An 858,865-nucleotide genomic window follows, 5' to 3' on the forward strand; every position below is an offset into this window, starting at 1 on the left:
GCTGCTAATGCAAGGCACAGGAGGCTGGTGGTTATCAGTGCTGCCAAGCAAGGATGGCAGATACAACCTGTCTCCATTCTCCCTTATCACCCCTTATACTTTACAAGGACTTTGTGGAATATAGGATTGTGATGTTTTAATGCTCCAGTGTAGGAAGATATTGAAATGGACTTCCTTCTGTCTTGGGTGAGGCTCCACAATGTGACTGACCTGAACACTCTCCCCATGTTAAAGGGCAGTGCTGCACAGCCCAGGCAGGAGGATGTGTGTCGGCACTGGGAAACCAGTTCTGCCTGTTCTCACCTTCAAACTACTTGGGAGAAGGCAGGTTCATTAGGATGTTGAGGAGACACTTAATGAGCACCTCCTTACAAAGAATTCTCAGAGTAGTCAAGGGGTCATGACTTTTCCCCACTTGTTTCCACTCTGTGGGGACTGAAGGGGCGAGACGGTGCTGGCCAGTTCTCCATAGCAGGCCATACCCAGAACTTGGTGGGGCAAGGATGCATACGTATTTGCAGAGGGCCAAGAGGCCAGACTATGAGCAGAGGAGCCAAACCAGGTCATCTTGGGAGGGACCCTGCTGGAGAAGACATCTGCAGGTCTAGAGGACCCTACCAGGGTCTGTCAGGGCGACCTAAGCAGCCAGCGGACAGAGGCACTGCCCTGTCAAGCGAGCTGTGGGAGAAAGATCTCCAGTGACCTCAGGTCCTCTAGAGAAGCAACAAATCACCCTTCAGCAGAAAAACACAGCATTTAAAATCTGGGGCAATCAGAGAGCACCAACACCAGATGACAACTTTACCAATCAAGGAAGATTTTTCCTCAAAATCCCAGAGCAGCATATAAAGGTAGGGGATCAAGGAAATGGGAGAAGCTAAACTTGTTGCCGCCTCCACATCTCCCCCATGGAAGTTCTCCAGGCCTGAAGTAGGCTCTATTTTGGAGGGTAGACAAGTGAGTTTTCCATGAGTTTTAGCATTTCAATATTACAATCTTCTGGAGCTTATATTAATCAAAAGTGACCAGACAGGCTTTGGGACCCAAGAAAATGTCATCGAGGGACAGTAAAGAACAGGTGGAAAGGAGACATTTGAAATGAGTAGGGGAGAGACTGTAGTTACGTTTTGCTTGCACCATAGTGAGTCCAGCTTGCTCAACAAACTGGCCACATCTGTTGACTTCTACTCTGAGAGATTGAGACACAGGCACAATTTGCATATGCTTTTTTACTGTGGTAAAATATACATAACATAAAATTTACCATCTTAACCATTTTAAGTGTACAATTCAGTGACAGTAAGTACATTCACAGTGTTGTGCGCCCATCGCCACTATCCATCTCCAGAACTTTTGCATCACCCCAGCTGAAGCTCTGTACCCATTAACCACAAACTCCCCGTTCTTCCCTCCCCCCAGCTCCTGGTAAGGGCTATTCTACTTTCTATCTCCATGAGTTTGCTTATTCTAGGTCCCTCCTATAACTGGGATCATATAATATTTGTCCTTTTGTGTCTGGCTTATTTCACTTAGCATAATGTTTTCAAGGCTCAGCCATGTTGTAGCGTGTATCAGTCCTTCATTCCTTTCTATGACTGAAGAACATTCTGCTGTATGTGTACAAAACATTTTGCTCATCCATTTATCTGTGGACGGACATTTGGGTTATTCCCACCTTTTGGTTATTATAAATAACGCTGCTCTGAACATTGGTGTACAAATACCTGTTCCAGTTCCTGTTTTCAATTCCTTTGAGTATATACCTAAGAGCAGAATTACTGGGTCAAATGATAATTCTGTGTTTAACTTTTTGAGGAACTGCCAAACTGTTTCCATAGTGGCTGCGCCATTTTACATTCCTGCCAGCAGTACACCAGGGTTCTAATTTCTCCAGATTCTTGCCAACACTTATTTTTCATTTTTTGTTTCTGTTTTTATCTTTTGATAATCCTGGTAGGTATGAAGTGGTATTTCATTGTGGTTTTGATTCGCATTTCCCTAATGACTAATGATGTTGGGCATCTTTTCATTTGCTTATTGGCCATTTGTGTATCTTTGTAGAAATGTCTATTCAAGTCCTTTGCCCATTTTTGAATTGGGTTGTTTGGGTTTTTTTGTTGTTATTGTTGAGTTGTAGTAGTTCTTTATATATTTTGGATATTAGTCCTTTATCAGATACACGGTTTGCAAATATTTTCATTTATTCTATGTGTTGTCTTTCACTTTTCATTCTCATGAAAGTGTCCTTTGATCCACAAAAATTTTTAATTTAATTTTGATGAAGTCCAATTTATCCATTTTTATTTATTATTATTTTTTTTTTGAGGAAGATTAGCCCTGAGCTAACTGCTGCCAGTCCTCCACTTTTTGCTGAGGAAGACTGGCCCTGAGCTAACATCCATGCCCATCTTCCTCTGCTTTATAGTGGGACGCCTGCCACAGCATGGCATGCCAAGCGGTGCCATGTCTGCACCCAGGATCCGAACCGGTGAACCCCGGGCCACTGAGAAACGGAATGTGCGTACTTAACTGCTACGCCACCGGGCCAGCCCCTATCCGTTTTCATTTTTATTGTCTATGCCTTTGGTGTCATATCTAAGAAATCACTACCAAATTCAGGGTCATGAAGATTTTCCCCTATGTTTTCTTCTAAGAGTTCTATAGTTTTAGTGCTTAAGTTTAGCTCTGATTTTTTTTTTTTTAAAGATTGGCACCTGAGCTAACAATTGTTGCCAATCTTCTTTTTTTTCCTGCTTTTTCTCCCCAAATCTCCCGGCCACATTGTTGTATATTTTAGTTGTGAGTTCTTCCAGTTGTGGTATGTGGGACACCTCCTCAGCGATGAGCGATGCCATGTCCGTGCCAAGGATCCGAACTGGTGAAACCCTGGGCCACCAAAGAAGAGCGGGTGAACTTAACCACTCTGCCACAGGGCCAGTCCCAAACTTTGATCTTTTTTGCATTAATTTTTCTATAAGGTGTAAAAATAAGAGTCCAATCTTGTTCTTCTGCATGTGGAATTCCAGTTTTCCCAGCTCCATTTGTTGAAAAGACTGTCCTTTCCCCATTGAATGGTTTTGGCACTCTTGTTGAAAATCAACTGACCATCTGTGTGACGGTTTGTATCTTGACTCTGTCTTCTATTCCATTGGTCTATGTGTCTATCCTTATGCCAAGACTGCATTTCCTGTTTAAGTTGTGATATGTTGCTATCATCCTATCATTACGTAATTCTGAAGATGAACAGAAACACACATTATTGGGAAAATAAATCATATTGTGGTATCAGTGCCTGTTTCTGTCAAGTATAATAAATATCCTTAACAGTTCATAGTATTGTAAAAATAACTCTATCAAAATTCTTAAAAATTTGCTCAAAGCCTCTTATTCCTTTATTTCCTTACTGTTAGGATTCCTCTCGCATAGGTGTTGCGCTGGGCTTTACTCTGATAGAGGAAAAGCCAAAGGTCTTTTGCTAAAATAGCCAAGCTTCTGCATGATCTGGCCAGTCACTGCTCACCCATCTCTCTGCCCTCACTTCTTCATTCTCATTCTGCTCCAGTGATATTGGTACAACCACCCCAGGACATGTGTCCTATGCCTGCAGTCCTCGGTGATGCTGTCCATGACCACCGTGTACAAAATAGCATCCTCTGCCTTCCCTCCCGCACACCCTTTCTCTGCCTGATCCTTCTTTATGGCACTTATCAGCAACTGACACCCTCTGCTTGTACTTATTTATCATCTGCTCTCCCAAAACCACTAGAATTTGAGCTTTATGAGGGCAGGGACTCAGCCCCAAGAGAGAAAGAATGAATGAATACTTCAGAAAAAACATCAGTGATTCCTTCTTTATTCATTCATTCAACCAATATTTATTGAGCATTTACTGTATACTAGGCACTATCTGAAAACACGGTGGACATTAAACATACAGAACTTGTTAAATGGTTGCATAAATCTAAAATATATAATTAAATGAGTTTTTTAAAGGAGTGGGTAGGTTAGTCTCAGAGATGTCAAGTCCAGATTGGAAGCGTGAAAGACAAACCAAGGTTTTGAGGGCAGAGCACTCTGCCCTTCGGCTATTGCTCAATGCACCAGGGCGGAGAGCTGACCCCGCCCTGCCTACCAGATTCTGTCTCCAGGGAAATCTGGAAGAGGGATTCATTGCAGCGACTCATTCTTTACTGGTGTTTTGAACAGAGGTGGGAGGGGTAAACAGTTGCCCTTCCACAAACACCGGCCACCAGTACCCAGGACAGCCTGCAGGTCTGGCTCAGGTCCTCCTGTGGGGCCTTTTTAGGGACTTTTCAGGGACAGAGGGACAGAGCCCTGGCAGAGCGTGATCACGTTCACAATCTATATTTGGCTTGTACTATATATTCATTGCTACTGGGGAAACGGCCACGTGGCAAATGTGTGCTGTTCTAAATAAAGCACCCACGTCTCTATACCTGCTAGATTTAGGTTGAAGCTTGAAGGCACGGCTTGGACAGTCACTGCCAGCGAAGGGCTTGGCGTACCTCAGTAACAGGATACTCCTACCACTTAGAGCGGGACAGAGGACACTATTGGCAGGCCTTGGGGTCCAGCCCGGGGCTTACATTAAGCGTGCGAGATGAGGGTGGCGCTGTAGGCTAGCAGAGGGTTGTTACAGCTTCCCGGTAAGGGGAGAAGCCTAGGGCGGGAGTCCCTCACCCAACCCTCCAGCCAGCACAGGGCAGGCGCAGGCGCTCAGGCTCCTTCAGGAGGGAGCGAAGGCTTAAGTGAGCCTTACCCTCCCGGCTCGCCCCAACGCGCGTGCACGCTCGCGGGCACTCGATGGGGCAGCGGTAGGGGGACCTGGCGAGCTGTTGGGGGAGGCAGTAGCACCGCCAGGGGTTGGGTTGGGGGAGCGGCGGGAGCGCGCACACCGGGAGGGTCGGGCAGCGCGGGCGCCCCGGGAGTCAGGGGCAGCGAGGAGGCGGGGCGGGCGGCGGGGCGGGGAGGCGGGGAGGCGGGGCGGGCGGGCGGCGCGAGGAGGCGGGGCGGGCGGGCGGCGCGAGGAGGCGGGGCGGCGGGCGGCGGGCGGCGGGGAGGCGGGGCGGGCGGCGCAGGCCCGCGCGCACAATGGCCCGAGCGGGCGGCCGAGCCCGCGCCCCACCCAGTGCAGAGCGCGTCGCGGGCCGGGCGGGTGGCTGAGCGCCTGGCCGGGCCATGTACGCGGGGAACCGCAGCGGCGGCCAGGGCTCCTGGGAGGGCGGCGCGGCGGCGGGCGCTGAGGGCCCGGGGCCGGCGGGGCCGCTGAGCCCCGCGCCGCTCTTCAGCCCGGGCACCTACGAGCGCCTGGCGCTGCTGCTCGGCTGCCTCGGGCTGCTGGGCGTGGGCAACAACCTGCTGGTGCTCGTCCTCTACTCCAAGTTCCCGCGGCTCCGCACGCCCACCCACCTCCTGCTGGTCAACATCAGCCTCAGCGACCTGCTGGTGGCCCTCTTCGGGGTCACCTTTACCTTCGTGTCCTGCCTGCGGAACGGCTGGGTGTGGGACGCCGTGGGCTGCGCGTGGGACGGCTTTAGCAGCAGCCTCTGCGGTGAGTCGGGCCTCCTGCGCTCCTCTGCACACTCCGGGCCCTGCCTCGCCCGCGCCCTCCCGCCTCCTGGCCGCGCTCCCCGGCTCCCGGCTGGACGCGACCCCCAGCTTCCCCCCCGGCCGCGCCCCTCTGCTCCCCACCTGGCCGCGCCCCCCTGCTCCCCGCCGGGCCGCGCCCCCTGCTTCCCCCCGGCCGCGCCCCCCTCCCTGCTCCGGCCGCCTCCCTGCAGCTCCTCACCCCGCCGACCCTAACGCAGCCGGGCTGCATCCCAGCTCCCCTTTTAGCTCCAGCTCATCTCCTGTCTCTGTGTTCACCTCCTCATAGAATTCAACAGGGCACGAAACGTCTTTTACACTTTGTGGGAAGAAACGAGGGACCCTAGAGTCAAGAGATTCAAGAAAAAGTGATTAACTCGCGAAAGTTGGAGAGGGTGATGAGAAGAGATTTAATTCATATACTATTTCTTTCCTAAAATGAAACATAGAAACCTAACAGAGTAGCAATGTGTAATTTTTTTTAAAAAAATGTTGCTCATTAGCTGTTGTAAACCTTTGCATGCTTCCCGGGAAGTGAGATCTTTTCATTCAGGTCCTCAGAATGCAAATTGGCATGAGCCCCATAAACTATTTTTACTATATTTTCCTCCCTGTAGGTTCCAGCACACCAAAATCTAAGGTGAGGTTGTACATGGCTCAGGGAATCCCAACTCAGATGAACAAATAATTACCTGTGCAGCCAGAAGGTTTCACTAAAGTAGAACTGGATTGTTAATTGAAGAGTTATTGAAACGATACTGTTAATCCTTAGGGGACATTTAAGTCTCGCTGAGCCTTGACATTTTGAAGGATGATCCACCCAGCGTATCATCGAAGTTGTGGTTTTCTCAGCGTGGAGAAGAAATTATCTTTTTGTGTGTGCTCCAGAAATTTCATTTGTACAAAGATTTGAAACTTAGGAGGGGTCTGTAAGTGTATGTAGTGGGGATATAGATACCTGTGTGATTACACTCTTCATATTAGCTTAAAATACCTGGTCAGGCATTTTTTTAGGCAGGGCTAAGCTTTAAAGAGGTGATTCAAGCTCAAGCTTAAAGTGTCGTCATTAACGCTCCCTAAAATGGGTGGGAGGGGTTTGGTACAGGCAGGAAAGTTCTTATTTAGGAGAAGTGCTCTTTCTGTGCTGGGAAATTCTGTTTCTGTCCCGACCTTATGCCCTGGAGTTTGAAAACAAGGGTATATTGAGTTCTTTATTAGTACCGGGTTCACCCTCTTCCTCATGGCTTCCCTCTGTGCCCCCACCCTGCTGTGTCTGTCTGCTGTCACTTCCATCCTTTTTCCCTCCTTCGTCATCCCTGCTCGGCTCCAGTCCCCGTCAGAGGGGTTTTCTAAGACTGCCGGAAACGTTCACCACACAGTATTTTGCCTGATGACTGCTCTGTTTCTCTGGACATTTACTTAGTGCTTTCAACCATGACTTTATCCCTGCCTTTCAATTAGGGGTGGAAACTCTGGAGTAAGCGATTGAGAGACTTGTTTAAGCCCTGGGAGACAAGTCAATTGCGGGCTATGATGGAGCTTAAAAATTCTTAGCAAAGATTAAGAATTTTTTCGCCTGGGGTAAATCCCAAGGATTGTGCTTCCAGGTAGGAGTTAGAGATGAAAAGGAGGGGCTTCCCCCTTTGTTACCCCTGAGCAGGAACGAACCAACCATGGAGTATTGAAGGGGAGGAAATAACAAAATGCCAGAAGTGGCTGCTTGCTCCAGAGGCTTCTGGAGAGGCTGCCCTGTCAGGTGGAAAGACTGCTGGCCTGATGGCATGAGAGTGGGTCCTACTCTCAATTCTCTGGCTAACCCATCTTGTGGACTTTCTCAGTCGCTTAACCTCTCCAGCCATCAGTTTCCCTATCTCTTTTATGGGGTAGTGGAGCTAAATGTTCTTTAATTTTGTCTTGTCCTGCTTGCTATGAAGTATTTTGAGGACTTCTTTGATATCTGTAGTTAGAAGGTGCCTGGTTTTAGCACTTAGGCTTGTATCCTCTCCTCTTACTCCCACCTTCAGCTCTGTTCCCTTCTAAGCCAGGAATAAGCACATCCTATGGTTACGCTTCTTCATATACTCCCATGGGTTCCATCCTCTGCAACCCTACTGTAAGAAGGCAGAATAAGCCATTCAGACACTTACATATATATATGAGTAGGCCAGGCAGCCGCTTCATCCTGTGCTCAATTCTTGATTTCTCAGGGAATGCTGAAAACAAGGACTCCCTGATATCCTGGAGGCAGAGGCTTTGACTAGATAGAACTATTAAGATTGTCATTTCACTTAAATTGACCAGTCAGTTCAGTGAACTAGTCAATTTACTCTTGAATGGCTTGTTTTACAAATGTCCAAGATAATTGATCATCTTAGCCTAGGTGGGCCTGGTTTATACTGATCTCGATTTTGGTAAGTTTGATGGTTAGGGAAATCAGAGCTCAGAGAACTCGCACCCTTCCTGCGCAATGAGGAATGACAGAACGGCCCCCTAGCAGATGCTGTGTGGAGCACTTTAGCCTAAAGACTTCCAGCTGAGTGTGCCTTTTCCCCCTTAGCTTTTCTATCTCTGGCCACACCCAGTGCCACACCAATGTTCTGCACATGGAATATAGCCAGCGTTAGGCCCAAGGTTAACAGGAGAGCCTTTCTTCACTACTGCCTCCTACCCCTGCAAAAACAAGAATAGACAACATGTTAAGCTTGGCAGAGGGTGTTGAGATAGACTTTTCTCTTGGGAGACAGAGATTCAAGGTCATAGAGCCAGAGTCCGGCAAAATGCAAGCCATGCCATTCAAATGTTAGAAGTAGGTGTTATTATATTAAGATATTTTAACATATGAACCCGGGAATTTTCCTTTTTAACTTACACCTAAAAATATACATGTGCATATGTATTTTCGTACAAAGATTTGTTATAAATACATTTTCCCTTCAGTAGACCTATTTTTTCATGCACTTAAGTATTTTAAAATGACAGTTGTTTTACTGAATTAATCCTTTTGTAATGATCTGACTGGTTAATTCAGTTGAAATAGTCTCATGTTGATACCGTGAGATCCTAAGGGTGGGTGGGACATGGGAAAGTCAGCTGTCCTAGGATCACCCACAGACTGTATTGGCCACAGAAATATTCCTATTCATGATATTGTGCACATAGTATGTAGTCTGTTTCCATAAACACAGGGGAGCCACACATTTCTTATAGGCTAAGCTCACAGCGCGGTATAATTTCATTCAAATATTAATTTTCTTAAAAGCAAAAGTTAGAGAATTGTATTATGTTCATTCTTCTTTATTTTTGTGGAACGTTATTTCCATTCTTCATGATTGAACTGCCTGATTTGGAGGAGTATATCTCTATTGTTCATTTTCAAGAAATCAGACAACAGGTGAGAGAGCACTGAATAACTTGCTTTGGTAGAGGCTTCTGTCCTGCTAACGAGCCAGGCTCCAGTGGATTGTGATTGCTGTTGCATGAAATTACTTTTCTCCTAAATCGTTTACAATTGTATTCTTTCTTGAATTTTCTTCTTTCAGAGGAGAGTTCCAGTCAGAAATGCATGTGTGATGCATTTTGACATTTACTGCTAAGGTGAAATGCAGAAATGAAAACAACACATCCATTTTAGTATTCTCAGATGTGATTAGATGTACTTTGTCGTGTTTTTATGCTACTGACCTATAAGAAAAAAATATTAAAAAAGGGTAAGAATTAAACAGCTAGGACCTGCAATCTTGATACTTCTGGGATGAACTGGAACATCACAAGGAGAGGTTTCATTACAGCATATTCACACCTCATCTGAGCCCTCAGCTGAGATTCATACACATTTCCTTCATTGGCAGCTGTCACCAGATGCTCTACCTCCCAGGATGGCGGACAGTCTCCCGACAGAGTTTGATGTGATTGTAATAGGGACAGGTTTGCCTGAATCCATCCTTGCAGCTGCATGTTCAAGAAGTGGTCAGAGGGTTTTGCATCTTGATTCAAGAAGTTACTATGGAGGAAACTGGGCTAGTTTCAGCTTTTCAGCATTGCTGTCCTGGTTGGAGTGTCAGCAAAACAGTGACCCTGGGGAAGAAGGTTCTGCTGCGTGGCAGGACCTGATCCATGAAACAGAAGAAGCCATCACCCTTTGCAGCAAGGACAAAACCATTCAGCACACAGAAGTGTTCTGTTATGCCAGTCAGGATGTGGATGACAATACTGAAGAGACTGATGCCCTACAGAGAACTCCTTCCTGGGTAGCACCCACTCCCCTCACCAACCCTCTGGTTCCAGCATGCTTGTCTGAAGAAACACCCTCTTTGTGCGTTACAAGGCATGAGATGCCTGCCAAAGACACTCCAGAAAACGATGGAGAGATTTCGCCAGAAGTCACAGATGTAGAGGAAACCCTGGCGAAAGAAAATAATCGTGGAGATAAAACTTGTACACACGCAGTTTCAGATGGAGCTAAAGATGAAAACAAACCTATAGTGGAAGATAGCACTGATCAACCAAAGAGAAATAGGATTACTTACTCTCAAATAGTTAAAGAAGGCAGGAGGTTTAATATTGATTTGGTATCAAAGCTACTATATTCTCAAGGATTGCTAATTGACCTTTTAATCAAATCAAATGTTAGTCGTTATGCAGAATTTAAAAATGTCACTAGGATTCTTGCATTTCGGGAAGGAAAAGTAGAACAGGTGCCTTGTTCCAGAGCAGATGTCTTTAACAGCAAAGCACTCACCATGGTTGAAAAGAGGATGCTAATGAAATTTCTTACATTTTGTTTAGACTATGAACAACATCCTGAGGAATACCAAGCTTTCATGCAATGCTCTTTTTCAGAGTACTTAAAAACTAAAAAATTAACCCCCAACCTCCAACATTTTGTACTGCACTCAATTGCAATGACAGAGTCGTCTTGCACTACAATAGATGGCCTTAAAGCAACAAAAAACTTCCTTCAGTGTCTTGGCCGATTTGGCAACACCCCCTTTTTATTCCCCTTGTATGGCCAAGGAGAAGTTCCCCAGTGTTTCTGCAGGATGTGTGCAGTTTTTGGTGGAATCTATTGTCTTCGCCATAAAATACAATGCCTTGTAGTTGACAAAGAATCCGGAAGATGTCAAGCAATCATAGATCACTTTGGCCAAAGAATAAATGCTAAATATTTTATTGTGGAGGACAGTTACCTTTCTGAGGACACGTGCTCAAATGTGCAGTATAAACAGATCTCCAGGGCAGTGCTCATTACGGATCAGTCTGTACTAAAGACAGATTCAGATCAGCAGATTTCCATTTTGATAGTGCCTCCGGCGGAACCAGGAATGTGTGCTGTTCGGGTCACTGAACTATGTTCTTCAACGATGACATGCATGAAAGACACTTATCTGGTACATCTGACCTGTTCGTCCTCTAAAACAGCAAGAGAAGACTTAGAATCAGTGGTGAGGAAATTATTCATTCCATATGCTGAAACAGAAACAGACAGGGAAGGACTTAGAAAGCCAAGACTCTTGTGGGCTCTTTATTTTAATATGAGGGATTCCTCAGAAATCAGCAGAAGCTCCTATAATGGCTTACCTTCCAATGTTTATGTCTGCTCTGGGCCTGACTGTGGACTAGGAAATGAGCACGCAGTCAGGCAAGCTCAAACGCTTTTCCAGGAGATCTTTCCAACTGAAGAATTCTGCCCTCCACCTCCTAATCCAGAAGACATTATCTTTGACGGTGATGACAAGCAGCCAGAGGTTCCTGGAACCACTAATAGAATAATTGCCAAACTAGAATCTTCTGAGGATTGCAAAAACCTAGAAAACCATGAGAACCACCTTCAAAATTAGAAAAAAGCAAACTGGAAAAGTTACTTTGGGCTTTCACCATGGCATCAGAATATGAGTATTAGAAGTGGTTATGTGATGAATGCTATGCAAATATTGTCCTTAATTGTCTTTGAGACATTCAGTCATTGGATGCTTTGTTAACCTATTGGTCACTGATTTATTGGTTTTTGGACTTCTTTCTGTTTCAGAATGGGCTCCATGATTCAGCCTCTTAAACAGGACTAGCTTTATTTTAGGGCTGGGTATATGTGTGAGGGTTCCATGTTAGCAGCTCTGCTTAAAGGAAGGTAATATTGCATCTGCTAATGGTCTTCTGATTTAATTATTGTCTACAGTAACAATAATATCTAAGGAGTATTTTAATTACTTTTGCAGCTCTTAGAATTGCTACCACCTCCGAATGGTGACACACACACAGAGTAAATTATGTGGGTCTTTTGTATATAATATAAACGTATAGACATGGTGGGAGCAACAGCAGCTGACTCAAGTGTCAGTACAATAAAGTGCACTTGTCTGGAATTGTTGAAAGATTAGCTTTGCCTGATCCTTTATTTGTGAAGGTCTGATGTTCACAGTACATCTTGCAGCTTCATTCTCCTGCTTGATGCTTGTAACCCATGAGCAGTGCCGCCACCACAGTCTTCTGCATTCCAGAGTCCGAGAGTTCACTCAGTAGTTAAAGAGCTCATTCTTGGGAAGCTCATTCCGAAGATCTAGGGGATAAGATTAGTTCTGGTTTAATACTTCAGAAAATTTCTGCAGAGCCCTGCTCTGGCGCCTAAAAGAAAAGAACTTAACGTGTAACTCAGGCCAAAAGAAAAATTAAAATTGCCGCCGGAAAAGGGCCTTCAGAATGGCAGTTCTGCAATTCCTAAGGAGGAACTGAGGGAGGCATTTCCCACCCAGGCCTTCTTTCCCCAGGTTTCTCCTGAGGGTGAAGTAGTCCACCTTGTTGGCCAGATCTGCCCCTCCAGTTAGCAACACTCATGCAGCCGATAGGGGGGCCTCAGAGGATTTGCCATGTCCAGGTGACTGCCTTCATGATCACTTGGCCTCTTGGCTGGAATCTAGAGGATAGAAACATTTTTTGTTCCCAGAACCACTAGAAGTTGTAAAGCTGGTTGTACTGCAGTGGTGAAAGCCTGTGGAGCTGCCGGGAGAGGTAAACTTCCTTCCCTTTTGGTGCCGTTTCCACCCCTGAGATGGAGAATGATAATCCTATTGGAAGAGAGCCCTTCAATGGCAGTTTTTGTTCTGGAATAGAGCATTTACTGTGTAAATTACTCATTACAGTTTTTCTCAACAACCCCTCGAGGCAGATATTGTTGAATACATTTTCACAGAGGAAATAAAGAATTGATAATGTGCTCAGAGTCTGGTATGTGGAAGAGCTAAGACTGGAATCCAGACTTGCGTGATTTCAAAATCTTTCCACTAAGAAACTGTTAGAAGAGTGCAGGTTCTGGAGGAGAAGGAGAGGCGCCCGGGGAATCAGTGTAGTGCTGCTGGTGAAGCAAAGTGGACAGACGTTGGTCTTTCAGCGTACTGAATCAGAGAAGTGTGAAGACTGAGATTAACTAAAAAGATAGTTTAGGGCTGTTGATCTCACTGAAGCAGAATTTGGCTAAGTTTTAACAAAATAATGCTTTTTAATAATCTGTCTTTTGATCTGAACATCTCATAAAGGGATAGAGATGTTACTAGGCCAGAATATGCTCTGAATGGTCTTTTGTGCTCTTCTGTATGTGAGGAAAATGAAACAAGAAAGATTGAAGTAATTCACAGCTTACCAAAAGTAGAGAAGTCTTGAGTTTGTATTAATATTTATATACATTTTTTGCATTATAGCAAAGTAGTAGTATTGGGTGGATCCTAAGATTTAAACCTATCAAAACAACTGAAATGCCTGAAATAGATCTAAAAAATAGTAATTAAAATGGAAAAGAATTTAAGATGAGGGCTGGCCCGGTGGCGTAGTGGTTACGTTCGTATGCTGTGTTTCCACAGCTGGGGGTTCGCAGGTTAGGATCCTGGGTGCAGACCTAGCACCGCTTGTCAAGCCACGCTGTGGCGGCATCCCACATAAAAGAGAGGAAGACTGGCATGGATGTTAGTTCAGTGACAATCTTCCTCAAGCAAAAAGAGGAAGATTGGCAACAGATGTTAGCTCAGGGCCAATCTTCCTCACAAAAGAAATAAAAAGAAAAAGAATTTAAGATGATAAGTAAAATGGAAGTGAAGGTAATCCAGACCTATTGAAAACAATTTCAATTTCAGTATCATGAATATTCTTATTCATAAAAACTAGAGAAAAGGAACAATGAGAAATTGCAAAAGATGGTAGAGCCAAACATGATGGAAACAGGAGAAGAGTGTTAGAGCAGTCCAAAATAAGGGTGGTTTTAAAAACTAACAAAATGAATATATTACTTTCTTACTTGAATGCAAAACAGCAGATTGGAAATGAGAAAAGTTATAACCAATAAAAAGCATTAAAAAAATTAGGGGATGTTATAGACTAGTATAGTTTTCTGATGAGTTGGAATTGTACCCTCATTGGTGAACTTTTTCAAATGAATAATATCTATGTCAAAGAATAATATCTGTTTATTTATCATGAAGGATGACATGCTAATATTCGCATTTTGAGGCAAATAATGGCCTAGATATTAGAAGTCAAGCGTTTTGAAAAGGGTCTCATTCTGATCAGATGCAAAACTCAAAATAGAATATTAGAAAATACACAACATATAATAATAATTATTTCCTATGACTCAGGATTATGAAACTGGTGTTCAGCAGTATAACTATTAAATCAACATCAACAGAACAAAAAAGTAAAAATCCCAAGTATTAACTAAATATGACTTAAAAATCTCAGTAAAATTCATTATGCATCTTTGATTTAATTATCTCTGTAATGATTTTGTTGATTTCTCATAGTGTGATAGTTACTGAAAACATTGTTCCTATTGGAAAAACGTATAAGAAACATTTCTCAAGCAGAAATTGAACAATCTTGGCACCACTATTATTTATATATAATTGAAGAAGTTTGTCATTGTAATAAAACTTTAATGAGCATTCACAAAATGAGAAAGGTAAGGAAAGAAAGCAGCACAAATATTTTCTATTAACGTGGCTCTATAACTAGCGAAACCCATGGTGTGTAAGCATACTGACTGTGAAAGACTAATTCAGAAAGTTGCAGGATATAAAAATTTTAAAAGTTAATCTCATTTTCAGGTCCCAGCAGTGACAAACTACAATTTAAAAAATATATATTAATATATACGAGCCAAAGTTATACAACTATATTGAGATAAATTAAGTAAGATGCTGATGTAGAAGCAGGCTGAAGGAACTACAACCTAGTGTAATGGAAAAGAAGTAAATAAGGAGTCTGAAAACCAAAATTTTATAGTCTTGACTTCATCTAAGGAGTTAGATCTACTTTACATATGATAACACAGTTCATTCCAGATGAACTAAAATGTTAAGTATAAAGAGGAAAATAAAAAGACTACAATTCTCATCCCAATAATGGTACAAAGGAAACTTTATGGCAATGAAAAACATTATTGACAAAGGTAGATATCAACTAAAATAAAAATGGAAAGTATGTACTAAATAGGAAGAAGACAAAAGAAGCAGAAGAGATGGCGTAAAAAAAAGCTACTTGCATTACACATGGATAAAATGCTTAATATTTTGTAAAAAGTACATGCAAATTCATAAACCTTTCTGCTCTTTACTAGGCAAATTTATAAAAGGATTGACTACAAATGAGAAGGTACAAATAGAAGTCAATTCTTAGAATGATATTCAGATTTCCTAATATGAAAAATGCAAAGTGAACAACTTTGACCTTGTTCATGCTATTATATTAGCAAAAGATTTTTAAATCACGTGTCCTCATAGTAGCAATGTTATATTAGTAGTTTTGTAAAGAACTATTTAGACGAATATAATAGGAACTCTCTAACCAATCTATCTTTTGATAGATCTAACTCACTTTGAGTACCATATGCCCAGGGAAGTATTTAAGAGAAAAAAAAGCTACTTGTACAAATATATTTCTAGTAATTCCATTCATTTGAGTTAAAAAAGCCCAATAATAAGGAAATGGATCAGTAAATTTTGATGTATTGCTATTGCTATCATAGACTTATTTACTCATGAATGTGGATATATGTCAAATCGTATGGAAAAAATGTTTAAATGAGACTCAAAAGTGTTAGAACACATTATTGTATTTACTGATTATATTTGTGTAAAAATTTAGGTCTCTACATTGAAAAGAATCAGAAGAAAACATAATTAATTGGAGTTTCACATTAAGGAGTTCTTTAATTTTTTCTGTAAAATACTGATGTGTGCAATAAAAAAATAAAAGATTAATTGGTAAAATGTTTTACTAAGTTGATGAGAAAATTGTTGATTTCTTGGAAACTTGTAAAATTCTCCTTTAAATGGAAAAATATATATGTTTTTAGATGTTGAGTCAAAAGATAATCTCCAGAAACACGGACAGACAGTTTTACAGCTCTTGGTGGAAAAGAATTCTTGGTCAAGATGGACTTTGTATCTTATCTCGGTTGCCCAGTATTAAGAAATACGAAGGTGTACTGTGACAATAGTTTTTTTTTTTAAGTGGAAACCTCAGAGCCAGAGGTGGAAATCATAGAAGTAGTATTAACGCGTTCCAGGACATCAGCATGAAGACGTTTCATACTAATTAAAGTATGGCCCCTAATCCAAGAACACACTTCATTTGGGAGTCTTGGAGCCTAGGAAAAGGAAGGATGGATTTGGATTCGCACAAGTGGCGATCGAGTTCTTATCCTTGTAACCGACAGCCACATGTATTCCCATGTCAACAGCAGGGGACACAGTCCCTCCAGCTTTCTGTAAGGCGCGAACAAAGAGGCTGAGTGATTCCCGTGAAAGAATTTGACCCTGACGTGAGTGTTAGGACCGCAGATCTGTAGAGCATTTGTAGGAAGGCCGCTTTTCCCCTGACAACTCCCTGTTCTCGTGTGAACCTCAGGACCACCGTGTAAGGTAAGAAAGGACAGGTATTTGTCTCCATTTTACAGATAAGACTTGGAGGACTTGAGTGACTTGCCTGGACTCTCGCCTAGTAAGTATTCAGATCTTAACTAAAATTGAAATGTAGCTGTTCTGCTTTGCCTCCATCTTAAGAGAGTTATTTATTGCACATGAGTGCATAACACATAAATCACTGTTTTAAAAGTGGTGGCTTCTGGAATTTTAGAATACATTTATTTTTCAACAAATAAACAAAAATCATCCTATAAATTAAAATCTGCGTAGTTAAAGTGGTAACCTCTGGGGTTGGAAGAGGGAGAAGAGAGTTGATTATTTAAGCTCACACCTGAAGTCAGAACAAACTTTCTTTATCCTGGTCTTTATGTCAAGAGCTTCATTTTTTTATATACATTATCTTTATTGGTTCCTGCTGATGTCCTATAATTTTGACATTTGCTTGTTGCTAAAAATATGTTTAACGCTTAATACACTCTGAGCAACTAATATGAGTAAAGGGATACACATTCTCAGAGGAAAAGGAGTGACTTTGGATTCAGAGGTGCAGGATTGACAAAGTCCCTGTTTTTACTTCAGTCAGAAGAAATCCATTTTATAGTTTTAAAGAAAGAGGAATCCTTGGGGACGTTAGTGCAATGGGATTTATGCCAGTTCTTTTTGTTATAGGTCGTGTAGTTAGAGCCCTTAAGCACCCCATTTCTGTTTGTTTGAGACTTTTATTTGTTCCTTTATTTATTCATCCCTTATATCCAAAAATCAGAACAGAAATATTACTAATCCAGTATGGGGAAGTATTATTTTTTACATCATCGTACATTAATATATGTGTAAGTTCAATTTATAGTTAAAAGTTCTTGTGCCGATGTCAGTATTTTTATTGTCCATTATAAAGAAGAAATTTTGGGGATCGTACTGCCGAGGAAGAGCAGGAAATCTTGTTTTTAGGCAATTAATTAGGTTAATTTCCTAATATGATTTCTGTGAAGGATTATAGAGAAACGAGCTGCGTGTCCTGTTCCTCTAACAGGCCCGATTTATGATGACATAACATTATCTGTAATGCCCTCTGTTGTTGAAACGTAAATACCAACCAGGTGTTTATTAAAAAGAAAAAGCAAAGGATGAGAACTGCTCTGGAAATGGTTTGTCATGAGACTGTAATCTCCTTTAAAACAGTCTCCGTGTGCTGTCCCTCTGTGCTCCCCACGGCGTCCTGCACTGCACAGGCTCCAGAAAGAAATGTGCTGTTTGAAAGCCCGAGATCTGCTCTTCGGCAGGAACCACTGCCTCCATCCGTGCCCAGCGCTCCCCGCTTCCCGCCCCTCTCTGGTCCACATTGCTTCCTTCTGAAGGTTTATGGCAAACTCCAAAACAAAATTCAGAGAATTAGGGAATATTTCTCATGCTGCCCCAATGGTCGGATACAGTTTAGAGATTTTATGGGGTTTTTTAAATCATTCATCTCATCCAGAAATAGAGTAAACTGCAAAGCAGTTATAGAAATGAAAGGATGATGTCTTTTTTGTTTTTGTGTTTTTTGTAATGTTCCCTTATTACCTTTTTAGATGATGTCTTTCTATACGTTGCAAATAACTGCCTCAAAATTAATGTAAAAATATTCTAACTTTCTATTTGGAGGCGTGCTGTTCACTTGACACACTATGGGCAAATTAGTCCAATTACATGTATATAATAATATCTTGTGAGTTTCAGCAAAGCCAATACAAGAGTAAACAAGCCGTCTTTAATTGAATTGTAGACACATTTACACTCACTGATGGGTCCCCAAGCGATGAGATAGTGCAACAGCTTGACATTTTTGTAGATGGGGTTAACTATAGACAATACCTAATTGTGATGAAATGAGTCAGTATTCTTAATGCAGAGAAGAGCCTGAGCTAGGTTACCGTGCACCGTGAAACATAGGGTCCAACGCAGTGCGACATTTACTGAGCACTGTGCCCGGTTTCTGTCTAGACCAGAAACACAGAGAATAGCCATAACTAACTGAGCTCTTACTGTGTGCCAAGCTCTGCTCTAAGTGCTTGCTGTGTTTATCTTATTTAATTCTCCTAACAGCCCAGTTGGGTAGGTGCGCTTATCATCCCCATTTTGCAGATGGGGAAACAGGCACTGCAAAGACAGAGAGCTTGAGTGAGAGATCACAGTTGGGAAGTGGTGGACCTGGCTTCAAACCCGGGCAGTGTGACTCTGTAAATAACCCACAGGCAGGGACTGCAATGTGATGTGGTCTTCAGAGAGCTGTCAGATTAAGTCCAGGAACTGTTCTCATTTCTTTATATATATTTCTCAATTTTTAAAATAACTCTGTGAGGTAGGTGTTAATGTTCCCATGTATAGATGAGAAATATGGCTCAGTAATGCTGAAAGTTACAGAATTGGTAAGTAGTGGAACTCCCAGTCCATTGGGGCTGACATTGATGCACAATTAGCCACTGTATTAATCAGGCTGTGATCATTTCTATGATCTAGGTATAGATTAATGGATGCACAATGAAATTATTGTAAGTCTGACTAGGGAAATCTGGGAAGGCTTCATGAAAGAAAAGGCTGGGCTCTGAAGGTTGAGAAGGATTTTTGTAGGCTGGTATGAAGAACAGCATTCCATGCAGGGAGAGCTGCAAAAACGAAGGCATGGGGACATTGAGGACGGTGCATGGCTAGAGTGTGGTGTGCACTGAGCTGGTGTGGAGAGGTGGGTTGGGTGCCACAGGTCCAGAGCATCAGCGGTCTTGACCATGCCAACTCTCGGTGGTCTTGAATGCTAGGGCACTTTTATTCAGTGGATAATGAGGAGCTGTTGAAGGCTTATGTTTACAAAGTTTAGTGTGGAGGGAGGCTAGAAAGAAGGAGCAGAGATCGGGTGCAGATGAATGGTAAGGAGGGAAAATATGATAAGACCTGGGTAGGGCAGGGTGATGGGAATGCAACAGGCAGAGAAAAATTTGGAAATATAAACATAGACCTGGAAATGACTATGTTATGGATAAAATAGAGAAAAGAATTGAAAATGATTAAAATTTCAGCTTTGGTACTTGAATCAGTGTAATCCATTTAACCGAGATTGGGAACAGGTTTTGGGGAAAAGCAAATGGGTTTGGTTTTGTCATATAAGGTAACCAGGAGGTGGTTCTAGAAGGTCTTGGAGGGCTTTGTATGCTAAGGAGTTTTGACTTTGTCTTAGTGGAGCAACACTTAATGTTATTAAACAAGGAAATAGGTTGCACTTGGGTATATAACTGGCGTCTGTATAGAGGATGAATCCAAGGGAGGCAAGGATGTAGAAAGGAGACCAGAAAAGAGGCTATTACAATAGTTTGGTGAGAGGTAATGAGGGTCTGAACTGGGGCCTTAGTAGGACAGATTTGAGAACTCCGGAGGAGATTAAATCAACATGACTCAGTGACTGATTGGGTGTGAGTGCTGCAGGAAAGGAAGAGAAATCAGAAGACAATTGAGAAAGAGCTGGCAGATATGGACCTGTTGGGAATGCAAACATGTGCCCTGCTGGGTTTGACGTAGTGGGTCCTGCCCCTGGATTATTCCTGGACTTGGAAAATTCCTTTTCTAGGATTCCTTGGTATACACTCTTTCTTTTCTCCTGGGCTTGTTAAGCCTCAAGGATATGAGTCAGAAGCTGACAGTACCTTGATTACCAGTGTGTCTGAGACTTACGCCAATAGAGAACACCCAAGCCAATGATGGGAGGAGAGACAGCCCTGCTGACGCTCTTTCAGACCCCTCACTTATGTGGCTCACAGTATATTTCTGTTGGACACTGTGCTGGAAGCCAGTGCCGCTTTGGACTTGCCGGTTACATAAAATAATCCATTTCCTTTCTCCATAAAGAAAAAAGCTGGTGTAGAAATAGGAGACGAGGTAGGAGAGACGTTATAGGTCCAAGGGGAATTTCAAAAAGAGCCTGGCCTGAAGTGTTGATATTGCAAAGAGGTTAGGTAAACTAATGTCTTAGGAATTGATTGATTTATCGATTGATGAAATTCTAGAGCAGAAATTCCAGAGGGCGACTGTAATTCCTACTGGGTAGGTGGTAAGTTGTCATGCATTGTTACATAAATAAGGGAGTAAAACAAGTATGTGGTGATGTGGTGGTGGCGATTTAATTTATCTTCTGGTGAGTATTTTGGCAAGTTGTATTGAAAGCGTCAAAATTTTGTACAACCTTCCTGTCTAACAATTATATTGTCAAGAATTTATCCTAAGGAGGTAATCATGGACGTATGTAAACAGATAGCTCATGGATTACAGTGTTTGTGGCTAACACTTATTAGGTGTGTACCATATGCCAGGTGCTGTCACAACTGCTTTATGCACATTAATTTACTCTTAATCTTCATCACAACTCTGTGAGGTAGTTAGATACTAGTCGGCCCATTTTACAGTTAAGAAAATTAAAGCACCAAAGGATTAGCTTGTTGAAGGTCACATAAAAAGTGGAGGTTACGGAACTGAACCTAGTGCCCTTGATGGCTAGGCACACTGTCTCTCCTCATGGCACTGTTAGAATGTGAGAAATCAAAAGGAATCCACAGACCTGCAGTGTGCCATCTGAGAGCACCTCTTCCAGAAATCAGCATTCCACCAAGCAGCCATCAGGACCCAGACCCTGGAAACACTCTTTGCCTCCTCCTGTCCCCTCAAAAGATAATCAGAGCAAATCCCATCCCACCTCACATCCCTGCCGGGGTCAATTGTTGCCGAAAGGGAAGTCGTCGCCAGTCAGCCGTGACAGACCACCTCTCCACGGTTGAGTCTATCTCTTGATCTGGTCCCGTCCTGAACTCCCCCAGTGTGTGCTCAGAGCCTCCCTCCATCTCCAACTTCTTCTCTGAACAGTTCCTCTACTTCCTCACTTTTCCTTAGTAAGTAAAAGTACTTACTGGCTCTCCCCAAGGACCCTGATTTCCCACCTCCAAGCAGAAGCTGATTTCCCCCTAATGCCCTGTTAGGATTTTGTTAGATTAACGTTTGTTAAGTGGAGCACAGAGTGCTGGATGCTGAATCCCAATTTACCAACAGATCACAAAAGAAGTTGAAATAGAGTCTATTACTCACAGATTCTGGAGGAAGTACCTGGCATGCCTCGAGGGGTCACACGGGGAGGTCAAGGGAGAGTACAGACAGAGAGAGGCAGGATCTAGGACACATGGCTTTATTAGGGTCCACAATTGGAGTGCTTTGGGGTTCCTGGGCTGAGGCTGATTGGTCAATTCAAACCCAAAGAGCGGGGCTTGGTACACTACCTATGGGGCGCAAGGGGAAGGCCCTGGGAGGCAGGGCAGCTGTGGACACGAGGGCTGTTGTGGAAGTCACATCAGGAACATACATTTGCCGTGACTCGAGGCTGCTGGCTAGGGTGTGCGCTTGCATGGGGTCTGGTGTCAGTTTAAGGTCCTGCAGGCTGCTGGGCCAAACTAAATGGATGCCGAGGCAGCAATACTGTGGAGTAGCTCAGCTAAACTGTCAGCACACCTGTACACAGCCAGGAGGTTGAGTAGGTTGCCCACTGAGTATCACTGCTGCTTCTCATTCTCCTAGGAGACCCTTAGCTCCGCAAGGCTCGCCCGCAGCGAAGATGCGAAATTGAACTCACATCCCACAGATGGGCGGGGAATGGAGTGCTTCCTTGGCCATTGCTGCTCTCATCCAGTCTGCTCTCTCCCTCCCGGATAATTCCCGTCAGTGTGCAGTCTAGCCAACACTCCCAAATGTCCCTTGACTTGTGACCACCCTTTCTAGTCTACATTGAGATGTAAGCGTGAAATACACACCATACTTTGAAGATTTAGTATGAGAAAAAGTGTGTAAAATATCTCAATAATTTTATGTTGATTCCAAATTGAGATGATAGTATTTTAAATATATTGGGTTAGATAAAATGTTATTAAAGTCAATTTTATCTGTTTCTTTTTACTTTTTAAAATGTAGTTACTAGAAAAATTTAGCTAACACAAGTGGCTCATATCCTCTCTCTGCTGGCCCGGACTGCTCTAGGGTGTAAGTAAATCTGGAATTGGTGGCTGTGGTGTATGTCGGGTGAATCTTCAAATGGATGTCTTTCAGTATCCTCAGTGCCTCTCCTTTGTATAAGGCGCTCGCGGTTCCCGGTCCTTGTCATCTTCCTCTCTCGGAGTTCCCAAGAGAGCTTTGGTCTATATGTCTCGTTTGGCATTTCAAATACAAATTTTGTATTTCAGCTTGTCTTTCTCTGTTGCCTTTTCCCCTTTGCATCAAGGACCATCTCCTACAACTTTCCTGCCCCACCACTAAGCTCAGGGCATATGTGTTGGAGCCACTTGACCACGTAAGGAAGATTTAGACACTCCTGGCGTGATGACTGCCGGCTCCTAAGCTATGATTTCTTCTGGAACAATTTTGTCTTATTTACCTTGAGTATACCTTCGGTTTCTTATGCATCCAGGCTTCACTCTGCTCTCCACAATACGAGGAAATTCCAGAGGAAGTCACATTAGCCTTCACTCTCCCTTTTCTTGGTGAAATGGCTGATGTCTCCCAGCAAGGCTTCTCATGTACTACTGGGTTCTGCAGTCTCCGCAATGGGCTAGGCCAGGGCGAGCTTCACATGTACAAGGCCGTTTTGTTAGATTTATAAAAGCTCCTTTTCAAATGATACCACCTTCAGCCATCTCCTGATATGTTGCACCTGGTTCTATAAAACATGGCGTTATGATGGCTTATTGGAATATAAGAAGCAACAATTGAAAAATACAAGGGAATAGGTAGAGAGGAATAAAAGCTAGAGATGAGTACAATATTATGAAAATTAGACCTGTCCATATAAACTAGACAAGGTCCCCCTTCCTCAGAGCTGGAGCTTGGTGTGTGACACAGCGTTTGGCGTCCCTGAGGAGCTCTGTTTTGTGAAATGCTAACTCAAATGAATGGTTCTGTCCAGGTCCTCTCCTGAGGGGACAATATACAAACCCCTAATGTGTGGCCCCTGAGCAGCAGGCAGGGAGAAAGGCAAGCAAGTTTTAGAGCCCAGAATGACGCTACTGGAAAGTTTTCCTGAAAGTTTTCAAACGCCAAGAGATGTGGGAGTGTTGAGATAGAAGATGTCTAAGGAACAAAAGAGTGCAAACAAAAGGCACAGGAGCCCCAGCTTGCTGGGTGTGTGCTGTTTCCTGGCCTGGGGTGGACCTATTAGAGCTGAGAAAACAGAGAACTGGTCTCTGCTGTGGGCTTGAGGTCTCTCTCTTTCTTCTCTGTTTCTAAAGATGTAGAAGAATTCTTAGACAGGATGAAGGATGCCAAAGAGTAATAAGTGAATCAAAAGGCAGGTAAGCAAAATAGTGTAAAGAAAGAGGAAAACCTTGAACTCTGAAACTAAGATATATAGAAATTCTTTTCTCATGAAAGAGAATCATTCCATGGAATACAGAGGTCTGTAATTTATTTCGCATCCTGTGCTCCTGCCTGGACACACAGACACAGCTGGTGATGCTGGTGCTCTGCTGGAGGCTGGAGAGCTTGATGGAAACACTTCAGGGGCTGGTACAGGCGTGGGCGGCCTGAGGGGTCCGTGTCAGAGGGATGAAAGGGCCGTCTCTCCAGGCTGACTGCCATGGACGCAGGGGCCAGCGTCAGAAGAGATCCGCACTGCATCTCCTGGGGTAGACTAAACTGAAGGATTCAGAGACATCCCAGTTTCTTGTGTTCTCCATTGGTGACTGCGTCTGTGGAGGAAAACCTGGGAAGTGAGCAAACAGTCACAGAGAGATGATATTAAAGGAGATTTGGGTTTAATCTAGACGGACCATTCGTTCTGAAAGTCAGAATCTTCAGGGAAATCTCTTAAACAAACAGATCCTCAGGCTCCGCCCCAGAGCTGCTGAAGCAGAATCTTCAATGGGAGAGCCTTGTAGTCGGCATTTTATACAATAGCCCCAGGAGATATATTTGTAGCTGTTTCAAGAGCTGGCATTTGGAATCACTATTCCTACCAGGGAAGAGAGACTTGCTGCTCAGATCCAGCGGGTTTTAAACTGAACATCAAGGGTGAGAGTCAAATCTATATGAAGCCCAGTTTGGGAATCTGGGAGAGAAGCTCGAGACAGTGGCATACAAATTGGTCTGGAAGTCCATCCTGCTCTGACACCTGCTGGCTTTGCTTTGTGGCCTTGGGCAAAATACTTTCTATTTGTAAAGCTTCCTTCCCCACCTCCAGCTTTCCTCCAGCTCTCCTCCGTTTGGCATTCTCAGCTCAGTATGACTAAGACTTTCAAGGAAATGATCTTTTCTTGCCTATCCAAACTGTCCCGCCCTAGTCACCAGAATGGGCGCTACTTTACGTGCTACCACGTCACCAACATATATTTTAAACCTGAAGCATTTTGTCCTAGGATTGCCCTGCCCAGGATGTAGCAAGTATGTTTTTCTTTAACGCATTCTGATGAGCTTATCTTCTTTCCCATTCTCTTTTTGTGGCCCTGAGGTATCTCGTATCACATTTTTTAATTGACTGGGTGCTTACACACACACAGAATTACAGCTGAGTGTACTGTACTCCTTGAGAGAAAAGTGGCACGGGCCCTCTTGCTGTATTTCACTTCTCTCCCCTGAGTCAGCAGCGTGGTATAGAAGGTAATTTAAAATGGGACCAGTGTGTTACCGGCTGCTGTAAAGCCAAAACCCTGAGCTCCTTTGAGAGCTTGCTAAATTATAAATGACTAAATTAAAATCTAATTTGGTACCTCCGAGGTTCCCTTGCGTTTCTAATTTGCTCTTCCGGGCTAGCTCAGATTTTCTTCACTTGGTGCCAGGTTGGAAATCCAGGAAGGAACACTTAGAAACTAGAATTGTCATCGCAGGTGTGGGGTCACATGGCTATCCCATAATTTATTCATGTGTTGGATTTTTTCATAGAATTAAAAAGTCCTCAAGCTTCTTCATTGATCCCAACCAACTCAGTTCATCAGATCTTCCCAGGGGGCGTTCAGATAGAGGCTGGACTAGCAGAGAGAAGATGTGAGTGGCCCTCCAATCATGAACCTCGGCCCCTTTCCGCACACTCTTATTAGATGGGCACAGTGCGCCTCTCCTGCCTCACGTGTCTGTGAAGAGCTGACGAGAAAAGCACAGGGGGCAGCATTTTGAAAATTCTGAAATACCACTTGAAATAAGGTATTCTGACTTCTTATTGTGAGTGGAGAACAAGGGGTGACAAATTAATAGGAATACCATTTGACTTCATATTATCCATAAAAATGAATGTTTTATAGGGTCTTATTAATCATCAAAAATTATCATGTGATGACTGTCAAATAGTGTTTTGAGTTGAAAAAGGGACACCTTAGGAAAAAGGGCGGGAAATTGGCTTGTTTTATGTTCTCCTAACCTGTATGTATTGCTACTTTCCATTAGGAACGTTTTTCCTTTTCAGTGAAGTCAGACTGTGACTGTTTCTAGGCATCATTTTGCCTTAGTGTTTGGTTAATTACAAGGATGACCAAGTTTACTCCAGGATTTTTACTCTTTATTTGAGAAGAAATATGGTCATGTGCAAATAACTTTTATCATCAGCAAATATATAAAAACCCCTCGCTAACTATTCCAGGTGCAAGGAGGATGCCAAGATACAAAAGACATGGGCCCTATCTCTTAGGTGTTTATAATTTAATTGGGGACATAAGACATGAGTAATAGAATTGCGTCCAAATATAGGAAGTAGTAAACAGTGGCTATGATGGTTTAGTCTGTGTGTGTTGTCTGAGCAGCGTGTGGCATGCTCTAAGGAAGTTGGAAATGGTGAAAGAGAAAGTTAACTAGGCAGTGGAAGTAATATGCAGAGTTCATTGAAAGCAGACATGGTAATAAGCAAAGGGAGCTTTGCAGGTCATTATGCTGGAGAGGACCTCATGAAAGTAATAAGATGATTATCTTACCACAAGTGTCCCCCACCCCAAGTAATGCCTAAGGCAAAGCATGTGGACTTAAGATTTATTGGGAAGTATATTCCCAGGGAATCAGGAGTGAGAGAGTAGAGGAAGAGGCAGGGAAGAAAGGAAGTCAAATATGAGATGATGCGCCACTGAGCTGGCCAGAGCTTCACAAAACACAGCCAATTGCTCTATTCCTGCCGGACATCTTCAGAGAGGCTGTGTGAAACTAGTGTATCTTGAAACACCCCGTGGAGAGGGAGGGGAGTGCAAGCAGTTTAATCTCTGTTTCCTTCCTGCCTCCTGACTCACATTGATCCAAGTCTGTGCTACGAGGTGTTAATGTCCCCTTGCTCCTGGGTTGGGTCAGCCAGGTCCAGGCAGCAGCTAGGAGGCCAGAGCCTCCAGGGGTCCAGTCCAGTGAGGGCGAAGGTGCAGGCTGGTACTGTGAGAAGGTCTGTGGTGGTTACAGCGGCAGCAGCTGGAGCTTTGTGGCTATAGTCATGGAACCGCCATTGCTGGAAGCAAGGCAAATGGTCCAGGCCCACGGTTGGGAGGCGAGGCTTGTGGGCTGGGCCGAGAAGATCTAGGAAGGCACCTAAACTGAGTCCAGTCTCAAAAAGGTATTTGGTGCACAAGAGGATGGCAGAGGCCAGACAATGAAAAAATCAATGAGGGGTAGGTCAGGGCAATCGTCTGTGGGATGTGAGCCTGCGCTAGAATAATGGGAGTGGTGTGAAGCACAGAGATGAATTTAGAAATATTTGAAGAGAAAAGCCTTCTGCTGGCTTTAAATGAAAATGCATAACGGAGAGAGAGGAGAGGGGAAATTAAAGTAAACATGTTCCTAAAGTGGATCCGGGTGGAGGTCCTGCTGGAAGAGCGTCTCTGGCGCAGTTTTCTGGAGTCCACTGCAGTGAATGATCAGAAGATCTAGAGTGCTGTGTTCAGAAATGGTTTTGATTAAGTGGTGAAAACGCAGTCTGTGCCTCCCATTTTTCCTGTATGAGCACAGATGAAGTAGGATTAGAATTTACCATATCTCAGTTCCTGGTAAGCGCTTCCATATGGCCGTTTTCCAGAATTTGGTCCCACTGTGCTTATGTTTGTCACTCTTCGGTCCTTAAGTAATGCCACAGAGAAGTTATTTTGTATTCATACTGTCCTTTCACCCCAGACCTGTGGACTCTAGTCACTGTGGATATTTCTTGGGCCCCTTAGTGTAATAATTATCCGTATTTTCCCCATTGTTAACTATCCTGTTCCATATCCTCCCCTGACAAGCAGGCACGTGAGTGTGGAGTGAGTTCCAAGGAGACCCTGTCCCGAGATACGACACTGCTTTCCCCTGGTTATGCTACATGGAGTTAAGCAACTATCAAGAGAAAAACAAAAACAAACCCTAAATCAGAGGGAAGGCAACAGTCTAAAATTGGGTTATCTGTCCAAAGGGGGCTGTGAAAAAACAAGGAGCCCAGTCTGAAGCCAGAGTAGTCAGAGACCAAGGGACGCTGATATTGGAAGAATCAAAGGTGACAGAGGGGAGATGACTGGAGTGACTTCCCAGCTACTGTGCAGATGCCCAAGGTCACCTTGGAGGAGGGGATGCACAGAGCAGAGTCTCCTGTATCTTACCAACGGCATCAACAACAGTTTGCCCCTGCCTCCCCTCTACAAAGTCACTAGATTTAATGGGGAAAAAATACACTCCCTTTTTGACATATATGAAATACCATGAGATGACGGTACGGACATCTTAAACTGTGAGAAGCTAGCCCACAGACCACATCCTGAGGACCGCCATGTTGACTCCCTCTCTTCCGGGGATTCATTGGCATTTTTGTTAAGGGAGCTCCCAGTTCTTAATGCACAACAGCACTTGATGGCTACATTTCCACATGGCCATAAAAAATAAATCTCTGTTTAAGATGCTTACCTAAAATCATAATTTTTTAATCCACGGAGAGAGTTTTCATGCTGTACTGGGTTTCCTGTGGAACTGAGTCTAGGTATACTAAACATGAAAAATATTAAATTTGTTTTTAGAGCAAATAATTGAAAAATGGTATTTGATAAAAGGAGATAAGCAGATATGAAGGAAGGGATCACTAACTAGAACTAATTTCCTGCCTAATAACCATCTGGTAAATGCCTAAAATATGTATACTAAAAACCAACCACCATTTTGATGTTTGAGAGAACTGCTCTTACTCATCAAATGGAAATTGCTCATTCCGGTAGCTGGGAATATTATCCAAATGAAGATGGTCATTTCTAATTTCCTTTAAAAGTCTCCATCTTGAAAAAAAGTTGAGTATACCCACTTAGTTTGGAGATTTTACTGTATGGTCTGTAAGGTTTTGCCTGCCATGGGCTGGGTTATACAGTTGCCTCATTTTATAGATAGAGAATTTGAAACACAGACCATTGAGTGATTTGTTAAAAATCGCCTAGAGAATCACAGCGAAGCTCATTATCCCCTAATGACCTTCCCTCTCAAAACTATTTCTCTTCCATATGCTTTCCAGCTCAGTGCAGCACAATCCATTCATTCCCCAAGCCAGTAACCCAAGATTCCCTTTGATTCTTCTTCATTCATTTCCACATCCAGCAAAGATTCACGTCCCTGAAATTTACTGCACCGTCCTCATCTCGCTTTCCCCACTGTCTCTGCATTAGTTCTGTTCCTCATTACTCTAATTGCATTTCTCCAGTAGCTTTGTCAGTTACCAGACTTGTCCCTCCCCACAATCCTTTTTCCATAATGCAGCCAGAGAGAGCTTTCCATAAGGAAAACCTGCAAAAGCAAAACCAAAAGAAAAGAAAGAAAATTCTCTAGAATTGTACAGCGATACAAGAGAACAAAAACATGTTAATGGTTCCTCAGAGCTCTGGGAATACATTCCAGACTCCTCGCCTGGCATGTAAGGGTCTCCTGGGAGAACCCTAGTCTTCTGTCTTTTTAGAACTCGGCGTCTATCATATTGAATTATTTGCAAGAACCCAAACGGTGCAAGCTCTGTTGGGTCTCCATGTGTTCACATAATCTGTTCCCTCTTCCTGGGATAGCAGTGACAGTCTTTTCCCCCAGCCCCTCCTTATTTGCCTGGTTAAAACGTACTTAATGTTCACTCACTCAGGTGGCGCTTGCTTCCCAGAGAACGCCTGCTTCTGAATTGGATTTCCTCTTCCTTTCAGACTTGGAGTTTCTCCTTATACCCCCCTCTCTGGAGTGTGAGCTCCTTGAAGGCAGGGACCATGTCATATTAACTGTTTTATCTGACACATAGGGATGAACAGATCTGGGCTGTGGTCCGAGCTATACCTGTTCTAAGCCCTTATTCTATTTAGTGTAAACTTGCTTACCCAGAGTCTAGACCATTGAACTATAAATAAGCTATTCAATGCGGACACCTAGTGGCCAAAGGGGGAAAATGGCTTTCTTCAGTATTTGTACTTGTTATATATATAGACTCCCATATTTAAACTCCAGAGTCCTACCCACTCTTGTGCCGTTTGCCAACTTTCCACCCCCTAAAGCAGTTTGCTCCCAGACAATCAACTATTCAATAATAATAATGGCTTATATATTACCATTTTACTAAATACACTCATATTCTCATTTAATACACCCCCCCCCCCCCCCCCCCCCCGCCACACACACATACACACAGAATGAGACAGCATTTTGGTACAGTTATTCCTATTTTATTGGTGAGCAAGTTGAGGTTCAGAGATGTTAATTAATTTTCCAAGAGTCATGGTAATTATGTATAGAAATTGAAACTGAATCCAGGACTTTGGCCTCAAAAACATTCTTCTATTAGAGAACTTATCACATTGTTTCATAATTATTTACCTCTCTGTTTATTATAATTCATCTTTATTCTTCAATGCCTGGTATATTGTATGTGCATGATATATGCTTCTTGGTAAATGTTGTAAATAAATGCATAATCATGTTATGTCACGAACAACTGTACTTGATTCAGATTAAGGCATGGAGTTAACGCTTGCACATCTCTTTCACTTCCATGCTTTTGTCGACACAGTATCCTTGGCCTTGCAATATCCTTACTCTTGTCAACTTGATAACTCCCTCCCATTCATCAATTCAAATATTGCTTTCTCTTAAACCTGCCCTTGGGATTTCCCTGGGGAGAGGTGTGTCCATCCTTTATTGCATTCTCTAGCTCCCCAGACACAGCTCTGTTTTAGCACTTATCACACTCCTGTAATTATTTGTTTACATGTTACATGTCTCCTCCTCCAGGCTGTGAGGTCTTAGCCAGCATTTCAGGCAGAGGGAACCGCAGTATGAAAGCAGCCAGCTTTGAATGTGGCTGGCAGTTTGAGGCCTGGTGTCTGACCCTAATGTAAGCAGTGCAACAAGATTAAGCAGTCTGCATAGTATGCCGTTGAGATTAGATTTCACCGACTGCTGTCTTCAAATTGGAGCATGCATACTGCTAGGGTACGTAACCTCTTTCTAATGCCTACGCAAGGACAATTTTACAAGAATCAATTTCTAAATCCTCAACTTCCGTTTGTATTCCTTCCTGGAAATCAGCTACCTGCTATCCGGCACTTCCTCAGGCACCGTTCTCCCACTACCCAGCAAGGCAAACCCCTCCCCTGCCCAGATACATTCTTACTGCGGAGAGTCACCGTGCGGGGAGACGGGAGAGACTCCAGGACGGCCCAGAAAGGGGCAGTAGAAAGTAGTGGTGAAGATCTCGAGGAAGCGAGGGACCACTCAGCTGGTTTCCAATTATTCACTTTTCATAAAATTGACTTCTGAGGGGCCGGCCCCGTGGCCGCGTGGTTGAGTTCGCGCGCTCCGCTTTGGCAGCCCAGGGTTTCACTGGTTTGGATCCTGGGCGCGGACATGGCACCGCTCGTCAGGCTATACTGAGGCGGCGTCCCACATGACACAACCAGAGACACTCACAACTAGGATATACAACTATGTACCGGGGGGCTTTGGGGAGAAGCAAAAAAAAAAATGACTGGCAACAGATGTTAGCACAGGTGCCAATCTTTACAGAAAAAAAAATTGAGTTGTTGGTAGATCATTAAAAATGAATTTTGGCAATAAATGCTCTGTGATTTTTGGCATATTTGGAAGAGTTCAAGTAACTGAATTCAGAAGGAATGTTCTTAAAATCAATAAGTATTGACTACAACAAAACTCCTTCCACTGCCGTCTGGATTCATATGTGATCCAGAAATCTCTCTTTAACTTTAAAACAGGAAACATAGGAGGAGAATTTATCCTGCCTCATGCTAGCATTGAAAATAGGAACCCATGGATAGATAGATTCTTCACAGAGAAGGAAGGCTGTACTGATCACTTTAAGAGATTTATATCTAATTAAATTTTTTATTTTTAATATTTAACAAAATATTTTGGTCAATTGTGTACTAGTAGAAATTGTGTTGATAAGTCAATCCAAAAGTCAATTTGTTAACCTTAGAGCCTTCCTGTCCAGGAAATTTAAAATTTTCAATTTCTAAATGCATTTCTGTTGCAGAAAAGAATAAGGCAAATAATTTAAAATCTTTCAGCCATACCAGTATACTACACTGGAATAAAATTTTTAGGGGGAAAGTGGAATGGAATGTAATTTTAAGTGACTGATCATTGCTATGTAGCTCTCCCTATATATCCGTGTTTGTATAGATATATATGTGTTTGTGTGTATATATACACAAAGATATAGACATAGATATGTATATGGAACCACTAACATGTTTATGAATCACTGGAAATATTTAAAAGAGTAAGGTAATAGTTTTATTTTAAAATGTTTATATTTACCTTACACAACTCCTTAAAGTGACAAAAATGCAGATGTAGCTTTTTAAATATATGAGAGTGCATGCAGTTTTCCAGAATTCTATTGGGGAAAACCCTGGAAAAACTATTGCCGATCCCTGCTGTGGCCCACGGCTGCCCCAAAAGGCGCGGTGGGATCCGCACCGGCCCTGATGGAGCCGCCCTTTCCCCTCCCCGCACGTCTGCGGTCTAAAGCCCTCTGGCAAGAATTCGAGGAGGATCACTTTGCCTTTGTAGAAGTTCTGCCAGCCAGAAATGCCCGCCCTGATCCTTTCTGTTCCTCGTTCCTTGACACCTTTTCCGTCTTTTAAGACCCAGCTTGTTTCACCTCTTCATGAAACCATCCTCCAACACCATCTGCTGGGATTTTGCTTTTTCTGGTTTTTTGTTGCACCGTAAACTTAACATATGATTTCCTGTCATCTTACATTGCCCTGGAATGTTGTGTATAGTTGGTCTTGGCTTTATAAGAAGACACACTATTGTAGTCCCTCGAGGGTAGGGACCACATGTCTCTGGTTTCTCCTATAAGACCTCAGCACAGCGAGAGGCACTTAATCCATACATGGTCAGTCTGCAGCTTTGCAGGGAGAGTGGGGACATCGCGCTTCCCCTAGTAGGATTTGTGGGGAGGAGAAGTCGCCCTGCAGCGCCAACAGGTGGTATAAGGCAAAATCATGGGTTTTGGAGCCAGTCGTGGGTTCTCAGCACTGTCTCCACCACCTACTGGTTCCTTAGCCCTTCTGAGCCACAGACTTCTTTTTCCGAAAAGAGGGACACCATCTGTGGAGTGATTATCATGGGGCCTGACACTCAATCAGTCAAAATGTACGGGTAAAGTAGTTGTAAGACAGTCCCTTCATTCTTGTCTTCCTGGCGTTTGTCCCAGGAATCAATTAGAACACAGCAAATAATTTTGACTCAGGACTAAAATTCATTAGTAAGTAAAGTGTTATTGAGAAAGAAAAAAAGGCTAATATATAGTTTGTAAGAAAGGGATGTAGTTTAGATCCATTCAAATGTGTCCCCTGGAGGATAAGTCGGTCTGACTGAGCCTGCTCTCTCTGTCCTCATGCAGTCAGAGGGCCAAGAAATGCAGTTTGCTGTCCCCGGGTCTGTACTAACTGGTTGTGGTACTTTGTACTGGCAGCTGAATTCAGGGCCTGAGGCTCCTCGTGCTTGCTAAGACACAGGCATGGTCAAAAACTATATTAGACTTTTAGAATCTCTTTCCTCTTTCACCTAAATAACAAGAAGGAAAAATGCACTGAGCTCCACACCCTGACGTGTCACAAAGCTGGGGTTTCATAGTTCAGCCCTGAGCGCAGGGGGGATTCTCCTGACACCCTGTCAACCCCACCACATCTCCTCACACTCTCACACCTTGCAGCCTGTTTCTCTCCATCTCTGATGCTCGCTCTGCTTCATGGCACTTCCCTAACTGCCTTGCTTGATGTTTTTATTACTGTCTCTCCACCTGCTGGTCCGTAAGTTCCACAAGGCACTTGTTTCGCTCACCTCCTTGTACCTGTTTTCTAGCACACGATTGAGATGTGTGGGTAAGCAAAAGTAGTTCATGAAGAATGGCTGGGTAAATATGTAAACGAGGGTTGGCCTTAACCAGCTTGTTGCTTTAGCCAGAAGAACTCATTTGCGGATCTACAACATAGTGCAATTATTTGCAGCAAGTTTTCTTGCCCATGTAGGACTAAATCAGATTTAAGGTAAATTAACTAAAAGTTGAAGCCCAAGCTACATTTTAACATTTCAAGGCAACTGTATAATTAAATACTTTATGTTTAATAAGAAAGTTTGTAAACTGAATAAAACCAAGAGTATTTCATTAGAGTCAACTTATTTTGTCACTATCTTTAGGTTTTTAGATTTTCTTCAAGGAATGTAATCGGTTAAAGAGAAGATAATATCGCTCCTTAGGTAAAAATTTAATAAAGTGAAAATAGGTTCTTAGTTCTAAAGACAGCACACCTAGCTTGCTATTTTCCTTGTCTCCTGAATTACTCAATATAATCTGCATTTAAGTCCATTGTTTGCTGTTCTATCACTGCTTTCTGAAATAGTTCCTTCTACCGTGCTCCAAAACCCAATCTTCCTCCAGTCACTTACGTATTTACTAAACGTTCACTCATTTATTCAACAAACATTTACTGAATGCCGCGTGATCCGACGCTGAGAATGATACCCGCTCCAGAAACCTGTCACGGTGTAAATGAATTTAGCTGTGTTCTGCCACTTGCTTTCTGTATCTAGGACCTCTTCATTTCACGCTTTTATAATTATAGTCAGAAAATGTTATAATGGGAGGGGATTTTCAGTTTTATGAAAACAAAACCTAAAGTCTGAAGTGATTGTTTGAGTTGCTGAAGTCACAGAGCTGACGCGTGGAGAGCTGGGACTCAGTCCAGGCCTCCTGAAAACCTGCCCTCCACACCCCGAACTCCTCACAAAACCAGTCTGCCTTCCATTCTCCATAGAGCCACTTTGTCTACACCTCTCTCAATCCACTCATTCAACAAATATTTATTCCAGTATGTTCTAGGGAGCTATTTCGTTTTCTTCCTCATATCTGCTCACACACCTTGTGAGTTTTATCTGTGTTAATGTGATCACTTTCTCCTCATCCTCAGTTTAGAAATGTCCCAGTTATTCTTGACCCCTCTCTCTCCCTCCATCTTCATGTTCGCTTAGCTGACAGACTCTATTGATGTTAATTGCTAAATGTCCCTGGAATCCAGGCTTTGCTGTTCATACCCCTCATATCTTGCCTGGATGATTGCAGTAGCCTGCAAGCTGGGCTCTGTGCACTGGACTGTGTTTCGAGTTCTATACTACTGCTAGAATGAGTGTGTTTTCAGAGGAAAAAAGGAAGGAGGGAAAGGAGGTACTGCTGTCGCATTAATACTTAAAAAGCATGACACGGTAACAGATTTATAATTTACTATTTTATACAGGAGAAGCTTTTAAAAACAAAAAAGAGACAAATAAAAAACCTTAGCAAAAATTTAAAAACCTTTCTCAGTATCGCCTCATCTGCTCTTTCTAAACTTCTCTCTCCTTCACATCCTCTGAGTCCTGGCATCTCTGAATCCCCTCCTCATTTTTAGACCCTTTAATGGCCCCCTTGCTCCAGTACGCAGTTCTGGGTCCCCATCGTCTTTGAAGTTCTGGTGTTGGCACAGTGCCTGCCACAGGGTAGGTACTCAATAGGAGCTTGTTGAGTGAATAAATCCGTCTCTGGGGAAAGGCGGAGAAATGAATGAATAATCTTGTTAAAGTGTACTCGTTGTGGACTAGAGGCATAAGTGAAGACTGTAGGTGCGTGGAAGCCTTTGCTCCCTCGGCAGCAGTCCTTGCATGTAGACAGTGTCCCCTGCTAGCAGGTAGGGTAGGGCAGCCTCTGCATAGCTTACTGTAACTTTGAGCAGTTCACACTGGTGGAACCCACTCTGACTTAATCTCTAACGGCTGCATCACACACAGCTGAGAGAAGGCAAAACCAAAAGAGACACTCACTTGGCGACTCGCCAACTTGCTCCAGAGTGTCTTTGGCAGAAAATTTAAGGCAATAGCTGCATCGCTGGGGCGAGGCTGGGTTTAGGGCTTTTATTTTTGTGCTGCTGTAATCCACATGCTATTTTCTAGTCTCCATTTTCTTGTGAGGGTAAATGTTTCCAGCCGATTTCCTGGGGACTGCGAGGTGTTATTCCTCCCGGGTATTTCAGCCTTTAGAACTGTCGTGGTGCAGAGGCTCTGTAGGTACCTCCAGTGGAGAAAGCGTGGCCTCTGTTGTGTGTGTCTGCCCTGCACCATGCTGTGCTGTCCACCTTCTCTTCCTGCAGGCATTGTTTCCATAACCACCCTGACTGTGCTGGCCTACGAGCGTTATATCCGCGTGGTCCACGCCAGAGTGATCAATTTCTCCTGGGCCTGGAGGGCTCTTACCTACATCTGGCTGTACTCCCTGGCATGGTCAGGAGCACCTCTCCTGGGCTGGAACAGGTACATCCTGGACATACATGGACTGGGCTGCGCCGTGGACTGGAAATCCAAGGATGCCAACGATTCCACCTTTGTGCTCTTCTTATTTCTTGGCTGCCTGGTGGTGCCCATGGGCGTCATAGCCCATTGCTATGGCCATATCCTGTATTCCATTCGAATGGTGAGTTGAAGACTACAAATGCCCCACTCCAAACCATGGCCATGGCAGACAATTTTGTGGGGAAGAGAATGAAACCCTTCCTTCCTGATCAGTAGTTGCCCACAGCAGGAGCAGCTCTAGGGAGCTTCCCGTTTGAGGGGATTTTGCACTATGAGTCATTGTCTGAAAAGTTCAATGAGGAATAACATTTACTCTCTCTACACCGCTCTCTAACCAGAAAAAGGAAGGAAAGGGGTTTTGGACAGACAAGGTCAACAACCACCAAACCCTTACATTCTTCAGCATTCTTAGAATTGAAGAACTCTAACGAAGGGGATTCCACACTTCCCGTGATTTTATTCACTGAAAGGTCACAGAAACCTCTAGAAAACAGTACAGGTATTTTGTCTGGAAATCACTCAGGAGTCATAAAGGACAAGAAGTGACCACAAGCAGGTTTCCCAGCGGGTGCTAGCAAGGAGGACGTGTGCAGTAACAAGGCTGGGGCACAGGCCTCATCCCAGCCTCTAACTTCATCCGTGGATGTTTCCCGTCCTCCCTCGCTGCTTCTTCCTGCTCAGTTATCTTCTTCATCAAAACCCTCCAGTCTCGTGCTCTCTCTGCCAAACCCCTCTAGCTTTCGCCTCTTTCTTTTTTTAACCAAACTTAGCCATGCGCGTCACTTGAAGTCATGATTATTGCCCTCGACTTCCACGTTCCACCTTTCTTCATACACATCTATTTTGTAAAAAAGAAAAAATTCCCATATCAACCCAACTGTCTATCTTCTCCATGCCTGTAGTCTGACCACAAAGAGGAGCTGGAGAAAACCCACACTGGGTTCCCAGTGTCCATATTCAGGTGTCCTCGGTCGTGTCTAGCAATCTTTGGATCTCTAGATGTTGCACTCTCTCTACGCAATTGCTGCTACAGACCCTCCATTCTCATTTTAAATTCTTTCCCTACTAGCCCCCTCATTCTTATCAAATAATCATGCTTATTTTTTTGGCAAAATAAAGCCGTTATGGAGAAATTCCTCAAATCCCTGCCCCCGTTTATGCAAGCCTCCGTGTTCACACTCCTCCTTCGACCTCTTTCTTCAGTTACAGGGTAATGGGAGAGATCTCTCGGGACCAAGCTGATCCTAGATTCTGGTTTTCCCCCCAACCTCATTCTCTGCCCCAGGGACCTCTCTCAAGTAATAATCTTCTCTTTCACTTATATGTTCAATCTCTCCCTTACTACTCGCTCTTTCCTCTGAATATATAACCATGCTAATTTAATTCAAAAGCAAAATCTACTCTCAACTCCCTCTAATTATCATTTTGTTTCTCTCCTTGTCACTGCCAACTCACAGAATCCTTAGTGGCTTTCGTGCTGCATCATCACTCATTAAGCATTCGTTTGACCAGTATTTACTGAGTATCTAGAATGTACCTGTTACTTACTGTTATGGACTGAATGTTTTTGTCCTCCCAAAATTCATATGTGGAAGCCTACATGCCCAACTGATGGTATTGGAGGTGGGCCTTTAGGAGGTAATAGGGTTCTATGATGTCATGAGAGTGGGCCTTCATGATGGGACCAGTGCCCTGATGAGAAGAGGCAGGGAGGCTGGAGTGCGCTCTTTCTTTCCCTCTCTCTCCACCATGTGAGAACGCAGAGGAGAAGGCAGTCATCTCCAAGCCGAGCTTGTTGGCACCTTGATCTTAGACTTCCCAGCCTCCAGATCCGTGAGAAGTAAATTTCTGTTGTGTGAGCCACTCAGTCTATGGTATTTTATTATGGAAGCCCAAGCTGACTGAGACGTTTACTAGGCTCTGAGGATCTAACAATGTATCAGATAGAGCCCCTGCCTCAAAGAGTGTAGTTTAGTGAGTTCACCTAGCATTTACCCTCAACTCATTGCAAATTGGCACCCCTTTCCTCTACCACACTCTCACGGAGACAGCCCTCATTAAGGTCATTGATGACCTCCCAAATGTTAGATCCAATGGACACATTTCTGTTTCCTTTTTTTTTATTTGTGACATTTGAGACTTGTGATGCTGTTGACACCTTCCACTTTAACTGTGATTTTCTCCTCCTGTTGTTTCTAGGACCCCATTCTCTCATATCTTTACTGCTAACTCTCTGGCCCCATATTCTTAAGTCTTTCAAGGGCTTCTTTGCCTCGGGCCTCGCCAGCATTCTCTGTTTAGCTTTCATCTCATACTGCACACTAACCTTGGGCCATCTCACATACCGCCAGGATCTCTCCTTCTAACAATAGCTTGGTGACTTTGAAATCTCTATTTCTGATCAGGTTGTTCTTCTGACCTCTGTCAGATCTTCACAGTCAATTGGCTATTGAACACCTCCACTTTTGGTCCACAGACTTGTCAAATTCAGCATGTGTGAAGATGAATTGGTCATCTTTCTCCCCAAATCTGCTACTCCTCCATTCCCATTCTCAGTAAGTGTTCCTCATTCCTAGCTATCTAAGCCAGAAATCAGGCAGTAATCTTTGACTATTCCTTATTCATGTCTTCCCCTGCATCCAACCAATTATCAATTTTTATCTATTTGACCTCGAATATTTTTCCTTATATCCTTTTTTTCCTCTCCCACTGCCACAGACTCAATTCAAAAAGACTTTAGTTTTTCTTCCTGTATTCTTATTTTCCTCTAATCCCTTTTTTCCATACTGCCACCAGAATAAGTGTTCTCAAAGGCAAATTTTCTCATGTCCCTGCTCAGCTTAAAATCTTTTAGGGGTTCCATTGCCTTCAAGATTAAAAATAGAGGCCAGCCTGGTGGTGCAGCGGTTAAGTTCGCACATTCTGCTTCTCAGCGGCCTGGGGTTCGCTGGTTCAAATCCCGGGTGCGGACATGGCACCACTTGGCACGCCATGCTGTGGTAGGCACCCCACATATAAAGCAGAGGAAGATGGGTACGGATGTTAGCTCAGGGCCAGGCTTCCTCAGCAAAAAAGAGAAGGACTGGCAGTAGTTAGCTCAGGGCTAATCTTCCTCAAAAATAAATAAATAAATAAATAAATAAATAAATAAATAAAGCCCCTGAGTGTGACTACCAGGTCCTGTATGGCCATCTCTTATCTGCCTGTCCAGTCTCATTTCTTGACACACCCTCCCTCTTGCCACCTGAGGATCCAGCCAGCTTCAGTATTTCTTGTTCCCGGAGCTTGGCATGTGTTCTTTACTTCTTTGCCTTAACACACTTCCTTTGGAACATTCTGTCTCTGCTCCTTACTTGGCTAGCTCCAACTCACCTCAGAAGGCTGAGCTCAGGATCTTCTTGCTCTTAGCCTGTGTATCCCAAAGCTCTCCCTGGTCACCTCCCTCATGGCATGTGTCACCTGTAAAGCAGAATGTTTGTGTGCACGTCCCCCTCATGAAATAGTGAATTCTTCAAGAGAGAGACCCCATCTTATTTATTTTTTCACTTACAGCTGGAACAGTACCTGCATGCAATAGGTGATCAGAGACTATTTTTGGAAGGAGTTACAGGCAGAGGGCGCAGGAAGGGGAAGTGGTGGAAGCACAAAGAGACTTGACTTTAGACTGCGCAGTAACCTCAACACAGAACTTGGTGCCAGCATTTGCCTCTGTTTTCTTCTCCAGAGGGGTGACCCCCAGCAGCAGTGGACACATAGCTACTCACCTGAGAATGAGGACTCAGTGATGTCTTTGAAAATCTACAGGTGTCTGGATCAATGAGCACTGAGCATCTGCGTTTCTATGGGCAGAGAACACTTAGAGGGAATTCTGGAAAATTTGTCTGAAGCAGTTCATGCTGTAGGACAGATTGAACCGGGATGAGCTTTTGCTTCATTCTTAGCAATTTTGAAAAATATCCTCAAATGAATAAAGATGGGGGAGACATGGAGGAGAGCTCTCTGTTTGGAAAACATTGACTGAGCTGAGTGAAGGAATAGAGAATGATGAAACAAAGAGGCCAAAGAGAGATAAATGAAAAATAACCATGGAAACTTCACATTTACAAACCCAAAAAGTCTGAAACGTTAGTCAGGATCTTCTCCTTATACCAAAGAGGAACTGGGAAAATATAGGCCAATATTTTCATAAATTAACTTCTGTAGCATGCATGTAATCCCAAGATGATAAATGAGTGCTCCGCTTTGATAAATGGCAAGAGAGGATGGGGATTGGCTTGCCCATAAAATGGTACCAGTAAAACTGTTGGGCCCCAGATAGTGGGGCCCTGGGGGACAGATCATTGAAATGTGGTTCTATTACTAGTTGATTGGAACTCTGAGGAGTCAAAAATCGTGATTCCTAATATCCTGTAGTATCATAAAAATACATATGCATAAGATATGTTTGTTAGTTTCAAATATAATTCAAATATAAATATTTAATTTCAAAAACAATTCCACAAAGTCTTGTGTGGAACTGGGACCCAACTTCTCTTAACTCTAGTAGGTTATCCGTTTTAACCTCCTTTAATCTTGACTCTCAGAGAAGGCAACTGAATTGCTCAGCGTCACCCAGGGAGCAGAAGTGGTGAATCTGGGATATAACGCCCGATCTTCTAATTCCAAATCTGGAGCTTTTCCTAGAACTCCACAACCTTCTGAAAAACTCTAAGGAAAACCTCCCACCCCCTAAAAAATGCTGTTCTGAAAATAGAATAATATTTTATCACATTACATAAAATAGTTTCTTTTAAAATAGATAGTAATAGTACCAGACATTTAACACTCACTCTCACACACACACATTCTTTCCACTCTAAGAAAAATTAGCCATTTTAATTATCCACGTCTTCTTCTATTCTTTGTCAATATGAATGTGCAATTCTAATAAGAACATAGTTTCTTAAATATAATTTTAGATAATAATTTAGATGTATCAGTTCAAATTTACTTTCAAATACTATAAACACCTGTTCTAACTGATTTACATGGAAGTTTTTTTCCTTAATTTTTATGATAATGCTAGAAATAGAAGGAACACTTAGAGTTTGTTGAAATGCAATAAATTTTGCAGGTTAAAATGATAGACTAAGTCAAAACAGTATGCCAGATTGCTTTTTTTTTTTTATCAGTATGTAAACCATTTGTATTTTTGTAGCAAAATTAGCTTCTTAGGATGGTCAGAAATAGCCCTTTAATTTAAGAACGTACTTTTGGTGTACAGGAATGTTCTCCCCCTCACCTAAATAGCACATTTATAGCAATAATAGGAGGAACTTCTAAAGGAGCTTTTATCTGAGAAACTCGAAGAACTTTCAGGCTGTAGGCCGTTAGTCTTCAATACCTTTAATGGGGACAAACCAGGAGTGGGTATGCTGACTTTAGAGGAATGGGGCTCCCTGGGTTTTACCAAGTGCTCTCTCCTGCCACTGAGGAAACCACCTGGGAACAAAGGCCTCCTCCCGTCCCACGTTCCAGTCGTCAGCTGTGAGTTGGAAGTCTCAGCAGTCTCCAGTAAGAATTCGTTTGGGAATTAAGTTCTCATCGAGACTGGCTGTAGACTTACCCATGCAGAACTCCTGACATCACAGGTTTGCTGCCTGGTTTGAGAATTTGAGGATTATGCTCTGGATAAATGAGTTTCCAGAATCATGGAGAAATTGCTTCCAATTTATCATGACTCTTTCAACCGTCTCTTAGCAACTTGAAGATCAAGGCAAAATAATACATGGTATTGTTCTCTAAATAAATTAGAAAACATTAAAACCCCTTAAAGGATCTAAGAGGCTATGTGGCTCAATGTACTACATCAGAGATGAGGAGGCTGAGACCCAGAGGGGTTAAGGTCTGGGCCCGGCTGTAGGGCCTGCATCAGAAGTCAGGCCCCCAAGGTCCTATTCAGTTCTCTTTCTGTTAAGGTGGGGCTTCTGTTAATGTTGTCTGAATATCTATCAGAAAAACAACAAAGACAGTGGCTCTTTCATTTTCAACCCTTTCCTTTCATTGTCTTTTCTGTAGCTTCGTTGTGTTGAAGATCTTCAGACAATTCAAGTGATGAAGATTTTAAGATATGAAAAGAAACTGGCCAAAATGTGCTTTTTTATGATATTCACCTTCCTGATCTTTTGGATGCCTTACATTGTGATCTGTTTCTTGGTGGCTAATGGTTATGGACACCTGGTCACTCCAACAGTATCTATTGTTTCATATCTCTTTGCTAAATCAAGCACTATATATAATCCGATTATTTATATCTTCACGATCAGAAAGGTAAGCTTTGTAATTAACTAATTGTTTTCACCATGTGGGTAGGATTGTTTGAAAATATAATACTTTTATACAGATTATTCAGAGCAGCTTCAATGATAAAAACCTAAATCAAGAATTTTACAGGAAAGTAAAGGGTTCAGGAAGAAATATAGGATATTCCAAAAGAAAATAATAACAATTCTAAGATTTGCCAATGGAAATTTACACTTGTTAGGTATAATTCTATTAAAATTAATATTTAATTCATCAGAAAACATTTTACATCTAGTAATACTAACAGCCACAATCAAAGTTAATAATTCATGTAAAATTCTTCACTGTACTTTGCAGGTTACACCCTTTATCTTTACAAAACATCATGAAATAGGCACTAATATTATTCCTTATTTTATTTATGGATTTTGAAACAGGTTCAGAGGTTAAATAAATCGTCTGATACAGGAGTTTTTGGTTCCTGAATTTGAACCTGGTTTGCTTGACTCTCAAGAGTCCATGCTCAAAAATCCTCACTTGCGGTTATGGGTTCTGTTAGTCATTGGTTGGGGTGTTATTCACACACCACGGCCAATGTGTAGCTAAAATTAACTTGGCTCAAGAAACTTCCTCTAGATCTGCTGGGAAGCTTATTATCTGTTTCTGTAGTAGGAAGGTTTTGACTTGATGGTTGTCACTCATGCCTACAAGAGCCCTCATTATGACTGATATGAAGCAGAGCCTCTAATTTACAAAGTTTAAAGATCAGAGAATTTAAAAGTTATGAATAATGGTTCATTATGATATTGGAATTTTAAAGTAAGTCATATTAGTTACAGGCAAAATAACCACTCTGACTGCTGAAGCGTTTGGAAGAAGAGGGCACTTTTTAACCTCCCAATGTTCAGTGCTAAATCTCCTCTTTCTTCTTATGCCTTTCCTTTCTCCTGAATGTTGTTGGTTTACCTTCTCCATGAGCTTACTCTTATATGCCTTCAATTTCCTTTCACTGATGGCCTTTCTCTCCCTTTCATGTTGACTCCCATTTGTCTATTTCCTTGAACCCAGAGATGTTTAACTTGGAATCCTTAGACTCTGAGAATCACTTGAATTGGCCTCAGGAGAGCCATTGGAACTCCTGAAATTGTTTATAAATCTTTATTATTATTATCATTATTGGTTGAGGAAGATTAGCCTTGAGCTAACATCTGCTGCCAATCCTCTTTTTGCTGAGGAAGATTGGCCCTCAGCTAACATCCGTGCCCATCTTCCTCTACTTTATATGTGGAATGCCTGCCACAGCATGGCTTGCCAAGCAGTGCATAGGTCTGCACCCCTGGATCAGAACCTGTGAACCCTGGGCTGCTGAAGTGGGACTTGCGAACTTCACCGCTGCACCATGAAGCCAGCTCCTATAAAACTTCTTGAGAATATGCACATGTGAATTTTTCCAGTGAGATGGTGGATTCTAGCTTTAATTTTCTGAAGGAGTATAAGATCTCCATATTTTAAGGATTGCCACCTCAACAGGCAAATAAGTACATTTTAAATATAATAACTAACAATTATTTTTTGTGTCCTTTCTCTGGGCCAATGGGCTATAAACCAGTGTTTTTAAAACTTAAATGTGCATACATTGCAACTGTAGATCTTGTTAAAAAAAAGTGTGTATTTCTGACTCAGCATGGTCTGGGTGCCCAAGATTCTGCATTTCTAATGTAGTCTAAAAAACATAATAAACAAACAAGTAAAACAGTGGTCCTTACCCTCAATGAGTTTACCATTTATAGGAGAAAACATTTGTTGACATACATACTGTATTTAATCCTTAGAATAATGAATCTTTAGCACTTGACATACGAAACAATAGTTTGGTGAATAAATGAAGTCTCACACAAATATTTTTAAATGTGAGTATAAACTAAATGCTAACTCGTATATAAATGGAGTTCAAAGAAGACAGAAATCAACGTAGCTATTTATTATATTTTTCATTGACATTTCCTGATCTGGGAAAGCCCATGTATTACCATTTTATTTCTCTCTAAACAAAGGGAATAAAAATTAAATTAAGTAACTTTGTATTTATGTTTTATTGGTTATGATAGACTAACTATTGTAACAAAAAACCCTAACATTTCAATGGATTAACAAGAAAGAGTTTATTCCTCATTGAGATCAGAGTCCACGGTCCAGGGTATTTGGTGGAGATGGGATCTGCTCCATGCAGTCACGTAGGAATCTAGGTTTCTTCCATGCTGTGATGTTACCATCTTCAGACCTTGACCTCCAAGGTTCTAGTAGAAGGAGAAGAGCACAGAGGAGCCCCTGAAAGGGGGCAGAGAAATATGGTTCAGTGTTGTACCCGGGACACAGAGATGAGTCATGGGTGCTGGTGAACACTAGCACTCTCTGCTGTAGTCTTTTTTTCTCCAATTGATTCATAATCTTGATGGAAAAAAAAAAAATTCTTCACCTAATTAAGGGAACATAAGTGAGTTCACTAGGCTGTAAACTATGCCAGGAAGGGCCTGTCTGTCTTTGCTGCCCACAATATCCCCAGATTGTAGCACAGTGGCTGTCACCAGTAGGAGCTCACTGAATATTTGTGAATATCCCTCAGAGACATAGATCTAGCTGCCCTCCTAAAAGGTGCGCACAACTTGAATCTATGGAGATTATGAAGTATTGAAATATTCCTATGTGGTCTGGTTAAGAAGAATTATAAGAAATAAAAGACATGAAAGAAACTCCAGGGTTGCTTAGCTAGATCTGAGCATTACTACCTTAACCAACACCGACATAAGCTGACAAATTTTTTTTAAAACCCCAATTAAATTCAACTAATTTTCTTGAATGTTAATCCAGATTAAGGGCCAAACTTCTACTTAATATTCAACTTTATTCTCTCTCTGCCCAGTTTCGAAGATCCCTTTCGCAGCTCCTCTGTTTCCGACTGCTGAGATGCCAGCGGCCTGCTAAAGACCAACCACCAGTTGGCAGTGAAATGCAGATCAGACCCATTGTGATGTCACAGAAAGACGGGGACAGGCCAAAGAAAAAAGTGACTTTCAACTCTTCTTCCATCATTTTTATCATCACCAGTGATGAATCACTATCAGTCCACGACAGTGACAAAATCAATGGGTCAAAGGTTGAAGTAATACAAGTTCGTCCTTTATAGGAATGGCTAATAATAATGAAAGACGGGGCCTTATGTCGGACACCGCTTTTAGATTTCCATTACAAGGACTATTTGGGAGTCACTCCCCATCTATGTAATATCAACAGAACTTTGGTGGCCCAGCAGGAAATCCGAACTGCCCGTGTGCTCTCTGGCTTCCAGTAGCAATCGAGCAAGACAAATTCTTTTAATTCAATGGGTGCTTTACATAATGACAAACCAGTTGTGGCACAAGATGGATGTCTGGCACCATCAATTTCTAACATGTTGGAAATTTTCATTTCAAATATAGTTTTTAAATGACCATATTTCCCAAGGCACATAATACATTTGTCTCAGATATTTAGGTGTAAAAATAACTTTGTCTCGCACACAGGTGTGAAATAGCTAGAAAATCTTGAATTTCCCGTAGTGTTGGGTCCTATTTAGTGTCACGTCAAATGTTTGGCCAATCACATTTATGAAAGAGACAATTCTAGGATGAAAAAGAAAATCTCCTAACTTTACCTGGAACAAAAGACTGTTGCTGTATGTGTAGTATGATAAAGAGGAATTTCGGATGAATGTGCTGCTGAGCAAGCTCTAGAAGACACTACTGAAAGTATCACAGCAAAGAAAATAGGATGGTGAATTTCAAGGTAAAATCGTGGTGTATAGGTAATCATACATTAGTAGAGGATGTACACGGAGAAGATGGTGTTGGTGACAGATAGGCATATATTTCATTTTAAACAGGACCATGGCAGGGTTACCCTCTCCTTTGAATAATTTCCCACAATTTAGCCAAGCGTTCTGCATTTAGAAAAGGAGTTTCAAGCAAAAAACCAAACAAACCTACATTTGAAGGGAGATGAAAGTAAGTGTAGAACTGTAGTCATAAAATGTGATATTTAATCTTCTTTGCTCTTCAGTCAGTTCATTGGGTGATTAATGGTCAGTGTTAGTGAAGAGGCCATTTTTCCATGAGTCGTTGTTTAGACTAAACATGGATTATCAGAGCTCAAGGATTTCTTTGACAATATGGAAAAGAAACACTGAATCATTTCATTTTATTGCCTAATTTTTATTTCTTAGGTGACTGTCCTACTGGTCTTCATAATTAATCATGTTTGAAAGACTTCTACATGATTTAGTCGGCCCATTGAAGAAGGAAGAGTGAAAGAAAACATTTTCACTACATGAACTTTTAAAACTCAAGTTTATTGCTGGCTCTGCCACAGCCTGTAGCTCAAGCATAAGTCGGTAAATTGCTTCTGAGAGTCTGAAATGGAATGAAATATGACTTCATAGTTCTGCAAAGACTGTCTCCCCTTGTTTCCTCTCCACTCTCTTGTTTAAGTAGATATTTAATTTATCACTAAAACCCTCCCTATCCTTCACTTAGTATGGCATTAATAGCCTGTTTTCAATCTTCAGAAGGTAATACTGGCATTTGAAGACTGGGAAATAAAATCCATTCATTTTGTACTCTCTAGAGCACCCGAATTCCTCATTTACATTTCTAGTTTTATCAGGTGAATCTGAGCCCTGTGCTTAGGTCAGTTCCATCCAGGTGATGAAAGTGTGGTTTACATATTAGGCAAATTGTAATTTTTAGTCCAGGGTGTTGAGTCAATCCTTTCGTGACCTCTATTGTTTCCTTTAAAGAAAAATTGTGATCAGTGTCTTCTTTGAGGCTTCTGGGGCCTTACTTTTTGAGAAGTGAAAGACATCTTGGTCATTACACTGTTACTATATTTAGAATGACCGGGCTTCAGCATAGTGATGTGGGGAAGTTGCGTGTTGCAACTTAAAGTGGTGGGTGGGTTTTTTCCCCAATAATTGCAATGAACACACAGAGAAATTCTACATTGAATTTAATTATAAGCTGACAAATATCTTCCATTAGTGAATTAAATATGGTGATGGAAACATGGTTTTGATCCTTAGTTTTGATTACAGAGAAATCAAGTATTTGCTACTTCAAAACCTTTATATCACCTGCTATTGACTTCATCCTGTATTCTGGAAGTAAGTGACCCAGTCCCATGGTCTTCTCAAGTAGTCCAGGGTTCTCGGTGACATGCAGCGCGTAAGTAGGTAGGTACTGCTGATGGCTATCAGTGTTCCGAAGAAAAAGAGTCCTTTGTTTATCACCTGCAAAGACAGCAAGAACTCTCGTTTTATTTGTCCAGAGATTGAAGTCTTGAAACAGACTTCATTCTTCAAAGACGTTGTAAGCAAGTTCCTCTTTCTTCTTTGACCTGAAACAGCAATGTAATTGCATGACCATTAGGTCATGTACTGCAGTGTTGGCGCTTCCCTCCTCTCTCTCTTCCCAGAAACAGCTGAATGTGTGTTCTATGTAAGGAATTCTTAGCAGTCAGCCTTTGTACAGCCGTAAAAAACCAACATACAACCCCCCCCCCCGCCACAGTTTAGAAAAAAGAGCCATGAACTCTGTCTTAGAAGAGTCCTGTGCTAAAGCCACAGCCAGTTCAGTCTCTGCTGCAACCCTATGCAAAGTCCCCATGAGAAGAGTGATGGGCCTGGTGATCTCTGTGACTCAGATGACATACACACCCAAAGACTTTAAACATGGCATCTTCACCACCTGCAGTATATCAACAACATGAGGTGAGGCTCATTCTAGCCTGGATTAGGTGCCCTCCTGTATCATCGTGGCCTCTTTCTGTCACTGAACTTACTGCCTGCATTCGAACTGCCTGTCACTGTCTGTTTCCCCTGCCAGGCTTTTAGCTACTTGAGGTCAGGGACCCTATTTTATTCATCTTTGTATGAATAAGTCTAGATTCCTTCCAATCCATTGTCCACACAGCAAAGTAATCTTTCCAAAATCCGCACCTGAGTCTATTAGCCTCCCTCAGTCTCCCTGTTTCCCTCAAGGTAATATTAAACATCTTTAAGGCCCTGCTTACCATTCCAGCTCCACCTGTGGCCGTTCTCACATGGACCTGTTGCCTTCCAGCTCCATCAGAATACTCGCCATTCCCAGTCTGGACATGGGAGAGGTTTCTTCAGCCTCCCCTGTCCTGGCCCACCCCCGTTCTCTCCAGGGCAGTGTGTGCCTCTCCACTGCAATTGTCCATCTCCCCCACTAGTCTCTGAGCTGTGTGAAGGTCAGGGACTGCTTCTTATTCATCATCATGTCCAGCTCAGTGTCTACACACTACATAAAACTATTTGTTGAATGAATGAAGTCGTAAAAACTCCAAAGTCGAAAATCAGGAATCTCAATGTCCACTTACTGTCATCTCTGGGTCAGCTGCCCAAAATAACTGTGGCATGGCATTACATTGTGTTTTAAAAGTGATTGAATTCTGTCTAGTTTTACAAACTAAACCCGTAAGAGTATTGCGTGGGGCAAAAGTCATCATTAAATAAAAGTAAAAAGTCACATTGCTGAAATAAAAAGTTTAGAAATACTACCATCAATTTCTTTTTTCAATTTCTTCCCTTCAAAAGCTCTCTCTCTCTCCCTCTGCCTCTTATTTGTAATTTTGTTTGTCAGGCACTCTGCCTTCTACCCACCCAAGGCATTTTTTATTTGCAGGCAAACATTTGGTGTCAATCCCATCATGTCTGTGTTTGCCTGAGGTAAACATGACCATAACAATATAAGCTTCAAGACATCAGATTAAAAATAAAAGTGTAATCTGTTCCAACCTTTTTTTGCCAATGCCAGCGCAACACAGCCTCATGGTATCTTATTCTGGAAAAGGTGACCTGTAAGGAAATTTGAAAAGTGTTCTTTAGTGACTAAACATAAGATTAAAGTGAAGAAAAGTCTTACATCTATGTCTTACCATGGTATAGAGAGGAATAAACGTTGATGGCATAATGGCATGAAGAAATCTCTCAATATTCTTTTGGAAGATGAACCACCTTGAGTTGACATGTGCTCGCATCTGCAAAAAGGTAAGAGTCTTATAGAATACCTTGAACAAAGTACCTTTATTTCTTTACTATAACTTATTATTGTTCTTCATTCCCATTCATTACAAGGCCAGACACAAAGTAGTCACATAAATTCTTATTTCCTTAGCAGTCATTCCCAGTCCTTTTTAGTAAATGTCAATGGTATAGGACATTACCTTGAAAAGAAAGAATAACCGTACAAAACCTGTTAGAGAATTCTGTTTTGCTCAGGCAGAGGGTTTGTTTAGCTGGATCTGCAGGCAGTCTGTGAGCTCAAATATTTGACTAATTGCTGTTGCTTCCTGGTTGTGTTTATCGCAAGGAGGAATCTGTTTAAAGCTGTGTTTTTCTTGACCTACTTCATATTCAGGACAAATATTGTGTTGTAGCTATATTATTTTTAAAGACACAGGCAAGGTACATCAATGAAGGCTTTTCAGTATCTTATAGAACTTTCTTCACCACCTATGAAAAAATCTGCTCAAGTTGAAGTCCATTTTATTTTTTCTGTCTTCAGGAGAGATGGAAAATAGCTACACTCCTTTCTTTAAATTTATCTTGTAGGAAGAGGGTGTCAAGATGGCAGTGTAGGTGGCTTCTGAACTCACCTCCTCCCACAAACACAAAGTTATAACTATTTTTGGAAAAATTACCCCTAAGAGATAACTGAAAACTGGATTAAAAGAACCCCCACAATAAAGGACAGTCTTGACTGAGGTGGAAGAGGCAGAAATTCCTGTCTGGAGAGAAAAAAGCCACCTTCGCAAGCCATGGAGCTTCACAGCTGCCTGGCCAAGAGCTACCCTAAGGTACCCAGCCTTACCTGGAGGAGTGGGGGACCTGAGCAGGGGAGTGTTGCCACTATAAGCATTCTTCGGACTCAGCACAACTGAGACAAGTCTCATAATAGCTGGCTTTGCTTGGTTTTAACTACAGCAGGGAATACACCCAGAAAAGATATGGGACATAAGCAGAAAAAAGCCAGCTCTTAGAGGGCCTACATATAAATTCACCCATTTTGAAGAGCAACCTAAAATCACCAGAAAGAAAGGCGCACAGTCCTTTGGTGAACAGAGACACACCTGGTAGGCTCTGGGTGCATCTTGGTGAGAGGTGAGACCTCTCCAGGGACTGAGACATTGGTGGCAGCCATTATTGTGACCTAGTACAGGTGTGCTGACTCAGACAGTGACAGATGCCATTGGAAGTCTTCCCCTGGCCTGTTAGCCAAGGGTCTGCCCCATCTGCTAGACCACCAATTTAATTCAGCTCAGCCAAGGCAGGCAGCCCTCCCAAGGGACTGGCCCCACCAAACAGAAAGCCACTGAGCAACTCTTTGGCCTGCATAGACTGGGTGACTGGATCCTCTGCAGGCAGGTGAGTGGGTCCCCCTCTGTGGGGCAGGGTGTGTGTGAGGAGTGGGTGGAGAGTGTGGGACATTGGTGTAGTGTGTGTGGGCCTCTGCAGTGGGGCAACTGGGTCCACTCCAGCAGATCAGGAAGTGTACGTGGGCCAGGACTGTGGTGACAGTGGGTGTGGACCTGTGAGCTGTGGGGCTTATCAGTGGCAGAGGCCTGTGCTTTTCAAACAGCCACATAGGGGATTAGCCTCACCTTCCAAAGCCTGAAATAATTGGGTATGCCTGTCCCAGGGGCCAGCCCCACTCAACTGAAATCCTGAGAGAACTGACAACAGCCTTGCAGGCCAGAGGCCTACAGCAATTTTAAGCCCCTGAACTTAGCAACCAGCCATACTGGGGACCTACTCACTTAACAGAAAAAGTTCAACAGGAATGTGCTACTAGACCTTGCAGCCAACTGTGCAGGGGCTCCCCAAACCTGACAAACTGACTGAAGGGTCCATAGCAGCTGAGCACTATAAACAGCTGGCCAGGGAGGGAAAGCCTAGACTTCCTGGGAACCTGCAGCAAGAGCAACCCTGCCACAACAGAAGGACACATGTAGCCCACAAAGGGGTCACTCCTGGAATGCTTGGAACTGGTGATGAGAAGGAAGCACACTGCTGGGCCTCATAAGGCATCTTTTACATGAGGATATCTATCCAAGATTGGGAGATGTAGCTCACCTACCTATCACATAGATATAAGCACAGAGAAAGAGGCAAAATGAGGAGGCAAAAGAATATGTTCCAAGCAAGGGAACAAGACAAAACCCTAGAAAAAGAACTAAATGAAACAGAAATAAACAAGCTAGCTGGCAAGGAGTTCAAGCAAAAAGTCATAAGGATGCTCACCAATCTTGGGAGATGAATGGATGAACACAGTGAGAATGTCAACAGAGAATTGGAAAATATAAAAAAGAACCAATCAGAAATGAAGAATACAATACTGGAAATGAAACATTCACTAGAGGGACTTGATAGCAGATAGATGATACAGAAGAACGGATCAGTGAACTGGGTAAAAGACTAGAGGAAATCACCCAAGCTGAACAGATAAAAGAAAAAAGAATTTAAAAGAATGAGGACCATCTAAGGGACCTCTGGGACAACATCAAGCACACTAACATCTGTATTATAGATGTCCCAGAAGGAGAAGAGAGAGACAAAGGGGAAGAGATTCTATCTGAAGAAATGATAGCTGAAAACTTTCCTAACCTAAGCAAGGAAACAGACATCCAAGAATAGGAAGCACAGAGAGCACCAAACAAGATAAACCCAAAGAGGCCCACACCAAGACACATTGTAATTAAAATGCCCAAAATTAAAGAGAGAATCCTAAAAGCTACAAGAGAAAGGCAACAAGTAACACACTAGGGAAACCCCATAAGGCTATCAGCTGGCTTCTCAGCAGAAACCTTACAACCTAAAGGAGTAGCATGATATATTTAAAGTTCTGAAATGAAAAAACCTATAGCCAAGAATACTCTACCTAGCAAGGCTACCATTCAGAATGGAAGAGAGAGTTTCCTAGATAAGAAAAAATTAAAGGAGTTTATCACCTAGAAACCAGTTTTACAAGAAATGCTAAAGGGACTTCTTTAAGTGGGAAAAAGACCACAAATAGGAATAAGAAAATTACCAAAAAGAAAGAAAGAAAAGCAATAAAATCACTGGTAAAAGCAAAAATACAGTAAAGGTAGCAGATCCACCACCTATGAAGATACTGTGAAGGTCAAAAGACAAAAGTACTAAAATTACCTATTTCAATGATAAGAGGGTAATGGAAAGACACACACACAAAATAAGAGGTTAGATATGATATCAAAAACATAAAATGTGGGAGGTGAGGAGTAAAAGAGTAGAGCTTTTAGAAAGAGGTCAAACTAAAGAGACCATAAACTCAATATAGATTGCTATATATGTAATTATTATGTATGAACCTCACAGTAATCACAACCCAGAAACCTATAATAAATACACAAAAAATTAAGAGAAAGGAACACGAACATAATATTAAGGAAAGCCATCAAACCACAAGGGAAGAGAGCAAGAGAAGAAGAAAGGAACAGAGGAAACCTACTGAAACACCCAGGAAAAAAGTAACAATATGGCAATAAGTACATATTTATCAATAGCTACTTTAAATGTCAACAGAATACATGCTCCATTCAAAAGGCATAGGGTGGCCAATTGGATAAAAAAACACGACCTATATATATGTTGCATACAAGAGACACACTTTAGACCTAAAGACACTCACAAACTGAAAGTGAAGGGATGGAAAAAGATACTCCATGCAAATGGCAAAGGAAAGAAAGCTGGGATAGCAATACTTATATCAGACAAAATAGACTTTAAAACAAAAACTGTAACAAGAGACAAAGAAGGGCACTACATAATGATAAAGGGAACAATCCAACAAGAGGATATAACACTTGTAGATACCTATGCACCCAAGATAGGAGCATCTAAATATATAAAGCAATTATTAACAGACACAGAAGGGAAACAGTAACACAATAGTAGTAGAGGTCTTTAACACTCCACTTACACCAATGGATAGATCATCCAAACAGAAGATCAATAAGTAAACATTGGCCTTAAATGATGCATTAGAACAGACAGATGGACTTAGTAGATACATATAGAACATTCTATCCAAAAACCACAGAATATACATTCTTTTCAAATGCACGTGGAACATTCTCCAGGATTGATCACATATTAGGCCATAAAACAAGTCTCAATAAATTTAAGAAGATTGAAATAATACCAAGCATCTTTTCTGACCAGAAAAGTATGAAACTAGAAATCAACTACAGGAAGAAAATTAGAAAAGCCACAAATATGTGTAGATTAAACAAAATGCTGCTGAACAACAAGTGCATCAAGGAAGAAATCAAAGTAGAAATAAAAAAATATCCGGAGACAAATGAAAATGAAAGTAGGACATGCAAAATCTATGGGATACAGCAAAAATGGTTCTAAGAGGGATGTTTGTAGCAATTCAGACCTACCTCAACAAACAAGAAAAATCCCAAATAAACAATCTAACAGTGCACCTAAAGGAACTGGAAAAAGAAGAACAAACAAAGCCCAAAATCAGTGGAAGGAAGGAAATAATAAAAATTGGAGCAGAAATAAATGAAATAGAGACTGAAAAAAACAATAGAAAAAAATCAATGAAACCAAGAGCTGGTTCTCTGAAAGATAAATAAAATTGACAAACTTTTAGCTAGACTCACCAAGAAAAAAACAGAAAAGGCTCAAATAAATAAAATCAGAGATGAAAGAAGAGAAATTACAACGGGCACTTCCAAAATACAAAAGATTATAAGAGAAAACTACGAAAAGCTATATGCCAACAAATTGGATAATCTAGAAGGGATAAATTCTTAGAATCATACAACATTCCAAAACTGAATCAAGAAGAAGTAGAGAATTCAAATAGACCAATCACCAGTAAGGAGATCACAGTAATCAAAAACCTCCCAAAAAATAAAAGTGCAGGACCAGATGGCTTCCCTGGTGAATTCTACCAAACATTCAAAGAAGGCTTAATACCTATCCTTTTCAAACTCTTCCAAAAAATTGAAGAGGATGGGAAGCTTCCTAACTCATTCTACAAAGCCAACATTACCCTGATACCAAACCAGAAAAGGACAACACAAAAAAAGGCAATTAGGCCAATATCACTGATGAACATCGATGCAAAAATCCTCAACAAAATACTGGCAAATTGAATACAACAATACATTTAAAAGATCATACACCATGATCAAGTAGGATTTATTCCAGGGATGCAGGGATGGTTAAACATTGGCAAATAAATAAACATGATACACCACATCAACAAAATGAAGACTAAAAATCACATGATCATCTCAATAGATGCAGGGAATGCATTTGACAAGATACAGCATCCATTTATGATAAAAACTCTCAATAAAGTGGATATGAAAGGAAAGTACCTTAACATAATAAAGGCCATATATGACAAACCCACAGCTAATATCATTCTCAATGGAGAAAAGCTGAAAGATATCCCCCTAAGAACAGGAACCAGACAAAGATGCCCACTTTCACCACTCTTATTTAACATAGTATTGGAAGTCTTAGCCAGAGAAATCAGGCAAGAAAACAAAATAAAAGGGATCCAAATGGAAAAAGAAGAAGTGAAACTGTCACTATTTGCAGATGACATGATTTTATACATAAAAAGCCCTAAAGAATCCACTAAAAAATTTTAGGAATAATAAATGAATATGGTAAAGTTGCAGGATACAAAAATCGGTTGTTTTTCTATACACTAACAGCGAAGTAGCAGAAAGAGAAATTAAGAATACAATCCCATTTACAATTGCAACAAAAAGAATAAAATACCTAGGAATAAACGTGACCAAAGAAGTGAAAGATCTGTACGCTGAAAACTATAAAACATCATTGAAAGAAATTGAAGAAGATACGAAGAAATGGAAAGATATTCCATGCTCTTTGATTGGAAGAATTAACATAGTTAGAGTGTCCATACTTCCAAAAGCAATCTATAGATTCAATGCAATCCCTATCAAAGTTCCAACAACATTTTTTCACAGAAATAGAACAAAGAATCCTAAAGTTTATATGGAACAACAAAAGACCCCAAATAGCCAAAGGATTCCTGAGAAAAAAGAACAAAGCTGGAGGTATGACACTCCCTGATTTCAAAATATACTACAAAGCTATAGTAACCAAAATGGCATGGTACTGGCACAAAAACAGACACACAGATCAATGGAAGAGAATCGAGAGCCCAGAAATAAACCCACACATCTATGGACAGCTAATTTTCCACAAGGGAGCCAAGAACATACAATGGAGAAAAGAAAGTCTCTTCGATAAATGGTGTTGGCAAAGCTGGACAGCCACATGCAAAAGAATGAAACTAGACCATTATATTACACCATACACAAAGATTAATTCAAAATGGATTAAAGACTTGAATGTAAGACCTGGAACCATTAAACTTCTAGAAGAAAACATAGGCAGCATGCTCTTCAACATTGGTCTTAACAGCATATTTTCGAGTAGCATGTCTGACCAGGCAAGGGAGACAATAGAAAAAATAAACAAATGGGACTACATCAAACTGAAAATCTTCTTCACAGCAAAGGAAACCATTAACAAAATGAAAAGACAGCCTAACAACTGGGAGAAGATATTTGCAAACCATATATCTGATAAGGGGTTAATATCCAAAATATATAAAGCACTCATACATCTCAACAACAATAAAACTAACAACCCAATTAAAAAATGGGCAAAAGATCTGAACAGATATTTTTCCAAAGAAGATACACAGATGACCAACAGGCAAATGAAAAGATGTTCAGCATCACTAACTTCAGGGAAATGCAAATCACATCTGCAATGAGATATCACCTCACTCTTATCAGAATGGCTATAATTAACAAGACGGGAAACAACAAGTGTTGGAGAGGATGTGGAGAGAAGGGAACCCTCGTACACTGCTGGTGGGAGTACAAGCTGATGGAGCCACTATGGAAAACAGTATGGAGTATCCTCAGAAAATTAAGAATAGATCTACCATATGATCCAGCTGTTCCGCTGCTGGGTATGTATCCAAAGAACATGAAAACGTGAATGCGTAAAGATATATGCACATTATTCACAATAGCCAAGACTTGGAAGCAACCTAGGTGCTCATCAAGGGATGAATGGATAAAGAAGATGTGGTATATGTACACAATGGAATACTACTCAGCCATAAGAAATTATTAACATAGCTGGAACTTGAGGGCGTTATGCTAAGTGAAATAAGTCAGAGGAAGAAAGTCAAATACTGTATGATTTCACTCATAAGTAGAAGATAAAAACAATGACAAACAAACACGTAGAAAGAGAGATTGGATTAGTGGTTACCAGAGGAAAAGTGGGGAGGGAGGAGGGCAAAAGGGATGATTAGACACATATGTGGTGATGGATTTTAATTAGTCTTTGGCTGGTGAACATGATGTAATCTACACAGAAATCAAAATATATAACGATGTACACCTGATGTTTATATAACATTATAAACCCCTGTTACGCAATTAAAAAAGAACTTAAAAAGTTTATCTTGTAAATTTTTTAATTTGAGTATTTAAAAACTGTAACCTTAACCATTTACCGTGAGCTCTTCATGTGACTGGCTCAAAATGGAATTGTGTTTTTCTTCTGAGCATTAATCTTCTGACCATCAATTTCTTTGGTATTACATATTTTTTTCAGTGTTTAAGGCCCCAAAGATAGTCAATGGTGCTCTAAGTCTGCAGCTTATAATGTTAAGAATGGAAAGGTCATTAACGTTTCTTAGATTTCCAAATATGTCAACAAATATCAAAGTTGTATTTTCATTAAAATAGCATATTACCTGCTGTACTAAGTATCTAAGGTTTGAACCTGTGAATTATCAGAGATTGAAACCAGACGTTGTGTCATCTTTGTTTCCTCCTAAATGTCCCTGAAATGTGGATAGAGATGATGTGTGTGCACCATTGTCACCGTCCACATAGTCACAGTCTACCCACGTGTAAGGAATACTGTATGTGGGTGTTCTTTTTGTACCTACTTATGCAGCATGCATGAGATGGGGCTGGAGCAAAGAAAAATTAAAGAACGTTTGTTAGAATATCAGTCAAGGATCTCATGGAATAAGCCAAACTCCTCACTCACCTCTATGTAATTGTACATGGATAGGTCCGAAATTGCATGGTCATCTGGAATTCTAAATCTTGAGAATTCAGGAAGACACATACCTAGGATGTATTATTTAAATTTAAACCAAGTTAAATAACACATCATTTCCAGAACAGTTTATAAAAAGGTGCTGGACTCTACATGGGCCAAATTAAATGGTGTAGTCTCTACCAATGTTCTCTAACCTTTTAAAACTAGGGGTAACCAGGCTGGATGACCAAAAATCTGTGAACACTGAGCAATAACGCATAGGCATTTCCTGTTATGATTAAATAAAACTTATGATCAAGTTAATATTATATGCATTTGTTGATTAGTAAATCAATATTTTCCTTATTTCCAAATGGAAAGCAGTTCCTATAAATCACTGTAAATGATCCCCGGTCCTGCTTATAATTTGTGAGTCTCCTTTTTATCCCCCTTCCCCAGCGCATGCACATTTGTTTCATTGCACCTAAGACATCTTATTAGCTTAAACATCAGCTCCCCCCGTTATTCTGTGAGTTCCCAGAGGCATGCCCCATGTTTTACTCATGTTTGAAATCCTAACCTGGTATATAGTAAATACTGAATAAATATTTGATAAATTAATGACTAATATCACTTTCACATGGCCAAGCAACTGTAGTCATTATGCTGCCATCTCTCAAGTCAGGGAACCTGGCTGCAAGTCTCAACTTCACCACTTCCTGACTACGTGACCCTGGGCAGGTTATTGAACCATTGCTAAGCTTAAATTTCCTCAGTTGTAAAATAGGGACAAAAATAGTAGCTATGCCCCATATTTTTGATGAGGAGCAAGTGAAAAAATACATGAAAAAATAGTATGATACCCAACACATGAAATGATCAGTGATGGTAGTTATTTATGTCATAATTATTATTGTTTTATCTTTGCTCTCTAGTAACCAAAACTAGTATGACAGAATGTTCTGATAATGAACCCTCCATCAGTCTCCATCACCGTTATCACATGCAGGCCAATCACAGAGGGCCAAGAAGGGAGCAGCAAAACGCCTCTGGATCTGAGCATCTGAGTGAGATGACAGGGAAGGAAAGGAAGACAACTGGAAGAAACTTGCCCTGGACCCTGTGACCTCTGCAGATCCAGGCACCGCGGTGTCCAGTGACTTCCTCTAACACCATAGCAAATGTTCAGTGTGAACTTTGCACCAGGCTTTTTTAAAAAAGCTCCACACGAGTCATTGTATTTAATCTTCACAGCCTTCTGAAGTCGGTGTTATTTATCACGCACTTTATAAATGGAAAATAACCCAAAACCTGAGACTTTAAAAAGAGGAAGTGACTTGCTCAAGGTCACACAACTAATAAGTTGGTGAGTCGGGACTGGAGTCTGGGTGTAGGTTTAAAGCCAGTTCTGAGTCTCTCCTTTCCCGGAAGTAGGTTTAACCTCAGAGGCAGCCTCGGGGAGCAGTCACGGTGACCTGGTTCTCAGGCCATTGTTTGCCATTTCTTTTACAGATGAAAATTGAGTACACTTAATTGCATTTAATTTTAGAATTACACATAGATATTTCAAACTTCAATATTTATAAAACTAATATATTGGCAGAATCAATTTTAATCAAAAGGCGAAAAATGGAAGCATCTTTTGATAAGAAGGATGCAACTTTTGATAAGGCAAAGAGCAAAAAAGCACTGGCGCTCCTAAAGGTGTTTCTGAGGGCCTGCCGGATGGGGTGCAGGCAGGGTGATGCCTAGGTTGAAAGGGAGAGAAACAAACATGTCTTGGCCAAACTTTGGTCCTTGGGACTTTCATCTTTGTGTGGATCACTGCGTAGACCTCTGTGTACAAACCTTGAAAGAAACCGGGTTTCCCTCTCTGAGCTCTCCTTGTCTGATATGGGCAACAACAGTGGCACAGGCTGTTCAGTGAGAAATTTATAATCCTGGGCAGGAAACAAGCATCGTGGGTTTGTGGTCACCCAGGATCAGACATAGGCCTACGATTAATCAGCAGCTGCTCCATGTTCATTTGAGAAATTGTACTTACTAAGGTCATTATTGAATTTATCCATTAACTCATCAAATACCAAGCAGTCTTCAAAGCCCTGCAATGTGAAAAAAGGGGGAAAAAAATAAACTGCAAATAATAAAATCTCAGCAACTTTGAGCAGATCTTCTATTGGTGAGTATAATTTATAGGATATTTACCTCAAAGCACACACCAGCCAAGTAGTCACACTGGGCATTGAATTATGATTATAAAAGACTGTGTCCCGGATGATTTTGTCTCTGCCCAATTTCCATATGTATTGATTATAATGATTTGGATTTTGATCAAAATTTTAAATGACCGTTGTAATTTTGATGCGTTCCATTGCTTCTTCAAGAAGCCAGGATAATTATGTTGTTCTCCTATGAACAACATAGTAGAATTATTTTGGAATTATATTTTGGAATTATATTTAAACTGTTCCGGTCTTTAAGATTCACCTTTAGAGCTATCTAATGACTGGATAGAACTCTCATATTAATTTAGTTCCTATAAGCCAAAATTAAAGCAAATTTCCAATATGAAGAAGTCCATACAATGAGTAGGGTACTATTCTAAATGCAGTCGGGGAGAAGGAAATCAGCGCGAGTTTTCCTGCTCTTTAGGAATTCAAACTATAATTTTAAAGACAGTATAAAAATACATAAAAGTTAAAAGGTAAGATATTTTTCACATCAATTATAGAGATTACACCTGAAAAAAATAAATTTATTTGTCAATTATATATGACTGTTCATACTAGAGAAATTTAGAGAGGAGAGATACCATATAGGGCTGAGATAATAGCACTTTTAAATCCTTATTTAATGAATTCATTTAGTCCCCGAGAATCTCTATGAGGTAAGCACTGTTAAAATCCAAGTTTTGTAGGTAAGGAAGTAAAGACGAGTTAAATTAGTTGTGCGAGAAAATATTTTAACAAATCCTGTACCAGGGTTTAAACCTGGGCCTTCCCACGTCAGAGGCCAGGCACTCCCCGGCCATGCTAAAACTGATGTGTCCTTATGTTTTCACAAAACAAAATGTTTACCACTGCTTTGTAGAAAATGTAATTGATCAGATTCACAAGCTATTTATACTTGGAATATATCCCAATCACCAAAACAACAGGTGACTAATGACCATAAAGCTATCAGTTAGCAAACAAATGCACATGAAATAATTGCCTGTCTAGACAATTATTTTAGGACCCCTTGAAATTAATGTTTAATGTTTGAACACTATTTCTTTTCTGAAGTATTTTTCTAACTAACATGGTAAAATTTCCATGAAAGCGGTAGGATTCGATGTCTAATCTGTTTTCATAGATTAAGTTAGCCCTGTCAATTGTGTTTTCCTTTCCTCTGTGAAAGAAAAACGGAGGAAAAAAACAGATAATTTGGGATCTTTTTCTTTCTTTGATACTAATATATACACTCATGCATAAACTCTAGAAAAAATCTATTTAGAAAATTGTCTGGAATTGCCGATAGCCTAGTTTTCAAATTTCAAGCTATCGTTACATTTTCTAACTGAACAGAATACTATCTTATGCTTTCTACTTTTTTCTACATTAAATTACTAGATCAAGTAATCTAAGACTTGACCATAGTTAGTGATCCATTTAGTTCAACAGTTGGTATGATTGTTAAATTGATCGTTTTCTCAGAGATTATGTGGGGATAGTTTTAGACATGTTTTTTATTTAAGACTTTTTAGTTGAGACTGACCCAGAAGAAGTTCAGGGCCTTAGCTGAACAAGAACTTACCGCATTCATTCCTTGCCCGAAGAAGGGCACGATGGCGTGGGCCGCATCTCCCAGCAGCACACAGTGTGATTTAAAGTGGAAAGAAGAGCACTTGACAGATATCATGGGCTGGGCGGGCAGCAGAAAGAAATCTTGTGTCAGGGCTCGCCTTCAGAAGAAAATAATCAGAATGGGAAGACATTAAATTGGGTATTAAGTACTGCACAATTCTTTCAGATTTGCTGACTTTATTACCATAGAATCTTATTGACAAACACACCAGAATGCCAGGAAGAAAACAGGAAAGGGAGAAACTGAAGATCTTCCAGCCCCCCAAGTCCATGTTCTAAATACCTTCTTGGTTTACAACAATGCTAATCACATCCAAAAAAGAACAAGTTTGCCTACCTTTGAATAACTTGAACTACATCTGTGCTATATGTCATGAAAATTCCATTATCACGGGCATGGGTCATGCAACTTTCAAATACATTGGTGTGTTTTGGGTTTTCATGGAAAAATCGAGGTGCTATTGTGCCTTTGATTACACCAGAACAAATCACAATTAAAATGAATGTGAATTTCTATGTATTTGGAAATGGATAATCGTGTTCAAGCTAGTGTTTGTCAGGCATCTATGGAGGTTTTACGGAAACTATAAGTAGAGAAACAGTATCTACACTCAAGGATATTAAATCTTCCTGGAGAGGCAAGAAATAGCCACAGAACAAGTTTTTAAAGTACGTAAGGGCTACATTTTGGTGTGCAGAGATTTCCCTTCCAGGTGGCGGAGGGAGAGATCAGTGCAGACAATGGAATTAGTCTGCAGGAAAGGATGAGAACCGACAATTTTTCAAAGAACGGCAATGGGCTGGCAGTGGGCCCTCCCTTTTACATAATGAGCTCATTTAGTTTTCACAACTGCCCTAAAAGGGAGGTATCATGATGCCCATTTTAAAGATGAAAAATCTGAGACTTAAGGAAGTAAGGGGCAGAAGCAACAGTAAAATTTTCTTTTTTCTGCAGCATTGTGCTGCCTCTGTAAAGACGTTGTTGGAGGTAGAAAGTGAAGTGGATTCCAGAAGGAAAGGACAGTGGGAGCAGAGGCACTGAATGAGACCACAGGACAAGCCCCATACGGAGGGTGGTGCTGACATGGCCAGAGGAGCCGTGGGTCATAAACCAGACACCTAATACAATTAGCTATCAGTCTGGGGGAACTTTACATGTGCCAGACCCTGTGCTGAATGATTTATAGGCACAATCCCCTTTAGTCCTCACAACAACCCTTTGGGGCAGGAACTATTATTTATTGCCATTTTACTATGAGCAATCTGAGCTGTAGGAAAGCTGACACAGCTAGGAAGTGGCGGACCTGAGACTTGAGGCTGCCGGCTGTATGTGCTGTGCCAGGGGTTTGTGTATCCACCAGCAGGAGGAAGCAGAGCCAGGCTCTGTGGCACACCAAGCCCCGAGGGGCCCGAGAGCCTGCACTGAATACCTATAGGCCTGGAGACATGGGTGACTTGTCTTCCTAGGGAAACTGGCCATGGCCTGGGGATTTCCACAGTTCCTGGTCACAGCACATCTGCTTAGACTTTTGCTAATATAGGCTTCCTCTGCAGGTCACTGCAAGATCTGTCACGTTTACCGGAAACTGAAATAAGGTGCATACCCTTTATTTGAATTTTGAATAGCTCAAACCAGTGAAGCAAAAGGCACAAGTGCACATCTTGAAACTTACTCTCCAATTAGAGGGATGGAATCCGGAAAGTACTTCTGGAAGAAATCCAGCACATCACTACTAGTTAGGAGCTTTTCGAACTCTTCAAAGGGCATGAATAAAGTGCACGTGAAAGATTTGTTCTATGGGAGGAAGAAGGACAGCGTGAGAGAGTGGGGGTCAGGCATGGCGGCACTAAGATGGATCCCGGGCTTGCAGTGTTCCTTCTGTGAGGCCAAGGGGCCTCTGGGAGGAAGGTCCAAGCAGACAGGAAAGGCACCCTCACTTTCTTCCCTCTCTCCCAAAGAAAAGTTCTGCCAAGTCCCAGGGGCGCTCCCTGGGCACTCCCTGGTACACCGTCACCTTCAGCCACACTACACTCCTCAGATTTCTAATAGGTTGGCTGGATTGAATTTCTCCTCTCTTTTATTCTCTATTGTTCCTTTTAAGATGGTATTTAGAGGCATTGGACCTCAGGACTGCTAGCAAGAGAAAGAAAAAGACCAACTGGCAAAACAGATAGCTGTATTTATACAGCAAAAGAGTCTCTAGGGTCTCACAAGAGAACAGCCGTGCTGTTTTGTGATGATGTATGTGCCAATGTCCCTTAGACCTCAAAGACTGGAAGTGCCGCCTATTATAGATCCTCAATCTCTTTGGCTTTATTTGGAGACCATTTCCTCCTACACTGTCTGGGGGGAGATGACAGTCAGGCACCACCCCCATAAACTTCCAACAGTCGTTCCTGTATGTTAAATCTCCCCACGGGAAAGCCTTGGCATTCCTTCAGGCTATTCCTCACTAATCCCAAAGTTCTAAAGTTACAATCACGAACTAGACTAAACAATGACATTAGGTATACACATACTAAGTACAAAAGTGAGTAAGAAAAAACATTAATTATAGATGCAAAATTACAGTTGATACGAAATTCTATACTACCGTGTTAGGAAGTGCAATCATCATAAAGGTATTTCTAGGCCAGATATGCAGGTAATTAGGTTCCATGGCATACTGTAAGAAAAAAAAGTATATATATGTTGGGTTAGTGTATTACTACAGCACGTCTATCAAACCGACTCCGCTTATGTTATAATTGTTTCCACAGCAATCGAAATCAGTCTCATATGCACAGATATGCACATCTATAGCTCCATAAAGCAGATGTTGTCTTAGAAAAGACTGTATTCTGTCTGTATAAACTCAACCTTAGGTGTGTTTTTGATACCAAATATAATTCAAGATTTGAGAACATGCTATGAGAAGATGTTCCGCCTCTCCTTTCTCTATTTCCATGCACACACACACACATACATGGATATAAATATATAAAATATATACACACATGTAAACTATGCATGTGTGTGCTTATATATATATGTGTGTATATAGTATTTTCATACTTTATTTTTCACCTTATTTGGGGACTTATTTATATGAACAGAAAGGTCCTAAGTTTAAATTTCATGGGTAAAACACAATTTTACACGCAAGCCTCTTGTCAATTGTTTCCCACAACACAAATGGTAGAGAGAAGTCTTCTCTCTTAGTGACTCCACTACAAGGCAATGGCATCCCGAGGAAGTATTGATCACTTGGGCAGATCGATTGACCCAAATCGGTTGACCCAAACCCTTGAGGTTCCCAGGGGTTTTATATATATAAGAATATGCAATTGATTTTCCAACTATTTCAAGTTTATATTTTTGAGGAAGATTGGCCCTGAGCTAACATCTGTTGCCAATCTTCCTCTTTTTGCTTGAGGAAGATTGTCACTGAGCTAGCATCTGTGCCAATCATCGTCTATTTTATGTGGGATGCCAGCACAGTGTGGCTTGACCAGCGGTGCTAGGTCCATGCCCGGGATCTGAATCTACATATCCCAGGCCCCTAAAGCAGAGCATGTGAACTTAACCACTATGCCACCAGGCCAGCCCCAAGTTTGTATTACTTTTTACAAATGGTTAGAGAACACCTACCACATATATGTCTTACATGGTAAGAAGAACACAGAAAGCACAGCACAGTCTCCTTACCCACATTTTCACACCGTTATAGCTATTTGTGTCTTAGGAGAAAAGACTTTTCCTTCCTGACGTTTTGATCCCCAGAGCCCCAGAGAAAGTCCAGTACAAAGACATAGAAATGAAAAAGCGCATAACTCTTTGACCTGAAAGATCTTACCATGCAGTTGAATAGGCAGGATGCATAGATATGAAAAGCCAATAACTCCTCTTTAACAACAATTCAGGAGGTAGAGAGACAATAAGTGATTTGGTGCCAAATTAGGAGTATAGGAAATAAAAGCCGGGCAGGTAAGAAATCTGTGGGGCTGGAGTGGTTAAAGCAAGGGACTCGTAGATTAGATGAGAAATGAAGGACAGTGGCTCATGGGTAGGGGTAAACTTGCTCAGAAAGTGGGGGCAGCATAAATGAGCACCATATTTTAGATGGGAGTAAAGAGACCAGCCTGGGTGAGGCCAATGTCCTTGCTTTTCCCTCTTGCTATCTTTTCATCACTTCTACAATCTTTTAGAGCTCTAAAAGATAAGGAGGAGTGGAGAGATGACAGCTCACCAATTTATCATCTACTGTAATAGTAAAGGTTGAAACTGCTGATTAAAAACTATTTGGAAGATAGTGTATACCTACTGTCTTCACCGTTGGCATAGATAAGGGTTTACGCATTGTTTTGACATAGCAAACATGATGCCAAAAACGTTTTGGTGTTCATACCCTCCTCATGACCCTAGGAAACAACACTTTGTATTTTTAGCTTCTTTATTACGGAGTCACGCTCCCAACAGATATCTTTATCCAACAGCTGTCCCAAGGTCAGGGTCGTTGTAACGCCCATTAGTCCTCTCACCACAAGTCCCTCCAAATATAAAGTTTAAGCACAGTTTACTTGTTGTGCAAAAGCAACTTTAGGATGAGCCTCCCATACAATTCCCCAAAGCACCCTCTACTATCCACCCAATCCTGTCGCTCACCCCATCTCTCACCCACACTCCAATCATCAAAGATGGAGTGACGGCTCTGTTACATTAAAGAGAAAGAGAGGGAGGGAGAGCGGGAGGGAGGGAAGGGAGAAGAAGGGAGGGAAAGAGGGAGGGGAGAGGAGAGGAAGGGAAGCTAAAGGAGGGAGGGAGGGGAGAGAAAGGGAAGAAGGGAGGAAGGAAGGGAGGAAGGAAGGGAAGGAAATTTTCCTAGGATTGTTTTTGGGCCATGCCAGAATATTTCCATGTCTGGGTCACATTGCTGTGTCAGAACAGTGTTTCTTAAAAAAGTAGAGACTTCTCGTAATCCGCTAATCATTACTATTAAATAGGAATACCTAGAAAATAAGTGGCTGTCTTAAATCTACATTAGGAGGCATGATTCCGCTCAAGTCTGGGACAATTTTTCAATAGAATTGTGTAATCCAGAATTATCAGATACTGGGCCAAGAGAACAGAACCCACCTGAAAACGTAAACTCAGCACGGAAGAATTAGTGAATACACTTCTGACCAGGAAGAAGAAATAGAAAGACAATGGAATGTTAAAATACATATTTGACTGGCTCATACAGGTTGGGATGTAATACCACTATCCCAATTTGATGAGCTACTTTATAGCAATCTGAATTTCAGTTAGATAGATTAAAGCAGTACCTTATAAATGGATGTTTGCTATCAAGTCAAGCGTTTAACTAATGCTGTCTGCTTATTCTTACTTATAAGCAAACATCCTTATTCCTTCTGTTGGTATTTTAATTTTCCTTAGTAAGTTCCTCCATTTCTTTGCTTATGATAATATCAAATATGTATACCATGTATTTCCCTCAGGCCACATATGGTTTAACGTGGGAACCAGGGAATGAGAAAAACTCAACGGAAATTCTTCAACAACTTGTTGTTCACTTTATTTAATAACTATTATTTGATTTAATCATGAATATAAGAACTCTTGATTGTCAGTCCACAGAACTGATTTCCAAACCATTTTTAACTCCCAGGAGAAAATAGAAAAATGTCAAAATCCCCCGTGTGTTTCCAGTAGAGCAGTTGGAATTCCTGTCTTTCTTTCCTACTCAGGAAAGCATATTAAAAGGTAAGGGAGGGGCTGGCCCAGTGGCATAGTGGTTAAGTTCGCACTCTCACTTCAGCAGCCCAGGGTTTGTAGGTTTGGATCCCAGGCACAGACCTACACACTGCTGATCAAGCCATGCTGTGGCAGCATCCTACATACAAAGTAGCGGAAGATGGGCACAGATGTAAGCTCGGTGACAATCTGCCTCAAGCAAAAAGAGGAAGATTGACAACAGATGTTAGCTCAGGGCCAATGTTCCTCACCAGAATAAAAAAAAAGAAAAAGGTAAAGTGTGAAAGGCATATTACCCCCAATTTACTATGAATTATGAAGTACTCATGGTAGAAGTCACAACTGACTGAGACAGGCTACTGAGAACAAGCACCCTAGAGTATGCTTCTGCTCTAGTGTGGGGGTGGGTTGTGGAAAGGGGAAGAGAAAGAGAAAGGACTTACGCCCCCATCCTTAGGTGGAATAGTCAACTCCATGTACCCATGAGGAATGTATTGCTGACTATAATCAAAGCGGGGTTTCTTCATGAGGTGAGCTCTGACAGTTGAATAGGCTCCATCACACCCTACAATGAGGTCATAGGTGACATCTTTGGGAACTTTGTCAGATCTGAAAAATATAATGAACCATCAAAAAAAAGTCTAGTGGTGAAAATGGTGATATACCTCCACTTGATATAAAAAGTAGCAACTCAATCTACACTCACTTTTCCAACAGATGGCTTTGAGTTGATAGCTGTAAAGTGAAGATGACACTCATCCCAGTTGTGGGTTTGCTTACGAGGATGAGAATAACACACAACCACACTGATTAACGAGGACGTGCCAGGCCACAGAAGCGGAACTAAGAGCTGAGTTCCCCGCACAAGGGAAGAGAATCTTGAAAGAAGGCAAAGTGTTGGAAGTGGAGGGAATGTGTGAACAACCACAGGGATGTGACCAAGATTATCTAGGAGCAACCTAGTTGGTTCAAGCAAAGGGGCTCGCAAGATAAACTTAAGAAAAGACTGCAAAATAGGGAGGGAATTGAGGGAGGAGAAAAGGAGAATTTTGAATGTTAAGACAAAGGTTTAAATATATTATTCTGGCAAAAGGGATAAAGTAATTTTTTCCATTGGGGGGATGGTGTATGGAGAGTGGTAAGTGGATGAATTGAAGTGGAGGCAGAACGCAGAACGGAGGGGGAACAAGGTGACTGCATAGCCTACATGTGCGGGGATGAGAGCCCAGGGGCTGTCGTGCTCAGGAAGAAGGAAGCATTGGCTCCGAGGCCCGCAGGAAGTAAGAAAGACTGGGGAGTGTGCATAGATTCAGTGGGAGAAAATAGGGAAGGGAGCTCATCAAGAATGACTAATTATTTGGAAAACCCTAGGGAGCTCAGGAGTGGGACGTGCTTGGAGAGAAATAGATGATCAAGGTTTCAGACGTGTTTGAGATCACGGCAAGATGTACCTGTGAAAGTGCGTAATGGGAAATGAACATTGATTAGGACTGAAATAAGAACTGAGAATGAAGATACGTCGAGGCCTGGACCGAAGAGGTTCATTTTAGAGATGGGAATCACAAGTGGCGGTTGAATGGACTGAACCCATGACATGTCCCGAGCGTGGGACATGAGGCTTGGAACTTGAGAGGAAATAGAGTCAGCCAAGGAGAGGCAAACAAATAGCATCTAGAAAGCGGACAGAGGAAGCAGGGCCATGGAGGGTCCTCTGTTTCACTGGAGGAGACGGTTTGAAGCAGTGTGGTTGCCAGGAGGGCGACCTTCGGAGGGTGAGCGACATGAGGATTGAGAAGAATCGGGGGTGTTGGGATTCAGAAGGCATCGAGGGCCTATTTTCAATACAAAATTCTTTGAATCTAGCAACCGTTTGAATTACCCTTTCAGTAACCATTTAACTCTTTCAAAAGCGCCAAAGAGCAAAGTTTACACATAAAATTCCCCACTCCGCCCCTTCACCTCTGAAGTCAAAAGGCTGGTGGGTGGTTACCCAAGCACGGTGAGCCGCCCTTCCTCGGGGTTACACTTCAACATCCGGTGGCCAAAGTGCACCTTTGCGTTGGGGTATTTCTCAACCTCTGAGGAAACAAAGAAAGGCAACAAATAGAAATGAAATTCCAGCTCTTATTTCACTTAAACTGGAGTATTAGTTGTTTTCTGAGAACACTATGATTTTCTTAACATTCTAAAAATGAGTTAGTGAAAACGGTAAAATTTCACAACTATTTGGCAAATGTTCCAGGGTAATTTGATAGTAAGACAGTTGAATGAAAATCAGCTATTCTCGTCTCAAAAAAAAAGAATCCGACCAATTCTTATGCAAATTCTTACATCACTATCATTGTTAGCACCTGGGAAAGAAGCAGGCCTCACCTATTTTAAAAGCTGCCTCCAATTTAAGACTTCATTTGCGATTGGAAATATTCAGCCAAATTTCTTTTCTCATACTCTCCCTGACTCTAGATCTCTTTTTAGTAAGCCTTCTAGACTTCTGATTCAAGTTGTCACAAATATAGATTACTGAGACTAATTCTTTTTATAATCAAGCACTGGAACACAAAAAAATTGAGTAAGAAGATTTGAAACTTTTCAATAAATAGAATCAGATTATTTTAGTGCTTTTCTGTTCTGCTTGCTAGCAATCTATAGAATTTAGTGAATTTCATTTTCTGAACTATTATTCTTGTTCTTGTCAGAGTAGTAAAATATGATTTTTGTCTCTATTCATTCTCACAGATAGGTCTATAATCACAGGCTATTTATGCTTTTTAAAGGTACAAATCAGAATGTACGTGTTAGACCCGGAACAGACTTCAGAGATGATCTCATCTTCTGAATGGAGTAACAAGATCCTGGGAGAAAAGGTAAAATGCCTGGGATCACAGAGAGTAAAACATTAGGGAAAAACAAGCCGGAGGTTCTGACTTCCAACTCAGTACTTCTGTCTGTACGTCTCTCTCCTTTCCATCTCAGGTTTTGTCATCTTTTGTTCTGTTTTGCTTGAGTTTGATTTGGGGTTTGAAGATTTTAAGGTTCTTGGATATGAGATTGGAAGTTTTAGAAAACTGAAATCCAAGAGGCCCCAAACCAAAGACTTATCTATGTATAAGAAATCTTTTGGCCAATAGATGGGTAAGGCAGATTAATAGAGTAAAGGCCCTGAGAAGTACTGTAAGAAAAGACTTGAAATTTGTTTGATGCAGGACTTAACCGAACTTGCTTGAACCACGTATCCTTTTTCTGTTTGTTTTGCTTAACAATTATTAACATCCCACAGAACAGTGAACCATGAAACAATCCTACGTGAAATGCTGACGCAGCGGAATGATTTAGTGATAACGTTTCAGAGGGGGGGCTGCTCAGTTAGAGGGAATGAGCTTTCACAATTGGTTGAATGTGTGAATGCGCAGCCCACACATTTGGTGCTGTGTAAAGGAATAAAGAACCTTACATGCCAAACAAAGTTGAGGAGTCAAGAGATCTAGCATTCATTTTATTAACTAGCATTTATTAACATTAATGCTAATCAAGAGATCTAGCATTCATTTTATTAACATTTTATTAGCATTCATTTTATTTTATTCATAGCATTTATGCAGTTGCATGCTGCACAGCACATTCCTCATGAAAAATAGTTAGGGGAGCTTGTGATCTGTACACCAAGATTGGATCTCCCTCATGTCTTAGCTCCTTAGTATTCGCAGATGTTTCATATATAATATTGGAGGCAATGACTGTAGTAGTTAAAAGCATGGACTTCGGAATAACGGACTCAAGTTCAATCCAGGTTCTACACTTATTAACAGTGTGAGCTATGACACTGGGAAGTTCCTAGGCCTCCTTTACCATCTGTACAACTGAGATGAAAATAATTCCACCTCATGTAGTTGTTGGGAGGGTTACACAAACAGATGTATGTAAAGGACTTCACATAGTGCCTGGTGCCTCAGTGAATGCTCACTTTTACTTTTATCTTAATAAATTCAGAGGATGCTGAAAAGGGATTGTCCTAGGTCAGCTATACTACTTACTTATTTATTTTTTTATTTTTATTTTTTTGAGGAAGATTAGCCCTGAGGTAACATCTGCTGCCAATCCTCCTCTTTTTTGCTGAGGAAGGCTGGCCCTGAGCTAACATCCGTGCCCATCTTCCTCTGCTTTATATGTGGGTTGCCTACCACAGCATGGCTTGCCAAGCAGCACGATGTCCGCACCTGGGATCCGAACTGGCGAAGCCTGGGCCGCCGAAGCGGAAGGTGCGAACTTAATCACTGTGCCACCGGGCCGGCCCCTATACTACTTTTCTTAAAAAGCTGTTTTGTGGCTTATTTATTTTCTTAAGATTGTGAATATATGTAGCGACCTAGCCCCACCCCACCCATCTACCCATCCAAAAGGCAGTCTCACAAATGCAAGCAAAGAAATGGATCTAAGAAGAAGACTAAGCCCTGTTTCCTAAGTCCCTGGGGAATCAACTAGAGTGAGCTTCCCCATCACTCCTTCTCCCCATTCAATTCAGTTCAATTCAACAGATGTACTGCAGACTCGCTCTGGGGAGCGGACTGTGCAGTAACTCAGAAAAGCCACGTGGGAACTCTGCTCTCCAAAGATCAGAGACTGCGGGGCTGCGACAAGAGGGACTGATTCAAAAGATAGTAGAAATACCCAAGCAGCATGCTCTGCAGGGAGTGAATCTGTTTAGTACAAACGCTGAAGAGGAGGAAAAAACATTATGATCAAGGGCAACATGGGAAGTGATTGGATTAATTATGCAAGCTCCAGGCTTAATTAGCAATCCAGCGGCTTTTCCATTAATGGGTAGACCTTTTCAGCAATTCAGATTAGAAATGTGAGAGTTCTATTTCACACCTTCCTCTTTTTCAACTTCCTACACCCTCTGTCTATTTGGTCTCCTGCAAACGTCATGAATCTATACCGTCTCCTCCAACCACGTTGCCACAGCTTGAGTCCAGGGCATCGTTTTATACCCAGGGCTTATCCTAACCTCTGAAGACTGGGGGCCTCTATCTGCCTCTACACTGCCGCTTCTCATCTTTCTGAAATGCAAATCTAATCGCGTGTCACTTTGCAAATCATTCGTGTATATCTGCTGTTCCACTAGACTTGCGTTCTTCATCAGGGAGTGAACACTCGTTCATTCCAGTGCCTAGAAGACTATAGGAATTCAATACATGTTGAACAAGTGATTTTTATTTAGATCATTGATAAGGTGAGAAAGAGCCACCGGAGGATGTATCAAGAAGGACTTTGCTTTGTACGTTGTCTTACTCTTAATAACCCATAAAAAGAAATAGAAAACAAATCTCAGTGAGTCCGGTGACAAGATTAGTCCCATGTGCTTTACTCAGAGTGACAACTGGGGAATAAAACAGTGGACTTACCAGTCAACAGATCCTTGTTCAGGTTTTCTCTGCTTATAGAAAGAATGTACTGCAAGAAAAACACAGTAGACACTGTTTGTTTCTGGAGAATGGACAAATTGATTCTATGCTATTCACTCAACAAGAGGAACTATTTATTCTTCAGCAGAGGTTGGAAACTTTAGTTTTGTGAGCATTTAGCTAAGCAGGCTTTTTTTTTAAACAAACACTTTAACCAAATACATGCTTAAGTTTGAACTTAGATTTTTTTTCAAAGTTTGATATTATAAAAATCAAACTCTCTTGTGTAGCAAAAGTATTATTTTCACTGAAATACTGTTGTTTTAACAACAAATTGTAAAACTCATATTTTCATCTTAGGTCTCCAAATTGAGCTGAAGGTGAAAAAACTTCAGAAATGACAGCATTGCTAGAATAAATGTGCTATTTCCCAAGCAGACTCCTTGGAGGCTGTCATTTCGGTGTGAAAGGTGGTGTGTGCGTGTGCGTGTGCGTGTGTGTGTGTGTGTGTGTGGTTGAGGCGAGGAGGAGGATGGGTTGGGAGGAGTAGGATACAGGCTTGCTGGGACACGTGTGGCTGTTTCTGACGTCACAGGACAGTTCAGCAGGGCCAACTGTTTGTGATGTATAGCAGGCACAGGCCCTTGGGCCCACAATATTTTTCAGGGTCCCTGAAAATGTTTTAATTTTAGTTTATTTTTAAACCAGAAGAAAAAAGTAATGGATGTATAGAAATGAATACAGCCTGGATTATATTAATCTTTATACCAGTGCGCTCATAAAATCTAATTTTTAATTTTTCTTGTGGCACAGAGAGGGGGCCCACAAAGGCAAAAGGGCCTCCCCAGGGCCCGTGAATGTCATAACGCAGCCCTGCAGTTCACCACGAGGCTATTGGTTTAAAAATTCAAAGCACGTAATTTTCCAAATTACGGGACATCACGATATTTAACACAAATATGCTAATTTATGAATCTTCACCTCATCCAAATGCAGACATTTAAAATTAACAGCTAAATCTATACTTGGCGTGAAAATAACTTGGTCATGCTACAGAGGCAATGACTGAGGAGGAGCTTCCTGTGTCTTTGTTATAAATTAAAATGAACAGGGACCTCCTAATTCTCTGTTCCAAGTTCTGTTTTCTGGTCTTCTATGTCATTAATCACTGCACTTCAAAGGAAACCACACTTGTTATTCAAAGTACACGAGGAAACATTCACATTACGAAGGCTCATTTGCATGGGGAAAATTTTCCTTCCGTATCAGTTATCATCCGATGACTGATGATAACTGATCACTGATGATAACTGATCATCAGTTCCATATTAGTTGGCATCTGTCTCATCTAGGAGCTGAGAGATGCATCGGCCCTGCGGGAGGGCCAGGAGCACCCCTGGGTGGGCCCCCCATGTGTATGGGTGGCATTGTATCAGAACCGAAATTTAGAGTCACTCCCATCAAGTGGCACTTCCCCAGTACCTACCCTAAGGCTGCTCTTATGAAGAATAAATATGAATAAAAGGATCAGAGCTATAAAGTGACCCTCAACAACCAAAAATAATAACAAAACCTAAAGGACGTTGGATAATCTCCTTTGGAGATTTGTAAGACAATAGTTGAAGTGCTGACTTTTTCACATATATTAGAAAAAAATGCTTACATTCTATATCCCGAATGCCTTCAAAAGAGAATGCTTCCTAGTAAGGGCTGCCATTTCTCCATTTTGGACATAGGAAGTCAGGAGTAAAAATCGGGGAGCTCTGACCCGCTGTGTATATTTGAGGCCATTTCGATAGTTCCCAGTGCAATTTGGGAGAGAGATGGAAAGAACCAGCAAGACAGGGAAGTGTCTGGACACTGCAAGGGAGAAAAGGCAGAGAAACAACAGCTGGAGGAGAGAGGCCTCAGAGAAGGGATTCAGAAAGGATTTTGGAGGTCAAATTGTGCCCATGAGGGATTTCTAAGTTGTTTGCTGTGCAGTGCTCAATGCAGGCCCTCCATGACCCCCACGTCTTCAGCATAGTCATGTGTCTTTTGAGTGAGCATTGTTTGTGGAAAGTGGTGAAAGGGGTGAACTTCGCGTCTGGACCATCATGGTACACAGCCAGTGCCAGGTGAGAGGGGATGGACACCAAGAGGCAGTGGAAGCCAAGAGAGGAGGCTGCCTGGGGACTTGCAGAAATGAGCCCTGGGCTCATGGGGAGGGCTTTGCACTTCCGTAGGCTGTGGAACTGAGTGATTCAAAACAATTTTATGTGGTTCTTAAAGGACGAGGAGGCCCCCATATCTGACTCAGATATAAAAGTAGCGATGCAAACCAAAGAAAGAGGGGTGGCTGTAAATTTAGCATTAACTCAGTTCTTCAGAATTGAGAAATGGCAGGTTTGGTGGGGAGGGATCTTTTCCTCCCTGTTCTAGTGTATCAAAGGCCCCAAATGGGAATTCCCACCAACGCTTTCACCCTCTTGGGGAATCATTGCTGAAGAAGCTGCTTCTCTCTTCAGTGGTTGGGGTAAGGAAGCCGATTTTAGTCTCAAGTCCAAGTCACTCTCCTCATCCAGCTTTCCTGATATTTTGAACCGTATCTTACCCCTCGGTCTATTTATGCTTCACTGGTTCAATTTCTGTGGAGGGATGGGTTCGATGAATTGGCCTTTCTCAGCACATTCCACGTTAATCCAAGAGAAAGGTGAGGTGATTATTACGAGTCACTCTCAGTTTAGAAAAAGAAATAGTGTATCGGGGCAGCGCTGCCCTGCGCTCCTGTGAGGGCCTCCTACACCGCACTCCACTGGCCGTCGTCTGTGAGCAAGCCTGCCCTGTTTCTCCCTTCATGTTGACCTCACGTAATCGTGCAACCTGTTTCTTCCTCTGTAAAGCGAGATGATTGGATTCGATGAATCTCAGGTTGCTAATGGCTGTAAGATCCTGTTATGTGAACCTGCATTTACAAGTTTGCTCATCCAATACACACTTGCAGCTCGAAAATTTACATTTTGTTAGAAATCTGGTGTCACTCAACTTTCCTCCATAAACAGATCCTTATTTGATCGGGACAATGCTATTTCACTGCCAATTGAAGAATTATGCAACATGTCTGTCTTACAACTCTTTCTCTGTGAAGTCTTCTCTGAAAACTAACCTAAACTAAAACTAAAGCTTTCGTCCCTGGCTGAACCACACAGCTGAGCGCTCCTGCCATCACTCAGCTGAGTTCTTGTCACAGGGAACTCAATTACTGTCTGCCTTTACCAGGTTATAAGCTCCTCTCCCCACGGTCAGCAACTGGCCCAGGGCGTGACACCTAGGAGGACAATTGCTATTTATGGAAAAGATACATTTAGTACGCACAGCTTATACTTTACTGGCACTTGTAAATCTCACGAGCTTGTCTATTAAGCACTTGTCCATTAAGAAGAGGCGATTCTTTTCTTTCCTATAGCACCAAGCAATTTGGGGCTAATTAAACGGGACATACTAATTATCTGAAAAATTTTTCTGCCTACAGATGATCAGTGGACTTTCTTCCTCTTCTTTTCTCTGCCAGGCTCATGCATTCAAACTCTGTACCTATGTTTTTATAATGTCAAAATAAGCAGATTATTATTTCTAAAAAGTCATTAAACAGAAAATTTTGATCCTTCCCCACCACCTCTCCCCCAAAGCCCTTAGTTGTTGGAATGTTTTACTTTTCAGCCCCTTTTGTTTTTATTTTTAAAGATTGGCACCTGAGCTAACAACTATTGCCAATCTTCTTTTTTTTTCTTTCTGCTTTTTCTCCCCAAACCCCCCCAGCATATAGTTGTATATTTTAGTTGTGGGTCCTTCTAGTTGTAGTACTTGGGACGCCGCCTCAAATGTGGCCTGATGAGTGGTGCCATGTCCTCACCCAGGATCCGAACCAGAGAAACCCTGGGCCGCCGTAGCGGAGTGCGCGAACTTAACCACTCGGCCACGGGGCCCCTTTTTAAACAAATTTTAATTGTGGTAAAATACACTTAGTATAAAATTTACCATTTTAACCGTTTTTAAATATACAGTTCAGTGGCAGTAAGTATATTTCCAATGTTGAGCTGCCATTGCCACCATCCATCCACAGAACTCTTCATTTTGTAAAACTGAAACTCTGCCCCCATTAAACAGCAACTCCCAGCCTCCATGTCCTCCAGCTCCTGACAACCACCCTTCTCCTTTCCACCTCTATGAATTTCACTACTCTAGGTGCCTCATCCGAGTGTAATTATACAGGATTTCTGCTTTAGTGACTGGCTTATTTCACTTAGTATGAAGTCCTCAAGGTTCATCCATGTTGTGGCCTGTGTCAGAATTCCCTTCCTTCTGAAGGCTGAGTAGTATTCCATTTTATGCTGTGTATGTATAGATATACTATACTTCTCCCGTGTGTCTCTTTTGTTCTCAGACTACTACCACACCCGCAACAGTTCTGACCCCGGATGTGTGGGGGTTTTCCCCCACCAAGCAATTCTCTACAACACCAGCTAGGGGTCCTACAATTCAACTCAATTCTGACACTATCTACCCAGAGATAGTGACAGATCCTACAGGTTAAGGGCTCAGTCCCACAAGACTGCCTCACTGCCACCACATCAGATGCCAGTTGCAAGTCCAGTTTGTCACCTATGCTTCTGACTGATCAGCTATAAACTGGACCCACTCTTTGCATTTGATTAATTTGCTAGAAGGGCTCACAGAAGTCAGGAAAACAGTTCACTTTTATCAGTTTATTATAAAGGCTATGATAAAAGGTACAGGTGAACATCGAGATGGAAGAGATGTATAGGGCAAGGCATGTGGGAAGGGGTGCGGAGATGCCGAGCTCTCTCCAGGGCACCTCTCTCCCAGCACCTGCACATGGTCACCAACCTGGAAGTTCTCTGAATCCCATACTTTTGGGATTTTTATGGAGACTTCCTCACAGAGGTGTGATTGATCATTAACTCCATTTCCAGGCCCTCTCTCCTCTCTGCAGAATGGGAGGTGGAGCTGAAACTCCCAAGCTTCTAATGATAGCTTGGTCTTTCTGGTGACCAGCCCCCATTCAGGAGCCCCTCAAGAGTCACCTCATTAGAACAAAACACACTGCTATCACCCAGGAAATTACAAAGGATTTAGGAACTCTGTGTTAGGAACCAGGGTCAAAGACCAAATTTCAGAACAAAAGATTCTCCTACTGCTCTTATCACTCAGGAAATTACAAGGGTTTTAGGAACTCTGTGCCAGGAACCAGGAGCAGAGACCAATATATTTATTTTATATTATCTCAAATATGTATATACCACATTTTGTTTATCCATTCATCCATCCATGGACACTTGGATAGCTTTCATCTTTTGCCTATTGTGAGTAATGCTGCTATGAACGTGGGTGTTCAAATATCTCTTTGAGACCCTGTTTTCAGTTCTTTTGGATATATGCTCAGAAGTGGAAATGCTGGATCACATGGTAATTCTATTTGTAAGCTTTTGACGAACCGCCACATTCTTTTCCACAGTGGCTGCATCATATTCCCACCAAAAGTGCACAAGGGTTCCGATTTCTCCACATCCTCTCCAACACGTTATTTTCTGTTTTTGTTTTTGTTTCTGATAGTAGCCATCCTTGTGGAAATGAGGCTCTTCAGCCGCTTTTATGGTCACAAGATCCACAAAGACCTTGTTCCCAGGAGCATATGGGATTTATCTCTTGTTACCCAAAGTGTGGTCCATGGACCAGCAGCGTGGACACCGCCTGGGTGTGTTAGGATGCAGAACCTCAGCCTCCACCCCAGCCCTTTAGAGTCAGACCGCATTTTGACAAGATACCAGGTGAGTCTGAGAAGCACTGTTCTGCCTGCAATGGAGCTCTGCGGAAGGTCAGAGACTCAGAAGCACGGGAACCTCACTTGGGTTCTGCACTTTATAAAATGAATCATTGTTGCACAAAGCATGCTGGAGTTTTTCTCTCATTGATAGATGTTTGGTACATGCATTCTCTCCCAAAGAAACAAACTTAGAAGGTGTAACCAGATAAAAGTACACACTGTGCCCAACTCTGCACATTACTACGTAAAAGATAAGAAGAAAAACACAAAACAGAATAGTGGATTTTCTTTTATAAACTCCACATCACCATCTGACCTCTTGTTTTAGGAATTATACAATACTGAAAGCATTTCTGATTCATTCTATAAGTTCTATTATAATTAAATTTGGGGCAAGAGAGTCCGGGAAGGCAACGACATCGGGTAACCCTTTAGAGTTGTACTCCCATGTTCTGCTTGACAATGAGTACATGGTACTCTTCTCTATGGAACTGAAAGGAGATGGGAAGGAAATGCGTGAGCAAGGCATAGAGGCAAAAGCAGCCTAAAATGATGGCAATAATCATGAACACTTATCCAGTGTTTATTAGCAACTCGACCCTATTTTAAGCATCTCCTATGAATTAATATGTTAACTAGTATACGTTCCTGAATTCCAGACTGAGGCAGGCAATGTCAAAGATAAGATTAGAGAGGAAAGGAGGCACTGACAAGCAAGTGCCAAGTTCCAGACGTCAGACTCCACTATAACCAATCCCATAGCTCCAGGGCAAACCTACCTGGGACTTTGTTCCATAGGGAATGGCAGACTTTTTTCCTGAAAGAGAGTGAATCATTCTTGCCCTCATGGGAACACCTCGGGATACAATCTGAAATAAACCAGAAAGATTGATTTCAACTTCTACATCATGGCATCATGCAAATAAGATAGATATTGACTTTAAAGTGTGATTTTTTCAAAAAATTTAAAAATAATGTAAAGGACATGAAAATACAGTATGGTGAAAACCTTATTAATGAAAATTGTGTTCCTGTAAATTTTAGTTTTTGCATTTTTTTAGTCTTTAGATTTGGGAATTGACTTAAAGTGTATCTGGTCTAAATCAAATATTACAACTGAGGAAAGTGGTTCACTGTCAGAGAGCTTAAGTGGTTTTCTCATGACCACAAAAGAGAGAGATGCATGAGGAGTAAAGTCAGGACTGCTGAAACCCAGTGCAAAGTGTTTCCCTCCACACACAGCTCCAGGAAAGCTGTGGAAATGCAGTGGCATGTACATTGACTTATATTCTCATTTCAAAGATACGTGGTCAGCAAAAGTACTCTCAAGAAAAATGTACTATTTCTGTTTACATTTCCAAGCTACATCATACACAGTGAGTTCAGCAACACTGAGCCCACATGAGGAAAATCTACTCCAGGCCCACAATCCTTATCCAAACTCTTGGGGCCCGTTGGTTTCACAATTCAGAAGTTTTCAAATTTTAGGTAGGTCGTGTAGTGCATATGTGGATATCACGTAGCACCCAGTGGAGTCTGGGGCACCATCCCATAACCAAACACAATATTTCTGTAGCAAAAGATATTCACACCACGTGAGATTTTCTTTAAAAGGTCATAAAAATCCATGCATCAGGTCAAGTTTGCTACTGATTGGGTGATGAAAAAGCTTTCTATTTCCAGGGCTTTTTGGAGTATGGAATTATGGACGAGAGATTATGGACCCGTATAGTCAAAGCAACGGGGTCTGCCTGCCTCCTCTCATCCTGATGCCGGCCCGGATCACACGTTCTGTACGTAGAGCCCTACCGTCCTGTTGGGATCCCAGGGTCATCAAGTGGGCTTTCAGCACCTCCGCCCCACGTCATGTGCCATGCTCCCCCAGGGGCCTCAAGCGTCAAACATTCACCCTCTTGCCAAATTTAGAAGTTTGAAACCTTTGTAAAATGAATTTTCCTGCATAGGTTCTTGGCATTACACGGTGCCAGGATGAAATCAAGACCATGCAATTGTTGACAGACAGCAGGCATTACCTTCCATAAGGAAAATGCATTAACAAGGTACCTGGTCTTCTAGGCCAATGGCTTTCAAGGCTTGTCGTCCTCTGTAAGAAAGGGCCAAGTTAATGCTTCTTCCGCGCGCAAATTCAGCCACTCGGATATCTAAGACGTTGGAAGGAGAGTGCATGTTACACGTTGGTATATGTTAGGACACTATGAGCATGTAGCAACTGGTGCAATCAGGCCCAAATTAAAAGACCTTGTTAACTCTTTTAAAGAAAACATTAAGAGTAGTAAATTTGTATTAAATTAAATTTAGATAATTAAGGTTTTTAGAAAAATATAACAATTCCACTTTTTTGAAAAAATTATTTTTAAAATCTAAAGAGAAAGAATTCAAAGAATGAGAAACACATCTCACCATTTTCAGTATCGTCTTACCTTCCCTAGCTTCATATACATCAACTTGGAAATTCCTCTTTGCAAGGAAGCATGCATTTAATGATCCAACCTAGGAATCAAAGCAAGTGTTTTCATATTTTTATCTGATTCTACAATGTAGGGAATTTTTACTGGAAAAATGCTACATTGTATGTAGGTGTACTATTCCTAACCTCGGTTATCACCTTGACTCAGTCACTACTGGAAAGCACCATTTGCAAAAATAATGGGATTAACTCAAGATTAAGTGGTATAATTTTAGAGGTAGTTTGGGGTTTTTTCCTTGTTTTTCTTTTTTTTATGGTGAGATAAAACTTTCATACAGAAAGACCATAAAACATTTAGTTTATAGCATAATTAGAAGCAAATACTCGGATAACCACCACTAGGGTCAAAAAGTAGAGCACTGCCAACCTCCAGAACATTTGACCCCCACGTTGGGTCAAAAAGTAAAGATCCCCCTTGCCTCCTCCCCAATACAGTGCCCAACCTTTCACCTAGAGGTAAACGTCACTCTGACTTTCATGATAACCCATCCTTGCTTCTTTATAGTTTCCCCACTTAGGAATATATCCCTAAGGAATATAGTTTCATTTGGCCTGCTTTTGATCACATAATTAGAATCACCCTTGTGTATTTTTTTACATCTTGCTTCTTTAACTCAACACCATGCTTATGAGATTCATCCATATGTTTGCACGTAAACAGCAGGTCATCCATTCTCGTTACAGTATGATTCTTCATCATATGAAATCTTACAGATTACTTAGCTATTCTACTGTTGAAAGGCATTTGAGCTGTATCTGGTCTGAGAATATTATTTTTTTCCAGTTTTATTGATATAGAATTTACATATAATTTTGTAAAATTTAAGGAATATAACGTAATGATTTGATATATGTATGTATTGTGAAATGATGGTCTGGAAATATTATTAACAATATTGCAAAGAACATTTTTGTACATGTATCCTGGTATATATGTGTATGATTTTCTCTAGGGTTTTATACTTGGAAGTGGAATGCCTGGTTAAGGTGTACGTATCTTCACCTTTAGTATGCCAAACTGTTCCACAATTTTGTCTTAATGTGTTTTCCCACCAGCAGCTTCTGGGAGTTCATCTTTGTCAGCACTTGGTGTTCGCAAACTTTAAACACAATGGCTGGAGAGCAACATGGGAGGACTGTGGTTTTAATTTGCATATGACTGATTGCTGAACAGGTTGAACACTTTTCATATATTGATTGGATATTTGGATCTCCTCTTTTGTAAACTGCCTGTTTAAGTCTCTTGCCCGTTTTCTATTGGGTTGGCTGTCTCTTTTTCTATGGGTTGTTTGAGTTATTCATAGTCTGAGAGATCTTTCTGTCCAAAATAATTCTGGGTCCAAGAAAACATGAAAGAAGGGGATTAATTTAACCGTGAGGGATGTGGCAGACTGTATTTTTTAAAGATGGCCACGACAATCTTTCCCATTCTCTTCCACAATGTGACCTTGACACTCCTTCATCCAGAGATGGAGTTTATTTCTCCACTTCCTTGAATCCAGGAGGGCCTGTAGAAGCCTTTGTCAATAAAACGCAGTAGAAGTGACACTTGAGCTGTTTCCAGGCATAGCCCTCAGCTAGCCAGCCTGGATCCTTCTGCTTCCTGCCTTTTCATGTAAGAAGAACAGCTATCTGGAGGCTGCCATGTGTGAGAAGCCCAAACCCTGTGGACAGGCTGTGCCATTGCTCCAGTCAAGAGACTCAGCTGAGCTCTTCACCCCCCCAGTAGCCAGCACCAGCTGTCAGCTATGCGAGCGCACCATCTTGGATGCCCAGCCTGGTCAAGCTTTCAGATATCTGCAGCCCCACCCCCATAACAGACCATCACCCACAGAACTGTGCCACACAGTAACAGAGGGTTGTTTTAGGCCATTAAGTTTGGGGTGGTTTGTTACCCAGCAATGGATAAACTGGAACAAAGGGATTGACAGAAACTTCATGGAGAAGATGACTCATGAGTTGAGCTCTGAAGGATGAGACTATTGTGACATGCAGAGAAGAAGCAAGTTGATAAAGAATACGAATCTCTTTGGAAATCTAAAAACAACTTTCAAGAGACGGAAAAATTGTTGGTTGAAAAATATGTATTGATTTCTAAGTATTACAAGATTCCTTGCTAGGCGTTAAGGTTGATCCAAAGATAATAAACAATGGCGGCCTTCAGGGAGTTCACAGTCTGGTCTGGATCTTCATTTTTTCTCAAATATTATTCATATATTTATTTAACACATATCTATGGATTTTTTTTCTATGTGCTAGCTCTGTGCTAGGTGCTGGGGTACAACAGAGAGCAAGACACACTCACAGGGCCCCCTCCACGGTGCCCGTGTGGGCAGCCAGGCCCCAGAGGTGTGGGTTTGCCACCTTGGAGCATCTCAGGATGTTTAGGGGCCTTGTGTGGAGCTTAGAGGAATTTGGGGGGCCTTCACGGCTCCACTGCCCAGCCCACACACCTGGGAGCTTGCTGACCCCCTGGGAACGGCAGACTTCCTGCAGAGCAAGAGCCAGGCTTCCAGTGGCCTCACAGTGGGAGTGAGGGGTGCACCCCTCTCGAAGGAAAAACGTCCCTCAGGCCCCAGCGCTGGCTTGCATTTTTTTATTGTAATGTTGCTTAAGTATGTGCAAACTTGCAACTAGACATAAGCTTCTTATGTTTGTAGTTCTCACACAATTGTGAAGCTAAAACAGATGTCAGGTTAACTGTAACCAAAAAGGGGAAGATACACACAGACCTCTCCAGGAGATTACAATCCTTTATACCACAGGGTGAGAAACAGTATGATGGGAAGCACAGCTATGAGAGTGTCGGGGAAGGACCCTTAACGCACGGCAGGGTGTGCAGTGAGATAGGATATGCCTTCTTGGAACAAAATGAAATCTAAGCTGAGCCTGAAAGAAGGAGTGGGAGTCAGCCAAACAAGGGTGCATGGGTCAGGGGCAAGAGGGTTCTAAGTAGAAGGAGCACATGATAAAGGTGAAAAATAACTACTAGAAAGAATGAAACAGAGACATCTGATTAAAGAAACAATAATGATAATGTACAATACCGATGAAGTGGTTTTTATGTGCTTTCACTGCTCTAACTCATTTAATCTTCACTGTGGCCCTATGTAATAGGTACCGTTATTATCCTGTTCAGGGAAGGAAATTGAAGCACAGAGAAGTTAAGTGGCTCCCCTAAGGTAACACAGCTGGTAAGTGCTGGAGTTGGTGTTGAGACTCAAATGTTTCAATCTGGTTCCTGAAAATGAGCTCTCAATCGATAAAACAGAAGTGTGGTTCAACGGCATTGAAGATAGAGTTGAGGATGGAGACAGTGAATTTATAGAGGCACCAGGATGTGAAGTTTATTACATCTTTTCTTGCAGCATCGAACAGCCTGGATTTCTATGGAGAGGAAGCTGATGGAATCAAGCAGAGTGGGATTTGGCCATATGGGCGGAATGGGAAGCAAAGGCATTGAAGAGATTTGTTGAATGAATGAATAGTCAGTAATAACTAAGTTGAAGAGGCTGGAAGGAAGACAGCGGCGGGCTGATGAACAGAAAGAAGTAGGAGGTTCCTGTGAAGAACAAATGTAGCAGAAACAACTGAATGAGAGAGCTAGAAAGTTAGGAGGTTTGTAATCAGAGTCCTAGGTCTGATGCTATTATCTGAGACGGGGCAGCCCCGTGGGATGACAAGGTCCAGATCCAGGATGAGGTCATGGGACTTGGAGGCTGAAGTACAGTGGAGGTGGAAGAGATTGGAAGCACGGAGTTCAAGGAAGTGAGGGGCTAGTCAGGGGGAGGGGCCAACAATGAGAACTTTGATAGGCACGCAGGGTGATGGCAGGGCTGGGGTATAGAAAAAAGACTGTAAGTGCCGAAGTCTTCGATACTGGAGGAAGTGGCCCAGAGGTTGATTGATGACAACAGTGAGGAGGACAGAAGGTGGTATAAGTAGGTGACACAGCCTCAGAGGGTTTGCACAAAACAATGGAGACTTACAGGGCTGGGACTTGCCGTGTGGAGTGGGATACCACGGTAGCCTCCAGTCTTAAGATACTTGAGCTGAGGGAGAAGGCTGCATGGCAGTTGTTGTCCTCAGGGCTCAGTGAAGGCCAGGCATTTGAGAGGGGATTCAACGAGTCAAGTGAAAACACGAAATTTTGCTTACTGAAGAACTGGGATCCAAAGGACCCTGTGGAGGGCTTTGGAAGGGAAGGTGGCAACGAGCAGCTGAGTTGGGAGAGATGAATCTCAGAGCGGGATGAGGATACATCTGGGAGAGGATGCTGGGCTGGAGGAGCTCTGAGATATGGGGGTTACGGAGAGGGCCTTGCACCTGGTCAGTGTTTAGGGGCCTGTGAGTCAGGCCAGGTGCAGGCACCAGGGGACCCCAGTCCTCTTCTACTATTTACTCCACATGAGTTTTTACTCCTTTGCCCCAAGGCACCTTAGCATCTCAGCGCGTATATATCCTGTTTGTAAATAATCCTGTTGTTCAAAGCTTGCATTACCTAACTTTCCTCTTATTACTCAATTTCTGTAGGCCACTGGTGGTTATTTTAAAAACTTGGTCCCTATTTAAACCATTAAGTGTGTGGAAAGTTTTCAAATTTATTTTTTGCGAAGCAGTTCACATATTTAATATTCTGGAAGGCCAACCAAAAAATCCATGGTCAATTGTTTCGTTAAAACAAATATGCCAGGGTAGGGGGGTGGGGAGTCAGGAAATAGGTGCAGCACAGAAGATTTTTAGAGCAGTGAAAATATTCTGTATGATACTAGAATGGTCGATACATGTTGTTATACATTTGTGCAAACCCGTAGAATGTACAACACCAAGAGCGAACCCTAATGTAAACTATGGACTCTGGGTGATGATGTGTCAATGTAGGATCATCGATTGTAACAAATGTACCACTCTCATGGGTGAGGTTGATAATGGGGCTAGGGGTATATGGGAAATCTGTGTATCTTCCCCTCAATTTTGCTGTGAAACTTAAACTGCTCTAAAAAAATAAACTCATAATAAACCAACCAACCAACCAACCACTTTGTCCTGTGGAGTCACTACTGAAATTGTGAGCACGTCAGTTGTTATCACGTGGTGTGTCTGAAGAGATCATTGCCAATTGCTTCCTTCTTAATCCCTAGTCTGAAGTGCCTCGTCTTCTATGGTACTCGTACCATCACTTTCTCACAGGGATGAAGCTGTCTCAGCTAACAGTGTCCCTGGGTACCTGGCAGAGACAACTGGGCCTTGACATCTTTTTCACACTTTCTTCGCTCTCTTCCAGCAGGACCCTGGCCTCTTCGAGGTGTCACTAGTGTCAGCTCCTTTGATTTCGCCAGAGGTGACTTCCTTCTGTTAAACATCTTCTTAAATCTCTTTCCTCTTTCCTCACTTTCTTCCAACGTATTAAAAGTTGTGCGTCTATCTTCCTTTCACTTATGTGTGACAGAATATCTAGTAAGGGTTGTGGAAGTGACAAGTTTGTATCAAGGAAAGGAAAAACTAAGCTTCCAGTGAAGTTCATGCAATAAAATACATTTCTTCCAAAGACTGAATTGCTCTATAGCATTTAGAAGAGAAAAAACAGGAAGGGGTTAAAGGTTAAATAGAGTAAGTTTCACTGCAGGGAAAGGGAAAGGTTTGGGAAACTCCTCTTTCTCTCATAGTGTTATAATCACAACTGCCTCTTTCATGGTGGTGGAAAGCGCCATGGGGGTTGGATCTTGACCGACCGGGTCTCCAACAGGTCAGGGAAGCTGGAACGACGCTGGAGGAAGTCACTCAGAAATGGGCCTTTCATATTGGGAGAACGGGCTAGGTAGAAAGACAAGTAGGACACACAAGCTGCGATCTAAACCACAAATCATCAGAGAAAACCTGACGGCAGGAAATGATCTAAGAGTAGAGAGACTGGGATTCAGAAGCAAGAAATCCATTCATCCACTTCCTGGGAAGTTGGCTATGGGGGAGTAAAGGAGCCATAACAAACAAGGGTCTGAGTGACGGTGTTCAGAACGGGCTCCATTCCCAGCCAATGGTGGGCCAGTGGTCTACTTTCACGGGTTTGTTATTTTCCTTTTCTTTGACTAAAATTGATTCCAGGCTCTGAGGAGAGGAGGCTGACTTGGGTGGAGATTCTGTTTCAGGCCTTTCTAAGCTTGGCAGGTGTTGATCCCTACCTGTCCAGCACTTGTGTGTTTGCCAATCGAGTGTGTGTAAACGGTTCCTCACAGGGGAGGAGACAAGAAGGATTCTCAGGTGGATGGACACAACAGAATTAAGTACAATCTTGGTTCATGAAAATATCAAGTGCTAGAGAGGATGAAGGCAAACAGGATCTCCCATGCTTGCAATATCTTGTCAAATTGAATGTTCATTTACATATTTGACCAACCTCTTCAAGGCCAACAGATACACCAGAAGACATGTGCCAGAATGTTCAGAGCAGTACTTTTCATAACTAAAACAGATAAACAAAAATACTGGAAACAGCCCAAATAGCCTTCACAGAGGAATGGACAAATAAATTATGGTATATTCACACAATGCAATGCAACAATATGACTATATTAGTAATACTATAAGTGAAAAGAATAAATCCCAGATGATTTCATAGTGCATGATACTCATAAAATGAAGACAACTAAAACTCAATTATGTAGATACATAACTTTAGGAGTGTGTATGTATTACTTACGTGTGTATAGATATGATAAATATATATCATATATACAGAAAACATTTATATGTGTATATACAGCAAAGGAAGGATAAACACAAGATTTGGGGCAATGCTTGATCAGATTGGGGAGAAGGCCAGAGGTTGATATGAGTCATTGGCAATGTATTAATTCTGGTGTCGAGTGGTGAGTTCAAAGATACAGCTGCTGCTTATTATTATTAATAAACAAACAAGCCAAAAGGTAAATAAAAATGACTTCTCCAAGCCCAGTCATAGTGATGTGTCCTGAAACAAAGATTATGATAATTCCAATTCTGGTAACTGAAGTTCAAATAAACTAAAAGAAAAATGCATATTGGTAGACGTTACAGAAGTTGAGCTAGAAGGACTAGTAATGGGGCTCATAAACTACTTTTAGACTCAAACTTTATTTCCCCTTCTCATTTCTGTAAAATGTGCTTAATCGGGAATAACTGTCAGTGCCTTCTGTAGCTGTTAGGCGGGCAAAAAGGCTACTAGAGGGAAAGATATAAATGGAAAGGAAGACGTGTGTACTCCATTCTGGGCCCACCACAAACTCTCGGTTGAGACACAGCTGGTTCCTGAGCGCGAATAGAGAGGAGAGTGGGGCTCGGGGAGAAGACATGGGGCAGGTGAGGCAGCTGGGAGCCGTCAACAGTTTGAGTGCTGCTGGCTCTTGGAGTTAAGCCTTGGAGAACAGGACGGTTCTGTTAAGGACATGGACAATTATGAAAAGTCTTTCCTTATCTTTGTCTCGAAGCATGGAAAGTCCACAAGAGTGCTATTCTGATTGTAATTTGTAAATTAAATGTTTTATTAACAACTGGTCTAGCCCATTTGTGCGTAAGCAGAGCCCGGAGGAGACTCCTTGATTACGTAATGATGGGTTTACCCAGTTTATTGTTCCGTTTCCCCACCGTCTTTTTGTCCCCTTTTACTTCCTCTTTTCAGTCATGTGCTTTGACCCCACCCTGGCCCTTCATGTTGATGCCTAAGTTACCAATTAAAAAGGTCATTTGAGAATCTCTGTTATGCAAACACTGTGGTATACTTCTCAGGTGTTGAGTGGGTGTGATTTTATGGAATAGGATTAACTAAATTTCTGGTAATTCCCGTGTGACCTCTCCAGAAACGATTGTTCAGGTGTCCAATGATCATGAGGAAACCATACCTTTTGATTTATAAATGCTGACCCTGAGAAGAAGGGGCATGATTGTTATAAAAATTTCATGCATTTTATGCCTCTTTGTTTTAACGTTTGAAATTAATCTGATAATGTTAAGCGTGTGTCAACTACTTTTGACTTAAGGAAGCAGATAAAACTCTCCCTCAGAATCATAGGCGTATCTGAGTTTGTCACCAAAAACAAATTTTTTTTTTTCTGCTGAGGAAGATTAGTCCTGAGCTAACATTTGTGCCAATCTTCCTCTACTTTATATGTGGGTTGCTGGCACAGTGTGGCTGATGAGTAGTGTAGGTCCACGCCCGGGATCCAAATCCACGAACCCGGACTGCTAAAGCATTCGAACATAACCACCAAACACTCTTTTCAAAAGCCTATTTGTATCTCCTACTCATGGAACTAGAGTTTGGTGTCTCAAGACTTTGATCTTTGAGCATATCAATGTGATGAGAAGAACCAGATTGTTAACTGCACTTACTATGAAATAAGCACATAAAAATGTCTTCCTACTTTGTAACTATTACATCTGCTAGAATTGCATCCTTTATGCCAAATATTGTTTTATTATTTGATCCTTACCCTGACTCTCTGACCTGTATCATCTGAATTTGGCCTCTAAGAACAAGCAGTAGTCTTGATATTCCCTCCTTTGATGACGATGAGGTGAACACCTCATACACACTTTCACTTTCGTGGGGGCTCTTAGACAAGCTTGTTCATGACTTTTTCCCCAACCTAGATCCTTTTCCTGAGCACCAGCTCCGGCTAATGAACCTCTCTACCCCGGTGCCTTAGAGGCGTCACCATCTCAGCATACCTCAGATTCAGCTACTTCCCATCCCTGAACCTTCAGAATATTCTCTTCCTGCTGTATTCCGTATCTCAGGGAATGTCAACTCTGCCCGCTAGTTCACCCAACCAGGATACCTCGGAGAACATTTAAAGCCCCTCTCTACCTACCAATAAACATTTGTTTAGGCAAAAAGTCCCACTGATGGCTCCTTTTGAATCTCTCTCAAAATAGATCTCCTACCGATACCCTCCCGGCTCCCTACACGGGGCGGGGCCCTCATTACCCTCAGCTGGGCCACTGAAAGTTTGCCTAGAACCCTCCGCCCCAGTCTCTACTCCTCACAGAGCTGGATAGCCGCTAAACCAGAAACTGGATGATGCTTTTTCTGTCTTAAAATCCTTTCTTAGCTCCTCCTAAGTCTTCAGAAAAAGTTCCAAATTTTTGACATGACATAAAAGACTCTTACATGTGACTCCAGTTTCTCTCTAGCTTATTTTTTGCTATTCCCACGCACTATCTGTAAGAGGCATACCAAAGTTACTGTATATTTCCTGAAAATACCATGCATTTTTATACTTAGATGCTTTTGAATATAACGTTCCCTTTGACCGAAACATTCTTTCCTGCTTTAAATGTCTGGAAAAAGCTTAGCCTTCCTTTAAGACTCATGTCTTCAGCGCACTTCTTCCTGGATACCTCTCCTCCTCTGAAAGGCTTATTCATCTTTTCTTCTATAATTCCACTGATGTCTATATGTATAAGTATTTTAACTGTCTCTCGCAATAAATTGAATTATTTATTTGCATTCCTTTCTGACTTCCTCATCAGACTGTGACTGCCCAGGGAATAATGATATTTATATGGCTTGTATTTTATCAATCTTTCTATTTCAGATACTTAGTAAGAGCTCCATGTTTTTTAATAAAAAATTAGAAAATACATGATAACGTGATAAAGAGGAAGGAAAAAAGTAATCTCTCACAATTTAACCAGCAGGGAGAACCAGTGTTAACATTTTCTATGCATATAAAACACATGGCATTTCTTTTGAAAACGTTAGCAGGCTGTGCATTTTATGATTTCCTTTAAAAAATGAATAGTATATTGTGAATATAATTCTATGTCAGAAAATATTTTAAATCAAAAGATTTAGTAATTGCATTACATTTTGTTGTCTGCAATGCCCTTATATTTGGACATTCAAATTATTTTACTTTTTAGGATTATAAATTATATATATATAAATTATATATTATCAAATTATATAATATAATTATCTATTAATATTATAAATTAGATATTGTAAATTAAATATATATATTTTAGGATTATAAATTACATATATATTTATACACATATAAATTATATAGTATGCCATACACTCCTTTCTTTTGATTAAATCCCAGTAATGAAACACTCACCGAAGGGCAAGTTTTAGTAAAAGGAGCAAAACCTGCAGAAACTTCTGAGATCCCCACCCTCTTGTCTACCTGCCACCTTGGCCTTAGTGTCAGGAAGAATGGGGTAAAATAAGAGGATAGTGAGAAAGGAGACGGAAAAGAGAAAAGAGAAAGCAGAGTCTGAAACGACCTGGGGAGAGGATGGTGACAGCGTGGGGTGTAGGAGGAGGCAGCCTGATCTTCGCTGGTTTTGTTTTTGGAATAGCTGCAGAGTGCGTGAAAGAGACTGAGAGTGCGTGGGGCAAGATTATTTTCAGAAGGTTTCGTTGCAGGTTTTGAATACAGTTCAGATTTGGTGTTTTTGAGAAACCACATTGAAGATTCTAATTGGTTTTAATCTCTCTCGGGTAGAAGGACAATTGTTTCTCTAAAGTCGATGCCTAGCCGAGGCTGACTTCGACAGAGAGAGAGCTGAAGCAGCTTTCTTCAATCTGCCCAGATTTTTAAGACTATTAATATATATATTTTCAAATTGGCTTCCGGAAAAATGTACCAACTTAGATTATCATCAGCAGTGTAGGAGTGTGTTCTTTTCTCTTTGAGTGTACAGCTAGATAAACAGGTGGGTGGATGGATGTGTACGGACAAATAGAAAAACAGTTTGAGTATTTTGGGACAAATGAGAAGGAAAGAAAAACACAATCTTTGCAGGCAGTTCACAGAGCTTCGAGCTGTCTAAAGTTGCAGGCTCCATCCCAGATCCTGCTCCCCAGGTAGCAAATGAAGTCAGCTCTGAGGGATGAGTTCTCCGTGTCGTGTAGTGAGAGCAGGATTCATGAGGCTTTAGAAGTCCACCAGGGTAGCAAAAAAAGGTGTGAAATGTTAGTCAAGCATGATAGAAAAATATAGGTACAGAAGCGAGGCAGCTGAAAGGAAGCTTATTTGATGAGAAGAATTGGGGCACAAACAAACCGTAAAAGAGACTACGGAAAGCTAACACAGTGAGGTCACAACTTGCCCCCGGCCATTAAGCAAATTCAGGGTGACTTCTACAGCCACGATGAAATCACTCCACTTCTGTTTGTAGAAGGGACTAGATATTGGGGCAGAAATGAGGGGTTTTCATACATAAATTTCAATAGCTGGGGAGTAGAAAACAACAGTGGAGTGAATAGAGTTTTGTTTAATTTAATAGTAATAAAATAAGAATAAAGGTAAGCAATAGTAAATAAGTCCTTTATGTGGTTTACTTATTAATATTTGCATAAAATGAAAAGCATACATTTGAACCAAGTTATATCTAGACCTTGACTCAAGATTGTCAAACATTTGATTGTTTATATGTGTCTAGGATATTGACTTTGGAGAAAGTGAAAATTCTGAGTGACATTTGATTTCTACTTTTATAAAGACTAGATTGAGGGGGCTGGCCCCGTGGCCGAGTGGTTAAGTTCGCGCACTCCGCAGCAGGCGGCCCAGTATTTCGTTAGTTCGAATCCTGGGCGCTGACATGGCACTGCTCATCAGACCACGCTGAGGCAGCGTCCCACATGCCACAACTAGAAGAACCCACAACGAAGAATACACAACTATGTACCGGGGGGCTTTGGGGAGAAAAAGGAAAAAATAAAATCTTTAAAAAAATAAAAAAATAAAAAAAAAATAAAGACTAGATTGAGAACAAAGTCAGAGATCTGCGAATGAGGAAGTGTGAAAAAGCAGCAGCAGAGTTTCAGAGTTAAAAGACATAGCGACCTAGATTTAGCCCAAGATGAAGAAAGCGAGAGGCAGGGAGAGGAAGATTTCCTGAGCCTCTAGCTGACGGCAGACGCTCCGACGCGAGGGCTCCTCACCGTCTAGAGCTGACTCTGTGCCACTAAGCTGAGTGCAGTGAGTGGCGAAGTGCAAAGAGCCTAAGGAGACAGGGCAGGGACACCATCTAGGGCCACTTTGACATCAAGACCATTTCGAGCTTATAAATCCCTGGCAGAATCTAACATCACAGCTGTGAGATGCAGGCTCACAAAGGCCAGGTCGAGCTGCTTCGAAGGCAGTTTCATCAGCAGAGGCCACTAACTTGACTTGAATACCAGGGGTAGGGCACCATTATGGACAGCAAGTCAGAAAACGCACGAGTCTCCTCACCCTGATGGTTTGCAAGCTTTTACCGTCTAATCACCTATTAATGGAGAATTTTGCTTGGTCAAACGTAGGGAGAATGGATCACAAAACACTGGTTAGTGGAGCTGCTTGTCAGCGGGGGAGACAGAAGAAATGCTTCGATGACACCCTAAATGCGTCTTCAGGGCGTGTGCTAGATCAGAGCAGCAGCAGGAGGCAGCTAGGCCTGCAATCCTTCCTAATCGTTTCAGCCAGAGCTCTAGGCTTCAACCAAAAAATGGGGTCTTAAGTAGCTCTAACTGTCGCGGAAAGAGTGCCCCTTGGCTCTGATCATTTCCGTCCTATCTGTAAACACTGAAAAGAGTCTTTAGAAGCAGAATTTCTGAATACCGAGGACCTGACTATGTCCTTAAGGATCCATGTACAGGTTAGACAGCCTTTTGTCTGACTTCTCTGGCTGGTCGCTTTGTAAAGAAAAGAAGCGTATCATGTAACACAAAGGGAGGTGGCTTATGTTGGTGGCAGTTTTTTCCCCTAGGTTAATTTGTTAGAATTGGAAAGCTACGCCTGTAGAAATCCTTCCAGCCTGAAAAGTAAAGATCGTTTTTCAAATCCTGTTTCAAGTTAGTCCTTCAAAAGATTACATTCACTATGACACCATTCTAGTGAAAAACATTGTCTTTCTTTTAATTGTCTGTAACTTCTAAGAGCATGATTCCATCGACTTTGTTTCTGAAAGCAAACTCAAGTACATAAACTGTTTTAGTGTGTTTGAGAGCAGAAGGCGCTGGGTAACCTTTATAAAAAAGAAGGGAGCAGGACCCAGAGATAAAACCATCTTTAGACTCATGAAGTTAAAAATCTTCTATGGGCAATAAACTACGCTTGTCAACTTTAATAGGATGCAGCCTGTCATAAAGGCAAACAAAACTGTGTGGGCGTTTTCCGGGGGGAGAGGTCTTCCCAGGTGGATCCTCCAGCTTCTAGGAGGGGATCCCAGTGGTGGCGGGTGGCGGGGCGGGGGGGGGGGGGGGGGGGGGGGTGGGGGGCGGTATCTGGGAATAGTGTTTCACACAAGAAGGAAATATTAAACTTAATACTGTGATTTTTCTAAATATTCAGATTAACGTTTCTGAAATACTGTTTGAACATCTTTTTCCACTTTTCAATAGTTAAACTTTCACCAGTTTATGATCATGGTTTACAGTGTCTTTCACCCTTGGTTTCTCAGTAAGAGTTCCTTGTTGATTCCTTCTCACCCCTTTGACTTGACACGTCTTTTTTTTTTAAAGATTGGCACCTGAGCTAACCACTGTTGCCAATCTTCTTTTTTTTTTTTCCTCCTTTTTCTCCCCAAATCCCCCCAGTACTTAGTTGTATATTTTAGTTGTGGGCCCTTCTAGTTGTGGCATGTGGGACGCTGCCTCAGCGTGGCCTGATGAGCGGTGCCATGTGCGCACCCAGGATCCGAACCGGCGAAACCCTGGGCTGCTGAAGCGGAGCGTGCAAACTTAACCACTTGGCCATGAGGCCGGCCCCTGATGTGTCTTCAAAGAACAGAAATCAATTGGTTTAACACGGGATCAGCCAATCACAACATTAGAGCAAGGACACATTCTTAGTGTGACTTTTCCCTGGGCAGGGCTACCACTGGAAAGAAGGGAAGTTCACTGTATTCTTTGACTTCCGAGTAAAGGTTCTCAGTTCTGTTGCAGTTTTCTCCTAGGGGCCGAGAAGAGCCTTTAAGGTGTTGGCCAATGTACTGTCCAGGACCCGGCCCACAGGGAGGGAGAGAACGGGAAAGGAGAACAGAAACACAAGGAAGAAGATGGGTGAGGAAACAACGCTGTCCTTTATATGTTCAACTTAACCTCCTTCAATTGCTTTGTTTAATCCATGCTTTTTTTCTATAAAAGCCTCAATATTTAAGCTTTCATCTGTTAGGAAATTTCCTTCACCTTCATATCCTTAAGAAGAGTTTTTCCATTACTCTCATTTATTCATCCATCCAATACTAACTAAATAATAACATTAAGCAATGTCAGGCATAGTTCCAACTGCTAGAATACATTGGTAAATATGAGTTTATATCCTGGTTGGATATAAAAAACCAAAAACTAATAAAGTGTGTAATTTCAGATACTCTTAGATAATATAAAAAACATAAAACAGGGAAAGGGTGAGGCCAGACAGGCTCAGTTCCCACAAGAGCCTTTTGCGAAGAGTTTGGAATTTATTTATTTTTATTTTTATTTATTTTTTTGAAAGGAAGCTTGGCCCTGAACCAACATCTGTTGCCAATCTTCCTCTTTTGGCTTGAGGAAGATTGTCCCTGAGCTAACACCTGTGCCAATCTTCCTCTATTTTATACGTGGCATGCCGCCACAGCATGGCTTGATGAGCAGTGTGTGTGGGTCGGCACACGGGTCCGAACCTGTGAGCCCCAAGCTGCCGAAGTGGAGTGTGGACTTAACCACTATGCCACTGGACTGGGCCCTGGATTTTATTTTATTTGCACGAGAAACCATTGGAAAGTTTTAAGCAAAGAGTGATAATTATCAGAAGTATGTTTTAAAAGGATGATTCTGGCTGCTTTGTGGAGAATGGACTGTCCTTGGACAGGAGCAGAAGCTGGGAGTCCTCTTAGGAGGTGGATGCAGGAGTATGAATGAGGGATGGTGGTGGCCTGGACATGATGCTAGCCATGGCCAGAATTGAAATCTATTTTGGATCTAGAGCCGCTAAGCTTCCTGGTGGAGTAAAAGAGGACTGGAGGTTTGCATGAAATGAAAGATGGAACCGCACATGATGCCTAGGCACGGGCCTGAGCAATAAGGTGGAGAGCACTCCTAGGCAGAGGAATTTTAGTTGCTTCTTGATGCATGTGTGTTGATTTATGTCTCCTATATTCCAGCAAATGTAAGTGTGCCCCGATAATGGAGTGGTTACATGATAAAGAGTTAAGCGTTCTTCGGGGAGAAATCCGTGGATGACACCACATTTTTATGCCTTCCAAAATCATATATCCCATCACATATTTGTTATCTCCCCTTGGATTTCGAAGAGACGTCACTGCTGTCACCCTAATCCAAGTCTCGGACAAACACAACAGCCTCCCAACTGGCCTATCCTGTCTTCTTACAGCTTCCCAGTCTTTCTCCACAGAGCGGCCTGAGGAATCTGTGGAAATCACAACTGACTTCCCTGCCTAAAATCCTCCAACGGCTTTCCATTGCGCTTAGAATAAAGTCCAGTCTTCTTGCCTGGCCCCTCAAGATCTTAGCAGATCTGGCTATCTCAGTCCCTCCAGCCTCATTCTGTCTGCCTTTCTGTCTGCGCCTTGAACGTGTCCAATTCTCTATCGCCTCAGGGTTTCTCTTCTTGCCGTTCCTTCTGCCTGAAATGCTCTCCGTAGCTCTTCACATAGCTGCTTCCTTCTCATTATTCAGGTCTCTGGCCATATGTCCCCTCCTCAGAGAGGCTGTCCCCAACGACACTCTAAACAGATACCCAGAAGACACTCTCTATAGCATTGCTCTGTTTGCATTTCTTTCCCGTACTTATCACTCACCAAAACGACTTGTTTTCTTCTCCATTGCCTTTCTCCTCCTTCTGCTTACCACTGTATCCCTGATACCCCAAACAATGTTGAGACATAGCAGGCACTCAAGAAGATTTTGTTGAATACGTGAATTCCCATTTTATGCAAAATTTTTATAGGCAAGAATTGGACTTAAGCCCGGGATGAAAAAATGACAACATATGTCACATAGATTGACCAATAAAGCATGTGGTAACATTCCTCTGCATTTTGAAATTTAGCACCAGAAGTGTTAGAGGAACTGTCGTAGCACTTTGGGGAAAAGACAGTAAAGAAGGCAGAACAAAAGACAAAGTTAGTATATACTATATAACAATATGTGTGATATAAAATACACCAATCTCTATACAGCCTATGACAGTGGCCCATATTAGGGCCTCAATGAAGTTTTGTTGAGTAAACGAACGAATGACTATGAGCTAAAAGCCTGCAAATGACTAGACCAAAGGTGAAAACAAAATGATTAAACTTTAACTAATGGGGATTTTTATCTTTTGAAATAGGAATTTTGCTGAGTGGGGAAAAAAGACCATTGACTTGAAGGAGCCCAGCGTTGAACAGAACCAGCTTTGGTGGGATAGCAGTGGAAGCAAGGAGAAACCCCCTCGCACATCCTGCTGGGTGTGGGGCGAGTCCTGGCCTGCCCGCCTCACCCGCTCAGGGAGAGCCCAGCACTTCAATCTTAGGTGTTTCATCGGTCAGCCAAATAAGTCAGGCGACAGACAAGGTATTATTCCCAAACATTTAAATAACTAGTGAACATCAACATGACAATTTTGCATTAGTTTCATGTTTCTTGATCCTTTTATCCTTATTAGACAGTATCAACTGAGTTATCAACCAAACTGGGGCAAACGTTTTGATTAAAATGACTATTTAGAATAACATGCTTCTAAAAACACAGCCAATTTGGAGATAAATCAAACTCAATGGTCTTTCTCTTCTGTTTTTAAGAAATGCTAAACCAGAATGACGAGGGAAAACAGACACCTTTGTATTTAATGGAAATAAAATACCTTTCCTAGAAAAGAGGAAGTTAAAACTAATACCACACTTAGAACAGGTATACTTAAATATCGGAAAAGTTTTCACAAGAAAATGAACAATCCGTCCAAGTGATTAATAAGAATTATTAAGAGTAATGGTAATTAATATAATACCAGCAGGAATAATATATCCAGATAGATTCTTACCAAGCCACCACCAATGACTGCTATCTTTTTCCTTTGACTGTCAGATGAATCCATAACTGCCGACGGGTTTTCCCTAATCATTGTGGCTTCCGTCCCTGAGCAAGCTGTGTCTTCCCCGCCCTGAACTCCGTCTTTATACCTCCCGAAGCCCTGCATTGCGAGTCAGCAGCAGTGTTTGTCAGGGCCAATTTCCCTCTGACTGAGGGGATAGTATTTAACCCATTGGTAGCCCAAAGTACAATCAGCTCAGCTTTATGAAAGAAGGGAATTCGTTGCAATAACCAAATTTTGAAAAACCCAGCTGAGTGAAGACACTCACTCTCTAATGTGTAAGACACCAAACTTTTTAAAGCCCAGTCTGGCGACTTCTTTTTCTACAGTATGTATTCTTAGTTTCATTTTCATTCATGATTAACCATCAATGAAACCTCCCCTGTCTGAAGTCCCAAAAGGTCTTCTGCTTCTCTTAGAGAGTAAGACGGCTCAGTTTCACAGCTGATCCCTGGTTTATGCTTGTGATTAAGACCAGTCAGGAGTTTTGCCTCACGAGTCCTGATAGATGGTCTCTAACAGACTACTTGGGAAAATTTTTTGCCTAGTCTTAATGTTCTCCTGAACGAGATTTTGAATTGTGTAACTGACCACCTTCCTTCTTGTTGTTTTTGCATTGGCTGCTGGAAACCTTAGGATCTAATTTGTGTGTTACCGTTAGGGAGGAGTGTTAATACTATGCTTCTTATAAACTCACCCTTGGATTCATATGATCTCTCCACTTCTTCGTCTTCTTTTGCCCCATTTTAAATGTCTATTATTTATTTCTTGTGGGTATTGGTGAATGGAAATTTCTTTTCTGGAACATGATGTGGTGTAAAATAAAGTAAGAACGTAAATGATGACCTTCTTCACTTCCAGGGAGAATTCAGAGCAGTTTTTCCCTGGTAACGAGCTAGAGTTAAACGTCACTCAGTAGTGACCCCTTGTGGATAAATATGGTTAGAGTTGCTGGAAAACTTTTCTATTATTAGGTATTTTTATTTATTTATTTTGAATACACTCACATGGTATGAAATTCAAAAGACATAAAAAGGTACACAGTGAATAGTCATTCTTCTTCTAACCCTGTCCCTTGGCCACTTATTTCTCCTGCCCAGACGCAACCAGTGTTTTGGTGTCTGGGTTACCCTATTCTTCAAGTGTCAATCTCTTTCTCTCGCTCACCCTCCCTCGCTTCCTTTCCATAAATAGTAGCAAATTTTCCACACTTTTCCAGACACTGTTATTTCATTTTACAACTTATAGCTCTAGAATTCTTCAATAGCAATATATGAAGAGCTCTCTTATTTGTTTTTTAAAATTATAGACTATAACATCTCCAAAAATAAAATAATAAAATGCAAGTGTACAGTCCAATAACGTACTCTAAAACAAGCCTCCATGTAACCACCACTCAGGCCCAGAAAAAGAAGATTGCCAGAATCCCAGAAGTCTACACGTGTCCCTTGCCTGTTACCTCTCCTTTGTAGAAGTAACCGTCATCCTGACCTTATCACTTCCTTGCTTTTATTTATAATTTTACTGCCATACATGCATCTGTAAAATTATTTAGTTTTGCCTCTTTTTGAACTTTCACTGTAAATGAATTCATATATTTTTTTTCTTTGCAACTTGCTTCTTGTTCTCAACGTCATGCCTCTTAATATCCATCTGTGTTGTTGCAGGTAGATCTGGTTCTCTCATTTCCATTGTTGTGTATTATTTATCCGTTCCATTGTTGAAGCTCATTTGGGTGCTTCCAATTTTTTAATATTGTGAATAATGCTGCTGCCATGAACAATCTTGTGTATCCAATGTGCACAGATGTATGAGTATCTCTAGGATTTCCATGCCGTCTATGAATATTTTTAACCTTCCTAAATAAATCAAAGTTATATTTCAAAGTATTGTACTTTTACTTGACATAGTGTATAGAAGTTTCTCTTCTGCCACATTCTCATTAACATGTGCATTGTTGGAATTTCTAGATTTTGCAGGTCTGAGGGGTGTGTACTATATCTTATTGTCATTTTAAGCATTCTTTGATCATTAATGAAGTTAAGCCCCTCTTCACCTGTTCATTGACAATTTGCTATTCTTTTGTGTAGCGCTTATTTTCCTTTCGGATAGTCTTTTTTTTTCAACAAACAATGGATATGAGTTTTGTTCTTTATATATGTTGCAAATAACTTCTGCCACGCTTGGCTTGCATTTTTGTTTTCTTAGTGGTGTCTTTTGATGAACAGATATTCTTAATTTTAACATATTCAAATTTATCAACCTTTCCTTGGTGATAGGCGCTTTTCATGTCATGTTTTACACATTTTTTTCATAGTCGTGAAGTCATGAAGATGTTCTCCATGTTGTCTTCCAAAAGATTTATAATTCACTTTTCACTTTTAGGTCTATAATGAACATGGAGTTAATTTTTATGCAAGTTGTGGTATAGGAGCCCAAAGGAAATTTCATTTTCTTTTCCAAATGAATACCCAATTTTCCCCAGTATTACGAAGCAAAAAGACTTTCCTTTTCCCACTTACTGCCTTTGTCTCGGGTCCAGTGTTCAGATATGTGGGGGTCTGGTTCTACATTTCTATTCTATCTCATTCCATCTGTTCCTCACTTGCCTATACCAGTGCCAATTCCATAGACAAGAACCATAACTTTAAAAGAAAACTTAATATCTTGAGTAATTCCGCCTGCTTTGTCCTTCTTCAATAGTTATCTTGACTATTCTTAGTTCTTTGCATTTCCATCCAAGTTTTAGAAAGAGGTTGTTAATTCTGCCAAGAAAAACCCCCAAAACCTTGTTGGGTCTTTTTGTTGAGATTGCTTTGAAAGCATGACATATTTAGAATGTTGAGTTTTTCCATCATAGATGTGGTTTCTCTCCCCACTTGTTTAGGTCTTGTCCAAGGTTCCTCAAAGTTTTATATTTTCCCTTCTTGAAGTCTGCCCCTCTTTTGTTGGATTTAATTCTAGGTAATTAATATTTTTTATTTTAATGCAAATGATATCTTTAATTTTATTGTCTGCTGTTGATGGTATGTAGAAATATAACTAATTTTTGTTTGTTGAGTTTGTATCCAGCAATGTTGTAAAACGGTCATTAATTCTAATAATTTGTCTGTAGATTCTTTTGGGTTTTTCACCACAACCATGATGATAGTTTCTTTCTTTCTTTCCTGTTGATTGACTGAATGATTGCCTTACTGTGCTGGCTAGCACCTCCAGTAGGGTGTGGAATGGAAATATATTTCTTAAGTTCCAAATAGATGCAACTTCCTATTTCTCTTATTGGTATTGATTTCTAGAAAAATTTTGTTGTGGTCAGAGAATATGCTCTATAGATCTTCAAACATTTGAAATTGGCTGAGACTTGCTTTATGGCCAGCAAAAGGTAAATTTGTGTAAATGCTTTGCATGTGCCTGAAAAAAAGGTGTATTTGCAGCTATTGTGTGCATTTTCCCATATATATCCATTAGGTCAAATATCTTAATCATGTGTTCCAAACGTTTGCATTCTTACTGACTTTCAGTCTGCTTGTTTATCAATTACCGAAAGAAGAGTGTTTCAAAATCTCACACTGTGATTGGTATTTGTCTGTTTCGTCAGAGTTTGTCTCCATATGGAGCAATCCACATTTAAATTGGCCACAGTTATGGTGAAATAAAGCTCATGATTATGAAGCAACTTTATTTCAAAAAACAATTTTTGCCTTAAAGTTTGTCTGGTATTAATATTTGCTTTCTATATTTGGTTAGCATTTACATACTATATCTTTTCCAACCTTTTGATTTCAACTGTCTCGTACTTTCATGTTCTAAATGTGGCCTTTGTAAATAACATTTAGTTGAATCTACAATCGAAAATCTATCGAATCTACAATCTTTATCTTTCAACTTGAGTCTTTGGTGTACAACTCTCTACTTAATAGCTGGAAACTTACCCTTTCTCTTCTACTCAAAGAAGCACATCTGATTGTATATTATTATCTGAGTAACATTGCATCTAATTTAATTATTTAAAAAATAATTTTAAAATATTGATACTTTAACTCTTATGTATGACATTGTTGACCCACCTCACAAATGATGTAGTTAAAATAATGTTTTATGACATTGACATTGACTATGAGGATGCTGATAACTGCTGTTCTATGATATTTCTAGATTTATGAGGTGAGTCAAATAACTTTCTAGTTATACGCCAAAAAAACATGTATCAAGCAAGTAGATGAGATAAAAGAGATTAATAATGGTCATGTGGTTCTATGCAGCCTGTAAACAATGTGCCGACAGACTGGTAAGTACTGATTATTATTACTTTGGTAGTAAGTTCCAGCTCTTTTCTCAGTTCACTCTTAGTAGAATACATAAAATTATTTTATACTATTATCTCCTAGGAATTTCCCCACTCCCTGTAACAGGGAGAGTAAGTATTCACGACTGTTTCTTAAGTGACAATTTTCAAGTCTCATCTTGCCTTTTTTTTGGATAATCAAAATCTGAATGAAACTGAAATTTATAAACAGCTACATTTTATAACAACACCTGAATGATGTGGATTTGATGTTCTTTGTGTTATAAGAGGAAGGAAGAGAGAATTAACTTTTCGTGTGAGGTTGGGCAGGAGAAGACAGATCTGGGTAGAATGACATAATTGATGAGTTTCAGAAATTGAAGGACAGCATGAGGGCCCTGGGTGCCTGCTAAGAGAAAGGCCATCAAAAGCTTGAACAAAGTTTAATGACTAAAATGTAGTTTTAACTACAATTTGGACCATGGCTACTTATCCCTCTGTTCTTCCTAAAGTCAAGTAGAAAGAATTATCTTGGAGGGGCCTCAGGAAAATTCAAGATCACATCTTCTTTCCCTGGAGGACTTCTATGAGGGAGAGAAGAAGTTATTAAATTGGTTTTCCCCCATCCTCTGAGCCTGAAGAACTTGAGGCTGTGGGACAAGTTAGGGATCTTTGGGGTAACTTGGATCAGTTCATGCTCACTGGGATGCAGTTCTTTGTTAATCCCCAAAACAGGCCCTTTTCCAACAGAATGACTCCAAGAGGAGCATACTTTATAGTATGATTTATTTTACAGAAGAACCTGAATATTTCTACTTTTCTCTACCTATGTTTATAAATTTGACAAATCAGCATTATTGGGAGTAATAAAAGTTTATAAAAAATTAAAATTTAGTGGAAATTAATACAATATTTGCTCTGTTGTTTTCTAATTCTCATACTGTTGAAGTTGACAGACTATTGTCTCACTTTTTTTTCGAGGAATCAGCTTGCTCAGTAATTGTTTACTCATTTCACCAGGCCCTTTGCATGTGCAGCACCATGCCTGGAATGCTGTCCTCTTAGCTTTGCATGACTGGCTTTCAGCTCAAATACAATATCCTGAGTTTGATCACTCTTTCTAAAAGATGTACTCACTCCATCATTCTCTAACGTCTTCCTGTTTATTTCTTTTATTGCATTTACTATTATATGAAACCTGGTTTATTTATCTACTTAATTGATTAGCAAATAAATATTAGTGAAAGTGAAGAGGGAGGAAAGTAGATGGATTCAAGATATAATTTTGAGGTAAAATAGCCAGGATTTTTTGGTAAATTGAACATAGTGTATGCATATTGACAAATAAAAATGGCAAGCAATAGGATATATTGGAGTATATGAGGAAGCCATTTGGTATAAACCTAATTCGGCCTGACTTTGTTTTTTCCAAAAGGGCCTGACTGTGGCTATTGAGCACGCATTGCATATCTGCTTAGACATTTCCTATGGCCAGAACAAAGGCCCTTGAGATAAAGGTGCAACTTCCCCCTACATTAGCATTTTTCCTTAGGCTAGGAACTGATTGCTGCACTCACCTTTGACCACCCAGCTCACCTGTGAACACTCAGCTGGAGACAGCAGACTGCCACCCTGCTGTGTTCACTGAGACAGAAGACCTACCTGCTGTTTCCATCAATCGTTGTGCCGACAGAGCAGTCTCGCGACTATTGTAAAAGGGACATTTCAATCCTATGTGAAACTCCTCTCTGGGGGTATATAACCAGTCTGTGCACCCCACTTCTTTGGTACCCTTTCTTCCTTTGGGAAGAAAGGCCCCGGATTATAATCCTCAGATTTAAGCTCAGAATAAACTCACCCAAATTTTCATTTATAGATTGGTTATGGATTATTTTCGTCGACAATATGTTGGGGAACAGGGGCAGAGTTCTGGAATCAAGGACGACTTTCAGGTTTCCAGCTTGAATAACTGGCGGTACCATTTACTGAGTGTAAAAGAATGGGGGGCGGGATTTAGACTTACCCTCTGGGGTATATTAAGTTTGAGATGTGAGTATTCAGTTAGATAACTAAATGGAGATATTAAGTATATGGTTGCATATACGAATCTGGAACACAGTGGAGGAGTCAAGGCCAGAAAAATAAGTTTAGAGTCACCAGTACATCAGCATAAAGATGGTGTTGGAAGCTATATGAATGGGTAACTCACCTAGTGAAAGAGGACTGATTGAGAAAATGGTTAGGAAAGAGAAGAGCATGTGTATTTCAATACCATAAAATTATTTAAATGCACAAAGCAACAGTACATATTTTATAAGAATACATATGAACAAAATAATACAAAATAAACACATTATAACAGTTTCCTAGGGGTCTGAAAGGAGAAAAAGGTTTTCTTGGAGAATGAAGAGAGACTTGGTTAGCTTTCTTGTTGTTAATTTTAGGTTTTTTTTGAAGTTATTGTACATGCACATAGTTTTAAGAATCAAAAAGTTGTATAAGACATTCAACATAAACAATAATTGTCTGTCTCCTTCTCTGCCATTTGTCCCTGCCCAGAACCATCACTTGCAACTCCAAGGGATGTATGCCCATAATCTCTAAATAACATGCCAATATTATTACTTCTTTTGTGTGTGATTTTATGTCATGACTTCCCACCACTGAAGATGAGGATTAATGTTTTTTCATCTCCCCATTCTTTTAGTATCATTACATCACAATTTCGCTTAGATCAAAATTCAATATTTGATTTATTATAACTGTGGCCATTCAAATTTACTAATGATTCTTTTTCCTGCAAAATACAACTATTTTTATTTTTCAATTTAATAACTGTCATTTTTTTCCATTGCGGAATTTTCTAAGACATCAAAAATTCAATCTGCAAACTCTCTCCCAATCATCTAAATCTCTTATGAATACATTCAAGGATTTAGAAATTTTATATTGTTGAATATAGCTCCTAGAAGCTCTGATTGGCTTCACTCTGGGATAGTTGCTGTCTAAGTACAAGCTGTCATACCCTCATCTGGGGAATTTTCAACGTCTAGCTCCTGTTGTTGGAGACCCCATTTTCTGAAGCCCACGTCTTCCTCTGTTTTGGTTTACTCCCTAGTTTTGATGCAGTACTTTCTCTAGGGGTTTTTTGAAAAAGGGTAGATGGGAAGTAAGTTTTTCAAGATCTTGCCCATGTGAAAATATTTTTATCGTATCTTCACATTTGATTTGACTGGGTGTCAGTCAATATATATTCTATATAAATTCAATATATATTCTGTATAGATATAGAATATTAAATAATACATATAGATATATAACATAGTAAATATAATGTAGTATAATAAATATGGAATAAGTTGGAAATAATTTTCCTTGGGCAATTTGAAGACATCAGTCAATTGTCCTCTAGCTTCCAGTGTTGCTGTTGAGAAGTCATAAAAATTCCCAATCTTTTGTTTGTGACTGTTTTTGTTCTGGAAGCTCTTCCCTTTGATCCTAGATTTCTATTTCTTGATGACATGACTTGTGCTGGCCTCTGTTGCCCATTTTTCTGGCCCACTTTGTGGGCTTTGTTAGATTAATTAAACAAGGAGGCCATCAGGCTGAGGCTCTAAAGCTTTCCTGGTCTAGTAAGCAAATCAAAACCTAAGCTGTCAATGCCTCAAGGTTAAGAAAGCGAAATCCAAGGACAACCAATCACAATCAGCCAATGAGGCTTTAAGCTCCAGCCAATCAAATGATTTCCTTTATTAGCTTCTGCACCTTCTCTAAGTGTCTTTCCCCTGGCTCCTTTCCGTGGAGCCCTCCTAACCACTTCCAGTTTGGCACTGCCTGATTCGAATTGAGTTTTGCTCAAATGAACTCATAAAATTTGTAAGATGTCTCAGTTTATCTTTTCAACAGTTTTTACTCTGAAAACCCATATGTGTTAATTCTAAGACATTTTCTTGAATTTATTTGTTTAGTGGTTTTTTCCACTTTGTCTTCCAACATTACCCAGATATTGGACATACTGGACTGTTTCTCTAATTTTTCCAACTTATCTCTCCTATTTTCCTTCTCTTTGAACATTTGCTCTACTCTCTGGGAGATCTGTACAGCCGTATCTTCCAAACATTCTAAGTTTCCTCTAAGAAACCTCCAGTAATCTCCCAGGCTGGGAGATATCCTAAATTCAAATCTTCAAAATCTTTATTTAGAATAATGAGAATATTTTGACTGATAAGAATTGGAACTTACTATCAATTTTGTCAACAACGTGTTGGGATTTAGACCAGAAGGAAGAGAAAACCATTGCATTGTTCATTTGGCCCTCAAGGCAGGACATCCGGTCCCATAACTAGAACAGAAAGCAAAGTAAAAGACAAACATGAACCAAACAAACAAACAAACGTCAAAAGAAGAAAGAGGTCAATATTGTCATCAGACAAAGTTCAAGGCAAAAACCCACAGACCTCTAAGCAAAATAAAAACATTATTTTACATAGATAAAAGGTTACATCCTTAAATGAAGGTGTATAGTGTCAACCATTAATTTAAAAGCATTTACATTACATTTTCACTATTAAGTAATGTTAAAAAATGATTAAAGAAGACAATTTAGGTGATACATAGAAACTTTATTTAACACTTCATCGGGTGGATAGTCTCCTTTCAGAGAATTACAAGGTGGGGCAGAAAGCAGGCAGCTTTTATAGGATAAAGAACAAGACAGAGAAAAAGAGAAAGTATCTGATTGGCTGGGGCCATGTGGTCACCTTGTTGGGGGTGAGAAGGCCCAGAGTTGGCCTGGCATTTGGAGCCTGGCTGATTGGCTACACTGTGTCTCTGGTCAAGCGGGGCATTCACGGGGACATGAAGTGATCTGAGTTTCCGTTTACTGACGGAGCACCCGGGGCAGGAGCTGCTCCATCTTGGGCCTAGAAATTAATTTCAACAGTAATTACTTCATTATTAAGGTATTTATCTTACATTTTCACTATTAAGTAATGAAACTAAATTAACTAAGCAAACGTTTCTGAAATTTCAATCGTTTGTATAGCACCTGCACAATCTACTTAATGTTTTGTTTCAAATCGATGTACACTTTATTTAAATAAAAATGGAACTTTATATTGTTGCTGCAGATGGAAAATGTTTTACTGATAAGTAGAAGGGAAACATACAAATAAATACTAAATTGTAGCTGCATTCTACACTGGTAGAAAAACTTTAGTCAAAGGCTTTCCTTCTCTTTTGGCAAGAGGCTATTAGCAAGTGTTAGACACATGTAAAATATACACTCGCACCAAAAAAGACTTTCCTACTAAATGGGAAGGGCTGGAAGAGAATTGAAAATGGGATAATGGTCAATATCATTTAATGTTGCATTCCGGGCCACCTACAATTGTCTGGGTACCAATATTGAGTTACATTGGTTACATCGTCCTGATTTCAAGTCATCAGGAAGTTGGGGGAAAAAAAAGAAATACAAAATAAACGAAGAGAAAATAGGAAGAAATTAATGATCACAAAGCACGTTCAGTAAAACAGAAAAAAGGAGTTGATATATGGAGCCATAATTTGATTTCTAGAAAATATACATTGTCGTGGGAAGATGTGAGATGAACTGGGCTCCTCCCCTGACAAACTCCTAGTAATGGCTTCGTCTTCTCTACTTTAAGAAATAACCTCACTAGAAGTCAGAGGAAATCAAAAAGGCGATAAAGGTAAGTCTGAGAAGGCTAGAGCAACCAGTTGTAACTTTTTAAAAATTACTGTTATGAGTTCTGTAAAACCAGTGTGCAATATTCCCAGGGATGAAGAGGAAGAGCAAAGAAGCAGAGCTGGCTCATTGGTTTGGAGACATAGAAAGAAGTCAGCTAGATGGGTGGCCCAGGAGAGGCAGACAGTAAACTGGGTACCAGTAAACAGGGACTTACACACACAACTCGTTATACAAAGAGTGCCTGTCAAGTGCTCTTCACCTTACCAAAGTAGACAGAGACTTTGAATAGAAATGAAAATGAAGAATAAAATGGAGAGGGCTCCTCTCTTTGTGACACAGTATGACCAGAGCCACATCAGCAACCTTGAGTCCAGCCTGAAACTAACCCTAAGAAAGTCCCTTGAGAGTGGCACTCAAAGTCAGCTGAAATTCTGAAAATGGGGTATAATGTTATGCATGTTGAGCAAAAGATTTAATTTATAAGTTTTACAGCATTTACTATTTCTGTTGCAGAAAGCCAAAAACGAATACTAAAGAAAAGAAAAAGCTATAAAAATGTGGGAAAGCAAGAACTTTTAAACATATATTGAACGATTATTTGTAACTATATTCATATAAGTTATCTCTACTTTTTACAAGTTTCAGTGAGCAATGCTGTCCAGTTAGGAGCAAATGAAAACTTTTCATATGAAAGACAAGTATAAAAGTTATATTTCTATGTTACATTCAGTACACGAATATGTCTAAATTTGAAAGTAATTTTTTCATGAAGAAAAGATATTTTAATATAATTAATGTTTTAAGTATAATTAATAGTACATGGCATTTTAATATTTTATCTGGGTTATCCTGTTTCCCTTTGCTATTGATTGGTTTGGAGGCATCATATAATGCGAAATTTGGATCAATGAGACTTGAAGAGAGTTTTGCTAAGGGTTTCTGGGAAAGTTCTTTCTCATTTTTCTGGGAGAATTTCTGCAGAGAACCCTCTTTCTCTTTCATTGAAAGTTATTACATGCAGATGCGAGCTCTGGCATTGCTGCACCCATCTTGTCACACCTGAAGATGAAACCTACACAAAGAAAAGGGTAGAACCAAGAGAACAGAAGAGAAATAAAACTAGAACAATCAGATTGTCTCGTTTGGAACCTAGCCCATCTGTGGATTTCCAGTCACGTGAGTCTATCTGGGCCTGATATCCAAGACGGCTCACTCACATGGCTGAGAATCCATGCTGGGTGTCAGCTGGGAGCTCGGCTAGGGCTGTTGACTGGAATAGATACATGTGGCCTCTCCAGCACGACTGTCTCAGGGTGGTTGAACTTTTTACGTGGTGGCTGGCTTATCAGAGAGCAGGGTCCCAAGAAAAGCATGGGGAAGTGGCATGGTCTTTTCTGAGCTAGCTTCAGCAGTCACTCTTCCCAGATTCTATTGATTATTAATGAAGCGTAAGGCCAGCCCAAATCGAAGGGGGAGGACATTTAGACTCACCTGTGGCAAAGTCACACTGTGGAAGAGCATATGGGATGGGAGATATGTTGTCACCCTATGGAGAATAAATTTTGCCACAACTCATTTATTTAATTTTTAAAAATTACTTTTTACTGTACTGTCTCACATGTGGAATCTAAAAAAATCCAAACTCATATAAAAAGAGATCAGACATGTGACTACCAGAGGTGGAAGAGGGTTGAGAGGGGGAATTGGAGGGAGGTGGCCAAAAGGCGCACATTTTCAGTTATAAGATAAACAAGTACTAGGGATGGAACGTACAACATGATGACTATAGTTAACACTGTTTTATGATACACAGGAAATTTATTAAGAGAGTAGATCCTAAAAGTTCTCATCACAAGGAGAAAAATTTTTTTCTTTTCTTCTTTCTTTTCTTTCTATTGTATCTATAGGAGACAATGGATATTAGCGGAACCTACTGCAATAATCATTTCCCAATATATGTAAATCAAGTCAGCATGCTGTATACCTTAAACTTGCACAGTGATGTCTATCAATTATTTCTCAGTAAAACCGGAAAAATATTTTTAATCACTCTGCAGTGCCAGGAACCATTTCCTGGGAAATATTAATAATGATACAGAAAATGAATGCCACAATTGCCTTCAAAATACTTAAGATCCTGGGCTAGCTGGATGCCCTTGGGCATCAATTTCTAAACAGGAATAATGATAGGGCCTACCTTGTAGGGTTGTTTTGAGTATCAAAAGAATTAATACATGTAAAGTGCTTAGAAAAATGTCTGGATCATAACATGTATCAATAGGTGATATTAAAAAGGATGAAAATAGACCATTTATAAAGTCTATCAATTTGAATTTTAAAAGGTTAAACTGTGTGGTGGAAACAGAAGATACATTTAAAAGGAAACAAAATTGTCTAAAATAAAATGAGAAACATACATCAGGCCAAGACAACCAATACTGGCATAGAAATATCAATAACAGAAAAAGTTTAAAATAACAAGGAACAATAGGAGTGAAGAGGGATGTTACCCAATGAAGAGAGAGAAACCATCTACAAAGAAATTACAAACTTACGTTCATTGAAGCATTGTGTGTAATAGCAAAAAATACCCTTCATTAGGAAACTGGGTAAGTAAAATGTTTTATATTCATGTGATGGAATACTGTTAAGTTAAAAAGATTATATCAGACCTCAAAATATATAGTTATTGAACAGTAAAACTTTAAATTTTTAAAACCATTGTTTGCACACTAACATGCAAAGCGAAAAATACGCAGATGAGCTGAAAGGAGACATAGCAAAATTATGATAGTTGCTGGGAAGATTGGGAAGAAAATGCCACTCTATTATTAGTAATTTGTTATTTCTTTTATTTCATGAAGAGTATCAAGCAAATACTTCAAAATGTTAGCATTTCCTAGGAAATGACTAGGTAATTGCTACCTAGTTGGTTAAAATGTTAGCATTTCCTAGGTAATTGTTAGTAAACATTTGTTTCTGTAGTTTTCTTTCAAACCAAAGACAATGCTAACAATACTATCTTCACGTTAAGCTTTGTTTAATGTTAGTGTTGTCTGCCTTTTAGTGGTGGAAAGAGCAAACATGGGATAGGTGGCTGATTGTTTTCTAAAACCACTGCATTATCTTTCTATTCTGAATTTTTTTCATTTATTCTGACCTTCTAATTTCCAGATAATCCTTGGTTTCACTTTTTCATCAAATATTTTAGTAATTTATGAATCATCAGTTGACAGAGGGAGGAGATACTGAGATATAAAGAATTCAGGTGGGTTTCCTGAAGTGTTTTGATTGTAGTTCAACTAAGATGCTTTCATTTAAATTTTCATAAATTTCATTTAAATTTTCATACTTTAAATATATATGAGCCAAATTCATAAGCCACAAAATAACAAAAATGGTGTTACCAAGAGGTCTCACAGAGACCAACTCTTAAAAGCTTGGCTTTGCCGGTCCTCGACTTTTGACTTCTGGACATCATCTAGGGGTTCTCTTTCTTGAGCAACTGTCATCTGGTGCCAACCAACAGAAAGGAGAAGAAACGAGAAGAGACAAAATTGCGGCTCACGTGCAATTTTGTCTCAGCTCCTGCTTTTCGGTCATCACCTATTACATTAAAACAATATACTTTTAATTTGAAAATGTATATCTTATCAACGCAAAAAACTTGTAAAACAAATGCAAATAGTAAAAATTCCCAAATCGCCTATAATTATGGACATCTTCCACACTACATTTTAAAAGAGCGTTCTGAGAGTACACATTAAGGAGAGAAAGGAAATTGTAGAGATCTCAAAATGACAAGTTAAAAGAAATGAGTAATTATCTTTAAGTGTTGACATTTGGATAATTATTTCATTCTCTATACTTTGCTGTGCTTTTCAAAATTTCCATCCTGAAACTGTAATCTGGAATAAGGAAAAAAGTTCCAACAGAAAGAACACGTAATGAGCGGTTACATGATAAATAAATGCATAAATAAATATTTCTTCCTAGGCTACTCCACCAAGCAAACAGCAACTGACGATCCATTAGCTAGTACCCTCCCTCTCTGGCATCGCCTTTCCCATAACCCCCTTCTCTAGTTTCCCATGAATCCGAGGGCTTCAAATGTCTGTTCTACAACAAGGCAGTTAAGCCCGCCCCCTCACTCTTTACTGGCCATTCACGATTGGTCCCGCCTCGTCCGCTCGGTTCGAGGCCGTTGATTGGATAAGAGCGGAGCCCGGTGGGCGGGGCGGGTTCTGACAGCCGGCGCGGAGGCGTGGCCACAGCGCCCGGGGACTCTGCCCTGACTCTCGCGGCACCATGTACCGCGCGCTCCGGCTCGTCGCGCGCCCACGGCGCCTCTTCCGGGCTCCGGGCGCAGCCTCGGCTCCGGACTCCTGTGGCGCGGCGGCCCTCCCCTGCCGGCCCCCTAGCGCCGCGCGAATGGTGAGCGCGGGCCCCGTCCCGGCCTCCGCGCGGTGACCTTCAGCCCTCCGGCGCGCCGGCTGAGTGCCCGCGGGCTGGCGGGAGGGCTTCCTCCAGCGCCGCCCCCCCCGCGCCGCGCCCGGCCGGCGAGGGGCTCCCGGCGCCCCCAGCGCGCGGGGGAGGAACCTCCACCCCGGGGCCGGCGGCTGGGGGTCTGCGGGCGCCCCTGGGCCCGGCCCAGCCCGGTCGCGCCCCTGCCCGCGCCGAGGCCCCGTCGGGGGCGGGCCCGCCTGCCCCGCGTCCCCCGCTCCTCGTGGCAGGGCCTCGGCGGCCCGGCGCTGGTCCCGCCGCCTGTGCGCTGTGGCTTCCCGGGCTCCCTGTGCAGAGCTGTCGGGTCCAGGTGGGGCTGAGGGGTCGTACGAACGTCGCATTTACTTCTCGTGCAGCTGCCCGTGTAGTTGTTAGGCTGAGCGCGGTCCGCCCGCTTCCCTTTGTAAACTCCGAGAGTTTGTGCACGTGGGCGGAGTGCGCTGCGCGTGTCGGCGGAGGCGGGCAGGACCCGCCTGTGGCTGAACGAGCGCGATCGTTCGGAAAGGCAGCCCGGGAGCTGGAAGGTCCGAGGCCGTGTCCCTGCCGCTGCCCTGAGTGTGCATTGTGCTCGCCGGGGTGCCTCCTCCGGCACAACCGGCTATGACAAGCATCGCGTGCCGGGGTGCAGGTGTACGTGGTCAGGAGAGGTTTGGGAGAGGAATGATCTATTCGGAAGAGTGGCAGTGCTGCCCTGTTCGCTGTGCTGTCGTGGGAGCTCTCAATCAAAGAAAGGAGATCCTCTTCTCCAACTCAAGAGTTGGACTTTGGCGAGTGGTCTCTGCGCCTCAGTTTCTGCCTGTAAAATGAAAATAATTACAGCTACTCAGCAAGCTTGTCCGTGTGAAAGGACTTTGACCGAGCTTGGCAGGCAGTGAGTGATCATTAAAAATGCTTATATCTAGGATATTTCAAAGCCCCACGATGTTTTCTGGACTGTAAACTTTAAAATAATTTGATGGCCTCACTATACCTGAAACTACAAAATCTAGAGTTCTTTACATTCCTGGAACTTCTTGCTCGAATAATTTTAGTGCATTTTAGAGCCTTTCAAAATTTTATTTATTTTTTACTTATTTAGTGTATTGTAAAAGGGAATAGGACACTGGAGAACTGAACATATTGCCTATAAATGTCAAAAAATAGCACTGCCTTTTAGTGTTGTAATGTTAGCTAGCATCAGATGAGGCTAATTTTTTCCCCTGTAGTTCTTTTTTTTTTTTTTTTCTTTTTCTCCCCAAAGCCCCGCGGTACATAGTTGTATATTCTTAGTTGTGGGTCCTTGTAGTTGTGGCATGTGGGATGCAGCCTCAGCATGGTTTGATGAGCAGTGCCCTGTCGGCGCCCAGGATTCGAACCAACGAAACACTGGGCTGCCTGCAGCACAGCGCGCTAACTTAACCACTTCCCCACAGGGCCAGCACCTCCCCTATAATTCTTAATACACCTTTTGCCCTCTGTTCTCAGCCCCAAAATCTGTGTTGATTTTGTTGAGATTTTCTTGTTGCTAGTGTTGAGAAATTCACATAACCCAAATGCCCTAAGTTACCTTTTATCGGAAAGAACACATAAAAGTTTGTCCAATAGGAAATTAACGTATTTATTGAATACCTGCTATATATTGGCCCTATAAATAAGACAGTTGCTATGCACATAGAGTTTAGAGACTACCGGTGGAGGTTAAATAAACAAAGAAATCAGGCACAGTTAATTCACTGTGACAGATGCTACTCAGGAGAGAAAGTACCGTGCGATTGAACCTATGTAACAGCCCAGCTGGGACGTTGGCCTGGCAGCCTGGTGGAGGAGAAGCCCTATATGTTTTTAAAGTCTGTTTTCTTTATTTCTTTAATGATCTTCAGAATGGCCATGAAGTCTGGAAACAGAGATAGTATCGTCTTCTGTATGGCAGTGTAATATCAATAAACCATTTGTTGTGCATTTGCCAATATTTCAAGACTTGGTGGTCCCCCTGTATTTTAAGACCAGACAGACTTTTTCAGAAAGAAACTGAAAACACAAACGCAATGAAGTCAAATTTTGGATTTTTATCCCTTGAGGTCGTCTTTTTGCCTAAGAAGTGGTTTGAATTTTCTTGAACACTGAAATACTCTTTAACCCACCTTAGACTGAGAATCTGAAAGGCGTTTGACCTCTTCTTTAGGAGGTGCCATGGTTTAGTTACTGGTTGTCTTACACGTGCACATGCATGGGGACATTTTATAGGCCCGAGGCCTGTATTTTTGGGCTGACCTTTCTGGTTTAGGCTGGCATGCAGATTTTGAGACGGCCTCATCAGTTCCTGAGGTTAGTAGGTGCTAACAGTCCTTGGTATTTCTAGAGCCTAATAGCAATCACACGCAGCGAACACTGGACACATCACCTATTTGTGCTTCTCCAGGAGGGGAAGTGACTGTGAACACGCATCTCGCGGGCACCGTGGGGAAATTGCGCCTTTGTGCCTGCCCGAGCCTGGCTGGTTAAACTCTTCAAACCATGACGTTAATCCCTGAGAGGACAAACCAAGCTTCGCCCAGAAATTCTGCTCTCTGAATTATGGGATATGAAGACATTGTTTTCAAAAAGACTTTTTTTGTAACAATGGATATATTATATGAATTAAAAACTTGTTTATATTTAAGAGATGCCATTCGTCACTGAATTTTTCATCAAAAGCACTAATTTTCTCATTCCTTTAGGTCAGCAGCCTCCTCTTCTTGCTCATGCCACTGGGAGGAGAGAATCTGGATGATAATGTGGGAAGGTTTTGAAAACCACACCAGTGTTGTTGAAACCTCAGGTGGACTCATTAGTGACTGCTGAAATAATGAAGTGTATAGTAACCAGCATTTTTGTTATTATTTTTGATAGAATAGCATAGAATAGAAAATATGAGTGTGTGACATACACTGATGAAATTTTGTTTCAGTCTCGTGTGTCACGTGTGCACGTGTCACAATTGCCGCCGTATAAAGGTTTGTCTTCTGTGGTCACTGTAAAGAGAGTTTGAAGAGGTTTGGCAACATCATCTGGTTCATTGTTCTCTGTCCATTTTATATATGTTCTTACGTAGCAGGTGCCAACCCTGCATAGGCATAGCCTCCTCTGACAGGTCGTTTTTCTCATTCCTGGTGCCTTCCAGAGTGTTTTACAGCACTTCTCCAGCTTCTCTTCTCTGAATTTGTACACCCTGTCTCTTTCCTGGGGTTAAATAAATAGATAACTTTTTGGCGTTTTGGAATAGTTTATTATTAGCTAAGCTGATGCAAACAGTGTTTGTTGTTTCGAAGTTGCGATGTTTATTTTTATTATAAGGACAAGAAATATGTATATATATTTTGTGTGTGTGTGTGTGAGAGGAAGATTAGCCCTGAGCTAACATCTGTTGCCAATCATCCTCTTTTTGCTTGGGGAAGATTGTCCCTGAGCTAGCATCTCTGCCAGTCTTCGTTGTTTTGTATGTGGGATGCCACCGCAGCGTGGCTTGGTGAGTGGTGTGTAGGTCCACATGTGGGATCCAAACCTTTGAACCCCAGGCCACTGAAGTGGAGCACGCGAACTTAACCACTATGCCACCAGGCCAGCCCAGGAAGTGTATTTTTTGAAGTGTTTGCTGAGATTATATTTCAGCCGCAATTGACTTCTGCACTTTTTAAAAGATCAGTGTTGAGATCGTAGAATTTGATTGAGGCTGTTGTTTCCTTTAAGATTTAAGCAAAAGAACATAGCTGAATTTATTCATCTAGATCTTTCCAAGTAACTTTGAATGGATCTGAGTTTTATCATAGCAACCTGTTACTTAGAGGACAAAGTTATTGCTGTTTTATGATGAAAATTTAATAATTTTGAACACAAAAAATGGTGATATAAATTTAAGGAATTGAACTTGATTTCACAAATGACCAAATGGAAACCAGTCTCCCTTCTTTGGAGCCGGCATCTTGTTGCTGTCTCATAGCAAGGTGATGGAGAGCAAGAACTAGCTCGTGTGTGCAGTACCGCTGCTGTCATTGCTAATCTTATGGAAACAGAGGATATTTTAGCATGCGAGGATATTTACTTAGGATACCCAAGACAAGATCGTATTGCACAGTATTTTTATTGTGTAACCCAGCTCTGTTAGAGAAAAATATAACTGCATGTCTTCAGCTGCTTTTATTCTGCAGGGTAGGGGTACAAGGCTGCCCACTCACGGGCTTATAGTGGGCCAGTCTGGAGTCCCTCCCTCCATTTCTTGGCTTATGGAAGTACTGATAAAAAGGAAACCAGATGCTTTTGGAATCCCTCAGTCTGGGGTTTGAATGTATCAGCCTTCCGCCTTGCTGTCTGGGTGATCTGCTGAGATTATGTAGTCTCTCCAAGCCTCCATGTCTCCTTTAAGGTGGGGGTACTAACAGTAAAATCTCCTAGGGTAGTTGTGAAAGTCGAATAAGGTACTTCTTGAAAAGTGCTGACTGCATAGCACAGTGAATGTGAGAGTGTGATTATTTTTATTTGTTGTTTCTCCTGATGGCTAGGCCAGTCCCCTGCAGACTTCCAGTCGTAGAAAAGAAATGCACCTCGTTGGTCCTACTCCTGTATTTGTCCATGGATACAGTGGTATTTTTCTTTTCATGCAGTCTGAAAGGTTTTATAGCATATAAAGGGTTTTGTAAATCTTTCTAGTCCGAGGGGATGCCTAGAAATTAAATTTTTCCTTGTCAGGACTGTTTACTAAGACAAAATTACTTGTCTAGGGATTTTTAAATTTTTTGAGTCATCTGACCATGTTTATTTTATCATTAATGCAAGATGAACATTAATTAAAGCTCTGAGTCTCTGAAGTCTCCTTAATATAAAGTATCATCTGTAAATTCCGTATTTCTATTGTTTTACTATAAATTTTTTACAGTTTTATAAAATATTTGTTGAGCAGTTACTAATTTTTTTATTAATGTAAGTTGATGTACTTGGTAGCATCCTAGGTTCGCCATAAAAGGTATGTGGGTCGTGGGTTCTTATTCTGGATGGTGGATTGGCTTCGAGATGTAAGCTCCCTAAGACCACATGTAGGACTTTGTATACATGTAAGTATGTTCCTTTTGGTAGAGAGAGGATCCCTAGCTAGCCCCGTGTTCACACAGGTTCCATCCCCCTGGGAAGGGTAGGGACCGCCCCAGCCCATCTGCCCTTCTGGACGTCTCCTTTACTGTACGAGTGAGAAGAGCTGACTGGCTGCAGGTGGCGCGGCTCCTGAGCGCTGGGCTGTCCGACTGCAGGGCCTGGACTGTGGTTCTGCGCGCAGCTTGCTCTCAGGCAGAGTATTCGGAGACCACGTGACGCTGTGTTTGAATATGTAATATATACAAATTGTAAGTTACCATTCTTAGACCGTTTTCTAAAGTTCCCAGAATATAAGCATTAACCTGAGTACATTGAATTGGCCAAAACTTGACCAGAAATAGGCGTACTCTTGAATTGGAAAAGATTACTATTAATACTTCAAAGGCTTTCTTCGTATTTATCATCTGTGTAGTATGTGAATTCTTCGGTCTGTCTTTAATGTCTATATTAATAAATTTGTGTGACACAAATTTCTCAAGAAAAGAGCTGGAGCTGGGGAGTAGAATGAGAATCAGAATGAGATTGATTTATTCATTTATTTTTTGCACCGAGGAAGGTTGGCCCTGAGCTAACATCCTTTGCCAGTCCTCCTCTTTTTTTGCTCAAGGAAGATTAGCCCTGAGCTAACGTCTGTACCCATCTTCCTCTGCTTTATATGTGGGACATCACCACAGCGTGGCCAGTGAGTGGAGTAGGTCCATGCCTGGGATCCGAATGCACGAATCCGGGCCGCTGACGTGGGGTGTATGGAACTTTAACCACTTGGCCGTGGGGCCAGGCCCCAAATGGGATTTTTTGTCTTTAGGGGTTCTTATTAAGGTTTCTTTTCCCTTACAGCTGATGGGATGTTGTTGATTTTGATACTTAGTTTCATTTCAAGCTATAACAGTGTCTTATCTTTATCTTTAGGCATCTCAAAATTCCTTTCGGATCGAATATGATACCTTTGGTGAACTGAAGGTCCCGAATGATAAGTATTATGGTGCCCAGACCGTGAGATCCACCATGAACTTTAAGATTGGAGGTGTGACAGAGCGCATGCCCGTAAGTGGCTTTTATGGAAATGTTGGCTGACTTTGGGTGAACTAGGCTTTATTCACAGGAGTCACTTTACTTTATAAATAAATATTTTACAGTTAAAATGTAAAGTTATTGGAGAATTGGCATTGTGAGTAATAAGATGTTCCTCTTTCATTAAAATGTCAAAGAACTTTTTGAAGTTTAGTATACTGTTATTTTGAGCTGTGGCTTTGAGTATTTTGGATTTTTATTTGATAGAACTAAATGATTGGTCTTTTCATTCTTGCCGGGATTTTTCAGATTTTTACTAGGATTTTACAGTTTGTAAGCATTTTTAATTTCAATATTTAATTTTATTTTTTTACTGATTTAAAACTGATTTTTAAAAAAACTGATTTAAAAGAAAATAGGTTTTCCTCTTACTATGCTTGGTTTCAGTTTCAGAAAAGTATAGACAAATGCATAAAAATATTATTTTTCACCATGTCTGGGATATAATATATTAGTATTTGTTCAATGCACATGAATGATTTAATGATTAGAAAACTTTCTACCATATTTTATTAAATCTAAGGTGGCATCAATTGGAAGATGCACCAATATGTACCACTAAGAAAGGAAAAGGCTGCCAATTAAAGTTGTGACATGTCATTGATTGTAGGATGCATCTGATTTCAGAGATGTTGAAGTGTGAAAAGAGTTGATGAAATACATGTCCTATGGGAGCCCAACTGGAGCGTGAAAAATAGTTACTGCCGGAGTGCAGGATAGGCTAGTAAGCCTAGAAGTAGCTGGACTTCACCCAGGGAGCTATTAACAGTTGTCGTCTCAGTATACTTCGTGTCTTAGAATAATTTTAACGTCCGTATTTTAGCTCATTCCTAAGCCTTCAAGACTGAATCATGACAGGTTCATATAGTTCTGTAACAGGCAGCTGAATCTTCTTGAAGAAAATCTCTCTGTTATTGCTCCCTACAGCAAGCTGGGTGGGGAGGTAAACATAGACCAGACTACATGGTTGGGAGACAAAGGGTAGCAGTTGATCCTAAAATATTCTCATCTTGTTCAGCCCCTGGGATTAGAGAGGTCAGTCCTGACCAATATTGATAGGAGTCAGCGTGGCTCCTGTTTGGATTGTCCTGCTTCAGCCAGCAAGGTGTGTGGTCCTGGGGTGCAGGATTGCTGCTCCTGCTCCAGAGACAGGGCAGCTGTTTGGATCACACATCTGTGAAAGATGGACGCATGGGCTATCAATTTTGTCAACGTGCATCCATCTGGATTAATTTCCTGACCTTTGTTACATATAAAGCAGACTGAAGTGCCGTGAACTGAGTAGTGTAATTAACCCAACCCTTTGTACCTGAGGCCCAAAGGAAAACAAGACCAAAACAGACTATGAGCTTCTGATGTGAGGAAATTCAGAATAATGAAACCCTTCTTTCCTCCCCAGGGACGCATTTTACCATTTTATTTTAATAGTATTCAGTGAGTCTCTCTGCTGTGACCCGTTTTCATGTTTGTGAGTCCACAAACACTGGGATCAGTCACTCCATTCCCGTGGGCGTTTGCTGATGACTTGGGTGGTGGTTTAACCCACACTCAGGCTTCCTGTAGACTTTTGAATTCCCATGTGTTTTCATGTTTAAAATTTTAAGTTTCTAATCCTATGTGCCATTTGTCTCCATTCCTTTGGGTAAAAAACTTATAAATGTTTTAATTTTAGTTTCTTAAAATTCAAAATAGGGGGCCAGACCTGTGGCGTAGTGGTTAAGTTCAGCACACTCCACTTCGGCAGCCTGGGTTTGCAGGTTCGGATCCCGGGTGCAGACCGCACCACTCATCAGCCATGCTGTGATGGCAACCCACGTACAAACATAGAGGCAGATTAGCACAGATGTTAGCTCAGGGCTAATCTTACTCAGAAAAAATAAATACATAAAAATGTTCTGGTTTTATTTCCTTTTCTGTGTGCCTGTCAGTTTATCCTCTCTTTCACCCAGGTTTGATGTGTCTTATTCCTTACTTCTCTGTGTTTTTCCACTTGGATTCGCTCTGAGGACTGTAGCCTTAATAAATTCATCGCTCTTCCTCACCCTTCCTTTCTCCCGCCTGCCCTTTCCCCATTCAAACCAGGAGTGGGCTCTGTACCACAGTCTGTCTTATTAATTTTGATGAGAACACATAATTTACCTATCTTAAAATCAGGTAAAATTCATCAAAAGTAACTCAGTTTATCCCTTTAAATTTGGTGAGGTGATTTGGAGTGGAAAGTGAAGAGATCTGCAGACTAAATGGGTGTGAAATATGGTTATATATATCAGAAGCAAGCATCTTTCAGTCTGTAGAACTCTGGGTTTAAAAATAATTCTTCTGAGAGCAATTGCCACTGATTTATTGAGTGTAAGGCTTCACTGACTAACTAGAATATCATACTTTTTGGCTTTGAGATGAGCTATACCTATTCAGTAACTGGTTATTTTATATAAATTGGCAGTTAAATATGTTATTTTTATCTCATTTATTTATTTATTTATTGAGGTATAATTGAAATATGACATTATGTTAGTTACAGGAGTACAACATAATAATTCGATATTTGTATACACCATGGAATGATCACCACAATAAGTCTAGTTAACATCTGTCACCATACACAGCTATGAAAAGTTTTTTCTTGTGATGAGGATTTTTTGTTCTATTCCCTTAGCAACTTTTAAATATGCAGTGTAGTATTATTAGCTGTATATGTAGTCACCACGCTATACATTACATCCGCATGACTTACTTTGTAACTGGAAGTTTGTGCCTTTTGACTGCCTTCACCATTTCACGCACCCCTCCGCCCCCTGCTCCTGGCAACCACCAGTCTGTTCTCTATATCTATATCTATGACCTTGATTTTTTGTTTGTTTGTTTTGTTATTTTGATTCCACATATAGGTGAGATCATACAGTATTTGTCTTTCTCTGTCTCTGACTGACTTTGTTTAGCATGATCCTCTCAAAGTCCATCCACGTTGTTGCAAATGACAAGATTTCATTCTTCTTTATGGCTGAGTAGTGTTCCATTGTGTGTGTATGTGTATATATATGTATATACACGCCACATCTTCTTTGTCCATCAGTGAACACTTAGGTTGTTTCCATATCTTGGCTATTGCAAGTAATGCGGCAGTGAACGTAGGGGTGCTTATATCTATTTGAATTAGTGTTTTCATTTTCTTCAGATAGATACTTAGAAGGGGAATTGTTGGATCACATAGTAGTTTTATTTTTAATTTTTCAGGGAACTTTCATACCGTTTTCCATAGTGGCTGCACCAATTTACTTTCCCACCAGCAGTGCACAAGGGTTCCCTTTTCTCCACATCCTCACCAAAACTTGTGTTTCTTGTCTTTTTGATAATAGCCATTCTCACTGATGTGAGGTGATATCTCATTGTGGTTTTGATTTGCGTTTCCTTGATGATTAGTGATGTTGAACACCGTTTCATGTACTTTCAGACATTTGTATGTCTTCTTTGGAAAAATGTCTCTTCCTGTCTTTTGCCCTTTTTTTTGGTTTGTTTGAGGAAGATTAGCCCTGAGATAACATTTGCCACCAATACTCCTCTTTTTGCTGAGGAAGACTGGCCCTGAGCTAACATCCCTACCCATCTTCCTCTACTTTATATGTGTGATGCCTACCACAGCATGGCTTGACAAGCAGTGCGTGGGTCTGCGCCCGGGATCTGAACCAGTGAACCCTGGGCTGCCAAAGCAGAACGTGCAAACTTTACCACTGTGCCACTGGGCTGGCCCTCTTTTGCTCATTTTTTAATTGGATTGAATGGGGTTTTTTGTTGTTGTTATTGAGTTGTATAAGTTCTGCATTTGTTTGGATGTTAACCCCTTATCAGATATATGATTTGCAAATATTTTTCCTATTCAGTAGGTTGACTTTTCGTTTTGTTGATGACTTCCTTTGCTGAGCAGAAGCTTTTTAGTTTGATGTAGTCCCACTTGTTGATCTTTTGCTTTTGTTGCCTTTGCTTTTGGAGTCAGATCCAAAAAATCATTGCCAAGGCCAGTGTCAAGAAGCTTACCACCTGTGTTTTCTTCTAGGAGTTTTATGGTTTCAGGTCTTACAATCAAGTCTTTAATCCATTTTGAGTTAATTTTTGGGTAAGATAGTAGTTTAGTTTCATTCTTTTGAGTGTGGCTGTCTAGTTTTCCCAACACCATTTTGTTACATTTATTTGCTTTTTTGTTTTTAAGAGAAAAAGGAAAACTTATAATGTAGCGTGGGATTCAGTGAGGGAAAATAATGGTGCTTGCTGGTGAAATGATTGAGTACCATTTGTTTTTACATATATGAAATGAACACATACATTGTAATGTGTTATAAAATAGGATGAATGATACGTTGTATATGTGTGAATATGTGTGTATATATATGTATATGTGTTGTGAGGCATACACACATCTATTTGAACAGTCAATGTATTTGCTTTTATTTGGTTCCCTAAACAAATAGATACATGATGATTCTTAGTTTATTATATACCTAACTGTAATCTTTTTCTATATCCTAAACATTCGAGTCATAGTATTACTTAAGTTATTGTTTTGCGTACAGTTTTTGCACCTGCATAAAATAGAAATCTTAAACTTTCATTCTTAACTGACGTTGCAAATTTGAGGTTTTTTTTGATCAATTTTAGATTCCAGTTATTAAAGCTTTTGGCATCCTGAAGCGAGCGGCTGCTGAAGTAAACCAGGATTATGGTCTTGATCCAAAGATTGCTAATGCAATAATGAAGGCAGCAGATGAGGTAGGAGGTGATAACTGTGTTTACTTAATGGCGTCAGACCCATATCATCCACCAGATGATGATAAGCTTTGGCAGGAGGAAAGGGGCACTGTGAATTCTTGAGTTAGTGAATTTCAAGGTAGTGTGGGAGCATTATTGTTTGGTGAGGGTGTTAATATGGTGCTTAAAATACTGTATTGTGGCAGAATTTCTGGATGATATTATACCTTTTCTTTTTAATTCTCTTGACTTTTTCTTTTAATTTGAATAGTTAAAAATTTTTGAAGAGATGCTGTTTAAACATGTATTTGATTTCTTATTTTATGTATAAATGATTCCTTTTAAAACTAGTCGATTATTTGATAATACGTATGGAGAATGTAATGTCACTAATCTTAAGAAGGCAATGAGAGATAACAGTTTAAAAACTCTATACATAATGTTCATTGCAGTACTGTTTATAATAATAAGAAATTAGACAGTATCCATCCCTAACAGCTGATTAGATAAGTTATAATGTGCAGTCATAGAAAATTAGTTTTTTAAAGAATATCATATAACAGAGCCTACCATATGAGAAGTAGGGGGAAAGGTAGCAAAATGTATGTATTTTATGATCCTAATTTTGTTTAGCAAAAATGAACAGAAAACATGCGTTTTTCCGTATATGCATATACACTCCCGTTGCTTGGAGTGGAGACTGGAGGGAGATGCCAAAAGGCTGGGAGTCATTATGTGAGGGGTAGAACTATGATGACTACTATACTGATCACCCATTATTTTTATGTAACTAGGAAAAGGAAAAAGTTTTACTTTAAAGTGAACCAATTGTTTAAGTTAATAGATTTCTAAAGTGCATGCTAATATTTTTAAGCTAAAATTATTCCAGAAAATGAAGTTAAGCACTGACTCTCTTAGAAAGCTTACAATTCAGAAACTAACACATTAACTTAAAGTATACAAATATGAGAAAAATAGGGACAAATCTGGACCGTGTTTGTCTCTATACTTGGCAGTTGCTGCTCACCGGACATATGTGCGATGAAGTAGCTATTAGTGAGCTCACTCTCTCAAGTCAGTAGTTCATTATCGTGCTGACTCTGGCTCTAACATCTGCTGGATATTCCTGCTGAGCACCAAGAGGAAATGTATCTAACACATTAACACATTTGCCAGCCTTAACAGGGGCCCTGTCTGGGGCTTATTAGAGGAAGCAGTTGGAGAAATAGAAGAGAGATGGTTTTGAGTCAGGTTTCTTTTGGAATCGGTGAAGTTGCTGTGCCATGAACAGCAGATGATCTTTCCCCCTTTAAAGTAGCCGTGGTTGGAGTGAGCGGTGCTGCAGTTTACACGTGATAGCCAGCCACGAACTCTGGCACCATCAGTACATCGTTTAGCATATGAAAAAGGGGAACATCTTTAAACTGGTACTGTAAGTGGTGCCAGCTTAATCATAGTTGATTAAAATAGCTAAGTGGATATTGAATATTTCTTCTTTTCAAAAATTCATTTTTTATCATTTTGTTCTACAGGTAGCTGAAGGTAAATTAAATGAGCATTTTCCTCTCGTGGTGTGGCAGACTGGATCAGGAACGCAGACAAATATGAATGTAAATGAAGTCATTAGCAATAGAGCAATTGAAATGCTAGGAGGTGAACTTGGCAGCAAGAAGCCCGTGCACCCCAATGATCATGTTAATAAAAGCCAGGTCAGTATATGGTCTCTTCTTTTCTTTGTTATAAATTGAAAAGAATTCCTGAGATTTTTCTTGTAAAACAAGCGTTAGCTTTTTGACAAGGGGGGTTCATTATGCTTATATTCTTTAATGAAAAAGGCTTCTTATATCTTCTTATTTCTTTTAGGAATCTTGGGTCTATGTCTTAAACTTCATAAAGATCACTTTTAGGGAAAAAAATCACTTTTAGGACACCTAAATTTAGTATATATTATAATTTTATTGTTTGGTTTATTTTTTAAGAACTATTTTGAAATAGTTTTAGGTTTGTAAAAGAATTGAAAGACACTTCGAAGAGTCCCTGTATACCCTTCACCAGCTTCCTTTAACGTTAGACGTTTTACATGCCCCTGGCGCATTTATCACACTGAGAAATTAGCATTGGTGCACACTCTTAACTAAACAGACTGTGTTAGGATTCCCTTAGTTTTCTGCCACTGTCCTTTTTCTCTTCTAGGATTCAGGTCAGGCCACACACTGCGTTTAGTCCTCGCATCCCCCCAGCCTCCTTCCATCTGTGGCAATTTGTCGTCACTGTTGAACGTAGTGGTTAGGTATTTTGTAGAATGTCCTTCCGTTTGGGTTTGTCTGATCTTTTCTCGTAATTGGCCTGAGACTGGATTTTTGGGAAGACTGTTAAAGAAGGGGGGGCCCTTCTCATTGCATCATTTGGGGGGTCATGACAGCAGCATGCCCTGGTGCTGGTGATGTTAGCCTGAATCACTGGGTTAAGATGGCGTCTGCCAGGTTCCTCCACCTTCCGTCCTCTCTTGGTTAGAAGTGAGTCACTGAGTCGGTCCTGTGCTCTGCGCAGTACACTTGGCTTCACTTCCTAAAGGGAGGAGTGTCAAGAAATTTTGTATGTGTTAAAATCACCACAGAATCAACAGAGAACTTCGAGGCTGTGCAGGTATCCTCTTTCTCCTTAAACTCTGGCCCACGCATTTCAGCACCCTCGGTGGATCTTGCCTGCAGCCCTTACTGCCGTGGGGTTTAGTGGTGGTTTTCTCTTCCCCTCCTCCCTGTACAGTCATTAACTGACATTTTTCTGTAAAGAAGATGTCCTCTTCTCTCTCCCCCCATATTTATTTATTTGTTCAGTCGTTGTGCGTATCAGTATGGATTCATGGACATTTTTTCTTAGGGTTATAATCCAGTACTTTTCTTATTTATATTGTTGCTCAACTTGTTCTGGCTTCGGGAGTCCTCTCCGTTGGCTCCTGGGTCCTTTGGACATCCTTTTTTTTTTAAAGCGCCTACTTACTTTCTTGCACTGTGAGATGCTCCGGGATCCTCATCTTCTTTTTTTCCTGCCCTAGCCCTTGTAAGCACCCATTTTTCCCAGGAGCTTTTAGAGGACCTTCCATTTTATTGGAAAATAATATTTAGAAACCAAGATCTGGATACTAGGTATAATCTAATATATCTTAATTATTAAGGGGGAGGGTTTTTTTCACTGTATAAAGGATTTTCATTGTATAAAGGATTTTTCAAATTCAGTGCTTGCCTTTAAATACGAATTTATCTTTTCTACATGCTAAGTCTGAAATCCGCGTCAGAGTAGTCCAGTGTGTATGGTCAGGTGGACAGATGAGGTGGTATTATAGGTGGAGCAACGTTGGCTGTATGCTGATAGTCATTTGAATTTAGGTGATAGGTACCATGAGTGTTCTTATACCATTCATCCTACTTTTGTAAGTAGTTTGATATTTTCCATAATAAAAAGTTACAAAAAATGAATCTGTCTTTTTGAATAGCATCGTAAGTTAGAAGTATAGGGGTATAGCTGAGGAAAGAGCACAGTTAGATGACCTGGTCAGGTCCCACTTCTGCCAGTCCTAAATATTTTGGCAAGTCACATAATGTCTTTGACGGCTTGCCTTTCCTACTTTTAAAGTGGTTTACCTGCCTCACACAATTTTCCTCAAGTATAATAAATGAAAAAAATGTTTGATTTTTTTTTTAAAGATTGGCACCTGAGCTAACAAGTGTTTGCCAATCTTCTTTTTTCCCCTTCTTCTCCCCAAAGCCCCCCAGTACATAGTTGTGTATTCTAGTTGCGAGTGCCTCTGGTGGTGCTCTGTGGGACATCGCCTCAGCATGGCCCAATGAGCGGTGCCATGTCTGCGCCCAGGATCTGAACCAGCAAAACCCTGGGCCACCAAAGCAGAGCATGCGAACTTAACCACTTGGCCACAGGGCCGGCCCCTGAAGAAATGTCTCTGAGAGGCTGTATGCACTGTATAACTATAAGATACTTTATTATTGCTGTTCTTATACGCACTTGTTAACTGGACTTCTTTGTATCTTGCTGTCATTTATTAGCAGGCAGATATAATAGTAATATATAGTACATTCATTGTAGGTAATACAGTCCTAAATACATTCCATAAAGGAAATGAGGTTGCTTCTCATTTGATCCTAAGTGACCTGTGACTTACCACATGTAAAAGTAATTGAGTACTAAATACCGTGAGTTTAGTGAGCTTTTTTAATTGGGGCGTTCAAGTTTGTTTTTTGTTGCCTCTGATTTAATGTCTTATCTTTCTTTTGAAAATTTTCCAACAGAGCTCAAATGACACTTTCCCCACAGCAATGCACATTGCTGCTGCAATAGAAGTTCATGAAGTGCTGCTCCCAGGACTGCAGAAGCTACACGATGCCCTCGATGCCAAGTCCAAAGAGTTTGCCCAGATCATCAAAATTGGGCGCACTCACACACAGGATGCTGTTCCGCTGACGCTTGGGCAGGTATAGCAGTGTGGTTGGATTTGATTCAGTTTAGGGCTTGGTATACATGGCTAACATAGTACCCTCCAGATCACACTGGTTTGAAAGGCCAAGTGTATGACAATTCAGTTCAGTGACGGACATTGTTCTGCATTAACCAGTAGATAGTTTTGATTGACGGCCGCTTAGGGGAGGAGCAGAATGTACTGGTTATGAGCCAGACTCCAAGTCAGTCTGCTTGGGTTCAAATCTGAGCTTTGCTGCGAATAAGCTATTGAACCTTAGGAAAATTGTTTAGTGTTTCCATGCTTCAGTTTGCTGAGCTGTAAAATGTGGAAAGTAATGTCTCTTTCATAGGATAGATTCATATACAGTGATTCACGTCGAGTGCTTAGAACTGTTCCTGACATACAGTAAGTACACTTGGTGTTCACTGTCATTGTCTTCAGCAGTGATAATATGTTAGTTTCTTCCATCTCGCTCTGAATTAATAGGCTCTTTAAAAGTTAAAGTCATTAAACGCGGCGTATCTTACTCTTTAAAATTGTTTTAGTCATGTGTGAAAAAGGTGTTATTCTCTTCTCCAAAATAGCAGAAAGCATTTTTATGTTTTTTTTATCAGTACCTTAAAGACCGTCTAATGACATGCAAAGGAAATGTAAGGCAATACAAGGAGCGGGTTTTGTTTTAGTAAACTCTTTGGTTTGGAAGGTAGGACATCTACAAATTATAGATCAAGAGATGGTTATATATGCAGGTCAAATGATGGTGATCAGATAATGGTTTTGTAGAAATTGAGGTGAGGGTGAGAGTTTGGCTGCTTCTTTCTTGGGAGGAGTCCATTTGTAGTTTTGTTCAGATGATAGCAGACATTGGCAAAAGCTTGATCATTTAGCTTAATTTTATCATGGAAGGGATGAGGAAAACTCGATTAGTTGGAATACAGATGAGATGACTAAATTGAGCTCACTAAATTAAGTTGCCTCAAAAGTCTGTGTCTTATTTTTATTAGTACCATGTGTAATTGCTAAGGAGATACAGCATATATCTTTGAAACTTTTGAGTATCCCCCTGGTTTCTAATTTTTTCCTTTTTTGTGTGTGTCACGTGTTGGAAAACCACTGTGCTGAAGTCCATTTGGGCCATGACTCAGCCTCCTGTGTAAAATCATCATTTTACCTATTATGACAGAAAGTTATATTTTTCTGTTTGACTTGGTCTTCTCAGAAGCATTTATACTTGCTTTTCTTGGAATTGTCTTCTGAGTTTGTGCAGTCTTTTTACCCCAATAAAAATATATTTCTTAAGTAATCCAGCCTGGTATATATATGAGTGGTATTAGATCAGATGGTTCGGATCTACTTGAAAGGAGTTATAACTTCTAATATGTTTTCTTTAGAGCAGTATGAAATCCTAATACTAATCAAAAGTATTCATGGTTTTTCAGTGTGTTTAGGCAGGGAAAAAAGATAGGTTTAGTATAACCATTTATCCTGGCTTGCCCAGTCAAGTTCCAATTTATACCTTTTGTCTGTTAATCCTTTTTTTAATTTAATTTTTATTGAGTTAATGATAGGTTACAATCTTGTGAAATTTCAGTTGTACATTGTTTGTCAGTCGTGTTGCAGGTGCACCCCTTCACCCTTTCTGCCCACCCCCCACCTCACCTTTCCCCCGGTAGCCACTAATTTGTTCTCTTTGTCTGCAGTTTTAAATTCCTCATCGGAGTGGAGTTATACAGAGATTGTCCTTCTCTATCTGGCTTATTTCACTTAGCATAATTCCCTCAGGGTCCATCCATGTTGTTGCAAATCGGATGATTTTGTTCTTTGTTATGGCTGAGTAGTATTCCATTGTGTATATATATACCACATCTTCTTTATCCAGTCATCAGTTGATGGGCACTTAGGTTGCTTCCACATATTGTAAATAATGCTGCAGTGAACACTGGGGTGCATGGGACTTTTGGAATTGCTGATTTCAGGTTCTTTGGATAGATACCCAGTAGTGGGATAGCTGGATCGTATGGTAGTTCTATTTTTAATTTTTTTGAGGAATCTCCATACTGTTTTCCATAGTGGCTGCACCAGTTTGCATTCCCACCAGCAGTGTATGAGGGTTCCTTTTTCTCCACAACCTCTCCAACATTTGTTACTATTTGTTTTGGTTATTTTTATCATTCTAATGGGTGTAAGGTGATATCTTAGTGTAGTTTTGATTTGCATTTCCCTGATGATCAGCGATGATGAACATCTTTTCATGTGCCTGTTGGCCACCCAAATATCTTCTTTGGACAAATGTCTGTTCATGTCTCCTGCCCATTTTTTTTTTTATTTTTTTTATTGAGTTATTGATAGGTTACAATCTTGTGAAATTTCAGTTGTACATTAATGTTTGTCAGTCATGTTGTAGGTGCACCACTTCACCCTTTGTGCCCACCCCCCACCCCACCTTTCCCCTGGTATCCACTAAACTGTTCTTAGTCCATAATTTTAAATTCCTCATATGAGTGGAGTCATACACAGATTATCTTTCTCTCGCTGGCTTATTTCACTTAACATAATTCCCTCAAGGTCCATCCATGTTATTGCAAATGGAATGATTTTGTTCTCTTTTGCAGCTGAGTAGTATTCCATTGTATATATGTACCACATCTTCTTTATCCATTCGTCTGTTGCTGGACACTTAGGTTGCTTCCACGTCTTGGCTATTGTAAACAGTGCTACAATAAACATTGGGGTGCACAGGACTTTTGGGATTGCTGACTTCAAGCTCTTTGGATAAATACCCAGTAGTGGGATGGCTGGATCGTATGGTAGTTCTATTTTTAATTTTTTGAGGAATCTCCATACTGTTTTCCATAGTGGCTGCACCAGTTTGCATTCCCACCAGCAGTGTATGAGGGTTCCTTTTTCTCTGCAACCTCTCCAGCATTTGTTGCTATTAGTTTTAGATATTTTTGTCATTCTAACGGGTGTAAGGTGATATCTTAGTGTAGTTTTGATTTGCATTTCCCTGATGATCAGCGATGATGAGCATCTTTTCATGTGCCTATTGGCCATCAGTATATCTTCTTTGGAGAAATGTCTGTTCATGTCTCCAGCCCATTTTTTGATCGGGTTGTTTGACTTTTTGTTGTTGAGTTGTGTGAGTTCTTTATATATTATGGATATTAAGCCTTTGTCAGATGTATGACTTGCAAATATTTTTTCCCAGTTAGTGGGTTGTTTTTTTGTTTCAATCCTGTTTTCATTTGCCTTGAAGAAGCTCTTTAGTCTGATGAGGTCCCATTTGTTTATTCTTTCTATTGTTTCCCTTGTCTGAGAAGACATGGTGTCTGAAAAGATCCTTTTAATACTGATGTCAAAGAGTGTAGTGCCTATGTTTTTTTCTAGAAGCCTTATGGTTTCAGGTCTCAGCTTTAGGTCTTTGATCCAATTTGAGTTTATTTTGGTGAATGGTGAAAAAGAATGGTCAATTTTCATTCTTTTACATGTGGCTTTCCAGTTTTCCCAGCACCATTTGTTGAAGAGACTTTCTTTTCTCCATTGTATGCCCTCAGCTCCTTTGTCAAAGATTAGCTGTCCATAGATGTGTGGTTTTATTTCTGGGCTTTCAATTCTGTTCCATTGATCTGCGCACCTGTTTTTATACCAGTCCCATGCTGTTTTGATTACTGTAGCTTTGTAGTATGTTTTGAAGTCAGGGATTGTGATGCCTCCAGCTTTGTTCTTTTTTCTCAGGATTGCTTTAGCAATTCGGGGTCTTTTGTTGCCCCATATGAATTTTAGGATTCTTTGTTCTATTTCTGTAAAGAATGTCATTGGGATTCTGATTGGGATTGCGTTGAATCTGTAGATTGCTTTAGGTAGAATGGACTTTTTTTAACTATGTTTATTCTTCCAATCCATGTACATGGAATGTCTTTCCATCTCTTTATGTCGTCGTCTATTTCTTTCAGAAAAGTCTTGTAGTTTTCGTTGTATAAGTCTTTCACTTCCTTAGTGAAATTCACCCCGAGGTATTTTATTCTTTTTGTAGCGATTGTGAATGGTATTGTGTTCTTGAGTTCTTTTTCTGTTAGTTCATTATTAGAGTATAGAAATGCTACTGATTTGTGTAAATTGATTTTATACCCTGCAACTTTGCTGTAGTTGTTGATTACTTCTAAAAGTTTTCCAATGGATTCTTTGGAGTTTTCTATATATAAGATCATGTTGTCTGCAAACAGTGAGAGTTTCACTTCTTCCCTCCCTATGTGATTCCTTTCATTCCTTTCTCTGGCCTAATTTCTTGGCCCAAACCTCCAGTACTATGTTAAATAAGAGTGGTGATAGAGGGCATCCTTGTCTCGTTCCTCTTTTCAGGGGGATGTCACTCAGTTTTTGCCCGTTGAGTATGATGTTGGCTGTGGGTTTGTCATACATGGCCTTCATTATGTTGAGGTAGTTCCCTTCTATCCCCATATTGTTCAGAGTTTTTATCATAAATGGCTGTTGGATCTTGTCAAATAGTTATCTGCAACTATTGAGATGATCATGTTGTTTTTATTCCTCAATTTGTTGATGTGGTGTATCACGTTGCTTGATTCGCGGATGTTGAACCATCCCTGTGTCCCTGATATGAATCCGACCTGATCATGATGTATGATCCTTTTGATGAATTGCTGGATTCGGGTTGCCAAAATTTTGTTGAGAGTTTTTGCATCTATGTTCATCAGTGATATTGGCCTGTAATTCTCCTTTTTTGTGCTATCTTTGTCAGGCTTTGGTATCAGCGTGATGTTGGCCTCATTGAATGTGTTAGGAAGTGTTCCATCCTCCCTAATTTTTTGGAATAGCTTGAAAAGGATAGCTATTAAATCCTCTCTGAAAGTTTGGTAGAATTCCCCAGGAAAGCCATCTGGTCCTGGGGTTTTATTCTTTGGGATGCTTTTGATTGCTGTTTCAATCTCTTTCCTTGTGATTGGTCTGTTCAAATTGCTTCTTCTTGACTAAGCTTTGGGAGATTGTAGGAATCCAAGAATTTATCCATTTCCTCTAGGATATCCATTTTGTTGGCATATAGTTTTTCATAGTATTCTTTCATAATCCATTGTATTTTTGTGGAGTCTGTTATTTCTCCTCTTTCATTTCTGATTCTGTTAATTTGAGCTTTCTCTCTTTTTTTCTTTGGCTAGGGGTTTATCAATTTTATCTATCTTCTCAAAGAATCAGCTCTTTGTTTCATTGATCCTTTCCACTGCCTTTTTTGTTTCAATGGCATTTATTTCTGCTGATTTTTATTATTTCTTTCCTTCTGCTGACTTTGGGCTTTGTTTGTGCTTTCTCTAATTCAGTTAGGTGTAGTTTAAGATTGCTGATTTGGGATTTTTTTTGTTTGTTAAGATGTGTCTGTATTGTGATGAATTTTCCTCTTAATACAGCTTTTGCTGCATCCCGTATGAGTTGGTATGGCATGTTTTCATTTTCATTTGTATCCAGGTATTTTTTGATTTCTTCTTTTATTTCTTCAATGATCCATTGCTTGTTCAATAGCATATTGTTTAGTCTCCACATCCTTGTGCCTTTCTCAGCTTTTTTCTTGCAATTAATTTCTAGCTTCATAGCATTATGATTGGAGAAGATGCTTGTTATTTTTTCAATTTTTTAAAATTTGTAGAGGCTTGCCTGGTTTCCCAACATATGGTCTATCCTTGAGAATGTTCCATGCATGCTTGAGAAGAATGTGTATTCTGCTGTTTTTGGATGGAGTGTTCTATATATGTCTATTGAGTCCAACTGTTTTAGCTTTTCGTTTAGCTCCACTGTTTCCTTGTTGATTTTCTGTCTGGATGATCTGTCCATTGATGTGAGTAGGGTATTGAGGTCCCTTACTATTATTGTGTTATTTTTGTTATCTTCTTTTAGGTTTGTTAGTAGTTGCTTTATGAACTTCGGTGCTCCTGTGTCTGGTGCGTAGATATTTATAAGCGTTATGTCTTCTTGATGAAGTGTCCCTTTGATTACTATATATTGGCCCTCTGTGTCTCTCTTCACCTGCCTTATCTTGAAATCTCTTTTCCCTGATATAAGTATTGTGACACCTGCTTTCTTTTGTTTGCTTTTAGCTTGGAGTATTGTCTTCCACCCCTTCCCTCTGAGCCTGTGTTTGTCCTTGGAGGTGAGGTGTGTTTCCTGGAGGCAACAAATTGTTGGATCTTATTCTTTAATCCATTTTGCCTGTCTGTCTTTTTTTTTTTTGAAGATTTTATTTTATTTTTTTTCATTTCTCTCCCCAAAGCCCCCCAGTACATAGTTGTAAATTCTACGTTGTTGGTCCTTCTAGTTGTGGCATGTGGGATGCTGCCTCAGCGTGGCTTGACGAGCAGTACCATGTCCGCACCCAGGATTCGAACCAACGAAACACTGGGCCGCCTGCAGCGGAGTGCACGAACTCAACCACTTGGCCACGGGGCCAGCCCCGCCTCTCTGTGTCTTTTTATTGGAGAGTTCAGTCTGTTTACATTGAGGGTGATTATTGATGCATGAGGGCTTAATGCCATCATTCTGTTGCTCATTTTCTGATTTTCCTGTGTTTCCTTTGTTTCCCGTCCTGTGTGTTTTAGCCTACCCATTGACTCCTGAATTTTCTTACGCTGGGTTTCTTAGCTTTTTCCTTATTTATGTTTTGTGTCTCTGTTCTGTTTTTTAGTTTAATGGCTACTGTGCAGTTTGTATTCAGAATCTCGTGCATAACCTAGTCCATTTTCTGGTGGTCTCTTACTTCCTTAGCCTAAACTGATTCAGTCCCTTTCCTTCTCCCCTCCTAAATTATTATTTTCATCTGTTATTCCAACTTGTGTTGTGAGTTTGTGGTGAGAGTGATAAGATTGTCTTTGCTTTGGTGATTTCCTTCCCTTTATCCTAATGCTATAGTTGAATATTTGCTATCCTATTCTGGTTCTATCTATTTGTCCCCTTACTCTGTGTTTTGTGACCCCTTTCTGCCTTTTTTTCTTTTTTCAGGTATGAGGACCTTCTTGAGGATTTCTTGTAGCGGGAGTCTCGTGGCTAAAAAGTCCCTTAGCCTTTGTTTGTCTGGAAAAGATTTAATTTCTCCCTCATATCTGAAGGATATTTTTTCTGGATAGAGTATTCTTGGCATAAGATTTTTATCCTTTAAAGTTTTGAATATGTCACTCCAATCTCTCCTAGCTTGTAAGTTTTCTGTAGAGAAATCTGCTGAAAGTCTGATAGGGGTTCCGTTGTAGGTTATTTTCTTCTGCCTTGCTGCCCTGAGTATTCTTTCTTTGTCATTCATTTTTGCCATTTTTACTGCTATATGCCTTGCAGTAGGTCTTTTTACGTTGACAAATCTAGGAGATCTGAAAGCTTCCTCCACACACACTTCTTCCTCAATCCCTAGATTTGGAAAGTTGTCTGCTATTGTGTTCTTGAGCACACTTTCTGCTCCATTTTCCTTTTCCACGCCCTCAGGAACACCGATGTTTCCTAAATTGCATTTTCTCATTGAGTCGTCTATTTCTCTAAGGTTTTCTTCCGTTTTTTTAATTCTTAGTTCTCTTTCTTCCTCTGTCTGGAGCCATTCAACCTCCCTATCTTTGATTATGCTAATTTGCTCCTCTTGCTGTCTACATGGGCATTCAGGGAGTCCGTGCTCTGTTTTATCTGATCCACTGTATTTTTCATCTCTGGTATTTCTGATTGATTCTTCTTTATAGTTTCAGTCTCTTTTGTGAAGTAACTCCAGAACTCGTTGACTTGTTTCTCTATATTTCCCTTTACCTCATTGAGTTTTTTGATGATGGCTATTCTGAATTCCTTGTCACTTAGTTTACCTATTTCCAAGTCCTCAGGACGTAATTCTGTGTTTTTATTGTTTTCCTTTTGGTCTGGAGCTTTTATAAATTGCTGGATAGTAGAGGAGAGGTTTTTGCGCATAATGCTATTATTCAATTGCAGTTACATCCTGTCGCCACTAGATGGGGGTCGAGAGCAGCACATTCTCAGCCGTCTGCCTTAAGCCCAATGGCGGTGTGCAGTGTGGGTTGGGGGAGGAGGGGCACTTTCTATCATGCCCCAACCTGGATTCGGATCAGCTCTCGCTCTCTGGTTTCCTGGGGCCCTGGCTTGATGGGGTCCCCGCATGTGAAAGCTTTCCCCCATTAGAGAGTTTCCACTGCATGGGCGGTGGGAGTCATAGATGATACCCTGGACTGTGGCCCCTACCCTGCTGCTTCCCTCACCCACAGCAGCGATCCCAGTCTCTAGGGGAGGGAGTGAAGTTCTCTCTTACCCAGTTCCAGCTCCTCTGAGGGCAGCTCCAGCCTCTCTGCCCTCCGTCATTTGGCTGCTGTGGGTCTCTGATGATTTCTGTGCTATTAGGATGTTTTTGGTTGGAATGCAGTTGCTCCTTTTGGTTGTAATTTGGAGGGGAGAGAGTGCCAGGGGAGCTCACTCCGCCATGTTGCTGATGTCACTCCTGTCTATTAATTCTTAATAGGGCCCTTGCTATGTTCAAAACATATATTCTGTGGTTACCTTATTTAAAGTTCATCATATGTTGGGAAGCAGTATGATGTTAATAACAGAATTAAAATGTGTCTTGAAGCTGTGGTCTTCTACGCTGCTAGCTTCTTGTGCTGTTCAGTGACTCATTTAACTTCTTGAGTCCTTGTAAAATGTCCTCATGTTCCCTGTCAGGTTTTTAAACTGAAATTGTATGGAGAATATTTCTGTGTTTGTGTTTTTCTTGGGAAGATTCAGTTATTTTTCTTTCTCAAAGTTGTCTGGGATACACCAGAAAATAAGAAATCACTTGCAATTAAACCAATAATTTAATCTAGTAAAGTTGTTCTTTTTTAAAGTGTGTTTCCTATGTTGTTTTTCTTTGCTTTCCATTAAAAGACTAGATAGTAAACAGGCTGCATGTTATCATCAATGGCCTTGTCCCATCTTATAAGTTTATAAATCCTCATTCTTCCCTTTGCTCATTCTACTTTGCTTATCGTATGAATTAGAATAGTATAAATAACACTTGAATAGCTTATAATTTAGTACCTGAAACATATTTTTAAAAACTTCTGTCAATGCGTTTAGTAAGCCATTGGGAAATTATATATTCTCACCTTGATTTCCTTCTCTTTTCAGGAATTTAGCGGTTATGTTCAACAAGTGAAGTATGCAACGACGAGAATACAAGCTGCCATGCCGAGAATCTATGAGCTCGCAGCTGGAGGCACTGCTGTCGGTACTGGTTTGAATACTAGAATTGGCTTTGCAGAAAAGGTTGCTGCCAAAGTGGCTGCACTCACAGGTCAGTGATAATGTGAACTATTACTCGTTTTCGTTATACTAGTCCATATAGTTTCTAGGTATTTCTGCTTTGAGTTCTTGTGAATTTAAAGTTAAAAGTAATATTTTCCCATCAAACATGTTTTGCTTCTATTTCAGAAGTTGTAATTTTTATCCTTGTGTTTTTTAAAAGTTTTCCATCTGTGAGTTCATGTAGCCTGTGTTTAAAATCACCAAATGCTAGCTTTGTTTATTATCTGGTACTATTCAGTTGTTTTCTCTTTTTCTCTCTGATGCTCCTTTTCAAAGCAGGCAGAATCAACTGATGGTTGGGAAATTCTTTTGAGTGATAAATATGTTACAGATACTGACAGACTTAATTTCTTTTTTTACTGTGGCATGCTGAGATATTTCTTTGAGTTAGTGACCTTTTTGAATCCTGTCTTTCCCTTAGTAGAATACATGCTCTCGATCATGATAACTATTATCAGAGACAAGTTATCTTCAGAAAACTCTTATTAAGGTGCAGATATTAGCAAAGGATGATTGGAGAGATAATTATACAGTGCTCCTTACTGCTTACTAGCAGCGATTTGTTTTTTGATCAAATTTTAATCGAGAAGAACTGTATTATAGGATTTAGAATATGTGGATCTTTAAAATTTTGAACATGGGAGAGGTTGGCTGAGAATGTCCGACTCATTTTGGCTCTTACACTCTCGGAATCTTGTGGGCCCCCGGCCAGAGGAGAGAGTGGAACAGCCTAAGATGAGGGAAAAGTTGCGCTGGGAAAGGAGTGTGGGGTAAAGCGGAGTGATTTACCTGGTCTTCATCTTCACTCGGGAGCCGTCTGGTGTCATACACGTGTGTTTGCAGGCAGCTACTGTTTTTTTCTTTCAACATATTTATGGTACTTAGTTTTGCATCCTTTATATGTGCTAGTATCTATCACCAGATTCTTTGTGCTCCTTGAGGACTTCTTAAAGAAATGTAGACAAAGCTTGAGTCCTACACATTTTTCCTGAAGTAAAATTTTTATTTTGTTCTGTTTTTGCTTTTCATATACTGGAACTTTCTTTTTAACTCGTTGATACTAGGAAAACATGTACTTTTACCTATTAACTCCTGTAAGTTATCTTTTTTCCCAGGCTTGCCCTTCGTCACAGCTCCGAATAAATTTGAAGCTCTGGCTGCTCATGATGCTTTGGTTGAACTCAGTGGAGCCATGAACACTACCGCTTGCAGTCTGATGAAGATAGCAAATGATATTCGATTTCTGGGTTCTGGTCCTCGCTCCGGTCTGGGAGAACTGATCTTGCCTGAAAATGAACCAGGAAGCAGTATTATGCCAGGTAATCACACAGCTGGTCAATGTGAGAACAGGAGGCTGACTAGAACCCAGGCATTCTCACTGATGGAGCATGTCTCCTTTTGTTTAACGTGCTCCAGAGATGATGGGGACAGGTGCAGCACATGGATTCCAGAATGTCTTTGTGGGCCCCTTTTCATTAGAACTTCTAGGAATATCACCCACTAATATAGGATAAAAGAATTTTAGTTAGCAGCATGTGTTTTAATTTCCACATTAGGAAATATGGAATAGTTCTGCCTTTCACAATCAAAAGCAAAAAGAGTTCTAGAACAGGCCATTAAAATGATTGCATAAAATGCAGCGGTTAAGCGTGCACATTTCGCTTTGGCGGCCTGGGGTTTGCTGGTTCAGATCCCAGGTGCGGACATGGCACCACCTGGCAAGCCATCCTGTGGCAGGCATCCCACATATAAAGTAGGGGAAGATGGGCACGGATGTTAGCTCAGGGCCAGTCTTCTTCAGAAAAAAGAGGAAGATTAGCAGCTGTTAGCTCAGGGCTAATGTTCCTCGGGATGGGGAAACAGATCAGTATGGCTGAGGCCAGCCTGATGGTATAGTGGTAAAGTTCGTGCTCTGCCTTTGGCAGCCCCGGGATTCACCAGTTCAGATCCTGGGCATGGCCCTAGCATTGCTCATCAAGCCATGCTGTGGCAGGTGTCCTACATATAAAATAGAAGAGGAAGATGGGCACAGATGTTAACTCAGGGCCAATCTTCCACAGCAGAAAGAGGAGGATTGGCAGCAGATGTTAGCTCAGGGCTAATCTTCCCCCCCAAAAAAACGAGTTATACCAAATGCCTCTTATTTCATTTTTTGCTTTGAGTTTTGGCCTGTGAGATGGGGGAAATGACACGGACATTTGATGTCTGGATCCTAGCAAGTCATTTACAGACTCACACGATGTTCACTGAATCCAGTGGAGAAGTGTGAGCAGTGCTGTCAGATGAATGTGGCTGGGTGAACAGTGCCGTTCAAGGAGTGACTAAGGTGGTGACTTCAGACGGGAGCCTATCTTGGTCCAAGCTGAAGGGCTCTGTCCCTTCACCATGTTACTGCTGACTGAGGCTAAGGGCAGAGAATGCGTGCTGATCATACTGGTGGATGACGAAGCTGAGAAGACAGAATCGAGATTCATGAAGCCCTCTCTAGGTTGGACTGAAACTAACGAGGTGACTTCCAATGGTGAAAGAGAAAGATCTGACTGTAGATTCTTTTAAATCCGCGTGTGTGTAGAATAAGAAGAGATCTGTTTTAAAGTACTTCATGTTGAAAAATGACGTGATTTTAGTTGATTGCAAATTCAGAGTGATTGCCTGGAGAAGAGAAATGCAGCGTCACAGATAAGGAAATAATCTTCTCAGTGTGTTGCCTTGTGCTGACAGAGAATCTGGGATGTTTGGTTCCAACTTGAGCTTGTCGGAGGAGTGTTCCCAGGGTGCTGGGTTCTGGAGACTCATGATGAATAGAATTCCAGCTTCGTGTCAGCCCCCCTGAGAAGCCTTGCAGGCGTCAGTGGGTGCCTCTTGTGAGTGCTCCCATGGCCACCTGCACGGCTCTGTGTTGACTGCTTGTCCGTTGTGATTGAGCAGCTCTCCTCAGCTTCCAGGTTCTGCGAGGGCAGGGTCTGCATCTTCCTCACTCAACGTTGTATATTCAGTGCCTGGCTCCATAGGTATTTCTAGAATTAGTGAAAGCCATGAAGGTGGAGAGCACTGTGTTTAATGTGTAGCTGTACTCATTAGCCGTTGGATGATTCAGTTTGTGGCTCCTCGTCCCGCTTCCCTTGGTTGGCTGGTTTTGTTAATCAGCACTGGTGGCTCGGCCTTGCTTTATTATGTCTTACTTTATTTAATGGGGTTAGCTTTCCATCCTTTCTTGATTATTTGGCGTAAAACCTAATCTTACCTGATCCTTGAAGCCATGAGTGTTTGATGTGGGATCTTTCCCTGTTGGTTTTCTTGAAGGCAAGGTGAACCCTACCCAGTGTGAAGCCATGACCATGGTTGCAGCCCAAGTCATGGGGAACCACGTCGCTGTTACCGTTGGAGGCAGCAATGGACATTTTGAGTTGAATGTTTTCAAGCCAATGATGGTAAGCTTTAAGTTTGATTTTTAATTGTTTTTGACTGAAGGCTAATTGTCTTGGTTTTTGTCTTTCATAGAGGTTTCTAGAGATTCCGCATTGGGTACTTGAGTGACACATAAGTAGCAAGTGGAGGTCAAGCATATATTAATGTTAGAGGATTATCTTGGATATTTAATTAGGTGACTTTTAGCTGAAGTAATTTGGTAGTTTCCTTTCTTTTATTAGGAAGAAAAATTCTGGAAGTAGAGCCTGGGTTCCTTCCTTGTCCCTCGCCGCTGAGGATGCCAGTGGCTAGAAATAAGTTCAAGTCTCCTCAGTTTAAAACAATAAGCCCTCCCTCAACCCCGTCCCCTTGTGCTGCTGCCACCTTCTTCCCTCCAGCGGCAGACTTCGCGCAAGAATAGCCCAGATGCGCTTTCCCTCGCGCAGCAGTCTCTCCTCCGCTCACGCTTGAGTCGCTCTCGCAGTGCTTGTGACCTCCTCTGTCCAGCAGACCTGCCGTGGCTCTACCAACGTCTGACCTGACGCTGCTCCGGAGATGCTCTCCGTCCTCGGTTTCCTCCGCACTTTCTCTGCAGTTCTCGTCTCTCCCCGTCTCAGGGTTTTCATTGGTTTCACCTCATCTGCATACCTGGAAAACGTTATTGTGTCCTCTAAAACTGTTCTTGTTCCTTCACCTTTGTGAAGATGGACCAGGATGGCGTCATCTTTCATCCAGGGTTCCCAGCTTCAGAAAGTGGAGCTGACGGCATTTGGAGTCCTTGATTTGTGTGAAGTGTTGTATCTGAAATATGCTGGAGGCTTACTTCCAGTTTGTATCTGGTATAAAGTCTGATTTTAATTTGATAAGAACACTCAAATGACAGATGTTAAGTGTGTTCATTCAGTGTATTCGTCAAATATTTATTGAGCGCTAGTCTGTATCAGACACTGTACTGAGTGCTGATGATAGAACAATAAACAGGACAGACTTTTTGCCCTCCTGGAATGTACATTGTAGTGGAAAACAGAAGACAGACCAAAGCAGAGCTCAGACCCGTAAGACACTTTCAGGTCAGATTCCAGACAGAGAACACCAGCTGCCTGGCAAATAACGGTGCATAACAAATGTCTTCGTGATCTTTTTTTTTTAAAAACAAAAATCTGTTTTTTGTCTTTAATACAAAATACATCAAGATAATCACTTTGCCTTATGATAAAGTCATTAGCATCAAATTAAACCTTGAAGTTCTGTCCCTTCTACTAGAGTCCATTGTTGGGAGTATAGTTTTCAGACCCTGGAGTTTTAGACCAAAAGAGATTAGGTTGTGGATATATCTTTATACATAGTGGAAATGTTACCAAAAGGAAAAAAAATGTTGGAGTAAACTAGTTGATTTCACACTGGTTTTAAATATTGTTATTTTAAAGTGACCGTGGCTAAAACGGTGGTGATCGTTAAGAGCTGGGAGCTCGGCCTTCGCTGATGGCCTTGCGCACACGGGGCTTTCTGACCTCTGCGTCTTTGCTTCCCTTCCTCTGCACGGAGGATTCCTTTTCCATCTCCGGCTGTTGAAGTCCTCTCCAGCAAATGGAACTTCACCAGTGCACCCACCTGGAGTTAATTTCTCTGTCTCTGTGCTCTCTAACATTTCGGACCTGTGTTTTATAACACCACAGGCCGTATTGTGTTTTAGTTATTTATATTTATGGCTTTTCACCTCTTAGATTTCTGTGTCCTCAGATGTTCATAATTTCTTTTCATGCTTGTTTTCTTGGGTATGGTGCCTTACAAGTTGTGGGAATACTGTGTGTTTATCAAGTTATATGTTCATTGATGAACAGCAAATAATATAAGTTATCGAACACAAAAAAATGTTAGGCTTAATAATTCTCTTTGTCTCTGCCATAGATTAAAAATGTGTTACACTCAGCCAGACTGCTGGGGGATGCGGCAGTTTCCTTCACAGAAAACTGCGTGGTGGGAATCCAGGCCAACACGGAGAGGATCAGCAAGCTCATGAGCGAATCCCTGATGTTGGTGACAGCTCTTAATCCTCATATAGGTAAGGGTTTTTAGGAATAATAGTTATTTTGAATACAAAATAAAACTGAAAAACATTTGAGGCTACTGGGTCAGTGTTTGTGAACAACAGATTCCTTTTGGACACTGTTTCAGTAAAACCTGTTTAAAATATTTGAAATTGTGTTAAAAGAGTATATATGTATAACTTTTATGGTGTCATAGTTCTTTCAAAAGATTGATTATGTTTCATTTTATAAGAAATGTGGTAAATTCAGAAGTAGTAGTTCAAATTTATTTTAATTTTAATGGAATCCAGATGCTTCGTATTCAGGGAGATACTTGGGAAAGGTCCTCCCGTTGGTCATGTCACTAGGGGGCACTGGGTGGTTAGCAGTGGGAATGAATTCACTTTCTGCCTTATCCAGATGCTCTGCTGCGCTTTGTTTCTGTTGTTTCATTCAATTCAGAAATGGAAAGTTACCAATTAAAACAAAGGAAAAAGTGTTAAATATTCATTGCTTGTAGAGAAAGGGGGGCAATGCAAATATTTTATCTAAAACCATGGCTTTTGTATTGCAAGCCTTTTCTAGAATTGTAAATATTTCATTATGTAAATTCAAACGTATCGACTTGGATTGTAGACGGGCCCTAGTGGCTATTAAGTACACTGTTTGGAGGCGTTCGCTGCATTATGTTATGCTGGTCAGCAGCCTTTTCCCACCGTCTCCTCTCCTTACTGCTCAGTCGAGGCTGTGAACATGCTCTTCGATTTTCTACGCTAGAACAAGGCATGGTGCAGCCATTTGGCATGATTTGGTGACTGCTTTAAAACGTTCTTGCTTCTGTAATCCTGAACTTTCAAGCAGATTTTATGTTCTTGGCTTCACATCTGCTTCAATTTCAGTTTCATGAAGTTGAAGCTCATTTGACCCCTTCAGGTGGCTCTGAGCCCAGTGTGACACCTGCTTTTTGGTGTAGTATTGAGATTGGTCATGGTATTTTGATCCTTTTAAAATTATTGTACGTCAGCATTCAGCTGGAGGAACCCAAAACCTCGTGTGACGGATGTTTCATCACATCTGTACTTCAGAACTTGTTGCCAAAACATTTAGATTAGAGGTGCTCCTGAAACTGAGGGATTGATAAGTCTTATCAATTGAACGTGAGGTAAAGGCCCTGCAGGGACAAGCGGGCACATGGCACCTTACAGTGACGGCAGGAGCCTCGCAACGCCACAGCCGGGGCCCTGTTTGTGCTCGTGTGTAACCGGCTGATTGGTCATTGGAGAAGAGAACTGAAGGTGGTCAGCATAATGCTCAGACTTCCCTGTCATCTTTAACAAAAAATGACGGAATATCTAATATTGACCCCAAAGGTTTAATGTGAGAATTCTTTCTCAAAGTTACTCTGATCGGTAAGTGCCCTTTTCAGCATGTTTGGAATTCACAAATTCAGTTAAGTAATGAAAGTGACTATGCCCGTAATTTGTTTCGTGGGTGGTTGATAACTGCATTCTGACACATGGTGTCTTGCTTGGTTGATGATCACAGTGCCTCAGCTGGCTTCTTCCCTCTCATCACAGTCTTCTGATCTTAGGGTGTTTTTTTCTTCCTCCTTCATTGGTTTCATTTTCACTTTTTCTGTTCTTTCTTTTGCCTTCTGACATATATTTTTTTTGATTGCTGAAGTATAGTTGACATGCAATATTTTATTAGTTTCAAGTGTACAACATAGTGATTCAGTATTTACATACGTTACAGAGTGATCCCCCTGGTAAGACTGGTAGCCATCTGTCATCATACAAAGTTATTACAATATTGTTGACTGTATTCCCCATGTTGTGCGTTACATCCCCACGACTCACTGACTGAGGACTGGACGTTCGTACCTCTTAATCCCCTTCACCTATCTCACCCTTCCCCGCAACCCCCTCCCCTCTGGCAACCCCCCATTTGTTCTCTGTATGGATGAGTCTGTTTCTGTTTTGTTTTGTTTATTCACTAGATTTCACTAGATTTCATACAATATTATTCTTTGTATGTCTGAGTTTTTTCACTTAGCATAATGCCCTCTAGATCCATCCATGTTGTCACAAATGGCAAGCTTTCATTCTTTTTTATGGCTGAGTAATATTCCTTGTTTATGTCTATACACCACATCTTCTTTATCCATTCATCTATTGATGGACACTTAGGTTGCAACATCACTAATCATCAGGAAATGCAAATCAAAACCACAATGAGACATCACCTTACACCTGTTAGAATGGCTGTCATCAAAAAGACAAGAAATAAGAAGTGTTGGCGCAGATGTGGAGAAAAGAATGCACTGTTGTGGGAGTGTAAATTGGTGTAGCCACTGTGGAAAACAGTATGGAGTTTCCTTGAGGAATGAAAAATAGAACTAGCCGTATGATCCAGTGATTCCACTCTGACTTTTTTTTAAATTACATTAAATCAAGACAACTTGCAGAACTTCCCTGCCCCTTTATTAATTCTAAAAGCAGGTAACTCCAAAGTAAATGGTACAGCTGTGATCTGGTGGACAAGGATGTCTTTATGCTAAAACTTCCCCGCCTGTATCCTTGTGTGTCTGGGAAGAGCAGGGTGTGCAGTGCTGAGCAGGGAGGAGCTGTCAGCAGCGGCTCTGGAGGTGGCTCCCCCCAGCGCCCCGCCGACCCCCTCTCGGGAGAAGGCTGCCGTCCTCCTTGGTCCTTGGCACGCAGTGCCGGTTTTCCGTAGTGCTGCAGCGTTGAGCTTCTTAGTGCTTTGTTAGAAAGAGAATTGGTTCTGGTTAAACATGTTGTCTGAAACAACACTTATTTATATTACTCAGATGTATATTTTTATGTCTTGCTGCTGTAGTGTTTTCGTTTTATTTCCCCTGTGAAAATATCTGAGTGAGTAGGCAATTTCTGTTTGGAAATGAGTCTTTTGTAGAAAGTGAGGTATGTTTAAGTCTTTATTACTTAAGAAAAGTAAAGGATTTATTCTATATAAGAAATGACAACTATCAAGATAATCACTGTTAAATATTTTTAAGATTAAAAAATGTTACTTAAGAGTATCAATATCAATACCTTTTGCTTTAGAAAACCAAATTTCACTCCTAACGCCTAATTGCCTCTTGATTTTTTCTTCAGGGTATGACAAGGCAGCAAAGATTGCTAAGACGGCACACAAGAATGGGTCAACCTTAAAGGCAACTGCCGTGGAGCTTGGCTATCTCACGGCGGAGCAGTTTGATGAGTGGGTAAAGCCCAAGGACATGCTGGGTCCACAGTGATGTCAGTGAATTTGTAATAAAAATAATGTATGAGATAAAAAATGAAACAGACTCCTTACAGTTCTTAAACAATCATGGATTAGTTTGAAAGGGAACTACTGTTGAACTTGACTGTCTCCAGCAGAGCAGTTTTGTCCGTGTATAAAACCCAGGATGCGCTAGATGCCCAGGGAATTTAAAAAGTGTACAATGAAATAATTAAATTGTATAGAATCAAAAAGAAAATGGACTCATTTTCTTTTATGCTAATTGACTTGTATTACACTTGACTCTCTGGTTTTTGTGTACATCACTTCATATGTTTTATAAAAGAGCCAGATCAATTTTTCAAGAGTTTTTAATTTTTTTGGTCGGTAGTGTTTTAAAAAATTTCCCTGTAGTAAAAAAGTATTTATCTCATTCCCACATCATGTCATCAGATATGTTTTACTTTCCTAAAGTAAGCTGAGCAAGCACTCACCCTTCTGAGTGGGGATGTCAATGTGCGCACGCATATACATGTACATATATCCAGTAGGAAATAGGGTAGGTGAAAAAATTAGGACCGATATATTCTATGTGCTGATTACACACATACCTCCTGACCTTATTCCACTTATCGTAGAAAGGCTGGAAAGACTTTGGGTTGGTTAAGAATATAGGACGTGGATTGGAAAGGACCAGGGGAGCCTGAAGCTTGGAGAGAAAGGAAGGGTGTTGTGAAAGTGAGCCTTGCTCAGCATCTCTGTGTGCGCCAGTGCCAGGGCTTTTCAGCGGGAATTCATTCTGCTCAACCTCAGGGCATTTGAATCGCAGTTCTGGGGATATCCAACCTAGGTTGATCCAAACCAAGCTAAGGTAGAACCAGCTTCGACTGTGTAAGGAGTTGGGACGATGTGGTTTGTTCTTTTTCCCCCTTCCACATATACAATAAATAACAGAACCATGGAGAGATTCCTACTGCTGAAGCATCTCCTCTAGGAGTAGTGCCCTACAAGTTTGTTTAAAAAAATGGGATGCTTACCCCTGATATTTACTCTTGGAAGATGTCGCATTGACACCAACTCCTTGTGGTCTTTGGAAGGTAGCAAGCATATATAGCATTTAACAGCATAGTTAAAACAAAAGTTTTAGAAACATTGCGCTGAAAGATGAAATTATTCTTATAACTAACCTCTTAAGCTTAAATGGGCACTCTTTTTTACTTACAAAGAGTTTCGAACATTTTTGGGGTAATTGTGCAGCCTGTAGGATCTCATCTGTAGACCTCGCAATATTGCTTTTGCTAGTGTTTTTCCTGTGGTGGTGATGGGGTGTATGTGCGATTTGTTTTACCAGAAAGCATGCTTTCCCTTAGCCTATTTTGTTTAAAAAAAGATTTTTATTGGGAGAAATCATAAAATCAGATTGGTTGGCACTGCCAGGAACACAACCACCGACTGGGCCACTTCAGTAGTTCTGGAGCTTGATGACGCTGGATGTTTTGCCTTAGCAGGCAGCCTCAGCCTGAACAGGCTGTCATTGGAGGGCTCAATGGGAGACGCCACCGCTTAGGTGATAAAGATAGCAGCAGATGAAGTTCGCGCCTGCACCGGTCTCTGCGCAGCTGTCGACTGCGTCCTGGCGTGCTAAAAGCCGTCAGTGAGTCCTTGGAGCTGACAGTTGTCTGATGTTGGTGAAGTAAACGGCGCTTTACGATGTCATCCTAAATAAGGGTTTGAGAATTTCCCATTGGAGGGTTGTCCTGAAAGTCAGCTTCCATGTTTTTACACTGGGGGCATTTTGGTCTCCCAGGGGCCATTTGACAATGTCTAGAGACAGTTTTGATTATGACAATTGGGGAAGGGGTGCTATTAGCATCTAGTGGGTGGAGGCCAGAGATGTTGCTAAGCATCCTGTAATGCACAGGACAGCCCCCACAACAAAGAATTTTCCAGCCCAGGATGTCAATAGTGCCGAGATTGAGAAACTTAAACCCAGAAAGTGTTATCTCTGGAGATGCTCACCATTTAGTTAGGCTCCTACCTGCTTGTATGCATGTGTGTCGTGGAGTTGCAGTGACTTTATTGATTGAAACCACAAGGTGTCTTAGATGTGAGCATGAACAGAGAAGTTTTAATGAAACATTGATTGATCACAGTGCTCATACCTTGGAATGACCTGTTCTCAGCAATATATCCAAAGATTCGTGCTGGATAAACATGAAGAGAGTCAAGGATTTGGAAAAACATCAGGTAAATATGTTTAAGATGGACACAAAAACAATCCTTCAGTCCCTGTGAGCAAACATGTAGAAGGACAAGAGGCTTTCTTGAGCCAACACACTTCAGAGGAAGAAAGTTATGGGACTTAGGAACTCATGTAAGTCTGAAACTACCCTCAGCTTGACACACAGAAGCGGCAGGGAAATTCATAGAAAGCCACAGGTCAAATTTACTCATTTAACTGTCTAGTTTGGTTGATGGAAAAAATATCTATTTATAAAAATTATGAGAATATTTCATACTCAAACATTTTAAAGATCATGCTGTTGAATATGGCAATGCCATACCTTTCTCTTCACTGTCCTTTTGGTCTGTAACTACAGCAGCAAGAAATCTGGAAGAGACAAGTTTAATGTTTTCCAAAAATAAGGATAAGATTAAAACTGGTAAACTAAAGCGAATTACAGTCATGTGTCACTTAACGACAGGGATACATTCTGAGAAATGAGTTATTAGATGATTTTGTCGTGCAAACATCAGAGTGTGTGCTTACACAGACCTAGATGGCATAGCCTACTGCACGCCTAGGCTGTATGTTATTACTCTGATGGGACCACTGTCATATGTGGTTTGTCATTGAAGGAAACTTCGTTACACAGCACATGACTAGTCTGGGTTTTTTTTAAAGCACATTCATTTAAATTGGCCATTTAGCAACTGGCTTTTGAGCAACTGACCTGGAGCTGCTACTACCTGCCATCTGGGTGAGGAGAAAGAAGCTGCTGATTATTGTCCCCTGTTTGTGATGTCAGGAAGCAGAGCATTGAGATCACAAAACACCAGTGTGGAGCCAGGCATCTGAGGCCACTGTGTGGGTATCTTCTGATGGTCCTGGAGACGCCTGCTGACACTTCACTCTGCTCTTTGGGGCTTTCCCCAGAAGACTGTGGGATGGACCCCAGCCTAGGGGATGCTAAGATGAATACCAAAAGAGCTCATTTCATTCATCTGCCGTGTTAGCATCAAACATCTACTCAAGCCTTGAAACCTGAGAAGGAGAAGCCCTCTGTCCCTAGGATTAAGGGATAGGGGAATGAAATAGATTTCCTGTATCAAACATTACACTCTAGTAGATGAGCCTCCTCTTTAAGAAGCTGTCTTCAAGTGTGCTTAATTTTGCCTCAATCGGGTAAAAGAATTGAGTTCTTGAGAGCTACATGTTTTCATCAGTAACTCAGGGCTATCCATCATGTCAAGACACTTAAACAGAGGTGAGATTTGAAGCTGTGAAAGAGAATGACCAAGGAAGAGGCAGAAGGAAAATGAGAGGTAACCACTGAAGGAGATAGACGTGGTCATGGAGGTTCAATTGGAGCGGCTCATGCTCTAGACACAAAGGGCGGAGAGGGAGAAGCTGGTAGATCCGGTGAGTTCAATTCTGCCCCTGCTGCCTACTAGTTACGTTTCTGGCCACTGCTGTATGTCTAAACTCAATTCCTTATCCTTAAAGTAGAGCAACTGATACATATTTCAGACTTATATTCCAAATTCACATGTATATATGAAGTACCCAGCACAGCGCCTGCCTCAGTTAGCTGTCTCAGTTTCATTCCCTGAAGAGAATGGGCAAAAAGGCCAAATGCTGAACAGATTTTAAAACGATGAGACTCAGGTAAATTGGATTAGGCTGTTCTTTCCTTCAAGTTTCTTGAAGGAAATCTCATCTGTGTGATTTATCATCCCAAACTGGAACACTTTGTAGAATGAAAGACGGTGCTAAAATAGTTAAAATTGTTTGATTTTTGAAATGTTTATTGACCAAAAAATTGTTTTTATTATATTGTTGGACCTACAAGTAGTGCTACTCAAAAGCTAATTTCAAAAATGGAATCTTCTCTGGGGCCAGCTCAGTGGCGTAATGGTTAATTTCATGCGCTCCACTTTGGCGGCCCAGGGTTTTTGCTGGTTCTGGTCTGGGTATGGACCTAGCACCACTCGTCAAGCCATGCTGTGGCAGCGTCCCACGTAAAATAGAGGAAGACTGGCACAGATGTTAGCTCAGTGACAGTCTTCCTCAAGCAAAAAGAGGAGAGTTGGCAACAGATGTTAGCTCAGGGCCAATCTTCCTCTCACACACACACACACACAGAAGTTTCTCCAAAATAATGAAATCTTAAGTATGTCTGTGTACATTAAAAAGGAAAATTTTTAAAACTGATTGAACATAAATATTAACAGAAGCAGAATAATTACTTTTGGGACATGTTCAGATAATTTGTTCAGTTTCTTATTATTATCTATCCGTAATAAAGTGTCACTTGTATTTTTCTAAAGAATGTATTTTTTTTTTCAACAGGATCTTGTTTTCAATTTTTCCATGAAGTTGCCTGTAATCTTCTTTAAAATTGCATTTATGGTTAGTAAATGTGAAATTTTGACATTTTCAGTTGACGCGCTGTAGACTACAGTTGTGTGTTGCTTAGTGACGGGCTACATTCTGAGAAAAGCTTCATTAGGCAATTTCATCATTGTGTGAATATCATACGTTGTACTTAGACAAACCTAGATGGTATAGCATACTACACGTCTGGCTAGATGATGGTAATCTTACAGAACCCCTGTCATACTTGCGTCTGTTGTTAACTAAAATGTTGCTCTGCAGTGCATGACTGGGTAATATTTTTAGTTGAGCGATTAGTCTCTACAGCTGCTGGTGTATTTCATGAGCTCAGAGCAAATTCTGCTAAATGAAAGATGCTTTCAATGCTATTTTTTTTTGTATTGACGTATGTAAATATTTTAACCCAATAGTCTCTCTCTTTTGCCTCCATTCAGGCTAACTTCATTTGACAAATATTTTTGAAAAACAAAACTTGTCAACTTGGTTGTTTTTATTCATGATTTGTTTCCATATTTAAATGCTGCAAAATAATAGGATTTCTCAATTCATTTTCTTCCAAAGCAGACTTTAAATTTGCTAAAATTTAAGTAGGAATTTCACCGAAGCATTTTTTCTCCAAAGTTGAGATACTCCAGGTTAAATCATGCGTAATTTGAGCTGTCATCATTTAATTTGCTTAGTTCTCCTGTTTTCTTGGGACAGATTTCAGTGTCTGCAAGCTTTGTTTTCAATCCTTGCAATTCAGATGAAAAAGCTAAAGTCTTGAAGTCGTTGGTGCTCTATTCATCAAATACCTGATTGAAGATTTCCACCTGTACTAGTTTCCTGTGGCTGCTGTAACAAATTACTGCACATTTGGTGGCTTAAAACACAGAATTTATTCTCCTGCAGTTCTGGAGGCCAGAAGTCTGAAATCTGTTTCACTGGGCCGAAGTCAAGTGTCCACAGGGCCATGCCCCTCTGCCATGCCCCTCTGGAGACTAGGGCAGAATCTTTTCTCGCTCTTTCAGCTTCTGGTGGTTGCCAGCAACCCTTGGCCTCTGGCTGCATCACTCTCATCTCTAATCCCATGGTCACAATGCCTCTTCCTCTTCTGCCTGTGTCAAATTTCCCTCTGCCTCTCTTAGAAGAACAAAGATACACGTGACTGCATTTAGGACCCAACTGGATAATCCAGGACAAGCTGGCCAAAACAAGATCCTCAATTTAAACAGATCTGCAAAGTCCTTTGTTGCTGTATAAAGTAACGTTCACAAGTTCTAGGCATTAGGACCTAGATATCTTTGGCAGCCAGTAGTGAGCCTACTACACAAGATAATAGTGAACAAAATGCAATGAAAATTTCGAAGATGTGTTCACGAAAAGTTCAATTCCACTGTAGGACACAGAGGATGATGTATGGAGTAATTCTTTAAAAGCTTGAGCAAATGTGTGTGCCAACTTTTTTTCAATGTGATAATCACAAAATTTTTTTTTCTGTTACCCTGATGTTGTATATAAAAATAAGCATTTTGACAAGGACATCTATTTCAATTGAGAAAATAGCACGGCTTGTTTGAATTGTGTCTGGGTCACAACCGGTTTCAAGTATACTTTTCCTTCACAGGCTTCTTAATTTAGTGAAAATAAGAACCACAACACTGTGTTCCACCAAAATAGGTATCCATATTACTTCAAGATCAAATAATTTTATCTTCAATGGTGGACTTTTCAGTAGCATTTACAATTGTATTGGTGATTCTCTTTTACCTCCAAATCTCAACAAAAGGAACTTCCAATTATTATTGGAAACTGATTTTCTATTTGAAACATCTTGATGACTGATACAAAGATTTCACTCTTCTTCTGTTAATGAATCCAACATTGTGGCTTCACTTTTTTTTAAAGACCACTTTTTTAGAGCAGTTTTAGGTTCACAGGAAAACTGAGTGGGAGTTACAGAAATTTCCCATATATCCCCTGCCCCCCCACTCCCCCACTCTCCCCCATTATAACATCCCCACCAAATGGTACATTTGTTACATTCGATGATCCTACACTGACACATCATCATCACTCAGAGGCCGTAGTTTACACTAGGGTTCACTCTTGGTGGTGTACCTTCTACGAGTTTAGAAAAATGTATAATGACACCTGTTGTAGCTTCACTTTTTGTACATACTCAAGAAAACTTGCAAGCAGAAACAATGAAATTCTTTTAGTAGAGTAGGCATTGAACCGAAATTAAAAAGTCATGCTTCACAGAGGGATATGGAAATGCAGATGCACTTTCTGTAGCTGCATATTTCAACCTGTCATCTTCCAGCACTGTCTCTTAAAGTAACTGTTCGTTTTTGAAATAGATGCTGAAGCTTCTCCAGCAGATTTGTGCCTTCTGTTTTCACATAGTCAGTGATATCCCCAGTGGGTACGTGAAATGTGAACAAATATTTTCAGCAAGTTGCATGTTCATCCTTTAACTTCCTTGATAAATGAAAGTCAGTACTTAATTTTTTATTAAAAATGCATGTTTTGGGGGGCTGGCCCAGTGGTGTAGTGGTTAAGTTCGCGCTTTCTGCTTCGTCAGGCTGTGGTTCGCCGGTTCGGATCCCAGGGGCAGAAATACGCACTGCTTATCAAGCCATGCTGGGGCAGGCGTCCCACATATTGAAAAACAGAGGATGGGCATGGATGTTCACTCAGGGCCAATCTTCCAAATCTTCACTGCATGCTCTACAGCAAGGCGACTTGGTCTCCATTTCTTAGCCCTTTACGTATGCCTGGATTAGGTTCCTATGGCAGCAGTAACAAAGTACCACAAATTGAGTGGCTTAAGACCACACAAAGTTATCCTTCCCCAAGTCTGGAAGTCAGGAGTCCCAAATCAGTGTCACTTGTCCTTCCGGAGGCTCTCGGAGGGAATCCGTGGCCCTGAGCAGATCCTACAAGGTTAGGATCTTGCTAGCCTCTGGACATCACATTTTCATCCACTAATCAACCTGTAACCTTTTGTGTGTGTTTCTGTTTAAAAACACCTTGTTTAATATATGTTGTCGATTCATTGACTTTGAACTCAGCCAAAAGCAGTATGCTCACCCCTGAACAAAGCTTGTCCAGCACGTGGACTTTGGCAGAACTTTCTTGTGCTGAGGAACAGCAGGCCGCGCTGCAGCCCTGTATTCCGGGGCCGTTTAAACAGCGAAGTCACCAACAATAGGCACAAAAATAAGACAAATGTGGCACTACCTATACCGTGGAAAGGCCGCTTGTTTACAGAATGAGAGCTGAAACAGGAAGGCAGAGCTCACCTTGTTTGACCTCAGCAGGGAACGTGCCTCAAGCAACCCAAGATTTTCACCTTTGTGCCATATCCACACACGGGGTCGGGGGAAGCACCAGGAAGCGTTGATTTTGGGATTACAAATACATTTTAGCCAGTACGTGAATGAGCAAATACAGAATCTGCAAATAACGAGGACTGGCTGTATTACAAAACTCTTTTCCAACAAGTACAGATTAATGCTCCTAGTAGCAATTGCATGAGGATACTTTCAGCAAACAGCATTGTTTCAAAAACTTGCTGAACTAACAGGTTTCTTTTTTAAAGTTACCTCATTGTTTTAGTTTGAATTTCTCTGATTGCTACTGTACTATTTTTTTGTGCATTTATTAATCTGTTTTTCCATAAATTTTTTGTTTCTGAACTTTGTTCATTTTTCTATCGGAGTTTAGTGTTTTCCCATCAATTTGAATGAGCTTTGTATATGTCAAATTTATTTACCCTTTGACATATTTTATGTAAATATTTTTTCCCAGTTTTTTGTTTGCATTGTAGCTAGGTTGCAGAATGTAGGAATTTTTCATTTTTTATGGAGTTGTCAAATCTATCAGCTTTTCCCTTAGGCTCTTTCAAGTATTTGGAAACAAAGGAAAAAGGCAGGGCTATCGTCAGAGACAAAGCGAGTCCAGGGAAGTTTCATTCGTTTATTTTCATTTCCTCCTCTCTCCTGCCCTTCTTCCCTCCCTCTCTTTTTCCCTCCCTCCCCCTCATTCATTCCTTCTTCCTTCCTCCCTTTCTTTCTCCCTCCTTCCTTCCCTTCTTTTTTAAGATGTTAGAACTTGAACATTTTATTGACAGAGAAATAGATTTGAAAAGAGACCACAGATACAAGAGAAAGGGTGCTGGAGGGAGTAACGTCCCAGAAGAAGCAAGAATGAATGTCATGCAGAGTTTAGATTTGGCAAGAAATAGGGCACATTGTATTTTAAGCTGAGGGTGCTGAAGTGAGGAGCAGTGAAGTGACCTACGGAGAGGGGTCTTACCTGTTCTGGAGTTTCTGTTCCTCAGAGAGCCTGGAGCACGCGGTTGATGGGCGCTCAACTGTCAGGAGTTGAAGATTGGAGTGTATAGTGTGTAACCAAAGACTCTATTGTCAGACCACATTTTTCTTTTAATTTCAGCTTATTGAGGTATAACACATTTTTTGGAATACAATGAGCTTTTTCTTTCTTTGAGTTCTACGCCTTACCAAGTACATATTTGAAAGAATATTTTGCTGATTTAAACAGTACAACAGATCCAACGTCTTTAGGTCATCGAAATGAAGAGCCTTGATCTCAATTGCTATCCTCTAAAATTTTTTGCAGAAACCAAGAATGAAAGGAAAAGGCTGCTATTTAGGCTGTGCCTACTCAGTAGCAGAAAGTCAGCTGCCTTCCCAGTCAGAGACTCGCTTACAGGACTTTAATTTTGTATCGCAGACTGAAGTGCTGAGAAAACCACCACCCAGAATTCTGTGGATCAAGCCAGATTGATGTATCCCATCAACCAGATTCTATCCCGTGTACAGGGAGGATGGAAAAGGCTTCTTTAAAGGGAACTTGTGTGTTCTTGCGATCATCAAACCCACCAGCAAGGAGGATGGAAATAGTCACTTTCTCACAACAGTAGCTACAGATGTGTTAATTCTAGTTAAAGCCATTCCAAACACATTCCACGATTTTTACAAGGTGAGAAGTGCTTTATAAGCAAGTAATTCAGTAGAAAATTGTTTCTTTGTTTTTTTAATCATTGATGCATTAATCAAGAAAATTACCGATAGAATTGATGAACTCTTGATTTTGGATTAGGTAACTATATAAGGTTCTGTTTTATATAAGAGTAGACACAAAATAAAAATACAGGTTTAGATTTACACTCTGTAGTCTTCTTTTTTGGGGGGATATTTAAACTGACCACTTTTTATACCAATATAATCTTAAATGAAATAGGATAAACTTTCATTCTACTGGGATGAGATTATGATAAACTAAATTCTAATTTTAATCATCTTTCAGTCAAGTTTATACTTATAATTATTTTGATTCAATTTAGTTAGCATATTTTTTGGCATCCTTTTTTATTAAAGCCCAAGAATAATTCTTCAGGGACTGAATTACAGTATACCTTGCCAAAATGTGGCTTTTGATTACAATATTTATCTTGTATATCAAATTACAGATATATTTGAACAAAAAGCAACTGAAATAGTGTGTAACAGTGATTCTCACCCTGGCAGGTGGGGAGAGGGGCAGCACATTGGAATCTCTTTGGAAACTTTTAAAATATATCAATGTCTGACTCCATCCTTCTTGAGTTAAATCAGAATTTCTGAGGGAAGGACCAGGCAGTGGCATTTTTTTGTAAAAAGCTTCCCAAGTGACTTTTATGTGTAGCCAGGACTGGAGACAACCCATCTGTGTAATGCAATGGTAATTTTTCAATACATGAATGAGTAATTCACTACATTCTAGACAGAATGATAATCATTTTTAATACGTCTAAATTTCTAGTACATTGCATTTTTCTTGTTATGAAGCTGTCTAGATCATCTGGACAAGATTCCACATTATCAGTCACTTCTGTTCTTTTAAATTCTCTAGTTATTTCTTTTGTATTTCCTTGAAGTCTTAAAGGACTTTGATTATTAAGGGAGAAAATTTTGTTGCCGTTTTCTCTTCTTAGTGATCAAACACTTTCCAAAGGCAATTTTTCTGTATTACTTACAACCTTGTGATGAGAATAGTAAGATCCCAGTTTCTGGGAATTTTGTGATATTTTCCCCAAATAAAAAGCCCACCCCCCACATACACTTAACACTATTGTCTTTGAGTATTCTGATTGTAACTTTAGCAATGTTTGACTTCATACTTTCATAATTGTTACATGTAATTTTATTGATATTGACTATCCTTTCAACACTCCCCAATCATAAATGAACATGTATTCCAGAAAATCATCCTAATTTTATAGGCACAAAAACTAAGCCACAGTAAATATATCATGTAATATTTCCTCATTCTATATAACTCTCCCTGTCACAGGATCATAGTAGTTAAACCTGAGCTGAAAACCAGGGTATTTGTGTCTAGGTTGCTTTGGTTAAATCATGGAACTTTTCTATTTCTCAATTTTTTGAACTGAAAAATTGATCAAAGTCTTCCTCTCATCTAACTTCAGTCCATTTTTCCAGCTATTTTACCAGCATCCTAGTGTTTGCCTCACTGACCATCACTATTTTTATTAAGCTTTTTATTTTGAACTGTTTTATTTTTTATTTTTTTACTTTTTTTTAAGATTGGCACCTGAACTAACAACTGTTGCCAATCTTTTTTTTTTTTTTGCCCCTGCTTTTTTACTCCCCATGTCCCCCCAGTATATAGTTGTATACTTTAGTTGTAGGTCCTTCTAGTTGTGGAATGTGGGACGCCGCCTCACTGTGGCCTGATGAGTGGTGCTGTGTGCGCGCCCAGGATGTGGGCCAGGGAAACCCTGGGCCGCAGAAGTGGAGCATGCGAACTTAACCACTCGGCCATGGGGCCGGCTCCCTATTTTGAACTATTTTAGACACAGAAAAGTTGGGAAAATAGTACAAAAATTTCATTATATCTCTTACCCTGCTTCCCCTAATGTTAACATCTTATATAACCATGGTACGATGATCAAGAACAGGAAGTTAACATTGGTACAATATTACTAACTAAAGTCTTTTTCTCAAATCTCAAATCTCACTGTTTTGTCCACTATTATCCTTCAGCTGTTTCAGGATCCTATCTGACGTCCCAAATTGCATTTAGTTGTCAACTCTCTCTAGTCTCTTCTAGTCTGTAACAGCTTCTCAATTCTTCCTTAGCTTTTATGACCTTGATATTCTTACAGAGTATTGATCAGTTATTGTACAGGGTGTTCCTCGATTGGATTCTTCTGATATTTTTTCATGGTTGGAATGAAGTTATGCATTTTTGGAATGAACAGCACAGAAATGAGCTGGAGTTCTTTTCGGTGCGCCAGGATGGTTCATGCTGTCTTTATCTTATTAGCAATGATGTTCACCTTGGTCATTTGGTTAAGTTGGAGCCTGCCAGGTTTCTCTGCTGTGAACTTACTCTTTCTCCCCTTGTAGTTAGGACGTATCTTGGGGAGATATGTTGAAACTCTGCAAATCTTATTCTCAAACTTTCACTCACTAATTTTTCCCTCCATGGTGGGTTTTATCTGCAACAGTTATTATCGTGGTATTTGCTTAATGGTGATTCTCTATTTTTTCTTCCCTAATACATTAATATACACATATTTCCTCATACATACGTATATTAATTGGAATTCTACTGTAAAGAAAAGTTGTTTCTTTCCCCCCATTTATTTGGTTATTTTATTATTTATTTATAACAGTATGGAATTATGAATATTTGTTTTATTCTATGTGTTGAAATCCCTAATATTTATTTTGTGACTCGGTTTGGTCTAAATTTGGCCATTCGGTTTGGTCCTTGTGTTTTTATGAGACGCTCCCATTTTTTGGGGGGTGTTTCCTTACTTTTCTGGCACCTCAAGATGTTCTTCATTTTCTACCACATGATCTTCAAATATTTCTATGATGAGCTAAGGCCGATCCTATGAGGGCAAAGTGTTAACTCTGAAGTGGGAAATTGATGAGTTAACGTGGCTGCTAATTATCTTCTCCGTGAATTAGTTCACTTCTATGTTACAACCAACACAATTGTAACGTGAGAATTGCCTGCACCTCAGTGAAGCCAGAGTCACATAATACTGGTGGGTAGACGAATATTGTCAAATGCCACCCATAAATGAAAAATAACAACTGGAATCACATCTAGCTTATGGGATTGTGTGTATGGTGTATGTGCTTCCAAATGAACCCAAGAATACTTCAGATTATTATAGGGGGTTCAAGGGATTTGTGGGTTGGTCAAGGAAAGACATGACCACAAGGTGGCGGTAGCACACACAAGCTTTGTTGGGTCACTAACAGATTGGCAGGAGCAGGACGTCGCTCACAATGTGAGGCCTTCCAGAGGCTAAGGTTCAGGGGGCCACCATCCAGAAGGGGAGGAGGGCAAGGGAACTCCCAGGGGAGAGGGGACTCGGAGAGGGGCTTATGTGTCCAGGTGAAGCCACTCGGCAGCACAGCAGGAATCTGTGTCAGAGAGCTCCAAAGGGCAGCAGCAGCTTCAGCTCTTCATCTCATCTAGTGCTGGCAGATGTTGAGCACAGTTTCACAGCGTACACAGACAGGCAAGCTCTAAATGGCTAAAAACTGCTTTTTTGGACTATGTTTAAAGCAATTTTATGGGTAAAAATTTGAGTTTGGTGCTGACAGGCTTTTGAACCAACAGGTGTTTGCCTGTAGTGAAGAAAAAAACAACCCACGGACCAACACATGAAGCCATCTTTGGTTCATTTATGTAATGAACAGAAAGTAGTTCTGTGCTCTCCTCATGCTACATGAACTCTCAGAGTGACTAACACAATGAACGATTGTTGAGGGTGAGCTGGAGGGATAAGCAACTTGTCAATAGCTGACATAAGATGAGTAATGGATGACAGATTTGTGCCTAGAGATAAAGTACCAGACAGAAAAAGACCAGTTGGAATCAATCCCCAATGCCATACTGACACTTTAGGGGAAGACAGGAATAGAGTGAGTTAATACTTATAAAAAAATTAATGAGATGAAAGACCATGAGGGTGCTATGTGGATGACTCTAGCCAGCATATTTTATGCAATAAGAATGATATGCTTTTAGCATGGGGCTACTGCAATAGTAACAGTTTAAACTGGGAGAAAATGGTGTACATCCAATGAGAAGCTGAAGATGGCATGCAATTCGTGTATGTTTCCGAGGGCGCCTTGGGGAGAATCTGAAATGAAACGTGGTGGAGTGGACAGAGCTGGACTTGGAGGCCAAAGTCTTCAGATCCTGACACTGCGGCTTGCTTGTCCCGTGACCCTAAGTAGAGGACTTAACTTTGTAAAGCCAGTTTCCTTTGCAAAATGGGAGTAGAACTTTCTGACTCATAAGTTGTTGTTTGTGCTGAAATAAGTCCCAGAAAGGAATTACTACCAAGGATGACCTTCTAAAAATTGTCCGTGGTTCATGTGGTGACAGAGTAGGTGGTCACCCTACCTGACGTGATTCAAAAGGCAGGGAACAGTCACTCTACAACGCTGAGCTGAAGACTTACTACGTTATAATGCTCCATGAAGACAGGGACCATGTGTAGTTTTTCTACCTCTGGATATTCAACATCTTACACAGTACCTGGCACATAGCAAGTAATTCATAAATATTTGTTGATCAAATATAGTATTTGAACCACCTTTTTTGAGAAAACCTTGATTCTAGGCAACAGTCCCTGATAAATGCAAACATCTCTATTAAATCATTAATGTGTTGGCTTATAGTAATCAGTCAAATTAGCTTCAGCCACATAGCAGTACCCTATGGGAATGGGACATAGTTTTGATGGAAGGAGGTCAAGAGCATGGGATGCTGCCAACTAAGGGAGGCAGGGCTAAGGTGTTGGGGCAGATAGTTGCTGAGCAGCCAGTAGGGAGCAGAGGAGGATAAATGCATTGGAAGAGGAACGCTTGGAAGGTTTATGAAAACAGCCACTTAAAGCAAATGTGGACCATTTCTCAGGGATGAATTCTGTGCCTATGCAGCTTTTAATGTGTTTGAGTCTCTATCTTACTGGGGACACGATATTATGGAGTTAATCGTATCTTGAGCATGGTTAGTATTTCCTAGAGGTGCAATCAGAAAGGAATAGACATCCATTTTTGCAGATCCCACAACCCAGTTATCTCTGAAGTGTAGAACTCTGAAGGCCAATATGCACAGAGAGAAGCACAGGAAAAGGACAGAGGAGTGGGCGGAGGGGAAGAGAAGTGACAGACACATGGGTTGAATGAAGAAAGTGGGGAGCAGGGAAAAATGAGGAATAGAAAGGAAAAAATGGCATGCTACCAGGCCTGAGAGCTGCATGCCGTTTGTTTCCCAAGCTGCATTTGGGAGCCTCATGCCACACCTCACTTTCCTGGCAAAGGCCCGAGGCCTCAGATAACGGTTTTTCTATCATTCCCAGCCACAATCGCCACTCAGACTGCCTTTGAAAGGTACTCATCTGCTTCTCCAATGTTTTTCCTACAGAAAGAAGTCGTTAGAATCTGAATACTATTGTGTGTCTCCACCACCAAAAAGAACATTTATCAAGAGTAATTAGGCAAATTGAGGGTATGAACCCCAGAAGAAACAATGTATTTTGACAAGAAAAATTGGTTGGCAAATGTTAAGGTTTTTATGAGTAATCAAGATGATTCTTTAAGTAATTATAATTTGTTCTATACCCTGTCATGGTTGTTTTGATTTGTGGCTTTTATCAGTGAATAAAGTTATTTAGTTTTCCTTATTTTTAGGAAGACTCACAGTATTGAAATACGTCAAATGCCAATGATGTTAGATTTCTTGAATATTTTCCCTTTTTTAGTGCCTGATGAGTCATTGGACTATCATTCCATCCCAGGAACATTACGGTGACACCAGTCTTAGTCACGAAACCATTGCTGTGCCAGGGGGCGGGGAGCAGGATATGGGAAGAAGTCTACACAATGAGAAGAATCTGGTTTAATCTTAAAGTTGGAATTATTACCTACATTTTTAAAGCAAATTTATTTTAAGGTAGATTTCCAAATCTCCAATTGCTCAGCTGCCCTATTATCATTCTGTGCCCAGAGGCACAAAGTCTTGGGTTTCGGGGATATGCAATTTGGAGGCTATAGCTTCACAATTCAATATTCTTTTCAGCAGCATGAGGAATGGGGTTTGGAGGATTACCCTACAGGAAGGTTCAGTGTAGTCATTGAAAGTAAGCTTCATGTCACCACAGAAGCATAAGGCTGGAGCACATCTAAAGGCGAGCAGGTTCAACCTCTCACTGAAATATAAAGCTCGTAGTAACGAGGCTCTTAGAAACTTTCCCACGGAGGAGACAAACACCAAATGGTTGTTGATTAGTAAAGTATTTGGGTTAGTAAAGCATTGCATACTATTGAAAAATCTAAACAGAAAAGCTGTTTTCAAACATGATAAATAGGTCAAAGAGTTCTTCTGTAAGAAGTAAGACAGCTTCCCTTGTCATGATATAATGCATCAAAATACAACAAAATATTGGGACTTTGGCTTTTCAGTGGGAAAATGAATTACAAGTGGAAAATCTAGCAGTACTGACTTTGGTTTTCGCTCCTTGTCAGAACTGGGTGCTCAAGGATTTGATAATGGCCCAGGAAGTTGACTTGAGTGGTAAATGCTATAAACATGTCTCTTTTATTAATAAACAAGTTAGAACTCAAAGAAACTGGTGAGGAGTATCTATGCTTTTTAACAAGCATTCTTTCAACAAAAAGTGTTCAACACATACTGTATCTTTGGCTCTTCTTTAGGGCTAAGGTTTAGAAGATAATTAAGACAGTCTTAACCTAAAGGATAGAGGATTGCTCAGGGCATCTTGGGAGACAAACATAGTGATGGGAAAATCTCTCTAGCAAATAGCATGTCACACATGTAGCATGAGGGCAGAGGGGAGCAGCGGAGACAACTGCTGTTGGCTCAGGGCCAGGCCCTGCCACCATATTTTTGAACTTCACTTAAAAAAAAAGATCAGTGAACTCTAATGTAAACTATAGACTTTCAGTGATAATTATATGTTAATTTACATAATTATATGTGTAGAGTCACCGTTATAAAAATGTCCCACTCTACTGGGGGCTGTTAGTAATGGGGGAGGCTATGCATGAGTGAGGACAGGCCACATATGGGAAATCTCTGTACCTCAAAAATCTTATTTGCTGTGAATCGAAAACTACTCTAAATAAAGGCTATTAAAAAAGATTAAATAATAAAATATCTACTATAATTTCGGTTCTTTTACTTCCTCTCATATACCTAAATCATAATTTATTAATTAAAAGCTATTATTATTATCTCAAACAGAATTACTAACATATACATATATTTGACAGGTAACATTTTGATTCATGGACACTTGAAGCAGCCTGAGAAATAAATCCTATGCCTTTAGTTTCTCCCCTCATCCCTGACCTCTGTCTGCATCCGCAGGTGGTGATGGGAAGGAGGTGTGTCCCTTATGGCTTCACTTTTCTCCATGAAGTAGAAGGTTCTCTATCCCATTCTCATGGCTATAGATTGGTCAGGTCAGATGTCTACATGGACATTATTTTGAGCTTTGAAATAATCTTATTTTAGGTATTATTTTGTTGCAACATCTCAGTTTTAAGTGGATTGAGAAGTATGGCCTCTGTGTTTCCCTAGGTGTTCCTATTTCATTGTAATTAGCTAATGCTTTGAATTACTAAACAGCTTTAGAAACAAAGTAAATTCTCATAGAAGCTCTATAAAAAATAGTTCCATTTTACATAAATCGCATATACAGAGATTGAAAAAGACCCCCAAACAAGGAGATCTAGAAGAAACTGGCCATTTAATCTAGTTAAACAATTAGTCAGTTCTGGCAATCAGTTTTAATCGTTTTTCAAGAAATTGACTGCAGCTGCCAATTGCTTTGGCCTTTTTATAGCTGTAACATGATGATAAGATAAGGCTTTCTACCTGATTATCTGTATGCTTTTCTCTAAATTCTTTCCTTTTTTTGTCTGTAAATTGATTATTTAATGAGCAAATATTATTTTACTTGGTTCTGACTATTAATTGTCAATTTTTTACTATTAATCAAAGTTAGAAGGAGGAAAATTATTCTTTGACTGGTTAGTGATTTAACGTTATAAGAAGTTTTCTGGTGCTCAGAAAAATCTTATCTAAACCAACATCTTTTACAATGGAGAAAACTGAAATTCATTTTCCTATTCAGATGTTACTTTCATTTTTATTGTTGATGCAAATTTCTGGTTCTGATGAAAATTATTTACATTTTTTTGGCATTTATCTAAATTATTTTATTTGGAAGTTGTTTAAACTTTTATTTTGAAAAATTATAAAAGTAAAATATACAAAGAACTCAAATCTTTTCCTTTGTTGTGAGGAAGATTGTCCCTGAGCTAACATCTGTGCCAGTCTTCCTCTATTTTATGTGGGATGCCGCCACATTGTGGTTTGATGAGTGGTGCTAGGTCCATGCCTTGGATCCGAAACTGTGAACCCAGAGCCAGCGAAGCAGAACACGCAAAGTTAACCACTACACCAAAGGCCAGCCCCTAGAACTCTTAAAATTTAACAATAAACAAACAACCTAGTTAAAAGGTGGGCAAAAGATCTGAGCAGACACCTCAATGAGGAAGATAAACAGATGGCAAATAAGTGTGTGAAAATATGCTCAACATCACACATCAGCAACATTAAGGAATTGCAGTTAAAACAATGAGGTACTACCTTTCAGAATGGCGGAAATCCAAAACTCAGACAACACCGAATGCTGGTGAGGACGTGGAGCAACAGGAACTCTCATTCGTTGCTGGTGGGAATGCAAAATGGTACAGCCACTTTGAAAGACAGTTTGGCAGCTTCTTACAAAACTAAACATACTCCTATAATCAGATTCAGCAGTTTCACTCTTTGGTGTTTATACAAATGAGTCAAAAACTATGTCCACATAAAAACCTGCACACAAAGTTTATAGCAGCTTTCCTCATAATTTTCCAAAATTAGGAACAATCAAGATGTCCTTCAGTAGGTGAATGGATAAACAAACTGTGGTACATCCAGACACTGGAATATTGTCCAGCAATAAAAGGAAATGAACTCTCAAGCCATGAACAGACATGGAAGAAACTTAAATGCACATTGTGTGAAAGATGCTACGTGAAAATGAAAGAAGCCAGTCTGAAAAGGCCACATACTGTATGAATCCAACTCTACAACATTCTGGAAAAGACACAACTATGGAGACAGTAAAACAATTAGTGGTTACCAGGGACTCGGAGAGAGGGAGGGAGGAAGGAGTAGGTGGAGTGGAGGCATTTTTAGAGCAGTGGAATTATTCTGTTTGATACTGTAATGGTGCGTGCATGACATAATGAATTTGTCAAAACCCACAGACTGTAAAACACAAAGAATGAACCCTTATGCAAACTGTGGACTTTAGTTAATAATAATGTATCAATATTGGTGCATCAGTTATAACAAATGCCCGACACCAATGCCTAATGTTAATAATAGGAGAAGCTGCAGGCAGAAGAGAGGGGGTGTAGGACAACTCTGTATGTTTTGCTCAATCTTTCCTATAAACCTAAAACTTCTGTAAAAAAGTCTATTAATTAAAAAAATTTAAATACGCAAAAAAGTACAGAGTAGAAATGGATTATATGAATGAAGTTTCACAAAGCAAATACTACAGAATCAACAACTATAGAATAAGCGTACCATAAAAGACGCCATAGTCTGAACAACTAACTGAAGTAGATGGTCAAGGGGCTGGCCTGGTGGCACCGTGGTTAAATTCCCACGTCCTGCTTTGGCTGCCTGGGGTTCGCTGGTTCGGATCCTGGGTGCAGACCTATGCACCACTTGTCCAGCCATGCTGTGGCAGGTGTCCCACATATAAAGTAGAGGAAGATGGGCACAGATGTTAGTTCAGGGTCAGTCTTCCTCAGCGGAAAAAGAAAAAAGAAGAGGAGGATTGGTAGCAGATGTTAGTTCAGGGCTAATCTTCCTCAAAAAAATAAAATAAAGTAGATGGTCAAAGCTATTGGGCGTGGCACTGTGTTTGGTTTTTGCCTGAGAGCAAGAATGGGATATCCTACCTGGGTGAGCTTCCAACTTATTTTGGAAGACTGGGGATTTCTATTACTGTATTTTATCAATTCTAAGATACTTTTCAAAATATACATCAGCATCTCAAACATTGGGTGTCTTAAAATTAATGGCATTTTATGATTGGCAACCTTTATCTTTCTTAATGGTACAGAAAATTGATGTTATCTTGAAATTCAGTAAAATATAGTAGCTGCTTCTTTGTAGTCTCTTACGAGAGGACTTTCTCCCCCAACTTAGAAAGAACTGCTCAAGGCTCTAGGAGACCAGGGGCCTGGTTTTGGCTCTGTCATTAACTAGGTGTCGATTTGGGCCACGTCCATTAATTTTTCTAATCCCTGCTTTCATCTTCTGTAAATTGCTAGAAGTTAAAACATCTTTGAGGTTCTGGCTAGCTCAACAGTTGCATCTAGGCCACCTGGCAGAATAGGGCAGTGAAGGTGTCAGAGTAACACAAATGAAATTGAATTGCTCTCTCTTTTCTCCTTGTGAAGCACCTGGGCTGTTTCCAGACAGAAAGTGCAGCTCAGTAACTGTAAGCAAGAAGTGTCCCAGCCCAGCTTAGGGAGGAAACAGCCGCAGAAGGGCAGGACTCTGATCTGTGACCACACATTTTGTATATTTGGCGCCACCTTAGACTTTCACAGGAATAGAAATGAAAGACTTTGTTTTCAAAAATAAAATGTTTCAGATTTTCCTCTGAATTATACTTGGAAGTAAGGGGAAATTAGCTAAATCTTCAAGACAGCCTCCAACTCTCCATCTGCCTGCTTACCCTGAACCTTCCCAACCCCTTCTGCCCTCCTGCCCCACCACCAGGCCACGGGTCCCCACACTCCTTCTCCAGGCCTCTCCGCAGGCTCCAGTCTCTGCACTCAGCCTACACGCTGCCAACTGCCCTCACCACCTAAAGCCACCTTGGAGATAGAACTCCATCCTTCTGAGAGTCCCCAGCAAGTCTGTGAATAATGCTGCAAATGTCTAGCTATGATCACACACCAGGCAGCCTCCTTCAGGGCCAGTTATGAAACCTTGGATTTTATGTTTTCTATAGTTGTGATTTGCGAGCAAATTAACAAACCCAGAAAGGCTGCTAATCTTCCCGACCTGCCCGTTTGAGCGTGCTGTTAATAACATAATTATTTTATTTGTTAATGATAATCATGTCTTTTGTTATGGTAATGAACTATTGTTCTTTCAAATTAACACCACAAAGGCATTAGTCTGGCCTCTAGTCTTGCCTAAATCTATTAATTAAATGACCAGAGATATCTATGTAAATCAACCACTTCACCCACCAGTGAAACCCAACAGCCGTCCACAGGACACAGGACTGTTGATGATTTCCTTGAGAATCTGTCTCCTGGCAGTTCTGGCCAGAAACGAAGATGAGTAATGCAATGAATAGGCTTCAGAAGGGGAAATTTAGGACAATTTAAATTAAATCATTTCTGTTTTGCTGAATTGCCCATGAATGGTGTGATAGAAAAATTAACACATGATTTTAAGTACTAGGGACATGAAAGCCTACCATTTGCTTTTTGTTTTTTTAAAGATTGGGACCTGAGCTAATATCTATTGCCAATCTTCTTCTTTTTTTTTTTCAAATTCTTCTTCTCCCCAAAGCCCCCCAGTACATAGTTGTATATTCCAGTTGTAGGTCCTTCTGGCTTGCTATGTGAGATGCTGCCTCAGCATGGCTTGATGAGCAGTGCCATGTCCGCTCCCAGGATCTGGACCGTGAAATCCTGGGCCACCGAAGCAGAGAGTACGAAGTTAACCACTCAGCCACGTGTCGGCCCCACAGTTTGCTTTCTCATCAGAACTTGAGGATAGATTTACAGATTTTCCTTCTTTTTCAGCTTGTTACTGATACTGACTTAACACAAGGTTGACATAAGGGAAGCCATATTGTAGAAAAGAAACTATATTATAACTTTGAATAACCTCTGATTAACTAGACCAGACATGCTCTGTATTTTATGGCCCCTCCCAGCTGCTATAGCCTCTCTCAGTTCTTTTGAGTTCTTTAGGAATGTGATGCCCCCAGGCAGAGAGTCTAAGCTGGTAGCCATTATCAGTGACACTGAAAGATCAGGGTATAGCGCATTGCTCTGGTCTCTGATGCATATCCAGTAAAACACAAGACTATCAGGAACTAAGACCAAATGTCTGCCACCACCTGGAGACCAGCCCCCTATATAACTGGCCTGTAGTCTTTGCTCTGTAAGATGGTTCTTTTGGACATGAGTCAGCCATCTTCCCCATTGCTAGCAAGCTGTAATTAAAGGTCCTTTCTCTCCTACCACCTTGCCTCCTGACTATTGGCACATCTTGTGGCCAGCAGACAACCCCACCTTAGGCAGTGACAAATTTGGTGACCCAGATGGGACTTTAAGTCCTTCTCATGGCCAGTTGACCTTGGATGGGCAACCCGTCTGGTAAGTCCCTAGTGGCTGCTGAATCTCTCTTTATCTCGGTGAATTACCCTTCCTGCTTTCCCAAACTGCCGACTGCCTCCTAGCACTGATTGTGGTAGGGAGAGAAATGGCTACATCTGTTGAGTCAACAGACTCGATCTGGAATAGGATAAGTTGCCTCAAGGATGCTCAAGAACTCTCTTCCCCTCCATCTGCAGTCCTTCCTCTTATGGCAGTGCCATCTGCAGTCCAATAGGACCAAATGGGTGTATACTCAGAGTGAGAACAGTTTTGGGACTTTTTACCCTAAATCTGGGAAGTAGTTCACTGGTGTCTGGTTTTTCTGTCCTTGTCTGTGTTGGTAAATAGCTTAAAATTGGCTATTTGGGGACTGAGTTTCTCAGTGATCATAATAAATTCTCTTTAGAAAGTACCTTGTTTGTTATGGCCACCTTGGGAAATGCCCCGTAAAATGGGGATAACTGTAAACAGCTGTCAAGATAACCTGGAATAATTTAAAATTATGTTTGCCACTTTGGGCTCCTTTTGAGCTTTCAAGTGAGAAACAAATCTTTAGCTTCCACCTTCCACCCCTGGGAGCTCTCCTCTGATTTCCAGGTCTGATCACCCCAGTGACCCCAAGTGGGGTGCCCTCTATTGGTGGTTCTGGTTTCTGGTTTCTGTTAATCTGTTTGGGCACCTGGAATGATTCCAAGTTGGCCCCTGGGTCAGTCGTTTGACTGATAGGGCTGTAGTTTCTGGTTTGGGAATGTCCACGCTACACCCCTGGGAGCTCTCTTCTGGTTTGTGGCACCAGGAGTGATTCCAGGTTGGTTCCCGGGTCACTTATTTGACTGACAATCTGGAACCCTGTTTTGACTCCTGTCAAGAACCTGCTGAGTATTTTAGGTGCCTACTGAGTCAGCGATGGGGAAAGGAGACCTGTGATTTATTCTGTAAACTGTCCTTTTGGGGTTGTGTGCCCTGGCATGGGAACTGTTGTTTGTGTGACCCTTATCTTGATAACCTTTGAGAAGAGGCTGTGAAGGCAAGGCCTGATCACCTCTTTCCCTTCGTTGTCTGTCTCATTTGTCACCTCCTCTGTTGTCACCAAGTTAAGGTTAAGTTTGGGCTGGACTGGAGCAGAACCTGGACCTTCTGTGAAATAGGAGACTTGAAAACCTTTTGCCAGGGACTTAACTCTCAATACTGGCACTGGGAGCCCTGGCCCCTGGGCCACTACAAACCTTTGCTTCTTGCCTCCGTGGGTTGTCTTCTGCTGGCTCAGGGACTAAGTGCCTGGGGTGCAGGGGATTTGACTAAATCTTATAGCTATTTTGACTCCTGCAGTTGGTTCTGCACCCTTTTCCAGGCCTGCTGATCATTGGACACCAGCATTACCACCATAGGGAATGCCCCAAGCATCCCTGGAGACTCATCACTTGGGTGCATTTTAACTAATTGGAAACACTTTCAATTGGATGGGTTGAGTCCCAGAAACTCCATCTTGGAGAAAACTTGAGTGGTTTCTCTATGCTTTATGATGTAAATTTTCTGCTCCCATCTTTTCTAGGACCTAAGAGCCATTGTTTGGAATGCAAATGTTTCTCATAAACTAGTGAGTTTTGCATTGTGACTGATTCATAAAAATTTAATGGAAGTGATAAGATCTCTGTGTCTACCTGTATGTGTCTATATGTATTTCTTGTAAATGTGAGGCATTTTTCTACTTCTGGAGGATACGGCCAAAATTAAGAACTCTATTGAAATTTGCATAATTAAGTGCTTACATAAATTCTAAATCTAATAGAAATTAACCCAAATGTCTTTCAAGTTAACACGATATAAATTAATCTTTTGTAAATGAAAGCCTGTCTAAGTTTGTTCGTTTGATTGAAATAAGCATGTCCTAATGGTTGTTAGTGTTGGGATAAGATGCAGACATGGAGCCTGGATTAACTAGTCAAATAAGCTCATGTTATCCCTGTTACAAATTCATCAGTAAAATAATAGCTTTAAATAATAGCGAATTTTGTCTGTTTCATGAAGTTTTGTGGGTAATCTGAACATACTTTTGGAAACAAATGATTTAGATAGATGAAAATGGATAAGAGTTTTTGGGTATAATAATTACACTTTATGGTCTGTATTCTTGAAAAAACAACCTCCAATGTCTTTTGATAACTTAAAACTTTAGAGTTTTGCTAAACTAAGTTAAATGATAAAAATTTATTGAGTATCTAGGTCATTTCCACATAAGACAAAATACTGAAACATTATTACCAATCATATCTAAGTTTATCTACTCTTGGCTTCTTATTACAGAGAAACTAAAAAGTTTGGGGGGCTGGCCATGTGGCCAAGTGATTAAGCTTGCATGCTCCACTTCAGCAGCCCAGGGTTTCACCGGTTCAGATCCTGGGTGCAGACATGGCATTGCTCATCAAGGCCATGCTGAGATGTCAGCCCACATAGCACAACCAGGGGGACCTTCAACTAAAATATACAACTGTGTACTGGGGGGCTTTGAGGAGGAGGAGGAGGAGGAGGAGGAGGAGGAGAAGAAGAAGAAGAAGAAGAAGAAGAAGAAGAAGAAGAAGAAGAAGAAGAAGAAGAAGAAGAAGAAGAAGGAGAAAAGAAGACTGGCAACAGATGTTAGCTCAGGAGCCAATCTTTAAAAAAGAAAAAGTGCTTGTGTCTATTAGTAAACATGCCTTGTGTTTTATTAGTATGAGGCAACATGTTTCTAGAAATTATGAAAAGTGTTTAGAATGCTGATATAAAAGATAACTCATAATTGCTTACTTTTTAGTTTTTATAGGTTCTGTAAGGGTTAAAATTTTTAATTAATATATGTAATTAAAGCTACTAAAATTAATAAGGAAAATATCTTTGTATTCAAAGAAAGTAAGAATATATGTTTTCAGTAAAGAAGGTACATGGAAAGGAAATATTCTTGTTTGTTTTCTTAAAAAAAGATAAATTTGTTCTAAAGTACTAGGAAAGAAAAAGGAAAAAAACTCGGGACAAATTCTGAATGTAAAAGGTAAGTGAAAAGTTTGTGAAAGTAAAACCTTAAGGAGTTTTATGCATGGTCACGTTGGCTAAGATTAAATTAAATCTAGTTAAGTAAATGAGTTTTAATGTCAAAAGTAAGCTGATGCAAAATTAGAATTTGGTCTTCTTTCTCTTAAAGGGATAATTTTCTTGAACTTTTGGACTGCTCTTGATAAACAGTCTATAAAAGGTTTACCTTTTATCTTCTACCTAAAAGACGGAAAAACCATGTTTTGTTAAAATAATTTCCTATGTTCAAAAAGATCGAGGCCTCTCTATTCAGTTTTTAAAACTATTTGGCTTTCTCTGTTTGCCTTCAAGATCTCTGGTTGTCACTATGGTTCAATGGATAGGTGAGCATTGTTTCAAGGGGACCTATGTTATTGTCTTGGTGAATGTTATTGATAGAGGTGTTTCAAAATTGTATAACATTACTAAAATTCTGATCTGTCCTGGTTATCAGTCATAATCCTGCTTATTATTTTAAAGTGTTGTATGTCACAAAATTCCCAAATTTCTTTGTCAGTTGCCATTTTGAAGTCTTTTGTCATTTACAGACAGTTATCGTTTTACTCTGATACTTTTGCAAAATATGTTTCATCTTCAGAGAAATTCATGGAAAGGACTCTGACACTCTAGAATACAGGTTTCTAATAAACTTTCAGATTTTAAAACTGATCTGAGTAAGAGATTATAGAACTCTAATGGAGAAACTGATGACTTCATGAAACTGTTAACAGAAAATTAACATCAAGAAGCAATTACACAGGACTGAATTAACTGATGAGGATGATTATAACTTTTATGATTTTTGTTTGAAGTATTGCTGATTTTTTTAATGTTTTGCTTTTTTCAGATTTAAGGAAATCTTTTTCTCTTTTCTCTCAAGCTAATTATGACTTATAAAAATTTGGTAAATTATACCTTTGTAAGCAGAATTGAAACATTTATTTTTTCTCCCTACCTGATCCCTCCAGAATTTGGAAACTCTTAGTGAGTATTGTTATTTTCATGGCAATATAGTTATTTGCATAAGTTCAGTAAGAATCTGTTCTCCTTATAATAGGACACAATAATTGGGAACATTGGTTATAATACCGAGGTTTTGACTAGAATGTTATATTTGAGAGAAACATACAGACTCAGATATGACAAGACACCTTTTGAGGAATAAAAGTTGACTTTCTGGAATAAAGCCACTTGGAAATATTGGCCTGGTACCTTGCTTATAGAGTTCCCAGCTACCTTACTGGGTGAGTAAAGAAAGCCACTCCTCTGGCAGGTGTAAGGAACCTCCAGGATCTGTAGGTATTGCAGAAGGAGTCTGACAAGTCCTTGGCTTGGCTTCTTTGGCCTCAAGAGGCCTTTAAAGTTCAATCTGAGATTCCTTATAAAAGGTTCCAGAAAAGCAGATTTAAATGAGCCTATATGATCAATAGCTATTCTTGCTGCAGTTATGTAAATAATTGGATCAAGTTTTATTGAAACTAGACTTACTTTGCAAACCAATTAGTCTTAATTTGGCTATCTTTTATAAAAAAATGAGGTTGATTTTAGAGAGGAAAATTGTGTTTCAGCAGAAGCTATAGCACACATTCATGGATAAGAGTCTAGTTCTGTTAACTGCCTTTGAAGTTTTTGCTATATCTGTTAACTTGACAGGATCCTGAATTCTTCTAGTCTCCTGAAATATCTGGCTACAAATCTCCAAACTAACATTTACAGTTTTTTCCATGACTTTCCTTTGGAATCACTGAGAACTGAACCTGCCCTTTTTCCTGAAGCCTTGCAAACTGAAGCTGGTGGACTTGATACAAACCTAAGAGAGATTCATGTCTGGTGCTATGTAAGTCACTCAGAAAGATACTTGAATACCTGATGACATCATCAGAGACATTTCAAACTGCAAAAGATGCTTTGACTTTGACAGCTAGAAGTCTTTTTGACTGGCTGGCCCCTGGACTCAGAGAGTGGTTTATAATTTGCTCCCACCATTAACCTTGTTTTTATTTTTGTCTCTCCGGAAATACTTCTTATTAAATACCTGGTTACTTGCTTACACTTGCCTAAGTTTGGGAGCCCACCTGCATCACCATCTTACTAAAAGACTGGCTTAATGAGATGGAACAACTTATGCCCCTCATCAACAGGATAACCCTCAAGATTTTGGGATTAACAACAAAAGGGGGGACCTGATATTGGATCAACACAAGGTTGACATGAGGGAGGCCTTATTGCAGAAAAGAAACCATCTTACCACTTTGAATAACCTCTGATTAACTAACCCAACAATGCTCTGTAGATTTTATGGCCCCTCCCACCTGCTATAAGTCAATAACTTTGTTCTTTTGAGTTTCTTAGGAATGTGATGACCCCCAGGCAGAGAGTCCATGCTGGTAGCCATCATTGGTGACAACTGAAAGATCATGGTATAAGGCATTGCTCTGGTCTCTGATGCATATCCAGTAAAAGAAAAGACTATCAGGAAATAAGACAAGATGTCTGCCCACACCCAGAGACCAGATGGAGGCCTCACCTAGAGACCAACCCCCTATATAACTGGCCTGTAGTCTTTGTTCTGTAAGACTGTTCTTTCAGATGTTAGTAGGCCATCTTCCCTTTGCTAGCAAGCTGTAATAAATGGTCCTTTCTCTCCTACCCCCTTGCCTCTCAACTATTGGCCTATCTTGCAGTGGGAAGACGGCCCCCCTTGGGAGGTAAAATTATTATTTATTATTTTTATAAATCTCATGCTTCTTGGTGTCTTGGTTTTTGGAGGATAATAGATATTGAGGAAAGCCATTATTTCTACTTTCAGATCCCCCACTCTCCCAGTCCTTCCCAGTTTGAACTGAATAAGAAAATGATCACTTACTTTTCTATAATTTCCCTTCCTTCTTCTCCATCCTCTGGTCCATATGAATAATTACTCCCTTAGATTTGAATAATTATAGAGAGTGTAAAACATATGTCATCATATTTATGAGTTTGCAACCAAAATTGATTCAATAACAACATTCAATAAATAAGTTGAGCACCAACTAGTAAGCTGGTTACCAGAAGTGTGTCCCAGATTTTTTTGTAACGTGCTTGCTAGTGAGGAAAATACAAAGAAATTACTTATGAGCAAGATAGTGGCAGGAGGGAAAGGCATTTTTATTCCTGCTCCCAAATTCCTATTTAAATGATCAGTAAACTATACAAATATATATATATATATTGTGTGTATGTGTGAAGAAGATTGGCCCTGAGCTAACATCTGTGCCAATGTTTCTCTACTTTGTATAGGGGACACTGCCACAGCATGGCTTGATAAGTGCTGCATAGGCCCAAGCCCAGGATCCAAACCCACAAATCATGGGCCACTGAAGCGGAGTGTGTGAACTTAACCACTGAGCCGGCCCAACAAATATATTTTTTAAATAGCTAAAAACTTGAGATGAATATCATCCACACACTATAAATCTTGGTTTGGAGGAAAGCTACTATGGTTGTCTATTTTTGAAATATCAGAGTTGGAGGAAGTGAATAAGAGACCCTAGAAGAGTTCCTCTGACAAGCTACAAAGTTCAAGAAATGGAGGCAAAAATAGGCTCTGGAACTTTAACTCCCTCTCGTCTTTTCCTACCAGTAGAATATGGATTCCGCTAGTAAACTCGTAGGTCCCCATGTTCATTCTTATTTCAGTCCAGAAAGTGGAGAACTAGACGCAGCTAAAATTTGCTCCTCACACTCGCAAGACTATGAGGAGAAAAATGGCAGGGGACTTCTCTCCAGTGAGCTGACAATATTGGTGGCACAGAGGAGTGTTCATTAAGTGAAAAATCTATGATTTATGTTCCCTCTTTATGCCCCAGGCTGTTAGATCATGAAAACGCTTTGTATCTGTAGACTTTTTTTAAAAAGCTGTGGCCTAGAACCAAAAATACTCATCCTAATTCTTGCTCGACTCAAAACCTCCCTGTGAGATGAATACACTAAAACATTGTAGGATCCATAAAAACATACTGCAGTTCACATAAAATGGACCACTCAAAAATAATTAGGTCTATTGCTTTCTTCTGAAATAGATTTTCTGCCTGATTGAGAAGGAAATTCTAACTCCTAACAAAACTGTGAGTCCGTTTCATATATGATTTTATGATAAGTATTTATGAAGTAAAGATAATTTTAGGACAGGAAGGATTATATGGAGATGAAAAATATAAATATTAAAAACCAAAAAGTGGTTTGGTGAAGACATAGAGAAAGTAAAAGTTACTAACTAGTAACTGTAAATAATCGAGGGGAGAAATTGAGGTAGTCTTTCAATCCTGATGTGAGATTTAGAAAAACTACAGAACACTGAGGGAAAGTAGTTTTCCAAACACAGTTCACATAGCAGAATATGAAAACGCAAGAAGAGTATGGATATCTTAAAAAAAAGAAAGAAAGCAAAAAGTATAATAATTGATATAAGGCAAAAGCATAATTAGCATGTCAGTAGACAGATTGAGTAGATAAAGCTAAATGAGTTTATTTAGCTTAAATACACTAAATAATTAAATAGTTGAAAATTCAACTTGTCAATTACCTAAATATACATTATATATTAATATGTATATATCAACATATATATAATAAGAATATAGTATATATCAATATGTATATATTGATAAATATAAAAATGTGTATATATCTATATGTGTTGATATGTACATATTTGTTTAATAGATGGATACAAGGAGGAGTACATTTAAGAGAAAAGACTAGGAGTAGAATACAAAGCAGCATAGCTTTCCCTCTTTGAATAGAAAACAAATCTGGACTTAGGTGAGGGGAAACGGTGTTCCTAAGGACCATTGCGATATAGATCAGGGAGCCATTGCAACAGAGGGGGTGCTCCTACCATCACATCTGCAAGTGTCTCTGGGGTCAGGCGGCAAAGAGCTTTTCTTTTACGGAGGGAGTAACGAAGTCTAGAGAACCGTGGGAGTGAACAGACAGTTTCAACAGGAAAGGGCCATTAAAGGGAGGATGCTCTGATTTCAGGGCTCTTAAGTTTGCTTAGGGGTGAGCCAAAGTTCAGAGGCCGGTGGGGAAGGAGAGAAGCCTGATACAGTTTAATCAAGTTAGTGGGCGATTTTCCAGCTTGGTCATGGGCACCAGTGGCTCAGCTAATCATTTATGAGACAACGGCTGGGAATTTGGAGGGTCTGTGCCTGGCCTTGTCTTAGGTACACAAGGAGGTCATCCACGAGTCATCTCTGGGTCATATGGGGCAGGGGAGTTCTCTGCAGCCAGCCACTTTCCAGAGCACACAGGGGTGGGGCTACTATTTCCCATGAGCTCAGGGCTCAGGTAAAGTTCCACAGTGTTGGCCCACAGGGGTTTGGTCACAGTGAGGCTGTACACCCACTTCATGACTGGAATGAGAGCTGTAGGACCATCACTGAGCTGGCTGCATCTTCCACAACGGGGTGCCATTAACAGGCTGAAGGAGAGGACATTCCCTAACATCTACTCATCTGTCTCTTCGACGTCCACAGTGAGTCCCAGCAGGTCTCTGTCTGCCCTCGGGCTCACACGCTCTCCACTCCCACTTTGCCACCTTTCCTCTGGGTCATTGAAAGAGGGATTAAAGGTGATTCAACGGAGGAAGTCAGAATACATATTTCTTATTTTATTCATTGCTCTGCTCACCAGTGTGATGCGATATTACTAGAGCTAAACCGAGGATGATCTCAGTTATAAATCATTTACTTCCCCAAAAGAAAGTTGGAATTAAGTTGGTTATGTTTTCTTCCGTTTAAATAGCTTGCTCAGGGAGCCAGTCCTATTCCCTAAACCTAGTTTGGCACCAACTTCCAGGATTCTGTAGATCTTATTAAATACATAAATCTTTTGTTTTCTAAAGCACTGCTTTATATGAACAAACCACCTCAATTTCTTACCCTAAAATTTGAAGGGTAAGAACTTTGGGGAATACTACAAATATATTGGTCTTAGCTAGAAAATGCTCACATTTGAAGCGTGGATGTAGCAGAATGGCTTTAGGGGGACCACACCCCGCCCTCCAGGGAACGTCCAGGTTCTCTGTACGGAGGAAAATCTCAGAGTACTAGCCCTCTGAGCAACCTCCCCAGGCCTGCCTATGATAACTCTAGGATATGAAGGAAAGCCAGGTGGCTCTCATCCTCTGGCAATTGAAAGGAACTGTGCACGTCTTTCAACAACCAGTAAAAAACAGAGCCTTACAGTTGTCTGGAATTTATACTTTACAAGCTGCTTTTAAATATACCATGTCATTAAATTTCACAACAATTTGGCAAGAAAGAAATTATCATCTCCATTTTCCTGATGAGTAATGAGTTATTATCTATTTCACACTTCTTTCTTGCCAGGCGCCATGCTAAGCGCTCACTTAATCCTCACAACCATCTTTTGACGTCCATGCTATTATTTTTCCACCACAGGCATTAAAAACATACACAAAAATAGAAATTTAAAGAGAGAATACACTAAAAGTAAATGCAAATAGAAATTCCGATAGTTTCTCCTCACACACTAATAGAAGACCTTGCATATCACATGAACTTAAACTTCATCAGTCCACTCTTTGAGGTGATTACCCTGTACGGACTGTGGGCATGAGGAAACCAAGCCCGTTGTGTCTTGGTGACTTACCCATGATCACACAATCAAGACAAGACTCAGTGGAATCTCCAGCTCTCATCTTCCAACTCCAGGTCCTTTCCCATTCCATCCCACTGCCTCTTGGCCTGCCTCTGACCACCACATTCTTGTCGTGCGATGGCTGGAAGCCTACAGTCCCCAGCATGGACATAAAGACCTGCTCGTCACAGAGCAGCATCCTCCTAGGCTCTGTGAAGAGTAAGAGACGTTAGTTCTCTAGCTATTGCAATTGTTTGAATGAGTCAGGCCAACGTCCTCTTTAAGCCCAGATCCTCTTGACGGAGAACATCTCCTGCTTTCACTGGATAATTGCTAACCTCTCTCCACTATGGATGCCGCAGGGGGCTGCGTGTCTAGCACAGTTCTACATAGACTGATTTATTTTGGAGGTCGAGTTCGTATTTGACTCTATCTTAGTTGGGGGCTGAGCACTCCCAAATTTAGTATTCATCATTTTACTTGAGGTTTTTTTTTTCTCCGATGATTCTGTGAGTTTACATGAATAAGAGCAAGGCAGACTGTTTCTCTAGGCATTTACACATTCAGAACAAGGCAGCTGTGCTTAACACTGCAGGCATCCTGAGCACCCAGACTTCCTGTAGCCGGAGCCCTCAGTGCACGGTGGCCGAGGGGAGGCGCCCCTGGGTGTGAGATGAGACGGAGTTGGAAGTTGGTGGTGTTTCTTTCCCGTAAGGGAGGATGAGCCTGAACAAGCTGTGTCTCATCACCAAGTATCCTCAACAAGAGTCCCTCAGGGGCTGCTGCCCTAGCACATGAGCTGTGATTTGCATCCTGAAGGCCAGGACTCTGGAAAGCCACCGAGGGGAGCAAGGGCTTTATAGAGCTTCTCATTCCGAGGACTCCAAACCTTTACCTTTGAGAGTCATTTAAAAACTTCCCACTCTAGACACTCACTTTCACCAAATAAAATACAAGACGGATAATAACGGAAGTAATATTGTCATTTCCTACTTTTCATTTGCTTCAAAGAGCAGTTTATCAAGGACATGAAGTCGGTGCTGCAAATTTGACTTGATTTGGTCTCACTTATTCAACAGAAGTGTGTTACGTTCCCGCCACAGGCCACGTATGATGCTGTGTGCTGGAGGGTCAAACATCAAACAGACAAGGTCTTTGTGCTTCAGGAGCTCACGGTCTGGGAAAGGAGAGAGGCGTGCCCATGGTCAGCTCATTACAATATGTCCCAGGATTGTTTCCCAGGATGTGTGGAAGTTCATACGAAGCACAGCGTTTGTTCAACTCCCTTTATCTCACCCATTTCTATGACGCTGAGACTTTAGTGGGCTAGATGCTTCATACCAGAGTGAGAATAAATTCCTGTGGGTGCTCTGCGATAGACTGGGGTCTCTGGGTAACCAGATGAGTCCCTCTCCATGTGGCAGCACTGCCCTCCTGCAGAGCTTTATGAGTGCATCACTGATGAACGATGAGTCTTCACAGATCGTTCTTCAGTGATGGGTCCCTTAGTCTAATAGCAACGACCGCGACTAGATCCCTCACATGGCTCCTTCAAGTGCTCTCCCAGGGGAGCTAGAGAGGAGACCCTAAAGAGCTGGCCCCCCTCCAAAGCCCAGAGGGGAATTTTCATATTTATTCCTGTAGAGCGTCTGACCCCAGCCATCCACAGTGCTTTCTTCCTCACTGACCCTTGGGAAATGTGATTTGCCATGTTTTAGCCCATCCTGTGGGCCTAACTCTCACCAGAGAAATAATAAACAAAACCGTGTGGTCCTCTGACCACCTATCTAAACCAGCACCCAGCCTCCCGCACTTTACTCCTGCTTCAGCTGTGCCCCTGATGTATGATGTCTTTATAGGCTTCTGCGTTCGTGGTCTGCCTCCCCGTCTAGGATGTAACTGCCTCAACAGAAGGGCCCTGGTCTGGCTTGTCCACTGTTGTGTCCCCAGTTCACAGAACACTTCTTGCTCCAAAAACTGTCCACTAGTTGAATGACTGAGCAAAGGAGTGAACAAACAGATGACTACCTTGCACATAGGCTAATTCTATTAGATTCTTACCAAGGAGGAGCTGTGATATTTAAGAAAACCAAAGACTGCCTTTCACAAACCAGAGCACCTATATCTGTGAGCCTTCATTCACTTGAGGACATTAATTTGCACACCCACAAAACCATGTAGACTCTTTCTAGAGTTGTCGGAGTGACTGTGAATTCATAGAATTCATAGAATGATCTTTACGAGTTCTAGATGTCAAGGCTTCCCAAGGGGAGGCAATTTTATCCAGATGATGGGGTGTTCCAGCCACTGGGGTCCCAGGTTTTGCTGACAGCCCCTCAGGAAAAAGTCTATCGTGCTTTAAGCATTCATTTTTAAGCCAAGAAATAAAGAGTCCCTCATGCTACTTCAAGTAGTGGTATATGTGTGGAGGAGGGAGTGGCGGATGTTGTAATAACATATATAATGAGGAACTTAGAAAAATGTGGAAAATCAGGCCTTAGGAAAGTGGTGGTTCTGGATGGAAAATAACTACAACAGCAAAAAATGGTGGATTTACTCAGGTAGTCTAGCTACATGCTCTACATCTGTTTCTTTCTCTTATCTCCCCTCTCAATGATAGATATCAATAGACATGTGGATATTGAGATAGATGTCTTCTGTCTACCTCACAGCATCTGCTTACTCGTTTCTGGTGCCACATCACTTCAGCTCATGCTGGTCCATCACAGCTGCCAGCTTCTCTCTACATTAGGATCTTTGTAAGGACACATACAAATTAAAATACGAGGCTTAATTTTTCTTGTTGAAAATAAGGAAAGACATATTCCTCCCCTCCTTTTTCTTTGAGCGTTTACTTGAGAAAACTTCCAATTATAAGTACTTTCTCTTCTTTGAAATGTATGTAAATCTTTTGCTGACTAGATAGGGCTTATGTCAGCTTTATGACTAGGAATGTCTTTCTCAAGGACCAAGGAGCCATCTCTTTGGCATGTGAACATCAGAGGAGCGAGTGCCCCTCTCTCCCAGTTTCTGCATGGGAGAAGCTTAACTTCAGTGGGTTCCTTGCTCCAAGTTTCACAACTACCTCCTGGCATAAAGCTTTGAGAAGCTTGTTTTTTCTTTGGATAAAGCCAATTAGCTAACAGACCGTCACTCCAAGTGCCAGGCAAAGATAGGATGAACTATGAGTGGCAACTGGTGCTGTCAACTCTTCATACTGAGGACTAGTTATTGTTTACTTTGAGAATGTGCATGTAACAGGCTGTATCTACTTGGCTACATGAAACTGCGATTTCCTTCTGTTTTGGCAATCTCTGAGCGGATTACCTATCATGCGCGTCACATTCCAGTTTCCTGCTTATTCAACAGCAAAAGTGTCTTTGTTCTCTACTAACTTTGTGAAGAGAACTTCCGGGTTGGGATAAGATTTTGTTTTTACTTATATTTCCCCAGCACCTTTCCCTTTTGTCTCCTATGACTGTCTGCCTGATTTTCCTTTTTCTCGTTCAAATTCATTGGAGAAAGACTAACATTGCTCAGCTCTCCTTTTGGAACAAGGTGGTCAGCCTACGAACTGGCTGCCAGTGGGTGAAGTGCCCGCCCTGGTTCAATCTGTGAGTGGGGTGAGGCTGGATCTTCTGTCCTATGCATTGCACTGAGCTCTGCTCTGTGGGGGGACTGTGCTTGTGGTGGCTTCTCCTTGTGGCTGCGGCCAAGCAAATATTTCTGACATGTGCATAAGCCTACTGGCTTACCACTTGAGACTCTCAAACTGGCAATTACAATTTAAACCTTCCACAAGCTACTCAGCTCCTCACAGAGAAGGAAATCCAGCTCGGGGAGCTGAATACAAGCCTATTTGGGCAAATTATTCAGGGAGAACATTGTTCCGGTGATGACAGTTGGATTTTCATAGGAAAGGGGAATGTTGAATATAATATTCACAGGGAAAGAAAAGATGTAGATAAAGGTAGATAAAATAATTAAAAGTGGGAGGAAACACCAACTACAAGATGAAGACAAAACAGGAGGACATGAGATCCAGAAGAGAAATGAGCAAAAGCAGAAGAAGGCGAGGTTCCTAACTTTTAGATGATGCGATGGGAGGAAGGAGCCATCGTCAGGGTCAGTCACCTGCAGGGATTTTAAGTACTATGGGTACTTAGTACACACATATTGTAAGAGTTTAAGTAGGATCACACTTCTTTAGCAGGAAATCTGGCCATTCTTTCCTTTGATGGCACTGATTCAGGGTTGTTCAACTCCACTGCACAGCTATGACCACTGGGCTCTGTGAAATCTCCCTCTCCAGAGAGACCTCATGCAGTTTCATAAAATTACTTTTGTCTTCAGGATGGAGGTTTATTGGTTCTCTCCACAGCAGGGAAATCATCACTTTTGGACTATGGAGTCTTGATTACCCCTTTCCAAATGAGTTTTTTCTTCCTCTGTTGGAACTTTTAATCAGTACAGTTTGCCAGGCATAAGGCAGTACATCCAGAAAGTGGAACGCCTCCAGGCTCTGCAGACAGCCGTTTCCCAGAGGGCACATCATTTCTTACTTCATCTCTGTAAATGAAAATGGTGGAGAAAGGAAACACATATTGAGACTTACTGTTCCTGGCCCCACGTGAGGCGCTCCATGTGAAATACTTCACTGTATACTGACAATGTGCTTATGATGTAGATTCCATTTTACAAAGGTTGTTTGACCCCCAAAGAGACTGATTAATTTGCTCAAAGGCTACACTATTGAAGTGCTGAGACGTGGGTTTGAGTCCATCTCTGACTCCAAATGTTTGCTCTTTGTGCTTAGCTGGTTAGTACTAATTAGCCTCTGATTAGGTCTGGGATGAAAATCAGGCTGAAATGACACTAAGTTCATGAGATTAATGCAGTTGAGCCACCCCTTTGCCGTGTCCATGGGGTGATAAAAATCTTACAAAGCCCCTCCCCTACCTAGTATGAGCCCCTCAGCTCTAATTTTGCTCCCGTATCAGAGACACAAAGAACGAAACTTCTCAGGATGCGTCTCCTCTCTAATGCAATATTTTCCCCTTTCTTTCTCATTCTCTCTCTCTTTTTCCCTCTGTAGACTTTTCTACCATTAAAGCACATTAGTGAGATTTATTGCCCTAGCGAAAGGTGGCCGGTCAACCCGAGGCCACAGGGCGGAGAGAAGACGGTGACTGGGGATGCTCCTCACAGAGCAGGGGAAAAAGAGAGTCAGGGGAGATGACCCAAGGATTAGGATGGTACTTGCATCCCTTAGCAACCCAGAACCTTCAGCCCTCGGGAATTATACCCCCGACTGGGGACAGCAGGAGCCAGAGAGATGGAACAGAGGCTCCTCTGCCCACGCTGAGGGTTTTCCATCAACTCCCATGTGCTTTCACACCTATGGGGAAGGATGGGGAAGAAAAGACATTTTGGAAGAAAGAAACATTGTGGAGAGGGAATTGAACTTTAAGTTGTTAGATACGAAATAGTTTTTACCATAAAAATTAAAGTTACCTTATCTTGGCAAGTTCCAGGCTTCCTCACCATCTGCCATCTGTAGGGGCAGGGCCTCCAGATTAGGAGGAGAGAAATTAGAGAAAGTGGAAACGTCTGCATTTGTAGCACATCCCTGGTTTGTAGTGTATTAATTTTGGACAATTCTATGCTTCCATAACTCATTCTTTGGAATGTTAGTAATGGCTCCTCTCAGAATATGAAGAGATTATCTGGGAGGCGTCACACGGCAAGCCATGCTGAGCAGCAACACCACGGCATGAATTAGGGTGTTGCAGCTCATCTCAAGGACCTGAAGAGGCCTACACGGACCCAACAGAGACTGACGTGATGGGACCATGATCTGTGGGGTAAATCCCTGATGAGAGTGCAGGCCCAGGAAAGACCCTAGTGTCTGGAAACCTGATTCAAAGGCTAAAAAATGAATGTCTGGGCATAGAGTGCTTGGGTAACGCTGGATAGTGCACATGGAAAGTCGGGCCAGGGGTGGAGTCAGGGGCATTGGCAAGACAGTCTTCTCCTTAGCTCAGCATGGAGTAGTGAAAGAGCGTGGGCTCTGGATCCTACTGGCCACTTGCTCCTTGGTGCCTTTGGACCCACTCATCTGTGTACAGGGAGAGCATTGATTCAGGAGATTTCTGGTGTTGTGAGGATTAAATGAGAGAATGTGTGTCAAATGCCCAACATGACCTGTCACACAAGTGGTAGCTGTTGATTTTAAAGTCTGAAAGCAAGGGCCACACTAATTTGCTCCGAAAGTTTCCCCAGGAGGATGGCAAGTAAGAAGTGACAGGAAATGAATAATATGCTCTGTGACATGGTAGCCCAGGAGCATGTGGCACGTTTGGGTAGTTTATACATCTCTTTATGAGAGTACTGAGTACAAAATGGCAGCCCTGTGTAAGTAGCTCCTTTAGGTGACTTAGTGGCCTAAAAAAGCAAACAAAAACACCACCACCTGTCCCCTAAAATAATTCCCTGGACCTCATTTTCTTTTGGACTAGTTAGCTTATACCTTTCTGTGAGGATGGTTTGATTTGTGGCTCTTTCAGCTGGCTTAACTATGGCTCTGCCACTCTGTCCCACCTACTGAGTTAGAGTAAAGAGCTCTTCAAGAGTCAGCTGAGGGAATCTGTCTTGGGGTTCAGGAGGTGCTGGCAGTACTAATGGGAGTAAACAGGGATGACACTCTTTTTCTGAGGATGTGGTGTACTCTCCTATCAGGACCCTTTGGGCCACTAGTTCTTATTTCCTGTTTAAAAGCAGAAGGCATTGGGAACCAAATAGACCAGACTGGGAGTGGAGAGCTCTGAGTCTATGGCGAGGGCCGTTGGGGATTCTTCTCGTGTGTATTAACTCAAATACTCCGGGCTCTCCTTGTATTTACACTTGCGCCTGTCCTTCTCAGCACCTGACTTAGGTGAAGTTTTAGCACTTGTCCATCATGACTGCCCACCTCTTGCGCCCACCCCCTGCCCCAATCTAATCCTCAAAGCAGTCAGGGTATGTATGCTTTATTGAAATTCAAAGGAGGAAATTGAAGAAGGTCATTGTGCAAAATATTCCACTTCTGGTCTTTATCTAAAGTTTCTCTCCCTTGGCGTTGGCCACATCTCTCTCTTTTGATCTCCCTCTCCTTATCATAAATTCCCCACTTAGTCACTCTAGACTATCAATTCCACACAGTTTTTAAAAAAATTTTTTTTAATTGAAGTAACATTGGTTTATAACATATAAATTTCAGGTGTACATGATTATATTTCGACTTCTGTATACACTGCATCGTGTTCACCACCAAAAGTCTAGTTTCCATCTGACGCCATACATATGTTCCCCTTGACCCCTTTCAACTTCCTCCTTCCTCCCTTCCCCTCTGGTGACCACCAATCTAATCTCCATATCTATGTGTTTGTTGTTGTTGTTGTTTTAATTCCATATATGAGTGAAATACGCAGTATTTGGCTTTCTCTGTCTGACTTACTTCACTTAGCATAATACCTTTAAGGTCCATCCATGCTGTTGCAAATGGCTAGATTTCATATTTTTTATGGCTGAGTAGTATTCCATTGTTTCTCTACACCACACATTCTTTATCCATTCATCCATTGATGGACACTTAGGTTGTTTCCAAGTCCTGGCTATTGTGAATAATACTACAATGAACATAGGAGTGCATGTATCTTTTCAAATTACTGTTTTCATGTCCTTTGGATAAATACCCAGCAGTGGAATAGCTGGATCATATGGTAGCTCTATTCTTAATTTTTTGAGGAATCTCCAGACTGTTTTCCATAATGACTGCACCAGTTTACATTCCACCAGGAGTGGCTGAGGGTTTCCTTGTCTCCACACGCTCTCCAATACCTGTTATTTCTTGTCTTTTTAATAATAGCCATCCTGATGGGCATGAGGTGATATCTCATTGTGGTTTTGATTTGCATTTCCCTAATTATGAGTAATGTTGAAGGTCTTTTCATCTGCCTGTTGGCCATCTGTACTTCTTCTTTGCCTCTGCCCATTTTCCAAATGGGTTGTTCATTTCTTTGTTGTTGAGATGTATGAGTTCTTTACACATTTTAGATATTAATCCTTCATCAGATATATGATTTGCAAATATCTTCTCCCAATTGCTGGGTTGTCTTTTCATTTTGTTGATGGTTTCTTTTGCCATTCAGAAGATTTTTAGTTTGATATAGTTCCATTTGTGTATTTTTCCTTTGTTTCCCTTGCCTGAAGAGACATATTCAAAAAGAAGGTGGAGGCATCACACTCCCTGATTTCGAAATATACCACAAAGCTATAGTAACCAAAACAGCATGGTACTGGCACAATAACAGATACATGGATCAATGGAGCAGAACTGAGAGCCCAGAAATAAATCCACACATCTATGGACAGCTAATTTTTGACAAAGGAGTCAAGAGCATACAATGGAGAAAAGAAAGTCTCTTCAATAAATGGTGTTGGGAAAACCGGACAGCCACATGCAAAAGAATGAAAATAGACCATTACCTTACACCATGTGCAAAAATCAACTCAAAATTATCAAAGACTTGAATGTAAGACCTGAAACCATAAAATTCCTAGAAGAAAACACAGGGAGTAAACCCTTGACATCGTTCCACACACTTTTTTTCTCTCTTCTACTTTATATTCTCCCCCGCAAACTTCTGTTTCCATATACAAAAGAACGCCTGTAGCACACCTTAGCTTACACTATCAAGTGTGTTTTCTAATTTATATTTATAACATTAATCTAAGCTAAACTTTTAGTAATAAATCATTATTAAATTTAAAAGGAGAAAACAGGCAGCTATGAGAAAAATCCAAACCAATATAAAAGACTGGAAAAGTCTATTGTCTAGATTAGAAAAATATTTGCAAAAATAAAAGCTATTCTGAGTAGGAAACGCAGTTCTATATAAGGACCACTTCTCAGTCAGGGGTCGGATTTGAAGGTTTCCAGGGCTGGGTCTTGGGATGAAAAACCCAGGCAAAGGCATGCACGCATTGTAAGTTCTGGGAGCATCTTAGTCAGCTCAGGCTGCTATAACAAAATATTACAAATCAGGTGGCTTATAAAGAACAGAAATTTGTTTCTTGTGGTCTGGGAGTCTGAGATCAGGGTGCCAGCATGGCCAGGCTCTGGTGAGAGCCCTCTTCTGGGCTGCAGACTGCTCACTGCTCCTCACAAGCATCCTCCCATGGCAGAGCACGGAAAGAGGAAGCAAGTCTTATAAGGGCGCTAATCCCATTCATGAGCATTCCACCCTCACGATCTCATCTAATCCTAATTATCTCCCACAGGCCCCGCGTCCTAACACCATCACATTGTGGAGAGGATTTCAACATATGAATTTGGTGGGCACACAAACATTCAATCCACACCAAGGAGGACTGAGATGCTAACAGGGCACATTTGCACACTTGTACAGAACATCATCTTCAACCCACAAGCTTGGAGTTGGCAGCCTCACCTGGAAATGCCTAACAGCTTTATCTACTCCTTGAATCTGAATTGGCCATGAGACTTCCTTTGTTTAACGGGATACTAGCAAACATGACACTGTTGGGGAAGTGGGAGAAACCCCCTTCCCCCCTTTTCCTTAAGGTTCTTCTGGCTGGTCAAATAATTAGAGGCAGGTTAGGAGGAGAAAATCAAACAAAGTTTAATGGCATATATACATGGGAGAAACCCAGGAGAAGCTAAGTAACTCAGCCATTTGGAGGCCTTTGGGGATAGCGATTTGGGGCTTCAAAGGGGAGGAAGACAATTTACATAGAGATGGAATGCAAATGTTTGCTAAACAGGTTTTGCTGGGCCAGAAAGTGGGTTTGTTGGTGTCTTTCTATCACACCTATTTTCCATCATACTCTAGCTATCACATGGTATGAGCTCCTTCCTGGCACAGACCTTCTATGTCAAATTCTTTTAGGCAGTTTGTGGGGGGAAGGTTGGATCCTCTTCCTGAGTCTTCTGAGCCTTTATTGTCTTCAGCTCGAAATAATCCACATACCAGAGTGGCGCATCTTGAGGCCGCCTGCCCTGAACCCCATCAACACAAAGCCTTGAAAAGTACATGCACATTGGGTTCGTTTGCTATTCTTGGATCCTGGGGTTTCTATGTGAGTGAGTCCAGGCTAACCCACTGGGCGATGAGAGGCATAAGCCCCAGTTACTCCCATTGTCCCCAGAAGCAAAGCTGTCTAGCTAACCCTAATGTGCCTTGGACACATGAGTGATCCCAGTTGAGACCAGCAGAAGAACCCAAATTGCTGACCATAGAATCGTGAGCTAAATAACTGTTTATTGTTTCAAACCACTACATTTTGTTTGTTATATAGCAAATGCTAAGTGATACAGCATCATAAAATGTGATGGCTCATAGTCATTCATATAGTTTTTGCTGTTTTAGGCTCAAATTGCTGCCATACAAATGGATACAGTATGATATATGCATATAAAAATATAAGTACATAAATATACATGTATATTACAAAAATGTCATTTTTAATCAATGTGCTTCCTTGAAATTTAATTTCCAAGTAAATGTTGCAATTATCACTAATCTACATTCTGGGTAAGCAATTTAAATGGTAGAACAAAGGAAATGAGTCTTCCGTTGATTGAGTGCCTTCTGAGTGTCGGGAGCATCCACGTGTGCCATCTCACTCACCCTCACAGTGACCGGTTAGTGTGCTGCTTCCATTTTTATAAGAGAAAACATTAACACTTGGATAGAGTGTAACTTGCCCAGGGTGATTTGGTCAGTAGGTAGATTTGAAGATTAGTTTTCCTAATTTGAAAGATGCTGTAATCAATCAGATAACTCCTGCAAGCTTGGGAATTTTCTGGAAGCGGTTATTTGGAAAGGCAGGCCTCCTCGTTGCACTGTGTGTCTTTCATAACAGTGAGGTAAAGCTGCGTGAATATGGGGCTCCCGTCTGATACCCCTTCACTCTGGGCCTCCCTGGCTTCCATGGAGCTTCAGGCCTGCAAGAAGTTTTCAAGCAATTGTCATTTCCATGTTTCGGTTTAGAAGAGCATTTCCCAGTTTTCAGGGTAGGAGACGTAGCTCTAAAGTTTCGAATACGCCCTTCCAGTCATCTACCGTCTAAAATATCTCTTCAATCACAATCTATATTTTATATTCAATGCAAATATTTATCATGCACCTCTATGTGCCAGTCTTTGTCCTAGGCTCTGGAGAGTCGAGCAAGAGGAAAATCTAGTCCATCCTCTCAAGAAGCTCAAATTTCAACGAAGGAAAAAGTACACACATAATTATAGAACAATCTAGTAAATGAAATACGGGAGTGTTAAAAGAAGCGCTTAAGCTAGTCTGCGAGTGGACAGGTGGAATGGTCAGGAAAAGTTTCCTGGAGGAGGTAACGCCTAAGCTCAGTCTCGGCGGCGCTCGCCTGGCTGGGGGGGATTAGTTAGGGGACAGTAACTGCTGTAATGAATAAACCCTCAAATTTCAGTGGCCTAACATAAGAAAAGTGTATTTCTTGCTCACATTACAGTCCAATACAAGTATTCTTATGGTGGGATGGGTCTCAGTCCCTGCAGTCATTCGAGGATCAAGGATGACAGAGGCTCTGACATCTTCAACACGCAGCCTCTGATGGCTCATAGAAGTCCAGAAGGGAAAAAAGACAGGGTGAGAACGCACATCTGCGCTTAGCTGCTTCAACATGCATCTCTTCTAGAAATACCGTGTCGGTGAGACCAGCCGCACAGCCTGACAATGAGGGCAGGGCTTCTGTTTTCCTAACTGCTGTGCTCCCTGCACCAGGAGCAGTCTCTCACACACATACGTGCACAAATACCTGGTGATTTATTTGTAATTGAATGAATCTCTGTACTATCAGCACAGCCTTTTCAGCACTCAGTGCCGTTCAATACGTATTTGTAGAAATAAAATGTAGCTTTCCATCCTCCCCTTTCCCTCCATTAAACGTAGTACAAATGCAGTGAAAAACCCAGGACATCAGAATATATGGACTTCTTAGTCATGAAGCTAAGAGCTATGACAGATTGGAAACATTCTATGCAATATTTGTTTGTTGGGCACCAAAGGGGAACTATAGCTCTATGGTCAGACTCTTCCAGCCGGAGAGTCCTTTTCTCCTGCCCTCCCTCCCCGCTTTCTTCCATCTCTTCAGGCGTGAGTGTAATCCATACTGCTGCTGTCCCACACGTTTGGGCAATACAGAGGTTGATTAGACACTCTTTTGCACTATACAAGAAGTCCAGACACACCACCAAAAACAAGATACAAGGCAAACACTGGCAAGCACCACATTAGAGCCAAAGATAGAACCGCTCCCTTGCTGTTCTGTGGAGCTGATGAGGGGCTGGATTTAGAACACCTCCCAAATCAGCTTAGCCTTTTCCACCTCTGGAATCTCTGATACACCTCCCATTCAGGTGCCATCCCCGACTTCCTAGTTCTAGTGAGAGGAAAGTGGCAGGAAAGGTGACTGGGTGAAAGTCTTCTACTCGTAAAGCCATCATTTTCATGTTACACATCTCATGCCCCCCAAGAGGCCGTTCTTATCATCCCTATGTGCCTGAAAGTGGTTCTTCCCGTGCAGCTGAGTTTGAAGAACACCTTCACCGGCAGGAGGTAGTGATATTTTTATGCAATCAGAAGAACAGGCTTAAACAAACACTGCTTCCCGGTGAGACACTCATCAGTCAGCATATGGAGTGAAAAAGCTCCATGTTCTCAAGAATCTTGTGTTAAATGGACCGTGAAGTTCTTCAGTACCTTGAGAAATATACTGAACTTGCAGCCCTAGGGATTCACACTCTATTCTAACATTACAGGACCTGCTGATGGTTCCCAGCAAGGTTAATGCTAAGTTAACGTCATTGGAGGAAGAACCAGAAGATTCCCATCACATTTCTTTTTTATGAAGACAATTCCAGGAACAAGGCAATAAGGACAAAAAACATTGTGTTTTACTGAGATATCAGCTGAATGGTTGTCTACATTTTCAATTTCAAAGAAAGTCAGGAAGAACATGGTTCTCAGTTCTGGTCATATCGACAAGATCTGCATTGTGAGCATTTCAACAGGGATTTCCTATTTCCCAACTGATGACCCTACCATCTCTAGTTCCTTTCTATTTTTCCAACTGGGTGTTTGACTTCTATTTTTATGATTTTTGTCTTAACAACTATGTGAGCCAAATTATTGGTGTCAATCACAAAATGTCGTCTAAGTGGAGTTTATTTTATTTGATGTTTATGAGGAAGAAAAATAGTACTCTGGGTGGAAAGAAATGTATCTAGCTCCCTGAAAACTGATGCCTAATAACCTGAAATGGTCAGTTTAGAGATAATGGGCAAACTGCGATCACTCTGTCAAGAAAACCAACCTGTCTTCTACCCACCGATCAGGCGAAGGCAGTAAGAGCTGTTCATTCCTTGAATCTTTGACTCTCATTACTCTTAGATCATTCCTCCTTGAACTTGTTTTCAGGTTATAATCAAACTCAGGATTCCTTTGAAGGGCTTAGAAATGTCCTTAATGAATGGTCTAAAAAGGATATATTTTATTAGGATTCGAAAGTGAAGCTATATTTTAGGAACGAATGTGAATAATGTCAAACATCGAAAATCATATGCGTCTTTTATTAGAATAACAACTTTCAAAGTTATGTGATGATTAGGAGACCTTAACCTGGATTTCCATTCTGCCACTTACTATCTCACCTTGGGTGTCTTGTTTAACTGTTCTGAGTTTCATTCAGTTGTTGATGTTTAAAATGAAGATAATAATGCTTCCTCATCTGACTTCAAAGCTTTTTTAATAAGAAATAAAGAATGTAAAAATGCCACTTAAGGTATAAAAAGCTATAAACTGTTATTAATGTAATCCAACAAATAGGCTACACGTATTTTTGCTCATGTGTGTATCTTACAGTGATAAGTCCTCTCTGCTTTACATAAAAAAATACCTAAGAACAGATAAAATGAACCCAAATACCTTTTTGTTCCTATTATTTTTAGCTCTGGAAGTGTGTTGAGATGGAGGAAAACTGCCTTAAAGCTTGTTAGACTTCAACAACTGCTTGCTGTGTTAAGGGCACTTGGGATACAACTTAATGATATTTCTAGAGACTGGATGTTTTTTTTAATTCCGCATGTAAGTATTTGTCTTTCTCTACCTGGCTTATTTTATTTAGCATAATGCTCTCCAGATTCATCCATGTTGTTGCAAATGATAGGATTTCCTTCTTTTTCATGGCTGAATAATATTCCAGTGTGTGTGTATGTGTGTGTGTGCATGTGCACACACATGTGTGTATGGACCACATTTTCTTTATCTCTTTAACCATGGAAGGACATTTAGGTTGTTTCCATATCTTGGCTATTATGAATAATGCTGCAATGAACATGGGTGTGTAGATACCTCTTCAAGATACTGATTTCAATTCTTTCAGATATGTACACACAAGCAGGATTGCTGGGTCATATGGTAGTTTAATTTTTAATTTTTTGAGCAATCCCTATACTGCTTTCCATAATAGTGATGTAGGTCACAGGGCACAAATTTTAAGTCATATGAATAAGTTCTGAAGATCTAATGTACAGCATGGTGACTCTAGTTAATAATATGGTATTGTATACTTGAAAGTTGCTGAGAGTAGATATTAAGCAATCTCAATACAAGAAAAATAAAGAGCTAACTATGGGAGGTGATGGATGTGTTAATTAACTTGATCTTGGTAAACATTTGACAGTATACATGTATATCAAATCATCATGTTATACACTTTAAATATATACAATTATATTTGTCAATTATTCCTCAATAAAATTATTAAAAAATACCACTAGACAAAGGAAATGATAATCCCCAGATACTAGAGATTTGGAGAAAATGTCTTGCCTCTTCATTAAAGTCTCAGACAAAATTTTCATAGACTTATATGGTCAGGGGATACAGATCCTTGGCTCTACCTATCTTTAAAGTTGTGAGGGTAAATAAATGTCTTTCACTAAAGAGAGTATTTAGTTTTCTTCAGTAAATTGTTGCAGTATTTTAAAGTTAACTTCTAGATCCCTACATGAGACCAATGCAACTGACTTTCTAAAAAATGAGAAGAGTGGACTTTGGTGTATGGTATTCTAAATGATGGATTTCACTCAGTTTTAGTCACTGAGGTGACTGGTTTTTGGGGCATCAGATATGGAACTTCAGTCAGAATATGAATTTGCTTGATCAAAGGTCAGGCTCTTGATAGGATTGGATAAACAAAAGAAGATCCCTTTAAAAGAAAATGTTTAATCCCAATGCAGTTCTACAACTGCACATTTCCTCTGCTGTGAAAGTGAGAGGTGAGAGACTATAGCAACGAATGCTGAAACAGGAAAAACCTTTGGTGTATGTTAGGTTGGAGTTAGTCTTGAGTTATATTTTGACACTTTAGGAGGATGTGATAGTGAGCATCTCCAGCGGCTTCTCTCATTTTGGAGCCAAGCGCCTCATCAGTCACTGCTAACGTATGAATGACAGCTAATGATTAATTTCCTATACAGTAGACATATCTTGATTGATACTGGAAGAAAATATTCTCTAAACATTTTGGGAAGGAGTTGGTGCATTGTATTTGTTTTTAACCCCTGTCAAATTGCCAATAAACAACAACGCAATGTCATGAAACAGACATCTGCATGGCAGTTCTCCTTTTTAATGCAACAAAAGCTTTTACTAGAACATTGAAAATATTTCACTTCATCCTTGCAAAAACTCTGTGAGGTTGGTACTTTTGTTAGCTCCCAAAATCTCACTGAAAAATGAGAAAACTGAGCACAGAAATTGCAAGAGAACATTCAAAGCATTATTGTTGTATATTTGTGAGGGAAAGTTAACAGAGGTAACCAAGTATATGCAAATAGTAAGCCGACTCTGTCTGGATGCAAGTACAAGTACAAGCTTCAAAAGTCAGTTTGGAAACTATAGTGGGTTGAATGGTGTCCCTCCAAAATCCATGTCCACTCACAACTCAGAATATGACCATATTTGGAAATAAGCTCTTTGAGATGTAATTAGTTAAGGATCTTGAGATGGAATCAACCTGGAATTAGAGCATTCACCAAATCCAATGACTTGTGTGCTTAAGAGGAGAGGAGAGGACACAGAGAGAAACACATAGAGAAGACGGACATATGAAGATGGAGGCAGAGATGGGAATTATGCTACCACAAGCCAAGGAACACTTTTAGCCATGAGAAGCTGAAAGAGACAAGAAACAGTACTTCCCCAGAGGCTTTAGAGGGAGTGCAGCCCTGCTGTCACCTTGATTTCGGATTTCTAGCCTCCAGAAGTATGCAAGAATACATTTCTGTGATTTTTTTTCTGTTTTTTTTCTCCCCAAATCCCTCCAGTACATAGTCTTATATTTTGGTTGTGTGTCCTTCTAGTTGCATTTTTTTTTCATTTTTGTGATTTTTAAGCCACTATGTTTATGCTAATTTGTTATGGCAGACCTAGGAGACTAATCCAGGAACCTAGGGGCAGGACTGACAGTATAACAGAGTGAAAAATTTGACAATCCTTTTCCTAAAAAGCAGTGAGTAAAAAGCCAATTTTATGGCTCTGGAAATCAATAAAGTCATAAACTTTGAGAAACAGTTATTCATGAAAAACCACTCAACTTTGGGTAAGAATGATCTGAGGTATTCTTGCCTGGAAGTGCTCCCATCCTCTTGCCAGCTTGTGATTCAACAGACAATGTGGGATGATAGAAGAAAGAATAAGTGAATTTGAAATGGATCAATAGAAATCACCAATCTGAAAAAGCAGAGAAAAAAAAATCATGAAAAATCTGAATAGATCTTCCAGAGACTTGTGGGACAAACTTGAGGTCCCAATATATGCATAATGGGAGTTTCAGAAGGTAGTAAGAGAGAGGAGGGGGCAGAAAAAAAAAGACATTTGAAGGAATAGTGGCTGAAAAATTCCCATATTTGGTGAAAAATATTGATTTACAGATCCGAGAAGTTTGACAGACTCCAGATAGGATAAACACAAAAAGAGCTGCAACTGGAAAATCACAGTCAAACTGTTGAAAGATAAGAGAAAGAGAAAATCTTGAACACAGCAGGACAAAACTGACCCGTCATACACAGGGGAGCAGCAAGGCAATCAGCAGCTACTTTGCTTGTCATTTAGAAAAGAGGAGCCCAGAAGGCAATGAAATGAAACCTTCAAAGTGTGGAAAGAAAAAAACGTCAATCAAGAATTCTCTATCCAACAAAACTATCTTTCAAAAATAAAGGGGAATAAAGAAATATGGAGATAAATAAAGACTGAGAAAAGTTGCTGCTTGCAGACAATCCATACAAGAAATTCTAAAGGATGTCATCTAGGCAAAGAAAGGGAAATGACATCAGATAGTAACTTAAATCACACCAAGAAGTGAAGAGCACTGGAAAGAGTAAATGTGTGGGTAAATATAAAATACCATATAAATGTGTGTTTTTTCTTTTTTGCTTCTAACTTCTTTAAAAAATGTAAGATTGCATAAAACAATAATTATAACAGTGTATTGTTGCATTTATAATATACAAATATATAATTATGACAATAATAGTACAACAGAGAGAAAGAATAGAGCTATATTGGAGACAAGTTCTTATATTTTACCAAAATTGTTGATATTAATCTGAAATAGACTAGTAATTTAAAATGTATATTATAATAGTAAAATAACTAAAGAGGATTTAAGTGATATACTAAAAATATTTATTTAACAAAAATGGTAGGCAGTAAAAGAGGAACAGAGGAACAAGAAAACAGGAGCCGAATAGAAAGCAAGTATAAAATGGCAGATGCAAATACCATTTTACTACATTATATTATGCGTGATTACATTAAATGTGAACTAATGAAACACTCCAATCAAAAGGCATTAAGTGTCTTACATTAAATTACATGAAATGTGAATGAACTAAACTTAAAAGGCAGATATTGTCAGATTGGATCTAAAAAATAAAAACAAGATCCAGCTATATGTTGTTTACATAAATTCAAAGACACACATAAGATGAAAGTAACAGATAAAAAGATATAACATGCAAATAGTAACCATAACAGAGTTGGAATGGCTATATTAATATATACTAGATTAGTATAGATATCACTGACTTTAAGAGAAGACATATTACTAAGACAAAGAGCGACATTTATAATGATAAAGGGGTCAAATCATCAAGAAGATATAAGAACTAAAACTGTATATGCAATTAACAATAGAATTCCAAAATCCATGAAGCAAAAATTTACGGAATTAAGAGGGGAAGTAGACAATTCAACAATAATAGCTGGAGACTTCAATAACTCACTCTCAATAATTGATAGCAACAATACGGAAAGTTAGCAAGAATTTATAAGAATTGAACAAAACTATCAACAACTTGCACTAATCAATATTTATAGAATGCACTGCTGAACAATAGAAGAATACACAAACTTTTCAGGAGTACATGGAGCATCCTTCAGAATAGATGATGTGCCAGGTCATAGAACGAGGTTCAATAGAATTAAAAGGATTGGAATATACAAATTATGAGTAAATTAGAAATTAACAATAGAATGAAACTTGGGAAATCCTCAGATATTTGGATATTACAAAACCACATTTTTAAATACCCAAGTAACACATTTGGTCAAAGAAGAATTCACAAAGAGAACTAGAAAATATTTAAATTAAATGTAAACAAAAACAATAGATATGAAATTTTATGAGTGACTGTAAAATGATAACAACTGCTCTGGAAAACAGCTTTGCCATTTCTTAAAAAGTTAATGTATTCTTCTGATATGACCCAGTAATTCAATTCTAGATGTCTAGAAGAGAAACAAAAGCATACACGCACAGATGCAGAGAAAGCATTCGACAAGAACAACATCCATTTATGATAAAAACTCTGAATAAAACGAGTATACTAGGAAAGTACCTCAACATAATAAAGGCCATATATGACAAACCCACAGCTAATATCATTCTCAATGGAGAAAAACTGAAAGATATCCCTCTAAGAACAGGAACCAGACAAGGATGCCCACTTTCACCACTCTTATTTAACACAGTATTGGAAGTCTTAGCCAGAGAAATCAGGCAAGAGAACAAAATAAAAGGGATCCAAATTGGAAAGGAAGAAGTGAAACTGTCACTATTTGCAGATGAAATGATTTTATATATAGAAAACCCTAAAAAATCCACCAAAAACCTGTTAGAAATAAAAATGGATAAAGTAAAGTTGTAGGATACAAAATCAGCATACAAAAATCAGTTGCATTTCTATACATTAACAATGAAATAGCAGAAAGAGAAATTAAGAATACAGTCCCATTTACAATTGCATAAAAAGAATAAAATACCTAGGAATAGGTTTAACCAAAGAGGTGAAAGACATACACTGCACACTATAAAACATTGTTGAAAGAAACTGAAGAAGACACAAGGAAATGGAAAGATATTCTGTGCTCTTAGATTGCAAGAATTAACATTGTTAAATGTCCATACTTCCTAAAGCAATCTACAGATTCAATACAATCCCTATCAAAGTTCCAACAAGATTTTTCACAGAAATAAAGCAAAGAATCCTAAAATTCATATGGAACAATAAAAAACCCCTAATAACTAAAGAAATCCTGAGAAAAAAGAACAAAGCTGGAGGTATCACACTCCCCGATTTCAAAATATACTACACAGCTACAGTAATCAAAACAGCATGGTACTGGCACAAAAACAGACACACAGATCAATGGAACAGAATTGAGAGCCTGGAAATAAAACCACACATCTACGGACAGCTAATTTTCAACAAGGGAGCCAAGAACATACAATGGAGAAAGGAAAGCCTCCTCAATAAATGGTGTTTGGAAAACTGGATAGCCACATGCAAAAGAATGAAAGTAGACCATTATCTTACACCATGCACAAAAATCAACTCAAAATGGATTAAAGATTTGAATATAAGACCTGAACCCTTGAAACTTCTAGAAGAAAACATAGGCAGTACCTCTTCAACTTCAGTCTTAGCAGCATATTTTCAAATACCCTGTCTGACTGGGCAAGAGAAACAATAGAAAAAGAAATTGGACTACATCAAACTAAAAACCTTCTGCACAGCAAAGGAAACCATCCGCAAAATGAAAAGACTACCTAACAATTGGGAGAAGGTATTTTCCAACCATATATCTGATAAGGGGTTAACGTGCAAAATATATAAAGAAGTCATACATCTCAACAACAAAAAAACTAAAAACCCAGTTAAAAAATGGGCAGCAGATCTGAACAGACATTTATTCAAGAAAGATATATAGATGGCCACAGGCACGTGAAAAGATGTTCAACATCACTAATTATTGGGGAAATGCAAATCAAAACGACAATGAGATACCACCTGATGTCCATCAGAATGGCTATAATTAACAAGAGAGGAAATAACAAGTGTTGGAGAGGATATGGAGAGAAGGGAACCCTCGTACACTGCTGGTGGGAATGTAAACTGGAGCAGTCACCATGGAAAACAGCATGGAGATTCCTCAAAATATTAATAACAGAACTACCATATGATCCAGCTATTTCATTGCTGGGTATTTATCCAAAGAACATGAAAACATGAATGCATAAAGATATATGCACCCCTATGTTCACTGCAGCATTATTCACAATAGCCAATATTTGGAAGCAACCTAGGTGCCCATTGAGGGATGAATGGATAAAGAAGATGTGGTATATATACACCATGGAATGTTACTCAGACATATAAAAAGGATGAAATATTGCCATTTGTGGCAACATGGGTGGACCTTGAGGATATTATGCTAAGCAAAAGAAGTCAGAGGGAGAAAGTCAAATACCCTATGATCTCACTCATAAATAGAAGATAAAACCAACAGCAAACAAACACATAGAGACAGATTGGAGACAGACTGGATTGGTGGTTACCAGAGGAGAAAGTGGAAGGGAAGAGGGTGAAAGGAGTGATTAGGGGGCTGGCCCAGTGGTGTAGTAGTTACGTTTGTGGTCTCCACTTTGGGGACCCAGGGTTCACCAGTTCAGATCCCGGGTACGGATGTCTGCACCACTCATCAAAGCACACTGTGGCAGCGTCCCACATAGAAGAACCAGAAGGCCTTACAACTAGATACACAACTATGTACTATGGCTTTGAGGAGGAAAAAAAGAGGAAGATTGGCAATAGATGTTAGCTCAGGGCCAATCTTCCTCATCAAAATGCATAACTTTAAAAAAAGAAAAGAAAAAAAGGGGTGATTAGCCGTAACTCCTCAGACGAGGGAAACAATAGAAAGAGTAATCAAATGAGACTTCATCAGACTAAAGAGCTTCTTCAAGGCAAGGGAAAACAGGATTGAAACAAAAAAACAACACACTGGTTTGGAAAAAATATTTAAAATTTATTTATCTGATAAAGGGTTAATCTCCATTATATATAAAGAACTGACACGACTCAACAACAAAAAATCAAAAAACCCGATCAAAAAATGGGCAGGGGACATGAACAGACATTTCTCCAAAGAAGATATATGGATGGCCAATAGACACATGAAAAGATGCTCATCATCGCTAACCATCAGGGAAATGCAAATCAAAACTACACTAAGATATCACCTTACACCTGTTAGAATGGCAAAAATATCCAAAACAAAAAGTGACAAATGTTGGAGAGGTTGTGGAGAAAAAGGAACACTCATACACTGTTGGTGGGAATGCAAACTGGTGCAGCCACTATGGAAAACAGTATGGAGATTTCTCAAAAACTTAAAAATAGAAATACCATATGACCCAGCCATCCCACTACTGGGTATCTATCCAAAGAACTTGAAATCAGCAATTCCAAAAGTCCCATGCACCCCTATGTTCATAGCACCATTATTTACAATAGACAAGACATGGAAGCAACCTAAGTGCCCATCAACTGATGATTGGATAAAGAAGATATGGCATATATATATACAATGGAATACTACTCAGTCATAAAAAAGGATAAAATCGTCCCATTCACAACAACAAGGATGGACCTTGAGGGAATTATGTTAAGTGAAATAAGCCCGATAGAGAAAGACGAACTCTGTATGACTCCACTCATAGGTGGAAGTCAAACATGTAGACAAAGAGAACTGATTGGTGGTTACCAGGGGAAAGGGGGGGTGGAGGGAGGGCACAAAGGGTGCAGTGGTGTACCCACAACATGACTAACAATAATGTACAACTGAAATTTCACAAGATTGTAAACTATCACAATCTTAATAAAAAGTTAAAAAAAAAAAAGGGGGTGATTAGGCACATGTGTATGGTGATAGACTGTAATTAGTCTTTGGGTGGTGAACATGATGTAATCTACCCAGAAATGGAAATATAATAATGTACCCTCAAAATGTATATAATGTTATGAACCAATGTCACCGCAAACAAAAGAAAATAAATTAAATAAAAAAAATAAATCACAAAGAGAATCTCAAGCAGTAGGAAATTCCCATATACCCTCTTACCCCTTCCCTCACCCTAGTTTCCCTGTTACTAACATAGTGCATTGGCAGGGGACCTTTGTTAAAATTGATGAACCAACATTGATACGGTATTTTTAACTAAAGCCCATAGTTTACATCTTGGTGGCGCACATTCTGTGAGTTTTGACAAATGTATAATGACGTGTATCCACCATTGGAGTATCATACAGAATAGTTTCAATGTCCTAAAAATCTCCTGTGCTCCACCCAGTCATCGTCTCTCCTTCTCCTCAAACCCCGGCAACCTCTGATCTTTTTACTGTCTCCATAGTTTTGCTTTTTCCAGAATGTCATATAGTTGGAATCGTACAGTATCTAGCCTTTTCAGATTGGCTTCTTTTTCTTAGTAATATGCATTTAAGTTTCCTCCATGCCTTTTCATGGCTTGATAGCTCATTGCTTTTTATCACTGAATACTATTCCGTTGTCTGGATGTGCCATAGTTTATTTATCCATCTAGTGTCCTATTAAAGGATATCTTGGTTGCTTCCAAGTTTTGGCATTTATGAATAAAACTGCCATGAACATTGACGTGCAGTTTTTTGTGTGGACACAAGGTTTCAGATAATTTGTATAAACACCTAGGAGAGCAACTGTTGGATTGTATAGTAAAAGTAAGCTTAGTTTTCTAAGAAACTGCCAAACTGTCTTCCAAAAGTGCCTGTACCACGACTGAGAGTTCCTGTTGCCCCACATCCTCACCAGAGTTTGGTGTGTCAGTGTTTTGGATTTTGGCCATTCTAATAGGTGTGTAGTGGTATCTCATTGTTGTTTTAATTTGCAAATCCCTAATGACATATGACGTGGAATAAACGTAGAGGTAAGATAAGCATCTTTTCGTATGTTTATTTGCCATCTCTGTATCTTATTTCTTGAGGTGTCCAGATCTTTTGCTTATTTTTTAATTGGTTGGTTTGTTTTCTTATTGTTGAGTTTTGAGAGTTATTTGTATATTTTGAATACTTCTCCTTTATCAGATATGTGTTTGCGAATATTTTCTCCCAGTGTGTGGCTGGTTTCATTCTCCGAACAGTGTTTGCAGGGCAGAAGTTTTTAATTTCAACGAAATCCAACTTACAAATGTTTTTAATGGATCATACTTTTGGTGTTTTATCTAAAAAGTCATTGTCAAACCCAAATTCACCTAGATTTTTCTCCTATGTTATCTTCTAGGAGTTTTATCATTTTTACATGTGTGTTTTATATTTAAGTCTATGATCTATTTTGAGTTAGTTTTTGTGAAAGGCATAAGGTCTGTGTCTACACTCTTTTTTTTGCGTGCAGATATCCAGCCCTTCTAGGAGATAGAGCACTTTTCTAGGACTCTGGGAGACAAGTGGGGAGATGCTGACCTAATCTTGCGTTGTAATTGTACCAGTCAAGAAACTGAAATCCAGAGAAGTGAATTGATTTTCTCAAAGTCACACAATTTAATACTAGCTAAGTTAAGACTAAACACTGATTTACAAAACAGAATTTCTGTTTGAATTTCCAGTGGGAGCTGTCTTTTCATGACCATGTGTTTACATCTATTACCTGGTGCCTTTCAAGTTGGAAGGTTTTACATATAGATTAAATAATCAGATGGTTGTTTGATGAAACAGAGCAAATGTTTCATCTAGATGGTCATGTAAACTGGATATTTTTTTCCTATTTTACTCTGTAGTCTAATTTTTTAGGGACATAAATTCTCATATCTCTCAGAGATGGTGTCTTTTTTCTTTAGTCAGAATATATACACACATGTAATTAAAGAAAATTTAAAAGCATATGTAAAGACTGTGTGTGTAAATCTATATATTCTTTAATTTTCTCTGGCTTTGATTATATATACCACAACTCTTACATACTGTTACTACTTGAAGCATAACGTTATGAATAGGTTTATAGTTTATCTTACATTAGTCACTTTTAAGGCTGATAAACTGAACATCCAGTTCCATGCCTTTTCATCGAACTCTTTGACAGGCTCTGTCAGAGGGGTGATTTCAGAACCACCTGGGCTTTGTTGGGCTTTTTGATGAATGTTTCAGAGATTTTCCCACGCCCCGGCTGAGCTCTTGAAAGCTTTCATAGTCTTATCTCTGTGTTTGGTTACCACTACAGGGAGTTACTCTGTTTAATTTATGTTGACTTTCCTGACATTGTACCCAAATTCTAGAAGTTAAGACTGTTCAGGGACCGAAGATCCCTAGGGACTGTTAAGAGGAAGAAATCCATCTTCCTTTGGCTCTAACCATCGCCCCAAAATAAATATCTTAATAAGGTCTGTGAGAGCAATATATCAATGTCCCCTTATCAGTGATCCTATCTTCATGGGAAGCAGAGAATGCAAAACATTCTGAAACCATTCCTCATGCTCTTTGTTCCTTCTGAGAATTCCAAAGATGCAAAGCTGGAATTATGACTGGCTACTTCAATTGAGTGAATTCCTCTTGGACGGGAGGAATTCTCCCACGTCATCTCTAAACAAAGTAAATCAGTTTTATAGAGTGACACCTTGTTGCTACTCCGAACATAGCATTGAATTACCGTCTCTGCTGGACATCACTGGAGGCGGCTAATTACTTTTTCCAAAACTTAATTATCTTCCCACATTGCGAAGTATTTTACTTTAGCAATTAGATGTTTTGAATGGTGGGGGCAAAAACTCCTTTGCCTGTAAGAAACCTCTATTATCTATAAATAAAACATGGGGAAAAAGACATCTAGAATAGAGGATTTTTAAGTTTATACCGTTGACAATAATAAAAGTTCAGTGAAAAGGAACAAAAAACACCACATTTAAAAACAATGACATGACTACCTGCTTCAACCAATCAGGAACTGGAGTGGGGAAAAGAGAGAATGTAGTGAGCATCAAGAGAAAACCCCGCACAGAGTTCATGTTCAATCAAAATTTGTTAAATTGGATTGACGTGAGTTACTTCACAGTTGCATTATCCGATGAGACACTTGAGGACTGACACCCTGTTTAAAAGAGGTAGGTGTAGTTTAGACACCAGGAGAGCGGAAAACCATGCTTATGTTTTATTATCTTTATTTTAATATTGACTTTTGTTTTAACATTGACTTTTAAAATACTCTTATAAAAATATTCTACCATACATTAAAGTAGAAGAAAGAGTGTAATGAACCGCCATGACGAATCAGCCAGCTTCAGCAATTATAAACACATAATAAATCTCGCTTCATCTCTACTTCCCCACCCGCTACCCCTTGCTACTTATTATTTTTCACAGCTTTATTGGGGTATAATTTACATAGCATAAAATTCACCCATTGTGCTGCACTACAATGATTTTTAGTACATTTATAAAGTCGTGCACCATCACACAAATCTAGTTTTGGAACACTTCTATCACCTCCCAAAAGTTTCCTTGTGTTCATTTGGAGTCAGTCTACCTGGCAACCCCAGACTCAGGCAACCACTGGTCTGCTTTCAGTCTCCATAGAGTTGCCTTTTCTGGACATTTTATGTAAATGGAATCATAGAATATGTAGTATTTTGCATCTGGCTTCTATCACTTAGCACGATGCTTTTAAGCATCATCCATTTTATAGCATGAATCAGGAGTTCGTTCTTCTCATTGCCAAATAATCTTCCATTGCAGGGAAATATTACATTTTGTTCATCTATTTACCCATTAATGTACATTGGATTTGTTTCCAGTTTGGGGCTAGTGTGAATAATGTCTCCTATAAAAATCTACGTGCAGATCTTTTTGTGGGTGTATGCTTTTTTAAAATTGAGGTAACATTATATAAATTTCAGATGTACATCATTATATTTTGATTTCTGTGTAGACTACATCATGTTCACCTTCCATCACCATACACGTGTAACCAGTTACCCATTTCACCTTCCTCACTCCCCACTTCCTCTCTGGTAACCACCAATCTAATCTCTCTATCTATTTGTTCATAGTTGTCGGTTTTTTATCTTCAACGTATGAGTAAAATCACTCAGTATTTGGCTTTCTCAGTCTGACACTTTGCTTAGCATATTACCCTCAACGTCCATCCATTTTCTAGCAAATAGCTAGATTTCATCTTTTTTATGGCTGAGTAGTATTCCATTGTGTTGGCCATCTATATATCTTCTTTGGAAAAATATCTGTTGAGATCTCTTGCTCATTTCTTTTTCTGAAGATTGCCACCTGAGTTAGCAACTGTTGCCAATCTTTTTCTTTCTTTCTTTCTTTCTTTCTTTCTTTTTCTTTCTTTCTTTCTTTCTTTCTTTCTTTCCCTCTCTCTCTCCCTTTCTTTCTTTCTTTCTTTCTTTCTTTCTTTCTTTCTTTCTTTCTTTCTTTCTTTCTTTCTTTCTTTCTTTCTTTCTTTCTTTCTTTCTTTCTTTCTTTCTTTCTTTCTTTCTTTCTTTCTTTCTCTCTCTCTCTCTCTCTCTCTCTCCCTCCCTCTCTCTTTCTTTCTTTCTTTCTCTCTCTCTCTTTCTTTCTTTCTCTCTCTCTCTCTCTCCCTCCCTCCCTCCCTCCCTCTCTTTCTTTCTTTCTTTCTTTCTTTCTTTCTTCCCAAAGTCCCTCAGTACATAGTTGTATATTGTAGTTGCAAATCTTTCTTGTTGTGCTATGTGGGATGCTGCCACAATGTGGCCTGATGAGCAGTGCCATGTCCATGCCCAGGATACGAACCCATGAAACTCTGGGCCACCAAGGTGGAACCCAACCATTCGGCCATGGGGCTGGCCCCCCTTACTCATTTTTTTGGGGGGGTTGTTTGTTTTTTTGCTGTTGAAATGTATGAATTCTTTATATATTTTGCATGTTAACCCCTTATCAGATATATGGTTGGCAAATATCTTCTCCCAATTGTTAGGTAGTCTTTTCATTTTGGGGATGGTTTCCTTTGCTGTGCAGAAGGTTTTTAGTTTGATGTAGTCCCATTTCTTTCTTTTTCTATTGTTTCTCTTGCCCAGTCAGCTGATAGCCTTATGGGGTTTCCTTTGTATGTAACTTGTTGCCTTTCTCTTAAAGTTTTTAAGATTCTCTCTTTATCTTTAATTCTTGACATTTTAGTTATAAAGTGTCTTGGTGTGGGCCTCTTTGGGTTCATCTTCTTTGGTGCTCTCTGTGCTTCCTCTAGCTGGATGTCTATTTTCTTCCTTAGGTTAGGAAAGTTTTCAGCTATTACTTCTTCAAATGGATTCTCTTCCCCTTGTCTCTCTCTTCTCCTTCTGGGACACCTATAACACAGATGTTAGTGCACTTGATGTTGTCCTGGAGGTCTCTTAGACTGTCCTCATTCTTTTTAATTCTTTCATCTGTTCAGCTTGGGTGATTTCCTCTAGTCTTTTGTTCTGCTTACTGATCCATTCTTCTGTATCATCTACTTTGCTACTGAGTCCCTCTAATGAATTTTTCATTTCCATTATTGTGTTCTTCATTTCTGATTGGTTCTTTTTTATATTTTCCAATTCTTTGTTGAACTTCTCTCTGAGTTCATCCATTCTTCTCCCAAGAGCAGTGAACATCCTTATGACTATTAGTTTATACTCTTTGTCATATGGATTGTTTATCTCTGTTTCATTTAGTTCTTTCTCTGGGGTTTGCCCTGTTCCCTCACTTGGAATGTATTCCTTTGTCTCCTCTTTTTGCCTCTTTTTCTGTGCTTATATCTGTGTATTAGGTAGGTCAGCTATGTTCCCTGATCTTGGAGAGGTGGCCTCATGTAAGAGGTGCCTTATGAGGCCCGGCAGTGTTCTTCCTTCTTGCCACCCTATTTGTGATTCATGTAGAATTTTAGGTGTGAAAGACTGGGAAGTTGTATGTTAAAAAAGTATATTTAACATTATTTATCTCAGTATTTCCTAAACTTATATGACCATGAATTTTTTCCCCCAAGGGAAAATTATTAACATCATGAGGAACTAATGCTTCACGGAACATTCTTTGGGGATTACTGACTTTGATGACCACTAAGATTCTTTCTAAGACTGAAAATCTGAATTTGCCTGCTTTGTGAATTTCTTTTGTAGACATCAATCATCCCCAGATGACTCTATAAAATCAAGTTTCTGACCCTGGTAAGTGAAAGCCAGACTCTAGGCCACCATAGCTCCAGGAGAGGATGTGGGTGCCTTATGAGCCCGCCTTTTCAGCTCTCTACTGGCACCTGGTTTTATTACCTCTAGTAGCAGCAAGTTCATTATTTTGTTAATGCATTTTATAGAATTTAACTGGTCAGCTACTTATTAAATAGAAAAGATGTCACATTCATATTGATAGCTAAGATCAAGAATATCAGTAGCAAGCAACACATTACACTGATTTTATTGAGAGGTTTTCTCAGTCACTCCTAATGTGGAAGTTGACATGAGAAAGCAGAAGCTGGAAGTGGTGTCTGCATCGGTGGTGTGGAGCATAGCTGTTCCTCTCGAGGACGTTTACTCAGTAAATAGTTGTTACTGATGCTGCTGATTGTTCACTGTGCTCGTGAGCCTTGCTTAAAATTTACTCTGTTTTTTTTTTAAAGCATAATTTCACTTCTGGCTTCAGAGTATCAAGTAATACTCCCTCTGATTTGAGGAAGAGAAATGACATTCCCCATTCCTGCCTCTTTTTCCAGTTTCCCTAAGTTGAAAGACTTCATTAGAAATGTCAGGACAGTATCGGTAAAGAAAAAAGTCCCTAGACTGTCAGAGAAGGGACTGGCATGGTCCTGGGGCTTGCTGTTCATTACATGTGGGATTTTCTAACAGACTTTGGCTGCCTCACTTCCAGGAGTACCTTATTCGTGCAGTCCTCTCAATCCAGCTTCAGGACATGGCCACTCTCAATGACTGTCACTGAGCCCATTTTCCTTGTAGCCACTTTCAACCGTCTTATTCTTGATGTGTCTGTCCATTTAATTGTTTGATTTGGCATTTGGCCTCTGACTCTGGGTTCAGGCTGTTCTTTCTATGATGAAACGTTTGGTCAGGTTTCTATGGCTCTGACCAGCCAGCACTTTCCACCATCACCTTGTCCATGCTTGGCCTCTAATTCCTTCCACCACAGTCATGGGTAAGGTGTGCTCTTGAGTCTGTCCTCATCCTCAGTACCCCCATTGGCCAGGCCCTCGAGTGAAGAAGGGCTAGAAAAGATTCAGTGTGTGGCTCTTCACTTTTCACCCAAGCTCCTGCACAGTTTCCTGTGTGGAGAGGTTTGGGGACACTGGATCTCTGCAAGTGCCCTCGACTTTCTTTTTTGCCTCCTACCATGGGGGACCTGCTGAGTGACTAGAGGAAGAGAAAGTGGAGAGACTCATGTTTATCATGTGCCTACTGCACCAGGAACTGTGCTAGTTGCTCACTGAATATCTACATTGCTGCCACTTCAGGAAGGCGATAAACTAAAGCTCACAGAAATTTACTTAAGTTTTCCATAGCTAGTAAGGGACGGGACTCTGATTTGAACATAGTTATAGGTGATTCTTAAGTGTGTTTCTTTCCTCAGTGACCCACTTGAACATCTATTTATGGACGTATGGCCCAAAGTCTAGAGAATCAGATATAATTAAATTTGAGTTTTACATTATTTTTCCTATCCCACTTAATAAATTATAATGAATATTGAACACATTCTTTCATTCATTCAATAATTATTTATTGGATGACTTCTAACTATATGTCAGGCACCATTCTAAGCATTTGAGATACATCAATGAAAAACAATGGCAAAAATCCCTGCTCTTGTACAGTTCACATTCTAGTGGGTGAGGGATAGAAAATAAGCAATAAACACAATAATAAGTAAGTAAATTGTATAGTATATTCAAAGGTGATAAATCAATTGGAGAAAAGAAATAAGGCAAGATAAGGGGATCAGTACTGATTGTGGGGCGGGGGGTGGTTACATTTTAAAATGGAGTGGTGATTGAGATGATGTTGTTTGAGCAAAAACTTGAAGGAGTCAAGAGAGCAGCTGGCTGGTGGGAGACCTTCCAAGGATGCTGGATGCAGCGCAGTGAGCAGCGTCAGGGAGAGGGAGAGGGGGCGGGGGGAAAAGGGAGTAGTACAGAGATCTAGGCACACGAAGGCACTTTTCTGAAGTAGAGAGGCATTGAGAATGTTTGAGCAAGAGTGATTGACTTCAGTTTAAAAGGCTGCTTTGTCGAGAATAGACTGAGGTGGTTTGAACATCTAATCTATCATGGTGCCTTCACCATATCTCACTTAGGTTAAGGTTAGATCTGATTTAACAAAATCAAAACCATGGCAAGAGCTCATTATACCAAGACTGGCCACTGAGAAGAGCTGGCTGTTCAGCCTAGAATTGGCATAGTGATGAGACGTAAGAGACACGGGGCGGAGAAGTAATTCCAAAAGGGAAGTGTAGCCTTTGCTTTAGGAATCTCGATTTATAACCTCAGCCTTATTCCCAAGTTTTTTTTTCTTTGAAGTGCATTTTTCTTTTCTCGATTTTGTTGCAGGATTTCAGTTTATGCAATTGAATTTGCCCTAAAAGATTCCATTTTCAGTGACACATTAAACTTGAAATTTCAACGTAAGTGACAAAAAGGGACTTTGGGCCTAATTCAGATCTTTTTGAGATTTTTTGAGCATATGCCAGCAGTTACATGAAATTCTTTTAACACCTGCTGATTGATTCTCTTGTATTCACTGCTTTCTTTCGTTTTTTGCCTATCTCGTTTTACTTTAAAGAATCCAAGACAAGATGCATAGGATGGCTTTCCAAATAAATGCAAGAATCTTCTCTATTGTCCACTTTTGTTTATCCCAGTTCTCTCTCTTTCAACTTAGAATTTAGAATGTGAAATGAGAGATGTTCCTATTCTCAAATAACCATATGCATTGCTTTGATACTCTTTCCCTCTCATCTAAAACGTGAATCATATTTATATATATTACACGCAAGTTAAAAATACATTTACCGAGCACCCTTTAAATTCAAAGCGCCAGGCTTGGAATTGAGGCATGAGCATGGGCTGGCCTACCCTCTGAGCTCAAGGAGCTCAAAGCTGGCAGCTATCACTCCAGTGGGAACTTTGGTATGCTACCATTGTTAAGAGCATTCTCCAAAATTTTAGTCTGCATGGCCATGCAGAATTAATTGATTCTGACTCAGGCATTGAATAACTCTCCCACCCACACTGGTATTAAGGAATGGGCCAGACAAGACGCTGGAAATGCCCGCCAACCACATTATAGCCTGGAGTCACCTTGCACTTCGGTGACTTCCTCTGCTCATTCTGACCTTGTACAATCACTGTTGGGATTCAGATTTGCAGGAGTGTCGTATATATTTGAAAGATTTATAAATAAACTCAGTACATACAGATGGAGATTTAAACAATAATAAGTAAATTACTGATTAATCATTTTACCAAAAGACTCATAATCGATTTCTTTAAGAGGCAGGATCCTCTTACGCATTTGAAAATATGATCCCATCCATTAAATATTTACAAGTGACATATTATTCTTTAGGGAGCAAGTATTATATGGAGAGAGGTCTAGTTGTAGCTGGCCTGCAGTAATAACTCCTGGAACTGGGGCTTCTATGAAGATACAAATCTGTATCGTGGAAACTGAAGGCAGTTCATTACACCACAGGGAGGGAGGGAAGAATTCATTCTGCCATTTCCTCGAGGGCACATGGGGAAGGAGAAAAAGGAGCTATACTTTTTCACTTCCCTCCTACCAAAGGGGCAGCTTTTAGATGATACTGTAATCTTTAAATGTCTTCTCTATTTTCTATGATTGTGTTAATGTTTGTGTTTGTGTGCATGTGTATATATACGTATATGTGTATTTTATATAAAATATGTTTTTGGTAAATATGACTATCTAGTATATACTATCTTCTAGCTCTCTATTCTATCTATATGTCACCTATCTATCTATCTATCTATCTACCTATCTATCCAGCATAAAAACTCTGTTTGAGATAGCTACATTTACATGAAAATCTCTCCATTTGTAGTTGTAGCCTAGTCTGGAATCTAGAGTCATAATGCATAAAAATCACTCCAAAAGTGAGAGATGATTATGAGTCTTTTCCTCTTTTTAATACATCACATTTGAGGCCACTTCAACCAATCAAATGGCAAAACAGCCATTGCAACATTAGAGGCTGTGGGGAATAACCACCTCCCTCCAACACATGCACACACGTGCGCACACACACACACACACCCCATGCCCTTGCCTTCCTAGAGTTTATCATCTGCTGAAGAGAGAAACCAACATCTGATCTGATCACTCAACAGAGCTGGGTCAGGTAGATCAGTTTCTGCCCAGGCAGCAGAGGACCAGGCCAGGCAGGTGAGTAGGTGCCTAGAAGACTTGGCAAGTCCTTTCCATGCAAGCTGAGCAGCACACTCCCAAACTAATTTGATCAGTAGCATAAAATATGGACATTTCTCTCTCTTTTTTAGGTTTTCACTTCATTCTAAGGACAACAACCCCCCTAGCTCTCCTCTGAAAGAGCTGTGGGCAGGCCCAGGTGTCTCAGGGCCGGTGACCCTCGGGTCTGGCTCTTTAGCACACTGGGCTCCAGGCAACAGCTGAATGTCCTTCCCCGAGGACCACTAACCCCCCTGCCAGGATGCCCAGGTTGTGCGAGGCCGTGAAGTGCCCACAATGTATCAATTTAATTTATCCAATGTGTACCATGCACCACCTTTGATCCAAGAGAGTTGTAAGAGAGAAGCAATGACAAAAATTCAAACCAAGAGAGTATCCCATTTCCAAAGGGAGCAGCATGGCTATTTGAGAGAACCCTGTCTCTCAGGCCCCCAAAGAGGGCATTGCTGGATGGGCCCCCAAGGGCAAGGAGAGTGAAAAAACTTCCAGAATTTATCTGTAAGATGTCTGTAAACAGCCTCAGGCAGACATCTCTTTCAGGTGCCCCGGCACCATTCAAGGCCCTGAAGCCGTGGTCTGTGGCGATCTAGCGGCCTGAAGAAGCGGTTGGCAGCGATACCCGCGCTTGGCTCAGGGAGGAAGCATATGGCTCGGGAAAGCTTGAGTCATTATTTTCTGATAACGTTTACATCCTGAGCTGTCTACTCAGATCAAAAATACCATGTGTTCTGCAGCGGTGCTGCGTGTGACGGTGGCTCAGCGCTGGGGTGCTGGCTCCATTCCGTGGACGCGAAGGACTCACCTTTTTCCCACAATGTAACCCCTGTGTCACGTCGCGCCAACCTGCATTGCAGTTTTCCTTTTGGCCCTCTGTGATGCAGTTTTATCCTAAACACAGAGTAAATTATTAAAATGATTAGATGATAAAAAGTGCCAGCTTTTGCATCGCGCCATCAGGGTTCAAATCCCAGCTCTACTACTTAGCAAAGGGGTGCACCTGAGCAGGTCGTCTGGGCTCTGAGCCTCAGTTTACTCATCTGTAAAATGGGCCTAATAACATACCGCCCATTGCATAAGGTTATGGTGAGGAATAAACTAGATAATGTACTTAAGCCACTCTTCCGGGAAATTGGCACGATGAAAGTGCAAGAAACACTAGTTATGCCCAGTGCCAAATCTGTCTCTGAAGTCCTTCCTATGAGCTGGCCCGTAGGCAGCTGTGTTCCTGCTGGGTTACTCAGTGGCTGCAGGAATGCATTCTGCCTGATATGAAATTGTCTAACTGGAAAGGATGCTGCACCTAAGATTCTAGACGTGGGACTGGGCTGAGTGAAGGAGGTGGGGCTTTGGACAGTGGGCCCTCAGATATTTCAGGCTGCAAATCTGGTGGCCCTTATCAAGTGGTGGCAAAACATTTGGTCAGATGGTCACCTGCTGTTCTTTGGGATACAGACCGCGTGTGAAAAATTCAGATCACTGGCATGTGGGTACGGATCCTTTTTTTCTGAGGAGAGGTCTGTACTCACACTAGAGTTAGCCGATCTGTAAGCAGAGATGGGAGAGTTATTCTACACCCGTGGCCTGCATTTTGAATTGGCTGAAAGTCCTACATTTTTGATACATGCAGAATTTTAAAAATAAATGGTTTCTTACCAAGCTGAGACACGCTTGGAGAATGGTGCAGGCTGCAGACTCAGGAGGTCAGTTTGTTAGTGCTGTCTGGTGGATTCCAACTCCTAGCACTCCTGTGGACAGCAGAGCAGAAATCCTGCCTGGTCATTTTGCACCATCCTTTCCCCTTCTAGGGCTGTATCAGACAATGCTTCACTGCTATTCACTGGGCTTTTATGGCCAAATTTTTCTGAAGTGGGAGGCCAGGTCCTCCTTCCTACTCTGTCTTAGTCTGGAAGCTCCACTGAAACCTGTCTGCCATGGGTGACCCTGCTGTGTTTGAAATTCCAGTGGCACAGCTTTAAGCATCACAGCAATGTGCAGCGGCTACTATATGACAACCGACAGAGGGTGGTGTGGTTCACTGACTGGGATTTGAACCTGGGAGAGGCAGAGAGAGCCAAATTTTAACCACTAGACCACCAAATAGATCGGTACCTTAGGACTTTCTCACTCACAGGCTCTTAAGAATTCTTCAGACAAATGCCAGTCAACTAAGAGAATATTACACTTGGTATCTCCCCACTAATGCCTATTATTTTAAATGACCTCAAGGCACTGGCCATTAAGCTATGAAATAGAGAACTGGAAAAAGTCCAGAGATCAGTAGGTAAGGAAAAGGAATCTTCAGGCTAAACACCAGGTCTAGATGAAATATTTGCCTGTGATTATTCACACCTGAAATTAACTGAGAAGAGAAAGTAGATTCTGTCTAAATTTTTGAGGGGACTATATTGCCACAGACCAATAAGAGGCTGCAATTGTTAACCTCTGAGTCTATTTCTGTACCCCAAATTCAAACCAATAGGAGTGAGCCAAAAAAAAAATCTGTGACCCCAAAGGGAAGTCATCCTCCACAACGCCCGCTTTACATGTGGTCTTGGATGACAACGGTCAAGAAAGGGTCTGCTGGGGAGCAGAACTGAGCATGCTGGGTTGGGAACCCATGAAGGAACCCAATGATAGAATCGGAAGTTCTGAGCTTTTCTGCCCAGCAGTGTTTGGGATTTACTCTCGTTCCATCTTTGCTGTGTGCTTTCCATTGTTCTGTTTTCCAAATGTGAGTTAGTATTGCCCTTAAGTTGCTCCATTTTTGTCATTAAACATTGAGTGTTCGGGGAAGACAGCTTGCTTTCAGTTTATAGGTCACCAGACTATGCGAAGCCCATCTAGGTCTGACGGGAGAGTTTCACCCAGAGCTCTGAAGAGCTGAAGGATACAAATCAATCAGGCTTTGGGGTTGTTGCTTTTGGGGAGCAGAGCTAAGCATGTTCTAGCTTGGAGAGAAGCGTGTGTGAACATTGGGCAACCAACAGGAGTCGACGGTGACAGATAGAGCTAATTGTCTCCCAGATAGCCACTCCTTTTTATTTTCTAAAGGAACTCTAATTTTGTTTGAAGTGGCAAATAAACAATCCCACTTCCCACTCACCCATCTGCCAACCGCCTCTCACTTACCTATCACCTCCCCAGACTTCCTTGCAGCCAGGAATGGCCATGTGGCCCACTCTGACCAATGAGATGCAAGTAGAAATCTATGGGCTAGGCCTCCAGGGGTTTTGTTTCTGTGATTAAAAAGGATAGAACCATTTAGCATTTGCTGTTTGCCCCTCATCTTTCCTCTCTTCTTTTAATTTTGGTCACAATTAAGACTCAATGCCTGGAGGTAGAGTCATCATCTTGAGATTGTTAAGATGGAAGCCACATGCTAAGGATAGAGGAGCAGGTAGCCAGAAGGAACCTGGTTCCTGAGGACTTCCTTGAGCGGTTGCACCAGCTTTGAACTGTCAACTTCTAGATTCCTCCTTATGTAAAAAAAAAATCCTTACACATTGAATTCCCTGAAGTTGAGTTTTTGAGTAAATACATGATGATGCCTAAGTAAGTTGAGAAGGCAGAAGAATGTGACTGTGCCGGGGCCAAAGGGACAGATAAGCCTAAGGAGCGGGAACAGCTCTCTCTTCAGTGAAAGACCCTTGGGGCAGACGAGGACCTGTGTCAAGCAAGATATCCTCTGCCTTGGCTCAGGCACACTCTAGCAAGCTTCGCTTAGTACAGGTGGGGCTCAGGGCTGGAAGAATCAGCAGGATCGTCGTCTCCCCGTCTTCTTGACGTCCGTGTAGAGGCCTGTTCCGGGGATATGCAGCTGGTGGTATCATGGGTCTTCTGCTCTTCTGTTTTAATGCAACAAACATGAGAAGTCATTCAGGGTTTAGGTTTTGCACTAGCTGTTCAGGGGCGTTGTCTGGGTGTGCCACTTTCTGGCACCTGGTAAACCTGAGACAAGCTGGGGTTTGGGAGGCAGAGGGAACCACCATTCAGGCATCCCAAATCACCCTCACTTCACCCTGCTTGACTCTCAGTTTGGGAAGACATTTATTTGCCTTTCATACATGTTTTTTATCTACTAATTGCATGAGATGTGATATTAGGAATAGTTTCTTTGTCTAATGAAGATGTAACTGAATGCTAGTCAGAGATTACATCTGAATTCTAGATTATTTCTGAATTCTAGAAAAGCAAACACATCTTAGTTACCCGTATAAACATCTGAATCATTTCATTAGTCTCTCTGATTTTCCCTGGTTTCTGTTCTTTCATTTTAAGAAATTACAAAGGAAAAAGCCCTCTAAGATGAAATAGTCATCTAAGCTCCGAGTAGACCTCAATTTGGAAGGGCTGAAATCGAAAACACTGGTAATGGATGTGCTCAGATCTGGCAGAATAAAGTTCTCCCTCCCGGCGTGAATGAAAGCAATCATAATCTTGGAGCTGCCTGGCGGCACAGAGGTTAAGTTTGCACTTTCCACTTCAGTGACCTGGGGTTCGCCGGTTCGGATCCCGGGTGTGGACCTGTGCACCGCTTGGCAAGCCATGCTGTGGCAGGCATCCCACATCAACTAGAGGACGATGGGCACGGATGTTAGCTCATACTCAGTCTTCCTCAGCAAAAAGAGCAGAATTGGTGGCAGATGTTAGCTCAGGGCTAATCTTCCTCAAAAAAAAAAAAAAAAAAAGATCATAATCTTTAAGGAGCATATACTAGATTTTGTAATTCTCCATCACCCTTTAATCTACTGATAACGAAAAGAAGAAATGATGTAAGACACAAAAAAGGAAAATCTGTCCATCCCTGCTACGTCTCCCACTGCCTCCCTCGCTGCGAGCTTTAACAGAGATTAGAAGGCCATGCTGGTTTGCAGCCTATACCTACCTCACAGACCAGCTCCGTTCAGCCTAGCGTTTTAAAAGATTTTCTAAATACTTGTTGTTAAGCCAATGGGTGAGAGACTGTTAGGAAGAGGTCTATGCTAAAGACATTAGGTTTCTTTATATTGTTGCCCCAAGAATAATCTCATTCTGGGGAAACCTCAAGAGCATCTTGATGAGGAGTTGTTGAGTGGGTCTTCTTTTAGAGATTGGGCTCGTGTTAGATAATTTTGAGGAGGAATCGGGAAGCAGAGACCAGTTCTGGATTTCAGGCTATCAAGAAGCTAGGACAATTCAGACATTGGCATCTTAATAATCTGTATTTAGGAGGCGGGAGCATTCTAGCGGGTCTGGAGGTCTAACTGCCAAAGAAGCCCTGTCTACTCACAGATAGGCGATGTCAGGCAGAAGAGGGGATGGTTAGTCATCTTTGTGTCATGGAGTGGCCTTATCTACGTCTTGCTTTAAGCATTAGGATCTTTTGAGAATATTGTGGTCTGGTTGTCACTAGGGCCATTTTTCACTTTCTCATTATCAAGATTTGAAAATTAAGATTTTCGCCTAAATCTGATGTTGTCTTCTTTTGGAAAAATTTGAAATATTGGCAATACTGGTCTTTTATTAGATGACACTAATTGACTATCTCATCTCCAGGTTGCCACAGGCCCCTCCCACTTATTATTATTATTTTCAATATTTTTTAAATTGAGGTAACATTGATCTATGACATTATATAATTTCAGGTGTACACCATTCTATTTTGGTTTCTGTGTAGACTACATCATGTTCACCACCCAAAAACTATTTATTATTTGATTCCAGACATACTTTGTTCTTTTATGTTACTGTCCTGGCCTTTAAAGACGTATGCGTCTTAAACCTCTGGTCTAGATAATTAGCTGAACAGAGTTTTACAATGGCCTAGATCTTTCTAATTATTGAAAATGTTTAATTCTTAAAATTCCTTCGCAGTTTTTGAAATGGAAGTGTGACCATCACTTAATTAAATCACCATGCACTAAATTTTCATCTATCTCACTTTTAGGGAAACCAAGTAAAAACCTTAAAGTATCATATGTTATATTTCAACTGATTGATCAGTCTCTGGTTCAGCTGCTTTACACTGAATTTAAAGGATAGTAAGCTAGAATACCCCTTGGCTCTTTCTAGCTAAATCCCAAAAGATGCCCATAACTTGTCTATCGGTAGGACTCTTTAGTACAAGTGACAGAAGAGTCTCATTCACACTGGCTTAAACAAAAAGAATTTATTTACTCACATAGCTAAAAAGACAAGAGGAAAATTTGTCTGTCCAGCTTGACCCAGGCATGTAAATGCAGTCATCTCTGCAAACAGTCTTTGCATTTCTCATCTGATCTCCTTTGTGTTGGTTTCATTCTCAAGCTCTGCATAGAGATGGCAAATATACATTAAACTATGCAAACATACTTTAATGTTTGAGTGTCTCCTCTTTTTGAAGCTGCACATTCATTTTTTTTAAAGTTTTTAATTCAGTTCGTCCATCTCACCCCTTCTGTGAATGAATCAATAAAAAATAAAAAATCAGCAACGGTTGCTATATGTCAAACACTGCTGAGTGAGAGGAATGCAAAAGCAAACACAACGCGTTCTCTTCCTTCAAAGAGCTCATAGTTCGTTAGGGCATTCAGACAGATAAACAAATAATTACAATCTAATGGGATGAACACTATTTCAGCTGTATGTGCATGGTGCTAGGAGAGCACAGCTATCAGAGCTAACTCTGCCTGAAGTGGGGAGGAGGGGAGGCAGAGAAGGTTGCCTCCAATGAATACTCACGAGCATCGACCATGTTCCAGATGCTATGCTGAAGGGTGGGTTTCAACGGCGACATAAAAGCCCTCTTAGACCTGACCATCCTTGAAAGAAGAGGAGTATTTTGCCAGATGGAAGGTTTTTAGTGACATTCCTAGCAGTGGAATAATAGTCTGTGCTAAGATATGGGGATATGACTTGTTCGGAGAACTCCAGGAAGTTCAATATGCCTGGGACAGGGGCAGGAGGTGGAAATAAAGAGACAGGAAGAGATCAAGTCATGAAAAGCCCTGAATGAATGAGTTGTGTATTATAAGAGATAAGGAGCATTTGAAGTGCTTTAATTAGGGGAGTAGTGTAACCAAATTCTTATTTTAGGAAGATAATTCCAGAATTGATGTGGACATGGATTAGAGAAAGCTGAGATAGGAGGAAGGAGACTGCTATCTATGTTAATTTTTGAGTTGAGAGTTTGGACTAAGGCATGAGCAGTGGAGGGAAATTTCAAGAGATATTCTGGAAGTAGAATTAGGGAGATTTTGTGTCTAAATATGGGAGGAGTTTCCACCAAGGCTGAAGATGATTCTTGGTCTTGGGCCTTGGGTGTCTGGATGATTAGTGGTGCCATTAATAAAGGCAAGGGCAAACAGGAGCAGAAGATGATTGGTGGATGGTGTGAGGCGGGGAAAGTAATTAATTCCATTTTGGAGATATCAAATTTGAAGTAGTGGCCAGATATTATACATGCCAGAAAGCAGTCGGATGCGTGGGTCTGGAACTCAGGAAACTGGAACTAGGATATAGATATTTATTTATAACATATCAACACAGAGATTGCGGAGAGGAATAAGTAAGGATTCCTGAGGGAGAGTGTTTAGAAATTTCAGAGGGAGGCGAGGATGGTGCCTGGGGTGCACCAATATTTTGAATGCAGTTGGGCAAAGAGAACCTATGGAGGAGAGTAACAGGTAAGAAGAGTGTGATTTTTTAAAAAACAAGGAAAGGAATGGTTTCAGAAAGAAGAGTGTGGATAGTAATGCCAACTGTTGCAGAGAAGTGATGGAAAATCAAAACAAGCAGTTTTCAGATTGGGCAACTTGATGACTGTAATAGTTCTGGACACAGCTGAGGAGGTAAATTTAAAGAGACAGGAGGGCTGAGAAATGAATGAGAGATGAAGAGATAGTGGATGTAGGTTGCTTCTTCCGGAAGCTTGGCTATTAAGGAAAAAAGGGTGATAGGTAGAGGAACTCTCAGGGCAGGATGCTAACTTTTGGTTTATTTATTTGCTTTGTTGTTTATTTTATTCCAGATGGGGAAGAACTGACTGTGTTTATATACAGAGAAGGTACAACCACGGAGAGTGAGTTCCTAATGGCTGTGAGAGCATTCATGGAGCACGAACAAACTGGAGACAGACAATGAAATTTAAAGAACAGCCAGAGAGAATAGCTCGCCAGATCCCGAGCCTTTCTGCGCATTAGGTGAACCTGGGGAACTTCAACAACATGCCAACGCTGAGACCCTATTCTGACCAGTTAAGTCAGAATTTAACGGGGTGGGCCCATGAGTATTTTTTAAAAGCTTTCCAGATAACTTCAACATATAGTCAGCACTCCCTAAAACAAACAAGACACATCCGGTCTTGTTGGAGACGTTAAAGGGTGAGGAATATTCCCAAGGCTAGACCAGCACAAAGAGAGCTGGGGAGGGTCCTCCCCTGGTCCTGGGCATTCGTCAGGACTTCATTTTCATATTTCTTTCGGTCCTCTGACAAGTTACAGAAGGAAGATACGGAGGCCATGAAAGGGGTCCAGAGGAGCACAAAAAGATGACAAAGCTTGACGTATTTGTCATCTAGGGCCCAGGCTTTCAAAGACTTGCATTACTTTTGCCAGAAGAAACGGCTGAAAAGGAGCCTAATTGCAGTTGTTGATGGGACTTTGTTCAAGGAGCTGGGACATCTGTTCATCATACTCACCGAGGCCAGGACAAAGGGGAAGTGACTTACAATTCAACAAGACGCCAACTAAATACTAAGAAAAACTCTCTGGTCATATATATGGGTTTTGAGATGATGGAAAACATGTTCAAAGAAGAAATTTTCTTTAGAAAATGTAGACAATATAGACATAGACGTAGAAGAAATGAATTCTGGGGATCGATTTGATCCTTGGGACAACTTTCCTACTGAAGATAGCTCATGAGCTTCCTATCATTTCTGTGAGGAAAAAGTAAGACAGAACTCTGTCTTCAACAACATTCATACACACGTGCGCGCACACGCACACACACACGAGCATGCATATGGAGAAAGGAAGCTAAACTCAAAACCAAAAGACCAATATTTAGGATTTTTATCAGTTATGAGTATGTTTGTCTATAGATAGCAGAAAGTGTGACTTCAGTGACTTAACAATAGGAGTTTTTCACATGATAAGACCATGAACGCAGCTGTTAGTGTTGGTTCGATGAATTGATCGTGGCGGGGCCAGAAACCTCATGGTTGGTTGGACTGCCCTTTGTTATTTCACCCCACCTCATTGCCTTGTGTTGCAGGATGGGCACTCCACTTCTGGGACCAGCACATGCTCCAGGCTGGGAGAAGAGGGAAAGGTAAGGGACTGTGTGGGCTGCAACTTGTCTATTTTACCGGGAAAGCAAAAGCTGCCTGAAATCTCCCTCAGTGACTTCTGCTAAGGACTCCCTGATGGAGATGGCTAGCTGTCAGCCGACATTCATTCTCCCATCTTCCTCTATAATGGAACCCAATTTCGTTAGGGGTGTCTCTGTGCTCAGCTAAAAGACTACATTTCCCACTTTTCCTTTCAGCTAGGGGTTGTCAACAAGAGGGCAGGGAAGCTGGGTGCTTTCAGGAAAGCTCCTTAGGAGCTGGTTGGCACATGGCTTTCTTGGGTCCCTTTTTACCCCCCCTTTCAGCCCCCCAAGTCCTGCCTGCGATGTGGCATCATGGCTGGGGCCCCAGCAGACTTCCTCACTCAGTCACAGGCAGTGGTGAACTACCAGAGTGGTCCCCTTCACCTTCTGGCAGAACACAGAGAAGAAGGGATGGTTCTTGCTGGCAGCCGCATCCCACATTACTCCAAAGTTCACTGTTATGCCTAACACCTACCAAATTGAGAAACAAATTCCCCAGCTTTGAGAAGAGTTAATCCAGGCAAAGTTATTTTCTGACAACCCCATTCTCAGTTTTGCCAAAGACCAGGGGAAAAACAATGGATTCTAAGGGAAGGAAGATACATGGAGGAAAATTTTTGGATTTATCCTTTTTTATAGATATCAGTTTATTAGAGTCCGAAACTTGTGAGCTTGAATTCACCTGAGAGAAATGAAGTGGTTAATTTTGCATAGTGTACATACTGTGATTGGGGTTGGGGCACACCATTCTCGTCTTTCTGAGAGAGTAGCGTTGGAGGCATTGCTCTGTTTACGCAAAATCGAGCAATTTGCCAGGGTGACGCCAAGTGACCAGCGCTGAGGTGCTTGTATTTACTGATCAGCGTGCTCCATACGTCTTCATTTCAATTTCCTTTTGGAAGCCCCTCGCTCTGGACAGAGTGCTAACCTGAGAGTGGGCTCTGCCCAGTGGCCTGCATCGTTTCTTTCGGAGGTCTCTCAGTCACATGTCTCGTGGCTGCTGTCACTCCTCTTTCTATGATATTGTCAAACATGTGAGACCCACGTCCCGTGGAACAGTTTTGCCTCATCCCCACTTTTGTCTCAGCTGGGGAACCGCTCAGCCCCTTCTGTGGATGTTTTGCAGCTTTGGAGCCCAGCGAGGATCCAGTTTTCTGCCACGTTGCCCCAATAGCCCAGGCTCTAAGTACGTTTCCTTCTGCTCCACCCTTCTCTGCAGGCCTGGGATACAGCTCTGCTGCTGCTTTTCTTTCCAGAACCACTCAACTGGGTTTACACTGCGTTTGTCCATCCTTTTCTTTCTCTAAAACTCACAGGCCCCTCTTAGTAGACACAGCACCTGAGTGCCCCTGAGATGCCTGCCCTGAAGGCCACTCAGTTATCTTGGAAGTATTTAAAAAGCTTTCAGCCCTTGGACAAACGACATGCATCCACCACTTGTTCCTTGACAGAATGAAATTTGGGCAGTGGATCTGGCACTCTCCATCTGGGCTTGGCATTAATAATTTAGGGGTCCATCCTCCCTAGGGTCTTGCGCGTGCCTGCAGTGATGCAGCTCCGGGTAGGCGGCCCCAAAGTGTGCCAAAGCAGCATGTTAATTATTTTGAATTAAAGTTACTTGAGAAACAATTGGTGCAAGAGGACACTCTGACTGTCCTCTCTGTTCCCCTTGAAAGCAAGAAATACATCTCAGCTGTGCAAGGCGCCCTCCTAGCACCTGGAAGTAGAGAGGCATCGTTATCACCAGAGAGAGCGAGTTCAGGCCCAGAAGGCTGTGTGAACAAACTCAGCCTCATTCATTCAATAATTAGTACCCAAGCCTAAGTTGGCCTGGTCGATTCTTCATAAATTTATTGTTTCTTTGTCTAAAAGGTATAAAAGCTGCTACTATGGTCACTTCTTTAGGTCTCGTATCTATGGGACCTCCGTACGCATGAAATTAAACTTTGTTTTTCTCCTGTTCATCTATTTTATGTTAGTTTGACTACTAGACCAGCCAAAGAACCTGGAAGGGTGGAAGGAAGATTTTTCTGCTTCAGCAGCAGCTGCCTTGAAATTTAAAAGCAAAAATTACTTTTTGTGCCCATCAATGCCTGAAAGGCCTGCATGTGGAGAGATTCTCTTTGTCCTAAAGTTGAACCCTGACCTCAGCTACAACTGCTTAGGACAGTTCTCTCTCTAGTTCACGGTCAAGCTGTGGTGACCAGCACACTGCTCTTTGCTGAGGTTTTTGCCCCTCTCCAAGGCTCTAGCTGTGCAGCTTTGTCTCTACAGAAACAGCAGCTCACTGTGGGCGAAGTTGCGGTAAGCTCATGTGACCCACGAGGGGGAAAAATCCCAGAAGGCTGGCCTCGAGGTTAAAGCCACATACCTCAGTCACAAGAGCTCAAAGCTAAACAAACGCACGGTTGTAAGGAACAGCCACACGGCTCTGGATGGCCTCTCTACGGTGCCAGGGTCAAAGCTGTGTGCTCACTGAAGTCCACGCTGAAGTTCCCGTGCCCTGGAGGCAGCTAAAATCTCACCACATGTCATCTGGGTCTACTTCCCAGTTTTCTGGCCCAACACAATAGATGTTGCACATGGTATTTTCCCCCATCCAAATATTGAACCAATTGAGGAAAAGGAAGAAAATCAGGCATGCTCTAGACTGAATGTTTTTGTCTCCCCCAAATTCTGATGTTGAAACCTAATTCCCAGTATGATGGTATGAGAAGACAGGGCCTTTAGGAGGTGAGTAGGTCACAAGGGTGGAGCCCTCATGAATGGGATTGCTGCCAGAGAGATCCTCCCCCCTCCCACCATGTGAAGACACACGTCTGTGAATCAGGAAGCAGCTCTCACCAGACACTGAATTCTGCTCACACCTCCATCTTGGAGTTCCCAGCCTTCAGAGCTGTGAGAAATAACTTTCTGCTGTTCATAAGCCACCTGGAGTATGAAGTTCTCTTCTAGCGGCCCAACCTGATAAGACAGGGGCTATAGGAAACACGCAGCTGTTTTGTTATGGACGAAGCCATCATTTAGAAGACAGCAGGCATCTGCAGCACATGTTCTCTATTACACGTAAGCTGTGCTGGTTCACTGCAGTCCCCGTCCTCGAACCTGAAAGCTCCATCACCATATGGCAGGGAGAAGAGCATATTCCTGGGGTCTGCAGGCGGCCAGACCCAAAGAAAAAGAAAAAGGAAGGGTCTGGCACACATGCCAGCTTTATCTACCGAACTCACCACTTCAATTACTTCTCCTTTTCTGGGAGGAAAGAGTGTTACACCAAGGAAACCCCTTCCACAGGGAAGGAAAGAATAGGCTCAGAGAGATTAAGTAATGTGTCGAAGATCACAGCATTACGTGGTATTAATACTAGAATTTGAACCTGGCTGAACAACTCCGGAGCTCTGCAGCCTGGTGCCTCCAGAGGCGGCCACCACTTCCTCATCAGTGCACCTCTGTCCCTGCACACACCGCTCTGTAGTTGTTCACAACAGGGCTGACCTGCCTGCTTGGCACAGACTGTGACTTTACCGTCTTGGAATCTCCATGTCCTGGTAGAGTTCATGACGCATAGTAGGAATTCAATACATTTGTTGAGCTCAACTGCACGGAACTGCTGTCTTTAGAAGGAACTCATTATTGTTCCTGTTATGATTACAATTACTGCAAAACAAATTGTCCTCCAAAATAGGCTCTTAAAACAACCATTTTATTTTCCTTATGATGTTATGGGTCAAGCATGCTAGAAGAGTTTGGCTGGGCTGTTCTTACTTGAGGTCTCTTGTGCAGTTGTAGCGAGATGTTGGCTACAGTCATCTGAGGACTTGACTGGGCTGACCATCCAAGCTGGTTCTGTCGGGTGTCTGGCAGTGATGCTGGCTATTGGATGGATGGGAGCTCAGCTGGGACTGTCAACTGGACTGCCTCCTCTCCAGTCTGGTGCTCTCAGGGTAGTCAGACGTCATCCATGGCAGCTGACTTCTTCCAACCAAGCATCCCAAGAGAACCAGGTGGAAACTGTGCGGCCTTTTCTGACCTAGCCCTGGAAGTCACACAACTTGGGAAGTCACTTCTGCAGCTTTTAATTGGTACAACTTAGTTACTAAGTCCAGCCCAGATTCAAGGTGAGGAGAGAAAGACCCTACCTCTTGATGGGAGGAACGTCAATGAATTTGTGGACAAATTTTGAAATTGCCACCTAACCTTTTCCGTTCAATTTCATGCCCCCCCCCCTTCTCTCCTCATCGGCAATTTGTAATTTATCTTCCTTGTACTCCATTCTTGCTTAATGGTAAATTAACCAATTTTTAACTAATTCATTGAACTCTGACAAAAATATTGTTTCTCTGAAAAAAATTTTCATTTTAAAGAGGGCTTTCAGAATTGAGAATAATAGCTTGAATAGCCTGATTTTCAAGAACAATGCTTTGTGAAGAATATGTTTTTGAGAAAACAAGGCTTTCAGCGGGTCTGAAATCACACAACATCTGTAACTAACCACATATAGGTGGATTAAATTGTGGGGATTATGTCTTAGGTACACAGATTTATATAAGGTCCCAGACCATCAAGCACAATTCATCTGTTGCCAGACCTAATGGAGATAAAACCTATCAGTTATTTTAGTATAGTGACTGCCCACCTAGGAAGGTAGTAATTATCTGAAAGAGCATGTGACATTCTCACAGACACATTTTAACTTGAAGAATATGCACAGTGTAGTATTCTTCAGAAGAAAAAACTATAGGGAGGGGTCGCTGTAGGCTGTCATGATGTCCTAAGTCCCTGTACGTAATGGCTCATTTAGGTCGTCTGGTGATCAGGAACAGAGTGGCCTAAAATTGAGATCATATTCAGTGAGGGAGGCAGATGATATTTTGGAGAGTGGAAAAAGCAATTTATATTTCAATAAAGAAAGGTGTCTGTAGGTTTTCCATGGGGCAATGTAACAGATTAAATATCTTAAAAAAAAATCTCCTGATAGAAACCCAACAAAAGTCTATAAAACATCTGTTTGGAGGATACATTTTTTATTGAAATATAATATACATACAGAAAAGTACACAGATCATAAATCTAAAGCTCTAAAACTTTTATGGTTGGTATATTAAATATAATACCAATGAGATCAAGAACATCACCAGTATCCCAGAACCCTGTCTTGTGCCTCTTTCGAGCTATTATTCCCTCCAAATTTCACTACTGTTCTGATTTCTGGAATAGTAGGTTTGTTTTATCTTTGTTAGAACTCCACATACTAAGAATGTTATGGTATGAGCACCACTGTGTCTGGCTTCTTTGGTCCATCGTTCTTTGTGATATTTATCCATGTTGTTAAGTATAACAGTTTATTTTCATTGATGTGTAATATTGTAATGAATGAGTAGGCACCCAATTATTTATTCCTGTTACTGTTGATGAGTATTTGGATTGTTTTCATTTTAGGGCAGTGGCTTTCAACTGGGGGTGATTTTACTCCCCAGGGCACATTTGACAATGTCTGGAAACGTTTTTGGTTGTTATGATGGGGATGGAGGGGTTGCTACTGGAATATAGTGTGTAGAGTCCAGGGATGCTGCTAACCATCCTCCAAAGCACAGAAAAGTCCTCCACAATAAGTAATTACCCAATCCAATATGTCAATGTGCTGAGATCAGGAAACCCCGGTTTAGGATGATCACAGCAAAGCAACTATGAGCTCTGTTGTGTGTGTCTTTTGGTGAATATGCATATGCATTTCTCTCGGGTAAATACTTAGAAATGGAATTCCTGGGTAACAGAGCAGGCGTATGTTCAGCTTTAGAATATATGACCAAACATCTTTCCAAAGGATTTTACCGATTTCCATTCCCACCACTGGTTCGGGAGAGCCCCCGTTGCTCCAAATCCATGCCAACATGGTTTTTTCAGCCTTTTAATTTTGGTTATTCTGGGGGTTGTGTAGTCATATCTCTTTGTGCTTTTAATTTCCATTTCTATGGTGACTAACGATTATGAACACTTTGTCATATGTTTATTGGCCATTTAAATATCTCCTTCTGTTCAAGCATCTTGCCCAATTTTCTGTAGGGTTGTTTGATGTTTGCTTACTCATTTGTAGGAGTTCTTGATACATTCTGTGTATGCATTCAGACCTGGGACTTCTATCTCGATGCCACAATGTGTCCATACATATGCAGCCTGGAAGTGCAGGGAGTTACCACCTTTTAGGGTAACATTTTGACCCCTGGGAGACACGAGTTGATGGATTAATGTTTTCCCTCTTTATCTCACACTGGTCAAACATCCTGAAAGCATGCTATCTGTTTGCTCAGCCAGTCCCATGGAATTGAGCAACCAGTTGCCCAGATCAGAGGCCAACTCAATAATTTATCCTTAAACTCCAAAATCAAAATCACTCTTCCAAGACTTTCTTAGAGCTGTTTCCCCAAGAACTCAACTTATCCCTTTTTTTATTTGCTCTAAATATCATACAGTATTATTTTAATGAACAGCCCACATTTATTCACCTCTAACCCCTGCACATAAATAGGTAAATTTGGGTGTGCATTTGCTATATTGACACCACTGCTAATCCCTTTATATGCATATTAGCACATCCTCACATGCCCATTAATAATTACCCTCATTAGCTCCATTTTACAGATGATGAGATTGCACATAGCAGTTTAGCAATTTCCTCAAGATTGTGTAGCTAATATGTGCTGAAACACAAAATCAAACCTAGATCTTTTTGGTTCAAAAATCTGTTTGATGAATTGCAGTGTTCCACTGCTTCACTTTGATTGTAGTTCTGAATCCAAACCTGAGAAATTTGCTGGTGATATCACGTGACACAATTTCAACTGTATGGAGATGGCCACCGTGCTTCCTCTCAGTCTTTCATATTGATGATGACGAGGAGGAGGAAGGGGAGGATAAAGATGAGGATGATGACAATGAATCATCTAGTCTGGCTTCCCTTATGAAATAAAAAGTAGGGAAATCTCTGGGGGAAAATGTCATTCACCTCAAGAGGAACAGATGGTTCTAGCTTATAAGGCACTAGGCAAACACAACTAGGAAACCAGGGCCTGCTCCTAAGCATACAGTGGGCTAATAAAAGAAAACAAACATTTAGTAACCAACGTTGAATGAGATAACAAGAAAAAGAACTGCAGCCATAATAATAGGGCTTTGGGCAAACCAGGGCGAGTGTGAAGGGAATCCTACCCATATAACTGTGTGGATAGCTTCCCAATTGCCCATCCGGAGAAGATTTAATCTCCATTTTATTACTGGTGCCTCACTGAAGGCAGAGATTGGAGTGAAAGGACCACAAGCTTTGGGGCTGCACACACTTAGGTTTAATACCAGACTTTGCCACTACTGGCTGTATGTGTTTGGGGAAGTTGCTTGATCTCTCAGGCTCAATTTTCTTTCTCATCTGTAAAATGAGAATGATAGGAGCCTGCCTTTCTGGGATTGGGGGAAGGTAGGTGTCTGGGATTGGCTCCTTGGCAAACATGATGAAATGGTAATTTGCATGCAATAGTTTTATTGGGCTGTTCTCAGCATCACCACCTGATGGGGAGGGAAGGAAGCAAGTTAGGGCTGAGCGAGAAGCTGACCTGCTATGCAGTTGCAACGGAAACCTCAGCTGATCCTGTAGGAGCTCTGGAGCCAGGATGACCCTCCATAGTTGTCCTGCCCAAGGGAAAGGGCCAGGCCTTTATATCCCTTCTCCATGGACCAGGTATTGGATGTGGGATGTTTCCAGGGATGGTGTGTGACCTTGGGCTAGGTGGCTCTCTTTAGCTTAAGCAGATTCCCCTAGAGCTAATACTCCCAGGGCTGGGAGAATGAGTGCTTCCATTGTGAAGGGGGACTTGGGGAGCAGCCGACAGTATCCACTAGAGTAGGTACAACCACAATTCCATGATTCAGTAGATGCCTCCTCACCTTGAGTCCCCTTCCCAGAGTCTCACTGTGCTTTCCCTTAAGACACTGTAATCAGATATCAAGCTGCCACAGTTGGGGTCCATTCTAGGGTTCGTCTGTCTTCCTGGTACTCATCCAAGTTTCCTTTCCTGACAGTCATTTCCTAAGGTTACAGCATGCCTTTCAGGCAAAACCCAGCCACTTGTAGGGGAGGAAGACATTTCCTCTACCTTCTCTGGGTTTGTCCAGCTGGAGAACGAATTAAATTCACATGAGACAGAATAGCAGGAGAAAATTAAACAAAACTTTATGAGGACCATGGCCTAGGACCTTTCTTCCTGAAGGAAGAAAGGGCACCAAAGAAGTGGGGTGCACAGAGTGGTTTTATATCCCCAAACAGGATGTTTCACATATGATTGAAATGTCCCTCCCACAATAGTCACAAGATTGCCCTGTGGGCACAGCGCTTGATGGACACAGTAGGTAGTGGGTCTGCTATCTCGGAGGGCGTAGCAGGAGGCAAGTCTATTGTCTCAAGCTGGGTGGTCACAGGTGAGCGCAGCAATCAGTTCCTAGCCTAAGGAAAGATGCTTAATCCTTAAGGAAATGCCAACGTTGGGAGGGGGACGGCAGTTGGACCTTTATCTCAAGGGCCTTTGTTCTTGCCATAGTAAATGTTTTAAAGCAGATATACAATGTGTGCTCAATGGCCACAGTAAGGCCCTTTGGGAAAAAATAGCAAAGTCAGGCTGAATTAGGTTTACAACCAAATGGCTTCCTCATGTACTCCAATATATCCTATTGCTTGCCATTTCTATTTGTCAATGTATACCTGGGAGCTGCTCAGGCAAGCTGAGCAACTCGCCAAAATGGCTGAAACCCCCACAGCTGAAACAGCATATCCAGCTGAAGACAAAGGAGGATGTTGGGGGTGGGGGGAGTCAGTTACAGGAGGTTACCAGACAGGCACAATAAACAAATGCAGATTTAAGTCCTTGCCTTCCCCATTGATTAAGAGTTTCTAGAGATAAGGTCATCTCCCCTTCTTCCTGGTAGAGAGGGAGATATCTTTACAGATGGAGAGTTCCTTTACAACGTAAATGTCTCTTACAAAGGTTAAGTAAATTCTGCTTTTCAGTTGCTTTCCTGTCTGCAAAGGAATCAGCCACAAATAATCATCATGCCAAAGAGACATATCTTGGGGTGGCCAGTTCCAGGCCCCCACACACTCAATCCACAGAATACCTTTGAGAGTTTCTTGAGAGCCCCAGCTTTTCAAGTCCAGGTCTTGGAACTGTTCACCGTGAGGGTATTTGCTCATTTCTGCTCATCTATGCTTTAGTCCAGATACTAGAACTTAATCTCCAAGTGTGAATCTGGCACCAGTCAGACAGTCAATAAAAACTGCCAATAGCCAGACAGATCAGGTAGGGTCAACAAAACAAGCCTCACTGAAAGTATGTGCCTTTTCCTACAACTCAGTCAGAAGAATGAGTGACCTGGTTGGGAATAACTAGCTAGCTGGCAGGTGGCACTCCCCACACAGCCTTGTGGATGACTGAGTTTTATTCTGTATACCATGTGAACGCTTCCAAAGCATTGGTGGCTGGCTTTGGTTATGGTAGCTAATATTTATTGAGCCCTAGTTATGGGTCACATACTGGCCTAAGTGCTCCATGTAGATTATCTCAATTTATCTCCACTGCCACCCTGTGAGGCTCCCATGAAGAGGGGAAGATTGTTTTCTCCAGTAACTGAGGAAACCGAGGCTTAGAAAGAATTTACTTGTGTAGGGTCAATGTGATTTGAATCTAGACAGTCTGACTCCTAATATCTATGTAGGAATTATGACCTATGGCATTGGGAGAGGTGCATGATCCACTATCTGCTCCCTCAGGTCCATAAGTGACCCCTTTTGTCAAGGAGGAGCATGTGGTATGTAGCGGGTTGAATAGTGTCCCCACCAAAATTCATGTCTGCCAGAAACTTCAGAATGTGATATTTGGAAATAGGGTCTTTGTGAATATAATTAGTTAAGGATCTCAAGATGAAATAACCCTGAATTTAAGGTGGCCCCAAATCCAATGACTAGTGTCACTAGAAAATGAGTAGAGGACACAGAGAGACACACAGAAGGAAAGTCCATGTGAAGAGAGAGGCAGAGATTGAGCTGATGTCGCCACAAGCCAAGGAATGCCTGAGGCCACCAGAAGCTGGAGGAGGCAAGAAAGGATGCTTCCCGAAAGTCTTCAGAGAATGGGTGGCTCTGCTGACACTTTGTTTCAGACGTCTAGGCTCCAGAACTACATGAGAATAAGTTTCTGTGGTTGTAAGCTAGCAAATTTTTGTCATTTATCATGGCAGCCCTAGGAAAGTGATACATGGTGTAATAGAAACAGGGCCAAACTGGGAACCATCGGCCCCCATGTCTCGTTCTTCTACAAAATGAGGAGTTTGGTCTAAACGACCCCTAGGCTCCCCTCCATCTTTGTCAGTGTATGATCCTGCCCGTCCCCAACATGATCCCTGTGTCAGCCATTTTATGTCCCATTTATTAGATCCTGCACCTAGGCACAGTTACTCAGCTCCTTCAATATGCCTTTTTAAATGACTTTTCTCCTACAAATCTCTTAAATGAAATGCAATATAAAATGATTTCAATTTAAAAAATACTCTTCATTTGTTCTTTCCATCTCTTACCTGCTAAGCGAGGCACTTACAGCACAAAAGTTGATACAAGCATTCGGATTTGCCTGAATTTGCCACTTTTCAATGGGCTATGTCAGTGAGGTCAAAGCCTGAGAGAGAACGTGATTCTCAGAAATAAACAATCACATTAATAACCTAAAAAAAGCTAAAGGCTATGAAATCTAGGACTTTTTACAGTACAGTTAATGCCCACTTGAATGGTCTTCCTTAAACTTTTGCGAGACAAGACTGTGACCAACATCTCCTCATTATCGAGGCAGCCAAACTAAAACAATATAAAAGTAGCTGTCTACCCCTTAAACACTTGGCTTCTCAGTGATCCCACAGCTAGATCTAGACATGGACCAGGATCCCTCACTTTGGAGTCCTGTTTGCGTGCCCATGGCTGAATAGTAAAACAGGAAATTGAAGTAAAGAAAGGTTAATTAACTTGCCCAAGGCCACCCAGCCAACAAGTAAAGGAACTACATTCAGACTTCCCTCAGTCTGACTCCAGAGTGTGCTCTCAATTTTCACCCTCCTTCTACCGCTTCCCCATACTGTGATTGGATAAACGGATTAGATGGAAGCAAGAATGAAGACACTGAGACCAGCTAAGAGACTGCTGTAATTTTGCAGTAAAGAAATGGCACACGCTTGAATTAAGGTAGGAGTTTTTGTACTGTAGAGAGGGTGGGTTGCAATATTAAGGAGTAGAAGTTCAATAGATATGGGGGTTGATTTGCAGGAGAGAGAGGCTTGTGGTATACGAGGTTTGTATCTTGGTAAGTGAGTAAATGGTGTTGGTATTCACTTAGGTAGGAGGCACAGGAGGATAAGAAATAAGCTTGAGTACAGATCACTCCAGTTGTATCTCGATTCCTGTGGAGAAGTTCAGTAGATAGTCGTCTAAATGATATGGATATTAGTACCAATTTTTACATCTTCCCAGATTTGCTTGGCCTCTCCTGCTTCCCAAGCACTTGGCCACTTGCTTAATGGGAAACCCAGACTGCTGCCACCTTGATCGTCAGCACTGCTGGTTGTCTCAATCACCGCTGAGGACCAGGCTCTGGCAGCCTCCATTGTCCTCAGCACAGTGGGAGTCACTACAGATTTGGCCTCCAAACTCGGCCTGCCTGGATCTAGAGGTGCGAGCTTCCTCCACTTCTGGACTCAGTGCTACTCTGGGAAGTTGGCTTCCACAACAGCTTCTCATAACCTGGCAGTACAGGGGAGGAAACTTCCCAAGAGGTGAAATTTGACTAAGAGGCAAAGATGAAGAGAGCCAGCAGACACATTATTTTTCCTTCTTCCCCATGACTGACTGTTCCTCAGCACAATATTTCCAACATCTTCTCTGAAGACATGTTATGTGAACAAGCAAAAGAGCAGTGCGTTCGTGGAGGCCGTGTCAACTTGGCTACGTACCTCTTTGGATTTCTTTCCCCCTCATTCGTGATTTCCTGGATTGTGCCTCCTACCTGAATAATGCATTAGCTCATAAGCTTTGCCTTTAGCTCTGTTTTTCAGGGAGTTTGGGTTGTAACAATTGGTACAAGGAGTGTTTCTGGAAAGCAGACACTCAGCATGGGGTTTTGACATGGTTTTCCCACCTTCCTGAAGTTGATAAGAAGCCTGTTGTTAGAGTAAGTGTGATGGCAAAACCCCTCTGGCAATTTAAGCATAACAAATACTAAAGCTTTCACACGCATTTTATTGGGACAAGGTGCAGGTGGAACGGAAGGAGACAAGAGATCAAGTAGGTGCTGCACTAGATAGAGATGGGGCAAGAATAATTGTAAGAGTTGTGGTATGTGGTGAATACTTTTGAAAGCACTGAAGATCTTGCAAAAGATATAAACAACAAGTCCAGGATGGTTAATCGCCAACCTAAGAAGTACTCTGAGTGTTAGGGATCCTTTGTGGCAGCTTAAAAGGAGAATACGGTCATCTGCAGCCTCAGAGCATGCTCTTCTGAAACGTCAGGTTGGAGGCTGATTGTAAGTGTGACTGAGTTGCAGAGGAGGCTGACGCATGGCCTTGACAAGCTTCCTATGTCAAGGTCAGGACACTCACAGGGAAACAGTAGACCTTGAGCTCTGGATGGAGACACTTGGGTGGACCAACCTGAGCATCTTATACTTATAAACTCCCCTAAACCCTTCTGGCAGGTACAGCATCCTTCTTTCCCTTGCCAAAGATGAGTAAGTTTCCTTGTTTGGAAACTGTACAAACCTCATCTCAGTGAGGTGACTTGCAATATAATGTTAGGTCTCAAGTTCCACCCTCTCAACTCCTAATTGGCTTCAGGCCAATACACAGGATCAGACCTCAGCACAGCCTGACCAGGGAAGCACAACCTCTATTTCCAGAAAAACAGCCAAAACTTGTCAAAGGAATTGTAGGGCGTGACTAATATGTACCAGTAGGAAATGGGGGAATATTTGTGAAGGGGATTTTTAGGGTATACAGTGGGGTGGTGAGAAAGCTGGAGCAGGATGAATAAGGAAGAATTTATTGACATGGGGGAACTCACTCATGACTTGGGATTTAGTGTTCTGCCCTGGAATGACATGTGTGCTAAGTGTGGGATATACACTACATGAAAATTCATTTGGCTGGCGTTTTGGTAAAGTTAAGCAAGAACTCCTGCATAAAGTTGGTTGTTATATTTTTTTGGGATGACTCCTTGAAGCCTAGACAAGACAATGGCCTAGAGCAAATGAAATAGAGATGCCGGAATCCCCTTGGCCTAAGATTGAGGAAGGTGTCAGAAAGCTCAGGAATGTAGAGTGTGAGGATGAATTTATATGTAAAATCCAAAACCCATCACTTAGCAGTGTTTCCAAGAGGTGGTCAGAGGATGGTCATTTCATCAAGGCAATTGAGACTGCATTGTGAAGGAGGGGAAGAACCAGAAGCTTTGAGAAGCTTGGTGGCATTGTCTTCTGTAGGCCAGAGGTGATAGTGAGAGATGTTTCTATGGAACGGGGCTCCCTTTTATCAATGGGAATGAGGGGGTCCTGGAAAGTGAGAGGCCGGGTGTGGCATTTAACTCTGAGAAGCCAAGTAGAGATATGTGTTAGTTATATATTGCTAAATGCATTTATTCATTTTAACAGTTTGCAGATTCTTTTGTGTTTTTACATATATAATCATGTCATCTGTGCATAATGAGTCCTATTCCTTCCTTTCCTGTTCTTATTATTTTATTTCCTTTTGTTGCCTTATTGCTTTGGCTTGAATCTTTCTTGCAATGCTATCATCTTTGTCTCATTCTCAATCTCAGGGGAAAATATTTCAATGTTTCATAATTAGGTATGATGTTTGCTGTTGATTTTTTCATAGATATCTTTGTCTGGGTTAAGGAAATTCCTTTGTCTTCTTAGTTTGCTAAGAGCTCTCCTTATTGTCATCACCATTATTAGTAATGGGTGTTAAATTTTTGATCATTTTTCTGAATTTACCAAGATGATTTTTGTTCTTTCTGTTAATGTGGTGAATTATCTTGATTGTTCCTTAAATGTTAAAACATTCTTACATTCCTGGAATAAACTTAATATTTTTGTGACGTATTTTTGTTTTTTTATCACAGGGCCTTATTTACCTTTTTGGTTTAAGATTTGCCATCTATCTATGAGAAGCATTGATCTTAACTTGCCTTTCTAGTAATGTCTTTGTCAGATTTCAGTATTTTGTTAATGCTGGCCTCAAAACAAATTGGTAAATTTTTCCTCTTTTCTAAAATCTGCAAGAGTTTATGTGAGATTGATATAATTTCTTCTTTAAGTGTTTGAAACAATTCATCAATGAGACCATCTGGATCTGGACATTTCTTCAGGACAAAAATTTTAATAATGAGTACAATTTTGGTAATAGTTTTATGGCTAAGTTGTTTTTCCAAGAGATATTTCTAATTCCTAGTCAAATGTATTTGCATTAAGTTGTTAATAATATATTATTGACTACTTTTTATTTTCTGTGGGTCTGTAGTGATGTCTCCTTTTTCATTCCTGATATTGGTAATTTATGCTTTCGTTCTTTTTCTTTTTTGATCAGTCTTGCTAGAGGCTCTTCAGTTTCATTATTCATTTTGTTGACTTTGATTTCAAATTTTTAACTTTTTATGTTGTAGGTTTAATTTCATTTAATTGATTTTGGCTCATATTTATTTTCTCTGATTGGTTGTTATTTTTCTATTTATTGTGATCAAATGTTAGCTGAATTTCTGCCTTTCTTCTTTACTAATATATGCATTTAAATCTATAAACTATCCTTTCCCAGGCACTATTCCTACTTTATCTTGCATTTTTGCATGATATATTTTTATTGAAATTAAATTAAAAATGTCTTCTGACATTCATTTAAATTTCTTTTTTGCATTATACGTTATTTAGAAGCTTATTGATTAACATTCTTAACATTTGGAAATTTTCTGGTTGCCTTTTTGTTGGTGACTTTCAGCATAATTTCTCTACAGTTAAAGAATGTACTCAATTATTTCAATTATTTGACTGTACTGAGGCTTACTTTCTGATACAGCATATGAAGAGTTTGGTAAATGCTTGTGTGCATTCTGAAATTCTTGAACATAGTATTATCTGTATATGAAATATGTAATGTTCACATTTTCTAGATCGTTACTATTATTTTCTCTCTTAGTTCTAGCAGCTATTGAGAGAGGTGTGTTAAAATCCCCCGATTTGGCTGAGGATTTATAAACGTATATTAATCTTCCTGTCCTCTAATGTCTTTATCTGGTTTTAGTATTGGGGTAATGCTGGCCTTATAGAACAAGTTAGATGTATTCCCTCCGTTTCTGCTTTTTTGGAAGAGATTGATATTATTTCTTCTTTAAATGTTTGATAGACTTCACCAGTGAAGTCATCTGGGCCCACTGCTTCCTGTTTTGGAGGATTATTAACTGTTTATTCAATTTTGTCAATAGACACAAACTTATTCAGATTATCTATTTCTTCTTGTGTGAGTTTTGGTAGATTGTGTCTTTCAATGAATTGGTCCATTTCTTTAAGTTAGTAAATTTGGGGCGTACACTTGTTCATAATACTTGCTTAATTATCCTTTTTTCCTTTTAATGCCTCTGGTGTCAGTAGTGATGGTGTCTCTTTCATTTCTGATATTAGTAATTTGTATCCCCTCTGTTTTCTTGATTATTCTGGCTAAAGGTTTATCAATTTTATTGATCTTTTCAAAGAACCAGCTTTTGGTTTTGTTGATTTTTCTCTATTAATTTCTTGTTTTCAATTTCATTGATTTCTGCTCTAATTTTCATTATTTCTTTTCTTCTCCTTACTTTGAATTTAATTTGCTCTTGTTTTGTTTGAGTAATGGATTTTAGATCTTTTTTTCCTGGTGTATGCATTCAATATTATAAATTCTCTGTAAGCACTGCTTTTGTGGCATTCCGCAAATTTGGATAAGTTGTATTTTCACTTTCAATTACTTCAAAATACTTTTTAATTTCTCTTGAAACTTATTCTTTGACCATGAGTTATTTAGAAGTGTGTTATTTAATCTCCAAATATTTTGATATTTTCTAGCTTTCTTTCTGTCATTGATTTTCTATTTTATTCCATTGTAGCCTGAAAGCGTGCTTTGTATGATTTCTATTCTTTTAAATTTGTTAAGGTATGTTTTGTGGTCCAGGTTGTGGTCTATCTTGGTGAATGTTTCATATGAGCTCGAAAGAATGTGTATTTTACTGTTGTTGGAGGGCATATTCTATAAATGTCAATCAGATCCAGTTGATTGATGGTACTATTTGGTTCAACTATATCCTTACTAATTATTTTCCTGCTGTATCTGTTAATTACTGATAGAGGGGTGTTGAAATCTCCAACTGCTATAGTGGATTATTCTATTTCTCCTCGCAGTTCTATCAGTGTTTGTCTCATATTTTGATACTCTTGTGCTAGCTGCATACATATTAAGGATAGTTATATCTTCTTGGAAAATTGACCCTTTTGTCATTATGTAATGTCCTCTTAATCTATGATAATTTTCCTTGCTCTGATATCTCTTGTCTGAAATTAACATAGTGATTCTAGTTTTTTTTTTAAGGTATGCATTTTTTAGTGAGGAAGATTGGCCCTGAGCTAAGCTCTGTTGCCAATCTTCCTCTTTTTTTTTCTCCCCACAGCCCCAGTACATAGTTGTATATTCTGGTTGTAAATCATTCTAGTTCTTCTATGTGGGGTGCTGCCTCAGCATGGCTTGATGAGTGGTGTGTAGGTGTGCACCCAGGATCCGAACCAGCAAACCCTGGACCACCACACCGGAGCATGTGAACTTAACCACCCTGCCATGGGGCCAGCCCCTTAGTTTTCTTCTGATTAGTGTTAGCATAACAATAAACATCAACAGTATCTTTCTCCATCCCTTTATTTTTAATTTATTTATGTTTTTTTAATTTAAAGTTGTATTTTTATAGAAAATGTATAGTTAGGTATTGTTTTTTTAATCCCCTGTGATAGTCTTTTAATTGGTGTATTTAGACAAGTTATATTTATAGTGATGATTTATATAGATTAATATCCACCACCTTTGTAACTGTTTCCTCTTCATTGCCCTTGTCTTTGTCCCTTTTATTTGTCTTCCACTTTTCTGACTTCTCAGGTTTTAATTGAGCATTTTATAGGATTCCATTTTCTCTCCTCTCTTAGCATATCAATTGTAATTCTTCTAAAAACTTTTTAAGTGGTTGGCCTAGAGTTTGCAAAACATGTTTACGACTATCTCAGTCCACTTTCAAATAATGCCACACTGCTTATGGGCAGTGCAGGTAACATAACAGAATATTCCCAATCTCTCCCTCTCATCCTTTATAACACTACTGTCATACATTTCATTTATCTATAAGCTATAATCATCATTGTTGCTATTATTTTTTGAACAAACTGTTACCTGTTAGATTAGTTAAGAATAAGAAAACAAAAGATTTTATTTTGTTTTGATTTACTCCTTCTCTAACACTCCTCATGTAAATCTGAGCTTCTGATTTATATCATTTTCCTTCTTGCTGAAGAACATTTTTTAGCATTTCTTACAAGCCAGATTTATTGATGGTAAATTCTCTCAATTATTATTTACCTTAGAAAGTATTCCTCTGCACATTTGAAGAATAATTTTGCTGCATACAGAATTCTAGGTTGGTTTTTTTTTCTTTCAACTGTTGTTGTTTGCATGGTTTCTAAAAAGAAGTCCAAAATAATTATCTTATTTATTTATTAATTTTTATATTACTATTTATCATGAAATGTCTATCTTTATCTCTAGTAATGCCTTTTGTTTAAAGTGTACATTTTTGGAATTAATATGGCTCTTCCATCTTTTATTGGGTTGCTGGTATATACTTTTCCACTCCTCTATTTTCAAGCTTTTATGAATTTACATTTAAGGTGTGTCTCATCTAAGTAGATACAGTTAAGCTATTTTCTTTTAAATTCAGTTAGATAACCATAGTCTTGGTATTTAGTCCATTTATGTTTTCCTGTTACTGATGTATATAGATTTATTTTTAACTTTAAACTATTTTTTCCTGTCTGTGGTACCTTTGTTTTTACTCCTTTCTTGTTTCCTTTATTATTAACTAATTAAAACATTAATACCTCATAAAATATTTTTCTTATTCCATTTATCTCTCTATTAACTTGATATAAATCCATTTGTTTGCTATTTTTTTAGTGGTTACCCCAGAGATTGCACCATGTACCCTTGACATTATAATTCAATAAAAATGATTATTTTTACCACTTACCCAACAATGTTAGAACTTTAGAACACTTTAGCTCCATTTCATTCCCTCTCAACGTTTCGTTACTCTTGGCACATATTTCAACTCTACATCTATTTTAGATCTCACAAAATATTGATTTTTATCAGCCAGTACTTATTTATTTTTTACAAACATATTTGCCCTTTCTAGTGCTCTTCATTTCTTTTTTCATTTCCACCTTTCCCGGCAATAAAGTCTTTGGTGGGTTTTTTTTGTTGTGTGTAAATGTATTTAAAACATTTTTTTAATGGATGCTTTCACTGGCTATAGAATTCTAAGTTGACAGAATTTTTAGCGCTTTAAAAATAGCATTCTGCTATCTTCTGGCTTCCATCATTTCTGTTGAGAATTAAGTTGCCATTTTAAAGTAACATGGAACTTTTCTTTTGCTGATTTTAAAGTTTTCCTTTGGTTCTGAAAGGCTTTACTATTGCGTGCTTACATATCTTACTTGATTTATTTAATTTGGCTTATGGTTTGCAGTACTGCTGCTAAATCCTTTCCCTTCTCTCTGGAGTGCTTCTGTTAACATTTCTTGCAAGGCAGGTCTACTGGTATGAAATTTTCCCAATCATTGTTTATCTGGGAAAGTATTTTCTTTTCTATTTTGAAGGATAATTTTGCTAGATCTGAATTGTGGGTTGTTGCTTGACCTGTGGTTTGATGTCTTTGATTAATTGTGGAAAATTCTCATACCTATATTTCTCTAAACATTGCTTCTCCTCCTTTCCTTCTTTTATCTGTACATTACAATGCTGCACTTTACCCCACAATATTCTGTTCTTTTCTATTTCCTATTCATTTTTAATCTCATTGCTTTGGTTTGATTATTTTCTGTTTACGTGTCTTCCTGTTCATTAATTCTGTCTTCCTCTTTGTCAAAAATGCTGCTAACATGCTCATTTGATTCTTAATTTCAGTTGTTATATTTTTCTGTTATAGAATTTCAATTTTTAAACAAATTACAACTCTCCAGTGAAGGTCTTCATCTTTTAATCTATTTTCTCCACCTTTGCCTTTATATTTTTGAGCATGCTAATCATAGTTACTTTGAAATCCTTAATTGCCAATTTACTATCTTGGTCACCTTTGGATCTGTTTATTGTCTTTTCCCCATCTTGGCTTACAGTTCTATGTTTTTGTGTCTTGGCATGCTTAGTGATTTTTTAATTGAAAAGTAGACATTGTATATAAAAAATTATAGGGGTTTCAGTTCATATTTCTCCAGAGACGTACTGTACCTTTTCCTCTGCTGGGCATATGGAGAAGGAACTGATAACTTTACTCCAGAGACTGTGCTGAGTCAAGGCTATGTTTTATTTTTGGAAAAGCTCTGCCTACCTCTGGTTCATGCCAAATCCTAGGACGTAGATTTTCAGTGCTTTCTTTCGATAGCCTGGTGTGTTCTCTGAGGGCCTTCTCCTTAACAAATCCTCAACTCTCATTCTTATATAACTATTGCAATGAGACTGCAAAAAGCACTGTTCTGAAATTCAGGGGACTTCTTCTCAGGTTTATAGCCTCCCAATACGTTCAGCTTCAAAATAAGCAGATTCCCAGAGGGGAAAATGGGTCTCCACCAGATTCAGTTTCCACTGTTCCCCACTCACTGAAATGTTGCCTCCTCAAGTTTCCAATCTGTCTCTCTAGTCCTGTGAGACTTATACAGTCTCTTCTGGTTTCTGTTCTCCAGCTGTGGCCCCCTGCCTGGGAAAAGTTCAAATTATCAGCCTCTTGGCTTATAACTAGAATTGACAAATGCCCTCATTGACAAAGTAGCTGCCTAACATCAGATTACCTTTCTGCAGTTTTTCACTCTCCAGAATCTTGGCTCCTTTAATCCTTTCTCCTATGGCAACTGTATGATGCTGTTAAACAAATATTTTAAAATTTTTATTGGATTTTTCTAGTCATTCTCATAGGTATTATGGGTCTGCTGCAAGCTACTCTATCCTACCTGGCAACAGAAATCCGAGTTTCTCTTACTTGAAGTGGAAAATGTTGATCTGGGATGTCTTTAAGAAAATCTCTGTTTTTCCTAAGGGTCTAGAAAGCAAGGAGATATTTCAACTGTGCGTGAATGTTGAAATAGTTGACTTAAAAAGAAAGAAAAGTGATCCCAGATTCTAAGTCCAGGGAAAAGTGTCAGGAATGCAAAGAGAATAAAATACATAAAACATGGGACAGATATTAAAATAACTTAAAATTTTATCATTCTAAATGAATGACATTAGACTGCAGAAGGTATAAGACCCCCATTCTTTTTGCTTGTTTCATTAACTACCTTTGAAATGTAGAAATAATTGTTGTTTGAATATCTATAGAGCTGCTTGCTCTAGATCTAGGATGGGTACCACAAGATAACATGTAAAGGATCAACCACCCGATCGTACTGAATTCTTTGGGACTCTGGAGGTAGCAGTAGGACGTGACTTCAGAGAAGTGGCAAGAGCCAAGCCGGAAAAGCCTTCTGTTGTAGGGCTCACTGAGGTTCCCTCTTTCTCCATAGGTAACTCCTCTGATGGGGATTTATCTTAGAAAGATATTTTATGGTGAGCAATGCAAGGAAAAACTCTGCAATGGTGAAATTTCTAGTACTTTGCAGTTCTTCAAATTTCTCTAAGTATATATTTAGCTAGCTCTGCTCATCGGTTTTGAAAATTTGTGTTTGTGGTTACACATGGGGAGATTTGGGTCTACTTCACTGCCTTGCAAGCCACCTAGTTTCACTTGCCCTGGGTAGAAAGAAGTGAATTTATTGCCCCTTGCTTCTTTTCCACTCCCATGCCACCTTTTTAACCAATGGAAACATTCTTGCCTGGCTTCTTTTATAAGCAGAAAGTGTAGTTCTAGGGAGCTGAAACAGCTCTCGGCTTGAGGTTAATGTCTGATTGTGCTACTATTGCCTTGAGAAAAAGAATTTGTGGCGTTTGAGTTATCGGAGTCTACGAGTAAATGAGAGAGCTGCTGGAGAGCGAGGAAAAACTCAGCATGACCGAGGGCCGTTTGTGGATTTTAACTTTTCTTGTTGCTGAATGTCTAAAGCTGAAAGTTACTTAGAAACAACCTGCATGTATAGAATTCATTACCAGCTGTTAACGTAGAGTATCAAATACGTAATTTCCATTGGTTTTGTTGATGATTTTGTGGTAATTAGTTTCTAAGAAATTTGAAGGGAAAAAAGTGACACAAACCATTTCTACTCTAAGGAAAATAACTCGACATTCTCATCCTGTGAAAGTAGGTTAGTGAAATCATCTTCCTACAGCTAGACAACAGGATAAATGTTTTAATGTTTTTGCAGATTGGCATAAGCTCTACATACCTTAGTAAAAAATGGATTTTATGGCAATTTTTTTCAATCATTTAGTCATCAATAGAATTTTTTTTAAAAACCTGGCTGATTACTGTCTTAGAGATCATCTAAAACTCCTGTTCATTTAACAAATGAAGATACTAGTCCCAAAGCAGTTAAATGGCTTACCAAAACATACACAGCTGGCTTGTGGAGAGGTTGGAAATAAAAGAGAGCTGTCTCAGGAGCTTCCTACCCCGTCACCTGGCCTGGGCCACCGTGCCTTAGGTAGCTGTGTAAGGCTCCACCTCTTACACTAACCACCTGTTTTTTCTTGATGTTAGCTACTTGGAATAATTCTGCCACGCGCCGTGGGTAACTAAAATTGATTGTACCGATTTTATTTAGAAGAATTGCTGAAAACACTCTTTAGTGTAATATTCTGAATATATAATTGACTCTCACAGTTTACAATTAGAGATAGATACACTGCTATACTGTAGAAATCCTCCATGCCCCTCAGCCACCCAATTCACCTCTCCATGGTCAATCTCTGTTGTTAGATTCTTGTGTAGCCTTGCAAAGATATTTTCCATATATTCAGGGAAACACACTTTGTGTGTCCGTGTATATATAAACTTTTTTGTTAGCAGTTTTACAGTGACAATTAGCAACTCAAAAATATCAATGGCTTGTACCAAGGAACTTTTGCTCATGAGTCTGTGGGTTAGCTGTAGCTTGGCTGGTGTTTTGCCAGGTCTGCTCCACGTGTCTCTCACTCTGTGCCCCAAGCTGAGGGAGTAGCAGCTATTTGGGCTTCCTCTTCTCATGACAGATGGCAGGAGCTCCAGAGAGCCTGGCTAAAACATGTGACGCCTCTGAATCTTTTGCTTGCAAATGCACTCTTTCAGTTCTATTCGTACGCCGCTGGTTAAAGCAAGCCACATGTCTCAGTCCAGAGTCCCCAGTGTTGGGAAGCATATTTTTCCCACAGAGTGGTAGGAGGAATGAATATTTAATGACTAATGATGCTAATTATTAACCTAATATGGGCTTACGTGCTATATACACTGTATTTTTAGTTATTACATCTAGGAGAGATTTTCATATTCGTACATAAACGTTTTTCCCCCATTTCTTAATACCTACACAGTATTCCATTTTACGGACATCTGTAATTTAATTAAGCAGTTCTCTACTGATGGACATTTTGATTATTTCCATCATTTCGCTGTTACAAACATTACAGCAATGAGTAATCTCAGAGATACATCATTTTGCGTATGTGCAAGTTCTATCTTTAAGGTAAATTCCTTGAAATTGAATTTTTGGGCCCAAATTCAGATATTTAATTTGGTAAATATTGTAAATTTCCCCTCCATAGACATTGTATCCATGCACATACCCACTAGCAAGATGCGAAAGGACCTGTTTCCCCACGTTTTTACCGTCTCACTGTGTTACCAAGCTTTTGAATCTTTTTCAATCTGGTGGAAAGTAACAACTCAGTGTTTTGTTGTTGTTGTTGCTTTGTTTTAATAACAGCTATATTGTGCTATAATTCGCATACCATAAAATTCACCATTTTAAAGTATATAATTCAGTGGGTTTTAATATATTCACAGAGTTGTGCAAACATCTCTTCAATGTAATTTTAGAACATTTTTGTCATCCCAAAAAGAAACCCTGTACCCATCCATATCTGTCATTCCTCACTCTCCCTGTCCCTAGGCCTTGGCAACCACTAAACTACTTTTTGTCTCTATGGATTTGCCTATTCTGGACATTCCATATAAATGAAATCAGATAATGAGGGCCCTTTTGTGACTAGGTTTTTGTATTTAGCATATTGCTTTCAAGGTTCACCCAATGAATCTTGGCATAGTATGTATCAGTACTTTATTCCTTTTTATTACGCAGTAATTTTCTGTTATATGCATATACCACATTTTGTTTATCCATTCATCAGCTGATGGAAATTCGGGTTGTTTTTGCTTTTTCGCTACTATGAATAATGCTACTAAGAACATTTGTATACAAATTTTTTGTGAACATATGCTTTCATTTTTCTTGGCTAAATATCTAGGTGTAGAATTTCTGGGTCATATGATAATTCTACGTTTAAGAATTCAAAGAACTGCCAAACTGTTTTCCAAAGGGGACACACAATTTTACAATCCCTCAACAATATATGAAAGTTCACATTTCTTCACACCTTCACCAGCACTTGTTATTGTCTTTTTTATTTCAGATGTGCTAGTGGATGTGAAGTTGTATCTCCTTGTGGTTTTGATTTGCATTTCCCTAATGCTTGTGATGTTGAACATCTTTCCATGTGGTTATTGGCCACTGGGATATCTTCTTTGGCAAAATCTTTTATTGTTAAATTGCAAGAGTTGTTTTATATATTCTGGATAACAGATATATAATATGGAAATATTTTCTTCCAGTCTGTGGCTTATCTTGTCACTTTCTTGATGGTGTCCTTTGAAGCAAAAAGGTTTTTATATTCCATGAAACCTAATATATCTATTTTTTCTTTTATTTCTTGTGTTTTTGCAGTCATATTTGAAATTGTACCCTAACCCAAGGTCATGAAAATTTACTTTTAAGTTTTTTCTTAGAGTTTTACATTTAGGTCTATGATCCGTTTTGAGTTACTTTTTTGTAAATGGTGTGAGTAGAGATCCAACTTCATTCTTTTGTGTGTGGGTTCTAGTTGTCTAGCACCATTTGTTGAAGAAGCTGTTCTTTCCCCATTGAATGGTCTTGACATCCTTGTCAAAAGTCAATTGGCCATAGATGTGTGGGCTTTATTTTGGACTCTCAATTCTATTTCTTCGATCTATGTATCTATCCCCATGTCAGTAACACATTGTCTTAATTTCTATACCTTTGTAGTAATTTTGAGATAGAGAAGTATAAGTCCTTCAACTTTATTATCCTTTTTCAAGATTGCTTTGAATATTCTGGGCTCCTTGAATTTCAATATGAGTTTTAGGATCAGCTTATGAATTTCCCCAAAAGGCAGATGAGATTTTGATAGGGATTGCATTGAACCCATTGTGAATGTAGTTTTAAATTGCATTTATCTTAGGAATTAGGAGGGCATATTTTTCACATTCTTAAGCCCATTTGTATTTCTTTTTCTGAACTGAGAGCTTATATCTTTGTCTCTTTGCTTGTTGGGTGTTAGTTCCAGTTCTGTTTTTTTAACACTCAAATTATGTTTGAAAACAAGACTAGAAGGATGGGCATATTTCATAGCTACACTGAATATAGACTCATATATACTCTTCTCCATGCTCCCCTCAAAAGGAGTGGGCGCACTGGTATTGTGGTACAGGATGTTTCTGATTAAAACAACTAGACACACATTTAAATTAACGAGAAAAAAACCTCTTCTTTTTTCCCTGTCCTCAGAAGACAAAATGTTATTAATTATAACTTTCATGGATTGAAAAATGTTCCAAAATAACTTTCATCAAAATAACCAGACAACTCATACTTGGAAGAAAGTCATTTCACAAGACACATCAATTTATTCTTAATGTGTATTTTTCTATCAGTTTCTTTTTCTTCAGATGTTTTATTTCTCTGTTCTCTATGCAGATGATTTGCACAATTCTTGCCCTCTCTCTATTTTGAAGGAATTTCCCCTTGGTTTTTGTGTATATGATATCTCTCTTCCTTTTCCCGTACTCAGTATGGGCTAACAATTATTTATGCTTCTCTTGTATTTTCCAGTTTTCTAACTATAATTTATAGGTCTTAAATTTCGCCCAATCATGCTTCCTGGAAGAAAAAGCCTTAGGTATATAACTACATCTTGGTTAGAGAAACAAATAGGTCCCAGATGTGCCAGGACCAGATAATCAAGTGTCATCGTGAGGCCACAACGATAGAGGAGAGGGAGCATCACCCTCCACACTGGTCGAGGTCAGTGGTCAGTGGTTTTGCTGTTCTCTCAGCTATGCTAGAAATGAGATGATAAGCACAAACCTTTGAGAGCTTTTGCTTCAAATATGAAGACCTCTTGTTCTATTTCCCTGGAGTGTTGCAAGGGTGCGTTTTCATTCACTCCAAACCAGCTCTCATGCCAATGGGCATTAATCAATTCTAGATCACTGAAAGGCTCTGCAGATTACTAAATGGCTCTGACCACCCTTCATAATGCATTAGAGAAATGAATAAGGCAGCAGCATTAGAACATAATTAAATTCAGCTCTTGAGCAAGGTAAGAGGAATACGCATTTTAAGCGAGTTTTCTTTAAGAACCCACTGCTGTCTGTCTTCAAATTTGTTCTTGGGAGCAGCTAATGTTCTCCATCTGTCCAGTCTCTTTCACCTCTTTATTTTAAGTTGTCCTTTATGGTATCCCATCCTTATTTTTGGTAACAGACACAGCTTTTCTAAATACTGACCTATAGGCCCCTGGAGACATGGCATAGAAAGAAAAATATGTTAGAGCGTTTGAATGTGGTTAAGCTGGCATTTCCACTGAAGAATGATATGAATGGAGTTCTGCTTGTATTTATTTAACACCTTTCTCCTAAGTAAGTCAAAGAACTTTGTAAATGCGGCTGTGGATCATCTTTGCGTTGCTTGGAAGTCGTGCCAAACTCAGAAGACTTTTCATGGCACTAGTATTAGCAGAGAGCACTGGTATTTGCCATTTCTCATTAACCATGTTCTGCAGACCTTTTCAATTTAGTTGTTTCAAAGGACAAGATTTTCTTCAGATATGGCTAAAGCTATTTTATCAGGAAGTTGAGTAAAGAAAAGGACTAACCTCTATATAGGTCCTCTTCTGTGCCAGAAGCCATGCTAAATGACCACGACGTTATCATATTTGATCCCACAGCAGTCTCATGAGGTAGGTTTTATTATCTTTATGTATTTCAGATGAGGAAACTAAGGATTCTAACACAGGCAGAAGAGGGTTCTGCGTCCTGGTCTAACTCCAAAGCCTGAACTTCTTTCTGACTCATTCTCCCTCCCTCGTGGAGGCTGCACAAGGGACCTGCACTCAGAATACAAAGGAAGCGGACTCAGGCTTCCCCAGCCTGAGAACCTCTAGTGTCTCCTGCTCTGTATAATCACATGTCTATTATATTCCAAAGTGTGTGTGTTTCTCTATAAGGTTTTAGAAATGTTTTTCAATTCCTTGTCCTTTTCTAGGACAGGGGCTATGTCTCACCCTCCTAGCCAAGTTCCTCTAAAAATAGGCCTTTTTTCAGAAGAAGCTAAGCGTGACAGAAGCTCCTCTTACAACTCAGCTTTATCAAGGATGGCTTATGGATGGCATTTCTGGGTCGTGTCACTCTTTACCAACAGATTCAAGACTAGAATGTTCACTTGTGGAGAGGATATGCTTTCTGCTGCTACGTAAGCATGGCCAAAAAATGGGAGGAAAAGGAATATGGAAGTAGCTTAGACCAAAATAGAAAAAATAAAAGAGCTAAGTGTACCTGGAAACTGATGACCATATCATGTCAGCTCCATTGATGGTGCTAAGGCTGACCCATGAGACCTGTCAGAGCTGAAAGGAAGTGAAAAGATCATCTAGCCTAATCTACCCATTTTTCAGGTGGAAAAATTGAGCCCCACGGAGATTAAGTGATTTTCCCGAAGTTACACAATTCAAGTCTCCTAACCCTAATCCAGTGCCCCTTCCATAACACGACAATTAATTCAAGGCTGTGAAATAATAGACAACTTATAATTTTTCTATATTCAATCTGATATATGAGACATTTTGTATACACTACATTTAATTTACTAACTTGGACTTTTCTTGAGTAAGAAATAAACATTTCTTATTGTAAAGCACTGAGATTTTGGGGTTTGTCTATTGTCACAGCATAGCCTGCCTGTCCTGAATGATGTATACATCTATTCAGATGGTCATCCATATTTTTTCTCCCTTAATGTATTTATTAGTATGTTACATTAAAATATTTTCTGATGTTGAGTTGTGCTTGCATTCTTGAGGTAACCCCTAAATCATGATGTGGGTATATAGACACGATGTATTTGACGTATACTTCATTTAATAAACTATTATTTTATCTATTTTTTGACTGTAGAATCACGAGTGAGGTTGGTCTATCATGTACTTTTCTTGTCTTACCCTTGTCCAGTTTTGATATTAGGTTATACTGGATTCACACATTGGCTGACTTTTCCTCTTTTTCTATCCCCTGAAACAGTTTGTTTAAGATAGAGATGATTATTCCTTGAGTTTTGAGCAAAGGAGAATGTAGTATAAGATGAACTTGGAGAGGTGAAGAGGAGCCAAATGATTTAAAGTCTTATAGGCCATAGTAAGAATTAGGATTTTATTCTAAGGGAATTGGGAAGTTACTGAAAGATTTAAGCTGCTGAACATCATCATGATGTGTTACATACTTAAAATATATCACTCTGGCTGTTATCTGGAGAATATGTTAAGGTGGTTAAGAATGGAAACAGAAAGACTAGTTAGGGGGCTACTTAAGAAGTCTATGTAGGAGATGACAGTGGCTGACTAGGAGGTGGCAGACGAGGTGGGAGAATTGAGTTATCTTGATATGACATTTGTTTGGATACATATTGTTAATGGATTGTATAAAGGAACGAGGAAAAGGGAGGGATTACAGCTTACTCAAATGATTCCTAGATTTTTGCTTGTGTAATGGGGAAAACAATGTCTTACATGTATGGGAAATTCTGGAAAAGGAGTAATTTGTGATGTAGATTGCAAAGCTAGGAGTTCTGTCTTGGACCAGTTTAAATAGAAATGGCTATTAAGTGTCCCAGTGAAGATGGAAATTAAACAGTTGGAAATGTGAGTTTAGAGCTCTGGGGGAAAAATCAGGACTAGTGATATAAATTGGGGTGTCTTCAACACATCAATGGTGTTTAAAGCCATTGGACTGGATGAGAGCACCAGAAGGCAGAGAGAGCATTTTGGGCAGGCAACAAAGCTGAGCTGGGAAGAGGAAACTTCCAGGGCTCTCTAGGATTCCTATTTTGGGTCTGGATGATTCTCTTTCTACTTGGGCTGTGGCATTCATTCAGAAACTTGTCAGGCATGATGTAGGTGCTTAATGAACAAAGGACTGAACAATGCAGAAAAAGTACTGTTATTTCCAGTATAGATGCTTGGACATCCACAGGAGTTCTTGCAGGTGGCTTCCTTGGCCTCCCTCCACTTTCAGTGGCTCAGTGGGGAACTTTGGGTCCTCTCTCAAGGATCTCCTGGCATATGTGTTCTGCTTTAGGTCAGAGTAGAATTGTGTCAGTTGGTTTTGGGAGTCCACCTTATGCTTTTTTAGAATGAGAAATTGGGTATTTCGACGGTTGAATTGAATCTGGTACATATTGTGTATGGGATCCAGGAGCGAGGGAGAACCTTAAGCCAGGATCAGTCCGAAACCCTGGAATATCACATCCCTCACACAGGGCGGGGGTTGCTCTTCAGTAACAGAATTCTTTCTGCTGACCCTTCAAGTGTTTTCACCTCTTTCTCAACACACAGAGCTCAAGGCATCTGAACAAAAACGAAATGAAAAACTTTTTTGCCACTCAAGGAATAGATAGATGCTGGATTTAAGAGCTACAGTGTTTGGAGAGCTCAGTGACATGTATTTAACAGCCCAAAGGACCAAATGAGACGGCTCTGGTCCCTGACCCGCTTCTCAGGGAGTGTTTGGCTCTTGGGGGGCCAAAGGGTACACTGAGAAACTTGAAAAAACCTTGTTTTCCAAATATCTAGTTAATGGGCTCTACTAGTCAAAGGTAATCAACACTGATTTTCATACCTTGAAAAATTATCTCTGGAATAACCCATGATAAGAAAAAAATAATTCTTTCTAGGATTCTAATATTTAAGGAGAATTAGAAAACACCACCCTATGTCAGGTAGATTGAAAGCCACAGAGAAGGTGGTTAAAGTACCGTGAGAGAAAAATCTACACAGCATAGACAGGAACTTCATTCAGCTCATTCCTGTAGATTCCTTTATAATCTTTAAATTACAGGTTATTCTTATAATATTCAACTTACAATATTCACAGTATGGACATGGCTAACTGACTTAGTTCCTAAATATTTTCTATAAATTACAGAAGTGTATTAAGTAATTTAAGTAAACCTTTCAGTTTCTTCATCTTTTTTTCCTTTTGCTATTTCTTATTAAAAGCAAGTTGGGTTTGTAGAGCTTCAGTAGAGCCAATGCTTGGTTAGTTGGAAGAAATAGGAAACAGTTATAAGTAGAGATGACGGAGAAACAAAGCAAAGGAGAATAAGAGAATTACAAGTGAGATCTTGACATGGGCTGAGCAGGTGTCCTTTGACCCCACACGTGACAAAATTAGCATCTTCTGAGGAACTACAAGCTGTTGACTGGCAGATACCTTTAAGACAACCATGTGGTGAAGACCAATCTCATGACAATAGATAACAAATGTTTCTGGGGTGCAGCTTCTCTCACAGTCACACTTCAGCAACAGCCACCTCACCCTCTTTATATCCACTCAACCTTCAAAGCTGAGTAAGTGCCCTCTTCTGCATGAGGTCTTCCCTGGCACGGCTGAAGCCCGGCATGTACTCTACGAGTGAACTTGTCAATGGTATCATTCATCTGTCATTTTTAGTATTTCACATCAATCTTGTCTCAATTTAGATTAAAACCATTTGAAGTCCTCATAGGAAAATGGCAGCATTCAGTTTTCACTCCGGTGTCATCTCATGTTGTAGGCAGACAATGTGGATCAGAAGTAACTGCTGTGGTCACCTAGGCCAGCCTCCTCAACGTAACAATCATCTCTCTAAGGACCTTCCAGACCAGGGTGATTCCGCATGCCCTCCGACACCTCCAGGGACGTGTGACTCACCTCCTCATTGAGCCTTCAGTGTTAGAAACCACTTCCTCGTATTGGGCTGAAATCTATCTGCCTGAAACTTCTACCTATTAAATTTAAATTTGTCCTCTGGGGCTTGAAAGAATATGTTTGATTCTTTTTCCACATGAGAGCCCTTTAATGTTTTAAGATAATTATCACAAATCACCCAAGCCCTTTTTTCCCATGGACAAAATATCTCTATTTCTTCCAGTCATTGGAGTGGCTTCCAGCACTTTCACCATCCTTGCTGCTTTCTTCCAGATTCACTCAGTCACTCCTTCAAAGAATACCTATTGCCCTCAGGCTATGTGCCTGGTTAGCCTAGGCACTAGGTATACAATAGGGTGCAATGAGTAGTGAAAATAGGACAAATTCTCTGTGCTCATGAATCTTAAATCGCAGAGGTGGAGGCAGAGCAGAAAGGAAGGTCAACTCTGGAGGTCTGTGTTCTTGGTATGTGGCATCCAAAACATTCTAGATGTGTCTGCACAGAGCAGTGCTATGACGGGTCCAGTTTCTAACACCTTCATTCATTTGGCCTATACTTCTCTATCACTGTATTTCTAGCAATGCAGTTTGAGATTACATTATCTTTTTTTTTGGCAAAGTTGCTATTTTTCGACAATATTGAGTTTACTTCCAACTACAGACAAAACAAACACAAACAAAGTTGCTGTTTCATTTGAACTGCTGCTCGGTCGTATCTTGTCCATCCTGTACTTAGTGTTAATCCAAATCTCTCCCATCTAGGCAGAAGGCTTAACGTTTATTCTTGCTGAATTTTGTTTTACTTGGTTTAGTCCATCTTTTCAGCCTGTCTTGATCTCCTTGGACCCCACTGCCACTATTCAGTGCATTAGCTATTTCTTATAGCTTTGTGCCATTTATAAATTTGCTAAGTGGACTGGACTGTTTACGTCATTACTTGAGTCACTGTGCACAAGCACAGTAAGAAGAGGAAAATTCTAAGGTCAGAAATTGAGTCTTCCCCATGAAGTCCTTCTTTCTGGCGTGTCCTGGTCAATTAACCAGTGCTCTTTTTGCTGACCTTATTCAGCTTGTTATAAATCCAATGACCTTATTACTCAAGCTTCTATTTTACTGTCACGTTTACAAAGCTATCACAAAATAAACTGTCAAGTGCCTTGCTGCATAATATACTGTCTTTCTATAGACCTCATTTGCCAGTCTAAAGACCATGCTTACAGAGGAAATGAGGCTAGTCTGCATGACATGTGGTTGGTGCACTCTCATTGGCTTTTTGCAATCACTTCTTTTCTCTTTAAGGGTTCAAAACTCATCCACTTTCTGATTGCTTAAAGCCGAATTGTCCCAGCATGGGCTGTAGGTTCTTCACAATCTGGCCCCAATATATATACCAGCTTCGTCTCCATCAAAGTCCCTCCCTCTCTTTGAAATCAGCCATACCAAATTTTTTCCTGTTCATAAAACATTCGTCTTTACTGATGTTTCTGTAATTCAGCACATGTTATTCCACCCACCTAAAATGCTGCTGTGTTATTCCTCCTTTTTGTCCAACTGGAAGATTCCTGATCAACTTTAAATACCTTGATAAAATGTCCTTGACTCTTTGTGCTTGCCTTACACTTTGTACGCAAATTCACTGAACACGATGAACTACAGTGATATACCATCTGTCTTCTTCCGGACTCTGTTTTGGGAAAGGTGTATTTATCATCAGAGACGAGTGTGATGCCTGGTATGTTGTAGGAACTCAATAAACATCTGCTGAATTCTATCATAGAACTTCCCTATGGACAGGCTCTGGGTACCAATCCAGTTTGTGCATCCATCTTCTCCCTTATTTCAGGAAAATTGGCCCTATGTTGCTATCTTCTTTTTTTCTGCCATGCTTTAAAAGTTCCTGAGAATTTCATTTCCAAATTCTCTCAGTGCCAACGGCTGGAACTGCTCTGACTCTGGAGAGAAACTCTTTGAAACAATCCAGCGCCGTTTTATTATTTCTTCCCTTATCTTGAGTCTGAGTTGCCCCTTAGAGACTGGGTTTAAGTCGCGAATCTAACTCTGCTGAGCTGCGTGACCTTGAGAAAGCATGTTCACTTCATGGAAGCCCAGTTTCTTCATTTGTTATTTGAAGGTTATCCCTTCCGTTTTTATTATTTTATTATTCTATTCGTGTTATCTATAATTTCCAATTTGAAGACTGTTCTTGGCTAAGAATTTGGATACCTAATAGAGGAGAAGTTGCTCTGTGTTTTCCTACCTTCTTGGATCATGACCCCATTGATCCCCATCAGTTGCCGGAGCTCTGGTCCCATGCATCCTGACACCAGCCCGGCTGCCTGCCGGGAGCTCCAGCTACGTCCTGCTCACCCTCGTGCAGGGGCACCACCCTTCCCCTCTCATAATGCCGTTCTGATACTGTCACCTGGCTTTCACCACATTCTAGACACCATACGCTGCCTGTTGGGTGGACTGTTTTTAATTAATGAAACTACAGTCGCCCCTGGTGTCTCCTCAGCAGAAATGATGGTCCATTTCTGGTCATTGCTTCTCCTGATATGGTCAACATGACTGCTACCAGACTGTCGTTCCAAACACTTCATTTGCCTTGGAATAAAAAGATTTGCACAGCAGAGCAATACAAAGCAGATAATACGAGTTTTGTTTTATAGTTAAGGAAACTGAGGCTTGGAATCATCAAGTCACTTGCCCACTGTTACCTAGATTTTATGCAGTGAAGTCACGGCAAAACTCAGGATGCCTTCTCTAGTCCTGTCCCACCATTCCAAGAGGGCAGGAACACAGTCTCAGCACTTTCTGCATTCCTTCCCAAGCATTACACAGCACCTCATGCACAATACATGCCAATTAATTGAAAAGTGTATAACCTTTAAAAATTGTGCCATTTTGGAAGTAATCTAAATCAGAATTTAAACGTTTCAACAGGAAAGAGAGAGGAATAAACTCCTGATAAGGACAGATTTTAGTTTTTACTTTTTTTTTCTTTACTAGCCCTAACATTGGTCTGGGAGTTCTAACTAGGAAAATCGCCATAACATGGACAAAAGGATGGTAAAAGTGGGGAATAGTTCATTAATAAGGGTATTGTGCTATAAATAATTGAGGGTTGACTACAAAGAAGAAGGTGTTTCTTACAAACCTGTCATTTGGGGTAAGATTTCTTAACCCATTTTGCTATTTGCACCTTGCTTCTATCAATCTCAAATCAATTATCCCATAAAGTGCCAATGTAGTATTGTGAACAGTATATCCCTCTAATGTGTTCTTGTCTTCGTACTTGCCCCTGTGTCACTTACAATTCTTTCACACAATAAAAGCCTCAAATTAATAAAGTGCTTTCTCCTAGAAATTCAAAGTGCTTTCCCCACATTACCATTTAATTAATTCTCAATGCACGCCTCTGTGCAGTGGGCGTGTGGTGGGGAAAGGAATTGTTCCTCCTTTTTATGACACATAGGAAACAGGCTCGAAGAGCAGATCATTTCCATTCACGGTGGAACTGGATCATAAGTCAGTTTCATTCAAAGCTGTTGGCTAGGTTCTTCTAGGCCACCCAGACTTTCAAACAGAGTCACGTTCATAGATTTATTCATGCGATAAATCAGCAAATAATTATTGGGTGCCAGCAGTATGTCAGATCTTGTTCTAGATGCTGGGGATACAACAGTGAAGAGGACAGGAAAAATCCCTGACCTCACAGAACTTAAATTCTTCCAGGGAGAGATGGACAACAAACTTAGTCAATAAGTACATTGTATGGTGTGTTAGAAGGTGATAAATGCTCTGAAAAGGAAACAAATCAGTGCAAGAAGGAAGGGGAGTGCTGGGAGGGTATGTGATTTTAAGTGAGGTATAGAGAGGAGGCTTCACTGAGAGGGTGCCATTTGAATAAAGAATTGAAGAAAGAAAAGGAAGACTATCTGAGGGAAGAGTACTCAAGGCAGAACAGCCAGTGCAAATATCCTGTGGTGGGCAGCACACCTGGAGCGTTTAAAGAACCAAGACAGCCAGAGTTGCTGGAACAAAGTGAAGAAGAAGAGTAGCCCAAATTGAGCCAAAGAGGTAACGTGGTGTCAGATCAGATGGTGTCAGGCTGAGGTCATTGGGGTGTGCCCAAATCCAACACAACAGATGTCCTCACACAAAGGGGAAATTTGCACACAGAGAGAAACACAGAAGACAGTATGAAGAGACTCAGAGAAATGCCATGTGCAAGCCAAGGAGAGAGGCCTGGAGCAGCGCCTTCCTTCAGAGCCCATGGAAGGAGCCGGCCTCCCACACCTTCATTTTGGACTCCAGCCTCCAGAACTCTGAGAAAATAAATCTCTGTTTGTGACACTTTATTATAACACGAAACTAATGCAATGATTTCCAATATCTCAAAAATATAAATCAAAGCCTGTTCCAAGATGAGACTGAAGCTAAGAATAAAAACAACAAGAAAAACCTTAAATATCATTGTTTTGGGTGGAAGCATATTTATTTGGTGAAGTAACAAGGCTTTTAACTGCTACTCAGCATTCTATCTGGCCTGGAAAATAGGTGCATTATTGCATTTTACAACTTAATTTCTTTGACAAAAATATCACAAAATGTAGGGTCCACAAGGAAAGTGATAAAAAATGATTTCAAATGATGGTAGCTGAAAAGCACATATTTACATGGTTTTGGAAAGAAAGAAACTGAAAAACATCCCACAATATCCACGTTGTTTTGCTGTTTATAACATGAAGGGCCATGACGTAGGAGGGAGATACCAAAGCAAACAGACCAAAATCTTATGTTCTAAGATCCAGACGGATTTTGAGAGATGACCTCGTCTAATTCCCTCATTTTATATGTGGAAAATGTGAGTCGCGGAAACGTTAAGATGATGGACAGAATTTTGTTTCCAACATACAGTAACAGAAATTACGAGTTGGCTAATGAGGCTTAACAACAGCAAGAGAAGAAATGGTCAAATATGCACTTCCTTGAATCTTCCTCCTCGATAGCTGCCGGGCAGCAATAAGTAGCCATAAGCAATCTTGAGTCGAAGCTGCCCGGAGAGAAAGGTGTGAGTGAGGCCTGTTGAGGGATGACAGGTGGGATGGGAGACGAGCCAGAGGACAGCATGGGATGCATCTCGGCGGGGGCCTCTGGATTTTTTTAAACGTGTAGTGTTGCTGGGAGGCATACTTGCACATTCTTTTCATAGGGGTTTGGAGTCACACCGAGGTGTGTTCCAGCCTCTCAGAGTTAGAAGGAATACGATCATGGTCAAGTTTCCTAAGTTGAACATTGGTTTCGTTACACAGCTTGTAGATCAAATTTTGTCAGAAATGGTGAGATGATTTTTAATGTGTTTAGAGGTAGCAGGAATCCAGTAAATGGTGATCTTATCACTAGTAATATTCCTAATTGGTTTTGGAATTTCTTGCCTTCGTCCCTTACTAGAAACTCTTTCCCTCAGCATCTCCACATAGAGATGTCCTTGGAGAGTCCTTGAATAGCTCAGCTTGAATGTCAACCGCTTCCCTTCCGTCAGCTCACAACTTTCTATCATTCAGTTTCGCACTTTCTTGCAGTTATTGGTTTCAAGGTTTTATCTCTCTCACTTGGATTTCTTGTGGAATAGTGACAAGCACCAAGAAGACTTGGATTTGAGCCCTGCCAGCCACTCCATCAGGGAAGAAGAACCACTATGAGCACGATGGAATAAGGGGTTATTACAGGAACAAGAGCTCACCCAATTGTGGGGGAAGCTGGGGAAGTTATTTTCCAGAAGGGAGAATTGGAAGATCTGATTACAGTCAATACCAGACACCCTGAGGCCTTGTGTGGGTGGGCAAGTTGAAGCTTAAGGAGGATCTGGGAAGGCAGGCACAGCCAGGTGCTGGAGGGGACCACGGTGGGGAGCTGATAGAAAGTCAAGGGGAAGCTGCGATTTATGCAAGGCCACTGCTTCTTCAGGTCCACATTCAGGCTCTTGTGATGACTGTTGGGCTACTGTTGCCCAGCAGCGCTGGGAATTCGGAAGATCTAGATGAGAAGTTGGGGAGAGCAACGGCATGCTAGAACCCTCCAGGACTCTGCGTGTGTCACCACATCAAACTACAAAGATCTTCAGAGAGGAATAGGTGCTCTCTCATTCTGTTTTCCCAGTCTTGCACAAATTCCTCCTTTGACTAACTCTACTCACCTGCATGCAGGGAAAGGAATCCTGGGAAATGTAGTTCCAGATGATCAAGCCGACACAGAACAAACTTATTGGCTATATGCGTTATATCAGGCAGTTTACTTAACCTTTTTAATACTCTCCTTCGCTATTGGTATATCAACGTAAAAGAGAACAATTGTAACTACTTCGGCAGGATTTTCATAAGAATTAAATAAGATGATAAGGTAAACAATGTATTCCTAAATATAAAAATTACTTATCAGATTGTTGTTTTGAGATACATCAATTCATTTACTGAACGTGCATTTACTGTGGGCCGGGAACAGTCCTATGCCCGGGACCCAGAGCAGCGAGCTAAGCAGACACCATGCCCGTTACCATGAAGTTGAATCAGACACCAATGAGATGGTCAAGTAGAGACGTTAGGGAGGGAGTTGACAGACTGAATTTCAGGGGATGGGTCTAGATTAAAGGTACACATGTGGGAGTTGTTAGTATCTAGGTAGTCTTTAAAGGTATGATGCTGAATTCGCTCACCTAGGGAGTACAGGTAAACAGAGAGGAGAAGAGGCTGAAAGATTGAGAGCTGTGGTACTCCAACATTTAGGGGTGAAAAAGAGGAAACAGCAATGACGCTGAGAAACAGCACCAGTTATGTAGAGGAGAAACAATAGTGGTGCTTTGATAGCCAAATGTAGACAGTTTTTGAGAAGGTGAGAGGAAGCAACTTTAACTTCTGCTGAGAAGTCAACTCATACAATAATTGAGAAATGAACGCTGGTTTAGCCGCACTGAGGTCATCGCCAGAGTGGAAGGGGTTCAGGAAAGAATGAGAGGAGAGCAAGTGTTTGCTGTAAAAGGAAGCAGAAAAGCAGGGCGGTAATAAGTGGGAAGTGTGACAAGGGATATTTTATGTACATATATATCTATACAGAGACATAGATATTATATTCATATGATGGATGGGTGGATGGGACCCCATGCAGTCTGGGTATATTTTATACCCCATGCATAAAATATATAAAATTGGCTTTATTCTATCTGTTAGTTTGCTTATTGATGGGAAACATCCATCAGCGTTGAGTGTGGGTAGGGCCCCCTCCGGGGATAGAACCATTATCTAGAGATGCAAAGGAGAAAGTCTGCTTCCTTCAGGCAGTTAAGAGGAAAATGGTCAAAGTGAGGGAGCATGCCCAGTTATTCTTTCCAAATTTGTTAGTCCAGTTCATGCCAACTTCCCAGGAGTAGATAGAGCAAACAGGAAGACAGAGGGGCTGAAGGGAGAGAGAGAGGCTTCAGCTAGAGCAAGAAGGTTAAGGAAATAGAAAAAATGTTAAAAAATGGCAATTTTGCCGGAAAAGACCATAATTTCCAGAGCACACAATGGAAAGATTTTGGGAGTTGGGAAGAGTGGCAGATGGGTGAGTATAGGGTGTATGGAAAGTAGTTTGGGATAGTAATCTCTGCCCTGTACAGAGGACGGGTTGGATAAACATTTGTTCCTTGAGTGAAACCCGACAAGGCCTGGGTGGGGCTGGGGAAATGCATTGGTCCGCGTGGCCCCCTGTTTGGCTGGAAGAGCTGTTATGACCAGGAGGAGGTTCTGCTGTATTTAGACCTAGGGGATTAAGAACAGGCTGGCTTGATTATCTTCTGTCTCTCTCTCTCCCACACCTGGCCCAGCTGGGGAAGGACAACTACTTGAGATATTTATAGCTTCCCAACTCAGCTCCCCCAAACCAGAGACAAGTGCCTTTACTATAATCGGGGCAAAAGTGATTTATCTCCTTCATGTCATTCTAATCCTTAAGGAAGAATTAGTGACAGCAACCTGAAGAATGATTCTGGGGGATCAGCACCCCAGGCTGTCTTTGAAAATTGCTAGAGGATGAGAGTGGTGGGTGAGAGGAAAGTTCCTCTGAGCACCATCTGTCAAAGGGAGAAACCAGGCACTGGGGATGGTCCTTCAATTTCACAGGTGACAAGATTTTCATCTCGAGTTGGCAGCCTCCAAATCATTTCCCATTTCTCCAACTTAGGAGGGAGCTGCGAAAGCCGCAGGCAAATTTGCTGAATGACTCATTTGGTCCTGGCCATTTCCTTCACTCTTAGGATGTTGTTATTCAGGCATAACAGTAATCATCTGCTTCCCTGGTCCTGTCAGCGGAGTCCTCAGGCACGTGATGAAACCTGCCGGCTGCACGGGGCTCCATCCATCCATCCATCCATCCATCCATCGCCCTTCCTGCCTTCCCAGCTTACACTCAGCTTTAAGCTCGAATCTCCAGGCCTTCCCTGGCGCGTACACCCGGGCGGGCGGGCGGGGTGTGAGAGCGCAGACTGACCGCGCCAGGGCAGGACTGTCGCCTTCCGAGGGGCGAGAGGGCGGGGAGGCCGGGGAGGCCCAGGCAGTCTGGCCGCGCCGAGCCGAGCCCATCCGAGCCAGCACCTTTGGACGCATGGGTCCCACGTGACTGTCCCCTCCTCCCTCCTCCCAGTCGCGCGCACGGGCCGGGCGTCTCGGCTCCCGCGCGCGCTCGGTTGGTCCCAGTGCCCGGGAGGAGCAGCGGAGGAGGGAGCGAGCCAGCGAGGCGGCCCGGGGAGCGCGCGAGCGGCGGGCTGCCGGAGCCGCCTGTGCACGGCGGCGGCGAGGGTGGCTGTCGCCTGAGCAGCAGGAGCCGGGCCGGCGCGGATTCCGCACCCGCCGAGTGTGATGAAGCTGCCCTGCCTCGCTGCTCCGCTTGCCGCCAGCTGACACCGCCTGCTCCCAGCCCGCCCGCCGAGGGAGGCGCCGCGGGGCCGTGACCTTGGCCCAGGAGGTAAATCGGGGAGGTGGAAGGGCAGGAGGCAGCGCCGCCCCGAGCCCTGCGGCCCCCGCCCCGCACCCAGCCCGCGCCGAGCCTGCGCGGCCGCCCCGGGAGCCCCGCGCCCCGCGCGCTCGCCGCGGTCCACGGTGCTGAAACTGCCGCCCGGCTCCGGCGGCGCCGCGGCGCGGGGCGCGCTCGCCTGCCATTTGCCGCTGCCGTGAGAGCCGAGCAAGGGGAGCTGAGGCTTGCTTGCTTGCTCCTCTTTGGCTGCTCCCTCTGAGGCTTCTGCAGTTAGGTTGCTACCCATGGTGGCCCAGGTAATCGCCCGAGGTTGACCTCGCAACAGTTCTTGTTGCTGGGACCTATTCTGGTGCCTGCTTGCAAAGACTGGGAAGGATTACATCCTGACTTCCGAAGCGGAGTGGGGTGAGAGGAGAGGAAGCAGTGGCTGACAGAGCAGGCAGGTGAAAGTAGGCGAAGCTACCCTGGCTGTGTGGGGGAGATCCAGAGGGATGCAGAGGAACACACGTGCTGGAGAAGGCGCAGGAATGGGCCTCTCTGAGCGCCTGCATGGGGCAGCTAGACAGACACCTGGGAGAAAGTGTGCCGCCACAGAGGGTTGTCTTTCCGCCCTGCTGGGAAAACCTCATCAAGTGGAGGTGCGAGTATTGGAGAGAAAACTCTGTAGTGTGGAAATGGGAACCGTGGGTTTTTTAGGTGAGCATCAAACACTTTCAAAAATGAGTATCCAGAAAATCAAATCATTTAAAACCATAGCCAAATAACTATTTTAACTAAATATTATCATTTCTTACAATTCCCCTGGGGTACGGTCAGTGTAAATTCAGTTGTCTTTAAAAAAAAATCTATCCCAGTGCCGTTTCCTCCGGCCAGCCCCGGCCTGTGAGGGTGCTCTGTGGCGGGCGGGGTGTGTGGATGGTGAGGTGAGGAGGAATCCAGAGCCTCAACCCCTGTAGCACTACCCTAGGACCTCACTGAAACCTCTCTAACCCTTTGCAGGGTAGACTCATTCCTGTATCTGGGAGCTGAGCAAGTGTGGGGTGACATGGCCCAGGGGAATAATTATGGGCAGACCAGCAACGGGGTGGCAGATGAATCGCCCAACATGCTGGTGTACAGAAAGGTAAGAATTTCTTCACTTTCTTGGAAAAAGGGAAACTTCTGGCTTCCTTGATGGTTTTTCCCCCAGATCGGAGTATATATCAAGTCTGTGGCTTTGTAGATTTCCCAGATCACCGGTGACTGCATGCTATACTTGAAGATGACCTGACATTCTGAAGTGGTGTACATGTGTACAGACACAGTGTGGTCAGTGAGGCTGGTCGTACTCTGTCCTCACACCACCTCTGCCGAGTTTACACAAATTAATCTGTGGGCAGAAATAACAGCAAGTTTGGGCATCCCACATATTTCATTTGTGATCCATAATTACATAGCATCCATAATAATCTTTAGAAGCTTTTTCTTATACTCTCCCTAAGCATTTAGGTTATAATGATTATATAAATGTATAACGTTTTAAAATCAAAATGAACCACTTTGCAGCTCTGCAGCCAGGGTGAATGTGTCTGTGACTGGATGAGTGGTTTAATGATTTTACTCCTAACTAAACAATTCTAGTTTTTTTTTTTTTTTGGTCTTAGCCTAAATTATTTTTTACTTGGTGTCATTTTTATGATTTTGCTCTTGGGTATTTATGTTCTGGTGCCATATGCTCATTAAATGAATTTCTATATTCCAGAGTATCTTTTTTTTCTTTGGCCACAACCAATCTGACAGCTTTATGCATTATATGACAATGCTATCAGCAACAAACTTCTAGACATCGAGCTACCGTAATAAAGATGTATTCGAATATTATGGGCGATTCAGAGAGGTTGCTTAGGTAACTTCACTCTGGTTGTGATCAACAAGCTTACTGAATTTAAGGAAGCAGCATTCTTGATTTAACTTCTGTACCAATCGTTTCTATTGCATTTTTTTAAAGCGTATTAGCTGTAGTACTTATTGAGCAAGATTTCTTTAGGAAATGATACCTTGAACCTAAGAAAATTGTTAAAGGTTTCGATTAGCATGAGTTCAATGAAGAGTGCAGGATGAGTTTGCATTTGTTCATTCAGCTAGAGGATCAGCACCAGTTACGAATAAAAATGAAAAGCTATGTGCTACCTTGACCTGGACTAAATCAAAACTTTCCTTCTGTGTGGCCCAGGATCATTAAAAAGTGATCAATGTGTGTGCGGGGGAAGATGGTTATTGCTTTAATGTGAAGATGCATGGACATCACAGTGCCAGCTGTCTTTTCTCCAGCCTTCCACACAGTACTATACCATGTACCTGTGAATGCAGTTTTACATGTCTGGGACAACACAGTATGCTAGGAAGGAAAAATTGGAGAATAGTTACCTATTTTAGTCTTAACGCATCCCAACTGGGTAAATGAGGAAAAGAATCCACTTGAGCCTAAATTATTAGTATTGTATTCCTACATTGATTGAAATAACTGAATATTTGCCCATTCTATATAAAGTCAGTTTTGAGAAGAATTTTTTAGGGACATTATGTGTTTTTAAGTTATAATGTCTTTTATTATTTGGTATGACTTTGACTATTGAAATACGAAAGATGTGAGAGTTGTAAATTCTATCTTATAGGTGTATGCAATGTGGAGAATTGGACTTTGGGTGTAAAATTATGGTAGTTAGCTATTTTTGTTAGGTCAAATGCTATATGTTCTCTCTGTTTCACTATAAAAGATTAAGGGCTGAATTGATCAGACATCTACCAGTTATCTTGATTAGAAATAAACTTAACATAGCATTAATCCGTGTGTCTCATTTAGTCAATCATCATGAGAATACATGAAAAATGAAGCTAGGAGTTTTAGAAATAGGTACTAGATTGTTTAGTGTACCTGAGATCCGTATTGCTAACTTTGAATTTACTCTGTAACTTACTGCATAGCATCAAATTACCATTAGTGTTGCTTGTAACTTAACAGACTACAATGACCAAGAGAGAATAGAATGCCTCACTCTTCTAAGCGTTATTACTTTGTGGCTTAAGCTGGAACTGCTTGTGCCACTTATTCTGCCCTCCTTTATTAGCTCTTTGTTTAGGATTAATGACGCATAAAATTTATTTCTAGAAAAGATTTCCCTGATAAGTTGCTATTGGAAAAAATAACTCAGTTCAGCAAATTTTACTCATAATGCGTAACTATGGATTGCCTGTCTATTTTTTTATTCTATGAGCATATATTTTTTGTTTCTGCTTATGATGTAAATAATGATATATAAATGAATACCAGATAATTTGTGTAAAGAAAGACAGTGTCCTTGGTTATCATTTGCTAGTTAGCAAGTCAAATGGTCCATGTCTGTGTGCCTGACATGCAATATGACATCATGGATTTCATGTGACCGTTTTGCCTCTGTTTCTTGTATCTTACATGGGCTTGACATTTAATATTGTCTCAGTAGAGGCCCAATTTTAATGTGAAGAACAGCAAAGTAGTTGGAGAGGATATGGTTCAAATAGATGTATGTGTTAGGATATTTCCACTGCTTCACTTGCTTAAAAGAATAAGCACGATGCTACAAATGCTTAGTAATCATGAAGTCAGTCAAAGGTTTAGAAAGAACTTCAGTCCCACAGTACATTGCCCAATAACATCAGAGAGCGTGGATAGAGAAATTGCTGTTTCATTGATTCATGCCCATTTCCGCTTCCCTTTCACTGTTGAAACACAGTTCTTGTGAGCGGGTTCTGAAGCAGAAATGTTGATGGTGTTGTCACCATTTTCCCTCCCCCGCAAGGCATCTCTTGCTTACTGCAGGATTCTGGTGACTTACACACACCACAGTAGGGATGTTCTGTGTCCCTTTATCTTGTAAGCTGTGAGGGACACCTAGGAATGTTCCTGTGAGGGGTAGGAAGCAGTGAGTGGTTATTAAAGTGGAATACACAGAAAAGAGCTGGGATGTGTGAATTTCTTGTGTCCGTTAGATGTCTCTCTCCATTATAATTGTCCTCATACGGACTACAGGAGTTCTTCCAAATAATGAGAAAGTTCAAGAGATTTTCTTTCCATGGAGAATTCCATAGTGATGCTGTGGAAGAAATGTACAATGAGTGAAACTATGATCTTCCAGGCCAGTGAATGCGCCACAATGAAGGCTACAGGCTGTTAGTAACGCCGCCTCACCATCAGGATTGGTACCCGCAAGTCAGTCTCGGATGTTTGCCAGCAGCTTCTTGGATTAATATGAGGAAGCTCTATAGGTTTAATTTGATGTCAGAGGTATATTTTAAAAATCCGTATGGCCAAAATATTTCCCTTACTGATTTTTTGATTTATAATGGTGCTTTTTTTTTCGTAAGTTAGAGTGATAATGTCATTTTACATATTTGAGAGCATCTTATTTAAAAGCACATAAAATGTGAGGCTTGACCACTTTTATTCCTGGGGCCTCCTAGGCTCCCTTCAGACAGGCCATAACTAGAATGGGATTAGAAGTATTTGATTTCCTTGAAAAGAGACCTATCTGGCTGCAACTCATCTTGGATTCGGACTAGCTTCTTGAAACATTTGTAGAGGTGACAGCTTAGAACTCAGTTTTGTTTTTTCTTAACGGGACTCAAGCATTACTCCACCTCTTGGTCTGCTTTGAGCAGAACTCTCACTTCTGTGGCAGCACTGGCTGTAAGGACGGCTGAGCTGGGGCCCAGGGTACAGGGAGATGTTCCAAATTTGGTGTCTGGCCAGCACACTGCCCACTAGACAGTATACATCACTTTTTGTCCAGCAGCTGACATTCCCACATTTGAAAAACAAAATATCTAGGGCAGCTTGGGGCCAATATTTCAAATTGGCTGGAATGCTGGCTTCTCACTAGCAAGAATGCTCAAAATGACCAATAATTTCTCATATTATTGCAGCAACCGTTTATGCTCCTGCTGTCAGAAAAGCAAACGAAAATGTTTTCCTCATTCACTATCTTAGTGGAATAGCAAACCTGTGCAGCTCACTATGCCTCTCCGTCCCCCTCCCTTCCCCTCCCCCCTCACCCATTCTCTCCTCAACTTCCATCTAGTCACTCTCCTTCCATTTGTTTCTTCCTTTTTGTTTTTTTCTTTTCAAAACAGACCTAAGGGTAAAGATATAATTTTCCCTAAGATGCTACTCATTTTAGTTGTAAAAGAGAAAATGATGTCTTTTGTAGAAGAGAGCAGATATCAGCCTCGTTTGAGTGTCTGTGATGCACAGCATTTGTGCCGTATCAAAGTTGTAAACTTGGTATCCTATGTGCCATGGGGTCCAATATGTTGCTACATATGTGGTGGTGGCAAAAAAGTTAGTCTTTTTAAGGATAAGATTGCTCCATTCTTGAAGAGCAAGATGGACCACTGGCCTTTCTTACGTGAAGGCGCAGTGGGAGCTGTCCTCTCAGTAGGAAGATCACCCATGCTGATTGGCTTGACCTCCACGTTGCCTTTTACAGCCATTTCTGAAGCCAGTGTGTCCTGTGAGGGCTCACATGTGTGCAAGACAGACGAGTGACTGGTTTCTTCTTTGGAAGAGACCAAGCCACAGACATTACTATTCTCTTAGTGGTGAGTTAGCTGACGTTTTCTGCATTAACTGACTCAGTGCATCTGTGTCTTCAGGATTGTCCCGTTCAGTCAACCTTGAGGGTGTCAATACTCCTCCTCCTGGAATGCCATTATGAACAGTAACCTTTGATATTTTTTAACCTTAGTTACCTTGATCTCTCTGGGTTTAGGGTGCTATTACCTGTTCGTAGAGTGAAGGATGAGGTGATAACAAGAGAAAGACCCATTAGAAAAGGAAAGAATGTTTGCAAATAGGTAACCACAAAAGGCACAGAGCTTTCAGCCCTCTGATTTCTAAGTGAGGGGCTCAGATGGGAGGCAGGTATCAGGAGAACTGTCTTGCCATTTCTGGAAAATTCCAAAATGGAATGTCTCCTGGAAATTAGATTACTTGGAAGCACCTTTCTGGACTGAGGGATGTTGTCTACTATAAATATGAATTTAATCTGTCTGAATCAAATGCAGCCCTGTTTGCAGTGACACAAATTCTGACATGTGCCCTGAGACAGGAAAGGACTGTCATCCATGATCTTCCTACTGAGAAGTAGACAGAGACATTTTATGAGTAATAATTTAATGATGAATTTTGGATAATAGTTATCTTGAGTTCAGAGCAGGAAAGCCTTCCGTGGTTGAGCTTTTTCCTCACCAATTGTTGCTTGTCAGTGCTATCTGGTGGGATTAAGATAAGGATTTGTGGGCTGTTATTTCCTTCATTTCCCACCTCCAGCTTCCCCGAATCTAATGGATCAGAGGAAAGTACAAAGGCAGAACAGAGAAGCTGTCTAGGGTTTAATGCCTTCTGATAGCCTTTGTGGTTCTCCTGAGTGGTGGGAAGCAGGGTATTTTTAGGTGATGTGGGTGATGGAATGTGATCACTGCAGAGAAAATGGAAACATTTTGGATTTGGACAGTTTAGTGACTTAAAAAATGTTGTCTCCTTGAAAACAGAATTGCAGAAAACGAGCAACACAAATCCGCGGCCTTTGCTCCCCCTTTCATCTCAGTGAAGAGGAGGCGTTTGAATGTCAGGGTGACAGAGACTTCTGTCTTACAAAATATCAATCTAATTATAAAATAATCGTAAATGATAAAGTGAGTACCCAGTTCCTTAGGAACAAAGGCCCGCTTCTCTCTGCCATTTGCCTAAGGCAATATAAAAATTTAACTTACCCTCTTTTTAATTCCCTTTGTCTTGAGTCTAATTCAATTAACAAAGGTCCCAAGATGTTGGAACTCTAATAGGCAATCATGAACTTGATTCAGTTCCATTAAAATTGCCACCTGATCTAGGCTGGGAAATATTTTAACTGAGGGGTCCATCCAGAGAGATAAGTTGTTATTCTGTCTTCTGGAAAAATCTATAGGAAAATGGCAGCTTTGTGACATTAGCTGGGTTCTTAAAAATAAGCCTTAGAGCCTTCTTATTTTATGTCCTTTCTGATGATTAGTAAGTGAGTCCGTGTGTTGAAGTGGGCGAAGCATGTGCCCGCAGTTGGGCAGTCTTGGTTTTAAATCTTGGCCCTGCCACTGTTTACCTGTGTGGCCGTGGATTAGTGACCTAACCCTTTTCCGTACCTATAAAATGAAAAATAAAAATGTTTCCTTCATGGAGCTTTTTGATGATAAAAAGAGATAGCCTAGCGAAAGTGTCTTTATAGAACCTAACATATGTTAGATCCTCAATAAATACTATAACGATTACTATTACTTTGCTATTAATTTAATGAAAATTATTAAACACCTTGTATGTGCCACGGAATCTAATATATTGCTATATTTTTTGAAATAGGAAAAAGGTGAACATTTTCCCCACTTTCAGTCGTATCTTCCTTGAAGTTAAGAAGGCAGATTCTGTAGGATATCACTTTTATGGTAATATGGTAATAAATATGGTAATTTTATGGTAATATCATTTTAATGGCATCCATGGCGCATCCCAGGATGTCTATTCACCCACTGTAATAGATTACTAGCTTCTTTTTTCCCTTCAACTGTAGTTTAGCTCTTGGAGCCCCAGGAATGATGATTGGGAACTTAGTCTGACCTACTCTGATAGTAGTTCTGTTCTTGATTTTATCCCAGCTGGAAGTTCTAGGCCGATGAAAATCCAGAATGTGATGCTCTGTGGCAACACTGTCTGACAGAGCTCTCATGATGGAAATGTTCTATTGGTGTACTGTCCAATATGGCAGCCACTAGCCACATGGAGCAACTGAAGACTTGAAATGCGGCTAGTGTTCCAAGGACTAGAACTTTAAGTTATATTTGATTTTAATTAATTTAAATTTAAATAGTCCCCTGTGGCTAGTGGGTATTGTATTTGACAGCACAGGGATCATGGAATACAAACCTTTGGAAATAGATAAAAGAAATGAAAGAATATGCTATTATTAGCTTGACACTTGACGCACAGTGCTTGCAACAAAGTACCATAACAGATCAACAAAGTTGCTCACAGCAAATCAACAAATGAATTTTTAAAAGAAAGGTTTTAAAGGAAGACCATGGCCTGATAAGGAGATGGTAGATATTATGACAAATGACATCAACTGTCTACTCAGTTTATGGGTTTTTTTTTTTTTTTTTAAATTCTATGGAAACTATCCATAGGCAAGAGGATGGTGCTGCTAAGGTCAGATGACAGAGGTCGTTTTTCAGGAAGAGTAAAGCCTGCAGCTACCATGAATGCACCAGGAAGGGCACTTGCACGGCCTCAGATGATTGGCTGAAGCTGAAAATGTTTCAACAAATCTCTATCTTGTGGCATCTCAGAGATGCATCATAGCCATTCCAATTCCCAACAAGACTGAAGAAAAACTAGAAGCTTCTGAGTAAAAGAGTATTTTTTTTTTTTGAGGAAGATTAGCCCTGAGCTAACATCTGCTGCCAATAATTAGGGAGACGTTGTCTCATTGTTTACCAAAACCAGTTGCTCCCACTGGTAGCTCTGCTGGCTCTTTCGCTCTGATGAGCTACAAGGTTCGTGCAGAAGCAGCTCTCAGGGAAGAGGCGTTACAGGTACAGCCCGCAGTGAACGCACTGTGTTCTATTTTGTCCTTCCTTGCCTTGGCTAACATCGATTCCCGGGGCCTTTCTCAGGGTCTTCTAAGCTCCCTTCTTCATCCTGATTAGAAGGGAGGAGAGGGGCCCGCAGGAGGGCACAGCGGTTAAGTGCGCATGTTACGCTTTGGCGGCCCGGGGTTCACCGGTTTGGATCCCTGGTGTGCACATGGCACCACCTGGCAAGCCATGCTGTGACAGGCGTCCCACATATGAAGTAGAGGAAGATGGGCATGGATGTTTGCTTAGGGCCAATCTTCCTCAGCAAAAAAAGAGGAGGATTGGCAGCAGATCCTAGCTCAGGGCTAATCTTCCTCAAAAAAAAAAAAAAAAAAAAAGGAAAAAAGAGAGTTTTAAAGTGATTGGAATCCTTGTTGAGAATTAAAGTTGGAGTATAAAGGAATCTGATGTTTTTAAGCTCTCTTCTGTCTTACATCTCAGGATGTTGAAAGGAAGGCAGAGAGCCCATGCGGAAATAATAGCGATGGAGGTGCAGCCTCAGAGTCGGAAGGGCTTGGTGTGGATTCCTACTCCACCCCTGGCCAGCTGTGTGAGCTTGGGCAAGTTTCTTAACTTCTCTGTTTCATTTTCCTCATAAGATTAACAGAGACTACAGAGTTATTGAGAAGATGAAATGAAATACAAGTGAAAATGTCTGACTCAGAGTGATTGACAAATAATACTATGGACTCTTTTTGGGAATTGTGGAAATTACTGGAACTTCTTGCAAGAAGAAACTTTGCGGGGCTGGCCCCGTGGCCGAGTGGTTAAGTTCGCGCACTCCGCTGCAGGCGGCCCAGTGTTTCGTTAGTTCGAATCCTGGGCACGGACATGGCACTGCTCATCAGACCATGCTGAGGCAGCGTCCCACATGCCACAACTAGAAGAACCCACAACGAAGAATACACAACTATGTACCGGGGGGCTTTGGGGAGAAAAAAGGAAAAAATAAAATCTTAAAAAGAAAAAAAGAAGAAGAAGAAACTTTGCAAAACGCTTCCTGTCAAGTCTTGCCCTACTTGCTGAGTGTCTCTATGACTGTAGGTCATTCAGAAGCCCAGTTGACATGATTTCCCCTGTTTGGTCATTGCTGGAAGATGTCAGGAACAGTATAAATCTACATGACCTTCCTTGGCCACATAAAGCTTTTGAATGTCAGGCAAACTGGCTCATTAGAAAGTTTTCTCTAGTACAGAAATCCATGGAAAATTTTCACCCTTAATATTTAAGATGACGTAGACCAAAGCATTTTGAAGAAAATTAAGTACCACATAGAGAGAACACGTTATTACCGAAATTTTTCTTGCTGAACGTTCCTAGATGCATTTCCTCTGGAAATTAATGCCATTTGTCACTTGCTTTAAGTTTTATACTTAGTATTTTGTGTTCTGATTTGTGGTTTATTGTTAATTGGAATAGCCGCCATTTATTAAGTGTTAGATTGTGTCAGTTCCTTTACGTGTATTACCTCTTTTCCTTAAAATAATGTTGCATGTTTGTTATTAGTATCCTACTTTTCTAATAAAGCTGAAACCCATAACTGCAGACTGAGTGACCGCCCAAGATCACACAAGGATTAGTGGCAGAGCTGGTGAGCTCCTTGGTGGTGGAGACGTCTATCTGTCACTACTGTGTTCCCAGCACCTAGATAAATGGCACGTAGTAGGTGTCCCTGAATAGTGCTTGCATAAATGCATAACTGAATGAATGAGCAAATGAATGAATCCTTGGTCCAAAGACCCTAATCTTGCCTCTTCAGTGTGCTGCTTCCAGTTAAATCAGTGAATGGTCGGGCCACTCAGAATTTAGTTCCACTCACTACATCCACACTGAGCCTTGGCTGTGGTCGATCACTGTAGTGAGCACTGGGAATTGGGCTGTGGGATAAGACAGACAGGATCTGAGCCCACACTGAGCTTATTGTGCAGTGGTGAAGACAGATGTCAGGCAACTTATCACGGAGTGATTGATTAATGCCATGAAAAGGGAAGAACTGAGTGACATGAAAACTTATTTATTTTGGGGTCATCTGGTTTCTATAATAAATATTGTGTTGATCTACGTCTTCTATCAGTTGTGAGTGCCTAGCAAGGTGCCCAAGGTCTTATGGTCTCTGACACTTAGTAAGTGCTCAATAAATGAACTAAAATGAGCTAAGCAAATGTTGAAAATTCTCAGGGCCTTTCTGAGACAGATGAGGCAAAGGTGTTGATCTTATCCCTTAGAAACCCAGATGTCTCCTTCTGTAGGCTCACAATCAGGCTGACAACTGATTGTGACAACTCAGTGTGTCAGTTCTGACAACTCAGGATGGATGAGGCTGTCCTTAGCTAGCAGGAAAGGGGAACGACATACTCCTGTAGTTAGAGAACTGTCTTTGTTAAGCTTAAGGCTTTGCAGTCAGACTCCTGGGTTAAAACTGACTTAGTCCTTGTGAACTTGAATCAAATCACTTTGCCTCTTTGAGTCTCAGTTTCCTCATCTGGACAATGGGGATAAGAATAATAATAGGTTATTATGAGGATTACATAGTGCAGGTAAAGCCTGGATAAGTCGGAAACATTCAGTATATGTTAACTATTGTCTATAAAATCTCAGAAAAAAGGAAGTGGATTTTCCTATCAATGGAAGAGATGACATCTAAGGAGCACTTCCCTTTAGCAATTTTCTTTTTTACGCATTTTAGAACTTGCTGGGATGGCCAAGTGGTATGTTCTGGCCAATGGGATGTAAACGGAAGAGGTGTGTATAGTATCTAGGAAGGGCCCTTAAAGAAAGGAGACACACTTTCCTTTTTTCCTTTTTCTCATTCTTGCTGGCTGGAATGCAGTCGTCTTGGCCAGGAGGTGGAAGCTGAGAGTTGTTGGTGGCGACAAGAGAGAACAAACCCGGGTCCCTGGTGATTGTAGAGTCAGCCTACAAACCTGAGCTGCCTACATCAACTTTTATGTCAGAGAATAATTAACTTATGTCTTCTTTTCCTATTTGTTTTAAAGATTTTACTTTTGTAGAGAAGTGGTAGGTTTACAACAAAATTGAGAGGAAGGTACAGAGATCTCCCATATAGTACCCCCTACTCCTACCTGGCTTCTCCCACTATCAACATTACTCATCGAAGTGGTACATTTTTTTTTTTTTAGGAATATTAGCCCTGAGCTAACTACTGCCAGTCCTCCTCTTTTTTGCTGAGGAAGCCTGGCCCTGAGCTAACATTGTGCCCATCTTCCTCTACTTTATATGTGGGACGCCTACCACAGCATGGCGTGCCAAGTGGTGTCATGTCGGCACCCGGGATCCGAACCAGCAAACCCCAGGCCGCTGAGAAGCGGAACGTGCGAACTTAACCGCTGCGCCACCGGGCCGGCCCCCATTTTTTTTTTTTTTTTTTTTTAATCAAGGTTGAACCTACACTGACACATCGTAATCACTCAAGTCCATAGTTTACCTTCAGATTCACTCGTGATGTTGTACGTTCTATGTATAAGTATATAATAACATGTATCCGTCATTATAATATCATACAGAGTATTTTTACTGCCTTACTCATGTCTTCTTTAAGATACTGTAATTTGGGTTTTCTGTCACAACCAAACTGATCTAACCAATTCGACAACTATGTCCAGTGCCTTTTATTTTTCGTCTTTAAGATAGTAAAAGGACCCGTTTTATTTGAAATATGTTTCTTGTTTTATTTTAAAAATAACGTATTTACTGGCTAGAAATAAATCTAGCTTCTTTTCAACAACTTAATTTAGAAATTTTGATGTAGATTAATTATGCATATGGTTTAATTTAATTTAGCAAATATTTATTGAACACTTCTTATGTGCAAAGTAATCTACTAGAAGTGTTGGGGGATAGAGAATCAGTGATGACAACAGTATGTTCTTTATCAGAGCACTTGGCAATCCCAAGACTGGAGGAGCCACAGGTTTACACACACCATCTCCTAAAATTGATGGCGCGGTTATGCAATTTTGAAAAATTCCTGTTTTCCTATAAGGAAAGGTTATTTGCCCATATTAAAAAATAAATTCAAATAAAAGCCATCTGATTAATTTTACTGCCAATTAAATGTGCTAGGGGTAAGAGGGGAAACTTGAAAAAATTATTTGAACTTATTTTTTTACCCTAGAAATTGGTTGCTCGTGCGATCGGCTCTGTAGCGGAAGCTGCTCTTCTTGCAGCGTCTTCGCTGTCTTGGAAGTCTAGCTGATTTAAGAATGAATCGTTTTACATAACAAAACAAGTGCTGCGTAAAGTTGTGGAGGTCGGCCAGTCCTGCCTGGATTCACTTGAACACTGGATTTGAGCCTTATTTTATGTTTAGAAGCGTTGTGTTGATTGTATTTATGTAAAGTAGTATGAACTGCTCCCCTCGGTAGCATCTTTGGTGGAAATTGTGCATTCTTAACCATGGAGATGAGGTGTTGACTTGAATTTTAACAAAGAGAGTCAAACAAGTGCCATGAAAACAATTTATTTAAACCATTTATTCCATCAATCTGCGATGCCTCAGCATATCAAAGATATCCACCCAACAAAGCAAAATATGGGCATTTCTGCTGTAGCAGAGTACATTCCCTTAAAAAAAACCCCACACTCTGCAAAATCACACACTAAAAATAACTGGCATTTTGAGGGAAATAGCATTGGAATACATCACTCAAAACGTTTTAACCACTCAAAACATTTAATGTTATAATTAAGCATTAACCAAAACAATAGCGATCTTATTAAAAGTACAAGCACAGCTATAAAAACATGCTAACTTTCCTATAAATAAAGAAATAACAGAGTCATACAAGACTGTCTCTTTGAAAAGTAGAGAAGAAGGTAGCATGATGGAGGAACGTTTAAGGAAGTATTGGGGTCTGCCGAATTATGAAAATGGGACAGAGGGACATGAATGCCAGAATTCGCAGGAAGAGGAGCAGTAGCAGGCTTAGCAGGAAGTGGTTTTGGCTCCTTCTCTAGTGTTTGCTTGTTGTTTTTTACAGATATCTGACAGAAATGTGCACTAAGCTCTTTTGAAACCTAGCGTTTAGCCAGATTGAGCCAAGAGAAAGAAGGGGCTGCGTGAGCAATGTTAGGTTCCTGCATCCTTGCTGCACCCGCCTGCATGTGGGTGCTTTGTGTCTGGCTGCTGGGTTGTGGCGGCACAAAATATAACGTGCTAAGAAAAGCTGTACATGAAGTTGTGCAAATTCCATGTTGGACTGATAGGATTCCCTGATTTACCAAATGTGACTGAGCTAGTTCTTGTTGCAGAAATACGCTCTACATAAAATATACGTGCATCAAATAACCAAGAAACTTCTCACTCTTGAACTGGGGAGGCCTGAGAGTCAGGCTGAGAAACAAAACAAGTGTGTTTGGACAAAGGAAGGTACAAGGAAAGGAGGCAGAGGAAAGGAACAACGGAGAAGAGGAAGGCAGAAACGGGGAGGCGGATGTTTTGAGAACCCGCCATATGCCAAGCTTGATTTTGTTTCATTTTCATAACAGTCCTATGCGATGAGTACAGGACCCCCATTCTCCAAATGAGGAAGATGAGGCCCAGAGAGGGTGAGGATTTTGCCCAAGATCACACAGATGGAAAATGGTGGTGTCAGGATTTGAAATTATGTCTGTGTAACTCCAAATCCCATGTTTTCCGAACTGTATCAGGTGACTTCCCTACTAGATTGGAATATGGACTCTAAGCCCATGTATTGAAGGCAGTGGGCTACCTGCTGTGGATTTGTGAACTTGAGAGAATCTTTAAAGCTCCCTGAGCCTCTTTTTCCTTACATGTAGAGGTGCTGGGAATAGCCACTTCAGAGGACTATCGTCACAATTATATATGATAACACATGTGGAAGCGCCTTGCAAATATTAAAACATTATACAACAATAAGGCGTTTTGTTTTCCCTCCACAAAGTTTCCAGCTCTTTACATTAAAATGATTGTGAACACGAACGGTTTTCGGAGTACAGGCTTAATAGTTTATATAGTCACAAGTGAATAAAGAGAAAGAGGAGGGTTCTGGGATGAGACAAAGCTGTTCGGTTCCAAAGAAAAATGCACCTGCATGTTAAGAAACCTGAAGGAGGACGCATTGACTCCAGCTGCAGACTGAGGAAAATTATCTGCAAAACCAAACGGGTGGCGTGTCATTGAGTCCTGTCTAGAGGGTTTGGCAGGAGCGATGTTGTTGTTTGGATTCCTGTATTTAGAGATCATCTCTCCCCTTGCTCCCACTTCTCTCCCCATCCTCCAGGTACAGACATTGTGTGACTAAAGGTTTGAAGCACGACACGGAATGCGTGGTGGGGGCAGGCTCTGTCATTATATTTCATAGAGAGTCCCATGGCCTTAGAGGCGGGGCTCAGGAAGGCAGAGTGCTTAGGGCAGTCTTGGGATGGCTCAGGCGAGGTGTGCCATGGAGCATGTCCTTTCTTAGCTCTGCTCAGACGAGTGGCCCTAGAGCTCACCTGATGCGCCCTCAAAGTGTTTTGGTCTCTCTCCTCCTCAGATCATTCGAGCAGTGCCGGGACAACCCTCGAAAAACTGGTCTGTGTTAAGGATCTTGTGCTAGTGTTGATCTAAAAAACATTCTTTTTAAAAATTTTGGGTGCTAAAATAAGTGTAAAGAAGAAATAAAATCACTTATAATCCCACTGCTCTAAGATAACAACTATAAAATATCTGAGTAGTTCTATTAGCTATATGTGTGTGAGCGTGTAAATTTATACAAATATAAATATTGGAGTGGCGCGCTGGGGCCAGGTTAGGCAGGCTCGCCTGTCTCTCCACAAGTCCACCCACGTTCAGTGGGGCCTGTTGGCAGATTGAAGCCGGCCGAGGTAGGAGCATTTACACCATGGGAATTGGCGAATGCTGTAAATCAGGGCTCCTTCTCCCGCTTCCCCCTCCTTAAATGTTTACCAGCACATCAATCTGTGTGTGTATGTGTGTGTGTGTGCTTATCTTTCTTTAATCTCTTGAGCTTTTTAAGAACAGGGTCTGTGTCCAATTTCCCTTTTTGTCTTTATAGAAGTGAACACATCACTTGGCAGATTTTTAGTGGATATTTAATAAATGTCTGACAGATTAAGGACCGTATGAAGGAAGGAAGGGTTAGAATTGTGGTTAAAATTTTTACAACAAATTCAATACGTTTGTTGACTAATATTTTATTAATAAGTAGTTCTGCAAATCATGACAAAAATGGCAGTTTTGCAGTTTGCTGTGTAACTTGTTGGATTTATAGTGACAGCGTTTGCTCTGATCCCAGGAGCGTTAAATGGCCATTTGAGCCTCCACACAGTAGAAAATGCATTGGACTAATCTGAAGTCTCTGGTCCTCACCTTGCTCATCGTTAGTAGCTGGTTGGCTTGGACATTCTGTCTGGGTCTTAATTCCTCTATTTGTGAAAGATGCGTGTGTCCATGAGTGTGGGAGGGGTAGAGTTGACAGATGCCATGCAGGCGACTTCCAAGCAATGCTGTTTTCAAAATATGATTCAGGGTACCAGAATAACTTCCCCCTCTCCCCTAGGAACCTGAGAGATGTAATTCACCTCCCAAGGTTGCAGACCTCGCCCCTAGCCCGCAGCGCCCCCCAACCTTGCAAGTGGGCTCAGTCTTTAGTTTCTCGCTGTTTAATTTTATTTGGTTTGGCCCTACTTGTTAGTGTGGAGATTGGAATAATCAATGTGCATGAAATTAATTGCCCCATGGATATATTTTTGATTGTTTGAAACGTTAGACTGGCAGAGCCCAGCGCCCCTGCCTGCTGATTTTTAATGACTCCTAACATGTCATAATTTAATAGCACTTGTGGAAAATAGATGTTTGATTTCTTTTATATTTGCTTATATTAAAGAGTCTTCGTGTAACCCAACTGTTGACTCTTGCAGTGATTTTGTAACTAGACCTACTGGTAGGGCCTCTTGTCAAGACATGTCCTTTTTTACTGCAATTTCGTCTTTTATAAAAATACAGAATGGTCATAGTATTCAAAGGAAAATGAAATATCCATGGACTTTCTTTTGCTACTTTAAAAAGTACGGTGTGGAGGAGAATTTCGTCAGTTGGGAGGGTCCTGCTGTTCGGGAGGAATGCTCAGCTTGCCCCTCCCCCGCCCTATTGCCCTGCAATGTACAAAAGCGCTTTCTAACTTTCGCTGGCGTCCAGGCATAGGGGGAGCCCCTGGAGGACAGGAGGCTGCCTCTCCGGGACGTGCACCAGGTCAGTGGGACTGACCATTTGGGTGGCGCGGGAGTGTTACGGAGATCATTAAAGCATTACACGGTCTCCAATGATCTTTATGACCCAGCCAACCCCATGACTGAGGATGAATCCTGCTCTTTCAACCTTCGCCCTTGTGATTCATGGAAACTTTCATCGCTCTTTAAAGGCAAAAGATGTCCATCTCAGTCAACCATTATCTTCATAATGTCAGTCGGGAAGCTGAGAATTTCCAAAAGCTTTTGCTTTTCTCACCCATCATCTGCTTATTCTAGATAGAGATTTGATCTCTGCTTTACTTTTTTTTGTTGTTTATGGAGGGAAGTAAAACACTTTCAATAGTGTATATGTATAATGAATTTCACCAATATCAGATTTCTGAGTGAGTTCTTTTGTGATTATGGCTTTTGTTTTGCTTACTAGTTGTAGAACCAAGGCGCTGGCCTCGTGGCATAGTGGTTAATTTTGCGTGCTTGCTTCTGCGGCCTGGGGTTCACCAGTTCAGATCTCAGGTGCGGACCTACACACTGTTTATCAAGCCATGCTGTTGCAGACATCCCACATGTAAAGTAGAGGAGGATGGGCACAGATGTTAGCTCAGGGCCAGTCTTCCTCAGCAAAAAGAGGAGGATTGACAGTGGATGTTAGCTCAGGGCTAATCTTCCTCAAAAAAAAAAAAAAATTGTAGAACAAAGCAACGTTCATAAAACTGTAATATTGTAATTGCTATTTATGTAGAACTTTCACAGAAATGTATTAAAATGGAGAAACCAAGGACTAATTTTTCTACTGAAGAGATGAAAAAACTAAGATGCAAAATAAGTGGAGAATTTTTGTATTAGTAAATCTAAAACTCAAAATGGCCTTTTAATAATCTTGCTAATAGATCATACCACCTATGTAAATAGTTTTGATATTCTTAGAAAATATAAGAAAATACAGCATATTCCTTTAAATCATTGTTAAGTTATTGAGATTTAAGGAGTCAAATCATGACTACTAGGCGTAGTAAAGGGTTACCATAGCCTAACATTTCAGCAGTATTTCAAACTTACAAAGTGCTTTTACAGATATTGTTTCTTTGTAGTCCTCGCAGTTATCCTGTGGGCATCATTTTCTTTATTGTATGTGGTAGATGAGAAACCTCACTCTCAGACTTAGCCAAGATGATAGATATGGGGACGCAAATCCAGGTTTTCTAACTCGCAAAGTATTTCTCATTCTCCCAACCCGAGTCTCTTATCCCTCTCCCATCTGGCTGTCATTTTGAATATATTTGTTGTAATGGACTCAAAGTAAGATCAGAATGATCTAGACAAGATACATCCAGTCACCACTAGAGTACCCATGGCAAATTTTCACATGGGAAGAAACAGATTTTGTGAAGTTACTCTCACCTCAGTAACCTCATCTCACCCACTGAATGTTTTCCTGTTAAATCCAGTAGCCTGGCAGCCTTCCAGAGGTGAGTGGTGGAGACAGCCAAGGGACACAAATGACAATATTATAGTAGTTGATGCCCTTAAGGAGTGCATGTGTCTACCTCTCTGTTGATCCTCTTTGGAGGTTCTTTCCAAACTATAGCTCCTGAATTTCCTCTCTACGAAAGACTCTTGACAGCATACGAAAACCTTCTATTTGTCTTCCTTCCCCCCACCAGGAGGGGGTGAGTTGACACAGACTGGAGGGTGCAACTCCAACATCCTTGTTTACTATTTTGGAATAAAACTCTCCATCCCTTGCTGGAGGTGGTGAAAACAAAGACTGGTGGGGAAATGGGTCTGTCGACAGCATTCCTGTAATGGCAGACACGCTCCTATATGGTTAAAGTTGACATTTTCATTTTTTTTCCCTTTCTCCTGTTATTGTCAATTTGCGGGGAGGATTCAGAGGCTTTATTTTTTTTGGCATTCCAACTAAACTCGCCACTAAGTTCAAGCTGCCAAGAAGTTTCTGCTTCTGGTTTGCTTACCGTTGTGCAAATAGAAGACATACACCACAATCAAGTTTCCAATGCAGTTTGCACCATCAGTTAGGTTTTCTCTCAAAGGGAAATGTTTCATTGTTTTACATACTTCCTAGGCAAGTGTGAAGAGGCTGTGGAAGTTGTCTGATTCACTCCTGCCTCCACTGCCAGTGCCAGAATTTTCTCCCCTCTGTGTGACCTCTCTTAATAGAAAGGAGTCCACATCCTCAGGAGGAGGTGATGGTCAGACACCTCAAACTACTGCAAATTAGTTCCCTACATTAATATAAATCTATGTTTCTGGCACTCTTTCTCATAGTTATAATTTACATTTCTGGTTTTACATAAGGTATCTAACCTCTCTTTCACGCAAGAGTACTTCATCTATACAGGCATGTCCGTCATGGCTTCCCCAAGCCTTCTCTTTTCCAGGGTTAATGTTTCTGTGCGTTTAACCATGTCTCTTGTGATGTGGTTTGCAGATCCATTCCCTCCGTATTGGCCGTCTCTGGATAGACTCTAACTGGCTGATGCTCATCTTAACTCTAGTCCTGTGCTTCCAATGTTTATGACTATGCCTCATATGGTTACTTTTTAAAACTACATGGTACTCTTTGGAGTAAATATTTAAAAGTCAGTCCTATAAAAAGGTAAGGACTGGAGTGGAGGCTGAGGGCACAGTGAGTGGGAGGGAGATTCAGTGTGAAAGTAACACCAGAGCAATGTTAGAAGCTAAACTGTTTTAACATTCCTGGGCCAACAGAATTCCTCCGCCATCTGCTGAACTCCCCAGCATTTTATTGATGTCTCTCTTATGACGCTGATCATTTTTCATCTCTGCATTACCATAACTCTTTGTGCTGTGAATGAATGAATAATCCCCAGGACTCCCTAACTTGGGATATCTGAGTTTAAGCTATATTGCTCGTTTTGCTTCTCTGTAAAACACTGCTGGTCAAACTTCTAGCTGGCTAATAAAACTACCCCAAGCTCGACCCAGGAGTAGTTGTTTACTTACATCTCTCCTGTTAGGAAGCCTGTAGTTAGGTGAAACTAGTAAGTAAATGCAGAAATAAAATAGCAAAAACAATCGCTAGTTTCCAGGTCTAAACTTAGTCTCATAGTATATAAAAGTGAGTAATAGTAATAATAGTGATATTAATAAAATCAATAACAAGAACATAACAGTTAGAATGTACTGTTCCCTTACTATATGTGGGGCCTTGTGCTCAGCACCTTATATGTGCTATATAACTTAATCCTTACACTCGTTGCAGATTTGAAGGTAAGGAGTGTGCCAGGGCTAAACAGCATGTGGCAGAGCCAGGTTCAGAGCTAATTTTTTTTCCAGCTCGTTCTCTCAACCATTATATTATAAGGCAATAAATTCAATAGGTTCTCAATAAAGTCTCATTGGAATTCTTTTTCCCTGAAAAGGAAGCTAAGAGGTCTTGCCATCTTAGTGATGACTTTCAGTTCAATAAACAAGAACACGATGGGTGAGTGAATGTTCCACCTATGATAGTACCTCTTTCTTAAAGTAGACCCTTTCTCTCATTTTTGATAGAGAGGATCTGAAGCTGACAGCAAAATCGTATGCATATTTGAAATGCCTCTTTATTTGGTTTTTGACATCTGCTGGAGCAAATAATTAAAATAAAAAAGAAGGAAAAAACCACTAAAGAAAAATACACATTTCATATAGGAATTATGAAAAAGCCAAACTGAACAGTCAGAGATGAACTGATGGACTAATAAAAAAGTTTGCTGCATGGAAATAGAAACAGGGTGTTATTTTGCTTTGTTGTGTGGAAGAATATGCCTTTCAATTCTATAAGCAAATTCACCCCCAAGGGTGGCTTGACTAGTAGAGAGTACAATGGAACTCTTACCATGCATTTTCGGGACGTTATAGTTGGTTATTGCATGAATGTTTTCAGCAGCTTTTTGTTTTATCAAACCTTTATGCTGCAGGTCCTTCTTTAAGTTCTACTTTGGTGATTGATTATTTAAGCTCAAACGCTGGCTTTATGTTTAAATCAGTTTAATTGTGTTTTATTAAATTCAACTCAGCTCTCCACCATGTTGATTTTTTTTACCTGAGATTACATGGTATATCCCTTTTACTCTCAGATGCATGACAATGTGCCACTGAAAGCTGATTACATCAGAGGACAGAGCCCTGGGGCCTCGCTTTAGTTAGAAACTTGTCACCAAGTTTTCATTGACTTATTTTCCAGCGTTTTCTGGTGTGCAGCTGTAAAATCTAATTTTTAAACATCATGTGTCTTTTGTATCTACATATCCACCAGGAGCACACAAGAAACTTTGTCAAATGTCTTCCAGTTCACTTACATTCCCAGAGCTAAAGAACATTGTCTTTTTATCTAGTACCAAGGACAGCACCACATTGTCTCGCAATTAAGGACCCATGGGGACCTACTCCTTAAGTGGTTATTGATGATTTTTAGCTACCTTATGCTCATCATGGAACACCATTAAAGAGAACACATGGTATTCTGACATCACCAAACCCTGTGTGGAAGATGAGCTCTTCATTGTCTTATCACAGCCATTAAGTCACCCATGAACTAGCTGTAGGATGATGCTGGAAGGAAACCGGTCTGTCACCATTGGTGATGGGCACCCTGTCTGTGAAGACCTCCAAGCAGCTGTAACTGGGTTCTCAAGCATTTAGATATTTAAAACCCCTCATGCAATCAAGTGCACTTTGCATATTTGCATAGCTTCTGATCTTCATTGACAGAATGCTTTTTGTCTCTCTTAAACATGCTTTTCTCTCTTTTTTGATGATTACCTTTGTATCCTGTCAAGGTATATTTGGAAATGATTCTGTAATTCCCTTGAAATCTATTGATTGCATTTGTAACTCACTAGTGGACTGTGGGTATGGAAGATTTTGGTGTGGATACAGGTTTCAGTCAAACCCCTGAGAACATTAGGGGATAAACGGCAGCCTGAAAGTTGGCCAGTGAAGAAGGACAGCCTGGTGGCTAGTGGCGTTTTACAGAAAGGTGTTTTATTAAACGGAAGTGTACCAAGTACATAACAAAAGTGGTTCCTTTTATCTCTTTACGCTGTCCATGAGGGAAATGAGAGAAAGTATTGAAGATAAACGGTAATGATTTCTATTTCATATTTGTTGTTGATTTTTAGATGCAAGTCTGTGCATACGTTTTTCTGGAAGAAGAAAAAAAATCTGTATATCCCTGGTAGACAAGTTTCCTGAGCATCAACTGTGTTTCCAAGGCATTTCCACAAAGAAATTACTCCACTGGAGATGTATTTTCAGGCAGTTAACAAAAGATAAGATAGCTCTTTCTGAAATGTTCATATGGAGACCAAAGATTTAATAAACTGAGTGTTACAAGAAGACAGCATAAGATATTAAAGTAAGCATATCAGGCATTAGCAAGCCTAGGAGATGAACACGATTGCTGGGGCGCTCAGCTATCAGAGATCAGGACAGATGGCCGTGATACAAGTTGGTTATGGGGCATATGAAAATTGGAGGTAAGAGCAGGTGAAAGGTTCAAAATTCAGACCGATTAAACTAATCTGTGTTAAAAATTAAGTTAAACTACTAGCCAACAGTGTGTGGTCATTTGCGCTCAAACTGGCACAAGAACTTGGTTTGAAAACTATCAGGACAGATATTAATACCAGATTAGATGTGGATCCGGGCCTGTAGCTTCTGATAGTTAAGCAGCTTCACCCTGGCTTGGAGTTGGTGAGTGAGTTGTGGTCTTTTCCAAAGCCTAGATGGTCAAAAAGCTGTGGGGAGCAATGGACCAGGTAGTTCAAAAGTTTTACTTTACATATGAGGAGATGAAACTTTCTAGAAGCTAAGTGATTTGTCCAAGGTTGCTAGCTAGTTGCCAAGCTGACTCTGAATACAACCACCTACCATGTATCAAAATATGTTACCATGAATAGATTGCTGTGAAAAACTGGGTGGTTTTTTTTTGTTTTTGCTGAGGAAGATTTGCCCCAAAGTTAACATCCATTGCCAATCTTCCTCTTTTTGCTTGAGGAAGATTTGCCCTGAACCGACATCTGTGCCAATCTTCCTCTGTTTTGTATGTGGGTCAGTGCCACAGCATGGCCACTGCTGAGAGGTGTAGGTTTGTGGCCAGGAACCGAACCCGAGCCGCCAAAGCCGAGCATGCTGAACTTAACCACTAGGCCACAGGGCCGGCCCGTGGGCTATTTTTTTTTAACAGCTCATAAGTGGATCCATCTTTAGCCAAACAAACACTCAAGATTTTTTTGTGACAGTCCTGACTTTATAAAAATTTTCAAAAAAGCCATTAAATGTGATACCAAACTTAACCTAGTATGCACACAAATTGTCATCTTTTAAACAAACTCCCAAGTTCAAATATAATTTTTCAAGTCATATGTCCTTATTTTTACTTAGAAAAATATGATCTCTTTAGTTTTACAGTGCTCTAATGTGATGGTTGAACCCGAAGAAAACTTTTTCCATCAAAAACCTGAGTTATGAAAATAATTATTTCTTTGGGAAAAATGTTATTAAAGGGTTTCAGATCTCTAATTACAGAGTTATTTTTCCTGAGGAAGTTCAATAAAAAGAACTGTAAAAATATCTATAAGTGTATAGCCATAAAAGCAAAACACATCCAAGCAAATTTCTTCTTGGTTAGTTCTAACTTTTGCTCAAGAGTAATGGCCTTTCTTTTCTTTCCACCACCAGCACTGTGATCAGCATAGCATTCTTGCACATTCTTGTTACGTCTACACTGAATGGCACAGCCTCTGGGACAGATGTAATGTGAAGATCCAGTTCTTGGTTCTGCTAGTTCAGTCATTACAATAACAACTCGCATAATGGAACTTGTGTAGCAATTGATGTCCATATACTTGGTTCAATTATGAAAACTTATGCTAATAGTGCTTTCTTCTTGCTCATTGTGTGTTATTGAATAAGGAATCCCATAAAATATATTTTTGCTGTTTGGGCTGTTTTGTTCATCTTTAACATTCTAATACAATTATACCCATACCAAGCAGATTAAGTCTTATGAAACTTATTTACGATACCTTATGTCCTATAATCAGTTGCCTTTTCCTTCAATACTGGGATGTTCAGAGGTCATGTCTGTGCTTTTCCTTGAGCAGAGTGTAAGGGAAGACGAGCAGGTGTTATAATTACCTAACTATACTGATGGCTGATCCTACTTTTTCTACTGTTAGTTTTGCTTCCCTGGGATTTTGAAATTCTGGAAATTTAATATATCTTTGTAATTGACCTTATATATATATTTTAAAAATAAAACATGACCTAATAATAATTTAGATAAACTTCAAATACATGTTTAAAGAACAATATGAAGTACACACAATAAATATATGCAAAATCTGGTAGGGCAGTTGTGGGCGGACCTACTGATGCCATTGGTTTGCAACCTCGGTGGTTCCCTGGGTGAAGTCTTAAAGTGGCCCCCATACGCGGAGAGCAGAGAGAAACTGAAGACCGCTTCAGGTTGGTAGGTGACGATTTTAATAAGCAAAGGAACTTACTTATGAGGCTTGTCTTGTGTGGCTGCAAGATGAGTATATTTCCACACCTGCCCGCTAGAATCTTAGAAGTTTATGTAGAGGCCTTAACTGGATTCAGTCATGTATGCTGAATACAACATACAGTCAGCCCTCCATATCTGCAGGATCCCACCAGTGGTGGATCGAAAGGCCTATAATGGTTGCATCTGTATTGAATGTGCACAGGCTTTTTCTCTTGTCATTATTCCCTACACAATACAGTATAACAACTATTTACATAACATTTACATTGTATTAGGCATTATAAGTAATCTAGAGATGATTTAAAGTATATGGTAGGGTGTGCATAATTTATATGCAAATACTATGCCATTTTATATAGGAACTTGAGCATCTGCAGATTTTGGTATCCGCAGGGAGTCCTGGACCCAATCCCCCTGCAGATACCGAGGGATGAATGTACTGCTCTCTCAAGGCTGCGTCCTTGAGAACGTCTCCCGCTGTGGGAACAGTGGGCGGAACATATATTCCAAGGACAGGAGAAGGGATAAGGAGACTCTGATTGCCCAGGTCCAGTTCGTGGGTCAGCTGGTGGTCACATCCTCTCAATAACCTTCTCCAAAAGATACATGAAGAAACACTCTCGTAGAGAAATGAAGAAAGAAGGTGATAGCTTGAGGAGTCTGAACATTTAGTAAGTTGATGTGAAAATCAGGAAGAGGCCACATATGCCCAGGAGGCAGCATGTCGCTTCTCCAATACTTTCTGGAGGGTCCTGAGAGGAAGTTAGACTAAGTGGGGTTTCTTCACTCCTAGCTCTGGAGTTGATGTAATGACACAACTGGGGGCCGAGGAGGAGGCGGCTGAGGGATTTCTTCTTCCCCTCAGTCTTTTCCAATTAGCAGCGATGCTGGAAGATGAGGTTCCTGGAGACACCTCTGTCTAGGAAGGAATCCTAAGGGGGGAAACTGAAGTCACCAGAGCTTCGAGCAGTTTTATGATTTTCCTGAGGAACCCAGCAGGCTTGCAGAAGCTGATGTTTGCTGGCAGAGATGGTACAGGGTTACTTTGTTGTCACGCTGTCCTTTAGTTTATTTAACAGTGCAGCCTGCAGGGTAGGTGATACTGGGGACGTAGTGAAAAATGAGTAAAAACGTAATGGTTGTTCCAAGTCATCCTGTTTGCCTGGAGAAGTGAGAAAAATTACATTTTCTTCTAATCACCTTACAGATATTCTCTGTGTGTGTCTCAATACTTGATGCTGACTTCAGAAAAAAAAATGAAAATAGCTTGTGAGCAGAATGTTGTCTTACAACACAAGAGGCACATGCACAAAGTGTCAGATCTAAAATCCATACAAGACGCCTTGGAGGCTGCCAACTGTCCCCAAAGAAAGGTTGCCAGTGACCCGGGTGGAGGGAGAACCTCTTGCCGACAGGCGTACGTTGTTATTTTCCTATAGTAATGAAGTGAATGTCGACAAAGGTTTATTTGGAATCAGGTTCAAGTGCGTGCGCCTGTGTCTGGCAGTGGGTTACGTGCACAGGGAAGGTGTCTTGAAGCTCTTCAGATCCTCTTAATTTTCTCCTGCTTCCAACTCTCATATTAACGATATAAATACCCCTTGACTGTCCTATGGTCGTTTCATAATTTTGTGTTTCCAGCTTTGTGCGAGTAACGGTGAGAAATGGACTTTAATCAGCAAAACAGTGCTTATTGCATGACCTTCCCCCAGTTTTATTGAGATGTAGTTGACATATAACGTTGTGTAAGTTTAGCATAATGATCTGATCGGTGTATATTGTGAAATGATTACCACAATAAATTTAGTTAATTCATCACTTCATATAGTTATACATTCTTTTCCTTGTGATGAGAACTGTTAAGGTCTACTCTCTTACCAGCTTTCAAATATATGATACAGTGTGGTTTACTATAATCGCCATGCTGTAGGTCACATCCCCAGAAATTACTTATAACTAAAAGTTTGTTCCTTTTGACCCCCTTCAATCCATTCTTCTACTCGCTACCCCCTGCCCCTGACAACCACAAGTCTGCTCTCTGTTTCTATGCATTTGGTTGTTTTAGGTTCCACATATAAGTGAGGTCATACAGTATTTGTCTTGCTCTGTCTGATGCGTTTCACCCAGCACAATGCCCTCGAGGTACATCTATGTCATCCCAAATGGCAGGACTTTCCTCCCTCTTTGACGGAACAGTATTCCACCACATACACACACCACATCCTCTCCATCCATCTGTCTGCTGACAGACACCCAGGCTGCCTCCGTGTCATGGTTACCATAGACAACACCGCAGTGAACATGGAGGTGCAGATAGCCCCTCAGGACAGTAAGCTTGTTTCTTTCAGACACATATTCAGAAATGGAGGCGCTGGACCACATGGCAGCTCCATCCCTGATTCTGTGAGGAACCCCCATACTGTTTTCCATAGTGGCTGCACCAACCCGCATTTCCAACAGTGCACAAGAACCCCTCTCCCTGATAGCACCTGCTGTTTCCCATGCCTCTGATGACGGCCATGGCAACAGGTGTGAGATGGCACCGCACTGTAGTCCTGATCTGCAACTCCCTAATAACCAGCCGAGCACCCTTCCATGCACCTGCAGGCCACCTGAATACCTTCTCTGGAAAAATGTCCATTCAGTATTGTGTGACTTCTGTGTAGTTGGTAGGTGCAAGGAGCCCCTGCTAGTTTGGATGACACTGTCACTCCCCAAGAATCAATTGCAAGGAGCTTCATTGCCCCCTCACATCTAGTTTCACTTTGTTGCACTCAAGGGCAACAGGAAGGCCTGGCGTTGTAGTGAGAAGAAATGACAAACTTGTTAGGAAAGTTTGTCATGTTGAAATAGAGAAAATCTTTCTTGTGTAAATGATCTTTTTTCTTAATTACTAGAATCTCTGCTGATAGGGATGTGTGGACATTAAAATATGTAACGCAGAATGGTTTCAAATATGTTTACCAGTATTTTTTCCACATCAGAGTTACCTTGTTTATGAATTTTGCAATCTTTTTTTAATTCCTCTTCATTTAAAATGTAGCTATAGCTTTTTAAGAAAACATAGAGCCATAGCTTTATCAAAGAATGTGATATGTTATAGTAGAAATAGAGATTGCTCTGTTAGGACAGAAAAGAAGATTATGAATTCTGAATATAAGGATAAGATATATTTCATAAAGAAAGAGCAATGAGCTGAGCCTTGTGAAATAGGTCAGATTTGACCTAGATGTATAAGTTAGGGGAGGCTTCTAGGTAGGGAAAAATAGCCAGGGAAATGAACAGATATGGGACAGGGCTGCAGAACAGATATGGGAAAGTTGGTGGGCAGCAGTAGGGGAGGATGGTGGAGGGTCGTAGTGATCATCATAACAGAGTTTAGCCTTTACTCGGCAGACCATGATGCTCTACAGAAGAGTTCTAACTGGAGACACTGAATGAGGAGGATGCTCTGAAGCAATGCAAAGGCTGCATATGTGAGAAAGCGGAGGTTCAATGACAAGGCCCTCATAAGATCCCCTGAGGGTAATGAGTGCACGAGTTATACCATTTGCAGAGAAAATGGAGCAAAGGGCGTGGATTATAGATGAGATCTAGAATCAATGGGTGGTGATAGAAAGACAAATGAAGAGTCTAGATTGTAAGGAAAAAGTGTTCTGGGTTTCTGCTTCCATATCTACTCTTCTCCATCCCAAATTATCTCCAAGACAATATATCCTATGTTTAAAATATTAACCATAATAGTTTACCTATTTTAAGTGAACAAGCTAGTGACAAGTAGCTAGAGAGTTTAAATTTAAAGCTGATTTATTTCTCTATTGTGCCATTGTGCCAGTGTGAAAAAAAAATCATCATAATTGTTGTTGTCGCTGTCATCATCATCGTCACGATTGTGGTCATCCTCTGACAATGCTGAAGGCTATCTGTGCTAACCGCTGTGCATTCATCATCACCCTTATTGCTCCTAGGAACCTTTCGAGGCACTGTTACTGTGCCCATTTTACACATGAGATCTGTGAGACTTAGAGAGATTGAACAGCTTGCCAAAGGCCACGTAGGTGTAAACAGCACGGGTGGGCTTTGGGCTCAGGCAGCTTGGGCTTTGAAGTCACACCGTTTGCTGTGTCTCTTTGCTACAGGGGTCTATCAAGAACATGTTAAATTCTATTATAATGAACTTCCGAAATCTGTCCAAATGATCTGGGCATATGATGAGTCTGTTGTGTTGGAGCTTGGGCTGTGTTTCAGGACAGTTGTAGCCGCACGGGTTGACTGGAATCAGGCTGCGGATGCGGTGACCTTGGACAGCTCTCAGGCCTGCTCTCTGTTGTCCACTGCTCCTGTCCGGCATCCTCATTTGCCTTTTTTTCCTGCTGACGGGCTTCCCCCTGTGCTTCACCTTTTGCGCTCCCTCATTACATTAAATTACGCTGGCTCACTCTCCTGAGTTTCTAATTCCAGATTTTTGAGATTGGAATCTGATTGCCTAGTTTATCTTCTAATAGTTGGGCATAGGTTTGTTACTGCCTAGTCTGTGCGTTGGCTGTCCTTGAGAGAGGGCCCACTTTTTATTCCTGAACTGGACCTCGGGGGAAGAAAACTGTGGCACTAAAGCTGCTCCCCGAGGCCTGCCCCTTGAGCGAGGCGGGTGCGCGGGGCAGGCGTTGACAGGTCTCTCTCTGGTCAGAGGAAGTAGACGGTGTGTCTTGTAAATGCATCATTATTTAAATGAGAGAAATTGTCACAACGTCTACTGGTATTTAAAACACTGTGTATTAGCCAGAACTTAGTGTATTCATTGGCACTTAATATAACCACAGAAACATACTATCAAGAAATTTTATATTGTCACAGAATCAGATGCTTCACTTTTTGTCTCTTTTTGTTTCCAAATGAAAATATCAGAGCAGTTTTGGGAGTTTGTAGTGTCTGAGAATAAATATGCTATTTAAATGATTAAATCAAATAATTAAAATCCCTTGGTTTTTATTTTCTACCTTGACAAGACTTACATATCTGTATCTTGCTGTCAGAAAAATTTAGAGACCATCTTATTTCCCAGCCCCACCAAATTGATTTCTGTCCTCCAGAGTATTCTAAGACTATAGCATGAAAATTCAAGGTCTGAGAAATATTTGTGTTTCTATTTTTATTTGTCCCTCTTATGGGAATTCATGAATTGTGATATCTTTATCTTACATTTTATAGAATATTTTGCTAGGAAAAGGTGAGACTATTGACAGTATGACCATATATCACTGATTCCTAGCTATTTTACCATCTAACAGCCTAGCATCTCCAATAGTAGTCATGTTGGTATTTATCATTTAATGTCATCGGGGCCTTGAAGTTTTCTGAGATTGGAACTTAAACTAACTGAGGGGTTTAACTTAGCATTGAGGCTCAGATCGACCATAAAGGGCAGTGCTTGCAGCTGATAATTAAATTCAGGGTGGCAGATAATAAACTGTTTAACTTGAATTTATACAGACTATTCAAGCATCACAATTTTTTTTATCTTTCTTCATATGAGAAATAAACAAGTGGTGGACAAGTCGCTATCTATATTCACTAAGGACTTCTGATGTCAGTTATAGGGTGAATACAGAGTCCACCAAAATCTTACAAGATCTGAACCTATCAAATAATGGTAGTGGATATGTGCGATTATGTGGAGAAATAGAATAATCCTGGAATGTCTTCTGAATAATTATTTCAAAAGATTCAGTCACTTACTTATAGTTCTGCAACTGCACACCTACTAGGTGCTAACTGCTGTGGGAGGCTATAAAAATAAGTAAGATATGGTAGAGATGGCAAAAGCAATATAAACCAGAAAAGTGAGAGTGTAGAGGAGAGAGACATTACCCTCAGATGGTGTAATCTGGGCAGGCTCCATAGAGGAGGGTTTTGAATAGGTGAAAGGGGAGGAAGGTTAGTCCAGTTGAGAAAACAGTGAGAAACCGGACATGGAAGTGGGAGAGTTCTGCGAAGGCTCAGAGGACAACACAGGTCTTTCAAGGATGGAGTATAGCTTTTGCCATACTCCACTAGACATGTGGCTAATCAGTGAAGGAGGGGGATGGGGGCCAGCTTGTAAAGAGCTCGAATTCCAGACCAGGGACTTGGACTTTATTCCACAAATAATGAGCAAGGATTATACACTTTCAATCAAACATTTTTGAGCTATGTTTTAAGAAGTCTAATATGGTTACTATGTGTGAAAAATACTAGAGAAGCTAATTTGGGATTATGGTTATTAGTTCTAGGTACACTTTAGTCTTTAAAGTTGGTAGTAAGTATATGAAATATGTGGTAACTGATGGACAGAACGGAAGCAACCGCAACTTCCTATCTTCATGTTCTGTACAAATGAAATATTCTATGGTTTGAAGTAAGAATTTTAGGAAGAAAAGTTAGAAAGGGTCTGAAGTGGAAGTGGTTAAAAATCTAGCTTGTGTTCTGAATCGAGATGAAGACCTTTCCTTATGCCTTTGGAAAGTGAATCTGCCGTGTTCACCCACCTTCACGTTTGTGGAATGACGTGGAGGCAGAGTAGCTGGCTGCGGTGGAAGGGAGACCGGGTTCAAATCCCCTTGGGGAATCTGAGTTGCTTAGAAGCAGAAAGATGTGGAGACAAAATGATTATGCATGCTTACTGGTTTTTAACATAAAGACAGCTTCATTTCTTTGGGAGATAGGGCGATAATGTTCAAAATTGAGATGGCAAAAAGTGACTTTATTATTCTGCAGCAAAAAATCAAATTTTTTCCATGTTGTACATCCATGGAATGTAGATACGAAATATTGATTAAAAGAAAAAAACATACAAGAACACATCAAAATATTACCGTTAATGGTATCTGTTAAATGTTGGTATTAAAAAATACCAAAATATTAACGGCAGTAGTGTGTCTCAGATTGGAGAGATTATAAGTAGTGTTTCATTTTATTTTTTCTGTGGTGTCCAAGTAACCATAGTGATTACTCTTGGGCTTGAGAAAGAAAGTTTTATTTTTAGTAAGACTAAATGGAAAGAAAAAGAGAGAACATCACATCTCACCTAACTTATTAAATGTTTTTAAGAAATATTTTATAATTTAACTCCTATTTTTAAAAGTTTCTAAGTGTCCGAAGAAGCTAACTCTTCTCCTAGCCTTTTTCCCAGCTTCACTGAACTACTTCTAGTTCACTGAAGCATCACGCTGACTCTGATTCTGCCCTTGGAGATGCTGTTCCTGACGGCTTAAATACCCTTCCCCATGTTCTTCAAGCAACTAACTCCTAGCTTTCCTTCAATACTCGGCACCACTTTCTCTAGGAAGCCTTTCCAGGCTCCCCAGTGCAATACAAATGTTCATCCTTTGGACAGAGCCCTCTCTGCATTCATCAACAGTGAGCACTTCTCACACTGTAACAACTGCAGAAAGTGTGTTATTCCCAAGTGACTCAGCGTAGCCTCTACTTTATAAAGAGATGAAGGAATGGACAGGCAACTTTGACATTTTCATAATACTAACAAATGGTTGATCTTTGTTCATTCTCTTACTTAAGCGATTAGCTGTTTGACTAGAGTGGTTAAACCAAGCAGGTAATTTAATTAGTCATATTTATTCCATAAACATTCATTGATGGCATTGTAAGTGCCAGGTTCTGTGTTAGGCACTGGAATACAGAAGGGAGAGGCAGTGCTGTCATGTCTACATGGATTTCATGTTGCAGCTCAGGGCATCCACTTAATCATTTGAACAGTCTGATGAATCATTTGAAAAATCACAGATGACCCAAATGTCTTACTTGCGTACTTTATGGATCACTGCCCTTCATTTGATCATCTATTTCTACCTTCTGTGTTAAAAAAAAAGTTAAATGCCATGCACTTTTAAGGGATTAAGCCTATGCTGCCTTTTGTAAATGAAGCAGAGAATTGAGGAACTTTATAGTGATGAAAAAATAATGCAAATGTTGGTTATTTCTGCGTATAAAACAAACTCACATGTTGAAAGTCATCGAGATTGAAGCACTTGTAGGCTGCAAGTGCATACATGCAGCATAGAGTATTTTAAAATGCTATCAAATATAAGATCTGACTTTTTAAAGTGGAAAGCTCTTTGATGTCCTCCGCTTGATACATTTCAACCAAGTTTTCTTTTATGTTTAATGTGAAATGTTATAGGTGTGTAAAATTTTATTATTTAAAACTGAGATAGTTCCATTAGTGTTTGATGTTTGGATTCCAGTAGCACCTTAATAATTTTAACCTGTTTTCTATATACATGCCTTTATTTGCTGTTTTCTGTCAGAATGGTTACTTTTTGATTATAAACTTCTGGGTGACAAGAGATATGTCTGTAATACATAGACACATGTATTATACAAGGAATAAACATTGAACTTGAACTCTCAGTGGGGAAGGTGAAGTGAGTCAGAAGCATCAAGATGGCAAGAGATGGTCTTCGTGTGGAATGCACAAGAAAGGATTTAGTTTATGTAGAGAATCTCAGAAGAACTGGGGTGGAATATCATTCACTGTTTAGTGCCAAATGCTATCTTCTGCTTTGGGAAAAGAGATGATGATATTATTGTCCTTGGAAGGTATATTCAGAACCTAAAAATATAGCCAACAAGAGCAACTGATGAGTGGCAAAGAAGCAGAAGTCTGAAACCTTGATAATCTAAGGAGATACATCTATAATGTCAACATCTGAGATGTTTATTCCGTGATGTTTTATAAGGGGTACCTAGTTTGGTATGCGGATAGCCACAGATGGTCTCTCCTCCTTAAATCCATCATTAGACTCCTGGGCGTGTGGTCCTTAGTGTGGAGGGTTTCTGGGTGAGATCTTTAAGAAGCCCGGCTCCGGGTCCAGGGTTTGATTCAGCTGAAGGATTGATACCAGCTTCCCTGAAGCACATTGAGACCCAAGAAAAGACAAATGCAGAAAGTAAGAGGCCTGTCTTTCGCCACTTTTGGCTCCAGGTCATCCTAACAAGTTGCTTACTGGAGGCCAAGTGCAGTGGTGTTCTGGAGCTGACCTGTGCTGTTTTACAAGAGCCAATTGTTAAATTCTCAGGAAGTCTCTGTTTTGGTTGTCAAAGACAAACATTATTAAGTGTTAAATAATATAAACTTACAATTCAATCAATTATATTAAAAGGAGGTAAAAAATACACAAAATTCATCACTTAATTATTTTACTCTTATCTGTGCTCTTAAGGTTACTTCCATCTTGTAAGTAAACTGCTCGTCTCTTCCCAACTCTGCGTTCCATATCATACATTGGAAGCTTGAAATCAGCCACATTGGGAATATTTACACGACGGAAATCAGCAAACAGTCCAAGTCAGTGCTTGCTTGATTGTTTTATTGACTCTCTGGACTTCAGAAAGTGGTGGATGAAACATTAACAATGCAGATATAAACTTAAAAGTTCATTGTGTCTGTAACTGTTGTGAAAAGCAAAAACAAAAAAAAGGAGGAAATGTTCTCCCGATATTTGAAAATTGTCACCTGAGTCAACAGAAGGAAATTGTTCACATTATTGATAAACAAGTAAAGTTTTGACACTCATCTTCATTGTCTTACTTGTTAACATGAACAAAAATGTCAACCAGTGTTCATGCTGCATACTAAATTTTAACCTTGTTGGGGAAGGAGTTATGGACTGGGGTGCAGCTGCATTGTCAGATCGTGGTCGAATTGAAAACATAGCTGGCTGTGGATGCAAGAGTCACGCAGAGACCAATGAAAGCATCCTGTGATAATCATTTGGCTATATGGAATTTATAGTATGGATTGTATATGTTATTCTGGGTAAATTGTATGCTACCCATTCTTTATATTAGTGTAATTTATAATAAAATTATGTTTATTGAACATAAATTTTTATGTTTATACCCACATACTTTTTTTTGGAGGGCGAGTTGTTAACCATTTGTTAGCACACCACTCCCAAACTGGAAGTCAACGGCAACGTCACCTACTTCTTAACTTTAGAAATTTGTGGCTGTTTATGACATTGTGATTACGAGGCTGTGGAAAAGCCCCTTCTTCTCCTCCCTCTTGATGATTAGACATTTATTTCTTGGACTTAAGGCTTCTTGCCTGTCTAAAATGTTAACATTCCTGAGAGAAGTGACACATTATTCCTTATTAGGCATTTTCATCGTGATATGCTTGAATTTGTTATATTGCTTCATTAATTAGGGAGCCAGAGATATTATGGATATTGAAAGAGCTCAGAATGGGGAGTCAGAGATTAAGGATGAATTTTACCCACTTCATTATTTTGTCTGAGGCCAGCAAGGAATTGAGAATTAAAATTATTTATGAATACTTGTCACAGGAGAGTTTCATGTCCCTTGTGAGACAGTGGTCTTAAATAATTTGTCTGGTTTATTTATCAGGGTCTTTTCTGGTCAAGTATTTGTGTGTGACATCCCACAGCTCAGGAGCAGGAGCGTCAATAAGGTGGGAATTGTTGGTGTTGTTGGAAATGTATTTTAGCTGAAATTATCAAAAAGAAATTATATAAGAGAATATATTTACATCTTTTGTACCAAGAGAAAGTGATGCTTTGTTGCTTATTAATTTTTTTAACGATTAAGCTTTTAAATTTATTTTTCTCCTATTCTGAGATTTCAAGGCAATAAGGGATGGATACTTTCAGACATCAGACAGTTAACAGGAGAACTTTGCTGGAAGAAATACAGGACTCGAGAGGACCACTTTAAGTTAATTTTCTTTTAAAGGATATAAAGTCAAAACATTAAAATTCCCCTGGTAAATGAATAAAGTGGTTGATTGTAGGAATGACCACAATTCAATTTAAAATAATTCAGTGTGAGGCTTCTCTTGTTATTCTTGGGTTGGACTTTGGCTACTATTAAGTGGATCTTGATTTCTGGCATCCCTCCACTTTTGAGCCCCAAAGCTGTTCCTGCCATCACCTGCATCTCACAGAATGGTACCAGCACTCATTCCATTGTTTAAATAAAAAATATTGAAGCTATTCTTGATTCTATCCTTTTTCTAACCCTATATTCAATCCATCAACAAGTTCCCCTGGCTCTACATTTAAAATATATCATAACTCCATCCACATTAAACCATTTCTGCGGGTACCGCTATCATCTCTTTCACAGACTATTTCCCATTTATTCTCCATCCTACAGCCAAGATGACCTGCTAAATATTTCATTGAGATTATGTCGCAGCGTCCTCAAAACCCTCAGTGCACTCTAGGTCCTTGCCATCCTCTGAAGCTCTCTGGGGCCTGGGCCTGGCCATTTCGTGACTGCTTCTCTTACCAAGTCTCCTCCAGGGGTCTCTCTCTGGCCCTTTGCTACAGCGGCACTGGTCTCTGGATGGGGTGAGAATGCACCAAGCTCATCCCACCTCAAGTGATTCGCACCTGCTGTTCTGTCTGAAATTCTCTTTTTCCAGATGTTCACATGACTCACGTTCGTCTCAGCTCAAATATCAACTTTCCTGAGCCCTCTGTTCAAGACAGCCAGCTCCCCTGCTCCCCACATTACTTTCTCTGATTTCGCCCAGCTTTATTCTTCTCCGCAGTAATCATTGTTTGATATGATATTACATATGGTTTTTAGTGTTTATTGTCTGCTTCTCAATGCAGACTTCCCTGACCACCCAATTTAATAATGCTCCACCCATCCCCTTCCCTGATATTCCTAATTCCCATTACCATCTACTCTACTCCTGTTCAGAGCATTCCTCACCTTCTAACATTGTGTGTAATTCATACATTATGCTTTTGTTCCTAGTCTTTCCCTCACTAGAATGTAGGCTCCTTGAGGGCAGGCGTCTTTGTTTTCCTCACTGTTGCATCCCTAGGGCCTAGAATAGTGCCTGACACACGGCAGGCGCTCAATAAATAGTTACTGAAGGAATCAGGGTCAGGACTGAAAATTTGTTGAGTGATTGGAGAAAGAAAGGAAAAGCTCCTTATGGGTAGTAATCTAGTAATCTTAATTCCCTAATTAAACATCCTTTGTGAGGCTCAGAGTTAATGTTAAGGAAGTCCTGGTTGTGGTGAAGTTCACTCTTGAAACCTTTAACTTTTTGAAGTGTCACATGTTCCTCTGTTTGCTGCTGAGGAGAGAGAGGCTCAGGGCACCGCCCTGTTGTGCTGCTGTGTATGTACTCCTGTTAAGCAGCAGGTCAAAGAGAGTCAGCTGATTTTCTGTTCATCATTTTGGGATTTTATGTACCATTTTGGGGACACATTCCATGATGCACAGTTCTGCTATAACACTCATCTGAAATCACAAATTTGTTCCAACACAATTGATATATTAGGGAACAATTTGCATCTAATGTAAATTTCACATTACTTTATGTATGATTTCGTTTGTGAATGAATGAAGAAAACTGCACCCAGCTGAACTGAGCCATATAGAAATACATAAAATGCACATTTCTCAGGCATCTACCAACTGCCTCACAGTGCAGGCCAGTGCTGTGAGCCACACCCACCTCCATGTGGTGTTCTGACTTTCCAGTGTTGGACAATCCTCTTTCCACCACTTCATAATAACTCACAAGTCTTGCCACGCCCACTTCCACTAGCCAAAGTCAGGTCTCTTTCAAGATGGAGATTATGTGTTATCTTGGTAATATATAAATACTGTAGCATTTATGTATTTCTTAACCAATTAGTGTGTGAAAAACTGTACTACCATTTTTATTAGGTTTGTATCTTTGTTTTCCACATGTCACAGATGAAGTTTTTGAGCGTTGTGCCCCTAACTACATTTTACCCCCAATAAGCTCCGTGACTTTTATTGCACAATTTTGTATAGTGCATGATTTTTAGGAAGACCTAAGTTGCATTATAGCAAAACTAGCTATGTTCTCAAAAGGAACCAGCAAAATGTCTAATAATAATAAGCCCTTATAATTGTGTTATGCTTTACAATATATAGTTCGCATTTTTGTCATCTCATTTTTCACTTTCATGACGATTCTTTGAGGAAGATATTTTATAAGTAAAGAATCAAAACATGAGAGAGGATGAGAACCTTGTCAAGGGTCAAAAATTAGCCAATGTCAGAACTATGGTTAAACCCTCACCTCTGTCTCCAAGTGTCTCCACTTCACTGACTCCAAGGACGGAGAGGAGAGGATGCTGGCTCTTTTCTTTGGTGACTGTCTTGCAGATACACATTCCATATCTCTCTGTGGGAAAAATATTTCTGAAAGATAAATGAACACTTTTGAGAAGTGAATTTAAAAAAGCAACACAAGAACATTAAACTAAGGATTTTAAAATCGCAGGTAACAACAGATTCAACAGGAAAGAGCAATTCTGAGCTGGGTGAGGGAAGCATTTAAAGGTTAAGGAAGGATGATTCACTCATCCGTCACTCTCATAAGCTCCTTTTCATGGATAGTCATTGGCCCCCTGGGAATTTTATGGTGCCTTGATTTTGTCCTGGATTTTGGTAACCATCTGTAACCTTCTTGTCTGTAGTGGAAGATATATTGGCAAAAAGAACACACTCTTGTCTTCCCCTGTTGTATGTCTCTCTCTCTCTTTCATCATACATACATATACACACACACACACACACACGTACACACATGCATACACATACACATGTCACTTCTTCATCCAGGTCTTAATTTACACTGTTGCCTAAGATAAATACATTTAATGGAAAATGGTTGACTTGATGAAACTAGAAAATGGGTTTGCTACCAGGAATCAATTTCTCAAATTCTTGAATTTTTTCATAAAGAGAAGAATGACTGCAGGCATTGGTTTCTTGTTCTCCTTAAAACGAAAGTCAATCCTTTGACAGAAAAAAAAATCTACCTTTTAGGCATCAAAAGAAGCAAATATGTTGTCTACTTTGGCAATATGCCTTATTAACTCATAATGGAATTACTCACAGGCAGCGTTAATGACACTTGGGCTGATGCATCTCTTATTTTGCTCTGGAATGCTTAACATATTTTTGTGAGTAACATCGACTATGGTGTTACAACCCCACTCACTACAGTTATTAAAGATATTTATGCCAGTGTGACAAATGGGTTCTTTTAAATTAAATTAATAAGAATCTGTGTGGTGAGCTGTTATACTGAGGCAGTCATGGTGATTGTGAATCTGTGCTATTCCAATTCCCACATTAAGTGCAATGTTGTTATCTGAAATTAATTCTAACATTTGCATTTTGCTTTGCCTCCTATGCCAGAGAATCAAATGTCACAATCTGCATCCTTTTCCTAAAGTTCCAGTGAACCAGTACTCCTTTATAGGAAGAGGCACTGTGAAGTGTAACATTATAGCACAGTGTTCCTCAGATCTTTGGTATTATACTGACTTTACTACATATAGCATTCTAGTAATGCTTTAAGGGATGAGTTTATTGTTCAAATCCTTCATATCCAGTGGCAACTGTCAGATGCCTACAATTTTAATGTCAGACACTGTAGCACTTAAATAATTTCTTTTACTAATGAACGTTCTTTACAGCAGCCTAAAACATGACCAAGGCAATTGGATGATGTCTGTTCCTTATAGACTCCTTGGGTTGTTTATTTTTGTCATTTTCTATCGAGTGCTTACATACCTTGAATACTACGGGAGAGGTTATTGAAAGACAAGCAAATGAAATAAAATGAGCAGTTTTTGAGCTCCTTTTTTGTCCATGGACTCACTCATTAACGCCACTCCAACGGAGGTGATGGCCGTCCTCAATTTAGACAGGATGATGGAGAGTGAAAGGACAAAGGAGATCGGCCATATAGGAACCAGTCCATGCAATTTAAATAACTTCAAACACCTTTTTAAGCCTAAAAATCTACATTAGCTGGCTTTCCCCTAATAAATCTTCCTTTATTTCCCTTGCCGACTATTTTTCTCTGTGCATTAAGCTCAGAGGACCCACACCCAGTGGACTCATTGTAAGTGTTTGTGGTGTGAACCAGCAGCAGGCCTGCAAAGCATGCTGTAAAACACATAGTTTGCTCTGTCACCTTGCCGGGGAAACGCAAAAGTGTGATACTTTATCCAGGCACTTAATCCGCATCAGTGTAAAAACATAAAGCTGCTTTGTTTTTGCCCTCACATTAGAATATGGCTGAGTTTTAAGCTGATATTTTGGTGGTCCTATTTTAAATAGCAAAATGGGATCACAGCTACTTCTATCCTCAAGGGACCTTAAGGGGTTTGATTGGGAGGCCAGACTGGTCTTGCTTCTCCATTCTGGTCACTGTGCTCTGGGCTGCAGGCTAAAGAAAGCACTCAATGCCTCCCCACCCTTTCTCCTCATCTCCCTAGCAACTGCAGCAGCACTGTTTCTAAGTGGCATCATTGCCTGAAACAGCTCTTGAAAAAGAATGAAGATCATTGTGTCCAAAGTTATTTCTAATTTCCCCTAGGTAAGGATGTGTGCATCCATATGCACATTTAAGCATAAAATTGTAAGAATGAAATCAGTTGTCAGGATGAGGCGAAAAGCTGACTATCAACATATAGATGAAATCCTCATTGGACACGTTTTCTTATTGCCTCCTGTATCTGTACCCTGAGGCTAAGGGAAGATCAAGGACACCTGGTGAATGCTATGGAGCTTTAGATCAGCCACTCCTCTGGGAAGACATCCCATTCATTCATTCAAAAATTCAAAAATATTGACTGAGCATCTATGTGTGTCAGACACCGGGGTGCTGGGAGACACAGCAGAGACACAAAATAAATAAGGCTCCTGCTCATATGGAATTTCTATTCCTGTGTAGAGACATTCATGTCTTGATATGAGTCATGAATGGGGCCTAGCCAAAGGCCTGCCATATAACGGGTGATCAATGACTTCCATCCTCTTCTTATCTTCGTCTTGCTTAGATTTTAATTTCCTAAAGGACGCCTATGTTTTTCAGTTGGTTTGAGTGAATAACTAAAGCTCTTTTAGCAGTTTGTTGAGATCTACTGGTGAGTTGATAGAAATGTGTTTGAAAGGCCTTTGCTCAATGGGAAGTACCAAGATAATTGATGCACTCAAAACAGCTTGAAGTTCATTTTTATATAATATGCATTTGCTATTTATCTCCCTTGGCAGTTGGTTACACTGAATTTCCATTAGAATCTTCTTCAGTGTGGCATTATTAATAGGTCAATGAATTTAGTAACTTTTCCTCTAACCACTTTTAAATTCATTAGGATGGAGCACTTTCAGTGCCCACTCGTAGTATCTTGGGTGTTCTCAGGATCCCCTCTATAATGACTTATTCAGTAAATTGCAAATAGAGATTGGACAGGAGCAAGAGCATTTTCTATGGTCACATTTATAACAAAGCTGAAAAAATAATATCTAAACCACGAGAAACACAATAGAAGCTTTCAATAAAAATCTATTCAAGCAAAACACACTCAACAGGTGAACAAATACTGATTTGCCTGCCAAGGGCTTTGATTTCACTTTTACAGCCTTTCTCCCTTACAACCCATCTCATTATCTTGTTTAGCGTGCTTTTCAAGGAAACACTGGGACAAGTAGTCATAGAACATCTGTTTTGCCTGTTAACCTCTTCTGTTCCAAACCAAGTGTCTAGATGTGTGTGTATGTGTGTGTGTGTATGAGACAGAGATAAAGAGAGAGAGAGAGAGAGGGAGAGAGAGAGAATAGGATCTCTTCTTGTAGTTACTTGGAGAATATATTAATTTATCTTCTCTTTATTGTGATCTGACCTCCATGCTCCAAGACCCATAAGCCATTTCCAACCTCATTACCACTGGTTAGTTACAGGGACCCTGGGGGAAGTCGCTTCACTTCTCTATATCTGTCTCCTTCTACAAAAAAAGAGGGTGGGGAGAGTGAAGTTTGTCAGAAGGCCTTTGAAGTCTGTCCAGTCATAGGATTATTTTATTCGTCTTATTAATGCCTCAGGGGAAAATGTCGACCCTGGGTTCTCACACACATCCTCTAATGTCCTGACACGCGCACCAGCAACAGTGGCCGTATCTGAGCTGTGAGAGCATGGTGACTGAGAGGTGGAACTTAGTCTAGAAATTTGAGACTGAAAATGATGTGGGGTAGGCATCAGTTTTATATTAATGCCTATTTCTCCAGTTACATTTTTTAAATTAATAAATTAGAGAAAACAAGTCAGTGGGGTTAGAAATGCTGGAAAGAATATATACATTCAAAAATTATTTTATTAAAACCTGGAAAAGGAAATTAGCAAGTGAAAACAGTTAAAAACTCCTTGAAGACTCTACCAGAGAAAACATGAAATATTTTCAGAGAAATTAGGCAATTGTACCACTCATAAGCCATAACGTCTGAAAAATTTAAAATCTTTACGTAATATACCAGATGAAATTTATTGTAAAATTTGTTTATTGTAAAATTTGTTGTTAGGTAAAGGAACAACTCTTTTTTTTGACAGGTCAAGAGCATTACAACAGAGTATAATTACTACAATTATTCATTGTGTGTTAATTCATGCCAGACCTAAATATAGGTAATAATAAAGAGTGTTGATAACACTGTGCAGTTAAGTAAGTAAATCTTTGACACCACATTCCCAAGACCTCCTCAAACCTCACATATTTGCAAATACATGATTTTCTTAGACTTCTTAACTTTTTCTTTATTTTCAAGCTGGCATCATAGCTATCTTTAATGCTTTAATGTTTGCTAGTATCTTTCTTTCAAAAGTAAACAACCATATTTTTAAGCTAACTGCACATTTAGTGGTAAGTGTACAACCCAGAGCTTTGTTAATATGGGAAACCTGGCCGGTCAGCTCTTCTCTGTTTCCACATACTCCCCTCCTGGCCCCACCTCACCCTTCTGCTGAGTAATTTGCTTTTATACCCAGCTTGAAGCACCCAGAATTCAAATTCCTGACTCAGGCATGTTACAAACTTTTAACCATCAGGCACCTCCTGGACCACTTTCATGTAGCTAAAACCACAACTCCAAACCATGGAGAACTCTTGTTGGATGTACTTCCAGACAGATCCAGGCTCTGATGCTTCTCGCCACTCCCAGGGTCACATCTCTCCTCACCGTGGCTGTGGCTCGGCTGGGTAGCGAAACACCTAACTCATTCTCTGCTTCCACACTTGCCTCTACAATCATTTCCCTGCACAGCAATCAGAGTGATCCTGTTAAAATGTAAATTCTCCAAATAGTGGATGAATCAAAATTTCTCCTACGGATGTATTCCAAATAATAAATGAAGGATAAGTGATAGAATGCAAAATGTTATTATTTCGAAATGATCGTCAATAGGCTGTTACCACCACAAAATAAAACTTAACCTGCATTACTGTTCTTCCTGATGAAAGTGCTCTTCCTCCGTCTATGAAGGAGTTTTGTCCCCAAAATGGACCCTGAATTTGAGCAAGCCACTTGATCTAGGAGACAGAGGAATGTGTTAAGTGAAACCAGGGTCATGCAATCAGCAAAATCCAGACTGATGGGAACTCTACAGGACAAACAACCCAGCTTCTTCAATAATGACAAAAAAAAATGCAAGAAATAAAAGAGAGATGTTGGCGACTCTATAAATTAAAAGAGACTTGAGATATCAACAATCACAGAGTGTAGATCTTATTTTGATACCTATTCACACACATAAACTAAAAAAATTATAAATTTACCAAGGAACTATGACCGTGGACTGGACATCTAATGATATTAATAAAGCATTGATAATTTTTCAAGTGTGAGTCGGAGGTGTGATGGCAAATATTAACCAGTTGGATCTCCAGACATAAAAACCCTGCTCTTGGTGTTGTTGGTTTCCATGGTGTGTATGCCCTCTCACCCCATGGCCAATTTCAAGCTACTAACTTGCAGTCTGGGATCCTTCAGTGGAAAGAGATGCACATACTGCTGCTTATGGGCCGAGCCAATACCAGCTGCTCTAGTCCACCCTGGGGGTGCTAAGTATATTGCAGTGGTGTTGAAGAAAAGAATGCTCATATTTTGGAGATCCCTGCTAAAGTTCTTATGGTTGAAATGACATGATGTCTGAGATTTTCTTCAAAATGATCTGGGGTGAAGGTGGGGCAGGGAGTATAAATGAAACAGTATTTTAGACTGACTCGTAGATATACCGGGGTTTCTTATACATTTTTCTCTATTTTGCAAATGTTTTAAATTTTCTAAAATAGAAAAGATTTTGAAAAGTAGCTCAACTGAAAACCCTCCAGGGGCTTCCTGTCTGAGTCGAAGCCAAAGTCCTGACTATAAGGCCTACAGCCGAGCCTCTCCCTTCACTCTGCTCCACTCACTCTGGCCTCCTTGCTGGTCTTTCAACATGCCAGGCCTGCTCCTCCTTGGGGCCTTTGTACTGGCTGCTGTGTCTGCTCAGAGTACTTTCCTCCAGGTGTCCACAGAGCTCACTTTCTCATTTCCTTCAAGCCTTTGCTTGGATGCCATTTTCCTAATAAGGACCCCATTTAAAGTTCCCTTCTACCCACAGCCCCAGCCCAGTACTCCTGATTTCTAGTACTTATCATCTTCTAACATTAGAATGTTGCTTACATATATAAGTCAATGTGAACTTTAAATGTTTAAGTACTTAGAACAGCACCTGGAATGTAGTGGTTACTCAAAACAATTTTTTATTGAGTGAATGAATGGATGGAGGTGACATCTGTGAATGTCACAGAATTTTTCTTCTCCTTTGCTTGACACTTCTGATGTATTACTAGCACTGACTACAATATTTAAAGTATATTTTTGGAAGATTAAGCAGCTGAAAACACTTTTTGATATTGATAAAAATAGTGCAAACTGTGTTATAGTCTCTTCAAAATGTCAATATAAGCTTGTTTCTATGCCAAAAATGCAGAGGTAGAAACCTTATAAGAGACTATAATATAATATCCTAAGTATCTTAAAAATTAAATCAATAAGCTGTAAGAGTTAAAAAATGACAGTTTGGTTAGTTTACTTCCAAAACATCTTGGTCATTATTTTAAGGAATTGACAGTTTTTAGTTAGGATGCTGATTCTTTTAGATTCTAGCATATTTGCTTAAATGAGAATGCCCCTCCAATCCTGCCATTATCCTGCAGCACGTACTTAGGTAACTTAACATGCTATTTTCTCTCTGAGTTCATCTGGGCAGGTTAACCTTCACACTCCATAACCATCATCCCTAAATAGTCAGGGGAACACCCCATGAGAACTTCAAGGAAGAATAAATCTCCTTACTTTTTGGACTTTCAAGCCAACATTGATAATTCTAAGTGAACTTCCTCATGCCTAAAGCAGAGAATTTGAGAACCTGTTTGATGTTTTTTTCATACACGTAATTGGGGTGCATGTGCCTAAATGCTGTATTAAATCGTCCAGTCCTTGCATTACTTTTCATTTTGGCACAGCTTTCTTGGCTCCAGCAAACGAAATTAGCTATTTCAGTGACCTAGGCATAGGGTAGAATGTGAGAACGATAGTTGGTTCTTTGCTTAAATCACAGCCAATTGATCCCTGAAGGGCTTGTTTTCATTCTGTTGCACAGCATTCAATGGGACACTCAGCCCTGGCATATGAAGTGAGTGAGAGGAAAGGCTTAGAACATGAGCATGTGAAAAGATGCTCAACATCTTATATCATCAAGGCGCTGCAAATTCAAACAGTGAGATACCACTACACACCGATTAGAATGACCAGAATCCAAAACACGGACAACAATAAATGGTGGTGGGGACGCGGAGCAACAGGAATGCTCACTCATTGCTGACAGGAATGGAAAATGGTACAGCCGCCTTGGAAGACAGTTTGGCAGTTTCTTACAAAACTAAACACACTCTTACCATGTGTTCCCGCAATCATGATCCTTATTTTTACCCAAATGAGCTGAAAACTTCTGTCCACACCAAAACTTGTGCACAGATATTTATAGAAGCTTTATTCATAATTGCCAAAACTTGGAAGCAACCATGGTGTCCTTCCGTAGGTGAGTGGATAAATAAACTGTGGTATATCCAGACAATGGAATATTATTCAGCACTAAAAAGAAATGAAATAAGTGAAACTAATGAAACTAAATGAAAAGATATGGAAGAACCTTAAATGCATATTGCTAAGTGAAAGAAGTGAATCTGAAAAGGCTAGATACTGTATGGTTCCAATTATATGACATTCTGGAAAAGGCAAAACTACGGAGACAGTAAAAAGATCAGAGGTTGCCAGGGGTTAGCAGGGAGGAAGGGATGAACAGACAGAGCACAGAGGATTTCTAGAGCAATGAAACTACTCTGAATGATACTATAATAGTGGATGCATGCTGTTATATATTTGTCCAAACCCATAGAACATATAAGACCAAGAGTGAACCCCTAATATAAACTATGGGCTTTGGGTGATAATGATGTGTCGATGTAGGTTCAACAGTTGTAACAAATGTACCACTCTGGCGGGGGATGGATAATGGGGTAGACTGTGTGTGTGTGTTGGGGGGGAGGGGCAGAGGGATATGGCAACTCTGTATTTTCAGCTCAGTTTTGCTATGAACCTAAAACTGCTGTAAAAAATAAAGTCTATTAAAAAAAGAAAGAGAAGCCTAATAAAACTGGGAAGAGAGTACCTAGGTGATGCCTTAATGTGACTAGTTCAGGAATCAAATGAAAGTCTCCATCAGGCTAATACGTCATTGTACCACGTTGATATACATTGATTTGCAAATATGAGCATAAATAGATGTCAGGAATGAATGTTGAAGCTGTATTTTGAAATTTAGCTTGCATTAGATCTCATAGTCTTTTCTGTTTCATGCAAAAGATGCTGGATGTGCAGTGATACTCACTTCAAATCATTTCTGAAATATTCCAGTTGCCATAGCAGCCAAAGCTGATGATGGAATTTATATACAAAGCTCTCAGAAAAGAGATTTGCCAAAAAAGTCTTTGGAGTTGCTCAAGATAGTTGGCTTTTTCATAGCTCACCTTCCAAACATTTCTTTGCAAAAAGTTCGCTGCATTTATTCCAGCAACTAAGATAGCATTTTTTGAGCTAAAAATGTATACATGTCATCTAAGTGACATACTTGACAGGGTCAGTGTGGTAACTGGACAGAATAATTGAAAAATTGAAACACTGACTTTCTTGAAAAATATGGAGACTATCAACAAGCCTAGGAGTATCAGAGGCTAGAAAGGGGAGCTCAAGAATCTTCAGAACTGTATTAGCTCAGGTTAGTTAGCCCTTCCGTCTCTTTAAACATATTATTATTTCTTGGGGACTGATCCTATGTTTAAGCTTGTATGCAATAGAATTAAAATGAAAGTGAAGTGGGAAGTGATCATCATGTCTGCAGAGATCACTGTACCAGGACTGGACTCCCCCGGTCATGCAATTTTGCAGCATTTTGTTCTTTATCTACTGAGTTATGTGATGGCAAATATGCCCCCAGACTTGGGCACAGCTCAGTAGACCTTATTACATTTGTTTTTGTATTTCTTTTCTAGAAGATCATCCTAAGGTCGCCAAGAATATTGTTAGAGGAATCAAAACAATGGACACTAGACTCTTTCTCCATGACTGTGTGATCTCCTTGGAAGATTAGATGATGAGAGTCCTGGAGACTTTGAATGAACTTGACCTTTACTGCTACTGCTACTGCCACTTACCGTGGTTTCCCTGTTGACTGGTGCTGCCTAAGTGTTTGCTTAATGTTTACCACGCATAGAAAGGAATAAGCCTTGTTTGGGGAGAATTCTTTGTGAGATGCTTCTTCTGGTCTACTCTCTGTAGGCTCCAGAATTTTCTCTAAAGCTGGGTCTTGATTTCCACTTAGGCTAAGCATCTCTTTAATAATACATGAGGGTATAGATGACTGTGCTGAGTGCTGTGAAGGAACGGTAGAAGGTGCCATCAGTAAATGTATGGAAAAATCTGATTTAGTTGGAGACTTGAGATAGAGAAGGTCTCCTTGAAGTGGTGACATTTAAGCTGGAACCAAAAGAATGAATAAGTGTCAATCAGTCAAACTTTACTTGGATTAACTGACCTTATTTTAACTTTTCAAACATAATGCAAACTCCCTTATCAAGATCTTCACACAGGCTGCCTCACATTGGCTTGAGATGCCGGTCCTCTCCTAGTTTGTAATTAATACTTTTTGTGATTATGTATTTCATATCAGTCTTCCCTAGTAATCCACTATCAGGGGGATAGATTTTTTTTTTCTTTCTCATTTGGATTTAAGGAATTTTGAGTTATTTTGTGATTTCTTTTCTATGTCCCAGTTGTTGCTGTCCAACCAACTTCTCCTTTGAGGGGAGCAAATTAATGTACTGGTAGCAGATCCAATGGGAGATGAATGAGTCTTAACTTGAAAATTTTTCTACGCTGCTTGAGTTTGCTTTAATAAATGATTTTGGTGGTTTTCTGATTGACCTTTTTCAAAAAGTCTTATTATATTGCTTTGCCATTTATAGCAATAGCACACCTGTGTTTCAATATTTCATTCAGGTCTAGTAATTAAACTTTGCAATGTGTTAGAGTTCTTCCCTGACCATTTCATTGGACCCCTTCAGACTGAAGTAGATGCCACTTCAAGGCACTTTAATTTTACTTTCTTTGACATTGTTCCTTAGAAAAGGATTTCCATTACCTTGTACACTTATCTCTCAGGATTAGGACACTTTTAATAACTCTTTAAATCAGCCCAGATTGATGAGGGACTTGAGGATTTATGAAGTCAAAAGCTAATCTGTGTTTCAGAACTGTAATTATTTCCATATCAAGAATTCAGCCATACATTTTATAAACCTCGAAGAAGCTCAAGCTCTGTCGTTTAGTTCTTCCTGATACTGGCCAGTTATACTGTTGGAATTTTACCTGGTGGTGTGATGCCCCTGGTGACAGAGTTACTATTATTTGCTAATAAATTCCTAAATTTCTGAAACGAGGTTTCTAGGATCACAGTTTGTTATTGATTTCTCTCCCAGTAGTGCTGAATAATCAAAGCCACGTTTAAGCTCACATATGAAGAGAGCTGATTGATGAGATATTCCTGTACCTCAGTACAACTCATGTCTTCTCCCTACATTGGGAGGGTATTCTTGTTGTATCCTCTCTGAATGTAATCTGTTCACCTTAATCTCATTCTAAAATGGTGCTGCTATCCTTCTGAGGACGCATTCTCGTAATTTATCTGTCCTTTCCATCCCTCCTTCTACAAATTAATTCCATAAGCATCTATTGAGTGCGTTTTATGGGCCAGACACTGATCTAGGTTCTGGGGATACAGCAGTCAATTAAAGACACAAAAACCACTTTCCTGATGAAGTTCACATTCTAAAGGGATGAGACAATGGATAGGAGAAAAAAGACTACAGCTCGTTAGTTGGTGATGAATGCCATAGGAGAAAATAAAAGAAATAGAGTGTTGGTGGGCAAATTGAAATTTTAAATCAGGTGGCCAGAGAAGCTGAGAAATTAGCCTTTGAGTAAAGATGTAAAGGAAACGAGAAGGCACTATCATGGAGAAGAGGCCAAGCAGAAGGAGCAGAAAGAGGAAAAAGCCTAGAGGAGAGAAGATGCCTAGCACGGTCAGGACACAACCAGTAGACCAGAGGGGCTGGAGTAGAAGGACCAAGAGGGAGAGGAAAAGAGGATAAGGTCAAATATGCAACAGGGGGACAGGGCGTGCAGGGCTGTGTGGGCTGCCTCAAGGACATTTTGGCCTTTACTGTGAGGGAGATGGAAAGCTCCTGGAGTTTTGAGGAGAGGCGTGATCTGACTTGATTTACACACAGACAGATTTACTCTGGCTGTTGTGTGGAAAATAGACTGAAAGGGATACAGTTGTAAGCAGGGAGACCAGTTAGAAGGTTGTTAATAATCCACGCAGGAGATGGTGGCGCTTTGGATCAGAGGGGTGGCCATGGAGGTGGTGAGAAAGAGAAGGATTCTGGGTATATTTGTAAGGCAAATCTCATAGAATTGGTTGATAGATTGGATGTGGGATATGAAAGAAAGCAACATCGAGGATGACCCAAGGTATTTTGGCCCAAGAACTGGAAATATAAAGTTCTTATTAAGAGAGATGGGGAAGGCCGGAGGAGGGCAGGTTTGGTAGAAGATCGAGGTTTGAGACAAGGCTTCTTTGTTCCTCCCTTTGTCAATAACCAAGGCTGTTCTCAGGCATTCCTTGAAACACACACACACGCGTGCACACACACACACTCACACGCTCACATTCCCCACTGAAGGGAGCTGGCAGGTTCCCAGCAGCCAGAGTTTCATTCAGCCCTGAACAAAAGGGCTGGAGGAGGGGAGAGGATATGTGTAGAAACAGCGTCACCTTCTTAACATTTGAATTTTGGACAGAGTTCTGAAGGACCAGGGACTTGAAGAAAAATATAAATTATATCACAATTCGCATTTACCTTTGAAGTAATAGAATCTCATAAGGAATGAAATAAAGAACTTTGGTTGCAGCTGTTCTGATGTGTTGTATGTGTTTCCCTCTTTAATGTCAGTGTTGAGATCTCAAGCTACAAGCCATCGCTCTGTGGTTTTCTATTTCTTTATTCCCTTATGCCATCCCTAACCTCCTGGCCTCGCCTGCCTGGTTTGATGTGTTGCTTTTGTAGAGGGCTTCCTTTTCAGAAGGGTTTCACAATGAGATCAGGCTTCATTGGAAAGGACTTCATTGAGATATGGGCTCATAGGCTATTTGAATTATCGCAGAGAAAGAATGTGCTGCAACATTTTCAAGCTGTAAATGGAATACAGCTTCAAGGTTCAGAACTCTCAGCAGCATCAGCATGTTAGTGGTTTGGTAAACTCCATTTTATCTGGTTATGTTTACTTGTTTTATATTATAAAGTCAAATGTGTTATTACTTTGAAAGAGGCTCAGCTAAAAAAAACGTCAATTTAAGGAAAAATTAAGTAAATAATAGCACAAGTGGGTCACAGTTTTAGCAAAAATTGTGAAGGTTGGGACGTAAATATAAGTTTGAGAAACACATTTCTCCCTTAACCGTCTAGTTGATACCTGGAAATATTCTTCCACATGTCTGCTCAAGGGTCGTCCAGTCTATCCTGGTGTGTGTTGAGGACTGGAGATTTCGCAAGCAGCAATGGCACATTCTGACAATTGGGGTTTATGAGAGTCCTCCACTGCAGTAACGGCACATTTCTGAGGAATCTGTCTAATAACTGGAAGAAACATAATACCTGGATCTTGACCTCACAATTACCTTGGACTGCTTCTCAAGCAGTTTTTGTTTGTAGTTTTAATATTATTATTAACACTAATTAGATACGTAGCATAGACTCAAATAATTTGTAAATATTATCTACTTCAGCGCATAGAAATGAATAAAAGGAGAATCAATGTATGTGAAAAAAAGAATAAACCAAACAGCGATTCTTGTCCTCATCCCAAGATGGCTCTTGGGGGCAAGGCGAGACATGAGCAAGACCCAGAGGCTTGCTTTCGCAGTGATATTTTAGGTGTAAAATATTTCTTTTTTAATATTAACAAAAAGTCAGTTTAGTGAAAGAATTGCTAAAACTGTGACCAAAAAACTACTAATTAAAACAACCAGTCGGACTTGATAAATATATATTTTTAGTCCAGGAAGCTAGAAATTAATTTGTCTCTTTTGCCTGCTACCTAACTGCATGACAGATTTCATCATTCCAGTAATTATAGAAACTACCCTAAATCAGGCAGTGCTTACAGAGACCTGCAACCAGGCTGAGTGCCACACGGCAATGTCTGAAGGAACAGTGCAGGCCACGGGCTGAGGTGTGGTTAGCAACGGGCAGAGTTAAAGTACTCAGTTGTTCTGTTGGTTACTGTGGCGACGGCCTCAGTCTGGTAGCACTCTGGAGATGAAATCTCCAACTCACTGGGATGAGGCCGAAACAAAGGGATGCTTAGGCTGTGGGACTCCAGGTGTGTTTTTAACCTGGCAGTTCCTGCAGAGAGATGTTTGTTTTATTATGTAAGATAAGTCGATTTTATTTTTCAGCTTAGAAAGTGTTTATATCACTTGACCTCCTAATCGCCATTTTCAGCAGCCGTTTCTCAGTGTTAGCCTCTTTGAATTGCGTCCACCGTTTTCCCTCAATGGGAAAACTTACCTTTTTTTTTTTTTTTTTTAACATAGAACAAGTTTTAAATCATGAAGTAAACTTCTCACAGAAATTTTGGAAGATAATAGAAAAATATTTGGAAGGTACTAAAATTCTTGTGTAATCACATTACTCAGATGTAAGAATCATTATATCATTTAAGTTTATTTTCATTGATATATATGTACCACACATGCAAAGTTTTGTCATATTGATAAATGCTGTAGCTACAGGTTTTATGTCAGCTCTTTTCACTTAATATTACATTGTAAGCATTTCTGATGCATTAGATATTACATGAGAACGTGTGTTAAGGTTTGAAAAATATTATATCATATGGATATACTGTAATTTATTCAAAATCTTCTGGTTTGTGTAGTAAATAATTTTAAAGAGGTATATTTTTTCCTCTGAACTTTTAGGATGAATATTCCTATACTGTTTTCAGGACGCATGGTTTCCCTCCTTCCTCCCTCCCTCCCTTCTTTCTGTTGCCTCTTTGTTTTCCTTGGGGTCAGAGGTGTTGGACGTAGATTCGGTGCTCAGCCATAGCAGCATGGATGACTTGTCCGTGGCTCCGCCCATTCTCGGCTTGAGTGCTGATAGTGCCTTTTCGGACCCACAGCCTGGCCCGGCGTTGCTGTGAGCAGCTGCTCGACCTATGTGCTGCACTGTTCTGTCGGATTAATAGGGTCCCCTTCTGTCCCCACTGTTTGTCTCTCTGGTGGACTAAGTGGACGAAGTACATGAACGCTCAGAGCCCCAGTGTCTCCTTGCTGCCAGGGCTCTCCTCCAGACCCCACTACACAAGCTGCCTGATCGCAGTTTGCTTTTTGGAATTATACCCCTTTCCAGGGAGTACTTTATTTCCTATATGACCCCCTTTACATCCTCCCTTTTTGTTTTTAGGAGTCCGTTTCTGTAGAAAGCTGTGGAAAGAATAACGTGGATTAAAATAGAGGCCAAGGAACACTTTTTCTTGATGGTTGCGCTACAGACGGAGAGCTCCTAGTGCTTTGGTTGGGACTTTAGGAATTCTCGGGGCCAGAAGGAGAATGAGGCCTGCCCAACCTTCCCTTAGTTTGGCAGCACTGCTCCATTTTAGGCAGTAAACTGTGTTCTGCCCAGTGGTGATCCTCAGTTCAGCTCCACAAGTTGGTGACTGGTAGAAATTCCTCCAGGGTTCTTTACCAGAGGGCTGTCTGTCTTAGCATCTATCTTTTTCTGTGTTAACGTGTTTATTTCAGTTGTGAGGCTTACTCAGGCACTCTAAACCTCGCATAAAGAAGGTCCCCACCAATTCTATGAGGCCCATCTGATGTGGACTCTTCACGAAGCTCATCCTGAGGTCAAGAGATCTTCTTTCTCCCTTGTGCTCTCAGAGCACTTGGGTTTACTGTGCTCTCAAAGTGTTTGGCCTAACCCTTGTACACTTTTTCCTTTACCAGTCAAAGTTCCTTAAGCACAGGGCAGGGCCTTGTTAGCCTTGCCATTTTGTTCACTAGGCGTCTGGTAAGGAGGTGTGGAGAGTGGAAACCAAACAGGAGTGTTCGCTCTGCACTAGGTCACATGCACGATCCTCTGCGCCATTTTATGCCACCATTATATTCTGGCTAATTGCATGCATGCAGATCCCCTTTTAAGTTCTAATGTCGCATTAAAAAGTAGCATTTGCATCTACAGGTGCTTGTAAATGACAAGCTCATAAGTCATCTAGCCAGTCCTTGGGGTGTCTGCTGTCACCCCCACTGACAACTGAGAAAACTGAGCTTTGGAGAGTTCATGTAATTTATCCAGACTCACACAGCTAGAAAGTGACAAGATGGGTATGCGACTCGAGATCAAACCAATTGTAAAGCCTCTTTGCCACCCTCTCACACTCCCTCCTTTCTGTAAGTTTATGCTGAGGTGTTTAATTAACATGCAATTGAGTACAGTGTTTATTATCCTAGGAGAGTTTATTCTCTTTTTAAATCAATCAAGCAGCCTAACTTGGAATGAAAATAGACCAAAATTCCCTTCCTACTTAGCATAAATGAAACGAATGCTTTTTATTTTGCGCTCTGAGATAATGGGATGATGAGAGATATTTGGATCTCATATAACCATGCAAATATCCTAAGTCAGTGCTTTATTTTGGTAAGCTTTTGTCGGAGAAGTTATTCATATATCTTAAAAATTCAATCTGTTGGCTGCTGGACCATGTCTGAGGGAAATTTACACACGGCCTTTGGAATGCCACTTCATTTTCCAATCATCTGAATCACACATTTGGCATCAGCTGCTGCTGTTTTTCCTGTTGATCATCTTGCTGAAAGCAGTGCTGGGTGAGACATTATTACGTGTGCGGTCCCTCAAATACAGACTTCTCGTTTACAAACACCTGTTCCCATGAACCTTACTTTCTAGTCTGGTATTCGAGTTTAAATGGAGATTTGCACACATGTATGCAACTAACTAGAATATGAAAATACTGAGATAGAAAATGCAGTGCTGCTTCGGGCTTTCTGTGGGTTCTAATGATGTCTCCGCTGGTGAAGTAAGACATTTCATGACAGAGGATTCCCGCTTAGCTAGAATAAGTGATGGTGCTAGGACCTTCCTCTTCTAATGTGAGCGCACTGGGCAGCGCTGTGCAGAGTGCCGCTCTGCTCAACCTCCCCTCCATCGCTCCTCCCTGCACTGAGGTAGCAGCAGGCACAGTCATGCCTCCACCCAGCCCCGCTCCTGCCATTCCCCACCTCCCCGAAGCAGATTGTTTGCGAGTCTGATCTCTTGTATGCCTGAGAAAGTGAGCCAACGAAGCATCCTCAATGCTCAGGAACCCAGGTGTTTTCTAAATGTACTTTGCGGTTACTCCGTAAGTATTTGTTCAATCAATGAGTGAGTTAGCTGTGCCCTTTCATTAAGCATTTATTTAACAACTACTATGTTATAGAATCTGGACCTATAAAATTGAGTGAGAAAACTTCCTCGAGCTGCATAGAATCTAACTGCTGGGGAGGGTTGGTAAATTCATTAGTTGTTACTATTCAAAATGGTGAGTATTATGATAGAAGCGTGGACATGCTAGCAAGGGAATGTAGAGAGAGGACAACTAAATCAACCTTGTAGATAAGAGTGTTTCCTGATACTGGACAATCAGACTCAATTTTGAAATACAAGTGGGCATTTGCTAGGCAGAAAAGGTCCACAGGGCAGAAAGAGGGAAAAACTTATGCTAAGAAAAGTGCAGAGTTCAGGAAAGGAAAATGTGTGTAAGGACCTACAATTAGTTTGAATTGACTGGTAAAGAAGAAGAGTTAGATGCTAAGGCTTGATAGAGAGACCGGAGCCAGACCATGAAGGGCTTATGTGCTAAGCTTCCCTGGAAAAGCTGACTTGCATTGTCCCAGTTATGGGGGCTGCTCTGAGATCAGCACCCCTCACTAGAGGGAAGAATTGGTGTCATGACCTACTTTATGTGTTAAGCCTTGTACTGCCAAAACAGCAACAAAGAATGCTCTGGGCACTTGCAGAAGCTGAATGGACTTATACAGTTCATAAGCAGGCAGGTTGCTTTGGTTTTGGTTTTTGCTGGTGTCTAGAGTCGGAAGAATGTAGTCACTGGGAGGCATCTTCATGGTGGTGGCAATTGTGCTTATTTCTTGCTGGGTAGCTGGAAGGTGGGGATGGAGAGGCTCCTGAGGCCAGAACCTCTAATCAAGTGTGGAACAGGTTCCAGAGGTTGGGGAGGAGTCCTAACCTGCAAGTCCTCAACTTTTTGACCAGAGGCTTTGGGCAGAGCACAATGAAAAGAATTTTCAGAAGTGGATTTATTCCTTTCCAAGATTTTACAGTTGTGAGGAGCCCTCAGTTTGAAAACGGGGATAGACCTTTTGACTTCTCTTACTCTTTGCTTGCTGACAGATAACCTTGAGCTCCACAGCAAAGCAGCTGCTCCTCTAGGGTGTCTGGAGATCAGAGAGAACGTTCCCTTCCTTTGTATCACTGCCGCGCATGCGCTTCGGCACGTTCATCACAGATTCAGACAGTCGGGAGGAGGAGCCACAGAACACTTCATGATGCTCACGTCTTCCAGAAACCCTTCTCTGAGGAAACGTCGCAGGCATACTGGTCTCCTCAGCTGCTCAGTGATGAGGGAGACTGATCTAGACCCATGAGACCCGGAGTCAAATCCTGAATCCTATCATCTCTGGCCATGCGGTCTCAGGCAACTTGCTTCACCTCGTAGTCCAGTTTTCACATGTGTAAAATGGAGACACTACCTACTTCATGGGTCACAAAATATCAAGGGCTTGGCCACATAATACATATGTTCTTTGATGTTCATTTTTTTCCCATTGCCAAAACTTCACAATTTCTGTGTTGTGGAAACTTTCCTTATTTCTCATAAGTTTCTGCATCAAATAAAACAAATTGATTGCAACTAGGTGGCCCCAATTTTCTAGAAGAGTTCCACTTCAAATAATTTGTGCTGTCAGATATTTTGGTATTTTCAATCAGGTAATATGGCCACCAGAGATGTCCAAGCCCGACAGTTATTTCCTTTAGAATGGGGCAGGAACCTGATTCCTGGCAATGCATATGATGTTTATACAGGAGAAGTCTATCTGTCAAGCGTATACAGTAGGTTTCTATGGAAAGGTGGATAACCAGAAGGATCTTCCTTTGCCTACAATCATTACATGAGGCAGAACATTTCTTGGGTTATAAAACAATAAAATTGGGAAAACTAGAGCCAGGGACTCGCAGGTCATACACTGTACTGGTGACCTCATTGCCACGTATCCTTTGTGCCCTGAGAGATCCTTTACGTTAATGGGCAGAGACCACTCCTTTGGTGCTAAGACCGCTGGACACATCATGACTTTTCTCAGCATTGATCAGTTTAGAATAATTTTGCGATGTCTACATGTGTCAGGGTCCAGTGACTTTTAAAAATACTGTAGTTATCTGTACTTTGATCTTTTTTCTTTTCTTTTTTTTTGAAGAAGATTAGCCCTGAGCTAACTGCTGCCAATCCTCCTCTTTTTGCTGAGGAAGACTGGCCCTGAGCTCACATCCATGCCCATCTTCCTTTACTTTATATGCGGGACGCCTGCCACAGCATGGCGTGCCAAGCAGTGCCATGTCCACACCTGGGATCCGAACCGGCGATCCCCAGGCCGCCAAAGCAGGACCTGTGAACTTAACCGCTGAGCCACCAGGCCGGCCCCTGTACTTTCATCTTTAAGGCCAGCTTATTTCATCCTGATGTACCCAAATCTATACTGTGCAGGCTTTCACAAAAGTGTGTTCGGATGGTTGGACTCTTTGTAGGGAGTCGGCACTGAAATCTCCATGCCCCTTGTTGATGGTGATAGGTGTTGTAGGTCACCAAACAAAATAAGAGGGCTGCAAGGGGCATGTTTATGGGACTGTGAAGTCACTTCAGTGATGTTGCTCTACCTTGAGCAATGTGGCACAGCTAGAGACTTCTGGAGAATTACAATAGTCAGGCTGGCAGCAGCAAGCCACAGGGGGCTGGCTCTTATTCAGGAAGCTGGACAGACTTCAGAGAAAGATCCAAGTTTGGGCTAGATGGAGACAAGGAGAAGCTCAGATGTTGTTTCAGACTGACTCATGGTGAGGTAGATTTGATGTAATCTCTTTGTGCCTGAACAAGCAGATCGTCTGTGCAATAAGGCTTGCTGATGGAGTGACACCAGTGTCCACCCAGCCCCCTTTTCTTATTACAAGGAGACTTCTTCCTGGTGGTGCTTCTGAGTTAGGCTTGGATGGAAGGAAAGGAAGTGACTCGCGTATGAAATAATAAGAAACAATTTCATACTTCTTTATTAGAGCTGAAGAAGGGAGTCAGTGTGATATTGTAGAAAGCGGGCTGAGTGGAGAGTCTGGGTTCTAGTCTTGGTTTCACCACTAAGAAGTGGTATGACACTCTCCAAGTCACTTGGCTACCTTGTCACCTGTAGAGAACTCACTAGAAAACTCAACATGGTAATGACTTCAGTCTTCCCCAAATTGGTATATAGGTTTAACACAGTTTCTATCAAAATCCCAGCAAGAGTTTTTGTAGATATAGGCAAGAATACTCTAAGATTTATAATGAAAGGCAGAGGAACCAGAATAGCTAAAACAATTTGAGAAAAGAAGAATAAACTTGGAAGAATCAGTCTTCTCAATTTCAAGACATCATTTAACTGCAGTAATCGAGACCGTATGGTATTGGCAGGAGGATGTATGCATAGATCTCTGGAACAGAATACGGTAACCAGAAATGGACCCACCCTAATATGACCAACTTAATCTTTTATTCTTATTAAGGTCCTATTGGTTTATAGCATTCTGTTATTTCAGATGTACATTATTATATATCAGTTTCTGTATAGACTGCATCGTGCTCACCACCAATAATCTAGTTGTTATATGTCACCATACACACATGCCTCTTTACCCTTTTCTCCTACCTCATGACCCTCTTTCCCTCTGGTAACCACTAATCTGTGCTCTTTATCCATCTGTTTGTTTATCTTCCACATATGAGTAAAATCATATGGTGTTTGTCTTTCTCTGTCTGGTTTATTTCACTTAACATAATACCTTCAAAGTTTACCCATGTTGTTACAAATGGGACAATTTTGTGGGTTTTTTGTGTCTGAGTAGTATTCCTTTTTATATACTAACCACATCTTCTTTATCCATTCATGGTTGATGGCCACTTGTGTTGCTTCCACATCTTTGCTATTGTGAATAATGCTGCAATGAACATAGCGGTGCATAAGTCTCTTTGAATTGTTGATTTCAAGTTCTTTGGATAGATACCCAGATAGCAGGATCATACAATATTTCTACTTTTAATTTTCTGAGAAATCTCCATACTGTTTTCCATAGTGGCTGCACCAGTTTGCACTCCCACCAGCAATGTATGAGGGTTCCTTTTTCTCCACATCCTCTCCAACATTTGTTACTTTTTGTCTTAATTATAGCCATTCTGACAGGTGTGAGGTGATATCTTGTTGTAGTTTTGATTTGCATTTCCCTAATAACTACTGGCCTTGAATATCTTTTCATTTGCCTGTTGGTCATCCATATATCTTCTTTGGAAAAATGTCTGTTCATATCCTCTGCCCATTTTTTGATCAGGTTGTTCATTTTTTTGTTGTTGAGTTGTATGAGTTCCTTATGTATTTTGGAAATTAATTCCTTGTTGGATATATGATTTACAAATATCTTCTCCCAGTTGGTGGGTGGTCTTTTTGTTTTGCTCATGATTTCCCTTGCCTTGCAGAAGCTTTTAAATCTGATGTAGTCCCATTTGTTTATTTTTTTCTTTTGTTTCCCTTGACCAGGTAGACATGGTATTCAAAAAGATGCTGCTGAGACCGATGTCAAAGAGTGTACTGCCTATATTTTCTTCCAGGAGTTTTATGGTTTCAGGTCTTACATTCAAGTCTTTAATCCATTTTGAGTTAATTTTTGGGTATGGTGTAAGATAATGATCTACTTTCATTCTTTTGCATGTGGCTGTCCAGTTTGCCCAACATCACTTATTGAAGAGACTTTCCTTTCTCCTTTGTTTGTTCTTGGCTCCTTTGTTGCAAATTAGCTGTCCACAGATGTGTGGGTTTATTTCTGGGCTTTCATTCTGTTCCATTGATCTGTGTGTCTGTTTTTGTACCAGTACCTTGCTGTTTTGATTACCATAGCTTTGTAGTATATTTTCAAGTCAGGGATTCTGATGTCTCCAGCTTTGTTTTTTCCCTCAGGATTGCTTTGGCTACTTGGGGTCTCATGTTGTTTCATGTAAATTTTAGGATTCTTTGTTCTATGTCCACCATTGGAATTCTGATTGAGATTGCCTTGAATCTGTAGATTGCTCTAGGTGATATGAACATTTTAACTATGTTTATTCTTCCAATCCATGAATATGGAATATCTTTTCATTTTTTAATGTCTTGTTTGATTTCTTTCAATAAAGTCTTATAGTTTTCAGGGTATAGGTCTTTTGCCTCCTTGGCTAAGTTTATTCCTTGATATTTTATTCTTTTTGTTGTGATTGTAAATGGGATTGTATTCTTGACTTCTCTTTCTGCTATTTCGTTATTAGTGTATAGAAATGGAACTGATTTTTGTAAGTTGATTTTGTACCCTACAACTTTACTGTAGTTGTTGATTATTTCTAATAGTTTTCTGGTGGATTCTTTGGAGCGTTCTGTGTATAGAATCATGTCAACCAAAACCAGCAAGAGTTTTATTTCTTCCTTTCCAATTTTGATACCTTTTATTTCTTTTTCTTGCCTAGTTACTCTGGCCAAAACCTCCAATACTATGTTGAATAGGAGTGGTGAGAGTGGGCAGCCTTGTCTTGTTCCTGTACACTGCTAATGTGTTGCTGTATTCAATTTGCCAATATTTTGTTGAAGATTTTTGCATCTCTGTTCATCAGTGATATTGGTCTGTAATTTTCCTTCTTTGTGTTGTCCTTGTCTGGTTTTGGTATCAGGGTAATGTTGACCTCATAGAATGAGTTAGAAAGCATTCCATCTTCTTCAGTTTTTTGGAGTAGTTTGAGAAGGGTAGGTATTAAAATCTTTGAATGTTTGGTGGAATTCTCCTGAGAAACCATTTGGTCCTAGACTTTTGTTTTTTGGGAGGTTTTTTTACTGTTTCAATCTCTTTTCCTGTGATTGGTCTATTCAGATTCTCTATTTCTTCTTGACTCCGTTTTGGGAGGTTGTATGAATCTAAGAATTTATCCATTTCTTCTAGGCTATTCAGTGTGTTGGTATATAGTTTTTCATAGTATTCTCTTATATTTCTTTGTGGTATCCATTCTAATTTCTCCTCTCTCATTTTTAATTTTATTTATTTGAGCCTTCTCTCTTTTTTAATTAGTAAGTCCGGCTAAGGGTTTGTCAATTTTATTTAGCTTCTCAAAAGACCAGCTCTTAGTTTCATTGATCCTTTCTATTGATTTTTTAGTCTTTATTTCATTATTTCTGTTCTAATTTTTATTTCCCTCCTTCTGCGGACTGTGGGCTTTGTCTGTTCTTCTTTTTCTAGTTCTGTTAAATGTAGTTTAAGATTACTTACTTGAGATTTTTATTGTTTGTTGACATAGGCCTGTATTGCTATAAATTTTTCTCTTAGTACCACTTTTGCTGCATCCCCTAAGAATTTGTATTTGTGTTTTCATTTTCATGGTCTCCAGGTTTGTGTGTGTGTGTGTGTGTGTGTGTGTGTGTGAGGAAGACTGGCCCTGAGCTAACATCTGTGCCAGTCTTCCTCTATTTTGTATGTGGGATGCTGCTACAGCATGGCTTGATAAGCAGTGTGTAGGTCCACACCCAGAGTCTGAACCCATGAACTCCAGTCACCTGAAGTGGAGCACGCAAACTTCACTACACCACCAGGCCAGCCCCATCTCCAGGTATTTTTTAATTTCTCCTTTGATTTCTTCATTGAGCCAACGGTTCTTCAGTAGTATGTTTTGTAGTCTCCACATATTTGTGACTTTCCTAGCCTTTTTCTTGTAGTTGATTTCTAGTCTCATAGCATTATGGTTGGAAAAGATGCTTAATGTGATTTTAATCTTCTTGAATTTATTGAGGCTTGCCTTGTTTCCCAACGTATGGTCTATTTTTGAGAATGTCCCATGTTCACTTGAGAAAAATGTGTATTCTGTTGTTTTTTGGATGGAATGTTTTATACATATGTATTAAGTCCATCTGGTCTAGCATTTCATTTAAGGCCTCTGTTTCCTTGTTGAATTTCTGTCTGGATGATCTATCCATTGATGTAAGTGGGGTGTTGAGGTCCCTTACTATTTGTTTCTGTTAATTTCTCACTTTAGGTCTGTTAATAGTTGCTTTAAATACTTTAGTGCTCCTCTGTTAGGTTTATGTATAACACAAGTGTTATGTCCTCTTGGTGGAGAGCCCCTTTTATCACTATATACTGATCCTCTTTGATTTGCATTGTATTTTTTATCTTGAAGTCTACTTTGTCTGTTGTAAGTATGGAAAAACCTACTTTCTTTTGTTTGCCATTTGCTTGAAGTATCATCTTCCATCCCTTCACTTTGAGCCTGTGCTTGTCTTTAGAGCTGAGATGTGTTTCTTGGAAGCAGCAATTGTTGGGTCTTGTTTTTTAATTTATCCTGCCACTCTGTCTTTTGGTTGAAGAATTCAATCCATCTACATTTAGAGTGATTATTGGTATATGAGTGCTCAATAGTGCCATTTAATCTCTTGTTTTCTGGTTGTTCTATATTTCCATTGTTTCTTTTCCTTTATATTTCTGACTGCCATTTCAGTTTGGTGTGATGGTTTTCAGTGTTCTGTAATGGTTTTCTCTTTATTTATGATTTGTGGCTCTGCTCTTATTGTTGGTTTATTGGTTACCATGAGGTTTGTATAAAAGATCTCACAGATGATATAATCCCTTTTCTGATATTCTCTTATCTCCATCAGCCTAAGTAGGTTCTATCCCTTTCCTCTTCCTCTTATGAGTTATTGTTGTCACAAGTTGTTCTTTTTTGTGTTGTCAGTCCGTGACTGAATTGAAGTGTTTCATAGTTATTTTTTGATGGTTTCCTTCCATTTATCTTTTATGTTATAATTAAGTTTTTGCTAACGTGTTCTGATAGCTTGAAGTTTTTGATTCTATTTATCTGTTTATCTGCTTGCTCAAGGTTTTGTAAACCTTTCTTCTTAGTTTCAAATGAGAGGGCTCCTTTCAATATATCTTGTAAAGCAGGTGGTAAACTCTTTCAGCTTTTGTTTATCTGGGAAAGTTTTAATTTCTCCATTGTATCTGAAGACTAGTTTTGTTGGATAGAGTACTCTTGGCTGAAAGTTTTTTGTCTTTCAGTATTTTGAATATATCATTTCATTTCTCCTAGCCAGCCTGTAAGGTTTCTGCTGAGAAATCCACTGAAAGCCTGCTGGGGGTTCCTTTGTTGATTATTTTCTTCTGCCTTGCTGCCCTTAATATTTTTTCTTTGTCATCAACTTTTGCCAGTTTTAGTAGTATATGCCTTGGAGAAAGTCACTTTGCATTGACGTAATTAGGAGTTCTGTTGGCTTCCGGTACTTGTAAGTCCAATTCTTTCTCCAGGTTTGGGAAGTTCCCAGCTATTATTTCTTTAAACAAGTTCTCTGCTCATTTTTCCCCCTGGAATACCTATAATCCTTATATGGCTTTTCCTAATTGAGTCAGACTTTTCTCGAAGGATTTCTTCATTTTTAAAAAATCTTAGTTCTCTCTCTTCCTCTACTTGATGCATTTCTATGTTTCTATCCTCTAAATCACTAATTCTGTCCTGCATAATATAAGCTCTGTTTATTATGGTTTCTAGATGATTTTTTATCTCATTGTGTTCTTCATATCCAGAATTTCTGTTTGGTCTTTTTTTAGCGCTTCAATCTCCTTGATGAAGCATTACTTCTGCTCATTAATTTTATTCCTGAGCTCATTGAACTGCATTTCTGAGTTTTCTTGAAACTTGTTGAGTTTCTTTATGGCAACTATTTTGAATTCTCTGTCATTTAATTTCTAAATTTCTGTGACTTCAGAATTGTTTTCTAGAGACTTGTCATTTTCCCTCTGCTCTGAAGTGTTACTGTAGTTTTTCATAGTGTTTGATGAATTGATCCTTTGCTGGCCCATTTGTGGTAGTATCAGGTCACTGATTCCACCTGCCACTGCTGGGGGTGGACAGGAGCTGTTGTTTCTGATGCTGCCCCATCTGCTTGAAGTTGTTCTGGTAGAGCTGCTCTGTTGGTGGGTCACAAATTCTTGTGCAGATAGGGCCTCTATGCTCTGCTGGTGGGTCACTTTCATGTGAGTGGGGCTGCTGCACTCAGCAGGGGACGGGACGAGCTATTGCTCTAGAGGGGAGGGGAGGGGCACTTTCTTTTACACACAGACCAGCTGTGCAGTTGCCGGAAGCTCAGCTGAGCTGCTGTGCTTGGTGGGCAGAGCTCCCTAGTAGGGGCTGAGCTGCCATCACTAAGCATGGTGCTTTCACATGGACGGGGCTGCCACAGCACAATGGGCACTCCCATGGCCAGGCTAACACTCCAAAAGCATTCATGTGCAGGCTGAGCTTCCTCTGCCTCCTCTTAAAGTCATCCAGCTGCTGCGTGAGGAACCGTGACCTGGATTGCTGCCATTGGGGAGAGCAAAGTTTCCATTCACTTAGTTCTACTGCTTCCTGAGGATCCTGTCCACCCACCTTCAGGTATATGGCTCCATGGATCTCTCAGGCATCCTGTTGTGCTGTATATGGAATCTTCTATTGGTTAGTGAATGTCTGTTAAGTTGTAGGTTAGAGGGGAGAGACAAAGGGACCAACTCACTCTGCTGTGATGGTAACATCACTAACCATGAGCAACTGATTTTTGACAAAGTTGCAGAAGCAATTTGATGGAAGAAAGATAACATTTTCAACAAATGGTGATCAGGCAGTTGGACACTCATTGGGAAAAATGAACCACATCCTCTTGTGAGTCTCACATCTTATACAAAAGTTAACTGAAAGTGGATAATTAAGAAAAACATAGGAGAAAGCCTTTGGGATATATAGTTAGGGAAAGAGTTTCAATGTTTGATATCAAAAGCCCAATCCATAAAAGGAAAAACAATAAAATGAACTTCATCAAAATTGGAAATGTTTGCTCTCTGAAATACCCTGTTAAGAGGGTGAAAAGACAAGTGTTGGACTGGGAAAGAATATTTACAAACCACATGTTCAACAAAGGACTAGTATCTAGAATATAAAAGAGCTCTTAAGACTCAACTGTAAGAAACCTAACAATGCAGTTAAAAAATGGCAATAAAGGGGCCATCCCTCTGGCACAGTGGTTAAAGTTCAGCGTGCTCCATGTCAGTGACGTGGAGTTTGCAGGATTGGATCCCAGGCATGGAGATACACTACTCATCAGCCATGCTGTGATGGTGACCCACATACAAAATAGAGGAAGATTGGAACAGATGTTAGCTCAGAGCTAAACTTCCCCAAGCGAAAAAAGAGGAGGATTGGCAACAGATGTTAGCTCAGGGCCAGTCTTTCTCAGCAACAACAACAAAAAAGAAAAAACAAAATGACAAAAGAACAAAGAGACATTTCACCAAAGAGGACAGATGACAAATAAATGTATGAAAAATACATTCAAGATCATTAGCTATTAGGAAAATGAGATTTAAAACCAACAATAATAAATAACCATATAGCTATCAGAATGTCTAAAATAAAAAATAGCAACAACAGCAAATACTGAGGAAAATGCAAAGAAACTACATCCCTCATACATCGCTGGTGGGAATGTAAAGTGGTGTAGACCCTCTGGAAAGTAGTTTGGCAGGTACTTAAAAAGAAAACTTGCAACTCTCATTCTCCTTTCCCAGCATTTGCACTCCTGGACATTCATCCCAGAGAACTTAAGACTTATGTTCACACAAAAACTCATACAAATGCTTGAAGCAGCTTTGTTGGCAATAGCCCTGTGTTCATTTGCTAGGGCTGTTGTAACAAAGTACGAAGACTGAGTGGCCTAAACAAGTGGTAGTGATTGCCTCACAGTTCTGAAGACTGGAAGTCTGAGATCAAGGTATTGGCAGGCTTGGTTCTTTATGAGGGCTCTGAGGGAGAATCTGTTCCATGCTTCTCTCCTCACTTCGGATGGTTTTCTGGCAATCACTGGTGTTCCTAGGCTCATTGCTGCTTCACCCTGATCTCTGCCTTCATGATCACATAGAGTTATTCTTGTGTTTGTGCCTGTGTACAAATTTCCTCCTTTTATACAGTCACAAGTCACATTGGATTAGGGGCCCACCCTACCCCAATATGGCCTCATCTCAACTGATTATATCTGCAACAACCTTATTTCCAAATAAGATCAGATTTTGAGGTCCTGGGGGTTAAGATCTCAACATATGAATTTTGGGAACACAATTCAACCAATACATGTCCCAAACTGGAAACTACCCAGATGTCCTTTAACTGATGAATAGTTAAACTGTCATATATTATACCACAAAATACAACTCAGCACTGAAAATGGGACCAAGAAACAACCTGGATGAATATCTAGAAAATTATGCTGAGTGAAGAAAGCCCATCCCCAAAGTTTACTTATGGTATAGCTCCATTTGGTGTAATTCCATTCCTGAAATGACACAATGACAGAAATGGATACTGACGAGTGGTTGCAGAAGTGATGCAGGACGTAGAGTAGAGGGAGGTGGGTGTGACTACAGAAGGACAGCAGGAGAGATCCCTGTAGTAGGGAAGGGTTCTGTGCTTTGGCTGTACCAATGTCAACATTGTCACAACACTGGTTGTGATATCGTACTATATTTTTGCAAGATGTTTCTGTTGAGAGAGATTGTCTAAAGGATTCAAAAGTTCACTCTGTATTATTTCTTACAACTACATATCAATCCACAATTATCTCAAAATGAAATTGTAATACCAAAAATACCTAAGACATAAGTACATGGTACAGAGCTAAGTGCTCGGTAAATGAGCACTGTACTCTGTAATGGGTAAATGAGCATTTACTCTGTAAATGGGTAAATTAGCATGAAGTGCTCAGTTAGTTATTGTTATCTTTGATAAAAGACTGTTTTTTCCCTGTAACTTCAGTACTGAGTGTGTCTACACATAATACATTTGGCTTTTTACCTTCTCTCAATAAACAAACATAGAAATAGTAAGAAAATCAATAGGAACCAACACCCATTCTTTGTGGTGATTGAGCTCCACCCTTTCTCTTGATCCCCAAATGGAGCTTTCTGAGTTTTCTTAGATGTTAAAGGAAGTAACAAGTTCATCCTAATTCTCTTTCATGTTCTCTAGTGTATTTCTGTGCTCAGTTATATTATACAGAGGTTCTGAGATCTCACTGTCTTCCGTATTGTCCACAATTTTCCATGCACCTCATTGGGGAAGGAATTACCTAGAGTGTGCACCAATCTTGTTCCACTATAGGGAAGATGTATATGTTGGTGGATGCCCCCCGGTCGATAGTTGTGGGTACACGTTCCTTTTATGGTGGAATAAAGAGAGTACTGCTCCCACTTTTTCTCAGAAAATAAGAAGATTGGAAACAGGAAACATAAGATCCATTTTCAATGAAATTAGAAGGCTTCTCCCACTCCAAACCACAATGTATGAGGAAGGATGGACAAGTGCGTTAAAATTCTAGGAGAGGTATGCAGAGACATTGACTCATGATGTTCAAAGCGACAGTTTATAGACAAAGCCAACAGAGCACAAATCTTCAAAGTAGGTGGCACAACTTGAGGGGAAAAACAATCATCCACTATTGCCAATAGTAATGAGATGTGTGGGCTGGTGGGGGAAGATGAGTAGTGGGTGTGGGAGAATGAGAAATGACACAGATGTGCTATTGTTATGAATAGGGAGGGTAGGGGAGGCCGTGCACCGTGGGTAGCCTGCAGCTGCTAGAAGAACCCTCACCCAGCCCTGTGTCACAGAGAACCTCTGCAACAACTTGCCAATGCCTGCTCCAGGAAGGAGTCACATCAAAGACAAGTGACAAATTATGGGCAGGGTGGGGGGAGGGTAAGGAGAAGAACCAAGAATGGGTTCTGTACAAAAGTAATGTAGAAAAGATTAGAAAAGAAACAAATACAATTGGCAGATGGAGAATGTGCATCTAAAAAATCTTCCCTAAACAGAATGATATTAGTATTTGTAACACAAAATTTTAGGGTTTGGCCTGATGGTGTAGTAGTTAAGTTTGCATGGTCCACTTTGGCGGCCTGGGATTCGTGGGTTTGGATCCTGGCCGTGGACCTACATACTGCTCATCAAGCCATGCTGTGGTGGCATCCCACATACAAAATAGAGGAAGATTGGCACAGATGTTAGTTCAGGGTCAATCTTCTTCACCAAAAAAAAAAAAAAAAGAAAAGAAAAAGATTAAAGAAAGCAATAACTTCCATAAAATAAAAACTTATACCATGTATATAAGGGGTCATGGAAGGTGTGGTGAGGCAATGGAAGAAGGTGAAATATGAGCTAGTCAAGGTCAGGAATGAAGTGAGAGAAAAATAAAATCATCAAATATGAGGTCCTGCTTGGAAGCAGCACAAAAGAAATTAGAGTTTATTGAAAATATGGTAGGAGAAATGGGAAGTATTAGTCAAACGATGCAAAGTTTCGGTTATACAAGAAGAGTAAGTCCTAGAGATCTCCTGTACAGCATTGTGCCTATAGTCAACACTACTGTATTGTTTACTTAAAATTTTGCTGAGATGGTATCTCTTAAGCGTTTTTATCATAGAAAATAATATTAAATAAACAGAGCAGTAGGAAACTTTTGGAGGTGGTGGATATGTTTATGGGCATAGATTGTGGTGATGGCTTTATGAGTGTATACTTATCTCCAAACTCTCAAGTTGTATACATTAAATGTATACAGTTTTTTGTATGGTAATCATACCTCAATAAACTGGTTTTAAAAAATATGGACAGCTAATCTTTGACAAGGAGCCAAGAACATACAATGGAGAAAAGAAAGTCTCTTCAATAAATGGTGTTGGGAATACTGGGCAGCCACATGCAAAAGAAGGAAAGTAGACCCTTATCTTACACTGTATAAAAAAATTAACTCAAAATGGATTAAAGACATGAATGTAAGACCTGAAACCATAAAACTCCCAGAAGAAAATACAGGCAGTACGCTCTTTGATATTGATCTCAGCAGTATCTTTTCAATTACCATGTCTACTCAGGCAAGGGAAACAAAAGAAAAAATAAACAAATGAGATTACATCAGACTACAAAGCTGCTGCAAGACAAAGGAAATCATGAACGAAACGAAAAGACAGCCCACCAACTGGGAAAAAATATTTGCAAATCATATATCCAACAAGGGATTAATTTACAAAATGTATAAAGAACTCATACAACTCAACAACAAAAAAATGAACAATCTGATCAAAAAATGGGCAGAGGATATGAACAGACATTTTTCCAAAGAAGATATGTGGATGACCAACAGGCAAATGAAAAGATGTTCAAGGCCAGTAATTATTAGGGAAATGCAAATCAAAACTACATGAGATATCACCTCACACCTGTCAGAATGGCTATAATTAACAGAACAAGAAATTACAAATGTTGGAGAGGATGTGGAGAAAAAGGAACCCTCATACATTGCTGGTGGGAGTGCAAACTGGTGCAGCCACTATGGAAAACAGTATGGAGATTTCTCAAAAAATTAAAAATAGAAATATCATGTGATCCAGCTATCCCACCACTGGATTTATCCAAAGAACATAAAATCAACAATTCAAAGAGATTTATGCATCCCTGTGTTCATCACAGCATTATTCACAATAGCGAAGATTTGGAAGCAAACCAAGTGCCCATCAATGGATGAATAGATAAAGACGTGGTATATACATCCAATGGAATACTGCTCAGTTGTAAAGAGACAAAATTGTGCTACTTATGACAACATGGATGGACTTTGAGGGTATTATACTAAGTGAAATAAGTCAGACAGAGAAAGACAAACACTGTATGATTCCACTTATGTGTGGAAGGGAAACTAACACATAGATAAGGAGAACAGATTAGTGGTTACCAGGGGGGTGGTGGGAGGAGGGCAAAAGTGGTAAAGGGGTGCATGTCTGTGGTGATGGATAAACGCTGGACTATTGGGGCTGAGCATGGTGCAGTCTAAACAGAAACTGATATACAATAATGTAGTCCTGAAATTACACAGTAAGTCAATATGATCTCAATAAAAAGAAACATAAATCAAATCAATCACTTCCCAGTGTAAAAAAAAATATAGTTAGAAATATGACGGCATTGAGAAAAGCAAGCAGAGTGAAGACGACACGAGCAAAGGTTAAAATGATTTTTAAAAACGATAAATATGGAAGACAAAGTGAATCAACATACACGTATTTTCTCTTTCCAAAGAAGAGAATCAAATAAGAAAATGGAAAAACAAGTCTAAAGACAGAGTTCAAGAAAATTTTTCATAACCAAAAGAAGCCTTGAACCCAGGATTCAAATGCCAAGAAATGTTGACACATAATAATCAAAATAGATAAATATCCCAGTAAATATACTACACCTCTTTGGGCATAACAAGATGGAAAAGCTCTGCCCAGACTTAGACCTTTCCACAAAGTTATCTAGAGAAAAAATGGAAGGAATTGGAGCAATACTCTATACCCCTTGCCAACTGCAGCAGTATTTTTAATAGAAAAAGAATAAAAACAACCTAAATGTCTATCAGTAGGGAATTATTTAAATAAGTTATAAGATTAAATTATAGCATATGCATACAATGGAAGATCATATAGCTGTTGAAAGAATACAGCAATTCTAACAGTAACGATATGGAATGGTTTCCAAGATACATTTCAAGTAAAAAAACACACTGACATGCTACTTTGTATGTGTATTTTAGGCTATATTTTTAAAAACTGATTATAGAGATTGTCACTGGGCAGAGGTAGGAGGATTACCTCTCTCTCTGTCTCTCTTTTACTCTCTCTTTTTACTATGTGCACATAACTCACTATTAAGATAAAGAACTAAAAAGAAAACCAATGGACTTGTTTCTTCAAAATATCTTCTCTACTAGAGCCTGAAAATTTACCGTTAGAGTCACCTCTTCAATTCTATTCACTGGCTTCCATTTTAGAATGCAAATATTCATCGGCCAGATAGCAAATTGTGAGTCCCTACAATTCTTTTGTTTTTTGTCAAAATACGTCTATCAGAGAAGATGCTCAATAAACTATGATTGTCTGGACATTCACTTTAAAATGAAGCAAGAAAAGAAGATGATTAAGATGATTCGTATTGTTGCTTGAGTACGCAAATCTTACCAGATTGTCAGCATTGCTCCTTAAACCTGTTTAGCCAAATGAAACAGGGAACTGAGAACTGGAAACAAAATTAGCACTTCCAAGTCATTTCTTACTCTGCTTTAAAAACTGTATTTTCCCTCTATGGCCAGAAAGATAGATCTGTGCCTGTGAATAGAATCATATTAACCTTTCAGGCTTTATCAAGAGCTAAATGTACTAATAGCAAGAGTTGACCCAAGTTAATTGTGTTTGGGTTAAACTATTTATAGAATATTTTTGAGGTCCCAAGAATCTTCTGTGCTCTAGTCCATTCTGAGCTGATCTTAAAGTCACTTAATCATTTCCAAGTTCTTTAGCACAAATCTGACTGTAACTTCTGTGTTCCCACTGCTAAAACAAGAGTTATGACAGAAAAAAGGCTTTAAATGGGGGAGGATGATAAATATAATTGGATCCCCTCAGTATCTTACATACAACCACGTCACTATTTCTCAGCCATTAGGTCATGATTCAAACCACACAAGCCTATAAACGGCACCTACCTAGATTCATTAAAAGCTTCAAATGATCGTCTCCATTTGGACAATTGGTACCTCTACTAAATGAACAGGTCTTTCTTTTACTGATTTGATTTTGTTTCCTATTGTAACTCTTTGAGAAGTGTGCATATAAGTGACAGTTAGAGCCGAATGAAAAGTAGCAGCTAAAATGGCATCTGGAATGGCAGTGCTTGGGGCAAGTGTGCATGCTTGATTCTCTCCCAGGTGTTGTCAGGTAGGACTCTGTGAGATCATGGGAAGAGGTTCCCTGACAAGCTTCTGTGTACAAATTCCCTGCCTGCTCTTAACTCTGTTTTTCCATCCCAGCCCATTAGTAAAGATCTACCAGCTGATCTTAATTGCTACAGGGAGAGAAAGATGCTCTCAAGGGTGGTCAATGTTTCCTACCACAAAGGGTTTTAAAGAATCAAGTCAACATCTTAAACTACCATAGGATGCAAATAGGAAGCCAGCATACTCCCGAGGCTACCAAGTCCAAGAATGTCTAAACAAGTAACCTGTGAGGAGTGTGTAATGACATTTTTTTAACAGAAGCCAATGATTCATTGAACAAACTGTTCCTACTAAATGTTACCTTTCCTTAGATTGAGAAAATATTTTTCTTGGCTCATAATTGGAATTAGCAGATACTGAGCAATGTCTTGTCGGTCCTTGGTCAAAGTACTATTGCTAGAGTGTGGCTGTTAATGTATGGCTGTGGCCACATGTGAAATGTCTTCCTAATAATCCACTCTGTTCCCCTAACTAGAGTTGAATGGATGTCAGCTATATTCAGTCTCTATGGTCTGAAAAATTGTCCTACTGAGCCAGCCCTGGCTTGCCAATGGTATTTGATGCCTCTAAGGACACACATAGTTCACTGGCTGTTCTGACCCTGCTTCTGGTTTCTGTTGGTAAAACCGAGTAGCTATCCAGATAATATAGGAGCATGTCCCCTCTGCCAAAGTTAACTTGAATCATCCATCCATCCTGTGTAAGGAAATGTCTTCCTAATGCTCAGTTTGTCATATAATCTGGAAGCACATGTTTAGAAGGGGCATGATATAGATAATTCAGTATAATTCCTCAGCTTAATATGAACTAGAGGAAACCTAAGCTTGCAATTTTCTGTAGTCAATCGTGAGACTGGGAGGAAATACTAAATGTAACCACTGGCCATTTCCGCAGGCACTAATGAAGTTTCACTAGTAATATAATTGTATTCATTTTAAACCTGGAAAAGTCATGAGTAATAAACCAGTTCAAACTTTCCATTAAAAAAATTTCTAACTTAATTTCTATGTTTTCCACTTAAATCACTAGAGTTTTCTTTTCCTTTCTCAGTAAATGTTGTAATAATATCTGTAGATTACTTTGATTTTCTTCATATGCAAAAATCTATACAGATATCCATGTTACAAAATCATAATAAATAATATTAGTTCTGAGTACAAAGTTGCCTTAAAATGGCAGCATTACTGAAAATGATTTAACTAGTTCTATGTGTAGTCTTTGCATCTTCAACAAATCCAGGGCAAGTTTAGTTTAATCAATCTTTGTCCAGTTAGGTGTCTGGTTAATACAAGCAATTTGGTGTCTAATACCACCCATCTCTTTTTACGCATTTAACAGAAAATTATTTAGCAGCTACCAATAGCAGCACCAGTCCACATGCTGAAAATATAAAGATGAACGAGACATGATGGGTGCCTCCCCTTCTGGATAGATGTAGGGAGTTACAAGAGACTATTACTCCCATTCCAATCTTTTTTTTTTTTTTAAAGATTGGCACTTGAGTTAACATCTGTTGCCAATCATCTTTTTTTCCCCTCTTCTTCTTCTCCCCAAGGCCCCCCAGTACATAGTTGTATTTTTTTAGTTGTGGGTTCTTCCAGTTTTGGCATGTGGGATGCTGCCTCAGCATAGCCTGATGAGTGATGCCATGTCTGAGCCCAGGATCTGAGTGGGTGAAACCCTGGGCTGCTGAAGCAGAGCATATGAACTTAACCACCCAGCCACGGGGCTGGCCCCACTCCCATTCTAATCTTCACATCAAGCCAGATACTCTACAGCACTATAACCTTTCAAACCCACCAGAGCTGAGTATGCAAAGAAAACCAGATTAACTAAATTCCAGAAAGTGACAAGCCATTTCCATGAGAGAAGAGACTCACTATTGTTTTCATTCTGAGTGAACAGTAGCAGAGGAAAAATCTACCATGGACAAAAGGATGAAGAAAAGCCAACCCACTTTTGGACGGTTGCATGTGAGCTGGCGTGAAGGATTAGAATCCCAATGAGCTCCAGACCCAGTAAATCTGCACCCATCCACCAACTCCTTTCCTGGGACCCTCACCAAATGCAGAGAGGTACAATGCTAAATGATGGAGTCAGAACAGGTTTGCTGAACTAATTTACTGCTGAGATATGAGAGGCTTTTCTTAAATACAAGGTAGAAGGCCACTGAAGGCTTAGGAGTAGGACAGGAGAAATGAGACCAATCTCTGTCAGTCTGTTACACCTTCATCAAGTACACTACACAGCCCTCTGAAGGCTAGGAGTGAGGCAGGAAAGCTGGGAGTAATCCCACTAGAGTAATCAGGAACTTCACAAAATGTCCTGTACAGGCCTTCCCAAGGCTGGGGGTCAGGCAGTAATGCTAAGAGATATCTTGTGGAGCACAAAGCCAGAAGTGGGACTGGGGGAAACAAGAGAACTCCCTAGAGACTGAAAAAAAAGCTGAAAGATGGGCTGAAAAGTAGAGAGTTCTCAGAGCTTGGAAATTTGGTGGCTGGGCTATAAAGCAGAATAGTATGTCCAGAGATTTGCCAAGGGTCAGGTGCCAAGTCTTACTGAAGAGAAAGTCCTGATCATTTCACTGAACTTTTGAAGCCAGTAGTTAACTGAATCTAACCAAAGCTGGACTAAGCTCAGACTCATCTCAACTACAGATTAGCCTAACTCAGCCCTGACAGAAGAAGGAGTGTATCCTTTTCTCGGAATTACTATTATTGACTTTAGTCTCTAGCATTATTTTACCTACAATGTCTGAACCACAATAGAATTCATGAATTGCGCAAAGAAACAAGGAATATGACACAAAGTTGAGAGAGAAAATAGTCAATAAAAGCAGACCAAGGGATGGACTGGATCATAGAATTATTGGATGTACTTTAAACAGCCTGTGAAACATACATTAAAAGATCAGTGGAAAAGTGGGCAATAAATCAAACATATGGGAAATCTCGGTAGAGAGATAGAAACTATAAAAGAAAAACCAAATGACTATGCTAGAAATGAAAACTACAAAATCAAAAATAAAGAATTTATTTGATGAACTTAATAACAGACATGACACAGCAAAGGAAAGGATCAGTAAACTTAGTGAACACGTGAATGAATGACCCAAATTGTAAAGTAAAGAGAAAAAGAGTGAAAAAATGAAACAGGCTACTTGAAACCTGGGGAATATGTCAAGTGGTCTAATCATAGGTAATTAGAACCCATGGAAGGAGAGGAGAGAGAAAGAAATATCTGAAGAGAGAGTGGCTGGGAATTTTTCAAAATTGTCTAAAGACCTCAACTTTGGAAAGAGAGCTAGAGAAAGGCTGGATATGGATGCAGTTACAAACTTCTTTTCAGATTGTGTGTTGAAGGAATGCTTAAGTGAGATCCCATAATTTGAGTGGAAATAGTAAGCCACAGTAAAATATAGCTGAGAGCATTCTGGGGTGAAGAAACAAGTACAAAAGCCCTAAATTGGTGATAATCCTGGTATGTTTGAGGACAGCAGAGGCCAGTGAGGGGGAAGCTGTTGGAAATAATTTGTAGAGGTCAGCAAGAGTGAGACCATGTGTGACCTTGTGATGGGGCAGGCCCCTGCGAGAAGTAGTGGGCAAATTCTGCTATGGGAAGATGTTGGAGAGTCTTAATGCATTTAGTGGGAACAGTTTGGACTATGGGAACACCAAGACAGATTTTCACATCTGATTGCCTTTTTCCCCCTTTTGAGACCTAAAAATATTAATTCAGGAAAGATTCTTTACTGGTCTCTCTAGTCAAGCACATCAGGAAACTCTGAGGTCATCCTTGAGTGAGGGTCATAATACTTTTAAAGGTCATAAAATCTGTTTACAATTTTGGACTTTTATATTCACATTATAAAAGAGACATTTTAGCCAGGTAAGTTCCCTCCAGGATGAAGTACACAGGTTCACTTTCCACATAGGTCAGAAGTAAGATGATGAATTTCAGCCGTTGCAGTGATATTTACAATAGGAGCCATGCAGAAGTCAAAAGGGACGTCACGTGTCTGGGCAGGGAGTTTTATTTCCATGAATGTTACTTCACAGTCATTCTGGAGGTCAGGTCTTCTGAATTTCTCATGGCCCAGGGCAATAACCTGCCCTAAAGAGAAAAAAGCAGACTCACTAAGCTCCAGTTTGTGCTTGTTTTCTTTAAACTAAGACAGTACTTTATCTCTGTCTATTTATAAATACACTTTCTAAGGCCATCGGGGTGGAGAAAATTGTTCTGTTTTTGAGTAAACCATGGCAATATGGCTTAAATTTTGTTTGGTAAAAAAGAAGTTTAAGTGGGTTTAGGATGAAGTTTTATCCTTGTAGGATTTGCAATGCACAAACCAAAATGACTCCAAGATTGTTAAAAGAGGAGCATTTCGGTACCCCGAGATAAATGGAAGGAATGCGTTTCTGCTGTTCCATGTGTCCAATTTAAAATACGGTGCTGGTCAGGCTAAGGGCAGGGTCTTGCTTGCACTATAGACTGTTCTTAGCTCCACTGTACGCTGCCCACGGAAGTGGAGGAGTTTGGTGGAACTGGCCCCGTGGGAGAGGGAGTGCCAGGGTGAAGCTGGCATGGTGGGAATGGTCAGCAAGACCGGGGAAGGGATTCATCAGTGGAGGTGGTGGAGTCAGGTGGAGCTGGCACAGCAGGCCTTCCAGAGCGGGGAGGCTTAATCCAGTTTTGAAGGGAGCAAGATGAATTAACTAAGATTTCGTAATACTCAGGGTTCCTGAGTTTATTTTAAAAAACATATATTTGCTCCTGTGTGCTATCCAGCTCATTTCACTTGCTGATAAATGCCCTGCCAAAAGGAGTGACATTCAGAAAGAATGAGCTATATTTAGCTCAGCTTCATAATGCCCTAAGTTTGCCAACCAATTTCGAGTCCACAGTCCTAAACGGCTAGAATGATGCATTCACTCCAGTATTGTTCCGGCAATAGTGTGAAATTCCACTGGAAAATGTGTAGATTAAGTTTTGAAAACCTGACAGGCCAATCAGGATCCTTAGGATACACCTAGATGGCGGAAATGTATTTATGGTTCAGAGTAGCAGATGTCCCTCTTGTCATCAGAATCATTTTTCTTTCTCAATGGCTTCCCCTTTCAATTTTTCTTTCTTTTTCGATCTTTCTGACTCAATCTTTTCTCTTCCCTTTTCCTTGCTTTCTAAATCTGACCAGAGGCATACGGACAGCCAAGCTGAATGCATGTTCCTGGCAATTATTCTTGGTAAAAGCTTCAGAAAATTATGTGATGATTGTATTTCCACTCTTACCGTCTAGTAGCATCCATCATGATAAAAATACATGATTCAACAGGAGGGTGCCCTGGAATGGATCGTGTGGTTGAACCCAGTCCTGTTTGAGGTTTATTTTTACTTGCCAGTGTCCTCAGACATTGTTGTCTGTGTCCACCAGGAGGTGTCTACCCACACAGCCACAAAATGCAGCCTTGCACTCGGATGTCACCTCCACCGTCCTCCTTCAGTGTTCAGCTAAGGCTTTTAGGCTGATTACAAAAGAGATTTACTGAAAAAAGAGCCCCAAGATCCTGTCAACTTTTCCATTTTCCATAAACTCTTAAAACTAATCTCCTGGGAACATGAGAGAGTTGATTTGAGTTAGGAAAAAAAAGCCAGGGAAGATCAGTATCCCTCTATATAATTAGTCAGAATCTCTAGAATAACTACTGAAGAAATTCCTTATATATTTATGTAAACAAACAAAGAATCAAATTTGTAAAATAACGGTACAGGTTCCTACTTGCACATGGAGCATTGAACACGTGGTTCATCTCAGCTCCCTGCCATGTAAATGCCAGTAAAAGGCGTGAAAGGCAAGTTCCATAGCGAAGAGAAGAGGAGTCAGGAGTGGACTGGCGGTGCCCACACGGGTTGGAATATGAAAGGACTGGAGGAGTGGAGATGATTTAGCAGAGAGAGAGCTGTGACTTTTGCCCGCAGGTATCAGCGAGCAACACTCTAAAGGTTCCCAGATGGGCACACAGTTGGAGGCTCCGGGTACCACAGACTGAAGGATAAAGCATGAGACAAGATTACAGGAAAACCTACACATGTAGCAGTTAGACTTCCACTCTTCCTCCCAAACCCCATAGCTCCAGGCAGCCATCCCTACGCTTGCTTCCTTAGGAGCCTAGAACTCTTTGGAGAAATAGAACTGGAGAAACTCTAGCCTCAGGAGCCCAGGCACAATGTAGGGCCACGGACTACATGGACTTCAAGCGTGGACTATTTTACCCACCCCACCAAAGCCAGCCCTGCTGGTCTAGAGGTTAAGATTCAGTATTCTCCCTGCCATGCTGGGTTCATTTCTCAACCAAGGAACCACACCATCCTCTGTTGGTTGTCATACTGTGGGTCTGCGTGTTGCTGTGATGCTGAAAACTATGCCACAGGTATTTCAAATACCACCGGGATCACCCATGGTAAACAGTGGAGATTCAGTGGAGATTCCAGACTAAGACAGACTAGGAAGAAGGATCTGGCCACCCACTTCCAAAACATTTGGCCATGAAAACCCTGTGAATGGCAGTAGAGCATTGTCTGATAGGCAGGAGGGGAGAGGATGGCACAAAAAGACTGGGCAGGGTTCTAGACACAGGATCACTGGGAGTCAGAATCCACTCGACAGCACTGACTACAACCCCAGAGGATATTTGTCAATGTGTGGAGATTTTTTTTCTTTAAAGATTTTATTTTTTTCCTTTTTCTCCCCAAAGCCCCCTGGTACATAGTTGTGTATTCTTAGTTATGGGTCCTTTTAGTTGTAGCATGTGGGATGCTGCCTCAGCATGTCTTGATGAGCGATGCCATGTCCGGGCCTAAAATACCAACCGACGAAACACTGGGCCTCCTGCAGCGGAGCGCGTGAACTTAACTACTCGGCCAGGGGGCTGGCCCCTGTGTGGAGACGTTTTTAGTTGTTATAACTTGAGGATGTTTCTGGTGTTTAGTGAGAGATCTGCTAAATGTCCTACAATGCACAGGATGTCCTCCTGTAGCAAAGGGTTGTCCAGCCCTAGAGCTAGATGTCACTAGGGCCCAGGCTGAGGAACCCTGCCCAGAGGCGAGGAGAGGCACAGGGCTGAAGCCGGGAATGAAGCTGGAGTCTGCCTGTTGAAGGGTGGAGGCCCAGCCCCCCTGTGCTGCCCCTGCAAGGACAAACGGATGGCGACTAGCCGCTCAGGTGATTCTTTTCCACATGAGAGAAGAAAAGGCCTCCGGACTGACTTTGGGGGCGTCCAGTAAAAACGCCTCTTGCTGCCCCGTCATCCCACACGGAGGCCCACCAGCTGGCCACACCAACCCCACACACAAAGGTTCATCAGCTTTTAACATCTTAGTTTTAAATAAGAATGACAGGGAGGAATTTCAGAAGTGTTTCAGAATCAGACATTTTAGAACACCTTCTAAAAAGAAAGGCACACACTTGAACTGAAATTAAAATTTTTAAAAGTGTAAAGAGAAGAAACCTAAAAAGTGTAGAAAAAATAACACTTGGAAAAATCTCATAATATCCTCAGAGAGAGAATAGAAGACACGATATATTCTAAACTCAAAAGAGGAATCCGAGAACAGGAAAGAGTTTTTTGAAATTAAAAATATGTGGCGCTAAAAAAAAAGTAGAAGAGTTAAATGATAAAGTTGAAGAACTCTCTTAGAAAGTAAAACAAGAGGCAAAGCAATTGACAATGGGAGAGGAAAGATGCAGAAACAGTGTTCTAAAGTGTGACTACTGGTTCACTAGAGAAAGAAGGAAGAAAATAGGGCAAAGAAAGGAGTGAGAACAGTAATGTGAGAATAATTCCCCAAACCGAGGAATATGAGTCTGCAGAGGGAAAGACCCACCCAGTAGCCAGCACCAAAAATTGAAAGAGAAAAATCAAGTCAAATCATCGTGAATTTCTAGAACACCAAAGAGAAAAAGTAGTTCCAACAAAGGGCTAGGACTAGGAATCGGATCAGGCTTCTTAGTGGCAGCCTGATCTGCTCAAAGCGAATGGAAAATCCGAGTCTTGAAGAACAATGGCCGGTCAGGGTCGTCTAACTAGGCAGATCCTCCAGGAAAGGTGGGGAAGGAGTAAAGACATTTTCAGACAGGCAGGAGCCCCCACATCTCCCTTCTATGCATCCTTTTTTGAGGAAGACACTGGGAAAAGGGAGAAAGGGAGAGAGATGGATGGGGGATCCTGAAAGCAAGGTCCCCACATCAGGGAGTGTCTGCTGTGCAGGTGGCCCGGTGAACACCCGGGCCAGCCTGGAGACAAAAGCAGAGGCTCCAAGGCAGAGATCTCCAGGGGAAGAAAAATAAAACAGAATGGCTTCCTGATTTGCTGGATTAATGGAGCACAGGTTTTAACTCAGGCTGGCTCAGATTTGATTCTTGAAACCAGGGCACACATATAGAGCAAAGGTCTGAATTACAGGACTGTTCTTGTTAAGTACAATCCCAGAACCAGGATCTGAGGAGGGTTAGGGAAAGCAAGGAAGAGAATTTGTCTTGGTTTTGTTGTCACATTTTATATCCAAAGGGCGTGCTTATATGCCTTAAATAAAACTGTATTCTTTGATGGTCCCTGAAGTTTCTGTCCATGCTTGGAAAATATTAGGTGTGCCATAAATAAATGTTAGTTGAACGAATGAATGAATGCATCAAGCATGGACTTTTGTCCTACAGAGTGTGGAAGAATACTGTACAGAAGCCCTTAATAAAAATATTCAGGGAAGATAACACACAGGTGAAATAAGCCTGAGCTGAATGAGAAAGCTCAAGAAATAAAGGAGTGTTCAACAGTGACTGGGAACTGGATAGAGTTTTTAAATCAAAGGAAAAGGAATGGAGAGATTTAGCCAGTTATGGAGCCAAGATAATCCTGATAAAAGCCACTTTCAAAAGTCGGATAACGGAGTCAGCACGTGATCTTGACAACACCCAACTCCCCAGTCCTAGGGGTTTGGCTAACAGAGTTAATGAGGCACTTCCAATTATTCTGAAAATCATGGAGACCCGGCATGAAACCAGAGTCAGGCAAGGAAGCTGCAAAATAGTTTTTAAAATAGGTGAATAAGTCTTGAAAGTTTGGTGTTAATCCTCAGAACAATAACATGATCAAAATGAGATAAGGGCAGAAGAGCAGCAAACGGCTCTTGAATCTCAAAGAGAGAATTCTGGATTTCGTCATGGCACACAATTTCCCTTGAGCTCTCCACACGCTTCCTCTGCAGATCAACGACGTTCCAGCCCCTGGAAGCCAGGCTGTCTCATACGTTGACAGGCAGGGAGGAAGCAGAGGGAGGGGAACATAAATTGCTCTAGTCTCCTACTCAGGTAACTCGGGATCAAGGTGACCTGGATGCTAATGTTCAATCTGAGTAATCAAGGTGCTGTTTTTTTCTTGAAACTGTATCCATCCCACTAACTCACTTACATTTTCTTCCCCTCTGCCTCAGTCCTGGTCTTACACCTGGTCCACATCCTTTCTTTCTTTTGCTGGTCCAACCCATACAAACCCCTCTGGGAGCCCCGTCCACAACTCCCACCCTCTGATCCTGACTTGGTACCCCAAGAATAGATGCTGTCATAGCACTGCCTCTGGATACACCTCCCATGGCTGTTCTCTATCTGCCAATGGAAAACCTCTATGCATCTTCTTGGCCTCTGTTGCCTTCCTGGATGCCCTATGCCTCACTACCTTCTGGATACTCAGAATCAACTGTATGCTTTAACTTTGCCCATGAACAGGCCTATTTTGTTTGCTGTCTCTTTGCCCCATTGGTGAGAGAGGGATTCCCATCCTTGGATTTTGGGATGGCAAAACACATGGTACCTGACCCTGGACAGATGAGATCAAACTAGTTTATCAAGTACGCACACACCGCCTGGGGGAGGAGAACACTGCACCACAGAGAGCCATGTGGAGGCTGCACTACCCTCATTTGAAACCACAGATGCAGCATTTATTTGAATCCCTGATGTGAGGTCCCATGACTTCTGACTTGTTCCTGCAGCATTTTCCGTGGATATTAGACCATCCAGACCCCTTTCCCTCTTTCTCACCCCCAGAGTTTGCAATGTCAGGATTTGCAATGATTTGGGAAATGTAAGCTCCATGGCAGGCTTTTGGGGCTCTTTTATTCTCTGCTGAATGCTCAGCACCTTGGCACATACCAGGCAGCCTGTGAATGTCTGCTGAATAATGAAAGAATTAATGAGTGGTTTCTACACAAGTCCTTCTGCTTCCAGAAGTTAACTCCTGGACTACGGATGTCGAGCCCACCTACTTCAGATCATATGGTCTCTTCTGTCCATTGTGTACTTGAAAGAATGGGCAGATGAAGAGTGGTACTCTACTGTATGTTCTGACAAAATAGGACAGAGAGGTGGCAGGGACTAGCTCTGGTGGTTTTACCCAGTTGGCTATACCCATAATTTCAGTGCAAATACTGAATTCTGTTTGGTCACTACGTGATTCCCAGACACAGGGCTGCTGACTCAAAGCAGAGTGGAGGAGTTGCAGGAAGTGTGCACATTCTAAGATGCTGATATTTTAAATAAATGAGATAAAGACTGTGATACATTGGTTTTCTTCATGAAATGTGAATAGAAATACCAAAAACAGAGGCCGCCTGGAGTCACAACTGTCTTGAAGAAGTGCAGCATCTCTGTTTAGGGACAAAGACAGACTCAGAGAGGTATCATTTGGGAGTAACTCACCCACAAATATTAAACAATATGATTTTATAATCACATTGTTACTAAGCATCGTAACAATGTAAAATATGGCCACAATGCTGAACTATTGATTTAGAGGTTAAGCACATTTTCTGTTTTGCTTAGTGGTATTTGTTTCAAAGCACACACAGGAATCTCTGTTTGCACAGGGCTGTGCATTAAGGACAGGTAAAGCGACCTCTCTCATGAGGCCTATTGCTAGTGCCCATGAACTTTTGGCAGCCCTTTTGTTGAAAGGTATTGCTGCCCTGGGTATGACGTTGTCAAGATAAAATATCCACTTATTTGATTGACAGTGAGATACTTTGCAATTTCCATCCAGGAGCCATAGAACGCCTGAGTCCCCAACAGCTGAAAAGGGACGCTAAATATTTTAAGAATTATAACAATAGGACATTAGTCATAGGCACACACATCTCTCCTGTCGCCTCTGAAGTACTTGGTACCCATCCAGAGAGGCTCCTTTCCTCTCTGTTGCCAGGCACAGGGTGAGTTACCCAGACACTGCAAGGGGGAATGAAGAATGGGATTGGGCGGAGGGCTCCGACCTTGCAGATGAGGGTCTGGAATTCAGACTTTGAGGATATGTGAAATGTGCCCTAACGTTGATAATTTTATTTCACTTGAGAATCCCTTTTCCACCTGTTCTTTGGAAATAACTGCTATTTTCCCTGGCCAAAACACACAGCATATATGCAATACATGTTTATTATTTTCATTTCAATCAGAAAATTACTCTCATTCATCCACTTGCAAACACACCATAAAGAATCAGGGAAAATAGCGTTTTTGATTTCTTGCTTTCCTAACCATCATAATTTTCTACGGATCTAGTATAACTAAGCGGATATTTTTTTCTCCTTGGTTACAATTAACATCATGGCTACTGGTCCTTATTTAGCATCTGTCTTCCAGGTATAAAGAAGTAGAATAGAATTCTAGAGCTGGAAAAGATTTTAGTGACTATCTCAATTATTGCCCTCATTTTTGAGAGAAGTAACCTGAAACTCATGCAGAATTGACGCTAGAACGTAAGGTTTTTAGTCCCAGTTTTATGCACCTTGAGGCTGCTGCTTATGTGGCATGACTTGAGGAGTGCCAGGAGGGTACCCTTTCCCCAAGACCTACTCCATTGCCTTGCCGTTATCCAAGACAGCATCAAGCTTTTGAGGCTTGAAGAATTCTCCTGTTGAAACATGAATGTCTTGGGGAGGATTCCCAACTTAGACCTGTTTTAGCCAACTCCTTAGATATATGCCAGAACTGCACAGGGAATCAGCAGAAGGAGACAGGGATAGGTCTGATTTTAGAGGACAAGGAGAAGTGGGATGGAAGAAATGGGTGTTAGAGTGGCTTGTTATTGACTGTCACAGTTGTCTTTACTTTTCACAATAACGTTGTCTACATATAAGGTAGATGTTATTGTCCCCATATTAGAGGTGAGGAGCCCAGGATTCACAGAGGTTAAGTGCTTTACCCAAGGTCTACAGAGATGGAGCACAACCCACAAATCCGTGCAAGATAAACTGCATCACACTTTACACTTTTGCCTTATAGGAACCTGAACTGAATATCTTGAAATTTCATGCACAGATGCTTGGGTTGGCTGCCCTGTGATAAAGCAGGAGTGCCACTTTAAAAAGAGGTATGGCTTTTTTAGGTAATAGCAGGTGATTGATACCCCCAACCTACGTGGACAGAAACAGATTACGTTTGATGATGACTCCACCATGGAGGCAGTATTTAGAGCTGCCTTGTCTGTGCCCAGCAGAAGCCAGAAGCAGGGAAACAGAAGTAATGGGTCTTTACCCTCCGCTCACCTACTGTGTACTGGTGAGTTTCCTACAAAAAACAATAGAGTGATAGGACAGCTATGTGCCTTAGCCTGTGAGTGTTGGAGGGGCTCAAAGAAGAGCGAGACCCATAGGGCCCTGGTGGTTAGTGAGCTCCGGGGTGAAAATGGAGTTTTCAGTGGACTGAGCGGTGGGTGGGTATAGCACAAATCCCGTGTGGATGGGAGACAGTGTCGTGTAGCTGAAAGAGCTTAGGCAGTCAGATGACTTGCATTTATTCTGGTCTTCACTAGTCAACAAACTGGTTTGGGCTCATGAACCATTATTTTAATCTCTAGATGAAGCCCTAAAATGAGGGAATTAAGATTATATGATCTCTAAGGTCTCTTCCAGTGCTAACGCTTTACAAATTTAAACTGTGCCAATTAAGTGGAGTGATGTCCGTTGAGGCTGGGGCACTATGGCATGAAGTGCAATGATGCAGATATGTGAGGATCAAACAAGGACCCAGTGTCCTGCCACTTTGTCCTGGACCCTTTCACTCTTGGGCATCAGAAGCAATTGTTGTTGCTATTAGCTTAGTATTTTAGTGGCATATACTTTGTTCCTGACTTTATTCTTTGTGGTTTCTTTTTAGTCCTTATACTTACCATACCTTCGCATGCCAGCCCAGCAAGTCCATTACCTGGTGAACTCCTTGAAAACAAGGCCGTGTCTAAGTAACACTTCCCTGGCACAGCATAGTTGCTGGTCAATCACTATTTGCCAGCTAGAATTAAACAGAATATTTAAAGTGCTTTTCAACTTTCTGTAATATGAGCGAAGTTGCAGTAGCTCTTAGAATTGATGCTAGAAGCTGAAAGGAGGGAGAGTGGGTAAAAAAGGAAATGGTCTGGATTCTGGGGACCAAACAAAAAGAAAAACAGGAATTGAGCTCCTTCCTCTGTCTCTGTGATTTCCTACTGTGTAACAGGGTCCCCTCCTGCAATTGACGTTGCCTGCAGTCTTGGAGAAACATTATTTCTATTTAGACGTGGAAATAAAAGAATGATAGTGTAGATTTAGACTAATTGTCTGTTTTCTTTGAGTTCTATAGGAGAGCACCATGGAAATGTGAATTACTATGTTACTAGACAAAGTTCATTGGTATAGAAAATTTTCCTTCCATCTTGCCTCTCGTAGATCAGTTGAGTAGTACCCCAGTGAATTTTCTTTTGCTAAAATTCAGGCTTCAGTGATGTTCACAGAGTTTTAATGAGAACCTCTGGAGGGTCATCTGTTCCTCGTTAGCACTGTAAGTGGTCTGACTTGCGCGACCTTGGTCCTTGCTAATGTAGGCGTGGATGGAGAAGGACCTAAAGAGTGTCACATTCATGATTTCCTCATTTTATCTGCTTAACTGTTTCTTAAAAGACAAGGCACACGTGCAAGATTACTGAAGGCCTGCTGTAGCTCTCACTAAATATTTAAGTAAATTAATTGCCTTAGGAAAGGTCACAAAAAGCTTTAAACATTGTAAATGATGAGATTCAATGAAACTAAATTCTGCTTCTAAAATTCTTCTGTTACTTCTTATGTCTGAAACAAGGAAGACCTTTAGAATGATTTTCTCATTTCCCTCCCACCCACATTCCCTGTCAATTTGTTTTATCTACTTTGTGTCTAAGACTTTCCTTTCATTTTCAAATGGGAAATGGCATTACTGAGATTATTAAAGTGCTACAATTAATTCCACTTCCACAAGAAAAAGAAAGTCTTTCCAGCTTCCATAAGTCAAAATGAATGGGATGAAATGAAAAAGAGAAATAAACCTCTTGCCAACCCAGTATAGAAGAATTATCAAAGATAGTCTCATTAGATAGTCAGTAGAATTTTCTTTCATTGTATCTGAGGTTTTCAGGAGATCTAAATTTTTAGGAGGTTGGGATCTATGTCGTTAATATGTTATTAAAGTCCTTCTACCTGCATGGCATTATAGATTATTAATTTTCAATGACAGTAAAGGAACTGGGTCCTCTCTACTTATTTAGTAGTTGGTCTAGTAGAGTAAACACTAATTCTGTTCTAACAAACGCTCTCTGCGTGAAATCTGGCGAGGCATTCCAGTTCTCGGCACTTGTGGTTCCTTATCTGTGAGCCAAGGCACAAGAACTTTTTTTTTCTTTCCTTTGTGTGTGTCTGCAAGGGGAATAAGAGAATGAGGGGTGGGGAAAAAGAAGGGGAGGAAAGAGTCCCCTTCCTGTTGGCCTACTGAATTAAAAATTGATGGTTTACTCACACTTTGGACAGACTTTAATTCCCCAGAGGGAAATGTGTTATTTCCCTTAAATTAGATTATAAGAATTTTGAAAACAGCAACTTGTACCTTCCAATATTACCTAAGAGTGTACAGGGAAGCCTCAAAAATTGCAAATTTTTATTTAATAGATTTATGCATTTTTGGCATAATCTCAGTTGGTTATTTTCATTTGTTTGGAAAGTGTTCTAAAGTTTTCATCAGAAGGCAGTAGTCTTAGAACAGTAATGTATACATATGTTATTCTAGTAGAGGTTTAAAAATAATTGGGGTCTTGGCCTATGTGGTCTGAATGTTTGTGTCTCCCCAAAATTCGTATGTTGAAATCCTAACCCCCAGGGTGATGGTATTGGGAGGTGGGGCTTTGGGGAGGTAATTAGGTCTTGAGAGTGGAGCCTTCATGACTGGGATTAATGCCAATGAGAGACAAGAGAGCTTGCTCTTACTCTGCCCTGCCCCGTGTGAAGATACAACAAGAAGATGCCCATTTGCAAAATGGGAAGCACGGTTTCATCAGACACTGGATCTGCCAGCATCTTGTCTCAGATATTATGGAAGTCATCTTCCATAACTGTGAGAAATAAGTTTCTGTCATTTAAGCCATCCAGTCTATGGGTATTTTTGTTATAGCAGCCCAAACTGACTAAGACTGTCCTCTGAGAGAATACAGTGCAAATTGGAAATAAGTGACCAGCAAGAGTCCTTCACAGCGTCAGTCCTCAACAACTGGCCACTGTGTGTTTCAGCAGATCCCAGTTGTTTGACACTTCTCTGTGCAGGTGGGATTTTTGAAATCATACCAGGTATCGAACAAACATTTTGTTCAGAGCATAAAACCATTTTTAATAATGTCTATGTTTTTGGAGAATGAATATAAATGTTTGCAAACACCCAGAGTCCCTCTAGAGATTTATACATTTTAAAATCTTAACACCTTGATTTCCTAAATCATCCTACATGAATCCCATGGTCTGCTGGCCCAGACTTCCTGCAATGATTTTGTTTGTTTTCTGGGGCCATAGGGTTCCCAACTGGGGAAGATCTTCAAAGATCTTTAGACTTTACCTGATCCGTGTCTACTTGGATTATTGCTTCCAACCTCTCCTCTTTTTGCTTTCTGTTGCTGTTCAGGGATGTAGTCTATTTCTTTCTCCACCTCTGCTATCTCAAAGTTTCAAGAGATGTAAGGTAGATTATTTTTGTGAAAACATTTTGGAGTCCCAGTCAGAATTCCTGGTTTCTTTCAGTGATGGAATTAGCCAAGGACTGTTTTGCAAATGTGTTTACGTCATCAACACACACTTGAAAGCTTTAGTGAAGGTGGAGAACACCTTCCTTCCAGTCAGACTCAAACTCAGAGCCCCTCCCACCCACGTCCATCTGAAGGAGAAAGCGCATCACAGATGCCTCAGGAATCAAGCCCCATCCACGCACGTTTGGACAATGGGCCCCCTAAATGCTGTTGGTAATTTCTCTTTACCTCCCTCACCCAGTTTAAACATAGGGCTTATTGTCATTTTTGTTCTTCCCTCAAGTTCAGAGCCTGCTCATTTTTCTGTCTGTTCTTAGAATGCCTTCCGTGTTGGTGTTTCCTGTCACAGGCAGGTGAGTCCTGGAATTCTGTTTGGTTCAGGTTGGACGACACTGTGTACAAGTCATGGGCATTACTGACCGCACCTGTCGATGACACAGTGGAAGGATTTTGGCTGGGGATTAATGCCAGTTTCTCTCTTCTAAACCTGTTTTCAGGAGTGAATCAACAGAGACATATTCTTATTCCCAGGCTAAGCTCAAAATACATTTATTTGTACCTCATAAAATTGGACACGACTGATTCAGAACTGTTGATATTCTGCTTGCTGTGTTCCACGTTGATCATCCAGATGAACGGAAAACAATAGTGACTGACTAATAATTGTGTAAACAGAATCAGAGAAGGTATTGTTCACTTATTTAGAAGAATAGAGAACTTTGGGAGACTAGTTCCTAAGAGTATATATCCTCAGGGTTAGAAAAGATCTCAACAGTCATCTTCTGTCCTCCATGAAGCCTGCTTTCTCCGTCTTTAAAAGGAATGAAGCCGGGATAGTCGAACAGGATGATCCACCAGCTCTGAAATTCTTTGGTGCCGTATTGTGGGTGTTTTACTGAAGAAGTGGCGAGTTTTAGGATCAGTCTCAGGACTAAATGGAATATTTCTTGGAGAATACCAGAAATATTGGCTTCTAGTACTATCTGGGTAGTAAAATGCCAGACAATATAGGTTTTAGCATATCATTATTGGCTCGCAATTTATTCAGTTATTATTCTGAGAATATTCTGAGATTAGTCAATATTGTTCTGAGAATAGTCAGCATCTTGTAATTAATTTATAAGAGTTGTACCACTAAACCCTCAAAACCTAGCTTCCTATGGACTTAATGTTTGTGTTCCCCTAATTCATGTGTTGAAGCTCTAACCCCCAGTGTGATGGTATTTGGAGGTGGAGCCTTTTGGAGATAATTGGGTTTGGATGAAGTCATGAGAGTGGAAGCCTCACGATGGAATTGGTGTCCTTATCAGGGGGTGAATAGACCCAAATTCTTGCTCTTTCTCCACCTTTTGAGGGCACAACAAGAAGGCTGTCTGCAAACTAGGAAGAATGCCTTCATCAGACCTTGACCATGCTGGGAAACCCAGATTTCCCAGCCACCAGAACAGTGGGAAATAAATTTTTGTTGTCTAAGCCACCCAGTCTATGATATTCTGTTAAAAGCAGCCCAGAAGGACTAAGATCCATCTCAAGAAAATCTCTCCCTCTCTTTGGATTCCATTGTCTACAAACAGGATCTTATTATCATCTCTTTGAACTACTCCCGTGTCCTTACCCCTTAGAGCACAGCGTTAGCATTCATTTCTTAATGGTGTCCATCAACCATTGAAACCAACGGCCTTGGCTTAGTTCTCTTCTTCTCAATTTCTTTACCACGTGGGACCTTGTTATTCCTGTTCCTGGAATTGTGGTTTCTCAGGTCTATCTCTGACTGCTTCTTTTCTGTCTCTTTGATAGAAAGAAGAGTTGCCTTCTCTACTTTTAGCCTCTAAATCATTGGTTTTCTCCTGGGGAAGAGGGAGACCACAGAATGAGAGGCCCTGGGGGAGCCTTCCAACATCCACATGCCTCATATTGTTCTCATCCTCATGTACCAACAATCAGAACTGTAGGGGGAGAGAAATGTGTTCTGTGGCCCATGTATACAGCTGGCACAATGGTAAGCATAAAGTCATGAAGTAGTAATTCTATCAATAGATCAAAGAATAGGTAGATACTGATTTGAGGCTCAGACTAGGAAGAAAATAAATAACCACTGTAGAATTCTGTCTCAAGATCTTATTTTAGAGTTCATAGGTCAAAGTAGAAAGGTACAAATAAAGAATCAATTACAAAATTTTAGAAGAAAAAGAACTGTAAGTACTTGTTATGGATTGAATGTTTGTGTCCCCAAAATTCATATGTTGAAATCTTAACCCCAATGCGATGGTATTGGGAGGTGGAGCCTTTAGGAGGTAATTAGGTCATGAGGGTGGAGCCCTCATGAATGGAATTAGTGCCCTTATAAAAGAGACCCCAGAGAGCTCCCCTCTAGGATGCAGGGTGGAGACGGCCATCTATAAACCAGGATGAGGGCTCTCGTGAGACATTGAATATGCCAGTGCCTTGTATTGGACTTCCGGACTCCAGAACTATGAGAAATAAATTTCCATTGTTTGTAAGCTACCAAGTCTTGGAAATCCATTGTAGTAGCCCAAACAAACTAAGACATTGCTTTTGGCCTATTTCACTAGTGTAAGATTTAATTTACCATTATTTCCCCCTCCAACAAAATTGTTTGCTTTTTCCTTTAAAAAATGAATTTTTATTAAATATGAAATAGAAAAGGATAGTTTAAATATATGAATGCTGTATAGAATAACATTTCAATAAACACCTACGTACTTGCCATCAAAATTAAGAAAAAAGACTTTGAAGCTCTCCCAAGCTTATCACTTTCACCCTCCGCTGAGAAGTTACCCTTAGCTTGAATTTTGTATTTATCATTCTCTAGCACTTCTTTACAGTTTTACCATATATATTTGCATTCTGAAACAATGTCGTTGGCTTTGCATATCTCAGTCTAGTATTAATAGAATTATACTCTATATATTCTTTTTAAAAAATTTAACCAGTGTGTTTGAGTCAATTTATTGTTAACTGCCATGTAATATCCCAAAATTTATTGTACAAAGACACCACCATATGTTTATTCTCTCAAAAGGTGAAGAAAATTTTCCAGTATCTTTCTGTTACAAGCAGTGGTACTCAGAGCATCCTTGCATATGTCTCCTGGTGCACTTGTTCAAGACTTTCTAAGATATAACCCTCGGAAGATGCTGCTGAGTCACAAGTTATGCATATGTTCAGAAGATACAATATTATTGGTAGTCGGTTTTCCCCGAATGATCTATAATTTAATGCAATCTCAATCAAAATCCCAGCAAGGTTTTTAGGTAGAAACTGACAAATTGATCCTAAAATTTATATGGAAATGTAAAAGGTCGAGAATTGCTGAAACAACTGGGAAAAGGAGGGCAAAGTGGAAGAATTTACACTACTGATTTCAAGACGTATTATAAAGTAAGCAAAACAGTGTTCTATTGGTATAAAGATAAGCAATTAAATCAATGGAACAGAGTAGGAGTCTAGAAATAGAACACACACATATGGTCAAGGATTTTTTTCACAAAAATACTAGGGAAATTCAATAGATAAAGAATAATCTTTTCAACAAATTATGCTGTAACAGTTAGATGGACATATCTAAAAAATGAACCTTGACTCTTACCTTGAACCATGAACAAAAATTGACTTGAAATGAATCATATACTAAAAAATCAAAACCTGAAATTTCTTTAAGAAAATCTTAGTGTTTGCAGATTGGACCAAGTTTTCTTATGTGAAATATAAAAAGCACAAAGCATAAAATAAAAAAGTCAGTAAGGTAGACTTCGTAAAAGTTAAAAACGTTTGCTCTGTGAAAAGGAAGAAAAGACAAGCTACAGAGTGGAGAAAATCTTTTCAAAACACATGTCCAACAAAGTATTTGTACCTAGACTACATAAAGAACTCTTACAACTCAACACAATGCAATTAAAAATAGAGCAAAATGTTTGTCCTGCTTTAGCAGGCCAATTTTAATATCCCTGAAAGAAAAAGTGCTTATAAATCAATAAGAAAAACGATTACCATGATAGAAAAATGTGGATAGTATGTCAATAGGCAGTTAAGAACAGCAATAAAAATAGAAATAGGCAAAACATTAATATATTTAACCCCATTAATAATAAAAGATGCAAAATAAAAGCAGCTCAATATTTTTCATCAACATGTTTTCAAAAATTGCGGACCTGGCAATCTCACTTTGAAAATAATTAGCATGTCTTTTAAAATATATTTACCATAACATTGTTTATATTAGTAAAATTTTAAAAACAACTTCAGTGTCCATTAACCGAGGAGTAGTTAGGTAAATTATGATATATGCATAGTGTGGAATACGTAGTCATAAAAAATTTTGATTGACCAGTTTCTTCCATTTTCATCCATCTGTCCATCCATCTATCCATTTATGTGTGTGTGTGTGTGTGTGTGTGTGTATGTAACTAGGTGAAGCTACTCCTGACTTAAATGTTAGATGGTCTGAGGCAGGAAATGAGAATTTTCAGTGAAGAGAAAAAGTGTTGCTTGAGGTGGTGGGGGGTTTAGGAGAGAGGGATGGGTCTAGGAAAAGCTGAGAAAATGTTCCTGGACAAGTGGCAATGATGAGATGGTGGCTCTAAGTCATGAGAGAATGTTTGGTAGAGCCCAAGGAAGACTATACTCCCTGTGGTAATATCTGTATCTACCCTATGAACTTACTGAGCCTCCTTCCAATGATATTCTCTCCCAAGAAAGAACCTGGGGAGAGATGAAAGCTTTTATGAAGGATGAGACTTAGATTCAGAGTGAATACCTAACTTCAATATTAAAAGAAATGCAATGTCTTTTCATTCCCTAAATGGCTAAAGTAAAACCTACCTGTTACATCAGTGTCTGCATCTATGAAGAGATGTCTTGAGTACAGTCACTTGAAGGTTCACGGTGGTCATCTCTGGGTAGTGAGATTTCTAGTGACTCTAATTTTCTTCTTTTAATTCTTTTATATTGTTTGATCTTTCTCAACAACCAAGTATTATTTTTACAAAGTCCAAAAGATTATTTTAATACAATGTGATTAAATTTCACACGATTATTTCATTAGGGAAATGAAACTGACTAGTTTTATTTATGTTTAATCAGTTATTCAACATTGAAAATGTTCCAGTATCTATGGATGCTCTTGCACAAACCTCTTGGAATAATCTAAAACATTGAACTCTGTTAAGGAAATTCCTCTTTCTTTCACTTGGGAATGTTACTTTGAAGATAACTTGTGGATTTTCAAGAGTCTTTCTTTTGCCTTCATGCTTTTTCTATTCAGTTTTCACCTCCCTATGAATGATCATAATTAAATTCAGCAGAGTTACCAGGATTTCTGAAAATGGTGTGTGTTTTATCAAATCCCTCTTATGAGCTCAGAGATTAGAGCAGAGATGACAAACAATAGTTTCTAATCTACTTAGAAATTGTCTTGAAATAACTTTTGTAGTAGAATCCATTTAATAACACAGACTGGCAAACGATTTCAAGTACTTTCCAGTTGTCAACAAATGGGGTATAGGAGAAACATACCTCAACATAATAAAGGCCATATATAACAAGTCCACAGTTAACTTCATACTCAGTGGTGAAAACTTGAAAGCTGTTCTCTAAGATCAGGGACAAGACAAGAATGCCTACTCTCACCACTCTTATGCAACATATTACTGAAAGTCTTAGCCAGACCAATCAGGCAAGAAACAGAAATAAAAAGCATCCAAATCAGAAAGGAAGAAGTAAAATTATCTCTGTTTGCAGATGATATGATCTTAAGCACTCTACTAAGAAACTATTAAAACTAATAAACAATGGGGCTGGCCCCGTGGCTGAGTGGTTAAGTTCGTGCACTCTGCTGCAGGCAGCCCAGTGTTTCGTTGGTTTGAATCCTGGGCGTGGACAGGGCACTGCTCATCAAACCATGCTGAGGCAGCATCCCACATGCCACAACTAGAAGGACCCACAATGAAGAAAATACAGCTATGTACCAGGGGGCTTTGGGGATAAAAAGGAAAAAAATAAAATCTTAAAAAAAAAAAACCCTAATAAACAAAATTAGTAAAGTTGCAGGATAAAAAAATCAACATATGAAAATCATTTGCATTTCTATATACTAATAAAAAACTACTTGTAAAAGAAATAAAGGGAACAATCCATTTACAATAGCATCAAAAGGAATAAAATCCTTAGGAACAATTTTAATCAAGGAAGTGAAAGATCTGTAACTGAAAATTATATGATGTTGATTAAAGAAATGGAAGCAGACACAAACAAATAGAAAGCTATCTTGTGTTCATGGATCAGAAGAATTAATATTGTTAAAAATTCATACTATCCAAAGTCATCTATAGATCAAATGCAATGTCTCTCAAGATTCCAATGGCATTTTTTAGAGAAATAGAAAAACAATCTTTAAATTTGTATGGACCACAAAAGATGCTAAATAGCCAAAGAAATAGTGAGAAAGAAGAATAGAGCTGGAGGCATCACACTTCCTGATTTCAAACTATACTACAAAGCTTTAATAATCAAAACAGGATGGGACTGGTATAAAAACAGACACATGGGCCAACAGAACAGAATTGAGAGCCCAGAAATAAACTTATGCACATATGATTAACTAATGTTTAACAAGGGAGCCAAGAATATTCCATGAGAAGACAGTCTCTTCATAAATGGTGCTGGGGATTAGTAACATGCAAAAGAGTTAAACTAGACGCTTTTCTTACACCACTCACATAAATAAATCAAAATGGATTAAAAACTTAAATGTAAGACTGGAAACCATAAAACTCCTAGAAGAAAGCATAGGGATAAGTCTCCTTGACATTGGTCTTGGCAATGATTTTTTGGATATGACACCAAAAGCAAATGCAACAAAAGCAAAAGTAAACAAATGAGACTACATGAAGCTGAAAAGCTTCTGCACAGCAAAAGAAACAATCAACAGAATGAAAAGTCAACCCATGGAATGGGAGAAAATATTTGGAAACTATATATCTGATAAGGTGTTAATATCCAAAATACATAACTCATACAACTCAATAGCAAAACAACACACAATCCAATTTAAAAATGAGCAGAGGAACTGAATAAACATCTTTTTAAAGAAGACATACAAATGGTCAACAGGCACGTGAAGAAATGATCAACATCACTAATCGCCAGGGAAATCCAAATCAAACCACAATGAGATATCACCTCACACCTTTTAGAATGACTGTTATAAAAAAGACAAGGGGTAAACGTGGGTGAGGATGTGGAGAAAAGGGAACCCTTATGCAGTGTTGGCGGGAATGTACAGTGGTGCAGCCAGTATGGAAAAAAGTTTGGAGATCCCTCATAAAATTAAAAATAGAACTACTATATGATCCAGCAATTCCACTTCTGGGTATATGTCCAAAGGAAGAAAGATTAGGGCCTTGAAGAGATATCTGCACTCTCATGTTCATTGCCACATTATTCACAATAGCCAAGATATTGAAACAACCTAAGTGTCCATATGCAGATCAATGGATAAAGAAGATGTGATATATATTTGTACAATGAAGTATCATTCAGCCATGAGAAGGAAGGGAATCTGCCATTTGTGACAACATGGATGAACCTGGAGGGCATTATGCTAAGTGAAAGAAGTGAGACAGAGAAAGACAAATCACTGTATGGTCTCTCTTATATGTGAAATCCAGAAAAGCTGAACTCATAGAAACAGAGCAGAATGCTGGTTGCCAAGGGCTGAAGCATGCGGGAAGTGGGGAAATGTTCATCACAAGGGTTAAAACTTCTAGTTATAAAGTGAATAAGTTCTGGGGAATCCAATGTACAGCATGGTGACTACAGTTAACAGTACTTTATTATGTACTTGAAAGTTGCTAAGAGAATAGATCTTAAATGTTTTCACCACAAATTGTGTGTCAACCAGGAGGATATTTTATAGATTCTCAGATATGATATTGATTATGGCTGTTTCTCAGCAGGCCATAACTACTGATTGTTACCAAAAAAAAGAGATGAAGATGTTCAAAACAAACAAAAGAAGTAATTATGTGTGGAGATGGAGGTGTTCACTAACCCTATTGTGGCAATCATTTCACAATATATACATGTGTCAAATCATCACACTGTACACCTTAAAATTACACTATGTTATATGTCAATTATATCATAACAAAGCTTTAAAAAAGGCAATGGAGGAGATAGGAATACATTTTTTAAAATAGCACTTAAGCCAAAAGAGTAGAAATGAGAGGCAAAGCAATAAAGGTCAGAGGGACCAAATAGAAAAAAACAACAAGTTGGTAAACTGAAACACAATCATATCATTATTTACAATAAATGTAAATGGGTTAACTACTTTATCTAAAAGGCAGAGATTGTTTGACTATTAAAAAAATCAGAACTCAACCATATAATGTCTACAGACCTATACTTTAAATATAGAGACACACACCAATTGAAAGTAAATGGGTAGAAAAATATATATCATTGTATAAGTATAAGAAAGCTTTGTTGGCTATATAAATATCAAAGTAGATTTTAAGACAAGAAGTATTACCAGAGATAAACAAGGTAAAAGAGAGATAAAAAGGTTAATTCATAAAGAATTCATAACAATACTAAGTTTTTATGCACCTAATAACATAACTTAAATATACATAAATTAGAAATTGTAAGAAATAAAGAAATAAAGAGGGAAATATATTTGGACATTTTAACATTCCTCTATCAGTAATTGATAGAACAAGTAGATGGAAAATAAGTGAGGATCCAGAAGCCTTGATCAATACTGTTTATCATCTTGACCATATTGACAGTTATACAATAATAATCCAACGGATGCAGAATACACATTCAAGTGTACCTGGAACATTTATTTTAAAAAGCCAATATATTGGGTGTAAAATTACTCTATTGATACAAGACATTAATTGTTTTTTTTATCTCTTCCCAAAGGTTTTAAAATTATTTTCCTGTTAATCTTTCTAAAAGTAATTAGAGGTCTAGCATCACTATCCCTATTTTTTTTGTTGGGAAGAGGAACTTCCCTGGGCTACTTTAGTTAAATCTAGTGTGATTCTCATTCTTGGTCACCACACATACCACTTACATGATTGCATCGTATAAAGAAAGCTATTACAAAGACTTACCCTCTTGGCCTCCTTGGCTGGCTGTTCCGGGCACTGCCGGTAAAGAGCAACAGCATCTGGCCGTCTCTTTCAACCAAATGATTTAAGCACGTGGAACCCTTTCTTCCTACTGTTACAACTCCATATAAAAGCAGTTACCTCATAATACTAATAGCAATGGAATTCATGATATACAAATTCGAGACGTATGATTCGGTAGTGCTTTAAAATGAACTGAGCTGTTTGAATTAAAAGGTTTAATTCAAGGATATCTTCAGCCTTTTATTCAGAAACAATTATTGAATCTTTCTTTACTTAGTAGGTCCTTGTTTTGAAAGAGACCTACAATGCCTTCTACCAGGCTAGAAAAGGATACAGTAAAATGTTCCAGGTGTGTCTCATTTTGTAGATGAAATGAGGACATATTCTTGTTTAAAGACCGAATGTACAATACCTCCTGCCTCACTCCTGCTTGAGTGCAGTAATTCTAGTCTTTGGCCAAGTTCTCTTCTCATATTTCTGGGAGTCCTGAGGGGATGGTTACTATTAAATGAATTCCTTCTGGTTGCAGCTATGTTCCTCAGCCAGCCAGCCGTCTCTGTTCTGCCTGGGTGCCGTTGCTGGCTTCCTTCTATGTCCCCACTTCCTGGAAATGGCTTGCTTTGGGCCACTGCGGCTCTCCCCTGAGATGCTTCATCCAAGCACAGGCACTTAATTTCATAAGGTTTATAATATGTTTAGGAATATAGCAGGAGAACAGACCAACAAAGAGAACTTTTTATAATGGCTACTAGATAAGGCTGCTGTTAAAGGAGACGCATCCAAACCTCTCAGATTCTAGCCTATACCACGTTGCAGAAGCCAGTTTACCTGCCCCTAACAGACTGCTCACATGCAGATATGACTCACTCAGAATCCAGAGCCATGCCTCTTCCACGTCTCTGAACAAGAGGAATATTTGTTTTCTCATCTCCATTTCTCCTAGTTTAACACATGCCTTCCTAAATCTTGTATTGGTCTGGAATGAATCTCTCCATTGGAACATGGACAGTGAAAATATCTACTTCCTTCAGAAAAAATTTCACTTTCTATTTCCAAAGGGACATTGTCTGGTCTGGGATTAAAATCACAGTCATGTTAGACCACAATAGTGAAGCACCAGTATATTTCTCTGAGTTATTGTTTAGAAATACACAAGTGGAAAAATGTAGGTAAATTTAATAAAGCTGGGTTCCATTCCTTTTTATAGTCCTGTCTCACTTTCAAACAGATTCTGTGGCCCAGACATACTTCCTGCTAATTTTTGTGATATCAATTCCTGATCTCCTCTGTGATAGCCCACTGATCTTCATCCATAAGCCATTACCAAAGACACTCACAGATTTTTAAAGAAAATAATAATATACCATTTTATAGGTCAGTCTAAATCCATATTTGGGAAAAAAATTTTGCTCTAAAGGAAATAATCTGCAGACATTCAACTCTGCCTGCCACAAAGAAGATCTTTTTTTTTTTTTTTTTGGTGATGAAGACTGTCCCTGAGCTAACATCTTTGCCCATCTTCCTCTATTTTGTATATGGGACACCAGCACAGCATGACTTGATGGGCAGTGTGTAGGTCTGGGCCCAGATCCAAACCCCTGAACCCCAGGCCACCGAAGCAGAGCACATGAACTTAACCACTACACCACCAGGCCAGCTCCCCACAAAAGGAGATCTTCTACATCATTATGCCTTATTATTTTTGGTTTCTAACACTTCTGCATCCAGAAAAATCTTTGTTCTACTTTTGCATATCTCATAGTCCTTCTGAAAGAGTGTTCTCTGAGTAATGAGATGGGCTGCTTCCAAGGCGTGATCAAGTCTTCACTTCTTGTGACAGAAAATGCTTCTGCTGGAGGCTCCAGTATCAGAGTGTTTTCAGGTTCTTGCCTTCCCAATAAAAAGAAGTGACTGGGGGCTGGGCCCCTGGCTGAGTGGTTAAGGTTGCGCTCCACTTCTGTAGCCCAGGGTTTCACAGGTTTGGGTCCTGGGCACGGACATGGCACCATTCATCATCAGGTCATGCTGAGGTGGCGTCCCACATAGCACAACAAGAGGGACCTACAACTAGAATATACAACTATGGACTGGGGGGCTTTGGGGAGAAGAAGAAGAAGAAGAAAAAGAAAAAAAGAAGATTGGCAACATATGTTAGCTCAGGGCTAATCTTAAAAAAAGGAAAGAGGTGTGTGTCTTCATTTAATTCTACTTGCATCTTTGGTAGACATCTGGAACATAAGGTGGCCCAACAGAACTCTTAATTCCCTTCCCTCCTCCAATTTTCTCTTATCCCTCTGTACCCTTCTCATTAAAGGGCAGCCCCAACAATTTGGTTGCTCAAGTAGAAACCTGGGTGTCTGCATTGATTCATCCCTTTTTCTCACTACTCCCAGTCTCTCTTCCTTCCAATCCATTAACTATAGTCTTGTTGGCACCACATAAAATGTATTCCAAATCCATCCATTTGTCTCCCCTCTAGCCAAGTGACCCTGAGATCATTATAGTAACCCTCTGACTGGTGTCTCTGCTTCCATTCTTGTATTTGCTAGAAGCCCAAGGCAGCTTTTTAAAGGGAAAACCAAATCCTGTCTCTCCCCTGATAAATCCTCAGCGACAGTTTCCCACTGCACTTGGAATAACATTCAGACTCCTTCCCGGGGCTTATGAAGTCCATGCGACGAGGTGAGAATCCTTGATTCCTGGTGCCTTATTGGCTAGGAAGGGAGAGGGAGTGTCAAGATGAAGCTATATTAGTGACATGTCCAACATAATTCAGGTGACACTCATCAACTCTGCTTCTTCAGTTCAAATGCCAGGTTTCTGGTTAAATCACTTTCTCTAGGATGAAGAGAGAAATCAAGACTGGGTTGGGACATGGAAGTGAAAGAAGAATAAACAAAAGTCACAAAGGACAATGAAGGAGTAGCAAAAGATATTACAAATGTTTAAAGAAGAAATGTGAAAAACGCACCGCTACTTGTGAGAAAGCAAAATAGATTAGATTCACCCTCGGTGGCTGCAGGCTTCAGAGACGAGGACAGTAGGGGTCCTTTGACGTGCGTGAACCTGTGCACACCAGCCCCAGTGTCTGGGTGGTCGGAGTAGAGTCGGGAGTGCAGGGACCTGATGTGGCCCATGCATGCCTGAAATGTGAGAGTTCTTTGAGATCACCAAATTCCCGCTGTTACTTTTCCAAGTGTGGCTCAGCTCTGGTTGCTATTCCATGAGGTTGCAAATCACCCCCAGGAGCAGAGGGTGAAGGTCAAAGCAGCTCCCTTTGAAAGGACATGTGCTGTCCCAGCTCTGTGACAGTTAAGCCCATGGAATGTTGAGATAAAAGTAGAAAACAGCTCTGAAGAAGCCATGCCTCAAGAATTACGGAGCCAAATTTATTCACTAAGGCATTGCTAATAGCATGTGTAGAAAAATAAAACAACTCTTACTTAGGATCAGAAGGCCGGATGTGGGGAAGGGGGTCAGAGCAGGACTGTTTCCTGTCCTTGGATCGTCAAGGGGAAAGTTTCTTCTCTGTGCCGGGGCCCCAGGCCTCTGGCCTCCTCCCTGACTGGAGAGAAGCAGGGGGTCTTCCTGCAGAGGGTCTGCAGGAAGCAACAGACTGTCCTAGTGAATCAGGAGTCTGCAGGGGGAGCCGAGGCTGTCCTCTTAATTAGCTCGGACCTCCTGAGGGGGCGAAGGCACTGCCTGTGATGAAGATGAAGAAGCGGTGGCATCTGTTGGAAGGAGCCCAAGGACATTTCGATGTCAGGTTTCCTGAAGCCCAGGAGGCCGGCGCGAGTCCTCAGAGAATGCTTCATAGGAGCTGAAACAGCCCAGGGAGCGGGCGGGGCTTTGGTCCTTTATCACTGCCCCCAAACGATCGCATTTCTCCATATTTTTCATGCTATAATTTAAAATTATAAGGTTATTAAAACATTATAATGTAATGCTTTAATGATATAATTAATATTCTGTTTTAATTTCACTATATTTTAGTGTTATAGTTAATCCCTAATTGTATATATAAAATTCCTAACTACATATAACAGTAATGTATATAGAATATGTTATATATAACCACATATTTATAATTATTAACTATTAATATGTAGCTCTATATATTATACATACTTATTTGTATTTACATATACATATATAAATAAAGCACACATCTCGCACCCCCATGTTTCTACAAGATCTCTTCTTTTACATGGTCACTACCTTAGAAGCAGCAACCTCGTTTGAATCTAATAGGTGTCCTTCTCTTATAAGCAATGTTTACACACACACACACACACACACATATTTACATGTGTAATATTTGTGACCATGTTTAAAGAATGAACTCTCTAGGTCCATCGCGCTCATCTCTTTATTACTGAGTCCGATACTGGTGGGAATCGCATCAGCCTGGCCTGGGCATCACGTCTAGCTGGTGGCAGGTGTCTAACCTGCAGAATCAGCTTGCAGAATTATTAAGAGCAGCACATATCACGCCTCTCATTCTGCCGGTGTCCACCCAGGTACCCATCTGTGTCAGTGGCCAGTAGATGACGCAACCATTTTGCCATGCAGCCTTTTCCTCCTGCAACACTTCCATTTCAGTTTTCCCTTGACCATCTGTCCAGATCTGAATAAGCCATCTCACCCTTCCGGGCCTTGTGCTCATCCTCTGTGAAATGATGAGATTGGATGATTTGACCTCCTAGAACTCTTGAGATGCTGAGGGTCTCTGTTTCTTTAATGTTCGTCTGACTCCTCAAGTCATGGGGCCCCTGCTCATTGTCTGTTTACTTTCTTTGTGCTGCTTCTGTTTTAGCTTGAACAAGTGACCCAGTGGGCTTCACTTCTGCCACATGTGTGTTAAATTGCAGACAATGTAGTAATTGATGACATGCTAGTTCTTTGCACACTGTCACATTTTCTATCTTCTCTGATACAGGCACAACGGATGGAGGTGTAAGATATACGGTACTTATTTACAGATGGCTGGCCCCACTTCCAGGATTTCTGATTCAGAAATATTCTCATATTCAAAATATCAGAAGACTTGATATTTTGCATTTCCTACAAGTTCCCCTTGTTGATATGTCTGATACTCCCTGAAAATGACCAATTTAGACTGAGAATAGGGGCACTTTGTCCCTGGCAAGAGGCGTGGCCAGTAAAAGTTGACGGAGAAACACAACACTGGCATATTTGGCGTATTACAGAGAGTTCATTTGTCTGGAGTGTAAGTCAAAAGATGTGTAAGTAACAAGAAAAGAGTCAGGTTATGGAGGCCTATAAGAAAAGATACTAACAAGTTTGGGCTTTATCCTGAAAGGCTGTTGGGAGAAGATAGTGAAGGGTTTTAGATGGAGGAGGGACATGGTTAGATCTGTAATTTACAAAGATCATTCTGCCTGCTGGGAGGAGAACATCCTGGATGGAGTCCGCAGCAGAAGCAAGGAGGCTGATCAGCTGATGCTGTCATCTCAATCAGAACAAGAGAGGCTAACGACATGGAACCAGTAAAGTAGTGATGAAGATTACGCGTGAGAGAGATCCAAGAGCTACATGGAGACTTAGTGGTCAATTAAATATGGAAGGCAGGGTAAAAAATGTTTTATAACAAATCTCAAAAAACTCATCAGGCTCTTTAGTGTCTCATTATCTCTTTATCTTTCCATCTTTAATATTTCTAGACATTATACATATATTCACTTCATGAAATTCTTAATTTTCTTTTCTCGTACTGTTTCTACCTGGACCGTTCAATAGATTTAGTGGAGTGGGTTAAAGAGAGGGTTAGTAAAGTTGCCATAAGGGAAACAGTATTTATTAAAATTTGTGGGGGGCAATGTATAGCTGTTGTTGAGGTCTGTGTTGATGGCAAAAAATAGCCGGTCCCAAAGTCGCTGGTCCCAAATGGTGTGTTGAAAGCAAAGCCATGGGTATCCACAAAAACCTGCACAAGAGCATATTATCTTCAGGCAGAAGTTGTAGCCACTACTGCTTCCTTTTCCTCCTTATTGTCCTCCTCAGATCTCTAAATGTGCATGTGCACATGCACACACGTGCGCACACACACACAGTGTAACAGATTGTTTAGGTTGGCTGGCCCCAGGGTGCTCTATCTCCTGGCTCCCATCCCCGTGTCCTACATTTCTGTCACAACACTTTCCATACTGCACTGTCGTTTTCTCTGTGTGCACGTGAGGACCGCGAGGGAAGGAACTCTTAATGAGAGAGGAAGCGAATTATCACTCAGCTACCAAGCCAGTCCAGGGATTATCTTGGTGGATGAAGTTTGAGGCTCGGCAGAGAGAATGTTTATTTCAGGATATCTGCAAGGCCCTTGATACATCAGGTCTTGCCCAAGCTGGTGGGAATTCTCAGAGGACCCAAGAAAAGTTTCTTTCTCTGAGGGCTCTAGAACAGAGTAAAAAGCTACGTTGACATCTTTCCTGGCTGAAATTGTGCTTGAATACTGATGTCTGTGGGTTTTATTCTGTACTATTCTTTACTCAGAGAAAATATTTAGAAACATTATGTAAACCAGATCCAAGAGGAGCTGCTCTGGTTGCCTGGCCATGCCCCCCTTTGCCTCTCCTGGTGGAACCTCCATCCATATGGAAGAGAGCATTTCTTAATGTTAAACAAAATGTTTTAAGTCTCTCAGTAAAGCTTTCTTAATTTATCTTCTGTATACTCACTCCTGCCAAGAAGGCTTGATGGAATCTCAGTTTCTCTGGTTTATATTAGGCAAATATAAGTATATAAAATATGCTTCTGATAATAGAGATTCTGAAATAGAGATTCTGATGGTGGCTCGTAAGGAAACACCACCCCCGTGGGTGGAGTTTGAAATGTGCTGATGCGTGGCCATGTGCCCCAGGCCCTCAGCCAGGCAGAACTGGGGTCCCTTGGCCTGTTTTGTGTCCTTCTCTTAATAGTCTGGGCAAGGGTGCGTATGAGCTGAGATTCTAAAGTTTACTTTTTTCCCAAATTATACTCTCTGAATATAAATTATTTTTAATTAAATATTCTGACATGAGAGTAAGAATTCTGTGATCCAGAAGTAATGCTAGCTCTTGAATGTTTTAGGAATGTAGCACAAGTCTCTGTTTCAATTCTGTTGTCCTTATAGTTGGGTTATTGGCTAACTTTTTTTTCATATTTCTTTTCTTTCCTTTCCTTTCTGGTTTGCACAATCAACTTTGACCCAGCGCTTTTCTGTGTACTTAAATCACTTTCTCAAGAGACCATTGACAAGTGCTTGATGTACGTTTTTCTTGGCTTGCTTTCCACGGGAAAGGATATATAATGAATGAAAATGGGCAAGGCGGAGGTTTTGGGAAGAAAGAAGAGAATTTTTCTTTGTAGCATTTGTGAGGCATGGATTTTGCTCCTGGAATTTATATATATTGAAGATTGAAGCTTTTTTGTTTGTTGTTTGTTTAGATCCTAGAATTATGTTGATCCCTTGATCTATGAAAGTTTCTTTTCTGTGGGTTGTTTGCTCAGCTCGCTGTTCAAGTTTTAACCTGTGTGGCTGCAAATTCAGATTAAACTCATATTGCTTCTTTAGTGACTGTAACTTGAGCATAAAAAATAATGCTGGAAACTTCCACTTAAGTTTTCATAGTCCTAGATTCTTCATATTCTGTCAAATCAAATCGTGCTCCACACACGTTTGACTTAGCTTGTGGCTTAGTGACAGATAATGCTCACAATTTAATAAGACAGGAGGCTTCCCTTGTCTGTAGCCAAGGTGTTTATAAACTAGAATTATAAAATCAAATACGGAAGTCCTTACTTAGGGTCAAAGGATGAGGTGTTAACAAGAGAAATTAGCGTCTGTGGGAGGTTTAACTGTGTTGTTTGATATCTGTAAATTTGCTTCCTGGCTAACTCTGCACACTCAGGAAAAATAAAAGCCTTGGTTCGTGAAATTGCATATTATATAATATAATGTTCCTGAATGTGTTTCACTTTTCATTAGTTTCCAGATGAAAAGACAAGGTCACTGGGTCTTTCTAAGTATTTAAATGCGTACATTCATGCACTAGCCAATTTCCTTTCTGGTAGTCATGTATTCAGTTGTTCGACTATGTTTCTAAAATGTCAGCAATATAGAATGTGTATATATTAGGAACATTTGTTGTTTTGGGCTGTTCTGCCTCCTTTTCCACTCTCTCACAGCATCTCAGTGGGAAGGCAAGTCAAAGTGCTTGGCTCCATACTGATAAAGCTGGAGGGTCCCAGAGGCTCCTCCCGCTGGATTTGTTCCTCTACCTGTCCCATTGCCCCTCGGAGGCAGGCAGAAAAATCCAAAATTGGCCAGTCAGACTCTTCGTCCATGGACTTAAAATCCTGAGGGATCTACCAGTTGGGATGCTTTGTGGCTGAAAGCAAGAGATTAGCCAGCTTGTTGTGGTTTAAGCAATAAATATATGATCCCACGTAATAAGAGACCCGGAGGGAGACAGTCCAGCGGGAGAGGGCTCCTCGGCTCAGTAATACCACAGACGACTCAGGCGCCTTACTGCTTTCCCATCAACCGTCCTCCAGGGCTGGCTTTTTGTTCTCTGCTTTGTCATCTCATGGTCCCTAACTGCAGGCTGTATATATTTACACAGGCACATGGAAGCATATAAAAACGGAAAATGAGGGGGGCCAGTAAGCCAGGAAACTCTCTCTCTCTCTCAGAAGACAAACACTTCCCAGAGCGTCTTCAAGAGACTTCCTCTCATGTCTCATTTTCTTACCCGAGTTAAGGGAAACGGGGAAAATGGATACCTGGCATTCTCAGTCACGATCCCGGGAAGCAGATTCAGTCAACAAGGAAGAAAGGGGGAGGGGAAGGGCCAGTAAGGGCAAAAATAATATCTTTCACAGTCAGAATGCAAAAAGAACAGTAAATATTGCTGGAGTTTATTCATTCATTCCGTTGGCCACATCGACACGAGCCCTGTGGCTGATATTGCCATGGAAACCTTACAGAGCTGCCTGCTTCCTGTCGGTTCCAAGTCTTTGATTTTGCAAATTCCCAGATTTAAAAAATATTTCCCTTTTTGCTTAGGCTGGTCAGTTTGTTCTTTCCAGCCAAAGCAACCCTAACGGATTCAGAGAATACCAAGTTGGAAGTCAGATTATCTGGGTTGTGACATCAGCTCCTCCATTCGGTGTTTGTGTGACCTGGAATTAGTCAAACTATCTCTCTGAACCTCAGCTTTTCATCTATGGAATCAAATTGTTTAAAGACTTGCATGCTATTGTCGCTAACAGTTCTGATTTTGTGAGATCTATTATTATATTAAATTACAGGCCTTCTGTCTCTTGAGTATCCATGGAATCATTGAATAAATTTGCTTTATTTCTGCTACATCAAAAAAACAAACAGCTTATTGGTATCATGATACATAAATTTGAGTAGAAATTACATTTAAAAATCTGAGAGGCTTCTGAAGGCCAAATTGTCTACCTAAAATGTTATGATTTGAGTACCCCGGAAACAGACTTGGTGACTGTGTGGTGCTGCATGGAATTAGAAGTTGATATCCCACAAAGTGTTATTTTCCACTTTTGTTATTCCCTTGCAGCACATCAGCAAACGTCAGTTATGCACCTACAGGGTACAGGCGCTATACCAGTTACTGAGGGTGCAATAAGGTGTGGTGTATCTGTTTGGACTAAGTTTGGCGATAAGTAACAGAGACCCAGAGAAACAACCGCTTAGATCAGGAGAATTGTATGTCTTTCTCATGGAAGGTCCAGATGGAGGCAATCCAGGGTGGTATATGGAGACCCAGGCTTTTCCCATATTATTGCCTTGCTGAGTGTGGGCCTTCCATTCCCAGGGTAACCTCATGGTCAGGATGACTGCTCCAGGATAGCTCCAGCTATCAGGTCTGCTTCTGGCTAGCAGGAAGGAGAAAGAGATAAAGAAGGGAAAGACTAGAAGGAAAGGAGTAAGAATGCACACTGGCTGCGTTCTAGGCAAGACCTCCGGAGGCTGCCTCTGTGAACTGCTGCTCTCTGGCCCCAACATAGTGACACTGCTACCCCTAACCGCAAGGGGGCTGGGAGAGATGGGCTTTAGTTTGTTGCTAAGTGCCTGGTGGAAGCTCAGGGATTCCATTTCTTTGGAAGGAGTTGGTGAATATTGATGAACAACTAGCAGACTTTGCCATACATGGTGACTCAGTTTCTCAAGATGCACATATAAGTTTTTAGTTAAAATGTAATAGAGAAAAAACAATAATAGATCTCTACTTTTAGAATGTTGGGAGCACATAAGGAACTCCGTGTGTGTGTGTGTGTGTGTGTGTGTGTGTGTGTGCATGCACTTCACAGTGAAAGGCGAGTGGTAGGGCAGGTAGAGAGAAATCAGGAAAGGTTTCTAGGACAGGGTAATGCATAAAGTAGACTTGAGATATTAGTTAAATTTAAGCAAGAAACATCATAGGGTTGCAAGATACTACCAAAAGTTCTGTGCTAAGGGAACAAAAACTCTGAGTTATGAATGATGGGAAATGATGTTAAAGAAGCAGGCAGAGATTGTGTCATGGAAATATTTTCATGCCATCATATGAATTCTATAAAAAGATTGTAAGATTTTTATTTCATAAAAACCAGTGGTCTACAAAACTAATTGTATTTCTGTACTAGCAATGAGCAATTCAACAATGAAAATAAGAACATGATTTCATTCACAATAGTGTCTAAAAGCCCAAAACACTTAGGGGTACATGTAATAAGGGAAGTGTAAAATGCGTACATTGAAAACTACGAAACGTGGGTGAAAGAAATTAAAGAAGATCTAAATAAATGGAGAGAAATGACATGTTTATGCATTGGAAGACTCAATATAGTCAGAATGGTAATTCTCCAATTTATCTATGGATTCAACACAATCTCTACTGAAGTCCCCACAGGATTATTTTTTCTTTTAGAAATTGGCAAGCTAAGCCTGAAATGTATATAGAAATGTAAAGGACCCAGAATATCCAAAGCGATTTTGAAAAAGAAGAAGAAAGAGGACTTACACTACTCAATTCAAAAGTTACTATGAACTTATGTTAATTAGTCAGTAGGGTATTGGTTTAAGAATAGACATATAGATGAATGGGAGAAAATTAAGAGACCCCAAAATAGGGGCTGTTCTGGTGGTGTAGTGGTTAACTTCGCTCACTCCACATAGGGCGCCCAGAGTTTGTGGGTTTGGATTCCAGGCGTGGACCCACACACCACTCATCAAGCCATACTGTGGTAGCATCCCACATACAAAATAGAAGAAGATTGGCACAGGTCTTAGCTCAGGGCCAATCTTCCTCACAAAAAAAAAAAAAAATCAAAAAGAAACCCTTATATTTATGGTCAGTTGATTTTTCAACAGAAATGTCAAGATGATTAAATGGTGATAAGGATAATTTTGTTTTAAACAAATAGTACCAGTCTTAGGTATCTGTATGTGGGGGCCAGCCCAGTGGCACAGTGGTTAAGTTTGCATGTTCTGTTTCAGCATCCCGGGGTTCGCCTGTTCAGATCCTGGGTGCAGACCATGCGCCTCTTGTCAAACCCTGCTGTGGAAGGCATCCCACATATAAAGTAGAGGAAGATGGGCACGGATGTTAGCTCAGAGCCAGTCTTCCTCAGCAAAAAGAGGAGGATTGGTGGCAGATGTTAGCTCAGGGCTAATCTTCCTCAAAAATAAAAAAAGAAAGATATCCACATGTAAAGCAGTGAATTTCAATCTTTACCTTACATCATACATAAAATTAACATAAAATGGATCATAGACCTAAACATAAGTGCTAAAATTATAAAACTTCTAAAAGAAAATGTTAGAAAATCTTTTTCTTTTTTTTAAAGATTTGCACCTGAGCTAACAACTGTTGCCAATCTTCTTTTTTTTTTTCTGCTTTTTCTCCCCAAATCCCCCCAATACACAGTTGTATATTTTAGTTGTGGGTCCTTCTAGTCGTGGCACGTGGGACTTGTCATCAGGAGAGGGCCAGGGTCATGTTTATCTCTGAGATCTAGAACAATGGCAATTTTGTGAAGGGTGGATTTGATGAGGATTTGACTGCAAGGCAGAGACATGTTAGGAGCTCATTGCGCTTGTTCAGGGAAAAAATGACAAGGATCCAAATTGGAGGAAGCTAAAGTGCCTGTTTCCTTATCTATAAAATGAAGATAATAGACCCATTTCACTACACCTTACTTCCTAGAGTTGCTGTTAAGATTAAATGAGTTTATACGTATATCTTGAGGCTTAAATGAGTTTCCATATGTAATGTGCTTAGAACAGCTCCTGGCACATAGTATTACATAGTATTTGTAATGATATGAGGATGATGATGTTGTTGATTAGCAGTAGCCTGGGAAATATGTAAGGATCAGAAATGTAGGTTCGAATGATCAGGTGAAAGTGCTAATGCGGGCTCCACAAGATAGAAGGGGCCTTCCATAGGACAAGGGATCAAGATGACAAGGAGAGAAGTGGGCAGGCAGAAGGGTGGGACCGAGCACACCTCACCCTCTGTGACAGGAGGGATGCTCGTGTGGATGTGGTGGTAGGTGTGCTTGTAGGTGGGCAGGAGGCAGTAGTCTAGGGTGGAAACAGGCACTTTAGCTGTCCGCACATTGAGCCTGGTCACCTGGCTGTGCTCTAGGAAGAGAAAGCAAGTTTGTCTGCAGAGAGGGACGTGGCAGTGGACATGGAGAAGCAACTTACTGCTGAATGAATTCTTATGTCCTCATCTTTTCAAATTTTACCTCTGATCTTTCATACTTGTACTCGTCCTTAGTACCCTCTCCTGTTTCCTTGTGGCTAGTCTAGAAGTCACAGCTCTGTAAATTCTCTATACCTTTGTCTTTTTCCTTAGGTCAAACTTTCTCAAGTTGTCTTTGATGAAACTAAATCTGAAATGGCTCCTATTTTATTAATTTTTTCATAAAATAAACTGTATGACTGAGCAAGAAGATGACATAAATACCCCTTGAGGCCAGCCAGGGAAGACTCTGCCAGGATTTTTGCATTTTACAAAGCGAAAGAGCATCTATTTATTCATCCCTTTCAAGGACTTAAAACACAACAGGCTATTTGATGAAAATTAATAGTACCTCCTTTAGGTCTAATAAAATATTCATCTATTACCATAATATCTTTATAGATATGAAGGCATAGATAGTCTTCTTCTTAATGATTTTCTAGAACTCCAGTAGTAGAATCACATTTTGCTTCATACTGACTCTGGGCGATAGTTGGGGACAGGAACTGATGAGGGCAAAACCCGGCAGAGGATTGTTTGATACAGCATGGGAAGGGGAGAGGATGGCCCAGAAAGACTGGGTGGGGTTCTGCTCTGCTGCCCGCATGGTCTCTAGGGGTTGGAATCTACTCAATAGCACTAAGGAAAAGTGATTTGACTAACCAGGTACCCTGAGGGGATCTTCCACTGGGCTTGTAACTCTTTGTTAGCTTTACTTTATTTAATGTGGTGGCAGATCGGGTTTTCTGAGATGTTCCCTGTGATAGCTCCCATTCCACATGGTCTTCTACAATGTGACCTTGCCATTCCCCCATCAAGACGTGAAGTCTAATTTGCCTCTGCTTGAGTCTGGGCTGCTTTATGACTTGCTAGTAGCCAAGTGAATGTGGTGGAAGTGACACTGAGTGACTTCTCAGGCCATGTCAGGAAGGCCATGGAGCTCCTGCCTGGTTCTCTTGGGATACTTGCTCTGGAGAAGCCGTCTGCCATGGAAGCAGTCTGACTACCCTGAGACTGCCATACCAGAAAGGCCACATGTTGATGCTCCAGTCAGTGGTCCCAGGGAGCCTAGCCTTCCCTTCATCTCTGCCAGGATGCCAACCATTTTAGAAGTGATTCCCCCCGAGCCATTTGAGTCTTTCCACCTAAGTCCCCAGACATCACGGAGCAGGGGAAAAAAACAACCAAAACACCCCACTGTGTCCTGTCTAAATTTCTGACTCACAAAACCGTGAGCATAATAAAGTAGGAGAAAATATAAATCAAAGCCACTGGGCTTGGAGGGGTTTGTTACACAGAAATAAATTACTGGAACAAATGTTATTTTCTTTTCTCTAAAGGTGATTATGGGCATTGAGCCTATTGAACAGATGAGAAACCCAAGGCGCAAAGAGATTAAGCCAATTAGATCATAGAATCGTAAACAGAATTATACAATTATAGCAATCAAATGATCATCTAAAGTTCATTTGAGGACACTGAGACCCAGAGGAAAATGACTTGGATCAAGATACACAGTTAAAGGCAGACCCAGGAAAAGAATTAGATTTCCTGAAGATTCCTAGAATCCAGAGCTCTTTCCAAAATATTTGACAGAGCAGAAAATAGGAAAAAGATCACAGGTTTGGGAATTATATCCTTCGGTAAGTTTACTTAGTACCTCAGTGTCCTTGTTTTTAAAATAGGAAGAGTACAGAGAAAGGACAATAGTAGAAAAAACATTGTGATCTGAATGAGGTCTTTAATAGAATTGACATTAGTTAATGTTAATTTCCTGGGTTTGATCATTCGGCTATAATTATATAAGATGCTGATATTAAGGGAAGCTGTGTGAACTTTCTGCACTCTTTTTGCAATTTTTCTGTAAGTCTAAAATTGAATATAAATAAAAAGTTAAAAAAACAAATAAAAGGAAACCAATACCTACTTAGTAAGGTTTTTTAAGGCAGTGTTTGGAAAATGCCATGCTTGGTAATCAGAAAGACTTCAAATGCAATTTCCCTTTGCTACCCCCACCTCCACTTGCTGATAAAGGCAGAACAGATGGTCTTCTGACTCCTAGTTCAGACCTTGCTGCCCGAGGCAGTGTCCTCACATACTGTATCTATAGTCAAGCACACGGCAGCCAGAACCTTTAACTTAGGGAGCAGATGACAGGAAACTTCCCACAGTAGTGAAATCTCTAAACCTCTTCTCTGACCTTTGAATTCCTGGCAGCCACAAGCTGTGTTCTAGCCAAGAGTCCTCATGCAGGCAGCTTCCACATCTACTCACCCTCCCTGAGAGGTGAGGCGTCCTCCGCATTATAGTCATCAGATGCCATCTGTCTGTGGCCGTGAGCGAGCTGAAAGCTCTCAGAAACTGCCTTCCTAAGCTAATTGCACTGCTCTAAATACTTGAAGAGACAGAAATGGTGTTGCACCCAAGATGATTTAATAAAATATTTAAAGAGCTTTATTCTAACAGTGTAGCGGGCCACTTCCTTCTTCCCTCCTCCTCAGGGAAACATGCATCCTATCAGTGTATCATCAGGATTGAACCTGACTAGTCCGGGAACCCTGCCACATCATCATGGGGAGAGAGAATGGGAAATTTCTGGGAACTCATTGGAATCATTTTAAAATAGTTTTGCAAATGCAAATCTTCAAATCCTGGGAACATTCATAAAACTTATCTATGAAGATAAAAATACTGAACACGTAGAATAGTAATGGACTTGGCCTCCTACCTGAAATCATGGAAATTGTTTCAAAATATATGGTTGTGGATCTATAACAAGAAACAGACAACCGCAATGGTTCAGTGTGAAGGGCTGTTGCTCCATAGTCGGAAATTTCGGCTACAAGGCGATTAGTTTTCATCAGTTCACAATACCAGTAATCTCCATCCGTCCGTATTCAAGGTTCTTTCTATGGTTCTGTACTGGCTCTCTCATAGTAGGCTGACTTTCTACCTGAAGCCTTTGCCTTATCATCTTGGAAATTCCTGCTGGATGTGAGTCTATGCAGTGAGAAAACACATCTAATTTGGGGGCACATAAATTCATTTTTCTGGAAACAATACAAAGTTTGACTCTTACAATTCTGTATTCTGAATGAGCAATGATATTGACCCCAAGGCCTGTACACTGCCTGAGCATTCCCTGAATAATGAAGTAAAATTAAATTATGTTTAATAAAGCCCTAGAGTCAAATATGGTTTGTTTTATTCTGATTCCTTGAAAAGTGGTTGTCCTTGGGTTTCTCTGGAAATCTGTCCTTCAGAATCATACCTAACTAGAATTCACTGTTCTCCAACCGTACTAGATAAAGTAAAGTAGCTCATTATACAAACATTGTCTATCCTCACCTATTTTCACTCCTTTATATTCTGGGAGAAATTCTCTCTCTCTTATCTTTCTTTCTTCAATCACTTCATTGTTTATGCAATTAGATCACATCTTAGTATCTCCCTAAGATGTCAAATAACTCCGAGAAGCTATAGTTCCTAGTCTACACTACAAACAGTCCCCTGAGCAGGTGTGAGGAATTCAGGGCAAATGGCTGCGATGGCCCCTATTAGGTCCCCAGTAGGCTCCCTATTCTCTCATTGCACATGTGCACATGGATAGATCCCTCTACGTGGGTTTTATTTTGCTGTGGAGGATCCTGCCTTAGCAAACTTTTCCCCAGCTGACATAAGTGAATTTTAACAGCCGTGGAACTCCTCCCCAGAGCCGATCTTTATATTGTCAGCTCCTAGTCGTTCCTGCACTCAGATCCCAGTCTGCCTTCTGAAAGCAAAAGCCACTCACGTTCTTATGCATTTGAAGGGCCACATAAGTAACAGAAAAAGATCGTGATGATTTCTGATGAGGTCACCTGGGCAAATAAAAGCTATTTTCAACTGCAGTGTGGTTTCTAAAACTTTCCAAACCTCAGAATTTAAAGAAGTAAGACAAAAGAAAACAAAAACTACATGCAGAATAAATTGTGAATGTAAAGAGTCTGAAAAAATAGTGATTTGCTATTCCTATCAAGGGCAATGATGGCTTTCGCTCATCAGTTACTGCTTTTCCTTCAGGGTTCAGCTCAAATGTCACCTCCTCATAGAAGTAACTAGGTCAAATTTCCCTACTACATAAATTCCTGGTACCTTCTTCTTCTTGATAACACTTGTCACAATTGTAATGGAATAATTCACTGTTGATAGTGACAGTATGAAGCTTATTGTTTCATATATTTGGGAGGAGCATTTAATATTCTTGCAAAACATTTTATTTGCATCTCTCACCTGGAGGATAAAATGGATTTCTTTGTTCTCTCTTCCTTTTTCTGAGGGAACTTCTTTATTTGGCTAACGCCATTCTCTTCTTTTACAAATGAGCACATTAGGGAATTTTAAAGGACTTGGGGTGCTCTCTCTCTCTCTCTCTCTCTCTCTCTTGCCTCCATGAATCCGGCTTTGAAATCTAGCCTTGGACCTCACCTGTGGGTGAAACAGCGCCCTCTTGATCACGTCCAACTTTCTACTGGCTCCCAGCCCCAGCTTTGAGTGCTGTTGCAAATGTTTAGTACCAATGGATCAACTTTTCCTTACTCTCACCACCACTAAATGGCACTCTTTTCTCAGTGGCAGCAAAACAGAGCCAACTTAACATGGAAACTGCAATCGGGAAGTTGGCATACAACTCCTGTTTATATCCAGCTCAGGCTGGACTGTTACCACTATTGAGAGTTGTACCTAACAAGTCGGAAATAACTGAGCTCAAGAAAGTATTCGTACTTTCACCTTCTCTGTCAACATGAACTTTAAGATGCTAAATAAGTCGTATGCTCAACGAGAAGCTTGGTGGAAATATCATCGTCACTCAAAGGCCTGTAATCTCTCTCTAAAAGGCACATCAAACATTTTACATTGAAAGCCTGCCCATCCATTTATTCATTCATTCACTCACTCATCCAGCTAATATTTGTGGAGCGGATGCTATGTGGCTGGTGCTGGGGACACAACTGTGAACATAAGAGGCACCTTCCCTGCCCTCAGGTGTCCTGTCCCATTTTATGAGAGAGGAAGCTGAGCATAGAATTTGAAGATTTGCTAAAGTTCCTACGCTATCAGCAGTGAAGTCAGGTATACGACATCTTAAGAAGTTGGTATATTTGTTTCATGTGTGTTTTTTGGAGAATTGTGTGAACTATTAGGTAATTTAAGCCTGATTCTTTTACTTTTCCCTGAATTATAAGGGCCTATCTAAAATGTATTTTTCTCAAATTGCACATCCTCCTCAGTTCTCTGCTATGCTCTGAGTGCAGGACCACCAACTTTTTGTGGCGTAGGCTGTTTCCACATAAACTTTGGTTGACAACATCTTATGCTGCAGTCACTCTGCTGTACACTGTGAGGGGCCCAAGGGTGTAGTGGCCTGTTTGGAAAAGCTTGTCATAGGCACAGACTCAAGAAACTAAATGGAATAATTGACTGTGGTAGGTGCTTAAGAGAAGCGACACGGGCCTCCCTTCTATCTCAGTGAGTATTTTATCCACTGAATGTATTTTGTGGTGTTTCTATTCAAATGAGGTGAATATTTCAGTCAGCCTTATAAGAAGTCTTCATAAGCTATAACTGACCAAATCATTGCTGCGAATTATCTCTAACTTTAGTGATGGTAAGAAAGAGACTGCATATCGTTCTAGATGGCTTTGGAAGCCATATACCATTACAAACATAGAGTGTGTTTTGTTAACCAGTCATTAGGCCAAGGCCTTTCACAAAACATCTTTTCTTGGGAATCCAAGATATGTAAAGATAGAATCTTAGGACTGGAATGGATCTTACTTACCTCCTATCTTATTCTCATCTGGTGCGGAGTCCTAATTCCAGTATCTATTTGAACATTTCAGTGGATGGGACCTCATAAATGTGGTAATAGAAACAAAAATACTCAGCATTTTATAAGTTTTTACAAAACATATTTTCTCATTAAATTCACCCAGCAATCCTGTTTGTTCTTTTAAGAATAGCTCTAATTATTGAAAAGTCTTCTTTCTATTAATAGCATCTTCTTGGATAATCTTCTTAGTACTATTCATAACAACAACAGTAATAGTATAGCTCAAGAACTCTGATTTGCAGCAAGCATATCACATTGTGAAACCCTCTTGGTTTCTCTTGCACATTACCTTTCAAGCCTGGTCTCTGCCATCCTATAGACCAATGGCTCTCCAACTTACCTGCATAATAGTATCATCATCTGGAGAGCATTTGGAAATTCCAGTGTCCAGGCTGTACTTCAGAAACCAATTAAATAATACTTTCTGGGAATAAAGACCAAGCATCAGTATTTTTTAAAGCTTTAAGATTATGTTCATATACAGCTAACTCTAAGAACCACTGCTGTAGAAACTTTAGTGAATAACGGGAGATCAAGTGCTATCTAATTCAATATTTGCTCTATTAGCTAGATCAAGTAACACTAATAGCTGTAACAAACTTACCAAGCTCAGTAGCTTAACACCATGAAAGTTAATTTCTCACTAGGCTATGTCCTATGTGAATGTTTCTAGATGGCAGGAGGACTTTTGACACAGGAAGCCAAGCTCCTTTTACTTTATGTCTCTGTTCGCTTCTAATTGTAGGAGTTCTTCCTAAAAAAGTCATTATATTAGTCAGACCTCTCCGGAGAAGCAACCAAAGGGATGCACACAGACATACACACACGTACACATATGTATATATACATAAACACATATGTGTATTTATTAAAAGATTTATTTTGAGGAATTGGCTCACACAATTATGAAGGCTGTCAAGTCTAAAATCTTCTGAGTGGGCCACCAGGCTGGAGACCCAGAGCCAAGCCAATGTTGCAGTTCAGGTCTGAGGGCCATCTGCTGCAGAGTTCTCTCTTGCTTGGCAGTGGGGAAGGTGGGGTGGTGAGGTGCCACTCTTTTGTTCTACTCAAACCTTCAACTGATTTGATAAGGCCTATCCACATTATGGAGGGTAATCTGCTTTGCTCAGTCTGCACCAATTTAAATTTAAATTTCTTCCAGAACATCCTTACAGAAACATCCAGAATAATGTTTGACCAAATGTCTGGGCACCGTGGCCCAGCCAAGTTGACACATAAAATTAACCGTCACAGCCATGCATGCATGAGTAGTTTTCATTAGCCAGGCCTGGGTGTGGCATTTCTACATCTGCTCATATGCCAGTGACTAGAACTCCATCTCATCACTCTAGCCAAGGACAAGGAGGCTGGGAAATACAGTTCAGGTGTGTGCTCAGGAAGAGGGGAAATGGGTGAGCAACTAGCCGGTCCATGCCACATCTGCATTTACAAGACAGAGGAATAAATTTTAGTTCCTGTTAACTAACAGAGGGTCATATTCTTGTTTCTTCCTCTTTAACTGAAGTGCAGAACGTCATCTTTGTCTCTATAATGTTTTTTAGCTTTGCTCCATTTCTCCTTTATATTTCAATAGAACCTTAATCCTTAATGTACCTGTGAAGAGTATTAACAATATTAGTAACATTAACAATCACACTGCCACTACAGGGAGAGCACACCTGCCCCCAGATTGGAACGGGTCTCTGACAGTCCAGAAGTGTTCATCGGAAACTCGAACTCCCCCACCTGATTAGAACATCTCTCCCCAGCATTTTCTTTTCTTTGGACCTAACTTGAGAGGCATTTGCCCCATTTCCTACTTTAAAAGAAAAAGGAGGAGGGAGGGAGGGTGAGAGGAAAGAAAAATAGTTTTCTCTCAGGTGTAGACTTGACTTTTAAAGGTTCTTAATCCTAGCTACACATTAGAAATACCTGGGGAGTTTTAAGAACGTTCTGTGTCTGTACCCTATCTGCAGACATTTTAATTTAATGGGTCTGCAGTATGGCTCAGGCACTGGTATTTTTAAAAAGATCCCTAGGTGGATGTGACCGGGGATAAGAATTACATCTTTAGGGCAAAAGTTATTTCTTTTCAAAATTCCTTTTATTGGCAAGGTTAAAATCTGGAATTGCAAATTTGGATATTTATTTAAATATCAAATACTATAAAGTTATATATATACAACAGTCCTTTCAAGTAGGCAACAGAACAAAATGAAGCAGACCATATAGTAATCAGGTGCAAAAAGAATTAGATGACAGAAGCTCTGAAATAGATATTTACTTCTTATTTACAAATCAAGTTAGAGATCAGCAAGTATTCTTGGTATAGAATTTAAAGGCTTCCTATGACAATCACATACAACAGATAAAAAATGTGCATTGTCCTATGAATGGTGATTTAGAATCAAGGTGATTTCATGAGGAAGCACAAAGCAAGCCACCTCCTTCCTTTGTTGGCGTGAGCATTCCAACCACTGGCTTTGAAATTCAACTAAGCCAAGAATGAAAAATCAAGGAGGTTTTTGATATAATTTTTATTTTTATTCAGCTTTGAAAATAGAAGTATAATATGAATGAAGATATGTATGTACTGGGAAAAGGGTGAACAAAACAATCCTTTCCCCTTCAGCATGAAAATTTGGCCTTTGTTTATCTTCCTAGCTCCATTTCCCTGGAAACATATAAAGATGAGTTGGGTCACCTTTGTCACAAGACAGCGTTGTAAAATTGACCCCTGATTGGTGCTGCACCTGGACTGGGAGACCTGTAAATGCCTGATAGGAAACCATAATTTTGGTCCCAGATTGTGATTTGAGTAACCAGCATGTCCCTTTTGGGGTTCCTGGAAGTTGCATCTGTGAAGTTATTTACAAAGATGTGAGGCATGTGTTTTCTAAGCCAAGATGCCTCTCACATCTGCCTGATGTGAATCTCGCAGCTCCTGACAACTAGGGGAACTATGACAAGGACTCCCCAGGTAGAGGCACACTTGATGCTTTCCTCCTGGCAAGTTTTATCTCCTGTCCTATAGCTTCTTAGTCAGTGGTTCTCAAAATGTGGTTCCCCAAGTTTAGCATCATCATCATCCCTGGGAGACTTGTTAAAAATTCAAATTCGGGGACCTCACCTCTGGACTACTGAATCAGAAACCCAGGTGGAAGGGAAGGAATGGAGAGCAGCAATCCGTGGCTTACCAATCCCTCCAGGTGATTCTGATACATGCTCAAGTTTGAGAACCATGGCTCCCAGTGAACCTGATGACAAGTGTAGCCTATGGTAGTCTTACGAGTCTGAGTGTTTGTTGAACCTACAACAGTGATCTTCTACTGATGGGTGTTGTGTGTTAACTAGACTCAAAGATTTCTCAGGGAAATGCACTTGTCTTCCTAATGGGTTTGAAATGGTTCCACCATTGACTGAGGGCTTAGTTTGGCGTGTATTTTATGTATCGTGTTATGAGATAAAATTCCTACTTGTGGTGACATTCATTGAGACTCAGTTTGACCTATTAAATTCCATTTCCCATAAAGAAAATCTTCTCATCTGGACAAGGGGTAGGGAGGGAAGGCGAAAAAAGAAATTTGAGACTCTTGCGCCAGAAACACACTCGTGCCCTTCCTTGTTACATTCTATCAGGATTTGAGGGTGAGGAAGAGCATAATTCAAGGACACACACACACACACACACACAAATGTATGTATTTAACCAAGTATTTAATTCTCATATTCATCTTTCCTTTCATTAATACCTCAACAGATAGAAGGGAACACTCAGCTGAACGGTTAGCTTTGCTCTTTTGAGTTTTGGAACTTGCACAATTGATTGCAAACCATCCGAAAGCTTACCCTGCAGTAGAGCATTCTTTATTACCATTTTCAGTATTATCCTCTTGTGTCAAGTTGCAATAGCCTTGAATGGTCTGATCTGAAATGGCTCCAGTTTGAGAGGAATATAATTAGCCCAGGCTTAACACATATGTAGTTAAATGAATAATTGGTGCCAATTGTGTGATTGGAAAGTCCTTTAAGTTTAATTGGAACCTTGAGTTGTGCCAGTGAACCACTTGGAAAGGTAAAAGGGAAATTTTTAAAGTGCAGTTAAGAGGCTTTTGCTGGCACAGAGGATTTTCAGTCTCAGTGGGGTCTCTTGCTGATTCCGTTATGGATTGTTTGGAATCATTTGGGTTTTAACTGAAGGGAAGTTTTGTCAGTGCAGTGAACTGGCATGATAGAGTTGCAATACAAATCTGCCTTTGGATCTTCACTTCCTATATTCCACAGGACTCATAGTTTCATGTGACTCCAACTGTCCTAGTCCACTCTGACCCCCATGACAAAATACCACAGACTTGGTGGCTTAAACAACAGACATTCATTTTCTCACAGTTCTGGAGGCTAGAAGTCCAGGATCAAGGTCCCAGCAAATTCAGTTTCTGGGGAGGACTCCCTTCCTGGCCTGTAGATGGCCGCCTTCTGTGTCCTCACATGGCCTTTCCTTGGCATGTGATCGCGGATGGGAGAGAGAGAGCTTTTTGATGTCTCTTCTTTCAAGGATGCCAATCCTGCCAAATCAGAGTCCCACCTTTATGACCTCATTTAACCTTAATTACTTCCTTACAGGCCCCATTTCCAAATACAGCTACCCCGGGAGCTAGGACTTCAATATATGAATTTGAGGCAGATGCAAACATTCGGTCTATAACAACAACTCAACTAAAAATGTCTTAAGGGCAATTAAAATGTTCAAATAACTGAAAGTTCAGATATATCTATCACATATAGATACCAACTGATATGGAAGATATAACAATGGTTATGACTAACTATACTGATGTGTTTTGGTGAATACAAGCCATAAGTAAGGTATCTCCATGAAGGTGTTTACAATCCAATCTGGGAGACAGTCCACTCAACGGAAATTCAAAGCCACCCAATTTTCTGGAAAAAAAAGGAGAAGCTAGTGCCGAAATCATGATCACTGAAGTAACTGTGTTAATTACTAGCTCTGTGAATTTATACAAGTTACCTAAAATTTCTGGGCCTTAGTTTCCTCATTTATAAAATAAAAATAATAGAATCCACTTCCTAGGGCTGTTATGAGAATTAAGGAAGTTAATATAAGTTTAAAATTTATAAAAGAAACTGGGTACAGAGTAAATACTGACTATTATTATTTGGAGAGATGGATGTGTGGCCTGTTTTTATCTATTTATTTTAAAATAATTTTGCTCAACATAATATAACACATGTTTAAAAGCTCAACTGTTGGAGATGCTCTGTTCTTTCTTGGTAATGGCAGAAGAACTTGTATAAAACCTTCATGCTGATAACAATGATCTGGAAAAAAATTTAAAAAATTCTCAAGCCACTGGAAAGCAACCAAGGCAGACAGAAGTGAGAGAGCATCCTACCCTTACAACAGGAGAACCACACTGGCAAAGATTCACATCTGTAAGTCTTCTCCCCCAAGAGTGCTTCCCAAATCATCTCTCATGGGTGGCCAGAACTGAGGCAGAAAGTTGAAGTCCTATTAGCCTGAGGAGTCACAAAAATGAAAAGAGTTTGGAATAGCTGGAGCAGCTGGAAATTGAGGGAAGAAATACCAGAAAAGAGGCACAGAAGGAAGAGCTGCAAAATTTGATGTCAACTCTCCCCAAATCCTTGCTTGACCCCTGAACTGCACATGTGTTGCACACGTGCTGGGAAAGTCTCCAAAGAGCCCAGGGAGAGAACAGCAGCTGGAGGCTGAACGAGCTGAGCAGAGCTTTCAGCTGCTTCCTGTTGCTAAGAGAGAGAGTTTGAAATTTGAGTCCCGTCAAGTAAGAGAACGTTGGTAAAATGTTGGCCTTTTCATTGAAAATCTATAAGGGCCACCCCTTAGGAATAAGTACTATGCATCCAGACTGAGATGTTTGCCCTAAGGCTAAGGACATAAGCAAAATAGGTGTATCCTCATGAAACATGAAATCAAATCTCACCGGGGCCAAGGTGATTCACCAGTAATTTAACTGCCTGCTAGTACAAAACACAATACTCTTGAAAGGAAGACAGTGGATTCTAAAATTTTACAATGAAACACCCACAATATCACTATACAATAAAATATTACTAGACATAGTCCGGAAAAATAATAAAAATAGACCCACAAATAATACTGATATTGGAATTAGCAGACAAGTACTTTAAATTAACTATCGAAAATAGAGAGTCTACAGGAAAAGAGAGATATAATCATAAAGAAATGGAAATTTGAGGAAAAATAAGAAAAATGAAAAGAAAAACCCCAAATAGAAATCCGAGAACTGAAAAATACGAAAGCTAAATAAAAAAATTCATAGGATGAGATTGACAGTAGACGAGACACAACAGAAGAAGCAATGTATTTGGTGACAAATGATAGAAATCATCTAAAATGAGGCACAAAGAGAAAAATGATTTTTAAAAATGAACAAATTCTCAATGATTTGAGAGACAATATCAAGTCATCTAACACACTTTTAACTGTAGCCCATGACAGAGAGAAGAGAGCAAATGAAGAAGAAAAGATAGTTGAAGAAACTTTGGCTGAAAATTTTTCAAATTTTGTCAAAAACAGTAATCCACAGATCCAAGAATCTCAGTCAATGAACATGAAGAAAACCACACGTGGGCACATCTGCTGAAGTCCGGAGGTCAAAAGAAAATCTTCAAGTCAGCCAGAGTAGCAAGAAACATTAAAAAGAGGATAAGAATGATAAGAATTTTTTAAAGATAGCTGATATGCCATCGGAAACAATTAAGGCCAGGCAGAAATGGAATATCTTTCAAGTGCTAGAAAACAGACTTGCCAATCTAAATTCTATATTTAACAAAATCATATTTTTAAAAATGAAGCCACATTAAAGACATTTTCAGATAAATACAAACTGAGAGAATCTGCTGCTGGCAAGTCTACAGTACTAGATATGCTGAAATAGAGTTCTTCAGGCTGAAGGGAAATGATACCAAGTGGAAACAGATCTACAGGAAAGAAACAAAAGAAAAGAGCATTGCTGATAAGTAGATAAATATAATGACTATTTTCGTTTCTTTTTAAAATTATTTGAAGTCCACTGAGTGTTTACGCTAGATTAACGACGGTGTATTGTGGAGTTTATGGTATGGGTAAGTATATTATAAACAATAGGAAAGGGATTGGGAGGTCTCTAAATGGAATTATATTGTTGAGAGGTCCTTACATTATGTATCAAGTGGTATAATATTAATTCATGGTAAACTACGATAAGTCACGCATGCGTCTCCCAATCGACTATGGCAGCAACTGGAAGACTGGCGCGAAGAGGAGTACCAAAAACCGCAGCAGCAGTGTAGAGCTTGACTGTGGGCGGGGCGGTGGGTGTTGACTCCTTCTTACACAGCCTTCAACTGCGTTTTCCTGTTTCTGAGCTGATGGCTAAATTTCACCTCCTGTCGTACACATGGTTCATTTTCACATGTTCCAACAGCCTGGATCAGATAACTTGATTTGCATTCAGGATTCGTTCTGATTTGTATGCGATGAACACAAAGTAATGATTGGAGCAGAAGGCTTTCAGTGCTTTGCCACTGCAAATGAGATTTACAGTCGGTAATGAAACTGCAGCATCTGATGCCCAAGGACATGCTTGTAAACAAGACATTATCTATCAATGAGTCCTCATCCTTCCATTTTAATAAATAAATAACACAGCACCCCAAATGTGTTCCAAATCAGTGACATCAGTGCAGAGCCATAGCATTTGTCTGAAGGTTATTCTCCTGTATATTTCACCAGCAGGCTGGCAATAATTGAAAGTAATTAGGAAAGGAAAACTGGTAACACTCATTAATGCAAGGATCAGCCCATTTTCTCAGTGACTGATTTAAGGGGCTTTGGGAAAAGGTGAAAAGAGTTACCAAATAAATGGAGCTGTGACCCATGGAGCAGTAGGAGGGGGCGTTGATTATGAAAGGGACATCTGTGACCTGGAACACAAAGCCAGTCCTGCAACAGCATCTGCTTATGTTCCAGGGCAAGTCATTGGTTAGACGGAATGTAGAGACCACACTGCTGATGAGCTGTGGACCCTGGGCGGGTTGCCAACACTCTGGAGGCCTCCATTTCTTGAGTTGAAATGAGAGGCTGGGTCTGATCTGAATGATATCCGAGGTCCATAAGACTCTGATCCAGGGCTGCAGTCAGATGCAGCCGGGCCCCTCTTCCTGCGCAGTCAACCAGGAGCTTCCTCCACTGAGCCCACCTTTTCTTCAAACTGGCCCCCGACTCCAGTAGCTTCAGACTCAGCTTCTATCCTCACTGGCAGGACCAGTTACATTATTTGTGAGTAGTCAAAATAAAAATGCAAGACCCCTTCTTCAAATCCTAATTAGAATTTCAAGACGGAGTCAGCAGGGCATTAAACCAAGCACAAGACCCTTCTGGCATGGAGCCCTGTGTGAATGCCAAGGTCACGTGTCCATGAAGCCATCCTTGTTCCCTGGCTTTAGAAATGAACACTTGAGGGATACAGATGATCCCAAATGACAAATATTACATATTTTATGTTGAAATATTTATAAACCATATTTGTACATACTTGGTCTCCTCATAGTACAGATTTGATATCTGACATGTTAGAGAAATGATGATAAAGATTAACTGTAATTTTTATTGATTGAGTTAACTTAATTACTAGTAATGATATTGATTTTTTAATAGACTTTATTTTTTTGAGTTTTAGATACCTAGCAAAATTGAGTGGAAGTACAGAGATTTCTCATATACTCCCACCCCACATATGCAGAACCTTCTCCATCATGATCATCCGCCACCAGAGTGATACTTTGTTACAGCTGATGATGCACAATTATCACCCAAAGTCCATAGTTTACATTAGGGTTCACTCTCGGTGTTGCATATTCTATGAGTGTAGGCAAGTTTATATGACATGTATCCACCATTACGGTATCACACAGAGTTGTTTCGCTGCCCTAAAAACCCTCGGCGCTTTACATATTTGGCCTTCTCTTTCCCCTAATCCCTGGCAAGCACTGATCTCTGTATTGTCTCCATAGTTTTGCCTTTTCCAGAAGGTCATATAGTTGGAATCATACAGTATATAGCTCTTTCAGACTGACTTCTTTCAATTAATAATATGCATTTAAGTCTCCTCCATGTCGTGGCTTGATAACTCTTTTCTTTTTAGAACTAAATAATAGTCCATGGTCTGGATATACCACAGTTTATTTATCCAGTCACCTACTGAAAGATATCTTGGTTGCTTCCAAGTTTCCACAATTATGAATAAAGCTGCTATACACATCGGGGTGCAGGTTTTTGTGTGGACATAAGTTTTCAACTCCTTTGAATAAATACCAAAGAGCATGATTGCTGGATTACATGGTAAGAGTATGTTTAAGAAACTACCAAATTATCTACCAAGGTGGTTGTACGTTTTTCATTCCCATGAGCAATGAATGAGAGTCCCTTTGCTCCACATCCTTGCCAGCATTTGGCTGGGACTTCCAGCACTTTGTTGAATAAAGTGGAAAGTGTGGGCATCCTTGTCTTGTTCATTATCTTAGAGAAAAAATTTCAGGTTTTCACCATTGAGTATGATGTTAGCTGTGGGCTGGTCGTACATAGCCTTTATTATGTTGATGTGCATTCCTTCTACACCCACTTTATTGAGAGTTTCTATCATAAATGGATGTTGAGTTTTGTCAAATGTTTTGTCCAGTCTATGGTTGATCTTTTCATTCTCAGGACAGTATCTTTTGCAGACCAGAAATTTTTAACTTTAATGAAGTCCAGCTTATCAAGTCTTTCTTCCATGGACTGTGTCTTTGGTGTTACATCTAAAATGTCATTGCTAGACTGAAGGTCATCTAGATTTCCTCCTATGTTATCTTCTAGGACATTTTTTTTTTTTTTTTTGGTGAGGAAGATTATTCTTGAGCTAACATCCGTGCCAATCTTCCTCTATTTTGTATGTGGAATGCCGCCACAGCATGGCTTGATGAGCAGCATGCAGATCTGTGCCCAGGATCCAAACCTGTGAACCCTGGCCACTGAATTGGAGTGGGTGAACTTAACCACTACAATACCAGGCCAGCCCTTCTTCTAGGACTTTTGCAGTGATATTAATTTTTTTATACTTGTATAACTTGTCACCATACACAGAATGCTTTTCACCTAACACATTATATTGGATTTTTAGAATCTTGTGAAAAATACAACTATTTTCCAGATTAAGAAACTGAGGCACTGAGACAGAACAATGATTTGAACCCATTTTTATTTTTTACTCTTTGTCCAGTATGCTTTCTGTGAGACTACTATGCCCCATGACATCACCTCCCCGAACTAAGGCTAAGGGAACATAAGGACACTTCCATTTAGAAAGTTCAAATTGCTCTAGATGCAATTCCCGTGGAAGACCAATTTGCCTATTTTGCATAAACAGGACTGGTACAGCAGCTAGAAGCTAGCCTCCCTTCAACAAACCTTTATGAGTCCACCAACCACATGCTAGACTAGCATTGGTTGTGAGGTCTTTTGTGATTTCTCCTTTTGTTGAGTACAGAGGAGATCTACCCATGAATGACTTTGGTCCCCACTGCTTTGTGTTTTGTGGAAATTGATAAAAGAAACCTTAACTAAGTTGGAGTGAGGAAGGCCTGTGTGGGGAGCTCTCATGCTCTGTCACACATAGTCAGTTACACCAAACAGGAAGAGATGGACGCTTCTATCTTAGACAGGAAGTAAGACTACTTTACTACTAAAGGAAGACTTCTCTCCCTACACGGCAACAGCCCAGCCAATGAGAAATGCCACAGTTCAGCCAATGAGAAACGCCAGAGCTCAGCCAATGAGAATCACCACAGCCCAGCCAATGAGAAGCTGTTATTGCCCTGAACTGTTACTTTCCCCCAATGAATTTTTGTTTAGAACAACCCCTCCCTACACCCCTTTTTCTCTATAAAAGCAGCTCCTCTCCTTTCTGTTCTGGACTTGCCTATGGTTTAACATAGCATGCACATCCAGAGTTGCAATTCTTTTGGCTATTCCTGAATAAACTAATTTTGAGATAAAGTAACATGCAAATTTGCTTTGTAAGTTGACATATTCTTGTTACTTGAGCCAGAGTGATGAGGTCTTTAGTTATGAAGTTCAGGTGCTTCTAAACCTCACAATGAAGTTGCTATTTCAAGAATGAGATGGCATGGTTCCCAAATAACATTGAAACTATTGTCAGCCTGGTACTATACTATACCTATCTTTGATTTCATGGTGGGGTTAGGTGGGTAGAGGAGGATAGCCTCGTGGATTAATGCACAGGGTCCAGAGTTCAAATTCCAGCACCATCACTTACTAACCATGTAGTTGGGCAAGTTACTCAACCTCTCTGTCACTTTAAAATATTGAGAAATGTTTGTACCAACTAAAAGGGATTATTGTGCTGACTAACAGAAATATAAACCACACAGTTTGCTCCCTAAAAATTAGATTATAATAGTTAATTATTTTAGGAGGTAGGGTGAAGAGTTAATAGAAAAATGTTGTGAGTGATTTTCTTAGCAGCTTGGTGGTGTACCCCAGGAATGGGGAATGAACTAAGGCAAACAGTAGTCAAATCGAGGATATAGTGAGATGGCAACAATGGAAGGAAAAACAGAATTTAGGGAAAAATGACAATAAAAAGGGAACCAACCACAAACAACAAGCAAACAGAAGCAAAAAGCCAAATCAAACCAAAAAATACCTGAACTACACTTCAGAAAAGTAAAATTAGCCAAATCAGATTATACAGGAAAATGAAAAGTACCATCTTTAATTCAATTTATTTATTCATGCAGAACATGCATTATACTGAAAAGCAATTTAAAACAAATACAAAATGGGTTTAGAAATTACTGAAAACAAATAAGGTTAATGTGATTCGTGGGCAAGTTCAAATTCAGGTGGTTATAGTTTTGCCTTATGTCAATGCACTCTTGAAATATCTATTAATAGCATGTTCCAAAATAATAGGTGACAGTTATTTTAAAATTGTTATTTTTAATCAGGGGGAAATAAACTGTAAGCTTATAAATAAGGCATGAACCCTGCCTCTGGGTAGCTGGCATATAAGAGTCAATAACGGTTTATTGAATTTAATTGAAACACGTGGAGGTACAGGTAGAGACCTTCTCAGAGGACTTTTAGTTTGGTTAACAGGATTTAGTTTAGCTTTGAATTTGCTTATGTTGATCTGTTACCAAAATAGTGCATGCAGTTTATTCCTTTTAGAATCACAGAGTAAATATCCTTGGCAATCACTTGGACTCTTGTCATCTGGTGTCCACTGCTTGTACATCCTCAGCGAAGCATGATTCTCATCTTACGAAGCAGTTCCACTGGAAAGCTTTTTATTGAGCCCATAGTTATTCTCGTTTACATCTAATCCTTGCTCTTTATAATCTGGGAAAGTTGGAGTAAATATTCTGTGGAATGTGCTTGCTGTTAGTCCCATGACCAACCTCTGAGGCAGCACAGCACGACTCTTGGGGGCAGCCCCAAGTGGTTGAGGACCTCTTGCAAGCTGTCATGTTCCTCCTTCCTTCTATGATTTGGTATGAATTCACCAGTACTTTCTGCTTACTATTCCTTTTTTAAATGGTAGTATTACTCATCACTCTATCCTCTCTCCTGGAGGCTCCATTTTGCCTAGAACAGAATACAACAGTTTAAGTGCAGTCTGATGTGGCCAAACCAGAGAAGCGTTATTAATTCTCTTGGTCTGGGCACTATAACACTTAAGATCAGATTAATATTTTTGACAATCGTGTTATATTATTGATCAATTTTAAGTTATTTTATATCTTTGTGCCTTAGCTTTCTTATCTGTAGAATGGGGATGCCAATAATTTACTTCAAGGGTTTTGTACAGATTGAATGAGTTAATAATACATTTAACATAATGAGAGTAATGCCTAGTACATGGTAAATCCTCAATATACGTTAGCTACTGTATTATTATCATTATCATTATTACTCTTATTAATGGTCAATTAAAACTCCTAAGCCTTAATTGCATTGATGTTCAATCACATTCTCCCCATCCATTTTTGTGAGGTTTTTGTTTTTATCTTTAGAGTAAGTTTTGAGTTTACTAACGATCATCTTGTTAAAATTCCATTATGTCACATTATCTGGATCAAGATGCTCTTATCGAATTCATGCTGTGTTCCTCGAGGCTGTGTGTTATTTCACATAGGGTAAGTGTGTCATCTGTGTGCCCTGGGCTATCAAGTCACTGTTAAAAGTGTCGGATTGTACAGCATCTCTCAGAGCGCCCTGCAGTGGACCACTAGGGAAAGTGGTCCAGGCCGACACTGATTTAATAATTAGTTTTCTTTGAGGATAGATGCTCAGCCAGTAAAAAGACCAGCAGAATTTATTATCATTCAGCCTATATTCCTTGAGAAGTAGACTCTGCATCCAGAGACACAGCTGAGTTGTGATGAAGACAGACTCCCTGTCTTCAAAGGAGCCCTGAGCCCCCTGAGTGCTCACAGAGTCCCAACTGTTGCTCCGGAATCTCTTCGGCAATCTTTTCAGTACCTGATAATGTAGTTGAAACAGTCAAGAGTCATCTTCCTTTGCCTGAATAAGCTCTCTGTTAACTGTGGTTTTTAATCTCTCAAGCTTTCCTCCCCTCGTTTGCCAGACCACATGGGTAGACTGGAAAGAATAAGGGTATTGGTTGGACACACAGCTCCTGCAGTGTTGTGAGGATGCTTGGGATCTTGTTTGTGATTCTGGCATGGGGCTGGGAAAGGACAGATGGGACTAGGGAAACTATAATATATTTTTCACCTGGGATGTTCCTCTCCTTCATGGCAGAGTAAACTGCACAGGGACAGGGCCAACAGGGAAGAGCTGAGGATTAAAATTAGACCAGCTCATCGAGGTGCTCATTGTCACTGAGGTGGCAAATCTGAGGCAGGTGTTGGGAGGAAATTCAATCTGTTGGGAGAAACACACACACACACACACACAGCATAGCAGACGGAATCAGCATCCTTCTGTCTTCTACCAACCGAATCCTGGTGTGAGTCTGGAAATGCCTCCTGCTTTGTGGACACCACTAAGCCTGTCATAGTAATCTCGTTCTGGTGATCAGTGATTGGCTCAGACACAGCTGTGAGATCCACGTGTGGGGCAAAGGCCCAATCAGAAAGGATTGTGTCCTAAGCCAACTGCAAGAATTACTACTATTTTTATTTTAGAAAAAAACCCAAAAACAAAACAGAAAGCAAAGGTACCAGGATTTCTACTCAAAACCTCCAAACAAGTAAAGCAGGAAGAAGCAGTCTGCCCTTTAATCTTGAGCACTGGGCCATTATTTTTTTCCCAGTGGTAGCAATTCAGGGAACCTTCCATTTGAGCATAGTTATGTAGTGTCTGTTTGTGTTGAACATCTAAGAGACTAAGACGTAAAAACACTGTAAAACATTTTCCTTGAACATTGCTCTTGATTATTTTGGTGGGTTTGCTTAATGAACTCTTTGGAACAAGTTCCTCATAACTCATTTTGCTATTACTTTTTAAATTTCATTCCCAGCAATTATCACAGCCTGAAATTTTCTTGCTTGTTTATTTGCTTGTTTGCTCTCTGTCTCCTCCAGCTAAATGTGGACTGCATGAAGACAGTGGCCTTGTCTGTCTCATATTCCAATGCTTGTAATATGTAGGTGCTTAATAAATATTCATTGCATGAACAATCAGATTTTTCAGCCATGTCTATGACATCAACGTGTAAACTATACCCATATATTTTTAACTGCATGCTCCGTTCCCAGCACAGTTGGTGAAAACAAATACATGTCTTAATCATTAGAAAGGAAAAACCAAAAATAAAGGAAGAAAGAAAGACAGGGAGAGGAGAGAAGGAAGGAAGGACAGAGGGAGGAAGGGAGACTAGAAGGAAGGGAGGAAACAGTCTTAGCTCCGGCTCCTGGTACAGAATTTCAATCCTGTGGTACAGAATACCATAGACAGTGGCCAAAACAGCAGAAGTTTATTTCTCACAGTTCTGAAGGCCGGGAAGTCCAAGATCAAGTTCCAGCCAATTTGTTTCCTGGTGAGGCCTCTCTTCCTGGCTCACAAACAACTGCCTTCTCACTATGTTCTCACATCGGCTTCCCTTGGTGTTTGCATGTGGAGAGAGCTCTCTCTCTCTCTTCCTTTTCTTCTAAGGTCACTAATCCCATCATAGGGCCTCATCCTCATGACCTCATCTAACCTTAATTGCTTCTCAAAGGTCTCATCTCCAAGGACTGTCACAATGAGGGTTAAGCCTTCAACATATGAATTTGGGGAGGGGTCACACAAACATTTAGTCCATAACCGAAAGAAGGAACAAAAAGAAAAGAAAAGAGGGGAAGGAAGGAAGGAAGGAGGGAAGAAAAAAGGAAGGAAGTAGGTAATTTGAGACAGAGTTAAATGCTGTGGGGAGAATTAAGATTGAGTCATGTAATGTGACTGGAGAATTATGTGAAATGGGTGACATTTAAGTAAAGATTGACGTGCAGAAGTGAGCGAGAAGAGAGTTCCAAGTAGAGTGACAGGTAGTCCAAAGGTCCAGAGGAGGGAAATGGCTCGGTGTATTTGAAGAACCAAAGGCCAGTGGGATGAGTGTGGTGGGTGAAAAAGATGGTGATGAGGAGTCAGGTTGGGCTCGTAGACGGACTTCCATGAAGCACGGGTTTGTAAGTCAAGGTAAGAAGTTTCTAATTTATGCTGAGAGTATGAGAAGCCAATGAGAAGTCTTTAGAAGAGGAGTGAAACCATGAGTTTAGGTTTTTAGAAGTTCACTCTTCGGATTGTAACCGGGTCAGAGTGGCAGCGGCAGGAGACCAGTTAAGAAGCTTTTGCACTACTTCACGCCAGAGTAATGGGGCGGGCACCAGGGTGGTTGTAGTGATGCTGGGAAGAAATAGATGTATTCCAGGCATGTTTTGGAGGGTGAGTCAACTGAATTTGCTAATGGATTAGACATGGGGGCATGAATGTAAAAAAGGGACATTACTGCCTAGAGTTTTGGCTGGAGCAACCAGATTCAAAACTGTGAGAAGTCAGCTGTGTTGATAAATCCTCCACGGTTCCATTCATCCAGGCTGTGAATTATCAAGCCCCTTCACCTCTATTTCCTATTACTGGTACCTTATAATACTTTTATTTTAGGAGCTTCTTCAGAGTTAGAGTCAGGGAAATATTCAAGATAAGAGATTCTATAAATACTAATTGTTTTTTCCCTGTTAGCTAATTAGTTCATAAATTAGCAGAAAAGCTCAAAAATAATGACTGAAATGAATTTAGGGGCCTATCTGTGGATTTTATTACTGATTCTTGAATTTCATGACCACAGGTAAAAAGAGATGAATCTATTAATAAATAATTTTACTTTTGTGTACCTATGTGTATATATACTACTCTATACTATAGTATTATATTATATATATATACTATTATATTATATCTATACTATACTATTCTATTATATATATATATATATATGTAATTTTAAACTCAACAGTTCTGAGTGCAAGATGTTCAAATATGAAATTTTAGTGTAAGGCATTTTAAAGCCCTCAAATAGGGTATTTTGTTATTGATACAGTTTAACTATATTATCTATTTTATGGCTCATGTAATTATTGCTCTATAAAATGCCAATGTAAAACATTAGTGGATACTCCAGAGTTTTCCACCATTAACATTTCTTTTAATATATTCATTCTTTGCTTGGAGGGGATAGGAAGACGAAAAAAAAGACAAATCTAAAAGGCAGTTGAGACAATAGCCTCCTCTCTTTTGTTGATAAATGTAGCTGACTTTTAAAGAGAGCTCTCTAAATTGGATTCTTTTGTTTTTAAACATTTCTATTCTAAATTGGCAGGCACCACAATTATTAGCTTTTCAGAGAGAAAGAAAAAGAATGCTATAGTTACCTTAATTTTACTTTTTTGCCAAATGAATTTCTCCTTTATTCCTTAAGAAAAGTGTACAATATCCACCTCGCATTTGCGATACGCGCTATAGACTTTAAGAACTTGCTCATCACGTCTCACCGCTCCCAACCTCTCCCCATGGCCTATGGGATAGAATACTCCAGAGCTTGGCAGGCAAACGCAACAGTTGGACCTTTTGATGTCTAAGTTTCTCTTCCTCTGGGATCCTTTTCATTTCAACCAATTTATCCTCTTCATTGTGTATTGACCTTGATTCTTGAGCTCCCTTCTCTGTGTTGTTTCTAAGACAATCTCACCACATGAGTTCTATTCCTCCCCGTCCACGCATGTCTAAGGTTTTCCCATCATTTCAGCTTCACTCTTTCTAAAGTTTTTCTTGAACCCTGGTCTACTGAACTTTCCCCTTTAACTGCTATAATATTTACTTTTGGTAAATTTTTACCCCTTTCACCCAATTTTAATACCCTTATTTATTAAAAAAAATAAAATAACTTGTACCAAGCATCAGTAAGGAAAGAAATAGTAGCTTAATGGGAATACAGCGCATTCTTTTGGTCATATTTGACATTTAGTCTCTATGTCTAGATTGCCAGCCATTTGAAAGGGCAACAGCAGTTCCTATTAGGTTTGATCCTCAGGTTATGGCTTTAGGAAGATAAATTCTGTTTTCGAACAATGGCCTCATCTGGACTGCATGTGTTATATCCTTCAGTTGCCAACAGGAGAAATATCAAAGGAATTGTAAATTCCATGAGGCTTAGGACTGTTTTTATCCTGCCACTGATGTATCTTTATTATTTAGAAATATACCTGCCGTGAATGAGTGAACAAATAAAAACAGAGGGAATTTGTTATATTTTAACAGAAAAAATAAAATTGAGAGAGTTACTGTACTTGTTTAGTGATTATTCTGTATGTGTCAATCAAGAGACTGGGATTATATCAAGATTTCAAGCTGTAGAACGTTCCTTTGATTGGTTTAAGCAGAAACAAATGTGTTGGAAAAGACATTGTTTGGGGCATCCAGTGCTCACAGAATCAAGGGGAAACTGGAGGACCCAGCTTGTAACGAAGCAGAAACCACAGGACTTCTAGATGGTCATGGCAGCTAAACATGCAGATCCCTTCTGGAGAGAGGAGAATGGCACAGAATGGAAACATGGCTTGAGTTTGAATGAGAAAAATCAGAGGTAAAAGAGAAAGGATCTGCCAACAGCAAGATTGCTTGCTAAATGTTCAGAACAAAGCTTCTCAGGATGGATCCCTCTCTTTGCTAGCTTCCTTCTATTTTTGGTGCTATAGCTCAAGTTAGCTGTCCTCATTCTTACAGAGAGACCTATTTTCTTATTACGAGAAAGGGAAAATATATTAAAAAGTATGTTTGCCTCATAAGTGCGCTACTTCTAGACTAATAAACTATGCCAACTGTTGTTATTTTATTGTTGTTGTTTTCTGTGTTTGTGAGTTCCTCAGGGGCAGACGTACTTCTTTTATCATTAATATCTATCCTAAGAACTGCGTACTAGATATTTATGAATGAATCTTGATAATGTATCCATTCACCTACTCTACATTTACGAGTCAAATTGTTATGGAAAAAACCCAACTAGGTGGTGTGTGTGTGTGTGTGTGTGTGTGTGTTTAAGAGTTGAGAGAGTGGATCAAAATGAATAATTCACATTCTTAGCTCTCTAACAGCTTTCGGTCTTCTCAGGGAAATATGTTTGAACAACCAATTTTAGAAATTTTTCTGCAAAGTATAAAGAAAACTGAGTTTGGAGTCACAAAGTCCTGAATTCTGACTCTGACTCCTTCATTTGTTCTGTCTGCTGCAGTAAGATTTGGGGTGAATCATTCAATCCTAATAATCCCAAGTTTCTTACCTCTAAAATATAGGCTTGCTATGAGGATTAAACGAATTATAGTGTGTAAAGTGCCTAATAGAGTGCCTGGTACAAAGTAGACACAAAGTAGTTTTACTTTTTGAGTTCTAATGTATGTATTTTTTTAATGCTGTGGGTTCTGAAATGAAGGAGTGATTTATTCTGTCTGTGAGAATCAGGAAAGGGATGTCAGCTTGCCCTGAAGGATACACACTGTTTTAGTGAGTAGAGAAGAGGCAGAAAATTAGAAACAGAAGATTGTATTATCAAAGTGCAGGAGCAATGAATGCTCTAGGCTTGAAGGCAGCTTGTGTGGAGCTGTTTTGTGGTGGACAATTTTGGAAAGGAACTGGGTTGTCAGGCTAAGGAGTTTGGTCTTTATTCTGCCTCTTACGTAAGATGACTGAAGCAGGTGACTGTCGCGATCTGACGTACATTTAGGAAAATAAATCCATTAGCGAATGGGAGGTGGATTCCGGAAGTGAGATGAATGACTAGCAGACCAGTCAGGAAACTCTTGGAATACAGCGGGCAGAAGATGAAGAACTGAATTAAAGAAATGGGGGAGGCAGGGAGGGAAAGGGTCTTTCAAAGGATGCTCTGGTTGTAGAATGAACAAGAGTTGGCAAGTAAACCAGGGAAAATAGATCATTCCAAGATTTCTTACCTGAGTTACAAAGTGGCAATCAAAATAAAGAATATTAAAAGGGGAGGAGGTTTTGGGAGGAAAGATGAGTTCCTTTATTCATGGATTAAGTTTGACTTGTCAATAAGACTTGAAATGGAAATATCCAACAGGCAGTTGAAAATCTTGGACTAGAAATGGAGAGAAAAGTCAGGGTTGAGATGTGCACTTGAGAGTCATGGCATTAAAATGAGCAGATGAAATTGACCAGGGAAGGAGAACTGAAAGAGAAAGTGCAAAGTGAGGAGAGTTGAGGTCAAGATGGAAGCTTAGGCAATGCCTGCATTCAAAGTGTGGGCAGAAACCAAGCAATGATCCAGAGTGATTTAAAATTCATGTAGGTTCAGGGTCGTGGAAACCAAAGGAGAGGTAGAGTTACAAACAAGGATTTGGTTGTCTCCAGCATGGCCCTGGAACTGTGCTATGACACAGTAGGGGATATGTGGCTCTCAGTCTCCACATGAGGAGAATGATGACAGAAAGCATGTAAGGAAGGGCCTCAAGTCAAACAGTGCAACCCTATTACAGCCAAGGTTAGAATCTGGTTGCTTGACTCCAACTCAAGTTTGTCAATCTGAAAGATTTTCCAAATGATGAAGTCATGGAAAGAGCTCAATCTGGATGTTGCTTACACGGATGTGTTTAGTTTGTGAAAACCCGTTGAGCTGGACATTTAAAACATACATATTTTCCTGCTCATATGCATCAATATAAAGCTTTTTTTTTTTTTAATCAGGGGAAGGAGTAATAAAGAACACCTTGTGGAAAGGGTAGTATCTGAGTAACTCATTAACGTGAGCCTCATTAAGTTTTTGTTATTTTTAGTTCCAAAAGGACATTGTGGTGGTAGAATGAATAAGACTTGGCAAGTAAGCCAGGGAGAATTGATCATTGCAAGATTTCTTACCTGAGTCATGAAGCAGTGATCAAAATAAAGAATATAAAAAAGAGAGAAGGTTTTCGAGAAAGTTTCTTGAAATGATTTGTTCTAGATTTGGGGTATAATTTATCCACACAGGAGATTGACTTCAGTGGTTCCTTTAAGAGAAGGAACCAAGGCTTCGGAGTTGGTGCTACGAATCTCAATAAATCCCAAAGAATCCATCTAATATTTATTTAACACTTACATGCTAAGGATTTTTACATTATATAGTTTTATTCAGTCTTCATGAAATGAGAAGACACCTTTCTGTCAGCACCTTTTGCAGAATAAAGAAATGGAAGCTACATGACCTGGCCAAGGTCACACAGCTAAAGCTTGAATCCTGACCTATTCCATGTGATAGCAATGCTTTTCCTCAACTGAGGTTCAGAACCCAGTTCTGACATTGACTAGTTGTCAGTAAAAGATAGCATGGCTTTGTTTATTGTGGGTGCTTGAGGACTGGGAATCATCAAGAGAAATATAGCAGACATCTGCTGTTGATTTCATCTCCAGCATACTTTCTCTTTTCTTCTGGAAACAACACCCTATTTTCTTTCGGGAAAGTAGCCCTCTATCATTCCACTTGGTTCTTGTGGGGTTGCCAGTTATCCCCACTTGAGGTATTTAAATGTAATATTTTCATTATTATTTCATTCAAACTGTTTCATAATCTCCTTGTGATTTCTTTTTTGGCTTATGAGTTATTAAAAAGTACAGTCTGTTTTCCAAATCCATGGTGTTTTTTAGTTATTTTTCTTACCCATTTCTAGCTTAATTCTCCTAGGGTCAGAAAATATACTCCATAATTTCAAAACTTTGAAATGATATATGACCTATTATATGTTTAATTTTGGTAAATTATGTACTTGGAAAGAATGTTACTATATAGTTATTGACTGCAATGTTCTATAGATGTCAACTAGATCAAATTTGTAATCATATTTTTTGTTATCTTTTCCCTCTTCACTGATTCTTTTTTGTCTGCCTGGTCTATCAGTCACTGAGACATAGATATTGAAATATCTCACTATAATAGTGAATTTATACCTATTTCCTTTTACTTTTGACAATTTTTAAATATATTTTGAGGCTGTTTATTAACTTTTCACACATTTTAAAATATTTTATTTATTTTTCTTTTGCTAAGGAAGATGTGCCTGAGCTAACATCTGTTCCAGTCTTCCTCTGTTTTGTATGTGAGCCACCACCACAGCACAGCCACTGATAGATGAGTGGTGTAGGTCCGTGCCTGGGAAACTGAAGCCAGGCCACAGAAGTGGAGCACACTGAACTTAACCACTAGGCAACCAGGGCTGGCCCTTAAAATATTTTATCTTCCCTGTGGATTGACTCTTTTATTATTGTGAAAAGCTGTCTTTATCTCTATTGATCGTTCTTGCATCTAGTCTACTGTGAGATTAATATACTTACTTTGTGAGTGTTTTAACATATGTATTTCCTACTACTACTATCAGCCTTTGTGTAGTCTAATATTTAAGGTGAGTCTCTTGTAAGCAGCATATGATTGTTTTTGAATATAGCCTGAAAGTTTTTGTTACTTGAGTATTTAGTCCACTTACATTTGATTTTATCATCGACACATTTGGTTTAAAACATTTTGTTTTCTAGTTAGCCCACTGTCCCATAGTTTTCCTCTCTTTTCTTGCATTCCTTTAGATGGATTCAGTATTATTTATTTTCCCATTTCTCCCCTATTTTAGCTGGTTAGACACACGTTGTTTTACCATTGAATTATTAGTTACCCTAGTTTATAAAATACATCTTTGAATTATTCGAGTCTAATATAACTTATTATTTTTACCACTATCAACTCAACACAAGAGCTATAGTACACTTTAATTCCACTTGCCCACATTCTGATTTATGTTCTCCTGTATTGTAATTTTCTGCATATTTTTCCCTCCACAAGTTGTTATTGGCATAATAACACAAGTATAATTGTTAACACAAGTATTATTGTTTTACACAGTCAATATTCATTTAGATTTATCTGCGTATTTATCTTTTTCATTACTTGCCATTCCTTTCTGCATATCCAAGCTGCCATCTCATATAATTTTTCTTCTTCTTGAAGAACACTCTTTAGTATTTTCTCCAATGTTCATCTGTTTATGGTACATTCAGTTTTTTTATTTGTGTAAAAATGCCTTTATTTTGTCACTTTTTTGACATATCTTTCCAATGAATACTTTACTACAGGTTAGCAGCTTTTTCCAGCCCCTAGTCTTTTAAGGATATCTTCCTATTGTCTTCTGACTTCCATTGTCTCCATTAAGAAGTCAGCTCTCAGCTGTCAGTCTTATTGTCTCCCTAGCCCCCCTACCTCATTGAAGTTAAGATATTTTTTCATCCATCTTCTTTTAAGATTTTATCTTGACTTTGGTCTTCAGCAATTTTACTGTAATGTACCTAGTTGTGTGGTTTCACTTGTATTGATTCTTCTTAAGGTTCACAGCATTTCTTCAGTTAGTGGCTTATTGTATTTGATTGATTTTGGATATTCTTAGTTATTATCTTTTCAAATATTGCTTGGCCCCATTTTCTTTTCCATTCTTCTACTGGGATTTCAATCCTATGTATATTGATTTTTTTCATTGTGCATGTCCCATAAATTTTGCATGCTCTTTTCTTTTCTATCATTTTTCCCCCTTTTTGTCTGAATAGTTACTTTTGACTCATCTTCCAATTCATTGATTTTTTTCTTCAGTTGTGTATGTCATACTGTTATTTCCATCCATAAGTTCTTAATTTCAGTTCTAGAATTTACATTCTCTTTGTTTTCAAAGTTTTTAGCTCTTTGTTGAATTTTATCACATTATTTAATCTTTTAAATATTTTAATCACAGATATTTTGATAAATACAATAACTGAATTTCTCATGGGTCTTTTTGCATTGTCTGTTTATTCCCCTCTTGTTATTTGGTCGAATCTTTTTAAGATGCTGGTTATTTTTTACTGAGTGTCATATATTATAGATGAAAATGTATAAGATATGTTGAGGCTTAAATGAATGTTCTTTTTCTGGGTAGGAGTTAGATTTGCTGCTGGCAAGCAACTTGGTGAGATGCCAATCACCTTAATTCTTTAAGGCATTGAGCTGACCTAGAGTTTTTCTTAGATTCTGATGAGGGCTGGTCTGTTTTCTATTTACACTTACTCCCAGACTGCAGCCCTCTTCAGCCCCTAATGTCATCCTACATCTTTACCCAAGGCTCTTCATCCCTGGAAGGCTTGGAACTCCCATTTTTGTTGCCCTCCCCTGTGCAGCTTTTGAATACTCCATTCAAGCTCTAAGCTTTTCAGTGGCTGTTTTAGGGGTAAACTTCTCTTGGCTTCCCTTCTCTCGGGTTCTAGGTCTTACAGCTCCTCTTTATCTCGATGAGTCTCTGATAACTTCAAACATATGGGTTTTATACGTTTTGTTCAGCTTTTAAAGTTTTTTTCATCAGGAAATTGATGAGAAACAAAGTGATCGCTATTGCCAGAAACAAAAGTCTGTTTCATTTTTAAAGAGCAAAAACCTTTCTTTGAAATTTGGTTAGATTACCCACTTTCCGAAAGCCAATGGTTTCATTATAATGAAATCATTGACAATACTGGCTACAAGGACACAAAAACTGGAAATCCCATTAGCTAATTTTCAGGATCCAGGATGTCAGGAGTTATCATTGTAGGAGACCTGACTAAATACGGCAGGAGCCAAGCCCTTGTGCCAACACAGAAAGAAGTTAGAGAGAGTCTGAGACTCAGGTCCACAGGTAACCCAGGACCATCCTCTGATGCAGCAAGCAATAAATGAGGTTCTAAGGGAAGCTTAAGAGGTTAGCATTCTTGTCTTAGCCATCTGATTATGGGATTAAAGAGGATGAATTATTTCTCAATTGATACTCTTCCAGCCTCAGTCATAATTGGTTTAAAAACTGACTTAAGTCTGATCTTGTAGATGGTAGATTTGGCTATAAGGAACAAGGGAGCCATAGAAAAAGAAAAACTTATGGTTCCCAATACAAACACAAAATACAAACATTTTGTGTCATGTTTAAATTACATGTTTAAATCCTCCTAGCAATGTGGCCCATTCCATGCATTTATTGGAACCTGCTTATTATTATAGTTTTCTTTTTGCAAGTTCTATTGTATTCTGAGAGAGATTATGCTTTCGTACCATAATTTTCTCCATTGTGTTTATCATGAGAGTACCTAAAAAGTAAGTGTTCAACATATTTGTCAAGTCAATATATGTGTGTGTGATGTTTTTTGATATCTCTAGTGGCTAAATTGATGTTGAATTCAGCCCTGGAATATATCTGAACTGTTGATTCTTTTGGGTCCTGCACTTGCCGTGAGAGGGAGGCAGAAGTGAAGTGAGGAGTGGGATACAGAAACTCATCCTCATTTTCTCATCTTTTCTATTTTTTTCCTTTCCTCACCTGAGCTCTCTTCTGATGGGCCATAGCAGATTGGGCCACCAAGGGGGAAAGAGTTAGTTTCATAGGTAAAGACTGATGTTTTGATCAGACTATCTAATGCACTGTAAGTTTTTCTCTGTCAATTTATTTAAAACCAAACCCTGGATTACTTCTGTTTCCAGGAGGTGGAGTAGGTGTGCTCTTCCCTACTGATCCCACTAAGTACAACGAAAAAGTCTGAATATTACATATAAAGCACACTTAAGAAGACTCTGAAAGATGAGGAAAAGAAGCAGACTGGTGGGTTCTTTGGGACCTGAGACTCAGCATGGTGGTGAGCTTAGGAGCTGGCATCCTGGATATGCCCACAGACACAGACCACAACACAAAACAAACAAAACCCAAAAACAAAACAAACAAAACATAAGAAAAGCCTACTTTCTGTAGACAAAGGACAGGAAAAAGTAGCCACACAAGACAGAAAACATGTAGAACATGAGCTGTCTACTCCAGCCAAACACCCCAGGAAACCGGGGCCCCACCCCTACCCATGTCAGCAAAAGCTGGGTGGGGAACCTAGACATTCACTCTTATGAGGCTGTAATGAGGTGAGCAAACACCCACACCAGTGTGGTGACAGAGAAGGCAAGTTGGGAGCCTGAATTTATGTCCCTGTTCTGTTTGGTAGTGAAGCACCCCTCCCCACCATATGAACAACTCCACACACATAAATCTGGCAACTTAGATGCAATGGTCCAATTCCCCACAAAAACTGCCACAACTCACCCAATATGAAATAGATGATTTGAACAGCACTATAACTATTAAGGAACTTAAATTTATAATTAAAAACTCCCAATAAAGAAATCTCTGTGGCCAGATGATTTCACTGGAGAATTCCACCCAACATTTAAAGAAGAATTAACACCAATTCTATACAATCTGTTCTAGAAAGCAGAATAGGAAACATTTCCCAATTAATTTTATAAAGTTAGTATTACCTTGATTCCAAAACCAGACAAAGGCAATACAAAAAGAAAAAAAAAGAAACAACTGAAACTACAGACCAATATACTGCATGAATATAGATGAAAATGCCCTTAATAAAATATTTAGCAAATGTAATTCAACAATATCTATAAACTTATACACCATGATCAAGTGGAATTTATTACAAGAATGCAGTCTTCAATATTTGAAAATCAATCAATGTATTCCACCATATAACAGGCTAAAAGAGAATAATCACATGATTATATCAATTGATTCAGAAAAGAAGATTTAAAAAATTGAATACCCATTCATGATAAAAATTCTCATAAAATAGCAATAGAGGGGAATTTCCTCAACCTGATAAAAAACATCTACTAAAAAAAAAATCTGTGCAATTGACATTATACTTAATGATAAAGACAGAATACTTTTTCCTTACAGTTAGAAAGAAGATGAGGACGCTCGTTCTCATCACCTTCATTCAACACATGCCTGATGTTCTTACAAAAACAATAAGCCATCAGAGGAAATAAAAGATATACAGACCAAGAAGGAAGAAATAAAACTGCCACTATTTTCAGATGGAATGACTATCCACATAGAAAATCCTGATGAATCTACAAAGAAATTGCTAGAACAATTAGTGAGTTCAGCAAGGTCATAAGCTATAAGAAGAACATAAAAAAACCTATTGCATATCTGTATCATAGTAATGAACACAAAATTAAAAAGATAATGACATTTACAATCACTCAAAATGAAAAACATAAAGAATTAGGTGTAAATTATAAAAAAAAAAAATGTACAGGACTTATATGCTAAAAGCCACACAATGCTGATCAAAGAAATCAGAGAAAATCTAAAAAATGGAGAGAGATAACTTTTTTTCTTAAAATAACAGAAATTTATTCTCTCACAGTTCTGGATGCTAGAATCTGAAATCAAGGCGTCAATGGGATTGATTCCTTTTTGGAGGTCCTGAGGGAGAGTCTGTTCCTGGCCATCTTCCTAACTCCCGGTCCTGACCAGCAGCAGTCCTTGGCTGGTAGACTTATCACTTTAGTCTATACCTGTGTTGTCACATGGAGTTCTCCCTGCGTGTCTCTGTTTTGTGTGTCTGTCTCCAAATTGTCTCTATTTTATGAAGACATCTGACTAGTCATTGGATTGGGAACCCCCCTCTCTAATCCAGATATCCCAAATAAGTCACATTCATAAGTTCCAAGGTTAGGACTTCAACGTATCTTTTTGAGGGACGCAATTCAGTCTATGACAATTTGCCTTATTTTTAATTATCTTTTCATGGATTGGAAGGCTCAACATGATAAAGATGTCAATTCCTTACAAACTGACATACAGATCTAACACAATTTCTAGCCAAATTCCAAAAAGATTTTTGTAGATATAGAGAAGATTATTCTAAAATTCATATGGGACTCAAAGGAACTAGAATAGCTAAAACAATTTGAAAAAGAAGAATTAAGTGGGAAGAATCAGTCTACCTGATTTTAAGACTTAACGTATTTCTACAGTATCAAGACTGTGTGGAATTAACAGTGTGATACACACACAGATCAATGGAATAGAATAGGAGAACTGGAAATATACCCATACAGATATGACCAGTGGATTTTTGACGAAGCTTTGAAAGCAAGTCAGTGGAGAAAAGATACTCTTTTCAGTAGGTGCTGCTGGAGCAATTGGATATGCATATGCCAAAAAATGAACCCCAACCAAAGTCTCACAGCTTACACAAACTCAAATATATTAACTCAAAATGGATCATGAACTTAAATATAAAATTTAAAAGTATACTTTTTTTAAAAAAAGAGAATAAAATCTTCTATCTTGACCAAGGCAAAGAACTCTGAGACTTGATACCAAAAGCATGATTTATACAAGAAAAAGTTAATAAGTTGGACTTCATCAAAATTAAAAAGTTCTATGAAAGACCCTTTTAAAAGGATGAAAAGACAAGCTACAGACTGGGAGAAAATAATTGCAAACCACATATCAGGCAATGGCCTAGTATCTAGACTATATAAAGAACTTCCAAAGTTCAACAGTGAAAAAAAGCAAACAATACAATTAGAACGTGGCAAAGATATGAAGAGACATTTTACCAAAGACGTAAAGATGGCAAATAAACACATGAAAATATGTTCGACATTATTATCCAGTAGGGAGATACAAATTAAAACCACAAGGCTATGCCACTACATACCTGTCAGAATGGTAAAATAAAAAATAGTGACGACACCAATTGCTGGTGAGAATGTGGAGGAACTGGAACACTCGTGTATTGTCTGTGGTAGTGTAAAATGGGTTAGCCATTTTGAAAGCAGTTTGGCAGTTTCTTAAAAACTAAACGTGCAACCACCATATCACCCAATACTTGTACTCCTGGACATTTTATTCCAGAGAAATGATAACTTACGTTCACACAAAAAACTATACACGAATATTGTAGAAGCTTGGATTGTAGTGACCTACACGGGAAAGAAATCAGATGTCTTTTAATGGGCAGTTGGTTGACAAACTGTGGAATATCCACACCACGGAATACTACTCAGCAATAAAATGAAACAAATGACTGATACATGCTACAACCTGTATGACTTTTCGGAGGGTTATGCTGAGAGGAAAAAACCAATTCCAAAAGGTTATATACTATATGACTGCATTTACATAATATTCTTGAAATGACAAAATTATAGAGATGAAGAACAGATCAGCGGTTGCCAGGAGTCAAGGAGGGGATGTGGTGGGAGGGGAAGTGAGTGTGGCTATAAAGAGACAACATCAAGGATCCTCGTGGTGATGGCAATGCTCTGTCTCTTGACTGTATCAATGTCAGCATCCTGGTGATGAGGTTCTACTGTAGTTTTGCAAGATATTTCCACTGAGTAAAGGGCACGTGGGATCTTTGGGTATCATTTCTTACAGCTGCATATGAATCTACAATTATCTCAAAATAAACATTCTAATTAAAATGTAATAAGGAAAAAATTGAACCCATGAATACCTTGACTGAGACAACCCCTTGCTGATCAATTCCCTTGATTTCATATGATTTCTGCTTCGTTATCACAGACCATTTCTTGTTCTTCATGCATGTTATTGTAACCTCCTCAGAAAGACCGTGGACCACTTGAGCATGGAGAGTCTGTCTTTTATATGCCTTTTTTCCACATCCTGCACACTTCTTGGCAATATACTGAGCACGTGGATACGGCCTTCAACATTTTGGTGGTTGGGTAAATAACTGAAACAGAGCGCGTAATCACAAAACCCTGTTACTACATGGAATTGGAAATGTAAAATGAAGAATAGGAGGGTATTTGTTTTGTTTCTTGACCCTGAAGAAGACATAAGAGATAGATAAGGATTAGAATTTGTATAGCACGTACATTTTGTATTTTTTTGGTTGATAGTCTGAATTTTTGCTGAATTTCTAAACATTTGAAGTATTTTTAATTTTCTCATATACTTTTATAACATTTCTTTGAGGTAATAATAGGAAGGGATTTTTTTTTTCAAGGTGGAGGATTTTTACTGTTAATTACCACAGGCCGTAGATGGGTGGAAACAAAGACCAAAAAATGAGGAAGTTACAAAGCTGACCAAGTTTTCATATTAGTGAGCCCTTCTAGTTAATAGGAAGGGATTTTTATTACTTTTTTTTTCTAAATAAGTAAACAAATTTATGGAGGGGTTAATTTACTACCCAACGTCACATAATAACGTTGTCAGAGTGTTGATGTCTGTCAATGTCAGTCCTAGGGTTCATCCTGTTTTTCAAGACCAACGTTATTCTTATTGTTTCTGTCACTGATTTATAATCTTAAACATGGTTTCTTTGGAAAAAAAAGATCATGGTTTTAATAAAGCTGTGATCATTAGATTCCTTAAATAAAATTCCATGAATTAAAAGCTGAAAATCATATTTTTTATTACCATGTTATAATGCTCTGCTATAAAGAAAAACATCGTTATTCTTGAAGTTCCCTTTTAATTCGTGTACACATTTCAAGTTCATTAAAATTAAATACTTTTTTCAGAAAACGTATTCAACTATTAAAAAGTGATTGGTTATATAAATAATTGACATATTCACCTGTGAATAGCTTCATGCATAATTGTTTAAGGCCTGACTGTGTTTTTGTGAGTGTGAAATGAAAGGACTATAAATGGAAGTCTGATGAAAATCTAACTCTACTTTTATTTTTAGATAATGTTGCAATGCAATCAGTGCAGTAGATCTTTGTTAGTTGGTATCCTGGGATCTAACACTAAATTCAGTAATGGATTTAAACTAAACTTACCCTTTTCCAGATGAAGGGAAACAGATACTTATAGGTGAAGATAGCTATCAGGGAGTAACTCTTGCTTTCCTTTTTTTACAAACAAGGCAAGATAGATAAATGGCAGTTAATGTTAACTTCTTTATAAAGGCGTTCTCCATCTCTGAAATGGGGGAACCACCATGAACCACCACGAAAGACATGATCTTTGGCATTCCACCTTTACTGAGCAGTTCTACATATAGAACTGAGGCTGAAAAGAGCCTTCAGTCATTCAAAGCAGTTGAAATGCTCTCTCTAAAGATCCTCTCTCCCCTGAAATGACAATATTTTACTGGTATTTAGTGATTTTTTTTCCTCCTGAAAGTGATACTTGAGAAAAAATATAGTCTCTAATTTTGAGTTTGAATCTTAGCTCCTTCACTTGCTAGCAATATAGCTTTGGACAACTCATTTGTCACTCCAAACTTAGCTATTATCTACCTCCCAGGATTGTCAGGAGAATGACATGAGGTGATAGTACTGTGTCTGATTTCCAGTACAATCTCCATAGATGTTGAACCTAGATCAAGATCTTATGTTATACCACAAACTCTCCCATTTCTTCTTTCTTTATTTTTTCCTTCTTCACTCCTTCATAAGATCTACCTTCCATTTTTTCTTCATTAAAAAAAATAACAGTCACAGAGACTTATACTGAGCTCTTTCCTCTGTATTATAACCTTTCTACTTGAAACACAACTTTGTCACAATTTTCTCATCTCTAAACGAGGTAACTGTTCTCCTTCAGCATTCTGGAGAAGTCTGTGGGATTTGATATTAAAGCAGCTTAAGTTTTTATGAGGCTAATATGAGTGATTCATGGTACTTGGCAAATGGTGTTGATACAAAACATCAAAAGATCCATCATCCATTCACATTGCTGTTTCATGCAGCGTGGAGTTCATTGTCACAGTGATATGCTGATGCTAGACAAGAAGCATGATTAGGAAACAGAATTTGAGGGAAAGGAACTTTAAGAAGACCCAGAACAATCAGCTAAAAATGCTAGGAAAAACCGTCTTAGATGATGGATCTTGTGATTTTTGCATCAGTTGATAAATTGGATTTAATCAAAATTAAGTATTTTCCATTTCAAAAGAAATCATTAAGAAAATTAAAAGATAAGCTGCAGACAGAGAGAAAATGCATGCAAAACATTATATCCGATAAAGGACTTGTATCTAGAATATATAAAAAAACTCCTACAACTTAATAAATAAAAGGAAAAAGAACCCAACAAAATGGGGAAAAGTTGAGTAGACATTTCCACAAAGAAGATGTACAAATAGCAAAGAAGCCCCTGAAAAGATGTTTAACATTATTAGTCATTAGGGAGATGTAATTAAAAGTACAATGAGATGCCACTATAGGCACACTAGAATGGCTATAAACAAAAACAACGACAATAGAAAATGCTGATGAGAACGTGGAGAAACTGTAACTTTCCTTCTTTGCTGGTGGAAGTCTAAAATATATAGACACTTTGGAAAACAGTTTGACAATTTCTTAGAAAAGTTCATCATAACTAACCATATGGTGCAGCAATTTTACTCCTAGGTATCGACCAAAGAGAAAAGAAATGAATAAAATATATCTACACCAAGATTATACATGAATATTCATAGCAGCATTATTCATAACAGCCAAAACTTGGAAAAAAATTGAATGTCTGTCAGCTGGTGAATGGATAAACAAAATATGGTATATTGATGCAATAGAATGCTATTTAATAAAAAGAAAAAGAGAAAGGATTCAATCTACTGATACATGTTACAACTGGATGAACCTTAGAAAAATTATGCATTTGAAGGAAGGCAAACATAGCAGATCATATTTTGTATGATTTCATCCATCTGAAATATCTAGAAAAGGCAAATATATAGGCACAGAAATCACACCAGCAGTTGCCTGGGACTCCGTGGGGGTGGGGAGTTGCGATCTCTTGCAAGCAAGAACAAGAAAATCCTTTGGGATGATGGAAATACTCTAAAACTGCATTGTGGTGATGGTTGCAAACTCTATCTATTTTCCTAAAATAATTAAATTGTACACCTGCATGGAGTGAATTTTAAATTATACTGCAAGGAAACAAAATTTTTTAAAAGTATGTTGTCAAATTTTTTTTTGGTTAATCTTAATGGAATCTGCCTGAAGTGCACGTGGTTATTTTTTGTTAATTACCTTCCCTTTCCCTTACAGAGTAGAATTGCATAACATCTACACGTAACTTATGACTGACTTTGGAACCTGACCCTTGCTAAGATGCAACGCCACCATTTTATTTAATCTCAAATCAACAGACAAATCACAAAACATGCATTAAGGTCATAGAGATTGTTCTATTCATTTTTTTTACAAAAAGAAAAATTCATTTTTTTGCATTACACTTCTATGTGTTTTGTGAAACACATGCTGGTTATGTAACCACCACTGCTATCAAGACATAGAACTGTTCTGTCACCCCCCAGATTCCCTCATACTATCCTGTGATAGTCAGTACTTCTCCCTGCTTCCAGCCCCTGGAAATCTTTTATCTGTTTTCTGTCCTGATATTTTTGCCTTTTCCAGAGTGTCTTGTAGATGGAGTCGTGTACTATGAAGCCTTTTGAATCTGGCTTCTTACACTTAATATAACACATCTGAAATTCATCCATGGCATTGCATGATCAGTATTCTACCCATTTTTGTTGCTGAGTCATATTCTATTTTGTGTATGTACCACTATTTGTTAATCTACTCACCAGATGAAGAGTATTTGGGTTATTTCCAGACTTTTGAAATTATGAATAAATTCTCTATAAACTTTCATGAACAGGTTTTTGGGTGAGGATAAAATTTTTTGAGTAGGTAGTTGTTTAATATCTAGATCATAACATTTGCTTATTATCCTCTAAATCTTTGTAGGGTCTATAATGATGCTCCCTTTTTCATCCCTGATGTCGGTAATTTGCATCTTTTCTCCTTTTCTCTTGATCAAAATGGCTGCAGGCTTATCAATTTTACTGATTTTTTTTTCAAGAACCAACCTTTGATTTTCTGTTTTGATTTCCTGCTTTCAATTTCATTGATTTCTTCTCTTAACTGTTATTTCCTTCCTTCTGTTTGTTTTGGGTTTAATTTGCTCTTCTTTCCCTAATTTTTTGAGATGTAAACTTAGATATTCTTTTTTAATTTAGGTGTTTAATGCTATTAATTTTACTCTAAGTAGTTTCTTGGATGCTTCCCACAATGTTTGATATGTTGTGTTTTCATTTTAATTTAATTCAAAATACTTTCTAATTTTCTTTGTGACTTCTTTTTTGGTTCATGGTTATTTAGAAGCTTGTTTTTAAATTTCAAAACATTTGGGGCTTTTCCAGTTATCTTTCAGTTATTGAGCTTGCATTTAATTCTATTATGGTCAGAGATTTTTATTGCTTTAATTTTTATGGTTTATTAAGTTTTGTTTTATGACTCAGAATATGGTCCAGCTTGGTGAATGTCCAAAATGCACTTGAAAAAATGTGTATTCTGCTTTTATTGGGTGGAATGTTCTATAAATATCAGTTAGATGATTTTGATTGGTACTGTTGGTACTGTTGGTTGGTATCCTTACTTATTTTCTATTTGTTCTATTGGTTAAAAAGAGAGAAGTATTGAAATCTCCAACTATAATTGTGAATTTTTCTATTACTCCTTTCAGTTCTATCTGTTTTTGCTTAATGAATTCTGAAGCTCTGTTTTTAGGTGATCATAGAAATTTCATATTAAAAGAGAATGGAATAAATCCTTCAGACGGGTAGAAACAATAGAATTCTCTATTTATTATTCAAGATGTTACTTTGAAAGCAGAATTGTCTTCATGTATAGACCATGTAGGCATAGTTTCTTTTGTTCTGTCCTTTAGCTAACTTGTTGGATCTCAGACTTTAAAGTTAAAAATTCTATAGGCTGTGTACTCAAATCCATGTTTACTTCATGGATGATTTCAAGAATGCATAAAGATAAATTTAACTCTATCTGATTTTTTTCTTATTTACTTACTTTAGAGCCCAACCTCCTACAAAAATCTACCTTCACAATATTTTCTTTCTTTTTTATTCCACTCAGGAATATCCAAATCAAAGGTTGCTTTCTCAACCTAGCTTCTGTGAACTACCTTTTTCCTTAGTAGATTTATCTGAGTTTCTGTAGCTCTTCAGTCATGTCTCTCTATCATGGCACCTGAAATTCTATTATATTTGATATATTTATGAGCTTCTCTCCAGGAATAACTTAACCATCTGTTTCCCCATTGCTTGTTATAGCAAGCTGACATGTGGTTAGGTCCTGAGGGGTTGTTTTAAAATAAATATGTGAACAAATGAGTATAATTTTTTTGCTATCTTCAACAAAGTGACTAGATAATTTATGTTTTTCTTGGCTCTTGACCTCATTTAATAATTATGGAATGATGATACCTAGCAGAATACTTCACTCAATACATTTGTTGCTGATTAATTATCCAGAGTTGTTTATGATCTTTGAGTGCACAAATAATCCAGTCAGCTACTAAGTGATGTCCACTATTCCTTCACCTTTCCTAACATAGCCCCCTTTCTCTGTTGATTGATGCAAAGTTGTGGGGAGCTGCCTCATCCTTACTTGGAGTATCCACAGGTGAGCTGCTCTCAGTGGGTAGCTCTCTACACCCACCATCTTCCTCTCTGTCCATCTGCTTCTACCAGGTGACACCATCACTTTTTATAGCTACTGCTGTCTCTTTCTGGAAAATGATGCCACCAAGGTGCTTTGGTCTGAAGATGCCTAAGGGATGTCAAGTTCTCTAATGTCTTTTGTGCGCCAAGGCCATACAAAAGGAGGGAGAATGCTCCTCTCTCATTAGTGTTCCACTTTCCACATGGTTCCCATGTGGTTCTCAAATGTTTTCCTATGTTTGCCTACATACAACTTTTTCTTCATACTCCCTTCCTAGAATTCGGGAAGACTGGGTTGGAGGACAGACTTGAACTCAGAGAATCATTCCTCTTCCCTACATTTTAAGCTTTGACTTGACCCAGCTTGACTCCTTCCTCCTTGAGAGTGATTTTTTCCCCAGGAGACTTTTCAATACCATATTTAGATAAACTTCTTGACTGCCTGACCCACCAATCTGCCAGACATACCCAAACTGCTGAATTCCAGGGGTCATCACAGCTGTGATAAATGGAGCATGATTTATTGTACTTCGGGTATCTACAGGGCCTGTTGAGTTTTGCTGTGTTCAGAAAGAAGCTTGTTCATAAGACCCGGAAAAACTAAGGCTCAAAAGTGGGACGTGAACTCAGTTTTCAGAACAGAGGCACAATATCAAGGTCAAAATAGCAGCAAGTGTAGCCCTATGCTGACACGCGAGAATGTGAGCTATCATTTAGAAAGCATTCATATCCATTCTAACACTGATGTAGCACCTATTATGTGCTGGGAGTTGTGTGTGCTAAATACTTTGTATGCATCATTTCATCCGATTCTCTCAACTGCCCTGTGAGGTGCATATTGTTTCCATTTTTAGGATTGAAGGAACTTCTCATCAGTCACAGCTGTGACAAATGAAATATGATTCAATGTTCTTTGGGTTTCTGTGTGGACTACTTAGTTATTTACAAAGGATGGGTCAGGCCAGAAAGGTCTTAATCCTGTCTGCTGAGATGGAGCAGACAGTAGCTGAGCTGAGCCTGTTGCAGATGCTGCTGATGGGAACCCAATTCAGGAAAATCAAGTCAAGGTCCAACAATCATGGGGCTGAAGGAGAGTGAGAATTTCCAACCCTGCTTTTCTTACATCACAATGCTATTGGTTGTGATGCTGTAATAGACTGATCCTTTCTGGTCTGTTACAATGTAGAGCATTATTTGCTCCCCCACTGTATGGTTTCAGAAGAAAACTCTCAGAATTCTTATGCTCCCTTCCTATCATTCTTCCGTATTCTCCTGTAACATCTTGCCACCATCAGGATGGCTTCTTCTAGCAGTTCTGACTTTTCATAGCAATCAGCAGCTTTTGATCTGCTGTAGGCTAAGAAACAAGATCACAGTAACAGTTGGCATTTATTGAACCTCGACTATCTGGTAGGCTCTGTGCTAATAAGTCCTTTACTTGTTTTATCTCATTTAATTCTTACTGCTCTATAGTAGAGGTCTTATTCTTTGTTTGTTTTAAATAGACTTTATTTTTAGAGGAGTTTTAGAGTCACAGCAAAATTTAGAGGAAGATACAGAGATTTCCCATATACCCTCTGCCCCGACACATGCATAGACTCCTCCATTATCAACATCCCCCACCAAAGTGGTGCATTTGTTACAGTTGATGAACCTATACTGACACATCATTATCACCCAAAGCCCATAGTTTACATTAGAGTTCACTCCTGGTGTTTGTCCATTCTGTGGGTTTGGACAAATGTATAATGACATGTGTCCACCATTATAGTATCATATAGAGTAGTTTCACTGTTCTAAAAAATCCTCTGTGCTTTGCCTATTCATCTCTCTCCCTACTGGCCCCTGAAACTCGTAATCTTTTCCCTGTCTCCATAGTTTTGCCTTTTCCAGACTGTCATAGAGGTGGAATCATACAGTATGTAACCTTTTCAGATTGGCTTCTTTCACTCAGGGATATGTATTTAAGGATCCAGAGGTACTGTGCTTCCCGATTTATAGATGGAAACATACAGTCTGAGAAAGCTGAATGTGTTGCCTAGGATCACACAAATAGAAAGTGGCTGGTGTATCTGACTCCAGAGCTGGAGAGAGCTCTTGGCTACCCCTCTCCCTGTGCCCCCTTTGGAATGCTGAATGTGGAAAGGACACACATCAAGTTGGTAGGAGAGTCAGGAGCCTCCAAGCCCTTTGACTCCTGATCTGCCCTTTCTACAAGGCCATCCTGCTTCTCAAATGAGGTGTTACTATAATAGAGGAGTAACTATGGGAATAGAAACCTTATTCTCTACTTGGAAACATTGTCCCACATACAAGCTGTTCCCTAGAGATCTGTTTCTCAGCGTTATGCTTCCTTGTGGTTGCCGTGCAACAAGAAATGGGTGTCAAGGTGGGTTTCTAATGTATGATGCTCTGGGATTGATAATATTTATTTTAAGAGAGAACAAAACACACACACACATACACTTTATGCTACTGGGCTTATCTTTCACTTTCTGTGTTTACCAAAAATTCCACTAAAGATTCTTATCTACCTTATCTCTGAACCACACGAAATGATGGATGACTGTTAATTATATAGGACCTCATAAAATTGTGTTATTTTCTTATTATTGCAATGTTAGATTGTTATTTAACATTTCATATTATGAAAGGCATCTACCCAACTAGAGTTTAGGAATCCCAAAGGGCAAAGAATGTATCTTATATTCCTTCGTATTCCCCCTAGTGCCTATCAGTGTGCCTCACATGAGTATGATCTACTATATATTTGCCAATTAGCCTATCACTAAGATAGAATTGTACTAATAACACACCGTATTAGCAGAAACTCTTGACAGACTACTTCTTGGAAGTAAAAAGACTTCAAGTCTTCCAAGACTTGATGGAGAATTGGACTGACATATTTTTTAGATTGACTGCAAATCTTTAGACTTTCTCTAATTACTGTGTTGAGAGAAACTGTAGGTCACATGTTGTCCATCTGAATCATTGTGGTAGTGGATCATATGCTCATGGAGATTTAATGTACAGTAAAAAATATGAATAATGAAAGGCCTGTGGAGATAGACTGAGATTTACCTGTCTATGAGACTTGACGAAGTTGTGGCTGCCTTGTTCCAGAATGTCAAATGGCAGTGCTAATCACCTTTCACTTGCCCTAATTTGGTGCTGCAATGCATCATAACATTAATTGATTGATGATTAAGTCATCCCATCCACCAAAGTTTCTGAAAGTCTACAGAATGCTAGACATTGTTTAGATTCCAGGACTTTGTCTTTGAACATATCAGGCACGTTCCCACCTGCATGGAACTTCAGTTCAGTAGGAATGCAGCCAGTGAAGCACCCCGATGGAAGGTAATTAGCTCATCTTTAGGCTGAGCTACAATAGAGGAGGCACATTTACAATTCTATCCAGTGAGCTCTGAAGGGAGATAGCACAGTTTGGCTGTATATCAAGCTTACAGAACAATCTATAGCTGATACACCAGTTATAAATGGAAATGGTAATTAATAAAAAGTTTCTATGAATCTAAACATCTAGTGTGAATAAATGGATTAAATTTTAACTGGATCCTGGTATTATATCAGTAATACCTGAGATGTAGTCTTTAGAAACTATATCACAACAAAGGAATATGCTATAATGGGGGAGTTTGAACTACTTTTATCTTATGCAACATATCAGCCACATTATACGCTGTTGACCACATCCTCCTTCATGAAACACTTTCTTTCCTTGGCTTCTGTTCCTTATCCCCTTTCGCTTTGCCTGCTACATCATGGCCCTGGCTGGCTCTTCACCTTCTATGAGCCTCCAAGCCCTCCCAGGGTTTGGTCTTGGGCTCTTCTTCTCTCTTGTCTTCTCTGTGCTTAGTCTCTCCTTAAGTGGTCACAGCTACTTCCATGACTTTAAATGCATCTAAATGCTGATGATTCCAAATTTATCTCTCTTAACTCTCAACTTTCTCCTAGACTCTTGACTTACATACCCAACTACCTGTTTCACAGCTCCATCTTATTACCACGAGGCATGTCAAATGCAATGCAACTAAATTGAGCCTCTGGCTTTCCCCTGACCCTTCACGTCCTCCTCAGTCTCCCCAGTCTCACTAAATGACACTTCATGCACTCGACTGCTTAGGCTTAAGAATAAGACCTAGCAGTCAGCTTTGATTACTCTCTTTCCTTCCATCCCCATCCCCTTTCCAGAGAAGCAGGAAGTCTTGTTGGCTCTATCTCCAAAAGATATCTTTTTTTTTTTTTTAAGATTGGCACCTGAGCTAACATCCTTTGCCAATCTTCTTTTTTTTTCTCTCTCTCTCCCCAAAGCCCCCCCAGTACATAGTTGTATATTCTAGTTGTAGGTCCTTCTAGTTCTGCTATGTGGGATGCTTGCTTGATGAATGGTGCTAGGTCCACACCCAGGATCCAAACCAGTGAAACTCCGGGCCGCCGAAGTGGAGTGTGCAAACTTAACCACTCTGCCATGGGGCAGCCCCAAAATGTATCTTGCATCTGTTCACTCCTCTGCCTCCCCACTGCCACCCTCAGTCCAAGCCAACTTTATTTTTCACCTGAATTTTTGCAGTAGCCTCTAAACTATTCTCTCTGTCTCTCTGTTTGCTTGCCTGCCATCCGTTCTGCATCAGTATTCAGAGTGCTGTTTTAATAACTTTGATACCATTAATCACATCAAGACATTCCCTTGTTTAAAACTCTCCAGTGGCTTCATACATTTACAATAAAACCCAAGTTCATAAATAGGGCCACCGATGGTCTGGCCAGAATGAAACTCCCCAACCCCATTTTCCATTGTGTTCCCCATCCCTGTCTATGCTTCGGGCTCACTGGCATTCTTTGTTTTCCTTGAACATGCCAAACACATTTATATTTGTTCCTGCTTCTGCGTTGAATGTCCTTGCCTGGCCTTTTGACTTCCTGTCCTCCGCTGTCTGCTTACAGACAGACCTTTTTTGCCCAGCCCTATGAAGTATCCTTCCACGTGGTTGCTTCATGACATGATTTGATTTTATTTCTTTCACAGCCTGCTTCATTATCTCTTCATTGACTGTTACATGAGTCTTTCTTCCTGCACTAGACTGGAAGCTCCTTGAGGCCACGTGCTTGTCCAGGTTGGTCACTGTTCTCTTCCCAGTCAGTAAGAGCACACATTAAGCAGACAGAAAACACTCTTTGCACAAATCACTTAGCTCCATGCGTGGTCTCAGCAGTCCTTTTCAGTTTGGTGAAATGGTGACATGTCAGCTATACTCATCACCATTTTAGAACTTGAAAGGCAGAGCCGTGTAGAGTGCTTTTGCTAGAGAATGCCTCATGCTCAATCTCAGTATTTCTTAGAGGAGAGAATCAGCACGATATGCTACCAGAGGAGCCTGCCATGGGACTTCCCTCTTCTGGTCTTCCCTCAAGTCATAAGGCTTCAAAGTAGAGTCTCTTTTATTTCCGAAAAGTTAATATTATGGTTAGCCATATTCAAGGCCCACAATACCCTACAATGGGGAGACCGCACAGTGTGTGAGCTTTGCCTACCCTAAATGTAGCTCCTTTGTGTCTTTATATAAAACGTAAGCCCCACTTCTCTTTTTCCTGTCCCATTGATTGAGCACAAATCTCAGACCCTCACTTACTACTCCTGGGTTTTGGGTCCTCAGCCAGTTAGAAATGTTCATCTGACTCTTCTATGTGACTAATGTTAGTCCGGAGGTGCTGGAGGGTGACATGAGCACTTGAAACATACTGATTCAGAAATTAAGCACTTTTTCCTCCATCCTTGAGATGAGTTTGTAAATAAGTAAACAAACTAATAACTATGGTTTTGAAATAGTGTCCTGGGCAGCTTTGGTCTTTCCAAAGCTCAGCTCTGATACCACCTATCCCCTGATGAAAACTTTCAAGCCTTTCTATCGCTTCCGTATCCTATCTTAGGATCATATTCAAGAGCTCCTGATTTCAGCCCAGGACCCTCCTTCACAACTTATCTTCTGTCTCTTTACCTCAAAGGAAGGCAGAATAACAAAGGGGAGCTGAAGTCAGGCTGCCTGGGGGTCTGCCTCAGCTCTGTCACTTTGTAGACACCTTGGCCAGTTAACTGCCATGAGTCTAAGGTGCTGTGTGTAAAGCGGCTATAGTGAGAGTTCTTGCCTCATACTGATAGTACCTTCTTCATAGCACAGACTAAATACGATACTGGCAGTAAGTCACTTACGATAATTCCTGGTAAAGAATCACTGCTCTTTTTTTTTTCTTTTTGAGGAAGAATCACTCCTCTTTAAAAGCTGCTTGTTCTTACTCATCCACTATTCTTCTTAGCTAAATGGGTCTGTGAACTTGATCCATATATTCCTATTTCAATATGTTTATTTAGGGTTGTTCTTTTTCCCTGCAATGTCTTTTCTTTCTTCCTCAACTATTGCTCCCATCACTAAATAAAATCCAGCCTCCTTAGGCATCTGATTTTTCCATATTTAACTTTTATGGACAGCCCTGGCCCCTTTCCGTCCTTTGTCATGGAGTTCTGCCACCACATGGCTTGGCACACTCCGTTCTTTGGATTCTCATATTTCTCTACTGCCCTCTTATGGCATTCACCACATTCTGGCCAGCGTTCTAGAATTGATGCCCTTTCCTTCCTAGTCTGCCTGCACCTTGAGGTCTGTGAAAACTCATAAGCCTTGGCCCAAAGCCTGGTCTTCCCTCTGCAGAGGTTGACCTCTTCTACCTGAGTGGAGGCCTAGGCAGCTGTGCAGGGAGCAGGGACTGAGGAAGCTGACACACTCAGAGAGCCTGTGAGTACCCCCCAAACTGGTGATGACTGAAGTGACTCTGCTGTCACCACGGACTCATCTCCCACTCTTCTCTTCTCTAGTTTGCTTTTAGTGGTGGTAGAAAAATGCTAGAGAATCTTACAAGCTGTTAATGTGTAACAGGAGGCAAGAATGCCTTCTTTTTCTCATGTACCTTCCTTCTGCTATTTTCTGTGAATTGGAGTCTAGAAACATATGGGAGACATTTTCCCTTTCAAACACGCTCAAGAAGACTCCAGAATTTCCTTCTCAGTGTTCACGTGACCACAAGGCCACCCCTGCGAGGTGCGCTCTTCCTATTGACCACAAAGGAATGGAGGAGATGGAAGGAGCTGCCCCAGTATAACTACTTTCTTGCTTACTTTTTGAAGGTAGTTCACGATTGTGATGTGTTCAAGCTTTGGATCCAACACTAACTAGCTGTTTTCTGATGTGTAAAGTGGGAATTAGTAATAACCCCCTCAATAGAGTTTTAAAGATTAATCAAAATACTTCATACAAAGCTCTCGGCCTAGTGCCTCGTGAAGAGGATGGGTGAGTAGAGATCTTAGAAATAAAAATGTCCCTTGGGTGTGCCATGCAGTACACTGAGTTCTCATCAGTATTAATGGCTCATTCTAATTCTGTGCAGCTGAAAAAGTCAATTTCTTACCTGGCATTGGGAACAGGAGAATAAGCCTCTGACAAATTTGCACTTTGGCCCAAATAAAGATTTGCTATCCTAAAGCTGCTTCTTTCTGACTCTGATTACAACACATAGCAACTGCTTTTATGCAGCGCAGTTGAAGTGATGGAACACTTCTATATCAGATTTTCAATTTTCTCAACATGGTACCGCAGGCAATGCCCCAAGATCACCATCTTATCTAAAAATTGGGTCCTGTCTTGTTAATTTCTTAAGATCATTAAAAATGTTGGTCGAAGGGCTGGCACCATGGCCAAGCAGTTAAGTTTGTGCACTCTGCTTTGGCGGCCAGGGCTTTACTGGTTCCAATCCTGGGCATGGCCCTACACACTGCTCATAAAGCCATGCTGTGGCAGCATCCCACATAGAAGAACTGGAATGACTTGCAACTAGGATATACAACTATGAGCTGAGGTGACGGGGAGAGAAAAAAAAAACATTGGGCAAGTCCACAACATATTCATGAACAAGGGTTGTGAGCTCATATTCTTCCTTGCTTTCCCTTCAGCAGACCGTGAGGTGGGTAGCAAGTGCTATAACTCCTAGTGAACATCTGAAGTCAATGCACTTGAGAATAATTTGCATCCTTAAATGGTCAAGCTCCCTGTATACTGTGGGTGTTTGGTTAAAATGACTCAGAAACATGAGCAGTATTTTCTCACTCATCCTTCCTCCAGGATAAATATGAGTAGGTGTTGGGGCTGAGTGTGTTCGGGGAGGATGGGAACGTGGACCCCTGTGGCCTGGTACTGCCTCACAGCTGTATGTCTTCCTACAAAACTACCGGGTTCTCCAATGTGACTGGTGGGAGAGCAGTGGTGGTGGTGGTGGTGGAGAAGGGGTGTCTGGGAAACAAAAATTGGTAATTTTCAGATTACCATAAAAGTAACTAATCTAAAGCCAAATAACTACTTTCCTCTCAGAACAATCAACCATACTTTCTATATGCATTGAAATAAAAAAATTACTACTAAATTCCTAAAATATGATTGTAAACCTGTGATGTATGATCTTCATAACAACCCTATAACCTAGGTGAGGAAGGCATCTGTATTAATTTGTACAGAAAAGGAAAGGAAGAGTCAGGCAATCAAAGTATCAATTCACTGGAAGATGTGAGCTAGAGAGAGGCCAGAATATGGAGTCCAAAGGCGGTGGTTCAAGTCTCACACTTGCCCCATGTGAATGGTGACTTTTCCAAGGGCTATAAAACCTCTGAGCCTCAGCTTATGCATCTGAAGGATGAAGATAGTAATAGTCATCATGTATGATTTACTACAAGGACCAAAAACTGGAAGCTGTATTTAAGATACTCAGATGGTCTCATGGTCTCTAAGGAAAAACTTTCCAACAGCCTATTTATGTGTTCCTTTCCACAACCGAATAGTCATGCCAAGCAAATTCCTTGGCTTCCTTTTATTGCAAAAATTTGACAGGAAGAAGGCCTGAGTGCTACGTGTATCCTTAACATGGCTAGTCTTTTACGTTCTTTAAAGGAGTATTGCAAATTTTGAAAAAAAAATTGCTCAGTTACGGGTAAAAAATCTCCACTATTTATGCATTCTCTGAACTTTGAAAATGAAATGTCCTTCCCTGCTGGTTCTGTCCTTTTCCACTTGACTGAAACAGGTGACTGATTTCTCCAGGTCTGAAGATGGCAAGGATTTAAAGTTCTCAAAGTCACCAGCGAATTAACTGATGTCAAAATCAAAGCTGAGTTTAGACACACAACCAGACTTGCTGTGTCCTTGAGTTGTCAGTTCAAAACCCAGCTAATTCTGTCTAACGTGAGTCCGACTTGCTGTCCACATAGAATTAAACTTGGGTAACACCTTACTTTTGGTCAGTGAGTTAAAAAAAGGTAAAAATTTCTATAACCATATCCTGTTCTTTGCTCTCCTCTCCTTGTTAAGTATTGGATTTTAACATACTATTTTTCCTGTGAATGAATGTAATCATTTCAAATTCTGAATATAATACCTCTCTTTTTCTTTTGCCATTTTAATCCTTTTATTTTGTATTTTTCTTATCAGAGCCAGTATGTTCATTTATCCAAAAGCATAACAGTGATGCCAGGAAGGACCCTGGAAACTAGACTGCTATGTAAACTGTGCTTTTTTTTTTTTATAACTTGGCAGAATCAGAAAACAGAAGACAGGGGCCGGCCCAGTGGTGTGGTGGTTAGGTTCACACATTCTGCTTTGGCGGCAGAGTTACGCACCATGTGTCAAGCCATGCTGTGGCAGGCATCCCACATATAAAGTAGAAGAAGATGGGCATGGATGTTAGCTCAGGGCCAGTCTTACTCAAAAAAAAAAAAAGAAAGAAAACAGAAGACAAAACCAAGTATCTTGACAGCACAGACATGATTGTATAAACAATGGAACAATGGAAAAGCAGCGTCTAGTACCGCTGAGTCCTGGTAGAGAAACCCTAGCTTGCTAAGGGCTCATCTGAGCATAAACAGTTCTGTTAGCCTTTCTGTCCCATAATTTTCTATTCATTAAATTGTGAAGGCAATGCACCTTTTTCTGGGTTGTTAACTGGGATATTTTAAGAGCACAGACTCTAAATCACATAATATCACAAGAAAAGCATTGAAAAAGAAACATAGTCAGTCCATTTGTCTGCAGATACATCAGCTTTGACAGATTTATTTTTTTTCACCTACTGAGCTTAGTGATTCATAAACATGACAAAGTTGTTTAGATTAGCTACTTATCTGATGAGCGTATAGAGAAAGCTGGAACCCTTCCATTTCATGCACCTTTGTCCATCATGGATTTGGTGTAAAATAATCAATTTCTCAAAATACCCAAGTTATTCCTGTGTGTAACTCAATGACAGGTATTATAAAGTGATTTCAAAACCTCTAGAACTCACTACCCTAAAACCCAACTCCAGGGGATTTTTGGATCATGTTATACTATGATTGTAGATGTACATTCATATTGAAACTTTCTGACATTTTATTTCATGAAACTGTGGCTCTTATTAATGCAATAAATATTTGTTGAGTGAATGACTAGATGGATAAATGAAAGAACAATTGCAGGAACTAAAAGAACTGAGGCGTTGAGTGACTAAGATATGTAATTATGTCTCAGTGGGGATAATGTCTGACATAGGGGATTATGGTGAGAAATGAGAAAAAAGCTTTGGAAACCACTAGTAACTCTATTGAAATGTAATGTGATGCTTTATTTAGTACGGTAATATTTGATTTTTCCAATATTTTGAGAAAATGACATGTTTGATGAATGAAATCTCGAGGCATTCACCTATTTAGGTAGCATTAAAAATAACTAATTTGACAGAAATGTTTCTAAAATATGGCACATGTTTCTTTCCTTTATTAAATAGAACATAATGAGCATAATTTAACCTCACTTTGGTGACTCATGGTTATTATTACAAAGTGGGCTGCACAGCAATAACTTTTTCATGGTTATTAAAGTTCGTGGAACTGATGGCTCCTACATTCAACGGCCCCAGAGTGCAGTGCTTGCGTAATTATATTATTCCTACCCCCGTCACCTCCCTCTACCCTAAGAAGATGACGTAATTGCTTCTAATCTTTAGTTCTCTGTACTCCTGGATGAGAGCAGATCTACAGGAGGAAACAGGTATCCAAGCCTGTTACAGTAATATGGGTTTACCTCAAATGCAAAGTAAATAATTTTCACTCCTGGAACTGGAGCGGTTCTGTCTGTGCTACAACAGTAGAGCGAAACCTTCCTCACAGCACAGGCAAAGCCACTTCCTGCTGTCCTCCCTGACCTTCACCTGCCCTTTGCACCGTGGCCCATATTTGTAATTGCATAGTCTCTCCGCCAGCCTACCTCTTCCTTGATGACACGGCAAACTTGGGCAGAAATCGTAAACTTTGTACATCCCACCACTGTGCCCTGCATACACAGTAAGTTCATAGTAAGTGTTGGCAGAAATAAATGCATAAGAGATCTGCAGACTCCCTGTCTCTGTCTCTCTCTCCAAGTAGGGCTGATGGGTATCTTCTCAGATGGTTGCAAAGTTGTCTAGAATTGAAACCTACTAAAGGATAATTGTTTCTGCTTAGGGTATTCAGAGATGGCTCATTCAGGTTTCACTTCTAAAATGACATTTTTTAAGAGTTATCCATTTGATAAATAAAAAGAGAGGAAAAGGAGAAAGGAATATAAATGAAAGTTAAGTTTATTCATCATTTCAAATCTTTGGAAATAAATTGAAAGCAAAAGCCTGAGTGGTTAATTACTAGACATCACACCCAAATTTGCTTCTGTTTAATAGGTAAATTCCTCGTTTACTAACTGATCAAATCATCTTGCATTAGCTATCAGTGGAGTATATATACTGGGCTCCAAGTAACAATATGTTGTTTTCAGTTAGTGCCTAAAGAAACACACAAACATACACACATAGATGTATTGTCACACTCATGTACACATTCAGATGAAAAAAGTCTCTTGATTTTCTTAAGGAGGGTAAGCTTAAGGAGCATATACATATGTACACATATATGGTTTTTATATATATTTATATATGAACATGTATAACATATATATTGCATATGTGTGGACATACCTACAGTTTACGGTCACCACAGAGCAAATCACCACAAACTTCCTCGTGACTTAACACCTGTTTATTGCCTCAGTTTCTGCGGGTCAGAAGGTCAGGAGTCTGGGGACAGCTTAACTGGGTCCTCTGCTCAGGAGCTCACAAGGCTGAGCTCTTATCTGGAAGCTTGACTGGGGCAGGCTCTGCTTCCAGGCTCCCTCAGTTATTGGCACAATCCGTTTCCTTTCGGCTGTAGGACTCATGGTGGTTTTCTTCTTCCAAGCCAGCAACAGAGAGAGAGCATTGCTGCTGCAAGCCTCTGACCTCTAGATGCCTTTAAAGGGGTCTGATTAGGTCAGGCCTACAGTGGATTATCTCCCTCTGTATTAACGTCGTTCACTGCGTCAGCAAAATCCCTCAACCTTTGTGCTGCGACATAAGCATGCAAGGGATGGCCCATCACATTTGCCGTATTCTCTCAGGTGGAAGGAGGTCTCAGGTCTAGCCCTCATTCCAAGGGAGGGGATTGCACAAAGATATTGATGCTAGGGGTGGTAATCATGGAGCCACCCTAGAGTGTGTCTACCATATATATATTCTCTAGAGAAATTTTAGTCCTTTGGTGAATTTTATGGAAATTATCACTTGTATTATCCATAAGTCACAGGCAATATTTTATTTTCCCTTTCCTTTACTCTCCTCATCCAATTCATCAAAAGTACTGGATTTTATCTCTAAAATATATCATAAATTTGTCCTCTTTTCTCCACCTTCATCCACACCCTCTTTGTGCAGGCTACTGTCTCCCCCAAGGACTGTGTCCCCATCTTGCTTTCGCATCATTCCTCTTAGAGTTGAACATATAATGTGAAGTAGATCCTGCTGTAACCCATGCTTGAAACCCTCTTATGTGTTGTTAGCGCATTTAGAGTAAAATCTAAACTTATAAAATGGCCAAAAGTTTAGTTGGCTAGTATTAGCATATCTGCAAATCATAGAAACTCCAAGCTAACTCTGACCACGAGGGTCGTCTGCAGCTCTCCAGATGTGCTGCCATCTCTCCGTACTCAGAGTCATTGCCGTATGCTGCTTCTCCTTGAAATGTTTTCCCTACTCATCCTCTTTTTCTTCCCCTCTCCTTCAGTGACTAACTCCACCTCATTCTTCAGTTCCTGAGTTCAAATGTCACTTATTAAGAGAGGTTTTTCTGGCCCTTATGTAGTAAATAAGTCTCCCCTCCCCCCCCTTTTTTTTGAGGAAGATTAGCCCCAAGCTAACTACTGCCAGTCCTCCTCTTTTTGCTGAGGAAGACTGGCCCTGAGCTAACATCCATGCCCATCTTCCTCTACTTTATACGTGGGATGCCTACCGTAGCATGGCTTTTGCCAAGCAGTGCCATGTCCTCACCCGGGATCCGAACCAGCGAACCCTGGGCCACCGAGAAGCGGAACGTGTGCACTTAACCGCTGCGCCACCAGGCCGCCCCCCCCCCCCATTTTTATTCTCTATTTTGGCTTCCTGTTTTCTCATAATGTTTACTCAGTGGATTATTTTAAATTTGCTTTCTGTGGTGGGTTGCGTCCCCCTCTCAATTCGTGTCTACCCAGAACCTCAGGCTATGACCTTATTTTGGAAATAGGATCTTTGCAGATGTAATTACAGTCATGGGCCACATAAGACATTTTGGTAAACAACAGATCACATATACCACATGGTCCCTTAAGATTAGCACAACATAGCCTAGGTGTGTAGTAGACTACACCATCTAGGTTTGTGTACGTGCGTTCTGTGATGTTCACACAACAACAAAATTGCCTAATGCCACGTTTCTCAGAACATATCCCTGTCCTTAAGCGAAGCATGGAGACATGTAGCTAAGGATCTTGAGATAGAATCACCCTGAATTTCGGGCAGGCCCAAGAGCTAGTTACTGGTGTCCTCACAAGAAGAGGAGAGGACACAGAGACACATAGGGAAGAAGACCATGTGAGGATGGAGGCAGAAGTGGGGCCATGCTGCCGTAAGCCAAGGAATGGCAAAACCCACTAGGAGCTAGAACACACAGAGAAGGATTTTCCCCAGGGCCTTTGAAGAGAGCATGGCCCTGTCAACACCTTGATCTCAGCTCTCTGGACTCTGGACTGCGAGAGAATAAACTTGTGTTGTTTTAAGCTACCAAATTTGTAGTAATTTCTTACAACAGCCCTAGGAAACTCATATACTTTCCTTCTTATTATTTATTTTTTTTCTGACTATTTTCTAAAATGTTGCTTGTCAAATATGAGGCTGCCTCAGCGTCTCTGTGAAGGCTTGGTGAACCGATTGCTGGGCTCCACCTCCACGGCTTCAAATTCAGTAGGTCTGAGGACCTAAGGTGGGGCCTACGAATTTGCCTTCCTAACAATTTCTCAGCTGACACTCGTGCTTCTGGATTGGGGAGTCAAACTTTGAGAACTGTTGATCTCAGGGTTAAGTTTTTGAGGGTTGGGACCAGATTTATCTTTTTCAACATTGTATGCTGAACCCCTGGTATGGAGTCTGACACATGGTGTGCATCATTAAATACTTGTTGAGTAAAATATTAAATTGGTAGATTAAGAAAATCATATTTGTGTATGTTACTCATCCAATGTATTCTACTTCTAGAATGAGTGCTGATTAAAAATATAAACTGCTATGCCCAAGAATCAAGTCGTATACAAATTTAGTACTTACTTCCCGCTGTGGTGTTAATAGCTGGGTCTCCTAGCTCTTTACCAATATAAGTCCATCAAATGATGAGAATTCAGGGGCCAGCCTCATGGCAGATTGGTTAAGTTCACACGCTCTGCTTCAGTGGCCCAGGGTTCATGGGTTCGGATCCTGTGCATGGACCTACGTACTTCTCATTAAGTCATGATGAGATGGCATCCCATGTACAAAATAGCGGAAGATTGGCCTAGATGTTAGCTTAGCAACAAACTTCCTCAAGCAAAAAAAAAAAAAGATGAGAATTCACAGACAGGAGTGAGCCCTTTACACAGAGGCAGCTACGATTGGAATGGAACAGGAATTTGATGATGTGATTGCTTGTGAACGGCATAGTTCAGTATTATGGTTATGCTCATGGTCATTTGAGTTAGATGGTCCCAGCGATCCTCAGATTATGTTAGACTTTACTGGCAACTCTGAGAATAGTCTTTACATTCAGACTACTGAGAAAAAAAAAGTTTTCTCAGTATTAGAATTGATTGATTTCAAGTACATATTAGTATACGCCCATTGCGAGCTGGTGGCCTATGGGCAAAATCTGCCCAGTGGCTGTGTTTGTTTGGCTTGCACAGTATTTCTTAAATGTGGAGAACCTCACATACATGTGCAGGCATCTGACTTCTTGAGAAGGGCGCTTAGCAGTGGCCTGGCAGATCTAATTTGCAGCTGCCCCGTTTAGGTGGGCCAAGGGCTTCTCAGACCGGCAGTCACCTCATACCTGGCTTTCATTCATTTACGTTACTTGCTTGGCCCTCCTGTAAACGCCTGAGTTTTTGTACTGTCACGCTGCCTGACAAACGTTAGTGAACATGTGCTGTGTATGAGGCACTGGAATGGGATATGAAGAGATGAGTAAGACAGCCGGAGCCCTCCAAGCGCACACGGTCTATTGGGAGAGACAGGCAAGGAAGCAAATAATTATAATGGTAAAAGCGCTACAATGGAGGTTTGCATAAAGTATTATAGCAGCTACTGCTAATTACTGCAAGGAATTAAGAGAGAAAAGAAACAAAAGGATCCAAAGGTTTTTCTGTTGTGTCTCAGATGAAATGCCATAGCTGTGGGGTAGGATTAAAAAAAATGCAGAATGATTCTCAGCAAAGCGCGTGCTTTCCGCTGGCCTTATCCTTCACTTGCCTCCCTTTTTGTATGTAACTGTTTTGTTTATTGAAAACATTTAGTTTGTGCTCCTCTTATCTTTGCCACCGAGGATAGCACTATGATAACAAGGCTATTGATTTTGCTCTTTTCTTTCTTCATGCTGTCAAGCACATGATAAAGTATTTCATTTCAGATTGCCGCTTTTTCAGTGTCACCAGAAACCAATGATAGTAAAAATAATCAAATAAACAAAGCACAGCAGCCACCACCACCAATGTGCTTTGCATTTGGTTAACACTGTTTGGGTCTAAGCTGACTCCAGCCTCTTCATCAACAACTTGTTTTACTTCTCATCGGAATCATCATTTTTAACCTGAATGTATGAAGCCTGATAGTTGCCTGGGTAATTATGACAGAGTACTATTTTATGTAGGATTTGGCATAGAAACACTTACAGAAATGCCTCTCTGTAATCTGTGATGGCATTCATGCTCCTTTCTGTGTGTGACCTCTGCCAAAAGGAATTTTCATGACCTGTCAGGAACATGCACCTGCTTATCTGTGTTAATTACTGATAGGAGAAGAACGAAGCACCAGGACCATCTAGAGAGGAGAGGTTCTCAGGTTTAAAGTCTACGGAGTTTTGTACATGAGACTATCTTGAACATTATAGTGGGGTCCACCAACAAAGAATTTTCAGAAAGATTCAAGAAAGATATTAAGTGTAATTACTGGGTCCAGAAATTTCAAGGTGATCTTAAAGTGACTATCGGTGCCAACCTTATGACTTGGTGGGAGTCTCACTTCTTGACTCCGTGTGCCCCATACCCTCTACTCCAATGCCTCTCTCTACTCTCTCTTTGCTTCCTGCGGTTCTACTCAGTATTTCTACTCTCTTCTGGTGTATTCTCCTGGTCAAGGATGCTTACGTTATCTTTGCTTTATGTCTTTTTTTCTCTATAATAGTAAACATTTTTGTGTCTTATGTAAGAAATTGGTGATAAGAATTAATCTGATAAAGTCTAGAAAAGAATTAAAGGTATATTATTATTGGGTCATTGCAACCAAATAAAGACCATCCTTAAAATTTCACAGAAGTGTGGCAAATATTTCTTGAAAGTCAAGCTTTTGAAACATGAAGAGCACCAAGCATTATTTTGTGCTTAATATGTTCAGAGCAGCGTGAATTCATTTGGTGTGAAATATTTCTTTAAAAGTTAGCATCATGTGGTATGTCTGGCTGCGCTGAGAACTTGGGGCTTATTAATGTGGTAAGGAAATCCTATAGAGAGTGTTGTTAAAAGCCCTGCTGTGTTTTTCATTCTTTTCCCTTTCCTGGTCCTGGCCTCCCGGGGCCGCACATAGGAAGGATTGTTATGACCAGAATTGTCCACCATGTTTAAATTTCCAACAGAGCCAGTATTCTTTGACTTTCTGCTGGCCAGTCTACATGTTACTTATACCTGACGGAAATGGCATTTCGTTTCAAGAGTGGTAAGCCTCAGGCAAAAGTCTGGAAAGACGATAGGAAAGCAGTTGGTGAAAATCGTAGACCTTCAAGATAACAATTCTAGTGTGTTGGGGTAAAAGTTCCAATTTGATTTGATTTGGCCTTAGGAGTTTTGAATAGGAGGCACAAGAGAAGCTCTTGGGGTTGCCAGGGCCTGCCTTTATCCCGTTCAGAAGAAGTCCCTGAGCAAGATTTCAGGGAGGTCAGCCACCGTGCTCCCGGGGCTGGCCTGGCCCTGCAGACTCAGGGACTGATTTGGTTAGTATGACAGAGAATCAACTCAGCACTCAGCATGCAAATACATGTCATCCCAGCTCATAAAACTGTACATGGGCAGAGCGGGATTTGTTAATTTGTGGCAGAAATTGGCAAGAGTGGGCAAACTTGTGTCCAACCCAATACTCTCTACAGACAAAATAGATAAGAAGCCAAATTACGAGTAGAAAGCTGGTTGGTGACCACATATCTGAAAAGAGACGTGTAATGCAGTTATCTCCACAAAGCTACGTTTGGCCCAGGGACTGAATGGGTTGAAGAGTTGGAAAGTCACTACCAGGGCTTGCTTTAGGCCCCTTTTTTCCTGGCTTCCTCTGAATAAGCCCCTATTTCTCCAAAGGCAGTGTTACACCACAAGTGGTTGTGCTTTCCTGGTCAAGGAGCTGGTCTCTGTTTAAGGAGATGTTGCATATGTCTGTTCCAATCATATAGTTTCATAGTGGTAGATCCCAAGTCAACCTAACTCCTATGTTTTACAAGTTTTTGGAATGTAGCATGGTCATTTCCAACATGCCAACTCCAGGTCTGAATTCTAAACATAGGAGAGGTTTTAACAAAGGCAGTAATTATCAAAGGACTGGGGATTGGTTTAAAAGCAGTTTCAGATTGCCCTAATTCAAACAACTGCTCTGCTATTTACTGGCTGTGTAAACTTGGCAAAGAAGGTTGAGGGGCTGGCCCCGTGGCCGAGTGGTTAAGTTCGCGCGCTCCACCGCAGGCGGCCAGTGTTTTGTTGGTTCGAATCCTGGGCGTGGACATGGCACTGCTCATCAAACCACGCTGAGGCAGCATCCCACATGCCACAGCTAGGAGGACCCACAATGAAGAATATACAACTATGTGCCGGGAGGCTTTGGGGAGAAAAAGGAAAAAAAATTAAAAAATCTTTAAAAAAAAAAAGAAGGTTGAAACTTTAATTCTCAGTTTCCCCATCTGCAAAATAGAATAATAATAATTCATGCTAGTAGGATAGTTATGATTAAATGAGATGATATACACAAAATGTCAAGCAAATTTCCTGGCATTTATTGAAATAAGCGTTAAGTTGAACATTAGTTATTATTTTAATAGTATTATAGACCATGCTATTTATGTAAACATTTTTAATCATGTCTTAAAAACACCATTCAGGTGAGGTGGGCTGGGCAGACCTGAATGGAGATTTTGGTTGTGTCAGTGCCATGAGCTTCCTGCGTCAGTAGCAGAACATTCAGGATCCTTCTGACTGCTACTTATGGATACATGGATAGCTATGGTCCCTTCTCATGGCTAAGTCCTATCAAAAATCATATTTCAGTTATTCTGATACATCTGCATATGCAGAGATAACAGAACTCCTCTTGAAAGAGGGTGTTTTATTTAATGAAGATTTCTTAATCATTTCTACAGATTGTTTAAGTGTCATTAATTCATGTCTAACCAAATTCAAAATGTGTCATTCACCATATTCCTTCTGATTTCAAAGCAGCAAAATGTGTCAAACCTTATGAGTCCACTTTGAAAAGTCCTGCTGTGGAAAGAAAGGCCTGGATGGTTTGATAGAGTCAGGAAAAGAGAAATCAAATTTCAGTCAATAAACTGGAACTGCACAATAAAATATACAACTCTTTCATAATCCCAGGACAGTTTAGATATCAAATTGACTAATTACCATTTTAATTTTGAATTGATTTGTTGCTATTATGAAATAGCTCTTATTTTATAGATATACTTGATAATATACTTGACACCATGTATAAAGAGTCAGTGTGTTGGATTTAGTGAGCATGAAAGTTTTAACAGTTCTCTGAATTCAAACGCCTGTTCCCCATCCCAATTCTTGATTGCTACTCCCTTCACCTGTTCCACCTACCATTCGGGTGATGAGTCACTCACTCTCCCTTGCTTGGAAGATGAGCAGAGTAATGTCTATCATTTAACGTCTGACATGAATTTTATAAAGAAGGTGAGATCTTACCCAGAGCTCTTCGGACTGTTCAGAAAAGTATTTTGTCACTCTCGAGGGCTGAGTCACGGTCTGCATCCCAAGATGATAAGGCAAGGATGATGACACATTGCTTTTCCAAAGTCCCTTCCAGGACAATGCCTAGCCCCAAATGTTTCCAGATTGAAATCATGCATCTGGCAGGTTATAAAAGGAAGAGCTAAAATAGGAATCTCAGATTCATCAGACTTAATGATAACATGAAGTTCTAAGTGTTCTATCGGCAGTGTGACAAAATGGCCCCAGGAAAAGATTTTCTTCCTGCCGTATTGACTTTACCTTTTCCAGAGGAGCCCATTTTTCACCTGCTGTGCTTTTGACCCAGAACACCTTCTCCCCTTCCCATCCTTCATCCATCTGGCTGCATGCTGCCTGTCCTGCACACACCTAACTCCATATCACCTTCTCTTAAAGATGACTTCTACTCTGGCCTACTTCCTGTCTGACTTAACTGTCTTTCTTCTGTGTTTTTCTTCTTTGATTTATAAGGCTTTGCTCATACCTCAATGATCCTATTAACCAAGCAGAAATATCTCATTTTCTTGTCGATTTTTGAGTGTATAGTAGATGCCTAATGTTCCTTCAATAAGGAATAAATGAATGAATGGATAGAAGGAATGTTTCTTTCTGCCTGGGGCAGTTGGAAAGTCCCTACATTTGGATTGTTCTAGAAGGATGGGATTATGTTCATCAATAAGGGAAGAAAGAAAAGGGGATTTGGGGTAGAAAGAATAGTGCATGCAAAGATATGGAGTTAGTGAAGATACATGGCGAGTCGGGGGAGCAGTTACTGTTTCGGTGTATAGGGAGGCAAGTGGGCGAGATAGGTGCAGTTGGGTGGGTAACAGAACATCCTGCTGGACAGGTCAGGTGAGATGACATCAGGAAAGGCTTCTGGGCTGGAATAAGCAGAAAAGAAAGCATTGTGACTTCTCAGATAAGCAACTGAGGGAATAAAAATGGATTATGTGTTCACAAACAATGTAAAAAATAAAAAATATTATCATCCCTTTGTGAACTCTGACTCCATAAAGTTCAATATACTTTGAACGATAAGAATAAGCATAAGCCCCTGGGTGCCCTTTTGAGAAATACCACATAAATAAGTTAATGGACGGAGAGACAGACAGATGGCTTCCTGGTTATATTTGTCACAAAACTGATTTTTATGATTTGCAGTGCATATGGAAACCCCAGACATTTTTATATTTAATTGACCTTTAATGTGGCCTTTGGGATCGAATCTCATTTCTAATCTTCTGATATTTTTGACCATATAATTTCAGGCATCTGAAGAGTAAGTGCTACTGTGTTGAAGCCACTGACTCCTGGGGATGAATTCTAATTCTGGAACTGTTAGAGAGAAGACCAGGGGAAACATTTTCTACCCTAGTTTGGAGACAGATCTCAAATACTCTTTACTCGAGAATGGGTGTCATCGTTGCTGGCACTGTTCCCTACTGCTTGCACGTTAGAAGATGCATCTGTTCATATGTCTATTCAACATTAAAATGGCTCTCATTTATTTGACAAGTATTATTTTCCCAGCTCCATACTTAATGCAGATATTTTGACCTAAAAAGGTGTGAAGAAAGACAGACTTTAGGTTTGAGTCTGAACTTTGGTCTATAAATCTTTGTGCACTTCTGTGGCTGGTGCTTAGCGTTTTATGAGAGGTTAGGTACTTAGAGACCTAGGTATAAGTAGCAAGAATATCTATGCGAATACCCAAATTAGGGCATTCACCAATAAGCAGATGTATGATATTTTGCCCATGGAACCCTAAATCATGTAGCTCAGGAGTCGGTAAATTTTTCTGTAAAGGGACGGAGAGTAGACTCGTTTGGCTTTGTGGGCCATACGATATCTGTCACTACTCCTCCCCTCTGCCATTGTAGGGCAAAAGTGGCCGTAGACAATATGTAAGTGCATGAGCTTGGCTGTGTGCAAATAAAACTTTATTTCTGGATACTGAAATTTAAATTTCACATAATTTTCACATAGCATGAAGTATTATGCTTTTTATTCTTTTGAACCATTAGAAAACCTAAACCACATCCTTAGCTCATAAGCAATACAAAACCAGCCAGCAGGCCAGATGCAGTCCACGAGGCAGTGTTTGCTGATCCCAGACAAAGACGATCGTCTCTGCATCTAGCATGGCCGTCTGGATCCACCTAATGGATCGACCTCCAAGCTGCGTGGGTAAGAAGTATCCCTTCCTTGGAAAACAGTGTTTACGTAGGTATTGATGAGGATGATTCTTACACCTGCTACTAGCCACATTTTATAGGTTTTCCATGTGGAGCCAACCAAGGAACATGCTGTGAGTCGCGGGGGAAGGCAGTGTGGGAAGTTCCCTCGCCTACCTCCAAAGCTTTCCTAGCCTCAACTCCTCTCCCCCTGCACAGACTCATGTTAGAGCATGAGACTTTTCAGGAGCTGATGCCAGCCAGAGCTCCTGGAGTTAGGCGGAAGCAACAGAAAGGGATGTTCAGCAGGAGCAGAGTGGCGCTTGTTTCCAGGTTCCCTTTTGGCTGTCTTTCCGTTTTCCTCCAAGAACTTCCAGTAGCATAGGGATTCAAGCTGCACTGCTGGAAGTGCTGGTCCTAATGGCTGAGTCACTGACAGCATGCTTACCCACAGTAAGGATTTTAAAATATATATGTACACTTGCACATGTGTATGTATAGATGTATATATGCATGCATGTGCAGGAAGCAGAGTGTAGTCAGAGTTTGGAATATGAGATGCTAGTTGAAAAGTATCCTTGGGACCATTATCTGGAAGCGTGGAGAAGGAAGCAGGAGGGCGGAGAGGGAGAATTGGGGCTGCACTGCAGGCCCAATGACAGAGACCTAATGTGGAGCTCTGGAATTAGAAGGGCCTTCAGAGTTGTCCCAAGTTGGGCCAAGAAGGGCAGGTCTTTATGCTCTCACATTGATTGTGTCATTAGATTGTGAGCCACCCAGGAAGGGTTATGACTTTGAGTGGAGAAGTTCTCTGCTGCTTGGGCAATCCATGAAGTGAGTGACAGCTGAAGCCTGTCTACTGACTGCTCTCTCAGACTAAGCCACAAGTCCTTCAATGAAGGGATCTATCCATCTATTCATCTATCTGTCTGTCTATGCATCCATCCATCCATCCATCCATCCATCCATCCAAGGATCAATCAATCTAGAGTGGGTGTGTGTAAATTTAGAAATTCTAGTATTATAGATCCTAGGATAGTGCCTAGCACTTGAAATAATTTGCTGGAAGGATTAATTATGATTGATGTCTGACTAGGCATCATAATCCCCATAATTTTATTTAGTCATATAGGAAAGACTAGGAAGTAATTGAGGCTTAGAGAAGAGGAGGGAACTCAAAAGAAGGATTTCTGATTCTCAGTCTGTAATCCATTTGGCTTTTTCTAAAAACCAGACAATACCTAAATATTACATTTGAAGAATCACTCTACATGAAACAGTGTTCAGCTGTAAGATGAAGTACCTTCATTTGTGGTTTTTAAATAGTTTTTAAAATAGAAGTCTATTGGAAATCTCATTTTGAGACAGAAGAAACAATTTTACTTTCAATATACTTATTTTAAGCAATCTTACTTTAAAAGTACTTGATTTGGGTTTGGCTTTCTTAGCTGACTGGGCAACACAGGCCATTTGCAATTTTTTTCTTCAAATGAACATTAATTTTGGGCAATGTGCTTCTCTGGGCTTTCTGACAGTTCTCAAATTTCTTGGCCTCTCATTGGGCCCTGAAAAAGACAAAAATGCCATATTTCTTTCTTCTTTCTAACAAATTAATCTATGCAAATCTCCATTTTTATTGTTTGAGGGCACATAATCAAAATGATTGTATTGCAACATCAGCTGGTTAAAAGTATTTATTTTGTGTTCACTACTAAGCATGAAATTTGTCTTTTGGCAGTTTATCTTGAGATTAATGACTTTGTGATAAAGTTATTTTTATTGCCTTTATTTTTATTTTTTCCCTATATAAACTACACTCTTTTCTTCAAAAAATATGACTGTTTGGACAATTTATATTTATTTTCGCTAGTTGCTATCATTGCTGACTAATCTCCCCTAGGAATGACGATTATTAGATGCCCTCGTGTCCCATGGGTCTCTGCCATCACTGAGTGAAATCAGTTCAGTGACCCTGAATTGTCTGTCATTTCTCTCTCCTTGCCATCCAACATGTTTCCAGGCTCTGCCGGCTTGACCTCAATATGATGAGTTTTCAGATTTTGGCACCTGCAATAACTGCCTAAGGCTAGGTTCTAATTATCTTGCACCTGAGTTTTGTGTGTGTGTGTGTGTGAGGAACATTGTCCCTGAGCTAACGTCTCTGCCCATCTTCCTCTATTTTGTATGTGGGACGCCGTCACAGCCTGGCTTGATGAGCAGTGGGAGGTCCGTGCCAGAATCAAACCTGTGAACCCCAGGCTGCCAAAGCAGAGTGCGTACCACGCCATCTGGCTGGCCCAGCACCTGAGATATTTTAATGGCCCCTGGTCAGTTTTCCTGGGTGTTGGTGGTGACACCCTACACTCAGCAGCGGATTCATTTTCAAGATATTCTAATCACTTCCCTTCTCTGGGTGCTGCCCTGGCTGTCGCAGGCCTTGAGAAAAGGTCCCGCTCCTGTGGTGGCTGCCTGCTACCACTTCCCTCTGAGCTCGCCCCTTCTCTTCCACTTGGCATGCTGGCCTCCTAGGGAGCCAAACTGGTTTTCCCTTGGGGTCTGTCCAGCTGTCTCAGGTGCTGCTCTCCCCACATCTCCCCGGGCTCTTTCCCTCCCTGCACTGAAGACCCTGCTCCAATACCCTACCCTCTTCACAGACCCGGCTTCCCTTGCCACCTGTCCAAATTAGCCAGCCCCACCTTCTCCATCCGCTCACCCTCCTTCATGTTGATGCATGTATTCACTAGTGTCGAAAAATATATTCTGGACTTATCACTTGCTAGTTGTCTGTCTTCCCCATTACAGGGCCTGTGTCTGTCTCCTTTGCTGTTTATCCTGCGTCCCTAGACGAGGGCAAAGGTTTACACTGACCCTCTGAGGAATGATACGTTTTAATGAAATTACATATTTTATCATGCATGAGAAAGCCCTTTAGAGAATTAGGAATATATACAGATCAGAATGTCTGCCCCTGGTTTTGTGCAGCAGTATGCACTCTGGAATACTTCCCACCGTCCTCGCTCCAAACCATGTTTCTTCCTTCCTGCCAAGGTCAGCTTAAGACTGGGCTTCTCCATTAGACCAGTCTGTTGCTGTAATTGAGGAAGCCAAGAAGCAGTGCCCACTTCCCTGCCTGGGTCTGGGACAAATGGAGACACAAGACAGAGCAGAAAGGTCAAGGAGATCAAATGACCATTGTTATTGCTGATAAAGGCTACAGTGGGGGATGGGCTTTAGATCTACAGGCAAATGTGCCACCCAGTGCTGAGCACCCAAAGGAGACACACCTGTGTGGCCATGGGCAGCACTAGGCTGAGCCAGGCCCCTCCTCTGCTGCAGAAAGCTTCCCCGGGAGGCGCAGTGAATATTCCTTTGAATGCATTTTTCCCTTTAAGTCCTTTGTGAAACTAGCCACTTTTTTTTTCAAATCTTCTGATCTTATATATGTAACTTGTATAGCTTTCTTCTTCACCACGTTGTACCGTCCCTCATTATGCATGTTGTAAGGTGTTGCACAGTAAACATTCAGTGATTATTTTTAAAGTGGATTGAGCTGAGTTGCATAGACTTGAAGGCAGTGAGCTGGGTCTCCTGGTACCTGCGGGAGTGTATGCCCTTGCGGTTGTCAACACTTCTGACACTAGTCTACAACACATGCCACCACTCTCACTTATCAGCCTGATGAAATGCATTAACTAGTAAACGCAACTGGTTAATTGGTTATATTTCCCCCTATTCATTTTCAACTGGTAATGAAAAGTTATTGGAGATTTACACAAAAACCCAAAGCTGGATTTTGTTCATACATAAGATGCTTGGCAGAAGCGGCACATCTCTCCCACTCACAACTCATTGGCTGTAATATCTTACAATGTGTATTATTTAAAATGGAGCCACATGGCTCCACTCAACACAGGGGTCCAGCTCACGTCCTCCTAACATTTCCCCAGAGTGGAGAGCCAGACATCCTCGGTGAGGAGCGTTAGAGACTATGTCCACATTCCTGGCTACACTGAGTCAGAGAGACTAAAGCACATTATATTGTGGCTAAAAGCATGTGGAGTATTCAACAGGCTTAATGAAAGAGCTGCATTCAATGCCAAAAAATAGCTATTGGTGAAGTTCTTAGTATTTCTGAATAACTTGAAAGAGCCTCTGCTGGAGTACCACTGCTCTATCTTCAGTGAATAATAACATTTTCAACAGTGAGACAAAAAGACACTACCTTGAACCTGTATTTTCCTGTTTTTAAATAACACAAATTATGTAATCTTATGATAAGATGTTTCACTGATATTTTTAAACTAGGAGGTTTTTTTGTTCCAGAATTAGAGTTAAAATCATCAGGAAATGTATCAAACATGCAGGGACTGGTACCCAGCTCTTCATTTCCCTTTCTCTTGAGGACTTTGGCCTGTCCTAAAATCCCCTTTTCTTGACTCTCAGTGAGTTAGAGACATTAGCACCTTCCTTCCTCATTTTCCATTAAGTCACTTTCCAGATTTCTCATTGGAATCAATGAGAATGCTAATTATAGGGCCAAACATTAGGTTATAAAGGCACATAAGAAGCAAGTAAATGGAATGTTCTGGAATAGCTTCATTGATGAAGTGAATGTACCATTGGCATAGTTTACAAAGATGGCTCAGTCCACAGCCCAAGGCAGAGGAAAAGTTTTTAGAGACAACACATGGCATCAAGAGTTTGTATTCTATTTGCAATGCCTATAGATGTCAATATGAAAACGTGTTTCTCCCTCTGAGATAAAGTTCATTAATATTAATTTAAGAGGAATTCTACTTGATATTTTTCTGGTTCTTCTAATGAAGGTATTGTATTATAGTGTATCTTCTCGCTAACTAGAATAGCAAGCCAATGAAAATAGAGTAATCCCATTGGATGTACCTCGAGAGTTTTGGCAGCCTGGAGTCCATCCTAAATGAGGTCCTAGTCCACCATCCCTCTGTTCACTCGACATCTCCCATCTGCAGTGTCATTGACTTTGCTTATATATATTGATATGTATGTAATTCAAGGACAAGGGAGGGGGGCCTCTTTTTAACATGTGAGCGTGTACCCTTGGTCTGTGCTTTCCCCATGTGCAGGAAGGGGAGTAGAGTGATTTAGAAGACATGCCCATTATTTCCTCACCCACTGTCAATCTCTACTGAACAGAAGCAGATATCCATACCAGCCTCTTTGTTCATCCCTAAAAACATTTATTGCTTTTACACTATGGGTATGATTAACTCAGAGTTAACAACCGCTGCTCGTTAATAGGATATGGTCTGGCCGTTCTGTCTGTCTACAGAACTCACTCTGGAGAACAGGACCATGTCAGTGTAGTATACGTGGGATGACATGACAAAACAGCAAGTCCTGTCAGAAGTTGTAGTGAAAAAAAGAAAAGGCTCACATTATCTACTTATGAAGTTAATTGGTTACATTTTCCACTTTTCACTTGGTTGTTCGCTGTATCTATAGCCAAAGTAAGCATTTGAAGAGTACTTTCTGCTTTTTGTTCAATTATAACCATTGATATTTGTGCTCGATGGGACATTAAAGATCCTCTAATCCAGCGATGCCCTGTTGGAGCATGAAGGCCATGTAAAATGTCAAAATTGTTGTGACTGTACTTTTTGTATGAGCAACAAAAGCAAAAATAAACAAGTGGGATTATATCTAACTGGAAAGCTTCTGCACAGTAAGGGAAATAATCAACAGAATGAAAAAGCAACCTACAGAAGGGCAGAAAATATTTACAAACTATAGATCTGATAAAGGGTTAATATCTAATATATATAAGAAACTCCTACAACTCAATAGTGACACAAAATTAGATTAAAAAATGGGCAAAGGAAGTAAATAATCATTTCTGCAAAGAATGGCTCCAAAGGATGGCAATTTTTTAAAAAAAGGTATAAACAAAGTGTTGGCGAGGATGTGGAGAAAAGGGAACCCTTGTGCACAGTTGGCAGGAATGTAAATTGGTGCAGCCACTATGGCAAACAGCATGGCGGTTTCTCAAAGAACTAAAATTAGAACTACTCTATGATCCAGCAATCCCACTACTGCTAGGTATTTATCCAAAGGAATTGGAATCAGGATCTCAGAGAGATCTCTGCACCCCCGTGTTCACTGCAGCACTATTCACAACAGCCAAGACATGGAAGCAACCTAAGTGTCCATGGACAGATGAATGGATAAAGAAGATGTGATATATGTACAATGAGATATTATTCATCCTTAAAGAAGAAGGAAATCCTGCCATTTGTGGCAACATGGATGAAGCTCGAGGGCGTTAAGCTAAGTGAATTAAGCCTGACTCAGAGGATAAATGCTACATGATACCACCTATGTGAGGAAGCTAAAGTGGTCAGACTCACAGAAGCAGAGAGTAAACTGCTGGTTGCCGGGGGCTGGAGGGAGGTGGAAATGGGGAGGTATTGGTCAAAGGGTACAAAGCTTCAGTTACGCAAGATGAACAAGTCCTAGAGAGATCTAGTGAACAGCACAGAGCCTATAGTTAATGAAACGTCATTGTACACTTAAAAATTTGCTAGAAGAGTAGATCTTAAGTGTCAAAAAGTAGATCTTAAGCAAAGTCAATCGAAAATTTGAGATAACTGTATAGTCCAAGTAAAGTTGTCCTGTCACCAGGCCATGTATAGTTACAGCCTTTGAGGCTTAACATACTTACTGCAAAACAGTAGTCACTCAATTAATATTTGTTGAATGAACAAATGAATGATAAGACGAAAGTAAAGAAGGAGTCAGAAAACAGCAGATATTTTCAGTCCCTATATGGTATTGTGTTGATTGATTACATATATAACTTATTCTAGAAAGGATATTTAATCTGCCAAAAAAAGCAGTTAATCAAAATTCTGTTACTGTGGGGACTGATTCTCAAAATGATTTAAAACTGTATTTTACTAGTACCCTGTATAGAAATTACATGTTGAAACTGTGTGATTTACTGGTAGCATTGACACTATTGTCTGAATCATTTGTGTCTATCTTTACCCAATATTTTTCTGTTTTTCCTTAATCGTAAAATATGGAGAAGGGAAAACTTATTATATTTTACAGATGGTAGACGATCAAAACAGAGAAAGGTGAGTGACTTACCCAAGGTCGTATAACAAGTACATTCATCCAAAACTGAGAAAATCATCCTACTTATAGGTTAAGGTCTGCTTAGCTCAGCGAACAGTAGTAACGGTGGTCTAATCTTACAACAGGTTGAAATTAGCTTAGATCACGCAGTTTGGGCATATAAAGAATGATCACATTGGATACAAATGAGCGGGGAGGAAAAGAACTGGGGACACAGAATTCCTCTGCATTATTCATTGCCTCTCCAGAGTTTCATAATAATCCCTGGACCTTTCTCTGCCTAGCCAAAGAGCAATTTCCTTCTGGAGGATGCCCTTGATGGAAAATGGAGTCTTCTGTGTATGTGTCATTAGTTCCATGTGGCAGGCTGGAGGAGGTGACTGTCAACACCAGGGAGGCTTTGTATGAAATAAATGTGCAAGCAGCATGGCAAAACTTAGCCACCAGGAAGCAGAAGAAAATAAGCATTACCTTCTTGGGAAAGGCAATGAGTGACCTCTGTGGAGAAAGAAGAGAATTTATTTTCTTGCCTTGGCATATAATGTATGTTGGGAGTCTTGTCCCTAAATTATTTAAGGTCAGAGGTCAGCTATTGTGACAGGATCCTGTTTTCCAGATGTTTCTCTGGATTCTGACATTTTACCCAGTGACGATAAGGGAGCAATTGTGTAAGTATTCTGCTCCCACATCAGCAGCTTCCAGAAGCCCTTCAGCCCAGGGCATGCTTGTTTCCCTTCCGCAGCTTCCGCCCCCACCCCGACACAGCACAGCTGTGGTTACCTCTCTATCTTCAGCCATCAGATAAAAACGGGTTATCCTTTCCAAACTGGGACTTTTCCCTTTCAAGGAGAACTTCAATGAGAAAGATCTTGTAACTTGTATCTTCCTCAAAACAGAGAGGACTATCAGGAAATACGCAAGGTAGGAAAACACTCAAGGAAAATGCAAATTTCGCTTTAAGATCGCCATTAGAACTGCTAATTAAACTGTGGAATCACAGAGTTTTAAAAGAGCAGAGAACCTGAAGCTATCTGATCCAAGCTTGAACCCAAAGTGGAACCCGTGTCAGAAATTCCGCGTGCGCACGTCCAGTGGAGGCAGGCATGCTTCCTCTGAGGTCAGCGCACCCCCTTTCTATGGAGCTCTAATTGCTGTGAGCTTCTACCTGTCTGGAGTGCGTAGGTGTATAAAACATTTTATAAATGGCACCAAAGCCTGAGGTGGGAGAACAGGAGCAGAAAGGAAGGAAGGCAAATACCCTCTCCGTCCCATGTGCTGCCAACCCCTCCTGACTCACGTCAGCTGGCCCTCAGGGAGACTAAGATTTCAGAGAAGAAAAGGAGGCAAGAGGGACAGGGCAAGAGGAGAAATGGTCATAATCCTCCTCGTGCTCTCCCCTAGTTCCAGGGCTCCTGGCCCCACAGGCGGCTTTGGGGTTGGCCGGCTGGATGTCAGCGCTGCACTGCAGGCTTATTGCTGCTATGAGGGATGGCAGATTTCAAGCACCAAGTTTAGCACCCCTCCGCTGGGATCTTGCAAATACAGCCAGATAAACAGCACTTATCAGGGAAGGCCCAGGACAGCACAATGGCAGAGATGATTAGGTTTCTGCTGAGGGGTGCCAGCTCTGTGAAAGCAGTCGCCCAAAGGGTTAATACCCTCCTCAGTGTGGATCAGTGAAATACTGCATTTATGGCTTCTCAAAAAAGTGAGGTTTTATGTAGGTTCACAAAGCTATCTCCTTGATTAATCCTCTGTGCCTCAGTAAGTCGTAATAGTGTCTAGAAGTTCTCACCAATAGGCCTTTTGCCAAACATTGCTGTGAAATTGATAAGAGGGTGTTGTGTGCTGTGTGCATGTGCTCATGTGCATATGTGTGTAGGAGAGGGTTGGTATAAAGACTAGAGAAATTGTATATGTACCGGCACACGGATGCCAGTTTGAATGAGAATTTGAATCTTTTAACAGCAAGTACTGTGTTCCACCTTCCAGAAGCAGTCCATTTGAAAAATGTTTCCATTTTTCTCTACATTGTAAGAACAAACTTGGAAAGTCAGTAAAATCTGAACATCACAGTATTTCAGCTGAATAAGTGATTTTATTCCGTGGAAGATGCACCCCTCCCTTGCTTGCCTTTAAGGTTCCATGGAGAACTGCCTGTGTGGGTGCAGTGGTTCTCACTTCTAGAGGGCAGAGCCATCTCCTTGAGGGCTGGCAAAAATGCAGATTTCCAGTCTTGCCCCGAGATTTCAACTCAGTGAGTCTCGGGAGGCTGGGGGCCTGATTTTCAATAGAGCTTTTGAAGTGTTTACTGCACTGGGGATTCTCAGCCACTCATCCAGGGCTCGGCTAGTAGGCAGATTTGTACAGCCTCATAGCTGCTCCTTCCTGGGCTGCCCCTCCTGGCGGCTTTGGTTGGGGCTCTTCTCCTCTCTTGCCCTAACTCTCCATCGGTGGAGAAGTTCCGCAATCAACAATCTGTCATTCCAGTTTGGGTAGAGAACATCTGCTGTAGACGCACACTGGCTCTCAAGGAAATTACACTCCTTTGGGTTAGAGAGAGCTGTTCACGTGGCCTGAGGGAAACTGAAGAAGTGTAGCTTTCCCAATGTTATGCTGTTCAGGGTGGAGGTGGTGAGATTGTCTTCTACTGCAAGTGACTTCAAAGCAAGGTAGGGAGTGACTCGTCCTCAGGAGAAGCCCCAAATGCTCTGAGATCAGAGGAGAATAGACACTGATGGGTAACTTCTGTCAAATATGCCTGAATCAACTACTTTAAGATAATTATTAGTATTATCCTTTTGTTTATGTGCGTATAAGAGCTGGTCTTGGATTTTAAAAAGTAGTTTTGCTTATCTTCGTGACAAAGGAAGGAAAATACACACTTGAAAGGGGGGTATTTGAAGAGAGCAAACGATGTTCTGTCTAGAGGGTGGGCAGGTTAAGGAACCATCAGGGAGTGGAGAAGAATAAGGGACCAGTAACATAAGAAGCTCTTGCCATCCGTGGGGCTGAAGGCGCAAGAGGAGGGAAGTCTTGGTGGAAGCTGTCAAGAGTGGCCAGCCACAGGAAGGGGCCTGCCTGGCGGGACTGTTGTTAGGGAGAGGAAGGCAGCAGCTGCTGCCAAACTGTAGCCCCCAGGGAGGGGGCAGAGGGGAAATGTTCTCCAATCCTGTTTAGCAGCACACAAGGAACTTGTGGGAGGCCAGCCTCCAGAGCACAGAGCAGGGCAGATGTGGAGGGCCGGAATATCTGGCAGGGTCTCTGTCTGCAGGGTTGTTCACATAAGGAACAGCACTCAGGAACAGGATGGTTATTGGATACGATTCTCTGAAAAAAACTACTCAGGCTGGCACCAAGACCGTGACTGTGAATATTAGACGAGGCGAAACTCTTAAGATAAGGAGAGTTTCTTCTAAGTTGGGAATTTATAATGACAAGAAAAGATTAGTTGAGAATAGTCAAGTGAATGTATTTTGAAGTGAACACGTTGTTAGAAAGCATGGCATAAGCACATGAAAAGATGCTGAACATCAATAGTCATTAGGGAAATGCAAATCCAAACCACAATGAGATACAGCTACACACCCAGTTCAGTGGCTGTCATCAACAAGACAGACGATAACAAATGCTGGCCGGGATGTGGAGAAATGGGAGCCTTACACTTGCTGATGGGAAGGTAAAATGGTACAGCCACTTTGGGAAACAGTCTGACAGTCTCTTAAAAAGCTAAACATAAGCTTACCATCTGACCCAGCAATTCCACTCCTAGATATCCACTATCTACCCAAGAGAAATAAAACATATGTCCATCTAAAGAGTTGCACATTAATGTTGATTGCAGCATTATTCATAATAGCGACAAAGTGGAAACAACCCAAATGTTCATCACAACAGGTGAATGGATAAACAAAATGTGGTAGATTCATACAATGGCATGCTATCTGGAAAAAATAAAGAAAGAAAGGAAGGAGGGAGGGAAAGAAGGATGGAAGGAAGGAAAGAAGGACACAAGCTGCTGTGTGAAACAACATGGCTGAACCTAAAAAACGTTATGCTAAGTAAAAGAAGTCAGACACATATAGTATGACTCCATTTATATGAAATGTTCAGAAAGGGCAAATCTATACGGAGACAGAATTTTGGAGCATTTTTAATCTTTGATGATATTTTACTCCTCTTTGCTGCTGAAGTTGAGTGTCATTGATGATCTTGGATCGTGTGTTACAGGACAAGGCCTGGAGTTGGTACTTTGCTTAAAGTCAAGTACATTTAGCCCTCCACTGGATTATGAAGATTTGTGATTTTTTGGAAAAGCATATTATGGAGGGAAAACTCCACAAAGCTGTTTAAGAGAAATGGAAATAACCCCCAAACCTTTTAAAGAAATGTAAGAGAAATATTTAAGAGGAGGACTTCAAGCAGTTAAGTGCGAATATGAGTTGTTTTTTGGAGATGACTTTTTAAAATGCGGGATATGAACAATAAGCAAGAAAGGTGAAATAAAGAAGAGGCAGAGCCGGTGAAATTATGTTAATTATCAGATTCTAAGCATCTGTGACTCTGCTATCACTGGATCAAGACAATACACGGGTGCTTTTAATAACCAGATTCTGTGGAAGCCAGGTGTGTCTGCCTTGGGGCTCTCCTTCGCGGTGGCGCGCTGTGTGCGTGCTGGCCTCATGGAGACACATGGCGTGTTCGGTTCCAGTTGCTCAAGTATGCTCAGCCCGTTCTGTCTTCCTAAATCTCTCTCCTCCCTCTCTTCCTTCTACTCTCTCTCTACCTCCTTTCTTATGCCTTCCTCATGCTTTCAATTGACTGTGACATCACCCTTTTTGGACACGTGTATCATTTTTTATCTGTGTTATAACCTTTGGCTCTTGATTATATCCAATTTAGGGCTCAGTTATGTTTTATTGTTTTGTTCTCTAATTGCTCTGTGTTGATTCGTACCATCTTTTCAAATGGCAGCATTCAAGTTCCTCTAGGGTAGTGGATAAACCCATTTATTTGCGGCCCCATGGAAACAATGACATGCTGGTAAACCAGCTCTCTGGAGAAAAAGGCCCTGATTTGTAGCCTTTGCCAATTTGTGCGGTATAAATACTCCTGCCTCGGCCAATTTCAGGCTATCGATTGTTTAGCAGCCTCTTACACGAGTCCTGAAAATTTAGCCATCAGCTCTTAGAAGCAGGCGTGTGCCGACTCCAGCTCACACTGCCACCAGTGTGGAGCCTAATGACGGCCCGCAGCCCGCTTGGACAGTCTGAGTCAGCCTGCGATGGACGTTCTGGCAGCTGAAGTTTTAGAATCTTACAATGAAGATGAAATTTGGGAGCGCAAAGTCGTAAAGACCACTTTATAGGCCTTTGTATATTCCCATTCCCTGAGACAACAGTAAAGGAAACACAATAAATGAAGACACCAAGAACACTCTACATATATTAAATAGGCTCAGTGTTTTAGATTCACCTATAATTCATTAGTTATTTATTTACTGCAGACTCTGTGCCACTCTGACTTAGGCCCTAGAAATGTGAAGGGCACATTACTCCCAAGGAGCTCGCAGTAGGAAAGAGAGAGAAGTAAAAAGAAATGACAATAAAACCCAGTCTCTGCTGGTGGAACATCTATCCCAGACTCTGGAGGAGATGGGCCTAGGATAAGGAAAAGCTTCCGGAAGGGACGATGCCGGAATGGAGCCCTCGGGACCACATATCCTTGAGAAACTGTCCTCCTCAGCTAAACTGGCCAAGAAATTAAATATAATAGACATTGTTGGAAGAATTAGGTTTATAGTAGAATTTTACATTTGTTTTAATGGACATCAAGATGGTCCAGGAAACCAACAGATTAACTGAAGGCTCGTCTTCATGGCTACCGTGGGGCCCTCCAGCTCTAACATATGGAATATTACTCATATTTCATGCAAAGAGAAGAGAAAGTAGTCTAGATGCCAGCACATTGTGAAAACTGGGTAAGAAAAGCATGATTCCCATTTGTAGGGTTTTAACAAGTGCATTTGCAAATGCAGCCCCCAAACCAATTAAAAGTGAAAACAAGGTGGAAACAAAAAGACATATTTCCGTTCTTTAAAAATAGAGAGTGTAGCCATTTCAGGTAATCAGGAGGTTTTGTTCCTTTTTCGCCCCAGCTTTCCCAGTTGCTGCCTAACAGCCTTTGTGACCAAGCTCATCTCCAGATGTCCAGTGCACCCCATGGGCACTCACTGTGAAGTCGACTGGTGGCTCTGAGACAGGACGTGCTCTGGGGTGACACGCGTCTTTATGCTCTGATCATCTCCACTCACCGCTAAAGCACCAGAACGGGCTTCACAAGGGGCTCTCCAAGGAAAGCCTCCACCACAAGCACCTGTGGAGATGTGGGGCTCCGTGTTGAACAAGGAGGAGAGCTGGTCCCCCCTCATACTTGCTCAGTCAGATTCTCTGGGAGTACAGCCTTGAAGCCTATATTTTCATCAAGTTCCTGAAGTGATTGTATCCACACCTTTTAGAGCTTAGCACAGTGTCCGACCCTGCAAACCATCAACAATTTGTTTAACTGGACAAAACTTCTTTATCCTTCCTCCACCATCAACCCTCAACCACTCGGAATTGCCTGGGCAGTGAAAGGATTTGGAGGACCTGATACACCTTGTTTGGCAGATTTTATTTCTCTTCTACAAGACTCATATATTATGTTCATAACTCTATTTCTCTGTCTTTTCTCGTCCACAGTCAGTAAAGTTTCTTAGTTTTCAAATACATCTTTTTTAAAAAATAAATTTTCAACATTATCATGAGAAAACCAATGCATACATGTAATTTTATTAAAAAGCCAGTGGAAGGGGCCAGCCCGGTGGCACAGCGGTTAAGTTTGCACGTTCTGCTTCTTGGTGGCCTGGGGTTCGCCGGTTTAGATCCCGGGTGCAGACATGGCACCGCTTGGCACGCCATGCTGTGGTAGGCATCCCACGTATAAAGTGGAGGAAGATGGGCACGGACGTTAGCTCAGGGCCAGTCTTCCTCAGCGAAAAGAGGAGGACTGGCAGTAGTTAGCTCAGGGCTAATCTTCCTCAAAAAAAAAAAAAAAAAAAAAAAAGCCAGCTGAAGCAGAATGGCACGCGTGGATGTTTACCACTGTGCAGTCTCCTTCCGTGGTGATGACAACTCCCCCCTGTCCTCTTAGCGGTTTTCTGGGACCCTGCTTCTTGTCCAGGGAGGGGTGCTTATGAATTCCATAGACCATTGAGGAGCAATGGGGTGTCCACAGTGGGCATTGCATACGGAATATGCAGGTGGTCACATCTGTGACCCCAAATCCCCACTTAAACTGCAGTGGTCAGTCGGCAGGTGTCGGCTCAGCTTCCAGGCAGCTCCCACGGTGGCTCCTGGGAATTGATCAGTGGGATTGTGTGACCGCCTCCCAAGAATTACTCAGCAGTCCACAAGAGTCTTGGCCACACTTGGGAGTCCTGGGGCATAGGTTTCCTCCTCCCTAGGTGAACCCAGGGCCATTCATCTCTCAAAGGAGTGTTGCAAAAAATGGAGAGAGACATCCCAGAAATGGTGGGGATAGAGTAACCCTCCCTCCCTTTTCCAGTTCTGGTGACTCTCTCCTCCGGGCATCACGCTTCAACTCTCTCTCATTCACTTCCCAGCAGTCCCTCCCCTCTCTGGGAAAATTTAGGACGCTCTCTGCTCTAAGCCTTTATAAACATGACGATGACTTCTGCTTCTGAGGAGTAGGTGTGGGGATGAGTGAGGGTGAGGGCCAGCCCACCATCTAACTTCTAAACTGCTCTGTTAACATATCCCTTTGTCCCTATCCCAGAACATCTGTAGAGATACCTTCAACATCCTTCTTTCCCAGCTCTGGTCAATTCCCCTCGGAAATAAATAACCCTTTTGTTTTTCCCTAACACACCTCCACCTCCCCACTACACAGACACACACACACACACACACACTATCCTTTCAGAACTGTTTTCCTATTAATAAGAGAATAAAAGGAGGAGATCATTATCAGGGTTCCCACGTAGATCCTGTTGGTGATCTAGAAGGAGGAAAAGAGCTTTTGTGGTGAAACCAATCATAAAAGCATGATTCATGTAGAAGACCCTTGAACTAGCCAGAAATTCCATTTAGAGTCCACCCCTCCCCCCCCAATTCAATCTGCATTTTCTCGGATTTTTACTCAGAGAAAAACATACACATTTTTCTAACCTTTTATTTCGAAAATTTCTAACATTCAGAAAAGTTGGGAGAATAATCCAGCAAACATCCACCTGCTGTCTAGAGTCAGCATTTGTTAGGGTTCTGCATGTCAGTTTCCTCGGCTCTGGAACAAATCACCACGTCCTAGCAGCGTAAAGCACACCCCTTTGTGAACGCAGTTCTCTGAGTCAGAGGTCCAGGTGGGCTCCGCTGGGTGCTTCGCTCAGGGCCTCTCAAGGCCGATCAAGGTGTTGCTGGGCTGGACTCTCATCGGCAGACTTTGGGGAAGAATTTGCTTCCAAGCTCCTTCAGGTTGCAGGCGGAATTCAGGTGCTCGTGGTCGGAGCGCTGAGGTCCCTGTGTCCCGGCCCTCGGGGTGTGACTCTCAGCATTTCGAGACTGTGTACTTTTCACCCTGGGCCCTCTCGTAGGCCCCCGCATAATATCACTGCCGTTAGCAGGATCCTCAAGTCAAATCCCTTCACCTTCAAATTTCTGACTTCCTTTCCTGTAACCAGTGGACGAAAACTCTGCTTTTAAAGGCTGGAGTGACTACGTAGATAACTTCCTCTCTAGAGGTCACTGATTATTGGCCTTACTTACATCTGCAGACATCCGTTTGTCCTGTGACCCTGACAGAGTGAAGGAGGAGTTCAGGGGAGTTAGCTCATGATGACCGAGGAACACAACTATTAATTTATTTAACGTAAAGAATCTTAAACTTAAACCTAAATGGTTACATGTGGCTAGCGGCTACTGTATTGGATACTGTGGGACGAGATGCTTGATTTGATTCAAGATAAACGTTTTTGGCAAGAATATTTCATAGATTATTTCGGGGCCTCTTACTGCTTCGCTTTCCTTGCCTGCTTCTCATTCCTCTTCTCTCTCTCTTACTGTCAACTCATGGAAGCTTTTTCAAGCTAGTTTGAGTTCTTTGATAGAGTTTGATTTATATTAGTTTTTGGCCAACAAATCGTCCCAAGCTCACTTGTCCAGACCTGGACTTGGAGTCTACTCGTCCTTTATCTGGTAGAGAGTGTGTTCACAAACCAGGACCAGGGACCTAAATGTGCTCATTGCTACTATGTCAATGTTTCTATGCCTTTTCGATAGAAAGAAACATTAGGGGAAAGTATGCGTATATTCTTTAGTTCACACTGGTTTTTTTCCAATTCAAATTTAATGCGACAAAAATACTGAATGGGAGAAAATAAATATTATGAGTGTTCTCGTCTTGCTTTCTGCTCTTTTCTACTTGTATCTCCTTCCCTTTAGAGTAACCATCGTGGCTGCTAATGTCAACACATCTACTTAGATTCTCTGTTGTAGAATATGTACCAAACAGTCTCAAAATTAGAATACCAACATTACCATGAACAATAAACCCACTAATAAAATGGAGGATATGTTTTCATACATTATTTTGCCCTAAGACATATATCACTAAAACTGGATGCATAACTATATTCAAAATTTATTTGAAATAGTTCTTTGTTCTATGTGGTTATCAATTTGAAATATAGTCACTGATTTATTTCCATTTATATTCAATTTGATGTAAAAGTAAAGGGTTTTCTTTTTTATTTAATTAGTACTATCATGTCTATAATTTTTACTCTTTCCTAATGTAAATAAACAATACTTCAGATTGTATTACAATTTTTACAACGTATTGCATTTCTAATGTATTATAATATAATTACAGTATTACACTATGTTCTTCAGAGTTTTTCTATAGAAATTCATTTTTATAAGTTGAATTATTGACAAATTTTAACAATAAAGCTGATTTTTAACTTTGAGATTGCTTGTATTTTGTAGAAGGTTGGGGTAATTACCCCCCCAAAACTTGCACGTGTCTCTTCTCACAAATTTGTGCCATGGGCTCCTACAGTGTCCTGCACTCATGACAATTTTATTATTTAGTTGTGGATTATTTGTTCCTTTGATTAAAAAACATTGATTGAAACTTTGCTTTGCCAGGTGTTGTGGTTTTGTTAATAGCTGATAAGCTGTAAACCTCACGAGGGCAGGGCTCTTTTCTCACCCAAAGCACAGACCCGGCCCAGTGCAGGTGCTCCAGAAATGATTACTGAGCAGGTGCACACAGAAACATTCCTCTGGGCTCCACTCCGCATGTGGAGATGGGGGAACCATTCAGTCAAGTCCACGTGACAGTCTAACACAATTCCTATGCATTTCTGCCTGAAAAAATGTCAGTCCCCACAAATTCTCCGACCTTTTAATTATCTTTGTGTATGACCCCAAAGAGCAAGTATAATACTGTCTACTATCTTCAGGCTTTCAGGACGGCTTAAATTGTGTTCATGGGCATTTCTTATTAATGAAAAAGGGAAGAAGATCCCTGGCTTGTGAACGTGACAGTCCTTAAAGAGGTCTACTTCACTGACAGACCGCCACACCTTTCCTTCCTCTCATTAAATGCAATCCATCACATTTTTCAAAGGGAGGGATGATGACGACACATTCAGTTTGCCGTATTTTTAAGCAGCATCTATTCTTAACAGGATATGTAATGTGATTCAAGCTGATGTAATGAGCCAGACCATTAACAAAATGTCTTTCATTCTCTGCTTAGTTAATAAATATTTCTCCTGCTTTTCGTTAGAGGGCAGCTAGCAAAGGGAGCCAAAGTTTTTTGTTTCTTTGAAAAAAATCAGTGAAATAACATTGGATGTCAGGCATAAGCAGCTCCAGCTTGTACATTTGTGCTGCTTAGATTTGGAATAGTAAAAAAAAACTAAGTGAGAGCTGTGATATTATGAGAGAAAATTCTGGTAGATCCGTAATAGTTTAGGTGTCTTTTATTTTTTCTTTTTAAATATTTTTCTACTCTGTCCTCAATTCCCACGCATATATCTGAAAAGGCAGTCTCTTCCTTGCTCTCACCAACTTTTACCCATCTTCTAAAGTGGCAGTTCTCCAGGGGTGGTCCCCAGACCAGCAACGTCAGCCGGCATAGACTGCAAAATTGTTGGAAATGTGACTTCTCAGGCCCTGCTCCAGACCTCCTGACTGGAAACTCGGGGATGGACCAGCCATCTCTGCTTTAACCAGCGCTCCAGGTGATTCTGATGCAGCCTCAGGTTTGAGAATCACTGTTCTAGAAAGAGCGCAATAACACCCTCGTTTTGGTGATTAGATTCAAGTGAACGAGCAGCCTTGAATTCCCTTACATTTCCACTTAATCATTTGGCTTCTTTCCTTGTGTGCTGTGCTGTGAGCGTTTGTTTAATTCGAGAATCCGTATGACTCATGCGTTACTCTGGAAAGATGTTTTTATTTGTAAGGTACAGAGGGTAAAGTCTAAAGGAGAAAAACATATTTTGCTCAATTTTTTTTAAAAAAATGAATCCTGTCATTGGCCTAAAGATGTCATTCTTCAAACTGACATTAAATAAATCTCGGTGATTCAGTGAATGTTGCTTTCTAAATTGCTGCCATCACTGTCATGTTACAGACAATCTCCTTTCAGAACAGAATTATCCCGGCCTCCTGTTTTCTTTCCCTTTGTAATTAAATCTTTTTTTCTTATCATTTCACATTTAACTGCTGTTAACACCCATCTCCAAAGATGGATGGGACAGAGAAAGGAGTTGTCCCCTTTAGATTATATCTGGAAGGAATATTAAAAAACGAAAACGCTGGATCCAAACCCTTAATGATTCAGGTAAGGAAACATTGGTCAAGGAAGTTAGGTGACTTGCAAAATTCGGATCTTTTGTGGTTTAGCTGAGCATGTTTTCCACTGTCTGCTCTTAGCAATTCTTTTACATAGTTAGGAAGATGATTTTAGAGTTACCGACTAAAAAATTTTTTGGCATGAAGTCATTACTGAATTTCACTTGCCTTTTTCTCATCGTTCTCCCTTCTTATTAACAGACGTGAACAATTGGAAGCTTCCTGCAGGATTTGTAGAAGTAATTACTTGCTCAGATGTTGCCAAGCAGAATAGCAGATTCATTCCATCTTTTCTTTTTGCATGTCAAAATGACCCTAGTTCTTAAAAATAGAAATGAACAATGGTCTGTCGTACAATTAAAAGCATCAATACAGAACTTAGTGCTTTTTTTCCTTATGGTTGTTAATCACTTAAAATGCGTAATTAACTCTCAGATTAATCCCTGGAAAATTAAAGGAACATCTGGTGAAGGGCATTATTTTGGACTTTTTATATAAAAGTAGTTACCAACTGGGTACTTGTGGGCTAGAAAATTTTTAACCTCCACCTCCTTCTTTCCTCCTTTTTAAAGTCAGCCAAACAATATTCATTCTAAATAGAAGTTTAATAACTCTGTCTACAATGACACTGACAATGTGAAGACAGGAATTGCCAAGCAGTGGTAGCAACTTTTTGACTATCTTCTTGCCCTAGATTCAGAGAGATGGATCAGTGATGACAAATTATAAAGGGCCCAGGAGAAACTCAGTTACAACATTAATTGGATGTGATAGTAATTTTTGAAAAGCAGTTTTAAAATAATATTACGAGATCTAGGATGAACTTTGGTAAATTTGCAAGAGTCATTCCCCTGCCCCTTTGCTAACATACCCCCAATTTTCCCAAGGCATTCATGCTACCCCATGTGTCAGGGCAGTGCAAGGGTGCTTAGAAGGACTAGCATCTCCTGGGAGCTTATTGGAAATGCAAACTCATGGGCCCTGCCTTAGACCTACTGATTTCTGGGGGGAGCCTAGAAATCTATGTGTTAATAAGCTCTCCGAGTCAGTCTGGTGCACACTCAGTTTTGAGAACTGCTTCTTTTTGTGGGGTTGATTGTTTCTATTACATTCTCTTTGCCCTTGATTAGCTTACAAAGCACACATAACCTAATTCTGACTGATTTGACCTAAAAGGATTTCTTCTGTGGGGCTGCGGGGACCGCTTTTTCGCTATTGAAGGAAGAAAAAGTAAGAAATAGACCCTCTTTTTTGTCTTTGGACATTGATATGTGACATGTGATGCCTGGGGCTGCTGCAGCCATCTTGTAACCATGAAAGTCCCACACTGATAATGTAGAATAGAAATATGGCAAGAACCTGGTTTAACCAAATCTGAAGTCACCCTACCTCAGGACTTCTCATTGTGTGGCATTTTAAAACAAACAAAAAAGCCTATTACTGCTTAAAGCATTCTGAGTTCCGCTTTTTGTTTATTTATTTATTTTTTTGTTTCTAGTGACCAATGGCCTCTAAGGTACAGTTGAACACAGGAGGTCATTGATGGCATTTTGCAAGTAAATCTTATGGTTGATTTGAGTGTTAAATTTAATGGTGGAGACTGAGGGTAAAAACTCACCTTTTTTTATATTTCTGTTTGGAAAATTCTTTTTCGAGATGTTAGGAAAGTATAATTTTGTGAAATTCTTTAAAGTTATGTTTACCCCAGTGCTAATCGGCATATAAATAGTAGCTGTCCTTCTGCTAATAATTCTGGTAGGACCATCCATATAATTATTTACTTGTTTAGCTGTAATTTAACTTGCTTTCTTTCCGGCCCCCAAAGAGCCTATGCACGTGGGAGGAAAGTGGCAACTATATCCAAGCCTGTAAAAGCTTAAAAGAGTTGTCACCTCTTTATGTAGACTTCCCTACTCACTCCTCTGAAGAGCTGCCTTTTTGCTTATTATTCTGCATGTTCAAATAGCATTTAAGTAATCCGTTTCTGAGAAATTTGTTTACAAAATAATTTTGAAACATTTCATAGAGATGGAAATCATTCATATATACTTACATATATACATGTATTCCATAATTTATATTTTTTGATGTTGTGAAATCGTTTATGATCTTTTTTTGTAACATATTTCTCCATATTTCCCCTTCAAATCTATTCTGGTATAGTTTTAAAAGCTCAGTTTTTTTTTATTTTCAGTTGAAATTTGTCATCCTTTATTTATGAAGTCTGTTAAATCATTTGCAGAGAGTAATCTCTAAACTATGTTTTTGCGACTAACTATATACACCTAGATACATGTTATACATGTTGGTGCTACCATTTGTAGTCTACACTATTTAAATATTTACCTCTATCCATTTTTATTTTAATTGATAAAATAAAAAGGAAATTTATTATTTTTTGAATGGCCATCTAATGCGGATTGTTAAGTTTTATTAATTGATTTCTGGCTTAATAGAATTGTGCTTTCTGTATGCCTTCAATCCTTGAAATGTGTTGAGACAAGCTTTATGTTCTAGTATACGGTCATTTTTAATCATTGTTGCATGTGAGCCTAAAAAATATGTGTACTCTGGGAAAAAAAAATCCCAAAATATTGCAAATATTCTTTATTTGGAAAACCCCTCTTTTTTTTTTTTTTTTTGAGGAAGATTAGCCTGGAGCTAACTACTGCCAGTCCTCCTCTTTTTGCTGAGGAAGCCTGGCCCTGAGCTAACATCGTGCCCATCTTCCTCTAATTTATACGTGGGACACCTACCACAGCATGGTGTGCCAAGCGGTGCCATGTTCACACCTGGGATCCGAACCGGTGAACCCCAGGCCGCTGAGAAGCGGAACATGCGAACTTGACCGCTGCACCACCAGGCTGGCCCCCGAGAAAACCCCTCTTTATCCTTCAAGATTCAGCCACGGTGTCACCTCCTCGGGGAAGGTCCTCCTGGTAGCTTCAGACAGAATTAGATGCTCTTTCATCTGGGTTCCCCTACAATATTACTCTAATATAGAATTGAAGTTTATACATTTAAATGTGCAGCTTCCTTAGACCATAAGATCCTAAGGTCAAAATTACCTTCTAATTTATCTTTACTTCTGTACCTAATCTAATTCTGTACCGTATCACATAGTAGGCACTCAGGAAACATTTCTGGAAGGAAGGGAGGAGGGAAGTGAACAATAGAATAGTAATATATTGGATTTAATCATATGCTTAGGATTCTGCAAGGTTGGTTTCTATAGTTAGATAATGCTGTCACCCAGACAAAAAAATCAACTTGGGTTGCTAAATAAAGAATGCACAATCTGAAAAGAAGAAATAATTATAGCTAACACTTATGTGATGTTTCTCTGTACCGGGCGCTTTCCTAAGCTGTATGGTGGGTGAATGGGGGGGCTGGGTGTGGGCAGGTGTAAACTCATTTAATCCTCATAATAACCTTGTGAGGTGGATACTATTATTTATCATTCCTATTTTTCGGAGGCTGAGCTTGAGGCACTGGAATGTTGACTAACTTTCCCCAGATGAGAAGCTAGAGAGGAGCAGAGCTGCGATGTCTTCCCCACCAGTGCTGCTCTGGAGCCCATGTCTTGAACCCCACGCTCACGACCTCAATAAGTACAAATGCGAAAAGCTCAGTTGTTACCATTTTTGAGAGCAGAAGAAGCAAACACTGAAAGGTCTTTGTGGGCAACATTGTCTTCTAGCCCTGGAACGGAGTTTCCCAGACCCCAGATCCCAGGCGTGGCTCTGCCCATGCTCCAGGCAGGCAAGCTCGGGAGTCATTTCACCCACGTGTGGCCCTCAGCTCCATCTGCACATTGGAGAGGAGGGCACTTCTCCTCGCCTTAAAGGGAAGCTGCGAGGCTCAGTGAGTAACATCCGAAAGCGCTTTGGGTTCCTAAGAGGGAAGAAGATGTACGTAGCAAAGGGGATTTAACGTATGCCTGTCATAAGCCTTTATAAATTAGACCGAGAATCTAACACTCTCCCTCAGTCCTGGCCTGCTTCCATGCCCGCCACGGTGACGAAGACCCTACTCAGAGCAATAAATATTTGTGTACCTATTATATTCTAAGCACCTACTAAGAGTCTAAATTACTTTAGTTTGGAAAAATAGGGAGATGGTTTTATCCTTTTAACAGCTGGCATGAGAAGTTTTCTTAACTAGAGAACTGCCCTCATTGGGAAAATTCCTTGCTGAGCATACTTGGGATAGAAGCTGAAAGCTGGGTGTGGGGGAAGCTGTTCTCCCGGAGAGCAGAGGAGGGACCCCCCTGGGTTTCCTCAGGGGAAGGGAGCACGAGGTCAGCGAGGGTGTGTACCTATCTGGGATCTGGATGACCGGGGGAGGCGCGCAGAGACCTGGAGAAACCGGAACAGCACAGTGGGAGGAAGCCCGCTCTCCTGGCCCCTCACACAGTAAGTGAAGTCCTGGAAAACTCAGAAAATTCTGGCAGTGAGTGGCCTTCTTGTGGAGACTTGTGGAAGGGCTGAGTCTGAGCTCAGTATAATGTGGACACCGAATAAGGAGCCTGTGTTTGCGTCGAGCTGAGCCAGGAAAGGAAGCAGCAGAAATCTCAGGGTAGCTTAAGACTTAGACTGTCCACTTGGAGGGTCAAAGCAATCCTACAGAAACCTCGAGGACAGAATCCCAGCTGACATTCAGGTGATAGTTCATGAAGCAAAAAGACAAGAGCATGCCAAAAACATTCAAAATCCCAAGGGGCATTTTCTGCCTGATGTCTTGGGAGGCGAGCTCCCACATTTTTATGTAACAAGCCTCATCAGGCCTCACCAGTCCAAGGGGGCAGAGATGCTCAACTGATCAGTAACGATATGGTTCCCTGGCCTTCTCTTCCACCTGCATCTCCCTGAGGTCTGCCATCAGGTCTTTCCCAAGCCCTCCTGGGAGGCTCCAAGCGGTGTCCACGTGACCAGGTCGGCTCCCAGGGGGCCTTTCATGGTTCAGTTGGGGACAAATGGCTCTGCTCTGTCCACTGGGCATCTCCTGCCACAGTCTGGGCTGCACAGTCCTCAGACGCCACACTACGGGGAGCTGAGACTGCTTCCAGAGCATTACGCTGGTTCCCACCCACTGTTACGGTTTGAGTGGAACAGCTTTTTATTATTTTGTTTTTTCTCTGAGAGCCACCTCTAACCCCCTACCTCAGCCTTCCATAGGAATGAGACAAAATTCTAAAGGTGGAACCAGCTGCCTCAAACCTCTCTTCTCTCACGTTGGCTAATGTTTTTATAAGACTTTGTGGTGGAAAGCGCCTTTTCTCCACTTCTGCTTCTTATTAAGGAGGCACATTGTCTAAGCACAGCCCCGGCTTTTCCCCACCACCCCTGTACTGACTCTTGGCCTGGGAAACTGATGTGATTAATTTGGTGGGTACCTTTCAAAAGAATAACTGAGCATCCTGGGTCCAGCTCCGCGTTTACTCATCCTCTTGGAGTCAAGCTACTTCCCACAAGGAGCACAAGTTCCCGTGCTTCTCCAGGGGTGAGGATGGAGGGGGAGGCTGGGGCATACCCAGGCCAGGGCTGCCATGACTGGGGCATAATCTGCATCCTTCTGCGGTGAAGTATTATCAAGCCTATTTGGTGTCAAGCCCTAAAGCCGTGTTCTTTTATCTGGCTCCTAAGCCTCCGCCGATCTTTTTAGGGGGAGAGAGTGCTCTCCAGGGAGTGGGGATTATTAGAACGGAGAGACCATGGCATCCCTCTGCTCACTCCAGCCATAACTGTCCGAACTCAGGCAGGTGTTTTACAGCCAGAAAGGAGCAGCTGGTTTTGAGAGGCACTGATGAAGTAGGGTCAGTAGATTTGGAGGCTGAATGGTAAGGAAGAGAGAGCTGTTCAGCCAGACTGGATGTCAGGTCCCAGAGGCAAGAGTGTTGCTGAGGCTGTGGTCCTGGAGCTCACCGCAGGTGAGGCCATGGGGTAAGTCATCACAGAGGCCTGATTGAGGCCACCCTTTTTTGTGTCTTTGAGGGTTCATGGGTACTCCTGAGACGAGCCGTCCTGAGGTCCAGAGGCCTGTGTCATCTCACAAAAGCAGGAGCCTTTCTTCAGTTATCCATTCGTTTAACAATTATTTCTCGAGCACCGAATGCGTGCTATAGACACTAGGTGTTTGGATGGCGGAGAGCACTGAGATCTGAATAGAAGGTACAAGTACTAACTAAAGGCCACACATTCATTCAATTTCTTCTTCATTATTCGTTCAACTCACCAACAGGACGCATGATATGTCAAGTGGTTGAATTACTTTAAGTTGAACCCACTGAACAACTTCATTGAAGGTGGCAACTGTATTTGTATAACAGAATTTGCCAAAAGCGACGCTGTAAGTGATTTTTAAAATGCAATAAAGGAGTCTTGGAACAGACCTTATTACTTTTAAAAGACAATTAGCAGTTATAACAAGGGGGAACCAGCATTTAATCTTTCTTAGCTAGACCTCAAAGTTGCAAGTTGATCATGACTAGAAATTTACAGTCTTGTGGTCTCCTAGAAACTTCCAGATTTTTATACAGGGAAGTCAAACCATTGTTCGTCTTATATTGTGTATGCTGCAGCAATTATAGGATTTATTTTCAGACAAATTTTCAAATGGCAGCTTTATTGTCACTGCTTCTTGACTAGATTTGCTCCTTTTGCTTCTGTTCTTCTTTCATTACCTAACGAGACCCATCCAGACCCCAGGGTCCCTCCAAATGTTTTCTACCGAGCATCAGCCCTTGAAATTCTCCCACAAATTAGGTTCTGTAGCTCTTCTGTGTTGGAAGCACTACATATCATCATTCTCTTTCAGAGATCTTTGGTGCAAGTTACAGAAGTCAGACCTGGAAGCCGAATAGTGGCTTCCGGACATCTGTTCAAAACTTTTTTCCACCCAATATTTCACAAACAATTTGGCCATCAATCCCTTTTCTCGATATCATGTATGAACCATCCAAATTAGTAGTTGTCTGCCATCTTGGCATCTTTCAGAGGCAAGAGAAACACATGGGGCCTAGGCAAGGGTATTTAATGGAGTAAGAGATGCTATCTACAGTGGGATGATAATCAAGAGAACAGTGTTCATGGGGACATATTTTCCTGGCATCAAAACCTTCTCCTGGGGTCTATGCATGTATATAGAGTCCTCGCCTCTTGTCTTTCTCCAAAATCCAAACCGTGCCGTGAAGCAGGCTTACTTAATCTATTTAAAATGTGCCTACCTGTGCACTTCCACCTTCTTTCCTTCATGCCCCATTTCCTAAACTATAGACCCCAAACTCTGTAGCCTGCTGCCATGCTATCAGGTATAGCCCGTTTCTCACTCAGTCAGCTGTCCTTATTTGCCTCAATCTGCAGGCCCAGGCATTTCTAGGACTGAGACTAGCTCTGTCCATGAACAGGAAGCACTAGGAAACTCAGGGGATCTCTGGCCCACTCACTTACTAATTCCACAAGTGTGTGCTGGGTAAAAAGATTTCCATATAATACACAGTTTCTCCCTATAACATGTTCACAGTCTAATGGAAGAGACAGATAAATGAACTGCAAATAGAGTGTCAGGTGATAAGGACTATGATAGAGGTACGAGGAGAGCAGGATGTGTGAGAGAAGGCACCTCACGGTGCTGGACTCTTGAACAGAATCTTGCTGGAGAAGCAGAGTTTCCCCAGATAGGCAGGCTCAGTATGCCAAGGCTCAGAGGCAGGAGGAGGCTCCCGTGGGGAAATGACTGAAAACTCCAGTCTAGGAAGGAAAGGAGGGGATGAGGACTGTGTTACGGATTGGGGAGACCTTCTGATACAACACCAACCACCTTGAACTTTATCCTGAAGACAAAGGAGAAACACCGAAGTATTTTCAACAAGAGAACAAAGTGATCAGATTTTCTCTCAACATCACTCTGACCACAGTGTGGAGGATGGCTTTGAAGAGGTCAAGACTGGGCACCAGAGTGTGACAGTTGTCTCCAGGCAAAGCACTAGGCGAGCCTTTGAGCTGCAAACTGAGTCTCCTTTTTCATGAAACATCATTGTTACCTAAAAGAATGCCTGAAGGACAAAAATCTGTTGTTTCAGACATGGGTATTTGGCAGAGTTATTTATTTATTTTTTTAAATGACCCAAATGGGCCTTCACTTCGGGGAAAATAACTGACAGTATTAGTTATCGATAACAAAGTTCAGGTTTTCAAGTGAAAGTTAGAATTTTGGAAAACTTGTAATTGTCATGGTGAACCTGGCAGTGTCCCTGATAGCTAAAGACGTTCCTCATGAGATGGCTGGTGGTATTAACAAATGTAATTTTTGATATTGTAGTTTATAATGAAATGTGTCAGCATTTGAGAGATCTGCATATCTGGGTGGACCAATATTTTCTAAATAACCAATGCACTGTATTCCTGGGTAAAAGATCCATTTAAAGTGCAAAAGAGACCAATGGATTTTAATGTAATAAAGAATGAGAAGTTCATTCATCAGGTTTCAGATTCTTTGGCTCAACTAACCATTAAGAAACTACTACCCGTGGTGTTTTGGTGGGGTATCAAAGACGAGTATCCTCAGCTGTCTGAAAAGGCTATGAAAATGTCCCTTCCTTTGCAAAGCATTTTCTGTGTGAGGCCAGATTTTCTTCAACCAAAAAACATTGCAACAGATTGAATACAGAATCAGTATGAGAATCCAGCTGTCCTAATATGTCCTGATAGGAGAATCCTGTCTTCTCCTAAGCCAAACTTTGAAAAGATTTGCGAAAATGTAAAATAATGCCACTCCTCTCACTAAATATGTTTTGGGAAATATAGTTATTTTTGTGACAAACATTTATGTTAACATGTAATGGATGTATTATTATAATTTTAGTGAGATAAATACATATACAGACATTACCTGAGATTGCTCAATTTTAATTTCAACAAAAGTGGTAAATATTAATAGATATAACCCATTTCATCAAAAATTCCTCAGGGTTCTCAATAATTTTTAAAAGTGTGAGGGGGTCCTGAGATGAGAAAGTTTGAAGACTACTGGGTTAGACAATTCTTTCTAGAAGACAAGAGGTTTGGCTTTAAATGAAATGAAATAAGATGGTGGCCAGAGGAGGACAGGGAGATTAACTGTTTGATGGGGTGGATCATAAGGATGGAAACTACTTGCCTGTCTTTATTTCCTCATGGGATACACCCAATTGAGTAATATTTTATGCACTGCCAGTTGAGTTGTGTTCCCTTAGTAGGCTGTGAAAGCAATTAAGAAAATTGTAACTAGTATTTTTATTTTAAAATACTGGAATAGAATGGAAAATGCCAGACTTCACTACCCATAGTAAGGGTAAGTGTTGTTTCATAAAATTTTTGTTTCAATTAAATCTGTGTCTGTAGGAATATGCCTGTTTTACGGAGTGACAATGGAAAATGTTTATCTTGCTGTTGGTTGCTGTAAAAAGCTTGAAAGCCTTTGCAGGAAAGAATCTGATGCCCCTTTTACAAGTGGTGTCTTAGCCCAGCCTCTGCTTGGATCTGACCTCCTGCTGTCTCGATTCTATGCTGTGCTGGCTCCTGTTCCCAGAGCTATTCCCTGGCTTCTTACCCCAGGTCCATTTTGTCCTTGTTGGCTTCTCCATAACAACCTTAGATTAATCTATCTTGAATTATATAGCATCATTTTTTTTTTCCTATACTTGTTTCCTCTTTGTTACCCTGGTCCTAGTTTCACTCAAGCCTGTAAATAATACTCTTCAACTTGATCCTACAGACACCGCTCCACAAACCATCTGTTCTGGTTCAGTCAAGCCAAAGCTTTCTCACTGCTGTGGTTTGCTTTCATCTCTCCACTCAGTTTATCTGATTTGACCTCAGTGTTCAAAGCACAACTCAAGGACCCCTCCTCTGGAAAGTCATTTCCTACCTCCTTTTCTGTCACATGCTACAGACCGCAAGAGGTATTTAGCGTTCCAACACGGTAGATTCAAGATAAATACCAGCTACCTTAGTGAGGCATTTAGAGAGAATTATTAAACATTTGTTTCAACAACTGACACACAGATTGAATGATGTAGGTTCTGTATAGTTTCAAAAATAGTATAAATCCAGCGGCCACTTCCAGGGAATGCTTGAAGGCAAGTAGAAATTGAAATGAGAGCATTTCAAAGTCTTGGTTGAAATGTAAAGGATCATTATCATTGTATGCAATCAAACGGAGAATTTTTTCAGGGTGATATAAGCTTTTTCCAAAATTTCCCCTGAGAGGAGACTGTGTTCTAGAGATATTTGTATCATATTTGAAGAGAAAATTGATGTTGATTTTTACAGCATATAGTTTTTGAAATATCATTCTCCATTGCCACGCTCTGCAAGTGGGCTCACTAAGGGGCCCACTTCTTATCAACTGTGTAACCCCGAGTCTATCATTTTAACTTCCAGACTCTTAGTTCTGTCATCTGCAAAAAGAAGTTAATGATAATTACATTATCTAATACATGGTTGTTAGGAGCAAATTAAGGAATGTATATAAAAGTAGAGTACAAATTTTACTTTATTTGTATATGAATTTCTCTCTTGCTCATTAAATAAGATCAAATCTGGTGCCAAAAGCATCCATAGTGGTAGGAGGCCAGCAGACAAAGCCTGCTAGATGAGCCTAGTCACTTTTTACATGAGAAATTCACACGAATTGAAAAATCAGTATACATTTTCCTAAATAATATCTTTTATAGAAGAAGCTTGCATTCCTTTTAAGAGATAAATTGGCATAATAAATTGGTGATTTCTACAGCTGAGTGATGAGTACATGGGAGCCTAATGTATTTTGTCTATTTGTGGGTCTATTTAAATTTTTCTACAATAAAAGTTAAAAAATTCCAAAATGCAAATTTTAGAGTCATCTAGCTATAGATCACATAAGATGTGGTTTCATATGACTCCACTTTCTAGCAGCACAGATTTCCCAGCCAGGACATATTCATTGTCTCCCATCAGTTGATACTTAACACCAACTGGAAATACACTGGATGGCCCTGTAGAAAGCAGGGTAAAGAGTGCTCATACTCCCCAAGGGAAACTGATCCAAAGCAATGATCAGGACTGACAAGCAGAAAAGGAGAAGTCAGCCTAAGCCACACAATACAAAGACACTGGGGGGAGACAAGCGTTTCCGTGCCCCGCATCCCGCCCTCCCCGCTGCTGGGGCCCGACTCCATCGTCAGTGACCCTGTTAATAACTGTCCATTTGAGAATTCTTAGTATTCAGGGCCCTCAAGGGTAGGTAAGTGGATTTTCGAAAAAGTGAATTGATATTTATTTAATAGAAGGATAAATGTCTCTTGGAAGAAATCATGTAACTTTATACCCACGTCTCTCAACTGAGCAGTTCAGCATTGTTGGGTTTGGAGTGGTTGGGGTTTGATGGGGTCTTTTAGAACTTCTAAGGTATAAAAATTTAAACCAACAACTTGTCCTGAGATTCAAAGAAATTTACTCTTTTACATAAGAATAATGCATTTCTGATCAGTTACTCAACTGCCTACCAAATCAGTGTTTGAATTGACCTTAACACCTCTCTATTAGTCATAGAATGTTAAAACTGGAAAGGGACTTTGGTTCTATAAAGGGCGTTGTTTTAGACAAGGATTTACTCCAAATCCTTCTTTGGAATTCTATGATATAAATAGATAGATAGATAGGTAGATAGATAGGTAGACAGATAGATAATTTTTTTTAAGTGTGGACATAAATGAAGACCACCCAAAAGAGAGCAAATAAAGGATATTTACTCAGAGCTTGCTTAGCAAGGGGATCAGCCACCATCACTCACATTTGGCAGATACTCAGAGTCAGACAGGGAGAGGGAAAGCTTTATAGCAAAAGCAGGGAATCTTCAGCTGCGCCCTAGTGCAGGCTGCTGGCTTGGGGAAGCTGGAGACGGGCCGCTGGTGTGACGGGCTTGGGGAGCGTGTTTAGCTCGCTTCTGGTTGTCCAAGTTGGAAGCAGGGGCAAACCTCAGGGAAGTGGCGGTCATTGTCCAGGTCCTGACTTTTCTGGGCTCCTGGCTGCAGAGCGTGTGACTTGACTTCCTGGGCTGGTGGCAGCGGTGGTGGGTCAGAGGCCTGCTGTCATAAATGGTCTGGCTGTTGTCTCTTTGTGTATTCAGCATCTCAAAAGGTACTGTGCAGGATACAGATACAGATGTAATTAAATCCTTATTTATCTTCAAGAAACTTCCAGTAAAAGAGAGCAGAAGAAATAAGAGATGCACACAGATGACTATACTTTAATACAGAGTGCATCCTAAGAAGGGAACAAAGAAAGTCGTAATAGCCACTCAGAAACTAGGACAGTCCCACTTCGGAAAGAGTGTCGTCTCAGGGTCTGCCCAGGAAGAAGGAAGGAGGACAAATGTTGACAAGCACACGTTCCGTCAAGGAAGTGGCAGTCTCATTTTACAGGGAAAGAGACTAAGGCTCAGAGAGATTAAATTACTTTCCAAAAATCTTTCAGCAAGTGACAGAGCTGACGTTTCCACCTGGTTCTGCTGGACAACAAAGGTCACATACTTCCCACTCCTTGTTCCCAAAGTTGTATACCCATGAGGCTATCAGAATGTTGAGGAAGCAGGTGCAGTTTTCAAAAATATCTAATATTTTAATTGTTTCTCTAAGACAATAAAAAACCAAGATATTGTTTTCAGTATTTCAGCTACAGAAAGTACAGCTCCCCAAGTTTCTGGTGACAGGTAGAGAGATGCAGAAATGGGCGACTCTCGATGGAGCATGTTTCAAACTCTCCGGGAGTCTCTGTGGGACTTAGACTTGTTGGAAGGGGAAATAGTTTCCATGATGCCGCATCACTGCAGTTTCATCTAATGTGGCCGGACAAATTTGCAGACTGGTTCGCACCCATGGAACGCTGGGCAAGTCCTGGCCCACTCAGCCTCTCTTTCTCATCAACAGCGTAGGAGACAACATGACACATGGCAAATTCAAGTAGGACAGTTGTCTCCCAACATTTGTCCTCTGGTGAATAATAACACCTTCAAAATGTTACCGCTTAGTGTATTTGTTAAAAATATACTCTTTCAAAACTTGTTTACAAGATTATCCAATATTTCAAGTTGTGAATAATTATTGAATGTGTATTAAGTGTGTTTGCCTCTTTTTAAAATGGATTCCATTCGTAACCTTTAGAAATATCCTAAAGCAGCACTGATTGAGCTGGGTGCAAGGTAACAGGGTTTCGTGGTGGACGTGTTATCTCCACGTTATCGGGAACTTGATCCGGGGCCCCATCTTTTCTGATAAATAACTATGGGGGAAATCTCATCTTACAGTGAAGCATATTTGATAACACCTAATTTGCACAGTTGTTATGAAGGTTGAATGAAATAATGTGTGTGGAGTACCAGTCTCATATTTAGTGCACAATAAATATTTCTTTGCCCCTTTTCTTTTTTCAAGCTTGATTAAACGTTCTCGAGCCTCCTGACACTCAAGATTAGTTCAATAAGTCTTACAGCCCCCACAAAAAGGTTGTTTTTGAGTATGCTTTATAAGTGTTTCTTGTTGGAGCACCCTTAGTGTAATTCTCATTAAGGATCTTACTGTTGATTCAATACAAATTTGATTAGTCAAACAATGAAAAGACTGAACAGAAATAGTGTGTGAGACACACATAAGTGTATACATGTATACATATATGTATGTGTGTATGTATATCTATGCTATGTGTATGTATGTGTATACACACACACACGTACATAGCATATCAAATAGCAAACACTGGGAGTAAGAAACTTAAAAATTTTATATCATACTTAATTTAGAAAGCAATGCAGAGCCAACAAAGGCCTTTTAGCATCTGCGTGGGTGGGGTTGGGGTACGTATAATGAACGCGCTGACTGCTTTGACGTGTGCTTTAGAAAGGTTGATCTGGCAGCTTATCCAGAAAGGAATGATTGGAGGAAGCAGTGGCCAGAAGTGGGAGAGTAATCAAGGATCCGTGGCTGCATATGGGCGGCGGAGGGATGTGCAGGGGCAGCAGCACGAGAGAAGCATCAGATGCAAAAATGTGTGTATGTTGAGGTGGGAGGTGGTTTTCAGAAATTCACGACATGACTGAAATTCCAGCGTAGGTGACTTGGAAAATGGAGACATTCGCAAAAATAGGAAAGTTAGCAAGAAGAGATCGTGGTGAGACGAAGAGATAAATTAAGGTTTTCAAAATCTTCACGTTTTTGTCCAAATACCTGTTGTAGTATATGAACAGATAGAGCCCTCTCCTCTCAAAAGTGAAATTCTTGGCCCTTCATATATCACTCTTCAACCCATCTCCATACAAAAGGAGTGTGCAAACACTCGCCCCAAATCACTAACCACCTGCCCACTAAAGAAAGACTGGAAGCCAGGCTCTTCAGTTTACACACTAATGTCTCATATTTTTGTCTGTTTAGGTGTGTGAACAGTATCATTACAGTAATCACAGCGTTCCTTAAACCTAAGTTTGAATCACACTTCCCTCCCTTACCAGCTATGTGGTTCTTACTTCCTATGTGTGTTTCTTCACTTATAAAATAATAATGATACTTATACCATAGCATTTTCATTGTGAGAATCTAGCTAGCTAGTGTGTGTGTAGGCTTATATCATATTAAGTTATAATATTCCTGTTCAAAAACAGCAGCCATAATATCAGATGAACTTTGTGAATTCTCAGAATAAATGACTGTAGGACTTTCTACTAATGAAATATGCAAAGAATGTGAGTAGAGTAATAGCACTACTCTGTGAGTTTACAAACTGCTTCCACGTGCATTATCTCATTGGATATTTACAAACCCCCTGGCAATTATTATTTGTTCTTTTTGCAGATGAATGATTTTTTTTCTCATGATCACATAGCTTGATTCCAGGTCTTCTGGTTCTAAAGGCCTTGTTCTCCCATTAAATATATTGCATGCTCTCGTTAGCCATTGCCTTCTGCTCACAAGGGAATCAGCACATCTAATGACTTGGGCAGATATCCAATAAAAGCTTTTCAGATGTGATTATATATGCAGATGCACATGTATGTATATGTGTATAAATGTACATATATATGCATGCATGCACGTGTGCGTGTGCGTGTGTGTTACAGGGCACATTAAGTCATCCCTGAAATGTAGAGTTGCCTATTGTAAAGAAAACCTACACTCCTCCCCTGTGTCTCTCCTTTACTCTCACACGACTACCACACTCAACACTTTGGGCACCAGATGTGTGGCTTTTTTCCCACACCAAGTAATTCTCTGTGACAACAGCTTAGTGTCCTACAGTTTAATTCAATTCTGACACTATCTACCAGGAGATAGTGTCAGATCCCATAGGTTAAGGTCTCGGTCCTACAAGACTGATCCCCCTTTAGATGCCAATCACAAGCAGTAGGTGCCCAGGTTACCCATTACTTCTGTTCAGTATGGCTACAAATCAGAGGTTCCCGTGACCCTGCCCTCCTTTGGATTCGATTATTTGCTAGAACAGCTCACAGAACTCAGGGCAACACTTAGTTGTGTTTACTGAGTTATTATAGAGTAAAGGATACAGCAAACAGCCAGAACAGGGCAAGGTCTGGGAGGGTCCTAAGAGCAGGAGCTTCTGTCCTCATAGAGGTGCATTGTGCCACCCTTTCAGCGTGTACATCTGTTCACCAATCTAAAAGCTCCCTAAACCCTGTACTCTTGGGATTTTTATGGAGGCTTCATCACACAGGCATGATCGATTATTAACTCCTTTTCCAGCACCTCTCCGCAAATTCCAAGGTTCTAATCACGCTTGCTCTTTCTGCTGGCCAGCCGCCATCCAGGAGCCCGCCAAGTGTCACCATTAGAACAAAAGACACTCCTACCATCCAGGAAATTACAAAAGATTCAGGAGCTCTGTGTCAGGAACCAGGGTCAAAGACAAAATATTAGAACAAGAGATGCTACTGGTACTCTTATCACTTAGGAAATTACAAGGGTTTTAGGAGCTCTGTGCCAAGAACTGAAAGCAGAGACCAAAATATATATTTTCTCTTATTTCACACCTATCCTTTAAAAATGTGCTGAGCATTCCATTAACACCAATGTCCAAGAAAGGATCCATACAAATTCCTATATATATAAAATGTGGAGTAAGATTCCTTTTTCTCCTGTGTAACCATATTTGCCAGTCCATCCCAGCTACCTCTTTCTCCCCTAAATGGCACCTCCACTACGATTCTCTTCCCCTGGATTCTCTTTTCCATTGAGACAACTCTGTGTTACATAAGTCATGCTCTGTCACATTTTACCTGCCTTCTTTGTAATGCTAGGTAATTCTCCAAGGTTAATTTCTATTTTCCCTGCTTGGCATGTATCTCTATCGTTGCCTCGGCAGCACACGCATTACACAGCATGTGATACTGTGCTTTGCAATAAGGAATATTGGCTTCCAGGAGAAAGGCGCTATGCAGTGAACGATGTATCCTGCCTAGGGTTAAATTATGCACAATGGACACTGAGCTCTTCCCCAGTCTTTTAAGTGAATGGATGCTTTTAGCGTTTATGTCTGTTTCCTCAGTATTTTATGTCTACGCTTTAGTCGCATTCATTGGAAGATGGAATGCATTTAGGAACTGAATGGAATACAATTAAGAATTGAAGTACTGATAACTTAATAGACATGAACGGAAAAAAGGAATCATCAAATTACAAATTTCCAACATGCATTGTCAATCCTCTCATGTTTCCCAAGGGACGCAACTTAGCTTTTAGCATCAAATGGTGCTATTTATACATATGCATAACATTCAAAGAAACACTATGGATTATGGAAAATAGACAGTTTTTGCCTGTGAGACACTATATAATGTGGCTCTTTTTTGCATGTAAGGGTGTATTTTGCAGGGCAAATTAGACCCCTGAGAACTAACGGTTGTAAACTTCATACATTTTAAAAAGTCTGGAGGGGAAGTGTAGTTGATGTAAGGACTATTCCTTCAAACCTGCATTAACAAGTGGTTACATCCCATAATTATGTTAGACACACGTATAAATAATATAATAATATATTGTTATAACGCTACTGTATTTTGAACTATTTTTAAGGCAGTGCATGTGTTTCAGAAAACAACGGAACACAATTAGGTTTCAAATGAGGCTTTCTGGCTAGTGCGGTGGAACAGCCTGGAGTCAGCCATAGAGCATGGTGCTGGGTCGGCCATGACATTCTGACGTCCATGTTCTAACTATAAGATAACAGACACAGGCTGTCCAGGAATAAGCAAGGCGAGCTCCTTATTTTTCTTTCATTTTTTTCATAAAATTGTTGAGAATTGTCAGGAAGAAGGCAGCCAGGAGTTCTGATTTCCTTGGCACCCATGGGGAAAACAAAATCATGAGGGATAGAAAAGAATCAGATATTGGACTAGAAGTTATACGTTTACGTGTCTAGGCTAGGACCTACTTTGCTTAGGGCTCTTCCATAAACCAGTCTACTGTGCATCCTAGCTTCTCTCTTGAGAGTAGAGGAGAATGAATGAATAGTTGCACTAAGCCCTGTGCAGAGAGATTTCGTTCATAGAGGGATCAGCAAGAAGGAGGGAATCTTGTCAAATACCCATCTCCAGCCTTCCACATGTAAAAGGGGAATCAGAAAAATCATATTGAATTTTCTCTTCTTTACAGCTAACTGTTCAGTGGGTTGGAAACATCAGTATGGCTGTTCAAATATTTCTGAAAAATAAAATCCATTTTAACTGTAGTGCCTTGAATTGGCAGCACTAGCAAAAGTATAGTTAAACGGGAAATTTTCTTTTCCTTTTGCCTTTCTACAATTTACTCATGGATCTCAAAAGAATTCTAGGAAATTGAAATTTAAAAATCAATCTATGAAATAAGTAAACCAGGGAATGTCACACAGAGCAAAAGATCAGGCAGCAGCAAAAACCAATTTAACACTTTGAAAAGCATGAAATGTAAGGCAAATAGCCAAATCACCATGCGTATATTTATTTTTAGTGTGTGCATCTGCAGTAGATAAGCCTTCATCGTTGGCATAATTATGCTTTTACCCTTGTAAAGCATTTTACCCTTACCTTCAGGTTATAATCCTTTTTTAAAAAGAATTTTAAATGGGACTCACAGACAGGGTATTAATTCTTAGACTAAGCGGGCTGGGTGAACCTAGGCCAAGCACTGCTCATATATGGTGGCTGCGACTGCAGGTCGTTCTTTGATCCCTCCCGGTAAAACCATGCTGAAACCACCCCAGAGACATCTCTGAGGCTCCATTTCACAAAAGAAGTTGTCATAAAATCAAATGACTTAAGGAAGAGGTCTTGATATCACATCATTAAAATATGTACTCTTGGCCCTTTTGCCCACACTCAATCCAGAGCCCTCACATTTCCTGTCCGTGGAAGCAGAGCACAGCTATTGCTGCGGCGCCAAAGACAGCCCTGCGGGCACTGGCAGTCAGGTCCTGTCCACCACAGCGCTCTCGACCAGAATTTGCTGAGAATAGTAGGCCCTCACCCCTGAGGGATCCACTGAAGGTGATAAACTCACTTCTCTCCTATGCATTTGGAACGTCGCTAGTCCTCTACCAACCTGGAGGGAATTGAGAAGATAATCACTCACATCATATTCTGAAGGGCTTAATTCTCTCCTAGAATCCCTGTTGCTAAAGGAGACTGGAGAGGGCATGACTGCATTTGGCATTGTCGTTTGCATTTTTGCAAAAGAGGAGTCCAATCCAAGGGAACCTGCATGTGAATGACAACACTGGACAAGCCTCTGTTCTCAGTCCTGGAAAGGACCTCACACCTCTGTCTCCCGGGCCCTGGCAAGGAAGTTCAGATTCAAAGTGTTCAAGCAGCAAATGGGCAAAGAGCTGTCTTGCGTTTCCAGGTGGAAAAGCAGAGCACTGTGGGGTGAACGCAGGTGGCTGCTCTCCCCAACTCGGAAGACTTGCCCTGCATTCCTGCCTTGATCGGTGCTGCGGGGACACTGGTCTCTTACATTTCCTTCCTGAATGTGCCTTCCCTCCCGGTCTTGAACCTCCTGACTGTTTTCTGTCTCTGAAGCCTCCCTGACAGTGATTGGACTCAGAGAACTTAACCTCATGTTTACGGCCCTAACCAGGCGAAGGGGATAGAAAGGATAAAAAAAGTGCGTATGAGATCAAAAGGACCAGCTCCTTATTCTCTTAACTACTTATTACTTTACCACTCACTGCTTAATCTTCTGAAATCAGGATTCAGTTCCCCTTAAGAAGACTCTGGGACACAGTGGCTTAAGGGTAATATTCATAATAATATTTGACAGTTTTTGGAACACTGTCATGTACATATAGATCTTACCCACTAAACCACCAGGCTGGCTTGTACACATATATACCGTTTGACCCACATTGAACATGAGCTGTGAGTAACATTATCTCCATTTAAAGACACAGAGGCTTGAAATGGGTGACTTCCCCAAGATCACTTAACTAATATGCCACCTAGCTGAGTCTTAAACTTAGCCTCATTTCCTTATTTCACATTTGACCTGGACTGCATAGCGTCTTCCATTGTCTCTTGACATTTTACTAACTTTGAAGCTTTATGTGTTCAAATTAATTGTGATAGATAGCTTTGCCTGACTTTCTGCCTCCCTTGTTCTATTCCAGTGCTCCTGACATTGTTTCCACATTATGCCAAACGTTGGTATGAAAATTTTGCAAGGAGGAGAGACCTTGTAAGAAAAACTTTTAGATCGTTTACTGAGAAACTCTGTAGATTCTTAAGTAGAAATAATGAATGCACGACATTATCTTTCACTGAATGATAAAACATGGCATCCATATTCTTGTGTTTACTTTTAGGTTGATTTCTATGCTGCTACCCACCTTATTCTCTAGCCAAAAATATGACTGATGTAGGCTTGATGATATGAGAACTTTTTAATTAGGCTAAGAGGAAGAAAAGAGAGAGCAAAATACATTCAGATTTTTATTGTTTTTCCTGCTACTTAAACACGAATGTTCTACTTGAGTACAATGACGTTCTTGGTCACAAATATGGGTATTTATAAGTATGTAGATGGGTCAACTTAAGTGCATTTTCCAGTTTGTAGGTAACTCTGTGATGAAACCAAATTATAAGTTAAACAACTTTTATGTTTTAACGTAACAGCTGAAATGAATATAATGTCTCCTGATTTAAATTCGTTCTTTCCTTCGTAGCCATTCACAAATTCATCCAGATCTTTTCGAAACCATTCAGATTTTCTGTAATCAAGTGATGACTTTAATGACTAGTAATTTGGACGTAATTCTTTTTCTAAGAGCTCAAAAATATTTCACAGGTGACACTCACTCTTTGAGTGGTAAATATGAACGTTCTTAAACTATAATAGAAGATTTAAAAACGTAATGATCCCTGAGAGTGTAGGTACCTAGGAAACAAAGCTGACCAGATTTCTCCTAAAGGATCATGTGAGGACAGGTGAGAATCACTGGCCGAAAGGGAGAAGGACGAAGGACAATGTCGTGGAAATCTGATGGAAGCTCCTTTTGTTTTAAAAGTTCCCGGGAACGAAATTTGCAACTTTGTAGGGTATTTATAGAATCATGGGAGTGTTCTAGGCCTTCAGCAAATGTGGCATTTTCTGAATCATAAAACACCATGATGAGAGAGCTTTCTTTCTACCAATGGTTAAGTCTGCTGATCTCAATTAATTTATGTGGATGACAGAGATGCTGTAAGTCCATCGCACAAGTTCGTTCTTAGTCTCTGGTTTTCAAGGTAGGAGGGAGAAGGAAGGAAGTGTGTACTCCTATCCTGCCAAGTGTGAAGGGGTGGGAGGTACAGAGAGAATTTATCTCGCAGGTGTCTGGAAACCGGCCTGTGGTGCCCCATGGTCAGCAATCGACTGGTTTTTCTTTATCAATATCAGGCAGGGTGGGCACTGCAGAGGGAAGTACTGCGTACAGAACCATGCAAAAGGGTGGGCCGACTTCTCATGGAAAGAGAGATGAGGCAGTGAGGATCAGAATTTATAGATTTATATACAATGATATGATAAAGAAGGCATTAGTCACTAAATTCTGAAATTCCAAGACGATGGGGCTTCTTTTAAACTTGAGTGGGGCAAATATTAAATCATAGGAACTATGACTTCAGGCAACAGGTAATTTACATACAGAATTTATTAACCAAGGACCTAGGAAATTTAAAGTCTTCAAAAATATTTGGATGAATTTATGAACAACAAAGACATAAATGGCTATGAAGAGGAGCTGAGATTTAAATCAAAGAACTGAAACACTAGATAATTCTCACATTCTAAAACCATTGTTAAACTACTGTGCTTTGCGACAGTATTGCGCAGCCTCTGGCCTTTAGTGAGACTATGTTAAAGCGGCATGCTCAGTAGAGAGCCCCTTGGCACCTCTCGTTGGCCCTTCCTGCCGACCTAAGAGGATTATTATCCCGGGCGTATTCTGCATTTTCTGCCTTTTTCTCTCACCCAAATCAACACTGTCGTTAGATATTTTTTTCCTAAGTATTCATTGACAATATTATTTTAAGAAAATGACAGGTCTATCTTTGTTAAATCCTGAAGGTTGCTGAATTTCAAGTTAATTCCCGAAGCTAAAATAGAAGAGTTCATCCAAAATCAGACACCTGCATCAATGAGAACATTCATAAAAAGACTTTTCACTTATCAGGGGTTTGGTATCTCCTGAGAGAGGGCTGGTGATCAGATTATTGATTCTGTCTACCGGGGCTATAATGAGGTGTGATTAATTTAAAAATAATGTAAACAATTTAGTCCATTAGCTCTGAATTTAAAAGATGAACATAAAGGTAATTTCTAGGTAGACCAGTTCACTTGCTGAAGCCCACTGGCAATTGTACAGAAGGTTTACACACAGGAAAGAGGCAGTTGGGGACATTTGACCCCCAAATATGTGACAATGGATGTTTGAATAAAGGACTTGTACAATATTTTAATGCTATTAAAATGAGAATTCTCAAATAATCCACATTTTAATAAAAGAATTAATTATAAAGGTAACACATGCTCATGGCTTAAAAAAAAAAACAAAAAACATACAAACAGCACAGAAATATATAATGTAAAAAATAGAGGACCTCCACTCCCAAATCCTCATGGTCCATGCCCCAGATAGCAAATTAGGAAAACATTTATAATCTAAAGGGAATGATAAATAGGTATCGAGTTAACTTATACGTGAGTCATATAAAGTAAAGTGGGAGTAAATATCAAAAAAGAATTACACATAGGTTTATCTGTGAGTTCAAAAGGAGCTTTGATTATATTCATTTGGGATGAGAGAGTAGGAGACAGGATTAGGGGAGACTTCAGTAAGAAAGGAAACTTTGAAGTGGTCCTAGGCGTATAATTGGATTTCCTCAGCCTGAGACAGGAAAAGAAGGAGGACATAACTGACAGCAGGAATAGGATGTGAGAAGGTGAGCCTGATCACGTTTGGAGCATGAGGTAGAGTGAGACTTTATAAGGTAGTATGATCGTTTCGGATCTTACTATGGAGGAATTTGAATAGTCATTTAGCTTACAGAGAATTCATAGGATTTTCAGGTCAATCAAAATTTTTAACAAGAAATGAAATCTTCAGACTTGTTCCTGAATTAATTTTGGAATTCATCCACCGAGTGGACTGATATGAGTGCAAATAGGAGTCCATTGCAGAGAGGATGTCAAGCAGGTGTCGATGCAAATAATCCATAACCAATCTGAAATTCAAAGTTGGGGTGAGTTTATTCTGAGCCAGATCTGAGGAGTAGCCCAGGCCTTCCTTCCCCAAGGAAGGAAGGGCACCAAAGAGGTGGGGTGTACAGACTGGTTATATACCATCTTGGAACAAAGAGCACACATCATATATGACAGGAATGTCCCATTTACAATTGTAACAAGATGCTTAGCTGGCACAGCAGATCAGTGGTCAGCAGGTCAGTGGTCACAAGGTGAGTACAGCAGGTTGGTAATTAATCCTTAGCTCTCAGGAAGGGATGCTTATCCTTCAAGAAATGCTGATATAGGGGGAAGCTACATCCCTATCTTTGAGGGCATCATTCTTGTGTTTGGGGCGTGGTATATATTTAAACCAGATGTGCAACGCAGGCCCAACTGGCCACGCCAGGCCCTTTTGGAAAAACAACGTCAAGCCGAATTAGGTTTAAACCAAATTCCTTCCTCATATGCTCCAATGTATCCTATTGCTTTTAATTTATTTATCACAGGCTATTCATGAACTAGGTTGATGACAAAGGTGGAAATGGGTTTGCGAGTCACTTACAAGGCACCTTTTAGAGAGGTTAAAATAGTTGGGTGGAGGGCAGCAGGAGAGGAAGTGTTTCAATACCGTTCATCATCCTAAGCAAGAGTCTTGCTCATTCCCATCCTGAAGGCGAGGATGAAGCAATTGATCAAGGTATTCGCATGTTCTGCATGCTCTTTCTCTTTCCGTCTCTTTATCTGCCTACCCTCTAGGCTCAGCTTAGTCTGATCTTTCCCATGAAGCCTTTCTCCGATATTTCAGGAGACATTGACAACTGTGCTACTTGAACTCTGACTGCAGTAGAGATTAGCCATCAGGCTCCTTTTGAAAGTCAAACAAGTGACACCTCACAGGAAAGAAATAAATTCTGCAAACCTAAGTTACTCCATCATATGTATTTAACACCCTTGGCGTTTTCTGCTTCATGGGCAAATACTACCATGGCCAAGACTCCATGTAGACTAGCCAAGTAGTTTCTCAGGTCACTTATTTCCCGCTTTCTCTTTTGTAGCTGTGAAAACTCCTCCAGTTTATTTGCTTGTCTTTCCCATGGTCCTTCTCCACATCCAGTTTTGTCTTTCTTTGGTTCTCTCTTGTTATTAACAGCCTCTCTCTCCCCCCACCAGACAGCTTACATTTTTTTTCCTACTATACGATTCTATCCCTCTGCCTTTCAATAGATTTTCTATCTTGAATAAAGCTGGAGTGAACACCATTGTTTTGTCTGCCAAGCACCCCTTTCAACTCCATCCTTCACACTTCCGGCAGCACTATAAAGCAGAGTTTTGGCTCAAATTTCGGGTATGGGAATGAGAGGGAGGAGCAGTTTCTCCCTGGGTTCTCGGATTATAAACTATAAAGCTCAGAAGGCAGGGGCAGACATGTTTCCTGCTCCGGGCTTTGGAGAACTAAGAGAAGCTTCTGGGCTGAGGAGAAAAGTGAGACAGACACAAGGGGAGCCAAAATGAAGTACAGAGGGAGTGTCTGCCTCAGCCATGCCTGAGACCCACTCACACTCTGAACTTGGAGTTACACAAACATTCCACGATGCTCACAACGCATGTCCTCGTTTGTGCCAATTTAAGTTATGATTCTGTCACTTGTAACCCAAAAAATCCTAAGAAATGCAATGAGCATAGTTTATTATTTAGAGTAAAAGTCATATTCCTTGAGATGGATGAGAGAAATGCTTTAGTTAAAAACAAACAAAAAACATCCATGAATCAGAAAAAAATCTTCCTCTACTTCTGGAAAATCACAAAAGCATAAAATCTCGATGTTATCGCTTTTGAAAAAATAAATCTATATTCAAGATGAACGAGGACAGAGTTACATGTAACTAGATTTTACCAGTTTATATTTTTTAGTCATAATTATTCATGAAAATGGTAGCTTTTTCGTATGAAAATAGTAATTAATTCTGAGTGAAGATACTGACTATCATCATCTATAACATGGGGGAACTTCACATCAATTAGAAACAGCTTTAACTGAATTTTTGCTGCAGAAAACAGTTTGGGTCACAAATTCTAATCTCATTATTCTTATTTAACCTTTATTAGAGGCGACTCTGCTCTCACGCTGAATTGAGAAGTGCAAATGAGGTTCCGCCTTAGAAAGGCTTCCTGAAGGAAGAATTATAGGCAGATTTAAATTATGCAGTACCTGCCACCACCTAATTGCCTAAGAAATCCAGACAGCAATTAGTGATCATTCCTCCCATTTTCACAGCTAGCATTTAAAATGATGGTTGCACACAATAATTTGAAAGTATGTGTACATAGGAAAAATTCCACTCAATTCGTCTGTTCAGTCTCATTTATATTTCCAAATGCCTGCGCTTAGTGGTGGGTTACAATAGGCTGTTGGAAAACTTCCTTTGAAATTTTGATTGATTCATTTCTCTTTCAGAACTGCAGAGTACAAAATGTTTTCACTCTACTTTATATGAATGCTTCGCCTACGATCAGGGTGTCTCTGTAAAGCTATCGGCTTAATGAAATCAATAATACTGATATTATGATAAAGTTCTGGCAAATACAGCTACAAGTAAATTTAATTAAACTTCCATCACTGTTTAGAACATTAGGGAACTAGAAAGATGTCAAGGCAGTGACTTTGTTTTCATCAGTATGTGGGAGTCCCCTGTCTGGCGGGCCCCTCTTGAGTAATTAAGAACTCTCTTCAAAGATGCACCTGCATCATGAGCTCTCGCTTTCATTCCTCTGAGTGTGCAGGTGGGGACTGTTTAACCGGAGTGATGTTTGAAATACATCACAAGCATTGAAGTGACATCTAAACTATGCCAAAGGAAAAGCTAATTATGAATTCCTGAGAAAAGAGCAGTGTATTGGAGTTCAATAGCTCCATCAATAGTTCATCCTGAGAGCTTACACATGACGGTGAACTTGAGTGTCATATCTACAAGCAGAAAGACAGCCTCATAAGCAGCCACTGATTTATCCTCATGTTTTTTGTTTATTTGTTTATTTTTTGTGTGAGGAAGATTGTCCCTGAGCTAACATCTGTTACCAATCTTCCTCTTTTTGCTTGAGGAAGATTGCTTCTGAGCTAACATCTGTGCCAATCTTCCTATGCTTTATGTGGGACGCCACCACAGCGTGGCTTGATGAGTGGCGTGTAGGTGCATGCCCAGGATCTGAACCTGCAAACCTCAGGCCGCCAAAGCAGAGTGTACATACTTAACCACTATGCCATTGGGCCAGCTCCTACTCTCATGTTTTGAAATAAGAAATTGCTCTAATAAACTCCCTGCATTGAATGGAACAGAAAGAATAAGAATGTGTTAGCTTATAGTACATTGAGACTGTCTGTTCCACTATTTCTGAGTCAGCCTATTTTTTCACCAAATGTTAGATCAAAAGAAAAAAAGCATTTCAAACATCTCAAGATAAAATCTTAAATGAATTTAACTGGTACTTATGCTTTGGGTCTCTCAGGAAAATCGAATACGTGCAGTAAACAAAAATTCAACATTCTCCCCCACCACCGCCCCCTTTTTCTTGAGCCTCTCTTATGGGCCAGGCACTTTATATATTAGCAATACAAAAATGGGTAAGGTGAGATTTCTTTCCTCAAAAAGTTCACATCTAAGGGAAAACAGATGATTATAAGATAGTAATAGTAACTAAAATGTGAAGCGTTCTGTAACAGAGGTATAAAAAAGTTTTGAACAAATTGAGCCATAGATATTCTCAAAACTACTTTGCAAGAGACAATTGTTTCACTTTTATCACATATAGAGAATAAGTTTTCATAGAAAAAAGATTACTTTGGCAAAGAGTACTCAATCTCAATTCAATTTTTTGATCTTCTAAAGAACTTCAAGGGGCAAATTCATCAAGAAAATATGAGAGCAGAGACATTTTCATTTTGCCAAAAATGGATGCAATTTCATTTCCCCCTTTCTTCTAAATACTATTTTTGTTTAGTTTACATTGTCCTTGCTTATATGCAAAAATATTCTTCTTGACATTTCTTTTAATCAAATCCCCTATCTTCAGGGGATAACATAAAACCAGTCTTCTACAGGAAATCTAAGAGAGAACTTGCCCACGGGTGTCTCTGTCTACTTTATGAGCGACAGTTTGTTGCTTCTAATAAATATTTGACATGTGACCACAGCTGTCTTTGCCAGCTAGATTGTAAAAGAAAGAAAGGATCTGTGGCTTCCTAGTAGGGTGATGAGAGAAGAAACTTATGTTGATGAGGATGATGGTGATGGTGATGAAGAGGATGGTGATGATGATGATGGCGGTATCATGGTAAACATTTAATTAACGTTGTTTCGTTAATCCTCACCCATGATAAGATATATAGTATTATTATTATCTTCATCTTACAGATGAGAAAATTGAGTCTTAGACTGATGAAGTAACATACCTGTTCATATAGCTTGTAAGTAGCACAGTAGGATTCACACTCAGCTCTGACTGGCCTAAACGTACGCTTTAATCATTCTACTCTTTGCATTGAAATTAAAGTCTGCTGACAGTTGGAAGCAAATGTATTTGTAAAAGTCTTGTTCAATTTAACAGGTTCTTCTGTTTGTCTCTGAGAGGGAATTGGCTCTTTGGCTTAAGTAAGGAAATTTACCTGGTTCTGAACACTGGTGATTATTTTCAGATATCAATAATTTTGTAGCTAGAAGAAATCTTACAGATCACCTGCTTCTAACCTCTTATTTTAAGGGTGAAGAAAGTAAGACTCAGAGAGAGCCTCAGTGACTCTAGGCATGCCCAGCTGCCCTGTCTACAGTCCCGTGTTCTGTTATCCCATGCTCAGAGTGTCCTGACCCTCAGAAAGAGCCTTATGAGAGTGAAAACACACTCTAACCCTTTACAGCTCAGTGCCATCCTTATGACAATAGATAGATAATTGACAGATAGATGTGTGTGTGTGCATCATCTTTAGGGATGCTTGAGATATCTGAATCTTTTGACCTTAAATTAAATTGTCCCAAAGATTTTACCATTTACTGGACTTACTTTTTATAGGCTCTCATCCCTATTTCTGTCCAGCTCGCTCTACTAGTTGGTCTGCTTTTAGTGTTCTCCTTCTCATCCAGTTTGCTGTTGCTAATAGTGGGAAAGCAGATAATCAAGTATGTTAAAGCCATGCTTACTATAACAATCGATAGAGTCTGAGTGAATGTTTAAGGGAGCGTCAGTAAATAAAGCGGATGGTTTATATGTGGACTTTGTGATTGACTTGAGCTTTTAGAAACCACATTTTTTTTTCTTTGCTTTCATTTTTGTTTTATTTTGTTCTTTGGTTTGTTTTTTGCTCATTCTAGGCCATGGTAAGGTTCACGGATAAATCACATCTGAATAAAGATAAAAACAGCTGAATACATTTCTAGGATCACATTTTCAGTCTAGAACACAAATCCTATTTTTACGTGGAGTTTAAATGTTTTTCGGTTGTGGCAGTTATAGCTCTGAAAAAATGGAAGATTTGAAAAACAACCACAAAGGTCTCTTTCAATTCCCAGATTCCTAATCTTGCTCCTTCTGGATTCAATGAACTGAGAGGTGGGTGCCTTTGCAGAGGAAACTCTTCAATGCGTAGCGGTGCCCCCTAATCCAGCCCCCAACCAGAGGTGATTGTTGCCACTCCCCGGGGTGCTGAGGTGATTAAAGTGGGAGTCAGAGAGGTTTCCATGTCTGTCTGATCCGGCCTGCTTTAAACCATTAAGCTGATAATACAAGGGCTTACAGGCTGATACCAGGCAAGGCAAAGCAGCTTATTCTTCATTTCTGAACATTGTGTCAGGTGAGTGAAGGGCAAATAGTGACAAAATAAAAAGTCACAAAAATGTATCTATTTTCATGTTTCTGTACTTAGATGAGATATCTTTATTACATAAAAAGAAGTGGGGAATTTGTTATTTTGGGGGTGTTTGGGGGCCTGATAAAGAGAAAACTTCCTTTTCTACCTGAATTTGAAACCAATCGAGAAACACAGCCGAAGAGTAAGGCAGAGGGCTCACAGGGTCACCTTGATCACTGATAAAGCTATTATTGAAGAGAGTTTGTGCACATGCCAGCTTTAGTCCTGACGCCCAATCTGAACAGACCCACCCACCCACTTGGGCAGGCCTCTCCAGATCAGCAAAGTTGGAAGTGGGCTTCCGGATAGAAAAGGAATGGGCTAATTATTAGGGAAATGTAAATCAAAACTACAGTGAGATATCACCTCACATCTGTCAGAATGGCTATAATTAACAAGACAAGAAATAACAAGTGTTGGAGAGGGTGTGGAGAAAAAGGAACCCTCATACACTGCTGGTGGGCAGGCAAACTGATGTATCCACTATGGAAAACAGTAGAGAGATTTCTCAAAATATTAAAAACAGAAATGCCATGTGATCCAGCAATTCCACTACCGGGTATTTGTCCAAAGAACATGAAATCAATAATTCACAAAGGTATATGCACAGTTCATCACAGCATTATTCACAATGGCCGAGACTTGGAAACAACCCAACTGCCCATCAATGGATGAATGGATAAAGAAGATGTGGTGTATATATACAATGGAATACTACTCAGCCATAAAAAAACCCAAAACTGTGCCAATTGCAGCAACATGGATGAACCTTGAGGGTATTATGCTGAGTGAAATAAGTCAGATGGAGAAAGACAAATACCATATGATTTCACTTATATGTGAGAGATAAACAAACACATGGATAAAGAGAACAGATTAGTGGCTCCCAGAAGGGAAAGGGATAGGGGGAAGGCGAAAGGGGTAAAGGGTCACATATCTATGGTGACAGAGAAAAACTGGACTGTTAGTGGTGAACACGATACAGTCTATACAGAAACTGAAATATAGTGATGTACACCTGAAATTTACACAATGTTATAAGCCAATATGACTTCAATAAAATAATTAAAAGAAAGAAAAGAAAAAGGATGGACCCTACAGGCCAATTCCTCATTCCTAACTCTTCTACCTGATAAGTCAGTCCCCCTCCTTGAAGTGGAATGAGTCAGGGGGCAGAAAGAGGCAGCAGGATTAGGCTAATGGTGCTCCCTCCACATGAAAAGGAAACATAAAGGAGGCAGGATAAGCATCCCCAAGTATTAGGGGTGTGCATGGACATTTAACGTCCAATGTTGATTGTCCATTTACATTCTGTGCTTTATGTATGCTGTATCATTTAACCTTAAAATACTTTATCCCACCTCAGCCCCAACCCAACCCCAAGAACACTGTGAAGGAGATACTATAAATGCTATTATCACATTTTACAGATGAGAAAACTAAGCCTCGGAGAGGTCACGTAACTTGCTCCAAGTAACATGGATGATAAGGAGAAGAGCCAAGGGTCAGATGCAGACCTATCTTACTCTCAAACTCTTTCTCCTCACATCCCAGTTATTTCTCATGCTAATAAATCACATAATACTTATCCAGGCAAATATGTTTCTTAGTTGAAAAGCATTCTGAAGCTATGTTGATGAAAATTGGATAAGTCATTAATATAAAGTTTAGACTGTGATTTTTTAACTTTTTATTTTGGAATAATTTGAGACACAGAAATAATGCAAAAATAGTACAGAGAATTCCCATATACCCTAATGTTAACCTCTTATATTTTTCTAGCATAATTATCCTAATCAGGAAAATGAAATTGGTACCATGCTATTAACTAAACTACAAATCTTACTCAAATTTCAGCATTGTTTTCAATATTAACTGTGAATTTTTTGAGGGCAGGAATTGTATTGTATTCATTTTCATGTCATAATGCTCAGTGATGAATCTGGTCTAGAGTCAGTGATCAGTAACTGTTTGTGCAATGAATAAATAAGGAATGGATGTTGAGTTCTATTCTACAAATGTGCGTGTGTTTGTGCATATATGTGCACCACAGGTTTAGAAGCACACAAGGAAAGTCTGAGGCTATGATGTCAATGAATGTTATTCAGAACTAAATTCCATATTAGACTTTGGAAAGCACAGCCCTTTAAAACTGTGACAATTTTTCAAAAAGCAAAAGCAAGAGTATCAACCAGATTGAGAGAAGGATAGATACCGTGGAATCCGCTAAATGGGCAGAGGGCTATTCACTGTATTATGCATGTATGTGTGCATGTGTATTTCCTATCATACCTCAGTAAAGGCCTGGGAAGGAGAAGCAGCAGTGTGGCAATCAGTCTTGATTCCTAGGCAGGTTTTACAATTTTAACCTAAACCAAAACACTGAAACTCTCTTGCTTGAAGAGGAAATCCAAGCAGAGGCTTTTAAGGTTTCCATTTTCTTTCTCACTGAGTTCAGTAGAGATAATATTAATGAAGTATGAATTTTGCTGTGAAAATGGTTTCTGACAACTTCAAAAATAAACACTCATTTATCTCAAACTTTGTAACCAAAAAGTGTGAAACTAGGAGAGAGGCAATATTCAAAGCACGAAATTCCCCTTAACAGCTTAATGGACTCTAAAATGGCCACTTTTCTTGCTGTTTTCTCTATTATCTTTTAACCAAACTAAAAATATTAATGTGACAAAGTGTAGAAAGGCATCTAGATGGCGTTATTCTTAGTTGGAAAAAACTGGTGTCAAAATTGCTATAATTGGTTTTTCTCAAAAAGTTCAATTTATAAAAGGTTTTCATTATGTTATTATTGTTATTTAGATGGAAGATGTCATAGCACGCATGCAAGATGAAAAAAATGGAATTCCCATCCGTACTGTCAAAAGCTTTCTTTCCAAGATACCCAGCGTCTTCTCTGGTAAGTTTGCACTGTGGCTCTACTTTGTCCAGCATCTTTCGCTTAACTATTTCAATCTCTTCTAGCTGTTCACTACTGAAACTCTTTCTCTAATTCATTATTCAATAACTATTTACAAAATGCTTATGCCATATTCCAAATCATGTTGGACTCTTCAAATGGTAGTAAAACAAAACAAAAAAACAAAAATCATGACGCTACTCTAATTGAAAAGACATAATGAACAAATGTGAAATAACAGAAAAGAGTATGAAAATAAAGACATATGAAACAATGTGAGGTAGATTGCATATAGAAGTTAGGAGGGTGAAAACAATCAATGAGGAGTCAGGAGAAGGTTCCTGAAGAGCAGTGATGAACTGAGTTTGGAAAATGAGGAGCCATTTCAGCTTTAAGAACACTACTACCACCAGATGTGCGTGCAGAACTTGAAGTGGTCACACTGCTGAGGACAGGATGGAGAGATAGGAACCAGTGGAGTGGGGTCAGATATGAGAGTCTTTGGGTGCCAAGGGTCTGACATCCGGGGAGTGAAGGAATAGAGAGGAAAAAGCATGAGGATTTGGCGGATAAAAGAGGACATGACCCAGTGGTTTTTAGGTTTTGTTGTTTAATTGGGTGACTGTGAGATAAAGGTATCATTATCAGAAATAGGAAAACCCCACAGGTTTGATTGGAAGTGGCTGGAGGAAAGGGATGGTAATCAGTTAGAAGTCAGAGCCCTGGCTCCACGAGACAGTGAATGCCCACGCCGTGGGGACTTGGGCATGCTGGGGCCTGGGCTGGCACAGCTTAGAGGAGAGGCAGAGCCAGACAGACTCAAGCCTGAGCAGCGAGTGAGGAGGCTGGGGCCCAGCACGTGGAGGGGAGGGGCTTCGTGGGATTGATTAACAGGAGTTGTGTGACGCTTCCTCATGAACAAGGATCCAAAGAAGACCCTGATCAGGAGGCCTTCAGCCTTGATGAGAGGGTAATAATTAGGACCAGAATACAAATAAGCAGGCCCAGATGTTGGTGTTTAATAGCTGCATTGCTCTCAGATGAAAGAGAGAGGGAGCATGGAGCCGATGAGAACTGCAATAGAATGACATTTTGCTCTAACAAGATGTCTCCTCTTTTTTCCTGTTACTGTTTTTCATGCCCACTTTGTTCCAGTTTCCTGCTCTTCCGCGATGATGCCCTGTATTTTCCCACATCTGGGACTTTACTCCATCTCTTCCCTCTCCACCATCCCACACCCAGACTTCCAGGTCGTTCTAACTGTGAAGTTCTGTCCCTTCTTCAACAGTCAGCCGAGAGAGCTCTTTGGAGAAAACTGTCCTGAGCTTGCTTTCTCTGTGCTCTCAGAAACCTTGTTTATTGCCTCTCTGATAGTGGTTATTATGCTCCACTGTATCTGATGGTTGTTTTTATTTGTGCCCTATATCCCCTTGTAGATATTAAGCTCCTTGCAGTCAACCCCTCAGAGAATTAACTTTACATCTAAACACAAATATGAAAATTACTCATGTTTTCATGACCAATGGGAAGGAGAACTTATCTTCTTAAGATACTGAATACAGGGGTTGCAAACCGAAATATATTCAGAATCCAGGCAGGTCAGTGCACTAAATTGCCATCTGACCTGTGAACTGTGGTCAATTCTACAGTGCGTGGCCTATCTAAAGGCATTCCTGTTCAGGAATTTTTGTGACAACATATATAAACAGAAAAGTTTTGCCTGTCAGATTAAGCTGGGCTGCAAGTTTGAGTTATCTGCTCCAACGGTAAATCTAGAATTTTTGATTGAGTTCTTCAAGTAGCAACACGTCATACAATTCCAATACAATTCCATAGAATTCCAATACAGCAACCTATTGGAAGAACTCTTGATTGACGATATTAAGATCTTAATTGAAAAGTAATATTGGACATATAGATTGAGAAGGAACCATGAAGTGCTGGATACTTACTGCAATGTTCAGTGACATAAAACAACAATGGTGGCTATTAAATAAAGAGAATATCAGTGTCATTTTTCATATTAATGTAATTAGTTTGCAATTATAATTCTACGTTTCCTAGAAATTTTTCCAGAGCTCTCTGGCTCACAGGTTTAATTAGATGCTTTGCTGTAGATTTAATCGGTATGTCTCATATTTACCAACCTCTTTGTATTAATATCCCCAAATTATAATGATCTCATGTCCCATTCATTTTACTAGCATTTTTCAGTCTTTTTTAGCAATTTTTGTCTCCTGATATTTCTTATGGTGACTTGAGATTGTTAATTCCTGTGTTCTTTTGTGGCCCAGCTTGCTGCCTGCTGCTTGCTCTCCTGCCTCTTTCTGCCTCTCCCTTCTCTCTCCAGGCCTGCCTCGTGTTCTACTGCAGAGCCGCTAATGAAAAGAGGAGTATACTAACGCTATTGTCCTTAGTAGAACTAGAGACCAGCTGTGGTGAATGATTGATGTTATGTGTGAGAGGAGGTTGGTGCAATTGTTGAGGAAAGGAGTCTGTCTTGTTAGGGTCTGTTCCACAGGGAAAAGGTTCTCAAATATTGTTAATTGAGCTCTTTCAGGTTACCCACGTATGCTCCCTAAAGCTTTGATGCTCAAAGCATGGCCCATGGTCCAATAGTATCAGCATCACCTGGAAATTTACTAGAAATACGGTGTGCGCCCATCCCAGACTCACTAAATCAGAACCCCAGTTTTAACACTGAGGTTCGGGAAGCACTGCCTCAAGCAGGGAGGCAGGGCTGGACTGGGCTGTAGGCTTTACCTAGGGCACTGGGTACACAGGCCAACTTGCTTGTGCAGATCTTTCTATTCCCTTTCAAGGGCTCTGGTCACCTTTTCCCCTGCAATCTGACCTCAGTCAAGCCCACCCCAGATGAATGTTTACAGCTATGTGGAGGGGTGGGTGCTATGCAACTCCACTGGGGACATCCTTGAGGAATACATATGTCGTGGTAGCCAAGTAATCCCCACATCCACCTCAGGTGAAAAGAGCTGTGTTGAGAAAGTGATTATGCAACCCCATCCTCTCACAACATCTGAGATCCAGACCCAGAATCATGTCAAAGAATCCTATTACACAGATAATATTACCAACAATGGTTTGGACTTCAGGGTTGTTTGTTTTTCCTCCCTCCTAATAGATGCTTTTCCTCCAGCTAAGCATCCAAGACTTTTCTAATTATTTTGGTTTTGGAATTGTTAATTTAGGCATCCTGATTTCCTTGGTTCCAGGATCAGAGGAAACGTCTTGGGATGACCCCTCCATGCTTGTCCCTTAAACTATGGGATAGCAGATGTCCTTGGGTGGATCCAATCACAGCATTGTTTTTCGCCCAGAATTTCCTTCTCAATTGCAGAGGTAGCTCAGACAGTTCCGTTGGTAGTCTGCGACCACACCCCCTCAAGTTGAGGGGATGAGGTCAGTGGTGGATGCTGACCAAAGCCTAGCCCATCAGCTCTCTCTCTCCTGGGATTCTGTTGTTTCCCATTCCCAAACTTCAGTTAAGTGTGTGTGTGTCTGGCACTGAGGTGATGTAGACCTGGGGGCTGGACAATAGCCATGTGAGGAGGGAGGCGAAGGAAGCCTGGCTGCAGACTGAGAAAAAGAAAACACATGAGGAAAGAGAAGCAGAGACGATACGGCAGAGTCCTGGGTTCCTGGTACCCAGTGCTGCAACCTGCACAGACTTCCTTTGGGATTCCTCCTCTCCTCCAGATGTCCAAAGACATCTGCCTTTGGTTTTACCACATTCTCCACTTCCCTTTTCTACTTCAAACTTTTCCTATATCTACAGCAGATTCAGTGGGGAGGTCCATAGGAATGCAAATTTCCAAACCCTAACTGCAGATATTTTAATTCATTAGAACTGAGATGCAACCAGGGTGTTAGTACTTTTAAGCTGATAAAAAAAAATGCACCTGCTAGTCTTAGAGGCATGCTAACTATATTTTCCTTTAGATTTTTCAGTTCAACAAACACTGATTAAATATCCACTATGTTCCAGTTACTATACTGGGTTTTGAGGGCTAATATTTTCCTTTTAGTGGAGTTATAGACAGATCACATATATGTCGGCACTAAATGTTCAACTGGTGTGATGAACTGAGGTGATTTCTGTTTGCAGAGTTTAAAAAGTCAGTTGTGGGAACTGTTCAAACATTTCCACTTTATTTTATCTAATTAATTAATTTATTTAGTTTTCCTGAGGAAGATTCACCCTGAGCTAACCTCTGTGCCAATCTTCCTCTATTATGTATGTGGGTCGCTGCCACAGCACGGCCACTGCCGAATGGTATAAGTCTACGCCCGGGAACCGAACCTGGGCCACTGAAGAGGAGTGCACCGAGCTTAACTTCTAGGCCACAGGACCAGCTTCCTATTTTATTTTTTTTCAAGTGTGATTGACATTCAATATTATATTAGTTACAGGTGTACAACATAGTGATTTAATATTTTTATACATGATGACAGGATCTAGTTACCGTCTGTCATCATGTAACAGTATTACAACGTTGTAGATTATATTCCCTATGCTGTACATGACTTCCCTTTGATTTATTTATTTTATAAATGTAAATCTTTACCTCTTGATCCCCTTGACCTATTTCACCCATTCCTTCACCCTCCCTCCCCTCTGGAAGCACCAGTTTGTTCTCTGAATCTATGAGTTTGTTTCTGTTCTGTCTGTTCGTTTGTTTTGTTTTTTAGATTCCACATGTAAGTGAAATCATATGGTATTTATCCTCTTCTGTCTGACTTATTTCACTTAACATAACACTCTCTAGGTCCATCCATGGCAAGATTTAATTCTTTTTTATGGCTGAATAATATTTCATGGTATCTGCATACCACATCTTCTTTATCCATTCATCTATGAAGGGACACTTATGTTGCTTTTATTTCTTGGTTATTCTAAATAATGCTTCAATGAACATGGGGGTGCGTGTATCTCTTCAAATTAGTGTTTCTGTTTTCTTCAGATAAATGCCCAGAAATGGAATTGCTGGATCATATGGTAGTTCTATTTTTAAGTTCTTGAGGAAACTCCATACTGTTTTTCATAGTGGCTGCACCAATTTACATTCTCCCCAATTGTGCACAAGGGTTCCCTTTTCTCCACATCCCTGCCAATACTTGTTATTTCTTGTCTTTTTGATATAGCCATTCTGACATAATGAGGTAGTATCTCATTGTAGTTTTGATTTGCATTTCCCTGATGATCAGAGATGTTGAGCATCTTTTCATGTGCCTGTTGGCCATCTGTATGTCTTCTTTGGAAAAATGTCTATTCAGGTTCCTCTGCTCATTTTTTAACTGGACTTTTTGTTTTTTCAATATTGAGTTGTATGAGTTCTTTACCTATTCTAGATATCAACCCCTTATCAGATATATCATTTGCAAATATCTTCTCCCATTCAGTGGGTTGCCCTTCATTTTGTTGATGCTTTTCTTCGATGTGCAAAAGCTTTTTAGTTTGATGTAGTCCCATTAATTTGTTTTTTCTTTAGTTGCCCTTGCCTGAGGAGACATATCTAAAAAAATACTGCTAAGACCAATGTCAGAGAGCTTACTGCCTGTGTTTGCTTCCAGGAGTTTTATGATTTCGGGTCTTAGGTTTAGGTCTTTAATCCATTTTTGAGTTTCCTTTTGTGTATGGTGTAAGAAAGTGGTCCCGTTTCATTCTTTTGCATGTAGCTGTCCAGTTTTCCCAGAAAGGTTTATTGAAGAGAGTGTCTTTTCCCCATTGTATATTCCTGCCTCTTTTGTCATAGATTAATTGACCATATAAGCGTGGACTTATTTCTGGACTCTCTATTCTGTTCCATTGATAAATGCTGTCTCTTTATAATTGAATCTTTAAGCAAGAACTTGAATTACATGTCTTTAACTCCCAAAAGAAAGACCTTTATGAGGTTTGAGTGTAATGATACAGAAGCCTTTAGAGTGGGCAGAGACGTGCTCATTTACATACTATTTTGTTAGCTTTTGCAAAGTTATAATCAAAGACATTTACTTCATGTTCTCTAAGTTGCTTGTGAAGAATCCATGAAACACATTTATTCTATAATAAGATACTAAAATTTCATGTTTGAAGATAATCTTAACTTTTTCTCTTTTTAAAACAAAGAGAAATGTATAACCTGTATTTTCATTTTTCCTGATTTCTCTAGTTTCCAGGAAGTTCATTGCTAAATTTAATGTTTCATTCGTATTTTCTCACCTGATTCTTCACTAACACATCTACTTTCCTTTTTCCTCTAATTGGTTCTTCGCCTGTCTTTTATTGCTGTTGCTTTAATTTGGCGTGTGTGGGGGTGTGTGTGTCTGTGTGTGTGTGAAAGAGACGAGGTGGGAGAGGGGAGATTAAAATTGTAAATTGCTTCAAGTCGTGCTTGGAGGTAGATAAGGAATAAGTTCCGAAGAAGTATCTGAGAGGTGTCTACTGCTACAGCTTGCCTCCAAATTGAGGCTCTCCATCACATTACAAAGTGAAGGACGCATTTCCAATATTATTGCATGAGAGTTGCATAAAGAACTCATGCAATTTTTACACAATTATATCTTCAAATCGGAAAAAAAAAACTATAAAGCTAAAAATACAATATTTGCAGATTTTTCTGAGGATTTTCTCTGAATGAACCCCACAAGTCTTATTCCTACATCATAGCTCTTGCCCTAGAATTCATATCCTGTAACTTATAATGTATATTCATCTCTCATCTGAAAAGCTTTGGTAAAGCAAGCTATGACACTCATATCAGCTGAAAATCTTTTGTATTTAAACTCTGAATGAAAGCCGAGTAGAGATCCAAGTCCAGATGGAGCATAAAACTTTGTGAATAAAAGAGGAAATGATTAATGTTACATTTTTCACAGCACTGCTCCATCTTTGATGGTATTTTACAACTATACTATTTATCTTGGCTACACACATATTTGAATAAATTAAAACTGACCACATAGGTTTTCAGTTTCTTACAACAAGTTGTTGAAATAGGGAGGTTTTTGGTGCTTTACTTCTAGAAAATATTATAATAATTGAATAATTATAATAATTATAATAACTGAATAAAAATTGGATCAGCCACTGGGATTTTCTTTTTAATAATAAAGATTTTTTTTTAAAAAATAAGGGTTTGTTATTTTGATTTTATATTTTAAAATAGGAATTATATATTATATATAACAATTATAAATTATATATAACAATTACTTTTATATTATGTAGGAGATTCTTTTTTTATTTTGGAGGAAATCATTAGTAATTTGGGAGCCTGCTATGTGGCTAGTGGGTTTTAATATATTAGTTTTATTCCTTACAACACTTCAAGGTGATTTTTCATCTCTATTTCATAGAGAAGGAAATGGAGAGTTCAAATTTTTGGTCCAGTTTTGCAGTTTACTAATATTCAAACCAAGATCAATCCAATTCGAGATCCCATTCCCTTTTCACCCCCACCAAGGGGTTCCCCCACAAATGTGGTCCTTTGCATGGGTCTGTGTTGTTTCATCATGACAAATGAGCACATTTCAGCATCTATAGGATTCTAAGTATTGGAGACCCTACATTTGTCTCCCAACATGTCCCCCTCCAGATGGAAACTCTTTGAAGTACTTGTCAAAAAGACCCGAGCTTTTACTCCATTTTGTCTCTGAGGACTTGCATGACCTTGAGAAAACAGCTACAGTTTCTTCATGTCTAAAATTTGGAGATTAGACCTGATGATCTCTAAGTTTCCTTTCCATGTAAATTCTATAATTCAGAGAAGGCAGAGAAGGGAAATTGTGGGAAGAGGATTGCTGGAGGTGAACACAATAGACTAGACTATTCACAAGACAGCTGGAATGATAAAGCACCAGTGGAAATCTTACTGCATTTTCTTTCCCTGGCCGACGTCATCCATGCCCATAGCTTTAATTACAAGCTTTATGCACCCTTCCAAATGCATACCTCTAGTCCAGAGCTTTTTTCTGAACTGTAATATATTCAACTCCTTATGCGGCATTTCCACTTGGATGTCCCAAAAGAACCTCAAGCTCAGCATGTCCAGAATTAAATTTGTAGTCTTTTCCTCAGCCTCTTCCCTGTTTTCTGTCTCAGGGAAGATGGCACATGCCAGAAATGCTGGAGTCACTTTGACTTCTCTTTCTATGGTGCTCTCTTCTCATGCCTATTTCATCAACTCTTGTCAATATTCTCCTCTAAGCAGCCAGCAAATCCATTGGCTTTTGGCCATCTACTCTTGTGTTGCTCTAGCCGCACTGCCATCTCCACTCACCTGAATTATCACATTGACTCCCAGCTGCACTCTGCCCTTTATCCTCTCTCTCTCCAAGGGCAGCCACACTGCTGTTTTCAAGTTGCAAATCTGATCCATTGAAATCCTTCTCTCATTTTAGGATTAAGACTAAAAGCTTTAACAAGACTCCTAAGCAGCAACGTAGTTCAGTCCCTCCCTGACTGTCAGACCTGTCTCACAGCACGATCCATCTTTCTCTCTCGTTCTAGCCACAGAGGGCGCTTCACTTCCTAGACTTCATGCGCCCCCTCTTTCCACGGGCGATTTCCACCCTGGTGCTGTTTCCTCTGTTTGGGATGCCTCCTTCCTTTTCCCACCTTTGTTCAGTTTAGACCTACTCATCTCAGGTCTACCCCAGTTTCCTTTCTTAAATACACTCATAAAACTACATTCTTTTCTTTCAGAGTACTTTATTCTATTTTGTAGTTATAAACTCATTAGTGGTGGTATTTGATTAATATCTATCTTCCAGACAATACTGTAAACTACAGGAAGGTTCCGTCTGCTCACTTTTGTAACCCCAGCATCAAAAACAATGTCTAACATAGGAGGTGTTCATTAAATATTTGTTAAATGGCTGAATAATAATTGCAACTTTTAGAAGAAATATTTGCATTCATGTGGATTGTGAAAGTAGTTACATATTGTGATTGCGAGGCTTTGTCAAAATATGTCGATTATTTGGATTTTTAAAGATCTTTCAGCCAATTTGTTTTTGCCCTTTAAATGGTGTTCAAATGAAAAAAAAATTATGCAGTTATCTTTATGCATAGTATAAATCACATGAGCAAGAGCATACGCATTAACTCCTTGGTTTCTTTGAGGTGGGTACCGGGAGCTGGCTGTACCCCAAGCTCTGTAGATTCCTATTTGTTAATAAATTAAACAGGCCTCAGGAGCCTACTGTGTTGTGAGCATTTTGCCAGGCCTGGAGACACAGAGGAGTAAGATGTGGTCTCTGTCCTTGAGGAGATCACTCTGTAGTGAGAAGATAGACAAATGAATAAGGCGCGATAATTTCCATGATGGAGGTGAACCCAGAGTGCAGCAGCAGGGTGTGGAATTTAACCCAGGTTCCTGGGGTCAGAGACATGCCTTGGAAAGGTGACGTCTGAGATTCACTGTAAAGGATGAGTCAGAGTTAGCCAGACAAAAGGGAAGCACTTGTGCAAAACTTCAAAGGTTTGAAAGGACGTGATAAACTCAGGGCACTCCAAAACTTACAGAGTGACCTTGACGCAAGGATGAGGTGTTGAGTGCAGAGAGGTGAGTGTGGAGAGCAAAGCAGAAGACAGAAATTAGAATTGAAGGCAGGAGTTAGAATTTTATCCTGAAAAAAGTAGTAAATGACTAATATTAAGCAAGAAAATGGCATTGTTAATTTTCTAATGGAGATTTCTCTGGACAAATATAGAGATTAAGTATCAGTTTGTAGAGAAGGGAGACAAGGATGGGAGCTGTGACTGTGACCTAGACCAGAGATTATAAAAGCGTGGAACAAGACAGGGCCAGGGGAATTTAAGAAAAAATAGGATGAATAAGGACTTCCTTACCCATTCAATGACAAGGTTAGTGGTAGAGGGGAAGTGAGAGAGCAGATGAATTAAGGGAGAAGGCACCGCCAACAACAGCACCCATGTGTATGACCTTGAGAATGAATCCACAATGATGCCTTTCAGAAAATGAACTGGGAAACACAGGAAATATTCATTCTCACTCTCTGTTCATACAGATGATGAGGAAGGGATGATAAATTTCGAACATGTTGAATTTCAGATACCCATAGAACAACCAAGTGAAAAGTTCAGCTCTTGGATGTACAGATCTGGAATTCGTGGGTATGAAGCAACACAAGAAGTAGATGAGATCTATCTACTGTTGGTGGACTGTTGGTTAGAAGTCGAGTAGATGAGCTCTCTTTTGGAGCTGTGTGTGGAATGAGAAAATTGGATGACCAAAGATGGACCTCTGTGAACAAAAGCACTTAGGGATGAGCAGAATGCATGGTTCGTACATGCTTGCTCTTAGATCCTGGCCAGCAGGATTGTTGGGCACAGTCCACTTGGAGAAGCAAGGGAGACAGGCTCAAGATGAACCATAAAGACCTTGTGTAAGTGACTGGGAATCATACTGTGCTGGGTCTGGAGAGCTAGCACTTGGGGAATAAAGAGCCCAGTGCTTCTCTGAGTCTTAACAAAGAGAACTAGTCAGCACGTGAAGTTCAAAGTCTTCTCTAAGCCTCTTTATTCAAAAAGGCTCATGACCTGCCCATTGTAGAAGAGTGTGAGGGGAGAAGCCATCACTGTGTTCATGATTTATAAGCTTAACACCAATGCTCGGCCAAGCCTCAGTTAATATCTCTAGAAAGATCCACCACTGCCACCCCACTCCCTGCAAATTAACCTAGCTGAGAATGGAACATGTTTGCAGATGTCACCCTCCATGATTGTTCAGGGCATTTCGAAGTTCTTATATTCTGGACATTCAGTATTTCCACTATTCTAGATCATGGTGAAATAAGGCTTTACCTATTGGATAAGTTTTATTTCTTCCAGTGGGATGACGGAAATTACTGTGTTTCCAATGTAAGCCACAGCAGGAAATAAACCAGAATTCTCTTCTCAGTTCTTTGTAAATGGTGTAGTTTTTCATTAAACTTGAATTGGACCATGCTTGTGGGGCAGCCCACTGAGATCAGAAAAGTCTCCAGGGCTGTCTGTTGGCAGCTATCAAATAAAAAGGTTCCTATTAAATCAGGTTATTTAAGGTGTTTGAAGATTAAACTTACTGAACAAATTCTCAGGAGCCCAAAAGGCAGGTGCCTGCTCTGAATCAAGCGCTGAAAATAGGGAAGAAAATGGTCAGAAATTAATAGGGAGGTCTAGTCTAAATGTTTTTGACAACAGCTTTCAAGCTGCCTTGTTTGACTTAAACTTGATTATATTTGGAGTCAACTTAAAGACAATAAGAAGAAATAATGTGGGATACTTTTCTGTGGAGACTGAAAAACTAGGTAATTCTAAGATGCTTCCAAGAATCTAAGATGCTCCTTTCTTAAACTGACATCTTACTGTGAAGTATTTTTCATCACCATTGGAACAGCTGTCATGGGTTCTACAGAAATTCGGAGAGAAATAGATTGCTTTTGAAAACAATTCTGAAATATGTTGGCAGAAATTATGTTTGTAATATTTTACTTTTATAATATCCCGAAGAAAATTCAAGAATGCAAAGGGGAAATTTATGAGCAGTAAATAAGAAAGAAAAAAGTATTCTAAAAATATTGGCAGCTCTTAAAGTTCAGTTCTGAAAAGATAATTCTTGGAGAAAACAAGAAATGTTAACTAGATCTGCAAGAGACACGAATATTTGCAAAAAGCCAGTCCTTTCTTTATCATCTTCTTGACACACCTCTCTGACAAAGAGACAAAGCAACTGGCACGTAGTAACTACACAGTCGGCCAAGCTGGGGAACAAGAGCAGAAGCTGAGCTGTCACATAATCAAATACATATTTAAGTGATCTTTGCTGTGAAAGATTCTTCACCCCCTCGTGGGTGTCACTCTTTCCTTATTGTAAAATAGCACAGTGAAGTGCTAAGAAATAGTAAAGAATTCCAATCTCAGCCACTTGGACTCTCTGGCATGTGTTCTAGATAATTCTTTCTCTAACAACGAAATAGTACTGGGAAATGACAAGATTAACTATTTATTAGGTTTTTACTCTATTTGTACAGAAATGAGTTATTTTAAAATGCATTTGAATCAATTTGATATGACCAAGATGAAAAGCAAGCTCTTACTTATTTTCAACAGAATGCTGGAAGAAACAGTACAAATTTAGGAATATGCAAATGCTTTGATTTTAGCCTCAGCTTTCTTTATGGCTGTAAAGGCCCAGGAACTGTTTTCTTTTTCAGGCTAACTGTAGAGGTGGCTTCACTTCCCTCTAGTACTTTCTGAACATTTGAATTTGCTATTTTGTATTTTAAGTGAATTTTATTGGGATTGGACTTGATTTTGTTCTTCAGATAACCCCATTCCAGAGAGGAAAAATGCTGTCCAAACACATAAATATGTCTATCAAAGTCTACAAGTAAGAGTCCTCTCTGACTACCACCCATGTTGGATTTCTGGAACCAACATTTCTATGACCCTGTCTTCTACTCAGAACATCATGGCTTCTCCCTGTGATGTCACTGCTAAAGGAAAGACTCTTCCCAACACAACTGAATCGTTTGGTTGCTGTATGGCCAACAGCTGTAAATAAACCTCTGAAGATGGATTGTTCTACTTAAGATTATGAACCGAACTCAAGAGTAAATCATTAACAATGGGCCAAAATATGTAACTTACTCTGACAAATATCACTGTGCCTACAAAATACTGAATTTCTCTCCTTAAGGAGCTCTCTGGAAAAGACTTCAAGAACCATGTGGATGAAATTCTAGTTCTCTCATCCCTACCTGGGAATCTGAGAGGATCCATAGTTAAATGCAGGGTGAATGGCAAACCTATAGCCAAGATTCTATGAAGAAATATTGAGCCTCACTAATATTGTAACTTCTTTTTTGGAATTTGGGAAAAAGGCAAATTGATGGACTTCATTTCGAGTTTCCAAACACCATTACTACATTTCTACAAAAACAGACTGTACATGGCAGTGTTGGGATTATTTTGGCATGGTTAAGGAACAATATAAAAGGCAGAAAATGTAGTATAGTCATAAACAAACAACTTTTTAGAATTCTGGGGAATCCCAACTGGTGTTGAATTTTACCTTAGCCTTTAAATATTATCTTTATAAGCGTCTGGACTCTTCAGATTTACAGATGATGTCTAATTGCACTAAAAAGTGAAAAGCCAAGCCAAGAAAAAAAAATCAAAGATGAGAACACCAGGATATATGAAGGTCCAGGAAGTTGTCAAGAGAGATAAAATTTAGCCATGTAGAAAGTAATACACTTACAAAAAACCCACAAAGTCAAGTTTGGGGAGGACATGTTCAACACTAAGAGTGGAGGCCCATGAAAGGAACCAGAAAGCCACAAAGAGTCTTGTCTCTAAAGTCACTGCTCTATTGTGCCCCTTTGATCAACAAAACCACACGAGGTCTCCAGTAAGGTGTTGAGTATAACATGGGAGGGAATTGAGTAGAAATCAAAGCCTGTCCTACCCATGTTCAAAACCAAATGAATGTGAGCTCTCCAGAATTAGAACCATCTCATGCCATTTTCTATCCAACCTCAAGGCCGACTTAACAGAGTTTGAATAGATTCAATAAAGGGGCATCCCTTGAAAAGGCAGCTTTTGGACATAAAAGAGATATTAGTGGTTTATACAGCTTGAGTAATTAAAAAGTAGAACTTGCTACTGGTCATGTGTTAAAAATATAAATATTTTGAAAAGGGTTTGATCACTATAGATAGTACATGCACAAGAGATGAACAAGAAAAAGATGGGATATTTGGGCTTTATTGTCATTTTTTGATGTTGTTACTGGGCAATTCAATATATCTGTGTGTGGCACATAGAAAATGAGCAATAAATGGAAACATGATTATAGTTATTACCGTTAATATTATGACTTTTACTGCCACCTTCAGAAGCTCAGATAAGACTCAGATCTGGGCCTTCTTTTCTCTCCTAGATAATTAACCTGTTGTAAAACGAAGGGATTACCTCTGTTGGATGCTATGTAGCATTTAGCACAAGGTTTTCTTTGTAGGTACTCAAAAGGTACTTGTTGAATTCCTGTTACTTTCGTTAAATAATAACCATTCCCCACATCTCAAAGTACCTTAAAGCCTTTAACCCTCTTTAATGCATCTTATCTCTTATTCCTCACAACAAATAACTATGTATATGTAATTGAAATCTTCCAAGGAGATAAAGTCTTGTTAACTGCTCTTTTCATATCTTATCATTTGAACGTAAGATCATTTTATATTGATATTGATTTTTTCCTGAAATAAATAACATTTTGATTTTCTTAACTAATTTCCATATTATTACAATGTCAGTACTCGGTGGGTTGTGCCATCTGGACAATTACTGAAAGAATAAAAGAGTGGAAGTCGGAGGCCGTCTTCCAAATTTACCCTGGGAGATTTAACTGATGCAGACCTATTAAATTTTCATTTTGTAGTAATCTACTCTGGAAATTCTTTCTCACAAATGTCAACTTTTCTTTAAAGCAACAGACCTGCAAAGCTTAATTTTGTTCATTGGAGAGTTCTTTTCTAAAATCCTCGGAAATGATAGGTTGCTAAAGAAAATCCTATTAAAGGGGAGTTTTACTTCTTTGAATTAATACGTTAACATTGCTTTCTTTTGAGAGGAGATCAAAATTAACCCTAGGGATTGACATTTAATTAGGGTGACACTGAAGTCCTCATTATCCCCAAGAATGAATAGCTCTTGATGACTGAATTGCTAGTCTAGATGTGTTTTTGTGAAATAATGAATTAGAGCACAACACTTTCAAGGTGTGTGTGTAATCTAACATTTTATATTGCCTTTTTATTCTGATGACACCATCTGGTTTTCTCTTCATACCTCTTTCTCTCAGAACATAGGTAATAGGGCTCCAAATTTTCACTTCCCAGTAATTCTGGAAGAGAGAACCATTCAGTCTTTACTCCCATGTCATCTCCATCCCCAGGCCAGCCTGCATTAATCTTCCTATCTTTGGATTTTCCTAGTACTGTGTTCTTCCTCGTGGAATTTATTTTACCTGACATTTTGTCCTCTACGGGCATGTGATATGATCCCTACTAGAGGCTGTCAGCACCTGGAGAACAAGAATAATCTCTCATTTCAATTTATAGCCCTCAGTGTCTGGCACATAGTAGCCACTCAGCAAATGTTAATGACTTCTCATAGGACAGCTGATGCTCCAGACACTCAGGTACATACACAACAAATTTCACTTCTCGCTTCCTTGGCAGTGAGCACAGCACTCAGTCTAATTATTTGCTCTGTTGGCGTCTGCTGCTGCACGATGCTTTTATCTCAGTGGGGAGCACTAGAAAGATGGCAGCTCTGCTTTGCTATCTGTTACAAGCTTCCATGGGTTTCAGGATGGAGAATCAGGAAATTGAACACAATTTTCAAATTCCTCCAGAGCCCAAAAACACTTTCAATTTGAATTTTATTATTTGATTTAAAGTGAATTTTGAGAACATTGGACATTTCCATATTGAAATGTAAATAGTCTTCAAAGCCTGTCTGGAATAGAGGAAAGAGTTTATACTGGTGGTAAAGGGACCTGGATTGAAGTCCTATTTCTCAGGTTGCCGAGGAGAACATCGTATATTAAATGACAGCTCTGGCTCTCGCGCATATATGAATGTGAATGTGTTTTGGCCGTAAAAAGTATCACAGCAACTGCGAGCATTCAGTGAGTGCTAACAATGTACTCGGCACTCAGTAAATATTAACTTTTTAGATGTAGTATTTTATACATTAGCATCCTTACAAGATAAGTAAAAGAAAGATCAGGTTAAATAACTTGCCCCAGGTCACACACTTAGCAAGCAGTAGAGCTGCCATTTGAATCTAGGTTAATCTGATGTATATATATTTATACATATTATGATAATACATCTCATAATTATATATTATGATAGTATGTCATATTATATAACATATAGGTAAATATTATATATAATATATATCATAATCTGATTCCATAAGATAATTTGCGTTATTTATCCTTCCATACTTCATTCTGCTTTTAGCTTGAAAATGCCCCTTTCTTTACAGAGAAATCAGTCCAGGAAGAGACTTCTCACCGTAGGGAGACATGGGTAGTAATCAAGTGGCTTTCTTTTTTTTGAGACTTGATTACTTTATAAACGTTGATCTATTCATCTTAATACATTGGCGTCTTATCCAGTGAGAAAGGAGATATGAACAGTCCACGAAGGAGAAGAAAAACTGCATGTGGAGCTGTACTGAAGAAGAACGGGGTGGTGGAAGGAAACAGAACAAAGCAGAGACCAATGGCTAGAGGGCTAAAGAAGGAACTGTGCCTGTGCAAACATCCCTGGGGACCCATCACTGCCCCAAAGGCCCTGGACCCCCTCCCTTTTCCTTCTCCCCTCCCCTTCCCCTGACTCTGAGCTGCAGACACAGGAACTGCAGACCACACGTGCCCAGAATGCGGGCCAGGTCCCGCCACATCCTGAATCCCACTCAGCGAGGCCATCACTTCCCTCCAAATACCAGGATTATCGCATGACACAGTTTTCAGATTTGTTCTTATTATTGATCACCGCAGAACACGTTTGCATCGTGGTTAGCCATGTTTGTCTCTTGCGTTTATTCTTTGGATCAGATTCCTGCTAACTCATCTCATTTGTTTCACTGCTTAGTTCTGTCTCCAGGGAAACAGTGGTACTTTCTGTGTAAATATAAGATTGTCCTAACTCCCCTTTTTCACATTGTGTTGCAAAGAAATATTTGGGGTAGTTGTTTGTTTTTAAATTTCTTCTTTGAAACATTTTCTTGTGGAAATCATGTACAAAATTATGTTTCTGAGCCAATCCTTTTTTCCGCTGTACACAGGACTCTGTTGAGAAAGAACAGTTGATTTAAGAGGGTTTCTAAGGACCAGGGAGAGTCAGAAAAGGAAAGCTATGAAGTTGGGTTTCTAGTTTTTTCTCTAGCCTGTGATGTGGAATGAACCTGACCATGACCTCTCTGTTTAGCTGGAGATTTGGGGAATTATTTACACAAGGTCAGATTTTACCATGTGAACAAAAATGACAATTTTCAAAACTACATCCCTTTTTTTGGGTTGCATTGGAGCTTCTCCCTGAGCAAAATTTTCCCCAGTGTTTACTGAAGAGTGCTTAATTCTCACAGGAAAGAACCTAATGTGCAAAGAACTACCCGGATGTAAATAAAAGTCAGTTGCCCATTAAGTGCAGCACAATTCAATGACAGAATGCTTTTCCTTTATTTTTTATTTTTATTTTTATTTTTATTTTTATTTTTTTTTGAGGAAGATTAGCCCTGAGCTAACTGCTGCCAGTCCTCCTCTTTTTGCTGAGGAAGACTGGCCCTGACCTAACATCTGTACCCATCTTCCTCTGTTTTATGTAGGACGCCTGCCACAGCATGGCTTGCCAAGCGATGCATAGGTCCACGCCCAGGATCCAAACCTGTCAACCCTGGGCCGCAGACGGAATGTGTGAACTTAACCGCTGCACCACCGGGCTAGCCCTGGCCCCCCAAAATGCTTTTCTTTTAAACAGAAACCATACACTCAGACTGGATCTAAATGAAGAGACACTACATTAAGTCCAAAGATCACTTTAATGTGATTTTAGGTCTAATTATTATTGGTCTAAGAGACAAATTTTTGCCTCATAATACTATTGGGAATTCAAATCACTCAGACCTAACCCTCTATTGAGAACGCCTGGCCATCAAGCTTCAGATGGTCTGTTCAGAGATTGCTCAGGGAGGCATTAAACCAGAAAGTATTTATCATAGCCGTACTAAAATTCCAAATTTTTGTGACAGCAAAATTTTGCCGTTTGAAATAGTTAGGGAGGAATGGAAGACAGTGTGTTGTTAAATGCTGAATTGTTGGTGTCTGTGGGTGTTCACGGTGCCGGGAAGCCGCCTGGAAGAGGTGGGACGGCCAGGGAAGAAATCATCGCAGAAAAGCAGAGAGATGTGGAGGCAGATGAAGAGGCTCAGTCTGAGAGACATAGCACCTGAATCAACCAGGATCATCGGTTCCACACATCAGAGCAGACACAGATGACGCTCTGTGGGGTCCTCAGGTGGGCTGCCCTATGCTCGGATAATCCTAGGATGGCTTTGAGTCTCAAGCCACTACAAGTTGAAACCTGAAAATTGCCAACTTCAAATGAATTTGGAGCAGAGTTTGGTAATGGATGTTTCATTCCAAGAGTCAAGGTGGAAGATGCAGTCAAAGGAGTTGCACTGCGGATTTCGAGTGTTTGGAAAGAAAAGCTGGATGTAAATGATGGAAAGAATCATCGTTCGCCCCCCAGAGAGTGGTGTCTTACGGCCACAGCGAACTTGGTATCTCGTTGTAGAAGGACAGTTTTCCTGGCCCACACGTCTTCATGAGATCTTGGGTTTCAGTGACCTTTCTCCCTCAGAATAAATTTCATCTTAGAAACCTTCCAGACCATCAGTGAAAGGTACTGAGGTTATTGAGGCCTGGACCACGTGCAAAAGGCCTGCTGTCTCCTTCTCCCCCTTGTCAAACACTTGTAATACAGGGTTAATGAGTTCTAGGGGTAAAATCTTTGGTTTGAAATCTTCTTGCTACCAGACCTGTTTCTCCTCTTAGCCTTAGAGAACCCAAAGGGGAGTTAAAAATAGAACTAACATTTTCTTTAAAAATTTAAAAAATCTTCCTCTTTCGGGTGAGAGCGAGGAGGTTTCCTTTAATATATGACTTTTTCCCCCCTTCTCTTTTTGGCAGCCTTCAGATGTACAAATCGCCTTGAAGTCATTCCAGATTGAGAGCGTTTATGATCAAATACCAGAAAGCTAAAAATAAGTATTCCACCCTTTCTCTAGAGGTTATTGAATATTTCTCTTAACCTTTCTGGTCAGGTGGCCTTTTAGCAAGAGATGGATGTTAACAGTTGCTGGGAGCAAATGCGGTGGAGGATCGGTAAATAATTCAAAAATAGCTACATTCGAAACCACCTCTCGGTGCTAAGCAGCCTGGCCCATTTCAGAACTTAAAGAGTTTTTGAAAATGGTGATGCAGCCAAAACTCCAAGGCCAGTGTTATTTTACGCCAGTTAGTAGCTATCCTATTTGCTGGCTTAAAAGCCATGCCCCCTGTTCCTGGCACCATCTCCCTGAATTTTGGGGAGTAACCACCTCACTCTACTCTTAGTCCATGTGGTTTTCATGGAGGAACCTAACCTCTGGATCTCGGGTGAAGGGAGGGAGTGCGACTCAGGCCTGGCAAATCAGAGACTCATGGCCAGTGCTTTTGCTAGAACCATCGGGGAAAGACTCTCTTTCTGTATATCGTTCAGCGGGTAGGTATAAACCTGAGGGTGAAATTTGTCTGAGAGTGAAACCAGTGAGGAAGAGATCAGAGCTATAGAGTAGAGAACAACCTGCAGCCAGCTGTACCTGAAGCTGTTCAGCTGCTAAGCCAATAAATTCCCACTTTACTTAAGTTGGCTTAACCTGGGCTTCTGGCAATGCATTCTGAATTATACATTCCTCTTAATTATCCTTAATCCTTATCCGTTTCCAAGAGATTCTTTGCATCTGACACCAAACTTGGTATTTTGATTTTTTTTCTTAGAGTGAAAATTTCCTTTTAAAGTTGCACATTTTTATTTCTTTGGGTTGCAAAACTGAAATAGAGTATCATTTTTTTCACCTTCAAATTAAAACAAGCTAAGATACGAAGGCAGTTAATCACCTATTTTTATCTCTGAGGTCTATGGCCTGGACTTAACTTACCACAGTTGCAAAGATTCAAAGAAGGAAGATGACATTTATAAAGGATGTTAAGGGGTGAATTAATTCCACGGGGTATTGTCTATTAGCTTCTTAATTATCTGCCTGTAATCAGGTTTCTGTGGCTTTTTCTTCTTCTCGGATGCCAGAAACACTACCTGGGTCATGCATTCTCTTATTCCCATGGCAATTTTGCAGATTCACCTCTTTCTGAGGGAATTTCACCACAAGATGGACCACAAGAAGTAAGAGTTGTGTTTTATTTGCCCTCATATCCCATCAATGGTCCTGGTGTGGAATATGTGCTCAGAAAATATTTCCTTTGAACCAAACTAGTATATCTAACTTCGTAGTCAAAGTGGACGTTTGTCCTACCTAACGACATCTTCCGAGATGACTTTTCATTGAGCACGTGCTAAAGTCAGGTTCTGTAAAACGCACCGACAGTACGAAAATGAGGAGGCATATTCTGGGGTTTCTCGTCATATATGGAAGGCTGAACAATAGAGTTTATCTCCTTCCCCAAACCCACAGAAGTGTCAGCAAAGGAAAGTTTAAACGGTGTCAACCTACAAGGATGAGGAGAACAGGCAGAAAAGAAGAAAGCATCCACACTTAGCAGACCGGACGGAGCTATAACCCAACTTCCAACAGGGGACACCACTGAGAAAGGAGCCCGTTTGCCCCGCAGAACTCAGTACCGTGAAAGACTTAGCTAGGAAAAGGGCTGGAAAGAGGTGGATCTGTTGAAACAATGGATGTTGAGAAGCTGGATCCCCACGTCCCTTCCCCACTCCATGTAAACTCCCAACCAAGTTACAGAGTTTCATTCTCTGCAAGTACTGGGAAGCTTCTAACTTGAGAACCCCGGGGAGAATAGGGACATCTGGAATGGAAAAGGCACGTGAGTTTAAGTCTGTATTATTGAACTCGAGGACTTTGCCCTCCTTTCTCCAGCCTGCCCCCAGGGCGCTGATAATGGCGTGCACACTGTCTAGCTGGGAGTTGAGGGAATTCCCCTCTGGAGAAAGTCGCTGACCCCAGAGCAATGGCCTTCCTGTACTGGGGTTTGTTTCCATCCTAAAGGGATCTGGAAGTATAAAGGAAGGACATTTTATAGGAAGACAGGTACGCACGTACGCATACCTGGAGAGAAGTATTGATTGAGCTTCCATAATTCAGCACGTATTTCTTCAGGGTTGACAACAGCCCAGGCCCCGTGGAATCAGCAGGTAAGGGAGTTTCCATGGCTGCCTAGGGAGAGGCACACTCTCGTTTTGAATTGAGAAAGCAAAGAATGGAACTTAAAATCTGTTTACCTCTGTATTCCCAATAATTTTAAACGTTATTCTGGGCTTTTCAGTTACAGACAGTAAAGTTTTTATTGGAAAAAAAAGGGTTCTGGATTCACATAATTCAAAGATAACAAACATTGCCTGTCTCTAAAACATTTTTTATGCATTACATTTTTCTTAATATTTTTTAAAATCGCTGTCAGCTTCTTACATTTATGATCACCTGATCATCCTCTTCTAAGATTGTTTTCTTTTTGGTCCAGCATCCCATTCTTATCTCATTACTTTTGGTCTGAAAGCTCCTTGAGGTCAAGACTATATCTCACCCGCTTCTACGTCCCCACACCCAGACATGCTAGATCAATGCTCGCTGTCTTTTCCGTGTATTTGTAGTTGAGCAGTCATGCAGCCCCTAAACAGCAGCACAGGGTCGGCTCCCAGCCTGGTGTACTAATCATGGGCTTATTTGCTGTATTTTCTGGTGCTTTGACATCTTGGGGCCTTGCTGACCTGGAGACACTGCCATTCCCAAGGCCAGCCAATTTCTAGAGATAATAAAGGACTCGGCTACAAGTGCACCTTTCATAGGCAAACCAGCCAGTCCAAACCCATACCACGAACCACCTCCTCTATCTGACTGTCACCAAGCTCTTACACTCCTGGGCCACCATCCCCATCTTAATCATCCCAGGGCTGAGTATCAGACAACCCAGGACAGCCCCTATTCCTCAGAGCTCCCTGAGATTATTCAGAGTAGGCAACCTTAATTCTGCTTACCCTGTCTTGCTGTGCCTTTCCCAAGAAAGCCACCATGAAGCCCATGCTTTCCATCAGTCTGTCTGCCTCCTGACCGACCCTGGTGCTTCCCGGTGTGGCCTACATGGCATGCATTACTCCTGCTGTAGACAACTGAGTAAACACTTTTTCTTCACGACTGTCATTGCCGTGACTGCATGTCTTACCATACCTGATTAAAACAAGTCCCAGTTGCATTTTAAAACCCTTGTGTAGCCCCCATGTCCAAGATTTGGCTGGTAAGGAGACAGCAAGCCCAAATGTATTCAGAGTCTTCACTTACACAGAGAGCAAAAGCGAGATCAGCATGGTGTCAGCTCCCTATGTCCCTGTTCCCACAGGACATCACCCAACCAGAGGGACCAGAGGATACACGACACAGGTGGTGGGTCCCTCTGTAGCTGAGAAGTCAATTCCACACTGCAGCTAAGTGGTTTTATAGTCTGCAGCTGTGCCCAAAGAAGGACGAGGTGGAAAATTCTGTGCTTCGCTGGAACCAGGGAGGTAGATGGGAAACGGCCTCGTGGCGGCCTTCTGCAGGCTGGAGAGCCTCCTGCAAGATGGGCTGTGCAGCAGCACCTCACAGCCTGCCCGTCTTCTGTGTGCCAGGAAGGGTCACAGACAGTGCTCTGCGCATCCATGGCTCAGACTACTATGGACTGAGCATTGCCTGCAGGGTCTGTGTGAGGACATGTTAGGTCACAGGGTACTCTGGCAGAGCCATCTCCTACATTTATCACTTCTCAAGACCTTCTGGGGATTTCTAGCACTGCAATATTTTAAGAAAAGCTTGAGTTTTCCCTCTACGCAGCTTAACTCAGCAGATGTGCTGTGCATTTATCAGATGGCTTTCCAGATGTATTTACCGCTTAGATTACTGGATTTGGGATCTATACTGAGCAATGTCATAAATACTACCTCCTAGTTCTATCCATTTCTTAAACTAATAATTTCAACTTTGACTCTTTTTGTGTAATTTGAAAGTGATAAGAAATTCTTCAGTAAAAGGAAATAGTAATTAAGGATATGTATCACAGAGTTCTTCATTTTCAAAATCAAGATTTCCTTCCTTCCTTCCTTCCTTCTTTTCTCCCTCTATCCATCCTTCCCTCCCTTTTTCATTTTTGTCTGTATTGGGTAGGTGGTGTACGCCGTTTTCATCTGTGGATGGAGGCGCTTGGAAATGTGACTTAATTAACGTTAGAGAGTCAGGCGGAGACTTGAACGTTCATCCTAGAATTCTTGAGCCGAACTTTAATTATTAATTGTTCTTTGCATTTGTCTGGTGAGTTTAATCAGATAAGGGAATTAAGGAATCTATAGAAATTTAAGTAGCACAGCATGCTTTCATACATTCTCAAAATATAATATTTTTACTAAAAGTATACCCTAAAATTAATTCAGCACCTAAGGATTCGCAGGGTAAGCACGGCCCATTCAACCCCATTATATAGCAGAGAGACTGAAGATCAGAGAGCAGACGCGTCTTGACCAAAATCACCCTGCTAATGAATATGGAAGTAAGACTTGAACACAGGCCTGGCATATTTTTCTTAGTTATGATTATCTTTAATCTCATACATGTTCTCAAAGGCACTGTAATGGCCTGAATTGTGTCCCGTCTAAATTTTTATGTTGAAGTCCTAGCCCTCGGTACCTCAGAATGTGACTGTATTTGGGGACATGGCTTTTAAGGTGGTGATTAGGTTAAAATGAGGCATTAGGGTGGTCCCTAATCCAGTCTGACTGATGTCCCCATAGAAAGAGGGGATAAGGACACACAGGCGGCCATCTGAAGGAGAACACAAATCTTCCGGTAGCTTGAGCTTGGACTTCCAGCCTCCAGAACCGTGAGAAAATAAATTTGTTAAGTCACCCAGTCTGTTGTATTTTGTTGTGACAGCTGTAGCACACTAATACAGGCACAAAACAGAAACTGAGGAATCGATTAATTAAACCAAGTTCTATCTTTTCCTAGGCCAAACCAGCCTTCTGTTCAGGACCAGTTCCTAACAGACACCGGAGATTGTCTACTAACTTAATGTTATCAAAGGTGAATGGGGGGCCAGCCTCGTGGCCAAGTGGTTAAGTTTGCGCGCCACTGCGGCGGCCCAGGGTTTTGCTGGTTCAGATCCTGGGCGCGGACATGGCACCGCTTGTCAGGCCCTGTTGAGGCGGCGTCCCATATGCCACAACTAGAAGGACCTGCAACTAAGATATACAACTATGTACCAGGGGTGATTTGGGAAGATAAAGTGGAAAAAAAAAATATTGGCCACAGTTGTTAGCTCAGGTGCCAATCTTAAAAAAAAAAAAAAAAAAAGGTGAATGGGTATCTTTTTATATTTGTGATAGTTTCAAAATATCTGGCAAGGCACACTGGCTCTGAGAAGCACCCTGTCCTGTTACCTACAATGTAGTCAGTCCAGTCCAAAACCTCCTCTTTAGAAAGGGAGGCAGAGATATAAAATTGCAGAGTATTTTCCTCCAGCTGTAAACTAAGGTGAAATTCCTACAGAAATAGGGAAAATTTAAGTAGCCACGAATGCCCCGTTTTTATACAAAATGCCACCCACCACCAACATAGCCAGAGAAGACATTTAGTAAATATCAGAAAAAGGAGGACAATCAAGTTTTTTTAATTCAGTTTTCCCAAAAGTACACACAATGGTAACCCAATGTTCTTGGCAAACTTTTTGAGAAGCAATGGGCATTTTTTCCATCTCTATTATTCATCCCTCTAAGTCATGTGAATATGGTAGTTTCTCTTCTAAACGTGAGTGTCCCACCTTGTACTCAATGGCTAGTTACTCTAGCGTGGCCTCCTGTTGGGCTGTTCTTATAACATTTTCTCATAGTGGCTTGCCAATCCTATGTCGGATACAAATATCGCCCGTTCCCAGCCCACCTGCACACCCTCTGGGTTCGCTCCTGTGCCTGCTTCCCAGTGGGGCAGCTCAGCCCGCAGGGGGCCATCCTCCTTTGCCAGCTCCACCCGCCCTCGTCAAGGCCTGAAGAGGCGTCTTCTCATGGTGCGCACAGCTGTGTGGAAAATGACATTTTTCTCAGCTTGGTAAAGCATTTCGTGAAGTCATCTTTAGGTCAAGGCGAACTTAAAAAGCAGTTTTGCAAAGAGACTAGAAAACAGTTGCTTGACTAACACTGGAAAACCTCTAATTCCCCAGCTTACCAATGTGACAGATCATAAATGAATTGATTCTGTTTGGCCTACTCTAATGACTTCTCAGCTGGAGCCTTTTTCACATCTCTCCCAAGATGCGGAGAATCCCACAGGTTTATTTGGATTACTGGGCTGTCTGGAATAGAACTGCAAATTATCAACAAGCAACGGGTCAGTTTCTCTTTCATAGAAGTGCCATTTCTGCTGCTCCTGGTGAACTTTCTTGTCCTGCTCACGTTGCCGGCGTCACAGTCCCCCTTCATGTGCCCTCTCAGCTCTGTGCAATGCTCCCCTCACCCTGGGGGCAGGGAGCAGATGTGCTGGTCATCCCCCTGTGAGCAGAGAACACTGCCCTTCTCTGGATGGGCCTGTAGTATCGTAGACACAGGTTTTGTCCTCTGAGCCTCTTTGAAACCTGCCCAACTTGTGTGTGCCACTGGACAAAGTGTTTAGCGTTTCTGAGACTCAATCTTCTCACCAGTGAACTGAGGACGATAAAACCAATCTCATAAAATTGCTGGAAACATTAAATGACTAAAAATATTTAAGTATAATACATGTAACATGATATAAAATGTAAATGTTATCTAAAACTGATATATTGTGTGTATAAGTATGTATCTGTGTGCCCGGTAAATATAAGGTATTCATCATACATAAATTCTTCCTAATGCAGATTTGTTTGATTTTTTTTTCCCACCATTTACTTTTGTTTCAATGTAGTTTTCCAATATACTGTTCTTATCTGGACACTTTTTTTCCAAAGCTGTATTTTTACTGGGTTAACCATATTGCTGACATTCTACAGCACTTTTCCCACTTCTAGATTCAACTTATTTTGCCCGAGTTTACCTCAGAATTGATGTAGCGAATTCAGTTCACTTATGACACTGTGTCCATTACCTTACCTCAGAATCATCTTTTAATTCTTGCTGAATCTGTCACATTTTCACTGATTGCCCATAATTTTTTTTAATTGAGATTGTTTACTCTTGATAATACATTTTTATTGTTTACACCCATGATGATATTCAAAGTATTTAGAAACTGGTATTAACAGACATCTAACAGTCCCACCAGAGGCTGGCCTTCTCTGAGGCTCAGCTGCCGGATGTAGAGTGGCCTGGGTGTGGACGTGGAGCAGGCTCCCTGGGCCGCAGCTATTCAGCAGCCTGGAGAGAAGTATTTCCATGTGTTGACAGCTCCAATAGCAATGGCGAATCAAGGGTATTTTTCATTAGCACATTTTTGGATATCTCAGAAACAGGTCAGCAAGAAACTAAAGTGTGTTTCCCTTGCATTTTTATACATCCACCAACATCCTCTTCAGCCATGTCCTCATGGATGGTTTTGCATCTCCGTAGTACAAAGAGCCGCATATGAAAAATGCAATAAATGGGAAAGGTGTTATGCTAGCCCTTTCTCCCCAAAGAGATCCGGTGCCATTGTATAATTCTCTTCATTAGGATTTTCACTCATGCAATGCTTTTATTTTTCTCCTATTGACTTACACAGGGAAAATTTATCAAGACCTAAATGGTTCCACTTATAATTTCTATTGGCAAATTTTTACCTGTCACTCTTTATTGCTCTGAGGTATTAAAGCATCCCCGGGGTATCTGGCAGTATTTCAAGGCACCCAATACTAGACGCTAATGCTTTTAAATTAGGTATAGGTCACACTGCCTCTCTGGAGAAATGGAGTATGGGGGATGGGAGTTATCAAGGCATTGCCTCTACAAAAGTACACTACTACTTTGAAAACATCTATATGATAATGTAAAGAACATGGTATACACCAAAGTTGAAAAAATATCTACACCTAATGTGCTTGTTGACTTTTAAACATCTTTCTCTCCCGTGCCAAGACTATACTACTTTCCTCCACTTTCTGTTTCCAACTCCGTCCAGAGGAGAGGCGCTATGGGGTGATGACTGAGTGTAGACTCTGAAGCCACACTCCCTGGGTAAAACCCAGCTCTTCCATTCTTGAACTTGGTGACCCTGGACAGGTTGTCCAACCCTACTGTGCTTCTGCCTCTTCAACTGCAAAAAGAGATGGCTAGTTGTTGTAAGAATTAAATGAGTTAATATATATATATATTGCTATAGTATCCGGCTGATGGTAAATCCTCAGGGAGTTTCAGCTACGGTTATTCGCTATTATACAGCAGAATAAAGAGGAAAAGCTAAAGGAAATCCACAGTGTCTATATTTCTTTAGCTTTGGTTACAATATGGGTCTTTAAAAAATTATTAGATTTACAAATTTAGTGTTTAACTAATATATATATAATATACAGATAGAATCCCAAAACTCAAAGTAAACTTTACTTTCGCGGGTCAAAATACTGATCTACTTAATTAATGTAGTGAATATTGTGTTAGTTTCTTTATTAGCTTTGTCCTACTGTTGGCTGCTGGACAGCTTGTGGTCAGCAACAACAAAACTCGTGAGTTGCTGTCAAGTCTGGCCCATTCTATATCGTTGCTTTTTAAAAACCCTCAAGGTAAGGCTCTCCTTTTGTGATTCCATCTTCTTGACTCAGCCCATCAATTCTACCATCTGTCCAGATCATTTAGATGGGAGAAATCACCTGTGCATCTTAGCTATTAGGCGAGAAACTAGTTATAGAAAACATAAACATTTATTGTTCTGATTATAATGATATCTGTAATTATTAACCATTTGCATGTCTTATTCTTAGAAAAAGTTCTCACTCCTCGTAGCTTTCTGGTTATTTGTGAATGTTCACTAATTGGGTGTATAGGTATTCAAAGTCCTGGAAAGATAGTTCTCAATTGTCCTGGGTGATCCCCATTTATTTCACAAATATTGTCTACTAAGCATCAAGCTAGGATCATGGAATACAGAGTTAAACCAGGTGAAATCCTTATACTTCAGGAGTTTCCAGTCTGGTGAGGAGAGAGAGATACACAATGATCTTCATAACACTGTGTCGTAAATGTTATAATAGAAACAGGAAGAAGGACACAGCTAAGTCAAGCCCCAACATGAGACAGCTCACTTCTTCAGCATCATTTGACTCCTGTGGTACTTCACCCGCAACAGGAGCATTCAGGCTTACCAACACTCAGCTGGCAACTTCACACAGCTAATTAGCAGTCAAGCTCTTTGGAAAGTCTGAAACGCCTGATGCTAAACTATGCAAAGTAAGACACACTGTATTTCAGTCTAGGAAGGAAACACTTCTTTTCTTCTCTTTCCACTGTGAATGGAAATCTTGCATACGATTATTTGTTTCAGTGATCCCAGAAGCTCCTTAACAACCAAGTTTGTCTAAAAATTCTCTTATTTCTTCCCACAACAAGGTAAGGGGCAAGCAGTTTAGTTTCACCTTAACATCCAGGAAGTCTTGCAATAACGGTCTACACAATACCTCTAAAGAGATTTCAGTTTTGGTGTTCTTGTTCCTAAGTCAATCAAGTACCTTCATGTAAAAGCTTCAGTGAGTGTCTTTAAGTGGGTATTAGATGTGATGGTGATTATTACCTGAGAAACAAGAGAAGAGAAGTAGAGAGTAGGGCTCATCTAAAGAGATGAGGGTCCTTAGGAAAAAAAGAAAGAAGGCTATAAGAACCATGTGTTGATGGCACAGTGTTACTAATTGTAAATGTTAAATCAAGATCTCACATTGTTTGATTTTTAATAGTAACGAACCTGGAGAATGGTAGGGAGAAGGAAACAGAAGTGAGCCATTCAAACAACCGTTTAACCATGGAGTCCTGTGTCTCCATTTGCGTTGCTTCTGCGAGGGAGACCAGAGCAAACCGGAGCTGAAAGTGTCTCCTTTTCTTCACTGTGATCCATTTGAGGGGGGAACACCCTAGGATGGGCTGTGTGCTTCAGAGGTCTACTCTAGCACGTATTGGTGCATATACATTTCTGGCTGCTCATCCATTTATTCATATAGACAATTTCTAGAGTGAACAAGGAATGCCTTCATGGGTAATGGGTTAGAGTTAGAGGTGATATCAAGATCAAAATTACATACAGGCGGTAGTTGAGTTTTACTGCATACATGAAATAAATGAGATTATCATTTATTATATTATTTGTGTATGATATATGTTTTATACTACACTTACTTCCATGTAAGATTTGAGGTAGTTTACCTGCCCTTTTTACCAGGGATGTTCAGTAACTATTCTCTGTATGGTAAATAATACTAAATAGCATCACTAGAATGCATACCAAATGCCAGATATTGTTCAAAGGGCATATATGGTTTATCTTACTTAATCCCCACAACAGTGCTATGAGAGGGGTACCATTTTTAGCCTCATTTGACAATTGAGGAGTGTGAGGCCAAGAAATAGTTCTTCCAACGTCACTCAGCTAATAAGTGAGTTTATTTACACACAGGTGGTCAGCGTCAGGCTCTCCCACCTCTCTTCACCCTCTTGGTAAATCTACTGGATAGCAAAGGGAGGTTTGTTGAATAAACGAATGATATAGTTCTTAAAAAATGAATATAAGCAATTTGGAGTGAGAGAGGAATGTTTTCTGTTGTTGAACGTTAATTTTGTATCCAAATTTTCTGGTAACTTAAGGTAAAAGAAAATATGGTGGTTTAAATAATTCCCATTGATATTAAATGGAAACATAACGTTTTAACCAAAACAATGAACTTGATCCTGGTAGTACCTTCTAAAGGAAATTTAACATTTGGCATTTCATCAACATAAAGGCCAATGTCTTCAAGAACAGTATTTTAGAAAACACTGAAAAAGTTTTTATATGGCTAATCTATAAAAGTTGGAAAAATTGGGGAGGGGTGAGAATTAAAACCTGGAAAGAACCCAATGCAAGCGAACTCCTTTGCCAGGTGTTTATCTATAAATATTTTAATCTGAACCACCACCTTGTCATTATTCCCTGCTATTGCCTCAATTTTATAGATGAGAAAACCAAGACCCACAGTGATTAACTAGCTTGTTAAGCTTACACAGCGTGTGAGTGGTGAATGTATATCTTTCTTATTCCAAAATCTATGATTTCTCCGCTATGCTATGTTTAAACTATAGTGATGGCTCAAGCAAGAGTCTCATATATATGACTTTCTAACGATGTTACATTTAAAAGAAGTGATTTTCAAAGAAGCTGTAGCACTGGAATTCATCTTTTTTTGAAGACCTCATACAGGAACCCCAATAAATTAAACACTTAAAAGTGGAGGTGTTCCTGTTGAGTGGAGAGTGGGCAGATCTCCAGCCAGCAGGCCTCTTTCCCTCCTCCCTCAACGGTAGGATTCCCACGGCACTTTAGGTGCACAAGGACCAACCAGAACACTGGTTTAAAATGCAGATTCTTGGGCCCTGACCCCCAATAGTCTGATTTGGGCCTATGAATCTGCATTTTAACTATGCACTTCGAGTGATTCTAATACAAATGTCTTGTGAAAAACACTGATCTACAAAATGCACAGCCTGCCCCTTATCTGATTCCCCTCAAGTATCAGTTGCCCCAGTTTTTTGATAAGACCTCCTAGATTCTTCAGTACCACTAAATTTTACTTGGATTGCAAAATCGAATGCTGATTTCATTTATTATAACAACACCATCATTTGTAAATGTAATAAAAACCAGACCAGTGCATGGCACATAAAGGGCTGTCAATAATATTTGCCAAATGAACGGATGAATGAATGAATGAATAGGAATGCAAGGAATTGCTCAATCTTGGAAAATAGGAAGAGACATAAGACATGGGTCCAATGCAAAAGAATATTAAATTGAGTTGGAGTGCTGAAACACTGTTATGAAAACTAAAGGGTGTCATGGATCACCATCTGAGTTTTTATGCCTATGATTTCTTGTTAGTGATTGTTATTTTATTTTGAATATTGGCAATAATTTGCAATGTGATTGATTAGCCAGTGTCACTGAAACTCAGAAGAAACTAATGTTGAAATCCTTGTTAGTTCTCTACCCATTTGTTATTTCAAGGCAGCTTCTGGAAATAGAGGATGGCGTCTAAAGAAAAGAAAGTCAGGAGAAGGTAGAAAGTTGTAAATGGCCATCAAATAAATAAATCCTGTACCTTTGAAGAGAACAGGTCCTATGTTTAAAATAGCTGCTTTGGGGCCTATTGACTAAATCACCTGCCTCCTGGGATTCCCGTGCTGAGAAGCTGTAATTCTGCTCTGAATCTCTCTGTGGAAGCCTGCAGTTCTCCTGGCAGTTGGTCGGGCCCTAATCCAAGCCAGAAACAAGACTCTTACTGCCTTTTTTTACAGGAAAACATAGAGTTAGTGTGTGGTGATCAAACCTCCACTTTGCCGTCACCATCAAGCCAGTAATGAATGTCTGCTTAGATTGCAGCATTATGGTTCAATGCTAATGTTCCATTCCTTACAATTTCTATTTTTATTTTTGCTTCTTTTGCATCCCAGTAGTAACTGCTATAATTATAAAAGTTTGGGTAAACCACACTACATTTATACAAGGCAAGACCTAGAGTTGAAGACCTGTCTGCCTGTGCTTATTTAGTGCAATGAGACACAACAAATATCAAAACGATATGTGCTACTTTAAATTCCTATATAAGGTTGAAATGAATGCCTCAGACCACACAGCACTCATCTGTGAGTGCATGAATTCAATGGAGGGGACAATGTAGCATTTCCCAATGCAACGTTATGCCGTGATATTGATAAGGATGTTGCCATGGTGTTGATAAGGCTGTTGCGGAGGGAGATGATGTGTTCTGTGCTCAAATACACTTGTGAAATGAAGGGTTCAACAAAGTTGAACTAGGCTATTTACTGAAATGCTACAGTCTTTAACAGCCCAGTGTTCATCGTGAACAAACCAGGGCTTTACAATGCGGTGTTCCCCAGATATTTCCAAAAGATATATTTTTTCTAGAGCATGTCACAAGATCGGTGGTCTAAAGACTGTGCTTTATGAACTATTGCTTTTGTGTTCACAGGGGAGCAAAGAGTGATGGAGGGAAAACTGGGCTTCAGTTGTTTATTTTTCTTTTCAGAAAGCACTGAAAATACATTAGCAGCCTCAGGAGACAGGTCAGTAACCGTGGATTCTGGGCAAAGCAACTTTAATTTCAGGTCATCTATTTTGATATTGCTCCCATATGAAATGCTCTAATTCTTCAAAACTGTTAAATCCCATCAAGAGATTTAAGTAGTTTGTGGCTCTCCTACCTTACTCACTCTGGTCAAAGTTTCACCCGTCATCTAATGTTGGTAAGAAATTGTGAGAGAATAAGGCTAAAGAAAAACTAGGTGACGAATCGATGAATGTTTGTGACTATACAGTGTGGGCGTTGTTTTTCTAGGCATTTGAGATGCTGTCAGGACAATGTGAAGCAATGAGAGATTCAATGCATTTGGCTGAGAAGTTTATAGTCCTGGTTAAATGACGTTCGTTATGGTTAGCCATACAGATATCTATTTTCTTTGGATATATATTTATGAATACACAATTCTAAACAATATGCATTGATCACTTTTCACTAGAAGGAAAGAAGCCCTTTACGTACATTCATTGTGAAATATAGAAGATAACTTCGAATAAGGTTTTGGAAGGTGGTAATGACGCAAGCTGACATTTGTTTAATGACTAAGAGAAATGCAGGTGATCATCGAAGGCAAAGCAAAAATAGAAACTGTGGGCACACTAGCCTTACTGGGATGGAACAAATGGTCTATGATTCTTGGATGCTGAGATATAGCCAAGCATGGGGCTTGAAGCCAGATAGACTTCGTAGGTGGCACAGACACAGCATTGGGCAGAGAGTGAAGGTTCAGTGTTGCAGATTGAATAGATAAAAGGGGGACAACAGTCAGTGGTCTAGGCCGACAGGAAGGATTGAATATCTGATACAGGATGATGAAAGGATCCCACCAAAGGGGTGGCTTCTCTCCCCAGCTTCCCAAGGCTTCACCTGGTTAATTTGCCCCTGAACACTTCGTTCAAGCATCACTTCCTCTAAAATGCCTTCTCCTCTCCTCTCTCCTACCCTTCCCTGCCTTAACTCATTTAGTTGTTTCCTATACACTCCCATAGCATCATATTAATGTCTCTATCTTAGCACTTATTAGGGATAGATTAAGACCTTCAGAGGCTCTTTGTATTGGGAGGACAAAACTATTGTATAACTCTACATGTGATAAAAATAATATTAAATGGTAATGTAAGGTTAAGGAAGTCCACAAGCTCTGAATTTGTACATTGGTGTTTGTTTTGTTTCTTTTTTATGTCAACTATATCAAACACTTCTAAATTTTTTCTCAACATCCTTAGTGCCCTGCTATGCTGCTATCTTATATATAAGTTTAGTCTTCCTGTTAGGTAACCCTTTTTTACTTAAATGACTCAGTTGCATGTTTATTTTCACCAATATACAGTGAGCCCTCAAAGGGAAAGAAAGCGTGACTCATTTGTCATATTCCGAGAGTTTGTCAATAAACATCTGTTGAGCTGGATGTAACTGAACTTTGGTAGACAAGAGAGAATTCAGTTGCCCTAAGTCCAGGGTATCATTCAACAGGAGTTAGGGAGACTTCTCAGTTTCTAGGTTTGGCACTTACTCCAGTCCTTAAGAAGGAAACTGGGGGTGGAGGTGGGGTGGGAGGGTGAGAAAGGGAATCACCCCCTTTCCTAAAGACAAGAGAATGAGACAGATAGTAAGACGTGCATATGGGATTCAATATCAGGGCTAGAAAAACAGCAAGTGTGATTCAATGCTGAGCCTAAAAGCATTGGATCACTATTCCTTAGATTCACGCCACTCCCCATCCCCAACTTAGGTTAAGAATTGATTCTAGAAACCAGGATGCTAAAACCAGGTTGAAAATATTGGCTTACTGATTGAGCGATTGAATTATTTTCTCATTCATACTTTTTCATGTGTCCGATAACAGCCTACTATTCACCAAGCTAAGTGCTGAAGATGCAAAGGTTGACACTGACGTTCTCGATCTGTAACATAATAGAGTTTACAGACTAGTAGCAGATATAATCACATAAATAACCCAGCTTGTTCAAAGTGGTGTTTGTAACAGTTTCTTATTGTAAATGGGGTGGCATTTGCTCTGACTGGTTGGTGCTTATACTGTTAAACACTTGTCAGATATTTTGAATGTCACCCTTACTTTACAATAAGTAGATACAATAGAATTAGAATACAGATTTCCATTTTATGGCTAATGTGTAGAGAATGAAGTAGAAGGTCAAGACTGGGGACAGAAATACCAGTTAGAAAATCTTTGTGGTAACCCAAGAGACAGAGGAGCTGGTGGCCTAGATTTGAGAAGTACCAGTGGAAATGGAGAGAAGTGGATGGATTTGAGAATTATTGAAGTGACAGGGTTGATGGGGCTTAGTAATTGACTGAATGTGGGAAATGAGGGAATGGGAGAAGTTGAAAGTAATGTCCAAATTTCTGGCTTAGACCACTGAGTGAATGTGGATCCACTCACTGAGCACATTAAAGAACCTTAAAAGGAGGAGCAAGTTTGTGCAAAGATGATCAGTTCAGTTTTGGACATGCTGAACTTAAGATACAAAGCACTATCCAGTAGGTGTTCAAGACACAAGAGACTTATCTTAAACTTTGTGTCTGGTCGGCTGTAGGGTCGAGTCAGATGACAGAGTTCTTTGTGGAGTGGGAAGATACAGTTCCATCAGGGATAATCCTTGAGTGACGCTTCAAATATATGGGCTGCTGCTCTTGCTAGATCTTTATACTTCCTTTGGGGAGCCAAGATAAAGTTTGTGCATCACTCGTTTCATAAACAAAAATTTGTTTCTAAAACTGCTATCTAACGAAGCCCTTGGGGAGACACTGAGATAATGTAATATGAAATAATTATGAAGCCACCTCTGCACATATAGATCACTGACTAGCTCCAAATGTTAGCTATCCACCCGTGGAATATGGATTCCTTATTTGGATGCTTCAAATGCTACCCAACCCACTCCACCCATACATTGCACTATTTATATTAAAGTAAGTTGTCACTTCTCACGATTATACCAGGTCTGAAGCTCACGAGAGAGATCTGGGCTGGAGGCAGAGATTTAAAAATCATTAGTGTGTAGATGGTCGAGCAGAGTCAAGGGAGCAATAGGATGATCAGAGGATAGTGTGTAAAATGAGTAGAGAAAGGCCTGTGACAGAACCTTGGGAGATTCCAGTATTGTAGGTATAGGTAGGGAAAGCAGCTCCTGAAACGAAGACCAAGCGTAGCACCTTGAGAGGTGGGAGAGAAGCAAGGAGAGTGCTGAGTCCCCAGATCCAAGGGAGATGAGTGCTTTAAGACAGAGGGGGTAGTCAATGGAGTGCAAACCAGATAGCAGTGGGTTGAAGGATAAACCAGAGATGAATTCACGCAGACATAGACAACTCCGTCAAGAAGAGTATTCAATGCCTAAATCATAGACTCTCAGAAAGGACCCTAGATTCTATCTAGGTTGTCTCAAAATTGTCACATGAAGCCATCTCCACTCTTGCCAATTTTCGAAGTAACTGGTGAATGCCTACTAGACACAAGGCACTAAGCTAATTGGCCCAGATTATTCAAAGATGAGCATAGTCTTTACACTTAAGGAGCTGACGGTCTGCTGGAAGAAGGAGCTAAGTATAGAGAGAAGCTAACACAAGACGCAAGGATTCAAAACTTGTAAATTTAGTGCTTAGAGATAGACAAGAACATAGACCTGTATTAAGATAGGTGAGTAAGGATGTGAGTTTTGGAATCAGACTACCTGGGTTCAAACAATCTCCACCACTTAAATCTCTGTGTTACTTATTCTCTCTCTGCCTCCTTCTCCTGGTATGCAAAATGGCAGAAATAATACAACCTACTCCAGAAGGTTTCAGGGAGAATTAAGGGAGAATTAATTTAAAATAGCACTCAGAGTATAATGAGCTGCAATAAGTAGTAGGGGCTTTTCCCTAAACTGGCTCTCTTACTCTACAAATGAGAAAACTGAAGATCAAGAAATTTAAGTCACTTATCCAAATACTTCAGCTGGTTAAGATTAGGTTCAGCACCAGGGCACCAAAGAACTCACTTATCCCACGTTCCCATCTACTTCCAATGAAAATTCAGAGACGACAAACACAGTACATATTATACAAAATTATCAATTTGGCTAATTCTCTACGATGAGCTAAAAAAAGTTACTTAGAGTCTAAAATAATGTAAACTAAATTGGTAATGCCAGAAAAACTTCATTCTCTTGGGAGGAAATTACTATAAATAGATTAAAGAGTTATTTTGATGATAGCAATGGTGTGCATGCTGGCGTGAGCTAAGAAACCCATTGGGAGGAAGAGCAAAGAAAGGCTCACCTTATTGTCAGCAGGTGGGACACACGATTGTGAAGAAAAGACGAATGGAATCTCCTAAGTCAGCCTGTCCTAGTTTTAAATAAATGGCTTTATTTATGCACATGTTTGTGCAATTTTAAAGTGACTGCCCAAGAAATCCCTGCCTATTAAATGACCACTTAATAATAACTATTTATCCTTCCCACATAAAGAAAGGAGAGCCGGGCTTCATAATTAACAATTTAACATGCTGAAATGAATGGCCTCTTGGACTGAATACAAAGCCAAAGGGAGGGGTTTCGAATACTAATCCCACTGCTTTATCTTCTCTAAATGGAGCCCTGAGAAGCCCAGGAGAGCACAGATCTATGCAGCTGTGCCTCCACACAGGAGAATTCTGTCTACGATTTCCTTTATTTGTTCAACAAATCCTTACTGAGCACCTATTGTGTGATAAACACTATCTTTTACGCTGAAGATAAAGTAGTAATCAGACAGATGTGATCCCTGAACACGTGGAGGTTTACATTCTAATATAGAGATGCAGAAAATAAAGACACAGACAAATAAGTAAATGAGTGAGATGAGAATGGCCATAGTGCTGAAAGGAAGCTTAAACAGGGTGATGGGACAGCCATAGAGGGGGTGCAGGAAGAAAGGTAACTACTTTACACAGGATGCCTGTTAGGAGGTGACACTTGAATTGAGGTCAATAATAAGAAAGAACCAGCCACATAAAAATCTAAAGATAAATCACTCCAAGCAACGGGAATAGTATGTGCAAAGGTCCTGAGGCAGGAATGAACTTGCCTAATTAAGGGCTAGAATGAAGGTCAGTGAGGCTACAGTGAACAAGGTAGAGTGTGGTATGAGAAAAGATTGGAAAGGTGGGCATAAACCATATCATATGGTTCAAGGGCTTGTAAACGTTGTTGTTAAACACAACTCATATTAAGAAATATATTTTATGTTGCAAAGATATACACACAGCCTCCATATGTAAAACCAAAAGTTATTGCAACAAACACACTTACCCATACTACATATGATGCACTGTGGTATTTTTCATTCCACTCTATTTTTTTATGGAGGTTATAATTTGCCAAACTGATATGATTCATGATCCATGATTTACTCGAGTGGGGTCTTGTAGAGCATAGTAAGAAAGTTTAAATTTTGTTTCATTAGTAATGCAAAGCCATTGCAATGTTTTGGTAGGGTACGGATATAAGTTTTTAAATAGATAACTCTGCTTATTGGACAGTAGACATGCAAAAGTGGAAGCAAGGAGACCAGTTAAAAGAAAGAGGATGTCGGCTTGGACAAAAGTGGGCCTAGTGGAGTGACTGGATGAATTTGGTATGTGTGCTAGTGACTCTGCTGATGAATTGGATAGAGGCAATAAAAAAAAAGAGAAGAATCAAGGATGACTCCTAGATATTGGTCCAAGCAGCTGGCTGGATGTCAGCATCCTCAATTGATAATCTGTGGACACTGGGGAAGTCGCAGATCGGGGAGTGGAGTTTAAAAGTTTTGTTTGGACACATTATACGTTTGAACTGCCTGTTAGACTTGGAAGTGGCACTGTCAAGTAGGTGGTTGAATCTTCAAATCAGGTGCTCAATGGGGAGGTTGGCAGCAGAGACTTCAATCGGGAATCACTCGCATGTGCTCCGTGGAACCTGATGCTTTCCCCTAGAGACAGTACACATGGAGATGGGGTGGGGAGGTGGGTAGAGATAAACCCAGGGAGACACCAGCCTTCCGAGTCAGACAGGAGGAATGAAGTGCACAGGAGTTTGGGCACTTTTGCATTAGAAGCTTTGCATTTTAGACCAAGTTGTTTCTTAACATAACTCCCACCGACTCTTCTTTTGCACACTGCTCTCCGCCTTTGCTGAACTGTCACAAGCAAAGCCCAGTTTAGCACTTGCTTGCGTTTTATATTGTTCTGGGATCATTGATGAACCTGCAGCTTGATAGATTCTCTTCCTAACATTATTGTAAGTCTAATGAGATCAAGGACTCTCTTCTCCTTCTTTTATTTCTGATTTACCTTTTATTTCTGTTTTATTGATTCAATACATATTTATTGAGCATGACAGCCACATGGAGGAGAACATTTCTGAGCGCAGAGGAGTAGATGCTTAATATATACTTTTTGCGTCAAAAAACTCATGATGACAATAGTGGGCAGTGAGTGCCTTATCGCTAGGTAGGATCCTGAAGGTAGAATTATTTAAATATATTCACAGTCAATATAAAAATAATAAGTGGCTAAAGCGTGCATTGTAATATAATTGGAATTTGCTATATTCTTTATTGATAGGTAGTGATGGAAATTTTGTTATTAAATTGCCAAAATTAACTTTATAACTTTCCTTCTCCTCAGAGGAAACCCTCAGCAAAGTCTCCAACTTTTTCTAGGGTCGGTGTGGGTGATATTCACTAGAGCAAATTGAACAGAGATCTAGAAAGCCATGAAGGGGAGTACCCCACAGGTAACCAAGCAGGGCTTTGTCCTATAGTGTGGATGTCTGTCCAGAATGACCTCACTATAGATATTTGAGAGAAAAGTTGAGATTTTGTTTTGTGTGGCTGAGAAATGAGGGAGGCCTGAAAAAGAGAAGGATGGGATACTCATTTTTGAGTAGGACGTTTACTGGGCACCAACATTTACTGAGTTCTAGTGAACCCCTTGACTGTATGACATCAATCTTCATTTTATTCCTTAAAGTCTAAGTATATGTCAGGAGGTATTTTCAGTGTTATTGCTTTATGTAATGGATTTCTCTTCCAAATTCATATGCCTTTAGGAAGAGACAGTATACATATTGAAACAGCTGGAATTTAGTGAAATAGATGTAAGTGTCTTTCAAATCAAGCAAAGGATGGTGAGAATTAGGGTGAAAAAATTACGTTGTTCTGGCAAACTGATGACATGATGAGGCTATGTTTAAGCTCAGCTTACAGCTGCTTTCTACTCATTTTCAGAAATTAGTGTTCTATCAAAAGAAAAAGCATCCACACTATGCATTAAAATGCAAGTTTTTAGGATCAATTCTCCTGAGAGAATTGCTTTGCATCAGGGGAGAGCTATTAATGTAACACTTTCTCTTGGAAATTGCTAAGAATTAGACCAGGTTTATTGTGGGATCCCTAAGGCTAGATCAACTTGGCCCATTTTGAAATAAAGTAGATGGTTTTCCGCCCTTGACATGCAGCATTAGAGGGAGGAACGATTTCATCATTTGTCTAAACAGAGAAGGTCAAGCTAAGACCTGTGGCTTTCCAGAGTGTGTGTGGCAAAGGATTCAGAGTAGGGTAGAGTGAGAAGCACGTAGGCCCATGCGTGGGCCACGCTTCCCATGTCGTTGGGCTTTGATGTTGCTGTGATCTCTGACTAGAAACGCCTCCCCCTCTTCTTCACCTGCTGATTTGTGTTCATCCTTCGAGATCCCTCTCGAGTGTTTCTTCACCTGGAACTTGAACCCTCTTTCCTCACCCCATTCCTTTTCTCCTTCTCAACAACGTTGGTTGAGTGCCCTTCCATTGGGCTTCTGTAACGCACCATGCGTAGCTCTATCCTAGCGTTTAACATGCTGCATTAACATTTTATAGTATTTCCATTTTCTCTAAGAAGCTGTAAGATTTTCAAGGGCATGGACATTGTCTGATGCATATTTGTATCCCCAGCATCTAATTCAGGGCCTGGTACGTGTTAGGCTCTTGGGAAATGTTGATCTTACTTGAACCAGCAGCTGGCCATGCCCGCTGTGCATTATATGTTTATGGAGAGTGTTCACATCCCTGGGGAAGCTTAGTGAGGATTCCTAGATAAGATCAGAGTGAAGCCACACAGTGTGGGCCCAGAGCGTGGCCACAGGGGCTCAGTGTGGGACTCCAGAGGCTGAATTTGAGGACTGACTTCTCCACTTAGTATGTGTGTGGTTGCAGACAATTTATTGACCCTCTCCAAGCCTCCTGATCTGGGAAATGAGCTGGAAGTAGTCGTACCCACTGAGTGAGGAAATTATAAGGAATGAAAGAGATAACACGGGCACAGTGCTTAGGGTGGTGTCGGAGTAAACGCTCACACACGTGAGCTGTTCTCTGTTATTCAACAAGCAAGGGCTGGCGTTTGGTTCTGTTTGACTTTTTGTGTAACTTAGAAAACCAATTTAGCTTTTGTATTTTAAGTTCCCTCTATCTACAGAAGCTATTTAAACAGTTTGACTTGGTTGTCTAGTTAAGCAAGAGAGGGCAAGGGAGAGGAGAAAGAAAGGAGGAGGAAAGGAGAGACAGACAGAGAGACACTTTACTTGACCAAGTAAGGAAGCAAAGGGCAAAGACCTGGAAAAGAAGTCTTTGCTTCACTGTCGTCTGCTGGGCTTCTTCGATCTCCCTTTCTTTCTCCAAAGATTCTTTTCGGTGTAACTACAGCGTGTAATTCACTCCAGTGCTACCTGGTGAAGCTCTTACAGGAGTGCTGATAACTAAATTGCAGATGGTCACAGCCTGTGTAGGAAGAACAATGGCTCCCCAAAATGTCTGTGTCCTAATGCCTGGAACCTGTGAATATGTTAGGTTACATGGTAAGGGGGAATTAAGGTTGCTAATCAGCTGTCCTGGAGATGGGGAGATTATCCTGAATTATCCAGGAAGGCCCAATGTGATCACAAGTGGCCTAATGAGAGGGAGGCAGAAGGGTCAGAGAAGGCCGTGTGGCAACAGAAGCTGTTGCCTGGAATAGGATGATAGAAGCAGAAGTCAGAGTGACGCAGCCACAAGCAAAGGGATGCGGGCAGCCTCAAAAAGCTGGAAAAGCCAGGGAAACAAGTTCTTTTCTGGATCTTCCAGAAGGAAAGCAGCCCTGCCAGCACCTTGGTTTTAGCCTCATAAGACCCCTTTCAGATTTCTGACCTCCAGGTCTGTGATAGAAGAAACGTTTTTCAGTCACTGAGTTTGCGGTAATCTGTGATAGCAACAGTAGGAAACTAATAACACGGCCTCAGCCAGGGTGCCCTCACCCTGAGGCATTTCCACCCATTGCGCAGAGGCTAAGCTGTGCAAATAGAAGATCTGGCTTTGAATAGACTCTGTCACTGTCTAGTCTTTTTAACCGGAGTAGATTATTAATCTTTCTGAATCTCCGTTTCCTCAGCTCTGAAATGAAGACAACAACATGTAACTTGCTGGGAGGATTAAACAATACGAACTCACCAGACACATAGTAGATGCACTGTTTTCCTTCTCTCTCACTATGGTGGCTCGATCTGTTGATGCCAGTGGATCTGTCAATACCAGCGGATCTGTCAATGCCAGCCCTTTTAGCAGAGGGGCCACATTCCCCAATGAAGAATAATAATTTTAAAATCCTGATTGTTGAGGACTAGAAGCTTTACTTGAACATGAATTAGCTAAATTAATTCCAAAAATCTTTTGTAAAACATACCCAAGTATCTGATAATAGACGAAAAATATCCAATATCTGAATATTAGCACATTTCTTTGGCTTATTGTGTTTTTCCCAATGTTTCAAAGTTAAACAGTGCTTCCTAGACTCTAAATTAAAAGTAAACTTCCAAATTTCTATATTTTTCATGAATGCCAAATTTGTCCAAATGTTAACATTGGCTGGGGATATTTACATCATCTCATCATAAAAGGGCATCATCCTAGTCAAGATGAATTTGGATCTTATTAATAACATTTAATCTTTTCATCTTACTGTGTTACCATTACAAAAAAAAGTCAACCCACGTATCATCAAAATGAAAAATAAGAAAAATAAATATAGAGGATTTCAGTGAAAACAACCTGCCAAGACAAATAATAAACCAACTCTTGTCTTTCTTAAAATGCCTGTTTTCTTCAAGATCCAACCATTTCAAGTTCAAAGCAGAAGCTCTAATAAAAACAATAGCTGGAAAGAGCTCTTGTTGCTGTGAGAGGGTAAAGCTGCTCTGGGGCTGAGGCACCTGTGGAGGTCCTGAGCTCACGGTGCCTGGTGGGAGGCAGTCTCTGAATGGTCTTAGCAGATCTTCTCAAAAATGTCAGAAGAGCGTCAGTGAAAAGAAGAAGAGCTGGAGCTCTGTGGTGATTTGATTGGCTTGTGTGAATTACTAGAATCTGGTTACAGAAGTGAAAATCATCCTTCGAAAGTAACTTAATAACGCTCACCACAGGAGGGATGTTAGATAGAGATGTGAACACGATTGACAGCAGTGATTTTCTAATAGAAATGATGAGTAGCAGTACCATGAGGATGAGGACGCACCATGAATACAATGAGGAGAAAGAATCCCCAGTAATTCCAGATTCCACAGTACAAAGAAACATTGTGGAATGGAGTGAAATGGATCTGGGTTTGAATCCTATTTATATGCTTCACCAGGTATGTGACACTGGACTAGAGGCCTGACTTCATTGAGCTTCCCTTTCCTCCTCATGGCTACTATTCTGCTGTTCTCTGGTCTTCCATGGTCCTACAATTGCCGCCTCTCTCCCACTTGGTCTCTGGGGGTACACTCTGATGGAGGGGCACCTAATCTCACCTCTAACATTTTCAGGGCAAGAACAGAAATAGAGACCCTCATAACATAGGCTTAAATATTTCAAAGTTATAAATCAAGCTAGAAAATGTTCAATAATGTATGTTCTACCCTCCCATCTTGATGAGTATATTTTGATAGTGACCAGGAAGACCAGATTCATATTTGCAATTCTTAGGCTCCTCAGAGTTCCATGACGGATGGACTGGGCACTGGGGGAGCCAGCCCTCAGTCCCCACTCCCCACATGCAGCCTACTCCTGTTTCTCTTCCCAACTCTGTTTTTTTCCTACAAGTCAAGCAGCCTCATGGATAAATGTGTGGACACTCCAGTCTGCGTGTTCAAGCTCTATCCACACCACCTCCAAAAATAGTCACCCCTTGGCTACCCCTCAAGCCTGGTAAATGCATACTGGCTGAATAATCTGCCATCAGGATGAAAAACTTGGGGAAGGGACCTTGGAAAGCTGTGGTAGCAGGATCAGTTTTGTTTGGGCAGAGAATTTCTAAGGTCCAAGAGCGTGGCCAAGAACTGAGGGCACAGGCAGTAGGTGGACCTATCCCCTTAGCTGTGTGGAACCATCACCTCATGGGGATTGGAGGAGGCTGGCTGTAGCCTGATGGGTCCCGAGAGGGTCCTCCAAAATATAGAGCCTGGTGCTGGGCTCCTCTTGCCCAGGTCTGAGGGAAGAACTAGATGCACCCAAGTAACAATTACTTTCTATGCCTCAGTGTCTTATGGAGAATCTCTTGGTGTTCATAAAATAGCTGTTTTAATTAATACCAAGTAACCCACCTCCACTACCACAGATCTCATACTTCAGTCCCAAAGGCCTGGAGGCAAACCAGAGGCATTGAACCCACTGAGATGTTCAACAACTCGAACCCACTGAGGTGTTCAACAACTCTCCAGCTTTTGCATGACTAATGCTTGCTTTCTGCATAAGTTCGTTGGACCAAACTTCATCTTTCCCCCAGAATTTCTTCCAGGAAGATCTTGGTGGGTCTGCCCAGCAGTTTGCCACGTATACCCAGATGGAACATCATCTTACTTATGGTCAAGCGAAGACTCCTACAACATTGGGATATAACCTATTACAAAAGTTATCCACAGTAAACTGTGATTAAAAGGAGGGAAAAAGCCCTTTTTCCTGACCACTAGTATAGCAAGATGTTTGAGACCCTTCAATAGGTGAGGACTAAAATCTCTCTTGAGATTCCAGCTGACTGGATAGCCCATTTATGTTCAAGTGTGCTGTAAAGGTAAAGAAATTTGCAACTGAATAAAGATTTCTTTGCTTCTAATTCATCTACGTTGTCAATGAGAAGTTATATGAATAGCTCAGAATTCTGGAAAGACATGTATAGGAAGCCATCAGTAATGCCCAATTCACTGTAAAGGGCACAAAAATCAGGTATTGAGACACACATTTAAATATGTTTAAGTGAATAATGTCAGTTTTCTAATCTTCGTGACTATTGTGGATTGAGTTGTGTCACCCAAAAAGGTATGTTAAAGATTGAAATCCCAGGACGTCTGAATGTGGCCTTATTTGGAAATAGAGTCTTGGTATAATCAAGGTAAGATGAGATCGTTGGGGTGGGCCATAATGCAAAGTGACTGGTGTCCTTATATGAAGAGAAGAAGAGACTCAGACACGGACACAAGAGGATGGCCGCCACGTGCTGACGGAGGCAGAGACCAAAGTGCTGCAGCAGCAAGCAGAGGGAGGCAAAGGATGGTCAGGAAAGCACTAGAAGCTAGGAAGAGTCACCTCCTCCACAGGTTTCCGAGGGAGAATGACTCCACTGACACCTGGATTTCAGACTTCCAGCCTCCAGAACTGTGAGAGAATGCGTTTCTCTTAGGGTAAGCCACCTAGTTTGTGGCACTTTGTTCTGGCCTCCCTAGAAAGCTGGTACGGTGCCTAAGAATGGGATGGAAAGACAAGAGAAACAGAGGACTTTGCCCATGCCATCCTCTTGGAGGCATAGAATGTTACCTCAGAGGGAAAATAGCAATACTTTCCCTACACTTCTTAACCGACTGGTGAGCACTCTGTAGCCCAAGGGAGTAGGTGACTCACCAGGTGATGAGCTCGTGATGCTTCAAACAGAATGCTGGAATTCAGGCGTCTGACCTTCAGCTGTTGTGTACTCTCTCCACTTCAGCAGATGGCATCTCCACTGAGTAAATGTTGTTAAGTAATCCTGAGTGACAGGTAGAGAGTCATGCAGGTGCAGAGATTTGATAAATGTTGTTGGATGTGGATGTGAATTTTTTCCCAATAAAATGAGGCATAAATTTAGTAGCAAACTTTCTAGCTGCATCCAAGATGTTATAAACAATTTGGCATGATTTGAAAAATTTAGAAAATAAATTTGCAGCAGATTTCTGTAATATCTTCCAGAGAGTTTGAATAGAAAGAGGACACCACATAGTATTATTAATAATAATACTGTCACAGTGACACCATGACCTGTGAGTGAGAGGCTGGGAGATCATGCCCACCTGGTGGGCTCCTCTCCTCAGATTTGTGCAAGCCTCAACTGGAGTGGGGGGATGTAAGAGGAAAGCAGATTCATTTGCTCCTTTAGAAAATTCTCTAAAAGCTTTTCTTCATCCTTAATAATTCTAACGAGAGTATAAGAGTTGATATTGAACTTACTTTTACATTTTGTTTCTATGCTCCTGTAAGTTCACATGTGAAGGAGTCTAAGTTTGGTTTCCAGATTATTAACTCTGTCCTGGGCTTATGAACATAGATGGACGAAAAGCAGAGACATGGTAACACCATAGCAACACTGTGCCCTGAGTCAATGGAATGTCCTCCAGACTCTTTCCCTCCCACTTGGTAGTGACCCCACACAACACACACAACATACTGCCGTGACAATTTGTAGAGGCCATTCACAGGCCCTTGAGAACTGCAAACAATTATTTGACAGAGAAGATTTGAATGGTGCTTGCTTTTTAGTGGCTTGAATATTCAAGTGTAATGAGTTAATTTGCTCATATGAGAGTACTTCTCTTCGATTAAGTGATAAGTATTAATAGTGACATTTGAGTGTAGATTTCCCTGTTTGAAGTACATTAGAGAATATAATAAAGGATATAATTTAAACATTGGAAGTATTTGAATTGTATTGTTGTGAAAGCATGCTTGTCAGACTGTGATGCAGGTCTGCCCCCAAGTGAAAGAGGAAGGGAAGGAAGGAAGGGAGGAAGGAAGGAAGGGAGGAAAGCAGGTGGGAAGGAGGGAAGAAGGGAGGGAAGGGAAGGAGGAAGGAGGGTTCAATGAAAGTGTCTCAGACTCCAGTGCAGTTCTAGGCAAAGTCCAGTAAGGCCGTTTGAAAGTTCTGAAGCTAAAACCACACTCAGGGTGCCCTGTGTCTCTCAGGAATGGCCCATTTTAGTAAACCCATTGTTCTCAATCATAAATTGGTAGCAGCCCAGGGGAGGTGTGACCTCAGTGCAAACGTCAGAGTGACTGCTTCTCCCTATAACATCTCCCTTTGCCCTGACCAAAAGGTAATCAAGATCATAAATACAGACTTAAGTTCCTGCAGCTCTCTGCAACTAGGCAGATCTGAGACTGACTCTCAGACTGGGGCCCGTGGGCTGCTCAGAAAATTTGCTGCTGCTGGAAGGACAAGGCATTGGAGGAACACGAACATTTGCCTTCATCCTGTTCCTTCTGAGCTCATTTGGGGATCTAGGGGTAGCAAAATTTAAACTCGCGTGAATTGCAACCACACTACTGACTACTGCACGTCCCTTTTGTAGGGAATCAGAAATAACTAGACTAAAAGGAGGACAAAGAGGAAGAGAAAAAGCCTAGGGAAAAAATAGCGTAATACATACAAGTGCCCAATTTTGAATAGATTTTATTTCATAAGTTATTTTGTCAGTCTGTTGGATGTAATGCATTTTTCCATAATGACAGTGTCATTAATAGAATTAATGTTTCAGACCAGTCCACAAAAGGATTTAAAGCAGCTTAAATGTGGCATTAGTAATCTTGATCAGTAGTTATTCCAAAATCCTCAGGTGCTGACTGTGAGTCTGTGAACTTAGGAGCTGGTCAGGGGCGTGGAAGAGTTAGGGTCAGGGAGAAAGAATTTTTCAAGGGAAGTGCTGTAGGTTTTAGGCTACTCCTTTGTAGGATCGACTCCGAGTTTACAAAGAGGTCTATTAGCACTATTGAGGCCAGACGAAACAATTCAGGAGAGGAAAGGCAGTAAGTCCATCAAGTGCTAGGAGCCGGGGAGAGAATCTTCTAGAAGTAGTTCAGCTTCTTCAACAACTCTGAGAGCCAATCTTCTTAAAAGCTTTAGGTTTCAATATCTTCCTCTGATCTAGCCAGTTGTCTCCCTCTCATTTGTAACACTTTCCGATTATTAAGAAGCCTCAGAAAAATGTCCAGAAAAAAAAAGACAATTTTATACCTAAGCACATGGTCTCCCCTCTTACTATGATATGAAAGAATAAAAAGAAGTCATACGTGTTTTAAAATGCGAAGTCACCCTAAAGAAAGTTCTCAATAACATATCACATACTTTCAGTATCACTAAGATATAGAACAATTTGTGTCAAACTAAAAGAAAGACATGAGCATTTGAGAGGTCACTGTAGTGACAGGGAAGTTTCAGGAAAGAATTCTGAAAACTGTCACTGTTTTGAGGGATCAAGATTGAGGGGGTAGGCACTTAAGGAAGATATGGAATACCTTGCTGGACGTTCTTTCTCTCTGTTAAGGACAAATGGTTTTTCAAGGCCTTTTTTTGAATGACAACACAAAATTGACTACTTCTTCCCTTCGGCCAGCTAAAGAAACAGACAGATCTTTAAGAATCAAATGAGTCTGTCCCAAATGTCAACAAAAAAGGAAATGGTTGGAGAGAATGCAAAAAATTCAGAACTCGTAAACCATAAGGATCTCACAAAAAGTTTGACCACCCCATCCCAACTAGTGAAAGAAGTCAAAATCCCAAAGGTACCTTCTACAGACCAGGGCGTGCCCTTGATTTTGTGGCATTGGCCTGTCTTGCTGGGGATTCAAACGAATTGATGGAGAAGAGAGAAAATACGGAATCCCTTGACTTTAGCTACCAAAGGTCCCTTTTCTTCCTTGACAATCTCCTTCTTAGAAGCGTTTGAAAAAGAGTGGAAATCACGGAGCTCATGTTCTAAAGACATTTTTTCAAACAATATACAGGAAAGCGAGGGTGAGTTTTAAGGAGAATCCATCCATTCTAGTTATGGGCAAAAGGCAGGCCTGCATGGAATAGCCTTTACTAGTCAAAGATATAAACATAACATAACTTACCTACATTAAATTTATGCGAGATGTAGCCCAAACATAAAAGAAAGGAGTCTAGTATGCAAAACATTGATTTAAGAACACATTTTGAAGGACAGTACACCCAAGGAATTAGAAGAAAATTTTAGACAAGTGTTTTACAGCTTGAAGGCATTTAGTAAAATTTAAAGCATGTCACCTAATGTTCTGAATGAAAAAAAAACAAAGATAAGATGAAAATACAGCAGAATTAGATATAAAAGAAGCTAGCCATATTAAAGAAATTGAAGAGAAATTAATTGCCATTGCAGAAATTAAAAATTCATTAGAGGGGCAGTCATCTTGGATGAGTGGTTAAGTTCATGCTGTCCACTCTGGTGGCCCAGAGTTTCGACGGTTCAGATCCTGGGCATGGACATGGCTCCTCTCATCAAGCTATGCTGAGGCTGCATCCCACGTAACACAACCAGAAGAACCTGCCACTAGAATATACAACTGTGTACTGGGGGGCTTTAGGGAGAAGGGAAAAAAAGAAGAAGGAGATTGGCAGCAGAAGTTAGCTCAGGTGCCAATCTTTACAAAAAAAAAAAATTCATTAGAAAATCAAAGTAAATAATCAACACTACAGAGCTGAGTCAGTGGTACAGAGACAAAAACTGAAAAATCAACCCCAATTTAGGGGAAAAGGACAAGTAAAAGCAATTAATTACATTAATGATTAATATTTTGAGCATTTATTCTGTGTAAGGAACTGCTCTAAATTCTTTTCTTGTGTTAACATTTACTTAGAGAGAGGATTATAGATATGGAGGCAAGAAATAAACATCAAGCCTACGGATTACTGTTGTACCTGAAGGTAATATCAGAACAGAAAAACAGAAATCATTTTTGAGAAGTTAATTCAGACTCTAATCTGTAGTTCAAAATGAGTCAAGATGTTCCAGGCACGTTTACTACAAAGCAAGGTGTTTATTACAAAACGCCAAAATAATAAGATAATAAAGAGTAAAGAAATTGAATCAGTAATCAAAAATCTCCCAAAAAAGAAAGCCCAAGGCCATATGGCTTCATCAGTGTGATAACCACCAAACAGGTAGAGAAGAATTAAGACCAATCCTTCTGAAACTCTTCAAAAATATTGAAGGGGAGGGAACACTTTTGAACTGTTTTTATGAAGTTGACATTATCCTGATATCAAAGCCAGACAATGACACTACAAGAAAAGAAAATTACAGACCAATATCCCTGATGAACATAGATGCATAAAAATACTAAATGCATCTGATGAACGTAAATGCATAGATGCAACCAAATGCAAGCAAAGTGAATTCATCAACACAGTAAAAGAATCATAAATGATGCTCAAGTGGGATTTATTCTTGGGTTATAAGTATGGTTCAACATATACAAATCAATAAACGTGATGCACCACAGTAAAAGAGTGAAGGATAAAAATCACATGATCATCTCAATAGATGCTCAAAAACCATTTGACAAAACTCAATATCCTTTCGTGATAAAATTTCTCAACAAATTAGGTATAGAAGGAAGGTACCTCAACATAATAAAGTCCATATATGACAAGGCCACAGCTCACATCATACTCAATGGTGAACAACTGAACGCTTTTCCTGTAAGGTTAGGAACAAGGCAAGGATGCCCACTGTTGCCACTTCTATTAAACAGAGTACTGGAAGTCCTAGCCAGAGGAATTAGGCAAGAAAAAGAAAAAGCATTCAAATCAGAAAGGAAGAAGTCAAATTCTCTGTTTGCAGATGACATGATATTATACATAGAAAACCCTAATGAATCTACCAGAAAACTGTTAGTAATAATAAAGCAATTCAGTAAAGTTGCAGGATAAAAACTCAACATAAAAAGTCATTTGCATTTCTATATACTAACAATGAATTATGTGAAAGAGAAATTATGAAAATGATCCCATTTACAATAGCATCAAAAACAATAAGATATTTAGGAATAAATTTAACCAAGGCGATGAAAGACCTGTACTCTGAAAACCAAAAGACACTGATGGAAAAAACTGAAGCTACAAATAAATGGAAAGATATTCTGTCCTCATGGATTGGAGGAGTTAATGTTGTTAAAATGTCCATACTACCCAAAACAATCTACAGATTCAATGCAATCTCCATCAAAATTCCAATGGCATTTTTTCACAGAAATAGGAAAAACAACCCTAAAGTTTGTATGGAACTACAAAAGACCCCAAACGGCCGAAGCAGTCTTATGAAAGAAGAATAGACGTGGAGGCATCATGCTTCCTGATTCCAAACTATGTTACAAAGCTAAGATAATCACAACAGTATAGGACTGGCATAAAAACATACATACAGACCAATGGAACAAAATAGAGAGCCAAGAAATAAATCAACACGTATACAGTTGACTAACCTTTGACAGGGTTGCCAAGAACACACAATGGGGAAAGGATAGTCTCTTCAATAAATGGTGCTGGGAAAACTGGATATTGAAACGCAAAAGAATGAAGTTGGACCTCTGGCTTACACCATACAGAAAAAATAACTTGAAATGGATTAAAGACTTAAATGTAAGACATGAAACGGTAAAACTCCTAGAAGAAAGCATACGGGAGAAGTTCCTTGACATTGGTCTTGGCAATGATTTTTTTTCATATGGCAACAAAAGCGAAAATAAACAAGTGGGACTACATCAAAAACCTTCCACACAGCAACAGAAACAATCAGCAAAATGAAAAGTCAACCTATGGAATAGGAGAAAATGTTTGCAAACTATATATCTGATAAGGGGCTAATATCCAAAATATATAAAGAACTCATACAACTCAACAGCAAAAAAAAAAAAAGTCCAATTATAAAACCAGCAGAGGACTTGAATAGATATTTTTGCCAAAAAGATGCACAAATTGGGGGCTAGCCCGATGGTGCAGTGGTTAAGTTTTCACGTTCCACTTTGGGGGGCCCGGGGGTTGCCAGTTCAGATCCCGGGTGTGAACCAACACACCACTTGTCAAGCCATGCTGTGGCAGGCGTCCCACATATAAAGTAGAGGAAGATGGGCACGGATGTTAGCTCAGGGCCAGTCTTCCTCAGCAAAAATGGGAGGATTGGCAGCAGTTAGCTCAGGGCTAATCTTCCTCAAAAAAAAGAAAAATATGCACAAAGGGCCAACAGCTATATGAAAAGATACTCAATATCACTAATCATCAGGGAAATGCAAATCAAAAACACAGAAAGCTATCACTTCACACTTGTTAGAACAGCTACCACCAAAATGACAAGAGATAGCAAGTGTTGGGGAGGATGTGGAGAAAAGGAAACCTTTGTGCACTATTGGTGGGAATGGAAATTGGTGCAGCCACTATGGAAAACAGTATGGAGGTTTCTCAGAAAAATCAAAAATAGAACTACTATATGATCCAGCAATCCCACTTCCAGGTATATACAAAGGAAATGAAATCAGTATCTTGGAGAGATATCTGCACACCCATGTTATTGAAGAATTATTCACAGTAGCCAAGATATGGAAAACTGAGTGTCCATCAGCAGACGGATGAATAAAGAAAATGTGATGGAATGGAATGTATACACACTCACATGCAATGGAGTATCATTCGACCATAAGAAGGAAGGAAATCCTGCCATTTGCGACAACATGGGTGAAGCTGGAGGACATTATGATAAGTGAAATAAGCCAGAGAAAGACAAATACTGCATGATCTCACTTATGTGTGGAATGTAGAAAAAAAGTCAAACTCTTAGAAACATAGAGTGGAACGGTGGTTGCCAGGAGCTGGGGGTGGGAGAAACGGGAAGATGTTGATCAAAGGGGACAAACTTTCAGTGAGTTCTGGGGATCTAATGTAGAGCATGGTGAGTGTAATTAATAACACTGTGTTGTATATTTGACATATGCTAAGAGAGTAGATCTTAAGCATCTCACCACACACAGAAAAATGTGACTATGCGAAGTAATAGGTGTGTTAAATAACTCGGTTGTGGTAATATTTCACAATTTACGCATATTTCAAATTATCACATTTTACACCTTAAATATATACAATTTTATTTGTGAATTATACCACAATAAACCTGGGAAAAGAAACAAAAGACAACTGTGGTAGGTCATTGAGGCGCCAGGATCTATAAATATTTCTACAAGCATGCATGCAAAAGAGATTATAAAGGAAAAAACTAACCTGAATTAATACTTTTTCCTCTGCAATACTGTATCCCAACAGACAATGCAGCTACAAAATTTGAGGCAAAATAGTGTACTTAATGTATTTTATAACCAGGTATGTTGTTCACATAAAAAGAAAATAGAAATACATCAATTCAGATTCGGAACATTTCAAAAACTCGGGAAATAGGCTAGAAGTTATAATCTAGCGAACTAAAAGTGGATAATAATTTTTAGAAACTAATTTGTAGAATGAATGGACTAGTAATGAGCATTAAAATCATTTGAACATACAATTTTTCACAATGTCTATTGGAAATACTGGCTACGCAAAAGAACACAACATTATACTACATAAAATAATTAATGATAATTTCTCTAGGTTAAAGGCAGGATATAAATCTTGGAGCATGCTACAATAAAACAGAGAGGAAATATAGGTAAACTACTCTTAGTCTTTTATATTTTTTCAGTAAGTGTTGTTTTATATTTGAATTTAATAAGTTAAGAACTTTGTTAAAATGTGCTATATTTAAAGTTCTAAAAGTCACCACTAATTACATTAAAAAGAGACAGATCCCCTTTCATTTCATAAGAGGTAAAGAGGTACAAACCATGCAGAAATAACGAAATTTAAATATATTAGAGGAAGCATAGACGCAGGCATACCTAAAAGGACCCATCTGGGAAGATGTTTACAAAATGTTGGTGGGAGTTTTTGTTTTAAGCGATGAACTTTTAGGGATTTTTACTTCTTCCTAATCGTCTTCATATTACCTGAATTTTTTACAGCAAACATGAAATCTCTTTGTTAAACAAACTAATTGCATAGATTGTAATTAGTAGATGATATACACTTACCCACCTCACATACGTATGACAGGATTCACTTGGAAGAAACTGCAGCCTTCCTTTCCTTCCTAAGAGTTTTGTATCTCTGCATCATAATGGAGAGTCATGTCTTGTAAGTCAACTTACAACAGCAGGTGTTCCATTGCAGCGTCTTAGTCAGGACGGTCGATCTAGGATGGCTTGACTTCTTCCTTATGTACTAAGGCAGCCCGCACACATTTACGACAGCCCACCACGCGTCAGCACTTGATAGGTTCTAGAGACGCAACGGATCAGATATGCTTCCAATCCCCAAGAAGTTCAAAGTCTAGCAGGACAATTAGTTCTCAAAGGATGTCATCTCTCCTTCACCAAAGGTTAGTTAGTTCAAAGCCAGGGTCCTGAGCTTTCGAACCTCGAGTCTGAGTGCTCAGAGCCCGTGAATCCTAAGTGTAGTAAGTAGCTTGAACCTCAAGTCCCTCTTTGCTCTGTTTGTGATAGAGAATTTGTAGATGTGACATTGGCCTGGTTTGGATCTGATACCTGGTGGCTTCGTTTCTGCAAGTGCAATGTGTGTTGGAGGATTGGGGAAAGTGGGAGTTATGGAGGTAAGGAATGGGGGCACCTTTGCCACTAGACAGGAAGAACTCTGACTGCGGAAAATGTCAGCATTTGGCCTTAATCTCAGGATGCGGGCAGGGCTGCAACATCTCTGAGTAATTCCTGTGTTCAATATTCATAAGAGAGATTGGTTGTACATTGGCCCAGCGACACTGAGTCAGATAACTTGTGCAGGTACTTTTTTCAGGTCTCAGCATATCAAGTTAATAATATAAGAAATGAGGTGATAAGAAAGCAGAACTCCGAATTTTGAAATGATTCGAATTAATTTGACCTTAGTGACAGATCATTATAGTAAAACCTGGTTCCCAGTAATGTTTTATAGATGAGAGGAATTCGTAAAACTGAAAACTTGCGACAACAAAAGTAATAAGCTCCTTGTCAATATTTCAAAAGTATCTATATTTCCTAAGTTTTTTTCTTTTGGTTTACTTTCAAAAGGTAACAATCACAATAAAAATATTACTTTAAAAGGATGTTCTATTTTCTGAGAGTCTCACAATTTAGACTTTGAATCCATGAATCCTACGCAGTCTTGTGTCTACTTTGGCTTCTGAAATACATAGTTAATTGGATTATGCATGCAAACATGCACATCTGCTGGATAAATATGACACTTTTACTTTAGAAAGAGTTGCAGAGACATCTCCCTATGGAGGAGTATTATATTCTGTTGGTTATTTAGAACCAAGATTTCTATTAGCCAGGGCAAGAAGATTTCTGAGAATAGGCAAAGTTGTTAAAAAAAAAAGGAAAAATGTGAGTCTACATCCTTTCCCATGATTATCTACACATATCAAGCTGCTTGTAAGAGAACCTTGGGGAAAAGGGCATTCAGCAGAAAAAGCTGTTCATTAAACACCATGCCTATGCATGTCAAATAGATTTAGAAGCACATTTGTCAAAATCAATAAAACTCTTTGGAAAAGGACCTCAGTCTAGTGATTTGGGCATAAACGATTCTTCTATATTTCTGATGGCTCTGTCTCTGTCTCACAAAGATTTAGTTGGAGGTTTTCTAAAGAATGGGTTCTGTTTACAGCAAACAATGAATGGCCAAGAGTGGCCCAGAGGAGATGTGGCCACTTTGGGTTATTCTTCATAGTTTTTCTGCAGGTAAAAGTTGTCTTAAAGTCAGATGACTAATATCTGTCTTTCCTTGTGTATCATCATAGTGAGATCTAGGTAGCACGTTAAGAGAAGCAGCAGTTGGACAATGGAAATTGTTTTACTTTCAATTTTCTATCAACACAGGTATGACTATATCATTAGGGTAATGCTGTCAGCTGTAATAGCAATCATGCTAAATCTTGTGTCTTATCACAGTAGAAGTTTATCTATTGTACATTTAAACTCCAAAGCAGGTGTTTGAGCAGCAGTCAGCTCTCCTCCAAGGGGTGGATCCAGCATTCTTCCATCTTATGGCTCTGCCGTTGTCACCAGATGGCTTTCAGGGTCTATGGCTTGTTTGCATCAAGCTAAAAAAGGAAAGAACATGGGGTATCATGTGCAAGAGATTTTACGGGCCAGCCCTCGCTAGCAGCACATATCACTTCACTCATTTCCAATGGTCGGAACTCAGTTATACACCACAACTAACTGCAAAGGATCATGAGAAGTCTAGTCTAGCTGCGCACCAAGGAAAAAGATCAAATGAGTTCAGTGATCTGCTAGCCAAACTCTTTCACAGTCTATTTTCTGATTTCCAGATGCCTGTTTCATTTTTCTTCTTACATGTGGAACACACTTATGACCCATCCACTTGGCAAAGATAACCCCAAATCCCATTCTGCCATCACGTCTAACTCAAAGAGTAGGCTTTCTCCGGTGATGTGTAGCCATCCATCAGAACTAGATGCAGCTCTTTGCGGTCTGTGTATGAACAGAAAGACCAGTTAGCTTTCCCCTCCTCACAGGCCACCACCTCACTCCCCATGTTCAGTTCTGCAGTAGAGAAAGGATAAGCACGCTGCAAACTTCCATTTGGAAAAGCGAAGAATAGGAGGTACGCAGTATTTCCTGTGCCAAAGCACGTTCTATTCTTGTGGGGCAGGTAGTGGGGAGCCCCAGGCTTAGAAGTAGGGGAAGCCTGCTGATTGGATCCTAATCTTCAAGAATACTCCTTTATCTGCTAACCGCTGTGGTCAATCAGAAGCGGACATTGTGGAATATTCTCTCGTGAGAAGCTGCCTGCCTTTCATTGCCCACTTCTTGCTGGCGCGGATTTGGGGAACTTGAACTTAGGGTTCAAGAAGTCAGATGCTTTAGAATTCAGGCTCCAGGTTTTTTCTGGCAACATAATTCCCTCAAGAACTTGAGAGTTTCTGATGTTTGTTCTTCTAGTCAGTTCCACTCGCCAGCAATCATACCCAAACTTTTTACTAAATATACATGTTAAATCTGCTTTCTTTGCCTTTTTTGCCTAGTGCCCGTTTTTCAACTTAACTGTGAATACGCTGTGGCTTTCTGAAAGCGCAAGCTTGAGTGGGAAGGGAACATCTTTAAACTGGTCCTTGATGCAGGGCTGAGTCATACCTTTCAACTGAAATATCTTTTTACTCAAAGATATTTTTCCATCTTATCTTTTGCTATTTGGTATACATAAATGGTCTGCATTTTCCAACCCTCCAAGGCACTTGATCTCTAGTCTCATCTAACTCTTCTTGAGAACTAGCCAATTCTTGCCTGAGATCACATTATTTTTTTGGTGATAATTTGCCATTGGTGGTCAATAGTAGTAAACACACACTAAGATTCTAACTTTGCCCTCCCACTTTCTCGGAGCTACAGGCTAACTGAGCATTTAGTTGGTCTTCTAAGTTGTTGCACATGACAGACTTCTAAAATATGTTGTCCCCAAGTAGTAGAGCGCCATCTTTCCAGCCTCTGATACATATTTCCTAGCCATATACCCCATGACTACTAAGCCAATTTAAGGCTTCTGTTATTGCCGCATCCCACTTCAAGATACCAATTTCTGTGTTATTTAAGGTCACCTTAGCTGCTCTAATAGACAGATCTTCAAATCTTAGTTCATTAATTGATTGATTATAATAGAATTTTTTTCTTATCCACATAAAATACAAAACAGTTGTCCCTACTCAGTTTTCTTTCAGATAGTGACACACGGACTCAGGCTTCTTCCATCTTGTGATTTTCTTCAACTTAAGTATATGGTTCCATGAACACCATGCTTGTCCATGAATTGAAATGGGAAATGTCTGGAGCTTCATACATGGGAGATTCTTATGGGCCAGGCCTGGAAATTTCTGCTCAGCTTACATTGGCTAGTACTCAATCACATGGCCACGATGGTAGGGGGAGCTGGGCCCACGTGGCCTACGTGGCCAGGATGATTTGGTTAGCCACAGTGTACTTAGGCAAATTATTTGATGCTGTTCCCAATTATCTATATTTGTAAAATGGAACAGCAAATCACTTTTCAAGTAACTTAACAAGCTTCTTAAGGAAACTCTGTTGGTTGCTCAGATTGAACTGGGTAAAGCCACTTTTGGAATGAGAAGTATACTAACTTTGTTAGTATTGGTTTTAGAGTTAGATCTTTGGTGTAATAAATGTTGCTAAAGGCAACAACCACCACCACAGCAAGCACCCAACAACTACAGCAAGGCTATTATCTAGATAACAGCTCTTTACCCTTTACACCTTCAGTGGCATGATTGATGAATAAAAATCTGTTGTAAATCAAGAATATATTGTATAAATGTCTAATAGCACAATTATGCTGTGTTTCTTGAAATGTGTTATGTCCCTGTACTCGCTTCTCCATACTTGTTTCTTTTGACGTGCTAATGATCAACTCCTACTTTGGTATTACAACTAACATAAGATTTATATGTAACTTGTCCTATATTTTCTGGGAATTTTAAAGACACATGGTTTGACATAGATAGATGAAGGTAATTGAAGGAACTGTTTGAATGATATATCCAAAGACATGTTTGTAGTCCAAAATAGAGTCAATCTTAAAAATATTATACTTTAAGCATTATCTTTTTATTCATTCATTTACCAAAAAAGAAAGTTTATTGGGCAATTAATTAGTACGACAATGGGCTGTGTACTTTGAGAAGCATAAAGTGGCCTCAGACACAATATGTCCTTCAAGGTCTGTAAGTAACTTACGTCTATATTACAATGCAGCATAATGTTCTTTTCAATTAAAAACTGAGTTTACAGAGGAAGAGAAAATCTCATTGAAGGGAAAGAGAGCAGAATAATCAGGGTCATATTCAGGAGAAAATGGCAAACACTAATCAAAAACCTCTCCAAAAATAGAAGTCCTGGCCCAGAGGACTTCTCAGGACAATTCTACCAAACATTCAAAGAAGATTTAATGCCAATCCTTCTCAAACTATTCCAAAAAATTGAAGAAGATGGAGCACTTCCTAACTCATTCTGTGAGGCCAGTATCACCCTTATCCCAAAGCCAGACAAGGACAACAAGAAGATGGAAAATTACAGGCCAATATCATTGATGAACACAGATGCAAAAATCCTCAAAAAAAATGTTGGCCAACCGAATACAGCAATACATTAAAAGAATCATACACCGTGATCAAGTGGGATTTATACCAGGGATGCAGGGATGGTTCAACATCCACAAATCAGTCAACGTGATACACCACATTAACAAAGTGAGGAATAAAAACCAAGAGATCATGTCAATAGATGCAGAGAAGCATTTGACAAGATCCATCATCCATTTCTGATAAAAACTCTCAAGAAAATAGGTATAGAAGGAAAGTACCTCAACATAATAAAGGCCATATATGACAAACCCACAGCCAACATCATACTCAATGGGCAAAAACTGAAAGTCATCCCTCTGAGAACAGGAACAAAACAAGGGTGCCCACTCTCGCCACTCTTATTCAACATAGTACTGGAGGTTTTGGCCAGAGCAATTCGGCAGGAAAAAGAAATAAAAGGAATCCAAATAGGCATTGAAGAAGTGAAACTCTCACTGTTTGCAGACAACATGATTTTATATATAGAAAACCCTAAAGAGTCCACCAGAAAACTATTAGAAATAATCAACAACTACAGCAAAGTTGCAGGGTACAAAATGAACTTGCAAAAATCAGGAGGAAATGGCATTTCAGCTGGAATTTTAAAGAACGTTTACATTTAAAGAGTTAATTCATGCAAAGAGTTTAGAATATTAAGGATAGGCACACAGTAAGTATTCAATAAATATTAGCTATAATGATGATGACTGATGATGACGATGGCAGTGGTGGTGCTGGTGCTGCTGGTAATGGTGTTGGTGGTGACGGTGGTGGTAAAGAGTGTGGAAGTGCAGATGATGGTGTTGATGTGGGTGCTGCTGGTGCTGATGCTGGTGTAGTGGTGGTGTTGGTGATTGTATGAGTTGATTTGGCTGTAGCTTTAAGTAAAAGATTTTGGTGCACACTTAGATCTTTCAGTCACAGCGATGTCATTGAGAGAGCAGACTACATAACTGAGTATATTTTGAGCCATACCCTAGTACTGAAGTTTTTCATAATTATCCCAACCAGAAATAATGTTCCTCTTTCTGAATTTCTTTGGATCCTTCTTTGAAATGATCTTAGAGTACTTTTTTTTTTTAATATCCTCTATCTTATCCCTGTGCTCAAGTGCTAAAGATAAATACACCGTGTGCATACCTGGGGAAATTCTGCATCCCTGCTTTCTTCCATATTTTAATCAACTGTCTGGCTTGGAAATTCTAGGGGTAAACTTAGACACTTAGACAATCCCTTTATAGCACCCTACTTGATTTCAGAGCAAGTAATGAGTGTGTACTCTCTGATTCCTGTGTGCTGCGACCTAGCCTTGCTGTTCCAGATCCCTCCCCCCAAACACTACCCCCAAAAGAAATGATACCTTTCCTCATTGCATCCTGAGATGTACAGCCCCTCTACCATCCTGAGTTCACAGCACAACCCTCCCACACACACACCAACCCTCCTGTTCAGTGCTTTCCCCCTCAAAAGAGGGCCCATTCTACCCTGAGTATCTATTAATATTAAGCATGAGAAGAGTTAGAGGGTTAGAAGAGAATAGGATGGATGTCCTTAACCTCCTGACTATTGCTCGACGCTCGCTAAATCAGTTTTGATCAATAATACAGATGTTTATTAACTGATCCATCATCATGCTGGTTTTCTTCTTTGCCCCTTGTTCTGTCTATTTAACATTAGTATATTGGCTCCTTCACTTCTCCATATGGCCTCAGTAAATTCTATCTGAATGAATAAATCAGAACCCCTTTTGCACTCCATGCATGACACAGAATAAGACATCTATAAACAAGAACTAATTATAAAACTACTTGCATTCAGTTATGTAACCAGCATAATTTCACAGCAAGAAGCATAATGTTGCTTGGTGGTTTTTAAAGTATTTATTGTTTCCTTTTGGAGAGAAGCTGTGTAACCGTCTCATGACTCTTTGTCATCAAGTGGACCTGTTAGCTCTAACTTGCAGCTATAGGAACAATAGCTTTGTCACATCCTGTTCCATCACACATTTCCAAGCCTCTTGCTTTTTTCAGTGCTCGATACCTGAAGAAAGATTTTTCTGTCTTCCCTACCCGGTGATATTGGTAGTTACTCTGGCAACAATAATACAATTTCAGTAAAGGTCTAAAGATGCCGTTTTGAATGCATACAAGGGTTTGACACTTCAAGGTCATTTGGGAAAATATAAGCATGTGAGTGAGGATTATTTTTCACAAATGTGCAGACTAAGCTAAGAAAAGAATATTTTGAAAATATAAGGTTGTAGTCACGGATGACACGACACAATGTCTGAATTTACATCTTAATTTCGTTTGTGTCCCTTGGTTTCCTGTCTCTATAAAAAGTGTGATGATGCATTTATATTCATCAGCAAACATCCAATACGTGCTGAAGTGTTTCATGAGTCTCTAGATTAACAGTTTCCAGGACAAGTCTCTCAAAAGGACTCGTCAGGAGAGAATTCCATTGTCAAATAACTGTGGGATATGCTGTATACTGTATCTTCTTTTTGGAAATTTGCAATGTGCCTTAGCATTTTTAAGGTTCTGAGAAGTCCTGCAGTAAGGATACTTTTTGTAATATTCTTAACCCTGCATTTCTGAACATATTTGACAATGAACTTCCCTCATCCTTTTTTTGCAGCAACCTCAGTTGAAGTTTAGAATGCACTTTGGAAATATCTGCTCTAAATTAAGGATTCCCAAAGGTTTGGATATTATGAACAAGCATAATTAAACAATATATCAGGAGACTGTCATGGACTTGCTAACCTTATTTTGCCAAGTAAAGACATAAAAAGAAAACTGCAATCTGTTTTCACCGTAATTTATTAAAAGGAAGGGCATTTTATCACCAAAATAAATTCAGAAAGGACAGTAAAAAATAAACTTTTAAAAATTAAATATATTTAGCTTCATAAAACTTTCAATGTATCATTTTTATTTTTCTCATTTCATTTTGAACCAATAAGAATTTTATCGTGAGCATATAAGGCATACCCATTTTTTTTCTATGGATCGTTCTTTCCTCTTTCTCTTGCTATCAGAACCCCCACTTTCCTATAAGGAGAATTCATTCAGTGTGGTTTGTTTGGGGATGGTGTCAGGGAGCTCACTGTGCTCCTTGGTCAAAGGAGTGGGACGTAACTTGGGCTGGCTACCATCCCTCATCACAACCTTGGACTGTCCGCTTCCATCTTTGCTACTCTGTGGAGAGGATTTTCTAAACTGGAGCATTTTTTAAAGATTACTTTGGCTGCTATGTGAAGAATAGCTTTAGGAAGATTGGAAGCCAGGAGACCCATTTAGAGGCTTGTGTGTAGACTGAGGGAGTGATGATAGTGGCTTAGACTAGAGTGCTGACAGGAGAAGAGAATGAGTCAGGATTCGAAATTCTTTTACTGACAGACCCAGTAGAACTTAATGATGATGCGGGCAGTGAGAAAACGAGAGAGATCAAGGAGACTCTAGGCTTGGATTCACGCAGCTGGATGGGAGGTGGGGCCATCTACTGAGCAGCGTGTGTGTGTGTGTGTGTGTGTGTGTGTGTGTGTGCGCGTGCGCGTGCATGTGCATTTTTTAAAAATTGCATAAGTTGTGGTAAAACCAGACAACTTAAATAAATTTATTCCAGTGCTCTGGTGGAGAAGAGAAACCCATATCTATTCCTCAGTCAGACACACCTCTTGTCCTGATGTAAAAGAAAACAGAAGCCACCTCTAAGCCTCACAGTCAATCCAGGCTTGCCATCACCTTGATAGAGCAGGAAGTAAAACACGCCATCAAGCTTATTTCTTTAAATAAATTGCCAAACATCAGTGAGAAAGTGGCAGCCTAAAAAGAGTCATCTTTACTCTCAGCGTAATGGTTTAATCGAATGCTCTTGGACAAACACCGAAGCTGTAATGTTGTGTTGTGCGTCATTGAAGAAAGCCTCCAGGAGAAAACTGCAGAACCATCGCCAGCATGATGGTGTCTGTTCTTTGTGCCTCTCCGTTTCACGTATTGCCACAACCGACTATATTTAAAAAGGTGAATATCACCAAAGAGAAATGAAATAAGATTAGGCTACTGGAGACTTTTTGGCAGCTGCAGTTTACATTGGACCTGATGCACATAAGCGACTGTTTCTATACCGCATGTTTGTGTATCGATGCTATGAAATCAGGGAGTTTAGGGATAAGCTGTCAGTAAGAGTATGTTATCCCCTTTCTGGGGAATTATTCAATTTAGCAGTAAATAGAGCAGCATGCTGGGAAAACTGATGGTAAATAAGACCCAGGGATGCAAGGAAATTGAGTAATCATAGTGTTTATTCTTGTTCAGACGTTGCAACATTCATCTTGAAGTTGAAATATTAAATTTCTTGCTTTGCGCGCGCCACTGCACCAGAAACGTTCTGCTCAAATGCCAACAACAGGCCCTACAGCAGATGTGTGGAGACAACGTCCAGAGTGTCTGATTAGCTACCCAAATCGTCTTCAACCACAATCCCAAGACCCATGTCAGCCTTTTTTTTTTTTTTAATTAAAAAGCTAGATTATGGGAAGGGGTTTATGTTTAAAATGAATGAATAGAATTCCATGTGATTACTAAATTTCACAACAGAACACTGAAAATAAGTATTGGTGTCTCAGCCTGAAGCCAAAAGAAATTGGGTGCAGACTTCTTTGCTAGGTTGTTAACTTTTATTCATGGTAATTTTTGTGTCAGTGAGAAAACAGTTGGATTTGTGCCAGTTTGTAGAACATCTTTGTCTGTTTCTGCTTTTTTTTTCACTTCACAAACCTCACCCGACAACTCTACCGGGCTACCTCAAGAAATCTCCTTACCCCTTGACTTTTCTTCTTCAATCTTATCCTCCTTTATTCTGAGGAAAAATCTTCTGTTGCAGCCCAGTGGATCAACTGAATACGCCCACTTGCTCAGGTTGTTCAAACCCTTGCCTTGATCATTTTTTCTCCCTCACTCCAGTCGTCTAATTCCTAATTTCTTTAAAGTACAGATCAAGTCTTTATCCTTCGAAGCTCTCCCTGGATGTCCCAACTCATCCCTCCCTTTGGCTCTTCTGGATCATAGATGGCACTTGGCTGTAACCGCCCTGTCTTTTATGATGCATCTCATTGTGAGCCCATCAAAGACAAGAATACGGTTGTTGACTCTTTAATGTCTATTTTGTGTGCCTTTTTACTTGTTTTCTGCTTTTCTACCTATCTGAAGGTCTCTGTACCCTCAATGAAACTAACCATACCTGTCTAGTTTCTCACTGGTCTCCACATTCTTTGCTTTCATCTTGCTTGACTCTTAAGCAGCACCTCTTAGCTGAAACACTTTCTTTGGTTGGATTCTGTGGTACGACGCTCTCCTGGCTCTCTTCCATCCCATCCTCAGTCTCCATTTCTGGCTCAAAATCTAATGGCATCGTGGCGGAGGGCTGTGTATGTACTATCCTTTTCTGTTTTCTAACTACGCATGATCTGCAGCTGGATAACAAGTACAATATTGCAACAGGAAAGCTTTGCGTGTGCACACACTGTAAGTGCATTTATTTCTGCAAACTGAATTTGAGTTTTCAACTCTATCCCAGCAGAAAACTTAATGTGGACAGTTTCAATCCAATAAGGTGGTTTCTTGGTCAAAGGGAAGATGATTAACACATTCCCCTCACCTAGCAGTCTGTCTCACTGAGAGTATCTTTTTTATTTTCTTCACAGTACTTAATATCCGAAATAATTTCGTTTATGCAAGATTAAAATTGTCTGTCTCCCTTACTATAATGTAAGTGCCACAGCACGTGACCTTGCCCATGTGGTTCACCGTTAGAAACGTGGTTGCTGCCCATGCCCATCCAGAGCTGAATATTCAAATGGCGGAAACTAAACAAATAATTGCTCAGTTAATTATTTACAAATTGCTGAGTGCTTTGAAGAAGTTAAAAAATATATTATGTTAAAGAGACAACCTGCCAGTAGCCGTCCAGTCCTGCTACGTTTGGAATGTGTGCCTGCTTCACGTGCTGTTCATTCTATGTGCTGAACAAACGGCATAAAGAAGTTAGACTGGATTCCACCTGAGGGATTTGTCATCCCGTTGTGATTCAGTTTTAACGCCAGCCTGCCCTCACTTCCAGAAAGTTAGAGCACTATCAATTGTATCTATAGCATTGATTTTGTTAATTTGCTGGTAGACCTCTGGCATTTGGGTCTGAGCTCCCCTCCACTAGTTCCAGCAGGTAACTGAATTCATTGGAAATGATCCATCTCCGTGGTAGCAATGTTCTTGATAGGACTGTAGTATCCTTCATTCAAGGAAAAGCTCTTACAATTCCCCTTTAAATACATGCTTCATCTCTCTGGTTTTCCAAGTACAGATAAAGCAAAAATACAATCCTCTCTCCCACAAATTTGGTTGTAGTGATTTTCAGCTATACGGAGCATGAACAGCTCCCTGCCACAGCCCCAAGAGCCCTAAGTACTCCAAGTGGTCAAGAGCAGGAACCTGGTGTCAGACTGTGGGTTCGAATTTCAGCTTCCTAGCTGTGTGACCTTGGGCAAATGACTGAACTTCTCTGTTTTACTTTTCTTGCCTGTAAACTGCAGATAACAATAGCATCTAAAGGATTGTTGTGAGGATTAAAATGCCTAACACACGTAAATCCTTTGAATCAGTCATGGGCACTTAGTAAACTTCAGGAAAGCTTAGCCAGCGCTAGCCGGTTGCTACTCCCACCTACTAACCACTGGCCTATCTTCAACTCTTTGTGCGCACTTGTGGGCACATTACATGACCTAAAATACTTTGCCTTTCCTGAGTTGAGCTCTGTTTTCTCCACCGCGGGGTAGCATCTACTCCCCCGAGAGAGCATTTTAGACTCTTCACAACAAAGCCTGAAGCTGATTGGCCCCTGAGGCAAATTCCCGGGGCCCTGAGAGAGTGGAAGCTCCTACAGCTCTTGAAAGTCTCTCAAGTCGGTAGCTCTCAATAGGAATTTATCAAAAATTAAAATGGGTAGAAATTAGCATTTTAATTTGCAATCAGCAGTCACTTTGACTTACTCTGGTTCTTGATAAAGGGATGGGAGTATCACATTTGCTTTTCTGATGTGGGCACAGAACAAAGCTGGCCTAAATTATCCCCAATTGAAATTAATATGAAGCATTCCAAACCAATGAGCTGTCAGGTCTTTTCGAACATAAATATGCATGTCTCGCCACAATTTCCTTTGTTCTCTGTGCACAACTGTTAGTTTCCTGACTAAACTTGACTTTGCACTCTATAATTTGGTCTTACATTTGGCATCCTTAAACGTATCAAATGGCATTTAGATTCAATTTAATTGACTTTTTTTTTTTTTTGCTGAGGAAGATTTGCCCTGACCTACCATCTGCTGCCAATCTTCCTCTTTTTGTATGTGAGCCCCCACCACAGCATGGCCACTAACAGACAAGTGATGTAGATCCGTGCCCAGGAACTGAACCCAGGCCGCTGAAGCAGAGCACATCAAACTTAACCACTAGGTCACCAGGGCTGGCCCTTGATTGTCTTTGAATTGGTCAATTCACATTTCTTTCTTGACCTCAATAGTAATATAGTGAGATATCACTCAAAAGTGTCACAGACACACTAGCACATCACTCCTCAGTGGTGTTTGTGCTTCCTTTTGGCTGCTCAAGAGTGGCAGTGAAATCAGTCCAGGCAATGAGAGCACTGTACTTCCATTCAGCCCCAAGGAAACAGAGTGAGCACAACCTCAGGAACTGTTCCTGTGATCCCCCACAGCTGCAAGGTTACTAAGAGGTACTGCCTGGATGCAGACCAGATCTGGTTGACCTGAGTCATATTTTCCTTCTTCCTCTCCATAAGCACAGCTTTCAGCTTTCGAGCACTTATTATGTGAAAGTTCTGGTCTTCACACGCCTCCCCATAACACTGTGACTGTCCCATTTCCCTCTGGCATATAACGATTCAGACGTGACTTCTAAAACCAGACTGCCTGGATTCTAATCCTGGCTTTACTACCTGTGGGATCTTGGGTAAATTATTTCCTCTTTGTGCTTCATGTTCCCGTCTTTAAAATGGTAATAAAAAGCACTGTCAGGGCAAAAATTGTGCTGGACAAATTTAAACAGGCAAGAAAGGCTGTATTCAAGGCAATACGGAAAAAAACCAGGACCAATCTGAACTCACCTCCACTGGAACGAAGGATGGAAACGTCTTTAAGAACTGGGTGGGAGAGACCCTAGGCCATTCATGTTTTCCAATTGGCCTTACTCAAAGAGAAAGGCATCTTTCTTGTATCTTGGTGACAGGAGGTAGTTTTAGAGCTTGGAGCAAGGTGCCCACCATGGTGAGGCTCCTAGCCTCCCATAGAGACTGGATTTGGGGTTCCATCTTCCTTGATGATAACATTTCAAGGGGGATGGCTCCCAGGTCCTTGAAACAGCCATAGCTTGTGAAACAGGCAAGAGGTGTTTACAAAGATTTATACCTCCAAAGGGCAGAGAAAGAATTTACAATTACAAGTTTTCTAAAGTAAACACTCTAAGAACAGGGAGGCCGGGGACCGAGAGTCAGCAAGAAGCCTGTCTAAGCTTTAGTCAAGCTGAGGAGAATGTTACAGGCATCTTGGTCAGCACCTACACCCTATAGTTGTTATAATTATTAAATGGGTAAAACCATGTAAAGTGCTAAAAACAATGTCATAAGTGCTAAAAAAACAAAAAAGTATTACTAATTATTCACGATAAGTAGAGCATCCATGGTTTACAGCATGGGGGTTGGAGTCAAACAGATCTGCCCATAAATTCCTGCTTAGTGAGGCCAGGGGCAAGTTACTTAGTTTTTCAAGCTTCATTTTATCTTATGCGGTATGAGAACGAAAACACCTGCCTGATCGTGCTGCTGTGAAGATTAACAAGGTCTTGCGTATCATTGGTTCTCAAGAAATAGCAGCTAATGTTGTTCTCTTAGATCCCTGTTCTGCATGGAAAACTGCTGCCTTAGCACAGCGGGACACGCAGTGATCAGAGGGAACCTACAAGGCAACTGGCTGTCACCCTTATCACTGTCACCCACCCCCGCCGGAGGCAGGCTGGGTGCTCAGCTGCTTCTCCTCTCCCATCATTTTTCTCAGGTTGAACAGAGCACACGTGTGTATCGAAGAGTCCACTGGGGCTGTGGAGGCAGGCCACCAAGTGATTAATGCTTACCCAATAACGGAAACTAACTAAATAAACTTTCTCAAGGTACAAAACTGGGATATTACCATATCCATTAGGAATGTTGCCCTGTAGATTTTTAATGGCACAGAAAAAGACATTAGGTCCCAGTTAATAATCTACCCTCCACCTCCTGTTTTCCCATATAGGTTTAGCAGTTATGGATAGAGAATCTAAAACTGTCCACATGTCACTGAGTCAGCTAATTCCCAGTCTTCCTTCTGAAATTGGGTGAATGTTCTCGTGCATCCATCTTTCCAATTTGGCATTGCTCGCACCAATCAGAGGTGTGCTTGCTGTCCAAATGCTATGTTTATGTTCAGGAGTGAAGCCAAAGCATTATATCCAAGAGAATATCTAAACGTTTAGAAAGTGAATTACAGACCTTGGAAATTAAGATAGGAAGCTGGATTTTAAACAACCTCTATTGTTTACTTAGAAATGGAACGGTATCGTCTCCTTGCTCTCCTGTTTACCCTGCCCTGGTCTGTGCGTTGAACCAGTGAGGAGTAAAACAGCAAACCTGCTTGTCACAGCAGAATAAGGACTGCCTAGCAGCTGCTATAGTGTTACAGAGGACAGCTAAGTGTGAATTGCTCATTGTTACTGATGCATGCAAAACAGAACTTCTTTAGTTCTGGAGCCCAGATTGAAATTCGGGAAAGAAAATAAGGAGATGAGGAGGTTCTGTTATGTTGACAGCCCTAATAAGGAGCTCCACCCACACTGCAAGTCTTTCTGTCAGCATTTCTAAACAACTGTAAACATTAACTGGATTACCCTTCTGTCTTAATTTCCCATTTACAACATAAGAACCGTATTATTTGCTTCCTCTCTATTCAAAGGAATGATCCAAAATTGCCTCTGAAGATAAAATATTGTGATCCACTCTGGGGAAAAACAGTAAGTTGATAGAATTGATCATGTTTCCTTGAGGGTCCAGCCATGATGATTTTGTCATGGCTCATGATATTGCACAAGGAAATAAAAACACCCCTCTCTGTTCTAGGGCAATCTAGAACTTTACATAGAGCTTTCAGGTTAATCCTTGGACCAAACTGATAGGTTGGTTCAGTGCTATAGCTAATTTAACTAATGTATTTTATGGGGGGTTGGGATAGCATTGATTAAGCCCCTGCTTCAGGCCAGGATTTGTCGCGGATTTTCTTTAGAGGTTATGCCTTCATAGGAACTTCTTGAGGGAAGTCACTTTATACCTACTTTTTCTTTCTTCTCCTTCTTCTTCTTCTTTTGCTGAAGAAGATTGTCCCCCAGCTAACATCGGTTGCCAATCCTCCCCTTTTTTTCCCTCCCCAAAGCCCCAGTACATAGTTGTATATCCTACTTGTAAGTCACTTTAGTTCCTCTATGTGGGATGCCGCCTCAGCAAGGCTTGATGAGTGGTGTATAGGTCCACACCCAGGATCTGAACTGGCGAACCATGGGCCACTGAGGCAGAGCACATGAACTTAACAGGTGGCCACAGTGCAGCCCCCGTCTTCCTCTATCTTGTATGAGGGTTGCCACCACAACATGGCTGACGAATGGTGTAGGTCTGTGCCAGGGACTGGAACCCAGGCTGAAGCGAAGCACACTGAAGCACTAAGCCACAGGGCCGGCCCCTATACCCATTTTTTCAGATGAAAAACCCTGATACAAAAAGAGCTATGGTGACTTGTCGAGATTCTCACAGATAAGAAGAGGTACAACTTCTCTTTCATCTCCAATACATAAAGAACTTGGAATTCATCACTCCTATCCTTACAATAGGAAAATCCTGGACAAACTGAAGACCACTGACTTTCCTTAGACCGGTTTGAGAACTGAGGTCATAGGCCAACCTGCCAACCCTGAAACTTGTAGAGATACGTTCATCCGGGGAAATGCAGCCTCAGGGGTGGGGGCAGAACTGCTTAGCTGGGGCGGAAGATGCTAGCGAGAATAACCTGGTAGGAACACAAGCACTGTGATGAATTGCTGGGGACTGAGGGCAGACCAGCATAAGAGGGAGAGAGTCCTGGGGTCACAGGAGGGCCCTCCCACATTCTGGGCTTTTTCTTCAGGAATCACACCAGCTTCTCATGACTGGTCTCGGAAAAATCCCCTCATGGCCTTGGGGGGGGGGGGGGCAAGGGAAAGGAAACTGTGCCAGACTTTTTCCCAAATTTTCCAGAGAGCAATTTTGGAATGTTATCCTAGCTAGGGTAAGGGAATTATGCCCCACTCCAGCACTATCTAACCTGAGGGGAAAAAAGAAAAAGCATAGTTATCGGGGGCAGGACTTCAAGGAAATAGGTTGGAAACACTCAAGCCAGGGAAGGGAGCAAGGACAGTGGGGAAAAACAACCCTATATCCCTTGAGGAGGGAGGGACAGAAACACATGTGAAGACCACTGCCCAAGGAACTGTCCCATGAAGTGGCTGAGACTTAATCAGAAGGTTCTAGAAGACCCCCATGTGCTCCGCCCTACCACCACACCAAGAAGCCTCCAGCACAGGAACAGCATACTGCAGCTGAAGGAGCTGCAGGACCTGCAGGCACAGACCTTCCTCGAGAATGGGAGTAAGAGAGGCCTCAAGCCAAGGGAAGACACAAACAAAAACAAAGCAAACGGACACGCAAGGAAGCTGCAGCCTCTGGTCCTACAGCTGCACAAATGGGAAACACAGCTGAACTCCTGCCATATTGATAGAAATCCTCACATGACAGCCTATCACCCCAGTCCCTGTTACCTGATACGGCTTGTCTGGCTTTCAACAAAAAATGAGAAGGTATGCAAAAACGTGAGAAAAACACAGTCTAAAGAGACACAGCAGTGATCAGAACCGGACAGATATAGCAAAGATACTGGAATTATCAGACAGGGAGTTTAACAGAACTGTGATTAATATGCTAAGGGCTCTGAGGGAAAAAATAGACAACATGAAAAAACAGAAGGGGAAGTAAGATCTTTTTTTAAAACAAAAAACCACCACAAAACAAAATCTAGGCATATCATATTCAAACTGCAGTCAACCAAAGACAAGAGAAAATCTTGAAGGAAGGCGGGGGGGGGGGGGGAATCCAACGTATCTATAAGAAAAGAGCTGGGAATTACAGCAGATTTCTGTCAGAAAGTATGTCATCAAGGAGAAGTATTGAAAGAAAAACCTGCCACACTAGAATTCCATGTCTAGCTAACTTATGCTTCAAACGTGACAGACATGAAGACTTTCTCAGAAAAACAAAAATGGAAGGAATTCACCACCAGCAGACTTTCCCTGCAAGAAATATTACAAGTTCTCCAAGCAGAAGCAGAAAGACATGGGTCAGAAACTTACATGTACACAGAGAAAGAGGGAGTATCAGAAAAGAAAGAAATCAAGGTAAAATAAAACCTTTTATTTTTCTTATTCTTAATTGATATAAAATATAACTTTTCAAAAGCAATAATAGTAACAATATGTTGGGTGATTAGTGAATTAAGCGACAGCTGTGTCACAGCGGTGGGGGGAATCAGGGATTCTCTGTTATAAGGTACCTGCACTTCTAAAGAAGTGGCGTAGTGTTATTTGAAAGTGGATTTAGATTATCTAAAAATGTATATTGTCTATCCCAGGGGAACCAGTAAAAAAAATTATAAAAAATAAGCATAAATTATACACACCAAGAGAGGAGATAAAAATAGAATCATATAAAATGCTCAAGTAAAACAAGAGAAGGCAGTAAAAGAGGGGAAAAAGAACAAAACAAATACAATGAGTATATAACAGGTACAAAGATGGTAGATTTTAATACAAATATGTCAATAATCATTTTAAATGTGAATAGCGTAAAAATACCAGGTAAAGACAGAGATTGTATAATTGGATTAAAAAATTAGACCCAACAATATGCTGTCTATAAAAACCCACTTGGAATATAAGGACTCAGGTAAATGCCCCACAGCAGGAGAGAGGAAGAGATTCTGGTCCTGATTCTCTCCCTAGAGTGATGCACACTACACAGTCCCTGAAACTTTCTGGACCTTATTTGCTTATGTGTATTTGTTTTCATGGTAGGAGTTTTCATGTAAAATTTTTGCTAAGGAATTTAAACCTGGTTTGATATGATGTAGGCTCCAACTCTTCATCATTTTCCATACGCCATGTTATCGCATCCTGCCTCATAGCCTACAAGTGATTTCTGCTGTAGTCTTATGAGGTAGGTCTGCCAAATTCCAGGTGAATCATTTATAGATGAGTGTTTTTCTGGTAATCTTATAAGTTAAACAATAAATCCAGACCCAGTTATGAACTGAGCAAATGGCTTGACAAAATTACATAATGGTCTTAAAATTCTATGAATTTGTTTATATGGGTGATATCTTAGTATATTACAAGGCACAGAAGTTGGTTATTTTTCAACTTGAAGGAAAAACTAAAACACGGAGAATCAGAACAAGTCAATGTCTTATTCTGATCCACTCAGTGCTCGTAACAGATATTATCCCAGTATTGAGCACTGGAAAGAAAGAAAATACTTGATCTTAAAAGGATAAAATATCTAAATTAAATTATCCCAAATATATAATTGACATTTCTTTACTTAATTTAAATAAATTCAGTTGATGGTGATGGTAAAATAATGTACCAAAACTTTGAGGAAACTAACATGAAAAGAATGGAGGTTGACATTTATTCCGTACTGCAAACCAGTGTAAGATCAATCATTTACTTGACAATTTACAAGGCCATAAGCTTCTGGGACGCAAACTCAGCTCAAAACACGTACTTTGCTTGTAAGTGTCTCCATGAAATCAGGTCAACAGGTTAAAGTTTTGTGTGTTAGATTTTTAAATTGTGAAGTTAGTATTAGGCAAATTGAATACATTGTACCTCTTTGCAACCAAGAAAAAGTGGTGAAAACCCTAACTCTGAGAATGAGAAGTTTCATTAAATGATTTTTGCATTGTGTTTCATCTTCTAAGCTGTAGCAGAGCAGTGAGCTGAGAAAGTATGGGGCAGATGAACATAATGAAACTCAAAATTTCAGTTAAAATGAAAATGAATCATTAAAAGTCATGGCTTTTTCTCAGCTTCCAAGAGATTGCTTTAGAAGATCTTGCACTTTCTGTGAGAGCCTGGAGATGAAAAATGCAAAGCTTTCTGAAGCGGTGGATCTTTAGATTTAGAGGTGTCTTAGTCATCAATTATGAACATGGGAGAATTTCTAAACTCACTATTCAATGCTCATCATAAACATACAGGAGAATGAGGGGGTCTTCTGAATTCTGGCAATGTTTTTTAGTTTTATGTCACACTATTTACACATATCCCATCTGAACTGGACTATATGTCATTTCTATTAAAAACCTTGTCTTTTGTGGAGCCTACTATGCTCCATGTGGGGATCTCATCTGTCAGTCTGGTGAAGACCTACCCATTCTTCAAGGCCAGCTGAAATGCCAAGAATGATTTATTTCTTCCCAGGATTTTCATAGTTATTTCTACCACTCCTATGGAAACTTTCCTACCGTAGTTCTTTATGGGAATATTTTACTTCCTTCACGTGACTGTAGGCATCTTAGCATCACGGTGCTTCCTGGAACATAATAGATATTCAGAGAGCATTAATGAATAAAAGACTGAATTGAGCAGTTTTCATATTTGGGAAATGGCTGTTACGTGGTTGGCCCCATCATTTCTGCGGTCTTAGTCCTGTAATGTCATTTGGGACACAGCCAAAATGACTGGAGATAGCTTGCAAAAGTTTAATTCTGTAGATAACTGTAAACAAGTAACATACAATGCATCTGTCCACTGGGTTTAAAATTGATGAAGTGCCATGTGACCCATTAATCTTTAAAATTTCCTCTTTGGATAGCATTGCACAAAAGGCTAATATCATTAATCCCTATGGATACCATCTAGACAACGCTATCTGACTGCTGGACAGACCCAGGGTTTATAGACTGAGGGGTGGATGTAAACACAGAGTGTGCACTGATGGAAATAATTTTGGCTTTCTATGTTAGTACTGTTGTGCCATCTAGACTTTGCGTTTTAAGACTTAAAACTCGATAAATGTAGAAATGGAAGACTGTGAAAGAAAAGGGAAATTATTTCACAAAGAAAAGAAGCAAGGAGAAAATGTAGGCTTAGCGAGTGAATCTGATATCTGACAGCTAGAGCTTTTAGAAACGATGTTTTAAAGTCCTTCATCTGGAGCAGACCATTACCACCATTTCTCAAGTCAATTTGCTGGTGCTGGTGAGGTTGCCTGAGCAGGATATCCTCTTTGTAGCCGTCTCTCCTTGGAATTTTACTGAGAGTAGGATTTAACAAGGTTAGTCACATTGTCAGGCTGAAAGTTCCCATTAATATGCTGACTCTCAGAAGTGACATTACTTTGCTTTGTCCTGCCATTATGCCATTATGTCTTTTACTGATATGATATGGTGGAGACATTTTAATTATGTAGCATAACACTGAGGAACTGGATGTAAGTAATGTCTCTACTGTTCTGTTTTCAGGCAACAGCTTCTTAAATCCATTGACAAGGGTCACTTCCTTCTGAGGGGAAGAGGCTCATTTCTTCAGTGGATTTCCTCAGCAGCAGGGAGGAGGCAATATCAAGCCTTCTGAGCTACGAAATGGAAAGAAATTTCCCCTTCAGATCCCTGGCACAGCTTTTCAAAATTAACCACCACAACACGACAACGATGAGCCAAGTCTACATCTTTTTATTTCTGTATTACTGACCTAAACTTCCTGATGAACCCTATTTCTATTCATGGATGAAGGGTCAGGATGGGGCAAAGTAAGAGACTGGAAATGTGGCTTAATCTTGCCCATTGTATATAACTTGAATCACTTCCTGTTTATCCTGTCACTTCCTGGTGTCATGCTGTCATTTGGGTAAAGTTTCCTCCAAGGCCCCTTCCTTTCTCCTTTCCTTTCCTTGCATGGCATTCTGGCACAGAGGGGTAGGTTACATAACATAGCACCTTTGTGGGATGGGCCTTAGACCTCTCACTGGCTTCTGGTCCTTGTGTGCTCCTGGGGATCTCATTGGCCTTCACTGAGGTATCTTGTCCTACTGTGTCTTTGGGTCTTGACCTATTCCCTGGCTGCATCCACAATTTTCCAGCATTGGCATGGCCCATGGTGTGTCCTCTGGGCATGGTCAATGTAAGGCATGCTCCCCCTACCCTCCCATCACTGTTATCTTTAACTAGACACCCTCATCTACAGGTCCCTCATTCTGCACTGTAGAGAACCCCAATAGACAAGAATTCTTAATTCTCATCTGGCTTCCATGCCTGGTGTGCAAGGGCCCCAGGGCCTGTTTAGCTCTCTTCCATCTACCACAGGTCCCCCTTGAGCAAACATGGTCAGATTTCATTGTTCCTCTACTGAGGCTGCTCCACTTTGCTGTAGGTCATTCCATGAGGCTGTTCCCGTCCCTGGTACTAGGAAGCATCATTCTGCCTTCAGATCCCCAAACCTATCTGGATTCTTCTGCAATGATGAGTTCTGTTCTTCTTTGGCAGTCAACCAGTACTTTCTGCTGAATGTTGCAATCCAAGAACTCAAAAAATAAAAATAAAAAAGCAGAATCCTTTTATGTTTCTTAGATTAACTCAGAAGGATTAATTCTCCCCTGGGGCATGCTCCCTCAGCTCTCCTCTGCAGGCTTTTCTCTGGTTGAGACAACACAAACTTCCCTTTTATATCGCTAGAGTTATATACTCAGTTCTAGTTAAAATAAAACATATATAGTTCCAGTAGAGGCCAAAACAACCTCTGTGCTGATTATTTATGAATTATGAAAACTGTCTCATTATACAGCTTTACCAGGCATAGGGCCCATGTCAACAGAAGAGAAACCCATGTGGGAAGAAAGATGGTGGCAGCATTTCCGATGAGAGGATCAAGACTCTGATGGACTCATCACTTCTTCCTCAGGAGCCAGATGCATGTTTTTCCTGTTATGACATCTGAGATTCCAGATGAGACCCACTGATAGGATCAGCAGGAAATTGGAGCATTGGGAGAGAAAAACATTAACTTGAAAGCCACAAAACCACAGAGGGGCCGGTCTTATGAATGTTAACTAATGTGCAGATGCATTTCTAGAAGACAAGTTAAGCTTTTGATCTATGGGTTTTAATTTAATGTCTGCTTCTTGCCCTTCTCCTCTAGGGAGGAGAGAGAATAACATAGCCCAAAATGCAGGCTTATTCTTGCCATTACAAATGATCCACTGTTCCTTTCTGGTGTCGAACTTGCCAGATAGAGTTCATTACAGGCAGAGTTCTTAATCCATATGGGACTTTCTTCTGATGTGTTTGAGTTAGGAACACAAAAACATGTGTTGCTAAATGGTTTTGCCTACAACATTCACATCTATTTAAACGTTTGTATTTTGTTGCAAATATTAATCCATAGAGGGGTCCCAATCCTTTGGCTCTTTAAGAAGCACGCAGACTGTGCACTGCTGTCATCATCAGATATCCATTCACGGCACCAACGGGTAATCCCTTCAGAGAAAAGTTCTCTTCGGATACTCAAGCCCAGAAAGTCACACCAAGCCTCTTATCTCGTTATTCTAGGCACTACTCAAATGCCATCTCATCTACTCTGTTAGTTTGCTAGGGCTGCTGTAACAAAGTTCCACAGGCTGGCTGGCTTAGCCATTAGAAATTTGTTGTCTCCAAGTTCTGGGTCTGGCCGTCTGAAATCAAGGTGTCAGCAGGGTTGGTTTCAGGTGAGGTCTCTCTCTGGCTTATTGATGGCCATCTTCTCCCTGTCTTCACATGGTCTTGCCTCTGAGCACATGTGTCTTAATGTCCCCTTCTTATAGGGACACCAATCATATTGGATTAGGGCCCACCCTAATGACCTTGTTTAACCTTAATTACCTCTTTAAAGGCCCCCTCTCCAGTCACATTCTGAGGTACTGGGAGGTCAGGACTTCCCCATAGGAATTGGAGGTAAACAATTCAGCCCGTAATATTTACTTAACTCTTGAGTTTTGCACTTTCATCCTACCCAATCCTCTGCTTTCCAGTTCATCCCCCATTGCTGGCACTTCTCCCAACCATTTATAGTATGCCTTCCAACAGGCCTGTTCAATTATAAAGGTGACAGTGGTGTCCACTTCCCATCCCTGGGTCATATGTCAGTCTGTCCCCACAGTACCAGCTGATGTTGCCAGTTGTTCTCAACTCAATAATGACTGGGCAATTTGCAAATGGCACCTCTGATTGGAACTATAATCTCCAAAGCTCTTGAGTAGTCTTGAAATTCAGATCAGTGTAAACTCCTTTACCATAGAGACCCAAAGGACCTTCTGTGTTCCTTTTGTTCTTTCTCTGAGATCTGGCAGCTTCCCTTCCTTGATTCTCAAACACAAAAGCCACATTAAGTCACTCAGAATTGATTTACACTCCTCAGGTGATCCAGGTCCTTACTACTTGAGGGCCAGCAGCAGCAACATCACCTGGGAGCTTATCAAAAATGCAGAATCTCCAGCCCCGAAATAGATTTACTGAATCAGAATCTGCATTTTAACACAATTTTAACAGTGCAATTCATATGCACATTAAAATTTGAAGTGTTTTGGTCTAGGTCACTTTCTGGCATCTCCGTCATTCAAGAGGAGACAAAACTAAAAAGTCTGATCTCAGTTACTGAATCTTGCTTATATACAGAAACCGCCTTACAGCTTCAGTCTCTTTATAGAAAATTCTGTTAGATGCCTGGCCTTAACAGAAAGTTGGTCTTTCCTGAAGGATACTGCATTCTTTGCAGCCATATACAGCAAAGATTGGCCATTTGCCCATACGTCACGTATTTGTGTGTTTGACATGGGGCAGGAGGAGAGAAAATTTCCCTAACTTTATTATCACTTCAAGACTTTTGAATCTCCTCTTATTCTTTCAACAATTTTTCTCAACTCTCTAGACCCCTGAATGGCCTCCAGGGCTGTTCTTGTGCTACACACTCCTTGAAAACCTCCTGCTTTCTCTGTGAGCTGTGCCTGCATGGCAAGCGTGGCTGGTGGAGGTCTCAGAGCCCAAATCACCCACTTCCCAACCTCACCTGGGCTGTCGGGGCCACACAACAAACCTTCTACTAATCTTCTGTCAGCAACCTCTCCCACTTCTCATAGCGGCACTTCCAATTCCATGTTTCTTTTTTCAAATTCCAAATCTCCTCAAAAAATTGCCGTGCCTCCTGGTTCACAGGAAAACCTGAGACATACACATACCAATTTCCACACTTCCAACACACTTTCACTTTCTAGTCACAATCTTTCTTTCCATCTCAGAAAAAGGGTTTTGATTCATTTCCTGCCTAAATAAAATCCCTTGTCCTTTGATTCTAATTCCGTCCTCTCCCTTCGGAGGACCTTCCTTATGCGTCATTCCCTCTCAAATGTGGGCTCCTCATTTTCTGTGCAAGTGTTCAGACGGGCCTCCCAGGCTCCCAGACTAAACCAGGATCTTTTGTTTTAATCTTTTATTGTCCCCTTTAGTTTTCATTCACATTATTTGCCTCTGCAGTTATATGTTGAATTGTAGGATTATTTGTACAATGTTTTCTCACTTGCTAGAGTCTGAGCGCCTTATTGTTATCCAACAAGCTTCATTTTTTTTTAGTATGAAAAAGACTGGAGGGCAAAGTACAGTCAAGCCTGTGAGGAGATGGAAGAAAATAAGATAAAGAGGGATTCCCCTAGGATGGGAGAGTGGAACCCTCTTCCTCAGAACCTGGGAGAAAATAGGAGAGGGGAGATCAAAAGACAGACAAATTTATACGTGTGGAGACAGTAAGTCGATGGAGTTAAAACTTGTGAAACTCCATTTTTAATTGAAATGAGAAGCAAGGGGAGGTGATAATTCAGGCCACTTGAGTATCAGATTGATATTTATTGGCCCACTGACAACACTGGGGGTTTTATGCCCACCTTCTAACTTTGAAGGTTCAGAAATACCACATTCCATGTTTGTCAAAAGCATGGGAAAGGTATTCACAAAAAAAGAAAAGAAAATCAAAACATTTGTCCAATAAGATATGTACATAAGTGTTTGGTTTTATTTACAATGACCATAAAGTTGAAACAACCCCAAAGTCTATAAACAAATTGTAGTATATTCATACAATGGAGACAACGCAGCAGTTAGAAGGAGCGCTGATCCATGCAATCATATGAATGACTATCAAAAACAGTATGTTGAGCAAGAGGAGCCAGGCCCAAGCAAGCACATACTGTGAGATTTTGCTTTATGAAATTCTGGGACAGGCAGAACTGAAACATAGTGACAGAAATAAGAACACTCACTCTCTCTGTCAGGGCCTGAGATCATCTTGACTAGAAGGGATCATGTAAATTACTACAATGATGGAAGTGTTCTGTATCTTAGTTGAGGTGGTGTGTACATTTGTCAGGACTTATCAGATTTTATACTTAAAATCTGTGTGTTTTGGTGTATGTAACTTATACCTCAGTAAAAGTAGGGCTATCAGTTTTAGCCAATTTCAACTTCTGTGTTCACTTTCATTGTCAGCAACCTCAGAGAAGTAGTTGAGAAATTTGAGCTAGAAGTGAAAGACTGGAACAGACACCATAGAGAATGGGAGAGGAGCTGACCATGACCATGAGTTCCTGATGTTTCCTCGCCTTCCTTCTCTCTTAATCCGTGTTAGATATCCCTGTACTTACTCCAGAGAGGGCTGGTCTTAGGTCTATCAAAACATTTACCACATTGTAATATATTCAGCTATTTCCTTGCTTCAACTACCGTTGAATGAGTTCTCTGAGAGTTAGCATCATATGCTTTTCACCTTTTCTCTCCAGGGTGGCAGTGTCCCCATTATTGCATAGTATGTACCCATGATTGAGGAGTGAACAAATAAATAAACGATTGAATGGGTGGAAAATGAATTACTGAGTATCAGTAAAAAAGGCTGAGATGGAAGACTATAAATTTGTAATGGAAGTCTGTGAGTTGTGTGGATTCTTGAGGATTTCCAGCCCTGTATTGGAGTAAAGGCACAGGATTAGAATGGTCCAACTTTCTCCTCGTTGTACAACTCCCTGCCCTTACTAGGCAGTGAGCTTCTTCCAGGTAGAAAGGATGCTTCTTTTGTGTTAGTCTCTCCTGCTGCCCAGAAAAGTGCTAAATGAATTTGGTTTAATGATCAGGTGAGTGGATTCCCGTAACACTTTTCTGGAGGCAGGTGCAGGTGTGAGGGGGAGAGCTCCTTCATGAGGATTTAGAATTGGCTCATGTTTTTTGTAGTAATTATGTTCTAATGCAAACTGAGAATCCCCAGTTAGGACAAAATAATCAATTCCCATAAAGTGTTTATGGGATTCTGTTATCCTCTCCACTCAAGTCCTTTTCTAAGAGTAAGCTTGGCACTCAGGAAGGTACACTCATTTGCTCAGAATACCAGAATATCAGGCTGTATTGGCACTTTTTTTTTTTTGGTTCTTATGAACAATGCTGAAATGAGCATATTTGTGTGTGTGTATGAGTGTATATCTTCATGCACATGCATATCAATAGGGCAAATTTTTAAATAGTGGATTTACTGACCTATAAGGTAAGTGATAGCGATAATATTATAAATAATACAAAATAATCCTGCAAAGAGACTGAACTAACAAGTGTATGAAAATTATGGTTCCCTATTCCTTCCTCAAAATGGTGTATTCTGAAATTTCTTTTTTCATTTTGGAATGGGTTGAGTGAAAATGTTTATACATGTTGTTTTAATTAGAATTTAAGTATGAGTGAGATTGTTCATCATTTAATATGGACCATTAATTTTTAGTGAATGTCTCGTTCATATTTATGTCTGCTTTGCTCTTGGGCTGCTGGTCTTTGCTATTTTCTCAAAGTCTTAAATTTATATTCATCCATTTATTGAATTCTTACCATATGACAGATACTAGTTTAGGCACTGAAGATTCAGCCATGAACAAGGCAGATAAAATCCTTGCCTTCATGAAACTTATAATCTAGTGGAGATGAAAAAGAACACCTGAAAAATCTACTGTCAATAACTATAAAATGTAACATCAAGAGGATGCGTGCTGAGAAGACAACTTGGAGGAAATACCTCCTTCTTTCAAGTTGATCGCAAAAACTTCACAATTGTTCTTTATAATTTTACTTTGTCTATATGCCTTTTCTCTGTGTAGAAATTATTTTTGAAATTTTTTCGTTGAGTTATAACTGACATACAGCATTTATATTAGTTTCATGTGTACAACATAATGATTCAATATTTGTATACATCGCTAAATGATCACCACAATAAATCTAGTTAACATCTTACATAGTTACAGAATTTCTTTCTCTTCTGCTGAGAACTTTTAAGATCTACTCTCTGAACAACTTTCAACTATGCAATACAGTATTGTTAACTATAGTCACCATGTTGTACATTACATCCCCGTGACTTACTATTTTAGAACTGAAAGTTTGTACCTTTTGCCCCCTTCACCTATTTGACCCACCCCCCACCTCCCATCTCTGGCAAACACCAATCTGTTCTCTGTATCCATGAGCTTGCTGGGGTTTTTTGTTTTGTTTCAGATTCCATGTATAAAAGAGATCATATCGTATTTGTCTTTCTCTGTCTGACTTATTTCACTTAGCATAATGCCCTTGAGGTCCATCCTTGTTGTCACAAATGGAAAGATTTCATTCTTTTTTATGGTTGAATATACACACATTTTCTTTGTCCATTCATCCATTGATAGACCCTTAGGTTGTTTCAATAGCTTGGCTATTATAAATAATGCTGCAATGAATGTGGGGGTGCACATATGTTATCAAATTAGTGTTTTTGTTTTTTTTTAAATAAATACCCAAAAGTGGTATTGCTGGATCAGATGGTAGTTCTATTTTTAATTTTGGGGGTAACCTTCATACTGTTTTCCATAGTAGCTGCACCAGTTTACATTCCCAGCAACAGAGCACAAGGGTTCCCTTTCCTCCACATCCTCGCCAATATGTGTTGTTTCTTGTTTTTTTTGATAATAGCAATTCTAACAGGTGTTATCTCACAATGAGGTGATATCTCATTGTGGTTTAGGTTTGTGTTTCCCTGATGATTAGTGGTGTTGAGAATCTTTTTCCTGTATCTCTTGGCCATCTGTATGTCTTCTTTGAAAAAACGTCTATTCAGATGCTCCACCCATTTTTAATCAGATTTTTTGTTTTTCTTGCTATCAAGTTATATGAGTTCTTTATATAGTTTAGATATTAACACCTTATCAGATATATTGTTTGGAAATATTTTCTCCAATTCAGTAAGTTGCCTTTTCGTTTTGTTGATGGTTTCCTTTGCTACGCAGAAGCTTCTTACTTTGTTGGTTTTTTATTTTCTTGCCTTTGCTCTGTTGCCTTTTTGATGTCAAATCCAAAAAACCATTACCAAGACCAATGTTAAGAAGCTTGCCACCTATGTTTTCTTCTAGGAGTTTTGTGATTTTAAGTTTTATATTTAAGTCTTTAATTCATTTTGAGTTAATTTTTATGTATGGTGTAAGATAGTGGTAGAGTTTTATTTTTTTGCATGTGGCTGTCAAGTTTTCCCAACACCATTTATTGAAGATATTGTCCTTTCCTCATTGTATATTCTTGGCTCCTTTGTGTAAAATTAATTGGGCATATATGCATGCATTCATTTCTGGGCTCTGTTCTGTTCCATTGATCTATGTGTCTGTTTTTATGCCAATACCATGCTGTTTTGATTACTGGAGCTTTGTAATATAGTTTGAATTCAGGGAGTGTGATGCCTCTGGCTTTGTTCTTCTTTCTCAAGATTGCTTTGGCTATTCATGGTCTTTTGGGGTTCCATACAAATTTTAGGATTGTTTGTTCTATTTCTGTGAAGAATGCCATTGGAACTTTGCTAGAGATTGCATTAAATCTGTAGATTGCTTTGGGTAGTGTAGACATTTTGATAAAATAATATTAATTCTTCCAATCCATGAGTGCAGAATATCTTTCCATTTCTTTGTGTCTTCTTCTTCCATTTCTTTCATCAATGTCTTATAGTTTTCAGTGAACAGGTCTTTCACCTCCTTGGTTAAATTTATTCCTAGATATTTTATTCTTTTTGATGCTATTGTGAATGGGATTGTTGCCTAATTTCTCTTTCTGAGAGCTTGTTATTAATGTATAGAAACACAACAGATTTCTGTATATTGATTTTGTATCCTGCAACTTTACTGAGTTCATTTATTAGTTCTAACAGTTTTTTGGTGGCATCTTCAGGGTTTTCTATATGTAATTTCATGACATTTGTAAATAGTGACAGTTTTAATTCTTCCTTTCCAATCTGAATGCCTTTTATTTCTTTTTCTTGACTAATTGCTCTGGCTAGAACTTCCAATACTATGTTGAATAAAAGTGGTGAGAATGGGCATCCTTGTCTTGTTCCTGATCTTAGAGGAACAGTTTTCAGCATTTCACCATTGAGTATGATGTTAGCTGTGGGCTTATCATTTATGGCTTTTATTATTTTGAGGTATGTTCCCTCTATACCCACTCGGTGAGTTTTTTTTTATCATAAATGGATGTTGAATTTTGTCAAATACTTTTTCTGCTTCTGTTGAGATGATCATGTGACTTATAGCCTTCATTTTATTAATGTGGTGTATCACGTTGATTGATTCATGGATGTTGAACCATCCTTGTATTCCTGAAATAAATCCCCCTTGATCATGGTGTATAATCCTTTTAATGTATTGTTGAATTTTGTTTGCTAATATTTTGTTGAAGATTTTTGTATCTATGTTCATCAGGGATATTGGCCTGTAATTTTCTTTTCTGGTGGTGTCCTAGTCTTGTTTGAATATCAGGGTAATGCTGGCCTTGTAAGATGAGTTTGGAAGTGTTCTCTTCTACTTTTTTGGAAGAGTTCAGGAAGGATTGGTATTAATTCTTCCTTGAATGTTTGGTAGAGGTTACCAGTGAAGTTGTTTGCTCCTGGCCTTGTGTTTGTTGGGAGATTTTTGATTACTGATTCAATCTCCTTACTAGTAATTGGTCTATTCAGATTTTCTATTTTTATGATTTATTCTTGTGAGGTTGTATGTTTCTAGAAATTTCTTCATTTATACTAATTCATGTTTATTGCTCATTTATTTTATAGCTTTGAGGTTTTATATCTTGTTTAGAAAACTATTATCATTACTATTCTATTTTTTAAATTTTCTTTTCTCCTCTATAGCTAATTTAAACAACCATGTCTTGTTTTTGGTTTGGGGCACTTTTTTTAATTCCCTCAATTTACTTCTTACACTTACTTCACAGAAATGATCTTCCCAACTTGAATGGGAGAGATAGTAACATATTTTTGTTGTTGCTGTTGTATGACTGTGTTGTGTAAAGTTCTGTACTATTTATTTTCACATGCATAATCACATTTTGAAAAAGTAAGGATTACCCTGTGAAAACACACAAACTCTCACACACACATACACACACAGATATCCAGAGAATTATTTCTATAACACTGTAATATGTGGACCAGTTCTGTCCAATAGACTTTCTGCAGTGATGCAAGTGTTCTAGATTTGCACTGTCCAATACAGTAGCCAGTAGCCACATGTGGATATTGAGCACTTGATGTGGGGCTAGTGTGACTGGGGAATTGAAATTTTAATTTCATCTGCATCTGTTGAGATGATCATATGATTTTTACCCTTCATTTCATTAATATGGTTAATTAAATTAATTAATTAATCACATTGATTGATTTGTGGATGTTGAACCATTCCTGCATTCCTGAAATAAATCCCACTTGATTAACTAATTTAATTAATTAACTAATTAATTAATCTAATTAATTAATCTAATTTAGCTGAATTTTCATAGCTACATATGCCTACTTATTGGACTGCAGAGTTCTGGACCATTGGATGGTGAAAAAAAAGTTTTCATCTTACCATTTGATTCTCATTAAGACATGACTAAGGCGGTTTGGAATTTTGCTTTCTTTCTTTCTTTCTTTCTTTCTCTTTCTTTCTTTTCTGTCTTTCTCCCTTTCTTCCTTGCCGCCTTCCTACCTTCCTTCCTTTTTTCCTTTCTTTCTTTCCAGCTTTATTGTTTCATACCTACTGAGGTATAATTAACATATAGCAATGTTTTAAAGTGTAAAATTTTATAGGATTAACATATGAATGCATGCCTAAAACCATCACCACAATCCAGATAGTAAACATTTGCATCACCCCCAAAAGTCTCCCTGTGCCCCTTGGAAACCCACCCTCCTTGTTCTTCTCTCCTCACCCCAGACCCAGTCACCAGCCATCTGTTTCTTGTCAATCTAGATTAATTTGCATTTCATATAATTTTATGTAATTATAATCATATAATGTGAACTCTTATTTGTCTTCTCTCATTCAGCATAATTTTATAACTTATTTATTTTGTTAACTTATTTTATAAGTTAAAATTCTTGTCTTCTATCAAATTAAAATATAAAATATAATTAAAACAAACATTTCAATTTTTTCTAGATGTTTCCCTTACACAAAACAAAATAAATTTTCTAAAAGTGACTTTAAGATCTTGTGAACAAAATTAGTGAAACAGTTCTCAAAAGTAAATAGAGCAAAGTGAGAGTCTATTTGAATTATGATCACTTGGTTGATTCAATTGACAACAGTCTACCAGATTAATTCTTTATAAGTAAAGCTGCCTTTGTCCTCTTATCAGTAAAAACAGAACTTCTATGAGGCCATTTAATCAAAATTAGCAAACATGTTTGCATTAGAACATTGGTTTTCAAAACTAACAACAACTGGGAAGATTTTTCAGAATATTGAATCAGGAGATTTGTGGGTAGTGTCTAGGCACATATAGTTTTCAAATTTCCGCAAGTGATTATAGAGAGGAATAAGGGTTGAGAACCACTGTGATCAGACCATGCGACAGAGCAAGTACCACAGTCTACATTTTCCTTTCACTAGTATAATAAGTGCGCCAGCATAGAAAGAGAAATCTGCTTATTTCTTAAAGTATATCTGCTAATTAAAACTATTAATATACAGAGAGAAAAATGCAATAGAGAGAACACCTCAATAAAAAGAGCAAGGACACATCGCATAAAGAATGTCTTCATTTTGAAGGGGAAGAAATCAGGTTTGAGGGGAAAAAACCTTAACATGGAGCTACGACTTCATGTAGCGGATAATTTCGTACTTCAGCCTCAGATAACCAAACTTCCGAGTGATTAAAATACCAAATATCAAAGTAAATTAAAATATTTTTTAAATTGTGTAGAACTATGCCTAGGAGGAGAAACATTCTGTTAATCATTCATTTAAGAAATACTCATCAAATGTTTATGCGATGGTCACGTTCTGGTGTTGGTTTCACGGAAGCATTGCGTTTCAGATCCCAAATCTGTGAATGCTGTCCCGCCACCTGCCACAGAGTCAGGCCTCCTTGGTGTGCATATGCCAAGGCACAGGAGCACTCTGTCACTTGCTAGGTTTTGGCATCTAACTCTACCCAGTCATTTATAGTGGTCAACTTGACTGGCTTCCTTTTATTCTTCTAGCTGAAGGCTATTCACTGCCCAAGCCACATCCTAGCTCCTGCTTGGCCCTCTCAAGGAGGAGGAGGGCATGCTCCTCACCCAGAGGAGGCCGGCACCCGTGTTTGGGTCCCCATCCCAGGCATGGTTCACACAGTTCCAAGGTCTTATAACATAATATAAAAAATTTCAGGTTTCAATCAAGAATCACTCGTCATACCAAGAACCAGGGATATCTCAAACTTAATGGAAAAATAATTAATAATGCCAACACCGAGGTGACAGAGATGCTAGATTATCTTACGAAGACTTGGAAACAGCTATGATAAAAATTCTTCAGCAAGCAATTGTAAGCTTTAAACAAATAAAAAGCTAGAAAGCCTCAGAAAAGAAATAGAAATTTTCAGCAAAGAAACATAAGCTATAAAGAACCACCAAGTGGAAATTTTGAAACTGAAAAATAAATAACCAAACAGAAAAGCTCAATGGATGGGCTTAACAACAAAATGGATAAGGCAGAGAAAAGAATCAATGAAATGGAAGGTGGAACAATAGAAATTACCTAACCTGAACAACACAGAGAAAATAGACTGACAAAAATGAACACAGCCTCTGAGACTTGTGAGACTATAGAAAAAGATCTAACATTTGTGCCTTCAGAGTCCTGAAAGGAGAAGAAAAACAAAATTAGGGTAAAAAAGTACTCAAAGAAATAATGGCTGAAAATTTCCCAAACATAGCAGAAGACAAAACGTATCAAAAAGCTGAGAGAACTCCACACAGAATACATAAAGCCAATGAAATCCACACCAGGACACATCATTATTAAACTTCTGAAAACTACAGACAACAACAACAAATACTGTGAAAGCTGCCAGAGAAAAATGACACCATAACTGGAAGGAAAAAAGTTGAATGATCACAGATTTATCATCAGAAACTATGGAAGACAGAATTAAATGGCACAAAACTTTTCAAATGCTAAAAGAAAATAATTGTCAACCCAGGATCCTATGCCCACCAAACGTTTTCTTGATAAATAAAGAGGAAATAAAAACATCCTCAGATGAAGGAAAACTAAGAATTTATCACCAGCTGACCTACTCTAAAATAATGGCTAAAGGAAGTTTTCTGAGTTGAAAGGACACAATAAAAGAAGGAAACTTGAAACACCAGAAAAGAAGAAAAACATGGTAATAAATATATAGACAAATACAATAGATTTTCCTTTCTTTAGTTTTCTAAATTGTTTGTTGAAGAAAAAATATAACAAAGTCTGATATGGTTCTAAATATATGTATAATAATTACTTAAAAGATATTACAAACTGTAGATTAAAGGGACACGAAAGAATGTAAAATTTCTATCCTTCACTCAAACTGGTAGGCTGTGATAAGTTATGTATATACGATGTAATTTTAGCATCAACTATAAGAAGCTATACAAAGTGATACCCTCAAAAACACTTAAATAAATCAAAATGAATTCTAAAAAAAATGTTAACACAACCCACAGGAAGGCAAAAAAAAGAACACAGAGCCAAGAAAGCCATATAGAAAAAACAGAAAACGAAAAATAAAATGTCAGACTTAAGCCTTAACATATCAATAGTTACATTAAATGTAAATTGCCTAATACACAAGTTAAGGGAGGCTGGCACAGTAGATAAAAAGCATGACCCAACTCCATGCTTCGTACAAGAAACTCGCTTCAAATATAACAGCATCAGCAGGTTGAAAGTGAAAGGATAGAAGATATATCATGCAAAGTTTAATTAAGGGAAAGCTGGAGTAGGTATATTAATTCCATACAAAGCTTAATTCACTACAAGGAAAAGTATAAGGGATAAAGAGGGATACTGAATAAAGAGCTTAATTCCCCAAGAAGACGTAACAAACACGTGTAGATTCACGTGCTCAGTGTTGGTACATAGAAATTGACTTTTTATATGCAATTGACTTTTGCATACTCTTTGTATATCCTATATCTGTAGATTCCTTGGGATTTTCTATGTAGAAAATCATATCATCAGCAAATAGGGGAAGATTTTTATTTTTCCCTTCTGATATGTGTGTCTTTTATTTCCTTTTCTTGCTTTGTTGTCCCAGCTGGAATCTACAGCCTTCTGTTAGATAAATGCTTGCCTTATTCCCAATCTTGAGGGTAAAGCCTGCAGTCTTTTACTGTTATGTACAATGTAAGCTGCACTTCTTTTGTAAATGCTCTTTATCAAGTTGAGAGACTTCTCTTTTATTTCTATCTTTTGTGTTTATTTCTTTTTATGAATGAGTGCTGAACTTTGTCTAAAGACTTTACTGTATTGATTGCTATGATCAGGTGATTTTTTAGCCTATTATAATGGTGGACTACATTGACTCATTTTTTAATATTTAAGCAGCCTGCATGACTGAAATAAACCCAATTTGTCCTGGTGTACAATTACTTTTATATATTGCTGAATTCTACTTGCTAAAATTTTGCTAAGGATTTTTACATCCATATTCATGAGGGATATTGGTCTGTAGTGTTCTTTTTGTACTTTGTTTTTCCAGCTTTGGTATAAGGGTAAATTATCTTCATAAAATTAATGGGGAGGAGGTTCGTCCTCTTCGATTTTTGAAGTGATTATGTAGAGTTGGCGTTAATTCTTTTTTAAAACATTTTGCAGAATGCTCCAGTGAGGGCATGTGGACCTGGAGATTTCTTGTTTAGGGACTTTTGTATTATGAATTTAATTTCCTTAATAGTTATCAGGTCAGTCAAATTATGCATTTCTTATTGTGTGAGTTTTTGTAGTTTGTGTTCTTTGAGGAATTGATCCATTTTGTGTGAGTTTTCAAATCATACGTGTTAAACAGTCTGTAGTATTATTTTATCCTTTTGATTCTGCAGAGTCTGTACTGATTTCCCCAGTTTTATTCCTGAAAATGGTAATTTGTGTCTTCTTTCTTTTTTCTTTGTCAGTCTTGCTACAGATTTGTCAATTTTATTGATCTTTTAAAAAACCAGATCTTTCTTTCATTGATTTTCTTACTGTTTTTCTGTTATCAATTTCATTGATTTATGCTCTTATCTTTATTATTTCCTTCCTTCTACTCGATTTAGGTTTATTTTACTCTCTTTTTCTTGAGTTGGGAGTTCAGATTATTGATTTGAAACTTCCCCTCTTTTGTTACATATATATTTAGAAGCCAGGCTGGTGGTTAAGACTCGGTGCTGCTCTTATCACCGCTGCCTGGGGTCATTTCCTGGTCAAGGAAGCACACCAGCCATCTGTCGGTTGTCATACTGTGGTGGTTGCATGTTGCTGTGATGCTGAAAGCTATGCCACCGGGATTTCAAAAACTAGCAGCGTCACCCCTGGTGGACAGGTTTCAACGGAGCTTCCCGACTCAGACAGACTAGGATGAAGCACCTGGCCACCCACTTCCAAAAAAAATTGGCCATGAAAACCATATGAATAGCAGCAGAGCATTGTCTGATACAGCACTAGAAGGTGAGAGAATGGCACAAAAGACTGGGCGGGGTTCCACTCTTTTGTACACAGGGTGGCTAGGAGTCGGAATCAACTTGACAGCACTAACAACAATTTGTTAGGTACATACACACTTATTACTTATTTCATTTCTTGTGAGTCTAAAGAACTACAGAACCAGAGAAATAAATAAAATAAAATGGTCCCTTAAAGGGATCCTATATCCCCATCCTGAGGAAACAACCCAAACTTCTCTTGATTTTTTACAGTGCTTTTTATCGTAAGAAAGCCTACATCAAGGAACCATTTTTTCCCTTCCTTGCCCTTATTTGTAGAATTTCTCACACTTACTCTCATCATCGAATTTCAGAGACACAAGTGTTTCTCAGAACACGATTTGGAAAAAGCTGCTCTGGTTGATCAGTAATCATCTTGGGCTCTGGGAGAGGGTAAGAAACAATCCTTCAAGTCATTTCAACATCCTTTATCCTCCCGTTATTGTCGTCTTTCTTGCTTTGCTGGTTTTTGCTGCCCATCTCTAAAGCTTCACAGGCTTTGAAGAAGCACAAAATCCTTGCTTAGTGTCTGAAGAAATCTTTTTATGATTTATGGAATTTACACAACAAAATTTAAAAATCCAGATAAATTCCCATCATCTTGATTAAATAACCTAGCCGTTCTACCCGATAACTCTAACTCGTTTTCATTGTGCTTTGCCAGAAGGTAGAGAAATAATTCTTCAGAGCACACTAGCAGTAATTGCTATGAATATTTGGGCTTTCATTCCTTTGATTTGAAGATTCAGGTTATATTTACAAAGGCCAATATTTTCTGTAACTCTGCTTTCAGGACAAGGGCCATAAAACTCTGAAGAGCAAGAACCTGGGACGAAAATGTAGTCAACCAGATGATTTGCTTTTTGCCATCATATCTACAAATGCATTTAAATGTCCTCTTTTCTGCATTTTTAAAGTGTTGTTGACCAATGCTTAAAATGTGTCTCAGATTTACTGAAAGGAATATACTCTGTTTGCTTATTACTTTCCCATTGGTCTCTGGATTTCAGGGCTGTTATTAGCTATGGAAGATTAGAAGATGTGCTTTTATATTACAAGTTTGATCCAGTTTCAAACTGTGATTAGAAGTTAATTTTAGGGGCCAGCCCTGTGGCCAAGTGGTTAAGGTCGCATCCTTTGCTTAGGCGGCCCAGGGTTTTGCTAGTTTGGATCCTGGACATGGACATGGCACCACTCATCAGGCAATGCTGAGGTGGCATCCCACATAGCACAACCAGAGGGACCTACACCTAGAATATGCAACTATGTACGGGGGGCGCTTTGGGAAGAAGAAGAAGATGAAGAAGAAGATTGACAACAGATGTCAGCTCACGGCCAATCTTTAAAAAAAAAAGAAGTTAATTTTAATTCTATGAAAGCTGTGTAATCTCCAAATATAGCTGATATATAAAAATCCAAACATAACAATACTTAATTGTATGTTAGTTATTCGTTTTAGAAAATAAATTCTTTACTGAAAAAGACATACTCTTATCAAAACACACAATCGCATACACACCATGAAATTCTTTTGAATAGCTCTTTTACTTGCACATGAAGTGTGGCTTTATTCACACTCAAAATATATATATGTATATATTTACACTCTGCTTTTCAGGTATATAATAATTTCATATAGAAAACATTTATATTCATAACAAGACAGAATAAAATGTTCATTTCATTCAAAACTTGACATGCTTTTGAGCTCCACCTCCCGTCTCTTTTTGCTTTTTTTCCTGATGGAAATATAAAAGCTGAAGAACTGGAAGGAAGCTGTAGCTTACTTCTATTGTTTGTTTGCCAAGCACCTATTCTTTCTGGAAACGCCTTCCATCTTTCCTCCCACCCAGCACAGCCATGTTTTTGCCCTCTGATCCCACCTTTCTTGCCACAGTTGGTTGATGGGCAAATTGGGTACCTTCCCCAGGCTGAGACCATCCATCAGGAGTTAGGAATTGTAGTATGAGATTTCAGCCTCAAACTGCCTGCTGCCTTCTGTGGAGGAGATATAAACCCAAAAGCTGTGGACCGTCATGACCACTTTGTGGATGGGAAACAGCAAAGGCTGTTTTTTAGAGAAATATGTCCAGAAAGGAACCAACATGAGAGCAAGAGAGAAGTTTCTGACATCATCAGAGCCCTGCTTCCATTTGTCCTTGAGGCTCAAATGCATCCTTTCCATTTCGTTACAGGTACCTCTTTTTAATCAAAAGTGCCCTAATGAAAGAACTCAATTTTTTTCTGTTACTGTTGTATTAATCTTCGATATTATTAACTTCTTATTTGAAAGTGTCAATGGAGGTTCCTCAAAAAATTAAAAATAAAACTACCATATGATCCAGCAATTTCACTTCTGGATATTTATTCAAAGGAAATGGAAACGCTGACTCAAAAAGATATCTGCATCCCCATGTTCATTGCAGCATTATTTACAACAGCAAAGACATGGCAACAACCTAAGTGTGCATAGATGGATGCATGGATAAAGAAGATCTGGTGTATATATATACAATGGACTATCATTCAGTCACAAAAAAATGAAATCTTGCCTTTTGTGACAACGTGGATGGAACTTGAGGGCATTATGCTAAGGAAAATAAGTCAGAGAACAACAAATACCATATGATCTTACTTATGTGTAGAATATTTTTAAAAAATCAAACTTGTAGATACAGAGAACAGATTGGTGGTTGCCAGAGTGGGAGGTGGGGGGTGATCAAAATGAATGAAGGTGGCCAAAAGCTACAAACTTCCAGTTATAAAATAAATAAGTCATGAGATGTAATTTACAGCATGGCAACTATAGTTAACAATACTGCATTGTATATTTGAAAGTTGCCAAGAGAATAAATTTAAAAAGTTCTCATCACAAGAAAAAAAATCTGTAACTGTTTATGGTGATAGATGTTAGCTAGACTTATTGTGGTGGTCATTTTGCAATATATACAAATATCAAATCTTTATGTTGTACACCTGAAACTAATGTAATATGTCAATTATATCCCAACAACAAAAAAAGTATCCATTGCCATTCAGCCAAAGACCACTAGTAACACACCAATGATTAAGTTGAGTTTATGACTCATTGCAGTGAGGGAGAACACACACCATGGGGGACCCTGGGGTGTCTTAGTAACAAAGTGATAGAAAGACTCTATTATAGGATTTGGACTTCCGAGGAATTGTTGAATCCTCAGACTGATGATGGTTGTGCAGTGACATTTAAGACTAGACAGGATATATCGGAAGCCGGACACAAGTAATCATGAGAAAAAAATGGTGTTCTTAGATATTAGCAGTTACTTGTTTGAAAGATGAAGGAGAAATTTAGTTCATTCTTTCAGCTTGACAAAAGGGTAATATGCTAGCTTAAAAAAAATACCTTTATTTTTCAAGCCTTAAAGAAAGTCTGCAGTTTTTAAAATTAAACTGAGTTAAAAATTGTTTTTGCATGAAGAATTTTAAAATTATAACGATTAGACATACACTGGGGTGTTATAAAATGCTGAATGGGAAATACCGTTAGAGCTGATTTTTCAGCGTTTTGGCTCCTTTGTGCGTAAAGTATACGGCCGTAAACATTGAGCCATGCCTTCCATAAACATTTAACGGCGATCTGTGGTAAAGCACTACACAGAGAATGGGGGAAATGTAATGAGTAAGACAGTTTCTTTCCTCAAGGGAATCCCGGATGACTGAATCTGCTTCACTCTGCATTCTTTTCTTCTTGTCCTTAAAACTGTGGGTCTCCAGCCAGACCGCCATTGAAACTCAGTCAGTGTTCGTTATATACTACTTAGTCAGTATGATGGCAGACAGTCATTGCACCTATTTCAAGGAAGTAGGAATAAGGTTGGAAAAATATTTTCCAGATCTATAGAATGTGTTATTTTTAGCAAGAGATCTTGAGAACAGTTATCCTATCAAAAATGTGGATTATTTATGGTAGCCATTAAATATAATATATTCATATTGCCAACACTGTGTCTGCGTGGTTCTGAGCACTGATCAACAGCATTTAGGCAATGCAAAAAGCCTATTCATTTTCCTGAAAGAGATATATTGGAAAGGTCAATGTCTTTGCCTCAGGAATATTTGGGCCCTTTCCACTGTGGTTAAGAGCCAAAGTTTTCATTAATGGCTTTAGCAGAAATTACAAAAAGAGATTATTTTTGTAAAGGACGCAAATCAAAATTATAACATTTTGGTTGCTTACAAAGTCCTCATCTATCACATTCATCAAGGTTTCACAACATTTTCCTTTTAGTGAACTTCTACCTCAGGTTCAGGGTGTGGATAGCTGTAGCTGAGGGACGCCTGTAGCTGAGGGTGTGCTGTAATCTGTGGAGGGAGTGCGGGCTGTAACGGGATAACGCAGGTTCAGGACAGAGCCTGGTCCAGGCTGCCTCTCTGTGGTGGGGCAGGGCTGGGGAAGCTCCTTCACCACTGGGGTCCATAGCATGGCAGAGGAAATAATCCTGATGTCTAGAGGTCTTTGATTTTTTTGCTTTATTTATGGATGGAATGGTAAAGTGATAGCTTTTAAAAGGGAGAATTATCACTGTCAAGGGTGATTATGGTAGCTGAAAATTAAATGCCTGTCAAATAGTTTTTGTATGATGATGCCATCCTTTTGTAAACTTTCTTAGAGTAGGATATGGAGAGGGGAATCTTACTGTTTGTTCATCCATTTTTTTAACATTTACTGATCACCTTTTATGGGTCAGGCCCTGGTCTGGGTGTTTGGGATCCAAAGATGAATAGCACACACGCCTGCCTTCAAGAAATTCATGATGCAAAGGGGAAGACAGAAAAAAATTAAGAGAGGATGCTAAAACCATTGACAAGTGTAATGAATGATGAGGATATTAGTAGGACGTACAGGAGAAACCCTTTACCTGGGAAGGTGAGGTGGGACGGGAAGAGTAGGCTTCCTGGAGTAGTTATGTATGAACTGAACTGTATGGAGTCAGTTGGGATTAGTTGAAGGGAAAAGAGGTGGAGATGGAATAGCATTAGCAAAGTCGTGGAGTAGGAGACAATCCTCTTGTTAGAGTATGGGTCCTGGAAAACCTAGTGTGAGTCTAAGCTTTCCAGAGGCTGTAATCACTGAGCTATTTCTTCTGTCTCCTAGCGTGTAGCATAGCATGACATTTCTTTGCTAGTCTCACACTGTAGCTAGTCAATAGCTCTCTTGCCAACAATTTTTTTAAAGAAAACAAAATATCCTACGTGTTACTCAAAGCTCCTCAATAATAACGATAAATGGAACTCCCAAAAATTCTGGATATATACATTTGTACATGAAAATTTTATCAGATCTGCTCATTTATTCACTAAACATAAGGCTGACAAATTGCTAGAAAGATGCCATTCCTTCCTAGACCCCTCCTGGCTATTATGCTCCCTTTTAAATTTGAATGATAGTTCTCAACATGACTATGATGACATATTTCTCTTTCAATCTTCTGGTTCCATTAAGATGCTGGAATTTTTCTCTTTTTCTCTGTTTCTACCTCTCTTAACTGGGAGTTAAGGTCTTGGTATCATAGATGCAGAATAGGTAAATATGGTGACTTTGAGTATACATTTAACATAAAATAATAATTCATATTGTTCTAACTTAAAATCGTAAGTATATTGGGGTGCTCACACAAATAAAGCTACTGCAGCATTTGCTAAGTGATATCGACAAGTGGTCAAATTGACTCTTTCAGAGATGAACTGAAAATATGACTGTAACAGAAGTACCCAAAACTAGGCTAGGAAAGTTTCCTGTTTCCAGAATTAAATGTAGTTTCAAATTAGGTTTCTTTGTATTTCTTTCTGCCTAGAAAAAAAAAGAGAGAGAGAGGAAAAAAAACTTTTTTTAAACTTTCTCTAAGAGCATTTTTATATCATTTTTCACACTAAGAAAAAGTTAGAATCCTGGAACCAATGTTTGACACTCTTCAAAAGAATGGAAATTTTTCAGTGACTGCTCACATGTGTTCCCCAAATAGATGCTCAAATGTGAAAAATGAGCAGAGTGCCCAAAGGCGGTGAATAAAATTTGGGTACCTGGAATTCAACACTGGTCAAGTATCACCATATCCATATTTGACAAAGTGAGTTCCCCTTCTCTTTTTAAAGAGAAGACCTGCCTCAGGATAACTCAGGCTATAAGGTTGAAGACAACACTTAGTAATGCCCGTACTCCTGTGAGTGGTTTCCTTCCTTCCTTCCTCCCCTCAGATCTTCCTCTAGGATCTAGATGAATCCATCTTCTCAAACGCTTTTAAACCAATGGCAGCTGTAAAATGAACAGTTATAAAAGAATACAAGTTAGATTCAACACTTGAAGTTATTTTAAAAATGCATGCGTGTTGAAATCAATGTTGGGTATTAATGCTTTCATAACTTTTAGGACATTCTTGTCAAACTTGATAATCAAGTTTATTTTGAAATTAGTTCTGAACTATTTTGCCTCAAGCAGCAATTATCTAGCTTTTGTTAATGTAACTCATTTGCCAGATCTCAGGTGAGTAGGCTGCAACTTCAGCCAGTCTCCAAGAGGTGGAAATGGAATCTCAGTTCACACAAAATTTCATTCATGCAGCCTGATGTAGCTCACTGGGTATACGTAACTATTTCAATACATATTTTTTGCTATTTTATGTAGAAGTAAATTATGCTGAAAACAGGTAAATCAACGCCTCTTCCTGAATCTCCCATTTCTGCTTGTATTTTCATCATTCTATTTATTCACATGCTCCTGGACTAGAGACCTTGAGTTCTCTTTTATTTCTCCCACTGGCCATCCCCATGCCGAAATAGTCTCCAAGTCCTGAAACAAGTCACTAATTTTGCCTTAATTTGCTGTAAACTGAACTAGTTCAGGACCTTATCCTTCAATCCTGGATCACGACCAGGAGAAGTGTTGGCTGCCCTGCTTTCTTTCTGACTGGTCTAGGACACTTCACATGCGTTGCCAGTCAAATTCCCTAAACTTGCTTTGATAATGCCATTCTTCTGCTAAAAAATATTGCATCTCTTTCACTGCCTGACTTACAGAAAAAAAATCCAAGTTCTTTAGTCTGGAACTCAAGACCTGCTGAATGTGTTGTGAACACTTCTATTAGTTTCAAGTTCCTATTATTCCAAGCACCTAGTATATAGAAAGTGTGCAATAAATAGTTTTTATTCACTTTTCTCTGCTTTTTAACTCTGATATAGGCCCCTTCAACAATTAAGTTTCTGTCTTTTTCATATATCAAAATCTAGTTCAATTACATTTTCTGCAGACTTTCTCTCATTTCTTCTGTGTGAAGTGAAACCATATGTTCACTCATGTTTTTTATTCATCATATATTATTAAACTCCTGCTATGCTCCAAATACACAAAGATGAATATGATACCCTGCTTCAAAGTACTCCCCCTAGTACTAATCAAATAAACAGCTGTGACGTTGTGTGATCATCGCTACAAGACTACACAGATTAGTGGGGTTCCATGGAGGGTGTTGTAAACTCAGTGGACAGAGGTGGGGTGTCAAGGAAAGTTCTATTGTGTAAATGAATCTTGGATGTCTTGAAAATAGTGAAAAGATATTTCAGTCAAAGAGAATAGTATTATAAAGACACAGAGACTTGAAACACACAGGAGTGTTCAAAATCTGGCAACAAATTTAGCTTGACTTGAGAGTAGATACAAGGATGGGATGCGACAACCAGAAGTGAGACAGGGACTGTCTTATAAAGTATTGGTTGTGCCATGCTAAGAATAGGGCTTGAACCATAATGGGCACTCAATGAACATTTATTCGATGAACAAATGAATGAATCACTTTATCCCCTACTAGTATATTACATCTTTATGTATAAATATTTCATACTTAATAATTTACCAGTTTGTACCTGGGCTCAGTGAAGAAAAACTATGTATTCCCCCTCTGTTTTCAGAACTCCGTACGTGGCTGATCTTTAATCTGTTACTATAAAAATTAGAAACATTCCTACTAATATGGGTGCCAAAAGTTGAGTTCTTAAAGTTAACATATATAAACATGTTCACATATCTTTGTGTTTTTCTTTTTTCTTTTTCTAGGGTCAGACATTGTTCAATGGTTAATAAAGAACTTAACTATAGAAGATCCAGGTAAATAAATCATCTTCCCGTTGATAGAATTGTTTTCTTTGTGGCTTTAAGAAATATGTTTTTTTCAGATCCAATGTGACAAACAAGCAAATCTGAAAAATTATAATTACATTTAGCTATGCTTTTAGCATTTATACAAATTTTATTGTAGTCAACATATATTTAATTAAATTTATTTAGTACACTTTTACAATTGTTTGCATATTTAATGCCCTGTCTCATAACATTTGATTCAGGTGACTAGCAGTTGTTAGAATGGATGAGCTGTATATATATATCCATAAATCCATAAATAATTATACATAGAGTTTATAGCAAGTGATTATGAACTAATGAAATTTCTCTTCATAAAACACATAAAAGTAAATCTCCTTAACTTTTAATTTTTCCTTAACTCCATTTTTTCATGAGGTTTGAAAACAATGTTATTCATAATTCCAATTTTTTATTATACCTATGTGATTTTTTTAATGCTCTTATTTAAGTCACGGGCTTATTCACTGTGGTGGACATTATGTCTATTCTGCAGCACTAAACTAGTTTCCAGAGTTTGGGGGCAGTTTCTACCAGCCCACGTTTTGCATTGTCTGGAACATATTCCTACATTTATAAGGCAGTTGATGACTCAAAAAAATATATCTTGTAAGTTCCTTCACGTCTGGCAAACAAGTCGCATCATTGAAATGAAGCTAAGATATATATCGTTTAGAGAATATGCTGAGACAACAAAAAATAAAATAAAAATTGGGGATTACAGAGACTGAGAATGCCACGGCAGAGAAAGATGGCAATACACTAACTACACAACACACTGTCCCTTTGGTTAGGAAAGAATCTGGCCCGGCTTTGCCCCTGCCTCTGGTGCTTACACCTTAGAGTGGTCTAGAAATAACAGTACATGGAGATGCAAAGTTTTTATTTTTCCTCATTTTGAACTAACTTTATAAAGCCATGCCATCAGAAAATGTAGCTCTATTTCTGTACATAAACGCATATGTAAGTCCTCTGCTCATTTGTTCCATGAACTTTTCAAATACTTATCCTAGTAGGTTAAATTAGATTAAAACAGTTAACTAAAGATGAAGCAGCCATTACCAGCATCATATTATTACTAAGTGGAAGAGGAGATAAAGATGGGGAAAGGAAGCCACAGTCTCACCAAGTTCACATTTCAGCCCCACCTTAGTGGCGTGCCTGACTTTATAAGCTGTAGCACCAGACAGAAGCCCCCAGTGGTAAGAACATATTGGCACAGTCGTTGATGATCAGGGGACTACTTAGTGATTTGCAAAGAATATTATTGCACAAAGGGTGAAGTGAATTCAAAACAGTATTTTTTTTGTAATGTAAGGCTGAAAGTGTACTTCAGTAATGGTCTGAGAAGCAGGGAAAATATACAGATATAATAAGCTAGTAAGAAACAATCATTATTTATAATTTACACAAGATATCATTTTACCTATAATGTGGAGGAAAACTGATTTTATTTGCTTCCTCCACAGTTTAAGGAAGTAAAGCTTCATTAGAAGGTATATGAAAAGATAAAACCAATCATAGCCTGGAAGGAACATACATGTTCTTTAGTTGTTTTTATGACAGGTTGAAAAATTAATTTTTGGTTGGTTGGCTTGTGGTTTTGAATGAGCTAACTCACCCTCTACATAGTGAAAGGCTCTGTTCTAGATTTTAAGAAGAGTAAGAATGTTCTTAAAGAATGTTGATGATTGTTCTGAAGACATAACAGACTTTGCACACAGAAAATAAATCAATCGGGCAACATGATTCTAATTAAATATGTCAAGAACACAGCTGACATCAAGAAAGTTACTTTGATGGCTGCTGTGTGAAATTAATCATACCATTTTTGAACTGCTCCTAAGGAAAGACTAAGTAGTTATTGTAATACCAGGTTTAATTTTAACCCTAGACATTCTCTGAAGATATTTAAAAATGAGAGAGAAACCCATGCCAAGCTTCTATCTTGTGACTATCTGGTCATCAAGTGGCTGTTTGAAGACCTCTACAAGTCATTTGAAGTTCTAGATGTCAATAATTTGTTGAAAGAGGATTTTGTGGCAAGTTGCAAGAAGAGACTAATGCCTGGCTGTGGGAGCAGATTAGGATGGCCCATTTGGAGACTAGGGGAGAGGTTTGCTTGATCTTCAGGGTCTTATCCAAGACCAATGAGTCCATATTATTTGTACACTTAGTGTTCAATATTTTATTGATGAATATTTAATACCTTCCCACTTCTGTTATAGCAATTCAGTGCACGTTTAGCTGAATATTTTACTGGAGATTTTGTTTCTATTAGACAATTGGCCGTATTGTATTATTCTTTTAAAATAAAGTGGATTTGAACCTTTAATTAATTAATTGTATAATTAATTAATTAATTCAGGATTATTTTCCATTGTGTTACATACACACACATGCATTTACATATCCATGTAATATACACACAGGATTAGTCTAAAATTTTTGTTTTCTTCTACTTCTTGAGTCCATTTTCACAATTTATATGTCTCTAGGAAAAGTGTATTTCTTCATTGATTTATTCACACTTTCATTCATTTAACACATATTTTCTGAATTCTTACTATGGACCAGACACTGGGAACGCAGGATGAACATTCCCTTCTTGAATGACTTGGTTGTCTTTGGCTTCCAGGATATCTTACTCACAGTTTTTCTTGTTTTTCACTGGCCACACAGTTTGGCCTTGGTCTTCTGTGATGGCTCTCCACTCCCCAGCTGATCTATAAATGTCAGAATGTTCAGGTTTCTATCCTAAGTCCCTTTCTTTTTCCATATACACATTGTGGCTAAGTGACGTGCCAAGGCTCCCAAATTCAGAGCTTTCATGCTGACCGCTCCATAGTGCTTGATGCTCATCTACCTGATGCCTATGCCTCCTCTCTCCCAAAGGGTCAAACTCAACATGACCAAAGCAGAAGCCTGGTTTACCTCCTCCCGCACATCTCCTCCCATCTTCCCCAGATCAGTTACGAAATTGAGTCTTCTCTCCAAGAACATGCTGTGTCTTTTCGTTTGTTCAAGTTTGTTTTGCGGTCTTTCAGGAGTGTTTTAAAATTTCCTCCTGTGGGTTTTGCGTATTTCTTATTAAGCATATTCCTAATTATTTTATTTGTGTTACTATTATACGTCGGTTTTCTCTTCCATTATGTGTACTAACTGGTTATTGTTTGTACATATGAAAATTATTGATTTATATATGCTAATTTTATTCATCACCACTTTGCTAAATTTTATTCTTGTTAGTATTTTAGCTAATTTATTGTAAATCCAGAATATTTCTTCCAGCAGTTTTTCAGGATTGTCTGTGGTAGTTCAATTCCTGAGCCCTTGCATATCTGACAGTAACTTCTATTGCCTGTGTGTATGTTGATGACCTGGCTAGACATATAGTAGATGAAATCAACTTCCCTGTTTAAAACACTGTAGATATTGATTCATGGCTCTCATGCATTCAATATAGTGGGAAAATCTGAAGGAAATGAATTTTTCTCATACATATGAGATTTTTCATATATATATATATATATATATATGCACATATATATATTTTCACCTAGATTCCTAGATTCCTGTAGTGTCTTTCCTCTCTTTAAATTCAAAATATAAGTATACAACTGCCAGAGGTTTATACTTTTTTTTTTTTTTGGTGTATTTGTATTATCTGCTGAATCATTTAAATCTGTTCATTCGGGTTTTCTTAAGTTGGAAAAAAATTTCTTCTTATTCTATTATTTAAGCCTCATTTTCTTCATTTATAAAATAGGTATAATAATTGTGCCTACCACTTGATTCCTTCCTGAAAATTAAATAATTAATCTATAAAGCTGTTACTGCATCTATTACGTGGTAATTGCTCAGAAAATATTGACAATTATAGTTATTTTTGTATTCATTTTTTGTTATATATAATTATTTTCCCATTTATTTGTTCTGGTTTATTCTTTTAAAACAATATTTACAAGCGTGTTTTCTTTCATTCTACACCCCAGTTATGATTTTCTTCTTTTTCATTCTTTTCTTAGCTTTTTCCCTTCCTTCTTCATCTAGGTAAACTTATTAACTTTGTACATTATAGCATTATTCTAATTTTCTTCACTGGCAATTCAGCTTCTTATTGCTGCTAATAGAGAATAAATCTATTATTACATTTTTAACTTCCATAATTTTTCTTATCTTCTCAAGTTCTCTATTTCTACCTGCTGTTTAGAAAATTCCTTTCTAATTACAGCACTTGTCTTCTGTCATTTTTTGTGTTTTATTACATCAATGTCATTCACTTTTAATGTTTGAATTGCACATATAAGATATTGTCATAAGTTTACTTTATATCATTTCTGTCTTATAAATGTTTTTGGGTTTGTTTTGTGAGTTGTTTTCCCATTTATTCTCTCAAACATAGAGGATTCTGCATAGGTCTGATGTTTTGTTATTGACATGGTGGACGGATTGTCCTCAGATAACTCAGTGCCATAGTTTCCTTTATTGTAGCTGCAGTGCTGGTAATATTAATTTGCATTAATAGGTCCCCTTTTTTTGACAAACAGAGTATAGTGGGGAGTGAGCTGGGACTGTGGGTAATCCCAACCTCAGGACTTCATTATGTTATCATGCTGTCTGAGTGTGATGAACCCACTTCACTGGCCACATTTTCACCCAAATTCTGCTTTGTCAATTGCCCAGCTGCCTGAAAGCTGTGGCCATGCTAGACTTCTGTGGTCTTTGCTCTCCACCAAGGTAGAGAGAAGCTGTCCACACCTGTGGTTTTACTGTTGCTATAGCCCCACTTCATCTGCTTTTGGGAATTGTTAATTTGCTTCAATGAACAGGATACAACGTGGTGTGCTCCTTTCTCTTCTATGTTCTACCTTCCCCCTGTAGATTTGGGGGTTTTACGAAGACTTCCAAGGTCTTCTCTACATAGTACTGTGGCGCTTTCTTAGGAGGGCTCAATATATAGGATATCGTTAGATTTAGGGGGCATGTGCCTTGGCACCCTTCCCTAATTTTTAATGCTGATGCAGCTTTCTATCTGTGTGATTACTTGTTGTTGTTCAGGTGATAGTTATAAACTTTGCCTATGTTGCCATGGTTTCAGAAGTTAATAGTTTTATTAATACCTTTCAACTATATCACTAAGAATATAGAATATATATGTATGCAAATATGCAAATGCAAAACGCAGAATAAATTGCACTAGTCTTAGAGTTAGAGCCTAGCTGATAGATTAAATAAAATGGTACTTTGATTTCATAGAGAGAAGAATTGATGCATGTCACTTGTTGGATAGGGGCAGGGGAGTGAGGGGAAGAATGTAGCCCTTGGGGAACATCTGTCCACATTGACATCCATTGGGAAGCATGTTGTCCATCATCAATGTCTTCAGTGGTCCATTCAGTTGCTTCCATGTTGTTTCCTGTTGTTATTGACAGGGCCTCTTATTGTCTGTTGACAATCTTTGCTTTGTCTAGACTCAGTTTGGGGGCACAGTAAGTGATCTTGCCTCAAACTGGGAAAGTGTGTTGTGCTTCCAAAGACCGTATGGTGTTTTTCTATTTTATTGTCACTTGCATGAGTAGATCTGCTGCTTTTTTCACCATTCTGAGGTGTAGGATTCTTTGAGACTGTCCAAGGCCTTCTCTGCCTGGACATACCACATAGCCCTTGCCATATGATCCTTCCAGGTCCCCAGGTCTCTATTTGGGAAACAAGGAACAGATAGTCTCTCCTCTTGGATATAATACCTTTTGCTTGTTTTTCCCATTGCTTGAAATAGTATTCTATGATATCAATTAGCTTTTTCTGTCTAACAAACCACCCCAAAACTTGCTTAAAATAAACAACCATTGTATTTAACTCATGATTCTCTAGATCGGGTGGTCACCTCTTCTGGCCAGGGTCTGCTTGGTTGATTTCTGATGGACCATAGCCAGCTGGTGGGTGGAAAGCTAGGATTTTTGGCATATTTGGTACATGGCAGGCTGTCGGCTAGGAGCATCTCTTTCTCTCATCCTTCAGCCTGCTAGCACTGGCTACTTACCATGGTGTTTTCAGGATTCCAAGCACAACACAAGCTTCTGCTTGTGTCACATTTACTGTTGTTTCATCTGCTAAGGCAAGTACCATAGCCAAGTCCAGAAGCAGTGGAGGGAGGAGCTATTCAAGAGCATGGATGCGGAGGGGTGAGGACAAATTGAGACCAATCTTCCACATCTGTTTCCTCTGCCTTTCAGATCTGCCCTGCTATGATATATTCCACTATCTTTTGGCTTAGGTTTGCAAAATCCATCCTTTAGACCCTGTTCTTTTTTTCTTAGTAAACATGCTTTGTGTCTAATATCATGTCATATTAATTATGGACATTTGGGGCAAATTTCACAAAATGATTGACAGAAATCAATAACTTTTTGACACTACCCTGTTCATTTGTAATACTTGCTGCCCCTCACTGGAAGGATCATCCTTGCCAAGTTCTTGAAGTGATGCTGACTAAAGTGAGCAGTACCTTAAGACCCTCAGTCCAATGAGTAGCTAGGATTTGAAATGAGTCTCATTATGACCCCTGATCTCAAAGAACATTAGAAATTTCTGTACTCCCTGAGTTGCATCCTGCTTGCTCCACCTTTCTCCTTCTCTCCATCAGTCCATGCTTCTTAAGATCCCGATATTCCTCAAAAGGTATCCTGGTATTAAACATGGATCATAGGCTTTGCAGACAGACTTGAGCTCAAGTACTGATTCAAGTACTTACTGGCTACGGGACATTGGGCAGGTTACTTAATTTCTCTGCTTCTTTTTTTCTTCATCAGTAAAATGCTTTTAATACTGTTTTGTGAAGCTTAAATGAGCCAACATTGAAGTGTGCCAAAATCTTGATTTTATTTTTAAATAGGCTAGATTCTTTTTAAACACTGAATATTTGCAAGCACATTTAAGTAAATTGAATTCTTTGAAAACGCAGGTAATTTTTTTACAAGGCTTCAAACACAACCCATTCCATGAAGCCTTATGTCCATAATTTAGCTTCCATCAGTTTTTCTTTACCGTGAATATTTACCAAGAATATCTCCATTTGATACTACTCAATTTGCTGCTTAATTTTATCATCTTTTAGCTTTTATTTCACATGCATTGGTCATATCGCTTCAGTCGAGTCTAAACAGCATAATGGCACAGGCCACTTGTCCTCTCCAGCCACAGAGCAAAGTGCCGAGATCAATCAGTTCTCAATAAGCACTTGATTTTTTCACTAATGGGAAGCCACTTATGTGACATTAAGGTTATGGTACCATGATTCAGTTTGTGCTCTCCTAAACAGATGGGGAGGAGGGAGGAGGAAAAAAGTTTAAAATGAATTGTTCTTCATCTAAACCAAACCCAGTGTGAAATAAACGGCTTAAAATGCTGATAGAATAATAAGGTTAGGGATAAACGTGGATTTATCCAGAATAAATACTTAATTTTTAATAGTTGCAAAATTTCCTCCTCCAGAAGTATTATGTGTTTTAGAAATATCTGTGATAATTAAGATTCAGACAAGTCAACCAGATGTTTCGCTTACACATCCTCAAACTGGATTAAATATCTTAATTGTCACTGAATTAATTAAATCAATCCATTACGTTCACCGTTATACAAACAGTGTATCATCTGCCTCCCAATCCTGCCACAAGTCCTCTGGACAAAGTGATCTAAATTCTGTTCATGAATATAATCAAACTCTGCTACAAATGCCTTTGTATTCCAGGATTTGGTTAGCCTGCCAGTGAAATCACGGCCTGAGGAACTTGAGGATCTATCAGAATCGAGAAAGTATAGAATGTTTTGTTGGCCTTGTAATGTTTGTACTTGCAAAGCATTTCATGCTTTTCCAAATCATTTTTAAATACAATTTCATTTAATTACCATAACATATTGTGAAGTGGCCAGGCAGACATTTCATTCACTTTACAATTGGACAGTCAACTGAGAGAAACCTATGAATGCCCAAAGTCACACCAACACCTGTTCAAAGAAATAGAATCTTGGTCTCTCAATCTGTATTCTGTGTGTCTTCTCCTCTTTGCACAATTATTTCAGACCGAGATTTTGCTTTTCTGTGAGAGGAGCCTGGAGCCCCTTGACCAGATGGTCCATTACATGTTGTCTTTTAGAATGAAGTAATTGATTTTCTTGGATTTGGTGTTATATTTATCTATTGCATCCTCGGCATATCTTTTTCGTTAGAGCTATTTCCTACATATTTCAACTCATATGTATTACAGGTAAAATAAAAAGAGATTTTTACTGTATGTTCTTGATTGTTTCAAAAAATAGTCTTACTTGGGTGGAGGGAGGATAGAAGCATTGAAAATTTTCTTGCAAATAATTAAGACCCTTCTGAGCCTTTAAAAATACATACTTTATTGTCTATTCAGCAAGCTATCATGTCAATATAAAATAAATAAAAGAGATCCTTTTATTGTCTATGGTTCCAATGCTGGTAAGCCATTATATTAAAACATTCTTGGTTTCTAAGGCAACAGTAAACACTCTGATGATAATATACAAGAAAGCACAGATCAGAACCATCATATACATCTTTAACAAGATTGATTAATTTGACCTAGTTCAAGATAATAGATATTACTCAAGCATGCATCTTGCAAATGTGCATTTTCTGTTGTAAATAATACTTAAGGACAAATAAAACTAACAAATTCCTCATATCTTTGGGCACCTGCTCCCGATCCATGTTCCTGCTACTGCAGCCAGAGCTTCATAGGGAATACTATATGTTGTTCTCATTATTTTATGAGCAAGAGCCATAGTTTCCTTTGTGTATTCATTTCAGCGTGTTATTTACTTCCCCTCAGAAGAGAGAAGTAATTCCTTTTTGCATATATTCCATTAGTACCCCATTTTTAAAGAAAATCATGGTATCTTGTATATTTAATATCATTAGGAACCTCTCTTTTGGTGGCCTTTGTCCCTGGGGAATACTCTAGCAAAGTAGAGAGGGAAATGTCTGCAAATGTTCACTCCATGATATCTCCATTCAAAGAGATCAATACCAAAAGTGCAGCCTGATCGCATCCAGCCTGCTGGGACCACCTGCCTCATTTAACTTATCATCTAGCCATGCTTCTTTCTCTCCCCACTCCAGGTATTTATTTATGTTTTCCATTTGCATGTGAATACCATATTCCATAATGGAACAAGTGACAGCTTTTGTCATTTGAATAATGAAATTATGCAGTTGCCCTACACAATCAACACTCAAAACCCAGAAGGCACTGAAAAGGCTTCAGGAAGTCCATAAATCAAAGTGTTCATTGCCAGAAAGGGAGTTATTACTCCCAGCTTGTCTGCCATGGTTTCAGCCACTGGCAGGTCATCTTTCGTGTTGATAAAGGCTTTTTCTACTTTTGGCTTCTGGCTGCCTTCATCTCCCACCTCCATTCCTATAGAACAGCAACAATAGAAGAGAACTGTAATAAATTAACTTTAATTAATTGGGTGCCCACAGGTGCCATGCTGGATGTCTTCTTCCTGTTTAACTCTTGTACATAAGAAGGAGGCAAGAGAGCTCACATGGACTGAACACCAACTATGTGCCAAGCACCATGTTGAAAATTTGATATATGCTATTCAATCTTAAAGAAAAAAGAGAGAAACTTCATGAAGTCAGTGGTAGATCAGAAAACTAACTCTCAGATCGTGAAACAACTAAGAGCTGGAACCAGTATTCAAACACAGACACATTTGATATCAAAACAGGAACACTTTCAAATCCATTCAAGGAATATCCATTTCACTTTACAAATGAGTCCCTGAGACTCAGAGCTAAGATTCATACCTGGTGTGTCAGACATGACGTCAACTCAACACTTTTGTTAGAGGCTCAGCTGGTGCCCTCTGGCAATGCCAGTTCCCTCGTTTGGTTTGTACTGGCCAGCACATGCATCTGTAAACGCCAGTCCCAGAGCTGTGTGCCCTGTCTCATTTTTATCTAATTGGCTGAGTTTCTATATATTACTTATTAAACTTACCAACTATTATTAAAAATCCTAAAAAGCAGCTGGGAATCTAATTAGAATTGCTGTCTTTTCTCTTGTACAACTTGAACAAGCATAATGATGCCAGGGTTCAATATACTTTTAAATAGTTGTTTAACTCCACCTGGGAACATTTGCTGTCACAGCAGAGCTTGGCATTTCTATGCCATCCACTAGGAAAACCAAAGATAAACATTACTGCACAGACCGAGTGGAAAAGCACGATTGTCTAATTCTAAACACAATTGGCATTGTCTGATTCTTCCAGTAGCTGGTTGACCTATTTGATTTTCTTTGTAGGTCTTCATTTTCTATTTTATTAACCTTTTGTGTATACATGTTCCTTTTATAAGCCAACTTGAATTTTTTGTTTGTCTGTTTGGGGAAAAAAATAGGGCATAGGCAACCATCTAAAAAGAAGGAAGGAAAGCAACAGAGAAGAAAGGAAGGACAGAAAAGTAGAAGGGATTTGGTAAAGCTAATAAGGCCTGGAGCATAGGCTATCATCTGAAAATATGCCTATTCACTAGGATCGGCCACTCAGAAATGGACAGGGTAATGTACGTGATTGTATCTGTTATCCAGAGGGAGCCGTAGACAATTGTGTAAGAGCTGTCTGAAAAGGCCCTTTTATATTTTATAAAAGATAACAGTATTTTTTACTTCCAAGCTAAAGAGTGAGTTAGGTTTTTCTCCCTCTATATTTGAGTTGAGAACAATGCTATTTATTCTATTTCTAGGTCACATTTCATGAAGCTTTTTCTTTTATTACAACTAAGAAGGGTAGGAAATGCTAGCTATAACAGCACAGAGAACATGGTAAGCATGCTGATAGAAGCTTTGTAACCTAATATGATCCTATTATGGCACAAATGTACCCATCTTTTCACTTTTCATTTGGTTGCAAACCACACATAAAGGTTGCTACTTTCACAATAAAAAGATCACCCTTTTGAAAATAATGAGTCTAAGAAACTCGATGTAACAAATGTTACGATTTTTAAATTTTGGAAATTCTCCTGTAAACAAAGTCTTCATGTCTAGTAAAACTAAAGTGCTTTTTAAACTTTACAGTTATATTATTATTCAGTGATTGGGCCTCTCGAATTACCCAGAATTCCTCCTTCCTTCTGTGTTCTGGGCTTTGAGGCCCATTGGAGTATGTTGTGTACACTATGTAGATTTCTGGTGAACTACATTTCACATGAGACACATGCTCAGATGGTGGTCTGTGTAATTTTCTATAAATAAACACTCTTTTGATTTAAACCATATTTTTGGAAGGGGATCTACCAGGTTTCACTAGCACTTTGAGCATACTGAATGCCCATGGAAAGAGGGAGCCAGCCTCACACCGTCAAGGATTACTTATTTCAGCAGACCTGACGTCTGATCCTGCCTCTGCTGGGTGCATCCATGGAAACGGCTGTGGTCTGGGTAGTTGTGGGCTTCTGTGTGAGCAGTGATGGGCACAGCACTTCTTTATTCTACCCTGGAAGCTCCGCTGGTGAAGCCATGGCCTTCACCAAATGATCTGCCAGATGTTCCTTGGGTCTCTTCTCAAGTGCTAATAACTGCTTGGTAGAGAGTTCAACAGACCTTGCTTGGGGATAGATGTCAGACGTCACTTGAAGTACTTTATAATGCAAACATTTTTCCTAAAATATTTTGAATTATTAAAAAATCAATATAAATCCTCCATAGGTAATTTCGGAAATATGAGAAAGATACTGAGGAGAATACAAAGCACTCGTAAAAAGCTGGAATAGCCATGGCTAAAATTCTGGCACATTTGTTCAGTCTTTGAAGACATGAGCTCTCACTGGCTTTACTATTATTCACAGTCCAGCTGTGTCCTTGAGTCCTTTAGAAGCTATTTCTCTGTTGCCCTCCCCAAGTCTGGGGACGGTGGCCAACATCTCCAATGCTGAAAATTTTCCAGGCACATTCAGGCCCAGAGTCTGGACTAAATTGACTTCTAGTCTGTAAGAAAAGGGTCAAACTTTCCTTCATCTTCCTCTTAGCCACAGCTTCTGACTCTAGGATTGACTTCTTCCAAGGACATCTCAGGATTGACCTCTTCTAAGAGTATTTTAGGATTGACCTCTACCAAGGACACGTGGACCTGACACCACCCCTGTTGACAGGTGTGTAGACTGTCCCTCAGTTGTCACATGATCATCTGTGACTTCAGGATAGTTCTCAAAGTCAGGGGCACATATTCATTAGATAGTGAGCTTTGTAAGTAGAAGGACTTTGTTACATCCTTCTCTGTGTTTCTGGCATCTTTAATGTGCCTGGCACATAGTGGGTGTTCCACGAATATTATTGAATTGAATATACTTAAAGAAAATATTAACATAAAAATAGGCTCTTTTTCATCTTTCGTATTTCATTTAACACTATCTAAGTTACATTTCCTCATTCATGGTTCAAACTCTAGATGGAAATTTACTTCAAAGTGCAAAGCCTAGGTGCCATGACCTTCCGTGGCACGGAAAGTATCTAGGTATAGAACAGAAAATGAAACTTCCTGGTTTACCAATCCATAGGCTTCAAATAACCTACTTTTCTCTAAGTAAAGGCAAGGATAGATGTTATCCAATCACAGGAAAATATTCTAAAGGTTCTGAAACAGCCTAAGGAATTTGCTTTAATTCTGCGGAAAAAATGAGTTTTACGAGCAAATAGAAGCCCCTGGTAGAAACAAGCATGATTTATTGGTTGAGATTTTCAGCACTCTGGAAAACCCAAGCAAAGCATAGCAAGGGCACAATGAGGACCTCATAAATGCCAGAAAAAGACAAATTCATCCTTTAGAAATTTATCTCGAGGCCTAAAATAGCATATTAAGTGAAATAACTGCTTGAGGTTATGCTTTGATTTTTTTCCTGAGAGTTTTTCAAAAATTTTTAAAGCCATTGGAAAGTCCTGACACCCTGCAGCTATTCTCTTTTTCACCAGGATTCAAGGTCAGACCATGTGCTTCCAGCCTAGAAAAGCAGCAGTTGTAGCCTTTCTTCTCCTGTAGTTCATGGGGTGGTGAGCAGGTCAGCTTTCCTGGAGTGACAGGCTTATGCTGGTGAAGAGCAGGAGAGAAGACGAAGATGTTGGCTCTTTGGGTCGTGCAGAGCCCTGAATTGCTCTTCTGTTTCTACTGGGTCTGGTGTGCAATGAGTAGCCGTTAGGGAAGGAGAATGTTTTATCCTTCTACAATGGTAAATTTTCACGACCTTGCCATTTTATAAACAGGCACCCTAAGTATTATTAATGCTTTCCAGCTCCCAACTGGGCCCCCAAATTTGGTAATTATGCCTAATTTACTAACAGATGTGCAATGGTAGCCTAACAAATTTTTGGTCACTGATACACTGCCATATACAGGAACAAATTATCGAAAGTATAAAAGACTTTTTAATCCAATGCCTTAACTTGCCTTGAATCATACTCCCATCATTCCACCAAGCCCTTTACAAGAGAAATAGGGGCAAACAGTTGACCACAAGTGCCTGGCAGCTGGGGGCCCCTCCTCACTGGTGCTGTGGGAAGGAGGGGCTCATGGCAGCTGTTTCTCACGCTTGTGCTCATTGTCTACCTGTGCCTCCTGCCAAGTCTGTCAAATGCTCATTCACTTTACATGTTCATTCACTCTGAGAAAATCCTGGGGACATGGCTTGCAGGGGCTGCCACTAAAAGTTAGCTAAGGCTGTGTGGTTGGGAACACCTCTGTAACTGGTAGCTAAGGCATTTTAGCAAACAATCGATTTCAAGAAGTCATGTCACAGAAAGGTGCAAGCAAATTGACAGAGATGTGAACAGCTTAAAAATAAAGAACGGGACAGAAATGAAGCTGTTGCTTAGGTTATATCAGACAAATGATGCAAACTTCTCTCATCATCTTAAACAAGACCTCTGTGGAATGTTACACTCTGAGTGATGAGGATGGTAAAGCCTGGGAGAGAGTACACTGAAAAGTACAGAGGTTATTAAAGAATTAGGAAATAAACATACGAGAATAATAAAATAGGGCTAAAATAGGAGATGCAGAGGTGAAGAGGACAGTTTAATGTATTAATCTTTTCAATTCTGAAGAGTTTCATCTGATGGTGACCCACGAGACATTCCATGAAGAGGACACAACCAGATTTTAGACCGCCATGAGATACAGGGCAATGCAGTAAGTGTCTGAAAGGGAAAATTATTTAAAGTCAATGGGTAAAATGCTCTCTTTGGTCTGTCACAGAGTAAACAATCTGAAAACTATCCCTATGATGTGAGGAGCTGATAAAATAGTCAGCAAGAAGAAAACCAAGTTTACAAATAGGACCATTTACATGTTTAATAAGTTTTAATGCGAACACAAATTGTGCCCATCCCTGTGTGGAGGGGCAGCGGTCAGTAGAGTCATGGCTGCCCCTCTCATCGGCAAGACAGCCATTGGAGAAATAGTTACACCAAGAGCAAGACAATCAACCACTTTGACTCACAGATGCTCTCAATTTCCCCTAAACTTGTCTATCCACTGGATCCACCAGGAGAGTGTCAAATCTTGGTTCAGTCTCACTATTTTTCTGTCTCTATCTGAAATTGTGCATGTGCTATTGAAAAATGACTCAATGCCATAAATTATTGCTACCAAGATCTCATGGTTTCCAACCGCAATCAGGCCTTCAGGATTTCCTGGCAGCATTTTTCTCCTATTCATATCATATCTCTTATTCAGCAGGAGAGATTATTTAAAGGCTTCTTCATTTTCTTTGTCTCCTATCATGCTCATTCCCTATATTCTTCAGCATCAGACCATAACTTTTTAAAGAAAATATAAATCAAAGAGAAAATTTCTCACCTTTTAACTCCTTCTGCCCCACAAAAACATGACCCTATCTATACCCATTCTTGCCCCCTTTCCCATCTGCATTTGGCTTCCCTGTGCTTGTTATCCCATCCTTTCACACCACGTCAGGGTTCTTGTTGCATCCTTTATATTTGTCTTTTCTATCCTAAACTACCACACGTGTATGAGTTTATTCGCCACGGTTCTCTCCCTTTGTAAAACACGCCTATATCGATCTATGGTACACTCTGACTACTCTCCTATATATCTCTCCTCTTTTTACAAATCCAGTTGCACTTTACTGTCTCTAATTCCTCTCTCCCTCTAATTTACTTCTCAATTCACTGGGATCTTGCTTGTATCCCGCCCTTACAAACTGAAACTTTATTCACTGTAGTCAGTAATAGTCTTCTTGTTGCTGAATTCAATGCTCGCTTCTCAGATCTTAATTTGACCTCATTGCAGCATTTTTTATTCTTTGTTGTTTTCATTACCCCTCTGGTTTGCAACATAATTTTCTCACCCACCAACTTAGTCTTCTTCACAAATTCCTCTATTTGCCTCTCAACTCCGGGTTTTTGAGACACAAACATGGACTTTCTTATTTATCGGCCTTATAAATCCCATGTACTTCATTTTATTTACTATTGGTGTGATAACTCCTTATAAATACACATCTAGAGTCCCTTCTGAGCTCCTGACCTATAAATCAAACTGTCTAGTAGAGATCCCCACTTGTATTTTTAATGGAAATCTCATATATTCAACAAATCCAAAATTGTCCTCATTTTATCCCCAAATCTGTGAAGACTTTTCCTCATAAATGCGCTCAGATCTGCCCACTTATCTACCTCTCTCTTAGTTCCAGCCACAGTCACATCTCTCTGAGAACTACCAAAATCTTCCAACTTGTACCCTTCCTCCATTGTCCCACAACCACATATCCATTTCACTGCGTCTAAAATGATCTTCCCAAAGCTCAGGTCTAAGCATGTTTCTTGTAAGTATCAACGACTCTAATAGATTCCCCATTGCCTCAGGATAAAGTCCATCCTTTTTAGCTCGAATATAAAATCCTTTTTGATGTGGTCTTATTTATCGCTGCATCTGCTCAGATCAGAAATCTTTGCCCCACACTGCACCTACCAGCCACTGAATTGCTGGCCGTTTGTTAAATGACATTATGGTCTTGATCACAAGCATCTGCATGTGCTGCTTTCTTTACTAGGAACTCTTCTTTGCCTAAAGCTCCTGTTTTTTACTTAGAACTTGAATTAAATATCAACTCTCCAGGAAAGGTTCTGAATTCCCAAGATCAGATTGGATGTCCTTTTACTTTGTTCCCAGAACACACTGCACTTACTCCATTGAAATTCTTAGTACATCGTGTGTTTGAGTGACCATGTATTCGCCTGTTTTACCTATTAAATAGACCACACACTTCCTAAGGACAGGGCTGGCATCCTGTTTAGTACTTTTCCCAATGTACTGAATAATTGAAGGAATGAGCTATACATTTGGTAATTAAAGCTTTGAAATGATATGAGCTTGCCAAAGAAGAGAGAATATAGAAGGAGTGAAGGAAAACAAGAGTCATAGGAAAGACGGGTTTCAAAGGACTTCTTCACAGTAGCCATTGGGAGGAGAAGGCAGAGACACCAGAGGGAAAGACAGCTGTGTTGATAGAGTGTGGTGGAGTCACACAGGGGTTCCAGGAAGAGAGACTCATGAGCAGCTTGTTAAGGAAAGAGGACTGAGGGAGTGAGGGGAGCTGTAGGACTTTGGTACAAAGAAGTCATTGGCATCCCTTTGTGAGAGCATGTTCAGTAGACTTTTGGATACAGGAGACAGAGTACAGGGAATTAAAGAAAGGGTTGGGAGTAGGAAGCAGGGGACACACCTGAGTAACACACTTTCTTGACGGGGGACCCCATAGGGAAGGAGAGCAAATTGTAAGAGGGTAGTGCTTGGGAAAGTAGCAAAAAAAAAAATGTTTTGGCACTTAATAGTTTGAACAGTTTTCATTTGAATTGAGTGAAAATAAGCATGAGAATAATAATAGTCAATTTCTAAAGACCCCACTTAAAGATCAAATGAATGCTTGATTTATAATAGATTCTTTTTATTATATGGCAGATACAAAATGATGTTATTTATCCATGCTCAAGTATTGATGTCACCGTTGTACTGTCTAGAAGAAAGGAGGCAGTGGCAGAGGAGATTAAAAGGGGAAGCAAAATATCGTTGCGAAACTTTCGTTTCTCTGATACAGCATGTTTCTCTACCATTGCACTGCTGTTACCTCAAAGAAAGAGTGGTTTTTCAACTTCCTGGAGACCAGTATTTTTCTAGCAATTCTGCTCTCTTTATGTTCAAATTGGCTACATTTACATTCACTACTTTACAGATCACTTTTATTGCTACTACCATTTTGATCAATACAAACTAGAAGATTCAAGTAACTCATTGTTATTAATTATTCGAATACAAATTTCTAGAGTCAGCCATTTGTTATTCATAGCTTTTGTCTTTTTATACCAATTTCAAAATTTCTCTTAAACTCAAATTCAAACTCTGAACCTGCTAAAGTATTAACATAATTAAAATGAATTCTACCATCAAACATATCTTTATTCATAACTGTACTTCATATGCCACTCCAGTCAGACATTTTTGTAATTAAACTGAAGATTTTTAGTAACACTTTTTCTTGTGAATAAAAGATATTTGCATTTTTTCAGCATCATTAGGTCTTACATTCTGTTGCTTTTATAAATAAAGTTTTCACATTCAGAATTTGTTTCAATTAGTTTCTTCTAAAACTGTGCTTTCAACTTATTATTAGGAAATGCAGCATCACTTCTCATGGGCAAAATTAACAGTGTGCATTGCTCAGTTTACCTCATCTATGGAAGGATGGGCAAGAGCTCAATTTCCATGAGTCTCATCTCAAGTGCCATTAGTCTGATGGGCTTTTTACTTGATTCTTTTACATTGGGTTCAAAAGTTTCTAGAAGACAAATAAATGGATGTTTTAGCCATTTTCCATTCCAAATGTACCTAAGCATGTACTTGAATTTTAAAATATGGACTGGCAAGTTAAAATAATTTTTGTGCTCACACTAGGTGTTAATTAAAAACAGAGAGGATGACATTTGAAGCTTTTTATGTTCTATTGTTTTAGAAATTTAATAAATTCCCAAGGCTTCTTTTGGTCAACAGTGTGATTTTTAGATACAAAATAAATTTAAAATCTTTACATACAAATTACCTATTTTCCTCTTATTTATTCTTGGAGTTACTCTTGGATATGGGGCTTCTGTCAAGACATTGACTCTAAATTCAGTCTGTCGAAAGTAATGAACCAGCCCCCAAATCTAAGTGTTAGTTATATCTGGTATCAAAGCAAAGTGGGCATTTATTGTTAGTGTCAAAGAAACACTCAGAAACAAATATTTCCTTTTTTAAAGTTAAATTCACTTTCCCTTACTTTATTTTCAATACAAATGATACATTCCACATGTACCAGGTGTAGAGCGCATGGCTTGGAAGACAAAAAGAGTTAATCAGAGTTCCTGTCTTTCAGGATCTTTATGAAATAATAGGAAAGACTGATACCAGAACACAATTGGTTCCAGTAGAAGACATCAGGCAGGCCCCCTGGAAGGAGCGCTGTCTCCTGTGGGAATCAGATCATGAGGGATCTGATTATTTGATCTTATACAGTATCTTGTATTTGAGTGGACCCAGAGGATAGCGTAGAATTCCATCTGGTGAAGACAAGCAAAAAGGAGGCTTTTCTGGATATAAACAAATGCTGAAGTAAAGGCACAGAGGAGAGAACCAGCCTGCTCCAGGTCACTGAATGACGCAGTTAGAGCAGAAGAACGAATGAGTAAATGTAAGGTAAAGGGCAGGGCTTGGGCTGGATGAGCTCTAATTGGCAGCTTCTTGGTGGGGAGAGGTGAAAACTGTCCTGTGGGACGTCCTCAAGGGGTGAGTTGGGTGATGAGGAGAAGGCGGAACCTTTGAATGGGTTTAACTTGGAAAGTAACCGAATAATACCCACATTTGTTAGTTTCTACTATGTTCTCCTTTAGCTGCATTACCTTTGATCCTTACAACAAACACAAGGTTAGAGTTTGTTCTTTAAAAGATCAAACAACAGTATTGCGGAGACTAGATTAGAAAGCAGCCAGGCTGGAAGCCCTTTGGGGAGGTGACTGATGCATCTTTCATCTCTCCACTTCTGTTGGCCTTATTCTATGTGCTTGAAAACAAGTTCAACTCTCTCATGTGCTTGAATAAGATTTGCATCGATTGCTGTCTTCACTTTCTCCCACCCTCAGTTTCCCTTCTTATTAATGTCTTGCGTTAGTATGATGCATTTGTCACATCTAATGAACCAATATTGGTACATTACTAACTGGAGTCCATACTTCATTCAGATTGTCTTCGTTTTTACCTAATGTCCTTTTTCTGTCCCAGAGTCCCATCAAAAACACCACATTACATTTAGCTGTCATATCTCAGTCACTTCCTCTAGACTGTGAGAGTTTCTCAGATTTTCCTTGTTGACCTTGACAGTTTTGAGAAGTGCTGCTCAGATATTTTGTAAAATGTCCCTGAATTGGGATTTGTTTGATAATTTTTCTCATGGTTAGACTGGGGTTGTGGATTTTGGGAAGACCGCAGAGATAAAATGTCCTTTTCATTACATCAGGCAAACATTAATCTGTTTATTCTCTCTATTGTTTTGCCTTTTCCAGAATGTCATATAAATGGAATAATACAATACACAGGCTTTTCAGACTAGTTTATTTCAGTTAGCAAAATGCATTTAAGATTCATCTATTTCTTTGGGAGACTTGATAACATAATTTTGTATTGCTAAATTGTCTTCCATTGTATGGAGGTACCAGTTTATCCACTCACCTACTGAAGGCAATCTTGGTCGCTTCCAGTTTTTGGTGATTATGAATAAAACTACTATAAACTTTCATGTGCTGGTTTTTGTGTGAACTTAAGTTTTCTAATTAGTTGGGAAAATATCTAGGAGTATGATTGATGAATCAGCTGTTGACTCTTTTTACTTTTATAAAAAAACTAGTGAATTGTCTTCCAACGTGGCTGTACTATTTAGAATTCCCAACAGCAAGGAAGGAGAATTTCTGATGGTCTGTAACGTCACCATCAATAAGCATTGACAGTTTTTTGGATTTTAGTCATTCTAACAGGTATGCAGTGGCGAGTGTCTCGTTGTTTTAATTTGCATTTCCCTCATGACTAATGGCTTTGAGCATCTTTCCATATGTTTGTCATTTGTATATCTTCTTTAGTGTATCTGCTCAGATTTTTTTTGCCCATTTTTTAATTAGATTCTTTTGATGTTTAAGTTTTAAGAGTTCTTTGCATATTTTGGATACAAGTCTATTGCATGTGCTTTATAAATATTTGTCTGAGACTGTGGCCTGTCTTTTTATTCTGTTAACAGTGTCTTTCACAGAGCAGAAGTTTTTGATTTGAATAAAATCCAATTAATCAAGTCTTTTTTCATGCATTGTGCTTTTAGTGTTGTATCTAAAAACTTATCATAGAATATAAGATTATGTAGATGTTCTGTTTTCTTCTAGTAGTTTTTTAGTTTTGCATTTTACACTTCTGTCTATGATCCATTTTTAGTTAATTTTTGTAAAAAGTGTAAGGTCTGTGTCTAGGTACATTGTTATTTTACAGAAGAATTGATCACGTAAAACAATAAATAATGCTGGAAAAGACTATCCTTTTTCTATTGAATAGCTTTGCTCCTTTGACTAAGATCAGCTGACTGTATTTGTGTGGTTCTATTTCTCAGCTCTCCATTCTGTTCCATTCATCTTTTTGTCTATTCTTTCTCCAATATCATACTGTCTTGCTATAGCTGTAAAGTAAGTCTTGAAATCATATAGTGCGAATCCTCCAACTTTGTTTTCATCTTTCAGTGTTATGTTGATTATTCTGGGTCTTTTACCCTTCCATAGGAACTCTAGAATCACTATGTCGGTTTCTACAAAATAGCTTGCTGGGATTTTGACTGATATTGCAATGAATTTATAGATCAAGCTGGAATGAAATGTTATCTTAAAGACATTGAGTGTTCCAATCCAGGAACAGAAAATATATCTCCATTTTTAAATCTTCTTTGATTTCTTTCATCAGTGTTTTGCAGTTTTTTCCATACAGATCCTGTATATGTTCTATTAGGTTTCTCACGAAGTATTTCATTTTTTGGTGCTATTGTAAATGGTATTTTTAAATTAAAACTCCAACTATTAATTTCTGGTATTAAGGAAAGCAGTTAACTTCTGTATATTGATCTTGTATCCTGTCACCTTGCTATGCTGGCCTTTTAATTTCAAGAGTGTTTTTGTAGACTCTTTAAGATTTTCTACATAGACAGTTATATCATCTGTAAACAAAGACAGTTTTATTTATTTCTAGTTTGTATACCTTTTATTCTTCCCCTTATCTTATAGCACTAACTAGGACTTCCAGTACAAGGTTGAATTAGACTGTGAGAGAAGACAGCCTTGCCTTATTCCTAATGTTACAGAGAAAGTGTCCATTTTCTACCACTAGCAAGGATATTAATTTTAGTGTTTTTACAAATGTTTTTCATCAAGTTGAGGAAGTTCTCCTCTTTTCTTAGCTTGCTAAGAATATTTTTTTTTTTATCACGAATGAGTGTTGGGTTTCATCTAGTGACTTTTTTGGGCACCAATTGATATGATTACATGATTTTTCATTTTTAGCCTATTGATATAGTGGATTATGTTAATTGATTTTCAAATGTTGAATCAGGCTTGCATATCTGGAATAAATCTACTTGATTGTGGTGTGTAATCCTTTTCATAAATTGCTAATTCTATTTGGTAATATTTTATTAAAGATTTCTTTTTCCACGTTAATCAATGAAAATGGTCTTTTTCCTTCCTTGTAATGTCATTATCTGCTTTTAGGAGTAAGGTAATGCTGGCCTTAGAGAATGAGTTAGGAAGTATTGCCACTGCTTCTATTTTCTAGAAGAGATTGTAGAGAAATGATATCATTTCTTCCTTAAATATATGGTAGAATTTACCAGCAAAACCATCTGGACCCATTGCTTTCTTTCTTTTTTTTTTTTGGAAGGGTATTGGTTATTAATTCAATCCCTTTATTAGAAATAGGGTTATTCAATTTACTCATTTCTCCATTTCTCCTTGTATGAATTTTGATAGTTTGTATCTTTCAAGTAATTGATCTACTTTATCTAAGTTATCAAATTTGTGGTCATAGTGTTGTTTACAGTGTCCCGTTATTATTTTTTTTAATGTCCGTGGGTCAGTAGTGATGACCTCTCTCTCATTTCTAATATGGGTAATTTGCATCTTGTTTCTTTTTGTCTTAGTTAGCCTGTCTAGAGGTTTATCAATTTTCTTGATTTTTTCCAATAACCAGATTTTGGTTTTATTGATTTTCTCTGTTGTTTTCCTGTTTTCAATTTCATTGACTTCTGCTACAATTTTATTATTTCTTCTTTTCTGCTTGCTTTACATTTAAATTGCTGTTTATTCTCTAGTTTCCCTTGATACTAAGGTGTAATCTTGGGTTACTGATCTTATATTTTTCTCTTTTCTAATATATGCATTTAGCACTATAAATTTCCCTCTGAGTACTGCCTTTGCTGTAGCCCATATGTTTTGACAAATTATATTTACATATATATTATATATTCCTTTAGTTAAAAATAATTTTTAATTTCTCTTCAGACTTTTCTTTGACTGGTGGGTTATTGAGAAGTGTGTTGTTTAATTTCAATATATTAGGGTATTTTTCAGCTATCTTTCTTTTATTGATTTGTAGTTTAATTCCATCATAGTATAAGAATCTACTTTGTATGATTTCTATCATTTTAAATTTCTTAACTTGCGTTTTATGGCCCAGAATGTGCTCAGTCTTGGTGAATATTTAATAATGTGTGTTCTACTCTTGTTGGATAGAGTATTATATAAATGTGAATTCGGTCAAGAGATTGATAGTGTACTTCAAGTCACCTTTAATTCTTACTGGTTTTCTGCCTGCTTAATCTGTCACTCACTGAAAGAGTGGTGTTGAAGCTGTCAACTGTAATAACAGGTTTGTCTATTTCTCCTCTCAGTTCTATCAGTGTTTGCCTTACGTATTTTGACACTCTGTTCTTAAGGACATACACATCTAGGACTGTTACATCGTCTTGGAGAATTGACCTCTCTTTGATTATTCACTGCCCTCTGTTATCCCTGATAACCTTGCTTGTTATGGAGTTTGCCTTGCCTGAAATTAACATAGCTACAATATTACTATATCAAAAGATTTTGATTAGTATGAACACGTTATTTCTTTCTCCTTTTCTCTATTTTTAACATATTTGACTCTTTATATTTAAAGTGTGTTTCCTGTCGATAATGCATGCATGGGTCTTGTTTTTCTTAATGCACTCTGACAATCTCTTTCTTTTAACCGCTGTATTTAGACCATTGCTACTTAAAGTGATTACTGATATATATGGATTAATATATACCATGTTTATATCTGTTTTGTATCAATTGCACTTGTTCTTTGTTTCTTTTTTCCTCTTATTTTCTGCCATTTCTGATTTCAAATGAGCATTTTATATGATTCCATTCTACCTCCTGTCTTAGCATATCAATTGTACTTATTTTTAGATTTTTTTGTAGTAGTTAACCTAGAGTTTACAATATACATTTCAACTGATCTAATTCCATCTTAAAATAATACTGTAGTGATTGACATGTCCTGCAGGTGCCTCAGAACAGTGTTCCCAACTCATCTCTTCCTTCCGTATAATATAGCTGTCATTCATTTCACTTACTCGTATAGCATAATCACCTAATACATTGTAACTGTTATTAATTTTAACCGTTACGTTTTAGATAAATTAAGAATAAGAAAAATGAAGATTTTATTTCACCATCATTTATTTCTTCCGTGATGCTCTTCCTTTTTATGTGTATCTAAGTTTCTGGCGTATATTATTTTCTTTCTCCCTGAAGAACTTTTTTTAACATTTCTTTCAGGGCAGGTCCAGTGGCTATGTATTCCCTCAGTTTTTGTTTGTCTGAGAAAGCATTTATTTCTCCTTTACTTCTAAAAGATAATTTCACTGGATGCAGGATTCTAAATTGGTGGTTTTTTTATTTCAACACTTTAAGTGTTTCACTCCATTCTCTTTTTGCCGGCATGGTTTCTGATGAGAAGCCCACTGTTTTCATAGCCTTGTTTCTCCCTAGATAAGTTGGGGTTTTTGTTTTCATTTTTGTTTTCTGGCTTCTTCCACGATTTTTTTTTTTTTTGGTCTTCTGTAATTAGAGTACGGTATGCATAAATTTAGATTTTTTGGTATTTACCCTTCTTGGTGTTCTTTGAGTTTTTCAGATTTTGGTTTCCTGTCTGTTGTTAATTTTGGAAAGCTCTTGGCCATTATTATTTCACTATTCTTTTGCTGTGCCCCTTCCTTTCCTCCTAGTATGCCAATTATGCATATGCTAAACCTTTTTATATTGTCCCACAGTTTTTAGATTCTTTGTTCTTTTCTTTCTTCTTCATTATTTTTCTCTTTGAATTTCAGTTTGGGAGGTTTCTTTTTGTCCTTCTGTTTTTCATTTTTTAAGGGCAACCTATTATAGAGTTTTACCTCTTCTTTTGTGTGTGTGTGTGAGGAAGATTGGCCCTGATCTAACATCTGTTGCCAATCGTCCCTTTTTTTTCTCCCCAAAGCCCCAGTGCATAGTTGTATATCCTAGTTGGAAGTCCTTCTAGTTCTTCTATGTGGGACATCATCACAGCATGGCTTGATGAGCATTGTCAGGTCCACACCCAGGATCTGAACCAGTGAACCCCAGACTGCCAAAGCAGAGTGTGCAGACTTAACCACTTGGTCATGAGACCAGCCCCTGGGAGGTTTCTACTGACCTATGTTCAACCTCACTGATTCTTTCCTTAGCCTTGTGCAGTCTAATAATAGCCCATTAAGGCATTCTTCATTTCTGTTACAATGTTTTTGATTTCTAACTTTTGATTCTTTCTTCGAATCTCTCTGTTTATATTACCCATGTATTCTTGCATGCTTGCCACTTTTTTTCATTAGAGCTCTTAACATAATAATCATTGTTATTTTAAATTACTTGTCTGATAATTCCAACTTTTGTGTCATATCTGAGTTTGGTTCTGATGATTATTTTGTCTCTACACATTGTGTTTTTTCTTGCCTTTTTACATGTCTTGTAATTTTTGTTGAAAGCTAGGCATCTTATATCAGGTCATCAGAACTGAGGTCTTTGGTGTGCTGATTTATGATAATCCGGCAAGTAGTTGGGTTGTGTTTAGTATTTGCTGTAGCTATCAATGACAGAGGATTCAAATTCCTCTAGTACTTTTGTTTTTGTCCCTCCTCCTGAGTCCTTGACTTTTGACCTCTCTAAATACTCCACCTCAGAGAGTGTCTATGTATCACAGCTCTTTGAGATGTAATCTATCATTACTATCCTGGAGCCTGTAGGTGTGGTCGTAAGGTATTGGGGAGTAGGAGAATTCTATAATCTTCCAAATAAATCTCAGTGTTTTACTAGGCCTGTCTCTTGGAGCTGTGATCTTCACAAATAGTCTCCAGCAGTATAGATTTCTCGACTTCCCACCACTACCTTCCTTACCTGGCTGTAGTTTTCCCAAACTATTTTGTTGAAGATCTTCTCCTGTTAACTATGTTTTTATTTTTCCCTCCTTCAGGTGAGATAGGAAGTACAGAGGGGGCTGGAGTGGGAGGAATGTCCTTTCCCCACTGAGGATAAGGTCTGGCAAAGTCTTTTCCCTTAGAGTATAGGACTGTGTTATGGAGAAGGCTCTTTGTCAAATTGCTATTTTAGTGTACCTATTAGTTTAAGGATCCAACAACTGTGCTGCAAGTAAGCAGATCTTGACTGTATATCTGGATGAGCCTGTCTCTGCACATTTGCGGGTGGAAGTTTGTCCTACAACTTCAGTTCTCTGCTTAGTCCAGGAAAAGTAGTTGATTTTCAGCTTGTTCAGCTCTTCCGTGTTGTAAGGATGAGAGCGACAACTTCTAAGCTCTTCACATGTCTCACCTGAAACCAGGGTCATTGTTTATTTTTTTAAAGCATAGTATATTCCATGTAATATATTCCACTATACAGAGGTAGAGAGTATGTCATGTTCACTGTTGTATCCATCAGTTTCAGTTAAGTATGTGAAACCAAGCAGACAGTGAATAATTATCTGTTATATGGATAGCAAGATGGATGGATGGATGGATGGAGAAATGAAGATTCATAAAACAAATTGTGAAAGCCTGGTATGAAGCAATAATGGAGCAAAGAACTTAGGGAGAAAAAAGAAGGGAATGTAATTTTATTAATTAATTATATAAGATAAGCCTAGGGAAGAAGTCAAAAGTGAAAGATGAGGAGAATTAGAATGGAGAGGTTTGTTTAGGAGAATTGGAGAGAAATTGAAGGAGCGCTCACTCCGCACCACCAGTCTAGTATTTTTTGATGCCCGTTCTATACCCACCCTTTCTCAAAGCCTTCGCTGGCAACTCTGGATGTCTTTTTCTTTCTCTCATGCTGTATATAAAAAGACTATTCATTTTGGCTAAAATTCAATATAATGTAGCAGAACTCAACTTAATTCAAATTAAAGCAAGACACCATTTTTTCCGGCATGTGAAGAATGAAGAAATAAATCATAATGCCAAGTGATTAACAAGTTGACAGGGATACCAACACATTTCTAACCTCCTGGTTAAATTATACTCATTTCTAGAAATTAATTTGGCAGTATATAGCAACATTTTAACAATGTGTGTAACTTTTGAGTCCATTATTTTATTTCTAAGAATTTGTTCTATGAAATAACGTAAGATTCGTTTACACATTTTTCCTAACATATTTTTTAGTTGCTTGTAATATCCCAGAAAGTTAAGGCACTGATAAGAGAGCAGACAAAAAATAAATAAATAAACGAACAAAAAAAGTTCCAAGTCACATAGAGCTTAAATTTCATTGGAAAAGATTCATAATAAATAATAAATACATAAATATATAGCATGGTTAGGGTGATGAGTGCTACGAAGAGAACTAAAGCAAAATAAAAGGGCATGTAGAGACTGAATTCTGTTTTATACTGAGGAGGCAGGGTTGGTATCTCTGATGTGTTGGCTTTGACCAGAGAGCAAGTGAAGGAAGGAAGTGGGATGTTCTGGTCTCCGGAGGAAGAGCACTGAGCATTGCAGGCACAGAAAAGCAAGTGCAAAGCCTCAAGTCGTGCACATGCTTGTTATGTTTGAGAAACAGCAAGGGGGTCTGTGAGCTAGAGCAGGATGTGTGAAGGGGAGGGTCGTAGAGAGGAAGACAGGTAAGTAACTAGGGGCCAGATCATGGAGGATCTTTCAAGGCCAAAGCAAGGAATTTGAATTCTCTTCTGAGACATATGAAAAATTACTGGAGTATTATAATAAGAATGACATGATCTAGTTTAGATTTTAAAATAACCACTGTGACAAGGAGCAGGGCCTGAATGGAAACGAGTTCAAATATTGTTGCAGCAATTCAGCCAAGAACTGATACAAGCTTGGATTGTGGGGGTGGCAGTGGAAGCAGGTGCTAAGTAGGTAGATTCCGGGTTCGCAAGATAGAATCATCAGAATGTGCTCCTGGACTGGGTGTGATAAATGGGAGAAAGACAGACTTCAAAGACAGTTCAAGGTTTTTGGCCTGAGAAGCTGAATGAAAATCACTGACATTAACTGCGATGGGGAAAACTACAAGAAAAGTAGATTTGAGATGAAAGTCAACAATTCAATTTTGACAAGATAAATTTGAGACGCTTACTTGATATTCAAGTGGGGATGTCATGTATGCTGCAGGAAATATAGTATAGGAATTCAGAGGAGAAGTCATCCGGAGATATGTGCAATGACCGTGTTATAAGAATGTTTACCACATTGGTGTTTATCAGAGTGAAAATTTTAAAAATTCAAATATCCATAACTGGAGGCTTTCTAATATGCATCAGAGGCAGGCAATCTGGCTGAAAGTCCGAGCTCATAACCATTGCCCCATATAGCATTGTGCTTACTCCAATAGGTCAAGTATGCAAGTGTTGTCGACAAAGATTACAAACCCACTGAGGGTCAAGTCATTTCTTATCATTCATATCCTATACAGCATCTAGAATTTCTTGATTTGAATTCTGGCAATAGAGCTGTCTGCTCTACACAGAAGGATCTTATGAAACCATATGTTTTTAGAGGCTAATTGATTTTAATCCTTTAAAAACATCTGGTGTTTAAATTCTGGCTTATTGTACAAAACTACGGAAAATTTTTTGTAGGGGTGTTAATCCTTTCATTAGTTCATCTGTATTTCTTTGTTATGGTTTCTGAACCTGCCTTATTCTTCTTGTTATGCAATAGTCATAATTTCAATTGTAGTATTTAAAATTAAAATCAAATGGCTGATGAAATGCTGTGCTGATTTTAAAAGAGCAAAAAGAAAAAAATTTAATGTGTCATTTAACCTTACCCCCTCTAGTTTCCAAATTTTGTTCCTTGCAAAAGGTCATCTTTATTGATTAGCTTAATGGAATGCATTGTGTATTAGAATCCACGTATCCTTAGAAGTCACTTATTTCCAGGTTAATTGGTTTCCAGCACATACAAAACTAACATATAAACACAGAGACAAGAAAAGAAAACTGATAAGTACATGTGCTTATGTCATCTAGGATTTTTTTAAAGGGCATTATAAATAATATGTAAAGATGATTTAAGCAGTTACAGACATCAGTCCTGATGTTCCACACTCCTCCCCCAGTTGAAGCATTGATTTCTGCAAAACACAGATAAAGGGAAATTTCATCTGGTTTTGTTCAGAAATTTTGTAATACTGTGTCCATAATCAAGCCTCTGGCTTTGAAATTAGCCCTATACTTCATCATGCCTTGAATATCATTAAGGAATAGTGATTTTGAAAAGAGGCGCCATTAGCGGGTATTATCAGGAGACTAAAGTGCTTATTCTTTAGGAATGACATTTGATTTTCAAACAAAATACATTCAGGGCGTTTTGTCACCTGGCATGAGCTACTGGCTAGTCTAAAATCACGCGTGCATTTTTACAATTAGCTTTTGGAAATATGTAAATAGAACACACACATCAGTCCAGTTCGTATCTGTTAGGAATAAGCATTACATTTGCCCTATGCACACAAAACTCTTTACCATAGCAACCCTCAATCATCGTGAGGACTGAGTTTTAGGCAACTGAGAGTCAAGTCCGCTATTATATTTCATATTGTACATTTTTCTTTATTGTTGGTGTGTTAGGGCAGGGACAATGGCAAGAGTATCTGATAAAGCAAGAAAAAAATCAATTTCCCTTTGACACGAAGAGACAAAATAAAGATGGCAGCATCTCCGCCACAACTTCTAGCATGAGCGTTGATTGCACACCATGCCGTGGAATTGGAATTGAAGAGTTTCATGATGCACCTCTGGATTTACGGATGCTGAGTTTAAGGTCCACAGAAACGAGATGACTTACTCAAATATGCAGTTACAGAACTAAACTAGGATCAGAATTCAGATTCCATGACTTGCGGTTAAGCATGTTTTTCCGTGATGCACACGTGCATTTGTTCAGTTGCCTGTGCTGTCTGATTGGAAGCAACACATGCTACAGAAATCCTCAGTCTATTAAACTTAGCTCTATGCCCCACTTTCCTTCCAATTCATTCAGTCAGACTAGCTGGGGGAAATTTTGCAGAATGTATGCGGAATTTTAGAGGGAATCCTGCTTTCTACTGTAATTTATTATTGCCTTGGCTCTTGTCATTGTTATAGTTTCCTTACACTGTTCTTGGATGAACTCAGTGTGATTTTTCTCCCATCTGAATACTATTCTATGCACCTATCACACATAAAGATGTAGCAGAATCTTGTTAAAGTGCAGCTCATTTTGTACAATAATGGAACTACCAGTCACACGGAGGGATGTACTATTTCTGTGAAATGAACGTCCTGATTTCACATAGTTATTATATAACACAGATCTTAAATCAGTTCTCCACATCAGTATTACATAGGTCTCTTTTTTTTATTTCAGCTTTGTCCTTCATATTTAAACAATATCTTAAGGTGTCATACCTGCTGAGATTAGGCAACTAGACTGTTCTACCCTATGTGTGTGACAAGGGCCACTGATTTATGATCATGTTATTCTCAGTGCCAATTTTTTTAATGGGTTGATTTTTTTTGAGTCCTGGGCAAATGTTATGCTTCTGGAAGAATTCATCTCCATTCGGACTGCTGTCCTTGTGCTTTCTCTGTCACTGTTATTTCTCAGCATTGTCAGGCTCAGTGTGTCCTCGAATCAGTCCTCTCCACTCTTGTCCTCAACCAGCAGGGTTTCTCTTTGATATCTGGCATTTTCAGATTTTGGACTGTAAACCCAGTGTGCAAAATATGTTACTTTTGGAAATCTTTCTCTATAACTATGATACCACATCTCTGAGATTCAGATAGTGTTCTTTGGCATCTAGGAAACAATAGAGGTATATTCTAGAGCAGGTTCAGCATCTGCACTGAAAGGACCCCAGTTTGATCACTTGGAGGACTTTAAATAGCATTGAATTGGAAGTATTTCACATGACCTGGAAGCCTGGATCAACACCAGCTGCTAGTTTCCCCGTTGCCTTCTGTGCTGGACCAGGCGCTACTGGACGGGGCCTCTCATCCACATCAGCTCACTGGTAATAACACGCTTCCAGGGCTCTTTTTCATGGCAGGCCTTATGTTAAGCACACTGTACATATCATCTCAACTGATCCTCCCAACAGACCTTTGACATCAGTATCTCATTATCCTCACTTTACAGATGAGCACCCTGAGGCCCAGACAATGTAAGTCTCCCGCCCAAGTCACACAGCTAGCAAAGGAGGGAGTTGGAATTTGAACCCGGGCAGTGGGCTTGGACAACCTGGCTGTTTCACCTCTGTCCTCTGCTCCCTTGTTTGGAAAGATTGTTTACCTGTATTAATTACCTAGTGCATTCCTCAAAGTTGACTCAAATTATGATTCTCTTTTTATTTCACCCGAATAGAATCTATCTTATCTATTCTATGTCACCACATTATTTACTTCTATATCCTGATTTGATTTTTAATTACTAAAAAGGAAGCAGCGTTTGATTTCTCTACGTGGAAAATGATGTTAAAAAAAAGAAGAAGAAAGCCAAATAATTACTTTTCACTGACTCCTGCTATTGAGAAAATAGGCTTCCCTCAGAAATCCCTAAATAGAGTAATAGTTCACTTTTACTTGGCCTTGTCAGAGAATAAAATGTTCTGCATCTGTGATTTTTCCACATGACTAATCTTACCTTTTCATATGCCAATTCTAAAAAAAAGTATATTTTCAAGTATTTCTAAAGTGACCACTTCCTCGGCTTCTTAAGCAGAGAATAACAAGTTTGACAAAATCTTTCCTTTATGACTCAGAATCATCATGATAAATGCCTGTTATTTTGCTATTTAGTAACTTAAGTCTGTCTGCTTTTTAGCTGTTCTCTTTCCTTGATACCATATCATCAGCTGTCATTTTTTCTCTTGAGTGGCTTTCCTTCTAAAATATTTCTCCTCAGACACTCACATTTTTGCTATAGCAAGTATCTTGTGTGCTGATAAGGAAACAATCAGATTATCTAATAGAGATGCATAAAATAAAGGTAAGTAATGCATGATAGGAATAAAAATATAGGATTTAGTGAGATTTTTAAATTAGTATTTTCTTAACTCAGAGGCATTTTTCCATCACTTCAAAATTATGGGCTGTATTTCGAAGGGACTGAAGGAGCCAGGAGTGGGATGTCTGGATAAGGAAAACATTACTGAGTTTTGAAAATATGTTGCAAATATAGAACTGAACATCAAAATATATATTTATGTATATAGAAATATAGAACTGAAGACACAGTCTTTATATAACCTGCTTTTATATAACGTGCTTTTCATCCTATTAACTTTCTGAAGTAGTTGCAGTTCAAAAGCAAATTATGTTATGTAGAATTCCTTTTGCTTTTAAAGGATTTTGATAATTCTACTGCTTCAGGGTTTGGGGTGAAGTAATGCGATGACTACATCAGGCTTAACAAAAGCTACCCAGGACTGTTCACATAGTAACAGTTATTTGGAGATGGATTTTTATTTCTCAGTTTGTTCGTGCCTTGAAAATCCAAACGAAAAATAAACTGGAATCTTATGGCAGGTTTGCTGTTCAACTTTATTTAGCTGTGTGGGTGACGCGAATAACACATGTTCAAGAAGATTAATTAGTGATTATTTTGCCGAGAAGCATAATTTTGCAGAGCCATCTGGTGTACCATTATTGGGAGGGCAATCTTGATGGATTACTCATTAAACTCTTTCAACACTTTGTTCCGAGACTGTCAGCGGTCCTCCAGATTCTTATTAGATTAAGGCTGTGCTGAGAATCAGGAGATGCGGGACCATGGGGAAGTGTAGCTCCATATTTATCACTAACAATAAACAATTCAACCTAAGAACACTAGCCCAAGCCCACTCTAAGATCCCTTAAAGGCATTTATGCCACATATTCCACTATTATCTTTTCCCATAATAAGATACCAACAAAAGCCCACCTCAAAAGCTTATAAAAATATTTTGAGAAGAGATTATAAACATCTACAGGATCTTGGAAGAGCTGAACAAGCTGCTCATTATCACTACACAAAATAACTAGTTTAGTATTTTTTCATGCAATGCTATGTTTTTCATATTCTTTATGTGTCATTTATTCATAAATGTACTTATTCGCTCGTTCAGCACATATTGATTTCATAGCTACTTTTGCTGTTACTACTCTAAGCGCCAAGCTCACAGTCTGAAATGAAGCAGAAAATCCCCAAGCTCCCTGAGGTTTCATCTAAGCATTTACTCTGTCCTGGGGCCGGGTTCTCTGAGGTCCTGTGACAGAGCATGTAGCTTCTATAATCTAAATGTCTCTAGGTGACTATTTAACCAGTGACCTCGAAATCATTTTATGAGCTTTGTTAGAAGTTCAGTTCTCTTAAATATGAACTTAAATGGTTTAATTTGACCTCTACATCTGAAGTATGTGTGAACCAGAGAGAAACTAAATGTTTGTCTTATTGATACCCCCAAAAGCATATATGTACTGAATTCAAGGCATTTTGAAAATTTATCAAAATCAACTTTTCTTATTAATAAAGTCATAAAGCGTGAGTATCTCTTGCAGGAGTAGTGAAATGAGAATATATATCATGAAATCAAACAAAAGTAGAGTATTGTGCCTCAAAAAATGAGGTAAAGATGATGAGGTAATTCACTTTATTACTCTCATCAGCAAGCATTTCTGCAGGGCTCGTTGTTGTCGTGAGACATGAAGAAAGCCTGCACACACACACCTTGCCCTCTAGAAATGTATGATGTATCATAGAGTTAGTATCTAGCGGAAGCAGGAAGGTAAGACCATACTTATGTTCATTTGCTTCTGATTTTCTGCTCTAGAGCCTTCCTATACAGCCGGCCCTCTGGATGCATGCATTCTGCAGCTCCAGATTCAACCAACCACAGATCAAAAGGCCAACAATGTTGCGTCTGTACTGAACATGTACAAGCATTTTTTCTTGTCATTATTCCCTAAACAATACAGCATAGCAACTATTTACATAGCATTTACATTACATTAGGTATTATAAGTAATGTAGAGATGATTTAAGGTATACAGAAGGAAGTGTGTAGGTTCTATGCAAATGCTCCATCATTTTACACAAGGGACTTAAGCATCCACGATTTTGGTGTCCATGGGGGTCCTGGACCCAATGCCTCAGGGATACTGAGGGACAAATATATTTACTTTCAGTACATTTTTCTAATCTTCATCAATACTTTAGCATCCAACTGTGTTTTCTTGTTTCTTTGTTTTGGTTTAGTCACACTTCCCTATGTTTAGAGCTCAGAAGCTCTGTGCTATTTATCTTTCTGGGCATCTCTGTTTTCCTCTGTTGTATCTAGACTCTGCATACTTCCTCATGTTCCACAGCTCAGTTTCTCTTTCTGGAAAGTCATGTTAATACTATTTTCCTGGGGCACGGACTGCTGGGAATAAAATGAATAAAGATGGTTATAACAAGATAGGTGGGCCACCTGACCTTGAAATCCTGAAATGGATGTAATACATTGCTCTGCCCACCGCCACCTGACAGGAGCATTCAGGGACTCAGAACACGAGCGAGGCTGGAAGCACCTGCTCATTGTTGTGGGCCAGGAATCCTCATAGATCCTCTTCCCATTTTAACTTTATAAATAATCCACAAAAAAAGGAGATATAAATGGTGATGCTATTTAGGACTGCCAGCTTTTCTCACTCAGCCTAGTTGAAGGCAAATTTATGAAAGTGCATCTCCTGAGAGTACTTTGGAGAAAAGTAAAAATCATTCAGGGTGAAAAAATGAAACACAGTGGCTCCCATCTATTGAGTATCTACACTATTCCAGCTTCTTTACACGTGAGTTTCATGCCGACCCTGCAAGGTGGACTTAGTACCTTTATTAATAAATTGGAGAGGCACAGAGAATTTAGGTAACAAAAACTAGTGGGTGTCTCCAAACGTTTTGTTCTTTCCACATCACACTAGTTCCAAAGTTATAACAAGAATCACAGAATATGTAGGTATATAGCTGTAGGAGTACAGACTTTGAGAAAGTCTTGACTTTGAAGTAAAAGGATATGGAATTGATGAAAAAAAAAAATATATATATATATATATATATTATTGATGAAAAAATTGCTCCTTTGTAGGAAAAGAACATTCTGTGCATGGAGGGACTTGATTGGGAGTGTAGAGAAGATGACTGCGACACTTAATAGCAGTCATCCAAGGACATGGCAAAGACGATGATTGGCAGTCATTATTATTGACAAGAACAAGGCAGTGAGAGGCCAGAGGTAGAAGAGGTTGCCAATTAAAATGTTTGCAAGTTGCTAAATAACAATTAAAAAGGGCATCATAGTACCGCATGACAGATTAAATTGAACAATTATTTTATTATTAGCCAATATAGGTGTGTGGGGGAGGGCAGAGAGGGGACTCTTATGCTTAGCTGTGCCAGAGCAAGCAGTTTGGTGACTCAGCACTGGCTGGAGTGTCAAAGCCCCCCATGAAGGACGGCTGGAAATGTAGATATATCCACATGGTCCTGAAGCTGCTGTAAGAATCCCACAGTTAAAGAACGATTTTAGCTACCTGTCTAAGAAACAGAAATAAATCTATAAATAAATGGTATATAAAGATATACAGACATAAATCAATCTGACTTTTTTGTAGTTTCTTTATACATACATACTTATGTTGGACTAAAAAACTATTTTGCATAGTTCCATATTTTCTAAACTTTAAGTTAGCAAACTTAAGTTGTCCTTGTATAAATGCAATAATCTCTATTAACCAAAATTTATTAATCCTTTTGTTGGAGGAAATTGTTGGTTGCTGTAGGAGAAGTATGACCATTACGCTATTATGTTCCAATGACTTCCCTCTCTATTGGGAAAATATAATGTTTTCATTGTCAAATACACCTCTTCATAGTCCATATCTAGAATAATGTATATAAAATAGTAAATGCTAGAGCAGTATGGATGATCACAAACTGTAAGCTTACTTAGTTTAGCATAAGTGGTTCCAGATGCCTTAACATTCCCTTAGTATCACATGATAATGATCCATGTCATTAGAAAAATTGCTGATAGGATTAGAGTTCAAGGATACAGGCCATGGGGGATCTAAAAGTAAGAACACTTTAAAAAGTTTAAAATGCTATATAAATGCCAAATCGAATAGTTTGTGGAAGAACATTAACATATAGCAAAATATGTCTCATCTATAAAATGAAGGAGCCAGATTCTGTGATTTCAGAATAATCTGCCAGTTTCAACGTTCCATAACTTCATGTCCTTGTGGGCTGGTCATCATCGGGGGAGGTTGGTCATTGCACAGCAAGCGCCAGGAACCAGAGCCATCATATACCTGGTGTGAAAGAGCTGAAAGAAGAAGAAAATGACAAAGCCAGGATTTTCAGGATGCTGAGAATTCGAATACAAGAATGTGATCAAAAGGGAACAAGGCAAGATTCTACTCTTGTAAATCAACAATTAAGAAAAAGGCCTTCATATTTTGTTTGTTTGTTTGTTTTCATGGAACAGTGGAGGCGCTCCATTTGGGAACATTAATGGCTGCCCATGGCTACTTCTTTCCGATCTCAGATCACGTCCTCACACTCAAGGATGATGGTACTTTTTACCGGTTTCAAGTAAGTTTAATGAAAGTATTCTTTAATAGTAAAATAGAAGTCTGTATTTTGATGTTAATTGTTTTTATAGAAATTTCTAAAATTATGACATTTTACTTTGACTAGGCTAGTTAGAAACTAATTAATGTTAAATTTAAGACATAAAAAGCAACAAACAGAGAAAGATGGAAGGTACTTAAAGATGATTTGTGAAAGCTAAATTGTGTGATTATTGAAGTTATATTTTATATAAAAAGCTTGAGAAAAATTCAGAGAGTGACTTAAGGGAATTCAGAAATATGGAGAGTTCTTCGTCTGTAAGGTACGTTTAGCTACTAGGAAGCAAGTTGAGAGATGTAACTAAATTTGCTATACTCTGTAACCCCACCAGTGATCCAGAACCATCTTCAGTCCAAGCAAACTCTCGTGGGAACACTTGAAGCTCCAGGGTAGAATTTAACTAATCATACAAGCCCTCCACATGTAGGTATCTGAGGCCCTTCTACAAGTCTGTGAAGACCGACATGCATGATGTTTCGTGTGCATATACTTATCTGAGATGGGAGGACACCTTAGATAACCTGCCAGCTGAGAAGAGTCATTCTAGGTCATTCTCAAATGAGACAGATGCTATTGTTCTTTCAGGAAATGATTGTTAGCTCTAATTTCAGTCACTGAGCATGCAGCTGACACTTGAGTTCACAATGATTTATGCGAAGTGTACTCTACATTTCATTAGACATTATAGCTCATTAATAAGTGACTAGTGGATTCTAGCCTATAAAATTAGGGAACATATCATGCCAGAGTTCCAACTCCAGCTTAATTTCTACAGGTATTTTTGGAGGATTCTCCCCATTGTCCAACTTTCAGACACTGGAGCATTCCACTCAGTTGTTCTGAATATCGTTAGATGTTTTATATATAAATAAATGACTAAATGGTAATCTGGGTGCCTAAGAACTTGCTTGGGAAGACTGAGAACAAAGAGAGAATATGTTTTAAAAAATTGTTCTCAAAGGTCATTGTCCTCTACAACACTCTCACTGCCACTGCTTTAGGACCGTTTTATCCAAGGCAAATGATCATAGGGCTTTCTGCACTGAATAGTTAGGAGAAAATGCAACATCCTGAAATTGAGATACTGATGTAAGTATTCAAGCAATTTAAATTAGTTAAATACTTAATTTTAAAAGGCTTTAAAATAATGGAGCTTTATCCTTTATACAGTTAAATCAAGAGTAATGGTAGCTTAAGACAGCTTATCATTAAGTTAGAATAACTTGTGGTCCTAAGGTTACCATTTTAACAAATAAAAATTATTGGTAATTAGCAAAGTGTTTATGTGTTACTAACATTTTTTTATTTTTAAAGGGGTTACTTTTCTATTGTAAGGTTACATTTCCCATATAATTTTATTTTCTTATAAATTTTTCACATAGAGACTATAAGTACACTTTAGGCCAAAAAAAATTCTCACAAATTCTGAATGAATGATTTTTTTGACAAAAATATCAACTTTTATCCATCTTCACAATCCATATTACAACTAAAATCATCTATGTATAAATGAACATGTATATAAACCAAGCATTAAATATAGTCTATTTGTCCATTGAGAATTATCTAATTCAAAAATTTCCCTTAAAACAAACTAGCTCAGACATGGCCCAAAGTTAGTGATGCTGGCTTGAAATAGCATAATTGGCAACATTTAACTCTGCTTTGTCATTTTCATATTGAAATTAGTAGGCGGAGAAGGTTAAATGTGGTAAGTCATGCTCATGGGTCAAAGATGAGCAAACCTGGGAATGGACCACCCTGTATTCTGGAGAAAAAGAGACACTGTTTTAAAGAGCTAAAGAACAAAGCAAGGGAATGGGTGCAAGTGAAAAATGAATTACATCTTTACTAGGTATAGGCAGAAGGTGACCAAGTTCAATGGGCCTAGACAGATGATAGATAGATAGATGGACAGGCAAATAGATAGAAAAGCTCTTAAACTGCATTAGTTAATGTTAAATGTTAAATATTTTAATGATACATTCACATTTGAAATAGGATCTAAATAAGACATTTGTGAATCTAATAATCATAGTATCTTAAAACAAAGATTTAAAAAACAAACATTTGGGTGGTGAACATGATGTAATCTACACAGAAATTGAAATATAATGATGTACATCTGAAATTTATATAAGGTTACAAACCAATGTCACTGCAATAAAAAATGAATTAAATAAATAATAATCATAAAAACAAACAAAAAACCAGAAAAGTCAAGAGAATTGAATTCCTCCTATAATGTCTACCAAGGCATTGATCAGTCAATATTTGAACAGCACTAATAATAAAAAATACATTATTGTTTAAGGTGTTGACTTCCATTTTTGTGTTAGTTTCAAGCAATAGAAAGTTCTTTGTTACAGGGAACAGAAATGCAACTCCTTAGAAGGATTTTAAAAATGATGAATTAAAATGGGAAACATGTAATACCATGTTTACAATTCCTCAGAAAATGATTGCGATTCTAACCATCATTAGGAATCTGAAGAAGCTTCAGGGCATGAGTTTGAGACAAACAGAACTCTTAATTTAATTTCATTGGCATGCGACAGTATGTAAATTTGTCTCAATTTTTCAGTACATTTTTAATCATGTAATTTTTGTATTTACTGTAAACTCACAATTGTCTAATTATCTTCTCTTAGCTAATTGGACTTGAGATCTGACATGATTCTCCAAGACCCTTTCATGACTTTCATCATATTAGTATATGTACCAAAGATTGCTGAGCAATGGCTGGACAGCTTGGGATCAGTTTTATCACAGCTAAAGAAGCAACACTGAAAAGCAGAGAAACTCATACATTAAAATGTCCTAAAGTCTAGTGGAATTGTAAAAGTAGGTTTTTAGATTCCAACTAACTATAAAGACTCGTTATTCTTTAAATTGTCTTCTACTATAAATCAACATGTTTCCTAGGGAAAATCTTGCAATATTGGTGAAGAATGTTGGTTTTATGGCATTTCTATAGAATATCACAGGGTAAAATAGCTTCATTCTTTTATTTTTACAGTCAGGAAATTCTCATTAAAGTAAATGATAAAAGAATAAAGAAAAATTGTAAGAATGCCTTTGTGAACATTCTTTGTGGTTTTGAGCAAAAAAGTATGTGTCTGACAAGAATAGATATTTTAAAAGTTAGATAGAGATGCACACACACACACACACACACACACCCCTCCCAAAATAAAGAAGCAGCCCAAAGGGAATAAAGCACTCTATGAGAAGTATCTCAAAAACTAGCAGCCCACATGAAAGCAAGATTTTAAATACTTTGTCCTCCTATGGTTCCTCCAGAATCCTGACCCCATTTTAATTTCTAAGAAACCAAATCTTCAAAGCTCCAACTCCCAGAGTCAAGTGAGTCTTGGGTGAGAAGGGGGGCCTGTATAAAGCCTTGATATCCCCTCTTTGTCTAGTGTTTCAGCATTTTTTCCCCTAAATTCCTGCTGTAACTTTGTTCACATGTGTGTAAAACTCATCTTGGTAGCCTTCTTTATTGTATTGCATCAGTTCTCAAGAAAGAGCAGAGGGTCCATCAGAATCCCCCAGCAGTCTCGGGCAGTGTGGAAAGTCTCTGCCTGGAGATTCAAGCGGTTCTGCCCAATTCTCTTTTCCCCTTCCTTGAGAATCCTTCCTCTGGAGGGTAGAATTATCAAACACATAATCAGATATTACCCCCAATTGTGCTCGTTACATGTGGACAGTTAATATAACTGACTAATAAGTATAATTAAGCCACACAGCTGGTGTCAGCAGTCACCATCCCATGGAGCCCCAGCACCATCGACATCTGAGGAAACAGTTTGGTAGAGAAGACAAATGGTCACCGAGCTGCCTCAAGATCTGGAGCCAAGCATGTCTCACTAGCAAGGCAGGAAGAGTCCCTTTAGAAATGATAAAATGTCGATGACAATAATATGGTTTTTCCTGATCAGACATCTTCTTTGTAGTTTTGTCAATCAGTTTCTAGAATTTCACTGAATCAGATTTTTGTCTATAGTTAATCACCTCAATGAACTAAGACAGTATTCATTTTTAAAAAATGATCTCTGGTTTATGCAGTTTAAAAGATTAGAGGAATAACTTTCTTCATGAATAAATGTCTTTAGAAGTGAGGAGAAAAGTTGTTTAACTCTAGTAGGATAATGTAAAGAGTCGCATTATATAATTAATGGAGCCAGGCAAATGATCGCCAGATCTTAGGGAAAGATTTTGAGGGCAGAGCCTTTGAATTTACTGAAGGCAATGTTGAGATACACGTATCATAGAAAACCATTTGTTATATTTAAATATGTTTCATCCTGAGTCTCGCTGAATATAGCACTCTGTTTTCCGTCTTGCAGATGAACATTTTTTGTTTGAATAATGCAATCAGACCTTTTACCTGTATGTCAGTTGATATAAAATTGCAGCAAATGTCCAACATTTTACTTACCTGCTGGTACTGCACGTACTTGGAGGCTGAACAATTGCTCAGCAAAGTAAATGTAGGAGAAAACCCTTACAGTGCCTCCCTGGGTACTTTTTCCGGATTATGAAGCATACCTGATTAGCAAACTGTTCCAGATAATTGCTGAAGATAAACACAGCTCATAAACCAGAAACTCTACTAATTCTTTGTGTCTAACTGGGTTCCACTTCTTTGATTTTCACAGACACCCTATTTTTGGCCATCAAATTGTTGGGAGCCGGAAAACACAGACTACGGTCAGTGCAATTTCTCCTCATTTCATTATTGACAGCCAGTCTGGGCATGTCCTTGCATTTTATTGCTTTGTCATTGGGAAAAGAAAGCCACAATTCTCAGTATCGGACCAGTATTTCGAACACAGAATTTATGAATGACCTTGTTTGGAAACTTACCAAAGCTGGTGGTAACTTTTTCCATGGTGTAGTGACTGCGACTACTAAAGAAAAGTAAGTTTTCTTCTAAATAGGTTAAAGAGCTATAAACAAGCTTAAAAAGATTATTATTATCTTTCCATAGCACCTTGGTCTACTGGAAAGAGTAACAAAGGGGCTCAGGGAACCAGAGTTCTAGTTTACCTCTCCCACTTAGCTGTGTGACTTGGGGTAAATCCCTTGACTTTGTAAGCCTCCATTTTTCTCGCTATTATATGAAGTATCCTGTGCTTCTGTAAGCAGAAGGTTGTGTTAAACATGGAGAGCCCAATTGCAAGCAAAAGAAAGGATACAATGAGAAACTTAGTAGTAAAGAATTAAGTTCAGTGAACTTAGAATGAACTCTGTTCAACAGCCATGAGTTCAGTTAAACTCTTCAATGAGAAAATACGCCGTAGTAAGTACTCATCTTCTTACACCTTTCTGAAGGCTACAGCTTTCAAAGATAAGATTGCACAGTTTTTAAATGTCATTTCTACAAACATTGAGGATTTTTTCGTGTGCAAGTGCTTCAGTAGGAGCTGGGACAACAAGGTGACTCTGACTTCATCTGCTCTGTTGGGTAGCTCATAGGCTGGATGAGAAAAGAGAAATATACAGAAGGAATTACTGTAGAGTGCCGAGTGAATGTAACGGTGGTGTGTGCAAAATTATATGGAAGTTTTAAAGAATGAGAGATTGACTTGACTCGAGAGATTCCAGAGTGATTTCACAAAAGAACTGAGAGCACCTGAGCTGGATTTGAAAGGAGGAGGAGGTATTTTTTAGAAGAGAAGGCATTTGAGGTTGAGGGCCAGCATATGCAAAGGCAGCGAGAAGCTTCACAGCAGCCTGACTTTCTTTGGTATCGCTCCTAGGAAGACGTGTCTGTAAGAAAACTGGGGGAAAATCCATAGAAAACCAATGGTGCTGTCCTTCATGTTTGTCGTTTTAGAAATGAATTTAGTAGTTCATCCAAGAGTGGTCAGGTGTCAGTCCAAGATTCAAACTAACAAAACTCATGGAAAATAATCTAAAAATCAGAATACTGATGAATTAATAGAGAGTATAGATTATTCCTTTCCAGTATTGGGAATGCTGATTTCTTCATCCAGGGTGCCTATTCCTCAAAACTCCAAGGTGCTTGGAGAATGAGGTTATTAAAAATCAAATGCTGGGGGCTGGCCCGGTGGCACAGTGATTAAGTGCACACGTTCTGCTTCTCCGTGGCCTGGGGTTCGCCGGTTCAGATCCCGGGTGCGGACGTGGCACCACTTGGCAAAAGCCATGCTGTGATATGCATCCCACATATAAAGTAGAGGAAGATGGGCATGGACGTTAGCTCAGGGCTAATCTTCCTAAAAAAAAAAACTGCTGATTTGGGGACCTGTGATGGAGAACTTTGTGGAGCGTTTTGTCCAACCTGGGATGCTGCCTGGGGATTGTCTCACTAAAGAACATGAAACTCTAGTGGAGGAAACTGTTGGACAGCTGAGAAGGAGCTCAGGGAGAAAGACCCAGGTGTTGGAGGCAGACAGACCTGACCTCAAATACTGTCACGACCACACACCAACTGTGTGACTTGGGTGAGGTGTATAACATCTCTGAGGCTCAGTCTGCTCACTTTTCAGGCAGAAATAATAATACTGACTTTCTAAAGTTGTTGAAATAATCCAAATCAATACGCCTAGGAAACTGGTATTGCTTCTCTCATATTCAATAAATTGAAATTGTTTTGTGCTCATCATCATTATTGCCTGACAGACACACTGTCTCTTTTCCTTGTAGAAAAGCAAATTCTTATTCTTGGGGCCTGGCCCAGTGGCGTAGTGGTTAAGTTTGTGTGCCCAGCTTCAGCAACCCATGGTTCACAGGTTCAGATCCTGGGCACGGACCTACACACCACTCATCCAGCCATCCAGCTGCGGCAGTGTCCCACATACAAAACAGAGGAAGTTTGGCATAGATGTTAGCTCAGGGCCAATCTCCCTCAGCAAAAAGAGGTATATTAGCAACAGATGTTAGCTCAGGGCCAATCTTCCTCACTGAAAAAAAAAAAAATCTTATTCTCAGTATTTTCTCTAGCCATCTTTTGGGTTTTTCATAAATATGTTAGTGTTTACAATTACAGCTCATGTTTCCTCGACTCCCAGTAGACCGATGTTTCAATGGTAAGCCTGAGGAAATGTCATGGCCTACACAACAAATCATTTACAGAACATCTCTCAAAGTCAGTCATCTCAAAATGACTAATGTCATTCAGTTTCACAGTAACTCTTATTGATGTCCATTTCAGAGGGACTCATCTTCTAAACTTTCTCCCCGAAAGTGAAGTGTCTGCAATTTAACTAACTATAGACATAGTCTTATTACCATATTTGTATTGTAATACAAAAAAATCTCTCCTGAATAAACGTATACCTATTTTTGTCTAGCTTGCATGGATTATATACAGGTGAAGAATAAAATAATTACTCAATAAGAGGTTATGAAAGAAAATGAGAGGAAGTGAATTGATAGTCATCTCAGACGCTGTACCACTGCTGTAGGCGATGATGTTTCATCTTCAATGATTTTTTAGGTGCAAATAAATCATAGCAGCAATCTGAATCATCCAACTTTGAATTTCCTACTGCCTTTGTTTAAAGAGCACTGTTATAAAACGTGGACTCCTTCCTCTAGAGAGGATATTGATGTATGATGGGCTGTGGGGCCCAGAGCACAGTGATTACTTAGGCTGTCTTTTCTAAGACAACTTTGGGGCAGTTGATTGCTTAAAGCAGGCTTAAAGATTGTTTCTTTCACTTTATTAGCATCCCAGCTTCTGTTTCCACCACCAATTCCAACTTCCTAGGTAGGTTCTGCAGAAAATAACCTCTACAGATCAGTTTATCTGGAGAAACACTTTTTCATGGTTACCTTGGTCTTGTAGAAAAATAGAATATGTTGGTCATGTTTAATGACTAGGACAAGCCAATGTGGACTACAGGGCTACATTTCTCTGAACACCATTCTTTGAAAATCAAGCTGGGTGAGATTTCTGATATTTTTACTCAAGTACAAAAAACACTCCAGTCCAAGCCAATTACAATGGAGTCAGGAATGGACATCCACAGGTGTATTTGCATCAAGAGTGATCTAGCACCAAGGGCTTGCCGTGAGGGCTGGAGGCCAAGGCGTGAGGAAGCTTTGAGAACTGTGGTAAGTGGAAACAGTAGCAAGGGTAGCAAAGTGAAACAGAAGCCAGCGACAGGATGCTTACTGACATCTCTGGGCACACACACTGCACACTGAGGTTCCTACAAATGAGCCCACATTGACCGATGACTTCAGGTTGGCCTCTTTTGAGAGTTGAATCTCCAAAGTCCAACTAGGACTTCAATGCCCAGAAATCAAAATTTCCAATAAAGGCAGGAGCCGACCTCACACTTGCATGTCTCACCTCACTCACCTCCCCCAAATCCTTGCCCTGTTGGAGCCTGTCTTTACTTAATATTTTGATGTTTGTTCATCATAGATTTTTTGGATTCATTTTACTTTTTTAAAATATTACATTGAAATATTGTTTTTCTTGATTAGTGGCTTTTTTGGCGCTCCCTCAACTTTTGCCCTCTAGGCAAGTGCCTTACTCACCTCATCCTAGGTTAATGCAATGGAAACCAACACGTGACAGGCGCAGAGAGACAGGTGTGTTCTCAACACGAAGACCTTTGAGCAGTGAAAACTGTCCAGAACTTTGCTTCTTCTTGTGGGTGATGATTTGTGCCTCAGAAAATATTAGCCAAAGGCCTGTCCTCGCTCAGGCTCTTAGGGAGGCTTTCGACGAGATGGAGGGAGGTTGTAGCTCGTGGGCACTGAGGAACTAGACCACGCTGAGCTCCCCTTGTCAAAACCGTGCTAAAGGAATAGTAAAAGGATATAGAGAATTAATACATTTTTCATAGATGATGATGAAAGGCCAGCAGAAAGAAAATGTTCTAATTCACTAGTCACAGCAATTGTGTGCTGACATAGAATAATGACGGCAGCTTTGAGATAAACAGTCATTTTTCCTTCAAGGACAGATTTTAAGTTGGTCGGTTAACATTGGTAGGAAGATGGCCGTATCCAAAGTTCTGTGTTTGGGGCAGGGGGGTGACAAGCAACTTATGATTAATTAGAGAGATCAAATACACCATGAACCAATTTTAAAGAACCTTGAAATAAATGCATAAACTAAATCAAATTAATAGCATATATAGCTTCAGAACTGTGTCTTAAATCTTAAATAAGTGACAAAATAACAGTGCCTTAAATCTTTGTATATTGATACAGTTATAATTCTATGATATATAATATAGGAAAAATGAGAATTCAAGACGCTGCGGAAAATGGAAGATCTTTACTTTTCTAAAAGTAGATATTGTTTATTTCTTGACCTAAATATTGCAACGCTTTCCAATGAATTCATCCCATTAATACCATAGTGGGGAGGGTTCAGTTCCAGTTTCCTTCTTTTGGCACTTAATTTTTAAGCTGTTTATTTCATAAGAGCTTTAAAAGGGCCTCTACAATTCTATTTCATAACCTCCATAGAACTTCCAAAGCCTTTGTCATCCTCGTTTGATGTGTCCATCCCTGCTATATCTAATTTTGAAGCCAGGTATTAGTGGCTCCTAAAACCATGTTTTAATGAATAGATTTTTTTTAATTTCTGTTTTTTGAAAAAGTTTTGGTGTACGAAAAGATTGAACGGAATGTACAGAGAGTTCCCGTAAACCACCTCAATCCTATCCACACTCTCCCTATTATTAATATCTTGCATTAGTGCAGTACATAAGTTACAATGATGAGCTAATGTTCATACATTATTAATAACTAAAGTCCATACTTTTATATTAGAGTTTGCTCTTTGAATTGTACATTCTGAGGGTTTTAACAAATGTATGATCACATGTAGCCACCATTACTGGATCCTACACAATGGTTTCACTGCCCTGAAACTTCCGTGTGCTCCACCTATGCATCCCTTCCTTCCTCCTTCTGCACCCCCTGGCAACCACGGCTCTTTTTATTGTTTATGGGAAAACTCCATAGTTTTCCCTTTTCCAAAATGTCATCTAGTTGGAATCATACAGCATGGACCCTTTTCAGACTGGCTTCTTTCACTTAAAAAGATGCATTTAAAGTTCCTCCGTGTCTTCACATGAAAGCATAGCCCATTGCCTTTTTATCATGGAATGGTATTTCACTGTATGAGTATACCACAGTTGGTTTATCCATTTACCAGTTGAAGAACATCTTGTTTGCTTCCACAATTGGCAATTATGAATAAAGCTGCTATAAACACTGGGGTGCAGGTTTTTGTGTGGATATTAGTTTTCAGCTCATTTTGAAAAATACCCAGGAGAGTGATTACTGGACTGTGTGGTAAGATTATGTTTAGCTTTGTAAGAAATAGCCAAATGATTTTCCAGAGTGATTGTACCATTTTGCATTTGCACCAGCAATGAATGAGAGTTCCTGTCGCTCCACATCCTCAGCAGCATTTGGTGCTACTAGTGTTTTGAATTTGAGCCATTCTAATAGATGTGGTATCTTGTTGTTTTAATTTGCAATTCCATAATAACATGTGACATTGAATTTTTTATATGCATATTTGCCAACTATATATTTTATTTGTTGAGATGCCTTTTTAGATCTTTGCTCACCCTTTAACTTGGTTTTTGTTTCCTTATTGTTGAGTTTCAAGATTTCTTAATATATTATGGATGCCAGTCCATTATCAGATGCTTTTGCAAAGACTTTCTCCCAGTCTGTGGCTTCTGTGTTCATTCTGTTAGTAGTGTCTTTCACAAATAAGAAGTTTTAAATTGTAATGAAGTCCAACTTATCAGTTTTTTCTTTCATCAGTTGTGCTTTTGGTATGATATCTAAAAATCATCACCAAACCCCAGGTCACCTAGATTTTCTCCTGTTATCTTTAAGGAGTTTTATAGTTTTGTGTTTTACAATTAGGTTTTTGATTCATTTTGAGTTAATATTTGTGAAAGTTGTAAGGTCTGAATCTAGATTCTTTTATTTTTTTTTTCATGTGAATGTCCAGTTGTTCCAGCACCATTTGAAAGCACCATTGAAAAGACTATTCTTTCTCCCTTGAATTACTTTTGCTGCTTTGTTGAACATCAGTAGACTGTATTTATGTGGGTCTGTGTCTGGGCTCTCTATTCCATTCCATTGATATGTTTGTCTCTTCTTTCACCAATACCACACTGTCATGATTACTGTGGCTTTATAGTGACTCTTGAAACTAGGTAATGGCAATCCTCCAAATCTGTACTTCCTCAGTATTGAGCCTTTTGCTTTCCATGTAAGCTTTAGAAATATTTGTTCACTACCCACAAAATAACCTGCTGGGATTTGACTGGGATTGCAGATAAGGTTGGGAAGAACTGACATCTTCAAGGTATGAAGTCTTCCTATCCATGAACACGGACTCTCTCTCCATTCATCCAGTTCTTCTTTGATATTTTTCATCAGCGTTTTGTACTGAGGTATAATTGACAACCAGGAATTATATACCGAGCCCTGGTGGTCTAGTGGTTTAGATGTGGCCCTCTCATCACCATGACCCAAGTTCATGTCCCATTCAGGGAACCACACCACCCATCTGTTGGCTGTCATACTATAGTGGCTGCATGTTGCTGTGATGCTGAAAGCTATGCCACAGGTATTTCAAATACCAGCAGGGTCACAGGTTTCAGCAGAGTTTCCAGACTAAGACTAGGAAGAAGGACTTGGTCACTTCTAAAAAATTGGCCATGAAAACCCTATGAATAGAGGCAGAGCATTACCCAAAAGACCAGGCATGGTTCCTCTCTGCTGTACACAGGGTAACAAGGAGTTAGAATTGACTCAATTGGAATTGACTTTCTGCCCACTGGATCTGGCTCTAACAACAAAAAACTCATTTTCTTAAATTCGTATCTAAGTATTTTTTTATCACACTATTTACATTCCTGTGATGATGTAAATGGTATTGTACTTTTAATTTCAAATTTCAATTGTTCATTACTGGTATATTAAAAAAACAAGTTTGTATCATGCAAACTTGCTATAATCACTTAGTTCTAAAAATTGTTTGATGTTGTTTCTTTGGATTCTCTACATAAACAAACATTCATCTGTGAACGAAGACAGTTTTCTTTTTTCCTTTCCAAACAATATACCTTTCATTTCTTTTTCTTGTCTTACTGAATTAGCTAGGACTTATAGTAAGATGTTGAATGTTGAATAGGAGTGGTACAAGGGGATAACCTTGCTTTGTTACTGATTTTAACAGGAAAGCATCTAGTTTCTAACCATTTAGTTAAATGTCAGCTGTAAGTTTTTTGTAGATGTTCTTTGTCTACTTGAGGAAATTTCTCTCTATTCCTAGTTTGCTGAAGGTTTTAACTTTTTTTTTATGAATGGATGCTATATTTTGTCAAATGCTTTCTCTGCATTTGTTCATATGATCACATGGTTCTTCTTTTTTTAGTCTATTAATGTGATGAGTTACATTAATTGACTTTCAAATGCTCAGCCAGCCTTGCATAACAAGACTAAATCTCACTTGGCTATGGCGTATAATTCTTTATACACATTGTTGGATGTGATTTGCTAATGTTTTATTGGGGATCTTTGTCTTTATGTTCATGAAAATATTGATATTTAGTTTTCCATTCCTGTAATGTCTCTTTGTGGTTTGGTAGTAGAATAACACTGGCCTCACAGTATTAGGAAGTATTTCCTCTGCATCTATTTTCTGGAAGAGATCGTAGAGAATTGGTATCATTTCTTCCTTAAATATTAGGTAGACTTTACTAGTGAAATCATCTTAGCTTGGTGATTTCTGTTTTGGCAGGTTATCAAATATTAATTCTATTTATTTAATAGATTTAAGCCTATTCAGATTATCCTTTTCTCTTCGTGTGAGTTTTGGTAGATTGTGTCTTTCAAAAAGTTGGTCTGTTTACTCTAGGTTATCAAATCGGTGGACTACATTGGTTACAATATTCCTTTACTACGTTTTTTAAGTCAATAGAATCAATAGTGACAGCCTCTCTTTCATTTCTCATATTAGTAATTCATGTCTTCTCTTGCTTTCTTGTTAGCTTGCCTAGAAGTTTATTAATATTAATCTCTTCGAAGAAGCAGCTTTTGGTTTTGTTGAATTTCTTTATTGGTTTCCCGTTTTGAAGTTCATTGATTTCTGCTCTAATTTTTTTAGTATTTCTTTTCTTCTGCTTACTTTGGATTTAATTTGCTCTTCTTTTTTTTTAGTTTTATGTGTTGGAAGCTTAGTTTATTGATTTTAGATTCTTATCCTTTTCCGATATATTTATTCAATGCTATGAATTTCCCTCTAAGCATAGCTTTCACTGCATCATAGATGTTTGATAAGTTGTATTTTTAATATCATTTAGTCAAAACTATTTTTTAATTTCTCTTGAGACTTCTTCCTTGACCATATGTTATTTATAAGTGTTGTTTAATTATAAGCATTTCATGGCTTTCTAGCTATCTTTCTGTTATTTATTTCTGGTTTAATTTCATTGTTGTCTGAGAATAGTCTTTGTATAATTTCTATTTTTTTAAATTTGTTAAAGTGTGTTTTATGGCTTAGAATGTGGTCTTGTTTTGGTCCATGTTCCATGCGAACTCAAGAATATTGTATATTCTGCTGTTGTTGGATGAAGTATTGTGTAAATGTCAAATAGATCCAGTTGATTGATCATCCTGTTTTGTTCAACTACGTCTTGACCGATTTTTCTGCACACTGGATTTGTCAACTACAGATAGATGTGTGTTGAAGTCTCTGATTATAATTGCTATTGTCTATTTCTCCTTGAAGTCTCTCAGTTTGTGCCTCAAGTATTTTGATGTTCTGTTGTTCGGAGCATAAACATTAAGGATTTTTATGTCTTCAAGAAGAATTAACCCCTTTGTCATTATGTAATGCTCTTGTTTATTCCTAAAAATTTTTCCTTTTTTGAATTCTGCTTTGTCTGAAATTAATTTAGCTACTGCAGTTTTCTTTATATTAGTGTTAACATGGCTTGTCTTTCTCCTCCCCTTTATTTGTAGTCTATCTGTGTCTTTATATTTAAAGTAAGTTTCTTGTAGACAGCATATAGTTAGGTCATGTTTTTTGTCCACTCTGGCAGTCTTTGTCTTTTAATTGGTGTATTTAGATCATTCACATGTAAAGTGGATATTAATATAGTTGGATTTATAACTATCATATTCATAACTGTCTTCTATTCATCTCCCTTTTCTTTATCTCTCTTTGTATTTTTATTTTTTGCTTCCACCCTTTTTCTGCCTTCTGTGGTTTTAACTGAACATTTTATATGATTCCATTTTCTCTCCTCTCTTAGTATCAGTTATACTTCTTTTTAAATGTTTTAAGGTTGTCATAGAGTTTTAAATATACATTTACGACTAATCCAAATCCACTTTTAGATAACACGATACACTTTACAGATAATACAAGTACTTCATGAGGAATATTTCCACTTTCTCCCTCCCATCCCTTATAACACTGTTTTCGTTCCTTTCACTTAGCTATAAACTATTATCACCGAATATATTGTTGCTATTACTATTTTGAACAAACATCTATCTCTTAGATCAATTAAGAATAAGAAAAATAAAAGATTTTATTTGACCTGCACTTATTCCTTCTCTAAAGGTCTCCCTTTCTTTATGCAGATCTGAGTTTCACCCTATATCACTTTCCTTTTCTCTGAGAAACTTCTTTTAACATTTCTTGCAAGGCAAGTCTACTGACAACAAATTCCCTCAATTTTTGTTTGAGAAAGTCTTTATTTATCCTTCACTTTTGAAGGATGATTCCGCAAAATACAGAATTCTAGGTTGGTAGTCTTTTCTTTCTACACTTAAATATTTCACTCCACTCTCTTCCTGCTTGCATGGTTTCTGATGAGAAGTTCAATGTAATTCTTATCCTTTGTCCTCCATATGTAAAGTGTCCCCTCCTTACACAATGCCCCCTCCCCAGCTTTTTTCAAGTTTCTCTGTTTGTCTTTGGTTTTCTGCATTTAGAATCTAATATGTCTTTGTTAGTGCCATCAAGTTGGTTCTGACTTCTAGCAAGCCCATGTACAGCAGAGCAGAACCCTGCCTGATCTTTTTGCACCATCCTCTCACCTTCCAGCTGTATCAGACAATACTCCCCTGCTATTCCTAAGATTTTCATGACCATATTTTTCAGAAGTGGGTAGCCAGGTCCTTCTTTCCTAGTCAGTATAGCCTGGAAGCTCCGCTAAAATCTGTCCACCATGATTGACCCTGCTGGCATTTGAAATACCTGTGGCACAGCTTTCAGCATCACAGCAACATGCAGCCACTATAATATGAAAACCAACAGATGGGTAGTATGGTTCCCTGACTGGGAAACAAACCTGGGCCGTGGTGCTAAAAGTATCAAATCTTAACCACTAGATGACCAGGGCTGGCAGAATATATATCTAGCTATAGATTTTTTATATTAATCATGCTTGGTGTTCTCTGAGCTCCCTGCATCTGTGGGTTAGTATTTGTCTTAGTTTGCCAGGGCTTCCACAACAAAATACTACAGACTGGGTGTCTTAAACAGCAGAAATTTATTTTTCACAGTTCTGGAGACTGGAAATCCAGGATCAAGGTGCTGGTGGGGTTGGTTTATCCTGAGGCCTTTCTCCTTGGCTTTCAGAAGGCCATCTTCTCCATGTGTCCTCACGTGCCCTTTCCTCTGTGCTTGCAAATCCCTGGTGTCTCTTCTTATAAAGACACCAGTCATATTGGATGAGGACCTCACCCTCATGACATCATTTAACCTTAACTATCTCCTTACAGGCCCTGTCTCCAAATGCAGTCACATTCTGAAGTCACTGGGAGTAGTGCTTCAGCATATGAATTCTGAGGGCACACAATTCAATCCATAACAGTGACTATCATTAATTTTGAGAAATTCTCGGTAATTATTACTTTAAATATTTCTTCTGTTCTTTTCTCTCTTTGTTCTCTTTGTGGTATTCCCATTTCATGTACATTATGCCTTTTGCAGTTGTCCCACAGTTCTTGAATATTCAGTTCTCTCTTTTTCATTCTTTTCTCTTTTTGCATTTCAGTTTTAGAAGTTTCTATTAACATATCTTCGAGTTCACTGATCTCTCCTCAGCTGTGTCCAGTCTATGGAACCCATCAAACGCATTCCTCATTTCTGTTACAGTGTTTTGATTTCTCACATTTCCTTTTGATTTTTTCTTAGTTTCCATCTCTCTGCTTACATCATTTGTCTGTTCTTGCTTGTTGTCCATTTTTCCATTAGAGCTGTTAAATTTTTAATCATAGTTATTTTTAATTCCATGTCTGATAATTCCCAAATCTCTTCCATATCTGAGTCAGATTCTCATGCTTGCCATGTCTTTTCCAACTGTGTTTTTTGCCGTTTAGTTCTTTTGCTGAAAGCAGGCCACGATACACTGGATAAAAGAACCTGTGATGCATAGGGCTTTAATGCGAGGTTTTGTGTTTATCTGGCTAGGAGTTAGAAGAGTTAGGCTGTGTTTACTGTTTGCTGTCACCAAAGGTTTTAGAGGCTGGAACTTCCCTGGTGTCCCTATTTTTCTCTCCTCTGTCACATTTGGGTTTTCCTAGGCACTTCTTCTAACATAAGATCTGGGACGTGCAGTTTTTTCAGTTGCTCCTTCTATTACTATAGAGGAGCCCTACTGATGTGGTGGTGAGTTTTGTGTATGTAAGGGGACATTGTATAGTCCTATGATTAGGTCTCAGTCTTTTAGTGAGCCTGTGCCCTTGTGATCTTCACAAGGGCTCCTTGGGTGGTTGGAGATTTCTTCCCCCATAGATGAGATGGGAAGAACAGAAGGGGCTTGAATTGGCTATTTCTCTTCCCCCAGGTGGAAGACTAAACTGGGCTGGAGTTGGGTATTTCCTTTCCTCTAGGTAGTTTAGACTCTGAAGCAACCCCAGTTTATTAGACTCTGATAACCTAGTTTCCCCTGAGGCAAGCTTGTTAAAAAGAACCCAATACTCTGGGTGTACTTCAGAATGGTTCCTCTTTGCCTCCTCTTGTTGGAAGCCTGAGGGACTCTCTCCCAGATCCTCACTGTGAGAACCTGGTAGGGCTCCGAGAGGTAAAGCTCACAAATGCGTGGTAACCCCCTAAGGCTGTCCCCCTACCCCTGGGGTTTTAACGCTCTAACTTGTCCACACTGAGCCTCCAACCACTAGTCAGTTACACTTTAAGTTTTCCTGCCCAGCGCTGGTTCCCAAGGAGGTGTTTCTTCCTGGGCTTCCGCTCCAGTGAGTCATGATTCTCTGTATACACCTGTCTGTCTCTCCAGTTTGGGGGGCTGTGATTTGCCCTCTGACCTCAATTCTCTGATGGATCCAAGAAGAATTTCTGGTTTTTACTTTGTTTGGTGTTTTTTGAGGATGGACGGGAGCTTGCGACTTCCAAGCTCCTTCCTTGCCTGCCCAGAAACCAGAGAGCAGATACAGGGTACAGACGGATGAACAAATCACGATGAGGCATGTTGCTTTCGTCTATTTTGTTCCTGCTTTTCTGTCTTTTTTTTTCTTCAGTATTTCATCATGGGACATTCTCTGAATCAACATCTGCGAGAAATGGTTCATTTTTTTATTGCAGCATTTGCAAGCAATGGTTTACGGAAATTTAAAATCGGTTGTTTCTCCTCCGTGTGTTCTCTTTTCCTACTGGGCTTTGGAAAGCGTCTGAAATCCATCCGTCAGTGTCAGGGAAAATGTCTCTTTGAGGTCATTATTTTCCCCTTGATTTCCCTGTAGCTTTGGAGCTGCCCTAGAATGGAAAGGAAGAGGAATCCGGCACCCTCAATTGACAGAGCATGATATGAGGACAGAGAAACAAAATAAGAGTGTGTTTAAGCAGAATTCTAATAAGCCTTGCATGTTTTTGAACTTTAAATATGTTCTAACATGTTAACGTTCCAACATTTTTCTCCCAAAGCTATCATGATCAATGGTCATTTCTAAATAGATTTGCCCTGGAACAAGATCAGAGGTGGATCCAAGAAGAAAAATAAAGCATTATATCTTACCAGGAATGTCTCATCACCATTCAGAATTACAGATGCTCTGGGACGATTAAAATTTTAAAACACAAAATAAACAAAAGTCTTCACTGATTCAACCAAAGTGCAGAAGTATAATCTCCTAATTTGTGGAAATGATAGACTCCCATATATCTTTCTTTTTTTTTTTTTTCTTCTTCGAGGAAGATTAGCCCTGAGTCAACATCTGCCAATCCTCCTCTTTTTTCTAAGGAAGACTGGCCCTGAGCTAACATCCATGCCCATCTTCCTCTACTTTATATCTAGGACACCTACCACAGCATGGCGTGCCAAGTGGTGCCACATCCACACCCAGGATCCCAACCGGCGATCCCCGGGCCGCTGAAGCAGAACGTGCACACTTAACCACTGAGCCACCGGGCCACCCCCCCCCCCATATATCTTTCTTAATAAAAAGGAAAAGCTATACTTATTATATTTTTATTGTTGTAGTTATAAAGGGTAGTATTGGTATTATAATTTATTTTGTAAATTAAATATTCACCATGAACTAGTTTTAGCAAAAACAACACCAATAAACTATGTCCTTAAAAACAAAACAAAACACATTTACCCAATATAACAGTGAGAACTAACTCATGGTCTAGGACTATTCATAAAAGGAACTAAAGCATTTATGACATCTTAAGAATACAGATTATAACACAAAGCATTCTCCTTTATAAAATGTCCCAAGCTTTTGTCTTTTCAAGACACAAAACTTCCTGATCAAAAGAGTAAGCCATTAAAAACTTTGGCTTTTACTCAACTGATGCAAAGACTAAACACTTGATTTGCTTTCTTACCCAAATATTGACATGTAGTTATATACGTATACATATACATATGTATATGAATATCGTATGTGCATATAAATGTATTGTATGTTTACTTGCCTCATGCCTGCATACAATAAACATATGTTTATTTACATGGAAAATTTAAATATTTTTAAACATGGTATATATAAAATAAGATTGGCCAATATTTTTGAAACCTATTTTTTTTTTTTTTTGTCCCTAGTTCATAATCTCAATCCCTACAAATGCTCTGTTGTATTGAAAATAGTTTCACATATTAACTGAGCCACCAGCTTGTAAGGATCTTGCTGTTTGTGTCTCCAAGGGGTGAAACAAGCCTGTTGAGAAGATTAATACCAATGACCTGTGCTGCCTACTGGTTTCGGGTTTGGCTCCCTCCTTACATTTCCCTATGAGTCTGCAGGCTTGCAGTCTTTTCTTTATGTCACCTACCAGCAAAGACACAGAAAGAGAAAGAGAAAAGTAGTTGATATTTTATAGTAATGGATATTCAACTCTTAACTGCCTAATTAATATCTGCATTATTTGGTGCCTTTATATTATTATTTATTCATATATTAAGCAGAAAAATTTTTCCATTAATTGGGCCATGATATACACATGTAAATATATGGTGTGTACATTTCTGTGTGTGTGTTGGGGATGGCTGAGGGATTATTGCTGTGTGTAGAAAGCCCAGATTTGGAAGCACTGAAATCCATTGCAATTTGAAATAAGCAAAATGACCAACATGCTGCCCAGCAGGGAACTAGTTCTGATGTCTCTACAAGTCACTAAAATAGAGATTTTTAGGACTAGCTGTGTCTCAAGTGCCTTATATTTCACTCTTTCTCAAAGTGGGGCCGGATTTGCCTCTATCCACTGGGACGACTTTAAAATGCAGGTTCCCGGCCTCTTTCCCAACCAGTTGGATCTGAGACCTCAGCCCGAGAACTGGCATTATTATTGACATTATCAACAATCTCTACGCTAAAGTTTGAAAACCAAGCAGTCATTATTTATTTAGTTTACAAATCAGATTCACTTGATATTTAAGTTGTTAAGTATTCCTGGTTGTTTTACATTTTGTCTTCTTTTGAATAGTTATCCCTGTTTGTCCAACTACATTTTAAAAAATAGCATATCAGAAATTTGAATAACCCTTAACAGCTTAAATCACATCTTTTTATATATTATCTGATTTAATCCCTCACAGAAAATCTTCAAAGTGTTATTAGCCACACTCTACAGATGATAAAAGCAAAGAGCCAGAGAAGTGAAGGACCTACTCTGTTACAAAAAACAACAGAACCAGGATCGGAGCCCAAGATTTCTGACTGAATTTTATGCTTTTTCCATTCCAGCAGACTTGCCTTTCGTTCCTGATCCATTGGGCATGAGTATTTCTCAATTAGATTTCCACACATGATGGTGTCTATAAGACATATAGCTAGCTGGATGTTTAGCTACACATGACTAGTATGCAGCTGGCTATTCTGGAGCATGCAATTCTGGAGTAAAGGAGAGGGGTTGGTGTTTGACAGGAAGATGTTTGAGTCATTAGTGTCTATACGGTAGTTAAAGGCATGGTTGTGGATGAGATCATTCAGGTAGGACATGTAGAGTGAGATAAAGAGAGGGCCTAGGTTGGAACCTAGAGAATATCAACATTTAAGAAGAAATTATCAGAAGAGGTACCAGGAAAAAGAGAATGAGAAAGAGATGTGGGAGATCAGATTTCAGTGAGGGGATGAGAAATGAGGAAGCAAAGGCAGAAATAAGCTTGGACCGCATTCCCAAATACTTGGCAATGAAGTGAGAAAGAAATGAATGTATGGATGGGTGGATGGATGGATGGATGGATAGATGGATAGATGAGTGGATGGATGGATGGAGGAGAGAGAGAGAAAAGGGAAAGAGTGAGCCTGCTCACTAGATGGAAATGATGCTGAATTAGTGGTGTGGTATTCAATATGGAAGAGAGTTGGATTTATTTTGAAAATAAGGGGAAGCTTTAATAAAACAAGAGAGATTAGAGAAAGCAGGAAGACCAATGCATCTGTCACATATGTTTAGCTTCTTGCCCAGGATAGAGTAGGAATGAGCAGAGGATTCCTAACTCAGTCCAGAATCTAGCACTTCTCCTTCTACAGTATGCTGATTCTTAACAGGCAATACTGTTTGGAATATTTTCCCATCCATCCATGCTGTAAGTTAGAGCTGAATTTCAAACACTCTAATTATGGCACATTTAGGTAGGGTAAAAGACTCTATAGCTCCATTATCTTGCCCTAAGTAAGTTTTAGGTAGAAAAAATAAAAATAAAGTGGCACAGTAGAGGAAATACTGTGGAATAAGAATGGGAATATAAAGGAGAAATGGATTTATCTGTTTCAGAAAAAAGGGGGTATGGATAACTCATATGTGGACCGTAATGTGTGCATGCTGTTTACTTGTAAATTTATCAAAAGCTTATAAGCTAGGAATGTCACTGATGCAAACATGCATCATGAGTCGCCATAGGGTTAACCAAGCAATTCATAACAAACTAAATTGATGAGGATGATATGAAATAAACATTAATTTTCAACTTAAGGTCATGAACATCAGTCACTGAAAATCACAACCAACTCATAGCAACACTGAGGTTGCACTGATAAACAAATATCCTCCTGGAAAGTAACTGGAACCCCCATTATCCATGGACATGCATTCAAAACTTTGCAACATTGCCAAGTGTCAGTCAGATTTCTTAGCAAAGTCTGAACTAGAGGCCTCAGTACATTCTATTAACCAGCTAATTTTAGTTTATGCATTCCAAATTTTAGCATAACCCTTGTGCCTGCCATTTGCCTACACAAACTAAAGGAAACACTTGCGGTGTCGGTCATCTTACAGCCCTTCAGGAGAAGCCTTGCAGCAGTGGACTGCAGGCTTTGCTTTGAGAATCGTAGATGTAGGGGTTTGTTTGGATTAAAAAACTCTCCCAGTCCCAATTCCTTGGGTAAACCTTCTAGCTTCCTTGTGAATGGATTGAATCACATAATCGGGTGCCTTTCTTCTACTGACACCACCATGGAAACACTTAGAACATTGTAATTGTGCAAATCCACTGGTGAGGGAGAAGTTACTGGGGACCTAGGTCAGGATGGAAATATCCTGGCTGAGGTAGAGCTTTTACTTGATGGTGATGGAGTAGAAAGGAGGTAGGGGGCTCTGACGGTGTGCAAACAAAACTCCCCCTTGTGTTTAGGCTTAATAACTACAGGAAGGACATTCATTTCATTTAAAGTTTTACCGCAGACAAATAGCTAATCACAGTGGCCATGATAAAAAGCAAAGAGGGCTTTGACTCCTTATGGAGACTTTTTGAAGATCAAAGAATGAAAGGGAAAATTAAAATATTAAAAGACCATTAGAGAGATCATTTATAATTTAAATAAACCCAAATTGGCATGTATTTTATGAATTGGTGATACTATTTCATGAAGACTTGGTCTTCCCAGGTCTAGCCATTAAAACTAAGACAGTTTTGGTTAATAAAAGTATCAACAAGAGAGGTCTTATTTTTTTCATTGTTTTAACATTGAGTGGCAGGGGGGAACAGACTATTGCTGATTAATTAAAGGACAAGATTTAGCGTTTGGTTGTACTTTGAAACTTTCTCAACCTGGGAAAATAGACACAGGGCCTTTACATTCTGAGTGGTAAATATTCCACATCGTGTGATTCTCTTGTAGGTAACAGAAGCTTTTTGTGCTGTAGAGCTCAAACAAAACTACTTCTAAGCCCAAATGATTTGCAAAAAAAAAAAAAAGTCTTTTAATTAAAACCTACATCAAGGGCAATTTGCAAATCTATTTCATATTTTCCTTCAGCAAAGAAGAGGTGGCAGGACTTTAGTGTTCTGTTTCTACATTCACTTAACAGAAAGGAGATTCATCTTGCTTTAAATCGCACTAGACAAAAACCCTCAAAGGAAAGTGAACCAAGAAAGTAAGCCTGAGGACGCTGGCCAGATTTTTAATTTTCTGTCGGCATGGCGATTGCACGCACTAACGCTCTCCCTTGCCCCAGAATGTCAGTGTCAGTGTTAAACCATGACTTCCTCCGGTCATGGGATGTCAGAGCTGGAGGGAACCTGAGGGATTATCCAATTCGACCATCTTAGCTAAAGAAGCAGCAGCTGAGTCCCAGAGAGCAACAGGACTCGCCAAGCCAAGGTCATACCTCTCATTATTGGCCAAGTTTAAAACTCACTAAAAAGTCAGACAAATAGGAAGATGCCTGGATCCCAACTTAGCAGAGTATTCCATAAAGATTTTCAATAGCTTATTCTTAAATGGTTGCAACTTTTCTTAGGCTATTACGTATACCAAATGGGCTATGCTGTTGTGTTTCTATCATTGTTACGGAACCAATTCTGGCAAGCTGCGTTTTCTGTGATTGACCTGGGCTATGCTTTTGTGCTAAATTTGAGGTGTCAGGTTCTTGTTAAAGAAGTTCTTCTTTAAGCCAAGAAATATTTTTACAAGGCTGCCCCAGCTCCTGCTGTTGCTTTCTGGTTTCTTTGTGAAGCTTTGGCAAGCTTCCAGCTGTTGTAATAAGAGTAGCAGTGATGACACATTGTCCTCCCCGATTACTGTGCTGTGTGTCCATTCCAGGGCTGCACCTCAGGCTGATGCCCTGGAGGGGAAAGCCAAGTGCATGGTTTGCAAAGCCTTCTTAAACATATTTCTGTTTGAGACATATCTTGCCAGCTGGGGAAGAACAATGTCTCTACTGAGGCTATAGGAGGACCTAGAATTCCTCTGCCCAGCTGACTATTCGAGTTCTCAGTTCAAATCACCAGATGAAACATCCTGACATTAAAATATGCCAAGAGTGACTTCTGGGGATGGAACCACCTGGACACTAATTAGCAATTGCTGAGTACACTCTGGAGGTTAAATCCTGTCCAAAGGCTGGTGCAGGACCCTAAAGAGGGCATTCACTGAGATACCTGGCAGCCTGTCCACAGCATAGATGCACAGATCAGGAGGCGTGATCACAGTGAATAGTTCTACGGCCTCTTTCCAAAGTGACCAGCACAGCCTTCAGGATGACCTTTATAGACATTTGCTTAAAGATCCTGGTCCCCAGTTAGCATTTCTATGCCTCAGGCCACTGTAGTGAACGCAAACACAGTGGACTTCCCTGCTGAAATCTGTGTCACCATACTGGGTCGCGGGACAGTGCCAGGTGTCAGATGGACACCGGGAAATTGGTAGTTCAAGATTCAAAGCTCCAACTGACAGTTTTCACTGATTAATTTTATTTCATACCTGACATGACCAATTCTGTCAAAGCACTTCAACAGTACTTACCCAGCATCTAAGAATGCAAGGCAGTGTGTTCATGCAATGGCAGGAGCAGAGGTAAATGAGAGGTAGTCCCTGGTCCACGTTGACTTACAGTCAAGGAGAGGCAACAGGCAGGGTCCAAAACCCAACTTTACGCTTACAACATACCTCCAGCATGACCTTTCCCCGACCTCCAGCTCTTTGTCTAGGACATACGTCAGCTCAGGACTTGAACTCCCAGCTCAGCACTTCCACCGAGTACCTGCATGCACAGCATTTTACTTGCCATTCTTTCTGCACGATGCACTGGGAAGAGTATGAGTTTGGGAATCAGACAAACTGCTTTGTATCTTGACTCGGCATTTAATAGCTGTGACCTTGTGTCAGTGACTTAACTTTTTTGAGCTTCAGTTTCCTCTTTCGTAAAATGGGATTTCAAAATCAAATCCCATTTTATACCCAGTGGAACATCAACCATAAATGGTTACCAAGCCAAACTTCCCTTCCTTCCTCTTTCTGCCAACTCCCATAGATTTCTGGTTCTTTTTGATGCTCTGACTCTCTTTTTTTTTAATTTTGCAAAATCATAGTCTGTAACAAAGAACTCTTTGACATATTCTTCATTATATTTGACATATCTTAACAGAGCAGACAGAGAAGAAAATGAGGGCTGCTGTCTCAATTATTGCTAGATTCATGAACATAACGTGTTTTTTCTGGCTTTCTGAAAAACGGTGGCAAGCACCAATTAACACATAATGCTGTGTCAACAGTCTTAAGTGGATTTTGATTCGCAAATCACATTATTCTCATCTTGAAATATCTTCATCGGTTTCCTTGGAAACTTTAAATAGATTTTAAGGTGCACAGTCTAAGTTTCGAGGTTCATACCCAGAGTGACAAGGATCATTTTAGCACCTCGTGGTCTGTAATTCCTTTGTCCTCTGAACCAGCAGGAGTATTAACTACTGGTAATCTTTACTAGTAAGCACACAGCAATATTGTAGTATCATTTATGATGTTTCTATATTTAGCAATTTGTGAAACATTTCAAATAATATGCATTATACACTGAAACTGCAAAGAATATGAATTGCATTTTATTCAGTAGTTTTTAAAAAATATGTTTATATCCATGTCTTTTTTTTCTTTTTTTTTTTGACTGAGGCTAATATCCCACATTATCTAGCTTCATTGACTAACGGTCAATATTCAGTGTTAGGCAATGCACATAAACTTTTCCAGACCTTCTTTGCCCAACCCCATAGAAAGAACGATTTCATTTACCCAACTAATGCATAATAGAGAAAAAGTGTTCTCTTTTAAAGCCGGTTTTCCTAAATTTGGATCCTTATTGCTTAACCTCTCTGGGCAACTTGAAAACAACAGAGATTTAGAGAGAGACAGAAATAGGAAGAAGAGAGAGAAAAAATGCTATTCTTTTGTAAAACTGCAGGTTACAAGCAATATTTCAATAAAAATACTCAGATTAGGGGCCAGCCCAGTGGCGCAGTGGTTAAGCGCGCACGTTCCGCTTCAGCAGCCCGGGGTTCCCCGGTTTGGATCCCGGGTGCGGACACGGCACTGCTTGTCAAGCCATGCTGTGGTATGTGTCCCACATATAAAGTAGAGGAAGACGGGCACGGATGTTAGCTCAGGGCCAGTCTTCCTCAGCAGAAAGAGAAGGATTGGCACCAGAGGTTAGCTCAGGGCTAATCTTCCTCAAAAAAAAAAGAAATACTCAGATTATAGTTCTAAATAATTAGACTTGCTCTAAAATTACAAAGGAAAATAAGTTTATTTTATACTCTCTCCTCACATACAGATAAAAGTCTATGTATCAAAGAGGAACTATTACTCGCGGGCCACACAAAAAATGCAGCAAAGCATGCTTTAAGGAATGTCAAAGCTTTGTACTGTTAATAGACTTGCTCTCTTCTGGGAGAAGGTTGTACACTGTGTACCTTTAGTTCCTGCATTAATTATTTTGTCAACAAACCTTCAATGGATTCCATTCTCTTCTCCAACCTACTCCCCCCTTCCCGCAAAGAGGGAACGGCCTATGTTACATCTTGGAAATTAGACCAAGAGAAAAAGAAGGAAATGCAAGAAGCAACGATGAGAAAAGAAATTGATAAATGTCTAAATAAGCACTGGTTGTTTTAAAATGATTAATTTTGAAGTTTAAGTCAAAATGGAATTAAAATGGCAGACAACAATAATATATCAGTTATGAAAAACTCCCATATCTCATATGTTTGATAATTTAAAAACATACTTCAAAATAATATACTCAGGGAGGACTCACAATGGAAATTACAGAACAGTTAGGACTGGGTTACTTCTTCCCCTGAAGACATCCACCTACTTGTCGTGGTGTTCAGGGCAATTGTAGGTGTAAGGGATTATATTTCCTCAAGTTTTTTGTGTTTTTTTTAACGTCTTTCTACGCATCCTGAAAATCTGCCTCTTAAGAAAAAACTCTCATATTAAGAGAAAATTTTGCTATAAGATTTCACTTTTTAAAGTAATTATTTAGAAAATTTGCAATATATTTATGTTATTTGTGTAAACTATGGATTAATAATCATTGTCAAGGTAACTGAAGCCAGAAGGAATTTTTCATAGGAGCCTTATAATGTTAGGACATTTTAAAATTTAAATTAATTTATAAATATATTGTTGCTACAGGGAAGACTAGTAGGTCATCCTTTGGATGGATTCTGTAGGGACAGTGTAATTAATACGTGAGTTGAAGAAGAATAAAGAATAATGCAAATTTCTCCCACGGAGGAGCTTGTTCACATATTTTCTTTGATATTCAGAGCCCATTGGATGCATTTAAAAGAGAGGTTTAATAGTTTTACTTTTAAATCTGGATATTTACCATCCCCCAGAATTGCACAATTTGCAAATATTTAAATTTATGGTGAAAAATTTTAAAGTCAAATTAAAAAATCTGCTTTTCTATCATTTTTTCTGAAGTGGGTGCATGAGCAAAAGCATTTTGAGATCACTCTTTGTAGAGGGCATCCTTGCAGCAAGGTTGTACATAACACATTTCAGATAGAAGGCTATTAAGACCTATTTCAAAATAATTTCGGGAGAAGTATGATTAAACATTTGTTTTCAAGTACAATGGGAGAAATACGCGTGATTTTAACATAAGCTAAATAAATAAAGGAAGAGAAAGGAAATTGATTCCTACCAAGCTCCTATATATAAAAATCCATCTGCTGTTTTACCTAGAAGCTGGCATTCTTTTTCCTTAGGGATTTCTTTATGTGTAACTATTTATCGTAACAGATTTATGCATAGAATAATAGTGCATAGAATAAGTGCAAAGAACAAGAGAATCAAAGAAAGACCGAGTCATGTAGAAAGTTCATGGCTAGATTAACACTGCTGGTCCTTTAAGACCCAGCAAACACACCCCAGGGTAGGAAAGCCTTCCTGGACCTCCACTCCACCAGATCAGAGGTGGCCCTGCGGTGGGAAGTCAACGGTCTCTCACCGGATTGAGAGCCACTTAAAGTTCAAAGGCTAAATCCTATATAACTTTGTATTTCCTGTGCCTAGGACAGTATCTGGAATGTCAGTAGGCATTCAATAAAGATTTATTGAGTGACTGAATGAGTACATGAAGAGGCTGTGTTCTTAGAATTTACCGTGTGGTCCAATGGCATTGTACTTAGCTCTAAAGACACCAACTATCTGTGCTCAAATTGGTAGGAAGACAACAACGTAGGTCTGAGAGCAGCAACATTAGAGATGACCGTCTCTGAATTTTAAGAAGGAGTTCCACGCTTGTGCTATGGGGCTCTTGTCTTTGCAGAATAATACTGAGCGCTTACCGCTGCTGTTTGAAATTACATTTGAGCAGACACATAATAGCCCTTGTCCTCGAACTTCCAGAGAGATTTTAAGGGACATAATTATAAGATGTCAGAAATGTATCAAAATTTGTCAGATGATGAAGCGATTTAGAATACTTGGTTTTAATTTCATATTCTAAATGGACATATAATTGTTATGAGCCTCAAAATAGAATGGAAGCCAAGTGTGTGACAGAAACATAAGATCTGCTAAGGGAACCATTTACATGTAATAGTACGATGCATTATATCTACTTTGATTTAATTAACTTATGTGAATACTAAATGAGGAAGCAGTATGAGAAATTTTTACCACAGACCACGCCCCCCACCATGGGCATCGCCTTGCTGGATGATGCTAACATCCTCCCACTCTCTCGGAGCCTCCGAGAAGCTCCAGGAACTTCTTGCTCCAAAGCCTCTGGCTGTGCCCCAGCTCTTCCAGCGGCTGACTGAGAACTTTAGCCAAACTCCTTTCCATTCTGAGCCTTATACTTCACATTTAATTTAAAAAATTATAAACATGCTTTTTTAACTCATACCATTACTGTCAGGCTTAAAAGAGATAACATATATGAAATGGACTTGTACAATAAATTGTCATGGTGAGTGATGGTGGTTATTCACTTATCTATGAAATGTATAGCAAAATATTAAAAATAATTATTGTTTACCTATGTATTTATCTCCTCCCAGTTTAACATAATAACCTAGAAGAGTAGGAATATTGACTGACTTATCTTTGTATTTAATGCCTAGAATGTTACTTGGCACATTGAATGAATTAATGAACAAATGAATACATTTAATAGAAAATCACATCATACATTTGAAAAAAATGCATCCATTTTAATCTCTTAATATATTTTGACTAACCATAGCTTTAAGAAATGTATGCATTACGAGGAGATTCTGAATATAAATATACTGTTGATTATTATAAAAAATGAAGTTATTGCTAAGGTCATAAAGCCAAATTCCAGTTTATTTCTAAAAATTATATGTCCTTTTGAATCTGAAGTGACACCTAGAATTATAATCAGTCTTGACTAAAGAGCTGATAATCAGTTCCACAGCAGATACGTTTCATCCTACGTTTGCTTCAGACGTTATAAGTTGTCCAAAGGCTTTTGCATTGATCATGTCCTTCAATTTTTACAACCACGCTGTGAAGTCAAAAAAAAAAATGTATTAAAACGCCCATTTCTCAGGAATCCAGCTCAGAGAGGACAGATGACTTTCTCAAGTTACCTAACTAGGAAGAGGCATCAGTTCACTGACTTTTGGAAATGCTTCCTTATCTGTACCTCTGTGAAAGCTCTTACCCATTGTATGTTTTTCTTGGGTTTGTGGAAAAATTTGGTTCACTTATTTCTTTGTAATCTTAACCAGAATAATTCTGAGCCATCTGCAGATCTGAAATGCTGCTCTGGTCACAAATCATTCCTTAATATCCTTTAAGCAATCGAGAAGTCATGCTTGACACCTCTGGAGAAGTTCCAATGGAAAGAGCCTAGTAGACGTTCCAAAGAGAAGGAAAGGAACACAATAAATGGGTACAACGTTTAAGGGTAAAAATTAAAGTTCAACTTCTTAAAAGTTATCACAACAGGGCCTTAAATGGTTTTGCAAAGTTCTGTCTCATCCTGATCCTTTTCTTCTGCATCATCAGGCTATTTTAACATGCTTTCCTTGTACTGTCCGGAATATCCTCTGCCCTCATTTCAGCAGGAAAATGTATGAAACTGCTCTCCAAGTTACTTTACATTTTAGGATTCAGCCTCCACTCAGAGTTTGTCCTAAATATTTTTTTTCTTCAATGAGGATGCTCCTTTCCTACTGGGTTCAAATTCCAACTCAGCCACTTACTAGCTGTGTCCTCGAATAAGCTATATAACCCCCCGTGCCTCCATTTCCTCATCTGTAATACAGAGGTAACAATAATACTCGCACTTGGTGGGGTTGTTTCGAGGATTAACTGGTTCATTGACAAAGCATTAAAACAGTGCCGCCACATAGCAACTACTATATTATAATGCTCGTTTGCATTATCCTTATTATTATCTTCAAGCTATTATTAGTATTATCATTCTCTTCTGAAAAGAAGAGAGCTCAAAGGCCATGGTCGTTCTGTCAGCCAGGAAACAGACTGCTCCGTTTTGTTAAGGACACCTTACGCGGGACGGAGGAAGGGAGCGCAGCGGGGCGGGGGAGCCAAGATTCTGCAACCCAGTTTTTGTTTTGGCAAATAGGAGGAGTGAAGAAAGAAGAGATGGAAACTTCCAGAGGGAATTGCACAGAGGTTAGCCAAGCTGCTTTTAAAATCAGCTTTTTCTACCCTATTTGCCGCTTCCCTGAGCCACCCTCAACCCCCAGTGCACGTCGGGAGGGGTTACCATAAAACCACCCGGGGCTATTTTCAGATCTCCCATCGTCTAGGGATGTTCTGTGCTCAAGTTTCAAAATCACCACATGAGTCATATGAGATTGCTCTCTATTTAGATAAATAACAGAAACCAGGTGGGTTATCATAGAACAAAACAAGAGTGTATTTCAACCATAATTAAGACAGCAACTATGTTGTGTTGTTTTTCGACTGTATCATTGTTATTGATATTATTATTGCTAAAAATTGTGCTATCCACTCTCCTTCTTTTACAGTCCATTTGCTTCATATAAGCTTGAGGAATTTTTTACATGTGAGTCACGTGGAATCGCTCCTTGCACTTACCACCCCCAGGAGTTCCCATTACCCGGGGACCCACACCTCAGCCGGTGAGGAGCTCCCGGTCCAGCCCGGCACCCCACCAGCACTGCCCTCCCCTCCAGGCTCCAGGCACCCTGCTGCTCCCCACCCTGGCCTCTTCCTTGAACACACCCTGTGTGCTACCGCCTGGCCGTGCTCCTTGCTGTACTCTGACGGGTGCCCTCTGCCCTCAGATCCTTCTAGAACTGGTTCCTTCTCCCAATTTAGGTCACAACACAAACGATACGTCTCAGAGAGGCCTTTGCGGATCCTACCATCCCCCTTCCAAAACCTCTCTGCCTGTCCCCACCTCCCTCTTATCCGATCGATGCTCTCCACCTTCCCTGGTGATTAACTGTGTGGGTTCTGGTGTCCAACGCCTGACTCTGACTCTTGCCTCAACCAGGAATGACTTGATCTCATCCTACCTACACTGCCTCATCTGCGAAATGGGAAAATTAATAGCACGTGCTTGTTAGTGCGGCCATGAGACTTAAACAACATAATGTACATGAAAGGCTCCTCTAATTCCTGGCACATGTAAAGGATTCGATAAACACCGGGCGTTGTTACGACGTTATTTATAGTACTACGTATTGTCTGTCACACTCTGGACCGGCACTATGTAAATTAAGAGCAGTGAGGGTCCTCTGGGTCCAGCACCGCGTCCCCAGGACATGGGAAAAGCCTGGCCCACGGTAAGCACTCAATGAACATTTGCTGGGCGAACCAATGAATGCATCCGAGATCCACACACCTGTCTCACTTTTCCTTCTTCTTCTGTTTTTTCCTCTTAAAGGCAGAGAGTCTGTTCTTCTCCAAGAACTAAAGATAATTTGGAGCTTCATGCAATTACTCCGCATAGACCCTCTCATCCCCTTAGGATTCCTAAAACCCTTGTAAAACTACCATCTTTTCGTGTCGCAGGACGAGACCAGAGAGTAATTGGCACGGTGTCGCCCTCTATCGGTAGAGTGCAGGATTACAGCAGCCCAGCTCCAGGCTCCGCCCCCAGTGCGCTGTGCAGGGCCAGTGGCAGCCCTGTCTTCTGTGCCGGCTCTGGGCCATCCCTGCTGTGAATTTCCCTAGAGGGTAACCTCATTGAGGACAGGGCTCCTGACTGTTTTGTTCACAGCTGTACCCGCATCACCTAGATCAGAGCCTGGTACACAGTAGGCATTTAGTAACTATTTGTTAAATGAATAAAAAAGAAAGGCTGTCTCTTTCTCTCCCAAATGGCCCAGAAAATTGGGGGCAGCTATCAATAGAGAATATTGATCACTTGCTTAGTTATACACAGGGTTTCAGTATTGTGATGATAAAAGATCATAAGCATAAAAAGAATGAGAGAATGAAAAGAGTGGAAAACAAAATTGAGAAGTAAAAATATAACTTAATCATGAAGTTGTCTGTCAAAACTAGTCACATGTTTAAAATTGAGATACGTTTCTAGATAAAATTTGAAAAAGATTACAAAGTCATTGGGCCGTGTACTCCAGATGCAACAAGACATACGTGCTTAATTTTTATTATTTAAAATTCTTCTTAGTGCTAATTTATGGCAGTTCTAGAAGAGGAGAGACCTCACAAATGAGACACTAAAAAAACTCAAACAAGGGTCCTCTTTGTAGTGTCTCACTTGAAAAGGAACAGTAACTTCATATAAAAATCCATACCCAATAAGGCTTTTGAAAGGAGATTTCACTTGTAAAAGTACTCACTATGATTTCCTTTTAAGTGGAAACTTTTCCAGTGAACTTACAGGACAATATATCGAGTAATTCCATACATTACTCTCCCTTTGTAGTTAACACAGCACTCTCCTGTATATCATCTCCTACCATCCTAACCTGTGGAATAGACACGCCAGGTATTTCTATTGTCATTATGTAGCTGAGCAATTGAGGTCTCAGGGAGGTTAAGTGACTCGGCCAAAATCACAGTTAACGAGGGCTGCCAGCCCCAGATCTCAGAACTCATACACCATTGCTTTTCCTACTACACCCTGGCCTCTCCTAGGACCTCTGTGAATTGGTCTTTCCACATCGATGGTCAGGGGATCAGACAATGGGCAGAGCATGAGTCTAATGTCCTGAGAGATTCGGCTCGTAATTTAGGATGTCAATCTCATCCTTCCGGCTATACTATTATTTTATAATATTCTGCCTATATGTCTCTCTTTTTATCTGAGAAAAACCAAGAAAATAGAGTGGAGAGGAATTGAGTTCAGGTATCCAAAAGTACCATTCATGATGATTTTAGTCCAGATTCAAAGGCCACGGATTAGTCATTCATTGGAAAGTTCCACAGCCCTTTGGAATTATCTATTAGGTTTCATATTCCTACTGGAGGATTTACTGAGGTACTCTTGGAAAAGGTGCTGATTGTCAGAACCTATTGCTTTGCTTGATAAATTTAAATAGGAGAAGGAGAAATTAAGAACTCTTGACTCAGTATTATGGGAAATTTACTTGAAAGCTAATATTTTAATTAAAACAGTGGTTCAGAAATGTCATGATAAAAGTTAAAGTATGGTGTTTCTTGTTGTGCTACATTTGAAAAATAGATATATATTGATTTTAAAATCTACTAAATGTTATAAGCAAAAGAGATAATCATGCTATCTATGAAAGAATGGACAGTCAGGAGTGACTGCAAATGACGGGCAGAGCCCTGAGACTTCTGTAGGCATCTTAGTTATCATAGAAAACACTCATTTTAATCACGGCTCTCCAACAGACGGAGTAAGACGCAATCACAACCTGTCGATCCCTGTTGTTCATGGCGGTTATGTTCTAGAAAGTTGCCGCAAATACTGAGTTGGCGAATACTGAACCCTTGCTCCTGGGGCAAATAGAAGATTAGGTTCCTGCCAGCCTCTGGTCAGAACATTTTTGCCAACTGATCAACACATATCCTTGTTTTATGTGTGTTTCTGTTGAAAGACATTTATTTCATATATATTTTTGATTAACACTGAACTCAAACCATAAGTAGTGCATGAAGGAAGTTTATCTAATACATGTGTCTTCTCCAAAAGGCACATGGGCATATCACAGCCTTCTGGACTTGGGGGGCCTGAACAGCATTGCAGCACTGTGCCTCGGGGCATTTTTAAACAGAAAAACCATCAAATAAAAGCATACAAACACAAAAACTGCAGTAATAAATAGAAAACAAAAAAGGCATTGTTCACAGTATGAGATTGAAATAGGAAGGCAGAGCGTCACCTCGTTCTGCCTCAGCTGTGAACCATCACGTGAGGCAACTCAAATGTTTGCTGCTTGTCACTGGTTGTGAATGACCATGAAAGCACCACAAGTATTGATGTGGGGGCTACAAATAAATGTCAGCAATAGGGAAATCTGCAGAAATGGAATCAGCAAATGATGAGGGTTAACCATAATTTTTAAGGGAGATAATGTAAATTTGGGAAGAATAAAAAATCTACAGCAACATAAGGAATTACAAATTGCCAAAACTCACGAGCCTTAGAAACCCTTCTAGGAGCCACGTCCTATATTTACAAAGGAAGATAGATTAAATGGCCCTGTTTCATTTCTTCAGCAGTTGAAGTGGTTGGAGTAAGGGTAACAGATATACAATCTGTAATGTAATTTATGGATAAAGTCACAGAGACCTGAATTTAAAGTAAGTGAAGATTCACAATGAGCAACATTCTCAGAAATTAAGAAAAATGGATCCAGGTAGGAAACAAGACACAAAGAACAAAGGCTTCTTCCACCCTGAGTCCTCAGCCCGCTCCGTGGCCGCTGCCACTGTGTGTGATGAGCGTCTGCTGTGTGAGCCCTCTGGTCGCCCACTTGGGAGTGGACTCAGGTTCTCCGATGTCACTGTTACCATCAATTAAATAAAGATAACAATACCTTCTCTCTGAGGTAGTTGATTTAAAAGTCCGGATAACATAATTCATGTAAACACATCAAGGTGAAGCAGGGCTCATGGTAGAATCATTAGGTGACATTTCCTTTTCCTGAAGGAGACAGAATCCACAGCCCTAATTCTTTTCATACTTATAGTTTCTTGCCTGTTATTCCAGAGATGCCTGGAAGTTTTTCTCCTTAATACTAGGCCTTTGAGGCAGGTGTGTGAAGAGTGATTTGCACAGTCCAGGTGTTCCATTAGCATAGTAGGTCTCTCTTACCCTGAGAAATCTCTGATGAGGTATTTGATCCCACACAATAATGAATTCCTACTCCTACTTTATAGTAACACAGCCTTCATTATTAACACATAGCAGAAAATTAAATTATTTAAAAATCATTTTTATAATGTATTCTATAGTTATTTTTCTGCTAAGAGTTAACTTATCTTGCAGCTAAGTAATGTTTGAGTTGCTGAGTCATAAATTTTAAAAAGTAAAATTCCTTAAATTATTGTTATTCCTTACTTTTTCAATCCTATAAATGGGTTCCTAATGGCAAAATTATTAAATAAATATTAGATTTTATAGTACTGTATTAACATTAAATTTAAAATATCCTCAAAGAATTATTTTGGAAATTCTGTTTTTAAAGAAGATAATAGCTTCTTTTCTTTAGAATGAAACTAAAGGATAATTTCAGTTTATGCTTTTTAAAAAATCCAAAAACGACTGAGGTCCTGAATATATGTCCATTTAGCATACATATCGTTATAAAATATATTTGCATCTTGGGGTAGATGTAAGAAGCAAGAACCGGTTTACACACCTTACTTCCCGGAAATGTTCCAAAATTGCTCCCCCCTGCCCCTACATGAAATACAAAGAAAAGACATCAGGGGCCAGCCCAGTGGCATAGTGGTTAAGTTTGCATGCTCTGCTTCAGCGGCCTGAGGTTCATGGGTTAAGATCCTGGGCACAGACCTACACACCACTCATCAAGCCATGTTGTGGTGGCATCCCACATGTAAAATAGAGGAAGATTGGCACAGATGTTGGCTCAGCCACAATCTTCCTCAAGAAAAAGAGGAAGATTGGCAACAGATGTTAGCTCAGGGCCAATCTTCGTCACCAAAAAAAGAATAGAATGAATCATTAGGACAGTGTGGAAATGCTACATAACACTAATTTGAAAGATGTATTTTTTCTGGAATCAATACAATTTAGCCAAATGAAAAGATGGTGATATTGGACTTATAATTTTTTTCTCAAGGCCTTAGGATAGCTTTCCAGAATTGGATGAAATTTGATCAACCCCATTAATGATCCCCCATATCAATACATGAGGGCTGGAGATATGAGTAAATCTCAGGAGGGCAGAGAAAGGTTTGCCCCATCTTGCCTCCAGGCCTCTTGGGCTTAAACCTAGCATGGGAAGACATAGGCGCATGCCTCGCCTGAAGCTTGGTCCCTCAGCTAGAGCTCACAGAGCAGCACAGGCTGTCTCAGATATTTGCCCAGCAAGCTTAAGAGCAGAGGAGAGAAATAGGAGAAGCACAACAGAGTCTCCTTGAAGGATTGTTGCTCCTGCAGGCCAACAGCTGGAACAGAAAACCCAGGATTATCAGCATCTTTTTCTAGCTCAACTTCCCCAGTGCAGTGGCCTCACTCCAAAACAAGTGAGCAAACGCAGAGGAAAGCAGCAATAAGAAGGGAAGCCACAAAGGGTGCTATCTCTCCTTTTTGGAGGAGCTGGGCTGTGATAACAAAGTTTCAGCAAATTTAGATTTTAAAAAATTGTGCAAAGACAAGGTTTTCTCACTTTAATTTTCTAAGACAACAGCTTTCTCTACATGCCCTCCAGGATGTAAATTATTGTGACAGAAATAGTTTCCAAATGAAATGTGAATACTATAACTAATTTTAAAAACCTATAACAGAGCATATAATAAATTCTAGTTGCTAAAAATATAGGAAGACAGGAGGGAGTGAAGATCCTTCATTTATGGAGGGAAGCATTGGGAAGCAGTTAATTTCCGAGGTTACAATTTAAGAAATATATATTCAAACATTTATTTAAACATATAAGAATGTTCACTAATGAAACAGTAAAAAGTTTTATTACTTCTAAATTATTAAAGCAGGAATTAAAGAAAACTCACTCCATGTACCAAAAGGTAGAAAACAAAGAAATTACGATCAGAGAGAACGAGAAGGAGGGAGGGAGAGATGGACATAAGAAAAGTAATAACAAATATAAGTGATATAAGAATGAATGTAAATATTTGTTTGTCTATTAAAAGAACTTGTATCTTTTGGTTAGGTCATAAATAAAATCCGGTAATATCTGTCTGCAGGAAAGATAAGTAAAACAAACTGACTGTTGCAGTTAAAATGAAAGGTGACGCAAAGATACACCAGGTCAAACAAGCAGAAAATGAAACCAGGGGGTGCAGTATAGACCCAGTGAAAACTAATGCAAGGTTCTGAGTATTCAATGGAGCCAAATTAGTGAAGCGGATGTTCCATAGAAATCTTTTACATTCAAATCTGTGATATGAACATGGTTGGAAATAGAAGAAAACAGAAACAGAATGAAAGACTGGGACACTAAAACACCTCTCTCAGCCAGAGTGGCAGAAGACCTAGTCTGGCATTAAGGTGAGGATATTCACACATTGCTGGGTACAAATTTGGCAGTGTCATATAAAATTCAAACTGTGCCTGTCACACAAACCCCCAGCCCCAATTCCAAGAATCTTTGTTAACTGAAACCTTCACAGAATCATTATTTGTAATGACTAAAAAATATATAGATATGATCTCACTTATATGCGAAATCTAAAAAAAACAAAGAAACTCATAGAAAAAGAGATCAGAGGCAGAGGTGGGGTGGAGAATTGGAGGAAAGTGGTCAAAAGGTAGGAACTTCCAGTTATAAGATCAATAAGTCCTGGGGTGTAATGTACATGGTGACTCTAGTGTGCTGTGTGGTATATTTCAAAGTTGCTAAGAGAGTAAATCCTAAAAGTTCTCATCACATGGAAAAAAAAATTTTTTTTGTATTTATGCGAGATGATGGATGTTAACTAAACTTATCCTGGAATTATTTCACAATAAATGTAAGTCAAGTCATTATGCTGTGCACCTTAAACTTACACAGTGCTATGTGTCAATGATGTCTCAATATAACTAGAAAGAAAAAAACCAGAAACAACCTAAGTGTTTAATAATAAGTGTATGGTTAGACAATATGTGCTTCATTCATAGGATAGACTACAGCAGTTAAGAGAAACAAACTATAGAAAACTGCCTGGTTGAATCTCAATGTTATGTGGAGTAGAAAAAGCAGGCTGCAGAACGTGTAGTGTGGATGTCATATATACATATAATAAGTGTATAAATAATTTGAAACTGTAACTATGTATATATATGATTTCAAACTAAATCAAAGTTTGCTGAAGTTACTCAATGTATCTGGATCATTTATTAAGCTTCTCCCCAAAAGCCTTCCTACATATATATCTAATATTAGCTATCTCTGATATATAAATAGGTTTTAAGTCTAATAAGAAAAAGTCAAATCACCCAGTAGAAAAGTTAAGTCATGGGTAGCTAATTCACAGAAGAAAAAAATATTCCAATGATAAACAGGTATGGATGTTTTCACTCAACAAAGACGTTTTGAGCATCTACCCTGTGGCAGATAGTCTTCTAGGCACGAGGCTACAGGGGTGAAGGAAATGGGCAAACGTCCCGCCCTTACGGAGCTGACGATGTAGCCGGGGCGGGCGGGAGCAGAAACGAAGCTGATCAGCTAACCACAGAAATGGACACGGACCTTGTATGTTAGGAGCTAAAAAGTGGCGCGAACAAAAATGGGAAAAGGCTGCCGGGGGCGGGAGGGAGACGTCACTGAGAGAATATTAATTCCGCCTGGGGAGCGGGGCCGGAGCTTTCCAGAAAGAGGGAGAGGAGCCGAGGTGTGCGGGCGTCCGGTGTGTGTCTTAACCGGGTAGGAAACAGGTCGGAGGGTGACGGCCCCTCACCGGGATCCGAAGTCTCGGCTTTCACCCAGAGTGAGCGGGGACAGGAAGCGGTTGGGAAAAACGGAGAGTCTCAATGCAGTGACCCTCCGAAACCCTACTAGGTTTCAACATAGTAACTCATTGCTTTGCTGAAAATAGACCCTCCAGAAGTGGACCACTCGTATCTAAACTTTACGGAGTTTGGTTATAAGGATCCAAAGGCTTAACAGATACATACTCTCTGACTCAGCAATAGCACTTTTCAGAAATAAAACATTTCTAAAAAATAAAGACACACATACATACATACATGAGTACATACATGCACCTATGTTTGAAGAAGTATTAGTATGTAATACTGAAACAATGGACATAGCTGTGTCCCACAATAAGGGCTTATTTAAATAAATTACCATATATCTTGACACTAGATTATCATGAAATAATTTTTGATTACTACAGAACAGCACCGATTTATATGAAAAATTAGCCACAATGTAATATTAAAGAAAAAAGTTTATAAGACAGCAGATGTGGTACAGTTTGAGTACTTTATTTTTGAGGAAGATTAGCCCTCAGCTAACATCTGCTGCCAATCTTCCTCTACTTTCTATGTGGGACACCACCACAGCCTGGCTTGACGAGCAGTGCATAGGTCCGCACCCAGGATTCAAACTGGCAAACCCCAGGCTGCTGAAGCAGAAGGTGCGAACTTAACTGCTGCACCACCGACGGGGACCTCAGTTTGAGTATATTTTAAAGAAATGTATGCAAATAGATTTTTTTATAACAATACAAGTATTCAGGCTCTGGCCCGGTGGTGCAGCAAAGTTTGCACATTACAGTTCTGTTACCCAGGGTTCGCCAGGTGGATCCTGGGTGTGGACATGGCACCCCTTGTCAAGCCACGCTGTGGCAGGCATCCCACATAAAATAGAGGAAGATGGGCACAGATGTTAGCTCAGGGCCAATCTTCCTCAGCAAAAAGAGGAGGATTGGTAGCAGATGTCAGCTCAGGGCTAAATTTCCTCAAAAAAGAAAAAGAATGCAAATATTCACGTGGATGTTAGTAGATGTATACAGAAAGGAAAAATTCAGAATACACACCAAAATAATGACAGAAATAAGATTATAATAATTTTTTACTTTAATATTCATATTTTTTCAGTATTGTCTGAAGTTTTATAATGAAGGATTAAGGGTTTTAAAAATTAAATTATTTCAACTTTGAGGTTGAACAATTTGTATTCACCGTTTTGAATGGCGATGTACTATCTCATTGAACGAACATTCGTGATTTCTTTCCCATTCCCCACTGGGTTCCTGTAGTCACTGTCATGTTCCTGTATTCCAATCCTCTGTGCCCTTCATACTATTTCCTTGGGTTATAGTCTCAGAAAAACAAGACGGGAACAATGGGTATGAATGTTTTAAGCTTTATTACTCATTGTCAAACCCTTTCTCAGAAGATAGCCCCTGTTTACATGCCCACCAGCAGCGCTAGTTTACTCTTCTATTGCCAAATAGGTTACACTTACTCCATAACATCTTTTCTGTTTTGATGAGTGGAAAGCAATTTTTGTAACTGGGTGTTAAAATGGAAATACAGCCAAAGTGTTAAGTGGGTCAAAACCAGGTGTGAAAGTACTGTGCTAGACTGACACGCACATTATCACAGTATTTGCCATCAGCTCACATTGAGGGTATTAATGGGTAAGATGTCGGCTTGAAGACTGCTTTTGTAGCTGTTAGGATGATGGGAGTCATTACCTCCACCAGCCATGAGCGAGAGGAGTGGGCAGAGCAGGGGTGCCCCTCACCTCAAGCCCCTGGAGAGAGACCTCAAGGGGCTTCTGAGAGCACTTGACAGGAGTCACCTACGCCTAGAGACACAAAGGACTATGAACTTACAGCCTTCAGAATTACAAAGGGCAAGAGACAGGTTGTCTAGGTAAGGAGGGAGGAGTTGAAGACAGGTGGCTTTGTTCTGTGGCCTTCTTTCAGGGCAGAGAGTGCGTGAATGTTTCTATTAGTCATGATTTGAGCCATGTGTGACACAGTCCTGCCCTAGCAGGCAGCCTGGAGGGGCAAGCAGCGTTATAGAGAGAGGCTAGAGGTATGGCCCAAGGGCTATGGCATTGATCAGCCCCAACAACAGCACTGCGGGTAAGAGATCCCCAGCGATGGGGAGGGAGAGGTTCTCCAAAGCATCCACAAAATACCGCGAGAAACACAGTGAGCTTTAAGCCACTGCCAAGTCCAGAGAACACTGCTACCTCACCCCAGCGGGATCAGTCAAGTAAGAACGGCAGCGCTCCCCTCTTCTTTCCTTCCTCCCCATGCTCCAGCCCCAGAAGGACTGGAAGCCTTGTTTAGCAGTACTTGGTGGGGGGCACAGAAGAACAAGGCAGAGAACAAAGCCACTCACAGAAGCTGGGGAAAAGGGGAAGAGCTCAAGACTTCAAACCAAGCTTGGAGTTTCAACTATGACTTGGGATGGAAATTCTGGTTAATAAATTAGGACTCTTTGAATTGCCCAAGAGTGACAAGTAAGACTGTGGAAGCTGCTTGAGTTTCTACTCAAGGACAGGGGAAGAAGTGGCCCACAAAGTAAACTTTGAAAGGTAAAAAATAGGGTTGCATCATGACAATCTGTCTTAAATTTGTATTACTTTGGTTGTAAATTGGATATTTTTCAAATATTTATTTGGCAGTTGTATCTCGAGTCGTTAGGAATTGCATTTACATCGATATTCAGATATTGGGACCTTAGTGATCTTCTTGCTGACCTCCGTGGTACAACTGTGTGCAGTTTTGTCATGGACATGAGTGTTTGCCCAACAGACTAACCCATCCTGCAGAGCTTGAAGAAATAAAATGGAAACAACAAATACTAGCATTCACTTTCTATTCAGTTAGTCACGTGAACCAGAAGCTTTGACTTTTCCATCTAAATTCTAAGTTGTGTTCAGGCCAAATTCCAGGCCTTTACAACACAGCTCTTTGAGCCGGAGCAGCGCTAGGCCTTCTCAAACTTCCTTGCACTCAGTGGTGTGGCAGCCTGTTAAGTTTCGTTTTTGTGTGACCCTCCACGTCCTTAGAATTGTCTCATTATGGTCTCCCACAAAACTACTATTGCACTTGAAATTGAAATTAAACCCTCGATCATGGAAAACATCTTAAGTGGAACTCCAGAAATGGCTTTTTTAATTGATATTTCCAAAATGTGGGGAGTGCAGAAAAAATTCAAGGTTCATGTTAAACGCAGCTGACCCTTTGTCCCTGGGCCTCGGTCCATACATAACACTCCAGAGAGCACTTTTGGTGCCTAAATCCTTAGGGATTGGCACAGAGACCCTTGGCCTGAGCAGTAGTTTTGACTCTGCCTAACTACTCTCATGTTTTTCAATCTTTGATAAATTGGGAAACTTTTTGGAATTGAAACCTTCTTTCATCTACTTGAACCTCCTTCCTCGTCGACATCCGGCCCAATGCTGATACTCTGTGCTGATAAAGAATGGAAGTATCCTCTGTACCTGTCAGCATACTGTACCGTCTAGACTTCACTGGTGACAGTCAGGCCCTTCCAGGCACGACCATATTGGCTCTACTTTTGGCAGGATCCAGAGTGCTCTTTACTCTGCTATCCCAGCGTTTTGTCTTCTTTCTTTTTACCAAAGAGACTAGGAGAAATCATTGAGTTGATTTGACTTTTAAATAGCTCCTTCTAAAAATATCTCACTCATTCATTTATTCTTTCATTCATTCAACAAATACCTGTGAAACAGCTGCTCTCTACCGGGTGCTGCCTATCCACACCTTCATTTCTGTTTCCTAAAGAAGTAAAGGAAATGGCATTCTAGGATGCCTATGTTAAAGGATGTGTAACTTCCTAGTGAACGGCCATCTAAGAACAAATCTCCCTGCTCCTGCTTATTCCTTAGTTCACCTAATGAGATTAGAAGCATGTTTCCCAGAGGAGGTCTGATTTTGAAAAGAACAAAGATTAGATGACCAGAATCAATGACACAAGTAAAGGCTGCTGCAGGAGGGGACTTGGAGGAGGACCGACTGATGGAGTGCTTAGCTGGGGCTTGAAATTTGATTAAAAGTAATTCTACAGGAAAGCTGAAATTATTTAATTAGATTTTTTTTTTTTTTTTGAGGAAGATTAGCCCTGAGCTAACTACTGCCAGTCCTCCTCTTTTTTTTGCTGAGGAAGCCTGGCCCTGAGCTAACATCCGTGCCCATCTTCCTCCACTTTATATGTGGGACGCCTACCACAGCATGGTGTGCCAAGCAGTGCCATGTCCGCACCCGGGATCCGAACCGGTGAACTCCGGGCCGCCGAGAAGCGGAATGCGCGCACTTAACCGCTGCGCCACGGGGCCGGCCCCCTTTAATTAGATATTTTTAAAAGATTCGATCTTTCTTTCATGAAGAGACACCCTCAGGGGTGTTGCACATACACTATGATCTCTTTTTACCAACTGCTGAGTACATTTTAGATATTTTGTGACAAACCCAGTGGCCTCTAGAGTAGAGTTTCTTCAGGAGCGAGGCCCAACTACAGCCAATTAGGAAATTAACACATCACATCATTTTTGTTTTGGAAGTTTAACTTTTAATAATTTGGAAAATCAGTAATTTTGAAGATTGCTAAGTTTGAAAATTACTGATATAGTAGAAAAACAGAATCACCCTCACAGGTTGTAGAAAGATGTGTTGTGAAATTATATTCTTGGTCCTTAGAGTTTGCAGTAATGTTAGCATCATCCCACGGTCAGCTCTCACCTTTGCCTTGACCTTCAATGCAGGAAACCTTAGAAGGCAGAAATTGAATAAATAGCATCAGTGGAGGCAGTGGTCTCAGATTTTCCGTGTAAGGTATTTCCTCAGTGATGCCAACTAGACTTCATTATCAAAAACTGAGGGTGGTCCAGCTTAAGGCAAAGGTGGAATTTATAAGGCATCTCCCAGAGCTGGCCTTACAAAAAGTAATATATGATAGTCCTCATCCAGTGGATTTATTCAGCATCTAGAACATATAGTTTATCTTTAATATTATGACTCAAATATCATATATTATGGAAAAATGACAAAAAATATTCTGGAAATTGAGACTGTACGAGAGGGCTCTGAATGTCTTGATATTATTGTAAGATAATATTCACTATATTCCTGAAATAACTGAAGAAATTTGACTACATGGCAATGCTGCTGTCGCCATCCTCTCTCCTTCTGTCACCCATCCCATAAACCTGCCACCCAGATGGACTCTCCCTGGAAGCCAAGGAGACTGAGTCCTCGGGAAAATGGAATTAAAAGGTAGTCCTATTACAGTTAGGTAAGATGTTGTACTCTTGTCTCTCTTAGTAAGAAATAGTTGATTGATGATGGGTCCTTGTGAAACGACTCAAAGAAGGTGCCAAAAATTCTTCAGTTTACGTTAAGAGAATCTTTCCATTGACAGAAGAATAATTGAATGTGGCAATAATGATTCCCTTTTCAAGCAATTCCTTTCCTATTTACAAAATGATGTCATTTGTATATCTAGATTTTTAAGCTCATTTGATGTCTTATTTAAAAGGCTTTTATTTTTTGCCCTTATTTTTTAAACTAATTAATTTTTAAGACTATAAAAGAGCATACAATAAATTCTAGTCACTAAAAGAATTAGGAAGACAGAAGGGAGTGAAAATATATTATATATAAAATTATGACAACTATTTAATAAAAATAAAGAAATGATTACCAAGTTTCTAAACATGTCTATTTTCCTATAACATGATAAATATGACTATGTTTAAATTTCAGTAATAACATTACACATTATTTATTTTTGTCAAAAAAATAGAAAATTACAACGGGGAAAAAAGTGGCAAAGACCAATATGTCTTGATTTGTAATAATGAATTTTTATTTTTAGTGCCTTCGGGTTAACAAACATGTGAGAAATGATTGATATTTTTCCTTGCAGCGGTTTACCTCTGCAAGAGAACAATGCAGAATAAGGCGCGGCTGGAGCTGGCAGACTACGAAGCTGTGAGTACCACTGCCTTTCTGGCAAAGAAAGTCGTAAAATGAGCAGGAATAAGACCTGTGCTCATTTCTGGGGACGCTGTTAACTTTCTACATTCATAGATTTTAAGGATCAGATTTCCAGGGATCAGGCAGCATAATGACCTGATAAATGTGTGACTTGCTTGCTTCCTCAAATCACTCACATTGAGCGTGGTGAAATTCTAAACACACAAACTCAGAGTAGAAGGAGGAAACATACCTTATTTGCTAAAATTGACAAGTATAAAATCTTTAGATCTATAGTATGTAGAGTGAAGATATCCAAACGTAGAGAATTAAAGAGCATTTACACTGGGAAAATGGTTTTTGCAAAACTCTCAGGTTGGTCACCATCAGCAGATAGAATTAATTTGATGTGGTTTGTTCAGATGGCTGTGCTGCCATGATTGACTCAATTTGAAGCACTGTCTAGAAATGGGGGGTGGGCTGCCAAAAGTTTACATTACCGTCAAGAGCTGGATAGACTGGATCAGTAGTAGAAGGTATGTCTTTCCTGTTCCTCAGTAAAATGAGCACAGAAAAATCCAACAGATTAGTCTTGAGCCCTTTTTTTATGCAAGGTAATCTTAGTACTTTGGAATTTTAGTTGTGTTCTCTAAAGTCAGTTATTCATAAAAATTCATATTTATCATAGGTTTCTCTGTTTCCCCTATGACTGTTAATATGAGGATTAGCTGCATTCAGTGAGCACGACTTATCATTCAGAACCAGAGTTTACTTACTGCTTTAGAGTTTTATACGTGTTTTCTTGATGAGTATGTATGTGCGGTGGATAAACTAGAAGGGAGCAGAGAGGATGCGCGCTGGAAAGCCTTCCCCTGTGCTGGGGTGTCTTTTTCAGGAGAGCCTGGCCAGGCTGCAGAGGGCCTTCGCCCGGAAGTGGGAGTTCATTTTCATGCAAGCAGAAGCACAAGCAAAGTGAGTCCTTGTGAGTCTTTTGGAAGATTTGCTCAAGCTGTGGCCTTTTGTCCAGAGACTACAATTAGTACTTATATAGTAAGAGGCGCTACTTATTATTTATTGTTACGATGTTGACAGAGTGGACAAGAAGAGAGACAAAATCGAAAGGAAGATCCTCGATAGCCAAGAGAGAGCATTCTGGGACGTGCACAGACCTGTGGTAAGCAAACCAGCGTTGTCTCCAGTTCATAACCTCAGCCTTTGGAAGGTGAGGGACGCCCTAGAAAGTGAGGGAAGAACGTGGGAACCCCATTGCTTTTCCCAAAGTCTTGGTGAATTAGTTAAGAAAAGATTGCCCCTTTGTGTAAGATGACCAGAGTTCCATAATGTAACATTTAATTTAAAAAACTATGCATTTTTCCACCATGATGTCACTTGCTTGCTCACTCTCAGCGTTTGAGGTGCTTGATGCTTTTTTACCCTTGGAAGAAAGAAGATGGTGACAAAGCAGTTTTGCATGGCTTACTATTTACCTTTTTCCAGATTTATAGTAAAAGTGGAAGTCATAATGTTGTTCTTCCCCTAATTTTTTTTAAAACCTATTAATAACCTGCTTTGGATGTCAGCTTTCACTGACAAACATTTTAGATGGTTCAGATTCAAATCAGCTCATACTTTTAAAGATGTGACTGGTCATTGGATCCTCATACAATGACTTAGCTGGTTTTCTTACATCGTAATGTTAAATCATGTGACTCACAGTAACAAATAACGAATGTCCTTGGTTAATACCAGAAAAGTTTGGGTAAGAAATTAAACAATGATTACGAGCATCTATAAGGAAAGACGTCTGATCTCGTCTATTTCTTTCTATTTTGATGCTGTGTTTGTCTTCTATGTATTTCTTTAAATATAGACAATGCATTAGGAAATAATATTCACATAACTATTATTAGAATAAATAGGTTCACAGCATGAGACAAATCAAAACTGATGAGAATACCTTAAAATTTTCCTCTCCATTGCCTTCAGGATCAGACCAAAATAGATCTGTTTTCCAAAGGTCCGTTTACATATGTATATTTCAGTTTCAGATAGCAATGCAATTGTTCAATTCTTTATTGAATTTTTCACTCTTTTGAATTCACAAAAGATTAGAATTGAGTCTTAACTGGCTTTCCTACTCAAAATTCAGCTTGAGTTTTATTGCTCATGGTGAAAAAGGATTATGAGGTCAGGTGCATAAGTATTGCAAGGATAAGAATTAGGATTTTTGCTTGCTTGCTTGTTTGTTTGTGTTAAGCAATGTCTCAAAGCTGGTCAATACATTATGTTCCCATGTTTATCCACTTTATGCCCATGGACGTCTGGTGACCCATCTCCAGCCTCCTTCAGCTTGGATGGTCTGCATCCTCTTGGCCACCCAAAAGGACTCCCTCCACGTGGCTCCCCTGCACTGCCCATGTCCATTCCATGGCAAAGGTTCATGCTGTCAGAGTGTGTAAACTGATCCCACCTCAACACACTCCCCAGCTGCATCGCCTGAGAATTACTCAGCCGGGCCCCTGTCCTCTGTGTGCCCTGCTGGAGGCAGAACCTGTGCTCAGTTGTTTTTTGCTCTATCTAGTGTGAGTCAGGCTCTGGTCTTCTGTGTCTCCCCACAGCGAGGAGCACATATGAGTATTCTCAGGGGGGCCCCCTGCTGCACGTCTCACTAGGCTTCCGACTAGAAAGTCATCCCAAGGAACATCTGGAGGCAGAAACCACCCTGGAGCCATTGGCTCCACCTCCCGTATTCAACTTGTGGATGCTTGTGAGGGGCTTGACATTGCTTGAAATGAGCATGTTATGCAATACTTGGTCATTGCTTATTCTCTAGAGGAAAAAAAATAGAGCTTCAGGTTATCTGTGTGCCTCTGCAAATGGCACTCACTTCATCCAGCTCTACCTCCAACTATTTCTTTTTCTTGCAGTACAACTTCGTGTCTCATTGGCCTTTTTTAAAAAAACTTAAATGTGTTGAAGTGGTTTCAGATGTGTGTGAAGTGCTGCCACTCATCTGGAGGCTGTATCTGCCGCCTTCTGTCTTGTGTTTAGAGTTCTGAGCCCTTAGGGAGGGTTAATTGATAAAGATGATGCTGGCAGGGACATAAGCAGCAAGATACCCCCACAGGAGCTTTTAATGGTTGTTTCCTCAGCCAAATACATAAGCTCTATCTCTACTCATTGGCTGTAGTGTTAACTAAGCAATGACAAGGAAAGTTTTCTAAGATAACTATCCCTTAAAAAAAAGTGATATAGAGAAGCAGCAACGTTGTCATAGTTTCTGAGGATGCCTACGCTTCTGTGCTTAGCCCTAGAAATTAATTCTGCAGCTGCTGATTTAGAGTAATGAACTCTAAATCAATATATTTAGAGCTGAAGTCTTGTAGCTCATACTTAAAGTTTAATAGCTATTTCTGTGGCTGAGATTCTGCTTTGCAGCCTGTTCTGACTGTGGTGGTGAGGAAAGACTCTTTCTCCTCTGTGGGAGTGTCACCTTGTAAAGTTTAAATGTCTTCCGAACGGAATCAGTGAAGCCAGGTTTTCCATACGGGCGCCAAATTATTTTCACCTGAGTAACCTAGACTCTTAACAATAAGCGTAGGAGAATATCAGACAAGATCTCTGACAGTCCAGAGGTTTATCTGGGATGTGTGGGGCCTCCCATTGCACATGGTACCTCACAAGAAGATATTTCAGTATCTGGGAGACTGTCCATTATGTACTCTTCCAGTTTTAGTCATGTCGGCCAGTGACCAGGGGCCAAAGGGAACGGGGAGATGAGTGGCAGAGTGGGAAGACCGTGGGCTTTGGAGGCTGGCAGACCAGAGTCCATCATCTACTAGGACAATTATTTACCCTTTCTGAGACTTAGAAGCCCCATTTATAAAGTGGAAATATGCCAAGCTGGCAGTGTTGATGTGAACATTGAATGAGATCATAGGTGTAAAGACAGCTGGCATATCACTGGGCATTTGGAAACAATAATTGTTCGATTTCCTTTGTGGAGAGAGGTAGAGAGGAACATGAAAAAGGATAGCACAGGCAAAACTGAACGTAACAACAGGTCATGTGAAGGTGACACCTACACATTGTCGGTTTCACCAATGTCTACCCATCCGGCAGGATACAATCAAGGAGAATCAGAGCCTTCCTTTTTACTTCCAAGGCCCCAACCAGAACAATTTCTGAGACCACTCCCTCAGTAGTCTCCCTGTCCCTTCGGCCTCATCATTCATTTGCATATACCTTGCATGAGATGGACAGACCTTTACTTAATGCTGAGGTTGTTGTCATGGCCTTGCCTGCTTCTCACTTTCCGCAGTGGGCGCATTTTCCTCAGCACTGGTCCACATGGCGGCTGCTGATCCCTGACAACAGTTGCTGATGTTGAGGCAGCTAACCTGTAGGATCTGTCTCTTGGTGTCTCTCTTTTATTTTTGAACTCTTTGTTTCCCCTACACTTTCCCTTTTATTTAGGCCTTTATTCTGGAGCTCAGACTCTGTCTCCTAGGTCTAGACAATATGAGAATTATCACAATGTGACCTTCCTTGGTGTTTATCCACCAGTGTACTTGGAATGAGGCTGATGGTGTTGATTCTCCTCTTCAAAGGAATTATTTCCTACCCACTCGTGGAATTATTTGAACTGTCTGGGGAGTAGCCTTTGTCCCAACATTTTTATTTAAGTCTGTTTGTCCTAGAGCCATCTGCCAATACAATGACTAATCACTGCTTCCTTCAAAAGCTATATCTGAACCTCATGAAACAGGGCATGCCTCAACATGTCACTCTTGCTACAACGTGCAAGAACATGTACTAATACCATTGAATCAGTGTCAATGTGTGCCAGATATTGTACTAGGGCCAAGCGTAAAATGTTGATTAAAATATAGTCCTTGATTCCTGAAACTCACATCCAGTGAAAGCATTTTCTGAACGTAGTCACTAATCCAACAAGGTAGGTGAGGCGGCACATTTGTTTTCTGGGAGAAACACAGATGGTCATGGTACTTACGTGACTTGCCGTGTACACACAGCTGGTAGTGACACAGCCAGGCCTAGAACCAGTGCATCTCTGACTCCGTAGTCTGATTCACACAAGAAGGGAACAAAGGCGAGTGGGGAGGCTGCAGTGCAAGGAAGCAGCTGTAGTGAGAGTTAGGGCCTCACTGTATGCATCCATCCTGCACAAAGAAAGGATGACTAGGTAGGTAGCAATGTTCCACATGTGACAGAGCCCTCTTTATAGAAAACTTGTTAGAGGAACATTCTACTCTCGGTTTTTGGATATTCTTTTTTCGTTCCTTTTGCTGTTTTCCATAGCTCAGAGTTCAGGGCATCTTTTAGACATTGTAGGCCACACATCCCTGATCTAGGGGAACCCAAATCCCGTGTAGAGAGCCCCTCTCAGGATGGTTAGCCAGCACGCACACTGAAGGGCCACGGCCAACAGTGTGGCCCTGATAAGTACTATCTCCTGTATTTAGATAGAATAATCTTGTGCAACCCATAGACTACCTTATTTCATGAATGATCTAAAATTTTTATAAAGATACAAATATATCTAGTACATGAAAGAGATCACAAAGAATGCCCTTATTTTTATTTTCCTTTTGAAAAAGACTAATTATAAAAATATGAACTAACCACTGCAAGTTTTAAAAGTCTAGAGATGGATATTCCCATTAGCATGCAAAGCTCTCTACTCAGATTTATAGCACAATTTCATTGAAAGACTTCTGAGTTATGTAATTATATTTTCCTGGATCAATTTAGCTTCACCAATATATAAAGCATCTTTGTTTTCAAAAGCCAGAAATGGAGTTATCCTAACAGTATTATTTGTTGAAATTTTTTTCATTTTATTTTCACTTACGCAATCCCATTATTAAACCTTTCAATAAAAAATATCACAGAGAACAGTTAATCCTTATAAAGCTTCTATTAATTCGAGGAAAGGTGAATGGCTGCATTGCATTTTGTTTGGTTTGCTTTGATTTGATCTGGTTTGACTCTGGCATTTATTTAATCAAAAGTGGGTTGGAAGCCATTAGCCAGAAGTGTAGTGGGGAAAAGGAAAGCTTGAAAAGCAGGTCAGAATCTTTAAAGTATACTTTAAAAAAAATTAGTGTAAAATATTATGTTACATGAATTTATATTTAGAGATGTAGAAAATATATTGAATATGATTTTACTTCTTAAAAAACCATGAAGTCACTTATCACAGTAGAATCATCCTATTGCATTTCATACCTTCATGAAATAAATTTAACTTCTCTAAGCATGTCCATGTTTACTCCAGAAAAAAAAGCTTATGACATTGAGAAGGACTCCTTAGGTGTCAAGGACTCCAGATAGAATTGCCAAAAACTAACTATTTGAGAAGATAGTGAGAGAAATACTCTAGATTGTAGTAAATGTCTAAAGTAATTTGGGATTTGGGTTGATTTGAGTATTTAATGTTTAAATATTTTTGTGAAGCCCCTTCAATGGCTAACACATTCTGAGTTGGTATTAATAGAATTTTAACAACTAATTAAATTGAAATAAAAATTCAGCTCATCACAGTGCTGAAAGGACTCAATTTTGGAGTTTTGCGCTCAGTTCTAGAAACCATACTTTTAAAAAATATGGCTGAACTTGAGTGAAGAGGTAAATGGTCAAGGGACAAAGTCAAAAACAAGAACAACAGGGGACCAGCCCAGTGGTGTAGTGGTTAAGTTCACAACCTCTGCTTTGAAGGTCTGGGGTTGGCAGGTTTGGATCCCAGGTGTGGACCTAGCACCTCCAGTCAAGCCACGCTGTGACGGCATCCCACATAAAACAGAGGAAGACTGGCACAGATGTTAGCTCAGCAACAATCCTCCTCAAGCAAAAAGAAGAAGATTGGCCACAGATGTTAGCTCTGGGCCAACCTTCCTCACCAGAAAAAGCAACAATAACAGCAACAATTTGTGAAATTATTAAGGAGATTAGCAACCCTGAGAATGAGAGGACCCAGTGAGACGTCCCCATATTTTGGAAATGTTATGAGGTAGAGTGGCAATGAAGCTCATTCTTCCTCCTCGTGTTGGATTCTGCAGGACCAAGGTGAAAATGACCGGAAAGTCTGATCTCAATATAAAAACTACCTAATACTCAGAACTATCCAAAGATCATTGCCAACCTTAGATGATGAAATGGTTAATTCAAGTGTGGACTGGAAGTCATTAGCCAGAAACATGGTGGAGGAAAGGTGGTCATTGGATAGAGAGTGAGATTAGTAATTTTTAGAGGTCCTTCTGGCACTGAAGCAACAAGAATTAGATCAACTTCTTTGCTGCCCAACTTTGTTAGTTTAGGGTTGACACATGCCAGGCATTTCAACAAAGACTTCATGAATGAAAATACTTAAGTAGAGAAATGGAAATGTACTTCGTTAAAATGTTCAAAATAAAAATAATCATCTTTGAATTCTTTCTTATTTCAAATTAAGCAAATCCTAAACACAAAATAGAGAGAATACTTATGATTTACTTTAGTAGTTAATATTTACTTGTATCTTCACCTAGAATGCCTTATTATTATTTATATTAGCATTTTTAAATTATTTTTTCAGGTTGTTGAGATATAATTGACATAACATTGTATAAATTTAAGATGTACAACACAATGACTTGATATATGTATATATTGCAAAATGATTACCACACTTAGTCAACATCCATCACTTCACAGATTTTTTCTGTAACAAGAACTTTTAAGATCTACTGTCTTAGTAACTTTCAAATATACGATACAGTATTGTTAAATATGCAGTCAGCCCTGGTGGTCTGGTGATTAAGATATATGCAGAGCATTCCATCCAAAAACCGCATGGCTCTCACAGCCGTGGCCCAGGTTCATTTCCCAGAGAGGGAACCACACCACTCATCTATCAGTTGTCATACTGTCATGGCGGAATGTTTGCTATGATGCTGAAAGCTATGCCACCAGGATTTCAAATACCAACAGGGTCACCCATGGTGGACAGGTTTCAGTGGAGCTTCCAGATTAAGACAGACTAGGAAGGAGGACGTGGCCACCCACTTCTGAAAAAATTGGCCATGAAAACCCTGTGAATAGCAGCGGAGCATTGTCTGATAGAGCACCAGAAGGGGAGAGGATGGCACACAAAGACCAGGCAGGATTCTGCTTTGCTGGACTCAAGGTTGCTAGGAGTCAGAATCCACCCAACTGCACTAACAACAAACTGTTAACTGTAGTCACCATACTGCACACTACATCCCAGAACTTATTCATCTTGTCACTGGAAGTTCATACCTTTTGACCACCTTCACCCATTTCCCGCCTCGTCCATCCCCTGCCTCTTGCAACCACCAATCTGTTCTCTGTTTCTGATTTTGGTTTTTTTAGATTCCACATATAAGTAAAATAATGCAGTATTAGCCTTTCTCTGTCTGACTTGTTTCACTTAGCATAATGCCTTCAGGTTTCATATATGTTGTCACAAATGGCAGGATTTCTTTCTTTTTATAGCTGAATAATATTCCAATATATATTGAATAAATATTCCAATATATGTTGAATACATTTTCTTTGGTTGTTTCCATGTCTTGGCTATTGTAAATGGTGCTGCAAATGAACATGAGGGGGCAGGTCACTCTTTGAGACAGCGATTTCATTTCCTTTGGATAAATACCCAGAAGTGGAATTGTGGGATCATATGGTAGTTCTGTGTTTAATTTCTTGGGAAACCTCCATACTGTTTTTCCTACTGGCTATACCAGTTTGCACTCTCACAAACAGTGTACAAAGGTTCCCTTTTCTACACATGCTCACCAGCATTTGTTATCTCTTGCATTTTTGATAATAGCCACCCTTACAGGTGTGGGGTGATATCTCATCGTGGTTTTGATTTGCATTTCCCTGATGATTAATGATGTTGAGCAACTTTTCACATACCTGTTGGCCATATGAATATCTTCTTTAGAAAAATGTCTACTCAAGTTCTTTGCCCATTTTTTATTTGGATTACTTGTTTTTTTCTATTGAGTTGTATAAGTTCCTTATATATTTTGGATATTAACCCCTTCTCAAATATCTGATTGCAAATATTTTCTCCCATTCTGTAGGTTGCCTCTTCATTTTGTTATTGCTTCCTTTGCTGTGCAGAAGCTTTTTAGTTTGATGTAGCTCTATTTGTTTATTTTTGCTTTTGTTGCTTGTGCTTTAGGTGTCATATCCAAAAATTAATTGCCAAAATCAATGTCAAGGAGCTTTTTCCCTGTGTTTTCTTCTAAGAGTTTTATGGTCTTATGTTGAAGCCTTTAATTCATTTTGAGTTAATTTTTTTGAGCTGTGAAAGATAGAGGTCTACTTTCATTCTTTTGCACAAGAATATCCCATTATCCCAGCACCGTTTATTGACAAGACTGTCTTTTCTCCACTGAGTATTCTTGGCTCCCTTTTCAAATACTAGTTGACCATCTATGCATGGGTTTATTTCTAGGTTCTTGATTCTGTTCCATTGATCTATGTGTCTGTTTTTATTCTGGTACCATACTGTTTGGATTACTATAGCTTTGTAATATAGCATGAAATCAGGAGTGTTATGCCTCCAACTTTGATTTTTCTCAAGATTGCTTTGGTTATTTGGGGTCTTTTGTGGTTCCATACAAATTTTAAGATTGTTTTTTCTATTTCTGTAAAAAATGGCATTGGACTCTCAATACGGATTGCATTGAATCTATAGATGGCTTTGGGTAGAATGTACCATTAACAATATTAATTCTTCCAATCCCTGAATATGAGATAATCTCTCCATTTGTTTGTGTCCTCTTCAGTTTCTTTCATCAATATCTTATAGTTTTCAATGTACATATCATTTACCTCCTTGATCAAATTTATTCCTGAGTATTTTATTGTTTTTGATGCTATTGTAAATGGAATTGTTTTCATTTCTTTTCCAGATAATTTGTTCTTAGCGTATAGAAACACTGCTGATTTTTTATCCTAAAACTTTACTGAATTTGTTGATTAGATCTAACAGTTTTTTGGTGGAGTCTTTGTGATTTTCTATAAGTAAAATTATGTCACCTGCAAACAGAGACAATTTTATGTCTTCCTTCCTGATTTGGATGCCTTATATTTCTTTTTTCTGCCTGACGCTCTGGCTAGGACTTTCAGTTATATATTAGCATTTTATAGTGGCTTTATTGACACTAACTTCAGAGGCCTTGTTTTAATATTTATCAGACCATGGACTTTTGAAGAGCAGAGAGCCTGTCTTAAATTCCCTATCCTAAGTGTAGCATTTTGTGGGATACAACTTACTGCAAAATTTTGAGTTTGAGAAAAGTCCTGGAAATATAGAATTTGCAGATATTTTTGCTACAAGCTAGTTGCAGATTTGGAATAGTGAGTTTGTTTTAAGGCATGCTGAGCATGACAACATGACATCCAGATAGAAATTGTGTCAATAGTTGTAGATATGAGACCAAAGTTTGAGGGATGTTTTGGGGCCATAGAATTTTTTTTTTTCCTCTGTGGAAGATTCACCCTGAGTTAACATCTGCTGCCAATCTTTCTCTTTTTTTTTTTTTTTTTTGTATGTGAGCCACCACCACAGCATGGCCACTGACAGGCAGGTGGTGTAGGTCCATGCCCAGAAACCGAACCTGGGCACTGAAGTGGGGTGCGCCGAACTTAACCACTAGGCCACCAGGGCTCACCCTAGAATTTTTAATTTTGAAATCATTAAGTTAAAGATGACAATGGAAGCCCTGAAGCAGGATCAGTTTGTCAGAGGACAGTATGGGGATCAATGAGGATGGGTTTTCCATTTGGAAGATCTCTTATCACTCTTCTTCTTTGCATGTAATTCATAACTCCAGAAAAATTGTTTAAACACCCTATACATCTTTTTTTCTTCAAATAAATCAGTATGGAGTGGTCTGGTGAAGCAAGTGTTTGTATGTGTGTGGGTGTAAAACTCAATTAAAATGTTGAGTTTAAAGGTGTCTGGGGAAGAGGTGGTAGATTTGCATAAGAAGTTTAAGAAGTTCTGTAAGATTCAAAGTTGCTAAGACCTACTGGGTTGGAGCTGAGTAATTCTAACTAAGACTCAATAATAGAAAGGATCAATGAGGTTCTTGAAATAAAATCATCATGGAGGAAAAAAACAAGTCCAGTGGATGGCTCTTCAAAATAGAAAGGTGCTTATTTTCTGGGTTCAAGAGGTGAAAGTCAACCAAACTGGCCCACCACAGCCCCACTGTGGAGTCAGCTTATATCCTTGACACTGACTTTGTCTTTGTTCGGTTTTGTTTTATTCATTTGTTTTTACATTTTTCAGCTTTATTGAGGTATAATTGACAACAAAAATTGTAAGATATTTAAAGTGTACAACATGATGATTTGATAGACGTATTCAATCCTCCACTGAGTTAATTAACACTGACTTTGAGAGTTAATCCAAGAGCTGTGATGTAAGGAGGCTAGGCCAATGTAATTCTGAGCATGTTCAGATGTGTGCTCTGGGATGGAGTTGACCATATACGATGAGTCACCTGTCCACTCTCCTTGAAAATCCACAGTGGCCTCGTGGGAGCTCTAAGGTTATACTTTGAGACAGCACCATAGGGGAATATTACTTGTACCACAAACTATAAAGCACAAGACCCCAATACAAATATTTCTGCAGATGTGTTATCAGAGACACCAACTTGGCACATTTTTGCTGGGGAAGCAGTGGGGGCACCTGGCATGAGGTCGAGGCACAAGTATATTTTAAACTTTTATTAAAATGTAAGAAGCATGCAGAAAATTGCATAAGGCTCAAGTGCTCAATGAATTTTCACAAACTGGACACAACCACAGTTCATTTCACAATGAACATATGCATCCAGATAAAAACAAACATCCAGATTAAAAGAAAAAAAAAGTAGAACATTACCAGGATCCCAGAACCCTACTAGTGACCATTCCAGGCACTGGCACTTTGCCAGTGGTAACTTCTTGTATTATAGATAAGTTTACTTATAATCTTTATGCAAATGGAATCATCAATATGCACTCTTTTGCATTCAACATCTTCTTATGAGATTTTCTCATATTATTTCATGTAGTTGTGATTTGTTTATCCTCATCACCATAGCATTCCATCATGTGAAAGCAGGGGACTTCATTATATACTGATGTTAAATTACCCTCCACATTGTTAATTCTCCATTATCTCATCCAGAGTTTTGATATTCAATTTATCACTTTCACTAACTTGTTATATTCATGATTCATCTTAAGTTATTTCAGACTTTTATTTATCGCACAAAACCATCAACTCAATCTCTTTAATGTTTAGATTCACAAGTGATGCAGACCACAAATAAAATCGAAAAACAAGGTAGATTATATTCTCTTATATGGTATTATGTATGGCAAAGGAGGAACCTTTTAATATGTACAGAACTCATAAATCAATGAGAAAAAGCCAAAGAAATAAAAATATATAATGGAAAATGTTTACATTTTTACCTATCAAGTTTGCAAAGGTTTTTTAAAAGGTAATACTATAACCATACATGTATATACAATCTTGCCATCTTAGGTCCAAAGGTTAGTTCTTTGGTTGTTGCGGAAGGAGGAAGTAAATAGGTAGCTAGGTATTTGGATAGATGGATGGATAGATAGATAAATAAGACTGAGGGACAGACAGACAGACAAGCATGGGAAAAGGACTTAAAGTATATATACACAAATATTAGCAATAGTTTTCTCTGAGTATTGAAATTCTCTTAACTTTATCATCCCTTTGCTCATCTGTATAAAAATTAGAAATTAGTGAATGTTTATATGTGGTAAGAAAAATCAATAATAGTTTTAAAAAGTGAATCAAGACTTCCAGTCCAGCATATAAAGAGTTTGGAAGCTGCCGCTCCTGTTCTCACAAGAAGAAAAAGCTGAAAAACCCTGAAAATCAAAAGCTGTTCTTAGATCCATCAAAGACTGATGTCTCAGGGCAAACCCCAAAATTGGAGAGACAGACAGGCGGACACAGGGAAGCACAACTTACCAGAGCAGAAGCCCGGGAGCAGAAACCTCCCCAGGAACCAGTGCTTGGGTAAGAAAACCTACACTGTAACTGACAAATTGCTGGAGGCTCAGTGTACACAAACTTGGGAATTAAAACTTCATGGGAGCCCAGTCTCAGGGAGAGGCCCCACGCTTTTGAGAGTTTTACCTCCAGGAGCTCTACCAGAGTCACAGAATGAAGACCTGAGAAAAATCCCCTCCTCCGTCTTGCAGGGGAAATGGAAAAGGAACTATTTTGAAATAAGGCCAGAACATTCTCTTCTTCATGACCAGCCTTGCCTTCAAGAGAAACTGTTTCAACAGAGCCAAACCAGTTGCAGTTGCACGCAAGCTTGACCAATACAAGGGAAGGGAAAATACCCAACTCCAGCATACCTCTAGACTTGCTGTCTCACCCAAGAGAGGGAAAATAAAATAACTGAGAAAAACTTGTCAAGGTTACAGCACAGGGGATGCAGACACACTAAAAGACTGAGACCTAATCGTAGGGTTATAAGATGCTCCCCTCCCCCTACAGCTCACCACTGCATCAGTGTGCCTCCTAAATAACTATAGCAGATTACAATGGAAAGAACTGCATTTCAGGCCTTATTCAAGACTCTTCAGGGAAACCCAAAGACAACTGGGGAGATAAAAACAAAGATGCTAGAGAAAATTTTAGCCTTTGATAATTACAGCAACAGAAAACAGTAAACACAGTCTAACCCCTATCCAGATAAACATAAAACCACACAAAAAATGCCTATTTACCTCAGTTCCTTTCTCCCAGTACATCCTGTCAGGTTTCCAACAAAAATTTCAGATATGGTAAAAGATTTTAAAAAACAGGTTGAAGAGACAAATCAAGCATTACAATCAGACATAAATATGGCAGAGATGTTGAAATTATCAGACCAGGAATTTGAAACAAGTGTGATCAATATGCTAAGGCTCTAACGGGCAAAGTGGACAACATAAAAAAAAACAGAGGTATAATATAAGCAGAGATATGAAAACTTTAATAAGGAATCAAAAGAAGTACTTGATAAAAAATAATGTAACAGGGCTGGCCCCGTGGCCAAGTGGTTAAGTTCGCGCACTCTGCTGCAGGCAGCCCAGTGTTTCGTTGGTTCGAATCCTGGGCACGGACATGGCACTGCTCATCAAACCATGCTGAGGCAGCATCCCACATGCCACAACTAGGTGGACCCACAACAAAGAATATACAACTACGTAACGGCGGGGGGCTTTGGGGAGAAAAAGGAAAAATATAAAATCTTTAAAAAAAAGATAAAAATAATGTAACAGAAATGAAGAATGCGTTTGATAGGCTCATCAATAGACTAGATGTGGCCAAGGGAAAAATCAGTGAGCTTGAAGAAATGTCAATAAAAACCTCCAAAACTGAAGTGCAAAGAGAAAAAAAGAGAATGGGGAGAAAAAAGAACAGAATATCCAAGACTGTGGAATAATTATTAAAAAGTGTAATATACATGTAATGAGAATACCAGAAAAAGAAGGAAGAGAGAAAGGAAGAGAGGAATTATTTGAAGCAATAATGACTGATAATTTCCAAATTTTAATACCAAACCACAGAACCAGGAAGTTTAGAGAACATCGGACAGAGTAAATACCAAAAAGTCTAAACAGAGGCATATCACATTCAAACTGCAGAGAATCAAGACAAAGAGAAAATCTTGAAATAAGCCAGAGGAAAAAAACACCTATCCATAGAGGAACAAGAATAACAACTACGTTGGACTTCTCTTCAGAAATTAAGCAAGCAAGAGAGTGAAGTAACATACTCATCAGAAGAAAAAAACTCACCAACCTAGAATTCTGTCTCCAGCAAAATTATCCTTTTTAAGTGAAAGAGAAATAAAAATTTTCTCAGTCCAATAAAAATTGAGGTTATTTGTCACTAGTAGACTTTTATTGCAAGAAATATTGAAAGAAATTCTTCAGAAAGAAGAAAAATGATATAGGTCAGAAACTCAGATCTACATTTTAAGAAAAGGAAGAGCATTAGAAAAGGAATAAATGAAGGTCAAATGGAATATTTTATTTTTCATATTCTTAATGAATAATGTTTTGTTCAAAATTATAATAGCAACAGTATATTCTGTGATTATACCTTAAGGATAAGTGGAATGAATGTTATAATGTACAGAAGGAAAGAGTAATTGGGAATAACTTATTATAAGATACTTGAACTACCTGCGGTGTAGTCTTATTTGAAAGAGGACTTGTATTAGATGTAAATGTGTACTGCAAACCCAAGGGCAACCACTAAGAAGTCTTAAGTGAAGTAGAATTGACATGCTAAGAGATGGGGAAAATATGGAACCACATAAAATTCTCAATTGGAATCAGAGAGCAGAAAAAGAGTGGAAGACAAAAAAGTAAAAGAAACAAATAACAATGGCAACAAATAGAAAACAGTAAAAAAAAAAAATACAGTTGATTTATTTTATTTTATTTTTTGAATAAGATTAGTCCTGACCTAACATCTGCCACCAATCCTCCTCTTTTTTTGCTCAGGAAGACTGGCCCTGAGCTAACATCCATGCCCATCTTCCTCTACTTTATATGTGGGACGCCTACCACAGCATGGCTTACCAAGTGGTGCCATCCACACCCGGGATCTGAACTGGCAAACCCTGGGCTGCCGAAGCAGAACATGTTCACTTAACTGCTGCACCACCAGGCTGACCCCTACAGTAGATATTAATCCAACTATATCAATAATTGTTTTAAGCACCAATGGTCTAAATACACCAACCAAAGACAGATTGTCGAGGTGAATAAAAAACAAGACCCCCACTGTATTAAGAAACTCACCTTAAGTATCAAGACAGAGACAGACTGAAAGTAAAGGAATGGAGAAAGTAAGGGGATGCTAACACTAGCCAAAAGACAGCTGGAGTAGCTATATTAATTTCAGTGAAAGCCAACTTCAGAGCAAGGAAAATTATCAGAAGTAAAGAGAAACATTACATAATGATGAAGAGGTCAATTATTCATGAAGACATAACAATCCTTAATGTATATGCACAACAGAGCATCAAAATATGAGACAAAAACTGATAGAACTGCAATGAGAAATAGATGAATACACTATTGTAGTTGGAGACTCCAACAGTCCTCTGTCAGTAATTGGCAGATCCAGCAGGCGGAAAATCAGTCAGGACATAGTTGAGCTAAACAGCACCATCAATCAACTGGATGTAATTGACATCATAGCTACTTCTTCCAACAACAGCAGAATACACATTCTTCTCAAGTTTCACGGAGCGTTCACCAAGTGAGACCATATTCTGAGCCATAAAAAACACCTTAATAAATTTAAAAGAATTTTCATAGAAATCATACAAAGTATGTTTCCAGACCACAATGGAATTAAACTAGAAATCAATAACAGAAAAACAAACGGAAAACTGCAAATGCTTAGAGTTAAGCAACACACTTCTAAATAACAGACGGATTAAAGAATTCTTAAGGATAATTTAAAAATATTTCAAACTAAATGAAAACACACATTATCAAAATTTGTGGATGCAGTGAAAGCTGTGCTTAGAGGGAAATTTATAGAACTGAATGCATATATCAGAAAAAAGAAAGATCTAAAATCAGTCAATATAAACTTTCACATTAGGAAACTGGAAAAAGAGGGGCAAATTAAATCCAAAGTAAGCAGAAGAGAAATGATAAAAATTAGAGCAGAAATCAACGAAATTTAAAACAGACAACCAATAGAGAAATGCAATGACAACAAAAGCTCATTGTTTGGAAAAATCAATAAAGTTGATAGACCTATAGCCAGGTTAACCAAGAAAAAATAGAGAAGACATAAATTACTAATATTAGAAATAAAAGAGTGATCATCACTACTGATCCCATGAACATTAAAAGGATAAGAAGGGAATATTCTAAAAAAACTCTATGCCCACAAATATGAAAACCTACCTGAAATGGACCAATTTTTGAAAGGCACAATCTATCAAAACTCATCAATAAAATTGATAATATGAATAGACCTGCATGTAATAATGAATAGGCCTATATCTGTTATTAAAGATTAAATAATCTATTCAATTAAAGAAATAGAATCTATAATTAATAACTTTCCAAAATAGAAAGCAACAGCCACTGGTGACTTCTAGCTATCATTTAAAGGATAAATTATACCAATTCTTTACAGTCTTTTCTGGGAAACCAGAGACTACTTCCTAATTCAATCTATGAGGCCAGCATTACCCTAATAACCAAATCAGACAAAGCCATTTCAAGAAGACAAAACTACAGACTAATATCTCTAATGAACATAGATGCACAAATTCTCAATAAAGTATTAGCATATCACAATTAAAAATGTGTGAAAAAAATTGAACACCACGACCAAGTGGGACTTATTCCAGGTATGCAAGGCTAGTTCAAAATTCCAAAATCAACAGACTAAAAAGAAAAATCATATGCTCATATCAATAGATGCAGGTAAAGCATTTGACAAAATCTAACACCTACTCAAAGATAAAAACTCTCAACAAACTAAGAATAAAGAACTTCCTCAACTTGATAAACAGCAATTACAAAAAGCTCACATCTAACATCATACTTCATGGTGAAAGGCTATAAGATCAGGAACAAGGCAAGATGTCCCCTCTTATCACTCCTATTCAGTATCTTACTGAAAGTCTTAGCTAATGCAATAAGACAAGAAAAGGAAATTAAACTTAGGCAGATTGGAAGGAGGAAAACTATCTTTGTTTGCAGATGACGTTGTTGTGTATGTAGAAAATCCCACAGAATTGGCAACAACAACAAAACTCCTGGAGCTAATAAGCAACTATAACAAAGTTACAGGATATAAGGTTAATACACAAAAGTCAATTATTTCTTATATAGTAGCAAAAATGAACAGTTAGAATTTGAAATTAAAAACACAATAGGATTTACACTAGCACCAAAAATTAAATTTAGGTATAATCTAACAAAATATGTATGAGATTTACATAAGAAAAATACAAAACTCTGCTGAAAGAAATCATAAAAGACCTAAATAAACAGAGAGATAGTCCATGTATGTTGATATGAAGACTAAATATTGTCAAGATGTTGGTTCTTCGATACTTGATGTATAGATTTAACACAATCCTAATCAAAATTCCAACAAATTATTTTGTGGATATTGACAAACTGATTCTCAAGTTTATGTAGAAAAGCAAAAGACACAGAATAACCAACACAATATTGAAAGAGAAGAACAAAGTCAGAGGACTAACACTAACTGATTTTTAACTTTTTTTTTTTGAGGAAGATTAGCCATGAGCTAACTACTGCCAATCCTCCTCTTTTTGCTGAGGAAGACTGGCCCTGAGCTAACATCCATGCCCATCTTCCACTACTTTATATGTGGGACGCCTACCACAGCATGGCTTTTGCCAAGTGGTGCCATGTCCGCACCCAGGATCCGAACTGGCAAACCCCGGGCCACCAAGAAACAGAATGTGTGCACTTAACCACTGTGCCACTGGGCTGGCCCCTAACACTACCTGATTTTAAGTCTTACTATAAAACTACAGTAATAAAGACAGTATAGTACTGTTGAGAGAATAAACAAATACGTCAATGGCATAGAATAGAGAGCCCAGAAACGGACACACACAAATATAGTTAGCTGAACTTTGACAAAGGAGCAAAGTCAATTCAATGGTGAAAGGGTAGTCTTTCCAACAAATGATGCTGGAACAACTGGACATTCACATGCAAAAAAAAAAATGAATCTAGACACAGACCTTACACCCTTTTTAAAAACTTACCTCAAAATGGATCATTGGCCTAAGTGTAAAAGGCAAAACTATAAAACTCCTAGAAGATAACATAGGAGAAAATCTAGATGAAAATCTGAGGTTTAGTGATAGCTCTTTAGGTACAACACCAAAAGCATAATCCATGAAAGAAAAAATTTGTGTTAGTTTATTCAAATTAAAACCTTTTTCTCTGTGAAAAATACTGTTAAGAGAATAAGAACACAAACCACAGCCTGAGAGAACAATATCAAAACAAATAACTGATAAGGGACTGGTATCCAAAATATACAAAGAACTCGTAAAACTCAACAAGGAGAAACCAACAACCAAGTAAGAATGGCCAAAGACTCTGAAGAGACATCTCACCAAAGAAGGTGATGAGGTTACACAGATAAGTATTTGAAAAGATGCTCAACATCATATGTCGTTAGGACATTTCAAAGTAAAACAGTGAGATACCACAACACACCTATTAGAATGGCCAAAATCCAAAACACTGACAACACCAAATGCTGGTGAGGATGTGGGGCAACAGGAAGTCTCACTCATTGCTGGTGGGAATGCAAAATGGTACAGGCACTTTGGAAGACAGTTTGGCAGCTTCCTACTAAACTAAACATGCTCTTACCATATCATCCAGCATTCACACTCCTTGATATTTACCCAAATGAGTTATAACCTTATGCCCACACAAAAACCTGCACATGAGTGCTTATAAAAGCTTGATTAGTAATTGTCAAAACTTATAAGCAATCAAGATGTTTTTCAACGGCAAACTGTGGTACATTGGAATATTTTTCAGCAATAAAAAGAAATGAGCTGTTAAGCCACAAAAAGACGTGGAGGAATAGTAAATGTGTAGCGCAAAGCAAAGGACGCCAATCTGCGAAGGTGGTGGACTGTATGATTCCAACTCTATGACCTTCTGGACTAGGTAAAACTATAGAGAGAGGAAAAATATCAGTGATTTTTAGAGGTTGAGGGAGAAGCAGGAAGTGATGCATAGGTGGAGTATGGGAAATTTGGGAAGCAGTGAAACTATTCTGTAGCATACCCTAGTGGTCAATACACGTCACCATACACTTGTCAAAACTCAAAGAAATTACAACACAAAGAATGAGCCCTAATGTTAACTATGAACTTTAGTTAATAATTTATCAATATTGGCTCGTCAATCGTAACAAAGGTTACACTAATGTAAGATGTTAATATCAGGAAAACTGGGGTTGGGGCCAGAGAGCATATGGGAATTCTTTGGACTTTCTGCTACATTTTTCTATAAACTTAAAACCGCTCAAAAAATAAAGTCTGCAAATTTTTTTTTAAAGCTTGGATAAAAATTTTTTTTTAAAGTGAAACAGAAGGCATGTCATAGGAGTAATGATCCTGACAAAATCTCTGATTACAAGGACACACCAGTATCATATGATATTAGCAGATAAAAATGAATTTTATCTGCATAATGTCGGTCCACCCTTGCAGAAAATCTGCTGGTTCTTTCATTGTGTGTCTTTTTTCACTGTATAGTCATGACCTTGAAATAGGATATAATGAGGCCTATTTATTGGTTTTCTGTTTTATTCCGTGTGCTTGGTTTTATTTGCCTTATATGGTAGATGCATTTTGACATATACAATCGGAGTGGTAAAAAGCAGAGTCCCACAGAAATGACTTGCAGCCTTTTTTCAATCTCTTTGAAGGGTCAAGCTAATGCTCTGCAGGAGAAATATTTTTCTCCCCATAAATATTGTGTGGGGAAATCCTGCCAGTGGTTTCTCTTAGATGGGAATAAATACATTCAAAATACCTCTTCAGATAATGAGAACTATTCAAAATTCTGTTTCTTAAAGATCAGTGGTACCAACATAACGTGTACACCTCACATGATATTTTCAGGCATGATCATATATTGTGTGCGTCATAAATAAACAAGTACGTCATTGCCACCGTGGAATACACTTTTCTAAATATACTATTAATAGGAGAATTGCTTGGCAAGAAAAAAACTGGAATAAAGTCAAAGCATTAAATTTCTTTGATTTTCATTAAAAAATTGATGTGTTCGTTTATTGACTCATTTAGCTTATCTTCCAACCAACATTTATAGAAAGCTTGCTGCACTACAGGCTAAAGATGCAAAGGTGAATAGACACTGTCCTTGTGATTGAGAAATTCTAGTCCCAGGTTGAGTGGGATGGACACTTAGACAGATAATTATCATGCCAATGCTATGATGAGATCTAGAATAGAGCTGTGAATATAGTGCTCTGGAAAGTACAGAAATGACTGAAATAATGGGTTATTATCCGAAGGAAAAAAATACTTAAGGGAACAGAGACCTTTTTCTTATATACAAAAGGCTATCAAGTATAGGGAGGGTATGATTCAAACATGCTGAATGAAAATGGTATGCTATATGCCGGTGAGGGTAAAGTCATTTTATTTTAGGCTCCCACTTTCTCCTTTAAATATGCTCTGTGATGTTAGTTCTCTTAGAGCTGGTCAAAAACTTGTATGGGCCCCATGATTTCTCTGGTCACTCTGGTGATATGTTCCATAGTCCCAAATGTAGTAGTAATTAAATATACAGTTTCAAGACATAATCAAACCACAGACCTAATTTAAAACTGAGGCTTCTTTTTCCCTGGGTCCTACAGGTGGGGAAGGACCAGTTGTTGGTTTCTTCTGTCCTTTCCCATCTAGCATCTTTACTCCTTATTCCCATCTCACTAACCATGGTTTCTGACATCTCCAGGGATGGAGTGGAAGGGGCTGGAGAAGTTGGGAGCAGCAGTCTTCTGAACTGACCTGACTACTCTGATGGTTTAGCTTTGGTATTCCCTGGGTTTGGCAGGTGTGTGAAGCCACCTTTATCTTGCAGGTGCTTTCCTAGACTCTTTACTGACCGCCCCACCCCCATCTCTGAGAATGTCTCTCTTGCAGCTGTCTTTGATTAGAGAGAAAGGATCTCTGAATTGTCTAGTTACATAATTCTTCCTCAGCCCCTAGGAATCCAGCAATATCTACTCTTTTCTTTGCTGTCTCTTCACACCTCCAGGAAACCGTCTTGGACAGGAACTTGAGAAAACCCGTGCTAGCTCTCTCTCATCTGGGCTACAACTGGCCCTCTGGAAGACATATTCTCTGTCTCAGTGAAACCCTAAGAGTGCACTCACTTCCCAAACTTCAACCCTCTGTTTTGTGGCAGATTCAGCAGCCTCTTGGCTAGTTGTCTCAAGATGGTGCCATCACCAATCTGCTGTGTCCCTCACACTATAGGGAACACGTGCTAAAGTCTCGCAGGAGTCCACTTGAAGCCCTTTCCTCCTGGTTTTGGCAGAGACAAGGCCAGACTTACAGAAGAGCTCTTTCCTAGAATTTCCTCCTAATCTCTGCCTCCTGATCGATTCATTCTGCCCACCCGTCCCCAAAGTTAATAGAGATTTAAGAATTGTCTGTTGCACTACTTAGTACCTGCCCTCCAATGTTGATAGAACTGATGAGGGCAGACATTCTTGCCTTCTATGCGTTCTTAGGGAAAAAGGGTTTATTGTTCCACCATTAAGTACAATGTTGGCTGAACGCATATATAGATGAGCAAGAGAGTTAAGGATTGTCTGGTCCTTGGCCTTCTATTTGACACTTTCTACTACTTTGCTTAAATTAAGCCTTAGCTGAAACTTCCATTCTCAAACTCCTGCTACATCTGGAAGTTACTGGGAGCATATCTATTCATTTATATCAAGTTAAAATGTTGCTTTTGTTAATTCTGTAAATTAAAACAATAAACTATAGCTATATTCTATAAATGCAAAAAAAAATGCTTTATATTATGTGTACTATCCAGGTAGGGAAAAAAATGGTTTGCTACTTGCAATCAAAATTTAATCTATGCCACAACACAATGAAACATGTATATAAGTCACAGGAGTAAAGATTATACTTAGGCAACTTGCCTTTCTTGTACAATGGAAATATAGAAATTCTTAGGTATAAATGAAATTATATTACTATATTACCCAAGTGACTTTCTTGGGGGGAAAAAAGCCTAACTTGAAAACAGTCCAACTGACCAAAGGTAAACACAATTAATAATTAAAATATAGGGAAGTCATGATCCAAAAGATTGGTGGTAAACATGGAAATAATTTAAATATTTATTTTAAATATACAGTAAATAGGAGCTTCTAATAGTGGTAGGACAGGTAACTCTGAAGTGAACATAAGTATATAGAAGCCCTTGGTATGTAATAAAACATTATGCATTAATGAAGACGAGATAAATTAGTCAATCAATATTCTCAAAAGAAGTCATTTGAAAGAGAAAATAATTTCTCATCTTATTCTCCACATAAGAACACATTGAAAATTGGTTAAAAAGGCAAATCTTTTTTAGAAAGGAAATAAAAAGAAACAAAGAAGAAGGAAGGAAGAAAAAGAGAAGAAATCTAAAGAGAAAAGGAGAAAATTCTATTTAAAAATTGAAGTTTACGTTTAGCTATTGTTGTTAGGATAGGGGAAGCTTTTAGTGGATAAAGACAGCAGAAGAAATCACAAAGATAAGTGGCAAATAAATTTAACATAAAAATTGGTTATGATTAAAAATATAATTCAAAGGAAAGTGGGCAATCTTTGAAAAATATTTGGAGCAAGTATGGTAAATAACTATAAGTATTCTTAATGTACATGGGCCGGCCCCATGGCATAGTGTTGGGTTCAGTATCCCAGGTTCGCAGGTTTGTATCCCGGTCATGGACATACACCACTCATCAGCCATGCTGTGGCAGCATCCCACATACAAAATAGAGGAAGACTGGCACAGACGTTAGCTCAGGGAGAATCTTCCTCAGGAAAAAATAAAATAAAATAACTACACAATTCAGAAAGAAAAATATTGTGATTATCTTAAAAAGCAGAAAAAAAGGCTTAAGCTGATTATTTATAAAAGAAAACTATAATTGGCTGTTAAAAATTAGAAAAAAATGTTTAACTTTTCTAGTCATAAAAAAGCAAATTGAAACAGAGATGCCAATTTCCTTCAATTTATTTCACTTAACAAATTTTAAATAAATCATATGTAGTCCTGGCAAAGTAGCAGGAAGATGAGTGCCCCTAAATGCTAAGGTAGGTGTGTGCACTGGTGTTACCCTTTTGAAAAATAATTCAACAATATGAATAAAAAAAGATAGAATCTTGTGCATGAGTAAGTTACCTTACCCAAAGCTATGCAAAGAAAGTAGAGCGGATAACAACATATAAGGGTAGCTGAAAATCTGAACTAGCATAAATATTCAGCAATAACAGGTGGTTAAATAAAATATACCCACAAGATATTATATAACCATTCAAAATGAGAATTCCCAAGAATTTTAAAGATGTGGAGAAAACCTATGCTGAAATATGAAATGAAATTCTGTACCTATAAAGTTATATGTAATATGATCCCAATTTGGTAAAAGAAAATAAGAAAGATGCCTAGAGAAACAATTAGGAGAGAAGATGCCAAATGTTGATTGTAGTTATTCTAGGGTATTTGATATCAGAGGTAATTTTAATTTTCTACAAAGAGCATGTGTCACATTTGCACTCTGAAAAATTATGCATGATAAAATATTCTTGGACCTATTTAACGGACCCATAACATCCAGGCCAAGACAAGGCAGGTCTCTGCCATGCTCTGAAATGGTCAGAACACCCCTGGAGCATGGCCTCCCATCCCATGCTCTGCATTCTCAGGGGGTAAGTTGTAGAAAGGCTGGCCATCTTTTGAGCAGAGTGAGCAGAATAGCAAGGGTAGGTGGGTGGAGAGGAGTGATAGATATAGAGAATAAGTGAGGGAGTCTGAGAAACTAAGCTAAAACACAGAGGCTAGAGGCTATTACTCATCTGTTTTAAAATATTTGAGCAGCTGTCGTTGGAAAGAGGCATAGAATTGTCCTTCTTTGCTTTGGATACAAGGAGGCAGATTTTGTCTGAATGAAGAATGTTTTCGTCCTCTTAATTATCCAGTGGATGGCATCACAGAACATCTCTGTCATCTGAAAAGTCCAGGGGTTGCTGCCCAAGGGTTGCCTCCCCTGGGTCATTTCTTGGACCTCCCTCCAAGGCTCAGATTCAGTGTTTCTCACTGGGAGAAGGTGCAGCTTGAGAGTTAGTGATTAAAGGACTTCAGGCTGACATTTGAGAGCATCATAGTCCAACCAACTCAATCAAAAGAGATGACACATAATGCCTTTTTACCAATTCACATTTTAAATTCAGTATATTACAGATTATATATGACAGCAAGCTCACTAGGAATAAAGGAGCAAGAGAGAAAAAAAAGAATTTGAGGTGTTAATTCTTGTTGTTATATTGTCAACAGTGAAGGTTGCTCCTTGATTGCACATTTTTCCCATGACCAAAGACTATTATTTTGCATGAGAAATTACTATCTGACTCTCTTTTAGCCAATGATGTGGTATTTCGTAAGACTAGGGTATGATTTTCACACATGTGAAAGCAATCATCTAAATTGTCTCTGTCCCATTCAGCCTGAAAGACAGAGACGTGACATTTCTCTGAAGTAACTCCAGAAAGAAGGTTAGACGCATTCCCACAGAGAACATGACCGATTGTTTTTAATATGTTTCACAATGAGCATGGATTTTCCCATATTCCCCATTTCTGAAATAGATAACATGCTTTGAAATTTAGTGTACGTTATGACTGCCCCCTTTTCTTATCAGTCCAAAGACGGAATCAATTTTTGCAAGTTGTCCTGTCTGTTTTTCTGGCTGGTGTAATTGTGAGGAGTGGTGCCCAACTTTCAAACAATTCCCATCTTTGTTTTCATTAACTCAAATATTGGGAATGTTGACAATTTTTGTGTTAATCTGTACCAAGAAGTTGAATCTTATGTTTGAGACAGTGTTATCATCATAAAGATAATACAACTTATGTTGTAATTATTTCATGTTGATAACATGTTTATCTTGAGGAAAAAACATTCCACTATAAATATCTCTATTCCACCATAGTAACTTCTGATGACTACTCTTTCTTTACTACTTTAAGAGAAGTGATCACAACTTGGGTACATTCTCCAAGACAGGTAACATTTTCTTCAGGAGAAAATATATTAGCGTCTTTTTCTGAGAAAACCAGGTCTAGAAACCTTTTGAAACCTGCAAATAGTTATCTTATTTATCCATGTGATGTCCTACATTTTATCTCTTCGTTTTAAAAATACTTAAAAATGCGCTAAAAAAGACTCATGTGATTGTGTGGTTACCCTTAGCAAGCCCATTAATGCTACACACATTACTTCACCACATTGACAAGGGGAATTACAGATAATGGTACTTGTAATCCAGATAACCTAAAGTTGGTCTTTTCCTTCCTCAAATCTTAAGTTTCTGAAAAGTAGGACTTAACAAAAATCCCCGGGGACCTCTGAGACTGAACGGCTGTTTATGGTCTTAGAGACAGGAAGGGTGACGCTTGTAATGATGGTTTGCTTTCGGTCTCGTTGGTTCTTAGTTTCCTCTGACTGTGAGACAGGAGAGTGATGTCGTGCATCCCTGGGCCCCCTCAGCCCCCACCCCCAGAGCAGAGGAAGCCGTGGGAGGACCAGCCCCTCTGTCTTCCCAGCACTGGGGAGGAAGATGAGCGGTAGATAAGTACAGCTCCCGAGTGAGGGTCTGCCAGGTGCCAGGCACTGCTCTTAGCACTTTCTACAAATTATCTCACTCAGTCCTCACAACGAGCCTAGGCAGTACTGCTGTCTTCTCCTCTTTACAGATGAGGAATCTCAGGCACAGGGCGCTTAATTTGCACAAGGCCCCACAAGTGGGGAGTGGGGAGCTGGTATTGAACACAGGTGGTCTGGTCCTGGCCCAGGCTCCTCACGACACCTCTAGGCCTCTCTATAAAGCTGGCATTGCCATGGAATGGGATGGCTTAAAATTTTCTTTTGAATTCTCACGTTACTCTTGTAGGGGAGGAAAAATGATTTTCCCTCTGCTATTCTGAGTCCTGAGCTGAGACCTCTGTAATAAAGGACAGATTAACAAGAGAAAAGAAACAGAAGTCTATGAACATTACACTTCATGCATACATGAGAGATACCCAGGGAAAAGTGAGCAACGCCCCGAGGCAGCTTAGAGTTCGGAACGAAATGTCATCTTAATTGGGAAAGGGGAGAGGGATGTAGGCTTCTTGGGAGCAAGTAAATGATTTTTAGGAATGATGAATGGGTCTTTGGAAGAATAGGTGAGAGGTGTGATAGTTTGTGACGCTGGTCTGGGTGTGGCGACTCTAGTCCCCTCTCCTGTGATGAGTCCATCTTACCTGGGTGATGACACTCCCGGGGAGGGATTGACGGCAGCTGAGTTTCTTTTGGCGGATCTGTCTTTAGGCAGGTGAGGGGAGTTCCAGAGGAAGCTGGTTTTTAAGTGCCTACAGCTCAAAATTATCAATGTACCAAAGCCTAGTGTTTTGGGGTGGCCCGTTCTGCTACGCTTCACTCTGTTGGGTGGTGTGAATTTTACTCCATTCCACGGGTAAGGAAATTGAAGTTCAGAGATGCTGAGTTTTGTTCTGTTTTCCTCGAGGACATCCTCCTTTAGGAGCCAAGAATGGGCCCCAATCTTCTGAACTGTAGCCCAGTGCTCCCTTCCCTAACTCAGCTGCCGCTCAAAGCCAGGCCCTGCGGTTAGCATGACATTTCCTGAAGGAGAGCATTAGGATGCGGGAGCAAGGACTTGGAATCAACCACGGAAGAGGAAAGATAGGACTTGTTCAATGAAACAAACTTAATTAAAGGTAACATATAGAATAAGTCTTTTTTAAGAGATATGCCAGCTAGAAATTTCACACCACAGAGTAGAAATTATACTGGAAAAATGTAAGGTGAAGGAAAAGAGAGAAAACAAGGATATTATCATTGGATCCTGGAGGGTCTCGGCACAGTGAGGGAAGGGATGATGAGCGAACACAGGTAACAAAATGGGACGAAGGCGTCGTCCAGGTTGGAGGGCTCACCTTCGGCACCACCATGTCTGATTTTCGTGTGTTTTCATGTCTGAGAAGGCTAAACTCCCTCACCCCACTTCACGTCTCACTCATGGCTCTTCATTTTAGGTTTTCCCAGTTATTTCACCATATGCACTTTGGAACCAATTGTCCAGCATCAGGAAAAAAACACGCTTTCTGGCATTTTAATTGGATTTGTTAAATTTGTATAAAGCTTCAGAGAATTGACTTCTCTATGAAGTTGAATCATCCTATCCATCTGTTCACATCTACTTTGTGTCTTTCAGGAGCATCTTAAATTTTCCTCAGGCAGCTTCTGCACACTTCTTGTTAGGTTTCTTTTCTTTTTTAAAAAAAAATCTTGTAAATGAGTGTTTCTTTTCTATTGTATCTTTTGAAAAAAAAACTGTGTATAATTAAGCAAGTGGACATAACTGATGTCTTATATAGGTTCAACTTTCAAACATTTTGGTCTTAATACTCCTTTTCACTCCTAGAAATTCTTGTGTATCCCAAAGAGTTTTTGTTTATGAGTTTTATCTATTGACATTTACCCTATTAAAAATTAAAACTGATAGATTTTTAAAATATTTCTTGATTTATTTAAAATAACAATGAGGCCAATTACATAATAAATGAATTTGTACAATTTTAAGGAAAAATAGGCATATTTTGAATACCAAATGAAAATTAGTGAGAAGAATGGCTCTGTCTTATACTCTTGCAGATCACTTTAATCTGGAGCTCAGCGGAAGACATCTGCATTCTCAAGTGGACTTCTCCCCTCCGTCCGTTGCTATATCACATGTCATACTAGCTCTGGGAAACCCTGCTGAGAATGACAGTGAAAAAGACAGTTTTGTTGTCTTTAATAAAAATAATTTTGATCTTGCAGAACCCTTGAAAGAGAACTGCTAGCGTAGAGTGTTGCTGTTGTTTGTTTGTTTGTTTTAAGTAGGAATGATTGATGAATTTTTTCCAAAGCCTTTTACACTTTTTCTCCTTACATCTATTAATAATACATAGATTCTTTGGGGCCAGCCCGTGGCGCAGTGGTTGAGTTCGCACATTCCACTTCTCAGCAGCCCAGGGTTCACTGGTTCGGATCCCGGGTGCAGACATGGCACCGCGTGGCAAGCCATGCTGTGATAGGCGTCCCACGTATAAAATAGAGGAACATGGGCATAGATGTTAGCTCAGGGCCAGCCTTCGTCAACAAAAAGAGAAGGATTGGCAGTAGTTAGCTCAGGGCTAATCTTCCTCAAAAATAAATAAATAAATAAAATAAAGATGATAATAATAATACATAGGTTCTATTAATGAACTTCCTAATGATGGATAATTCTTGAAATCCCAGAATAAGCCTCACCTGGTCATGATGTGTTGTTTTCTTAATGTGATATTGGATTTTGTTTGTTTTTATATATTGAGTATCTTGGCACGGATATTCAAATGTGAGATTGCTTAGTACGGGATTTACTTTCGATTTGTGTAACAAAATCTTTGTTGTGAAGGATGGCAATGGTATTAATTTGCGGCATACTTTTCCATGATTCAGAAAGCTTCATGCAGAATTATGCTATTTCTCTAATATATGATGAGAGGTAGGGTAGAGCGACATTCATCGTGAGCTCAATGCCCAAATGATGGATTTCATAAAGCTTGACAGAGGGGAACATTGTGCCTCTCACTCCTATGCCCACTCCTCTCTCCAGGCATCAGCTCCGCACTCAGCGGCGTCTTTCCATTTATGTTTTCCTCTCTGAAATGCTAAGGGCTGGGGGCGAACAGTTGGAAGTGGTGCATCAAGAGAGCAACTTCAGCTAAAAAGACTTGGCTCAAATACCAGCTTACTGCCAAGGTGTGTGATTTTGCTAAATGTCTGAAGTCTCAGGCCTGCCATTTGTTAAATGTGCATAATAACACCCACCTCATAGGTCCATTGAGATAACATATGGAAATCACTTAGGTGTGCCTGGCACATAGTCACTGCTCAATAATAGGTAAAGTTATTTTAGCAATCGTGCTTTCGAAGGGAGACAAGAATGCAGGGGCAAGGGAGTGCAGAAAGGCTGGCAGAGTGCTTTGGCCTGGTACAGTCAAGGAAGACATTTGGGAGTCAGAAGAGCCAGGTGTGAAGTCTGAAGCTTGAGTAAATGTATAGTAACTATTGCTCCATAAGAAATTACCCCCAAATTTAGCAGCGTAAAACAACAAACGTTTATTATTTTACACAGCTTCTGAGGGTGAGGAATCTGGGAGTTGCTTTCCTGGGTGGTTCTGGCTCAAGATCTCTTATGAGACTGCAGTCAAGCTGTTGGCCCGGGATGCAGTCATCCAAAGGGGCTGGAGAATCTACTTCGCCCACATAGCGGTTGGGAGGAGGCTTCAGTTCCTGACCACGTAGACCTCTACATAAGGATGCTCAAGACGTGGCTTCCTCTGTGACACTCCAAGATCAAAGAGGGGCCCAAGGCAGAAACTGCAGTCCTTCACAGCAGAAGGATCTCAAAAGGGTCATACCATCACTCCTGTCATAGTCTATTGTTCACATAGACTAACTCTGGCCCAGTGTGGGACTACACAGGGGTGTGACTACCAGCAGGGGATCATTCAGGACCATGGATGGTGACTACCACAGTAGAAATGGGGCAATGGAAAGAATTTGGAAATTGGGTGGAAAAGAAGAAACCAGGTCAGACTCCAGCATGAATAAAATTTCTGTCATTGCCATGGGAGACCATGCACATGCTGATGGGGCCACCTGACAGCAACCGCTTAGCAGGAGGCAGAGACACAGAGCTCAAGGTCAGTGGGGGAGGCCTGACCCTACACACTTCTCCCAACTGTGCTGGTGGTTTCCTTGCCAAAAACCCAGAGCAAGAACATGAAGGACTAATCCCTAAATGAGAGAATGACTCTCACTACCCATATTAGCATTTAGACAAGTTATTTAAATTTTCTCAACTTTAACGCTCACATTTTTAAAACAAAGCTAATGATCCCTCTCACAATATGGTGCAAAGCAGAATTTTAAAGCTGAAGATGAGAGTGCCTTATAGAAATGATTTTTATTACTGGGAATGAGATGACATGGGTGAGATAGCAGCTGTCCCCTGTAAGAGGACAGAGACAATGTCTCATGTCCTCTGATTCCACAACCCAGTGCCGGGCACACAGTGGATGCTCGATGGATGTATTTTGAATTCATGAGTGAATTAACACCTGCTATCCCCTCCCCTGCACACAGCCCCTTTGGATGACACTAAATACAGTGACTTAGTCTAAAAAGCACACCAGTGTTTCTGTCACAGGGCTCTGATATTTGAACCAACCAGGGCATCAGTGGCCAGCTCCAAGCAACAGCTGTTGCAAAACTCCTTGATTTCTGGCATTGTCCATGCACTCCAGATACTTAGCTGTTCCTGCTGTGCCTCTGTTCAGATGGACATTATTCCACTGCAAGACACGTGGAACACATGCCACGTGGACTCCTCTCTACACAGCGCAGGAGAACAGCAGTATATGCGGACTACTACCAATGACAATAAGGGCACTGGTTAGAACGTTTATAGCAGTTTCTGGTTAGAAAGCTTTTTACAGTCATGAGGCCACTTATTCTTTACAGAGACCTTGTGGGAGGGATGATTGTCCTCAGTTTACAAACAAGAGAGGCAAGCCTGAGGAGTTGAGTTTGGTTGACTATCATGTAGCTAAGACTTCCTTACTTTTGACTGAAAGCCTGGCATTTGCACCACAATCCCATGCGGCTCTCATTAAATAGTCCACCACCTTTCTTTGCCAGTTCATAATGCACATCAGGATACATTACTGCATCAGGGCCGGATTCACACATTCGGAGGCAAAAGACAGTATATGTGCATTGTCACAGCATCTCTGAGAGGCGACTAAACATTACCAGCCATGCTTGGCTACTGAGAAAGAGTCACAGCGTGGAATGTGCTGTGTAAGTGCAGCAGGTAAAACCTAGAAATCCCCAGGGCAGATTCTGGGCTTGAACCAGCAGGCGTAGTAGTCTTCAGATGGGGGGTAGGGGGACCTTTAATTTTGCCCTGCATGTATAATTTGCATGCGTAATTTTATGTGTTCATTTGGAACTTCAACAGTAGCGGAACTTGAATATATTTTCTAGTATCTCCCTTGAAAGGGCTCAGTGGTCTTCCTGTTGTACCTTTTGGCATTGTCAGCTATGTGGTGTCCGGAGAAGCTAATTAGGCTGAAGTCACTAGGAGTGATGCATATTTCTGTCCTTCCCGTCAAATCTGCCCATGCTGGCAGTGCTGCCTTCTCTATCAATGGTCCATCATCTCCTTACTCATCCCTTTAACTGTTTGAGAACATCCAAAATGTGTTCATCCAAATTTAAATCTTTCTTTTGTGTTATGAAAAGAGAATAGCATTTCTGTCTGTTATTCTGATCTGTTCCTTTGAGTTGAAAAATATTTTGACAACGTGGCTATCGGGAGCCTCTGTGAGGAAAGCTGTTCTTTTTCGCTCCCTGGCTGCATCTTTTATCCTCTGTCTGCTCTTTCTATCTTACAAAAGATTTAGAGATACAGTGTCCTGTTGTTATGTAATATCTGATGCTATTTATGTCAGCCACGGGGAGAGTGAGAATAAAAACTGCTTTCTCTATTATTAACTTGGTGCTTCTATGGCCTATGGGTTGGCAGCTTTTCAAAATGATGCACCCAGATTTCTGCCCTGTTTCTATTAAAATCGTGAGGATGTGGGTAGTGGTTGGGCTGATGCTGAGAGTGAGGCCCCCAGGGCCAACAGCCAGCTCTCAGGGAGGTGGATAGAGGAGAGGGTTGATCTCAGGGTCTGATGGTATCTTGTAGCCACCTCGGGGGACTGGGTGAGCGCCAAGGAGGGAAGGATGGCTTCGTGCTGCGATGTGCTACTGAGAAGCCAGCCTCTTAGACCTTTCCTGCTGCAGCTGAAGTGAAGTTCTACTTGCCAGGAGAAAGGGTCAGTAGATAATCTCTTAAATGCAGGCAGAGAAAGAGAGTAAGTGATGCAAAATGTTGACAATTGAAGAACCTGGAAAAAGAGAGTAGGAGACCTTTGAACCATTCTTGCAATTCTTTCTGTAGGTTTGAAATCGCATCAAAGTAAAAAGTTAAAAATATGTGTGCGCACATACACACACACACACACACAACACACACACAAGTGCACATAGCCTGAAAGGGGGTGACTGAGCAAATAAAAATGGGCTCAATCTGCCAGTCCTCTGACAGGACCAGCATGAACTCTGATTTCATGGGGAGCAGTTATTATTTGGGCTCTGGGTTTTTTGGGGTTTTTTGAATTATTTGTTTTTCCCCAGATACACAAATCGTATTGAAAAAAAAAGAAGAAGGATTTGTTCTCTTATCTGTTCCAAATGAACTTCGTGAGAAAAATAATTAAATTGAAATTAAAACCCATCTAAATTAATAAGAAAAAAAGTAAATCCCTCAAACCCAGAAAGCACTAGAAAATTTCTTCTTTGCTCTGCTATTATGCTCGCAAAATTTTTTTTTTCCTTTGGTGAGGAAGATTGTCCCTGAGCTAACCTCTGTCCAGGGTTCCTCTATTTTGTATGCGGGTTGCCCGTCACAGTATGGCTTGATGAGCAGTGTGTAGGTTCGCGCCCAGGATCCGAACCCACCAACCCTGGCTGCCAAAATGGAGTAAAGGGACTTAACCAGGCTTAACCATCACCAGGCTGGCCCCAACTCTCAACAATTTTATGTACCTCCTCCCAATCAAAAACTGGATTTGTCCGAACAAATTACATTTCATTATCAGAAACTCCAGCATAGACATCTACAATATACAATATACAAAATACAATATACAATATACAATATATACAATAGTCATTGCATATTTTCAAGTGACAGCAGTTAGCCCTTTGAGAGGGGAAACTCTGCAACTGCCGTTGAGGACTGACACTCAGGTAGAGTCATGTGGTGCCTGACCTGACGCATCTGAAGAATTCTGAACCGAGCTGAGTTCTGCACCCTTTCCTCCACCTCCCTCGTGTAATTGGTTCCACAAGGGTACTTACTCATTTATTTATTCGCTATGGTAACTGACCTTAAGGTGCTAACATCTGCTTATTTTTTGCATTTCTTCTATTCAGTATAATTCCACTTGTTTGTTTTTAATTAGCAACTTCCTCAAATCCTGATGATCTGAGAGCATGGAAGAGAGAGCCAATCCCTCTTTACCTCAGGTTATACCCCTGGGAGTGAGAGCAGCTGACTTGTGCTTAGTGTTCCCTGCATGTCAGGAATGGTGCTAACCCCTACGCACAGTGCTTCGTCCAACAACGGGTTTGGTACTATTACTCCCACCTTCACTGTGTGGGAGGAGACACCGAGGCTTAGAAAGCTCCCTTCGCTTTTCCAAGAATGTCCTGCCCAGCATCTTAACTATTTTGTAGTCATGATGTTTTGTTCTTTTATATTTGAGTAACATTTTTTAAAGTGGCATAACCCTTTAAATAAGTGACTTATTCAAAGATTCTATACATTCGAAATGTGCCTCAGATGGAGTTATTTCAAGGGAAAGTGTGCTGCCCATTGTGCCATGCATTCAAGCTAAGGTTGAATGACTCTTGTCATATAAGTTGTCAGAAGAAATCATGAATTGCTGCCCGGTTTGACCCGATGATGCCTTCTTCCAGGGTGCAAGTCTTTGATATCACGCCTCACTAAAAACTAGGCTCATGGTGGCTGACCTGTAGAGTTGATAAAATGTTTATGAAAATATAATTAGGTAATGGCTGTGGCTGGAAAACAACAAAGCACTCCACAATATAAGAGCTATTATTATCATCTTTATTTTTTATCGCTTTACATCTTGAATGCAGATTTTTTTCATAGGGAGTTAATCTTCAGTTCCATATACAGAGCAATGGAGAACAGTGATACCACAATGAGTCCTTTGGCAATTAAGTTCTTTTATTCTATATCTACAACTCACATTTTGGTTTAATTTAATTTGGGGGTGGTAACATTGGTTTATAACATTATATAGAGTTCAGGTGCACATCATTATATTTCAGTTTCTGTGTAGACTACATCATGTTCACCACCCAAAGTCTAATTATCCATCACCACACACATGTATCTTTTACCCCTTTTGCCCTCTTCCCTCCCCCCTTGCCCTCTGGTAACCACCAATCTCATCTCGACATCTATATGTTTGTTTGCTGTTGTTATCATAAGAATACTTAACATGAGATCAAATCTCTAGAGCTTGTTCATCTTCCTTAACTCAAATGTTATGTCCGCTGACTAGCAACTCCCTATTTCCCCTTCCCGCCACCCCGTGGCAACCACCATTCCACTCTTTGATCCTGTGAATTTGACTATTTCAGATACCTCATCAAAGTGGATCATGAAGTATTTGTCTATCTGTCACTGGCTTATTTCACTTAGCATAATGTCCTCAAGGTTCATCCACATTGTCACATATTGCAAAATTTCCTTCTTTTGTAAGGATGAATAGTATTCCATTGTATCTATTTACCACAAATTTTTTATCCATTCTTTTGTCACTGGACATTTAGGTTTTTTCCACATCTTGACTACTGTGAATGGTGCTGCAGTGAACATGAGAATGCTAATATCTCTTCAAGATTCTGATTTCAGTTCTTTTAGAGAAATACCCAGACGTGGGATTGCTGGGTCTTATGCTTGTTCTATTTTCAATCTTTTGAGGAACCTTCATACTGTTTTCCATAATGGCTGCACCATTTTGCATTCCCACCAACAGCGTGCAAGGGTTCCAATCTCTAACAACGAACTATCTGAAAAGGAAAGTGGGAAAACAATAGCATTTACAACAGCACAAAGAAAAGAATAAAATACTTAGGAATATGAAAGACTAGTATATTAAAAATGACAAAATACTGATGAAAGAAATTAAACAAGACGCAAGCAAATGCAAAGACATCCCATGTTCATGTATAGAATGACTTAGGATTGTTAAAACCCATATGTTTTTTGAAAACCCAAAACTGGTTCATGAGATGCTCTGTTGTGTCATATGGCTCCATTGTTTGATCTTAACTCTGGCGTGCCCATGCACATCCTGGTGGGGAAAATGCACAGGAGCACAGCTTTCATTTGTCCTTGGATGTTTGTAGGTCAAAATGGAGACAGTTTGAAACAAAATTACAAATGCATGTGGGAGGAGCTTGCTCTGTCCTCATCTTGCCTTCTCTGAAGTTGACCTTTGCAAATTCCCAGTCTCCTGCTTTTTAAGCACTCAACCCCTATAAAATCTAGAAGCAATCTGCTACCAGTCATTTATACTTGTCAACCGATGGACTAATTATATTGCAAGGGGGGAAACATATGAACTAAACTTTCCTGTACCAGAAATGTCTTTTAAGCCAAACTGAAGAATTAGATCATGCATTTTCTGTTTAATAAATGTATGATAATATTGATAGCTGATAACCAATTGGCCTGGAAGTTAAGTTATAGGTACCACTATTCTCAAGCAACATACCAAAAAACAGTAAATAACACTCATTTTGTATCTTTAACATGAGTCATGTTCAGAAAAAAAAAAAAATAGTTTTCTAAAATGTGTGATTTGTCTCATTCATTCATTTATTCATTCAGTAAACATTCGTTTTGCACCTACTAAGTACCAGGAAATTTCAGTCTCTGGCGACAGATATTAAACAGGACAGGCAAAGTCCCTATATTTGAGGAACTTATCTCCTGGTGGAGAAAGGCAGAGTAAACAAACAAATATGATAGCAAGAACATTCCAGGTGGAGGTAAGTGCTATGATAAAAATGCAAACAAGGCGACATGATTGAAAGGGACTGGGGGCTATTTTAGGCCAAGTAGTCAAGCAAGGCATCGCTGAGACCCGAATGGCAAGGGGCAGCTATACCATTCCTGAGCAAGAGGTGGCAGCTCATACAAAGGAAAGAAGCTGGGACATACAAGGAACAGAAAGAGGCCAGTGGGGTTGGAGTGAGGTGACCAAGGGCCAAGAGGTACCACGTAGGGCTGGAAAGGCTGATAGAGGTTGTTTACATCGCACCTTGTAGAAGATGGCAAAGGGTTTGCCTTTTATCCCATGTGTGATAAGAAGTGTACAGAGGTTTGAAGAGGAGAGTGATGTTATGGCTATAGTTTTGAAAGGTCACTCTGTTTGCTGTGCAGAGAATCAATTGGGGATAGAGTGGGGAAAGCAAGGCAGGAATGATGAAGATAAATCAGCAGGCAGCTGTGATCGTCCAGGTGGGAGATAATGGCAGTTTGGACCAGACTGGTAGCAGTGAGGATGGAAAGAAGCAGATAAAGTTAGATGTGTTTTGGAGGTAAAGTTCCCAAGACTTGCTGATGAATCAGAGGTGGGAAGTAAGGGAAAGAGAGGAGTCAGTGAGGACTCCCAGCTCATGGCTTGAATATCTTGGTGGATGGTGATGGCATTTACGGAAAGGAGGACAACTGAGAAAGGGGTAGCTTGAAGGTGAGAGAAATTAAGAGTTCTGGTGTGGACATTGTTTACTCTTTTTCCGAAACTGAGCTAAAACTGGTCCTGGGCTCAGAAGGCTTTCCACAAGAGGCTGGGTGTCGAGCGAGCACATCATTATTCACTTTCAGGACTGGAGGGAGGTACTGCTTCAAATGCGGCCCAGTCACTCGTTTCCGTTAGCTTTGCTTCCCAGCCCACAGAGCACAGAATGAATTTCCAGCTCCCATTCTTTATGTCATCCCGTCTTAGAACTCCAGATAAAGGTTTGATGTCATCTACTCTGATCCACTTAATTAGCTTGTATAATATTTATGACCTGATAAGTTCTCCAAAAGGTATCATGACAACTTGTCTACATTTCATGTGTCACAGTTTTCATACTTCCTACCTCCCATATCCGAAAACATAATTCCATTCAAAACTCAGCCAAGAAATAAACTCCAAAAGTCTTAACCAAATAATCGTTAAAACTCCCACACTCTATATGCTTCGACGGGTTCATTTGCTAAAATGTAAGACACTGTGTGAAAGTAATTTTTGTGTGGTTTCCTGACTGCTGTCAGAAGCCAAGTAACAAATTGGAGGATAGAGCAGCAAAAAGTGGCAACTTACAGTGAGAAGGCAAGGCACTCTAAAAATGGCATAAAATGATATAAAAGCTCAAAAAACATTAAGTAAGAGTGAGGGCCATCTAGCCTCATGGGCATTATAGTCTTAAGAACAGCAAAATGAGTGTTGTTCCCAATAATGACCTTGAATCAACAGGAAAAATTGCATTGCTTTGTAGGTAACTGTGTGAGAATGCCGGGATGTGTGGGAATTATTTTAGCTCTTTTTCCTAATGGCGAAAATAAAATAAAGTTTTGGCTCTTAGCAATAAATAGGTAATCTGGAAAATAACTTTGTGTGAATCCCTCTTTTCTGACACCACTGGAGAATTAAAATACTTAAGTTTTTCTAACTTTTTGTTTAATGCAACAGAGTGTGTCTCTGAAATTCACCTTTTTTTTTTTTAATTTTAGTTTTCCTTTTTCTCTCCAAAGCCCCCTGGTACATAGTTGTATATTTTTAGTTGTGGGTCCTTCTCGATGTGGCATGTAGGGCGCCACCTCAGAGTGGCCTGATGAGTGGTGCTACCTCCGCACCCAGGATCCGAACCGGCGAAACCCTGGGCTGCCAAAACGGAGCACATGAACCCAACCACTTGGCCACAGGGCCGGCCCCGTGAAATTCATCTTTATAGCGGTCTTGCTAAGCTGAGGTGTGTCTTACAGGCAGCCTTTCTCTGTCTGGCTTGTAAAGGGCAGTACAATTCTTTTCCATTTGGGAACATATGACAGGAGAATTCCACATCCTCTGTAATTCAAGGCTGTTGAATTCAAGGCTGCAATTTTTGTAATTCAAGGTCAATTCCAATATACGATGATTTTCATGACCTTACTTGTCATTTTCTAGTTGTCCTGTTGTTATCCATTATAACAATTACTGTAAGCTGTTTGAACTTACTGTAAGTTATTTATACTATTAGGAATTTTGTTTGGTTCTCTTCATCCTTTACAGCATATCATTAAATCACCAGTACCAACAACAGTAATATCTACAAAATTGAAAATCGTTTTCATCAATTCAGTAACTGATCCATTCTCCTGCTTTTTTACTCTTAACATTTATTCTGGGGAATCTGCATTGCCATCAGAAACCTAGTCTAGGTTTTATTCCTTCATTCCTACATTTGACAAACACCTTAAGAATTACAGTCAAAATTTTTAAGGTGTTTCATGGTATTAAGCCCATGGACCAGGAATCCCAAAATTCTGTGTTGCTGCTCACTCTCCCAAGAATGAGACCCAGAGGAACAACAACATAAAGTGAACCAAAATGCCACATCACCAGTGGTCATGATAAGCGCCCCAAATGCCAACCCAGGACTCCCCCGTGCACGGCAAGTTGGAGCACGTGTGTTAAATCTAAGAGGGGTTTTTTTCATCCCCTGGTTGAAAATCTTTGCATGTCCTCAAATTGCAACCAGCGTTTTGTAAAGTAAAAACGGAATCATAGAAAGAGAGGGAGGTCAGTCCCTCATGTGCACGGCAGGCGGGTGTATTAGAGAAGTGTCCACGCATATCTGCCCCAGGCCTTTGTCTCATCCTCAAGGTAAGTATGACAATGCAGCGTCTACCCAGTGATTTTCTTTTTATTCCAAAGCAACTATAGCTGGAAATATTTTAAGTATTTTAAAGCTGAACATGAAACATGAGCCATGCCAGTGATCACAAAGAGCCTACAGGCACACTTACTTGTTAACGTCGCCTTGGGAGCTTGTTGAGAACTGTGATGGTCTGTTTGTACTTGTGCCTGCGTGATAACTGCTAGCCTCTAAAAGTGGAATATCATGGAAGGATGTCCAGTCAGTTCCTAGATGTTAAGTGGAAGTGGTCTGACTTCAACCCAAGTAGATTAGGAGAATGTGGTGGGACTCAGGGAGGAAGAATTTATGGAAGTGTAGCAGAGGCTCCGAGAAACGGGAGGGTACTCCACCAGGTTCTCGGCAATTGACCGTCAGATATTAATGTTGCACATTCAGTAAGATGCTCATATTGCCGATGATGATGCAAAAGGGCGAAGACACAAAAGAATGGGCCGGGGATAGATTATGGTATAAGCATTTATGTTGGAAATTTTCTGAGTCATGAATCGTGACAGCCACCGCGTTAAGAGCTGCATTCTGGTTGGAGAATTCAGTACATGCTAAAATTGTATGTAAATACAGTCCAGGAGCCATCTTTGATTCTTCTCTTTGTTTTTGTTTGTTTCTCTCCCAGGCTTTCTCATCTCAGTAAATGACACACCTCCCCCTGTTGCCCTAACTAGACGTCATTGTTGACTATTCTCTTTCCCTCCCCATGCTCCTTGACCCAATCCATCAGCAAGGTTGATTGATTCTAGCTTCAAAATGTATCCCCAATGCAACACTTCTCACCACCTCCAATGCCGACATGCAGATTCCATCACCATCATCTCTTGCCTAGATTATTGCAATAACCTACTAACTGATCTCCTTGCTTCCGCCTTTGCCCTGACCCCACCGTGATAACTCACTCCTAAGGTACTTATACTCCTGAGTGAGCTTTCTGTCAATAGACTTTATTTTTTAGAGCACTTTTAGGTTCACAGCAAAACTGCTCAGAAAGTACAGGTAGTTCCCATGTACCCCCTGCCTCCAGACACACACAGACTCTCCCACTATCAGCATCACTCACCAGAGTGGTGCCTTTGTTGCAATTGATGAACCTACATTGACACATCATTGTCACCTTGAGTCCATAGTTTACATTAGGGTTCACTCTTGGTGGTGTACATTCTACAGGCTTGAACAAATGTATGACAACATCTATCTACAATCATAGTATCATCCTGAATAGTTTCACTGCCCTAAAAATCCTCTGGGCTCCACCTATTCATCTCTCCCTCTCCCCAACCCCTGGCAACCACTGACCTTTTTACTGTCTCCACAGTTTTGCCTTTTCCAGAACGTTGTCTAGTTGGAACCCTACAATGTGTAGACTTTTCAGGTTGGCTTCTTTCACTTAGCAATATGTGTTTAAGGTTCCTCTATGAGCTTAATAGCTCATTTCTTTTTAGTACTGAATAATATTCCATTGTCTTGATGTTCCACAGTGTATTTATCCATTTACCTACTGAAGAACATGAAGTTTTGTCAGTTTTAATAAAGCTGCAATAAATATCCATGTGCAGGTTTTTTTGAAGACATAACTTTCAACTCTTCTGGATAAATACTAAGGAGTACAATTGCTGGATCACATGCTAAGAGTATGTTTAGTTTTGTAAGAAACTGCCAAACTGTCTTCCAAAGTGGCTGTACCATTTTGCATTCTTACCAACAATGAATGAGAGTCCTTGTCGCTCCACATGCCCTCTAGCATCTGGTGTTGTCAATGGTCCAGATTTTGGCTATTCTAATAAGTGTGTAGTGTATTTCATTGTTATTTTAATTTGCAATTCTCTAATGACATATGATGCAGACATCTTTTCGTATACTCATTTGCCATCTGTAGATCTTCTTCAGTGAGGTGTCTATTCAGATCTTTTACCCATCTTTTCTAATAGGGTTGTTTATTTTGTTATTGTTGAGTTTTAAGAGTTCTTTGTATATTTTGGATAACAGTCCTTATCAGATATGTCCTTTGCAAATGTTTTTTCCCAGCCTATAGCTTGTCTTCTCAATCTCTTCACAGTGTCTTTCATAGAACAGAAGTTTTTAATTTTAATGAAGTCCAAGTTATCAATGGTCTCTTTCACAGATTATGCCTTTCGTGTTGTATCGAAAAAGCCATCAGCAAACTCAAAGTCACCTAGATTTTCTCCTATGCTATCTTCCAGGAGTTTTATAGTTTAGCATTTCACGTTTAGGTCTCTGATCCATTTTGAGTTAATTTTTGTGAGGGGCATAGTGAATTTTTAAAATAGAAATCATGCCAAGTCACTTCCCTGTTTAAAGCCTTCCAGTGACTTCCACTCATGTTTAGAATGAAACCAAAGTCCTTACCAGGGTCCACCACTTCCACCTAACCTAACCACTTTCCATTTTCTGTGGCTCTGAACTGTCACAGGGCGTTTCCCTCCCCTCTGCTGCAGTGCCCTCCCTTCTGCCTCCTGACGTTCAGAAGTCGTTCATAGCATCCATTGAAGCAGGATTACATAACCGGCAAGGATCTGTAGCCAGCAAATAAGACTGAGTAGGACTGAATGAGTGAATATTTTGGAAAAGGGTGAATGAGAAGAATTCCAGAGTAATTGCCTCAGACAGCTTCCTTAGTTTGCAGCACTTAGTAAGTGCAGGGGTCAGCAGAGCTGAGAGGATCAAGGCTAAATCAATTGGCAAGTGCCCAAGAACGGAAAGGAAAGCTTTAATTGGATCTTTAAAAAAATATATCCTGAGATTGGACACTTTAAAATCTATAGTCACTTCACGCAAGGGCAAGGAATCATTTTAATTGAGGTACAATATATTACAAATTGAATTTTTAAAACTTGTACTGTGTTACAAGAGGACAAGTTTTTTCCAGTAATTTAATTGTATTTGAACGAATAATTACATATATTCAAACCTTTGATTCTCCTAGAATCGTGTCTTTTATAAAATCTTCCAGGAGTATGCATCTCTCTTCCCATGCGCTCTGTGTGCCACCTCATTCCTACATCTCCGTTCGTTCGTCGTCTCGGGGATTGTTGTGCCCGGTTCCACGCCAGCCGTGGGGACTGAGTGTAGAGGGAGCTGTTGCCCATGACCGTGTCCTAGTGCCGCTCTGGCCCAAGAGCGCTTGCATTCTCCCAGGTCGTCCTGAGCACAAGCGTGCCTTCTGCTACGACTAATGAAAATGCATTGTGCCATGCAAGGGACTAAATGGCGTTAAATTCTTTTAAATATCAATAATGAAACCAAGTATTTCAGCTCCAGTTTTGCAACTCATTAAGACACTTAGATGAACACTATGGCAGTGATATTTCTCAAGCCTATGCTTCTTTTGCTCCTTCAAGAATGGATTTCAAGGCGTTAAATTCTACTTTTTAATAAATGGTATGATGGTAATGTTACAACACAGCTTAGTTTTGTTGAACATAGATTCGACTTTGAATCACTAGAAATAACTTATGATTCTTTTCTAGGCCAATGTAAATACCACTTTATTATTCCTTAAATCCATTAATACTTAGTACTTATTATACCTGGAAAACAGCACATATTTGAACATTTTTACTGAATGCCTACTTGGTAATGGTAACGTTAATTATATCTTATTGGGAAGATATGTTTGGTAGTACAGAAAACCAATTTATGCCTAATATTTCACGTGGATGTGGTGCCAGCTAGTGGTCCATATTATACATGTTTCAAAATATAGCTGACTTCTTTAACTAACCAAGGACAAGATGGTCTTATTGAGATCAAAATTGCTTAAAAAAATTTTTTTTAAATATCTGCCGTGTTGGTGAGAACCAACAGAATGTACATCAGAATGGACGTATGAAATGCTTTGTTGCGGTGTAACGCCCTGTGCCAACTTCTACTCAGCCCTGTGCTCCTACAGGGTGATGATTCACATGTCTGTCATCCTGAGTATATTAGGAGATCATTGAGGTATGGATCATGCCTTTGTTTCTGTATCTCACCATTTATTGCAAGATCTGACAATTAGATGCAGAAATAAATAAAAAATTTGAAAAAGTATTGCTGTATTTCATTCACCACAGTGCCTGATTTCTGAATACAGTTATTTCATGGGTTATCAAAAACTAGGTCACGACTTTAATTATCCAGAAATATAGCAGACAACTTTGAGCATCTAAGCTTTTTTTTTTTTTTTTTTTGCTAAGGAAGACTTGCCCTGAGCTAACGTCCACTGCCAATCCTCCTCTTTTTGTATGTGAGCCGCCACCACAGCATGGCCACAAACAGACAAGTGCTGTAGGTCTGCACCCAGGAACTGAACCTGGGCCACTGAAGTGGAGCACACTGAACTTAGCCATGAGGCCGCCAGGGCTGGCCCAACATCTAACCTTTTTTAATCTTCAAGAATCCACTCTTCGGACCTGCCTGGTGGTGTAGCAGTTAAATTCACACGTTCCACTTCGGCTGCCTGGGGTTTGCTGGTTCGGATTCCAGGTGTGGACATGGCACTGCTCGGCAAGCCATGCTGTGGCAGGTGTCCCACATATAAACTAGAGAAAGATGGGCATGGATGTGAGCTCAGGGCCAGCCTTCCTCAGCAAAAAGAGGAGGATTGGCGGCAGAAGATTAGCTCTGGGCTAATCTTCCTCAAAAAAAAAAAAAAAAAAGAATTCGCCCTTTAAGTTAGCTATCAGAGATCTGCTTAACCATTAGCTGTCCTAAGAGGTTCTTTTAAATGAAAGGAAACTGGAGGCTGCTGAGACGTGCATCCCAGGGCCAGTTTAGTATTTAACCATTTAGCCGTTAGGAACAAATTTTGAACTGGCCGATTTTATTTGCCTGGGATGGGAGCAGAGTTATGGAACATTGTCTTAGGGTTCAGTCTCTAATAATGTTTACTTTTAGGATCAATACCTTCTTATTAATTTGCTGATTAATAGTGTTAATAATTGGTTTAAGTAGAACTTTAGATGTCTGCTAATGGCTCATTAATGAAGATTAAAAAGTCATACTCTTTTAACTTTGAGGGTGAAAATTCTAATTCTCTTTGGGACTGCAATCAGATACATCCCTATGAGAGGGAAAAAAATCCTTCAGCTTTGTGCCTTCAATGGTCGACACAATTTCTGGGCACTCACTGCTGGCATTTGTGTTCTAGACATTTGCTCCCAGGGTAAAATCCCTGCACACTGTGGCCTTTGTCCCAAGCTCCCATCCACCTACTAATCTTCTGGGAACCTCTGTGCCCTTTACTACTAGGGCGTGCAACAAGGTCTGGATCCCTGGCCAGTTGCACACTATAATATCAACACTCACTTTCACATGTGAAGCCCGTGCATTTCTTTTCCCGTTTCTCTGGAAGTTACTGGAGCATGGTATGTGAAGGCTTTCGTGTGTGAAGAAGAAGAGTGTGATGTATTTTATGACTGGCTATTGCTGAGAGAGTGGCTGTGGCCATTTAGAAAGAGCTTTCAGTGACCTGTGCAATCACAGCACACGCTCAGGTTCTGGGAGCAAAATGCACTGATCCAAAACTTCACACCCAAAGATTCCTCTGTCTCTCTCTTTTTCCATTTCCAGCCTGGATGTGTAAATACCACTGAAGTGGACATTAAGAAGTCCTCCAGAATGAGAAACCCACACAAAACACGGAAGGTAACATTGACGTTTGTTGTGCTGATCTTGGTAACGACTTGCACTGTTTAGACGATGTCAGTCATGAAATACTTTCTCCTGTTTCATGGGGTATCTTCTAGTATCTTCCCTGTTCCTCTTTGTCACTTGACTGGAAGAAAATCACGCTCTGCTCTCCTGTCAGTCCCTCTCTCCTGAGGAAATAGTCCCATCCTGATCCTCCAGCACGCCCAGGTCCCAAGGCGCGCAGGTAGCTGTGACCGGACCAGTTCTGACAGGAGAGGGATGAGGATGCTGAGGACTCCTCTTCTCTCCATCAGAGAGAAGAGGAGTCATCAGCAGAGAAAGGCATCCCTTTCAGAGCCCAGAGGATGCGGAACAGTGGTTGGAGATATCTGAGAAAAAGTGATACTGATGAGAGAAAGCCATTTTTAGAGAAAAGTCTAAGGAAAAATGGACAATGTAAAGATGTTTAACTACAGATATTGTATAAGGACCCCCTTTAACATCAGAATTTTGTGACACAACCGTAAGATAGGGGTTTATGATCAGTGTCTGTTATGTGGGGGAATACATAACCCAAAAAAGCTATACAGAATTCAGTGGCATTTTAAATAATCTTTTGCAAACATTTAGCAGTAGTACCTACATATTTTTTAAAGTAGCACGTACACAAAAAAGGCATTTTTATTCTTTCCATAAAGATGCTTGATATACATAAGAATTCCTGGCCTGTAGCACCCCTCTGAGGACACAGCCCAAGGTTGGCACCACTGGATTAAAACATTGCACAAAGTTCAAGATCTTCTATTCGATGCCTTTTTCTTCATGTAGTGACAGCATTTTCCAGGGTATGTGTCCCTGTAGTAGGCACTAAACATTTTTTTGCAGTCTTATTTTCTGTTATCTTTTTCTTCCAGTCCTGAAAACATCAGCATCATGTTCAAAGACCCAAATATGGTCTGAGTAACTTTTCTTTCTTTGAAGGCAGTTTACCTTGATGTTAGGGTAAAGAAACCACAGGAGAAGTGCCAGAAACCCCACTCAGATGCAGTGCTCGAAAGCTTCTGTCCCCAGGAACTCTCTGAGAGAAAGAGGCACAGCCAGACCAAAGCAAGCCTGTCTCCAGTGACAGATCCTACTCAGTTCCCTTCATCCTCTGCTCACGCGGCACATCTTGACCGCACCAGGGCCTAGCTTTCTGGAAGAAGATTCAAAAATGCGGTCAGCTGTCCAAAAAGTACATTGTCACCTCTCATACTTTCTGCATTTTGAATAATTACTCTTCGTAATACCTTAATTTGTGTCAAGTTTCCCCAGCAGACACCGACTGAGATATGCTCCGATTCAGAAGAGAAAGTATGAATTATCGAGAGAGAACTTAAAGATGATAGAGTGTCCTTTACACTCTCTTTTTAACACTGTGCTCAGGATTGATATCTTGCCCATGCTTCACATGGCATTGTTCTCATTAGGAGTTTGACGAGCGTTAGTTGGCAGTGTTGCTCTTCACGTACCGTGAGCCCTCATTTAACGATGGGAACACGTGAGGCATAGAAGGTGAAAGCTGTGGAGAGGTGGCATCACTGAGCTCTGTCTGTCTAGGTTGCTCCCTAATTTCCTGGGAGTCAATAGTGGTGGAAGCACAGGGTCTAACAGCCGAGCTATTTAGCGCTAAGAAGAGAACGGCGGGAGTCCTGAAGAACGCGCAGCCATAGCCTGCAGGCCCTTGTTTTCAGGAATTGGAGAACACTGATTTTCTCACCTGTGGATAAATATAGCTTCTCATAGTCAGAAGTGTTAAATTTGCTAGAATCATCACAGTTAACATTATTTTACATAGAAGGTTATGGGACTCTAAGCCACATCCTGGCTTATCTTTTAGAATGATTTCCACTGCTACTTTGGCTCATATTTGGTTAGGAACTGGGACGATCCGTTCAATCAGCAGATTTAGCAAGTCCCTGCTTCACGCCAGGCATGTCCTGGCCTTCAGGTCTTCAGCAGTAAGTGGGACAAGCGCGAACTGGCTCCCACACTCACGGTCTAATGAGAATGCGCACATTGAACACGCAAACAAGTATCCACACATATAAATAATTACCTCATTTTGTTAAGTGTTATATATTAGCCTGCTCCAGCTACCAAAACAAAATACCACAGACTGGGTGGGTTAAGCAGTAGGAATTTATTTTCTCACAGCTCTGGAGACTAGAAGTCCAAGATCCAAGTGCTGGCAAATTCAGTTCCTGGGGGGAGCTCTCTTGCTGGCTTGTAGGCTGCCACCTTCTTGTGTCCTCACAGGGCACAGAGCTTGCTCTGCTGTCACTTCCCGCTCCATAGGATTAGGGTCCCACTCCATGACCTCACTTAACCTTTACTCCCTCTTTCTAGACCCCATCTCCAAGTGCCATCACACTGGAGGTTAGAGCTTCAACACACGAGTTTTGAAGGAATGCGACTCGGTTCATAACATGTTTTTAAGGGACGTTAAGTGGTTTGAGCTTCTAAATTGCCACATCGTGTTTCAGTGAATTCCTTGACGACAAGCGGTAAACTGTTCTGTCATTCTCTGAGTTTCACAGCTCTGTCCCTGTGGGACAGGCAGTCCGTGGGATGGCAAGCCCCAGACAAAAATGGCCAGGCCAGCCGACCACCTCTGGAAACTGCCTTTGCCTTCTGCTGTGAGCTGGGCCGCGCCCATTGCTCCTTCTCTTAGCTGTGTGATCCCCTTCTGTCCTACACTGCTGCTGGTAAGGGGGCAGAGCCCCTGGCCCCTGCTTCATCTTTGAAAACAGATACTGCCCTTAGCTAGAGAGCTGCTGTTCATCTCTTTGGGATTCAGCAGTAATGACATTTCTTGTAATATTATATCATAACAAGAACAACGGACCACTAAACTCCTGACTCAATAAACAAGCATATATACCTGAAGAATATCGGGCATTGGAATGTTATATTTAATTGTTGAATTTCAAACGTTTACCAAATATGTGAAGAGAAGGCTTAGAAGTCTATCTGATTTGAAATATTTTTAAGAATTTTGGATGAGTCAATTTTTAAATCTTTTAAAATCTGTCTTTACTAAAGTACAAAAAATAATAAGCAATCTGTATTGCCTCCAGTCCCTATGAGAGATGATAATGTAACAGAGCCAGAAAGAAATCGGCCGAATCTTGGCAAAAAGTAAGGGACACTGAGTGCCTTACTTTCTTCAGTCCGTTTCCAAAATGTTAACCATAATGGGTCAGGCCGTGTACTATCCAGGGTTCTGTAGAGAAACAGAGCCAACAGGATGGAGAGAGAGAGAGATTTATTCTAAGGAATTGGCTCCCATGATTGCAGAGGCTTGGCAAGACCAAAATCTGATGGGGTAGGCCAGCAGGCTGGAGCCCCAGGGATTAACTGCCATCTGCTGACAGAATACCCCCTTGCTTGGAGGAAGTCTGTCTTTTTGCTCCATTCAGACCTTCAACTGATTGGATGAGGCCCACCCACATTATGGAGAGCAATCTGCTTTACTCAAAGTCCACTGATTTACATGTTAATCTCATCAAAAACATCCTCATAGAAGCACCCGGAATAATGTTTCATCAAATATCTGAGCACTGTGGCCCAACCAAGTCGACACATAGAATTAACGATCTCAGGTTGGACCCCTCTACGTGAGAACAGTGGGGGGATCCTAACACAACGCAGACCTGAGGAATCTGACAAACGCATATGTGCAAATGCAATTGAACTCCTGCTTTGTACTGTTTCCTGTCACCTCAGAACCCCTGTTTCAGAACGACAGTGGACTGTGTCCCGTCTCTCTCTCTGTCCTCTGTCACCTTCATGTGCACACTATCGCACTTAATATTTTAAGCAGCAAATGTGCCTATCCTGGAAAAACAGTTGGCAAATTCATGATTAGATGGCTATTTTTCCTGGTAGTAATGCAGTGGCTATAGCTGTTTATACATAAAAAGATTGGCATTTCCATAGGCAAAATGTGTAAATTTAAGTTTTAATTGTGTTACATGACAGGGTGAACTACTCATATGCTAGAGTAACATGAGTGTTTGAACTAAGGAGTACAGTAGAGTCACAGGCAACAGAAACTCTGCTCGAACCAGATTGAATAAACAGGAGAATATCGTGAAACCTTGGAAATAGGCAGGGGCAGAGCTGGCCCTGGGTCTGACTACAGCCAGGGGCTTGAACACCGTCGCAGCTCTGTCAGTCCCCCGCCAGTCTCTGTGGTCTCTCTCTGTACTGGCTCCTCCACGTGGCACCAGACACGGTCACAATCTATTCTCTGGTTGAGCTGAGCGATCCAGAGGAAAGAGAAATATTCCCCACCATCCCAGTCAGAAAAATTCCAGAGATAGAAAGTTTCCATTTTAAAGCCCCCTCCCCCTGCCAAAACAAAATATGAGAGAATTTTCCTTAGATCACTTCTAAAATATGAAGGAAAATCACACGGTAACAGATTTATGTAGAAAGTCAAGTCCGTTTTATTTAATGAGTAGCCTGTCCAGTATTTGTTTGGATGATACTGTGTATGAAAAGTGCTGATCTAGGCACCATGGGGAATAAAAGAATGCATTAATCAAGTCACAGCATCTTGATTTAGTAATTAGTTTTGTTATTAAAATTCAAAATGGATCCAAATTAGTTAACTTGATTTTTTCCCCAGCTGCAAATCTTAAGACATTCAGATAATTTCATTCCTCTTCCTCTCTCGTCCTCCCTGTTGCCAGCTCTATTCCACCCACCTTGTGCCAATATTTTAATACATTTCCTTTTTCTAAAGACTGCAAAGCTTTTTACATTGCAAATCATCCTCATAACTTGTATGCCAAAATTGGTTCGATTTCCTTACCTGCTTTGTCCATAAAATGAGCTCTGGACATAAAATTGCATTATTCATGGCTATTTTCACTCTAGCCAGGAATCAAAGTTAAAAGCTATCAGCGGTCCTCAGGAAATGCACAGCTCCTGACCGGTGGAAGAGAGAACTCCCGATGTTTATTTGCGTGTAAGACAAAAAATGGGAACTCCACAGCCCCCTCAGAGCCCAGAGCCAGGCTGCTGGAGGCCACCTGACACGATGCCCCCAGGAATTTGGGACTTACATAGCACTTCCTGAAGCCCATGTGAATGCACGAATGTTCAATCTAGCAATCTAGAGATAGACGGTAACTTACGGATCATCTTACCTCTATGACACCATAATCTGTGGTATTTTTCTAGCAATCTTGTTAATTCTTTTTAATCTTAACCAAAAGACTTACTGTTAAAACTGTCATCTATCTTGTCTTATAAGCATTTATTACATGAACTATAGATTCTTATTAAAGAACTTTAAGTACTTAAAGAAAAGTAAGTGTAAATGGAAAGTTCGAGCTTTAGAGTCTTTTTATTTTCTTTATCAAAAATTAGTATGATACAACTGAAAAAATAGCAGACATGGAAAAGTACAGTTTGGGCGTAATTGGTCATATTTCACTTGCCTAATTTTTGAAAAGCAACCTCCACTGGCATGTCACAGTTCAGAAGGTTATTTCATTTAATGAAGTTCAAATGTTAGGAGTAGGAGTCCATATAGGATATTTCTGTTCCTTCAATGGAAATTGTCTCCTTAATTTATATACTCCAGGCCCTCTGCTCTTGCTATTTTTTTCTTTCCTAATATTTATGACAGTTTTAATCACATATTTATTTGTGTGGTTGTTTGTGTAATGTGTTTCCCTTCCACTAGGTTGCGAGTTCCAATGGAGGGGGAGCATGTCTGTCGTTGTTTACTACTGTATCCCTAATTCTTAACACAATATCCAGCATATCGTAGGTGTTCAATACATGTTGAATCTGTGAAAGATAGAAAAGAGAAAGTTCAAGCCCCTCATTTTAGTCCTGTTAATAATTAATGCATAGCGTATGTGCCACTCCTGGGTCAGATGGAAGCCCAGTGACGGGAACTGAGTTCCAAGAGGTTGGAGCTGGGGCAAGTGAGGGGAAATTGAAGGACCTACCAAAAACAGTCTGAATTGGATGGTTCAGATAGGTTAAACCCAAGTCAAAATCTGTTAAGGAAAGGCTAAGAATCAATTAATGGGGAGACACGAGGGGGGAAAACTGAGTCCAAAGAGCCCAGGCATAGAGCCAAAAGGTTGACATTAAGCAGAGATAGGGCCCAAGTGAAAATAGGTCAGGAACAAAACACGTTTGAATTTAGAGATACTGGTAAGGTTGGTGATGGGCCTGAAACTTGGCTCCTTTAAGCATCAGGACCTCCCCTCTTCTGATTTCAAAAGTTTCTTTCCAAACCTACCTGGTAACTTTAATTTTGTGAGCTCATGCACTTCTGTTACATCCTCATCCTTCATCCTCATGTCCAAAGAAAAAGTGCTCAATAGCACATGTTAAAATCTTTATTTTAAAGTAATAATACTTTGATATTAAAGAGAAAGCAATTTGGCCTCTCCTCTGAGTTGACATGTTGGATGTCTCAGCCTCAGTTGGGGATGGGTTTTTTGTCTCATTAAGTTCCAAGATCTTTATTTATACTTACTAAGCAATGAGCCTTCTCAAAAAGAGTGTTCCTAAATAGTAGGTTTGATCTTTTGACAAAATAGTAAAGAAACAATGGGGCATCAAGAATTCCAAAGATACGTGAAATCTTTGGGCTCGCTGATGTTCGCGAATGGCACCAACAGCAAGGCTGGTATTGTGCGGTAAACAGACCACGCTGAGATGGGAAAGTAGGAGCACTCTGAGGTGTCCTTGGTCACACCATCGGAGACCAAACAGCAATGGAATTCTTAACCTAGTCTCTCTCCTCAGTACTCCGTTCCTTTCCTATGTAAGGATCAGGTTACTTTTATCTTCTTTCAGTTTATTAAGTTTTTATTGTATTCTGTATCTACCTCTTTTTATTCTGAAATCAATACTCATTAAGTGTTGATTTAAGTGATGTCATTAAATGATGACAACTGGTGTTGTCATTCCCCAGCTTCATACGGTCAGCCCATCCCCAGATTTTATTATCACACTTACAGTGTTCTCTCCGTATAATCAATGATTCTGTCAACATTAATAATCTAACCACATATTTTTTTCAAAGAGCAGTGCTTCTATTTTACATTCATACGATATTTATGATAGCAGTGCCTTTTGAATTTTGATAAGAAGCTTAATCAAATATGCCGCAAAGCTTTGAGTTACCTTATTGACCATATAACACAAAATTACCTTTTAGGAAGTCTGTGACTGCATATGATGTTCATTGTAACATATTTCTTTTTTATTTTTCTGTAGTCTGTCTATGGTTTACAAAATGATATTAGAAGTCACAGTCCTACCCACACACCCACGCCAGAAACTAAAGCTCCCACAGAAGATGAGTTACAACAACAGGTGGGTCAACCTATAAAATGAACAGTTAGTGGTTCGCAGAGAAGTAGCGATGAAGACCAGATGGTGAATGTTGATAGCAGGTATTTTTAAAAATTATTTGTATGGTTGGCTTTCTCATATAGGAGATTTACAATTAAAAGGTAATGTAATTGTCTAATGTTAAGATATGTAGTCACTTGAAAATGTATCAATATATGGAGATGGTTTTCAAAACTCTTCATTCTTTAATTCCTCCAATCCTTTTCCTCCTAACCAATTTTTAAAAGTCACATACACTGATTTATAAATGCCTCCAATATCAAGAGTTATTTTGTACACCAGAACTCTGTCTTAAAAAATGAAAAGACAAGAGCTCAGTGACATTGAGTCACATGTTTTCCATACCCAACAATCTGACGTGATCTTCACAAAAGAGTTCTTATCCTTGTTTCTATAGTACAGTCATGTGCCATATAATGACGTTTCTGTTAACAATGGACCGCATGGACGACAGCGGTGCCATAAGATTAGTAGCATATAGCCTAGGTGTGTCGTAGGCTATACTGTCTAGGTTTCTGTAAGTACTGCAGGGGAGGAAGAAATTTTCCACCACCCTTCTAGGTTCTTCCAGCTGGTCCAAGAATTAAAGTGACATGAGACATTAACAAGACAAAAATAAACAAAAGTTCAATAACATATATACGTGGGAGAAATCCAGGAATACCACATAACTCACCAAAATGGCCAAAGCCTTCACCTTAAATATCATCTTCAGCTAAAGATGAAAGATATTTGTGGTAGGGAGGGTCAAGGACTTCAAAGGGAAGGAAGGCAATTCACAGGGAAGTGAAAAGGTGCAAACGTTTGGAAAACAAGTGTTTGGCCACAGAAACAGAAGAACACAGAGAGGAGCCCAACCCACAGGCTGTGTTAGGTTCCTCCCTGTCCACCACCTAGTTCATGTTATGCTAATGCGACAGCTCACTTTCTCAGACAGGTTTTTTTAACTGAATTCTTTTAGGCAGTTAAGGAAGAGGTAACAAGAAAAACTTTCCGGGTCTTTGGTTTCTTAAAAATAATCAGCCTAAAATAATCCTCATGTTAAAGAGACACATTCTGGGGTGGCACATTTTGTTCCCCTTCGGTACACTCTATGATGTTCTCACAAGGGCAAAAGCACCGAACAATGTATTTCTCAGAACATATCCCCGTCATTAAGCAAGGTATGACTGCACTGATCTCTAGAAGTCTCTCGAAGTTTGCCGTTATCAATAGTGGTATACAGTCATGGTATATATTACTTCTTTTTTCGCCAATTGATCGATATCACTTCTTTTCTTCACCAATTGAACAATAGTTTTGTCTTCAAGTAATATTTCAAAGAAAACACTAGTCTCATATCAAATAATAGTTAAAAATCTTGGTTGGTTCAGTCATGAGTCTTTTCCCATTCTTTTCCCCTAATATTTTATAGGAAAATAGTTTATCGATAGTGTAATACATACTTTTCTAGTATACTTATAATCACCATGAAGGAAAAGTAGTTAGAGAGTTTTAAATTAAAGTTTTCCATTTGTGATTATGTCCATGTGAGTATTTGTCCTGAAATGTTGATAAAATTATTCTCAAAACATATAACATTGATGCCTTGTTGGGATATTATTAGGAAGCAGGGTTTATTTTGAAATTATGGTAACAAATAGTGAATAAATTTATTTTCTGAATTCAATATTTGAGAGGTAAATGTGATTCTGATTTGGTTATTCACCATGAATAAATGTTTAAAATCTCTATAATACTTTAAAGTTACATTTTATTAAACCACACAGAATGTTCGAGTTCATTGCTGTTCTAAAGTGATATTCCTTATGTTTACATTCAAACAGATCTTAATTTTTTGTTGACTCTTTCAGATCCCTCTGGTTTGATTTTTTTATAGATTTTGAAATTTTTGAATTTTACTGACTTACAACATATTCTTGTTTAGAATTGCCCAGTCTATCAGAATTTAGAGTAGAAAACTGTGAGAATGTCATTGCTTATGTAACTTCTTCTTTACCTCTCTTTTCAGATAAAATATTGGCAAATACAGTTAGATAGACATCGGTTAAAAATGTCAAAAGTTGCTGATAGGTAAGTATTTCAAGATGTCTATATAAATGAAAAATATTTTATGACAAATGTGTTAAAAATGGTAAGAGACCTGTTGGGAGGGGAGCTAAGATAAATAATTGGAACCTCATAAGAAATATTTTGTTTTTGTTTTCTGTACATAGAAAACTTTCAAAGACCTCTTGTGTTGTAGCTTAAATGACACAATGATCATTATTGTCTTAAATCTCTAGTGGTCCAATCCTTGTGCCACCAGAATCAGATACAGAAGACCATTCTGAGGAGTTGAATCTTTTCGCTCCTGCTGGGAGAAATGAAACTTTTAGCTTACCAGATTCCCTTTTGGCAACTTAGAGCCTCTGCAAATTCATCTTAACATTCACATTACTCAGCTACTGCATGACTTCAGAATTTGAATTAAATTGAGATTTTACATATTTTCCTTTTCTTCATTTAAATCTGTTCTTAATGGCATTCTTGTTCTTCACTTTGGGGCATTGCCAAATCCTAACCCTCAACTTCTTTCCTCTCCTCTCTCTTTTTTTTAAAAAATATATATTTTTGTCAGGGCTGGTCCAGTGGTGTAGTGGTTAAGCTTGTGTGCTCCGCTTCAGTCACCCGGGGTTTATGGGTTCACATCCTGGGCATGGATCTACACACCGTTCATCAAGCCATGCTGTGGCAGCATCCCACATACAAAATAGAGGAAGACTGACACAGATTTTAGCTCAGGGACAATCTTCCTAACAACAACAACAAAAACCTTTGTCAGTGATTCCTCTTTTCTCTTATTTCTGTAAATACTTTTGTTAAAAGTTCCCTTTTAATCTATTCTCCAAGTTGGCTTAAATCAGTTCAGCTGTGGGTGGACAGGTTGACCAAGGATTGGAACTGACCCTTAGCACTGCCCTTCACACACTGACCTCTTACATTTTGCTTCATTTTAACGGAGGGATATTGACTCATATAGCTTAGGCATGGAGAGAGATGGAATCCTCAGCCACATCTGTCTGCCAAGAAACACAATAAGCTGATGCATGTAAGTTATTGAAACTTGCAAGCTGCCATTGGATTTCATTCTATAAACAAGAAACCACTCTTTGGCCAGACCTTTTTAGATTCTGTCCCCTACCTTGGACTGGGTATAACGTCAGCCAGAAAACTAAGGAAAATGAAAATGTTTTTTCTCTCTAGTCTGCTAAGTTACACGGAACAGTATTTAGAATATGACCCATTTCTTGTGCCACCTGACCCTTCTAACCCATGGCTGTCCGATGATACTACCTTCTGGGAACTTGAAGCAAGGTAAGTGACATTTTCTTTTCCTTCCAAATATTTCACCTATTTCAGAGTCTAGGTGAAAGAAGAAGAATCCTATACCTGATTAATTGTCATTTTAAAGGTGATTTTACTCTGTACCTACATTAGCCCATGATATAAATTCCTTGCTCAGGGTAATGGTTTTTGAAATGTAGGTATTTGCATTTGTATTAAGATTTGCATTTCCAGAAGGACTGGCACAAAATTGGAGGTGAAATGTTTCTTGGAAGACTAATCGGAGTTGAGAACTTCAGTTCTTGAAATTTAGTTCATTGTTTTTAGCTTCCTTGAAAATCCAAATAGCCACAAAGATCCATGTATTCAAGTAAAACGAATGCTAAATTCATACTTACTTAAGCCCAATACAGGTATGCCTTTATAAACTCAATTTTAACAGAGTGGACTTATTATAAACACCCTAAGAAAAACAGACAAGAGACTGACTTCTTAAGAAAACCAAAGCACAGTTTAAGCCTCCCTGATTTCTTCCATGAGCTATAAAAGTGAAAAATTAGATCATCAGCGTTGTCAGATTCATAAAAAGATCACTGCATATCACTTCACAGAGTGAGAGGTTGGTATTCTTTAGCCCTTCTCTAGACTGCATTCGTGACCTTTTCTTTCTTTTACATCCATCCAGTGGTTCGTAAATGCTTGACAAGTGCAGAACCGCTCATCCTTAAGTTCTAGATTTTATAGATGAGGAAGCTGGAACCCCCAAATGTTGTGAGTCAGCCAGGATTACGTCACACATTTAATCAATGGCAGAGTCATAAACTAGGATTAGGCCTTTTGGTTCCCAATGCGTTTTCCCCCACTATGACACAGCACGAGATTGCATTGTGTGGTGATTAAGAGATTGGGTTCTGGGGTCAGAATGTCTGGAACATTGCCCTTCATTACCTGTCTGACAGTGGCAAGTTATAACCTTCCTTACACCTTGATTTCTTCATCCATAAAATGAGAATTATACAGCATCTATCTCATAAAGTGGCAGAAAAAACTAAAAGTGCGAACCTGTCTAGAGCACATAGCACCTAATGTTCAAGAAACGTTGCACTTTATTATCAATGCCTAACTTATACCTTACTACAATTTCATGTGAAGCCATTAATCAGAATGGTTTTTTTCCTGAAAGATAAGTTAAAGATGGGAATTTCAAGGCATATATAATTTTGAGGGGAAATGTAGTAGCAGAAAATGGGACTTGTAATGAAAGGAATGTATCTGACTTTGTTCTATCTCCTATAGCAAAGAACCAAGCCAGCAGAGGGTAAAACGATGGGGTTTTGGCATGGATGAAGCATTGAAAGACCCAGTTGGGAGAGAACAGTTCCTTAAATTTCTAGAGTCAGAATTCAGCTCAGAAAACTTAAGGTAAGACGTGTTGTTCAGCTCTTACACTGTAAACCAGGAGACCTACCTGTGATGTGTCTGGTTACTTTGGACTTAATAGACCAATTACTCTCCCCCAACATCACAATGATGATCTGAACCCACTGAATTTCTGCCACTTGGTGGAGGAGAGAAAGGTAACGGAGGCAAAGCCTGTCCAACATTATCAATTCCTTATAAGGGAATATTTTTACACTGTCTCTTGATCTTTTAACCAAATAAATTTGGTGCATTTGAAAAGGACTCCATAAAGAAGTGTAATGTAATACTTAGACTCAGGTTTGGCAGAGTGGGAATAGCCAATTATGTTTATGCAGTTAAATTAAAATATCACCTATTTACCAATATTGGTCTTTGCATATCACTTCTCAAGTAAGATCTAGAAAAAGAGACTGGATGCTCATGTCAAATAACTTGGACAAAACCATGGGAGTAGCTCATTGACTTTGCACATTTAAACGCAGCCTCAGGGCATCCGAGAGCAGCGCAGCATTGAGCTGTTAGTAAGGGAGGGGTGCACTGTCTGCCCATCTGTTGTAAACATCATCCTAACATATTTTTGAAATTTTTCTAACTTGAGGCACCTGGAAATTGAATTTTTAAATGTGAGACACTGGAATAGATTTTAATGACTCTATTTAAGATCATTGAAATGAGTGATAACTTTCCACTACATAAAACTGTTTTTCCATGAGCTCTTTCATTCATTATTCTTCTGAAACACGATACCCTAATTTGCTTTCCCAAGACTTAGGCAGTCCTGTGAAATTCATCTCCGGAAAGGTCTCGGCATTCGTTTATTTTCATTGGAACTAAGCAGTGCCAAGTAGTGTCACATACCAAACCATTTGGAAATATGTAGAACTTTGGCAGATGTCCCATGGATTAAGCAAGATGACCACAGACAGAACCTGGAAGAAGTGAATTATCTATGCGTGCTTATCATGGCTTATTGGGATGGAGCTCCCTATTCTCTCAAGCTTATGGGAACCCTTCTCGACAGGGCTTTCACAAGATCCACAGCTGCTAAACATTTTTATTGGGCCTGTTAAATAACATTTCCTATATTGAGGACCCCTCATCAGTTATTGAGTACAAGAATGCATTTTTAAAAGCAGAGATAAAGGATTTTTTAGCCTTTTAGTGGATGCAGAGGTAGAGTTCCCTCTAATTTTCTAAGTTTTTGAAAAAATGCTAATATCATGGGTATCATGATGAAGAAATAAACAAGTAATGAGCCTCACCAGTATCACCCAACCAAATAAAAATGGTTCCCATCTCATTAAAATTACGTCTAGTGGTAAATACAGAGAAGAAAACAGATCACAACACAAAATGACGGGTGTTTGCATCAGAGAAGTACAGAGGGTTGGCCAACCCGGAGCTGGAGATCAGCAAAGGCATCCTGGGGGAAATGGCTTCTGGCCTGAGACCTGGGTGACAAGGAGACAACAGGCGGAAAAGGAAGAGGGAAGAAGCTTCCGGTCAGAGGGAAGAGCATGTGCAAGCTCTGTTTCATGAATAAATTGAATCACTGCTGCCTTACTAGATCAAGCCTCAGCCGTTTCTTATCTCGATAACGCTGTGCCACACTAGTTTCCCTGCTAAGTAATTACGTATAATAAATAGTACAGATTTCATGTATATACACATATATACAGTTCTTGAGTATCTACCACATGCCTATTATATGTTTCCCTAAAAGATAGATAGATAGATAGATAGTACATAGAGGATAGAAAGATAGATACAGAGATAGGTAGATAGATAGATGATAGATAGGTAGACAGATAGACAGATAGATAGACAGGTAGATAGATAGACAGATAGATAGATAGATAGAAAGATATAGATATAATTCTCGAACACCTACTATATGCCATAATATGCTTTATATCCACTACTTTTGTAAGTATGCTGCGTTATATTTTGTATTCATTTTTCTGGTTATCACACATCTAATTATCACAACAGAAATGTGTAAATATTCTTGCCCCACTTTACAGAGAAACAAAATATGTCTTGGAGAAATTAAGCATCTTGTCCAAGTCAGATTGGTAATAATCAGCATCCTAGGCTTTCTATTAAACCGATACCAAGCTACTGTCCACTCCTCCCCAAATCTGCGCCTGCCTGCTTCTGCCTAGGTACCTAGTGACACAGACTGAGGGAGACAAGATGGTCCAGTTAGCTGACAGCTAACTGCTCTTAAGTAAGTCTCCAGACATCTAGTCTAAACATCAGCCCTCTAAGCACCTGCTGCTGATGGAAGTGCCGCGCTCGCATGAGCATTTTCTTCAAGTGTTAAGACAGGAAAAAAAGTCAAGAAATACTGCTATTGAAAAGTATTTATGCCTCAAATAGAGCCCCCGCTCTCCATTGCTATGTTTTTGCTCCCTCCTTTTTCAGGTAAAGCACATAGCTTAATGTGAGGACTAAGTAAATGTAATAACATGATTTTTATGGTTGAGTGCCTAAAAATGTCAGACACTTCCAAAGTTCCCTTTGCGTAATTTATCTCATTTAGTCTAATGGAAACCCAGTGAGATAGACATTATCATCCCATTTTACTGATGAAGAAATTGAGGTTCAGAGACATGAAGACACTTCCAAATATAATATAATATATATTCCCACATAATAAGTGGGGTGGCCCTTTCCATTCTGCTAAGCTATTACAACGGTTATTACAATGCTGAGGTTAAGAAAGGCACCGATGCTCTTAGGGAGGCATTTGAGGGCGTGGTTATGAGCATGTTGTCTGCTGCAAATCATCCGGGGCAAACCCCAGTATTGCCACTTATAGTGGGCCACCTTAAGTAACTTAATCTTCGTATCCCCAGGCTCCTCTTCTCTAAAATGGAGGAAATAATAGCACATACTCTATTCAGTTGAAGGGACTGCGTGAGTTAATATAAACAAATCGCTTAGAACAGTGCCTGCACTTACGTATCAGTGTAGGTGTTACTATGGCCTCCTCAAGCCTTTCATATTTTATCTGTATTTCCAAATCCACTTAAGATGTCACTGCATCTGTAACAGCTTTCCTAGACTCCCTTTTCCAGCCCAGAGCCCCAGCAGAAGGGCTCTATCCTACTCTGCATTTCCAGACTGTCCAGTTTGTGCTATTTCTTGAGTCCCTCACGTGCTTCCTTGTATTGTGACCATTTGAATGGTGTATCACTTTTTCTACCAGTTCTTTGAGAGCAGAGCCATTCTTTTGATTGAAGTGTGGAAGCGTACTGGGATGAAATTGAATGAGCATTAATTACAACACTTAGGCTCCCTCAGATTGCACATGGCATTCCTTTTAGATTGCACAGTGTTGAAATCTGTATTTTAGGAGAAAATGGTCTTAGCCTTCCCTTCTGAAAGCCATAATGGTAATTTCATGTTTAAAGCGTTGTCCAAATTGGATTATCCACTCTTACATATATCTACAGGAGAATGACATCTAGAAACCGGGAAATCGCTAGACTGAGTTGTGTTTGATATTCTTATTCTAGTTCAAATGCTTCATTACTTATTTCTGACCTGTCATTAATGCCCAAGCTAGAGGTTAATAGTTATGAAGGTACTGCTTATCACCTTGTACATCTCTTAAGACTCTCTAGCATCTTCGTCTCTGTGGTCATCTTCTCCATTCCTTGGTCACATCTACCATTAGAGTGATAACAGTCCCTGATGAGGACAACGTAGACCCAGTAGTTCCTTTTAAAGTATTTTTTGTTTTAACAAACTATTATGACATACATATTTATCTTTTCCACATTATTTCTAGGTCTAACCAAAAAGGTATAATAGAGTGAGATTGAAAGAAATGAAACCCATAAATGCTACGTGGCCCCTTACGATTAGACTTTGCTATTTGCTGGTATCAGGTTCTGGTGTTCCTTCCTCTTAGCATATATGCTCTATACAGAAGTGTATAAAATATGTTTATATATTTAGAAGTAAGCCAGGGTATTTTTTCCAGAGCTTCTAAATTTCTATGATGCCTCTGCAAATTTAAGCCTTTCAAAGAGTTGCATGTGAAAGCTTGCTGCTTCTGTCATTCCATAACCAAATTAAATAGCCTAAAATTAGTTACGTGCCCTGATTTCTCCAGCTCAGGCCTTTTCTGATCTTGTATCCAGGCCTCTTTCATTCCAGTAAAGCTTCGCTGTAATCCTCTTGTCAGGGAGAGCAGAAAATCCTCTCCATACTAACACTCATAGCTCAAATGGACAAAAGATCGAAAGAATACAGTATAATGTGCTCCTTTATCCCCCTGATCAGATGCTTTGTGTCACTCACCCTCATTGCCCTGAAACGTCTTTTCTGAGAGACGCTTCTTCAGCAGTTCTGCTTGGCTTCAGGAGAGATAAGGGTTGTATAGAATCGGGGTTCTGGCAGATATGCTTTTAACAGCAACCACTTAAAAGAGACTGTTTTTGATATTACCTTCTGAAAGATTTTATATCTTTGAATACAACTAATGAAGAAATTAGCAAAGGCCTGGTCTTGGAAGCCCTTAGAGAAAGTGGGTTTGTTATCATTCATCACCGTGAGTTTTACAATCAGTGAATCTTATAAGAATTTTCAGATTATGAGGCATCGGAGTAAACTCGTGGTGTCACGTTTTGCATAGATTCTGGCTGGCAGTGGAGGACCTGAAGAAAAGACCTATCAGAGAGGTTCCCTCCCGAGTTCAGGAAATATGGCAAGAATTTCTGGCGCCAGGTGCCCCCAGTGCCATTAACTTGGATTCTAAGAGCTATGACAAAACCACGCAGAATGTGAAGGAGCCCGGACGATACACATTCGAAGATGCGCAGGTTGGTACAGAGGTGGGCCTTGCACTGTCACAAATGTGCTCCTAGGAAGTTGCCGTTTGAGATGCTTTCGTTTTCTTTTGATTGCAATTGCAGCTGTGCCTAATGTTTTCGGTGTAGGTAACCATATGTAAAATAACTCTGCCCTAGAAGAGAACAGAGACACTTGAAAGTGAGCAGTGTTGAAAGCATGGGAATGTTGTGTAAATCTGAATGTTTTTACATGGAAATTTCTTGAAGGGGAATATTTGAAATATTTGAAAACTTCTACTTCATTTTCTACTATGCTTGTCACCCAGTATGTGAGCAAACACTTATCCAAGGATGGCCTCACCTCGGTAACACATATTTGAAACCTTTAAGGTGTCTTCCAATATGGAGATTCTAAGATTCTGACACAGTAAATTACTCGTTATTACAAATAGTCAGAACTAAACTAGATTAGTTTAAAGTGATGTCAAATTGAAACCAGTTTTGTCTCTGAGGATAAAATGAAATTGTAGATTCAGGCATTTGTTAGCTTTCCAGGTTACTTTTTTAGTTTACGAAAAGAAAAAAAAGGGAAATTCTTAAGATACTAACTTCCTAAGACAAATTTTTAAGTGCTGTTTTCCTCACACTGGACATAATTGCCTCCATAGAAACAATTTGAATTTCCACTTTCTCTAAAAAAAAATATTGTGCTCAGGAAGAAAAATAAACTTACAATGAGAGGATATTATGTCCTACTGGTGTGTTGAAACTGGCTTTTAAATCAGAACATGCATACTTCATAATTTCTTAAATCTCTTTTAGAGAAAAATATTAGTTCCAGAAAGTATCTTGTTTTTTAAATAACAAGGTTACTAAAGTAAAATATAGAAGATGAAGAATGAAGTACACAAACATCCTTCCTTATTTTCATTCTTGGTGGAAAATACATTCCTCCTTGGTTTGGGTTTGAAGAAACGAGCCACCGTGTAGAAAACTAACGCAGCTTAAAACAGCTAACAGATACCCTTTCTCCCCGGCTCGTCCCTGGTCTTCCGTGTGGAAATACTTACATCCTGTGGGGCACATGAGAGAGGACAGTATGAAAATTCTGGCACTATGCCTTACTTCTCTGCTGATTTATCTGTCTTTCATTTCAAGATAAAATTTCAAACATGTTTCTAGAGCTGGCAATGTAAAATGTTTTCAACGATCTTCCTGAAGTCTCAAAAAGAACATTTCCTTGTTGTCTATGTCACTGAAAAATATTCTATGGAAAACATTACCACCTGACCATAGGTTTCTTTTTCAATTAAGCTCAGATACTTAACTCCAGTTTTTTGTAGGTTTTTTAACCCTGTCTTCAAAAATATAAGAATAGAGGGGCCCGCCCAGTGGCACAGCGCTTAAGTTCGCAAGTTCCACTTCTCAGCGGCCCGATGTTCGCCGGTTCTGATCCCGGGTGTGATGTGGACATGGCACCACGTGGCACGCCATGCTGTGGAAGGCGTCCCACGTATAAAGTAGAGGAAGGTGGGCATAGATGTTAGCTCAGGGCCAGGCTTCCTCAGCAGAAAAGAGGAGGACTGGCAGTAGTTAGCTCAGGGCTAATCTTCCTCAAAAAAAAAAAAAAAAAAAAAAAAAAATATATATATATATATATAAGAATAGAAATTCCTGCCGTTGTCTGAGAAAAGACATTATGTATTGGTAAAGAAAACAGATTCTGGAGCCAGATGGCCTGGGTTCTAGTCTGAGCTCTGCTCTGTGACCTCTTGCAAGTACTTCACTTCTCTGTGCCTCAGTTTCTTCTCATTTAAAAATGGATGTAATAATGGTCACCAACCTCGTTGAGGTTTGGGGAGGCTTAAATCAACTAATACAAGCAAGCACTTCGAAGGGTACCTGGCATATACTCAAGTATGTTTGAGCTCCTGTTATGCATACCTCTGCACTTTGCTGAACATTTATCATTTCTTTAATCCTCACAACTCTCTTTTATAGATGAGAAGATTTAGACTCAGAGAGATGAATAAACTGGTCTAAATTTACATGTTTGTAAGTGGGAGATCTTGAGCAAGATTGGATCTGAATTCCCAAAATGCTTGACTCCAAAACAAGACATTGCTCTGCTTTCCCACCCACAAATTCTGACACAGTTCCAGAGGCACCGTACTCTTGGAGATGCACCGAGAAGAACTCTTAGAGTCTCAGGGAAACTGAGTCATTTCTTAAAATAAATATTTTCTCCAAACTAGAACAGATTGGGAAATCCAGGACACTCTCAAATACTTCAAAATTCTACATTTAACTTATATTTCACTGGACTAGAAAGACCAAGGAGTGTTTCCTTTCCCTTGAGATGCAGTAGGCCAGAGCAGAATCTCTCTGGATTGGGTCAACAGCACTGAATTGGATGAATACTTTGGTTTTTTTTTTTTACTTCTTTGTCTACCAATATTCATCATCAAAATAGAACATTGCAGACTGATTAGGATTGAATTGTTAAGTATTTACCTATTCTGTCTCTGAACGAGTAAAAAAAAAAAAGCACACAATTTGGGAGAGTTAGCCATTAAATGTCACAAAATTTAATTTTGGGCTTGTGCTCTGGCCCAAAGCGATGTGGATGACAATTTTCCATATAATTTACACCAAAGAGATGACTCATCTGGGCAGTCTGCACCCTCCAAGTACATGTAGATGCCAAAGGTATCTGGATGATTACTCAATCTTGACGTCACATCACTCACTTTTGGTCTGGAGTAATTTTAAGAGATAGCAGATTTTTCATATTCTCAAATGATCTGTATAAATCAACAACTTGATTTAAAATCCCCTCATGACATGCTGTCGACCAAATCCCATTTTTTTTTAAGACTGGATGTGGTTTCCATGCTCCATGGTTCCCAAACCAGTTTAGACATTGATCCATGAATGAAATAATAAATTTGGAGATCTAAATGTTATGTAAACATACCGTATCCTCATTACCATCAGCATTATTATTTTTTACTGCTTCCAGATTTGTTTTGGAACGATGTGTTATATTCTCATCATAGTATTTGATTTTTCCTGAGAAATAATAAAGAAGCACCTCAACCATTATTTCTTTTTAGGAGCACATTTACAAATTGATGAAAAGTGACTCATACCCACGTTTTATAAGATCCAGTGCCTATCAGGAGCTTCTACAGGCAAAGAAAAAGGTATTGGTGCTTTATACCTTTTTTCACCTAGTTCTCAGTTGTAATTATTTGGAGTAGTTACCTGTGCTGGGCCCAGGGTATTGGACAAATGGTAAGTGAACGCACTCCACGATCCTCCCCCCGAACCTTCGCATTGTATAAAGGCCATTTAAGTTGTTTTTGTTTCTGTTTGTTGGTTGCTTATTTTCTGTTTGTTTGTTTCTGCAGATGTTCATGGGTTACTAAGTTTCCTAGAAGCTGTTTTCATGTTTCATGTTAGTCTTCTGTATGCCTAGATTAAGGAAATCAAAAATTACAATAAAAAAAGGAGAAGAAAATGTCATTAGGTCAAAACCTTGATGGGGATTGGCTTTGTCCAGGAAGTTAGAATGTATGATTTGGGCCACCTACCCCAAAACTAAAAATAGACTCATTTTTTTAATGATAAGTTGCCAAAATATAGCAATGTTTTCTTCTGAATATTTTCATTTGGCATTTATCCTGCATCACTGAGTATCCCCACAATGAATTTTACGCACCTAAGATGGCAGCCAAACACATTTGGAAGAGTCAAAGTAGACCTCATTATTCAATTAATATTTATAATCAAAGTCTCACCATCAATAACATCAATGTAATCAATATAACCGTATGGAAATCTTGATATCAACATCAACATCATTCGTTATTTTCTAATGCTAAAATAGTCCATAGCTACTTGAAATTCTGAGATGAAATTGTAATTTTTTGTAATTCCTGATCATCCTTTAGGCTACTGGCATTTTTCAAAGTTCTTTGCCTTTGCGACCAGAAATGGCTATTCTGCAGTTGCAAAGTCCAACGCAGCAGCCACTAGCCACACGGAGTTGTTTAAATTTAAATTCATTAAGATTACATAAAATTCTAGCCAAATTTCACCTGCTCAGTTGCCACAGCTAAAGGCTTCTGAAATATCAGATAGCATGGAATGAAAGTTCCATTCTTTCAGAAACTTCTATTGGACAGCAATGCTCTACAGAATTAATGATGTTATCAACAGAAATCTAATCTTGCTAGAAAATTATGAGGAAATTCTGAAGATTTGCCACTAGATTTTCAAATATTTAGCCATTGCAAATGTCAGCATGAAACTTCACGTCTACTTCATTTTAGTATAATTTGATTTTGCTTGAAATCACATCATTTTGTTTGCACAAGGAGAGTTTTTAGTGTTAAGAATAAAAGCACTAGGGGCCTACCCGGTGGCGCAGCAGTTAAGTGCACAAGTTCCACTTGGGCGGCCCAGGGTTCACCGGTTCGGATCCTGGGTGTGGACGTGGCACCGTTTGACAAGCCATGCTGTAATAGGTGTCCCATATATAAAGTAGAGGAAGATGGGCACGGATGTTAGCTCAGGGCCAGTCTTCCTCAGCAAAAAGAGGAGAATTAGCAGCAGATGTTAGCTCAGGGCTGATCTTCCTCAAAAAGTAAAATAAAATAAAAATAAAAGCACTAATGAAAACAGAGCCCATGTCCTGTGCCAGGAGCCTTCCCTGGGACTCTCCTGCCTTCGTGGTCCCCATGATGCAGAACATGGATTTGTGTTGCATCATTTCATCATCCTGTCTTTTTCTTTCTCTGCTCTGTTTTCCTCGCTTTCTTTTTTTTTTTTTTTTAATGTTCCCTATTTCCCTTTGTCTGACCCCACCCCACACATGTAAGTCGGGACACTCAATGGATCGCAGAACATCTCTTGAGAAATTTGCACAGAATGTGGTAAGTTTTACTTTCTGAGGAATTAGGAATCATTAAGTCCAACTGGGAAAGTTTCCCAGTTTCTAGCCCCATAGCCCACCTTGCATCCTTTGACGTAACAGCGAAGGTACTGCCTTTATTCAAATTCAGAACTTCGTGCTTCCTACTTATCTTTTTGTCCCCACCTTTTATAGAGTAGATAAAAAAGATGTTATACGTGAAAAACTACATGTATCAAACTAAAGTTTGGAAAGAAGTGTATATTACGATATATAAAATGAAGAAATTATTTTTTATATTTTCATTTTTATTCTCTGTATCCCTTTCTTTATTAAAGATAGTGCATGCGTTTCTATGCTCTTTCCCTTAGCTCTTCCTAAGGCTTAGAAGATTCGGAACAATGGGGGTTCTGTGCTTTCTGCTTCTGCAGGGTGACACTGACCTATTGAGCAGTTTAAAGACAAAGACTTGGTATGAATGGTGGTCGGTGAGAAGCTGTGCCCCACCACAGACCCACTAGCATGCCTCTCTTCTTTATTTTTCAGGAAGGTGTTGAAAAACTATTCCCATCTGGGGAAACAGTAGTTTACCTACCGCTGTTTTCTTAGTATCTTGCCATGTGTTTTGGTGATATATCTGTTTGTGGAATTCTTTTATTTTTCTGTATTGTGGCAGTGCCTTTGGAACTTTCTGACATTGCATAAGCTCAAACTAAAGACTTCAACACATTTATTTTATAGGGCAGAAACATCCCTATTTTCCCATGCCATAAAAACTGTACACCAACACTGAGGGCCAGCACTAACCTGTTATGAAAAGAGGTAGAAAAATCTTGGTTTATACTCAAGTTCGTCTGCATTGTCTGTTGAGTTGTGTGGTTAGCTCCATGCTGCTGTGTGTGTGTGTATGTTGTGGCTTTTGCTGTGATGGCCAGTTAAGTGGAGTTATGTGTGTTGAAATGTAAGCAAATTGGATTCAACGAAGATATGGTTTTTGGTTTTAGTTTCCTTCAAGGATCCTTGTGGTGGGGAATGTTAATCAGTTCTATTTATGAATTGCCAGTTGTGACTGTGCGCAGAGTATTTGAAAGACTTTCAAAAGCAGTATATACTTTGAATGTTCAATGTGATTGCACAAATTAAAGAGCTGGAAAATGAAAGACTCCAGGAATTAATCACACTATAAACTCCACAAAATTTTGGCTGCCTCTATTGGAATCTCTGAACTTTAATATGAAATTTTCCTAAACATGCCTCATAAGTCACCATGGTCATGACAATGTCAAAGAAATGCTCCAAGATTTTACTGGAGAAAATGGCCATAGGATATTGCACAGTGCTCTGTGCACTGTTTAAGAATTGTTTCAAACTCAACCCTTTCTAACACAATGCTGACAAAATATTATTCTTGAAATTGGAGTGGAAACTTCTGTGATATAGTTAAAAATAATAATGCAACTTAAGGAAGATGGAAAGGGGAAGCAAAATCATTGTCTTTCCTCCAACACCATCCCCAAATCTGACCAACTTGCCCAACTCTTAAAATAGCCCCACGTTGACGCACACTGTCAACTTTAAGGAAAGATCAATAGGAAATAAGGGGAAGAGAGGATTAATCATCTGTACCTCCAATCAAAATTCGTACCTCAAGTACCAACTGTATTCCAGAGATCGCGCTATGTCTCAGGAACATGTAGAAGGTATAGACCTTAATTGCTAAGGTACCTAATGGTGTCAACAAAGTGTTATAATGCACAGGAAAAGGATAAACTATTTCTACTTGGTGTTAGGGTAGGGAGGGTAAAGTGAGAATTTCCAGAGGAATACCTATCACATGGGTAAGGTGAGAATTCCCAGAGGAAGTTACACTTAGTTGGGTAAATAGGATTACTCTAGGCCAAGAAAGGCAACCATCATTTTAAGGAGAAGGGGGAAAAAGCCTAGAGTTACTGAAGAAGCTGAGTATCATTTATACGTGCACAGATATATACACACAACATACTAATATATTTCCGATAACCTTCAGACACAACTGGTTAGGGTTAATCCTTTCCCATCCAGGATAATGAAAAGCAATATTTTTCATTGAATGCTTTGTTTTGATAGTACTGTAAAGAAATGGAGTAAGGAAATTGAGATCAGAGAGCTCAATAGATTACAAGTGATACATTTATTTATTTGTCCTGAGAAGTAAATTTCCACCCTGAAATTTACTTATATACAAAAATCAAAATTAATATACCATACATCATTAAATCTTAGGATGGTTTGTTTCTATTTAAAGTTCCCTTCAACTTTCTTTTCTCGTTTCTTTTTTATTTCCCCTTGGTTCAGCCTTTCTCCAGGTCACGGTTACTTTTAGGGTCAGCGGTTGTGTTAGGCATTTTAAGTACTTACATAATAAATTTTATGGGATATCTTTACAGGATAAATAAAATAATTTTAACACAAGGTAAAAAATGGATGCTTTTATTATAAGCAGAAAGACAGAATGGAGAAAAGATGGAGTTTAAATAAACATTTTAAAGGAGTCCTATGTGCAGGTTGTTCTGGTGAATATAGGGAGGCTACAAGAGAGTATTCAAGAAAAAAGTGGAAGAGGAAAAATATAGGTAAACAAGTATGTAAACCGGGAAAGGAACTGGGAAAAGTGAGATGATAAGGACTCACATTCATCGAGTGTCTGCCATGTACAGGCTCTGCACTGGGCACTTCATATTATCTAAGTTAATTTAAGCCACCCCTCCAAGGTGGTATTATTATACCCATTATTTTACCCATTTTACAGGTGAGAAAACTGAAGGGTCTGAGGGTGTACATAATCTTCCTAGAGTCACACAGTTAGTTAAGGAGCTGGCACTAACCCAAAATGTATTTTGTTCGCAAAAAGTTCTTTCTCTCACCACTGATCACCTTGCTTCTTGATATTCTTCCAACTGGTACGAGATAAACCTGGCCACTGGATGCTCTCCTCCTCTGGGGTCTAAGTCCATTTCCAATTAGTGTCTATTTGGGGAAGTTTATTTACATGTCCCAGCAAAGTTAGTTTTACAACCTGGCTTATAAAAATGGCATTGCTGCTTTGTTTCACACAAGAGTCAAACGTGTTTTGCCAGACAGCTCTTCCCAACACTGTTGGAACTTCCATTGGTTACTGAGACTAAATAAACTCTTGCAGAGAATTATTCAGAGAATAATTAGAATAAACAGCTAACAGTTGCATGGCATTGTACAGTGTTCCAAGAACACCCATTCTTTTCTGTTTATTTTGTTCTGTTGTTTTACGTACTTCACAATCTTGGGAGGCAGGTGGGCAGGTGTTACCCCCCTTTTAAGAGTGAGCAAATTGAGGAAACAGTGAGGCAAGTCCACTTCACCACTGTCATCAGTTGTTGAGTGTTAGAGCCAGGACTGGAAGCCAAGTCTTCTGACTTTAAATTCATTAGTCTATAGATTACTCATTTTCTTTCCATCACGCCCAACATTGGAGGGATAAGAATAACTCACATTTGTGTAATACCTTCACCTTGGCTTGTTGTCTTAAGAAATCTCATTTCCTGTGATTTCCTCTTTTGTTACTTTATTTTTCTTGCCATCAGAGAAGTCTCCTAAGGTCTTTCAAGGGTTGCTATGTCCTCTCACACCTGTAAGTGTTATTCTTATTGACTTCATTCTTGTTTGACAAAGTTCATATGCCGTACTAATTGAGACAGTCGTTTTCCTCACCATGGACACCTATCTGACACCATTTCTCCAACCATTAAATTATCATAGCGCCTGCCTGCCACACAAACCTTAAGGAAGGACAGATAGGAAATAAGGGGAAAAACAGGGTAGGAGGGTTGATCATCCATGCCTTCCATCAAAATTCATAAATCAAGTGCCATCTGCGTTACTCACCTCCTCTCCTTAATTTGTGTGTCATGGAAATTAAATCAGCCTGGCTCTGGGCTAGAAACGCAGAAATAAAATTAGAAAATGTTAATGTTGAACTCCCGGGAACTCACCTAATCTAACTTCTTTGGAGAAAAGTTTACCCTATTTCGGTGAAGACAGTTCTCTGCAGAGCTTTAACAGAATCAACAGAAAAGATATGATGACCCATCGCCTCTGCTCTGACCCATCCCCTCTGCTCTGGGGTAGTTATGCTAGTGCATTGGGCTTGTGAGGAAGCTCTGGAAACGGCAACAAATTGCAGGAGAAGTTTTGAAAACTCTATGAGAAAATTTGAACCGAAGGACTGTGTTGGCTCTGAAATCAGTTGACCAATCTTGTAGTTAGCTCTGTAACTTATTAGAATAAATATTGGTAAGAACAAAGGTAAATGTAAATCCTATAATTTGAGTGTCAAAAATGAGAAAGATACAATATTTAATTCTTTTAGAATGTTCTTTTTGGTTAAATCTAATTAAATTCTTTGTCTAAGCCCATTATGGTGTTGCCAGTTAATATATCTCATGCAGATTTTACATAAGCAGCAAAATGTGGTAAAAAGAGCCCAGGCCTGGGAGCTTGGCATGTTAATATTTAGATTTTAAACCTAGTCCCACACTTTCTTTCCATCTGAATTTTTAGAAATCAGTTAAGCCACTGACCATCAGTTTCTTCATCTATAATCTCAACCAGAAGTAGCTCCAATGAGCACTTTGCACAAATATATAAAATATTTTAAAAATGGGATTATACCTTAAACATGCTTTTCAAACATGCTTGATGTACTTAAATGGCATCATAAATATCTTCCAGGTCATTTCATATTCTTCTAAATGCATGATTTTACTTACTGACTACACAAAATTCCTCTCAATGGATACACCCATAATGTGTTTTTCCAATCCTCTATTGATGGACATTTAGGTTTTCCCCTATTTATTTATTTATTCATTCATTGCCATTATAGATCAAAGTGCGATAAACATCCTTCAAATTAAATGTTGACTTTTTTCTCACTACATATTCATAAAAAATTGAATTGCTTGGTTAAACAGAATGCAATATTATGAAAGAAGAGGGGTCCATGTGTCTATTTCTCTCTTTCTTACCTTTACTTTTTCCCTAACACAAAAGCATATTCTAGAGTGTAAGATAACTCATCACAGACGGCAGGGATCAGACTGTGATTCCTGGTTAGCAGAACCACTGTGATACACGTGACTGGCAGGCCTCCTCTACCAAGTGCTCCTCAATCTTTAAAGAATTGTAGTTACTTTTTTGGAGACTTATGCTGTTTTAAGACGCGTGAAAGACGCTATGGATTGTTTCTAGTCCCTGGTCAAATGATTTTTTAGCTTGGTTTTAATTAAATGTGAAATCTAACATGAAATTTCCTTTACATACCCTGACAACCACCAAGATTGTACACTGAGGCCACCCTCTCCACCCAGTGTAACCCTGTGTGCAATACAGATTCCAGATTCGGGAAGCACAGTCCCAGACCCGCCATGGAGCAACGCTGGGAGCAGGGCAGTGTGGTGTCAATTCTGCTCACGCAGATCCCTCGAGTGCCCCTTTGGGCCGGACATCATTTCTCCTTAGGATTGAGCTGAGCACTTTAAACTGTGCTGTTTGGGCTTACAGGCACATTAGCATAGACAAGCTATATTGCAAAGGATCCTGGAGCACCTAAAAAGAAAATTGACAAACTGGCCACTGGGTTTGTGCACCATGAATACTGCCAGTAGAGAAAATTGACCTGGCGATCTAGGATCCACTCATATGCTACATTTTTATCATTGTTTTCACTAGTTCCTAGATTGTTCGAAGGTTTTGATTTTGTATGTGTGCACCTGTGAATTTACCTTAAGGAGAACTCTGCGTGCTCTTTTCTGGCTGAGTACTGTAATTTTACTGCTTGAGATTACAGGTATATTTATGTGGAGAAACTATGTTAGAAGAGGCCATTGGGTCTCCTCACCATGGATATTACCAGTAAACACATAAAGTGAGTCTGGTCAAGGATGAACTATTTTCTCCTCTTTCTTCTCTTCTGGACCTGAAACTCATCTCATTTATCATTTTGTTGTTGGCGTATAAGGCTATCCATCTTGTTTTATTGAAACTGCTTGTGGGGATAACTCGCCTGAGAAAGCAATTTTAGGTTCCCTGCAGCATGATGTAAATCGATGGTGTGAAATGTATCAGACCATGTAGTCTATTTAGTTTGGACAATACATCTCTATTTCTCCTAGTAGCATCATTAGTTCTTAAGTTGCCACTTGAGTTCTCTAAGCTGTGAACTGTATAGTTGTTGTTGGCCAGAGAGCATCCAGTACAACCCCAGGGGCTCCTATGGAAGGTTTTGAGGTTGCTGAGTGGACCTCCCCCAGGGGAAACTTCCCCTTGCCGACACATATGCCAGGGGTGGAAGTTTCAACAGCATTTTCCAAAATACTGTTCTGATGTACCCGAGACATTGGGTTTACACCAGTGGCTATGAGGCCCTGGATGACTGTGCAGCTGGAGACCATCTTGCGGGCTCCATGTAACAAGTTTCTAACCCAATAGTACCTATGAATCCCAGCACTGCCAGATTGTTTTATGCAAGAAAAAATGGTTATTGAGTGCCTACTATGGGTTGGGCACTTTGCTCCCTATCTGAGAATATGTAGGTCATAAGACATAGCCTCTACTCTTAGGAAGCTTATAGCTTATGAGAGGACAGAGGTAACCGGAAATAACTACGTTGGGGGTGCCACTAATGTGTGCATCTAAGTTGGCTCAATCTTCTCATAAAAGTTACTTGTTCAGTGAACAGAACTTACTTCCCACCAGCTTACTTCATGTAAGTCATGATGGTTTTTCTAAAAGCAGCACAGAGTAGGCAGGGAGAAGAGTTAGGGCCCACGGAAAAGACCTGTCTACTAAATAGCTGGGGCACCCAGCCCTGAGAGAGAGAAAGAACAAAGATAGAACCAGAAAGAGGGTCCGAGGGTTTGACAAATTCAGTTGTGTTCCAGGCAGGGAGTCCCATGGAGGTTTCTGGTTAGAGGCGTGTAGTACAGAAGAAGATCATCAAGGGGCCGGCCCGGTGATGTAGTGGTTAAGTTCGCACACTCCACTTCAGCGGCCCAGGGTTTGCAGGTTCAGATCCCAGGTGTAGACCCACACACCACTTATCAAGCCATGCTGTGGCAGTGTCCCACATAAAAAATAGAGGAATATTGGCATAGATGTTAGCTCAGCGACAATCTTCCTCAAGAAAAAAAGAGGAAGATTGGCAACATATGTTAGCTCAGGGCCAATCTTCCTCACCAAAAAAAAGAAGAAGAAGGTAATCAAGGAGATAGCTTGTATTCTAGATTTACACAATAGGCTCTCATCACCTATGCCCAAGATGAGGGTGGAGGGCAAGTTAGGAGAACCTGGAGATAGAAAGACATGTTTCCAGGATCAGGGGCTACTGTATTGATTCACGATAGATAATAAGGACAAGAACTTGGGCAGTGAAATAGAGGAAGTGAAGAAGAGTGACACAACACAACAAATTTACATATAGGCTAGAGCCAAGTTTGAACCAAGTTTGCTGGAAGAGTTGATAATAGAAGAATAAACTTCCAGTGCCTCGGTTAGGAATTGTAGGCATTATATAATAGCTAATACACTATTGTACACTACCACTTTGATTTTATTTGAAGATATGTGAATTGAAGTATTACTCAAATACGATCTGAATCTTGTATCAGGGTACAAATTCGTAGGTGAGTAAAGCAAGAAGGTATGGAAATGTCTGTGTGGGCTTATGTATGTTGCGCTACAATGTTTGGCAAAGTAACTTGCCAACAGTCAGCTCTTAGTCTCAGCATCAATTGCAATTACTTCATTACCTCATTGAGTTAAATAGGATTGAATAGATTTAGAGTTAAATAGAATTTTATCAACAGTCTAAGGGCAAAACATTTTCATAGTCTTTTATAATTGTTTTACATTTTGCTAGGAAAAATATGAATGAAACTTAAATTGATAAAGATTGGGCTTATATTATGATGTCCAAATTTAATTTCCACTAAAAGTAAATTCATATGTTAATTATTTCTAGATATGAGGTCACTTACTAGGCAGCCCTATGTTATCACGGAACCGTCTACTTCTCATTTTCTCTTACCCATTCTGAAGCCACATGTACATCATATGTGTTCATCAGCCTTCCTTTATGAAACATTTTTCAGAAAAGAAAGCCATTTATATACCGATGATAGCCATGAGGGCAATTTTTACTTTTCCATAATTTACGCAAGTACTTAGAGGCAGTAAAACTAAAATAGACAATTTAAAATAGCTAGGCAGTAGACGTCATCAATTTAGATGATGCAATTTAGCATACATGTTTATAGACATAAATGTGTTACGTGTGTATCTACAGTCACCTTGCTGCGTTTCTTAGGCATTTGGCAGGTAGCGTGCAGCAGGCTCAGATTGGGCAAAATCCCCGCCTTGAGCATCATATTTTGATGGCTGTTTCTGCCGTTGTTGTTTTCCAATGGCCAGCATCTAAGGGTAACAGGAGCAAACATCGGACGATCTTAACTATAATAATTATACCTGTAATTTCAACTAGTAGAGAGTTATTAAAATAGGCTTGTGGCAGTTATGAGAAATTTCAAACACCATCTCTAAACTGCACTGACTGTAGTTTCTGGAGAAGAAAAGCTCAGCTATTGGTTTTTCAGTTTGTCACATCATTCTGATTTACTTACTTTGATATTAAACATCTTTTTTTCCCATGTACTTCAGCAGCAATAGAAAAATTACTCAATAGACAAGGCTGAGTAACCAAGGGGAGTAACAAGCAGTGTTCTTGTAATATCAAGACTGTTCACAGAACTATACATATTAATATCTAGGAGGATCATAGTTCTAATACCTGAAAGAAAAGACTATTGGGAAGTCTTTATCTTTTCTAATTTTAAAAGTTAAGTCCTCAAGGTACTTCTGGGTGATATTGAGAGTGATGAATTTTTTGGAGCCTCAGAATTGAAAAGGAACTCAGAGGCCTCAATCCCCCAGTCTAGTCTCCACCTCATTGCATGAGTCTCTCCTGTAGACTCAAAGACAACTGGGCATCCAGCATTTGCCGGCTCATAAGTTTCAGAGATCTGGTGCCCTTAGACTGCAGAGCCAGTCCATTCTATCTTTTAGAAATGTATTCCTTATTTTCAGCATAATCTACTTTTCTGTAACTTCCAAGTATCGATCGTAGTCCTGCCTCCTGGAGCCAGGCAGAATAACACAAACATTCCTTTAGATCGAGACAAGATCGAATTAATTGGAGTGATTACATCAACTCTTCTCATGTTTTCTTTTTATTTCCTTTAGTCAAAATTTCTAGTTGACTGTTTTTCTGCGAGGTTCAACCACCCATGTCTCATATCTCAAAATCACCAGGGACTTGGAAAATGCAGATTCCATGACCTCATCTCAGATAAACTGAGTTAGAATCATTCTCTCTGCCCCTCTCCCATCACTTGCATTGGTTACAAGCACCTCAGAACAGCAGAGTTTAAGAACCATGATCCAGGTAGAGGCGTTCCTACCTGAGCCTCCTTACGAAAGATCAGTGGTTCTCACTTTAGCCGCAGAATCACCTGGAGGGCTCCTTATAACACAGATTGCTGGACTTCACCTCTCAGAGAGTCTAATTAAGTAATTTTCTGGTAAGGTCTGAGAATTTTTATTTTAAACCAATTCTCAGGTGATGCTGATGCTGCTGGCTTTGAGACCGCAACTTGCAAACCACTGCTCTAGACTAACCAATTCTCCCCACTCTGTCCCTGGATAGATGCCAAGGGCACACTGAATGTCACAGCTGAAAGCTACTCTCCAGTTATGTCCACAGGTTTCGCAACCACCAGCTGAATTATATGGTTAAGAGTCAATTGCATTGGCTCTCATAGCTGTTTATCACATTTGAATTGATAGCAATTACACATTTGTCTAAATATTATATAAGCTGCTGAAATTTGAATATGAAAAGAAAAAGAAGCGTCTATGAAAATTAAGCTGAACACTTAAAAAGACTTGAAAAAGTAAAGAGGTCTTAAAAATTGCTATCAAATTAAATCTGAGTGAGATATACACTAGGAAAGTGGGCACGTAATGTTCTCTCACTTAATAGTCTCATCTTCTTTCACTGTTTTTGCTGCTCTCTGCCTGTATTTGCTCCAGTTCATGAATAGTCCTCCATAACGGTAACTGAACGCAATACTTGAGATGTGACCCAACCAGCATGGATTGGGAATAGCATCTTCCCAACAGGAAAGAAAGCACAGATCATGTAACGTTGGCAATCCAGCCTGAAAATTCCATCAGCTTCCCCATCCCAGTTCCCAGCACAGCAGCCATGTCAAAATGGAGAGTCATTTTGGGCTTAAAATTGTTTAAAAACTAGATTTTTTTTCTCATGAGCTCAGATTACATCTCCCTCATCTTGTCTTTTCCTGCTAGGCTTTTGGTTTATTGTTGGTTTATTCATTTTAGTGTGAGTTTGGTTCTTTATCCTTCTTTCTATTGAGTTTTATTTTGTGAGTTATAGCTTTACATCATTTTTTAGAGTCTCTCTTTGTTACCCAGTCTTTTATCAAGATTATCAGATTTGCATCAGGCATGCATTTTATCACAATTCCCTCAGTTGAATCATGCAAATTATGGATTAAAACATCAAACAGAGCAGGGAAGAAGAGCTCCACTGCTCTCATAATCAGCACACCTGGAAGATCCTTGTTGATTTGGTTAGCAGCCTCACCGTTCCCTGTCTTGTCCACAGAGATACCATGAAAGACTGCTGGACCCTTACTTAGTCCAAGAACGTTTGTTTAAGGCACCTCCCATCCTCAAGTCTGGCAAACAATTTTTACAAGGGAGTAAATGAGCATGCACGTGACAAGGATCTTATATAGCTTATACGAGGAGTTCTTTGCAAACAATCAGAAGAGCAGTAAGCCATTAGAAAAACAAGCAAGATTTTAACTTGAAAATTTTTTAAATGAGCTCCAACCATTCTGACAGACGAAATGCAAATAGTCGATAAATATATGAGAAAACAAAAAGAAAGTTATTTTATTAATAACCAAGTATAATTCAGGAAGCAACAAAATACATTTTTCTTCCAAATAGGCTAGGTAATTTTTTAAATGATAATATCTAGTGTTGGAAAAGGGATTAGAAAATTGGTGATTCTATACATTAAAGAAGTATAAATTGCTAATCACTTTTCTCAGAACTTTACAGAATGTATCAAAAGCTTTAAAATCTTCTTTCACTTCCAATCAGTAGTTGAGCTTCTAATAACTTAATCCTAAGAGAACCCAGATGTTCACACACATACAAGAATATTCATTGCATCGTATAACTGCCAAACATAAGGAAATCTGAACGTACATTTGTGAATTTCTTAAATACCTCAAGGTATATCTACCTGATGGAATATTATGCAGCTATTAAAAATTAAATTACAGAGCAGTGGCTTTCATCTTTATTTTTATTGCCACTCACATTTGACACAGTAATACATATGTTTTTGTGTGCATGTGTATACGTTATGTGATTATGTAAACTGTGCTTGTCTATACTTGTATATTTATATGTGTATTTTTATTTTCTATAAAAAGTTACACTTCAGAAAAATACATTTTGTTATTATGTGTGTGCAACACACTCTGATATGTTCTGATCTGTTCTATAACATTTAATTTTTTTCTTAATGTTAGTAGTGTCTTTCTAAATTGATTTCCTTACCCACTAATGTGATGAATTGAACAAAACATTAGAAGAAATGTACGTAACATGGGTAATTGGTCAGTATATAATCATTTCAATAAACATGTTACTCATAATAAGCTATAATATTATACACAGTAAAATTTTTTTGTAAAAAAATCAAATTTAAAAAAGTATAATTTGTAGTAAAAGTAGAAAGATTTATTAGTATGTAAATAACTATATTGCATGTAATGTTTATTTCTTTACATTTTTCTATGTTGTCCTCATTTTCTCTAATGGACATACACTAATTTTATTTTAGAAAAATATTTTTAACTAAGAAACTGAAAGTATTTGGCTGTAGTTGTTCTTTCTCAATCACACAGGAAGCTAGCAATGAGTACTTAAATTAAATATGATCGTAAACCATTTCTTTTTAGTACATAATAATAGACTTTTTTCAGTGTTCAACATTAAATACACTGGCTCCCAAACCTGCTACATAGCCGCCTTCCTTCCTTCCTTCTTTCTTTCATTGTTTCTTACTTAAATCCCAACAATTTGTGCTTATCGTTAACTTTCCAGAAACTCACACTCTCCACAATTTTGCTAAAATTATTCGCTGGGTTTCAGTAAACTCACCTGCAAGTTTGTCTAGAGAGCTGACTTCGTTTTCCAAACTCAGCCTAGCACCTTCTTAGCACCTTCCCAGTTAGTTTTCTTGATAGAAACAACCGGGGCCAAATAAGAAGTAAAAAGACCCAGATTCCAGCCAGTTAATTCGATAATATTTAGGGTATGACCCGTGTCCCCATTCCTCACCCAAGGTGCCTCCCCTCCCCCAAGGTAAAAGTTACCTATCCCAAGACATTCGAATCTTATTATCCTGATCTCTAGAAATTTATTGTTAAAATGTGATCTCCAGCCGAGGAATTCCACTCACGCAAAGAATCAAGTGTGTGTTTGGGGACTTCTATGTTATTAAGTTGTTTCAACAGCTATCAATTGCTTCACCAAGCCAGGTGACTGAGAGAGCAACACAAGACGGCACGTCACTGCGAGAGTGCTGATTCCACCCAGCATCCAGAGAGGGAAGCGGCAGCGGAGTCTAGGGGGCAGTTAGAAGGTTTCAACAATGACGTGGGTGGGAAGTTCATCTGTGAAGAATGAGTAGGATCCAACCGTAGATGCCTGGATGGGTGAGCCAAACTGAGAGCGCAGGTGCAAAGGCCAGCCAAAGAACCATGGTGCGGAGGACAGTAGGCACTTTGTGGGGATTTTTTGTTTGGTTTTTTTTTTTTAAAAGATTGGCACCTGAGCTAACATTTGTTGCCAATCTTCCTCTTTTTTTTTTTTCTTCTTCTCCCCAAAGCCCCCTAGTACATAGTTGTATATCTTAGTTGTGTGTCTTCTGATTGTGCTATGTGGGATGCCACCTCAGCGTCGTCTGATGAGCGGTGCTATGTCCGCACCCAGGGTCAGAACCAGTGAAGCCTGGGGCCCAGAAGTGGAGCACACAAACCTGACCACTCGGCCACAGGGCCGGCCCCAGACAGTGAGGACTTTGAAAGGCCAGGGAAGCCAGGTTATGAAGGATTTTGAAATCCTGGCAAGGGTATTTTTATTTATAAATGAAATCGGGACATTTTAGCCTTTAGCCTCTCCTAAGAGCATACCCTCTCTCTGGTCCAGCAGCATCTCATTACCACACACCGTCAGCTCTTTGCAGTTACATAGCTGTGGAGCTGGGCATCTGGTCAGACGACTGGTTCACACACACCAGTGGAAAGGCAATGACAAGATTTGCTCTTTCTTGTTCCCAGTCCCTCACCATGGCCTCTGGAGCCTATGAAGCATTCTAGAATGTACTTCTGAGTCTACAGCGACTTTTGGGAGAGACTAGGAGGGAACGACAGGGAACAGACAAGTAGGATCTGTAAGGGAATAGCGAGAGTTAAGAGGTTAACTTCTTTTTTTTGAGTCTAAAAATGTGGATAGCCCTCCACTCTTCTCTTGAAGCTCTTTCATGCCTATCTTCTAAAATTCGACCCCTTCATTTCTCCTCGGTCTGTTTAGTGTCCCATGGAACGGGAAAGACTGCTGCGTGATTTTACAGCAGTAATAGAGCAAGTGGGCTTAGCCAAGCGAGCATAGCTCCTCTCTTGTCCTCTATAGACTCGTGTCTGCAGGAATGTGGAATTTGCCCCTCTCCCTAATGCCCCAGGGCTCAGACTGGAGCCCAGAGCCTGGCCGTCCTGTCCATTTCCACTGACGCTCGGCTCCTTATTGTCAACTTCGTGTGACGACTTGAAGACCAAGAATGGTTTTAAAAATCAGGCAAAATTCATAACTATCGACAGTTAACTTGGAAAAGCAAAGAACAAACACTAGGTTGTTTGGGGGGTTTATTTTCCTAATTATAGCAAAATCTCTTCACAGCATTTAAGACGGGAAGGAACTAGTTTGGCGGAGGAGAAGTCTTGTTGTGAGACACTAGAAAGCTCTCCTTGTTGACAGGATAACTATATTATAGATTAGGTAGATGCTCTGTGTTTGCTTAGGTACCAGCTAAAGTCTGAGGTTTATTTTGTCCTGAAAATGATTATGTGCTTCTTTTTCTAGCATATTGTCCGTTAACTAGATACTATAAAATCTCTTAGGATCTTGAGTTTGTTTCATTTTCTTCTGAGTTTCTGTCTTTGCCTTTCTCTACGGCTTCCTGTTTCCAATGTAATCTATTTCCTTTCAGAATCTGACAAGAATGGATATAAAGCACATAACACATATGTAGTTGTTTGGTTAAAAATAAGTATCATTCATACAGAATTCAATTGTAAGCATTTTGGTAAAAATTGCTATTGGTAAGTGTTTTTTTTGAGCCCTTTAGTTTCCAGAATTAAGATTTTACAACTTAGCTATAAAAATATCTCAGATTCTTCAACTTGGAAAAATTATGAAAAGATAATTGGCAGAGGCTGATCCCATACAGCCTGCAAGGAGCTGCCCTGAGAGAGATGGTTCCAAAATGACTGACACACAAATATGTCCTTTCCTATGATGAGAAAAGATCAGTGTTCGTTTTAATCTCGGAATTTCCAATAGAAGGAACAACCAATATTTCTTTGTGCACTAGAATAGATCCTACGTATTTTTCTTTCCGGTTTATGAGCAAAGCAGCATTTGCACAGGATCTATCTGCAGATATGATCCAAGTGATTAGATCTTCAGATCTAGATGACTGGTTGGGCATCTGTGCTGTTTGCTTTGACCCCAAAGTGGGACACTTAAGTTCTGCTTACTGTTAGTTGTAACCAAAAAGCCTTTTCATTGTCTCAATACGCAGAGTATTCCTGTTACGTATTTGATGTCTATATCACACAAAGTGTTTCATTGTGTGATTATATTAAGATGTATGCATACATTTTCCCATTTCTGTTCATCTGTTTTTCTATTATCACAAACCCACAGGTTTACTGTAGGCCTGTGTTTTTCTAGGGATTTCCATGAATGAGTGTTTTTGAATTCTCTCTTGGGACAACAGCCTGTCAAGCTAAACTTGTACCTCACCCCATTTTGTTTTGTTTTTGTTTTTTGAGAGAGAATGGCCCTGAGCTCACATCCATGCCCATCTTCCTGTACTTCATATGTGGGATGCCCGCCACAGCATGGCTTGACAAACAGTGCCTAAGTCCACAACCGGGATCTGAACCAGCGTACCCTGGGAGGCCGAAGCAGAACCTGCGAACCTAACTGCTGCACCTCTGGGCTGGCCCCCTCACCCTGTTTTTAATGAAGCCCAAGTACTGAGAGCTTCCAGGATATTTGGAAGAAAAAAAAAAGTAGAAAGAGAACCATGTTGCTATTTATTGCATTTACAAAGATGACAGTTTCACAGTCCAAACAAAAGTAATTACATCTAAGTTTCAAACGGCTTCCTGTTTCAATGTAACCATTTCGTTCTCCTTCCCAATAGTTTCTACTAAATCACATTAATCTGTAGTTAAAAAAATAGTTTTATGTTAGCATCTTTCCCCTCCTCCTCTACTATATGAGAACTTACTCTTATGCCTCAGCCGATATGTAGTTCTCTCTGTCCCACAAATGTCATTAAAAACAGTACGCACTTTTTAAAAATACATTATTCAGCCTCGGAAGAAATATATGTGCTCACATATATACATTTACATTAACAGCACACAAGAACACAGTAATAAATATAGGAAATTGCATAGTCTTCAAATATAGAAAAGTAGTTTTTTGATTCCAACATTATTTGATCAACCTATTGCCCAGGTTTGCGGTGGAAAAGCAGTATAATTTCAGCTTCCAATTCATAAGCAATTTCCTGCCCTCCACAGTCAGTATAGTGACTTTGAATCTCAGTGTCCTGATAAAAGCATATAACAATAATAATAATGGTAATAATATAGTAAGGTAATAGCCAACATACGCTGGATACGTCAAGTGTTCCAAGGGTAGTTTTAAGAAATGTACTTGCATTATTCTTCAGAAAAGCCTCTTAAAGGTGGCACTATTATTATCCTCATTTTATGGATTATGAAACAGGCACAGAAGTGATGACAAGAAGAAGCAAAAGATATTTTGTATATAATGTAAAGTAGGGTGTCTTGTTAACAAACTGCTTTTTCTTTTATTATTTTTCCTCCCATAAAGTGACCAAAGCATAGCCAAGTGAGAAAGACCTTTGCTAGACTTTGCATCTTCTACTGTCAGTTGCTGAGAGCTAAGTCTTGAATGCTTTTCCGCAATTAACGGGAAATGATGCTTGGTTTTCATTGCTGCTATTCAGGTCAGCAAAAGGGCCCTTGTAAGTTACTGTACACTGTGTAAAGAAAGCTTGATTTTGAAATTATTAATCACATCTTAAACATATTGTCCTTTTCCCAAAGTGTGGCCACAGATGATGATTCTTAGTGTGGCCCACAGGACACCACCCTTTCATCAAACTCTGAGCCACATCAGGTAGCAAATCAACACTATTGCTGTGATTAATTTATTACTAACACATTGTGTTTCTCAAAAGATCTTTTGATTTTCCTTTATTATTTTATCCTCTGAGAAATACAAATTTCATTCAATAAGTAGACTATCTTATTTTTATACTAGAACATATAAAATGAGAGATGAAACAGAAATTAGCAATTGACAATCTGCTATTCCTGTAAGAAATTTAAAAGTTCTTATCTCTCTAGGGTACTTGTATTAATAGAGACAGTGTTAGCTTTCAAGATTTCCAAAAAATGAATATGTACTCCAGGTATTAATACAATTTGTAAAATCAGAAAATATAGGATTTTCTGGGGCTGGGGTTGGAGGAAATCAGATGGGAAAGGACAGAGATGTCTACAATTTGAAGTAGGGAGCAAAGAGACTTTTATCTCTAGATGTAAAATTGGCGCCTTTTTCTCCATGATTATATGGGATGTGAAAACTCAGTCTTGAGTTTCCACCAATCACACCTTCAAAATGCATTTTACTTAATTAAATCATACCCCCTGCATACCTAGCTGTTTATAAATGCAGCTCTAATTCCAGCAATTGAACAAGAATGCACTCACATTGCTACCTTTCAGAGCGGTTTACTAAGGTTTGTTGTAACATGTTTATAACCAGTCACGAACCTAGGTGTTGCATCCTTGCTAAGCCTCGATGGAACGTTTATGGACATGTTTTATGATTTGCTAATCTGTGCTGTGAACCCATCAGTCTGTTTGCAGTGGGGAGGAAGTGGGTGGGATGGGTGGGAGGGTGGAAGGAGGGAGGATCATTTTGTTTGATGTGTTGGCGGAGGGAGGGAGGGAAGTTGGTGATGAAGTTTGAATTAAGGTATACCTAAAGGGTTCTGTGTTGACCCTTGTGCAAAAATCCGCTGCAATAAATAGATGCTACTTGTAAGCAGGTTTTCAGTGATCAGACTCTGTTTTCTTTATTCTTTCCTTGTTTTATATTTTTTCCTCAGGGGAAATCTCTCACATCAAAGAGGTTAACAAGCCTTGTTCAGTCTTACTAAAAGGATCATCTTGTAGCATGGAAGCAGACTGGAGTCATTGCATATACTTTGTAGCTCTATGTTGTTACCCGGAGCAAAGGACATTAGACCAAGATGTTGCATGAGCAAAGGACCTGAATTGTTCTTTCTTTGTGTGCATTAAGGGATTGTCATCTCCAAGGAACTCTACCATCTCAATGCCTCCATTTCAAAATGTTGTCTGCTTACTTCCTCCTTGTACTAAGCTGGATCTGTGTCTTTTCCTTTTTAATAAGTTCAAGTGAAGTAGACCTTTCCCCACCCCCACCCCCTCTCTCTTTCTCTTAAAGCTTCTGCTAGACACTGTGCACTGAAAATTCAGTCCGTCACAACCTGGAAGAAGTGTAAAAGAAAAAAGCATATATCAATAAGTATACATATGGCTTCACATTTATTAAACGATAAATTAGCAGAGAAGTTTTCATTTCACCGATGTATTCACAGTCAGAAACAACCTCCTGTCTTTCTCTGCTGTCTATACACTCTCGGTTAATGTTTCTTGCATTTATTTTTATACCATATTTAAATAAGAAACACATTTTACTCCAAATGTATTAAAGTTGATCCCTTCTCTGTAAATTTGTGTATGTTTATATTGTTGTTTTATCTTTCATTAAAAGATATGCAGAATCTCGATGCTTTTGTAACTTTGACTTCCACGCTAATTAAAGAAGACAGTGCAGAGAGAGCATCCGCAAATGCAGAGTTGCAATTTAAGCTGTTGGCCTTGAAAGTTTGTTTCAAAGTTTCAAGAGGAACTTGGATGGTACAGCAGTCCAGTGCAGACTGACAGTGTTTCATTTGGGGGCTAACCCAGGACAAGGTAGATCCTTTTTCTCCCATGGAAGAACACCACAAATTGGCCTTCCACATTCTCAGAGCCATTTACCAGGCCTATCTCCCTCATTATGAGTATGCAGCTCTATGTTTTGCTAATGGATATTCTGTTAGAATTAGGTTTGAGTGTGACTTCTCAACTCAAGAACCGATTTTTTTTCTTTAAAGTATAATTCTAAAAGTGCCTTAGGTCAGTGGCTCTTAAATTTTGGTGGTTGCAAATTCCTTTGAGAACATGATGGTAATTACTAACATTTAGCAAGTGTTTACTAAGTGCCTGCCACTGCATTACGGGGCGCCTCACATGCCCATAAAATCCTCACGTTTAATTTTCACAGCAGCCCTGTAAGATCATTCCTGCAATTTTGAGAATATTGAAGCTGAGAGAGGTTAAGTAATTTGTTCAAAGTCATGCAGCCAAGTGGTGAATTGGGATATAAATTCAAGCACTCTGCCTGCAGAACCCAAGGGACTTCTTTTGGTAAAATTTAAGTGAAAATCCATATACACTCTCACATAGGAAACACTTGCACTGAATTTTAGGACATTCACAGAATACCCTGTGAAACTCATCCATGGATCCCAGGTAAGACAGCTGGCTCCCTTTAAGGGTTGGATCAGTGACGCAAAATGTCGCCCAGCCAGGAGATGGATCTGACCTCTCTGCTTTTGCATCCACCAAGGCATTGTAGACCCTGGTATTTAAAAGAAAGGATAGTTATTAATGTCTATTGATTACTTTAGGTGGATTTAAATTCTGAAAAAGTTTACCAATATTGGTGAGAAATCAGCAGTGGAGGCTTAGCTGGTTTATCTAACTACCACAAAATGGAAGAGACTTTAGGAGAAACTTGTATATAGGCTAGAATCCAAACACTGTAAACAGTTTAAGAAAGATTTAATTATATGCCTATATGGTCTTTTTAAAGCATGCATAAAATGCAAATAAATTTAAGTTGATAGATGTTCTTCTGTCAAATTCTTAATTCAAGGCAACCTTGAGCAGCTGACACTGAAGCTAGACTGAAACCCTAGTTAATAGAAAGGTTATTTGAAAGAAAACAATAACCCTATTAGAAGAATGCATAAACAATGAGCCTTGCACACATATGATTGGTTATTTTGGAGGCTATCTTTCATAAATTGTCAGTCCTTAGTGATAATTCCTAATCACGGACTTATACAGAAATGAAAGGCATAAGAATGGTGACAGAAAGCAGAGAAGAGAAACCCTCAGGCAAGTATCCCCAAGTTGGGAGCTCCTAGTAAAAACGTTAGTCCGTTTCTGGGTTCAAGTCCACAGAAGCTTTAAATGGCCTAAAGATTCCATTTGATGTGGTTTAGACAAGACTCAGGATATAGAACAGTGGTGTTTTAAGAGAAGCACACAGAAAAGTTTTGGAGTTTCTTGCAGTTAAATAAGCATGCGGCAACTCTCTCTTGCCCAACCTCGGGACAATTTGATCTATAAGGCATAGAATAAAAATCTCTCACGCTTCTGATGGATAAAATGGTTTTTAAGAAGTGTCTTTCTACCTTGAAACGATCTAAAAGTTATCCACGAAAGCAGTGGCCCAGAGTCTCTACACTTCCATTGCAAAGCCATTTAATTCATCCTCTAAATTGCATTGACCACTTCTTCCATTTGCGGAGTTACGGCAATGTTTTCTGTGGATCTACAAAGGATTTTCTGCTTGAATCAGGGTCACAGAAATGTAGTCAGCAACCTCACCTAAGCCGTCTCCTGTCAGATGCCAGAAAAGTAAATGAAGGCAGAAACTCTCCCTCTTCATTCTGACGAGCATGTGGGTTGATCTTGCTACTCAGGACCTCCAGATGTGTCCTCCACTCTCCTGGTTGGGTGCTCACTTCTCTTTATAGATATATGATGGTTTATAAATAATTTTGGTCTATAGGGAAAGGTATGTCTTGGTTACTAGCATGAATTTAGTCCAGCTACATGCACTGATTATCTCTAACATAGGATTTTTGTGCCCTTAAATACATGCTTGAAAGAGCACATTGAAATATCCAATGGTTTTGCTGTTACTCGTGACTATCTCTACATATTCTAACACCTCTAAAATGTCAACAGGACATAACCAAAGGTACCAATCCACCTTCTAAGCCATTTTAAGAAACTGTGGAAGGTAGTAAAGAATTTGATGAACGTAAAAGATGGAGAGAGAATTAAACTCATGTATCACACACAGGTGTCTCGTATATTTTCTTGTACGACTGTGTAATTGTATCTTTTTCTTGAGAATTTTGTACTCCAAATTAACCTTTAAAAAGACACCGAATGACATATAAAACATAAGATATTGTTACTTAAAAATAAGATTGAAACAGAAATGGTTGTATACGCCTTTGAAGGCCTGGGGGAGCTTCCCTGGAGCTGAAATGTGATGCATTTGTAAATTCATTTTCAAAAAGGTCATTAGATGCTGGTTAGACATGAGTACTTTGGGTTCATAAATTGGTTAATAAATCTTGATGTCTTTATTAGGTTATAGGACCTTGATCATTTCACCTTTGTTTGGAAATCAAATAAACTGGAGTGTGTTTGATATCTTTTTAAAGGTTAATAACATCTGACTCCAATATTGGTTGAAAGGATTAAAAAAATTTACCTAAATCTTCAAGCACAGTAGTTGGTACATAATTGGTAGTCAAGAAATAATGTTTACCTGACCCTCTTCCCTTTGCTTTCCTCCAAAAGCTTATCTTTGTAAAAAGATAAAAAACATGTCTAAACCCCCCTCCTAGCTGGGGTGGAATCAGGAACAAAGTTCGGGAAGCCAAAGCAGAGTGAGGGATCAGGGTACCAGACACGGAGAAAGACCTGGAGAGCAGTCAGTTGTGATGGTAGGTTTAGAACCAACCAGATAGAGTCAATAAAGCATCAAGACCTAAAGGTTGACCAAAAAGTGAAAGTGAGCTAAGTCAAGGAGACTGTGTCCTGAACAAGTGGATTCTGGAAACTGCAGCTTTGGAAAATAGAAGTAGGGCTTTTTAGAGAGCATCTGTAGCCTCACCTGTATGTCTGTCAGAAACTCTTGTGGGAACGTATCCAATAGGAGCTGGAGGTGAAGGGGAGAGTAGATGGCAGTAATAATGTAGCAGGGTGAAATCACCCATCTTTCCCAGTTCAGAGTATCCAAAGGTATCTTTACCTGGCCCCCAAATACAAGTATGGGAACTCCTCCCACACACACTAAATTTCCAGAGGTCTCCTGGACTAGCACAGGGAGGTCGGTATTGAGTGTAGGAAGACTGAATCATTTGTCACGGGAGAGCTTGGAGACCCTGTAACCTCTTGATTCCGTGATACAGTGGCTGGGGTGTTTGCCAGGTGAGCAGTCAAGTCCAGGCTGAGTGATAGTCCCCCTCAGGTAGTAGCTGGGCATTTGGCAGGTGAGATTGCAATACACAGGCTGAGGGAGGTTCAGTTCGTGGTAGGGGAATTTTACCCAGAATAGTTGTCTACAGGCCACAGAATTTGAACTGGCTCTGTGTGGTGACACAGCAACTAAGCACACAAATACCTTCCTCGTAGCAGATCTGATCCCCGTCTGTATACCCTGGCACTTTCTGGACTGCAGACATATTATGGGACTAACTTTGGGATGATACATACTGCAACTTGCACTGCTCATTCCCCATCCCTTTCCCCCACACGTCTTCCAGCCTTTATCCTTCCCAACTCTCTTCAAGTGTTCAGGTCCAAAAGCCCTCTTTCTACTTCTTTTTCATGGTGAGCCTTAACAGCCCAGCATGAGATTGACTGGAAAGTGTCTTAGCTTCCTCCAGGCTAAGGAAGAGCTAATATTTATCAAGGCAGATTAAACACATTCTGAAATCTCCACTCACTCCAAATGGAAATGGTCTTAAAAGTGTCAAAATTAACACACAGCTAGCTACTTATGAAAACAAGAAAGGGAATCGTTTACTACACAAAAATAACCGAAGGGAATATTTGGTAATTTTCAGAGACTAAAACCGCTTGGTGCCACTTGGTGCTGTAGAGCTGGGCATAGATTTAAGCAGAAAGGACAGGAGCAGGAGCAAGGATCGCTCAGACCTTCAAGGCTAAAGACCAAATTAACACTCCCTTCAGGAGCTCAGAGTGTGAAACACAACACTCCCGTGAAGAGAGATTGGGACAGCCTTGCACACTTCCCAAGGTTACTAGAGAACTAAGCCTTTCCCAGTGACCATGGTTTCTAGTATCATCCCTCATACATGAAGGGTGAGTGGTGTTGTTACTGAACCAGGTCATTTTTGTCCACCGCCCAGACAGCCAAACACTGAGACGACGAGATTGCAGCAGAGTGAGGAAGCGAGAACACGAGCCTCAAATTCGCTTCCCCGAAAATAGGGACTCAGGCATATTTATGGGATGGGGGCAAGGTAGTCTGAAATGTGGAGAGAGGCGATTGGAGGTGAGGAGAGGTGAGGTCATTGCTGATCTGCGCAAGTGCGGTCAGACTTCATGCCTCTTCATAGGACCCATGTTCACAAAATGGTGGTGTTAGCATGATCTGAGGGTGGAGTTTTTAGCCTCTTGACATCAAAAGGTCGCCTATCGGACATCTGCACAGGCCCAGTTGATGAGTTGGTCGTCTCAACCGGCCTGAAGTGGACAAAGAGTTCTAATTCCCAAAAAACAGCTCACACACCCATTACCACAGTGATCCAGGCTCCGGGAGGTGTTATCTGTAGGAACCTAGTGGGAGTCAGCTGGCATATTGCCTAAGCAGCACGGTTAACAATGGGTGGGTTAAACAGCTAAAAGCTGTAATCAGTAATTGCAAAAAGGAAAAAATTTTAGTACCTAGATACTTAATCATCAATGGCTGTTTGCCGGTTTCAGTGTCATGCCATCAGCATGTACAGGGCAGGAAATGTATCATTCGTGCAGGAGCATCCTCCAGCATAAAACACATCCTGGCCTGGAGCTGTGAAACAGGCTGTGGTTTTCCATGAGAGAAAAACATGGGAGAAATTTGTGGAATGTGAGCTTACAAACAAGAGTCTTAAAAATGCTTAAGAAGATAAACATTGTGAATGACACAGCAAATGGAAGAGTTTACACCAAAGGAAATAGACAAGATCGATCTGAAAAGTATCTCAAAGTAAGTATTTTTAAATCCTTAAAGCAATAAGGTATGTAAACATGAAACAAGAGGCAGGACAATTTTTTTTAAATTTGCACTTCCATGTACATAGTGAAACTTCAGAACATTAATGATAGAGAAGAGAGAGAATATGCCAGAAGTTACCAAGAGAAAAGAAACATAAGTCTGCTTGACATTATATTTATCTTTGCAAATGTGGAATGTCAGAAGTCAATAGAGGGAAACTCTGATTTTCGAATTCTATATCCAACTAAAGAATCATCCAAGTGTAAGTGGCAATTACTAATAACTTCAGACAGGCCATATTTTAGACAGTTTGCCTCAGATTTTCATTGACAGAACCAGCAAAGAATGAACTCTATCAAGAGAAAAAAGAGAAGTCTAAAGACTATGTGAGGACAGAAGAATTAATGATAAGCAAAGAAATCAGTAAAAAAAAAAAAAAAAAAATTCTAAATGTGTATTCTCTATAAAAAATAATTACAAAATATTATTTTCAGTTGTAAGCTGGGAAATAAACTTGGAAGTTGGAAGGAATGAGAGAGTAGAAGGAAATAAATTATTTCAACTCTTTTGTTTTACCTGTGTGGAGAATTGAAGTATTTTGCTGTTGTTAGCGCCATGGAGTGGACTGTGGACAGCTGAGGGAACCCTGCCCGGTCTTGCTGTGCCATCCTCTCCCCTTCTGGTGCTGTATCAGATGATGCTCCGCTGCTATTCACAGGGTTTTGGTGGCCAATTTTTTTGGAAGTGGGTGGCCAGGTCCTTTTTCCTAGTCTGTCTTAGTCTGGAAGCTCCACTGAAACTACGAGTGACCCTGCTGGTGTTTGAAATTCTGGTGGCATAGCTTTCAGCACCACAGCAACATGCAGCCCCACAGCATGACACTGACAGATGGGCGGTGTGGTTCTCGGACCCGGAACTGAACACGGGCCATGGAGGTGAGAGGGCCAAATCTTAACCACCAGACCTCTAGAGCTGGTTGAAGTACAGATTAACTTTCTATTTAACTAGAGAAAAAGCACATTTTAAATTTTCATTAGCTATATATTTATACAATATAGAATATAAATATTGAAATAAGAAAGGAGAGGGAAACAAAGATTGTATTAAATGGAAAATATTAAATAATATGGAAGAAATAAATTCAAATATATTAGAATTAAAATAGAGGTAACAATTTTAAATCACCTCTTAAAAAATTCTCAGATTAGACTAAAAACGCATCTGGATATACTTTATAAGAGACACCTAAAACAATACCACCCCAAAAAATGGAACTTAAAAAACTTAAGAAAAGATACAAAAAACAAACACTGACCAAAATAAAGTTTGCATATCTATCCAAAAAAACAATTCAATATGAAAAACATTAACTGAAGTCAAGAGAGACATTTATATGGATAAAATATGGAAATCCATCAAGAATTTAAAACAATCATAAACCTATGTTCACCTAATAATACAACCTTAAAATATAAAGAAAGCTGCCAAATTTGACAAATACATAATTATAGTGGGAAACGGAAATACCACTTTCAAAAACTAATAGCAAAGCTTATTAAAGATATAGAGTTTTGCATAGCACAATTAACAAGATATGTATACACACACATGCATTTGCACACACAGACACACACAACAGAGAAAGAATAGACTTTGTTTTCAAACACTGACAAACGTTTAGAAATACTGACCAGATACTGTATGTAAAATAGACTCAATAGATTATGAAGACCAATGTCATACAGATTATCTTTTTTGCCAAAACACAATAAAAATAGAAATAAGCAATAAAAAGATAAGTAGGTGACCTTTCTCCAACATAAGTAGAATGTGAAAAGCAAATTGTTCATGGGTCAAAATGGAAATCAAAATAATCATATTGGGATCTCATCAACATACTGAGATCTATCATCATGTTATCTCATCAACAAACCAAAACTGTTACTCTAAAAAGACAAAATAAGATCTCAAGATTAGTCATGAAAACGAGAGATGTAGCAAAAAAATAATATTCAAATTAAAGAACTTTTTGTTGTTTTTTTCTTCTTCCTCCTCCTTTTCCTTTCCTTCTCCAACAATTCAAGGCACATACCGTTAGGTGAGGTTTGGCATAATGGGCGCGTATGCAGTGTGGGTGTCGGCTCAGAGCCACAGAGGCTCAGCATAAGGTGTCAGAGACCAAGAAGGTGAGAAGGAAGTCCCCACAAGAGGGCAGCCTGATATGGCCTTGGCAGTCTGGAGAGGGTAAAGAGAGTTCCACAAGGAGGGCACCAGCAGCTACAGCCCAGGCATAGCCAGGGTGTCAAAAATCAAGTCGAGTGGGGAGGGCGTCACCAGAGACTTAGGTATAGGTTTTTGGAGACTGAGCAGAGGAAAGTGGGCCTCCATACAAGGGGGCATCTTGGAGGAGAGTCCACAGGATGTCAGAGGGCATCCACCTGGGGGTGGAAGGGAGTTGGCCTAGAGTCATGGGATGCTAGAGCCGCCATGGGCTGCAGAGGGAATTCTTGTGGGAAGGGAGCAGCGTCAGCAGCAGCCAACAGAAGGATATTGGAGCCTAAGCAGAGTAAGGAGGGTGTGCTCTGTCAGAGGCAGTGAAAATCGAGGAGGGTGTTTATCTAGGAGGAAGGCCCAGCATGGTCTCTAGAGGCCTGAGGATGTTAAAGTAGTGCCCACTCAATGAGGGGACTCGTATGAGACGTGGGAGTCCAAGCAGGGGGATGAGGGCTACTATCCAAGGAACAGCTCAGCCCAAGAGGGTGAGTAGGGCATTCATGGGGATAGGAAAGGATACGTGGGGTGTTGGAGCAAAAAAAAAAAAAAAAAAAACAACGAAGGCATCCTTCCACAGTATCAGGTCAGAGGGAAGGAGAAGAGGGCAGAGGAGCAAAGGCAGTGAAGAGAGTTTCATACAGGATTAAATAAATAAATATGTAAAGAGTAATGGCAACCAGCCTTCTCACTGTTAGAAAGGAGATTTAAAATATGAAAGGAGGGAGAATTAGAAAGAACGTTGGGACATTTGATTAGAATTAGAGCTATCCTATGAACTTGTTTTCAATATGTAGAGATGGACATAGAAATAAATATAGATATAATATGTACATACATACACGTAAGTCAAACAAATTCCCTAACCATGTCCACTGAGAGAGCCTGAGAGCAGCCCATCCCAATGGCAATGAACTCTCCAAGCTCCCAAATTATGCCTTCTAAGTGCTGCTCCTCACCAAAAGCCACCAGGGCTTCTTGGAGAATACAAAAAATTCCAGGGCTGGGGCAGGGAAAATGAAAGATGAGGATAGACCATCTGGTTGGTACCAGAAAGTAAGGAAATGCACAGAATGATGGAGAGATGTCAAAAGGGAAGTGCGAGTCAGCTTGAAGGAGTTCCACCTGGCCAATTTGAGATTCAAAATAAGTAATGATAACAGATTACCTAATGAATCAACAGTAATCTAGTGAATAAAATACTGAGTCTAAGTTGATACAAAGGAACAAATAAATGAATGGAAAGTTTGATGAGGAGGGCATATTTACATAGTTTCAGAATAACTCCCCATAAAATCATGTTAATTACAAAAAAAGGAAATGAGTAACTTTGTAATGGAGAAGCCTGGCAGATACCGCTTTAATCAAGTCCCAGTAATAGGACAAATCAAGATGAAGTCCCCACCTTCCAGGATGCAATGAGAAAGATACAGCATCCCTTCAGTGATATTCCTGCCAAAGATGCATAACCTGAATCTAATCATGTGCAATCATCAAACTCTAATTGAGGGACATGCTACAAATTATTGGCATGTAATGCTCAAAGTTGTCAGGGTCAAATAAATCAAGGAAATACTGAGGAACTATTCCAAATTGAAGGAGACTGAAGCCATACAGCTTAATGCAATGCATGGTTCTGGACCGGATCCTTCCGCTATAAAGCACATTTACAGGCAGTTGGCAGAGCTTGAACCGGCCTTGTGGAATAGACTACAGTAAACAATCAATGATAATCTCCTAATGTTGAAGATTGGATTTTTGGTCTGTAAAAAAGTGTTCTTGTTTGTAAGAAATATATACCAAAATATTTGGGGATGACGAGGCAACATGTCAGCAACTTACTCTCAAATGATTCTCAGGGAAAAAACTTTTTTTTTTTTTTAAAGATTGGCTCCTGAGCTAACAACTGTTGCCAATCTTCTTCTTTTTTTTTCTTTTTCTCCCCAAATGCCCCTGGTACATAGTTGTATATTTCAGCTGTGGGTCCTTCTAGTTGTAGCATGTGGGACGCCGCCTCACCATGGCCTGACGAGTGGTGTCATGTCTGCACCCAGGATTTGAACCTGCGAAACCCTGGGCTGCTTCAGTGGCGAAGCGGAGTGCGTGAACTTAACCACTCGGCCACAGGGACGGCCCGACCACCCCCCCCCCCAAAAGATTTGTTTGTACTTACTTACAACAGTTTGAAACTGTTTCAAAAATAAAAATTTAAAACATATATAATCGTTTCAAATAGGGATAAATACATTTTGAGTTTTTTTATTTTTGATTGGTTTTTCTTTTAAATAAGGGGAGTGCCTGAATAACTTTACTCCAATACCTGGGTGAAATGGATAAATTTCTAAAGCATAATTTACAGCATTCAGGTAGATCACGTAAATCTGAACTCTCCTAGAGTGGAACATCTAGAAATGCTGGTGACATTTTTTAAAAATTATTTTAAAAGCATGAATGAGTTTACAAGAGGGTAGAGTATCCTCAGAGAAAAAAAAACATGGAAACACAAAATAGGGAAGGACTATAAGCATAAAAGAATTCAAAAGAGCCAATGAACAAACTATTAGGACTCCTAAGAGAGTTCAGCAAGTATCTCACATATATCTCAGATACATTGCTGATGAAGGAGCCACATATGAACTCAAACTCAACTCTGAATTAAATAACAGCAGTGTTCAATAGAAAAAGAGAGGTAAAATATTTCATTCAAAATAGTTTTAAAATTACAAAGTAATTAAAAATAGTATTAGCAAAAGTGAATGAATCTCATTAAGAAAATAATAAATGTTGTTGAAGGACATAAGACACCTAAATAAACAGTAAATGGGAATTTTCAATATTATACTCACATCAATCCTTTGCAAACTAATTTATAAATCTAATGCAATCTCAATCAAAATCTAAATGAAATTATTTGTGGACCTTTTCAAATGGGTTCTAAATTTACGTGGAAGCATAAATGTACAAGAATAAATTGGACAAAAAAATGAAATAAACAAGATAAGCCCACTTATTCTATGATTTAGCAAAAAGCTTTATAAAGCTATAGGAACTTTCGAGAAACAAAATTGTCCCAGGAACGGATAAATAGATAAATGCACCAGAAAAGAGGCGATTTATAGACGGAAGTATGTATGCACAATTGGGAAGCATTATGAGTCGGCAGGGGGAGCATTTGGACTATTAAACATACGTTGTTGAAACAATTAGCTATCACTATGGAAAAATTAAGTCGTGAAATAAAAAATAAGTCCAGATGAATCAAAAACATAAATATGAAAAAAATGAACTATTTGAGTCAAAAAAAGACTAACTTTATGAACTTTGCTTAGAAATATATTACTTAAATTAGTCCAAAATAAGAAAAATAAAAGAAGAAAACATTAACAAAAGTAGCTATATCAGAATTCAAAAGTTCTACTTAATCAGAAATAGCATATGCAAAGATAAGACAAACAATAGATAGCTAGAAGAACACATATAACGAAGAATTATTTTTAAAGATTTGATACCAAGAGAACTCCCAAAATTCAAGAAGACAAAGACAAACAAAAGAAAACTTGTGCAAAACGTATCAACAGGCAATTCGCAGAATCCAAAAAGCCAATGAACACATGAAAAGATGATAAAAGTCACCTATAACCAGGAAAGTGTAAATCAAAATAATGATATACTATTTTTTATCCATCACATAAGCCAACATTTTAAGATCTAACAGTATTAAATACTGATAAGGGTATGAAAAAATCAAGTTCTCAGACACATCACTGGTGGGAGTAAAAATTATTACAACATTCTAGAAGACAATTGGGTTGTATCTATTAAATGTACATACCTGATTTCTCAGCAATTCTACTTTCAAGTCTCTGGGTTAAAACAACTAACTATGGGGGCTGCCCCAATGGTGTAGTGGTTAAGTTTGCATGCTCTGACCCAGGGTTTACAGGTTCGGATCCCGGGCACAGACCTACACACCGCTCGTCAAGCCATGCTGTGGCAGCATCTCACTTGCAAAGTAGAAGAAGATTGGCACAGATCTTAGTCTCTCACACACACACACACACACAAAATACATATGGAGAAGGAGACAGATACAAAGGTGAGTATTGCACATGCTTTATCATAGAAAAGAAAATGAAAGATAGTAACCACACAATGCAATAGAAGAATAAGGAAACACCAAGGATTATTATTCAGTTGTTGTGAGAATGAATTATGTCTGTATTTATTAATATAGATAGTCCTCAAAAATAATGTTGAATAAAAAAGTAAGCTGTTAAATAATGTGTACAACTATTTCATGTTAAAAAAGTCAGGAAAATAATGTTTTCCGTGTGTGTGTATGTGTGTGTGTGTGTATGTGTGTGTGTGTAAGGGCACATAAAAGAACTCTCGTAATGATGATTGCATCTGCTTGAAGGTTGAGTCAATATGGATCATGATAGAGGTCAAGGTCAAGATGGGATTTTGTTTCTAAATGTTCTAATTTTTAAAGAAATGATCATATGTTCATTGTGTACTTTTTTAAAACTTGAGAAAAAAAGACCAGAAGCAAATATACCAAAAAGCTAACACTGGCTAATTCCCACTTGTGGGCAGGTGAATGAGTTTTCTTGTCTGACTTCAACATGTATTCTCTTTTTTCTATTCCAGGAAAAGTGAACTTGCTCAGTTTGAAAATACATAATTACTACTATTCATTGGTTTCAAATAATTTTATAAATTCTTTCATGCCCTGAGAGATTAAAAAATCTCTAAGTTCTGCCCTAAATAGAAAGTCTGAATTACCAAGAGGTTCCATTTACCTTGAACCTTTCTTCCCTGGCATGTTTCCACTGAAGAAGTCAATTTAAGCGTGCGTGTTAAAGTGCTCAAATATGTGGCATTCCAGATGAGTTATAAGAATGAAAAGACAGAATTCTTGTTATTACTAATAAATGTAATTCATCGTCTTCTGCAAGAAGAAAGTGTGGTATTTGCAGGAGGACTGGGGAGGGGGAGAGAGAGGTTCCTCACAGGCTTTGCTGGGCTCGGTGCAGCCAAGCGCGGACTAGCTTCCAGGATATCATGGCTGTTGAGAGTAATCTACAGCCTTTTCAGTCTGTAGAGTTTTTGCTGAGATTTGAAGCCTAAAGCTTTGAAATCTGAGTTCCCTCAGGAAACAATATCCCAAAGACGTAAAGCCCCACTGCTGCGTGTGAGGACTTGGGCTCCAAGGACTGAAAATACCGCCTGTGGCCAGTGTGTCTGAGAAGCATTTACTACATGACCACAAACCAGTCATGAACCAAGGGTCTTGATCCCCAAGTAAAGAGAGGAAATTATCTGACACTTTTACTTGCCTTTACTGTGATGTATGATATTCAGGCAACCAAATAAATTGAGCAGAGACTAGAAGATGTGATACTCGTTGGGAGAATACGTGCTGGCGAGCATCGACCTTACGGGCTTCTCAGGCAGGTCTTACTAATACGAAATCTATAGGGAAGAAAAATATGTATTCTTTCTGTATCGTATTTAGACAGACTTCATTTTCACCCTCTGTGTGTCGTCAATACCCGCCATCTGTTTGAAGAACAAGTTTTCTAATCTTGCCAGGAAACCAGGAGCGTTAAATGACCTGATGCACATGAATTGTAGCAAGTTCAGCGCATAAACAGATCAGTTTGGTGCTTCATCAGTTTGCTGCTTTTAAAATCACTTCAAGATTTGAAGCCTTATCCATCGTCTCCTCTGTCAAAGACGTCTCGAGGAGAGAGACAAGCAGCGCCATCCGTAAAGGCCACTCACGAGTCTGTGGCTTACTTTGTCTCTCTCACCTGTCCTCAGAGACGCCTATTCCAGACTCAAGCTCACCAACAGCTCTCATCACATAGGTTCTTTCAAGGTTTTGAAGTGAAGCAAGTACCACTGCAAAGGCCCTAGGATTTAAAAGTGAAGTGAAAGTTCTGTTTTTAACTGCTGGGTCCGAAGTTTTCTTCGGTGATAACACATGAGGGTATCATAAGTTCAAAACTTGACCACATGCCTCTCTGACATTCAGGTCATTGTAGGGTTAAAATTACGCTATTGACTCAAAGAAATTTTAGTAAACAGGTTTTTTTTTTTTTAGCTTAGGAAAGCTCCCACAGCAGTCTCATCACAAGACTCACTCATTCTCCCCTCCAAAGAAATTTAAAAAAAAAAACAAAAGAAATAGATAAGTGCAAAGAACGTATATATGTAAGTGGAAAGCAAATGTTTTCTATTAAAAAATTAATGACGAGGGGCTGGCCCCGTGGCCGAGTGGTTAAGTTCGCGCGCTCCGCTGCAGGCGGCCCAGTGTTTCGTTGGTTCGAATCCTGGGCGCGGACATGGCACTGCTCATCAAACCACGCTGAGGCGGCGTCCCACATGCCACAACTAGAAGGACCCACAACGAAGAATATACAACTATGTACCGGGGGGCTTTGGGGAGAAAAAGGAAAAAATAAAATCTTTAAAAAAAAAAAAAATTAATGACGAATAAATTAATCAGGAAGAGCCCCTACTGACTCTCTAGAATCAGGAGTTTCAGAGGAACAATAGATTGGAGAAAATGGCTATTTCCTAGGCTAGTGTGCGGACATTCTAAGTCCAAAACAAACCATTGGACTTACGTAATTCACACGTCTATAGAGAGACTTGGGTTTGTGAGGCAGACGCTGAGTTTTCTTTTCTAGTCAGGCTCTGAGACCTCAGATTGTGTCCCACAACCACAGGCAGATAAAACAGAAACGATGGAGTTCTTGTTCCCTGAGAGGAGGCTATGCCCATATGAGCTGATCACAGATGGACAGAACGCAGAGGATGAGCCCTGGTCCGTGCTTTTGAGCCAATGTAACCTCTGCCAAGACTTACAGTCTCTCTGTTTACTCTGACTCTTGTCTTCCCAGAGGATGAAAAGAGGCTAATGAGACCCGTCAGAGGACAAAATTCATTGGTCCACATTTTGGACTAATTGAATCCATAAAAAAGGTACTGGTATGAATAAATGAGTTTGGCAAGATTGTATGATGAGAGATGTATATGTAAGACCAGTTGTATTGGAAGCACTTTGAGACTGGCAAAGACCTCTGAAAGTCTGACCCCTCCATAAAAGCAAGGAGAACTCTGGCAAAAATTATCAAAATCAATTTTTTCAGAACTCTGGAAATTAACCAAAGGGTTGCAACAATTGGAAGAACATTTATTTGAGAAAGCCAGTTGAATTTTGGTAAGAACAGTGAGCTTTTGGTGTTTTAACTTGTCCTATTTCCATCCACCTTTCCCCAGCTCCACAGTAACCTTGAAAATCAAAAGCCTCACATCTACAGCGAAATCAGCAGCCTCATAGTCAGTGGAAGGGGAAGAATGAGTTTGGACCTCCTCAATGGCCCTACCCCAAAAGATCTGTCACTTTTGGACCTGTCAGCAGCTCCCTGAAAGGCTCTATTTTCAGGGCTGCTCTTTATCTGACTTGATTCAGAGCTTGTTCTTTGAGAACAGCCCTATCACCAGGGTGTTGGCTAAAATCAATCCGTGGTAATTGCTTAACATCAAAGCTGCCTGAGGCAATGAGACTGATTGGGGCTCAGAGGAGGCTAACCAAGAAACATAAAAGGAAGAACTGAAGAACAAGATGTCCATCAGGAAATCTGAAAAGCTTTGACATCTCCGTAGGAATCTAGAAGATCGCACACAGGTGCAGAGCTCAACACGGGACCCGGAAAAACTTGAGAAGGCCCTAATCTTACCTCTGACTAACCGTGAGCCTCTGTGAAAGCAGGAATGGAAGGTTAAGGCAGGATGGTAAACCACCTGCTGGAGCATTGAAAGCATGCCCAATACAAAAACAGAACCTCTCAGAAAATGCTTGGAAATTTATTGATTCAAGGCATTTAAGGAGATCTTTATCCAATTTTTCACTAACTGAGCTGACTGAGCAGAGACTTAAGTGGCTGCACATGACAAAGAATGCAGATTTGACAGAATTAGTCCAGAAATCACAAAACCAACAAACAGCAAAAACAATGACAAGACCAAACAACAACAAACCCTGGGGGGCAGCAAATCTGATTTCCAAAGTGGTGATATTATATTATCTAAAATGTGCAGTTTTCACCAAAAATTACAAGACATGCACACAGATAGGAAAGTACAGCCCACACACAAGGGAACAAAGCAATCAATAGAAACCGTCCCTGAAGAAGCCCAGATGTTGAACTTACCAAATAAGATTTTAAATTAGCTGTTATAAATATGGCCAACAACTAAAGGAAACCGTGTCAAGACAATTAAAGGAAAATATGAGAATAATATCTCACCAAACAGAGAATGAAATATCGAAAATAGGCAAATACATAAAGACAGAAATTAGATTATTGGTTGCTAGGGGCTGGGAAAGGAAGGAATATTGAGTGATTGGTAGTGAGTTTCTCTTCTGGGTGATAAAAAATATTTTAAAATTAGATAGCGGTCAGAGTCAGCCCCGACAGCCTAGTGGTTAAGTTCAGCACACTCCACTTTGGCTGCCAGGGTTCAGTTCCCAGGCGTGGACCTACACCGCTCTGTTAGCAGCCAGGCTGTGCTGGCAGCCTACATACTAAAAAATAAAGGAAGATTGGCACAGATGTTAGCTAGCTCAGGGCAAATCTTCCTCAGCAACAACAACAAAAAAATTAGATAGTGGTGATGGTTGTACAACCTTGACTATACTCAAAAACCACTAAATTATACAACTTAAAAGGATAAATGTTATGATGTGTGAATTATATCTCAATAAAGTTATAATAAAACATCAACTGTATTTCTATACAGTAGCAACAATTAGAAATTGAAACTTAAAAAATGTTATTTGCAATGAGATCAAAAATATGAAATAATTAGGAATAAGTTTAACAAAATATGTGAAGGATTTGTATGTGGAAAACTTCAAACATTACTGAAGGAGATTAAGGAAGACCTAATTTAATGGTGAGATACACTCTGTTCATGGGTTGGAAAAAAATAGACTCACATATATTGACAATTGACTTTTGAAAGGTGCAAAGGCAATTCAGTGGAGAAAGGATGGTCTTTTCAACAAATGATGCTGGAACAATTAGTCATATGCAAAAAAAAATGGAACTTCAATCCATACACAAAAATTGACTAAAAGTGAGTCATAGACCTAAATATAAAACTAAGACAATAAAACTTCTATAACTAAACATAGGAGAATTTCTTTGTGACATTGGGTTGGTCAAAGATTTCTTATGTACGACAACAAAAGCATGATCCATAAAAGGACAAATTAATAAACTGAATTTTCATCAAAATTTAAAACTTCTGCTCTTCAAAAGAGACTGTTACGAAAATGGAAAGATAAGTCACAGATTTGGGGAAAATACTATTAGCGTTATTAACTATTTGATAAAGCCACCTTCACAGCTGGAAGCTGGGATTCAAGCTCAAGTGTGTCTGACTCTGAAGCCCATGTTCTTCACCATGTTCAGACAGGTCCCCTCACATAGCACTTAACACTATACCTGGCCCATGGCACATGCTGAATAGGTAATTGTTGCAAGAATGATAGCAGATTAAGTAGGACGGAACTCATTGTATGCATATGACTAAAGCAGCACCACTCGAAACTATACAGATCATTAAATAATAAATATTGAGAGAAAATAGAGGCAGATGATAACTTTCACTTGTTGGTCCAGAAAGAAAAATGTATAGAATACAATAAATTGAGGCATTCCAGGAGTCGGATCTATAGAGGAGGCAAAATTTTACCCTTACCCTCTTAGGGCTCTTTTTAACTGGGCATGGGAATTAAATTGACTTAAGACAAATCAACAGGAGAAAAGCAGACACGTGTATTTAGTACAAGTTTTGCGTGACACAGGAGCCTGCATAAGGAATGAAGACCCAAAGAAATGGCGAAACCTCGTTGCTTTTATATGGGGTTGAACAAAGAGAGACAATTGTGGAAAAGTGACTGAACTCCGTGGGGCAGTAAAGGAAAAGAGGAATTATTTTAACAAGGTCTGTTTATGTAGAGTTCTCTCCATCCCAATTTCTTTGTCCTTGACGTCAAGTGTTACTTTTCTTCTGGTACAGGGAGGACATCTTTATTCTGGGAATTTCATATCCTGCTTCTACGCAAAAGAAGGAAGGTCATAGTGTTTTTCTTGTATTTGCTGTTTTTCAGTGCCTTTAGCTCAAAATAGCCAATATGCCAGAGTAGCATAGTTTGGAAAGGCATGTTCGGAACTCGATCAGATCCTAGAGGGCAGATCAGGCTTGGAGAATTATCACTTTTTTAAAATATTGTGTAGACTTCCCGGAAGACCCAAAATTTCAAGAACTGCATCAAATGGGAAAGAAAGCATTGTCTAGGCATTTAAACTTCATGAAATCAACAGCAGCTTCACATTAATCAGATTGAGCTTTTGATTGATGTCTAGAGAACAACTGACTTAATAAATTGGCCTCAGCTTACATTTAAGGGAAACAATATGCTTATGTGCTATCTAACACATATTCATGATTATATACCAGTTAGTATCCAATGTTAAATGAAACCAACAAGTGAAAAAACTCTAAGCAATCTTGGTCTGCATTTAAATGTCTAAGATTACTTGTTCATGGGTTCATAATATATACTCTAAATAGTCATTTGTTTAACATGTTAATCTGGATCTTGTATTCTAATCCCCAACTTCCTTACGAGGCAAAGAAAATACAAAACAAAAAAATACAAATATACAAAAATAGTACCCAGCAGTTGGGTATGGTGAAAAGTAGATCAACTTGTTGGAACACTGCTGTATTTTATCTCGTTTCACAGATGTATCAACTGTAAGATGAACAATTATGTTCCGTACTGCTATAAAAGGGGAAAAAGTAGCCCACAAACCACTGTCAATTAAACCAACACAATGCTTTTGTATCACTAAGAAATTTTATTTTAAACTTAATGAAAGAGCTTTTCTAGAACTTAGTCAGATAAATATTCAGTCATATATCCCTCTTGTATATACATAAAAAGGAAAAAAGAAAGAAATTGTTAAAAGATTCCAAAAGTTTCTTCTCATTCAGAATTTGCTTCTTCAGAATGGCTTTGCAACCTGGAGTCATTGATGTCCTCATCGTTCCACAAGGCGTTTTCATCTATGTCATCAAGAACGTGGTGGTGTGGCACTTCTTAGGGGAGGGCCACAGTAGTGTCACTGGGCACTGACAGCCATGCTGGCCTTTTCCTAATCTAACCAGAGAGTGGCAGTGGAAGGTTTTTCAGACAACAGCCAAGTCTTTCATTCCTTCCTCAAGTGATCTTTAAACAGTATGTTGGCCGAAGCATTGAAGGCTGCGGTTGTCCAGTCCTACACCAGGAATTGCAACCAAAGGCTGCATACACCGGCAGTGACAGCTAAGACATGAGACAGTGATTGCAAGAGGCTGTTGATTGCAAGATACATCCCAACTTCAGAGAAGTAAAATGTGCAAGAAAACGTATATCTTAGAGTCCTTTGGTCTGCCACTTGCTATTTGTGTCATCATGGGCAACAGATGAAAAATGTTTAGAGCCCAGGATTTGGAGTGAGAAGAGAGCTACACTGGAATGCCGATCCTGTGGCTCATTAGCTGTGGAAGCTTGGGCAAAGTATTGAACGTTCTGCAGATTCAATTTCCCCATCTGTCAAGTGAGCATGTGGAAATACATAGTTATTGAAGATATTGTTCTGAGAAATTAATTCCAGACACCCAGTGGTTGTTCAGCAAATATTAGGTATAATTATTATTCATATCTTTGAATCTGAGCTTCCTCATTTGTATTACAGGGAGAATAATGATAACATTTATCTTACTCTACGTGTAGAGTTATTCAATGTGTATCGAGTGAACGCTTTTGAAATCACCATACTAGGCAAAAATATAATATTTGAAGGAACTACTATGCTTTTATGTTGGTCTGCATTGCTTTACTCATCATTACAAAGATTGTCTATGTGACTCCCAGGCATGAGAAATGAACTTGCATACATGAGATGAGACCCACCTTGTCACTCTTCCAACCAAAAAGAGCTAAGAACTCAAAAAGTATCTTAGCAGAACATTGCACTAGAACAAATAGTTCCATCTCTAAAAGTACATCCTAATCTCATCCACTTGAATGTTAGAATACAGTCCATTACGAAATATTAAAAAGTTAGAATGTAGGAATGCTTTCTGTCCCTTTTTACACTAGACTAGTGTCAGCCCTGGTGACCTAAAGGTTAACATCTGGCCCTCTTGCTGCTGTGGGTTCATTTCCCGGTCAGGGAACCACACCACTCATCTATCAGTTGTCATACTGTGGTGGCGGAATGTTTGCTGTGATGCTGAAAGCTATGCCACCAGGATTTCAAATGCCAGCAGGGTCACCTATGGTGGACAGATTTCAGTGGAGCTTCCAGACTAGACAGACTAGGAAGAAGGACCTGGCCACCCACTTCTCAAAAAACGGGCCATGAAAACCCTAAGAATAGCAGGGGAGCATTGTCTGATAGAGCGCTGGAAGGAGAGAGGATGGTGCAGAAAGACCAGGCGGGTTCTGCTCTGCAGCCCACAGGGTCACTAGGGGTCAGAATCGATTCAATGGTACTAACAACAACACGTGCCAGAATATCGGGATATTTTGGTTAAAATGTGTTGTAGGGAGTGGGTAATTATATTATTATCAGTACGTGTCCATGTTAACGGTACATCTCTTCACAAGATGATACAGACTTTTTAGGTTTTTGCTTTCTAACCTGAGGAAGCACAATTTAAATGTACTTTGATAATGAAATCTAATTTCAGTAGATAGGAATTTTGGAACATTGGAGAGTATTGAGAGGGAACATATCCTCCATTATGCCAGCTGAAAGTCAGGGTTGATATTAAGAATAATTTCTGTCTAAAGCAGAGAAGAAATAGCAATAAAGACAAATCACTTAGTCACTTGTATAAAAAGAATATGAATTAATAGATTGTGTTATATTTAAACAATACTCAAATTGTAAACAACTTCCAACATCAGTTTGAATTCTTCATTTGCGAGCAACAGAAACTCATTCCAGTTAACTGGCAAAAAGAGAATCTTTGGAACCCCACTGGGACTCACACAAGCCGAAGGGAAGGCGGGGCGACAGGTTTGGAAATGAAAAGACCTGGCAGCCTCAGCAGCAGGAACGCTGGCCCTGCCACCTGCGCCCACAGGGCGGTGAGGGACTCCAGCCATTTTCCCACTCTGTCCCTCTGAGCCATGGTCCTGGTGGAAAGTTCCCAATGGACTGAGTGGAAGTCATAAGAGTGTTGGGTAGTAATCTGGGGACTAGTGACTGGAGGCTCTTCTCCGGGGCGATGGGCTTGAGTTAGTGCTTTTGGAAATAAGTAAATCCCCCACAGTCAGCGGTCCAGATGAAGCCTTGGTCCCAATCAGTTGGGGCTCCCCGCCCCCTTCCCCACTTAGGCTCCTGATACCCTTCTGGGCCACCTCTTATGGTCAACATAGCCAGATAAGTGTGGGTGGGAGGCTTCACAAAACACCTAATCTGACTATATGACTTTGCCAGGAAAAACCTCTTAATGGCTTCCAGTTGCCCTCTAGGTAAAAATTCAAGCTTTTTGTCTGGCTCTTCATAGTCTCTGAAAGCAAATTTCGTGCTCAAATTCTGGCTCCACCAGTTGCCATCTCACTTTCTGTGCCTAACTTTCATTGTCTGTAAAATGGGCATAATAATGCTGTGTGACTAAAAGAGTTAATATACATAATACAATTGGAGCAGTGCCTGGCACAGAATAAGGGCTTTGTAGGAATGATTAAGCACTTTGCCAATGCTTTATCTTTATAATTATCTAGTGAACAAAGCATCCAGCTTAGTCTTGGTAACAGAGTTGCAGGCACCTAAGTCCCACTGTGAAAGATTGTGTATGCATTACTAGCGAAGTAATTTCCAAAAAAGAGACTGGGATGCTGTTAGGAAGAAAAAAATAAATGTTGGATGGTATATTAGTCAGAGTTCTCCAGAGAAACAGAATGAATAAGAGATGAGAGAGAGAAAGAGAGAGTGAGCGAGAGAGACTGATCTATTATAATGAATTGGCTTCTGTAATTATGGAGGTTGGCTAATCCCAAGCTCTGCAGGGTGAATCAGCAAGCTGGAGACGCAGAAGAGCTGAAGGTTTAGTTCCAGTCTGAAAGCCAGCAGCCTCAAGACCCAAGAAGAGCCCATGTTTCAGTTCAAGTTCAAACACAGGAAGAAATCCAGTGTCCCATTTGGAAGGCATTTAGACAGAAAAGAATTCTCTTACTTGGGGGAGGGGCAATCTTTTTGTTCTACTGAGGCCTTCAATGGGTTGGATGAGGCACGTTAGGGAATGGCGATCTGATTTACTCAGTCTACTAACTTAAATATGAATCTCATCCAAAAACACCCTTACAGAAACACTCACAATGATGTTTGACCAAATATCTAGGCACTCTATGGTCCAATCAAGTTGACACATAAAATTAACCATCACAGATGGCAAATAAGTAAATAAATAGCAACAAAATTCCACATACAGTAATTTGATTATAGCTACTTTGACAGAATATTGCGATTTATTTAAATAGCTCAAATTCACAGACAACACATCAGCCTTGAAAGTTATTATTCTACAACTGAAACCACAGAAATACGAAGGATCATAAGAGATTATTATAAGCAACTATATGCCAACAAATTGGACAACATAGAAGAAATGGATAAATTCCTAGAAACATATAATCTTCCAAGACTGAATCAAGGAGTAGAAAATCTGAACAGACAAATTACTGGTAATAAAATTGAATTAGTAATCAGAGGACTCCCAACAAACAAAAGTCCAGGACCAGACAGCTTCACAGGCGTATTCTACCAAACACTTAAAGAAGAGTTAATACCTGTCTTTGTCCAAAAAAGTCAAGAGTATAGAACACTTCAAAACTCATTCTATGAGGCCAGCATTACTCTGATACCGAAACCAAAGACATTACAAAAAAAGAAAAGTACAGGCCAATATCCCTGGTGGACATAGATGCAAAAATCCTCAACAAAATATTATCAAGCTGAATTCAACAATACATTAAGAGAACCATACACCATGATCAAGTGGGATTTATTCAAGGATGTAAGGGTGGTTCACCATCCACAAATCAATCAATATGATACATTGCATTAATAAAACAAAGAATAAAAATCATGTGACTGTCTCAATACACGCAGAAAAAGGTTTTGACAAAATTTAACATCCATTTTAATAAAAACTCTCACTGAAGTGGATATAGAAGGAACATACCTCAACATAATAAAGGCCATATACGACAAATCAACACCTAACATCATACTCAACAGTGAAAAGCTGAAAACACTTCCTCTAAGATGAGGAACAAGACAAGGATGCCCACTCCTGCCTTCAATGTAAGATTGGAAGCCCTAGCCACAGCAATCAGACAAAAAAAGAAAGAAAGAAAGAAAGAAAAGGCATGCAAATTGGAAAGGGAAAAGTGAAATTATCACTGTTTGCAGATGACATCATACTACATAAAGAAAACCCTTAAGACTCTACCAAAAAATTATTAGAACTAATAAATGTATTCAGTAAAGTTGCAGGATACAAAATTAAAATACAGAATCTGTTGTGTTTCTATACACTAATAAAGATTTATCAGAAAAATATTTTTAAAACAGTCTTATTTACAACTGCATCAAACAGAATAAAATACTTAGGAATAAATTTAATCAAAGAAGTAAAAGACCTACACTCTGAAAACTATTAAAGAGGGAAGATGACACAAATAAATGGACAGATATATTGTGCTCTTGGATTGGAGGAATTAATGTTATTAAAATGTCCATACGACCCAAAGCAATCTGCAGATTCAATGCAGGCCCTATCAAAATACCAACGGCGTTTTTCACAGAGCTAGCACAAATAATTCTAAAACATGTGTGGAACCACAAAAGACCCCAAATAGCCAAAGCAATCTTGAGACGAAGAAACAAAGATGGAGGAATCATGCTCTCTGATTTCAAACTATACTACAAAGCAACAGTCATCAAAACAGTAGGGGACTGGCACAAAAACGGACACATAGATCAACGGAACAGAATAGAGAATCCAGAAATAAACTAGCACTTATTTGGTCAATTAATCTACAGCAAAGGAGGCAAGAATATACTATGGGAAAAAGTCTCTCCGATAAATGGTGTTGGAAAAACTGGACAGCTACATGCAAAAGAATGAAACTGAACCGCTGTCTTACCCCATATACAAAAGTAAATCCAAAATGGATTAACGACTGAAATGTGAGACTTGAAACCATCACACTCCTAGAAGAAAACATAGGCAGTAAACCCTTTCACAGCCATCTTAGTAATATATTTTTGGATCCGTCTCCTCAGGCAAGGGCAACAAAAGCAAAAGTAAACAAATGAGATTACATCAAACTAAACAGCTTTTTCACAGCAAAGGAAACCATCAACAAAATGAAAAGGCAACCTACTAACGGGAAAAGATATTTGCAAATAATATATCCAATAAGAGGTTTAGATCCAAAATATATAAAGAACTCATACAATTCAATACCAAAACAATGAACAATCTGATTAAAAAAATGAACAGAGGACCTGAATAGGCATTTTTGCAGAGAAGACACGTAAATGGCCAACAGACACATGAAAAGATACTCAGTGTCACTAATCATCAGGGAAATGCAAATCAAAACCACAGTGAGGTATCACTTCACACCTGTCAGAATGGCTATGATCAAAAAGACAAAAAATAACAAGCGTTGGTAAGGATGTGGGGAAAAGGGAACCCTAGTGCACTTTTGGTGGGAATGTAAATTGGCACAGCCACTATGGAAACAGTTTAGAGGTTCCTCAAAAAATTAAAAATAGAACTACCACATGATCCAGCAATTCCACTTCTGGGTACTTACCTTAAGAAAACGAAAACATTAATTCAAATAGATATATATGCACCCCTATGTTCATTGCAGCATTATTTACCATAACTAAGATATGGAAGCAACCTACATGTCAGCCGACAGATGAACGGATAAAGAAGACGTGGTACAGGTGTATATCACATAGAATATAGACAATTACTCAGCTGTAAAAAGAACAAAATCTTGCCATTCGGGACAACGTGGATGGATCAAGAGGATGTTATGCTAAGTGAAATAAGACAGACAGAGAAAGACAAATACCGTACAATTTCACTTATATGTGGAATCTAAAAATCAAAACAAATAAACAAACAAATAAAACAGGAACAGACTCATAGATACAGAGAACAAACTGGTGGTCACCAGAGGGCAGCGGGTTGGGCGAAACAGGTGAAGGGGATTAAGACATATAAACTTCCAGTCATAAAATGAATAAGTCATGGTGATGTAATGTACAGCATAGGGAATATAGTCAATAACATTGTAATAACTTTGTATGGAGGCAGGTGGCTACTAGTCTTATCATGGTGATCACTTTGTAGTGTATATAAATGTCAAATCACTGTGTTGTACACCTGAAACTAGTATAATACTGTGTGTCAATTACACTTCAATTTTAAAAAAGATTATTGTTTAAGCAAATGAAGAGCGGGATGGGAATCTCAACAGGCTAGTATTTGGATATATTATGGACAGTTTCTTTTTGAACTGCCGTGCGTACCAGTTTAAAGTTTATTTATTAGACCAGTAGGGACCAGAAATGTTGTATAGATCTAAATGTGCATTATTATGCATACGGTTAATAAAACAAATTCTAAACTAAATTAATAATGATGAAATTAAATTAGTAATCATAAAATTTATGAAAATTAATAAGCCAAAACTGTCTGGGACACTGATAATGGTATCTCTGCCCTAAACATTGCATGGATCACCTAGGAAATGGTGCATTGCGAAGTGGAGGTTTGCAACATTGCCAGGCGTTATGTGTCAGCAAAACCTCTCAACTCTAGCAATATGATTATCTAAATCTAGTGGATTTTGAGTAACTAGTGCTTAGTGAACAAAAAATAAAAATCTGTGTAAACCATGCAATTTCACACCAGTTTGAAGCATTTTGGAGATGAACTTTTTACCCACCAATAGGCAAAACAGATCTCCCAAGGGCCTTTTACAAAGAGATGGGGAAGAGGATGAACCCACTTTATAGTCCAATATATCACCAGGACAGCTAGTTCAAGAAGTCATGGACAGTTAATTTGAGGACTTTTGATCCGGTAAACTTTCCCCAGTGTTTGCTATTTTCATCGGTCATAAGTAAATCAAACTTTAAAAGAGAGAGACAGAGAGAGAGAAGAAAAAAATGAAAAGGGGATGAGCGAAGGGAAGGGAAGAGCCAGAGAGGAAAGGAAAGAGGTGAAGAGGAGAAGGCAGAGGGGAGAGGACAGGGGAGAGAAGGGGAGGAGAGGGCGGAGGGAAAGGACCCTGCAATCTATCACTGACATCAGGAAGATGCCAAATAGGAATCCTAATATTGCCGCCTCCCCAAGGAAGAATAGAAGTGGGACCAGTAAGAATTACGATGGCATCCACAGGAGGGCGGCTCCCAGACCTTTAGAGGGAGCCATGTGGGGGTTGGAGGCAGCCCACAGGTGTTTAGTGGGAGGCCCCCAGCTTCCCTGAAAGCCCCACCCACTTCGATCCTTTACACCTGTGTTCACCCCACAACCTACAAAGTTCTGCTTGAGTCACTTTGAGAAGGTTCTCCAGCTATAAAATTAAGACCGCCCACCATGTCACCAGTAAAGGAATTAACCTTTGAGTGAGTGCGTGGTCTTGAGGAACTGAGTCTGCTAACTGTTCCTAAATCCTGAGGACTCCTAGTATGCGGTGCCCCCAGCCGCTGTCACCGGGCCCTATCACACCTGGGAAGTCATCCTCTCCTGTTGGCTCTGCAAAACATTGAAAAGTGCTTGTCTTGTATGACTAATCAAATTGTTTATAAGACATAAAGGCATCCCAGAAATTATCTCTAGAAGTAGCATCTGGAGCAGTTAATTTATGAACTCCAGGGATATATTTCCTTCTCCTGAATATGTAGGTAATTGGAACAGATACTCTCTAAGATTCCTTCCCCTACAAGAACATCAGAAACACCAAAAAAGTGTTTCCGAGGGTGACTTTCTGGAGTTTTGAGAACTAGGGTGAAATACAAAGAGAGAACCATCAGAACAATCCTGCCTTTTGTGGGACAACCTTATAAGGGCATTGAAATGTGCTCTGTGCGCTTCCACAGTGTGATGTTAGCTCTGGACTCTCAAATGCACTCTGAGTTTGCATATGACTGTCCAAAAACCAGAGTAAGGTGTATTTTTAATTCACAGCTTATAAATGTATGTAAGGAAGAAAAATGAAGTAAAATGAATAATTTTCTCATCAAATTTATTTGCTTTCTAGGTATGCACACTTTTAGACCCTAGGAAGCTACATAATTTATAAAACATAATGTTCCTCTTCCTGTGTGCCTTGGCAGCTTTATTCTTGCCCCAGAGGTCTCTCTGCTGTCATTCATTCTTCTTCTTTTACTCTTTCCTCGATCCTGTTTTAGCTTATTTCCATCATTATGTTCAGACAACATTTCGATGACTTTTTGAACCAGACACTAAAGTTGCTAAGCAAAGGCACTTATGTAGGCTCTCTCCGAGCTGGTTCTTTAACCGGCCCCTTCATGATTCCAAGCCCACATGCCCACTGGCCAGCTTTAGGGCCCCAGTGCAATTCAAGGAGAAGGAGAGACTTTTTATCCCAAGAGCCTTGTTGTTTAAGACATAGAGTTTGGTGACCTTTTCCTTTTTTTTATCATGATAGATGTTTTCTTTTACGTGGAGCCTCTGATTGTCACTGTCATCAGACCACTCTTTGAGCCTGATCTTTCATCACCCTTTGATTTCCTTAGGGTTTTGCAGATGTCTTTATTTCTCCATATAACTTGGGTCCATGGATGGGTGTGTGTCAGTTGCTCCATCACGTGGGGTGCAAAGACACGGAATCTGACCTTAAGGTTTCATCTTTGGACAAAACAAATTATACTGGCGTGAATCATAGACTCACAAACTCAGATAAAATTGGTCCACATATTGGAACATTCTAAGCCAGTAGAAACATCACCCTCATGAAGCAGTGGTCAAAGTCACTGAAAATTCCTTCTTAAAAAGGGGAAAAGATAAGCATCATTTCCAAGTCCCAGGGGTGAAAAACGTAGTGTCTTCTTAACTACTTAACAAGCCTGACATCTAGTGGTCATCTGGTATTTCTCAGGTAGCAGAGGAGACAGGTCTGCTCCGGTTCATTGGATGGAAGTGTTGGATGAATGTTGTGAGCGTGGCTCTGACGGACACAGTCAATGCGACTGGTGAAAAGGTGAAGCACAGAAAATTATGAAAGCCACCCACATATTTGTGACATCTGTCTATGATCAGATCACCTGAGTGATGGGGGACTCAAAGACATGAGTCCCAGGCAGTGACTTCACAAGAGAGGGACAGAGAGAGGAGAATGTGCACAGGGTAGTGTGTGTTTGTTAATAATCACCACCACAATAATAACTACTTTACGTGATACTAATGACAAGTCCTATCCTAAACGCATCGAACATCACCGTCTTCCCAGCAACCTTGAAAAATAAGTATTATAACACCTACAGCTGATGAAATTGTGAGGCTGTGACTTGCTGAGTTGCCCAAATTCTCAGAACAAAATTTAGTAGAGCCAAATGGCTCCTCCTAAATCCTGTACTTTCCAGCTGGGCAATGCTAGCGCAGCGTGCCCCAAAGGGCAGAGGGAGGGAGTGAGAGCAATTGTCCCCTCTGAATTGATAAGTTATTACAGGATCATCTATCTGTAAATTGAAGACAGCTAAAAGGAAAATTAAAAACATCTCTGCCTTAAAATGGAGTTCTTGGTTGTATGTGCTATTCAATTGACAAACATGTGAGAATTATATTAGACTCTCTCTTTTATCCTGTTAGTTTTTTCCTTTAGGATTTCATAATTTCCAGCTGGACACTATGCTAGAATACAAAGGACAATCAAAGAAATCCTTACTCCCGCCACATGCCCGTTTTTCTGACGAGAGAGCGAATTCCAGCAAGACGGGGATTGCTTGTCAATTGGCGCTTCCCTCCTTAGAGCCTGTGGGTGGCTGCTTGCTGTGCTGGACCGTTGCCACACAGGCCGGTGCTCCAGGCATTCTCGTGACCTAAGGCCAGGCCCCAGGAAGCCTGGTGACTTCTCTAAGATTTTAAGCTGAAAGATTATGGAGCCCAGGCAGTAAGCACACTGGGCCTTAAAATGCTTTGCAGGCTGAATTTTGAGTCACTCTAAAAGACCTATGATATCGGTCTGTTTGTAGCTCATAATTTCTGGGAGAACTGCTCTGAATCCTCACAACGTCTGAGAACCTCCGACAGGGTTCTCTCAGATCGCTTGTCCGAGTCAGAAATCCCTACTCTAACTGAGTCGGTGTGAGGCTCCTAGGGCCAACATGATCCAGAAAGACCTAGAACGTTTTCACAAGAGTGATACAAGGGAGGGGTGGGAAGTGATGTGCAAGAGGGTCCCAGGGGTGGGCGCCCAGAAACTCATTGAGCTGTGGCACCGTCACTGTTTACGAGTCATTGGTTCTCTAAGGATGAGCTGCCTGCAGTGGACAGAAGTGTCAGGGCAGGAAATCAGCAGGCCCAGGGTCAGAACAGGGAGAAATTTTCTCTCTTGTCTCAGGCCAGGTTGTTGCTTCACAAGACAGGATGACTCTGGGCGTGGCCAGCTGCCTGACTCTTTTTTTATTTTTCCTTAATCACTGCTTTATTTATTGTTAATTTTTTTTTAATTCACGTGTAGTTGACGTGCAATATTATGTTAGCATCAGGTGTACAACACAGTGATTCGACATTTATGTACTTTACAAAGTGATGCCCCTGATACGACCAGTAGCCATCTGCATCATACAAAGTTATTACAAGATTGCTGACTGAATTCCCCATGCTGTACATGACATCCTTATGGCTTATTTGTTTTGTAACTGGAAGTTTGTACCTCTTAATCCCCTCACCTATCTGGCTTACCCCTCAACCCCCTTCTCTCTTGCAACCCCAGTTTGTTCTCTGTATCTACGAGTATGTCTCTGTTTTGTTTTGTGTGTTCATTCGTTTTGTTTTTTAGGTTCTACATGTAAGAGAAATTAGACAGTATTTGTCTTTCTCTGTCTGACATTTCACTTAGCATAATAGTCTCTAGATTCATTCATGTTGTTGCAAATGGCAAGATTTCATTCTTTTTTGTGGCTAATAGTCCATTGTATGTACGTATAACTTGTGTACGTTGTGGCTATTATAAATAATGCTGTAATGAACACAGTGTGCATATATCTTTTTGAATTAGTGTTTCCTTTTTCTTTGGATAAATATTCAGAAGTGGAATGGCTAAATTGTATGGTAGTTCTACTTTTAATTTCTTTAGGAACCTCCATACTGTTTTCCATAATGACCGCACCAATTTACATTCCACATAGATCAATGGAACAGAATAGAGAACCCAGAAATAAATACACTCTTATATGGTCAATTAATCTACGACAAAGGAGGCAAGAATACACAATGGGAAAAAGTCTCTTCAATAAATGGTGCTAGGAAAACTGGACAGCCACGTGCAAAAGAGTGACACTGGGCCACTTTCTTATACCATATACAAAAATAAACTCAAAATGGATTAAAGAGTTAAATGTAAGACCTGAAATCATAGAACTCCTACAAGAAAACACAGGCAGTAAGCTCTTTGACGTCAGTCTTAGGAATACATTTTTGGATCTGTCTCCTCGGGGAAGGGCAGCAAAAGCACAACTAAACAGATGGGACTACATCAAACTAAAAAGCTTTCGCACAGTGAAGTAAACCGTCAACAAAACAAAAAGACAACCTAACAAATGGGAGAAGATATTTGCAAATCATATATCCTGTAAGGTGTTAATATCCAAAATACATAAAGAAGCATACAACTCAATATCAAAGAAAAACAATCCAATTGAAGAAAAAAAAAAGCCTGATTCTTGAGGTGGTGCCTGGCGGACAATGACTCTGAAGGCTGGATGCTCACAGAGCTGTGTAACTAGAAGCTCCGAGTGTGGAAGTCCAGCCCGTGGTCAGCGAGCAACGACGGCTAAGTTTAATATCAAAGGGGCGGGGCGTCTTGATCCCCCTACACGCTGAGAAAGGATTGCTGACCATCAGTCGTGGTCCAGACCCACTGCTTCCAGCTGTGGTGGGACCTCTGCACTGCTGCCATGCCAAATTTTGGTGGCATTATGGTTAGGTCACCGGCAGGCTAACCCAGGGGACAATGGCTGCACCTGGCTGCCAGAGATGGTTTCAATAGCAAGACCCTGGGGCAGCAACAGCTACAACAGTAATAAACGCTGACATTGTTCTGATGAAATGGGTAATATCTAAGACTGACGCCTCGATGTGAGAAACATCCATGAGGCTTTTGATGATCACAGCAAGGTGGGGCTCTTAAGAGGAAGAAAGGCATTCTCACAACAGGATAGCAGTTGAGATACATTTAATTTGAATATACAAATAGGTGCAGCTTCATGTTATGCCTAAAGTAAGTGAAGCAGGATTATAGTTAGAACTCCACTGGGTGCCCATTAAAAATCATCAATTGCTTTGCTGTACCACTTCTCTGAGCTTTCTGGGTTCAGGCTCTCACTCAAAAGAGCTACAACTAAGAAGATGCCTTCAATTCCAATTACCATTTAACTTCCAACCATGGGGAGCAGTAGGAATTAAACCCCAGGGCCTGAAGATTTTCACTCTAATAACATAAATTTTAAGGGTAGAAATATAAAATATATTTCTCTAGCTGTATTTGTCTTCCTTGGTGTTATTTTTTAAACTGGTTTTTATTCTTTCAAAGTACCAGGGCTCTATCTTTATTCTTGAAGTAGGCACTTCTGACCCTGGCCTGTGCCCTAACTGTTGAAAAAAGAAGATAAAATGAAAAGTTCGTCTGCGTTGTAATCTGGATTTTGCTTACGCTGACAGTAAGCTGTAAATGAGATGTCTGGGTCTCTGCGGACGGCTGTCTGCTGTCCCCCTGCTCCTGCCCAGCCTCCTTGTCTGTTGACAAAGGGCCATAACACTTACTTCTTCACTTCATTTCTCTTTCATCGTGGTTCTTTTCATAAATTCTAAGTTCTTTCAGTTCCTTATTTTTGCTATTTCGTGTTTAAAACATGGAGAATTGAGGTAGTTTGAATCTTAATTCTAAGTGTTTTATACACTTTGGTAAGGAAAATAAATACATAATTGAATCCATGCAAATTAGTGAGTAAGCTTATACTGAATGTAGACTTCACCTTGTCCCTTCTTTCATTTCTAGATGATCTCATCAAGTTGGCTGGTTTTCATTCACTCCGTTGTATATGCCAACACCACCCAAATATATCATCTTCTAGCCAAACTCTAGCCCCCCAGGCCCCCGTACCACCCCAAAACCCAGTCTCAAACATCCATGCAGATGTCGAACATTTCCAAAACCCAAACTCTTGATTCTCATACAGCAAGGGCTGTACCACGACCCAATGGCAACCTTGTATGTGTCCAAATGGGCCATGTAGGCAAAGGCTTGAACCACAGCTGATCTGAGTCTTGGCAGAACACCTTATGATGCCCTTAGAACACAAGAGGTTGGGAGGCCCATAAGTTGCGGCTGCAAGGCCACCCCCTCTCCCCTGGGAGGCTGCCATGAGACAGTTTCTCATCACCTCCAGGGTTCTGATGAGATAGGAGTCTTCTGCCCAGCCACCCTGAGAATAGAGCTGCAGACTATCAAACCACTTTGTTTCAGTCAAGATTTGGCTCCTCAGCAATGAGCTGTCCTACACTGAAGCACAATCCTCTGGCCCCTTTTGTTTCGAGGCATCATTTAGCTGTGTGGAACAAGGATCACAGGCAGCTGACCCTTTGACCTGCTCTTCTGTTCACTACCTATGTAACTAACAAAATGTCAAAATTTAAAAGTGTGTCTTTACCAGTAGGATCAGTCAAATCAAAGCTTTGGCCCTGGCTTGGCTTGTGTTTTGTGACCTTGGCAATTCCCACCCCACCCCAACCTGCTTCTTTCCTCATCAATCTTCTCTACCTCAGGAAATTGCGGCACCAACAGTCATGTTTCCCAAGCCCAAAAGTTTGGACTCATCTTTGCTTCCTCTCTTTCTCTTGCACTCCACGTTCCTAGATATCCTGGATTCTATCGGCTCAAATTGCAAAGCATAGCCAGCACCTGAGCGTTTCTCATCGCCAACACAACCAGTGCAGCATCAGCTCCTCTCACCACAACTGTTGCGCTGGCCTCCTGCGGGGTCCGCCTGTTTGCTCCCTGTGCCTCTTCAGTCTCCTCCACAGAGCAGCTAGGATGTTCCTCTTAAAACGTAAGTCAGAGCCATTCTGCCCTGTTCAGAACCCTCCACCTTCCCACCCGGCACCCAAGAGTCTCCCTTGGCCCAGTCTTCTCTGGTCTCGTCTTCCCCCAGTCCCCCCACACTCCAGTCTCTAGCTCCTCGCCCTTTTTCCTGCTCCTCAGCAGGTGTTTCCACTTCAGAACTGCTGTGCTGCAGTGCCCTCTGCCTGGAGCACTCGCGCTCAGACACTAGCACGGCCCAGCCCTCCACTCCGTTCCCGCTTCTGCTCAAACACCTCCCTGCCAGCCAGGTCTTCCTTCTTCACTCCACAGCAAGCCCCTGTCCGCGGCCCCTTGCATTGCTTTGCCTTTGTCTTATTTTTCTCCACAGGATCTCTATCATCTGACGGAGGATTTACTTATTGTTTAAGTATTTATTGTCTGACTCTTTCAATAGAATGTAAGACCCATGAGGCCAAAGAATTTTTCTGCTCTGTTCTCTCCTGTATCTCCAGGACCCAAAACAGTGGCACGTAGTAGATACTCAACTAATAGTTACTGAATGATTGGCTGAGCCACGAAAAATGTGAATCATTTCTTCACTGAAACCACAGCAGAATGAATGTTTATAGAATTTATACTGTAGATATGTGACGTTGGATCAACCTGCCCTGGTCTTGGCTAAGTTTTGGCTAATAACTTAGCTAAGTTATTATCCTTCCAGCTTCATTACTGTAACTTTTATATTGATATTTAACACAATGAACATTTGGTAGGTAAACAGACCCAGACACAAATAATTCTATTTTTAATTTATTCAACAAACATGTAGGGTTTGCCCCTTAGAGGGTAAGCACTAACCTTATCAGCCACAGAAAGAGCGGGTACCTGCCGAGGCCCCGGTCAATGGTCGCTAATGTGATGGTTGCTCAGGATCAGAGAACAAGTGAATTGTTCCGAAAGGTCAGAAAAGAACACGTTGTGTGACCTTTCAAACCAGTCCAGGTTCAGGATGCTCACCACGCTGCCTGGAGACGTGGGGTGTACAGACACAGGGAAAATAACTCCCAGGTTTGGGGCTGAGTGAAAGTAGGAGATCAGAAAAGAGCCTGAATGTTTTGAATTTTTTATTGTCTTTGCTTTAAGAAATGTAGGATTTCTGGAATGCTATGGTTAAAACAATTCACACACACACAAAATAAGTGTCAAATTATGTCAGTGAAGACTCTGTGTTGTTCACATGACACAAGCTTCTACTGAGTGAGAAAATATCTTTCTTTAATTCCATTTCCCTTGAAAATCGTGGTTTCAATTAAGTGAGGAAAAAAAACTTGAAGAACTTAAGCTTCAGGAAATAGGAATTTTTTTAGAAGACAAGAATATACAAAGTAGTTTGGTGAAATCAAACCATTACCAGATTTTTTTTTTTCCTGAAACAGATTTGATAGTTCATCTAATTGGCTATTAAAGGTATTCCTTTTATAAAACCCTTTATGTGGTACTCTGTTTCAAAGCTTTGGAAGAGAAATATACATAGTATTTAATCCTAAGCAAAATTAAACAAACATAATTTCATTTGGAAATCAATACTTAGGAAAACTTACAAACATTCAAAAAAAGTAAAATCTGTTACAGTCTGACAAAATTGCCCATCGTAAGGCGGCAGGTTCTGAAGGAAGAAGAGCTACCTTCTGTCAAACCAGAAAAGGACAATTAGACAATAGATGTTTCCCTGAGGAGAGAAAAAGTTTAGTTGTGAAGAAGTGAGGAAAAGCAAATGATGTCATGTTAACACAGGATAGACAGATGCCTTTGTAAAAGATGCTGTCACCAGCTACAGAAATGTTTTTGCAAATAGCCTGTTTCTTCTAGTGTAGATTTGCAAAACGTGACAACTGAGCTCATCGAATCTCTAGCGGTCACCTTGGGAAAAGAAATAGAGGTCACTCCATCACCCAGCAAACCGGCTGAGCCCTCTTCTGCCTCCTTAACTACCACCCCAAATCCCCATCTGTCCTGTAGGAGAATAGGGCTTCTTAAAAATACATCTCAGGTGAGGGTTTCATGTCCTGGAATTCTTCCTACTGCTTTGAGCCATATTGTTGGGTCATCGTGAACGCTCTGAAACGTTTCCCATGATCCGGGACGGCAAGTACATCGTTTCTTCATGATCAGGCGTTGGGAAGACAAATACAAAACCTTAGCCCAGTCTCCTCAAATTCTGCACCTTTATGTAAGTTACTTGGCTTTGTTCATCCCCAATCTCCACGGAGGTGCTCATGTCCACCTTACCCTAAATCTCCGTCATCGTCACTGATCACCTCTGAACTGATTGTAAGCCACTTTTTAAAAATTAATGCAACATTTTATTGTGTGTTGTAGTGAAGGAACATAGGAAAGTCCAAACTGCCTAACTGCTCCTTAAAGGAGCCGCTCATCAGAGCCCAGATAAGCACCTATGGACTCCTGAACTGGTTCATCACACATACACTCAGAAGAGTAGAAAGTAGGTCTTTCTGCAGCCTAAAACACAATTAAATGCCCATGATTTACCCAGACAAAGCCATTTGGATGGAGGTTCAAGGAGAGACAATGACTCTTGGTTCTAGACAACCAAGGATATGTGTTTGGGTCCTCTCGTGATCCCAAGTGTGTGTGAGTGCGTATTTGTATCCTGCTAAGAGGGCTCCTAAGTCCTGCTGAGGGCCAAATGATTCTTACAAAACAATATTTTGATGAGTTAAGTGTAAATGAATCAGAAACATACGGATTAAATTTCCCTTAATGCACACGGATTTAAAAATTAAGGAAAAAATGCTCGGCAAAGCCAATTTTGGCTTTTGCCAACCCCAAAGCTTTGGAAAAATAGTTGGAGATGTTCAATGATCCAACTCAGGAAAATGTGGCCCACTTCCCCTCTCCCTTTTATAAGATCTTTATTTGTTCACACACATGGTATCAGAAAAGTCCATGGAGACATTTCTATTGGAGACGACGCCTGGCTCTAAACAAGACTTTGTGAGAAAATCCCTTGTTTATTCGTGACCTTGCCATGTATTTGCATTTATGATGCACAGTTAATTTGGGAATCTTCTGAAGAAGGAGCGCTCTTCCTTAGCCCTCAGGAGAGAAGGGGCAGCATCCGCTTCTGCCTGTGTGCTTGTGTCTGTCTATCTCTACATCATAAATACATTTCCAAAGAATTCTCAATGGGAAATATCTTCTCTTAATTTTCTCCAGATGTCGTTCTTAGTAGGGATGATTTTTCTGACCGAGTGTCTCCTAAATCCTGCTGCGTAAGTCTGCACATGGTCATGGTTAACACAAGCGTGTGACGAAACCCAGATGTGGAAGTAATCAAAGTGATCTACAGATCTAAGCTATCCTCTGGGGGAAAATGAGGGCTGTTGTGAGGTCAGAACAATTAATGAGGGTCACACTGAAGGGCTTGCCCGTCGTGGGGCAGGGCAGAGCATGGGGGGAGGGCAAAGAACGGGAATCCCTCATATTTGGGAGTTACGCGTCTTGACTTGGCAAAGAGGAATAGCTAACGGAGAAGAAATATGAAAAACTTTTACAATTTTTTATTATTATGTGGGTACATATCCTTCTCTATGTGTTCTGAAGGCAAGATGATCCACTCTCAGTCTCCTATCTATAAAGTAGTGCTTGATGTGATGGTTTGGTTGAAAACCACCAGACCACTGTGTAGAGATATATAGAATAGGAGGACCCAGAATAGACAGAGAAGGTTGAAAAGACAACCTGGCTTGCACATGGCAGAGGGAAGCCCAGCAGAAGCATCTAGGTGATGTGAGATGGCAGAAAGTAGGTTTGGAGTGGGAAAACCCTGGATGCAAATGCCAGCAGTCACACCTATTTGTGGAGATACAGGGCACAATTCATTTTTTTCACTTATAAAATGGAGAAAATACTGCATTTCCCAGAGGTTTGGATTAAAGGAAAAGGAGTTCTATCTCAAATGTTTACTTGGTAGGAAGAGCCTGAGTATAATGGATTCGGGGGACTTTACTGGAGAGAAATGAAGCTGTCATGAGGATTTTATTTAATTTTATCCTTCGTAAAGAAATATATTGTGCTCTCTTATTACATAAGGAGTACACAATGTCACATATTCATTTCAATTCAAACCATCTAGAAGTATACAAAGTACCCCTAAGAGACTCTCTTTTCTAATTCCTAATTCTTCTCTCTTACCCCTCAAGTAAGCAGAACTGGTGGTTTCATAAGCATCCTTCCACATTTTTTCTATATTTATGCAAATCTGTTCATGCATAGAGTTTTTTGACAATGAAAATAGGGTAACTTGCTTTTCTTTCGCTTAATATAGCAGGAGCAAAAGACTTTTTAACTTCATTCCAGCTTTCAAGAATTATACATTATTTATGAATATAGATGGAAACATCTGAATTAAATACTATAATAAAAGAACAGTGCAAGTATAATTTAATAAAAAATGCAATGATGGTTCAATATTAGTTCATATATTACTATTTTTCATCACTTCAATAGATCAAAGCAGACAAACCATATGTTCACTTTGAAAGTTGGCAAAAGTTCTTTTGATAAAATTCAACATCACCTTATAACTTAAAAATATTTCTCCATAAACTATGAGCAGAAGGATATTCTCTTAACATGATAGAGCATATCTGCACCCAATAATAGGCAATTAATTTAACATGCTTCCACATACTAAATGTGAAAGACAATAGAATTGATCTAAATATATAAGGAAGGAAATAACAATTTTTGCTATTACTACTTTAACATTTTTCTGAAAGCACACTACAATACAATGAGAAAAAAATGAAAATATTCATATATAAAAGGAGATGAAATGTAACAGAACACTCAAGAAAATCAGTTGAAAAACTATTAAAACAAATAGGAGAGAGTTCAGTAAGCTGGCTAATTACAAAAAATATACAAAAACCTCAATGCTTATCTTCATATCTGCTACAATTTTAAAAATAGAATATATAAGAGAAGATAATGCAATTCACAACACTACCAAAACATGCAAAATTCTTTTGAATAAATTTAATAAAAAATATATACAACTTTTAGAAATAAAATATAAAACATTACCATGGGACTAAAAGATGATTCTAATAAATTAAGAAACACACTATGCATTAGATGGGATGAATTCACACTGGAAATGTGTTGGTTCTTCCCTAATCAATCTGTAAATTCACACAATTACTATAAAATTCTGATCATCTTTTAAACTTAATTTTCAGAAAGCTCTAGACGAACAAATCACTGAAGAGAATGAAGACCATTTTAAAAAGGAAAATTGGTGTGTATTAAGAGACATAATAAAGCCATAATTATCCAAACAGTATTCAATATTGCACTGATCCAGGTACAGGCAGAAATTAATGGAATAGCATGGACATCTCAGAAACAAGCCCATGTATATTTAACATTATGTGAAATGGCAAAGATGACATTTCTAGTGAGTAGAAAAATTATCGATTACTCAATAATTAGTGTGTAATTATTGGCTAACTATTGGAAGGAAGGAAGAAAGCAAGCAAAAAGAAAGAAAGAGAGAAGGAGAGAAAGAAAGAAAAAGAGGGAGAAAGAAGAGGGAAGAAAGAAAGAAGAAATGAAAGAGAGAGGGAGAGAGGAAGAAAGAAAAAGGTTGGCTTTACCACCAACCACGAAGTAAACTGCAAATGCATAAATGTTTTCAATATAAAAATGAAAATTAAAGAATCTTTTTTTATTGAGGGCTGAAAAACTTTCTTAACGTGAATCAATGAAAGAAAAGACTCATGGATTTAGCTAAATAAAACTTTCAAGCTTCTTGTGTAGGAAAAAAAACAAAAATAAACATTTGCGGCAAAAATGACAGCTGTTGACTTTCATTGCCATTTCCTTTCTCGAACTCCGGGATCTAGACATAGTAAAGCTCTTTCTTCTCGAAAGTGCTTCACACTCTGTCACTCCTGGACATCTACACAGCTTGTTCTCTCTTCTGATAAGAAATTGTCATAACCTTCCTGAAGAGTGCTGTATCAGCGTGTATCACAGGGAATTTTACACAGCTCTTGTCCAAAAACCTCTTTCTAAGGAAAGAATCTTATGGACAAACGAAAATATTTACTTAAAAAAATATACATCGCCACTATGCTGAGTAAGTCTAGCGCTCCACAATAGGCAATTGTGTATTTTGTTTTCATTTGAGCACATCCACAGAATAAAATATGCTGTCACTCAAAATGATGTTCTAATAGAGGGGTTCAACCTAGCGTGATGCCTGTTTTGGTAAATAAAGTTTTATTGGAACACAGCCAAGCTCACTCATTTGCATACTGTCTGTGGTCGTTTTCTCTCAACATCAGACTTGAGTAGTTGTGGCAGAGACCTGGTGGCTCAGAAAGACAAAAACATTTACTCTGTGTGCATTCACAGAAAAAGTTTGCTGACTATGGCACGGTAGAATATTGGGTGGCCAGGTAAATGTTCGTAATTTATTATTAAATTTGTTAAAGCAGAATACAAAATAGAAAAAGTATAATGCAAATGTAAATATAATATATGCATTCCATTTAACTATATTCTGAAATATATGCATATATTACATCAGAAGTTCATCAACAAAAAATGTTATTTCAAGATATGGGGTTGCTCGGTGTCTTTGTCTTCTCTATTTTATCTAAACTTTCTATAATGAATACATATTAGTATTTAAAGGAGTTAAATATATTAATAAACATTATTTAAAAGTAAACTGTGTTACGTGAGAACACCAATCCCTGATTACCAGTTCCTCCAAGGTACATTTTTATTTGAACTTAATTTAAAGCCAAAGTAAATTTTCAGAGTTTATGCAAACCTCCCCACATACCTCTGTATAAGTACACACACACACACACACACTGGGTCAAGCTGCATGCATCAGTGGTGAGCATCAGTCTTTTGGCGGGGTGGGGGAAGGTGTCTCAGAGAGCACGAGAAATTTCCTATTTTCTCTCAATTTAATTTTTGCTCCATTCCTCCTCCCTACCTCAAGGGAAAAAGTGATTTCTTTTTCCTTGAGGAAAAGGAAAAGGGAAAAAATGATTTTCTTCAGGTTTATGGCCCTGTGTTCGCCTACCTTTGGGAAGGCAAATTGCTACATTTCTGGGGGTTAGTTTGGTGACATAAATCAGAAAGTTGTTCCATAGAGTTGATGAGGAAGAAGAAAAGAAGACTATATATAGTTACCATGGTAACAGGTAGACCCCAGATCTTAGGGGCCTCGTCGTCCACACTTCATAATTGGTTTTACCTTGGGGCCATTAAATGGAAGCCCGCTCCTCAACAAAGTGGTGGAAAAGCTAATTCTATCCTCATTCAGCCCCAGATCTCAGGAAGACTGTTTCAGAGTTGGTACCTAGCTTCCTCCTCTTACATAGAAAGGGAGGGGTTAAAGATTTTGCCTCATAGCTATTAAATACCTAGTAAGTAAGCGCTGAATTGAGCATCTAAAAATAAGTTCCTTTCTCTCCTGGAGACTGAAGTGCTCTAAGTTTTGAAATGTATTAGTGTTTTAAATTTGCATAAAAATCTCACATCCCAAAGCAGTCTGCATTTCTGAAACTCTCTTTTGAAATGCCAAGTTGAATTTGGCATCTATTTAATAACAAACAGAGACAGCAAAGAATAATAATAATACATGCCTGGTCACACAACAGAATGTGAGATTAGGAAAGATTCTAGCCTTTTCTTCCTCTCAGGAAAACAGACTAACTCCTCATCAGAGTCAAGAAATGAGTGAAAGATGAACCTTTCCGATTAATTTCCCAGTACCTCTATCTACACCTGGCCGGGGGGGAGAATTCTGGGGAACATGACAACACGAAGAAGCCCAGAATACTGGAGCTGAAAGGGACACTAACATTGGTCTAATCCCATGTTTTCAGAAGGAAAAAGTGACACCCCGAGGCGTGATGTCAGCTGTCCAAGGTCACCCAGTGAACTGGTGGCCTACTGAGCTCTTGAACACAGGTCTCTATATTTCTCTACTTACTACATCTTCAACTGGCCTCTCCTCTCCCACCTGGCTCGACCTTGGGCTGTTAGTGCCAGAGGAATCTCCACGAGGCAGACAGTGTGCCACCCCGGCAGCCTCCCTCTCATTTAGATTCTCGTCACAGCATTATGAGGTACTGTTATTTCTTCCTTCACAGATGAAGAAACTGAGCCTCAGAGAAGAGATGTAACTTAGACACAGTTCGGAAGTAAGTTCTGTTTAATTTCCAAGCTGAGAATCCCAACTCTTCCAGCTGGCTGCAAGCAATTCTATAATGCCTCCTACCCAATCTGTCTGTTATCTACCCCACTGGGTTATCTAGAATAAGGGTTTTTTTAAAGGAACATATGATCCCACACACCATGCTTTCCAAGCGAAACTTATTTCCTACCCTTTATCTCTTTTTCTACCTACACATTTTGCAGAGCATGTGGCAATATTTCCACCCGTACCTAGAGTGAATAAGCCCAGTTGACGTCTATATACCATTCAGATTCTCAAAGCTCTCTTTTACTGAGCGCCTGCTTCATAGCATGAAATTTAAATATACTGTCTCTAATATGCACAGCAATCCTGAGAGTTAGAGATGACATCATTTGCTTCTTTTGTTTTCTCTCTCCCAAAATACCTAGCTCAGTTACAGGTGCCTAACACAGGCTCAATATCACGTAATGGCTTTTGCTGAATCACTGACTCGGCACCAGTTTCCCTGGAGACCACAGAGCACTTGCACAACTTTCAAATCCCTGGGGCCCACCATTAATCACTGGCTTTGGTGTCTACAGAAGGGGAGAACCAAAGTCCAGCCAACATGTGCAAAGGGCCATCTCCAAGCAGCAGGGTGCGAGCTCCCCCCCGGCTCCGGGTTGTTTAGCAGGCTGTGGAATCTCGTCATCCGTCACAGTGGAGCCAGCTCTCTTCCCCCTCTGGGTCTGAAATATGTGGCTTCCCCTTGAGCACTGGTCTCCTACACAGAGGCAGCCTGGCTCCTGACAGGCTCCCCTTGGAAATAGACAGGCTTGGAGCCTGCCTGCTGTGTTTGGAATTGATGTGACTCCAACCCTAAACCGAGATGCAAAGTCTTTTATAGCCAACTCCAGAGCCAGGGGTGAATAGGAGAGTGGGGGAGGAGGCAGAGGCAAAGGGGAGAAAGACACATTGAAAGGTGAAAAAGGCAGAAATAGCTCTGTTTAGGAAGGCCCTGGGGGGACGTATTTTCCGTTAACCTTGAAACACACTGGCAGGGGGCTCGGAGGGTGCCCAGAGCCTTCCAGTTAAGGCCTATTGCCCTGCTTATTCTCCCTCCAGTCTTTCCCTCAAGGCGGTGAGGAGTCCAGAACACCGTGAGGGCCCAGGGCTTCTGTCAGCTGCATTGTGTCACAAAGAAACAACGTGCCCTGAGGGCATTCACAGACCTAAGTTAGTTAAAAAGGTTTTTTTTTTTTCCCTCTGGGAAGACACTTTCTCCATTCTAGGAGGCAGGATATTTCCAGAGAGGTGATTTCATCTGTTCTGTGTTTTGGCTGCTGTCGTTAGTAGTTTTGACTTAATAAACGATTGTATCATCATCCCAACTACCTCATCCTTTTCCACTCCACGCGATGGCTGCGTACATGTCTGTCCATGGTGATTTACTGGACATTGTACAGCGTAAAGAGAAATGAATAGAGTCCCATTCAGTGGAGATCGAGGTAACAATGCCTGTAGAAGCAGCTAGCACGGCGCCTGGCACTCGGGTTTTCCAGATATGCTGCAGCACCCCTTCGTGCCATGGAGCTGGCAATAACTTAAGACAGGGCGCAGATATTGACACAAAGGAGATCTCTGTAAGCTCTACAAACAGATCACTAAGCAAAATAAATAAATGCTACCCTGAAATTAAATCTAAGTAAGAGAGCATTTTATGGAAAGAGAAAAAGAAGAAAGGCTAACAAACATGGAGACTGAGACGGTGTCTTAGCCCATTTGGGCTGCTATAACAGATGCCACAGCCTGGGGGGTTCAACAACAGAAATTTATTTCTCGCAGTTCTGGACGCTTGGAAGTCCAAGATTAAGAAGCCAACAGATTCAGTGTCTGGTGAGGATCTCTTTCCTAGTTCATAGATGGCTGTCTTTTCTGTGTCCTCACACGGCAGAAAGGGCAAGGGAGCTTACTGGAATTTCTTTTATAAGGACACTAATCACACTCATGAGGGCTCAGCCCTCATGAACTAATCACCTCCCAAAGGCCCCACCTCCAAATGCCATCATATTGGGGGTTCGGTTTCAACACACGCATCTCGGAGGACCCAAACAGTCAGTCCATACCAGATTGCACGAGAGTAAGTGAGCACTTATCTTTATTTAACCTGAAAATTTCCCGGAGAAGGTTTGGATTCAGAAGCTGTTTGGGAGATAAAAGGAAGAGATAAAGTCAGCTTGGAACGGGAGAAGCATGGTTACAGTGCAGCTTGTACAGAAGGCCACTAGCGGGGGTTTTGGAGGCCCAGGGAGAGTATGTGAAAGAGGCCTTTTCTCACGGAAGATGCTGTCTCTTCCTTTAGTTCTCCAGAAGAAGTATGAAGCTAGTGGGAAGGGTGGGAAATCATGATGACTTCAAGAGGATACTGGCACATAGATTAAGTAGTATAGACTGCAAATGGATTGATGAATTAATGTGATTTGGAGAAGGGCAGTGACATTTACGCTAGACTACAATCTCTCTGTATACAAGATAATGCTGTGACTTCAGCCAAAGTCAAATTGATGTTGACACAATTTTATGATGTCATCCAAGTTATCCAGAGTTGGGTTGGAAAATCTAGATCCAACAGATTCCCCTTTCTCAAAATTAGCAAAGTTGTCTGTGTAGAGATACTTAGCACAGTGTCTGTTGGCAACCGTGCTTGACTTTTTCCTACGGCGAAAACAGTCCCTCAAAAGCCCCTATGCCCACCTTTTGTGTGAGGATACATTTCTGTGATTCCTCTGACCCTGAGGGGTCACAGAATGCAGAGCCCCTGAACAAGCAGCAAAGAGCATCACGTGTGGCAGAAGTCTACAGAGCAGGGGTCAGGAGGGAGGGGTGCAGGGTGGAAAGCGAGAGGAAGGAACACAGCAGGGAGAGAGGGTGGCGCGAGGGGGTGTAATCACAGAAACCACCTCAGAGCTGTTGGAGGGGGGATGTCTACCCCAAAAGATGACAGTGTGGAAAAAGCCCTGGTGACTAAGATCTCTGGCTCTGTCTCGGCACTCGCGAATTAATTTATCCCAGGACATTGAAGGCAGGGTTCATCTTCTCCTCAGTGTTCCTGTTGTGCACTTTTGTGCCTTCCTTTCAGTTGATTTGTCTTATTAAGACTTGTTCTGGAGAAAGATAGGAAAAGGGAGGTGAGAAAAATTCGATTAGTCTGTATTATTTGCTATTGCTCAGTGAAGTTTGAGAATAGAGGAAAACAAGGGCTGTGGAGATCTCTGCTGAACCAGAGTCCATCAGCCAAGTGACATTTACAATGTAGACTACATATTTAGTACTGGAGAGAAAAACATTTTGAAATCAACAGGCCCCTTAAAACCTAAGGATAACAAACATGTAAGCATAAAATGACTGGAAGAGAGAAACAAGTATTGACAATGAGTAAAATATAGGAGAATAGGATAAACAGCAATCACAGGGGACGTAAGAGAAAGAAGCCGTCAGAACCAGCTCTGTTTCTTAGGCAGGGCTTCTGGGCAGAGCTGAGCTGAGCAGAGCCTTTCGGCGCTGTGGTTCAGGAAAAGGCCTGGACAGGAGTGTGCAGGCGAGTGTGCCTTGGATATGTGCAAGACCTGGTGGAGGGACTGGAGAGCATGGGTGAAGGTGCCTGATGGCATGGAAGGGGAGTATGAAGAGTCTTTACCGCCAGACTTGATGCCATTGTTCAGCATTATTAATCCGATTAAGACTGGAAGCGAAGGAAGGTGGGAGGCAAGACTCCAGAATGGAATGAAAAGTCAGCAATCTAGGCACGAAATGAAGAGAGCCTGACCCTGCATTATGCAAATGTGTAGTAATAGCTGTAGAGAAATCTTCAGTTGCTGAAGATAGCAGCTAGCACACTGGATTGACTTTACAAAATGGAAATTCTAATAGCATCTAAATATTATTTCTTTTAAATCTGGGATTTGGCCGTGCCTGAATTCTAAGCATGCAAAACATCTGATTGGTTGGCCACACGGTGGGACTATTATTGTTATTTTTGTATCCAGTCATTCATTTTAAAACTGTCAGTAAAATTTCTGTGTTATGTTTCTTCTGGTTTAGTGGGAAAGAATGTGCCATTTGACTTTCCTCCGTAGGAAGGGTAAAAACAGAGACAGAGAAGAGACTAAGAGCTGTTTATTTGAAATCCTGAAGTTTAGAAAACTAAGGCTGGTGCCTTCATGATCAATGTTTTTAGTAAAAGCCTGTCTGGAAAGAAATGGAATGAAAATCTTGCCTTTAAAAGTTATCTCTGCTTTTTGTTCATTTTGTTCAAGTCACCATCAAGGGAAACTTTTCTTCTATGTCTGTTCTAGGGATAGAAAATCTTCCAAGAAAAGAAGAAACAGCTTCTCCAAAGTAACTTCTTCCTTCTGGAAATTTCTAGTTCACTCAGAGGATTTTTCTAATCCCGTGAATTATCTTATTCATTTTAGCCTTGGAGATGGGGGTCTGCTGCTCGGTAGACAACAACTAACGGTCCATGCCAGATGTCAACTTCCTTCAGTCGAGCTTTCACCAAAGACTTTCACTCCACAGGGCTGATCCTGAACGGGACTCCTGAATCCACAAAGGAGATGAAATAGGATTTTTGTGCAACTGGCCAGGCAGAGGGGAGTAGGGTGTGTAGGTCTCACGCATCTCTTCTTGGAACTTGATGCTATGTATTTCCAAGAGGTGATCTAGCATCTTTAGATTTAAATCCAGAAATTTGTATGTGCTTGGTGATTTAGTGTTATTAGTAATTTTCTCCATCCTAGACAATTGCCTAGACAATTGCCATCCAAGTGGCAATTGACTTTCTAGGGAATAAGGGTGCGATTTTCTTCACTGAAAGTCCATCAGCTCTGGTGCTGTCAGGTTCCTCAAGACTTTGCTAACCAATGCTCAGATGCCAAGAAAGGTCTATATTTAGGATATGTCATTCCCTGGTGGGTTTAGTCTTTTACATTTTCTCTGATTGTTAAGAATTCTGGCTAATAAGCCAAAATGCCTCTTTAGTTGAGCATTCCCTCAACTGCTACCCCTCTGCTACAGTCTCTCTCCTTTTCCTTCATGGTACTTATTGGTACTTGTCTCATTGCTTTATTGATTATCCCTCTGAAGTGCCTTCTCTTCTCTCAGACAATGTGTCACATCCTTTATCTTAAAGGATGAATGAGAGTCTCTCTGGAGAGCAATGTTATGGACAGAATCGTGTCCCCCCACCCCCAAATTCCTATGTCAAAGCCCTAACTCCCAATGTGACTGTAGTTGGGCGTAGGGTCTTTAGGGAGGTAATTAAGGTTAAATGAGGTCAAAGGGTGGGGACCTAATCTGACAGGACTGGCGTCCTTACAAGAGGAAGGGATTCCAGAGATTTCTTTCCCTACACACGTGCACAGAGAAAAAGTCTTGTGAAGACAGAGAGAGAAGTTTCCTTCTGCAGGCTGAGAGGAGAGGTCTCACCAGAAACCAACCCTGACGGCACCTTGATCTTGGATTTCTAGCCTCCAAAAGTGTGAGAAAATAGATTCCTGTTTTTCAAGCCACCCGATCTGTGATATTCCGTATGGCAGCCTGAGCAGACTAGTAAAAGCAGTGTTACAAGAAGAAACTTGTAGGAAGCATGAAAAGCTCTTGCAAAGACTCAGGATGGAGAAGTGCACGTTATCTTGATCTGCCAAGATCAGAGTGCCAGAAGCTGGGAAGGGATGGGCTGATTATGAGAATGGGAAGGGGAGTTCCAGGGAGACTGGGAAAGACCTTGTATATGGTGCTGAGAACTTTGTTCCACAAGCAGTGAGGGAACCATTAGATGACTTCAACCAGATATTCAAAGGTTTTTTGTGACTGAAAATTCCAGCATCTGCCAAGATTTACAGGCAATGCAAAGGGCTGCCTGTTTTGACTAGTAACAACGGCTGTTGTCCATCCCTTCAACTTTCTTCACCATTCAAGTTCAAAGAAGCTTCATTGAATAAACTCTGGTTTTATCCAACTTGGTCCTTTGTATCAAGGTTAAATTTCCTCAGGATTCTTCAGAGTTTCTGAAAGTCCGACCTTCTCTTCTTTAGTGTGTTGGTTGGAAGGCAACATACCAGACCTGACCTCAAGCTAAATTTAGAAAGTGATAAACCAATTATGAGGAGCTGATAAGAAATTTGCTTAGGTTGTAAGTCAAGTAAAGTTGCCTGTGGGTAGCTTTACAATCATAATATGTTCAAGTGAACTCAAAAGAATTCCGTGAGATAAACAATTTCCTTGTCACAAAGGTAGGAAGTCTGATCACATAGAAGTGGGGTGACTTAACCATGTCCCTGTGTGTAATATTGACATAATATTGCCCGCCTCGTGGCCTCACAGCACTGCTAGACACATGCAATGATTAAAGAACATGGGAAAATTGTCTTGTGATTCATACCACTGTCAATTTTTTTCTTCAGATTCTATCTTTTACTTACTCATTCATTTACTAATTCATACATTAAACTAGTGCTTAGGAAGGGCTGACCATCGTCCAGGCTGATGTGTGAGGTGCTGGGGTTTCAGCATCGAACAAGTCATAGAATCTTATAATTGGGCTTGGAAGTTCTTCACTGTAGAAGTCATTATAAAAATGATACGTATTCCTAAGGAATCAGGGTGCTAAGGAAGCATGAAGTGGGTGGTCTTAACTTATGACCATCCTGGATAGAGTGATACTTAGCCTTGACAGATGAGCGAGAATAAGGTAAAGAGCTATAAAGAGTTCAGAATGAACAACCTCCTAAGAATACACAATTAGTCAACCATCTTCTGACATCACGTAAGAAACAGCTTCAAAGAATTTCCCTTTGGAGCAGCCATCCATCTCTGCATCTTGGCCACAATAAGTTCATCTAGTGATTTAACCAAGTCCAGTGATTAAATATTGCATGGAGAGAGCAAAGGGATGCAAATATCTAAAAAGCTTGGCTCTATCCCAGCCTTATGTCTACAAAGATGGATAAATTCAGGAAAGGCCAAACCAGGGAAAATGTGCTGGCATCTCATCTTGGCAGTCAAGGACTTTTGAAGTCATTGGCAACCATGCTTAAAACAGACATGCAAACTTTGTCTAAACGAATTCACTGTACCCTAATTACATCTAAATTATCAAACTAAAATTTAAAAATTGATGAAACTCTAACCTCAAGAGAGTCATCAAACTGTGACAGTGTTTGTTGATGACAACACTATGCCCAAATTTTCATCTCGGTACATTCAGTTACCTTAGAGGCTCTAGATAATTTCTGAAAAAAGAAAGAGAGAGCATTTGACAATCCAAGATTTTTTTAATCTTTTAATTTCCACTTTTAAGGCAGTTTATTATGTTAATATCCAATGTGAAAAAAATTGTTTTTACCTCTAATTCTTTTTCTAAACTGGCTTTCACTGGTTTTTGTATTCCTACCCAGTTATTCTATTCCAGTAGATTTTCTTTCATGCGTCCCATTTTCACTGGCTTTTTTCCATTTCTCTTAGACATGCTTCCTCCTCTCATAGTGCCAAGCTGCTTTGTGGTCTTGCCCTTCTGCACTGTGCATTTCCTTCCTTCTTTCTTTTGCCATAAATATTTGGGGGTTTTATTCATGAATTTTCCCAGGACTCTGATTTTTCCCTATTTCTTTCTTTCTTTATTTTCTGGGTTTTTAGACCTCCATTTGCATATCTTTCATACTGACTTATTTTTTTGCTTTTGCTTTTTTGGCACATACATATGTTTTCTCATTTTTTTGCCCCTGTCCTCTACATTACTTTATATATTCAAATAAGCTGAGAGCTGTACCTCTGAAAGAGAAAATATCAACTCTGACAGCATTCAAGGCTGCCTAGAAGTCACTGAGCTTCAGTGACCAGTGATCGCTAGTTCATTTTCTCATTCAACAATTTGTGTTTCAGTATGACATACAGTCATACATCTATCTACGCACGCGTAAATAATAAACGCTCTCAAACAGCTAGGATATTTATGGATTTCCTCTTAGCCGTCATCTTTGTTAATATTTACAACAGGCCTTGAAGTATGTAGTCATCCTCCTCACAGAAACCAGAGCACATGGGGGTTTAAAGAAGGTTCCCAAGAACAACACTCTCCTAAGTGGCAAAGCCAGAATCGAAACTGTGGGATTCTGCCCTTAAGTCCAAGTATCTTTCTACCTCTGTTACTGTTGCTTCTACTGTTATCAGCTTCGTGCTTAATGCTTATCCGGGTAATATATGAGGAAATGCTTTGCGTAAGTGAAAATACTAAATAAATATTAACAGCAGTATCGACAACCTCTTGAAGGCAAATTGCTTCTTCTTTGACTTATAATTGATGGTATGAACATAAGCGCGTGCGTGTGGGAGAGGAACAAGGGCGCAGAAGGCTGAGGGCCCCCTTTCAAGCCAACCTGTGCCTGCATCTCCTCCGTGCTCGTCAGAGGGGACGTGGAGCAGGGAGACGACAGTCACTGTGAGTAGAGCTCGTCCTTTCAGTGCTGCAGGTGTTCTGGCGGCTCTTTCTTAACGTCTCTGCTGATCACGGCTTCAGCATCACGTGCCAGAAGCCACGCGTTTGGTGCATGCATGCTTCTTCTATCTTTTTGATATTGCTCCCTCTGATTCTGGACTAAGGGCTTTCTTAGGTCTATTTGCTGGGCTCCCTACCCCTGAGAACAGCCGTACTATCTTCTCACAGGAACTCCACTCGCTATTCCTGTTCTCCTACTCTCAAATTCTTCTACAAACTCAAACTCTTCTCTTCCCTTTCTTATACTAACCAAAACCTTACTGTCCCCTGAGGTCCCTGCTTCCTCCATGGCCTTTTCAAGAGAAAGCTGTTTTTGCTCCCACACTGTTTTAAAAGGTAGGTTTTGTTATTATTCAAGTACGGTGAGGCCAACCGATCAGGATATGACTGCCGTTGGAAAGGTAGTTTGTTACTCACAGTTCCCAAAAGGAGGGGGCACACCACACTACCGGGAGGGGGGACACTCAGAAACACCAGGATCAGTCAGGAGGCAGAGGGAAGTGGGAGGAAAACATGGCAAGAGACTTTATTGAGGTTTCCACATGAAAGAACAAGCGAGGGAGGGTAAGCAGGCTTAGGATTGGCTGGTTTGAATAATCACACCAAAAATACAGAAAATAGGGGTGCTTATACCCCTATGTTCATTGCAGCATTAATCACAATAGCCAAAACTTGGAAGCAACCTAAGTGCCCACTAGGGGATGAACAGATAAAGAAGACGCGGCATATGTATACAATGGAATACTACTCAGCCATGAAAAAGTGAAATCTTGCCATTTGCACAAGGATGGACCTTGAGGGTATTATGTTAAGCAAAGTAAGTCAGACAGAGGAAGCCAGATACCATATGATTTCACTCATTTGTGGAAGACAAAACATCAACAATAAACAGACACATAGATACAGAGAATAGGTTGGTGGTTACCAGAGGGGAATTGGGTGAGAGGAGGGTGAAAGGGGTAAAGGGGGACCTCTGTACGGTGACGGATGGCGGCTAGACTTTTGGTGGTGAACATGATGTAGTATATACAGAAGTCAAACTATAATGATGTACACATGAAATTTGTATAATGTTATAAACCGATATTGCCTCAAAAAAAAAAGAATACAGAAAATATAGTTAATATACACACTCCCAAATACTTCAAGTCCTAGAAGGGCGCTCGGCTTTCCTTGCTCCTCATTGTTGCTTCTAACCATCTCTCTTTCATTCCTCAAAGCCTCCAGATGCCTAGAGACAAAGGTGATTAGAAGTTTCCACCCGTTACTCTTCTTGGTGCCACCATTTGTCAATCTCTTGGTTACTTGTCCTCAGTACTGACGAATTTTAGTACGTGACTATCTTCCTTTCCACCTCTCATAATTCTTGTTGTCTTTAAAGCCTGTCCAGATGATTTATCTTCTACCCTGGTTTTTCTGTCCACATCCTCCTTTGCTCCAGTATTCTTTTCTCTCACTGCACCTTAGCCACCCACTCACATTGTCACACCCTAGACAGGGCTATCATTTTTTAACACAATCCAGCTGCTTTCTACCTATGTAAATTGAACAAGTTACTTAATGTTGTGTTGTGCAGTTTCTTCTGTAAAATGGGTATATCTGTGATTTCTCACTCAGAGAACTGTTGTGCAATTTGAATGAGCTCATGACCACAAACCACCTAGTATTTTGCCTGGCACATTGTAAGCAAGCAATAACAGTGACTATTATTATGATTGTTACCACCTATAACATCTCCACTTGAAATATCCCGTATCTGAACATCACTGTCCACTCATTTTAGCTAACTTACTCCAGTTCTCACCGTATAACAAATCTCCACCCACATTAAGGCCTCCGGTTCATTCATTCTACCATTTTCAACTATTTATTGCTCCGTGCATGCCCTTCCTCCCTCCTTACTAAGCTCAGCTTCCATAGTCCAACTCAATAACCACTCCCTCACAAACATCCTTTTCTCTGTCATCCTCTTTCCACAATCACATTTGCCTGGAATTTCCAAACATCTACTTACTCCATATCACCTCCTGCAGCACAGCTGAAATAGTCTTTAAAAAACCACACAACCACGAACACTGGATACAGCTCAAATTTAAGACCACAAATAGGAAACAGGCATTCAACACAGTCCTGCAGTGCTTCTGAGCTGCCCCAGTCACTTCTCTTTCTCCGTCTTCTCAAATCTCCAGTACCTCAACTCCTCTTACTATGAGACGTTGACTGCACCTCGTGTTTCATCCGGAACTCCTTTCCCGTCACACCCCCCAGAGTCAGTGCCCTGCCCTTCCTCCTGTTTCAGTGGAGTAGCATCCCTGCTCGTGCCTAAGGCAGCTCTCCCTTGAGTCCTGGCTCCCTCCTCAGCCACCTGAGGCCTGTGTGCCTCCAGTTACCCCTCCTCAACTGCTGGAGAAGTGCTTTTCTCAGACGTGTCCACAACCATATTTTTCTCATCACTTAGCTAAAAATTCAAATGTTAGCTACTCAGAGAGGTCTTCTTGCTACCGTAAAGAGCTCCCCCGTCACCCACCATCACATTGCTTTATGTTCTTCATAGCACTCACCAGGACCGGAACTTATCCTCGCCATTGTTACACTCTTTTTGTCTCTCTCATTTGAGTGAAAGTAAGCACCATAAGCACAGGGGAGAGACATCTTCCTCCACTGTAACTCCAGCACCTTGAATGGTGCGCTGTTACACTGCAGGCACATGGCGAATATTCTTAGAAGAACTGACTCAAGAGCCTGTGCTATTTCCACTGCACCAGACTATCTCCTCACTGCAGACAATCAAGAGACAAAACGTCAGATGGGCATTTTATGGAGAAACACAGGCTGCTCTTTCCTATGATAGAGCTGTCTGAGGGATCAAGGTAGCAAGAAAGCAAGGAATGGTCCCAGAGGTGCTGCAATGAGGGAAAGAAAAAAGGGTTCCATGAAATTGAGACTGGCTGGAAAAAGAAATAAGACCCAAGAGTATTTTACTTTAGATGGGCAGAGCTTGCGTAGCAATACTGTTTAGAAATAGTGTGTACACAAAGATGGTTTTAACTAATAGAACAATGCCCTTGGATATTTGCTTTCCAAAGGGAGTATCACAATACTACGTTCGTTTTGATATAACGAACTGAAATGTGGAGAGTGCCATGGTCAACTGTGCATCTTAGAGTAGCCATTGGGATTTTCATTAACGGAGCTCATTTCAAAGTGTTATAACAGGACAATTAAACAGAAAGATTCCTTTTGGATTTGAACTTGGCAGAGAAAGGCTCTGCCAGATCAGTTCACCCAATATTTGACTTGCATAACTGTCAAAACATGTCATTTGGAAGATGATATTTTCAGTTCATACAAAAATACTTTTTGGAGGTAATTTTTATAGAAATGGTAATTTTATAGAAATTTTACAGAATATGTAAAACTTAGATTTATTCCCAAGTTAGAGCAATAAGGCACATATGTGTCTTCTGCTGTGATGGCTAAACAAGCTAATTTTGCAATATAATTCAGTTCCACAATTCTAAATATTCTCACTTTTAAAGATAGTTCTAATAAATATTGTACCTGTCAAAGAGGTAAGAAAAATTTTAGATTATTCATTTTAGGAAACATGGAGCATTTCATTATTTTTAGGAGTTTGAAACCTTGCCATTTATTTTGGTCTGGTTCCAGGGAGAAGCATATTTCTAGTTCTTCATTTTATTCTCAGGATTTGTGTGTGTGTCAGGACAATTGGCCCTGAGCTAACATCTGTTGCCAATCTCCCTCTTTTTGCTTGAGAAAGATTGTTGCCAAGCTAACATCTGTGCCAGTCTTCCTCTATTTTATATGTGGGACACTACTGCAGCATAGCTTGACGAGCAGTGTGTAGGTCCACGCCTGGGATCTGAACCCGCGAACCTCAGGCCACCAAAGCAGAGCATGCAAACCAGTCACTATGCCACTGGGCCGGCCCCTATTCTAAGGATTTTAATGAAGTTAGCTTACTTTAATTTAGCAATAAATCCCAATCAAGTGGATAGGAGAGAAATGGATAGATAGAAATGAGATAAAGCTAATACCTTAAATGTTTCGTGCGGCGTATAGGTGGTGGGTACGTGAGTATTTGTCATACGAGCATTTGAACAACTCTATTTAAATTTTTTATAATAAAATATAAAAAATCAACTTCTAGTCAAAATAATCAACGTGATACGTTCGATTATCAGCAGCAGTTTTCAGTTCTCTGCTGATTATGTCTTGGTTCAAATGCCATGAAATTGTTTAACCAAAAGTTATGGATGGCTAAACCTTGAGAATACATTTTCTAGTCAACAGAAATAAAACTTAATGGTATTCACTCTTGGTTGATATGGCTCTATAATTGGCTAGATTTTTGAGAGGAGTAACCTGTCTTAGGGCTTATGGGAAAGGAGAAACCATCATTTATTTGGAATTGATTATACATCAGATTATGTACATTTCCTTATTTAATATACACAGCAATAGAGTTGAGTAAGGGATTTACTCTGATTTATAGATGAAGAATCTGTAGCCCAGAAATTTTAAGGAAGTTACCCGAGATCACATAGTTAGGAAGTGGCAAAGCTGGGCTTAATCTCAGATTTGTTTGACTCAAAGTTGCACTCTTGAAAAGTACTTTTACACCTTAAGAGCCTTGTTAAATACTCCATGTCATTTGATACAGAATCTTAGAGTTAATAGAATCCTCAGAAATTATCTATTACCAACCCGCTTGGTTGACAGAAAAGAAAATAATGTACAATCAGGCTAAGTAATGTATTCAAAGTCATATAGCCTCTTGGTAGCAGAGCTAAGAAAGATTTAAATGGCCATTTCACCGTCTCCATCATGCTATAGTAATATAAAATGCAAAATTAGAGGTGTAAATTCAATTCATCTGATTGTTTAATTAAGTGCCATGTTGTTTAAAATCAGCAAACTGTGTCTGCATGAGATGCCTTGATCTCTTTCATCCATTTCACCTGTTGGTTTAGTTCATTAACCTAGAACACACTTAACCCAACTTTTGCAAACCCAGTCCATTTACCTCAACTATGTTACTGGCAGTGTTCCACTCAGGAATGGATAGAGAACAGCAGAAAAACAAGCAAGTAAATAATGCTTTCTTCCATATTCTGTCTTTACTATACACAGACAAAAGTATGTCATGCAAAGTAGTGTCAATAATGTATTTTAAGATTTCAGGGGAATTATCATATCCAATGGGCAAATTTAAATGAAGGAGAAATTGACATCACCTGATGGGAGAATTCAGGGACACATTTCAAAGCGACCTCATGGTAAATATGTCACCAGGACCTCAATTATATTACAGAGCAATTCTGATATGTGTTTGAATACATTAGCATGGATGATAAACTCACTAAACACTAAATCTAAATCTTATAAATATCGATTGATCTTCTGCCAAGAAGACCTCTTAATAAAAACAGTATGTTGGCAGCTTCGAAAAGCGCAAGATAAAGGATAAAGAAACACATAAATAGAGACATCCAGGGAGAAATGGAACTAGCCAAATTTCTTCTTACTTGTTTCCAAGAGCCAGCGTTGCCCACCGGCAAACGTGATTCTGCATGTCAGAGAGTTAGTAAAAGGCATCCACACGTGAGTGACACTTCACTCAGGATCCAGTGACACATTTATTCAACACCAAGCCTGGTGAAATAGAAGAGGAGATGGAGGGAGACAGAGTGGGCTTCCAGTAAGAGGGGTTAAGTGACGGGTCCCATCACTATAAGAGGTTTACAGATGGCAATGTTTTTGTAGCTCCATTCTGGTTGACGGCCACCTTTAAAAGCCTAATGAATATTGTCTGTGCATTCCTTCTTCTGAATCCCCAAATATCTAAATTTTAGGGCTTGTTGCCTTGTGCTATGTTCACGTGTTTACATACCTATTTTGATGGTGAGGACGATGTCTGATTTGAAGGAAAGTATATCCCAGAAGTCAACTCTTGGGGTTCTAGGATAAGGCTTGGTTCAGATCTTTCTCTGTCATTTACTAGATTGAGATATTGGCCAACGCCCATAACCTCTGTTCCTCCTGCCTCATCTGGATATACCTGAGTGGTTGTTAAAAGGATGAATAAATAACATATGTATAACACTTAAAAGAGTGCTTGGCACACGGTGATACGTAAGCCCTTAATAAAGATAAGTTGCTATTATTATTAATTTTACATTTTCATAGATAATGAATGACATAGTAATAATTTTTATTACTTTTAATTCAATTTTATTCAATAAAAACTATAATTTATAATGAATGATCACATGCATTTGCACTTCTCATAAGTGCGTACTTAAAGGATAAACCAAGACAGAGCTATAATAAATATCACATTGCAAACACACAACTAGCAACAGGAAAAATACATTGAATTTCTGGGCATGAGGAAACTTTAGTGCTATTTCTAAACAGATGAAGCATCTGTTTATCTTGGATAAGGATTTTAACCTTTATAAGTCTTTCTTGCCCTCTCTGCAAAATAAAGATATTTGATCACATTATTCTTTCTTACTTAAAGATTCTGTGACTCTAAAACAAAAGATAAAAATACAGTAGTAATTGCTTTCAGGTTCTAGTCTTGACACGAACCATCTACATGAGGATTTGCCACAGACCTTTGCCGTCCTCTTTTGCAATTCATGTGTTTGAATCTTTTCTGCCCGTCTAGTTTGAGATCAGAAACTCCATTCATTTATTCAATAAATACTTATTAAACATCTACTATGTGCAAGGCAATAGAACCTGGAAATTCACGGTAATTAAAGCACAGTCTCTCTTTTCCATAAGATTACAGTATAATTGTGAGAGACAGAAATAAACAAAAAGTTCAACAAGGGTTATGATTCACAATAGAAGTCTGCAGGGAGGACAATCAAAGCACAAAAGACTGAGACTGTTTGTACTATAAGATGGCAGTGGTAAGTAAAAGTTTCACAAAGGAGGTAAACATTTCTTTTATTTCATCATTCTTTTCCAACAGCAGTGCCTGTTACAGTGTTTGACACTTTTTTCCGCAGCTTTATTGAGATATAATTGACACATAACATTGTGTAAGTTTAAAGTATACAGTGTGTTGATTTGACAAATTGTATATTGCAAAATGATTGTCACCATAGCTAACACCTCCATCACATCATGTAATTACCATTTCTCCTTTATGGTGAAAACATTTAATGACACTTTTAATATAAGTGAACACTCAATAGGCACTTCCAAAAGATGGCCTTTAAAGATATACACTGTTGGATACATTTGGATATGTGGTTCATTGCACATGCGCAAGCCTTCTCATCAGTAGATACACACATCACAGGAACCTGCCAATCACAGCACGGTTTCTCATTTCCACTCCGTAACACTGTGTATTAGATTTCACAAAGGGATCAATTGCTCACCATCTCACTGGTACCTTGTCCTCAATTTGCTTAATATTGACAAGCTACCAAATAAACTTTTAGAAGATAGATCTCTATTAGCAACATGCAGTGAAAGAAATATTTTTCACCACCCTGTGAGTGAGAATGGAAAAATATCTTCCTTGCTATCAATGAAATATGTAGAGATGGTGTGATTCTGTGAAGAGTGATGACACTTCATGAAGGTGTACCACTAAATACTGGATAGTCAGAGGATATTAACCCAACAATAAAAATCGTATGAATCATAATTTCTCAAGGGCCCAATGCTACCACTGCATTGTTACTCTCTTCAATTTACTCTGTGGTCTTTATTATAGAATTTGTACGGTTTGTGCTATAAACATTATGAGACAAAACTATTCTTTATCTCATGAACAGTGTTAGGAAATGAAAAACCCAACACTGAGGAGGGCAAAATTGAGATTTTCTATATGTCATTAACAAGCTCATCATTATTGAAACAATAAATGCATGGAAAAAAGAAAAGTTCAGAGTTGGAAAAGCAACCTATTCACGCCCAAGCTCAGATCCATTCCCATTGCCAACAATTAGAGTACACAAAATTTAGCGCTCCCTTTGAATTTCCAAAATTAGTAGACGGTGGAAAAAAAGAAGTGAAGAGGTCATCACAGGAAATAAGGGAGAAATCAGAATTTTCTAGAGACCAGCAGCAAACCATGTTGAGGAAACTGGATTTGGAGTAAGCCAAGAAGAGTCATTTCCGCATCAGGAACTGGGTAGACCCCCCGTGACTTCAGATAAAACTTCATTTTATGTGTTTTGCTTGGGAGCTGGTACGTTGCAGTGGGCATCTGGAAGGTAGTTCAACAGAAGGAAATGGGATCGTTTAAGGAGTCTGGCTCAGAGAGAAAGTCAAGAGATTGGGCTGTTGGAAGGGAGGAAGAATGATGCAATGACTTCTTCAGGAGGAAAAGTCTTGATCATCTTTTGATATGTATCTTCTAGACTTACTCCTAGAATCTTACTCACAAGTAACTCTTTACCCTATATTTTAATTCAATGTTTATTGAGAAGAAGTTCAAGTGGGCAGACTTTTAATAACGATCAATGGGTTCTATTGTAAACAATATAAGACATCTTAAATTCCATTGGACCTAATCTATATTTATTTGCACATACACTTTCTTTCTCCTCCACAGTCATAATATGGAAGAAAGAACCACATTTTAGTGTAAAGGAAAATATATTCTAAGTCCTGAAAAAACACTGTGGTTCATCTGCAATGGAAAAGGTGGCTGCTTTTGTGACATGAACCCATAGCTACAGGATTGTGGGGATTTCTTGGGTGGTGAGGATGCTCTCCATCCCTTGCTTCTCCCACTTTTTCCATTCCTTCCATGATCGGGTGCTTGCTAGCAACAGTGAGTACAGCAGATGGCAGCAAGTAGCTGCTGCACTTTCCAAACCTTGGGCAGCAATTCATTTCCAAGCCCGCGCAAGCCTGATTGAATAGTGGCGTTGATCTGTTAGAGTCCTGTGTTCACCATCTCCTACGCAGCTCCACCTTTCTGCCTGTCTCAGTGACAAAGAAGTACCTCATTTCACAGAAGCACAGCAACAAGAGGATGAGAGAAAAGCTTGGGCTTGGCTGTACAGACTGAACTGGACTTGAGCCTGAGGTGACCTAGCGAGGCGTGGCACTGATGTCGTGGCCGATCTCCCTTGGCCTCCATGGACTGTTGTGCAATTCCTTGGACCCACATCTGTGAATGCCAATTCCATTTGAAGCAATACTTTGCAGCATTATTCCATCAGGTTTGCATTTAGCAGCTTTGCAAGGAGTTCGCTGGAGCTGCAGGTAGCAGGAAAGACCTGAGAGCCCACTGCACTCAGCCCAGAAGCCGAGAGATAAGCCTGGATTTTATTAATTCAGCCTTGGCAGACCACAGCAGAGCTGTCAAAAGGCTCTGAACTGCTCTAAGCCCTTGCCTTTAAACTTGCCCTGTTTGGTTCAGCTCAGAAGCCTGGAATTTGTGAAGGTAAACATCTCTTATCCCGTGGATAAACTGGATAATGCAATTTAAAATACAGATGTATATTCTTCAGACAGACCAACAAAACTGCCCTGACATTAACGGGGCCATTTATCCGTGTTGAAGTCAGCTGTAAGCCCCATCAGTGATGTTGGGATTTGGGGACTTGCTCAGCTTTGGGTCTCAAGTGACCAACAGGAACACAGGGTGCCAGATGAGACAGTTGCTCTTATCCTTGGGATTACTAGATAACTTGGATCCTTTCTTCTTTGTACTAAAATCTAGAAGGTAAATTTGTTCTTTTGTGCTTTCCGTAATGTAACAGCCTGGTTTATTTTTCATAACCAGCAAGTACGTACTTATCCTGATCATTAGTTTTGTGATCAGCTGTTACAGAGTTGTGTTCTCTAAAGAGAACTTTTTCGTGAGATCAGCCCTGTAAGAAATTAGGATTATGGGTCCAACACTTTAACTTCCCCAGTTCAAGATTTTGAAAATAACTTCATTACTGAACTGCATTTGTAACGTGGCTTGCCTCTTGCTGGGTCATTGACTTGGAGTTCAGACTCCGGCATGCAATTAGCCTTGACTATCCTTGGCCAACCCTTCTCAGAGACAAGGCAACCATTTTGTCAAAAACCCAGCCTGCGATTTCCAAATATGGTGCTCATGGAAGAAACACTGAATAGAGAATAAGTGGTTTTGAGGACAACAGTCTCAAAGACATTTTCAAGCAAAGCAAAGTTAAGGCATTCACAGTCACTTGAAGTTTGAGCAAAAGCTGGAGTGAGAGAAGTTTCTCTAAGCAGTCTTCCTGCCCTGCCTCATCAGCAGGATGAGCTGTTTGGCTAAGTCTCTGTCTGGTTTCCCTCCAGTAAACATTAACTGATTAGGAAGGTGAATAGTCTTAGCCAAACGATCGACTTCCCTCTATCCTAATACACAAATTATGAAATAATACTCATTATATCGATTTTGCCAGTTCCAACACATGACCCTACTAACAAAAAAGAAAAAAAAAATGAGATGTTCCCTAATAGTCTTTCAAACTGTTTTAAAAGCACTTTGAAGACACTGACTTTCAGACTTTGAATTTTATCCCAGTCCATTGTCCTCTGGCCCAACTATTGACAAGTCATCTCCCCCAGGGGACCTGCTGGGAAAGCCCTGGGCTGATATCTTTGTCTGAATCAAGTATGAACTTGGTGGCCATTGCCAGGTTGTAGGCTACCCTGCTGGCTTTGCGGTCTGTGATGTCAGCAGAGTTGAGGGATAGATGAAGGGACCACATCTTTCTTTAGTAAACTGGTAAACGGAATATAGCAATTCCACTTTCAGACATCTTAAACACCTCTCTGGAGCCAGGGAGCAAATTCTCTACACATTTGGAAGTTTCATTGAAGCGAATTATAGAAGTAAAATATCCCTTAAGATAAGCCTGAAACCATCATTGTGTATGAGAATGGAAGGATAAAAGCAGAGAAGGACTTTCTAGAATTTACCAGCATAAAAATCTGTAGAGAACGTACGATTTATATGAATTCCTCTGAGCTAGGGAAGCTGAAGATATTTGAGAGAAAAGAGGAAAAAATGAATATTTTAAAAGCTTCCCAGAAACAGATAAAATTTAACAATAACAAGAAAAAAATCCTGTAACAACTATGGTGGGCAGTCTCTGTTCTGCCAGCTCTAAAAGGGTAAGATGAGAAGGCAAACACAGATTTCCGCATTTCTGAAAGTCACCCAGACATAGACAAGAATAAACTAAAAAACAAAAATGTAGAACAATATGGCCCCTTTACTCCGAATAATTCAGGAAAAAGAAATGAAATGATGGTCGCTTAAGCAAGTAGGAGAGGCCCAAAACTTCAATACTTTATATAAAACCCAGAGACTGAGTGTGTATGAGGAAAGAAGCAACTCCAATCACAGCAGCTGTTAACCTTTTGGGAGCTGGGATTGCTCCGAGAGTCTGAAGAAAGAGATTCATCCTCTTCCAGGAGTATCAACGTAGGCATCTATACATGATTTTGCATTCAGTTCATGAAATTTCACTGACAATATAATTCTTTTGCCTATGAACAGGTTAATAACTCCTTCAGAGCAGAGTCCTTTTTTGGGAATGAGTTTTGCAAATCCTTGAGAAGGTAGAATGAGGCAAGAACATCAGTGAGGGACAGTGATGAGCCATGTCCTACAGAAATGTCAGTGGTGGATCATTTCCTCACACCCTGACTCAAAGGAAAACTCAGGAAATAAACCAGAGAAGCCAATGGCATACCAAGAAGCTGTGAATTCCAAACGCTCTTCAGTGTGGCCTGGCACTTAGTTAAGCACATGGGCATTTTTCTTCTGTCTCTATATATTGGGAGCATTCGTTGGAATCTTTAAGATCTTGGAAAGGCATTACATGGTTGTGTCACTCTTGTGTCTTTTACCTGAGACAGTCACCTGCCATGGCATGAAACAGTGTGTCTCAGACTCTGAGGTATTATTTTCTCAAGCACAGTTTGCAGTGGGAGGGGTCTAGTTGTCTGATCATGTTCCAGAGGCAGGAGGAAAAGAAAAAGAGCCCTTCCGAAGCCAGTGAGCTCCAGCCATTCGAAGACTAATCTGAAGGGAAGGAGCACACTGACTTACCACTGTTGTTCAGAGAAAAAGGGAGAGATGCACATCACAGACAGGAAATTGGTGAACAGGAGACAAAAGTTCAGAAACTTTATTTGGCAAATATGAACCATATGTGGTGCCTAGAGCACAAATCCAGTTTTTCCTAGATGCAAATTTCATGGCAATGCAGCAAAAACCCAAGAACCACTTAGCTTGTAACTGACTTCATGCTCAGCATCACTCTTCTGGTTTCCTGCTAGGACATGACCTCATTTAAAGTTAGAACACATACCTCAGTCAAGACCTCAGAACAAAAAGGCAGTGGCCTGGCGGGGACTGACATCAGCCTCCAAAGCCTTGAAAGCGTAAAGAAGCTGAAGCCTCATCTCTCTTAGTAAGAGACTTCCTCCTGGCAGATCAGGCTCCTCAGTGAAGAGCGGAGGGAAATCCCCAAGATGACCTGCTTCGCCAATTTCACATCAGCAGTTCCATTCTCCAAGTTTCTTTACCCTAAATGGCTACATAACAAGGTCAGGTGGAAACACGGCTCCATGATCCTACCCTCTCCCTTCCTCACTCTGGCCAAATGCGGCTGTTTGACACAAGAAAGGAAACTAGGTCTGAAGGTATACCATTTGTAGGTGGATGAATAGACTCAGAACAACTAACAGAACAAATTTAAGTGAGAATGGGATGTTTGTGGGCACAGATTTCATGTTGAAACTAAGACCAAAAGAGTTGTGTCGGTTTCCTTGACACTTTATCGAATTGAAAACAAGAACAGAAGTTAATTACAGGACAGCACGGTGGGTCTGGATGCTCATATGTGATATGACTTGCAAAAAAAAAATAAAAAAACCCACAAAAAACCCTCTTTTGTTTGCCTGGAAGTTAAAGAAAGCCTGGCCTTCAGATCAAGTCAGATACCTGTTCCACCTGCCAGTCGAGGTAGTTCTCGGTCATTCCTCCTCACACCAGCTAAACATTATGAGAGATTGGAAGTTGTAAAGAATTCAATCTATCGTAAGAGGTATAAATGGCTCAAGGGCAAGGCACTTGATCTGAATTCCAAATGTCTGTACCACCAAACCGAGACTTCTTTCCATCTTGTTTCATTCCACAGTCTAACAAGGGCATCCTTTTAGCCCTGAAGGTCCTTCGTGTGTTCGAGAGGCCTGTTTGCCCTGCCTTATCTAGAGAGCACACACGTGCTCTCAGGAAACTGTGTCCCAAGTTGCATGTCAAAACTGCAATGAAAATGTGACCTGCTTTTTTTTTAAAGGGGAATGAACTATTCAGGTATCAACAAATAATGCCCTTGATTCCAGTTTTTTTTTTTTTTTTTTTTTGAGGAAGATTAGCCCTAAGCTAACATCTGCTGCCAATCCTCCTCTTTTTGCTGAGGAAGACTGCCCCTGAGCTAACATCCGTGCCCAACTTCCTCTACTTTATATGTGGGATGCCTGCCACAGCATGGCTTGCCAAGCGGAGCCATGTCCGCACCCGGGATCCAGACCAGCAAACCCCAGGCTGCTGAAGCAGAATATGCGAACTTAACCGCTGCACCACCGGGCCGGCCCCCTACCCTTGATTTCAAAGGGGAGGGATGTGTTTAATGATAAAAGACAATTCTTCAAATTCTTTTGTCTTCTAGTAAAGCTGTAAGCATGAACAACTTGTTTTTTGATACAATGCCATGCATTCATTGTTACCGGCACTTATCTCAGACGTCATTTCCACACCATAGTCATTACCAACACCCGAGTTGATCTGCATGTGAGGAGAGACTATGTAGGAGAGCAAATTAGCACCCACAGTCATCACCAATTTTAATTATCTCTAGGAAGATAGGATGAAATTTTAGTATTCAGACTATAATTAAGAAATATTTCTAGAGAATACTATAAAGGTATGGTATTAATCATATTATGTAATGGTTAAAGGAAGAATTGTGCTTTTTTTTCCCCCTCCCCACAGCCCCAGTACATAATTGTGTATCCTAGTTGCAAGTCCTTCTAGTTCTTCAATGTGGGACGCCACCAGAGCGTGGCTTGATGAGCGATGTGTAGGTCCATGCCCAGGATCTGAACCGGCGAACCCGGGGCAGCCCAAGCAGAGTACACAAACTTAACCACTCAGCAATGGAACCGACCCCACAATTGTGTTTTTAATTAAGGCATAGGCCTTTAATTAGCTGTGCTGTCATATTAAGGAATAAAAATCACACCATATGAAGTAGCATAAGAGAGAAAATGTCACTCGTTATTCCACATAAGAACAGTTTTACATATATATATATAATTATATATGTGATACAATTTGACATATAATTATATACATATATAATTTTATCACCACACAACTCATATTTTGCTGAAAGTTTTTATAGAAATATGAGACACACAAAGTGCACAGATGTTAAGTAAAGTGTACAGCTCAATTAATTTTACAAAGTGAATACACTTGTGAAACTACCACCCAGATCAAGAGACAATATTACCAGCAGCCCAGAAACTTCCCTCAGGACCATCCATCATTATCACCCAACGGAAGAAGCGAACACCTATTTTATTCCTATCTTCATAGATTAGTTTTGCCTGTTTTAAAACTTCATATAAGAGGATTCGTTCTTTCACTTAATATTCATGACTGTAAATCTGACAATCTTGTGTGTGAAAGTAATACATTCTTTTTCATTACTGTATTTCATTGTATGAGTATAACACAATTTATTTAGCTCTTTCACTAGGTTCTTTGTTTTCATTCTAGTTTTAAACAATTCAAAATAAACTTACAATGAACATTTTTGTTTCTATGAGTGGAATTATTGTGTCATGGCATATACATATGTCCAGCCTTAGTGGATACTGTCAAAGCATTTTCTGAAGTGACCAGACCAATGCATATTCTCTGGGGCAGGCGTGACATTTCCAGTTGCTCCACATTCCGGCAACGGGTGGTGTCAGCCTTCTCATTTTAGCCATTGTTGTGGGTCTGTAGTGGAATTACAATTGTGGCTTCCATTTGCCTTTCTCTGATGAGTAATAATGTAAAGAACGTTTTCAAAATTGCCTATATGGATATCCTCTTTGGTGAAGTGTCTGTCTTTTTCTTATTTCTTTGTAAAAGTTCATTATATAGTCTGTATATGAATCCTTTATATGTATTACAAATATCTTCTCCCATACTGTGGCTTTACTTTTAGACTTTCTCAATGATATCTGTTGATGAACAGAAGTTTTTAATTTTAATAAAGTCCAATCTATCAATCTTTTCTTTTATCATTACTGATATTTAACAAATCTATGTCTATTGCCAAAGTTTACGTCTTTGATCCACTTGGATTTGATTGTTATCTTGTGTGAGACAGTCATAAAACAGATATCTGATTTGTCCAGCTGCAAGTATTAAAAAGACCATTCTTCCTACCTGCTGTGCGGTAGCCGTTTTTGTAAATTAGCTGACTTTACATGAGTACATCTGTTTCTGGGCTCTATATACTGCTGCATCTGTCTCCTTATCTCTACTTCTACCAATACTGACACAGAACCTCTCAATCTCAAGTTCGTGTGCCTGATGCCCAGCAAGCCAAACACTGAGACATTGGTGCTTGGAGATGGAGAAAGGTTTATTTGAGTTGGCCAAAATGAGTAGGTAGGAGCCTAGGCTTCAGGGAAACACAGGGGTCACTCCTGATAAGCCCCTGGGCAATCTGACTTCTGGGCTGAGGGGCTGCTGAGGGCCAGATCGCAGCCTCCTGGAAGGCATTCTTTCTGCTGCCAAACAAGCTCACAAATCCCCTGGAAAACAGGCTCACAAATCCTCAAGACCCCTGAGTCACCCCTCCAGTTACACAGGAAAAACAGCAAATTGGTTTATTATCTATAGTAGCCCTCACGTTCCCAGCTTCAATACCACACTGTTTTCGTTACTATAGTTTTGAAATAATTCTTGACGTCTGTTGGTACAAGTCCTTCGATTGTGGATTTTTCCTTTAAAATTGACTTAACTATCCTTGGCTTTTTCGTTTAATATGAAATTTAAAGTCAGTTTGTCATTTTTTGTACATGCAAAACAAATGTGCAGGAATCTTATGTAAATTGTATTCAGTTTATAAACCAATTTGGGGCCAATTTATAGCTTTGCAACATAGAAATGATTTATCCCTCCATTTACTTAGGTCTTTTAAAATTTCTCTAAGTAATGTTTCATAATTTTTCATGAAGAAGACTCATTTATCTTCCATTTTATTTCAGGTTTGCTAAGAGACGTTAAATTTACTAAATGCTTTATGGAATCTGTTGAGATGATGGTATTTTTTTTCTCTTTTTTTCTTTTAATGAGGTGAATTGCATTATTTTCTGAATATTTAGTAACCTTGCACTCCTGGAATAACTCAACTTGCTCATAAACTATTATCCAGTTGAATAGTGGCTTCTGGAAAGGACTTACTACAGCTTCGTTGAGGATGTTTTCATCTTGTTCATGGGAAAGACTGGCTTTCACTTTCTTTTCTTGAAACATCCCTTTCAGGTTTGGGTGATAAGGTTATGCTGGTCTCCGAAAATGAGTTTGGAAGTGTTCCCACATTTTCAATGCTCTGGAAGAGTTTTTGAGGCATTGACATTATTTCTTCCTTAAATGTTAGAAGAATTTACCAATGAGGACATCTGGGCCTGGAATATTTTGGGTTTTGGTTTTTGTCATAGAAAGATTTATAATTACAGATTCAATTTTTTAATAGGTAATAGACTATTCAGAACTGCTATTTCTTGTTATTTTGGTTTTCATAAATTGTCCTTTTTGTTTGAAGAATTTTGTCCAGTGACTATAACTGTCCAAATTTTGGTACAACTTGATCATTATATCCTTTTATTAACCTCTTTAATATCTGTGGGATCTACAGTTGTACTGGCAATCCGTGTTTTTATCTTTTTATGATCTCTATCTTCCTAGTAGTTTGTCTATCTTATTAAGTTTTTCAAAGAACTAACTTTTGGCTTTATTGATTTTCTCTAAATTATGTTTGCTGTTTCACTGATATCTGCCAATAGTCTTTTTATTTCATTTCTTCCTCTTTCTTTGAGTTTAATTCACTATCCTTTTCCTCGCTTATTTGATGAATACTTCAATGAACTCTTTTTAGCATTTCTTCTATTCTAACACATGCATTTACAGTTCCCTCTTAGGCCCTGCTTTAGCAGCATTCCACAAGTTATATATTATTTTTCATTGTCATTCATTTTGGAATATTTTCTTATTTACTGATGTTCTAATTCCTATTTTGACATCATCATCAACCTGTGGGTTACTGAGAAATGTCTTGCCTGCTGTCAAACCCTTATGGATTTTCTAACAGAAGAATCAGCTCATGACTTTGAGTATTTACTGAAGCTCCTCCTCCCTGGCCACCCTAAACGCCTACCTCTATCTTTCCAGCGCTGCAAGACAGCCAACATCTCTACCCAGCCCTTTAACCCACAGGAGCTTCTTGTCCATCTATGTACATACTAAACACCAACAAAAAAACCTGAGAAAACAGTTCATACAGAATTTTAGGCTCAAGTCTCCAAGTTTCCATTTCCTTCTCTCTGGGATCTGATTTCATAAGAAGTGGATGCCTTGGAAGTGTTAATCTCTCATCTCCGTCCCTCCAACCCAGAGAGGCTGAGGCAAGCCCCAGACACTGCTCTGCATTTGGCCTCTGGTTCACGTGCTACAGAAGGACAGATGCTCCAAACAGAAAAGGGAAAGACGAATGTGGTGCTCAGCCCAATGTGCTTCTCTTGTCTCTGGGATTTTAGCCTCTCAAGTCCTGGCTACCTTAGCTACTTCCTGTCTTCAAGTAGTTGCTTTTGTATCTTATCCAGCTTTTATAGTAGTGCCCAGTGAGAGAATTAGTCTGATAGAAGCTACTTCATCATGGTCAGAAGTAGGTTTCTTCAACCAGCATTTTAACTCACCAAAGTGTGATAGGTTGAATTATTGTTCAAAAACTTCCACTCTCCCTGCTAACAACTTTGGAAGAAGGATGCTTCCCTTCCACTTGGCCTTGTGACTTTCTCTGCCTATTGGGTATTCAGACATGATGCAAACAGAGGCTTTAGATGTATTTGCTTGGCTCAGAAAGCCCTCCCAGTCCTCTGCCATGCCATCAGAAGAATTGCCTAGTTGGCCTGCTGCTCCAAGGAGGATGAGAAGCATGTGGAGCTGAGCTTCCTGGCCAACGCACACACCTGCTGCTAAATGCAGAGCTGCCCAGCTGTGCCTCAGTTAGATCAAGAAATCCAAGCCACCCCACAGACTCATCAATGAGCTCAGCTACAAACAGCAGAGCCATGCTAGCCAGTGAGCATATCCTTGAGAATAAATTATCGTGGTTGTTAAGACATTGATTTGGGGATGCATGTTATGTAGCATTATTTTGGTGACACCAAAATACTAACTGATACATAGTGACTTTCCTTTAAGGAGTTTATAATTTCCTTCCCTCCTACCTATAGCAGAATCAGCTTCCTGTGAACAAGCTATCACGCTTGAAAGTGGGACAGTGGGACCAAGGTACATGCAAGTCTGACAACTCCATACATAGTTTAATTTTCTCTCCCTCTCAGTACTAGAAAGCATTAGTTATTCTTTGGCAGCATGGATTCCAAAGACACAGATACTAACACAGATGTATTTTTTTAATTGAGAAGTAATTGACATATAATATTGTGTAAGTTTAAAGTGTACCACATGTTGGTTTGGTACATTTATATATTACAATATGATTGCTACAGTTGTGTTAGCTGACACCTTTATCATCTCACATATTTATCATTTCCTTTTTGCGTTGAGGACAGTTAAGCTTTCGTCCCTTGGCAGTTTTGGACTTTATAATGCAATATCGTTGACTAGAATCACTATGTTGAGCAGTAGATCTCTGGAACTTATAGGTCTACCAGTTGTAAGTTTGTACTCTTAAATAATATCTCCCCAATTCCCCCTCCCCTCAGCCCCTAGTGACCACCATTCTACTCTCTGTTTTTACAAGTTCAATTTTTTTAGATTCCACGTATAAGCTAACACAGATGGTTTTATCACTTTTTTCTCAGTGATGAGAGAGAGTTGGGTTCAATGTACAAGATTTGTTAGTTCTAAACAACAGTTAGAAGATAAATGAGACAAGTCCAGCAAGACGATCTTTAGTGTTGCTAACTTTTAGATCTGATGAGAATAGTTATTGCTCTAAAATGGCATGAAAATTGTTATTCCACATGCATAGAGATTAGTTACGTTAACATAAGCCCAACCTTAGCCCATGGGTCTGCAAAAATGCAAACCAAAAATCTGGATATATTCTCATGGCTTATATCGTGTCTGAGAATTGCCTGACTTATCTTGAAACATCCAATTGTTTCTAATAAGTGCAAATACAAAACTGCCTATAAGCCAAAGAAACCACGGTACATGGATCTGTTTATGTGAAAAAAAAAAAGTCACATTATCACTAGCAGGTCCTTTGAATTGGAAGACTGAATGGTACCACAAATACCACAACAATCTCCATTCAAAAGCAAAGTGTGCAGATCCCAGAATCTCTGAGAAAGATTATTGCTGACAATAGCCTCAATATTCCTCAATGGAATCTAATGCTTTTGCCAAAGCACGGGGTTTCACATGCAAAACAGAGGCCCACGGGAATCCTAACGCAGCGGACTTAACGAAAAAAATTCAAACAATAAAATACAGGCCTACGTGGGACTGTTGGTTGGTTGGTTGGAAATAGCTAAACACATTCAATAAATTATCAATTTGTTTAAAAATTTTTTGTTATAAAATAACGAATAGTAATTTGAAAGTGAATTTTTAACCAGTTATTACTAAGAACCCAGAAAAAATAAATCACTAATATATTCGCCCTGTGGTCCAAACACACTACAATAAAGGGTAAGATGTCAAATACTGTAAGATGAAGTCTTCTCACCCTTGTCTTTAGACTGAAGATCTGAAACAGGGCGGAATATGACGTTTCTTCATCTCAGTCAATTCCTTAATATTCTTTCTTACTAATTTTCTAAAAACTTTTTTTGTCTTCTGGATATGAAAACAATACATGTTTATTGTGGAAAATATATAGAAAACTATAATGAAACTAAAAATAATCTGTAATTTTACCATCTAAGTATCTGGGTATTTATTTGGATATGTACCTGTGTATATAATTTTAAAATAAAATTGAATTCTTCATGTATATAAGGATTTGTGCCTAGCTTTTTACACTTAACATCATATCATGAACACATTAATATGTGATTCAATATTTGCCATTTTTACTGTTTTCCTGTTGTTTCCTTTATCTGTGTGTCTTTTGCAACAAACACCATTTTTGGTTTTTGTTTTCTCTTGTCCACAAATTCTATTCATAATAATCCTGAAGGCACGGAGGGCAGATCATTTTTAAAATTATTATTTTAACAAGCTACTTTCTTTAAAAAATACTTATAATTCACTTTGTAAGTAAATATACAATAATAATAAGTAATAATCATTTAGACTTATTTGTTTTCAGTACATAGTTCAAAAACTTTCAAACCATGATATTTCTATGTTTTGACTTCTTCATTGTTGTCAAGTATTCTTCAAATATACTCGTAGTATATTTGAGACCATATTTTTGATTCACTCCCTCATAAAAGTCAGTTTAGTTTGTACAGAAATTCTAAATCATAGCATTTTTTAATCAAACATTTATAAGTCCCTCCTACTGAATGGAGACGATTGAGGTCAGTCTGATGCATGCACCTTTCAAGGCAAATGTTTTATTCTCTCTACATAAATACTTGTAAATTTTTTCTTTATCATTATTGTTTTCAAACAATTTGCCTCAATTTGTCTAGTGTGTTTCCCTTATCATCTATTTCTTTTTCCTAAAAATGTTATCAGTGTTTCAGTCTACATATACAGAGTTTCAATCAGGTCAGGTGTTTTCCTCAAGTATGTTTTTGCATATTGCTTACAACGTTTTTGGCATTTTTCTCAGGGATATGCACAATCCCAGATTATGCCCCTGTTCTCTGCCTCAGCACTCTTCTCACTCATTGTTTTCATATATTTTACTTTTCTCTGCCTCTTGGAACGGGAAAAGGTTGTCCTCCACGTCACTGATTTGTCTGGAGTCTTATTTCCATCTGTAGATCTCCAATGTGAGTTGTAATCAATCCAGTATTGGATCTTTAGTTTCTTGCCTCTCTTCCCTCACCTGGCCTACTTTTTAATCTTATCCAGCATCTGTTCATTTCCAAACACTCTCTCCAAGGGTTTTCTGCTCCTGTTACAGGCCGTGCCTTCTCACCTCTTGCCAAACTGTTCAGCTATTTTCTGGAAACTTCTCCTGGACCTGGAGTAAGTCACATTCAGAAGTCTGCTCTTATTGGAATTCTTTAAGATGCTGATAGTTCTGTTCCCTTGCCCTGAGGTATGTTATCACAGTCATCTTTTTTTTCTTCATCCTGGAGTGACAGAAGATCTTACCACCTCACAATCAACAGCCAGCCTGGGTGACTCTTGGCTCATTGTATTCGTGCTGCCTTGGGCTGAATCCACTTTTCCTTTTATGGAGGGAAGGAGAGTTGATGTGCAAAGCTTCTCAACCAATGCCAAAGTCTGGAGGCCTTTCTTTCATCCAGTATCACTCAGGTGACACTGGGCAAGATCTTCCATCTGACCACCTGGTGACTTGAGAGTTAACTATATTCTTGACGGCCATAGTTCTCAGCAAGTGTGTCTGTCTGTCAGCCTTTTCCTCCATCCACATTTTGAGCTTTTCTGTGAGCATTTCCCCTCTAAGGAAACAATACACGACTGCCTCCTCTCCCTTTCTCTTCTAGTCACCCCATTTCTGGAGTTAGTATCTAATTGGGTGCAGGAAAAGGACTGAGAGAAGGCACTGGAAAGTACGACCCTGCCTTCAAGAACAGCACCTTTGCAAAATACAGGCAGTTGTCTAGTTTTCCAGTCTGTGTAGATTTGTTTACTTGAATCAGGGGGTAAACAGTGGGGGAAGGATGAAGCGTTTCCCCATCTAATTTCAGGCAAGCAATCTTGCTTCGTTCAGTGGGATAACACTGGTACCTGCATTTTTATTATTAGGCATTTTTTAATTAATTGAAATTAGTTGACTTTTCAGGTAGTGGAAATTCCATCCCTATTTATACATTTTCATATGCTGATTTTCCTGTCTTCTTTGGTATCTTGGTAAGACGTTCTTTAAGAGAGGCTGGATTGGAAGCTGCCAACAGGGTGTCCTTGTAACCTAAGGCCTCTTCGTGTCTGTAAGTGTGAACCTCTTCCCTCATAGCCATGACAATGTCATGGCTGAGATCCGAAGCATGAATCTTTGAGCAACGCAAAATGGAGATGATGTAACCAGCCTTGCCATGAATGATTCAGGCCAGCCTCCCACACCAAAAGAAATCTCCTCATAATCTGGCCGTTGAATACCAGATAACACACATTGCTATGAGTACAGTCCCTCCCCATTCCAAAATGTGGATCAACAGCATTTGTTATTTATATCTCTTAGACGTGTGTCATGAAATCTCCAGAATCTTTATTCTGTGTTGTCTATAAAGCATCGCATCATGTCAAACAAAACCTGCTTACTTGCTTGAGTTGAAATTAACAGGAAATAGTTGGATTATTTGACAGTGTGGTCATATGAATCAAAAACTTTTTTTGTTGAGTGTATTAATTTTACTTTTATTAGTAATAATAACTATCACTTAATGAATAACCATCATATTACTTCAAATAGCACTTAATATCTAAATTGATTCAAATGTAGAAATCTAATTAGGCCACCTTTGTTCTGATAAATATTTGTTAATAAATAAATAAGTGAATCTAGAATTAAGGTTCCAGGCGTCTAAAGATTCCGTGAAACAGGATGTGAATTTCTATGTGTGTGTGAGTTTTCCTGTCAAGAGGGCCTAGAGTTTTCAGCAGATTCCCAAAGGGATTTCAGATCAAAAGAAGGTTAAAAAACATCTCTAGGGGCTTTTTAAAAAAATATTTTGATAGCAAGGTTTTTCGGTGTTTTGGGGTTTTATTTTTTCCTATTTTGAAATGATGAACATGGTGCTCATGAAATAACAATTAAAATGTTATTGGGAAGGCTAAGAAGCTCAGCTTGAAAAGCATACCATATTATCACTCACAATCTCTGGGTCCTGGGATGTGTCCTGCAGGGGAGGAAGACATTTCCTCTACCCACTATGGGTTCTTCTGGCCAGACAAGGAATTAAATTCACATGAGACAGAATAACAGCAGAAAATTAAACAAAGCTTTATAACATGTATACATGGGAGAGGCTCAGGCAACCTGAGCAACTCGCCAAAATGGCTGAAGGCACCACCTTAAATATCATCTTCAGGTAACGACAAAGGAAGATGTTGCGGGTGGAGGGTGAGTCAATCATGGGAAATTACCACACAAGTACAGTAAACAAATGCAGATTTAAGTCCTTGCCTTTGGCATTGATTAAGAGTTTCTAGAGATAAGGTCATCCTCCTTCTTTCTGGTACAGAGAGGGAGACACCTTTGCAGATGGAGATTTCCCTTACAACGTAAATGATTCTTAACAAAGGGTAAGTCAACTCTACTTTTCAGAGCTCCTTTCCTGTCTGCAGTTTATTAAAAGTAACCAGCCCCAAATAATCCTCATGCCAAAGAGACATATCTTGGGGTGGCCAATTCCAGTCCCCCACAGTCCCTTAATAACCTCCCAGGACGTCAGTTGTCTTATTTGTAAAATGAGGACTTTGGACTCAATGGATGAATTCTAAGATCACTCTCAGCTGTAAAAGTCTAGGACTAGTCACAAAGATTCACATATAAAGTTTAAAAGAAAGAATAACAGAGTCACGTGGTTAGAAAAATCCTTGCAATAGATATGATTTTATTAACATAATCAATGAAATATTTAAATAGGAAATTAAACTGCAAATTCTCAGGATCTCATTAAATCAGTTGTTCCTCAACTTCAAGTCTCTTGAAAGTTAGACATTCGATTTTCGATGAAATTACTTGATCAGTTTATATACTCTAAATACTTTTCTGTGGTAATGCTTTGCGTGATGTTCAAAAAGCTTAGTGAGCAAAAGCAAATATTGTGGTGGCCTATTGAGATGGGATAAGCCAACTAAGGAGTGAAAAATGGAGTAAACACAATGGCTCATATAATCTAAACATGTGGTCAAAGAAAAGGAAAACAACGCTTGTCGTCTCTAAAATACTTCTCACATCTCGGCACCATGACAATCCAAATGTGGTTGGAAACAAGTGGTACATAATCACTGTGAAGAGGGAAGAGAAGCTGGCTGAGAAAGAGTGGACACGTTGAAATACTGTAGGGCTTCTTGTTTATTTGCTCTCAGCAGCAGTCCAGGCACTTTTAGCCAGCACCCCAGGATAAGTCTATAAATATTTACTATTTGCTTGGCTCAACCACTGGACAACTGACTGAAAATTACTCCCTTCATTTGACCAGAGCTGGGACCACACATCTGACATTTTCAGGCCATTCTGAATAATCGATCACATCAGGAAGAGCTATTTTTGAAAATCAAGTGTACTTTTCAGTTTGCAGATCAAACTCTTGCTCCATGTGCAACTGATGGGCTCAGAATGGATTCCACTCGATATGAGAACAGAGGTGTTGATGGCTTTTTGTATATGTACATCTAATACTCTAACAATTTGCTTTTAAAATTAGAGTAATTATGCTAAAGAATATTCCCAGAGACAAAGTTCGAGAGAAAAACCCAAACCAGATAATTAGTATGTCTTCAGGCAAGAAATCAACATACATAAAGTGTAGTTATTTCTTGAGCCACATAAATTGGCTATTTTCTGATTATTAGGAAAATTATTAGGAAATGATCATTTATTTTCTTATTTTGAAATTCTCCTATTTATTTATTATTAGGAAAATAATATTTAATGAACACTTACTGCATGTCAGGCAATATACAAGACGCCCTATCACGTACAAGCCTCAGAAAGAGGGAGAAAGAAACTATGGTTGAAAGAGACAGGTGATTTTCTTGGGGTCAAATTTGGCTATTGTAGAGCCACAATTTAAAACTACTTTAAACATATGCTCAAACCCAAAGCTCTTCCTACTACATTATTTTTCCAATCCACTAAGCATGCTGATGTTCAGATTTAGACCTTGTGAGAATCAAAATAATAAAATAATGCCTTTTTTGTGTAGACACCTTTTGTAGGTGAGATACATATAGTCAGTGATTATAGTCAGTGATTGTAATACTCATTGGTCCTGAAAAAGAGAGACTAGAAATGAGAACATGCTTCTTTTAGAAGAAAGCAAGGATGAGTGGCCTGACAACTTCATAAATGAAGTTATTGCCCAAAAAAAAGTACAGTATTATATAACCATGCCTGCTATTTGTACATGCATTATAATTTATTGCTTTGATTATGTGGATAGAATAATGAGTCACTATGACAATCTATCCTAAAATATCTTAATTTCAATTACACATACTTAATATACTAGTTTCCTGGAAGAAATAAAAGCTAAGTGTTTTCCATAATCCAATGCTCTATCCATTGATTCAATAAAAATAATAAGCACTGTAATGTGTAATATTTTGTGAGAAGTGGTGCTATATAGGAATGCCGTCACTGGCTTCAAAAGTCTCACAAAACATGAAGGAGTGAGTATAAGCCATACTTTCAACTGAATGCAACAATCATCTTTATTTATCAATCATCTTCTGTTATCAATACTGTACGAGGCACAAAGGAGTGGTGATGTTTAGTAAAACAAAATTTCAATCTTTCAATATAATAGTATGCATGATATATGTTATTCATTTACTGAACAAAACTTCATGACAAGCCTACCATTCAACATTCACAATCTAGTGGAGGAAGACAGATAATTAATAGGCAAACAAATAAATACAGCTATAATTACATCTTGGAAAAAGTGTCATATAGGTAAAATGGAAAATAAAGAGAGACCTCTACTTACAGGAGCTTGATTAAGGAAGACCTATAGGAGAGATATCCAAGAATTGAGACAGCTCCGCCATGGCAAGTATCAATGACCACACACACCCTGCGGACAAGAGAGCATGGGCAAAGGCCCTGAGGCAGGAGAGAGCATGGTGGCCCTGGAGCCTGAAGGGAAGCCAGTGCTGCTGGAGCACCAAGAGCCTGCGAAGGTTGCTTGAAAGGAGGCCAGATCACACCCTGAGAGGTGCAAACAACCCCAGAACGCAGAGAAAGAAGAAGGAAGCAAGAGCTAGAGGACATCGTGGAGGAACTGGTGTTCAAAATGAGGTTTGAGGAAATGATACATCTTCTGTAGGCCTGACGGTGATGTAAGAGGCTGCGAATAAGACTGCAATGACAAAAGAACTTTCAAAAATGGCTTGTGGTCACATATGATTCAAACATTTGTGCAGGGAGAGGTGACAGATCAGTTTGTAATGGCGAGCTTATGAGAGGTCTTAAATACTAAGATAAGAGTTGAGTTCTAGGATTCAAACCATGGGGAAACCAGTCAAGCTTTATAAACAGGGAGTGGTGTGATGAGAGGCAAGTTTTGAAAGATTAGCCTGGGGGAATATGTGAGATAGGTTGTTGGCAGAGATACCTACAAGAAAGCCAATGTGAATGGAATAGGTGCGAAGTGGCGGGTCCGAACTGGGACGGTGTCAGGGAAGTGCTCATGCAGAGAGGAATACAGAAATCACTACACTGTCACCATCATTAGCTACTGCATCACTGATTTGAGCTCATTGCCACCCAACATTGAGAACAACTGTAGAGACAATTTATAGGGTAGATAGATGGTTTTAAGACAGTACACTTAATCATTTCTCTGGTTGCTATAAAATTTGCTCCTTTATGGAGGCAGACCAGCCAGAAGCTGTGATTCTGAACTGTATCACCTTGACCTCCTGTCACATCCTCCCGGATTTCATTTTTGTGTGATACCACTGAGGAGAGTGAGGTGTGTCATAAAAGACAGCCCTGTGGCCCGCAGTATTGGATTGATGTTAAAAGAATGCTGTGGAAGGCATGATTCACAGTATCACACTGGACAATCTTTATGTTAATTCTGGGCAGATGTTTCATTCTTAAGAATGTTTGCAACGATTGTGCTTAGTCAGAGTATTTGGTTTGTTTTACCATGACAGATCATTATGAAGGTTATGACTTACCAGGCTTCCCTTTCAGGAGTTGCTACTGAGAACTTCAGAGGCAATTTGTGGCCCTCATGGCAAGTGCATGGGTCTTTATTGATTATCCTTTTGTCTGAGCTTCCGCGGTACACCCTTGCCAATTTTCTTTTTCCTCTTTTTACTCTATTTATTGCATGAAATATTCCCAACCTTTATACGTCTTTGTAAACTACCTTGAATCTTTTCTTGAACAAATAACAGTATGATTAAGAGATGGAACAAAATGCTGGGGATAGGTGCTTTTCTTCCTTTTTCTTCTAGCCTACTTTTCCTACTCCCCTCAATGGATAGAACTTTTAAAAGAAAAGTGACAGAAGCAAAATCTATCTTTAAAAAAAAATCATAAATTGTACTTGTTCATTTATTTTATGTCTGCCATTTTGAAAACACCCTAACAAAAGGCCAAAAATTGTAAAAATCAAAGATCTATAACTTTAGACAACTCTTACCATTTATAGAAGGCAGAAAGGATGGAAGAGTCTGGACAAAAAAAGACTAAAAGAAAATAAATGTTGAAAGGAATTAGAACAAGATAGGGCAGCAAGAAAGGAAAAACACCCGAGTGAAATACTTCTGATTTTTACCACTAGATGGAGTAAAGCCAAAAATATATGCTTGGTATTGAAATGGTGAGAACATCCCATTACCTATAAAGTGCTCTCACTGACATGGTGAAATTCATTCTGCTGAGAATTCTGGATGTGTTCTCCGTCAGGTTCATAATTTCCTAGACTGACAGGACATTCGTGTAAGAAGGATGGGATGTTCCCTGTTTTACAGGCGACAGAAAGGACTCAGCAAGATAAAAGGACAAATTCAAGATGCCATAGGGATTTGGTGACAGAGATGATGATGGAAGCCATTATTCTATGCCGTGGTTGACAATTGATTCAGACCTGTATCATATACTCTACTGGATTCGTGAAAAATATAAAATGGTATTACAATGTGAGTCTCTTCCATCATTGTTAGTCCCTCATTTCTAATGAATGGATATGGGAAGTAGCTACAATGCCCTCCCCCATCTCATGTGGCATCTGCCTCACTTGGCTGTGATCCAGAGTAAAAAGCCACAGACATGAGTGTGGTTCTGTGATTCTAGAACCTAGAGAACATATATGATATGATAGAAATTACTAATGTTTTAGTCAGGCTTTGAGGTCATTTAGTCAACAAATATTTATGACCTACTATGTGCCAAGCCCTGGGGAGCAGCAGTGAACAAGACAGATCTGGTCCCTGTCTTCATGCCCTTTAATAATAATACTTATTGCGAATTTATTATATGCCAGACTTTGTTCCAATCACTATTTATCCCTTTATTCATTTAAACCTCACATCAATCCTATCAGATAGCCATTATTATCCTCATGTTATAGAGGGAGAAAGTAAAGCAATTAGGAGTTCCAGTTTCTGTTCCAAATGTAAGAAGCTTGGACGTCATCACTCCCATCCTCCTAACAAGAAAACAAAGCTAAACAAACTAAGCATTGATATCTAGTCTTAGATCCATCAGATAATTGAGGCAACAGGGCAAACTACTGCCCTGAAAACTGGAGAGACAGATAGATAGGCACAGAGAAGCACAACTCCAGAAGAGCGGAGTCCAGGAGGAAAACCCCCCGCCTGGAGCCGGTATCAGGAGGAGCACTAAAACTGTAATTGACGACTCGCTGAATGCTCAGTGTAGACTAGCTCGAGGGATAAAACACCAGGGGGCCCAAGCTTGCGGCCCCCACACTTCTGTGAGTTTTACCTCCAGGAGCCCCACCAAGCTCTCACTGTGAAGATCTGAGAAAAATCCTCTTCTACTTCCAGGAGAGGACAAGTAGCCACTTCGAAAGATGACCAGAGTCCTCTGTTCTCCTTAAAAAGAGGCTACCCTCAAGGGAAGCTGTTTTACCAGAGCCTAAGTAATTGGGGTTCTTACCAAAGCTTAAACAATCTAGCAAAATGGAAATATCCAACTCCAGTCCCCTCTGGCCTTCCATTTGGGGGAGGACAAATAGCCAATTTAGACTCACTAAAAGATGGAAACAATTATAGGACTCTAGAACATTTTCCCTCCACCACACTTCAATGTGTATTACCCACACTTCAATAGGGCGTCAGTATAATAACAGAGGATTACAGCTAAAGCAACTGCAAGTGTCAGACCCTATTCAAACAGTCTCTAGGAATATCCATAGCCAATGGGGGACAAAAACAATGACAGTAGAAGAAATTTTAGCCTCTGACACTGGAGCTACAGCAAACAACAAACACAGGCTAACTCCTAGCCAGAAAAACATAAAACCTCACACTAAAGGCCTATCTACCACTGTTCCTTTTACCAGACATATTACATCCAGCTTTCAACAAAAAAATTACAAGGCATGCTAAAAAGCAAAAAACGCAGTCTCTAAAGACAAAGCAAGCATCAGAGCCAAACTTAGATATGGCACAGATTTTAGAATTATCATGCTGGGAATTTAGAACAACTATGATTAATATGTTAAAGGCTCTAATAGAAAAAATAGACAACATGCAAGAACAGATGTGTAATGTAACCAGAGAGATGGAAACTCTATCAAAGAATCAAAAAGATGTGCTAGAAGTCGAAAACCTGTAAAAGAGATGAAGAATGTATTTGAGGGCTCGTCAGTAGACTAGATGCAGATGAGAAAGAAATTAGTGAGCTTAAAACTTTGTGAATAGGAACTTCCAAAAATGAAGTGCAAAAAATTGCAAAGACAAAAATAATGGAAAAAAATATCCAAGAACTATGGGACAATTACAAAAGACACAATATGCACATGATGGGAATTCCAGAAAGAGAAGGAACAGAGGAAATAGAAGAAAACATACGAAGTAAGCTCCTTGACATTGATCTTGGCAATGATTTTTTGGATTTGACATCAAAAGCAAAGGCAACAAAAGCAAAAATAAACAAGTGGGACAACATCAAACTAAAAAGCTTCTGCACAGCAAAGGAAACCATCAACAAAATGAAAAAGCAACCTACAGAAAAGGAGAATATATTTGCAAATCATATGTCTGATAGCCAAAGAACTCATACAACTCAATAACAACAACAACAACAAAACCCCACATACTCCAATTAAAAAATGGGCAGAGGATCTGAATAAACATTTTTCCAAAGAAAATATACAAATGCCAAGGGCACGTGAAGAGGTGCTCAACACCAATAACCATCAGGGAAATGCAAATCAAAACCATAATGAGCTGTCACCTCGCATCTGTTAGAATAGTTATCACCAAAAAGACAAGAGATAACAAATTTCGGCAAGGCTGTGAAGAAAACGGGGGAACACTTGTGCATTGTTGGTGGCAATGTAAATTGGTGCAGCCACTATAGAAAACAGTATAGAGGTTCCTCAAAAAATTAAAAATAAACTACCATATAATCCAGTCATTCCATTTCTGGGTATTTATCCAAAGGAAAAAAAAATCACTAACTCAAAAAGATATATGCACCCCTGTGCTTATTGCAGCAGTATTTACTATAGTTGTAATATAGAAACAACTTATGTGTCCATTGATGGATGGATGGATGGATGGATGGATAAAGAAGATGTGGTGCATATATCTATGTGCACACACACGCACACACGATAGAATATCATTCAGCCATAAAAAAGAAGGAAATCCTGCCATTTGCAACAATGTGGATGGATCTTGAGGGAATTAAACTAAGTGAAATAAGTCAGCCAGAGAAAGACAAGTACTGTATGATCTCATATATGGAGTCTAAAAAACATCAAACTCATAGATATAGAGAACAGATTGGTGGTTGCCAGAGGCAGAGGATCGGAGGTGGGCAAAATGGGCGAAGGTAGTCAAAAGGTACAAGCGTCCAATTATAAGAGAAATAAGTCCTGGGGATGTAATGTAAAAAAACGAAAATTAATTTTAAAAATAGAACAGGGGGCCAGCCTCATGGCCGAGTGGCAAAGTTCGTGCACTCTACTTTGGCGGCGCAGAGTTTCGCCAGTTTACGTCGTGGGCCTGGATATGACACCACTCATCAGGCCATGCTGAGGCGGTGTCCCACATAGCACAACCAGAAGGAACTATAACTAGAATATACAACTATGTACTAGGGGGCTTTGGGGAGAAGAAGTAGAAAAACAAAACAAAGGAAGATTGGCAACAAATGTTAGCTCAGGTGCCAATCTTTTAAAAAAAAAAAAAAGGAACAGAATATTGAAGAACTATGGGACAATTACAAAAGATACAACATGCACATAATGGGAATACAGGAGAAGAAAAAGAGAAAGGATCAGAGGAAATATGTGAAGTAATAATGGCTGGGAATTTTTTTAAGTTAATAACAGACATCAATTCACAGATCCAACTAGCTCAAAGAGCACCAAGCAAGTGAAATACCTAAAAATCTACACATAGGCAGATTATATTATACCTAAACTGCAGAAAATCAAAGAAAAATTGAAATCATGAAAGAAGCCAGAGGAAAATAAACACCTTACTTACAGAGAAATAAGTATAAGAAGTACATTGGATTTCTCTTTAGAAACCGTGCAATCAAGAAGAGAGTGGAGTGAAATATTTAAGATATTGAGGGGAAAAAATCACCAACATAGAATTCTGTACCCAGTAAAATCATCCTGCAAAAATGAAGCAAAAATAAACACTTAGACAAATAAAAATTGAGGAAACGTGTTGTCAGTAGACTTGCCTTGCCATAAGTGTTAAAAGTTCTTCAGAGAGAAGGAAATTGATATATGTCAGAAACATGGACCTACATAATGAAAGAAAGAACATTAGAAAAGGAATAAATGAAGGAAAAATCAAATCTTTTATTTTTCTTATTCTTAATTGATCTCACGGGGGTAGGGGAGCAGGAGAGAATGAATAGGTTGAACACAGGGGATTTTTTAGGGCAATGCAACTATTCCATATGATACTGTAATGGTGGATGCACAACACAATGCACTTGACAAAACCCAGAGGACTGCGCAACACAAAGAGTGAACCCTAAATGAAACTATGGACTTTAGTTAGTAATAATGGATCGATATTGGATGATCACTGTAAAAAAATGTGCCACTCCAATGCAAGATGTTAGGAACAGGGGAAACTGGTAACGGAGACAAGGAGTATATGGGAACTCTATGTATTTTCAGTTCAATTTTTCTGTAAATGAATTTTTTTAAGGGTAAAGTAACTTGCCAAAGTTCATATAGGTAGTAAATGGCACAGCTGAAATTTAAACCCAGAAGCCTGACTCTCATGCTCTCTCTCACAACTCTATCGTACACTACCTGTCTGTCTAAAGAGGGAAAGAGACATAGCAAAAGAAGGAGCAGTGTGGAGTGTGCCATGAAGAATTAGGGTGTGATGAGAGTGGATAAATGGGAAACCTAACCGAACCTGGGCTTCTCCAGAGTGTTGGAACCAAGTGAGGGACAGACATAGAAACCAGACAGGTTCCAACATATCAGCTCTATTGCTAGTTAAGATGGCTCAGAGACAGTGGCTTGGACCCAAAGGCAAAATGGACTTCCAACTGCTGCTCATCACAAATTGCATTTACCCACTTGGTGGAAACAGAGACGCTGAATAATTAGTGCTCCCTGTGCTGGCCTTTTTGCCTGAAGAAAGAAGAAATTGAGAAGAACAGGTGTGGTCAATGGGTGGTCAGAAATACTAAAGAAAGCCAACGAGACAGAGAGCTGCTCGTTCAGTCACCCTTTCCCCAAAGTTTCCAGCCGGGTAAGTTACTCCTCCAGTGGAGGGAAGCTAATAAGGAATATGGAAGACAACTGCATGGAAAACACCATTCCCTCCTGGGAGGGGAGAGCTCTACCCCTTGTTAGAAATGGGAGGCATGGGAACTGAGCATCCAGCCAGGTAGGAAGCCGCCTCACCCTGGAAGATATATAGGAATTAACCTGGTGGAGGGCAGAGGGAAGATTGTGGCTATCCCGGGCATCAGAAATGTGTTAGATTTTAAAACTAATTATCTTAAATGATATTTGTTCTGGTACATTTTTTTCAGATAGGCCTTGTGAGCGAATGATGAGAAATGCATATTTAAATGGTCATGGAAAAAGAAAGAAAAGGAAAAAGATTTCACATAATTAAAAACAAAAATCATGCCTCATTTATCTCTGCTTCCTAGGTCCTACCTGAAACAGTGTCTTGGTAGATACCGTTTGTAAATTAATGTATGAAGGAAGAGAACAAGGCACTTATAAAGCAATTATTTACGTCTACCAAAAAGAATCATCCATTATCACATATTCTTTAAAATTTTTCTTGAGTTGTTATCAGATAACACGGATCAAAAAACTCTAGGTCACTAAATATGTAAATTAATTAGACAAATAAGTGAATTCCATTTTCTCCAAAATAACAGAGGTTTTTGAGTTCAGGGGAAACTGCTTGACAGCATGAAGTGAGCTTTTTCTTCCAAATCTAGATTGTTAGGAAAAGTAAGACAAGTTGAGACAGAAACTTTCAGATGTGGGAATGTGCACCCATATCTAACTGAAGGCATTTACTCTCTTCCTACAATATTGCATGGAGAGCTATTAAGGAAGGAATTGGAAAGATAAAGATAAGCCTGAAAGGGAAAGTGAGACTAGAGGAAGACAGTTAGGGGAGGAAGGAAGGCTCGGGCTCTGACCTGAAACAGGAAGCCACACTCTCCAGGGCAGGGCTCGACGCCATTTTGCCTTTTCAAAACAAAGTTGTCAGAGTGAATACGTCTTTCCTTAGGGAACCACTCCTCCCTTCTGCCTTACAGTTATATATGAATTAGGTAAATTCATATTTTAAACAAGCAAACAAAAGTCCTAAAGAGCTTGGTTAGCCATTGTCTAGAGAGCACGTTACAAAATGCCTTCCACTGGCTGTGTTCTTGACTGACCCCCCTTTGGCCCTGAGCTGAGCATCATTTATTTAGGAGCCCACTAGACTATTGTTGCTTTGTTCTCCTTCCTGTTGCTTGTCCTGCCTCCTGCCTGTCATAGTCAACCCAATTCCAGTGCATCATTTCTTAAATGTCTGTCCTTGGATTATATGTCTCGTGAGTATAAATTGGAGGAAAATACATTAACATCGAGTGAATCTTTAGAACTAGTAATAATAAATACCTTATTGTTGAGCTAATGAACTTGGCCAGTGCTGCTGAATCAGTATCAATAGAAATTTGTATCTCTTCCAAAAGAATCTCTCTCTCATTAATTACAAAATAAACAGTTTCCAGAAATTACAAAGGCTTTACCCAGATCCTGTATGATTCACTCTTTGAATGATTTCAGTGTCCAGAAATGTCCTTATAAGTAGGAAGAAGAGAGAATATCTTCTTAGGAGATTTTAGGAACACGGCAAATACTTGCTGCCTCTGGTAGCCAGCCTCCAAGACGAACCAATGATCCCGCCTCCTGATATCCACACCCTTCCCCGTTGTACTAGGTTGGTCTGTGTGTCCCACAGAATACAGCAGAAGTAATGGTATGGCACTTCCAAAATTAAGTTATAAAAGACACACCATGACTTCATCTAGAGTGTGCCCCCTCTTTCTCTCTCAGATCACTCACTCTGGGGGAAGCCAGCTGCCATGTCATGAGGACCCCTCTGGAGAGGACCATGTGGAGAGGAACTAAGGCCTCTAGCCAACAGCCACATGAGTGACCTTGAAAGAGGTCACTTCCAAGCCCTCAGTTTACCAACACTAGCCTAGGACAAGGTTGACATGAGGGAAGCCATATTGTAACTCAGAGTGACTGCTGAGTAACCCACCCACACTATGTGTTTTTTACCTTGCACATAGTCTAGGAGATAAATAGCTATCCTCTGGAAAACATACATGCTCTGTCGATTTTATAATCTTGGCTGATGCATGTACCTCCCTATGGTGATAGATGATAACTTTGTTCGCTTGAGTTTCTTAGGAATATGATAACCTCCTCAGAGAAGAACATCTGTGCTGGCATCTATCATTGATGACAACTGAAAGACCCGGTGTGGCATCTCCAGTCGCTGATGCCAGATGGTCAACATTCCTGAGACCCTTCTTCACAGCCCGCAGGTCCCTGTATAACTACCTCAAGATTATGTGCTTGTTTAAGATGGTCTTTGGGACATGTGTCTACCATCTTCTGATTTTGCTGGCTAATCGAATAAATCCCTTTCTCAACCACTGACTCATCTTTCAATTGACTGGCTTCAAGGTTGCAGTGAACAGAATGAGCCCTTTACTAAGTTACAGCTGGGCCACTCCTGGATTCCTGGCTCAGAATCGATAGGAGATAATAAATGTTTGTTGTTTTAAGCCTTTAACTCCTGAGGTAATTCATTATGAAGCAACAGATAACCAATATACTACCCATCTATTAATTCATTTAATTAACTGGTATCTGTACACATCTACAGTCTTTCAATTCCTAAATATGCACTTGAGACTAATAAAACAGGGTATCTGCCATCAAGGAGATAACAGAATCACTTGGAATGCAGATTCACAAATAATTTAATCCAAGTTGATGAGTGCAACAACAAAGTTACATGAGAATGCACACAAAAAGAGGGGCTTAATTAGCCAGGAGAGTTTGGTAAAGCTTCATAGAATTGTGATACTTGAATTGTGTCTTAAAGAACAAGTAAAAATTGTTCCACTTGAAAGAAAATGCATTCCAAGGAAGGAGCAGACCTGAGCCAAAAGCAGAATTCATGAGATAGCACGGTGCACGCAGGGATTGGAATCCGTTTTATGCCACCGGGATGGAACATTGGAAGCAGAAAATGGCAAGAGATATATCTGGTGAGGGATTACAAGATTACAAAGGGTCCTGAACGCTATAGTAGAAAATGTGGAGTTTATCCCATAGGTCTTGAGGACCAATGAGTACTTGTAGACAAAAGTCACCACCAAATTTACATTTGGCAACAGTATAGTTGGAGGATAGTTTTGACAACAGAGGGGTTGGGAGCAAGTACACTAGTTAGGAAGCTGGTCTTGCCATTGTCAGATAAGGCTTCACGGGGGTCTGAATTCAGCATTAGTGGCAGGGATGGAGAGGCGGACTGGGTGATTGCTGGGAGAAAAGCAAAGAGGAGCAAAGGACAATGTCACCCTCATAACTGGGTGATGTGATGAAATGCAATGCCACTAAAAGAGAAAATGCATGCAGCAGAAGAAGATTGTAGGGGAAGTTGATGGGTTCAGCCTGGGATACGTTGAGGTTGCAGCTGCTTCCCCTTTACAAGAAAAATACATAAGCAGTCTCAATACCTTTGTCTACAATTAAAATCCCAACATTCTTCTTTTTCCTCTGCTTTTTCTCCCCAAATCCCCCCAGTACATAGTTGTATACATTTTCGTTGTGGGTCCTTCTAGTTGTGCTACGTGGGACGCCGCCTCAGCATGACCTGACGAGCAGTGCCATGTCCACGCCCAGGATCCGAACCTGCAAAACCCTGGGCTGCCGCAGTGTGGCGTGCGAACCTAACTACTCGGCCACAGGGCCAGCCCCCAAATGCCAACATTCTTAATGGAAAGCTATGACACACCAGTCCACACCGTGAGGCAGTGATGTGTGGAGCACTGAAAATCAGGAAATATGCATACATTGGAATGACAATCTTCCATTAATAGGAAGAATTGGACCTTACGTAAATCCTGGCAGTCTTTTGGGCATAAGGAGGCAGGGCCAGGGACTGGAGATTCAGTGAGGAACTGGGGAATAAGGGACAAATGACATTACATGCAGGAAGCCAAATCTCTGCTTTAGAATAAAACCTGCCTGAATCACATTTATTTTTCAAACATGATATTATCAGGAGTAATTGGATTATTTCAAATGTTGTTTCTAGAGTTTCATTTTAAAATAAAATTATATTGGCCACTCAAAGCACAGACTGGACTGCCGTCTGTTTCCTCCTCCAGTGTATTCTTGCCGGCTTGGTATTTGCTTTCCCAGAGAGAGAAAGAAAGCAAACGGCGTGGGATTTGGGGAAGACCATTCAGCGGGCCTTATTAAAGATGGCAGTATAACCCAGTTCTTTCTCTTCTCATTTGGGAAAGCTGTGGCTGTAGGAGAAAGGAAACAGGAGAAAGGGAAAGAATGTACACTTTTTTTAGCACTTACCATAGGTCGGGCTGTACTAGGCGTTTTCCGGATATTGTCATTTAATCCTCATCCACTTGTAAGGTGCGTGTTATTAATCCTTCTGTAGAAATGAGCAAGCAGCGTTTGGAGAAGTTAAGTAATTTGCTTAAAATTGTAAAAGACACTGCTTCCAAAATCCGTTTTTTTCCCCTTAATATAGCAAGTCAGCTGTTGACCCATAGAAAATGTTAATCTCAAGGTCAAGGTTATCCTTTCATTTGATAAAACACATCCTTGCATCAGGATTGCAGGGAGCTGTGCTCCAACAACTGTGTGGAAAAGGCAGAGAAGGCCTGGCAGGGCCAGTGAGGGTAAGGCTGTCTCCCCTCCTAGTCTAACACATGAATAAGCCCTGCTTTAAGAACTGCATCATGGCTATCAAACTGTTCAAAAATATTCTAAATGGAAATATCCTCACTGCCCTCTTGAATTATGAGTCTAATCCTTGGTCATGTAAAGGAAGAGATAGAGACAGAGAAAAAAACAGAGACCAAAAGAGACAGAAATGGGTAAGGACAAAGTATGGTACCTTAGTAGTCCCATACTGCTCAGAAACGATCACTCTTTAAAATTGGTACATGTTTATATGAACTTTTTTCTAGGCAAGCGTGTGTGTGTCTATGTATGTATACACACACACACACAAAACATGAGATTTTCCTACAAGGTCTTCCTCGAAATCTGCTTTTTTCTTTCATATAACAAGATATTGTGTAAACATGTCAACACACACATTTCTACCAAATTCTTTGTATTCCATTATCCATAAAAGGTTGCCAAATTTAAATAGCATTTCAAGAGCAAAGGAAAACTAATAAAGAGTGGAGCATGCAGATCTGAATCTACTCCATAGTTGGTTGGCTCAAGAACCAGAAACTTTCAGAAGAAATTTTACTAGAGGAGAAAAAAATTAAAAACCTTAATTGGACTGCCAATCGCTGGAGTCGACTAGTCCCTGAGGTGTGCCTCAATCTGGCTTTTGGTGCCCCCTTTCTTTGCACTCCCACCCTGATGGACTGTGTTCCTCATGTCAGCCCTCATTCCCTAATTCCCCTTGTGGGCGTGTGCCCCTCCTAGGTGTGCTCACTAGCAAGGTCTCGCCCTTTTCCAATGTTCCAACTTCTCTGTCCTGGGGCTCCTTCCACAGCACACTGTCACCTTAGACACCAGGAGCTGCCTACGTAAGAAGCAGCAGCCTGATTCTGATAAAAATCCAGCTGGGGCTCATGGTAGAATCGTGCCATTTACGGCAACATGGATGGACCTTGAGCATATTATGCTAAGCAAAATAAGTGAGACAAAGAAAGGCAAATACTGTGTGATTTCACTCATGTATCGAAGATAAGCAAACAGATACATAGATAAGGAGAATAGATCGGTGGTTACCAGAGGGGAAGAGGGTGGAGGAAGGGCAAAAGGGGTAAAAGGGCACATATGTGTGGTGATTGACAAAAACTAGACTATTAGCAGTGAACACAATGCAGCCTATACAGAAATTGAAATATAGTAATGTAAACCTGAAATTTACACAATGTTATAAGCCAATATGGGCTCAAGAAAATAATTTTTTTATAAAAGAAGCAGTTATCTATAGTCACTACTTTAGAAAATGATCTCTTATCTCTTTAGCATGACTCTAGGGCCACCAAAAGAGAATTTTTCACAAAGTACAAAGTTGATTTTTTATGTCCGACTATCCTAAATAAATCTTCCAAATTTGTCAAAAATTTCATTTAGGCATTTTCAAGTTAAATGGGAACCAAAAGAAAAAGAAGAAAGGAAAAAAAAAAGATATAGCTAAACATGATGTTATTTATATAGATAAGGAGTCTGCAAACTAAGGACAATGGTTCAGATTCAGCCCACTGCCTGTTTTTATAAAGTTTTATTGCAACGCAGCCACATACATTCACTTATCTATCGTCTATCTCTGCCTTCACTCTGTGACGGCGAAGTTGAATAGTTGCAGCCTAAAAGCCTAAAATGTTTACCATCTGGCCCTTTACTACATAAAAAGTTGACCAATCCCTGATATAGATATGGAATATTGATATAGATCAATATCCCATAATGACTTCTAATAATTTGGTGTGCTGTCTCTCCTAGAATTCCAATTTTTTTTGTAGAGACACAGTGCCCTAGTTCAGCGAAATACTCCCAGTGGTAAGAATTCTTAGGAGAGTAGCTGCTTAGTGAGATATGTCTTTCTCTCGGGGACAGTGAAATGTTTCCCTGTCGCCCTCAATGACATCACTCGAGGGTCCTTTGAATGCCTTCTCACCTTCATTCATCCTTAACCCCACAGCTAAGCTTGGAAAGCTCCCACTGTACTACGTGCCCAGAAAGTTCTCTCGCTCTGCCTACCAGAAAGGAAGAAAAAAGTTGAAGAAAACAAATTAAAAAGAAAATGTGAGTGGAGAGCAGATGACTTACTCGTACCTCCTCCACCCTTCCTGTCTCTTGTCCCTACTCTGATCACCAGTGAGAAGCCTGAGGTGTGGGAGTGGCCAGCGACAAAAGCGTGAGTGCCTGCAGATGTGGCTGTGTGTGTATGAGAGCAAGGCTGTTGGAGAAACACCGCCGTGCGCTCAAAGGAGAGAGAATGTGTCTCCAGGGACAGAGAGCATCTGTAGGAAATTACAGACTTGAGATCATGTGTATTTAAGAGTGAGAAACTCAGTGTGTAAGAGACTTTGACAGGATGAGTGATAGGGATGTGTGTGTGCCCAGGACAGTGAGCGTGTGAGAGTGAACAAGGCAAGGATGAGTACGTGTCACAGAGAGGCACCATATGTACAACTAAGAGTCTGCGTGAAAGAACAGAGAAGGAAAATAAATGAGAAAAAATGAGAGGAGTGAAAAAATATGGATGAGATTGAGATTCTTTCCAGCAAGAGAGAATTTGTATATATATGATGTCACTTTAGTGTAACTACATTGGATGTCAGTTCAATGCCGCCAACAAGAAAGTCATTCTTAATCCAACATAACTCCTCTGGGCTGTGAAGGGTAATAGAGCTGGATGACAAGAGAGTTAACTAAATCCCTGAGTTTTAGTGAATTGAAGTAACCTAAATAATGTAGATAGGATTAGCGTGTTAAGGATGGAAATAAGAACCACCTCACAGACTGTGGTGTTTAACGTTTTGTTGAGACTTCTATCCCATCAACTACCATGTTGTATTGTAATTGTCAATTTACCATTTATTTCCCTTGTCTGTTTCCCAGCCCATACTGGGTCTCCTATACAATGTTTGGTTCATAGTTGTAATTATTAGGCATTTGCTGAATTATTGAATTAATAAGTAGATGAAGTAGGTTTGCTCTAGACTGAAAATTACAACTCTGGCCTCCAATCTGCAGGCGATCAAGAGGCAGCTGCTCCTAGATTCCTTTAGATCCAGTGCTTCCTCCATGAGGAGCACACGAGATCAAGAATCATGGCTATCACCACAAGCAAAAGGCAATGATATACGCACACAGTCTTCACTGCAATGAGTTTTTAAAAATTTTTCTTGAGTTAATGATAGGTTACAATCTTGTGAAATTTCAGTTGTACATTATTGTTTGTCAGTCGTGTTGTAGGTGCACCCCTTTACCCTTTGTGCCCACCCCCCATCCCACCTTTCCCCCCATAGCCACTAATCTGTTCTCTTTGTCTGCATTTTTAAATTCCTCAAATGAGTGGAGTCATACAGAGATTGTCCTTCTCTATCTGGCTTATTTCACTTAACATAATTCTCTCAAGGTCCATCCATGTTGTTGCAAATGGAAAGATTTTGTTCTTTCTTATGGCTGAGTAGTATTCCATTTTGTATATATACCACATCTTCTTTACCCAATCATCAGTTGATGGGCACTTAGGTTGCTTCCACATCTTGGCTATTGTAAATAATGCTGCAATGAACACTGGGGTGCATGGGACTTTTGGAATTGCTGACTTCAAGCTCTTTGGATAGATACCCAGTAGTGGGATAGCTGGATCATATGGTAGTTCTATTTTTAATTTTTTGAGGAATCTGCATACTATTTTCCACAGTGGCTGCACCAGTTTGCATTCCCACCAACAGTGCATGAGGGTTCCTTTTTCTCCACAACCTCTCCAACATTTGTTACTATTTGTTTTGGTTATTTTTGTCATTCTAATGAGTGTAAGGTGCTATCTTAGCATAGTTTTGATTTTTCACTGCAATGATTTTTAACATCGCTTTCAGAACAGCAAAGTACTACAACTGGCTCCTGGTTACCCAGATCTCAGGTTACAAGAAAAAAACATTTTTTCTTGAGACCTGGATATCAACCCGTGTCGAAGAAGAGCATGTCTGGAGTTGGGGTTTGCTCGGATAAGAGGTAACCGAGCTGACTATTCTCCAGCAGCCACCCAAGTCTGAGCATTTACTTCTGCTGCACCAAAGAGACACATGAACACTTCCATTAAGCTGAGCCATTCTCCAAAGCAGCATGGACATATCTCACTCAGAGGGAAATTTATGACATAAAGACCATCCCAGTGATTAGATTTGGGTGCAGACGGTGAACTTAAGCACCATACAGTTACCGAGTTACAAAACTCCTTAGAGAGGGATGACCATATGTCCTAGTTCCCCCAAGACAGTCCCAGTTGTGCCTGTTGTCCTGGTGCCATCATCCCCCTTCCACTCTAGAAAGTAAATTGTACCATCAACCTGCTCAGAAATTATCTAGTCCTCATTTTGCAGATGAGGAACTTGTGGCCTGGATAGCAATGTGACTTGCCCAGAGTCACATAGCTAATATATTCAGGGGCACTTTAACCGAAATTTCCTAAATGAGAAGAATGCTTTTCATTCCAAAGGGTAGCAAAACCTTTCCTTCCTGCAGAAAACTCAGGAGAAAGCTTTCACTTCCCTATCATGAAGTTCCTAAACAACTTGAACAAAAACTGAAGAAAAACACTTCACAGGCAGAGTACCTACCTTCCTAAGCCTTGAACCATAGAAGAATTTCTTCATTCATAAAGGAAACACATCTATCTGAGAGGAAACCTTCTGATTCAGCCACCATATTGGCCTCATCTCAAGTAAAACCCCTAATGGTGGTCATCCTGAGGGTGGTGAATTTCAGCTCAGTGCCAAGCAGGACTGAGCCTGTTCCTGGCACAGGGAGCTGGGATGGGTGTTCCGGCTAACAGGTCTGACATTTGTTGCATCTGTATCAGTCCATTGGACATTTACAGACATTTTTTTTAACGATTTGTTATAAAACACTATTGGTTCCTTGCTATATAATATTTTGGGCCCTAAAACAACTTAGTACAGGGGTCAAGTTTTTGAAGTCAGGGAAAGTCTGCAGTAATTGAAGCAATGCTTCGGGTCTCCCCTGACCAAAAAGCTGTTGGGTCATTTCACGAACACACAGATGTTGGTGAAACTACGTACGGCCCTCGTGTCAGAGGACTAGCTCATTATGCAGCTGACAGATCTCTTAGTTCAAGCTTCTCACAAGAATGTGGGTTAATCTCTCCACTGGATGGGGCAGTGGCTACATCAATTCCCTAGTTTTTAAATATGGAGAACCCATGGGCCTAAAGGAAATTTCAAAATAATGATAAAATTTAGGAAACTTGTATTTTGCAAAGGCCCAAACACACATCCTCTCGTTTCAGATGTCTTCCCTCCCCTGATTTTGCCTATGAGATTAGCCAGTAGTGTTCACGGCTCTAGAGATGGGACACCAGGACATTCTCCTCAATCAGGCCTTCACTTCCATTTGCAGTTTAACGACCTCTGCATACGTGGCAGTGCCGTGATGTTTCCCACCAACCTGAAGACTCCCCTTCCGCCTCAGCTATAGAAGAGTCTGCAGCACAAACCGTTCTTGGATAGAGTGGATGCAAACTCACTCCAGAACTCGGGGGTTCCAATCTCTCAACAATAGGATCTGTGTGCCCGTTTTCAAAACGTGGAGAGGGCCTGGGAAGGCACCCAGATTAGTCCCCAATTTACTTGCATTTGGTACCAGGTGAAAGGAGTTAACGAAGCTGCTGCTGGTAACCATGCCCATCTCGAGTGAATGGGCCTTCAAGCCTAGTATCATGTGGACTTCACGCATTAGCACGGAAGTAACACAATTTATAATATTATGCAGATAAGGAACATCTCCAGAACAAACAGGTTGTTCTCAGAAACTCCATTTCTGAGTCTGGAAGGGAAAGGGCAGCAGAAAGCATTTCTTACCTTTAACTTTTGTGTTGGAAAATAGAAACCTGCAGAGATCCGGACTCCTCTTTACAGCTCCAGGAACCGATTGCTTAGTGCTGGCAAGAAGTTGACTCAAGGAGCAGGGTTCACTCTCTGGAGATAGTTCTTTCTCCTCCTCTACCTCTCTGAAGAACAGGAAGAACTTTGAAAGGTGAAGATAGACTAACATTTTAGGAAACAGATCGCATAGTTTCCCAGGGCTGCCATAATGAATTCCACAAATGAGGTGGCTGAAAGCAGAAATTTATTCTCTCACAGTTCTGGAGTACACAAGTCCAAAGTCTAGGTGTTGGCAGGGCCATGCTCCCTTGGAAGCCTCCCGGGGGGCTCCTTCTCTGTCTTTTCCAGATTCTGGTGGTGCCAGGCCTTGCTTGGCTTGTGGCAGAACTTCAATCTCTGACTTAATTTTCACATAGCTGAATTCCCTGTGTCTATATCTGTGTCCAAATGTCCCTCTTCTTATAAGGACGTTAGTCATGTTGGATTAAGGTCCCACCTTAAAGACCTCATCTTAATTGGATTTCAGCTGTAAAGACCCTATTTCCATGGAGCTGGCCTGGTGGTGCAGTGGTTAAATTCCTGCGCTCCGCTTTGGAGGCCCAGGGGTCATGGGTTCAGATCCTGGGCATGGACCTACATACCACTCATTAAGCCATGCTGTGCCAGCCTTCCCATGTACAAAAAATAGAAGAAGATTGGCACAGATGTTAGCTCAGGGCCAATCTTCCTCACCAAAAAAAAAAAGAAAGAAAAACAAACAAAAACACCTATTCCCAAATAAGATCACATTCACAGGTACCCAGGCTTAGAACTTCAAAATATCTTTTCGGGGCAAAGGATTTAACTCATAACAAGGGTCATCACTGGTTAAATATTTCTTCCTCCTGCCCCATTGTCTTATGTTCTTCCTTGGTTTTTCTCTTTCTATTGGAATTTTGTTCCCCTCCCATAACCTCAACTGAATCTTTATTCAGATGATGCCCAGGTGAACCTTCAGCTCAACTTCCCTCCAGAGCACTTCAAAATTGCCTGAAAGAAATATCACCTAAATGACTCACTGTCACTTCCAACATAATTTTTTCATCCCATCTAATTTTCATTCTGACTTTCCAATTTCAGTTACTATTGTCCTAACCTTCCCCTTACTCTGGCTGGTAAGCACAGTCATCTTTGACTCCCATATTCCTCATATTTTCAATCTCAGTCTTCTTAGCCCTTCTATGATGAGCCACCTCTTAATTACCCAATTAGTTGCTTCCTTTCCCCTCATTCACATGCTCCCACCTTGGCTCGGGCTTTGTCACTGTCTGCATGATGGTCACGTAGCTGTCTCCTCTCCATTCCAGTGCATCCCGGAGAGCACAACAATCTCTGCTTTGACTGGATTACTTACTATATAAAAAGCCTTAAATGATTCTCCTTGTCTAATGATGAAAATCAAAGAAATGAATACATGAATAACTGAAATAATTCATGAAAGACTAAAACTCAGCCTGGTGTGACAAATTGTGGCTGTTGTTGCACTTGTCCATCCAGAAAGCTTCCTCATTTCTCACAGCCTGACAGGGTGGGCATGAGACACAGGCCTGGCCAATCACAGCACCTACTCCCATTGTCATGTGATTGGAGAGGGTGGTCACATGACTGAAGCCAAGAAAATGAGAGCCCAGTCCCTCTGTTTCTGGATTTAGAGCTGGAGAAGAGGCAACCTCGATTCGGACAGCACGATAATAGAGGAATAGGAAGTTGGGGCTACAGTTCGCCATTGTTTTCAACTCTAATCTGCAAAGACTCACATAATAGAAGAGAATACAACTAAAGAAAGGGAAGAAAATGAAAACAAGGGATGGGGATTTGGGGTCCTAGAGCCACTGAATCCTCGTTATACACCCTCCTCTTGAGTCTTTGAAGTGCCACAGGTGTTTCCAAGCTGAATGAATCCCCCTTCCCATTATTTTCCTGAAACTTGGAGTTTTTGTTGTGTTTTTTGTTTTCCTGAAAGGTTCTAAGTCATTAATTAACATTTCCACTTACAAACTACCGAATCCTAATCAATACAATTGCCTTCCTTGACCTTTCGTAGTGACCCATGTCTACTTTGTAAATTCTCCTCCTGTTCCTTCCAGCGTCAAAGCTCTACTCTGAATAAGCACGCCGCATGGATCCTTGAGCCCTCCTTACAGTCTGCCAGTCCTGTCTGTTGACTTACCTTCTGAGAATGTTCTTCCATCTTACCTCTTCTATGCCACTGACCAAATCCTGCCCCTACTTCAAGATTAAGTTCACCTCCTCCAAAGCCTTTCCACCTGATGAGCCAGTAATAATCACTCTTGGTTGGACCCCATAGCTTGTATCATTTCTGCTTTTGCTTGCATTTTGGGTAATTATACACAGCTGGACTCTCATTTATCCAGAGTTTCATTGTATTCCTTTACATTTTCCAGAATTCTTATCAGAATCCTGTGTACTGCAGCTCAATGAATGTTTGCTGCACAAGTACCCCAACAGGCATAAGAGATTGGCTTTTCCGGAACCAAATGAATCTTTCCAGCATGAATATATCCTATGAAAAATGACCTATTTGTAGGAATGAAAAAAAAATCAGTGAAATCTTTTGGAAATTCAACCATAAGCCCTACCTTCCCAACCTCACACACACGCACATGCATACACACATGTGCACAGGCACACAAATATACTTCCTTTCCAAGGATAATGATGTAGGTTGCTGACCCAGTGAAGAGTATTTCCACGGAAAAAATTGTGAAACATATTTAGACAGAAAATTGCGCTTCAACATATAGATATATGTGATCATACACATATTTATGTGATCGTTTAGGGCATCTGACCAGACACTTAGAGACAACAAACCCACAAGCATGCAATTGAAGGTGGACATACATGCTTGCAGGCTTGTCTTACTCCAGGCATATCCATTTGGGTAATTTTAAATGTGCTTCCAAAAGTAATTTCTGGAATCCTCTGGGAATTGTCTTGGCTTTCCTGTTGTTCGAGTGCATCCATGTGGCTCTAACACCTCAGGCAAAGTATGAGCTAATACCATGATAGCACGTCCACATGGCCATGAGTTTGGGAGCACTTTTTTGCTTAGATGGTGGGGATAAAATTAGGAAAACAGACCGGGGCAGAGAGAAAGAAAGGTATTGGATAGGGCAGTCGCCACAGCTGGTCAATAAGAAAAAGGACATGGGGATAAGACTGGAGCATAGCTGGCCTTCTGTCACTTAATATCTGGAATGTATGCTGTCCAAGTCTCTCTCTCCGAGGTCACAGGGATGCTGAAAATGTGTTGTCCCAGACCTGCATAAAAGAAAAACCTCTGGCCCTACCCCAAACTCATCGCATACTTTCCCTTTATTAAAAAGTGGCCAAACACATCTTCCCACAGGGACACTTTAAAGTAGTGGCTGACTCATCAATCTGTTCATTCAGCGAAACACTTATGGAGCACCTATTATTTGTCAGACAGCATGGTACACGCTCAGGGAAATTAGTAGAAATGATACATGTCCTCCGCTCTCCAAACTTGCTCAGAATCCGATAGAAAAGGGACATAAATGAACAGTTAATTACAATACAACAGAATAGTAATAATATCAGTAAAGAGAGTGGGTAGCAATTATTAAAAATCTAACACAAGCCAGGCATAGTGCTAAACTCACTTATACGTTATTTAATCCTTACAACACCCTGGGAGTTTGCTCATTGCTATTCCAAATTCACAGAGGCAGAAACTGAGGGTTGGAAAGTTAATCAACTTGTTGAAAGTCACGGGGACAGTTCATTCTAGATCCAGGATTCGAGCCCAAGTTGATCAGCTTGTAGGGCTGATGATTGTAACTCCGAGGTCAAAGGGAACACAGAGAAAAAGCAGCTATTGACTCTGGATTACGGAAGTGAGGGGGGATTTGCTCACAGAAGCAGAGGAAGTTGGGACAGCATAAATGGTGGGAACACCCTTTTGAGGAGCCACTTGGGGTGGCCCTTACGATAAGCAGCTGGTGTGGCTCAGGACACCCGTCTTTCAGCGCTGAGTCCTTAGGCCAGAGCAGGCCGGCTCCACACTGCCTTCTTTGTCAGTCTTTTCTTTGTGGAAACATGGATCACGTTCTCAAAGCCCCACAGGCCAGGGCATTAGGCACAGCTCACCTCCTCCTAATCCTCTTCCTCAGCCGCGCACAGAGGTGGAGGGAAGAAGGGGGCAGGCTGCCTTTGAACTTGATACTTAGAAGGCTCTGCAGAACACACACAAAGCCTTGGATTCTCTCTATCAGGAAAGCGGCAGAACGATTTTGGAAATATTCTCCTGGTATCTTGCACATAGACCCTTAATCCCCTAGACCGCTTCGACTTTGAGCCTCCACGCTGGCTCTCCTTGTAGTTTTCAATCCCCTGTTAAAGCTCTCGTCTTTTAAAAACGCTTCCGTGGGACCAAGCAAGCGAAACCCTCTCCAAAAGGATGGCTTCCCATCCAGAAAATGAGTGGAGACAAGGAAGTAAAGAGCAAAAATAAAATCTGCTAGGTTTTCACGAACATCCATGCCTCATTTCAGATATTTCACTTCAGCATTCGTTGTTTAAAAAAAACCAAAAACTTACTGACATCCTGGTTTCTATTTGTGGTTCCAAAGCCAGGGGACCTTAGAGAAATCATTTAATTTGTCTGAATATCAATGGATATATCTGAAAATTTGCATAAGACCCATCCTGTCTCTCTCACATTTGAAAATCAAGTAAAAAAAATGTACGTGAAGTGCTTTGAAAAAAAATGCATATAAATACTAGGTGTATTTGTTTTCTCCTGCTGCGTAAGTACCAGAAGCAGCAGCTGAATACAACGCCCATAACATTAGCTCACCACTCTGAGGTCCACAGTCCAGATGGGCTCAGCCAGGTACTGTGTGCTGACGTCACGAGGCCACATCAAGGTGGAGGCTGGGCTGGGTTCCTATCTGGAGGTTCTGGGAAAGAATCCATTTCCAAGCTCATTCAGATTTTGGCAGATCAGGCCCTTGCAATTTTCAAGGAGAAGTCCCTGTTTCCTTGATGGCTGTCAGCTAAGGACCATCCTTAGTTCTTCGAAGCTGCCCACGTTTCTTGTCATGTGGCCCCCTCCATCTTCAAAGTCAGCTGTGCAGTGTCAGTCCTCCCACCCGGAATCTCTCTCATTTCCTCTTCTGCTATCAGCCAGAGAAAGCTCTCTGCTTTTAAAGGCAGATTTGCTTAGATCAGGCCCACTGGAAACCCTTCCTATCTTAAGGTCAGCTGTGTCCTACACAACTGTGTATAACATGCCATAATTATGGGAGTGGGGGCTCATCATATCCACAGGTTCCAAAGATCAGGATGTGGGACCATTTTTAGAGTTCTGCCTACCACATTAAGATATCAGACATAGCAAAAAAAAAAAAAGTATAGGATACTCAGTTATATTTGAATTGCAGGAAAATAATTTTTTTTAGTCTAAGTATGTCTCATGCAATATTTGGGACATACTTATACTCAAAATTTTTGTTGTTTATTTGAAATTCAAGTGTAATTGGGCATTCTATATTTTATCTGGAATGCCAACAAATATAAACCACTCTTATCATTCTTTCTTTGCATGATTATGCCAAAAGAGCTAGATTCCACATGTGCAGATACATTCAACTAATAATATTACAGCTTTTGATTTGATGAAATGTTATGTTCAAAAGGATCTGCTTTTACACTAAAACTACTCTAGTTTATGTCTACTAATTCAAAATTATTATTACATTTAATAAATGGAAACACTTTTGAGCGGCTATTCTATACCAAGCACCAAACTAGACATATAAATAGGAGACAGAAGGATAGAGAGAGAGAAATATATAGATTACGGACATATATTCTGCTCAGTGCTTCACAACACAACTACTACAGAATAACTTTATTAATCAGATACAAATCTGAAACGAAAGTTTCATGTGAGAAAATGTTACTACGTAGGCTTTATTTTCTCTTCAATTCTCTTTTCTCTTCTATTTGTCCTATTTCATCATTTTTAATCATGCTCGTCACAACCCACTAAATTGAATTCATGACTCACTAACGAGTCAAGGTGTACAATTTGAAAAACCTAGCTCTGAATACAGCGGACTCAAGAAATGCGGTGAGAGCAGTTTTCTCTCTGTGCTAATGAATAGGTTGATGCTAATTGAGAACACCCAGTTTTCAGGGTCTGGGGCCCAGCTGTAAAAGTTTCTGTCTCCTGTTCATTGACTTCTTTCTTCACTAGCTATCAGACAGAAATATCATTTGAAGGAAGTTTTGCCCACATGGTGAGCTCCAGCTAGAATTGTCATTTTAAGGTGGAACAAAGGTATATAGGATTATAGATTTTAGATTAAGTGAGAGAGAGAGAGAGAGAGAAGTTTAGAGGATTATATATAGAAAAATCCAGATAAACCAATGTGACCCTAAAAATGAAAAAAAAAAAAAAAGAAATATACAATGGGCTTTAACGGTGCTTTGTAATGTGTGAGGTCACGTGGGTTGTGGGTACAAGCTTACTCATTGTATTATTCGCCATACTTTTCATATGCCAGAATTGTTTCCTAACAACCAAAAATGATTGGCCAAAATGGGAAAGAAATATCAAACACATTTATATAATAAGAATGAGCTATGAAAGAGCGATGAGACATCTGAAAAAGAATTTTACATGCAACGTATAAAGTTGAAAACTTAAGACTCAAACCCCAGTTGCTTTATGTGAGCCAAAAGCTTATTCCTCAGCTCTTTTCCTCACATTTATTGTCATCCTCCTCCAAGACTATAATGTTAATAATAGCTAATATTTATTGAGTACATATTATATACAACAGACTATTGTTTCCTGCGTTTTCTCACTTAATCCGCACAACAACCTTTAAGGGAAGATACTGCTGCTATCCCCTCTCTACAGACAAGGAAAATGGGTTAGAAGGTTAGGCAACTGGCACCAAGTTACAAACCCAATAAGGGACAGATAGAGCCAGGAATCAAAGTCAAGTCTATTCCCTTAACCTCCGAACTCTCCTGCCTCACAGAAGACAGTGATGAGAGAAGTGTTACGCCGTTTAATGTAATCCCTGACTGGAACAGGTCACCTGTTCAGAATGAGTATATTACACCACTGGAATCTTTCACCCCGGTCATTAAGGAGCAGGACAGAGCTGGCTGTATTAACAGCTACTCGAGACTTGATGAGCGAGAGTTGAGCAGAGTACTTGGAGAGACCTGGCATCTTCTAGGCAATCTGCAAGACAGAGAGAGTTGATTAATAAGCCACATATGGCCCCCTCGCCACATCAGTCAGGCACGTGTGCGGTGCAGGCGCCCATAATAGCAGTGGCGGGGCCCAGGCCGGAAGATTCCAGCCCCAGGCTTTACAAGGAGTTGGTGGAGATTTGATGCAGGCACACAGTAGCAAGTTGTCCTCTTGGGACAGCCCCGTCCTTTTGCGTTTTTATTATTCAATCTCTATTGTAAAACCACCTACTTGTCTGCCTTTCTACCCTAATGAAATAACAGCACGATTCAATCCAATATCCAAATACCAGGAGCTGGAAGAATTGGGCTTGTGTATAAAGAGGCATTCAGGCTTAGAAGACGTAAAGAGGCGCTGAGGAAGAGAGGAGGGTCAAACGTACAAGAACATCGGGTTAGAACTGGTGGAATTCTTTCCACTCATTAGCCGTGTGAACTCAAGCAAACCAGTTCTCGACTCTGAGTTTCTGAGGCCGTCCTCTGACAGGACATTTTCTCTGACTCAGTCCTTTAACATGACTCAAAATTTGCCTCCATAAAGAATATAATATAAACAGTTTTTCAGTCAAATATATCTACTATGGGCTAAATTGTGTCTCCCTTCCCCCTGCAAAAAAAAAAAAAAAAATTCATATGTTGAAGTCTTAACCCCTAGTAACTTAGAAAATGACTTTATTTAAGATAGGGTCTTTAAAGAGGTTATTAAGATCAAATAAGGTCATTAGGGCGGGACCTAATTCAATCTGACTGGTGTCCTTAAAACAAGAGATTAAGACCCAGGAAAAATCACATGAAGACACAGCAAAACAATGCCCATCTCCAAGCCAAGGAGAAAGGCCTTGGGAGAAACCAACCCTGCTGACACTTTCGTCTTGGGCTTCCAACCTCCAGAACTGTGAGAAAATGAAATTCTTTTGTTTAAGCCACCCATTCTGTGGTACTTTGTTATGGTACAAATAAGAAAACAGATAATCAAAGAGCTTGTGGCACTTGCTCAGAGTCTCAGAACTAGAGAGCGGTTTCACCAGGATCTGAGTCCAGAGGCTGCGCTCCCAGCCAACAGGAGGTCCTCTAGAACCTACAAGAAAGGAGCGCCACCATCTCAAGAGGACAGTCTGCTTCCACCACGACTCTCCCTCCTTATTCTTCATTTCTTAACTATGCAACCTGCTTCTGGATCTCACCACCTGACTAAAATGCTCTCTGGAAGGTCAAACGTCATCTCTTAATCCCAAATGTTGGATAAGGTCCATTGGTGTTTGGTATCCCTTCTTTTCCCCCTTCTACATCCCCCCAACTCTGTACTCAAAGAGATGAAATGATAAAAACTACAATGCCCAGACTCCATTGCAGTAGGAGTTCTAGGTGTGATTTAGGTTCTGCCAGTGAGATACTCTGTCGCAAGATTCAGAAGGCTGAGGTGAGGCAGATTGCCATCTTCCTGCTGAAGCGGACAAATGCGGTGCAAGCAGTTCCAGTCCAGCTCTGTGGGTGGAGGGGTGTGGTGGCAACAGCAGGAATAGGAGCAGAATGGTGCTCACCACTGGATGTCCACTAGGGTCATGTGAATTTGAAACCAATGGTCCAGCCCTTGATGTTCACTCTTCTTTCCCCCTCAACAATTTCACAAGCACATAATCCCCTGGAATAAATTCTGCTTGACATACCTAAACAATTTCTGTTCCATGCAGTGAAATCTTACTCAGAGAATCCAGCATATTCTTCTCTGTCCTCATCATCTTGATTTCTGTAGCCTTTAGCACACATGACCTCATCATCATCTTAGCACTTACTCTTCCCAGTTTTTGGTATATTTTATGTTGTTTCATTTTTTTCTGGCACAACATTCTCCCAGGTCCTTTCTCTGTCTCTGATTTCTTTGTCTTTATCTCATTTGTTGGGTTCACTTTTTACTTCCAAATCTTAAGTGTTATCACCCAAGACTCTGGCCTTGATTCTCTTTTTCTCCACACGTTCTCTCCCTTGATCACATTTTCTCCCATGGCTTCATCTATAACTTTTAACTAGAGAGTTTTCAAGTGTCACCCCAGCTCCAGAGTCAAATGTTTTGTAACTGCTGGAACCTCCTCATATACACCCTGCTGTCACCTGAGACTCAGCTGAACTCAGCACCCAGCTTTTCCCTGCTCCGCCTCAACCATTTCCAGTAATAGCATCACCATTCGTTGCCATCATGTGCACTCAAAATGCTCTTTGGTCCCCTGTGTCTCTTATTTCCTCTATCCAAACCATGAGATAGATCTCCTTTATTTCTCCTCTTTTCTATTTCTACAATTCTATTGACATGGTTTAGATGTTTATGAACTTATCCAGAACCTAATGTGCTATTCTTCCTCTAGAATTCTGTTTTCATTCATTGGGCAAACTTTCATGGTGTGCCTACCATATGCAAGGCACTGGAGAAGAAAAAATTGACTATATAAGGTCATAGCCTACAAAGAGTTCGTATTGCAGTAAGAAAGACAGATATGCGCATCTGTGTGTAATGCCCTCATTTGTGTGTATATGTATATGTGAAACATGAAGTAAATTGACATAACAGTGAGGTGAGCACCCTGCAATGGGTTAGACTCTAAGAGCAGTAACTAACTCAAACTTTGATGACAGAAAAGGATTAACAGAGGAAGTGATACTTGAACGGGTCTTGTTGAATGAGGAGGATTTAGACAGGGGAAGAATTGGAAGGATGGCATACATAGGCTGAGGAAAGAGGATGAGGGAAGGGCAGAAGCCGTGTGCATGCCTGCTTGTGAGGAGCTCAAATTGCTGGGAGGAGCTGGAAGAGAGCATGCATGTGTTTGGTCAGGATGTAGAAAGAGGGCCGGAAAAGCAAAATCGGGGCATTTTGAGAAGAGCCTTGAGTATAATATTGCAGAAATTCATACCTCACCTTATAGGCAATGAGGGATCTATTCAATATCTTAAGCCACAGCCATGCCATTTTTATGTTTGTTTTTTGAAAGATCCCTCAGAGAGCATTCTGAAGAGCAGACTGGATTTATGCTTTCCTACCTGCATTCCACCAACCCTGAATAGGGTCATGGACACCAACAATTAAATATGGATTTAAATTATGCGTGTAACTACGTGCATTTTTTCAAAGAAAGTGTCTATACTGACACTGCCCAATAAAAACGTACTGTGAGCCACATATGTAATTTTAAATTTTCTGGTGACCACATTAAAAAAAAAGGAAAGAAGTGAAATTAATTTCAATAAAAAATTTAATAATTTATTTAACCCAGTATATCCAAAATATTATTATTTCAACACTTAAACAATATAAAATATGACTAATGATATATTTTACATCTTTTTTTCCTATGAAATCTTTGAAATCAGGTGTGTATCTTACACTTACAGCACATCTAGATTTGGACTAGCCACGGTTCAAGCTCCCTATAGCCGCGCGTGGCTAATGGCTATTATACTGGACAGTGCAGGTCTGTACAATTTAATTGACTCTGAAAGTGGCCCACGGCCTACCAGAAGATTAAGAACTACTGAAATGGGAGAGAGGAGTGGCAGAAAGAAAATCATTTCAAAAGTGCATAAACTATAGAAAAAAGGTCTGACCTAGAGGATTCAGAGGACTCATCAGAGGATTCGGGCCTGGAAGGGAGTTGGGGTATCTGCTCAGGATTCGTTCTGAGAGACATTGAACAACTCCTAACCCCACTGCTTCTCCTCTGACCGCCCTCTCTCCCTAGCTCTCAGACTTTTCCTCTTCTTCAGCAGGAAAAACGTCCTCTTACGTTTGCATGCGTTATTCCATTCTATTGTTTGCAGCTAGGATGACTGTTAAGTCTCTCCGTTTATGCAGGACAGTACAGGTTTACAGCTGTGGTCCCAGTGTAGTGAATAGTGCCTCCTGCCACAATCAAAGTGTCCCGGTTTAGAAGACTGAAGTTCTGTTTTGAAACTCAAAGGCTGAGCATTGAACAAATCCTTTCTGTCTTCCTCCCGTTACAACCCTGCTCGAAAGCATGGTGGCTCACGCAGAATGAGCGTACAGAGGAGAGCCCCTGGCTGCGTTTTCAAAATACTCTCTTACCGCAGAAGAACGACTATCACGATTAACAAACGTCTACATCAAACCCATCGCCCACTCTATACTCAATGGGGAGACACCTGAACTTCTACTCATTACCGCTAAAATCAGAAGGAAAATAACCAAGTCTGTTGACTAACGTCAGTGCTACTGTGAAAGCCCCACAGCCAATAGGATCAAGGACCAGCATTCTGTTAGTTCAGGTTGATTAAAGCAGGGAGATAGGGAAATCAGTGATCTAAAATGTAATTTATGTACAAAACATATATAATCCAACATATAAACAAAAAGCTAGTCTAATATAAATCAGAGGTAGAATTATTAGTTATTCACTAACAGTATCATCAGTCTTACATGCTGTAAAGAAATACATTTCACTCAAATTAAATGTACTGAATGTTACTTTTTTTTCTCTTTTTTTTTTGAGGAAGATTAGCCCTGAGCTAACTACTGCCAATCCTTCTCTTTTTGCTGAGGAAGCCTGGCCCTGAGCTCACATCCATGCCCATCTTCCTCTACTTTATATGTGGGACGCCTACCACAGCATGGCGTGCCAAGCAGTGCCATGTCCGCACACGGGATCCAAACCGGCGAACCCCAGGCCGCTGAGATGCAGAACATGCGAACTTAACCGCTGCGCCACCGGGCCAGCCCCTGAATGTTACTTAAAATTATTATATATTAATAAATTATTCTTAAAGTGCTAAATTTTACAACTCAAATAATAAATAGAAGAGAATATAGGCAAAAATTGACTTCATGCCCGGATGGGAAATAGGTTTCAAATTGCAAAACAATGAAAGAAATAACAGAGAAATATATTGATATATCGACAACATACACTTTAAAGCTTGTATGCTATATTTCCAAAGCAGCGCAGGTAAGTGTACAGGGAGGCAATATACTGGGAAAACATTTATGATAAACCTGGCAAAGGGTGAATATCATTACTACGTAAGGAGCTACTGCATGGATTCAGGAAGAATACCAAGATCTTAAAAGTTAAAGGAATAGGGTGTATACAAATGCAGAGTTCACAGAACAGCAAACACAGATGGCTATAACACACACTAGAGAAAAGGCTCCTACCACGCTGGTGAAAACAGCACCTCGAGTGGGGTGCCTTCCCCAGGGTCTTCCCGTTGGTGGGCGTCAGAGGGTGCTTCTGAGCCCAGGCTGTCTGACCTCACACCCACGCTCCCACTTGGCCACCATACCCTACTGCCTCTTGGATGGCAGAGGTAACTGTAAGCAAATGAATTGGTAACACACTTTGATAATTTAGAACACACGCCCACTTCATTGTCTTGTCATTCCTATTAAAAACAGGAAACAATAACAAACAAACAAACAACAAATTCCAACTTGGACAAATGAGAAAAACTATTTCAGTGAATGACACGGCTAAAAAGAAACTGGTCATCTCATACATTATTGAATGACAGTGTGAGGAAAGAAGTTTTCAGGCAATTTGGCGTGTATGAAGCACCTCTAACAGTATTGTGTACTACAGACATTCCTTGAATTTATCACATGCTGCTGAAAACCCACTTGAACGCCAAACATGGGAAAGCTGACCAGCAGAAAAATAAGTTTCAAAGACAATTGTTCCCCAATTTTCAAGTGGCCAAGATTCTCCTGAGGAATTCATTTAAATGTCACTTCTAGTTTGAGCTCTCGGTCCTGGTCGAGACGGAGGAATTGATACTCTTGTAAAGTACCCTGGGTTATTCTGACGCAGAAAGTTCACAGGCCACATATTAAGAAATAGTTCTCAGGGGGAGTTTCTATCACCAAATTTCTAAAACCATTGCAATATCCTTAATTTCACCTCCCTCTTTAGACACTATCTTTTACAATTTATTTTCAACATTTTATACGTCTTAATTTTTTGTTTTCCTTATTGAATACACAGTCAAATAACTGAAGGATGGTGAGGTCACAAAATGAGGGCAAAAATTTGTCACTTTGGCTCTATCTAAAAATTTCCGTTTTCTATCTCCCATATCAGTATTCATTTTCTCATTTTCCATGCATCTCTTGTAAAAATAAGTAGAAGTAGTATAAAATATTTAAATTATTTGCAAACACTTCCTGTCATAGAAACAATGAAAGTTTCAACAGAAATGTGCTGGGGACTGGAAAATAGCTGGAATTTTCTTTCTGGGCAAAGAAGATGCAGAGTGGGCAACCTCAGGATGGGAGAGGACCAAGGTACTCAGGCTTATAAGGCGATTTATACGAATAACCTGGGCTTTCTCACTGAGCTCAGCTCTGATTAGAATTCTCTCTGAGGGGTATTGATTACCAATAAATAAGTGTACAAACAAATAAATAAGTGTTAAATTAAAGAAGATACTGCCAGAACTGAAGAGCTTGAAGTAGTTGATGTATGAAACTCCAAATTTAGCTTGTAGTAGGTGGCTAAGGGTGTCAACAAGTCAAAGTTAATGTTCTTTAAAAGTTGAATGTACAAAAATCCAGGATCACTTCTCATAATTCACCTTGTAAAATATCCAGGATATACAGATATTTTTACATAGTGAAATTTTTAGAAATTTATTTATAATAGCAATTCTCTGAAAATAATTTAAATACACAATAAGAACAATTGATTAAATGTATCTATAGTCTAGAATGTCATATAACCCCTAAATGATTTACAAATAATCTGATTTCATTAAAATGTTCAGATATAATATTAAATTAAAAAGCAATATGGAAATTTAATATATAGTATGATCTCAATTAAGCAAAAAAGGAGCAGGAAGAAAAGAGAATACTAAAAAGTTAGGGTGAGATTATGAAAGATATCCATTCTTTTAACTGTATATTTCCACACTGTAAAGTGCTTTACAGTAAGAATCCATTACCTTGCTTATGTGAAAATGTTTATTGTAAAATAGAAAGCATGAATTCTGGAATATGGAGGATTCTAATTCATATTCTAGATCCTTGATTTACTGGTGGAAGAACCATCTATTTCTTTACCTGAAAAATGAGAAAAATGATATCTAAATTAGAGCATTGTAAGTTTCAATAGACCCTTAAGAGATGTTGGTTCTTTTAATTTATCCCAATTCAAGTGGAGATGCGGGGAGGAGTTATTTGATAATGAAGCCCTTCAAGAAGACAGCAGAGGACCAAGGTGCTCAGGCTCATAATGGATTTATATGAATGCCTTGGAGTCTTAGACTAAGCTGAGCTCTGTCTTACTGCCTCTCTAGGGGTGACTGCAATGCACACATACATATACCCAGGCATAAATATTAACTCAAATTAAAGAATCTTCTTGATAATATGAAGGCAAAGAATGGACTCTGACTCAAGAGCTCGTGGCAAGGACACAGAGTGCTTCTATTCATTTTGATTTCTTCACCCACCCAGGGTTTAATTCTGCTGCCTGAGTTAGAAATCAATGTTACCTATCAATTTCATTCACTTTATCAACTGCTAGCATGCTGACACTGGGGTACAGAATTTTAATCAATATTTTCTTATGGTGAGCCACATGCATTTTTTCTATATTCATGAATTTCTGAATTCACATAACCCGATTGTTACCCATTCCCCGTAGATCTGTGACTCCACGACCCTGGCTATGTAATGACCCTTGATGAGAAAGTCCCTAGCAGGGCACCAGCTGGGGAGGAGCCCTCGCCCTAGCTGTTCTCCCGGGACAGCCCTGCAGTCCTTCTGGGGCTGAGCTTGCTCTGAGGCTGGCCAGCTGTCTTCCTGTCACTGATCCTGCAGGGAAATATGTCACTTTCAGAAGTTCGTGTAGGGCAGCCTAAGATTCACATGAATACAAGATGGGAGTCAAATGCTGTTCTGTGCTTCTGTTCCCTTCCCAATATATCAGGAGCGTGTGCTTCGGGTCCTTCCAGGTGCAGGAACGTGTGCAGAGGGGAACGGAAGCAACGTGAGGACTGTTCTATTTTCATTCTGGCTCTGAACTGGAGAGGGGTGACCCCATCTCCTCTGCAAATAACCTGGACCAGAGTTTAAGAAGTAATAGCATTGTATATTGCCCTTCTTAACAGAAATTAATTACAAATGAATACCTCCTATTATTTATAAGCACAGCTGGTAGAAACTCTTCAGAGTATTTAAATTCTGCCTGCTTCTCCAGGAACTGCTTTGAGATGCAATCAACGGACGTTCTGCAGCAGTCAGGCAACACGTCTATTAAACCGAATATACTAGAAGATGGAGAGGAGCAGCGTTCCTTACTGCAATGGCACTAGCACCCTTTTGTTCATTTAAGAAAGCTTGTTTTACATCCACTACAAAGAATTCTGCTGGGTACCACAGGGGTGTCATTCAAAAATGCCCTGTTCAAACATCTGCAGGAGGAAGAGTCATTGCTATCCCAATTTTACAGATGAGGAAACTGGGACTGAAAGAGGTTAAGCACTGATGGAGCTAGGTTTGAACCTGAGCCATCTGATTCCAGAATCCTTTGCCTTAATTATGAAACTAATCTATCTCCTATTGTGGTACCAACACTGTTTTCCAGGGAGCTTACAACCAAGTGGGCGCAAGGGAATATGTTTACCGAGAACAGCAAGATAAAGAGAGACTTTCTATAGTGAGGACTGTAGAAAGGGAGAATGCCTGATCCACTATGGACAGCAAAAAGTGAAGGAGAAGGTGGCATCAGGCTGAGTCTAGAAGCAATGGCATAAATTTTCAAGCTGGAGAAGTATTTCAGAAAAAAACAATTGCCTGTGGGAAACTATGGAGGCATACATAACTGTGTGTACCACTGCTCAACGTTTTGCTTATATTACAACTTGTTCTTACACAAAGTTAGATGGTAAAGATTAGTATTCCCATTTCACAGATGTGGAAACTGACTTATGGAAGAAAGCTGATAAGTTATTAAGGCTGATAAGAATTAGAGCCTCGATTTGCTCTTGTCCCTCTTAGGGGGCATAAGACTATTTGGAGAACCCGAATAAAGAAGGAAAGGGGGGAAGCAAGACAGACCCAGAGGGTCCATAAGTCTGAATGTTCGGTCAGTCCTCGGCTCCTTCCACTGCTCCACACCTCCCAGCTTGTCAACCCAATGTGTCCTCTATGGCCACACGATGGGAAATGAGCTTCAGCAACATTCACCAAGTGAGTCCCAGGTGCATATGAAACTTAGATCCAGAAAGAACATGGCACTAGAGTGAAGAAAAATGGAGCTTGGAAGAGAGGACTGAGCATGGAACCGGAAACATTCTTTTTTGATGGGAATTTCATTACATCACACTCACAATAGTATAATATCCAGTGTAAGTAAGATCAGTTGACGTTTGTCTACTAACAACGTGCTGGATCTCATCCATGCAAAAGAGTTCTGGTCTGTCAAAAGTGACCTGAGAAACGTGTAGTATCAGTCAGCTTGGTTTCTGTTATGCTGGAGTCGCTAAACGACCACAACATCTCAGTGGCAACATCTCAGTGGCTGATGATGACTAAGGTTTCTCTCTCACCCTGAGGTCTGTCTCAGAGCAGCTGTGTCTCTGCTTCATGCCATCCTTATTCAGGGACCCAAGGACCTCGCTTGTCTCCTGGAAGAGAAAAGAGAGGAAGTGCTGGACTGTGCAAGGCTCTTAAAGCTTTGTTTTGGAAGTGCACATGTGACTTTTGGACATATTCTAATGGCCAGCGTAAGACAAATTGCCAAGCCTTGGTCAGGAGAGAGGGGGAGTATATAATCCTCTCTTCGGGATGGGTCCTCCAGGGCCAGGAAGTGAATATTTTGAACAATAATACAAATAACCACCTTCAACCACTTAATTTAAACAGTATTCCTATCAAACAAAACAGATTGGAATCCCTTGTTTGGAATTATATTCCAAGCCAGTTTACAATCTACATAAGGACATCACCTTTCCATTAACAAACTATTCAGTCAGTTAATTTTTTCATAAATTCATTTATAAAATAAGTTATTCAACTGCCCATTACTGGGTGGAGCAATGGACCAGGCATAGTGGTAGGTACTGGATGCAGAAAGTCAAATGAGACACAATCCCTGCCCTTACGGAGCCCAGAGACTTGTCATATTCACACATGGCCTTAATCTGTTCAAAAATGGAAAGAGCCACCTTAGTCTCTCCCCATAAGGCATGGCTCCGAACGATTTGGGATTATTTCTAAAATCAAATCAGTAGACTCCAGCGTAGGTGCCGAAAGCAATCCCAGAGCACACACTCCTCCGTCTGTCTTGAGCAGCTTCAACTCCTCCCTCTTCATTCAAAGGCTGATTCATGAACTTCCGGAGCCTCTCTAACCACAGCATTGGGTTCGCCTGCTCTATTGAGCTTGGACTCCTTATCTTATTAAGAATTTTCTGTGGACCAGGCACTAAGTAAACCCTCTGAAGAAAAATCTAATTTAATCCTCCTGGAACTCTACACTGTATGTATTTTTAACCCTATTTTACATATATAGGAAAACTGAAACCCAAGAAAAAAAGCAGAAATACTCAAACAGTAAGTGATTCAGGATTCAAACCCAGTGTTGACATTGAAGTCCATGCACCAAATAACAGCGCAATAACGTTCATCATCTAAAACTTAGCCTGAAGTTAATCTTCTAACTTCTCAGATTATGGGAGCTGCTCCCGTATTCCGCTGGGATCTTTTCTTCACATAGACTGCTTTCCAAGGAGGAGAAATTCACACAACTTACCCCAAGCACCAGGATATTTAGTGTAGGAAGGAGCACAGAAACAATGGAAATATAAGTGGAGCCCATGGAAGCTAAGAAAGATTGAACAACTGAACCTCATCTTGTCTTACATTAGAACTTGAGAGATGACCACTTTAAGCATGACCATAACTAAAATATTCTCTTTTCTCTGATTTTCTGACTATTTAAGCTTATACTATTGCTATCAACTGCCAACTGTAGATAGATGAGGATAGATAGATAGATAGGTAGGTAGATAGATTAGATAGATAGACAGATAGATAGATAGGTAGGTGGATAGATTAGATAGATAGACAGACAGATAGGTAGGTAGATGGATGATTGATACATACATACATTCATACGTACATAGACAGATGATAGATAGACTGCCCTAGTTTAAGATCCTTAGAAAAGGAAACCTGATTGACCACCAACCACCATTATCTCTGCATGGGTGGCAGATTGGCTGCCTC

At 39.9% G+C, this 858,865-nt stretch overlaps 5 protein-coding genes and 3 long non-coding RNA genes across 20 annotated transcripts; 7 read left to right on the top strand and 1 right to left on the bottom strand.

Moving 5' to 3' along the window:
- Positions 1-5,199: 5,199 nt before the first annotated feature.
- OPN3 (opsin 3) lies at positions 5,200-47,286 on the top strand. 3 transcript variants are annotated; one of them, XR_002805090.2, is made up of 5 exons: positions 5,200-5,572; positions 36,155-36,474; positions 42,411-42,662; positions 45,556-46,457; positions 46,894-47,286. XR_002805090.2 is itself a non-coding variant. In XM_023632625.2 (4 exons), exons 1-4 carry the CDS (start codon positions 5,200-5,202, stop codon positions 45,817-45,819), a joined length of 1,209 nt encoding a protein of 402 aa, XP_023488393.1. In that variant the 3' UTR covers positions 45,820-47,286. The 3 variants fall into 3 exon arrangements, 2 of the variants coding, with proteins under 2 accessions (XP_023488393.1, XP_070111882.1); XM_023632625.2 differs by having other exon boundaries at positions 45,556-47,286; XM_070255781.1 differs by lacking the exons at positions 36,155-36,474; positions 42,411-42,662; positions 45,556-46,457; positions 46,894-47,286 and adding an exon at positions 9,147-13,936.
- CHML (CHM like Rab escort protein) lies at positions 9,483-11,444 on the top strand. The gene is given in 1 exon segment (NM_001256975.1): positions 9,483-11,444. A coding segment is annotated over 1 exon segment (1,962 nt).
- Positions 44,779-98,521, bottom strand: KMO (kynurenine 3-monooxygenase). Of its 3 annotated transcripts, XM_005607944.4 has the most exons (16): positions 98,137-98,499; positions 81,096-81,165; positions 80,719-80,816; positions 79,434-79,523; positions 72,831-72,879; positions 69,419-69,506; positions 67,872-68,037; positions 64,286-64,357; positions 63,365-63,486; positions 61,642-61,789; positions 59,891-59,948; positions 57,853-57,935; positions 49,626-49,727; positions 49,486-49,545; positions 47,800-47,955; positions 44,779-44,963 (listed from the first exon to the last, which is right to left on the bottom strand). In XM_005607944.4, the coding sequence occupies exons 1-15, from the start codon at positions 98,290-98,292 to the stop codon at positions 47,812-47,814; spliced, it is 1,506 nt and encodes a 501-aa protein (XP_005608001.1). In that variant the 5' UTR covers positions 98,293-98,499; the 3' UTR covers positions 44,779-44,963; positions 47,800-47,811. The 3 variants fall into 3 exon arrangements, with proteins under 3 accessions (XP_005608001.1, XP_023488392.1, XP_070111880.1); XM_023632624.2 differs by lacking the exon at positions 44,779-44,963 and having other exon boundaries at positions 47,659-48,062; positions 98,137-98,521; XM_070255779.1 differs by lacking the exon at positions 44,779-44,963 and having other exon boundaries at positions 47,659-47,955.
- On the top strand, positions 50,955-60,010 carry LOC111771326 (uncharacterized). The gene is made up of 2 exons (XR_002805093.2): positions 50,955-51,114; positions 58,782-60,010. It is a non-coding gene; the product is annotated as an uncharacterized lncRNA (long non-coding RNA).
- LOC138921546 (uncharacterized) lies at positions 94,968-104,347 on the top strand. Its single transcript, XR_011434184.1, has 2 exons — positions 94,968-95,174; positions 97,447-104,347. It is a non-coding gene; the product is annotated as an uncharacterized lncRNA (long non-coding RNA).
- A 7,934-nt stretch (positions 104,348-112,281) lies between these two features.
- FH (fumarate hydratase) lies at positions 112,282-146,148 on the top strand. The gene is made up of 10 exons (XM_023632800.2): positions 112,282-112,616; positions 118,695-118,829; positions 123,507-123,617; positions 125,129-125,305; positions 127,901-128,083; positions 137,215-137,380; positions 138,507-138,710; positions 140,695-140,822; positions 142,708-142,861; positions 145,964-146,148. Exons 1-10 carry the CDS (start codon positions 112,491-112,493, stop codon positions 146,104-146,106), a joined length of 1,527 nt encoding a protein of 508 aa, XP_023488568.2. The 5' UTR covers positions 112,282-112,490; the 3' UTR covers positions 146,107-146,148.
- A 3,007-nt stretch (positions 146,149-149,155) lies between these two features.
- On the top strand, positions 149,156-155,860 carry LOC138921547 (uncharacterized). Its single transcript, XR_011434185.1, has 2 exons — positions 149,156-149,715; positions 155,317-155,860. It is a non-coding gene; the product is annotated as an uncharacterized lncRNA (long non-coding RNA).
- A 103,178-nt stretch (positions 155,861-259,038) lies between these two features.
- On the top strand, positions 259,039-746,791 carry RGS7 (regulator of G protein signaling 7). Of its 9 annotated transcripts, none has more exons than XM_023632432.2 (18): positions 259,039-259,728; positions 260,737-260,860; positions 482,239-482,335; positions 580,109-580,159; positions 616,399-616,505; positions 621,209-621,260; positions 661,231-661,295; positions 662,176-662,252; positions 662,373-662,454; positions 706,449-706,523; positions 713,805-713,903; positions 715,954-716,015; positions 717,189-717,299; positions 718,566-718,691; positions 723,340-723,526; positions 726,613-726,702; positions 729,156-729,236; positions 746,089-746,791. In XM_023632432.2, exons 2-17 carry the CDS (start codon positions 260,783-260,785, stop codon positions 729,228-729,230), a joined length of 1,434 nt encoding a protein of 477 aa, XP_023488200.1. In that variant the 5' UTR covers positions 259,039-259,728; positions 260,737-260,782; the 3' UTR covers positions 729,231-729,236; positions 746,089-746,791. The 9 variants fall into 9 exon arrangements, with proteins under 9 accessions (XP_023488200.1, XP_023488202.1, XP_023488203.1 ...); XM_070256054.1 differs by having other exon boundaries at positions 259,423-259,728; positions 662,176-662,262; XM_023632433.2 differs by lacking the exon at positions 259,039-259,728 and adding an exon at positions 259,837-260,033.
- The last annotated feature ends 112,074 nt before the right edge of the window (positions 746,792-858,865 follow it).

This window comes from Equus caballus, chromosome 30 (assembly GCF_041296265.1).
Source record: "Equus caballus isolate H_3958 breed thoroughbred chromosome 30, TB-T2T, whole genome shotgun sequence".
Taxonomy (NCBI): Eukaryota; Metazoa; Chordata; class Mammalia; order Perissodactyla; family Equidae; genus Equus; species Equus caballus.

Coding starts and splice junctions, on each gene's coding strand:
- OPN3 (XM_023632625.2), top strand. CDS start 5,200: ATGTACGCGGGGAACCGCAGCGGCGGCCAGGGCTCCTGGGAGGGCGGC. Junction 5,573..36,154: donor CTTTAGCAGCAGCCTCTGCG/GTGAGTCGGGCC, acceptor CTCTTCCTGCAG/GCATTGTTTCCATAACCACC. Junction 36,475..42,410: donor TCCTGTATTCCATTCGAATG/GTGAGTTGAAGA, acceptor TCTTTTCTGTAG/CTTCGTTGTGTTGAAGATCT.
- KMO (XM_005607944.4), bottom strand. CDS start 98,292: ATGCAGGGCTTCGGGAGGTATAAAGACGGAGTTCAGGGCGGGGAAGAC. Junction 49,728..57,852: donor CCATGTACAATTACATAGAG/GTGAGTGAGGAG, acceptor ACCTTTTTGCAG/ATGCGAGCACATGTCAACTC. Junction 47,956..49,485: donor GCTGGCATTGGCAAAAAAAG/GTTGGAACAGAT, acceptor CTGTCTTTGCAG/GTGATAAACAAAGGACTCTT.
- FH (XM_023632800.2), top strand. CDS start 112,491: ATGTACCGCGCGCTCCGGCTCGTCGCGCGCCCACGGCGCCTCTTCCGG. Junction 125,306..127,900: donor ATCATGTTAATAAAAGCCAG/GTCAGTATATGG, acceptor ATTTTCCAACAG/AGCTCAAATGACACTTTCCC. Junction 128,084..137,214: donor TTCCGCTGACGCTTGGGCAG/GTATAGCAGTGT, acceptor TTCTCTTTTCAG/GAATTTAGCGGTTATGTTCA.
- RGS7 (XM_023632432.2), top strand. CDS start 260,783: ATGGCCCAGGGGAATAATTATGGGCAGACCAGCAACGGGGTGGCAGAT. Junction 260,861..482,238: donor ACATGCTGGTGTACAGAAAG/GTAAGAATTTCT, acceptor ATTGTTATTTAG/ATGGAAGATGTCATAGCACG. Junction 718,692..723,339: donor TTCAGCTCAGAAAACTTAAG/GTAAGACGTGTT, acceptor CGTTTTGCATAG/ATTCTGGCTGGCAGTGGAGG.